General features: G+C 42.6%; 5 protein-coding genes across 12 annotated transcripts; 3 read left to right on the forward strand and 2 right to left on the reverse strand.

Moving 5' to 3' along the window:
• Positions 1-8,357: 8,357 nt before the first annotated feature.
• Grip1 (glutamate receptor interacting protein 1) lies at positions 8,358-635,863 on the forward strand. Of its 8 annotated transcripts, none has more exons than XM_036169628.1 (25): positions 8,358-8,863; positions 449,583-449,663; positions 486,146-486,281; positions 487,768-487,913; positions 494,380-494,463; positions 498,915-498,990; positions 501,056-501,201; positions 536,724-536,871; positions 538,804-538,973; positions 545,616-545,771; positions 546,510-546,662; positions 555,546-555,732; positions 556,320-556,465; positions 567,881-567,961; positions 577,510-577,579; positions 579,408-579,553; positions 594,432-594,576; positions 597,342-597,481; positions 597,647-597,841; positions 606,634-606,790; positions 608,029-608,140; positions 608,276-608,320; positions 612,891-613,124; positions 631,214-631,360; positions 634,293-635,863. In XM_036169628.1, the coding sequence occupies exons 1-25, from the start codon at positions 8,806-8,808 to the stop codon at positions 634,518-634,520; spliced, it is 3,387 nt and encodes a 1,128-aa protein (XP_036025521.1). In that variant the 5' UTR covers positions 8,358-8,805; the 3' UTR covers positions 634,521-635,863. The 8 variants fall into 8 exon arrangements, with proteins under 8 accessions (XP_036025521.1, XP_036025525.1, XP_036025518.1 ...); XM_036169625.1 differs by lacking the exon at positions 8,358-8,863 and adding an exon at positions 250,529-251,091; XM_036169626.1 differs by lacking the exon at positions 8,358-8,863 and adding an exon at positions 373,288-373,482.
• A 6,252-nt stretch (positions 635,864-642,115) lies between these two features.
• Positions 642,116-671,345, reverse strand: Helb (DNA helicase B). Its single transcript, XM_036169637.1, has 13 exons — positions 671,168-671,345; positions 669,203-669,592; positions 667,559-667,728; positions 664,628-665,512; positions 661,925-662,096; positions 660,280-660,421; positions 657,718-657,872; positions 654,033-654,114; positions 653,102-653,161; positions 651,807-652,026; positions 650,907-651,050; positions 646,645-647,127; positions 642,116-642,791 (listed from the first exon to the last, which is right to left on the reverse strand). Exons 1-13 carry the CDS (start codon positions 671,343-671,345, stop codon positions 642,621-642,623), a joined length of 3,252 nt encoding a protein of 1,083 aa, XP_036025530.1. The 3' UTR covers positions 642,116-642,620.
• A 35,201-nt stretch (positions 671,346-706,546) lies between these two features.
• On the reverse strand, positions 706,547-758,194 carry Irak3 (interleukin 1 receptor associated kinase 3). Its single transcript, XM_036170151.1, has 12 exons — positions 758,062-758,194; positions 741,958-742,140; positions 737,353-737,456; positions 736,498-736,552; positions 735,004-735,155; positions 730,484-730,548; positions 725,256-725,370; positions 724,320-724,438; positions 709,884-710,082; positions 709,327-709,389; positions 709,073-709,237; positions 706,547-707,061 (listed from the first exon to the last, which is right to left on the reverse strand). The coding sequence occupies exons 1-12, from the start codon at positions 758,192-758,194 to the stop codon at positions 706,585-706,587; spliced, it is 1,830 nt and encodes a 609-aa protein (XP_036026044.1). The 3' UTR covers positions 706,547-706,584.
• Positions 758,195-765,779: 7,585 nt separating this feature from the next.
• Positions 765,780-784,784, forward strand: Tmbim4 (transmembrane BAX inhibitor motif containing 4). The gene is made up of 7 exons (XM_036170193.1): positions 765,780-765,980; positions 772,815-772,923; positions 775,549-775,654; positions 779,263-779,296; positions 781,263-781,380; positions 783,367-783,412; positions 784,500-784,784. Exons 1-7 carry the CDS (start codon positions 765,884-765,886, stop codon positions 784,704-784,706), a joined length of 717 nt encoding a protein of 238 aa, XP_036026086.1. The 5' UTR covers positions 765,780-765,883; the 3' UTR covers positions 784,707-784,784.
• Positions 784,785-787,191: 2,407 nt separating this feature from the next.
• Positions 787,192-792,335, forward strand: Llph (LLP homolog, long-term synaptic facilitation factor). Its single transcript, XM_036170053.1, has 3 exons — positions 787,192-787,252; positions 788,350-788,561; positions 792,091-792,335. The coding sequence occupies exons 2-3, from the start codon at positions 788,357-788,359 to the stop codon at positions 792,258-792,260; spliced, it is 375 nt and encodes a 124-aa protein (XP_036025946.1). The 5' UTR covers positions 787,192-787,252; positions 788,350-788,356; the 3' UTR covers positions 792,261-792,335.
• The last annotated feature ends 37,665 nt before the right edge of the window (positions 792,336-830,000 follow it).

Genomic DNA, 830,000 nt, shown 5'->3' on the forward strand with positions numbered 1-830,000 from the left:
CCTTCATTTGTAGGAGCTTTTTGGATTTTTAGGAGCCCTCTAATGTACCCTGGATGGCTTCTTTTATTAGCCAAATCATTACTATTCCCCACCCACAATTAAGTACCTGTCAGGGACTGAACTGAGCATCTGATCTCCATTAGTACATTTCATTTTCCCACGACACGGCCACGTTGATTTTCCATCTCAGACACAGAAGAAGACAGTGTTCGACTTGAGAAGGTTCAGAGAGCTAGAATGTGGTAGAACCAGAAACTGAACATAGGTCTCTATGTTAGGATGCTCCAGAGATGCAGACAAAGAGATTTATTTAGAGGATTTGGCTCGTGCCGCCACATAGAGGCTGACGAGCTTCAGGCGGTCCAGGATGTGCCTGGGAGCTGGAGACCCAGGAGACATGACGTATTTTCAGCCTGAGTCCCAGGTTCTGAGAACCAGAGAGTCAAGTGTAGCTCCACTCTGGGCAACAGGTTTGGGACCCGGGTAAAGGTGACTTCAGCTCCTGTATGGGAAGAAGCAATGGCTCCTAGTTCATGGTAGTCAATGGGGAGCAAGATGTTTTCACAGAGCGGTCAACCTTTTGTCCCAGCTAGACCTTCAACTGACTGGATAGGGTCTACTTATGCTGGGAAAAGCAGTCTGCTTCATCCTCTTCATTAACTGAAATGTGTGTTTCTCCTCAAGGTGTCCTCTCAGAAACACCCAAAGTAACGTTTATATTTTTTATTGATGTGGATGAATTGTACAAAATAGTGGATTGCATCGTTCCAGCCTTATACATGCTTATAGCATGATCCTAACACTCCGTTACTCTCTCCTGCTTCCCTACCTTTGCCCCGCTTCCTCCTTCTCAGTCATTCTTCTGCTCTTCTGACAGTTGATTTTTCCTCTAGACGCCACATATGAGAGAGCACACAGGATCCTTCCTTTCTGAGTCTGGCTTATTTCACTTAACATGATGATATTCAGTTCTATCCCACAAATGATGGGGTTCTATTCTATCTGTCTTTCTTTCTGTTTGTCCATCTATCTACCTACCTACATACACATCTATCATGTATCTGTCTATCTTCTGTCTATCTACCTGTCTATCTATCTATCTATCTATCTATCTATCTATCATCATCATATATCTCTATCTATCCATCTATCTGCTGTCATTTGAATGGGAATGGCCTTCATAAACTCATTTGTTTGGATGTCTGGCCCATGGGGAGTGGCACTATTAGGAGGTGTGATCTCATTGGAGAAGGTGTGGTGGGGCATGTTGGAAGAAGTATATCACTGTGGGGTCAGGCTCTGAGGTCTCATATGTTCAAGCTATGCCAAGTGTAGCACACAGTCTCCTTCTGCTGCCTGTGGATCAAGATGCAGAATTCTCAGCTCCTTCTCCAGCATCATGTCTGCCTGCATGCTGCCATGTCCCACCACGATGATGATGAACTAAACCTCTGAAACTGTAATCTGCAAGACAGCCCCAATTAAATTTTTTTAAAATAAGAGTTTCCATGGTCATAGTGTCTCTTCAAAAGCAAAAAGAAAAAAAAAAGAAAAAAATCCAAAATAAACCAACAACAATAACAACAACAACAAACCCTAAGACAGAAGTTGGTACCAGGGAGTGAGTTACTGCTGTGATAGACCTGGCCATACCTTTATTTAGAGGGATGTGGATTTTGGGACCTTGGATTAGAAAAGCAGTGGAATGCTTTAAGTGGAACTTAATGGGCCACCCTAGTAGGAACCTGGAAGACAGTGGTGCTGAGGGTGATTTGACCTGTGGAGGCCCAGGTCAAGAGGTTTCAGAGGAGAATAATATTTGAATATAGCCTAGAGACTGTTCTTGTGATATTTTGGCCAAGAATGCACCTGCTTTGTGCCCTTGTCCAAAAACTCTGCCTGAGGCTAAAGTGAAGAGATTTGGATTACTTCCGTTGGCAGAGGAAATCTCCAGCTGAGTATAGACTCTGTCCTGTAGTTATTAGTGGTCACTCTAGTGAAGATCTATAATGAAAAGGACAAAGATGAGCAAAGAAAAAATACAAAATGTACAGATTGAGGAAAGGGGGGCAACAGGAAGTGGGATGGAGCCAAGTCCTGTGTTCAAAGAGATGAACAGATTAATATAAAGCCCGATATTAAAAAGGACAAGGGGAGTGGTAACCTCAGGGCAAGACCCCACCCAGCCAAGTTTCCAACTTGTGAAAACGAAATTAAAAACAGCTTAGGTCCAGGTGTGGTGGTGGTGGTGCATCCCTTTAATCCCAGCACTCAGAAGGCAGAGGCAGGCAGACCTCTGAGTTTGAGGTCAGCCTGGCCTACAGAGTGAGTTCCAGAACAGGCACAGGGAGCAAAGGAAACCATCAAAACCAGAAAGCTGATGAAGATGTAATTGAATAAGAGGGCTATGTTCCAGTCCCAGCAAGCAGGAGAACTTGGCAGCTTCAGCCACATGGTTTTGGCTTTAGAGTCAAGAATAGAATAAAGGGGTTATGGAATCTCTCTCCATGACTAAGGAAAGCTGCTGAGGTCTGGCATATGTCAGGAATGTCCCTGCATGGAGGCCTAGAGAGGCCATGGAGTGAAGCTGTGAAGGTGAAGCCTGGATTATGCTGGAGACCCAGAGATGTTGGAGATGCCAGAGTCATGGAATACCTGCCAAGGAAAACTCTGATGGGGTGGACCCAGCCCAAGAGAAAGAACTGTGTTGCAGTTATCAGAGCTGAATGGAGTTGGAGATCTGAAGAGTGCTTTGACATCAGACATGGAGATGCAGTGTTTTGAGTTTGCCCTGCTGGTTTTTGGTCTTGCTTTGGTCCAATATTTCCTTACTATGCTTCCTTCCTTCCTTTATGGAATGGTAATGTATATCTTGTGGCATTATTATGTTGGAAGTATGTGATCTGCCTTTTGATTTTACAGGGGACTACAGTTAAGACATGGTACGAATCTCAGAAGAGACTGAGTTTTGGACTTCTAAACAGGGTTGAGACTGTGATAGACTGAATGGATTGAATGGATTTCTGCATTATGTTTTAACTACAAGCCTATGGGATCCAGGAAGTGGAATGTGGGGGTTTGAATAGGAATGGCCTCCATAAACTCGTGTGTTTGAACGCTTGGCCCATAGTGGGTGGCACTATTAGTAGATGTGGCCTTGTTGAAGGATGTGAGTCTCTGTGGGGTTAGGCTTTGAGGTCTCATATGCTCAAGCTATGCCCAGTGTGGCTCTGAGTCTCCTTCTGCTGCCTACAGATCAAGATGTAGGACATTCAGCTCCTTCTCCAGCACCATGTCTGCCCGAATGCCACCATGTTTCTCACTGTGATGATAATGGACTAAATCTCTGAAACTTTACAGTTTCAGAGCCCCAATTAAATGTTTTCCTTTATAAGAGTTGCCATGGTCATGGTGTCTCTTCACACAATAGAAAACCTAACTAATAACTATCTATCTCTCTACATATCTATTCTTTCTTTCTCTTTCTCTCTCTCCATCATCTATCTCTATATATCTATTATCTATCTATTTTTCTATCTATCTATCTATCTATCTATCTATCTATCTATCTATCTATCTATCTATCTATCCATCCATCTACCTACCTACCTACCTACCTACCTAACTAGCTACCTATCAATCTATTATTTTAATCCATTTGTTTGTTGGCAGACACCTAGGATAATTCCACATCTTGTCTCTTACTGTGTGCTGGGTTGATTCTTTTTAGTTTAGACCCAGGCATGGTATAGTTGGGTCATAAGTTAGTTCTATGTTCATGTTTAGGTAAGACTCCATGTTCATTTGATACTGGTTGGACTAATTTTTAAAAAAGGGGGTATATAAACTGAATAAACACTTCCAAAAAGAAGAGCAAATAGCAAATGAGATGAATTAGTCCTCAACATCTCTAGGTATCTGGGAAGTGCAAATGGGAACTACTCTCGGACTCCATTTCACCCTAGTCGATCATGCACCATCAAGAAATCAAGCAAGACATAAATGATGATGAGGATTTGAAGGGGAAAGGACACTTAGATGCTGATTGTGGGCATGCGAATTGGTCTGGCTTAATGTTTTTCCAAAGATCTGAGTTCCTGATGGGTTGGTCAAGTTGACACAACATTTACCCAACTTTTGCTGGAACTTCTGTGCCCTCTTCTGTCATTTTACAGCACACTGTGACTTTTTAAAAGTGAATATTCTTTTGGCTTTTGGAAGTTTTTCTTTCTCCTGTTACAGTCTCCTAACTCAAGATTTTAAATAAAAACTGACACGGGCTTATTCTGTGTGTTTTCTGCTGTCTTGTCTACTTCTTTTTCCCACAAGAAGATAAACTACTCAAAAAGCTTCTTTCATTTCAAATGTTCAAAGAGGACTTTGCAGGAAAAAGTGAGGTAGCAACATCTAAAAGAATGCATGGTACCCACTAGGAGGATAGATGGGGCATTAAAAGAATTTTCGGATTCAGTGCATGCAGGAGCAAGTAAGTGCTGGCTTTCCATAGCACAGCTGAGCCTTGCAGGTTTGCTTAATATGCTGTAGGGATCTGCAGGAAGGGTCAATGCACAGTTTAAAAAAAATACATAGTGGAATTTTCTAGGCCTTGGAGCAAATCCAAAATAACAGCTGGGATTTTACCCCTCTTGGGGGACTCCTTGAACCCCTGAAACCAAGTACCCCAAACTCATACCATCATTAGAGAGAATGCCCTGTGAGCAGGAGATTGGAGGCCTCTGGTGTCAGAATCCGAGGGAATGAAATGGAAACAAATGTTCTCAGTTCCTTGACCAGCTGACAACTGGTTATCTATCCCCACATGCTAGAAGACTATGATTGAACAGTACAATCAAAGCTCTCAGTTTACAGATTTTTTTTTTTTTTTTTTTGAGACAGCATTTCTCTGTGTAGCCCTGGCTGTCCCAGAACTTACTCTGTAGACCAGCCTGGCTTCAAACTCAGAAATCTGCCTGCCTCTGCCTCCCATGTGCTGGGATGGGCCACTATTGCCCAGCACAGAATTTTTTTTTCTTACCAGGTGAAGGAGTCACTAGAAAGAAGAGAACAGCTTTTTTTTCCCCTTCTTGTTTAGAAGACTATAAAATGGAGACCAAGCAGGGCCACCTTTAGGACTATGTCCTGTGGTCTGTGTGTAATTTGGTTAAGGTAAATCAAATTCAATTTCAAATTCTGTAAACTCAGGCTCTATCACCATTCAAACTACACGAGCTACTTGGGAGAATTTATATTCAAAGAAATTCTACAAGTTTGAGATCTTGTCTAGAAGCAATGACTGCAGCTATGGGCACATTGTATTTAGTTTTTTATTTTTGAGATTATAATTAAATTAAGATATTTCTCCCTTCTCGTCCCTTCCCTTTCCTCTGTCCAAACTCTCCTATATACCCTTTCCTCCCCACTCTTTTTCAAATTCACGACCTTTTTTTTTTTTACTGATTGTTATTACCCATTTTATTATCAATTAATTAATTAATTAATTAATTAATTAATTACTTTTACTTTCCTCCCACCCTGGTCAGTTCCCCTCCCTCCCCTTCTCCTCCAAGTCCCTCCCGCAACCTCCCCACCCCATCCAATCCACCTCATTTCTCTTCAGAAATGGGTAGGCCTCCTCAGTACATCAGCTAGCCATGGTTACAATAAGACTAGGCATCTTCTCTCCTATTAAGACTGAACTAGGCGACCCAGTAGGAGGAAAGGGTCCCAAAAGCAGGTAACAGAATCATTGACAGCCCCTGCTCACAGTGTTAGGAGTTCCACAAGAAGACCAAGCTACACATATGTACAGAGGGCTTAGGTCTGTTCCATGCAGGCTCTGTGGTCCCTATGAGCCCAGGTTATGTTGTGGGATATTTAATTATGTAAAGATGTGTTATGTTGGTTTCACCTTGCCTGCCTAAGGCCCCTGATTGGTCTACTAAAAAGCTGAATGGCCAATAACTAGGCAGAAGAGGGATAGGCGGGGCTGGCGGGCAGAGAGAATAAGTAGGAGACAAATCCAGACTTAAGAAAGAAGAGCGGGTGAAAGAGAAGGACAAACCTAGGACCAGAAGCCAGGCATTTGCCAGCCAGCCAGCCAGAGAAGCAGGAAAGTAAGACATATAGAAAGAAAGAAAGGTAAAAAGCCCTGAGGCAAAATGTAGATAAAGAGAAACGTCTTAAAATAAGAGCTAAGATAAGGTCGAGCATTCAGGACTCATAATAAGTCTCTGTGTCATGATTTGGGAGTTTGTTGGAGGCCCAGAAGAAAAAGCCTGCTACAAGTTGATTCTGTGGGTTTTCTTGGGATGTCCTTTACCCTTGTGGCTCCTACAATCCTTCCTCCCCTTCTTCCACAGGATTCTAGAGCTCCACCTAATATTTGGCTCTGGGTTTCTGCATCTGTTTTCATCAGTTTCTGGGTGAAGCCTCCCTGATGACAATTGGTATTGTCCATTCTTTAAAGGGCATTGACATTTTAAATTTACTAAAGAAGAAAAAGAATGTGCCATATACCCATCTAGCTATTTGATGTCTAGTTGGATTTCTTAAAAATAAAGATCAAAGAAATGTTACAATTTTCTTGTAACTTGTTACTTACCATGATGGGACAGTCATACCACTGGTTGCAATAAAACATTATGTGTGAGGGTTGATTCATATTAGATATTTATTGGGTAGGTCCCCCAGAATTACATTTGTTGAAGTAATCACCCATGCCTTAAATATTACATAAAATGCTGCAACGGATTTGTGTGGTTGGAAGCTGAGTGCTTGCCTGTACCCATAGCCAGTGTGCCTATCCCAGGATGGCTTTTGTTCTTTCTCGGACATCAACGACACATTCTTTTCTTTACATTCAGTTGGTGAACTAAACTTAGAGGCAAACTTAGGGCAAGCCCAAAGTTATCCTAAGACTTCTGACAATGGGCCATTCTGTTTCCTGGACTTTACCAAGAGTCTGGAAAGGTCTGAGCAACAGCAGGCTTTCTCAGGAGGAGCCCCTGAATGTGGTACCTCTGTTTCTCCTTACCCCTTCAGATCCTCTGTGCTGAAGCCCTGGCCGGAGTTTTTTCCTTTCCTTAGAAGAGATAGCCACTGATTTTTGGCAGCTGTTCAGCTTTGCAGTGACAGCCAACCATTCAGCCAAGGGGCCACTGCAGGTACAAAGCGTCCCCTGCCTGATAAGACTGCTTATGAGGTGGCAAGAGGAGAGACTTTATCGCTCAGCGTTGTGCGATTATGCTATCTCTCTATCAGTACTATTATGCTTCCAAAAGAGGAGAGAGGGGAGGTTGGCACGAGCCAATGTCCTCATTTAGGGAGAGGAACCACAGTTCCTTCAGAGGCCAACATGAACCGCATAGGAGAAACCCCCCCAAAACCAACGCCAGTAGGTACAGACGCTGAGGCTCCAAATTCATCAGGACACATCAGAGAGGAGGGGAGGGCACGGTCGTTTTCCAGCCAAAGGCCCAGGCTTGAGGAGATGGATGGCATCCCTGTACAAGACAGACCGCTGCCAAATGTCCCTCTGGACACCAATGAAACCCCAAGGAAGAGCCCACATGCTCAGGGAGAATCTTCCAGGCTCCAGCACAAAGCCATCTCCCTCTCCCCTTTATTCCTTTCCACTGATTTTTCTGTGAGCCTGTGACAAGAGGAAGAAACTAATCATAAAACCTGATCATAAAATCCTTCCTATACTAGACGACAGCTATGAAAGAGTCACTCCGCTAAGGTCTGCATGCAGCCTTTAAAACAAAAGGGACTCCCCGACTCCCACCGTCCCCACCCCTAGGGACCAGCGCTGACCACCCCGAAAGTTGCCAGGGCCCTGTGTGGAAAGACGAAGTTAGCGAATCCGGAGCTGCCAGTCCCAACTTGGGGGAGGGGGGCGACGGGCAGGGCGGGGTGGGGTGGGGGAGCGGCGAGAAGGAGGGACTTGAGCGAAGGACACTGCCCCCTGCTTCATCGAGGTCATCGCCGAAGCCGCCCGAGCGGCCGGTCGGGCTTGGGGCGGGAGGCCCGGGAGGGGCGGCCGAGGGCTCCCGCAGCAGCGGCGGCGGGGTGCCAGCCTCCCGGTACCTGGCGGGCCGGGCGCGCCTCGCAGGCCGGCGGCCCGGGGCGCGGAGGGTGTGAGCGCGCGCGCCCCTCCGTGCTCGCCCAGCCTCGCGCGCGTCTCGGGGGAGAGGCTCCGGCGACAGGCGCCCCGGGAGCCCGCAGCTCGGTCCCGCCCGCCCCGAGGAGCTTTGTGCAGCCGCGGCGGCTTCCCAGTCCCACCTGCTGGCGGCGGAGGGACGAGGAAAGGGAAGAAGGAGGCGAGGAGGAGGAGGAGGAGGTGGAGAAGGAGGAGGAGGAGGAGCGGAGCGAGGCGGCGCCAGCCCTGAGCTCCCGCCGGCGCCCACCTCCGGGGGCTCGGCGGTCCTGCACCGGCCTGCTCCGGTCCCTCCCCCCCGCCCCCGGCGCCCCGGCCTCGCGGCCACACCGCGCCACCGCGGCTGCAGACACCCTCCCCTCCCCTCCCGCTCTTGGCCGCGGAGCGCGCGGCCCGGGCCCGGCCGCCACCGCCACTGCCACCCCCGGGGAGCTCCGGCGACTTGGAGGCGAGCAGCTGGGCGCTCGGCGTCGCCTCCATGTGTCGGGGAGTCGCCTCGGCGCCCCAACCCCGCTGAGCAGCCCCCGGGCGTGCTGCGACCGGCCGGGAGGGCGTGAGCCAGGAGGCGCGGCGAGCCCCGGAGCCCGCCGGCGACCAGCGAGCGAGTGTGCGAGCGAGCCCCGGAGCAAGCTCAGGGAGCAGGCACCATGCCGGGCTGGAAGAAGAACATCCCCATCTGCTTGCAGGCGGAGGAGCAGGAGAGAGGTGAGCCTGGCGGCTGAGCCCGGGGGCCCGAACCGGGCGCCCCCCGGTGCCTCTCTGTCCCCCTCCACCCAGCTCCGGGAGACCTGTCCTCGGGCCGGCAAGGGAGGGGCGCCGCGCCCTCCGGGGGCCGCGCTCCAGGCTAGATGGCACCTTGCGAATTCCGAGAGGGGATTTAGGGGTTTTGCAGGGGGCCAAGGGGGCCGGGGAACGGTGCTGCAGCAAGCAACTTTTCGCCTGGGGAAAGATTTTTTTTAGGTCCTGGCGAGGACCTAGAGGGAACTCCGGCTGCTCCCGGGCCGGCTCGCACGTGGAGCCCTGGCTCCTGTCTGTGCGGTGGGAGCTTCGGGTGCTGGGGGTGGGGGAGAATCTTGCAGTCTTTTAAGTGACTTTTCAAACTTTCCTACTCCTGCCGCGGCCGCCTTCGCGATGTCCCCGCCTCTGGCTGGGCTATGGTGGTGCTGCCAAGCCCGAAGTTGCTGGAGATTCATAAAGAAGGAGGAAAAGCATGGAGAAGGGGGAAGAGTGTGGGGGCGGGAAGGGGGCGCTGCCATGGGTCGCTGGAGGAGGGCGGCGGGGAAGGGAGACCGAGAGGGCTGTGCCCAGGCTGAGGGGTCTGGGGCTGGTAGTGACAGCCTAGGATATGAGTTATGCTCCAGCGCAGTCCCGGCTTTCTAGTTAATACCGCAGGACTGCGGGCTTTTCATAATTACTGACTGTTTTCTTCCTAAGAGATGGCTCTCGGTGCCAGGTGGCTTGCAGACCTTTTAATGCTTCAGCCGGACTAGTGTACTGGGCACGTTGCTTTGAAGTGACTTGCGGAGAGTGAAGTTGAAGGCCTTTGGCACCTTAAATGTTTGGTTCTGTTGTCATTTTATTTGGTTTGGGTTTGTGCAGTGGTTGGCCAGGAGTTCAGCTCCGTAACCTGGATATGATGTACCCAGTGCACCAAAATTTCCTACCAGGCCCCATGGGGCCGTGGGGTGCGCAGTATCCAGAGGGATGCCTGGCTGTCAAGGTCCACCAGGGTTTATAGTCTCCTTTACTCCAGCCTGCCCTGGCTTGCTCAAGGAAAATGCGTTAGAATCGAATGGCTTTCAGGATGCAGGGTCTTCGTGAGTGTGACTAACAGTTGGTGCTGGAGGTTAATGGTGCTGCATGGGTGGGCGGCGAGGGAAGCAGGAAGCCAATCTGGTGTGCAGAAAAGACATCCCCCCCCCCCCAAGAGAACTTGATTCTGCAGCGTGGGGAGCTGGTATGGACTGGGTTCCTGGTCATGCCAAAAGTTTCAGGCTCCTCAAATAAATGCTTACGGTGGAAGAACCAATGTACAATTTCCAGTTTCTCTCTAGGTGGCACAGCTTGTCTTTGGTTGATAGCCTGTTTAATGACTCAGGGAATTTATCCCTCTAAAACCCCACTTCCTTATTAGATTTGTTCATTCAATTCCAGTACACTTTCTGGCATGTGACCATGGATTTACCCCCTCCAAAGGTCCCCCCTGCTTCAGAAATGCATCTGGCTTCGCTTAACCGTACTTTAAAACGTGCAGATCCAGGTGCCAATAATTTATCACCAGGTAAAAGCACTGAAAGGAAGCATTGTGTCAAGCACACACTGTCTGTCCTATCAGCTACACGCCGCAACACACCTGATGTGAAGTGCATCAGTTGGATTTAAAAAAAAAAAAATCACAGCGCTGCCCCCAGGTTTTATCAGAATGCTGAAGTAAGTGGGTAGATTTTTTTTTTTTTTTTTTGCATTGTAACAAAATGTACTTGTATGTCTTTTAGAAATACATGGTAACTTTGAAAGCTGATCACCTAATCTGCTTGGTTGAGATAAGACCGGAATTCCTCCAGTACATAAAATCTGAATCAGAAATTTGGACTGCCTTAGCTCCTCCAACAGGAGGAAACAGGGAATGTGTGTGACTTTGGTGCCTTTTCTTTTTTTTTTTTCTTTTAATGAGTCTTTTTCCTTGCTTATGTTTTTCTAAACAGCAAGTGTGTGTAGAAGTACATATATGTTTATGTATGTCTGGTTGCATTTTTTGGAGGTCTTTTTCACCTTATTGAGAATGTACAAATGATTTAGTTCTTTAGATACCACGTTCAAATCTAGAATTTGTGTATGTGAATGTATTGTGTGTATGCAAATGAATTGAGATGCTTACATGACTTTCAGTAAATTTGTCAGAGGACATCACTTGAGCTTGGCTTTGGGCAAAATTTTATTATAAAGTATTGAGTAATTGATGTTTTCTGTTTGTACCTGAAGTAACATTGAATAGAGTCCCACCCCCCCCCCCCCCCCCCCCGACTTTAAGTCTTTCAAATAGGACTGAATTTGGTACTTTTGAAATATAAACAGAAGGATTAAATTGGCAGGCCAGACAGAAAAATAACGAACATGGCATGCATACGTTTTTAATATTGTTTGAGGATGCAGTCAACCAAAAGGCCAATTTCTAATGTCTTGTGTCTGGTCCTAAGGCAGGCTGAGCTTGCTGCTCGCTCCACACTTCCTCCACCCCCATTTTCACATTTACCTTTCTAAAACCCGTTGTGGAGACTGCTGTTGTACAACTTTAATCTGTGTGCATTTCATTTAGTTAAATCTTTCACGTTGACTGTAGCCCAAATTTTAGATGAGATGCTAGCTTCCTCCAGATCCACATATCTGAACATATCTCTCAGCATTATTTGCTTAAGATGCTTTTTCAGTTTACAGATGGATGGGGGAAACTGGGGAGATGACTTAGTCAGCATCCTTGCAAGCACCAGGATCCAAGTTCCAATCCCCAGAACCCATGTTAAAAAAAAAAAAAAAAAAAAAAAAAAGCCATGTGTACCAGTGCATGCCTGCGATGGATGCCCAGGAGGTGGAGACAGATGGGTTACTAGGGTTTGCTAGGTAGCCTGGTCAGCTGAGCGGGTGAGCTCTGGGTTCAGTGAGAGACTCTGTCTCAAAAATAAGGCAGAGGAGGCCAGGCAGTAATGGTGCACATCTTTAATCCCAGCACTCAGGAGGCAGGCGGATCTCTGTGAGTTCAAGGCCAGCCTGGTCTACAGAGCAAGATCCAGGAAAGGCACAAAGCTACACAGAGAAACCCTGTCTCGAAAAATCACCACCACCATGACTACCACCACCAACAGCAACAAAAAAGGCAGAGGGACAATTGAAGAATGATAATGCATCAGCACACACAAAAGATTTAGGGGACATACTTTCTTGGTATTACCACATGCAAAAATGTTTTGGTTAATCTGTGTAATTTTGCGCCCCACCTACATGCCATTCATAGCTTGAGTTTGCCTTAAAGGCCTCTGTCAAGACAATATTGAATGAGCTACTGCAATTGCATGCAGGGTTGAGCGGAGAACCTGCAACATATGGGTTGTTTCGGTGTAAGTGCAGCCACTTCCAAGATGACACGCGAAGAGTCACCCACGTGAGGTGACGAATGATTAAAATTCAGAACACGTTTTTTCTGTCCTCACCCCCTTCCCCATTTTTTTCTTGAGCCCCTAAACCCAATCCATTGAGAAGCCACCGAATACACGTTTGGGTAAGTGTTTTAGGAGCGGAGGAAAGAGTCTGATGCTCTCTTTAAAATCCCTTCCAATCAAATGAAATGAAGCAGTTGATTGGTTGTTTCACATCTGCTTCTGAGCTGTTCCTCTGTAACAGGAATGCAGTGGCTGAGGAGAATCTCAGCACAAAGGCATAGGTACCTCTGTAATTAACAGTGCTGTTTGTCTGCCTGTGGCTTTCTTTCTGACTTGTGAGGCTTTGGGTAGTGAATGTTTATTATAGTTGAGCAATGTGTAGTGAGCATTCAGGCTCAGATGTGCTGCTTAGGAAGACTAACATCCTTCTACTGTGAACATACCTCTTCCTGCTTTACTTTGCGGCAATAATTAATAATCAATTGGTGCTTCCTTTAAATTTGAAATTTAGGTGTAATGGGATATTCAGATATTATCCACTTCTAAAGATGCTCTTGCTGCATTTTATATGGCCATCTATTGCTTGCCAGGGAGAAAGGCATCCAGTTATTTATTTGTTTATTCGTTCGTTCGTTCATTCATTCATTCATTCATTTCCAGAGCTGAGGACCGAACTCGGGGCCTTGCGCTTGCTAGGCAAACGCTCTACCACTGAGCTAAATCCCCAACTGGCATCCAGTTTTTATATTCCTTCATACCTTTGTGTTTCTTGTTTTTTTTTTTTTTTTTTTTTTCTTGTATGTTTTGGAGGTCTATACATGAACTTGAGAATGTCCCCGAGCATTTCTGTTACAGAAGTTACTGTCTAGGGTTTCTTCTTGAATTTTGGCAAACGAGAGATGTTGTTAGCTTATATAAAGCATTGAAAGGTGTTGGTGGGGTTTAACAAATATGCTCTTATTACATACACCCTTGGTCTGTTTTATTTTTATGTCATATGGACACCTGGTGACATCACGTCATGCCCTGTGTAATAAAATGCCAGTTTGACATTTGAATTTTGACTGGTGAGCTTTGTGTGGGAGGAGGGAGGAAAGTAAAGAGACCTGGAGCCCATGTTATGTGGGACACTGCCAAATGCTGCATGTGTGACTTTGTGCAATTTTGTGGTTCCAATATACTTATAAGGTAGTTATTATTGTCACATGAAGATATTGTGGCCCAGAGTCAACATGTTGGCTTCCAGTTACAAAGTCAATACCCTGAGTACTAATTTCTAAAAGAGATAATTAAAAAAAGAAGTTAAGTTACAATTCCTTAGAGAAACTTTGTAGCATTTTATTAGCACAATATAACATCTTGCACTATTCCACTTAAAAGACATTACTGGCAAATCTTTCATTGTGAATTCATGAGACAGTTTTTTTTTTAAGTTATAGATATGCGAAAGCACTTGTCAAGTTATATATATATGTGTGTGTGTGTGTGTGTGTGTGTGTGTGTGTGTGTATACACATATACAATATATACATATATATAACTTTCTGTACACTGACTTTGGAAGATAGACATATAAACTTCAGAAGTAAAGATGACAACATGAGTGAACTCATTTATTCATTCATATTACCTTTCTTTACTTTGTGAATGGGGGGCCATGCCACAGCCTGAGTCTGGAGATCGGAGGCCAGCTGGTAGCAATCAGTTCTCTCCTAGCATGGGAGCATCAAGGACCAAACCCAGATGACCAGGCTCTGCACAGGCAGGTCTCTTCATTACCTGCTGAGACACCTCACAGGCCCTGTTTACTTAATTTTTGATTTACAGTTTCTCCATGTGATCCAGGCTGCCCTGGCTCTTCCTATCCTTCTTTAGCCCCCAAATGCTAGGATGTACAGGTGTGCACGGCCGCACTTGGCCCAACATTTTTCTCAGTAGAATTATTTGACAAGCTCAAAGTAACTCATTTATGGGGGCAGCTTTTTCCAGCAAGGTTTCGACATTATTGTAGTTTTCCTTGTCTTCGGAGCGTAGTTGCTATGAAGGCAAGAATGAAGGAGAGCAAGGTGTTGTGTTTTTTTTTTTTTTTTGTTTTGTTTTGTTTTGTTGTGAGCTGGTAAATGACTGCATTGTCGTGGCCATTGTACTCACGCTTTGTTGCCAAACATATTATGTAATTAAAGCCATGTATCTGAACTCTCAGCCTGGCTACCAGTGGCCAAACAAAGGGACCTCCTCGGGTAATGCTTTCTCCTGCCACAACCTGATTGGTTCCTTAGACAGAAGCAAAAGAAACACCAATTCATACCAGTGAAGGAAATTGAGACCCGAATACCATGGGATTTAATATTGTTGTGCTAAGTGCTGTACAGTGGCAGACAGTTTAAGGCATTTGAGAATTATTTGTTTTCCATTAACTTGCAAGAGTAGTTAGTAATACCAAATGCAAGAGCAACAGTAGCAATCCACCTGTCAGGCTGCCATCCACTCTGAAAGGCAAAGCCGATCCTGGGCTGAGTCTTACATAACGTTCACTTTCTGAACTGCTGAAGTTTCTTAAGTGTGGCTACGAGAAGTCTATTGATACAGGGTTCCCTCTGTGAGGATGCCCCGAATAGTGAAGGGGCTGTCAGTGCTATAGGAAAGTCAATGCGGTCTAAACATATCTAGCAATTAAAATGCATCAGATTTAATGTCCTACCGTCCTTCATTTCAACAGTGTTTAACCTGCAGTCACCCAATGTGGGATGTGGAGACGGCATGACTAATGTCCTTGATCGAGTCCCTGGCTTCCGCACAGGTGGTAGACAGCAAGTAATTTGAAAAGAAATGACATCGAAGCGCAGACCCACGCTGACAAGTACCATCTCTCCATGTAAGAATGAAATGATACTTACGGGAGCATCCTGCCTCCACCCAGGCTCACCAATGGCAACTCTCATTATTTTCATGATGTCTTGATGTAGAAGATCCCTAAACCTAGCACCGTAGGTTATTTAGATGGTGAGATGATAAGATTTTTTTTTTTTTTTAATTCTTTACAAACACCATAAGCTGGCTTTCCAAGGCCAGGTTCTTCCATGTCGTCTAACATGATTCTTTTCACAAAGATGAAAACCTCAGGGAAGCCACAGATGAGCTCAAGACCATTTCATTCCCTTGCAGAAGTTCCTTGGGCACTAACTGCTAGGATGGGTGTGTGGATGAGAAAACCATGTTGGTGTTTTGTGTTGTTTGGTTTTTTCAAGACAGGGTTTCTCTGTAGCTTTGGAGCCTGTCCTGGATCTCACTCTATAGACCAGGTTGGCCTCGAACTCACAGAGATCCATCTGCCTCTGCCTCCCAAGTGCTGGGATTACAGGCGTGCCCCACCACCATCCAGCATTGTTTTTGTTTTTTAAAGAGATGGTCAAGTATGGTTGTGGAGCCCGGGGCATGACCTTTGGCTGGCAGCTGTCTCTTTGCCCTTGTGAGAAAGAGTAAGCCAGGATGAGTAAGGGAGAATGATCCTGCTGGGTCAGGGCAGGAAGATGCTGTGAGGACGGGAGCCATTGGAGGTGGCAGGGAGGAAGGGTAGGGCATCTTCAAAGGGGGAGAGGCTTCCGGAAGATTGGGAGAAGGTGGAAGGAACGGTGTGTTTCTGAGCATCACTGAACAGGATATCCCAGGGACTGCCAGTGATTTCTCAAGGGACTGAAGTGTAGGGAGTGGCCGTGTGTATGGAGTATTGAGTAGGATTGACGTGTAGACAGAGTTTATGGGCTATAGAGTAGGAGGAGACGAACATGAGACCGGAGAAGGCAAGATGGAGCATTCCCTGTGCCGGGATAAAGTTCAGACTACCCAGCAGGGGATGTGCAGTTGTCCAAGGATGAGTGATTGGATTCTATTTGTCTATTCAAAAGGTTACCTGGGTACCACAGAAGGAAGCCGTGAAAGGAAGAGTCAGGGAATGAGCAGGCTGCTGCCTTGATTTGGTGATCTCTCTCTCTCTCTCTCTCTCTCTGCCTCTTCCTCTCTCTGTCCCTCTCTCTATCTGCTCTCTTTTTTCTTTCTTCCTTCCTTTCATTCATTCTTTCTTCTCTCTCTTTCTCCTTCTCTCCCTCTCTCCCTCTGCTTTTCTCCCCCCTCCCTCCACCCCCTCTCTCTGAGACAAGGTCTCACTACGTAGCTCTAGCTGCCTTGGAACTTGCTACCTGTATAGACAGGCTGGCCTTCCACTCTGTCTCTATAGAGGACCTGATATTCTTTCTGGGTAGACTTAATGATGTCTGTTACAAGAATGCCACTGTGGAGGACCACCAGAGTGGCTGTTCACCAGTCTGGGTATAGTTTACTAGGGATTCACATTTTTATTATTTTTGTTATATAAGATTTATATGCTGTCTGGTCATAAATGAAAAATCACTGCTATCCTGTATGCGTGTCTCTTAAAACTAATTTGAGATTTAAGTGACCTTTTTGCCACCGAAAGAAAAGGATGATAGCAGCTTATTTTACAAAAGCACCTTCCTTTCTGGTAGAATTGGTTTTTATTATTGTTGCTCTTTGAAAGTATCTGAATGTTCTATGGAGAGTCTTAATGTACTTCTTACTCTGGACTCAGGAGTCAACTAACCTCAAGTGGTTATTTTTCAGCATTTTCCTGGCTTTTGCCATGGATGGACAGTCCCCTCTCACTTTTGATTTTTTTCATCAGTAAAGTAAGAATTCTTCTTGACATGCTTACGGCTCTGGTGGTGTTCAGAGGCAAATGGCTGCATTGCATGGTGGGAAGTTGACAAAGACTGAGACTCTTGAAGGACATTTGCAGATTAGTGGGCCATCTTGAAATGGGGGTGTTGAGTTACCTTTGTCTCATAAAACATAATGAAAAAAATCTCTATTAAATAATTTAACTATTAGTCTTCCAAAATGAAATCCAAAGGAACTATGAACTATGAGATTTCCCTCTTGACTGGTGGCAATGGTTCATGCCTTTAATTCCAGCACTCAGGAGGAAGAAGCAGGTGGATCTCTGTGATTTTGAGGCCACTTTAGTCTACAAAGTGAGTTCTAGACAGCCAGAGCTACACAGAGAAACCATGTCTCAAAAAACAAAATAAACAAACAAAAATTTCTCTCTTGAACCTTTTAACCTTTGTAACAGTATCAGAAAATATGTATGACAAAATAAGGCCCATGATGCATCTAAGACACAGTGCATAGTGTGTTCAACTCTCCTGCCCATGGCATCCTTGGCTACAGGGGAACGTCCAGCTCAAATGTTGAGAGGGCTCTGCTTCCTACTGTTGACTCTGATTCTCTTTAGTGAGGCCCCTGACTTTAACCATTATCCAAAAAGACCATCACCATCAAATTGAAACCATGTTTGTAACTTTTTGGAGTAAGGAAAAAGTTTTTGCTGATTTCTGCTGCTAATTCATTTTTATAATGCTGTTTAAACATCTACTAATAGAAAACTAGGCACAGGCTCCTGGGACTTATGGCACTGTGACCACAAAGTCAAGCAGATGAAACACAAATACTACCCTTCAAAATCAGTCACATCGAAATGAACGACATTCACTACATGCATTTGGGTATTTGGCTGAAACTAAATTCCCATTATTGTCCTTATTATTGCAGAAAGCAATGTTGCTACCTATTATTTTTTTTCTATATGAATTTGTGATACCACCTGACTTTTCTTTTCTTTTCTTTTTTTGGTCATAAACACATCATTTACATGGATTGTCCTCTGTGGTGACCCTAAATATAAGACCAAATTTTAGCTTCCCAATTGGTGTCGCGCTGAGACCGCACACTACCCCTGTCCTTTCTGATCTACATTTGTCCTTCTTAAACTGTGTGTGGTGAAGGACTATTTTTAGTCAGTCGCCGGTTGAACTGTAGTCAAACTGTACAATGTCTTGGGCTGCAAGTCACCCACTGGGCCTGCCCGCCCTTGTCTCTCTCTACCCCATTTGGTGAGATGAGTCCACCAATAACACAGATCAGCATGTGATCCTGCCAAATGGCAGCAGGAACTTCTTCACTTCCACCTACTTATTTAACCCTGAGTAGGTAACATGTACCCTGGCTCACAGACCACACTTAAAATAGTACTACATTAAAGCGCATGTACACACTGGAGAGTCGGAGATCAGTAGCACTGGGAGGAACCCATATAAAATGTACCCATGACTTTGAAGGTAGAAAAATGGAACACCGTTTCTGTGACAGCCTTTACCTCACTGGGCAGCTCTGTTGCTCTTGAAGATGGAATCTGAACCTGTCCATCAAGAGCACATCAGTGCCATTTTAAACACTCGTCTATAGTTTCCCTGACGACTGAGTGCTTCCCTCTTGTCCCAAGATGGTGCCCGTGTGAAGAGGATACTTCAGTGTCCCGGGATGCTGGGAGAAGGGCATTGCATCCCTTTACTGCGTGGCCCTCATTGTATCCAATCCTCTGGTTTTGGCTTTGGACCTGGGCCGTGTGCCCTGGTATCCACTGAAATGAGTCTGCTCCCTCTTATTCTTTTGAAAGTCACCCTGGCAGCTGATTTGCTCTTCCTGGGCTTTCTCATTGTGTCTGCCTGGGAGATCTGTTAGTTTGTGACCTTCCACAGGCCTTCCCACATGCCTTTTCTGTCAGCACTTCTGTCTCCCTCCTGGGAGCCGGGGCACCACTGTTTTGAGGTGTCCCCAGCCCATCTGCCTGAGCTGCTTTCTATAAATGTCGCCACTGTATCCGCCCATTGCCGTGTTGAATACTTCATGTGTCAAATAGGGCTCCTGCATGCTAGACGGTGCTGTCTGTGTCCACTGCATTCTCTAATGTGCTCAAATTTATACAGGCGTTAGTTTTTCTTACCTTTCCCACCTAGCAAGAAAACTGGAAGCTTTCAGGATGTACATCATCGGATCTGCCGCCTCCTACCTCTCTCTTTCTTTCCTGCCCCAGGTCTGGAGTTATTTAAGGGACTTGACAACTTAAAGTGGAGGAGACAGGGACCCAAAGGGTGGATGGATGGTGAAAGGGAAGAAAATTCCCATTTCTATGTAAAGTGGCCACTTCTGTAAAGATCTAAAGGAATTAGAGACCGGATGGTCTAGCGTCCTGGAGATGGCATCCATACCTTGAAGCTGGCAGACAGTTCAGTTTCCCCCTCAACCCCTTTCATTGGCCAGCCTTGCACCCTTGCCTCTCTCCAGTGTTCAGCTAGAAATCCACCTTCTCCCTTTCCTCAGCAGACACAGGCACAGCAGAACTGGCATGTTTCTCCTCAGAGTTAGCACCGTGTGATTCCTCATAAACACTGACATTTTGTTCTGAGATAAGAGTCTCCCTCTGTAGTCTAGACTCTCCAGGAACTTAGAGTAATCCTCCTGCCTTAGCCTCCCAAGTGCTGATCTTACAGATGTAAACCACCACACTTGGTTTGATATCAATGCAGTTTTTAAAGGGCTTGCCTTAAATTTCAAGTGAAGATTCACAGAATACACCACCAGATATATTCAAGATTTCTTATATGGATTTACAGAATCAATCTTTTACTCCTCCCTCCCTCCCTCCCTTCCTTCCTTCCTTCTTCCTCTCCTCCTCTTTCCTTTCCTCCTCCTCCTCCTCCTCCTCCTCCTCTTCCTCCTCCTCCTCCTCCTCCTCCTCTTCCTCCTCCTCCTCCTCCTCCTCCTCTGACTATTCAAGGGTTATTGTCTTTGATTTTCCTAGCTTTTGAATACAGGATATTGTGGGCCATATGAAAATATATATGAAAATATATAGTTCAATTCATCATTCAAACAAAAGATAAAGAATGTGGTTCACTAAAAAATGGCAACAAAGCAGAAGAAAATAATGCAGGGAAGCATTTTACACAATGGTGTGGTCGGTGCCCTTTGTTTATTCTGTGTTTAACCTGTGAATACTTTCCCTTCTTGCTATCTCATGCTGTCTAATGTTTACATCTGACTGATGTTCACAAATTCCACCAGGGAAGATGGAGAGGCATGCACGGATCTCCACAAGAAGCCAAAATTAGTCCCGGGAATTTCTACCTTGCCCTTTTCAGAAGCTTCAGGATTATTCATTACAAGAGTGGCATTCAAAATTGGTTTTTTTCAGAAGCCTCTAAATGTTACCTTTTTCAATGTATAATTGTCCAGCATGGGAGCGCATTTTCGTCAAACAAAACTCTTGAACAAGGGCGATATAAATGTAGCGCCTTTGTGACGGTTTCACTCCCCTCCTCCCTGTAATTTGAGTTATGAGAATGAAAATGGACCAGGCTTGAACCAGACACCTGTAAGGCTGTGGCTACCCGGAAAGACTCTCTTCCGGCTGTGCAGCGAGCCTGTGTGTGGCCACATCGAGAAGAGCCCTGCCATAAAAAGTGTAACCCTGTTTCCTCCCACCCACTTCATGTGAAGTCACTGAGTGCATTTGAGCTCTACATTCAGAGACCGCACTGACTCAGACCCCTACTCTAGTAATAATCATACTGATAAAAAAAAAAAAGAAGAACCAAGAGGAGGCAGTGTATTAGTCTGATCAGGGTGCTCTAACAAAAGGCCATGACTGGTGAACGGGGTAAGTTAAGCAGTAGAAATGAATTTCTTTACAGATCTGGAGGCTAAGAGTTTATTAGGCATGGAAGGGGGGCTGACTCTGATTGAAGACTTACTCTCTTGTGTGTCTTCTTAGGAGGACATTGATCCTATTAGATCCAAGTCCCACTCTTAAAACTCCAATTAGCCTTAATTACTTTCCTAGAGACCACATCCCCGTATGAAGCCACACTGGAGGATTAAGCATATGTATGGATTTCAAATGAACACAGGTACTCGGACAACAGGGAGCAGGAATAGAAGATTATTCAGTGGTTTTTATTATGTTTCTATAAATGTGATCTCTTGGTGTCTAGAAGCTACTAATTCTGAATGGAAGGTAGCCAGTTTTAAAAACGTGATCTCCATTTTTTTTTTTTTTCATGCTTATGTGATGTGTGTGGGCAGATTGGGGTGAGGTGAGGGTGTGCATGTGTGTGTGTGTTCATATGTGTGTAGATGTACTGGTGTATGTAGGTGCACATGCATGTGTGTGCCTGTGTGTCTGGAGGCCAAGGCTGGGATGATGTGAGGCTTCCTCAATCTCTCTCCACTGTCTTTAGTGAGGCAAGGTTTCTCAATTGAACTTGGAGCTCACTAACATGTTTAGTCTAGTTAGCAAGGTTGTTTCAGGGTTCCCATCTCTGCCTGCTCACCCAGGATCAGAACTATGGTTTTCACACTTGCTTTTTTTGTTGCAAGTATTTTAACCCCTGAGTCACCTCCCCAGCCCTGACCTCTCATTTTTTTATTCATGATTTTTCTCATTGAGTACCTATGCTCCTCCATTTAGATACTGTCAGGTTTGTTTGCTTTAACCAACAGTGTATAAGGACTGATGCCTTATGACTCCCGGGGCTGAGATAAAGAAGTTGGTGGGGCTTCCCCTTGTTATATGGAATACCTGTGCCTGGAATTCATGGAGCTACCATGCTGGGAGGAATCTCCTTTGCATGGGCAGGCTGCATTTTCTCTAGGTGGCAGCTCTGGATATCTGGTCTTCTGAGGCCAGGTACTAGGCAAGGGAGTCAGCGAGCCTTGAGAAGGATTGGGATCCCTGGTTGTTACGTCACCTTGGGTATTGGCCTTCATACTGAGGTTCTGGACATCATGGGCTACTCACCAGCCATTTTTTTTAAAGTGACCTCTCTTCATTCTTGAGCTAAAGAATCTGTGAACTCTGGGAAATGGCAGCTCCATTTTGGTGAGATTTGTAGATTTTGTAGAGCAGACATTGTAGAGCCCCTATCTGGAGACTGTATTTGTGGCAGTTAAGTCATGCAAATATGATTAAAATGTTGTTTAGGTTGAGTAATATGTAGGTAGAGATGTATCCTTTACTCTTGCAGGCTGGGGAGTTTAGGATCAAAGTTGGAGCAGATGTGCTGAGGATTGTTGCCTGCTTCTGAGGTGATGACTTGTCGCTGTGGCGTACCATGGAAGACGGGGAGGCAGAAGGCACTGGGACGATCACGTCAAGCCCCTTTATAGGAGGACTAACCCACTCATGAAGGCCGAGCCCTCATGACGTAATCATTTGCCAGAGGTTCATTTCTTAGTATTGCCACACTGGGTTTACGCTCCAACAAGTGAATGTTGGAGAGATGTGTCTATCTGCATCTACACACAGCTGCTGCTGCTCTCACCCACTGCCTGTCCTGACAAAATCCTCTGGATCCCAAGGATCCTCTGGATCTCCTCTGTTAGCTTCCCTTCCCATTCTGGCTCTCTAAGTGAAACATGGCTCTCTTTCCACTCAGATGTCATCTTTCTCTCTGATGGTTTCTCATTGGCCTTCAGAGTTTTACACCCATCACTGTAGGGAAGTAACTTATGTCTGTGGCCATATCCTGGGCCATTAGCTTTCAAAGGCAGCCCTGGAATCTCAGAATGTCTCTTAGATGATTTTTGGAAGGTGTGATGTCAAAGCATCTTCCACAACTGTATCAAGACATGATTTGCCTTTGGATGTGGGTGGTGTCATGAGTGCATACTATGGATTTTCCACAAAAGACACAGCCTATGGGGACACTTATTCTAGCAGCAAAAGGAACTGTACATGTAGATGCTTGCATTTCAAATGTTTCTGTTTTAATTTCCGACTGTGCCAAGTATCTACAATTGACAGTACCAAAACTTTGTGGGTTTGTGGGTCCTTGGAACTTTAAAGTCTTCAGACCACAGTTTGAAATAGATGTTCTAGAACTTGTCATTGGCCAGAACTCTGGTCTTTGGTCTTGTTTTCAGCTGTCATCGGTCTTTCTTTTCTTGACTCCCATAATCCTCTAATCCTGTAGAACCTCAAATCCATATCCACTGCTGCCCCGGCTCTCTGCTTCACCCCACCCGCTGCCCTGTCCCCCAATTCTGCTTCTTCTATCTGCAACTTCAATGTGTTTCCACGGGAACAGGACCATGTGATGTCCTGCTAAGATTACCCAGACATCCCTGTGCTGGACACACTCACGTTTATTGCTAATGGAAGCCTAGGGCAGGAATTTGTTTTTTTTAATGGTTTGTTACTCTGGACTCCTCATCATACAGAATAGTCCTTAGTGAGTGAAACTTAAAGGCACAGAGATAAGAAGCAGTGTGCCGGGTCCCAATGGAACCAGGGAAGTGAAGACGGTCTGACTAAGACAGTTGACCTTTATGGGGATATTTGGAGAGGTGAGAGGTCAAATAACACACATAAAGAAAAGAGGCAGAAGCACCTTGGGTGTTTCTAAGGCCATCCGGGTTGGAGTAGAAAGCGTCAGGTGGTGTCGCGAAGGGATTAGGAAGGATCTGTAGATGCCAGGGTGAGCACGCGCACAGGAATGCTTCCGTTATCGGTATGGCGTGTATATGAACTCTAAGCATCTCGAGTCCAGTGGAAGATAATCAGGACCGAATTTGGTACTTTATCATTCTTACTCTCTCTGCTAGTTAGCTCCGGATGTCAATTTGACACGACATGGAATCATCAAGGAAGGGAATCCTGATGAGGCGTTATCTAGATCAAGTTGGCCTGTGGCGATGCCTGGGGTGGGGAGACTGTCATGATTGTTAGTTATTGCAAAGACCTAGGCTAAAGGTGTGTGACATCGCTTCGTGGCTGGGAACTGCGTAAGAGTGAAGAATGCTAGTGTCATAAACAAGCAAATTGGCAGCCATGTGTTTCTCTCTGCCCGTGACTGTGGATTGGATGTGACTTGCCGCTTGAGTTCAGGCTTTGCCTTCTTCTCCATCATGGACCTGTCACCTGGAATTGTCAGTCCAGTGAACCCTTTCTTCCATAAGTCACTTTACTTTCTGTCATGATATTTTATCACAGCCATAGAATGAAGCGACCCCCCACCCCCAACTATCACATTTGAGGAAGAATTGGGGAGCTAAATAACCCATACACCTGCATCTCCTTTACCCAACTGGGAGGGGCAGATGAGCAGCGGGCTTCTTATCCTCCAATGTCAACCACACACTGGTCTTCGGCAAACACCCCTGGATGATGAAAGCAGCTTCCGGCTACAGTATACCTCTGTTAATGGTACAGTTGATGCTCTAAAGCAGGAGACAACAGAGGGACGCTTGACAGAGGACAGCTTTCTCTTGACATTCCCTCTGAGATAGGACTATTTTGTCAGCCATTGTGTCCCAGGCTCCTGATTTACATCTGTGCTGCCTACCCCAGTGCAAGGCACAGTATGGATGCTCGACCTTTGCAAGGCGAATAGAAAATGAGATAAAAATGAGAGGGCATGATGCAAAACAGTGGCAGGGAAGAAACAGACTCCATAGTCTGCATAGAGGCAGAACTAAATAAAGTCAAGGGTACAACATATGGAGGGAACATTACCGATAAACTGTATTATCTAAATGACTTAGGAGAAAATATTTTTGCTGATATCACTCATAAGACTTCAAAACCAGGCCAAAAGCAAGATGGTTTAAAAAACAAAGCTAAATAGTTTACATACTTCTTCAACTATACTGTTTCTGTTTCGTTCTTGTATCTTAGAGGAAAGCTGCAGACATTATCTATCTAACAGCCTGCTCCTGGCTCTGAGATTGGTTTTCCTGGTGTATAATAACATGCCAGTAAAATGAAGATTAGTGTAGATTGTACTATTTTTTTTCCTAAGCCCATTCAACATGCTCTAGTCACTCTGGAATGAAATAGAAATAGCCTTTAATTGAATAATTTATTGTGCCGTTTGTTTGGTTTTTTTTTTTTTTTTTTTTGAACATCAAACACAAGAAATAAGTATTTAGTCCATTTCTTTGCTTAAAGCATAGTTATATAGAGAAACCTATTAGAGTATCTGTAAGATTATATATGTAATACATGTATACATTATAGATATATAATTTAGAACGTTACATAGCATTGTGCCTTCATTTTAATGCTGTATGTCATGTTTATACATTCTTAGCCACACCATTTTTCTCTTTAGATACAGTTGATTGCATGGTGGATAGTCTCAAATTTTAGTGTAATCATAAATCTTACTTAGATTAGGTGGTTGGCTTAATTGGATAGTTGTTTTTTTCCCCCACCAGAGCATATTGCTAACAAATTTTTCCAGACTCCCAGTGCATGTACACTGTCTTTTTTTTTCCCCCAACAGGCTTCCTCTGTGTAACAGCCCTAACTGTCCTAGAACTCACTCTGTAGACCAGGCTGACCTTTAAATCACAGAGATCCACCTGCCTCTGCCTCCCAAGTGCTGGGATTAAAGGTGTGAGCCACCACCACCCAGCAATTCATTTTTGTTTTTGGACGCATTTTAGTGTTCCTTTGCTGTCTGAAGTCCTCCATCCTATTTTCTCTCAGTTTCCTACCCTGTTTTTTTCCAGATTCCATGGTACCAGCTTGCTTTGTTCCTTCAGCCCCCAGCACTGGAATATCTGAATAGCAATTGGTTTGAGGTCACTATATTTTTTGCTGATCCCCAAGCCTGGCAGGTCCCAGGCATTCTTTCTACACTCCTTGGTTTATTAATCTAACCCCCTCCATCCTTTCCCTGCAGATACTAACCAAGGCAATCTCCTCAGGGAATCCCATGCTTTTCATGGGTTCTTCCTCATGCAACCCATCAGTTAAATTTAGATGAGTACGTATTCCCTAAGCAAATTTTTATTGTCCATTATGGGGAAACAATCTTGAAAACTTGCCTCTACTGCTGGACAGAGATTCGGGCTTTTGTCGCGGGCTTGGGTTTGAATAGTGACACTGGCACTAACTGACTCCATGGCCTTGGGCAACTCCTTGATCTTTCAAATTCTTCTTTCATAAATTGACAGTAGGAATGCACGTCTCCGTCTTTACTGTAAAAACACCTGTTAGCGGTCGGTCCTCAGCCAAGGTAGGTAGCTATGGAAGAGGGGAAGTAGATTTACGCACGTTAGTGTAAGACTCTGGACAGTTTTGGACCAGGTATCCCAGCTGTTGCCAATGATGCCATGACTTGAAGACAGCTTACAGGTAGCTTCCAGACTGTTTGGACACACGAGTATCACATCAGGAAGAAGGGAAATCTTCCCTAGTCTCTCTTGCTAAAGTAGACGGTTGACAATGCAGGAACCATTTGTTAAGAACAGCTGAAAACTAATTATGAATGAAACTCAAAAACGTCTCTAAGTTATTTTGTGTGAGACTTGGGGGCCCGCAACATTGTAGAATAATGCATACCCGAATAAAGGGCTGTTTTTGCTGTCTCATGGCTCCGTTTGCTCTGCTGCTGCTAAGTGACTCAGACTGTCCTCAAGCTCTCCACTCACTTTTTTTCAGTTCTCAGTACTGTTGTTCGAAGGGTGTTTTTTATACAGCAGGCAGCTTTCCTTTGATGGTAAAGCAAGACAACAAAGGTGCCAAATGAGCTGTTGTTTTTCAGCATTAGAGAATCTGCAAAGATGCAAAAGGTTTGGATATTATTTCAACTTTTCAATTCATGTTTCCAGATAAAAACAACACCAGGCATAAAAACAATCTAGGAAACAGGAAGCCTAGTGCTGCTGCTATCTGAGCTGAGGTCTGGGAGAGCCCTTTCGCCTGCTGAGATTCCCTGTGCTGTTGATATCATTTATTATTTATGATCATTAGCAACTTCATTGCTCCCGGAACCACTGACAGTAAAGTCTGTCTCCGACCTCACTGTGATCCATGGCTAGCTCATTTGAGCTGAGTCTCTGAGCGTGAAGAAGTAGGGACGCTTGCCTGGGAGCCCTGGATTTGCTCCTGAGATCAGAGCTGACCACCTTGCCCAGATGGCATTTAGTCACAATCACAGCCAGATTAAGGAGCCTGCTGCCGGTCTACGCGATTTCTACACATCACTGAAATCATTGGAATTATGGTGTAAGTTAAAGTCTTCACACTTAGATCTTCTACCACAGCACACAGACCTTTAGTAGAATGTTAAAACATCCCTGTGCAGGGTGGTTTGGCTAAGTCCCTGGTAATAAACTAGTGTTGAATAAGCAAGCCTTTGAGGCAGAAGGTACTCAGCATTCACAGGGTCCCAGGTGCTGTGATCTAGCTTAACTTTTGGTGTTTGGGATTGGTGCCAAGTCACTGTATTCTATCATGTGGCTCTGCCTCTTCTACACCCTGTTCCTGGCCCATCATTTTCCAGCATCATTTACGTTTTGCCCACACCAGGCTACAGCCCAAGCCCTCGCTACCTCCACGAGTGTTTCCTACCCACTTCTTGTCTCCTCCAGACAATGGAATTTCTTCTGTACCTTAAATGCAAACCTTCTCCAATCAGCATTTCCCCTGGACACCAGAATGCTGATTTCTATTTATTTTCCTTTTCTATGATTGACATGGTTTCTCATTCTCCACTATCTGTCTGAGCACCCCAGCCAAGCGCTGACCCTAGCTTCCGTTTTATTGCCAGTGAAAGCTGGTGCCACCCACCTTTGGTAAGCAGGTCTTGGGGGAAAGATAAAGTCATGTTCAGCAGCTCATTTGGTCACAGAACCCCTTCGCAGCTGAGGCATCCTGCTACAGGACGCAGCTCAGAAGACACTTAGAGAAGACATACTGCCCGGTGTAGCAGTCATGGTTTTGGGTACTTGAATATAAATATTAAGAGCACGTGTTGGTTCTCTTCACACAGAGAGCTCCGTCATTCAGAATGTTGGCTTCTGAGCCTTCTGGACGTTTCCTCCGTGTTCCTGAGATGTCAATCCAATAAGAGTCTTGGTTCCCTGCTCTGAAGCCCGGCGCCCTTCCTGAAAGTGCCGTTTTCTCTCATTGAGCAAATTCAGCATTTAATGAGGTCTAACTATATGTCCTCTGCTGTGGTATTTGCCAGAAACAAAATAGACCAGCCAGATCTGACCTTGAGAAGCCTGTTACACTGTACAGTGAACATTTTGTAAGGTTGGTACTGCATGAAGCCAATTATTATTATTTTTTTCTCCATCTGAGGCCTAAAACATATTTAACAGGGATTTATTCTCTTTCCACTCCAAATAGTAAAGGAACCCCTAAGGGTAAAGAAGGAAGACGTGAGTATATTTTTAAAAAGGCATGTGTGTGAGAGAAAATATCATAAGTTACATGAAAATTTAATAGTCTTATATGTTGACACTTGCCACAAACAGAATTAAAAAGGCAAATAGTAAGCTAGAAGGAGTAGAAAGGACAAAAATTCAATATCCTGTATAAAACAAGCACACAGTGGCACTTAATAAATCATTGAGTCAATAAATGAATGAATGAATTAGAAGCAATAAGGAAAACAACCTCATCAGTAGAATAAAGGAACAGATGTGAACACATGACACAGGGCATATCACACCCAGGTACACACACACACACACACACAAACGCATGCATACACACCATATATATATATGGTAAGCACAGTAACTTTTCACCTTACTAACTTGGCAAATGCTTTTGAAGACTCCGTTATCACCACTTTATTAATAGCTTATATTATTTCATTTGATTTAAACAATCCTTCATCTGCAATTGATGTCGCCTTCATTTCATCAGTAAGCAGATTCAAGAAGCTGAATCATAAAGGATGCTGGAGGCTAGATCTGAGCTCACACTTGTCTGGCTCCACTGTCCACTCCGTCACCCACGACAGTCTTCCTCTGTATTGAAAGTGTCACAAAGGGTATTTGATGAGATGGAATGCCATTGAGAAATACAGTAGTATGTTCATACATATCATTCCGCATGTGGTCTTTCAAGCATGGTATTTACCCAGAGCAAAGATTTGTGCTGTGGCGGGCAGTGCTTAGGCATAAAGGTTGAGAATTTGGCTGGCCCTTTTCCTTTTTCCTTATCTGTGTTTCCTCCGCCCCCGCCACTCTTGGTGCTATATGCAAAGCAGTTCCCTACCACTGAACTGCTCTCTTCCTCTCTCCTTAACCTGTACTTTCTCACTTTTCTCATTGTGTATGTGTGTAGACTTATACACATGTACATGTATACACATATTCATGGATGTATTATATAGTGGTATTAGTAACATTTAAAATAATATCAAACTTTAGCTGAGGAAATGGCTCAGTGAGTAAGGTACTTGCTGAGGATCTAAGTTTGGATCTCTAGAGACTGGTAAAATCTGGGCATGGTGATATGTATCTGTAACCCTAGTGCTGGGGTGGGAGCAGAGACAGGAATCTCCAGAGCTTGGTGGCTGTCCATTCTAAAATTGGTGAGAGACCCTGTCTTGAATCATGAAGTGGAGAGCAGCTGAGGACAATTGATGTTGGTCTCTGGATTCCATAGACACCTGAAAACATGTGCAACTGCATTCACCCATGAACATACATGGCCACATACAAACACACATACATACACACATGGAGACACACACAGATACACACAGACACACACAGCCACACACAACCAAAGACACACAGACACAGACACACACACACACACCACCCACACACATAGAGATACACACAGACACAGATACAGACAGAGATAGACACACACAGACATACACACAGACACACATACACATAGACACACATACAGACATACATAGAGACACACAGGCACACCCACACAGACACACAGACAGACAGACACACACACCAAGCATACATACCACATACAGAAAAAGAAACATTAGCAGTGTTATCAATGTTTATAGAGAAGTGTGACCAGATAACGGAGTAACATGTGTTGAGGAAATAAGAAGTACAGAGTCACTGAGTAAATAAGGAAGTGACAGGGCCAGGAAACAGGACATCTAAACACTTAACACATATTCAGAATTATGCTCAACATTAGTATTTAAAGATTCAGGTAACCATTTCTTGTTTATGTGTGAGTAGAGAGCATTTTATTTATTAACATGGTTTTTCTTTTATGTGCATTGGTGTTTCACCAGCATGTATGTCTCTGTGAGGGTGTCGGCTCCTCTGGAGCAGGAGTTACAGACAGTTGTGAGCTACCATGTAGTTGCTGGGAATTGAACCTGGGTCCTCTGAAAGAGAAGCCAATGCTCTTAACCTCTGAGCCAACATCTCTCTAGCCCCTCATCTAGGTGGTTTTTTTTCTTTCTTCCCAAAGTTTCCCAGTGTTTTTTGGAAGGTTTGATGAAGCAGGCATGCCATAGGTCCTGCTTTGGTGGAAGTAGTTAGATGGTAGATGTTAAGAGTCTCAGAGTCATTTATATGAACTTCGGCAATTCGCCTTCTAGAACTTGCTCCTCTATAAATAATTCTATATCCCGAGAAAGGTTTACCCTCCCAAGATATATAGGACTGCCTATAATTGTGGAGAGTAGAACATCACCCTAGCATCCAGTGTTACTGTCATGTGGTAATCAATGATGCAATAAATTGCCTGTTGATGAATTAGCCAACAAATACACAGTGCCTGTGCAAGCAGACAGCTTAGGGTGCTGTGGAGGCAGCAAGGAACAGAGGAAGCAAATCTCTCCCCCAAGTGTGATCTTTGAAAAGATGACTGCAAAATAAAACATTTTCGAAACCAGAGTATTACATTTTATATATATATATATATATACACACAGTTGGAAAAATGGATCAAGGGGTTGGGGAGGTGGTAAGTCAGTAACAGTCCCAAAGACCTGATTTTGGATTCATGGTGGCCATTTGAAGGTGTAGCCATGGTGGCACAGGTTTGCAACCCTAGTGCTTGGGGCCGTGGAGACGGGCAGATCCCCAGCATGCACTAGCCAGTCAATCCAGCCTAATTGGTGAGCTCACCCTTAGGGAAAGATTCTCTTTAAAAACAGAGAGCAGCTGAAGGAGACACTTGGTCTCCACATGCGTGTGTGTCCACACACCTGCATGTAGAGATGTCCTCACACTTACGCCACACGGATATAGGGATAGTGAGTAAATAAACAAAAGCCTGACTGGAAGTGCCTGGATAGAGCCTGTTGCAATTACATCATGGATTATCCTAAAAAAACAAAACAAAACAAAAAACAAACAAACGAACAACAACAAAAAAAAAACTTTGTTATGTTTCCCAGTTTTCATTATCAAAAAATGTGTGGCTTTTTAGGTTAGAGAAAATAAACATAAAATGTAATTTCCATTACTTATCGAATATTTATAATATTCTCTTTATATAGGAAAATATCTTATGTCCAAGCGATGCAGAAAGTTTAGTAGATCTAATTTAAAATACAAGGATTTGGGATTTGATCACGCTCCTAAAATGCCTTTGGTTTTACTGTTTAAGGCTTTTAAGATGTTGCTTTCATTAAAACTCCTGTAGTAAATGGTAATTGTATATTGAACAGATAAAAACTTACATTCAACAGATCAAGAAGTCCAACACAATGCCAGTTTGATTAGGCAAATGCACAATTAATAGCCTAGTAATTCTTTAGACTTCTTTTTTTACATGCCATGAAGAGTGCAGTAATATAATTAAAATTGCGAAAATGGCTATTTAAGATAATGGTGGTTCCCTCCTTTCTCTTTTAAAGTAAGATGAGGGAATTTAAATTTCTACGGAAGCATTATTTCCTACAGTGAAGGGTCCCACTACTGCGATTCCAAGTAAGCTTTAATTATGTTCCATACTTACGTGTAAATTTATTTTGTGTAATTGAGTTGTGTTTTGATGTGTGTGGATAGTGCTTTTAAGTTTAGAAGTTGTTTCTACATGTTGTGTTTGAAAATTGAATCAAAATGGAGATTTTTTTTTTTAATAGATAGCATAATATCATAAAAGATTCTTTAACACTTTGGGATGTTCAGCATATGTCAGAAATTCTGGTTTGGTTGTATCAGGAGTGGTCACAGACTATGTAACTGTACTTAAAATCCAAGCTAAAAATTATTACAGTTAATATGAAATTGTCCCATGAGAGTCAAGTTCCAAGCTGAGTTGGAGGACTGTGGGGATGCCAGGCATAACAAGCACCAGGCTCTCTATGAATTGGGTATGAGGAGAGATGCTGATGCTCCTACCTGTGAGCTCTCCAGAGTCGGGTTACAGACAGAGGGAAATGCTGAGCCTGGACAGCCTACCATCACAGCTCAGTCTGCAGGAGAATCCACAGGCTTCCCTCTGTCTCTCCCCACAGAGACTAGTGAAGAGCTCTTGGCTTGCTTTCCCGGGCAGTGTGCATGTATGGAGTCTCATGAAGAGGACTCAGCTTGCTTCATTTCTTGTTTTCTCCAGAAACAAAGGAAAATATTTGCGTGCTCACCTACGTGATCTAAACAGGTTTTAGAAGAGACAGTTTCACCTTTGCTGTGTATTGATGTCAGGAATGTATCAGCAAATCAGGTTTGCGCTCTGCATTTTGGGTTCTCGTTACCTTTGGTGGGGTCCCCCATTTCCAAAGCAGCCAGTGAAATACACTCCAACCCTCTGTGGCTGTCAGCCTGGTCACTGTCATGCCATGCATGGAACTGCTGACAGCCAGTGCTGTGCTGGTAACCACAGACAAAGCCCAGGGCCATCTGCCCTGCTCTGCTGCCGCCAGAGTGAGTGAACAGCTTTGCGCTCAGGATTCCTCTGAATGGAGTTAGTGTGGGTTGATACTTGAGATTCTCTTCTGACTTCAGAATTTCAGGAGGTCTCACTCTGGCTAATACTGATCTTGACTGCCCATGTCATGCATCTTTCCCTGCATGGTGTGCAAAACCTTCCTCTTGCCTCATGCTCTCATGGGAATTGCATCCCGTGACAGGCTGTTTGAGATGGGAGACCAACACAGCAGAAACCATATTTCTCAAATAACACCGCGTTTCCCGCTAGCGTCTTTGGGCTCTGGAGAGCAAATGAGCATTTTCTTACTGCTTTAGTCTTGAGCTAGTTTCCATATAGGATTTTGTCTTCCACGTGTCTCCTTCCGGTCTCTACAGCTGCCCTGCCTCTGTCCCCATCTCGCTTCTTTGGGATGGAACCAACAGCATCCTGTTTGCTAGTTAATTTAAAGAACAACAACAACAACAAAAGGGATGAAACATCATGCCGATCCTTCCAGATATGTTTATGAGATAATGGTAGATTTTTCTAAGCAACACAACTAAGCCTCCTCGGGGCTGAGCCGTGTGTTTTATTTTCTTGGGGTCGTTAAGGCAGGGTTGGGAGGACAGACATCTTCAGATGGCTCCTGTCATTGAGATCATGGCTTTGCTGTTTCTTAGCTGTGATTGAAGGGACGCCTTTGGATGCTTCTGCTCCTCTGGCCACTAATGTTCGAGGTGGTGATAATGACCATGCTTGCGTCACTGCGTCATTGGCGTCTTCAATGGGCGAGCATGTGCAAAGCTCCTGGGCATAGTTATGTGCTCTGTAGGAGCAACTATGCTGTGGTCCAGCTCAGTCTCCCCTTCTGGATTGATGAATTCATTGGAAAAGCATGGGAAACATGTACCTACCATGCATCCATTTTGATCTGTGACTCTTCGGGTTGCTCTTCATACTACCTTGATGTAGACGAGTACATCACTTGACTCTGATTAAGATCTGTTTGGTTTCTAAAACTGAAACATTGTGACAGTCAGTACCAGAGAATTACAAGAAGCTGGTGTCAGCTTCAGCACAAGGGGATGAGATAAAGAACAATTATGATGCAGGAAACACCCTGGGACTCAACAGGAATTTTACAGTAATTATGATTATGGAAACAGTTGTGAGATTTTCCAAGCAGCCTTTTTTTTTTTTTTTAACTCCCAAGATTTATAAGATGCACGTATAGCCACTTAGAAAAATCTGTTAGAAGTTTGTTTTTTTTTTTTATAAGAAATCAATCTTATATTCTATAAAATGTAAAATTGAGCAAGAAAATGGTTGAATAATGCTTCCCTGGGGAATAATACAAGATCAATAAGTGGTAAATCCAAGCAGCTTAATTCCTGATTTGCTGCTTTGTACATACAAATCCCAGTTCCCTGACGGTGGGAGCAATTTGCATGTGAAATTCAGGGAAAAAGTTCTTTGGATTAGTCCCTTAGGTGAATACAGCATGCCTTCCTGAAAGCTTGTAGGAGAAATGTCCTCAACACACAGGCCACTGTCCCCCAGGAGGGAAGTGATGGGGAGTGTGCTCCTGGGAGGAACCGGGAAGCATCGCTAGCTCCCCCCACACCTTCCCTAGCACTGGTGCGTTTTCCTAGTTCTTTCTGAGTTGAACACTTGGAATTAACAGGCAGATCTCTCCGGATTAAAACTCACTGTGCTGTTATGAGGGGTTTCGTCAGGGTCAGCCTTGCCTCTGGGTGGAGTGGGCCCTAAATGAGTTATTTCGGTTCAGAGGCTGAGAAATGGCCTTTGAATTCCTGTCCCAATGCTTCTTTATCTACTCATTGAAATCCCACAATCTTTTTTTTAAAATAAATTTTGTCTTTCTCAAATTCTAAACAAAGTCAACTATCCCTGGCAGTATCATATTTAGTACCACGTGACAATGTGAAAGGACATAACAGTAACAGTAATGTGCCGGGGAGTTTAGACCCCATTCTGAGCATTCTGAGGTTTGGGTTTGGTTTGGTTTTTTGAGACAAGAGTTTCTCTGTGTAGTCCTGGCTATCCCGGAACTTGCTCTATAGACCAGGCTGGCCTCCAACTCACAGAGATCCACCTGCCTCTGCCTCCCAAGTGCTGGGATTAAAGGCATGAGCCACCAGGCCTGGCGTATTATAAGGCTTTTTTTTTTTAATGGGCGGGGCTTTAAAAGTATTGATAAGAAGAAGGACTGAGGGTGTGCGAGGGTAGTGACTCATTGGTGAGGATGGGGTCTGTGAAGGGTGAGCTGGGTGACTAGCCGCCCGCTGTCACTTGCATGTGCTCTGGGCCTAAGCTTCCTTTCAGGGTCTTGGAGTAACTGGGGGAAATCCTTGCTTCACACTCAGAGTCAATTAGGTGTGCTGCTAGGAGTGTGGCTGATGCACGCTGCTTTTCAGGGCGTGGGATCACATTCTTGTTTTCTGAGAGTTTATTCCACAGCGTTGGGAAAACTGGGTGGGTTTTCTGGTTTTCCCCCATGTCCTCCCAGGAGAGTGTAAGGCTTTTCCTGTCTAGCCATTCCTCTTAGCAGTAGACTCCAGAGCAGACTTTCTGCACAATAAAGGTGAACACTTAATTTGTGGCACTTCAGATGGAGGCAAAGCCAAGCGCAGATGCATGCAGTATCATTTCAGGAACGGTTGTGGGCCTGCACCAGGACCTGTACTTGTGGCTGGAGTCTCTCACACCTGCAGAGCCAGCCTTGGCCGCTGCCAGGAAATAGCACACACCTGCCAGCAGGCATTTACCCACATGGCCCAGGCCATTTAGAGGTTGGACAGCAGGCAGATGGCACTGCCCTGGGATCCTCTGTCAATTCCAAATTGTGCTGTCATGTGAACAAGTCCGTTTGTCCCCTGTGAGAACCTTCTCTGCCTCCTTCCATGTAACTTCGATGAGAGATGCTCTCAGCTCCCGTCCCCATTTTTCCCCAGGACCCGGCCTGTTCCGTCTGGCTCCTGCATGGAGTCTAGACTCTCCTACTACATTGTCTCCCTATGCCTATGGCACAAGTGCCACACCTCTCTTCCTAAGTCACGGTCACAACACACCCTTCCTCCGCAGACCCGTCCCTTTGGTCTCTGCTGTTCTTAACAGTAAGTTGTTCCCAGCCCTGGTCTCCTGGCCTCACATGGAACCATCTTTCTGACAGTTGAAGAAGTAAAGGTATTGAAAGCCAAATGGCAGGAAAGAGACAGAACATTTAGAACACATATACTTCAGGATAGCATGCCTGGCAAAGAAATAAGGGTATTTATATCCTCTGAGTTGAAATAAAATAAAATTACCAGGTTTGCAGGTCACCTTGACCTTCTGCTAAAGATCAATATGAGAAGAGATGTGGGTGGCATGGTAGTTAAACGATAGCAAGCCCAATGGCATGTTTCAGTTGTGCTTGGGATTGCTACAAATAGTAAAATATGTATTTTAGAAAATATATATACATGTATACCCTGACCTAAAATACAATGCTCATGTGATTCTTGGTTTTCAGTAAGATTATTTGTAATGTTAAATGTTCAGGATCTGTTTATTTTTTCATCTTAAAACTTTTATGAATAATTGCTACATGTGTGTAACATGTAACACGCGCGCATGTTATTTGTGGCTGTTTCTTGTGACATATTTGTAGGGATTTGAGGATAAGGCCAGCCATGTTGCTGTGGCGCGTAGTAAAGTTCTGCTGGGCACTTCAGGACATCAGTATTGATTGGCGGGGACTACAGAGTCATGCTACATTAGAGTATTGATTGATCATATTTTTAAAGGTCAATACTGGATCATCTAAGATAAAATGTGCATTTGTGGCAATTGAGCTAATTCCGAGGAGGAAGATGCCCTTGTGACTGTGTGGAATCTGCCTTGGTCAGGTGGAGCGAGCAGAAGCCTGAGGCAAATTCCTGGGATTTTATCCTCTAGCCTTCCCTTCTCAATCTTATACGGAGGGCAAATACTCTGAGAAAACATGTTGAATAAGCTTAGAGTTAAGTGTACATTGTGCACTTTTGTTGTTTGTTTTCTGAGACAGACTCTCTGGATCACAAACCCACAGGCTCTTAGATTTTATACACACAGAAGTCCTTCTGGTGTGCTATGTTTTTAATTGCTCTGGGCTCTGATGACTTATGTTAATAAATACCACAAAATTCTAAATAGCAGGGAAGTAAGTATTTCCTACTTAAAGATCTTTATTCCAAACTATAGACAACTGAAATTAATTGAGAGAGAGAGAGAGAGAGAGAGAGAGAGAGAGAGAGAGAGAGAGAGAGAGAGAATGGAATGAGAATTCATTATAAGGATTCTGGGACATCTCATGAACTATAAAGGAGAGACTGGATCTGGGTGGCAAGAATGATATGGAAACCAGGGTCCTTTCTATTCACCACTGTTTCTGCTTCCCTGTTTTTTTCCTTTTTCTTGTTGCCTGTCTGTTAATGGCTTGTTGAAAACCCTTCAAGGACACGGGTGAAAGCTGCATCACTCACTGGATAGTTCTTCATGGGCAGAGCTCAGGACTGGAAAGCAGACACGTGCGGAGGAGGAGGCCAGTGTAGACTGTTCATGAGTCTCTGTCTGCTGTCAACTTAAGTGCTGCCAATGAAGTAGCTTTGGACAGTTTCACTGTATTCAGGGTAGTATACAGTTAACATAGTTCTCCTGGTGATAAATCCCCCTCAGTACAAAAGTGAAGTAGAAACCTGTTTTAGGTTGTAGGTGACGCAGTGGTTAGCAACGTGCGCCAATGGGCTGCAGTCAAACCTGGTGCTCCATAGATTTACTGAAACACAACATGAAGTAAAGCTGAACCTGAGCATTTGGTTGAGGACCTTTCCAGATTACGAACTCTGGTCATATGTTTAATGCTTTACAACCTAGAATTATTTACTTTTACATTCGAATAGGTAATAAATTGTCATTTAACTATGTGTGCTGGGAATACAGCTCATTTTCTTTACATCCATTTTGCTTCGGTGTGATGAACATCGTAACTTCTTTTTGTCAAAATGATAAACATCCAACAACATACACAATCAAATTTTCATCCTATAGCAGTGTGTATGGAGAATGCATGCTTAAAATAATGTCCCTCGGACACGGAAAGGACTCCCTTCTGACCCAAGAGGAAGACATCGTTGGTTGGCATAAATTCAGAATTTGGCTGTTTTGCTCCTAGACCATCAGTGGACCTTCCAACATTGCAGGAGAATTCTCAGACCACACAGGTTTACATATTTGTCAGAGTTTCTGTGGGGTCTTCCCAGCCTCCAAAAATAGATGCAATGACAACTCAAGGTGTTAATGTCCTTGTATTTATATTTTTATGAGTTGGGAGAAGTACTGGAGCCAGAGGTCCTTGGGGGCAGCTTGGGACCTTTGGGGAGAATCTCAGTCTTGGGAACAGGAAGTGTAGTGAATCCCAGATGAGCAGATGGAAAGATCTGTAGGATTCAGGGAGCTACAGGAAGAGAGGCAGGCTTTAGAGGGCAGAAGCAGATGAAAGAGATTTAGAGGTGATGCCCCACGGGAGTGTTGTGAAATTTCAAAAGAGTTGAATCTGTACAGTCCATTATTGTGATCTCCTCCATGTAGAAGGCCGAGTAGGAAAGTATACTAACCAGCTCAGGATGGCTGTTCTCATGAAGTCAGCAGTCTGGTGGAATGCAAAGCTGGCTACTAAGTTTATTGTATGTTTGAGTCCAGGCTAATAAATCCTAAGGAGCTGACAAGTCACTTAGCTTACTCCAGCTGCTGGTCCCACTGGTACAATGGGAGTGTTGACCTTTGTGTTGCACGGCTGTAAACGACTCATGAAAATTTCAGATGGACTGAAGTCATCTTTGCACAAACTGTCTCCAGTGTGTATCACAGCTCATCTGTTTCTATTTATCATCATTTTGAGAACACACAGTGGAGGAGAACGGGACGGCGTTTTGGTGCTGCGAACCAGCACTTTCCCTGTGGTCTCAGAGCGTAAGGTCTGTCGGGAAAGGAGTGCACCATACATGCATTTCAAATACGGATGTGTAGGTAATTCACAGAAGCTGAAAATGAGGTGTGGTGGTAACGGAGGAGGAGGAGGCAGCACTGTTTAAGCAGTACTGCAAGGGAGGTTAGCATCCTGTTTCCAAGTAGAATATGGTTACTTTCTGTCGTTTTTTGTTTCTCTGGTATTTTTGATGCCCAGTTGGCATACTTTTGATGCCCGGTTGGCAGCCGCACATCACTGCTAACCTCTCCTCTCTGTGGGATCTCATATTCCAGCAAACACACCATGAGCACTTATTTAAATGCCTAATCATTGGCAGAAATGCAGCTGTGTTCATTATTGTCAATTCTGATTTGTACGATGTTCCCATCCAAACATACCTCAGGGTACATTTGCGCATCTAATTACGGCATTAAAACTAATAATAGCCCGATAAAGCATTGCTCAGACAAATGTCTAAGCAAACAGCTGGCTGTTTCATTGTGTCCTGAAGGACAGGCAGTTTGAGACTTTGTTCTCCAACTGGAGGGCCTGAATTCCAAACTGCAAACCCGCCTCCATGAGCATCCCACTGAGGGGAGGCGCAGGCAGGAAGTGTCTAATTCAAAGGTTTTGAAGAAATGGGACTCTACAAAACTCAAGGTTTAGGGGACTGCATGGAGGGAAAAATGTGTGTTTTGTTGTGTGTGTGTGTGTGTGTGTGTGTGTGTGTGTGTGTGTGTGTGTGTTTCTTTCCCACCCAGAGGTAAACTAACTCAATTCACATTGTAACAAAATACAGCGGGCATTAAAACGCCAGCCTTTCTAACCGCATTCAGAAAATTGATATACAAAATTTCCGAAGATAACACTGTCAACTTTTCATTGTTATCCCATGGAAGATGGTGCCCATTCTATTTGTCGGAGTGTTCCTATGAAGCTTTTTGTTGAGAGAGATGTTTTTAAAAGTTGGTGTGTCCTGCTGGCGCCGTCAGCCCCTTCCCGTTATGTTATCCACAGCAGTACCGATGTGTTATTTAGGAGACAGATAATGTCCTCCTTCCCACGTTCAGCTTCAGTTCAGGAAGCAAGCTGTAGCACTAACCATGCAGTTAAGGAATAGAAATAGATAGTGTGTAGGAAATTCTCAGGGCATGGATTCTATAGAAGACTCTATTCAGGTGTACTGAAGCTAATAATCTCTTTGATTCACATCAAAATGAAGAATATAGACTTGTAGAAAAACTTGTTAATTATGAGAATTATCTCTTATTGAAATATGTTGAGAGACCACACACACGCGCGCGCGCACACACACACACACACACACACACACACACACACACACACACACCCATGCACAAACATGCCTTCACAATCTTCTCTTTAAAGACCTTCAATAGCTACCTAAATTTTCATCAACATTACACCCCTCAGGTGTAAGAATGGACTAAATAAATGCACCACCCTTTTTCAGACTGAGCAAGCACAGTGCGCAGTACTTTGGCATAGATGAGTTCATTTAAAGTAATTCTCACAAAATGTAGCTATCATGGTAGATACGAGAGAGCCATGGTTGGAACGTGAGCATTGTACAGCTGACCTTGGGTTGGGGGAAGGATCAGGACTCACAGGACTTGGGTCCTAGCTTCATCTGCAGTGAGCACAGACTCTCAGGGTCATTTCTAACTCTGCCAAGATTCCAGCCTCTTCATTTATAAAGTCCAAGTGGGGAATGAGATGATTCGGAGAATGTCTCTCTCTCCTCCTCTGTAATGCATGGCCCAAGGGAAATGTGAATGAAATCAATATTTAATGAAGAAGGCTTTGCGTCTCTGCACACAACGCAAGCTCCTTTTGTAGGATTTATAGATGCATATGGTTCCTGGGGTGGTGGTGTGGTGGGAATGTATTCCGAGCATCTCTCTATGACACGGGGACTCATGGAGCTAGTGTGCTAGAATTCTCTGCTAACCCTGACTTGAATTTTCTTCTGTCCTAAGGTCTCTCTCTTTTCCCAATTCTCTTATCATCTATCTGCTTTGAAGTTTTCTGAGTTCGTCTGATGCTGAACTTTGCTATATTTGATTATAGGTATGAATAATAACAGAACAAGAAGAAAGGATTTTTTTTCTTTTTGCCTCTAAAAATGAGCTCTCAGTCTAGGGAAAATTGTCTAGATCTGAACGGTTTAAACAAGGGGCTACTAGCACCTGTGGCAGAGATATTGAAATGCAGTTGGTGCTCTGCCTAAAATACACGCTAGGTTTCAAAGACTAATAAGAAAAAAGAATACAAATTACGGCACTAATAACTTTTCATATTGATTACTTGTTAAGATTAGGTATTTTGAATATGTGGAGTTAAATAAAATACATTGGTAAAATTGATTAATATTTTAATTTTTATGTTATTTTTTTGTTTTGAAATGGTCTTGTGATCTTGCCTAGGCTGGCCTCAAGCTCTTGAGCTTAGTTACCTGAGAAACTGGGACTAGAGGTCTGTACCAAAAGTATAGATGATGCTTTGCATCCGCAACCTGTATTACGGTTGAGAGCAATCAGTGTGCCTGGTGGGTAGTGACTGGGGGCGATGTTACAAATCCTGAAATGCATAAGGCATGCTCTCCCCAGTTTCCCTGTATAGGTGATGTATAGAAAGATGAGAAACTAAAGCTTTGTTTAGGTTGTATTTAAATGAATATGTAACTAGCAACATTATTGAAGGGTTACTACAGTCATTATAGGGGGATGGTAGGTGGTTACCATGGAAACACAAAAGCAACAGGTCTCCTCAGTCTCTTTAACAAATATCCAGTGAAAGACTGCAAATCATCTTGGAAATAAATGTAGGAGCCTAAGTGCATATAGGTAAGCATGCGCAAATACTGCGCTCTGAGCGTCTGCAAAGCTTCTGCAAAGAAAACAAACAGGAAGTGTGGTTCTCACTTTCACAAAGCCGTCAGGTCAGCATGAGGTGCCATGGCAAGTGTGTAATGTATCTTCATGTAACGCTGGGAAATTAGCCATGGGAGAAACAACCGATCAAATCCTGCGGATTTCAAAGGACCATGTGCCATGTTTCTTTGGGGAAGCCAGGAAATGTTTCTGTAGAAAGTCCTATCTGAAATATATTCCTAACAGTGGGCAAGAGGATAATCCATGGAGAGAGTGGAAAGGCCTACGTGGGCCAAGACAGGAAGCAGGATGTGTGCAAATTCTTCACATGAAGCTGGCTAATAATTAAAATTTCAGTGACAAAAAGTTCTTAGAACGAGACTAAAAAAAAAACCAAAACACTAAACAAAAGAAAGCAAACAAAACCAAATGATGGAGATCATATATAAAAGATGGGCAAGGTAGAATCAAAGCAGGTGCCAATGTGTGCTCTGGGCGTTGGATGCCATATAGGTGAATGAGAGAATTAAAGAGGATCCTGTGTTTTTAGCTTGTCTGCTAGGGAACAGAGAGGCCAAGAGGATGAGTTGGTTCAGCAATCATGGAAAAGATGATGGGTATGGTATTGGCTTGCTGCATTTTGAGGAAATAGTAACTTATCTATCCAGGCGGTGGAGGGTGTGAGACTGTCCCCAGAATCACATCTATAGGCCAAGAGAGGGAAAACTTTGGAGTCATGTAAAGTGATTATTGATGCTACTCCAGTGAGATAATGCCTGTGAAAGGGACAGGAAACAGCCTTAAGTATGACTCTGTTTAGACAACAGAGGGAGGTAAAAGTCAGCGAAGGGATTCAAAATGTGGAAATGTGGCCAAAGACACAGGGACAGGGATTTTGGGGTTCAGAGATGTGTCCACTGGGAATGACCCATGGATGGTAGAGCTGAGATGTGTTCAGTCTTTTGATCTCATAGTTGGAGTCATGTTAGTAGCATCTAGTAACTAGGGTGGACTGCAGTTGAGGGTATGGCTAAGTTGCTCTTTCCTGTGGACCTGGACTGACCCGCAAGTCTCTGTCGGCAGAACAGGCATCAACATTCAGGCATTCTCTTGGGTCTTTAATTCTTTCACCAGATATTCATTAACCAGAAATCCATTATTTTATCTGCCATACTGTGGCTGCTTACAGCTTACAAAGAAGTGTGAGATTATAGAGCATCCATTCTCAACCTGTGGGTCACGACCTTTTTGGGTGTTGAAGGTCACCTAAGACAATGGGCAAACACAGATATTTACATTAAGATTCATAACAGTAGCAAAATTACAACTATAAAGTAGCAACAAAAATAACTTTATGGTTGAGATAGGGGGTCAGCACAACATGAGGGACTGTGTTAAAGGGTCACAGCATTAGGAAGGTTGAGAACCACTAGAATTAGAATCTTCATCATATGTGGAGTTCATGAAGCCATGAATCGGAAGAATGGCAGGAAGACATTTTTTGGTCATTCTGCTCCTAAGTTAGATCTTGTTGTTCACCTATTTCCTTCAAAGTTCTGACCACCTTGAGGACTGCCATCTTTGATAAGGGAGCAAGTCTAGTCTACTTTCCATTAGGCAGCTTAGGGCGAGGAGAGTGAACCTGGTAAGATAACATGACGTAGAAATGATGGGAGGTTAAAACTAAATAAAAAGATCCATTCCATCCTTGATGACATTTTTATAGTTATGAAAAACGTAACTTAATCCTTACATTTTATCTGCCGTTTTCAGAAAGTTTGGTGAATCCTGAAGTCTCTGCCTCATTTTAATATTTATAATGGAAGGGAACTGGGAAATAGATGAATACAGTTTTATAAACCAGACCAAGAGAATAATAGTTTTAAAATATATTTCCCAGTTGGAAACTTTTTGCTGTTTGATTATCAAAAGATGTGCTGACTATAATTTCTGGCCTTTCCTTCACAAGCTCCAGGCTCCCTGTTCGGTACCAATGTGTGGTTTCCAGTCTGGGCTGGATCAGGAAGTATTTCCATCTTACCCTGAGGTTGGCTTTTCTGCATAGTGTGACTGGCAAGACCTTAGTTCCTTATGGTGATAGTCTTGTAATTGGTGACAACTTTTATTTCCCTACAGGAACCATGTTTCTGATGTTCCAGGGGAATTTATGATAGGAGTCATGGGAAGAGTTTTATTTTTTTCTATTTTTTATTGAGAATAAGAGATTAAAGGAGGGAAGTAATTCACCCTTGAAGAACTTGGAATACTTTAAGATACAGATTACAGGAGACACAGATACAAGAGCACTAATGTCAACAGCAGCTGTGATAGTGAAGGCTTCGGTCAGTGTGGCTGGCACACACCAGTGACCGCTCCTGAGGATCTTGTATTTTATAGTCGATGGAAAAATCAAAGCAATGTCACGTGGGTGTTAGGGTGTGCGTTTGGTGATAGGAAATGCATTGCACTAACTTGAGATTCATTGCTTGGCCTTGATTAAATTTTATGTAAACCTATTTAATATTTAAGGCTAAGATTCCATGTTTATAAAACAAGGGTACAGCCGAATCTCCTTGCCAGCTTCGCGGTGATTAAGTCTCCAGCATTACCTTAGTGGTGGCAATAAGTAACAATTATTAAAATCCTGTGACAAATGTTCTCCACAAATGCTGCTAACTAATTAATCTAAAAACTGATGTTAAAGCGCTGGCATGGGAGAATGTAAAATTACTTTCTTTTAGGACTGTGGAGACATAGCTCAGGGATTTCTCTGAGTAATTCTTGCTAGGGCTTCTCCTGGGACGTATGGATTCTTAAACCATCGGCATTAAAAACACCATGTAGGCAAAATGGGGGAGGGGCTCACTGCCTGGAAACTTATTAGTAAAATATATTAATGAAGTGGGAAAAATGGCATTAAGAGAGTTCTTCAAAAGTTGCTCATATGTGTCTACAGGCTGCACTAGCTGTACCTTCCTGGGCAGTAACAGGTGTTTCCGTGGCCAGAAATCTTCTTAAGTTCTATTGACAGAAATGCTGAAAACTGATATAATTGCAAATAAACACTCTGGGCTGGAGCCAGGGCTCAGTGGTGAAGGGTCTTTCCTGCTCTTCCAGAGGAACCTAGTTTGGATCTCAGCGGGTAGCTCACAACTGCCTGGAACGCCAGCTGCCCTCTTCTGGCCTCCACAGGCACTTGTATACATGTGCCATATATCCACACAGACATATAAAAAAATGTCTCTAAAAATGCCAAGTAAACATACATGCAACCCAAAATACACCTATGAAGGGACTACACAATGCATTGTCCTTCTAGTCTATTTAAATATGGTTCTATTCATGCACAGTACTTTAATTTTCAATTTTAATGTTCAGGTGGGGTTTTGTTATTTTGGTGTGTGTGTGTGTGTGTGTGTGTGTGTGTGTGTGTGTGTGTCTATGTGTATGTGCGTGTGTACATTCAGATCCCTGTACAGGCTAGAGCTCTGCCACTGAGGCCCTAATGTTGTTGTTTTGGGCTCTCTGTGTGTGTGTGTGTGTGTGTCTGCCCACCTTGTACCTGGTAGAGATCTGCCACCGAGGCCCTAGTGTTCAGTTTTAAGAGGTTACTATTTGAACCCTTTGGTTGTGGTTCAGTGTAAGTTCCTAGCGGAGTGGCTAGGAACATGGAAAAGCAGCATGGCCGGAGGAAGCACACAATCCCTGTGGTAGGATGTGAAAGCTTCTCCTGTGACTCACAACCCAAGGACTTCCTGAGGTGTCTTCCCCTCCGAGATTTTAGTAAGTTCAGAAAAGAAGCGGTGACCCAGAAGACGCAACATTTGGAGGTCAGGGCAGAGTCAGGAGAAGCTGCTAGTTGTCTGACCCATATACCCCTTGGTGAGTCTCCAGCAGTCATTTTGAATTGTATCCACATTTTTGTGATTATTTTCTTATTCCTTGTCCACCTCATCCATGAGATTATGAGCTGCACAAAGGCCAGCGTGGTATCTGGTGTCATACAGCATTGTAGTCCTGCTCTCTACCCTAGCACAGAGCATAGGAAAATCCTTGGTAAATTTTTATTGATGGGACAGATGGATGACAGGAAGGATGGATTGATGGATGGCAGCACTCAGATTTCCACAGCTGGATGGGAAGCCCCTGATGCTTACTCAGACAGTTGCTGCAAGCAGAGGGCAGGTACGATGGTGGTCCAGCTTTGCAGGCTGCTCTTGGGTCCTTGTCTGTCTCACAGGCCACTGGATGTGTTTGTGAACAGTCCTTGCCTCTTTCCTCTGCCTGTCCCTCACCAGGCTGTTTTCTTCACACAGACTACTAGGCTGTGTCTCTGAGAGTGCTTTGGATGGAAAGCCACCAGAAATTCTGCCAGAGAGCATCTCAGAACCTATCAGCAATCATTTCACCAGAAAATAAGCTATCAAGAGAATTCTGTAGTTGAAGGGAAAGAGACCACCGTTTTCCAAGGCTTCTGAGCAGTTTTTTTCCACTGGAATAGTTAGTTACCTGCAAGATGGTCTTATAAAATACATCAGAGGGAATCTTGCACGTGTGCTGCTGTAGCTAGGGTGGCTGAGGAAAGACTGTGGAGTGTCAGAAAGCTCACCAGGCAGCTTTGGTGGGATTAGGAGCTGGCATCAGCTGAACATGTGTTAGATGTCTAGCATTGTTCTAGCAAGTCTTGAATCAGTAAGTCCCAATGACAGCCCTCTGAAGGAAATATTTTAACCTCATTTAGAAAACCTTTGTAGGGAAGTGAATAGAAAATGAAATACTGTGGCATATCAAAATAGCAAGGGAGAAAACAAATGAGAAAAAAAAAATCTCCAAACAAAAGAAAATGGGTGAAAATGTAGAACAGGAGAATGACAGGAAATTACAGTGGCCTTTAATAGTGTTGTTATCTGTGGGTGGTGGACTAGGCGTGGCTTTTGTTTCTTCTTTATACTTTTCAGTATTTTAAAATAGGGCATTTAAAAACCATTGTTCTTTTAATAAAGAGTGCAGTTGACACCTAAAGTTCTCAATGAGTAATCGTCAGCCCGTGAGAATTGAGTTGCATCAGGAACAGTGTCTAGGGAGTCATCAGGATTGAGGCCTCCTAGGCAGGAAGTAACCCTGGTCCTCAGGACAGTGGGACAGAGGATGCACACCACTCAGTGGAGAAGCCCTGTGAGTAAGTGGACTTCTGGTTCTTCAGGTGGGGAACACAAGGCAAAGCTAAATAACTCAGACCAGACCAAACCAAATTCAATCAAACCACAAAATCCCCGAAGACAAAACAGAGCCAATCAACTTCCTGCCCCCCCAAAACAAACAAACAAACAAACTATAAGACTAAACTAAAACAAACAAAGGAACAAAACATACGAGTAAGAAAAAAAAACCTCCCTGATTATGAATATTTTGGAAATTGGTCTGGAGAGATGGCTCAGTGGTTAAGAGCATTGCTGCTCTTGCAGAGGTTTGGATTTCACATCCTAGCATCTACATGGTGACCCACAACCGTCTGTAGTTCCAGGAGATCTGATGACCCTTGGTCTCTGAGGAAACACACATACACATAAATAAAAAAATCTATAAAAGGATGATTTAGAAATTCAGATAAAAGTGCACTATTGCATACAGTCACTAAGAGCTGGTTAATAAACCAGGAGGTGGTGGCACACACCTTTAATCCCAGCACTCAGGAGGGAGAGGCAGGTGGATCTCTGTGAGTTCGAGGCCAGCCTGGTCTAAAGAGTGAGTTCCAGGACAGCCAGGGCTACACAGAGAATCCCTGTCTCGAAAAACCGAAACCAACCAAACAGAAGATCTGGTTGTTAATTTATGCATGTAATGTTAACAAATGGTATACTTCCTGTTGAATGTGTGTAATTGCTCGGATCATTTCTGTGTTTATTTCTCTACATCCGGGGTAAACCCACATCATGACCTAGGGTACTACCTGGGAGCAGGTGCAGAAGCTGTAGTAGAAACTGAAAGTAAAGGGCACCTGAGAGCCCCCAGCACTCACTGACTTTGAACACACCACCATTCAATCTTTCTCTTGTTTTTATGGAACTAGAAAATGAAATCGTAAATGTGGATGATGTCAAAATTTTTTTTTCTTATTTTTTTTTTTTTTTTAAATGACAGTTCCTCTTTTGTGAATTGCCATATTATCCCCCTCAGGATGTGAGATGTTAGAAGAGGGTATATTATAGTTTATTAGAGATAATAGACATGGGTTTAAAGACATTGCCATGGGTTCTCTATCACATAGGAGGCTGATGTTGGGTGTCTTTCAATCACTCTCCACCATCGTGTTTAAGACAGGATCTCTCACTGAGCTGAGACCTCAATAAGTTGATTAGATTTATTGTCTAGCAAGCTCCAGGGATCTTCCTGTGTCTACTCTCCAGTGCTGGGATCACAGAGCGCAATATATATATACACACATACATACATATATATACACACACACACATATATATACATATATATATATACGTATATATGTGTGTGTATGTGTGTATGTATGTCTATATACATATTTATATACATATATATATACACACATACATACACACATATACATGTGTACACACACACACACACACACACACACACACACACACACGCACGAGGAAAGTGCTGGGAATGGAACTTGAGTCTTTATGCTTCTTTTGATAAGTGGTTTATCAAGTGAACTATTTTCCCCAGCTCCATGATTACTTTAAATTGTAATAATTTTTTTGAACACTTTCAGTGGGAGAGCTACCAACCATCGGGAGTAATTGTGAAAAATCTCTTATTATTATAAAGATCTTTTGCTTGAAGTGTGTGTGTATCAGTCCTTTTCTGTCACTAAATCCCTTCAGCAGTTTCCTCCCCATCAATACCCATGAGTCCCCAGTCCTTGGTGCCATCGTGGTTATGATCCTTCTGTGTTGCCCTTCTCAGGAGTAATGGGAAATGAATAAGGGGAGGAGGGAAGCCTTATTAGTTTTGATGAATTATGACGATTTGTCAAAAAAAAAAAAAATGCCCCCAAGTGAGGACTTGCTTTTGGGCCCTGAGCCGAGAGATAGTTATGAAACCTGGAACTCTGGCTGGAAGGGGATGGCTTTGATAGCGGCAAGGGTAACAGGAGAGGGGATCTATAATCCTCGTGGAAGAAAAGAAAAAATGAGAAGAAGCAAGCCAAGAAGGGTGACCAGGAACTGGCCCTGAACCTTGTGGAGACTAGTGGATGAAAGGTCACTGGTGGTTGGAATGAGAAGCGTCTCCTCGGCTCAGGTGTTTAATACCCAGTTAGTAGATCTGTTTGGGAAGGTTCTGGAACCTTTAGGAGATGGAGTCTTGCTAGAGGAAGTAGGCCACAGGACTGGGCTTTGAGAGTTCATAGCTTTCCTCCACTTTTCTTGTCCTTCCTCCTAGCTTCCTGTGTGTGGATGAAAATGGGATCATCCAGCTCTTCCGTCCTTCGTTCTTGCCTTCCCCACCATTTTTATTACCTTCCCTGTCTTGATGGACTCCGTCCCTCTTGAACCATAAGCTAGAATAAATGCAGCGGGAAATTAACATGTGGGTCGGTAACTGACCCCAGCTGCGCCGTCTCTCCGGCCCCATCAGGTCTATGTTTTCAGTTTTAATTGTTCCTTTATGTCAATAATGCTTCATCAAATTAAAAAAAAAAGTTTAGTTCATGGGTGTAGGATAACTCTCATCAGTTTAAAATGCTGTTTTCTTATGAATGTTTGTGTTTGGTTACCATTTTCTGTCAGTGTAAGTTAACAGTTTCCAGAACGTTGGTGATGTATAGGCTCAAAACTCTGAAGACCCCAGTTTTGTGGGCTGTGCTATGAAACACAGCGAGACTGATGGTTGAGTTGGGACTTGGCTCTGTACAAACATCCTGATGCAGAGTCCTGCCATGCTTCACGTGGACAGAGAAAACTATTTCTTATGTTCATTCATTTTCAAGTATGTATTCAATGCCTACTTTTGGTTTAATATTTGAGGTGCCCAAAGTAACAAAGAATGCTACTCTATAAGAGTTCCTATTTGGTTGCACAGATGAGATTCATGAGCCATGATGAAGTGAGGAACCACGAGAGACAGGCTTTAACCAACCTCCAAAACACAATAGTTGACATTTTATATGTATATTTATATGTATATTTCTTTTAATACACAGCTTTTCAGGTTTTCACGGAGAGGTACAAGCCCCTTCTGCAGAAATAATGGCATTTTCTCGTTTCAGCTCCCTCCAATAATTTTCATGTACACGCAACATCATCGTGAACATCATTTTAATAATTACATGCAAAGGATTATGGGAGAATTCACTTCTACATTCATTCTTCTCTTGAGCCTGTTGGCTTGATGAGACCAGATTTGAAAGCTGGTAAATGTCACTTCTGGCCTAGTCACCCTCCCTTGAAATGCAGCACAACCTCTGGGGATAGGAACATTAGCATTTTCTTCTCTGTGTGAAGAGTTTCCTTACACAATCCACGAGGCGTGCAGGAACCAAAGGTTCTCTCTGGAAAGCATTTCCTTCGCACTGCCCTTGTTCCTGGCATCTCTCGATGACTGTTTTATGGGGTGTCTATTTTAACATGCTCCCTTCTCTTCACTGTTTATCCTCTTGCCAGCCCTGTGGAACCAGAGCCAGCTGAAGGGCAGCTGTGCCTGTGGCTCCCAGTCTGCCTGGTGGAGAAGGATGTGTCTGCATTTACAGCTTGTCTTCACTCAGGCCTCTTTGGTGGCATGGTGTGGCTGCTGGGCAGATTCTTGGATTGCCTGCTTCTCTCTCTCTCTCTCTCTCTCTCTCTCTCTCTCTCTCTCTCTGTCTCTGTCTCTCTGACTCTCTCTGTCTCTGTCTCTGTCTCTCTCTGTCTCTCTGTCTCTGTCTCTGTCTCTCTCTCTCTCTCTCTCTCTCTGTGTGTGTGTGTGTGTACATGCACATGCTGTATCAGCTCAGGGCAAGATTATGAATTGCTTTCTATACCTAAACCACCATTTGTGAAGCCATCCCTCTGTCCCTAAGTGTGCTTCCTCCACCCCACCTCACCTACCACCCACCGCGTGCCTCTGATGGAAACCCAGGTTCTCGCTCAATACTGGGCACTTTACCACTGAAGGACACTAAGCCCCACCCCCAGCCGGCCTCATTCCCGCCTCTCATTTTCTTCTCTTCTCTTCTCTTTATCTTGCCTGCTCTGAGAGAGAAAAAAAAAAAAACTTTTTGCAAGCCCCAATAACTATGGAACTAAGTTAACTTCCCCATGAGTGTGCACATTTTAACCTCAGTCTCTTCACAGGATGAGAAGTTTTTCTCTCTCTTTGATGGGTTTCAGGTTCGGGAAAGAGCTTTTTGTCAGAAAAGGGATGCACACTTGGTGCTCCAAGACCATACTGTGGGGCCAGTGAGTTAGTCTGCTCCTGCGGGTCCCCTGTGGACCTTTTAGGGTTCTCTGCTCCACAGTTTAAAACCAACTACACGATGGGTGGTGGTCGTGCACACCTTTAATCCCAGCACTCGAGAGGCAGAGGCAGGTGGATCACTATGAGTTCGAAGCCAGCCTGGGCTACAAAGCGAGATCCAGGAAAGGTGCCAAAGCTACGCAGAGAAACCCTGTCTTGAAAACAAAACAAAACAAAACAAAACAAAACAAAACACCCAACTACACGCTTTTGGTTCCCTCTGAACTATAGATATCTGACCTGGATGTAGCAGCATTCACTTATGGCAGCAGTTCTCAACCTGTGGGTCGTGACCCGTGGGGGGGTGTTTCCATATCAGATATTTACATCATGATTCACAACAATAGAAAAATTACAGTTATGAAGTAGCAATGAAAACAATGTTAAGGTCGGGGGGTCACCACAGCTTGAGGAGCTGTATTAGGGGGGTCACAGCATTAGGAAGGTTGAGAAGCACTGACTTACAGGAAGGAGAGAAATCAGTGGCAGCCTGTTATGTCGCTTATCTACCATGTTCCACTTGCTGTGCTGGTGCCTCGTTGGCTGTTCTATTTCCCTCTACTAATAGTCGCTGCTTAAATCTCCACCCATTAAAATGCACCTCGGCCACCCACCCCTATGCTACCACTGTCATGAGAAGGCTGGTCGTATAATTCGTCACACAAATTGGGGACACTTGTGGAGTAAATGTGGCCACTGAGAGGAAGGCGGGCACAAACTGGGATTGTTCCTGGCAAATGAGGGCATCTAATAGCTATTTCTGACTCGCCCTCTGCTGTCTCTCTTCACTAGTGATCTTTCCCTTCTGCTGAATTTGTTCGGATCTCTGTACATCTCATCGTTCCTGGTGTTTGGAGTGCAAATAAATTGCCAATGTCAGTGTCCTCTTAAATTCTGGATTCCTAGAAAGCAAACGTACTCACTTTCCTGTTTGTCTTTTCCAGAGCATTTGGCACAGCGCTGTGCATGTAGTAAACACTGATGGGAGTTGGGAAAGAGAAGACAGGCAGACAGAGGATACCAGCACTGATGCGTCATTGTAAATATCTTATGGAATTGACGGCTGCCACCCCATCTAAAATGTAGTCCTTGTCTCTCTTTTGTAATAAACGTCCAGAGAGTCCTGGGTACGAGACTTAGCATCTAGGCCTCTCAGTTTCTTCCTTTCAGACATGAGGAAACTTGAGCTTGGCAGCTGGCTCAGCGGGCAAAGCATTTGCTATACACTCATGAGTCAGGTGTGCTTTCCAGGGCCCACATAGAAAAGCCAGGCGTGGCTGTGTGTGCCTCTAACAGCGCCACTGGGGAGATGCAGACAGAAGGATCCCGGGGACGTGCAGTCCTGATAATCTAGCTCATTGGTAAGTTCTAGGTTAAGTGAGAGACTCTCGAAAAACAAGGTGAAACTAACTGAAAACACCGGCTGTTGGTATCTGGTCTCCGCAGATACTTGCACACACTTGTACAAGGACCCCATGCACTTGGCACAGATACTTGCACACATGTGTACATGCACTCCATGCATTTGCTGCCTTCCTATTTGTTGAGTAAAACACCCTGATCGAGATAACGTATAAAAGAAAGAATGTATTTGGGTGTTGGTCCCAGAGGGTTAGAATTCATAATAGCAGGGCTGAGACAGCAGACATGAATCTTTAAACTTACAAAGCCCACCCCCCAGTGACATACTTCGGCAAGGTGACACTTCCTAAACCCACCCAAACAGCGCCACCAACTAAAGACTAAGTGTTCAAATGCCTGAGACAATGGGGGACATACTCATTTAAAACACTACTTTCCTCCCCCCCCACCCCGTCCCCACCCCATGACCTGACATGCACATACTGATGGAGAATATTCTACTTGTGCTGTGTACTTTGTAGGGATGTTGTAAGGCCAAAGGAAATGATGTGTACAGAGACACTTTGGCATATTATATGTGACAGTGTCTCTGTTAGGTACAAGTCAATAGTATCATTTCAATGTATTTGTTTCTAAAAAAAAAAAAAAAAAAAAAAAAAGACAGCAGTTGTATATTCAGGGGACTTGTTTGGAGTTTAGATTTTAATTCTCCTTCCCTGCCATTCTTAATTTGGCTTAAGTTAAAGTAGTCGGGGGAGGTTGAAGAGTAACCAGGATACACACACACACACACACACACACACACACACACACACACACACATTATGCAAGCAAGTTACTTAGTGTCTCAGTTCATTTCCTCATCTCCTAAGTGAGGCCAAAATGCCTGTAATCTGTCCCACTCTAGTTAAATGCATATGAAAAACCTTTCTGGTGATGGAAAGATGGCTCAGTGGTTAAGAGCACTGCCTGCTCTTCCAGAGGACTCATGTTCAATTCCCAGCACCCACATGGCAGCTCACAACTGTCTGTAACTCCTGTTCCAGGAGCTCCAACACCCTCACACACATATACATGTAGGCAAAACACCAAATGTACATAAATACAAATAAATAAATTATAAAAAATAGGAAATTAAAAACCCTTCTGAAATAAGTAAAGAGGGTCATGAAGTTAGGGATTACTTCAGAATACTTCATGTTCTGTGACCTCATGGTTGGTACTTTATTATCCATATTATTTATCCCTTCATTCTTTTGAATATATGTGGTTATATATTCTTGTGCTATTATATAAGTACAATTATTTGTTTGGAGTTGTTGTAACAGGTATTCCAACTTTTTTTGTATATTTCATTGCTTAAAATTCTGAAATACTTGTTTTTTTTCTATCTTCACAAAAAAGAACCATTTCAACTTAATTTCTTCCATTTACACAAGTTAGGAAGAAAGATGGTGATGTCCTCCTTGTCCCTGAGGTCAGCATCATCCAGACAACTGAACCTATTGGAGTATAAAGGGCAGGAAGGACCTTAGAAGACATGTAACCCTTGTTCTATGTCAGCAAAATGCTTTTGTGTCCTGAAACCCTTGCTCTAGACATCCGAATGGTCAGTAGAAGCAAGGGATAGAGTGATGGTGCCTTTGGGGGTGGACAATGGTAGCTCACCGTCAGGGTCATTTCTACCTCATGCTCTTTCTAATGCAACAGGGTAACACTGTCTCGAGTGTTAGCAGAATTTTCTCTTTGCCCAGCAGGGTGCTGCCAGCAGCTGTGAGATGTGCCCTGTACTTCCGTCCTGGAAAAATTGAAGGGAAATTGCTTTCTCCCTCTAGGAGCCTTGATAGAGGATTGTACGCAATCAGGATTCTTCCAGAGGCTGCTTCCTTCTAGTGTAACTTTGGGCCTCTGATGCCATAGACAGTCTCTACATTCTCCCTTCTTCTGTCTCTCCATTTCATGTGGCCAACATGGAATTCCTGTCAAAATTGCTTTTAGAGTGCTGCTGCAAAGCTCTGAGGACCCCCTGAATTACACAACTCACCAGCCCAAGTTGGAGTGAAGATGCCAGTCTCTTCTCTGTAAACAAGATTTATTTTAGGGCTGCTCTAAAGCTTTTTGTTTTATTCTACTCAGAGTCAAGAGAACACCCCTTGGGGACAGTGAAATATGCCCTGGCACATTTCTCCTGAGCACATGTTTATATTTCAGCTTGAAAGAGCCCCCTTAGCTTGCTAAGGATTTATATAGCAAAGGTTGCAATTTCTCAAGTCCCTTGTAAAGTCATTATGGTTGATGCGACCTCTGGGATAATGTACATCTTGAAGGGCTGCAGGATATGAGCTTGTGTGATTCTTGATTAGTGCAGAGCTCTAGGTAGGTCTAATTGCTGCTGTGCGGGTGTGCATGTTTTTCTAGCTTCTTGTTGCTGTCCTGTAGAATCAGATTTACAGCCTTCAAAAATGCCATTTTCCTTACACCCCAGAGATGTTTTCTGTTATCTGTGACTTTAGTCATTAGAAGTGGTGTGAGCTTTTTTTTTTTTAAATTTAAATTTAAAAATTAATCTTTTTGTGTAGTGTATGTATGCTCCTGTGTGTACGCATGTGCATATGGAGGTCAGAGTTTGCTATCTGATGTCTTCCTCAATTACTCTCCACCTCATCTTCTGTTGATACAGAAGGGTTGCTTGCTGAATCTGGAGCTTACCAATCAACTCCACTCCTTCATCCCTATGCCCCATGTTAGGGTTACAGACATGTGCAAATCATACCCAGCCTTTTTGTGTAGGTCCTTGGGATGCAAACTCCATTCCTCACCCTTGTGTGGCAGGCACTTTAAGACCAGGCCATCTTCCGAGATCCCAGTTTTTTGTTTAAATTTTTTTTTTCACTGACTTACTTGATTAAAGATTTAAATAGTCTAGAAAATTTTCTTTTTTTTTTTTTTAGAATGGATTCATGACTTTAACACATTTTAAGTGAAAGACATTAAACTTCCTACTATTCTGTTGACAGAGTCCTTATTATCCTCGGCAGCTTTTCCCAAGCTGGTGGTAGTAGAGTGGTTGGTTATTGACTTCATAGTATCAGGCATCTGTTACCAATGTCATTGGCTAAAATCTGGATATCACAGTTGCTCCTGTCACCTTGACAAGATCTACGGTCACACAGGAGACAATCCCAGTGACATCTATGAGAGATTATGTAGACTAGGTTAACCTCTGGGCATGCCTAGGAGGCTTGTGTGAGTAGATGACTCAGGAGGCACCATTCCCTAGGCTGTATACAAAAGAAGAAGTTAGCTGACCACCAGGAGAACACTCATCACTCTCTTCTTCTTGACTGAGGATGCCATGTGACCAGCTGCCTCAGGCTCCCGTCACCCTCACAAACCTACCATGGTGGAATAAACCTTTACACTGTAAGCCAAATGAAGCCTGTTCCTCCTTAAAATGGGTTTTGTGGGGTCAGTTTGTCTCAGCAACAGGAAAAATACTACAATAAGTGAACAAAGTGACAACGCAACATTCTTTATGTTTTGCTTCCCAGCACTACCGTATCATGTCAAGGTTTAATTCAACAAGGAAGTGTGGAGTTTGTTTATTTTTTTTCTCAAATACAATTGAACAGAAAATACCATGTGTATTTGTTTTACTGGTTGTGAGTCCTTAAGTCAATGGTTCTCTACCTTCCTAACGCTGCAACCCCTTTCTACAGTTCTTCCTGTGGTACTGACCTCCCTCTCCTCCCCCTTCCCCCCGCCATAAAATTATTTTTGTTGCTGCTTCATAACTGTAACTTTGCTACTGTTAGGAATTGGAATGCAAATATTTCTGGAGAGAGGTTTGCCAAGGGGGTCGCGACCCACAAGTTGAGAACTCTGCTGCTTGAGAGATTCTTTAGAACTTCCTTTCAGTGATGCTTCCATGTAGTGTCCTTGAGCCCCAGTAGTGTCCTTGAGCCCCATCACCGCATATGGGATTGTTTGATGATACAGTCGTGCTGGAAATGATCTCTGACTGCTGTGGAAATCTAGGGGCTGTTGAGATGGCTCATTGGGGAAGGTATTTTCTGCCATTCTTGATCATTTAAGTTTGATCCTGGAATCCACTGCCGGAAGGAGAGAACCAACTCCCTCAAGTTATTCTTTGACTTCCAAACTTGCAGTGGCATCTCTTGTCCACATAGAGACATAAATATGACCCCCATTTCTGTTCATTATACCTTACATAGTTAAATATTAGTATACGTTAAAAGGTTTCAGTTGTCATGTGAATGTTTTCACAACTGCTAAGTGCCTAGAACTCCCAGCTTAATTCATATCAGTTATCTACGCAACTCAGACCATTTTATTTTCCAAACCATAACACATTTAGAAGGGAAAAATAGTTTGGTTAGTAGTTGCACCTGTATGTGTATGTGTGTATGCATGTGTTTGTGTATACTGTACACCTGTTCACATGCATGTATACATGTAAATTGCACAACTCTGTGTGTGTGTGTGTGTGTGTGTGTGTGTGTGTGTGTGTGTGTGTGTGTGTAAACTGTGACTCCAAGTCAAACATGGGTTGTATGGCTAGCATAACTATACAAACACAGTTCTTAATCTAAGTGAGCATTTTATTATATAGTAACTGAAAAGTGCCAAGAAATCAGTGGCTTCTGATGAGGCTTTGCCAAGGCTCTGGCTTTGTTTTCATGGCTCCCTGGGTTTGTTCACCCATCTGCAGTTCTGTGTGGTGATGCTAAGCACTGGTATCATTTTCATACTGCATCCCACTACCTACATTGCATAGTTAGTTTGTCATCAGAAAAAAAAAAAGGTCTTTATTAAGAAATCTTGAGAAGAGACGATTGGGTAGTTTCTGAACCAATCTCCAAGGCCTAACTGGCTTGACTTCCAAGTTGCTTACTGACTTGGGCATGTTGCATAATTAATGTGGAAGGAAGGCTGGATTATTATGTAATTAACCATGGCTGCCCAAGACTGTCCTTGTAAGTAAGTTGCAGTTCCACACGGACAGAAGGGTGGTTCCATTTAGAGAAATGGATAGAAAATGTGCCCATCACTCTTACTGTCTAACAGCCCATCTCCTTTGTTTCTAAGCTCTGACTTGGCAAGCAGTGATCCAGCATTATTAGAGAATAGTCTCTGGAAAACAGTCAGTGCTCAGAAGGACCTCTTTTAACAAGTGTTCGTGAATATGTGGTTTGTCATATCTGCTGGAAGATATGCTTAAGAGTAGTTTTGTTTTTTTTTTCCCTAATTTTCGGTTGCATTTTCGACCAAGAAAGACAAACAACCCAGCAGCACATGAATGGAGTAATGAAGAAGGATTTGGCCAATAAATTTGTTCTGGTTGGTTTTAGCTGTCAACTTGACAAGACTTAGAGTCTTCAGGGAAGAGAGTCTTAATGAGAGCTTGTCTTTAAGTTGGCCTGTGGGCTTGTCTGTAGGGGATTGTCTTGATTGTTAACTGATATAGGAAAATGGAGCCCATGGTGAGCAGCGCCATTTCATGGGGTAGGTCCTGAACTGTAAAGGAGTGGGGAAGCTAGCCAAGAGCAAGAAAGGAAGGGCATGTTTGTTCTCTTTTTGCTCTTGACTGTAGATGTGGTGTGACTGAACTTAGTCTCCCCAAAGTTGGCTTTGGTCAAGATACCGTTTCTTTTTGTTTGTTTGGTTTTTTTTTTTTTTTTTTTTTTTTTTTGGTGTACATGAATGTGACTATGTGTATGTGCATATAAATTCAGGTACTCACAAAGGCCAGAAGAGGGCGTATTTGGGTCCCAATGGAGTTGGAGTTACAGGTGGTTGTGAGCTACATAGTGTAGGTGCTGGGAACCGAATTCAAGAGCAGCATGTGTTTTTAACCACGGTGCCCCTTCCTCCTGCCCCTTGCTCACAGTATTTTATCATAACAACAGAAATGAAGCTGGAATAAAGTTGCTGAGAAAATTAAGAAGTTATCCCTAATCCTATTGGTTTTGATTGTTTTGTTAAACAAGTAAAGTATGTTCATTATTAAAATTTAGAAAAGATGGATAAGCAGCTTTAAGGTAATAATGAGCAATTACAATCCCCAGCTCTGACTATATAACCAGATTAGCTTTGACCTTCTTCTGAAAAAAACATACTGGCCTACTTTTTTTTTTTTTTTTTTTTTTTATCAGCATTTATGTGTGGAAAAGGAACTCTGTCTTTTAAAACCAGACAGAGCAGGACTCTTTTAGGAAAGATTTATTTATTTATGCATATGAGTATTCTGTTTGCATGTATATCTGCATGACAGAAGAGGGCATCAGGTCTCATTACAGATGATTGTGAGCTACCATGTGGCTGCTGGTAACTGAACTCAGGACCTCTTGAAGAGCAGCCAGTGCTCTTAACAACTGAGCCGTCTCACCAGCCAAATATGTATTTTGTGCTTCACCTTCTTCCTTTCCCTCAACAAATGAGGCCCAAATGACATGATTTAATACTTTATAATATTACCAGGTTAGTACTTCATCTGCCTGTTGTCCTTCTTTGCAATACAGATTGAAAAACAATAGATTTTTTCCCCCAACAAAGGTAAAAATATTTCTCTTAGGCATAAATTATTTCTATTTACATAGTTGTTATATTTAGCACAAGTTAGATGAAAACTGCTTTTGAAAATGATCATTTTGCAGGGTACATAGCTCACTACTTTCTCAGCAAGCACGAAGCCACAAGTTCAGTTCCTAGTACTGAATAATTCGGGCATAGTGGTTTGCAGCTGTAATCCCAGCATTCCAACGGTAGAGGCTGACGGATCAGAAGTTCAAGGTCATTCTTTGTGACATAGGAAGCTCCAGGACAGCCTGGACTGCATAAGACTGTCTCAAAAGAGCCAAAATCCAAACACTCCTCCCCCCCAAATCCCAAACACCCAAATGAAACAAGATTCTTACCTGACACTTCCCCCAAATCGTCTGTTTGAAGATACATTATTTCCTCACCACTCCATTACACTCTTACAAAGAATGTCATGTAAATTAGTTTTTGAATCCTAACCACATGGGTAAAGGGGAGGAAAAACTTTTCCTCACCTTCTGAGGTTCAGGAGTTCCATGTATGAAATAAACCGGCAGTAGGTGGATTAATAGGAGAACGATTCATAGATTTATCATGAGCATGGAGACATCACATGAAAGAAAAGTAAGTGCCCCAAATCCCAGTAAGGACCGACAAGTGTGTACACCTTGACAAGGGAAGGGGAGTGTGGCCAATTCGGAGGTGAACAAGTGACTTTGGGCGATGGATGAAGGAGCCCCAGAATGGAGGCTTGTGTGTCTTGAAGTCAGCCTTCTGTGGTGCAGTTCTCCAGACTGCAGGGCACTCTGGACAACTGAATTCCTTTTACTGATCAGGGAATGGAGAGAGAGAGAGAGAGAGAGAGAGAGAGAGAGAGAGAGAGAGAAAGCCTCTTTGCATTCTGCTGGTGGCCACATGCCCTACTTTGACCTCAAAGTGCCATATTTTGTGGTGTCATTTCTGGAAGTCCTCTGCAGGAACCTGTTAGGCATTTTATTTAGAGCTTGGATGCCACACTTCACAGGGAGGGTATGGCTAGGGGAAGCTGTGACTTTGTGATAAGAGGACACTCGAAGTCCTATGTGGGTCCTAATCTCTCAACCTCAGCCTCTTTATCTGCAAAATGAACATAATGCCATTTAAGCTGGAGGGGCTTTCCAAAATTAAATGAATCATGACATATAAAACTCTCTAAGGGGAGGACTAGTGAATACGCCACTGTCCCCAATGGGTAGGCACTAAGTGGACTCACACTGTTAAGTGTGGCGGTCTCCTGGTGCAGCCCCATCTCAGTCAAAAACCTTTCCTATAATCCTCCTATAAGATGGCCCTTCCTAATGTCAGGAAATAGTCCAGTGGAGATCACTGCTTTAGAAGGTAGTCTGTGCATATTATTGGCCAGTTGTAAGTCTTAATAACAGCGTACAGTTTTATTTAGAATTTACAAAATGAATTAATATCTATTAATTTAGCTCACATGGATAGGGCAGGTAAAACCTTTGAGGAAGGTCTTTTAATCATGAACAAAAATCTTCTCTGCTAAAGTTTGTACTTACTACATGGAGAACTGTAGGAAAGACATTTCCTTCTGATGGGCTTCCTTCAGACTACATCAACCCAACAGCTGTTTGTGTAGAACTAATACCAAGCATGTCGAAGCAAAGGGAGGAGACTAAGGGTAAACAAATCTTGTCTTTGCCTGTCTGGAAGTGACTGTCTAGTGAGGAAATCTACAAAGGACATCTCTTAGCTCAAACCCCGCCCACTGCCTGCTTTTGTACATAAAGTTTTATTTGGGCACAGCCAAACTTACTTGCTATTTGCTGTAGCAGCTAAATTGAGCAGTTGCAACAGAAATTGGATGTTCTATAAAACATGTACTGGCTGGTTTCGTGTGTCAACTTGAGACAAACTGGAGTCATCAGAGAGGAAGGAGCCTCAGCTGAGGACATGCCTCCCTGAGACCCAGCTGTGAGGCATCTTCTCAGTGATCAATGGGGAAGGGCCCAGCCCATGATGGGTGGTGCCATCCCTGGGCTGGTGATCCTGGGTTCTATAAGAAAGCAGGCTGAGCAAGCCATGTGAAGTAAGTCAGTGAGCAGCACTCCTCTGTGGCCTCTGCATCAGCTCCTGCCTTCAGATTCCTGCCCTGCTTGAGTTCCTGTCCTGACTTCCTCCAGTGATGGACTATGATCTGTAAGTGTAAGCCAAATAAACCATTTCTTCCCTGACTTGCTTTTTGGTCATAGATTTTTTTTTTCACAATAATAGAAACCCCAACTAAGATAGGCCCTTCACAGAAAACCGTTTTTGATCCCTTGTCTTGTGGATGAGGTCAGTATTAAATTCTTGAATAGATCAATAAAAAACCTCATTTCAATTTTTTATTAGAGCTCCATGAAAGAGACTAGCACAGACTATGTAAGTTAGATTGGGCAGCAAGTCAGGAACATACAATGTGGCCCTTCGACAACAAAGGAGCTAGAATACATCTCTGAGGATGAGAGATGTGAGTAGGCAAAGGGTCAGTGTACATCAAGTCCTTCAGAAGCAGAATCCAGTGCAGGAAGAGCCAAGTTAAGAGAAAAGTGGGTAGTATCAGACTCCTAGAGAATTAAGTAGAGGCCAGGCCAGCTAGCCTACTCACAACACTACAAAAGGCACTCAGATGACTTGACTGACATGACCACACAGAAGTGGAGAGAAGACATTGCTTTAGCTGTTCATTGAGCCAAGGGGAGTATCTCAGGGAGAAGCAGCTTAAGGGGTAGTGATGATGTAAGATTTGGGATGTTGATCTTGAGACACAAATAAGATGTCTAAGCAGAAACAGTGAGAGGAAATTTGACTGTACCAATAGATGGAAGGGCTCATTTGAACTCATCTGCACTTACAGCTCTTGGAAGCTGTGTTGCTGGGTGAGATAACTTGCGGTTCTCAGGAAAGTGTTAGGTTGGAGTCCATGGGCTCTGAAGTTGGTACTCTATGGAAGAGGAAGAAGGGATTCTACAGGAGTCTGAGAAGGAGCAGAAAGAATCTAACTTTCTATGATTGGGGGAGAATGTTGCAACAAGGGTTGATTTCATGTGGTCCATGCTGCTGCTGCTGCTGCTCTGAAGCATAAAGTGTCCATTAGGGTAGAAACTCCAAATACATGAGCAAAAATGTGTTCACCAAATGGTGAGGGCGGATACTAGATTAATGTAGCATGGGAGGACCATGATTGAAAGTAGATTATTTTTTTTCCTTAAGACTATGAAGGATGGGAGAGAGGAAGTACCACATAGAGAGGAGAGAACATGGAGGAAGGAAGCTGCTTTCAGATGTTTAGATGCCATTTGGGAGACAAGAGCTGAAGGATAATAGACAGAGCCTCTCAGAACCCTAGAGGGGAGGGGACAAGTTGTGAGCCATGTGGAAGTACTCATTTATATAAGACAGATGCCATATTTGTTTGCTTTTGTAGCAAAGAGGTGAAGTGTCAAGAGGAACATTGCTGTAGGTAGGCTTGCTCATAAGCTGTCAGGAGGAAGCTGAAGGAATGTCCAGCAGTGGAATGGGAGGTTTTGTGTTCTCTGTGGAGTGAAAAGCAAGGTAAATCTGTGACTGAATTTGCTCTTTGTCTGTGTCTTGCTTTAAACAATAGGACATCTCAAGTTTAGGCAAGGCAAATCCTCCACTCTCTGACTGATGCCATTGTTACCCTGCTGGAGAGATTGCATGGAGTCACACCATAGGAAACCCTCTGGAGAGGGGCAACCTTTGAGAGACTATGTGGAGATGGGGAGGTGGGAGAGAAGGAGAATGATTGATGGAGCCATGGGGCTGTGGTCAGAGGTGGGATAGTTTGTGAGCAACAAGAGAAAACCGAAGTAGTAGAGAGGCCTTAGTTAGGTCACTAGAAGTGGCAGATAAGAGCCACACTGGTGGATTTGATCTTGGTCTTCTCTCAGAGGGGATTGGGTACTAGGAGATAACATGATTCCGCTCTTGTAGAGATGACAGGCATCCGAACTGGAGTGTGAGGCTGGCTTTATTGCTCCTCATGTCTGCACCTGGCTCTTAGGTTAGCCACCATGAGCTAAATGCAAGGCCCCTGGCCCAGTCTTGCAAAGGTTTTTCTCCCTGCTGATCTCCTGGCTGTCCTTTTCCTTATCTGATTTTAAAACTACTTGACATTCTTGTCACCTTCCTTCTGTGTGTATTCCAGTTTGCCAATGACCTTCTTAAATGTGGTCCCCAGAACTGAACACATCAATTCTTGGAATAGTTCTAGCTGTAGAGACTAGAAAAGCACTATTATGTTCTCTTGTGTTTTATGTTTTTGCTTTGGGCATTGTTCTTTGTAAATGTAACTTCAGATTGCTTTAGTTTTAGGGGAAAACTGGAATACTGTTGACTCATATTTAGCTTGAAGGCAGCTAAAACACCAATGTCTTTTTTTTTTTTTTTTTTTAACACAATAGCTGTTAGGTCAAATCTTACACTTGTGTGTTCAATTTTTTGAACATAGAATGAAGAATTAAATGGAACCTGATATACTTTGACTCATTCACCTCAACTCCTGTGGTCTTTAATTTTTGTTGTTGAGTATTCTAGCTTCCTGTCATTGACAGTTATCAAAACTATCTTTATCTTCATCTGTACCACTATTAAAACAGCAGATTGAGAAGGAGAGCTTGAGGACAATCTGTGGCATGGCTATTTCATCATTAGATTGAAACAAATGTCAAAAATCCTCTTCAGTAGTAACTCCTGAGAACTGCAGTGTTTGCATCCATACCTCTCTTTCAGTAAAAGTGCGATGTAGAGATATTATCTGATGGTAAAAAAGAATGCATCAGGCATCCTATGTACTGCTGAAATGTTGTCCATATGATGATCTCTGTGATGGTTAACTTTTTTGTTTTTGTTTTTGTTTTTTGTTTTTTTTTGGTTGTTTTTTGTTGTTGTTGTTGTTGTTTTGAGACAGGGTTTCTCTGTGTAGCTTTGCGCCTTTTCTGGAACTCACTTGGTAGCCCAGGCTGGCCTCGAACTCACAGAGATCCGCCTGGCTCTGCCTCCGAGTGCGCTACCACTGCCTGGCCATGTGATGGTTAACTTAATAATCTCCCTCTGTCAAAGTCTTCAGCAATTAGATAAACAATACCAAATAAATGTTTGTGGAATTGCCTAGAAAATGAGCCTCCAGGCACACCTATGAGGGATGATCTAGCTGACCACAATTGAAGTTGGAAGACCCACCTTAACTGTGGATGGCACCTTTCCATGGGCTAGGGTCCCAGAGTGAATAAAAAGGAGAAAGATCCTCTGCTTCCTGAGTAAGGATGCCATGTAAGAATCATTTCCACTATGACTTCCCCACCATAAAGAACTGTACCAGTGTAAGCCAAAATACATGCTTGCTTCCTTAAATTGCTATCATTGGGGCATTTTTCTCACAACAGCAGGAAAAGGAACATCACCTGTGAGATCTACCTGAGCGAGAGTTCCTTAGCATAGATGAAAGTGTAGAGGGTAGTTTTTAGGATCTCCCAGTTATGTAGATACCTTTTTACTAGGTACTTTTGAAATGTCTGGTCTTCATTGGGTAGCATTCACTGGAACTTCTAATCTCTCCCCCCAAGGATCAACAGATTGTGTGTGTTGTGACATTGACTTTCAGGATCCACAAAGGATGTTTTCAGCACTGATTAATCTCCCATGTCAGTCTTTGAATCTATTAATAGGACAGATTTTAGGACCAACTGAAACCCAGCCTGGGTTACTTCTTCACTTTCTGAGTGGTCATGGGGAGACTATGCTTTTCGTGGAATAGGTCCAGTCCACAGTAACAGAAGGACTGGCTCCTGGTATCTTTGCCTCTCATATCACTAAATTAAGAAGCACAGTTTTTAGGGGAGCTGAATTGTGTGCCCTCTGTCAAAGTTAATTGAAAGATAAACATCTTCCTCCAGGTAGTTAGCAAATCAAGTGAAGCCAGCAGCTAATTACTCTCAAAAAGAAAGCGAAATAATCCCCCCTGTCAAAAATCCTCAGCAATTAGATAAACAATATCAAATAAATTACACTTTTATTCATGGTTCTTAAAGGAAACAATTCATAGCTAACTCAATCTGGGAACACAAATGTGTGGAATCTTTTAAAACAGAAATTATGATGAAAGCAGCTGTGTGACTTCTCTTGGGTTATTTCAGACGGAAGTCTGGGCGTGGAACTGCTCTGCCCAATTTCTGTCTTATCATCTCTAATTTGATGTATTTTTATTGCACATTAAGTCCATGTCAATTTCCTAAGCAGAAAGTAAATAATGATGTATTGAGTAGCCTTCTGTGACAATGAATCTGTAGACTTGGTAGTCTTCAAGATGAATCTCTGTGAACAGCATGGCCAATGGACTTGAGACTTTTGTATGCAAACACATTTGTTCTTTCTTTCTTCCTTCCTATTTTTTTTTTTTTTTTTTTTTTTTTTGCCAAAAGCGATGGCTGTTTGTGAAGATTTCAGTTTTTCTTTTTGGTGTGTAATGCTGTACGCTGAGTGTGCAGAGGACAATACCCTTTATTCTCTCTCCTTTACCACACATAGGCAGAGGCAGAGAGAGCTGTCAGCATTGAGACTGGCACTAACTTTTCAATGAATATGGAAGGCTTTCATGGTGGTGACTCATTTGTCAGAAAGAAAAGTTTAAATACATGTGTATTATCCTATGTCATGGAAACCTTTATTATGATTGATTCTTTCTGAGCAGCATACTATGCAGATGTTTTATTCATGAGTTATTTCTGCAAAAACTCTGTGGGTTCCTATTTCATTCTCCCCAGCTGAATATGATATGATTTCATTTTTTTTTTTGTTAAATGCATCCTTATATAGACAATATTATTTCTGAGACGTTGATGCATGCTGTAGGCCCAGAACACAGCTGTTTGTAAAATATAATGATTGTTGGCGGCAGTTAAATTCCCATGAGTTGGTAGCAAAGATATCAAAAGCATCCATTGACTGTGCAAGAAAATGCTATCTTTGACATACATGGCAAAACTGTGATCCAGTCATGTTTCTAATTTTCCTGTTCTGGCAGGGCTGGGGAAAGACATCGGATATAAATGGCACATGGCTGGTAATAGTGACGAGGAACAAGGGCCTGGGAGTGAATGCGTCGTTGTAATCAACTTCTAAGCAGTCTACAGTTATTAAAGTCATTACACATTGCATTCTGAACACCAACCCCGCTCTAGTCCATCATTATTCTTATTTGCTTTGCTTTGCTTTTGGCAGGAGGTGGAGCCTTGTTTGCATCACTTTCTGTCAGATGGTGAATGCAGTGGAACACTAAAATATACGGAAGAGATTCCAAGTTTAAAAATGTAAAGATTTGCAGTTGTGGACTTTTGAGAATTATGCTATGACACTGGCAGCACATTTGAGATTTGACTTTTGTGAATAAATCCTAAATGGATTCTTTTAGTTCCCCTGTTTTAATCTTGTCCTGAACATTGGTGTAGAATAACTATGTGTATGTATAAGTATGTGTATGTGTATATAAGTGTGTATATAATTGTATATAGGTATTTGTGTGTGTGTGTGTGTGTGTGTGTGTGTGTGTGTGTGTGTGTGTGTGATTATCCTAATCATCTGACTAAGGCGTTCTTTTTTTTTAAATTTTTTGAGACAGGGTTTCTCTGTGTAGCCCTTCCTGTCCTGGATCTCATTCTGTAGACCAGGGTGGTCTCAAATTCGCAGAGATTCACCTGCCTCTGCCTCCTGAGTGCTGGGATTAAAGGTACACCACTACCTGGGGCTGACTAAAGTGTCTTGCACCCCCTTGCTCACTCACTCACCACTTACTCTTCCCATAACACCTTGGGTTTCCCATTTTTGTCTTTGGCGCAAGCTAGTGATGAGCAGCACCTGGTTGACCTTGATTTCAGCTATGAATTCATAAGAAGCTCTGCCTGTGCACACCTCTTTTGTCAGTCAAGGAAACCAGTCATCTTTAAGAAGTTCCATGTGGGAATGAGAAGATACGAGGCGCACACACAAAACAAACAAACAAACAAAAAACAAACAAACAAACAAAAAACCCCCAAAATCAAAAAAATCAAAAAAACCCTTTCTCTTTGTGACTTGTCTCTGAATTGGGCCAAGTTACATCTTGTGTTTCTTCCTCTGTGGATTGTTCTAACTTCTCTTTGTGTTTATTCCGTTAGCAGCTTTTAAAAACACACAGAAAGTCCTCATGGGTGAAGGCTGCCATTAGTGATTTTCTATGTCAGTGTTAATTTGACTGAACTGTGGGGCACTGAGTTGGGCTTAGCTTGAGGCACTCATATTTTTACTTTTCTTTCTATTATTTCCGTTATTACTTTACATTTTTATTTTATTTTTGAGATTGCAATTCTATCATTTCTCTCTTCCCTCCTCCCCTCCAAACTGTCCTGTATGCCCCTCCATGCTCTCTTTCACATTCACGCTTTCTTTTTTCCATTGATTGTTGTTATGTGCATAGACATATGTATTCCTAAGGAGAACCTGCTCAGTCTGTGTAGTGTTACATGCATGTATGTTTGCAGGGCGGGCCATCTGGCATTGGGGACTCAGTTGGTGTGCTCTTCCTTGGGAAACCACTTCTCCTGATCCCAGCTTTCCTTAGTTGCTTTGTGTAGGATTGAATCCTCCTGGGAGGCTCCCTGTCCACATTAGCATGTCTGTTGTCATGGTGCTTGTTGTAGCTCATGTGTAGGCAGACATGTTGGTGAGTGTTTATGGGTGTGGCTTCTGATTCCTAGAAGACAGTGTCTTCATAGGAAACTCTCTGATCCTCTGACTCTTAAAATCCACCACCCCTTCTTCACTGTTCCCCAAGCTTTAGGTGTATTTTGAAAATGCCCCTTTCTAGTAATTTCCCCATGTATCTTTACCTGTAGTGTGCCCTTAGAAAATTGACTTTTCCCCTCTATTCAAATAAGTTTAAAATGATGGTGATGTTTCTGTTCATTCTTTTTGTCACTGTGACCATTCCTGAAATAAAGAATTAAGAGGGAGAGAATTATGTTGTCCATGGTTTCAGGAGTTTCAGTTCATGGTCACTTGGTATATATGCTTCGGCACTCGGTCATGCTTGCAGCATGCATCTAGAAGCTTCTTTTGTGGGTAGAAGGAAAGAATGAGGAAGTGACTGGGGACCGGATATAACCTTTGGAGGAATGTGCCCCATAACCTCCCTACCCTAGTTAGAGAGTACCTCCCAAAGTTTCAAAAACATCCTCAAAGATGATCCCCAGAACTTTTGGAGGGACACTTACTATTCCAGTTAGAGTAACTACCTGCCATTTAAGAGCTGAGGAATAGGTGTGGGTATGCATGAGAGTCATAGGAGATGGATGTTTACAGTAGCCATCTTCCAATGGCCACATTAGATGCCTCCTTTGTGGTATCTGTTCAGAGAGAGTTATATTTGGTGTGCTCTACATCTATTGTCCTTGTGTTTGGTTTGTTTGTTTTGAGTATTCCTTGCTACAGGAAAATGCTGAACTACGACACTTTACTAATAATGTGTGACCACAGGCAACTTGATCTTTTCCTGTGACACTATCCTGAGCTAGGTTTAGTCATACTATCTCCCTCCCAGGAAGACTGTGGGGGGAATCTCCATCTGTATGAGATGCTCTCAGCAGTGCCCAGCATGAAGTGTGCATTCCCTACATGGTAGGTGCTGTCACCCAGTGGGGGGCCGCGGATGGGATTCTACAGACTGTAAACACCTTCTTCCTTTGTTTCCGCTCATCTGGGAATCTTGAGTTCATTTTCTAACATTGACAATTTTTTCATGAAAATAGTACTTTTCTCATTAGACTTTTGTGAACATTAAAGAACTTATATGCAAGTTCTTAACATGGCACATGGCCAAGGAAGAACACTCAGGAAACGTTAGGGAAGATAGTCTTCGTAGTCTCCTGGTCTTTGTATTTCCGAACGTCTTTAATGGTGCCTGTCTTGAATCAACATGCTGTCTATGTCTAAAGGTTTTACCACCTGATTATTCTTTTTGTATGATCCAAATTTAGATTAGACATAGATGCAGCTGAAGGTGTAGAAAATTTAGTTTCTGAAATGATTTACCTTGTTTTCCTTATATACACATTTTGAAAGGGAGAGGCCAAGTTGCTATGGAAACTTTCTATTGTGAAGAATACTCCCATCTCTTATTTAGAGTAACTCATGCTTTCATATCCCCTATCCACAGCAAGGACACAAGCTCCTATTTTGTTTATTTATGTTTAATGGTGCAGGGTCAGCGAGCAGCCTTTCCTACAGATCTTCAGGTCTGGTGGGAAGGTAGTTTTTCTTCACTGCTTTTGTTTCTTTGATAATGTATTGAATGCCTTTCTGTTATACATACCTTTCAGATCTTTCTTTGTCTGTGGTTGTTCCCCTCTCATTTGAGCTTGATTTTGGGCAATTAAAATAAAAGATTTATTTAATGTGTATGAGTGTTTTGCCTCCTTGCATGTGTGTGCACCATACATATACCTGGTGCTTGTAGAGGCCAGAAGAGGGTGTTGTAGTCTCTGAAACTAGATGGTTGTGAATCACCACCATGAGGTACTGGGACTTGAACCTGGGTCCTCTGCAAGAACAACCAATGTTCTTAACTTCTGAGCCAACTCACCAGCCCCGGACATTAGGTAACGCTTTGCCAGATTAGCCATGTACTCCATATTCATTTAATCTTCTCAAGAACAAATCTCATTACCCAAATCTGTCGTCCCTTTATTTTTCCTCTTTAATCTTACAGGAGTAATTTGCAGGAAGATGGATGTGACTGGAGACAATCATTTCATGTGAATTAAGCCATGTTGTCAGAAGAACGCATGTTGCATGTTTCTTCTCCTTTGTGGGTCTCAGATTCCATATAGATGCATAAAATCCGGTATGTCCCGATGATGGTAAAGCAGGAGGGACCTGTCTCGGGGAGAAGGGACTAACAGAGGGTTGAGGGGTGAGAAAGGAGAGAGTAGAGCCTTATGGGAGGGGAATGTTCTCAAGCATGCTTCTACGACAATGACGTCAGTAACCAAGTCTATTGCAATCCAATTAATCAATCGAATCAGCTGTTTGTAGTTTGTTTTTCCCTCTGTGATGTTCAGTGCTCAGCTCCTGTTGTCCCTTAGCTACAATGTGCTAAGAAAATCTGTTACAACTGGGGTCTGGCCAGGCCCCAGGTGGAGCTCCAGGAGTCCAATTGTTGAGAAAGAGGAGGGACTGTCAGAGTGTGAATTGTTGAGACCAAGATTGGAAAAGCACAGGGACAAATAGCCAAATGAATGGAAACACATGAATTATGAACCAAAAGCTGTGGAGCCCCCAACTGGATCAGGCCCTCTGGATAAGTGAGACAATTGAATAGCTTGAACTGTTTGGGAGGCACCCAGGCAGTGGGACCCGGACCTGTTCTTAGTGCAGGAGCTGGCTGTTTGGAACCTTGGGCTTACACAGGGACACTTTGCTTAGCCTGGGAGGAGGGGACTGGACCTGCCTGTACTGAATCCACCAGTTTGAGCTGAATCCCCAGGGGAGTCTTGGCCCTGGAGGAGATGGGAATGGAGGTGCGGGGCAGGGTGGGGGAACCCATAGCTGATATGTAAAATTAAAGCACAAATATAATAATAAAAAAACCCTGTGGTCTGTTCAGCATGACTATAGCATCTTAAATATATTATGAAATTAAAACACAGCAAGTAACTGGTTGGTGCTTTTCAGTCTATTAAAGTATTTTTCATTTAGTACAGCACTCTTGTAATCGGTTGAAGGACGGAAACCCAATGTGACCATGTGTTAAGTACTGCAATTTCAAAATGTTACAGTGTTTACATGTGTAAATAAATGAAACAACCACTATTTCTCAGTGCTGGGGTTGTTCCCAGGACTTTGTTTCTGCTGGGTAAGTGAAGTACCACTGAGCTACAGTGTCAGCACAAATTAAGGCTAAGGAGACAGGACAACTACCCAGGATTATTCCGTGAGCTCAATGTGCCATTCCAAGTGTTCTGATAAGAAAGCCTCAGAGAGGGACTACACACCGAGAGGTAAGAAGGTGATGTGGACATCAGAAGCATGCACCCTTAAGCCGGGAATGCCAGGACAGCTACTCGGAGCGAGAACCAGCAAGGAAGAGTTCCTAGCTAGGGTCCACCTGGGGACTGTGGGCCTGGGTGACTTCTGAATTCTCAACCCTAAGTCTCTGGGAGGGTACATTTCTGTTTGTAAAACTCCCACATTGATGGTGATTTTGTTATCAGGAAAACTCTTTTCCTCTCTGTCTGTATTGGCACTTAAAAATAATCAAGGAAGGCTGGGATATCTTCGTAGGTAACATGGCGGTAGCTAAAGCCTGAGGATTTGAGTTGGGTCACCAGAACCCACTTTAAAAACTGGATGAGGTGTAACTCTAGGCTGAGCGGCAGGAGGGGGCTGGGAGAGGAGAAAGGTGAATCTTTGAGGCTATTGGATAATGAACTGATGAGCTTAAAAAAAAGTAAAAGGTGGGGGCTGGAGGTATGGACCAGCAGTTTAGAGCAGTAGCTGCTCTTCCAGAGGACTTTGGTTCAATTCCCAGCACCCACGAGGTAGCTCATAACTGTCTCTAACAGCAGTCCCAGGAGATCTGACACTCTTTTCTGCTATCTGTGGGTCTCCAGACATGATGCATAGGATGCATAGACATACATACAGACAAAACACCCATACACATAAAAATTTTTTTAGTATGATATGGAGAGCTTCTTGGGGAAAGAGAGCTAACATTGCCACCTACCTCCACGTATGTGCACACTCGTGTGTGTGTGTGTGTGTGTGTGTGTGTGTGTGTGTGCGCGCATGTGCACCTAACAAGTACACTTTGAACTTCAGCCTCCACATGTGTTCACAAGCATGAGTGTGTGCACCTAGTAAGTACACACACATATACACACAAACAAACACACGGAGTGAGAGACAGGGAGACAGAGGGAGAGAGATGGAGACAGCAAGAGGAGAGGGGAGAGAAATGAGGAAAAGCTGAAATGATGGCAGATGTCACTGGTTGTAGAATTAACAACATCGACTTGCATACTTGAGGAGTTAATTGCATACGAATAAGAACCATTGTAAACAATAAAATGCAGCAATCGAAAGCACAGCGTACCTTTCATTAGTCCGATTTTGATACTTGAAATGCGAAACTGATTAAGCATGTGGGTGGGGGGGGGGTGAGACGGAAGAGCACAGTTTGTAGTAGAACAAACAAGGATGAGATGGTATGGAAATGCCTGAAAAGCGGTGTTTACATTTAGACTCTTGCACTTTAAGTTGTCTGTGGGTGCTTGCATATCAATCCTGCCGTTTTTCCATATACACGTTGTGCAGAGGAACCTGATGCCTGCTGTTCCTCAGTGCTGAGACCCCAGAGAGGCAAAGTGATGATTCACTGATCTCTTCCTCATGTTCTCTTCTTTGATGGCAAAAAGCCAGCTGTGCCCTAAATTAATCCTCCTGATGGTAAGGGGCTTTTCACGTAGAAAAATCCCTAAAATTGAATATTAAGAGAGAAGGAAAAGACATAAAGAATAACTAAGAAAAAAGAGGAGAGAATCAGAGTTCCTAGGAAGTTCATTGAGGTGTGGTTGGTTGCCTTAAGCTCCAAGTCATGACCACCTAGAAACGAGAACAGAGAACCCATCCCCATCCACATATCCCGAATCACGAGCCCATTAATCACATGCAACTTTTGTAATAAAAGTGCTTCATTAGATTTGTTTCTCTGAACAAGCTAGAGAATTCTGATTTACCTTGTGGTATGAGTTGCTTTGTGACAAAGACCAGCAACCCCCTCCCTCCAGCACCCAGAATAACATCCTCTGTGAGGAGTTGAGGCAAGTAGACGCGAGGCACAGCGGTGCCCTCCATGCCGTCAGTTCCAATGCTGAGGTGCGGCGCTCCCCATTTTTCTCCCATCGGTAATTTGCAGCACTGTCTCATCTGTATTCTTTAATATTTAGGTCAGTGAATTTCAACTTGAAGATTTGTCGATTTAAGTGACTTTGCTTCGGGTAGACTCCATTTTTGACAGATTGTACAATCCACAAACGCTATGTTTTGAGCAGGAGAAAAGTAGTTGTGGTACAAGTGTTTTGAATGAGGAGAATTGACCGCATCTATCATGGGTCTAATAATAGTGAAAGTGCTGCTGCATGTGTTCCCATTGAGTTTGAATCCAATGCTGTTCATTTGCTGTGCAACACTTCCAGTATTCTAAGCCTCACACGATTCTCTTGATTTATAACTTGGTATGTGCTTTCCTCAGGATATTTTTTTTCTTTATCTTGTATATATAAATACTGTGCTGTATTGGAGTCAGCTTTATTTTACAGCTGGGCAAACATATCCATCTGTCCATGGTTGACAGTGTACAGCGGCTGGCACTGATAAGGGAAGGTTGGGCCCGGTAGGTGTGATGTGCCTGATTGTATCCTGACACATCTGTAGGTAGAAACAGGGAACCAGAGTGGCTATAGTGTGGATGTGTGCAAAACAAAAGGTTTGTATGTTAGGATCGCAAGCTCCAAGGTACCTGTGTATACAGCAGGTGCAGACAAGACAGTAGCCAATGCGGTGGTTGGGGATCTTGACAGAACACACACACATGCTGAGTCTTGGTAGCAGTATCTGCTGGTCAGCCTCAAGTTCTAGCTCCCACACAAGAAAGCAAGTATATGATAGTGTGTAGGTGATCTGGAGACAGAATAGAGAATGATTTCAGGTAATACTCTGATTATTCAGTGTGAGTAGTTTATCGAAACACAAAGGAAGAGGCTACAAAAGATTACAGTGTGTGGGTCAAATAATGCAGGCTCGTGGGTCTCACAGGAGACATTGCCTTGCCATTTGTTGCTGCCTTCTTTTTGGTGACTGTTCATGTATATTGATGTCCCAATCTCATTCACTCCTGGAGCCTGTGGAAGAGAATTTAGAATGTTCACAAGCTCCCAGAATAATTCATGTGGGAAACCCTAGCGCAGAGTTGGTTCTTTGAAGGCAAAGAGCTGAGCTGAGCGGAATCTAGAACTAATCAGAAGTCATTTCAAAGAGTCCAGTAGGAAGAGAGCTTGGATAAGGAAGTGGAGAGAGCAGGGTAATGAGATCAGCCAGGAAGCATTTGACAAATGCACAGGCTCAGCCCATCTAGAGTCAACGTGGAGTGACTATGGCACAGGTGTACGAGAGGTCTGATTTCTGTGTCAGATGCCAGATGAAATATAGCTGTGGATGTAGTTCAGTTGACTGAGTGATTACCCAGCATAGAGGGAGCCCTGAGTTGGATCCTTAACACCAACCACATAGACTGAGTGTGTGAAGTTACACCTTCAATCCTGGTATCTGGAAGCTGGAAACAAGAGGATTAGAAGCTCACTATCACCCTCCAGGGCTAGAGAGTTCAGAGTGTTTCCTGTTTCTCCAGAGGACCTGAGTTAAGGTCCCAGCACATGTGTTCAGTGCCTCACAGCTGTCTGTAAAAATGCTTCCAAGAATGTTTCATTGTCACCTTCAGGGCCCTGTAGGTATCCCCACACATGTGACATTCACATAAATGTACAAACTTGTGCACACACACCAATAAAAATAAACCTTAATGAATAGATCACCCTTCCCTACATAAGGAGTTTTTGCCTCTTCTGGGCTGTGTAATACCCTCTCAAAATAAAATAAATGTGAATTTCAGGTAGATAATTTTTTGGACACAAGCAAGGATAAAATACTGAATGGGGCAACCTTATACTAAAACATTATTCATTGTTTATATAAAATTCAAAGAAAAGCTAACATCCTTTGTTTGAGTTTGCTAAATCTGACAACCATGGACCATGAGCCTGGGAGAAATTCATTCCATCCCAGAATTTCCACAGTCTGCAAGTCAGAGAAGAGAAAAGAGATGTAGTGAACTCTTCCAACCGCGGTTGGATTGTCAAATGTTGACATAGTCTCATGACCTCTCTTAACTTACCCATGCTTGTCATGAATGTGACTACAGGTGGGGAAGTGGTCCAGGCTTGATGGTGTGTGGAGCTAATGTGGACCACCGCAGGAAAATGCAGTTTAAATGTCTGTAATTCGCTGAAGCTTTAAAGTGAGGACTCAAGGGCCAGATGGCATATTTAAAAAGGATGCTTTTGTGGCAGACAGAAATGTTTGAGTAGACATTTTAGCAGACATGCAATAGCAGAAAAATGATTATGTGAGTGGTAGCTACCAGTATTCTGACTATTTGTCTAGGGATGAAATGAAGATGTAGAAAAGCATGACTAACTCCTAATAGTGTGTCTCTCAGAGAATTGTGACATTTCAATTTCATATGGCATTGCCTTGGGTGTTTGGTACTTCATTATTTGTGGTTTTATTTGTGGACTCTGTAGTTACCTAATTTATTTATAACATACAGAGCTATGATCTGAAGGCAAAAAGGAGCATCATAGGGTAGAATTACCTTCCCCAGAAGGTTCCAGACTAGTTCAATGTGACAACAAACATGGGAAAGATAAAGGGAAATGAAACTATAATCAAGTGCTGTCTGGTGGCTTACTTCTTTGTTTGTTGGAACATAGATTTTGAAATGAACAAAAGAAAGACATCTTTGAGCTTATGAATCCACAAGAACTATATGGGAAAGAGGGAGAAAAAAATCTTGGGGACTTTATAATGAGAACAGACTGAGGAAAAAATGTGGGTGGAAAAAGCCGGAAGTCACATGTATAGGGGAGTGGGTCCTCAGTGTAGCAAGTATGAGCATCTGTGATTTCCCGACGTGTCACATCATGATGACCAAAGAGCATACATATCAACAGATACGGTGAGTGCGTATCCGTGACATGTCGTTCTATTATTTTCTATTCTTTTATTCTGTTTACTATTATATGAGGGCGTGTTTACATTTTACCTCTTCACTTTCTCTTCTTGCCTTCATATCTGTGTTGATTAGAGAGTTACAGGCTGTTTTCCCTCACTATAATTTCACTGTTCTTTGTCATTACCTTTATGATTTTTAGTTGGTTTCAGTATTCACTTTCTCAATCTTAAAGTAGGTTTTTTTTTTTTTTTTGAGAATTTTATACAACTGTACAGTCTGTTTTAATCAACTCCAAATTCCTTGCCTCTACCCTCTAATTCCTTTCAACCCCCCCCCCCAACTATATCTCCCTCACAATTTTATGTACTTTACTATTTCAAACACTGAGTTCAATTGTTGCTATAAGTTGTTATAAGCACGGGTATAGAGCCATCCACTTTAGCATAAGCAGCCTACCTAGGGCTGCACCCACAAAGAAAATGCTCCCACCCCCAAGGACCATCAACTGCTAGTAGCTCCTCAGCATGGGGTGGGGTTTCTTGAGCCCTTCCCCAATGCAAGTTGGGATTGTAACTGGCTTGATCTTCTGCAGGTCTGTGCATTCAGCCATACCTTTACGAGCTCATGTGTATGCAGTGGGCCCTTCATTTGCAGAAATTACTGTTTTACAGCAGTTCTACCAACCTCTGGCTCTTATCTTTCTTCCTTCTCTTCCGTGATGACCCCTCAGTTTTAGGGAGAGGGAGTGTGATGTGGAAGCCCCATTAAGGACCAGAACATTTTAAGTTGTATCTTTGTTTTGCTTCTTGGTAGCCTGGCCAGAATCTTCGATGAATAAAGAAACAAGAAGTGTATCTGAGTGTCAGGTATATGGAGAAGCTGTATCAAGTAGTGGCTGAGAGCCTGCTTGGGTCCTTCCTGGCTATACCACTCTTTGGTTGAGTGGCCTTGGGGAAGACATATAACTTTCTTTTGCCTTATTTTCTGGACTTTAAAATAACATATTTGAAGTGAATTACTAGGCTGGAGAGATGGCTCAGCAGTTAAGAGCACTGGCTGCTCTTCTAGAGGTACTGAGTTCAATTCCCAACAACCACATGGTGGCTCACAACCAACCATCTATAATGAGATCTGGTGCCCTCTTCTGGCCTGCAGGCATACATACAGCCAGAACACTGTATACATAATATATATACATTATATATATATATATATATATATATATATATATATATATATATATATATATACATATATATATATATATATATATATATATATATAATATTCCACAACAGATATCTTTTTTTAAAAAAGTGAATTCCTGTGAAAATTGAGCAAGGCAATCCAAAATTTGGATTATTGTAAACTACAATGCATCATTACTCTTGTTATTTGTAACATTCGGGGTGGGTGGTATAAATAGACGACATCTATACTGTCTTGGAACTCTTTTCTTCTACTGTTCTAAGTGTTACAAAGAAAAGCCCCAGTGTGATAGGCACGGTGATGATGTGAAATGTGGGCGCCTTTGAGTGACGCTCCCCAAACAGTGCTGAAGATCAGAAGCCCGGATGAGAGCCGTGAAATTGCGGTCAGAGCTTAAGGAAATGAAATGTCCCCACCTTTCTGTAAAGACGCAGCATGCTTTGGTACTTGTGGACTTGACCCAGAAAAGCGAGATTACTGTGACTTGGACAGAAGAGCTAACGGCAGCAGCGGACACTGTGACATGAACTGAGGGTCCCCTTCCACATGAAGGAGCTAGTCTTTGTCAGAACGTGGCACCTTTCATTTGTAAAGAGAGAAGATGACCTGAGGCTGGTGGGAGTGGGCTCCTAGCCTATTGTTTTATTTTCCCTTTGAAGAATAAGGGGATGTCTTATTATAATAAGAATGTCTTCAGGATTAGGGAAGGGGGGGGGGCATAGCTAGGGGCCAGGGATGCTAGCTTGAAAGCTTGAGTAGAGAAATGGGTGTGTGAAATGAACTTGTCAGGGATCGGCAGTGGGATTCCAGGCAATTCGTAGTGCCTGTTTGGGGTTTGTGGTCATGAATTTAAAATGAGATTAGTCAACCAAGTTGCATGCCTAAAATAGCACTTTCCCCAGAAAGGTACATTGGTAGTATATATTTCCTGAGATACGTACATAACTGAAATCCATTCTAACTTATTTACTTAGTTAGGAATTCTATATTAAGCCATCTGCGCTGGTGTATACCTGCAAATACTTGTGAGCTCTTGGGATGCTGAGGCAGGGGAAACCATCCTCCCCACTGAATGACGCTGACCCCCAACCCCCAAAGCAAACTACTCCTAGCGAAGACTTCCTGCTTCAGCCTTTCCTGCAGAACTTTCTGGAAGAATTAGAAGGTTCTCTGTCTTTTGTTCCTCACAATAGCCAGTGGCCATTTATGGATTTTGAACTCTTGAAAACATAGCTGGTGCGTCTCTGCCAAGTGGAGAGTTTGCTTTGCTTTGCTTTGCTTTGCTTTGCTTTGCTTTGCTGAATGCACCGCATATGGCTGGTAGCTATATTGTTTTGTATAACACAGCTGTATTCACCACCCTCTGGCCTCATGACATTTGTTACTGTAGAGAAGAATCCAAACCTGGTTGTTCTGTTGTTGGAGATCTGGAATTGCACAAATTGTATGCAATGACTAGGAGCTTTGCTTTAGAACAGACTTGTTGAACACTTGGCAGTCACTAGGGTTTCGGGAGGCTTCTACTAGTAGAGCTGTCTTTTGGAAGTTCTGTGCCAGACAAAAACAAACATTTAGAAAACCATGCCATGGGTTTGGAGCTCCGTCCCGGAGACTGTCAATCGTGTGGCCTTTGGAAAATATCCTCCCGCCTTGCTGAATTATTTACTCCAAGGTTGCAATGGGCTGTAACTAAAGGAGCCAGTGTTTCCCTTCAGTACTTGGCTCATTTGCCTTTTTTTTTCTGCAGATGTCTGTTACTTTCAGGCAGGACCATTGGTCAGAGCCTCACAGTGCTTGCCTTCAATCTTAGCCCTCTCCAGTCTTTATTTCTTTTTCCGAGCATCTTTTCACGTTGGTTCTTCATCCTTACTCCATTTCTGTGGTCTGAAAGTGTTTTGTGTTGCTCGGGAATAGAGTTTATTTTTCACACTTGCTTTTTATTTCTGTCCATTTCTTTTCTTCTGCCTCATTTGGGAGAGACAATATGTTCTGGAATCTTGGCAGGTTCAGCGAAGATCCATATGCTGCATACATAGCTCATGACCTGTTGTCAGGCAAGTCAAGGAGAGGATTGGTTTTGGACTCTAGGGAAATGACCCTTTGTGCTCTGGCTTTGCATGAGAATTCATCTTTGAAATTCTTCACTGTAGATAGCTTGCTAGGTCCAGTGTTGAATATTTAAGGGGATCACCATTTTCTGTGACATTATTTTGCCCAGAGATTGCTAAGTGTCTCATCTTAGGTCTTCATTGGGAAGCTGTTTGGTGAACCATGGTCACAATTCCTGAGATGTGACAGGTTAGTCACTGTCTCTACCTGCTTCCTTCTACACAAGACTTCAGCAGATCCTGTGGTCGAGGTGGAAAACCTTTATCTCAGGTTGAAATGAGGTATGAGGGTTGGTAGGCAAGGTTGTTGGTGCAGTTTTACTTCTGTTCTTAAAGGCTGTCAGGAAAATGGAAGCTGTGCGTGTGTGTGTGTGTGTGTGTGTGTGTGTGTGTGTGTGTGTGTGTGTGTGTGTTTTGGTGAATCCCTACCATCCCTTTGCTGTCTTTTAGAATGAGTCAGTCTCTGTCTGCTGGGTACAAGTTCCTGTTTCCTCTATCCACGGCTTTCCCAGGTCAGGGAGAAGGGGGTGTCTGGGCTTGGTGGTCTGATTTCCTCCTGTGACAGTGAAGTACTGGTCGGGTGAGGGCTGGGGATATGGGGGTGACTTAGGAGAGCTGCCCTTCAGATTCCAAGGCCTTACATTCTGGTTTTGGTTTCATTTCTTTCTTCTCAAAATGTGTGTTTCAGATCTTTGAGCCACCTTTCCAACAAATTTATTGAGATACAATTCTTACATCCCACACTTTGCTCAATTTGAAACACATCAGTTAAATGTGCTCGTTTAAAAATGTCCCATGCAGTGACTTTTAGTATATTCAGACTTCTGTACTGATCAATCCCAACTCATTTCCAAGGGACATTTTTATTTCTACACCAACAGAAACCATATAGACAAAACCTCAAACATATGTTGCTCTTAGAAACTGCTAATCAACTATATTTATGGATTTGCCTGCTAGAGTCATTTTACATGCATGTACTTGATCAATATATGGTCATTCATGATCTGGCTTCTTTTGCTTAGCTTGTTTTTGAGGTTCATTCACACTGTTTATTGGCGAAAGTTATTTCACGATGTGGACATGGCTTGGGTTTATCCATTCTTCAGTTGGTGGCCACTTGGGTTTTCTTCTACTCTTTGCTATTATGAATAATGCCGGGATGGGCATTTATGGGTTTTTGCTTTCATTTCTCTTGGATGTAATTTAGGAATGAAATTGCTGGATCATATAGTAACTCCGAGGATGATGATTTGAACAAGCGCCAAAATGTTGCACAAAGCCAGAATTATTATTTTCTACACTTCCTTGTGATATGTGCGCCTCTGGTATATCTAGCACACAAATACCTGTCTTTGTCATCTACCGTTTTTGTAGAGGGCAGTTGGTACCCGATTGCAGCTTTGACATCCATTTCCTTGACAATAGGTGATGCTGAGCATCCTTTTGTGCGAGGTGTGGGTGTCCAACGCAGTCTGATTACTCATCTTCTCGTACTGAATTGTCTTAAACTCAGTAGAACTACCGGTCCCCAGACACTCATTGAATGCACAAAGAACAAATTCACAGATTCCTGTGACTCTAAATCATCCTTTACATTCCTGCATCCCTGGTTGTCCACGTTAGCTGTGGAATGCCCATTCAAGAGGACAGAATTCAAGATCCAGTGGATGCAGACTATGGCTGTATCTTCACACTTGTAAATTTGAAGACAGAAGTATGTCAACCATTTCCTGAAATGTCTGTCCTTTAAATTCAGTTTGGGGTGGTGTTTGGATGTATCCCGTCTTGTCAAAGCATGTTCTCTTTCATGAAACTGCTGGAATCGAGGCCAGCATTTCCCACTAGTGTTGTAGACTGGCATCCAAACGGAGATGGTCTCTGGCTGAATACACCCCAGAGAACTCAAGAATTGTTCTGTTTGACAAATAACAGGGTTCTCATTGACATAGTTTCTATCAATTAAAATATGCTTGTATCACTCAGTATATTTTGGGGTGGGTTGAGTTTTTTTTCACTGCTACATTAGATCACCATTAAATATCTAGCTGGCTTTATTCCAACACCAATATTATAAATCACTTAAGCTTTCACAATATGAACTTGTGAATGCCGTTCCCATTGCTGGAAAACTTGTTTTTTTCCAACACATTTTCCTGTGCTTTTTTACTTAGAGATGATGATTATTTGGTGACATGAAATAACTTCGTTGTCAGTAATTCTTTGTTTTACTTTTACCCTTAAGTTAGTATATATCACCCGCTGGCTGTTTACTCACCATCCCCAGAGTTTTCTTGAGTGAGAGCAGCAGGAAATATTAGATAGATGGATTTAGAATGTGGAGATAAACAGAAAGAAAATACAGGATAGCCTCGAGAGGGCCTGGAACCTATTCCAACGAGCCCTGACTGTCTCTGCCCTAAGGGATTTATAGAGATGCCAAGGGGTGGAGCAAAAGACCTTCCCCCCAGCACAGCCAAGTGCAGACCATCTCAGACACCTGCACTCAGGCCCGTGGTCCTACTCATCCTCTCTATGCGGACCTGCTGGGTAAAGCCACTAGGAACCTGAAAATGGGCTCCCATAATCACCACTTGATTTTTTTTTTATTCATCTATTTATTTTACATCCCAGCCACAGCATCCCCCCACATCCTCCCCTCCCACCCCCTCTGCCCCATTTTCCTCTCCCATCTCTCAATCTCCTCCTCTCTGTCTCCATCCAGGGAAGGGCAGGCCTCCTATGAGTATCAACAACATGGCATTTCAAGTTGCAGTAAGACTGAGCACCTCCCCATGTGTTAAGGCTGGGCAAGGCAACCAAGTATGAGAAGTAGGGTCCCAGAAGCCAGTAAAAGAGTTGGAGATGGACCCTGTTCCCGCTGTTAGGAGTCCTATAAGAAGACCAAGCTACACAACTGTAAGGTATGTGCAGAGTGTCTAGGTCAGTCCCATGCAGGCTCCCTCATAGTTGGTTCAGTCTCTGCAACCCTCTATGGGCCCAGGTTAGTTGATTGTGTGAGCCTTCCCAATAACCACTTGATTTTTATAAGCACTCAGCTATATGGGAGAAATATTTCTTTCCTCCCCATTCTGTGTGACAATGCATTATATTTCCTAATTTGCAAAAGCACTCACGTCTCCAATCATCACTAATTGATCGTTTCCATTACAGACTGTTTGCAGAGGCCACGTAACTTGAGTTAAAAATCTGATTACTCATTAGGATAGTTTGTCTTTAAGGAACCCTGTCTCAAGGACTGTTTTATGTTATATTTAGACATACTTGTGTAGTAGGAAGGATAGCTCTAATGATTTTCTCTCTCCGTTTAATTACATTAGTGGGTGATCTTGATTGAGCAAGCCTACAGTTTCTCTTTGCTCCGGTAGGCATTATGCAAAGTGGGAACAGCGCAGCCTTCTGTAGGTGGTCCTGAGTATTAAAGATCCTCATGGCTGTAAAGCACCTAGTAGGTGCCTGGTCCACAGACCAATTCTGTTGTGTGATACTTCGTTTGTGTTCTGACAAATGAAGCTCATTTGGAGTCAGAGGGCGGAGCTAGCCATGAGTTCACTACAGAGGTCTGGAGGTCTGTACAGAGAGGAACAGGAAGTGATAAGACAGACCAAGCCAGAATCTCGACCCTTTTGGACTAGAGGAACGGCAGTGAAAGGGAGGGAGCGACTGTGGCGTTCCCTTACTTCTCTGACCTTTCAGGTTCTACCCTGATATCTGACTCCTGGTTTTTATTGATGAGATTCATTAGATTTACACTTCCCAGTTCCCAGGAGCATTAGCTTCCCTTTTCCTTCCTTTCTTTCCCAGTCTTTTCCTTTATCAGGGCTAGTGATCAAACATTCTGCCCAGCTCCATGTTCATCCTTGAGATGATCTTTCGAAATATTAGTTTTGTATGAATTACATCTGTGTTCTTCCAAACTGACTGAAGCAGCCTCAAATGTAGTTGGAACTCTTTGCTTTTTCCAAACTTTGATTTATAACAACAAAAATTTCCTGCTTCCTCAAGTGTATTACTTTTAAACACTTTAGCCAGTTATTAGTTTTATCCTTGTTATGACATTGCCTGTTAGAGAGTTATATTTGATATGTTGCTAGTCATGAATAGAAATCCTATGGGAGGATCCTAAAGCTAGCATTATTATTATTATTATTATTATTATTATTATTATTATTATTTTTGGTTTTTCAAGACAGGGTTTCTCCATAGCTTTGGAGTCTGTCCTGGACTTGCTCTGTAGCCCAGGCTGGCCTCAAACTCACAGAGATCCACCTGGCTCTGCCTCCCAAGTGCTGGGATGACAGGCGTGCGCCACCACCGCCCGGCTAGCATTATTATTTATCTGAATTCTGTGAACTCTTAAACACTCCCGTGCAGCTGCCCTTTGTCTTCCCCAGGACTTTATGTCTGCTTTGAAATCACTCACTCTTTTCTTCCCTGCCTTCGTTTCTGAAGCAGTCAATCAATGAGCCGATCAGATTCATTCCTTCAGTTACAACTCAAATCCCATTACAGGTCTTGGTGCTGCCAGACTTATCATGTTTGAGCCAGGGATTCCATTTCCCACGAACAGCTAATATCATCCATTAGTTTCTTCTTTATACAGCGACAGTGTTTACTGGGCTTCCAATGCCAATTTGGAGCTTAACTTTGGAATGTTGTAAATTAATCTGACCATATTTGGCTTGAAACATGGCGTCTAAGAAACGAGATAAAGGTTTTCTGTTTAATGATGATTAATAGCCTATTTGGATGTATTCATCTGAGGAACTGAAGATAATTTTGTCATCAGGCTACTTCTGTAAGTGCACAAACAGATGGGTCTTGCTCCAAACCCTGGAGGCAAACAGACCAGATGCCCCTTTAATTGCTTGGGGAAGAAGATGTGCACAGGCATGTCTCCCTCCAAAGGACACTCTGACTGTCACTGTGACAACTTTCAGGTTTGATGCTTCTCAATGAGACAGGAGCCTCATTGTCTGTGTTCACTAGACTCTTTCTGGACTGGACTGCAGCTCTTCACCTCGAGGAAGAACCAAAAAGGGTTTCGAGTGAATGAACATAGTTACCCTGAAGCTGTAGATCTACATGCAGATTCACTCAGAGACAGACATGTGAGAATGCTGCTTAAAAATTGCTTATGCCTTCTGGAAATGACAGCCTTAAGACCAAAGTTGGTGATTTACCCTTATCTCCTACAGCCGTATATCTCTCTTGTAATCTGTTCATGGGACAAATGATGTTTTTCTTAGGGATTGGTTGTCAAGATGGGACTTCGAATTGGTCCATAGCAAGCCCATGCATGTGGTGTTGAAGATGACATTTTAGTTTCTAGAGAGGAGTGTATACATGTTAGCTATGATTGCCCCCTTCTCGCTCCATCATTGAAGTTCATCACGTTAGCCAGTCTCATGAATGGAGAACCTTGCACCGCAAGGCAGGCAAGTGAGGTTCCCCTTACTGAGACTCAATCAGGAAGCACTTAGCTCTGGAATAATTGGATACTTAAGTAAACAAACCATACATTCCATCAGTGTCTGGAACAATAATCTAAACATTCCCAAAACATTGATCGAAACTCAGATATTATTCAAAAACACAAATTTGGAAACATCAGCGAAGTGACCCAGCACTTTGTATGTAGAGAGTGCTTGTAAACATTTACTTATTAGTCAAAGAATTAACGAGCATCATTAGATTACAAGAAAGAACTGACTTTCTACATTATTTTGCACCATTGAGAAAGATTATTGTTTGGAGTTTTTCCTTATTGATTGAAGAATTTGTGATTGGAAGAGGCTGGTAGATTTTTCTACTCCCAACCTCTAATTTTATGAATGAGGAGAGAGAGGCTCTGGGAGTTAAGTGAGTAGACCATAGAAACCAGGTTAATGAATGAGGTGAGGCTAGAAATCAGTCTAGGCTGAGGGAGGGCATAAAGAGGTTCATCCCATGGATCTCCCAGGCTCTACCCATCAGTGCTATTGAGTAGACATTCAAAGCAAGGTTGGTGGGCAGGTCTGGCAGGGAGAAGGGGTGTTTGTAAGAAATGTTTTCTCACAGGAAAAAACGATTTCACATGAAGGACAGATATTGTCTATGTTAATTTTCAGTGGGCCCATGAGGCCGACTGAGTGCAAAACAACTCTGTTCTTTGGTGATGACTTTGAGGTGTAGGATCCCGTTTGTGAGACATCAGTTCAACAAGCTGTTAAACACTCCAGGCTGTAGGTAATGTTTATTTCTAGAATGGGGTGGGGAGCGGGACTGGACAGGTGAGTGATCAGGTTGTTCTGGGTGGATTTTTCCTTTGGGCAGCTGTATCTCTGTTGCTTCACATATGTGATAGAGATCCAGCTCTGCACTTGAGTTCTACATGTGGGCTGGTGTAGTAGGAATCTTAAAGAGTCTTATTTTTAAAATCAAACCCGAGGCCAGTTATTGGGGTGATTGCTGGAAGATCAGAGAAGCAGAACAAGCCACGGCTATCTCACCTTGCTAGTTCCTCAGGTGATCCTTTTTCCTCAGGCTGGAAGCTTCTGAGTCCTCCTCCACATGAATCTCAGCTGAACTGTGTTGCTCCAACACAGGCTGGGTGGTCAGTGTTCTACTCTAGCTAAGACTTGAATGTAGGAGGGTGGGTCCATTGACAAGAAGACAGAGGTCTAGTGAAGTGCCTCCCAGAACAGGGAAGCTGGATCCTAATGTTTCATTTCATTTTGTCTCGAAGATTGTTCACATTTACCAATACCATTCATTCTTCATTCAGCAATTACTAGTTGAGTATCTACTTGCAGACACAAGCTGTTCTAAGGATTAGAGCTGTTGGAGGGGAAAATAACTTTTGTCTGCACAATGCCTTCATTCTCCTGGGGGAGGAATTAAATGATGTCTCTTTTTCTCACCTGCTCCTTTGATAATACTGATGTGCTCATTCTTACTTCCCACTCATCTAGAAATATCCAGGAAGTCAGCTCCATCATTATGTGTTTCACCTTCTCTGACCTATGTTCAGCTTTTCTATAAGCCAAGATGGCTCCCATAATCCCATTGAGTTCTTTATTTGCCCAGTAGATCCTAACTGGCTGGAGCGCCTATGCAGACTTCTTGCAGTTATCTGACTTCCCTGAGTTTCATGGAATTCTCATTTGTTATTTTGAATGCCTTCGGGCAGTTTTCACCCAAGAATTTTTTCCCCCAATACCACTCTATCGATTGCTTGGACTCCAGCAGGAGTATAGAAGCCTAGATTTGTGTTTGGGTTAAGTAATGTCTAAGATTTAGGTCAGTTAGGGAAAGGGCATTTCAACCAGGAGCAGTGTCTCCAGACGAGAATGCCAATGACAAAGAAAAGTATCCAGCCTGTTTACAAAGATGACCCTGGATTTTAGACACGGGAGATACTGAGTGCCTGCCATCAGAAGGAAACCAATGGCTGTTCCTGACTAATGACCAGAGGGACAGGGGGTACCGTGATGGAGCTGTTTTCTCAGGCCCTCCGCACAGGACCTACAAATGACATGCCATCTTGGTGAAGCGAAACAAGATTTTGATTTACGACGCTTTTTTTAGGGTGAAATGAAATGTCTCAAAGGTAGTAGGTGTTACTGGAAATGACACTTTATCTTTGAAAGCCTGAGTGGCAGTCCTCACTTTTCTCCATTAACATGATGATGGAAAATTCTAATCTTTAACAATATCAGCCCTTATTTCCCTAACTATTCCCATTAGAAAGGTCATTTGGCCTCACATTTGATTCCTCGGAGGTTGAAATTGAATCTAATACAATGATATTATAAATCAAAATGTCTTTGAATCCTATAATAGAAGAAATTTATACAATGCATATTTTATTCTTAAAATAACTCACAAGATAGTTAATTATAGTAGGATATGGTTGACATTGTTTAATTGTATTATTTGTTGTGTTAGATCTATTATTCTTGGGTGTTGTAATAGTCTCATTGTCTTGATGTGATGTCATTTTTTCCAGAGTAGAGTGTTTCAGTAGATTTCACGTCACAACATGATCTTTTTATAACATAACACTGGCTTCCTTTTCTTCAAGGGTGTGCTTGATGTCTTTTCTCTTTGAATCTGGGTTGCCTGACAAAGAGTTGGAAGCGACGCATTTGAGTTCTGAAGGGGAGTCACAAAATTGTCGAGTGCTTCCACCTTATTCTTTTGGAATATTTGCTCTTGGTAACCGTCCAGCTAGCTGTGAGTAAATGTAGAGGTATCCTGGCTTGTTGCCCAAACAGGCCCTACCTGACTGTTAGCATCAACTCACAAGATGCTGAGATGCTGAGAGCCCACAGTTAACCCCTCCCCAGCTTCTGGGCCACCCCAGCTGATAACACATGCACCAGAGAGCAGCTCTGTCCAGGTTGAGGACTCATTACTAAACGCAAGAATTATCCTTTATGTCTTTGAGTTTGGGATCATTCATTTTACAGCAGAAGACAATGAGAATAAGTTGCTAGCATACATTTTACATAATTCTGCCTTAGGAAATCACATTTGAAAGAGGAGCTACATCTTTAGTTTATCCACACTAAAGGATGAGATCTTGACTCTCACAGCTAAGTAAATACTCTGAATCCCATTAATTGGATATTAGCTTCTAGATGAGCATTTAGTGGTAGGGTTTAGAGTGACACTGTCTACACAGCTCTGTCATACATTAGCTGGTGGACACATTACTTATGCCCATCATCCATACAATGGGGATAGTACTAATGCCCTTAATAGAGTTTGAAAGTCAAATAACTTATTACATGCAAAAATCTTAGAACAATACTTGGTACAAAGCAAGCAGGAAATGGATGATGGATAGTGTTAGTAGCAGCAACAGAACCCTGATGCCTTAGGAATGCAACTCAAGGATTTGTCATGAGTCAAAGAACTCCTGCCCAGTAATGATTATCTCATAGCTTTCTGCACATTCTTGCCAATGATGATCCAGGTAGTGGCCAGCCATGCAGTGTGTTTCCATCGTGGTCTCGGGTTTCACCTCAGTGCTGTGCTCTGATGACAGTCATCAACCTGCAGGGACATGGGGATAATTTTGCTCCAGACTTGATCCTCCTGGCGTTTGTTTTTTGTTTGTTTTGTTTTTGTTTTTGTTTTTTTTTGTGTGTGTTTTTGTTTTGTTTTGTTTTTCAGCTGTGAGGATGTCTACTTTTTGTCATAGGCTCTATGTAAACACGGCTTCCTCTTTACTTCTGGATTTCAGTTTTGAAGTAGAGAGCAGAGGCTTAATTTATCTGTGCATTTCTAAGTATGGCTTTCTTTCTTAATTTTTGTTGTTGTTGTTTGCAAATTGCTTTCTGTGGTCACGTAATGTATCTCTAACCGGAACATCTTCCTCTGTGTTATCTTTCTGTAATTGCTGTCTTCTGTGTCTTGTGAAGATAGAAGAAGGCAGGCTTTAAATCTCCTGGGTGGGGAGAGGTGCTTCCTGCCTGGAGTCTGATTGGAAAGTAGATATGCTATTTTGCAAAACAGTAACGCTGATACTTCCTGGGCAAAGCATTAAGTGCATGCTCAATAGCAGCATCCATGGGCCTGTGCAGTACCCCAGTAGTTTACAGAGACGCCACCAGCTGATGAAGGGTGGGCATTGCATTCATCTTGCTATTTAGTGTGTTTGTATTTAGACTTCCTGAATTGTCTTGGAAACATATACAATTCCTTCAAATTAACCTATAGCATGGGGAAATATTTACAACATTTCTTTTATTGCTGGGTCATGAATTAATTTTTACAGAAGATATTCCTTTCTTTTGTCTGCCTACATGTGTATGCCTGTTCATTTGTATACAAGTGCACATGTGTGTGTGCACACACACACACACACACACACACACACACACACACACACACGTGTGCGTGTGTGCATGCAGAGGCCAGAACACAACCTCATTTCTCAAGTGTTGTCTCCCTTGTTTTTTGAGACATGGTCTTGTACTGGCCTGAAGCCTGCCAATAAGTCTAGGCTAGCTGGCCAGTAAGCACCAGGGGCCTGCATGTCTCTGCCTCTCTGGCAGTGAGCTTTCAAGTGTGGGCCACTATGTCCACCCTTTTTGTAGGTGCTGGGGTTAAAGTCAAGTCCTCATGATTGTGTGGCAAGCACTGTATCAACTGAGATACCTCTCTGATCCCCACAAGCCTTACTCTTTTAAATTGATTTTTTAGTTGAGTATACAGAGTAATGGGTTTCTTTATACCATCACCATACAGATGCGCCATTGGGCTTTGTCTCCCATTTATTCTTCTCCAAAGTCCTCTCCCACTTCCTTGCTGGCTCCCTCCTCCTTCCAGAGAGCCTCCTTCTGATTCCATGCCAAAGGTACTCCCTTTACCCTCCTTTCTCCCCTCTTAGTCTCTTCCTCTTCTCAATAACTTCTTTCTCCTTTCTGGTTTCATGAGTCTCTACATTCTTTTATATGTAATATTGGTGAAGGTGCATTCGTAGTCAGTGGTAGTACACTTGATCTTGTCATTGCAAGTCATTGCTTTGATTTCTTAAGAAAAAGTAACATAAAGCATAAAGCTTTGTGTTTGTGTTGCACTTTTCGGATATGGATTTTAGAAGAACATAAACTTCACATTTTTCTATGAGGAGGAAGCTGACACATACCTTTCACTTTATAGAGAAACCTGAAGCTCCGGACAAAGCTGGAAAGGGACCAACTGAAGTTGCATTTGGCTAGAATAGCAGGATCAATGTTGTTTTTGTCAAAAAAAAAAAAAAAAAGCATTGAGGCATCAAGAAGGTGACAGGTGTTCTGGTGGCAGCTGCATGGCCTCATGGGGGCTCAGGTTTGGGCCAGCTGAACCTTACAGCATGATTTCTAAATTCCAGGAGAGAAGGAGAAGGGAGAAAGACCAACAACTCATAAAAGACATATTTTATCCCTTTAAAATCAAGAAAACAGAGTGTCTTCTAGTTACCCTGTTCATTGGATTTCTGCTGATATGAGGTCTACTAACGTCAAAGGCTTATCTTAGTTATCTGCTGCTGTGTAACAAATTGTCCTACCACTATACCTAAACCCCAACATACCTGTGTGACAGTAACCCAGTGACAGCTTTGCTGGCACCTCTGTCCCCGGGCATCTCATAAAGAGTGACCAAAGTGAAGATAGGCATGGGACTGCAGTTTCACCTAAAACCCTGAGAGGAATACACCCTCGTTCACATGATTGCTGGACTCAGTACCAGTTGGGGTGAGGGTGTTGGCTTTAGTTAATTCCCAGGCTACTGGTCAGAGTTCTTCTGTTCCTTCTCACGAAGCATGTCACACAGAGCATATCACAACATCATACTTAGCTTGTCTGAGAATGAGCAAGAGTAAGAGAAGGCAGGGAAAACACAATGGGTCAATCTCCTATTTTTGTTGTGTTATAATAAAGGAGTTGTGTGGGACAGGGTCTCACTCTCTGGCCTAGGCTGGCCTCAGACTTACAGTGGTTCTCCTGTTTCAGCCTCCCAAGTACTGATATTTTAGGCGTGAGCCACCATGCAGTGTTTCACAGTTTTGTTTAATTATTTTCTTGAATGTGGCACCAGCATGCTGTTCCATGATTCTGCTTGTATGCACGGCAAGTAGGTCTAGCCCAGGCTCAGTGGGAGTGGCTGTATAAGCTATTAGCACGCAGAAGGTAGGATCTCTAAGAACCATCTTACAAGTGCTCTACCACATCAATCCAGGAAGATAAATGCTTTTAGCGCATATGTTACTAGCTCACGAAGTCTTGAAAGAGAGGACAATGGATGATGTGTGTGCTATTACAGAGTGAAGCAAAGTACGAAGTGTGAAGATGCCAGGAACCGGAGTCAACTGCTGAATGTGCCACCTACTCAATGAATTAACCAAGGTCTTTGAACCTTTGTTCTCTCAACAAAGTCATAAAGTTCTGGTCTAAATCACATGAGAAAACGAAGCATGAAAGCATGTGTTGTGAGCTCCCTGTCGCCTGTAGATCTTCTGTTACTATATAGTGGAGCTGACACTGGAATCCAGTTCCCAAACACAGTGGCAGATGTTCCTTAACACAACATGATATGGCCCTGATGTACAAATCCAGACACACATGTAGAAGCCTAACATATAGATAATTGACTTTCTTTATAAATTGCCACCATTTTGCAAAGGCCATTTCTACAACCGTCTAGGCTAATGTCAAGGAGCCATGCACTGGGTAGTGATCTGCAACCATGCTGTTAGCACACCTAGGCCAATGAATGCAACACCGTATGATGCCTTTGGCTTTGAAAAACTGTTGCTTTTTAAGTGGAGGCCTTATATTTTAGATCTGTCTTTGGGTTACATAAAGATATGTCAGGACTTTGCTACAAAGCAACAATTTAAATGTTTTCCCTGTAAGTCTAAATTACGGTTTTTGTAATAGACAAGAACTGAAGGTTTTTTTTTTTTTTTAATTTTATTTTTTAAAAGATGAAATTCCTTTACATACTTTTGAGTGGATGTGAGTGTTCTATCTCTAGAGTTCAACTTATTGTTAAAGCAGAACCAGTAGCTCAATATTATGATAATTATATAGTTATCCTATCTCCATTCAGCACATTTGGTTTGAACAACTGCTTGGACAAGTCACCGAGGACTATGGGGAGATGTAGCAGAGTGGATGTCAAACAAGTAATCATATCAATAGCCGTAATTCAGATGAGGGTCAGTTTCCCAATGGGAAACACGGAATGCTAAGGGGGATTAGAGAGGAAGGGACCACTTCAAGCTTGTAAATCAGGAAAAAAGTCACTGGAGAGCAAGGCTAGTCCCTGCATACAGATTAGGCAATTAAGCATGTGAAAGGAACGTTTGCTGCCTTTGTCACCTTCCCTGCTCAAGGACTTGGTCTACAGTGTTGTGTGCTACCATCCAATAGAAGGCCTTTTAAATGAGGACGCTTAACCCCCCCTGCCCTGGGAAAAGAGAACACACTGCATTGGCAGATAGCACTCAGCCCTGCTGAGTGTGGGACCTGCATGTGATAATCTGAGCAGTGTCTAAAATGGAAGACTGGGTCAAGGCCGGAAGGCACTGAGTGGGAACAGAACAGGCTGCAGAGTCACACTTTTGAGACTGACTCCGTCCCAGCTACTGCATGGTTGTGAAGAAACTGACTCTGGCCTGAGACTGTCTGCTGTTATCTTTGGATGAGCAGGCCTCCTCTTGTTTTGTTTCTTCATTTACAAGGATGCTGATTTCACAGCTGTAAGAAAGAAATGAGGCAACCTGTAGGGCCCCTCGGAGAGGAGCCTGGTGCATAGTAAACACTCAGTGTGTTTTAGCTCTTACAGTCCTTTGAAGTGTGATGAATTCCCAAGATGCCAGTCTCTTACATTTAGATAGGAGTGGAGTACAAAAAGCTTTGTCAAAGGCAGATTGATGAATTGCTTATGGTACTTTGTCTTCTCCTAGATAATGGAGAACTTAACAAATCCAGTGAACTGTACTAGATTAGCCTCTTCTGATCCTGTCCTGAGGAGTCTTCTGAAAGACAGGCACCAAGGAAGCCCTGTTAGTACTCTTCACTCTCTCTACAGTTATCACAGGGTGCACCTGTTCCCCTGGGCTGCCACAGCAAACGGGGAAAAAACTGGGTGCTGTAAGACAATGAGAAGTTCTTGGTTCACAGTGCCAGAGGCAGATGTCCCAAGTCAAGGCGGTAGCAGCCTCTCCTCCCTCGGAGACTCTGGTTAGCATCATCCCCTGCTTGCCCTAGCTTCCTGTGTTGCTCACACATGTGTCCTTGGCTGGCAGCATCCCCACGTTGCCTTCAGTTATCTGATGTCATTCTTTTCTATCTAGAATTTCCCATAGCATCTTCATCTCATGAGGGCATGCACTGATGCCACCATCTAGTTTGATTACTATAATGATGCCTTCATCTTAATTTGATTACCGTAAAGACCCTGTTTCCTGACAGGGTCATATTCACATTATAGGTGTAGTTACACATTTTTTTTTTTTAAAAAAGAGAAATAGCTCATCAGTAAATGCCGTCTCTTAACACTGAGGAGGCTTAAAGCTCCAGGAAAGGGCCAATAGATGTCTTGATGAGTATTTGGGGGCATGGGCCAAAGGGCTTTGAGTAACTTGTAAGTAGTGCCTAGTGTGGCTGACCTGGCTGCTGAGTCATTTTTATTCCTGGGTCCATTAGTGAATTCCAGGCCAAAGGCAGTTTGGAATTTATTATTGTCCTGGGGTAGAGCCATGTATTGTCTGTTTGATTCCTTGCGAGGACTCAGTGGGCTTAGTAAATCACATCAGAGGACCAAAAGCCGCTGACCTCGCTTGGAGAGCCAAGATGGTGTTGACGGCAAGCCAGCCTGGTCTTCACAAGCTTCCGGAGACGGGAGCTGAGGCTATGTCATGGTCCACAACTCTGCCGCTTGTCTCCGTGGATCCTGAAAGCAGCAGATAAAATTTTCAAAGGCTTAGCTGCCTGTCTTGTAAGAATGAACTTGGTTAGAAGTCGGATCAAGCAAAGAAAATGAAAATGTCATTGCACAAGAGAAAAAATGGACGAACTGGTGGGAATGCAGTATTTTTAAAATAATGTTTTGTATCCACCCCCACCCCCCAGTTATTTTAGTTTGCTTTTTGTCTTAGCTTTTGAAGCAAATGCTTCTCTCTTTGGCTAGTGTTTGAGAGGGAATGAAGTACAAACCAACTTGTCTAAGTCTGGAAGGAATGCCAAAGCTGTCACATGAAATACTGTCACCTATATGGTGCTGTTCCTTCTCGGGGAAACGTGGGCCATTTGAGGCATTACTAAGAGTTAGAGGATAGAGAGTATGGGGCCTAGAGGTCACGTCCATTGATTCAGTGAAAATTAGAAGAAATGGGTTAGTGAGATGGCTCAGTGGGTGAAGGACTCACTCTACAAGTATAAGCTCCTGAGTTTGGATCTCCAGCAGTCATGTTAATCATAGACGTGCATGGTGGTGACCCACCTGTGATCTCATTGTCTGGGAGCAGAGAGAGGGCATTTTCAGGATTAGCGAGTTAGACAAGCTGAGCTGCTATGCTCTGGCATCACATAAGAGATCCTGTCTCAATGTATAAGATGGAGTGTAGTGGTGTGGTGGAAGGGGTCATCTGTCAACCTGTGACCTTCATGTGTGTGTGTACTCACACATGTGTGCCTTCATTTATGAGAACATGTATGCAGACATACATGCAAAGGAAAAACCTAGATAAAGCAACTTTACACTTTGATTTTAAAAGATAAACATTATAATTTATATACTTTATAATACAATTATATATTGCAATTTATTATTCTAGTTGTTCCCAGCTTAAATGGTATTTCTAAATTAAATGTTGAAAAGTTACAACATGGAGTTCATCATTATTAGTATTTTATTAGTGTAATGAATGGTAGTTACATCTTCATCAAAAAGTCATTCTACAAGTCATGAAATCTGAATGAGTGTATTAACTTACATTGATTTAAACATAGGACTTTACAGAAAGAAGAGCCTGATTCTGGAACTCATCAGAACAGTGGAGGGAAGGTCTGCTTTACCGACCTATTGTGAAGCTTAGGGATGCCAGCTACTGTTCTCATATACAGCAACTAAAATATAGGACAAGCCAGATACAATGAGAATATATATGGTGATTCCTCTTCATGTAAAGTTAAAAGTGGGCAAAGCTCAGGGGCTGGGGAGATGGCTCAGCAGTTAGGATCACTGGCTGCTCTTCCAGAGGACCTGGGTTCAATTCCCAGAACCAATATGGTAACTTACAACCATCAGGAATTCCAGTTCCAGGGGATCTGATGCTCTCTTCTGGCCTCTTAGGCACCAGTGACAAAATCACCCATACACATTATCCCTTCATGGGCTAGGAGGAGGTTTTTAGTGCACAGGTTTCCATAGATCAGGTCTTTATCTTCCTACAGAATAGAAAGGTACATGTGTATATGTGTGTGTGTGTGTGTGTGTGTGTGTGTGTGTGTGTGTAATGTATATCTAACTTTTAACACTTTTAGCTTTGTCATAAACACATGCATGCACACACACACACACACACACACACACACACACACACACACACACACACACAGCAAAGCTAACCTACAGTGTTAAAAGTTAGATGTGACTATGTTCCAAGATCACGATTTGGGAGAAAGGCATGCTGGGACACTCTGATAATGTTTAGTTCACAGTCTGATCTGGGAACTGATGATTTCAATATGTTCATCTTATAAAACTTTATTGAATTCTACACTTAATATTCTGGATACTTTTCTACAACTTTTATATTATAAAATTAAAAACCACTATGTTATAGAGTTCAATGGGGACTTACACAGTTTCTTAAGATAATTTTATCCCGAAGAAATTTATATTTTGTATAGTTATTGATGAATGTTATTAAAATTTGACTTGATATTATTTATGGCAGAGTCGGGAATATATCCACACACATAAAATTAAGAAAAATATTTATGCCAAAATTCTGAGTGCTTCTCTGGGACTGTGCATTGATGTTCCTCATAATTAACAACTACTTTTGTTGCTAAAATTATATTTTTTTCAGCTATATAAATGTTTTCAAAAGCCCTCTTGGGGGGCAGGATTAGCTGTAATTTATATTCGTTTAGAATACAGAACTTGATTATCAGAGCCCTCATTCCTTGGCAGTTAATGAAGTTTTATGTTTATTAGCTTTAGGATTCTGAGAACTGGACAAAAGGAAAGGGCTAAGAAAGGTTGGGGGTGGTGTGAAGAGTCTTGGGAGGGGCTATGGCAAAGGTGGTGATCCATCAGAAGACAGGAGTCTAAACATGAAACAAAAGCAGGATGAAGGAATGAATGCTCTTTGGGCCACACACCCCACACTCTCCATTGGCCATCTGTGTTGAACTCCCATTGACAGGATGGATTTAGACTGTGGGATTGGTTCCTAGAGAATATAAAGAATTTTGAATCTTGTTTAAAATTTTACCTATTTAAATTGCTTTGGCTGAGTGCTTTATGAGGAATGTAAAGTATGAGATAGATTTAGTATATTACATTTTCTCCCAGCAAGAGCGTACTCTCTGGTTGAATGACCATGTCATGTATAGGTAAAATATTTAAATGAAAATCTACGTGTGAGATTATTGGGGATGTTTGCAACAGTGACCATGGTTGAGGGACAGTGTTCTAGCCCAAACCTTGGTGTCGTCTCTCATGGGTCACAGGAATAGCCTCTAACTGGTCTCTGTTAGGCTTTTAAACGTGTGTGTGTGTGTGTGTGTGTGTGTGTGTGTGTGTGTGTGTTTGTTAATGCTTTAGTATTAACTGATATTCCTCTGCCATACTTGACTGACTCGTGCGTCTCTTTGCCAGTCACAAAGCACCACCTTTCAGGTAGGAAACAGTGAAGGAACTGGGATAGACCATCCACAAAGAAAGTTATTAGCAGGGCGGTGGTGGCGCATGCATTTAATCCCGGCACTGGGGAGGCAGAGGCAGGCGGATCTCTGTGAGTTCCAGGACAGCCAGAGTGGGTACATAGAAAAACCCTCTCTTGAAAGGAAAAAAAAATATTAACTTGCTCAATACGTATGTAAAAATTTGTGTGGCACCATTAGTAATCACAGATTACTGGTTACAGTTTTCTCTGTCAGACTGAGCCAATCAAGAATAAATGCTGATAACCACGTTGCTGAAGCTTTACAGCAACCAGCTGATTGGTATAATCTTTTCAGAGGTGATTTAAGCAGCTGGATTGTCATTTAAAGCATCCTACTCCATGGCTAGAGGCAGCTATAGCAACAGTTAGCCCTAAGTTAAATTGTTGTTGTTGTTGTTGTTGTTGTTGTTGTTGTTGTTGTTGTTGTTGTTCTTCTTCTTCTTCTTCTTCTTCTTCTTCTTCTTCTTCTTCTTCTTCTTCTTCTTCTTCTTCTTCTTTAAAAGGAGGGATGCCAAAGCTATGAATGCAGAATTAAGTATGAAAGTAAAGGGTTTGAGAAAAACATCACATTTCTTTTCAAGTTGATAAATAGAACAAACATCACAAATTCATCATTAAGTGGCAGGCTTAAGTCAGCTTGACTCCAGGGCAAGGCTGTGAACAGCTGTGCTGTGATGGCCTCAGATTACTCATACATGTCTTTTGATTACAAAAGACCAAAGCCTGTTTGCAGTTTCTTGCTCTCTGCTATAAATGCCCTGATCTGAACCTCCATGGCATTGCTCTTGCATGACTGGGGTAGTCGTTGCCTTGCTCTTGTTTATGAACATTATGTCGATGACAGGCTTTAGTAGCCAGTTTTGTGGTATTTCCATGAAGTATTTTATTTCTTATGTTAGTTTTGTTACCGTGAGGCTGCCTTTACATATCCCAGTGATTTTATATTGTTTACTACAAAGGCAGAGACAAGACAACTAACTCCTCTGGCAGGGTTGATGGATGGATCTTTGTCCATGCCCCCTTCCCTCCCTCTCTGATCTTTTTATTTTGTTTCATGTGTATGAGTACTTTGCCTGCCTGTGTGTCTGTACACCATGTGCATGGCTAGTGCTCATGAAAGCCAGAGAGAGCATCAAAATCCCCAGGATCTGGAGTTACAGCTGGTAAGGAGACTTCATGTGGGTGCTGGGAACCAAACTGTGGTCCTCTGCATGGACAACAAATGTTGTCCTCTTAACCTCTAACTCTCTCTTCGCCCCTATTTCCCACTGTATTTTGGGTCTTATGTGCACCCACATGTAGTTTATGCACTGTTGGGTTGAGCCCAAGGCTTCCGGTATGCTTGGTAAACACTCTGGTTGAATTACACCCCCCCTTCTCCATTTAATGTTAATAGTTCAGATATATAAGACTTGAAAATTCACAAGCAGTTATTTGTGCTCCTTGTAGCTCTGCTGCAGATTGATTACATTCCTCGTTACATGTATTGATAATATGTGCTCTACAGGGGAGAGCTTTCTTTCAGTTTAGCCACTGATGGGAACTGAATCTCTGCATATAAACTTAGACACCTGTTGATTGGAAGGTTGTCCCCCTCCCCCCAACTAATTCTTGTTACTCTGTACATTTCAGATATTTGTTCACCTCCATTACTCACACATTTCTGGTGCCCGTTTAGCCAGAGGCATTTTTACTGTGAAGTAACCCTTGACCCAGCAGGGTGAGTGGGAAATCATGGGCAGTGGCAACATCCCTGAATATTTCCGCTCTGGCATGGGTATCAATAATTATTGTTGAAAATGATCTCGAAGCCAATAGGTAAAAGGCTAGACTAAAATGAAATGTCACCCTCGCGTCAGTGTGTACCAGATTTTACGGATGCCTATGCCTGCTCCATTGCCGCTCTTTGTCAGGGCAGCTGGGCTCAAGGAGAGTTAAGGAGGACAGTGACCATACTCACAATGGAGACAGTTCAGGATCTTACTTTCACAAATTTCACAAAAACATATGGTCACTGAAAACATTTTGAGGATCTGTGTCCCATCTTGGAAGAGACTTGGAGCAAATTATGGACTCTGAAGCTGAATTGTTATTAGGCCCTTAATCCAGGTCTGTGGCCAGCAATTGAGCTCTTAAGATGATAAGTGTGCAGCTATGGTGGTGATGGAAACACCCATGTGCTCACTGTCTGCAGATCCCTGCTAAGACTCCATCTGGATATTTTTAATGAGCATACTTGTTGCTTTTATAATAAATGTTCGTCTTTCTACCTTTTAAAATACTGCAGAAAGTAGCCTGGATACATGCCTATAACCCCAGCTCATGGTGATGACCAGAAGGACCCACTGTTAAGGCTACCCTGGGCTACAATGTAAGACCCTGTCTTAAAAAAAAAAAACACAAACAAACACAAAATACTCATCAATAATATCAGTATTTAAAAAGGAATTACAATTTAGATGAGTCAAAACCATGGTCATTTTGGTCTTACCTTTTCAGTTTTCTCTTTATTCTGAGTATGTTCATTAAATGTATGAACCAACTTTACTTACTGAATTCTGCATAGTATTCTAGGTGTTCAAATCCATCTCTTCAGGACCTTTACATTCTTGGTGCAGGACATACTAAACCGGTCAGAAAATAAAATATAGAGGTAAAGTCTACAGCATTTTAGATATAAACATTCAGGACAACAGTGGGTAGAAAGGCAAGAAAGCTTGAGCTTGGCAGCTGAGATTGAGCCTTGAGATAGGCGTCTCAAGGAGAAAGTGACATTGACCTGAAGGAATTCCACATCGCTGTGGCAGCGAAGAGCCCTGAGCTTTCCTTTTTGTGAGTTTGGAACCACTTGAGCTATGTTACGAATGTTGAGAATTATGTTAACATGACCTGACTTATGTTTTAAAAGTGTCCCTCTGGCTATTGGGTTGAAAACAGAAGAAGCTGAATTGGAATAGGCAGATGGCCTAGCAGATATTGTAGCTGTTGGTCCTGGATGGTAAGGATGTGGGTCAAGGAAGCAGGAATGTAGATATTGAGAGGGAGAAGGCTCTGTGTTTGTCATGAATAGCTGCATAGATAGATATCTGGCTGGGGCATATCAAAGCCATCTAGTGTAGTCCTCAGAAGCCAATTTTCACCAGACTGACTTCAGATTCTGCTACTCATGCTAGGGATGTTGACTCAGAGGGATTTTTGTTCATGTTTCATGGTGGCTTCTTTATTTAGAACTGGGAAAGTCAAAATAAATGTTTTGAAGTGTTTCCAGAAAGGCCAAATTGCATGGGGGTAGGTTGAAAAGTTGCATCCTTTGATCCTTTGTTTTCTTGTTAATTGTTATATAAAGTAACTTTGTAGGTTTGGGCAACTATGTCAAGATGAAATATTCTTTCTTGAGAGAGAGAGAGAGAGAGAGAGAGAGAGAGAGAGAGAGAGAGAGAGAGAGAGAGTGTTAGACATTGCTGTGAATGTTTAATGTTGAAAAGAGAAAGAAATGGATGGGATAGGAATAGATTAGAGTGTTATAAAACCCTGGAATTTAGAAAACTCAAGCATTGAATATTCAGTATGCCTAAGGGTCTTCTCTTGGAATTTTAATGCTTGAATCACATTAAGATGTATTAGGAGAAGCCACAACTATCAAACAGCTTTTACCTGATGTGTGTTGTACTTTTGGAAAAGGCAATATAGTCCCTGCAAATTCGCTTTCATGTAGGGTTATACCCAGTCCTTGGTTGAATGGCATTGGAATGAATTGCTATTTCAGGTAACAGAATTATCCTTCCTGGAGTTCTTTAAAGATGGGGTCAAGTGGCACTGGCCGTGCTAAGATGCTGTGATTTAGGCCAGTGGAGGTCAGATTACTTGACAGCACATACATCCTCAGATTTAGTAAGATGAATTCATTCAGCATTCTTTAAAAATATATCCTTCCCTATGCAGGCAGCAGGATCGGAACCAGGGGAATTAGAAATGGTGTGAATGGAAGACAATGGTCTGAAATGCATTTTCCTCCTCCTCCTTTTTCTTTTCTTTAGAGTTGTCATGTCAAGGGAGAGAACAATTTAAGGGGAACAAAAATGTCTACCTTGAGCCCCTAAATAACCTACACAGTATATTTTTTTATTTGTTTACTTCTGTTGTGAGGCCTTTGTGCAGGCAAACAGACATACACATATATGGAAAAAAACTTTCAAGCATGGTTATACTGGAAAGAGCATAACTATGTGATACACAGGATATACAAACTTAAGTCACTGTGTTCACAGAAAAAGAATGGCTATGTTTTGGAAAGAAACTGAGGCTACTTTTCTTTGGTGGGAATGGATAGGCAGTGTTGAAGGAACCAGAGTAGGCTTTGGGGTTGTCAGGACTGCTTTGATCTCAGCCCTCTATTTGTTGTGTGATATTTCAGAGCTCACTTTAATAGCGCCATTGTGCCCTGTTTCCTTTTATCTCTTCCCTTCTCACCCCAGCCTCCATTTAGGAGGTCCTGAATTCTTCTGAGAATCTGGATGGAGCTCTGAAAGCATTCCCCTCAAAACTATGCGTGCATGTACGGAAAATTTACATAAAAGTTCAGGGGTCTCATGGTTCCAGGAATCCATCTGGGACCTCAACTGAGTATGGGTGAATGAGGATGTGTCAGTAGCCATCCATGGCTCCCAAAGACGCCGTGGGAACAGTAATTAGAGTGAGAGTGTGTGATTGCCAGCTAAAAAATAAAGCCTGGAGGACATGCTGGAGGAGCTCCCATTTGGAAAGAATAAGTTTGCTTTGGATTGTTTCAGAGGTGGATAGTCCTGCACTGTAACCTAGTTAAAGCATTCGGTTCTCTATTCACAGAAAGGATTTTTCAAGTACTGAGTGACACAGTGTGCTAGTGGCTTCTGAATTAGACAGTAAAAATACAGAATATGTCATCCTTGTTAGACAGGTTTTTTTTTTTTTTTTTTTTTTTTTTTTATAAGCAGAGTTACTCTTAAAATTGGGGACTTTAAATGGAGTGAATTATGGAAAGGCAGATTTTAGCTCACTATGGCCAGAAGCACTGTATCACGTTTAACCACCCAGTGCCTGTGCTGTTGAACTGGCCGCCTCACAGCATAGAGAGCTGTCTGTCATTTGGAGGACTCATGCAGAGATGATTCCTACGTATTCCAAACGATGTAGAAGATTCTACAGAGAGCTGCAGGGTATTTATGTGGGAGGATGACTCTGCAATTCAATATTTCTTTTACCAACAATGAGGACACAGACTCTAGGCTACACACTTTCATCCTAGTACCCACAAATGGTGAGTGGAAAAGGCTAGATGTCCTTACAAATTCCACTTCAGTGGTCTGGCCTCTTAACATTTTCACAGTGAGTTTCTTGGGGTTCTTGTCGAGCAACATTTCGGATTATACATTAACTCATTGTCTGAAGAGACACTGTGGCCAAGACAATTCTTATGAAAGGAAGCATTTAACTGGGGGCTTGTTTACACTTTCAGAGGTTTAGTCCATTATCATTATGAGGGGAAGTGTGGCAGTGTGTAGGCAGGCATTGAACCTGGAGCTGAGAACTACGTCCTGATCCACAGGCAGAGAGAGAGAGAGAGAGAGAGAGAGAGAGAGAGAGAGAGAGAGAGAGAGAGAGAGAGAGTGTGTCTGGGCCTGGCACAGGCTTTTGAAACCTCAAAGCCCACCCCTAGTGACACACTTCCTCCAACAAAGCCACATCCCCAGTCCTTCTAATCCTTTCAAATAGTGCCACTCCCTGGTGACTAAGCATTCAAATGTATGAGCTTATGGGGGTGGGGTTCATTATCATTCAAACCACCACTCCCACATTCCCACTCTTCCCTCCCACTGTTCTGCAGTGTAGGCTTGGCTTCAGCTCACGTGGCTATGGTGGAGCACTTTATTCCAGTTCTTGTCTCTAAGTCTTTACTGTTTTTCACTCTATCAAAGTGACCTTTCTTTACAACCTTCCTTCTAACTTCTGCCCAACTCCCAGGATATTCAGACCTACACTGTCCATTCTGGTCGCTGAAGTCCCTTACCACGGAGTATTCAATTATATGCTCTTTAACATCAGTGCCTTTTGCCTTGCCTCTCTCTCATGAGCTTCTTAGAGGCCCAGATTCCTGTTTTCCTGAATCTAGCCCTTTCCTGTCTTCCTCCTTAGAACATAAGTTCTGTGAGGTAGAGAGCACAGCTACCCTCTCTATCACCGTATTCCTACTGTGAAGAATATGTTCTCCCTCCATAATAGGTACCTAGTGAAGTACTTATTGAATAAGGGAATGAAAATTGTTTTTTCTTCAAAGTGTCCAGTATTACCCTGAGCTGGTAAAGACTTCTTAATATTGCTTCAGGCAAGCGTTTACATTTCTATAGAAAGAAGCATAAAAACATGAATAGGAAGAAACAACAATGGCTTAATGGGCAAGGACGCTTGCTTGCTACCAAGCTTGAAACCTGAATTGGATCCCTTGGTCTCACAAGCTAGAAGAAGAGAGCTGATTTCTGCTGTAAACTATCCTCTAACTCTCACATGCATGGCATGAACCCATCCACACAAAATGAATGAACATGCAAATAAATAAATGCAATTAATTATTAACATATAATAACCATGTAAGGCTCCCCACCATATAAAGAACTTATCTATCCTTAGAGTAGGAAAAGTTGAACAAGCTCTAACAGGTGATTTTCTTAGACTCTTGAGCAATCTCGGAGCAGTACTTCCCAGTGTAAATCTTAGGAAAAAGGTGAATTCAGACATATAGAGTTACGATTACTTTGGTGCAGCAGAAATAGCGAGATCAAGAACCTGGAGGAGCTGTGTGTGCTGACGAGCGTTAGAGTGACAAGTTGTTGGGCACAGAAGACTAGGCAAGGGGCGGTGGCTCATACTGACAAGAGCCAACCCCCAGGAACATGAGATGTTCACACACACACACACACACACACACACACACACACACACACACACACAGAAAAAAACAAACAAACAAACAAAAAAAACAAAACAAAAACAAAAAACAAAAAACAAAAAACAAACAAAAAAAACAAACCCAGAAAAAAACCTTTCTGCTGGCTCAGAAAAGGGGAAGGGAAAATAGCCACCATGGAATCCTCCCTAGTAAGCCTCTGGACAAGGGCCTCCAAGGGAAAAAGCTCTCCCAGGGTCCCATGCCTCTTGAAGGAGACACATCTTTCTAGCCACCATGACACGGCTCCTGGGCGATTATGAGGGGTACAGATGTAGGAGTGGTCGGGTGCAGACACTGTCCCAGGAGGGTCCTCAAGCAGACACAAAGACAGCAGGGGGGAGGAGAGACGACTAGAGGTGCTTGAAAGCTCTGACAGCTCCATCTACAGCAGCTGTTGAACAGATTGACGCTAGCCAGATTATCACAAACCCTCACACTGAAGAACATTTACCTTGATTCCTATTATCCAAGACATCATCTATAACTCTTATTTAAAAAAAAAAGTAGCATGTCATGCTAGAAGGCAAGGGAAAACACAGCCTAGAAAAGACCAATATGAAGCATCAGAACCAGACTCAGGTCTGATAGAGAGCTTGGAATCCTCCAAAAGATATCTTCAAGTAACCGTGATTCACCGTGAAGGGTTCAAACAGCAACATTAGACAGTAGGCATGAACAGATGGGCAAAGGAAGAAAAGAGGGAAACATCAAGAAAAAAATTAAAATGAAATGGCTCAAAGTTGTGTATATACAGCCAGAAGTGGAAAACACTGCTGAGGGTCTCCCGGGGGGGACTGGACTGGCTGAGCAAGGGCGCCCTGAGCTTTACTGATGGAAACTGGGAACCCTGACCTGAAATGCAAAGATCCAAGGGTATAGTGGGAAAACTCAAAGCAAACACACAAGGATCAGGATGCAGTATCAAAAGGCAAAGTACATATCATTACGTGTCAGAGGGAAAAGAATGAATGGTATACAAGAAACATTTGAAGTAATGATGATTTATTTTCCCTAAATGTCAGGTTCAGGAAATTCAGAGAACAACGAGAGAGGTAAAAATGCCAAGCTGTTCCCCATAGATAAGTAATATCGATGTTCTAGGACATAGAGAGGAAGTTCTAAAAGAAATTATGAATTGGGCTAACTTATACAAAAACAAGAATCGAGTTACAATGGGTAACTTATGAGAAACCATGCAGGTGGTGTGCAATATTTAAAGTGTGAAAAGAAAAACACAGACCAACCTTCCTGTCTGTATCCAGGGAAACTATCATTCAGAAGTGAAGGGGAAGCAAAACACTTCCTCAGACAAATAAAAGTGAATGTTTCATTGGCAGCACATTTGCCCTTCACAAAACGCTGAACTAAGTTTTTCATAGAAAAGGAAAATGATTTAGTCAACTTGGAAACTTGGGTCTGTATGAACAAATCAAGTGTGGGGGTAGAAAAAAATGCAAGTGAAGTAGAATCCTTTGTCTTTCTCATTACTTGCTTAAATAAACTGGCTTAAGAAATAATTGTAAGGTTGTATCAGACGATCACACCGTATGAGTAATCAAATAAATGACAGCAATGTCATAGGCAGAGAGGAGAAATGAGCACTCCTCGGCCATATAATTCTCGAACTGCACGTGAACTGGAATTGGGTTCTCTGAAGCTGAACGTGAATTAGTTTAAAATGCATATTGCGAATCCTTGTAGAACTCCTACAATTTTTGAGTATAATTGATATGTGCGAAGAGTCTGTGAAATGGCTATGTATGGCAGAATGCTCCAAGTAAAACGAGACAAAATGGCAGGGGAGCACAGAAATAATACAATGCATGGAAAATTTGCCAGCATGGTAGATATTAATCCAACTATGTAAATGATTACTTTAAACGTAATTGATTTAAATACACCAATCAACTAGCTAAAACATAGCATTGGGCTGATTAAAAAAAATTATCTGACTCTGTAAATCCTCATGCCTTAAAGTAAAAGAATGTGGAAGGGTGCATTCTCTACAGGCACCCATGGTTTTAAAAAGCAGAGCTCTCCATCCTAATTTCAGCCAAAGTAGATAGCGCCCCCAGCAGAATTATCAGGGACAAAGAGGGACATTCAATAGTGATGAAGGAGTTCATTCTTCAAGAAGGAATAGCAATATGAATACCCTCAGACAGAGCACTGGAACCTAAGAGGTGAAAATTGAAGGCAAGAGAAAATAGACAGATGCACTAGATTGGTTTCAGATTTCAACTGAGCAGAAAATCAGAAGCACACAGCTGAGCTAGACAGCGCTATCAGTTAGCTCCATCTAATCAACAACTGTAGAACCTTCCACTCAGCAACAACGAAACCTGTCTTCCTCAAGCTTTGTGTGGACATGAGCCAAGAGTGAACAAACTGATCCGTCAAATGTCCTTCATCAAATTTAAGAGTGATGTCACATAAATATAGACTCAGGTGATAATGGGCTTAATCTAGAAGTTACATCAGAAACAGACTTGGAAAAGTCTCAAATACGTAGGTATTAAACAGCCCTTTTTTTAAGTAAAAAAAAAAAAAAAAACAGATCTAAAAAAAATCACAAGACCAATCAAAATATTTGAATAAAATGAAATGTAAAATTAACATAAAACTGTGGGGGATAGGTAGAGCAGTGATGAGAGAACAATTTACAGTTTTCAGTGTATGGGTCTGAAGCAAACAGATGGACTGTGGGATGTCCTGTATGTCAATGTGTTGATCTGATTGGTTAATGAACAAAACACTGATTGGCCAGTAGCCAGGCAGGAAGTATAGGCGGGACAAGCAGAGAAGAGAATTCTGGGAAGTGGAAGGCTGAGGCAGAGAGACACTGCCAGCCGCCACCAAGACAAGAGAGATGTAAGGTACCGGTAAGCCACGAGCCACGTGGCAAAATATAAATTTATAGAAATGGGTTAATTTAAGATAGAAGAAGTAGATAACAAGAAGCCTGCCACGGCCATACGGTTTGTAAGCAATATACATCTCTGTGTGTTTACTTGGTTGGGTCTAAGCAGCTGTGGGACTGGTGGTTGAGAGAGATTTGTCCTGACCTGGGCCCGGCAGGACCAGGAAAACTTTAGCTGCACAGATGTCTTTCAATTTGCAGCTGGATTGGTTCACTGTGGAACATTCATGCAAGCATAGAAACCTGGAGAAGAGGCACCATCCCTTGCATCTAAGTAACTGATGTATCTTTTTCACCCTCAGGCACGATGATTATGATTTTCCATTCCCTAATGTAGATCTCATATAATGTCTTTGTTCCATACAGTATAGTCTGAGAAAGGAAAAGGAAGTAACTTTACCATAGTCACTCAAAGGAGTCATAGTAGCTACAGACATACCTCAGAGGGTGAGGGCTGACATCAGGGACACACAGTGTGATGTCATGCATAATGTGATTGACATGACTCATTGTGTCCAGGGTCTTGCTGCCTCAGCCATACAGTCCCTGTTTAATCATGCAAAGCAATGTCAATCTTTCTTCCCCCTCTTCCATGATGATCCCTGAACCTTGCCGAGACAAGAGGTGGTGTGATGTAAATATCCCATTTAGAGCTGAGAACCCCAAAGTCTTTTATTCTTTGCACCTTGACCAGTTGTGAGTCTCTGTGTTGTTTGCTCTCTACTACAAACTGAAGCTTCTCCGATGGTGAGTTTGGGATGTAACAATCTGTGATAAAGAGAAGTCATTGGGAGTCAGTTTATTACTAAGTCCACTTAGCAGAGTGACATTAGTAGGTTCCCCCACCCCCTAGGGCTGGTGACCTATCTGGCAACAGGTTCTTGCTCAGATGCTGATTTCAGGGATGAGTGTCATCTTGTGGGTCAGACCCTTAATCCAAGCTGAGTGTGGAGTGGTTGTTACTTCCATGACATTGGTGCCACTATTGCACCATGTGCAATCTCAAGCCTGAATAATTTCCTGCATGGTGAGATCGGGACCTGTCCCTAGTGCATGAGCTTAGGAACTTAGTGCCTATGCTGAGACACTTTGCGCAGCCTTGGTGAAGGAAGGAGGGGCTTGGACCTGCCTAAACTGAATGTATCAGGCTCTGCTGACTACCCATGGGAGGGAGACCTTGCCTCAGAGAAGGTGGGAAATCGGGGGGGGGGGGGGGGTTGTAGGGGGAGATTGGGGGGCAGGAGGAGGGAGGACAGGGGAATCTCTGGTTGGTATGTAAAATGAATAGAAAAATCTCTTAATAAAAAAATTATTAAAAAAAAGAAATGCACACACACACAAAATTCCTGCATGAGAAGCAAGGTGTCCAGAAACTACCACTCCTCACTGAGAACTATTGATAATTGCTAGCTACTGTGAGGGGGAATTTTTTTTTTAAGGGTGTGACCTCTCATAAGTTGACCACATTGCAGTGGATGGCTCCATACCTCAGAGTATATAGACAGCATGTTTGGACTCAATGGGTTTGGGAGACAAAAATGAAGATACAATGTTGTGTGGCTGTAATAGGAAGGAGTGACTATGGCCAAAATACAGTGCAGGAAATTCCTAAAGAAGGAAAACAGTTTTAAAAATCAGAAACAAAGCCAACCAGCTAACCAACCTTACATAAAACTCAAAGCAGTGTCAAACAGAGCTCAAGTGACGGGCGTTCTACCAATCTGAGTTCCCTCCAGAATTCTTAGGGTGATCGAATCGGGGACTTTGAAGAAACAGTTACAGGTAAGAGGAGCACGAGACGCAGGACAATGATGCTGTGGCTGGGAGCCAGAGCAGGAAAGAAGAAGTGAAAATGTGGACAGTCTGAATAAAGTTTAGGCTGTGGACATAGGTCAGTTGGTGGAATGTTTGTGTAGTATGCCTCAGCCCCAGACTTGATCCCCAGTACTTCAGAAAACAGAGTGTAGTTTTATATTCTTGGACTCCCAACACTTGGTGATAAAGGCAGGAGAGTCATGAGTTCAAGGCCAGCATCAGCTATTAACGAGTTTGAGGCTGATACTGGCTACATGAGACCCTGCCCCCAAACAGAACAGAACAAACAAAACAGTAGAAAAATCTGAAAGATGCTGATGTTGGTTAATAAAAGTATATTAACATTAGTCTACTAATTTGGGATTATAACAAGAGAGAAACTGGAAACTATGGATACTTGGAACTCACTGCATTATCTATAATTTTTCATGATATTTATAACTCTTAAAATATATTTTATTTTGAAAATTAATGCGGGTATACTTCTATGTTTTTCCATTTGTAGAAATATTTCCATGCCAACTGTTCCAGTTTCAAATTTTCTGCTGAAGAATAAAGCTTTTGGTATGTGTGACATTCAGTTTGTTTCTGGAATATGACAATTCTTTTATTTTTTTCCATAGAAACATTTGTCACAACAAAATATCAAAATTCTATGTCTTCCATATATTTTCAGTTCCTATATTATCCATTATCATTTTACAGTGCTCTTTAAAGATTAAATATATAGAGCCATAAATGGGAAATAAAGCAGGGCTGTGCCTTCCACTCTCTCTTCATTTTATCATCATGTGTGTACAACCAGTATGCAGAAGGAGTCATCTTGAAATGAGACTGGCAGAATCAGCAGAGCTGTATTGTGCAATGGCACCATCCAAACGCTGGGGCAATCTGTTATTCAGAAGTCTTACTGGTTCACTCATGCATTAAGAGCAAGCTTTGCCGATTTCTCCACCTGACAGAAGAGCATGTTGCCATGACAGCTGTTAGGGGGTGTGAAGACACTATTTAAGGGCAATACAAACAAGGAAAAGCATGCTTAGGGCTCCCTGGTAGTACGTGGAACAGGGTGTGGATTCTCAAAATAAACCTTGAAAATCAGCCTCATGTCGTATATCACAATTTATACATTACCATGATTTGAATATGGTTTGTTGTCACTGAAAGCTCCATTGTGACTGACATCTTGAGCTATACTGTGGCGTTATTGGAGAGGGTGGGGATGTAGGAATGCAGGACATCTGAGAGTCGGAGAGACTATAGGTCTTTGGGGTGTGAAATATTTACTGTGACCCTTTTGGTAGTTTTTTTCAGACAGTACTTGTGACCAAGAATGGCCTGGCCATCTCCTTTCTCTGCTTCTGATGAGGTGCAGTCTCTTGCTTGCTCTAACCCCTGTTCTCAGCAGATACACTGCCAAAGGCCACTGTCGCTTGAGGCCAAGCAATGGGACTGAACCTTCAAAAACATTAGCTAAGTAAAGTTTGCTTTGTTTTCTTTTTTTCATGTAGACTGTATCAAGAATCTCATTGTAGTGGTACAAAGTTCACTAACACACACACACACACACACACACACACACACACACACACACACACGAGAGAGAGAGAGAGAGAGAGAGAGAGAGAGAGAGAGAGAGAGAGAGAGAAATAGAGTTCATCTTTCAACATGCTAAGCAACATATAGAAAAAATTAAACATCAACTAAAACGCCTATGAATATTTTCTCTTTGGATTGCAGATCAAAGATTTATCATTTTGAAGATTTACAAAATTTATGAGAAATTATAACAAGGGGAAAGGGTTTTTAAGCAGAAGGGATGTATGTCATTCTTTACCATATCTCTCATCCCCCCTCCCCACCCCGAGACTGGGTCTCTCTCTCTCTCTCAGAAGGTGGAATTTGAATCTAGGCTGGCAGGGCCGGAAGTCCCAGGGATCCATCTGTCCACAACACCTCCCCGCATCACTGGGGTTACAGGTGCATGTTTGGGCACACCAGGCTTTCACCTGGGTTCTGAGGGTCCAAGCTCAGGCCCTCAAGCTTGTACTGCAGTGCTCCTACCTTCAACCCACCCCCGTACCCTATTATTTTTGCCTGAATCTATGCAAGGAGAATTATTATTGGATGATATTTATAGACTCTGTCTCCCATCAGTCTCCGATAGGCTGCCCGTTCTCCAGAGGCTGGCCCTCCATCTGAAGCACATATTGACAGCACTAAATGCACTGAGTGGTGTTCCGGAAGAATGCATGAAGTTGAGAGGGCAATGTGGTGTGTGTGGGGGGTATCAAGGAGTTAGAAAGGAGGGACTAAGACATGCATTTGATCAAAACATTATATATATGAATAACTAACAATAAAGTTTTAAAAACAAAGAAATATGAGAAACTCATAAAAAAAAACATAGTGTAGAAGTAGGCTAAAAGCAAAGACTGGCCATCAGTCACTTATAAAAATGTTATGCACTAACTGTACCTTTACAATTATTGTGTATATTAAATTATTAAAAATATATAATATAGCACATATACCTATGTGTGCATGTGTATGGTTATTTATATACATACATATATTTATATAAACATACTTAACATAGAGACATACAACTGTCAGTGCCCTGAATGAGGAATCCTTTTCTTACCCTGAGTTTTTATGTGGGCTTGCTGGCTGGGTGTATAAATATTTATGTGTTCCTCACATGTACTTTCCTGAGTGAATCTGTGATGTCGGAAAAAATAAAATGCTTCCACAGTCCCAAACCAAAATAATATATATATAAGCATGTGTTATTTATTATAAAAATATCATTTATTAAATATATTAGTATATAAACATATATATATACACACACATATATATATATATATATATATATATATATATATATATATATTTAAAAACATAGAAAAATCTTACAATGTATCTGTATTTGCAAAAGGGGAGCCTTTGGAAAGATGCTGATGCTAAAATGATGCTATTTGGGCCATTCCTTAATTGAATTTGACTGATACCCTTATTTGAGGAGGAGCTGTGTGTCTATGTGCAGAGAACCACCAGGGATGCACATGCAGAGTAGATATTATGGCAGGACAAGGAGCCTTTCCAAGCCAAGGAGTGAAACCAGATCTGCTGATACTTTGGTCTTTGATTTTGCAGCCTTTGGAACAGTGGGAAGACATTTCTGTTAAAACAAAAACAAAACAAAACAAAACAAAACCCCCCACAAAGCTATGGTATGTTGTTATAGCAGCTCTACTGTACTAATGCTGGGCTGTCTCAAAGTCAGAGCACATGGTGGTTTTCCTTTTTCCTTTGTGGGCACATGTAACTTAGAGAGGAACAGATGGATCATTGTGCTGTGACAGCGTATCGTGGCCGATGCCGTAAAGCGGGATGTTTATATTGCTTTGGGAGCCTGATGATGGATTGCAGGACCAGAATGGTGGTGATCCTGGAAGTCTTGCTGGAGGTGTGGTGGAGCTAGGCTGAGGCAAAACTGTTGGAACAGAATGTTAAGTAGCAGGGGGATCCCAGGTAGAGATGTGGAACAGTGGCACATTTAGGAAAGGAGAAGTAGTTCGCTAAGGACGAAGGATAGAGTGTGACGGAGTGAGGGAGTGTTGAGAGCACTCATTAGCATAATGTGATATTCTCCCCGTCGGGTACGGGCATCAACACACACCGCTTAGCACACACATCTGTATCTTTGCTTAATTACTTAATTATTTAATCTGTGATCTTTTTCTTTTTTGTCTCTTTTGTTTACTGTTGCATCTTTCACTATCAGGGCCAAAGATGTCCAGAAATCACACAAAAAATTGCTATATAGGTGAATGAATAAATGTTGTGATTTGTTCTCAGATGACGGCACTGTGGCCTCCAGCAGAAATAACACTTACAAGGCTGTGGAATAGTCCCATTCCATTGACGGCAGAGGTGTGATGGAAAATAGGACTCGATGTAGGGCTTCGGGGAGGAGTGCCTCCAAGTCCTTGCACTGAAAGATGGGGTCGTTTGCGAGGCAGGGAATGTGGGGAAAGTGGGTATGAGGACCTGTGAGATTGTGAGCTAAGTGGTCCTCAGCAGAGATTCAGGGGAGAACCACGCTGGACTGAGAGTTAGGACTTTCCAATCTCGACACAAAAAGAAGCAAGCCATGGCACTGCTTGGTAATTCTTTGAGTAGATGCTTACAGGCAAAAGACCAGGACAAGTTGTACAGTGAATAAGATGACGCAGAAAATTGAAGCAATCCACGAGAAGTTCGGAACCTCTCCCACAGCACTCCGAATCTCCTATTCTTTATTGGTTTTTACCTTCTAGAACCTTCAGAATGCACAGCTTTGTGATCGCTCTGAAGCCATAGTCTTGCTATTTGACTGCCCACATTTTCTCTACCTGTAAAGCGGGCTCAGGTGTATTACACTCCTTTATTATCAATTTGTGCTGAAGGCTAGATGAAATGAATGTGAAATCCTTAGTAGATAATTTTTACTATAATTAAAAACTATCATGTTTTAAATACATTTGTTTTTGTACTTATTTTACATCCTGACCCCAGTTTCCCCTCCCTGCTCTCCTAGTCCTTCCTCCACCTCCGACTAATTTGTTGTTTTTAATTATGTGTAGGTGTGTGTATGTTTCTGTGTGCAGGTGCTCATGGAGGCCAGGAGGCATTAGATTTCCCCCAGAGCTGGAGTAGGTTGTGAACTGCCTGATGTGGATGCTAGGCACTGAATTCAGGTCTTCTGCAAGAGAAGTATGTACTTTTAATCGCTGAGCCATCTCTCTAGTCCCTGTTATAATGGTCCGTTGTGGTCTTTAACCTTCAATAGTTAAGCTTGATCACAAACTTGTGAAGTTTCCAGCTGAGCACATTAGTGACCATGGTTCCCAGGATCCCTGCAGGGTTTCTGTGGGTGTGGCTTGTGCAGTGAGACAGAGCACTCTTTTACGGTATGTTTGTGATGATTGTAGAGGATGATTAAAATACACAGTAAAATTTAATTAATGTTAAATTATCAATCTACCTGCTGATTGTAAGTTGTAAACCAAATGATAGGAAACTTCAAAGCGACCATTTAATAAAATAGAAACTACAGGGTAAAACCAAGTGCTATTGGCTGAATCTTCATTATGTCGAGTTAATATTTTCTTGCTTTCTCCTTTTTGTTTTCAGGTGGAGGTCTATGTCAGTGCTTGAGTACCTAGAAGTCCTGGACTCATAGACACTTAAATTTGTGTTTGCAGTTTTATCTGTTGCTTTCTTTAATCCAGTGTTTCTCAACCTTCCTAACACTGTGACCCTTTAATACAGTTCCTCATTTGTGGTGACCCCCAACTGTAAAATCATTGCATTGCTACTTCATAACTGTAATTTTGCTACTGTTGTGAATCGTAATGTAAATGTCTGATATGCAGAAGATCTGATATTCGACCCACAAAGGGGTTGTTTCCCACAGGTTGAGAACCACTGTTGAGTCCATATCTTGATGGCACAGCTTTCTATGGGAGCTTCCTGTCTGTCCTTGGCAAAGAGGCTTCTCTCTGTCTTTAATAGACTCCTCAGCATAAATGGCCGTGTTTAACCATAAGCCAGGCTTGCTACAAAGGCCTCATGCTTGAGCGCTCTGGAAAGTGCTCCCCAGAGACTATCTTTCCCCATCTGAAGAGTCCTCTCCATGTGACCCACTTTTCCTCTTAATTCCATCCCCCTTTGAAGTCTAGCATGGAAGTTCCTTTGCATAAAATTGTTTACGATAATACATTAATCCTGTTACTAGGTCTCGGTACATTTCAAAAACTTGCCTCTCTTGAAGGTTTCCTGTATAATGGAAGGAAATAGACTGTTGCCTTTCTATTTTTAAAACTGCCAGATTGGGCTGTGTTTCCACCCACCACTGTTATAGCCTTGACAAAAATATAGATGCTTTAGTATTCTAAAGGGAGGAGGAAATATCATGTAATTATGAATATATAACTGGAACATATATGTGTGTATATGAATATATATATATATATATATATATATATATATATATATATATATATATATATATTCATATATATATATATATACGTGGGTGAGTCTAGCCCCAGGGTAGGCTCTCAGGCAGGACTGTCCTTTTATGGGTGACCTTTATGATTCAAAATTTGATTCTTCATATTACCGGGCTGTTTTACTATAAATGAATAAATATATAGGGTAACCCTGCATAAAAATGCATCTTCTGAAATACATTAGGGTAAACAACAGTCATTTGAAAAATGGCGTTCAGTCATTCATTTCTTCTTTACTCATGTATTATTAATCAATTACTATTTTTCAGATGCCAGGCAGTAATGGTGGTTTCTTAGCATTTTGCAGCGCACAGAGTGGAATCTGACGTCTGCTTCCTTGTAGCCTGGTATTTATGGAGGGAACAGACATGAAACAAATGCCCATGTAAATATTCATCAATCCTGGGGGACCAAATGGGATTTGCAAAACTGGGACTTGAAGTGGCTCCGGAGAAAAAGGAAGGCCTATAAGCCAGTGTTGTGAATAAACCTGTAATCTTAGCACCTGGGAGCAGCAGGGTTGCAAGTTCAAGGCCAGCCTGCGCTACATAGTGAGACCTTGTCCCAAACAAAGCCAAACCAAAGCGGAAAAGGAAAATGGAGGAAGAACGTGTCGTCCCCACTTATCAAATTCCTGAGTCTCCTGGACCAAAGGACTTCTGCAGTTTGAGCTGAACTTTTTTTCATTATTATTTTCATTATTAAAGGATTTCCAAGTCACCTAGGCTTTTGTACTTTTCTCTTAACCATGTCCTGGGGCATCGTCTTTTGAATTTGGCACACAGTATTCCAAATAGACTCCAAATGATCATTTGGCATGCTTCAAATTCACAAACAGGGCTTGCTCTTTTCACAGAAACTCATTTATCCTTTGCTCTACACATATTCCCTGTTCGAGGAACCCCCTACTTTCTCAATCAGTATTCAGTTCAGCCTCTGAGAAGTTAGGAAGGCAACTAAGGCAGGAGGTAGTAAAGAGTTGGTGCAGTTTCTTCCCTGTGTCTGTAAATGGTTGCACATTTTGTGTCCTGTTTAAAACCAGCAGAGGTTAGCAAACATTTATGGGGCATTTTGAAAAGTCGATTTTTGTTGGTTGGAATGAGCTCTTGGGCACTTGGAATGCAATGTGTATTCGTGAGCAGTGTGAGCACTGGAGTGCTACTGCCTAAACTCTGCCTTTGGTGTTGAGATGTTCTGCAATTCTGTGACTGGTATTTCTCACCATCGGTTCCTGACCCACCTCTGGTTTTCAGGTGGTTTACCAGTTGTCTCATTTACCACCTTCTGTACCTAGTTTCTCTACATTGCACTATTGATGTTTGCGATATAAGTACCTTTTGATGTGGGAACCTGAGTTGTGCATTGTGGGCTATTTGGGGGCATCTCTTACCTTCATTTGCTACACGACAACCAAAAATGTCTTCAGACATTGTCAGAGACACCTCACAGGGCCACATAATTCCCTCAATGGAGAATCACTGTGTTTACGCTGTCCCTAAGCAATGCTGTCCTCACTCAAGAATCCAGCTGTGACCTACTTGCTCATCATGCACATTGCAGTGCCTCTGGTCAGTCCTTGTTTTCCAGCTCTAGTGGGATGTCTTTTGGATGCTTCAAAGAGTCTTGAAACCAAAAGTACAACAAATGCTAGTACTCTTGCCATGGGTGTCTGCTCCGGTGTCTCTTGCCACATGATGAGGCACAGCCACTCTCTCGTCTCCTTCACTCTGTTTCCGGTGCATTTTGGGGTGCTAATGATTTTGTATTCCAGCCCTACCCCAGGGCCATTCCCTTCTCTTCGTATTTGCAGGTGCTGCCCTCACTGCCCACATCCCCAGCGAGCCTTCCTTCACACTGGACATCAGGATGTTTCACTTCCCTTCAATCCATTCTCTACCCTACTCAGCGGGTCTTGTAAAGCAATGCATGTGAAAAGTCACCAACATGCCCAGTTAGCTGCTTTCAGGCTAAGGACTCAATCAGCGAGAAGACTGTGTGCGTCAGCTCTGATTCCTTTCCCCCCTGTAAGCCACACCTCCGGTTTTCCTGAACGTACCACGTATCCTCTAACCTCCAGGTCTCTTCTACTTGAACAGAGGTTAGCTGCTCCTCCACCCCACGCACCTAGCTGTTCTCTGCTACCAGGGATGGATGGATGTGCATGCTTCTTGGATTCAGGAAATTTAACACGACAACATGAATGTCGATACACATCTTTTTCCTGAGAAACCTGTTTTCATAGAAATATGAAAGTGGAGCAAGAAATAAGAGACTGAATTATCTATACATTTATACATATGTATGTATGAAATTGCTTTAAAAAATATTTTCTATTTATCATTCTTTGATTTTTTTTTTTTACAATACATCAATATGCTTGAAAAACTTCTCTGGTAAGAAAATATACTGCATGATAAAGATTCAAAGGGAGATAATTTGTGGCTACTAAGCTAGAGATGTGTGTGAGTCATAAATTAAATCCGACAAATCTGTCATAAAATATAACTTTTAATAGAAGCATAATATGTGCTTTCAAGACTATGTCAGAATCAATAATACATCATCAGTTCTTTTTTAGATTGGCTCATACAATGTAAAAAAATGTGAAAATAAACGTATTTTAGCACATGAACAGAGTTGTAAAATATAAATATGGCTTAGGCAAAAATAAATAAATTAAGCTGTAGAGTATGGAATTTGGAAATTTATTATTAAAAAATACCACAAATAAGTCTAATTAGAAAAAATAATGAAATATATTCTACACTAAGAATTCATTTTTTTAAATATATATTCTCCTATACACCATTTTTAATAAATGTACTATAGAGTTTGCTTGATAGGCAAAATATTTTAAAATGGGAATTCATAGGGTGAACACATATTTAAAACACAGTTCATAGCACTATATGAACTAGTAACAACTGCAAAGATCAGTTTATCCATTACATAGGAAATTACGCTTAAAAATGGGAGTAATAGTATAGACCTGATGATAGGGAGCTTGTGGGGCAATCAGTGGGCATGCATCCTCTGTGAGCAGGTTCTGGAAACTTCTTTCATAACATATAACAAAAGCCTTAAACTCATGATTCCCATTCTAAGGATTAACCTCAGGGTGATCACCTTGAGTGTGGTGATTCCATACCAGAAAGTTTATCCCAGTGTTCAATATACTATCAAAGCTCAGAGACAGGGTTGGTGCCCACCAGCAGATGCTGTTTCTATGGTCCAGGAAGTGGATATGCACAGTGAAGTAGGCCGTTTTAAAGGCGATCATTGGGCTACTTACTCACACAGAGAAAATAGTTACAGTGGGTTATCAAGTCAAATGCGTAGGACGGGCCTAGGTTCCAGTTTCTGGGTCCTCATACTGTCCTTCAGCAAAGAACAACTGGTTCTCAGGCTAGTCCCCAAGGACACAAGATGCCTCAGAGTAACAAGTATTTAAAAACACCCTAAGTCTAAACTCACAATAATGTCACCTTTTATTCAAAGGGACGTAGGTCCCAATCGCCAAATCTGGGACAACCTGAGTATCAAAACAAAATAACACTAGATTGTATTACAATCCACCAAAGCTGGGACAACCTGGGTATCAAAATAAAATAACATTAGATTGTAATATGATCCACCAAACAAACACCCTTGACTATATGCTAATATTAAAAAGTACCAAATGATTGAACAAAGGAGTTGATTTTTCTATGCATAAAAATTTCAAATAATTTTTTTTTGTCTTTAGATTTTCAAAGACTAACATTGATTGATTGATTTTTCTGAGTGTGTGCTGTGTACATGCATGTGGAGGGCACATGTGGAGGCTGGAGACTATCTATCTTGTTGGAATTGGTTCTCCCCTATGTCAGTTCCAAGGATTCAACTCAGGTCATGAGGCTCAGCAGAAAGTGCTGAGCTATCCCACCAATCTCCAAATAATTTATACAGTAGTTCTACCTCAGGGGAATAGAGTGTACTCTCCACTCTTCCACGCCACTTGTAAAGGTGTCTTTTGAAAGTGTGGGGTATGGAAGGGCAGGTGGGTTTACAGTGGAGAACTCTGACAAGCACTGTCTCAGCTATATGATCAAGGTCAATAGAGACAGTGATATGTCCTCTTGATTGGATGTTGAGAAGAAAATGTCACTGGAGCTTCATGGTCTTTCTCCCCCAACTCTATAAACCCAACATCATCATGAGAAAAACAGACAAATCCAAGTTGAGGGCCAGCAGGATGGCTTAGCGGGGAGAGGGTGCCTTGTACACAGTCTTGCTGACTTAAATTCCAATTCCAGATCCCACAAGTTGTGCGCACAGGCACACACACACACACACACACACACACACACACACACACACAGTGGGGGAGCGATGAAAAGATGAATAACAAATACAATTTAAATCCCAGTTGTGTGTCATTTTATGTAATACCTGCCCTATCATTCTTCAAATCTTCAAGGCGGTCAAAACCAACTGGAGCTCCGGGTAGGTAGCCTTAGTGATGGAATATAATGGGTTAAACTGCAGTGGATATGGGAAGAGAACACTGGAATAAAACTAAGGAAATCTGAATAAAATGTAGATTTTAATTAATAATGATTCAATAAGTCATCTTATTTTGGTTGTTACAAGTCTTAGATTACGGTATTGCAGTTTCGCTTCCTCTTGGGGTCCATGAAGACAGCATCCATTCTAGGCCTTCTCTTTGGGCCTTTATCTTGATGTCGTTTCCCCTTCAATGTGTCTGTGGCCAAATTTACTGTTTTCATAAAAAATTAGTGGCCATATTGGATCAAGTAACACTGTAATAACCTCATTTGAATGTCTGTAATGATCCTATATTAAATATGCTAACAAATCGGATATACTAGGGATTCACTTCAACACGGGAATTTTCCAAGACCCAATTCAGCCCAGACTATGAGGTTTCATTATCAGAGAAAGAAACTGCAAATAAGCAAAGAGAGAAACTAGAATGACACCCAGTGAACTGAGATTTACTTTATCAAATGCAAAGAGAGGCAAAGACATAAATATAGGCATATATATGCATATCAATATGTATGGAAAAGTTGCACGGGTCTGCTCACTGAGAAAGCCTAGACACGGTGACATCTGTAGTTATGAAAGTCTGCCTAGTGTCAAGATAGTTTCTAAATACCATTCTTTAATAGAAGGAGAAGTGCTTTTAAGACTGAGGTAGGATCAGCCAGGGAGAGAGTGTAGAGAAGCAGGAGAGGTACATAACTAGAAATCGTCTCCCTACTTCTGATGTGTTCTATAATTGGTGCGGTGACTCTAACGTGCCCAAGAATGCTGCTTGTGTGCCAAGAGATGGGACTCAGTTCTCTTTCTCTTGAATGTGGGAGCTTTACAGCAGAGAGACCTAGTAAGTACCACTTTTCCCTGTGCTCAGGCTTGATGTCACCAGCAACTGACACCATGTCCCTTATGCAATAATGTGAGAAGATTGCTTATCCTCATTAATTCTTCTTCTAAATCCATAGCCCTATCCACTGATGAAAATGAACTCCAGAACAAACTGAGGAATACCCTGTGAAAACACCAGGCTAGTTTCTTCAAAAGTGTGTCAAAGTCACCTTTATAGAGTGTCATGTTTCGAAAGTTTAATTGATAAGTGAAATTATTTGGATGAAGTTGCTAATACTTGAAAGAGGAAGTACTTGATGTAGATTGGCACACAGGGGCTTTGGAGACAGACAGCTCCCTAAATCATTAGCTCTCTAAGTACCTCCATGGGCAGGACAGCTGCTGCATGGCCTGGGATCTTGTTAGAGATACTAATTCCTAATGCTGAACCTCAGTTTTATCAATTGGAAACATTGGTAACAGAGCTTAGCCATGTTTCGCAAAGCTCTCCAGCTAACTCCCTTCCACCAAATCATGCTCTCTCTCTCTGTCTCTCTCTCTCTCTCTCTCTCTCTCTCTCTCTCTCTCTCTCTCTCTCTCTCTGTGTGTGTGTGTGTGTGTGTGTGTGTGTTCGTCTGTCTATGTGTCTGTGTTTTTGTTAATGAATGCATGTGTGTATGCCTATGAATGTGTGAGTAGGTGGCTGTGGGTGTGTCCATGTATGGACTTGAAGCTCATCAGCTGGATTAAATTGGCTGGCCAATGAGCTCCAGATAGTCGCCTGTCTCTATACTATCCCTGGCTAGCACAAGAGTTACAGATGGGTACCATTGCCCCAGATTTTTATGTGTGTGCTGGAGATTCAAACTCAGGTCTTTATGCTTGCATGCAAGGCACTTTGGCAACCGAGTCATCTCTCCAGCCTACAAAGCATAGCGTTCATATTTTTAAAATGCAAAGAATGGCAATATGACACTCAGATAGTATTATATGTCAGCAATGCAAACTGATTTAGCAATTACCAAGCACATTCTAAATGTGTCAGTAAATAGTCCCAGTCAAGACCAGATAGTCCCACCAGTTGCCTGAGATACCTTCAAAACCAACCCTCTCACTTTGGTTGAGTGATACTTTATCATCTAGACCTTCTTGTACTGCCTCTTAAAAGTTCAAACGCCTTGCCACCTGGAACTCCATTTCTCTGCCCTCCCCCAAATCCATCCATCTCCTTCTAATAGGCTCTGCTTTATATATTTATTGTGTGCATTTTTAGATGCCAGTTTTCCCTGCTGGATTGCAATTTCTCAAGGGCAAGGAATTTTTGTATTTATTACTGGACTCCAAATTCTAAAATCAGTGCCTGACACAGACAGTCACATGAGAAACATGTTTATTTCAACGAAGAACCATTGATAATATTGTCTAACAAGAGTGGGCTACAAGTTCTACACTATAGGCAGTTGAAGAGTTGGGCATATCTGATTTGACTTAGGAGCTTCCCTAATTAGGCTGCACGGCCTAATTATGTCCACAGCCACCCAGTACTGCCTTGCCTGCGGCAAGAAAGGGCCACATCCTGGCTGCCTCCAATACTCAGCATTTTCCTCGGCGCTTAGTTCTAAGTGGGGGGGATTCTGGGAGAAATTTCATTCACAGAAGGTCTTTGTATCTTCAAAGGACTTGAAGCGTATTTCTCCCCCTGCCATTGTGCTACATTGAGTTTGTTTTCTCAAATATTGCTGAACTCTGCAGTCACCTTCCAGTGCTGAGAGTAGCAGTTCCAGGCTACAAAACTGTTCTTAGCAGAAGGACACCTGAGGAGCTGTCATAAAGAAAAAAAAAATAAGAGGGAAGGGTCGAGGCAGAAGGGACTTAGCTGGAGCCAAGTGGGTTCACAGACAGTGGCTAACCAACTAGAGAGAAGTTACAGGCCAAACCCGTGGGAGTTTCAGAGTCCTGGAACTCAGCAAGATAAATGAGAACTTAGCATAGGGAACTCCACAAGGATTCCACAAGGATTGTTGCGCATAAGTTTGGGCATTGTTTTTAAACAGTGTTAGGGGGGTGTGAAGAGCTCTTGTTATCTGCTGAGCTAGGGACCAGACCCTGAACGTGGACTTTTACCGCAGGAATGTATTGTAGTCAGGCCAAACCCTCGTTATCTAGGTCGCCTGTGGTGCCGACATGGGTGTGTGTGTGTGGTGTTTCTTTGGTGTGTCTTTTAGCGGCTGATCAGGGTTATCCAGTGCTGTCGGCTTTGTCTCATCTTATTCTTGCCTGTATCTTTTTCCCTTAATTATATTGCTGTCTTCTTGGTCTGTCATCTTTGATGAGGCTGGGATATCTTCCTAAGAAAACACTGGCAGTTGAGCGTATTGTAGTTCAGATACGGTGCTTACAGTTTGGTCACATTTGTTGGAAATTTTATGTATATGAGTGCTCTATCAACTTTATGCTGGAAGAGGGCATCAGATCCCGCTATAGATGGTTGTGAGCCACCGAGTGGTTGCTGGGAATTGAACTCAGGACCTCTAGAAAAGCATCCGTACTCTTAACCTCTGAGCCATCTCTCCAGCGCATGGTCTCATTTCTTAAGGCCTAGCTTCTTTATTAATTTATTGAGCAGCATTAAAATTTCAAAAATGCCTTTGATGTCTCAAGATAAACACTGTGCGGACATTGTGATCCATGCTGGAATCCAGGAACACTGAAATATCCCTGTATTATTATCTTAAAGTCAAGATAAGGGCATTGTCAGCTGGTGAGAAGGTTACTGCAAGGCACGGGCATCAGAGTCCTAATGGGTGTGTCCCCTGAGCATGGCACAGGACCCAGTGCTGCATTAATGGCGGTGGCCGGAGTCCCTGCTACCATCTTCATCCTCCTGCCTCCACAGACTTTCCATACCCATCTTATGCCATGGTCCATTCCATCGTAGACCTCCATGATTGTAGTCTTCCTCTCCCATGGATTATACATCCTGGTCATGCCTGTGGCTTCTACCCAACAGAAAACACGTAATAATAACAACAAAACAAATCATTGAATGCTTGAGTATTCTGGATTTTTTTTTTTTTAATTTTAGATGAAAAGGCATTATTAAAAGCATCAAAGGGTGTTCTTCATTTGTTGCTGGCAGAGTGGTTTCTTTGGAGAGGTGGCATAATGTCTGTGCTTTGAAAGTCAGCTCTTGTGATGTGTCCTCTCCTGATTGGTGTGGCGGCTCTGCTCAGCCAGCTCTGGCATTTGAATGTCTCTGTGTGGCACAGTCGAGCTGTACAGAGTATTTATAAAAGTCCTCATGCCACTGTAATCATAAACTTGAATAACTTTGCAAGTGTGCACAACAAAAATGAACTGAAAGTGGCATGTGTTTACTCATCAGAATCATGTTCCTTTCAGTATGCTGAGGCCCGGATCATGTATACAATTTATGAAATCATTCATCCAGCCACAAATGGAGAATGTTTTTAATAAGATGTCAAATCAGATGGAATTGTGGTCCTGAAAGATGTTGAATACATTGACTCACACAAATTTCAACTCTATTGAGATGAGGCATTATGCTTTTTATTAAAAGGAAAGGTAAATGTTTAGCTGCTATTCATATTTTTATTTCCAGTCCTGTTTTGCCAAAGCTAGGAGCAGATCATGTGATCAACCATGGAAAGACATGAACAGATTCTGGTGCTGCTGTTCGTTCCTTCCTTGTGAAAGTGGGTTGCTGTTCACCCTCTTTCTGGATTCCCTTAAGAGGTCGTTTATAGGTAATGTTCCATTGTGATTTCTATTCATATTCTTGAATTTTGAAACTTTGCTCTTCACCCTCTTACTGATTCCTTTAGGAGGGTGTTTGTAGCTAATGTTCCATTGTGATTTCTATTCATATTCTTGAGTTAACACACTAGACACCCTGAGTCAGCCCTTTGACGATGTAACAAGTCTCTTGACATTTTAGGCTTCCTAGCGTACCCTGTGCGTAGTGAGTGGTTGGCCTCTTCAAGACGTTTCCGTTCCAGAGTGTCCTGTACTTCGAAAGGATTCACCTCCCTCCACCCTCCTCTTCTCCTTCCTCCTCCCATCACTCTTCCCCTCTCCCCAAAGCGTACTCCTATTTGCTGGCATCACTTTCTGGATCCTCAGGGTCAGGGTTGCTCCCCACCTCCTTCCATCATGATCTCTGGCATCAGTTCCTGTCGATGTGCCTGTTGACGGCTCTCTCGGGACATGTGTGCTGCGACTCCTCTTGCCTGGAATTTTTCTTCTCACCACACAATTTAGCTACTATGTCTCATCCTGAAGATTTCCGTTTAAATGTCAATTCCTCCAGGAATTAACGCTAATGGTATATTGTTACAATGAACACAATACTGCACATAGGAGGTCTACTATATATATATATTATTGTATATAGGGTGTTATATATAGTCCACATCAGTTGAATCCACAGATGCAGAATCCACAAATATGCCAATCTGACTCTATCAAATATCTTAAAATTCGGAACCATTTGTTTCATGGGAAAACATTTAAAATATGGCTTAAAATTGTTTTCTTTTAAGAAATGATTTTTGCAAAGTAAGATTTATGTTCTGCTCTCAAAGAATTTTATGCAAATACCCCCACTTCCCCACCCCAATCAAATTTATTGCTTCTAGCACAGCTGTTGTTATGTCTCACACAGTACTTATTTTTGTTAGTGTTTCCTAGACTATGGTGGCAAGGATCATGACGTCACTGTCTGACATGGTAGCTGTGTAAAGTAGGTCTAGATACACAGAAGTCACTAGGGTAGTTGTGCTGGGTGTTTTTATGTTGACTCTTATGGTCCTTTCTTTATTGTTTGTTTGTTTGTTTGTGTGTGTGTGTCCTGGGAAGTATTTTATTAAGGTTGGTCCTTTTAATATTGTACAAAGGTACAATAAGGACTTGAAGTTTTGGATTGAGAAAGACAGACAGGAAGTATGAACACTCAAGAAGGAGCAGGTGTGTAACTGTGATCAGTGTACAGTCTTAACTTTGTAGAAACACCTTTACAAGCAAATATTGTCAGTATGTCTAAGTGCAGTCATGTGCGTGCCCATGTGTGTGCCAGGGGAGGGTGTCAGGTGTCCTGTTCTTCTGTTCCCTGCCTGTTCCCTTGAAACAAGGTCCCTCACTGAACCGGAAGTTCACTGTTTCGGCTAGGCTGTCTGGCAAGCAAGGGAGCTCCTGTGCCCCTGCTAACCCAAGAGTGGGGTCACAGGCCCCATGACCATGGATGCTGGAGAATCAAGTGTGGTCACCACAGAGCCACTCGCCACCCCAGAACTGACTTTCTGAGGGTGTTTGAAACACTAGGTCAGTGGCATGTCATGGCCAGAGAAATGGGGGATCAGCTTGAATGCATTTTTATGCCTACCCTTTGAGAAGAGAGATAATTTGTCATCAGGATAACTAAGTAAGACAAATCATTATTTTTGAAAATGTTATAAAAGTTAAAATCCACCCATTTTACCGTTGTCTTTAGCTTTACCCCTTTCAGCTTCCTGTGTCTATTAGTTTTTGGCCTGGGATGCTCTGACGTAGCTGTGGATGTCACTCACATCAGGAAAGACAGCTGGTGCTGCTAAGTGTCCATACATCTCATTTGCTGCTCAACTTAACCCCTCAGGGAAAAACTGTAGAATAATGACTTTATTCATTCCCCCATCAGAAGAATACTTATTTTTGTTCTTTCATTTCCCCCCTTTATAGAAAACTCATAAGAATGGTCCCTAGGTACCAGATACACATAAATTAATGCACATTTTATTTTCTAACCTCTTCCTTTTTGTATTACAATATTTAAATTAGAGATTAGGCGCCCATAATTCTGTCTGTACATTATTTTCATAAAGAGCCAAAGACCCTTTTAACAAACATTTTCAAGCCGACTTAAGTGATTACTTTTTAATTGAAGTAGTTAAATTAGATTAATTTTGTGGGTAAACTTGGAAATAACACAGCATTGGTGTCATGGGTCCTCTGTTCTTCTCCCTGTGGGTCAACTATGTGCTTTTCAGTGCAAATACCTTCAGTAGTCTATAACTGAAAATTTCTCCTAGTAGTTTAAGATGGAAGTGAAAGTAGAGAAGGTAGGGAAAAGTCTACAGTTCCAGCTGTCTAGGGTTGGAAGTTTGGTGTTTGTCCTGAATGCAAAGTGAAGAAAAGGTAGATCTATAGAAGGTCTACCTGACCCCCTTCCCTCTCATTTCATTTACCCATGAACCCTTGGGAATCAAGCTTAAAGCTTCCTTTGGAGTTCTTCATTTCTCCAGGACAAGGATGCCTAGTTCCTTATCAAGTTGCCAAGTGCCTCATGTCCCCAGGTCACCATAATTGCCTGTTGCCCTCTGTACCCTGCCTGATAGTATTCCAACTAGTCTCATGACTATCCCTGTCCTTTATGATTCTGTGCTTCTTTGGGACACATATGCATCATCACCAATTCATTTCCAAGTCCCTCTTTTACATCACTGTTTTTTGAACTTAGGTCTGTGCCATAAAATCCAACAACTGCACATGCCATGAGTTCTAAGCATGGTCATGTTGCAGCTCATTTAGTTAAATACAGAGAACAAATAGTTATCCAACATCTTCATGCTTGAGAAGCAGAATTAAAAAAATTATGGCTGCATCTAAGAGTCCCTTCTCAAGAAGGATATTGAATAGCCAAATGTTGAAACATTTCTAATACAAAGAAACATAGATATTTTAATAATTCTTTTGATGCCAGAAGGTGATGGTGCATGCCTTTCATCCCAGCACTCAGGAGGCAGAGGCAAGTGAAACTCTTGAGTTGGAGGCCAGACTGGTCTACAGAGAGACTTCCAGGACAGCCAGGGGTACACAGAGAAACCCTGTCTCAAACCTCCCCCAAATTAACAACAACAATAATTCTTTTGTCATAAACATGAATTATATACTGGATTTGGGAATAGACATATCATTTGACTTTTGATTTAAACATTTCTGATACAGGGAGAGCTGTTGGTGTATGCCACACTGAGCAGGTGAACTGACAAATAAAGTGACTAAGAGAGAGTTTTGCATGTTCAGAGATGGCCCTGCAAGGACTAAACCCTTGAGAAAGGGGGAAGGCTGCAGAGCATCTCCCCTTTCTACACCAAACGATGAAATCAGACTCTTGATTTCAATTTACAGAGCCCACCCTTGTGGGAGTGCCTTGTGCCTTAGACTCGATTATTGATGAGGTTGTTAAGTTTAGAGAATCTAGTAGACATCGCAGAGAAATCTCGCCCATGAGAAGATATGAACAAGGGGCTACGATTTGGGTTACCATTCCCATTTGTAGTGCTTTGACAGTAGTGGGGTGGAAGCAGCCACGTAATCAGAACATCAGTCATTTTTATGCCGGGAGCCACCCATCTGTCACCTGCTCAGGAGAGCACAAAAATTACTGTCACATCTCAAAGCTAAACACATGAAGCCATGCGTACCATCTCAGCTGTTTTTATCTCCTTCAAACTTCTTCCTCTTGGCATACTCTCTCCCACCAGCGTTCAGGAGCAATCAGCAACAATCGCAATGATTAAAGGGAGACCGAGGGGCTATGAAATGAGCACCGTCTTTTAAATAGTTCCTCCTTTCTGTCCTTACGGCTACTGTAATGACAGGGGTCTCGGAGGAGTGATTAATACACAGACTGCAGCAGCCCTCACTCAGAAGATCTTACAGGAAAGAGAAGTGTGGAAGCTGTGGCTGTGGGAAGAGGATGATTCATTACTGTGTGTGGGCTGAAGGGGACAGGTGAGAATATTTGCTACCTACACCATCAGCAGGAAGCTCCAGCCAGTGTGTTAGCAACAGGGCTGAGATGCCCTTCCTGCCCTCTTTGGGGATGCACACTTCTCTTAACGCATTGAATCTTAAAGGGACACAGGACCCGGGGATACTAGGCATCCTGGGCACATGCTTGCAGTACAGGTTTTTAAACCTACTGTTAAGAGATGTCTTGGATATATGGTCCAAGGACCTGCACCTATCTCAGCTTGCCAGTTATTTCAGATGCCACCATGTGGGAACAATTGCCTCAAAGTGTATAAGGAGTACGTGCTAATGTTCAGTTTTGGAAGTCATGCTGATACAGTTAGGTGAACTATTATTTAGAATGGACGTCCATCAATTTAGAGTATGTAATTTTAGTGGGAAAATAGTATTAAAGAACCACAATTACTACCTGAGTATTTCTGTGTGTGTGTGTGTGTGTGTGTGTGTGTGTGTGTGTGTGTGTGTGTACATGTGGAGATCACAGGACAACCTCAGTTAACTTTCCTTGTGGTTCCTTGGGACAACCTTGAGTATAAGAAAAGCTGAGGCAAAGCCTCTCATTGGTCTGGAGCTCACCAATTAGCCTAGACTGGCTGGCCATTGAGCCCCAGGAGTGTCCTGTTTCTGCTGCTCAAGTGCCGATATCATAAACACGCATTACCACCACACCTGCTGTTCTTGCTTGTGTTCTGGGGATGGAACGAGCCCTTTCCTGGCTGAGCTGTCGTCCCAGGCTTTGTCCACATTTTTCAGGAAAGCCTCACACTCTCTATAGGGATTGAGTTATGCAAAGGTTGGCCAGAAACTTATTTTATCAGATAGGTGTGTAGAAAACCCAGCTCTCTAAGCAAGAGCCATTACTTTAAATATACTTGGGTTTTGTGGAAGGTGGGTAGTGAGTGGAGAGAAGCAAACAAATAATGAGAAGCGCAGGAAGAGAGGCCTGGTATTTGAGAAGGAAAGAAACAGATCTTTTAAGGAAAGCTTAAGCTGTTGACTGTGTAGTAATCCGACCGAAGCCTTCTCTAAAAGGCCTGCCAAAGGTAAAGCTGTGAAGAGTTGTGTAGCAGGAAGAATGGGGTACATGGTGAGGGATGAAGGAAGCTTCACTTTGGGGTTTGTGCTGAGGTTTGAGTCTTACCTGTGGGTGTCAAGTGGTTAGCATTGACATTTTAATGATCCCAACTAGATGAATGCATTTGTAGTGAAAGTTGTCTTGGGAAAACCAACTGCATTTAATGTTAGAAGCCCATACACATTGACATTCAAACTTCTGTTGACAGAGGGTACAAGGGTCCAGGATGAAGCTCCTGTGAGATTCCTGGGCCCATTAGTACTGTGGAGCTAGTGGAGACCTTTCTCTTTCAGGCCCTTGAGTCCCTTCCCCTGTTGCCCACTCCCAGTTTCTCCCTGTCTTGTGAGCTCATCCAACCAAGGGACTTGCTCTCATACAGCAGAGTTCTTCTCTGTTCCTGCCCTGGGCGTCCCCATTTCCTCTGTGTCTGGGAGTGACTGTATGGCCACTCTGTTCATCAAAGCACCTGTCAAGACAACAAGCACTCCAACTCAAACCCGTCAGGACTCCCCCTCCATCAACTTGAAGTTCAAGCTGCTTGTCACATTTACCTAACAGGAAATCACACCGAAGATAGATTTTTATAGTTGCCTCAGGCTTAGGCTATTGGTCATGCTGTAAAGATGGAGAAAAACCAAGTTGTCACATTTCAGACTTGAGGAATGGAAGAGCAGAGAGGACCTGGGGGTTTACAGAACCCCATGTCTAACAGATCAAGAGCCTGGCAGGGGAATGTGTTGACCCAGCTGGAATGAGTGCCCTTCTGCGATGCCCAGGGCCTCCTGCTTTCCTTACTGTCAACAATACCAAGGAAGAGAAGGAAGGTATCCGACCCCCTCACCTCGTCAGCTTTCCCCAGAAGACTCCATGGCAGTGCAGCCCATTCTGTCCACCCAGCAACCCCTGCAAGCTGCAGTTGTTGCCTATTTGAGTAGTAAAGGAGATGAGAGATTATAATCTTTCTTAACTTGGGTCAAAAGTGGCCTTTGAATGTACAGGACTTAAGAGACTATTAAGTTGGTCTTTGCTGCTTTCTTCCATTGGATACAAAGGAAACATTAAAGATTTAGTGTGTCAGAGATATTGAATCAAACTTGCGGTGTTTTTCAGTAGATTTTCAGTGATATCACATTTGTAGGACCACAGACATTTTTCTTATTATATAATAAAAACTATCAAAGCAGCCAAAGAGCTTTTAAATGTTCTGTAAAGTTTAAAAATAAAGAATAATCTGCTGCCTTGCACTCCCCAAAGAGTGATCTGCACATGCATTTCCTGTGATGTTACTTCCACTTAAGAATTTTGAGCAGAGCTGCTTCCTGCCTTCCCTTGTTTTTGTTCTAAATTGAAGCAACTTCCCAGGAAAGAGCAAGTTTTCCACTCAGTCTTCTAAGGGTGGAGCCTGTCACAGGTCCTCCAAAGGATGTAGTGCATTGGTGGTCAGTAAGGGTGTGATACGTGATTGGGTGAATACTGCTTTTGAATATAAAAGGTGAAGAGATCTGATAACTTCCTTGGCCCTTACATCCATGGATTGTTAACCAGTAAACAACCCTCTCCTAATGGTGCTAGATATCTCAGAATGATTAATACTTCAGAAAGCTCATGGGTTTGTGACTGGCTGCCATTTTGTGGTATGTCTCCTAAATTACCTATGTCTTTATGATTTTGTTTCGGGTACCACGGGGATGGTCTGAAATGAAAATCAAAATCTAAGACTAGGTAATGAGAAGGAAGAAATGGGGAAGGATCTTCAGACATACTCCCTTGCTGCTATCCCTAACAGTTCTTCCTGGTAAAACCTCATTGGGGCAGAGTGGGAGGTGTTTGGCTTTGAAGTTGAGAATGTTTGAAGGGACCAGCTTTTTCATAGTAGGGGGTTGGGTTTATATTTTCATGGTTCTAGACTGAACTACATAAAAGTAACTGGAGGGAAGATTTGGATTCACTGTAAGGAAGACATTTTAGAAATGACAACACTGACCTTATAAAAGGAGTGAATCATTGGCCCGTTAAGTAGAGACTAGATGATCACACGCCACAAATGTTACTGATGGGACTCCAGTGTTGCCTCCAGACCAGCACCAAACAACTGTCTGAAGTGCTCCAACGACAGGGGCTCATGCTTTCTTTTAAGTATTTTAAATTAGTTTTTAACTAGCATACAACATATAAGAAAGGCACAAGTTGATGGAGCGACATGGGATGTTCACAGGTGTTTTGTCATGTAAGGCTGAAGCACACCAACCTTTCCACATGTAGTTTCTTTATGATAAGAATTTTCAGTGTCTAACCTTCTAGCTTTTTGAAACACACAGTGTATTATTCTATTGTTTCCCTGAGCATAGAAGCATGTAGAACCTCCCACTCCTGTGTAACTGCCACCCAGTATCATTGGTCAACTGGTCAACCTTCTCTCTCTCCTGTCCTCCTCCTTTTTTTTTTCCCCCAGCAACACTTGCTATGCTTGGTTTATTTCACTTAACATGATGATTTCCAGTTTTATCCTTGTCATAAATGACAGGATTTCTCTCTGCCTCCCCCAACTCTGTGTGTGTGTGTGTGTGTGTGTGTGTGTACGTGTACATACCATATTCTCTTTATTCCTTCATTACTTGAATTATCCCGGAGTTCTTATTTCCATTTCATGGCTATCGTGGACAGTGCTGAAATGACTATGGGAATGCATGTGTCTCTTCAAGCATATTGTGTTCATTTACTTTGGCTATGTGTACGACAGCAGGATTGTTGGATCATATGGTAGTTTTACTATAACACTGTAGCAGCCTCCATCGTGCTTTTTGTAGTAGCTCTATTTATAGCCTCACTGCCAACATGCAGGGCTCTCCCTTCTTCACACACCCCCACTAGCACTCACCATCTTCAGTCTTTTGATGACATTCTTGCTGGTGAAGGCGATGCTGCACTGTGAGTAAGCTAATTGGTTGAGGCTCCAGGGCTCACTTGGTCATGTAGAGACAAATTATCACATTAGAGTCTTAGAACACACTGTTCTAGTGTAATTGAGCTTGTTGGGGTTTAGTTGGTGACATTCATGCACCTTTTCTCATGCTGATAATCACAAGGGCCTCATCGAAACTTTCTATAATTTGCTTCTTAACACTATAGAACTGATCAAGTAGAATGAGATCATGGAGGTAGGGTCTATTAGGTTAGCTTATGGAATGTAGTCAGTGTTGGACGATGGAGGAGGCAGGCAGCCAAAGCCACCTGGGTGCAGCAGGGGTGTTTAGGGTAAAGAAGAGAGGTCTGAGGGCAGATCTTACCAAGCAATGTTTACCTAGTCCTAGAGTGCTCACTCAATTTTGATGATCCTGGGCATATGTACGTACAGCCTGCGGCCTCCATTTTCTTGGTGATTAAATTGAAGGTCTAAGAATCTGATTCACAATGCCAAATTTAATTAGCACTGAAAGTGAGATTTGGATTTAGGTTCTTCCACTTCCAGTGCCTTATGTTTCTTTCTGTCCAGGGCCTGTTCTAACCACGAGGAACCCAAGATTATTAGTTCTTGCCTCAAACCTTTATGTATGTGTGCACACTTACACAGATGCAAATCATCACCATTTTCTTCACTTTTGCTTGGTGCCTCGAAAAGTAGGAAGAACCTAAAAGTTAGTCATATGGTAAGCTTTTTCTTTTAAATATAAATTAAGCATATATATACAATTAAAAACAAAACAATCTCAAATGAAAAAAAGCCAAACTTAATACTCCAGAAAATAAATGAAATATTAGTCTCCTCTTTGGTCCCCCCAAAATCATTTAAAAAAATCAAGAAAATGAATGACATCATAGTTTCCTTTGCAATCATTGGGAATCTTAAGCATAGTGAAAACAGCTACTGTGTACCACTTGTTTCATATAAATACATCTAAACTAGCGAGAGACTGCGCTGTTTATTATTTTTCTTAAGTTCTAGGGTTCAACCCCCAGAACTTTGCACACACTTATGCGGCACTGTACCACTGACCTGCATCCCCATAAGCTGATTTTTTTTAATGCTTTGAATGCCCATAGTTGTAGTTAAAATGGGGGGGGGTATAGCTAGATACATATATTTGCAAACTTATTTTCCTTGATTCTTAGAAATGTTTTTCCTTGAAAACATTTCCTAGAGTTTCTGTTGATGCAATAAAACACCATGTCCAAAATCAACTTAGGGAGGAAAGAGCTTATTTGGTTTATAGTTCCAATCACGGTCCACCATCAAAGCAAGTCAGGGCAGGCACTGAAGCAGAAGCCATAAAGGAATGCTGCCTTCTGGCTTGCTCCCTGTGGCTGACTCAGCTGGCTTTCTTATGCCATCCAAGACCACCTGCCCATGGGTGACAATACCTGTGGTGTGCTGGGCCCTCCCATGCAACCTGTTAATCAAGAAAATGCACTACAAAGCCTGGCATGGTAGTGCACACCTTTAATCCCAACACTCCAGAGGCAGAGGCAGGCAGATCTTTGTGAGTTCAAGGCTATCCTCGTCTACATAGTGAGTTTCATGACAGCTAAAGATATGTGGAGAAACCTTGTCTCAACAAAACAAAACAAAACAAAAAACAAACAAAGAGGGAGAGAGGGAAAGAGGGAAGGAGGGAGGGAGGGAGGGAAGGAGGGAGGAAGGGAGAGACAGACAGATAGAGACAGACAGAGAGCGCAAGCACTGTACATTTGCCTACAGGTAAGTCAAGTGTCATAGAGACCTTGAGAGTTGAGAGTTCCTCTTTCCAAATGACTCTAGCTTCTGTCAAACTGACATAAAACTAAAAAGTAACCAACAGTGAGGGAATGACCCTTTTTGTAACAAGAACCAGAATTGGACTATGTGAACTGTTTTCTTAGCAGTATGCACAGCTGGAATGTAACATACAGGATGTCAAGTGTGTAGGCTTCACTCTCAGCTGTGACCTCAAAACTTACACTTAGAGTATTTTTGAAGAGGTGTATTGAAATGTATCTACTTTTACAGAATTACCACTCTTACTAAGATCAATAAGGGCAGCAAATTATTCATTTGTAGGTCCTCAGAGCCTAGGAAACATGAAGTCTCTGATAGATGCTTGTTGATTAACTATATTGTAATTGGATGGTTCATTCATACTCACCTCCTACCAACAATGTAGCTAGTTTTAACTAATTTAATGGCTTTTAGCTTTTAAACCAGCATGGAGTAGATGAACTGTAGAAGCCACTTTTCCTACAGATGGATCTATCAACTTCTCTCTCGCACCTTTTCCCAATGTCAAACTTTTTTTCCTTAGATATTTCTTACTCAGCAGAGTTCTCTAAGGGGAGAACACCTTTCTTCATTCTCCATCTCCTGAGGACTGGCATCAAATGGGCAGAATTCTTTATCCATTTGCAATACTTCTGTATGACTGTAACTCACATGAATTTTATGATAGCATGCATGTGTCATTTTAATAGTCTACTGATGACATTATACAAGTAAATAGAAACACATTAAATAAAATCTAATTATACGATCTCTTTAGGCTAACATATCTGAAAATTAAATGGTCATTTCAAAGTGTAATTAATATAAAACTATTAACGAGCTGTGAAAATTCTATTTGCCCTCTGTCTTTGATATCTGGGATGCTTCCTAGACATTCATAACACATCTGATCTCAAACTGGTCAAATTTCAGGTGCTTAATTTTCTTTATGGTCTGGTGGTTTCTGTATGGGTCAGGATCAGTTGTTTCAAACCATGTTCCTCTGCAATTTCTCAACATTTCTGAGATTTGCTTTTGTAAGACATATTTCCTGTTATCTTTGCTTGTGTCATCAACAAGGTAACGTTCTCCTGTTCTGAATTAGTGTAACACTTGCTATCAGTCTTTCCCATCTCTTTTGTGTCATTGAGAAGTCTAACATTAATGGCCTTACTTTCTCTTGTGTCTCTTCACATTCCCACTTCACATCTTTATCCTTTCATCTCTCAGTAGACCCTTTATCTGACTACAATTCCTGGTATTCTGTTACCTGTTTCATTAATCCTTCTCCTGCTTCTCTTCTGTATTTTGGGATAATCATTTTTTACAGTCACTACAGGAAAAGGCAGGTAGATGTCTTAACTAAGCGTCGAGCCTACCAAATTTCAAGAAAATGAATCATCGATCTATATACCTAGTTTAGTAAATACCTATTACTTATTTATCATGTACTTTTCTCATTGGTGAAGGTAAGGCATTGGCTAAAAGCCATCGTTTCCTGCCTTCAGGAAGTTAGCATTCTATTGGGGAAATAATGGAGATGCCCACATGTTGGGATGGGGGTGATATTACAACAGCAAGTCTAGGCCAGTGAAGATCAACAAAAATAAGCTTTTTTTTTTTTTTTTTTCGTTTACTAAAACTTGGAGAAAATTAGTCAGTGAGGCACACTGGGGGAAGGGTGTCTTTCCACTTGCTTTCTTGCCATTTCTAATAAAAGAAGCCAGAAAAGCTTTTATCTAGAGCAGTGTGGCTCTCAACCTTCCTAATGCTGTGACCCTTTAACACAATTCCTCATGTCAGGGTGCCGACCCCCAACCATGACATTATTTTGTTGCTACTTTACAACTGTAATTTTGCTACTCTTGTGAATCATCATGTAAATATCTGATATGCAACCCTGTGAAAAGGTCATTGGACAACACCCCTCCCCGCCGAGGGGTCAGGACCCACAGGTGGAGAACCACTGATCTAGAGGAACTTGATCATCTTTTCTTCTCCACACTGAGAACTAATGGTGAGCTGTAGAAAGACAGGAAATGGCAGGAGCCCCAGAGCAAGGATGAGAAATGGACACTCATATTGCTTGTTTAAGATCATATGTATAAAATGCCAGGTTTGGCTCTGGTTATGATTTGAAGGGAAGTGTCCTTCGTGGGCTCACAGGTTTGAATACTTGGTCCCCAGCTGATGGAACCTATAGGAGGTGGAGGCTTGATAAAGGAAGTGGGTCACTAGGAACAGACCTTGAGGCGTCATAGGATTCAGCCACAATTCCCGTTTGCTCTTTGCTTTCTGAGTACAGATGCAATGTGACCAGCTCAGCTTCTGTTTCAGCTATCAGGTCTTCTCTGACTGATGATGCCCTGTCTTCCCCATCATGATGGACTGTGTCCCTTTGGAAATGTAAGCCATAATAAACCCTTTCTTCTGAGGTTGCTTTGGTCAGGACAGTTTATCATAGCTACTAGAAAGTAACTGAGATAATGCTCAGCCAACTCCATGATTCTAGACCAGCTATGTTTTCTTCATGCTGAGCAGACATGTGCTCTGGCATCGGGGCAATGTAATACTCCACTACAGTTCTACAGAGAACCGCTCCTCCTCTCAAAGTAACTCCAGGTTCCAGAGGTTAAATGAGGAGTTCCAAACAAGACCCATCTCATGTCACATGCCACCTGAAACTTTGAGGGTCCTCAAGCCACCTGTGTTCCCGACTGGTTACAAGTTTGAAAGCCCTCAGACCTCACAGATATGATGTTCATTAGAATGTTCCACAGATCTTAGGAAAGCCTATACCTATTACAACAAGGTTGCAGACAAGAGCCAACAAAATGAAGAGCTATGTAGAGGCAAGTGAAGAAGAGCTTGAGTGTTCAGAGCTTCCAACAGTTCTCTTGGAATCATGACTTGTTCCCCTCTGGGCACATCAGCATGTTCAACTCTCTGGCAAGGATCTCACAGGACCTCAGGGTCCAAAGTTTAGAAGAACTAGGGGGTTCTAGTACTTAAACATATTTGAATCATCGACTATGTCCTTGACCTCAGTCTTTATCCCCTCTGCCATTCCTGGGAATCAGTGGCTAGTACTTGGCTCCAAGTCCCCTCTAATTACTTAGTTGGCCTTTTTAGCTCAGTTAGATATAAAAACAAAGTAGTACCCACTGGGAATTCTTCCATAAGCAGAAATTTATGTGTGGTCTGAGAATTCAACATGAATAACAAAGATACTTTTATCCCTTGGGAAACTCCAAAGAAATGGTGGTTCTATCCTTGGGACCCGGGACAAAGACAAGACCCATTATTTACACAATAGAGAAATTTTAAAACTGTCTGCCTTATGATTTTTATTATAAGACAGCTGGTTCAGAATAGGAAAGTAGCAACTAATTGAGGCAAAACCTCCAGACTATTTAGAGAATTCCCACATTCAGAGTTCAAGTTCATGTCTTTATTAAAGGGGCAGCTGTTCAGGATATAAATGAGTGATAAATAAAACACATATTTAACTCATCTTCTTACTGAAGCCTCTTCTAGAGGGCATGGCATTGGAGGTAGATTTCAATTGCTCAGGATAAAGTTGATGTCACCCACTCCCTTGCTTGAGGGCTTTGGCAATTCCCTTTTCATTACCTCATAGATGAAGGAAGATCTTAGCTAATGAAGTTCTTGCTGGTGTCTCCTGGGCAGAGGGTAAATCTCACAACATGTATTTGCTCAGTTGCTTACTGTGTTTCCTCCATCGTCTTCTATGATTCCTGTAGGATTTTTCAAGTTTAAACAAGCACTTACTTGTGTTTGATATCTTGTTAAAACAAAGAGCTAAATAAACAGCATAGAAATTGTTGGGAAAAAATGAAGCATCAGACCGTGTGAAGCAACAGTTTTATGGTTAAAAGAGCTTGGTAATTTCTTAAGGTTATGTCAGTTGCCATTATTCTTGTTATGATGTATTGAAGCATGCTTTAAAATTCTTTCAAGTGTTTGCTCTACAGATATTTTTGAGTGCTTGCTACATAAAGGGAACTGTGTAAGACCATCCCAACAAAAATGGTCAGGATTTCATCTCTCCTTTCAGATCTAGAAATAGATCTGTGGCGTTTAATCAGCGTGGTTCTTTGTTAGGCATTGTGGGAACACAGAGAGGGGGAAGGGTAAACGGCTCTTTAGGTGTACAGATACAAGGGTCAGGGAAAGTTCTAGGGAGGCAACAGCACCTGAAGTTACTGTTGAAGGTGACATGGGTCTGGAGAAGAATACGGACAACCACAGTTCCAGGAGATGTGTGAAATAAGAGCAGGAACCGTGGGGAGGGGCAGGAGCCTTGCAGCATGCTGTGGCTGAGTGGCAAAAGCAATTCTATGCAATTGTGATCTGTAAACTATGACCCCAAAAAGTAAGGAGTGAGCCTCATATGGAATGCCATATTAGTAGACCTTCCAAGTATCTTAGAAGAGGTCAAGGGCAAGAAAGAGGGGCCATTCAAAGCAAGGTGCATGAGCATGTGAATTCTGAGAGGGTATTTTTCTGTTGGGCTTAGGAGAGGGAGTAATGGCACTCCAGGAGATGGTGGGGGATAGGAATGGAAGACAAATCTACTTGCAAGGTAACAGTGTGTCATCCAAAGACAAACCACCATTGACCTACAGATCCTTATGCGATTCAGTTCTGTGTTATGATTTCACATCATGCAAGTGAGGGGCTAGTGGCTGTCGATGGCAGATGCTATTAGAATATTTTCAGTTTAGAAGGAAACAGGGATCACTTTGAAAAGAATAAACCGTATTGCCTGTGCGTACATGTGGTAAATATATGGGCATGGATGCACAGTTATATGTGCATCACCAGAAAGCATGCTTCTCAGGGACAGAGGTGCCACTTTCTCCATTGTATTTCATTATTGTTCCCCAGGATGCAAGAACCATGACTGGTATAGAGTTCTTTCTCAATTAATTTTTGCTGAGTGAAACAGCTGAGATATATTTTCTTGTTAAAGCATTTAGAGGATGAGGTTCAATGTCAGTCAAGATGCATTCAGAAGGGAAGACACATTTCAAAATCAACAAAATTCTCGGCTCCTTTTATTTCCCTGAGACCAGAGTTATGTTTGAAAAAATAAAAAAGTCCACAGTGGTTTCCAGACAAGATGGAATTTATTTTTAGTTTAATTATGCAGAGGTGACCTCATCGTTTATTTTGATTTCTCTGGAGAATCGATGTGTTGATGATCCTGAACTCCCGCATAGCTCCTCTGGGAAGAGGGACAATACTTAGCTATGTGTCTGGATTGCCAGAAGATGTGGAAAAGTGGTATCAGCCTTGCCTTCTGCCACCAGCTGTATTCCAGAGAAGGGTTAGATCACTTTATCAGAAGTTAGTTTGCTTTTGAATTTTATGCTCACCCACTAAGTTCAGTATCCAGGAGAAAAACTGAAAGATGCTACTTACATCTAGGAAAGATGGTTGGGAAAGTAGAAGTGGATGCCTGTTGGCACGACCCATCCCAGGTTCATTATCAGGAAGCCTCACTGATAACCAGTGACAAAGACACTAATGTTTCCTGTGTGTGTGTGTGTGTGTGTGTGTGTGTGTGTGTGTGTGTGTGTGTGAAGTATTTATCCCACTGCTCTAGTTAGTGGCTGGGAGCATAAGCTGAGTGTGAATGCCCAACTGATAGAATTGTTTGCTTGGCTCAGAGCTGTGCTTGATTTCGTCCCTTTTAAGAATTGGTTAAAGCTATGGGGAAGGTCTTGCCCATTTCTTTTCCATACAGGAATTTGTTGTTAGAGTAGTAAAGTTTCCTGTTTGTCGCCTTGCCTAGACAATTAGAAAATAAAATAAAATAAAGGACTAATGGATGGTGGGGTAGTGGGGAATGTCTGTTGGTTATGCCTGCAAGGGGGGATGTTTGTGAGACTTTGAAAATGACAAACTGTATGTTCTTGGGTCCTACTGCCTTTAGCAAATTTTGCCCAGTAGCTTTCTTTATCTCTATAGTTGTTGCATTGTGGTTGGTAACAGTAGGCCATTTATGCCTTCGGCTTACAGTATACTTCTCTTCTGAATCCTTTCATGTTCAATGAGTATTAGGCTGGTCAGGTTTCTATCTTTGGCAAAATATCAATAATAAACAATTAAAACGGTTTGTTTTAGTTCATGGGTTAAGGGGTTTTGGATGTTGGCAAGGCCCCAGTGATGTAACTGCTTCCACTGAGGCCCCATCCCCTTCCTACAGTGACTACTAACAGTTTATATATAATCCTCTAGGGGACACTTACATTTTTAAATAACAAGAATGGTAATTTGCAGCCACCAAACCATATGAATAGACTCTTTTTATTTGAAGAGAAGAAGCCTTTCAAATATGACATAGATAATATAGGGTCATGTAACTATTTAATAAAATGTTTGAGAGATCTAAAACTTTCATGGTAGTCATTGAACTGAGTTAAGGAAGAAATGTTTGGCTACAATGTTGGAAAAGGCCAAGACAGTATATTTCTTCTTTGGTTATTTTCTATTTCCAGAATTCATATATTGAGGTTTGAACTCATGGAGCCTCACCCCTCTACTTAAAAGAGGATTTATACAGTGGTCATTTGTGCTTCTTCTCTAAACCTGGGTTAGTGTCCCCAGACTCAAAAGAAATACATATGCTTGCAGTTTTGCTTAGGGATTTGAATAGTGCTTGTAGATCTTCATAGCCCTCATCTTTAATGGATGCCTCCAATCAGTTTCTCACTGCATTTCACTGTCAATCTAGGGCCTTTTGTCGTTGTGGTACTCATTACTTAGTCACCTGCCAGAAGGATATTCTGGTTATTCTTCTTTTTGACATTCTGAGGACCTCAGTGGCCTCCTCATCATGCACATTGCATTTTTTTTTTCTGGTGAAATCCTCAACATTGAATGACACCCTCCCACCCCTTTGCAGATTTCAGCCCTTCTTCTGCCTCAGGTCACCTTATGAGAGGGTATCATTATAGCCTCCATGTTCTTCCTGATCTCTCTCTTCCTCTAGTTCACATGGTTGCCAGCTTTTAATGTTTGACTCTTGCTTCTTCCTTTTCTTTTGCTTCCTATGAAGATGCTTTGCTTCTGTTCCGTTGACTTTCTACGTCCACATGAAGTCAACAAATCCAGACAGGCCCAGTGCAGAGCACAGTGAGGGAGCCGAGGAGGAGCGCACTGTGTCACAGGAAATGCTGTACCCTGCACTACATTCCGGGTCTTGATGCATTGCACATTAGGAAACACTTCATTTGTGGACAGGTTTAAAATATGAGAATGACTCTGAGCATGTGATAAAGTTTGGGAGAAGATCACACCTCCCTACATTAGGCTAGACTTTAGGAGTTAAGGCAAATCTGGTGTGCCAACCTGCCCTTGCTTTCCATTTAAAATTCAACGTGTTTTCTGACAAAGTTGTTCTAGTAGCTCTCTGAATCCTCTTTTGGCCCAACACATGAGATTGGACAGGGCTTCTATGCCCTTTGGGATTGAATGGAGGAAAAAAAAAAAACCTCTAAATTCAGGGTTCATCAAAAGTTCAGAGAAGGAAGCATGAAGCTTAAAGACCAGTGGGGAAGAGGAGGGTGTTTCACAATGTCTTTCCTTGTAGAGTGTAGTTTCAAATAACTTTCATGTATTCAAAATGGGCATGAAAGGAAGCAAACTCCCAATGAGTGAGTGAAAGGCTAAAGGCAAGAGTTCATGAGGGTAGAGCGAGAGCCTGCCTGACGAGCGACGGATGCCAGGGGACAACTCGGGACAGTGAAATGATAGGCCAGCTTGCACTGGAATGAGATCGACAGAACAGAAAAGTCATGAGTGGGATTCTTTTTAAATATCTTCTGAGACACCAGAGAAAATGGACCCTGGGATGAGAAAGGCAGGAAAGCAGGCTGCAGAAGCAGAGGATTTGGATTCATGATCCATCTATGTCACGGTCTTGAAATATAAGCACTGACAAGTCAAGCTCGTGGTTCTGAGCGTCCTCACATGCTAGTCCGCTGCAAGCTTAGGATGCTGTGTTGGTTTTCAGGCACAGGGGCAGATATGTTAGACAATGGACTTAAGAGGGGGAGAGAGTCCATTTGTCTCACAATGACAAAGATTTCAGTCACGAGTTGCTTGGCTCTGTTGCTTTGGGCTTTGGTGGCATAAAATGTGTTGGAGTGGAGGTCACTCACCCCATAGTGTCCAGGAAGTGAGAGATGAGGGGGCAGCATCCCAGCATCTATAGTTCCAGAGACCTTTCTTCCTTTCAAGCTCTATTTTTTTCATGTCCTTGAACACATATACACACATATGCAGATGTCTCCATCCATCTACTATCTGCCTGCCTGCCTGTCCGTCCGTCTACCGTCTATCCATCCATCCTTCCTTCCTTCCTTCCTTCCATCCATCCATCCATCCATCCATCCATCCATCCATCCATCCATCCATCTATACACCTTATCTTTGTGTCTTTGTATCTGTGTGTAGAGGAAAGGAAAAACACTGGTGTATACCTTGGCTTCTTTCTGCTTATTTCTTTGAGACAGGGCCTCTCAGTAGTCCATAACTTGCCAAGTAGTCTAGGATGGTTAGCCAGACAGCCCCCCGGGTCCATCCCCATCCAACTGTGGTGATTGTTCTAGAATGGGAAGCGCTGAACCGAAATACCTCCTCAGCCCTGTCTTTAAGACGAGGTCCTCAGCTGCCACTGGTAGTAGAGAAAGAGAAGCATCTACCCTGAGGAAAATAGTGCGGCACTAAGGAGATGAGGAGACCTGCAGGGCCTCTGGACATCAGTTCTGCGCGGTATCTGCATGTTTGAGGGTGCTAAGCGTCTTTCTCTCTTTTGTTCTCTCTCTGTCTCCTACTCTCCCTCCCTCAACTGCTGTTTGGTCCCTGCCAGAAATTTTATCAGTCCTTAGTTTTCCAGACATTTCTTTGAATTGGAAAAGTTATGCTGAATTGAAAGCCACATGGGACAGTCTACTTTGGATAATTCATTTATATAGAGAGGAAAAATTAAGTACTAAATGATGCAAGAATAAAGAGCCATTAGAAGAATCATGGGTCACAGACACATGGCTGGGGGGCTTGGGTGCTATGGGACTGTCTAGTTAGTTCTTTTAAGACTTTTCCATGGAAATTCAGGTGGGAAGTGCTTTCCTAAGTACAGAAATACTACCTGAAGTAGCTTGTCAAAAACATGAAATATCTTGGCATTCGACTTTTTAATCTTAAAAAATGCAGAGGAATTTTGCATTCTAAGGAAAAATATTTACATATAAATTTTCCCAACTCTTTTCTCAAGTTCAGTGTCTATCCTATGTCTCTGAGTTGACCTCTCTGGCACACTACTGAGTATCCCCAGGGACAGATGGTATGTTTACTCAAGTGTAAGCATACAGCATAAACCATTAGCCTCATGTCACAGATCAGAGAACTGAAGCCCAGTGGGGTAAATAAGTCACTCAATGTTCTGAAGATAGTATTGAGAGAGCTGAGAACAGACCAAGTATATTCTAATCCCTAAAGTTAGTACTCCCTCCAAATGCTTCTTCTCTTCGCTGTGTGGGAATCAGAACAGTTAAGAGTGGAAATTAATGGAACTGTAATCAAATATCTGAGAGTATGATCATTTACTGAACAGTCCCAGGTGAAGTACCCTGGTGCCTCATATTCCTCTTCCTTCTAGAAAGTTCCTTTCTTCCTATGCATAAGATCCACAAAGGAACAGACCTTCTGTTTTGCTCATTGCTCACACCAAAGTTGGGGATTCATGCATGGAAAGTACTTAGATACATTATTTTTCAAGTAGTAAATGAACACCTCACACTCCTCCCTCCATCTTCCCCCAGGTTCCTCCTGCCTTGTCTTCCCCATATTTGCCTGATCAAATATTACCCATTTGCCACTCCTTGGTTCCTATATCCCCTCTAGGTCTAAGGGTTGAAGCTGCTCCCAAGCATGCAATCCTACTGAGGGGTAATAGAAGAGATCTTTAAGACTGAGACACCCCTTCCCCCAACTCCTTGTTCACGGTATACCTCAAATACCCCATCATAGTCTAATCCATTGCCTGGCACATACTGAATACAACAACATATTTATTAAAATAATGTTTCTGTGAGATAAAGTCATTAGTGTCTTTTAATGGAATAATAGAGTCATACATAAGAGTAGTTTAGAATACATGGACAGCTTTATAAGGTAAGAAGGCTAAGCAAGTAAATGAAGATCTTCTCACCTAACAGCTGCAAGTAGCTAATAAAAAGCTGATGTCAGAAGAACTGTATAAGATTTTCATAGGATATGACAGGTTGGACTGGCGTCTGGGTTCTAGCAGCCTTTTTTTATTCCACAAGAATATTTTGCACAGCACCTAACATGTAGTACACGTTCAATAAATAATTGATGAATGAATGAATGAATGGTGAGCTCCCTAATTAGATTTGGAGAATATTATGATTAGATTAAATAGTTTATGTCCCACTGTGCCTACGTTTCATTACTTTTTTTTCCCCTTTGCTTTTAGTGGTGTGATTTGTGATAATATTAGTGCTTTGTTGTTTTAATGGAAAGCTATATTTCTTAGGGGGAGATGTACCCCAGTGAAATGTGCTTTGATTCAGTATTGCATGCCAAACAAAAGCCAGTGTCTTTGGAGGACACAGGCGCTGGGCTTGTGTTTAGCTCAGTTGCTCCTGGTATCTAAAGGAAAAGAGCTTAAAGGCTAACTCACCAAACACACAAATTAACAATTAAAGCCAAACAGAATTACCCAGTGGGCTGTTGAAGGACTTGAAAGACATCTGACCTGACAGTCTTCTTTTGTAGACGGGAGAACACATCCCTAGAGAAGCAGGGCCATGCTCGGGGGTTTCTGTGCCGGGAACTGGTAGAGACAGAACTGGAAACCTGGTTCCTCACCTTAACTTCATTTTTCAGTCTGTTAACCATGTGAGGGAACCAGGAGTAGTTAAAAGCAACAGACGTCCCTAAAGGTTGAATTTCAGGTAACAACTGCTTTCCAGCTTTGGGGGCCACAGAAATCTGGAATAGATCCTTATGTCATTAATGGACAATTTTAGAAGAAGAAAAACATGAAAGTAACCATCTTCTTAGACTGTAAGAACATTATATATATACTAAAGCCACGGAACGGTAGTATTGGCTCAGTGGTTAAGAGCACTTACTGATCTTGCAGAGGACCTAGGTTCAGTTTCCAGCACCCACATGGCAGCTTACAACCACATGTAACTCAAATTCCAGAGAATCTGACACCTTCTTCTAGCCTTCACAAGTACCACGGATGCATCTGGAATACATGGAAATAGTCAGGTAAACTCCCCCAGACATAAAATTAAAAAAATAAATTTAAAAAGATAACTGAAGCTGTTCTCACAGGAACTGAAAGCACTGTTTGCAAAACCCTGAGCATAGTATGGTTTTTGTTGTTTGTTTTTGTTTTTGTTTTTCCTAGATGGGGTTTCTCCATGTAGTTTTGGTTCCTGTCCTGGATCTTTATCTGTAGCCCAGGCTGGCCTCGAACTCACAGAGATCCGCCTGCCTCTGCCTCCCGAGTGCTGGGATTAAAGGCGTGCGCCGCTGCTGCCCGGCTGAGCATAATTTTTAAACAGTATCCCAGAGTCAATTTCTGCAGTCCTCTGATGGATAATAACTTAGCCAATACTACAAATGCTGCCTGCCTCTACCTTCCTGTGCTGAGTAATGTCCATCAGCTCACCTCTTAAGCATCTATGACTTAATCCTGGGTCTTAGCCTATTCGTCAATTTTCATATTTTCAATTTCACACTGTTCATATTGTTCACAAGCTTTCTAAAACATTTAAATTTGAAAATGCTGCTGTATGATTTCAAAATTGAAACTGAATATAGTTTCAAAATATAGTTATTTTGAGAGGGAGGTCTTATTCTCCAGTGTTTATTTTTATTTGGCTTCTCTTATGACCTAAACGTTGTCTGTTCTGTGAGCCCCTGAAGTGACCTAGCCAGTCCAATACAAGATACTGTTAAAATCCATCACATGTCTTGTATGCTACAAATTCAGGAATTCCGATTCTCTATGTTGATGCTTCTGTATAAGACAAAATGAGTTTAGGGATGTGACTGCTTCTTTGAGCTGATAGTGTGACTCTTGAGAAGTTCCGCAAGAGCATCCATCCTCCTTACCTATTCATAGGCTCCGTCGCATGTATTTCCCTAGTGATGGTCTAGATTTGAAGTTGAATTGGTTAGATTTAGTTCATCCAGCAAATGCTTGCTAGGTGTCTGCTGTGTGACAGGTGCTTTTCACTGTGAAATTTGTGGCAGATACATTGCAGTCTTCATATGGTTAGCATTATTTCCGTCCTTTCTATGTTTCAAACATTCTGCTAGAATATGTCAAAAAAAAAAGTTATCTTCATCCTTTCAGAGCCCCATGAAGCCTGTAGTTAAGAAACTACAGACAAAGTAAGAAAGGCTGGGATGGGAAGAATGGTCAGTCTTGAAGATCGATAGAAACAAGTAACACTGAATAGACTTAGCAGGGTGTGTGTGTTTGTGTGTGTGTGTGTGTGTGTGTGTGTGTGTGTGTGTGTGTGTGTAACAATTAAAGGAAAAGAGGCATCGAGTATGAGAGAGAACAAGGTGGAGGGTAGGTTGGAAGGGCTGGAGGGAGAAAGGGAAGGCAGGAATGATGTAATTATGTTTGGAAGCAATCTTCTGCTGAGAGTTGGGTCATTAGTGGAGAGTCCAGAGCTTTGACGGAACTCTCGATGAGGAGGGCACCTAGCATAGAGGCCGAGAGGACCTCCCAGGCATTTGCAGCGAATCAGCCGGTGTGTGGACCATGATGTAGCGGATATCAAATTGTTAAAGAACAGACAACATTGCAGGAGGAGAAAAGTTTTCAAAGAAGTAAAAAAAAAAAAAAAAAAAAAAAAAATCTAATAAGTATTTGTAGTATTTGTGTAATGTGTAATCAGGGCCATCTGCTCATAACAAAGACCTGGTAGTAGTAGCTCAAAAGAGAGGTTCCTTTTTGTCTCATGCAAAAGGAATCATGAGGTAAATGGGAAGGGTTTGCATGCAATCTCTACAGTCATCGTTGACCCAATCTGGTTCTGCTTTCTTGGTCAACTCCTTTTAGGTCACACTTTCCATCCTACTTTAAAATCAAAAGATAACCGCTGTAATACGGGGCCAGTATGCCTGCTGTCCACACAGCCAAAGAGGGAGAAGGAGAAAAGGCTATCCACAGCTGAGTCAGCTCACTTTGAAGCTCGTCCCATGAATGCTTAAGTCTTTTCAGATACTGGTCAATACAGGGGAATTGGGGAATCATGGACATTGATGAATCGACATACCTTTTTATAACTCAGTCATATTGCCACCTAGCATACCAGAGGCCAACTTAAAAAAAAAAAAAAAAAAAAAAAGACTGGATAGGGAGCAAGCAGTTGTAATGCCAAGTACTTACTTTTTTTGTGGAATGTTTTCCTTCACACACCTTCTGTTGGGTATCCAACATTTGGAAACTGGTTAAAATCCAACAACAACAACAAATTTGTTCCCTGTCTCCCCCCCCCCCCCAGTTTGCTTTGTTTTGTTTTGTTTTGGTTTTTCGAGACAGGGTTTCTCTGTGTAGCTTTGCACCTTTCCTGGAACTCACTCTGTAGCCCAGGCTGGCCTCGAACTCACAGAGATCCGCCTGCCTCTGCCTCCCGAGTGCTGGGATTAAAGGCGTGCGCCACCGCCGCCCAGCCCTGTTCGCAATGTAAAGAGTGGCTGCTGTTTTCCCCTGAGAGATGACCTGAGAGCTTGGGATGTGATTTTTTGGGAAAAGCACATGATCTTGAATTTTGTCTCTCCCAGGGAAAGTTTTACCCCATATAAGATGGTTCAGGGTCATGGATGTGGTCTACAAGCAGGAAAGCCAGGCATATCAGCCAGAGTGTCCACTCCTGATTGCTTGGTATCTTTATTGATTGATTGCCTTCATTCTTTTCCAGTGAGAACTTTACAGTTGTTGGTTCCTCTTATACGGCCTTGCTTTCTAAATGAAATATAAACCATCAAAGATAAAGTACAATGAATGGTAATACTTCTTGTGGAAGCAGTGGCCCCATCTTCAAATCATTTTTCCTGGAGAATGGAAGGACAGTGAAGAGATTAGCGAGGCCCCTTAGGTACTTGTCATGACAGAAGAAGCAGCTGAAGATGCCTTGGTCCACAGGGTCATGCAAAAGAGGGGCATTTGCAATAAAAGACCCCACCCTTCAAACTATAGACATGACTCTTCTATGCTTCTTGATGGGCATTCAAACTTCTCCATTGGCATTGAGTAGAGCCAGATGGAGAGAAACTTCCTGGTTGTGACTAGTCTTAGCTGTTTTCTTGTTGATGTTGACATTCTATCCCCAAGGCAAAAGTGGGTGAGTTGTCACCAAGAGTAGTGGGCACCCCATGCTGAGTCCTTGTCCTGGAATGGGTTCCAAGGTAGTAGAGCTGGCACTGGGGAGAATCCATGCATAGGGCCCCAAAGTAAGAAGGTTGGATCATCTGGGGACTAGAAATGAAGCCCAAAATCCTATCAGCTTTGCCTCAAGTACCAAGGCATCCTCAGATGAGCCAGTGGGGTTTCATGACTCTGTTTTGATTTCATAGTACAGAGCAGCCAGGAAACAGGAGGTTAGAGAGATTCCTCAGCTGTAGCATTTTATGTGGACACAGGAAGAATTTATGGAAAATGTGTTTCTTTGCTTTATTTTTTTCCTGTCTCCCAGCATGGCACAGCAGGTTGGGGATTATCCCCTGGTTTTCTTTACTTTTATCATTAGTTCTCCGAGTTGAAAGGGTTTGGAGTCATCTGTTATTTCCTCTGGGAAGGAAATAATGTGTCATGACAGCTAATAGAAACTCCCAGATCACCTGCTTTTAATGGTAACATCAGAGCTCCTCATTTTCCATTACTGTGACTTTAGCTTCTTGTCATCAGGATGGCCAGGTTCCCAGTGCCATCCCAAGTGAGGAGTGACAGGGTGTCCTGGCCTCATGCTGCAATGTTGTGAGAAAGTAGTCAAATGGGCCCTTTCATGTCCTTCATCCTATGACCAGATCACATGTTTGGCATTCCTTACATGTGGTGCGGGATAGGACATGGTGAGGAGGTAGAGAGTTATTGTTCCCCAAATAACTGGGGGGGGAGTCCTCCCAGGACAGTAGTGGTCCTCACTGATACTGTAAGTAAAGGCATTTGTGGTGTCAGAAGCCCCAATGTTAAAGCTTAGGTAAGTAAAAGATGGAGAAGCTGCTGCCTAGAGAGATCTCCTGCCTCAAGAGTCCAATACATTTTAGGAAATCTTTCAGAGGTGAAGGCCATTTATGTCTACCAGCACTTACAATGTGTAGACATTCTATAAACTTTGAGCCTAGATTCCTAAAGATATTGGGCAGTGATATCCAAAATATTTGGAAGCAATTTCTTTTTAAAGTTTTCTGCAAAGGGCACAAGGTTAGGTAGATGAGGAATGGGGGAGCTGGGAAGATTTGGAGGAGAAGGGGTAAATGGGAGAAGCATTTCAACCAGACCCCAAAGCTCCATTTTTTTTCTTAGTTCCTTAGGTTCCCTGCTATCACTTCCCTAATAGCCTTTGTCACACAGGCACAGGGAGGCTTATCTGAAAACCCCACTGTGCAGTGGGAGTGACCTCTGGAAGCTGCAATGTGTCCTGTTATTGTGTGTGTGTCTCCTGCCCCCCAGTAAAGTAGGTGTGTGTATGCCATTTTAGTCAAGGTGATGCACAGGATCAGTGAGGAGGGCAAAGGAGAATGATCTAATAACTTAGTGCCTGTTTCAGGGGAGCTGAAGAGAGAATTTCAAACGATCTTACCACAAAAAAAAGATACATTTTGAGGTGAGAGATATGACATTCATCCCAACTTCATCATTATACATTGTATAATGCCTCCCTAGGAAAGAAGTTAAGTAGAGACATAGGAGACCTAAGTGTGAGCCCCTGACACCCTGCATCAACTTGGATAGACGAGAACATGGCTCAGCACTGTTGGACAAATTAATTGAGACCTGGCCATTTTTATATTTTTACCATTTTGCCTCATTCAAAGCTGAAGCTTTTTCAATGGATACATAATAATCATATATACGTATGGGATATGTATGATTTCAATATATGCACACAATATATAATCAACAAATCAGGGTAAATATTAAATCTTTTACCTCAAAATCTGTTTCTGAGTTAGGGTCATTCAAATTTTTCTCCTCTCTATATTGAGATATACAATGAATTGCTACTTGTAATCACTCTGTGTCATAGAAGCCCAGGTCTTTCTTTTCCTGTCTAACTGTAACTTCCTGTATTAGCCAACCTGTTCTTATTTTCCCTTCCTCCTCCATAACTATGAGAACATCTTTTGTCACTGGTGCATATTGCCAAATTGTAATTCTTCATGATCTTGATATTTTATGATTCACTTGACTTATAATTGCGCAAAATGAATGTATTAACAGTCTATTCTTTACATCAATGTTCTTGATGTACTTGCAAAATTTCATCTCCATTAGATTTACATTATGGGTAATTGTTTTTTTAGTACTTCTCATTAATTTGAATTTATTATATGAACATACAGTTTATAAATTAGGATTCCTCTCTAGAAATTCTGTAAACTTAAGAAGGTTACAAAATTATTGAAGGATTTATATATGGGTTCAAAAACTTTAATATTTTTCATACTGACAGTTCATTTATTCAGGTGTTTACTCTTACCCTGTGTAAGTGTCTAAGATCAGTATAGAGTATGATGAATGTTTTGACATAACCTGGTCACCCAGCTTAAGAATTTCTTCCATCATTTTGGCCTTTGGGCATGTGTGTGGGGCATTTTCTTAATTGCTAATGATGTAGGAAGGCCCATCCCACAGTGGGCAGTATCACCCCTTGGCAGGTAGGCCTGAGCTGGATAAGAAAGGCAGCTCACCATGAGCCTGGTATCAAGCTAGTAAGCAGCATCCCTCCATGGTTCCTGCTTCAGTTCCTGATTCCAGGTTCCTGTTTTGAGTTCCTGTCCCGACTTCCACCAAAGGTGAAGTGAAAGTAAACCTTTTCCTCCCCAGGTTACACTTGGGTCATGGTATTTATTATAGCAGCAGAGGAGCAATGGCTTCCTTCACGGTCCGTTTATCTTGTTGAATGGATAAACGAGGTGCAGGTAAAAGTCAGTACCAAGCCACATTCTTGCCTCATCTCAGTGGTGTCATTGAGATGCCACCCCTTACATCATTAGGAAGCAGACAGCGGTCTTAGCTAAGCTAAAGGGAGGGAGCATGATGTCATGGTAGGTGTAAACAAACCCTTGTGCAGTCTAGGGGGAAAGGTGGCAGAGGGGGGTGGGAGCTCCCATGAAAGAATTCAAAGATTTTCTCCAGCACTGCCCAGAGGGCAGATGTTCTGATTAGTAATAAGTCATCGTTCTCTGTACACAGAAATATCCCCAAGAGAGAGAAGGTCAGTTCTCAGGCTATAGCATTTGGGTTTCCCCAAAGGAGGGCAGTGATCTTGGTTCTATTCTGTGCTCACCATGCCAGCTGCCAGCCGTTGCTTCCAGTAAACCCTTTCTCACTGCAGGCTCCAGTAAGGAAAGTCCAGCTCTTCCTGCCCGGCTTGCCTGCTGGTTTGGGACTGTGGTGGCACAGCCTGCTCTCCTGGTTCTCAGACCCGTGGATTTCCGTGGTACTCAGTTGTCTGTTCTCCTGGGGCTCCAGGTGCCAACCCTCCAGGAAGGTCTTTGAAACTGCTAGCTACCACATAATGTAAACCAATTTCCCATAAGTCACTCCCATCCTGTGGTATGTGTGGGAGTGCACTCAAATACTATTATTTCTCTGGAGAACCCCCAGTTAGTATAGTTGGAGTAAGTAGTTTTGGGGCAGAGATAGAAGGGAACAGAAAGATGACGGAATGTAATTATTTCCAAAGTTACACACACAAGAGGGAATGTACAAATGACTTCATTTGTCAGGTCTAATGCTTTTTAGAATAGCTGATTTAGGGAGAATGATTCCGACACACCACAGGAGACAGATAGTAGTTTTCAAGTGTTTCGGAGCATTCTTTACAATGTCTTGTGATTAAAATGAATGCAGTCATTTCCTCCTCTGGCACATTTTGAGATGTTAGATAAGCAACCATGAGAGTGAAGCAGTTCACAGAGTGTACAGCAAATCAGAATCATTTTTTACCTTCTTATCATTTAGTGCCATATTAATCTTAATACAGAAATTACAGTGAAACACTAACTCACGATGGCTGTGCACTGTGGCAGTTCAGGCTAGATCCTCTCTGGTTGTTCTTTGCTGCACTGGCACGTCTTACCGAGTGAAGGACAATGCCCTGACAGTGTTTACGTCCAACTCCTTTCTCTGCCTTGTTGGATGGGCTGCATTGGAAGTCAATGCATTAGGAAGGCCCAGAGAGTGCTGAGGATGGGTTCTGTTGTTTTGGTTATTGACAGGATGTAAACACAGCCTGAATTATGGCTATGTTGGTCTAAGCAGAGAAGGGAAAATCAAGCACAGATAAAATATGAGATAAAGGACTTTTCACACACTTTCAATATGCAGCCTGGAGGTTTTGGACCACAGTAGAGTATTAGTGGGACTTTTGGTCCCTGTGACAAAACCTTTGAGCAAAGCAACTTCGTAGAGGACAGACGTACTTGTTCTCAGGGTTTCAGAGATTTCAGTCCCTCATAGTGGGGGACAGAATGTCAGAGGACAGCGGTTCATGTCTCCAGTCAGGAAGGAACCAGGGACCAGTTGTTACCTTCAAAGTGCATCTCCAAGTGACCTGCTTCCTTTAGCTAGGCTGCACTTCCTCATATTTCTGCTACCTCTTAGAAGCACGCCACCCAGTGAGCCCAGCTCTCCAAACTTGTTACACCACAAGGAATTAAATTCTTGACATGTGCTGTATTAAAAAATTTAGATTAAAAGAAAAAGAATCCCAGGAAAGGCCTCCTAGGAGGGTGCCTTTTATTCTTAGGCACTGTGATATTAAGGAACTGTTTTTTCTTTCTCCCTACTAGGGGCTTTAATGCCTGGATTTTTCTGTTTTTCCTGTATTTCCCTTAACATGAAACAAAAGTCAATACTCTTTCTGAATTCTTTGAGCATCCTGTTGGAATGGGAGAATTTATGAGCTAATGACAAGTACATTTTGCTTTTTAAAAGCCACTTTACTAACACCTACATTTGAAGCTGTTTGTTTTCAATTTTTAAAAACTTATCATTATTATTTCATTTATTCTTGAGAAGATAATGTATCTGTTTCCCCTTCCCTTTTCTCCAAGCCCTCCCACATACCCCTTCTTGCTGGCTTTCAAATTCATGGCCTCTTTTTCATGAATTGCTGTTACCTACATATGTGTATGCATACATGCAGAGATATTCCTAAGTATAGTCTGCCCAACACACTGTCCAACAACAGTGATAGAGTCAGAGAGGGATGGGAGAAAGCAAATAAAGAGACTGTTGTCTGCACAGAATCACCACTTCCCAGGGTGCCTCCGTTCAACACGCTGAAACCTGAGTCAGTGTAAACTGTGTGTGGGCGGAGAGGGAACACAGGGTCTCTCTCAGGTTTCCCAGAAACAGTCTAGCCTGGGAGGGAGGATATACAGGTATCTCTTGCTCTCTGTAGGGACTAAAACCTATAGTATCAAGGGGGACACGACATAGTTTAGTTTTGAATTAAACACATTCATGGCTTTTTCTTTCACTGTGCTTCCATATAAACTCATGTTTAAGGCAGGTGTGGGCGCACCCAGGACTCAAAGGCTGTACAACATGTCCCTTTATGTGTGTAAGGTGTCAAAGTGGCCGACAGCAGCTTAGAGGACTATCACCCATGTGCTGGTTTCCACAGAAGCCTGCTCCAGCCTTTACTAGGACGGGTAAAATGTCTTTTTGTTGTTGTTGTTTTTGTTCTGGGTCTCACCTTCAGTGGCTCCCTGAATGTCTGGCCCGTACTCAGAGCTCATCAGACTTGTTCAGTGAGTAGCAGCAAGCATTCCTGAAGAACCAGGCTTGAGCTCTTGCCAACTCATTTTTCAGCATAGATGGCACGGGCCCTACCCTAATTCATCCTACTTAATGCCTTCGCCTCTGAATCCGCTGCATGTGGATGCCCCACCCCCCAACCCCGTTGGAGTGCCGTACCCACTTCTGCCTGGCAGACATTCTCCGTGACTAATGATGGATGGCAGTATCCACTCTGTCCTGCTGTCTGGTTCCCACCCACACTGTGTGACTGCTGAGAACACAGACTCTGCGCACCCTCCCCACTCTCTGTCCCCCTGTCCTTTGTCACCGTTGGCTTTCTCTTCTCCCACCAGCTGGCTGCTTGTGTAGACAATTCCAGCTTCCATCTCCAGAAGGCTTAGTCTGGGAGGCCCATAGACTCTCCAACCAGCACTCCAGGGTGTATGGCCCTCATGACTGTCTTACTATCAGGGAATTTCTTACTAATAGGCATTTGCCAGATCAGTAGACATGGTCAAGAAGAAAATGATGGCATTTCCTTCACTTGGTGAATTTTCTGATTTTGGTAATAAAAGCTTTTCAATTGGGCATATCCAATCAGGTTCTGGGCTGCTATCCTATTAGGCTCTCCATCTAATATGTATTTTATTTACTTTCAAGAGTCCGTTAAGGTTCCTTTAAAATCAGGTAAGTTAAAAGACAAAATGGGGCTGTCCAATGGATGATTTATGATTTAGTTAATGTATTCATTAAGTAGCAGCCTTCCTGTTCATCGGCCTTAGCCTGATTTTTGTTCAGCTTTCCTATTAGGTTCCCACTGTGTCTCCATTTTTGTTTCTCTATTGCAAAGGTGTGCACAGACTCTTCACTCAGGTCTTGGGTTCATGAATTAAAAACTTCCCATTCTCTTAGAAATGCCAGCTTCTCACCAAAGGAAGGTTAGCCTGGAAGTCTTATACCAAGAACTGTTCTAATTAAGGACAGTTTTCTCGTCTCCTGCTACCTGTTATACCAGTCATAAGTTCTGTGGCATGCTTGATAGCCTAACAAATCCCAGGAATTATTAGTAATTTTATTTTTCTTTTAATTCAGAGTAGACTGAAGCCTATACCCATTTTATTGTAGTACGTATTGACTCTAATACCCCAAGAATGGCCAGACCATTATGGTTGTTACTGATACACAAATAAAAGATTTAACGATTGACTAGCCTATTAATGTTTATATTGAAGTCATGATTAGCACAACAAGCAGAAAAGATGATGCATGTAAAATTTGCAATAATACATTTAACCGCTAATTTGGTTTGCAAGCCTCTGAATTCTATGAACTACAACTTGAAATAATACAATATTATATTCTTATATTCTTCAGTAGTGTATGGCTTTAGTTAATTAACTTTATCCATGGAATAGTATCTAGAAAAGAGACATTATAAAAGCTATTTGGAATTATAGTAACCAAGTACACACACACACACACACACACACACACACACACACACACACACACACCTACATCAAGTAAATTACAAAATTTAAAGTCTTTTTATTTATAAATTTATAACCCATATATTTACAAAGTACTTTCATAAATACCCATAAGAAAACTTCTGTGTCATTCTATTAATTTTGTCACCTTTGAGGTTTATAAAAATAATAGGTTGGATTTTTGGAACTCTCTAAATTTCATCTGTGGAATATGTTATGTAGAAAATACATCATGGTTATGGACAATTTGAATCAATGAGTGAGGCAAATGCTTGAGTGATGAGTCTTTGAAGGCCTTACCCTAGCTGTTAACAAAAAACAAACAAAAACATTTGTAAGAGTCTGTCTTATTCCTGAGGCCAGTGTTGGTGGTTGCTTTTCTGATGTAAATATCTTAGATTGAATTAAAAGCAATGGACCTCTCAGAATTCACTATTTCTGCAGTTAGAAAAGTGGCTGAATCTAAAAAAAAAATCCTTCCAAGTAGAGCATTCCTTCTTGGCTAAACAAGAACAACAATTATAACCATTTCATAGGATGACTATTAGAATTTAATGATGTTACATGAGTATGCCATGACATATAGTGTGATAGGCTTTGGCTTTTATCATTATTGAGCTCCTCTGATTCCAGGAACGAAGAGGAATTGTCTACTAGCAGACTCGTTTTCAATATCAAATGCTATAAATAAGCATAAACATTTACATGCCCTTTCATTTGACTTTAGCTTGCTATTATAACTCTTGTATTTATAGCTTGAATGACCTCCTGATATAATTGAATAGGAAACATTCCTCTTTAGGCTGAAGAGAATGAATTTTCATGATGTTGTTGCTCTTATCATTTTATCTGGATGAGCTGCTTAAATGGAAACTATGCCAGAGACATGGAGACACTATTATTTTGTTAATAATACACACATTGCTCAACAGATATCCTCCTGCTTTATCCAGATGTTTGGGACATGTTTTAAAATTAATTTTCTCTGGAAGATCTTTGAGCAGTGAATGTTGCTAAAAGTCAGATGGTGTGCTGAAATGTCATTTAGACTTGTCTATTGCCTGAGAAGGTGATTCCTGTTTCTAAAACATCGAGGTTTCTGTTAGTTTTAGCAGTATTTCCAAACTCTGTTGCATAGGATGCTCTAAGAATTGGGGACATTATGGTTAGGCAAGTTTATTGTGCACTCTCTACCCAACATGGGAGGTTGGCCTTGTATGTTAGCTAACCTAAAGCTCTGAGAAGCTTTAGAGTAAAGGAACATGTGGAGAATCAATTGCCTCAGAAAACTGTTTTGGAGTTCTAAATCAGTAGCTCTTTCAGCTGTGGAGTCGATCAAAAGCTGGTTGTTGAAGCCAATTTGGAGCCCAGATGCTGCCGTAGTTTACATGTGGTCATGTCTTAGCTAAATTTTTCAGCATGTACAATTGAGTGCTAATCCTGTATTTCTGTGTTTGATGTGAGCATTTCTTTCTTCAGACATGAACAGAAGGTCCCTGTATTAGCCAGTTTGCTAATAAATTTGAGAAGAACTTCCTACAGAGACAATTGAAGAGAGAGAAAAAAAGGATAGTAGACATGTCTTTCCTCTTCTTTCAAACTCTGCTCATAAATGAGGGGCTCATGAAACAGCTATGTTCTTTGTCATTGTTAGGACATTCTCCACCGAAGCACTCACACTGAAAGGCATTTGTGACATTTTCTTGTATTTTATTGAATAATACATGACCTTATTAGGATTGTCGTTCAGTTTCCTACTGCATGCTTTATTGAAGACTTGATGCTGTTAAATGTCCCACTGTTTAAATTTCTTTGATTATTACTTTGTGATAAATTCTGTACAGAATTTAGTGGCAAAATGTTTGTTTTTATTAAGTATTCCTCCATTTTTTTCTTCCTAGCTTGTCTACCTGTAAGACCAAAGTCAAATTTAATATACGTTATAGTAATACCTATGCAAACGTTTAAAGAAACAGGCTTATGTATTGCTTCAAATCTCTTTAAAGCAGGTTGTACTTAAATTTTATGTTAAAACTGAAGCACATTCCTTATGCAAAGCCTATGTTCAGAATATTCATCTTCAAGCATTTTAACTGATACTGTCTTCCTTGAAATAAAATTACATGCATATTAAATTTTATACTGGGCTTTACAGCTTTTCACACGGTTCCATAGTGGAATTCTCTTGTATAGAAATCACGATAAAAAGTACTCAAATATTTGATTTGCAAGGAATTCTGGAATGCTATTGAAGTAAGATAATTTTCTAAAAATTTCTGTAATTAAAAATGAAGTAGGTAAGTAGCTATGCAGTGTAGACATGCAGGTAGCATTAGTTTTTAACAAATGGATTGATTTCCTTCTAAAGTACAGAAAGAAAAGTAGAATTATTCAGTAAGAGCCCTGAAGCTTGCTCCCGACCTTGTGAGTGGGTGGGAACTGGTAGTTATCACTCCCATCTTGCTCAGTGCCCTGAATCTGTATGTTGTTAATGAGGGAGAACACAGAGAGCATGCCATGTATTGTCATTCAACATCAATAAACCAATTTATGGATGGCTATATATGTCTTCTCCTGTCCTGCTGACTTCTAACAATTTTCAACACCGCTAATGAAGGAAAAATAAGCTTTGATGGTCTTTGGTCACCTTTTCTCGTGTCTCCCTTCATTTAGATATTTTTCTTGATTCCTAGGACTGCTATTACAATGACAACTAATAACATTGTCACATAGACGTCCCATTCCTTCAGGCCCCCTTTCCTCATAAATTCTCTTTCATTTTGGCGAAACCATGACGCTATGATGTAAAGGGAGGCAGTGTTTGTGGGGAGTAGAATACTAAAAGAAGAAAATGACTGAATTAATGGCTTTCACAATGTTGTAGAAAAGGCTAATGGATCCACTGTCTGCATTTTCAGCAATAAAACAGAATGCACAACAACATGGTTGTTAGCCCTAAAACATTTGATAATTAGACATGTTAAAAGTAGCAGCCACATTAAATCCCAGCATTTGGGAGGCACAGTCAGGTGGATCTCTGAGTTTGAAGCCAGCTACCTACATGGTCGGTTCTAGGCCAGCGAGGGCTACATAAAGAGCCAGCAACCTTGTAGACTGCCCTGTCCCGTGTGTGAGTCTTGGGTCTGGAATCCTGACGGGAGCTGGGAGGGAATGAAGAGTGACTATGGAGAAATGTCAGATGTGCCCACAGAAAAGCTGGAACCCGGTGAGCTGTACACACTCTGATGGAGTCACCTCAGCCACTGATGAAACTGCTCCAACCCAGAACCTCAGTGTGTTTATTACATCTGTCACAAAGGGAGGGGCTAGCTAGTCTCTTAGGGAGCAGTCTCAGACTGTAACTATCTGGGAGGAGGAAGCTGCCTGCCATTGCTAGTTTTTTTTTTTAAATGAATACTGCTCAGCCATTCTTGAACTTCCTGTGCTTGGACAGAAGAAGGCTTTCTTTGGTTTCCCGAACCTGACCAGAGGGAAAGGCTTTCCCGGTTTCCCATAGGTCTGCCTGGCAGTGCTCATGCCAAACAATACACAGTCACTTGAAAGTACACTCAGGATTTCAATTGCTCCCTACAATGCATGCATGTCCAACAATGGGCCCACAGGGCACATCGCCCTAGGATATCTATGAAGGCAACTTAACATACCTGCAGACAAGATCATGTCACAATATGAAAAGGCTGGACACCCTTGCTGGATGCTAGATGAAGAGTTCCTTACCAAACAGAACTGTGATTTCTGCATGTAAAAATGTGTAAGACTCCCCTCCCTGATGCAGCCACTGGCATCAAGGCTTCTGGTTGTGTCTTCCCATTTCAGGAAGAACTCCAGAGCCTTAGGCCTCTCTCCTGTCATACTGTGTGATGCTTATTAAATGTTTGTGAGATGGTGAATCCACCAATAATGGCAGTTTAAATATGGCTTTAGGCTCTGAAGTTTTCCATGGATATGTCCAAATGAGGACGATATAACAAAAGAAATACTCTGGTTACCTGGTGCTCTAAGGCCTGGGACCTGCACCCATCCTTCACACATCTCTAGGGACTTTGAAAGCCATTTGCAGAATCACTGGGCCCAAAGCCGAGTTTTGAAGACCTCTTTAGTTTGCCTTTTTTTCCCCTATTGTGTTGATTTTTGAGATAGAGTCTTGCCAGGTCACTGGGGCGGCTGGGTTGAAATCAAAATTTCCTCGTCTGAACATCCTTAGTGTTGGGATTCAAAAGTGTGCACAATCACATACAACTCTCACTTTGTGATTTCTAGTTTTTTGTCACCCATTTATATCTATTTTTCTGTTCTTCTTCTTCTCCCCCTTCCCTTTTCTCCTCTCTCCCTCAAAACTTTTTCTAAGGCTCAAAGCCGGAGGGTACACAGCAGACACTTGAACTTGTATGACCCCCAGACTCGATTTCCCAGGCTCCCATAGCTGGAAAGCATGAGGCACACACTGTCCTCGGTCTTAATTAAACAGCTTTGGCACAGTGGCAATGTTATGATTTCAGAGCTCGGGTATCTTTCCCCTACTGTGGATAAACAGAGACCTTTGTAGGCCTGTGACTTATTTCCTGATTCTTACAAATGAAAATACATTTCCTAGAACCCAGGAGCACAAGCGAAGAAACTCAACCATGAAGATGTAAATAAATGTACAAGTGATCCTCACTACTGTTCATCTTATGCCGTTGGGCAGGGAGAGCATGATGAATGATGATTGGGGCCCGATGCAAGTGAGGGTGTCAATCAACAGGTCAGGAAGTCTGAGGGATCATAAATGGGCAAGGAAAGAGAGACTTACGGGATTGACACTTCATGCTATGTCTGGAATTGTGTATGCTACGCCTGTGCGTTCCTAGTTAAGTTGATAGCAATCGCCAGCCTCGTCTGTTAAAGGGCTTTCATTAAACGCATTGATCAGATATCAGAGACTATTGTGACTATGTATTTCTCTGATGGGATAAAGCATTGCGATTGTGGGTTGGGATATTTTTGGATACTATTAGTTTATGAAAGATTTTAAAATTGTGTTTCCGGGGGACTTTATATTTTGTAGAAATAACATGGCAGTGTTGTATTACCCTCAGTTAGTAGCTAGTGATAACATTTTAGATATGTTAGAAGAGAAATTGTTTGGTTAATGAATTGGTGTTTTAGATACATTAGAAGAGAATAGTCTGGGGAGAGAGGGAGAAGGAGAGAGGGATGGAGAGGGAGAGAGAGAGATGAAGAGGAAGAGGGAGGGATGGAGAGACAGAGAGAAGATCTGGAAGAGAGAACAAAGTTGTAGAGAAAGGGATGTTTCTGTCATCATACACCTTGTCCCCACACACCATCTACTCCTACAGAGCAGTGTTCATGTAGTCACTTGGGTGACTGAATGAAGGCATTTATTACCCATGCCCAGTCTTAACTGGATATAGGCAGCCAAGAACTCAAAAAGTGTAAACCTGACTTTGACCCTAGCAACAAGGTTAGGAAAGAAAAGCAGCTACACACTGACCTTGTAAGTTATTAAACATCCCAGTGGAGACAGGGTTTATGTTGGGACACTTTTGCAAATGGAAGGTTTTTTTTTTTTTTTCAGAATCAAAATCCTTATCAGTCTGGAACAGGTAAATAATTTGTCTGAAGCATCCTTAGTTTAGGATGTGGTCCAGAGTGTCCATGAACTTTGCTCCTTCTTTAGAGAGAGTAGTGAAGGTTATGGTGACTGGTGAGTGGTGTGGATGAAGCAGGAGCTCCTATCATTAGAGGCTAAGGCATATCACGTGTTAGCAAAGAAAGTGAATGATAGAAAGGAGAAGAAGAGACAAGGGGTAAAAGATGAAAACACAAGGCCAGTTAGCAAGGCCAACGTTAAATAAATCAATACAGTGGTCAACGCAAACAAAATGAAAAGGATAAGCAAAGGCATGAAAGACCGCTAAAAAGGAAGACAAGCATGCTATGAGGTCTGCGCATGTGCATGGGGTGAGACAGTCTCCTCAGCACTGTGGGCTTCCCGTGGGCCCTGGTAAGCCTCACAGTTGTCTCAGGGCAGAGGTTTGGGGTCCTCAGTCACCAGGCAGATGTTTTGATCTACTTCTTTCTGACCTGCAGCGAAGACATTTTCACAGTTGAACATGACTTCAGTTGTTCAGTCTTGAAGCAGGTGGGAGGGCCTTGGTCCTGCCCCAGCTGAACATACCAGGCTTTGGTGACTCCCCGTGGGAGGCCTTACCCTTTTGGAGGAGGAGATGGTGTGAGGGTGGGGGAGGCTGTTGCGGGGGAGTGGGAGGAGGGATGAGAGGGAGATAGTTGGTATGTAAAATGAATAAAAAAAAGTCTTAAAGAAAAAAAAATTCCTTCAGTTTCCTCCACTGTAGGACTCCTGCAGAAATGCCCACCATTTTCAGAGCAGGGTTCCACCTTGCTACTTCCCTTGGCCTAGGAACACAGTATCTTCCCTATAGATAGCTCCCATACCCTGAAGATGATGTGATTCTTCAACCTCATGAACAACACTTGAAGGAGGGTTTTCCAATCACAGCACTATCTCCTCGGGACCCATTCCCTGCTCGGTCTGTGTTAGTAGATTTCTCTTCTGAAATTCCATTTACCACGGTCACCCATGACAGCCACTCTGCACAAAGCTGGAGTCCATGAATCTCTTTTATAGGTCCCCATTTTACTTCTATGTGGCAAGGAATGTCTCCTTGCAAGTCTCTTTTTTATGGTCTCCATGACATGTTCTCTTCCCTCCTCAGAACTCCCATCATCCTCTGGCTCCATGCATTTCAGATGTTCCTAGATGTCTACCTTGGCCTGCCTCCAAGCCCTGAACATCCATTGTCATTTTCTGCCACTGAACTTGGCTCTGCATTTTCTTCTCCACTCATGTTCTTGAAGATGGGGTGGGGGTAAGCCAAAATTCAACCAGCACCTATATTTTCAGATAAAACAAGAATGTATTTTCTATGTGACATTATCAACAAAAATTCTGAAACTAGATGTGGTAGAACATGCCTGTCTACATTCTTCTACTCAGGAAGATCATGAGTTCCATCCTAGAGTGTATACATAACAAGATCCTGTCTCAAAACACTGCATAGATTCTGCCCAGTGGCAGAATGCTTGCCCAACATGTACAAAACCCTAAGTTAAAGTCTGTCACTGAAAACACCAATAACACCAACACTGACCCATGAAAATTAGTGTAAGTTGAACAATTTGTATAAACTCCATGGTGCCGAAGCTGTTGAGGGAAAGAATAAATCTATTTTTCCTATTGCCATTTTTCTTCCTTTTGGCTCCCCATTTTTGCTGATGGCCTAGCCTCCATCATCTTGAAGGTCACCCCACACTGTTGCTCTCACTGCACATCTTCAATCCTATATGGATCCTAGTTGAGCTGTGACTTCTTCCCCATCCACCCATCTTACCCCTAAGGAACTGGGGGCATGAGCGGCACCAAATGTGATGCAATCGATGTAAGATTTTACTATTTTGTTTCATTTATATTTTTCTCTTCTTTCTTTTTCTTGTGTGAAGTTTCTCATCTTCAATGCAACTGGTGGTTTCTTTCTTCCCAATCTTGTCTTCACACTATCTTTGTTGTTAAATGCCCTTGATGTTGTCCTTGTACCTAGTGAAATATAGCACATGCTTCTGGCTCATAACCTTTGTGGTCACTGTCCCCCTTCCTGGAACACCCCTGTTTCCCACTTCTCTGAAGAAGGCAGATTCCCGCTGAGCTCTTAGCTTAATTCTGTTTTCTCCAGAAGCCTTCTGAGACCTCTGCTAATAGGTGAACTGTGTCTGTTACTTGCTACCCAGTCCTACCTCCTCTTTGTAGTTCTCGATACTCTACACCATGGCTTATTTAATATCTCATAACACCCAAAGGAGCAGAGGCCATTTCTGCATTGATTTAAGACTATATTCCTATACTATATACTATAACATTCTTCAAACCACGATGCAAGGATGTTGAATTAGTGAGCTATAAAGAGGGGAACCCTACTCCTCACCCTGGTCAGATTACGTTGTCATCCTTCTGCTAAGCACCCCCATCCGTCAAAAATACACTGTATTCTTAGAACATACTTCTGTGTTGATTGCTTGATGTTTGACTAACAGCAATGGCAAGGTCATGATAGACAAGGATGGATGAGAATAAAAAGAGAGATAACTAAGCATGGTGCAGAATCTGAGTCAATCCAGACCAGAAGGGCATTAGTGGGACAGATAGAATAAGTAAGCATGTGAGTTTCACTAATAGCCGTGTGTCAAGGTCAACTTCGTGGTTTTGATAATTGTTGTCAAGGTTGTGTGAGATATTGACATTGGGGCAAGCTGATGGGAATGCTTAGTGGAGCCATTTTGTACAATTTTTTTTTTCTGAAACTCTTCTCAGTGTTGGACAGTATTTCAAAATAAAAGAACAAAAGGAAGAGTCGATTAGGAGCTTCTATGTAAAGAGAATGTGTCTGAAGGTTTAGATTCCTAGCCCCTAATAATGTCAGCCTAGTAGGTGTTCAATAAAATAATATAAATATAATATATAAATATAAATTAAATGTACATAAAATGATATAAATATAATATAAATATAAAAATAAAATAAACACCAGATTATTTTGCACTTGCTGGCTCCCACTTTGACTCTTAGCAATCTGTGTTGTCCCATTTCCCTTCCTGCTGCGCCTGGCAACAGCCTTGCTCCTCCAGGGAAAACCTGCTCCCAGAGTGGGTGTGCTGTGGAGGCCAGCGCTTTACTGCAGGCAGTGGAGACGGGTGGGTGCTGCACACATTCTGTGTGCTGGGGTCTGCTTTCTTCTGGATTGAGAGTAAAGTTAAAAAAAAAAAAAAGATATGCTAGAGAAAAGTCACCTAAAATGGAGATGTCTGTCATCTGCCTTCCTTGATTGTGCATGGTATAGATTTTGAGTTTGTTTTTAAACTTTTTTTTTAATCAATGGTTAACTCCCAAAATATTCTAGTTATATTTCCAGTTGAGCACTTTGTCAAATTTTTTATATACAGGCATACAGCCTCATCCTTACACAATGACCATTAATATCTTATTTCAGTCTTTGTGTGTAGAAAATGTCCCTGTAAAATATTTTAAATATAAAAGGATATCATTGTCCTAGTACAGACTTATAGAAATCTAAAGCACCATGGCTTTTATTAAGGAAACATGTAAAAAATATATTGTAAAAACCTTTGTTAATGTCCACGAGCATTTCCAAGACCATTTTTTAATTTAATTTTTTTATTCATTTTACAGACCAACTACAGATACCCCTCTCATCCCTTCTTCTTCTCCACTCTGCCCCCCCTCATCCCACCCCTCATCCTCTCCTCTAAAAGGGTAAGTTCTCCCATGGTAGGAGAGCTAAGCCTGGTACATTCAGTTGAGGCAGGACCAAGCCCTTCCCTGCTGGATCAAGAGTGAGCAAGGAGTCTGACCCTAGGAAATGGGATCCAGAAAGCCAGCTCATGCATCAGGGATATAGATCCTGATCACACTGCCAGGGTCCCCTCAAACAAACCTAGCTACACAACTGTCTCTAGTATGCAGAGGGTCTAGTCCAAATGCATGCAGATTCTACAGTCTAAAGTTTGTGAGTTCCTATGAGCTTGGTTCAGTTGTCTCTGTATATTTCTTGGGAAGGGGAAAACAGAGGAGCTCTCCATGAGTCAACTGGGGATGGGGGGGCAATAGAAAGGAGGGGGGGGGGGATGAGAAGATGAGGGAACAGAATGGTCAAGCTAGGGGAGGGATGGAGTGGTGGGAGAGCAGTGAAAGAGATATCTTGATAGAGGGAGACATTATGGGGTAGAGGAGAAACCTGGTGCTAGGGAAATTCCTAGGAATCCACAAGGATGACCCTAGATTAGACTCCTAGCAACAGTGGTGAGGGTGCCTGAATTGGCCTACCCTGGTAAGCAGATTGGTGACTACCTTAACTGTCATCATAAAACCTTCATCCAGTAACTGATGGAAGCAGATGCAGAGATCCACAACCCAGTAATAGGTCGAGCTCTGGGAGCCCAGTCAAAAAGAGGGAAGAGGGACTATATGAACAAGGGGGGGGGGTCAAGATCATGATAGAGAAGACCATTTTCAGCTTAATCTATCATTTTAAAGTGACTGTATAATGATGTATATTACAATTGGACATTTAAAGTAGGCTTTCTGAAGTTGAACTTTTCAGAGAAGTTGAGGGTCTGTGTAGTTATTTTTCTGTGCTCATGAAATCATTGCTAGTCCTCCCTGTTGAAAACAGGTAGCTTCCATTCCCTCTCAGTTACAGCTGAACTATCATTTGGTCTTGTAGCAGGAATTGGGCCAGAGGTAGCAGAAATCTTAAATGTTCTCATTAATAAAATCAAACCTGAGGCCAGCTATGGGGGTGACCGCTGGAAGATCAGAGAAGCAGAACAAGTCACAGCTACCTCCCCTCGCCATTTCCTCAGCTGATGCTGTTTCCTCAGACTGGAAGCTTCTGTGTCCTCATCCAAATGAGGATGAACCGTGCTGCTCAAAGCCTAAAAGCTTAACCAGCCAAATGCTTCTAGTTTCTGGTCTTCACGCCTTATATATCTTTCTCTTTCTGCCATCACTCCCTGGGATTAAAAGCTGGATTTCTGGGATTAAAGGTTTGTGTCACCAAGCCTGGCTGTTTCTAATGTGTCCTTGAACTCAGAGATCCAGAGGGATTTCTGCCTCTGGAATGCTAGGATTAAAGGTGTGAGTGCCACCATTTTTTCTGGCCTCTATGTCTGTCCAGTGGCTGTCTGTTCTCTGACCCCAGATAAATTTCTTAGGGTGCACAATATTTTGGGGAACACAATACCACCACATGGTCTAGTGTGGAGGTTCTCACCTTCCTAATGCTGTGATCCTTTCATTCAGTTCCTCAGGCTGTGCTGACCCCCAACCATAAAGTTATGCCATTGGTAATTCATAACTATAATTTTGCTATTGTTATGAATAGCAATGTAAATATCTGATATGCAGGATATTTACTATTCGACCCCCAAGGGGGGTTGCGACCCACAGGTTGAGAACCACTGGTCTAGTGGAACAGCAGAGAAAAGGGAGTCTTAGCAAATAGAAGTCTATCTTGCCTGCTTTTCTCTGGCTATTTCCCTAGAGCTTTTTGTTGTGCATGGCTTCCTTGCTGTGCATTCTGTAGCATCTGTTCACGGTTGTGTCTAGATACTCACACCTCCGGAACACAAGCACGCACATATGGAAAGTGCAGACCTTGTAAGAGAGATCTCAGTGCCTGGTTTTCACAGTGTAAGAAGAGGAAGGGAACACCTTGTTAGGCTTTGACTGTTTAGCGTAAAATCCAGATGACTGGATGGAACAATTTCAACTGCACTTGAGGAAGAGAAAAAACCAAGAGCCCCCAGTTTTTATACTGGAAATGTCTACTGAGTACTTGGAAAGACTGGCTGGCTGTATCTAAGCATCTCTCTCTCTCTCTCTCTCTCTCTCTCTCTCTCTCTCTCTCTCTCTCTCAGTTACTCTGTAGCTCTGGTTAGCCTAGAACTTAATATGTAGAGCAGGCTAGTCTTGAACTCTTAGAGTTCTGTCTTTGTCTCCTGAGTCCTAGGATTAAAGGCATGCACCATGCCCAGCCTTGGACTCCTTTCTTGAGCACACCTCAGAACTGGTCTGTATTCTAAGCTGTCTTTTGCTTTATTTTTTTAAATAATGAGCAAAAAGCAAGTGAATGTTTTTCAAGCTCTCTACATTTAAAGGGAGACAGAAACTTAAAGAAAATTACATATGTCAAAATTCCCAATAACTAGTCTTTAAACATAATCTTAGACTATAAATTCTGAGAAGTCCATATAGGTGCCTTTTATCATTTCAATTCATAATTAACTAAGCTATCACCCAGCTGATGGACCAAGGACTTTCTATTGGTGATCCTTGTTCCTTATCATGACCCCTCAATTCTTCATCACTTCCATCTTGTCATGAAATTTGATGAAACAGCAAGAAAAATGAGATGGACAGAAATTATCAAGTAAGCAGAGCTTCTTACTTCAACACAGTGTCACTCTCTAAATTTAAATGTTGGTCATGAAAGCGAGACATCTGTACCAGGTAGCCTTGTGAAATACACATTCGGTAATTAATGTGCAAAAGTCTGGGTTATTAGGTTGCAGATGTTTCTATTAAGATTATGTTACAGTGCCCTCTAGCCTATATAGCAGAAGGAAAAATTTCCCCTCCCTGCTGCTCATTTTTATGTATATGTTATTTGTTGTTATGTGACCATAAAAGGGTGTTAATATCGATGGAGTATTTCTTCCGCACCCTTTTCATATGGTAGCTGTGATGATTTCTCAGGCAGTCAGTGTGGTTTGGCAGAAGAAATATCCACTCTCCCTGTGTGTCAACAGATGTAGAAACACTGCCCTGCTGTGTTTGAGGCCTTTGGTTGCAGCCCTGGGCTTGACTGAGCAATGGCAGACAGGAGCTTAGTTTTCTATCTTTTCCCCCATAGCCCATTTAAAAGCTGACGTTCATAAATCAGTCCTGGATTGTGGTAAGAAGGGACTCTTAATGTTAGGTAACTGTCATCAATCCCTGACTCCTTATTGTCTATTACTCCCACCACCACCACCACCACCACCATCATCCTCCTCCCCCTCCTCATCCTCATCCTCATCACCTTCATCACCATCATCGTCATCATCTCATAACTCTGTCTCCCCCCACATCGTGTGTGTGTGTGTGTGTGTGTGTGTGTGTGTGTTGGTGTGTGTGTGTGTGTGTGTATGTTTGAGTGCAGGAGTGCATGTAACACACACAGAGTGAATGTGGAGGCCAGAGGAAAACTTCTGGGAGTCAGTTCTTTCCTTCTTTCTTTAAGTGGGTCCCAGGGTCAGATTTGCACTGCAGTTACCTTTATCCCCTGCTCTAATTTGCCAGCCTTAACTTCATAGCATTTTGAGAAAGAAAGCAAAAAAAAAAAAAAAAAAAAATCTGTCGATATAAGCCTTTTGCCCATGTTAGATTAAACAAAGTTATTTTAAAAAGAAAATCAATAATTCCTGGATTCCTCCTTATGTTACTTGGTATCAGTGATTTCCTTAATCTCTTTTATAGAGAAATCTTTAATAACCAAAAATTTAGCACCAGGAATTTCAATAAATATGACCTGTGTTGTATTTCATAGAGTTAAAAAATAACGTGTTTGTTTATTTGATGGGGGTTAGTGGGCCTACATGCCAAAGCACACATGTGTGGAGGTCAGATGACAACTTCCAGGAGTTGGTTCTCTTCTTCATCCTCTGGGTGATGGGGATGGAATTTAGGTCACCATGCTTGGCAGCAAGCTCCTTTATCCACTGGTCTGTCTAGCCATTCCCAGAATGTTTATATGTTTAGTGTGTGTGTGTGTGTGTGCGCGTGCGTGCGTGTTTAACAAAGGTTCTTGGTTTTAAGATCTTCACAGGCAGGTAAATACTAAAGCATAATGTACCCCGTTATGTCACTAAATAACCTCAGACTTGGTCACCAAGGCAGTTTCTCTTGAATATGGAAAGCATTTAATGTGAAAAAAAAGCTCCCGGGGATGCTGAAGCACATAGCTTAACTCAAAAGAATGCACTGTAACACATTTACGCTCTACCGTAAAGTACTACAATGAGTAATTAAAACAGATATGGGGCGTCAAAATAAATGATCGCTCTGGATTGTGGCGCTGTACTCTGAATTTTTTCATGGTTTCTTGCTTGTTGATTTGTATAGCATAGTCATCAGCAAAGAATTCCCCCAGCCATTAAATGCAATTAAAGGTTAGTGCTTAAAAGAATATCTTGTGCTCACTTTAGAACTCTTACAATTATTTAATTCTATATCCTCCTCTTATTTCCACTCTGAGGAAGATTTTTTTGTGTGTGTGTGTGAGTGTTTGAAGATACACAGTTAAGAACTTCATAGCCTGACAAACAAAATTTAGCTGTTGTGCCTGGTTCCAGATGCTTCAGGAGCTGCGGGTTACCATGCACCCATAGCCAGGTCCAAGAACCATACCACACACAACCAGTCTTGAAAATGCCACTGAAATGACATCAAGAAACCTTGATCCCAAAGATAACCAGTGTCCTATGTGGGTTGACCCCACGTTCCTGAGGAACCTGCACTTTGCCGAGAATGACAAGAAAGGTCTAAAGAAGTCACAGACAAATCCAAAGGTGATGGGTGATTGCGCAGAGGCCAACAAGACCCTTGTGAAACCTAAGGTGGTTAAGCCCAAGCTGCACACTCAGCCCTGGCTTTCATTGCTCATCCCAAGCTTGGGAAGCAGATTCTAGTATTCATGCCCAGTGGTCACAAGCTCTGCCAACCAAAGCCAGATTCAAACCAAGCCTGAGGCCACAGCTCCAGCTCAGGGTCCTAGCAGTGCCCAGGCTCTGTGAAGGCCTCGTAGAAAAGGCTTCTCTCTGCCAAGAGGACAAGTGATGGACTGGTGTGGCACACCCACACACCGTTTGCAGGTGGTCAGTGCCCATGCTCTTTTTACAAATGAATGAGTTAAAATCTGTTAAAAAAAATTAAAATTTCTTGCTAGTTTTTCCACATAAATGTGAGCCTTCCTGGATCCTGAGCCATTGAAGGAATAAGTATTTCAAAGAGAACCTGTGTGCTTATTGCTAAATTCAACGGTATTAGCAAGAATGTACATTGAAGGGAATTCCTATTTTATTTTGAGTAGAACACAGGCATCATTATTTCTATGTTTATATCTATATGAACTTTTTTGTTTGTTTTTTGAGACAAGATTTCTCTGTGTAACAGTTCTGGCTGTCCTAGATCTCACTTTATAAACTATGTCTATATCTAAATACATGATTTCTAAATTAGTTTGCCGGAAGACTGTACGCATCAATGCAGAAGATTCACGTTCCCACTGTTTCTCCCTCGATCTCTCTTGCAGTATTCCTAAAGGGCCTTCATTTGGTGCCTCCATCTGTGTGTGTGTGTGTGTGTGTGTGTGTGTGTGTGTGTGTGTGTGTGTGTGCTTGGCTTCTGGAGAAGACTGCTATGTGGCCCCATCCACACTGGACAATTGAAGGGCAAGCCGGTGTAAGCAAAGAGATGTCATGGCAAGAGGAAAAGGGGAGCCAGCGGAGCCACATTCAGTTAGTAATTGCCGTCTTCTGTGGCAACCAACCCACTTTCATAGTGTGTTGTTACTCAGCTTCCTGTCACTGTGATAGCATACCTGCCATACACATCTTCAAAGGAGCAGGGGTATTTGGGAGGAGGGTTTTAGAGGCCACAGTCTATGGTTGGTTGACTGTTGTTTGGGAGCCAACAGGGAGGCAGAACCTCATGGCTGATAAGATAGTTGAGCGAAGCTGCTCATGTTATCATGGAAAAGAAGAGACTGCACATGTCTGGATTTCCAGGAACTCCTTCATGCCCCTAATGACACAGTAACCTCCCACTATGATCCATTCTCCAAAACTGTCACCATATCTTAGTTGTGCCACAGTCTGGTAAACAAACCTTCTCTATATCATAACCTTTGGGGGGGCATTTATGTTCTAAACTGTAATGCAGGGCCACTATGCAAATCCATGAGCATGGACTTCGTATGATGTATTCACAGTCTCACTACTTCTCATTGGCTTGACTTCAACGCTCAAGCCTCAGTGTAGATTCCGTGGTACAAACCACATCCAACCATGGCAGTGTCTTAGTTCCTGACTGTGAGGGTAAACTCAGGTTCATGAAGATTAGATCCCATGTCTGGCACAGCCATATCTGAATGGAATGGCAGAAGTCAAAAAGCCCGCACAGCTGCTTGACAAAGATCCAGCAAAGCTGAGCTGCATGCATGATGGCTTCCATGCCAACTTTGGTTTTCATGCTTGGGAGACTTTTAATATTTGTACAATTTGAGGATGTTGGATTGATGGAAAATTCCTTATGAATCATTTATGCCTTCTCCCAGGAATGCTGCTTCTAAGCTCACCCAGGAAAGTCCTGAACATACTATCCCCCCCCCACCCCACTTTGAGGGAGTTATCCTTATCTACTTGAAGTTCTTCCTTATGCCTTGGAGGTTGTGACACATAAAAAATCCAGAGGTCTCTTCATGAGGCTATGAGACATTCTTGAAACATCTGTCCGTGTACTTACACTGGAACAAGATATTCAAAACCAAGTAAAATTTAAAAGGTCAACAAGATCCAGTGGACTAGAGGAATTGTCTGCAGTTGAGATTACAAGGCTCTTCCTACTGTACACTCAGACAATTACATGGCATACAGCTCTGCCCTACATAGAGACATATTGATAAGTAAAGTATGGAGTGAAAAGATGATAAAAGTATGAGGTGTCAGGACCTTCCTCTCTTAGAAGTTAGTTCATGTAGAGCCACTATAATGTCATATGACCAAGGAACAACAGAATGCCAGGATTAGACTATAGACCAATTCTATAAGGATATAAATGTGAATATTGATTGTATTATGCCAGATCTTGAAAAATAACTGCAGCAGCTTTAGCCTGAGGGTTTTTCCTGGGCACTCTGACCACTAAGATTTAATAATACTCTGCTTGGGACATGGCAAAATGCCCAGTGTGGTTGAAGATTTTGTTTTGGTCTAATGTCCTTGAAGCAACCAAAACAACCAGCCTGAGCACAGGCTGTCATATGCCTCTAGATTCTCAAAAACTGGGTTATGGGGTTAATGAGTAAGAATGATAACTGTTTATTAATGATGCCAAAACTTGAGGGAAAGTGATTAGAAATGATAACTCTGTTCTGTCATAGTTTATTAATGATTACCACAAGATGAGCAAAAGGAAGTGAAACACAATTCCAAAACCAAAAATGATATGATCTATGTTTTGAAACATCATGAATGTATCCCTGCTAACTAAATTCTGTCTAAATGAAGAAACACTCTGGCTGCTAGTCAGTCAGGCTGCAAGATTCTCTGGACCACCATGGCCTGGCTCACTTCCTTCTCCTGCCGACTCCTTACACCCTCTGCAGGATCCATCCACCGCCAGGGAATGGCTCCTGTCCCATGTCTGTCCCTGAGTTCAAGTGCTTTTGATCCTAGCCTTAAAAGACATCTCTTAAGAGGCTTGGGGAACATTGCAGTAGAGGGGGTAGAAAGACTGTAAGAGCAGGAGGACCAGGAAGTTTGCTTTGAGACTGTGTCTTCTACTCATGTTGGAAGCCACACCCAACACTGGCTGCATAAACATGAGCTTAACAAGGAAAACAACCATAGACACACTGGCATGGACAGGTGGGAAGCCCATCAGGCCTCAACCCCATACAAAGAAATGCAGGCAACTACAGAGTCTTGAGAGCAGGAGACAAAATCTCCACAGGGAAGAGCACACCAATTGGGTAACTAATACCAAAGGACAGGGCTGGAAACGTACAAGTAACATTATTCAGACTGAGTAGGTTGTTATTCATGTACTTAGGAATATATATATTCCTATATATATGTTTGACAATAATGAATGCAAAACAAGTCCATGAATTTCAAAGAGAACAAGGAAAGGTATATGGGAGAGTTTTAAGGGAGGAGAAAATGACATGATTATAATAAAATCTCTCTCTCACCTATCTATCTATCTATCTATCTATCTACCTACCTACCTACCTACCTACCTATCATCCCTCCATCTATCTATCTATCTATCTATCTAAATATCTATCTATCTATCTATCTATCTATCTATCTATCATTCATCTATCTATCTATCTAAGCTATATCTGAAATGCTAGCTAGTGTAGCTTGGCAAAAAGAAAACCATTTAGATTATGTCTCCTGTCGTCCCAGGGTCCCAGCAAGCTTGTGTGATACAACTGCTCACTGTGTTTAAGGCTTCACTTTTGACCACATGTGGCACCCATGTAGTTGTGTGAAGCTGTCCCTTCTGTGGGTGAGTGATGAGTCTGGGCCAGCTTCTGCTTTCACTTTTCCTTTGTTTCAGAAGAGAAGTGCCCCACCCCCTAACCATTCAAAATTGCAGACATTTGCTAGTCCCATTCTCTCTTTTGTGGGACTGACCAGCCCTCTAATGGATGGTTTTTGTTTTCAAGAAAATGTACTGCATTTCAGCCCAAATGGCTTCCTCTGATACAAGAAAGTTATTTCACTCCTATAATCAAGATTTCATTTCATCTTCAACTTAGAAATAATCTAGAAGATTTGTGCAGCTGATTTAAATATCCTAGCCCATTTCATCTTTGTCCCTATTAGGGATTAGGGGTTAGTGAGGTGTTCCATTCTTGCTTTTAAGCATTTTCCAGCCAAGCTCAAGAATACTTCCTTTTAGACTTAGCACGGAGACTGCTGCTTACCTACCTAATATTCATTCTCCTCTACTCAGAGTAACTTGAGTTTTGGCCAACTGGCTGCATGCCTGGATAAACACTTGTATTTCCTAGCTTCCCTTGGGTAGTCAATGAGATTAAGCTGAAGTCCTTGGGTGGGTGTCAAGCAGGCTATGTAAAGCGAGCTGACTCAGCAGTAAGGCAGGCTTTCTGACACTTCACCCTCTCCTCTTAATTTTTGCTGGGAATAAAGTATTCAGTGTTTCACAGCTACACAGCTACACCCTGGGCCTTAAGGATGGAAGCCATGTAGCGAGATAATGTCTGAGAGGCCTGACAGCTTTGGGTCTGCTATTGCAGTGTGTAATTCTGTCTTCCTTTTAGTGAGGACAAAGTGTTACTCCCCAAAATGGGAGGAGAAAGGCCGTCAACCCAAATCATCATTGCCAAATCAATTAAATACACGATTAAATTAAAGCAAGCATTTGAATTCATGTTCACAGGCTGCCACTCCCTAAGATGGGGTTCAAGAGGTCATAATTGGATGTGAAGAAGACAAGGCTTTTATAGTTTAGGGGCAGGGGTTTTCCAAATGGGGGATTTTGCAAGCAAAATAGGTGGGGTTACTGGAGCAGAGCATAAGCATGATAAGTTAGTCCCTCCTGAAACAAAGACTTGGTTGCAAGGCAGTCATAATAACAGGCAGTCATAATAACAGGCAGTCATAACAAGGTGGTCATAGTCCTTTGAAGGTTGCAAGATGGTTATAACAACTGTTTGAAACAAAGATATTACTGCCATTCTTGGAATAGGCAGTACAGAACCATACATAAGGGCCACACCCCATGAACCAGTCCCCTCCCAATAGACCCCACATCTTAGTAACATTTTGAAAATTGAGAGGTTGTGAACATTTAATTCATGATAATGCCTACATCCACACCTCCTTTGTCTTTTTCCACTTTACCTTGTGAGACTGTCACATGCATGCTACATCACATTGTTCCATCCCCCCCCCCCGCCACTGCTATGAGGAAACTTCGCATAAACTTTCCTACCCAGCAACCAAGCCCCCATAGCACAGCCTGTCACCCCCCCCCAGACATCTGTACAGCGGATATGCTTATGGAGAGTAATTTCAAGGGGAGGTAGAATTGTTGCTATTAAACACAGTACATTGGGCACAAGCTGGCTAGCAAAGAGTATCATAAAAAGAGGGATTTGTAACGATAATGGGTTGTAAGTTGATAATGAATGTTCTAACAAGATGAAGCTATTTATCAGATTTTTAAAACCACTGCCTTTATTGTGGGGTGTGTGTGTGTGTGTGTGTGTGTGTGTGTGTGTGTGTACAAATGGACCTGGAGAGGGTTATTTCAGCTTTACTTGACATAGTTTTTTTTTTTTTTAACATTAAGAGGGTTGTCTGTGACATTCTGAGAGTAACATCTAGAGTTTGGATGCAGTCCAGAGAAGAGCAAATGTAGTTTTCAATAGTTTAGAAAACCAGGCCTTCAACAAAGGTTAAAGCTGTTAGACGGATTTAGCCTGGAGTGGGAGTGATTTAATAACTGTTAAAGAGCTGTATCAAGGAGACACGGATAAGCATTCTTTACCCACAGAGTGGACATAAAGGAATTGTTTAAGTTGGAAGCCAGAGGGACTCACATGTCACATTGCAAAGCATCTCTTGAAAATGAATCATGTTAAAGGAGAAATGTCATCAGCCTTGCCCAGTTCCTGGGGAGTGTTGGAAAGCCCAGGTCTCACGCTCTTAGTGGACAAAACAGGCTCTGAACTCACAGGGAAATGGTACTGATTCTCTGTTGTTACCTCTAGCATGAACAAAAGGTCTCCAAACATTCCCCTGCACATGAAGACTCCTGGAGGCTTGAGAGTGTTTGGATAAGGAATAAAATGATCCAGCTGATAAATACTACTTTTCACCTCAACTGCTGGACTGTTGTTTGTTTGAGGTCTTACACAGTACAGTACACAGGCTAGGTAGTATATTCTTCCTGACTTGGCTTTTACAGTAAAATAGAACCTACTATTTTGTGGCAGGTAATTATTATTCCTTTGTTTTACAGAGACAGACAGGGTGTGTATATTTATTCTTACAAAATAACATATAAAAAGTATTTTGAAATTAAGATCCAGAAAAATTAAAGTGTTTTCATAAAAAAAAAGGAACCACCAGTCTAAGTGCTGTATGCCTGAAGCATGGATTTTTCCTGGTTAGCCATGACTGTTCACATTACCAGGCTTCTTGTGCTACTATCAACCATTGCTGAAAACCTTTAGGTGGTACAAACCCTCATCTGATTGGCTTCTTCTGCTGCCCATCACCACCCTCACCCCTGCATCCATGTCTTAAAATGCAGATTATGAAATACCTGTGTACCAGCCCTGTCTATAACCTCTGCCCTGTCTTAATTTCTGGTACACTTTCTTTACCTGCATGGTGGGCAAGCCGGAGCAATTGTTAAATTAGTGTCTGTTTCCTGTACTGCCAGAAGCCAATAAGGAAGGGGTAGAAACCTTAAGAACTGTTTCACCTTGACCCTCATCTCTATGGTAGACTCCAAGAGTCTTAAACAGGGTTGTTCTCTAAGCTGGCTCTTGGCCATCATGATGGAGCTTCTAAATTTGTTCCCAGCTCTCTTGGAGATGTGCAACTGAAAGAGCATGGACACATAACAACACTTCTTGGGCACCAGGGCCAATCCCAGTGCCTCCTGTGTAGGGATCCATGTCATCTTCGCACTCGGTCTGGGAGTTTGTTACTCTATATTCACACTTTTCAGATAAACCAGGTCCTAGAGATACAGGTCAGATGGCTGGGACCACACAGTAGGCAGCAGCATACAATGCACAGCAATGCCTCTTGTCGCATGGATGCAGGACTGCAGGGAGAGCATCTAGAATATGCTGTGACAGATTCTAATTACTTGTTCTTTTGTTGTGGGGATGATTTTGGAATACTGGAACCAGAAAACTGTCACACTATTTTCTTAATCCTTACGGGGCAACACTTAGCTTCAAATAGAGAATTTATTACGGTGGTGGTTACCTTGGAACTCTCTCGAGTTGCACAACAGCTTCTTGGCTTATTCTTCTGTCAGCCAATGCTTTTTTTCTTCTTCCCCAGCCATGTTGTAACCTCTTCTTCATGTCACTGTTAGTGTTAACTTGCACCTCTTTCTCCCTTTGAGAGAGGGTTAACATTCACATGGGACACAACCCAGCAGTAACAGCTTGAACAGTCACAAAGCACTGACAGATGCTGCTAATTCCTTCTCAGTTTTCTCAGAGACAATTCCCACACGGACTTGAGTTCTTACTGAAGTGGTGATAACCTCTCTTGCCATTGTCTTCTTGTGGCCCCATATGGTCCCTTACTTGTCCCTATCCCAACTTGCCAGCAGGTCACCTGTCAAAGGAGTTTTTAAAATATAATTAGTTAATGATACAAGGTGATTTTAAATGACTAAACCAATTTATTGCATGTGTGACCCAATGGTAGGCAGTTAGCAAACACTACAACATGACCTTCAACTGAGTGATGGTTTCTGTTCCTATGTTTCCCCCAGCTGTTCATCCATAAGGGTGTGGTCTCAGGCCACCCCAATTCAGGATGCTCCAGCTCTTGTTATCCATTAAATTCAGGCATTCTTATCTTCTATCCAGACTTGTCTAGATGACAGTTCACTGTATTTACCCTCATGTTTGACTTTGTCAAAGGATTTAGTAAAATCTTATTGAATCAAATGGTCCTTTGTGCTTTAATATAGGAGCAGAATTGTCAGTGACACTGGGGTTTCCACCCTCTCTCTGAGTCCGTGTCTCCCCTCTTCTTCACCTTTGCTCAAATTCTGAAATTAGGGGGAAAAAGAGAAACAGGAAACATATTCATTCTCAATGATGGAACATTTGACTCATCCATTTAGGAGTGGCCATACTCAGCTTGGGTTTTAAGTACATTTATTTGTTAGACTGAACTAGCAATACAGGTATGTTAATATTATAATTAAGATACATAGAAGATGCTCAGAGGACTGTAAAGTGGGTGTGACTTGCCTGCTTCCTGGCTGACGAACACTGATGGGAAGAAAGCAGCCAGTCTCGCACTTGCGTTAACTGCAGATTTGAGGCTTTCCCTTACCTTGGAGGACAAATCTTGAATGAGGCAATGATTGGTAATCAGACCTCATTTTTTACCTACTACTCCAGCTCACAATGAGCTTGAGTCACACAGGGCTTAGGTCGAGACAAGGAGAGGGAAGGATGAGGCCACATGAGGCTATAATGGCTGCCTACTACAAGGGTGTACAAGTGCACTTCCGCCATCAGACTGCGTGAAGCATTTTCGGTGACGTTCACCGTACACTTTCCATTTGATCCTGCAGCCACACTCCTGGGTATTTTACCTAGAGGCATGAGCTTCATGTGTGCACAAAACCATATACATTATTGCTTATAGCAGCTGCATCTGTAACAACCAAACACTGTCCCTCAATGCTCAGTGGGTGGATGGTAAGATGGTATTTGGTGTGTTGGAACAGTTGAATTTTAGAAAATGAATGGTACTGGGATCTTCTGGGAAAACACAGAAGGGAAAGTCTGGGACATCAGAGCCTCATCAGAGGAACCTGTCCCTTCACAGCAGAATGCAGAATGCAAACGATGCAGTGAAAGCTAAGCCCATGACTAAGGTTTCAGTCTTAGAAGGGTCCTAGCTACTTAATCAGGATATCTAAGAAGGTAATAAAAGTTTATTTCAACATAGTGACTGGGGAAAAATGCTATTCTAATGCCTTGCGGATGCCTACTGCCTGGCTCTTATAGACTCTAATCGAATATACAACTAAGTTCCCAGGTCTGTGCCTGAGAGGCAGCCTGAGTTTCTGAGCTAACTCTTGTTGTTAGGATGATGTCAGAACTGTATCAGGCTTTGACCCAGGAGGCACTGGAAAGGCAAAGATGGGAGGGTAGCTCAGGATCAGTGATCACATGACACCCTCCCGCATATCCTGTGAGTTACAGAAGAGTGATGTTTCCTCCCAGTGTGGAAAAAGCTAGAAAGAGTACTGTGTCCATCCTTGCGATGTGACAAACCCGTGGGCTTTCTTGAACTCATGGATAGATTGGTTTATACATTATTACTTACTCCAGCTGTATTTGGGCTACCCCAACACTGGGAACCATTCAGATCTCCTTCAGTGCTCAGTGGGTGGATGGGGGGACAGTCTTTGATGTGTTAACACAGGTGGATGTTGCTGAAGAATAAAAGGGATTATTGAATACATGTTAACACTTGGATGGGTCTCAGAGGGCATAACGCTAACTGAAAATGGCCAGTCTCAAATGGGTTTCTGTTGCCTGTGTACAATTATGTGCTGTGTTCAAAAAGGAAACCATAAAATGATGACGAATAGGACAATGGCCATCAGACGTTGATGCTTGGGGGTTGCTGGGACTATGAAAGAAGACACAGGGAGTGTTGTTATCTGTATCCTGACTCTGATGGTGGCTGCCCCTATCTGCTTGCATGATGTCTATACAACTATACATTAAAATGATCTCTTAAGTGGGTGTTGAATAAAAACGTTCTAATTCCAATAACGATCTTATATTACAGTTGATAGCACTGCCCCAGAGTCAGCTTCCTTGTTTGTTCATGAGATAAGGTTACAAAAAATGCTTTATTGTTGGGAGTTGTGTGAGGGAGAATAGAATTCTTGTGCATTTTTTGTATAACTTTCTTATGAGTTTACAATTTATCTTCAATGATACATTTCTTTAAGAGGGAAAAATAAAACATCTCTTTAGCAGGTATGTGGTGTTCACAATAAAGGGGCTGGCAGGGGGATCAGTTAGACCAGTGGTTCTCCACCTTCCTAATGCTGCAACCCTTTAATACAGTTCCTCATGTTGTGGTGACCCCCAACCATAACATTATTTTCATTGCTACTTCCGAACTGTAATTTTGCTACTGTTATGAATTATAATGTTAATATCTGTGTTTTCTGATGGTCTTAGGAGACCCCTGTGAAAGGGTCATTTAACATCACCCAAAGGGGTTGTGACCCACAGGTTGAGAAACCCTTAGTGAGGTGTTGGCTGCCGAAGGCTCTTCTGGGCTGTCAGTGAAAGCAGTTGCAGAATGGCTGGACTCCATTGATTACCACCACTGTGTCACTGTCTCTGCATCCAGCCTTGTACCTGGTGTTGACCGTGGTACCGCTTTCAGCCACAGTGACTCCCTCACAGCAAGTTGGCACCACTTACTGGTGAGGCCAAGGCAAATGTTCTCTGTGGCGTTGCTCTCTGGGCTTTCTCTCCTCTGCTCTCTGCGAGGATGGAGATGGCCACTCACCCGCTGCAGTTTGAACTGGAATTTCTCATGGTTTCCTAGTGAAGGCATTCCATGTCTTCTCTTTCTACTCCTGGCTTCTTCTCGGGAAGCACGATCGACTCCCCTCAGGAAGCTTCTACTTCCTTCACCATGGTCCCGAAGGAAGAGTTATTACACAGAAAGTTTGCAAGAGCACTCCACGTTGATCGGCTTGATTCATGTAAGAAGTGGGGAAACATCAGCATCAACACATTTTCCCCTCAGGGGGTTCTGTCTATGGCATTCATGCTCCCCCTAATCGATACTGTGCCACAGAGAGCCAGGCAGGGGCTCACTCTTCCAGCTTCCATCCCCAGTGACCTAGAAGCATCTCTCTGCTCCACACTGAACTTGGGCAGGCATCTCTTCAGTCCCCTTGCTAACATCAGTACTCTCATCCATCCTTCTGGTTCCACGCAGATTCCTTCTGGGACTTTTGGCTGCAGACAAGGCTCTCTACTGCCCCTTCCTCCTGGAAGCCTTTGTTGATGACTCCATGGCTATTCAGATGTGAACACTTTTCCAGCTCTGCTGGATCCCTGATACAAGAATTTACATTAAGCTCTTGAGCGGTTCTGGACCACTGAGTCACAACTACAGCCTATTTCTTAGCAAGGTTATACAAAGCCTTGTATGAATTCTGAATCACCATTGGCATTATCTCAGGAAAAGGGGAGGGACTGTCGCCCGTTGCTTTCCCAAGATAGACTAAGACCTTCATGAAAAAAGAAGAAAGGCTTTCACTTGGAGAGTTTATTTTTCATTTTTCATTTCCACAAAACAAATCCTTATCAGCACGCGGATGCATTCTAAGCACTTTAGAGCAATCAGAAATATTGCTATTAGCAAACCAATTACAGAATTTCAGAGCAACATTAGGATAGAGCCGCACTTTGCTTCTCTTTTTCCTTGAAAATTCATGCTTCTCTGTGGTCATCTCCAAGTCTGAGAAACACATCATAAACTTACTGAGTGTCCACTGGTGATCCCAGTCAAGAAGGGGCCCGACGTTGGCATCCATCTTGAAAGGATTCAGGTGTTTCTGTTTCCCTGTCCTAGTCTCTCCCCTCCTGGTAGCCTTGATCTAATTTCCTTTTCAGATGGAAAGGTGGGCCATCCATTAATATGCGTAGCAAACTCATTTGTATTCTAGTTACAGTCAACTGGACATTTTGCATTTATTAAAAGCTTCCCTGTCTTTTTTCTTCTAATTTTACATTCCCTAGTGCTCATGCTCACAGACAGAGCCCAGCATTTAGTTGTAAGTGCATTGCTTCCAAAGGCTGGGTCTTCTTTATTTCTCACTCCAGCTAACAAGAAGATCTAGTCCAGAGTGACATTCACTTAAAAAAAAAAAAAAAAGTTACTTTATACTGTGTTTATGGTATGCAAGTACACTAGTATGTGCCTAGTGCCCATTGGAGATCCCAGGCACTGGGGTTAACGATGGTTATGAGCCATCATGTGGGTGCTGGGAACAGAACCCAGGACCTCTGCAAGAGCATTAAGTGCTCTTAACTCCTGAGCCATCTCTCCAGCCTCTACATTCACTTTTTCTGGGGTTCATCATTGTTTACATAGACAGTTGCCTAAGTTCTATAAAAATTCAAGTAATCTAAAGTTTTAAATTTTATGTTCAACAAAATCAGAGTTAGGTTTCAAATTTATTGATATGAGATATAATACAACTGTACCAGAAGGCCAGATTTGATGGCACATACCTAGAATCTCAGCACTTGGGAGGTTGAGACAGGCGGATCATGGGTTTCAAGACAGCCTGGGTTACATGGTGAGAAACTGCCTTACAAACAAAAACTAAAAAGAACTGTTACCTGAATTGAAAATTTTATTTTATTACTTTATTCATGAGCATTATAAGAGCTCTGAGACTGAGTTTATTTATTTGTGAAATTTACCTAGTAAATCTGTAGTTTATTCAGGTAAAACTGTAGTATGTGGTGTATAATTGATGTTCAGCCAGTAACAATTATTTGATTGATTAAAATGAAGTTCTAAATTTAATGACATTAAATATGTGCAGGGTTATAACACAGGATGAGTTTTGAATTATACATTTAAGCCTTAAAAATTAGGCAAATAGCCGGGCGGTGGTGGCGCACGCCTTTAACCTCAGCCCTCAGGAGGCAGAGGCAGGTGGATCTCTGTGAGTTCAAGGCCAGCCTGGTCTCCAAAGTGAGTTCCAGGAAAGGCACAAAGCTACACAGAGAAACTCTATCTCGAAAAACAAACAAACAAAAAAAGAAACAAAAAAATAGGCAAATAAATTCAATAGAATTAAGAAAAAATTAGCTTTCGTTAAGATTAGAACAGCAACTAACTGTGCTTGCTTTGATCAGAAGCAAACGGTGTATTTTAGGTTGTATTGGTTAGTTACCATTGATTATGGTTGTTTAAACCTTATAGACACCCTATAGGATTATATATAACATATACACACTCACACACATATATCTATTAATATATACTGTATATAGTGGTATGCGGTGCTGGACCAAGTTTTCTACATCAATGAATCCATTAGAAAAGAATGTTTGTGCAACACAACCACACACAAGCAGCTAGAGTGACAAGAAAAGTGTGGCAAGGGCTGGGGTAGAGTGTAAAACTGGACCATCACTGCCATGATACCTTAGACCAGTGGTGCTCCACCTTCCCAACGCTGTAACCCTTTAATACAGTTCTCCAACCATAAAATTATTTTCATTACCACTTCAAAACTGTAATTTTGTTACAGTAATGAATCATAATGTAAATATCTGTGCTTTCTGATGGTCTTTGGTGACCCCCTGTGTAAGAGTCATTTGACCCTCTCACCCCCCAAAGGGGTCACGACCCATAGGTTGAGAACCTCTGCCTTAGACACCTGTAACTTCCTACGGCTTCGGCCCTTTTTCTGATCGTCAGTAATTTCTAGTGTTCCTTCTTTGATGTCCTATTGTGATTACAGAAGGCTCTTGGCTTCATTAATTCTATGTGAAGTCTGAGTATTGCTAGTGTACTCCTCAAATCATAATGTATTTACTTTGGCTTATTTGATTGCAATCTTTGGTTTGTTTAAATATGGCTTGTGAAATTTGATGAGAGCAACTGGGTTTTGATGGGCAACAGCACATTACAAGCTCTTAGCAAAATGTTGACTCTTAGCAAAAGAACCTGATACTTTCAAGTCGCTAGTTCCTTAGCTGGAGTCCACAGTTCTTATCAGAGACAGGGTTTTCAAATTATCAGTTCCCACCTCCTTCCTTGCCCAGTTGAGTTAATCACCAGGGTGAGAATTTGGCCTCTGTGTTTGTTGAAAAGCTCTTGGACCCTTGATGATTTTATGTACACAGCAGACTATGGACTGTTAACTTTGCTTATCTAAATTAAATTAACTTTTAATTGCCGTAGCATTTTTTTCCTTCTCTAGTTGAGGGGGACATCTGGGAATAAATACCTTTCTTCGGTGAAGCAAAATCACTTTGACATGTGACCACCTTTGTTTCCTTTATTCACATGAGTCTAAAGTTTACAAAGAAAACTGTAAACATAACGTCTTTTGTTTCTGAAGAATTTTTATCTTCCTGTTGTAATTCAGGAAATAAAACAGTGCAGTCACACTGACAAAGCATATTCATAGCTTTCAGATTACTTAGAAAACAAATAAATTGGGGTCTGGAGAGATGGCTCAGCAGGTCCAGTGCACATTGCCATTGGAGAAAGTCCTGAGATTGGTTCCTTTGTCCACATCGGGCAGTTCACAACCAACTGCAACTCCAACTTTAGGGGATCCATTGCCCTCTTCTGGCCTCTGTGGGCACATGCACACATGTGCTTACACCTCCTCCTCCATATAATACATAATTAAAAATATACACTTAGAATAAATATTTGATGAAGGTATCCTGTAGAAAAGATATGGTTGAAAAATATGGTTTTTCCATCCTGTCATTTAAAATGATGCTATCATTTGGAATGAATAGATTCCATTGTGTTTATTCATGTTTAAGGGGGTGTCCTGGGTGTGTGGGGGAAGGCAAGAAGAGGGCATCAAAGTTCCTTCTGCTGGAGTTACAGGTAATTTTGAGCCATCGAAAGTGGATTCTGAGAATCAAACCCTTGAGCCAACACTCTGGTCCCATTTGAGGGTTCTAAATGCTGGGGGAGGGCAGTAGCTCATTCAGTCTTGACAGTGGCCTGTATTTTACCCATTAGCACATTAAAGAATAGTGAGAAATTTTACTTTATAAATACTTTTATAGGTATTAGAATTAGTCATAATCATTTTAACCGTGAGCCTTTTTCCCTCAAAAATTGTATGCTTCAGCAGACTGAGCTACTTCTTTTTGCTAGAATTTGAAACATAGACTTTCATTAGACCATGTCTCACTCCTAAGGCAAAGGCAGAAGGCGGCTCATCAAACAATTGAATCTACTATCCCGACTTAGTTAATAAAGCCAGAAAAGCAAAGGATAAGATCAAGCCGTTCAGGCACCACAGTTTTAATTGCTTTGCTTTCTCAATTTCCCAAGTTTCAAGGTTTGAAATTCATTTAATATCTAGAGAGTGATCCTGGGAGATAGTGACGCTCTATGCAAAGAACACAGAGACATTTCAAGTTTAGCTCTTGCTTGGGTGGGGTATCTTGCAAAAATCCTCAGACCTTTTGAGACTGAACATGCTTATAAACAAGGCATGGATGGTTGTAGTGCTGATAACAGTAATTATGTTGTATAATTATAACAAAAGAGGCATCTTGCCACAGCTTTTCCACAGTATCGTTGTCATGAACAAATAAGGCATCTGTCAGTGTGCTTTCTGCCCAAAGATGATGTGCTGCTCTGGTTCTTATTCTTACTTTATTGTCGCTGTCGCTATTATTATTTTCTTCTTTCTTATTGTCGCCCATAAGTGAAAGTGATTTCATGTGTGGAGAGCAGATGGAGACTAGAATGGTGGATGTCGGCCGCAGCCAAACTCAGAAACCTACCCTGGGCTTTTTAAAATGAAGAGATTGACATGTGAGAACCTGGGTGTATTTTCTCCAGGGAAACCTCTTAGTTAGATTTGTTTTCAAGAAAGGAAGTTTGATGCAAAAGGAGAAAAAAATATGAGGGAAGTGCAATATCATTTTATTATTTTCATTATTAATTTAAGAAAAGAGCACGCATTGAAAACCTGAAACCATCCCAGAATTGAGAGCTTTTTTCATTGACCCGTTCAAACACACACAGTTTTCTTTATAAAATCGGCTATTTGGGGACCAGGGAGATGGCTCAGTGAGTAAAATATTTTGCACAGAAGATCTAAGCTTGATCCCCAAAATGCATGTTCTAGAAAGAAGAAAAAGAAGAAAGCCTGGTGTGAGAGAGTGCTTCTGCAATCCCAGCATGAGGGAGGCAGAGCAAATTCTTGGGGGCTTGCTGCTTAACCAGTATCGATCACAAGTGAGCTCCAGGTTCAGTGAGAGACACAGTGTCAAAAAATAATGTGAAAAGCAACTGAAGAAGTCACCCAGTACTAACCTCTGGCCTACACACACACACACACACACACACACACACACACACACACACACACACACACAAACATGTGCACAAAGGTACAATATACACAAGAACACAAAAGATTCCATTTATTTATTGGCTGTGACCATTTTTTCCTTAAAGGCCTCTATTATTAAGATTTGATGGTAATCATTCTGACATCATTCCATATCAAAGTTCATATTCACTCATAAAAAACCCCAAGCTTCTTTTACCTCTGTGTCCTCACTTTGGTTTGAAAGGATTCATGCTAAAACCATAATAACATAGCCTTATGCCTGTACAAGCTAAATATTTGCCTACATGAGGTAGCAAATTCTAAGCCTCATAGGCAAAAATAACTGTATTTCCTGTATGGGCCTCACTATGTTTCCCAACCCTCAGTTTTCAGGAATCGTGAATGCCCAGTCAATGGCCATTTGCTCCAGCGCACATGGGAAGATGCGTGTTTTGCTTCTGCTCTACATCTTCAGCATCTAATTTTCAGATGTCAATGAGCCCTGGGAAGTCATGTCAGGAGCGATTTGAATTTGGGGTTTGTTCTCTATCAGCTCTGTGGCCTTCTATAAGTTCCTTTATTCCGACGAACCTTGGCCTGCTTCACAGGACAGAGAGTGCGGCATTCATGCTGTATCAGGAATTTGTTGTGCAGACTGAATAGAATGTAGTGTGATGTCAGGGGTATAAACAATTCCCTGTACATTTTATGTTCTTTCCTCCAGCCCACCCTCATGTCCTGTCTGCATCTTTTCCCTATAACTTCTTAGAGCAAAAGATAGAACGTTCTTAAGGATGGAGGAATAACTACATTTTGGTCTGCATCAAATCTCAGATATTCCTAGTCTTGATCATGATACTAAAGATGCAGCCAGTTTTATTTGTAGATTGGCCATAAACTACTGTCTTAGAGTTTCTGTTGCTGTGAAGGGACACCATGATGGCTGCGACCCTTATAAAGAGAACATTTAATTGGGGTGGCAGCTTACAGTTTCAGAGTTTACAGTCCATTAGCACCATGGCAAGAAGCATGGTGGCATGCAGGCAGATGTGGTATTGGAGAAGGAGCTGAGAGTTCCACATCTTGATCTGCAGGCAGCAGAATGATTCTGTGTGCCACACACTGAGTGTACCTTAAGCATAGAACCCTCAAAGCCTGCCCCCACAGTGACACACTTCCTCCAACAAATAGTGGAACTGCCTATGGGGGCCATTTTCTTTCAAACCACCACAACTACACTGCAGAATTTTTTATTCTGAGTCACATATAACAACTTTGGTTTTGTTATCTGGGCATTATACAGTTCTTGAATCTAGGTCTGTCTCTTACTCATCATTTTTCCCATTCGAGGTTAAAAAAAAAAAAAGCCAGTTCCTCATTCAATCACCCCTTTTGTATGGGGCAGCCTTTCAAAGCTCCTCCTTTCTCCTTTGTGGGAAGGCCCAGGAGAGGAACCTGTCAAGCACACTGACTGTCTTCTGCCTTTCCCTGCTCTCTCTGAGGCCTCTCCTCTGCCAGGCCTTTGAGTGCCAGCCCCTGCCATTGCTGCGTCTAGTACTTAAATGACCATGATCTGATCTGGGCTCAGGAGCTTCTCTGGTGATCTTGCCTTGGTGTTCTTCTGAGAGTGTCTCTGAATCTCTCTTAAGAATCAGACACACCCCAGAGTGATTCCTGACACAGTTCCATTTGGAGCACTGGTTATAGACACTTCATCTCAGACAGCACATTGAATGGTATCTCCCACCCACCTTCTTCGGCTCCCAGAAAGGCCACAGAAGGCGCTGCCCTCCTTCCTGCCCTGATGATATGCAGGGGAACACTGTGGGTGTGCAGAGGAGGAGGAGGAACATGCGCTATGGGGTCAAAATCTGCATCTGTGGGTCCACTCTTCCTCTGCCTTCCTGAAGGGCTAGCATGTAGCACTGCTGAGTTCTCTTGAAAAAGGAACATGATCCTGGCTTTGACCCTCCGTGGAGTTTTGATCTCAGTAGCCAGGCTAATGGCAGACTTTTACAGTCACTGATTAGGCTAATTTTGACACTTGAAACATATTTTTGGAGTGTTCACCTCTTATGAAGAGCCCCATGGTTCTCAAGCCATGGGTCGCTACCTCTCTGGCAAACTCTAGCTCCAGAAATATCGACATTTCAATTCCCAACAGTAGCAAAGTTACAGTTATGAAGTAGCAACAAGAATAATTTTTACAGTTGGGGGTCAACACAGTATGAGGAACTGTATTAAAGGGTTGCAGCATTAGGAAGGTTGACAGTCTCTGGGCCCAAGTAGATACTGTCTTTCTTTTCTATGCTTGGACTCCTTCAGGCAATGAGACCTCAGTTTCAAATAGCTGAGGACTTTGAGAGACAACCAGGGTAGGATGAAGATGGCAAAAGCACCCAGAATGCATTGCACCTGTGTGCAATAGCAAAAGAACAAAATTAATAGAAATTTACAAAACAAGACTTGCCAGAAATGACACACCTTTAGATGACATTTCCAAGTACCTTTATGCCTGCATAAATATTTAAAAAAAATTTTGTTATTTTATCTTCTACATTTCATTGTGTGTTTGCCTTTCTGTCTAACAGCTCCTGGGTTATTCAGAAGGAAGGTCTGACATTCAAGATCAGGCTTTAGCTACACGAAACTGGCAACTTCTGGCACTAGTCATAGTATCCTAGGCGGCATATTCATTCAAGGAGGTCTTGTTATTTTCTAGCTTTCATTCCTTCCTATGTTTCCAGTCTTACTCCTCTACTAGAAGTATGTTATTTATCCTATGAAGATTCTATGGGGCAGCATTCTCATTTTCTAGCCTTAGTCTTCTGTAGCAGCTAGATATCACCCATGCTAGACTTCCCGTAACCATTAGCAACCAGAGAACGGCAGCTTCTCCAAAGCTCCCTATCCTTGTCACTGGCGGGAGTCTTGATGCAGCAGTGAGGTAGGTGTGTGGCTCTGCTAGTGGAAAGTTCTAAATGCTGTCACTTATATTATTAATGGGCTACACAGGTCATGCATGAAGACTCTTGTCCTATCCACCACACCCTCCTTGCTCTTACAAAAGCTGTTGTAACCTTACACAAAAGCATTCACTCATACTTGTTTTGATTTGAAAACTTGATCAATTTGTTGCTGGATTGTGTCAGAGAACGAATGCTCCGTGGTCGTACATTTTCTGTTCATACATGCGTGTGCTCATAAGTGGTCAAACATCTGTCTGTCAACAAGAAGTAATAGAAAATGTCTCTGAACAGCATGCCAGCGATGGTGCCCACCAGTTTGTAGAGACTGTCTTGTTTAGCGGTCACCATCCTGTGAAGTACACACCCATTTTGCAGATGGAAAAATAGAAGTTTATAATAGTTGAGCAAATTAATCAATGTCATGCTGCTAGACGTGCCAAATAATACTTTGCCCTCTTCTCCACCATGGATATCCTTTCTAAACTAGGATGTCCCTTAGAGCAAAAGAGATGTTGCTGCCCTTTACACCGGATCACAGCTGTTAAGCTGGGGTTTTTCTGTGAAAGTGATACTGTGTGTTTACACTCATTATAAACCCTCTCAGTGGGAACCTTCACTCACAGAGACACCAATGAAGACTCTGATGGTCCTTCCCAAGACCGTTTGCCCAAAGGCTGGAAAGCCCTCATCTCTAAACCAGAGTCAGTATTCATAAGAGGCAGTCACAAACATATATACTGATGCCAGACTCTGTACCTGGCCTGTCTGTACCCCGATTCCCCTCTACGTAAGCTATAAAACAGTTGATTTGTTTATGTACTTACTGAGTTTGTCTTAAGTTGGATATTTTGGTGGCTACTGGGACATGAAGATTAAAAAAAAAAAAGCCATAGTGTGTGCCCTCAAAGGAATTTCTAATATAGTGTGAGGATGAAAGGCAACCAATTAAAGAAGAGAGTGGGGGGACTGGAGAGATGGCTCAGTGGTTAGGAGCACTGGCTATTCTTCCAGAGGACCCAGGTTCAATTCCCAGCACTCACATGGCAGCTCACAACTGTCTGTAACTCCAGCTCTTGGGGATCTGACACCCTCACACTAATGCACATAAAATAAATAAATAAATAAATTCAATTTAGCCGGGTGGTGGTGGCGCAAACCTTTAATCCCAGCACTCGGGAGGCAGAACCAGGTAGATCTCTGTGAGTTCGAGGCTAGCCTCGGCTACAGAGTGAGATCCAGGACAGGCACCAAAACTTCACAGAGAACCCCTGTCTCGAAAAACCAACCAACCAGACAACAACAACAAAAAGAAGAGGGTGGACAGAGCTAGAAAGAGACTGGAGTGCATAGATGTGTTGGACTGTGGCTGTAGGAGTCTCCTGGGGCCAACACCATGATGGGTGTTTGTGAGGAGAATTGCCATGAAGGGCAGACAGCAGCAGGGCGGGGTAAACATTTACCAGCAATCATCAGTGTCCAAGGGAGAAATGATCAAGATGGTGGTGCTGAGAGAGATAGGGGAAATGGACAGACAGGGATGAAACAGTGAGAGGAGAGTGGGCATCACTCGTGGGTGACAGACAGGACATAAGGGACCAGAGGGAACAGCCTTGTCTCCCAGTTTCTGTTTCTCTTTCTGATTTTCTTCCTCATTTCTGATGCTACACTGTGGTCAAGGTGTCTCTTCAAGTGCAAGCCTCACAGAGAACTCTAGACCACGGATTTAAAGCTGCCCTGGATGCTTTGTCTGTGAGGATGGAGCATCCTTCCTGACCTACCGGGCTTGAGAAAGGAGCTCTTTGAATGGAAAAGCAAATTGTTAATACTACCAATTATAAGATTCAGTCTAGATTATCTTCAAATAAAAGCATGATGGTGGTGGTATTACAGCAGACTTTGTTTGTAGCGTTATGTGATCCTGACAGCTTTTTTCAACACGTCAGATTTATTGGCTGATTTAATTCTCATAGTAATCTCATCTTGTCCCTAAGGAGATTGAGACAGACAGAAGTGGTTAGGTAGTGGTCCAAGGTCACAGCTATGCCATGAAGTAGAATGGGCTTTTTGTCCAGGCCTCTTGGTTCCCCTTACCTCTTTTTTTTTTTTCATCCTATGGTGCTCTTGTCAGACCCCATGTACACTATAGCGTCTAGTCTGTGGGCACGTTTTCCTAGGCTTATCTTGTAAGCTTATTGCCTGCGAATGCAGTTCTGTCTGCCAGGCAAACATTTCCTTTAAATTTATGACTCCCACTGCATCGGTTCAAATGTTCTAATGCCCACGCCGATAGAAGTCTTCTGAAAGATGGCAGGCTGTTGTTTGCAGAGGGGGACAGGCGAAAGGACAAGAATGGTTTGGGACGCTATTGGAGGTGTAGTGCCAAGTGTGGACACTGTTCTTTCTGTCCCCAGGCGGGCGTGTGAAGTGACCACCTATGTCTGTGATAACAGGGACAAGTAAGGGAGAAGGTGTGTCATGGTGGTTCTCACTACAACAAAGACCCGAGGAAGCTAATGTAATAGGGAAAAAGGCTCACTTTCAATCCCAGCTGCAAAGTTCTAGTCCATGTTTAGCTGGGCCCATGGTTTCTAGGCAGAACACCCAGGCAAGAACTTGAGACACGGTAAGGCTACTCATCTCAGGGCAAGAAATTGGGGTTCTGCTCCCCACTTCAGAGGGTATAGCTATCACTAGCCCCCACGTCTTAAAAGGTCCATGGCCTCTCCCCATAGCACCCATCTTGGGAATGAAACTGCCACCTGTCTGACTTACTCAGTGGAAGAATGCGGGATTGGGTATGAGGTACCTACCGGCTGGGAACCAGGCATCTTCTGGGGTCTTTCATGATCAAATGTCTCCGTTACTCTTCACTACTGCACTCATTAAAAACATAGTGTCTGGTCATGTTCTTAGAGCTGTGTTCCCATATGCCTTTTGTACCTGTCAGCCCACCCATTGAGGTTTCAGGCTCTTCTACTCACTGGAACCAAGGGCTTACCACCCCACCCCCTCCCACAAGTGATGATGCTTGCGCCTTTCATTTCTGCCATCCCTGGATTCTTCTACCGAGACCTCTGCAGGCTGTAAAGCCCAGTGGTGCATATGACGGATGAGATGAGGAAGGGAGTTAAGATAAACAGAAAGTGCTCCATTCTCACCAGCTCTCAGGAAGGACACCGTGGAACGAGTTAAGCAGAGCTCTTATGCTATGAAAGTCACAATTATATATGCATGTAATTTTAGCACAGAGATTTATTAATTTGCATTCCGATCATTAGAGCCAATTAGCAGCTCCAGCTCCTGCAGTTATGCTCACAGCCCCCTTTTCCCTTTCCTTCCCTTGTTGAATCTTCCCAGACCAGCTGATGGATGACCTCTGGTATGTGACAAGAGGAAGCGCTACTCCCCTGGCTCTTCCCCCTGCCATCCACTGCCTTGTGTGTTTTCTTCTTTCTCCCATAGTGCCCCCCCCCCACTGGGGCCTTTTCTTTAAATGAACCTTCTCATTTGTTAGATAGTCTGCCCAAAGCTATTTCTGCAGGAATAGGCACACAAAAAGGGGGGGGGGGGAGAGCACCCCTCCTTTATTTCTCTCTTTTCCTCTCTTACCTGAGTGGGATGCCCACTCTCTAAAGAAAAACAACAGAAATCCTGTCCCTGATGAGAACTCATGCAGGAAACTAGTGTTCTCTGGCTTACTTCAGTACTTACTCAGAAGGGGCTTTTATAGAGAACGCTTGTTGAATGAATATGAGAAATATTTGCCAGGGTCTAGTTAATAAAGGTTTGCCTATGCAGACAGTAAGGGCCACTTCATCAGTGAATAGTCTTTGTGGGTCCATTTGGCTGGTCTGTGGCCCCTACTAATTCTCTATGCATATGGTCATGTGCCCACTATCCATTTTCCATAGCCAGTGGTTCCTTCCTTATAAATTCTCTGAGTTGAAAGCAACAAAGTCTGTGTTGTGTAACACCAGGTATTGAATCCTTACATTTCATTTTAAAAATAGGCAAAAGAGTCCATCATATCCACCACGGTCCCCTTCATCTCCTGGCTGTCTTTTCAATGTCTCTGACTCCATTCTCAAGTGGAGACCGGATGGGGGTACCCAGCTGTGATGCTGCAAACGAGTGTGTTGACCAATGAATGCACTCAGTCAAGGCGCTTACCCTCCCTCACACCCAACCGTTTTGTCAAGATCTATTTCTTCCTACTTCCCTATTAATCTCGCGGCTACCTAACCAATCAGGGCTGTTCCTTACTGTCTGTATCCTATAGCTTTCAACCCATGTCATCTCCTTTCCCTTAGCAGGTTCTACCATGCACAGTCCTCCTCAGCAACGTGAGTTCTCAGACTTCTGTACTCTCTTCCACACACAGTCGAGTCTCTCCTAGTTATTGCCGTCCTTAAATCCTTACTTCCTGTACAAACTGGGTCATTCTGCTGCTGTCCTGTCTGAATTTTATAAACCTTGCACTATTTTAAACTGTGTTCTTTCTGCTCCACCGTCTAGCTGTTCTTATTTCTTCTTTTCTCTTCCCTATCTTAAAAACTTGCACTTCTCCCGATGGGTCTTGGTATAACTATCATGAGCAATCCCTGCCCTGAAAGCCTCAGTCTTTGCTTAGCCGGTTTTCTTCTCCTTTACCCTGAAGTTGGTTTTGAAGTCTGGGTCTTACACATATGTCTTATGTAGCCTCTGTGCACCCATTTGGAGGAGCGTTAGTCAGTTTATATTCCCCAGTCCTGCAAACCCACCTCTATGCTCTTATATTGACAGTCAAGTCATGCCTGGTAATAAGCTTCAGACAATGTACACTTAGAGTTGAAACATAAATGTGTGAATGAACAAACCTTAGAACTGGTTACCGTTCACTCCGTTCTCCCATGCCCTGGTCTTGAGTTGTTACTACCATTGTCTGTTCTGCACAGTTCCAGTCACTCAGCTCAGGTTTTTCCTGCTTATTTCTAGAGATGCGTTGGTAGTGTGAAAAATGTTTTGGGGCACAGTATTTTGAGCCTTGCTGCCTAGGTATGGAGCCTATTTGTCATGGGGTGGATAGCTGTGTGTGTTGTTCACAAATTAGTAATAAAATTGCAGCACCCTTTTCAGACAAGTATTTAGCAATACTATCTTTAATGGCTTATAATAAATTTTGCTAACAATATAATAAACATATATGGACTTTAAAAATCAATATTACACCTTGACAAAAATACAAAAGAAAATTACAATAAATGTAACCCATAACCAAGCCTTTATATATAATTATATAATATACAAAATTACATATACATTATATATGTAATGATATATGAAGATAGGTGTATATGTATATACACACATATCTCTCTATATCTCTCTATATATAAACATATCCATCAGTATGTAGAAGTTATCAGTATATAGAAGTCTTAGCATGATTCTTCCTGAAGACATGAGGGAAGAGGTAAGGTACTTGCCTCTGTACATGGAATCATCATGGATGGGAAACCATGAATGATGTTGGAAGCAAATGTATTATTTTTCCAACTCATGTATGTACATGTGATCTCCCATAAATACGCATGAATTGAACTTGCATTCCTAGGCAAGACTGAAAATTAATATAGCACGGAACAATTCTTTTCTTGTTTTTACATGTTAAAAAGTAGTTAAAGTCTAGGCTTTGATGACTATGCCAAGGGTTGATTGAATACCAGAATGCTGACGGAATCCTTGAATACCAGAATGCTGACGGAATCCTTGAATACCAGAATGCTGACAGAATCTTTGGGAACTCACACTGAGCATGCTGAGGGAATCCTGGGGAATTCACACTGAGTGTGGGCCCTTTTGCTGAATTGCTCCTGTCATTTCTACCTATGTGCAGACTTGGCCACAGAACGCCCACCATATTGACCTGCTGTCCTTGTGACCCCACACCTCGTAAATGTCCACATTGCTTCCTAGTGCTTGGAGACCTTGGTGTGAACCTCTGTTCAAGTTGTTCCGCCTTGAGGGATTTGAAGATCAGAAAAGTTGCAGTTACTTGGAACTGGTTCATGTTCATAAGACTCATGAGTGCTTGGCAGCTTTTCTGTCTGGGGCCACCCTGACCATCAGACCCGCTGTCAAAAACAACTACATATGATGATCCTGAGGCAGTGTATAATTGGACTACTTGGGGTTGAACGTGCTACCTCCTAGGTGTTGGCGAATAATTTGTGCTAGCTAGCCTTTTTCAGCCTCAGTTTCTTCACCAGTCATAATAACCTTAGGTCATAATAAAACCTAACTCATACTTGGATTAGCGATTAAAGCACTCATTAAATAAATTAAAGCTTTGAAAGCATGCTAGCAATGGTGATGGCAATAGCCCTGGCAGCAATAGAGAATTAGACGGGCTTTAAAAACCTCTTTCTAATATAATGCAACCAGAAAGGTTTCTTCAAGCTGCTTATTTGCCTAACCCCGCCCCTGCCCCGCCCCCTTGCGCCCAGGTCTCTCCTCTTTCTTGTTCCTGTAGGTTTCTGTGCTCATCTCCCCACGTGAGCTAATCATAACATGTAAACTTTCCCACCCTTGAAATCTTTCCCCTGCAGATTTGTCTGTGTGACTTTAAATGAAGTTATACTAATAAAGTCATCTCCCATTGCTAGAGAATAAATATCTAAATTTTATTGCGCTCCTATTTTTGAATGAAATACTTCCTCTCGCTTTTGCAGAGGCTTGTATCCTCAGCACTTAGCTGCTGAAATGATTTCTTTAGTAGCACACAAATTCTATATTAATCTCTCAGCAGTTTTCTGAGGTAAGTGCATTTTTATGCTTGGCAGGATGAGGGGAGTCTAGGAAAATTAGTTTTCTTTGCTTATTGCTTTTCCTGTTTAATTTGTAACCGGTTGAGGCTCCAGCATCACAATATGACGGATGGTTGATCCTAGTAATACTGAAAGAGGCAGAGATAACTGGCAGGCTTTGGTTAAGCAGTCAAGTCTTCCTCTGCCTTTCAAAAGCCTCAAAGACAGCCTCGTTCTTAAAACATACATACAAGCAACATTCTGCTTGCGTGTGGAATTTAATTACTGACTGAGTAGCATGATGCCAAGGTTTCATTTTGATAACGGGTGTGCAGTGTTTGTGAAGTAGCCTACGTAACAGTTAAGCCCCTAGCCACCACACAGGCGCTGGCATCAAGGTGAAATTGTATAGTTCCCAAAAGCACATCTGAGTCGCTCAAAACAGGCATCATTTTTACAGGACATCCTTGTTATAACAGTCATTCCTGAAAACTTAACCCAAACTGATATAATTTTGGTATTGAGGAGTGTTTTTTTTATGATGGCCGTGTAGCATGAGAATCAGTTATTTCTAAAGATGCTATTGGAATACTACCCAATTTTATTTGTAGGGGAAGACTGGCCAAGTTCTTGAGATAATGAATTAGGAAGATAGAAAGATCTAAGAATTATACTTTGTCATCCTATCACTCATTTTGTTGGTCATTGGAATCCTTTACAAAAGCACACTGAGTACCATCAAAGGCATCTTCTTACTGATCTTGCTGAGGTTAACTTTTGTGACATCCAGACAAGGTATGACTGCCTGAGATGTAACATGACGGTCATGACATTCTACCGGAACCTAACCACCATAACTGAAAACTCCAAAACGTTAGCCAATATGAAAGGATCAGTGTTGTCCATGAACTAGACATCCATGGGCACAATGTACAGCTATAGATTCTCGAAACTAGACATTTGTTGAATAGCTTTTATATAAACCATCTGAGCCAGGAACTGATGGATAAGAGCCACTTCTGGCCTGAAGGGAAAATGCTCATTCCATGAAGAAAGGTAGATCAGATTTATTATCTTCTGCAAGTACTGGGGCTTTGAGAGGAAAAGATTCCAGGTGTTAAATCAGATAGCCAAACGTTCAAATTCACCAACAGAATGGTTGATTAACCCCGATCTCGAAATGGGTTAATCGCCATCAGATCACACATTGAGGAGGAGAAATGTCCTTCAAGAACTGAATGACTTGTGTTTGCTTCGAGAGGAGTCAGGGAAGATTTCAGAGCATCTTTCAGGAGAGGTGTTCTGCTATGAAGTAATGTGGTCTGATTTTTCACAGGAAAAGTCAGTGGCAGTGATGTGCTCAGCGAGGATGGTATAAATTACCGTGCCATTATCAACATCATCTTCCATCCATAAAACTAGAGGAAATACATGAGCATCATAAAAATCCTGCTCTCAAAGAGGTTTTATAGTCATGACAGTGTTCTGAAGGCAAACACAAGCCTTTTTAAAGAGAGGGCAAACTGTTTTGCTGGGAAATCATAGAATCCAGAGACTCAAGCTGGCAAAAGTCACTGATAGGGCAAATGATATTATAATGATGAGGCATTATTATCGACTACACAATAATGCTGGAGCAAAGCCATTCTCTGTGGGAGCAATATTTATTGAAGAAAAAAATTTCAGATTTAGAATAGACATAATGGTAGCAACTGCCGTAACTATGAATCCCTACTCTCCCCGCATCCCCCCCCTCTCTCTCTCACACACACACACACCCCACACACACATATATGTAACTGGCTGATGCCTGGATCCCTTATGTTATTAGATGCACTGCTGTGGCTTCCTGGAATGTGCCAGTTTAAGCTTAGGGTGGAAGAAATACGAACCAGCATTGGCTGGTTGAGCAGAAAAAGATTTCATTAAGAAAGGATTCTGGGCTGATCACAAAGGAGCCCTGGAGAGTGTGCCTTCAGGACTGTTGAATCTAAGCCTTTAGTAGCAACCGGGCATCAGAACTGGCCTGATAAGGAGGCTGCACCTGAGTGGAAACCCCTGTGCTACCTGCTCCTGGTTCCTGGACAACCTAACTGTCGCCAGTGCCAGCAAGATGGACTCCTCCCAAAGCCTGCCTTGTCAGGATGCTGGTTTCCAAACCCGAGCGTCCGTAACCTGTGGCTGGCTGGGGAAACCTAGCCCAGGTGCCCACCTTCCAATTGCCAAGGACTCTGGAAGGTGGAATTTTCTGGATTCTGTCCTGATGAGCTTGCTCTAAAAGGCTGAAGCTTTTCCAGATAGGATTAGAATATTTGAAAGGTGCCGAGTGGCTTAAAAACATGACAGGTATACTCGAGGTGGCACACACTAAGAGAAAGCCAATCTAAGAGAAAGCCAATCTCTTGGCATAGTGCAATCTTGACCCAAAGTGATGGTGGTGGCAGGGGTTATGGTAACGATGGTACCAACATTAACTAAAAGCTTGTTATGTGCTAGCATATGTCGTAGGTTTATATTTTTAAGATATTTTTAATAATCCTGTGAGGTGAATAATGTTACTTATTTCACTTTGTTGATGGAAAACACCGAAGCCCCCGCTGTCCACACAACTAACAAGTGGTAAAGCTGGAAGTCCCATGAAGGTCCTCTGACACCGGGTCTCCTTTGTTATTGGTAGAGAACTCCCTACATTTCTTGGTGTTTGTGTCTTCCCTCCATCTCTCAGGGTGTCAGACATGCATGGCTCTCCAGTGTTAATGACGAGAAAGGAAGGATAAATGCAGAGAAAATGGTTACAGCATTCATTAGGTCACCCCGTTTGGAAAAATAAGCAGAAACAAGCAAGAAATCGGCAACAATGCCCTATCCTTCAGAAGGGCGTGCGCGAAGTGGTCCGGTGTTGACGCAGAGGGCACCTCCATCTCTGTTTAAGCAGCAGCTTCCCAACCTGTTGTCTTGTTTAATGTTATCTCAGTGCTGAGACAATGGCCATTAATACCTTCATTTTGCACATAAAAATAGCCTCAGAAGGGTTATGTTTTATAGTCAAGGTCACACAGACCGTAAACAGTGAAAGCTTAGCTTTGAGTGCAAACCCCATGTTCTCAAGCACTCCTGCTATGATTTCCAGCAAAACACAGCAGGTGAGCCTAGAGGGCCAGGACCCCAAAGCAACAGAGGCTGGAGGAGAGAGTACCAGGCAGCCTTTGGAAAAGGGCGGGTTCTCTCTGCAGTGTGGCCTGGGTCCCACCCAGCATGTGTCTGATTATGCACCCAAGAGTCGGTTTTACCTACAAGTACATGTTGCCTGTAGTCTATCAAAACCAGTCTCAATGGATTTAATTTTCACGCCCATGGTTACATTTGGCCAACTTCATGGGAGCCATTTTATCTACACCAAGATGAGGTGCATTTGGTGAAACCCACATGGCAGCTCACAACTGTCTGTGACTCCAGTTCCAGGTACCCGACACCCTCACAGAGATGTACATGCAGGCCCAACACCAAAGCACATAAAATTAAAAAAAAAATGAAAACAATACTGCAGACTGAATGGGGAAATCGAGGCACCTAAAAACCTAGAACTAAATGTGAAAACTGTCTCATCCCAGCATTTTAAAATTCTTACACTATATCAAACTAAATACTGTATAGCGAGGGCGTCTAGCTTTCAAAGAGATTAAAGTCTTCTTTCAAGAGAGGTCTGTCTGTACATGACTTTATCAAATATTTCTTTGCCCTTTTTTTCCTACTCTTGACTCACAGCCTGAGATGGAATCAAATGAACACATTTGCCTCTATCTAGCAATCTCTCTATGATTTCTTTAAAAAATGCTCATCTACACACTTAATTTTGGAACTTGGCACATCTATGCATATTTGTTCTAATTCTCTCACGGAGTGTTTGTTTCAATTTTAGGCTTATCAGCTTTGATCTCCAGCTGCAGAGATTTATGATTCCTTCACAACAGTGGGTCTCAGATCTGATGATTTTGCCCCAAGGGGGACATTTGGTAATGTCTGGAGAGATCATCAGAAGGGTTCTGCTGGCATCTAGTGGGTGGAAGTCACACCCACAAAAGAATCATAGCTGCCACATCTGGACAGGTCGAGAGCTTCACTTCCGGTGTGTCTCTGGATGCTTTCTTGTGCTGTGCATCAGTCTTCAGACACATTTGCAGAATCTGAATTTGGTGCAATTGGACAATAATGTCTTTTGCTTTTTCAAGCTCTGCCTGCCAAAGTGCACAAATTTTTAAGCCTGTAGCTACAGAAAACACTGCGCCTAACCACCTTTTTTACAAGTACTCAGAGCCACTGGGCGGTGGTGGCGCATACCACCTTTAATCTCAGCATTTGGGAGGGAGGCAGAGGTAGACAGATCTCTGAGTTCGAGGCCAGCTTGGTCTACAGAGTGAGTTCTAGGACAGCCAAGACACACAGAGAAACCCTGACTCAGAAAGCAAATACTCAGAGCCCCTGGTTCTGGATGGCTCTTTTGTTTTTTATCAGTGTGCAAATGTCCTCAGTGGAGCACACCTATCATTGGATTCCACTTTCCCTTATTTTCTTTGTCATTTATAGCCATCCATTGATACTTTCTCAGCCACAACCCAGAATAGTTCATGTTCAGCCATATGGTTCATGTTTTCAAGACACGTAAATTAAGGTCAATAGAGACCTTGTTGTTACCTGCTTCATTTGGAAGAACGATGCACTCACCTTTCTTCTTTGTTGATAGCTTTGAACCTGTTTCTTTCCCTGTGAAAATATTTTCCCAATCATCATGTCATCAATTCCAAAAGGTGTTTTCACAAGCTCCCTTGGTCACAGACTGATTCCAGCTTCTCAGAGAACTGAAGTAGGTCGCTGGAGTAGTGTTTTCCCCAACAGAAGCTACAGTCACCTTTCTGCCCAGCGGTAGCGTTTGCTTGTATGCTCAAGGGGTTGATGAAATTCAAGTACTATTGAATAGCTACTAAGTTTGTGTCATTATGCCCCAGACAACATAAGGTGGAAAACAAATAGCCCTTGCTAAGCAACCAAGAGCTACTTCGAGGTCTCCAATATGCACATAAGGAACTGTAGTATGCTGTTAGAAGAGGTGCCCACAAGACCCAGGGGTCTGATGGTATGGCTGGAGCATCACATTGGCAGAGCCCACCCTCCGACTGTGTATGGAACTCACATTACTAAACTAGACCTATGGGGCCCATGTTCACTGTTAGACAAGCCGGTCACTTTCCAGGTGCCGTGCCTATGGAGAACTTGGTAAACAAGTTAAACCTGCTTGGCCCGTGTTTCACTTTTTCATCAAGAAAAAGTAGACACAAAGAGGAACTGAGACTCAGGATGGAACTGAAGCTGTATAGAGTTTTGTCATAAAGGAATAAAGCAAATGGGCCAAAGAGCGTAATGTATGTAGATTCCTTTCTCTCAGATACCCCACGCCATATGTAGCGTCTTTCCCAGGACTCTGGGAGGAATTTTCTCCAGGCAGGAACTTGGGAAAATTCCATTATCCTTACTGAAGTCCCTTGAGACTCTGATTCTTGTGTGTATGATTTCATTGAGACACAAGACATTACTTGTGTTTTCTGGTGAGTTCATCTCTCCACTTTAAATGTCATCTTAGATTTCAGATTTCCCTATTAAGTGCTATCATAAGGATGCAAATGAAAACTTGTGTTTAGTTTCTCTGTTGTTTCCATTTTACCACTTCTTAGTGTTAGATGACCACTTCCTCTTCCCTCCACTCCAAGTGATTCTGTCACTTTCCTATTGGTGGGGTTGCATGGTAGTAATATTCTAGGCTTTAGAGTCAGCTATACATGAATTTGAATCCAAGCTATAACCATTTTTCTGCTTGTATAACCTTTCTAACTTCGCAGAATTTTTATGTTCTTATTAGTATAGATAGCATTGTGATATCCACATTTGTGAAACTGAAGTGGTATCTCAGTTAGGGTTCCTGTTGTTGTGATAAAACACCGTGACCAAAAGCAGACTGGGGAGTGTGGTGGTTTGAATGTAATTGACCCCCGTAGTCTCGGGGAGTGGCAATGTTAGGAGGTGTGGCTTTGTTGGAGTAGGCATGGCCTTGTTGGAGGAAGTGCGTCACTGTGGAGGTGGATTTTGAGGTCTCATATATACTCAAGCCACACCCAGTGTCTCAGACCACTTCATGTTGCCTGTGGGTCAAGATGTAGGATTCTTAGCTCCTTCTCTAGCATCATGTCTGCCTTCACCACACCATGTCCCACCATGATGACTAAACCTCTGAAACTGTAAGTGAGCCAGCCCCAATTAAATGTTTTCCCTTTATAAGAGTTGCCATGGTCATGGTGTCTCTTCACAGCAATAGAAACTTGTTGTTGGAGGCTTTTACTCTTTTGGGGGAGCCCACACCACCCAGCTCCCAAATAAATAATATACAGAAGCTCATACTTAATTATAAATGCCTGGCCTTTTCTTGGCTTGTTTCTTGCCCACTTTCTTAACTTTAAATTATCCTGTCTACCTTTTGCCTCTGTGCTTTTTCCTTTCTCTCACTTCTGTAAATCTTACTGTTACTCCGTGGCTTGCTGTGTACCTGGGTAGCTGGCCCCCGGAGTCCTCCTCTGGCTACTTCTTTTCCCTTCTCCCAGATTTCTTCTACTTATTCTCTCTGGCTGCTAGCCCTGCCTGTCCTTTTTTCTGTCTTGCTATTGGCCAGTTCTTTATTAGACCATCAGATGTTTTATACAAGTAAAGTAACACAGCTTCACAGAGTTAAACAAATGCAACATAAACAAAAGTAACACCACCTTAAAATAATATTCTACAACAGAAATCCTACTGAGACGGGGGTAACAGTTTATTTTGTTTCCATTTCCAGGTAATAAACAGTCTATCATGGAGGGGCAGGAACTCAAGCAGGGCAGGAACCTGCAGGCAGGAGTAGATGGAGGGGTGCTGGTAACTGGCTTGTTTTCCCATGACTTCTTGTTCAACCTGCTTTTTAAAAACATGGCACCCAGGACCACCAGCCCAAAAGTAGCCCCTCCAACAATGGGCTGAGCCCTCTTGCCTCATGGCCTACAGGCTTGCATACAGCCTGGCCTTACAGAGGCAATTTCTCAGTCAAGGTGCCCTCCTCTCAGATGAGTATATCTTGTGTCAAGCGGACATAAAAACTAGCCAACACAGGTGGTCCCAGTGATTCTTCTCAGTCCCAATTTATCTCCATTGCTCAGGTGGCAATTCTATAAGGAGCCAGCCTCGCTCCTTTGTCTCAGCAGGTGACTTCACATTTACCAGCGAACCCTTCTGCCTGCCTTCATCCCCTGGTTCTTCTGAACTGTAACAGCATACATTTCTGCTCATCTTCTGTTAAGCCATGCTTTATGTAAACATTTAACTAGCCCCACAGTCGATCATTTATCTTTGCTTAAAGTGAACCACAGGTTGGACTTTAGTCTTTCTTGTCTATTACATGGGGATGATGCAAAGTCCACTGTCATCGGTCTACTTCTCAACAGCTGTGCTCATATTTACATATGAGGATACAGAAAAAGTATCGTAGTCTTCCTTACACGTGAAACTGGAAATTCAGCATGGCTTGATGCTAAACAGTTTTCTGTATGTATACCTATAGAAGGATGTTTTCTGATCAGCCCTGATTTGATTCATGGGCATTCATCAAGAACCTCTGACACATGAAGTCATGTATGAAGTGTTTGGGTAGTCACTAACTTATAATGCTCCAAGAAGTTATGTAAAGTTCTTTGAAACAGTAGGTGGATTTCTGGTCAGTTTCATTTTAATTAAAATGTCCTACTGAAAAGGACCATGCCTTATCGACCACAATTTTTCTAAGGACTTGGTTTATTAATTTAGTTTGTATATATAAAATATAGATATAAAATGCATAAAATATAATTGATAAAGTAGCAGTGTGTATGCCGCAGTCAGTCTAGGAAACAGACCTCAGAACTACGTTTGTTTCCCTTCCCTTTGCATACTTCTTCCTTCCCTAGAGATGACCTCTCACGGGTCAAATTTCATATATTAAAAACATTTACAGTGCCAGCAATGATGCTAAGTCAGAATTCAAGCTTTCCTGATACCGAATCGTTTCAGTCAAGAGTTGCCAGTCTGGGTCAAGTGAGAATAGATTTTAGCCATCTATTTTTCACAGTATGAAATGATCACTTCACCATTTTATTTCAAAATCATTTGGGGGTGACGGTTTCTCTTCTTTCTTATAGATTTCAAATCAACTGTTCACAGTCCATTCTGCCCTTTTCATTCTTGTCCAAGTGCTGGCCCCAAAGCAACCAGGTTGGAAAGAGTCATGAAAGTCCCAGGTCCAGGAAGGGCCTAGAAAGATTTGGCAAAGGGATCTTTACCTCCTGGTTCTCCTGTTGCTTCACACAGACCTCTCAGAACAAGTCATGCAATGTATTTAAGTGTCCTTCCTTGATTAAAAAGGAGACCTCAGTATTTTAAAAAAGATTAAGTTCAGAGAGATGGGAATGATAAGTTTGAGGGAAAAAAGCAAGTAGGCAAATTGCTGGAGGAAGATGAGCATGTCATACTTTGCTTTAAGACTTCAGGGCCTGATCAGTTGGCTCTGCAGTTAAGAGAGGTACATACAACAGTCAAGAGTGAACTGCTCTTGCAGAGGACCTGAATTTGGCTCCCAGTCACCCATGTTTGGGCAGCTCACAAATACGTGTAACTCCAATTCCAGGGATTCGAACGCCTCTGGTTTCTGTGAGCATCTGCATTCATGTGCACATGCCCAGATACAGACTCACACAGTACATATCATTAAAAATATATCACTTTAAAAAACTTGCCCTGTGAGAGAAAAAGATTATGGTCTCACTTTCACATTACAGCTAGGAGGAGGGGAGTAATTGGATGGATGGATGGATGGATGGATGGATGGATGGATGGATGGATGGATGGGTGGATGGATGGATGGGTGGATGGGTGGATGGGTGGGTGGATGGGTGGGTGGATGGATGGGTGGGTGGATGGATAGATGGATGGATGGATGGAGTCATGAACAGAGTGTGTTTCTGACCTTTGAAAACTGTGTGTATGAGACTAAGGTTGTCCTTTTGCAGACAGAAAATATCTATGTCTATCTACAAAAAATTGGAGCAAGACTCAACTGCAAAAGCTGATCTTATTATCCTCCTACTTTACTGATATTTTGTTTTTCCTTATAAAAGAGAAAGTTAAAAATTTGAGGAAAAGAATAGCATTTTATTTTTGGAAACTTTTTTTTTTTTATCCAAAGTTTTGTTTAAATAAATCTCAATTCAATGTGAAGCTATAAACATTCCAGAATATATTCTTGACGCTGTCAGTCGGTGAGAACAGAGTTAGGAGCAACATGAACTTTTCATACCAGACTAGGAGCACCGGACTTCCAACATGCTTCTTCGAGCTCAAACAGTAAATGCCAAATTTGCAACTTGCTGTTGGGTCTGTAACTTTTAGTTTCCTAATCCAGATGTTTAATTATTCTCTTACTCATTGAACAGAGCAGATCATTACTTTTAATTGGAAAATGAACTGCAGGTCTGGGATATCTACACACAATATGGTTTCTTGGCCACTAACTTTTTAAGGGAGCGTTTAAATTCTCCTGCACTCCAGGTCAAAATGCATTGCAGCCAACTTTGTTAGGACGGAGCTCTCCCTTGCTATAAGACGGTAGCAGCTCCAGCCAACGGACTGTGCATTTGAAGGAATCTACCACTGATCAGAGGTGAAAACTACCAAAGTTTTTGAAGCAGAAATGGTTTTATGAATTTGATATAGAGTAACAAGGAACTTGATAAAGGCCAAAACTTTCCAAAGTACTGAAAATAGGCCTTGAGAAATCATTCTACGAAGTCAGCTCATGTGACTGACCACTGATCGTTGCGGATGGCGGTCAAGAGCATTTATGACCAGGTGAACATCGTAAGTATAAAGATTTATAAAATAGTATCTGGGAGTTTACCGACTATAGAGATGGTTTATGTGCTAAAAAATATAACTAACATTCACATGTATGCACACATACATACACATGCACACACTAACACACTCACACACATATTATAGCATATGCCCATGCTGTGATTGGGTTGGGAATACAAGGGAACCAGGCTGGTATTGCAGAGGTGCCTACTGTCTCTACCAACTGTGGTGTGGTTCTGGTAACTGGGTAAGATTTTATCCTGTGTCAGAGGGGAGGGATCCGAAGGAATAGGTCATGTCTCCACAGAGGCGGGCAGAGAACACTGCCTTTTGCCCCACTCCCCATCCATCTTCAGACTTCTGTACTTACCACTTGTACCGGTTTCCTGCTGCCGAGCCACCTGGCCTCAAGCATCCATGCACCTATCTCCTCCTCATGTACAGTTAGTTGCCTTTCCATCTGCTTCCCTGCCCGGAATGAGGTCCTCAGGGTCACTGCTCTCTCCCCAGGCCTGTCAGGTATCATCTTATCAGCAGTGGTTGCCCTGGTGACTTAAATGTACACCTGCTCCCCCCACCATGTCCTTATCTTCTATCCTTCTTATGAATTATTAATTGTGATATTTACTGATTGGTTGTCTCACCTTTCTAGAAATCATCTCACCAGAACAGGGACTTGATTATAATCTGCTATATTCTTAGCACCTAGAATGGTACGTGATTTACAATCAATCTTCATAAATATTTGTTTAGTGAGTGCATGTGGGAATGAGGGACAGGCATGGAGGCTCCAAAAATAAGAAGGAATTTCAAGAACACTGACTTGGTTTTGTTAGGACACAGGATGAGAGAAATAAAATGATCTGGAGTTGAGTTGGCTTAAGTGGGCAGGACCATAGTTTAGTTTGGGATTTTAGCAAATATAATAAAAAACATTCTCCTTTTCCTGGCCACACCCACCTGTGCTGTTTCCACGTGGCATTTCTATCATTTTAATTCTGTATTTTAATTTTCTGCGTTAGTGCATTGTCAAAATCAGCTCATAAAAGTTTGCTCCAGCTCTTGCGAAGCTGCAGTGCCCTGGGACCTTTAGAGTGGCGTTTCTCCACCTGTGGGTCATGACCTCCAGGCTGGGAAGACTCTTTCACAGGGGACACCTAAGACCGTTGGAGTATGCACTTGACAATTCATAACAGTGCAAAATTACAGTCATGAAGTAGCAATGAAAATAGTTTTGTGGTTGGGGGTCACCACAACATGGGGAGCCATAGTAAAGGCGTATTTGGGACATTGAGAACCACTGTCTTAGGGATGCAGAATGTTGGCAAGGCCACATTGCCCTGTCTGCTCCTAGAAATGGAGTCTGCAATGTAGTAGCTCTTCTGCTGCAGCTAAGCCTCCAGACTCCCTCAGCTCATGGCATTTTTAAAAAGGGACCCCCTCCCCCGACTTCTGGGGAGTGGGGAGGGCAAGGCCTAGCGGGAGGGGGACTTGACAGTTGGAGAGGAAGGTCAATTTTCCCAGAATGCCGAGCGATCCTACAAGCCCCAGTGTCCTCCCCTGCCCCCTCCCCCTGGCTCAGCTGCCATTTCCTTCTGAGTGGCTTTCCTGCCACTTTGTGGACCCATACTCACTCCAACTCATGAAAGTACAGGAGCCTTTGCTCCTTCTGGAGTAAGCCACTATAGCTTACATAATTAATATGCCCCAGAAAGCTGTTTAAATTAATTATGAATTTGGCCCTCACAATGGAATCACTGCAAGCAATGGCTTAAGGTGTTTTCCCACTGCACTCTAGCAGTCCTGGGTCTCCCCCCCAACTTACAACCCCCCCCCCCCCCGGTCACCATTAGGATGCTGCAGCCTATGGCAATTCACTTAATGTCCCTCTAAAGTACCTGTAAGATACATTATTGATCCATATTTTATTCATATTCTCCACTCCTGGACCTCAGGAATTCTCAATACAGCCGCTCTGGGGTCATTGAGGGGATTCTCAGTGAGGCTTCTGGAGATCTTCCATAGAAAGTTTCTAGAAAGGACTTGGTTACTTATCTTTTTCCTCATATCCCAGAACAGATATTTCCTGGTCGCAATCATTGCTAAGTCACACATCTGCTTAACTTCTTTTAAAATTGAAGGCTGTTTAAGACTTAAATGAATCACCCTTGGAACTAGGCGGAATGCTGATTCAGGGAACCAATAAATCATTTCAAAATTGCGCCATTACACCAGGATACCCCAAGTTGCTTTCTCCTTGGAAGATACCAATGAGGAGGATTTACATATACTTATATTTCTCCCATTTTTTTGCTACTTGGGACAAAGAATTCTGACCAGTTTTTGTGATTCAAAAGGAGTTTATATTTGTAAGTGAACAAGGTGAGGTATTTACACATTGTGTTTGGTTTATTCAATATTTTTGTGTAGGTTTGTTGTGAAATAGTGTGCACTGATATTTTATTAATGAAGACACTGAAAACTCATATCATCCCCATAATAATTTTTTTTTTTTTAAGCCGAAACAGCTCTTTGTTATTTCTTGTATTGTGGGACCTCAGCGTTGAATCCTGTGCCAAAGTGCTTATCTGTGTAAAACTATTCTTTCTTAGGCAAAGGGGAATGCAGGCCATTAAAATTTTCCTTTTTCCTAACGACCCATTTTATAAGTCTCTAGTCTTAGTTTGTGAAAAATCTGAAAAGCTGCAGAAATTTTCATATTATGTTTCCCAGAGGGCTTTTTGTGGTTTTCTCCTGCACACCAGCCGCTGGCCAGCAGATGGCGCTGCACAGCCACCAGATGGCAGACTTCTTTTGGAACCATGGCTGGGTGCATTTCCAGTGTGCACATTTTTCAAATTAATTTTTTAAGTTAGCATACAAATGAATGGGTTTCATTATGGCATTTTCGTATCTCTGTGTGATTACTTTGTTCTAATTCGCTAATTCTGCCGTGAGTGTTTATGAACTACTAACATTACAATGCAGAAACCGGCGTTTCTTTTGGAGATACAGAGCATTTCCTCTTGGTGGCTTATACATCTGTATGATATGCCAGGATGTCAGTATGTATCATTACCATCCTAGAAGTGTATCAAGATGATGATGGCTCCTTAAGGACCTTTTTATTTTTGTGCTTATTAGTGGTGGAGCTCACTTAATAGCTAATCCTAATAACACAAAAACATATTAGCAAAACATCTCCACATGAATTTTATCATGAGTACCCTTGCCCTGCATGTTTGTATCGAGGAGAGGGCATGGATGGGCACTGCGCATAAAGTAACCCCAAAAAACCCACCCATCGATGCCGCTTTATGTAATATTGCAGTAATGACACTTGGTTACTCAGAGTGTAGGTCTAGCAGCATGGGTCTCCCTGACACTTTGCAGAAGGCCCATGCCTTGAGGCTCACCCCCGACTCTACTTATCAGAATGTGTGCTGTAATAAGATTCTCATGGGCTTGATACACAAATTGACTTGAGCATTAGTGGTCACAAAACCACTGTTCTTCCTTCCTGATTCAAGCGGATTTTCAGAGCCTAGGTTGTGTCAACCAGTGTGCCCGCCTATGGCTTGGGTTACAAAGGTGTGAAACGAGAATACCATCTGTCAGGAAGTGTATAGTCAGGGGATTGGGCAGCATATTAAGAGCTATACATTCTGCGAGGTAGGTGTAAGTAGAGGGGTTATGGTCAAGGGCATCTGTGTGCTTGGATGCATGGTGCAAAAGCTCACATTTCATAACTTGTCTACTAGTGGCCACCCCAGAAGATAAAGCCATTTACATCACCACAAAGAATGACCTAATACTTCACACCTGTGTTAGCCTTCAAAGGCTAAGCTTTCTCATATGTGGCCTCCAAGAAGCTCCTCCGTGATCTGCCCTTAGAACTGCTGCTGTAGCCCTTTATTCCTCCAAGAAAAGCATTTTCTGAGTGTTTTTCCTGTTGTATTGTTACTTATAGTGTGTCTGGACATTACAGTTTGAATAAGTGACTCAGAAAAAGAGACATGAATAGTTGTCAGAAATGAACATGTTTCTTGTGGGAACAAAGGGGCCCTGCACCAGTGGTATAATAACTAAATGATCTGCGTGTCATTCATGGCATATGTTGGTATTTTCTTCACAATATTGCCAGAAATATTTAGTCTTGTATGCTTTGTTTTGCTATTTCCAGGCAGTTTGATGTATTTAGCATTCTAGAATTTTTTAAAAATTGCTTTCTTTCTAATCAAAAAGATTCCCAGCGTAGATGGGAATGTGGGGGTGGCTCACAAATTCCCACTTCTGGCAAGGAGAGTTGGCTGTCGAAGGCTGCTGGCTACAGAGAGTTTCTTCAGGGAAGTGGCCTGTTTTAGCATGCCCATGCTTAGAGGATGGCCCTACACCCATGCACAGAAGGACATGGGCACCAATAACTCATCAATATAGGGTCATCTCATTTTTAAAAACTTGAACCCTAACAACAAAATTTCCCTATAATCAACAACAAAGGAGATATCAAATGCCTCTCTATCTCTTTTTCTACAATTTCCTTCCTTCCAGTAAGAACATCGCTCCTACTCAACTCCCAAGACCACAAATGCATCTTCTGTTCTTAACCCTCTGGCTTCGGGGAGTACAGGATTTTCTTTCTATTAAAAGAAACAGAGGTGGGAATGGAGTTCCCATGACTTGTGTTTCATCTTGAAGCACCTTCAAGAACGGGCTTGTGACCATTTTATTTTAAACTTATATTTATTTCTCCATTGAAGAGTGAAATGTTTGCCAGAAGAACAGTAAACACAGATAGCCAGTATCTCCACTCATGGGGAGCTTTACTAGCTATGGTCTTCGTGAAATCCCTACCCAATCCCCTCCCCCCCAAACAGAAAAGCCAGGAAACCCCAAATCAGCCTGAGTGACTGGTAATTTTAGGAACCGTTCTGGAGTACTCCAGATAGTAGATGTACTTTCATTTTAATGTTTTAGACGTGCGTGTCTTAGAGTTAGGAAACACAATAAGGATGAAAGCAAATAATCATAAAGGAGCAGTCAGAGTGCAGGGCATCATAAAATATATCGGGCTTTGTTTAGATAAGAGCACACAGGCCATTTTGAAAATTGAGTGACCGTACTCACTTCTGTCTAGCCATCTCCCACTAACATCATTTAACCACACAGAACATCCATTCCTTTAACATACTGAATTCCTTCATAATGCTAAAAGGGAAAAGACAACGTATCACCTACCCCCTCAAAGAAAACACCACACACACCACAAAGACAGAGGGAGGGCCCGGGAGTGTTTCCACACAGACCTGATGCTCCAGCAAGACTGAGATCCTGAGAACCTCATGAATGAAAGCACCGTGCAGTTTGCTACGCCCGCGTCCACACTGATATCCCCTCTTCCTGTAGGGAACTACTGATCTTCACATGCTCTGCATACTCCAGGGACTTAAACTTACCTATCAGGACCAGCTGAAGTCTCTGCTCTTCAGTCCATGAAGGTCTGCTCTTCTGCGTTCTGTGATGGGCTGCTCTTGTATTTCTCTATGTTGAATGTACGTGACGATATGTTCCACACCACGCTCAGGGCCAAATGAGCTCCTTTAAGTCAGGAGCCATATTGTGTTCACTTATAAACTTTCATGGTTTAGTTCTTGGATGGACCGTACAAGGCATATAGGGCTTCACTATTCATTTCTGTATCAGTGTTTGATTGTTATTATTATTTAATAGTCCTGACATTATTTCTGACCAGAGCTAACTGTGACCCTCATAGTGCCTTTGAACACTGTATTTCAGGCAACTTTGGATAAGTACATCAAGGTGTAGACATTCCTTTCAAATCCTGGCTGCCACTGACCAGACAAAACACCTGTGATCATCATGATTTTTTTAAACCTGAAAATGATTTTCATTTATAACATTGAGTGAAAAATCACATAAAAATCCCTATTTTAGTTTAACTTTTTTATTTATTGTATTGGAACTGATTTTAAAAAACTGTAAAGTTTCCTAACACTTTATCACTGAATTTCTATCTCATTTGCTTTTGTGCTTTTTATTATTTTGAAAAAAAAAATGAAGTGACTTTAAATAACTTACTTTACAAAATGACAAATCTCTTTTATGCTTGAGTGTATTGGGAGCCTACAGGAGGGGAATTTAATATTCAGTGATTCACTCACTTACTGGAACGATCTATAGTTGATGAAACTAGTTTGCCCCAGAACCCACTCTGAGGAATGAGGCCATAGCAAGTAAGTTCCAGGTCATTCCATTCATGCCTCCAGCATACTGTTCTTCATATAGTATAGTTGGTTATTAACGCTGGAGAACAATGAGGAGATGGCCTTTTCTTTTTGCCTCTTAGAATGATGGCATGATCTACACTACATCTCTCTTCTAGAGGCATGTGGAAATGACAGCGCTCTCTAATTCCTTGTACAGGTTTTGATCTATGAATGTATAGATAGCATTGATTATGTTTTACCTTTCTGAAGCAGAAGAGACGTGAATCAACTGACTGGGATTCATGAACCTCAAGTCTGACATCCACAAACTCCAGGAAAGTGCCAGTGCATCCTCTTCCTGATCCGTGGTTTTTCTCACCTATGGAGTGGGAATAATGTGTGCACCCCTGCAGCAGGGTTACAGGCACAGAACTAACACAGGGGGTGCATTTGTATCCTGCTTGATACTGGGCGCAACGCTCTTTGTTTTCCTTTATTGAAAATATTCTTTGTTCATACCATAGACCCTGATTATAGTTTCTCCTTCTCCTACTTCCGTCTCTCATTAGAAAAGAACAAGCTTCTAAGAGATAACAGCCAAACATGACAGAATAAAATATCATAAGATGAAGCAAAAACAATCATGTAGAAGTTGGGCTTGGAAACCCAACAGGAGGAAAAGGGTCCCAAGAACAGGCACAAGAGTCAGAAACCCACTCCTTCTCACAGTCAGGAGTCCCATAAAAATACTAAGCTAAAAGCTATAATATACACACAGAGGACCTGATGCAGACCCATGTAGGCCCTGTGGATGCAGCGCTCTTAAGGTTAATTTTGAACCAGCTCTTTTTCAGGACCTAGAGATGCCCTTGGAGGCCGTTGATGGCCTGCTGAGAATAGCAGCACCAGAGAAAGCTTGGCACTCCCAACCCAGATTTGTTAACCATTGATTCAGTAACAGTTTCGAGTATCATATTAATATTTGTGCAGTTTCTCCCCTGGACAGACCACCACCCTCCTCCTTAACAAACAAAAAAAAAAAAAGAGAGAGAGAGAGAGGACTAGCCTGAAAACATCGCTTCAGATGGTGATGCTGGTATGATGCTGGTATGATGCTGGTATGATGCTGGCATGATGTCGACAGAATGGATACTGTGATTGAAGAGTAAGCTGTTTTGGTTAAGGAAGAGCCATGGGCTAGTAATCTATAGTGAAGTCTTTGGCAGCATCTCCATGGTTCCTGCTTAGTGTGTAGAGTAGATAACCATGTTCCCATCACAGACATCCATCTTGTTTCAATGACATAGCTCTACTTGTAAATTACAACAGCGCCCACATATTGATCATAAAGCCTGGCTTGTATGTTCCCAGTGCACATATAATTTCACTTGCTTTTTCTTTGCAGTTGTTGAGAAAGATGGAAAGACTAGGATTTATGGAAGAGGTCTTTTGCTTTGAGACTACCTGTATATTTTTAATCACTCAATTTTTCCTAATGTCTGTTCCTTAACCATGACGTATTAATATTAGACATGAAAACACATCTAGGACTGCCCTATGGATTCAGTGAGATAATACACACACACACACACACACACACACACACACACACACACACACGCACGCTACTTCTCATTTAGTGAAGGCCCTTGATGACCTCTGGGGTCATTAATACATTCTTCTGGAAACGTTCCAATGGTTCTTAGAGCTGGCCCAATCAACTCAAATAGCCTTGGTAGGTTCGTCCAAGCTCTCTATGGGACAGTGTATGTCAAGTTCCAGCTGTACCATTCTTGTCTATATGCTTTGTAACTAGTCATTCAAAGGTCCCAGAGTTTACTCTGACACCTCTCCCCCTATATTTTTATTCCTGCACTTCCTTCTCTCTGGGGATCATCTCTGTTCACCCCAGACCCCACCACAGTTTGGCATGGACGGGTCCCTTCTGTGCTTTCTCTGATGGTATCTTTTCACTGTAATGTACCCTGATTATCTGCCTGCCCCCTAGAAGGCTGTACATCAAGGGCACAAGCTGCATTTTATTTATATTTCCTCTGTGCAGCATCTGACATCGAGCAAATGCTCAATAAATAATCTATACGTGGATTCTCTCTTGCTTAATCCCCCCACCCCCTGTTGTCTGTCAACACAAAGAAAGTAAAATGATCCATCATTGTTTATGTACCCTAACAAAGACATGCTTTTAAATAATTCTGTGACTGAGAAAATAACCTACAATTTAGTGTCTATTTTTTTTTTGTAAGATCACTGTGTGTAAGTTTAAATATATTCATTGACAAGAAGCAATTCTATTCATGGTTGTTAAATTACATCCTATACAATCGAACTGCAGATAGTTATATTGGCTGGAGCCCCCTCCTGGTAACAAGGATTTTACATATTAATTTGTTGATTTCTGTTATGATAAGACATGTTAGTAGTTGCTAGTTTAAGAGTTGATGGAGGGTGTGTAGTTCACTTGGGGGTTTTACTTGGGCCTGTGGTTTGCAGAAGTGAGAAAAAGACATTTAAATATTTTATCGTTTCATGGATGCATTGTTAGAGCTATTGAGGGGAAGCACGGATTCTCTGAAATTGAGTTGACATTTGCAAAGACATAAAACTCGTGTGTAGCAGCAGATTTAATTATTACTTAAAAGCAGTGTTATTAAATCCGTCCTGTCAGCTCCTTGAGCTTTTGATTATGTAAGGAGGGAAAAAAAAAGCTGATAAATTTCAAAAATGAAGTTCCATCAAACAGTTTGTACTGCCACAGGTGCTTCATCATTCATTTGGGGGATGACTTCAACGTTTGTGCCAGGAACAAAGCCAAATATTAGACATGTCACTTGCAGCTGACAGGTAATGACAAAGGGGGAAAAATCGTGCCCAATGTGAGAAAGATTCAAGGATGTTTACAGAACTCTGAGCATCCTCAAGATCCTCAAGCTCCATAGCAACAGAAAGACTCAGAACCTCCTTTTCCTGTCATTCCTATACTGACTCTCGTGCTTGCTTGGGAACTCTCCTAGTCACGGCACCTCCCACCCCAGCGGCCTGTACACGTATTTAATGCATGAGACGTGAACTCTAAGCAGAGGGCAGCTTGGTTTGTCTTTTACATTCTCTGCTGTTAAGGGAACTATGTCTAGAGAAGCTGCCCGAGAGGGTTAAGGTGTGTTTTGCTAGCGTGGCGTGTTTTCCTCGCTTTTCATGCTGGCTTTAAGTGGAGATCCGTCTGCGTTAGGTTGCAAGTCTATTCTCCAAAGGCAAATACACTGATAGCACTAATGATTTGCAATATTTAACAGTAAAACTGTTTTACTCGCAGTGACTCCAGGCTTTGAATTATAAATGGAATCATTTTATAACTTTGGGCATTAGGAGAAATTCATGGGAATTGGCCCAGATTTCTCATTAATAATGCAACAAGTGAATGTTTCAAAATAATTAGAGTTGATATCTCTATTTAATTGGCATTTGAAAAATAGGTTCTATTTATCAAAATATACAACAAACTTATGTTAATTTATACTGACTTGAAATAATTAAGACATCTGTAGTGGATATAGTATCGTATATGTTGTTCATCTATTGTAAATAACACCATTTTTGCTCTTGTTTGGAGTAATTTACAAGGTCACTTAAACATTAGCATCCTAAGAGATTATTCTCTGTAGTTCATTGTATATGACATTTCATTTCATTGACATTCAGGTTTAACTTAAAAATTTTAAATTATTGCGTGTGTGTGTGTGTGTGTGTGTGTGTGTGTGTGTGTGTGTGTGGTGTGTGTGTGATGTGTATGAGTTATTGTGCATGCTACAGTGCACCCACAGAAGACGGGACAACTTCACAGAGTTGACTCTCCCCTTCCATTTTGGGATTAGTAATTGAACTGAGCTCTCCGGACTTACCCAACTGCCTTATCATGGAACAGTCTCACTAATCCAGGTTTAACTTTTTGAGGGTGGTAACTACGTACCCCAGGCCATCCTTGGCCTCTTTCCTTAAACCAATCATATATACTTTGGGTAAAGATGATGAATTTCAGCTGGGCAGTGGTGGTACACGCCTTTAACCCCAGCACTCGGGAGGCAGAGCCAGGAGGATCTCTGTGAGTTTGAGGCCAGCCTGGTCTACAGAGCGAGATTCAGGACAGGCGCCAAAACTACACAGAGAAACCCTGTCTCAGAAAACAAAACAAAACAAAATAAAAAATGATGAATTTCCCTTTGGCACAGGTAATGGGAGATACAGTTCCCATGACCAAATCTTCCTTAGTGATTACTAGCTGGGTTAATTGAAGCTGCAAATAAACAAAATACAGGTGAAATTTTTCTTTGAAAAAGTTGTTCCATTTATTTCTATATCACTACTACAGTGAATAACAGAGTTCATAGTAAGGAAGAAAAGTCATAGAAAGAAACAAAATTTCAAAGACAAAGAAGTGAGAACCCAAGATCCTGTGAGTCTGTCAGTGATAGGGATGAGCTTCTGGACTGAGAAATAGGGTCTCTGGGATGGATGGGAGACTCCTTCCGTCAGACCATTTTATACAGGAAGAAACTGAGTCAAGAGACATGAAGCTGGCCAATCCCAGGTCAATGAATGCCTCGTGACCCGGCTCACACATCATCTTGTCGTTTCCATGACTCTATCTTCTGTTTCCTGAAAGCCTCCACTGTTAAAGTGTCAGCAACCAGGCACATGGCTTGTACAAGGATGACTTGGTTAGTTGTGTGCAGTGTACAAACTATAAAAATATCAAGTGTAAGTATAACAATCCTTCATTTGGCTTGGGGCTGCTGAGGTTGGGATGGACGGCTACTCTCTCATGAAAACACTCTCTACCCTGCATCGTCCTCTCTCACAGCATCCCGAGGCACTTGATGATGTTCCTGCTTTGAGGACAGCCTCCTGTTTCTGCTTCCAGACGTCTGTGTAGGCACTGATGAACTTGTGAGAGAGTTGTTCTTTCGATATTGAAGCCCTTTCAAGGGAAGAGCTAGTGCTTGTGACTAATTTATCCCCACGGACTCTCTTCCCAAATCTGCCTGGATTTCAGCTTGTCTTTCATTCTTAAGAAAAATGAGAAGCTATTGAAATGAAGAGAGGAATGCACATTCATGCAGCGCTTACTGTCTGAAGGGACTCTCCTCAGAATGCAGTGAGGCCAGTGCCAGTTAGTAAATCAGTGAAAGTCTCAGGGATCACGCTGATTATCTGCCCTATGGTAATGATTGCTAAGTAAATCTAGACTCCAAAATGTTAATTAAGAAAGGTAGAAGAATTACAAATTAAATAAGCCCAAAGGGGAAGATACCATCAGAAGAGAGTTCACATTCATTTCTTATTAGTAAGAAGAGTATATTATATATGAATAATAGGAATATGTTTTTATGTTAGGCAAGTACATTTTATATATATATATATATACATGTTGTCAGATAATTATTTGGAAATGAATGCACTTTCAAGGTGTATTTTGAATTTCCAGCTATGTAATCTGGGTCTTCAGTGTTTGGTTCTGGATGCAGCATTTTGGTTCAGTATCAGATTCTTGATGGCTCTGACCTCATGAATGAGTTAATCTACCCACAGACTCCTAGCTTAGTGAGCTTTATAGGAAGGACTTTGTTAGAAAGGTGAGCAGTCACTGCTTCCTGAGCACCGTGAAGTGAGCAGTTTTCCTCTCCACGGTACTCCCTGCCTCCTCACAGGGAGCTGGCTGGAAGCCTGAGAAAACGTACATCCCCGACAGCATAAGCCAAAGTAAGCCTTCCTTTCTTGTGATGCCCTCAGATGTGTGATTTAAGTAAGAGAGCCAACTAACACTGAGTTCCCACTCACTTACTCTTGAGGGGACGTTTCTGGACTGGTGGTCATCTGAGGAACACCTTCAGTGTTCCAAAGACTGGCCTTTGGTTTTGCTGAACATGGTTGTCTTGCACCACAGCCCCAAAGCAAGCCAATACTGCAGCAAGATCTTTGCTTCCAAGGTAGCGTGTTTGAAATATATTCTAAGTGTTGAAGCAAAACCACGAAATAAGACAAAACCTTTATAACTAATAAATATATAAATGTGATAGTTTACTGAATAAGTCATCCCATCAATGGAGGGCTGTTATTACTGGAAATCCAGAAGCAGGTTTGTTTGTTTGTGAGATTGAATTTCTCTTTGTAGTCCTGGCTGGCCTAAAACTTAGGTTGTAGATCAGCGTGGTCTAGAACTCCCAGAGATCTGCTTGCTCCTGCTGCCTCAGTGCTGAGATTAAAGGAAGGCCTGCACCACCATGCCTGAAGCAGTCTAACCCTTGACAATGATGTGTGTACTGCCAGACCCCAGACCTGGCTTCGTGAGAAATGTTCTGTGCAAGAGTTAAAGTGCTCATCTGACGATAAATCGGGGCTGTTGGTTATCTTTCTGAAAGGTTGAAAAGTTCAGTGGGTGACAGTGACAACATCTGAGCAAGTTCATTCTTTCCTAGTGGATTTGCAGTGAGTGGGATTCATCTCCCCATTTGTCTCTTTCCGCTGTACACAAATTAGTTTCTTTCTCCATTTTGCACCAGCTATCCATTCTGGTTGCCTGTTCCTGGTTCCAAAGTGTAAGGACTTTCATAAGGCAGAGAACATACAGTTTTTCTGGACTGGTCTTTTGACTTGGTCGAAGAATGTTTGGGGGAAGCTGTAGAACAGAAAGACCAAGGAACTAGTGTCCTTGTGCAGTGGAGGCCAGCAGCCAGAAAGTAGACTTTGGAATGCCAAGGTCTCTGCCAAGTGCTTCTCCACTACACAACATCCTGCAGCAGGAAGTACTTTGTCTCTAGACATAAAGTAGACCGAGGTTGTAGGGACATGTTCCCCTGTCACCAGTGCATTCATTCTAGGATAACTTCACTCATGTGACTTGTAGTCACTAGCTACCAATTGCATCCTATTGATGATTCAGGAAATCATAATGATTTCCACAGGGCAAAGGGGAAGGTGCAGGAGCAGGGGAGAGGCCAACCACAAGGAATTCCAAGATTTTACAGAATTCGAAAAATCATCAGAGAAGTAAAATGACTGAGGTTCCCATCTTAGACAATAAAGAGAAGGTTCCAAAATGAGCCACACAGTGGATATGCAGAGGAGAGATTCCATGCAGATGGAGTGGGCTACAAAAGCATCATGGAGGAAGTGAGGATGGGAGATGACCTTCCTGGGACAGGGAAGGGATGGCTGGATGCAAAAGAGGCCATCCTGAGTGGGAAGTGGCAGGCATCAGGGATGATCTCGGCATGGAAATGATCATTGCAGCCCCATCCAAGGAAGAGCAAAATCATCCCTGAGAGATGAGGTAGAACAGGTAGGACTGTTACCTAAGAGTGGGTGGGATGGTGTCTTAAGAGCCACTAAATTTGCTGGGGGTAGAGAAGTGACATACAGACCTGTGTTGGTACAGTGGTTTGCATATGAATGCCTCCTATGGGCCCCACAATGCTTGGCCCTCAGCTGGTAGAACTATTTGGGAAGGGTTAGGAGATATGGGATTGTCGAAGGAGGTGTGTCACTGGGGGCGGGCTATTCGGTTTCAAAAGCCTATCCCATTCCCTGTGAGCTCTCTCTGCCTTGTGCTTGTGGATCAAATGTGAGCTCTTGGCTACTGTTCCAATGATACACATGCCTGTTGTATGCTCCCTACCATGATGGTCGTGGACTCTAACCCTCTACAACTTTCTACAACTGTGAGCCCCCATGTTAAATCCTTTCTTGTATAAGTTGCCTTGCTCATGGTGTTTCGTTGAAGTAATTGAATAGTAACTAAGACAAGAATTGGTGCCTACGTCACAGAACAGATGGAATTTGAGTCCTGTGAAAGCCATAGACAGGACGGACTAGGACGACCCAGAAGCTAAAAATCTGCACATGGAAACAGTGCATCAGGTGACATCCCCTAGTGCAGACTTGGAACTGAGAAGGCTTGATGCAATGTCCTCAGCATGGTGGAAGTTAATGGAGTCAGTAATGGGACTGGAATACTGATAATTTGACTCTATCCAGGTGTTCTATGTTTACTTTAAAAACGCCAAAGCCTGTTAATAGTGAAGATGAAGTACCATTTAAATGTATCCAAAATGCCAATGAAAATTTGTTTATAAGAAAGGGCAATGGTTTGATTGCTTATTTAAAATCTAAAGCTTTGGTTAGTTTCACTGAGATGGAATGATGTTTATCTGGTGAATTCTTTGGTCCAACCAGATGACATTTCATCTGGAAAGACTTCTGGGACCCGTAGGTCTTGGTTATTTTTCCCTTCTGTGTCATCACGGTACCTCCTTACATTTTTCCTACCGTAGATGCTTCCAAGCTGTGGGAAAATGGAGGGAGGCTTGCTTATCTCCTTGTACTGTGAATGCCCAAAGGCAACACCACTTCCTGCCCTTGCTGTCCACTGGGTACTCCCTATGGCCAGGTGCAAAGTCCATTATTGCCCAATAACTTCTTGTTGAAGGACAGACTCTCTGTCTGGCTGAAATGGTGGATTCATGCCTTATAAAAGAACTTTGTTTTCAATTGGCTTCACATATCTTTGCATAAGGCCCCATTAATATTAATTTAATAAGATGCTGACCTACTGACTTTTAAAAGTCATATATGGTGCAAGTCATATCACTTGTGACTGTTTTTCCTCCTAGTAACATAAATCAAAATTTCCAGGTTAATGAGTAAAAGTTGTGGCAAATCTGAGGTTCAAGTAAACTCCCCTTGCTACCGGTTAAATGAATGTTGTCTCTAAAACAATGATAATTCGTCAGCAAAGAAATAAAAACATGTATTAATATTCCATGTCTGAAATTTAAATGTCATTAGAAAAATCTCATCTTGTTACTAGTTGTTAGCATGCCACCGTTGAGAGTCTGGAGGGGCCCATGGGTCTGATACATGTGCCAGCATCCTATAGAGCCAAGCCAAGCTGTGTCACTCTAGTTCTAGGAACACGGCTTATTAATAAAACATTTTCATTACAAGGCTCAATAATCACATCTAAGTTGTCAATAAGTAGAAATAAATTCCACTACTTAATGTCAGCCTTCACAATGATGCCGATAAGTATTACAACGGGTAGCAGCATTAAGTAAAGTAAGTGATAGCCTATACTTTATAAATTAAATCATGAAACTGAAACTGCTTTAAGATGCTTGAGAGGAGTCTTGCAACTACTGTTTTCTCCTTAGGAAGCATCTCTTCCTGAAAGGAAAACAAACAAACAGAAAAAAAGATGTACCAAGTGTGGTGGTGCATACCCAGCACTCAGGGGGCAGAGGCAGGTGGATCTCTGTGAGGCTCTCTCAAAAAGAAAAAAATCTATCTATCAATATACCTACCTATCCTGTCTGTCTGTCTGTCTGTCTGTCTGCTACCTACCTACCTACTTACATACCTATCTGTCTATCTATATGTTGTTAATATGTATGCACAAAAGTGTGTGTGTACGCATGCGCGCGCACACACATACACACACACACACACACACACACACACACACACACACACACCCCTAAGCTATCTGGATAGAGGAAGCAAGGAACGATTCGAGGTGTGTAGTAATGGGCTAGATTATTCAGGGTTTTCTAGAGCAGGTTTGGAGACCTCTTTTAATCTTTGTGTTAAGGCAACAGGAACTCCCCAAAGGGTTTCAGGTGTGGGTTAAGCGGTTACATCATCAGTTCTTGACCTGTGGGTCGCACCCCCTTTGGGGGGCGGGGTCAAATGTCAGATATCCTGCGTATGAGATGTTTACATTAAGATTCATAACAGTACAGTTATGAAGTAGCAAGGAAACAATTTGATGGTTGGAGGTCGCCACAGCACGAGGAACTGTATTAAAGGATCACAGCTTTAGGAAGGGTGAGAACCGCTGAGGCAGAGGCAGAAGAGAGTGGCAGCTGGTGGGCCTTTGGGAGACAACTGATGTCAGCAGCCAAATTGGAGTATGGAAAATAGATTTTAAAATCCTATCTTGACCCAAGTTTGTATCCAAAGGCCTCCCAGTCCCCCATGGGAGAGTCTGATGACAGCCACACTGCCATCCCTCTCCCTACTGGTCTTCTACTGTGGACCATTATCTACCTGTTCAGTTAGGATGGGAACGTACCTCAAAAGGCCCCAGATTCATGGGGGACATTTAAAGTAGCCAATCCGAAGCCTCCTTCACTCCTTCCTGTGGAAAGCACAGTCATGACTCCCACTCTGGCCTGCTAGGTTCTTCTCTCTCCTACCTTGTCAAGGGCTCTAATGATTCTCCATCTGGTCCCCTCTTGTGACACAGAGCCCCTCTCTTGGTTACCATGAGTAGAGTAACCCCAATTTTTTTTCAAAGAACAGCTTTTTTGAGGTAGAACTGATATATGGAAAGTGCCTGTTTAATGTCTACAAGTGAGTGAATGTGGATGTGTACATATACTTGTGATCCCAGCACCATGCCCACGGTAGTAAGCACACCCATTGCCAGTTAGACAAATTGTTTTCTCAATGGTGGTCACCTGCTGATCTATAGTTTATGTCTTATCGAATAATTTAATCACCAGAGAGAGGTTGTTCTTCATGGGGAACACACCTCACAGGGGCCAGGCAAAGCTTTCGCTTCAGGTGACAGAGGTAGTGGGCAAGGCTTGGCATCTGTGGTGATTTAAAGGAAAATGGCCCCATAGGGAGTAGCACTATTAGGAGGTGTGGCTTTGTTGCAGTAGGTGTGGCCTTGTTGGAGGAAGTGCATCACTGTGGGGGTGGGATTTGAGGTCTTATATGCTCAAGCTAGGCCTCAAGCAGCCGTCTCTTTTGCTGCCTGTAGATCAAGATGTACAACTCCCAGCTACCTCCCCAGCACCATATCTGCCTGCATGCCGCCATACTACTTGCCGTGACAATAGTGGACTGAACCTCTGAACTGTCAGCCTCAATGAAATGTTTTCCTTTATAAGAGTTGCCGTGGTCACGGTTTCCTCACCCATTGGCAGTGGGTGCTGCATATGTTCTTGAAGAGCCAGATTAAGAGAAGCTCACAGGCTGACAAGGTAGAGGGGTGGGAGTCAGAGCAGGAAGAGGCTTCAGTCACGGAGTCTGCTTACCAAGCCATTCACTCTAGCAGGTCTGCTAGGGCCCTATCAAGTATCAGTAGTCCGCTGGGTACTTCATTAACAGAGTGTAATAGAGTCCCTCTTGTTCAGATTTTCCTGTCATTTAGAGTCAGTTCTCCTGCAGGACAAAGTGTCTTTCCTGCCTACTGATTATATACACTCAGTGAGAACATAGGGTTTCCATGTTTGAGGCCCCAAAGAAGATTAACCAAATATGATTATGTGAATTTTAACTCAGCCAGCTACCAGAAGATTCAACGTAAGTATATCATGTACTCAAATCACAGGACCTAGTTCCTTGTCCCATGGTGATTAGAATTCTGTTGGAATGACTTAACTTGTAGAATGGTTTAATATGTCAAAAGCAGAACCCAAACATTAATGCCAGGAGGTATGTATGGTGGTTTGACCTTTGACATTTTTGGTTGTGTTATGTCTTTCTTCCTTTTATTGTTAAAAAAAAATAAATCTCACCATCTTAACTAATAATGATCTGCCATTCTGTACCTAATCTGTTCATCTCTTTTCAATTCGTATAATAGAAGCTCACCACCACACACACACACACACACACACACACACACACACACACACACCCGCCCTGCTCTTAACAACCCCCATCCCTGCCTCTTTCCCCAGTCCCTCCAATGTCTGTCTTTTCATGAGTTTGCTTGCTCTGGAGCTCTTGTGTCCATGACCTCATGTGGCATTCCTCTTTTGAACTGGCATGACATGTTTTGTTACTGAACTATTTTTATTTTTATATGTCAGCAGTGTGCTCACCGACACTAGAACATCCACTCCCAGCATGGCCAAGTGGAGAGACAAGGAGGGAGAGGGGAAAAAACACCAGTGAGTCTTAAGTATGCAGCAAACCTGGCACACACACACACACACCGCCCCCAGTTGCTCACCATCACACAGGAAGCGGCCATGATGTTTAATAGTCACTTTTTGTTTCTTTTGGCTTCCCACCCCTCCTGGAGGATTTCTTTTATATACCCGAGGACTCCGCTCTCCCACATTTTACAATTATAAATACAGATGCACAGTAAAATTTTGAGTTTCAAGAAAGCTAGCCATTTTTAATGGAAGTCAATCTCAGGCAGTGTTTGGGAGCTGCTTATATTAAGCGAATAACTCTTGTATGAAATTCTCATTGTAATTAGTGCCTTGGACTGTACTTGGAAGCTTTTTCTTTTTTTAATTTTGAAATATGTCTTCTATATTTTATCCACGCCTTTTCTTTAGTTTAAAGAAACTGAGCAATTTTTTTTTTAATTAAAAAAAAATGCATGGGGTAGGGTGTGTTGCAGATCCTCATGTTCTCAGGAGTGAAGGAGCCTGATCCTCTCCTGCCTCTCACCCCCCTCTCCTGGGTCAGTGCTTAGGGATCTTGTTCCAGCTAGGATGCTGCTTGGTACCAGCTCAATAGGTTTCATTCTAAACTGACTTTTCAGCAGTCTGAGAAATCTTAGGCTTTTCCGAATTAATGCTATGCCCTGGTGTGAGATGAATTCATTTTACAAGGTGAATAATAACATGACTGGCAGGAAAAATGTCAACCAATCAGCTAGGAAAAATTTTACATATGGCTCGTTAACAGTGCAGCCCTTCCCACCACTGGTGAGGACAGTGTACTTTCCCTGCTCTTGTCTAGGACAAATGATCTTTCTTTAAAACCCACCTCTCCCATTAGTTCTTCATCATACCTCCACAGATTAACCTTAGAGAGACGCCACATTCTCACAGTCTCATTAGTAACTAAATGCCACCGCCCCGAATTTGAAGCTAATTATTGTTCCTTAAAAAGAATAACCTTCATTCCTTCCTAGTTGAAATAATGACTTTGGAGATTAAGAGTCCTTCATGTCTGCTGGAATGGGCAATCAATATCAAGAGCTGGTTATTATTATCATTGCTGCTGTTATTATTTTAAATGTCCAGGTAGTAGAGATTTTCATTTAATTAGACTGGGGGGCCTTTATCTTCTGTGTCTGGGTAGCTGCAACCTGAGCTGCTTACGAGCTTGAATGGGAAGCAGCCTGCAAGATCAGATCCTGGAGGTAAAAAAAAAAAAAAATGTCTAAATTAGAGTAATTGGCCATTTCAGTCATAGATGAAGTTGGGTGAATTTTCAGCCTTCTGGATTCCATTTGCTACCTGCTGTGGGACATTCTTGGACACACAGAAATAGTTTCTAACATAGAAAGAAGAGAGAACATTGGGATAGAGATACAGTGAATGGGAATCCACGTGGCGCTTTGTTCATTTGAAGAACTTGGCAGACACTGCTCCTTCTAGTGAGTAAATGTGGGCCAGGAACTGAACCTTGTCCTGCTCCTTGCCATCTAACCAGATGAGATATGAGTTCCTACATGAGCCACCTCTGCAGCCCATTGTCTTTGTCCTCTCGCGATCCCCTTGGGTTATGAGTTCCTTTTTCCTCGCAAGCCTGTTTGTTCATCCTGGGGGCTGCCCTCCTCCATGCCTCCTCCTGCCAAATAGCTGCTGAATCGAGTAGCTAATTGAGTTGAGTTCTTCAGGTGTTTCTTGTGTGTTCATCTTCATTTCATACATATATTCATGAACCGAGGCATTATTGTGTAGATGCACTTGTATATTTAAAATATATTCACCGATGAATATTACATGCAATTAAGTCACGGAATTAAGTCCTTTGAAAAACCCTCATCTCACAGAATTGAGTCTGTGACAGGTTGACCTGGTACCCATGCGTCACAGGGTCTGTGTGCAACTTGCAGCCTTGCCTCTGACGGGTCCACGAGGGCCTCTGATTTGACAGTTTCGCCTGATAAACAATCCCAAATGTCCATTACTTACGAACAACCCATGGGCTGATTCTTGTATTTGAGCAAACGGAAGTTCGACTTTTTTCCTAAGTTTCTTTTTGTAATGTTACCCCAGATATGAGTCAGTTGGGGCTTAAACCTAAATTGGTCTAATTTCCTTTCACGGCAATAGTCATATTACAGTAATTCTCCCTGTGGCAACAGGCACTTAGTGTCTCTTTGCTGTGCGCTATAAACCGTTCAGATCTGCAGTCAAGCTCTCGCAGTGGGTTTTGACGGAGGCAGCTGATGGCTTCTGCCTCCACTGGCAGGCCCTTTAAAATGCTGCTCCTCTGCTAAGTTTACAATTGGCTTTATCTATATGGGATGGCCCTCCTCTCTGAATCCAGTCTTTGACATCGACAGTGCTGTGATCCTTAAACTTCATTTGGTCATCCTGTCTTTCCCCGCGGCATCTCTGAGGTTAGCCTCTTGCATTTTCTCGCTTGCCCATGCATCACTCTTACCAAACCAGACTCACCTGCCTTGCTCACCTGTTTCTATCCATCCAAAGCAAAGCACACTCCACCCTACATCAGGTGAAACGCTGCCCTCGCCCTGCCCTTTGCTGTCTGGCCCTTTACCCTGCTCCTTGACCCCAAACATTCCCAATCAAATTCCTTGGCTCTATTATGTCTGAGTTGATTTGTTCCCATGCTTGAGTGAATGTGCCAGGTCTCTGCCCCAGGCAGGATGCTTGTCTAATCAGACTTGTGTATCTCCTGTGTCCACTCAAGGCAGGCAGAGTCCTGTCTCATTAGTGCGATGTTGATGTCTCAACCTCGTCCGTCTACTAACTCTTTTCCCCATTAGCCTTAAGCTTTTGCACCAGAAACAGTTTGAAGCATTTTGGAAGTTTTTAGAATGGGTGCTGTATATACACCTAGCAAGCATGAAGCCCTGGCTTTGAGCTCTAATACTGCATAAAACCAGGTATGGTAGCACATGCTGTATCCCAGCATGCACTACTGAGAGAGACACAGGAAAATCAGAAGCTTAGGTCATCCTCGGAGTTTGAGGGTGGGATACATGAACCCTGTCTGCGGAAGAGAAGAGGTATGCTCTAACCAGTATAGGAATGTAACTCGTATTCCAAGTCTGGGGCCAGATGTTTCCAGGTTCTTGGCCTGTTGGCCTAAGACACAAAAATAAGGGCTCTCACATATATTTCAAAAGAAGCAAGATAATTTTATGTGGATTTAGGCAATAGTACAGATTTGAGAGGGATACATTACCAATATTGACTGTGGGTAGCGTGAGTGAAGATTCTCAAGGGCCCTGATCATGGGCTGGGGTTTCTTCTTGCAAAGTTTGAGAATAGGAGGATCTGGTTTCTAAAAGGCATAGCTTGGGTGTTTCTCTACTTTGATTTATAGATTAGGTCATTCATTCATTTTCCTGACCACACATTTCCATAATGCATCAGATTTTAATCATATGCACACCCAAGTATACATAGAGGTAAAATAGTGAATAGGGATTCACCCTAAAAGGCAACTAGAAGAAATAGTTTTGCCTTACTATACATGGGCCCAAAACTAGTTCAGCCAGGTATGCCCTCCCGTTCTCTATATATCCGATTGTGCTGGGAATACACCTGAACAGAAGCTCTACATTTTCTCATTCCTGGGACGTAGAAACTAATCCCATTGTTAAGAGTCGGAAGAGCCTGTAGCTGCTGCAGTGTGGAGTATAAATCAGCTTCCTAGGTGCCTTGTTTGGAGAGGGGAATGTGTGCATAGGACATGCAAGCAAAGGGATTAGGCTACTAAGGGTGTGTGTGTGTGTGTGTGTGTGTGTGTGTGTGTGTGTGTGTGTGTGTGTGTCTGTCTGTCTGTCTGTCTGTGTCTGTATGGTGCGCACATATCCCCAAAGCAAATGGGAGTCCGGGTTACTGAATACTCCTATGCTTGCCTGCCTCAGGAGCATCAATAGAACTCTTGATGGATTAGTAAATTTGAGGAGGGGGAAGAGAGAAGAAAAGAGAAGACTGAACACAACTTTCTTTCTGGAGTCTGTTCTGTCCTTCCAGCATGCAGGGAATCAAACTCAGGTGTTGGTCTTAACGGCGAATGCCTTTACCAGCCAAGCTGTCTCGCTGTCCAGGTACCTCACTCCTGCTGCTCTGGAAAGGATGAACTCCTGGCCTTTCTTGGCCCATGTGGTTCCCCTGCTGGAGTCTATCAGTGTTATTAAATAGCCCAGGCTGAAAACAGGAGCCACCACCCCTGATGCCTCCTCCGCTCAGGAGGTTTTAAGTACTTGGTCTTTTTCCTTTGCTGCTCTACGGCTGATATTGTTCACCTCGGGGAGAGCTGGACATCGCAGCTGATGTCTCCCTCCGTACAGCTCTCCTTTCGTCTGCTCACCCGTCCCAAAGCCCATGCACAGATGTGTTCTTTGCCATGGCCTTCCATTGTCTTTAAAATAAATTGTGAGCTTCCTCATATACATTTCCATTCCCTGGTCCTGGCTGGGTCTCCAGCCATTTTTATTTTTCTCAGCACAAGCCACATGCTTAGAAGTGGCAGGTTCTGGTGATGTTGGCACACAATGGAGATGATTCCCGACTCAGCCTGTGACAGTAGTCATCATTCAGACAGAAGGAGCATTCCTTCTCTCTTCCCCTTCCATTTGATAGAAGAACTTTGAGGAGAAATAAGCAAAGTGGATGCACCCTGTTTTCTTTGGAAGATCAGCTTGCTTCCCTGATGGCCTAGCTAACCAAACTATGCGCGCTACATTTTCTACCCTTCAAATAAACAAATCATCACTCTTGCTTTCGGTGGGACAGCCTGCTGTCAGCTTGCAAATGAGGCCTATTAATGATATGACTCATTTCCAGCCTGGGGATGTGAGCACCAGGGAAGGAGGACCAAAGCACACTGCCACCAGCCGTGAATCCCCCTTATTAATGGAGGCGGTCATGTCAACACCAGGCCCTCATCTTCCTAATGCACGGCCTCTCCCTATTCCATTGTTTACAGGTTAAAAGGTATGTGTGTTTAAAACAGAGATTCATGAGCAGGAAGAAAAATGCCCTTCTGTTTTCTTTCTGAATTTAGTGAAATCGATCGTCAGGAAAGCGGTGTCTGTGCGTGGGGGCGGCTAGGGGGTTCTTCTAATGGAATTTCTACTCTAAGAGCTGTGGCCTGTTTGCAAAGATGTATGGAAGTGCATGCTAATGTAATTGCCACTGTGTCACTGCCTGAAAGGTCCCATTAACTGGTAGCAGACTCATATAAAAGGGCTGTAGATAAAGGTACAGGAAGCGTGGGGGCCAGAGAAGGCCTATGGAGACAAGTACCTTCTGTGGTGGGAGAAGGTCTTGGGTTTTCTCCACCTGGCTTCCCACTGAGCACTCAGAAATGGTGAGTTATGGATGACATTGCTAACTGCAGGGATGCATTATTGTCACATTTGAGACTTCACACAGGGCTTGAGACGTACCAGGACAATGAAATAATCGTGTCATATTTGGCTATTTGACTATTAGGCTTTTGACTCCTGTTTGACAAATCAGTGCTCATGACTGTGGGTCTCTTCAAGACTGTCATTTAATCAGTTATCACAGGAAACCATGAGGGTTCTTCCTCTGGAGTGCCTGAGTCTGAGGAAGATAATTTCAGGATGGACCTGGACACAGCTTGACAATGACAGTGACATGATATGTTCTAGGCCTGCAAATAATTTGGTGGCAGTAAACAGGGCTTGAGAGGACCCACAGTGTGTCTCAGAAGTACCTGGTCTCCATTCACAACTTAGCTCCCTCTTTCATCCTAAACTTCCTCTGAATATGAGTCTGCCTAGACCAAGGATTCCCGAAGACCGAGGAAAGACTCCATTGCAGTTCTATTTTCTAAAAACAACCACAGCTGAAAGCATGCATGGGACATCTCTTCTCTGGCAGCTTGGCATCATCAACTCACTCGCTGATCACCACAGCCTGATAAGGACTGGTATCTTGGTTTTGGTACACGAGGAGCCGAAGCTTCCAGTGTTTAACTAACTTGGCAAGTGAGGAGGAAGGTTTAGATTCTAAAATGTGCTCTTCCTCATGGCCTTGGTGTACCTCCTTGTGTCCAGGCTTAAAAGCGCATGTGCATTTCAGAGACATTGGATTGGTCAAATCACAGCCATGTGACCATGTCAAAGTCATGTTCTCTCTGTCTCTCTGTCTCTGTCTGTCTGTCTCTCTCTGGTTTTAAAAACTGCAAATGTGAGGCAAAATACTTGCTTTGAAATGTGTCTGGGGTCACACAAAAGCAGATCCTCATGAGCTGTCCTAATTTTGAAACATATCCAGGAAGCCTGATAGGGTCATCTCGTGGCATTTTGCGACGTGGGGAGTAGTGACAGTGTCGGCTCCTTCTTTCCCTCCTCATTCTTGAGAGAAAGTGCTAGTGTAAGGTAGGCCAAGGTCCTTGAAAACATCAATATCATTAACACAATGCTAATGTGAAGAAATCAGCAGGACCTGATCAACAGGGTCGGGAAAAGCAGAGAAATTTGACCTTGTGGAGATAAAGCAACAGCTTTCTGTGCATGTCTGTGGCTGACTCCCAGGTCATTTGGTGGCAAAGAGACTCAGAAGTACGTCTCCTGGAGGGACAATTTTACATGTTTCTGAGACCTCTGACCAGGGTCCTGGGGCTGGGAGTGGAGGACAGGTGGGGAAGCAGGCTAGAGAGTCCTCTTAATCCCACTAGGACAGAAGAGGACTTCTACCACAGTTTTGAGCCCAATTTGAATTAAATATAGGCTGGGGTAATGGACTCTGGCCATTCCTCAAGCACATCGGGTTCAGTTGGGTCAACCAAACACTGTAGGAAGTAGAGACATGGGGCTTGCTCGATGTCCAACAGCCGCCAGCATTTCAGGAAGTATCTGTCCATGGACAAGGGACTTATGGGTTAAAGGCATTTTTGTTTTATGGCTCTCTTAGGCACAGTAATTAAAACTTTAAACCTAACTTTGGCTCTCACAATTCTTTCCCATACCACCCTCTTCAGACTTACATTTTGATTTCTTATATGAGAGTCTGAAAAAGGGAATTCCGTTTTGAAATCAAGTTTAGAAATCACATTTCATAAAATACGTTTTGGTTTATTTATGTAGGCCATGAATAACGTAATCTAAATAGTCCTGTAAAATGAGTACCAGTAACTGGGTACTGAAATATAAGATGAGAAGGAGGAATGACACTGATGGACTAGGTCAGGAGGGGGCTGGCTCTGGACTCTGGAGAAGGGCTCCTGGCTTTGAATCTTAGAGCCATCCTTTAGTGACTGTGTGATGTTTTAGAACACTATTTTAGCTCCCCGTGTGTGCTTCTTTCATAAAACAAATGTGTGATTATTTCAGTTTCACAGTGCTGCGGCAACACATGACTACAAGCTTAGTGGTGGAATAAACATGAACGGTCCTTCAGTTCTAGGGGTCAGAAGTATGAAATGGATTTTATCATGCAAAACCAAAGGCGTGACACTGTTCCCACTATAGCTCCTGTATTGTTGGTGGTTTCTGCTCTTTTGGATGGCCCAACACCCGGCTCCCAAATAAATCCCACACTGAGGCTTATTCCTAATTATAAATGCCTGGCCTTATCTTGGCTTGTTTCTTGTCTGCTTTTCTTAAATTATCCCCTTTACCTTTCGCCTCTGGGCTTTTCCCTTTTCTTAATTTTGTATATCTTATTTTCTTTCTTACTCGGTGGCTGAGTGGCTGGGTGGCTGGGTGGCTGGGTGGCTGGGTGGCTGGGTGGCTGTGTGGCTGGTTGGCTGGGTAGCTGGGTGGCTAGGTGGCTGGGTGGCTAGGTGGCTGGCCCCTCAAGTCCTCCTCTCCTTGTTCCTCCTCCTTTTCCTCTCAGATTTCTCCTTCTATCTATTCTCTCTGTCTGCCAGCCCCGCCTATCCTTTCTCTTGCCTCGCTATGGGCCGTTCCGATCTTTATTAGACCATCAGGTGTTTTAGACAGGCACAGTAACACAGCTTCACAGAGTTAAACAAATGCAACATAAACAAAAGTAGCACACCTTAAAATAATATTCCCCAGCACTCCTGAAGAGACCTTGCCCTTCCCAGCCCCCATCTGCATCCCTTGTGAGGCACCTCCTCCATCACTGGTCCATATGAAACATTCTCAAGTTTTCTTGACTCTGGCAGTCGGCTACCTTAATGACATCTTCTGACTTTGGCCTTTCAGCTTTCTTCATATAAGAAACCTTTGAGGGAGGCTCCATCTGGAAAACCCATGGAAATCTTCCTGATTTTAGGGTTTTGGCTCAAGCACGGTCCTTTCTGCCCTGTAAAGTGGCATATATTCACATATATATATATATATATATATATATATATATATATATATATATTCACAGGCATCACATCAGGGCATCTTTGTAGGTCATGGCAGAGGCTAAAATATGAATGGATATAACATGATTAAAATGAAATCTGACACAATACATGCTAAATGTGACTATATGTAATTATACTTCTAGTTGTTTGACTCTAGCAGTGAGATATCCTTACTCCAGCCCATGTCAGGTGTGCAGAATAGCTCAGACTCATGGGGAAAGAGCCATTCACCTCTGGACAAGGATCAGCCTCTCTGAGGTCCATTTTCTGCATCTTCTAGGTAAATACACCATACCCCATGGTGTGGCAATGGAGACTCGGGAGGTATAACAGGTGGCTTCCCCTGAAATCTGACTTCTTTTCCTCACAAGCTCTGCTAAGGAGGACAGTGCTCTAACCTGAACATCAATTGTAGTGTTATCTGTTTGTTTCCTTTTATGGCTTTAGGGCCACATGGTCTGGAAAAAAATGATGCTTGATGAAATCTTTCATACTAATAATTTGGGACTATCACTAGAAAGATAAGAACCAGAGTTTTATGTATTAGTTTCCTGTGACAGTAACAAATCACTACAAACTGGGTAATTTAAGACAATATTTTTTTCTTTTTGTCCTCAAGTAATACAAATATAAAAATACAAATCAATGTCTTGGAGTTGAAATCAAAGGGTCAGCTGTGCTGTGTCTTCTTAGGGAGATCATTAGGGAGAATCTGGTTCCAGACTTCCCTCAGAGCTTTTGGTAGTGATTGGCATCCCTGGACTTGTGGCTAGTCTGCCTCCAGATACATTCCCTCCTTTTCTTCTGTCTCAGAACTCTGACTGTCTCACGAGTAGCATTTAGGACCCAGCTGCATAACCCAGGGTGTGTGCCTCCTCTCAAGATCCTTAGCTTCATCAGACATAAACTGTAGAAAGTAATATTCATCCTTTGGCCATATAAAGTAACATCCCCTCGTTCTGCAGATTAAAAAGAGAATTGCCTTTAAGTGGTGGTGGGGGGAGGGGAGGAGAGAAGTCCATCTTTAGCTTGTCAGGAATATGGGGGGAATGCCTTTTAGAGACAACCAAGATTCTTCTATTAACAGTTGAGTATCAGAGAATCTTTGGTATTTTTTGGTTGCTTCTCTGAACACAAGTATTAATGAGGCATTTTTGGAGTGACCCCAAACAAAAATAACAATGACATCCCTTCCCCTCATGAGAGATCTTCAATATCCCACAAAGAACTTTATACTGAAGGCTTTGGCTGCCAACCTGGTGTGCTTCTTGGATGGGGTGACACCTTGATGTTGTGTGAACTCATTGGAAGGAAGTCAGGTCCTTGGGGGTGTGCCCTCAGAGAAGGTCCAGAGACCCAGCACATTCCTCTCTCTTTGCCTCCCAGCTACCTGAGAGAGGCAGCTTGCTCCTACCATTCATTTGCCTCCATGTTGTTCTCCCTCTCACAGGTCCAAAGCAAGGGGGCCAAGTGGTGACAGATTGAAACCTGAAGCTAAAATAAATCCTTCCCCTTCACTTAAGTCGATGATCTAAAGTAATTTGTCATTGGGACTGAAAGCTAACTAATACAGATTTCTATCTTGCAAATTAAATATACAACATTTGAGAACAACTGAAACTTCTAAGTAAAAGATAAAGTAATAGGGAGATCTTCAGAGAGGTGCCAAGGCTGAGCAATGATAGAAACAGGGCTTCCACAGCTTGGCACTAATGATTGATGACACATTCTTAATTTCCATTTTAAAAAAGACATAAAACTTAATGCCTGTAATAAAAGGCAGGCCAAAAGTGGCAGAAGAAAGCATGCTTGGTGTGTGTGTGTGTGTGTGTGTTTGTGTGTGTGTGTGTGTGTGTATGTATGTACTGGAAATCCACATCAGGGTTTTGAACATGCTAGGCAAACCTTCTAGCACTGGGAAACACTTGAACCACTTTTGTATTTTTTGATTTTGTGACAGGGTCTCACCAAGTTTCCAGTTTGGCATTCAACTGACTCTGTAGAGGCTAGGCTGGCCCCAAGTTCCTTCTGATTTACCTCCTGAGAAGTTGAAACTACAGGCTTGAGCCACTAGGTTCAGGTTGATGTTGTAGAATATTATTTTAACTAGGCAAAGATGTGTTACATTTGTTTATGCTGCAGAATATTACTTTAACTGTGTAAAAGTGTATTAATTTTGTTTATGCTGCATTTGTTTAACAATGTAAGGATGTGTGTTTGATTATGTAAAGATGTGTTGCATATCACCTTGCCTGCCTAAGGCACCTGATTGGTCTAGTGAAAAGCTGAAGGACCAATAGCTAGACAGGAGAAAGGATAGCCGGGGCTGGCAGGAAGAGAGGAGAGGAACAGAAGAAGAAGGAGGAGAGAATGAGAGAGATGCCTGGGACCACAAGCCAGTTAGCTGTCAGCCAGCCAGAGACAGAGACAGCAAGAACATAAGAAAAGGTAAAAAGCCCCAAGGCCAAAAGGTAGATGAAGAGAAATGGGTTAATTTAAATTAAAAGAGCTAGCCAGAAACATGCCTAAGCTAAGTCAAGCATTCAACACTAATAATAAGTCTCTATGTCATGATTTGGGAACTAGTTGGAGGCCTAAAAGAAAAAGCCTGGTATAGGTTAACTTTTATTTCTACTTATATAAAAAGAGATAATAACTAGGAATAAGTTTTCAAAATGTAAAAACCACAGAGGCTTGAGGTGTTCGTATTAACCATATCATTTAACCCCTGCTTATAAAGAAGTAAATGGTTGACTCTTAAATTTTGCAGGGGACGTCCATGTCAAGAATGCAAGCCTCACCCCTACCTGATGGGTTTTCTAATCACAGCCTTGGGCAGTCCCTGTAAGCCTTGCTCTGGCACATCGGCATTATCCCTGCTATCCTGTCTTATCACCTTCTATCCACACGCCTGGTTATATAGTGTACTAAAGCCCAGAGAAAACAGTGAGGTTTGTGCATTTTACCTGAGTTCATTGCATCACCACAAAGCCAGTAGAACATGTTATCTTGGGGACCATCAGGAATAGAGGTCCCAGATCTGAGTCACATACAAGATGTGGCAGCAATGCCTTGTGGTAGAGGCTGGAGTGTCCCTCAGTGAAAAGCCGGGGGTGAGACAATGCCGTGGTTTTCACTCAGCAGCTCCCAACCCACTCACCACGCCTTGAGGATACTTGACCTTGACACCCAGATTCTGTATTGACTGAATAATGAGGACATGCTTTATGAAAAGGAAGTTATCTGTACTCCTTGGCAAATGCATGCCTTGTTTTCATGATAATTTTAAAAGAATACATCAAAAGAATCCATGCTCATTACTGAGGATGAAGCAAGGAAAATGTAGAGTGTACGTTTTTTTTTTTTTCAGGCTTTTCAAATAAATAGGATCATCCTGTTCACTAATAACAGACCTGCTGGAAGTTGAAATTGATAAGTGTTGCAGGCAGTTAGTGAGGTGGTCTGTGTGCATCCTGTCTTCTTGTAATGCCGTCCTGGTATGGCCCTCTTCCCTCTGTGTGGACAGGACCTGTGTCGTCCTTCCAACCAACAGGACAGGATCCATGCAATTACATGCATGGAACTGTGTGGTTGTGTCGCATTAAATTGTAGTCACTGTATTCACGAGGCCTCATCTCCATCACTTTCTCCCTTGCTGGCTTTGAGGTATGAATCCCTGTACAAACCAAGGCAGCCTGCAGCCAATAACCAACAAAGAGCTGAAGCTTCTGGTCCTGCTTCCACCAACTAGCTTCTGCTTGGATTCTTAGTGAGCCTAGAAGTGGACCCTTCTTCAGCTGAGTTGCTGATGAGAACTCAGCCTCTGAACTGCATCTTCTTGAAAGTCTGAGCAGAAAACCCCATAAGCATCGTCAGGACTCCTGACCCACTGGGACTGGGAGAGAAGAACTGCATGTTCTTAGGTTTCTAAGTTCGGATAATATTGTTAAATAACAACAGATGCTAATATAATACAAGGACTTTTAATTTTCCTCCCCCTTTATCATTGCTTGTCTTAAGGGAGAAAAAACAAACCCTTTGGCCATAGGGACTCAACAAACTGCTAATCATATATATATATATATGATTGATATTATTTATATATTAATTTCTATTACACTCTCTTTGATGCATTTTACAAACACAGGGCTATTGAGCTGACTCAGCAAGGTAAAGAATTTTCCCACCTTCAATCTCAGGAACCCATGTAACAGTGGAAGGAGAGAACCCACTCCATAAAGTTTCCCTCTGACCTCTGCCCACTTGTAATGGCATGTGCATTCCTCATGCATACATACCGCACACATTTGGGCACACACACATGCACATACATGCATAAACATACACATACAGACACTCAACGATAAAGTAAAATTTAAAAGCAAACACAAAATATACCTCATGAATATTTTGAAAAGAGTAAAGTAATGGTCGTGGGGTTTTGTTTGTTTGTTTGTTTGTTTTTTGTTTTGTTTTGTTTTACAAAAATTCTCCAATAAATTAGTTACAAACAAAAAAATTCTCATACTATGAGAGCAGTTCCCTAAGGAATTCTTTTTAAATTTTAAGCCTTATTTTATTTGTTAATTGTGTGTTGGTGTGTATATCTGAGAACAACTTTGTAAAGTCAATTCTCTCCTTCTATATTTATGTGGATTCCAGAGATTGAACTCGGGCCATGAGGCTTACAGGGTAAGTACCTTTTCACAGTGAGCCATCTGTTTTTTTCTTTTTGGTTCTCCAAGATAGAGTTTCTCCATGTAGTTTTAGTCCCTGTCCTAGATCTCGCTCTATAGACCAGGCTGGCCTTGAACTCACAGAGATCCGCCTGGCTCTGCCTCCCAAGTGCTGGGATTAAAGGCGTGCGCCGCCGCCGCCGCCGCCGCCGCCGCCCAGCCACACTGAGCCATCTTGCTGGCATGAACGGCTATTTTAAAAAGGAATCCCATAAACATGCTACCTGATTTTTACCTCTATCCATATCTGCCAACCTTGTTCAGTCAGTCTCCCAAATGGAAAAGTGAAAGTATAAATATTCTCATTTCAGCCCTTGGTGAGGAGGGACAGTTTGAAATGAAAATCTTGCAAAATTTGCAGAGTTTCATGAGATTGCAGAGATGTGAACAAACTGCTCATCTTTAAAGACAGATGCATGCTAGTTAGACACTGTGGATGGAAATCAGACCAGGATAGTGATGATACAGACACATCAAAAGAATAAGATTTCAGCATTGAGTGATTAAAGCAGGCCTTGGGGAAATCAAAAAAGCTCTTGGAAACAGTCACAAAAATGGCTTGTTTTAGATGGGGCAACTCAAGTCAAACACCGAACAGATGAGGTTAAAATGTGCACTTTTGATATGCAACTCTAATTAAAAATATTCTTTCTTATAAAAATAAAAATCAATGCTTCTTTCTTTTTGTTGTTCTTTTATTTTTATATTCAGACTTAGCTGTTTCTACACTATTTTATGACCAGCAGATTACACTCTAAGGGGAATTTTCTGTGCTCCCCATAGAGACAAAGCATAGTGATTGAAGCCTAAACCATGTGATGCTCACCATTGGCTGCACTGAAGGGGAAAGATGGCAACCATTCAGGCCTCTTAGGCAGAGAATCTGCAACTTGGTAGAGAGGGGGCGATGTGGACCTCATGTCCTGTGCGGCCATTTGCAATGCAGAAGTCCCATGAAGCCCTCTGACCCATGTCTAATCACAAAAGGCCCCGAGAAGCCCTGTGGTCTGGAGTAACCATGAAGAATCATTCAAGCAATGGCTGATCGTGTGCAGCAGGTCTAGTCAGGTAGCCTCAGCTGGATCTGAGCTGTAGCCACATCTGTACTGTCTGTCTTCATGTTTCCCTCACCCCATTAGCCAGGCTTACCTTAACCTCCAAACAACCAGAAACTTCCCCTCAAACACTGTGCCGTATTCATGTTGGGGTATGTAGTGGTGGTGGATCATTGCTTATGTCTGAATTTCTTGGTTGGAATGAAAATGCCTTATTCCAAACTCTTGGGTTGAGGGGCCTTTCTTTACCCACTTTTTTTTTTCTTCAGAGGCAAGCCTACTCAAGGCACCTTTGTTATGGTTGCATTTGATCATAGCTAATTCTATTAACATTTGATACTTGATAGCTTGTTAAAGAATTGAACATTGTGTCCTGGTGACAGTTGGAGCATGTGTCTGTATAGTCCTGGGAAGGATAGAGGCATTAGCAGAATGAACACTGGTGGCTTGGGGGATCACCAGACTCCCTGAATGACAGCATAAAGGTGGCATTAGATGCTCTCTCTGTCTTTCCTATGATCTGGTTGATACGAATTGTAGTTCAAGCATGACAGAAAGAGCATGCATTGTGTGGGTGTCTGGGGTGAGGAAGGGAGGTGGTAGGGATGTAAATATTGCAGGTGATGTTTGAATAAATACTACATCTCCAGCACTGCTTTTATGAAATTTCCCTAATTTAAAAAATTAATGAAGGCACCAAATCATTTCTATTGTGCATATATGGGACATCTTAGGCACTGGCGCATACACTAAAAATTGATAAGGAGGAGGAGAACGTTAATGGAGGTGTAATTTTCTTATAAACCAATACTTGGGGAAAAGAAAATTTAAATGATTATTGATCAATCCGTTTTATGGTGAAAATGTTAATGTGCAAAGGACCTGGTTAGATATTGGGGGGGCGGGGAGGTAGTTAGCCAATTAGACATCAAGAGATCTCCAAATTCAAGGAATTTTTAATTTCCCCAAATACAAAGGCAGCAACTGGAGAACCATTATCAGCTTGTACCAATGAACACATAACTATAAAAATAAAAACCCTTTCCAATACTCTTGACACCCTAGGAAATTTTTATTCGGTTTTTGTAGCTACAAGGACATATAATAAGATAAATGTAGAACTGTAGCTCTTCCAAACACAAAAGACAGTGTACCGTTCAACCGCTTCATTTAAAAGATAAGTGAGTAAGTCTTAAAAGGTTGGATGAGGGGGTTGGGGATTTAGCTCAGTGGTAGAGTGCTTGCCTAGCAAGTGCAAGGCCCTGGGTTTGGTCCTCAGCTCCGGGAAGAAAAAAAAAAAGGTTGGATGAGGTAAGCAAGGTGATGCAGTTCATCACAGGCTCTGCTGTCACTGGTTCCAGACCTTTTCTCCACGAGAGACCTGGTTCTGCATGACTGGCTTTGGCTTTCCAGAAGGAATGACATGTTGATGTGTGCACCCTTTCACAGATGTGCTAAGGAAGTGTACAGCTTCCTTGGCCCTGGAACACTGTAGGTGGAAATAAGAACTCACAAGAACACAGTGACCTTCTGTTAGTCTACTTTTGTGCAAGTCACAGTATGGCCTCTGGGCTATTGTAGACCACATTGAGCTCCTTTGTGCCTCCCTAATCTATCTGGCCAATCCAATGGCATGGAGCTTTCTGAATTTCAGTAAAATAAAACAAAAGGGGACCCATAAATTGGGTTACTATATTCTGACACACACTCATAATGATCTGTCACTTGCCTCTCTCGCTCTCGAGGTAAGAGATGATTATCATCGGGTTTTTTTTTGTGTGTGTTTTTTTTTTTTGTGGAATGAAGTGATTGGCCCAGGGTCTGGGGCTCAAAGCTCCTAAATCATGACCTGATTACATCAGCAGCTCCACCGTTCAGTTGCTGAAGTAAAGCAACCCAGAGCTCTCTCATTCTGATGGAGTTCTAAATCTCCCAGTCAGCCCTATACCTTCCCATGAAGCTACTTCCTTCTGCTGGACAAAGGAGCAAGGGAGTTACTGATGGTCGCAGTGGTTTGCTTATTTTCCAAACCCAGAAGAAGGAGAATATGTGTGCCAGAGAATGTTTTCTAATTACCGTTGCCTCAATTTCTCTAGGGAAACTAGTTTAGCACCACAGAAAATTAAAGCATAATTTTGACTAAATTGTGTTGATCTTTTTTTCGTCTTTGCAGGCTGAGAATAGTTTAACTTTTCCTTAATCTAACCTACAAAGTTCCAAATAGAATGTAAAGAAATTACCTTAAAAATTTAAGACAGAATACCATGTGTTAGGAGAACTGCCATGGCCACACATGTGTTTGACCTGGTGGTTCTCCATTGAATGTTCATGGTGTCTATAAAACTATAGCTGTTGCTGTGGATTCAATCAGCTAAAGCTTTCTGTGTATCTGATGAGATGTAATCTCTTCTCTCATTTCATTACCTTCATGATATTAAATTTGAACACATTTTTTTCCTTTTATTTGTTTGTTTTTTGAGACAGGGTTCCCCCCATGTAACAGCCCTAGCTGTCCTGGAACTTCCTTTGTAGACCAGGCTGGCCTGGAACTCACAGAGATCCACCTGCTTCTGCCTCCCGAGTGCTGGGATTAAAGGCGTGCGCCACCATGCCTGGCTCCCAGAACAAAAATTCTCAATTTTATTTGCTTTTATAAAGTGTACAATTTTCCCATACATGCTAGAGGAAAGTTAGAGTGAATCTGTTTTCTTTCATGCAGTTCATATTTTAGAGAAGCCGTAGAATAATAGCACATTTATTCATACAGTTCACATGTTCTTTTATATCCACAAATGCACAGCCTCCTTTACTGACAGCACCCTTCAGCAAATGAAGGCATCTGTTAGAACTGATGGAGCTACAGGGATATACTATATCACCCAGAGTTCACAGTTTACCTGAGAGTTCATTCCTGCTCTTGCTGTGTTCTCTAAACTTCGGTGAATGTGTTACAGCAACTGCCCACTATTATGGCATCATTCAGCATCCTATCACCTCCCTAAAAAAAATGACCTGTGCACCACCCTTCCATCTCTCCTGTTGCCAACCTCTGGCAAAGCCTACTCCTTTTACTGTCTCTGGAATAAATGCTAGGCAGTGGAATCATGCAGTGTGCAGCCTTTTCAGAGTGGTTTCCATGACTCGGCACAGGCATTTTTGTTTTCTGTTTCACACAATGATTGATTTCTTCAAGTGTGGACGACAGTTCCATTCATCTAGATGTACCACAGTTTCTCCTTCTCTCTACTAACGGGCATCTTGATTACTTCCAAGTTCTTCCAATCATGCATGAAGCTTATATAAGCAGCCAGCTGTGCAGGTTTTCATGGTAGATGTGAGTTTTCAACTTCTTGGAGCATTTTCCAAGGAGTATGATGGTGAGACCCAATGGTAAGGATACATTGAGTCCTGTAAGAAATTTGAAGCCTCTTCCTAAGTAGTGGTACCCTTTTATGTTTAACCAGCAGCGAGCAAGGGCTGATTGCTGCACATTCTCATTGGTGCTTGGTATTGTTGCTTTTTTGGAAGGCGCATGTGCTGTCTTGTTACTTTGTTTTCATTGCTCAGGTTTTCTGCTAGAGCATCATTTTGTGCAAGTGTTTGCTGTCTGTTTATTCTTTGCTGACTTATCTGTTCAGGTTTTCTGTCCACCTTAAAACATCAAACTGCACATTTTCTGACTGTTGGCTTTTCCAAGTTTTTTTTTTTTTTTGCATATTTTAGATAACAGCCTGTGATTATGTGTGTGGTTTATCTTTTCACAATAGGCAGCATATTTTCAATGAAGTTCAGATTATCAATTTTGTTTTTATGAATTGATCCCCACATGTTGTATATAAAGGTCATTATCATGAAGTCATCTAGATTTTCGTATGTCTCATAGCTTTGCATTTTACATTTATGTGTATGACCTATTTCAAGTTAATGGTTGTCAAGGGTAGAAGGTCTATGTCTAGTTTTAGATTCCTTTTTGGGGGTGTGTATGATTTTTGTTGTCTGCATGTATCATGTGTACATGCTTGTGTTGTATGCTGATATGTATGTGCAGGTATGAACAATTGCACATGCACCCTGAGGACGTTATGGGTGTCCTGATTTATCACCCACCTCCTTATTTCCTTGATAACAGGGTGTCTCCTGGAACCTCGAGATAGTTAGCCATAGAAATCCTCCTGTCTCCAGCCTCCACGACACTGGGTTACAGACTGTCATACAATCACACTCAACTATTTACATGGATTCTGGGGATTTGAACTCAGGGTTTTGTCTAACTTGTTTCTCCAACTCTAGGGTAAAATTATTATTATTTTTTTTTTTTTCTCTGAGAAAAGACTATCTTTAAAGAACAGTCTTTTCCACTGTTGCTTTAAGTACATGTGGTTTTGAAGATCTCCCAGCATTCACTGGTTAGAATGTTAGAAACTTTCCAGTTCTCTACTATAAAATAGAAAGACTGACACACCTAATTGTGAGAGAAATGGTAACGATAATGTTTCATAAGCAAAAGTGGTTGCCGAGGTCATTTTTTAATCCTAAATATTTCTAGGATTCTATAAGACATTCACGTTTTTTATTATCAAAGTTCTTGTGTACTGTCTTTCAGAAACCTTTGTTGGTACAAGATTAAAAACAAGGCTATCAGTTATCTACAAAGTCTAACATCTTTAAAGTGATAAAATGATATAGTCTCAAGTTTTAGTATTTAAACTATACATGCATGATTTGTTGTAAGAAAAAAGTATTTGAAGGATGATATAAGATTTCTTTCAAATAGTCAATCTACAGTCTATTCGGTTTGTGTTGGACACATTTCTCTCTATATATATTATAGTACAAATATTTATAAATATTATATATGATAGAGAAATATACATAGATATAGGTATTTGTAATGGATGTATTTGTGTATATATAGGCAACTATAAAATAACATTTTGTATCATTCCTCTGTCGTTGGACACCTCAGTTCCATAATGTAGCTGTTATGAATAATGCTATAGTAAACAGAGTTATTATACTTCCAGTTATTCAAGCCCAGAACCAAGAAGTCCCTCTTTCTTCCTTTCTGACTCAGAGTCCTTTTTCTCAACTTGCCCATTCTCCTGCCACTGTTCAGAATGACTTATTGTATTAAATGCAAAGCAGTTTGTATCACTTCCCTCCTTAAAACACCGCAGCATGTTCTGTTTGCATCTTGCTGATGTAGAAAATGGGTCTACAGTTTTTTCCCAGGTCTGTAGAGTTCAAGTAGAGGTCCTCCTGCCCATCCCTTTAACTTCTCACATTACTCTGCAATAGCTTTCTTCCTGTCCCTGGTCCAGTGCTGATCTCTTATTCCTTCCTGTGTGTTTCCTGTTGGCCGGACTGTTCAGCCTGTTGTGTGGCTGAATGGCTTTGTCGTGTTTACCTTCTGCTGAAATTCCCTGTCTTCTTGGAAAGCCTTCCCAGATGTCCCACTGTCAGGTTCCGCCATCATCTCCTTGGGTACCACTTCCAGAACCATAGGATCTGCTTCCCAGTGTGTTATCCATCCCCTTGGTCAGGGGTGTGACCCCTGAGGGCAGGGAGCTCTGCCCTCTGCACACAGCTCTGTCTTTGGAGTCAGGACAGTGCCTGGCAACCCTGACAAATAGGAAGCACTTGTTGAATGAATGAATGAATGAATGAATGAATCCTGTTGAGCATGAGCTGAACACAGATTATTCATGGCTCACGCAAGCATGCTATTTCATTTCTACAAGAGCTTTCCTCAAAGTGTGTCAAACACCGAAATGAGTTAGCAGGGATGTAAAATAGGACGCGTTGTAAAGGTTGGTGAGGGCTCATATGGATTAAGGATCTAGCATGTCACAGGCACTAAATATACTTTATAGAGTTGTTAAGTGAGTCCTTAAAGCTATAGGCATTCCAAAAAAAAAAAAAAAAAAAAGCTCCATTTCAGTTAATGGGTTTAAACTCTTAACTTGTAAATACAGCCACCGTCAAGGAAAAGGATGGCATAGCATTTCACACCGTCGTCTCTTGCACACCCACTTCGCAATAAATATTGATTTGCAATACATGTGAGGAACAATTAAGCGGATAAATGAGGAAGCAGCCAAGTAGATGAGGCAGCTGAAGCTCAACACCAAGCGAGAGGAGAAGCAGGAACCCCAGTCGATTTCAGTCGAGAACTTCTAACAAAGCCAAAGACATAGAAGTCACACTAGAGACTTGATACCGAACAGAGCAAGTGCCACTGTGAACAGGAACTCACTTAGGGGCTTGAGAACAGGTTTCCAGAGAAAAAGACCAAAAAGATGGGGAAATTAAACATATAAATTAGGCTAGTCTTTACAACCCCTAAAACGCATCAGAGTACAGGAAGATATTTTAAGTTACCATGAAAATATTTCTGTAGCCAAATGAATCAATTAATTTTTTCTTTAAAATTTAATACTTTGGTAAAACAGTTACCCCCCAAAAAACATATAGGTAAGTAAATTGTGCTATTTCAAGGTAGATTTAGAAAGACAAGTTGCAGAGAGCAGGGGAGGAGGGAGAAAGAGGAAGAAGATGAGGAGCAGGAAAGAGGGGAGACGGGGAGAGAACATGTACAAATTCCCAGGAAACAGAAAACATTAGGCAATACCTTCCCCAGAATCATTGTGTGGGGCTTAAATGCATCCTATGAAGTTTCACAAATACCTTAAAAGAGTCCACAGTGGACAAAGTGTTCTTCATCGTTTGGAAACGTTCTATGAAAACAGCAGCACCTTGTAGCTGCAGGGAACTTTCTAGTCCAAGTCTTTCTCCTAAAACACGTTATACCTTCAAGGGGGGAAAAAAAAAGATGTGAATTTTCATGCATAGAATGTTTTTAGAGCACTTACCATGTTAAGATGGTATATTAAGCATGACAAATTTGGAATTTTTTTTTTTTTTTTTGAGCTGAGGATCGAACCCAGGGCCTTGTGCCTACCAGGCAAGTGCTCTACCACTGAGCTAAATCCCCTGGAAATTATTTTTAATCATTCATTTCACTCTCCTATGCTTCTTCCACACCTAGGTAGTAAGTAAAAATATCAGTTAACTCTTCCGAGTAGGGTTAACAAAGGAAAAATGATGGTTAAACCTGAAAGAATAGCCTCAAAGTTATCTGAGACCTTTGAAGCCTAAAATATCCAGAACCGCAGAGTAAGTGCCTGACATTTCATTTCACAAGAAGTCTGAACAACCACGATCCATTCACCAATGCAGACATACCACAGTTAAATTTCATTTCACTCCCTGTAAGCAAACCTTGTCAAGAGCTAAGCACTGTCCTGCACTGCCTTTGCAACTCAAAATCTTGTTGGCGGTGGATGGTCGACCTTAAAATACTTCACAGATGGATGAATTACCTTAGTTCACCTACCTCAATTTACAGACCAGAAAATTTGCTTCACATTACTGTTTAGGGATCGACTCTGCATGATTTAATAGACAACCTAAACAGTCAGTGATTGGATGGGATCAGATTAGATATTCAATTAGGAGTTACTCATTAAAGCCTTTTGAAAAATAAGTGTTTTTTTTCTTGTTTGCTTTGGATTTTCCCCACTGTGTTGGTTTGTCTCAGTACTGAATAGTAGGAATAGGGTTTGCCAGCATGTTCGAAACAGTCGCCCAGGGTGCAAACAGTCTTGAAATTAGGTAAAAATGCTTACAAACCGGAAATTTGATCTGTATTCAGTACAGCTCTCAACTCTCCATATGATAAATATGCTTGTAAGAGAAAATCTGTTTATAATTATTTCAGTTCATGAGTCTAACATGGTTATAGAGGCACAACAGTATAGGTTTTGCAGCTTTAATATACAGAGACCATGCAAACATGTATTCTGGTGTCCATTTTATTACCAATTTATTTCCGGTGTGATGTATGGAGTGGTTTTTTGATCACATCTTAAGTTAAAAATCATACTATAAGTGGTTGCAAAGATATAATTTTGTCCTCTGTTGTAGTCAGACCCTTAAATGCACTTATTCAATATTGCTAAGGATATTTAAATAGAACATTATTAAGATGTTTTATGTTAAAATTATGTATGCATGAGACACATAATCTATGGATTTCATTTAGCGGAGAGCCTGAGATAAATCATTCCTACTATAAAGCTTGTTACAGAAGTGAGAAAACCATTGCTCCTAAGCCTGGAGGGTTGCCTCTCTCCCACCCCGCCATCCTTAGTGTGGCAGAGTGTCTTTCCTGGGGTCTCAGGAAGACTGCCATAGTTCTTGACCTCATACACCACAGCATCTACAAGGGCTAGATTATTTAGTGTGTTAAATATTTGTCAGGTAGACTGCATGCTCCATGCTGCCTCTCAGACAATACTTACAACCGTCATTTAATGTAAATATGCAAAGAAGGGTGTCCTTTAATTAGCAGTCTAGGAGATTTTGTAGGTTAAAGACTTAATCTTAATTGTTGGCCTACTCTTTTAATAAAAGCGGATGGGGAACCTAATTCAAAAGAATATAGAAACCATACAAGTGCGTTATATGCAATTGCCTACTTCCCAGGAGGAAAATAATGAGTGCTTCTGTGGCTGTGTGTGTGTGTGTGTGTGTGTGTGTGTGTGTGTGTGTGTGTGTGTACGCTAATATGTATTAGCTATTCTTGGTAGAAGTACCTTTGTTGAATAATTCAACCTCTTCTCTTTTCTCATGTGAACACATTTTTTTGTCTTTGGCATTTAATACTATACTTTAGTGACCCTTTAGCCCCACTACAGCCCACTTGTTACAGTAGTTAGCTTTCTTTGCAGGAGAGAAGGATGCTGCCATTGCTTTACAAGTAATTAGTGTTTGGGGACCAGCTACTTAAATAGATCTCTGCCCTGGTCCACAGGCCCAGATGCCTGCAGGGTACAGAGGTGACTGGGTGAGAGAATTGGGCCCAGGGGAGGGGACTATAGCTAAGTGGAGAGCAGAGACATTGGTGGATGACAGTCTTCTCAGCTCTTCCCTATACTTACTATGTGGAACTGGGTCCAGGGTTACCAGATTTTCTGATATTTAAAAAAGAAAAAAAAGATCGAATATCTGGTTTATTTGTGTAATCACCTGACTCTTTTTTATATGTTGACCCAGTTTTATATAGAACCAAATGCCAAACACTCAGATAAGCCAAATAAAACATGACTGTGGGAAATAATTTTCCCAACAGCTGCTCTTTGCAGACTCTGAACTCTACCAGTTGAGGCAGCCCAATGCAATTACCAGGGAAGACCATTGGCCAGAGTGCCAAGAACTGTGCAGCCTTCCTGGTGCACAGGGTGGGGCCGTCTCTGCAGAGATGGAGTGTGCCTTGCTGAGAAAAGCACAACCATGCTTCACTAACTTGACAGTTGTCCCAGGGCTACTCAGCAGCAGCTGTATGGCAGAGAGGCTCTATAAATGTCAGGCTTGGTCCTCGAGTGCTAAACAAGAAAACTTTGAGGTAGAGCCTAAAAAAAGCATCCAGAACTCTAAGCCCATTAAAGCACAGGTAGGATTCTGCTTTCCTCCAACAGCTGTGACAGAACACCCTTGTCATGTCTTGTGAATGTAGACACTTACTTGTGAGTTTCCAATTCTTCAGGTTGTGTCCACTAGTGTACAGCGCAGTCATTCATTATGTGTGACTTAAGAAGATTTCCTCTGACTATCAGATTCCTGTTTCCTGTTGTCCCTGCTTTAATAAGACTGATACACTCTCCATAGTAACCCTCCAAATAAAAAGTCCAAACTCCTCCCTAGCATCACTGTTGCATGTTGCATTTAAAAAAAAAAATGTATCATTATAGTCAAGCCCTGAGATCTTTACCTCCCAATTAAAATCCTCCAGAAGAGAGGGGGGCAGGGAAGTCTGACCATAAAGTCTCAACAGCATGACTGCCTAAACATGAGCCGAACAAGGACAGCAATCATCATGCCAAAGGGGATGAGAGAAACCCTACACAAGAACTAGAGGCCACGGAGCAATGCTGAGAGTGTGAGAAATAGTCTGACTCAGAAATGAGTGTGCCAAATGGTTACCTAATACCAAATGGTTGAGTAAATAGGTGGCTAGAGAAGTGGGGCACTAGTTAATGGTACATACTGTTTAGGAAAGGATCTGAGTTCTGTTTCCTGAACCCATGTTGGGTAGCCAGACCTACCCGTAACTCCATCTTCAGGGAATCGAACTTCTCTTGCTTCTTCAAGGATGTGCATGCACACACACACACACACACACACACACACACACACACACACACACACACACAAAGAGAGACAGACAGACAGACAGAGACAGAGAGACAGAGTCAAACAGACATCGACACATAATTACATGAAGAAAATATTTTGGAAAAAATCAGGAAATAATAAAATCATGAGTAAGTGTGATTTCTACTTCTGAAAACAACAGGCGTATAGATACAGGTTGTGGGCAGTTTCACTTGTCTGTGTTGGCTCTTCTGTAAAGATGGTTGTTTACTACTCTGAGAAAATTAGCCTTTGCAAATACTGAAGGTGAAAATCAGTGAACTTAAGTGGAAAGTTTGAAGTTGCTCTTTGTGAAGGTTATCTTCAGTGTTAAGATCTCTGCCACATCTGATGAGTGTTTGTCGGTCCTTCTGGATGGAAAGGGAACTAGTAACTACAAGTCCATAGCATGCACTCCAGCTGCTGAGTGGTTGCAGTTTCCATAGATAAAAGGTGTACTTGCATTCTTTCCGGGGAACACGTGCACTTACCAATTAGTCAATGAGGGCATTTGCTTGTTTCAATTAAGAAAAATCACATCAGTGTCCAAATCCAAAACTCTGTGTCTTGAGGTTTCTATTGTTGTGATGAAACACCATGACCCAAAACAAGTTGGGGAGGAAAGGGTTTATTTGACTTACACTTCCACATTGCTGTTCATCACTGAAGGAAGTCAGGACAGGAACTCAAACAGGACAGGAACCTGGAGGCAGGAGCTGATGCAGAGGCCATGGAGGGATGCTACTTACTGGCTTGCTCCTCATGGCTTATTCAGCCTGCTTTCTTAGAGAACCCAGGACCACCAGCCCAGGGATAGCACCATCCACAAGAGGTTGAGCCCTCCCCTATCAATCACTAATTGAGAAAATGCCTCCCAGGCTTGCGTACAGCCTGGTCTAGTGGAGGCTTTTTTCTCAGTTGAGGTTCCCTCAGATGACTTTATTTTTTTATCAAGTTGACATCAAACTGTCCAGCACACTTATGTCAAGAACAATCACATAGAAAAGACTTGCAGTAGCTTGTAGGTAGGTGAGATAATCTCTAAATTAGTAGCAAAAATGTGTTCTATTCACTGTCCTAACAGTGTTCAGTTGATAGTCCCAGGCATGGAAACAAGTTTTGAACCTCCTTTTCTTCTCCATGGAGGGCTATGCACCCTTGTCTACATGCTCTTTGGCTGATTAAAGAGGATATGCACTGTTATTACCACTCATTTACCGACCTGTTATTCAAAGTCTAGACTCCAGAGCCTCAAGATTCTACTTAATTATTTTTAATTGTTCTAGTTTGTTTTGGTCGAGGAAGCCAGAATAATAATGAAAGGATTCAGAACCTAAGGACAGCAATTTTTGTTGTTGTTGTTGTTGTTGTTGTTGTTGTTTAGAGATGTCCATGTAACATTTTATAGTATCTTTTGTTGGCATCATTAAATTTGTGTTTCTTGGCACAAACCCTGTCCTCCAGCATACAAAATGAGGAACCTCTAAGCACAGGGGAAATTCATGGAGCTATTGAATGTAACTCCACACACTTCAGAGTTGAAATGTTCTTGGTTGGTAAATATTTGACATCCTAAATAAAATTGTCCCCTACGTCATCATGAGCAATCTATATCTGAAAGCAGAGTCCTGCCTCTGTGTAGGAGACGGATTACTGCTGAACCTAACTAACAACATGTACTGTGAGTACAGCCAGCACACCCCCACCACACACACACAGGACGGCAGTGCAAACCTGTTATGATATTGTTATTGAACAACCTTTATTAAGTCAGACACATTTCTTTAAATTACATTTCTGGGGACAAGGGGCTGTGGAATATCATTAGTTTGCTAGGTAATATGCTGACATGCATGATGAATTAGACTGTGAATGAAGGCCTTGTTCCTGGTGTTAGACATCCCCATCCATGTAGAGCTTTTCTGAAGAAAGCCTAGAGAGAAGATGACACAGGATTCACGCTTCCCCATGCTGTTTGTAGGGGACTTCTGCCCTTTGACCTCAAGTCCTTTTGATAGAGGTTTTGGTGTTTGTTGTTGCTTTTAAGTTGCTTGTGATTTTTAAAGATAAGCAAAAAAAGGCAAGGGCATATTTAAAAAACATTTCCCCCTTTAAGAATTCAGTTTCGGGGTTGGGGATTTAGCTCAGTGGTATAGAGTGCTTGCCTAGCAAGTGCAAGGCCCTGGGTTTGGTCCTCAGCTCTGGAAAAAAAAAAAAAAGAATTCAGTTTCACCTGCCCTTTAACTCAGTTGTTTTACTGTTAAGCAGCGTGACAGCTCAGCCTGAGTCATACTTGTGAGTTCCATGCACTCCAAGTTGGATGATTTGTGTTTCCCTTCTCAGAAAACCATGCGGCTTCCTTTATTTGCTGCTTGTGGGGCGCTGTTACTAAGCCTGTGAGGAGCTTCTCTGAGAAGCGCATTTTAATATGTAGATCAAACAGCGATCGGAATACATTAATGCCCAGTGGGGGTAAACGTGTCCTTTGAAAGCAGCTGCTGAGCCTTCTCCCTGCTGCTCCAATTAACACATACAGCACACTCAGTCAGCAAGAGGGCTGTGCGTATGGATGAAACCACTTTGCAGCTCACGAATGCGCCTTGCCAAGAGCCCAAAGAGTTAACCAGCCTCCTCTTTTCCCACACTGTAGCTTTCTAGGAAGTTTTCCACATGCCCGCTGTGCTTTGAGCAAAGGAATGCTAATAGGTGTAGGTAGGGTTGGCTGGTGGGGAAAGCCGGGTCGTCCCTAGCTTTGGTTCAGTCCAGTGACTAGCAAGCTTCCCCACCGCCCTGGTGATGGAGGTGTTGGGTACTAACATTTTAGTGTCCGGGACGCCCCTTGCTTCAGCTGAACATCTTGAACTTTGGTTTGATTTGGAAACAAGTTGAAGCCCACAGCTTCGCTGTTTGTTTTCTCTGGATTATCTTACTTTTATTGTCCTCTTACTTTCTTCCTCTGCCCCACCCATCCTTAAAAAAAAAGAAAAATTCAAATCCGACAGTTTCTGGAGCTAAATGAGAAGTCTCATCAAGGTACTCCCATATCGCTGTGATGTTTTCTCCTGCCGCGGCTGAACTCTCGGCCTTGAGGGGCACAGGGAGAAAGGCTGGAGGCTAATGCGTCCGGGTCCCCGGGCTTCCGGAGGGTCATTCATGCTCCACCAACTTGCAGAGCAGCTGGGCTGTCCGCTCTGCTGCTGGCTGTGCGGCGCTGCCCCGGGAGTCAGTCATGGACCGCTTCCTGGGATTCGTCAAACAGATTCGGAGATCTAGGAGAAGAAAGGGGAAAAAGTACCGTCCGGAAGAGGATTACCAGGAGGGCTATGAGGATGTCTATTACTACGCTTCTGAGCATTTTCGAAGTAAGCGCTTCCCTCCACCCTCCTTTCCTGGTCCTTCTCACATGTCTAGGCTAACAATAAACCTCTCCTGCTTCTTTACTCTTGGATGCAAAAGATTTACCAGATGGTGTTGTGTGAAGTGCTAGCTCCATTGTGCTTGATTTGTTGTGAGTATAACCACATCAGATCTGGACACTATTACTAGTCTGGGTCTATAGAGAGGTTAATATTGTAGATGTAATTGATTCTGTTATTTTTAAGGAGCCATTCAAAAAACAATCCTGTAGGCAGCTAGACTATGTTCTGTTGTAGCTGTTTTTTTTTTTTTTTTTCAATGATTTTATGTGTGTGTGCTTTTCTCCTTTCAAGAGAGAGAAGGTTGGCTTGTTTGAAAGTAGTTGTTTATGCAGGCGTTGATGTTTGTGATTAATGCTCACAGTGCAGACTTCTGGACAGTTACCTGTGATGAAAGGTGCTGTTTGTACAAGGAAGTTGAAATGCCTTTCTCTGATGCATGTTCATAATTTTGTTATTAAGTTAGGGGAACTTGTGTGCTGTCAGCTAGCAGCAGCAATACCAGAAAGAAAAAAAAAATACCCACATGGAGACATTTGTAAATTGACTTTAAAATGGCAGGGAACTAAAATTTTTCTTGTACCTGTCAGTTCTCCGGGTTTCTGGTGAGGCATAGACAGGTCCCAGTAGATTTAAAATCCAGAAATGCCTCAGGGTGAGGAGAGGAAGCATCTCCTTGCCAAGATCATTGAGTTTGTGTGCCTAAATGAAGGGGAGGGAGATGACAGCTATGTGTGATCTACATTTTTAAAAATTAAAAATTATTCCTTATCTTCTTGAGGAAAGATCTTCATGAACATGTACCCGAAGCCCATTTCTTTTTTCCTTCTGGCCTTTTGAAGTCTAACCATGAATGTATCCCATTTATACCTTTTGAGCATTGACTAATAAATAATTTAGATCCCAATTTCTATGGCACCGAAAGCCATAGGAATTATTTCTACATGACAAAAAGTCCTTGCTGTGATTGATACAGGCTGAGGGTTGAAAACTCATGTGGTAGCAATAACACAATAATGCCAATTGTAATTCTTTGATATTTGCCTGAACAGTATTGCTATAATGTTTTTACAGATTGTTCTCAGGGATATTTCCATGATATAATGCTTTTTCATGAATAATCTATTCTAATGTAGTGACAGTCTATGTTTCCTAAATTTAGCTTCCTTGATATATTCTCAAATTTAACTAAGATTTGTGGCACACATTTAAAAAAATATACTGCCAGCTTGCATGAGGAATAATTCTGAAATGTAGAAAGTGGGGTTGGGAGCTTAAGAACATTGCTTGGACTGCTATTCCTTGAACACAGTTCTTGCAATCAATACACACCGAGGCTAATTCACACCCTCTGTGATTTCTGTCATGATGAATGTGTGCACAAATTGACTCAAGCAAAATCTCTCAAATGCCGGCATTCCACTTGTTTGGCTGAGGTTTTCTATTTTTAAAATAAATTTGCTGAAAAAAACATGTCAGCAAGGCAAAGTGCTTTCCAAGATTAGACTAAAAGGTATAATCAAGGGTGGTAATCGTTATCATCAAGTTCAGAGAAAGACTTGGAGGAAATCACGTTTTATCAGATTCTTCAAGTTTGCTCTAAGGATAAGGCACTAAACAGCCCAAGTGTTTGCCTTTGCATGTGAAAATAACATCCAGTGGCTTTTTGTTTGTTTGTTTATTTTTTTTTCTGGAAGCTCCCTTTCTTTATAAGATGCAGTTGAAAACTTGTTGACTTATCTGGCTGTTGGGTCCCCAACTTGAGAACGCTACATCATAGACAGAATATGTTACAGTGAACTAACATCTGGGGTTTGGCATTTCATCAAATATTAAATGGCTCAAGCTTTTGCAGAAGGCATGTCACATAGCCCAGTGACCTCATGGTGCATCTGTGGCTCCGGTTTCAGAGCCTTCCAGAATTGGCAGAGGAAATTCTACTTGTATTTAACTGCTATAGAAAAGTGTACAAAGCAAGCGTGACTCTTAAAGCCAATCTTCCCAAATGGGTAATACGGCCGAATTTAATCACATCTGCTGCGTATCCACTTTAATTAGTCTTTGGTATAATTTGGAAGTTTACACCCCATGTGTCTCTTCACATGGGGAGAAACTTCATTTAGATGAAGGCTGAGAGCATGGTAGACTTTATTGATGATATTCACTTCTTATTTAATGATGGCACTGATTTTTTTTAAATCATTCCTCTTTATTGGTTTCTAGTGTTTTTCTTGCCTTTCGTGAAACTTAAACTCAGTCATGTAGATTTTCTATCAGTTCATATTATAAGAAATTGATAATTTGATAATGAAAGATGATTTGATAATGAGCTAGAAGGGGCTTCCTAGAAAATGCCCCCACATGCTTCCTTCTCTTGGGTAGTTTCAAGGGCTTTCTAGTACTTGATTTTATTCTAAGTCAAGTTTCTTCCCTTCTGGGTTCAAAATGAGCGTTTTGTCATCTCATCCTTTAGTTAGATGCCCCTCAGTTATTGCAATAAATGCCCAAGACCGAATTAAGGTGTTAACAGGGCCAGATGTGATGAAATGGAGATTGTTCTAGAAAAGAATGATTTCCCTGCTACCCTGTCAGAACTGGGTTTTAACAGTGATGGACTGATTTTGTTTTTGTTGTTTGTATTATTTTGTACCAACATATGTAAGCAACTGTGTACAAGAAGCAGAATGAAATATTTTATTAAAAACTGCCTTTGTCACTTCTCAATTCTTTCATAATTCTAGAGCTGGAGTGGAATCGAACAAGACAGAAGCCTTAGGCCAATCACCAAACACTTCTGTGTTTTAGTTCATAAAATGTGACACAGAGGTCTATTTGTAAGGATATTTTTAAGTACAAAAATATAATCTTATTTTAAATTTTATATCAATTCAGGTTAAACAAACAAACAAACAAACAAACAAACAGTGGTAGGCAGGAAAAAGGGCAGGCAGCTCCAGCATCTGTCTGTATTGCCCAGTCCTGTCTCCAGCTCCTGGGCTCTCTGCTCCAGCCTCTCGAGGAGCTGATGCTAAAGGTAATGCTACCACCATAGCAACTTTAGATAAAGAATAAGACAAAGCATTTTATCTGCTACTTAAAGCAAATAATCCACTTGACTATGGTGAAGGAATTCTCTCATTGGCTTTATTTATTTATTTATTTATATTATTTTATTGTCATTTCCATTAGGAACTGTCACAAAGGGTATTCCTTTTTATTTAAGATCATGATTTATCACTGACTATTAAGGAACTTGGGAGTGTTTTGATGATCCAGCAGAGTTCTCGATATATTGCTAAATCTTAGAGATCTTCTATTTAATTGCACCTACCAAGGAGCACCATTTTCTCTTGAAATTGTTACAGAGATGGTTCATCGAGTGTTTCCCCTTAACAGAAACCTGAGTTGGTTGCAAAACTGTCATAAATCTAAATGTAATAGCTTGCCAGAGCTAGACCCTACAATGCAGTTTTATTATGTGCCTTTCCCCCCACTAAAATTTGGATCATTGTAGTTTTTTTAAAGGCTATGGCTGGCCATGCTTATTTTATCTGCCATACAAATTTAAATGTATGATCCTATTGTTACACATTTTTGTTTTTAAATTTCACACTGTGTAACATTCAAGGTATGAAGCAGATATGGTATATCATCTAGTCATTCACTTTGGACTGTTTTAGCCATGATAGAAGTCCTGACTAGCCATAATCTATTTGCTGGATTATTGGAAGGGAGAGACCTGTTTGTCTCTTACCAACTGCAGCCCTGGTACCTTTTGCAGATGCATCATGGTATTGAATTAGGCACGGGGTTCCTCCATGGTAACGACTCTCCTGGGTTTTCACTTAACTCACCTCTACTGAAGCAAAGCTGTGTGTGAAAACTGTACCTGGCAGTATGTAGCAACCATTACCCTCTCCTCCTGTGGTCAGTTAGAGTGAACCTAGGAAAGGAGAAGAACACAGCTACCGGGTAGATCTTTGGAAGAAAGATCATTTGTATTAGCAAATTATCTTCATTTGTTGTCGCTGCTTGCTTATGCTGAGCTGCAATTCTCAGGTGGGGTGTGTGTGTGTGTGTGTGTGTGTGTGTGTGTGTGTGTGTGTGTATCAAAACATTATAGCTAAGTTGTTTTATTAAGCACTATATACATTTGAAAGTCCTGCTTAGGCAATGTAGGCTGCAGTTTGACTCAGACCTCATCTTAAGAACATTTAATGTATTTCTTTAATTGAAAAAACATTGCATATTCTTCTTCTTAGGGCATAAAGCAAGTTTGGTGGCAGGTGTTTACAGTGAGGGCATTTTAAGGCAGTGATGTAGGTGATGACTTTTTATGTATTTATTTATTTGTTATTTTGTAAATCCATGAGACAGGTCCCTCTCTCCACTGGAGGACTGTTACCTAGTTAGGATTCTCTCTCTTGAGAAATGTGTGTGAGGATAGAGTGGGAATTTTGACATACACTTTGAAAAGATGGTTAACCCCTACTGTAATACATGCAAAAGCTGAGCAAGTCCTGTGTTTGGTTTCCTTGGCCTTTGGGGGAGGAATGGAGAGAAGTGGGGGAGGGGAGGGGAGGGGCAAGGACAGCTGAGTTCTCTGACTTCCTCAGTGATGGCACGCAGAAGCCATTTGTTTCTGTCCTAGAAACAGGGATGATCAAACTGACAGGTCTTGGATGTGAGATCCTGGATGATTCAAGCCTTGACGGTACTTAGTTTGACTCAAGAAGTCCTCAGAGGATTCAAAGAAACAACAATAATGAAGAAACCAGCCTGGTTATGAAGACGCATTTTGTTTGTTTTATTACCGTCCTCTTTATTTTTCTCTGGGAAGAATTGCTTTCTGGCCACAGTGCATTTGTTTTGCTGAAAATTGATTGGCTGGCATATTCCATTTGTTGGGTATTTTATATTACCAGCTTTATTATCCCAAGCTGTATTTTTTTCTACATGAAATAATTTAGAGGAATATTAAATGTGAAGGTACTTTAGAATCTATGTTGTCTGACCTGTGTATTTCTTAGATGATAAATAACTAAAACGCCCAGCAAATAAAATGATTCGTGCATATGATCATCCCCAAACTGGGATGAGAAGGTAGTTACTGGGTCTCATTCTCTTGTCCATTACCCTGAATGTACAGTTTGGCTTTCTGGTAATACTTAAGATCCTTCAAGCTTTATTATACACATAGGAATTAGATATTTTCCATGATAAATTATTTATTGTTAATTCTGAGTCATCCTAGCTGCTAATTTAAAATTTCAAGTCAAATCAGTATGTTTTGTTTAATAGGTGCTATTGACTCAAAAATCTACATCCTGCATCCCTTCCCTTCTGTCTTGTGGTTTGCAAATACACCTGTTTTGTGACTGAATAATTCCGTGCGGCACCAATGATAGCACAGTTCCTCTGAGAATAATACAATTAGGACCACCTTTGGCCTTGAGTTAGTAAGGTCTGTTGTCTGCACACTTACCATAGCATCCTACCATAAGGAGGAAATGCACCTTCTGTTAAAACTTTCCAACATGAACATACTCGATTCCAGGCAAGGAAGGAACATGATTGGAACCAATGCTTCTTCTAAACAGGGGCTAAGTTACATGGTTGGTCACTGGCATAGTCTGATAAAGCATTACAAGTTGAGAGTCTCTATCCTGACCCCAATAACCATAGGCTGTACTGAGTGTAGTGTGCTCAGATTCCATGTCTCCCCTCTGTTTGCATTCTCCTATACTGATGGAACATATGGCATATGGAGGTGAGTAACTCCTTCAATGCTATTTTTGTCTTAACTATACACACTCAAAGATTGCCCGTATTGGGCCCACATCCCATGTGGCATGGTTTTCATTTTTTGTTATTTTAACTTTTCATCCCTCTCTTTTTTTCCCTTTATGTTTATTACTAAAAGATGACCAAGCTTTTTGTTTGTTTAATGAAAAGTATACTTCAGTGCTCTCGGTTTGGATAGTGTGGTGGGCATCTTATTGTTTTCCTTGAAACTGTTTTTCTGCTTAAAAAACAGCAGTCTTCATATTTCAAATACTTCTGTGTCTGCTCTAATTCTGACATTACTGGTGGATGGAACCTGTTGTGATCATAGTGTGCACTGTTCGTCCTATGAGGACTCGTTTAGGATTAGAGACATCAAGCAGGCTGGGTCCCACATAATAATTCGCCACTGGGGAATCTGTAAATTTGTCTGGAGGAAGAGGAAGCCACTAGTAGGAAGCAGCAAACACACAAGGTGGAGGGAAACTTAAGGGGACTTCTACACCATAAGGTCTCCAGGGAAACCCAAACTGCCCCAAGTTCCTGGAATGAGAAAGAATGAGAAAGAACAGACCCAGAGCAAGGCTTATATTGGTTAATTCTGATCTGGTAGTGTAGGAAATTTTTTTAAATTTGCAAATATTTATTTTCATTGACTAGCAATGAGTGTCAGAGGTGAAAACTATACAGTTTCCATGAAAGTTCCTTTCTTCTAAAGATGGAAATCTGAATAGGCTGAGCAACTGTGACTTCAGTTGAACCAACAGGGTCTTTATGCTTTTCAATGTCTCATTTGTCTAATGAGATACAAGCTTCTGGTGCAGAACACTGAAGACCCAGGACAGTAGAATTGGTGATGAGTCCAGCCAGTGCCCATGTTTCACAAAACTGTCCACAGCACACACAACTACACAGATGATACCCAGGAGGCATATTTAGGCAGATGATATTTTCCTCTAGCCTATTTTCTGTTTTCCGTTCCCTCTCCCCATTTTTCTCTAAGTGTTGAATCCTGCTTAGAAGGAATCATACAAACGTTTCGCACAGCCTTCACCAGATAACTCACTTTGAAGTTGGTGTGTGGGAGGGGACTCAATCGCACTGGTAGTTTTGAATCTGTAATAGAAGTGATAGAATTCTACTCTGTTATCTCAGCTATTACATAATCACAAAGTCAAAAGATTCCCTGAAGCATTCATCCATAGAACCCAGCTATTTGAATTTGTTGATTAAAACTGAATATCAGCTATTGGGTCTACAGATGTATAAAAACAAAATGTAGATTCATTTCAAATGCTAAACCTATGTAGATGTATGTCATAGAAACTCTTTGAATTGATTCTATAGTATTATGAAATTAAGGATGAATATATTCTTAAGTCATATTTTAAATAATACAAATAAGAAGTGATTATTTCTTTCTCCTGTCTTTCCTCATCTTCTGAAAAGTTGTTTTTTTAAATGTTTATTTGTGAAGCTAGTGGTTTTGAAATTCAGGATGTGTTTCTTCCTAGGCATAGTAGAGTAGGAATTGGGGGGGAGGGGCTGCGGATACATGAAAAGTAAGGCCTGTTCATACAAGCCTCTAAAGTAGTTCACTAACAGGAATAATGAAGTGGCCAGAAGAGACAAAAGTTACAGGACAAAGCTTTTGTTTTGCACAAAAGGATTTCTTTAGTTGTCGCTCACATGCAGAAACCTTCTGTTTGTCCAACATTGCAAAGTCAGGAGTCACAAAGCAGAGATGTGCTTTGCAAGAACAAGAAAATGTCTGACTCTGCCTGGAGAATGATGCCATAAAATTTAGGCTTGAATTCTCTATATCATTAAGTACAATGCTTAGGCACAAACTGCCCCTGCCACAGAATTAGATAATACTGTGTGTGGTTGTTTTATTTATTTTTATATCAAACTCCTCCATAGTATTTAAAATTCATTATACTGCAGAAAATTTTAAGGCTTATGTGTGAAATGGGCAGACTTGTTTCTAGAAACAAAGCCAGATTGTATAAGGTATGTGTTTATTGCCCACCCCATCACCATCCTCTGTGACTAGTGGGAAATTGGACCTGATGCACTCTTGTTGATGTTATCTCTAGTAATAGGTATAAGTAGAGAAATCTGTTGTTTACTGGAATATTAATTATTTTTCCAATCAATTGCTACATGTTTGTTAAATATGATTCATCTTTCCTATTTTAAAACATATCCAACATAAGATGAAAAAATATTCTTTTTGTTTTCTGTTAATCATCTCAACTGTTTGTCATGAGATGTCTGTCTAAGCAACACACTTAAAATTTATGCCCAACTTCAGCACCATGGCCAGTGTTTGGTGCAACCAGGTGCTGCCACTGGTGATCACTGGCTTTCATGGTGTGTTCCTGTTGGCCGTGCAATGTGGCTCATAAATTTTCAAGTGTAGAAAGCAGCACTTGATGTTTGAAGACTCACTTTGGAGATAAAACCAGATCCATGTCAGATGAGGCCTGGGTAGCATCAAGATTGGCTCATGGCTGCCAGTAGAGAATGTGAGGCCAACAGTGACAAGCTGGGGATCCTTACAAATGGATGCAGGTGGACAAGTGGCTTTGGTGAAATTTTTCATCAATGATTCTACTTTTGGATGAACTAATCTGTATGCAAATAAGTTAACTCAGCAAGTGTCTTTTAAAAACTGGCTGTGAACATGAGGCTTTGAAAATAGTTTGCTCATTATTTCACCCTGCTTATAATTGTGACCCTTTTAAGGGAAGAGCTGCCAAAAGTTGGGGTGACATGTCTGGGTGCTTAGCAGTTGATGGTAAATTTCCTCTGTTTGGATTTACATGGCCCTCAACTATAATGTAGAATGGGGGACTCCATAGTACCAGAGAACTATTGTCTATGGCTGGTTTTATCTACCTTTTATCTAACTTTTATGACTTACAGAACTAAATATTACCCTAATAATGAAAAGTCCCAAAGCTTTGGAGGTAATGGTGTTCTTAGGACCATTTTGCAGATGACATGTATGAAAGAAATCATAGAAGAAGAATTGGACCTTCCAGTCCAGCTCTCTGGTTTTACACTTAACCCCAATGACACAGTGATTGCTTAGGGATTATGTTTTTAAGACTTCAAGGGAAAGTACAACTCAGGATTGCACAGTGATCTAGGAACAGACTTGAGTAAGCAGTTCAGTCTATAAACCTGGAGGATTTGTAACCTCCTCATCCTCCATGCCCACCTCATGGCTTCAGAGGTTGCCTGTAGGTAAAGCAGGTAAAGCTCTCTACATACTGCTCCCTCTTCCAAGTAGTGGATTTGGCATTTCTGTGTGTGTTTGTGTAAGAATATTATACCCACTGCATTGTTTTGTGAATACACACACACACACACACACACACACACACACACACACACTCCCTACACGTACCTTTCTTGTGACACTGTCTTTTTCCTACTTAAGCACCAAGGACAGTGCCTTGGCCATCAATAGATGTTTCTCTTGCCTGTAGAGCTGTAGAGTTGGATGCATGTGCACTCTGCCCCACACAGAAACTGTGTTACTGCTCCATACCGTCACTGTTGACATAGCCATGCTGACTAGAAAGGTTTAGAACAGAGTGCCCTGACTAGAAGAGGGCAATCTGTCACCTGCATTATTCTGATAACAGTGTCTCCTTCCACAATTTCATCACAGCTCCTAATCCTAACCACAGTTCCCATTGCCTTTCTGCCTCATGGCACTGTTCAAGGGCTCCTTCATGCTTGCAGCCTCAAACCACCAGATATGGGCACTAAGTCAGCTTGGAAATAATTTCACATGTCTGAAAGCAGAAAAGGCAGTCCATGCAACCGCTGTTCGTCCTAATCATTGTGTGACAAGATCATCCTTTCTACTCAGTCTTGTTCCTTTGGTTATTTCAAGCTAAGTTATGCCTCGTATAGGGCCATATGCATCCCATTTTTATATGACTTCTGTCGTTATTTAATCCTGAGTCTCTAATCCACAGTATTTGGTGGAGATTGGGACTTACCATCAATATGATCAATTGATCAGTCCTGTGTGGAAACCTTGAGTAAGCTTTTTGTACAATATTCCAGCAACACAGAGCCAAGAACTGAGTAATCATCTGAGCACCTAACCATGATTGCATTTTGTATCAGTGACACCCAACACTCAATTATTAAAAGTTAAATACTGTAAGACCTGTATGAACATCTATCTGTATGAGCAAAAATGAGACTGTAACATAAGTCTGTCTTGGGAAGAGTTCTCTTAGGAGTCACAGATCCTAGAATTCATGAGAATGGGAAAATTACATAGAAGTTAGTTTTCTTCATTCATATTCCCCGTTATTAAGTTACAGGAATCGTGTTCTTCCCACCCTCAAGCAGAATAAACGCTCACATATCAAATTTACTGATGGGACACATTTCTCAAATGGAATGAAATTATTTACAGGAGGCATAATCATTTTGAGTGAATATGATTCTGGATCTCAGCAACAGTGATCAAGGAACTTTCTGTGTCAGTGTACATCATTTGTACTATGCAGGCTGATCCTGTCTTTGCCCAAATGCCCGATTTAGCATGTTGCACTTGTCTCTGTCAGTTAGCTATATAATTTTCTACATTTGGAGGGCTTCTGGTTTCTATGCTTTTCCTTTTCTTTCTTAAGGTTGAATGTTTCCCAAGTTATTAAAATTGGCCATACTTATTAACATGGTGGAGATCTCTTTCAGAAATCACAGCTAACTTTAGAATTTGGTATGACTTGGAATATTTAACATTATGTCTCTTTCCTTGTCTCTTTAGAGACTCAGTTTATTAAGACACTAAATGGCTCTTAATTTGATTCTTTCCTTCACATATCCTATTTTTCCACTTTTTTTCCCTAACCATTGACTTTGAATGTGAAACTGAACAAATACTTCCAACATCAGCCATCCTCTCTGCATGTCATAATATCTTTCACTTCTTTCTTCAGACATCTGTTTCCCTGATATTACCAGGTCCCCCAATTATCTGTCTCCTCTGAAACTTTAGCCTCACAGATTGCCAATATTCACTCTCAACTCCAGCTGACTAGCTGTGGTCTTCACACCTACATTCGTGCTATTGACATGTTTGGAAAGAGAAAACTGTTTAACTGTGGTGGTTGGCTGCATTACAGACTTATAAGTTCCAGCCTTAGCTAGACTCCCAACCCTCATGATCAATCTTTCGTCTTTATGTCTGTCTACTCACAGTCCTTTTCTTTCCCAATAGGCAGCTCTCCTATTGCTCTACACATTCTCAACTGAAGTTCTATTTCTGGATTCTCTTTATTCACTTTTCCTACTTTCTCCCACCTTGTTTTCTTAATATTTCAAATGCATGGCTATTACTGTCTCCTCCCCAGCCCTCAAGTGGGGTTCTCAGTTAATATTCAAATGATTGGCTGTTGGCTTATATCTCTCCATATCTCATACCTACCATTTAATAGAAAGTCTTCTAGCAAAGACACCAGTGTGCCTTGATTCTAAGTTTAGTGATGTCGCAGATTTCTTAACTTCTTTCATGTTGTTCTAGCAGTTGAAGATTATGGGTCATTTTGATCTTTAGCCTTTCCCATCTTGCATCTGTGGCTCAGTTGCTTCATGGTTCTTTTCTTCTCTGATGGTTTCCATTCTCCCAACTCTCCTTCCACTTTGACCTTTTTCACTGTTCTGAAATTCAGGTTCTATTTGGATTCCTGCTTGAGAAACACTTCCATCCCAATCTAATTTTCTTCATTTCAGACTGAATATGACAACTGAGCTCAAATTCTGTGTTTCTGACTCACTTCTGGATATTCCCTTCATCTCAGATTTCAATTTGTCCCAAACTAAACTAACAACTTTATCTACAATCTAAACACATTCCCTCCACATCTTTTAGAGTGGAAAGCATTGCCTGATTAAAATTTGGACAAAATGGGACTTGGAATCTCATTCCTTACCCCTACATCCTCTACATTTTTCTATTTTATTTTGTCTACTTTATCTACTTTATACTTTGTATTCCCCCTGCACCCAGAGTTAGAGCTTAATAAATGTTTTAATTATATTTTATGTCACACCAAATTGTAGACAACTAGAATAGAACTTAATTCCAAGGGACATATCTATCTTCAACTTTGATGTGTCTATTAATATAGGCCTACTGGAAAGATACTTAGCAGTTTTCAGTGCCTTGAGGCAAATTTTTTTTTTCTGAGGTGTAAAGTATGCTGTTAGAGTCACGGTATTTCGATTCATGATTTTGACCTTGTTCGTTAAAAGCAAAACGGGCAACTTGAGTCTCAAGGACCTACATAGCTGGAGATATTAGCCTGGTGCCTGGAACTCAATAACAATTGATTGTTTGGCCCACAGCAGCTTATTATTGATGTCTTTTCCCTAAAGGGAAGTTAATTATTCTTACTTGTGCATTTTTATGAAGAGATCTGATATTTGGACTGGAATACTGAGTTGAAGTACAGTGACACATTGAAAATATGAAAAATACAGTGTTTTCAGTGATCACAAAATGTTAATTTAATGATTAACCAAGAATATCAGAGGAAGCTGTAGAGGAGGCAGTAGATGTAATAAGAACATTTAATTGATTCTAAATGGTGACTTTAAACACTGTTTAAACTTAATAGCCAAGGAAAATTCTCTTTTCACAGAGCGTGGTCTTTGCTGTTACCAAAGTTATTAATTGACCAAAACACTTAGAATTGTCATGCCCTTGCCATCTTAACTCAGTTTTTCTATAAATGCCACAACTCTCATACAAAAGGTAAATTCAGATGGATGTGTGAAAGGTCCATTTCCATTCAAAGAACCCATTCTGGCTGCAGGTTTTAAAAGGTGTGATGGAAACAGTTACCTTACGTTACAGATTTCAAATTCCAGGGCATGTTTAAATAGATAGAGAAAATCTTTTCCCATCAGCCAGTCGACAGCAAGGGAACCATAATCACCTTCTTCTTACCTCTTTAGGCAGCAAAGCCTACATGGTGTAGGTTTGGTAATGAGCATCACAGTAATCATGGTTTTGATTTTAGAATGTGACGCTGCTTTAATATACATTTTCCTTTAGTCTCCCTCCTGGAAATCAGCTGCTCTCACTGGTGTTTTTAATAGAAGGGAATCCCAAAGCATTGGAAAGTCAAATGGCGTAACTAGTGCCATACAGCTCATGAGAAAGATGCACCCATTCTGATCCACCAGTTTCCAGATGCTCATGGGTTTTCTTGTCTCCCAAATGGATTTCCAGCCACCTGAAACAAGTTGATCATTCTCTCTTGTTACTTGTGCCTGAAACATAGTGAGAGCTCAGTATATGTATGTTTGCAAAATTGGTTGAAGTGGAATGGAATTTCAACCCTCAACCTTTCTCTTAAATAACATATATGTGTGTGTGTGTGTGTGTGTGTGTGTGTGTGTGTGTGTGTGTGTATGTGTATGTGTGTATGTGTGTATGTGTGTGTATATATATACATATATACACACATATATATTATACACACACACACACACACACACACACACACACACACACACACACATATATGTTGTTTATTTATTTTACACCTTGATCCCAGTTCCTCCTCCTTGCCCCCAACTACTCCTCTATCCCCCAATCCACTCCTCCTCCATTTCTATTCAGAAAATGGCAGGTCTCCCCCTGATGATCAACAAAACATGGCATAACGGGTTTCAGTAAGACTAAGCACATCCCTTTGTAATAAAGCCTTTTTAATGGGAAACTCTGAGGAATAGGGTTCCCAAAGAATCTTACTCCCACAACTTCAACAATATATGCTCTGAACCTAATAGAAATGTGAATTTCAATATGTTAGAACTGCACCAGAACGTTTTACAAATAAATAGGAAGTCATGCTAGGAAACATACCAAGGCGTCAAAAGGCTAAGTATGTTATTGTTAATGGAAGTGAGGTCAGTTGCATCCTATTAGTTGTCTTTTGTCAAACTCCTCAGAGTTTGTCAAGGCTCAGAGAAAGTGCAAGAGGAGGAGGAAAGACTGGAAGAACCACAGGTGGTACAAGACCCCAAAGAAACTGCATCTTCAAAGCACAGCAGGACTGATCTACACATGAGCTCACCTAGACTGTGGCAGTAAGCCCAAGGTCTGCACAGGCTGCAACTACACAAAATCCCAGCACTGAGAAGAGGCCCTGGACACAAAGTCCCAGCACTAACCAAGAAGCTATTCGCAATTGATACCTGCTGGGAAAGGGAGGATTGTGTTCTCCAATGTGGTGATCAACAAAACATGGCATATTGGGTTTCAGTACTATACTTCAAGGCAGGCTCCAGGCCTGCCAACATAAGAGGGACTGCACGGTTTTTGTTTTGTTTTGTTATGTGAGCTTTTAATTGTGTTTTTTGTTTGCTTGTGTGTGTGTGTGTTGTCTTTTGTTTGTTTTGATTTTCATCTTTCTTTTTTTTTTTTTTTTGATGGAGAAAGAACATGAGCTTGGGTGGGTTGGGTTGTGTGGGGGATCTGGGGAGACTTGAGGAAGGGGAAAGAATATAACTAAAATGTAGTATATGACAAGAAATTTTAAAATGAAAAATTAGAAAGATAATAAATTACCCATATATAGCAGCTTCAAACAACAAACATTTCTTTTCTCATAGTTTCTGCGCACCGAGAATTTAGGTGTAGTTTAGTTTGGTCCTTGGGCTCCTGCTCTTTCTGCAGCTAGTAAACAAAGCATAGGGTGATGCCTGTTGCTATCTAGAGGCCAGACCAGGTGGAGGTACCTTGCAAGCACACTTATGTATGTATTTCTTTAAGAAAGAAGTCACAGGATAATCCTGGCATTAGGTTCCACATAATTCCGTTCTGTCTCCCTCTGGCACCCAACTCTGATTTCTATCTAGCTTAAAATGCATTCTATCCACTGAGCTCATGGTGATCCCTGTGGCTAGGAGAGTGGGAGAGTCATTGACTCAGCTAATGATTTCCGGGTGACTTATCCCTGAGTCTGGGAGAAAATGACCAGAGCAGATAAGGAAATCATATGAACTATGTGCACTGTCTGTCTGCTTTCTGGCCCAACCAAGGCTTGTTCTTAGAGTCCTCCATGGTTTTGGTCTTTTGAACCTATGTAAGCTATAATAATAAAACCCCATCGACTGTGCATCTTGTAAAGAGCAGAAATTAATTTCATTGCTGTGGAGGCTAAAAGCCAAGAACCAAAGTCCCAGCCAACTTGGAATGTGACAAGGATCTGTTTCTCACAGGTGACATCTATGCGCTCAAGTGGACAGGTAGCGGGGAGAAAGGTCCAGGCAGCTCTCTAGGGGCCCCTTTTAGAAAGACACTAAGACAGACAGATCGTGAAGGTTGCACTCTCATGATATAATCATCTTTCATCAATCCCAAAGCCTCACTTTTTAATACTATTGTCTTGAGACCTAGGTTTTTACTATGAGCTTGGGTGTGGCATACATATTTAGACCTAGTGATGGACCTAAAGATGAACATGATGGTGTGTATTTTTTGGGGGAGAATGGGAAGACAGCTGTAACCCTCAACAAAATATGTCCCATAAAATGATTGTTTAGAACCAATAATGAAGGGTAAATTATAGTTCTGCAATTCATGAGTGTCTTACAAACAAAACAATGCCTCCCAAGCATTTTAGTGTCAACCAGTATTAGCAGAACACACCCTTCTGACTATAGTCAGTGATCTATTTGGAGTTTCAGCATGAAAACAAAGCCTTATTAATGTGTTGGCTTGTAGAAAATATAGGTGTGTGTGTGTGTGTGTGTGTGTGTGTGTGTGCGCGCGCGCATGCGCGCGCACAGATAGTAATTGGGATCATCTGGGGCCATTTAGGGGTCAAATACTAGGTGTCCAAGGTCACTCATGCGTAAAATTAAACCTAATAAGCTGTGGCCACAGCTTGGTGGCAGCTTGCTTGTTGATGGCTTATTATGTCCCCCTCATTTTAAGTATCTAAAAGATTAGACCTGAGGATCAGTCAGCTCTAGCTTTCTCAGAGAGAAAATAGAATTGTTGAATTGCTTTGTAATGAAATTAAATTGCATGTGGTCCATTCCAAAAACCACACACCATTTGTCAGATGTGGGTGCAGTTTTCTACTCTATGGTTCAGTGTAAATGGGTGTCAATACCGCTCACTAAACCAATGGCTTTCTTCTTTCGACACACTGAAGATGGAGCTGGATAGATGACTCGGAGGATGAGAGCACATGCTTTCTCATGCAATGGACCAGGGTTTATGTAACTCCTATTGGTAGGCTCACAACTCCTGTACTTTCAGTTCTAGGAGATCCAACATGGCCCTCTGGTCCTCATCTGGCCTTCTGAGACATACAAATGCAGTGATACGTTCAAGCTCACACAGGAACACACATACACATGAAATAATGGATGCATGAACAATTGAATTTTTTTTTTCTTGGAGCTGAGGATTGAACCCAGGGCCTTGGGCTTGCTAGGCAAGCACTCTACCACTGAGCTAAATCCCCAACCCCAAATGAATCTTTTTTAAAAAATGTTTTTAAACACTCACATGACGTGATTATCCAGTAACCTGAGTTACTGAGGTTCAGTGGCATGTCTGGTGTTGCTTACTAACTCTAATGAATCTCTAAACACTGAGAATTTTGGACTGGTTCAGCCTTACTTAACTTTGTTAATTTTGTAAATATGAAACTTCTTTATCCTGGGTTATATGCAGCTTTGCTTGATCAAAATATTCCTGTCACTTCAACCTTTCTCTTTTTTTTTTAACTTTCTTTTTATTTATTCTTTTTTGTCTTTCACATCATTCATCTCCATCCCACTCATTTCTCTGTCCCTTCATATCCACTCTCTGCTCATACAACCTCCCCACTCCCCAAAATAAAGTAAAGCAAAATTTAAGAGAAGAAAAAAGGAAAGCAATAAAAACAACAAGGAAAAATCAGTCTCATCCTGCAAGCTGTAGTGTGACACAGTGAGTCACGCAGTAAACCCTTTTATCCATATGTCTTTATTTGCAAGTGTTCATTGCAGAGAGTCACTGGTCTGGTTTGAGACCTCTGGCTTCTGCTACACTATTGATGCTGGGCCCCAACTGGGACACTGCTTGGTTATCCTGTTATTGCCTGGTGTCAAGGAGATCCTGTAGCTTTGCATATGCAGGATTGGTCCCTTCACCTGCTCCAGCAGATCATAGATGGGGTGGACGTTGGGAGGTCAACTCATAACCCCGGTTCTAGGCCTGGGCATCTGCAGGGTTGGTCAGCCAGCCAGTTCTCCCTTGTCCTCTGCACCAGGGTGAACTCTCCTGCATTACCCTGGCTACGTTCACCCCTTGCAGCAATGAGCAAGGGGTGGGGCCGTCAGCTTTTGTGTCTTCAGAGTTGATTCTCCCACATCTACACCTTCAGGACAAGCTCTACTGTGTTACCCAGGCATGGTGTAGGGGTCACTCTCCTGAGTGCTGCAGCTGATGAGGGTCAGGGACAGCTCTCCCACTCTTAGGACCTCAGGGCCAGCTCTTCCACCCTCCTCAGGTGTTGATGGACATGGGGGGGGAGGGGCAGTCATCTCTCCCCTGCCCATGCCAGATGAGTAATAGAGACAGTTCGCCCATGCTCACAATTTCGGGGCTGGCTCACCCACACCTCCACCAACAGGGTAAGGCGATGTGAGCTGGGGAGACACACCCTCCCCCACCGCATTAACCCTCTTTATTAAACTACATCTCTTCCTTCTTCTGCTTCCTCTTCCTTATGCCCGGTCTAGCTCATTATTTGGAGCTTGACACCTCTGCTTACTTAGGGTATTAAATGGCCAGTGTAGATTATGGGAGTTATAAAACTAGTATGAAAGTCAGTCTCCAGGACTGGAGATGTAACTTAGTCTCAGAACATTTGCCTTGTTTTATGCAGAACTCTTGTTTCAATTCCTAGTACATGATCAATAGTAGTAGTAGTAGTAGTAGTGATGATGATGATGATGATGATGATGATGATGATGATGCAAAGAAAAGCCAGGCCTCGGGTGTGATAGCAAAGAGAGCCAGAATTTGGAGGGTAGGAACAGTCTTACTGTGCCCTGGATACTCTTTTCTACTCTGCCCTTTGCTTCATGGTGATGTGGGCAAACTAGCACCACATACATGGGAGAGGTACCTATAACCTGAATGAAAGAAAAAAGGTACTTACAGAAAGCCTGAGGATGGTGCTACTATATGCAACCTAATTAGTTTTGTATGGGTTTCAAAAGCAAGGTTGAGACCCAAGTAGGAGATTTCTTTTCTTCCTAAAAGTAGTAATGGATCTTTCCTGTGACCGCTGTTACCGAGGCTAGAGAAGGAATATAAAACAGTGAGCCATGGCGTTGAGTAGCTCAAGTATTTGTTACGTGCTGAGTGTAGTAAAGGAGTCAGATCGTGATATAGTGTGTGGTCATTATGGGTATGGACCCTGGCGGAGAATGGATTTGACTTTGGATGTCAGCTCAGCTCCTTCTAGTTGAGTGTCTTCATCTCTGACTCATGGAAGCATCATCTCCGAAACGAGAAGCATGATGGGATTCGCCCCAGGACAGGGGGAAGTTAGAACATGAGATGCTGCATTTCTAGTGTTCCTCACACACTGCATGATCAGTCTTATTTCACCACAGTATGAACTCATAGTCATCTGTCTTTTGCAGATTAGCGGGATTTTTATAAATTGGGGGTGGTTGCAATAAAAATAGAAGTAGGCCATTTATAATATATAGTTATCTTTGGAGTACAACTCACTTTTCAGGGAGATAGTTTGGTTAGTAAAGCACTTGTCACTCAAGAATAAGGACCTGAGTTTTATCTCTAGAGTTAACATGAACAGCTAGGTGGTCTGCATTTGAAATCACAGCACTGGGGACTGAGGAAGAGGAGGCAGGAGGATTGCCTAGCTAGCCTAGCCTAATCTTTGAGACCCAACTCCCTGTGAGAGACCTTGTCTCAAAAGACAAGGTGGATAGCTCTTGAAAAATGATTCCCGGCTGGGTGGTGGTGGCGCACACCTTTAATCCCGGCACCCAGGAGGCAGAGGCAGGCAGATCTCTGTGAGTTGGAGGCCAGCCTGGTCTACAGAGTGAGATCCAGGAAAGGCTCCAAAGCTACACAGAGAAACCTTGTCTTGAAAAACCAAAAAAAAAAAAAAAAGAAAAAAAAAAGAAAAAAAAAGAAAAGAAAGAAAAGAAAAGAAAAATGATTCCCAAAGTCTACCACTGCCTCCCCTCCCACCACACACACTAAATAAAAATAAACTAGAGAAAATAGTGGCCTAAATTGGGGACTTCTTACCATTGTCCTTTAATCACACTATTCCTGTTCATATATAAGAATTTCAGAATTATAAGAACTATATAGGAAACAAATATCACCGTTGTCCCACTCTTCTATTGACTTTGATATTCATATATTATCAATAAATTGAAAGGACTCCTCCTCTGTGATGCCCTATAAATGCACATAAACATCCTGAACGTCTCAGCTCTTAGGATTAGATATTCAGAGAGATTATGAGTAAAGTCAAGCCCTAAAAGGGGCTACACTTTGCCAAATAGAATATTCCTTATCTGAGTGTATTTTTATTATGTTTATATTGAATAGAGAAAAATAAGCTTTTTCAGTACTTCAGGGCATAACTGGTTATGTAGACTCCATTTGCAAGACCTGCTCTTAAATATTCATGCATACTTAGGAAGAAAATTGTGAAACTGATGTGTTGGCCATGAATCCTTAACCCTGTTATTGCAGGTTGCCAAGGAGATAGAAGTCCATCACTAAAAGAGATTATGTCTGCAAGGACATCTCTCTGGGCGCTGCGTCACATCTGGACTTCTATGCACAGCCATTCACTGGCAGCTTGCTACCAAGAGGAGGCGGCCGCCACCTACACAAGATAGCCTTGGCCTAGTGTACGACTTTTCCTCTGCTATAAATAGTGAGACCAACCAGATTATAACCTAGAGATATATGACTCATTCTTTTCCTTTTCATGGTATTATAGTAACCAAGGAATAACATTTATGTGTTTGCTAGCTCACTAGCTTTGAAACAGCAACACCATATTGAGTCAAAGTAGGAGTATTGGCCCTTGGTTAAAAATCTTAGGCTCTAGAGTAAGCACTAATTGGAATGCTGGCACCTCCACTTAATTGATTTTTAACCTTGTCAAAGTATGTTAACTTTTCTGAGCATCTCTAGTTTCCACCTTTATACAATGTGCATGACTCTGAGTCTTGCAGTCCCTTGTGAACATCTGATGAGATCGATGAGGAATGCCCTTATCGAGGAGAGTGCTTCTTGGTAAGCAGGAAGAGTAACTGCTGTTATGAATGGAAAAATAGCCTGTAAGTCAGGATGCCTGACTTCTGATTCCAGCTTAAATACTAATTAGCTATGTGCCTCATGGCTAATACTATCAGCTTTCCCTACCTTACTTCCATCAGATGATCCTAGATGATCTCTAAAGTGGGCTCTGGGTCAAAGGAAGCATTTATCCATACATACTATAACAAAAGCCTTTACCAGTTGCAACTGGCAGGTAATTATTTCAGTCTTTACTAAAACATTCCTCTTTGTATGAGAGAGACCTTTCCTCTTCCCCACCCCTGTTTCTCTAGGAATTTCTTTGCAGCTGGTTCCAAAGAAAGGTGTTAAGGAGGAAATTAACAACTACTTGCTACCTTGTGAACACTAACTGCTCTTAATTGCTTCCTTTAAGGTAGCTCTCTGTTCATGGGTTTGCAAACCCTGCCTCAGTTCAGACTCTCAAGGTCCTCCTAGCAAGTGCAAACTTTATCCAATACTCAGACAGAAACACGCATGACTTCTAAATGCACCACTTGAGCTGTCTGTTAAACACAGACCTACCTATACAATCAGCATCCACACCAAGGATCAAGAACCTCAGCAACACCTCAACATTCCCCAAATGCTCATTTCAGTCCGTAACTCCTCCTGGAGATAATCCACCGTCCTGGTCTCTCTGATGTGACAGGAGATCACTTTGGCATGTTTTTGAAAGCTATATAAATGAAATCATCTAGTGAATAGGTGTTTCTGTTGGATATGAACTTGGGAATGGCATCGCTGCCCACAGTGAATGTCTGTGTTTAACTCTCATGGAAAAGGCCAAACAGTTTTCAAAAACTCACCACGCCAGTTTAGACGTCCCTTCTTTGACGCTCAGAGGTATCAATGAGCGTTCTACATCGGATGACTTGTTTCGAACCAGTTCTTCAAAGCAGAATCCTATGCTGTATTATGTTATGCAGGTATCCCTCCCCACTTACACTTCAAGTGATGGTTCACTCTGATTGGCTCAGGGTTGGCCAGACTTGTCCTGGGTGGCTGTTAGTAGTGCCCTTTAATTTTCAAATTGTTCTGGGTTAGGTGGGATTAAAATGTTCCAGCATTAGATGGTGTTGTTGTTTCCTGTACCCTTGGGATTGGAAAGATACGCTGCACAGGCAAATTTCATGATATGTAGACTATCTCTTGATGAAGCTGTTTTTAAAACTATGTTGGATGATAACTTATATTCCTTCTTTTTCCATTCCTACCATTTGCAAATAAATTTTTAGATGGAAAGAATAAGAGAGAAGAGATAAACAAATCTGGCAGCTTCCCCTGGGTGTGATGTGGTGGTAGAGGAGCCCACGTCCCCTGATACAGCATTTAAAGGCTTTGATAGCAAGAGATGCCATCCAAAGTAAAGGGTAATTGATTATGCCACACAAGTAGTTAAACTACCCTTTTGAAAGGGGACTCTTCCCACTGGTATTGTGCTGTTGGTTGTTTTTTTGCTCTTTTGGAGACTGCCACCCTGCTCCCAAATAAATCACACACAGAGGCTTATGCTTAATCATAAATGCTCGTTCTTTGCTTGGCTTGTTTCTAGCCAGCTTTCCTTAACTTTAAATTATCCTGTCTAGCTTTTGCCTTCTGGCTTTTACCTTTTTCTTTCTGCATACCTTTCATTAGTTCTTACTCTATGGTTTGCTGTGTAGCTGGGTGGCTGGCCTCTGATCTCCTCCTCTTCTCTGGCTCCTTCTCCATCTCCCTTTCTGAATTTCTCTCTCTGTATATTCTCTCTACCTTCCAGCCTCACCTATCCTTTTTCCTGCCTTTGTATTGGCCAGTTCTCTATTAGACCAACAGGTGTTTTAGACAGGCAAAGCAACACAGAGTTAAACACATGCAACATAAACAAAAGTAACACAAATTAAAACAATATTCCACAACAGGTTACTGTCTTTGACATCACTAAACCCTCATATTAGCCCTCTACATGTACCTTCTTCCCCCTCTTTGGGTTTCCTCAAAAAAATAGTAGGTGTGGTCCAAGAGCGAGAAGTCGAAGAAGGCCAGGTAGAAACATGTGACACTTTGATCTGACCTGGAAACCGAGAGTCACCTCCATCCCATTCTGGTCATCAAATCACAAAGTTCTGGAAGATTCTGGGGTGAGGACACCAAACCTTATCACTCAGTGTCAGGGCTGCAGGGGACCTAGGATGGGACATGATGTGGGTCACAGCCGTGCATAATGGGAATCCTCTATGACCTGGACCCCTGTTGTTCTTTCTGACTTTTCTGCCCTTCCTGCTCCGTTTGACTCCACACCCCGAAGTTTCTCCTTGGTGTGAGATCTTGTCTTGAAAGGGACCCCTGGCTGGTCAAGATTCAAGAGTTCCTGGGGGATGGAGTGTTGTTAGGTCCTGCCTAGGACGGAACTGTATGGGCTCGGCTGTCTTCCTCTAACTTCCCTACAGTGGTCTTCTGTGAAATACTGCTGATTCTCGTGAGCTTTCACGCTCCTCAGACCCATGAGACACATCTCTACTTCTCTTTACTTTCTACTAAATTATCTTTTTATTTATTAATTATTTTTTTTAGTGCTTTGTGCTTATCTGCTTGTAGTGTGCAGTCTCTGAGACACGGTGTCTCCTAGACTGGTCGAATATAGTTCATAGACTTCGGCCATCTTTTCCTGTCTATTTCTAGGTAGGGAGTAGGGAAGATACGAAGCCATGCTGCCATTGTATCTCCTAGAAACTCCTCTTCACAAATGTAAAGCCCTGCTGTTGGAACCAGAGCAAAACCCGTTGCCTTCTGTCCCTTGAGCATTCTGCCCTTCAGGATTCCATGTCTCTCTCTGCCTAGTTCCCTAACCACTCTCTGTCCTAGTGAGCCCTCCCACACTAACCTTTCGGTTTCTTACTAGCTTACTTGACAGCCCTGAACAGGTCAGGCCTTCTGCTTCTTAAGCAGGTATTTTAAATGTCATGTTTTCAAATAAAGGACTTCTCTGCCTAGAATGTATTCTCGGTAGCTCACTATTACACAATTCTCTTTTATTTTCGCCACTGTTCTTATCATTATAGGATATTATTTGTTTGTTTATTAGGACTTGCCCCCAACAAAGACAGTATCACTTAAGGAATCTTAATGTCTTGCACTCAGGAGATGTTGAATGAAGGGATGAGTGGAGAGCCAAGGACCAGTGCAAGTTCCTTGACTGTCTAACTATCATGATGATCTCTAAGCCACTTTCTCTTGTGGACCTCAGTTTACTAAACATGCTTCCACTAACATTCTTTGCAGTAGTAAATCTGAACATGCATGAGGAATATGCCTGGGGGCCTTCTTATAGGCACAGAGTCGCAAATGCTACAACATAGAGATTCCTCCATAAAGAGCAGTAAAGTGTAGCTGAAAAATTTAAGTGACCTCTTAATGTTGCCTTGAGTACCAAACTAAAATCATTTCTGAAGCCATTGAAATAAATCCAGCCATGAAAATAAATGCTACACTCCATTACACGAGGTTTTTAATCTTCACTGCATTCTCAGAATCTCCCTGGTGCCTGGATGGTTTGGCACATTGCAGAGTCCGGTTTAATGTGAAAAGTTGCACATTGACCTGGAACAGGAAAGACAGACTGCCCTTGGTGGCTTAAATCTGGTTTTTCACTCTGTTATCTTGAAGTTATATGTTAACAAAGGCATTTCTTCAGGGGGAGCAAGCATCTTGATGGATGGAACAGCTTTTCCATTTTCCTCTCCTGCTCCTCTGAGGAGTCGACTGTTTGGCAAGGATGCTTCCTAAGCTGAGTGAGCGGCTGATCTCCTCTCCTCTCAATCTCCCCTAGGCTGCCACTCACCCTCACTTCCTGACCGTCTCTCTGGTTGGAAGTCATTAGCTCAGGCTCTGTCCCCCTGTCTTCAGTATTGGGACAAGCTCCTTAGTGTCCCAGGTTCAATGGTTTTCCTTTCCTCCCTGTTCCTATGAAAGTCTTCCCCACTGAGCAACTCCACCCATACTTTATAAACTACTATCTATGGATATAGAGAGACAGTGCTTGCTGCTCTTCCAGAGGACCCAGGTTTGGTTCCCAGCACAGCACCCAGATGTCAGTGCACAACCCACTGTAACTTCAGTTCCAGCAGTCCCAATGTCTACTGCTGGCTTCCTAAGGCACTAGGCATTCATTTGGTACACAGACAACCCAGACACATAAATTACAAGAAATCTTTTAACAAATCTATTGACATGTAAAATATGATATCACAGATTAGGGTGCCCCCAGCTCTGCCTTGTTCACTTATCTCCAGGTTATGCCTTTCTCTGCCAAGCTGTGTATCTCCATAGACGTTTCCACTCTTTTCCTTCCATACAGGGACACAAGCTGTACAAACACAATGAATACTGTCACCTTCATCCTAGTGTGAGGGATGGTTTCCTTGAAAGAAAACGCCACAGCTGTGTTGGAGAATGTCTGTTGCACTTTTGTATACAGGTAGTTCCCTATAATGCTCTTCTTAGATTCCCATGGCACTCCTGCAATATAGATAGATGATCATTAGTCCATCTTACCAGCAAAAGAAAACAAACCTCAGATGAGTTAAATAAAAACAGGGATCTTTAGGTTAGATCTCTGTCTAATCTCAAACTGTTTGCTATTCCTCTGTGTGTGTGTGTGTGTGTGTGTGTGTGTGTGTGTGTGTGTGTGTGTGTGTGAGAGAGAGAGAGAGAGAGAGAGAGAGAGAGAGAGACAGACAGACAGACAGACAGAGAGAGAATGTGTATGTATTGCATTGTGAAGTAATGTGTCTGAATAACATTCTTCTTGGATGGATAGTAACACTGTACAACAGAAATATAATAGTAACAGTGAATTAAAGTCACATGTATGATTTTATATTTGGTTGTGACCACATTTTAAAAAATTAAAAGTAATACATACATATAATTTTAATAATTGATTTCATTAAAATGGTGTATCACAGGGGCTGGAGAGATGGCTTAGTGGTTAAGAGCACTTACCTCTTATAGAGGATCCAGTTTCCTGAACAAAACGTTACAGCTTCCAAACATTTGTAACTCCAGATCCATGGGATTCGATGCCTTTTCTAACCTCTGCAGACTACTGCACACACATGGTGTATGTAAATACATTCAATCACACACAATGTACATTAAATTAATAATAACTGAAAAAAGCATATTACAAATATTACAATTTCAACATGCATCCAACAATAATGAAGACTTATTTTTCTTTAATGTAATTCTTCAAAATCTGCTGTACATTTTCTAGGGAGTTCTTTGGGGACTGCTCTTATTATGAACACTGTGGCATAATGTGTTTTTGAATCTACATGCAGTTTTGCACATGTGTGTTCATTTATGTATATAAACACGGTCTTGGTTACAGAATCCTGAAGGAAGTAATGCCTACTCGTTTTTAATTTATGTGTGTGCTCGAGTGTCTGTGTTAGTGTGAGTGCAAGTGTGTGCACATGAAAAAGCATGTGTGAAGTTCAGAGGACAACAGCAGTCAGCTGACCTATAACCTTCCTGGGATTCTCCTGTTTGCCCCTTTCATCTTACTGTAGGTGTGCTGGGATTACAGACACACATTACTGAGTCCAGCTTCATTTGCCTGTGTGTATGTGGCGGTGGGGGTGGGCTCTGAACCCAGATCCCCATGCTTGCGTCCAAGTTCTTTACCCACTGACCAGCTCACCAACCCTAGGAGTGTTTAGATTTTGCACAATTACCTTCTAGAGAAGTGGTGCAAATTCACCCTTCATCCTGAATGTGTGAGCGATGCTTCCTCTGTAACAGTCCATGAACACCATTTCTATTATTGTTGTTCCTGTCAGTGAAAGGGTTCTCAATCGGCACCTTGTTTTGAGAGGTTTGAGCAACCCCTCTCTGCAGTCAATCAAGTAGCAATGTTTTCCTGTGAATGACTTTACATCTGCTGTACATGCATGCCCTGGTGTCTCTCAGGATTGCAAGGTTCTCAAGAGCCCTGCTCAGTTCCTCTTGAAGCATCCTTCCCTGGTAACCAGAACTCCCTTCAGCACACAACAAGAAATTATTATACCGTCTGCCAGCTAACGGGTAAATGATTCAACTTGGTTTGAATTATCTATGTAATCTTACACTTGAGTTATTAGTTTAATAATTAAAGCAACAGCCATAACCATCACGGAAACTCTGATTTATGCGATTACCCAGTTTGACTGCTAGCTGGGAACAATTAGGCAATTCCATCAGAAACATATAGGATGGAAAGAGACCATTGTTCAACTTACTTCTAATCCCCAAAGGAATTTTCTTCAAATATACAAAACCCTTGTAGTACTGAATTGGAATCCTCGGTAGGCGACAGTACTTACAGTTAACTTTGGCTCCTGTATGTTAATCTACCTCTATCTGCTGTTTCCATCTGGGTTATTATCTTGCAACAGAACAGCAGTTTGTAGTCTGTAGCCTTGGGCATCTGGCTTCTGCGGTCATTAGGCCAACATTACACCGTCACTTAGTTTTGAGAACATTGAAAATGTGATTTGAGAACAAATTTGGACAGATGAGTGTGCACTGGGTCAGGAGGATGTGCAGCACCTCCCAGCACATTGGGGTCCCTGGAGAGGATGACAAAGAGTCCATTTTGGAAACACTATCCTGTACCTCTCTCTTGCATTCATAAGCATATGGAGGCGTTTGAAAAGCCCCAAAGCAAAGAAAACCTCTGACTCTAGTGTTTCTCACATTGATTCAACCACAGAGAACTATTTTTTTTCTGGTAACACCTGTCGATATTTATTATCAGTTTTTGTACAGAATAGAACTGGAGAAAAACACATTGTGATTGTTCCATTTTCTATTTTGTACCAGAAGGGGTAAATTATATAAGTTTATAAATAGTTATCATACATACATACATTTTAAGTTTCTATCATGTAGTCCTCAAGAGAGAGAGTAATCTGCAGTTACGGACTTGTTGATTGTTGATGGCTGGATGGAGACGTATGGCACAATTGCATGTTTTTATTTAGTGATCTATCATTTTTTAAAACAAACTATGCCCTAGGACCCATCAGAAAGCATATCGTGTGAATTAAAAAACAAAAAGAAAAGAAAAAAAAAACTGTTTAAGCCCATGAGCTAGTATTTCACAAAAGTTGTGATTTTAAAAAGAAATAAATCCAGCTATTAATTCTCCGAAGTTAAAATACTTTAGATATGTGAAATGTTTCCAGAGTTATGTTTGTAAAACTGTCTGTGTTGCTCAAGGTGCCAACAGCTGACTGTACTTGAGTGTATTCTATTTTTATTTTTATTTATTTATTTATTTTATTTTATTTTTTTGAGCTGAGGATCGAACCCAGGGCCTTGCGCTTGCTAGGCAAGTGCTCTACCACTGAGCTAAATTCTAAAGCACAGACATTTGCTTAGTGGACACATGAGTTTCTTCAGTGACTCTCTAGTTTGTCCAGCTAGCTCATGCACCCACCTTTCTCACTCTCTCTCCCCTCTCTCTGCTCCTTCAAACCACTCACCAGGCCGGCAATTTGGGGCTGAGCACAGATGCATCCTTTAATTTAATTTCACATTCCGTCATGTGAAACATGACCGTGTGCGTGTGTGCTGCTTTTGGCCTTCAGAGTGCTGGGAAATCAATATGCTAATTTCCCTCCATCTTTCCAAATCATCTTTGAGAGAGCAAGCAACCCCTGTGAAATAAGAAACACAGGCTGGTGGTGGGGAGCCTACCAGAGACATGGGGCCCAGATACCAAGATTATCATGTCCTGCCCTCCCTGTGTTAATGGCCCGTGTTATAAAGTGTATCTGTAAATGAACTGTTTGGAACTTTGATCACTTTTCTTTGCCCCTGCTGAAAACGTTGCTTCTGGCCACAACATTTCCAAGCAGCCCTTCAAGCCCCGTGCATATCACTGGGTGTAGTTAAGCATGCCACCATGAATGCATGGAGGCTTCCCAGACGCACTGTGCTTCCAGCTCTCCTGGCAGGTGGATTCCTTTGCTGCATCTGCTGGCTGTATTCCCTGTTCTCATTTTCCTCCCATTGTTGGTTTAGTTTGTAGGACAGTGGAAATCCCCAGGGACTTTCCTACCTCAAATATTCTGAGGTTTGGGCCACACTGATCCACGTTCTTGTGCAATAAAAAAAGGTTTTGCCTCCATGATAGAGCATCCCGTTCTGTGTCACTCTTTTGGGTTGTGTTCATGTCTACGACAGTGGTTTGTTTCATCCACCTTTGTTTGCTGATGATTCAAGATGTCCCTCTTAATCCCGTTGTATCGCCTTCACGTGGAGGTGGTTTTCTTGCTCTATCTTTCTACAAACTGTGCATAGAAGATGAGGTGGCCGCCTTAAGAGATTGAGGGTTCCCAGCAAGTTCACAAGCACATTTTGTTTAAACCAGTGGAGGCTCCCTCCAGCCTTGGCGATGGACTGGGTGGGTGAGTGTGGCTTCCAATTATGTGGCTGGTGAGAAAGAATCAGGGAGGCCACTTCCTGGTTTCACAAGTCGGTAAATAGTGACTCGGTGCCAATCACTAATCCCGTACTTCTGTCTATTCTACGACAATGTTTCACTGTATTCTCACATTCACTTTTCCCTGCTTCTTAAGCTTTTGTAAACATTCATTTGCTCCCATCTCAGAACCATTCGATTTTCCACGGCTGTGCAGAAATTAAGTACAGTACTTCTTAGATACCATTTCTATGTTTTAGGTTTTCTCATGTGGGCCAGTTGTGGCGGAATCCCTGAGCATATTTGAACCAAAGCACTACAAGATTTCATGTGTATCTTTCTCCTCTTACGTGTTCCCAGTAGCAAAAATGAGTAGAAAAAAATAGTTCAGGTTTTTTTGCATTTGCTTCGGATATACACTCACATCACATTACAGCATTTGAAATCCCCAAAATGAAATCAGTAATTTGATCTCTTTCTTGGTTGGTTCTTGCTAGACTAGACCTAGTCCAAATGACCTCAGCTTGAGACTTCCCCCTGACCTGAGGTAAATCAAGTGTCATCCCCGAGTTCTCCCTCTTACCACCCTTTCCTTCCTCTCTTAGTTCCTCTTAGCACACCAGCACCTGACTTTCTTTGGAAGTCCCCTGCCTCCCTGGTCTAGGAAATCCTGCGCCATGTTCCAGGAGGGTCTCCTGTTTTCCTGTGTCTCCCCTGACTCTAATGGGCTGAGCTATGACAACTCACTTGTGCACAGACTTAACTCGCGTCCCCAGCAGATTCAAGTCAAGAATGGAAACAGCTCTTTCTCTCCCATATGTCCTGTACTTTGTCACAGGGGCTTTACAGTTGGGCTGCTCTGTGCTTTCCCAGGGGAGCTTGAGGAAGGGAGTGTTTTTCTGTCTCCAGTCCCCAGTGCTCTGTAATAACCAGAGGGTGATAAACACTAGTGAACTCGACATCAGGCATCCCTCTGACATGATGCCTTGATCCTTTCAGACCAAGCCTTCATGGGGGTAGAAGGCTTTCTACTTGGTGCATGTGAGTCCTTGGTGGTTTCTTATCCTTCTGTTGGCACTTCCATTAGCCCAGCTAAGGCTGAAGCTTGATGCCTCCAAGATTGACACTGTTTGTCTTAGACTCCACCATTCAGCCTAATACCCTTAATGATGTTTTCAGCAATATTCCAAAGGATCTGACCTATTTGAGGTTTTAGCCCTCCTTCCTCCATTAGGGATATAGCTTTGTATTCTTTCTTAACTGTGTCTGGATTTTTGTTTGTTTGTTTCTGTTTTCATACATTTTTATTTAAAATCTAAACCCATCGAGGTGTTCTTTGCCTGGTAGTGCCTTTTGGAAAGTCAGACTAGGTTAGGATGCTAGGCTTCAGCTCCGGTCATCACTGAGTTAGGTTGATATTTTTGGCTCTGTCCCCCCACAAACCTCACCAAGCTTCTATTCTCTTAGCTATAAAGTGGGGGGACACGTCTCTAATGGGGCTGTAGGAGGAGAAGTGTGGTTGTCACAACATCTGCACTGTCTCTAAAAGACAATTTCTCAACTAGTCTCAGCTAGTTGTTTATCACCACTGTTATTACCATATCATTTGCAGTTCTCAACCAATTTTATGAGTGTTTTCAACCCTTTTATGAGTGCTTTATCTATGCAGGTCCTAGTACATTGAAGGCGCTTCCATAAATTATGGCATGTGTAACAAGTCTCTGTGGATTTAGCCTCTGAATTAACCCTTTAAACCATTTAACTATTTAAAATCCAGGCCAGTAATATAACTCAGCATATTTGAATGAGTCTAGGAAATTATTGATTTTTTTTGACACTCATTTTCACTGAGATTTGCCCCAAATAAAGTGCTTTTCAATCTCCTTGGACTAAAATGAACCCCAAATTTAGCTTAACCTTCACATATATTCCACAGATCTGTAGCAATAAGTAATGAATGGGTCTTATGATATACAGAAGGCCTTGATATTAGCTAGTATGTTTTTTTTATCTAACAGGTGTTGACTCTGTGTGTATTCCAAGATCTTAGATGCTTATACTCAGGATATACATTTAAGTATAGTTAAAACTTAATGATGCATTTTATTATAATATTAAATTTGAGTATTAGGTAGGAAAAGCCTAATAGGAATAAAAGGAGCATCATTAAGAGTGGATTTTCTTTATATAAGCATTATTTATATTTTACCTGGGACATTAGGACTCCAGATGATGACATGGGCTACACAGATCTGTATCTTTGGTATGTCTCTGAACACTAAGCACTGATAGTTTAGCTAACTGCAAAGTTTGTACTTTGGACTTGACTAAAGTAAATGAACCTGATATCAAGGCATGTACCGTCCATCACGGCCCCTGCTAGTGCTGCGATGTGGTGAGCACACCATGCTTTATTCATAAATATGAAAGGGGGTTGGGCTGGAGAGATGGCTCAGTGGTTAAGAGCACTGGATGTTCTTGCAGAGGACCTGGGTTCAATTCCCAGCAACCACATCCTGGCTCACAACTGTCTCTATCTTCACTTCTAGGGTGTTTGTTCTGGCCTTCACCAGCGCTGCACGCCCATGATACAAGACGTACACAGTAACACACATACATGCACACAAGTTAATTTAAATGTCTGACTTCTTTAAGCTGAGAATGGTGGTACATACTTGTAAAGAAAAGGAAGGAAGGAAGGAAGGAAGGAAGGAAGGAAGGAAGGAAGGAAGGAAGGAAGAGAGGAAGAGAGGGAGGGAGGGAGGGAGGAAGGAAGGAAGGAAGGAGAACCCAGGACAAATTAACAGATTTAAAGTAGTGGTAGCCCAATATTTCTAGCTCACATTCACACTGAACAACACTCTGTAGCCACAGACTTAAATTTTAGACCCTAGACAACAACTCAAGACTTTGAAGAATGATAGAACCCAGGGCTTCCTTTTAAAATGACTCCTTGGTTACTTGTTTATTCATTTATTACGTTCTTTAGCTTTGGCTGACTGTCTGCTAATGGTGAGACAGAAGCTGCCATTTATAGAAGACTTAGGCACCGAGCTGAGTGTTTATCTTTGTGAGTTTATTCCCAGGAGCCAGGGACCATCATTATCCACACTTGACGAGTGAGGAAGTCAAGGCATGGGTGACTACATCATTTCTCCTAAAGCTACCAGCTGGTGAGTGGCATAATTGGGGTACAATTTCATATTTGAATAACTCCAAGCCATCCTCCAAAGCAATTACCAAAATCATCTAAAAATGATAAGCAAATTAAATATTTTATCATTCACTTTCCATTTGTTAAATCCAGTGCAAACAAAAACTCGAAAGGAAGCAATCTCTTTTACTTCTTTTGGTGAACCCAGAACTGGGAGCTAGAACAGCCCCAAATCATAGTCTATAAAAACCACCTACTATGTGCTCCAGTGAATGCTCTAGATAGGGAGATTTATTTGCACAGCACTGCAGATAATGAGGGGTGTGTGATCAGTACACTGGAGACTTTTTACAACTGAATTAACTTATCAACTCTGTTATCTGAAAATGCCACCTGTGACCTTGGCCTCTGGCCCCCAGAATAAAGTACTTAAGAGCATCCACCTCTGCAGGGAATTCAGTCCTCACATCTTTGGCAGAATTAGGATGGTCGTTTATTTTTTAGGCCTGAGTCATTTTGGTTAGTAGAATGGAAAGCTATGGAAAACCCAAAGGGAGCTGAGGTCCTACTTCTGAGAGCAGAATCATGGGGTTAGCGACAGGATGCCCTCATCTGTCGTGACTCTGACCTGGTACATCTGAAGGCGAAACTAAGAATCTTCACTGTGAGCACAACTGGGGGACCTTGATGACAGCAATCTAAGGAAGATGTCTTCAAACCAGCAAAAGTAAAAGTTAGAGTCATTTCGTTGAACTCATCTGATGTGACCCACGATCCCGTGTGCTGCCTATGGACCCCTCTACCTTCTCAGCATCACCCAGGAGCTTGTTAGAATGATGGTCCAAACCCACTGAGTCAGAAACTGGGGCTGTGGCGCAGCAAACTGCCCTTCAAAAGGAGGGCTCTGGGTGAGCCTCGGGCCTCCATGCAGTTGTGGAATTTCACACCATTGGCTTTTCAAAAGTGACATAGAGCTGTTACCTGGGGAGGTTCGAAATCTAGGTCACCTACTCAGAGACTTTGAATTGGTAGATGGGCTCATATGTTTATGGGCTCAATATAGTAAATTTTAAAAGGTTTCCAAGTATCTCAAATGTGCTGCAAAATTTGGGAACCACTGTTTTCCCTATAGGTCAGGTTGCCAATTTTTAAAATAAAAACAAATTGGTGTGTGTGTGTGTGTGTGTGTGTGTGTGTGTGTGTGTGTATGCATGTGCAGATGTCTACAGATGTGTATGCATGCAGGTGTGCATGAACATGGCAGCCAGAGCCCAGACTTTGACGTGAGCATCCTTCCCCATGCTACAATAGTGCAATGGCCTTGTATCAGCAAGCAAGGATGAAATGTTAATATAATATAAACATTCTAGCCTCCAGGCTTATTTTCCATAGTGTGCTTTTATATACTGACTTGAGAATAGAAAACTTCCTTCATTGGGAATTTCAGAGGAGGTTGATAAGAAAGCACACTCTTATTACCTCCCGTCTCTAGGCCTGTTGGCCAGTCCTCTGGATCACATAATTCTTCCATCATTAGCTCCCCCAGTTCCCTTACATGCAGCATCCCCTGGGGTGGCCATTTCTAGTCCTTATTGCCACGGAAGCCACTGGCAAGGTCATGAGTTCCGGCCTATAAGATCTGTAGTGCCACCAGCTGCATGTGGCTGGCTACATCCGAGCAGGCCTTAGTAGGTAAAAACCCCAGTGGTTGACAGTAATATTTTATAAAAGGTCATCTGGGGCAGAGGGCGTCTGCTCAACTAGGATTACATAAAATACTGACCTCAGCGAAGTTCATCGGAAAGTGCGAAGTTTGCAACTAGTATTTCCTAAGGGAAGACGCCCTACCTGGCTTCTCCATGCTCTTCTCCTGGCCACAGCAATATTAACCTGCTGCCCCACCTCCACCTTCAATAAAATATATAGCAAATGGAGCATTTAATCAGTGTCATTGCTTGTATAACAGTTCTCTGACTCGCGTTTCTCAGAGTGCTTCTTCAAGGACATAGAGGTTATTACTCATTGCTGAAGAGAATTGATCCTACCTCTTATAGACCTGCAGGGTATCGGGATGACAGGGTGCCTTTGGTTCTTAACCCTCCCCTCTTCCTCTGATGCAGGCTACGCTTGTTTAATGAGGCATCTCAACAGTGTTCAGAAAGGAGAAAACCGGGGCTGTTATCTCCGTCTAAAGTACTTGCACCTGAACATGTATGTTATGCGTCCAGTGGCCAAAGCTAAGGGGAGGTAAGCCGGCAGGCAGGGCCACTCCATCTCAATTGGCTCATGTCTAACTCATCTGCCTGTCTTTCGCTTCAGTGATTATGTAATTTTTTTCTGGAGTTGGTTGCAGTTGTTTTGTTTTGTTTTGTTTTGTTTTTTTCCCAGACTACAGTGAGAAATTGCGCCTGGTAGGCTATTAATTCTGTCAAAGGTCAGCTATAATGATTAAAGCTGTTTTAACACATGGAGCTGGCTGCTTGCTGGGAAGACAGAAATGGTGGTGGAGGGCAGTCTCCAGCTTCTGTTGTCTAATTAGATGTATCAGAACACTCCAGTGTCTTGAATCCTGCCCCAGACCTTCCTGTTGAAATGACTCCTTCAACATCTCAGCATAGAGGGTGTAAATAAGGAAAACATTTTGTTTCTTTCCCCTGTTTTAGTCATTGACTCTTAGATACTTATAAAAGCTCCCCCCTCTTTTCTCCTTATCTCTCTGAGGTGATTGGCATCTTGTAACTTGAAGTGTTTCTCCATACACTTCATTTCTATGTGAAGTACTTTTATAGAAAAAAAAAGTGAAATTTAAAGTTAATTTTGATGGACAAGAAATATTTAAAGGGCCATGGAGGTGATTCAGTCAGTACCCGGGTAAAAAGGCTGGGCATGGTACCATGTGTCTTCAATCCAAGAACTTGGGAGAAGGGATGGGAGGATCCTTGGGGCTCATTGGCCAACAATCTAGCCTAATTGTCAAGCCCCAGACCAATGAGAGATCTACTATTTCTAAGCTCAAGACTGTGCTCTGGCCTCTACATGCATACATATGTGTGTGTATATATATCCTCCTCACATGTACACACACAGGAATCCTTACATACGTTTTGGATTTTCAGAGTAAACCGAATTAAACCATTTGTATTCAAGAGCTGTTCCCTAAATTTCAAAGGAGTGACACTGATTAGGTAGAGATAGCTGAAGTAAAGAAATTAATCCAGGAAGTAATCTGGATTAACCGTCAAATCTCTATGTTGCTTTTGTTACCAGGAAACACAAAGTTTTAGTGAAGGATATACATGTAAGGATATACATGTAGTCATTTTCTAGATTATGAATTACTCCATAACTGATTCAAGGGTTGTCTGGTTCACATAAAACCTGACTCACATATGTACAGGGACCTGTTCCTGGGTTCAATATTGCCAAGTGATTTTGTTTGGGCTTATTTTGTTCCTTAAGAAACAAACAAACAAAAATTGTTTTTGTTTTTGTTTTTGTTTTTTTATTGAAAATAGATTCTTTCTTATACAATATATCTGAAGCACAGTTTCTACTCTTCCCAGCTTCACCCTCCCCAGATCTGTTTCCTCTTCAGAAAAGAGAGCCCTCCAAGAGACAACAGCCAATCAGGATAAAACAAGACACAACAGGACAAGGCAAAGGCCCTCATATCAAGGCTGGACGAGTGAGCAATAGGAAGAAAGGGGTCTCAACAGCAGGCAAAAGAGCCAGAATTATACCTGCTCCCACTGTTAGGAATCCTACAAAACACCCAACTTACAATCATAACATATGCAGAGGACCTGGTGCAGACATATGCAGAGGACGTGGTGCAAACATATGCAGAGGACCTGGTGCAGACATATGCAGAGGACCTGGTACAGACATATGCAGAGGACCTGGTGCAGACATATGCAGAGGACCTGGTGCAGACATATGCAGAGGACCTGGTGCAGACATATGCAGAGGACCTGGTACAGACCCCTGCAGGCCCTGTGTTTGCTGCTTCAGTCTCTGTGAATCCATGTGAGTGAGCCCTGCTTAGTTACTTCAGTGGACTACATTCTTCTGATGTCCTCCATCCCCTCTGACATCTACAGTCTTTCCACCCAGAAGTTTTCAGACTCATGGCATAGTTTTGACTTACACAACTTTTCATAATGCTATCTGATTTAAAAATCAACGATCTTTTTGTCATGGGATTATGTTCGCTATCATGGTTGGATTTTCTAACTAATCATAAGAATATATTTTTCCTTTCTTACTCTACCCAGTTTCCTCGTGGCCAAAACCGCAAATGGAGCCTGTTTCCTTGAATGTTGTTTGTAGTCAGTGTGGATGTAGACAGCCGTGTGGCCTCTCTGCATGGTCCACACCAGCTTCCAGCTGCACAGTTCTCTTGGCACATTGGGTAATAGTTGGGGGAGTCTGGTATCCGGTATCTGTCCTTGGCAGGCCTTACTTGCCTCGTTAGGCAATGAAGGCTCCTACCACACGACTTTGTAATTTGTGTCATTTGAATCCAAGTGGGAAGGCTCTAAGGAAAATTTCAGAGAAAAATATAAAACAAACCCTTTGAAAATGCGAGAGCATAATACAAGCTTAGCAGACAGCATTGTCATTGGTGATTTGTATATAATTATTACACAGTTTTAGGTGGTACTTAAGTTCTTTGTCCAGGATGCGAAAATTCATTTGTATACATCATCATTATCCCTCCTGACATGTGCTTTGGTGACATTAATCGGTGATTTATTTCCTGCAGCAGTAATGATAGGGCTGTCTTCTGTGGCTTTATTATGCTGTCGTGTGTGTGTGTGTGTGTGTGTGTGTGTGTGTGTGTGTGTGTGTGTGTGTTGCCTCTCAGTGGTCGTCCTCCGGTACAAAAGAAATGTCTCATGTGGGGATAAACTCCCAAATAGCTGGCATTTAACAGTCATGCTGGCAAGCATCTCCTCTTCTTTCACTTCATTCTCTCTGCTTGTCAAGCTGAGTCCTGGGGAATTATCGACTTTGGTCAGAGTGATGGCTACTTGTCATTCGACAACAGAAAACATTGCTGAGATGGAGCTTGTTTCTAAAGACCAGATAGCTTGCACAGAGGTAGGCTAGATGGAGCCTCAATTCAAGCTTGCAAATGACTAGCTGATTTGGAAGGAAGCCTAAAAAAAAAAAAAAAGCGAATTGCCGGGCTAATCTGGAGGAGTGCCAGTATATGAAGTTGTAGTCAGAGCATTCCTAGTCTAATGGTCATGTTTTGAACCCAATGGGAGGAGGAACAAACAGAAACAAGATTCCCAGGGTCTGCGCTGAGAACATCAGGAACTGACTCCGGGGATCGAATTGGGCCATTTGAAAACGACAACAGAAGAGAAAAAAGAATCCCACATCCATTTGTTTGCATTTTGTTGTAGCAGAACAAACTGTGTGTGGGCCGGGCTTTAACAAACAGATCAGGAGTATGATGATCAGTGTCCCTTAGGCTCAATTCCTCAGGCTCTGGTAACAGCGTCATGTACAAAACACGTTAAAGACAGGACATGATAAACTGAAATCGACCGGTATTGTTTATTAATTTGTGAGCTGTTTAATAAATCCAGTCCCTAGGGCAGAATCAATCAATGTAACCACTATGCACTGTGTCTATGTTCCTGTTGAGGCATCTGACACATGGCTGTGCAGCTGTGTGTCATCATGCCTGACTCCTCCAAATAAATTCATTTCTGGAGGGAGAAGGGGAGATCAATTCCTTTCTCTTCCCTATCCCGGGATGGTGATTGTGGTGCTACTGGTGTTGGGAGAATCAGATTCAACCAAAGGTCGCATCTATTTTTTAAAGGATTTAAATGGACATTTAGTCACAATTGCAAGTTGTACAGCGTGCATTGTGAAACTAACAGTATGGGGAAAGGAGGAGAGATCCAGAAGTAGGTATTAGGAAATGGAAGATTGTAGTGGACTTCAGCCCCACGGGTCTTCACAGTCAGCTCTTCAGACTGAGGCCTGAGGCTTCTGTTCTGAGCCTCCTCCCTCTGATCAGAGGGAAATAAAACCCACTAATGTAGTCAAAACAGGAAGCCGCTTCCAGCCCTTGCCGATGCCTACATCCGAGAATCTCCTTGTTGATCATTAGGCTGTAACATTTAAATAATGCACATACTTAACTGTTACACATCAGCAGGAAAAGAACCTGCATCTGCAGTGTCCCCAAAAGAACCAGAGCCAGAACATGGAGGAGACACACTTTTACTATTTTTGTTTATCATGTGCCAGGAAATGAATTAGGGGCTAGACATGTATATACCCTTCATGTTTCCTAACAACACTGCAGGGACGACAGTGTTATCCCCATTTTATAGAGGAAGAACTGCATCAGAGAGATATAAAGTAAGTAAGTTGCATAGAAGGATATTTTATAACTCGACTGCTCCAGAGCCAGGATTTGATCTATGATCCAAGCAGTTGGTCCTTCTAGATGAGGCTAGATTTGTCGCTGTAGGATTCCTTCAAAATGCAGCTTGTACATATCACAAGACCTTGAGATGGCTCTCTTGAAGCCTCTGTATACATTTAAAAGCACAATTAATGAAACCTGCTATTTGTAATACTCCAGATAAAAGGAAGAGATAACTATGTCACATCTTTTGAGAGAGCCTTTGCTAATGTATAAGGTAGTGTGTGCAGGTCTAATTCAATATGGAGAAGAAGCCCAATCCCACTAGGAAAGGAATCAAGCAAGATAAATGTAACAGTGGAACCTGGAGCTTTGGGAAAGGGTTCTGAAGAATTGGTAAGCCCCAGGGTGAGTCAGTGGGAGCTTCATTTTAGCCACAAGAAAAGATCAACACAGATGGGGCAAGAAGACAGTGCAAAGAGCTGAGGAAGGAGCCCCTGGAAGACATGGGTTTAGAGGGAAGGCGAGGATGTGTATGTTTATTGAGAAGACAGAGAATCCATGGAAATCTTTGAGTAGGCAAATGGCTTCTGCCTAGGCAACCATTGCCTGTCAACTTGCTTAGGCTGAGGATAGACATAGTGTAGGTGTGGCTCTGTCACAGAGTCATCAAGTGGGAGGGCATGAGGTGGAAACAGCAGAGAAGAAAGCAGCCGTTAAGCATAAGGGGCTGATTGGGCTCATGAAGCGCAAACACAAGCAAGCTAAGACATCTCAACATGTCAGTTGAGGGGCATGCATCAAGGAGTCTGAAGAAACTGAATAGGCATGCCATGGCAGTCTATACCAAAGGCTGATGCAGTTCTTGGGAGTTCATTATTTCCATTAAGTTACAGCCTATCTAGCCTATGTAAGTCCAAAAGACACACAGGCTACTTAGGGTGCAAACAGAGATGCTCCCTGAGAGGACTTAGCACACACACTAACCAGTTACAGGTCAAACTCAGATATATGGGTAATTCAGACTATGTAAGGCAGTGTGACACACCTGCACTCAAGCAGCATTTGACATGGGAGGGAGACTTCATCTGGTATCAAAGAAGACGCCCAGTTCCAACAGGAAGAGAACCACAGAAAAGCAGATGGCACATTTAGTGCAGGAGGGTAATAATTCTGGCACCTGGCACGTTAGAGAAGTGTTCTGAAGAACTGATACTGTATATTATTTTAACCCCAAATACATGTCACAATGCCCCTCAGATATTAAGAGTATTTCTTTTTTCTTTCTTTTTTGGTTTTTCGAGACAGTGTTTCTCTATGTAGCTTTGTGCCTTTCCTGGATCTCGCTCTGTAGACCAGGCTGGCCTCGAACTCACAGAGATCCGCCTGCCTCTGCCTCCCAAGTGCTGGGATTTAAGGCTATGTGCCACCACCACCCAGCAAGTATTTCTTACTTTATATTCCCAAACTAAATTCATTTTGTAAGTATGGATTATATTTTCATAGATTTCATAAATTTTGGGGGTTATTCATTTAATAAAATATATGAGCAATTTTTGTGTTCTTGCTATATTTAGGGGAAAATCTTAGATATTTTTAATGTATGAGTCAGTCTTTTCCATTTTATGGCATTGTTTTATGGGTTTAGCAATAACTTGAGGATGCGTGTAAAGCAATTAGAAAAGTTCCTGGCCCACAGGAAGACTCACGCTTATATGTCTGTAGTGGAAGTGATTTATAGGACAACTGGCTAGCTAGCAGGCTGAGGGCAAAGGCACAGGTCTGAGCCTAAGCAGATTCTGTCAAGTCCTTCACTAGCCTTGAAAACATTGCTAGTTGCCTGGTGGGGTATAGTGATGTGTATGTGACTAGACAGATGGATAGCAACAGAGACTTTAACTAATTGCAATCAGGACTAAGAGAAATAATGTTTAGTGTCTGGCTCAGAAAGGCCAAGGAGAGTTAGTTCACTACCTATGCTACTATCACATGGCTACCACTGACATCAATGTCACCACCAGCATCATTACTGACTGACATTATGGAGGCTCTTATTGCTGGTTTACTGTCTGCAAGAAATGTGAGCTAGAAATGATGCATAATTGCAAAGGGAAGTCTTAATTCTATGAAACAATTAAGAAGCTATAATATCCAAGTTCTCCAAAATACTGGGTGCCAGCCAGAGTTTTCTAGAGATTGGTGGAAGGAAGAGTCAAAATACTAATCACTTATTTGGGATTTACAAACCCAGGTTTGTGAGGTAAGGAAAACAAGCAGCCACAAAAAGATAGCAAATGCATTATTCCACTTAGGATACCCGTGATCTACCTACAGAGTCAAGATCTTGCAAACAGCAAGAGGACCAGTGGTTGCCGAGGATTTGGGTGGAGGGAGAGGGGAGTTGTGTTTGATGGGCATGCGGTTTCCATTTTGCAAGATGAAAAATGCTCTAGAGATCCGATGCATGGCAATAGAAATCCACGTCACACCATTGGGCTCTGAATTTAATTATGGTTGAGATGGTAAGACATGTTCTGTGTGTATTTCCCCGCAGTCAGAAAACATGGGGACGAGGAAACACAGTATAAAGTGATGGTTCTGGAAGAGGCAGTTTCAGCAATATCACCAAAGGGCACAGCCAGATGCTTGGCAGCTGTATCCACTGGACATGTGGGGCTTCTCCAGGCCAGTTGGAGGAAAGGGCCATGCTTCAGAACAGTTTCAGGAGCATGAGCTGGAACTTAACTCCACCCAGTTTCTCAGATCAGAATTTGCCCATCTGGATCAAATTTCTCTCCAAGCTGCACCAGGCCTCTCCAGCTGTTACATAGGATGCCAGTTCACACATCTATGAGTGGAAGGCGCAAATCTAGGAAGCACAGTGCTAACTGATAGGTCCCCCTGACCAGCAGCAGCTGCATGGGAAGAGTCGGCACTCCCAGAGAAGGTGCCTTTTCTGCTGGGAACTTAGTGCCCCTGGAATTAGCCTGGCCCAGGAATAAGATTGCATATGAAGTTAATATTCGCTAAGTACCACTGTTCCTCCTGGTGTTGGTGAAAGCATCGCTGCTATTATACTCCACCTTTCTTTTTTAACAACGTAAGGAGCACCTTGTTCGGGAGTATCCCACAACTACCGCTTAATTGATGGGGTAGGAGCAGACCATGAGCTTAAGGCTTTTACCCCCATTCTTTGTTTGCTTTGGAAGGAGAAAACTGAGTTGAAGCTATTTATTCCCCAGTGCAATCAGTGAGTGACAAAGTTTTAAAAGGTTTCATTTTTAACTATTTTTACGTGTGTGTGTGTGTGTGTGTGTGTGTGTGTGTGTGTGTGTGTATGAATGTGTGTGTGTGTATGTGTGTGTGTGTATGTATGTGTGTATATGTGTATGCATGTGTGTGTGTGTGTGTGTGTGCGCGCGCGTGCGTGTAGGTCAGAGGACAACTTATAGAAGTTGGTTTTCTCCTTCCATCATGAGGGTCCCTGAGATGGAGCTTAGGTTATCAGTCTAGGTAGCAGGTACCTTCTGTTTGCTGAGCCATCTCACTGGCCTGAGATTTCATATTTTTAGCAAAATACTAAAGGCTCATTTTTCATAGACTTTTCAAATTTCCAAATATTAGCAAGGATCACTGTAACAATATATTGCCTATTTCTTTTCTCTCTCTCCCTCCCTCCCCCCCCTCTCTCTGAAGCCATAGGAAAGATTATAGATTCACTTAGTCTTTTGTCCAACTGTTATATTTCTTGGAGTAGAATCGTTAATCTGCTTGGAAAATCAGATCAATAATTTCCTAGGGGGGAAATATAGAATGGTATTTTAGAAAGTGTAAAATTTAGACTTGTTTGCCTCTTCAAAATTGTTGTCTAATTTTACATGTAGAGAAATGAAGTTTTGATGGCACCTTCTGACCAAATGCAGATGATAGCCTCTTCCATGAAAGGTCATCAGAATGAGGCAGTCTGCTATTGGAAAAGGGAGCACAGGCAAACCCAGGAATGTAGAGTTACTCCTGGCGATCTGAGCTTCCTGCCCACTGCTACCTCCTCTGCTGTGCTTCCCATTTCTCCATTGGAAGGAGGCATGTTTGAGCCTGGTGTGTTTTGTTTGTTTGTTTGTTTGTTTGTTTGTTTGTTTTTTGAGAACTAAGAGACTCTCATGTTAGTTAGTTTTATTTCCTCTGGAATAATAATTTAGGTAAAAATTATGGTCACATAATACAAGCCCCAACCTTGAATAGATGGTGTAGGAATACCTGTCTCACCTTGCTCACAGATCCCTGTATAGACAGACACTTCACAGAGATACAATACCCTGTGCTTTCTGAACGGGGGCTTAGTCCCACTCCTACTCACTCAGTGTATGCATGTGTGAGCGTGTGCACATGAGGCTGCTCCCTTCCAGTTATAAGTCCAGGAAACCCAGCAGTGTGCCAATGCGGCTTGAGAGAGATGCAGACACATAATGCTTATTAACTCTATGGGAGAACATGGTTTTGTTTCCACTTTTTGACATGATAGACATTTGGATACCGGTATATGTTCAGTTTTATGTACACATCTCTCTTTCAGATTCCCATGTTGTAGCTTGCTTTCTGTGGCTGTGATAAAACACTCTGGCCCAACGCCACTTAGGGAGGAAATGGTTCATCTTAGAGGTTAAGTTCGCCATTGTGGAAAGTCGGGCAGGAACTCAAGCCAGATCTTGTGAACATGCAATAGAAAATAATGGGGAACACTGTTGCTGACTTGCTCAGGCTTGTGCTCTCTTAGTGAGCTTCTTCATAAAGCCTAGAACCACCTGCTACAGGAATAGTACCACCCACAGTGGGGGGAGAGGATCCTCCTACAGCAATCAACAATCGAGGGAATCCCTTTATCGGCATGCCCACATTCCAATCTGAGCAACCCCTCCATTAGAACCAGCTTTCCAGATGACTCTTGGCTGTGCCGTGTTGACAAGTTAAAGCTAACTAGGGCACCCTCATTTAAAAAAAATTTATTTGTGGCTACATTATTATTGAAAAAATACCAGATGCACACTTCCATCCATTCATTTCCTTTTGTCCCAAGGAAAAAATAAAAACTATTTTGAAAAATCACAGTGGATCATAATTATTTGCTAGCAGCTTTGTTACTTAAGTACTAAGGGGCTGTTAAAAGTCAGTGAGGAGAAACATTCATGGTTGTTACGTTGATGATGTGTGATGCTAAACACCAGAAAGGAGTATTTAAAACAAACTGTTTATCCAAGGAAATACTGCTTAATTATTGCATTCAAGTGAAGGTTGAGTGTGTTATTTTATCCAGTATTTTAACCATTAAAAAGAAAAATTCATGCATAAGCTTTCTGTGCCATCAATACAATTTTCTCAAATACTGCCAGTCAGTCAAAGATTTTCAGTGTACATCCATTGGGTCCCTACTGTGGAGCTGAGTACTTAAGATCATAGATGAAAAACATGTAATCTCAGAGAGTTCACAAATGATTCTAACAGCAATAAATAATAAATATACATAATAATTGCTCCAGGAACACAATGAAAAGGGTGATTAATTCTGCCTAAAGGGGTAGAAAATAATTTACAGAGAAGGAAACTTTGGTCTATGAATAAGGGATAAGTGGACTTATTAGTTGTGGTAAGTAATATTAGCTGCTGTAACCAACTGTCATAGTTCGGGTTTTTATTGCTGTGAAGAGACACCATGAACATGGCAGTTCTTGCCAAGAAAACATTTAATGGAGGGTGGTGGCTTACAGTTTCAGAGGTTCAGCCCATTATCATCAAGGCAGGGAGCATGGCGGCATGCAGGCAGACAATGTGGTGCTGGCTGTGTCTTGACCAGAAGGCAGCAGAAAGTCAACCAGCTGTCACACTGAAGTTTGAGAGAAAGACCTCAAAACCCGCCCCTATGGTGACATACTTCCTCCAACAAGACCACACCTACTCCAACAAGCCAATACCTCCTAATAGTGCCACTCCCTTTAGGGGCCATTTTCTTTCAAACCACCATGCAACAAACTCCAATATCTCAGGAGAACATGACTGATTTATTTTTCAGTCATGTCACAAGCCAATAACCCAACCAGGTTAGCAATGTGGAAGGTAACTGTGACAGAGTGAGTTGGGGACACTGGCTTCTCTGCTGTGGTGGTTTGAATGAGTAATGTTTGATAGTGTGGTGATACTTTATTTGTGTACCCCAATAAAGCTTATCTGGGGATCAGAGGAAAAAGCCAGCCACTATATCAAATATAGATTTAGGCAGTGGTAGCACATGCCTTTAATCCTAGCATTCGGGAGACAGAGATTCATCCAGATCTCTGAGTTCAAGGCCACACTGGGAACAGAGCCAGGTGTGGTGGCACATGCCTTTAATTCCAGCAATAGTTAACCACAGAGGTCTGGAGGTCTGTACAGACAGACAGGAAGTGATGTATCTGGGTGGGGAGAGGAAGTAAGATGGCAGAACATAGAAAGGCATATGGGCATGGGAATACAGGAAGTAGCTGTCTTTTTAGCTGAGGATTTCCTAGTGGTAAGAACATGGCTGGCTTCTTTCTGCTTCTCTGATCTTTCAGTTTTCACTCCAATATCTGTCTCTGGATTCTTTTATTAGTAAGACCATTTAGCAATTCACCCTCCACGATAGACTTACATGCTTGTACGCTTGATCCCTGTCTGTTGGCAGTGTTGGAGGACTCTGTGGAACATTGAGGAGGTGGAGATTGCTGAAGGAAGGAAGTTGATGAGGTCGGGCTTTGGCAGTTTTTAGCTTGACCCCACTTCCTGTTCTTCCTCTCTGCTTCCTATATGTAACTGAAAGTGTGATTAGCCAGCTTCCTACTCCTGCTTCCTTGTCTTGCTGCCTATTTCTCATTTTCCCTTCCTGTTGACATGCCTTTCTGCCATGGTGGACACTATCCCTTTAGAACTATAAGCCAAAATAAACCTTTTCTGTTCTGACACTTTTGTCACAGTATTCTATCCCAGCAACAGAAAAAATAACTAATATGCACCCTCTTCCATTTATACTAGTCTACTTTTTCTAGATTCTTGGAATAAGCAGTATGTAGATGGAAGTTGTATAGGCAAGACCATGAAGCCTAGGTCTCATCACTTTTACTCATGCTGTGTGCTCTGGGCCCCAGGCACATGGCTGCATCTAGCCGTGAGATAGGAAAATGTGGTTTTAGTAAAGTGCTATGGTAGATGAGAAGAACAGAGGTTAGTTAATTGTAGTTACCTTGCTCTAGTGAAATTATTTTACAAGGAAAAGTTGGGTCAGCTAACAGATGGACTGAAGGGAAGACATGGGAGAGTTTGGTTAAGAATGGATGGTTACATTTTGGCAGCAGTAGCCCAACAGGCAAGGGATCATTGAGAACAATCACTAGAAACCTCATTCCTGGATAGATTATTAAACATCTTAAACACATCACTGAAAAGTTTCCACTGATATTAGTGCTCTAGTTTCCCATTATCTTAATATCATAAGTAACTACTAGTTGATTTCCATGGCTGAAATTTGTTTGTGAAGTAGACATACTTATTCAGATCTGAAGTGTGGGGTTTTTATGATACAGGTTAGGTTTTTTTGTTTGTTTGTTTTTGAGTAAGATTATAGTTTTCCTTGAAGAGTAGATCAGTTTTACATATTATATACTTCCTTATATTTTCTTTAAACATTGAAGTACAAATGTACTGAGTGATTAATTAATGGCTAATAGGTGAATCAGCACAGAAATGGCTTTTAATAGGAACAAGAGAGCAATGCTGTGGTAGATGAGAAGAACAGAGGTTAGTTAATTGTAGTTACCTTGCTCTAGTGAAATTATTTTACATGGAACCATTTCTTGATAATTCAGTTCATACTAACTGGCAAATAAGCTGTGTTACAGTATTGTGTTTCATAATTTATTATATATATATACACACACATATATATATATATACACACATAGTACATATGTATGTATGCATACAGACATATATGTATACATATGCACAAAATTTTGAGTTGTACATTAGAGTGAGGATGAGAGTTTTTAAATTTATTCTTATTTATGTGGGGGCAAGGCGTATGTGGTTATACCATGTGTATGTGGGTGCCCATAGGAGCCAGAGGCGGATATCAGTTCCTCTGAGCTGGAGTTACTGGCTATTGTGAGCGGCCCAACATAGATCCTGGGAGCCAAACCTGGGTTCCCTGGAAGAGCAGTAAGTGTTCTTCATTGCTAAGCCATTTCTGCAGTCCTTATAGCATGTATTTCAATTCTCAAATAAACAGAATAGATGGCTGTCCTGGGAAAACGTGACATTTCAGGGCCCATTCTGTTCCTGTTTGTATCAGAATATATTTGCTTTAATTCGTTAGAAAACTAAATGCCATTTTATGCTTCAAGCTAAGAACATTTTAAATATGCATGGACATTAAGTCTCCCCGAAAGCTAAACTAGTTGAATTCTCAGATTGGGCAGTTTGTAGGTCTTTAATGAGAATGCTAGATACCCAGCCAATACATTTCATTTATTCCGCTCTCTGGTCCTTAGCCTCAATTGTAGCTTAAATGGTTACTTGTAAGCGTAACAAACTGTTTGTTATGGTTTAGACATGGGCAACTTATCCTCTCTGTTTGCATTTTCATTGGCGATTTGTTAGAGTCTAAACTGAGGGTCTGTAGGTAAAGATGGCAAGCGAGTGTCCCCTTCCCTTGTCTGTCGCAGGGTCTGCTGGGTTTGTGACTTGCTTGCCCTGGTGACAATTACTTAGTGTGGCTCTGCCTTTGCCTTAGTTTGAAATTACAAACAGGGAGCCATTTTAGATCTCAGTGCCTATCACTGGATTATAATGTCACATGGAGCCTGTGACACATCCTGTCTGCCCTTTCACATTATGTATGGAACTGAAAAAGCAACTCTGTCCAGTTTATACATGAGGTGCTTTGATACAAAATGTGAATCTCTTTATTTTAGTTAAACCATGGAATGCTTCTCATTGGGGTCAATGAAGACACCACTGTAAATCTATAAGAATATTTAATTCAGTGTTCACACATGGAGTATCTGCCAGTACCTGGTCATGAATACTAAGGAGATGACCTAATTCCACCACCCTTGAGGTGCTCCCAATAGTGGGGAAAGGAGCCCTCCAGGGAGGAGTCCCTGGTTTGGAGTCAGGTTAGTACTGAAACACAGTGAACCAGATATTCTGAATAACCCCCTAGACTCCACTTTGTTTTCCTAAAACGAATAACTCCGAACACCCTTTCATCTTTACTGCCTGGAGGGTGGGCCCTGGGCTAGAAGCTTGAAAATAGGAAGAAGGTTTTCTCATTCCACTGGTTGCTTCCTTCACGCCAGTCCTCTGTTGTGCTGGCACTCAGCTACTCTTAGTTTCCGAGCATGCCTCCCTCCTCTGTTCACCTCAGTTTTCCTCATCTTCTCTTTTCTTCTCCCTCTTTCTTCCCCATGACATTCTGAGCCGTTAGGGTAGACTTGTTCAGTAATGGGGACCCAACAAGGGAGCCCTGTCTCCAACATCCTTGACTTAGGACTGATTAATTAGAATTCCGAAGGGTTCTGTAAACTATATAATTTTCTCCTTTGGACTATATTTTTACTTTAACTCAAAACATTTTTTAAAATCAACGCTGTCTTCCCAGAAGCAGATGGCCATAATAAATATATGAAGATGAAAGAGAATAACAATCTTAGAATATTTCCGTCTTTATTGGTTTAAATCTTTCCTCCTGTTACTTTAGGAGATGGATTACAGCTCATTACCTATTCTGTCTTAATCACATGTCAAGGATTGATTTTAAATTCTCTTTGATACCCTTAGTTTGGGTACTTAACCCTCTAGCTCCCCAGGAAGCTCACATGAGAAACTCAATGCTGTTAGAACTTACCACTTAGACTGAATTTCGCTGTGGATTTTCGTTGTGGTCCTTAAGTATTTGGGCATTCTTCTCTGATTTAATGTGTGCATTTAAAGTTGTTAAGTAAGAGCACTGTATGGCCTTTTAATGGTTCCGAGTATCAGATTGGCTCTAGTGGCATGTGGTTCATTGGACTAAACCACGCAGCCGTGGAATGGGTTGGGTTACCTCCTCTTGTAGAGGTTATACTGTAGTTCAGTTTTCTTCAGGACAGTAGCTTCCTCCATGCAGACAACGCTGTTCAGTTCTGGCTGTCTCTAGTAGCTGGCATAAACAGCAGCCATTCATTGAAGAAGCCTGGAAATGGACGCTCAAAGCTGCTTCCCATATTGCCAGTAGGAGGGAGCCTCACAGGAGTGTGGGATCTTCCATCTACCTCCCTGGACTGTAACAGCAGCTGCACCTGCCCCAGAGCTCTTCAGAGCTTCTCTGAAAAGGGATGGGAAGATTGAGGGGGTAGCATTGGCATATATAATTTCTCCTAATAAGGCCAGTTCTCAAGCTGTCAAGGGATGTTGTAGAATTCTCCCCAGGCCAAGATGTTTGGTTAGTGGAATGCACTAAGTAAGCAGTATTGGGCAAGGAAGGAATTCAGTGTAATCACTACCTGCTAGGAGATTATGAAAGGTGGGGAGGCAGGCTATGGCAAATGCCAGATTTGTTTCTATAGGCATGCATTTTCTCTAGTTGAGGGGGTTGGTGTTATGACTGTATTGGGATGTTGCTGTATTGTCTCTAATTGAGGGGGTTGGCATTAGGGTGGTATTGGGATGCTTCTATATTGGCTCTTATTTCAGGAGGTTGACATTATGGTGGTATTTGGATGCTTCTGTATTGAGTCTAGTTGAAGGGGTTGACGTTATGGTAGTATTTTGAGGATTCTGTGTTGGGTCTAGTTGAGGGGGTTGACATTATGGCGGTATTTTGAGGATTCTGTGTTGTGTCTAGTTGAGGGGGTTGATGTTATGGTGGTACTGGAATGCTTCTGCAGGTAGTTGGCTTTCAGGCCAAAAATGAAGAGAAGCATAAGAAGGGTGATAAGGTAAAATGACCTGCCTCCAAATTCATTAAGGCATAGAATAAGGTACAAATGTATCTCTCATGTACCAATATGCACATGAGTAGTCTGTCAGGACAGAGTCCCAGGCTCTTTTTGTTGCTTTGCCATCTCCAAGGTATTTTCTTTATCCAAAATGCCTCATCACCAGGATAGCTGCACTTCAGCCAGCAGGAAGGCAGAGGGAGAACAGACGCTTCCGAATTTGTTCCCATCCAGTTACTGCAGGGGTGGCTGGGAAATGAAGTCATCTTCACTTTATCCCCAGGCAGTAAAACTGCCAAATTACCTCCACAGGAAGCCTGGCAGCTAGATACTGGTTACTAAAAAAGATTACGGTTTTACTAAATCAGCATTTAGCAAGAATCAGCAATGCGCAGCAGGAAAAAAAAATATAAAGTACCTGCAAAAGGCTTATTTACAGAACAGAAATAACTTTATCAGTTTGCTCTTGATGTGCCTTTGCCTTAGACACAGTGGAAGGAAGGCAAGTGGTCCAGGGTGAATAGGAAAGTGTGAGCTCCTGAGAACTGAAGTTTTTCTTTTTTCTAAATTGCACAGTGTAAACAACATGGAAAACAGGTAGATTAATAAGTGCTCACATCTTTTTAACATTTACTCCCTGTGCCTTCTCAGTGACAAATATTATGTCAAAAATAATGAAAATGGTATCGAATAAGACTTTTTTTAATAGAAACTTGCATTTTAATAAGGGAGAAAATATTCAGTTCAAAAGCATAAGAAACACAGATAATATGAAGAGTTCTACAAAAGGGGTAGAAATTGAAGGTCACATGTATTGATGGAGTATTTATTGTGTCTAATAGAATTGATATATTAAATAATTCACTCAGTGTTCACAAAGTGATTGACAGGCGTATCTCTGTTTAGGGTGTAGAATCTATCATCCATCATCTATCTATCTATCTATCTATCTATCTATCTATCTATCTATCTATCTATTATTCATCCATCCATCACATGTCAATCTATGTATCTTCTATATATCTGTATAGTGAAAAACTGGGGACTCATACATGAGGTCTTTAGGAATGTCTGGGGATGGACATTTTTCTTTTTAGAGCAAATATTTTATAGAATATATATATATATATATATATATATATATATATATATATATATATATATATATCCTTAGTATTTTAAAATGGCAAACAAATTAATGCATACTGTGTGGGAAAAACCCAGGAACATTTATATGGGGGGGGGGCACATGCAAAGTTCAACCCCATATAGAGACTTTGGGATGAAAAAAACTTTCTTTAAAACTGTTTCTTTTTTTTTTCCTCTTAAAACTCACCTCTATATGTTTATCTGCCCACCAACAGTGCCTAGAAAGAAATGCCTTTTTTTTTTTTTTTTTTTTTTTTTTTTACTTCATGTTCATTGGGGATAATTTACCATTGAGAGCCCATGAAGAAGATGTAGCTTCTTTGGTCTTAGAACATACTCTTTCTCATACACAGCTGCCCCCTGCGATTACATGGGCAGAAATGCTAGAGATACTAAAGTTTTATTTATTTTTAATTATGTGTGTATATGTGAGAGGAGGAAGGGTATATGCGTATGAGTCCTGGTGCCCACTGAGGCCAGAAGAGAGTGATGGATGCCTGGGGCTGGAGTTCCAGACAGATGTGAGCCACTAGACATGGGTGCTGGAATCTGCTAGAGCAACAAATCCTCTGAAATGTCAAGCCATCTCTTCAGCACTGGCTTTCAATCTCTACACACAGATACAGTCAAACCACCGGCACACCACTTTCTTTACTAATTTCACTGCTGATATTCTTACTGGATACCATCTTGAAGTTTATTTTTGGTATGAAGTGTATGATTTATTCATTTGTTTCTCAGTTTGCTCCTTTAGTTTTTCTGATCCTAAATTGGATTCTACTTCATCCATGTGCATTTTAAACATAATATGGAATGTAATGGCAGGTAGTCAACTTAATTTCATCATCATTGTTATGTAAATTCAGATAACTATTATTTAACACTGTATTACAACACTATTGGTCCATGAATGCACTCAAATCTTCCATTGTTCTGCTAGCAGCTGCTAGCAGTGGTCAGGGACTAAAATATACTTGGAAGCTTTCTCAGTTGAAAGGGACTCTTTCCTATAAAATACCAATCACAAGTCCACTTGAATCAACAATTTCCTTTAAACTGTCAATTCACATGGGGGTGGGTGAGTTCAATCAGCATTTATACTTTAATGTGTGAAATATTACATTGGTGAAATAATAATAGTCTTTTTGCTTCTAGTACCACAGTGAGCTCAGTCACAGTGAGGCAGGCGCATATATAATGTAGGTAAGCTGAGATATCCAGGGGACTTCTGGTATACCAGCAGGATTTCAGTGGAGGAAGCAAGAAGGCACCAGAGGCAGAGGAGCACACCTTGGTGCCTCAGTGAGGACTGCCTGCCTATAGCATGAATTCTTAGGAGGTTCTTATTAATAAAATCAAACCCAAGGCCAGTTATTGGGGTGAATGCTGGAAGATGAGAGAGACAGAACAAGCCACAGCTACCTCACCTTCCAATTCCGTAGCTGGTCTTATTTCCTCAGACTGGAAGCTTCTGAGTCCTCATCCATATGAATCTCAGCTGAACTGTGTTGCTCCAAAACCTGAATGCTTAACCAGCCAAATGCTTAACCAACCAAATGCTGCTAGTTTCTGGTCTTCATGCCTTATATAATCTTTCTACTTTCTGCCATCACTCCCTGGGATTAAAGGCTGGATTTCTGGGATTAAAGGCGTGCATCACCATGCCTGGTTGTTTCTAATGTGGCCTGGAACTCAGAGATCCAGAGGGATTTCTGTCTCTGAAATGCTAGGATTAAAGGCGTGTGCTACCACTGCCTATGCTCATGTTTAATATTGTGGCCGTCCTGTTCTCTGACCCCAGATAAGTTTATTTCAGGGAACACACAATATTTCGGGGAACACAATACCACCATACCTGCCTTTCTCTGTAGCAGTATTTCCTCTGTTGGACTAAGCAGTACTTCTTAAATCACCATGCTCATGATTTCCATAGGGTCCATAATGAACTGAAGAACTGGACTCAGCAGATCTGGGGTCCTGCCCAAGATTTCTGAAAAGTTTCCAGGGGATGCCATTTGTGCTGTTCCAAGAATCCCACATCGAGTATCAAGGTAGAAAATAGCAGTGGGGCCTGAGACTGGTCTGCTGGATGCTGCTCCAGGCCCAGCCTTCTACTTTCGCAACCCCACCCCTTTCTCTCCCTCTGTCCTTTCTTCCTTCTCCACAAATGGAAGGACTCGTCACAGCGGGAAGCTGGACCAAAGTAAGTCCTGCTCCGGTGTAGGAGCTACACCCTCTCCCCTGTCCCCCTTCTGTGGTGTGTTTTTTTCACCTCTTATAGATTGAGTTCCATGCGAGAAAGGCAGAAGGTAAAAGGTGCATAAGGTGCCAGCAACATATTAATCCCAGAATCCTCTCTTTCTTCACCTTGATACACCCAGCAACCCTTTGAAAGGCTCCAACGGTGCCTTAACGGATGAAATCTCCCATCAGAGGACTGTTTATTTACAGCCACGAGGAGGCTTCTTTTCTTTCACTGATCCAGCAAAGGCATCCGCAGACACCCACTCCTTTCATGGCTTCTTGCAGAAGTTTGCGTCTCCACTGAGTTTACTTTCTCTGCTCAACCAACAAGAATTCTCAACTGTTTCTCTCTTTCTCTCTCTTTCTGTCTAAACTGTTTTTGTTTGATGCCATTGCTGGCCAATGTTGCCAAGGCAGATTTTTTTTCCTTGTGGCTGAGCTGGTCCTTTGTGGGATGTCTATTTTGAGAAATATTATAAACTCATTTATTTGAGACCTAAGTTGAAGGTAATGTCCTTTTCCCCCTCATCCTGCCAGCGTGTGGAGCACACTGTTCATTGAGCATCTCTTCATTGCTGGGATGCCCATGTCCTGTTCTTCAGTGGCCCTTGATTATCTATGTCTCCCCTTTCTCTCTCCTTCCCTCCATCACCCCCTACCCCCTTCCCCCCATCCCTCTCCTCTGCATTACAGTCTGATTCCTTTTTTGCATTACGGACAAGCGACTTCCACTTTTTCACCATGGTCCTGTCCCTCCTCTGTCAAGGGCTTCAGATCATTGAACTTGGCACCCAACCATGTAATGAAATCTTTTATTTATGTATTTTTCTTATCCACTGAATTATTAGCTGCTAAAGGACAAAAACATTCCCTTGTACATTTTTACGTCTAGAATGACTAGTTTAATATCTGGAGTGTATTTCATAAAAATAAATGTTGGATGAATGACTACAGTTATTGATCAGCTTGGGTTTTCCTTATTTTTTTTCTCTATGATGTATTTTATTTCTGCTTTTGACAGTTTTATATACATATATAAATGTACAATGTGTTGTGGTTATATTCATTCCCTGTTACTGTCTGACATTCCTTTCCTGTTGATCCCTTCTTCCCCACTAGTCCTCTGTGGGCATGCCATTCAAGGAAATAACACTCCCTTTTGTAGCTACCATTAAGCCAACAGCTCATCAGGAAGGGTTGGAGCCCCATAGACACCTTCTCTGTTGATGCTGTAGTGTCGAATGTCCCTGGTCTTATACAGGTATCCACTCCTGTGTGTGTTTGTGATGGCCACAGCCCTGTCATGTTTGGTTCACAACATTCTATGCTGCTCTTGCCTCTAGCTTCTACATTCTTCCCCTTCTTCCACGATATTCATGAGGGCTTGGAGGGTGCCGTAGATGTCCTGTTTAGGATGATGAACTCACAGTCACTTATCCCCAGCATTGAGACCAGATCTAAGTGTCTACATTATTGTCACCCTTTAGAAAAGAGCTTCTCTGTCCCAGGCTCAGAGCAGCACCAGTCTATAAGTATAAACATAGATATTTAGAAGGAAATTTGACAACATATCCATTAGGGTAGAGCATGGTGCTTCCCTATTCAGCCCATGACCTACTCAATCATATAGTAGTTAACACATGTATAGTAATTCCTGTGGACTGGTCCTCAGTTGTCAACCCCCAAGGGATTTGCTCCCTGGTGCAACACTCTAGGTGATTTCTAATTCAGATATATCCCTTGTAACTTGTCTTTCTTCTGCTTTGACTTACCAATAGTCTTGGCAAAACCAACGAGCTCTTTGGTGGTATATCTGTATGGATTATCTGTAGTCTACTTGTATTATTTTATGCAGGTTTTCTCATTGTTCCTGAAGGCTGACTCTGTAGGACATTGTTACTGACTGCTCTATAAATGTTACAGTCAGGATGTAGAAGTAATTTGACAGATTTGCCATCTGGGAACCATAGAAGCTATGTCCATTGCTTGCTGTATTTAGACCTCAGATGGTGGAGGGATCTTTTCTGTTACACCTGTCGGGTGATGCATGAAATGTTTTGTCCCTGACTTTCAAGTAGCCCCCTGAAATGTAATGCTCCCCTTTGTCCCTTTTGCCTTTTATAGGACCAGTGTGCCTATTCAGCACATTAATCTCCTGCTGGTTATGTATTAACAGTCACATAATGCTCTGCATTTGGTAACCGTTGACAGTACTAACGAAACTGTTTATAATATAATTGGATAAGTTCGCTATGTCTGGAACTGACTTATGTCAGATGAGTTGTTCCAGCAGCAAAGGAAAGTGACTGAATATAGTATCAGAGACCACGAAGTGCTGGATTTCATTCATAGGTACTGAGACTGAAATAAACAGGGGTTGACCGAAGTGTAAAACTGGAGACATGGATGGCGGTTGTCCAGGCCTCCAGGGGCCCTGCTTAAAAAATAAGGAGTTTGAGTGCTTTACAACTGGGGGAGCTCTTTAAGAATCAGAATGTACAGTGGGATCTAGACTCAGACACATTGGACAGCAGTAATCCAGCCCAGGGTGTTCAGAGTATAGGAACCTTTTTCTTTTTTTTTCAATTTTATGAGCATCTGTCTAAAATGTTATAGATCAAAAAATGGACAAATATTTGTTGATTTCTTAAAGAAATTCCTCCACATATATTTAGCTTTTGGGCACAAAGGATTATCTTGATGAGGGTATTGATGAGGAATAAGGGGAGAATTGGGCGTAAATGATGGTGATGTGGACAGTGCTGTTTCATTTTATATATTTTTTTCATAATACTATTTTCCCTGTTAGGTTTCCATTGCCAGCACCTGGGAGAATGGGTAGTAGGTACATCTGAGATGGCAGACATATGAAATGAAGATTATATTTTAATTGTGTCACAGGAAGTAATAGATACGCAAAGAAGGAACCCAGTAAAGAAATCCCTCTTATCATAGGCTATGCATAGCCATATGGGCACAGCCTTTGCCACTATTAGTTGCATGTTGGGAAATACCGTCAATGAGAATTTGCCACTTTCCACCTAAACACATACTAGAAAAGAGTCATTTTCAGATTTCTGTGTGCACGGCCCTGTGGAAGCCCACTAAGGCAGAAGATTTCAACAGAAGAGCAATCTGTTTATTGGTACACTAATTTGGCCTTCATTAGCTTTGTCTCTGTGTGCTGCATACAGCTAAATTTCATTCTGTTTCTTATTCCCTACTTTTCAACCCACACCACATCATAGATACTCCGGGGAAAGGATTCTGGGAAAAGGTCAAGTTACAGACCCCAAAAGTCTATGTAACTTGTTTATGTGTTACTTAATCTGCCCATGGAAAATATGATGACTTAAAAACAAAACACTTCTTTGAAATGCCTTTCTTTTCATGATTCTGGCTCTGACTAGGATTCATAATGAAGAAGCCCTGATCACTCCACCAATCCAGACAAGAGCAGATGTTCCTGGTGCTGCCTATTGTAAGCCTTCTGTTATGAAGGAAGTTGTCATCAGCCAAGTGGGTCTCAGTAGTCTTTTCTCTGCCCCGGCATTTCAGGATAGAATTATATGCCCCAATAGCCTGAAGCGGTAACTCGTCCCTAAAAGATTTTCTAGCAAATATTTCACTCCTTTCTATATGCCATATACTCTCCCAAGACTTTCAATGGATAGTACATGAGCAAAGTCAGGACATGATCATTAGAACATCTCTCATCCATACAGCATGCTGTCCTTACAGCAGGCTTTGGAGGGGCATCCTTATTTGGCTTCCCGAAGCATCTATTACTGGGCTGTGCATCTACAAAACCCAATTAGGAAAGACTGTGGCCTTGTGGTAAATTGAAAAGTTCTTTATCATAAAGGTATTATGAAATTATCAACTATTCTGTTAAGAGAGTTATGCACTGCTCTTTTTCTCCAGTGTGAATTCCACTCTCACATGGTTTTGCCTGTTTTGCTAGCCATTAACTGCCTTGAGTTAACTTCTATTTTTACTTGTTAAAATATAGATAATAAACTTGACTGACATTTTTCTCTTTACTTTTTTTTTATTGCCTCATCGTGTTTCATTTGCCCTTTTCTTCTCTCGGCTTACAATTTCATATTACCATCTGGGGACATAACAGCCCTTCCTTCAAATGTTATTGTTCACTGTTTCCCATTCAGTCTCAGTTGGAACAACTTTACAAGGCGATCTTGGTGGTTTTCCGAAGAAAATGAGTGCAGTGTGACACACCAGATGTGGTTACAGACCCGTCTCATCCAAATAACGAAAATCGATACATCAGCTAATTTCCAATTAACCTTTCTTCAAGATGAACTTAGATATGCTATCATTGCTCCTCTGTGGCTCTCTCAGCACCTTCCTATGATTATATATTCTGCTTTTAGAGGTGTTGATGAGATTCTGTTATATACACTGGGCAACGTAGCTGCTTCCGGCAACTACACACCAATTCCTCAATGATCGCAGGTCCAAGGTCAGTTTCTTAGGAGCACTTGGTCCTCGGTTTTTCTCCACTGTCTTTTACCTTCTCTCTTGTGTTTCTCTCTATCTTTCTCTCTCCTCCTCCCCTTTTCCTCCCTCCTCCCTTTCCCTCCTAATTCATCTGTACAATGTAGCCTTTGGGGAAGTCGGAACAACCCTGGCAGGAGAACACGCTGGAGTGTCTTACATGGTGAAGACAAGGATGCAGAGATCTAGGGCTAGAACCAGAAGCAAGCCTAAGCTTGTAGCCTACCCCCACCACCCAACCCAGCTAGCCAAGCCCCACCTGAGAACCAAGTGTTCCAACATGAGCCTGTGGGAGACATTTCAGATCCAAACTATCACACCAAATAGCCCAAATGAGTCTGGGAATATGGCTCAAAAGAAGAGCAATTGTCTATTATGTTTGAGACCAGAAGTTCAATCTGTACCATGGCTAAAAAGGTAAAAGAAACAAAAACCAACTTCTTTGCAGGGAAAGCGGAAGTGAAGCTTCCAGTAAAAAATGCACATAGAACCGGATGGTTGACTTCACAGGGATCAGGCTTTCCAAGGAAGAAGCTCTTTATGAGGTTTCAGTAGTAAGTGGGAACCCTGGCAGCCCTTATAAACGAAGACTGCAGTATGACATGGGAACAGCAGCTCAGGAGCAGAAACCTCACCCACACACAGTACAAAGCAGGGGAGAGAGTATCGCCATGTACAATTTTACACTTCAGCCTTCTGACTTATCGATGAAAAAAAAACCATTTTCTCTCGTGTGAGTCAAGTAAAGACGAGTAGAGAAGATAGTTTCCTAGAACAGAAATGACCCAGGCAAAGACAAGGATGAGGTCAGAGGTAGCTATTTTCTGAATATATGACGCCAAGCTGTTCTAGAAGCGTGGAGAGTATTCACGGACCTCTAAGAGCAACTCAGCATGTGGTGTGGAATAGTTGAAAGGGTCAAACTGAGATGTGGTAAGTGCAGATACACAGCAGAGTCCAAGTCTTGGCACGTCCAGAAACAGAACCTTTCACTAGCTTCCAGGTTAATTTCACGGTCAAATGGAAGCTTTGGTGTATTAGGTTGAATTAATTAGGTTATGGAATTTGATTCACTTGACTTACTTTTTTTTAATTTTTAAAATGTGACTACAGAAACTTTTATGTTTAAAATTTTTTTTTATTATTCTTGTCTCTCTGTGTGTGTGTGTGTGTGTGTGTGTGTGTGTGTGTTTGCCATTGTCAACCAGTGTCCAGGAAACTCAGGAGACGGTATCAGATTCCCTGGATCTGGAGTTAAAGGTGGTTGTGAACTGCCCCAAATAGATACCAAGAATTCTGAAAGAACAGGAGCATTTATAACCCATGAGCCATCTCTTTAGACCCCAGACAAATTTTAATTGCGTATGAGGCTCCCTTTCTACTTTAGCTGGGCAGTGCTGACCTATCCTTGCACCCACAAATGAGTTAGCTCATTTGTATGCTGAGTTTATTTTGTCCCCACATTTTTCATGAGTAATTTTAGTTAAGTACTCCCTTTATCTGTTTTGAAAATTGTATCTTTAAATAAATAAACCAAGTGCACAGCATAATTAGGGTATTATTTTTTTATGGACAGGCCCAAGAGACATTCGTTGGAAATAAAGAATTTTTACATTATTTATTTATTATCTATCATTTCTCCCTCCCGTCCCCCCCCCCCCCCCCCCCCCCGTGTGTGTAGCACCACTGACATCTTGAGTCACCACAGGTTTATTGTGGGAGCGATCCTATGCATTTGGGATTTAGTGACATTCTGACTGCTACTCACCAAATGCCATTAGCATGCCCAAATGGTGCCACCCATCCCTTAGTGAGAGTGGGGGATGAGATCAGTTAATAGTCATGTGTGTTCATGTGTTTGTTGCCCACAGAGGCCTGAAGTTACAGTTCCAGGCAGTGGTGAGCTTTCCGTCTTGGGTGCTGAGAACTCAGGTCCTATGCAAGAGCAACAAGTGTTTGTGACTACTGAGCTGTCTCACCAACCTCCTAAGTATTTTAAAGAGAGAACCGTCAATGTTCCTGTATTGATAAACATACTACATAAAGAAGCACCTCGAATTTATTGACTCTGGGTAACACTCTTGCTCCTATAGGTAGAATTGATGCCGTATCTTCTTTGAAAAAGAAGCTTTGAATAATTCTTAAAACTTTGTCTGAACACTCTTTTCATCTAAGAAAGCCTGGCTGAATTGAGGGGGTTTATTTATTTATTAATTATTTATTTTTGTTACCTTTCTATCGGTGAAATTATTAAGGCCACTCCACGTAGTTAAAAGGGAGGTTCATTTTGTGGGGTAACTCACAAGTGAAGGGATAGGTGACAGGGTCTGGGAAAGGTCTGGCGCAGTCCGGCAATGTCCTCTGGAGAACTCTGCTCAGTCTACCTCCAGCATCCAGGGTCCAGGCACCAAGAAAGCCAGCCCATCCAGATCTCGGGTCTTCAGGGGTCCTCTGGGGTCCTCTCTTGGTCCCACCTTGTAGGTGTAACAGTTATTGAAGCCTCAAAGTGGGTGGTATTTCCAGGTCAAAGCTGGAACGGCTACCCACTACACCTTTCTAACTTCACTAACAGTCAGCACATATGTGCCCATACCATGTATATGTCTGACTGTTCTGAGAGAAGATGAGAACCCATTTATCGAAGACAGAGAACGGTTGGGCTGGCTCCTTCCAGCAGGCTCTAACTCTTGGATCTTGGTAAGGTGCTCAATCTCCCCAGTCTAATTTTTTCAAATATAACATTTAGGTTATGAAACAAGTACTCATGGGATTCCTGTGAAGATAAAATGAAGTACTTGTCCGAGGTGCTTGGCACACTTCCTGGCACAATAATTTCAGTAAATATTAACTAGTTTTATAGATGTACCTTTGATTCCGAAAACAGCTTTCACTTCCTTCCCATAGTTCAAGCCTTTATTGTTCTAATGGGATGAACCGGCAGAAGGCAGAATGATTTTTCTAACATTTTTAATGGATTAAAAGCACTCTTGGCATTGGAGCTCAAATATCAAGTAATCTAGGCCATGGGTGAGGAGCCAGGTTGTACTGCTGGCTTCTGGGAAAGAAACACCAGGGAGCCATCATAGCATCCCCTCACTGAAGTGCCCAGCCTCACGTCAGTGCTAAAACCGACAGATGTGTCAACCATGCTTCACAGTCACAGACAGGCCGAGGAGCCCCATTAATCTCACATGGCAGAGTCAGCAGATGAGCCATGATCTCAGACCCACATTGGGTCATGGTGGAATCCAGGTGGGGCTGGGAACTCTGGATGGAGCAGAGATTTGGATTTTGGCACCGTGGTGACATGGCTTCATCATCAGAGATCTAACCTATATGTCATAGTGACGAGGTTATCTGAATGCCAGACTACTCCTGGCTTCTGGGCTTTTCAGCCTGGGTCCACAACAGGTTCATGTGTCAGCAGAGCTTGGACAGAAGGACATGGGGGCTGCACCTGGAGCTGGCAGAAGTCGGCTCACATCTGAGGAAAACGTGGCTGGCTATTGTGGGGAGAGTCTCGGCTTCCTGATTGGTTTATGGAATTTATGGGTCAGAGACAGGGCCAGCAATGGATCCAGGTTGTTTTGATAACTGAGCCTTGGTATGCATTCAGCAGAATTAGTTCTCTGCTTCCCCTTACAGAATTGTATTGGCACATCACTCTTCCTTCACCTTCTCCTGCCTGTGTTGAACACATAAAGGGAGGCTAGATTGGCATATGGAAAAGTGAAATTTGAACAGAGACCAGTCCATGTTTCTCTCCCTTGCTAGAAGAAGATGAGGAGGACAGAAGTGGCCAAGCTGTGGTAGTACCAATGGTCAGTTTAGTAGGTACAGCTACCACTGAGAGGCTATGACAAAGTGACAGTCACAGATGCCCAGGCCTCGGAGCCAGTGGCTCCTCTGTGGGAGATAAAGGATCTTCCTGTGAGATGTGTCTTACCTCAGCCTATAAACAAGTCAACTGCGGAGGCATACTGCAGCCTGGAACACGCTACTGTGTACCCTTGTGTAACTCACTCTGCAGGCCTAAGCTTTAGTTTCTACAAATGCAAGACAGGAGTAAATAACAGGGACCTACCTCTTGGGCGTGCTCTGAAGTGGAAATTAGATCATCAGTCTAAACAAGCTGGCACACCTGTACATACTCCGTGTGCGTTAGTAAGGACTACTATCCATTCTCTAACCTTAGTGGACATTGTACTTGTCTGCTGACTTAGTAGTATAATCCTTTTCGCTCAAAACTTTATTATGACCAAAGAAAATTGGAGACCCAGTGTTTCTAGACATTATTGAGAAAAGGGACAAATGTTTGAATCATGACAATCTATTAGCAAGAAGCAGACATCCTAAGGAAGTTCTTAGTGAAGCATAGAATACATCTCATAGTACTGTAAAAGTGGGGGGAGGGGAGCAAAGGGGTGGGTAGGCAGGAAAGTTCCCAGTACAGTAGCAGAGGCAGAGTAGCAAATATACCCATGTGAGTGGCATATTTGTACCTTTAGGGTATTGCACGGGGAGAAAACAGCAAGGGTGTGTGTGTGTGTGTGTGTGTGTGTGTGTGTGTGTGTGTGTGTGTGTTAGTCCCCTTTCCTCTTCACACCTGCTGCCCCCTATTCCCACCGGTGTCTGCCCATCCTTACTGCTGGCACATGGAGGGAACCCCCCACCATCTACCTCTACTCCATGGTGGCTTCCTAGCTAGTCTCCTGCTTGTGCCTGAAGATCTGTCCTTACCGGGTCACAGAAATGTGCTTTGTTGCCACACACAATGCACTTCAGCTCCCTTTCCCGCTCAGCCCATCATTCAGTGGTTGCACTCTGCTCTTGTGGTCAAAGGGCTGAAATGTTCAGCTCACTTCCCAGCCGTCCCCATTGTGACCCCTCAGAACCTTACCAGCTCTCCGCGCTGTTCCCTTACAGCTGCTCTCTGCTTCTTTCCCGTCCCCAATCTCAGCCTTAAGGCCTTCCAGCAAGATGGATGAGATGTCAACAATGAATTCTCCGCAGCCCCCTTCCCCTGCTTTCATGGTACTTGAAGTCCTACTCTACTTCTTTTATCTGGTTGGTACCCATTGATACTGGCCATCTCTTTGCCAGTCTTCTCTAATGCCCTCTCTCTGAGTTAGTAATTGGCTTCTTGTCACCAAGACCATAAAATGGATGCATTTTATTTCTTGTGGGATCCAGAAGGCCCATCATGGCAACTGTTACGTGGTGTGCCATGATTAAGCATTTATGGAAAGAGAGGCTGGGGAGATAGCTCCATACATAACCATTAGGACCTGAATTAAGATATCCACCACCCAAGTTTTTTTTTTTTTTTTTTTTTTTTAGCTCTAGAGCTGTGCGCTCTCTCTCTCTCTCTCTCTCTCTCTCTCTCTCTCTCTCTCTCTCTGTGTGTGTGTGTGTGTGTGTGTGTGTGTGTGTGTGTGTATGGTGAAGAGAAGAGACATGCAGATCCCTGAATCTCAGAGCTCACTGGCCACCAGGTCTAGCCCAAACAGCAAGCTCTAGGTTCAGTGAGAGATCCTGTCTCAAAAAGGTGATGTGATGGAGAGCAATAGATGAAGATAACTAATGTTGATCTCTGCCTGCCACACATGCATGCATACACAGGAACACTCACATCACAATGCGCTCTCTCTCTCTCTCTCTCTCTCTCTCTCTCTCTCTCTCACACACACACACACACACACACACACACACACACACACACACACTCCCTTCTCCTTAATACATCTGTGGAAAAAATGGGCATAAGCAAAGAAGAAGGGGATAAGTCCAAGACAGAGCAAAAGCATGCAACGAAACTGTTCACTTGTGCTGCAAAGCTAGAGAGATGGGAGAAGTGAGATGATTTTATGAGGTGAGCGTATAAAGGAGACAGAAAGTACCTTGGGACCCACTGGAGGTGAAACCACGGTCACTTTGTAGAAGCTAGAAAGAAGGAAAGAAAGCCACCATGAACTGCAAACCAAGCAAACAGCGCCTCGTGCAATATTGGGTGCGGACACAGTAACATTCCTGTACCAAAGGGAAGGGAACTCCTGCTTTAGACCCACGCTGTGTTTAAAACATCCCAATGCGCACATCTCTCCAGCTCTTCCAACATTAGTCCTCTCGCTGCTTTGCAGCTGAACCTCAGAATATGAATATGAATAGTTGTCAGTCTGCATAGCCTGACATAGTGAACTTTAATAATGTGTGTTTTCACACACACACACACACACACACACACATACACACATTTGTGCATACTATAAATTAGCTGCGTGCCAAATCAAGCGCTGTGTATTCAATTTGAAGACCTCCTTTTCCAGGAAGTGCCATTAATGGATCTTATCAGATGCCAGCGTATCTTTATGACACCAATTTGTCTACTTAGCAAACCCGATTTTCACACCAATGTTTTCAAGGACTTTTAGCATCAGAGCAGTACCAGTTCTGCTGCTCAGTGTGGGTGTTTATCTTCTGAATTCTCTCTCTGGGAAGCTCTAGCCCCTCACACCGTCACCTCTGCATCCCTCCTCTACTACACTATGAGAGACCCCCAGCGCCATCTCTGCTCACCCGTGAGGAGAGAGCCTGTGGTCTGATGGCAATGCCATCTTCCCCAGTGAGACACAGTCTTGCTAGAAAGGACGGGAGGCAGGATCATGGGGAGATCTGTCATGGTAATGGCAGCTTTTGTATCTGGAAGCCTACCCATTGCCCTTCTTAGTTGCCCTGGTTTTTTCAAGACAGCTCTTGATGGCTTCTCTCTCCTGACACCGCCCCACCTCCCCACTTCCCGGTGCCGTTACTCTCAAGTTCTCTGCTTTCTTCTCTTCCCTTCTTCTTTTCCTCTCCCACTGCCGCTTAGCCTTTTCATCTTTCTACCAAGTTTGATCAGGTTTTCTCTTTTGTCATAAAAGAGTCTTAGGATGGCTCTAGGCAATAAGGAACAAGGTGGAATTTTATATCTGGAGTGCAGGCTTGTTATCCTTCCAGAATCTCCTGCCATCACTACCACCGGGCTTCTGAGACTGCTTATTATTGACATCACACTCCTTTTTAGGGACTTTGTACCTATCACTGCTTTTCTCCAAAATGCCTTTCTCCTTCTAAGTTTTTTTCCCCCGAGCCTCAGAAAATCCTTTATATCCTTTGCTTCCACCTAATAAATGTTATTTTTACTTTCCATTTGTGTATCTTAAAACCTGTTTGTTGTCTTTCTGTAAACTCATGTCTGTCAGAGTGAGCATCACTGTTCAGTGGGTTTGCACACAACTCGCTCATCTTCCTCCTTTAAATAGTACATGTATGAAGAAAAGAGGCTTTATTACTACCCAGCACCATCCTGAAGACATTTGGACACTCTTTACCCTAGTCCTCACTCCTGAGAAATGAAATCCAAACTGCCTATCTCATCAGATTGACGCTGGTGTCGGGTGAGTTGGTCCATGTAAAAATACAATGGCTGTCCACAGCTGAAGCTCAGTAATTATTATTATTATTATTATTATTATTATTATTATTAAAATAATATAATTAATAGCCTTCAACATGTGATCAGTCTCTGACATACAACAGCTCATTTTTAAGCCTCAGTTTTTCTGGTACTTCTTCCTAATTATGTCTGTTTATTGCTTCTTTTTAATGCTATTTAGTGTGTGTGTGTGTGTGTGTGTGTGTGTGTGTATGTATGGGTAGGGCTGGAAGATAGTATGTGTTGTCCATTGATGAGTGTGTGCATTGGGGGGGGGGCTGGCAGTTACTGATATGTGTATGCATGGGGGGCTGGAGGTCAGTATGAGATATCTATTGATGAGTGTATGCAGGAGAGGCTGGAAGTCAGTATGAGTTGTCCATTGATGAATGTGTGTGTGCATGGGGGGCTGGAGGTCAGTATGAGATGTCTGTTGATGAGTATGTGCAGGAGAGGCTTGGAGGTCAGTATGAGATGTCTGTTGATGAGTATGTGCAGGAGAGGCTGGAGGTCAGTATGAGTTGTCTATTGATGAGTGTGTGCATGGGGCCTGGAGGTCAGTATGAGATGTCTATTGATGAGTGTGTGCAGGAGACGCTGGAGGTCATTATGAATTGTCTATTGATGAGTGTGTGCATGGGGGGGCTGGAGGACAGTACAAAATGTCTTCCTCTATCACATTATACTATATTTTTGAGACATGGTCTCTCACTGAATCTGGAGCTCATGGATTCAGCAAGACTACCAGGCCCACAAATCCCAGGGTTCTTCTGTGTCCACCTCCATAGCACATAGCACCAGGGTCACAAGTGTATCCCACCATGCTGGATTTATACATGGGTACAGGGAGTGGAACCCAGGTCCACGTGATTGTGCAGCAGATACTTTTATGAGCTAACTCATCCTCTTAGCCCCTGGTATCTACCATTTATAAAACTTTGGTGTTTATTCCCATTCATCAGTAGAGAATCCTGCTTCTAGAATCACCTTCTTCGAACTCTGAATGAAGTCCATCCTGTCTTTAAATCTCTTCCTTACTTCATTCCTCACACAGCCATACTTTAACATCTGGCTTCTGACGGTACTTTTAAAGTACAGTTCAGGGAGGTGATTTTAATTTTTAAACACTAATCGTGGTAGCCATTGTTACTATAGAAACCGAATTTCTCATCTGAAACGTCACAGCCATGATGGCTCCTGACAGTTCACAGACCTGAATCTCAGACAATCACAGGGAAAGCAATTTGGAGGTCTGTTCATTTAAAATTTTCTCTTTCCGTGATTTTGAGGAAGCACAATGCAGACTCTCCCAATTTGCCAGAAGCAAAGAAAAGCCCGTAGATTGGGAGCCAAGTGCCAACTTTCAGCCCAAGGTATCAGTCCCAAACACATTTTTTATTGTTCTCTGGAAAATAAGGTTGTAAAAAAGTAATTGCTGACACAACCTTAATGATAGCATTTTAAGTATGCTGCTGTAATTAAAACAGAGATTTTATTATGCTAGACCTCTGAGAGCCCAGCCCGTGCGCCATTCACATCACAGGATTTACAAAGCAAGCAACTTTGACTCCTGCTGCTTTTGCTGTGTGGGCTGTACACTTCCTTTGTGCCTCTCCTAGTGGTAGCTTATGTACAGAACCACCTCTCTCCTGGCATAAAGCAATAAGCATCTGGGTTTCGAATGATGCCCTGCAGCGATGACGCTTCGGTTTTCTGCAGTCTTACTTCAGAAATGTCACGAAGGAGCTCCACTCTCTCCTTTGATTTCCCTCAGAATAAAACTTTCATGTGTTGCACAATGAGGTTAAAATCTGACAAGGCTTGCTGATTAAACTTTGAAGAGGACTCTCTCATTTCAGGGGATGTTGTACCCACCCCCACCCTCGTTTACCTGATGGGTAGGTTAGACCCTGAGTGCAGCTGGGATTAAAAAAACCAGAGATGTTGGCTTTGACAAATTACATGATGCTTTCTTTCTCTCCTATGATGAGACTTGAGTTTGTGGCCCACACATGGAGTTGCGGGTCTCCAATGGGGCCCAGAAGCCTCAGGCTTTTGCTATCAGACATCTTTAACACATAGTTGTTGCCTGGGGCCCTGACAGAGTTGACTAACCAGCAGACATCCAAGTCCCTGAGAGGAAGACTCACACCCCAGCCATCATCATCCCTCTGTTTGAAGAACCTATCTGCAGATTTCCAACCACAAAGCATGCATGCACAAGTCCTTGGCCTGAACTTTGACATGTCCAAAATGATGCTTGATAAACCCAGTGTAGTCTCATGGCTCTGAAACATCTATCTCAAGTAAGGAGAAAAGGGATATTGGCTTAAGCAATTAGCTGTCTTTGCTGTACCTGATGGCAAATGCTATTGTGAGATGTAGAAGCAAGTTTAGGCTTTCTTAGAATTATACTATTTTTCCACCATAAATGAAGCTGTCCCTTCTTATTGGTTGAGTCCCTTGCCATCGACATCAACCAAACATGTACTAAGGATATTCAGGATCAAAACTCCCTATGTCTGTACTGATGTATACAGACTTAGTTGCCTTGTGGTTATTCTTCAAACAATATAATGTAACAGGTGTTTGCACTTGTTTATCCTTAATTATTAAGTTATATATAAGGATATATTAAGTTATATCCTTAATTACAGCCAAGGCAATGCAGAGCCTCTTACACTTTTCCATTTGTGACTCTCTCTTATCTGAGAATTTCATGTGATTATGGGTATGTAGGTATAGAAATAAGAATACAAATCAAACACTGACAATAAATTCTAAAGAATTTTATTTTAAAGCAATTCTTTTATATAGTTTTACCACTTAATGAAAGAGGAAGAAGATGTACAAATTAATGAGGGGGATGTCCTTGTTTATTTTCACACAAAGTATTAAAAATTGGCTGAATAATATATTGAAGGATGTAGAGCATTGTAAATATTTTGAGAGTTGATTGATATTTTGATTTTTATAAGTATCATTGTTGAGGTTGTCACTTTACATACATATGTGGAGCAAAATGTCAGAAGTGTATTTAGGGTCATTTTAGAGATTGTTGGAGATCCTGTTTGAATCCCAAACCAGTTAGCATAATGATTTTTATGAGGCTCAAGTCAGCAACTCAAACTTTAGTTTCCACAATCAAGCATTCCAGTACAATACAGCCCCAAATATATAGTAATATGATGCATTCATGTGAAGCAGTGATGGTAGAAAAATACTGAAAGTCTTCATAGTCTGTAATTAAACCATTAGCTTTCTCTAAGAGCGCACAACTTTCTATGTGTGGCAGACAATTCTTAAAATAGAATCTGGAATCTGAGCTGGTTAGTTAGTGTTCTGTGGTGTGACACCATGTTCATGGCAAAGCAAACCTGTGTTCAGAACCCAAGGCCTCAGTGAAGTCATGCAGTACAACATGGGTGAGCACTGCTAGAAACTCCCAGATTCATTATGCATTTGAATTTTTATTCATTTTTGTTAGGCCAGGACCAGAAAACCTTTTGTTATAAAATGTTGTGATATCCTGCCCTGGGGCACGTTAAGTTATGCAATTGCATAGGGGTTTGTGACCCATGGTGTAAAAAGTTGTGAGCTAGAGGTGTCTTAAAATATGTGGAGGGATATACATAGGTTATATGCAACCATTGTGCCATTCTATATAGGAGACATGAGGCATCCAAAGATTTTAGTCTCTTCAGGGAATCAGAGAGAGGACTATGCAACCAATCAGCATATAATCATCAAAAAGTTTCAATTTTTTTCTTCCTGATAGCAAATTGCCCCAAATCATGAGAAAAGATAGGCCCAGTACCTATTTCATGGCTCACCAAATATTCTATTTTTAAGTATTATTTTCATGTGACTTTAATGCTTGAAATTATTTGATATAGACACATTTTCATAGACTACTTGGATATCAACTACAAAAGGAATATATCTCATCAGATAACTACATTCATCAATTTCTTAAATGTAAGCAAATATCTTATAAATCTTAAATTTGATGCAGGCATGATTTTTAAATTACTTTTAGGTCCTCAATATATTGCATGTGCTAATACAAATTGACTCACCTAGTGGGTCTATTTTGCACAAAAGTTCTTTCAGGATTTTTTACATATGTCGTGGTAGAACATATGCATTATGAAATTTGCTATGTTAACAATCTTTAATACGCCTTTATAAGTTACCTAAGTAACCTCAGGGTTGCACTACCTTTCCACCACCTTTAAATTTCACCATTATGACCCAATTTTCTCTTGTCTACCACAGATTTTGACCCTAAGTATTTGTCTCAGTTACCATTCTAATGCTGTGAGGAGACCTCATGACCAAGGCTATTTATAAAATAAACCATTTAATTGGGAGCTCGCTTATAGTTTTAAAGGGTTAGTCCATAAACATCATGAAAGGGAGTATGGCAGGCATTACAGATGGGCATTGCCCTCTATTATTAAGTAACTCCATTTAAAATCTTCTTGTATATGTATATGTATATAAGTATACGTGTGTGATTCAGGAGGCTCCTACAGTAGCAGGTACCAATAAAGCATCTTCAAGGGTCTCTCCTTTGTCCCCTACTCCACGGCATCCTTACAGCTCTCTTATTTCCCCTTCTGCCCTTCATCTCACCTGACCTCTAGTTCCCCTTCTTGAAATGCTCCTCCCTAGAGTCTCCTACCAGTTTCCTGACCTTCTGTCTTGGTCAGTGTTCTGTTGCTGTGGAGAGACACCACAACCAAGGCAACTCTTAGAAAGGAAAGCATTTGACAGGGGGCTTGATTAATGGTTTCAGAGGATTAGACCTTGATCATCATGGAAGGAGGCAGGTGTGTGCTAGAGCAGTAGCTGAGAGCGGACCATCTTCATCCAAAGAAAGAGAGAGACACTGGGCCTGGTGTGGGCTTTTGAAATCTCAAAACACACCCCCAGTGACATGCCTCTTCCAACAATACCACAGATCTCAGTCCTTCATAATCAGTTCCACCAATTGGTGATTATGCATTCAAATATTTGAGCTGACGGAGGATGTTCTCATTCAAACTATCATTGTATTGGTCAGTCATGACTGACTTGCTCATGTCAATGGATTTTCAAGTATCAGGCAGTTGTTTTCTCAACATTTTAAATGTGAGTCAAATGATTAAATTGGAGGCAAATATTTTATCACTGGCTATACTGGACAATTTCCTATATTAATTTTCTACTCCACCACACACAGTGTATGAGTGAGCTTACATAGAATATTTTCATCACATGGTCCTTAACACTAAATTTACTACATATAAAATGCCAAAGGGCAAAAATAATTTTTATGATATGAACTAGCCCTTTGGGGTCCAATGTTCCCTAATAATGATAGTCCTACAGTGTTTCTCATTTTCAATCTTTTCAAGATCGTTATCTCTTTTAAATTTTTTTATACTCTATTTCTTTCCATCTTATTTCATGAGACCTACTCATTCCTAATTTGGCAATTCAGTGGTTTTTCCCTAAAATAATGAATTCCATCAGCAGAGAAAAATATCTGTTGAGGTCTTTCTGAGAATAAACATGAATCTAGGAGCCCTACTGGACTTGTCCCTGATTTGGCTACAACAAGAGGCTCAACGCCCCCTTTGTCACTGAGTCAATGTTTTAGTTAGGGTTTCTATTGCTATGAAGAGACACCATGACCATGGCAACTCTTACAAAGGAGAACATTGAATTGGGGCTGGCTTACAGTTTCAAAGGTTTAATCTATTATCATCATGGAGGAACATGGCGGCATGCAGGCAGACTTGGTGCTGGAAAAGGAGCTAAGAATTCTACATCTTGACTGTGTGCCACACTGGGCATAGCTTGAGCATCTGAGAACTCTAAAGCCCACCACAGCCAACAAGGGTCAAAATTCCTTTAACTTTAGTGTTCACAAGCATGCTCTCTTCTTTCCAATAGGACTACATATCCTATGCAGGCATGATCTGGTTAAATTTTCAGCGACAGAGTGTGAGCAAAGGCAGGAGGGTAAGAAAATTATTATTATTTTTTATTTTACTTATTTATTATGTGCACAGAAGAGGGCGCCAGATCTCATTACAGATGGTTGTGAGCCACCATGTGGGTGCTGGGAATTGAACTCAGGACCTTTGGAAGCCATCTCAGTGTTCTGACTTGCTTTCTGTCACTGTGGGAAGCACCATGACCAAAAGTGATTCAGGAAAAAGGGGTTTATTTGGCTTCTAGGTTACAGCTAGCTAATTGAGAGAAACTAAGACAGGCACTGAAGCAGCGACCAAGGAGGAACACCACCTACTTGCTTGTTTCTCTTGCTTGCTCGGCTGCTTTTATCCTATAGCCCAGACCCCTTGTTCCTGAATGGCACTGTCTCCAGTGGGCTTGGCCCTCCTGCATCAATGAGCAATCAACAGATGACCCACAGACATGCCCACAGGCCAATCTAATGGCGGTATTTCCTCAACTGAGGTTCCCTCTTCCTACGGAGGTCAGGTTGACTTCTAAGATGAGCTATCACATGCACATATAGGCAAATTTGAAATAAGTAGTCCATTTCCTGCATTCCACCTCAGTGCTATGCTCTGGCTCCTTGCTCCATACAACTGACATAGGATATACCACATCTGAGATAAATGTCTTCTTTGTAGATGACTCCATTGGTGTCCTATTCTTGGACTAGTGTTCAATCAGACTCTAGGTTAAGAATAAATTTATTCTAGATTAATTACTTGTATCTTGTTTGACTGGCCTACTTTTAAAAGGATGCATGATCCTTATATAATTTTGAAATTTGAGCCTTTGGGGACAGATAATTCTAACTTTTGTAAACTTAGGAGACTGCTATTGATCTCTAGGTTAGGAACAAATTGTAAATTTGATCTTAAACAATAAATAATGTATTTCGCAATCATTGTCTCTGCTCTTGAAATGTTCCAGTAAGTTGCATTACACAGTTCTCTTATTTACAATCATAGCTATTTAAGAAATAATTTTCAGTATTTTATAAACCACTCATAGCCATTAGTGATAGATGAGATCTTGTAATAAGAATTCAGAGTAGTGAAATTGTATAGGGTGCTGAGAAATACTGTATGTGTAATAGCAAAAAAAAAAAAATTATTGTACTACAAGTGTGTTAAAAAGTGGATTAAAGTTGAATTGCTAATAACTGTACTAATTTCATACTTCATTTATCCTACAGTCATTATTATATACATATATATATTATATATATATATATATGAGTCTGTATGCCATACCACTGTTATTATGATTAAAGGCAGAGTTTTCTCAGTATTTATTTAGATAGAAAATTGCAAAGTGGAGATGTATGAGCATGAAGAAAATGTCTATCTCCAGAATGTATGTGGTTTTCCTTAAGATATGTGCTGCAAACAAAGCCAGCCATGGTCAATCTTGAGTCATAACATCAGAAACTTGAGTTTCTGGTCTCTGTGACCATCCTGTACTCAAATTAATAACCTACTTCACATCTCCATTCCATAAATTGGAAAATACCCTTGTCTTCCTTCTAGACAAGCAATTTTCAACCTTCCTAATGTGTGACCCTTTAATACAGTTCCTCATGTTGTGGTGACCCCAACCACAAAATTATTTTCATTGCTATTACAAAACTGTAATTTTTGCTACTTTATGAATCGTAATGTAAATATCTGTGATTTCCAGTGGTCATATTAGGTAACCCCTGTGAAACAGCCATTCAACCCTGGGGGTCACAACCCACATGTTGAGAACCACTGTTCTAGATTTTTTTTTTTTTTTTAAATAAGAAGCTAAAGCTACTGATGTCAAATCCATAGCATGGTGCCAGACAAGTAGCAAGTATCAATTTGTTTTCCCACCTGTCTTTTCTGTCTTTAGTATCTCAACCTGGCCCTCTTTTTTTTAACATGGATGCATAACCTCAACGTTACATATGAATCTACGTTCTGACTGTAGTGATGTAGAGTACAACATCACATGGACTTGCTAGGAAGTACCCTTGCAAATTATATTATTTCCCTTGTCTTTTTCTCTCTACTGCTTCCATAACATGAAATCCATAGCTTGGTATCAGACAACCACTCTAGAATATAAGAAGAGCAAAGAACCATGTGCTCAGAATTGTGGACCAACTAGACAGGAAGGCCCTCATCTGTGTTGTGAGATACCATCCTACCATGCATTTATTGCCTCTAAACTCCTTAGTAAGAGAGAACTCACATGGTGTAGAAAGCACCTAATCCTAAAAATTAAATAAAAGTAGCTTGAGAACTTTAAAAAATCTGTATTTTTCTTTGCTCGTGTTTGTATGGTGTGCATGTTCACTTGTGCGGGGGTCCACTTGTGTGTGTACTTGTGTGTGTGTGCACATGCACTCGGAAGTCCAAGGTTAATGCTGGGTGGTCTCAGAGGCTGCTATCTGCCTTACATAGACCACTATCCACCTTATATCTAGAGGCAAAGTATTGCACTTGAACCCAGGATTCACAAATCTGACTAGTCTTACTGGCCAGCTTGCACTGAGAATCCCTTGTCTCAACGCTCAACCTCTGAGATAACAGATAGGGCACCATGCATGGCACCTGCCTGGCATTTATATAATACTGGGACACTAAATTTTGTTTTCTAACAAGCGCTGGACCCACTGAGATATCTTTCCAACTCTACTCTCTTTTTGAGGGTATAATATAGACCACATCAAAAATCTAAACTATTTTTTCTTTAATAACACAAGAGCCTTCAACATGGATCTTTTGTCTTTGCAGTGTGTGTGTTATAGTGCTTTTTTCCCTGAGAGTCTGAGATCTCATCTACAAAATCATATTAATATCTACAAACATTAATTAACCTTACTGAATTCAGGACTTTTCTGTGGCTTAGATTTAACTTCATCAAGGACAGCACAGAAAAAAAAAAAAAAAAAAAAAAACAAACCTTTCTTCTTCTCCATGTTGCTAGGGAAGCTTCCCTCTTCTCTTTATAGACTTTCCCAGACTTCTTTGAGAATATCACGCTCTCCCCAGAATCTATGTACAGATTGATGTACTCATTTCATCTATTTCATCTTATCTGTAGATACTGGTCTCCCACCCCCACGTTTTGATAGTTTTTCTGTTCCTTTTCCATCTTTTTGTCTGGACGCCATGGATGGAGAGTTGGCAGTGGTCGGGGAAATAAAATGCGACCATCCTGTTTCTCCATCGCCCGTTTTGCTCCATTAACACAACATAATTGATAACCCCAGCATCTCAGTTCGGTTCCACTTACTCCGCATACCCGGAGCCTCCAGGTGTTCTGGGCTAGCTTGGTTTCAGGTGCTGGTTGCCTGTGGGTCTACTCTCTCTCTCTCATTCTGCAGCGGCGGCTGCTCAGTCCACATTCCTTCATTAGCACAGGGTAGAAGAAGGTTGGGCAGAAGTATGTGCTGATGCTTAGGTTCTCATTCTCTGTCCTCCTGTCAGGGAGCCAGAGTCCCCCAGAGGATGTCAGAGAGGTGGGGTGTGTGATGGCTTTTCTTGGTTGTCAACTTGACAATATCCAGAATGAACTATAATCCAGAAATGGAGGGCACACTTATGAGCCAGACCTTGAGGCTGGAAGGCACCCCTTTAATCTGGTCATACATTCTGCTGGAATCCTATGTAAGGACAATGGAAGAAGGAAGGGTTTAGTCTTCACCTGCTTGTCCCTGCCTTGTCAGCACATCTATTCCTTCTTCGGGATCACAGCAGACCAGCTGAGACATTCGGCCTCATGGGACTGAGCAGCTACTAGATTCTTGGACTTTCCATTTGCATTCACAACTCATCATTGTTGGGCTGCAGCCTGTAGGTCATTCCAATAAATTATGAGAGAGAGAGAGAGAGAGAGAGAGAGAGAGAGAGAGAGAGAGAGAGAGATTGATTGATTGATTGAGATTCATTCCATAAGTTCTGTGTGACTCTAGAGAACCCTGACTAACAATACAGGGTGTCTACTCGGCCGGTTCCACCCAGAGACAGTGCAAGATCACAAGGCAAAGAATGCACATCCTACACCAGGCCCTGGAAGTCCTTCTGCCTTCCTTAGGAGTTGACGTGTTTCCTATTGATGTTCATCGCACCCATGTGCTTGCAGTCTGGCAGACACATGCAGAGTTGTTTAACCTTGACTTTCAAATCCAGGAGTATACACACATTAAGAGGTCTGTGTTAGAAGAAATCCTTGGTGTTTACAGTGTAGAAAATAAATTTTTCTGTTTTATACTGCCATTGTATAAAGGGTTTGCTTACTTCACTAACCTACGTGCTGTACATGATTAACTAGTTTTAAGTGCCCGGGCGTTAGTTATTGATCAATACCCCGAAGGGCAAAGTAGGTCAGGGCAGGAGAGCTGCAGCTGCTCCTCATAACTGGTGTCCCTCTTAGGCTCCAGCTGACCCAACTTAATGGACAAAGAGAAGAGAGGAGTTGGCTTTACCGCCTCGGATTCTTCCAGCTCAGTGATGCTTTGAGATCTGAGCTAAAAATAACCCGTGCAACTGAGTGTAGTTTCTCTATGTGATTGCAATATACTTTAGGACCTCTGTGAACATAAAATACTATAGCCTGATGACAACTCACATGGGTGGCCATTAGAGGTCAGATCAATTATAAATGGGTGATAAGCTTCTCATAATATTATTGGTTATACCTTCAGACCCATTTTGTAAAGCAGAAACACAAGTCATGGTACAGTTTTATACCAGTCATCCAAGTTAGACAGTTTCTAATAATCCTGACATCCTTCTCTGTGGGAGAGACATGTACTGATATGGTCTGCCTGTCAGCTCCATGCACTTTCCCTGCTAAGGATCGCCAGTTACTGGATCTAGAGAAAATGCTCCGCATTTGCTATGGCGGAAAAACAATACAATAGCTTGCCTATGATCTGTCTCTATTCCCTCAGCTTTACTGTTTCCTTCAGCAGAGTTTCTATCAGTTTCTTCAAGCAAATAAAGGTCAAGTCACTGCAGGCACTAGTTAGCATAGCTCGAAGGCTCAGCCCTGCCATTATATGGAATTATCACTGTGTGGCGTGGATAGAGAGCGTGACTTTATGACGTTCGGTACTTCATTATCTTCTGGACACACTGGGAAGAATGTGGGCATAATCCCAGGTCACCCTCATTCTTTCTTTCGCCAGAGAAGGCTGTTTATGAATCCAAAGTGGATGGATACTTGAGGCTCACCATGACCCAGATGGCTTCCACCTTGCGATATAACCAGTTGTCTCTACCATGTGTGGCTTCCAGATCCAGACAGCAGGAGGAAAAGACAGCCACAGGGTAACACCCCAAATTCACTGGCCAGGTGCCTTCACCTCTGGGGCCTGCCTTGAATTGGACCTTAAAAGGCCACACTGTCTCGTGCTGGGTTCCTACAAGGGATCAGTGGCATGCCCATTTGTTACCCTTCCATGAAAACGTGACAGATATTCTCTGCTAAAACCTGTGTTGGTATGTGTCATGACATGGCTGTCAGCATCTTTCTGAGATGTCAGAATCTTCTCTGGGGGTGGGGAAGAACCGACTTTCCAGAGATGATTTCCAACTTAGCTGAACCACACTGAAACCTACTCACTCTATCCCACTTATGAATCGCCAGAGTTCCTTGAATAGAATAATGGATCAGTTGAACTCCCAGACCCGTCACTGTGGACTGGAGGAATGTGAAGTGTTATGGCAGGGAGGCATGGTACTTCCCCCGGTCATTTAGGCCAAACACCCTTTGTGTGGTTTATTGTGTTTTTATTTCCTAACCCATTGTTTATCCTGCCATTTTGCAACTTGACCTGTTATTGACCAGCCTGATGAAAGAGATGTCCACCTCACGCAGTCATGTGTTTTGTTCATCCCCTGTGTGCTTGTGAAAGGACTCTGAAAATCGGTGGCTGCTGATTGTATGAAATCATCCCTGTGCATACTAAACGTTTCTCTGTTTTTGCTCTTGTATTTCTTTTATTTGTCCTTGTATCTGAGATGGTTTAAACACAGAAAATTTGTTACTGTGTTGTTTAGTATCTCAGAAAACTCCACGGGGCAGCCGTGTATGTGCATGTGTGTGCGCGTGTGTGCGTGCATGTGTGCGCGCGTGCGTGTGTGTGCGTGTGTGTGTGTGTGTGTGTGTGTGTGTGTGTTGATCCAGTAGTTTAGTGAAGAGTGAGTAAAGGACATGCAGGATTTTCTGGAGGAGGTTTTTTTCCACTTTGTTGACATTCTTATTTTCTTCTAAGGAAGTGTTTCAATGTTCTGAAATCCCTTTGGCCAAAGAAAACTCTTTATAGGAGACGGGCAGGCACAATGGAGGTACTTCTGTCCTTGCCTGCAAGCCTCATGGTTGGGGTTAGAGTTGCTGTTCTCCCTACTGTCGCTATTTGGTCGGGTCATCTCCCATCTCGCCTCACCTGCGCAGTGACACACTTGGATGCTGTATCACTATAGAACATCCTTGTAAAAAAAAAAAAAAGTTCACTTTTAGTGAGTATCATCAAGATTATCACATCGTGATAGTAAGTTTCCATGTCAAATAATGGAAGAGTTGGAATTTATTCCAAGGCCTACACACACACACACACACACACACACACACACACACACACACACACAGAGAGAGAGAGAGAGAGAGAGAGAGAGACAGACAGACAGACAGACAGACAGACAGACAGACCTCTGTATATCTATATCTATCTAAAATTAAATAATCCAGCATTTCCAATCAATTCAAATTGTTTTCCAGATGTGAGAATTAGTGAATAATCTTGTTTTCTATGCGTTTCTTACTCAGACTCATACTGAGGCTGTGATTTCAACTTTGTGCCTAACTTAGAGAGTGCTATTACAGAAGATACTTTAAATTCAGAGGTCCCTGGCCTTTCTGGAAATGAGCAAGCAGAATGAGCGTGAATGGCCTCCAAGATCCCCTCCATGCTTTACCCTTTCGTTGTCTCTCAGTCTACCTCAGTCTTCTGTCCTGTTCTCATATCACTGTTTCTGAACACAACTTTTTTTCATAGGTGTCAGAGTGTCTTCAGAGACAAAGGCCCTATGGCGATGTGTGATTCCATGGGGTTGAATATATGTGAAACTCAGTCAAGTTTGGTCTTGTTTGGTGGTAGAACCTATGATAAGTAGTAAATAGAAACAGTTAAATGAGCAAGCATTTGATGTCTGCTTGGAAGAGTTATGTTACTTTGGCCTCAACTGCATCAGGGTCTCTATGCTTTTAAGTTCCTGTTAGTTACATCATGGAACCAGAGTGCTAGCTGGTTCCAAGAAGTCACTTGCTTCTACTTCACGTGGCATTTGCCACAGGTTAGCATCCGTCTAGGGGGATGGAGGAGAAAGCCCAAATCTTACAAATGAAACAGTAGAGATTTTGAATGTATCTGATTGCCATAAGGTTTGTTTTCATAGTGGAAAAAAAAAATCTCTTTAATGCAATTCCCTCTTGTTATCATTATAACCTTCTAGAGAAGTACAAGATAATATCCATCGTCTTTATGTGTTATAATCTTCAAGTGTGGAAATCAGTGTTATGACTATCTTCCTATTATCTTTAGCTCTCAAAGTGTTTTGTTTTGTTTTATGCCTCGATACTGAAACAATAATATCATCCCAGAGAGTCCCAGCATGTCTCTTTTCTAGTAATTGGTATTAGTGGCAACTCCTTTTGTTCTGAAATTTTTCCTAATTGGACAATAAATTATATAGCCATCCTTTGTCACTATTATAGTGTGTAGAAAGTTTTTCCTGAAGATTTATAGATCTTCAGAGTGTTCTATAAGAAATGATCAAAAATTTATACACACATCGTCCTTCCTGTGTAGATATAAAGAATGTAGTGAGAATTTGCACAGGGGGGGATCATGCCTCACTGTGTTTATCTACCTCCTTCCTGAGCTCATCGAGACACCAGTTGTTCAGGAACACAGTAAGGAATTCAATTTTAGAAAAATAGCTTGGGAGCCTTTAGTCTTAATTATTACCATCCTTTCATTAGGAAGAAAAGCATGAACATTAACTACTTTGGTGTTCTCTGCCTATAAATGGTGGACTTAGAGTAGATTCTTAGGCTAAACAAATTGGAAAAAAAAATCTCTTTAATTTTCTTACTGGATGCTTCCTCATCGCATGTCTTATTTCTCCTGTGAGGGTAGCTCCTGCTGATTCAGAATCAGTGGCCATCTGAGGTGGTGAGAATCCTTCAGTGTTAGCTGATTGTGTGACTCTAGTCCAGGCAGACCACTAGCCCCTTTCTGAACACTGGGAAGAATCTGCAACTGGAAACTAGTTATGGGTTTAAAGGAAATTGCAGGGCAACTGCTGAATTCTGGTGTCAGAGACATCTCCGTGGAAACTGTACTATGATGACCCTGGGTACCACTTATTTGATCAGTGTTCCTATGCCTATAAACATCGTTGTAGGAAACAGGGTATACCATTCAACTATTATCTCCTACACAGAAACTACTCATTAATTATCTTCTAAACCAAGACACAAAAATGAGTAATGTACTTCTTCCCAAATACCCGAAGATATTTAAAGTCGGTATATCTCTTAAGCTCCACTGAACTAATTTTATTTGTCCATGTTTGTGTGTTGGATTTCAGTGCAATACCATGAACATTTAAAGAAAAGACTAACATGGCTACTTTTGAAAGCACATCACCATTTTTAAGGGCATGGGTGATTTTTAGGATGATCTGCTGAAGATTATATTTTTCAGTTCTGTCTCAATGCACTAATAGAAATCACTTTGGCAACACATATCTTGCATTTGCATAATGACAGAGCATGACAAGATGGGTTATCATTTTTAAATACTGAGTTTTCTGGCTCTCTGCTTGTCCTCACATCTGTGTGCTCACTCTTTCCAAAGCCCTGATGACATCACATGCATACATTTTCTGAAATCAAGCAATAAACACTTCCCTGAGCCACATAGTGATTTTTTTTACAATGACCGAAAATACCAGGGCACTATAAATGTCTACATCAAGCTTTGATGCTTAAAAGTCACATTACACACAGATGTCTCACATGAAGTCTTTCCTGTAAAATTGGCACACACGCTTTTTCTTATACTGTTGGCTTGTACATACTGCCCTCTGTCTACAAAATTCAAGACATATCATTTTCTGCCTTGAATTGTCTCGGAGTGAGAGCAGGTTGTTGTGGGCACTTATGATCTGTACTTATAGGATTTTCAATCCCAAAATAAGTTAACACATCAAAAGATCACTCAGAACTAGGGTCTTGAGAATTTAGACCTTATTCTGCCATAAAAACACAATAATATCAATATTAATCAGTTTTATAATCTGATCAAATCACATTTTCACGATCTGATCAAATTCCTGCCAGGGTGTGTGTGTTAGCTTGTGGGAAGGAGGAAGAAGGAGGACCAGTAAGGCACCCAAGTTGGGATTCCTTCCTGTCTTTAGAGTTTGTGACAGGAGATGTATGATGCTATCAAAAGTGTGTCAAGAGGTGAAATCTAGAACTTTCATTCTAAATGCCTTCCTCCTGTGGTGGTGCTCCTGGACAGGGTCTTGTTTTCAGAATCGTGGAGGGACAGAGGCCTTTAACTCCGTCCTTCTAAGACCTGAGTGCATGTGCTTCTTACCCACATGCTTACTTGGAAGACTATTTTTGACAGGCTGCTAGACCTAAAATGGTGCTGTTCAGTTTGCTTAATATCCAGCTTCCTTCTTGAATGTTCCCCATACAGATTTCCAGAGCTGCCTCCTGGGACCTCCATCTCCCCACATCCGGTGGACCTGGATATCTGTCAGTTCCAAGGAGACTATAAAAAAAGTAATCAGATAGGGAAATCAATCAGCCAAACATCAGAGCATCTTCTCTCCTGCATCTTCAAACTGTCTACACTTGACAAAGGAAAAATGCAAATTAAGTGTATTCACATAGGCTTGGGATAAATATAAGAAAAGTACTTGGCTTTTTATGCTTTTGTTTTTACACTTCAAAGATGTTTTTCACTGATCTACTTAACACAAAAAGGTGAGGGGGCTTATAATTGTGTGAGATAAAGGAACTGACACCAGAAAAATAAGGGCATTTCATTTCTCAAAGGAAATCACTGTGAGCCTACATATATCAACCAGAGCAAGTCTGACTTCACAGAAGGGCGTATAAATAACTCTAGAAAACACCATCTATGAGATGACATATAGACGGCCAGATGAAATATTTATACTGGGTAAACACTGTTCCTTTTGGCACAAGGACTGCCCAGAGCCTGGCTAGCCTGAAGGAATGTACCTCCTGAGGAACACACTCTTAAATTATTCCAAGTAGATGTAATGTCCTAAACTTCTAGATCCGAAGTATCTTCATCACAGTTCCCACTGCAGAGTTGGTAAAGACAGTGCAAAAGTGAGAAGAGGCTGAGGGAGGATGCAGCAATCCCATGTCTTAATCTAGATCAGTGGTTCTCAACCTTCCCAATGCTGTGACCCTTTAACGCAATTCCTCATGCTGTGGTGACCTCCAACTATAAAATTATTTTTGCTACTACTTCATCACTGTAAGTTTGCTACTGTTTTGAATCATAGTGCAAATATGTGTGTCTTCCGATGGTCTTAGGGGACCCCTGTGTTCATCCCCCCAATGGGGTCACAACTCACAGGTTGAGAACCACTTTGTCACTGTGGCTATATGCTCACTTGTTTCATGTCTGCACAGTGTCCTGTTACTGTTCTTCTATAAACCAGTCTCAGGGAACGGTAAGCACGCGTTCATTTATTCCACTTAGAAGGTGTGGCTGTCTGGCCTTACTCCAGGCATAATTTTGACACAGGGTAACAAAGATGAAAAGAAATATTCCTACCCGCAGTGTTTTATCTAGAAGGGAGACAGATGGACTGACAGAAATCCACTTATAAAAATCAGACAGCCATTTGAAAGCTGTTGAAATATGCTGAGGGTAAGGTCTGATGGATGAAATAGGAATGTAGCACCCCTGTGTGAGGAGCCAGTCCTGGGGACCAGGGCAGGAAGAAGGCTGTCTGAGGAAGAGCGATCCCACACAATGAGTTCTAGAAAGCACAAGCAATATAGCAGGTACTGTTTGATGGGTCAGAGCCAAATATGAAGTCAGCCTATGAAGATGATCGTGAAAAACCCCATGTACCTTGCCGGAGACTGTATGTTTATAACCTTAGCAATAGAAAATAGTAGAGAATTGTGGTAATTTGAATGTAATTGGCCACCATGGGAGTGGCACTATTAGGAGGTGTGGCTTGTTGGAGTGGGTGTGGCCTTGTCGGAGGAAGTGTGTCACTGTGGGAACAGGCTTTAAGATTTCCTATGCTCAGGATACTGCCAGTGTCTCAGTTGACTTCCTGTTGCCTGCAAGATGTAGGACTCTCAGCTACTCCTGCAGCACCACATCTGCCTGCATGCTGCCGTGCTCCCCTCCATGATGACAACGGACTGAACCTCTGAAACTGTGAGCCAGCCACCATCAATCACATGTTTTCCTTATAAGAGTTGCCATGGTCAGGGTGTCTCTTTGCAACAATAAAACCATAACCAAGAGCATATTATATGGGACTTTTTAATACTCTCTAGCTTCCGTTGAGGGAGGGAATCAGAGAGGCAAACTGAAGGCTTGTGTCAGAGCAGTGGGTTGGAACAGGAAAGAGGAGGGAGTCTCCAGAGGCTTTTAGTGGCTATGATCTATTGAACTTCAATTTGACTGATGGCTGAGTGGTGAGATGGTGAAAGGACAGTCAAAGGGAAGTTACCTTTATTGGGGACCGACCACCTGAAAGTCAGGGAGCACTGTCTACAATGTTCACGACGCATAGCATTCTAAGAGAAGTTTGCCCAACAGTGTTTTGCAAATGGCACTCAATGGCATAGATTTTCTGGCAGTGCTTTTTTAATAATTATTTTTTAATATTCCCCCTGCAGGTCTTATTTGAAGAGGTGATTTGACAGTTACAGAGAAGTTGAGATTTTGTGATCTCTTTACTGATCTGTCATGCTTTGTATAGGCCCCCGTGCTGATCTCTTGAATACTAAGAATTTCAGAGTTAATTTACCAATTTTAATAAAATACAGTGTGAATAAAAGAATTTTTCCTTCAAGTATTTTACACTCAGAGTACATCAAACCTTTAAATTGTAAATTGGATCCTAATTTTTATTTGATTTTTTTTTAAGTGCTCATTAGGCCCAAATCAGACCAAACTGAAGTAATAATTAGATTTAGAAAGTAAAGCAAATGTAATTTTTCAAATGGGGTTAGAATACCAACTATTGGACTTAAAAATTATAGCCAAAGACATCAGATAAATGATTTAATTTACTTTTTAATATAGTAGAATTCTATGTCTTATGAAAACAGCCCTATAGTGTGTAGGATTGAACTGTCCCAGGTCAATGAATTTGATAGAGTGAATTTAGATGATAGTTTTTGTTTGTTTGCTTGCTTAACTTTTATTCATTCTTTGAGAATTTAACATTGTAAATCCTGATCCCACTCATCTCCCCATCCCTTAGCTTCTACCCTCTGCTCTTGCAACCTCTCCCCCACAAAACCAAAGAAAATTTAAAAGAAAAACTCCAATTTTTTTTTTTAAAAAGAGGGGGGGAGAGGGGGAAGAATCTCATTTTGGAAGCTGTAGTGTGGCCCAGTGAGTCACAGAGTTTTCTCTTTAATCCATTCATCTTTACTTGCAAGTGTTCATTGCTGTGAGTCATTGGTCTGGTTCTAGACCTCGGGCTTCTGCTATATTATCAATAAAGGACCCTCACTGGGAGTCCTCTGGGGTAATCTGTTGTTGTCCTGTGTCATGGAAATCCTGCAGTTTTGGATCTGTAGATTTGTCCCCTTCATGTAGATGAGGTAGATGTTTGGGTGGGCCAGCTCATAGCCCTGGTTCTGGGCCTGGATGGTAACTAGGTTGCTCACCCTGCCAGCTTTCCCTCATAGTCACTACCAGGGAGAGCTCCCCAGCACTGCTTAGGCTAGCTCAGCCAATGCAGCCTACAACAAGAAGCAGGGTCAGTTCTTCTGCTGTCAGGTCATTGGGTCTGGCTTACTCACACTCAAAACACCAGGGCCATCTGTACTGTTTTGCCCAGGCAAGGAGCTGGGCCCTCTCTCCCAGTTGCTGTAGGGGGGCATCCAAGGGAGGGTTTGGGTCAGCTTGCCTGCCCTCAGGGTTGGCTCACATGCATGTCTAGTGTGTTGCCCAGGCAGGGTGCAGGGCCTGCTCTCCTGTGTGCTACAGCTGGCGAGGAACAGGGATAGTTCTCCATCTCTGGTAATTCTGGGCCCAGCTCTCTCACCTGCTGCAGGTACCAAGGGGTAGAAGGTGGGAAGGGCATCTTCCCCTCACCCATGCCATCACATGGCAGACAAGGGTGGGTGGGGTCAGCTCTGCTGCTCTTACACCCTCAGGTGCCAGGTGGTTGGTCACCATTGTGGTGAGCCAGTACAGGGTGGGGAAATGGAAGAGAGAGGTAGAGCGGTTTATGGGCTGAGGAGAGAGGTGGATTTGAAGAGGTGAGGGTGGTGAGGAATGGGCTGATGTGAATGGCCCTCTTTTTATCTGAGTCCAAGGTGATGTCCTGGCCGGGGCTATTGCCAAGGAGCAAGTCTTGGTCCAAGGCCCCAAAGCAGCCAAGGGGGCCTGTGTTGATGTCTATGGCTCCTGTCACCACTGAGGGCCATGCAGAGAAGCCTGTAGTCTGGGCCACCACCTGGAGCCATGTAGGTATGTGAGCACTATGTTGCCATGAGGGCTATGCTGTTCTGAATGGCCTGCACTGCCACCTGGGACTATTGGTAATATCTGGGCCCAGGCTGCTGCCAAAGACCATGTCTTATTCCACCATGGTGTTACAGCTAGTGTCTGTGTTGATATCCAGTGGCCTGTACTGCCAGCAAAGGCCACACAGATGCCCATGGTATAGGCTGTAACCTGAGACCCTCATGCTGGTTATCCAAGGGCCGTACCGCTTCTGGGGCCATGTCGATTTAAGTGGTTGGCACTGTCACCTGGGGCCATGGTGTCATCCAGGCCAGGCTGATGCCAAGGGCCATATCTGAATCTATGGCCCTACCATAGCCAAGGTCTGTGTTGATGTTTGTATCTCCTGATACCATGAAAGGCCATGCTGATGTCAGGGGTCTGGCTGCCACCTGGGGCCATTTTGGTATCTGATAGCCATGCTGCCTTGGGGACCATGCTGATCCGAGTGGCCTGTGTTGCCACCTAGGGCCAGGGTGACATCAGAACCCAGGCTGATGCCTGGAACTATGTCTGGGTTTGTGGTCCTACTACAGCCAGGGTCTGTAATGATATCAGTGGACCATGTTGTCACCAAAGGCCACAGGGATGCCCGGGGTCTAGGCTGCAACCTGTGGCCATGTGAGTGCCCAATGACTGTGCCACCACCAGGGTCATGCTGATCTGAGTATCATGCACTGTCACCTAGGGCCATGGTATCATCCAGGTTGCTGCCAAGGGCCATGTCAGAGTTCATGGCCCCTCAGTAGCCAGGATCTGAATTGATGTCCATGGCTCCTGTTACCAACAAAGGCCATGTGGATGCCTGGGGTCTAGTCAGACAGCTGAGACTATCTTGGTGTCCAACAGCCATGCCACTGCTGGGGCCATAATGACCTGAGTGGCCTGTGCTACCAGTAACTGGGGTCATGGTGACATCAGGGACTGGCATGCTGCTGTGGGCCCTGTCTGGGTCCTTGGTCCTGCTGCAGCTGAGGTCTGTGTGCATGTCCATGACCTATGTTACCACAAGGAGTCATAGGAACCATTCCTGTTGAAGTCCAAGGGCTGTGCTGACTTGGCTCCGCTCTTCATTGGTCCTGCTCCTGGCTGGATACTGCAGCAGAAGAGCTGGCCCCGCCCCTAAGGAGGCAGCTGCTCCCTCCCACTCCGGCACTCAGGAAAGATGGCCCCACCCCTCACCACCAATGTGTACCTTATCTGGGCAGCACACTAGACCTGACCCTGTTGGAGGCAGCACAGGTGAGCCAGCCCTGAGGGCTTGAGAGCAGTGGAGTTAAATGATTGTTTTAATTGATCATCTTTGTCTAAGGTGATTCCCAGCCATTTCTGATCTTATGCTATTATATTTTAACTTTGATAATTTAATGAATGATGCCTGGGCATACAGGCAGCAGAATGCAGAGATGTACAGAACTGTTGACAGAGCCCTTCTATTAGTATTATGGTTTGAAATTGAAATGCACCACAGAGGCATGTGTCCTGGGACCAGAGACACATGTCCTGGGATCGTAGTTGTCAAACAGCGGCTTTGAGGAAAGTGATTGGATTCTGAGGGCTATGATCTATTTAATGGATTCATCTCTTAATGGATGTATAATGAGTTAGTGTTTCTAGGAGGTAGGAACATTAGGAGGTGTGGCACCTTCTGGGAGGGAGTAGATCACTAGAAACATGTCATGTGAACTGTACCTCTCCCTTGTCCCTTCCACATCCTCTTGCTCGGTGTCACATGCATATGCCACAGTGAGATTCTGCCTCACACAAATCCGGAATCCACAGACCCAAGGACTAGAGACGAGAACTTCTGAATGAAAATAAATCTTTATCCCCACCCCACATACATCATTTATGTCAGTGAGATGAAGTCTAATACAACTAGTAGGGAAAGCAGACATGTAAATCAACAAATTACACGATAATATGGTACATTGGACAATGATAAGAGATGTGCCCATGGTAAACAGAATAATAGAAAGAATTAATTCTTGGAGAGAAGAGAATAGGCCAGGTTACCAGAAGAGGAAGCCCTGAAGGATTGTGAAGGGTGAGCAAGGAATGTGATAGTGTCAGCAGGGTGGGGTGGGGCGGCAGCTCTTCCCTGTGGGGCATGACCAGCTCTCCTGCTGCGGTATCCAGCAAGGAGCAGGGCCAGCTATCCCAGGCCAGTGAAGGGTGGGGCCAGCTCAGCAGGGCCCTAGGTCTTCAACATGCATGCTTCCTATGACCCCTTGTGGTAACATGGGCCATGGACATAGCAGCTCAGGGTAAGCAACACTACAAAATTATGACTTTCAGGAGACCTCTACTTGTCAACTTCTGTCTCTTTTCCAGGGATTCTGTGTTGGGAAAGCCAAGACTCCCAGAGGGCTCAGACAGACTTCAGTGTACAGCAGTGACTCCCCAGTTTTAAACCCTGTGACTGGAGACTGATTTCATTATCTCTGTTTTCCATAATGTGCATACTGCATGACTCAAAGTAAACAACCAATAAATGCATGTTAAGGTGTGAAGTAACCATGTGTCACGTAGTCACTATCCCATTTCTTAGGAAGGTTCTGATTTGGATTTGCATAGATATATTCATTGCTACCCTGTCCTAATTGTGGGAGCCCGTTTTCAGGTTCCTCATGGCTTTACCCAGCAGGTCCGCATAGAGAGGATGATCGGACCATGGGCCTGAGTGCAGGTGTCTGAGATAGTCTGCACCACCCCTTGGCGTCTCTATGAATACCCTGGGGCAGAGACAGTCAGGGCTTGTTGGAATAGGTTCCAGGCCATCTCGAGGCTATCCTGTATTTTCTATCTGTTTATCTCCACAATCTAAATCATTCTATCTAATATTTCCTGCTGCTCACACTCAAGAAAACTCTGGGAAACTGTGGGGTTGCTGGGTAAACGCCCCGCACCTCATTTGAAAAAGTAGAACAAAAAAATAACTGTTGTAAGACAAGTTAGTGAAGAAAAATTTGATGGATGGATGTTTATTTTGGAAAATGGAAAAGAAGTCTGTTGGACTATTTTCTCTTTTTCTGGCTCAAAGGCTTATGATACAGATGAGAAGTGGTTTATGAAGCTACTTTGAACTTTCTGCATATCTAGTATTCGTGCATTAATCTTTAGATATCATTTGTGCTGAACTCAATCTGCTGATACTGTCCTATGAATCTATAGATTTCAAGGGCCCTCCCCTTTTCTCTGTGAGCTCACACTAGCATTAAAGTTTACCAAGCAAGGCTTGTTGCTACACGTGGTGATCACATGAGGACTTCAGAGCAGGAATGAGCACCAAGCTAAGCTTTTCCATGCTGTCCCATCAAACAGCTTTAGAAGTGAAGACTTCATGGATGAAACTGGTTTAAGATGAACCAGATTTACCCGGGCTCCGTTGCCGGAAGTGTGATACTGAAATTTGACTGCCAGAATATAGAATTGCTATTTCAAAGGTTTTATTTCTTACCATACTACATTTCCTTTGAGGAAGATCTAGTTATGTTTAATGATTTCTAAGATAAAATACCTTTCTACCTTTGTAGTATCAAGTATAAATGTAAAACATGGACATGTATACTAGGAGCCAGACTTCTTGGTCCATTTTATGTCCCTGAATATTGAGCAAAAAATGTATAGTATGTTAAGATTGAAAGTACCCAAATACAAAACAAAAATGGCCTGTCACTTTTTGATATCTTTGTCACTTGCACAAATAAGCAAAGTTCAGTTCATGGGTAAATAAACTCAGTTGATTTTTTCACCAATATGGTAGTTTTCCTATTTATTTGAGAGGAAAAAAATGACACAATTCCTAACTATCTGAGATTCGTCCTGTTCAAATAACGATCCAGATTTGTGTTATCTGTTCAGGTTCTATGAGTCAGAGTGTATATGCAACTTGGAAAAGAACTGTTGAGGTATTCCAGCCATTCTTTGTCATATAGACTTTAGTATAGGAGAGCTAAACAGGCCTACTCTGAACTCCAAAGGAGCATCATTGGGAGGTGTATCCTTAGTTGACCTATGGCTTATACATTGAGCCCTTGGATTATAGTCATTTAATTTATGAGGTATATAAATTTCCCAGTGTTTGGATCATTGTACACTCAAAGCTTTTGCTAAGAAAAAATGTTGAACATTAATATTGTATCTACTGCATTTTAGGATTTTTAATGTGTAGGACCAGAGTGAATTTTGTTTTATTGATATATGACAAGGCATACGAAAATTTAATTTTCTTGATATAAAACCTTCTGTTGATCTATGGTGAGCTAAGGTTTCTATGCTCAGAAAACTTTCTTGATGATTTAATTATGTTCATAAATTCTTCGGTATTTCTAATTTGTTCATGGACATGTGAAACTATATTTAACGAGCTAATGGCAGCTGAGATGCATCAATTCTGAATCCGTTTTAACAGATTTGACTTCTCCCTCTTAAGAAACTCTTAAAAATACCCTTCTTTAAAATCCTTTGGCCTCATTGCTTTGCTGTTCATTTTACTTTTAACCAAATGTTTTTGATCATTCTTTCTCTTAAAGCGGGGATCTGTGCAAACGAGTTCTAAATCAAGTTACCTGAGTTCTAGATCAATGTTAGAAGCCATTTTACTCCACTCGTAAATTACCTCACTATAGCTGAAGAATGAAAGAGCAGTTATCTTCTGTAAAATCACAACAGTTTGCACAAATACAAATTTGCCCTATATGAGCCAAGCGCAGTATATTAGCTAGTGCTTTCAAAAGTATCATGTTTTGTGCTACTATGATAAACGGTGCTGTGGTAACCCAGAAAGGCCAGGGAAGCCTGTGGAAGATGCCTGTATGAATTCATTTCAGAGAGGGGAGTGAAATAGTCAGGCTCATTCATATATTGTACCCCTTTACCTTCAGCAGCCTTAGTCAGAATTGCAATTTGTAGTTTTATTTTTAAAGAAGAACCCACATGAATATTTTAAATGCAATTTGGTATGCTACATTATTGACTGTGCATTATTTATGTTAAGATTGTCCTTAATCATAAAGGCCCTGCAGGGTGCATGACAGAGGGGTGGACTGAATTTCTCCTTTGTATTTAATGTCATTAACTCAGGGACCAAGGCAGCAGTAAATTCCCAGGGAAGGGACATAGGGTTTTCTGCATATTGCTTATAGATATGAGGTTAATATACTGGATATGAGGGTAATATATAGGTAGGAAATAAATCCATTGGGCTTATAAATGTCACACTCAAATAAATATTAACTTACCTCAGGAACAAGACATATTTGTAAGAGAAAAAGAAGAATATTGACTGACCACTTGTCTTTAGTGAAAAGCAAAACTCCAGGATATTTAGCTGATGAAAATGTCTTGGACAATGATGCTCCACATCTCCTTCTCCTTCTCCTTTTTCACAGTTCCCAGAGCTAGTAATAAGGAAAGGGTGCATTTTCTCATCACACAGTTTATTTTCTCACTTATGGCACAATTGGGTTCTCTGGTGTTTTAAAGAACATTATAGAGAGATATAAACCTCTAGTCCTTCAGAGAGAGTTACAGACACTGGCCTCCTTCCAAAAGGTACAGGGTGAAAAGCAGAAGTTGGGAGGAGACTGCAAAGGAGAAACCTGGCAGACACCTCCACATCCAGCTGTTCATTAGCTGAGATTGCATCTACATGCTGGATATAGTACAATGGGAATGACCCTTCTCTCTGCTCTTCCTTCTGGCAACTTATAGTCCCCATTTATTCATGGTTGAGCATCACATGCATTCTGCTTGAGAAGTACAGTCCAAGGCTCTCAAGAGTGTGAGATCAAGGCATGGTTGAGAAATTGCCATAGGAGAGGATCTGGAGACATGGTGATGGCATGCAGTGTGTCTCCTGGAGGAAACCTTGGGACAAAACAAAAAGGGGAGGGGGGAATGTAAGGAGTGTGGAGTTTAGTTAATAATGCACCAATATCCATTCATTATTCTGATAAATCTGCCATTTGGTTATAAGGTAGTAGTAAAAGGGAAGGCTGGATGTGGAGTGTATTGGAATTCCTAGTATTATTCATCATGTTTTTATTAAAAACTATTCTAAAATAAAAGCTTTATACAGTTTTAAAATTGTACACATGAAACACATTTATAACCACCGTGTGCTTAGAAGAATCCTATTTGCGTTAGATTTATTGTGCTCTCCCTCAATGTTAAACACATCCCTCGTTCTAGCTGTTCAGAATTAGTACACTACATAACACCCTCGCCACCATTCTTGGGTAGTGTTCGGTCTGAGGCTGTTTTGTCTGAGCCACCCTAGATCTCTCGATTTCTGTCTCTAGACTGGAAGTAAAATCCACAGTGAGTCTGAAGAACCCTTAAGATTTATTTGCTAGTCATCCACAGCCATTTGCAAACATCTGTTCTGTGCTATTGATGGAAGTCGGTGCTAGGATAAAACGATGAGGCAGTTCTGGTTTAGAGAGATCCACTAGCTGTAGAGGAGAAAACACAGGGCTCTACAGAGCAGCTAAGAAGTAGCCAAGGTAATGGGGCTCACTGCCTTTCTCTCCTCCTCGGCTCATTCGTTAATTCAACGTGCATTTGAATAATGACTTCACAGTATCATTGGGTGTAGTCTACCACATGGATTGTACTGGTGAACAGTGCAAACCAGTGTCCCCATCCATGTGACGCTTACAGTCTCTGAAATTAAGCAAGGCCAGCCTCCTTACATGGAACTAAATCTGAATTCATACAGATGTCATTATCATCAGTCAGCTGTTAGACATGAAGTCGCGTGCTTACCCGCATCTCAGCAAAACCTGTTGTCTAGCAACACCCTTCTGTCGTTCTGATATCATTAAGGTGACTCAGCTTCTGTCCCACCCTGTTTGGGACAGCAGTGAAGTTCCGTCTGGAAGATCAAACTCAAGTCCAAGTCCTGGTTGTGCCCCACAGTAGTCATATGTCACACTGAGTCTCAGTTTTCTCATGTATAAAATGACAGTAGTCTTTTTATTTTATACATTACTGTACAGATCCAATACAATTTGTATTAAATGACCAGATAAGCCTTAGAAAATAGGTTTTCTAAAACTAATACAGATCATTATAGACTAATATAAATATTTCACTAAACCCACTCTCTTACTATATTGAGCTATCCAATCTTTGGATGCAGCTGCACACTGACATTTGCTTCCTTTTAAAATGGCGTTGTTCACCATCACTTATTAGAAGTCCCTATTGCAGAATGGAATCCTGGGCTCCCGGCCTTTACAAAATAACACCACCCCTTCATATTTCCTGTGCAATTAATAATATGCAACCCCAGCACCCAGAAGCATCCAGAAACAGCTCCATAGACTCTCATGGTTAATCATTGTGCCTATAATCACACACTTAATTAATCAATGCTGTAGAATTTATGAATATTCATGCCCTGTAAAATAGATATGTACTTACAGGTCTCATCTTCAGCTCTGGTCAGGTTTGGCCATCAACATGGTTGCAAGGAACTATGGATAGGAGATGTACTCTAGCCAGTCCATTGCCATTATGACATCATATTAAGGCCATTTGGAATCCAAAGTCATTTATTACCAGCATATAAGCATTTTATCTTTATAAATATACTTCAGAAATCTTCAAGTCACTGGCTCTTAGGCCTTGAACGACATTTAAAAGTTGTTTCTCTTTCATTTAAAAGTTGTGTTTATTCTGGAAGTTGACAATTAACAAACACTTGTGTAACTACTAAAATTAGTTTCAAAATGCCTTGTTTTGAATAGTACCTTTTTTAGTGTTGGATAATACTCAGGAAGTGTTTTACCTATTTCCACCCATTCTGATTCATAATGGCATACTATCTTTTCTTCTAACTTTTTTCCCCTCTGTTTTTGGTAATATTGTGTCAGAAATTTTAAAAATTATCTTTATTTCATGTGTCAAAATCTTGAAGGAAAAAAATGTAGATTTTTTTCAGTTTTTACAATATCATTTTTATCCAGTAGAGGGAGTCAACTACAACTAAATGTCGTTAGGACAGATATTTAAAGCAAAAGTGAATATAGATTTTATTTTGTAGATTCAAAATGCATACACATACAATTTTTAAATATATGTACATAATGTAAACCTCAGTACAACCTAACCATATGTGCTTTTTGTGGAGAGACCACAAATTTTTTTTAGTTGCATAGACATAATAATAATCTGTACTCCTGTATTCGCCTACCAACAAGCTGTTTTAATTTCCTTTTAATATGAAGTGTGTCAGGATATGAACATAAATGAACTTGAAAGATGCTTATTATTTTTTTTATTTTTATTCTTTACACATGTTATATCCCGACCACAGTTTCCCCTGCCTCCACCTCTTCCAGTCTCCACCCCCACACATCCCCTCTTCCCCCAGATCCACTCCTCCTCCGTTTGCCTTCAAAAACTATAAATAAATAAAAGAGTAGACCTCCCATGGACATCAACCAAACAGAAACATGTGTGGTGTGTATTGTGTTCCCTGAAATATTGTGTGTTCCCCAAAATAAACATATCTGGGGTCAGAGAACAGACAGCCACTAGAACAAAGCCAAAAATGGTGGCTAGAAAATGGGAAGAGTAAGCCATAACAGAAGTTGGGTGGTGGTGGTACACGCCTTTAATCCCAGCACTTGGGAGGCAGAGCTAGCCGGGTCTCTGAGTTCAAGGCCACTTTAGAAACAGCTAAGCATGGTGACCCATGCCTTTTAATTCCAGAAACCCAACCTTTAATCCCAGGGAGTGGGTGCAGAAAGAGAAAGGTATATAAGGCGTGAGGACCAGGAACTAGAGGAGAAAAGCATTTGGTTGGTTAAGTGTTCAGGCTTTGGAGCAACACAGTTCAGCTGAGACCCATTCAGATGAGGACTCAGAGGTGTCCAGTCTGAGGAAACAAGACCAGCTGAGGAACTGGTGAGGTGAGGAAGCTGTGGCTTGTTCTGTGTCTCTGATCTTCCAGCATTCACCCCAATAACTGGACTCAGGGTTGTTTTTATTAACAAGTACTTTTAAGATTCATGCTACAAACATGCTTATTTTTAAGAGGCCTCAGTAAAACAAACGTCCTTTAATTTTCTTAATAAGTAAAAAAAATATTGAAACCCTAAACTATGATAATATCAAATTTTAATTTTAAACCTATGACGTCATTGTCCAAGAAACGTTTAAGCTATTTTGAAATCTTGAGATGAAAAATCTTCATGGATCTTAAGAGGCCTGGTTCTGCCTGCTGGGGGAAGGCCCTGACCACTTAGGGATCAGCCAGGAACTTCGCTGGCATTCTCTCCCTGCCTCTGGTCCTCCTTAAGATTAGTCTATTTGATTTCTCTGCACTGATACAAGCGAGCAGTTTCATTAGCAAACCTGGTGATCAGGGAGGTCCAGAGACACAGCCTTGGTTCCAGGTCAAAAGTTCACCCACCCCAACTGGCAGATGCACTATAAAATTCTACTCCTGTGTCACCTGCTTGATGAACTGTTTTAATTTCCAGTGCCATATACCCACCCTCTTCACCTCTGTCCTTTGTGCAATTGTACCTACCCCAAACATAGGCTGCTCTTCTGCCTGATGGGCTGTAGTGATGGTGGATGCTACCATTTTGGTGAGGTTTGTGAGGATTAAGAGAAACAGAAGTTTGCATATTCGAGGAGCTGGTTTTATTTTCTAAATAGTGTATTTGACCAGCAGTGGGAGGTACTGGATTAGCCTGGACTTAGCCAAGGCCTGACCCAGAAGAATAAGCATTGCAGACTAAACTTCCCCTTACAAATAAACCAATAACACCCACACACTATAAACCCTTAGCTCTCCTTTGAATTAATAGCTGGAAAATCACACTCCTTTCCTTAGATGCTAAAAATGTAAACAGTAACTTTTTAGGTAGCACCCAGATTTTTTCTTTCTTTAATTTTTTTTTTATCACTTTTAACTTGCTACCTTGGCAGTCTTTGGGGGTGCTGCATACTATTCTATTTATCAAATATTGATGTGAAAAAGCATTGAGTTGCCTTGGCCCTGTGTCCTACTGTGTGCTCTGTGTCCCCAGGCATGACATTTGTGCTGGGAGCCACAGAGCTCATATAATACAGCTTACCTTTAATACTCCGAGGGCAATTAGAGGGTCCTCTGAAGATTCCCTTGAGACAGTGAGCTCAATTGTTAGTGTGTTGTGTGTTCCTTTCTTCTATTTCATTTTAAACATTGCCAGTAACCTCTCCCACGCAAGCTAGACCCTCACTTAATATTCAGGATTGTGAGTAATTGCAACAGACCATCCTTCTTTGCGTGTTGTAATCTGATGTAGTAGACTATTTCTGATGGGCTTGTGATATCAATAGTGATTCTTTTTTTATTCTGAAGTCTAATAGTAAAATGTAACATCATAATATTAATAGATGCTTGATCTTGGAAAAAATTAGATTTTCAATACATAGAAAAGAATTTTAGGAATGATTGAATTATAGGACCATTTACTATTTTGTAAGTGAGAACAAGGCAGGAAGTGGGCAGAGGGAGTAGGCTCTCTACATTTCTTCCTCCATTTGCCCAACTGAGAGACTTCCTGAAGTATCAGAATGGTTCATAATATCATCGGTCTCTAAAAAGGCCAGAGTCAGTTCTTCAAACCTTTCCCTTTTCAGGCAGTGATTGGCTCCGGCAGAGAAATTTCGTGTCTTCATGTTTCTGTTTTGAAGTAAGACTGGGAACAAGCAAGATTTTCCTCTCGAGATGAAGTCAGGCACAATGGAAGAGATGTATTTGGATGATCCGAGTTGTAACTTGGGTGACAAACTTCACACAGGCTGAAATGGGTGCTCTGAGGGCACAGAATTTAAAGCCAACCCGCAAGGTGTGGTCACACCTGCTGTTTTCAGGAGTTTAGACAGGAGCAGCCAGGTAGCAAAGCTAGCTTAGAAATATGGGACCAGATCGTTCACTGGAAGAATACACATCAGGGCGTCTTTGGAAAGGAAGATGGGGAAGGAGATAGGGAAAATGTTCTTGGCAGAGGAAGATGTGGCAGCAGAAGACCCCATGGCTCTTATAGCTTGGACTACAGTAGTAAAAAAGGATCACTCTTCCAGCAAGAAACCCACTGGGTGGGGCAAGCCGTGGGTTGAAAGTTTATCTGGTGGTGGCAGATGTGAGGGTCCCTGGACTTTCAACATCCTCTGGCCTAGTGTTAGGGGACACCACAGCCTGCCTTTATTTGTTAGGCTTTAGTTTTTCTTTCTTTTCATTTTGAAACAGGATCTCATGCTATAACCCAGACTGGTCTGGAACTCACTATGTAGCCTACACTAGCCTTAAATTGGCAATGATCCACCTCCCTCAGTACCCCAAGTTCTGGGATCACAGGCATTAGCACCGTGCCTAGCTCCCATGCTTTCCCTGGCATTTTTTAACATATCAAAATAAGTATGCAAGTCAGCAGTAATATAAAAGTATTAATTATTATATGCTGTTTTTATACTATATAGTAATTATATAGTTGTTACTTATTACTACATATTCACCTTTTAAGGGAGAATTAGACAACTCTGATAGCAACAGCTGAAGTTTAGAAATCATGACTTGGGGTTCAAAAGCCTTGCTTTTGGAAGCCTCCAAGAACATACGGACTTTGAGGGCAGAGTGGAACATACTTGGGCAATGTATACACAAAGAGCCAGCTCACGATCTGCCAGTTGCTTCAGCTTATTTTGCCATAATAAAAAATTTAAAACAAATCTTAAAAGGTTGTGGTTTATTAGTTTTAAATCCTACAGCGTAAGCATTTCACAGTTTGAAGCATTGATTTTTTTTTTTAACTTGGTAGATGAACTGCATAAAATGAAACTACTTTTTAATTGCATTTTTGTGATCGCCATCCTGTATGAAAATGTCCAATAAAATCATTTTGGAATCTTAGGATACAAAGGAGAAAGAAAAAGAATCAAAAAGTGACAATATTTGTCTCGGCAGTCATTCATGTATTCACTCATCTATCTGTGCATTATTTATTCAATAAGTTCTTTGTGTTAAGGTCTCTGAGTGATGGTCTATGACAAAGACCTTCCCAGTGATGATGACTAGTTAGACAAGTCATCTGGACAATGCAAATGACATCAGTATCATGAACCTTCTGTGGGAGAAAGAAAGGTGAGGTGGCAGTGTGTAACAGGGATGGCCACGTGGCTGGAACTCAGAGACAGGCTGAGGCCTGAAGGATTCTAAGGAGCAGTAATGGGAGAGGGTTAGCTGGTCCTGCAGTCAGCGCATCTTTAAGGAGGCTCCTATGACACGCAAAACTTTTGGGTGCCTTTCTGAAAATGTCTTCAGGATAGATTTCCCCCTTGCAATTACCGTATTTCGGGACAGGATTGTGTGCAAGGCTCTTGATGCAAATCCTCAGGGAGTTCTGTGAGGAAGTGGAACTCGGTTGTATACAGGCAACTGCATTGTGCAGGGGGCTGGGGTGGGAGCATGGGACAGTAAATAGATGAAACCTTTTCTCATTCTTACTGGTTTACAGTTCTGGGGTGGGTTTGCTGCTGAATATTTCATGTATTTATTTATTATTTGTATTGGTTCTTGATATGTGTTCATACATGTTTGTGTGTTTACATAGGTGAGTTGTGTATGTGGGTATGTGTGTGCAAGCCAGAGATTGATTTTCACTGTCTTCCTCAAACATGTTCCATCACTGTATTTTTTGAGACAGGGTCTCTCATTGATTCTGCTAGGCTGACTGGTCAGAAAGTGCCTGGGTTCTTCCTGTCTATGTCCTGTCCTTCCCCCACCCTACTGCTACCCAGTTCTGGGAAACAGGCATATGCCACCACGCCTGGCGTTTGACTCAGGTGCTGGGAATTGAACTCAGGTCCTCATGCTTGTAAGGCAAGCTCTTTACCAACTAACCCATCTCCTGAGCCTAGTGCTGATTCTTAACGCTTACGTCTTTCCCACCGTTTATCCATTTCTATGTTTACATCTTATTGACTTTGTTATATTTTCTATAGAATAATACTGGTCTTTTCCATATTTGTTTCAGTTTTTATAATCTTGATTATATCTTTTTCTCTTTTAATATTAAGGTTTTTTTTAAGTATAGAAATCCCTTTATTTCCCCGTCATTGTGTTTATGGTTCGAAGATTGTCCGTTTTAAAGTGATACATTCCCCTGAATGGTTTCCCAGATCTTTTAAGTTTTGTGTTCTAGTTCTTTTCATGTACTACTATCCAAATGGAGTGTATTTGGATGTCCATGTGACTATCTAGATTTCCTTATTGGGGAGAGTTTAGCTGATCTTTCCCTCCGCATGTTCAGTATTGGTATATATTTCCTTTGTCACAGATTATGTTCTTCCATTCTCCAGTACCTTCTTTCACTCCGTCCCATTTTGCTCACACATCTTTACCTCCTCATACCTTTGGCAAGTGGTTTGTATCTTTTTCTCTCTCTCCTTCTGTAACTTTCCTTTTATAACTAATCAACCCTGTCTAAATAGACAGTTCAGTAGCACCATGTATATTTACAGCGTTGTAGAACTATCAGCACTATGCATGCCCAAACTTTACATCATTCCAAACTGAAACTCTGTATCTATCAAGAAATCACCCCAACCCTCAAAGGGGTTTAAATCACAATGCGCTGGTGATACACTTTAACGTCTGGTGCAAACACTACCACCCAATCGCCAGCTCTCCTGTGAAGTCTATACCTGTAGTTGTAGGTATGTGTAGCATTCTTTTATTTGAGTTTCAATGTGGTTTTTACTTTTTTAATTGGCACATACTAAGTATGCATATTTATGGGGCACAACATGATACTTCTAATACATGTCTGAAATGAGCAATGATTGGATCAGAGTAATTGGCATGTCTATTACCTCAGATATTTCTTTGTGAAACTGTGGCATTGTTTTAAATACTTCTTCTACTTTATCTGGTATGCTGGGTGTCATGGCTCTATCACTCACCATTCACCCGAGCACGGCCTTAGTATTACTTCTTTTCTCATTGAAGTATATCTCACAAAACCAACTTAAGGAAGGTGGAGTCTATTTTGTTTGGGTTCATAGTTTGAGGCTACCATCTATTGTGGAAGGAACATGAGGTGGAAAGATCTTGGCTGTGGTTTTAGACTCATAAGGCAACCCTAGTCAAGAGACAGAGAGCGATGAATCTGGCTGATTCATTGGAGTTTTCCTCCTCTATCATCCATCAAAGATAACCGTCCAAGGAGTCATGCTGTCTACTTCCTGGGTGCATCTTCCTTCAACACTTAGTCTGTCACTGTGCTCACAAACATGCTCAGAGACATCTCTCCCTAGGCGGATCTACATCCAGTCAAGTTAGCCGCCCAGAGTAACCATCACACTATCATCCCAGATTCTCCTACCTTCCTCTCTCATGTCTGTCTGTCCCTTGTCCTGCTGTCTTCTGTTGCTCTGAGTCCTGTAGTGTCCACTCTCCTACTTACTGCTGACTCCGCCCTGTTCAGGTCCTCACCACTAGTCACAGAAATTATTGCCTGGTTGCTCGCTTCCCTGTTCTATTTCCGCTCACCCTTCATTCTGGCCTGACAAGTTTTCCCATGCCACTTCTCTGCCTTAAAGGCTTCCTGAAGCTTGTGACCTTGCGGATAAAGTCCAGATTCTGTAGCAGGCCTTCCAAGCCCCCAACTCTTCTTTTACATCAGTCGGTCTCTCCCCTCTGCACACACACATACACCTTGCCACAGATTTGTGCAGATACACACATGGGCACACACTGCCAGCAAGCTGATGTTCCATTGACACTGGCTTACATTCCCATTGACGGTTGTCGTCAATCCTGGTCAAGGTGCTCCATCTTTGCCTATGCCTAGAAATGTCTCCTGACCCACTTCCTTCTGTCTTCCCCACTGCCTCAAGCGAGTGGTTCCCTGCTTTCTTCCTACACTGTCGCCTACTGCCCGTGGACACCACGGTGCCTCAATGTAATTAAACAATCTACTCTGTAAAATGTCTATGATGAGACAGTGTCTCTCACAGCCCACACAGGACACGGCTCAGGAGATATGCTCAAGGACACTTCATTCGTCTCCTGGTGTTTCTTTAAAAGGGATGGAAGGGAACAAGAATTTTCTAAAATATTTTTCACAGTGTTACTGTGAACTCTCTTCCTTCATTTCAAACTTACTTTTTTACAGAACTCAGCTGAGACCCATCACCTATTCTAGTCTACTTGTTAAGCAGAGTGATTCAGTGCCTTGTGTAGGGAAGAGATGCGCTTTGCCGCCACCTTGTCCTTCACTTTTGAATGGGCCATTAGTGTGCCTCACACTGTCTTTTTTTTTTTTTGGGGGGGGGGGGCTATGTGTGGTGACTGTTAAATGAGCTTGTCTTTATTGTACTATCTCTGCACAGACCGCTTTATTGTAACCCGTTTCCTAGTAACTGGACAGGTACCGTCTCTGAAATGCGAGTGTTCTTTGAGCTTGTAAAATGCACAAAGCATACACAAACTCTTTCACAGAACTTTTTCTGCCATTACAAATAAAGATCAAAAGTCCCTGCCCTGAAACCAGAACTCTAGGCATTGAAATCATGGCTGGAAACTCGCAGGAGAACAAAAGAAATGAATTCAGCATGAGAGATGCCAAATCGGAAGAAAATGTAACTCTATGGCATAATTAAATGAAAACATCATTGTGGTGTGGTGTGAAAATTCATTTTGGTTCTTCTCTGAGAGTTGGCTTCAGATTCATTCACCTGAAGAGCAAGTTAGAAGTGTCAGGTGGTTACATTTTGATGAAATATTATGAATAGAATAAAGCCAATATTTAAGATTTAGCTCAAATGAGTATATAGTTCCACATAAATAGGTGGAAATGGCAGAAATAACAGTCTTGTTAGGGCCATGCAGAAGGGATCTGCACTGTCTGTTCCCGTCATTTATTCCCAGACTCCCCAGATTTGCATTGCATGAGCAGCGCAATGAGACTTGACTATCTTGAGCATGAGACTTTTAGTGACTGCTACTAAAATGCCAGCGTCTATTTCCGTATCTTTTCCAGCTGCTTTCACAAAGTTCTAGAAGGAAACTGATAACCAATTAAGTAGATGCTATTGCAAAACTAACCATGTGAAAATGATATTCAAAGGCTCTATTCAAGGTTTGTATGGACCATGCCAGTTAAGCTAGTATGGATTAATTCAACGTTTAATTAATCAGCAAGTACTTATTGAACACCTACTATGTGCCTAGGACTTTGATGAACATGGGAAATCCATTGCACCCTGGGATACAAGCTAACACTTATGAAACAATTTGAAGTAATTACGTGATCAGTTGTGGACCACTGCATTATGGGTAAAAGAACTGTGGAAGAGTGAAGGTTAGAATTCTTTCTGTTGGCCACCTAAATAGTATGTAGCTCTTTGGGCGTGTATCTCTTTTGCCCAGGGCCTCATAATATAACAGTAGTTGCCTTTGAAGAAGTGATCCCAGAAAAGTCTACCTTGTACTGTCTTTCCATTTAGATTTGTGTGGATTTCTTGTCCAGGTGTTGCTTGTTGACAAAAATGAAACAAAATAAAGATGTGTTATTAATGTGTGCTACTTGGGATCTGTGTGATAGAAAAGCCCCAGAGTGAGCAATTGTGGAGAGAGAGTGATGGAGAAAGAAGGAGGGATACAGAAGGACGGATGTGCTCAGAGCATCAGTGTTAACAATGGGTTGGTACTGGGGAGTCACTGCACAGGACCACATGGGGACCTGCAGAGAGCTGAGGCCATCTTAGCTGCAAGAAATTTGGAGTCAGGCTCTCTAGACATGAATTCCAACTGTTCTCATCTTCTCACTGGACCTTCTTAGGCTCACTCTTAGAACCTCAGTTTAGCTCCCTGCCTCATGAGGAGACTCTTGAATGAGCACAGAGCACGGTGCCTAGCACACTGTGAGATCTTAGGAGAAGAAGGAGGTTCAGGGTGGCTCATACAGAGGCTGGAAGCCCCAGTTAGCAGCAAAGCATTTCCTGCATTTGGCTGTCACACTTCCAAAATACTTCTCAGGTCCATCCACTTCTGTGAGCCTTTGACATGAGAAAATCCTGACTCGAGCTCCTGCTGAAGTATCAGAATATATGCTTCAACTATCTCCCTTAGTCTCTCTTTCTCAATTGAAAACACTGATTAAAAGCTGTTAATGTTAAGCCACAGGGTACCCACTCCTTTCTTTCCTACCTCCCCGAATTGGAACCTTGCAACTTCCACATTGAATGCATCGAACTTAAAACTCTGGTCGCATCAAAGCACCTTTGGTCCCAGGTTAACACTGGTCTTGACCAGTGCTCTTCTCTCTGCTTACAACATCCTTCATTTTGCTCTGTCTTTCTCTTGTCTGTCCTGTGAAGCTCCTTGGGGAGTCCTTCTCTGGCTTCATACTCTGCCCATAGCCTGGACTATGTATCCACTTCCCTTGCTCATCAGCACTCTGTGCTAACATCTTTGGGCAAGCAGGGAGATACTTTCCCTCCCTCCCTGCTGACTTGCCCTTTCTCAGGAGGTGGACAGATAGGTCTTCTTGGTTATCTCACAAGACTCACTCAGTTCTCTCCCCTCCTCTCTTGACTCCACACCCTGTGTCCTACAGGAGGCACAGGCTTCCCACACAGGGCTGCAGTTGTTGAGGACAGTGTGTAGCAATGACAGTGTACATCTGTCTGACCCACAGCTGTCACCAGCATGTCATAATAGACAGTAAGCATTATGCTTCCTGCCTGCCTTTCTATCACCCATCTCTGTTGTCCCTAGTCTTAGACAAGGAGAAAGAATATGCCATCAGACCACCCAGTGCCCACCAGGACTACCTTACTCCACTTTTGCACTATAATTATCTATATGTTGATCATAGACACTGGACTTAAGTTCTTAAGAGCAAAAATAGTTTCTTCTTTCAAAAATAGTATTTGTATTAATTCTGTGAGAATCTCATACAATGCATTTTGATCATATGATGAGCGCAGAGGCAGATGGGATAATCATTATGTAACAACCACCATTTGTAGATCCCCCTCAGAGCTGCCCTCAACAACTCAAAGTTGGGTGTTACAGTTTTACCCGCTTCTGAAAACCTGCGTGTGTCCATGGTCACACAGTAGAAATACTTGTTCTGGTGTTTTACCCCAGGCAGTCTTACAGTGTTTCCTGTGATGATGAAGTTTGATTGTCAACTTGGATACCTAGGGTAGTAATGGGGCACACCTTTGTGTGTGTGTGTGTGTGTGTGTGTGTGTGTGTGTGTGTGTGTGTGTGTGTAGAGGTGCTTTTTCAAAGAGGATTAAGTGAGATAGAAAGATCAGCCCTGAATCTGATTGGACCCATTCCATGGGCTGGGGTCCCAGGCCAAGTTAAAAGGGGAAAAGGAGAAAGTCAGCCAAGAGCCATCCCTCCAGGCTCTCTGTTTCTGGGTCCACTCCTGCCACGATGGAGCCACTGGCTTCCATGCCTTCTTTATCATGGTGGACTGTATCCTTCCAACCTCAAGCCATAGTGACCTCACCACCTTTAAGTTGTTTTTTGTCAGGCATTTGGTTACAGCAGAGAGAGAAGTAACTAATATATTTTCTTTCCCCAATTCTAATGAGGACATAGTCTGGTCCAGAAGATGAGAACGAGAGAAGGAAGAAACGTTTCCTAGATTTTTAGCTTAGGAAACTAGCAGTTGGGTGGCTAAGTTGACAAAGTGAAGACAGTTGAAGAAAGAACCATCCTGGGAAGAAGTAATTAAGCCATGCAGAATCAGAGATAATGGGACTTCCAAGTGTTGGTGTCCTGCATGCAAATAAGAATATGGCTTGTGCTCACTTCGGCAGCACATATACTAAAATTGAAGGGATACAGAGGAGATTAGCCCTTGCACAAGACTTGGTGCAGCACTAATGCAGCCTCTCTATTTCAATAAGTGTTTTAAAAGCATGTGGTATCGTCATATAATAATGCTATTGTTCATAGATACAGCCTGGCTTCTAATTTATGTGACGTTACGGTTTTAGTTTCTTTGCTCATGCCTGTCATATTTCTGATGTGTTCTTCCCACTGTATGCTCAAGTCTAGGTGTACATTGGCGGTGTAATGAGTTTTTAAAAATCGTGACACATATCATGAATCAGCATCAACCCATTTAGTGATGTGTTTCTTTCTATCAGTGCCTAGTCATTTTAGATATTGCAGTAAACATGGCTTTGGATATCATTTTCCATATTTAACTCTATGTACAGAAGACGTTTTCTATGTCTAAAATCCAGATGAATCTAGATTGTCTGGGTCAATATTGAGAGAGTCAGTCAATAGTTTCTATTCTTATTCCATTTCCCTTTATTGAGGTAGGGGTCTTGACTTGCATTTTCTAATTAGAGCAATATGTTTGCCATGGTGACATGGTGTTAAAAACGTCAGAACTCCCTACAAAAAGCATAACAAGCCTTGAAGAGGCTTCATATCCACCATTTTCTCTGTCCCTTCCACTTTCTCTCCTGGAGTCTAGTACAGAGTCAGGGGGCTTTGAGTGAACAGAGAAAGATGATATCAGTGCCATCCCTGCCCCTGTTCATTTCCTACAGGAAGACACACCTCTTGCTCCCACCACACAACCTGGACAAACTCCGATTCGGCATTTGTCCACACTGAGCCCCAGTGGGCACCAGGCTAAGGGCCAGGGGAATTGACAGAAGTTTGCCCATGGGCATGTGACCTGCACATTCTTCTGTTTGAAGATACTTTGCTTGTTTAGAGGTGCAACAGCTTTCCAGGTAGCTTATAATAATTAAATTAAAGCCCGTAACTTCTCCCCAAAGACTCCAGAAGCTCGACACGCCTGAACATGTTTTTCTTTTTCCACATCCCTTGGAAATCAGCAAAAGGTCACTGACATTTTTATGCTTCTCTTGGTGTAAGGAAAATAAGATCTAGAGAGGTCAGAAGAAAGTTAGCTTTTTGTCTTTTTTTTTTCCCCTTCGAAATTCAGTTCTGGATGCTGGAGAGATGACCTGACAGGTAAGAATACATGCTACTCTTGTAGAGGATCAAATTTGGCTCCCAGAACCCACATGACAGCTCATAACTCTCTGTCACTCCCGTTCCAAGGGATCTGCTTCCCTTTTCTGGTCTCCGTAAGGCAGTAGATACATATGCTGTACATATACATCTGCAGGCTAAATGTCTGTGGACATAAAATAAACATGAATATGTCTTTAAGCTGTAGACCTTCCGCTTGTGATTATTAAAGTTCAAGTCATGTCATTATTCTTCTCATTGATACATTGTTCTTTCCTGCATCCGGCCACTAACTGTTCGCAGAGCGTAATACACGCCGAGTAAGCTAGAATCACATTTGCACTCACATTCACAACAGGCTGACTCCACTTCAGAGCAGAAGTTACCTTAGAAAACCCAGAGCAACCTCCAGGAAGTGTATTGTAGATCATGAACCGATGAATTAGAACACTCATCGATACCTTCATTCAGTGAGCAGTTGTTGATTGAGCACACATGGAATTCTATGAGTTCCAAGCTCTGCAGCATCCCTCCTGGGCTCTAACGTTCTATACTTATTTTCTAATTTTTTTCACCACATTTGACTAAATTCTCTCTACTTCTAACTTATGTTCATGCTGGCCTCTAACTTTTATAAGGAACAAAAAGCACACAGAATTTCCTTTTTATAACTGTTCCGAATAATGTTTAGATTGGTGTTGTAGTTTAGGCTAGCAGCTTACTGATGAGGAAACATATTAATATGACAGCATTCTGGGTGACAGCTTTTTACAGTGAGAAAGCTAAGTGGGCTGGCCTGTATGTGTGCCAACATCTGTCGAGTGGAGGGACCGTGGCTGAGACACCCCAAAGAGTCTCCAGACTGTGAGAGCCATGATGTGTTGTCCTGCTGGGGCTTTTCAGTGATAAATCAGCATCCCATCAGGTCTTCCCACATTGATTAGCTACACATAGTGACTCCATTCTTCCTTCCCTTTTACATTGTGTTCTGTCCTTTTCCTTCAGACTTGGACTCTAGTGCCCCACACTGCATGCTGTTTATGGTCGTGGGATCCTGTCTCCTCTATCCTAGACAGACCCCTGTTCAACCACCAAGATCCACCTGCAGTTTTCCCTCAGCCAGGATGCTCTCCCACACTTCCCTCATGGCCTCCTCTTACCCATTGGCTCCCCTAAGTTTCTCCTGGGTTTTTGCTTCTGTTCATCTAAGCAACACATGCCAACTTGGTTATCGTTACCTTCCTCAAGCAACCCTGCATATACAAACTACCTTGTGCAAAATGCATTCACTAACTGGTACTTGTACAATCCTCTTAGTGGCCCCCACTTTCCTGAAAGCTGCTTGAGGGTGAAGAGCATGACACCCATGCCTAGCCTCTCGTACCCTACTCCATTTTGGAAGCATTTGCTTTTAGATAAGCAGCAACACACAAAAGTGGCCTTGAGCATGATGACCTCTCACTTGCCAGCGAGAGCTTTCAGATTTATGCCCATGGATCAATCCCATTAGCCATGGACATGGACTGGAGCCAAGATCAGGAGCAGAGCCAGTGGCTGACAAGGTAGCAGGATCTCCTCACATGTGGCCCTGAGCCCATGTCATACCTGCCAAGTTCCAGCTAATCAGTGCATTTTTGGAACAGGTGTTCTCTGTCCTGTATCCTGTTGCTCAAGAGCAGAGGGGAAGGGTTTGCCACCTGGTCAGAATTTGTATAAACAGATGCTGGATAGAAAAAGCATAGGTGGCTTGCTGTGTCAGCACTGTGCAAAGTGCTTTGAGCAGAGTCTTCTCCAGGGTGCAAGGTTCTCCTGCGCGCATGCCCCATGCCCTTCTCCATTCAGACAACACAGCTGATTCCAGGAGCTGATTCTCTCAGCTGCTCATTTCTCCCATTGAAATCATCCAAGACATCAATAGGACAGTGATCTGGACACAGGAGTAAGATGCCATTCTATTCATCCTTATTCTAAGATTTCTGTTTTCTTTATGACATTACTACAGTAACATCAACAGCCATCCATAAGACTTCCAGAGTGACATAAAGCTGAGTTCTGAAGTGAAAGTAGAAACTCTTGACCAGTTTAAGCCATACCTCAGCCTGGAACTGGCACTGCCCTCAGCCACAGGATACCTGTTCACTGGGGTACCTATGTGATCCGGAATCTGGTGTACCTCTGTGACATAGAAACATCTCAAAACTGGTGATTATAAGACTTACACATAGAAAGCTAGAATAACAATCTTTCTCTGGATTGGGAAGAACAGGAGATCACAGAAACAGCATCCATAATTAATATCACCTCCGGAGTCAACAGCGGCTAATATTGCTGTTGATTCCGTGGTACCAAACACTCACCCAGTAATTAGTACAAGACATGGCCACTAGGTATTGCCTACTATCTTCATTTTCAAGGGAAGAAGCTGGTTCTAGCAGATACTCATAACAGTAAAAACCATAACCATGTCGAACATTTGCTACATAGCAGCCCTGTAGCCCACCTACCACAATCATGTCAGAATAGAATTCAAACCTTGGTATTTACAACCGCAGAGCTAAAGCTCCTTGGGAAGAGATAATTAATTTGCAGAAACTCCGTTCTGCTTTGAGTCCAAAAGTAATTCTTAAACTATTTTTCCTTTCTTTCTTCAAAACAACGAAGCTCATCGAAACTGCTTTCTGTTGCTTCCCCTGGCTGGGAGTGGTCAAGCATTGCTCAGAGAGCAGAGAGCCTAGGATAAAGGTACATAGTGAGCATGGCACTTTCCTCCCAGCAGATGGCAGCAAAATGTCTGCACAAGAGATGTTCTTCTCTAAGGCTCACAATGGTGCCACCAGGGCTAAAAGAGGCCTTCACGGCAGCGAAAAATGTAGAGGAAAGATGATGGTGTAGGAAGTGATATTAGATAGCAGATGCTTATAATGTTTTTAAAGAAGGGGGATTTGGTGATAGCAGGATCACCCACACTTGTCACCAGTTCAAAGCTTATAATGTTTTTAAAGAAGGGGGATTTGGTGATAGCAGGATCACCCACACTTGTCACCAGTTCAAAGCATTCTCCTAATCATAGTCCTTCATTTTCTGCACCTGAGCAACATCTTTATGAATCATGGAACCTCCCTGACAATGAGAGATGCATTCTGAGGAACAGTGAGGAGAGACTTCCCCTCCATGATTAAACACATAAGGGAGAAGTTTTTTGTGTGTCAGATTTTTAGTGAATCTCTGGTTCCCCTGGGATTTTTGCACACAGCAATGAATGTGTGTGTGTGATACCAGACAGAGCGCCTCTGTCATTTGCCAAATCCTTGGGTTAGTTTGGAGCTTTCAAAAAGAGCATTTGACTCCTGCATTCTTTCCGGCTCTTCTTCCGTGATGACCCCTGAGCCCTGGGAGGAGGGTTTGTAATACTGATGTTTCCTTCAGGGCCAAGCACTCTCCAGTGTCGTCTTCTCTGAACCTTGGCCAGTTGTGGGTCTCTGCGATTGGTCACTCTCTACCACAAAAGGAAACGCCATTGGTGAGGGTTGACAGATTCACTGAAAGGGGACCAGAAGATTGGGAGAGGGTCAGAGGGAGTGGGTGGCTACAAGAACACCGCTTTCTGGACACGGTGGGGACAGTGTGGATTCACGGGAGTTGAGACATCCATGCACAAGACCTGCCCAAGCTCAAGCCAGACAAAATTCCAGATTGGAGAGAAGAGGGCATGAAATCCCACCCCTGTCTAAGGAGCTATTGGCACTTGATAACTACTGGAAGAGAGCACATCAGTTTTATTTAAGGGCGTACCCTCCAGTGAAGGCCACTTATCCATGAGTATAAGGGCAGCACAAATTGTGCTTGACGGATTTCTAAAAAAGGGCACCGTTGGATGGGGTAGTTCTGGGAGGAGGTGTGTGTGTGTGTGTGTGTGTGTGTGTGTGTGTGTGTGTGTGTGTGTGTGTTGCAGGGGAGTTTGTGGGGAGTATAAGTCCAGTGCATCAACCGAGGAAGCCTATAAGAAATTCATGGGAAGAAGACAAGAAGCTTGAGTCCCTTTAAGACCCAGACAAGTTACAGTACATGTGAGAAGCTTGCTAAGGACTGGGACAATCAGGGGCATATATAAGCCACATTTGGAAACAGGGGGGTCCTGCTCAGTCCCTATGAGAATTACCATTACAAAACTGTAGGCCCTAGGTGAGGTCAGCTTGTAATTCTCTATGAGAAATCACAAGTGGGTCGGTTGAAAGAAGTACAGGGTGCTTTTGAACTGTGCAGCTAAGTCAAGTAATTTGTAAAATCCACTCAGGCGAAACCAGTGCATTTATAGGTCACAAGTGCCCCTTAAGCCACCAGTTTGATAACCAGTTAAGACACCAGGCTTCACCTGTCACGTTCAAGACCTGGCTCTCTATAACAGCTACTACTACTAAAGAGATGTTACCATTGCCATGGCGACCACATGTGGTGATGAGTCACACTCTAGCATCCTCTGTATTGAGGACCATTGGAAATATTCTTGGTAACTTCTTTAGCTTCCTTACCAGTTCCATGAGGGTAGGTCATTTGTGGCATTTTGGGCACTAACCTGGAATTTGCTGAATGTTATCTGCCTTCTAAGCAGGGGACTCTGGGTTTACATCTTGACTTAAGATCCTAAAAGCCACCCTAGGAAACACCCAGGAAACTGAGGCACAAGGCTGCCATTGTGTCTAGCTTACATCCTGGATTGTTGACACAAGGATCTAGTTCTACAGCTCTATATGCCTGCCCTTCCCTCCTGTCTAAATCAGATGTTCAGGAGGTGGGCTGTGCTTCACCCCTGACTCCCAGTGGTGGCACTTAGCAGAACCCAACGTTCCCCCATCCACACTGACGTGGTTGTGTGGCACTTCTGACTGGATGCCATCTGCCTGGGATCCTCTGTAAAACCCCGTCTCATCTTTATGCACCAGCCAGCACGCTTTATTCAATCTCTGTTTTATTTTTTTTAATCTCCTCCGAACCCAGCAGATCATAAATCCTTTCCTAAATGAGATTTTCGAATAATGGTGATAGATGGCCTTGTCTTTTGTCTCCTGACAAGCTTGACCCTGGCTGTTATCACAGCAGTCAAAGGGGCCGTATCCTAGGAAGCACCTAGAAGTATTGCTGGGAAAAAAAAAAAAAAGCCACAGCTCAATTCTCCACTCAGGGTCTGAACTTCCTCGAGGCTTCCTAAAGGTTTGCACAGGAGAAACACACGGAGAGGGTGATAAATTACACTAGGAATGACAGAGAATTAACTTTAATCTGCAGCAGTACTGAGAAATCTGTGTCTGGTGCGGGAGAAGGAGGCAGCGACAGAGAGGTATGCGGGGATTTGCAGAATGTCAGTTATTTCCAATGATGTCTGTGGGTGCCAGTGCCGAAACCCAAACCCTGCTGAGAGATTGATAATGGAACACCGGAGGAGAGAGTGTGGGGGAAGGACAGGGTGTAAATTTACTCCAGCGCTGTCCTGGGCTGTGAATTATGTCAAGAAGGTCTCTAATATCCTACTTAGAAGATATTTTATTGTATTTCAAAGGTAAATTGGGCCATTACTTTGCAGCTTTGCGCCGTTCACAACTCAACAATTTTATGTTTCTTCCTATAACAGTGTCTTAGAGGCTGTTTTTTTATTTGTTTATTTCATTTTGTTTTGTTTTGTTTCTTTTGTTTCATTGTGCTTGGGCACAATGCTTCATCCTTCTGGGACTCCCTTTGGCTCAAGCAAGATCCTCAGTGTCCTTTGAAAAACCAGTTCATTGAAAAAGAAGGATGTGGAGGAAAAGAGAACCCTTGACGCTCTGGGTGGGAATGGAAAATGATATGATCATTCAAAATAGTGTAGGCGTTCCTAAACTACCCTACGATCCAGTCGCCCCACATCTAACTCCATGGGCAAAGGAGAGCACCATCATAGACTCTTCATTGCCCTGGTCATTGAAGTGTTGGTGACAAGAGGCAGGAGATAGAATTGGCCTAAGTGTCCATTGATAAATGAACTGATGAGGGAGATGCACTGTGTACACAGGGGTCATATCCTCAACGGAACAGAGAGCCCTGCCATTTACTGTAGCATGGATGACCCTGAAGGACATTATGCCAGGCTTTCTGTGACTGTAATGATGTACCTGATAGAATCAACTTACACGAAGAAAAAGTTCACCTAGTAGCTCTGGATATGCTCGCATGTGATCATTTGTTCTCACTGTTCTGGGCTGCCATTATGTAGCCCACTGTAGAGGAATAAGTTAAAGAGATTCAGCTTAATGGTCGAGCATTTGCCTAGCTTGTAGAAGACCCTTGATTTGTTCACAAATAATCCAGAGAAGTTAGAGAGGAAAAGAGGGAGGGAGAGGGGATAGCAAGTGTATGGTGGAGCAAAACCACTTTAACCACGAGGCATGGAAAAGAGAGGCTGGTGTCATCCGGTTCCATGTGAGGGCATACACCCTGAGTATCTCCCACAAGGCCCTACCTTACAGAAGCTCCACCTTTAATATTGCTGTCCTGGGGACCAGGCCTTGGACACTGACTCTTGTGGTCCGTCCAATGTTAAACTTTTACAGGAGGTATGACAAGGAAAATTTAGAAAGATAAGTACTCCATGTCCCTGCTCTTCTGTGGAGTCTAAAAGTCAAGCTCATGGAAGAAGAAAGCGGACCCGTGGGTTCCAGGGTTGGGGAGATAAACAGGATGTTGGTTAAAGAGTACTGAGATCCAGGGATGCGTATCAGCTAATGTGATGACTGTGGAAAACACTGTATTGTGGGGAGGGTGGATTCCAAGTGTCGTCAGCACACAAGGTAACCAGGGGCAACAGAAGGAGTGTCATTCATCCTGCCAATCATTTCACAAGACACGTGTGAACAACTCATTGTGCTGTTCACTTCGAATGCATACATTTGTCTTGCTTACCATTTTCACTTTCGCAAACCTAGAAGGAGGACCCTTCTGCATGAAGTTTTATTGCGAGGATTCAAGGAGAAAATATGAATTTCCTTAGTCCATGCACAACACTCAGGACCTCCATGTGAGTGCAATCCACGTGGTGATGACAGCGTCAGCAATAAACACAGGGTAAGGGTAACAACAGAAGGAGTCCAGGAGTCCACAGCCTAGCGAGTTCCCTGAATTCTTAGCAGAATCCAAGCTTTTTTATTTTAATTTTTTTTGGGGGGGTCGGTTTGTTTGTTTGTTTATTTGAGACAAAGTTTCTCTGTGTAGCTTTGGTGCCTGTCCTAGATCTCACTCTGTAAACCAGGCTGGCCTTGAATTTACAGAGATCCTCCTGGCTCTGCCTCCCAAATGCTAAGATTAAAGGCGTGCGCCACCACCGCCACCACCTGGCTTATTTTAATCTTTTTAACATCGGCCCCTCTTCACCTCCTCCTTCACCTGTGGATTTGGCTATTTCCTGTCTCTGGTCCCATAGCTTGAATTCTCTGTTGGATTTTTGGTTGCTGTTGACATAGGCTTTGCCATAGCTATATAAACACTCTGGGGCGGGGAGGGGGGCTCCTGATGGTTAATCCTCTCTACTTTATGATGAGAAGCTTGATTAGACCATCTCCAGGTGTCTGGCTGCATTTGGTCATCAAGTGAGACCCCAGCCAGGATGCCTGAGTCCTGGACTCCTTCTGATCCTCAGCTGCCCTCAAGCAGCTGCCCAGCCGGATGAGGACCAAATACACAAAACAGTTTGTGCTTGCTGGCTTTATTGGGCTTACCCAGTTAGTTGCTAAGATGTCTGCGAACATGGGTAATCTCAATTTAGGTTGTCTCCATCAATTTGACTGCTCTTCTTTTCTCTCTAATTTCCTTAACTCTTTCATTTTTACGAACATCTCAGTTTTTTTCCTCTTTTCTAAAGGCTTTGTTAGAAGAGGCCTGCAATCCATCTACTTTTTTGTTTTCTCAGGCAGTGATCAGTGATTGAAAGTGTTTGCAGAACATCTCCAAGGAGCAGTTCATGTTATTTTTATGGAAAGCAAAGTGAAATATATGGGCACTAGTGTTTGAAGTGAGGGAGAGGCGACCTTCAAGTAGTGATAATGAACTCAGAAACACAAGAAATGGTTCACAGAATCCTTTGCAACTTGATAAAAATGTAGATTTCTCCTGAGAGAGACACAGAAGTAAGACATTCCCTTTCCTTGTTTATGGATCTATGCATCTCACATAACCAACACTGCAGCCTTTTAGCACATATACACCAATACACACATACATATTAACACAATACTGTATTAGTCATTGGTTCCTTGCTATGAAAAAAAAACAACTAAAAATAAAAATTAAAAAAAAAAAAACAAGGGAATAAAGATTTATTTTGAATCACACTTTCAGTCATTTTAGCCCACGCTTGCCTTCATTGCTCAAGGCCTGTGATTAGGCAGAGTATCATGGGAAACATGGCCTATTGGAGAGTATAGTAGAGCATTGCTGATCACCGCACAATGGCTAGCAAGCAGGGAGAGATTGAGGAGAGAGGGCCTACCCTTCAGGGGCCCTCCCTCAGACATACATCCTCCACGAGGCTCCACTTCCCAGTGTCTACCATCTCCCAATTATGCCATCGAAATATGAACCTGTCAACAGATCGATTCATTCATTGGGTGTTTGGGACCTTCATTATTCAATCATCCCTCAGGAGCAATGCCTGCTGGTCAGCTGGGGACCATGACCTCAGTACATGCATCTTTGTGTGTGTGTGTGTGTGTGTGTGTGTGTGTGTGTGTGTGTGTGTAACAATTTATCTCCATATCATGATTCTGGTTTCCTCTGTTCTAGTAAGAATCCATGTCAGCTTCTTTCCAAATGGAGAATAAATGGCAGCTCCAGGCTCATAGCCTAACATTCCCAGTGTGAGGGTTTGAATAAAAATGTCCCCCATATGCCCATAGAGAGTGGCACTATTAGGAGGTGTGGCCTTGTTGGAGGAAATGTGTCACTGTGGAGGTGGGCTTTGAGGCCTTACATGCTCAAGCTAGGCCTCGTGGGGCAGTCTCCTTTGCTTCCTGTGGATCAAGATGTAGAACTCTCAGCTATCTCCAGCACCACGTCTGCCTGCATGCTTCCCATCATGACAATAATGAACTAAACCTGTAAGCCAGTCACAATTAAATGTTTCCCTTTATAAGAGTTGCCATGGTCGTGGTGTCTCTTCATAGCAATGAAACCCTAACTCCAGTGACATGAGAGTGTCTCCTTTTGGGGATTTCTAACAGAAGTTCTAAGGTGGCAGCTCATCAACCTGGCTTGTAGGACTGCCTAGTCCTGTGCCTAGGAGGATATGCTCCTTGGTCAGGCCTGGTGGTGGAGAGGTGGGAGGGAGCCAGTCTCTCTTCCATGAGGACAGAGTAGGTCCCCAAAGTAAACGAAGGCACTGTTTCTCTTTAAAGAGGAGATGGGAGCTCAATGATAACTCAGCTTACACAGTTCATGTGCATTAAACGACAGTTTGGCCAGAGTGGGTCTATAGTTTATTAGTTAGAATTCAGGAGTCCATATTTCATGTTCCAAGTTGAAATTCCACCCTCATCCATGCGCATTGTGATTGTACCTTGGGGCACATTTTGATGGGCAATGCAAAGAAGGTATTAGGAACTTGACTGAGACTACCGTCCTCAGATACCTTTTCACTTTGGCCTCTTATTCCCACAGTTGACTTTCCCGGTTTCTGATCTCTGTCATCATTGCCATCACTTGTGATTAAGCGTTCGCCTCCCAATCGCATGGCCGTAATGACCCATGATTTACACTGCTCTAAGGAACAGCAGAGTGTGTGCACTTCACTGGCTCAGAAACACTGACTCTATCAAGACTTGCCGTTCCCTCCTTTATTTAAAGTTTTAGATTCCGGCATATCTATAGGCGATATTAATGTATTCTGAGTGAAATGAGCAGGCTCCCTTATAATTTCTTCTCAGCGCATGCGTTCTGACTGTGGATGGCTTAATGCCCAGCAGACAGAACGCAAACCATTACTGCAGCTACAAAAATCGCAAGAAGGCCAGTTTGGAGATGGTTGTGGTTAGATGCTTTGTTGCAGATGGGACACTAAGCGGTGTGTCTGCATGTACATGTGCTACACCAACTGTAGAAAGTTTTTAAGCCGTCCATTACTGTGCCATTGCCTTACCCCTCGGCAGGCCGTAAGTACACATGCTAGGCCAGAGCCTGCACTGAGGACAAATGTGTTTGTGTCTTCCTTCACTCAGAGCCAAGCCAAAGAGAATTCTTTGGATTTTAACATCTGTTCCATAGTTGCTTTCTCTTGGTTGCTCTTGATGCCTCAGAGGAGTGGAAAACAAGCCGGCTTGTGTGTTTCCTCATAGTGGGAAACAGCAGCGCCCTTATGAATCATCTCATCAGAAGCACCCGATGTAAATCTTAGGGGCACTCAAGGTACATCCCTCTCCACTTTCCCTCCACAAACAGGCAACACACAAGATGCCTGATGTTATGTAGGGGGACTTTCCTCATAAAGTGGAAGGGTTCTGCTTTGGCATTTAAAGTAATTTTTTTTTAACTTTATCTCTTATATGCAAGCTTTAGACACAGTGCCTATAAAGACAGGCCATTCTAAGGGAAGCTCCCCATTAACTTATTGAATGTAAATTCATTGAGAATGAGCTATATGCTAAGAGCTAAGCTGTGCAATGAACAAAACAGATCCAAAAGTCTTTCCCTCATTAAAACACAAAACCCTGTTGGGAGTGGGGAGGAGCTGTGAGCAGATCAATTATTTAAGTAGTGTGGTGGATGGTGTTTAGTGATGTGGAGAGAATAAGCAGAGAATGACGGTCTGTCGGCCGAGTGCAAAAACAGAACTGCAAGGCAGCATGGCACCGAATTCTTCTTCAGAGGTCCCATCTGACCTGGCCTGGTTTCCCGGCACACAGTGTCTCTCGTTTGGCTAGGTGGTATAAGCAGACATGTTCCCTGCCTTCTTCCTAGGACACAAGGCCACCATCACACTCTGGGTTTGCATAAAATGCACAAGCCAGCTTTTGTCTATGCATTTACAATTGTTTTATTTGGCCTATGAGGATTTTAAGAACTGTAGATATTTTTCCTATCGGATCATCCAACTTTCCTTTATTCCTTAATAATGTACTTCTCTGCCAAGTGAGCTGCATTGTTGGTCTCAGTATGGAACACAACTCAGGCTGGGGTGTTGTCCAAAACTAAGTGAGATTACTTATGGAAGAATCTTCCAACCTAGCCCATACAGAACAAAAAGAATGAATTTTTAGTATTAGTACAAGATTTGAAGAGTAATGCTTCACTCAAATAGCAGCTTAGACACTCATACAAATGGCAATGAGTGTTGGTCCCAGATTATACCCTGAGATAGGAGGGCTATCCCCAACTCAGGCCAAGTATACTGGGAGCTAGAATAATGCAGCTGCTGATTACAACAAACAATTCTGTCTTTCCTCTTAAGAAAAAGAAACCCCAGCTATACAGTAAATGTACAGGTCTGGCCTAGGATTTTGGTGGTCATAAATGGAATGTGCTCAGAGGACTTGCAGGCTAGTTTTCTGTCAACTTATCACAAGTGGAGTCACTAGAGAGGAGGGAGCCTCAGCTGAGAAAATGCCTCCATACGATGAGGCTGTAGACAGGCCTGTAGGGTGTTTTCTTAACTAGTGATTGATGGGGGCCCAGCCCATGATGGATGTTGCTATCCCTGGGCTAGTGGTCCTGGGTTCTGTAAGAAAGCAGACTGAAGAGCAAGCCCGTAAGCAGCTCCCCTCCATGGCCTCTGCCATAGCTCCTGCCTCCAGGTTCCTGCCTTGCTTGAGTTCCTGCTTTGACTTCCCTCAATGATGGACTGATAACCTGGAAATGTAAGCCAAATAAAGTCTTTCCTCTTCGAGTTGCTTTGGTCATGGTGTTTCATCACAATAATAGTCTGTGACTGAAGTTTTCCTATGTCCAGCCCGGTCCTTGGTCAGGACAAATCTTTCTTACCTTCTCAGTCCCGCAGCTGCTCAGACCCAAGTAAACACACTGAGACTTATATTTTTTATGAGCTGTATGGCCATTAGCTCAAGCTTATTACCGACTAGCTCTTATACTTAAATTAGCCCATAATTTTTATCTATTTTTAGCCACGTGGCTTGGTACCTTTTCTCAGTTCTGCCTTGCCATCTTGTTTCCTCTGTGTCTGGCTGGCAACTCCTGACTCAGCCTTCCTCTTCCCAGAATTCTTCTTGTCTGCTTATCCTGCCTATACTTCCTGCCTGGCTACTGGCCAATTAGCATTTTATTTATCAACCAATCAACATTTTATTTATCAACCAATCAGAGCAACATATTCATAGCATACAGAGTGACATCACCCATCAAAGGTCACCCTAAATGGGACAGAGGGGTTTTCACAACCTTGAGTCAGCCTATTGAGGAAGTGGGTGATGGTGTCATATAGAAAAGCATGTTTCCTGTTAAGGAACAAATAGGAAGCTTGCTGTGACTCAATCTAAGTTGAGATGCCTGTGATGGGTGTCCACAGATGCTGGAGTCAAGAATCCAGGAAGGTAGTTTCAGAATAGGAAAGCAAATTTGGCCTGATAAGCAGTCTTTGAAAGTAAAAATAGAAGAGTCATTCTCAGAACCTGGGAAGAGAAGAATTGTTGAAGGATTAAAACAATGTTAATTCCCTACAAACGTTAGGACACAACTTGAGAGAATTCTACTGTTAAAAGGTTGGAGACAGAAGAGAAGAGGTCAGGCTTGTTAAGTCTCAACCCCACTTCCCTGTGGTTTTCTGATGAAATAATCTATCTCATCACACAGAGCCACAGGGAGGAATGAATGTTCTGTGACCAAATGCTGGGCTGTGTCATTATGTTTCTACAGAATGTGTGGTGGTTATAAAGCCAGGGACCGTTCTCTGGACCTAAGGACACAAGTGAAGTCAGTCTTTGGAATAGCCCTTCACATGATCCCTTCCAAACACACAGCAGAAGGAAGTAACTCCCCACGGGCATATAGCCAACTGGCACCTTCTGGCTACTCCCTATCACTTCTTTACACGGTGCCTCCATAAATAGTGACACTGAACCTGGACCATCAAAGGCGTGGTTGACTTCCAGCATATCTCCTCATTGTCTTTTCCAATTGGTACATGTCCCATTGATGAACATGTCCCACCACAGGTTATTAGACAAGATTTTGTAGTTCTAACTCTGGGCTTTCCGGACCTCCTCATGTTTAGAGTAGTCAGAGTTCTTCCTTTGGTACAGAGAAGGGCATACGTGTTTGGACTAGGCAAGAAATACCACAAAGACTGGCTATTGGGGCTTTTATCTTAAAACATAACTTGTCTGAATAACAACTTCCTAAAGGGCATCATTGTGGGCCAACCATTATTAGTTGTGAGGGAAAAAAAAAATCAGTGTACTCAATATGAGCCAGTTGAGAATGTCCTATGCTGTTAAAAAAATAACCTAAATGTTTTGGGCATTTTGAGGCAATTGCCTTCAAGGAATACAAAAGACAGTTGTTAAAATAATAAGTTAATGAGTGAGATCTACCAATTGTGTTTCCTAACAGATTTATTAAATCACTCGAAGGAGAGAATATTGCAATCAAATTGTAGTTTTTCAATTATCTTGATTCTAATGATATCAAAGAATGAGGTATTTATAGTTGATCCCATTTTTTTATTTAATTATTAGTTTCCCAGGTATATGTATATGGAAAGGAACTTGAGGTTTGCAAAGATCTTTCTTGTTGATTATCAAAACACTCCATGAACACAATTATTTTGACACAGAAAAATAAGCATGTGAAAAATTAATCGAACAAGACAAATACAGTCTCTGTGTCCACATTCTGATGTGTTGTGGTCACTTTAATAACATAAGAGTCCTTGAGCAAGCTGGAAGATTTTGTTTTGTTTTTATTTTTATCTATCCCTCCCCACCTCATCTTATGAAATCAATGCTATTAAAATCTTTTAAAATATCATGACCAGCAGGGCAGCGGTGGCACATGCCTTTAATCTCAGCACTCAGGAGGCAGAGCCAGAGCTCTGTGAGTTGGAGGCCAGCCTGGTCTACAGAGCAAGATCCAGGACAGGCTCCAAAACTACACAGAGAAACCCTGTCTTAAAAAAAAAAAAAAAAAAAAAAATCATGACCGAAGATATCAGCCAATCTGAAGGGATAGCAGTGGTAAACCCTTGGCTCACAATGATCTCCCACCAAAGTGTGTCTACCTTAACAACCACCTGGTTGTGGCTGCAGTCACAGTGTTTTCATACACACATTAATTAGCCTTGCTGCAGATGACTTAGGCATGGGCAGGTTTGGGCACCAGAAGGGCTGAGAGAGACAGTCTCTTGGCACCCCCTGCCGGCTGTAATGTGTGGCCTGTACTTAAAAGGTCATCACATTTCTCTCAGAGGAGAGGAAATAGTAAGAAAGCTATAAATAGAAAGACTACCTAGGGCTGGGGATGGAGCCTGAGAAAAGACTGCTTGCCTCTCCTATGCCAACTCTAGGTTCCATCTGTGGGGAGCTACTTACACAGGCAGGGGTGAGGAGTTTTGTTTCTTCTTGCCCTTAAGTGTGCACCAGCTTAGTCCTCTGTCTGAGAACCAGTCTGTACCTGAAACAAAAATCTGAACGGAGCCATCCTGTTGATACGTTAAATTCTGTGTAGATGTAATATCCTTGCGTCATGCCTTCAGGAAGCTAACGTTTATAGAAGCCCTGAAACAAGTTATCATTCCCAGGGATTGATTTGCTTCAAATCCAGCATGCCCGTGTTTTTATATATTGAGGCTTGAGGGTTTTCATTTGTTCATTTGCTTTGTTTGCTATTGTTTTGAAAGAAGTTGATACTCCTGAACTGACACTTAAACTCCTTTCCAGATTATTCTACAGCTTTATCAGACATGACATTTTGATGCTTTATCATTTTTTAGCCACTACCTGGTGCCCTTTGGGGAGCATGGTGTGAATCCAAACTCCCTGTAAGATTGAGCCACTTCTAGGTGACAGGGAGTGCTTATGTGGTCCAAAGATGCATGGTTTATATTAAATTTGTATTCAAGAAATGTGTGCCACTCTATCCAGAGGGCTCCTGAGAGGAGGCTGTGGATGAGTTCCACCAGAACTCCTTGGGCACTTGAGACCATTGGCCCTCAGGTCAGTAAGTTGTAAGGTAGAAAAAGTGCATCCCAGGGAGGTTCTGCTGATGTTGGAGTTCAATATCCAAGGCTCAGTTTGTATCAGGCAGAAAGGACAGAGTATCTAACTTAGGTAGATGGACGGACCTAGGAACTGTTCCAGGAAAACTTCTGGCTACTGGAGAGCCTGGAATAAGAAAGAAGTAGGACCTCAGAGGAGATTCCCTCTTGTTCAGGAAAGGGCTTTCTCAAGGGCTCATGTCTGGTGTAGAACCTGAGCTGGCCACTAGGATTAACTTCACAAAAATCCAAAGAGAAAATGCAGCCCTTAGCGCAGACCCTCAGGAGCCTTCCAGAGTGCTCCAGGATGAACTCTTTCTCCTGCCACAAAAAAAAAAAAAAAGGGATGTTTTAATTGTCCTGAAGATCTTTTTTGAGACCAAAGAATGGGGGGGGGGGGGGAAGCTGGATATGCTAGTAAAAGTGGGAAATATTGGACCATCTTAGCCTTAGAGAAGAAGCAAATTTGATTTGAAGCTGCGTGGTAGCATAAGGGTAAGCAGTTCCTGAAAGATTTTGAGATTTATCCGAATAGACATTAATAAAAGGAACCAGAGTAGTAACATTTCCCAAGTAAGATTATGTTAATGCTGTTTGACAGCTGAGTATTCGGAGGGCCTGGATTTTAGGAAAGGTGTTAGATTCGGGGAAGAATCTTGAAAGGAGATAGCTATAAATATTCACCTCACATTAACTAATAATCCGAGCCTCTGGCAGCTAGGTTTATTTCTCTTCAGAACAAAAAAATACCAGGCGACTAAAATATTTCTGGAGATGGCCTAAAAGGAACAACAATGACCGAGGGTGTCATTCTTTTTAAAATTATGATATTTGAGCTATTTAAAACGTAGGAGACCCACAATCCATTTAATACTGTCGTTCCTGTTGGTTAATGATGGCTGATGGCTTTAGGTCATCTTTGATAAGGGAATTCTGTCCCTTTCCAATCCTTTCATGTAGACGCTCATAATGGTCAGCTGTTTTTCATACATAGGTTATTTTTCTGTTGGGCTCCAAAGTGCAACTGTTGGCACTCCCTATTGATGAATGGAAATTGCTGAGGATGACATGGGATTTATGAATGAAGAGAAGATGCAATCACTGGGCTTGAAATAGTAGAAGTTATTTTAGAATCTAGCTCTAAAGACTTTTACATTTTTAAAATGTGTGCATGATTGCACATGAGTGTGTGGGTCAGAAAACAGCCCTCAGGGCTAGGTTTTCTTCTTTTCGCCATGTAGACCCTTCGGATGCAGCCCAGGTTGCCAGGCCCATGCAGGAAGCACCCTTACTCACCAAGCCATCTCGCTGGCCCTTAAAAGATTTGTTTAGGGGTGCGGGGGTAGGGCTGGAAGAGTCGAGAATAAAATTAGGCAGGTCATATCCCGGTAATATTAATGAAACAGTTTAAACACCAATGTCTTTTCTTTGGAGTGGTTGACGGACTTGTGTCGTCGAAGTTTCTGACCAGCAGAAACTGATTCTCACCCATGTCCGTGTTAACTCCTGGGAGAGATGTCTGGGTTTTGATGGAAATTCCACAGCAGATGTCGGTTGGTGGCGACGGAGTCGTGAGTGGGCTGGTACTGGCAGATGAAGAAATGGGCTCCACCTCTTGTCACTTTGTGAATGGGCTGTGAAGGGCTTGTTCATTCCCCTCCACTGGAGCAGATCCTCACCCATCTCTGCTGCATTGCAAGGCAGTTTGATTTGCATATTGAAAAGAGTGGCTGGGGGACGGGCTGGTTGGGAAATAGGATAATAAGGTACATTAAAAATGGGATTGGTTGGCCCTATTTGCTTTTATTCCTGGTATCTTTACAAACAGACTTCACTCAGTTACTCTCCAGCCAGGGCATTTTTTTAGGGGGAAGAGGGACGAAAGGGCTTGGGACACCATCGGCTTGAACACCTCCCTCCCTCAGCCTCTCTTGCATTCCATATCCATAAACCAGTACTGCCTTGACCCCCAGAGCTTTGAAAAGTGCCAAATAGACCTTTCCAGGCACATCAAAGGTCTGCCTCTGCCTCTCAGCTATAGGCAAAACTGTGATGCTCTCCTGAATCTCTCGCATAAGCAACCCTGCTTCTTTGCCTTCCTTACGTACCATGGCTAGAAGAATATAGTATATCACACACACACACACACACACACACACACACACACACACACACACATTTCTTCATAAAGTAAGAGTGCAAGCATCTCTCGCCTTTCCCATTACACGAGATGGCTAAGGAATACTGACTGGCTGCTGAGAAGCAAAGGGTTGGAGACACCTGCACTGTCTGGAATGCACAGCCTTAGCCCCGAAACAGAATGCATTGCACAGTGCTTAGTGTTAGATTTATGGAATGGCTCCTCTCCCAGCCCGGTCCCCGCTCTTCTCCTATCTGGTGCTTTGTTGCTATTGAAACAGCTTTACTTTCTAAGCCATTGTGATGGAGCAGGGGGAGGAGGCTGTGACGGGCAGCAGTGGTAGTAGTAGTGAACGCCACAGCTTTGCCAGATGACATGGAGCGGACCTCTGCATCAGCCAAGAGGAATTAAGCTTTGTCACCCCCCACTGGGACTACCTTTCTCCTGGTATGTGCGCAAGGAATTCATATGCTGCTGCTCGCCACTGCAGCCACCAGAGCAGAGCCCCGAGTGCACTTTGCCTGCGAGCAGGGCCCAAGAATGATAGCTGTCTCCTTTAAATGCCGCTGTCAGATTCTAAGGCGACTTACCAAAGGTAGGCTGTTTTCCTTCTCATTCACTCTGTGTGTGTCAGCTTCCGCATCCCAGAACCACAGCTGAACGGTTTTGTTACTTTCAAATATGACTGCCTTTTACAGTTTATTGTCGGGCAACAAAGAACTCAGAGAAATCTGTGCAGATCTCTCTGTACAGGTAGACTCCCAGGTCCGGGGTTCCTGTGGGTCTTCCCTGCCTGGGTTCCTGCTGAAATTGTGTGTGTGTGTGGTGGGGAGCTAGTGTGATTTTTTTTTTTTTTAATGACTTCATTCCTTGCTGAAAAGCAAATGTGTTCTGGGGCTGGGGCTGAAGTTATTACGGGAAACCGTCATTTTGCATGCTGATTAACTGGTCAAGAGGAGTCAAGCCTGTATGACTGTCCTTTCTATGGCACACATACAAAATGCACCTGGCAGCTTTGGGACCTGCACAGCTGCTCAGTCCACAGAATAATTGTTTATTAATTTCTCAAATCTCACGAGCTTTTTTCCAGGACAGTTTTAATTTAATTCATTCATTCATTCATATTCTCTCTCTCTCTCTCTCTCTCTCTCTCTCTCTCATCTATCTCTCCTCTTCCTCTCTTCCTCCCTTCCTCTCTCCCTCTCCTCTTCCTTCCCCCCTTCTCTGCGTGTGTGTGTGTGTGTGTGTGTGTGTGTGTGTGTGTGTGTGTATGTGTATTAGAAGTACATGTTCAAATTTGTAGGAGGTTCAAAATTATTTGGTCCTATGTGATATTTGAAGTTTATTTGAAAGTGAAAATGCAGTCATACCTTAACATCGAGATTTATCAGCTTGAAATTGCCTCTCTTAGAACTCTCAAATATGAATGAAATCTGTGTAACACTTCAAGTGTACTTTTCTTTGAAATCAGTTTTGATCTGGTTTATCTTGTAGACATTCCATCTCAAAGTTAGTGAATGGTTCCTTTTAGTGATCTGGCCTTCTAAACATGGAGAAGGACAAGTTTCTCTTGCCTTGCTTCCCTTGGATAAATCTTTAGAGAAAATGTATTACTGAAAAATAAACTTTGGGCTGTGTAGAAAGAGGCGGCTGGAGATGCCTTTCATTTTCAGCCTGTAATCGAGTACTGCCAAGTAATTAATGGATGTAATTATGTTCTAGAAGCCCTGAACCTATAAATATGTTAATGGATGCTATTTCTATCAGTTTAGCCTGACATATCAGAGTTCTTTGATCACCAGCAGGGCAGCTAAAAATGCAATTAATATTTTATTTGGCAGAAGAATGAGCAGAGAGTAAATACTGACAAATAGAGCAGACATCAGTAACAGGAAAGAGAATAAATACCGTCTCTAACTTCCTGGGTGCAGTTGAAAATTGTGTGGACAGCAGAATGCTCCTTAGGAGCGGGCAGGCCATCACTTTCAAATTAGGCTGTGAGAATAAGGTTGTACATTATGTTTGATTTTATTCTTTCCAGTGGGTACAAACTTACAGTTCTTGTTTGTAAGTCAGAGTTAGAAGGCTATCCTTTATGTGAGAAGCTTGGCTAAGAGTCTTAAAGACAGGTCTCTCATTCTTAAAAGTTCTCTGCCTATGTGGGCACTTATTTATCTTGGTGTTAAGAGGTTAAATGTTCTTAAAATACTGAAGCAATATTTCTAGTCATGCAAATCAGAAATTCTCTTATAGGTTCTACATTCAAGGAAGGGAGTGAATCCAGATAATTTTTAGTTCTTACATTTTAAAAAATTTTCCCATTTTTTTTTTTCTGAGTCTATGGAAGCATTCATCTGTTGCATTGAAAAAAACGATTTAACCTGTTTTATAAGATAATTGGCTAAATCCCAAGACAATTAGGGGATGTATGGGTCCTCCTTTTTTTCTAGGTACTACTTCACATTTCCTCAAAAATCTTTATATATACTCTACTTGGCATTTAATGTACAACATCCAATTCATCATGAATTGGCATCATATGGCAAGTATCACCTTGTTATCATGAGGCTGTTCTCTGTGTTTGGCTGGATAATCAAATATTTGCAAAAAAAGAAAAAGAAAAGAAGAAGGAGAAGGAGAAGGAGAAGGAGAAGGAGAAGGAGAAGGAGAAGAAGAAGAAGAAGAAGAAGAAGAAGAAGAAGAAGAAGAAGAAGAAGAAGAAGACTCTTAAGTAATATAACTCCTTGCATTCCCAATCATGTGTGGCCTTGTCAAAGTTCAAGTCTCAACAATGCTACCTGTTGCTCCAAAATGATTCAGAGAGTTCCACAACCCACCTCTAGCAATGTGGTGTTTTCTTGGGTTATAATAATAAAACAAAGAAACACATAGAACTATAACCTTAAATTCTCCTTTTTGGATATTGTGGGGTACAGGTAGACATATATTTGAATAAGGCTGCTTTCTTGTCCATTCTCTCTGTCCACATAGCTCACACTCAATACCCAAACACACACATGTCTTTACTCCCATTGAGGACTGTACCCAATCCTCTCTTTTCAGATGCTTAGCCCAGTGCCCTGCATATGGAAGACATTTAGAAACTGTCTGTTAAAAATAATTAGATGTATCTGGTTAAAAGAGGCAGAGAATTCAATTTTCTGGGTGTTCTTAGGAAATGCTTCAAGAACTTTATTAGCCCTCATGTGGCTCCAGCCTTACCTAGATTCTTGGGCCAGGGAGACATGCTTTGTGTGTCTAAAACTACCTTTCTATGTGTGGCTAACCTACAAAAAGCAGTATGGCATCTGTATGTTTTCTTAATTTTCTTAAGGAGAAGGGATGTAATTAAATGAAAAGTTTCCATAAAGATACCACATTCTTAGTGCTTGGCTTCATCTTTACATTCTTTTTCTGTCTGTTGGCCAATTAGCAAGTCTCTATTTAGAAACTGTAATTTTTCCAAACTAGTGATTTTATGAGTAGAACCTGGACTGTGGCATTTTATAAGTGTATCAAGTACTTCTAGTCAACATATTATTGAGTAACAACTAATTTTCCTTTGTTGATGTTATAATATATACTTACTAATATGTGTCTTCTAGATCTGTGAGTCACCCACATAGGCACAGGCCCCCACAATCTTAGTGGGGTCCATATTTCAAGTGACTTTAGCACGTCTCAGATTTGGAAATTGATTCTTTTTTTTTTAATTGTCTTCAAACAACTGCTATTAATGGATATAGTTGCCTTTTCATGTCCCCATCAGCAAATAAAATAACCTCTCGCCCCAAAGCCTGCCAGTGCACTGTGATAGGAACATTGACTCACTCCAGGCCCAGCTACTGTCTGTGTTGTTTGCTCACCTAATATTGAAATCTAGAAGAGGCGTGCTGTCTTTTCCATCTCCTCCCTTTGCAATGAGCCATGCCTGCTGCATCCCTAGCTTTGGAGCCAAATCCCCAAAATAACCTGTTTCTCATCTCCCCAGCACCCTATGACAAAGTAATTTTCTTAATGGAGATGACAGGGTGTGGGGGGCATCTACCTGCTCAGCTGCTTATGGGGGAGCGCTGCTTTTGAAGTTAAGGGGCACAGTGCCTCCAAATCGGATGGGTTCCTGCCTTCTCATCATGGTTGTTTTCATTCTCCCTTGAAGGACTCTGGCCTTGTGTACAGGTAGTTCTGTTGTGTGACTAGTATGACGCTAAATCCTGAACGTTCATGCCCTGCCAACCATGGCATTTCCTCATGTTTCACTCAACCAAGTTGAACATCAGCTAACTAATACTTATTGACATGCCACAGGAAGCATGGTTGTGGTCACCTTTTAGTTCTCTCTCTCTCTCTCTCTCTCTCTCTCTCTCTCTCTCTCTCTCTCTCTCTCTCTCTCGTGGCCATCCATCACATATCCTTACATTCTTCTTATCCCAAAACTCATGTCCAAAACCTCTGCCTTCATACACAGGTTCCAATGTTGTTGTTTTCATCTGGCCTAAGTGCTATCTCATTTTCAGTTTGATTTTACTTCCTCTCACTTCCCATATACACATATGATCTGGAGTAGGATGAACAGTTTCAGACTCTGTCCCATTAACTGACCCCAGGCAGCTCTTTTCACCAATAGGGCATCCGAGTGAGATGTTTGTAGCTGATGCCCAACTGCCCCTTGCTATGTATCCTGCTTCCTTTCTCCCTCACTGTCTTTCTTCTCAAAATCCTTCTTTCCTGTTGCCTGGACCACTAGCTCTGAGCAGTGTGTAGCGATGGAGTGTTATGGCCACACTCGGGTTCTCTTCTTTCCTGTTGCCTGGACCACTAGCTCTGAACAATGTGTAGAGACGGAGTGTTGTGACCACACTCAGATTCTCTTCTTTCTCACCTTTGCTCCCTACAGCTGCCCCAGGCATGGAACGGTTGTGCTCGAAATGTAAGGTCAGACATTAATCTAGGCCCTGTCTCCAGGGAGACCTGAAACTCCACTACCTCAGATAGCCAGCAATCTTTTTCTTAATTCTCTCCTGCAAGGACAGTCTCACAGAGGCGTGCCTGGTTATCTTGTGAAGTATTATTCAAGCGACCTCCGAGTCTCTTTAGACGCTGAGATTCTGTGACCCTGATCCAGTGTTTAAAAATTCTTAGTGGGAAATTAATTTTCTGTGTCTAGCCTCAGTCAAAGATAATGATTCACTTTAACTTTTTGCCTTAATGAAAGAAAACATTTTTCATCGCTTCTTAACTGTGGAGCCTCTTATTCCAAACAAGGCTGAATCAGTCATTGAGAGCAATGTCATTGTTCTCAGTGGGATTGCTTCTTTCATGATAGGCTCAAATTTTCCATGCTGGTCCCCGTGCACTTCTCCATCTGTCTGCGTTTGGTCTCATGACTCCTTCAGCATTCTCCTTTAATGGTCTCTCTTCTGCTCTGTGATAAGGTTCCGAATTGATTATCATCTGGGTGGAGAATGCTCCCTCTCTGCTGGATCTCATTTCTCCTGTCTGCCCAGGCCCATCCCTTCTCCTCACCCTTCCTGGCCTGTCTGTCAGCCCCTGCCATTTGGAACTGCTTGACTGGCTCTCTCCACCTCATTAACTTCCCCAGCCCTTTTCAAATCTCACCTGATAACATGCCCTTCCTCCTTTACCTCTGCCCTTGGCTATCAAAAGTGGTTTACAGGATGGGAGACGGTTCCCTTGGTAAAGTGCTTGCCACGTAAATGTGAGGACCTGAGTTCAGATCCGCAGCATCCACACAGAGAGCCAAGACTGTTTTTATAACTCCGGTACTAAGGAGAGATGGGAGGATGCCGAGAGCTTACTGGCCAGCTAGTCTAATCTAGTCTAACCTACTCTAACCTAGTCTAACTTCGTCTAATCTAGTGAGCTCCAGATTCAAGGAGAGATCCTTTTTTTTGGATAAGATGGAGGGTAATCAAGGAAGACATCTGTCATCTGCCCCATAGATGAATTTCTAAATGGTCTTATTAAATAAAAAACATGGAACCAAATATAGGTTAAAGCCTTTGAGAGATCAGGGAAATACGGAAAGCCGCAGCTAACTTTACCTCACCAACTTGGCAGCTTCCAAATGTGAGCCACTTCCTGTCTGCCATGCCTTTATATGCCTTGCTTTTCTGCCCTCTCATTGACTCTTACCTCAGCTACCTCACTTCCTTGTCACTGCCTGTCTACACAGACCTCCAGGCCTCTGTGTTTGGTGCTGGGATTAAAGGCATGTGTCACCACACTTAGCTCTGTTCCCTAGTGTGGCCTTGAACACATAGAGACCCTGTCTGCTAAGTGATAGGATTGAGGGCGTGTGCTACCACTGCCTGACTTCTATGTTTATGTAAAATGGCTTGCTATTTCCTCTGATCTCCAGGAAAACTTTATTTATTAACAAATAAAATATCACCACATTTCAGCACAAATAAAATACCACCACATGCACCAGACCTTCAGGCATGCACACATATGTGCATTCTCAGCTCCAAGCAGGAACACTGTACACACATACCTGAACACACTACTTTTTTTTTTTTTTTTTTTTTTTTTGGTTTTTCAAGACAGGATTTCTCTGTAGCTTTGGAGGCTGTCCTGAAACTCGCTTTGTAGACCAGGCTGGCCTCGAATTCATAGAGATCCACCTGCCTCTGCCTCCTGAGTGCTGGGATTACAGGCGTGCGCCACCACCGCCCAGCGAACACACAACATTTAAAGGGAAATTATTTAACTTGTTTTTCATTCTGTCTTACAAACTTTAAAAAGAAAATGTACTCACTTTAAAATACTTCACAAAATAAGATATGTTATTCAGTTAATGTTCTTTCTATCTCTTGCCAGGGCATGGAGCACACAGATAGAGAGACCTCACTTGAACAGGAGAAATCTGAAATAGGATTCTGGTCAGAAGGTGTTGAGATGGAGTTGTCTGTGTGAGATAGGTGTCTTGCTGAGCTTCCAACTAGTCTCTGAGATGTTTAGATTGAACGGGGCTTAGAGGACTTCATTCCCCAGTGCTCGGAGATTTTTCTTTTATAAAGCAGGTGAAGGCTTAGCATAGCAGTGTGGCCGATTTTGCCTCCGTCTTCTGAATAGGAATTGCACACTGGAAATGCTTTCCTCCTTCCGTGGAGGCAGCACCCATCTATCAGGTGGCGTGTTCAGCTAGGTAGGCTATGAAATTATCTGCAAATGAACAAAGGATTTCGGTTCCTTCCAAGAGGATTATAGCTGATGGGGAGGGCAAACATGGTTCATTGCTGAAACAGCGAAGGCTACCTTAACACGGGTATTCCTACTTTCTTATGTCCTTTAGAGAAATGACTAAGAGGAAGATGAAAGTCCTATTATCTCATTCTGCTGAGTACCTGGTGTCTGCCAGTTAGTACTCTTGACGCCCCCCTGCAAACCAGCGCGGCTATCACTCACAGAGATGCTTTTGTTTCTCCGTCAGACACCAGGAAAAGCAGCAGTCAGAGGGCTTGAAGGATGTCTCTAAGACTGCAAGGCATGGAGGAGATGTGGAGTTAAGAACCCACGTTCTATTTTGCTATTATTTTTTCTATGGAGGGGAAGGGAATGGAATCAGTAGACCTGCTGAGTAGGACCACAAAGGAAACCAACCCAAGCAGTGATTCAGGACCCTTTCCCCCATTATACATGAAACAAGGGGGATGGAATATACATGGAAATAAGAAGATATGTGAGCCCACCCGGCTCTCCAGTGCCAGGTCATGATGAAACCTGCCATCTGTCCACACAAATCTCAGTTTCTTATCTGAACATGAAAAGTGACATGTAGATAATGTATGTTGTTGTATGTGATGAAGCAGGCCTGTAAGTCCAGCACATGGGAGGCCAAGGCAGAAGAATCAAGGGTTGCAGGCCAGAAGAAAACTATTCTGTGTGACCTCAGGTTCATATTAACTGTATCCATATTATAGTTCATTTTAAACATTTATCTTAGCAAAACTCACTTCTTTCTGGGAGAAATACATGTTTTGGTAATTTCATACCATTTGAAATTTTGAGGGGAAAATGTATTTTTTTCTTCTAGAAAAAAATTGAATTCTGAATTATTTTAGTATTAAAAAGAGAGTGTCCATATTTGGATGCCATCTTCTCCTTTAATCTGTAAACAATATTGTCCCCATATACGTGCGATTCAGATGTTAAATGCAAAATTAATATTCTGTACTTTATCCTATAGACAGAAGAAAGCAGTTTGTCAAGATACTTTTGTACCATGCTACTATAGTCTCAGTATCATATTTAACCCAAAGAAAAGACATCCCCTCAGATATTAGTTCCACGTAGCATTTTAGAGAACGCTAGTTCACCTCTCTAATGCAGAGAGAAACTTGGATGTTGGCTTTACAATAAGCAACAATAACCTGGTCCAAGATCCCTGGATCGAGAGGACTTTCAGCGAAGTTTAGAAAACAGGAGAATTCTGATTAATAACTCAAGCCAGATTAATAACCGAATGTATTAAGAATGCAATCAATACTCTTTGTAAACTTTGATCTCATTTTCAAAATATGACTTAGAGGAAAAGGGAGATGTCTAAGGCTAGTGAAGTTGGGGTTAAAATGTTAACATGGTAAAGAATGGAGTGAAGCAAAGAGATTGACAATTTATTCCCTCTGCCTCATGTGTAGGAATGTGAAAAAAAAATCCATGTGATTTTTTTTTTTTAGTAAGAGCTAAAATTATGCTAAACATTTAAGTATATTTTTACCTCAGTATTTCCATACTCTTACTTCATTGTGTGCATGTCAACGTGCACTTTGATTGATTACCTCTGCTGTGCACTGTTACATTATGATACATTACACTATGATGCACATCTCCGGTCATTTCCACTTTTCCACACTACTACGGTATATGGTGTGCCGTGTCCCTCAAGCGTCCCTTTGTGTTCACAGAGGTACCTTTATGTGTTCTCACTTTCATGATCCCTGATACCTATGTTCTAAGGAATGATAGGAAACGTCACCGACACATTTGTCCAATGTTGTTTTTTTTTTTTTTGTAAGCAACAAAGGTTGTGAATGGAGCTTAGTAAGAGGAATAGTGTTTGGAAGCTGGAATGTCCAAAGACAAAGGGGGACGGGATGAAAGGAGAGGTAGTTTCTATAAGCAGGTCACCACTGACCTGGGAGAGAGCAGCTTCAGCAGGCAAACCCTGCCCAGGACAAACGGTGAGAATCTTAGGTGCATGCTAAGGATGGGAGGCCGTTATGTCATCCTAGCAAGGCAGAGAGTAAACGCCTGGACTGGCGGCGGTGAACAGATAGATGATGAAGCCATAGTGAATAGTGAACGTTGTTCTGGGGTAGGGAGGGTTGGGCCATGCTCTGTTGATTTGTTGTTTTGTTTGGGGGAAAGGGGTAGAATAAGGGCAAATTAGAGGTCACAGTGCTTCTGTAGATGGTCCTACACTCACACACATACTGACAGCACAGTGAGTTTTTGTTTTTTGTATTCTCAGAATGAGCCCATGAAATTGGGTGGAAAAAGTGGTGGAGGGAAGAATTGGAGGGGAGGGAAAGAGGGGAATCTTTAATTGATACACGTATATAATATAGATGTACAAAAAAGTATACAATGTATTGTACTTTTGCATGTAGACCTTGTAGAGAAGTATGCAGCTGCAGTCCATTATCACATGTTTGCATGGACACATTGTGGAGAAGTATGCTATGTGTTATCACATATTTACATCTAGACATTGTAGTATGAGTTTGTAAGATCTAGTTTTAAAATGGTAATTGACACACCCTCATGTCCACTTCTGAATCCTTTGTCTGGGAACACAGCGTGAACCATAGCTTAGCATCGACAGAATGATTTGCAGGTTCTGTGTAAAAAGGGCATGGTTGCTTTAGCGGTTTCTAGTCTTCACTAGTTTTGTGGTCCACTGGCGAAGTCTTCAACACCTGGCAGTCAATATCCACAGAACCAAGAACAGCTATCCAAAAGGCTGGGGAAAGGGATGTCTTATTGTCATGTGATTTTTCTGCTTTTACTATTTAGGGCAAAGTGATGCTTCCTGTTTCCTTACCCAGGAAATGTCTTGAAAGAGATGGTAGCTAAGGGCAGGTGTGGTCATGCCTGACTATAACCCAAGCACTCTTCAGGTAGAGACAGGAAGTCAAGGAGTTCAAAGCCCACCTTGGCAAATCACTATTTCAAGACAAGACTGGGCTACAGGAGGTCTTTTCACGAAAAGTAGGGGGAGGGCAATGAAAAGGGGAGGGAAAGAGAGAAACAGGGTTAGAGAATGAAAATAACTAGCTAAAAGGCAAGGCTGTAAACGCCTCTGTTTGCTTGTGTGGAAACCCTTACTCTTCCCATCCTCCTTCCTATTACGTTTCCTCTTCCAGTTCTGATGTTGTCCTACTTATGGGGAAAAAAATCAACTTTCCCAAAGTTTGCCTCTCAACTAGCTAGCATTCTAGGTCTGTGCTACCCCCTGAACTTTATGTGATTTTTTTTTAAATAACCTTTCAGGTTGTCTTATCACTGGAGAAAGTAAATTCCCCAGTATCACATGATCACACGCATCTCCCTACACTTGCTAATTTGACTCTTAATTAGCAGGGTGTTTCTTACCCTCCTTCTCCCCTCCTCCTGCTCCTCTCAAAGTCTGCTCAAGCTGTCTGGAGGAAGGTTCTGGCAGGAGGCCAGCGACACCAGGGAGCTGGAGGCTGAAGGACAAACTATTGTTAAATTCTGCATGACAAAATTCCCAATTGAATTCAATCTGAGGAATATTTAGGACCCCACAGAGTTTCAGATTGAATTGAGTCTTCTTTCTTCTACTGAGCAAGGTGACTTGTACAGATCAAAAGTCAACTCCATAGAATGCCTTTGCTTTCTGAATGGTTGGTGGGTAAGTTTGGTTCATTAACTGTGAAGACTCCATTAAAATTCTCAGAATCAAGGCAGTTTCCATGAGTGATTAATTCCTGATATCCTGACGTGTTTTTTTTAAATAGGGTGCTGCTTGTTTGATTTAAACACCCACCTCCCCAATTTAAAAATCTGCATGAAAGTTAACAGCCAAAAGTACACTGACCACAAACATTTGCTTAGATTACCTCCCAGACAATGTGGAAGGGAAAAGGTTGATTCTAAAACTACAAGGAGAAGAGGATCCAGAGACTTTCAGAATGTTCTAGAAGATAGAAAGATGGTAAACCAAAGCCAAAATTACAGCCCAGAGTGAACATAAGAACAATGACCTGGGGAGTATGAATTAGCCGTGGAGCCACAGGCAAGGTGCTAAGGGAAATAGTTAGATGAGCAGGAGCAGAGGAAGAAGACAGAGGGGCTGGGTTTGTTTTTAAGGAAAGAGCAGATTGGGAAGTGAAATGCCTCCCTTCATCTCCCTCCATTATATTCCAATCAAATCTAGAAGGACAATCTAAAAAATTCATGAGTCTTCAGCGATGATGACCCCCACAGCAAAACCTTCTGGCAAACATATGTTCCTGCAGTCTGTGATGGACAGGCAAATGTGCAACCTGCTTACATTGCTACTTGTGGGCTGACCAAGACCCTCCAATAAAACCTGATCCTTCCTTTCGTTTCTAGGAAAGGTTGATCAAGAAACCCGGCAGTGTAACCTGTGCTTACAACTTTCATTATATGAACTGATTCTTTTGTCTTGCTGTTGTTTTTATGTGTGAATTTATCAGTTTTCTCCTCTTGTTTGTAAGAGTGAACAAGCACATCATGATATTTAATGGCATGCTATATAGAATTACAAAGAAACCCTAACTGCTACATGCAGTCAAAGGGATGGACTCTGAAATATAATATTGAGTCAAGGAAGCTAGACACAGAAGTGCTTATGATTTAGTTTCTTTAAATATTCAAAGACATCCAGCCTAATTTGTAAGGATGCAAGTCAGGATAGTTACTGACTCTAGAGAGGAGGGAAGAGGAAGGTTTCAGGGATGTGGGTCCTAGTCTACATCTGATCTGTGATCCCCGCACTGAATGGGTTCACTTTCAGGAAGCTCCTTCACTTGCCCACTCTTGGTCTATGTGCTTTTGCATATGTGTGCTATGTTTAAAGCAAAGGGTATTTTTAAGTCTAAAGGTTAAATAAAGATGGCTTCCTTGGGAAGCCACACGTGACATGGCCAGTGCTCACCTGTAATTCTAGCGTTTGGGATTGGAGGCAGAAGGAACAGGAGTTCAAGACCAGCCAAAGCTACAGAGGGATTTTACAGTCAGCCTGAGCAAGAACAAAACAGAATTATTAAATAAGACTTTGGGTTATTACTTCAATTTTATAAACACAGCTAATAGATCTTATACATACCAGAATGGAGAGATTATGTAAATGAAACATTTTCCTCCACCAGAGACATTGGACAAACACAATTTAAGATGGATAAATAAATGATAAGATTCGTTTTAAAATCTCTCCAAAGTTTGAAACTGACACAGTAAAGAATTTTCGCATTGAGGGATAGAAATGGCAGAGAAAGAACTAAGAGGGAATGTTCATCTCTTACCCCTCTGTGCCAGTTCCATTCAAAAGAAAAAGGCAGATGTGCTAAGAAGCTCTGTTTCTGCCACTAACAATAACCATCGCTTCTTCCACGCCTGCCACCACTGAGGTGCCAAACTGAATATTCCATCTTACTTATGTCAATTAAATCTTCACACCTCATATTATTCTCCACATTTATTAAGAAGGTGCTTATTAACCCAGTCCTAATGGTAAGGGAGTTAAGCATCACGACTCCCAATTATAATAAAGAGGATAAAACATTATTCAGGAAAAAGTTTTCAGTGAGCCAGAATGTGTTTCTCATGGTCTTAAGGAAGTTTGCATTTGAGTTCACCAGCAGCCAGGGTACATTGGGAAGGGGTGTTTTCATGATGTTTGTTAAAAAAAAACTTACTACACTTTATTAATTGTATGTGTATTTATGTCTCTCTCTCTCTCTCTCTCTCTCTCTCTCTCTCTCTCTCTCTGTTTGTGTGTGTGTGTGTGTGTGTGTGTGTGTGTGTGTGTGTGTGTGTGTGTGTATGTGTCTGTTCACTAAACATATGTGTGGAGGTCAGAGAACAACTTACAAGGGCTGGTTCTCTCCTTCCACCCAGGGATAGCACTCGGGCTGTCAAGCTTGGTGGCCAGCACCTTTACCTGTTGAGATGACACTCCGGCCTCCTCATTATGTTTTTGGTCTCATCCCCCATTTAGAAACCGGGAGAGATCATCACCATTGCCCAGCAATAAATTCTAAAAGGAGTGCTGACTATTAATACTGCTGCAGTGTGTGCAAGATACTGTAATTATGACATCCCCAAACCATAATAAAGCTCATGTACAAGTGCTTCCTCTTGTCGACCCACTATCAAAGCTAAAGCTATGAGGATATGGTGCAAGGAAGTGATCTCTGCAGGAAATGCAGATGGCAGAGCCTGGGTGTATTGATTTCCAGAGATCTGCCTCGGCATCTCCTATCCGCTGCTCTGTCTAAACCTAATTCTACTAAATGTTATTTATTCCTCCGTCAAAAATGAACTTGTCGCTGGGTGGTGGTGGCGGCGGCGCACGTCTTTAATCCCAGCACTCGGGAGGCAAAGGCAGGTGGATCTTTATGAGTTCAAGGCCAGCCTGGTCTCCAAACGGGAGTTCCAGGAAAGGCACAAAGCTACACAGAGAAACCCTGTCTCGAAAAACAAAACAAAACAAACAAACAAAAAGAACTTACCTTGGGATATATAACAAATTATATACTGGGTTGTAAAGATCCAAGTTTTTATATTAAAGATTCATAGAAGTTAAATAGGAAATAAAGCTAATTAATTTCATTTGACCCAGTATGTTTCTATTTTATTTGGTGGCTGGACTATTTTCCAAATAACCCTCAATAACATGAACAGAAGCCAGATTTTAAACATCGTTAGTTTACCTCCATACATGTCAGAACTTCTGGAAAAATAAATGTACCAGTCATTATCAGATCCTGCCCCAGTAAATCCTATACACCGAACTTTTCAAATAAACACAAGACCTGGACGATGGAAAATTCACAATTCAATTTTGCGAATCACCTTTCATGCCCACCTTCTCTGGCATTGTTTATAAATTTGGGCTCATGTGCTTTAGAACCAAGATGTGTAAAAGGCAAAGTGTGCACGGTTACAAAAAAAAAAAAAGTGTAGAAATCTGACAAATTCGTTCCTAGACAGAGTCACCCCCCACAAACATCCACAAGAGAATGAACTGCAGCTGTGTCTACACTTGAATTACATCCCCTCCTCATAACATATGCCTCCAAAGTGCAGGGCTCTCTGCATTCTGAACCTATCCAATCATTTCAAGCTTGTTCCCATTCAGTTCTTTCCCATAAATCACAATAGAGGTGATTTGACTTTGTAGCATTTAAAGGGCGGCTATCACACCTAACCACTGAAATTATAAAAGATGTAGATGACCCTCGGCTGGCCTCTACCTCCAAAATCAACTGCTCCCTGAAGAGCCTGGCTAATGAAGTTCTTTGCCTGGTGCCCACACTAAGCTGAGTGAGGAGACTCCCAGGGAAAGTTTTGTGTTTCATTTATATGTCACAGAACATTTGTCCAATGTAAGTATTTGTGTAGTTAGTCTTCTGCTGGGTTCTTCAGGACAACAATTAATCAATACATTCTGAGAGTGAAACCATGACATTGATGATGGTCTTTCAGTTTGGTGGAGCCTGGGGCCCTTACTCTAATTGCTTTCAAAGTTCTGACCTGTTGTCTTGATGAAGGTGAGCAAGATGGGATCCCAACCTTCAGAATCATAACTTGGTCTGTCAGACAAACATTCTTCTCCTTACTGCCTCTGATGGCAGTATTATGACACACCCTTTGAACAAGCATTAATAGCCCAGGCTTCAGTCCAAGAACATACAGTTTGACTCACAGACAGTTTCTGTTTGTAGAATCAAAGGCAAGACATGATAAATGAACATGACAATATGTCTGACCTTCACTCGGTGCCATAAATGGGAGAGCAGTAATCAACAGAGGTTCGTTAATGCAAGTTATTAGATGAGTAACTCAGGCTGGCCATTCTGTTTTGATGAAGGAAGGAGGCTTAGAATCGCCATTACTCTGGCACAAAGAGGAATTTTTAGGAACTGCTTCTTCAATACTTTTTTAAAAAAAGATTATTTATTTTGTATACAGTATTCTGCCTGCATATATCCCTTCAGGCCAGAAGAAGGCACCAGATCTCATTGCAGATGGTTGTGAGCCACCATGTGGTTGCTGGGAATTGAACTCAGGACCTCTGAAAGAGCAGCTAGTGTTCTTAACCTCTGAGCCATCTCTCTAGCCCCCTGTTTCTTCAATACTTAAAGAGAATTTTAAAAATGTGTGTGCATGTGTGCGTGCGTGTGTGCGTGCGTGTGTGTGTGTGTGTGTGTGTGTGTGTGTGTGTGTTTGATATATGTGCAGGGGTCTGCCTGCCACAGCATGTGTGTGGTGGTCAGGGACAACTTTGTGTCCCCTTAGTTCTCTCCTACCCTTGAGAAGTTCTGGAGAGTCAAACTCAGGTAGCCTGACTGGTGTGGCTAATACCTTTCCTTCCAAACCAAGCCTCTGGACCCAGTAAGAGGGTTTGTGTTGTTGCTGTTTCTATTGCAAATAAATGTTTTTGTACAATATGTTCTGATCATGGTATCCCCTGCCCCAGCTCCTCCCTGACTCTCCTCCTCATCCACCCAATGCCATGCCTTCTTTCTCTCTCTTCTCCATATAAAACAAACAGGCATACAATAAAGCAAGTAAACTAGATGAATAGTAACAAAGAAAGCACAATCAACACATGTACACACAGAGAGAGGAAGTTAAATTTTTAAGTTTTTCATCTTATAGATTCTAGGAAGAGCAAGCCTGAAAAATCACCAAGTATAGGAAACATATCATGAGATAATTTACCTAATCATCTGGGAAAATGCATGTTTCTTTACTTCCTCCCAGAGCAGGTCTACCAGTGGGTAAGTAAGCCTCTTCACACATGAGCTAAAAGCTGCTTACATAAATTCAGTAGAATTCTTGCTCCCCACAAAGGCATGTGATCCTATGGAATGCCTTGAAGTTGAATGGTTGTAAGTGACATCTTCCATACTATACAGGTGTTGGGCAGGATGCTACACAGCTACAGACCATAAGCTCAAAGCAGCAAGAAGGCAGATGCTCGCCAGCCCTGGCTAGAGGGAACAACCTCTCTAAACTGACATAATGAATGGAATAAGCCCCGCCCCTTATCAACCTAAGCACCTTTGAACTACAGGATACTAAAGTGTTTCAACTTACGATTTTCTTAATTCTTCCAAGATTGGTTGGCATCTTAGAAGTAAGGGGTAGCTATGAAAATACAACAGAGGGTGTTGTGAAGGTCTGAGATGGTCCTTCAGCTATGCCCTGTGGAAAGCTAGTGGGGGACTCTGAAGCATGTTAGTTTGGGGGAAAAAAAGAAAATATATAAACCATCTGGTTGTCCTGTCATTCTAGAGCAACCCCCAGTACAAAATACATATTCAAATGAAGGTCCTCTGAGAATTAGAGAGTATACTGAATTTTCCCAGTAAAGCTTCCTCTGGGTGAAACTGGAAATATCAGTATAAAGCATGGTCTCTTTTACTTCTGGTTGCCACAGAATTTGAGTCAATCTCATTTCCACGAAACCTTGTTTTCAGATCTTACCCTCCCTCCCTCTCTTTCCTCCATCCCTCCATCCCTCCCTCCTCCCTCCCTTCCTTCCTTCTTTCTTTCTTTCCTTCCTTTCTATTTTAAAATGGAATTGCCTCTTCTTTGAATAACAAACTAGTTCATTCACTTCTCCAAAGACTTGACCTTTTCATTAGGAATTTGACTTAAGGAAAACCCCTTCATCACATCTCAGACCTCTGGGACAGGACAGATAAACATCTGGTAGTCAGCAGAAGGACTTGATCCTGAAATCTCTGTTTATTTAGGAAGGTCGCTGCTTCCACATTACCATGTAGGAGTAATTTACTGAAACATTATTCAATTTCTACATATATTAGCTGTAGAGTTGGATGTATTTTTAATGTCTCTAAGAATGCCACTGCCTATCGCTATATTAAGTATTCATTTTCCTAAAAAATGATGATAAAATTGCCTATGCCAACTTGAATATTTACAAATGCTTAGCATATAACATGTGGCTTGTATGGTAGTGAGCTCACATATTTATAGTAATGTACTATATTCATTTGTATTTTTATATATATGAGAGAGAGAGAGAGAGAGAGAGAGAGAGAGAGAGAGAGAGAGAGAGAGAGAGAATTTACATGTTGGGTGCTCCCTATGTGTACATGTATGAAGTTTATTAGATGCTCTACAGAAATGTTTAAATTTTTCCATACTTAAATAAGCCACTACTCTGATGCTCGTGGCTCATATTTTCAGCACCTATGATGTAACAGACTGTCATTAAATATATAGCTACCTAAAGGGAGCTGAATGAACAATGAAACCAGCCATTTAGTTCTGCGCTTGTATGTCACCATGTAAGGCAGTGAGCTATGATGGTTTATGGGTAATGTTGATGTGAGATGGCTTCGTAAACAAACATTGCAGTTGAAATACTACAATCATAAACGATCTATTGTTTTTATAGTGCTATAATCATAAAACAATCTATTGTTTTAATAAGAGACCTTAGATTAATAAAGCTAAAGGAACTCATTAGCTGAGGGATACATTCTTAGTTTAATGTATCAATTATAGGCTGAAATAATTTTCCTTGTATTAGGCAGCATCGAATGAGTGGATATAACACAATGTAAACAAGCTGATAGATTTTTTTTTTTTTTAGAATTGGGATATTGTCATTCATTTGAATGTAAAGACCCATCATTATTATAAGAAGTATGTTATATTGTGTTATTGATTATCGTATTTAATATTTAGCTATTGTCGTGGGATAGATTTGTTATCTGAATAGCCAAATAAAGACGTAAATATAGATTCTGAAAATTCTAACACTAATGCCGGATTGATTCTCTAGCTTTGCACATGGCTAACAGTTTCCTAGAGGATATTTAGGTTGAGATGGTTGCATCTCATGCAGTTTAGACATCACCATGAGAATCACAGAGAAGGACAAAGGGTTCCATTTTTCTCTCTAGAGATGTTCCAGCATTGATTTGTTTTGATTGCTGCCTTGGTAGAGCAAACAGAACCATTTTAATAGAAAAACAATCTTTTGCTTATTTTGTGTGTACAACCTGTATGTTAGCCTGAGATATATCTGTGGAATTTACAATGTAAAGGATCTTTTTTTTTTTCTGGTCTTCTTTCAAGGTGGGACTTCTTTTTCTTTTCCACTAGAAAAGGTTTAGAGGAGAATTGCAAGACAACAATTCATAGGAGTTAACAGTTACTGAGCCTCTTGAAAGCATGTGGTGCAACACTGAATGTTTCAAAGAATATATCTTTTCAATATCCATGTTGCAAAAATGCACTAGATGCGCTGTCAGGATGGAAAAACTCTTTCAAAGGGAAATGCTGTTCTATAAAATTGCAGTGTATTTGTACTTGGTGTTAAATTAAATTCTGCATGGAGACTGGTACATGTGTTCTCTTTACATAGCTTCTAAGATAAAGCGAATATGATACACCCTCAAGATATGTCTCAGTGTGCCATATTCAGGTGGAGCTGTAGCTGTTAAATACTCTAGTTTGTAGGAAGTAGTACCAAGTCATTTAAAAAAAAGAATATGTACTGACTGCTTCATTTATTCATGTACACCTATTTATTGAGTTCCTGATAGTGTTAGTGAAATAAAGCTCTGTTGGGAGGCAGAGGCAATTGGATCTCTGTGAGTTCGAGGCCAGCCTGGTCTACAGAGCTACTTCTAGGACAGCCAGGGCTACACAGAGAAAAGAAAAAAGAAAAAGAAGTAAATCTCTGGACTGCAGAGAGTTATACAAAAGCAGACAGACCAGGCACTCTGCCCACATCTGTGTAAGTTCATTTCCAATAAACAAGCAAGGCAAGCAATATTAAAGGAAACATACTCTCTTGGTATTAGGCAGGACTGTGAAAGGAAAGGTGAGGTTGCAGAGTGAAGTGGAAGCCTGAGTTGAGATGGAGTAGTCGGGGCAGCCTCTGATGTGATCCTATTTGAAAGGCACCCACCTGTCTAAGGGAAGGGTGTTCTGTGCAGAGCATGCGCAAAAGCATGCAAACAAGCACGGCATGGAAACACCTTCCAGGATGATGTTGCTAGAGTGGGGTGAGCAGTGTTGGGAATCCAGGGGCTGTTTCTCCCTGGGAGATTTGAAATTGTTTCTATGCACAGATGTAGTCATTCAGCAGCATTCCCCAAAGGCGGGGAACCAAAGGCTACAAATTTACCTGATATTTTTCTTTCCTTATGAGACAGTCCCTCACCTCACACGTGCACAGATCTTTCCTACCTGTAGAGAACCCTCATCCTAGGCCATAGTTGGTAGGGGCAATCCTGTTGAGCATCTCATGCATGGTTTGCGTTGACCTCATTGATTTATTTGTATTTTCTTTACATTAACATGTAACAGCGTAACTGTCCCTTCATTTCATATATTGTTTACTAACCACTGAAATAACAGTGTCTAACCCTGTTAAGCTTGAGAAACTTTCCTCTCAGGAGGTTTATCAGGAGGGAGATACCTCCTCAGAGTTAGAGAATGGAAACTGTTTATTGTGTCTCTCATGTTTCTGGAAGAGGCAACAGTTCCATGAAATCTTTAGACATTTCAGAATAGTTTTTGCAGTTTTCCTATTGTTGCCATGAGGGCAAAGGCATTCTGTCTTGAACGCTTTCTCATATTCTCGTTTTTTATGTGGGTCTGACACATGCTGGATATAGGGGAAAATCTGTAAAATGTGGTGAGCCTTTTGTAGGTCAAAATCTGCTACCCAAACTCACATAAACATGGGGCATGTGATCTTATTGCCAGTAACAGGAATTTCTCCACTTTTAAGTCTAATCGACATGTTCTAGCCACCATTTTCCTCAATGAAGGTAACTTACTGACGTAAAAGATCAAAGAGGGTTTGTGGGATCTGAGCAGAACAGTGGAGCAGAGCTTGACTAGAAGTCATATTTTGGAGACAAGGACACCCCTGTCACATTTTTTTAATTGTCATTGCATCTGACTGTGAGCATCAAGAACATTGCATGTGACTGTGAGGATCAGGAACATTGCATCTGACTGTGAACTAAAGCATCAACCTTCCTTTCCAAAGATGGAAGCTGTTCAGTCACACTTGGGTGTCTTCCTAAAGCCCAGGGGTGACTGTGCCTGAGGACCACAGCCTAGAATGGCAGGTGAACCTTGGCATTTTCCTCCTTGTAGGAGCCGTGCTGATAAAGAATCTTTGAGTGGGAAATAATCATGCAGAGAGCTGACTCGTATCATTATTAGGAACTGTTTAGTGAAGCAGATCTGCCCTTTAGTTCTCTATAGAAGTGCTAGCGTTAGAGTTAAAATGAACCCTACCTATTCTCTCTTATTTAAATCAAAGGCAAACTAACGTCAACTTCTAGGAAGATTATGTGTGTGGATAATAAGTTCTGCCAGAGTTGGCACTGGTCTTTTTGAGCTGTCTGACAAAATGGAGAGTAAGAAGACCCCCAGGCGTCTAGAGAGGGTTTTTCTTTCCACAGGGAAGAAAACTGGATGGGTGAATGCCAAAAAGCTGCAGAGAGTTCCCATCTTGAAAGTCAAGTAAATATCGCATTTCTGAAAGTATTATAGAAGAAGAGGTTTGCTTGCAAACAGAACTAACTGTTCACGGGGTCAGACTTCTGTTGTTTATTTAATAAATATATAAGTGCTGTTTCTGCAACCTAGAGAGTCGTAAACGTGAAAACTGCATCTTAAACCCCTCAGTAGACAGCCATCAAGTTTTCAAATCAATATGTTCTCTGCAGTTTTGCATGAAACACTCACTGGTCCTGCCAAGTCAGTCTTTATATTTTTCCCCTCCGTCTTGGGGACTGGATGCAATGCAGCATGTCCTACTGTGTAAGACAACTGTGTGACAAGAGTTCACAGAGACAATCCTGGTGTCAGTGCTGCAGTGGGGAAGGGAGGTGACAGGCTGCTAATGTCTGGCCTCTCGGGAGGAGGCTACAGCTCCCTCTCTCTGCCCTTCCCAGGCTGAAATACAAGCCAGGTGTGGTCAGGTACTTGGATTTCCCTGCAATAAGACCCAGAAGTCCTATGTTGAATAAGAATTGTCTGAATTTAAAAATAAAAATAGAAGAATATACCTCCCTTGCTTAATTAAAATGTGCTTATAGTTCAGATGTTTCCTGTTGCTCCCAGTTTTCCACTCTGGGTGGCATTTCTACAGAAGGAATGAAGTTTTAATTCAGCCAACTTCTCCCTTTGTTTAAAGGCTTGAAACTGGTACCCACATTTCCCGACTGTCACATATCTGTCTCTCGGGTATGGGCATATGTCACTACAGGTCATCAGTTATAAGAAATGCACCTCTCTAGAGAAGGATGTTCATCATGGAGGAGGCTGTGCAAGGTTAGGGGCAGAGGGTAGAAAGGGAATCCCTTTTCTTTGCTGTTCATTTTATTGTGCACTTAAAACCGTTGTAAATAAAAGTTTTGGGTTTTTTTTTTTTTTTGAGCTGAGGATTGAACCCAGGGCCTTGCGCTTGCTAGGCAAGCGCTCTACCACTGAACTAAATCCCCAGGATAATGAAGGTGAGACAGCTTGGTAGTTAAGGGCACTGACTGCTTTTCCAGAGGACCGGGATTTAGTCCCAGCATCTACATGGCAGCTCACAACCATCTGTAGCTCTGGGGATCTAACACCTTCTGCTGGTCTCCATGGTTATCGGGCACACACATGGTCCATAGATGTACATGCAGATCAAACATTCATATATATACATAAAACACATATAAAACATATGTGTTATATATTAAATTTTATATATTATGTGTCTTATATATTGAATTATATATATTAAAAAGTCCAAATTTTTTTAAAAAATTAAACAAATATGCAAAATGAGTTACATGATTTCAGAGCACATGAAACAATACCATATGCTGTGACTATAGCCCAAAGTGGGTAAAATACAAAAACTTATTCTACTTAAAGTTAACATAATTAGCTGAAAATCCTGCTTAACCCCAGGTAGAAGAGGGATGAGTATGAGATGGAAGTTAATCTAGATGCATACCTGCAACATTTTTCTTTGAAAAAGACTCTAATATAGTTTTGACACCATGTGTATTTTTGATGTCTCAGTAATGAACGCTTAGATTTCTCATGCTTTCTCCCCGTTCCTATTCACAGGGTTTAAAATAGTGAACACCAAACACTAGGCATAGCCAATGGAACCCAGCAGAGTAGAGAAGGATGGATTGTAGGAGTGAGAGGAGTCAAGGACACCACAAGAACATGGCCCACAGAATCAACTAAGCAGGGCTCATGGGGACAGAATTGACACTCACCGACCCTGCATGGGTCTGAGCTAGGTCTTCTGCATATATTTTATGGTTGTGTAGCTTAGTGTTTTTGTGGGACTCCTAACAGTGGGAGTGGGGGTGTCTCTTTCTCTTTTGTCTACTCTTGAGACCCTTTTCCTCCTATTGGGCTGCCTTCTTCAGCTTTGATGTGAGGGGTTTGTGTCTAGCCTTATAACTTGTTATGCCATGTTCTGTTGATATTCCTGAGAGACCTGCTCTTTTTTTCTGAAGGCAAATGGAGAAAGGGGTGGATGGGGAGATGAGAGGTCATAGGAGGACAGGGAGGAGTGGAAGGAGGGGGAGGGAGGCTACAGTCCAGAGGTAATGTATGAGAGAAGGATGAAAGAAATAGGTACCACCAATTAGAATTCAAAAAGATGACTGCAGTAGATTACCTTCATTATTCCTACAAACTAGTCCCAACACTGCCCCCTATCCAGTGGCGTCTGCATGTGAAGGGCTTTTACAGTTGGCTCTTACTAGGGCTCTGTGTGCTCAGTAGCCTCAGGATCTCTCCAGTGCTGAGCACAGTGGTTTCCTCTGCCCTGTCTCCGTCCAATGTCATGTACTTGACCTCAGAACTTTGTTCCCTAAGATGTTTGTCCTGTACTTAAGTGTCTCTTTGTCCCCATGATGTCCCTACAAGTTTTTGCTGTTCTGTGCTTAGCATGACCAGCTGAGGTGCAATGTATACAGTGTATACTCAAGCCACAAACTTCAAAAGCGGGATTGCTGGATTCCATTGCTCCAGCAAGGCATTCTCTTGGGAGGGGCTCATGGCAGAACCCACACCTCCCTACAGTGAGTACTTCCTGAGCTAGTGGACAGCACTGGCTTCTATGTCTTCTCCCAGAGACAGAAATCCTGTCTTGCCACATGTTGGTATTGTGGGAACCTGAAGGGAGGGCAATTTTTGGATGAAATCTACTAAATCAATTCAATGGAGGATTTTCTGACCAAGTGATTTTAGATATATTGTGTATATTTCCCAAATTAATACTCAATCCATGTGATGCTTTCACTGAGGGGGGTTGTAATACAACCCCTCCTGATATTCTGCTAATATGTATGCAACTGGGCTTTGAAGGGTACCTGGAGTTTATAAAGAGTCTAGTTTTAGTTTTACTTGTTGCTTTCCCTAAATATGAATATATATAAAGTTCTAATTAAGTAGTTATTGTATTGATTTTTATATTAACAATTGTGGGGACGTAGTTTTAAATTTTCCTCTGAAGTTTAGATTTTGATGAAAATTATATGTAGCTGAAGTTTTCCTGGTCCTGCCTGGCTCTCTGCCTGGCTACTGGCCAATCAGCATTTTATTTATTAACCAATCAGAGCAACACATTTACTGCATACAGAGCAATTACATGCAGAAAGAAGAGTCTGAGGTCCCAAAGACAGCAGCAAGGATTCCAGGAATTTAGCATTTACTAAAAATGGCAAAGCCAGCACACGCTTTTCTTCAGTTGTTGTTTTTGTTGTTGTTTGTTTGTTTTTTGTTTTTGTTTTTGTTTTTTGTTTTTTGTTTTGTTTTGTTTTTTTGGGTGTGTGTGTGTGTGTGTGTGTGTGTGTGTGTGTTTTTAACCTGGTCATAGGTAGAAGAGTTCATCCCAGAATAGCAGTTGTCTTCTGTACTTCTGTTGTCTTTCAAGTAAGACAGTTGACATTCCTTCCTCCTAGCAGTATACAGATGGAGATCTACAGCCTGTCCCATTATAATTCTCCTCTAGGCCTTTCCATCACATTCATGGTAAGTAGTAGCCCTGATGAAAGCCTCAGACAGGAGCCTGTGGGGGCTGGGGAACCATTCTGTCAGGTTTTAAAAAGAAAACGCTAGACTTCTTGGCTTTCAAATCAGCTTTGATCATCTAGGAGGAGGGGACCTGAAGTGAGGGGGCAGATACACAGGCCACGCAAAACCTCCACACACTAGCAGCCCCTTGTTGGCTTGTTGCTGGCTCTGTTTGCTAACAGCCCAGCGTTACATATCCAATGCTCACAGTTACCTCTCAGGCATGTTTTTCTGTTCCTCCATGTATTACAATCTCCCTAGAAGCAATGTCTTCATGGTAAATCTCTGTGTTTGCCCCTGAAGTTTTCATTGTGGGACTTTGCATAAAAAAGGGACCAATTTCATATCATCTGATATTGCTTTTTTTTTTTTTTTGGTTTTGTTTTGTTTTGTTTTGTTTTTTGTGACAGGGTTTCTCTGTGTATCCTTGCTCCTCTCCTGGAACTCACTCTGTAGCCCAGGCCGGCCTCAGACTCATAGAGATCCACCTGCCTCTGCCTCCCAAGTGCTGGGATTAAAGGCATGCGCCACTACCGCCCGGCTCATCTGATATTTCTTAAAACCCATCTACCTTTCTCAGAGATGGACACTTTCCATGGATGAAATGAAACATGTTAAGCCGGGCCTGGTGTTGCATGCCGGTAATCCCAGCACTCTAGAATGAGAAGCAGGAAGGATTATAAGTTCAAGGCCAGCCCAGGCTATGTAATGTTCTGTCACTGAGAGCCAATGAATGGGTATGTAGGAGTACTTTTTCAGTATGCACTGTAGTTCAATTCTCAGCACTCTAAAGAATGTAGACATACGACGCAGGACATTGGTCATTTCCTTGTATTTAAACTTTTATCACAATAATTTCCAGATGCTACCACCTTTGTAAAGAAAGCTCTTAAAATATCGCATGTCTCATGGTAGGAAATGGGGTTGGGAAATCTGTGTGTTCCTTCTTGACTCTAATAGTTTTCCTTAATGAAAAAGTAGATTCAGAAATGGCTGATATCACGTCATTTAGAAATAATGGATGAAACCTCCTCTGCTTCTTCCATAAACTGTGTCCATAGAGATTTCCACCAAGCAAAGGGACTTTCTCCCCTCATTACCCAGTATTTTAAAATTCTCTTTAACATGTGCTGCCACAGTGCCAGTGAGTGGTTACAGTCACACACACATAATCCTAATGTGCTGTTTGCTGTTTTCCCCCAATTAGTCACAGCGTATTAAAGTGAATGAAATCGTTTAACATCTTGCGGCAGTTATTTTTGCTGAAATGCTTGTTTCCGCATTAGAAGAACAGTGATTGTGTGCATTCTGACTTGGAAATAAAGAGAAATTGAGAATGTCGAGGAAAATGCTAAATGACACAGGAAGAAACCCAATCCCTACAGGAGAACACAATAACTCTTGAGGCTTAAGACTTACACAATAATTTTCATTTTGCTGATGCTCCTTCTGCAGCCTCAGGCTTTCCTGGGCTCTAAAGAAACTTCTGGGATGTGAAATGAACCAAGTATTGATCCTGCTTTAGAATAATCCTTTCATCTCTGGAATGTGAATTTAAGGAGATTAGTGGAGACGAATAAAATTCTAGATATTTATTTATTTATTTATTTATTTATTTATTTATTTATTTATTTATTATTTATTTATTTTTGGTGCTTAATATTCCCAAGAGAAAATACCACTTTTTAACTTTGCAAGATAGAATCCCCTAGAACTGATGAAATACAAATGTCCTAGCAGGGTACTGAGGAAGGAAGGGCATTAACATATAACTACTAACTGCTGGGTGCTTTCCTTGCATATTAGGCATTGTTCAAAGCATTTTACACATATTAGCCTCTTTAATCCTTAAACTACTCCCATGAGTTGGGTGTTACTAGCAAAACTACTGTAGAGATGGGGAAGTTTAGGAATAGAGAGGTCAATGGCTTTCCCGTTAGATTTAAACCTGGTACATAGGGCAAGAGAGCCAGGCTCCTCACCTGCGATGAACATTGCAGAAAAGAATCATTGAATAGATGAGTATTCTGAAGGGAGAATTCATTTTTCAAGTGTACAGGTTGCCAGTTCAATCTAAAACAGTGTTGTCCAAACTGCAATAATTAATCTGAAACACAACACACCCAAACTACGACGTACAGACTAGCTCCCATGTTTGTCCCATACCATACCACTCATAAAAATCTCGAGAGCATTTTGGATTGATAATGTTCTATAGGTTCTAATATTGTCTTCCATCCCTTTAGTCTTTTAAAAATATTATTGTTGTACATGCATTTATGAGTGTGGGCATGTGTGATGGAGGACGACATTCCATCCAGTGTGAGTTTCTAGGGCTTGAACTCAAATTGCCAAACATGTATAGCAGGTACCTGCTGAACTTTCTTGGTGGCCCTCTTTCTATTTGTAAGGATTTTTTTTTTCTTTTTTGCTTATTTTAGAGGGCCTTTTGTACCCGAAACTGGCCTCACACTCTCCAACTTGCTCTACAGATTACTCTGCCTCTACAGTGCAAGAGTGTACCACCATGCCAAGCACTCTTCTGTATTCTTTTTTATTACCATTAGCCTGTGAGCTTAACTTGGATGCTAATAATAATTGTGATCAGTCTATGTAAGCAGTTTGTCAACGAAGGTGTTTCTTGTCACAGTATCTAGTAATAGAGGTAATGTCTGAAGTATGTCCATTAGGCCCTTTCTACTTGGGAATATTTAAGTTGCCTCTCATTGATAATATTCTACTAAAATTCAAACTCCATAGCTCAACATGTTTGTTTGTAGTGTAATTTCTGAGAGCTCATCGCTTTCCCATAGTTTGACAGAGTCGAGATACTCTCTCTTTAGTGATAAGCTTTATTCAATGAATAAGTTCTTTGGACAATCCTAGGAGATAACATGTGCACTCTGGCTTTTCTTCTTTCCCTGAAGCATGATACAATGGAGCTGGTTGTGACAGTATGGGTAGTGAATATCTTCCAAAGATTATATCGAGGGCTTGGACCCAGCTCCTGGTGCTGTTGAGAGTTAAGGAGAATTTAGAGAGACAGCCTAAGGGGAGGACGTTAGGTCATTAGAATGTGTCCTTAAAGGAGATATTAAGACATTGGCCCTTCTTCTTCTCTCTTAATTCCTGACATCAATGAGCTAAACTACTTGGCTCAGTCAGCTGTTCCCCATCATGACTTCCTCCTTCAAGAGAGAGCCTGAAAATGGTGGATTGAAACATCCCCAACTGTGAAATAAAGGAACTCTTTCCTTCTCTAATTGACTATCTCAGATGTCAGTAAGTAGTATCTGAAATCTGGCTCACCCTGGTAAAGATGGATTTGGACCAGTAAAGAATCCCATTGTCCAGATGTCTCTAGTGGATCTTCAAGAGAATCATTCTGTCAGTGGTTTAAGATGAGGGTCAGATTTCTGAGAGCTGCACAGGTCGGGTAGATACCCTGACTTTGGTCTGGAGTTTCCTACCACAGCGCTAAGGAAGGAGGAAGCCAGGATTACTTGCTTCATCAGAGAATGACGGGCAGAGGTGAGATGCGGAGGTGTGGTGGGAAGAATAAGTCTGCTCTGTCACTCACTGGATGTCTCCTCCTAGATCTCTTCCTGCAGCCATCTTCTCCTTTTTGTAAGACAGAACAAGTACATGGTTCTAAGATCACCATTCTGTTGCACTGCGAAGTGCTTCCTGCATCCTCTCTCAGATGTTGACTCAAGGAAATCTGATATGTCTCCACAGAGTTGTGTGGTGCAGTCTTGTTCTTTAATGTCTTATGCTCCTTCCTCCTGGCAAGACTATTTCCTCCATTTCTGTGTGCCCCAAACCCTCCTGTCAGGATCTAGTTCAAATGCCTAAGATGAAACTTTTCCCAGTCCAACCACCACTGTAACTTCTCTTCATGTTCCCAACACTCTGGGAAACTCTCTAGACCATGGACCATGTCCTCCCTGGGTTGTGCCCTTCCTGTGTTCCTTTGATCTTTCCTACTGTGCTCCAGGTTCCTGGTGAGCCAAAGGATGACTGCCTGGTTTCCCAGTGTGGGACTTCTTATTGTAGTTTCTCACACAATAGGAACCAACAGTTCTGTGATTAGTTGAATTGAGTCAGAGAGAGAGACTGGACTTTGTATAAATCTCTGGAATTTTCTCTCTGTCCAGGCTTGAGAGACTCTACTGGCTGAGTCTGGCATAGCATAGCCTAATATGATAAGAGAGACAGAGAGCTGATGGATTTCCCTGACCCTCCTGTTGGTGAATTCTGTATTTTTCATGAATCAAGTTGACTCCTAATGGATGGTATACCCTGAGGACTTTATAGATTGAATACATTTAAAAAAAAAAAACAGTATCAAAGAGGATCAAGCCATACAAACTTCAAACATGAAATTGCAAGGGGAAATATCCAAATAGCCCATAGTTTGATTTACACTTAGGACAAGTATTGATTCTTTTTTTCCCATAGTTATTAAATATGATCTTCTTGCTTTATAAACCAGAGGAGAGCTTGTTCTCTTTGCTTAGCCCTCTGTGAGCCTCCATCATGAAAAACTATTTGCATTTTACTGTGACTTATAATACAATAAAAATCACAAAATTCACTTACCTTTCTATATAGTGTTCAATATTTTCAGAACCACTGATGTGCTTTCTGTGTTGATTCCCTAGATTGTTTTTACAAATCTTTAATTATCAAGTCTCCTTTATAGTGCATTTTTTTGTGTGCCACTAGGTAGCTGCCAAAGCATATTCAAATCTATGAAATGTGGCTACACAATGTATGGTGCCAAAGGTTGGCTGTTAATGAACCCTCAAAATATGATGAGTGTGGGTGAGGGTCTCTCTGACTTTCACCCACTTTTTGTTAGGCATATTCATTCTCTGACTGAACCCTTGACTTGAATGTGTTACTGAATTCGGCTCTTCTGTTCCCTCTCAAAACCACTAAGAAACCCAAAGAATTCAGTCTTTCAGAACTCTTCCATGGCTGCAGTAATCACACTGGGATGCTTTGTAATGAAAATGGAACATTTTAGCAGGATCCAGCTTGGCAAACATTGAAAGAGCAATTGCCACAGGATGGACAGTGAAGATATTCATTCATCCATTCCTTGTTTTGTTTTTGTTTTGTGTGTTTATTTGTGTGTATGTTTTTTGGTTTTTTGTCTTTGTTTTTGTTTTTTTAAGCTTAGAGAGGGAAAAAGACATGTAGTCAATGATCATGTTAGGTTAACTTGTGACAGATACTCAGAATGGCTCAGATTATGGAAAGCCAAAGAAAGGGAAGACTCATTACTTACAGCAGACCATGTGTTATGAGGGATGATAGTCAAGATATTTCCTAAGCTGAAGGGCCTGACACTGGACAAAACTGACCTTGGTTATAACCTGGGAGAGTTTCTACAGAGCCAGACAGTGGCTCGATCATGAGCAGGTCTGAGGGCTTTTGGGGGAGAGGCAAGCCTTGACTTGGGCAGCAAAATGGCATTGGTGGAGGAGTGGGGAGCAGGTGAAGGGCCACAGCTTTTTGCCGCAGCTTGGATTTTAGCATTGCTCCCCTGGTAGAGTCTTCCTTCTACAAAGCAGCCAGGGATCAAGCATGGCATCTCCTGAGCTGCGGATCATTGAGCAGCATTTAAAATGAACTAGAGGAGACTGAGACACTGAGCTACAAAACCTTGAACCCAGTTTAACCCAAGTCTCCCTCCATCTAAACCCATTGTCTCTTGGGTAACAATGACTAATTCTTACTAACCAATCAAGGGAAAGTGGATGAGGAGTTGGCTCTTTAACATGCAATGACTTGGGTATGTGGCTTGCCTAGTCTTTGTAGGGACCTAGGTTTGACCACTGCCCCAGACACATACGTCAAAAGCTCTTTTATGTTTGCACAAATATGTATAGTTTAATGACTAATAAAGACCTTACTGCTTTTCCCTACTTAGCTTATTGTCTCTACCTTTCTTTACACACCTTCAAAAATATATTTGTTCAAGACAGAAGCTCTTGATCTAGGATTAAGATGCCCAGGGACAACTGTATTTCAGGAATCATAGGATCCACTGCATGTCTGCCCAGGTGCATGTGTGTAGGAAAGTAAATCAAAGTTTTTTTCCTAATTTTTCAAGACTTCTGTATAGCTCCATTATATTAAAGGAAACTAAAGGTATTCTAGAGAGGCAAATTTCAGGTATATTATGATGTCATAAAATGCAACATTCTGAAAACATAGCTTACCCACCTGAATCTCACAAGACTTAAATAGTGAGTATTTGCTGTTTAACACTTAGATATGTATCATTATCCAATGAGTGACATACTCCTTTCCCTGTATCAGTGAACACTCTAAGCATTTAAAGCAAACTAGAGACCCATGGAAGTTAGACAGCCAGCTTTAGATAATGTGGTTGGTTTGTTGGCTGTGGCAAACAAACCATTAGAAGCCACAGGTCATGACTAAGCACCCAGGTGCCCATGCCTAGTGTAGTGGTTAAGGTCAAGTCCATGACCTATGTCTAAGGTTCCGCCTTGGCCATTGCTTACTTATCCTGTTGCATTGGGAAGGTTCCATCTCCATGCCCTACAATGTTACAATGTTCTCATCTGGGGCCAGGGATGTATGAAGAGAAACTTATTAAGGTGCTGGAGAAGATCCACAGCTACTCAGCTCTTAGACCTATTAGAGGGCCCGTGCACTTCCCCTGAACTTTTCCAGTGTTCACTTCCTGCTCCCTGATTTCTGCCATCTCTGCTATCTCAGGAACCTTGCTTTTCTTAGTAATTTATTATCTTATATATTATTTTCCCTATCCCACCAATGGAGTGAGAGCAGGTAATGGGGGTGGGGTAGGTAAAAGATAAGATTCAGGAAACTTTCCTTGTTTTAACATAGCAAGTAACAACGTCTCAGGACCAAAAACAAAGGCAAGCAGCATCTCCATGATTTACTCAGCAAGGCTCATATTTAGAAGACCATAATGGTTTTCTAAATACAGCTTAATCCATAGCTAATGCCGTAGAAACTGTTCAGTCGACCAACACGGCTTGAAAGCACAGGACATCTAAAGAGGGATAAAGAGTAATTTCACTTATAAAGGCTAACTATGCATGATGAGAAATGAGCAAGGATCCCTGAGTATTACCACCTACTCGCATTTAACTGAAATCTTGTGTGCCTGTCTTTGTCTTTAGAGCTTTTTGAAAGATGAATGGACATTGCTGCTCATTTTAGGAAAGCCGTGGCAAAGTCTGTTGAGAAGCATCTGTTTACTCCTCCTGCACCTTGTTCTCCAGCACCTTTGATCAAGAACAGCATCTCCTTTAATGCTGACGGCTCCATCCAGTATAAAGAAAAGCCATATTCCTCTGCCTCTGAAGCTCTAGATGCTTACATTGATGATTTTTACTTAAGCTGTAAGCCTCCTGACCTTAATGCCACGGAGGTTAATGTGGATCAGAGCCCTCTTGAATTACAGGCTAAGCCCAACAGTGGTAAGCTTTCTTTATTCTCAGAGTTCAGTTTTACATTCCTATAGAAAACTGATGCTTCATGTGGATATAGTCTCTGAAAGGTCCTCTCTCCCCTGCTTGCAATTTGTTACTCTTTTTGTAAAGTTGTTGGAAAAATCTTATGATGCCAAAGCTCCTCTAGCTTTGGATTCTTTTGATTTGAGAGTCACTATAAAAAAAACCAATCAATGCTTTTCTTAGATGAACTTCTCCTGGGGAAGTGAACACACACCTCACTGCAGGGAGTGACTGGATGACAGACCAACGAAATGATGCCACTCCAGTCTGGCTTGGTGAACATTGAGTTCCATGAGGGTAACTTACAGGAGCCTGGGTCCAGGATTAGCTGGAGCACAGGCATCTTAGAACAGCTATAGCCCTGAAAAAGAAAAGCTCTCTCTCCCCCATCCAGCAACTCTGACTTGCCCATAGATCCTTAGAAAGGGGTGTGGCCTAATGAACTCCCCCCACCAGCAGGGTTAATTTCTTGTGATTCTTGAGGTGGGGAGCATGGCCTTATAAGTCCTCCACTCGTCTATGACTATGAAAAAGTTAATGGGCCCAATCTTGTACAGACTCCTTGGGGTAATTGTAGCTGCTGATGATCCATACCATGCTTGAAGGACAATACTCCACAGCAGTGTTAATTGCAGGCAGGGAAAGCTCTTCCCCATTCTTTAACAATGTTAGTTGTGTAGACTGTCTCCTTTGTAACATGTGAATAATTCTAAGTATAACTAATATGTCCCCTGGTTATGGTGGGAACTAAAGGAATAATGAAACACTATAAATTATTGAAAGTACATGGTCCTTATTTTCTCTGGGAGAGGCTGAAAAGAGGCAATTATTGTAGAGGTCAGGTGACCTCAAGGTTTGGTTCCCACTCTGCTGATGACAGCTAGACACAAGAAGACTGACTTTCACCTCCTACCTTCTAGCTTTCTTCTCAAGAAGATGAGTACATCAAACTTTATGAGCGCCATATTTTTGTTTTCAAGACAGGGTTTCCCTGTGTAGCTTTGTGCCTTTCCTGGATCTCACTCTGTAGACCAGGCTGGCCTCGAACTCACAGAGATCCCCCTGCCTCTGCCTCCCAAGTGCTGGGATGAAAGGCGTGCGCCACCACGCCCGGCTACAATTTTGAAACACTGTCATACAGATGGCAGAAAACTAATGTTGGTCCACCCCAGTCTAGCAACATTTCTCATTTGAAAGTGTCATTTGAAGATGGCAGAAATACCATCATGACACCAAAACCAACTGTGACTCTAAATGTGGGACTGACTTTGAAGGCACTAGGGAAATAAAATTCTCAGGTTTTAACTTCTCTTATCTTTATGAATAGAAATAACAGTAATGCTACTAATAAGGACAATGTCTGTTCTTCCGACTCAGTATTTTAAAGATGGTGTGTCAGTGTACACAAAAGAATGACAGAGCAAAATGCCTTGCCAATATGAGGTGGCATTTATTGTCACCTCTCCTAGACCATGAAGGAAAGATTGGCCATTTGGCACACCCTGAGCTTTAGTATGCAGAGTCAGAGTAGATGAAGCAGTTTTTTGATGTTTTGGTTTTTTTTCAGGTGAAAACAGCCCAGAGCTGAGTAAGGATGCATACAAGTGAGACATGGTCCTACGTGACAGAAAACTGCATTTCTTTGTGCTAACTGTCTGATTACAGTATTTGACATGGTCTGATAGATGGAGAGAAATGACATGGGAATCAAGTGTGAAAGTACGGTTAAGTGTCTATATTATCTATGCAATTGAAGTGCAAAATATATTGTAATTTATTCAGCAATACTACTGCTTTTCTTGCCAAGGGTTTCCACTTTTTTTTCCTCGAAGTTTCTGGTAGAGAGAGCATTCTGCTTCAGTTTTTCTCCTTGAATGGCAAGAAGAGGTTGGGGGAGCTGGCGCCTGCTTGGGGCTTCTTCCAGGCAGGTGTGTCTTCTCTGGGCGCTCCTGAGCTACAGCTCCACGGGCTTCATTGCTTTCACACTTCATTATGAAGAAAAATGCAATCCCTGCTTCCTGCTTTTCTGAAAAAGCGGAAAGTATATTCATTACAAGAAAATTTCTCCAAACAGAAATGAATATAATTCCAGTGCTAGAGAGAACTACCATCAAATAGCTCTCTGTCATTTTCTCCCTTTCGGCATTCAAATATGTAATAGAATCACCTTATTATTGCATTTCCCTACAAATCCATTTTTGTGATTATGATTCAGATCATTAAGGTCGTTGTATTATTACATTATCTCTGACAGGAGATTTGATTTATTTCAATTTTTACGTGTATGGGTGTTTTGCCTGCATATCTATCTGTGCACCATGTGTATGCAATACCTGTGGAGGCCAGAGACGGTGTTGGCTCCCCTGGGACTCAAGTTATTAAACAGTTGTAGCCACGTAGGCTCTGGGAATTGAACCGTGGTCTTCGGGAAGTGTAGCTAGTGTTCTTAACTGCTGATATGTTTCTTCTTGTCACAGAGGGTTTGGTAGTTTTAGCATGTCACTGTTGTCTTATGTGCCCATGAAGTTGTCAAGGCATTTTTTTCTTAAGGTAAACTTCTAAGAAGTTTCCAAAGCAAAAAGACTGCACATTTCAAAGATTAGATTTGTATTGTCAAATTGTCTCCCAGAAAGGACAAGCAAACCTATTTTATTTGTTCTGACCAGGAATAAAAGGGACTTGAATTCCCCAGACCCACCTCCATAGACATCAGGAGCCCCTCTAATTCCTGACGGCTCACTGAGTACATTTTGTCACCATGTTTATTTAGCATCTGTTTTTTTTTTCCCTTTTGTACATGAGTAATGTAAGTCTTACTTGATGTTTGTGCCTTTAAACCCTTACTTCATCCAGAATCTGTGCTGTCAACAGATATGGTGGCTACTTAAACTGCTTTGCAAAATAATTGCCATGACCGTGGTTATCAAAATCTAAAGCCCCATTGCTACCCTCAGCCCCAGAGCTTGAATTTTTCTCCCATGATCTATGTGTATCATTTCTGCACTATTTTAATTCCAGTAACTATTAGATATCTGGATTGGTTACTGGACTGGAAGGTTTAGGAGTCTTATGTATTCACTGATTCTTACAAATGGACTTCACACTCATTCTTCACAACTTTCAAATACTGGTTTTTGAGTTCCTTCTGTTAGATCCCATGGGCCCTTGTCGTGATCTCCTCCGACCCCATTCTTTTCCCTTCAGCTGGAGGGAACTCCCTAAAGCCTAAATCTGCAGCCTTTCTATACTTGATAACCCCATCATCCTCCATGTAAGACTCTGGTTTAGCTCTTACTTAACAGTCCACTTCGTTTTGTCTTGGTTACAGAAACACACACACACACACACACACACACACACACACACACACACACACACACACACACACTGGGACACTCCTTCCTAAGCTGCATCTAGCCCAAACACCAGGTGACCATCTGTCTGTCTGTCTGTCTGTCTGTCCGATGTTGTTCCTCTTGACTGGAGTGCCCTTCCCCATCCTCCCTGTTCTCTGGCAGTCCTCTCCCACCTCAATTTAAATGCCACCTTTCCCAACACCTCGTTCCTCCTTGCAATGTCTAGTTTATTGCTCCTGTTATGCCCACGCCTTCCCTGAGTGCCTGTAACACCTCCCAGAATGGCATTTAACACTGAATTATAAGGGCCTGGTCACTGGCTTGTCTCCCTTCTCCCTCAGTGGAGTGATTGAGGCCATCTAAGCTTCTGGGTCTTGTTTACTTGGAACTGCATCTTAGGACTGGGGTAGCACAGTCAGTTCCGGGTGGAGAATGAAGCGATGTTCCTGTTCCTGTGGCCGTGTTGCTATGTCTACAACCTCACAAATTCTTTTGTTTCCCCTTCCCCTGAACTGGGACTCCCGTTCTACCGAAGTTTTACTACTGTAAGAACTATTGCACTCCACCGGGGGGCTATAAACAATAATAATAGTCATAAAAGGGGATACACAGTCAGGACGGAGATGGGTTGATGGCACCCAGTGGGGAACGGGAAGGAGGTAGTGGAGGTGCATAGGATCATTGTATTCATGTATGACAATTTCAAAGACTAAATAAAAACAATATTTTTTTACAAAAAGAACTATGGCTTTCCTCTGCACTGTTTAAATTGTTGGTACATTTTGATTTACTTATTCTGAACTTACTTATACTTCTCCTCTGGGTGAACGTGGTCTGCTCAGTGTCATGTGCTGATGCTGAGGATGTTCTCAGGCATGCCCTAAGTGAGACTGATGAGGGAGCATGGGAACACCCTTAGTTCTTCCTGAAATTCTTCACTGAGGATTTCCTTGAATCAGCTTCTCCTAAGTCCATGCCCAACCCTTCTTCCCTTGATCTGATGTCTATGGTAGGTCAAATGAGACTGGCCCCCATAGGTGGCTCTGTTTGAATACTTGGTCCCCAGTTGGTGGAAATGTTTGGGAAGGATTAGGAGGCGTGTCCATTCACTGATGGTGGGCGTTGAGGTTTCAGAGGGCCAGGCTATTCCCAGTTATCTTTCTCTGACTTGTGCCTGTGGAACAAGGATGTAAACTCTCTGCTGCTGCTCCAATGCCATGCCCGCCAGCCTGTTGCCATGCTCTCTTCCATGATCATGGACTGTAATCCCCTGGAACTGTGAGTCCCAATAAGTGTTTTCTTTTCTATCTTTCTTTTTTTTTTGTTTGTTTTGTTTTTTGGGTTTTTTGTTTTTGTTTTTGTTTTTACTGTGCTATGTAGCACTGGCTATCCTGGAACTTACTCTCTAGACCAGGCTGGTCTCAAACTCACAGAGACACACCTGCCTGCCTCTGCCTTCCAAGTGCTGGGATTAAAGGCATGCACCACCACCACCACCGGGCTCCATGTTTTCTTTTGTAAGTTGCCCTGGTCATGGTGTCTTGCTGAGGTGTCTTATTATGGCAATAGAAAAGTTGCTGTGACAATTCTGTTAGCCCATCTCTAAAGACCCCACACACACATGTGTTCTGGCTTACCTACTGGTGCTCTGTGAACACCTGAACAGATCTTCCTGCTTCCCACATTTGATCGCTATGTCTTTTTTACTTTGTCTTTCCATGAGTCACCGCCAGTGTCTCAGTTATTAAGACTTCCACTAAGCTGGTGGAACTAAGTAAGCAGAACTAAACTGGCAGATTACCTGGAGGGATTAATCACTTGATGTGTCAGATAAAGCTGCATTTGTCTACAACGTGGACATTTATTACACTGTGTCTACTGTGAGCACCTAGTGACCAGCTTTTCGTGGTATATTGCAGACATTGTACAGAAAGTTGGAGGTTCTGCTAGCAAGAAATCAGGCACACTTACCTTGAAGTTTTGTCGTCATAATTCATTGTCATGATCTCTTCTTGTCTGAGGAACTTTCTCCCTGCACCATTAAGGGGTTTGCAAACTTTGTCTGGGCAATATTTTTGTCTGTTTTCCTTAAAAGTGAAATGATTTTCCTTTGCTGGGAAACTGCGCTTTGAGAGCTTTAGAGGGAAGAGTCTCTTGGAAGATTATGGCAAAACTGTGAAGAGCTTTTGCTTGAAACATTAATCCTTTGAATACTCCGCCTTCAGCCTTTATGCTCTTGCACGGAGAAAATGATCCACAGTCCTGGAGTAGCTTATTTTGTGGATGAGAGGGTTGTTCTTGTTCCACAATAATAAAATTAACTGTTGATTTGAAGGTATATTGGTGTGCAGGCCAAAGTGGAGTATCAATGGACCTATGGAAGAAAATGTTTTTATATTCTTAAAACCAGCTGTGAGGCTGTTTGAGCCTTTCATGCTACTATTCATAGCTCTGGGGCCATCTGTTATAACCTCTCTGAAGTTTTGAGGTTTAGAAATAGTCTGTTCAGAAGTCACTTTATTATTCTAAAGATGGTACATTTACCTTCCAATCTATGCTCCCTTGAAGTTGAACTGGCAAGTATAGGTAGCACCTAAGGAATACTAAGTGATAGGCTTGGACTTAAGAGTCAAGCGTGGTCTTCGTTCTGAGTCGCCATCATCCTTGTCTTCGGAAACCTCATGGTGGGAGGGAAATTCAAGTAAGCATGGCAGCAACCGTCATCCCCTGGTGTAGCAAATGCCAGCAGGGAGACATATAGGAGGGGTTCCTGGAGCAAGAGACGAGCGCCAGGGTGGAGGGTGGGAAATTTTAACAATTTGTGTTTTCACACACACACACACACACACACACACACACACACACACACTCCTGAGAGGTCATTTCTATTTTAATTCTGCCTATATTACTCTGTGTATTCTACATTCCTCCAACTTCTTGCATGGTCTTGCTCGTTTTCATGTGTTTTTAGTCGGGGAAAAAAAAAAAGTCACAAGGACATTGGCGGCAGATGTTTCTTATACACTTGATCTCTGAGACCTTGGGCTCTCATATTAGAAGATGTCAGTGTCAAAAATAAATAGATAAGAATTTGAGGGTAGTTCAAGAGGGCAGTTTGAGCTGGATTATTTACCTCTCTTTTTCTCTGGCTCCTTCTAACTCCCAGAGTCCTCGCCGATGCTTTCCATGGCCTAGCTAAGGGAAGACGTCACTTTCCCCTTTCCACCCAGGCCTTCTGGGTCCTTGTCATCTGGGTCTCCACCACCATGAAGAAGCTCCAGGAGGCCCATGCCACTATTCTCCAGCCACGCCATCTGTGCTGCATGTCCTACTCTCACACACTGTGCCCTCACAAACGCCACGCCCACTTTCTAGAATTTCTTCCCTATAATATGTACACCCCCATACCCAGATTGCACATGACCTTTACAGATGCCAAGCCCAGCCTCTTGAGATAACTTCCTGTTTCTAAACCTGCCTCCATGCTTAGCACCCCACCATGCTACCCAAGCATCCTTCTGGTAGTGTCCCCTACTAGCAGTGATGGCCTTAGTACTGTCTTAGTTAAGGTTGCTATTGCTGTAACGAAACACTATGACCAAAAACAACTCAGGGAAGGAAAGGGCATTTTGGTTCATCAATGAAGGATGTCAGGACCTGAACTCAAGCAAGACAGGAAGATGATGCAGAGACCATGGAGGGGTGCTGCGTACTGGCTTACTTCCCCTGCCTGCTGAGCCTGCTTTCTTATGGAACCCGAAATTACTATCCCAGGGGTGTCCCTACCCACAATGGGCTGGACCCTTCCCTATCAATCTCTAATTAAGAAAATGTAATTTGTATTAATTAGGAAAACATCAGCCTACAGTCTTGTGTGCTTGTAGCCCCGTCTTCTGGAGGCATTTTCTCAGTTGAGGTTTCCTCCTCTATACCTTATGTCAAATTGAAATAAATCTGGCCAGTACCATTGCCTAATGCGAGTTCTCTGTGTATTATAAAATATCACAGATATTACACATCTGTACACATGGCATTAATCACTATGCCTCGCTTCCATTGTGTGTCAGGAACTACTGTGTATTATGTCCAGGCTCTGCCATTTTGTTCTCACAACCAAACTGAGGTGGTACCCCTACGTTTACTAAGAAACTCCACAGAGAGGCGAGATGTAAAATGCTGAGGAGCACTCGGCTACAAGATCATCCCTTTCATTTGACTCCAACCTCTCTGTGCCTACTCTGGCTGACACTAGACAAAGGGGAAATACCCTGAGATTCATTATCGACGTGGTTATAGGAGTTTCAAAGATGGTCACAAATGCACAGATTCAAATCCATGTTTTAATCCTTAGTTTAATCTTAATAAAACATAATTAAAGAGCAGGAACTGAGCCAATAAGGCAAGAAAAGCCATTAAACTGTGGGGAATAGCAAGGGGCCTGGCTCTGGCCTTGGCAAGTTTTGGGACCATGATCATTGAAATCCCCTTGAAGGTAGTTAAGGAGGAACAGCAGGGTACAGGGCAGTTCCCAGGGCACTGGACTTTGAGTGAGAATTCACCTGAGTTTGTTCCCAACTCTACCTGCCTTGTAACTCCAGCCAGCTGGCTTAGTCTCTCTCTTCTCATATGGAACAGGGAAAGTAATAATTGCCAAGGATGATACGTTGCAAAGAAAATTAAATGATCTATGTGAAAGCACCCAAAACAGTCCCCAGAATTCTCTGTTCACCTTGGTGGAATAAAATGTAAAATATGGCATTTCTTAGTGACTTTTATTTTATTTTATTTGTTTTTGTTTTTTTGGTTTTTTTTGTTTGTTTGTTTGTTTTGTTTTTTCGAGACAGGGTTTTTCTGTGTAGCTTTGCGCCTTTCCTGGAACTTGCTTGTTAGCCCAGGCTGGCCTCGAACTCACAGAGATCCACCTGGCTCCAGTTGATTTTTTTTTTAACTCTTTGCTCTCCCTCAAATCTATAACAAACGTAACTATGTTTTCATAAGGACAATTCCTCATCCCAAGTGCTGGGGATGCATATACTATTCTTACAACTGTCCATATCAGCTTGCAGCATGTATCTACATGGCCCTGAGACCTAACCTATGCAATGAAGAGCATTAGGTGCAGCACACAGAAGGCTCTTACTGTTCATGGTGTATTTATACTGGCATGGAACTTGTCATACTTCTGGTGAAGTTATGATTTATGTATCTACTCTTTTAGTCAGTTTAAGTAATTATGTCTGAATTTGCCTTAATTATCTTTCCCAGTTATGTCTGAAACTTGAAATTTTAAACTTTATTTACTGATTTACATTCCTCTCTTTCCTGCATTAGCATATCGTAGATATCTATTTACATTGGGAGATTGTATGAAGCACCTAATAGGACCAGGGGCAGGGGAGTGGGTAAGGGCGGCTCTGGGGATCCCCAGAGGATTCTGAGGTCCTGTTAGAAAACTGGTTCCCTGGTGACTCAACTTTTAATAGAAAAATAAAAGTGGAGTATCATTAAACTAAAAATTGCTTCACTTAACTCTCCCACCTTTTGTAAATTAAAAAAAAAAGAGCAGAAGAACACAAGAAGATTTGAAATTGTTTGCAAAAAGTGCTGGACTGTGATGAATAAGACAATTGAATTATATACTCCAGATATTACTGTTAATTTTTGATTGTTAACATGTACATATTAGATTAGATACAGATGGCTATATGTACTTTAAAGAATAATAGGATATTAGTGAGCCTACACCTAGCTCTAAATCTATGCTATTGATAAGCAGGTGAAGCCCTGCTATACTTCTCAGTGATTTCATCCACTTTTAAGTCCCCAACTGTTTTTTCTATGTTCTTAAATTCATCATTTATCTGTTGTGCCTTAGATCTTTACTCTTCTGTTTCTCCAGGGTACCTACCACACAGTGGCCTTGCTGTGTGGATGTGATCTCTGTGGCCTTGCTTATATATACCATGGCAGACTGCTTCTGTGTGCTCTAATCAACAGTATGTGATTGCCATCTTTATTTATACATGTGCCCATGTCTATATGGGTTCATTCACCTGTGCATGTGAGTGTGCATGCACACATATGAGCAGAGATGTGTGGAGGTCAGAGGTTGGTGTCTGGTCTCTTTCTCAATCTCTCTTCACTTTATTTCTTGAGACAGTCTCTTATTGAGCTTGGAGCTCAACTTGGCTAGGCTGGGTAATCAGTGAACTCCAGGGAATTGTCCATATATTCCTCTCCAGATGAGATTATAGACATGAGCTTTTCCATAGTATCTGGCTGCTATAAATAATTTTTCTATGAACACTATTGTACAAAAATCTCCTTAAAGTCCTGCTTTAAATTATATGGGGCCTATATCTTTGTGGTTGACTTCTGTTATCTTCCTAAACCTCTCGACTGTTGTCCTCTGGAATAGCAACCAGTGTTCTTCACCACTGAGCCATCTCTCCTGCCCCTAAGATACGTTTTTGATCTCCAGCTAAAGCAAACATGGGCATTAGTAGATAAGATTCAAAGAACACGAGAGTGCTTAATGTTCAGTTTATTTAACACTGATTTCTTGGGTTATACTATGTGCCTAATACTGTTAGATGCCTCATACTCCTTGTCTTCCTGGAGCATACAGTCTATGGAAGAGAAAGACAAATAACCGAATGAATAAATATTATGGTATTTGCTTGACTAAAGACAATGAGTTAGTGTGGGGGAGAAAGGAAAGAGTCCTGCTGTTGGGGATTGAGAAGTCTTGCCCCTACATGGATTATGTCAGAAGTAAAAGGTGATACACAATTGTCAGCGAAGTGTGAGTAGGGGACACAATGACCCACAGACAGGAGTTCCCATCCTAAATCTAACAGAAGTTCTGAAAATTGAGTGAGGATCATTGTACCTGTCTGTTGAGTGTGTGGAATAAATAAGATACCCTGCATGCATCCTTCATCTGGAAAATGTCCCATGATTCTGAGCATCTGAAAGGTTTTACTGTATTAAATCTCTCGAGAAAAACTGCTCAAAATAAAAGAATATGATACACTTAAATTTTCCCAAAGATAAAGGAGCATAATTCACTTCCAATCCTGATTCTTAAGTCTATGTCCCGGAAAGAGTCATCTTTCATCATTTCAAATAAAACCAACTTCAGATTCCAGCTGAAGCCCTTGTAAATGGAAAGCCATTTGTAAAGGGATTTCCCTATAATTAAGATGGCTCGGCAGAGAAGGCTGTAAAGGCAAGTCTTCCATGGATGGCCACAAAAAGCAAAGCAGTAAAATTGCTAAGTAATACTATAGATTTCAGAATTTATATGTATCTTTAACGCTGGTCTCATAAAAGGAATGATTATTTAACAGTCTAAATTCCTGAAAACGGTTTTCATAGTGGGGAAAAATGTAATACATACTGCTATAGCCCTTTATCTGTGGATATTAAAATGTAAATTTCTACCTTGGAGCATGTGGAAAAATCTTTTCATGGGATGAATCCTAAATTAAGTGTGGCAGGTGATTGTGATTAATCACTCCCTATTACCAGAAGAGAAAAGGAAGAAGCCTTTCCTAGTTAATGGGAGGAAGCAGGACTCAGAAGGGAAATGCAAAGATGGTCCATTTTTAAAGTCAAACATAAGCCACTTCACATCTGCCTGAAATTCCAAATGAAAGCATATGAATCCTGCACCTTTCATCCCTCCAAGGGTAGCCCTGGACTTTTGACATTCTTGGGCGTAAATTCAAATCAAGTGCTTAGAGCGTCACTTGGGGATTGTTTTGCTAACCAAGATGGATGAAGCCAGAGATGGTGTAAACTGTGGTCAGAGGCCACGCTGAAGAGCAGGTAAGGATGTAGCCAGTGTAACCCAGTGACTTAGTTCCCTGGTTCCACCACGGCAGCTTTAGAAGTGTCGGCAAGTTCTCTATGACACGAGGTTGATTAAGGGATCTAGGGGTGTGAGCTGAAGGGTAGAGAATTAGGGGTAGTGTGATCAAAATGCTTGGAACATGCCTATGAAATTCCCAAATAATAAACAAATACATTTTTAAGCAAGTTCTCTATGACACGAGGTTGATTAAGGGATCTAGGGGTGTGAGCTGAAGGGTAGAGAATTGGGGGTAGTGTGATCAAAATGCTTGGAACATGCCTATGAAATTCCCAAATAATAAGTAAATACATTTTTAAGCCATTTCACTCTTCTGTAAAACAAGTGTAATAGTAATTTCATCCACATAGCATTAACTTTGTTATGTATTATGCTAGAATTTTCATTCTTAAAAGTGATCTTAAAAATTAAGATAGCTTTGTTTCCACTACAGAGACTTATAGATTCCTTATGTTGCCTTTTAGCGTATGTATAAAATGAACTGGTGTCAGTTCATAGGGAACATAGGTCCCCTCATAGACCATGTGCATTAAACTTTATCCATATGTTAGCAGTTGAGAGTAGAGATATGCAGTTCCATCAAAGTTTGAGACCTTGGATTTCAGTGTGCATTTCTGGAATTGTAAAATCCCTTCAAACTTCATATATCTGTGCTTGAGTATGTGCTTGTCTCTGTGGATCCTTACCTTTTGGACTTTCTGTAAGCAGTTTTTAACTGGACTAAACAGCTGACCAAATGTTTTAATATGGATAGTGTTCATCAGAATGGGGTTGGTTCTCCCCAGAAGGAGTCACGGAAGCAGGGTTACAGATAAAGATACAGGCACCTCCCAGGAGGAAGGGGACATTTTAGCTAGAAATCTTCAAGAGCTGCAAAGGCAATAGTGAGTCTATCATTGACACAGAGCCACAAAAGACTCATCTATATGGGCTTGAGGTGTCCAACTGCAGTGGCATTACCATCCCTAAAGTTCCCTCTGCATTCATTTGCTATTTACCCATGAACCTGCTGAGTGTGTCTTGACCCTCATGCAGTTGTACTTACAGCAATTATTCTTGGACCTGTAACAACAAGGCTGTTCCTGCATCAGCATCCCTGTACACTGCTTTTCTCCGTTCCCTGGTGTTATTTCTCGCCTCTTCTTCACGGGAACGCTCCTGTTGTGCTGACCACACCAGTTCCTACCCCTGCCAAGCCGAGGACCAGAATGAGAGCCATGCTTACACATCACCAGGGTACCGAAAGCCATTTTGGAAGTCCTGGCAGGAGATAAGACTCCTGAGAGACTCTCACAGAACTGCCCATCTATTTTCTTTTCAAAACTACAACATAAGGTTGCATAAGATGAAATAAAACAAGACATAGAACATACTTTTCAGACATTTGCATATCATCTGGGTTAACATGCCTGGCTTTGGTGTTATCTCTTCAAGCACTCACCTTTTGACAATCCTCTGCATAGACAGAAAGCTCAGAGTCAGCTGGTTCACACGGTGGGGCCATGCTTCCATAGTGATGATGTTATTACATGCCCCTTTCCCTTTGTGACATTGAAAATCAAATGCCCATTGTAGCTGAGCATTGTATTAACAATAGAGAGAAATGTCTTCTCTTCTAGGACTTACTTAATGGGGGAAGCAATCGTAACAACAAAAGCAATTATACTCTATCGATGCCTTTGATCTGACTATTAGAGTCACTACAAAGGCTAGATAGAGAAGTGATTTTTCCCCTTTGTCAATGAGTTTTCAGGTCCTACCTGAAGACCGCCTCTAATATCTCTTTTATCAGGACAGTGGGCAAAATCAATGAGAAAATACTAGTTAAGCACCTCTGTCATGCAAGATGCCTGATGGGAGAAAGATGAACAAGAAATAACCCCGGGTAGAGTTATTTTTCAATCAATTCAATGCCCAAGGAAATTTCAGCTACTTCCTTACAGTAGTAGAAGGTTTTGCTTTTACCTTCACCATGGTTCCTAGAATTATCCAGGCAAACATCTCCCACATGTACGGGGGTTTTATTTAGGAGATGCATTTTAGTCACTTTCTTCCCTAGAATAATCCCTGTAAACTCTTAGGAGTAGACATTTCTTTCTCCTCTCTGAGAACATCCATTAACCACACTAAGAGAGTGATGAGAGTCTAAGTGGTTTTGGTATATGCTTTTAAAGTTACCAGACCATTCCATGCCTCTCTCCTGCATACTCTCATGGCTTGTGCAGTGCCACATTTGTTCCCAGCTATATTTAGGGTGTATACTCCCACGGAATTCAGGAAGGCGTCTGTCATAATGCTTCCAACTGGCTTCCTGGAGACTCACCCTTCATCCATCACATAAAATTCATTCACTAGCTCACACATATTTTATTTGGTCTAAGATCTGAAGTCTGCATTTTCCTATATCACAAGGGTTTTGGGGTCTTTGAAGCAAGAGACTAAAAGGAAAATCCCAGAAAGGCTGGGTTGGGGAGGGTGGATGCTGAAGTGTTTATATCCCTGTCAGTACCTAGACAATAGGCATAGTTACCAAATTAAAAAAGAAAAGAAGTCTACAGGCCCTGCCTATGTTTTGATAGAGTGACAGCCAGAGACTGAAGGACTTTGGAGGAAATTCTAAATTAAAACCAAGCTGTACTGTATGCAGTGATAATCTTAAAGCATTGTCCACCCAGAATTCCAATGGAGGAATATAAAAGATGAATGAATTTTGCAAGCTTTCAAGTGAAAGCTCCATGTATATTTTAAAGCATTCACTGCCTCATGCAAGAGGGTCAGCATCTCTAGATGAAAATGGGTCCAGCGTGGGTTAGTAACTAGGTTTTAAGGATGTGCTTTTAGCCTATAGGTCAAATGACTTTTTATTGTTTATAAGAAATATATTTTAGTACATTGTTTTAGATTTGGATTAATAATTAACTGGGGCCTTTCTCAAATGCTTTTTTTTTTTTTAACATTGTAGCTCTTTTCCAGAAATTGCCCCCCATATAAAAGAATTCTAGTTGAATGTTCACTTGAATTAAAAAGCTTTAGAGCAAATATTATGACTGAAGATTATAATTAAGAAGTTCCAGTCACTAAAGATAGAGCTTAGCAGGATCCAATCTCTTTGTGAGGAGGGAAGCCAGCCTGCTGTGTAGGAGCCTCTGCCATGTGTGGCTCCAGGCAGATCTGAGTGGTGCCAGTCTGAATCACTCTGAGAGCGCACATCATCACATGGCCTCAGCATCATACCGTTTGTGTCAGTTGGGCTCATCAGTTCTGCATGCTCCGAGTATGAAGGACTTCAGTGGGCCTTCTTAAGAATTTGTGTCCATTTTCTCATGATATCCTAAGGCCAGTATTTCCATATGGAATACGCTGCCTCGTGTATACAGGTCAAAATACCACCATGTAACCCAGAACATTTGCTTGTAGAATAGGACGAATGTCTACAGAGTTAAATTTTGTTTGCTAATGAGTATGCGTAGGCTAAAGGAGAAGCAGGGACTCAAATACCATCTTCTGTCAGAGTTGCTGTAACGTTGTCTCAATGATGACATTCAGCAAATGAGTCCCGAGTCCCTACTGGGTATTTCTGGGGAGCTCACAGTGTAAAGCTAAGTCAGTACCTGGCCATTGAGATCTTTGTGTAGTGGTGGGAAAGATAGGAGAATGGGGGCTGGTGAGATGGCTCAGCAGGTCAAGGGATCTGCTGCCAAACTGTGGATCTGACTTGGATTTCTAGAATACACATGGGAGAAGGAGAAATCCAACACATATATGCACATGCATACACACATGCACACACTAAATGAATAAAGGCATTCAAAATATTTTCAAATGACCAAACAAGATGACTAGTTCTAAATTATTAGATTTTGGATTAGTTCCATTGACACTGAAACCAGATGAGTCTTCAGTGTATGGAGCTTTCTGTACATTATAGGATATAAAACAGCATGTCTGGCCTCTGCACACAAGATGCAGACAGCAACCTTCAGTTGTGACAAACATATCCAGGGTACTGACAGATCCCCCGCCCACCAAAAAAAAAAAAAAAAAAAAAAAAAAAAAACCCACAGGCATTCTTAGAGCACAGGACAAGGAAGTCAAGCCTAAGTTGACAAAGCTATTTCATAGGAAGCATCGTGACACCTGTGTTATGGTCTGATCATAGACTGGGAACAGGGAGAGAAGGGGATTGAGGAAAGGAATGAGCTGTCTTAGGTTTCTTTCTGTGAGCTCTCTGTTTTATGTGTGGGATCCCCTCAAGGGCAGAGCAGCCCTGCCACCCTGTGAAAAATCTCATGTCTCCTGTGCAGATGAATACACGGAGGCACTCAGGCTATTTTGTTGAAGTCATAATGCATAGTCAGGCATATGGGCATGGTTCTTTGTTCTTGTGTTCATATTCTCCGAATCTCTGGGTTCAGTGTTTTTAAAGAGGGTAAACCTAATGGGGCATTCTCCTGGGGGTGGGGAGGCAGCCTCAGGGAGGCTGGTGTCAGTTGGGGAATCACTTTCCCCAGTATCTCCAGGCAGAGTCCATTATTTCCCCCATTATCACTCATTTTGTGACTTCTCTGGGCTTCTGGCAACAGCGTCAAGCTTGGTCCACAGTCAGCGCTGACCATCTCAATACTGGAATTGACACCATGTTTCTCTCTTCCTTTCCCGGCTGGCCCTCTTCCTGTAGTCTGTCTTCTGGCTGTCCCTGCATTGTCTCCCAGCTTTATTCTTAGGCAGGCATACTTCTCATAGAATCCTTATAGCCCTTTAGCACCACATCTAGCAGGAAGAGCGTGTGTGTGTGTGTGTGTGTGTGTGTGTGTGTGTGTGTGTGTGTGCGCGCGCGCGCGCGCGCGCGCGCATGTGTGGTGTTTAAGATGCGCATGTGTGAACACATGTCCCAGGTGCACATGTAGGGATCAGGAGAAAATATTGTAGAGCCAGTTCACTTCTTATATACATTCTGAGGATTGACCTCGGGTCACCAGATTTGAGCAACAAGCACCTTTACCAATTAAGCCTTCTTGCAGATACAGGAAATGAATTTTCATCCTTCCATCCATTCCCAACAAAAGACCCTCTGTGGATTGGCACTATGTCTAAGATCCCAGGACCAATCACTGTGCCTACAAGGACACAGGAATCTGATGGGCCAGAATTAGGTCTCAGCAAGGCCCTCTCCAAACACACAGATAGAATTAACCCACTCAGAGGGCATAGGTTCAGGAGGAAGCAGAAATGTTTGCCAGGTAATCGAGACACTGTTCATAGAAAGGAAAAGAAAAGAAAAGACCAAGAACAAGGCAAAACCAAGAACAACTGTAGCTAGACAAGGCCATGGCTGTCTCCCACCAGCACTGACTTTATTGAACCAACTATAGTGTGATGCCCTCATCATTGTCAGATATATGCTTGACACATGGAAGACATTCAGTAAATACTATGGGCAGCCCTTATCATTGTCAGATATATGCTTGACATACAGAAGACTTTCAGTAAATACTATGGGCAGCTGCTCAATTCATGAATGAACAAATGTACAGTTGGCTTCACTTCATTTTATAGACTGAGCTCTGGTGAAATGAAGGAGAGTTAGGAAAGCCAGCCAGGAGTCTTTTGGTACCAGCCAAAGGTCTGGTAAATTTGGCTGTTGTATCAAGTTCAGGACGACAGTCTCCTTTGTGATACAGAAGCATGATATCATTGAGGCCAAACAGCCCAGTCTGCAGTAAGGAAATCCTTTACCAAAGAAACAGTAGTCTTTCTAAGATGAGGTGAGCTGAGGTGAGTGATGAGAATGAACTCTGGGCTTTCCTTCTGATGCTGGTGATGGAGCAGCTGCCAGGGGCAGGTTCAGAGAGAGGGAAAAGCACCGAGTGTGGTGCCATTTGTAAATGAGCCAGTCCAGTCAGGCAGAGAGCCGGGGAGCACAAAGGCTTGAATCCTGTCAGAATCACCTCAACGCCATGCTCCTCCACGTGCCAACTCAATGCCCTTTCTTCCTGATACCTGCGGAGTCACCTCTGTAGAAGAGAGGGCCTTTCTTCTCAGCAGCCTGGGCTCACTTCCAGAATGCGGAATGTGAGGTTGTAACATGCTGTGCACCTCTTAGGAACCGAAACAGTAAAGCTCTTCTTGCCTCCTCCAGCTCCCTCAGGGAAGAAACAAACTATAACACACAGGCAGGGGGAAGGCCGAGGAATAAGGAAGGACATGGCAGGTGTATCAAGAGGAGCTGTAAGGTTTCTTTAGGGTCTCAGTTGTACAGACATTCTTGACTCTTACTGGTTTATATGCAAAACTTCAGAAACTGCAGGTTTCTCTAAAGAAATTATGTTTATCCGTGTACCCTACTTAGTTTTCATATTCAGAACACATAGGCAGGTATATTAATAATAGTCACATTAATACTGTTGGTTGTTTTTACTCTTAACTTTTTTACTCTCTGGGGACCCGCCACACAGCTCCCAAATAAATCGCATATAGAATCTTATTATTACTTATAAATGCCCGGCCTTAGCTTGGCTTGTTTCTAGCTGGGTTTCCTTAACTTAAGTGATCCCCTCTACCTTTTGCCTCTGGGCTTTTCGCTTTTGTTACCTCTGTAATCTTACTTTCACTCTCACTCCGTGGCTAGCTGGGTGGCTGGCCCCTTTTTTTCTTGCTCCTTGATCCCACTTTTCTCTCTTTTTCTCCTTTTATTTATTCTCTCTGCCTGCCAGCCCTGCCTATCCTTTCTCCCGCCTTGCTATTGGCCATTCACCTCTTTATTAAATCAATCAGGTGTTTTAGACAGGCACAGTCACACAGCTTCACAGAGTTAAACAAATGCAACATAAAAGAATGCAACACATCTTTGCATTATTAAACAAATGTGTGTGTGTGTGTGTGTGTGTGTGTGTGTGTGAGTGTGTGAGAGAGAGAGAGAGAGAGAGAGAGAGAGAGAGAGACTCTGCCCGTTCATAAGGTTCAGACCCAAATCAGGGATGAGCACAGTTTAGGGAGAACATAGTGAAAGCATACACATGTCAAAGACATGATCAAGTTTTACTGACATATCATTCTCATCTTTGTGACTAGTCATGACAAGGAACAACTTATGAGAGATAGGACTTTGGCTTGTACTTTGAGAGGTCACAGTCCATCATAGCCCTGAAGGCATATGGCAGGTGTGTGTGTGGCTGGAACTCCTCACATCTCAGTGGGTCCGGTAACAGAGAGACTGGGCAGGAACCAGAGCCCAGCAATAAACTTCAAAGCCTTTCCCCCAAATGACCCTCTGCCTCCCACTATACTCCACATCCTGAAGGTTCCACAACTCCAAGAACAGTGCCAATATTTGGGTACCAAGTGTTCACACCCATAAACCTGTAGGGGGCATTTTCCATACAAATCATACCGAACTACACAACAGAAAATGAAGCTACTATAATAGAGAGTGAGATAGATAGATAGATAGATAGATAGATAGATAGATAGATAGATAGATAGATAGATAGAGACATTTGAAAACCTGTGTCCAAATTGCACACTGGTGAGTGTAGGATCATGGCAGATATTAACACCTGTACCTGCCTTCTTGAGCCTTTTGTGATTTTTGTTTCAAACCAATAATGGCACAAGAGGCCCACCACCTACACTTACATTTCTGCAAAGGGACTAAAGTACATGCTCCACAAATAAAATGCAGCTTTGCCTTGACTCCCATTTGAATTTGGCTCATAAAGACAGCAAAAACCAATAATGGGTTTTCACTCTGAGCTATCTCTAAATGTTATGTCAGAAATTTGCTGTAAATGTTAGGTTCTCTGGAACAAGTTAACTTGCGAATGTTGTCTGTACTAAATGAAATATGCCCACGAGCATGCTTCACTACAAATGAGAATCTCGGAAGAAAAATGTACTTTCCACGTAACTTTTAAACGTTTGCTCTATTGTATGAGAAATTTTGCGTGGGGGAACAAAACCAAATGATGTCTTTCCTCGGGGATATATGAAAAAGAGCAAGAGTATGGAAATGAATGTGTGTGCTATTAGCTGTCAGCCTGGCACTTGCTAAAGAGAGTGATTTTGATTCTTTGCTGTATATCCTTAGCATAAATGATTATTTTACATACATTATTTCTCTAATATATTCAGAGAGAATCAATAAATTATATTTATTATGCAGAGGCAAGAAACATTTTATAATCTATGCAATAGTAAATTTCTCATATATCCATTTTGCTTTAGAATATTACTTGGCTGCAATTTCGCCCTGTCTTTAGGGATTAGCAAGTAACTATAGCAACCTATTAACGCAGTTTTGACTGAAAATTGTAAATTGCCATACTACATGTCTTTGTACTTTCCGAAATAAGGCATTTTTGTTTCGTTATTCAAGTCAAAGTGATGCCACTGATCCCCTATGCAATGTAATCTAGATCTTTGAGAAGGTAAATATAAGTATGGGGACAGAGGAACTAGTGAGATACTCTTCTCGTATACAAATATTTCTTCTATCCAAAATCAAAGTAGTGTTGTGTTTCCATGACAGGAGGGTTTAGACGGAATGGCATTGAGTGCTGTGGGGTAAAACTGTGTTGTTATTGACCATCGCGTTGCTTTGCACCTTGACATTACTGAATACGTGTTTGCATTAATTGATTAATTACGAAGACGGACGGACGGACGGAAGGAAGGAAGGAAGGAAGGAAGGAAGGAAGGAAGCACTCTGAGCAGGGTGCAGGGAAAATGAAGCTGCGTTGAAACAAATGCTTGCTTCTGCAATTGTACTAATGTGGCACAGATTCATTCTGACCAGAGACTTCCCCCAAAATAATAAATTTTTAAAGGAAAAGTTCAAATCTGCCTCAGAGTGATAAGCGGAGCTGGCTGCCAGCTAAGACTGAGAAAAGACCTAAGGGTCAGTTTAGGTGATCTTTTGAATACAAAACTGAAGGCAGACAGCCATCGGAGAGAGAAGGAAGTGGTCTGTGTTCAGAGCTTTCCAAAGGAATGGGGGGCTGAGATAAGGTTCTGAGAAAGGAACCTGTGTGAGGAGATAAAGGGTGTGTGAGCAGCAGTTAGTAAGCCTGGGCCCCTAGTGGGGAAGGAGACTATAAATCTGAGGGGGTGTGTGCCAAGTTTAGAAAATAAGTTTGGCACAGGGCACATAGCTCAGTGGTAGAGAGCTTGCCAAACAATCACAAGGACTTGGGTCTAGTCCCTAAAGCCACCACACAAGTCACAAGTCCCAGGAACTTTACCATTCTTGTAATTCAGAAACGATCGGGCACATATTTCACATTTAGTTGGAGCACTACAAGCAAAGACAGTCCAGGCCCAGCTCATTCGACAGCTGTGTGGGTCTCCATGGTCACCACACATTGTCACTGTACATCGCTGCTTCCATCTTATCTTCTTGATGCTAAGATTAACATGTGCCATCAGTCCATTACTTGTGAAGTGCTTAGCATACCTCTTTAATTAAAGACTTATTAAGGAAACTTCACAGGCCAGTGTTAAAGAAACAGGGGAAGTGTAGGTCAGATTGACAAATGTAATGCCTCCCCCAGAAAACATTATCTGTAACTGCTACAAGGTACAATTCTCAGAAGGCTGTACTGGAATGTTTTCAACCCCATTCATGCATTCCCTTAGTGGTGTTTACTGAGCAGCTATTTCCTCAGGAATCATTCCAGATACCTAGGATACAGTGATTAAAATATAGACACAGTTGTTATCCTCGTAGAATTTAAAATCTAGAGGGAGAGCCTACTAAATTAGACTATAGGACAATTCTGTGTAGCATATCATGGTGGTATACAATACTTGGGTGCCTCTGAGCCCAGAGCTAGCGCATTAACCTTCTCTGGCTGGATGTTGGGTGTGAAGGGGATAAACCCTGGGAGATTTCCTGCAAGAGGGGAATACTGATATGAGATTGAAAGGATTCACATGAGAGAGGCAGAGAAATGGGCCTGTGTAGGATGCTTCAGAGAACTAGATTCAAGGAGCTAGATGACAAGGGAGGAGGAGGCCAAGAAAATCAGGAGGTCCCCATGGTAAAGGAGAACCCGTCCTGTGGGTTTTCTCTGAAGGGCTCCAGCATTATGATACCAGTTGAGGCTGGCACTACAGGGACGCACGTTGTGTTTGTTTGGAGTTTCTTTGGAGTCGGCATGGTTTGTAGAGTAACTCAAGAATTCTGTGTAGAAGGGGGTATCCCAGTTTATTCAGAAGGATACTACTGCCATGATTTCCTAACCATGACACTCAAACCAGAGGCATTGTAAGTAAGAAATGGAACTGGATAGGCTCAATTTAAAACCTTTCTGGTAACTTCATTATTTCCCATGCTAACTCTAGACCTCGCGCATGCTGGACCTCTGGCAAGCACTCTACCACTGAGCTACACCCCTAGCCTTGATGAAAAACTTACAGGGAGTCAGTCTGAGTGCTTGGATACTGGCAATCATAACACTTTGGCGGCTGAGGCAAGAGGATTTTTGAGTTCAGGTCTATCCTGGGCTATACAGTGAGACTTTGCTTTCTAATTTTAGTATATGTGCTGCCAAAGCGAGCACGAGACGTTGCTTTCTAAAGCTAAGAAAAAAGGTGTGAAAGGACACTGGTGTGAGTGAAAGGCAACCAAAGGCTTAAAGGAAATATTTGTAATTAAATCATGTATCTGCCCCCACCCCCAAAACCAACTTCCAGTGTGCAAGGAACTCTTCCATCCGCACAATTACAACCCACTTTAAAAAAATGGGGATTTGCATAGGCGTTTCTGTGGTGGAATACAAAAATGGCAGATGCATATCAAATGACAGTCAGGGGTTATTAGGGGGCTACAAAGGAAAGTCATGAAAGTGTAGTTTAGGGATGATCTCAGCTCTGCAAATGAAATTATAGATGTCTGTTTCTCCCAACCCTCTAAAGTGCTCCTACATAAGAGTTTCTCTTACAGATGTGTAAAAGACAGATGTTCAACCTCCAGTCAATTACTTTGTCCCTCCTCCGGCAGTCAAAGCCATCTAACAGGAAGGCCATTTTTTAAAATCTCATTCTTCAATACACACAACACAGTTCTCCATACATGCACGGTGATCTTTGGAAGTTGCTGGATCACTGGAAGCTCACACTGGATGAACAGGATGTAGTCACCTTCTTTGGCAACCTGGTCCTTCTTTCCTTTCCCTGCTTTGGTTTTCCTGCTTGAGTAATAAACTGAAAGTGTCTAGTCAATTAGTCATTCTGTGGCTTCCGTTGACCCCTTCAGTGGTCATTCATGACACAGCACCTCTTTTCTGACTCATAAGGAACACAGGAAGCCTACTACCACAGTCTCTTTGAAGTGGACTGAGACCATACATATTGTGCTGATAATTTTGCAAAGATGTCACCAAAAAGAAATCAAGAATCCCCAGTTGTATTCTGAGGGAGATGAAGAAAAACAAGCCACAGTAGTGCTCTCTGTCTGTCTCGTTCTCTGTCTCTCTCTGTCTCTCTGTCTCTCTCTGTCTCTGTCTCTCTCTGTCTCTCTGTCTCTCTCTCTGTCTCTCTCTCTGTCTCTCTCTCTGTCTCTCTCTCTCTCTCTCTGTCTCTCTCTCTGTCTCTCTCTCTCTCTCTCTCTCTCTCTCTCTCTCTCTCTCTCTCTCTCTCTCTCTCTCTCTCTCTCTCTCTCTTCCCATTTTGATTCTAAGATAGCCCAAGCCTTACAATGGAGTATCTAGTTTTCAGTGTATATTTTCTAAATTTTGAACTGTGAACATTATGGACCCATCTCACAATGCATTGTACAGGTTCTTCTCCCCCTTTGAAAGAGCAATACACCTCTTAGTTCAAGTACTACTTGTCTACCTGTGGCTTCTCAAGTGTTTCCCTATTTGCATTAAATGTGTACATGTCCATTTTATTTTGGTTTGTATTTTGATCTTAACTCCTTGGGTATTTTTTTTTCCATTTTGCATTGTTGTTACCTAAGGAAGAGCCTGAATAATGGGTTCTGCAACAATAATAGCAAAATATCTATAGCAAATCTTATACTGTATATATCAGGGTAATGTGTCTCTCTCAATTGCTCCCCCACTGTATTATGCATCTGTTTGTTTATTTATTTTTGAGACATGAGGGTCTCACACTGGACCTGAAGCTCACCTATTTTGCAAGACTTCCTGGACAGTGAGTACAAAGGATCCTCCTGTGTCTGCCTCCCCAGAACTAGGATTGCAGGCTTACACCCACATTTTTTTAATTGCTTCTACAGATGCTAACTCCAGTGTCCATGCTTATGTATGGAACTTTATCCCCTAGCTCAGATCTTCTATTTATAGCAGAGTATTTTAGATGTCCTGGCCCTCTTCTGTCTGAATATCATTTTTGCTGGCAATGGATGCACAGTGATTTGAATTTCTGGGTATTATCTGCACCGGGTCTTGAACACCCCAGATTTTTGTCTGTCACTGGAGATGGTAATGGAGAATGTCTCTGCTCAGCCAGCTGACTCCATCCAACAAGCTCTAGTTCCTAGTTGTTTTGCAAGTATGACAGTTAATCAATGTTAATTTTCAGGAAACCTAATTCTCTGTGTGTGCTAGTAGATCTCTGTCAGGGTCCCAGTGTGCATGTGCTCTCATGAAATGCCTCTTGGTATTTGTCTTCCACAGCTGTGGGACTTCTCTGGCCAAAAAGGTTACTGAAGGAAAAAAAAGTAAGTGTATTCCGTAGTATGCAGACAGTTTGTTCAAGAAAAAATATATATATTATATACTTTATTATATATATTCAGGAGAAGCACATTCTAAGATTCCCTTCCTTCCCCAGCCTCCACCCATCCTCTCTCCTCTTCATATGTGAGATGAATACCAGTCCCACTAGTTTCTGAGAATTCTTCCAGCTGTTCTTTAAGTAAGTGCAAAGAGATGAAAATTCATATTCATAAATTTTTCTTATGAAGTACAGCATTGTTCACACTGTTCTACTCATTGCTTTTTTTTTCCTGGAAAATGCCTTAGAGAGATTTCCAGATTGACCAAACAAATGGTCCAACATTATTTGTATCTGTGCTATGTGTTTTGTTTTGGTACACTCAAACTTATTAAACAATCTCTCATTTTGTGAATATTTGAATCATCACCAATCATCATTAATAAACTCAGATTATTTCCAATATTTTGCTATTAGGAAATTACATGCATTATCATATACATGTGGATTAGGTTTGTTTTTTTTTTTTTCACTGCTATGAAAGAAATATCTATCAAAGGCCACTTAAAGAAGGGAAGATTTACTTTGGCTCACCCTTCAGAGTATAATCATTTATGACAGGACGTCATTATAGCAGGGGACAGTTGGTCCTGTGACAGCAGGAAACAGAAATGAATGTCCTTCCTCAGTCTGTCTACTCCTTTTCATTCAGTCTTTATCCAGCCCATCCAGTGACGCTGACCACAGTTAGGGTGGGTCGACTTACCTCAATTAACCTAATGGAATAATCCGCATCGTGTTGATAATCAATACTTACCATCACAGCATTCATAAGCATTATTTAGGAGATAAAGCAGTGCAGCTCTGGTCCAAGGGGCATATACATTGGTGACATTGATAACTGTTGACCAATTGGCCCCCTTTAAAGGTGATTCTGGCTCTGCTTTGTCTAAAAGTATCTTTCACCACAGCTTCAAAAACATGTGTCAGCCAACTTGCTTTTGTTGATCTGGGGGGGAAAAAAGGACTTCTTGAAACCTTAGTTTGAACTCCTTTTATATGGGGGCAGTTTTCCTTAATTTTAAGGGTCATCTGTAGCTGGCCCTGAGGCTGAACACTTATAATCCTAGTACTTGAAAGAAGAATTTGAACTTCAAGGTCAGCTTGGACTACATAATGAGACTTTGTCTTAGAAAAAACATCTTATATCCCATTCTGTGATTTTTATATTCATACCACAAGCCTATTTATTGGGCTTACAAATGTCCCTAATTTAAAGGAATCTCTAATAACTAATCTTTAAGCAAAGCCAGTGTCTTTGTGGTTGACTAGACTGTGGAGCTTGTGTGCTGTGGGAAGAAGAGTGGACCGTCCTGCTCAGCCCTGGGAAATCTAATTTCTTGGGGAAATGATTCTATTGAATATTGGGAAAAGTGATGAGAGAATGTGATGAAGCATTTCTATTGCTGAATTAATTTGGGTAGAGCTTCAAGTGCCTTGATGTCATTAGCTTTGATTAAACATCATTCTTGTAAAGATAATTAAGAACTAAAGCTTATTAGATAGGTAGCGTCTAAAAAAGATGACAATGGCCATGGTTGCCGTAATTAGCATGCAGCTCTTTGTCTCTTTGGTGGTGTGGTGGAAGCAGCCAGACCTGAAATGGGCTCTCTTTGGATAATTAAAGCTGTTATTTCATAGTCCAGCTATGGAGATGATTTACTAAAGTTGAAAGGAGCCATAATCTATCCACCTCTTCGCCGCTGCCGCCGCCCCTGCGCGTGCGTGCACGCACACATACTGCTCATCCAGCTGCTAACACTTGAGGGGAGTACTTTTTCTCCTTCTGACTCCCAGAGACAGACAGATCTTCCAGAACACACACCTGAGAACTTTGGGAAGCGGTCAGATTTGCTCTAGCACACACATAGTTTCATTTGGCTTCTGCCTGTGCCTGAGATGTGCATGTGTGAGGATTCGGCCAGCCCAGGTTGCCCTTGTACCGTTTTTTAGGCTGCTGTGACCCTCAAGCGCTACTCTAGAGAGGTGAAGCAGGGGATGACCCAAGAGCTAAGATGATCACATTGTTGGGGTTTTTGTTTTTTGTTTTTTTTTTTTTTTGAGGTTTGCTGTTGTTTTGATTGGCTGGTAGGTTGATTTTAAAGCCCTAAACTCTCTCTACCTCAGTGTTGGTCTGTTTGGCTTCAGTTGGCTTTCAGTACCCAAGATCTGCGCCGCCTCATCATCCTGTCCCCACCCTGCTTGCTTGAAGAAGGAATGAGGGAGAAAGCAAAGGAAGCCAGATGTTCAGGTCTGTGGGGGACACACACACACAAAAAGAACCACTGGGTCAGGAAGAGACATCTCTATAAACAATCCCGCATCTCACACTTTTCTCCCTGTTGTTTGGTGACTTCCAATGAGCTGGAAAGAGTCGGAGCCACACTCTACCCATTTCCTCATTTCAATCCCCGTCTCTCTCCTGCACTGGCTGTAGTTCTTGCCATGTGACTAATTTCAACTTCCTGTGGTCTCCATGGTAGCTTAGGCATCATCACCCTTATGCTTTTAAAATTGCTTTCTCGGGGGACTCCTTGAAGGGACTCCTCCTAACTCAGTCATAAATTGCCCAGGTTCATGTGACTATACTTCCGGCATTACCTACCTCTGAAAGTAGTGCAATGTAGTGGACATTGAGATCTCCTTCCAGGTCAAGAATGTGGGGGAAGGGGGAGGGTGATGTGCATGTGCGCAATCATATATGTGTATGTTTGTGGCGGTGGGGGTGGGTGGGTACATGCAACTGTGTGGGTTATTGTCCCTCTGGCCTCAGGCTCCACCGCCATCCTCCTCCTCCTCCTCCTCCTCCTCCTCCTCCTCCTCCTCCTCCTCCTCCTCTTCTTATTTTGAGACAGTGTCTCTCACTGTCTAGAACTCATCAAGTGGGCTAGGCTGGCTGTCCAAGTGAATCCAAGAAATACATCTCTCTCTGCCTCTCCAGCCGTGGGATCATAGGCCTTTGTCACTGTAATCTTGCAAAGCAGGCACTTCGCCAACTGAGTTATTCCCCAGTGCTGAAATGTTGAAAGTGAAGATCAGTGTAAATTTTCAAATGACTTTAAAGATGGTGTGTACCTGGACGCGTTTTTTTAAAGAACCTTGTGGCTAGAAGTGGGCGCTGCCTCAGAAGGTATCTCAGGCACCTTCTGCTTTTACGCTTTCAAACTCCAGGGTGCAGTGGCATTTTATTTTATACTTGTATAGAATAAACATAATTCAATAAAAAAGTAATTGCACCTTAACAGTGTTACGGGGAGTGGAGGGAAAGAGAACAAATTGGTGTGCCCTGGGCAGCCTTCCAGGAGATTCTCAAGCTAGCTGGGAGATGATTGATAGCACCCAGGAGGACTTGCCTTTATCCGTATTTCACTTTTTAAAATAAAAATTTATAGAAATGAATTACGAACTGCTTTTAAAAAGAAGCAGTCGTTTCCAGACTGGGTAATGACAGCAGCCTGTCCTTTGTCCTCACTCATCCTGTAAGGCAAGGAGAATGGCGTACCATCATTGTGTGAAGATTGTAGGTTCCCGTGATTCAGCTGCTCCTGGTTCTGCCTCATTAGAATGCTGAACTACCTTGGAGCACCCAGGGAATCTGTGAGGCCATTGTGCATTTCAGAGTCGGGCTTTACCCAGAACAACATCTTTGGAAGTGTTTATGAAACAGAGACGCATCAGATTTATGTAATTAGTGGTAAGAATGCATCAAAGATCAAGTGGACAAGTTTTTCCCTCATTCTACCTTAAACTTATGCAAGGGACATTAGTTCTAGGGTCACCAGAGCCCAATTAAAGTGGCAATTTAATAAATGATCCCCTAGTACCGTGAAAGAATTGGCATTTGCCCACCTGATGTGCCTGGTTTGGGGGATTAAGTTACTCCTGTGGGAGGATTGATCATATCATGTGCTAAAGATATGTTTTGTGCTTAATAGTTTTCTTGTGTATTGGGTGGGGTTATTTAACTATCCTTAGAAAGAGCAATTTCTAGTCTCTCAGAACTAATTCATTCTAGTTATTATGTATGAGAAATTATTTCCTTCTGTCAAGAGGGTTCTGTACTTCCCTTATAAAAATGATAAAAACTTAAGCAAAAGAAAATTCTAGCCTAAAAAAAAATCCATTTGTATGGTTTGGGTTTCTACCAAATATAGTTATTTCACCTGTTAAATGACAAAGGTGTCATGGTCACATTAGCATTTAGTAGCCAATAGTGTATGCCAAGGACTTTATTATCCCATTTGAAAGTTGAGAAAATTGAGGTTTAGCAACTTTGTTAGCAAAGTGAAAGGAGAGAGCAGTTTCGGGAAAAGTTATAAACTTGAGGCCCATGCATCTTCCCCTATTCAGGTTCCGGCTCTCCCTGAAAGAGATTATATTCTTATTTCAAACTGCAGTCAGTCTAGACTGAGAGAGCTGAGGTACATTAAGCATTGCATACTCATGCTGTATAACACACACTGGCACTCTGTTGGTGCAATGCCATAAAGTCCCATATGTGTGGAATAAAGAACTACTCTGGCATATCTTCAATGAGCTTACCTTCACTGATGACAGAAAAAGGTACATGGGGTGAGCATGCAGCCTCTTTGTTTGTTTGACATCTGTGATAGCTGTACATGACTTCCAGTCTACGTGCAAGGAGATCCCATTGCAAATGTGCATCCAAGCCCCAAGTGATCCACAGAACAGCAAGTGATGCCATGGACCCCTGTAGAATGGGCATTCAGCTTTCACCTGACCCCCATCTCAGCTATAGATGCATGGGAGGCAAGAAGGAAGTTCTAGGGTCAAAATTTAAAACTAAAGGAATGGGGAAAGATGGCTTAATTATGCACGTTGCTGCAGGCTTTCTCATATTTCTCTGTCATGTTTAACATCCTTTATTTTCTATTCTTTTTGCAAATATTTAACCAAGATGGCAAAGCTTCCTACTCTGTTTGTCAAAAGAACTTTTTTTTTTTAAACCTAACTGTTTTTAGCTAAAATTTCTGCCAGTCACAGTAAAAAAAAAGATATGCCTGGAAACTACATCCTCCAGGGAAGGCATTGGCAGGGCAACATCAGTGGTCCTTACATATGTCAGCTTTATGACCTCTATTTGCATAAATGTGACAGTTTTCAAATAATGCACCAACACTTTACTTATTTCAAGCGATACATCTCTAATTGTCAAAGAAGCCAATATCTGAGTGTGACTGGGCTCACATTAGCCATGATATGGTGTTTCCTCTTTCTATGGCAATAAATACTGAACGTTTTCTTCAGCTTGTCATCAGCAAAGTAGAAGCCAATAAAGGCTGCAGCTTTACATAGGAGAGAAATGAAGGCAGGGCGGGTGGTGCTTGAACTCAGTACCCAAATTGTTCAATGTGGCTACACACAAATGCAAACCTTTCCTAGCTACTCCTGTGTAGTGGATGTGCGGTCCACACATGTGAAATGGTAGTCATGCCCACCTCTCTACAACACCTGCTGTCCTGAGCCTCAGTTATTCAACCAGATTTCTCATGCAACCGGTCTGTGCTACAGAATTACAGTGCATGTTTTTCATCTCTGAGGGCTCTCTCCCAAAACTAAGTGGAATTTCTTTTTTCCTAAAGCGTCTCTGGATATCATGTGGAAATATTCAGCACAGGATGCCAATGGCTTCGCTTTATGGAAGTGGAAGTTTCTCATACATTTTCTGCAGTTTGGGAGTTCCTAGAATACCATGGAAGGTCACTTCTGTCTTAGTCCTTGCTGTTTGCTTCAAACTCCATCTGCAGGGCTCCAACAGAAGCCAATCAGGATGAAGATGGTGGTTTGCAACTTCTGCCCATTTTGTCCGGTCCTGTATGTAGAAAGGGATAATAGGAATATATTGGAGTTCAGAGGTCTTCTTGATCCTCTGCTCCTCTCTACTTTTCTTAGTACTGCTTAAAAATGGATATGTGTGTACATGTCTAATTCAAATCTTAAAATGGTCTTTAAATTTAAAAAAAAAAAAAAAACCCTCAGTATCAGATATTGGTGTAAATGCTGAAAGATCAGAAAGACAAAGAAACAAGCCATCTCTTACCTCTAGGATGCCTCAGCCTGAAAAGCCTCTAGTTCCTGTCTCTTCACACCTTATATACCTTTCTCTGCCCAGCCATCATTTCCTGGGATTAAAGGCATGTGTGCTTCCCAAGCAAAGACATGAGATCTCCAGTGCTGGAATTAAAGGTGTGTGCCACCACTGTCTGGCTCTGTTTCTCTGCTAGACAGAGTCAATCTCATGTAATCCAAGGTGGCTTTGAACTCACAGAGATCCAAACAGATCTCTGCCTCCCGAGTGCTAGGATTAAAGGCGTATGCCACCACTAACTGGTCTCTTTGTTTAATCTAGTGGCTTGTTCTGTTCTCTGATCTTCAGCCAAAATTTATTAGGGTACACAATATATCACCACATATATGTAGGTCTGTTTAGGTGTGATTTATACCTGTTTTATGTGCAATATGCACACATATATAATATATTCCTTCCTTCCTGCAGATTTCATACAACACTAATATACGACTTATTGAGAAATGTAAACAATGTTTATGCCAAAGGCACTGGCTGATTTCCCTGTCTATATTGTCTGCTATTTTTTTTAAAAAGAAAACCTTCTTGAATTCATATATAATGTGATTGAAAATTACATGCATAGGAGCACTCTTATAAAGCTTTGACTTTGTAATTTTGAAGTGCCTAAAGGCAGGTGACAAGGGCGTACAAGATTGAGTCAAGGAAGTTTCATTTCTCATAAATGGACCTCCTCTAAGGTATTCCCGCTAATAGAATTTGATATAGTCGTACATGATTACTTTCATAATTGAAGTGTCCCAAAGCAGATTCTGAGCCCAATAACGAAACTGACAAGGAATGATGGATGCAAAGGTTCCTTTATTCTGCATGCTGGTAATTATTGCTAGCTTGTTAATTGGAAAACCGGAAGGGTACTACAGAATATAATGCCGCAGAATCGGGTTCGGAATTAAACATTCCCACTCTGTGGCATTGAAATGTACTTTCCCTGTTCATCCTAATTAAGTGGAAAAGCTAAATCTTTGTTCGGGCGAGATTTATGGAAAGAAATAGTGAAGTTGATGAGGCAGATTTAACCCAAGGAGAGTCAGACAAGCGAGTGAGGCAAAGGGGAAATTGTATATCTGAATAATTTGTCTCAGAAGCGAATGGAGATAATTTGAAATTTTTTGGACTATTAAATCCAGGTACCTGGATTTTAATTTTTTACTTTGCTACTGACAAATTGAGTTACAATAGACCGTTTAATATCAAATGAATTTTCCAGCTAAAAACTCAACAAGCAGTTTGCTCATAGCATTAAAAATGTGTGTCATATATCTTCATTTTCATGATGGAAAGTGGAGGCACCTATTTGGGCAGCGTGAAGATCCGTCTGCAGTTGTAAGATTCCACTGTTTTCTTCAGCAATCATTGTTTGTTTTGTGAATTCTTCACAATGAGCCACTGTAGCAGCATTGAGAAAAGAATGGGTTTTGTAGTTAGGCAGAAATGAATTCAAATCTGGTCGGTTTCTGATTCTTAGCTGTTTGACCTCAGGTAGATTTTTAATTTATCCTGAGGTTTAATTTTCTCATATGCAATAACCAGGGCTCATTATAATAGTTATGACTCTAAAATAATAGCTATGACTATAAAATTAAATCCACACTCAGAGTTCATATTGCAGGGTAGTCTTCAGAAAAGATATTTGTCGCTGTAAGAGAATGCCACTCCGGTTCTTTTCCCACTAGAGAGAGGAGCTTTTACCCTTTCAGCAGTGGGTAGTTCAAACACTATTGATACTATTATAATCAATTCTCATAGGAAGTCTGTGAGGTCAGCGTTCACTCAGTGAGGCAGCTGCCTGCTGAGGAAGAATTAGAAACTCAGGCAAGACCACACATGGAGCAACACACACTAGCGCACTACCATGAAACGCTAGTAAGTTAAAAATGACTTTCGACTCTCCCATTTAAAAAAAAAAAAATGTATTTCACACTCTTGTCAGGTTTTATCTGTATAATCACTGTCTCTTACTGTAAAACCAAAGGGTATCCAAAGTATAGCTTTAAATAACAGAAACCAGGCTGCCTTGATTCTGACAGACAAGGAAATCCTGCCTTAATCGTGCATTAAAAACACATGTCATCTGTTTGATAAGCAGTCATCTGCTCTGGCGTAACCTGGAGATGAATTAGCAAGGAAAAAAATATGTGACAGCTCCATTTGGTGTGTAAACCTCATCGTTCTCAGGGCATTTGCTGTGATTTCTGCCCTGGTCCCTGGTTCTGGGCAAGCAGATACTTGTTCTGAAGCACTATACAGTGTGACATAGACTGACATTGAGAAAATAGGATCACATTTTTGCATTTTCTTTTTTTTAAGATTGACTTATTTTATGTGCATGAGTGTTTTGACTACATGTCTATAAAGACATCACGTGTGTGCCCAGTGCCTGAGGAAGCCGGAAGAGGGTGTCAGATGCCCTGGAACAGGAGTTACAGACAGTTGCAGTCCACCATGTGGATGCTGAGAACTGAACTCCAGTCCTCTGTGAGAGTAGCAGATTCATCTCTCTAGCTCCAAATCATAAAATTATTTTTTTAAAAAAATCTTTAAAAATCAAAGTAAATTCAGAAATGGGTTCTGAAACTATCCAAAACCAAGAGAGGTGTCAATTTGGGGGTAAAATGACCATGGTATTAACCACCTTGTGTGTTAAAGATCTCTGTGACATTGTTATCTGTTGAAGTCCAGGATAGTCTGCTCAGTGGTCCAGCTGCATGCACAGCTCCCAAATCTTAGGCTCAGCTACAATCCTCCTGCTCTGGTCCCAGCTCATGAGATTAGCTTGGAGAGCCAAAGGAGAGAGTGGGCAGGCCAAATCTCCCTGTGACCATACTTCTTCTCCATGCCATTGGTAGATGTCACCTGGCCTGAGATTCATTGACACCTCTGGCCTCAGGAGCCCTTGTAAGAGGTTTGAAATACTGTAGTCAATAGGCTACAGGCAACATCTAGAATAATAGAGGAGGAAAGAGAGTACCCCCACGTGTATTCACTTCAAGATGATAAACCACTTGTGGGGAAGAGTTCATAAATGCTCAGTTGGTAGAGAACAGCTGACGCAGAGCAGGGGGTGTAAATCAAGACAGGTTTCCTCTCCTAAAACTCCTTGAGGCTCTCAGCTGAAAGGTATTCTTTCAAGAGATTTCTTTATGGTCCTGGAAAGATCCTTGACTCTTTTTAAATTAAATCGGGACTTTATGTCAAAGATGTGAGATCCAAAAATTTAGCGAGGTGACTTTTTTTCTCCCTAAAATTGAGATTTCAGGAGCTCATCAAACACTGTTCCAGGTGCCCATGCCTATGACACTTAGTGTCACACAGTATTCACAGCGGTTGCTACCATGTGAAGGTATGCATCTCTTCATTCACATGGAAAGAATTCCCCGCCCCCAAAAAAGTATGTGCACATGTGCTAAACAGCCTATCATCATGTTTAAAAGCAGGATCCACAAGTCATGCATATAAAAAGCCTTGTTTCTGCTCTTTGCTTCATAGTAAATTTGGGCACAAAATTTCATCTGTATAATAACCTCCATGTCATCACATGTCAAACATTGCAGGTGTGCCAGTGGTAAACCATTGTAGTGAGTATTGATAAAATACTGAGTGGTGACAGGATCGGGCATTTTTAATACCCACACCTCCCCAGGATTTGGTGTAAGAGTAGCTTCCTGTCAAAGTCACTTAAGGAATACACAGTTTAGGATAAATGATGGCAAGTTATCCCTTAAGCTTAGCATTTCTTTGGTAAAATGAACTTATGTATTTTGAAATTTGAAATTAAATTGAGTTCTCAAGACAAAAAAAAAAAATCCAATTTCATACAAAGGTCTTAGATTCGTGCTGTCATATAGTAAGTGAGTGCTTGGTGTTTTTATATTTTTTATTAAGTTTATTTACTTATTTTGGGGGGAAGGGCACCTGCCATATGTGCATGTGGGGTTTCAGACATCAAACTTAGGTTGTCATGCTTGACAGCAAGACCTTTACCCACTGAGCCATCTCAACAGCTGGGTCAAGCCTGTTTGTATCTATATAAATGTGTCTCTTTTCCTAAAGAGTGGAGTACTTCTTAAACATAAATTTAAAATGCAGTTTTAACTAGCCTGCACTAGCTACCCTGAGGCAATTCATATTTTCTATCCACTTATCATTCTAATGTAAGTCTATTGACTGCATGAGTATTCATTTAACTGTGGGAAATCATGAGCATGTCATCGGGAATCATCGAACACATAAGTCCAAGGTTTAAAGTATATAGTCCTTCCTACATCTAAAGGAGAGGTACTGTGTACTGAAATTAAGATATTAAAGAAGAACTGATATATTGAAGAAAATGGGTCTCACGGGAAAGAGCCCAGCCCTCTAGAAATGTTGATTCTCTGATGAGACAGGTCTGCAAAGGGACAACTGTGGTTCTTCTCTCCTTACTGGAGTGTTAAAAAAGCAGGGAGTTCTTGGTTGTGGTTCAAACACATTAGCAGTGAGAATGCCAGAAGCAGAAAATATGCAATTTCATGCTCATTAATTTTAGGGAGGATTTACAAATTAACCTGGCTAGAGAGGCTCCTCTACTAAAAGGCCTGCAAACATCAAGGAGTGGAACTACCACAGACCTGGTCCACAAGGTCTACCAGATGTCCAGGACCACAAGGGTCTTCTCTGTCCATGTATGCCATTCTGAGATTAAGATGTATGTTGGAGACCTTCCCATATCTAAGAGAATAGTGAAGTGACTATGCAGGAAAGGACAAGAGGTGGAGGAGTCAGTGTGATGGAAGCTTTTTACCGTGTGTCCCTATCATAAGCAGGACTGAATTTCCATGTTCATCGTTCCTTTATTAGGTAGGGAATAGTAACTCAATGCCACTAGTCTCACCACAGAAATTATCATTATCATCATCATCATCATCATCATCATCATCCCCCTGGCAATTCCCACCCCTATAATTCAACCACTCTAGGACTTTGGGAAGGTTTAAAGTGGATCAAGAGATAGCAGAATCCACTCAAATCTAGAATGTTAGGAGGTCTCACCTTCATTTGTAGACTTAGTTCTATAACCAATCTGACAGTCACCATCCTTGAGGCCTAGAAAGGCTTCTGCAGGTTACCAATACCAGTTTACTAACTCCTTTGTAGGTTTTCATGGACATCATCAAGTGACTCCTTGCTACCTGTACAGTTAGTTGATGTTGGGCATACCAGTAGGAGCAGAGCTTTCCAGATATTAACGAGCCTATCACCTGGAGCTCTTGGTACACACTCTGATACCATAGGTTGATGGAGTCTGGAGTTCACCCCTTTGGACAGTTCTTCTAGTAATGCAGGTTGCCTACGAGCCTTATTTTAAGATGCAAAGAGTTAGAAAACAGAACAGGAAAGGAGACGGACCGATAGCAATAGGGCATGCATAGTTGACATTGTTTTTAGCTACAAAACTTAATTGCTGAAGTAGTGTTAGCTTTGGTGTAACAAATACTTGGGAAAAATCATTTCAATGGAGGAAATGCTGGTTTGGGTTCATGGTCTTAGTATATTGTATGTGGCCCTGTGTGCTTGGGCAGAACACCATGAAAACAGGAACCCATGGTGAAGCAAAGCAGTTCACTTTATGGCTGGCAGAAAACAAGAGATGGAACAGGAAAAGATACCATGCTCCCAATAACCTCCTTCCTCGAATTAGGCCATACTTCCTGTTTTTCATCTCTTTACAATCATGCTACCATCATAAGAACTTAGCAAAGGATTTCTAATGATTAGGTCAGAGTTCTCAGGATCCAGTCATTTCCCAATAGCCAGGAAACTAGCAATTAGTTCCCCAGTGTGTGAGCAGATGGGGCATATGTCACATTAAACCGTACAAGTGGCTATGTGGTTAAGAGTAACACAACCTATAAGACATCCTATCATCATAAAGGATTTATCACACCACTTTTTTGTTTTGCAAATTTTTTAATCTTGAGATTATTATTAAATTACACCATTTCTCTCTTTCCTTTCTCCCTCTAAATGCTTTTCTGTTCTCCTTCAAATTCATGGCCTCTTTTTTCACTAAATGTTATATCATGCATGCGTGTGTGTGTGTGTGTGTGTGTGTGTGTGTGTGTGTGATGTATGATGTATCTGTGTAGACATCTGCTCCTTAAATATAACTTGTTGAGTCCATATAATGCTACCTGTATATTTTCAGGTAGCATTTGGCACAGGACACCCAATTGGTGTGCTATTCCCTGGGAAGGACTACCCTCTCCTGCTTCTAGGTTTATTCATTTGCCTGTAATTCTTTTTGTAGTGTTGAGGCCTCGTTGGCTTTTCCCTGTCACGTGGTACCTTTGTTTTTAAGATGAAGCTGTGCTGTTTGGAAACTTTTTTATGTCTAAAAGTATCAACCCTGGTCCCATAAGACTATAAAGCACATCTGTCTCTGAGTCACAAAACTATAATGAAACCTGCAGAGTCAGGATGGACGTTAATGTCATGCAGATGTGAAATAAATAAGGAGAGAAGCGGTGAATGGAGCAAGAAAATCTTTTCTTAATAGGAGAGAGACCATGATGGAGCAGAATTCTACTTCACCACCTACCATCAAATTCATCTTATCACTGTTCCCTTCTGCTTTCAAACTAGCTGTGTGGTCTGCTTAATCAGGTTAGTGAAGGAGATGCAATTAACTCATTTTTTTAATGGTACATTGCCAGTAGGTACATGCCTAAGCAAGATTGCTGAAACCTGTGTAAACTAAGAAAGCTGCAGAGCATTCTACCCATGGGAAGATGCATGGTGTAGCTTTGACTTACTCCAAGAAAAAACAAAATTCTTTTTTTTTTAATTAAGAGATTTTCTATTCATGGGTTCCCCTGTCCTCCCTCCTCCCATCCCCAAATCCCCCTCCAACCCACCTCCTCCAAGGCAAGGTCTCCCATGGGGAGTCATCAGAGTCTGGTACATTCAGCTGAGGCAGGTCCAAGCCCCTCCTCCCTGCACCAAGGCTGCGCTAAGTGTCTCACCATAGGCACTAGGTTCCAAAAAGTTGGCTCATGCACTAGGGACAGGTCCCCATCCCACTGCCTGGGGGACCCCTAAACAGTTCAAGTTAAACAACTGTCTTGCTTATCCAGTACCATGGGGGCTCCTCAGCTATTGGTCCACAGTTCATGTGTTTCCACTAGTTTGGCTAGTTGTCTTTGTACTTTTTCCAATCATGGTCTCGATATCTCTTGCTCATATGATCCCTCCTCTCTCTCTCGTTGATTGGACTCCTGGAGCTCTGCCTGGGACCCTGCTGTGGATTTCTGCATCTGCTTCCTTCAGTCACTGGGTAAGGGCTCTATGATGACAGTTAGGGTATTCAGTCATCCAATCACCAGAGTAGGCCAGCTCAGGCACCCTCTTGACTATTGCCAGTAGTCTATGGTGGACTCATCCTTGTGGATTCCTGGGAACCTTCCTAGCACTCTGCTTCTCCCTATTTCCACGGTGTCTTCATTTACCATGGTATGTCTTTCCTTGCTCTCCCACTCAAAACAGGATTCCTTTAACTGGGAATGCTGAATGACTGAGAACTGAAGAGAGGTGTGTGGTTCTCTCTTTGAGCTTGAACTTCTATAAGTTCACCATACACATTGCCTTAACGAGAAGAGAAAGATGTAAGACAGTTCTGCCACCAAGATCTTTCCAAGTTATTTTCCAGGAAATCTTGCTTAAAAGTTCAAGGGTCTTATCAAACCGCCATTGCAGTCCACTGAATTGGAAGATGGAGGCAGGAGAGAAAGAAACAACCACAAATATGGTCTTGTGGAGCAAGGGTGAGATCTGTAGAACCAGAGCTCAGAAAACATTACATGTAGGCAAAAGCTTAATCCCCACCCCCACCCCCAATGGCAAGATTCTCTTTCAGGCCATTATGGTGGATCTCCCTCTCTTCCTGTGTCCCATCTCTACTAGTTCCCTTAAGCACAGGCTTAGCTTCCCCCTAAGGAGAATCAAGCACCATGTTCCACTTGGGAAGTGGAACCTATGAAGTAAAGAACTCTGCAAATGCCACCCTTCTTACACTTCCATTATCTTTTATTCTCTTTCATTCTTAGTTTGCACGTAGTAGGCTCTAAAATTCACTAGCGTTAATTGGATTCAGGGGACAGATTACTTCCTTCACAGTGGGTTTCATTGTGTGCCTTTGTGGAAAGCAGTGTTTTCTTCTGAATCTGTAATGGCACGTGTGTGCCTTGTCTCATGAGATGCCTGTCTCCCACTGCTGGGAAATGGTCATAATGTTTAAGTGCACCAGATATCTTTTTTTTTTTTTCCTAATCAAGAAGTTTGGGGATCTGCTGGCTTAGCAGGTGCCTCAATTGTGCATAATTAGTTGCTAGGAATTGTTTAGCATGGGCTGATTAGACTCAGCCAAAGGCAATTAAATTTTATTTTCTTCAGCAAAACCCTGAAGACAGCCAGAGTTGTCCTGAACCGTGGTCATATCTGGTTCTGAGGAGCCCAGATCCTAGAAATGGCTTTCGTTGCATGCCGGGCAATCCTTGAAGGATATGATAACATGAGGAACCTGAGCCCACTCCCCACCCTGGGATTCTCCCAGCTCCAGTGTAGGCTTTGTGATGCACAGTGGAGCCTTCCTCCTTAGAGGAATCCTATTTGCTTTTCAAGTTGATAGACAACAGCTTCACTTGGAAGAAGCAATCCAACCAGATGAACTGGTTCTTGCTTCCTGTGCTTTGTGTATGAATTCTCTGGCCAAACAGGGGCTGGTGAGGTGTGCTGGCTAGTGTCCTGTCAACCTTTCACAGGTGAAGTCATCTCAGAGAGGGGGACATCACTTAAGAAAATGCCTCCAAATGATCAGACTGTAAGCAGGCATTGTCTTATTTGGTGACCAGTGTGAGAGGGCCCAGTACATGGTGGATGGGTTCTATAAGAAAGCAGGCTGAACATGCCATGGGGAGCAAGCCAGTCAGCAACACCCTCCATGGCCTCTGCATCAGCTCCTGCCTCCAGGTTCCTGCTCTGTTTTGAGTTCCTGTCCTGACTTCTTTCAATGATGAACAACAATATGCAAGCATAAGCTAGATAAACCTTTTCCTCCCCAAATTGTTTTTGTCGTGGTGTTTGATCACAGCAATAGTAACTGTGACTACTACATGAGGTACAGATGGGATGGTTTCCCTACCCTGCTTTGTTGTTCTTCTAAGTGTATACTTAACTAAGCCCCTTCTGAACTTCTGTCAACATGTTTACCCTCTGTGTCAACAGAGGGCATATCCCCAGCCTCCCTGACTCTCAAAGGCCCTGTTGTTCTTGGTTATCACCAATATTCAAATCCCTATGACAGTGGGAGACCATGCTGCATAACAGGGATTAGCTACAGAGATACCATAGAGAAGGCTGGCTGTTCTGACACCCTAGATAACATTTATTGTCACTTTCAGCATCTGTTACAGTGAGCAGTAGCTCACCAGCAGTGGCATGTCTGGCCTCCAAGGTGACTTTTGAGTGGGTCCCTTGTTAATGGGATCTACTATCGATGACAAAGTTGGGTGTGACTTGAAAGTCAGAACTCGTATTCAAAGGAATGATTTTAAAGATTGTTATCTGGGTGTGGTGTGGCACATCTGTAGTTGGAGTTTTCTCCAGTACCTCTTGGGCCTGCAGCTGCTCAGACCCAAATAAACACACAGAGAATTACATTACTTATAAACTATATGCCATGTGATTGGATTAAGGGCATGGCTACCACCACCTGACTTCTGTTTATGGCTATGTGACCTCTGATCTCCAGGCAAACTTATTTATTGACATACAAATAAAATCACATTTCAGCACAATTAAAATATCACCACACATATCTGTAACCCCAGGACTCAGGTGGTAGAGCAGAAAGATCAAGAGTTCAAAGCCATCTTAATTACCTAGCAAATTCAAAAGAAATGTGGGCTACCAGAGACCTTGTTTCAATAAGTACAACAGTTAACAAATAAACATTGTTTGACAAATTGTCCCAAAAAATCTGAATAAATGTGAAAGAAAATATGTATTTAATACCAGTTTTATAAATAGTTACATATTTCTAACATGCCATGGTACCAACCACAAAATGAAAAGGTGGTTTAGACTGTCACATTAGGTTGTCAGTTAATAGTTGTTGGGTTATAATGTGACTTTAACAGGGATAGTCTATAAGCCTAGATCCCCCCCACCCACCAAAATAAAAACTAGGAGAAAGAAAAACAGAGGTGGGTGGGAATATACTTATATACTTGTTTATAATACTGTAGTCTATCAGCAAAATATTACTGAATGCCTATTGCATATGCTGTACTGTTCTAGAAATATTATGTACTCATATTTTATTATTTGATCTATGTTTAATTCATTTCTATGTATGAAAGTTGGCTCCCTAATGAAACAAAGTGAAAGTATTAATGTGTATCTTAAAAGAAATCCAAGGGCTCTTTTAGGACCATCCTGGGGAGCAAGGAATTATATTGGCATTCCTTTTAGATTTTTATGATCCAAAGGTAAAGCTGGGGGGCTGGAGAAATGGGTCAGCAGCAAAGAGAACATATTCCTCCTACAAAGGAACCGAGTTTGGTTCCCAGCTCCTATGTCAGGGAGCTCACCACCACTTGTAATTCCACCTCCAGGAGATCCAGTGCCCTCTTCTGGCCTTTATGGGCACCCACATATACATGATATGCGCGCGTGCATTCACACACACACACACACACACACACACACACACACACACTTTAAATGTAAGGCTAAGCCTGTGGTTTGGTTCTATCATATCATTTTATTCTTCTTCACTTTATGAAAACAGATGAGAGAGAATAACATGTGTTCAGTTTTCACAGTAGGAAAGGATGACACACTTTTCCATGGGAGGTACCACACCATGCAATGTCTGATGGTTTTGTGTGCCAAGACACATCACATCCTTGCCTGCCACAACAACGTGCAGGCTCATTATTGGCCTGTAAAATTTTGTCTATCCAAGAGGAAATAAGATCTTTAAAGTCTGGGAATAAAAAAATTAAGAAATTCAGTCTAGGCTCACTTTCAGGGTGTTTTCATCTACAAATCTCTCTGGGCTTCAGTATTAACCATAACATTTAAAAAGCTGTCTACATTGCCATATAAGTATGAAGTTCTATGGATAAATATACAAATCAGCTTAAAAGGCACAAGGGAAAAAGTGTAATAGAAACCTCCATTGATTCCTATGCTTTGGGGTAAAGGATTTAAAATTCACAAGCTGGAGAGATAGCTCAGCAGTTAGGAGAACATCTTTTTTTTTTTTTTCTTTCTTTCTTTTTTTTTTTGACACAGGGTTTCTCTATGTAGGTGTAGAGCCTTTCCTGGAACTCACTCTGTAGCCCAGGCTGGCCTTGAACTCACAGAGATCCACCTGCCTCTGCCTCCTGAGTGCTGGGATTAAAGGTGTGCACCACCACTGCCTGGCAAGAGCACACTGCTTTTGTAGAGAAGCTGGGGCTCAGTTTCCAGCACCCACATCAGGTGACTCACGTCTGTCTGCAATTCCAGCTCCAGGGGATTCAAACCTCTTTTGGTTTGTATGGGGAACTGCACTTGTGCGCGCACACACACACACACACACACACACACACACACAGAGAGTTAAAATTAAAATAAGGGGCTAGGCAGTTGGATCAGCAGTTAAGAGTGCTTGTTGCTTTTCCAGAAAACCCAGGTTTACTTCTCAGCACTCACATGGCAGTTCACAACCATCTATAACTGCAGTCTCAAGGGATCTGGTGCTCTCTTCAGGCCTCCATGGGCACTAGGCAGGCACACATATGGTGCGCAACTATACATGCAAGCAAAACAACTAGACACATAAAAATAATATATTAGGTTGGGGATTTAGCTCAGTGGTAGAGCGCTTGCCGAGCAAGTGCAAGGCCCTGGGTTCGATTCTCAGCATATATATATATATATATATATATATATATATATATATATATAAAGTATTTTAGTCTTTTTTAAAAAGTAAAATAGATTAAAATAAAATATACCCTGTCTTGCTAGCTCTTTGGTGTCTTACAGTGGAGTATCAACTACTGATGGTCCTGTGCCTTTTCTCAATTTCCATTTGCAGACAAAGTTTGAGTCAAGAACTGAGTTTTACTAGATCACCTCCAGAGAGCCAAGGTCCATTCTGTGTTGGGTAGCTGAGGACCTGTGGTGCCTCTGGTTCATTGAGAGTGAAGAGCCAGCTTCTCACGAAGTCTCCTAGTAACGGCATTAAGTTGTACCAGGCCTGTCTGCTGCTCAGCCCTCCAGAGGGCTCATGATAAGTGGTGCCCGCCTCACTCCCATCAGGCATTGCAGCCATCACCCTGATGTCTTTAGCGAGCTATTCTTAGCTGATATTGAACTTTTCCCATACAATTATTTGGACAACACAGCTTTTGGCTTCTGGAAACGCATTTCCTTTCCCGTGTGCCTGGGAAGGATGTGCGTGATTCGGGGAGGGAGGCTGTAGGCAGCAAATGGTAATATAGATGCTGCTCAGGTGGCCATCTATAGTTCAGTTTCAACCTTTTTACTGGGGGATCTTAGTCCTAAATCAAGGAAATAGCTTTCAAATATACATGAGAAAACAAGTCAACAGAGTTGACTACTTCTATAGTGCAAACTAGGTGAATTTCTTTAAAAAAAAAAAAAAAAAAAAAAAAAAAAAGGCCACCTCCTTAAAACAGAGCATGAAAGGAAAATAACCCAAGAGTCTCCTGGGAAAAGCTCTGGTGCCCTTTACAAAACCCTGACACTGCATTCAACCCAGGGCCTTACTGATTAGTTGATAACTGAAGAAGCCTTAAGTTGCTGTTCCTGAACCTGGGTGTGTAATAGACATCACTTGGCTCAGGGCTCCATCTTTATAAATGAGCAGTTGCCAAGTTGTGGCTAAGGAAAGGAAATGCAATATTGAAACAGTCTTGTCAAGTCTTAGACTTTTTGCACAGAACCAGCTACAACCAGGTTGTAGAAAGAGAATGTCTGGCTATTAAATTAACAATGTGGGAAACTGACTCGCCTCTTCAGGTTTGAATGACGATTGTATGAAGCGAATGCTGGTTATTAAACTAACAATGTGGGCACCTCACTGGCCTCTTTGGGTGGAAATGGGTAGAGGGACAAATGGCCCCTTTCATGATGGAATGCTTAGATTTGTTTTATGATATTTAATTGTCCTCAACACAGTGTTTGCAATGAGATGAGTCCAAGACCTAAGTAAGATGCTCAGAACCAACGTGAATGATGTTGACTGTTTCAGTACCCTAAAGCCAATAGCTTTGTTATGGTTGGGGGGAAAAATGAACAGAATTGTGTGATAAATGGTATATGAACATGAAATGACATGCCTGCCATTTTTCAAGTTAATTGCCATTACAGCAGTGTTAATCTTTCCTTTTGTCGTTGCTTATAAAGACATAGCTCGTTTTATGAAGAATTCATGAATCGTTTCGAGGAAACATACATCCTAGAGGAGAAATGAGCATTTTGCTGTGGAAACACACACCACCACTGAGTTGCAAGAATTAATGGGTCCAGCCCTCAGATGATAAACCTTGCTGCTGAATTAAATGCTTGTTATATTTAATAGTTTGCCATGTGCAATATGATGCCTTTTAATCCTTTAATGATTTCCAGTTAAAACAATGACAGCACTAACAAACATGTTCCAGTGTGGGAAGGGGTGTCACTGTGTCACCCAGCTTGACTGAGTGTGCTGGGTCATTATTTTACAGGATTGTTTTTCTCAAGCCATATCAATCCTGTTTCTCAGATGCTTAAGGTTGTCTTTCCTCCTACCATCTCCTTTACTAACCACACCGATGCTTCGAAACTTGGAAGCATTGTTCTTTCCTATGCTAACACTAACATGAGCCTTCCCATGTCATAACTCATGTTTCCAACTCAGAAGACATTCTAAGCCAATCTCTTCACTTATAATTTGGCGGCCTCATCTCCTCCGTGATCTTGGCACCTCCTGTTTCCATCGTTCAGCCTCTTCCCTAATGCTCACAAATGTCCAGCGCTTTGGACCCCCTGTCTTCTCGGTGGCTCGTTGTATTGCACGGCACAATGTCTTTTAACTCATTCTTCAAAAGAACTTACAGCTCTTTGCGATCCTTGTCTTCTTTTGCCAAGCTGTCCCCATTTCTCAGCCTCTCCCATCTGACCTCTGGTATAACCCCACTCCTCTGCTTTACCCTGAATGCTGGTTCATGTTCCCAAGAAGAGCCTACTAACTGCTGTCCTTATTCTCTGGCGGTACTAACGTTCTTTCATCCGCTTCTCTGGAATTCTGTATTTCCGCTCCTGTCCTCCATTCTTCTACCTGATTATTCTCAGGGTCCACTGAGCCATTTGGTTCAGTCTTGATCTTCCTGCTCCACCTACTCCCTGCTTATTGGTGGGTATAGACAACGGGCAAAGGATTGACATGCCTACAAGCATACTTCCTACCATTTTACAAATGTCTCCATGTACATGTTAGCTTTCGATCTTTACCTGAGAATTGTGTTTCTCTTTCTCAAGAAGAAACTGACATTTCGCACATCCACTCATCCTAAAACTCACCCAAAAATGTAGGGCTCAGGTCACCATCACTTCCTCCTACCCCTCGCTACCTCTCTCTGGAAGAAGGATTGCAATCCATGACAGATCTTCACCGTGCTGGAAACTGGATGGAAATTAACCAAACCCTTCATTGTACCGTTGCAGATGAGAGTCCCTACACTAAATCTGCCAGCCAGACAAAGCCGCCTGACGGAGCATTGGCTGTGAGGAGACAGAGCATCCCAGGTTAGACCAGACTGTTGGCTATTTCAGCTGTTTTACTTATGATTGAACCCTGTCATTTGGTGGTCCTAAATAATTCCAACCTGGTACCCAAGTTGCTCGTAGAGCGGGGACAGCATTCCACACAACTCATACGAACAATGAACAGAAACTGGGTCAGGAAACCTTGCTGACCTCTAAGGATTCTTCTCGTAGCCTGCCACCGCAAAACCCTTGAATGCCTTGAACTGATATCAACTCTGTCTTTTACTAGTCTTCTCTCTGGTTTCAGCAAAATAGCTTTCATGACAGCATCCGTTTCTTTCCTGAAGTGCCTGGCAGAGCAGAACTATATGTCGATGGTGTGTGTGGACCCCAAGCCACTCCTTTCTTCTCATCTCTTCCTATTTAGTTTTGCTTCTGTTGGATGGACTCTTGTAAAACTCAGGGGCTTTGAGTCCTTAGGAAAATGGTTCGGTTTCTTGCAATGCAATTGAGTGACATTTTTTTCACACAAAACATTTGTGAGAAATATATTAAAACGTTCTGCCTCCAAACCAGTATTTTGAAGCTTTGGTTTTGCGGATGCCATCAAAGCATGTACATTGGCAAATTCAAAAGGGAAGGAAATGCAAAATACTGTCTCCACTTGATAATTAAAAAACCATTTGTGAGAGCACCTGTGCATAAGAGCTGGGTTAGAAGCATTAATAGGATTTAAAGATCCATTTAAAGTGTTTATATATTTCATTAAGCATGGCTCAAGCTAAACTATAGGACTTTAGACGGAGTAATTTGGGCAGTTATGGAGTTACAGAGCAGCGTTTCCTACTTTAAGTTGAATAGTTGGCCAATCGCTTGATGAAAGGGGGAATGTTGCATTTGAATAAGAACAAGACGAGTCTAGTTGTGGGAAACTCAGCTCATGGTTTCTGTTTGGGGTTTTCCGAGTTGCCTTTGGTTGTATTTAAGTCTCATTTAAAGCTTTAGAGTTACCTGGAAAAATCCAGAGCATATAAAGAGACATGCATCTGCCGTACCTCCTTATGTTGCTGCTTTGAAAATTCTGAAGTAGTTTAAATTACAGAATTGGTTGGCAACACCCAGTGCCATTGGAAGATTTCTGTTCCGTTCTGTGAAACATCATTCTTAGTGCTGGTCACATTTAGAAGAACTATTGGAGCCATCTCTAAGCTGTGTTCACGGCTATAAGTAAGTGCCCAGTGTTTGAAGGTCAATAATGCCAGCTCTATATCATTCCTCTCCTTGACTTCCTTACCTTTCCTGGTACCTGGCATTTCTCAGCTAGAAAGAGTTAAGAGAATTCCCACTGCCCTTGCCCACCAGGCAAGGACACCATAGCTCCATATTTGATAGGAATGTAAGATACTTGATTTTCTGTGCCTGGATTCCTTACCATGGGCTTAAAACAAATGGAACCAACTAACCACAGACCAAGACCTCTGAAGCTGTAAGTCAAAAGATAGCCCTTTCTCTCAGGGCATTATCTTAGGCATGTGGCCACAGTGACAACATGCCATAGGCTAGGATCCATGATTTCCTTCCAAGAATTTTTCTAATTTTCCATAATAAATTGTAACTCATTTGAGGGGACAGACATTTTCTTAGAGTCACATTACCCATTGGGTTAGATTGGTAAATCATAACTGTTCTTTTACACCCCCAAGTGATTCTTCATTGCAGAATTTTTGTTCTTCCCCACTGTGTGTCACTGGAATTAAGGTTTTTTTTTTTTTTTTGTAGGCTTCATGTGTTATTCTCATGGAATTTGGCCACAAAGAAGCTTCTCTTTGCTCATCTCTCATAGAGCAGGGCCCAGAGGGAATGGGCCTTCAAAATCTTCTCTATCTTTAAAACAATCCAAGAGAAAAAGATACAGCAGCCAGAGGGCTGAGACTCTAAGTGGTTGATAGTTCATTACTGCTAGCTTCCACAGAAAACAAGCTTCTCCCAAATTCCTCTCCCACAAACTAAGCACCCTTGGAATTCTGAGACTGCTCTACTCTCTCACTTTCCAGTACTTGTAAACCCTTGTTGGGGAAAATGAAGGGCACAGCCCCAGAACCTTAGCAAGAAGTCACTAGAGGTAAAAACCAGCATCAAGAAATCTTGACAATTCTCCTGATGATGCTTCTCCATCTTTGCTTTTGCATAGTCCAGGACAGAAAATAGACAGGGCAAGATGCCTGGCAAACACACGTTCACAATTTGCTGGAGCTTCCACTGAAAGCCCCAGAGTGGTCTGTGGACTAAGCTGGATTCAATTTTTGCAGCTTTTCTCTGTCTCTCCTGTGCTCACCTTCCAATCTCACTTCCCTGGAGGTATTATTACCACCCTCGGAGCAGAGCAACTCTATTTAGAGAACAGTGCCTCAGTGAGAAGACAGTCTTGGCTCATCAAACAGCTTCTGATCTTTGTGGAGAGAGACCTCCCAAGGCAGGTGCTGTCCCAGAGCCATTTAACCTCACCAGCTCCTGTGGAGTAAGGCAACATTAAGGAGGCAGAACCCTTCAGAGAGCAGGCATGTCCCATGTCTGCCTGCAAAGCTGTACACGCAACCATCCATAATGATGATTGAATTTAACTATTCCTATTGGCTTTTTCTTTGGTGGGCGGAAGGAGAGGATGAGGTAGGTAAGGGCTTCTTAAGATTGTCTGTAAAAGTTTTATAACAGTTGAAGCCTTTGGGATTTTTTTACACAAATACAGATCTAGTCCATATAAGTTTCTGTAATGTGGCTGCACTATTTTCATGGCCTAGCAGATGAATGTTTGAACAGAAATGTAATTTGCTTTTCATTCACTTCAAAACCCAGTATCTCCACGTAAACTCAAAATTAGTATAGCAATTACTTTATAATCACAAGTCAACTATGCATCTTTCGTTAAATCCTTTCATCTCCTCCTTTGTGTTCCAAAAAAAAAAAAAAAAAAAGGACAATGTATTAAAAAAATCTCTTAGGAACAAAGTGCATTTGCTTTGGATAAAAGAAAATGCATTATTAATATTATTTGGGTACTCCTCATTTTAATCATGTCTATTGTGGCATAAAATTTAAAAATAAAAAAGATGTTTTTGACTTTCATAAGCTTTTGTTCATTTTCAGTGATGGTGGTAACGATGATGTGACTGGCCCTGTGACACTGGAGGGTAAATTTAAGGATAACCTTCTATACAAACTAATAATAAGCTGGGTGTGGTGGTGCATACCTTTAATCTCAGCACTCAGAGGCAGGCAGGGTGAGTTCCAGGACAGCCAGAGCTACAAAGAGATGCCCTGTCTTGAAAAGCAAAAGAATAATAATAATAATAATAATAATAATAATAATAATAACAACAATAATAATAATGAAGTAAGGTTTTAATCTTATTTCAAAGATAAAATTAGTTCCAGGTTCAAAGATATTCTGAGATATCAGACACCACATTCTAGCTTTATGAAAAGGCTTTTGATCTGAGGCCCCTTTAATTGGCAGATTACTGGTGAAGGGGAATTAGGCTGATTAAAGGGTCATACACATCATTGAAAATCTGTTCATATACTTTAGCTTTGACAGCTTTTGAAATAACTTGTGGTTTCCTCTACTTACAAAAAAATATTTTTCATTGTATCTGTCTGTTGTGTGTAAAGGGAAGAGATAGGACAGTGCACTAGACCCCAAGTCCTAGAGTTAGTGACCTGTTGATATTGCTTGTCTCCCTTTCCACAGAGGGTGTCTTCCCTTGGTCATAATAGTCTTAATAAAGAACTCTGTACTACTGACAGATGTGGCATGTAGATGTAACCGTCTTGTTAAATAAGAAACACAGAGCCAATGCAGAGATGAAAGCCTAAGAGGTCATAGTAAAAGCTAAGAGCCAAAAATCTTACCCTTCACTGCTGCTCCTGCCCTTCCCCCAGCAAAAGACCTACTTCCTGTGTTTTTTATAGACTTTCTGTTCTGCCTTCTCATTGGTTGTAAACCCAACCACATGACCTCCTCATCACTGCCTGTCTGTACAGACCTCCAGGTCTTCTATGGTTGGTATTGAGATTAAAGGTGTGTGTCTCCATGCTGGCTGTATCCTTGAATGCACAGAGATCTGCCTGTCATGTGATCTGGATTAAAGGTGTATGCCACCACCGCCCGGCCGGCTTCTGCTATGGCTTGCTATTAGCTCTGACCCCCAGGCAACTTTATTTATTAACATACAAATAAAATCACATTTCAGTACAAATGAAATATCACCATAGTGGCAAGCTATGAAAACTTATCTTTCCGAAAACTTCAGGGCACCCACAATAATTGTCTTGAATCTGCATCCAAATATAGGTCACAAAAAGTCATGGCAGGTGTTTTTTGTTGTTGTTGTTTTGTTTTTTTGTTTGTTTGTTTTTGTTTTCCCTTTGTGGAATATTACAAAAGATATTGATTTGTTCATCAATTACCAAGTTTCAGTCTTTCTTTGTTGTCACATGTAGATATTTGAGCTGGACATTTAAATATGAGGCTGAGCGTCTAAAATGTGTCCCATGGTCCAAGAGGCACCTCGGAGAGCTGTTAGAATACACCCAGGAAGGGTCCGCATGTTCTCAAAAGTCACAGATCTGAGGGGAAAAGATTGCCCTCGACTTCATGGAGAACTGACAACCTTGAGTTATGGAGAGAGGACAATTTAAAATGTTGAAGGTCTTTGTGTCTCTATTATCATTTTCCTGCCATTGTTGTTCACACCCTCTGATGCTTCATCGATCCACATTTTCATTATTCCAGCAGATATCTAATGTGACATTGGCACTAGGATTTTATAGCTGTATCAATGCTCAGGCATGCAGAGGCTATTTGCTCAGATTTTAGAGCCTGGGTCTACTCCAGCTCTTTAGTTCTACCAATGAAACTCTCCAAAAGAAGAATGAGTCTTGCCAGAGAGAAGATGGGAGTCTGCTGAACCCTCCACCTAGGAAATGTCATACACGGACTGGTCCTGCAGGTGCTGCCTTTCATCCCTGACTATTTATAAAACTAGCTAAAAATGGCTCCTTTATTTTTAAATAAGCATCAAGATGATGGTCAAGAGTGTGGACAGCAAAGCCATCCCCAACTCTACCCTTGCAGATTTTCATTTTTCCCCCATTGTACTTAGCACTGTCTGAAATTAATTGATAAATGTATTGTTACTATTTTCTCTCTCTGTCCCTCAAGTGACATAAGATAGGTAGTATACTTGTTTTGTTTGGTATCTCTAGTGAACAGGAGAGGACTGCATAGGCAGTGGGTATTCAGTTGGTGTTTATAGCATGATTTTTTTTTAAAGATTCATTTATTTATTATGTATGTAGTATTCTGCCTGCATGTGTCCCTACAGGCCAGAAGAGGGCGCCAGATCTCATTACAGATGGCTGTGAGCCACCATGTGGTTGCTGGGAATTGAACTCAGGACCTCTGGAAGAACAGTCGGTGCTCTTAACCTCTGAGCCATCTCTCCAGCCCCTATAGCATGATTAAATGAGCAAAGACTCTGAGCATCTGACTGCAAAGGCTGAGTCCTATGACATTTGACCACCTACTAAAATATACAACAGCCTCTATTGTTCTATCCTGCTGATTCCTTTAGTCTGCCACAAACATCCTCACTGCTCTTGAGTGTGCACCAAATATGATGTTTCTAAGGAGATCACCTCCCAGAATTAATGAATGAAATATAGATCAACTAGAAACCAAAGACTTCTAAAGGTCAGAGCTCTCTCCCTCAACTCATTGGTTTCTGTTGAGCAGAAGAGATCCATGCAGCCCTCCCTCCTCTGGAGAAACACTTTAAAATTGACAAGATGGAGATGATTCATTTCATTGTTACTGTACAGAAAAGGGCTAACGTGTGGAAAAACATTAAAGAGTTTATAAATAGAATCTTACGGGCTAGAATCATGACTTATTATGGCCTGTAAATGTTAAGATTTCTCCCAGAGAGCTGATCCAGTTTGCCGGGTGTGACTGGGATACAAACTGAGATCTCAAGTATTGCTGAGCGAAATGAGCAGTTTGATTTGTGTGCTCAACGCTGGAAGCCTTCGTTAGCAATTCAGAAATGTCAGGCTCTGGTGTTTGAACATCTCTCATGCCTACTAGTAAATAAACAGGGCTAAACTACAGCAAAGCGGTGCATATGCAGCAAGTGATTTCCCAGTAATTCTTCCCCGGGCATGCAATTCCAGGGAAGAGTATCTGTAGTGACTTCCTGTTTTGCTCCAATGTTTCCTGAGACTCCTGTGCTGTAGGGGCGATGGCGTTTGGCAATGCCATGCTCTAGGTATGTTCAGGGCTCAGAAGGATTGGCTCTGACCATAACTAGTACAGCCCTTGGTGTTGGAGAAACACTGTACAAGAAAGCTCAGGGATGTGTGTCTAAGAACTGCAGGGAATTCTTTCCCCTCCAAAGCTCTTGCAGCGAAGGAAAATCAATATCTCCCTTCATCAAGTTAGGGGGACCTCCAGTTCGGGGTTTAAAATGAAGTGACTTTAGAAAACTGGGAGAGGTGAAAGCTGTCTTTCTTGACCAGCATGTGAGGAAAGTGAAGAGGGGTTTATGTAATTTACTATAGATTTGAGCCCTGGAGCCCATGGTTAGTCCACATTTATCTATCAGCCTTAAATGACAGATCAGCTTCCTGGATCTCAGGCGCTCAATTGGCATGCTTTGTAATGTAGCTAGGTTCTGCTTCTATTATAATTTTATTACTATTTTATTCTATTACTCTAATTTTCAAGAACTCATTCCTGTTTTCATCTTCTCTTGCACTTCAATATCTGAGTTTGATATGCCAAATTTATTTTTATACCATAAGTAAGTATCCACCTAACAGTTTAAAGAGAAGGTTTATCCATCCCCCTAAAGCATGTGTTTTTATACCACGTACTTTGGGAGATGCTGACTTGGAATGTGAGTCTTGAGAGTGACCTTGAGAATCCAAATACTCTGCACTTTATGGGTACATAAGTGGGTAGCTGATTTATGGTGCAGAAAAGGTCATTTGCGTGGACATGGAATGCCTGTGGGGCTTCTGCTTAAAGATGGAAAGAAACTCTGTATGAGAAAGAGGACACCACACAATGTGAACCCCAAGCATAGAGAATAAAAGGGTGGAATGACCACAGTCCAACCTGATCCACAGACAGAGAACACAGGTGGCAGGAAGCGCTGGATAGATAGTAGAGAAGTACTTCCCACTTGTCACGTGCTGTGTTCCAAGTGTTGGTACATTCCCACCTCACTTCATTTCTTCCCACCTCACTTCATTTCTTCCACGCAACATCTCAGAGTAAGTTTTAGAGCCCTCCACAGAGATGGCCAAACTCATATTCTGGGAGCTAAAGTCACTTGTCAAAGGTCACAAGTCTAGAAAGTAGGAAGCTTGATTAAACTCTAGATTAATGTAAGTTTTGTCCAGAGTCGTGGTGAGCAGTCGATGAAGGTGGTAGAGAGAATCCTTGCTGATAATTAGATGTAAAAACTTTGTCTTCTGGAGACCAACCGACCTCTTCTCTGAGGCGCTGAAAGGCTATGAAGTTTTGTTCTGTCTGCCCAGGTCATGTGTCCATCTCAGTCCTCAGTGTTCAGTACTGTTATTAGAGACAGGCTAATGTGAAGTAACCTGGGATCCTGGGGTTCGTGTAATTCTCTCTCCAAGTAACTGAGGGCCTAGAAGAACTAAGGAAGCAAATGTAATATTTAGGGATATACTATATATATAACACATATATCATATACATATAATTTATATATAAATATTATAAATATATATATAATTTATATATAAATAAATAACACATGGGTATCAATATATATGATATACAGAGCTATGCATCCCTGCATATTTAGGGATGTATAGTATATATGCTATATAGGTTATATAGTATATATAAATTTTATGCTATATATAAATATATACTACATATATACTATATAAATTATAGGCTTTATAGCATATATAAATTATATGCCAAATATAATATACTTTGTGTTATATAATATCATACTATTAAATAGTATTGTTCCATGTATTTGTGATTTTCAGAGCTTCCAGCCCAAGGAAAATAATTAAAATTGGCTTCATAGATGTTTTTCTTTAATTTTTTTTCCTCATGCAGTATTTTGTTTTGTTTTGTTTTTGTTTTTTTGGAGCTGAGGATCGAACCCTGGGCCTTGCACTTGCTAGACAAGCGCTCTACCACTGAGCTAAATCCCCAACCCCTCATGCAGTATATTTTGATCATGTGTCTCTTCCACCAACTCTTCCCAGATCCTCCCCACATCCCTGCCCACCCAACTTCCTGATTTTGCCCCTCCCCCTTTCGCTCAATAAAACAAAACAAAAAACCAATAGAACAAAAAAAAAAAAAAAAAAAAAAGAGAGAGACAAAAAAAAAAAAAGTCCTCCTCTGACCCTGTACACACAAATGGAGTTCATTTTCTCTTGGCCCTGATGTGTGGGTATACAACAGGCCACAATGGACTTAATGGACTTTTACATATGTCTTCTAAAACTGGTGGCACTGTAACTATGCACTTTTTATCTCCTTTTTAAAACTGCAGTAATGTAAAGCCTTTAGATTCCACTGAGTTTATGAAATGAATCACTGTGCCCCATAAGAGATATTAGCCTTGTAAAAAGATGTTTAGAATCAGTTCATATTTATTTCCTATGATCAGAGTCAGTGAATAGAGATGAAATTCATTCACTAATATATTGTCTATAACTTAAATATATATTTAAATTCTTTAAAAACCTTTCTTAACCTATTGTTGATAAAGATTTAAACATATATAATGAAGATTTCCTATTCTATATTCATGTGCAAATACTTTGCAACCAGTCTGTTTATTCCCTTTGGGAGTTGGATGGTCCCTGGTGCTACCCCCTCTCTTCTTGGAATCTAAACCACTACATCTTGATCCCATTTCCTCCACCAATGCATGCCTCACTGATTGCTCTTTTCCCCAGCCAATCCTTTACTTGTTCCATAAGTCCATAATCACTAAGATGATCGTCTCTCAGTTTTGATTCTGAGTGATCCTCATTGTCATTTGACATGTAACTACTCAGCACCTCAAATGTTCCAGATGCTATGGATATAGGTGTGAAGCAGGACTGGATACTTCTGTGCTTCTGTGGTTGGCCACTAGGGGCAGTAGATTGAGATACACAACAGAAGTCTATCTAACATGATGTCCAGCTATGGTGTGAACACAATGAAGAGAATTAATAGAAATAGAAAGTGATAGGGAAGGAAAAAAAGACAGAGGCCATAGGTTTAAAAAGAAACACAAAGGGCTGGAGAGATGGCTCAGTGGTTAAGAGCACCGACTGCTCTTCCAGAGGTCCTGAGTTCAATTCCCCGCAAACACATGGTGGTTCACAACCATCTGTAATGAGATCTGGTGCCCTCTTCTGGCCTGCAAGGACACATGCAGACAGAACACTGTATGTATAATAAATAAATAAATCTTTAAAAGAAAGGAAGGAAGGAAGGAAGGAAGGAAGGAAGAAAGGAAGAGAGAAAAGGAACACAAAGATGCCCTCTAATAGACAGTAACATTTAGCGCCAGCAAATGAAGGAGGCATTACCCAGTGATCTGAAGGAGGGAGTACTTAGTAAATCAAACAACAAGTACCCTGAGGTCAGAACAGACTTGGCCTGCTGGGGCAATGGAAGGAGTCCGCCATTTCTAGAAAGCTAGAGTGGCAAGGGATGAGGTTGGAAAAGAAAGGACACAGGTCCAGTAGAGTTTACAGGTCATGATCGGACCATGGATGGGATTCTGAATATGATGGAAGCTATTGTAGGCCTGGAGAAGGTGAAACATTGATGGGCTTGCTCTTCATTTTAACCTCTCTAGCTGCTCCTGGGAGACAGGAGTGGAGGCAGGAAGGCCTCTTAGAAGGCCGTTGTAGTATTTCAGGCATGCAATGGTGACATCCTAGACCAGTGGAGAAGTAGCGAAAGATGATCAGATTTTTAAGATGGAAGGAGAGAGGAATAGAGATGGAGGTTGAGGTAGCAGTACTAAAAAAAATGATTCAATCGATAAAGCACCCCCAAAATACTGATCACCAATTAGACATGGGATGATAGGCGGAATGAGAACTCTGGAGTGATTCCTTAGCTTTTACTCTTCCCCTTTGGGTAAACACTGATGCCATTTACAGAGATGGAGAGCAATACAGAAAGCATGGGATAAGATGAACCCTGAAAACTCAGAGAAGGAAATAAAAGTTAGACGTTCACATTCTGGGTCTGTCAGTATGGAGGTGGAGTCTGTGCCTTTGGGAGTAACAGAAATCATCTAGGTAGTTCAGGTAGATTGAGACAAGGTTCAGAGTCTGAGCCTGGGACATGGCAGTTCTCAGAGGTCAGCAATAAAAGACAACACAACAGAAGGCATGTTAAAAAAGAAGGGAGGCAGTAAAGTGTGTAGAAAGTCAAGAATGTATGGTGCCCTGTGTGCCCAGTAAAAGCCATATTCTACTGTGAAGGGTGTAAAATACTGAGCCCAATAGCAGGGCAGATCTGTAGAGATGTAAACATGAAAGGGGATAGAAAGCTTGTGTGCTAACCAGGTTCACCTGTTCAGTGGGAGGTTGTTGCCTGTGGAGATCAAAGCAAACCATAGTGTATGAAGAGGCTGAGTACCCAACCCAGCCAGATTGTCCTGAGGAGAAAGACCATGAGGAGGCTGGTGGATAACAGTCAGGACAAGAAGGGGTATGTGAAAAAGGAGAGGTGAAGCCCTTTGTGGAGTGTGAGGGGAAGGGATGCTAAAGCTTTCAAGAAGAAGAGATGTCATTTCCAAGGCTGAGTGAGTGCATTTCCTGGGCCATGTTAGGGAATCACTACAGAGTATAGACTGCATAACCCTTCTCTCTTGTAAAACCTGACTCCTCCAATCCATAAGGGATGAAGTAGGCTTGCTCTTTTGATGTTGGCTCCCATGCAATCCCCACATATTATTCGCTGGTTCCACTAGCCTTCCTCTCCCTGTTTCTCTTTGCCACAATGAGCTTCATATGAGCTCCCAGGATGTTTTGTAAGAAACCTTTGGGACTTTCTGGTAGTTGTATTAGTCACTTTTCTTTTGCTGTACTAAGATACCATGACCAAGACAACTTATAGAAGAATTTTCCAGGGCTTACAGTTTCAGAGGGGGAGTCCATGGCCATCATGGTGGAGAGCATGACCATAGGCAGGCCAGCATGTTGCTGGAGTAGTTATTGAGAGCTTACATCTGATCCACAAGGAGAAGGCAGAGAGTTAACTAGGAATGGTGTAGACTTTTAAAGCCTCAAAGCCCACTCCCAGGAACACACCTCCTCCAACATGGCCACACCTCCTAATCCTTCTCATACAGTGCTGCCAACTGAGGACCAAGCATTCATGTATGAGTCTATGGGAGCCATTCTCATTTAAACCACCATAGTAGTTAAGTATATTCTGTTTCAAGTTGTTCTGCAACTGTTTCTGCTGGCTTTTCGAGTCATCTCTAGTTCAAGGTTATTGTTCTTTCAATTCAAAGAAATGTTCCTCTATTAAAAGCTCCCCCAAAACCAGTCATTCAAATACTTGAGGATTCTCAAGTGGGTGGTCCAGGTTTATTTTATCTGCATTAGGATCCCAACGCTTTTATGAATCACCCCTTCCAAAGGGGTGAGGTAGAAATAGGGTTCAGACTACTATAGGCAGATTTGGAGCAAGTCTTTATCTGTCTCACCAGCCAGCTCCCAAATAAACACATGGAGACCTCTTATTATGAAAGCTCGGATGATAGCTTAGGCTTGTTTCTAACTAGCTCTTATAACTTAAATTAACCCATATTTTTTTATTAATCTATATTCCCTCATGTGGCTTTTAACTCTATCTCATTTTGTGTACCCAACTTGTTTTGTGTCTGGCTGGCTTCTCTACCCTTCTTCTTCCCAGCATTCTCTCTGCCCCAAAAAATCCTGCCTAGCTATTGGCCATTTAGCTTTTCATTAAACCAATCATAATGATATATCTTCACACAACGTAAAGGAATATTTCACAACAGACTACTTTAATACCTATGTCTTACACACTCACACACTCTCTTCCTAGGCATTCTACTTCCAATACAAAAAAAAAATCCTATATGCAATTTGTCTGACTTCAATATGTTTAAATACATAGATAGAACTGGCTGTATTGTGCCAATGGACTGAATTTCCCCACCTCAAGCCTTTACTCCTTGGCGGTTCTAATTATCCTGCCCTCCCTTCAAACCAGCCATGTGCGTACTTGAATGCATTTATCATTTCTTCCTGCTGTTGTTGCTTTCAAACAAAGCAACACGATCCTTCCTAAGTCCTTTGTTATGTGTGACATGATTTCCATTCTCAGCTAGTCTTTCTCAGTTTGCATATGCTCTTAAGCATCCAAGCTGACCAAACTGAGTACCTTCCCTTGACCGTGATATGAAGAGAGCAAGATACAAGCAACTCACTGCTTTCCCTTATCTGGGTGATGTAAGTTAAGATAGTACTTTTAAGTGAAGTAGTTTTGGCATTGAACTTTCTGTCAGATAAAAGTTACAGGTCTTGATCTCAAGACTTCTTGAGGGTAGTTTTTCATACTTCAGTGATGTTCCTTATAGTACTAGAGCATCTACACCTTTTGTCCAAATTTATTTCCATGATATTTATCTAGGTTTGAAAAGAGGAAGAAGAGTTCCAACACCTCCTAAGAATCCATCAGCTACCAAAAAAATCATCTAGCCTCATTTTTTTTTCAAAAAAGAAAAGAATTAACTCAGTCTTATGGATAAATAAAATGAAGGCTCACAGAGGCTGAAGTACCTTGCCCAAATTACATTCAATAACATTGTGTGTGTGTGTGTGTGTGTGTGTATGTGTGTGTGTGTGTATGTGTGTGTGTGTATGTGTGTGTGTGTGTATGTGTGTGTGTGTATGTGTGTGTGTATGTGTGTGTGTATGTGTGTGTGTGTGTATGTGTGTGTGTATGTGTGTGTGTGTATGTGTGTGTGTGTGTGTGTGTGTGTGTGTGTGTGTGTGTGTGTGTGTGTGTGTGTGTGTGTGTGTGTGTGTGTGTGTGTGTGTGTGTGTGTGTGTGTTTGTGGTTTCAATTGCATTCTCTCATCTTTCAGCTGAGGACTGACTCAGAAATTATTTCATTTGGGCTCTAGCTTGGAAGTAGATTGTCTTCCTGATGATTGCGTACATATACTGCTCTACTTAGCAGAGAATTAGCCACAAATTTGATGAGCATTTAACAGATGTTAAGAATGACAAGCATCACTCTGCTGATAGCAGAGCACCTCATCCCTCCCCAAGTCCTCAATTCTTTCCCAAGAACACTGATTTGAAGGCTTTGGGTTTCAGTCTCAGTAAGCTTCAGAACTTAAAACTTGCAGCTCACAGGTTGTTGAGAGAGAGATCTTTACAAAGGATGAATCGCTACAGCCACCATAACAAGAAGTAATATCAATGAATTGGCACTGCCTGACAGTACCATATCCTGATGGGCATATCACACGCAGTCTCCCAGAGGAGAAACAAGAGGAGGTGTAGAGGTATTTCTGTAGTTGATGCCACACTAAACCAGTGAAACACACACACACACACACACACACACACACACACACACACACACACACACCATTTGATCCAAAAGTCATGAATCTGTTTAAATACTTCATGTCATAAGAACATAGGGGTAGTATATTCTTAAAGGCAGAATATACTATATACTATAGGACTCATATGCAAGCAGTTACTGATTCCTGTTACTCCCCCTGGTACAGGACAGCCATAGATGCGTTTAGTTTTGCCAGAAAGTATTTCTAGGCAAGACTTGTTGCTCTTTCCTAAATTTCATGCTCCCAGCTGACTGATCAGGCTATACACAGCCCCTTTGTTCAGTTTATGTGGCTATCATGTTTGACTCATGCTATTGGGATACATTATGGGAAATCTGATATGGAAGCAACTTAGGGCCATGCTCTTTCTTGGTTAGAAGCAGAAAGCTCTGGAGCAGCCCTGCCTTATTCCAGTGTCAGCTGTCTGGCTACCTGCTGCTCTGTGGAATTAAGTGGATTGTTTAAGTTCCATGCTCCGGCATTCCCATTGTGCAAAAATAAGACTACAATGAGGATTATCAAAGTTAATACACATGAAGCATCTATATTAATTATCTACTTCTGCTTAACAATATTACCACAAATCCAGCAGCTTAAAACCGTACACACGTACTATCTCTCCGTTTCTGTATATTAGGATATTGAACGTGGCTTATCTGCCCTCCCCAAGGCCTTACAAAGTAAGAGTGTTATCTGAGGTTTGATGAAGGAGGGATCTATTCCCAAGCTCATTCGGTCTGTTGGCAGCCTTAAGTTCAGAGCTTCAGTTCCTTGTCTTCCAGAGGTCACCTTCAGCCCCCACTACTGTCTACTACTTCATAGGCCACAAAGGAGGGAAGTCACCAGCAGGCTGGGCACTGAATTCCGCACATAAATGTGATAACATACTTTTGGAACCTTTGCAAATCCTCCTGGTTAGGTACAAATCACAGGCCACACCCATCTCCACAAGATGGGGTTTTAGTATCGCTGTAACCAAAAACAACCACCAAGCCCATCTCAAGGGAAGAAAAGAGTTGTATGTATGGGCTGATAGTTTAATTTTTTTTTTCAGTGTTAATGTGAAAGGCCACTCCTGGTACCCTCCCAGTGCTAAGCCCCCCTTCCTTTCGAATAGCACCACTGCCTGGGAACTGAGCATCCTAAATCAGACCCATTGGGAGACATTTCAGATTTAAACTGCAAGTGTGGGAACAGCATCAGGGAGTTGGACCTAAGGAGTTGGGGACCCTGGAGTATCAGAAGAGTGTGTCTGCTACCGCTTATAAAGTCAGATAAAGTGCTTCATAACTGGCAGTTATTTATTCGCTGGAGCTGATGTCTGAATTGGCGTCTCACGTGGGAGTGTGCAAGCCGTTCAGACAGGATGTGGGCGGTGATTGTAGGCACACAGGAAGGAAAACAAGGGTAGGTGGCTGTGAATCAGCAGGCCCTGAAGGTCACCTGAGACTTTCGTTCTACCGCTGAGCAAAGGGAACGAACAGCCTCCTCCCTCCAGCCTCTCGAAGCATCTTCCCGCGTGCACTGGCACTTTTCCTGTCGTATGCTCTGCAGTTTTGTCCTTCCGTGGCCAGCCTCTGCCAAAGAGCAAACTGGAGCATGGTGTGTGGTTTTCTCTGAGAATGCCAAGGGTTACCTTCATACCTCAAGAAAGAAAAGTCCTTTTTTTCTCTCCTGTGACATACAGGTTTATCTCCTCAGGTTTATCTCCTGCCTAGGCTCTGTTTACTTCTGTCTCTCAAAACCCCTAACTAGATTTGTGTGTGATGTTGCATACAAAGGGATGATGTGTTATCTTCTGGAAAAGGAACAGTGAAAGATTGACCTCTGTGCTGTCTAGATCAGCTGTGTTCACACCCATCTGATTCTCTCCCTGACTCATTTGTGGGCCTCCACTCTGTGTGTATAAGACCTGGCACATGTAAACTTTCTGAATAGCACCCCCGCCCTGGAAGAAGGCTGATAAAGCTCATCTGTGGAGGGTAGCACAGAATCCAGATATGTGTTTCCTATTCATGAGAAGCTGTTTATTGGAAACTTACATGGCCTTGAATATTAAGTGTATCAGTGCATAGTCTATTCCTGGGTCTGCATTAAGTCTGAAAAATGTAGCCCAAGACTGACATGTGACATAAATGTAAACAAATGTGCTCTGTCTCCTGTTTATATTTACATAGGCTCTGGTGGCCTGGAAAGGCCACATGGAGGTGTCTGGGGACCTCTACATCTATGCTAATTACTAAATATTAAGCATGTAATAACTGTGATATCACCCTGTTATTTCTTTAATTTAGGCAATTTCCCAGCAGAGTACAGAGGTGTTAATTGCCTTTACACTTCTTTGGTTGACATATATGTCCTTTTCCTCCTAGGTAAGAAAAGCAATTATTGTAATGCTCTTGTGGGCTTGCTGAGATACCCTTTAATGGGTTTTAAAGGCATTGTGCTTTTAAAGGGAAACTGTCCTCTGTTCTGTTCATGTTTGAAAACAAGAGCGGGCGGCAGGTTCAGACCACACAATGGAACTGTTAGAGGGGAATGTGCAAATGAAAGAAAAAAAATGATGCAAACAGAAATAATGTATTTTCAGGAAAGATATATCCAGATTTCAGATAAGAGAAAATATTCTCCAGTATATGCATAGGCCACTGAACTGAACAGAGATTAAAACAGAAAAGAGGTAACCCCTTTCTTTAGATGTGTTTTTCCAGAATTTTAAAACAAAATGTTATTCTCTGGAGCTGGTGTGGACTTCCGAGCAAGAGTCTGACAAGTTGCTAACTCAATTCAAATCACAAAATATTCTTTTATCCGTTGTTTGAAAGTCACTTTCGCCATCCTCACTGGAAAGGCAATTTGTTTTAATGTTTCATGTCTACATTCAAGAAGCAAAAGAAAAATAGTCTTAGAACATTTTTAGCTAGAGTCCCGAGCTTTCTTTTGATAAGACGTCACATCAGCAGCTGGGGCAGTCCTTGTTAAACAATGTCACCATGGAAAGAGGGTTGAATTTTAAATCGCAGCCAATGCTTGTAAGTTCTAACAGGTTTTCCTGATGGGGACCCTTAGGCAGGTCATCTATCCTTGGAAATCTTTGTGCATTTCATCTTTGGTGTTTTGATAGGACTCAAATGCATGTCTGTACAGGCCAGGCTAAGTGCTATGCAGATGTGAAGTAATTGAAACAGTGGTTCTCAACCTTTGAGTCAAATGACCCTTTCACAAGGGTTGTATGTCTGATATCCTGCATATCAGATATTTACATTACAATTCAGAGCAGTAGCAAAATAACAGTGATGAAGTAGCAAAGAGAATTGGGGGTCAGCACACCAGGAGGAACTTTATTAAAGGGTCACAACAGCATTAGGAAGGTTGAGAACCAGTGCTAAAGGAAGATGTAGGCTTTGGGGCATCTGAAATCCACACAAATCGAGAACACAAAAATAGACTTCTCCAACTCAACAAAACCTTACAAAGATAGGAACATGTCACTGGGGCCCTTCCCAGGACTTTGGAAGATGCCAGTACCAGAGAGACTCTCAGAAGTGTGTCAGTGGCTTCCCCTGTGCACAGACTATAGTATGCCAGAGCTGGGGATGACCGTGCCCGCCAATGGACAAGGACACACATAGGTTATAGCTTTAGAAACATTCAATAGCATCTTACAGTGGAGAACAGATGAAGCTGGGAACGGAGAATTGGGGCTATACCTATTTGGTCCTGGGTGCTCTGAAAATTTCACTTTAAAATGGAATTTGAGAAAACATACTGTATTCCAACTATCCTATGGAGCACCTAGTTGCTGTCCTCTACTTGCAATATCTGTGAAAACAAGAGGCATTTTTATAGTTGTCTTAAGCCTGTAGCATTTGGAATTTCATCAGTGTTGTCCATGGATGGCCTGGCTCAGACTCAGTGATGAACTTCTTGATGACGTAATTGCACTTGGGTCATAGGCTGTCAGGAACTACCTTTTACCCCCTGAACCATCTCAGCAGCTCCTAGAGCTTCTCAACCCTCCCAGTGCTGTCCCCTTTAGTACAGCTCCTCATGGTGTGCTGACCCCCAACCATAAAATTATTTTCATTGCTACTTCATAACTGTAATTTTGCTACTGTTAGGAATCATGATATAAAGATCTGATATGCAACCCCTGTGAGTCATTCGACCCCCAAAGGAGTTGCAGCCCATAGTTCTGGAACCACTGACCTAGAGGCTAAGTGGCCATAGGGAACCCAACTCCAGCTAATAGGTCTACAACATAACCTCCTCACCCACAGCTCCAGGAATATTGAGGAAGGGGAGGCAGGAAGTCTGAGAGGATCAGATTGCCTGCTGCCAGACTGTGTTTTCTTGAAATGACAGAGATGTCATATCCGTGAAATCTCAATAATGCGGTTGCCTAACAAGTTAACAACTTTGTGATAATTAGACCAGTGGACATGCGAAGCAGAATGGTGTAAATTTCACAAGATCCCATCTCTGATTGAAGAATGACAGACAGGCTGTGGCTACTGCAAGAAACGAAGCCCATGATGGGACATCCAATCCCAAATGCTCACCCAAAAGCATATGTACATATGAGCAACACTGTGCCTATGCATGGTGTGTGTGTGTGTGTGTGTGTGTGTGTGTGTGTGTGTGTGTGAGAGAGAGAGAGAGAGAGAGAGAGATGTGTATAATAATTATAAAGGAAGAGGAGATGAATCCAAGAAGGAATAGGAGAAGGGAAGATTTGAAGAGAAGAAAAGAGAGTGTGGAAAATGATGTAAATACAGCATATTCATGTATAACATTATCAAAATCAGCTAACCCCAGCACTTGGGAGGCAGAGGCAGACTGGTCTCAATGAGTTCAAAACTAGCCTGGTCTACAAAGCTTCCAGGCCAGCCCTACCTGCATAGTAAGACCCTGTCTCAAAAAAAAAAAAAAAAAAAGTCCATTTTTATTTTAAAATAAAGCACCCCAAACTGGAGACAAGTCACTCAAAATGTAAGCTTCTGGGGGAATTTCACCATAACAATAAGAATCAAATCCTATGAGTGAATATCATTAACTTGAAGGAAAATTAAAAAACCAAAAAACTGGGCATAGCCTGAGCAATGCTACATCCATGTTCTTGATGCCCCATGGCCTGGGCAATGCAACCTCACCGATTCTTGATGCCCCATGGCCTGGGCAATGCTACCTCACCGGTTCTTGATGCCCCATAGCCTGGGCAATGCTACCTCACTAGGTTCTTGGTACCACACAGCCTGGGCAATGCTACCTCACCAGGTTCCGATGCCCAGAGAACAGTACTGTGAAGAAAACATGATTACTGACACTGGTTTGGAGGTTAACTACAGAAGAGCTTGCAGGAAATGCCCTAGCTCTTTGATTTCACATGCTTCCCCTGCCCATGTAGGTGCTTTGAGTTCTTCAATAAGTACAAAATCTCTAAACCTTTAACAATAAGAAGGCCTTATATTATAATTTAATTGACAGCATAGTCTTTCTTGCTGCTAAATAAAGCATGTGCTTTAGACATAGTGGCATTTTAAAGTGAGTGAGCTAAGGTGAGAATTTAAACCATGCATTGAAGTTTCTGGTTTTTTTTTAGTTCAGAGGTCAAGGCACAGTAAGAACTTAGTGACTTTCCCAAGGCAAGGTGGATGGTTTACCTAGGACACACTAAACCATTGGTGAACATTTTTCAAGTTGCTGTCTCTGGTTTGCCCAAGACTATGCCTTTGATTTGCTAATCACCATTGATTGTATTATTATAATTTTTAATGTCCTAAGATATTTCTAAGATATTGAACAAAAAAAATTCTTCAGAGCCAGGACTTTGCCTCTTTTGGTTTAGTAGTAAAGTATTTAGCATGTAGAAAATGACCAATAGATGGAAGAGTGGATGGAGGAATGGATGGATAGATGGAATGGTATAAGATGGGTTGAGATAGCCGAAACATTTCACACGTAAAGTGAGGCTAGAAGATCATTATAGTTGGGTGAGGCAATGCACGGTTGAAATGCTAAGCAAAGGTTGAGATGCTAAGCAAAGAATGGCTGCAAAGAGGTAGCTGTGTCAACAATATCTTTGGCTGTTAATTCCTAGGCTGACCCTAATGATGAGCAACAATGTAGACTTTATCTTTGTTTTGCATTTTAACATGTGGATAAGAAGAAAAGAGCTGGACCATGCTGGGGGTCAGAAGACAATACTGTCCTCCTCTTTAGTAGAGAAGCCCAAAGTAGGACATGAGAGTTGTCCTTGCTTTGGCTAACTCCAACTCCTCCAACCCAGAATCCCAGCGGGTCTTAGGCAGGGTTGTAATAAAATGCAGACTGACTGCAGCGGCCTCTAGGCTTCTCCGCGGAGAGCTCCCAGAGCTCCCTTGGTGCCTCGCCTCTTGGTTATCTGCTGTGACTGCTCTATTAGTTTCCATCTGTCCCTTTATTTGAAATGGATCAAGTCTCATAAAACAAAGGAATGTCAGATACACGACCCTGGCATATGGCATCTGTAGCAAGATTAGAGTGACTGATTTACTGTTAGCATGGTGGGTCGAAGTCAGCCAGAGCATGCGGTGGTTTTCAGTCCTTTTCTAGTAGCGCTTTGGTTGCACATTCTGGCGTCTGCTGTGCGGTGGCTCTGAAAATGTCTGGCATTCCATTTTGTCAAGATTCAACTCTCTCTATATATATATGTGGAATGGATACAAAATCTGCTAAACGACAGAACCTGATTTTTAAGTTTTCTTTTCTGGACTCAGAAATGGACTGTGATCTTCTTCCTGGGATTGTTCTGAAAAATTAAGTTAGGTAATAGGTATGGAAACATCCCAAAGAGCATAAAATACTTGAAAATACTGGATAGTCTTCCAAGGTGTCCAGGGTATTTTTAAATTTACCATTTCATTCAAGGGATCCAAACGTATAAGTTCTTAGGTGCCTGTGTAAGGAGAAGGTCAAACCAGTGTATCTATCATTAAGTTCTTTCCCCAGATTGTTGAAGGGGGAGTCTCCCACTCTGATGTCAGAGGGAACCCAAAGCAATGACCCCAGTGCGTATCCAGCCACCTCTTCAGATAGCAGTTCATCTGCCTGGATCCCTGAGGATGGCTTTCCGGAGTGTGCTGCAGATCTGATCATGTCTGCATCCAGCCACCTCTTCAGATAGCGGTTCATCTGCCTCAGTCTCTGAGGAGGGCTTTCAGGAGTGTGCTGCAGACCTGATCATGTCTGTATCTTGGGGTCACCCTCCTGAGTGTTCCTTTCTTCTCACCTATCCTGCTAGATGAGACAAATCTTCCGTCTCTTATTGTTCAGCTGGACTTTTGGACTGGAGAATCTGTTCATTGGACACAAGATATTGATCACGAGTGGCTATCCAAACAGATGGGCGGAATGAATTATTTCCTCTAATGACACTTTATGAATTAGCTCAACAAGTTCTGGTCCCTTCGTTTCCCCATTACGTGGAAATGAGAGTAAGAATACAGGTAGAGTTCTTGTTTCCGTCTAAGAAGCCTCAAGCTCTCTCATTTTTATTTAAAAGTTCTTTCTTCCATTTTACATACCAACCACAGCTCCCCCTCCTTCCCCTCCTCCCACTCACTCTCATCTTCTCCCCATCCCACCCACCCCCACCCATTCCTCAGAGAGGGTAAGTTCTCCCATGGTGAGTCAACAAGGTCTGGCACATCAAGTTGAGGCAGGACCAAGTCCCTCCCCACAGTTTCAAGGCAGAGCAAGTTAGCCCTCCATAGGGAATGGGCTCCAAAAAGCCAGTTCATGCACTAGGGATAAATCCTGGTCCCACTGCCAGGGGCCCCACATACTGCCCAAGCCACTCAACTGTCAGCCACATTCAGGGGGCCTACTTCAGTCCCATGCAGCTACCAGTCCAGAGTCCATGAGCTCCAACTAGCTCAGGTCAGCTGTCTCTGGGTTTCCCCATCATGATCTCGACCCCTTTGCTCATATAATCCCTCCTCCCTCTCTTTGACTGGACTTCAGGAGCACCCAGGGGAGGTAATAAGACAGCATGAGGGAACAGGATGGTCAAGTTGGGGGAGGGACAGAGGGAGAGTAAGGAAAGAGCCATTATGGAGTTAGGGAGAAACCTGGTGCTAGGCAAATTCCCAGGAACCCACAAGGATGACCTCAGCCTAGACTCCTAGCAATAGTGGAGAGGGTGCCTGAACTAGCCTTCTGCTGTAATCAGATAGATGACTGCCCTAATTGTCATCCTAGAACCTTCATCCAGTAACTGATGGAAGCAGATGCAGAGATCCACAGCTTTAAGCACTGGGTGGAGCCTTAAGTTCTGTAACTTACAAGGCACTTCCCCAGCACCAAGGGTTAGACTGTTACTCCTTTTCAGGCTCCTAGGCCATGCTGTTCACTGAGTGCACATCACTGAGGTCCTTGGTAGGGACGTTTGGCTCAGACATTTAGAATGTGAACTGCAGAAAGGTAAAGGTGGTGACTATGGGTCTTCGCTGTGCTAGCTGCTGGCACAGAGGCTGGCAGTTACAGATGCCCAAGAAATAATATTTTCTGGCCTGAAACAGTCCACAAGTAGCTGTAAGAATGTAGTTAACTTCCTTAGGGGAACACTGAAGAGCAAGAGTAATTTCAAAGCTAGCCTGGCCGATTGCTGGAGTTTAACTGGAAATATCCACTCTTCGATCATGTCAGCAACTTTCACCGAGAGTATTAACCACTTCCAAGTGAAAGAAATGGATGCTGAGTTTTCTCAAAGGGAAATTGCTTGGAGCTCTTGCAGCCAGTACAATTACCGGGCCTCCTTCTTGATGCTTTTTTATTTCCATTGTTCCTCACGAACTCTTATGTCTAAATGTCCAGCCAGCGACCATAGTGCTGTGTAGGAAAAGAGGTTTGAGTTTGGTGGGCCTCATCCTGTCCCTGGTACCTTCTGATGTATTTGCATTTAGATTATTAGGTAGCCAAATAGGAATATATCATTGACAGGTTTGGGCACTCGATACTGGCCTGTAACTTGTAGCTCAGGTGCATACATGTTATCGACTGTGCGCTCTTTGGTTGATACATTGCTCCAGCCCCTAGAGCACTGGTTCTCAACCTTCCTAAAGCTGTGACCCATTAATTCAGTCTCTTATGTTGTAGTGACCCCAACCATAAAATTATTTTGTTGCTACTTCATAACTGTAATTTTGCTACTGTTATGAATGCTAATATAAATATCTGATATGCAGGATATCTGATATGCAACCCCCCCCAAAGGGTGGTGACCCATAGGTTGAGAACTGCTGGTCTAGAGATCCTAATTTCTTAAGAAGGGTTAGGATAAACTATAGAAGAGTCCTTACTTAGGAATGAATTCCTCTGAAATGACTTCAAAATATTTTGGGATTGAATGTCCATAGTTTTCATTACATTCTCCAAGTAGTCTGTGACTCCATATAAGATTAAACATCATGGGTAGTATACTGTCTTCTGCTTATACCAATCAAAATACACAAACGTTGGGCAGTGTGCCTTCTTAGAATCTTCCAAATGATGATAATTTTTAAAAATACATGGCTAACATTTAGTAAACACTCTAAGACAAGTAGTGCTGTAAATTGTTCATAAGAACTCCACCATTGAATATTCAAAACACCCTATAGAACACATGTTGTTATCCCTATTTTTGAAATGAGGAAAGTACTGTACACACACACACACACACACACACACACACACACACACACTACTTTTTGAAATACTCTAAAAATAAAAACACACAGGTATAATCTGGCTGTCCCCATCACCGCTGAGGTCAATCCTGAGCATAATTTTAGTTCACCCGGACGCTCACACCTGCTATTTGTATGCTGCACATCCAGGAATCTGGGAGAGTTTCTGATATAATTCTTCATGTCACTGCCCAGCATGGGAAGTGCCAACAGGCTTTCTCCTGCGAGGCTGGGGTAAGATCTAAGACTGGAAATACAGCTGTGTATCACAGCCGCACAGCTTTGGTTCCTGCAGTTTTGCTGAACCTAACGATGTTAGGGAGAGCCTGAAATGAGTATTGGAAAAGGCACCTGTTTATTTCCTGAGAGAGAGAAACTTCCTAGTGACTTCACTAAGAGTGATATACAGATAAGACCATAGCATGAGCATTCATAGTCTTTGCTAAAGTCATACACAGCTATACCTGTGGTGCTGCGATGTGAACCTCAATTCCCATTACCAAGGCATTTGTTAATAATAATAATAATAGTAATAATAATCAGGCCGATCAGCTTAGAGAAATAACTGCCTGCTGTTCCTTCATCATGTTGCTCCTGTACTAGTCAGCTCTACACCACAAGCCAGGGCTTTCTGTTCACTTGTTCATTCACTCAGCAGGGACCAGGCCACATCTGCTATTGTACCAGCCACCATTACCCACACTAAGGACACCGCAGGACCAAAGACGATCTCTGACCCCAGCATTTCCAAATGTGTGACTTACTCTAGGGAGTTTTTGTCAATAGGATTTTCCTTTCTCTGTTCAAGATTTTGTTGTGTTGTTGTGATGTGTTGTTTTTAAACTACGCAGTTGGTGAACCTTGACAGAGCAAAGCACTTCACCAGCCTCTCTGTGGCTGAGCATGCTTCCTGTAGTTTTTATTAATGTGCCTTCTCTTTTAATACTAGAATAAAGGTCTTATAGACCACTTTGGGATGTAACAGAACAACCCAAGCCAGGGTTAGAGAGATGACCAGATAGCTCAGTGGTTAAGAACACTGGCTGGTTGTCCAGAGGATCCAGGATTAATTCCCAAAACCCACATGGCAGCTCACACTGTCTCTAACTCCAGTCCCAGGGGAATGGATGCCATCTTCAAACTTTCCCATCAGGCATCAGACATGCGGGTGGTGCACAGAGATGCATGCAGACAAATCACGCACGCACATAAAATTTTTAAAAATTAAGACTACCTAAGATAACACTTGCTTCATAACGTCAACCTCCTAAGTTCCTCTTGTATGTGACTCTGTGTGCTTGTGTCTACTTCGGTGACTCCACAGCTCAAATTTCCCATTCTCTAGATTCTCTTTCTTAGGTCCAGACACCAATATCTACCAGGTAAACACATTGAAAATACTGAGGTCTTCCTCACACACCTGAACCCATCTCTGACCTGGGAATTCCTCTTTCCTGATGTATCTGGAGTCTGCGCCTTTTGCATGAACATTGAAATATCTCCGTTTCTCACATTGCCTATGTGGGGCATAGTCAGCCGCCTGGAACCAGATTCATCTGACTGTGCTGTCTGGGTATTTGTCTATACTCTAATCCTCAGCCTCCTTTGAAGTTAGGTAGGAATGGAAAATGAGCTGCTGTCCTTGAAATATGATGGCTTTCAGGAAATCTCTTTTTCTTATTCCATTTTGCTGGATGCGGTCAGGATAAGTAATGCCAGAAGTTTCCAGACTTTCTCTGTTTATAAAATCCTTAGAGTTGTGGCGATTTCACATGGTCCAAATGAAGTTCCACAAGTTATTCTGTAGTTAGGCCCAATTAATATAGTGCATATTTTCTCCCAACCACTTAGTAACTATTTGAAAAAACATGAAACAGCCAAGTTTGTTTCACATTCAAGAAGCTCCACTACTTAGTAAAAATTTATGTGCTTGCTACACATTGTACATCTTTCCAGACCCTCAAACCCAATCAATACCTGCAAACTTATTTCCTGGTCCACACTGATTTTCACACTGATCATAGCGCGCACGTTCACACACACACATACACACACACACACACACACACACACACACACACACACACAAACACACACACACACCCTCTACTTCAGAATAATAAACTATCAACAAAAGCAATGTAGTATGATCAGCTGTTTAAATGGTAGATGCTGTTGCTTCTAACAGATACTAAGTAGAGCTGTGTTTCCCTCAAAAAAAGTCAAATCTCTTATGATGGTGCCTTGACCCACTATGACACTTGAGGGGCCTCCACACACAGTTTGTCAACCAGAGCCTTAGGGCCATGGCAAAGTGGACATAAGACAGAGCACAACCCTGTAATTCTAGCGGGACAATGCTGGCTGCTGCTGAGGAATACCCACCTTAGAAGGGACAGAAGAATGAGCCCCTTTGTATTTGAGCTACTATCCTTTGTAATGGTTATTGTTGGTACAACAGAGGCTGGCATAACTAATGCATTATACCTCATCACCAACTTCCTTAATAGTCATTTTCGACCCAGAGGGAAAAATGATTTTCCTCATGGCATCTTATAGTCCATTATGTGTTCGTTTCCCAGTCTTGTCCCTGCAGTCTTTCCTTATGAACCAAGCCCTGTAATAATGCATTACAGGTTTGGTTAGCCATCAGAATATCTCAGCTTTCAAAAAATGCCTGGTTCTCATATGACTTGATATGGATCCATTCTTGAAAGACACAAACTACAGCCCACCCAGCATGAGACAGATAATTTGAGTAATCTTAACCCTATTAAGGAAACTGAATTTGTAGGTTTTAAACTTCCCAAAAAGAAATCTGCCAGTCAGGATGGCTTCACTGGAAAAAACGCTACCAAACATTTTAAAACAATTAATCCGACATAATGCCTTCTAGATAACACTAGAAATGTATTTCATGATTCGTTTTTGAAAGTTAATACCTCTGGGTGGTGTTGGTGTTCACCTTTGATCTCAGCATTCAGGAGGCAGAGGCAGGCATGTCTTCAAGGCCAGCCTGGTCTGCAGAGTGAGTTTCAGGATAGCCAGAGAGCTGTTACACAGAGAAACCCTATCTTGGAGAGGGGGGGGGGGGGGGAGGAAGGGAGGGAGGGAATGAGAGAAGAAAAAAGAAAAAAGAAAAGAAAAGAAAAGAAAAAGGAAGCTAGTATCATTTTGATGTTAAAACATAAGACAACACACACACAAACTTAACTACTGAATGTGAATAGAAGTTTACTCAATACTGGAAAAATCTCTTACCATTGTTCAATATATTATCAGACTAAAGACTACAAGATCATATTGATAGTGCAAAACAATTGAAAAAAATGTAACATACAGCTTTAAAAATCTCTTTGAAAGTTAGAAACAATGATTAACACTATCAATTTGATTTAAGCATATATAGAAAAAGTTTGTAGCTAACATAATGATGAAGCTCCAAATGCCTTTTCCCCAAGACTGATAAAAGGTAAAGCTGTCCATTCTCAACACTTTAATTCAATATTTAGTTGGAAGTCCACAAAAACTTAAGGCAAGAAAGGAAAATAGGGTCATGGAAAAAAGATGACATAGGGCCCTGTTTGTACATGAAATCATTTTCTGTGTAAGGCAGGCATCATAATGCCCTGAGGAAATTTTATTTTTAAAGGAAACTCACCCGAAACAAATGACTCCTGCAAATCAGAGGATATAAGATATATATATACTTTCAGGGTTCGAGTCCATGACCATCACAGACCATCACACACACACACACACACACACACACACACACACACACACACACACACATATATACACATATGTATATACATATACACATACATACATACACACACATACTATGTCAGTTAAATGTTTATTGCCTAGAAAGGAACAATGTATATTGAACTCAGTAATAGAATAATAGAATACTGTTTATGATAACTGGAGAAAGTGCTTAGATATAAAGCTAGCAAAACACAATATAGAACTTATATGTTCAAAACTGGGAAAATGATTATGAATGAAAGCAAAGAAATAAATCAAAGTAAAAACTGGACAGATTTGTTACCTTTTTCCAAATGGAAAACTCTGGGTAACAAAGAGTTTACGTTTTTCCAAATCTTTGAATAAGATTGCCACAGATCCCACTGAAATCTCAGGAACATTTTTATAACTATAGACGATGTTATTTTCAAATTGTATAGAAAAGCAAAAGGGCCATTTTAAAAACTATGAGCAAATTAAGAGGAATCGTTCTGTTGACTCAATTTCAATAGAGTATAAAGTTGCAGTAATACCAGGGAACAGAAAGTGAGAAATGGACACACACAGCCACAGGAGCAATCGGGAGGCAAGGAATGGACCATGTTACTGTGCTTGACTTGTTTTTGACAGGATGAAAAGGTAGTTACTGTATTTGACTTGTTTTTGACAGGATGCAAAGGCAGCTTAATAAAAGTGCCTATCTAGAAAATGTCACTGGAGTCATTGGACATCTTGTGGCAAAAAAACAGTGAAAAGTCCTGTATGAAAACTAACTCCAATTAGGTCAAAAAGACTTAATTGTAAATCATAGCCTAAACAATGTAGCAGACTTCTAGAAACTGGGGGTCCAACAGGAGCGAAACTGTTGTCAAATGCAGGTGCCATTAAATGTGGACCAGCCAGACTCTATTTACATTATATATATTTATAATAGTATACATTATATATGCACATTTTATATATATTATATAAATTATATGTATACATATTATATATTATATATAAATTATATATATACATATTATGAGGAATGTTTAGATCCACATAATATGGATCAAGAAGCTGTAAAGAAAGTCTACATCTGTGAGAAAGCATCTGCAGACAACCTATTCAGCAGAGGACTCCTGTCTGTAGCACATGAGTGACTCCCATAGCTGGACAGGGAGAAAAAAACAGTCAATCTCTAAGAAATACACACACGCTTCTCTAAGGGCTAAAATAAGTAGTAGCGACAATCTCCATCATCTGGTAGGACACAGAAAAATTGAATGATTTCTATGCTGCAAATAGAGACCTAACGTGGAGTAAGAACTCTGGAAAGTGGTCGAACAGTTGGTATGAAAACTAAATATTAGCTACTCTATGACTTACAGATTATACTCCATTTGGGAGAAATGAATATGTATGCTCATGTAAAACCTGTGCATAAGTATTTAGAGTAACCTCATAAATAATAACCTAAATCTGAAGCAACCAAGATGTCTTTCAACAGATAACAGTTACACCAGCCGTAGTATAACTTGTACTGTGAATAGTTCTCACAGACTACTGTAGGAAAAAGAAAAAAGAAAACAGCTTGGATGAAACAGTAGAGAATGATACTAAATGTCAGAAGAAGAGGGAGGGAGAGGAGGAGGAGGAGGAGGAGAAGGAGGAGGAGGAGGAGGAAGAGGTCAATCCTGAATCCTGAAAGGTTTATTTCATTCATAGTGCCTGATTCCACTTACTTAATATTCTTGAAACACCACAGTTACAAAACCAGACATTACAGGTGGCCAGAGGTTTAGGAAGGGAGTGTGTAGGAGCGAAATGGGTGTGTCTATAGAAGAGCAGTGTGCTTATTCCTTATGCTAACAGAAATTTTGTGTGCCTTGATTTCACTGATGCTACTCTCCTGGATCCGATGTCTTACAGCCTCACAAGATGTTAGCAGTTGATAAAGGGTATAGTGCCTTCCTAATTACTCCTTATACATGTAAGTCTACAATGATGTCAAAGTATAATTAAAAGCGTGATATAGACACACCGTAAACCCCTGAAGAATGATCAAATCATGATGTGGACCTCAGGTTTTTCTGTGTAATTTTTTTAATTAATGTTTTTATTAATTATGAAACAAATATAGTATAAAGCAATCCTGTCAGCAGGAGTTCTGGTTCAGTTCTTCGTGGTGAGGTCCAGGGATTAGTATCTCCAAAGTTTCCCAGATACCATAGACTATAGATGGACCAAGAAACTACAAAGACTAGCACCTGCCCGCAGCCTCGGGTTGTAACCCCTCCCTTGCCTCCAGCCCTCTACCTGGGCTGCTGTAGCCCAAAGTTTTCCTGTGTCCCACCCAGCCCCACAGTCCCACAAGCCATTTGTAAAGTAATCATTCAGAGGCTTATTATTATTTACAAACTGTATGGCCTATGGCAGGCTTCTCGCTAGCTAGCTCTTATATCTTAACGCAACCCATAACTATTAATCTATGTATCGCCATGTGTTTTGTGGCTTCACCTGCGTCCCAGTGTGTGTTGCTCCTTCAACAGCTGGCTTGCATCTCTCCAGACTCTGCCTTTCTCTTTCCTATCTCTCTCCTTGGATTTCCTGCCTGCCTCTAAGCTGCCTTGTCATAGGCCAAAACAGCTTATTTATTAACCAATGGGAACAACATATATTCACAGCATACAGAAAGATGTCCCCCAGCAGGCTGCCTTCAAGACTTAGGTTCTCAGGGACCATCGAGAACACTGCTTTCCCACACTGAGCAGGGCTCACAGGCTTCACTGTGGTCTGTTTACTAACCATAGCAGGTGCTATCCTAGAATAATCATCACTTACACCACCTCCCCAGTTTCAGCAATGCTCATAACATTGGTAAATCTTGCCACCACCACCCGCCTTTAATCCCAGCACTTGGGAGGCAGAGCCAAGTGGGTCTCTGTGAGTTTAAGGCTAGCCTGGTCCAAAGAGTGAATTCCAGGACAGGCACCAAAACTACATAGAGAAACCCTGTCTCAAAAAACAACAACAACAACAACAACAACAACAAAAATTGGTAAATCTTTTCCTTTAACTCAGAATTCAGTAACCTTCTAGAAAACCAAGACTACCTCCCTTTTACTAGTCTAAGCCTAATAATAATTTTGAATAAACCATGAGGTCAGAGTGCCTAGAAATCTAGGTTTGCACAGAACAAAACATTATCATACCATATCTTTATGCAAAGCAGTATGAAGACGCAATAAGATAGTAGATGGTCGGCTACAGGTTCAGAATGTCCTTTATTCATTTATGTTGTGATGTTTTGTTCTATTATCATTAATTTTTGTTTTATTTGTTCCCTATACCAAAGCATATCTAGAGGTGGGCCAATTTGGGAAGTCAGGCCCTGGGGGCTTCATGAGCCTCTCTACCCCAGATCTCTCTTTCTGAGAGCTGTCTTTGGTCATACGACAATCCAGTCACAGTTCCATGACCTCTGTCGGGGAGGCATGATGGGTGGGCTTTTCCTACTTTTCCCCCAGAAATACCGAAGAACGTGATAGATCCTTAAGGAAGTTCCCAAGGAACCTCCAAAAGGTCATCCGTTCTGTTTCTGTAGCTATACAAACTCTGCCTCGTTCCCCAAACATCACAGTGGAGCTTTTACTGATGCTGTCAACTTCATAGTTTTAGGAAAACTGAATCATGTTTATGGTAGTATGTGCTCTTGATTGGAGTGTTAGCAGATGCATGGTAGGGCTTTTACCTGCTTTGTTTAGTTTTGTTTTGTTTTCAGTGCTAAATAAAACATAAAGTAGAGAGCAATTGAAGAAAACAGCCAATGTCAGCCTCTAGCCATCACATGCATAAACACACATGTGCACACTCGCACACACACACACACACACACACACACACACACACAAACTATATGTACATTGCCATGCGTGTTACTTTTGTAAAAATCTACGTTACTAGATTTTCATATTGTTCATAAGAATTTTGTCGTCATCATTTTGCTCGCCTCCATCATGGCTATTCCTTTTCTCCAAATCTTTTATATCTTAAAAGACTGAATTATAAACCCAAGGAAAAATGGCAAACAGCTAGATGACAGGGCTGTTGCTGTGCCAGTGAGACTCATGTTGGGTGTGTTGAATAAGCAGGGGCACAGATGTAAACCTGCCATTTCTTTTCTTTTCTTTTTTTCTTTCTCTTTTGGAATAATAATTAAATATGGTGATTAGGAAAACCTCAAATCTGGAACCCTCTCTTCCTTGCCAGCTAGGCGTCATCTGTTTCCTGGGCTGCTGATGATTTGAAGGGGCTGTATTTGCTGTGAGGTCTTCTTCTTTTGTGGAAGGGTATTTGCAATTTAAATCACACAGGAGAGAAATTGCTGGTACATATTGACTTGCCCAAGTCCCCCTGTTTTATGGCAGTTGTGTGTTCGGTAAGCTTTGATATACAATCGAACTCATGCAAATGAGGGCATCTGTCTGCATTCCTCTTTGCCATTGCATCATTATGCAAACATTAAACACCAAAATAGACATGAAGTGATTGATGGTTTGAGAAGAGCCTGGTTAGCAGTAAGCAAATTCCAGAAGCAGGTCCCGCCCTCTCCCAGACCTCCTCTTCTCTTCCACGCCTTTTGGAAACACCCATAACAGACGGAATCAGTTCCTTTGAGACTGAAGATGCTTATTGGCAGTTCATATCCTTGTGATTCAGCACATTTTCTTCCAAGAATGTTCTGCCTTTGTTTCTGGGCTTGGCTTAATTTATATTCCTTCTTTAGTCTGGGCTGCTGCTCAGCTAATCCTAATCAATAAATCGAGCAGATTGGTCGGGAGGCAAAGCTCTGAAACAGTCCTTCACACACCTTTTCTTTACCTCGTTTCCAGAATGATTTCCTCTATCTGCCTTCCCACACCCCACACTGCGGCTCTGCCTCTGTGCCTAGTCTGAGCCTCTTGAGGATAATGGCCTTAACATTTTCCATCTTTGAGTTGTGTTGTTTGGCTCATTGTGAGCATTCAATGACTTACTGAATTAATGACTGTACAAATTACTTAATTAACTGGGACATAGACGTTTCCTTTCTTGGTATTAAAGTTAGCTCTTAGGAAAAAGCAAAATATTTTTAAATGAGAGACTAATTGACTATTACCAGCTTTTAAAGTTCCCAGATAAATGGATTTAAGTTCTAAAGAAAAAATTCAGTGAAATGATTGAGTTTTTCATGATTTGGGAGATCCATCCAGAAGCCTGGAAAGGACCTGGCACCTAGTTTCCTTGTAGAGACAAACCTACATGTCTTCACCCATGAATACCACATAATCGGAATCATTCTCATACAGTGTGTGCATCCTTGGAGACCCAAGCAGGAATAAGCTTCAGTGAATTGAAACTTCTCATATGACAGGCAGACATGACCACTTAAAAATTCCATGTGTCCTTTTGTCACAGAACATACAAATTAAGTTTCTATTGACCAGGAAGCCTCGTCTCTCTGACTAGCTTTCACAGTCCTGGTAGGTGCTATGCAGGGCTGCTGGGAGAAATGATTCACCAAATATTTTGCCCAGTTGTGAACCCTGTGAACTATAATAAAGATCAGCATGGCAATGTGTGGTGATATTTTATTTGTGCTGAAATATAATTTTATTTGTATGTTAATAAATAAAGTTTGCCTGATGATCAAAGGTCACATAGCAAGCCATAAACAGAAATCATGCAGTGGTAGCACATGCCCTTAATTTGATCACATGGCAGATAGAGTCTCTTTGTTGTCAAGGATACAGCCAAGGATGGTGACACATGCCTTTAACCCCCTTACCAACCATAGAGACCTGGAGGTCTGTATAGACAGGCAGTGATGAGGAAGTGATGTGGCTTCCAAAAACATGTGTGTTGACAGAAACAGCCAGCTCCCTGGATAATCACGGGAGCTACCCTCAGCCAGTTGTGGTGGTGCACTCTAGTAGGATTTGCTGAAGGAGGCAGAGGCAGGAGGTTCCCGAGTTTGAGGTCAGCCTAGGAGGCTTGCTGAGAAGCTGCAGGTGGGCCAATTTTCAAACAGTGGCAGCGGGACTATGGAGATGGTGGCTCTCATTATTTCCCTGATCTCTCAGGCTTTCACCCCTACATTTGGCTCTGTGTTTTTTATTTAATAAGGCCGTTTAGAAATTCATCTACAGCAATATATGCCCCTGGGTGTAGTCATGTCAGGAATTTTATGGGATAACCAACCACTTTCTGATTGGGGTGAAGGCCTGCTTCCCAGGAGGAAATACATGCTTAATCCTGGAAATCTGGCCAAGAACCCACAGCTGGGGAGCTCACCGGCCCAAGGGGTCAAGCTACTATTATTATTCTATCAGGTGGACATAGTACCCAACCACTCTCTAAATTTATACCTCTTTACCCATAGATCCATGCAGCTCCCAGACTTTATCAGAGAAGTCTCTTTTATGCAACAGAAACTGACAGCCAGTCAAAGTGACTGTGAAATAATTAGCCACAAATTGGACATCTGTATCACACACACACACACACACACACACACACACACACACCTCAGAGACTATTGCAGCAGAAAGAATGAAATAGTCATAAATTATGGAAGACTAGACTGAAACAGTATCTTCTAGACATTACAAGACTGTAGTGATATTGTATTCCCCCAAATATTGTGTACCCTAATAAACTTATCTGGGATCAGAGAACAGAACAGTCACTAGATACAAAGGCCAGAAAATGGTGGCACACACACCTTTATTCCTAGCATTCCAAAGGCAGAGATCCATCTGGATCTCTGAGTTCAAAGCCACATTGGAAACAGCCAGGCATGGTGCACACGCCTTTAATCCCAGGAAGTTAGGGCAGAAAGCAGGAAGGGTATATAAGTTGTGAGGACCAGGAACTAAGCCTGGTTAAACTTTTAGGCTTTTGAGCACAAGTTCAGCTGAGATTCATGTGGATGAGGACTCAGAGGCTTCCAGTCTGAGGAAACAGGATCAACTGAGGAACCGGTGAGGTAAGGAAGCTGTGGCTTGTTCTGCTTCTCTGATCTTCCAGCATTCACCCCAGTACCTGGCTCCAGGTTTGTTTTTATTAATAAGACCTTTTAAGATTTGTGCTACATGAGACTGCTACTCATGAACTCCCAACAGCTTCAGGTGCCTGTGCCAGACCTACACAAGACCAAGTCAGTCAACATTCTAACATGAGGAAGGGAAAGGCCCATGATCCCCCTACCCCAAACTGAAGTGCTATTGATAGTTCATTGCTGCTTGAGAAGACCAGTCGGTTTTCTTTAAGGGTGTGTCCCATGGCAGGTTAACTATGGTCAAGGGGATGACCCTACCCTTGAGTATTTGGGCAGCACAAAGTGAACTTGGTGAGTTATTTGAAAAGCCATGAAGTTGTGGGAAAGAAGGTGGTGATCTGGGAACAGCTAAAGGGAGGAATGGAGAAAGATGCGTATGATCAAATTACATTGTATGAAATTCCCCCAAAAATATGTTTTAATTGTATGTCTAACACTTAAAGGTCTAAATCAGATGTTTAACTTTATAGAACCACTCTGCATGTTTAAAAACCAATGAGTTTTTTTTTTTTCCCAACACCCTTACATGTCTGTGATGCAGATAGGCACTATCTACTATGACATATTAATTATTAACTTTTTAACATTGAAACCTTGCTTTCTACCAACAAAGACTTTGGGGTTATTTCTTAAGCTGTTGTCTCCAATGTTGTTGGGCCCCTATTGGTATCAATGGCTTGTCTAAGCGGTTGTTTTTGTTTGAAGGAGGACACTAATGACTTTGCAAATACTGATAGACTTAGGTACATATGTTTCTGGGAAATGACAGAAAAGGCTTCTGACTTTCATTCAGTTAGCCAGAACTTTGATTCTTGGGTTTTGGTCCTCAGCTGGTCTTTCACGCAGAGTGTTATGGATGACATCAACATCAATATGAACACATAGCTTCTCTTCTGGACTCAGCTTTAAAGAACAATGTACAACACAGCTTCCTGAGGTTGCCATAGAAAAGCCACCTTCCTGAGTGACATGCTGGGGCATCCCAGCCACAGGACCAAGCAATGACAGCCCTGATTGGGATGAAATTCTCTATGTCACAGAGGAAATCAGCACCCGTGTACCTCTTGAATTCCTTCATCAGGGGGCCGGTTCTGCACACTACACCCCATGAGATACTATTTCTTCCCTTAACATATTTAACACGTTTTTTTCTTTCATATATTGATGGAATAATAAAGCAACAGTTTAAATACCTGTATGATAAACAGTCATAGAGATTTATGAAATTATAATTGTTATGCATAATTAAGGGGGAAAAGAATACAAATAATCTTTTTTTTAATTATGATAAAAAAAACAACACAAGGCTGTTCTTAAATTTTCATGTATGTTTGGTGTTCTAGAAGTGCATGACCCCGAAAATTCATAACCTAAATCAACCCAAATTGGAAAGCCATGTGATTCTCCATCCCCATCCAGAAAGTATCTGTGTAACAGGAGGAAATAGCATGGTAGGAACCTCTAACTCAGAGTTTATCATAGTTAGCCTCCACATAGTAAATGTTGATCTCTCTCTCTCTTTCTTAGTTGAAAATAGAGTCTTCACTCATGCATTATATCCCAGCTGAAAAAAAATATATTCTTAAAGCTACCTTGGCTAAAATCAAAGGATTTGAGTTCTTGATTAGTGTGTAGATATTATTCCCACAACATCTGTGAGCTTTAAAAATTGCATTCCCTCAATAGTGAAAGTTTTGTGGCAGTTATCCCCAAATCCTGAGGACCAACATTGACATATTCTTCATAAAATGATAGATACTGCCACCTGAACCATGGGACTTTGATTTTAAAGACTAAATAGTGTTGATAATATCTCTCGAACCCGTAGAGAACACTCTCCGGGTAGTTGGCTTCCTAAGCTGAGATGTCTGGTGTACACTGAGTTGGCCGCCATGTTTTATGCAGTTGTGTGACTATTTAAAATTCTGTTCCTTCTAGCCTGACAAACTTGTGTTGTAGTTTGAATTATAATAATAGAAAACAAAGTCTCGAGTGAATGGAGAAACCGTGGGGAGAATACTGTCATTGGAACCCAAGAGGATCGATATTACTTATTATGAAACCAGAGTGGACCAGCCCACTGGTGCCAGGTCAACCACTTCTCCTAAAATGCCTTTCTCAGTGCCATCTGGGCCCCCAGCATCATGCGACACTGCAGTTACCATGCAAACAGAGGTCTTTTCTTGTAAATGAAAAAGGGGAAATACAGGGGGGTGGAGGCACTGACCCGCACAGCCGCCATCCCTGGTTCTCCCCTCCTTTAACAGGCTGAATGCTTGTCTTTTACAGAAGAATTCAAGGGCTCCACCGTGGTGGAGCTGATGAAGAAGGAGGGCACCACGCTCGGATTGACGGTATCAGGAGGAATCGACAAGGATGGCAGGCCAAGAGTGTCCAACCTGCGGCAGGGAGGAATTGCTGCCAGGTAACTGCCATGTGGCATAACAGAGAAAAGGGAACGCGGGTATAATTAATCCAAAAAAATTAGAGTTTATCAGAAAAGGTCACTGATAGATAAATGACATCTGCTGTCTGCCAGGCGGCGCCTCCCCACAGAAGCACGGCGGGCATGCTTCAGAAACCACTCCCTGGCTCTGCCAGCGGCCTGGCTGGGCTGAGCTGAAGCCACTGGGGACTTCTGTGTCTCCTCCAGAGCAGCCCAGCTCCTGCAGGTTTAATTTTGACAGGATTGCTTAAGGTCTGACTGTGCCTCTGGCTGGCAAACGGGCTGCAGCGGGAAAATGGCACTCAGATCTACTAAGTGTGAAGCAGATGACCCAGGAGATGTGAAATGTCTAGAGAGGAGGAGACACAGGCATAACACTCCAGGTCTCCAGGGAAAGTGTCTACTTTCCCACCAAGGAGGCTCTTCTTTCTCACCGGAACATAAGAGGTTTCCTAGGGGAAACACAGAGCAGGAAGCTTGCTTTGTCCGTGTCCAGTGACATACACAGTAGCTCCCGCCATTGGTCTCGCTGCCTGTTCTTAGTTTGGAAGTCTGTCTGGTAGATAAAGCCCAGAGCAGTAGGGGTTCTGTGGCCATGAGGGATGATGGGATTGATGCTGCAACTGAAGTCTTTCTCTGTAATTTCTCCTTCCTCAATATTTTTTTAATCAGTGCTGATTAGTAATAGACAACAGGTTTTTGTTGTTTGTTTGTTTGTTTTGAAAAGCAAACAATAAGAAACAAAATATGCTGACTATTTCCTTGCCTCCGACTCTGGTCCAATCTTGCAATAAAGACATTAAAGCCCTGCAATGTCCAAAGGGCAGGCAACAATATTAAAAGGGAAGAAGAAGGAAAGATTCGCAGTATCTAGACTAGAGTATTCACACACACACACACACACACACACACACACACACACACACACACACACTCTCTCTCTCTCTCTCTCTCTCTCTCTCTCTCTCTCTCTCTCTCTCTCTCCATCCCTAGAGAAGCAGTGCTAGGGGGCAAGCCACTGATGTTTTCTTTTTCTTTATTAAGAAATTTTCTACTCACTCTACATACCACCCACAGATCCCACCTCCTCCTAGCCCTCCCTCCCAAGCCACCCCACATCCCCACATCCCCCAAATCAAGGTCCCTGGCTCAAACTGTTTGGGCAACTAATGTGTTTTAAGGTTTTGTTTTCTGATGTTTTAGAAATAAAAGAGGTAAAGGTTTTGAGGAACAATCAGGGACACACCCAAGGCAGAAGTTCCAATCTCTAACAGGCAGGGCCAGTAGGGTAGCTCCACCACATGCCCACCCATTCTCAGCCACGCTCCTTCTTGTAGGGTCTAGTCTCGGCCTAGGAAGCGGGTGTTGATTGTGTTGACCTGTTAAGTTAGAGGAGGGAAAGTCAAAAAGTTAGAGAGTGGCCTGTGGGAAGGATGCACCCACCATAGTGACATTGCTTTTGCAGAAGTGACCAGCTGGATGTGGGTGACTACATCAAAGCCGTGAACGGAATCAACCTGGCCAAATTCCGCCACGACGAGATCATCAGCTTGCTGAAAAATGTTGGGGAAAGAGTAGTCCTGGAAGTGGAGTATGAGCTCCCACCAGTCTGTAAGTAAAAACACCACCACCACCACCACCACCACCACCCCCGATGGCTGCCTACCACAGCTTCCCATCCGGGCCAGCTTTTCTTTTTCTCTTGGCCACCCATTAAAGTGATCTGTGGACACTGATGCCGCTTAAGTTATTATAATAAACAGTTAACATAATTTTTTAAAATCTATCCAAATATTGTGCTTACATTTAGGAAAAGCATGCTTACATGCTTTGTATTGACTCTTTAGTGGATACGCTCACAAAAAAAAAAAAAAAAAAAAAAAAAAAAAAACATAAAAGATGATGTCATATCTAATTATTATTAAGTAATGATAATGGTAATAAATGCAGCAGACAGATTTCGAGAACTTATGAAATCTAGCTTCACTTTTACTTGCTACATGTCTTTGAGAAGGTTGCTTAGGTTTTATGCCTCAGTTTCCCCATCTGCAAAATGGAGATCATTGCTTGCCACGAGAAGTGACTTGAGCTAGCATTTGTAAAGGACTTAGAACATTGCCTGACACTCTACAAGTTTTCAATAAATAATATATCAACCAATCGAAATTACAAGACAGACGTGTCATCCTTCTTTCCATCCTTTGAAGGTGTCAGAGAAGGCTCTCTCAAGTGAGTAGGCTACAAAGTATTTGAACCCAGCCTGTCTGCCTCCAAAGGCCACTTGCTCACTTTCGTGAGGCATGGCTTCTGCTGTGTGTTATGGCTGCCTGTGCTGAAGCTGTGTTTTTCTGGTGTCTCATCTCCTCCGAGGAGCTGTCACTAGGGAGGTGACCCTGGACAGCTCTTTGCTTTTTCCTACCCATGAGGACTTAGATCATTATGAATAGTTGATGATAATCCGTATTCAGCCATGAGTGGACGAGTCTTTACTGTGCTCCAGCCGTGACTACATATTCTGGGAATGTGGGGGACATCCGTGGAGATTGCACTCTACAGGGGTAAGGCAGTATTTAGCAAAAACCACGATAACCATGTTCCATCCTAAGGGATGTGGTAAATATGAGAGACATAAGTCAGAAGTAATTGGGGGTGGGGTAGGATGGGGATCGGACCACAGTGTGAAGTAGGGGTGCTGGGAAGAGAAGTTGAGGTGACACAGGTCTGGAACTTGAAGGCAGCGAGGGAAACAGCTGTATGAATTTCTAAAGGAAAAGCTCCAGGGGAAAGAGACAGTCGGCGATAAGAGCAAAAGGCAAGACAATCCCTGTGGTTGTTCTAGAAGCATTGAGGCCAGTGTGGCAAGAGTGGAGTGGACAGGAAGAGAATTGAGAGATAAGCTCAGAAATGTAAGGTGGGGTGATCTCGTGGGCCATTGGGAGGACCTTTCGCTCTGCTCCGAATGATTCGGGAAGCCTGGCCTCAAACAGAGGCAAAAAACGATCTCACCGTTCCAGAGGCTTTCGGGTGGCTGGGCTGTAGTCAGAAGCCATGGCAGGAGATAAAGGTAGGGAGGCACGTTGGGAGAATACCGCAGTGATCCACGTGAGAAGCGGAGGTGGTGAAGGTGGAAATCAGTCAAGTTCTGCATGTTTTGAATGAGGAGCCAATGGGGTTTCCTAATGAATGTGAGTCAGGCTAAGCAAAAATAGAGTTGGGGTCACGCCAAGGTTTTGAGCCTGAGCAACTGGATTGATATAGTTCCTATTAATGGGGCTGGACAAGATTCCAGGGAGAACTGATGTGTTTGGGGGAGGCTGAATACTACATTGAGATTGAGGGTAATACAGAAGGTATTTGAGATTCAGGGACCTGATTAAAGCACTCAGGCTACGTTAACTTCTCTGAGCCTTGGGATGCCCACCTGTCAATGGCTACAATCACTGCTGGATGTGCCCTGTAGGAATTCATCAGTGTGATCACATACTTAGGTCATTGTTACATTCTTGGCAAATATTAGCCATTATGACTGTGACCATTATAAGGGTACCGTGGTTTCTTTAACTTTATGAAAGTCAATTTGCCTTTAAATCATTATCTCAAAGCATTTCGAGGAGTTAGAAAAAACAGCCCTATAGAGAGGTAGCTCTCATTTATACATTTGCCTTCCACTGGGTGTGTGTATCAGTACAATACATTCCATTCCTAAAGGAATTATGTACAGCTTATAGGGTCAGGCCCAGAGTGGGGATTTGTCCAGTATCATGGATGATTCAGAGCTACAGACTTGGGGAGAATGGGAAGGGATGATACAGACTGAATAGGAAGAGTACCACTCTGAGCAAGAGGTCCAGCCAGGGAGTCAGAGGATACAGTGGCCTGCTCAGGCCGGACAGGATGGGACTGTCAGATCACAAAGGAAAAGCAAAGATTCCAGGATAGGGAGGCCACCAGAGAGGCAACAGGAATCAAATGATGAGGTTCCACAGAAGATGTGGGTGTTGACAAATCCTCGAGGGCTTTTTAAACTGTATTGTCAGACCAGCTTGTGTCCAGTACCATTTGAGAAACTAAATGGAAAATAGAGACTGATCATCAGACCTATTCACTGAACGCTGTTACTGTTTTCCAAGAGAGGAGATATCCTTGAGCTATACAGCATCTACCGAGTTAAAGAAGAGAGAAGGTTGGTATCCAACATGTTTAGGAGTTAAATCTGCTGAGGCTTGGTACTTAAATAGATTTGTCTTCCCCCATGCAATAAAGCTGACAGGAAAAGAGAAAATGTGCTTTTAAACGCCAAAGTCTTTTTCTTGATAGAATCCAGATGGAAGAGGCCTATCCTCCAAGGATAATCTCTATCTATTTTTCTTATGTTTGGGAAATTAATAATACCTAGGAGTTCAGAGAGGTTGAAGGCATTAACAAGCCTCTCCTGTGCTTAGCCCAGAACACTAAAACTAAATAGGCCATCGTATCTACCTGAAGCCCACCCAAGCTAGCGTCTCTCTGTCCCCCCACACCGAGAACCACACACCCCATTCACTGTTCTCTGAGTCTCAGCCAACTCAAGGGCTCAGAGAAAGCTGGGTATGTCTGTCTGTGATCTGAGAGATTAAAAAATATATATAAAGTCTGACCTTGGGCAATCCATTTATCTTTCCCAAGATTCAGTTTCTTTATGGAAATGAAATACTTGGTCTCTCTGTGTTCTGTACCTCATTTTAACTTGAAAATTATGTACTGCTTTCAGAACTACTTGGAGAGAATATGAGCAAAGTGTATCCTAGGTATTTATGCATTAAACATTGATCCAAAAAGTACCTTCCTTCCACTCTCTGTTCACATAACCCCAATGGAATTTTGAAATGCTAAGTAATTCTCAGCCATTTTCAGTTGACACTTAACATTGTTTCATCAGCTTAAATAATGAGAAAGAATGTGATTTGGGGACATTCTATTTACTTAAATAGTGTTTCCATTTAAACCTTGGAGCTACAGAGTTTCCCTGCTTAATAATTAAAAAGAGAAATCTGCCAGGCCTTTTTAGCTCCCGTTAAATCACCAGCTGAGTGAGGCCAGCTGTCTAACAGAAGGAATCCTTTCTTCCCTCCAATAGATAAGTGAATGATGTCACTGTGTGGCCATCTCTCTTCTGACCCTGTGGCCATCACAGTGGGAGTAGCGAAAACAGAAGGGTGTTGGAAGATTCCCTCCACGTAGTTCCTTCTGGGGTTGAGTCTGTAGGAGCACTGGTCCTTAAAGCTCTCCCTGTGGGCCAGGAATAGGAGTCAGGTCAGCCCACTTGAGCACATTTCTAGCCACTGCTAGCATCCATAGCCTCACAGGGGCAAAGCAAGACACAAGGGCAAGGGAACACAATGAGATGGGAAACAGCTCAACTCTTGTTCTTCTGTCGAGGTGGTGAGGATGGAGGAGGAATGGAGTGTTTCACTTGGAGCAAACTCATCTACTGTAGTAAAATAGCTTTCTGGAAACTCGTGCATATTTGCAAATAGAAACATAGAGTCACAGTACAACTAAAATACTGAGGAGACCTTTTACCTAGCCCTTTAACCCTTTGGCTGAGCCTCTTCATTACATCTCTGCGGAATAATGAGTAACAGTTACACGGTCAACACAAGGATACTGATGCTGGGTGTGAAAATTAAATTGACAAGGGCCAGTAGTGTGAATAAAAACTATAAAGACCCAATATGTTTTGTTAATTATATTAAGATGTTGCCAACAATAACAGTTATCATTGTAAATGGTGTAAAGTAGCGTGTGAATGACCTGAAGCTGTGAGTAATCCCAAAGTCTTCATACAGACTAAATTTGACTATAAGAATGTTGTGGTCAGCTACAGAAAGCAAAAACAAAATTAAAATTCCAGTACTTCACATTCCCAGAACAGACATCCAGCCAACAAGCACAGGTGGCCCAGAGCTGGGATTTGGGTGTGTATAATCGAGAGATGATTTGATGATTAAATGAAATAATATTTACAAAACCATTTTTGCTGAGTTCTGGGCACACAGTAGATGCTCACCAGGTATTTCTCGCCACGTCTTTGCCTTCCTCACCCCCATAAAATGAAAATATCGTGTTCAAAACTAGTTTCTTCAAGTGGCTTGTTGGGTCATAGAGATAAGAAGTCCTTTAGTTCAAGTCCAATTTTGTTCCTCATTTAATTAAAACTATCCTTCAATTCTTTCATCTGTTTGTTTGTACTGTTCCTAGTTGATTAGAATAAACTGAAATTCCCCTGATAGCAAGGAGATGACATTCAATTAAATCAGCCATATAGCAAAACATTTGTTCAGCTACGCATTTGTGCTGTTTGTCAGCATATCCAGGTTTTTCCTCTACTTGATACCTAGCCTGGTAGTTGGCAGATCAACTGTACCAGCCTGATTCTACCAGTTTAAATGCATACCTTTTTATTACTGTTCCTACAGGATCCCTTTGAGGGTTTAGCACTTCCGATTGTTAAAAGTAACTACAATTAATGCTTAATTTAAACCACTAGCTAGTTGTACAAATGGTGAGATGAGGTTGATTTTTAGTGGTTCTTTCAAACTGTGTGCAGATGCTCCTTGACTTGGGGTGGAGTTATGTCTTGAGAAACCCATCTAGAGTTGAAACCATTGTGAAATAACAATACTTTTAATAAGCCTAACCAACCGAATGTCTCAGCCTGATCCATCTGAAATGTACGCAGGCCACTTAAATGGGCCTAGTTTTCAGTAAAAGCATTAGCGCAGGTTGATTTTATAATTAAGTGCCAAATAGCTCATGTCATTTGTTGAATACTGCACAAAGAGTGAGAGGAAAGTATACTGTGAGTACATTTCACACCACAGTAAAGCCAACACATTGCAACTCGAGCATCAGAAGTCATGGATTTTGTATTGGTAGTTTTATGTAAGAAACATACTAAGATCTAGTAACAGTATAAAATGTGTTGTTCGTAAAAAAACTATGGCTATAGACATCATTATATGTTTTTTGACATAGGTTCTCACTATGTAGTCCAGACTGCCCTTTAAATCACTCTGTAGCCCAGGCTAGCCTTGAACTTGCAATTCTCCTGCCTCAGCCTCCCAAATGCTGTGATTACAAGCATGCTCCACCATTCCCAGCTTCCTGTGTACAATGTTATAAAGGATTGGAAGTCAGCTACCACACAGTACACAAGTTCTTCTTGGTCCGCCAACAAAATCATTCCTGCACTCATCATGTTAAAATACTAATTAGTGGAAATTTTTTTTCATGTAGCAATAGTATATTATACAATCAGAATCACTCACTATTTCCCCAAAGCAGTTTCACAGAATATTTTAGTGGCTTATGCCTTTACATGACGGATGCTCGCATGTGTGGTATAATGTAATTAGAGACTGCAACTTGGCAGTCCAATTTCATTTTGTGAAATGAAAGCAATAAGAGGCAAACAACAGAACACAGTGAGCATAGGCAAATGTAAGCAGATCTTTGTCGTCACATTTTGATTGTCCTTAGGATTTCTTTGGCTCTCCGTGTTTCATTTGGGCTGCCGGCATCTTTGTCAAACAGCCGTCCGTGTGTCAGAACATCTATTTGCAACAGCAATCTATTGATTGCAATGCAAGAGGAATAAGTTCTTTTCATATTCCATCTTCAAAACTAAAAATGATTGCAGAAATTATCTCCTAAGCTTTGCAATAGTCCTATTGCTTTTGTATTTCACAAAGGGAAACATTTCTATTTATTGAAGATTGCCTTGCTTGCTAGGGAGAGTTTAAGCAACATAAATATCACCCCCTATCTAGGATTTGTCTCTACAGAAGGAAGGAACTAGCTATGACCTTGTTTCTATACAGAACAACATGGGTCATTTATATGGATAACTACTCATAGTCTCTATATGGTATTACATTTCGTTTTTCTCAGACTTCTTTGGTACTATGACTTTTTTCTTCAAAATTAATTATTTGCAACAGAACTTGCAAGCCTATTATGTCACATTGAAAAAGTTGTAATAGAAACATTGTTACAACCTTAAACTTATGCTTTACCATCTCATTCCCATATACAGCTGTACAAGGGTCGAGTGTTATATTCCGAACAGTGGAGGTCACTTTGCATAAGGAAGGCAACACCTTCGGTTTTGTAATACGAGGTAGGTGGTGGTTACTGACGATGGGCCTTCAGATATTCCTAGAGAACTTCTGGGTGAGATACTAGAAGGCTTCTTGAAAAACTGACCTTTCCATGAGTTAAAAATATCATTAAGCAAATAAGACAGTGACAAAGAATCAACAAATTCCAAATGATCAACTTTGGTTTTAGCCCAGTAATACAGAGCGAGTAGCTACTCTTAGTAGACCTGGCCAGTTCCCTCTGATCCTACTGACGTAGCGCTTTCCAGTGTTCCTTTGTTCTTGTGTCTGGTCTGTATTGCTGAATCAAAAATATTGATAGGTGTGGCTTAATTTAATACCTAAGGATTAAGCAACTTGGTTTAAATTACTTTCTTTTGGAATGCATTTTATTATTGCAGCTTTCTAAAAATGGACCAAAGATCATTTAATCCTTGGGGTACCCATGTGTATCAATTCAACCTATCTCATTATGGGATGGCATTGATATGGAAGAGTTCAAGTGACTCCATTAATTCTGAACTATGGCCCTGTGTTCTTATGACTTTGTTTTTCTTATTAGTGGTCTCACCCCTGAAAGACTATAGCAACATTAGCAGCTCTTAATCCATAGTGTGATAATGAGATTCAATAATTACGTTTGCATCAGGAAATTTTAACACTACCAAGTTGGCGGGGGGGGGGGGGGGATTTTCCCTGTTGTTGTTACCTATAACAATGTAGTTTACATGAGTAAGACTTCTGTCCAAATGATTGATAAAATATTAACTAATATTAACAAGCACCTTAGCAAATCTATATGCATTCAACACTAAAACAGTCGTGCTCACTCGAACAAGCTTTTCTTTAAGTGGAGCTCTGAATGTTCAATTCTAATCTGGGCCAGCCATTGAGCAAACCAATCACTCAACGACATATTTACTAAGCACATACCTTCATGTCAGCATAGCGATAAGTGCTGTGGCATCATAAGACAATGGCCCTACCTCAAGGCATTAAGATCAATGAATTGAAGACACACACTGACAACTTCCACTAAGTGAGTAAAACAGAAGATAAACTAGGAGTTTATTATATGGCTTAGCTTGGTGGTTATGATGGTTTTCTGGTTATAAAACTTTTTCTGGCCAAACCTTCTTCTTAAGAGTTATGGTAGGTTCCAGGGCCTGCTTACTAACCAGAACTATTCTTAAATTTCTTATAAAAATAGACAAGATATAGTAGAAAGTCTCTCTATAAGGTGTTTAGGCTGAAGGATGGTGTATGCAAATCTTCTTCCCTTAAAACTATGAAGGAAATGCTTTTGAAACACGTGTAAGAATTCCTAATTATTGAATAAGTGTAACAAAGATTCCTTTTGCTATACACATCCATCCCTAGTTACTGTAAGATTAACCAATAATGCCAGGCAGTGGTGGTGCATGCCTTTAATCCCAGCACTCAGGAGGCAGAGCCAGGTGGATCTCTGTGAGTTCGAGGCCAGCCTGGGCTACCAAGTGAGTTCCAGGAAAGGCGCAAAGCTACACAGAGAAACCCTGTCTCCACGCCCCCCCAAAAAAGATTAACCAATAACAAATCAAATTGCTAATAAAGACCTGAGCCAAAAACAATTTATCATTACAAAATAAAATAGATAGATGCAACTGAATTGCACATGTAATATTACCAGAATATCCTTGAAACAGTTTTTGGGAAATTCAGAAGTTTACGTGTGTACACGTACAGGAGATAGGCCAGAGGCTGAAATGCTAGCTGATACATGGGTATAACTTCATACAAGAAAGAATTGGTGGCCCATGAAGTCAGTGTTCTCTTCTTGAATTTATATGATTATAGGGGCTCTTCTGATTTTAAAGTCTTTGTAGTAATGAACTAGGTTTAGCTGATGACTGTCACATTTGTACAGAGTTTAGAATTTTCCTTGATACACTGGTTAAACATAAAAAAATTTCAGTTTTATGTAATTTTACATTTTAAAAATCATTTTGAAGCCCCTCTCTAGAGAGCTCATCTGCTCAATAGGTAGCCACAACCCACCCACTAATGGTCATTGGCTAATCAGAATGAGACAGTGTGATGGATAAAATATTAGCAATCTGATCATTTTGACATCGCTGCAATTTTAGCTAAATTTGGGTCAGATAAATAGATAAAGCAGATAAGTCAGGATGGAGGTAGGCACTGCAGACAGAACATTTCCATTCAATGCTGGAGAGTGTATTCTTTACCTCTTCTGATAAAAATGTGAACTTTGTTAGTAGATGGATGAAATTTGTTTCTAACGAAAAAAAATCTTGGTTCTTGAGAAAAGAATATTCTTCCTGTAGAACATGGGGTGATGCCTCCATGTGAACTTTCGAGAGTTCATCCCTGGAACTAAAGGACATTCTCTGAGTCAGCAAGATGGCCCAGCGGGTAATGATGCTTGCCAACCAGCCTGCTGACCTGAGTTGGATCCTGCGAGCCCACATGTAGAAAGAAAGAACTGATTCCTGCAAGTTATCCTCCGACCTCCACATACATCTACAAACTAAAATAATTTAAAATGTTAAAAACAATTGAAAGAACAAAAATCTATTTTTAAAGAGCACCGTGTTGCCAAGCTGGCATCTTACACTGGACAAGGACACCTAGCCATTACCATGGTTAAAGCTGGACAGAGTCCTGCTCATTCTAACATACATGCATGATATTCACATTTAGTCTCTATGGTGATACTGGCATTGGCTTTGTTTTCTGGAGCTAAATATTGAACCTAGGGTCTCATGCATGCTAAGCTCCTCTACCGTGCGCTCCAATTCCAACCCAGGTCCTAACATTTTTTAAAAGCATCTCTGATGGTGTTAATGTATGTCATTATAACCAGTGAACATCACTGATCTGAGTTGCCTATTTTACGCTACAAGTCCAAACTTCCTAGAACCTAAGTGCCTTATTTAGTGCATTATTTCATTAATGATAAAATGTCAGCTATTGAGAAGTTTAGAAGTCAATTATCATGCCTTCAGTGTTTTATATTTAAATTTGGATCTGAGAAAATTATGGGAAAGTTTCTTGCTGGCTTCAGCATGCACCCTTTTCCAAATCAGTTCCCTCATAGAAGAGCAAATGTACCTCTTAGGAATACCTTGCAAAAGCAAATGCTTCTTAACCTTTCTCTTGGGCTTGATTCCTTTCATTTGCCTCCCCTTGTGCCAAGCTTGGGAAATGACAATCTGGTACACGACACACTCATTACAGAAGAGCTGGTGATGGCCTTCATATTTATAAGATACTGGCAAACTGGAGACTGCTCCTGTGATTTCCCAGGATGAGAACAGGAAAGGAACTCAGGTCGCAGAAAGAATAGAAAAGTAGGAAATGCTAAGCATTAAATAGAGGAGTCTACTAGGGAGAGAACTACCATTTTCAGCTTTGGGAAAAACTTGTTTGCATAAGAGAGAGAGAGAGAAGAGAGAGAGAGAGAGATAATACTCCAGTCTATATAACAAGGACCAATGTATGGCTTGAAAGGTGTCAGCTGACTATTAGGAAAAATGTTGTATACTCTCTCCTGTCCAGATGTGGGGTGGGCTGTCTCAGACCTAGTGAGTGGCCCATCCCTGGTGGCCCCAAGCACATGCTGGAGAGCACAGATGAAGGAAATTGTACAAACTCAGTATTGTTCAAAAAGAAAACTTCCCAGGGATTATCTTCCATCTGGAGCTTTATGTTCTAGTAAACTGCACACTCCTCTAAAGAAATTTTCTTTATACAAAATTGGAATGCCCATTGCAATCAGTGTGACAAGCTCTGCCAAGTCTTCCCCAGTATTTTAGACACTATACTTTTGATAGTGGCCATTAAAGCCACATTATTGTGTTCTAGACAGGATCATAGTCTATAACCCAGGCAATCCTGGACCATACGACACAGCCCATAGACCAGGCTGACTTCACACTCATGAGGATTCCTCCTGCCTCAGCTTCCCACATGCTAGAATCATAATTGCATACCACCACACTTTCCCTTCTCTTTTAACCACTTGGCCCTATTCTTGAGCTTTTTCTTTAATATATGGTTGAAGACCTGCTTCCTCATTTACACTATAGGCCATGTTGCTCAGCATGAGGTGTGCACACCTGTGCCTTGTTTATGACTGGGAGATGGTCTCATTGGACCAGTAGTTTTAATTAGTAAGCCCCAGGCCATTCCCGTTGTCAAACATCTTCTATCATTCTGATGGCTGCTTATATTTATTAAGAGGTAGAGAGGTAGTGACTTCAAAAACATTCTGCCTAAAATGAATAAGCCCTCTAAGGGTTTGACATGCCAGGGGGCAAGTTGCACATTCTCCTCCAAATAGCCACAAATATACTGCTACATCTCTACTGGCACTTTGTAAAGAGTTGAGTTTTTTTTAAGGCAACAATGAGAGTGTTTTAAAGTTGTCTTCCTCTTTTATTATTATTTTTTTTATATTTTTTCCCAGGGGGAGCACATGATGACAGAAATAAGTCTCGTCCGGTTGTGATAACCTGTGTTCGCCCCGGAGGGCCTGCTGACAGGTAAACTCCATCTTTCTTTATCATTATCCAAAATAGATTGACTAAAGCTGGGGGCTCTGAAAGAGAACATGATTAATTGTAACAGCTAGAGGTCAAGTGTGTAGGTAAGAATGTGAACGTGCCAAGATTTTGAGCTGTGGGAACAGAGGAAGTAAGATTTTGCCTCCAGACTCTTCCTTTCCTGTGCATTCTCTCTGGTGGTTTTGAACTCAGCTCCCTCCATCGTAGACATAGACAACACTGGCAGCCTTTCAGGTTTGTTTGCTTAGCAAAGGATGTTTTGGGTGGCCTGACTCACCAGAAGCACTCCAAGGCAGAGAGTTGGCCTATATCCTTCTGCACTGCCATGTTCTCATCTGGGAAGATGGATCAGTCCTGGGACTCTTAGGGTCATGAGCATCCCCATACCATAGCATCACCTCATGGTGATGACCCAGTACATCACAGGGGAGTGACATGTAGTCAGATGGAAGGGATTTTGTCGATCTCTAACAATTTCCCTTCCTTGAGAATTTGAGTATGTGAAGGGAAAGTGCTCTCAGATGTTTCCTCATAAGCCTCACTGGATCCCAAGTAAACTCACAATCTACATGTCTCTGGGGATGCCTCTGTCTCTGTTGTTTTCTGATGGCAAAAGCGAACTCCAGAATAACGGACAAACACAGCTCCTTCCACAGATACTGTTAAAGGATAGGAAACAGATACACTAATTGCTTCTATCCGTCCATTTAGAGTCAACATAGATTGTTAAACCTTTTGGGGAGGAAGTCATTATCATAAATCCTATTTATGAAGCACTTTCTGTATTCCAGAAAGTATCCTGCCTGTTTGGTGAATATTGTATTATTTTAGTCTTGCAGTCACCCTGTAAAGGAGGCATTTTTTCATTTTCTCACAGCTGACCAAACAAAGACTTAGGATAGTTAAGACAGACATTAAAAAGGACTAGGGTACATATTCAGGTATGTTTTCTGCCAGAATTTATGCTTTTAAGGAAGATGGTATTTCCTATAAAATAAGGAAATGTGGAGATATTGGATTCTCCACTGTGCCAGCATCTAGTGGCTGTTTGCCTTTGCAGAGGACAACACTAAATACAAACTTGAGAGAGTTTCACCTTTTCCCTTTCCCGTGCTTCTCTTGGGGACTGCTCTTTCCAGAGAAAATAGATGCATACACATGTCTCATCCATCTTAACAGTTAGGGTTAACAGGAGTGTCAGGAACAAATTACAAATTATTGTCAAGTGAAGTTAGAATACAAAGAAACATGGCACTAAATATTAAAACTTTAGTTATATGCCTAGAATTATCTAAGTGAAAGATGTTTGTTTTAGAGATCACTTATAGCCTCCCCGAGTCCTACATTTGTCAGGCTGCTCTTTGTCTTTCTCATCTCACGCCCTTCCCCCAAGGAGAGACAGCCATCCGGAGGCTACTTTGACCCTGCACCCATGGTGTCACAAATGTCCTGTCATCATCTCCCTGGTGCCTTAAGACTCTGTGTTCACAGCAGGGAGAATGTTATTTGCCTGCCTTGTCCAAGGCAGGTGAGGCTGGATTGGCATAATGATTCCCAAATGGCTTCATAACTCAATAGAGAAATTTACAGACTAGGAGAATTCACACCAGCATGCCCTGTCCCACTTGGGTTCACGGCTAATAAATGGGATGAAATTAGAAGGCTTCTCTGTTCAACTTGACTTTGGAGGAAAATAGGTGAATGCTATTTCATGGGCTCCAGCAAATCAATTTTCGACTTCAAGTGAAAGCCTGCAAGAGGGAAAATGTGCCTTTCTTACTTTTGTCCTCCAAGAGTTAACTGTGGGTGACCAGGTTATTTGCTAATATGTGGTTATTTTCTCATTACTGGTTTTCGTATTACAGCAATTTTCTGTCCGGGGTTACCTCTTTACACTCTCCCTTGTCATTCACGGCCCCTGAAAAGAATGCAAATGGGCTGGATGGCAGAATGAGCGTGAAGGCATGACTCTGCCTAAGTGGCTATTAAAGCGGAGCCCCATTATGCTCAATTAATCAAGACTGTTCCTGTCTTCTCTCCCTAGAGAGGGCACCATCAAACCTGGAGACAGGTTGCTCAGTGTGGATGGAATTCGGCTTCTTGGAACCACCCATGCTGAGGCCATGAGCATTCTTAAACAGTGTGGACAAGAGGCAACGCTCCTGATAGAATACGATGTCTCCGTGATGGGTATGTGTGAAGCCCCAAGGGTGTGACCTCTTGAGCTCTACTTCATGGCAGCTGTCCATTCCTAAAAAGCCACCTAGGGTAAGCTGTGACAGTCTGCCCTCTCCCTGCAGCTAGGATGTCATGGGTCCACATTTACTCTGCGCTCAGGAAGAGGGAATGTCTACTTTTCAGCTGTGCAGAGTTCTTGTCCACAGTTTAACGTCTCAGTCTCTCAGTGTTTGACCTAGCAATCAGCTCTTCCACACAAATTATACTTTTCTATATATTTTTTTGTAAAAATAGCAGTAAACTATTTTTACCTCCCAGAATCACATAACTTGGAAGTTCTGGCTTTCTGATTTTCATGTCATTACAAGATAGCCTAGCAGGCAGAAGTCTGGAGAGTAAAATGACAAAGACAAGCCAGACTAAGTCTCTCCTCAGAGATTCCTCATGACTTTAACTGAGAATAAATGTTGGCAACTCCATGAATCTCTGTGTGCAGGAAGAAGGTCCACTCTCTATTCCTGTAGAGGAGACAAGGATGCCTCAGTGAGACAGAGAGAGAACATTTCTCCTGTACAGCTCTTATCCTCCTGATGAACACATCCACCCATTTTCTTATAAACAACGTAATTTTAATCTTCTTTATGGCTGGATAAAATTCTGTGTGTGTGTGTGTGTGTGTGTGTGTGTGTGTGAGAGAGAGAGAGAGAGAGAGAGAGAGAGAGAGAGAGAGAGAGAGAGAGAGAGAAGAGAGAGAGAGAACATAGAATTTTCTTTATTCATTTTTCTGTTTACAATAAATCTATAATTTGCTACCGCAAATAATGCTGCAAAAAGTGTGGATGTGCAAGCATCTCTGTGGTAGCCAAAATAAAGTAGACTCAGAAAGATATCATGTATTTCCCCTCATGTGTGCACACGCACGCACACACACACATATGAAAGTGGAAACAGTTCTACCTGGGGAAAGGACGAGGAACAACAAGATGGGCAAGGGGAGGCTTGAGAGGGACTCTGGGCTGATTATAGTCCAAGTGCATGATACTTAAATGACAATGTCTTTATAAACCCATCACTATATTCACAGTGAATATACACCAATAAGTTTTCTATTTATCCAAGTAGATGATATTTAGTAGACAAAGAAAATAATAGGTACTCCTCATCTGTGATGTGATTAGATGTAGAACATTTTATTTCTAATGAAAGCATATGAGAATTTCCTTCTTCACTCAGTATTCCTGTCTAGTTCATCCCATTCATTCCAGAGTATGTGCATTGGGGTCTCATTGTACATTTAATACATACTTCCTGGATAGATGATTATGAAGCACCTTTTCATTGGCCACTGGAAGATGACTGTTCACTTTATTTTTCCCATGCCCATTTCTTAGGAAGTGTGTACCAATATCTCATCTTAGAATCAATATATTGCTAATAACTTTTAGATGAAAAGTTTTGGCAATTTCAGTGACCTACTTTTTAAAAAAAGTTTCGAAGATATAAATTTTCTTAGCTGGGATTTATTCAGACTGTGTTGACATCTTAATGAAATCAACAGGTTGTAGGAATGGCTCTCAGGAAAAGTAAGGATTCAGTTTCGAATGTTAAATCAGAGATATTTATTATTATCCAAGAAGAGCTATGAGTGAACAACTATTACCCCAAAGCTGAACACATAGGTCAGAATAAGAGATGAAACTCTAGCATCTTCCTTAAACTCATGAGGCTGAGGGAAATGTGAGGAAAATGATCTTGGACAAAATTACAGGAGTTTCATATATGGTTCTCAGGTCAGCCAGTAGTTGAACATCAGCAAAGTAAAGAAATTGTACAGGAAGTTAAGAGAAACCATCAGTGATGGACACAGTGAACCAAGGCATCTTAGAGTCATGGAGGTAACACTTCTCCTGTGTCTTAGTTAGGGTTTCTATTGCTGTGAAGAGACACCATAAACATGGAAGCTTTTATAAAGGAAAACATTTAACTGGGCTGGCTTACAGTTCCAGAGGTTTAGTCCATTATCTTCATGGTGGGACATGGCAGCATGCAGGCAGACATGGTGCTGGAGAAGGAGCTGAGAGTTCTACTTCCAAATCAACAGGCAGCAGGAGGAAAAAGTGAGCCACACTAGGCCTGGCTTGAGCATCTGAGACCTCAAAGCCCACCCCCTAGTGACACACTTCCTCCAACAAGGCCACACCCACTCCAACAAGGCCACACCTCCTAATAGTGCCACTTCCTATGGGCCTTTGGAGGCCATTTTCTTTCAAACCACCACATCCTGTATAAAATGACGAGACTCACACTAATGCACTTGCAAGTTGCTACGATGGACAGAAGGATCCATGCATATGTGGTGCTTCACATATCGATGTAATTATTAATAAATGCAGATGCATATTATTTTAAATATTTACAAAGAAAAAAATCCCTCCATTTTGATGTTGTTGAAATGCATTTTCAAATGATTAGGAGAAGCCTAGGGGTCCTACTCTTAGAAAAGTAATATCATAACAAGGGAAGCATGAGACTGAAGTAGAAATTTTTCTTTTAAGAAAGGTGCTAACACTAACAGAATACAGAGCCTTTGCATGAACTTGGTTTGAAGTCTGGCCTCTGTTGACCTTGGATGAATTATTTCACCTCTCTAGCTAGCTGGTCTAGAAAGTCATGTCTGAAAGATGGATGGCAAGAGAACAATAGTTCTTCCACATACTGGTGAATGTATTAAGTAGCCTAATAACCAAAGTTATTATAACCAAAGTGCTCACCATAACCAAGCTTACTAACTATGAGGAAATGAAAGTTATTTCCATGCTCCACGTATCTAAAATGAATCCCAGGTCTCCTGTTGCCCTGAATTAAAATACAGCTTTTACTTTAGTTTGTGAAAAACATGTCATCCTTTCTCAAGGGAGTATTTGGGAAATTATACAGTCTGGATTTTTTATTTTCTAAAAGTTCATACAAGTGCTTATTTTTATACAATTTTGCTCACAATGTCTTCAAAATATGTTTCTGAGAATGCAAATTAACTTTGATATTAGAGTCTTTGGTGGAGTAATACACAGTTGTCTCCTAGATACGGTGCTGGGACTGGAGAGGTAACTCAAACATTGAGAGAAACATAAAGTTTCTCAAACATGAGAACCTCAGTTCTGTTCCCATGTTGTATCCCCCAGTCATCTGTAACTCCATTTCCAGGGATACAGTATCTTATTCTGACCTCTGGGGGCACTGTACACATATGGTATACTGTGATGGACTAGACCTCACCATTATTTACCCCAGGAACTCTTGAGAGATGAGGGATAAGCGACTTAGTTAGAAGTAGAGAGGAGAGAAAACATAGAATGGACTCGAGTGGGCCTAGGTCCTTATCCAACAGGCCCAGAGCTTTATTCCAAAGGGCTATTTATAATAATGCCAAAGGGTGGAGTTAGTTACAGTCACCAGGTACACAGGCCCATGGTCCAATCAACCTCTTATGCACTCCTGCTGGGTACAGTCACTAGGAAACCTGGTGGGCTCCAACAGTATACTTACATGCACGGCAGACAAAAGTCATACACATAAAATAAAAATAAATATTTTTAAAATAAGAATATTGTTCTAAACCTCAATCTTTAGGTTAGTTTTACAGTCAAAGGGCATAAAGATGTCACCAAATAAAAAAAAAAATCAAAACCCAGAACTCAGTAAGCTGCTATTCACCTCCTTGTCAGCCCACTCCAGTTTTTCCTGGAGTATATTTGCTTTGCTAAATAAACATCCACTTAAACTTAAAAAAAAAAAAAATCACCAAATCTATTCTGATTTGGAACTTGCCTAAACTATTTTTAAACACTTCATGATTCTCTAATAGTTCCTTACTTTACAACTTAGGAGGGACCATAGCTGGTCATCAGTAAACATGGAACTCTATTTAGCTGGCTAAAAAAAAAAAACAAAACAAAACAAAAAAAAAAACCACTTATGTTGTATGATTTAAATGATTTCTTCCTACACTGTAGTTAATATCTACAGTGATCTGGTTGATTTCACATACAACCAACACTTTATTGTAGTTGATAATAAAGATGGAAAGAGTTAACCACAGTGTTCTTCCCAGTTGTTTGGACCCTTCCCACTGCCGTGCCCAGTGTTTACCACCAAGACTCAGGTCAAGCCCACCTTCTCATTGGTCCGATGCATTTGGATGGCTCAATCTCTTTCTCATTTTATTCCCCCTTTGAATGAGAAGGGAAGACACTCTGTCTCCTTCTGGATACTTCACAGGGGTATTTACATTTACATTTGCCTCAGCTATCTATCTGTGTGTCTGTTGTGACACTGGGTTCCACAGACCAGAGGAAACACGAAGAATAACTTTGTTTACTCCCATTACACCTCACCGGGAGCCATCAGGTATACATAGAAGGCTCTTGATAACTGTAGGTTGCACAGTATGTTTTCTTATAGATTAGCTGCCCTTGTGACCAATTATTATTAAGTGGGTATTTGTAGAATATACCAAAACATCAATATTTATGCTACATTGTTCAAGATGAAGTTATTTTGTGTTTATGACTTTGTCTTACACTGCGGTATAACATCCTCAAACCTTCAACCTCAGTACTTCTTAAATTACTCATGGTGTTTTTCTGAATCCTGTCAATCTTTAATTCTCCCATTAGATATCATTTCATATGCTCATCTTCAAACCTGTCTTCTGTTCCGTTAGACAATGGTAGCATGCAAAACTAAGGATAATGAGAAAAGAAATTAGGATTTCATTCCAAATACCCCAGGACATTACATCTTTGTGCAGTTATGTGGATGGTCCTTACCTACATGCATTCAATCCTGAACAAATGAAAAGAGCAATTTATGAGCAACTGTTTAAATAGACATGAATTTGGATGATACTAATCTTTTTTAAAAATATGGTGGATTTATCTTCACAAAGCAGAGGTTTATTGACATTGTATTTCCTTTTTTGAAATATCAGAATCAGGATATAAAACCTGCACCTATGAATCCTCAGCTGCAAGTCCTAGGTGTGAATTACCAAGCACTGTTCATATGTTTCCACTGATGCCTTATGTGTCCTCAGTTAACTGAAAACTGAGAATTGCAAGGCTTCCTTCAGTAGTTACAGTATGGCACTTGGTAAGCCTGTCACTAACATGCTTTTCTATTTTCTTAGAAAATACCATAAACAGGAGCCACGTGTATCCTTTGTAAAAATCACACATAATTTTTAAATGCCAACAGTCTTTTCTTTAGAATGTAATTACTGTGAAATGATAGTTACATGGTCTTATACAATTTTTATCTAGACTTGAGTTCTTTGGCAGGGGAGTTTGAGACAGGGTTTCTCTGTGTAATAGCCCCACTGTCCCAGAATTCACTTTGTAGACTAGTCTGGCCTCAGACTCACAGAGATCCACTTGCCTCTGCCTCCCCAATGCTAGGATTAAAGCCATGTGTCACTATGTCTATCTTAAAAATGAACTCTTATAAAATGCTCTTATTCTCACTACCTCATCCCCTAAGACATGTTCAAACAAGACAGGGATGCTATGTGCAGTCCTTCCCACTGATTTCTTCCACTGCCTCCTTCTACAACTACACAGAGAAGCTTTTCAACTTCTAAGGACTCACTTTATTCCATTAGACCTCCAAGATAATCCTACCCCCCCCCCTTTAAGGTCATCTGTGACATGTGGCATAATGGAATTATGGGAGAGATATAGCACATTCACTAGATCTCAGAACTGGATGTGGAAATACTTGGCATATGACTTCATAGACTTTGGCTACAAAGACTGCCCGCTACAGTTAAGATGATTAAGAGCAAACTAGAAAAGAAATATCAACAATAAAACAACCAAACAGAGGTGAGCAGCGAGAAGCCAGACTAACTCCAGTGCCCAGCAAAGCACCTGGCATGAAGTAAGCTCTCTGCACATTTATTGAACAAATAAATGAGTCTGTGGCTCTGGAAGTTTCCTTTCACCTTCATAGTTTGCTATTATTGCATATTATATCACATTTCTGTACATAACTTTAAGCAAACCAATATAGTATCTTGAGACTACATACATAATGTATGAGATTTGTCTAGAATAGGGACCATCGATATTCTTTTATTTCTGTGTCATATCTGATTGATGGAAGGTGACCCTCTGAAGCACTGCATGGAGACCGACTTTGAGGTTTGAACCAAGCTCACTGGACAAGAGCATTGTGAGCTGTTACATTGCCTATGTGAGTGCTCTAGGTACAGGGACAACCATGATGTCGGTTACCATCTCACATCCACTGTATTGGTTACTTTTCTTATTTCTGTGATGAATTGCCCAGCAAAAAGCAACTTAAGAAAGGAAGTGTTAATTTTGGCTAACAGGGGGTTGGGGGTAGAAGTCCATCATGGCTAGGAAGGCAAGGGGGCAGGACTAGCTCCTTCCTGAAACAGCAGGAGACAACTGATCACAGTTCTGTGGATCATGGAGCAGAGGAAAGGGAATGCTTGTCTCCTTGATTGTTCTAGATCCCAGCCCAGTGAATGGTGCCGCCTACATTTAGGGTTAGTCCTAACCCCCACAGTCAGTCCTCTCTAGATTATCATCACAAACATTCCTGTTGGGATGCTTCATTAATGCTCCAGACATTTCTTAATCCAATCAAGTCGACAACCAACATTCTCCATCATTATCATTTAGAGATTCAAGCAGTGCTCCAGCTAGTAGACAAAAGACTGGCCCCTGGTCCATAGGTGATTCCCTTTAGAGCCGCCCTGTGGGATCAATTCTGAAAATTGAAACACTTTATCATCTTGTTGCTGTCTTGGTGGATCTCAACCTTCCTAATGCTGTGACCGTTTAATACAGTTGGTCATGTTGTGGTGACCCCCAACCTTGAATTTATTTTCGTTGTTACTTACTGTAATTTTGCTACTGTTATGAATTATATTGTAAATATTTTTGGAGAGGGAGGTTTGCCAGAGGGGTCACGACCCATGGCTTGCGAACCACTGGATGTTTCACCATTCTTAACGCACTGCATGCTAAAGGATGATCCACATATTTTTTTTACCCCCTCTTAAAGAGACAGTACACTATTCTGGATGCATTCTGTGGTCTTCACGGCACTCTTGAAAAGCTGGGATCATTTGATGGCACTGGGAAACAAAGGCTCTTGCTTTGAAGTCAACCTGAATAGATCTGGCTGCTCTTAATATTTAATTGCTGGGCTAGCCTTCCTCTGCACAAACACCAGCTTGAATTGAACCACGCACTTCCTTTTTGCATGGAAGGTGTTGTCTATGGCATCTTCAAATCCCTCACATCTGTTCCCTCAGCCATCACGACTGGGATTCCCTTTTGTTTGACAACACAGCTCCTGGACAGTCTGTGGAGTCTTTCAGAAAAGAGGGCCACCACTGCACATAGCTTTTCCAAATTGTGGACATTCTCCTCATGTTTCCAAAAGCAGGTAGGTGAGGGCTTCGTGAGAATGTGAGCATTTGGGGCCAAGTGGCAGAAGAAAGAACCGGGATGCTCAGTGGAGCTCCTGAGCACTAGTGTGGTCCATTCTCCCAGTCCTGTGGGTGAGCCCCTGTTGGCTCCCACTCCTGTTCCCAGCCAGGCACCACTGCTCCCTCATGCTGGTCACATTTCCTTGGGCTTGCAGAGAAATGTGTTTCTCAAAGCCTCATCCATAATGCATTAGTTGTTGGCTTCTGGAACTCTAAAGTAATTTGGTTCATCCAACTCTATTGTAAAAGGTATACATAAATAGTATTAAATATCTGGGTAATACTAACTGAAGGTGATGAAACACCAGACAGTCATTCACTAGTTTCTTCTAGAAGCTGAATATAATAAGTATTAAGGGGATAAACAGGGGTATCAGAATAAATGTACCAAAGATTAATAATTCAGCATCTGAATTTTCCCTTAAGGCACAAGGGCTTATCTTTCAGGCGATGTTCTTTGTGATAAGATCACAAAAGTCTCTACATATTTTAAACACTGCTCTGTAGTTACACTGGAGGAGACTACACCATGCCACATCAGAGGTCCTTCCTGCTGGACTGAGCAACATTTTTGAATTTAGATATTCAAAACCCTGTTGCCACTCCATTCAAAGAAACCGCAAACCCCAACTAAAATGGCTACACATAAAATATTTGAAAATACCTTTTCCTATTAGCCTAATCTGATTCAAAGTGGTCACAGATAACCTCACTATCTATAAGAACACTGGCCATTGATTGTTGATTACCTCAAATCCAGCAGTGCCACCAACAGTTACAAATTTCCCAGAATGCCTCTTGGCATCCCTTGTCCCCAGAGTCAGCATACTGTCACTGCCTGAAAGAATTTTGATCTTGGTATTCTGAGACATTTAATAAATTAATCAAAACTTGGTCAAAATTCTTTCATTTCCAGATTGTACACGATGCTTCTAACATTAAATATGTCCTCTTGGGGGCAAATTAGCCCTTTAATTTTAGCATAGTTTAGAAAGATGAAAAGCCGCCAGCTCTGTCAGGGGCAATCTCCCTTTGAGTGATAAATTTCTCTGAGGTTATGTGTATGTATTAGCTAGTCCAGACTGTTTTTTCCTTTTCAAAAATGAGATTCAGATAAGCTTGGTTATTAATCATAAGGTCAGTCTGGGTCCGTATTTTGTAGACTGCCTTCAAAGCACCAATCAAGATTATTCCCTTTGTGGTAATAAACTAATTGTATTTCCTTTTTTTTTTTTTTTTTTTTTTTTTTGTAAAACCAACTCCAAACCATCTTTCACTGGGGCGAAAATATTGGTCTCTATGCTTTCCTCAAACACTGTTGCACACAATGATGAACTGTCACCTTTAAGGAGCCAGGAGTCCTGTCAGCATGAACCCCTTCTGTGTCTTTTCCAAATACAATGTCTCTCTTTAACAAACAAATATTTACTTCCATGTCTACCGCAAGTAAAAAGAGTTCTGTTCTTATTAATTTTTCCACGCTAGTGGCTGTTCAAATGTCCCGTTAACACTGTCAACCTTACCACCAAGTCAATAAGATCCTGGGCTGCCCACCCAAGTCTCTACTGCATCCTGGTCTTACTCGTGACCAGGCTTTGTCACCACAGGGATAATGGGCAGAAGCATAAACACATGAATCTGCATCATTGCGTGTCTTGGGACTAGGGGCGGTGGGGGCATGAAGAAATACTAGACACATGGTCACAGAAAAGTGGGATCAGGTCTTCTGGGCTGTGACTGGAGAAACCACGGCATCCCAGAAGATCAGCATGTTAATTATATACAGGCAGGTGGGGTTATTGCATCCAGCTTAACAAGGCAGCAGGGTTATTACATACAGATAAAGAAGGAGGTGGGGTTTATGGTATACAGCTGAATCAAGGAGACAGGTTTAGCTAATCTTGCTAGAAGCAGTCTCTGTGTGGGAACGATCATCAGGCCACAAACAGCCAGGGGAAGAAAACTATAGTGGCCATTTTCTGAACACACTATCAACATTCACACTTGGGCTAGAAGGGAAAGCTCTGTCATCCCTCTGAGCCTCACCCAGGGAAATCTTTGCCACTCCTGTGGGTCTGAAGCATTGGTTCGTGACATGACCATACTGATGTCAACAGCACACACCTCTCAGGACTTCACCCACTCCCTACAACAGCCTCTAAAACTTGCTTGAGGTTGGGAGATGGTCAGAATATTTTGGTGAGGACTTCCTCAGTCACTTTTCAGCAACATGAGGACTGTTCTCAGCTGTGAATTCTCAGAAGCAGGTGGAAGTCATGCTTTTAACATAAACATGGAAGAAACACCAATACTTATCCTCTTTCTATATCACCTAGTCTTACTACCTGAAGATGTTGGTGGCTGTAAAGTATGAGAAGGGAAAAGGTAGAAGGCTTTTGTCTGATCTCTGTGGAGGTCTATGTCTCAGAGAAGTCCCCACTTTAAAGCACTGTGACATCAGAAAAGTTGTCTACAAGGAGCATTGACTAGGACTGGCTGCTCATAGACCACCTCTCCTGCAGAGTTGATTTATTTTAAAACAAGGGTGATACAAAAAGAACACTTCAAAGTCTTCTATCCACCTCACCACCTTCCCACAATTCCCACAATCCTCTTGCCCTAAACATCTGCCCATTTGCTGTAAAATAAAATGCAGACACTGGCCCAACATGGCTCCTCTCTAGGCTTCTCTCTGTCAGGCTTCTGCTACCAGGGACACTTACTGATTCCTGGCCCAGGTTTTAGCTTGTGTGCTGTCTTAAGGCTCTCCTCTGACCTAGGGTCACTGTGATGTAGTCGTCCAGTGGAGTCACACTTGACTCTTAACTCTTCAGCAAACTGGATGTGTGACCTCCCTAAGGCTCATTTTCTCTCACCTGTGCAAGGAACTTTGTCATGGTTGCTGTGATAACTAAAGTTGTTTATACACTAAAAATATCCAGCACACATAGACATAAAAGAAACCCATTTTTGGCTCAGAATGGTATATTTAGGCAATTTAAAACATTATTTTCATAAAGACCAAATATGGTAAGTGTGTTCTAAGTATTGTTCACCCACAGTATGGAGCTGTCACAATGTTACTGAAGATGATGTGTGTTGATGTTAATGGAATTAACAAGCTGGATTTATATAACTCAGCCATTTAAACAATAAAGGTGAGACATTGTAGCACAAATCTTAACAGGTCTTATTAATGAAAATAAACCTGGAGCAAGGTATTGGGGTGAATGCTGGAAGATCAGAGAAGCATAACAAGCCACAGCTTCCTCACCTCACCAATTCCTCAGCTGATTCTGTTTCCTCAGACTGGAAGCCTCTGAGTCCTCATCCAAATGGATCTCAGCTGAACTGCTTCTCAAAAGCCTAAAAGCTTAACCAGCTCTAGTTCCTGGTCCTCACGCCTTAAATACCTTTCTGCTTCCTGCCATCACTTCCTGGGATTAAAGACGTGAGTCACCATTTTGCCTGGCTGTTTCCAGTGTGGCCTTGAACTCACAGAGATCTAGGTGGATCTCTGCCTCTGGAATGCTAGGATTAAAGGTGTGAGTGCTACCACTGTCTAACCTCCATGTTTATTATTGTGGCTGTTCTGTTCTCTGACCCCAGATAAGTTTATTAGAGTGTACAATATTTTGGAAAACACAATATCACCACAAGACATCAAAACAAAATGAAAAAAAAGAAACCCATTTTTTAATGTTTTTGTTAGTGTTGGTGTTAGGTAAGCTCCCTCACTTTGCTACCATTGTATTTCCAGTGCATTCTTATTTCTTGGAGGTAGACTTTGTAAACCTAATTGAAAGTAGTCCATCTATCCCTATAGCTCCTCTAATGTGTTTTAAATATATACATTTTATACTCTTCATCCTTTTGAGCATAGTAGTCTTGCAACTATGTACAATGTTCTCCTCCTACAGGACTATGAACCCCTAGGACCGGGGTGGATCCATGCCCATACTGTCCTCTGTGGGGTGCTCCCACACACAGATGTTAGGGTTTGAGGTTGGTTAAATAAATGAATGAGAATAATTCATATTGAGCCTATGTTTTCCCCACACTTGATAATATTCAAAATAGTTTCTCTTATAGTCCTAGTATCTCCTGCACTTTTACAAGCTTTATTCTGCTTTATTCTTGTAATAACTTGTAAGGTATCAGATACTGCTCCTTTACTGTGAATAGCTAACAGCTCCTATTGACCACCAGAGTCTGGCACATTCTGATTAATGGGGGAATCCATGTGTTTTCTACAGTAACAGGGGGGTTCACAGAAGGCTAATGAGTCCATTTGTAAAAACGAATGAACGCTTATTTCTACACAAACATACAAGACTTTATAGGCTTCAGGGTCACCAGACATTTGATGTCCCATGCCAAAAGGTATATATCTAGAAGACAGTGTAAGAACCTTAAATAATCTTTGGGGACTTTTTGCTCTTTCTCAGTGAACATCTCATGAATATTCCCTTAAACATTCCCTAATGCTGTATTTTCTTTTTTAATAACAATATTTTTAAGATTTTATCGTTAGTTATGTGCATGCCTGTGCATCCATGTGTGGGTATGTGCACTTGAGTGCAGAAGATGCCTCAGAGGCCAGAAGTGGGGCTAGAGTCATAAGCAGTTGTAAGCTTCCTGACACAGGTGCTGGGAACCAAACTCAGGCCATTTGCAAGAGCATATGTGCTCTCCAGGCCCTTAATACCACCATTTTAAAATAAACATGTATGTAAAATTATACATGTTTACACACCTGTTTTTCACGGAGCTCTTGTGGGCATAGACTAGAAACACTCTGAACCATCTCTTCCCTGTCAAAGCCTGTCATCCCCAACTTTTCATCCACATCAGTCAGTTGTAAGCTGAGATATACAAAGATGTTGAGGCTAGAGTTACTGCTTTTATGAACCGAGTGAAATAAGGAGTGATTAAGCTAGTTTTAAAAAGAGAAATATTAGGTAGTTTTTGCCCAGGTAACACAGTTTACAGGTGCTAAAGTCAGAACCCCACTCTTTCTCTAGTACAATGTTGCTGTTAGCAGATTGTAGGAATAGTAACTTCCATTTACAGATGGTCTGTAATGCTCGGGTTACTTTATAAAATTATCTCATTGCATTTTTACTTAAAGAGATAAGCCCGAGTGTCACCATTTGAGAGGCAGCGCAATAACTTGGCCAAGAAGAAGGTAAGAAATTCAGAATCCAAACGTCCCTGCCTGTGTCCAGAACTTTCTCTTACAAAGCAGTTTAATCAGCCGGAGCAAAATCAGTGCCACGTTTGTGAGATGACCCTGACTATCTCAGTGTTTGAAAAAACTCTATTTCTCCCCTGGAGTCTGCTCTCCTTTCATCTTCCTCTTCCTCGGAAGGGCCTTCATGGAGCAGTCTCCAGATGAAGAGCCTGGGCCTGCTAAGCTTCTTTTTTCTCACTCACTCAGAGCTTTCCACGGGTCCTCACTCGTGTCTGGTCACGGTTTTATCTGCTTTATCCACACCCGCTCACTCCCAGACTCCATCTCTATCAGCAGTACGGTCCTCTCCACCTTGTGTCTACTCCATCCCTCAAGCCACGCCCACTCAAATTCTAGTTGCTGAATAAGTAACTCTACAGAGCATAAATCCTGTCTCCCCCTCCAGGGCCATCCCTAACCCCATGCCTTGCCTACAAGTTCCAGAAGATACTGTCCCTGGAACTGCCATCCCATCATCCCCCTTCAGTCTTCAAGTTACTCTCTTCCTTTGACAGTCAAGATTCTCTTTAACTCTTCATAACACCAAATATTCTCCTCCTAAAAAACGATTCTCTAATTCCTATGTACATAGGAATATATATTCTTCCCCTCCCCAATACCCTTTAAGACCTCGCCTATACATCACTTGAGAAACTTGTTTCCTCCATGAGCATCTAAACTGGGTGTCCTCTCTTCCTCGGGGAGCCCTTCCCTTCCCTTCAAGGTTATTATCACAATTATAATGCTAATTTGTTGGTGAGAGAGTCCACTGCTCTCCTTCACTCAACTGAAAACCCCAGGAAGTCAGAGATGGTGAGAATTACATGAATTATATTTATATATTGTATAACCATACACATACACGATGGTATGTAGAGCATGCGCCTGCCACACACAAAGACCGCCCGCGTTAAATATTTGACGAATGAATTACATGCAGACGGCTTAAAAGCAGTGGGTCCCCTGTGTTTCATCTAAATGGAGAGTAGACATTTACTCTTCCCTAGAGCCCTCCAGAGGTAGTAGGAAGAAACTCGGGAAAGGCTTAAGCTAGCAGTTTGTATTCCTATTGGATGTCACCCCTTCTTCTGTCCTCTATCACCCTCTCTGTCCCGTCCTACCCACCCCCACTCCCCATTTCTCTCCTTTCCCTTTCCAGCGCCCTTCTCCTCTTAAAGAAACATTTCCTCAGCTATAGAGGAAAGCCTTAGGCCAAGAGCAGCATCCTTTTTTAGAAGATCTTTAGTCAGCAAGGCAGCAAATAGGAGCCCTTGAGAGAGAAGCCCCAAGCGATGAAGCTTTAGGAAGATGCCTGCTGTGCTGTGTTGACCCATTGAAGCTAAGTGTACCACAAGGTCTTTGGGGGATCCTGGCTTTCTTTATATAGCGCTGACTGCATTGGGGAGTATAGATCTCCTATCTCTTTCCTACTCAATTTTCACCCTCTGCCATAATACATAGCTTCCCTTCTGCAGAGCGTCGACCCTGTGTGCGCTGGTAAACACTCCCTTAGACACACACAGCTATGACTTCAGGGAGGCACCAGACCTTTGAACCAGCAGAGTGTGTGACTGCATTTTTAGCTCACTGGAAACATTCATCATAGCACTGAATTTTGTGACTTAGAGAGAGTATAAAAGGAAAGTGACTGAACCACTCACGGAGTCAGACCGTGGAAGGAAGAGTACTCTCTCATTCACAAAAGTGAGTCTCAGCTCGAAAGCAGTATTGTGGCTTGCCCCATGGGCTTTGTCCTGTGTGTGTTTCTTCGCTGCTCATGCCTGCTTCAGACTCCACAGCTTCCCTGAGCACATGAGACATGTCACCCACTGTGGGCACCTGTTTGGGTGGCTCTGAGACCTCTTGTTTCTCAGAGGTGATTCCCTAACATAACCCTTCTGATGCAATCCTTAAAAGTTGATTCATTTTGGCTTGGGTTTTGTTTTGTTTTGTTGTTGTTGTGTTTTGGGGGGGCAGGGGTATGGTATTTGTTTTGAAAGACACATTTCATGATGTAGCCCTGGCAATCATTATAGAGCCTTGAACTCACAGAGATCCTCCTGCCTCTGCATCTCAGCGCTGGGATTAAAGGCGTGTGCTGTCACACCCAGCAAAAGGGCATTTTGTGCATTGTGGAATTTCTCCAAAGGTCATACTGTCCAATTAAAATCTCAGGAAATGTAGGCAGCCCTTCCAACAGAATTCCCACACTGAAGAAGGAATATGGGGGCCTAAGAAATGCTTGAGGCTGGCCAGTCAAGATGAGGAAATTATTTGGAAATGTTAAATATTCTATCTGTAGAAAAAACTAAAAATTTTCAAAATTTGCATGGTTTAGATATCCTACATATAGTCGCATATAGAATTCTTACTAACAGATTATAAGCCCGGATCCAGAGCACTGTAGATAATCTAAAATCACAAGAAGGGTAATACTGAAATCATTCCCAAACTAAGTAAGTGGAACTGCGTATGGAAATGGAACCAGCAAGGTCAGGGAAGCTGTGTAGCTTTCCCACCCCTTCCCCTTCTTTGCTCTTTGCTCCAATGTTCCTGGGGAACAACCTAACCCCGCCTTACATCCATACAAACATTAACTGGAAGTTCTGAAGGATGTAAATCCGTCTTTTACAGCTCTGGCTCTGTAGCCTCTGCCCTTTCTTTCTCTTGGCCAAGCAAAGACAGTGCTGATGCTTCACATTAACCAGTAAGTACTATCACTGCCAGTGGGTGTTCCCAAAAGGAGGGAACTGGTGTGAATTTGTGCAAGGGATGCTGTTGTGTCAGCAACTGTGATAGCTGAAGCCGCCTACAACACACACGCCCTTCCTTTCTACAGATGAAGCTGTTCTTCCAAGACTGCACAAATCATGCAGTGTCGAATTTAGGATTAAACCCAGGTAGAGTTCACAGTATTGTAGCCACAGCAGATCAGTAGAAATGATAGCAGGTGTAAAAACTAATAAATGATTTCAGATGAAAGTCTTGAAGGCAACAGAACAAGTGTAGTGGTAAGCTTCTCCAGTCCCGCTCAGCCCCGCGGTCCTGCAGCTGCTTATAGAATAGTCATTCAGAGGCTTAATATTATTTACAAACTGTATGGCCTATGGCAGGCTTCTTACTAGCTGGCTCTTTCATCTTAAATCAACCCATTTTTATTAATCTATGCTTTGCCATGGCCGTGGCGTTACCGGTCTGCTGGCATCTTGCTGCTCCTTGGGCGGTGACTGATGTCTCTCTCTCCCTCTCCTCTGCCTGTCTTCTTCCTGCCTTACTCTTTGAATTTCCTGCCTGGCTATAACCTAACTCACCATAGGCCAGAGCAGCTTCTTTATTGTGAACCAAAGGGAGCAACATATATTCACAGCGTACAGAAAGACATCCCCCAGCAAACAAGTACTAAGATGTGTCTCTATATTGTCTAAACTTAAATTTTCAGTTTTTACTGACATTCACTTATTGTTCTTTGAAAAATTAAAAATCTTACAGAGATATTTACAAATAAAAGTGGGGTTTTTTTTTAACCATTTAAAATATAGCTTTAGGACTAAGTGCATTTTTTGAATGCCCATACTCTCTCGCTATTAAAAAAAAAAAAAACAAACATCAAATATTTCATGTTGAGTGCCTCAGAAAGTTCTGAGTTAGAGGGAAGAGAGTGAGACAATAAATTCATTATCGTCTGCTGGTGCTTAATCATTGTGGCATTTTTATTGATTTAAATTACGGCAAATCCACTCAATCCAAGGGAGTGGAGAATGACTTTCCTGGAATCCTCCTGCCTCTTTTCTCTTTGCTCTCACAATGTCTTCAGTAGACCTAGAGACATCTTTACAGATTTCCAGGCAGTGCCCTGGAGAGTAGATCACTATTACAGCCCAGAAATATGGACTTCAGCTTGCCTCGGAAGGGAGCAAGTAGGATGATGGGAAAGGAGTCTGTGTTTAAGTAAGAGTTCTCAGGATGTCACTGACTCACAATTTTGGTGAAGATTTTGAAATGAAACAGTAGGTTAGCTCTTGCATTTTGGTGAAGACTGTGGTCCTCCCAATTTCTACAGGCATGGACAAAATATGCATTGTAGTTATATTAGACCATTTGTTACTATTATGAAATACCTGGGGTGGGATGCTTTAAAAATAAATCAAAGGGCTCATTGAAGTCCAGCCAGCCATGTTAGTAGGGCTTGTGGTGAGGGCCTACTGAATGATAGCATCGTGGCAGGAACACAGCTGGGAACAGCTGATCGAGTAGCTAGACAGGACACCCAAAGCCACCCAAGTGCTGAGCTCACTCACTTTGTCTGTTCGTCTTTCTGTCTTAGTTTTTCCCAGTTACTATGACTTTGCACTCACAGTTCAAGGGTACAGTTCATCAGAAGGTGAAAGCTGCTGGAGCTTGAAGCATCTGGTCACATGGCACCCACAACCAGGAACAGAGAGCAGTGAGTGCAGGCTGATGCTCAGCTGCCTTTCTCCATCGCTGCAGACCAGAATCCCAGCCAGGGAATGGTGCTACCCACAGTAGGCAAGTCTTCTTACCTCAATGTAATCAAGATAATCCTCCACAGACATGCCCAGGGGCCTATTCTCAAGTCTCTCAAGTTGATAATTAACACTAATTACCATACTTTCTGGCTTGACTTTTCTGTGTTTCCAGGGAGCAAACCCAGAGCTTCACACATACATATTAGACAAGCGCTCTACCACTGAGCCACTTTTCCAACCCATAATACTCACTCTTATGAGAACACACTGATAACTAGCATCCCTTTCTGAGGGTGGCAGTTTCAGTGGCTTAGTGACCTCCCACTAGGCTCCACTTTATCAAGATCCCATCCCCTTTGACGTCACCTTATTGGCTCCCAAGCTTTCACTGTACCAACCATTGGGAAGATAAGCATCCAAACTATAGCAGATGTAAATGGAGTCATAACCCTCACTTCCCAAACTAGTGGGCTTTTCATTCTTCTATATATACTAATTTTGGGAAATTTTCCTCTCTAGTCTTGAGAATTATTTCATAATTGCCTCAATTTCAGATTGTGGTAGTATGCCTCATAATGTCCTAAATTTTATATGCAATAAGATATTTTATACCTTTGAAATACCCTTCATACCTAAACCTGGTTGGGAACCAGATGCCTAGAGAAGATCTATCTCACCAAACAGATGGAGACACGTTCATAACCAGCTTGTAAGGCATTGAAGATTCTATGGCGATAGCGATATGAAAATTCTTACAGACCACATGGCCACATCACATCCAATGTCAGCGGTCCTCCTTAGCCAACTCTTTTCAAACATATCTGGTAACAAATAACTTCCTTTAAACCAAGCCCAAAGCTTAAGGTGGCATGTCCTTCCTACCCCTCACCACATAATAGATCCATCTACAGACGAGTTCTTTAAGGGGACCATGAAGGGTAGAGAGGTGGCTCTGTGGTAGAATACTTGCCTCATGCATCAGAAGCTTAGGGTTTGTCCCCTAGCACCACATAAAAGAAGTAAAAGCAAGTAGATGGATAGGAAGTGTGGTGGGGAAGTGTGGTGGTTAGTGCTAGTTGCCAGCTTGATGCAATCTAGAATCATCCAGGAGGTGGGTCCCGGGGCAGACCTGTGTGGGTTGACCTTGACACAGATAACAGCTCTATCTCAGAGGGATTTGTTGAGCAAGAGAATGAAATTAGACATGTGAAGGTGTTTTACAAACTATAGCTGACCATTAAAATATAAGGAAGAGTAAATAATGGTTTTTAATATCCATTCATCATCCCAACCCATCTTAATTTACCTGATTCTGACATCTAACTTGTTTTCTGTTCCCGGCCAGTATAGGGCAATTTTCATGTAATTGGAAGTTCCACCCACTTTATAATTAGCAAGTAAGTATGTACTGAGGCTCCCTCCAGTAAGTGAGGACTCAGGGCACTGGAGTGTGGGCTTTCTGCTTCTGTCCAGCTAAGGACTCCTCGAGTGCCTTTGTTCAAGGCCTTCTTTGTTTCCTCACTGATAGAGTACTGGTTACCATGCTACCGATAACCATGTTGCTCTCTTATTAGACCTAACCATGCATTTAAACCTCTACATTTGTCCAAAGTTTGTTTGCTGTTTGATTTTATGTTTCCCTCTTAGATATACCCAAAGAGGTGATTTTTTTAAGGTAAATATGTGCTAAATATTTTAAAATGTATTTCAGGGAGTTGGAAAATAGCTCAGTCAGCAACATTTGCCAGGCAAACATTAGGACCTACAATCAAGGCCCAGAACTCACACCCTCGTATGCACATGCTTTTAATCCAAGTCTGAGGGAACAGAGACTGGCCAATCTTGAATTTACTGGCAATTAAATTAGTTAGCTAGCCCCAGGTCCCAGTGAGAGTCCCTATCTCAAGAGATAAAGTGGAGCCAGCGAAATGGCCCAGCAGATGAGAGCTGGGGAACTGAGTTCAATCACTGGAACCCACATGATAGAAGGAAAGAACCAACTCCCACAAGTTGGCCTCTGACCTGTAGACATATGCCATCACATACACACACTTACAGTATACACACAATACAACACACACACACACACACAGAGAGAGAGAGAGAGAGAGAGAGAGAGAGAGAGAGAGAGCGCAAATACGTTTTTGAAAAAACGGACAGTGCCCAAAAAAACAAGACCTGAAGTTGACTTCTATGGATATGCATTTTCATGCACGACATCTGCATGTACATCTATGTATGCACACTCAAAACACACACACACACACACACATATACATACAGAAAGAGAGACAGAGAGACAGGGAGACAGAGAGTGAGTGAGTTCTGGAGAAAATTGTCTTTGGGGCTAGTTAAGTGGTTACTGCCCATTTGTCTTATTTCAGATCTGACTCAGAGAATGACCATGTGCTGATTTCTGGCCATAAACATACAGCTGAGTGTAGCTTAGGGTGCTAGAGAGAGTTCTCAACGTGCTATGGAGCCATTAATTCTTCCTGGAGGACCTGACCTTCCTTCACCGTCTTAGGGGGCTGAGCGTCCTAAGTTGTAAGAACTATTTTTAGGCTGGCAGACTCCCTTACATAAGCAGTTTCTCTGCCTCAGCAGAACCTGGTGGAGCCTAATCCGTTTTCTGTATGGATTACTTATCCAACGCCGGAAACCCTGGCAGTGTCTCTTTTAAGCCTGAAAATGAATCAAAATGTCTATAGGATAGTGATAGAATGTGATGATTGGGCAGTAGCTATGAGTAATATGCCAAAACCTTCTAGCAGCTGGGACAAGGATTTTTTTTTTTTTTTTTTTTTTTTTACCTTGGAGGAAATGTTTCTATTTTCTCTATGCTTGGCCCTTTAAATGGAGAGTTTCTCCTGAAGTCTTGGCACTAGCAGCAATGGTGGGAATGAACCTTCTGGAACTCCCACAAGGAGGACACAGTGGTCCCTGGCAGTGTGGCAGGTCCCCAGGCCTGAGCTCAGAGGGCTCTTTCGAGAATGTTGTGGGCCACTTTTTCTTATCTTTTACTTTAAAGGTAAAATTGTCCTTGTCATTCAGGTAGGTGTACAGATGCCCTCCAGACTTACGTTAGGAGCTCTATTGTTACTTTCCCAAAGGGCATGTGTGAATGTCTATAAAAACTGTTCCAGCCTGTCCAATGCATTCTGAAACCTGTCATGTAAACCCCAATATGGTGACTTCCTGTATCCTAATCCTTAGCTGTCAGTTTCTGAGCTCTAATTGCCCCTGAACTAAATTTGTAGCAAAGCAAACTGCAGAGAGTCAAGAAAAGTGAGGGCTTTCACAGCAACAAAACTATAGAGTTTGTAACGTCAGCTATGAAGATCGATGAAATTAAGGTACTGTGGTGCTGCGTTCTTACACAGCTCTAGGGATGTATCTAAGTAGGGCAGTGTTGGAGAGACGATATGACAGACACACAGACACAAGCCAGGATCTAGTGGTCTGGGCTCTCAGCATCTTTGTATACAGTGGAGCAGGGAGGTGAGACTATCCAACCAGCTGAACAAGGAGGTTGATACCATGGTATATAGCTGGCATAGGTAATCTCGGTAGAAATATTTGTAGGCACACAGTCTTCAGGCCACAACACATGGAGCATGGGCAGAAGGCTTTAGTGGGCTGTTTCTGAACATATTGTCAACATTCACACTTGGATCAGAGAGGGGCTCAGCCATCTCTCTGAGCCTCACCTGGAAAAGCTTGACCATCCCCATGGGTGTGAGGCATTTGACACCCTTGACATGGCTACACACAAGTCGAATAAGACACATCTACTTAATCAGTCCCTACAATGTCATCCTGACATAATAAAGGACTAGGAAACAGAGGAACTAGTACCCAGGACCACTAATAGGCAAATAGCCATATGCAGTCACTAGTAATCAGACATGTGACTTGGGTGGTATCATAACGCAACAAGAGAAAAAATACCTCTCTATTAAATAGAAATGAGCTCCAGATGGGCTACCTAAATGTGAAATTTAATCAAAAACTGTAGGTGAAGTATGGGAGAATATCATCATGATATTATAGAAACAAAAACAAAGACTTCTTTAAAAAAAAAAAAGTCATGTAACATAAAAATTGAGTAGCTAAAATCTTCTAAACCCATTCTTACAATCCCAGCATTTAACATTTAGGAGGCAGAGGCAGGTAGATGACAGGTCATCATCCCTGGCTACCTAAGTTCAAAGCCAACTTGCACTGTATGAGAACTGTGTCTCCTAACAACAGCAGCAGTCTAGGGAGCTGGATCAATAGGGAGAAGCATTTGCTATGTTAACCTGATCACTTGAATTTGGTTCCCGAATCGTTAAAGAGCCACATGCAGTATATCTGTGATCCCGGCAGTCCTATGGTGAGATGGGAGAATGCTCCCAAGCCAACTTGTCTGAAGTACTTAGCATAGCAGGAACAAGCAGGACCCTGCCTCTGCAAGGTGGAAGGAAAACTAATCCTTGCAAGCTGTCCTCTGACCTCTACATGCATTAGTGCACATGCACACACACACACACACACACACACACACACACACACACACACACACAGATAGATGATAAATGGTAGATAAATAGATAGATGAGAGATAAATAGATAGATAGATAGATAGATAGATAGATAGATAGATAGATAATAGACAGATGGAAGCTTCTCACCATCACACCAGTAACAGTAAGAAATAATGAGCCACAGAACTAAGTTCATTCACAAACCAAGTATCTAGCAGTGATTCATACTATAGTAAATTTAAAATTTTTTGGACTTTATATATACACGTGTTTTGCTTGCTTGTGTATGTATGTCTGTGCACCATGTGTGTGCCTGGTGTCCATGGACCCCAGACGTGGGTGTTGGGGCTCCTGGATCTGGAGTTAAGAATGGTTGTAAACTTCCATGTGGGTGCGTGGAATTGAACCTGGGTCCTCTGGAAAAGGAGCAGTGCTCTTAACCACTGAACCAATTCTCCCAACCTGTTGTTGTAGGTGTTTTACAGGAAGTCAGATACTATAAGAGAAAATAAAAGGAAGCAGAGAGCACTTGAACAGGGGGCGTTGAGAGTCAAATGGCCAATATGTGTATGGAAAGCTAGTCAATGACTTTAATCACCAAACAAATGCAGATCGGTACACAATATAATACCACCATGTGCTAACTGAGTGGCTTTTATGTTGGAGCTGAGGATCCAAACTCAGGTTCTCATGCTTGCACAGAAAACACTTGACTCACTGAACCAACTGCCCAGCTCCCATTTTAAAGCTTTTGTAATTGCTGATTTCTAGTATGTTGTCTATTAGAAATATAGTGCTTGAAAACTACATCAGAACGCGCTTTCCATGTTCAAGTACACTTCATCTTAAATCCTAATTTTTTCTGGAAAGTTAAAGCATACATTCACAACGTTTCTTGAGCTGGAAGAAGAATCCAAAGAGAATAAAATTTATGACATACCTGAGGCTAACGTGAGTCTGGATAAAGCATGTTTGGTGACTGATCTTAGCCCCTGTGACAGGCTTATCACCGTAGTCTCACCGACTGTACAATAACCAGACTTCCTATTTTTAACATGGCTGCATTTTTTAATATATGGCTTATGGTATTTTTAAACCTTTTAACTGAAGTGCAGCCACATAGAGAATACACAAATCCTGGGTTTCCACTTGATAATTTTTCATAAACTGGACACAACTAAGTAAGCACACCCAGATTTGGAACATTATCAGCGTCAAAAATACACTACTATCCACTTAAGCTACTCCCTCCTCTCAAGGGTAGCCATTAGTCTGCCTTCTAACGGAATAGGCTAGCTTTGCTTAATCTTGTACTTAAAAATAAACCAAAGTTTAACTTCTTTTTTTTCCCCTTTTTTAAAAAATTTATTATATTTGTGTTTTAATTTTACACATCAGCCATGGGTTTCCCTGTCCTCCCCCTCCCGCCCCCATCCCCAACTTCCTCCCAGCCCCTCCCCTCCATTCCCATCTCCTCCAGGGCAAAGACTCCCCCGGGGATTCAGTTCAACCTGGTGGATTCAGTACAGGCAGGTCCAGTCCCCTCCTTCCAGACTGAGCATGTGTCCCTGTGTAAGCCCAAGGTTCCAAACAGCCAGTTCATGCACTAAGGACAGGTCCTGGTCCCAGAGCCTGGATGCCTCCCAAACAGTTCAAGCTATTCAATTGTCTCACTTATCCAGAGGGCCTGATCCAGCTGGGGGCTCCACAGCCTTTGGTTCACAATTCATGTGCTTCCATTCAATTGGCTATTTGTCCCTGTGCTTTTTCCAATCTTGAGCTCAACAATTCATGCTCTTACAGTCCCTCCTCTTTCTCGACAATTGGACACCTAGAGCTCCACCTGGGGCCTGGCTTAGGATCTCTGCATCCACTTCCATCAGTTATTGGATGAGAGTTCCAGCTTGACTGGTAGGGTGTTTGGCCATTTGAACACCAGACTAGGTCAGATCAGGCTTTCTCTCGACCATTGCCAGCAGTCTACAGAGGATGTATCATTGTGGATTTCAGGGGACCTCTCGAACACTCTGCCTATTCCTGGTCTCATGTGGTCTTCATTTATCATGGTCTGTTATTCCTTGTTCTCCCTTTCTGTTCTTGATCAAGCTAGGATCTCCTGCTCTCCTAAGCTCTCTTTCCCTCGAAACTTGCCCTTCATTACCCCCACTCACATCCAGGTTGTTCATGTAGATCTCATCCATTTCTCTGTCATTGGGTGATCCCTGGGTCTTTCCTAGAGTCCCATTTTCTAGGTAGCCTCCCTGGAGTTGTGTAGCAGTCTAGTCATCTTTGTTTTACATCTAGTATCCTCCTATGAGTGAGTAAATACCATGTTTGTCCTTCTGAGTCTGGGTTACCTCACTCAGGATGATTTTTTTCTAGATCCATCCATTTGCCTGAAAACCTCATGATGTCATTGTTTTTCTCTGCTGATTAGTACTCCATTGTGTATATGTACCATATTTTCTTTATCCATTCTTCAGTTGAAGGGCATCTAGGTTGTTTCCAGGTTCTGGCTATTACAAACAATGCTGATATGAACATAGCTGAGCAAATGCCCTTGTGGTATGATTGAGCTTTCCTTGGGTATATGCCCAAGAGTGCTACAGCTGGGTCTTGGGGGAGATGGATTCCCAGTTTTCTAAGGAAGCACCATATTGATTTCAAAAATGGCTGTACAAGCTTGCATTCCCACCAACAGTGGAGGAGAGTTCCCCTTGCTCCACATCCTCTCCAGCATAAGGTTTCTTCTGTGTTTTTGATCTTAGCCACTCTGACAGGTGTAAGGTGGTATCTCAGAGTCATTTTGCTTTGCATTTCCCAGATAATTAGGGATGTTGAGCAATTCCTTAAATGTCTTTCAGCCATTTGAACTTCCTCTGTTGAGAATTCTCTGTTTAGTTCTATAGCCCATTTCTTTATTGGACTGTTGGGCATTTTGATGTCTAATTTCTTGAGTTCTTTATATATTCTAGATATCAGCCTTCTGTCAGATGTGGGGTTGGTGAAGACCTTTTCCCATTCTGTAGGCTGTCGCTTTGTCTTGTTGACCATGTCTGTTGCTCTACAAAAGCTTCTCAGTTTCAACAGGTCCCATTGATTGATTGTTTCTCTCAGTGTCTGTGCTGCTGGTGTTACATTTAGAAAGTGATCTCCGGTGCCAGTGTGTTCAAGAGTATGTCCTACTTTCTCTTCTATAAGGTTCAGAGTAACTGGATTTATGTTGAGGTCTTTGATCCACTTGGACTTAAGTTTTGTGCACGGTGACAGACATGGATCTATTTGCAGCCTTCTACACATTGACATCCAGTTATGCCAGCACCATTTGTTGAAGATGCTTTCTTTTTTCCATTATACATTTTTGGCTTCTTTGTCAAAAATTATATGTTCATAGGTGTGCGGGTTAATGTCAGGGTCTTCAATTCGATTCCATTGGTCCACATGTTGGTTTTTAAGCCAGTACCAAGCTGTTTTTATTATGGTAGCTCTATAGTAGAGAAATGGCATTTGACAAAATCCAATACCCCTTCATGATAAAGGTCTTGGAGCAATCAGGAATACAGGGAACATACCTAAACATAATAAAGGTAATCTACAGCAAACCAACAGCCAACATCAAATTAAATGGAGAGAAACTCAAAGCAATACCACTAAAATCAGAAACAAGGCAAGGCTGTCCCCTCTCCCCATACTTATTCAATATAGTACTTGAAGTTCTAGCCAGAGCTATAAGACAACATAAGGAGATTAAGGGGATACAAATTGGAAAGGAAGAAGTCAAGCTTTTCCTATTTGCAGATAGTATACATGAGTGACCCCAAAAATTCAACTAAGGAACTGATACAGCTTATAAAAACCTTCAGCAACATAGCAGGATACAAGATCAACTCAAAAAAAATCAGTAGCCCTCCTATATACAATAGACAAACAGGCTGAGAAGGAAATCAGAAATACATCACCCTTTACAATAGCCACAAATGATATAAAATACATTGGGGTTACTCTAACTAAGCATGTGAAGGACCTATATGACAAGAACTTTAAGTCCCTGAATAAAGAAATTGAAGAAGATGTCAGAAAATGGAAAGACCTCCCATGCTCATGGATAGGCAGGATTAACATAGTAAAAATGGCGATCTTACCAAAAGCAATCTACAGATTCAACGCAATCCCCATCAAATTACCAATACAATTCTTCACAGATCTGGAAAGAATAATACTCAACTTCATATGGAAAAACAAAAAACCCAGGATAGCCAAAAGAATCCTGTACAATAAAACAACCTCTGGAGGCATCACAATCCCCAAAGTTTAACTTCTTATGCTCAATATTATATATGTGAGATTCATATGACTGGGGTTTTGTTTGATAAAGTATTCTCTTTGTTGTGTGGTATTTCATAAGGCAAATATCCCCACAGTTTATTTTGCCTCCTCTCAGGTATTTTTCCATTTTTCTTGCTTTTATATACATTTATATACATGTACATATATATATATATATATATATATATATATATATATATATATATGAGACCTAAAATAGAGTTGCCATGGGATAGACCTGTGCTTACCCTTCCACAGATAATGTCAAAGGGCTTCTGTGATGGTTTCAGTGAGAATGACCCCACCTCAGGCTCATCTGTTTGAATGCTTGGTCTCTAGTTGTTGAAATTGTTTGGGAAGAATTAGGAGGTATGGCCTCATTGGAGGAGATGTGTTCCTGGGGGTGGGCTTTGGGGTTTGAGAAGGCATGCCAGACCTCCTCTCTTTCTCTTCCTCCTCTTTCTTCTTCCTCTTTCTCTTCCTCTCTCCCCCCCTCTCTCTCCCTCTCTCCTACTTGTGGATCAAAATGTGAGTTCTCAGCTGTCCCTGCTACCATGCCTTTGTTCTGTCTTCACAGACTCTAACCCTCTGAAGCCATAAGCCTAAATTAAATACTCTCCTTGATAAGTTGCCTTGGCCAAGGTGTCTTATTGCCATAATAGACAAGTCATTAAGACAGCCTCCAAAGAGAGCTGTATGAATTCTCCTTCCACACAGGCAATGAGAATTCTAGTTGCTTCACGTGGTTGCAGTGGCCAGTCTTTCCCAGAAGCCACTCAGTTTTGTGTGTGGCAATAACATAAATCTGTAACCTCGACACAGGGCAGGAGAGGAAAGATGAATGAGATAGGCAGCACCTGGGGGCTTGTTGGCTGGCCAGTGTAGCCAAATCAGCAAACTCTAGGGTCAACAAGAGATGGTCTCAAAAAATATGGCGGAGAACAATAGAGGACATCTACCTAACACTGATCTACAGTGCCACACCAGCACTCACACATAAGCAAGCATACCCTCAAACTTACATTCACACAGACTAACCATTTAAGAATATTTTATTAGATTTTCACTATGCTGAAAATGGTTGGAATTATTACAGGTATTACTTCCATAGCATATCATCAATAAAAGTATCCTTTAAACAGATGAACAAATGGAAGGTATTTCTACCTAGAAGAATATAAGGCAGGCAAAGCTAACTTGGCATGTACAGACTTTCTACCCTGGTTGGGAAGTTGTAGTCAGGACCTACACTCATTGAAATGCAGGGCTTAGAATTGGGAAAACTGATTAACAAAATGAAAAAAAAATCCAGAGTGTTTCCCATATAAACAGTCCTCAGCGTAGCTCATGTAATTATGTAGCCCATAAATCAACACAGCGTGCAAAAGCTTCAATCCTGATGCAAATATCTTAATGACTGAGACGTCTTTAACCATGAATAATTCATATCTACATGATCCATTTTTTTCCCCAACTGTGCTTCACTACAGCAAGATAAACTAATCATTTGTCTATGGCTGGGTTCTTGATGTTTTTCTTCCTGGTTTTTTTTTCTGTTTCTTTTTCTCCTGTGACACACTCCACTTTTCCTCTTCTACTTTCTTTCATAACAGTACCACATCCTTCCACCCTGTCCACTTCTTCTGACTTCTCCCATGCATCTTGTTAGAAACCTTGGCATGCAGCCAGAGCTCTGGAGCACCTACTTTTCAGAAGGGCCTGTGAGAATGGAATTGGGTGGCACAGAGGGAAATAGGCTTGCTGTCATGAGGTTGTATGAACATCTTGATGATGTGGTGGGGAAACGTTTACTGTGATCACCAGAAAAAGCTAATGACCGACTTAAACGTTAACAGTTGCCGATCACCTTCTGTGACATAGGAAGCAACTTCCCACATGGGTAATTCTGGGAAGTGGTACTTGTTGAAATAGTTCTGTTGTTTTCCTATTGCCTATTCCAATCGATCCAAATGAGAAACGTTAAGATTGGATTCTAGCTCATTTGTTTGGCTCAAGCCAACCATACCCATTCTTGTTCAGGCATCACCGCCAATCCTTGAGACTTACCATGGTTAATTAGTTAAATAGTTGGAGACAGGCTGGTTTGGGGAATTCTCCAAGGTTCAATACCCCTCTTGGTGCCTTCATGTCTCTGCATTCTTTTCCAGACCTCTTTATGATGCTCATATCTGTTAAGAATTGGTGATCCTGCAGGTGGCATATTTATGTAACTTTTCCCAGCTGCTTGATTATCCAAATACATTCATGTTCCATGTAGAAGAAAATGGAGGTACCTTTCCTCCAAGGGATCATACATTAATTCTTCAGCTATTGGATAAATCCGGGTATTTTGCAGTTTTATATTATGAGGTGTTACTTGGAATTCTTGGAATGCAGGCATTGAAGTTGAATTAAAAATGCAAAACACTTCCTTATAGTGTCCTCCATGCAGGGGTGCTCATTTCGTCACAAGAACAGCCATCATGATCCCAAATACAACTTCTGTATCATCAGCATCATTGGCCTCCCACCTAAAGTAAGGAACAATCATCCTTTAGCTCATTTCATTGATAAATATTAGTGGATACCTATCACATCTGAGCTTGCCTTGGAGGCACCAATGGGTCACTATCATGAACCAAAAATAGGAATTCCCAGAGGCATAGACTTTATGGCGTTCTACCTGGAGAAGAATTGTTGAAGCATTGTGAAAGAAAACATATGGCTCTCTGTAAGTGTGTGTAGCAGGCAGATTGGCGTGGTTTGGAGGTTCAGGAAAGAATCCCTGCAGATGTGGCGTTAGAGCAGAGCCAAGAAAAGAAGTGGGAGAAGATGGATCAGGTGAGCGTTGGGATATCCTAGGTACAGAGAACAATGTATATGACGGATTATGAGGCAGGAGGGAGCATGATCGCTTTGGAGAACTAAAAGAGCAGATAGGACCTGGAGGGTAGAGAACAAGAACGGACTGGTGGGAAATAAAACTGAGGTGACAAGGAGCATCCAGATCACAGGTCCTTATGTGCACTGAGATCTTCTTCCATGTGGGAAGGCTTTAAGCACTGGGGCTAAAATAAGATTCATCTTTGAGCGATCACTTTGAGTTGAGAAGGTATAACTCATGAGAGGATGCTGGGATATGAGATGGTGGCAACTTGAACTTAAAAGGTGTCTGTGGTTATAACAAGAAAAAGCAGTGTCAGGAGTTATTTCAAAAGTAGACTCAAGATGAATTAGTGAGGACCATAGAGAATGTAGAGTTGGGAAGTGACTCCTGGGTTCAAGTTTGTATGATGTAGAAGAATGTGAGACATTATGGGGAGAAGCAAGTCAGGAGACGTGGTGGAGCAGATAAACTCACCCTTTGGGTTGGGACATGTGTCTGGCCTGCTTATGACATGGGGAAGAATTACTCTACATGTCAGAAGAACTTGGTGGAGATGCATGTTGCACAATTCAATTTAGTAGTGACCATAGCACATGAAAGTATGGGCCAGCAGGGAGAGCGGGAGAATGGACTCTTGCTCAGCAAGCTGTGGTCACTAGTTCACAACCGTCTTTTTGTGGGATCTCTATCCTCTTTTGCTTGCCATTCTTTTTCTACACAGATAAAAATTTCATCCTGATAAGATCTCTTAGACAATTACAGTTCTGATCCAAAAACCACTTAGTGTGAAAACCTTATGTTATGCTGTGGAATAACCCTCTTGTACACTGTAAAGATTTGTCACTCAAACTGGTTTAATAAAACACTGATTGGCCAGTAGCCAGGCAGGAAGTATAGGTGGGGTGACCAAACTAAGAATGCTGGGAAGAGGAAGGGCGGAGTCGGGAGTCACCAGCCAGACGCAGAGGAAGCAAGATGAGAATGCCATACTGAGAAAAGGTACCAAAAGATATCTAAACATAGATAATAATTGTGCTTTAATTTAATGTAAGATCTAGTTAGTAGTAAGCCTGAGCTACCAGCCAAGCATTTATAGTTAATATAAGCCTCCGTGTGGTAATTTGGGAAGCAGCTGCTGGGTATTTGGGAGTTGCTGGTGGGACAGAAACTCTGATTACAGTGTTGTGTGATGTATGTCTGAAGATTGGGCACCATCCCTCAAACTTTGTTAATGTTTCTGTGTTCATAAGAAAACATTAATCCTGAGCTGTTTATTTCCATCTTCGAAAACATCAGTTGTCTAGCATCCCATTTATGTTCAGAAGTTCATCTCTTCTCATTAGTAGAGGTTTAGAATTTTGATTCTAGCTATTATGTGTTTTATAGTGTAAGTACCCAGCCTTTGTTGGTTTTCTTTCTCTGGCTGACCAGTGGTCTCTGCCTTAGGTGGCATCATTATTGCTCTGTAAATTTGTTGCTTTTACAGATAGCTTCTAAAATTAGGAATGAAGAAGGTGGGGTCTTCTGTAGGCAATAACTGTGGCCACATGGTGAGTTCAGCAAAGACAACTCTCTTGGCCACCAGCCCTGAACCACAATGCCTCTTCCCTCTACCATAACTTTCCATTTCTTGGCTCAGAATTTGGAAGCATTCCACTTTAAAAGAGACCCATCACTTTAACATGTATGTCCCTCAAGTGCAAATACTGCATATGCTACTCTCCTAAATCCTTAACAACAGTACTCCTTGAAGGGTGACCTTTATTCCAGTTTCCAGTCGCCTAAGTATGCCAGAGTAGCTGTGATGTGGTTTACTTCCCCTTTAAATTAATGGCAGCAAAGGATCTAGTATCTTCTGCTTCAACTATGTGACATCCCTGTTCCTACCATTTCTTTCTATACAAAAAACTAATACATAGATAGTCTTTATTATAATTAAAACATTAGAACCATGCAAGGATGTGAATGCCAATACTTTGACATATCTGTAGGCTAGGGAAAAAAATTCTAATTAAAGTGATTATAAAGAATTTTTATCTACTGATAGGCTCTTTTAAAATTGATATTTAATCTTGATAGAGTCTGTATCTGAGAGTGTCCGTTATCCAAAATAGCTGGGGCAAGATGAAGAATGTGTGCTTAGTCTAAATATTATTCTGATTTTTAAAGCATTTGCATATATGTAGTAAAGTTGATAAGAGACCAGACACAATATAAGCATAAAATTCATTTATGATTCATCTATGTGCTATGCACACAGTTTAAAGCAATTTTCTGCAATATTTTTAATAAATTTGTTCATAAAACAACTCACGTTGTGAAATTTTTCCACTGTAGCACCAAGTAGAAACATTAACAGATTAAGTAATAAATAACTTAAAAGCCTCATCGCTTTCATTTTTTTTTTAAAGCAAAATAAATTTATAATCAGGGATAGCAAGACCATGAGGAGGAGTGTGAGTGATCACCGTCCCACAGACCCATTTTCTTTTCAAACCCACTCAGAGTTAAGAAAGTGGTTTGGTGAAAAATAACTGATCATCCAAAAAGTTTATGAAGATAACGATTTAAAAAAGAAAAAAGCCTGGTTCAACATGATGTCAGGAGACCAGAAAAATTAGCCCCAGGTAGCAGCCACCATAGAGCAGGGCTCAGGAGCAAAGTAACAGTAAGTAGGCTTTGGGTGGGTAATCATAACACCTCAGAACCAAAACTGTTTTGATAGAGTAAGGCCACTGGCTCTCTCAGCTTTTACTAATGAGAGCAAATTCTGAAATAGTAGGAATAGAAATAAACCCCAAAGAAGAGAAATCTCCATCTTTTCAGTACTGAGTTACTTCAGTGCTGCTGGGTGTTGAAGAAAGTTGTACATACAAGAATTCTTATGTATTATTCAGGGTTCTCTAAAGGGACAGAGCCAATGGCATGAATATATAATTTAAAAAGGATTTGGTAGATTCGCTTACATGATACAGTCTGGGTAGTCCGACAATGACTGTCCCCCCCCCCCAGAGAGGCTGAGAACCCGAAAGCTGCTCTGTTCACAAGGCTGGATGGCTCAGCAGGACCAGCCAGGCGCCGTAAGAATTCCTGGAGAGTCGCTGGTTTTCCTTTGGTCCAGTTTGCAAGTCTGACAAAGCTGGAATCTAATAACAGTGGGAAAAAATAGAACACAGCGGCAGCATCCACAGGGTAGGTGACCTCACACACAGGGTAGATGAACTCACCCGGTGAGATGTGAAGAAGCAGAAAGTGTGCCTTTCCCTTCGGACTTGCTTTCATCTGGGCTGCCGCCACCCTTCCCAGCACTTGGGAGGCAGAGGCCAGCCTGGTCTACAGAGAAAGTTCCAGGACAGCCAGGACTATTACACAAAGATACCCTGTCTCGAAAAACCAAAAAAATAAAAATAATAATAATAAAAACCCAACAACAAAACTGTCCACGTTTAGCATGGGCTTTCCTCTTTCAAATAATCTGATCCAGAGACTCTCTCACAGGTGTCCCCAGCAGCTTATTCCTTTGTTGACTCCAGATGAGTCATGTTGACAATGAAGATTAACCATCAGGAACCCACGCCTTACAAATTGCCACTCAGTCATATTTCCTTATGTTATGCTTAATTTTCAAATGAAAGTAATAACAGCATAATTCCACCTCACATGATAATTTAGTTAGGTTTATGTTACTATTATCAAACACCATGGCCAAAAGCATCTTGGGCCAGGAAAGGGTTTATTTCAGCTGACAGGGTAGAGTCTATCACAAAGGGAAATCAGGACAGGAACTCAAAGCAGCCCCCTCAGGCAGGAACTAAGGAAGGGGCCTTGGAAGAATGCTGTGTGCTGGCTTGCTCCCCAGAGGCTGCCTCAACTTGCTTTCTTGTGCCACCAAGGACTCCCTGCCTGTGGGTGGCATTGCCACAGGTGAGCTAGACCCTCCCCCACCAGTCATCAATCAAGAAAATGCTCTGTTGAGTTGCCTCCAGGCAATCTGCAGGAGGCCTCTTCTTTCCAGACAGTACTAGCTTATATCAAGTTAAAAAACAAATAACCAAGCCACACGGCATAACCACTGACATACAAACACAAACATTGCTTTCTCTGAGCAATGCTTCTTCTTTTAGTGTCCCATAACTTAAAAATGATAATATAGATTTGTGGCAGATAGCCCTTGATAGTGTGTCCATAAATGTTACATTATATCGTAGAAAAATAGAGGAGAGAAACCAAATATTTGCTTAAGACATATGTATGTATGCACAAACATATTCCTAACAAAATAGGACAGGACTTCTTGTGATGGCAGTCTTCATTTCTGTAACTGGTCATGTAGCTTTAGATAATATTTATAACAACCTTCCACGACTACCTGTTCTGTATTTCCTGCACATTTGGCAAGCACCTCTGCAACCTAGAGGGTTTACCATTTTCTCATTTAGAGAAATCTATCCCCACACTTCTTCCTCATCAGTTTCCCAGTCATTTTCCTTTCAGGTCCCAAACCATTGGATGCAGCCCATGGGTCAGTATACTCCCACATCTGACCATTTCTCCTACCAAGCACAATGTCCAACTATGTGTACTACATAAAGTTCTGTCTACTGTGAAGATTTCTCTTCACCACTGTCCTTTGGGGTAGTCCCCAAAAGGGGGCTTTAATGCTGCAGCTGTGCATGTCTGGGTGATACAAGCATAGATAGCGTGCAGAACCATCTGTAAACTAGGCCCTGATCTTCTCTTCTTTGGTACACCAATCATAGGGCACAATTTATAAGGCTACCAGTGCATACATGGGGACAGATGACATTGTAACAGGTAGAGAAACCATAGCCATTTGGGCAACTTCTTCATGTGACTTTTTTTGTGCCTTCAAGATTTGCTCTGACCAGATCATGTATACATCATCAAATCATTCCATTCGATGAAGGATTGCTGTTACATATACCTAACTTTATAGCTGTGAGTCAGAGAATATCTAGCTCAAGGTAAACAACTCAGAACTCATAACAACTTAGTAGCTAGCTCATTGTCAGATGTTGTTCAGTTCCATTAATGACCAATAGCAGGCCAGAAGATGTCTCTCAAAAGGAGAATAATGGCCTGTCTGCATGTAACACTCAGGCCTTGCTCTAAAATCCCAATGGCCTTTGCTGTGGTCCACCTATGGAGGCCTGGCAAGGGCTTCAAACAGTATCCCCATCTTCCACGGACACTGTGAGTCCTATCAGCTCTGCTGGATCATACGGCCTAAGAGGCAAAGCAGCCTGCACAGCAGCCAGGACCTGTTGAAGAACTGTTTCCTATGCTAGGCCCCACTTAAAACTAGCCGCTTCCAAAATCGCTTGGAACATGGGCCAAAGTAATTCCCCCAAGTGAAGAATCGTGCTTCTTTCTTGATAAGTCAGAGAAATAGGGAGTGAAATAAACCTGATCATGTAGTTCTTAGGCATTTGGAGCAGGTTTTCAGAAAGAATATGAGGAGTTTGGAGCTTGGGGTTGGAACGCCCTTGAGTGTGATAAGCAGAGCTTAATAGAACACTCTCCTGGGAGTTTGGGAGGAAAGCGTGCTGGGCGACATGCATACAATAAAGGCCCAATTCGTGTGGTTCCACAAAGGAACAGGAATCTATCAGGAACTGGACCAGGGGCCATTTGGTCTGATATTTTGGCCACAAACCTGGCTTCATTTTGCATCGAAAGATAATGGACGAATTTGTCTGCTGGAGGAAGTTTCAAGACAGGAAAGCATTCAGGTTGGTGCTGAGAAAGCAGCATTAGCTGTTGAAAGTGTTCAATACCACTGAAGGTCAACCTCCTTTGCTCCCCTGAGACAATGTGAAAGCTGATCCCGAAGGCACATCCTGGCCCGTCAATGGCTCCATCGTGTGAAAAATCCTAATTCATTTCAAAGAAGAAAGCCTAAGTGAAAGGCGCTCTCAGCTCTACCAAACTAGCTGCCCAGCAGTTTTCCCCACGTCATCTTGCAGAAGCTGGGGGCCCATAGAGTTAAGCGTTAAGCTACTGCTTGCTATTTGGCAATTTAGAGATATTATCTATCTATCTATTCTCTCTCTCTCTCTCTCTCTCTCTCTCTCTCTCTCTCCCCCTCGCTCTCTCTCGCTCTCCCCATCCTTTCTTTCTTCACTTTTTTTCATCCATCCTTTCTTCATCTACACCATCTGCCCTCCGTGAATCAATACACATACATGTGTACATACATGGTAAGTGCTGGTTATGTATTGAATTAATTGACTTTAAAGAAAGTCTAGGATGTTCCAGGCACTGTGCCAAGCAATGTCGAGAGCAAAATGATCCATGAGATGTTATCCTAACTGACCTAAAGACTGAGATCCAATTTCAGGGACTGGTGTGTACACATAGGATGGCAGCTGGATGGAGAAGGTGCCCTCATGCTCTGTGGATATCACAGGAAGTTGCCTGAATTTAGGGATAAAATTGTCAACCTCGCACCAGATTAAGCATTCTTTACCTTCTATGTTTGTTGACTTGGTTTATCTTGTTTTGTTTCCTGAAATGTATTCTTTGACAGATTCTGTGGCGACAGCATCCGGGCCACTACTAGTTGAAGTTGCCAAAACTCCTGGTGCCAGCCTTGGGGTTGCCCTAACTACCTCAGTGTGCTGTAACAAACAGGTCATCGTCATAGACAAAATCAAATCTGCAAGTATTGCAGACAGGTGAGTGTCACAGCAGATGACTGCTGATCAGCCTGTAGATGTGCTTAAAAATGTCATACACACAGTTATATAATATGCACACGTACATACTTTACACACGTACAGTTTAAAAAAAAAAAGGAGTCCTGTTGCCAATTTCTACAAATTTCACACAAGAAAACACTTTATTGTTGTGAGCCTTAAACATCATAACTACTCGATCAGCCACTCCATTATGAAAGGTCACTTCATCCAGACACTCAGTGTGCCCTTATCACTAAACACACACACACACACACACACACACACACACACACACACACACACACATTTACTTACTGCATCCCATGGAAAAATTAATTCCTGTTTTCAATATAGGATAAGAGAACTGATCTTTATTTAAACCCCATTCAGAGAGGTCATGGGTTTTTCTGCATCATTAACAATTAAATCCTGCTATCAGAAAATATTACTCCTTTTTGGAAAAGTAGGTAATACAATATTCTCAAAACGATGTGATTTTTAAAGACAAGCCTGATACTGTCATAGTTTGTTAATCTTAACAGCTTCACAACCTTCAGTCAAGGGTCTCTTAAATGCTGTTACAGTGTTATGCTTAGAACGAAATTCATTTTCTCGATTCGTATTTTACATTTGTAAGGTAAAGGCAGAAGAGGCAAAAAGATTGCTTTTCCACATAATAAAATTGTCTTTACACCTCCTGGTAAGAAAACCCCACTTTCCATACCCAAAAAACCCTAAGTAAATCATCATAGAATACTATTTCCAGATGGAAGGGGTGCCTTGATATGTCCTTGCCCTGATAAGTAGATTCCCACCATGCAAATCCTTAGATAGACCTCCGCTATTCCATTATGTGTGTCTCCAGCCTTCTTCTCCCTTTGTGCCCTGGGCTGTCTCTCTCCTGGGGCACCGTGACCCACGGTGAGGGTGGCCTACAATTGTTCACTCCACCCCATGCAGGCATTCACAGTGACAGCCACTGGAGCCAGGATGCTCTCCAGCTCCCTGGTGCTTTAACTGTCTGCCTCTGTTTTGGTTTGGTTTTTCCCACTCCACAGTGTGTAACCAGCTTAAGGGTGTCCGCTTCACTGGTCTATTGGGTGCTAACTGCTGTGTTACTGTCCTCAATTCACCCAGTAGCTAGTCAGCGTCTTGTTCAGCAAGGTGTAGCTGCTAGACCATTCCCCCTAGCTCTCCCCTCCACTCCCATGTGAGTCTGGTTCCAATGTTCTTAACTCCTGCATAATGGCTATTCTGTGCTAACGAACTCCAGGTTAACAAAACAGAGGGCCATAATAAAGAACTGGTCAATGGGAAGCCTCTATGAAAAGATTCCAAGGAAGCAGTCACTGAACCTCTCCATCATCCTCATATGTGAGACCCTAGGCCAGTTCAGCACACCACATCTTAAGATGCTGAGTGACTGACAGCCCATAATTGTGAACAGAAGAACCTAAGAGAAAGAAATGTCAGAGGAACAAAATCAGGGGAGAAAAAAATTTTCTTCTCCACAGCCCTCTTCCCCATAGTGTATAGCATCTCCATCCCCACCCCAAACTGTTTAAGGACCTTAGTGTATAGCATTTTCCATCCCCACCCCAAACTGTTTAAGGACCTTAGTGTATAGCATCTCCATCCCCATCCCAAACTGTTTAAGGACCTTAGTGTATAACATCTCCATCCCCACCCCAAACTGTTTAAGGACAAAATATTTTTGACAAGAGAATAAGAATATCATTTTTTTCTGCTTCTTCCACATGATTTTCACATTCCAATTCAGACCCAACATGCCTAAAATATAATAGGTAATATTTTCTACTATGAATTTTTTTAAATAAATGGTAATTGCATAAGACTCGAACTATGGAGAACATGAAAGTCTCATTCTGAAGAGGAAGATTTTCCATGCTGTCCTTTCTCCTCCCTTAGATGTGGGGCGCTACACGTGGGAGATCATATCCTCTCCATTGATGGTACGAGCATGGAGTACTGTACACTCGCAGAAGCGACCCAGTTCCTGGCCAACACCACTGACCAGGTCAAGCTGGAGATTCTCCCGCACCATCAGACCCGCCTGGCCCTGAAGGGACCTGACCACGGTGAGAGCAGCCTTCCACATCCTCTTCTTTATCTCGCTCTTCCTGTTTTCTTCTTACAGAGAGTTAGGAAGACAAATATGCCTCCCTTTATCACAACACCAGCTTATGTTCATTCACCCTTTTGCATCTTCAGAGTCCCCTTTTTATAAGCATGTATAGTTACCAGAAACTCCAAAACAGAAGAAAGAAATACTGAAATTGAAATTTCAGGCTAGAACTATTTGTGTGTTTGCTGATTTTTTTTTTGTATGTGTTTGCTTAAACTTTGCTGTAAATTGAGTATTATGAGAAGGAAAATTATTTGACTTCCTGATGGTCCATAGTGAATTTTGACTATCTGTAAAGGACAGTGAAAGCAAGCATTAAAACTCACAAAACCAACCAACCAAACAACAAAACAAAAACCATAAAACGAAAACCACACTTAGCAGCAAGGCGGCCAGGAAGAGCTGCCTTGCCAAGGACATCACATAGCATTAACTTTTCCAGCCCTTTCCCACCATCATCAAATCTCTGAATGAACTGTTTTTACTATTCTAAAATAAAATATAGCAAATTCATATTAATAGCAGATCCATTCAATACTCATCAGGGAGAGACTGTTGGATGAAGGGTTGATCTCTGTGTTTTTTTCTATCTGCTGGAATAATAATACCCCAGGATTGAGAACACACTTTCTGGCCAAACTTCATGCCAAGGAGAGTGAGAATGAGAGGCTCCTTGTCGGTAAACAGAGTCAGCTGAGGGAATCTGCATCCTCACTGTGGTGCAGTATCCAGATGAGTTTTCTCGATGTATAAAACCATCCACTTGGGCATCGTAAACAAACACAAGACTCTGAGCCCTGAATCCAGGAAGTCAGTGTGTCTGGTGGAGTCTTCGTTCCAATGCCCACCTATTAAAGCAAATGCCACCACCCCTTTCTCAGTCCTGGGAGCAGGAGACCTCCTGCCGTTGCCCATTTAGACTGAAAGAGGTGTATGTGCTTTTCTGCAATTAGCAGCAGCTGGGTTTTCTAGCATTGGAATTTTGCTTGTGGGAAGGTCATTTGCTTTGTGTTTCTCACCTTCTAAAAAGGCACTGCACTTCTCTACAGGGGGATTTAAAAAAAAAAAAAAAAGGAAGGGATGAAATAATTTTCATACTGAATGAGTCAGCTGGATGCAACCTTTTTTAATTAAATGGAGCTTAGACAGCCCTGAAGCTAATGATAATCTCTAGTACAGCGTGTTGCCCTTATCAGATTTTAATTTGACACATTGGAGTGGGGAACTGATGCAGCATAGGCAGGTTTGGATTGGAAATCAGCACAATTGAATTGAGGCTCCAAGGAGCTAGAGGATGCTGAGGCTAGGGATGTGAGAACTCACGCAAGGTCTCACCCCCAAGCCCTCGAGGTGGGGATGGCTAAAACTGTGTGTCTTCTCAGTACATTTGAAGTCAACATCGGACTTTGAGCACAGAAGGGTTAAGACGACATGCTGTGCTTTTCTGGGAAGATGTGCCTTCATGTCTGGAATCAATAAGTCAGAAATGTGAGCAAACCCTTTCAAAATGTTACTGGTTTTATGTGTTTTGTTTTTAGCAACCTCATTATTTTACTTTTTCTGCCCTGATGCAAATCTTAAATAGTTCAAATAGTTCCCAACTCATGAAATATTAAATATTTTATCTGCCAGGATAATTTGAAAAGATGAAGAATTTATATGCCAAACTAACTGTATGCAGCAAGAACACACTGTTTTGTTTTGTTTTTTTTTTTTTGTTTTTTGTTTTTTGTTTTTTGTTTTTTGTTTTTCTGGAAGTGATGATGTCATTGATATTTATACAGTAGGAGGCTAACAGTCTACAGCTGACTGTCTTCCTTATTAGGCATATTACTGTCACCCCTATGTTTTACATCAAAAGCAGACTCTCTAAAATAAGTAGTGGAGCAGGGCGGTGGTGGCACATGCCTTTAATTGCAGCACTTGGGAGGCAGAGCCAGGTGGATCTCTGTGAGTTCAAGGCCAGCCTGGTCTACAGAGTGAGTTCCAGGAAAAGGTGCAAAGCTACACAGAGAAACCCTGTCTCGAAAAACCAATAAATAAATAAATAAATAAATAGATAGATAGATAGATAAATAAATAAATAAATAAATAGTGGCATTTAAACACCATCATATTTTAGTCCTGAGAGAAGATGGTTGAAAGAGAATGTGGGGTTGCTTTGCAATTCTCAAGCTTCTAATTTTTTGTATTAGTAAGTTCTGACAGACATATTTTCATCATTCTCCCAAAAATAACAGTTCTTGATTGCTTTTTCCAGTCTGTGGTGCCTGGGCACTGTTTCTCTTGTCTCATGAAAATATGAAGATCCAACATTTTTCCAAATTTGATTAGCAACAGAACATTCGTCACAGTGATCTCAGAGCAACATGGAAAAGGACGAGCCAGCTCTCCCTGGTAAACAGCAGTAGTCACAACACCGGCAATGGTGGCCTTTTCAGGGCGAGCTGTGCCGCTCAAGGGGAGCAGGCTTGCCTAAGCATGTACACCATGGCCTTGAGTTGCATCCCCAGCAACACAATTAAAGGGGAAAATAGTAGTTTTCATTGAAGTTGAAATTTTCCCACTGCATGTTTTTGGGAGACATAAACTTAACCAAAGGAAAGGGGCTCTAGGAAAGTTAGTGTGGCCAGTGGTCCCTAGGCTTCATTTGTTCAAAGCAGAAAAATACTTCATTCAGCAGGGCGGCTATGGTGGCACATGCCTTTAATCCCAGCACTGGGGAGGCAGAGCCAGGCGGATCTCTGTGAGTTTGAGGCCAGCCTGGGCTACCAAGCGAGTTCCAGGAAAGGCACAAAGCTACACAGAGAAACCCTGTCTCCAAAAACAAAAACAAAATATTTCATTCTGTGATCTCCAGGGCCAACCACCGGACTACCTGTCACCCATTCTAGGGTGACAGGGCAAGAGAACACAATTAGGAAAACAAAAGACAGTGCTTTGTATGTCCTATATATCTGAGGACATACACTGGCATGGAATGCATCGTGTTTTCAATTTGTTGTCTCATCTGGAGCAAGGCCTCTAGAAGACTCTACAGGAAGAGGCAGTGCAGCATGGTGGCTGTGGGCCGGGCTCTAGAGCCGACTTCCAGAGACTTCATTCTGACAATACCTCTTGGCACCTTAAGAAAGCTACCCAACTTTTTCTGTACCTCGAGTTCTTCTTCTGTAAAGTATGGGTGATAGTCATGCTCACTTCATCTGAATACTGTAAGCAGCATCGCCCAAGACTCGGTAAAAAGGCAGCTAATGCAGCATCAGGGATGCAGGAAGAGCTGGATGAACATACACCACAACTATGGGACAGTTAATTAAAAGAGAGCTTGTGAGTTCCCTCTGCAAAATGCAAGAACATGCCCTAAATGGAACATCTCACCATTAATCTCCTAGGATACTTATTTAATATATGAGTATCAGACATACGACTTTAAAATATAAATGATTTGGAGTATACATTCCAGATGGGCATTAAATGTGCTCTTTATTCATGTTAGTCTTAAAATACCTTTTGCAAACGCCCTTCATATATCATGAGTCCAACTTCCTGAACCATTTATATCATCTTACCTCATCATCATTGTGCATATGTAAAGACTTAGTCCCTGATAATAGTTAACAGTCGGGTTGGGGATTTAGCTCAGTGGTAGAGCACTTGCCTAGCAAGTGAAAGGCCCTGAGTTCGATCCTCAGCTCAAAAAGTGGGGGGGGGGGGGGCACGGTGAAGTTTATGGCCTCGATCTCATCTGCCTACAACAACTGGCACTGAAATAAGTACTATATAATAGGTGATCAGCAATATCCTTATGGATTCACCATGATTCTAATAAATGTTCAGTAGTTTTCAGAGTACTCAGTAAAGAGCTGAGGTAGAGGTAGAATTCTAAAGTCTGTTCACTCTAGACTGGCTTCATTAAAAATACAGACAACACCTTGTTAAGAGGACAATAAAGTGGCTGTGATTGCTGATTAGCCAGACCCAGCACTAACAGCACCTTGCAACAAGGTGTCTTGTGTGCCACAAAGTAAAACAAAGATGGGTGTGGCGGGGGGGGGGGGGGAGAAACAAGCAAACACTAATGTCTTGCCTAAAATACTCCTTTATCTCATGGGGAAAGCTGTTGCCATGCAGATGTCAATCATTATGTCCTGGGTACCATTCTAGTCTCTAGGAAGCAAGACAAGCAGAACTCTATTCTTACAGGATGTGCATTCTAGTATAAAGAGACTGTTAACATGGATTGTACCCTAAGGCCATTTCAGGCAGTAATAAGGGATGTGCAGGATACAAAACAGGTAGTGAGCTAACATGGAGATGGCAGCTGCTTCCGCCAGGACGGTCAGCCTTACTTCTTCGGTAGAGATAGCCCCCGAGCTAAGGCCTGAATGATGAGAAGGAGCTAGCTCTACAAACAACGGGAGGGAGCCACGGAGGCGCAAAAGCCACAAAGAAGCAAGGAAGGTGGCTGGCCGGCTTGTTCACAGAGGCATAAGACAAGTGTGACTGAAAGATATGGATAGTAGATGATCCAGAAAAAATATTAGAAAGTAGACTGTCTGATTCTCCTTGCAGCACAGGAGTGACGTGATTGAAGGCATACATTCAAAAGTTACCCTACGTGTGTTACAGATTCTGGAAAGCAGGATGTGGATCAGAGGGCCAAGTGTGGTGGTACTGTGGTGGTCTAGAAGGAGATAGTGACTGAGACTGAGAGAATCCATAGACACGGGGACCCCAAACAAACTATTCCATAGGTCCAGTTCCAGACCATAAAATTCCAGTGTCTGTGAAGATGGTTGCCTTTAAAGACTTGGGACAAATCTTCTAAAATCAAAGTGTCAAGGGAGTGAAACTTGTTGACAAAGATGGCATATTGCCTTTAAGGACATTCTGTTGTCGGCAAGTAGATGGGACAGTGGCAAGCATCGGTGCTGTTACCCATAGCTCACTTGCTTGTGTTCTGTGGATCAGCACCAGGCTGAACACAGGATAGGCGCATCATCCCCACAGCAGGAAGAGAAGCTTTCTTGAGCCAGTGGCTATGAGAACACTGAGGCGGAGAGGCGCTGAGGAGCTGGCAAGGTCAAAGAGAAGGTGAGGGACAAAGGCAAGTCAGTGAAGCCCAGGGCAGCCTCACTCCAGGAGACCTGTCCGAGCTAGAGCTTTTGCTGGGACTCCCACCAGAGAGGGTGAGAAGGGCCAGGGATGCCCTCCCAGGCTCTTACCTCAAGAACAGTCATTTGCATGCGTGCCAAGTCTTCCACTGCTTTGTGTAACTACTGCAACTCATTCAGATTCTTAGCCATAGAATCATAAAAGCAAATCAAAGTTCATGGTTGTTTTCAACTCTTTGAGATCGTTCAGTGAAAAAGTTTCTATCAGACACAGTGACACAGTCCTAATACTATTCATTTTCCAGAATGCCAAGTAGAAATTTAATTTTTCCTCATTTTGAAGGCAAAGCCTTTGATCTGGTTAATTTCAAGGTGTGAACATATTTTTCACAACATTTAAATAATAAAGTTTAAAATTTAAAATTACAAAATATAGCCCAGGCAGACCTCATATTTGCTGTGTGATAGGCCTTAAACTTCGTGATTCTCTTGCCCGTGCCTCTTGAATACTGGGGTGATAAGCATGTGCCACCATGCCTGGTTTATGCACGCTGAGTACCAAATTCAGGCTTCTTGTAAGCAAAAGGAGCACACTAGCAATCACACCACTCCGCACCCACAAAGTTCAAGTCTTAATAACAGCAAATTTAGAAGGGAAATGTGCTAAACTTTTTTTTTTTTTTTTTTTACAAAAATGGAAAGGACACCCAAACTTTGAAGTTAACTTCATAACAATTTTGATGCTATATGAATGAAATATAATAACATTAAACCAAATGTTTCTCATACAAATAAACCTTGAAAAAAATTCGTAAACTATATTGAGACTTTTCTCCTTGTTAGCCAGGAAAGAGGGAAGATTCTGATAGGTGCAGATGATTACGAGGGTTCATTGTTGAGGAAAATCAAATCGCATGTGATGGATAACAGTGTAATTAAAACGTCAGGGTCGTAAATTGGGCCCTGTGACTCTTCCAGCACGGGCATCACAAGCCAGTGTGATTAACTGTTCCTTCTCCTCTTTTTCTTCAAAGAAGTGCTCCTAACTGACCAAGATTTGCAAAGCTTTAATTACTAATCATGTGCCATAGATCTTTATGGGGATGGCTTTTAAGTTTTTTTTTTTTAAAAAAAAAAAATGTTTTTAATCTCTACAGTGAAGCGCAGGGGGAGATTAGAAATTGATTCAGAAAAGATGGGCTGGGGAAAAGACACGCATTATCCTTGGGAAGATGAAAAGTCTCCATGGCTGGTGTTAATCATCTCTTTTGCTGACCGTTTAGAAAAGGGTAAAACCAAGTAGATTTATTTTTTTTTTTCCTTTGCAAGCAGCTTTCGTTTTTGTTAATAATTTTTCCTTTTCTTTTTTTTTTTTAATTTGTGCAATTCAGTTACTTTTTCCTCTTTTTTTTTCCTTTTTTTTTTATTTCATTTTTGGTTCTTTGTTTTCCTCGTTCCTCATCATCACTTCATATGGGCAGTGAAAATTCAAAGGAGCAGCAGACAGCTTCCCTGGGATTCCTGGGCCAGCAACCCGAGCAGCCTTCACACCAACCATCACCATAATCCGTACCACCCAGACCATGGCAGAGTGCCGGCCCTGACTTTCCCGAAAGCGCCTCCTCCAAACAGTCCTTGTAATGTTCCACGCTTTCTCTTCCTGGTCTTTCAGTTGGTTATCTCCTTCTCATGCCTCCTTCCCCTGACTTACGACATCTCCGCCTTCGTGGGTGTTGCCTGCTTCCTGTTGTCTCTGTTTCTTTCTTCATACTAACAACGCTTCCTTTCTGGCCTCTGGCTTCTTCTTTTCTACTGTCATTATGAGACGATGCAAGGGGATGGCGAGGTCGCTTATTGATAGGTGGCTTGCCTTGCATGTGTGAGGCCCCGAGTTCAATCCCCAGCACCACAAAAACAATACAGAGGGAAAATGTGTAAATGTTCAGAAGGCTTTATAAGCTGCTCAGGAGACAACTCAGAACATTGGAATGTGGTGGTCTCAGATCTCCATGTATGTGAATCACTTAAGACATCCATGTCAGAAAATACCCCCAAATGACATTGTGTACGCTGATGTCTTAAGTTATTAATGGAGAAATTCATTTTAACCTTTGTTTTTGTCTAAAGTGAAGTTCATAGTCTGTGTGTGTGTACCCACATGCTATGGAGGACCCTGTTCCTCAGAACTTAACAAACTCCTGTGACTCTAAGATTCTCAGGCGCTGGCTCCAGGGCCTGGTCTCTGTCCAGATGTGGGATACTGACTAACTGTGGCTGTGTGTCATATGTCCCTTTGGGTTGTTGCTGGTTGGCAAGGGTGGCAGGCTCAGGCCCCACCTCCGAATGCCCCATGCCAAGTCTCCACTCTCTTCCAGCTGCAATGGTGTCCTCATCTTCTCCTACCTCCATGAGTGCGTACAGCCTGAGTTCCCTGAACATGGGGACTTTACCTCGAAGCCTCTACTCCACTAGCCCACGGGGAACCATGATGAGGAGGAGGCTGAAAAAGAAAGACTTCAAAAGCTCACGTAAGTGAAATGCTAACTGGGTGATCCATTTGGTCCCCAGAAAATGTGCACATCCTCTCAAAGGTAAGGTAATTAGGGAGATGCTATGTAGCCGGTAACTCTGGGATAAGGACCATGACAGAAACTCATCATCTGTAGAGTAATGCACACACTGAATATAACTTCAGACTGATTTAGCTTGTACTACCTTTTCCTACAATGACTTTGCCTATAACAATTTTGTTTCCTTTCTCTTTTAATGTCATTTGAGATGCCTTTCTACCCTGGGTAGCTTCAGGCATAAACATCTGTTGTTCATATCATATCCCTTCATATTCTGTTTGTCAACCTTCTTTCCAAACAGTAAGTTTGAGCACTGCTTTTCAAATCCTCATTCCCAAGTTTCCTCTACCTTTGGCATTAGGCCATCCTGCTGAGAATCACCTCCGTTGCATGTATTTCTTGGGTTTAATATAATATTTTTATTTATTCTTTATACATGCATATAATGTATTTCAGCCATATAAATGCCCCCACCCCCCTCTCCAACTACTTTGGGTTTCTTCTATGTTCTTCTCCCAACATCATGTAATGATGTCCATATATGCACAGGGCATCAAATGGAAAATGGTTGGCCTACCAGGGCCTGCAATCTTGAAGAACAGTTACTGTCCTGTTGGTGAAATTATTAAGGCCACTCCATGTAGTTAAAAGGGAGGTTTATTTTGTGGGGTAACTTACAAATGAAGGGATAGGTAGGTTGCAGGGTCTGGCAAAGGTATGGCGCAGTCTGGCGGTGTTCTCTGGAGAACTCTGCTCGGTCTACCTCCAGCGTCCAGCGTCCCAGAACCAAGAGAAGCCTCTCCTCTAGATCCTGGGTCTTCAGCTTCCTCCTCCGCCCCGCCTTGTGGGCATGACCATTACCAAAGCCTCAATGGGGGTTGGGACTTCCAGGCCAATGCTGGGATGACTACCCACTACACTGTCCTCCCTTCGAATAGCCATCAACTGTCGATAGCTCCTTAGCTTGGAGTGGAGGCACATGTACCCCTCCCACATCCTCCCTGGAATGTGGCTTGATCTTATATAGGTCTAGTGCCTGAAGTCACTGTGAGTTCATGTGAGTGCTAACCTGCCATGTTGGGAAAATACTGTTTCAAGGCAGATGCCCACTACCTCTGTCTCCTAGAATTGATCTTAACCATCTTCCTTGATGTTCCCTGAACCTTGATGTGTGAGTGTGTATGTGTGTGTGTGTGTGTGTGAGTGTGTGTGATATAGATGAATAGACAGTTATCCTCTGCACATTAAACAGTTATGAGTCTCTGTATTAGCGGCCTCCTACCACACAAAGATGCTTCTCTGATGAGGGCCACACTAGTCTATGCTATAGTGATGTGTATTTAGAAGGAAGTTTGGTACTGTGTCCATTTAAGAATTAAGAAAGCTACAAGGATGCTAAAGTTCACAAAAGTATTCTAAAGTCTAAGAACTTCAATTATCATTCTTGAAAATATTTTTGGGGATATATAGCCCAGCATATAGAGACAAACAAAGACAAGGGAAGTATGGCTGGCCATTTGCCATAGAATGATTTATATAGAAAGAACAAATGGCTGAATCTTCTATAGGGAATGAACACAGGTTGCCCCTAATTTTTTCTTTTCTGTTAAAGAATCTGGGTATCTTTCATTTTAAACATATTTAAGGGGAGAAAAATGCCCATATTTCCAGCCAGATCTAAAATCATAGTTTAGAGTATGCCATGCCCTGTATCATTTTTGGTGGCTGTGATTGTGACTCCTATAAAGAAACCGAAAGATGATGGGGTCTACTTCTCTGTCTACCATGGGAATGAAGTAGAGGCACATTTGTAAGTTACTTCAGTGATGTAGAACCCAGAAATCTCAAGGGTGGTGCTGACAAGAGAAGGATCTTTCGGCTCTTTTGTTTTGTGTGAGAGATTTCTTAGCCCTAGGAGATCTCTCGTGAGCCATCAGTACCACTAATACTGGGGACAGCAGCTATGACCCACTCTAGGAAGTAGTTTCTTCAAGTGGTGGGAACCTAAAGCCATGGCCAGCATCTTTAATTTCCTGGTGGTGTACACATCCTTTTTGACTTGTTGATCCTTTCAAATGTAAAACTTGGGGGATATAGAGATAGGTCAGTGGCTAAGGATGTGTTCTGCTCTTGCAAAAGGACCCAGGTTCCATTCCCAGTACACACATCAGGTGTCTCAAAGCCATTGGTAACTCCAGCTCCCAGGGACCTTATGCCATCTTCTGGCCACTATGGGCACCTGCATTCACCTATATAGATAGGAAATGGACAGACACAGATAGAAACATGGACACACACACATTAAAAATAAAATGTGTGCTCAAATATAAGGTTTGTCCCCTTTAGTAAATGAAATTAACAATATTTTAAGTTAATAAAATGAAAGAATGATCTTAGTCAAAGTGAACCAAAAAAATCTTGATTTCTGTTTGTTTCCTAAATAAGGCTAGAGAAAATTATTTGGCCTTGGCAGAGACCAGTTGCAGCTACTCAGCAAACTGATTATGAGCCTGACTCTACATACTAGAGACCTGTCATCCTAACATTATATTCTAACTGTAGGCCCTGAGCAAGTGTCTCAAGCTTTTTATGTTCTTGCTAAAAATGGGGATAATTATAGTACTGACCTTTTGGCAGTGGACAACCAATTGGAGAGAGAGCTACTGAGAAGCATTATTTGGTAGGGCCGTGAGATTTTTGCCTCCTGTAGTGACCTCCATCTTTAAAGGGGCAGGCTCATGATTTAACAATTACAGTTTGCCAAAATCCACAAATCTTGAGTTTTGCATACAATGCCTCCAGGACTTGAAGTGGATATGTATATATGCCTATATATGTTTTATGGTATCGTCATGTGCAATGCTCATCACTGACAGAAAGAGGCTACATCCCTCAGCAGGACAGAGCCATCAAAATCAAGTCATTACTGTTTGTATTTCTGCTTTGTAGGCTAGCCATTTGTGTGTGTTAAGTAAAGCCTGCTGTGTTGATTAAGGTCATTAGTGAATATGAATGACTGTTAATACAACTGTCTGTCTCACATTGATATTTGCACATCTTGAAAGTCGCAACAAGAAACAAAGCTGAGGCCTGACTTTCCCCTCACTGACTCATAAATTCTCTCTTGAATCAGTACAGAATCATTCAACTGTAGCAAGAAGAAAGACAGAAACCTGGGTTGATAATTTCCAGGTCATGTTTGCTGCAGGTAGGAGCCACTAGGGTCCCAATGACAATGTACATTATAGGATGTTTATAAAAGTATCTCAAGAAATCATATACTTTATATCTTAATGACTCAGTCAAGCCCAAATGGTATGAGCTTTTATTTCTACTTAAAATACATGAAAAATGAGAGTCTTCCAATTTTGGGGAAAAAAATCAAGAATTTCTTTTCTTTGTTTCATTGCTTAATATGACCATTTTAGATGTAAAGATCCCAAGTAACTGAAAATAAAAACTTTATTACCATCCTCACTATATGCCTTTGTTTCTTCCCCTGTTTTATTTCTGTCTTCATTCTGGGCTGCCATTTGCAGCCTAGTTCCTAGTAGTTATGTTTCTATAGCAACCAGGCCATTCATGGATGATGAGTCACAGTGAAAGCCACAAAGATAATAAAAAGTCTCTTTGCTCCATTGTTGATGAGGCCGTAGTTTACAAATCAGAACATTTTTTTTTTTAACATGTATCTGCAGGATAAAGTAAGGACATTGCCAGAAAACAATGACATGTCCTCACATAAATATCGAAACCCTCATCGTCCAAAGAGGAAGGTAGAGAGAAGTCTATAACAATATGTTATCCACAGTAAGAAAGTGTAGTTAGTGTTTGTTTCTGGGGGTGGGGGTGGGGGGGGGAGAAGATGAGTTCTGTGAGTGCCAGGCTTTGAGTGGAGTCACAGAGCCCAGGAACAGCGCCAAGCTATGTCACAGAGGAAACTCAGTCCCACTTCTGGAATCTTATGTACCCCTCCCCACTGCCAGGGCTACTCCCTGGCAATCCCAGCGAAGGCTGCATCCAGACCCCGTCACCCACTGTCCTAGCGACATGACTGCCCAATGCTTAGCCCTTCCTGCTCCTGCCGACAGAGCCCGTGGGGTGACCCTGCCTGTTCCCAGTTGACCTGGATTACAGCACACAGCACAAGTCCGAAAGACATTCCCAGAATGTCCTTTGTTTCTTTGGTCATTGTTACTTGCTACTAGAGAGGGTGAGACTGGGAAGCGCTGAAAGGCAGGAGATGAAGAAACTTTACAGTTTCCACCATCCTTTCCGTCCACCCCTAAGGAAAGGGCAGAAGATAAAGGCGGCTCATGGTAAGCTTGCATGAGTGACCGTGCCAGGAGTCGGAAAGCAGACAGCTTCAATGCTTGCTGCCCAACACCCCTTCAGCTCTAGGTAGAGAAGGAGTTATCCAACCCCCTCACCCCACCCCCAGACTGGATCATGTGATTCACAGTGTGTTGGGTCCACAGCAGGCCACCCTGGAGCTTTAGTGAGGCAGAAGTCTCAAATTAGTGGGATCAAACAACAAAAATACATTATCCTATTAAAATCCTGGGGCTCTCTTTTTCTCCTTAAACTTTTTACATTTTTTTTTTCTATCTGATAATAAAGTTCACAGCCTCTATAATTAACCCATGAAAAATAAACATTCAAAAGCCAAAAGTTTTCCCCGCAAACGTAGAGAGCTGTGAGCGGCTCTAGCTGTGTGGATGGAAATGAGGAAGAGTAGACGGACTCTGGAATGCACACTGGAGAATGTGCCACACAAACATCAAACTCCAGAAAGCACCTTTCTTCTCTTGCTGGCCAAGCTCACTGATGAAGCAGGCTAGTCTCTGCCAACTTACTCAGTCGTTTCTTGTGTTCTTCTGGCTCTTGACCTTGGAGTCTATAATTTATCGTTTTTTCAAATGTAATGCTTTCTAAGGATTTTAATACGCGTCCACACATCCCGATCCCCACCTTCTTCCCTGCCAAATGCTGGGAAATCCGAGAAGCTGGCTGTAGGATCCCATTATGAAGTCTTCCCTTTTCCTTAGGGAGCTGTAAAAGGGCAACCCAGTCTTCAATGCCCCACTAGCATCAGAACTCTACTCAGAGTCCTTGTCAGGATGCTGTCTATCTATCTGTCCATGGTGTTAATAAAATAACTCTTCTTGCAAGCTTCTTACCCCCCCACAACAATCCCTCAGTGTCCCCGTGAATCCAATGTCAGAGACCTTTCACTTACCAATAGGAAATGGTATCTTCTAGTGGCTTTGTGTCATTGATAGCAAAAAGTGTGGTCTAGAAAACAAAATGCACACATGAAAAAAGTCAGATTAGGAACTGTGTCAGAATATGTTAGCCCCAAGTCACACGTTGGAATTTTAAGCCATTCACCATCTGTGCAACGTATAGATGTGAGGACTGCTGCCTTCCCACACAGAGTGGAAGCTATGTTACTCATAACCCAGATGGGAAAGAATGATGGTAGGCCTGTCCGGGCTTTGTTTTTGTTTTGTTTTGTTTTGTTTTCTAATTATTTATTACCTCTCTTGATCAAATGACCCACCTCTCCCTCCCTTATACTATCTGTTCCAGTGATCTCCATGATAGAAAAGTTTGAGTGAGGAGTGGCTGCTGGTTCTTAACGGTGACTCAGCAGCAAGTGAAGTATAATTTCCAAAAGGAAAATAGAGATGACATTATAAAATAGTTCATTAAAGAAGGGATCATTTGATGATAGAATGGAGAAATCACTGAGTACTACAGAACCCAGATATATGTATGTTAGAATCGCTGAGCCCAAAATCGGATGTTGAAAGTAAAAGTGGAGAAGTCTGACAACTCGGACATGTGGGCAGTCTGAAATGACGGGGAGTCGTGAGTGAAAGGCTACTTTGAGATTTCCAGACCAGAAGACTAGGACATGATCATCTTGTCATAGATCTCAGAGAGGAAATGAGGAAGTCAGGATTACTTCCCTCATTTAGAAAACAATTTGAAGTCCTTGGAGATGTGTCTGTGGATGATGAAATTCTCTGTGGTGAGAGGGAGAGAGAGGGGAGAAGATGCTGCAAAGGTCATAGGCTGGTGAGGGCAGGAATGAGCGAGCTGAGCACAGAACCAAGGTTGAGACTCTGTTTCATGGACCAGAGCATGGAAAAGGTACCGCCAGGGGCTGATACAGTGAGAAGCTGATAGCAAATCTTCATCACCACCTAAAGAGCAATGTACAAGGAAGGGAATATTCCTGGAGCCAATCACTACACAGCAGTTAGAGTGAATGGGGCCATTGATTTTTTTTCTTTCTTAGCAATCAGAGTCATCAGTGAGAGCAGCTTTGGCAAAGAGTAAAAGGAGACAAATTTGCAGCGGAGTCGGAATCAGCACAAATCCGCAGAGCAAGGTCAGACAAGCTAGGAGAGTGAGTGGGACAGTTTAGAAAAGGGACATTGTCCATGGCATGGAATCCCAGAAGGGCTAGAATGTGGAGAAAATGTTTTAAAAAGTCACCAAGAAGGGTTGTGGTAGTCCATGCCTGGAATCCTATCCCATGAGTGGTGGGAGCTCTTGGGAAGGTCACAAGTTCAAGATTCTCTTCAGCTTCATAGGCAGCAAGCCTGTGACCAACCTGGACTCCATGAGACTGTGGCTCAAAGCAGAAAAGAAGCAGTATAAGAAAGAATTGCCCTTGAAATGGAGAAATTGGGAAAGAAGAGAAGGAAGAGAGCAGTTGGGAGCACAGAGACCCAAGAGGTTGGAGTGATATGTTATCTATGAAGCACTCGTTAAATAGGAGAACTTTGTCCTTCTCTTAGCAAGTGACATGTGACCCTTTATAAGGATGGAGGCGTTTGAAATGGATCCTCCAGCTTTTACATTGGGGGAGCACATATTCCAACAAAGGATTCTAGGGCCCAGTAGACTGTGATTAGAGCTGGGTTTTTTTTCCCCCTGACAGGTTTCAACAGTTCAGTACCACATGGGGAGTTGACTAGACATAACCAAAGAACACAAAGTATATTAGCAAATCATGCAGTGTTTAAGAATCTCTGGTCGTTACAGATGCTTCTCTGAAGTGGTCCCCAGGCTTCCAAGTACAGTGTGGAGAAAAAGGATAGAAATGAAAGGCAACAGATAGATAGATGAGGGCTTTACAACTATAGGCCCCAGGGTCTCCTGTGACTCTGTGGGGAGAACATTGGAGTCTTCCATCCCTGCTGCAGCTAGTGTTCTGTTTATATTTAAATTATAAAGGTGTGTGTGTGTGTGTGTGTGTGTGTGTGTGTGTATGCTTTCATTTAAAGAGGAACACCGTTTGAACAGCAGTAGGCCTAGAGACAAGCAACAGGAAATATTACCACAATTTAGAGAAGAAACTTAGACTGTAGGAGCCGGGAAAGTCACTAATACAGGATGTGTCTCAAAGGAGGATTCAAGTGTTAAGGTCTTGGGGATCTTTTAAAGGAAGGTGGGGTGCAGCCATGCACTATGTTGACAGAGAGCTGAAGAAGGATGGCTTTCCTAGAAAAGGCATTGAGGGGGCTGAAGTGCCACGAAGCTGGCGTGTTAGAAGGTTGTCACCACAATAAGGACAGAGAAAGCGGAAGGTTTAAGTTGGGGTATGGAAGAGTGAAGACATGAAGTCAGCAGCAAGAAAATGGGGAAATTAGAAGAAGTTGGAAACTAACCTAAAAGATTAGGCAGCGGAAATAGGTGTAGAGCACAGAATTTTTAGATAGCAGTTTGAGAAGAAAAAGCACCGTGAATGAGCAAAGAGTATCCGAAAAAGAACCTTCTCTTTGTCCCAATGTAAAAGAGTGGGGGGAGGAGATGGGTTTCAGTTGGAGCAGGGTTGGAAGTGTCTTTCAATTAAAGTAGGGGGCTACAAGACCCATTTTGGAGAAAGTGACATTTCAGCAAAGGGCTATTGCTCAAGCACTGTGCTTGCTCAAGGACAAGAGGCCAGAGCTTGTAGAGAAAGGCATTTAGAAGTAAAGTGATCCTTTCATGGTCAAGCTGGGGATGAAAAGAAGACAGAGATGTCTGGCTGGTGACTCAAATGAGTACCAGAGAATTCGAGACAGTGGGTGACTAGAGGCTAAGGAAAAACAAAAGGAAGGAAGGAAGGAAGGAAGGAAGGAAGGAAGGAAGGAAGGAAGGAAGGAAGGAAGGAGAGAAAGAAAAAGAAAGAAAGAAAGAGAGAGAGAGAGAGAAAGAAAGAAAGAAAGAAAGAAAGAAAGAAAGAAAGAAAGAAAGAAAGAAACATGGAGGGCCCGAATTTGGGGGCAAGCGGAATGTATGAAGCTTCATTGATTCACCACTGTGCCCGCCCAGTCCTGGAGATAGATTGGGGACCAGCACAGCGGCACCATTCCTGGGGCCACATAGAGATAATAGCCTCAAAACCAAAGGTTGGCATGTTCATAATCATGTATGGCTGAAGTGGGAAAACTTTGACACACCACCCCAGCTCTTCTTTCCAGAGAAAAGGATACAGACATGCCGGGATGGAATGACCTGCCCCAGGGTCATCTTCAGCTGATGCTTGTTTGTACAGCCAAGGACTAGATGGCATGCTCTAAACTCAAGGTGGTCCTGTTCTCCCAGTCTCTTTCCAGTTCCTGGGACTGGGGCAGAGAGTGGCTACACTGGTCATGACCCCGATGTGACAGACTGGGAGATGTATTTACCCTGTTCTTCTGGAACCCAATGTTCTGCTCTATGACCCATATTTAAACTCCCTCCGTTGCCCTGATGATGAGCTTCTGTGCTGACGTACTCTATTTTGGAAATGCCAGTACTTGTTTGAACCTCCTGTCACCCTCTTCCTATTTGTCCCTTTAGTGTCTTTAGCCTCTAGCACTGTGGGATTGGCTGGACAGGTGGTTCACACGGAAACCACGGAGGTTGTGCTGACGGCTGATCCTGTCACGGGCTTTGGAATCCAACTGCAAGGCAGCGTGTTTGCCACAGAGACGCTCTCCTCGCCCCCTCTGATTTCCTATATTGAAGCTGACAGCCCAGCAGAAAGGTGGGTTGTTCCCCCCCTTCCCAGAAGCCTCTCTGCCCTGCATGTCTAACCCCAGCAATCTGTAAATAAATGATAAATAATGTAACAGTGCGCAGTGCAGGAAAAGCAAAATGTAGTTAACTCTCCATTCTGATGATAAAATTTTATGTTCTCGATCGGTTTGAGAAGCATTATGAGCACCAGTGATTTTATTTAGCAGATTTTTGTCCATCGGAAAAGTAGAGGCTGTATTAATTATAAAGGAGGAAAATCTATACAAAAAAATGGCTAAAGTTCAACTGAAGTTATTACTCTGCAGTGCAGCAATGTCTGTTCATCTTTACTCTCTGCTCGTTCTGGTCATGTTATAGAGCTATCATAGTGATGAATTCTTAATGTGCTGAATCCTTAAGAACCTCCTTGCCCACAGTTGTTACCATGGGACTCCAGAGTGCAAGGCATTGCAGTTGACCAAACGAGCTTGCCAGTAGCCTTGGCTTAACAAGATCAAATGGTTAGGCTATTTTGTAAAGATTAAATGACGTAGAGTGGCCAACTCAACTCCATGATTGTTTAACTACAGCCTCTCTCGTGTGGTTCTGAACTAGATGTGGGGTGCTGCAGATTGGAGACAGAGTCATGGCCATTAACGGAATTCCGACAGAAGACAGTACCTTCGAGGAAGCCAATCAGCTCCTGCGAGACTCTTCCATCACAAGCAAAGTCACACTGGAAATTGAGTTTGATGTTGCAGGTAAAATCTGAACCTCAGATTGGTGATAGAGTCAGGAGAGGGCTTCATGTGACTTATGTCAGCTATGTGGGAGAAAGGGACGTGTGTGTGTGTGTGTGTGTGTGTGTGACACACACACACACACACACACACACACACACACATGTATCCAACATGTTTTTGTTTAAGAGGCTTACTGTGTCATTTTGAACTGTTTGGTTTATTCATTAAAATGTCCACACAAGAACTGAAAATCAGTATGACAAATCACACAAGTGATATCCACTATGGATGTAGATGTGATTTTGAAAAGCTGTGTCACCTTGACTCTTTCTAACTTTGCACCTTTGTGCTAGAGAAACCAGATGCCTTAGACCCAGAAATAAGAACACCTTGTCTGAGAACACGTGGCGGTTAGGTAGGGAGCAGGGAAAACCCATGGGGTCAATGGATACAAGTCCAGTAGGCAAATACGTGATCTTTACTGTTAAAGCCCAAGTGCACTTGACACTCATGAGGAATGACAAGGAGGACTCCATTCAAGACTGTTTCACCAGGGTCAGGAGGCTTATAACAGGTGATAGAAACCATCTCTACATACAAACAGGCAGGGTAGACGTGGACAGTTGGCCAATGGGCAAGGTGAGTGTGAGGAGAACCAGTGGGTAAAAGAAATACTGAGACACTTTAGATGTCAGAGGCAGGGAAGGGGGTGCAGATGTTTGCTAAACTGACTCTGAGGTATTCTTGGTATTCTTTCTTTTATCTTTGCTCTTTTTTTTAAGTTGATATACAAAATAATTTTGTGTGTTTTCATTTTCATACACAGACTTTGCTCATAATCATTCCCTACTATCCTTCCTATTTCATGTCTTCCCCTTCTCACTCACTCCCAAATAGTCCCCTACTGTTTACACATCATTCATAGATGGTAGGTAGATGATAGACGGACAGACAGACAGACAGGTAGATGATAGATAGGTAGATAGGTAGATGATAGATAGATAGATAGACAGACAGACAGACAGGTAGATGATAGGTAGGTAGATAGGTAGATGATAGATAGATAGATAGACAGACAGACAGACAGACAGGTAGATGATAGGTAGGTAGATAGGTAGATGATAGATAGATAGACAGACAGACAGACAGACAGACAGGTAGATGATAGGTAGGTGGATAGGTAGATGATAGATAGATAGATAGACAGACAGGTAGATGATAGGTAGGTAGATAGGTAGATGATAGATAGATAGATAGATAGATAGATAGATAAAGACAGACATAATTAATCTAAGTTATATATATGACAAAGAACATGGGGTGTTTTAATCTTTCTCCCCACCTCCACCATTAACTCTCTCTTGTACCCCACCTCCCAGGAAGATTCTTAGTAAAACTGGGATCCTACGCTAAGGACATGTCTTAGTCTCAAAGGAGGAGTCTAGCAGAATTTTGGTCTTGGAGCGATTCTTGGAGAGTAGCTAACAGAGTTGAGAATTTGATGCAAGTTCCCATTTAAGATAGTTGTCAGCTGGGAAGGTAGCTCAGTAGTACAAAGCTTGCCTAGTGTGCACAATGGCCCTGGATTTGATACCCAACACTACTGAGGAAGGACAGAAGGAAGAAGGAAGGAAGGAGGGAGGGGAGGAAGGGAAGGAACAAAGGAAGGAAGGAAGGAAGGAAGGAAGGAAGGAAGGAAGGAAGGAAGATGGAAGGAGGGAAATGGGAGGGAAGTTAGGTTGGTAGGCTGGTTGTCTTCACACAGCAAAGTATGGACCCTACATATCCCAGTATCTTTTACCAAAAGGTAAAGGCATACCTTTAGACACAAGGATCACATGCCAACAAATATTTGTCATGGGCCAGTGACTCTCCTGCAATAGCAGACAGGAAAGTAAAAGGTCCCTATCTTCATACAACTTTTAAGAGAAACAGAAATGTAATTTAAAAAGCTATCAGTATGAGGTTTTGACTGTACATTCTCTGAGGAAAATAAAGCAGAGTAGAGAATCCCAGGATGGCTGGAGGGGAGCTGTTTTTGTAGGATGAGTCTCTTAGGAAATGACATTCAAGCAGAGATTAATGTGTGCAGAAGGCAGAAGGCAGCCGAGGGGCTGGGAGAACAGCCCTCCAGGCAGAGGGGACAGTGACATGAAGAGCCGGAGCCAGAGGAATCGGCCTGCCATGCAGATGGTTGCTGGAGCGGTAGAGAAGGGATCAGAGCAAAGATTGAGTTTGGGTCTAGAGAAGGGATCAGGGAGATCGGAGTCCAGCATATGTGCAGGGTCCTGGTAGAGAATTGCAGTTGTGCCCCCAAGTGTCCCCAATCCAGGGAGCATTTTGGCAGGAGAGTGAGAGAATCTGAGCCGTGTTTGGGAAAGCTTTCTGAAATGTACAGGGCAGACACTAAACAATTGGAGAGTCTGGCAACTGGGCACCTGGGGAAAGGCAGTGGCTTTCTGGAGATGGGACAAAGTGACATTCAAAGACAGTGTTTTTGTCAGGGGCGTGAGGATGAATAAATGGGAGGCCAGGAGAGACGATTAGGAGAAGAACACAGGAACAGGGTCATCTGGAGACCATAGCATGAGTCCCATTTTAGATGTGTGGTGACATGTCCACTGAGAGCATCAGAGGCAATGCCAGCCTACTTATGTCTTCATCCAGAAGGGGCAAGTGGAATGTATGAAGCCTAAATGATTCACCACTGGGTGCAGTTACTGAACTGGATGCTGCTGTGTTCATGTAATTGGAAGAGGAAATAGGAAGGACCAGCGTGTTTCCTGGAGGACCTCACAGCCAATCAGAGAAGAGAATGAGCAGCTGGGAGAGGAAGGACTTTTGTACGGCTTAGGATGTGGGAGAAGTGCCTGGGAAGGCATCCGCAGTGCCTCTCAGAGCCCAGGATGGGAGCGTCAGGGGTGTGTGTCTAAGTATGGAACAGGACCAAGGAATGGCCAGGGTGTCCATGTTGCTAAAGTCATTGAGTGACCCCGAGGGGAAAAGCACTTGGCGAGCAGGAGGGTGTCAGCACTGCCTAGGGGATCCTAAGACTAAGAGGGAATTGATGTCAGCAACAGGGATAAAGACAGTTCAGGGCCAGAGAGTCAACTCAGGCGGAGGTGCTTGATAATGACAGGCCTGATGACCTCAGCTCAGTCTCCAAGACCCACAAGATAGGAGAGAACCACCTTTAAACTGTCTTCTGCTCTACACACACACACACACACACACACACACACACACACACACACACACGCATGCACACACACACAGATGATACCTACATACATATACACATATACACACACACACAAACACACTCACTAAATATATAAGAAAGTTCAGCAACAGGAATAGAACCCCCGAAGGTGTGACTTAGGAAGACAAACAGTCTGGAGGCCAGAGTCTCGACGGCATAAGATGCTGCAGGAAATTCGTGTCCCGTGGGCAGGAAATGTCCGAGTTTGGTGACTGGATGGGGTGGGATCCGAGGAGCCAAAGTTTGGGTCTCGGTGAGAAAACTGTAGGAAGGGTGAGGAGTGCGTGCTCACTGCGGGACTTGGCAAGGAAACACTCCATGAATATATAGATGGCGCAGGAAAATGCCCTTGGGCCCCGACCACAAACTTTGGCTGCATTTAGTTAGATAAATCCTACTCCACCATTCACATGGCCTTATTCAGTAGTTTCTCCGCAGGTTTATTTGACTTGGAATGTTTGGGAAGGCCAGGTTTAGCTCTAGAGACAGACAGTGGGAAGCTAGTGGAGGAGGCTCACGGTCCAGGTGGGATGTTACTTGTGTCTTGTTGATGCTACAGAGATCTGAGCAGCGTGAGGCCTGACATGGATGAGAGAGAGAAACATGATCCTTCAAATCAGGTCCTCGAAGAAAGAGCAGGGGAAGAATCCAGAATTATCATAGGTACCTTGTCTGGGGCAGGAGGTTGAAGGTCCCTCCCTGTGGATCTGAATGGCAATGTGAGAACAGACACTCAGGCTTGGCCTCAGTCGTTCATCTAAGAACTGCTGGTAAACACGGAAGAGCCAACAGCTCGGGGCTCTGAAAAGAGCAAAGACGGTTTAGAATGACAGGTGGGAAAAATCAATGAAAACCAGCCAGCCAGACGCATGGCACAGAACTTCCAAGGTCGGCGGAGTCGCCAAGCAGCCCACAGTGTCTGCTTCTGCAGCGTTCAACCCTTGTGGAGAAGTTGGGGTTCTATTGTTCTTTGCCTGGTTGGTAGGTGGGTTTTGATTTTGGTTTTTGTGGGTTTTTTTTATATTTTGTTATTTTATTACTTTGAGTGTATGAGTGTTTTGGCTGGGTGTATGTCTATGTATCACATGCGTGCCTGGTGCCTGAGGAAATGGTAAGTCTCCATATGGGTGCCAGGAGTCGAACCTGGGTCCTTTTCAGGAATAACAAGTGCCCTCGCCACTGAGCCAAGTTCCCAGACCTGGTTTTCTTTGTTTTAAGGAGTCTCAGCTACCAGAGAATAAGAGCAGAGAAAGGGATTGTCCTGCTGAGCCACGGTTTGAAACTTCCAGAGAAAGCTCAGCAGAAGGGCCTCGGTGCAGGAGGGTCAGGTTGTTGCTAAGAGACTATGTGAGCTGTCATGATAGTACAGGATCGTGATGTCAGAGTGCCTACCCTCTGGCCTGTGACATGGCCAAGTGCTGTGTGCCTTCGATCTTTTCATCAATGTTATGTCAATAAAAAAATCAAGGCACAGCATTAGTGCTAGGGCAGGCTGATTGTCCAGGCCGCACCCTTAACTACGACAGCCCATGTTCACAAACCTCTAAGTTGATGTACAGTGGGAATCAGCACAGGGTTGGCCGGATGAAATGAGAAGGAAAGGATTTACAAGGAGTAGGAGTCTTGGCGAAGAAAAGTGGGTAGAGTCAGAAAAGGCACAGATGGGAGGTAATCGCTAGGACTTGAGGCCAAGTCAAAGTGATGTGTTGGGATTTAGAGTTCCAGAACTAGGCAAGCAAAACTCCAGGTGAGGAAATTGCTGAAGTTATTCGGAGCTGAGGGCGAAATTCAGATGGGGCAATCTGGGAATGGGAAAGCAGTACAAGAAATCACCATCAGCTCAGTTCACTGAGCTTTTAGGATGGGAGTGATGTGGTACCCTGAATGCCAATCACAATCCCACAGCACATCTGTATAGCGGGCATCCCTGTTACCCTTATATGCCTGGGTTTTTGCTTAACTCGCATAGGTCTTTGGCCATAAAAGCCTTCACGCTCCTCGTGCCTTTTTATGGCTCTTCCTAGTCCAGAACTCTGGCATTCTTGCTTGTTTATTCACTTTTCCCTAGTAGAAAAATCAGTGATTTTGTGGTTTTAGTTTACAAATGCACTTCTAGTACCTAAATAGTGCTTAGAATTCAGATAGGTCTCAGTCAGGAGGGAATTAGTGAAATACAGTCGGTTCTGTGAGGAGACTTTGGCATTGACCTTCTGTTTGTGTCAGAGCTGGGTTTGAGTCCACTTTCTCTGGGGCTCCTGGTCTCTGGGGACTGCTTTTTTTCCACAATCTTCCTTTCCCATGTAATCTGATGGTCCATCCTTGCTAAAGTGTGTGCTTTCTAATTCCTGTGACTCAGCAGGACTTGAGCAGAAAGACCTTGTAAGAACCAGTCAGGTGGCAGAGAAGGTTTGGTTATCAAGGAAGAAAGCTGTCCAATGGCCCCAGGGTATACTTAACTGTGACAGAAAATTAGTGATAAAAGAGTTATTATAATCCTATACCATCTTCATTTTATACATGAACAGGGAAATTGAGTTTCTGGTGGTGGAAGCCTCAGGTCTTAAAGAGAATGGTAGACTCACCGTTGGTTTGCAGCCTACTTTCCCTCTATTGCTCTACTGCCTCTGTGGTTAAAATTTTGCTAAATAAAATTAGTATAGGAGATGTTAGAGGTGGCCACCATGGAACCATTAGAGCAGACATCCCAAACCTGGAATGCAAGGAGAAGACTGGACTGACCACCACAGAGCAGTTGGCGGCAACTTCACGCTCACATCAGCAGCATGATGACCAGAACAATTTGGCTGTCTTTGTAAAAATTATCACAGTATCTATTTGCTTGTGTTATAAATGTACTTTATTTTGTATATCCTGGAATTTTGTTTGGTATCTCATGCATCCTTAATGAGCATACATATATATTTTAATATTTGTTGATTTAATACTTTAATAACTTTATGCTCCAGAAAAATAGGAACTATATTGATTAAGCCTACTTTTTTTCAGTACCCAGCTTGTTTAATAAAGGTCACAAAATAGATATTCCAGGTCATCTACAATAGGCTGAGCATGAAAAAAATGTGTTCCCATCCATTACCCCTCTGCCTTTGCTCATGGCAGACATCACTAATTGATAACACTGTTCTCTTGATGGATGCAGATGTAGCCTTAAAACCCTCAGGAAGGCACTACAGGTAATCTTCCCTGATCTACTAGAACCATCACTGGGAACTTTTAGAAACAGACAAATCCTTTTTAGTCAGCTAAGAACTTGGGGCCCGCATAGGGAGTGTGTGGATGCAGGCCCTGTCCAGACTGCCCTATCCTTCTGGAGTCATGCCTAATTGCCTGGATGTAAGCCATGCATTTCCCAAGTTCTGCCTCCAAATATTTTATACATCAAGATGAATGTTCCAGCCCTGAGCTTTCAGTGCTCGGCTATCTCTACTTAATAAATATTTTAAATGACAGATAGGTGGTTAAAAGTGAACACACTCTTGCCTGTCTGCCTCTCTAAACACACAGTGCTGTGCAAACACCTTAGCGAGTATAAAAGTGAGGTATCTGAAGTTGAAGATGATGCCATCACCATTCCAGTTCTTCTACTGGAATCCTTTATCATACGTAGAATTTCATGAAGCTAGAACCTCATCTTCTTCCAGTTTGCTGCTTTTCATTCTTTTAAATGACAATCTATATGGCGAATACCACAAGGTCTCAAAGTTCCCACTTCCGTTCTGAAACGTGTTTATTCTGAGACATCTCAGTGCAAAGCCTACGAAGTGCTGTTGGCCACCGACCAGAGCCCTGGTGTGTTCATCTGAGTGGGGGAGCATTCAACATTTACACTCCTCACAGGGTGCCTGGGCTGATAAATTATGTCACAGCCGTTATCTTACTGTGCCAACATTGAATGCTCTAGGCAGAAAATCAGACCAATGGGAAAGAAGGAACCCTTTTCCCCAAATGTGTTTTTAATTATAGTTTTAACAAAGATGAAGCAAAACCAGGGAAGTGCAAAATAATCACAAGGGTCTTACAAAATAAACATCATTTATTTTCAGAATTCTAGACACCAATGCTAAACCTGTTGTTCTTTGTCCAAACAATGGAACCTTCTCCTCATTAACAGCATTTGTTTCCAAACCCCAAATTAAATATGCCTCTGCTTTAACAACCAAATACTTATATGGGGAAAATACCAACTATAAAATAAATCACACTGGCATGGAAAGATTAAAATGAAGCCACAGCTTGATCAAAGAGATTCATTAGTTGATACTTATTTGCCATGGTGAATTTTTCAAATCACATATAGTCAAAAGTGATCCATTACTGTGTTCCAGAGAGTTATCATATGTCCTCTCATGTCATTAGTGGTGTTACTCACGGCCAACATTCCCTGCATTAAAATTTTAGAAAAGCAAGCAGGCCAGATGAATCAGCAGATAGAGGTGCTTGCTACCCAGCCTGAGTTCAAGATCCAGAGTCTTCATGGGAGGAAGAGAGAACCAACTCCCAAAAGTTGTCCTCTGACTTCCACATATGTTCCTTGCACGACACACACACACACACACACACACACACACACACACACACAGCCAGGGAGAGAAGAGGAGGAGGAGGACAAGGGGGAGGAGGAGGAGAGGGAGAGAGGGAGGAGAGAAGAACACCATACAAATAAATAAATGTAAAGAGTTAAAAATGTTGTGACAGACACCAGCAGTTGCAGTAGCAACTACTCTCGGTCAGTGTTCCCTGGACTCTGTGACTCCAAGTCCCTGCTTGTGGGAGTTAGTCACATACACAGAGGCAGAAATATAAACACATATTGCGTACCTCTCCATTTTCTGAGAACTTTTTTTTTCTTCAAATAGAGAAATAAGAACAGCCTCCCATATCTGAGATGGATCCTAAATAATGAAACTATGCACTCTTAAGGACTGCTGGCTGGCTCTATCTAAGCAATTAAATCGAGTATTCTGGCTGTGCCTGTGAGCAGCTGGATGGCAGACTTCGGCTTGCTCCCATGCCATCACCTCTCTTGAATCAGGGTTTTCATCTTTCCATTGCTGCATAAGAAATGCATCAAGCTGGCTTAGGCAGAAAAGGGGGGTTTTCTGGAAGCATACACTTTCTTGGTCCTGAGGGGCTCCGATCAGATGTGTCTATGTGTGGCACTCTCCGAGGTCCTGTTTGCTCCTTGTGCACACACGTTTATGTCTTGCTTCTTTCTGCAGACCAGCCTCTGGTGCAAGTGGGTAAAATGCAGCCCATTCAAAACCCAGCACTCCCAGTTTTCTTGTTAACTCCAAGTTCTTCAGTGCTCTCTTGGGGAATGGAAAGAGGTTTCTTCTGTTGTTACAATGTTAAATGATCAATACTTAGGGAAGGAAGGAAGGGATGGAGGGAGGAAGGGAGGAAGGAAGGAAGGAAGGAAAGGAGAAATACTTGGAAAATAATTATGATATGCCCAGACAGATCTGATATCAGAAAGTAAAACATAATTATTAGCTATTTCCTTCCTCTTTCTACCCCAGTGTATCAAAATTAGCTGGTCTTTTTGACGTCTATTGCTTGACGGAATGATTATGCCTGCCTCAAGCCTCCTTCACGGTGCTGTCTAGGAGGGCAGGAATGGTTCATATTCTTGGCTGATTGAAGGATTCAAAGGTAGGAAAGAAATGTTACTGGCAATCTCAGGGAGTCTTGTGAGAGCTAGCATATGATCCTGGGAAAATAAAGGTCTCCGCTTAGGGTTCTTTGTCTCATTAATGAAAAAAAAAAAAAAAAAAGAACTAAAGTAGAAGGTGAATACAGTTTATTAGAGTCTAAAATAAAAACCTCAGAGCATGCAAACTATAAACCCTGCCGCTCCTATACTGGGAGGAGAATGGAGGGGATGGGTTGACATGGACATTAGCTGTAAGGTGACATGGTAAGGGAGACTTTTAGAAGAGTGGAAAGGAAGCCTAGAGCATTAGGGGGGTTGAAGGCATACTTAGGCTCTGGCTCACATCTAAGAGAGAAAGAGGAGAGGACGGAATATTTAGACCTTTCTATTAGCACAGGAATACAGGCCAGAACCATCTGAACTCCAGGATGGCTCCCAAAGACTGCACGAGGGGGCAGGAATTCTGGGAAGGGGAAGCCCATTATCTTAAAGTGAACTCACCTTCCTAAGGGGTGACCCCCCCATAGCCAGGTCCTTGAACTGCCAGACTGAATTAACTCATAATCAGGGGTTGCCCAAGGCTCATCTCTAACTAGAGACAGGTTCTGTTCTTTACTATAACATTAGGAAACATGCAAATTCTTAATGGATAAATGACTAAATGTGTGCAGGTTCACTTCCTGAAATGTCAGAGTGTTCCTTGAGTACAGAAGGCAAAGGTGTCCAGTCAGTCTGTGACAGTGGCCTGGTTCCAGAGAGATTTTAGGAGCCTGAGAGAAACTATAAATGTCAGCAGATCCACTCACCTCTCTGAAGAACGAACAGAGCAGGAGGAGGATGCTGGGACAAAAGACCATGCCTCACCACTGAAACGGATGGGCAGTTTGGGGGTCTTTTTTACAGGTGACTTTCTAGCAGCCTGGAGGGGCTGAGGGAAATCAAATTTTTATTGTGTTCTCTCCTTTAACGCTCTGCGGTGAACCTTCCAAATTGGAAGATCAGTTTCTGGGCTTGTAAAAAGTTTACTGTTTAAACTTCTCCGGGGAAAGGACAAAAGGCCAAGAACAATTTCAGACAGAGTGAAAAAAAAAGGAGGACTCTTAACTTTTTTCCATGAGTCCAGTCCTAACTTTTGCCTATGCTGTGCAAAATGTGTTACACATGCAGTGAACTAATTGGGCTAGGTACCTGGAGGCTCAGCCATTCTACCTGCATCCCAGCCTTTGTAGTTAGATCTTTGCCTAGTAGAGGGTGGTGAGCCAAGCTTCAGTGAAGGGATGAGGCAGTAAGAATAGGCTAGTTTGGTCATCCCATAATCCTCCTCTTCTGCACTTTCCTTTCCTAGCAATACTGTTACAAAGGTCTTGGATAAGGGTGCTTGTCTAGGGGTCTCACTGAATTCATTCCACTGAATTGATAACGAATTGTGTGTCCCGCAAAGAAGACCTACTTGGACAAAGAGATGACAGACGGAGAGAGGTGCTACTGGCTGACTTCCAGCTAGAGATCTGAGGTGGGGGTGTGAAAGCTGTGGCTGCCGGAGAGGAAAGTGGAAGAGATGCTGTGGGTAATGGGGGAGAAAACTGCTGCAGATATGAGGCAGGTATTGGTGAAATTATTAAGGCCACTCCACATAGTTAAAGGGAGGTTTATTTTGTGGGGTAACTTACAAGTGAAGGGATAGGTCACAAGGTCTGGGAAAGGTGTGGCGGAGTCTGGCAGTGTTCTCTGGAGAACTCTGCTCAGTCTACCTCCAGCGTCCAGAGTCCTGGAACCAAGAGAACTGGAGCATCCAAATCCCGGGTCTTCAGCATCCTCTCTCAGCCCTGCCTTGTAGGCATTACCATTACTGAAACCTTAGTGGTGGTTGGAACTTCCAGATCAAAGCTAGAATGGCTACCCACTACAGGAGGGAATACCTACATTGCAGTCTCCAGGGAGTTAGAGATTCTGATGATCTCAGAGAGTAACAGTTACAGATCCCAGATAGAGCATCAATGACAGAGTAAACACTGATCTACCCAAGTCCAAGTTGAAAAACTGATTAATTTAATTGGGGTTACCTGCAGGAGTAGGAGTGAGTGGTTAGTTATAGGAGCATGGATAGCTCTAAAACAGTGGATCACTGGAAAAGCCTACCCCAGCATGAACACAGCTCATGAAAGTTGTAACATTGGACCTCACTGTACAACAGTCACACAACTCAATGAATCTGACCAGTTCCCTCTCTTCCCAGAAGTTCTTATTGTTTATATAACTTTAGTAGTCAAGTGACCTTGATCTTATAAGCTTCAGGGACTTCCTGAGACTTGTGAGTTGTTTACCCCTGAATCTAAAGGAGCCCCCCCCCTGTAATGGAATGTTTCATATTAGAGCTTCCAGAGTCTTAATGAGCAGCTCTCCAGGATGGAAATCTTTGAATTTGGAAGACTATTCCTACCCAACATCCAGTGTCCTCTGTGTCCTGTAAACACTGTTTTCTGTTTTGAAATTACAGAGTCTGTCATCCCAAGTAGTGGAACATTTCACGTAAAACTGCCTAAGAAGCACAGCGTGGAGCTTGGAATAACCATCAGTTGTAAGTAGAGTGGGCTTCTCTTGGAATATTAGGATTTAAAGATGCTGTAGAATTCCATTGCCAAAAGATTTACAGGTGTGGCGAGTATTTTAAGTTTCCTTCCCCAGTTTCAGGGTCACCCTATGAAACTCTGGAGCCAGTGGCACAGCCAGCACCTGATGGCCTTGGGAGGGAGTTCAGCAACTTCAAGTTCTCCCTGCAGTTGCATTTCTTTCATATAAGATGGACATAAAGGCTCAGAAGAGAGCTCAGTTGGTAAAGTGTGCCGTGTAAGCATAAAGAGCTGAAAGAGCCCAAGCATCCATGTCAACAGTTGGAGACAGCAGCACACATCTGCAATCCCAAAACTGAAGAGCTGGAGGCAGCAGGCTCACTTAGACTTGCTGGCCAGAAAGTCTCACCAAATCAGTGAGCTCCAATATCAGTGAGAGATCCTGTCTCAAATAAAATGGAAAATGATTGAGGAGGACATGAGATCCCAACCTCAGGATTTCACATGCGTGTGCACAAACTTGTGTACATACACCACACACACACACACACACACACACACACACACACACACACACACACACACAGAAAGAGGGGGAAGGGAGGGAAGGAGGGAGGAGAGAGGAAAAAAACAGAATATAAATAAAAACAAGGCTTCCATGAAGTATAGGGCTAAGTCTTTATAACATCTGTATACTTTGTATGCTGTCCAAGTCATAGTACTCAGTATTTCTCACATGCCAATATATAAATGATTAGATGAATAATTAGATGAGCAGAAATATGCATATGGATTCTCAGCATGTTTATGTTCTGTGCTGTTCTCTAATGAATACAAGAAAGGGTAATCTAACTCAAAAAGTACTTTGATATATTCTCAAGACTTCCTATGAGTCTGCCCTGTCTCTGTAATCCATTCCACAAGACTCAATCAATGCCTTTTCATGAATTCCTAAATCACTCATGGTATCTGGTCTGGATAACCAAATATACATAATATACAAATGTGCCTAATTCTCTTCCTCCCTAGGGATCTAGTTTTATAACTGCTTTGAGAAATCCACTTTGAAAATTCCAGTTCCAGTGGCCCTTTTTAGAAGAGGAGAGAAATCGAGATTGTTTTGTACTCTTACTATCCACAGACTGAGTTTATCAAGAAATGCCCCCAAGCATATGAAACCAATGGTCAGTGCATAAGGACCAAGGAGACACAGAGGCAGGGACTATGACCACAAGGTTGTCCCCTTCCAGAAAGAATGATGAGATGTCATAAAAATGCCTCAACACACTGCTGGACGGAGTTTATGTCGGTGCTTATGGCAAAAATAAATAAAAAGAGTCCTCAATTGGGTGGTATGAAATAAGGCTGTCCAGTCCAACTTTAATGGTATAAATTTAACACTAAAACTGCACTCTTATAACGGTGAACCACACACATCCGCCATGCTACTAAAATAAGTACCCCTGCACTGCAAGAATGAGATGCCAGGTGTCTGACACTGTCCGCTCACCCACCCACCCCGAGGAAAGTTAAAAGACAAAATGAAGTAACACTTAGAGTGTGTAAAACAGTGTCCTGCAGTATAACTTAAAATGATTTGACATGTGAATAAAACAAATACATTATAGTGAGTGAATGACATCTCAAGTCGTGTGTGTGTGTGTCTGTCTGTCTGTCTGTCTGTCTCTGTGTGCTGTGTGTGAGAGAGAGAGAAAGACAGACAGAGAGAGAGACAGACGGACAGACAGATAGACAGATGAGTATGGAAAGCAGAAGCCAACTTGGGTGTCATTCCTCAGGAGCTAGCCACCTTTGTTTTTAAAACAGGGTCTCACAGTGGCCTGGAATTTGCTCATCAGGCTACACACGCTGGCCAGTGAACCCCCCCGCTGCCTGTCTGCACTTGCACAGGGCAGGCATTACAAGTGCCTGATACCAAACCTGGCTTTTCTATGTGGATTCTGGGATCAAATCCATGTTCTCATACTTTTTGTGGCAAGCACTTTACTGAATATTTCCTTGGCCCTCAATTTTTATAGCTACTGAATGAATCAATTTTTTTATTTAATAACTTTTAAGAATATCTATTTACGTCAAATAACCAAAGCGGGGCGGGGGGGGGCATTTTCTTAAGTAAAATTTGTGATTAAAGCAGTGTTGGCCATGGTGATGGAAACTCCTGAGGGGGTGTCTAGAGGATATCCACTCATGGGCAGGGTACATCAAAACTTATTAATATAAAGTGTAAACACCCGTAAACTGCTTCAAGAATGTCTTGAATCCCATCCCATCGTGTGCAACTCTTGTTTGTGAAGCTGTGAGTGTTGCACTGTTCCAGATGGAGGAGGGATGCACAAGTTTCTCACACACTTGTCAGCTCCTCAGCTGTCCAATTGCACTAACACAAGCAGTCATCACTATACCGAGTGTGTTTCTTCCTGGAAAATATGAGTAATTTACAAGCCAAGGAAACATAGTTTACTATAAGAGAAAAACAAAAAGGACAGCCAGGATTTGTATTCGTTGCACTGAGAGAGGAAACTCCCAAAGGCCTCTCTACATTCCCAGCACACACTTGGTCTTCATTCAAGAAGCCTGTATCTGTTGCATGGATGGATAAGACATCTTCACCAGCCATGTTCTACTAAGCACTATGCCCTCTAGGAAAGGAGCCTTTGAACAAGACAGTGAATACAAAGTGCTGAGCAGACCATTGCATGGATTGAAGATGTGGAAAACGGTTAAGAGCAAGGATTGAAAGGCCAAATCGCCACTCTCTGTAGAAGGATGCACCTATTGTGAAATATTTTAAGCAAATATCTAGACAACAAAAATCTGATGTTCACACCAAAGTACATAGTATGAAATTCTCAAAGAATAAATTATAAAAATATTTTTTTTTAAATCCAGTGTTCACTACAATGGTGTCATGTGGGCAGGAAATCCAGGCACCTTCTCCTCAAACGCACACAAGCTCTGAGTGAAGCTGAGGGCTTGCCATGGCTTATTGATTTTTTTTTCTCCACCATCTTTGTACAAAATCCCCTTCCTGCCTTTTTCACCTCATGAAATCTGTGTCTTCACAAGTGGACCTCCATCTTGAGAGGCATACATGTCCTTGGTGCGTCCAGTTAACCTCCATCATAGTGTTCTCAACCTGTGGGTCACGACCCCTTTATGACTATCAGAAATATCAGATATTTATATTATATCCATAACCAGAGCAAAATTACATGTATGAAATAGCAATGAAAATTATTTTGTCGTTGGGGGTCACCACAACATGAGGAACTGTAATAAAGGGTCGCAGCATCAGGAAGATTGAGAACCACTGCTCCATTGTAGGAGGCATGCATGCTTTCACTGGTACAGCTACACGGCAGACCTCACTGAGTGAGAAATGGTTGGGTGTGGTGAACAGTTTTAGGCCCATTTTCTTAGGTTCTTGATGAAACATTGACGATACATTAGACCAGGCATTACTTTCATTAATGTTACGATACTATTGAATGATTTATTATAGTAGATGAAGTGGGGTTAACTAACAAAAAGGACAGTGTTTTGAAACACAGCCACACCCTGGTGCCCTCCCACCCAGCCAGTCCGGAATCATGGCACCTACTCCAACAAAGCCGCCACCTACCTGTCAAGTTGGAGAACTTTGGCTGTCTCTGTCCTGTGAGCCCTTGTCACGGAAGCCTTTTTGACATTGGTATTTTCTTTTGAGCTTTTGCAACAGGGATTTGTTCCTACTGTGCTAGACATGGCACTGTGCGATTGTGTGTGTCTTCTTACTTATTATTTATAGCAGCCGTGGGATATCCCCATTCTATAGAGAGGAAGGGTATAGTTCAGCTGCATAGCTGTCCAAAGACCCAAAGTTAATAAAAGGCAAAACAAGGATTCCCAACATATTCTGTCAGCCTGAATGCTGACTTTCCTGTCCCCATACCATTCAGCCCTGTCACCGTCTGATTGATGAGCCTTCCCAGGGCCTGGATCGGAAAAGCAAAAGGCAGCATTCTATGCATGTGGTTAATTTCTTGGCCTTCTTTCTGACATGTGACTGGATTCACTGCAGAAACAAAGGCTTAGTTTTCCTTTTCCTTTTTATAAAAATCACAAAGGGGGCTGTATGACAGGCACAACAAATTTTCATCTTTTCTATAAAAATAAGTGTCTCCCAGAGAGGGTGATCAATGATTGTAACACTTCTGAGATTAAACAATGGTGGGCGAGCACATGCCATCTTGACATGAGAAAAATGGGAGGTTTTTCAGTGGCAAAATCCTCTACGAAGATCAAGAAGAGGAAAATAGATGATAGCAACAGACTCAGACAGAGAACCTCAGTGCATTTTATATTCCCAAAAGGCCCAAGAATTGGTGGCATTCAGAACTTGGGGTGTGTAAGAATAATGGTCTAGCTCAGCCAGTAGGATTAGTTGAAAGCTACGAATCAATACATTAGTCTCTGGGATAGCTTCTCCCACTCGGTGTAACCAAGTGTCTCTCCCAGATGCTTTGGGATTTATATCTTCAAAAACATGAACTAGAGAATCCCATAGAATAAAGGAATGCAACTAAATTCTGCAGGAGAGGAAAGAAACAGGATGTTCTATGACTTGATTCTGGACACTGTTGACATGGTCATGCTAAAGTGAGTAGTAAATCCTGACCATGCAAAGATTATTTGTAATAAACCATGTTGGAACAATAAAGAGGCAAGAAAGATCCATGAATGTGGTGATGATCCAAGAAGGAAGGGAACAAACCAGTGTGGTTCATAACACAGAGAATGACTAAGAAGACTATAGCAATAGTGGAGAGGGTGCCTGAACTGGCTTTCCCCTGGATTCAGATTGGTGACTACCTTGTCATCATAGAGCCTTTATCCAGTAACTGATGGAAACAGATACAGAGATCCACTGCCAACCACCAGACTGAGCTCCGGCAGTCCAGTTGAAGAGAGGGAAGAAGGAGTCTATGAGCAAGGGTGGTCAACATCATAATGGGGAAATCTACAGAGATTTCCAAGCTCATAGGAACTAACGAATTCTAGACCAACAGCTTTGGAATTTGCATGGGACCAAACTAGACCCTTTGCATATGGGAGACAGTTATGTAGCTTGGTCTGTTTTTGAGGCCCCTGGCAGTGGAAACCAGGATCTATTCCTGGTGCATCAGCCAGCTTTTTGGAGCCCATTCCCTATAGTGGGACTCCCCATGAGAGGCCTTACCCTTTTGGAGAAGTGGATGGGGCAGAGGCAGGGGAGTAGTGCAGGAGGAGGGAGGGGAGGGGAAATGTTGTTTGGTATGTAAAAAGATTGAAAAATAAGCTAGTAACATTATATGTCTTGTCACAAGTGGAACCAACCCAAGAAGTTGAAAGTATGTGTTCCTCAAACTAATGTGGAGATATGTCCCCAATAAATGGATTATAAACTATTACATGTAACAGCAATACAGTACATGGTAATTGGGTTGTTTATCTGTGAACTCATGGCCAATGGGAAGCAATGGCTTGCTGCCCTTGAACAGTATCAAAAGAGACTTCTATGCCTCATGTTGCTAGACTCTCGCATCAAAATTCAAGGATGGCGCCTACTGAAAGAAATTTCTCTCACCCTACCAAATCTCAAAATCATAAATGAATCACCTTGAAGACAGGAATCATCTGTATTTGCATCTGGGGAAGCAGGAAGTCGAAGGCTGACTTGTGCACAGTTTCCAACTAAATTGTATGGACTTGTATTTTTGACACAAATGCAAAGTAGGCGCTGTCAAGATGGTAAATGCTTTAACAGTTTAATTCATTTGAAGCATGAGGACCTGAGCTGCATGCTCAGAATCTGTGTAGAGATGCTAGGTGTGGTAGCATGCACTTGTATCCCAGCACTGGGGAGATGGAGATGGAGAGGTCCCTGGAGTTTGCTGTCTAGCCAGTCTATACTACAAGAAATCCATGGAGTCTGCTTAAAGGGTGAAGGAATTCATTAGGAAGGAAAAGACACTACAGCATGGGAGATTTATCGTAGGGTCCTGGAAGGCTGAGATACAGTCCCACGCTGTTCTTCTGCCTGGTCCGTCTCAGCATCCAAGCCCAGGAGGGAGAGAAGAGAGTGGCATACATGCATGTTAGGTCTTAAGGGTAGCCCTGATCCATGCCCCAGGGGCAGATATGTCAAGGTCATAGGTAGGTAGGATGGTTACCTGCTGCATCTCTAGGGTTGGTGCTTCAAGGTCATAGACAGAACCGCTGTCCACTACAAGTCTATTTTAATTGATTAGCACTGTGTCAGAATGAAATCTGTCTCAAAGCAGGTGCATGGCATAACTCATGGTGATACCTGAGTTTGTTCTCTGGCCTTCACATAGACACAGGCACATACAAGTACAACACACACACACAAACACACACACACACACACACACACACACACACACACAAACATTGAAAAACTGTATACTTACATTCTGGAAAGCATTATAAGAAGTTTCTCTTTGAGGTTTAAGAACCTACTCCTATGGGCAACATGAAAAATACCAACTTTGTATGCTACATAGATAGATGATTGTGATGAGTTCCGAGCAAGCTGTGGATGACTCGTGTGTCACTGCTTGGGTGCATTAACAGTGATATTAGAGACACAAGTGGAGTTGGAGTTAAAATCATTTCATTAAGTGTAAGTTGGAAAAAGGCCCTACTAAGTTTAACCAACATTGTGGAAGCCCACAAGTTCACAATGTTGGTCTCTTGTCCCTGTTCAGTTCTATTTATTTGGCCAATGACATTGAGATTTCAAGGAACCACTACTGTTTGTCTTTGGCTTTCACATCATAATCTTTGCATGTTCTTCCTTTGTGAGTCACTCTCTTGACCCATTCATGATAGACCACCACCGCCACCCATCCTCTAGTACACAGGTATGGCTTCTCCAGTGGAAGTAACATCTCATAGTAGAGAAAACTACTTCATTTCTCGTGACCTCGTAAGATCTAACAAGGTCTACCTCTCATTTTTAAACCGATTTCTCTGTGATTTCACAGCCAGAGCCCTGTGCAGAGATGTCTAGCTCATGGTTGGTGTTCTGGAAATTTGTGCTAAGTGCCTGGTTTTGTGGAAAATTCCAACCAAGTCCAAAGCGTTGAATGGGTGTGTGTTACTTCTTGAAGGATCACAAGTCTGAGCAAGAGCAGATGGATAAAAACAGTGACAAATGAAAGACTGAGGGATCCGCTTATAGATTGGAGTGGGGAAATGAGTTCAATGTGGCTGGATAGTAATAATAGTAAACAGTAAACAATGCAGACAGAGCATTTTGTGTGCATTGGTCTAATCACTCTGCCTTTCATGACTCACATCATTCTCTCAACAGAAACTCTCAGATAAAGACAGTGAATAGTCATCATATACTGCACACATGAGGACCTGAGTCATCTATGGACTTTGTCCTCAAACAATCAGGCCAGAAGTAAAAGAGCTAGGACTTCAGCCCCAACCATTATGACCACCAAATGCCGTTTCTTAATCACTACACTCCATTGGCCTGCTTTTCCATTACCAAAGTTACATATCTATATAAAATCTATTCACCTTTAATAATAGTGACCTGCTTGGTAGGTTTAGAGCACAATTCACCTAGCAACATGTGCTTAATTTGTTATTTTCTAGGCAGAGAAGAATTTAGCATTGTGGTAGGGTGTTACACAACAGCTACTAATCGCTCAAGGATTCATTGCCACATCTGTACCTGGTAGTGACAGAGATAGGATACATACTTCTGCACACTCTTCTGTGTTCAATATCTTCACCCCAGTAGACATCCACCAAGAATGATTGATGTTTCAAATGAGGATGTAGTTAAAAGAGAAAAGGGAGAATATAGAAAGATGAGGATGGCCACCATGTGCATGTAGCTGTGTAGAGCATATAAAGTTTCTGGCTTCTAGAAAAAATTGGGTAGGATTGTTCTCTACATCATGATACTATTTTCCTCTCTTTCAAAGAAGAGTGAGTTTTATATATCTTCTTGTTGTTACAATTGCTGGTTTTCCATTTCAGTGGAATGTGAACCTTTTTAATTCAAAAGAAACACTTGCGTGTTATATGATGGTTATTATAGGTTGGCAAGATACTATGCAAATTCATTGGCAGATAAAAGAATAATGCTTGCATGTAATAAAGGTTTATATATTTGTGTGTTTGTGTGCATGCCCAAATGCCCAGAACTATTTCTATTTTAGAATATGACATGAGTAAAATTGATAGGTGTTTGTGTCTATGGGTAAGCCATACCAAATCATTGAGTGAAGGTTTAAATAATGAGTCAATTTTAGTGACTATACTGTTCTGCACACTTTGCTGGCAGCTAAGGTTAGTGATTAGTGAAATCTCATTAACATTTACTCAAGACTAATTGCAATAGTGGATAAGGTAGTGGGGATGTTGGTTTTCCTTTAAATATGATGTTGAGCTGTTAAACCATCTGTTCTTATGCACAAACATTTTTCTGGGATTCAGGAGGGATTATGGGATATGATATGGTTCTGTGATTATTATGGGATGATCAGCCTGTTTATAATGAAATCTTACTTTGGGGGCCTCTTAATGTTCTCTAAAAGGAAACAATCACAGGCTTCAGGTTGGCAAAGCATCTTCTCTCAAAGGCCACTTATTTTTTTTCCACAAATGTTGATATCCTAAATGAAATATAAACTTTAAAAAGATGGTTTCTTTGTGCTTCTCTGGGCTATAACTCATATCCAGAGTTAATTCCAAGGAAGTTCCTTTCCAATTTTTTTTTTTATTCTTATCAAATGGAAGTCCTATCCCAACTAAGTTTAAAGGCTCCAAATATTTGACTACTCAGATTGATAATAATTTTATGGACAGTTTAATAAAGGCTATATCTGTATGCTTACAATATATACATATATATGTATTTAGTTGACTAATAAAATATCTACTATTGTAACAAAATAAGCAGTCACATCCCAAAGCACTCTAGAGCTTTCTAGGTAAAAATGTGTGGGCAGAACATAAAGATTTGTGTAGTCGACCCACCAAAAGTTTTCCTTCTAGAAAGCATGACTATTAAAGCAGTGATTACTGCTCTATGTCCCCCCACCCAGTGCCCTTGAGTAACACGGTGAGCACCTGTCAACAGTGTGGTGCCTCCTCTCTAGAGAGGCATGGAGGAAGGGGTAGGAGACAGGCTCGCACTCAGTATCACCAAAGTGAGCTATTCTCGATTGATTTCATTCTCCTGTTGAGGAGCCAAGCTTTCAGGTCACTGACCTAAACCTGATGATCAGCTCTTCAACAGCTTTCTCCAATTACAAATTTAAATGACCATCTTGCTCGTCAGCATATAAATACTTTTCCATGAATGTTTTTGTAGGTTTAATATGCATGCTTTCCAATCATTTGTTGGTGGCCTTTGATCTACATATAAACTCTGTTGAAAGTTACTATCAGGCTGGAGGGAACATACAGTCTTGGATGAGTCCTGGTTATAAAGATGTGACATCTCACTCTATCTTCATTATTACAGCGCCATCCAGTAGAAAACCTGGGGACCCTCTTGTCATTTCAGATATCAAGAAAGGCAGTGTGGCACACAGGTAAGGGGTGTGCGTTTTCTCATTTGCCTGTTTCCTCCTGCGAGTGTATTTCTGTACTCTAGAGCTGAAAGTGATTTTTAGGGTCTTTTATGAGTTTAGCATGAGCATTATCTTCAGGTTCATCTTCCATGTTTCATTTTCTAGTGAAGCCCCCAAAGTTATTTCAGTTCTGAGAAGTACCTCACCTAGAAATTATAGCTTAAGGGACAGCTTTGCTAGGTGCTATCATATCCCCTTTGGGCAAGTAAGACTTTTGAACCTCCATTAATGTTTCTGTTTGTGTTCTAATTCCCCTTCTGTTGATGTCATTAAAAAGAACAGCTGACTAAGAGAGACTTTGGAGAGGAAAGGAATTGATTGGTTATAGTTGGAGATCTAGTCCCTTATGGAGAGGAGTCAGCGCCTCAAGTGGGAACTTGAAAGTGTACCTACTATACCTTACATTACTTCTGACCAGAGAATTCACAGTTAAGGAGGCACAGCAGAAACTGTGGAGGAGTGCTGCTTGCTGGCTTACTCACGAACTCATGATTAGCTAGGTTTTTATTCAGTCCAAAACCACCTGCCTAGGGGATGGTGTTCCTCATAGTCAGCTGGATCCTCCTAAACCACTTACTTAACCACCAAGAGAATCCATCACAGACACCTCCGCAGGCCAGGGTGATCTGGGAGTCTCTTGACTGCCATTCCTTTCTCAGGTGACTCTAGGCTGCATCTAAATGTCAATTAAAGCTCAACTACAATGGTCTCCTCCCTGGTCTGTATACATCTAAATAAGATAGTCTCGTGCTTTCCATTTCACAGGTAAAAGTACACTGTAAGTAATCGAGCATGCTAATGTGATATTAAGCTTCCTCTTTTTTTTTTTTTAAATGAAGACCTTTAAAAACCCAACCTGTCATCATAATTGTGTTGTTAAAGAAATAGTATAACCGCCAAAAAGTATGGGGGACATTGTAAGAGATCAGATCTACAGTATAGCCATGTTGAAAAGTAAATTATTAGTATCATGTATCAAACAAGGACAAAAAATTTGTTTCTCTTGTAAAAGGTGGAAAGTGGGCAGGGGAATCCAGAGCTGGGGGCCATGATACCTACTTGCCATTCCTGTTTCCTCTCCATAAGTGGGAGGGGACGTGGGGTTGCTGCAGAAGAAAAGAGAGAATGAATATTGGGAAATAATTAATAAACTCTAACACAGACATAAAATGTAAGGGAGGAGTCCCTTAAAGAACATATATATATTCTCATTCCTTTTGTCATTCATTTATGAATTTTTAAGACTTCCAGCTGACCAGCAATTGGTCCAGAACCAGTATTGGACTCTCTGAGACCATTTTCCAATAGATTCATCTGTATGTTTGTCCCTTTCTCCAGCCTCAGTGAGTTTCCAGGTACATGAAGAAACAGCCAAGGTCCTAGATCCAGTTCTCACTGACTCTGACCCACCTGGACTTCCCTCACTCCTTTCTCTCTCTCCCAGGAGCTGTTGGCCATGTATCAAGAGTCCATATCAAGGTTGAGAGGAACACAAGGATATTTGGGTTCTCTTGTACCTGATACCCCCTAAGGAGGTCTAGACTTCCTGAGTGAATGCCTAGTTTAAGTTGAAGAAAGCATAAGGAAGAGGTTTTAATAATATGCAATTTAACACCATAGCAGCCACCCCCAAATAAGACTGGGGAAAAAATGGATGCTTGTCAATGAAGTACAATTTCAAAACAGTTGAAAAACTTTCACCAGAACACTGCATTGTGCTCAGCGCCTCTTGAAATGGCCTGTGTGAGTACTCATCATAACTCATGCAGTACTGTGCACTTGTTAACAGAACTGGAACGCTGGAACTTGGGGATAAGTTGCTCGCGATAGATAACATCCGGCTGGACAACTGTTCCATGGAAGACGCAGTCCAGATCCTCCAGCAGTGTGAAGACCTGGTGAAGCTCAAAATCCGCAAGGATGAAGATAACTCAGGTACTGACAGCATCCTTACCTAAGACTGACTTTCCCAGCTGCCCGTCTGTGAAAAAGATAATAAATCTTGATGCTTCTCATGCAGCACCTGGCTAATGATGTTATAGCAGTACTTTATATAGTTGTAGAGTCTTTGGGTTGTACATTGAGTGTTGAGTGAATTTTAAATGATGCTTTCAATTTGTATAACTAAGAATTTTTTTTATTAAAAATACAGCTATAGTATGATAGTTTTAAGTATGAAAACTACATTACCATCAAATACTGCTCTAAGGTAATGGAACTGGTCTTTTCTGAGAGTTTGTTGATACTTGTAGCTTATAACCATGGTGAATGTTGCATTTTTTAACTTTGTAAATATTTAACTGGTTTACAAACTCTTACGTTTGTCTTTGTAATTCCAGTGATTTCTGTATCAAAGAGAGTGGTGTCATGTTTCATGCAGAGAAAGTTTTGTTCAGATTTCCATCTTCCTTTGAATTATTTCCTTAGAAAACCTCTCTAAAACTAGGATTGCAGAGTGAGAAGGAAAAGGAAACACTGGGATCCCTCACACATTCTGACCCATGGTTTTTTGGGATTTTTGTTTTGTTTTGTTTTGTTTTTTAGAGTCATATCTATTTTAGGGGCATCAGTAATGTGTGAACAGTAATGTGTGAGCAATGCTTCTCAGACCCCATTATGTCTCACAGTCTCCTGGAGAGCTTTGGAAGCACCTCCCAGACATTACCTCCAGGTGGAGTCCAGGATTGTTTTTTAACAAATTTCAAGGCAGTGCTAGCAGTAATGCAAAGAACACGCCTTTAACAGCTCTACAGTAAAAGCCCTTTTATCTGCTTATGATAATAACCTGGAACTAATTGAAAAGTCCATTTATTAAAATAACTCACTAATATGGAAATCCTAGAAATTGATTCCAATCTGTATCATAAAGACTAATCTGAAAGAATGCCAATCTTACCAATAAACTTAAGGCCCGTTGTATGAATGTGGTTCTGTGGATTAGAGTTCAAGTCTTTGTTTCTCTAACCTATACCTATAATATGCAGTTTGCGACTTCTGCATTAGTTTTCCATTTCTGAAACAAAATACCTAATAAAAACAATTCAAGGGAGGATATATTTGAACTGATGGTTCCAGAGGTCTCAGTCCATGGTCAGCTGACTCCAGTGTGTATAATGGAGCATCATGGCAAAGGGGTGCAGGGAAATTAAGTTGCCCACCTTATGGCAGCCAGGAAACAGGAATGAAAACAAGTAGGGGCTGAGGACAAGTTATACCTTCCAAAGTGATGCCCAGTGTTCTGTTTCCTATACTCAGCTCCACTTCCTACTGGTTCATGCATTATAAACTATCAAAAGATTAACCCATTGTTATGATTAGTACTGTCACGACTCAATTACCTCTCAATAATCCCTAGCTGAGGTTCAAGCCTTCAACACACAAACCTGAAGATAGCAGAGCAAAGGTGCATTTCTTATTCTAGTCAAACATTCCACTTCTGACTTCCAGAGGACTCATACCCAACTCAAGATGCAAAATGTATTCGGTCTATCTCCAGGAATTTCCAGAGCCTCCAGTTAGCATTGCATAAAAGTCCAAGTTCATTCTCTTCTGAGACTCAAGGCAGCACAATCAGCATCAAAGAATGGCATTAAGGTCTGTGGGCAACTTGAGCAGTGACTAGACCCACATGGACCACAGCTAGAGCAGTTTCTGAGTTTTTGTTAGCTGAGCTCAGAGAAACACTTTCCTTGGCAGCCTGTGCATGAAAGGTTTCCTGGAGTGATCTTCTCCAATCAAAGTCTTTCAAAGGCTTGCTATCTTTATACCCTTGAGCCACTGATGGATGGGAACTGGCTAATTGCTGAGATGCTACCAAAGCATCTTTCTCGTCCCAATGCAAAGTACTTGGCTAGTTTTTATGGTACTAGTCTACTCAGCAAACTCACTTTATTTTCAGCCTTAAAGAGCTCCTCTTTTTTTAAACCTAAACTCCAATTTGGTCAAATCCTTCTGCTCTGCCTTTTCCTCCTGATTCTCACTATAAATCCAGATGGAAACAATGAGCAGTATCCAGCCTAAACACTGTGCTATCTCAAAACGTCTTCCATCAGATTAGTCTATGACCTTTACATTTGGCATCTCACAAAGTATCGGGACATGGGGGTGGGGGGAGTATAGACATGTTCTTTCTCAGAATGTGATTAATCATTCTCTCATGCAAGAGCATCCTCATGTCCATCTGAACCTCATGAGCAATCGTTAATGATCCTATCAACAGTCTGGTCTTTAGAGTTCTCCATAGAACCACCTAATAGTGTTCTCTCCTTGCAGAATTTTAAGCACTTTTGGAGACTTTTCTCCATTTTTTCCCCCAAGTTCCTCCCAGAAATCATTTCCAAAGACTGAGACATTGCACAGTGAGGGAGTCACAGCCACTACTTCACTTCTAAGCGTCAACTTCTCACGTTAGTTCATCCTTGTGCCGCTGTGACGGAATAACCTCTAAGGCCGACCTGAAGGAGGAAGGGTGGACCTGTCACTCATGCTTTCAGTCAGTGGTCAGCTGGTTCTGCTGCTCTGGGCTACAGGGAGGTAATCACAAGAGCCATGATGGAGCCGCACCGCTCACCTGACGGCCGTGAGGAAATAGGCAGGCAGAAAAAAACAGAAAGACAAAAAGCTATTCCCCTCAAAGGCATTCTCCGAGCGAAATGGTTTTCCCAACCAGACTCTTACCTCCTAAATTCTGATTTGATAACCTCATTAACACGGACAATTCATGTTCTGTATCAGTTACATCTATGTATGTTCAAGAGGAAACACAACTGGAAAGGGTTATAGTTTGGATGTTAAGCATCTCCCCTGAGAGTCTTAGACACTGAAGGTCTGCCCACCAAGCTGGTATACTACTGAGAGATGACTGGATCCTGAGGGCAGTAACAGCATCAATGGACTAATGTTCTGATGAATTCATTCCAATAAACAATAAGAGTGTTGTAAATTCTTTAGATTTACACACTACTAAAAATATATCCCCATTGCAATGTAATGTCACCCTTTAAATGACAATAGCATTTTTAGAGGTAGAAGAGAGGATTTTGAAAGTTTTTACGATAAAAATAATTGTAAGTTATTTAATCAAGTTAAAGGTATCTGCTTCTTCAAACATGAATCATTTGTTTATTATAAAAACTTTTAAAGGTGTGTTTTAATTTTTAAGTGTGTGTGGTATGGGGTGTGTGTGTGTGTGTGTGTGTGTGTGTGTGTGTGTGTGTGTGTGCAAGTACCCAAATGGGAGAAGACAGTTTCAGATCCCCTAGTGCTAAACTTACAAGGAGTTATGAGCCACCTGCCATGGGTGCTTGAACCCAGGTCCTCTGGGAGAGCAATGTATGCTCTTAACAGCAGAGTGCATTCTCTCTCTCTCTCTCTCTCTCTCTCCCTCTCTCTCTCTCTCTCTCCCACACACACACTTAACCTAACTTTTGATTTCCAACAATGATTTAGAATTTTTCCTCCCTGTAATTAAATTCATCAGATTTTTTTATCAAATCCATCTAATTCTGTTTTCATATAAAAACTACAGAGATACTTTATAAGTAATCTTAATTAAATTACACAGTTACAGTAACAGATGTAACTGACATAAACAGGCTTGAGAATTATTTTAATATCAGAATTATAGAAAACTGAATGGGAGGAATCATTCATTTTGATTCATGGTGTGGGAAGATTTTGTCCATCCTGTCAGGAGGACGTGGTGAAGAAAGGGAACTTACATCATGAAGGTGGGAGTATGTGGCCCAAGCTACTAACCGCGTGGACAGGGCAGGGTGTGAGGGATTGGGGAGGGAGGGCAAGAATGATGGAAAGGGCTGTGGAGGATACAGCTTCCCACAACACGCCCCACTGAACTACTTCCTCCAGCCAGGTCCTGTCTCCTCAACTTCCCAGAACGTCACAAAAGAGCAGCACCAAGCCACGTGAGCCAGCAGAGGATATTTTATATTCAGACCACAACAGAAATAAGCTATTTTTTTCTCTCTTTTTTTTTTATGACTGAAGCCAGGATAGGAAATGTAGTGACTAGGAGGATTCAAAAGAGAGAGAAAGATCTATTATTTGAGATCATTCCATGACATTGATTTGTATGTTCCACAAGAGAAGATAGAGTGAGTGACAAAGTAGTCCAGTAAATTGGTTAAGTAGAGACAGATTTTAAGTGCAGAATGTTGTGTGTCATGTATTAATTCATTGACATTTATGTGAATATATAATTTCATCCAACTGCATTGGACAGTTTTGCCTGGTGCTCAGAAGTAGAGAGGAGGCCAGGAGTTCCAGTCCCAAGATCCCCCTTCAAGGACATGCCTCTAATGACGTAACTTCCTCCCTTTGGGTCCCAACTCCTAAGGGTCCCACCATATCCTAGTGGTGACACAGACTAGTAATCAGTTATGACTTGTAGCCTTTAGCATGGGTGCCTTCAAGGACACAAGATTGGAATCAAAACACGAACCAATAAAAAATTGTCCATGTTCTAGAATCTCCTCATAACTAAATCATAATAGGTCTAGAGGTCACAGGCATGTCAAGCCATTTATTTAAGATTTCTATTCACAGTGAAAGAAAAAAACAGTAGTTACATCCATTGGTAGAGCTGGGAATGATGATTATAGCCAAATATATTTTGTAATCATTTTAAAATGTGTACAAGCTTGTGCTCCTTTTTTTTCTCAAGTGCTGATTTTCTGTGCCAAGTTTGCATCCCCCTCTTTTTAAGTGTGCTTCCCCTGCACTGGCTTTGGGGAATTTATTTCACAAAAAAAGGCTAAAGCCTCCAGCATCGACTGGGTTCCATCCTAACGAAGAGGCAAAGCCCTGTGGAAAAACCTACTTAGCCTGATTTGCCCAACTCAGCAGATCTCAGCTACCTTCCTTGCAGAGGGAGAAAGCCAACCCAGGAATGAATATGCGTGGTATGCACAGCTGGCAACATGTCCAGTTTCAAAGCCAGCTGTGCAGACATGTTGGCAGGGCTTACAGAAACAGCAGCTCGGAACTTGGAGAGCTCCATCGTGTTCTCAGCTGATTTCCTTTGGCTTCCCCCCACCCCCTTTGCATCTTTCACCAATAATCCCTATGTCTAATTTTATGGTAATCATCCTTATTAAGCACATTTTTAGTTCTTTTAAATCCTAAATCGTTTCACTGGAAAACATCACATATATACCCAAAATATGACTATAAATGTTACTGTGAGGGGTCCACCTACTCAAACCTTATTCTCTCAAATTGGCATATAAACATATAATCATGCAGATATGATTGGACCACAGGTCACCATAAATGATCATCTCATCATCACCTTGGAAGAATTAACATTGTCTGACTCTTCTCTTCCCTCCTAAGATTGGAAGTGTGACTAGGGAGATGGCTCAGGTTCTCTAGAAACCCACATAAGTGTCAGGTGGGTGTAAGCGGCCCACTGGTCATCCCAGCCTCGGACAGTGGAGACAGGGCAGCCCCGGGCCAAGCTGGTGTTCAAGACTAACCAGATCAAGGGGCTCTGGGTTTGACTGAGAGACTCTGCCTCATTGAATAACATGGAAGACCAATTGAAGGTGTTTCCTGGCATCCGCCTTGGGCCTCCACATCCATGTGACAGGCATTCACATGTACGCCCACACACATATAGAAAACATGCATGTATTCACATATGCATACTATACACACAAACTCATGAGAAATAGGAAAAGAAATAAGTGAATTGAGTAAGTGAATTCTTTTGTATGAAGAGCAAAGCCAGATAGAGAAACCTTTCTCATTTCAAGTGTAATACTTGGTTAAAAAGTAGTTCTTAAGAGCCTGTGTGATCATAAAGAGCATATATCTTATTTTAATAGCCCTTTTATTTAAAAATAGATTGTTTTCTCATACAATATATCTTGATTACAGTTTCCCCTCCCTCTACTCCTCCCAGTTCCTCCCCTTGCAACCAGATCTACTCCGTCTGTCTCTCATTACAAAAGAAACAGGCTGCTAACAACAAAACAACAAAATATATGATAAGACAAAACACAAACCATCACACTGAAGTTGGACAAGGCAATCCAACAGAAGGAAAAGAGCCCAAAGAAGGCACAAGAACCAGACACACTCATTCACACACTCAGGGGTCCCATAAAAAATAATACTAAGCTGAAATCTGTAATATATATGCAGAGGACCTAGTCCAGACCTGTTGAGGCTGTGTGCTTATTGCTCCAGCCTCTGTGAGTTTGTATGAACTTTGCTCACTTCATTCAGAGGACCTGTTCTGTGTCATCCATTCCCTCTGACTCTTAATACTCTTTCTGCCTCCTCTTCTGTGGGGTTCCCTGAGCTCTGAGGGAGAGATTTGATGGAGACCTTCCATTTAGAGCCATGACACACACATTTAAAATCACACTTGAGTTTAAAGTCCAAGTCTACCATCTTTCAACTGTGTAAGTTTGGACAAGTTATTAAAAACTGTGTGAGATTTGGCTTCATTTGCATATGCACGTAGGGTTTTGAAGACTGTGTTACTTGGTGGTTTATTAGCTTTCAGAGTCAATGTGCAATGAACCAGGGTCTATTTTTATTATTATAATTACCTCCTAAAATCCCTTCCCTCCATTCTGTTCCTCAATCAAGACATAACAGAGCAGAAAAGGAGTATTGGTCATCAGACTAGACACTGATATTTTAAGTTTGATGTTGTGTTTAATCTGAAGTCATACAGAGGAATTGAACTGTCACTGAGTAGCGACCATTCATCTCAATGTTTTTGAATCATAATAGTCATGATGACTTTCTACTGAAATCTTGCTCAGACCAATCCTGGGCTTCCCATCTCTGGATGTTTTCCATTTCTTCCTTAAACTACCTGTTCCTGTGTTGTTGTTGTTGTTGTTGTTGTTGTTGCTCTTTTGGGGGCCCACCCCCAGCTCCCAAATAAATCACACATGGAAGCTTATTCTTACCTATAAATGCCCGGCCTTAACTTGGCTTGTTTCTAGCCAGCTTTCCTTAACTTAGTTTGTCTACCTTTTGCCTCTGGGCTTTTCCTTTTCTATTCCTGTATGCTTTTCTTTCTTCTTACTCTATGGCTTACTGTGTACCTGGGTGACTGGCCCCCTGGGTCCTCCTCCTCCTCTGGCTACTTTCTTGTTTCAAGATTTCGCTTTCTATATTCTCTCTGCCTGCCAGCCCTGTAGAGTCATTCTCAAATGTTGTCATCTTTGGTTTTTAATCATGCTATCAGCACTTTAGGGTCCAAGGGGTACCAGAGACCTGTTTGGGGGACTGCCAGTTCTTAAATAATGAGGTTACAATCTCTATACTTGGGTCAGTCAACACCAAATAAAAGAAACAATAAAAAAATTAGTAATTAAAAAAATATGATGAGGGAGCTAAGGAGATAGTTTAGTGGGTGAAATGCTCAACATGCAAGTATGAGGACCTGAGTTCAATTCTCAATACCTGTGTAAAAAGCTGGGTACAGTAGTGTGTACCAGTAATACCAACTGGGGAGGCAGAGACAGTAGGATTCCTAAGTCTTGCTGGATAGCAAATGCTAGCCAGATTGTCCAGCCCTAGGTTCCTTGAGAAATCCTATCTCAGAAGAGAAGGTGGAGGGTGATTGAGGAAGACACAGGACATCCATCTTTGGCTTCCACATACATGAACATACATGAACACAGACACACATATACACCTACAAGTGTGATAAGTGGCTATGTGGATGTACATGTACATGACAGCACTATTTGTAAAGGTTCTTGGAACTTCCAGAAGAAGAGCACTTCCTCCTAGTTGGAGGAAGTAGGTCACTAGGTAAATGCCTTTGAAGATTATACTGGGAGGCGAACACCCTCCTCTACCATGTACTGCTATTACGATGTTATTCCCTGCCTGAGTGCCTGGGGCTGGACCCTCAGAAACAATGAGCCAAAATAAATACTTCCTTTACATTGTTCTCACAGGCATTTTCTCACAGTGACTAATACACCGCAAGACAGAAAGAGAATGCGGAAACATTGAGTTTTCGCCCAGGAGACCCAATTGCCTTGAACTGGAAAGAGTTTATGAGGAAGGGACAGGAAGTCAGAGAGAATGTGACACAGCCCAGCGGGCTAATATACAGAAGCATAAAATATGTGAAGGATGTGGTAGGAGATGAGATGGAAAGGCATGCTAGGACATCACCGTGGGCCTTGTAAACTGTGGGAAGTTTAAAGTTGGCCCCAAAGCCCATGGGATGAGCTGCTACGGGACCTTACACAGGAAATGAGTCCAAAGTCATTGGTTAGACACCATTGGTTTTGTTCATGTCGGATGAAAAGACTGAAGCCAGACCAAGCAGACTGGCTTCACAGCTGGGAAATTACACAAATAGCTTCCCCAAACATCCGTTCCCTCGTCTACAAAGATCCATATCTTTTAATATCTACAGTCTATGGCTGTCTTAAGGATCAAAGGAAGCCATTACTATATCTTAGCAAAATGTTTATACCTAGTAGAACCCAGTGAGTGTTATTAACAGCCACAATTAGAGAAAATTAATTTTAGCTGTATTTTGTGATGGCTTAAAGGCTTGAGGAACGCTTGGAGTTTTGAGTATTTTTCTCCCTCTAGATTCGATGACATTTCGCCTTCGGAGGCTCTTGTGTGTAACTGAGCAGGGTAAAAGAGAAGGCTTTTGTCCAAGGCTCCAGCACAGTGGCTGCTGTTCCATCCCCAGGTCTGCAAAGATGTACAGAACTCTCTTGAAATAAAGTCTGTCATTTTGCCTTGACCGTGTCTTGTACAGAGCCTTGCCATCCAGAGACTTTGTAGATGGGGCTAGGTCCTAAGGAAGAGGCTGGCAGAGACTTTGCCGGACTTTGTGCAAATTGATACAAGTGTATCCGTGACCCTGTGTTTTTTCCAGGCTTGGCATTGAACTGTTGCCTTTCTGTCCCTTAAATGGGCAGCTGTTGTGTTGGCTCTTGATTTCAATCATCTTCCTTCAGCTGTAGAACTTGTTTGTAGAATCGTCAATTCTTGGGCTTCTTCATAGGTTCTCATAGGTATGGAAAAAAAAAATATGTTCAGACTTGTCCTATCCATAAGAAATTGTCTTTGTTTATTGTATAAAACAGTATTATACAAATTTATCATTTACTTCTAGTTGCATTTATTCTATCTGGGCTTCCTTTTTGGGTTCTGTTTTCAGTTTATCAGTGTGAGGTCAAGCTAAGTTCTTTGAAGTAGCTATTCCCCTAAAACCTAGATTGGAGAGGAGATGCCTTCCCATGAGCCTCAGCTGTGCCTTGAGCCCTGGGAGAATCTAGCTGTCACATGTTTGATCTCTTATCGTAATGGCACCCAAACTTGAGGGCACCTGATCATCGCCAGGGCTGTTCACACGGCCAACTGGAACCCCTCCTCTGGAGTCTGTGGTTGCTCAGAAAATTTACATTTCTAACCAGTTCCCAGATGATGCTGAAGTTGCTGGTCCCCGAATAACATGTTGAGACTCAGAAAGGATCACTTTCATAAAGACATTTAATTCCACTCATAAACCTTCCATAGCTCCGGCAAACCCCTCAGTGCGCTGCTTTCATGCGACCAGGTAAAAGGGCTTAGCGCCACGACACAGCGCTCTGAGCGGTTCGTCTCCCCAGGCTAGTCCAACTGCAAGAAACTCAACCATACTCCAAAACTAGTTCCATCATTTTTTTTCTTTAGTGAAAGTGAACTATGATTGACCTGCACATGTATCCCTTCCAAAGCCTCACTCCTGAATCCGAACCTCCTATTTCGATGTGGCAGCAGCTGCCATTATGGATTCAAGCCAGATAACGTTCATTTTGTTAAACAGGCAGCACTCAGGAAGGCTGAAAATAACATTACAGATAAGTAATGCAGCAATTCTGCATCTGTTCTGTGGTCCCATTAATTTCCTTAACTAGAGCTAAGCTGAACATACGAGCAGGCTGGCCCCTTTCCTGCCTTTCACTATTAGTTGTAAACCTGCTGTCGTAATACAAACGCTGCTTATAATATCATTAACATCTGTTTGGGCTCGCTCTGGAACTTGCTGGTGACGCTACACCCTGCCTTCACAGACAGTTTCTCCCGTGGTTGAAGATTCTAGCTGCCCCTACCTAAGCTTCAAAAGTTAGAACGGCCTCAAGGACAGAGCGGCTTGGCAAGCTTCCACCTCCAAAATGGTCTGGACATAGCTTTCCAAATAGCGGTTAGTGCCTTCCTCCTGGGCGATACAGGCTTTCAGATGCCAGCTGGGCTAAAACCCAAAAAGGCAGATGCATTCCGGAGTTCAGCCTGAAGTTGAACTGACTGACACTCTAGGAACCTTGTAGGAAGGAAGTTCAGGGTCAGCTGCTCCCCCTAGTGGCCACCAAGGTCTTAGCTTCACACTCTAGATGGAGGTGCGTGGCTTTGTGTCTTGAGACGAAACATAGACTTGGCCTAATGTGGGCTGACTCATCAACTGATTCAGAGCCTGGGAATCCGGCTGCATGCTAACAATCATTGTCCATTTGCTCTTTTTCAGCATTTCCTGAATTCTGCCCAGACAAGGTTCTAGGGTGTGAGGATATGAAGATAAAGCCATGTGTTTAGGTGATTTTATTCTAATGAGAGAAATCATTAAAAACAAAGGATAGAGGCTGGAGAGATGGTTCCATGGTTAAAGTACCTGCTCCTCTTCCAGAGGACCAATGTTTAGTTCCCAGCACCTGCATGGTGGTTCACAGCCATCAGCAACTCCAGTTCCAGGGGATCCTACAACCCCTTCTTGGGTACCAGGCATGCAGCTGGTGCATAGACATATGTGAAGGCAAAACACCCATATACACTAAATATGTGTGTGTGTGTGTGTGTGTGTGTGTGTGTGTGTGTGTGTGTGTATGTGTGTGTAATTGAAAGTATATGTCAGAAGATTGATCTTGTCAAAAATTGGTCCTTGGGATGAAAGACTGAGGCACTGTATGTCAGTAGCATGTGGACTTAAAAGGTCAGCTCTACCTGGCTGAATCTTATTCCTCAGCCTTTAATCACTTCCATTCAAGAAAACATAAACTATTTTTTTTCTTCTTAGTTAAAGGGGAAGCTAAAGGTGAGAAATACTAACATGATAGAGAGAAGCTATGAGATGTCCCAGACAAGCACACCCAAACCCAACTTCCTCAGAAAATAAAACACACACAGAGACTAGAAACTTCCTCAGAAAATAAGGCACACACAGGTCAAGTCTTGAGGTAGAAGGAGAAATTCCCCAGGAGCACAAGAGAGTAAAGATGGATACATAGGGGGTAAAGTCTGAAGACTTTACTCACCCTCAAAGGGCCGGGCAAGGACTTGTGAGTCTGCCAGGAGACTCTGGGGTTTGGGTTGAGATAGAAGAGGGCAGTGAGACCCTTTGGAATTCAGTCCTTGCAAAGGCTTGCTTGCTTGTAACCTATGAAGGAGTTGGGGAACTCATAAGAAGGCGTCCCCTAAGATTGCATTCTGTTCAGATTGGTGTTTTGAAGAGGCTCCAGGAAGAAAGACCAAGCCTCGTGAGTTGGCGGCATGCATGAAAATGGACGCAAGAAAGGAGGGTGAAGGCCGGGTCCCAAGCAGGAAAACTGTTTAGAAGGAAACCTTACTGTGAAAAACTAGGCAGAGCCGGCTGGAGCCTCCTCAAGGGCAAGTCACAGAGGGAGGCTTAGGCACCTTGCCTCATGGCCTGATGGGCCATGTGGTTTAGATAGGACTATGTAAGGGCAGCCACTACCACCAATGGGAAGAAGGAGTGGGCTAATCAAACACCTATTTACTTGATCAGGCTAATCAAATACCTATTTACTTGAGGCATCTGCATAGACATTTCTAGGAGTGTTGTGGGTGTTTTGTTTTGTTTTGTTTTTTTAACTTTGTGTGTAAAATCGTGCACAGAGACAGTTTTTAAATTAGGAAATTTCAAGTCCATACAGAAAACAGAGAAATAGTGCCGTGGACCATCGTTGTGTCTCCCAGCAGCAGCCATGGTTTGCTAATTCTCTGTCTAGTTTCTCCTCCCTCTGAATTATTTGGAAGTAGTCCCAGGCGTCCCGTCCTGTAAACATTAGCAATATCCCTAGAGGAAGGTCCCTGGAAATGTAACCCAGTTAAAAGTATTAGCGGCGATCTTAATATCATCTTGTATCTCAGCAGTGTTCATGATTTCCAGCAGTGCGGTGCTCATTTCATATATATGGAGAGAGAGACAGAGAGAGAGGGACAGAGACAGAGACAGAGACAGAGAGAGAGAGAGAGACAGACAGAGAGAGAGAGAGAGAGAGAGGGGAAAGAGAACAAGAAAGTGAACAAAGAACAAAAGAGACAGAGAGAGATAATTGAAATGTTTTGGGGGTTTTGTTGTTTTTTTGTTTGTTTGTTTTTTCAAGACAGGGTTTCTCTGTGTAGTTTGGGTACATATCCTGTAGACTCTCTGTAGACCAGGCTGGCCTCGAACTCACAGAGATCTTCCTGGCTCTGCCTCCCAAGTGCTGGGAATAAAGGCATGCACCACCACCGCCCAGCTTTGAAATCTATTTTTTAAACATTTGGTTTGTTTACCTTAGAATCCCCATAGATCCACTTTTTGCCTCGCCACTACCATTTGAAGAATGCGTTTTTAGAATAATGTTGCCATTTTCCTATTTTACGTCTATGTCATGCACTGAGTGCCCAGCAGTTGTCTTCTTTACCAACTACCTAGGTGTAAGCTGGCCTGAAACACGACTATCCTAAATCCATCCTCTGTGTTATTTGTCCTTTTGTGATGCAAGGACAAACTAACTGGACAAGGTCTCCCCACTCCTCTCAGCAAGTGGGTCTGCCCCCGAGATCACCTTCCTCTCAGCCAGTGTTTTAATGTAGGCTGAAGATTCACCTAAAACTTTCCAAAAATCCCTGGGTCTCCTGTGGCTTTTAACTGCATTTGCCCAATTCTCATAGAAAGCTAAGCTTCAATCTGGATGCCTGGGGCTTGTTCTCACACGCAGATTACATGGAGCACGCCGAAAGGTCAAGGTTTGCCCATCAACACACCATCCTAACAGAGCGGCCAGCGGCAGACCCAGAAATAAATGATATTAGCTATTATTTAATTATGTCAGGGTCTCTGATCAAATGAATCATTCCAGATTCTATCCAGAATGTAATTATTGACGCAGCTTGCAACAGAAATGTAATCTACTCACTAGATCCCTAATTCATTTTGATCAAAGACAGCTCTAGCAGGTAACAAAATATTATGCTATCAGAAAATGTGGGCTTCTGAGCTTGAATTTACTACACCATCTCCTGATGCTTCTCTCTGAAGCCCTGGGTTGCTCATGTTGACCAGCCTGTTCACCACAACATAAGCCACATCCTAGAAGAAATTTGGGGGCCATCTCCCAGAGCTCTGCAACGTGATGTGGAGGAGCCTAAGCTACTGATCCCACTTGAGCCAGTTACTGAGTACTTTTATAACCTAAGGTGTTGATTCTAGCACTGCATCTTATGGTGGGTGGTCTTTGATTCCCAGCATGAGGAGCTGGTGAGGAGCAGAGCCCATGGGAAGTGGCAGTGGCCACATTCCAGAACTCCCAGGCTATGGCCAAGAATGAAGTAAATGCTGAGAAGAGAGGGCACGTCCCTGCCCATATTACTCCCCTGACCTTGCCTTTTATGTTCCCCCTAATTCTTCACTGCACACACAGATAATTGAATTGTTAACTCAAGCTTTTCTTTGCCTCCTTATTTGAGCATTTCATATCGTAAATGAACAGCTGCTTACTGCAAAAAAATGTGTCTCCGTGAATACCTTACTCTGTACACTCTAACTGTAAAAACTGACTATTTTGTTCAAGTAGTTCCTGGACCATTTCATTGTATCCCGAGGTACAGAAATGAAACAGCTCCTTAACCATTCACAGCTCTCGGGCCAATGGATAAAACAAATGGCAAGAATTCTAAACATAAGCAAATGAAAATCCTTTGATCCTGAGACTTTATCATGCAACCTGAATGAAGTCATGGCACCCACCATGTTGAAAGTGCCTTAGAACATCTTTCTGACAAATGTTTGGGGAAGAACAGAAATGTCTCCTTTCTTACCACTATTAAGTGATCTACAGAACACATGACTATATGGCAGCCTGGTAGAGGTCCCTGCAATGTATGAACAGTTAGCATCAGCTCTTACTCTGTAGCAGAGACAGCATTATTCAAACCTAGGCTACAATGCCCCTGGGTTGATCAATGGGACTAAGACACTGTCAATGGAATTATATGAAAAATTTTTCTAAAAGCCTGGTATTGTCTTTAAGATAACCTCTCTGGGTCCAGTGTAAACATGTATTATCATTTGATCCAACCCTGAACAAAATTGATTTTCTTAGGTTGAGAGAAATGGTGTGTTTGTAAATCCTGGAAATGGAAAAGTTCCTGAGTTACTGAGCGACATTCTCATTCTGTATTGTCTACTCAGCTGTGTGTTTATTCCATGGGCATCGATCACCCAATTAGCAAAAGGCTGGCCAAGCACTGTGCATGGCAGAGACATAACATGGAAGTTCTGTGGCCATCATTAGATGGGCCACCCACTGGTTAAATACAAGTGTTCCCCATCCCTGGCGCTCACGACAACGTCATCCCTAAATTAGAATGTGAAATCCTATTACGGAAATGCTACTTCCTGAAATAATTATTTTCTGAGCCATAGTGTTTGAGGAGTGAAGTCTCAGATTCCCTGCTCTACGGAGGACTATATGCATTATTTTTCTTTTTCCAACGAAACCAATTATGATTTCCTTGGCATTTACTGCAGATGAGCAAGAAAGTTCCGGAGCGATTATTTATACGGTGGAGCTGAAGCGCTATGGAGGACCCCTTGGCATCACAATTTCAGGAACTGAAGAGCCGTTTGATCCTATAATCATCTCAAGCCTCACTAAAGGGGGATTAGCTGAAAGGTAAAATTGGAAGGAACTGTTATAATTACCTGTGGCTGAGAGGGGCTTGCTCCCTCACAGCTGTGTGAAAACAGGCTCCCTTCTCCTGGCTGTTTATCTGTTGACTTTTAAATCTGCACAGAGGATTGATTTTCAAGCTTGGGAACTCTGGGGCAGAGCTCTGACTTGACATTGAGGGGCATCTTAACAGGCGGTGAAGGATTCCATAGGCTTAGCATGGGTATTACTCTCTTAAAAAAAAAATGTGTTGGGAGACCACAGTTGGCTGCAGGTAGATTTATACTATGTCCATTTCAAGAAGAAGAGACTAAAGTGGAGGGTGGTTAAAAGGCTTGTCCAAATCAATTCTGCAAACATTTGCTGAGCTTTCTGTTGCCTGGCAGGTATTGTACTCAGCTTCTCTGTATTGCAGGGACAATAATAAAGACTTGGTCCTCAAAGCCTGTAGCTGACAGAATATAGTCACCCTTTCAACAGTGGCTTGTTGAGCCCTGCCCATTTGTCCTTTGACAGTGATGCACAGGCCCCACCTGCTCTCTGCCCTCCCTCCACTGAACTGCATTTTTTTCCCTGAGGCATGTTGCTGGGCACACAACAGACTCTATAACTTTGTTTTTCCAGTGACTTAGCTCAAGAATGCTCAGGCACATCATTCAGGCTGACATTTGATGACAGTAGTTTGCGAGATAGGAATGTAGCGCTGCAGAATTTCAGAACTACAAGGTCCCTTATTTAGAAGTCAGGGCTCACTTGACAGCTCTGTCTGTCGGATGAGGGGGCTGAGGTAGCGAACCAGGGCTGCTCGACTGGGATTTAACATTCTGATTTTAGCTGAGACACCTGGGAGAGGGTGTATGCTCTTCAGGCATTTTCCCCCTCCCCTATCCTAGTTAATTACTGTTAAAACAATGAAGGATTCAGCAAAAATGTTTCTTTACACCTAGATCTCACAACCTACATCTTTCTTGAACTAATACTCTCTATGAGAGAAGAGGTTGTTTTTTTTTTTTCAGAGAAAAATTCCATAACTCAAACTCCAATGGTAGACAGGTTAAGCAGCCCCTCCTGACTAGTGTACGCTGTACCACCTCTGTCCTCCAGGCTATGGTCCCATAACAAGCGGCAGCCAAAGCACCCAGTCCCCAGCAACCCTGTAGACAGGGTTAATTCCTTCATTATCTGAACTTATAAAGAGATCCAGTGCAGCCAAGGCCTGACATTCATACTTTAGGCTTGACTCTTTATTTCAGGGTAGAGATGATTGACAATGTCAATCATCTATGGTCGTCTCCTGTCCCTTTCTGTGCTTCCGAACAATGACAGATAAACATCAGAATTGTACATTTCAGTGTACTTTTTCAGACTGGATGAGGGTATAAAGAGAAGGGTTAAAAGACACAGCTATTCGGTGTATTAATCAGCAAATGGATGTCTTTTCTGGGGCTGGGAGATGGACGCCTTGGCAAAGCACGTGCTGCACAGGCATGCAGATTTTGCATCCCAGGCCCCATGTAAAAGTCAGTGGCAGACGTGTGCACCTAGCCCCACAGCACCAGAGCACTAAGAGAGAAGGGCCGTTAGAGCCCAGGGTCAACCAGCTTAGTCAAATTGGTGAGCTCCAGATTCAGTGAGAGACTATGACTTAAACAATAATGAATCAATAAGTCAATAGAGATAGATAGATAGATAGATAGATAGATAGATAGATAGATAGATAGATATAGAAACAATAGATAATAGATGATGGATAGGTGAATAGATAGATAGATAGAAAGATAAATAGATAGATTGATAGATAGAAACAATAGATGATAGACGATGGATAGGTGAATAGATAGATAGATAGAAACACTAGATAGATGATGGATAGGTGAATTGATAGATAGAAAGATAGATAGATAGATAGATAGATAGATAGATAGATAGATAAATAGATAGATAGATAGATAGATGAGGTAGAGGGTGATTGAGACCCAGTATTGACTTCTGACATTGACATACCCCCCCACACACACACACACATGTATATACATACACAAACATATACATACACCACACACCCCAAAAACTGATTAATCAGTTGAGGGGTTGAGTATTTTCTTTATCCACATTTCAAACCAAGCTCTTATACATGTTTTCCATCTCATCCTCAGGGCTTCTCTTTGAGATGATCACCCCCATTCTAGTGGTGAGAAATGAATACCTGGAGAGGTTAAACTAAGGTGACCATGTCACACAGCTGGGTGACAGAGACAGCCTTAAAGTTAGCCCTAAATAATCCTCAGTACATTCTTTTCAACCCTCAGGATGAGGCAGGGGCTGCTGCTGCTCTTGTCTGGTCTGATTGTCTGCCCCATTCCCTTGAACTTGTCTTAAAGTGAGCACCGCTTTGTATTAAACATTTTAAATTGCGGGAATCAAGGATGTTGCCTGCTACACACTGCTACATCTCTTGTCCCTCCGAGTTCTTTTCCTGGGGAATTTGGTAAGGAGTTTACCAAATGACTCCGCTTTCTTGGAGTTTAAAAAATGCCCAAGTCCATTCTCAAAACTAATTAAGACACTCTTTCTAATTTTATTGGAAATGACTAAAAAGTAACTCAAAGCAGATGCATTTATGGCATTTCCCAAGAGCAAACTAGAAGTGAATTTTAGAGACCTCACCAAGTCTTTATTATAATTAATGTGCAGGCATATTAGGAAATTTAGCCCAAGAAGCATGCAGGGATTGTGTCTACCTTCCCTACCCCTGTCTGGTGTTCCAGGACTGGGGCGATCCACATCGGAGATCGAATCCTAGCCATCAATAGCAGCAGCTTGAAGGGAAAGCCTCTGAGTGAAGCCATCCACTTGCTACAGATGGCAGGGGAGACTGTCACCCTGAAAATTAAGAAACAGACAGATGGTGAGTGGTGGGACGACCCAATTAAGAATTTCCAGTGTGTTTCCTTCCCTAAAAGAATGTGCTTAGTATCTGTGTTTCTAGGGAAATGGCTCTCTAGCTAGAGTATTTGAGGATCTTTTTATTTGAACTTACACTGATGCATACCCTCTTTCCCTGTCTGTAAAGCCCAATCTGCATCAAGTCCCAAGAAGTTCCCCATCCCCAGCCACTCGAGTGACCTTGGAGATGGTGAAGAGGACTCCTCCCCAGTACAGAAGCCTGGCAAGCTCTCCGATGTGTACCCCTCCACGGTGCCCAGCGTGGACAGTGCTGTGGACTCCTGGGATGGGTCTGGAATTGATGCCAGCTATGGGAGTCAAGGTATGGAAGATTTGCCTCTGTTCCATGTGCAGAATGTCTTTTGGTAACCCATATCTGTCCACCTTGAACAACCTAAGCACTTCCGCCTGCTGGCCTGGAATTCTCTCCTTCTTGTAAGTCATGGGTATTTATCATAGGCTTCTGATGGCCAAGTGTCCCATATAGAAAGCTTAGGTGGACATGAAGCAGACCATTCAGCAAGGTTGTGTTGTGGTTTTAGCAAGCATTCCACAAAGATGGGAAGGGGATCTTCGTAAACAAGAGAGTGGCCAATGACTAGTGGCCCCATTGATTCTTGGGCATGCCTGGCTTGAATGAAAACCACAGTTTTCCTTGGTACTCGTTGCTGGGGTGATGTAGTTGTGATATGTGAAGGTGTGTCATAGATGTGTCTCCACAGACATCCCGCTGACGTCCATAAACAAACAACGTAGAGAACAGGTTTGAGTGTATATCCAGCCACCTCTCACCTCGGTGCCTATTTCTCTTTGCTCAGCCTGTCTTGGTTGTGTTCCTGTCTGCCAAGTCCTAGATAGGCGAGGAAAAATTGAAAGGACATGTTCTGTCAATTTCCCGAGCGATTACATAGTCATGTTGTTGGAATTTGGTGGGAAAAAAATGTCGGACATCTCAGGTAAAGTTCAAGATCAATTATGGTGTGTGTGTGTGTGTGTGTGTGTGTGTGTGTGTAATGGTGTATTGAGTATGAGCACAGAAGTGCAGGAGAGCAGAGGTATCCCATCTCCCTAGAGAGGAGTCGTGAGCCACCTGATGTGAGCACTGGGAACCAAACTCAGGTCCTCTGCTGAGCCATCTCTCCAGCCCCCACCACAAATAAAATTCAACCTTTCATTTATCCAGCAATTCTTCCGAGTCATAATATCTTGTGATAAGCTAGCCATGCCACCCAATGTCACATTTTCATTGCCTGAACATGATTGGGACATAAGGAGATGCCAGATAAAGAACCCTAGTCAAGTTTCATCATAGTAAGTGGATAAGTAAGTTTCTTTATTAGGGGATGTGTTGATTTACCCTTTACTAATGCAGAAACATTTTTACATACATTTTCTTGTGAGAAAACTATTGATATCAGTGAGTTCTGCCCTATGAGGTGATGATACATACAAACTCAGCTATTCCAGCCTTTTGCACTCTATGGCCAGGACCATGATTGGCATATGAAATATATCTTTTCCTTAGTAAAAGACGAAAATCTACTTTATGAAGCATTTCAAAAAACTGAATAATAGTCATAATAATATCAATTTAACACTGACACATTAACATCTTCATAAGGCTGAAGAAACTAAGATTATGATGATGGGGCAGAGTTGAGATAATTTAAAAATGTAACAATGCCTTACATTGGCCGAATGCTTGAGCTGACCAAACATGTTCACGTGACGAGTCTCATGAAGGAAATGGCAAGTCGAAGGTCACTGTTGGTCATGGGTTCCCGTGTGAATGGAAGATGCAGAAGCCAGCTAGTCTGACATCTGGTGTGGTCCTTGGGGCTGTGTCCAGCACTGCTGAGTATGAGCATGTTGTGTGTCCTTGAGCCCTGAGCTGACAGGCTCTCTCTGTCTTCCCTTTCTCTCCAGCAGTTCTGACAGCCCAGAAGTCCTGACTGTGTAGCGCTGAAATCTGCCCAACCCTTGGTTTCTGTCAATTATTCTTAGTTACACCCTCAAGGTGATTCAGAACCGGCTCCAGCCCCTTCCACTTGGCAGCCCTTTCGGCGGCTGGGTGATGTTATCGCTTCTCTTTTAAGTTTTCCTTCTTCAAGCAAAATAGCCCACTTCCTTTAACCGCTCCCCCACCTAACCTATTTTTGAGCCTCTTTATTGGCCCGTGGCTCTCTCTTCTCAACACGCCCAGGTTTAACTCTGTCCTTACTCAAGTATAGCTCTCAGAAACCAGTCCTCAGCTCAGCAAGCCTACCCTGTCCTCATGAAGACAGCACATCCTGCCAGGGTCACCCACTGCAGTGTGAGGGTTTGGACTGCACATTATAATCATCATCCATTTTGAGCTTGCTGTTCATCAAGGTCTCTGAGTCTGGGTTTCTTAAGGCATTGTGAGAAAACCAGGTGGAGTTAGCTTTTGACTGTTTTTTTTGTTTGGTTTGGTTTTTTTTGTTTGTTTGTTTTTAATTTTTCTTTTTCTTTTTTTGTTTTTTGTTTTGTTTTATTTTTTTAATTTTCCAAGACAGGGTTTCTCTGTGTAATAGCCCTGGCTGTCCTAGAACTTGCTTTGGTAGACCAGGCTGGCTATGAACTCACAGAGATCCACCTGCCTCTGCCTCCCAAGTGCTGGGATTAAAAGCATGTGCCACCACCCTCAACACCCCCCATCCCACCCCTACCCACCCCCATCCTACTCCTACCTACCTCCACCCCCAGCTAGCTTGTAACTATTTATATTGACTTTTCATAAGCAAAGTATAAAATATACTTACTTTGCTCTTATTAATTATCATGTCTTGACATGTAGCTAGTCTTTCCAACTTGTCCCTCTAGCCCAAGCTGTGGGTCATGACCCCTTTGGGAGGGGTGTCTCCTACTAAACATCCTGCATGTCATTTATGTTATGATTCATAACAATTGCAAAATTACAGTTATAAAGTAGCAATAAAATAATGTTATGGTTGGGGTCACCATAACATCAGGAACTGTATTAAAGGGTGGCAGCATTAGGAAAGTTGAGAGGCTCTGATTTTGTATGGTTAGGAAGGTTGAAAACCACTGCCCTAGCCTCTCTGACCCAGACAGACCTTGTACACTCTCTCTCCTTTAAGCCTGTAGTTGCCCCAAATTTGCTAGACCCCCACAATGCAAAACAATGGATGACTTGGGTAACTATTCTTTATTGTCAGCCCCGCTACTTCACCAAAATGCCCCACTTACTCATTCAACAGATGTTCAGGGTCTAGCATCGTTCAATGGGATGAGGTCTCTGTTCTTACAGAAGGGCCCAATAGTTCACAAGTAAGCAAACAGCTACCAACAATGATGAATAGTTCTTAATGGGAAAGGAAATAGGCTGGGATGTCCAAAAATGATGGAGCAGAAGCAGGGCTGTATAACAAAGTGTTACAGTGGGCAACCTTGATTTTTCCTGAGGGTATAAGCTTTACCTAGTGGTCTCTGGGGTGACTTTTCCCTCTCCCATTCTCCGATGCCCCAAGCCAGTCTCCTTTATCCAGATCTGGATCGTTGAGCCCTTGGGTCTTAATTATTGCTTCTTCTAACTGAGGAAACCCTGATGGTTTCTGGGATCTTGCAAAAGTCAATCTAAAAGGAGAAATGATCATCTCTTGAGTTCTCATCCTCAGGTCAATTGATGCTCTCGTGGTCTCTACAATCCTTGACTCTCAACTCAGCTATGTTTCTGTCTGATTATTTGAATTCACTTTTACCATTTGTATTTTCCCTAGAAAAATAGTCTTTTTAATCCAATTTAAATACATTTGCATATAATTAAGTAATCTCTTGATTAATTCTTTTATTTTCTCAGTTTCTAAACACATCCCTAATATACATTCCTTGATATATTTGTGTTACTAATGTTTCCATGATTAGATTATTAGTGGCTTGCTTTATTTTTCCCCTCAGAAACTGTCAGTTGTGTTTACTTATTATTTCCACTCTGGGTCTCTGACGTCACATTTCGCCTTCGGTATAACTCTTTCCTTCAATCTCTTAGATTTTGTTCCTTTCCTGGTTTGAATCAGATGCAGCATCAGTGTATTTCCACATGTCCTTGTAGTGTTCGGAAGGGTGGCAAAAGTCGGTACCAGATGCCCCTGTGCCCAGTCAGAGCCCAGCTTTCTGAAGAGGTAGTTAAGGATTGCAGACTGCTACCCTGAGAGCACACCTCACCCATCCTCCTGTGCTGGCATTCCGGACTTTCTTCCACTTAGCCTCAGGTCTCTACATGCTCATGTGTCATTTCCATCAACTCACCCAGTTTCCGCTGAGTTCTGATGTTTCTACTGCGGTCTCTAGTTTTATAGATGTATATTTTTATAAAAAAAATTTTTTTCATGATCTATTTGGTCACCTTCAGCATTTGCTCCATGATAGACTTTTCCTGTTTTCCTTCCTCCCTCCCTTCCTACTTCCTTCCCGATTTTTTTTTTTTTTTTTTTTTTTTTTTTGGTTTTTTGAGACAGAGTTTCTCTGTGTAACAGTCCTGGCTGTCCTGGAACTCACTGTGATCCACCTGCCTCTGCTTCCCAAATGCTAGGGTTAAAGGCGTGCGCCACTACCGCCTGCCCCCCCCACTATTATTTTAATATAAACTTAGCACACAGCTTGTGCCCACCCTTTAAAAATTAGCACTCACCACCCCCTTGAGGGAATCTACCCTGAACTGGAAGTCTGCTCCAGACTCTGAACAAGCTGCAAGCTCCCATTGTGCTCCAGGCTAACCAGGCCTAGCCACTTCACAGAGGTGACAGGATAAGGCCTTCCCCAGCTGGCAGGGAGCAGAAGCTGCTGCGCTCACCGGAAGAACTGCACCTCTCTGTATATGTCCTCTCTGTGTCCACCGGATGTTCTCCTGGTGATAGACAGGGTCCAGGGTGTTTGCTACCTCCAGCTGGTTCAGTGTGAACTCACAATCTAAGCAAACTATTGCTGCTCTGTCTCTGCCATGGCCTCTGTTTGGGCTGAATGGGGTTCTGCGAGTCTCTGCAAGTCTCTTCTCTCAGCCCCACCCCACCATCACCACCGCCACCACCACCACCACTACCACCTCCGCCACCTCTGCCATCATCACCATCGGCTTCTCATGTGACTCTCACTGAATTTGCCAATTTTCCTCATGTTCTTTGGCTTGTAGTTAATGGACCAATTACAGGTGCAGTGAAGACAGGGTGGGATTCTGCTATGTGTCATCCACTTCCAGGGGTGACATCTGAAAGTGGGAAGAACTTTTTCCTCCCTCTGCCATTTTTCAAGCAGTGTTCATCAAGACCCGTGAAACATTTATTGGCAGGAACAATTACAAATAGCCGCTGGAGCATACAGTTTGATTTTCTTGTTCTTAACAAAACTGGGTCTTTGTAAAACGAAATCTGGCCAAGATTGTCTGGCTTGCCTTCTTATGCTAAAATTGGTTTCCAAAACTACAAGGAACAAACAACAAGGCTTACAGCCCCCAAATTCTAGACTCAAGGAGTAAATTCCCCAAAAGCATTTTCAAACTTTCTGCATAGGAGCCAATACTGTTTGGCTTCCTTTCTTGCAGGAAGACTGGTTGGGAATTAAAGGCTATGGATGGAAAATACATACAGAAGAGCAAGTGTGACTGGGTTGGGGGTGTTGGGACTTTATGAATATCTCAGATTTATTATCCCTAAACATGAAAATCACCGTGCCAAGGATATTTAGAAGCACCTACATTTGTGAAGCTTTATCTTCCATTCTGCAAATAAATAAAATGAAACATTGTGCTCAGCAGAAAGAACCAAGTCTGAATTTTAAACCCTCATTACAACACAAAATATAAACCTCGATATTAAAACCAAGATGCAGAAGAAATAAAGAAGAGAGAAGGATAAAGGTTTCCATTTCTGAATCGAGGCAGTGATTACTTACAACATATACTTTTACAATTTCTTTGATCAAAGTTTCACTTAAAATGCAATTTACGGAAGCCAGGGCGATGCCTGGATTGGTAAAGTGTCTTCCCCACAAGCATATGGAGCTGACTTGGGCTCTCCATCTACATTACAACAAACAAAACCATCAGGGGCATCCCAGCACTGGAGTGAAAGAGAAGGGGGGATTCCTAGGGCTTCCAGTCCAACCAGATGCCAGTCAACAAGCTCCAGATTTGATGAGAAATCCTGCCTCAAAAAATAGGTGGAGAACATTTGAGGAAGACACCAAACATAAATTTCTGGCATACAAAGACATGCACATGCATGTGCATTCACACACACACACACACACACACACACACACACACACACACACACACACACACACAGAGAGAGAGAGAGAGAGAGAGAGAGAGAGAACACAAACACATACACTCATACAAATGTAGTTTCAAATATCATAAACACATTTTAATTTCATGAACTTGCCCTGCCATCCAATAAAAACGGAATTATATTTTTGCAGTTTATTTTTCGTTTGTAATCATTTCAGTTTGATTCCCTGGGTCAAGGATTATTCCTCAGCATTTGTTACCTTCCCACCTCTGAAAAACAGCTAACTTTTATACCTACCTAATTCCTTCCCTTTGAGTCTTCATAGTATTGACATCCACCTGCGTCAGTTAGGGACTGCATTTGGCGACTTATAAAAGGAAACCACATGACTGTGTTTAACCACAGTGCAGATTTATTGTCTCCCACTGTGATCCAGAGCCCGGTGGAGGCAGGTAGTGCCTTAGTGGCATCAGGGCCCATGTGTCTCACTGCTTCTACCCCTTAGCATCTCTGGCGTCTCGCCATCACTGCTGCCCTTGTTACACATCCCCCATCAAGTCTGGAGCATCACGCCTACGTTCTCACTTAACTCTTTCTTTGAGTTATCTGGTTTCATAGAAAAAAATATATAGTCATAGTCATATACTCTCTTAAAAAATAAAAATAAAAAGCTCAAATACTCTCTTGCTGCTTCTCTGATGTTACCAGCTAAAGCCAAAGGCCTTGAGTTTCTGGCATAGAACACTTTGTAACTGGGACCTCTCTAGGGTGCACTTTATTCCATTATATCCCAGATTCTTCATTACTCTCTAAGCAAGTTTCGGTCCCTAGTATAATAAATACCCTGAAAACGAATAATGTTTGCATATGTTAATCTACCCTGTTCTTTATCAATCCAAAATATGTTGAGAAGTAAAAGTTGGAGTTAGCTATAAAGTATATGTAGGGAGATAGTGTGTGGGTGTGTGTGTGCACACAAGCATGCTCCAGCTATAAAGTGTGTGTAGGGGGACAGTGTATGGATGTGTGTGTGCACACAGGCATGCTTCCATACAGATAATTGCACACACTGAAGCAAGTCTATCCTGTAGCCAGAATCAGGATACTTTTCTTCCAAGCCCCAACAGTGACATAATTTCAGTTTTAAAGATGTAGGCATATCAGCACTTGATACAGAACTCTGCAATGTTTTGGGAATCTATGCTCCTAAATATTCAGCACTTTTATCCTTGGGGGTCATTTCTTGATCCGAACAGTTACCAGAGCTCCAGCTATTTGGCTGGCATTTCCAACATCTGGGACAAGAGTTGTAAGGATTCTTCCGAGAAGTCTCCTGGCCAGGGGAATGGACAGGACATCTCACAGATTATTCCTAACTGACCACATAGCCCTGCAGCAGTGGGAGAGAATGGGCAAAGACAGCAATGGATCCAACCTGGCCAATGAGGTGACTTCCTTCCTCCTGCAGGGGGGAACACATATAGGTAGTAGGAGAGACCAGAGTATCTTCTTGGGAATGGAGAGAATGCACTGATGGATTTGGAATAGAGAGTAGCCTTTATTTATTATGACTGCATCTTGGCCATTACTCTTTCCAGGGTGGTCAACGCTATCTTCCCAGCCCTTAGACCTAGGAAATACTGGCATGCTAACCTCAGGCTTTCATTAGCCATTCTTTGACCCCTTTCAGGACCCAGGTTCTAGCCCCCAAATAGTGAAAATTTTTGTTAGTGTTTGTTATGTTGAATTCCTTAAATACAGTAAGACACGCATCTGCTATTAAGCCATGTGTGTATGTTTACACAACCTGAGGAAATGGATTAAGAAATGTGTGATAATTATGATATAGGCTATGGAGTCAGCCCTATGCATATGCCCTTGATTTCTCAGTTGAACCCCCAAAAGGTATACTGAAAAACTACATACTCCACCACGTATTTGAAGTCACCTTCTAAATGCTTTCCTCAAAATACCTACAAAGGATGTGATGCATACCTTGCTATAAATATCCTTTAAATCTATTACTGTCAAAATCCCAGTGTTATAGACTTAGCTGAAGTTCAAGGGTGATGCATATTACGTAACCTAATTGTCCCCTAATCCCCCAATGTCTTGCTTATCAAGCTAATCAGACTTAACACCGCCCCCCCCATCAAAAAACACAATCTTTGTTTTGCAAGTCAGATAAACATAGCAATGCTCAAGCTTTCTCACCTTGACATCTTCCTTACTTCTGATTTTCAGAAAGAGACAGATGCTGGAGCAATGTGGAGGGATAAATGCCTTACCTTGAGTTTGCCTGGTTGAACTATGACCCAGCCTCTGGGTGCCCTTCTCTCAGGAGCTAGGCTTTTCCAACCTACCCCTGAATTTGGTAGCTTTTACTTATACTCCTTGTACTCCAGGCCGAGCACCCTCAAGGGTTTATCACGAATGAGAAATGAGTCTTGTCTTTGAAACATGGTGGAACAGTCGTGAAAGGAGAGGTGAGAAGAGAGACCTTGTCGGCCCAGAGCCCTGACCTGTGTCAGCCAAGGCAGTATAGGGAAGATGGAGGTGCGCGTGTGGACCTGAAAACTGGTCCTCCTGAAACTGTGACTTGAAACCCGCAGAAGGCTTAGGTGCTAGACACCACTATTCAAAGCCTTTAACGTTGTCTTTTAATTGCAAATAATTATGGTAGCACAGCTGGCTATGAAGAAAGCCCTCAGAGCAGTGAGTCGGGATGAGTACCACTACGTGCTCACTCTTGATCCCTCTCTTACTTTGCTATCTGACCTCCTTCTGGCCAACGACGTCGTATCTCAGTAGATGAGATAATCCTCACACCTTGCTTCTGTTTCAGGCTCCACTTTTCAGACTACAGGATACAATTTCAACACCTATGATTGGAGGAGTCCAAAACAAAGAGGCAGCCTGTCCCCGGTCCCCAAGCCTCGAAGCCAGACTTATCCAGATGTGGGGCTGAGTAATGAAGACTGGGATCGGTCCACAGCCAGCGGGTAAGGTGGTTGCCCCTCTCCCGATGCTGCCCTGATCCGAGGTGACTTCTGGGTCTCAAAGGGAGGAGTTGCACCTCTCCACACCCAGTGGCAGCTTCTGTTAGCATTGACCTTGTGAAGTCACCATGTTCACCACATCAGCCACGTGGAAGGTTTCCAAATCATGTGCCTGCCCAGTGAGGGCCAGATAGCACCAAGCAATGGTGCAGTTTCCCAGAGTAGCACTACGGGAAGTCAGCTTCTAGGAACCATGTCCTTTCTGTGACAATCCTTCCCCTTCTCCTACAGGCAGTTTCATACTAAGTCACATGTAAGCTACATCCAGAGTTCCTTTGCTTTCAGGCACAGTCTCCCATATGGAGCCCCAGGCTTACCTGAAACTCCTCTTTGCCACAGACTCCTAGGTGTTGGGATTACAGGTGGCTACCACCAGTCCCAGACAAGAGAACCATAGAGGGGCGTGTGTGTGTGTGTGTGTGTGTGTGTGTGTGTGTGTGTGTGTATGTGTGTGTGCATGTGTCCGTGCAACCACAGGAACCCATCTACTCAGAGCTCACTAATTAGGCTAGATTGGCTGGCCAGCAGGCTCCAGGGATCCATCTGTCTCTACATTCCCAGTACTGGGATGGCTAGTGTGTATTCCCATACCCTGCTTTTCCACATAGGTTCTGGATATCAGACTTAGGTGCTCATGCTTACAGAGCGAGTATTTTACTAAATGAGCCATTCCCTCAGCCCAAGTTCCATACTGCCTTAGTGAAGAAAGATATCTTAGGGTTGGTTCCTTATCAAAACATTTTTAAGAAAATTTAAAAGTGAAAGTATTAATTTGTTTATAATGATGTTATAAATTCTTAGAGGAGATTTGCCCCCTCCCTAGATGTAACAGAGAAAATATATTCCCATGGTGCCTTCTGCCACAGCACAGCCACATCAATGCAGCCAACCAGCAATAGCCATGAATATTTTCAAAGCCAGCTAGTAGTGACAAAGGCCATTTAACTCTGCAGGTCACTAACATATCAGAGATGCCTTTACTTGGAGGCTACAGACAGTCCAAAGAAACCTTGGTGAAAGTGATCTCTTTCCCCCTCTTTTTTTGTGTAAAATGAGGAGAAATATTCAGTATACAGAAGTGTATGTACACGTTTGTGCGCATGTGTGCACTATGTGTGTGTGCGCACACATGCGTGCATGCACGCATCTTCCTTAACCCAGAATGTGTTTCTTGCTGGCAGCTTCGCAGGGACCTCCGACAGTGCAGAGGCTGAACAAGAAGAAAACTTCTGGTCTCAAGCACTGGAGGACCTGGAGACCTGTGGCCAGTCGGGGATCCTGAGAGAGCTTGAGGTAGCCTCAGTCATGATGCTTAGCTTGTTTCTACATTCATTTTTATTTTTATTTATGTATTTGTTTATTTTTGGTCCTTTTACGTTTTGCATTGATCACAGCCGTTCATTTAAAAGCTTTAACCCCTTTCCACAGGAGAAAGCTGACAGGCGTGTGTCATTGAGAAACATGACTCTCTTGGTAGCTACCCTTTCTGTTTATACTTTTGCTTGTGAAGCTGCCTTCCCCCCCGCCCTTGCCTTCCAGACAGCAGTTTGATTTTACACAATGCAGTTCTGACTGACTTGTGGCTTCCGCCATCGCTCCCTTGCTAATCCTGACTGTACCTGTTTCCCACCAAATCGCTAAGGAGCCAGCCCAGTCTCCCGACCATGGTGCATTTCATTTCTCTTAGCTGCTTTAGAAAAGGTTTCTTTGGCATGTTTTCATTTGTACCTGGTATAGAAATTAATTTGATCGTTGAGAGGAACATAAGAGGAAACACAATTGTGTTTTGTCTTGCCCTTAAGTTGATAACCACGTGGCCCGTGACTTAAAAAAAGAAGGCCCGTCTGTTTGATAAGCAGGCAGAACACTACTCCCTGCTTTGCTGTTCGTTGGAAATCTCAATTCTGTATTAATGTCACCCGAATCGGAGGAGGAATAAGCTGGATTGTAACAGCTGGACTCTGGGCGATTTCTTAAACAAAGCCGTGAATCTGCTGACAGTATTCAGACTTAGTCTGGGAAGGCCTGGAATGTTTCCTTTTATGTTCTTTTAAAGTTTCTAAGCTGTAAAAAGTCAAGTGGTGAAAGTCTCATTTTTGTTTTGATGTCATACGAGGTCCCCGTCACTCTAAGGAATGTGAATGGCACTACCGGATAGAACTCTCGCGCCTCTAAACTGGTTACTCATCTTGACATTATTTTGCTTCTCAATTGCATGTGTGGAGACTTTATGTGATTCTAATGTTTGTGGACCTGCAAAGAGAATTCTAAAGGAAAACAGCAGTTTGAATTTATAGACACCATAGTATTAAGTGGCATGAATCTTGGCTTCAGAGCACAGTTAAAGGACCTGGGTATGGATAGACTTACAAAATTTAAATTAAGATATGAGCTATTGATTTCTATTTTATACAGTTTCCAAAAAGAGCACAGTTCTTAAGTGCCGGCTGGTTTATTTAAACTTTTACCACCCCCTGTATATAGAATCACGAGTGGCGCAGGCTGAGTCAGGAACATGGATTCATAATTCTTGAGCAAATGCCCCTGCCTCACTGACTTTGGTTCCCATGTCTTTCCTGTCTTGATACATTTCTCTTGTGGCACTCACTCTTCTTAGAGATTCTTCTACATTGTGTACATTGATGGTCCTATAAAAAGTAACTGGATGAGCCTGGGCCATTACTTAGAAGTTGAGTTAGCTCATGAAAACCACCACCATGGAAGTATGTTCCAGAAGCCCACAGGTACCCCTGTAGCAGCTTTATGTGGTGTGGCCCAGAAAATTTACAAAGGAAGGAAGGAAAGGGGCTGAGCTCTAAGCCAGAGAGAAATTAAATCTTCAGCAAGGAAGAATGCTCACCAGTCATATTTACACTGTTATCACAAAACCTTGAAACATTGTTTAAGTGAATCATGTTCTCTTGATTGGGAAAGCTGTTACATTTTTATGGAAGCTGGAGTCCTGTGGATGAAATTTACCTTCAACAGCAAAAGTCAAAGCAAACTATGGAGTTTATAAACACAGATTAGCTGAAGTGATTGTAATTAAAATGAGAATTTACTACTCATTTTCATAATTGCTAGGTTCAGCTTTAGCACTGAAAAAACAAATGTATAGTATTCCCTGAAGCTAAAAACTCAAACTAAGACTTTGAGCAATGTTTAACCTCTCTTACCAGCTTTTGCCTGTATAAAACATAGGAATTGCCAAGTGGTGGTGCATGCCTTTAATTCAAGCACTTAGGAAACAGAGGCAGGCGGATCTCTGAGTTCAAGACCAGCCTGGTCTACAGCGTGAGTTCCAGGGCAGCCAGGGCTACACAGAGAAACCCTGTCTTGAAAAATCAAAATAAAATGCTTTAAAAACTAGACAGTATAGTGATCGAATATTTAACAGAATGATAGAGAACCTGATATTCAATGAATCAGGAATAATCAAGTACTGAGTCTGCTGTTTCCTAACTAATGCTGCTTTAACTTTTTTTTTTCTTTTTTTCAGAGCTGGGGACCGAACTCAGGGCCTAGCACTTGCTAGGCAAGCACTGTACCACTGAGCTAAGTCCCCAACCCTAACTTTTTAACAGACAAAAGTTTAACCAGATGCCGGAATCTAAATGGTATTTCTACTTTTACATTTTAGATGCTGTTCATTCCCTTGACATTTAGTGTAAGTGAGCAATCCAACCAGGGCTTGAAAACTTAAAGGAGGAGCTGTTCTTGTTCCTCCTCTTGGCCACTGAACCCTAGTAAAACCCATTGACTGTGTCTCCTCTGGCAGCTCAGACTTGTCAAAGCCACACTGTCAGCCCTCAGACTCAGTGACGGAGTGTTTTATTTCCCACATGCTTCCTGTGGATATTTCTCTCTCTTTGTCTCTCTCTGTCTCTCTCTGTCTCTCTGTCTCTGTCTCTCTCTGTCTCTGTCTCTGTCTCTCTCTCTCTCTCTCTCTCTCTCTCTCTCTCTCTCTCTCACACACACACACACACACACACACACACACACAATGAGGAAGAAAAAATAGATATAAATAAGGCAGATAAATAGTCTAAGTAGGTAAGAACAATGGATGCACCATCACCACTGCTGGAAAAACAAAAACAAAATGATCACAGGGTGCTGTCAGTTACCACAGATTAAATACAGAAGCCATGGATGTAAGTGCCATCAAATGAAAGATGCCCATGACACCAACACAGCTAGCCACAGAGAAGTGTTAATAAGCCTCAAAAAAGAGGTATTTCTCGGAAATACATAATACTGTAGACGCCTACATTTGGTTAAATATTAGAAATATTGGAGACTTTTCACCTACAAAGGGGAAGTTGATGTGGCTGGAGAAGCCTGAGAGCCTGTTGGTCAAGGAATAAGACTGCAACCGGACTGCTGGGTTCCCCCATAGCAGACTCGTGACAAGTCACAGAACCCACCCAGGTGACCCTCGTCTTCCTCCCGTTGTGAAGGAATAAGACGCGTAATCTATGAAGTCTACCTGTGCAGTTACTGAATATTAAGTGATACTATGTGCAGTGCTCAGTCATCGGTGAGGATTTGTCTGCAGCTAGAATTTCCATTCTCAAAAGCATCCGTGACGTCCGTGGTCTAGTCAGAACTGGTGTGTCGGTTTTGTCTCTTTCTCGTGCAGTTGTTAGATCTACGTATATCTGCGCCAATACTTGGCTGTTGTGCTTTCTTAGTGGCACACGTATATACTAAGCATCAATGGGGAGGTGCAAACTCTTATATCAGACAACTAATAAACTTGGCAGTGTTCCCTTTAGTGAATAGCTACCAGGAGTGTCCTTGGTTCAGTTACTGCTTGTATGACCTTGGGCAAGAAAAATGCCTTGCACTTGGGTCTCCTAAAAAATTAGATGAGTGAAGTGCCTACCTTCCAGACTTACAAGGCTTAAGTTAATGAACACGTTCAAAAGAGGTCAACAAATCAAGCTTTGTTGCTTATAGCTTTTTCATTAATGTAATCAAACCACATCCTCTTTATTCACATGGGTATGGACATAATTTCTGTTTCTATAGTTTCAGGCATGTTTACCAGTGCACACTTTTGTATATAAGCATCATATATGGGATAGAGAGATGGCCACAGTCCTGTTTCTAGAATCCTGGCACCCTCTATCATGAGAAATGTCCATTCCCATCATGATACTGCTTTCAAGTCCTTTTTTTTTTTTTTTTTGTTCCAGTTCTGAGATCCAGGGATGTAATCTTGCCATTGCTTATGTATTATTCAGGGAATATATCTGAAGCTGAACAAACTTCCCTTTCATTGGTAAAAATCCAATCCAAGCCTCACACTTGAGCAATGATTAAATTGAGCAAATGGTTGAATCCAATATAAAAGGATAATTTTTTTTAAACCTCCCTGAGAATATCACACAAAGACCACTTCTAAGAAATACTCTGTGCCATGAGGTACAGAAGCCAAATGCCAATGAATATTAAAAGATGCATCTACAAGCTTCTGGAGCAGGTCACAGGACCAGTAAAAGATGGTCTTGATAGTGCCAGGCTGGAAGTGTTAGGTGACCCTTTTGCCTCTGTGTCAGTGATCACATTCCAGCCTAAAGACTGCTTCAGTTGAGGCCAGAGGCAGCATTACCATCAGCGGCAGCCTGGCCTCCACCATCCAGCTCTCTGACCGCTTCTCTAAGACACATTGAAGGTGCCTCCATGAATCCAACTTAGAGCCAACTTGGCGGGAAGCTGGTGCTTAAAAGGCAGTTTGCAGTAAACTAATGTTGGAGCCTTTCAATTTGCCTCAACATTGCTAGGGGTGGTATTTGATTAAATAAACTCAAGGGCTTAAGTACTTCCATTCGATTTGAGATGTGCATTATAAACGTAATTGCAAAGCGTGTTCCAGACTTTCCTAGTTCAGCTAGTGCGTCCATTCTCCAGCCTTTGGTTATGCCCTGAAGACACCATATTTTGACTGGGCAGAAGGAGAGAATCGTGTTTAATGTTGAGCAAGCAAGCCCTTCCCTTTCCGTGGCTTAATTGTCTCTGAAAATTGTCAATGCCGCAGGCAACAATCATGTCGGGGAGCACCATGAGTCTGAATCATGAGGCTCCGGCAGCTCGCAGTCAGCTGGGGCGGCAGGCCAGCTTCCAGGAGCGGAGCAGTTCACGGCCACACTACAGCCAGACGACTCGCAGCAACACCCTGCCCTCAGACGTGGGCAGGAAGTCGGTGACGCTGAGGAAAATGAAGCAAGAAATAAAGGAGATCATGTCCCCAACTCCTGTGGAGCTTCACAAGGTCAGTAGGCTCCCTCCTCCTTCCCTGATGTCCAATGTACCAGCCATTCTGCATGGTGCTGTCGCTTTGACGTGAGCTTGGCCATGACTTCTCCTGTGGGCTCAGCCCAAGAGAGAAGTCGGAATTGAAGGACAAAGCCCCAGAGACGTACCTCTTAAAACATGTCCCCAGGGAGGATTAGCCTGGAGAGTGTGAAAGACTGGATGTTCAGGTGATGCACTTATCAAACATTGGTCAAAAGCTTGCAAAAATGTGAAGATTCCTGTGTTGAGCTCTGATGAATTAGTCTGTGCTCTTTGGAAAGTGGATGGATTTTTACACATCTTTTGTCCATCGCCTCACTGATAAGAGACCCAAAGTTCACTGTAAGCAGGCCTACCCCTCGGTTACATGCCTACAGTAGACACGAAACTCTCAACACAACATCAGATGTCCTGGGCCAGGGCATGTTGGACTATAATGTTTTCCACTTCCCAGAAAAAACTCCCTGTCACAATTAGCCACACCCAAGAGCTGCCTTCAGAGTTTAATGGCACAGGTGAGACAGTACAGGCCAATAAGAGCAGTGAGCGGTCCAGAGGTGTCTCTGGCTTCCGTAGCTGGCAATGGTACTTCATTCTTTTTTAATATGTGAGGACGTATAAAAAGTAACAACCTCAATCCACTTTTCATGAGAACCAGGATGCTCCCTATCATTAATAATCTCCTAACATAGTTCATTTTACTCAACAGAACACATGAGTGTCAGGTCCAAAGGAATTAACAGGCCACCGCTCCCTTTTCCTATAAAGACTTCAATTTCCCTAAGTACCCTACAAAACATAGCTATTTGTTCTGTAGCTGACAGAGTATGATTGGGGGTGGGGGGATAATGTAATGAGTTACGTTCTGCTTCTGCATATTTCTTTGTAACACACTTTGTCCATTCATTTGATAGATGGACGGTGTAGCCTGTATATACACATCTCCACAAAGGATGTACTGTCATCCTTGGGGAGTGCAAACATCTAGGAAACAGTGGGCTAACAGGAAGTTAGTGGGGCCAGCACAATGACAGCAGCATGCCTTGGGGTGCAGGAGGTGGTACTTCCCCTACTGTGAAGGAAACAGAAAAGGCTTCTTAGACATAGGTATTGACCATGCAGAGGAGGTGGAGGGTGGGGAGACATTCCAAGCACAGAGATAAGCATATGCAAAAGAATAGCAAACAGGATAGTATGTTTCAGATGTGAAGATATTCTCCTATGACCAGGGTTCTTTGCACTTGGACAGTTTTCAGGAAAGCAAAGATACCTCTGGTGTTTTCCGATTAGGGTCCAGATTGAGCCCCCTTGCACGGTTTAGCTTGTTTGTCTGGTTGTCCTAAATACATCTGCTTGGTAACTCACATATCCTAACTTGCAGATCAACGTAGACCATCATGCCATAGGAAATCCCATGGCCACTAAATTGCAAAGGCTGCATGTTCATTGTTAATTCTGCTCTGCCAAGAGGAAACCCAACCCTCCTAGTTCCCTTGCGGGTGTGAACACTGCCTTTTCCTCTTCTCTCAGCTTCTACTCAGGTTGAGAAAACCATGCCTGTTTATCTCCTCCTCTCCTTTAGCCTCAAAGAAATGATAGCAACATGCACCGCATACCTATTGAGTTCTGTCTGTCTGCTGCGTATTTTTAGCTCTCCCAATAGACATTTTGAGTTGGCATGTATTATTCTCATTTATACAATAAGGAAAGTTGCAGTATGAATCTCTCTGTCTCTCTCTGTCTCTCTGTCTCTCTGTCTCTCTGTCTCTCTGTCTCTGTCTCTGTCTCTCTCTCTCTCTCTCTCTCTGGAGTGAAGCTATCTCCTCAAAGACAGCTACTTATGGCCCAGGAATATAAACATCTTATCTCCCTATCATCCCTCCACTGAAAGCATTCAGCAAAAATCGTGACAGTAAACTGGATGTGGAAATTGTTGTAACTGAGATTTTTTTAGTGGGGGGCTGTGCTCGAAATACAAATCTTATTAAAAAGGAAAACTGTATCGCTCGCTTATTCATCTAACAGTTGGCGGTGGATCAGTTGGCAAATTTGTGCTCAGGTGTGTGAATTGCAGGGGGGCAGGGATTGTGAAATCATGGGCACAAATGTGCCCTGATAAATGTCACACTGCTTTTTCCTCTTTGTCATTTCTCCTAAAAAGTGGTTATGTGCACTTCCCCTGGAGCTTTACTTTCTTCCAAACGTATCCCCAACAAAATGAGGCTCTCAAAGACTAAGTGATCCTCTGTGATTAGAGCCCCCCAAAGTGTCTAAGATGGGGCCTGTGGGCTGATGCTGTGGAGTTTCAGGGCAGCTTATGAGACCATCTTGGGTACCTTCAGGTGAATTTGGTTACCCTGATAGGCCATCTGATGCATGTGCTGCTTAGCACACCTTCAGTGGTTGGGAAGGAAATGGTCATTAACAAAAGAGACTGACCTCAGAGTAAAGACTCTTCTTGATTGTGCCTGTATCTTACATGTGTATATCTTTGAGTACCTGATGTCTTGGGAAAGCATACTAACATGTGGATTGTTGGGGTCAATTTCCATGGCTGTGATGGAGTATCTAATGGAAACTGACTGTGGAAGGAAAGATTCAGTTTGGTCCGTGGTTTCAGAGGATACAGTCCATCCCCAGGAAGTGTGGCGTGTCTTGAGACGCTATCTTTACATCATGGACCAGACATGGGAGAACAATGCAGGAAGCAGTCCGTGAAAAAATGTTCCTACAGACCCACTGCCAGCAACCTACTTCCTCCATTGAGGCACCACTTCCTAAAGTTTCCAGAGCCTCCCAAAATATTGCTAGCATCTGGGGTCAATCATTCAAATAATGATGTCCTGGGGAACATTAAACATTCAAACCATAACATTGATAGAGTTGTCTTCCCTCTGACCCTGCCTGCTTTTCACAAGACTTTGTCAGAACTTAGTGGCAGCATGGAGAAGGAGCCACAGAATTAGGAAACTCCCCTGCCTCCTTAGGTTGAAGATAACGAAGCTAGCTAGAGTCTGACCAAACACTGGTTTTCAGTCCCTGAAAGGTTATCGTAGTGGAATTTCCCAGAGGCTACAGAATCGGAGTCAACAGGGTAGGTGACACCAATGGACCTAAGCAGGCTTGGTGTCACTGTCTTGTTTCAGTCTTTCTGGTGTTGTCACTTGCCTGAAGTTTGGACCCATTTGTGTCCAAGTTGGATCAAGACAGGATGAATGAATAGACACAGCTATACCACTGTAAGAAAGGCAAGGGAAGTGAAAAGCTCAAGTCCATCATCTAGGGGTGGGTCACTAACATTGCCTTCATACAGAAGTGTTAGCTTGTTGGCTAGTTTCTTGACTGTGGTGGTTTGTTTACTGTTGTGGAATATTAGTTAAAGACGTGTTACATTCTTGTATGTTGTTGAATATTTGTTTAATGATGCAAAGATGTGTTGCATTCTTTCATGTTGCATTTGTTGAACTCTGTGAAGCTGTGTTACTTTGCCTGCCTAAAACACATGATTGGTCTAATAAAGAGCTGAACAGCCAGCAGCTGGGCAGAGAGAAAGACTAGCTGGGCCTGGCAGGCAAAGAGAATAAATAGGAGGAGAAATCTTGGAAGAGAGGATCAAGGGGTAACAAAAGAAGAATGCAGGGAGCCAGCCACCCAGCTACACAGCCAGCCACAAAGTAAGAAGTAAAGAAAGGTATATAGGGGTTGGGGATTTAGCTAAGTGGTAGAGCGCTTGCTTAGCAAGCGCAAGGCCCTGGGTTCGGTCCTCAGCTCTGGGGGAAAAAAAAAGTGTATAGAATAGAGAAAAATAAAAGTCCAGAGGCAAAAAGGTAGACAGGATAATTTAAGAAAAGCTAGCTAGCAACAAGCCAAGCTAAGGCCAGGCATTTATAAGAAAGAATAAGTTTTTGTGTGATTTATTTGGGAGCTAGGTGATGGGCCCCCCCAAAAGCCAAAAGAATAAAGAGTAAAACAACCAACTACAGTTTACAACTGGATGGAGCAGGGAGACACCTAGGATCTTCATAAACACACCTTTGGGTGTCCTCAGGCATTTCCATAAACAATCAGACAATGAGGGCTCTGGATTAATTGATGGCATAATCCATTCAAGATTCAAAATTTGAATAAGTCGTGGGGAAGCAGCACAACCAGGGAAGGGGAAGCCTAGTTAGAGAAATCAGATGAGTCTTTGAAGGACACGTCTGGCCACAACATTTCTTTTTCTTTCAAGACATGTTCTCATATAGCCCAGGATGGCCTCAAACTCATTATGTAACCTTAAATATCTGGTCCTCCTGCTTCTGCCCTGCAGATGCCAGGATCACAGGTGTGTGTCACCATTCCTGGTTTTATGTGATGCTAGGGATGTGGCTGAGGGCTTCATGCAAGCTCCACCTCCAGCCTTTTGTCCCACTATGAATGTCCCACATCTGGGCTCTGACAACCATGGTGTGTCCTGCCTCACTGCAGATTCAGGATCAACACGGCCCCAAAGACTATATCCATAGGCTCTGTGACAAGAAAATGGAGTGTCTCAGCTTGCTCTCACTCCATTGCTTCCTCCTCATTTCTACCCATGCCTTCCTGCCCTGCATTCTTTTTCTCTCCCTGTCCTTCAGCCATTGAACTAATTCCAAGAGTTGCTAATAGATGACACACAACAATTTGAGAAGGAAAGGACAGTTGATTTAGAGAGGAGATGGCCGTCCCCATGGGGTGCTTGTTAAAATACAGAGTCTGTGTTTTCAGGGACACTTACATTTTAGCAACACTGTCAGTGGCTTCTCTTGAGGACTAAAGATTAGGAATCACCCAGGAAAGTTTTTGCTGCCTCTAGATAGGTGGTGAGTCTGTTTTAATGAAATCCCAGACAACAGCGTGGCAGGCGAAGAGGAAAGGGCAGCTCCGCTTCAGGCCCTGGAGGGTCTGTATTTTATCTTTCAAATGAATTCTGCTTGGCGCTGCAGCTTATCACACACTCTTTCTCTTTGCAGATAAGGAATGTGTGATCTTAGCTACAGCGCGTTGATAACTCTCCTCCTTTCCCTTTGGAGTCTTAAGCATCCTTTGGTGGCCACTTGATCTGTTTCTGAGATGAATCACAGCTACACCTCCTTGCGCACCTCAAGGCAAAAACTGCTCTTTTGCAGGATGGCAGGGTTCCCCACATTCATCCCCATTGAACTTTAAAAATAATTCATACTGACACTCAAGTGTCCCTGCCCCTGCTGCCACCGTGCATGATCTTCAATAGAAGTATACCACTGAATTGTATGCAGCTATTTGTATTTGCCTTTTTTTCTTTTTTCTTTTCTTCTTTTGTTTTTTTTTGTTGTTGTCGTTGTTGTTGTTGTTGTTGTTGTTGTTAATTTTGGGATCAGGAACTCTAACCCTGATGTGTTTGCCTTTTCATAGAAGGATTCTAAAATAATTTTCCAGAGTCTCCTATTTAAGGCTGTAGATGGCACAGCACTAGAACATTTGAGTCGGTCCTAGAAGCTCGGTACCCTCAGATTTCCCCTCAGCCAGGTTCATCATGCATTTGCAGTCTGAGTCTGCTTAGAGGGGCAGGTGTGGTGACTCTGTCTTACTCCTTGGACAGAGTGCTGTGGTTAACACTGGTTTCTTTTGCATCCTTCTCCCCAAGTTAGGAACAGGCTCCAGGCTCAGCACCAGGAGGAAAAATAAAAGGGAAATACATATCTCATTCTTGCACATGAAATACATAACTCTTTCTTGCACATATCTCTTTCTTTGCTAAATATTTGAAGTCCTCAGAGAAGTCTTCATGCCAGGCATAGACCTCCAAACTGCTGGTGCAGGACCACCTGCTGTAGATGTCCATGGAAGCTAAAAGCAGCTCAGTGGGTGGATGGACTAGTTATCTGTAACTGCTTTGCTTGGCTCTTTTTTCTGCACAAGTAGAGAGTGTGTTGATCTGGGTTTCGTCACTTCTGCAAACAGGGAGCTGGGCCACCTGTTAGCAGGGCCACCTGTTACAGGGGACAGAGACCTTACAAAGCACATTTTCCCTGGTGTAGTCTGCTGCCCAAACTTGAGCAAGTGCCATAAGACCTGGAAACACCAAGGACAGACAACAAAGCCAGGAGACTGTTTACTCAGAGAATGGAGGCCAGTGGCTCCTTGTCTGTCGCTGTATCAGCCTAGGATGCAGATACTCCCCTGTCATAACAAGGTAAACAATAGTGAAACACTCTTGAAGAAACCTGGCTAGGACAACCAGGACTGGAGTTTGGGTTGCGTGTTTCCATTAAATAGTGTCCGTGGTAATCTTCAAAATGTATGCTTTCCATTGTTTCTCCATGGTTGTGGGTCTGTTCTTTTAAACCTTAAAACAAAGTGCTTGTGTATTTGCTTCAGTAACGATGACAGCAGATGACAAAGCTTGTTTTCAAAGGCAACCAAGAGGTGTCTGTATCAGTCTGTGGAGCAAGAGTTCTCTGGCAGCATCGCTCTGCTTGGGGACTGCCCTTGGCACACTGTCCTTTCCAAAGCGTGATGCGGAAGTCATCCGCACTCTGCCAGGCAGGGCTCCCTTGGCATGTTATCGTGTTTTGTGAGTCGTCCACCTCCACTGTCCAAGGAAGGTGAGTAAAATGGAGCTGATGTCCCCGCATCTCAGATGACTTTCAGCAGTCCCCATTGGAGACAGGCGTGCTAGCTAGACAGTGTGCCTTGTTGCTATTTTTGATGCTCCTTATGGCTTCTGTCATGGATCCATCACCCTGATGTCCCTGTGTGTCTCTGTTACCATTGATTTATAGGTTGTAGGGTTTTATATCATCTATGGCATGCTCATTTAAAACAGTGGGTTCCCTGAAGGTCATTCTGCTACACTGGTGTCCACATTCTGGAGGAAGAGCCCTCTGTACCTATCCCTCCATATTGCTTTACTATATCACTTGTCCAGCAGTGTTACGCTCCTTGAAGGCATAACAGTGTAGCCAAGGGCTTGTGTTTTTCCCTCTAAGATGGGATTGAGTAAACCTTCCCTGTCTGAAGCCCTTTGTGGTGTTAATCTGCAGGAATACATCTACAATGAGGAAATAAAATTAAGACAATTGGTACTCTGCTCAGTAGGAGCCTGGTCAGTTCCAACTTGTCATACCCTGCCCCCCTCCCCATGACAGTAACCTTGGGCTCTAAGTCCCACAGGCTAAGTGTCAGTGGATGGTGTGACTCTGACCAGAGCTGACAAATTGGTTCCTGAATCAAGGAGGCCCATGTGGGTCTATAGGGAATTAGACATCTGTAACTTGGAAGGGAATTAGAAAGGTCTAAGAGCTGGAGAAGCCAGGCTAGAGTGACCGGAGATCTAGGAAGCAGAGGTTGAATGCAGAGTGCTGGTACCATGAGCAAGCATCAGATGGTTCTGAGAAGAGACCCTGGGAACTGGTGCCCGTGCACACAGCCAACCAACTCAGAAGCAGCTGAGGCGAGCAGTCAATCCAGAGGCGTAGTAAACCATTACTAGGAGACCATTAGCTCCTGTGGCTGGGTTGAACGTTTTGTTTCGGGGCGGGGGGGGGGTGTGTGTGTGTGTGTGTGTGTGTGTGTGTGTGTGTGTGCTGACTGTATTATGAAGGTGCTCTGTGGTGAACCAGAAAAGCAATTGTTAATACACCACGGTCCTTCTGAAGGGTCACTCTCCCTCAGTTGGCACTAAATTCTCCAGAACCAAGTCAGCCCCATTGCCAATACATAGAATACTGGATCCTGATCTCACAGCGCAGCTCTCAAGGCCACAGGATGCCAAAGAACAGCAGGAGCAATATCAGAAGCAGGAGCAATATCAGAAGCAGGAGCAGTATCAGAAGCAGCTGGCCTTTCCTGTCCTCTGCCAAGGGTGCTCCCCTGATGGACCCAATTTATTTGGAAACCAGGGATTCTCTAGTGACCCAAACAAGATCTGCTTCCTCTTGGGGCTGGAGAGTAGTTTACGACCATGGAGTCTTATATTTTATTTTCTTTTTCTCCAAGATCTGCAGGTAAGGTAGGCCCCTCCTCAGACCTGGCATTGCTTGAAACATGTTTTTGTTTAAAAGAAACATGGCTGTCCCAGTACTGGCTGCCAGAAGTAATCCCAAGTGTCTCCTGGCTTCCAAGGCAATCAGCATCTTCGAGAACTTTGATTGTCACGAAAGACCGAGCTAGAAGAAGGCTGTCGGGGCTGAGGAACTGCTACCAGGGTGGCTGTCACTTACTGTGACTTGCTTGAGAGGTTACACTCAGTTGCCCTTGAAAGGGGATGAATTGGCTGTGGGTAAAGCGTCAGGCATTGGATTTCCAACATGGTTTAGACAAGCAGGTTGACTTGCTTAAAAATGTAAAACGAGGCCCAACTTGAATCTCAGTAGCCCCCTGCCCCTGGGATAGCTCCTGCTCAGGCTTTAGACTCTGAAGCAACTGCGTCAAGAATGAAGTCACAGAATTGAACCCAAGTCCATTGAACTATTCCCTTACTCACGGTTTTGTTTTAAGCGGTGGATTGGCTCTTTTACAAAAGAAAAACCTTTTGTCTATGTTAATGCCTCAGTTTACCCAGAGGCCTCCCCTGAATAGAGATTCTGCAGGATAAACTGTGCTGCCGTGGGCTAGAATAGAAGGCAAAACCAGCCGGCTTCTGGATGGCCATCTTCAGTCAGAATTATGTGTGATGTTCCTTGGGAAGCCACAAGAGGGCGCACGTGAGAAGAACTACAGGGAACGTGATGCGCGGTTGTCTCTTGTTGGGCAGTTGAAAATGAATAAAGGCTGCCTAGCCAGCGAGAAGACTCTATATCCAAACAGAAATCCTGATTGGTAGAAGACACCCAGCAAATGAGGTCAGATTTTCCAGTATTGGATCCTAGCGTGCTTGCATTAGATCAAAGAAGTCACTCCATCAACGTCTCCAAGGCTCAGTGACCTCATTAGAAGAAAGGATGATTTTCTTGCACAGAGTTATCGGAAGTTCAAAAGGAATCATAGTAAGAAAGTGCCTGGATAAGGCTTCGACTGTGGGTAGAGGAGATAGGGATAAAACCTCAGGATCCTCAGAAATGTTGGGGGGCCCAGAAACAAATCAAATCACCACTAGTGATCTCCAGGCAAGCAGAGCTGCATGGCATGAGTTATTGTGGCTATTTTGAGAGTAGCCAGCCTGTGTTTCCCACCCATATATTATTAATTTCTGGGGTCTTTCATATGATTCTAAAATAATTAACTTCATTTGTGTTAATTTACTATTCCTAAGCAATCTCCGAGGGAAAGATAGAGCTGACCATTAAAATTCAGTATCTTCTAGCTCGGGACATCTTTCCACAGAAACCTTGGTTTCTATTTTAAAACAGTTAGTAGCCCCTCATCCTGAACAGTTTGCCATTGGGATGCATCATATGTGAGGCTCAGGAAAGTAAAGGGTCTTGGCCAGTAACCAGGTCTCAGAACCTCACAAGCTAATCTACTAGCCCACTGTGTTGACATTCATCCTCAGTGTTTCCAGTTAATCTGTGCTGACATTGGCAGTTTGGGTATCACTCTTTGCTAAGCACTGTCTTAGTGTTTGGTGGCTGTGAAGAGACACCATGACCATGGCAACTCTTATAAAGCGTTTGATTTGCCTGGCTTACAGTTCAGAGGTTTAGTCCATGGTTGTCATGGTGGAGAACGTTGCAGTACACAGGCAGACATGGTGCTGGAGAAGTGGCTGAGAGTTCTACATCTGGATCCACAGACAGTAGGAAGAGAGAGACTCTTGCCTTGGAATGAGCTTTTTGTATTTTGTTTTTGGTTTTTGGTTTTTTTTTTGGTTTTGTTGTTGATGATGATAATTACTGTTGTTATTTTGTTTATTTGTTTGTTTGTTTGTTTGTTTTTGAGACAGGGTATCTCTGTGTAGCCTTGGGTGTCCTGGAACTCTGTAGACCAGGCTGGGCTGAACTCAGAGATCCACCTACCTCTGCCTCCTAAGTGCTGGGATAGGCTTTTTGAAACCTCAAAGACCAATGATGCACTTCCTCCAACAGACCACACCTCCTAATCCTTTCAAATAGTGCCACTCCCTGGTGAACAGGTATTCTAATCTACGAGCTGATGGGGGCCATACTCATTCAAACCACCACAAGCCCCTCCCAGGTTCTGGCTTATAGATGCCTAAGAGTCAAATGTCAGTTGAGCAGTGAAGACCATTGCAACTCCAGGTCCATTCTCCAAATGCAAGGGTTCTGGATGATGGTGTTGGAAAACATGCCTCAGCTGTAAGAATAAAGTGGGCTTTCTAATTTCCATCATGAGCTTCGGCTTGTCTCATTCAGGGTACCTCAGGGCGGATGGATGCTGATTTTCTTACTTCTTCCTCAGCCAATCACAGGGAGCCCAGAGGGATGCACAATGTAGCAAGTTGCAAGTAACATAGCGCTGAACAGAACACACTGATGCTTAGGATTGGAAGGAATAACCCTTCCACAGGAATGCTGCTTAGCACATGGGGAACATGGCTAGAATAAAGAAGAAAATGACAAAGAACTAAAATGCCCACAGAGCCAAGGAACAGCGCATAGTCAGGGGCCTCGAGAATAGTGATTTCACCTACCAGTAAACGGGTCGGTCCATCAACATTCTGTTGGCTGTTTGCCTGCTCCCCTTTCCCACCTCCTGCTTTTCCTCCCTTTGAGAATAAAACATGGAAGCTCCCCTTCTAGCCGAGGATTGGGTGTGGTAGCTGATCCAGAAGAGGGACAGGAAGTATTCAAGATGCGTCTGTGAGAACTTGTGCTAGAAAAAACACAGATCCTGTCAGAACAAACGGGTGCCGGGAAAAGGGTCATGCATGGGTCAACATGAAGGACACTCCATCTTTTCCAAACACAAATGCATCTGAGCATCCAAATGAATACTAACACAGCTGAACACAGCAAATATGGAAAGTTCCATAGCTTGAACGGATCCTTTCCAACAAAAGTACCTGCCCTCAGATAAAGTCTCATTGAGACATTCCTGGAAGTATCTAGCACATTAATTTTATGTTCTGAAATCGAAATCGCATTTTTTTCTGCTTTTCATGGGCTAACTATATATCCAAGTAATCAGACAACACTAATTGAAGGGAGAATTCTTCAGAGTAATTCTAGCTACTACATATATGTGGTGATTTGAAAGAAAGTGCCCCCCCAAAGGGAGTGGCATTATTAGGAGGCATGGCCTTGTTGGAGTAGGTGTGGTCTTGTTGGAGGAAGTGTGTCACTGTGGCAGTGGGCTTTGAGGGCTCTTATATGCTCAAGCCTCGCCCAGTGAGGCAGACCACTTCCTGATGCCTGCAAGAGGTAGCTCCTTCTCCAGCACCATGTCTGCATGCTGCCATCTCCCACCACGATGCCAATGGACTGAACCTCTGAACTGTAAGCCAGCCCCAATGAAATGTTTCCTTTATAAGAGTTGCTGTGGTCATGTCGTCTCTTCACAGCAACCCTAAGACAGTATAGAAAATTGGCAGTACTAGAAAAAGGTTATTCCCTGCAACCCCAATGAAATTGTTGATTCAGACACAGGTATCTGTTGGTGAACTGGGCATGGATCAATAGGGCAGTGTGATATCATAGGCAGCCACTGCACCCCTATAATCTGTTTGTGCTTCCCCACATACCCTGGCTGCATCAATCACCACAGCTAATTTCTGTTTAATGTGACGTGTGGAGTCGAAGAACATTCTACAGGTAGAGGACACGGCTGCAGTGAACCAGTTAGCTGCTTCCCCCATCCCATGTTCTCACATTTTGTGGTTTCAATTGTCTGTGGCCAGCTGTGGTCTGAAGCTATCAAATGGAAAACTCCAGAAATAAAAATTCTTCAGATTGTGAAGTTTACACCATACTCGGCAGCACAATGAAATCTCACACCCTGCCACTGAGGATGTGACTCCTCCCTTTTCCCAGCATAGTCATACCCCAAACGTATCTTGCCTGTTAGTGACCAAGTCACTGTCTCTGGTGGCTAATCTTGGTCATTAACTTGATACACCCAGGAAAAGGGAACTTTAGTTGAGGAATTACCTCCATCAGACAGGCCTGGGGACACGTCTACAGTACATTTTCTCATGATAATTGATGTGGATGGCACCCACTGTGGATGGTGCCATGCCTGGAAGGTGGGCCCAAGCTATATAAGAAAGGTAGCTGAACAGGAGCCTAGGAGTAAGACAGTAGCAGTGTCCTGCCATGGTCTCTGCTTTGGTGCCAGCCCCCCGGCTCCTGCTTTGAGTCCCTGACTTAGCTTCCCTCCATGATGGTCTATAACTTATAATCCAAATAGACTCTTCCAAGTTACTTTTAGTCACAACAATAGAAAAGAAACCCCCCAAAATCATCTTATCGGGTTAACTGTAAAGGTATCCATGTTCTTGGAGATAGTATTCGGTGCTCTCTCTATGGTTTCAGACATTCACAGTCTTGGAATGAAGTCCCTCTTGGATTAGGGGGCTACTGTAAGTCAGTAGCACTAGGGAAGGTAGATGGGAATGTGCCTTGCACAAGAGGAAATATGGAGCCTAGCACAAAGGCAATGAGTGGCCCTTGTTGGGATCCTGATGATTTAATAAACTTTTGTAGGGCTGTGGAGAAGATGGCTCAGTGGGGAAAGAACTTGTCATGCAAATGTGAGGACCTGAGTTCAAATCCACAGAACCCACATAAGGCCAGGTGTGGTGATCCCACTACTCCTACAGGGAGGGGGCAGTGGTAGAAGGAGAATCCTTGGAAACTCATGGGTCAGACATCCTGGTAAACACAGGAGAGAACAACAGAGAAACTCCATCTCAGAAACAAAGTAGAAGATGAGAATCAACAACCAGTAGCCTGTACCTGTGCACTGTGGCACATTCACATCCATATTCACACATAGAAACATGTACAGGTACATGTACACACACACACACACACACACACACACACACAAACTTTTTGAGACAATTTGGGAAATGATGGGCTAGGTACTGGAGAATAGCCAATAATTAAGGCCAATTTGTGTCAGTGAATTAATAGCATCCAGGGTCTATATAATATATATCATATGTTTCTGTCCTATACAGCTACACTCTGTGTGCTTCATCTAATTTTCTATAACAGCATAGTTCTCATGATATGCTTAGTAATTGACACATGCTATTTTACATGTTTGTGGTGAAGATACTATTACAATAGTTTGATACATATGTTCAGTGTGTGATGATCAAATCAAGATAATTAGCATTACTCTCTCCTCAAACATTATTTCTATGTGATCAGAACCTTCAGACTTTTCCAATTATTTTGAAGTACACGATACATTGTTGTAGACTCTTTCCCTATGCCACAGAACACCGGAAGTCATTGGTCCTATCTCATAATGGCTGGACACCTGCTACCCGGCCCTTCCTAGGCCCCTTCCCTGTTCTCATGGCCATTCTCCTTCACTCAGGTCAGCATTTCATCTCCCACCAGTGAGTGCTCCCGTGAGATAATGGTCTGGTTTATGTCTGATTTACATATTCAAGGTGATGTTTTCCAGTTCCATCAATATAACCAAAAGGGATAGGATGTATTTCCGACAGCTGAATAATCTTCCAGTGGGCATAGTCCACACTCTCTTTATTCATTTATGGGTTGGCAACTGATTGGTTGGTTTCACATCACAGCCGTTGTGTCCAGTACTAGAATAAACATGGGACTATGTATTTTTGTGATTTAGTAAATTCATTCACTTTGGAAAATCCAGCATTGGAATCGTAGAGTCATATGGAATTCTACTTTTAGTTTTCAAGAAACTTCCCTACCGATCTATACAACAGCTGAACTGATTTACATTACCCCCAACAGTGTGTGTGATAGGCTCCTCTCTCCTCAAACCTTGACAGCATCTCTTTTCTGTTTTTTTTTTTTTTTTAGAATGACCCTTCTACCTGGGGGCATTTCTCATCCTGGTTTTAATTTGCATCTCCGGTAAGGGGTCATGTTGTGCATTCTTCCCGACGCTCGTTAACTGTTTCTTTATTTGAGAGCTGTCAATTCAGAAGAAAATGAGCAGCTCCTTAGAGACACATACTACAGTCGGACATTCCTCCGAAAATACTCCCCAAGGAAATAAAGATGACCGTGACTGAAGTCCGTGCACTTTATGACAGTTGCTGCCACCGAGAGATGGGCAGAGGGAGTCCTGGCACTCTGGTGTCTTTATTTTAAAAGATACTTGAAGTTTATTTTTCTTATTTTTATTATAAGAACAACATTTCTCTCTTCCCTTCCCTCCCTCCAAACCCTCCCATACACCCCTCCCCTCTCTCCTTCAAATCTGTGGCCTCTTCTCTCATTAATTGTTCCTTCATGCATCTATGCATGTATGTATACATATATTTAAGAATATACATACATATTCTTAAATGTAACCTACTCAGTCCATAGAATGTTACCTGTCTGTATGTTTTCAGCGCTGACTGTTTGGCACAGACTACCAATTGTCACACTGTTCCCTGGGGAAGACCACCTCTCCCTCTCCACCTTTTGTCTGTTGCTTGTGTTTTTTTGTATAGAATTGAGTCCTCATGGGCTTTTCCAAGTCCACTTTGTCATGTACGTAAAGTCTCACCAAAAAAAGTGACTGCCTAAACAGGAGCTGATACGTTAGTATTTTATTTAAAAAAAAAAATCTTTTCCCAGGGCTTGAGAAGTGGCTAAGTGGTTAGGAACACTTGCAGCTCTTGCATAGGACCCAAATTTGATTCCCAGCACCCACATAACCATTTGTAATTCCAGTTTCTGGGAATCTGACATGCTTTTTATGCTTCTGCAGGCACCAGGCACCCACATGGGACACATACATACATACATACATGCAAAATACTCCTATCTGGGACACATCTATGCATGCATGCAAAATACTCCTATATGAGACACATGTTTGTATGCATGCATGCAAAATACTCCTATATGAGACACATGTATGCATGCATGCAAAATACTCCTATACATAAAATAAAATAAAATGAAACTTTAAAGGTTTAACTTCCTCCAATAAATAAATGCAGATATCACCCATCTTATGGCCTAAGACAAAAACATAATTACAGAAGGTCTTAAATCTTTCTTGTGTTGTTTCTGTTTGTTTGGATTTGAGGGGAGGTTGTTAGGGTTGGCAGTGTTGGGCCATCCCTAGGGCCTTGGACATCCTAAGTAACTAGTCTACCATTGAGCTATACCCGCCCAATGAATAAAGCATTTTTTCTTTATTACAAGAAATTTATTATCATTCCCTTATTATTTTCTATTTTTTTAATTTAAAAATTCATTTTGTGTACCAACCACGGATTCCCCTCTCATCCCTCCTCCTGCTCCCTCCAGACCTCCCCCCTCTAACCCACTCCCCATCTCTTCCCACAAAAGGGTAAGGCCTCCCATGGGGAGTCAGCAAAGCCTGCTACATTCAGTTGAGGCAGAAACAAGCTTCTCCTCCCTGCATCAAGGCTGAGCAAGGCATCCCATTATAGGATCCAGAAAGCCTGCTCATGAACCAGGGATAGATCCTGATCCCACTGCCAGGGGCCAAACAGACCAAACTACACAACTGTCTCCCATATGCAGAGGGCCTAATCCGGTCCTATCAGGTTTCACAGCTGTTGGTCTAAAGTTCCTGAGTCCCTATGAGCTTGGTCCAGTCATCTCTGTAGATTTCTCCATCATGATCTTGACACCCCTTGCTCATATAATCCCTCTTCCCTCTCTGCGACTGGACTCCCGGAGCTCAGCCTGGTGGTTGGCTCTGGATCTCTGCCTCTGCTTCCATCAGTAATTGTCATCATAGGAAAACAGCATTGTAAAGAAACCATGCATTAAAGAAGGCAGTATGTGGTCAAAAAGAACAGAGCTTTTCAATCAGAACCCTTATTTTGAAGTAGTTTTCTGTTGTTTGGTTTCTCTCTGATCTTGGATAAGTTTCCATCCCTCTCTGAGTTCCTGTCTAAATGTCCTGCTAACACACACACACACACACACACACACACACACACACACCCACACACACACACACACACACACACACACACACACACACACCTTATTCAGTTCCAAGCCTTTCTTTAGGATATGCCTAGGGGAAAGAGACTAGGAAGGATGGGATATTTCTATACTTACCATAATTCCAGGACCCAAGATGCCATCAATTACAAAACACTGTCCAATTGGAGACATTTGAAAACGTAAACATGGACAAATGCCTTCATTGTAGCATCAGAGCAAGCATTCTGGCCGCTGGTGGCGTATGCTGGTTAAGCATTGGGTGTCTGGATTCTGACAGACCTGGCCCATTCATTGCCTTCGTGGTCTTGGGCAGATTACTTACCCTCTATAAAATCGAATTTCATCACCTGTAAAATGACCATAACCACAGAGCTGGCTGGTAAATAGTATTGACCCAGAAAGCTTGATTTTTTTTTTTTAAGCTTTCTATCGAGTGAAATAAAATCCCCAAACTGACCACTTTTGTATTTCCTTTCAGTAGTCAGTACCTCTCCTCAGTCGAATAATTGGATATAAAACTCTAAGCCTGTTATACAAGGTCTAGCTGTCATGTTTGCCTTGTACAGCTCTGAGGGGTTTGTTTCTACTGTTTGACAGAAATCTCTGTGTGTGTGTGTGTGATGATTAGTTTGTGAAGTAAGCCCAAATCCTTGTTGAAATGTGGTCAGATTTTGGAGGGCACCCAATAAACCTTACTAAAAGCAGCGGCCACCTCCTAGCCCGCATGGACATAAAGTGCTGACTGGAGAGACTCCGTGTGCGTTTGGATCCCGATCCTGTCGTTCACGCCTTTGATCGGTGTACACATGGTTTGCTCTTTCCGCCTCAGACTGTCTCTTGCAGGTGACCAGAGGGAGAAGTGAGGCTGGGGGGAAGCTGTCGGGAGCTACCTTCCGGTGTGGTGCATGGGTGTCATTTACAGCATGGAGGGTAGACACCCTGAGCTGCTTAAAAAAAAAAAAACCTGGGCAAGTAAAGGAAATGGTCAGGCTGTGTCCCCAAGGAACGTTTGTTATAGGAACGCTTGGAGGTGTTTTAGAAAGTGCTTGTTGATGAGGTTGTGTGGGGTATCTCAGCACAAAAAATCATGTGAGCTGAGCACTGGTTCAAAGGGAGGGGGGGTGTAGAATATAGTACTTAGCAGAGCGCCAGGCTGGTGGGAAGCAGGAAAGGTTTATTATTCAACTTCCCCAGCTTCTCTCCAACCTTGGGGCTAGTGCCCTCTAGGTCCTGTACCTAATGCCTGCAACTTGAAAGGAGGAGGCGGTGCTGAGTCTGGGGAGTTAGATCAGTGGGTAGGTGGGTTAGAGCAGTGTTTGCTATGGAAGCATGAGGAACTGAGTTCAGATCCCCAGCACCCAAGTAAAAACCAGGTGTGGCGATGCATGTTTGTAACCCAGTACAGACTGGGGGACAGGAAGGGATAGGGGTTGACTTGGAGATGGGAGAATTGATAGGACTTCACAGCTAGTGAGCCTTGCTGAAAAACAGCAAGCTCCAGGTTCAGTGAGCGAGCCTGTCTCAGGAGAATACAGCAGAGAATGGCGGATCAGAGTATCGAGGTACCTGACCTTGTCATCTGGCATGCACACGTGCGTGCAAACCACACATGCATGCAAACCACACATGCACAGAGAGACACACAATACACATGCACACACACACATACACACACAATACACTAGCTCTCTCTCTCTCTCTCACACACACACACACACACACACACACACACAAATATACATGCACACACTGTTTTTTTCCAAAGGATGAGGTACAATAACAATAAAAAAGAAAGATACAACTCATTTTCCCTCTTCTGACAGCTCATGTTCTGATGGTACAGGTTCCAGGGATGTTCTTGGGGTTAGAGCACAGCAGCAGGGCTGGGTGGCAGACGCTGTCTAATGCTGACACTGTGAGTCCGTTGTGTGGCTGACATTTGTTTGTGAAGCTCCCTCATCCAAGAGACGTCAGCAGCGGACGGCTCCCACTCCACTAACTCTCACATGTTCACACTTTCCAGGTGACCTTATACAAGGACTCCGGCATGGAGGACTTTGGGTTCAGTGTGGCCGACAGCCTGCTGGAGAAAGGAGTGTATGTCAAAAATATCCGCCCAGCCGGGCCAGGTGATCTCGGCGGCTTGAAGCCCTATGACAGACTCTTACAGGTAAGGCCTCAGAGGGAGTCCTGAACCCTTGCCTCTGACCTACAGGCAGCAGTGTCCTCCACATTCCCCTTCATACCTGGGCCCTTTGTTTCCCCTTCTGTTCTTGTCATCTAACTCTGGCACTCACAGTGAACAGTGGATAAAGAATTCTACTTCAGCCGGGTGGTGGTGGTGGCGCACGCCTTTCATCCCAGCACTCAGGAGGCAGAGCCAGGCGGATCTCTGTGAGTTCAAGGCCAGCCTGGTCTACAGAGTGAGAGCCAGGACAGGCACCAAAGCTACACAGAGAAACCCTGTCTCGGGGGAAAAAAAAAAAGAAAGGAAGGAAGGAAGGAAGGAAGGAAGGAAGGAAGGAAGGAAGAAAGAGAGAGAGAGAAAGAATTCTACTTCAGCTTCCTGAAATTTCTGACACTGAGCTGTCCTTCCCATCCAAATGTTTATTCCTCAAACCTCAGCCTAGATATGGCCTGGAGCTCATTGACCAGCCAGCCAAGCCAGACCACTGAGCTCCAGGATCAGTAAGAGACCCTGTCTCAATAAAAAGGTGGAGAGCAATGGAGGAGGACACCTGATATCTGTCACTGACCTCCACACCCATGCTCACATGCATGCACATGCACCTGCCTGCAAAAAAAAAACCAAAAAAACAAACAAACAAAAAAAAAAACACATTCACACGAACATGTGCCTACAACACAGAGAAAAGTGATACAGTATTACTATGAATGAATGGAGACATGGTGGGGAAGCAGGTGTTCACAACGGGATCAGGGAGGTGTGGGTAGGCTACCTGTTTTGGACCTATCCAGTCTTTCATAACTTCAGCACATCCCTATGGGACATAAGTTCCTAAGTTTGATCTGTTGCTTAGAAATGACGTTCCAGCCAGGGCCAAAGATATCTGGAAGGACAGAGTTAGATAAAGTTACCTGTGATGAGCATCTAGCCAGAAAGGGAGGAGAACCTTGGAGGAATTCTGGCAGCATCAGGAAACAGGAAAATATTAGAGGCTCAAGGCAGAGTGAAGCAAGGTGTGTCATGAGCAGTGACAGGGATTTGGGTCTTTGACCTGGGGAATGGTTCAAAGACAAATGTTGTTCGAATCTAAATGGTCTTTTAATAAAAGGCCCAGAGCCAGATGTCAGGGTGAAAGCTGAAAGATCAGAGAAGCAGAGCAACCAGCCACTAGTTCTTAGCTCTACAAAATCCTCAGCCTAAAGAGAGTGAGTTCCTGCTTCCTCGTGCCTTATATACCTTTCTCTGCCCTGCCATATTACTTTCTGGGATTAAAGGCATGTGTGCTTCCCAGTACTGGGATTAAAGGTGTGTGCCACCACTACCTGGCTCTGTTTCCAGTGTGGCTTTGAACTCACAGAGATCCAGATAGATCTCTGCCTCGCATGATAGGATTAAGGATGTGTGCCACCACTGCCTGACCTCTATGTCTCATCTAGTGGCTGGCTCTATCCTGTGATCCTCAGGCAAGTTTATTAGAGTACACAATATGTCACCACAGACAAATTCTCCGAGTTGTCTCAATAACTGGGGGCCCTTATATGGGATACATATTTACAGAAGAGGCCTTGGTGGCTCTTGTCCAGCCCACGTCCAGTTTATGCTGCATATGGTCCTGGCTCTCAGAGTCAATGCCTCCATTCCCCCACCACCTTGGGGCAGTCCCTGGGTCTTGGGAGAGTACAAATATAATGTGCTTCTGTAATGGTTCAGCGTTGTTCCATGGTGGATCCCGGACAAGGAAAGCACCATAAGCCAGCAGGGCAGTCCTCTCTTCTGTCCCCAAGTCACACAGACACCAATGAAGAATAAAGAAGAGAGAGGAGGTAGCAACTAGCAGTTTGTACTGGGAGCCTGGAAGTTGGAGGCCAAATGTGTGAGTGGTCCATTGAAAGAGCAGTGTGAGCAGGAAGCAGCCAGAGGCAAAGATGCCCCTCCGTGTTTATCTCTAGCCCACAGCTTGAGACATGGATGGGTGTGGTGTTATTCTCAGGCCCAGGGCATCACTCGTTACTTCAGAGGAGAGCTAAGGGACAGGCAGGTGTCCAGAGGAGTAAACTGATAACGGCCACGGAGGCTGAGGACTCTGCAGTTCCCAGAGTTTAAAATGGGGTTCAAGCTGGGCAGTGGTGGCGCATGCCTTTAATCCCAGCACTTGGGAGGCAGAGCCAGGCGGATCTCTGTGAGTTTGAGGCCAGCCTGGGCTACAGAGTGAGTTCCAGGAAAGGCGCAAAGCTACACAGGGAAACCCTGTCTTGAAAAACAAAACAAAAACAAACAAACAAACAAAAAAACGGGGTTCATCTCAGTGCCCAGCACTTGTCCTCAAAAAAGACTGCCAGGACTGGTAATTGAATGCCGGTGATTTTAACAAGTGTTGTCTTTGGATGGGGAATATAGCTCCATCATAGAGTGTTTGTCTAGAATGCATGAAAACCCGGAAGTTCAATTCCCAGATCCACCCCCCCACACACAAAAAAAGGCATTGAAAGAGAATTGTAAAGGAGTGCATAGAGCATGTGTAAGTTGAGGTGGGGGTGGTTTCATTCTTAATCAAGGGAACTAAACATCATGGTAGCCAGCCTGCCCGGAACTACGTCCTTGGGGAACCCTTTCCCACTGCTAGTATAAAGCAAAAGCAGCTTACTGCTCTAAGCTTTGTTTTCTTCAGCTGTAAAATGGGGTAGCCTTCAGCCACAGGAGACTTTGGGAGGGGTGACCTTAGTGTGGGGACAGGGAGATGGTGGCTTACTCTCCAGCTCCCAACAGGCAGTTGCAGAGGATGAAGAGGGACCCGGACACCGCGTCACTATGTAGTCAAACAGCATGGTCCAACTTTGAGATTAAGCAGTTTGACTCTGGGTTTGGGAGCAGTGGTTACCACAGTCATTGAAAGTGGCTCTTCTTGGCCTGGCAGGTTAACCACGTCCGGACCAGGGATTTTGACTGCTGTCTGGTAGTGCCGCTCATAGCTGAATCTGGCAACAAGCTGGACCTGGTCATTAGCAGAAACCCACTGGCCTCCCAGAAGTCAACAGAGCAGCAGGCTCTGCCAGGAGACTGGAGCGAACAGAACAGCGCTTTCTTCCAACAGCCCAGCCACGGTGGTAATCTAGAAACACGAGAACCCACTAACACATTATAGCAGCACTTTTTATAAAGCGGGACAAAAGACAATATCTACATGGTGCTAAAAAAAAAAAAATCCCTTTAAGATTTCTGTGACTGCCAAAGCACAGAGAATCACGTGGCATTAACCGCAAGCACAGAGGTCTTTTAAATCTCCTCCCTCACGGCTCATGTTCACACCCCTTCCCAACCTGAAGAGGTTTCTTTGACAATGACCGCTACCAGGCCCCATGGTAGAAAGCAGCCCACCCCTTCCCACAACTAAGATCAGAGGAAACTTTTTTTACCATCCATCTTACTACCCACTTTTTACAAAGAGAAACATCCGTTGGACAATATTCTCTATGATAATTTCCTTAATGAAGTAAGTTTCTCGCTATGAAGTCATTAACGTAAGAACAGAAGCAACCTGGATTTCCGTAAAGCTGGCCCTGCTTGGGGAGCTAGGATGGGTGAACTGCCAGGCCTGCCAGAGGGGGAGGGGTACAGGTATAGCATTAGGTGTTCTTAAACCGTTTCAGCAACAATGCACGTAGGAGACCATAATAGGTGGTGGTAAATGTTTTGCCCAAATATAGGAATGATTTTAACTAAGATGTATGCTATTCCCTATGCAACAGATGATCAAACAGGATATGTCTTGTGACCTGTTTTTTTTTTTTTTTTCTTTCCCCCTTAAGGACACATTTCTTTTTTAAATAGCTGAACATCTCTGATAATGAATTAGAGTGTGTAGTAACACTGAGAATTAGTGATATGATCCTATTTTTTAAAATCCAAGACTAAAGAATTTAAGAATGAAGAGTTTGATGACATGAGATTCACTTTATGGGTAGGCAAATAGAAACTCATCTAGCTCAGCTGACTGCAGATGGGTCCACTGAGGGGCACACGGCACCTGTACTGAATGACACGCGGCTCCCTTTGGTTCTGAGCCATGCCACTTGCTGAACTTGTAAATACATTTTTCACAAAACTCATCGCCGGTCACCACCACCCCCCACCCAAAGCAATAAGACACCTGTGACGGTTGCTTTAAAGTTTGTGGGCAACTGCTTTCATTTGTTCAGATATTTTGAATAGCTATACTAATAACTGTTATTTGGTAAATACTAAAAAACAAAAATATAGAGCTGTATATTCATGGTAGAATGTCAAAACTATTATTTTCCAAACCTGTTCATTTTGGTCACTAGCACACGCACACAGGCAAAGCATTCAAACACTGTGTCCTTTGTTTAAGGGAAATAAATGATTCATCTTTTTCTGTGCAAAGAAATATATGATTTCAAACACATTTCAGAACTGCCAGGGCAAGAAAGTATAGAACAGAATCCTATTAAGGAAAAAAAAAAAAAAGATCATGAGTCACTTAAATATGTATTTTTGTTTGTAACAAACAAGTATTAAACTGTAAAGTATTTTTGTACAAATTTAATACTTTAATAGCATGGTATTTATCGTCTATGTATGGTTTTGGGGAATTCAAAATTGTTGCAAATATTTGTATGGAAAAAAATCCTCTACCAAATGGAATAAACAAGTGATTTTAAAAAGCCAAAATAAAAAAAAAAAAGAAAAGAAAAGAAAATGAGCTGCATGTCTGGTGCATTGACTGTGATTCGGAGTTCCAGCCTGAGGGCTCCATGTTCATTTCTGCAGTTTCCCAAGGGAAGGACGTGTCTCCATCAACTTGAAAGTCACTATGGATGAATGAGTGTGAAGTCAGATCTGGGTTTGGATGCCAACCTAGTACTCATAAAGTGGTGTGCAACTTACCTCCCAGCAGCTGGCTTCCCCACCTGTGATACGGAAGGTCACAACACCAAAGAACCTACAGAATACTCTTAAATATATAAGATTTTGGGGATTTAGCTCAATGGTAGAGCGCTTGCCTGGCAAGCACAAGGCCCTGGGTTCAATCCTCAGCTCAATATATATATATATATATATATACAAGAAAGGGTCAAGAACATCAGCACACAGCAACACCTTCAAAACCAATGCCTCCTTCACTTTAGGGGACAAGACAGTTCCTAACTCATGTGCGCAACATCTACCTTAGAAAACACCACATGCATTCTCTGAGGCAGACTTACATTAAAACCCAAACAACTGTTCATATTTTGATCGAACTGTTGATAGCGCAGCGTAAGGTCTGTACGGCAGCTGAGGTGAAAAATCAAGGAAAGGAAGTGTGGTCAGAACCAATCCTGTTAATTAAAACACATGAGAAATAACCCCCTAGGAAAGACTGAGATTAGGTAGAAGCCAAATTCAAATGAATCAATAGAAAATGGCTATTAGAAACAAAAAGAAAATGGGCTTCAGAAATCTCGGGTAATAGTTTTCAAATAGAGTGACCAGTTTCGGTGTCGTCTATGATGACGTCCAGCCAGGGGGGACAGCATGGGAAGCGTGTGCAACCCTGGCCACTGGAAGCATCTAGCCAGGTGCTCAGCCATGTTAAGAGAACTCTTCAGTCTTAATACACTGCGAGGAAACAGCATTCACTTCACATCCCCATCTTAGGTTTCTGGACATGCTCTCTTCCAATGACAGCTTGCAGAATATTGTATTAGGTTAGTTTTTTATATTGTGACCAAAAGTATAATCATCATACAAAAAGCTAGTTCCTGGCCAGGTGTGGTCCAGCACAAGACAGACAGACCTCTGTGATCTACAGAGTGAGTTCTAGGTCAGCCAGGGGCACTCACATACATATTCACAAACACACACACACACACACACACACACACACACACACGCACACGCACACGCGCACGCACACGCACACGCACATGCACGCATGCACACACGCAATTAAATATAATAAAAATGAATCTTTAAAATCTCAACAAATTTCCTGACCATAGGGAGAAGGGGCTCTTGGGTCATTGAAGTCAGGAGTGAAAGGAGAGCCCTGATCCACACCTTACAGGAACAGCGGGCTGTAGAGGGCTATCTTGATCTCTGGTAAAGTGGGCAGATGACTTAGACAAACTCCTCAACATGCGAACTCTCAAAAGTGAGCCTCTGAAACACACACAGACCTGGCTATAACACAGAAAGTCTAGAATAGAGAGTCTAGGCCTACAGTTACAAGGAGATGGAATTAGGAGTTTTGAAACCTTCTACAAAGGAAAGCCCAAATCCAGATGGCTTCACTTACCAATTCCCCCCAAACATTTCAGGAAGAGTGCACACCAATTCTGCACAAACTAGAAGAGTGTGGAATGTTTCTCACCTTGGTCTACATGGCCAATATACCCTGATGTCAAAACCAGAAAAAGGAAACTACAGATTCACATCTCCTCTGATTACACATACAAAATCCTACGATTATATCCTATGATTATAGATATAAGACGTATCTATGATGTAGATACTGCAAACTGAGCTAACAGTCGGTTTTCTCTTTTGTTGCATCCTGAAGATAGTCCCTTTGTTTTAACATCCAAAAAAAAAGCAAAATCAGCACATTATACCAAGCCATATAATGAAGGCTAAAACTATATTGTCACCACAATAGAAACAGAAAAAACAATTGACAAAACACCCTTCATGGTTAAAAAAAACAAAAACAAAACATACAATAAACTAGCAATGAAGAGAAATCCTGGCCTTAAAGAGCACACACACACACACACAGCCCACCGCTAAGAACTGTGGTAAAAGGTTTAATTCTGTTTGGACACTGAACACTCTCACCCTTACCCAAGGCTGTGTGTTTAAGGCTTGGTCTCCAGGGTGGTCCTGCTGGGAAGTGCTGTGGACTTTCAAGACATCAGGCCTTGGGAGATGTCTTTCAGCGACTAATGTTGTTCTCAAAGAGGATGTGGGGCTCAGTCCTGTCGAGCTGCTCACCTTGATTCCTGGTTCATAAGGTGAGGAGTTTGCACGTCTACATGCTCCTACCACGATGAACTACAGTCGCCAACACTGGAGTTAGAGACTTCAGAACTGGGAATCCAAACGAACTTGGTCTTCATAAAGTAATTGCTTGTGATTCATTACAGTGACAGCCAACGAATATGCCTCAATGTCAGGAACAGGGCAAGGATGCACATTCTTGCCGCTTCTCAACAACAGTCTGCTCAGAGCGTCTAGCCAGGATGTTAAGACAGGAGAAAAACATAAAATGCATCCAGATTGGAAAGAATTAAAACCACATCCACTTGTAGATGAGATGGTCTTATACAGAAAACCCAGAGGAATCCACCAAAAACCTACCAATACCAATTAGTTCAGCAAGGCCACTAGACAAAAAAACCCTTTGCTTCTACAGAGTAACAAGGAACCAACTAAAAATTAAGGCAAGGGCTGAGGAGAGAGCATAGTGAAATGTTTGTCATGCAAGCATGACACCCTCTGAGGTTTTGTTTTAAAGCCTAGCTAAGCATGTGCTTGTGATCCCACTGCTGAGGATGTGGAAACAAGCCAATCTTGGGGCTCACTGGACGGTGTTGTCTCAGGTAACAAAGAAATCCTTTCTCAAAAAGGAACAAAAATAAGGTGGACGGCAGGGAGGAGCACCTGAGGTATACCTGAGGCACACCTGAGGTTGAGCTCTGGCCTCCCCCACGTGCACATGTGCACTGGCACCTGTACACAGACAAACACATATACAGAAACAATTTCAATTTAATAATACCAAAAAGAGTATAATTTTAAAAGTAAACCTAACTTAACTACATAAATTTAGAAATGTAAGCTATAATGCTCTAAACCAACAAAGAGAGCTCAAAAGAAATGGAAAAACATCCTTGAAGATCCTAAGAGTCAATGTTAAAATGAGGTCGATCCATGGCCCTCAAAATGTTTCTAAAGCCCAATCCCCAGATTTCCAGCTGGCTTCTTCTTCACAAAAACTGAACATAAAAATTCATATGGAAATGCAGGGGATCCAGGTTATGATGGCTAACACCTTTAATCCCAGCACTCTAGAGGCAGAGGCAGGAGGATCTTTCTGACTTAAGAGACCAGCCTGGTCTACATTGCAAGTTCCAGGCCAACCAAGGCTACATAGTGAGGACATGTCTTAAAAAGAAAACAACAAAACCCCAAAGGGACCCAGAACAACTAACACAATCTTGAAAAAGTACAGCCAAGTTAGAGGGCTTGTGCTGGATTTCAGATCTCACAGTAATCCAGTCTGCAGTAATGAGACACAGTCAGCATGATTGGTCCTGGCACACAAGCCAACACACAGATTTGTGGGATACGACTGAGAAGTCAAACACTCTCACACAGGCAACTGAGTTTCATCATGGCTACGGAGACAACTCAATGGGGAAAAAGACCTCTTCAAGAAATGGAGCTCAATTGCATAGCTACATGCAAAAGAATGAACCAGTACCGCTTTCTTCACCATATGCAGAAGCCAACTGAAAGTGTGTCTAACATCTAAACATGAGTCCCAAAACTATTAGATGTTTAGAAGAAAAACCTAGAAATAAATCTTCATGGCTTTGGACAGGCCATGGTTGGCTGGCTGTAACACCAAAGAGCCACAAGCAATAATATCCTACAGTGGACATCACAGGGATTAAAACTCTGTCCTTCAACAGAAAACTTCACAGAATCAGAGGGAAAAAATGCAGGTCTTTTTTTTTTTTTTTTAAATAAAGGACTTATATGTAGACTATATAAGAAATATAAGAACTCTCAGATTTCGATACTAACCTAATGTAAAAGTCAAAAGACAGAAATAGATCTTTCTCCAAAGACATATAAAAACCAGTGAATACATGAAAGCTGTTCCTCATCTTTAGCTGTAAGAAAAACACAAACCAAAATCAGAATGAAATACCATGTCCTTCTCCTATGATGACCACACAGAAAAACAAAAATGTTAGAGGGCTGGGGAGATGGCTCAGAGTAAGATCGCTTGCTGCACCAGCCTGAAGACTTGAGTTCAAATCCCAGAAGCCATGTAAAAAGCCAGATGTGGCCATGCATACCTGTAACCCTGATGCTGAGGAGACGGAAGGATTGCCAAAGTTCTGGCCGCTAACCTAGTTCCTGGTCAGCTGACAGACCCTGCCTAAAGGAATTAAGGCAGTGATGGAGCAGAACACTCCACATCCTCCTTCATGTTCAGAGAGATGCATGCACCCTCTCCCAAACACACGAACAGGTACACATATATCACACACATACACATGTGAGCGTACACACACACACTTACACAAATATTGGGAAACCAGCATTCTCATAACCACTGTAACAATGTCAAATGCTAACTAAATGCTCAAGAATCTAAAGACGGACTTATTATATAACCCAGCAACTCTACCTAGTGATGTAACCCAAAGAAATGAAAATATGTATCTATACACAAAAATGTTTACCACACGTGTTCAGAGTGGGATTAGTTGTAACAGCCAGAGTAGAATCCACTGTCAATCCACTAATGAACGGATAAATTCAACATGCAATATAGCCACACAAAGGAGTATTAGTAATGAGTGAAGTGAATTACCAATGTATTACTGATACAATGTGGGTGAAATCTGAATGGCATTGTTCAGGAAATAAGTTCAATAGGACCTCATACTGTATGACTTCACTTATAGGAACCGTGCATTATAGGCAAATCTACAAAGACAAATCAATTAGCTAGACAAAATGAGTAGACTATGCCTAGTGGGGTGCAGGCTTGGGGGGTTAGGAAAATGCCCTAACATTGATTGCAGTGAGTTTCACAATTCTTTCACTATACTAAAAGCCACTGGATTATATTCGTTAAGTGGGTAAATTGTAGAGAATTCTTCCACATGAGTACTTAACTTTATTTTACCACTGGTCTTAGTTCCTTGTGTTATTATAAACAAAAGCCACAGGCTGGGCAACTTAGTAAATAGAATAGTGACTTTATTGCTCACAAAGGCGTCTCTTGGAGACACTGAAGAGTAGACCCTCAGCATAGCAATAAAAGACCACGACCATCAGAAGAGTTACATGATTATTACTGTTTGCCTCCCAGTACCTTTAAGAGTTACGTTTAGGGCCAGAGATATAACTCAGTAGTTAAGTACTTGCTTCGAAGGCATGAGTCCTGAGCTGAAGCCCCAGCCCCCACAAAAAAGAAGAAGAAAGAAAAATGCCTCCCATACTATACTGGCAATCTAACAGGAAAACTGTGGAGTGTGTAAAAAATAAAGTGAGGTGCATACATGAACTAAAATACTTTGTTGACAGAAGTTTCTATGGCCTGAGCTATTGAAGGGTGGCAATACATGAATAACATACGCTCCGAGAACTGAAATATAGCAAAATGCAAGACAAAGTGAGCCCAGAGCCAGGTGTACACATCTAGTGAGGACTTGTCATCCCGTGGCAAACTAAACTAAACTAAAAACAAGATAGGGCAAGACAGCAAAAAGCAGATGTGTTTGGGGAGACACATCCAATCCACAGTACCACTTGGCAATAAATATTTAAAAAATCCAATCTGCTGTAAGAGAAAGGTTCCCTACAATGGGATATATTTTAAAACTTACTCCCAACTAGAAAAGGCATAACCAAGAAAAGTCCCAAGTAGGCCAAGTCCCAGGAGCAGGGATGGAGTGAGTGATGGCCTTGTAAATGACCCACATAGCATCTGAGGTAAACATAGCACCCTTGAATGTGTGAATATCACCAGGTACAATCAGTCCTCCTTTGCGACAGCTTCGGTGTGCCGGCCAAGGTGACCCACCATCATCACACGGCATTATCACAAAACCTACAACATCCCTAAAACGGGAGAGTCTTTCCCCATGATCTCCATCCAGTGTCAACTGTTCTCATGACGACAGAGGATGACAGCATCATGGTTTGCTTTGATCGGGTGAATTTAAAATATCTGCTTTTAAATTCAGCTTTAAAAATACAAGTAAAAATCTTATTTGGGGGGCAAATGCCCAAAATTGAAATCCCAGTTTACAGCCATCATCTCATGGCTTGTAACATTGAAGCTAAAATATTCACTTGGTCTTGAAAGGAAAAAGAATTATGTTGAATGATAGGAAGTAAAATTCTTTCTATTCAGCGGTTTTCATTGGTGATGTTGCACGTTCGAACACCGTCGGTCTCGGTTGGTCTTGTGATGTTGCCCAGGCTGACCTGGGACTCAAGAGTCTCCTTTGCTAGCTTCATGACTGCTGGGATTACCGCTGTGACCCACCACATCCAACTTAATCCTTTCTTGATTGTCAGTGGGTTTGAAAAGTTGTCTAGGAGCTAGTTTATTTAGCCTCAAATTCTGAAATACAGAAGATACTTGTGGAGATGGTTGTTCAACCTGTTTGAAAAGAAAAATAAAGTTAATTTTATAAAAAAAATATACCTTGCCTACCATGGACACTTCCATTTTCCCCTCAATGCTGCTGGAGAAGAAATAAAGCATGCCTCACAATCCTTGAAGGCTTGAGCAACCCACCAATGGGCTATCTGTTTCTGCCCCCTATAGCATCCCCTGTACCTAAGGGCCTGACATGGAGAAGTAAATGTGTGTTGCCTAAATCAAGGCACCTGACTTCTAAAAGCAAGGGAGGGCTTACTATATAATTTGGGAGCAAGGCACAGAGTTACAATGAAGGATCCCTGTGCAAACATTAAGAACTTCAAGATGAAAAGGAGTCCCTAAGCACACAGTCCTGTACAACTGCCAGGTTGCATACCCATGAAGAGAGCTCTTGTGTGGCACATGAAGCATGGCAGTGCCAGGATCACACTCTTCCTGCTTCTCACGATGCCCAAGCAACAGCCACAAGGCCAGTGTGGCCCTCAATTTTTAACATTGTAGGAAAAGGGAAAAGAAATAGAACTCATCTCCATGATGCTATTATCTATACATTTTAGAAATTGGCCGTGGCTCATCAACCACTTCTACTAACTTGCCCAAACTTTTGGAACCTGGATTTATTCTAGACATCCCTACAAAGGCATGATTTAGTGAAATATTTAAGCCAGTGAACTCTGATATGTGGATTATGCTCTGCGAGGTGGGTGGACCTCATCATCCAGTCATCTGAAAGCCTTAACAGGAAAAAGAACTTTGTTCCCCGAAGAAGGTCGGTAGCTACCCACTTTCAAGACTCACGCTACAGCATCGTCTACATTTGAGTCTACAAATCTCCCACTTGCAGGTCTCTGCAATCACTTGAGCAGGTTCCTTCCAATGAAGTCTACTTGGACAGACACACAGATCAACAGACAGACCATGCATATGACTGTTTCCCAGGGAACTTGAACTAATACAGGGGCTGACCTTCCCTCAGCCATTATTACGACTGTCTTAGCTAGCTTGCTTTTTATATTACGATGTACATTTTATAGAAACCTATTTTCTGGAAATAATTGTTTTATCTGGTAAATTTAGCAGTGTTCGCTCAGATATCTGTATCAAAAAGTACAACTGTATTTTCCATTTTCTACTTTCGAAGCAGGCAAGATATCAGGTCAACATGTCCCTTTGGGAATTTTTTTTAAAACCCCAAAGCTGTTGATGTACCCTAGTACCATATTGACCATAATGACATTGGGCCAATCAGGAACCGTATATAATATAATAGTAGTCCCCTAAGGTCAAAACAGAGCTAAAATTTTCCTACTGACTAGTGCAATGCAGTAGCCACAGATTTATGGAATGGGTGATGTACACCTGCTGATATGGAAAGCATATAACACTAGACAATGACTAAGCTTCCCGTTATTATTTTTAATTTAGAGCCACGGTTCTCAACCTGTGGGTCATGACCTCTTTGTGGGTTGATTTTCACAGAGGTTGCCTAAGACCATCGGCAAGTACAGATATTTACATTACAATTCATAACAATAACAAAAATACAGTTAATGAAGTAGCAATGAAAATAATTTTATGGTGTGTGGGGGGGGGTCACGACATAAGCGTTAGGAAGACTGAGAACCACTGATGTTGAGCATGATCCACTTACACTTTTTCACCCCGTCAAAGAGCATATGAGGCACCCTCACACAACTCAGACTTGCTGTGTCTCCTACTGCACTAAGAGGCCACCAGAACCATAGCTATGCTAGTGTGAGCACACACCAAGGATAGTGGCATGACAACTGAACAGCTGCCTAAGGAGGCATTTCTCAAAGCTTATCCTTGTAGTTCAGCCATGTACGTCTTCATGGGTAGAAGCTGGTATGGCTTGTAGGTAGAAATGTGAATTTGAAGGAAGGGCATATGGACAGCCCTTGTCATTGGATTTTTCTTTCAAAAATGGTATATTCATCTAGGGTTAGAAGAATATAGACGTCTCTAATTTACCAGTGCTAACATTCTGAATTCTGTTTCCTTGGTTCCAGGGATTCCCATAGACGCTATATACTTTTGGCAAAGCCTGTGAGAAAGAACATCATCCCCTTCCACGAACGGACTTTGGGCTGATGTCATCAGGCAAGGACGTGAGCCAGCACACGACAGTCCCCAATTTCACTCTTATGTCCACAGATCTGCAATCCTGGCCCTGTCAAAATAGGAAAGCTCCAGCAGACTCGGGACTGGAGCTGAGTAACACTGCCATTTTCTCTTGGTACACGAAATCATAACCCTCACCTGATGTTGGTGAGAAGAAATATAACTCAAGAAAAAAAATCTTTTGAAGGCTCTTTCTTTAGAATTGTCCCTTTACTGCTCTGGTCAAAAGCCTCACTTCAAGGCCTTTGCAAGGTTACTTTCAGGGGGCAAAGGTGTCAACACTAAAATGGAAACGTCATATCTGCACCGGGGTGTAGAAGGAGGCTTACAATGACCATGGATTCTTCTATTGCCATGGAAGAAAAAGGATGGTCCATTTCCCCACAAAACATGACACTAATACTAATTCTGATTAATGATACCTGACTCGACCCTATGCCCAGGCCAAACACATGTGTGCCAGTCTTGACCCAACCCTAGCTGTACCTCACTCATCTTCAGGACCCATCGGCTCAGCTCCTTAGCATCTCTCCTCCTTCCCTGTTGTAAGCACCTGACTTTTAGACCAATCACAATACCCAGGGTTCCTTTATGCTAGGAACTTATAGTTTCTCCCTACTCACCATCTATTACACAGAGGTCAAGGGCACCTCCTTGAATGTCAATTCGCAAGCACTTACAATGTTCCTAGGGATCTCCACTCCAATCAGAATGGACAGTCTCTTCAGAAGACACTCTGTCCATCTGTCCTGACTACCCTGTGTCTGCAGCCCTACCTCTCAACGGCATACCGAGCTCTCCCAGTCATCTGCCATCACCTCACAGTTGAACACCTCACAGTTGAACTCTTTGACAGGTAGACTCTTCAGAGACCCTGTTACATGCCCTGTACCTTCTTCAGGCAGTGGTCATGAGAATCACCCTTTAGAACCTGGGCAGGTGCATCAGCACTTGCTCCTCTGAACTCGGCTCAACTGAACCCCACCTAGCAAATCTATAGCAGGTATATTAATCAATCAACCAGTAAGCTTCTCTTGAAACCATATGTAGAAGTAAGTTAAAAATCCCTCATCTCTAAGCAGAGCAACTATTACTGCCTGCCGGAGGAAGACGTGTGATGTCCTCACACAAGGTCATCTTATGTCTCTTTCATCTCAGTAAATGACTTTGCTCTTGCCCGAACTGTTTCAAGCCAGAAGGCAGGGAATCATTCGGGATTATCCCCTTTTGCCTTCTCCCATCTAGTTACCCTGTTGACTGCTCCATCTCCAAAAAAGATGAGAAAAAAAAAAATTGATTTCCTTAGTGAATTGGTGAATAACTAGATTGGTGAATAAATAGATTGACAGAAGCCAAAAGGTGACAGTGAGAAACCCCAGGGTGCTGGGAGAGAGCTAGTCTAGACGGAGAAGCCTCAGGAGCCCACTTACGGCACAGTGGAACTGAGAGAGCAGCCAAGAGAATGGAGTGTATGAGAAGGATGGTGAGCAGGCAATGGGAATAACCACATTCATCCCCCAGTGATGGGTGAGGAAAGAGCTAGCACCAAGTGGACACAGAAGAGCAACTTTGGAAGAGGTGAGCCATCAGGCCCTCTTGAGGTCCTGACAGCACAGTGATACCCTGACAGAAATAGACGGTCCTGTCCAGGCCCATTGCAGATGGCAAGATTCAAAGGAAACTGAACGCAGGGGAACACCGCTCCTACCATACGGAATTTACTGGGGCTTTCCTCATTACGTGGGAAGCCACCGCCCGTTCTTTTGGACGCTCTAGACTGTGCTGGCTCCTCATCGGTATCCATGTCATTCGAAGACGTTGACAGCCATCCTTCATCAGAGGTGAACTTCTCCTTGGTGGCTGGAGATGCCTCCCCGCCAGAGCTGTCTGGGGTTCTATAGAGGGGTGACGCTGGAGGCTGTGTGCTGGGTATTCCTCCAAGTTGCGGGCTGGAAGGCTGGGATGGAAAGTCTGCTGGAGACGCCCAGGCACTGGAGAGCTGCTTCTGGAGGAAGTGCTTCAGGCGCGTCTTCCGGGGGAAACTGCGCTTCCTGATGGCGCTCCTGAGCTCAGACTCTTCCGCGATGATGTACACTTTGGAGCGACCCCGGGTCACGGCAGTGTAGACATGCTGCCAGTGCTGGCGGCCCGCCTTCCCCACTACATAGGCGACTGTGTTCTCCTCGGACCCCTGGGAGGTGAAAACAGTGGGAAGATTCAGCACAGCCAGTCAGCAGGGGGGGCTCAGGCAGGAGGCGGGGAAGATGGCTCCCTGGGTGAAAGTGCTTGAATAACCAGACCCCTGATAAAAGCCTGAAGTACAGCTCAAGCCTCACTAGCTAAGCCTGGCAGACACACGAGGAAAAACAAGGAGACTTCACCTCAAACCAATGGAGAACAACGGCTCAAGGCTGCTCTGACCTCCACACAGGCACATCTGCATTCATACACATAAATATGCACATGCACACAAGCAGACACACAAGACTAAGAGAGGAGAGAAGGCCACGTGGCACTCTCATGTCCTCATGTCCTTCCACCTGGCCAGCGGGTCTGCATCCATCCTCATCCTACAGAATCCATACTATTCATTATCTCAGAACTCACATTTGCTAAGTACGTTACCAACATGAGGTTCCACGGGGTCACAGCTGGCTTCTGGTGACCAAAACAAACTCTAACGGCTACACAGAGTGCTACAATTTCCCTAACCAAGGATTTGAAATGACTGTGCAAACCAAGGCGGGTTAGGTATGTGTTACACTAAAGTCCCAAATAACGGCAAAGAAAAAGAAATACACAAAATAACCGAAGAATATGTAAATATGTATAGACACCATGTATGCTTATATCAAAGGCATATTAAACACACACACACACACACACACACACACACACATACACAAACATATTTCTGGCTGGGTGTTGGTGGTGCACACCTTTAATCCCAGCACTCGGGAGGCAGAGCCAGGCGGATCTCTGTGTGTTCAAGGCCATCCTTGGCTACCAAGTGAGTTCCAGGAAAGGTGCGAAGCAACACAGAGAAACCCTGTCTCAAAAAAAAAAAAAAATCATATTTCTGGAAAGTATTGAAATTTTATTTAGCGTGTCTCTAAATGGCTGTCCTGTGGATTTTCTTTTACTCCTGTATTTTGTCACAGTTACATCATTTATTTCATCAATGTAAGGAAAAGAGAACAACGACCCTCGGTTTTTAAGTTCAGCAAACCAAGAAGGACATGAGAAGAGAAACTCCCAATGTCTCTATCCAAGCACCAGAAAGCAATTCATGTTTGGTGTTCAGTCTGGACACTTTGATAGTGGCACACACTAACCGACCGATGACGGAGCGTGTGAACCGCTCTCCACACCTGTCCTGCCAAAATATGGGCTACCAGGAGACGGCTGACCAATGGTGCCGTAGAGAAGAGAGCCTAGTGCAAAGCAGCTCTCCACAGGAGCTCGCCCATCTCCTCAGCCTGTAAGAGAAACGAACTTAAACGGTGCTCGATTACATAAACTTTACCTGCACCTTAGATGGACACCACCTCTTCCCCTCCGACTTTACATCATGTATGTATTCCTACATATGTAAACGTCTACCTCCTCTTACCTAATTCTCAAACACCAATGCCATCAAGGGAACAAAGAACAAAAAGAGTCCTACAGGTGTCCTGTGCACACCTGACCTCGTGCATCCTCCGCACAGCAGCCGCAGTGGGGTTTGTGCAACAGCCCCTCCCGTGGGTCCTGAGCCTCCAAGGGCTCCCGAGGTCCTTCAAGGGCCATACACGCCCTGAGCCCTCCCCCTTCTCATGTCTTTTTCTTTATTATCCCCACTGCACCCTGCACAAGGCACTGGCTCTGTGCTCTCCACCTAGCTGCTCTCCTTTCAATGCTCTACCACAGGCTGGTGCGCTACAGGAAGGCGGATCGCCCCCACTAGACCCCACTTCTGTCTTGAGTGCTTTACTAAATGACTGATGGTGACAAATGTCTCCTGCCGGTCAGGCGAGCACCGGCTGACCCTGTTCCGTGCCCTGAGATGGCACCTACCTACCTACCTCAGGAAGCAGGACACAACCGTCTCTCTTAACTCAGTCATCTGCTTCCTGAAGTATTTCTCAGAGTCATCAGACCCATCAAAATTCTTAAATACTATCTACTTAACTCAACAGACTTCCATTCTCTTGATTATTCTACAGTTCGACTACTTATGTGAATGGCCAGAAGCCTCTGGTTCCCATTTTCCAAAGAACAAGAAGCAAAGTCCTTATGGTGGTCTATAACAAGCCGTCCAAAGTACAGACAAAACAAGTCACGTGTGCAACTGAAATTGTCCTGACAGTCACGTTAAAAAAAGGAAACTTTTAATAGCCTATTTGGTTTTATATAACATATCCAAAATGTTAATCATGTTTACATGTAAGCAACAAAAAATGATCCATGACCATCTATTCTTTTTTTTAAAACGTGTTCTCTTTTAAAAGATTTCTTTTTTATTTGTGTGTGTGTGTGGTGGCGGGGGGGCGGGGGTGGGGAGTCCACATGAGTGCAGGTACCCATGGAGGACACAGGCATGCAGTTTCCCTGGGTTGGGAGATGTAGACAGTTGTGAGTTGCTCAGTGTAGGTGCTGGGAATCAACCCCAACTTCTGCAGGAACAGTGCATTCTCAACCTCAACTATGAAGTCACGGCTCCCAGCCTCAGACATTCTCCTTTTAAAACTAAGCCTTTGAGAGCCTGTGATAATTATCTCTCTAAGCACAAGTCAATCTGAATAGTAAATCCTCATCAGAACCATTAACTTTCGTTTGAGATGTGTTGAGTTTCGCTGACGAAACAGAAGAGTCACACACTCAAGCTGTTCCAATCATACTTAAGAGGTTATCCATACTTAAGAGGTGTGTCTGTCTGTGTGAACCAGAATAACCCATATATCAAATACAAGACAGAAGTCACTCTGAGCAAGGTGGGGTGTATGCCTGGAAATACTCACTATAAAATTTAAGTTGGGTAGGCATGTTCAAGAACTCCAGCAATAAAATAATATTTTATTTAAATATTTGAAGAATAAAAAATAACGCACAAAAGATCTGTAATAAATAAAATGTCGAAGTTTAAAGACCTTAGTACAGTCCATGTCAAGCCACGCTGGAGAGTGAGGCTGGGGGGGAGCAGGGGGTACGAGTGCCCTGGTAATGTCAGAGTTCCTCAAAATGGAGGGGCACCAAAGAGAACAGAAGGCTCATGTCAGCCGGGCATCTCCTGTGCTTTCGTGCAGAGGCAAAGGTAACAGGAAGGAAGCTCGACAACCTGTCACGTACATGCCCTACGTTGGAAGAAAGCAGCTTGCAGGAAACAAAGCAAAATGTCAAGGGAGAGACTAGGACCGCACTGTGCTGTGGGATGTTCTGTATGTCAAATGTGTTGCTCTGATGGGTTAAAATAATGGAAAAAACTAAAATTAGTAACAGCAAAAGAGATTAAAAGAAAAAAAACAATGTGAGGTGCGTCATGCTGTGAGGTGCATCATGCTGTGGCGGGTGCTGGAGTCAACCCTGACTGCCAACCTGATGAGATCATGAGTCACCTAGAAGACGTATCCCTGGACGCTTCTGTGAGGGAGTTTCTAGACTGCCTTCATTGATGTGGGAAGACCCTCTCTAATTATGGCGGCATTCATTCGTTGCGCTGGGTCCCAGAGTGAATAAAAAGGAGACAGAGAGCTGAGTAGCCAGCATTCATCCCTCTCTGCTTCCTGACTACGGATGCAATGTGACCAGCTGCCTCAAGCTCCTGCCTGCCATAGCCGCCTACCCCGCCGCCGCGAGGGCCCATACCCGCAAACCATAAGCCCAAAGAAACTCTTCCCTGCAACCATGGTTACCGAGCATTCTGCCACACGGATGATAAACTTGCGGATACAACCCAGGTATCCAAATCACTTTGTAAACTACCGCTCCTACCTGAAAAGTATGAATGGTCCTTGCCCAGGCGTGTTTTATCTGACAGTGTGTCATCAGTTTGCGGAAGTCCACGGTCACTTCCAAGCCAGCCTCGTTATTGATGGTCAGAAGTCTTTTTCTTTTGAAAGTGATATCAGTTACATCCTGGGACCAAGACAAAGCATGCATGTGAGAAAGATGGTCTGTCTTGGGGTGCAATATAAGATACAAGCATATATATATATATATATATATATATATATATATATATATATATAAATCTATAATATCAAATTAAGAATTTTGCTTGGGGGCTGAAATTGTAGTTGCAGAGCATGTGAACAGGACATGTGAGGCTCTGGGTCCCACTTCCAGAATGAAGCAATGATAACAACAAAGAACTTGAAAAGGCTTAAAAATCCAGACCTCCTCGAATGCCTTCCCATTTCAGTATTTCAATGAGCAGAAATAGAAAGTTCCGGTCCTTGGAACTTCACACACACTTTCTCTCCCAGGATGGGAGGAGGTCTAGAGAAGAACAGGCACAATTCCTGAAGTTTCTCCGCTGAAGCTACAAGTAAGGATGGCTGTGCCTTGCCTTGTCCTTTGTTATTCAAACTTCCAGCTTACTACCAAGAAGTTTCCTTTCTGTATCTTTCATAAAGAAGAAAAAGTAATGCTTTCCAGCTCAACTATTCCCAATTATTCCACTGCATTCTGATATTAATCCAGACAAGACATTGCTTTAAAACAACAACAACAAAAAAAAAAACCTACAAACCAATATTCATCGCAAAGGATATATAAAAATTTCTAATGAGGAAAAACACTGAACAAGAATATCATCTCTAATGTGATGAAATTTACGGCTTTTAAAAAATTCTCTAGCTGGCAAACATTATTTCCTGTTATGAAACTTACCCCTGTTATGAAAAATATTTCCCCATTGCACAGTCGAATGCTTCTTTCAAAATCCTGCTTGATTTCAAAATCAGAAGGGGTAGTAGCATCAGAGGGGACACTATCAAAGCCTTTCCCGTTGGCTTCCTGGTCATTGTCTGGGAGTAAATCTGAGAGGTATGCATTCCGGGTACAACAGATTTTATCACCAACTGCAAAGACGAGTTTCTTCTCGTGGTCTCTGTATTAGGAAGTGATCACACATCATCAAAACCTGGAAACTGCCCACTTTGTTTTATTTAGCTATGCGGTCCACTCGGAGCTGATAGGAAATAATGTGCATATGTCTCTCCGTCACTTTCATTCTCCAAAGGTCAAAACGTCACGCTGTCCTGTCACCTGTTTACGTTACGCTCACCCTCTTGTCACCGCAAACCCTCCTGACATGACCCAGTTCAACTCCCTTGCATTAGGAATGTCGGTGTGACTGCTCTGGTCCATCCGTTTTCTAAACCAAAAGCCTTCTTTATTCTTTTCATGCAAATTCACCCTCTCTCCACATTCTGCAATTTCAGGTCTTCGAGAGCGTTCTCACACTTGCATTTTTAATAGTCATATTTAATAGTCACGCTGTTCTGTGAGACCACTAGCCACAAGCGGTGGCTTGGGCCAGTCACTGAAGACGCACTATAGGTTTCTTCATTCTGCGCTGACTCAACCCTTTAGGGACTTCTGGGTAAGCAGTTTCGTTTACAAAAATGGAGAGATAAAATTACCTAACAAGAGTATTGTTACTAGGACACAATGAATGGGTCCAACCAAGGGCGTTTTGAATCCACTGTTGGGCTACCCAACACAGATTTTTTTGTAACAGGAGTTCCTATATTTTACACACCCCCAGTGATGAGCCTGTGCTGGCAAACACAAGAAATATGAATTAACTTTTCTTATGGGCAAGCACGGTGGCTCAGCTACATTCCTTTCCTCTAGCCATTCACAAAAGTGTTCTCTGCACATCGCCTGTTGCTCAGGCTCCAGGAACTACCACATCGCATTAGAAATTCTCTGTATATTCTCCATGTGATCTTGACGCTGGAGGCTGCCGACCTGGGCACCACAGAAAAATGATGGTTCCTTATTTTTCATCTTATTCTACTCACTGTCCAAGTCAACTCCTAATGACATAGAAACCGTCTAATGGGAGGAAAGTGCATGACTTCTGAGTATGAGGCCCTACGTGACAAATAGCCACATAAATGCAAGAACAGTCAACCAAGGCAGGACTGTCCCCTAGCATCAGTCAGGAGGGTACTCACTTGATGAGATGGCCTGTGTAGTACTTAGAGCAGCAGTCATTGATGAGGTCACAGTCTTGCCTGAAACACGTGAAAGTCAGAGTCACTTCAGTAACACAGGTTACACACGGCCTTATGTTTATCAACAATTATAAGGCTGGGTGGTGGTGGTACACGCCTTTAATCCCAGCACTCGGGAGGCAGAGGCAGGTGGATCTCTGTGAGTTCGAAGCCAGCCTGGTCTACCAAGTAAGTTCCAGGAAAGGCACAAAGCTACACAGAGAAACCCTGTCTCAAAAAGCCCAAAAAAAAAAAAAAACCAAACCAAAAAAAACCAAACCAAAAAAATCCAATTATATACTGGACCACTGGATTTTTTAAATTATTGTTGTCATAAAACTGGGAATTGAACTGAGGGTTCTGTACTTATTAGCACTCACACCCCCTGCTGCTAAAGTAGATCCTGTAAGATGTTTCTAGGATTTTCTCTAGGAAAAGGTATTTTGTTTTTTTGGGTGTTTTGCTTTTTTTTTTTTTTTTTGCTTCATTTTTGTTTTATTGAGACAAGGTTTCTCTGTATAGTCCTGGCCATCCTGAAACTCGCTCTGTAGACCAGCCTGGCCTCGAACTCAGAGAGCCACCTACCTCAGCCTCCCCAGTGCTGAGGTTAAAGGCGGGTGCCACCGCACCCAGCAGGAAAAAGGTGTTTTATAATTTTTACCTTCACATAAAGTTTTGTTCCACTCACACTTCCTGTGAGATTATACATACGCAGGATAGAAAACCACCCTGTTTAGAATGCCTTCTGACATGTCTAATGAAAAGATACTTCACAACCAGAATGAGAATTAATGAGAAATTACAAGTTTCTCCCCCTAAATACAATGGACATTAAAAAGTTGTGAAGTTTAGAAGTTGGGTAAAGTATATTAACACAGTATAAATGTTTTACCTTCTAAATGCAATAAATTGTGACGTTTTTGCACTTTTAAAGTCCTTTCCTTGAAGCAACGTTTGAACTGCAGAATATAAATCTGGCAAAGAGAAAAAGGTTAACACAGAAAAATTGCCAAATTGTAATGCTACTTCCATGGGAAAATTAGCCAGCGGCTCCTACTAATCAGTCCACATAAAACATCTCACCACATGAAATACAAGGTCACCATGGGAACATACATCTACGTCATCCTCAAGATGGGCCATGGCAGTGAAAAGAACATGAGAAAGGCGTAAGCCCCTGAGGTACTAGTGGGAGTCAGTTGGCACTTGAAAGCTATAGGCTTAAATGGTACATCATATAATCATAACGTATTACCACACTCAGAGCTGAGTCTTAGCTGGTGTATACCAGCTTATACACTCAGATAGTCCTTCATTGGCTCAAAAGTGGCCACTGGCCTACCACGACATTTGCTCCATGTTTACCTCAACTTTCTCTCCCCCGCCCCTGCCCAGCCCCCCCACAATTCAGCCACGAAAACCTAAGCCCCGGCAGCAGGAAGAATCTTAATGCCTCGTCAGCTGTTAAGTAGTGAGGTCACTGACTACATTCATCTACGAGTGTGAAAATAAGGCTCGCGGAAGTCATTTCCCCAATGGGGCGGGTGGCTGGCCATCTTCATCGCTCAGGGGACGGACGATGATGTCATCCACTTGTAACTCTTTCACACTGTCCCACTGATAAGCAGGTCTCCTCCAGTCACGCAGCAATTGTACAAAAAGCATTTAACACGTCTCACATGGAAGCGAAAATTGGAGTAGTGGGCGCGGGATGACGTCTGTAGAGTGTTTGCCTAGCATGCACAGGCACTGGCGTCAAGCCTTCTTATCACATGGTGGCTGGTCCATACCTGAACCCCAGCAAAAGACCAGAAGTTCAAGGATATATGTTGAGTTTGGGACTAGCCTGGTCTGTATGAGACCCTATCTATCAAGAACAACTAAAAAATGAAACCAAATCTGGGGTAGTGAGCTGGGCACAGTGGCACATGCCTGTTATGTTAGCACTGGGGATAAGGAGTTCAAAGTCAGCCTCAGCTCTACAGCAAATTCAACGGCTGCCTAGGCTATATGAGACCCTGCCTCAAGGAGGGAGGAGGGCGGGGGATAGGCACATTGCAGGATTTTCTGTATCATCTAGTAGCAGATGAATCATGGGGTACTATGGTGCTCTGCTCTAGAAAGAAAAAGTCAGCTGCTCAGAGTCCTTCATTTCTTCAATGAAGAGATGATACTCTCCAGAAAATAGCTGACCTCACATCGCACCCAGTCATCCCTGGCTTGCTAGAGCAGAAACTTCCAAAGGTCTCCCATTCTGTACCTCATTTTCCTCTCTGTCTATCGGATCCATATGCACTGTGCATTTTACTGATTTTAAAATACAGATTTTAGCCTTTCTGAAATCCTAGCCCAGTTATGGATCCCGTCTTGGGTCTCTGCACTTTGTAGCAATGGGTACAATTTACTCAATAACTTATTAATGAGAAAGTGCTATTTGCCTCTCCAAGGAATATTTACCCAATTTTCTGAAGGAAGAGACTAATTTTCCAGCCAAAGTTTTTAATTAAAACGGCCAATCGGCTAAGCTCCGCTAGCACTCTGAAATGGACAACTTCTTTTCCTTTTAAAAGAACATTCTTCCGAGCTGGGCATGACAGCACAGGCCTGTAATCCCAGGACTGTGTGGGTGGAGACAGGAGAATTTGGAGTTCAAAGTTACACTGGACTACATACAGAAGACGCTGGGGCACTCAAACAAAAGTACATTCTCTTTAATACATAGAACAGGTACCAAGATTTTAAAAAATGCTTGGGCCCAGGCAGTGGTGGTGCACACCTTTAACCCCAGCACTCAGGAGGCAGAGCCAGGTGGATCTCTGTAAGTTCAAGGCCAGCCTGGTCTACAGAGTGCCAGGTCAGGCACCAAAAACTACACAGAGAAACCCTGTCTCAAAAAATAAATAAATAAATAAATAAATAAATAAATAAATAAATAAATAACTTGAGATATGCTATACAGAGTCACAAAGAAAGCAAGCTATGAAGAGCCTGCACCTGCTCTTCTCGTTTGCAATAGTACCAAAACATTAACTAAGCTGTTATTAGCTATCATATTTAATTAAAACTAGCTCACAAAATACTGCACTTCATGATCCAACTTATACAAAACGAACATGAATGATGGGCTTGGATATGCACACAACGGAGGACAGACTTGGATGCTTTTGAAGCTGCCTGTCAACTCCATTTCCCATGCCCGCGGAGGTGGCCGAGTGCCAAGGGTGTGTCTTTGAGAACTGTGTCAACTACAATTGTTTCTCAGAAGAATCACTGAAATCCTTACTCATCCAGCTGAGTAAACCCTTATGCTAGTCTTAAAGTTTGCTAAGTCTGTTTTTAACCTAAATCAAGAACAAAAGAACCTCAGCACTGTTCTGTTTTTCATCTCTGCTGCTGCAATAAGACACCAGAAGCAACTCTGGGGAAGAAGTAATGTACCTGGCTTATGGGGCACGTTCCATCACTGAAGGATTTCAGAGCAGGAAGCCAAGCATCTTGAAGCAGACACCATGGAGGCATCCAGCTTGCTGACTTACTTGGTTCTTGCTTAGCTAGTTTTCTTACATAGCCCAGGGCTACCAACATAGGGATTGTGCCACCCACAATGGACACAGTGGGCTAGGCTCTCCCACAACAAGACAAACCCCCACAGACAGGCCCACATGCCAATTGATCTGGGCAACCTCTCAGTCGAAATTCCCTTCTCAGAGATTCTGATCTGTGTCAAGTTAACAAAACCAACCAAGACAACTATACTCAAATAAAATTGTTTGCCACAACCAATTTAATGGTATTTATTAGTACTTATGTAGTGATTCTTAGTATAGGCACCTCTGTAGCTCCACGGGCACCAAATAACATGATTGTTATTTCATATATGTTGAAGTGACTTGGGTCATGGGCTTAAGAGAGAAGACTCCGGATCCCATGCTCTTTCTCTACCTTGACAAGTTGACACTTTAATACCCAAAATTACATGTTTATCTCTTTAACGGTAACTGTAGTTTCACAAATGCACTCAAAGAAAATAAAAGGAAATTTTCATTCAATAAAATTTACTTTCTCCTGAAGAGACTTGGATTGCCAAAACTCTGTACACAAAATCATCTCCAGCCACTTACTGACTCTTCAAGTATTTTCATGAGAGTTCTTACACTGTGTCAAGAACTTCCTCACAAACTTCTAGAGCAGCGGTTTTCAACCTGTGGGTCACAACCCCCTTGGGGTCCCACTGACCCTTTCACAAGGCTCACTTAAGACCATCAGAGAACACAGATATTGACATTACAATTCATAACAGCAGCATAATGACAGTTATGAAGTAGCAACAGAAATAATTTTATGGTTGGGGGTCACCGCGACATGAGGCACTGTATCAAAAGGTCACAGCATTAGGAAGGGTGAGGACCCCTGCCCTAGACTCCTCTGCTTTTGACGATCCTTAAGTTGATTTATTTCCAGTACTCCATTTTTCACTAGCAATACTTACTTTTAGTATCCAACAATATACAGCTAGTCATTGAATAACAACATTACAAAACAGAAATACTTACATGCAAGCCCACATCAACACTTACTAGCTCGGTGTTCATCTTTAGGTGACTGAGAACTGCCATCCTCTTCAGGAAGTCTGACAAAAATAAATGTCTTATCTTGAATGGAGATGGGTAGCGTGGGATTAGCAGAGATATTTAGTTCTTCATCAAATTCTGGAAACTGGCGCCTAGAGATTCTTAAATAAAGACATACATGTTATATATGTGTCATGTTATATATATTATATATGAGCATTACCACCCACAAATGTGTCATTGTATATGAAGCAATCTAGTGCCTTTACAATAATTCATACCTGTTAGTGGAGGAGAGGAAGAGGGCCTCGCAGGTATATACAGCAGCCAATTCATTTTATAATAGACTACAAACACTGTGAGATTTCAGCATTAAATTTAGCAATCACTTCCCCCACTACAAGCCAACTAAAAGAATGAGAAAAGAAATGACCATACAACGGACCATACACCATGCTGAGAACCAGATCACCACACAGCATGAGAAGCAGGTCTCAGCCTCACTTCCCAGGTGAGCAATGGGAGATAGAGTCAAGTTTACTGGGTTCCCAGGGCCACAGACGCAGAACTCGGGGGCCTGAGATGCAAGTCTGCGCCCAGTGGCTCCCATATCGCCTTCTCTGTAAGTTACTTTGTGCTAAATGAAGTCCTTTCCATGTTAAACCACATGCTTGTCCTCTGTTTGGTGTTCTGTGTACTGTGTAGTGTGTGTGTGTGTGTGTGTGTGTGTGTGTGTGTGTGTATGTATGTGTGTGAAGTATGTGTGAGTGTGTGTTAGTGTGAGTGCTCCCATTTTCCCAGCTGAGCCAGGCACCCATCTCTGCCTGCTTGTTCTGTCTCTTGATCTTTCTAGCATGGATTTTCCAGCCAATCATATGAGAAAACATGGCAAAGGGTGGGTGCCTCGTGATAACAGAGCCTCTTCTGAGTTTCCTGACTGAGTCTAACAGGCTTAACAGAGGTGTCGGGGTGAGAGTACCCTTCTAGGCTACCTTCAGCCACCCCCTCAGTAAGCACAGAGAGGAAATGATGGAGAAGGAATGGGCTGCTCTTGTTGGCCACATCTCAGGTTGAGTTGGGAAGTTTCCAGCAGTCAACGTGGATTTCCTGTTTGGCTTGTGACCCAGGACATGTGACACATGTCCCCTGGTGTGTCACAGAGATCCTTCAGTCAGTAATACTGGAGGACAGCGATGAACTAAAGATGATGGTGGAGCATCAGCTTAAATAAAAGGTCGCTGAATGCGTTGCTAAGAAGAACACCCAAGTTTTAGATAAAGTCAAATTCTAATTGAATTTTGTTTCCTCCAGGTTTGACAGACTTAAAAAGGATCTATCAAAACTCAGATAGCCTTTGGATAGAAGCAGAAAAGTTATAGGAAAAGAATACTAATATCCAACTCAATTACTCTTGGTGTTTTGACAGAAATCCACATCAACTAGCCCATCCCTACCGATTCCTCCTGTTCTATCTGGGTAGACAGGGGCATACAAAAGTATGTTTGATATGTTCAAGGTTCTGGTGACATATAACCAAGCAAATATACAAATGGCAAAAACAGAATTCATAAAATAGCAAAAATTAAAGATAAAATTTGATCCCATGGACGAAACCATCTCTCAGTAGTCTATGATCCCACTACACCTACAGATTTTAATATATTCTTCAAAGTCCCAAAACAGTGATAATCCTAACTCTCCAACACACTGAATATGGAAAAACCAAACATCTGAGCCCTGAGAGGAACCCCAAAGGCTTAATAAAAACACTGGGGAAGAGAACTCTCTTCCGCTGAGGAGCAGATGCCTAGGGGCTGCCAGCACTCATCTCAAGAGTAAAACCCTACATGTACTTTTTTTTTTTTTTTTGCTTAGGGCTTTTTTTCCCGCAGAAATTACTAGAAATTTCTTTTCCAATTCTTCTTTGAATGTGAGACTCATTTCCAAGTCTCTGTTGCCTTGGGCATAGTCCAGACTCTAAGCTTAACACAGCTTTAATTCCCATACAGCTATCCCTGTGTATTCCCCTTCAGAATCTTCCTATGATTAGTGGATGCCCGAGTCCCTATTTAAAATGGCACAGTAGTTTCATATAACCTACATGCAACTTCTGGTTTATTTCAGATCATCTCTAGATGATCTGATTTATACCTAATGCCATGTGAAGGCCTCATAAATGATCATTACAGAGTAGCACTTAGAAGATAACACAGCAAAGCATCTGTACACATTCAGTGCACATGCAATTTTTTCAAATATTTTAACCTCTTGTTAGCTGTACACGTAGATATGGAACCCACAGATACAAAGAACCAGACGTACGTACGTTTAAAGTCAAGAAATACCTCCATGCCTAAATGTGAACAATAGTCTATGCTGGCCCAGTCATGAAAGATATTAATGTTGGTTCTCTAGCTGTGGCAAGAGGCACATGCTAAGGGGACAGAATGGGTTTACTAAAAGGACATAGAAAATGCATTGTACTAGGTCACTCTGATTCATACATACAAACAAACAAACCCTTAATTCCTAGTACAATAGAGACAAAATACAGGGACTTCATTATACCTTGTGGCGTTGTCCACGATCAGCTGGGACTCTGACCTGTGGTTTGTTTTCAGTTCAATGGCACATCCTCTTGACTTAAGAGTCTCAAAAATATCCTGCAGCATGTTGCCAGGTTCGATACTGGGTAACTGTCTAATATCACCTAAAGGGGTGGGGACATGAAGATTGTATTTACCTAGGATTCTAAAATCTGGGGATTATTTTTATCCTGCCAATTTAGAGACAGAATAATTGTAGACTTCTTGTCACAAAGAAAAAAAAGCCTCTGTGCCAGGTGGTGGTGGCGCACGCCTTTAATCCCAGCACTCGGGAGGCAGAGCCAGGTGGATCTCTGTGAGTCTGAGGGCCAGCCTGGTTTACAAAGCGAGTTCCAGGACAGGCATCAAAACTACACAGAGAAACCCTGTCTCAAAAAACCAGGAAAAAAAGAAAGAAAGAAAGAAAGAAAGAAAGAAAGAAAGAAAGAAAGAAAGAAGGGAGGGAGGGAGGGAGGGAGGGAGGGAGGGAGGAAGAAAGAAAGAAAGAAAGAAAGAAAAACAAGAAAAGCCTCTGATGTCGTTATTTAAAATTATTTAAGAATATTAAATATCCTGGGAGGAGTGAAGAGAAGGAATGGAGGATAGATATTATCAAAATACAATGTATAAAATTCTTAATGAAAACGAATTCTCAATACAAATATTACATGCACAAAATACTAATTTTTTTTAAACCAAATTAAGTTGCATATGACATAAAAATGTGTGTGAAAACACAAAAAGGTGACAAATTTTTAACTGCTCTCCTTCATAACTGTGACCCTGGAAAACCGTTAGGGAACATATACATCAGACTACGTTTAAAAATCAGAACTCAGACATATTGCATGCGCTCACTGATCCACTCTGCCTCACTGTGATACGGGACCTGGGGACGTCACGGCTCAACTGCACAAAACAAGCCTAGGACACATAAAATGGATGAGCTGAATCGATGTGAAAACAGACCAGTTCTAGCTGCCAAATGACAGTGCCTTAGACAACCGATAATCTTAGTGCGACGCAAAAATCAAACTCCAGAGAACAGAAAACTAGATACAGGGTGAGAACCGGGAGAATGCTAAGACTTTAACAGAATCATCTGCCAATCAAATATCCCCAAACACCTAAAATAAATGCTATTTATATACGATCCCATTACAATTAAAGCCCAGAACCGACTGATCACTAAAACCCTACAGAATCTGACTAAACCTCATTAGATTGGGAGGCTGGTGAGGCCTAATTTGAATTATTAGCTTAGAATCATAAAATTACTGTAAAGTGGTCTATAATTCAGACTTTTGATTATTTCCAAATGATCTGTATCCTGATTTATTCTGACTCTGACATTTTTACTATTTTAATAACCATTACTCAAGCAATAAGCAGTAACTTACGGCGGCACCCCCCTTTCCCATTCATCCTAGCCGGCGGATACACCCACCAGGAGACACACCCCCCCCCTCCCCCCCAGGCCAGTGAGGATAACAGGCAGGCTTTGGAATGGGCTGTGAGAATCGCTTCCCACCTCCAGCAAGCCGCAGCCTGGAGTAGCATCCACAACACAGCCCCCACCGTGCTCTGAGTCTGCAGAATGTGCGGATTCTCTCAGTGTTTTAACTCACCCAGGATTATAAGCTTCGAAAGCTTGGCGTGCTCACACAGTAACTTTAAAACTGAACTGAAGATTCCGACAGACACCAAACTCCCTTCGTCCACGACCAGAACTCGAACTGTAGAGAATTTCCACGGCTTGTCTACTATATGTTTCTTCCAAAAATAGAAGCTATAACTGACCTATAAGTAAAGTATACATATTTAAAAAAAAAATCAGGTTAGGAATTAACGAGCACGTGGTTTTAAAAGTAAAGCTTTTGTGACAGGTCAGGGGAAGTATAAAAACATAAGGAAAAGGCAAAAAACGGAAAGAACATACCATATAGAGATGAATGAACAAAAAAGATGAATTTTAAAAAAAACCTATAAAAGGTTCAAATAGTTAAAAAAAAAAAATGGTGTCCCAGTGAGCCTTGGGTTTATTTTAATAAGTAGTTACAATATCACAGTTTCCTTTGCAAAAACAAAAAACAAAAACACTTCTGCCATTGTTCTCGATGGAGAAACCTCTCTATTTCTTTTCACTCTCAATAAACCTCTTGGCTTTCTAAAATACTCCAGTGCTTTTTCTCCTTACTAAGTTTCAAGTATTCCAAACTTCTGACTACCATACTGTAAAATTGCAACAAAACCACTAATAAGAACAATTCAGGCCGGGCGGTGGTGGCGCACGCCTGTAATCCCAGCACTCGGGAGGCAGAGGCAGGTGGATCTCTGTGAGTTCGAGGCCAGCCTGGGCTACAGAGCGAGATCCAGGAAAGGCGTGAAGCTACTCAGAGAAACCCTGTCTTGAAAAACCAAAAAAAAAAAGAACAATTCAGCTAACAACGGTATTTATAATGATTATTTTTAAAATATAGATGATTTAATTAGATAATGGCAAAATACCACCATTAAAGCTCAAACTCCCCACCTTTAGGTTCCTTTCTACTAGTCTATACAATGCACAGACTTCATTCCAATCAGTAAGTCACCCCGAGCCCTCTACACACTATGAACATTCTCCCCAATGCATCTGGAAAGCTTCCCCCCTAAATAAAATGCTCTTTTCCTCCCCTGAGCCTCTAAAGTTGGGAGGACTCTGCTCTCCCAACTCTTTACGCTATTATCCAGTAAAGTACTCATTCTTGCAACCACATCAAATCATTTCCAGTCATTGATAGGTGACTACTGGCCAGACGGAAGAGATAAAGAGATAGCAGAGAACAGAGTGCCGAGCTCCACGGAGCTTTCATTCTACAAGAGAGGATTTTTTTCCCCCATCTCCAGCACTCCAGGGAATGGGGACATGCTTGAAACCAGTCCTCATAAGAAATAAATATGGGCCGGGCGGTGGTGGCGCACGCCTTTAATCCCAGCATGGGAGGCAGAGCCAGGAGGATCTCTGTTGAGTTTGAGGCCAGTCTGGGATACAGAGTGAGTTCCAGGGAAGGCACAAAGCTATAGAGAAACCCTATCTTGAAAAGAAAAAAAAAAAAAGAAAGAAATATGGTATGGGGAATTAAACTACATCGTTAAGCATATACTCTGATGCCACCAACATTTCCTCATGACAAGAATATCCCAATGAAGGACGCAGTCTCCCAGTTTACTTTCAGAGCCTGTGTCCATTCTCACCACAAACTGGGGAAGTTATAGACAGGCTGTCCTGGGAAGGGCTGATCTAAATGATGAGCTACTACAGAATAAGGACCCAGGAGACTTTAACAAGAACAGTAAGCTCTGGTAGCCATGGGAGATAAGCTCGGAGGCGAGTATCGAACCCTGTAGATGAGTATTGGGATACTTCAAAAGCTGATCTGATGACAGAGATGGCCATCAAGTGACAGACGGGGAGGTGGTCTATGCAGCATCGATATCTTGCAAAAAAAAAAGTGAACATCCCCAGCAGGACTGGATGAAGTAAGGCGAGATTAAGTCAACACTGTTCGCAATAGTGTATAGTTTAACTTAAACTGATGTCTAGGTGTGAACAGAGGGAAGAACAGCCAGAAAGGATGTGCCTTCCAGAGCTTGAAACCACCAGGCACCTCCTTCCCAGCTGGATTTCACCCTGATCATGGCTGAGCTCATCCAAACAAGGCTGCAGAGAGAAGCGGAGTGTGCCAGCAACACCCACAGAAGGCCTTAGTCAGTCCACATCCAGGAGGCCGTAGCTTGAAGCACAGCTTAGAGAAAATATCATGAAGGAGGAACTGGCCTGGCCGGATGCATCCAACATGGTGCTTAAACATCTGGGTCCTGTGCTCATCAAACAGGGGACAGTAGGAAAGAGGTTGGACTATATCCCAGCTGCAGTTAACTGAATGAATCTCAGCTTTGGGACCTTGAGCAACAGTCCCAAGCAGTGGAGGGAAACCTTTTGCTCAGTTATAGCAGCAGACCAGAGGACCCAGGCAGCAAAGGCTCCTGGGAAGGCCTCACATGGTGCAAGGAAGGGATGAGGGGGTAGCCATGAGGCAGGCAGATACTCTACTAACCAATAAAAATGTAAAACCCCCATTGGGAGAGGGGCTTACAAACTATGGAGTCTGGGAATGTAAGTCAGTAGCCAAGCGCCTACCTGGACTGTACAAGACCTCGAGTTTCATCTCTAGCTCGAAATTAAGAGGAAGGAAAAACTTACAAGCTGGTTACTTCTGAGTAAGAGGCAAAGATGTCTTTAGGGAAGTTTTTAATCTGTCTACACACAGAAACAGCAAAGGTTTTACCTGGTACAGCGTGTAAGCCGGAAGATCAGTTTTCTGCCTCAGTAAACTAGCCGCTTTCCCAGTAGGCGCTGTGAGCAGAACTTCTATAGCCTTATCCACCACTGCCGGGCTCTGCTTAGGAAAGGCAAACCATTCTTCTGAGGCATCCCCGTCTAGCTCAAAATCTTTGCAAGCTTGCTGTACTTCTTTTTCTTCCAGCTGCTCCACATGCTTAAAAAGATGGCTAACAATGGTGGTCTTCCCGCAGCCACCCTTCCCGCTGAGGACGGTCACAGCCTTGGCGCAGATCATTTCCAGTGCGACCACCTGATCTTGATCCAGTGGGACATCACTGATTTCTGCATTCACTTGGTGTTCCCCATCATTCCTAACGAGGTCACCGCCGCCGTCCCGTGGGTCTGAAACACTCTCGCCCTGTTCTAACCCCATTTCATCCGGCTCACTTCCTTCCGTTGCCTCGGCGGCACTTTCTGAATCTTCGGGCTTCCCGTTGCAAATGGACGCCAGAACTTTCTTCACGTCCACTTGTAAATACCAGGGGGATCTGTTGATCAGGTCACATATGGAGGAGGCGATGCCTTGCTCGGCCTGGTACAGTTCGGAGAGGAAGACACAGTCCTTCTCGTAGGTCACCACGTCAAGATCCTTCATAAACTCCAGAGATTCGCATGCTTCCTGGAAAGACATGTTGTGTGCCACCGCCGAAGTCAAGGCTTCTACTTCCACACAAGTGTGCCCGTCTTCTCGACACATCTGCCTCAACTTAGCATAGATACCCAATGCGTTCTTCTGCAGGGGAGTCATCAGCTGGATTAGGGAGGGACACAGACTGAAAGCCGTCAAGCTGGCCTCGCAGCTCAGAAGCTTCATCTGTCGGTAGGTCACCTTTAGGAAAACAGACATCAGAAGGCCACATACAAAGTATACATAGTGGTGGGTATGATAACGACAGCTGTAACTGTGTTACCTTAAGCATTTCCAAGCTCTAGAAAATAGGTATTTGCACAAAATTTGGAGAAAAGGTCATATGGTATATCATTAACGTTTTTAACTGCCTTATATTTATATTAGGCAGTTATGTAAATTTCAAATCTCCATTTTCAAACATTGTCAAACAATGCTGCATGACTTAACACACACACACACACACACACACACACACACACACACACACACACACACCACAGGAATTCCCTGACTTATTTATTCTTCCCCAGGTCTCCTAAAGACAACATCATCAACAGTTTCTTCTTCCAGATTGACTTTGGAAGGTAGGTATCACTGACCCTTTTCCTTGACTTTCTAAAAACCCCTTAAGACAACAATTATTAAGTCTCTACCATGGAAAGGCTTTACAAGAGTGTGTGCTATCATGTCAATGGAGGGTTCTTGTCTGTGGAAAGAGACCTTTAATCAACCAGTCCAATTAAGTCAGTGTGAATCATGTAATGCGTAAGTAAGATTTGAAGCGGAGAGGCTTCCTGTATTGACCAGACCTTTGTAAGCGTCTTTGCAGGCACTGGGAAGTGAGCAGCTACCTCATTTTCTTAGCTTGCTGGGATGTCCATGTGTCTATCAGTAATTCTTCCCAATACTACAAAGGAGGCCATTCACCACATTATCGTTCAGCTCCATCAGTCTCATGGAGACGCCCTTCCTGAGGCCACCTCTCCTTTTATGGACTGCCCAGAGTCCCCTCAAAAGTCAAACACTGAAGTCCCCGCAGGCTCAGGATGGGATGACCTTTGCAAACAGTACCCTTCAAAGAGGTCACTAATGTCAAACAAGACCACACTCATGACACCATTAGAATGAGCTTTAAACTCCTAAGATGGGTGTCCTTCGATGAAGGAAAGATTAGCACGAAGAAGTAAGCAAGCTACGCTTAAATTCCCCAGGAGAGACTGGATACAAATAAGACTTGTGGAGGAGAGGAGAGCCCTGAGCCCTGATGAATGATGGATCCCATCACGGTAACTCCTGCCTTACCTTCCTCCACTGCCCCTAAGTCAGGGCCTTCCTGGAGAAGAAAGATGTTCCAACAAGGAACATCTCTACTTCTATGCTAGATTGGGAATCAGTAATCACTTAGTTCTCATATTGGAGATGGTTAAACTTAATCAGTTGTGTTTTCATTTGGAAAGCCATGTTACAGCTACCACGATTTAAGGACCACATTTAACTCTAACACATTCAGGCTCAACTCTCTTCATTTCTGACAATAAGAACAAATATGGGGGCTGGAGAGATGGCTCAGAGGTTAAGAGCACTGTTTGCTCTTCCAAAGGTCCTGAGTTCAATTCCCAGCAATCACATGGTGGCTCACAACCATCTGTAATGAGATCTGGTGCCCTCTTCTGGCCTGTGGGGATATGTGCAGACAGAACACTGTATACATAATAAATGAATAAATCTTAAAAAAAAAAAAAGTATAAATATGGACTAACTCGTAAATGGTGTTATTGTGCCAATTAATAGGCAGATAGCAGTTTGATGTACCCTGGGAATATTTAAGTCTTCAATAGTCATACAGGGATATGACAGACTGTACTGCAGAGCAAATGGACTCAATAAATCTCAAAGAACTTTTGTCTTCCACGAGACTGATACAAAGACAAATGAGTGACAGAAAAGTATGTCACATCATAATGCATTACATGATAAAATTAATAGTGATAATATGAACAGCATACATCTTGCTGTGTTGGTTTCTGTTTATTAATCAGTTGACTTCATTATTTATTGACTTTATAGTCATGTCAGAATTATAGACCTAAGACATTTATGTTGACCTATGAAACTCAGGGGAAAAAAAATCCAACCCTAAATCCACATATGTTCTCAGCAGAAAGAAATTCAAACATGGCCACATTTGAAGAACTCTGCCTTATCCAGGATTACTAAATGCTGAACAATAAATGTCTGACTTACCCTACGGAACCCAAGCTTCCATGGATGTGTCTCCAAGGCTTCTTCTATCCTTTGCAACATCTCTTCAGAACTCGAGCTGATAAGCCTTCGAAAGTGCCGAGGAAAAAGAGTTGGAAGGAATTCCATGATTTTCGGGAACTTCAAAGCTGTCATCACACACACAAATGGGACTGCAGGAGGCCAAGAAAGAACAAAGCAAGACACACCAGTAAGCCCAGACAGATGGACTGGGAGACGTTTCTCTTAACACAACCAGCCGAAGACGCCTAAGTCAGAAAGATTACTCCATTTACCTGAAGCACTAAGAAAGTTAATAGAATTATTAACTTGGTAGAAACCATCTTGGTAGAAATGAAAGTTAATAGAATTATTTCTACCAAGACAGTTTCTTTGTTTCAAGCACCAAACTTTCTGTCCTTTATTATATACTTAATGCTTTTTAGTCTTTTATTTTGCTTACAATATAATCATTTAAAAAAAAAAACACCTCTAATGCATCCTATAAGGGTAAATTCAAAACTAAGCACAAAAATAAATCATTTATGCATTAACCTTTACATTATTTTCCCAATTGTAACCCTGATTCTTTTGCCCTCAAAGTCATTTTGGTGTGATACAAAATTCACTTGATTTCACTAAAAAAGAAAATGTCTTCTGTATATGAGCATCAGATAGAAAAACCACATTTTAATGCTATTTTAACTCATTCAGAATTGAAATATTTCTAAAGTAGATTATTCCACAGCCTTTTTTTTTTTTTTTCTCTTCGGTCTTCTTTAAGACAAGGTTTCTCAGTTGGGGATTTAGCTCAGTGGTAGAGCACTTGCCTAGCAAGTGCAAGGCCCTGGGTTTGGTCCTCAGCTCTGGGAAAAAAAAAAAAAAAAAGACAGGGATTCTCTGTGTAGTTTGGTGCCTGTCCTGGATCTCACTCTGTAGACCAGGCTGGCCTCGAACTCACAGGGATCCGACTGGCTCTGCCTCCCCACTGCTGGGATTAAAGGTGTGCGCCACCACCACCTGGCTTCAGTCTTAAAAACAACCGACTTCAAAGAGGACCCAGACATGTTCAAACTGTTGACACGGCAACACATTGTCACCTAAGAAGTTCACCACTGAAAACCAAACTGAGCCACGAATAAACAAATAAATCTCACGTCTTCAGTATAGAGACTTCACCTTGGGCCACGTTTATAACTATCCCTGGCCACATGTGGCCTGCAGGCTGTGGGAAGATTTTTGTGTCCTTGATCAGAAATGCTTGGGAGAAATATTTGGAGACTTTTTTTTCCTTTCATAATCTAGAATATTTGCCTAAAAGAAGGCTTGGGGATGGGATCCAAGCCTAAATATACAACCTGTTTATTTTTCATATGCACCTTAAAACACACAGGCTGAAAATAAAACACTGTAAAAATATTGTAATAATTTTGTAGATGAGACAGAGTTCATGACTATAAATTAGAAAACGTCACCTATATATCATGCCCATGCTCAGAAAGTTTTACACTTTGGAGCACTTCAGATTTTCTGATCAGAGAGGCTCAGTTTGTCCTATGCAAGATATGTCAGGAATGAACAGTTGTAACACTTCAGTCATTCAGTGTCTAAATGACACAGAAACTCACTGATAAAAATCATACTTACACGAGTCCTCCACGGGCAATCTCCTCACTTCCTGCTCATTCTCATTAGATGTCTGTTTATTTTTCTCTCCAGGTTCTCTGTCGAAACGCCTTAATGTTTCCGGCAGATTTTCAAAGTTTAGCTTTTCATAACTTGACACTCCCTCTACCCACTTTAAGAACTCATCTCTGCGTGCATACCCACACTCTTTAAGGAAAAGCGAACAGATATTTTTTTGACCGGGTGGCGACATGTCGGACTGTAAAAAGTAGGATGGAAACCCTTGAACTTGGTAGATCTTGGACCGCACAGGCTTTGCAACCCAAACCTTCACATGCCACCAAGGACCCAGGAGGGGGAACCGCCCTCTCACGGTGCACCGCTCTTTAGTGTGTTCGTCGGGAATAGAAACTAGAGAAGAGAAGGAAGATGGAGATAAAGAGAACAGGAAATTTGCAAACGTCTCCGCCAAGATGTACCTCTCTCTGATCCCCTCACCCATCCACGCAGACATCTCTCCCCGCTACCTCCAACACTTAGCTCTGCCTGCCTGTTTCTCCAACACCTTGTCTATAACAGGACACGGCTCCATCTGCACATTCTGGAGGCAGGCACGGTGTGCTCTTGGATTTGCTCTTTGAAATCTGGTGGCACGTGCCTTTAATCCCAGCACTCGGGAGGCAGAGGCAGGTGGATCTCTGTGAGTTCAAGGCCAGCCTGGGCTACCAAGTGAGTTCCAGGAAAGGCGCAAAGCTACACAGAGAAACTCTGTCTCGAAAAACCAAAACGAGAAAAAGAAATCCAGTCTGCCTGCTACCATCGCCTCGGCCAACACTGGCCTCTATGTGGGGCTTTAAAGTTGCCAGGATGCCTCCCTTGGCATGAAGGTGTTCGACTCTCTCAGCTACGCTCACCTCTCCTGGCCGGTCTGCCTTTATACAGAGAGCTCAGCTCACTTCTCCAGCAAAGCCGTGTCTGAACCACATATATGTGTGGTGTTCCGTCTCAGCACTAAGTGTGGCTGCTTTCTGTGATCAGGGAACAGCTGCCTAAGTCATGGGGGGTATTTCCAGCGGGATGGTGACATCATCACCTTCTCTCCCTGGGGTGTCCCAGGGCCAATGCTCGGCCAGGAGAGCTGGCTGCACTTCCGCCAACACGTCATCCTGTGCATTTCAGTTCAAATTCAGTCATACTTAAAATGCAGCTCCTCAATAGCACTGGCTGTGTTTCATTGGCAATATCTGGGGCCACACGTGGTCAGCCGCTGTTACTGTACTAGACCATGCAAATATAATGTGTGTGTGTGTGTGTGTGTGTGTGTGTGTGTGTTCTCAAAGTTACTAAAGAACAACCCCTTCTTTGATTCAGGCAAGGCAGCGTAATAAAAGTTTCTGGGTGGGAATCGGGCTGCCATGTCTATTTCCCTGACTGTCAAACTACCTCCAACAACTGTAAACATTGTAAAGAGGAAGCTTGACTCACGGTATGTCAGTCACAGCTGCTGTCACTCTAACTACTTCACCATAAGTACAGTGAGGCCGCTGCGCCAGGACACAGGTCCACCTGTCCCCTGCCAGTCCCTGTCCTGTCCACCCCCCCCCCCCCCCCCCCCGGCCTGTCCTCCAGTCTGTCCCTGTCTCCCTCCCTGCCTGTCCACATCTGCCCCCGCCCGTCCCCCCCACGTCTGTGTCCCCCGCCTGTGTCCCGTCTGTTCCCGCCTGTCCCCTGTCTGTCCTCCGCCGTCTGTCCTCGTCTGTCCGTCCCCCCACCCCGGCCTGTACGCCTCCTCGACTGTCACCCATCTGTCCCCTGCCTGCCCCCGGCCTGTCTCCCCCCCCCCCCCGTCTGTCTCTCGCTTGTCCTCCGTCTGTCCCCGCCTGTATCCCCGTCTGTACCCTCGTCTGTACCCCCGTCTGTCCCTGCTGGTGAGAACCAAAAGTCCGTCCGTGCACCGGGCACACCCGCCCGGTGGCGTTCGCTCACCTCGGGTGCGTCCCGGCAGGCTGCCTGCCTGGATGCCGCCGCTGCAGAGCTCCTCGGCGTCCACGAACTCCGAGTCCCGGTCCCCATCCTCCTCCTGCACGCACTCCTCCTCGGTGTCGTCCTTATCGGGGTGCAGGGGGCCCCGCAGCTCGCGTAGGTGCATGTACGGCCCAGCCATGCTCACAGAATGCAAACACAGCCCAAACCAACTCCGGAAAACCGCGCGCGACGCCCCTGCTGCAGCCAACCAATCAGCTCCACTAGGGCGAGCGCATCGGCTTCCGGGAATGCTTGGGCATCGGGCGGCGTGGGGCGTGGCCTGAGGATGCTCCGCCCCCGGGAGAGGAGAGACCCGCCCCCTAGGTGGGTGTGCGCTCCTGGAGGTGCACCTGGGGATCCTCAGCTGACTTTTGCAGAACTGCGCTTTCCAGAAGTACAGGGCGTTTCTGGCGGAGAGGGAATCGAGATGAACCCCGGGAAAGCAGGGAACCCCGGGAAAGCAGGGTGTCTGCCACTCACCCTCCTAAAAATAGCATAGCAGAGTCCTTTAAAGACCTTGAGGGCAGACAGCCCGGTGGCAACGGCCTGGTGCTTCCTCTCCTTACCCATAAAAGGGCGGCAGGGGAGTTGATTTACATCACCTAGGGCACTTATGCAGGTTGGCATCTAGGTCCCTTTCCACGGTTTCTGCTTTGGGAGTTCAGGCGCTGGTGATGCGGATTTTTATTTTAAGGCATAGTCTCGGTTGTCGACACATTTTTATACTCTGCGGGACTTGGAAACCGTTGGCTTTGGTGGCTTTTAGAGACGCCCTTTTCAACCTTTCCGGTTTATAGGCTGTTTTCCCCGACTTTTTAAAGCTTAGCTAGTTCCTGTTTTCAGTAAAGCAATGGGTGGAGACTGGCACGCCGGAGAATATACAGACTTGAGACAGGAAATGAAGAAAGACAAGAGTGATTTTAAACATATACTGCGCACTCGGGAGGCAGAGCCAGGCCGATCTCTGTGAGTTTGAGGCCGGCCTGGTCTACAGAGAGAGATTCAGGACAGCCACCAAAACTACGCAGAGAAATCCGTTTCAAAAAGAAAAAAAAACAGGGGCTGGAGAGATGGCTCAGAGGTTAAGAACACCGACTGTTCTTCCAGAGGTCCTGAGTTCAATTCCCAGCAACCACATGGTGGCTCACAACCATCTGTAATGAGATCTGGCACCCTCTTCTGTATACATGATAAATAAATAAATCTTTAAAAAAAATATATGAATAAAAACATACACTGCGGTCATGGTTTTCCTATGATGCAGGGATAGTATTTAAAAGTCAGAGTGTCCCTAAAAACTGCAATGTTTACTAAGTCCAAAAACCTATACTGTTTTCTAATAAAGGTGCTGATCATACCCAAATGCCCGGTGCATAGGGTCAACCATCTGCAGGTCAAGCACCCCACCCCACCCCCACCCCACCCACCCCCACACCCCCACACCCCCACACCCCCGGGGACAGAGTTTCTCCAAGTAGTTTTGTTGCCTGTCCTGGATCTGTAGACAAGGCTGGCCTCAAAACTCACAGATCTGCCTGCTTGAAATTCCATCTGTAGCCTGGTGGTGTTGGTGAACGCCTTTAATCGCAGCACTCTGGAGGCAGAGGCAAGTGGATCTCTGTGAGTTCGAGGCCAGCCTGGTCTCCAGAGTGAGTTCCAGGAAAGGTGCAAAGCTACACAGAGAAAGCTACACAGAGTAGTTAGCTGCTGTGTGGGTGCTGGGAATCAAACCTGGGTCTTCTGGAAGAGCAGCCAGAGTTCTTAAATGCTGAGCCATCTCCCTCAAACATTTTCCTTGCCATTCTCTAAGCAATGCAGAAAACTATTTATATAGCATTTACCTTGTATTAAGTATAAATCTTATAAAGATATTTTAATTGGGGGATACAGTATCTGAGGGGGCCAAGGGCCAATCCCCCATAGATGCAGAGGGACTCTGTTAACAGGGAATCAAGAGCCATTGGAGAAAAACTAAACTTGATCTTCCTCTTGGGTATAAATTGGTAAATGTTCCCGGCAGGAAAACTTAGTTGTGGGGGGAAGCCCAGTGTTTCTAGGGTTCTGCTGCAGTTTGGATCCCTTCCTGTTAGGTCTCAAACCGGAACAAAGGCTAACTAAGGCGCCTATTTAGCATATCAAAGCGGCCAGGTTCTCCCAGCATCCCTCAATCCCTACCTGTTACCTATATAATCAGGCCATTTTTGTTAACCGGCTTTTTCGTCTACCACTTATTCTCTTTGCCATTTGGCTTTATTCGGCAGCTCCTCTTTCCGATCTCTCTCCCGCTGTCTCTGTTCAGCCTGGACTCTGCTCTCTTCCCTTTATCTACACGAAAAATCTCCTCTATACTTTAGGAGTAGTCCCGCTCTCCTCCTTTTATTTCATTTTTTTTTTCTTTCCCGTCCTTCACACGTGGTTACTGTTTCCACCCTTTGTAGAATCCGGCTTCAGCAGAGGAAGTCCATGGGATACCTGTTAGCCTGTGTTTTGCCGGAACCCTCAGCACTGATGACTGTCCTGTCTTGCAATGTTTGGCTGCCTGAGCTCGGCCACTCACCTTCTCAAGTTTGCCTCCTGCCTGCCTGGCCATTCATATTCTCATCCTTCTTAGCCTTCTCTGCTGGCCTCCTTTATTGGCATACGCCCCACATTTTCACTCTGAAATTCACCCCTCAAATATCCATCACCTCCATGCTTATGACCTTTATTCTGTTAACTCCTCAGCAAGAGATGGGGCTTGGGGAGCACCTCCCCATCTGTGCCTACATTTGGCCGCTTTCATCTTGTGCAGGCAGACATAAATGTGGTGAGTTCACAAGTTCCGTAACCATGTCAATATTCTGTAGCGGTTTCTTCCAAGACTGTAATATTCCACCTTGCACGGATGAGCCTTAAGACGTAAGGTCAATATGGTGCTATTCTGAACAAATAAAATTTGCCTGATGATCAGAGGTCAGAACAAGCCACTATATTAAACATAGAGGCCAGCCAGTGATGGCACACACCTTTAATCCTAGCAGTCCAGAGGCAGAGACTGGATCTCTGTGAGTTCAAGGCCATGCAGAGCTACACAAGATTAATCCAGTCTAAAAGAGAAACAGAGCCAGGCAGTGGTGACACACGCCTTTAATCCCAGCACTTGGGACCACACACCTCTACTCCCAGCACTAGGGAGATTCAGACAGGAAGTGATATGGCTGGGTAGAGAAAAGAATATAAGTCGGGGGAGATGGGAACTCGTGCTCTTTCAGGCTGAGGAGTTGGTGAGGGAAGAAGTGTGGTGGTTGTGGCTTGCTCTGCTCCTCTGATCTTCCAGCTTTCATTTTGATACCTGGCTCCGGGTTTTTATTAAGACCAATTAGGATTCATGCAACAGGTAAACGGTTCAAAATAGCTTCAGGAAGTCCCTGAAACTGAAATATTCATCAAGCCCTTTCTTCACAAGAGTAATACTCTGAGCAGCCTAGAGTCACTCTCCGGCAAACCAGGCTGTAAAGAAGACTCCGAGACCAGAGCTGCCTGAAAGAACTAAGCTGCCTGGAAGAGATTTAGACCAATTGAGTCACTTCGAAGGGACACTCTCCAGCCTGTTGAGCTGCCTATGAGCTGTGCAGTGTGCTCCAGGCTCCCAGATTTTGTGAGCTGTCACCCATGTTGGTGATGCAGCTGGCTTTGAGTCATTTCTGCTCCTAATTAACCCCTCACCCATACTTCTGTAAATAACACCCCCAACCTGCCAAAAAAAAAAAAATATTTATAGTTCACTAAGTTGGACTTTGGTGGTTCACCAAGTTGGACTTTGGTGGTATCTACACTTTGGACCGCTGTGGGCGCCCTAGCTGGGGTGAAGAAAATTGTGTGTTGTGTCTCCCCAGGCAAAGTCTGGTCACACAACAGTCAAGTTCAGAAGTTTGCATTTTGTAGGACTCCTCTCCTCACCTGGCTCTTACATTCTTTCTACCTGCTCTTCAGAGATGTTCCCTACTGGAGGAGAAAATGCCCTAATGTAGGAAAAATAATTGACATGCTATGCTTCTAAATAAGAAGCTTGGCGTACCATGCTCCAGAAGTCAGAGCACTGAATTCTGAGTAGCCTCTGGCCTGAGTAGCCTGTGGAAAAAATTGACACTCTCTGCGTCTTCTTTAATGTCTCCACAACCCTTTTTTCCACATAGAGACCCTGGTGGTATGAGTGCTCACTATCCAATCCAAAGTAATGTGCTAACCAATCATAGTTGATTGGCTTCCACTATAGAGGTGGTTGCTCACGAGCAATACAGCAGATCCTGTTCCCTGAAACCGTCTCTGGAGTGGGTCACCTCCATGAGCTTTACTGACCTTTGCTAGGGCATTGCTACCACATCCTAAGCTTCATGGTAGCAGAAAGGAAGGTTGAGAAAGAGAAGGTTCTAAAGGTAGAAAGCATAACTTTGCAATTCCTGATGTAACAACTGATTCAAGCAAAGCTTACTAAGGGATGCAACACCATTACTTGAAAAGTCTTTTAAAGAATCAATGATCTCGGGCTGGAGAGATGGTTCAGAGGTTAAAAGCACTGACTGACTGTTCTTCCAGAGGTCCTGAGTTCAATTCCAGCAACCACATGGTGGCTCACAATCATCTATACTGGGAACTCGTGCCCTCTTATAACATGCAGCATAAAAAGTGGCAACAGGGCTGGAGAGATGGCTCAACCACTCAGAGCACTGGCTACTCTCGCAGAGGACCCAGGTTCGGTTCCTGGCACCCACATGGTGGCTTATACCTGTAACTCCAGTTTCAGAGGATCAATGTCTCTTATGACCCCTGAAGTACCAGGTAACATGTGGTGCACATGCACACATGCAGGCAAAAATTCTCATATACATAAAAGAAAAATATCTCAATTTTGGGGCATGGAAAGGTGGCTCAGAAGTTAAGAGCACTGGCTGCTCTTCTAGAGGACCTGAGTTCAATTTACAGAAACCACATGGCAGCTCACAACTGTCTGTAACTCAAATTCCAGGGGATATGACACTTTCACACATGAGATAAACTTAAATAAATTATTTTAACTAAAAAAAAAAAAAAAGAGTGGTAGCCAGGTGGTGGTGGTGGCTCATGCTTTTAATCCCAGCACTTGGGAGGCAGAGCCAGGCGGATCTCTGTGAGTTCAAGGCCAGCCTGGTCTACAGAGCTAGTCCAGGACAGGCTCCAAAACTACACAGAGTAACCCTGTCTCGAAAAACAAACAAAAAACAAACAAACAAACAAACAAACAAACAAATAAATAAATGTATCAATGGCCTTTCCTTCATTCTTGGACTTGGAAATCATTCTGTGCAATACTCTTATGACACACCTGGATTTGAACCACTTAAATTTCAAGTGTCTAGTAAATTCTGCGTTGGGCAGTACATCATAAACATAATTTCCAGTTCTCCCCAGATCCAATGTGCAGAGATACTAACCAAAAGATACCTAGAGGATACAGGAGCCTAGTACAGAGCTTTGAAAATGTGCTTGGCAGAGGTCCAGAGAATAAATCTGTCAGGTAGTGCAGGCCACATCTGGACTGCATTTGCTAATTCCCTTCTTGTCATCTCCCTCTGTCCTTCATTTCTTCTTCCACTTCAGTTTTTAATACCCTCTTAAAACATAAAAACTATTCTTCACTCAGAGGCTGTATAAAATCAAGCCATGTTTTGCCAATACCTAATCTAGAAAATGGAACAATCTCTTTAAAAAAAAAAAAAAAATTGGCTCAGATTTTTCAGGAAGTCAACATCATGCAGAGGCTTGTAGTGAGAGAACAAGAGTGATTCCCAGGGGCTGGAGAGATGGCTCAGTGGTTAAGAGCACTGGCTGCTCTTCCAGAGGTCCTGAGTTCAATTCCCAGCAACCACATGGTGGCTCACAACCATCTGTAATGAGATCTGGCGCCCTCTTCTGGCCTGTGGGGACTCATGTATGCAGAACACTGTATACATAATAAATAAATTAAAAAAAAAAAAAAAAGGAGTGATTCCCAGATCACCCATGGGCAGTCCATGAAGATGAGACACAAGAGAAGTGGGCTGGATCCAGAATTTGCTAGTCGGAGGCTATGAGATCGGTAAGTAGCTACTAAACATTTGTTCTTTTGTAAAGCTTAACCATTCTCTTCTGAAAATGTGGTGACTAATCTATAAACCATGCCCTGATGTCATCCTCCCCTTAAAATCTACCCCAGGAAATGCTTATTAAATCAACCAATTCATCTGAATCAGGAAACAAAATCTCTGATTGTTTAATACACACCAATTCTTACCTAGATTTTTTTTGTGTTAGACAATGTCTTTTGTGGTGACATTTTAAATACATTTGCTGTGGTATATCTGGATGGGAGCAACTTAGATAACACTGCCAAGGTATCGCTAGAACCTTAAACATTTTATTGTGTTGAGTGAGGAAGGAATAAAGTTGAGCGAGCCATTTGATGAATGTGACGAGGTAGGATGCAATTAAGATGTAGCCATGATAATAGCGGCTTCGTGGCATTGCTGAAAGTAATTCAGATTAATTTATCTTGACAAATGTTTAAAATAGTGCTCCATCTGTTTTGATTGTGAAACTGGGGTCCAAAGGGAAATGGTAGCGTTAAGGCAGGAAATGAGTCAATAATAGTATCACCATACAGATGAACAGTTATGCAGAGTAGAAGTCAAAACAGAAACATGTTAGATCTCAGTCAACAAATAGGTACTTACATCTTGTAGTTTTACTGCCTACTGCTATCAGGCTCCCTCATTATTTCTAGGTACCTGGAGAACTGTACTTCATCATAGGTCCAGTTGACATACTTTGGCCAGTGGGAGAAGTTCTTTCAGAATAGAAGCATCAAACCATGGAGGCTGCACTCTCCACCCCTGAGGGTCCTTTGCCTGGTGATTGCGACACTATGAGGTGAGGATACTGTGGCATCGTATGATAGGCAGTGTGAGAGTAACCTTGAAACATTAATCTACTGAGAGAGTGGAGCCGTTTCTCATTCCATTTGAACCTAGCCTGTCTTTCCTGATGTAATGGTGGGTCTTACAGTAATGATTTATTTTTGGTGAATACAGTGAGAGAGATGTAATGAGAGAGAGAGAGAGAGAGAGAGAGAGAGAGAGAGAGAGAGAGAGTTCTTGCCAAAAATTTCCTGTGACTTAATTAAGATGTGTATACCGGCAATCAGAAGAACAAAGGAGGTGTGGAAAACTGCTAGTGCCCTGGCCTGAGGAGCTGTGGGGATGCCAGACTACCGAGACATTACCAAAGGAACACAAGCAGGTGTGCCACACACCCCCAAAGAGCTGATGTCTATGTCTCTAATGTGTTCCTTAGGATCAAGACTTGCCTATAGCTAGAGATACACCAGAAAGGGGGAAAAACAACACAAAATCAAAAGCAACTGATTAATTGATACTAATGTTAAGCTGTGGTGATACTTTGTTTGTGATCTAACAAATAAAGCTTGCCTGAAGATCAGAGTGCAGAGCTCAGCCGCTAGTCAGCCACAGAGGCCAAGCAGCGGTGGCACACGCCTTTAATCCCAGCACTCGAGAGGCAGAAGCAGATCTCTGTGAGTTCAAGACCAGCCTGGGCTACACAAGACTGATCCAGTCTGAAAGAGAAACAGAGCCAGGCAGTGGTGGCACATACCTTTGATCCCAGCCCTTGGGATCTCATACCTTTGATCCCAGCACTAGGGAGGTGGAGACAGGAAGTGATATGGCTGGGCAGAGAGAGGAATATAAGGCAGGAGGAGACAGGAGCTCAGGTCTCCTTTGGTTGAGGAGCTGGTGAGGCGAGAGGTGGCTCCTTTGTTCCTTTGTCTCTGATCTTTCAGCATTGACCCCAATATCTGGCTCTGGGTTTTGATTAAGACCAATTATGGTTCGTGCCACATTAAGTCTTTGTCTCTAAATGTTACAACCAAAGCAATGGCCTCATTTACCTCAGTTGCAATCCCATTCAGCTTACTTTAATTATGTGTTTCCTCATGCTAAAGTATTTTGATGGGCTTGGTCCTTATCATTACATTTCTGTTTCATTGAAAGTTTATAACATATAAGACAGTGTGGTGATTGCAAATCACTTCCTCCTTAAACATCCTGTCTAGAATCTCCGCCCCACCCTTTATTTTTCTGGAGCTGAGGACCAAACCCAGGGCCTTGGGCTTGCTAGGCAAGCGCTCTACCACTGAGCTAAATCCCCAACCCCTAGAATCTCCTTTATTACTGAATATGCTACTATTGAAATAGCAGTAAAACATAAATGATTGGCCCAGCTTCCATATAGAGATAGTGCTGGGCATCAATCTTTAGATGGCCACGTTGGATTTTGTAGGAGTTGGGTGGAAATTATTTCTTTCATCTCATATAACTCATAAAAAGCAGCAGGCTATGGAAAGAATTAGCAAAGATGGAGCACTGTGCTGACAGGTGCAATCCCCCATACCCATGCTTGCACATGCATGCATCACAGACACACTCATTAAAAAGTGTCCATCGTGTTTATGAGGAATCAGCTAATGAGTCAGTAAGTAGTGAATGTAGAATTGGAATTGGCAAAGCCAGGAATCAAATCCAGGAGGCTGGCTGCTGAGCACCGGCTCTCTGCTTGGTATTTACCTGCTTATACATGGCCCACAGGCACACTTGGGGTTGCAAGGAGGTACGTACTGCAGTACAATATAAATTATTCCTAATCCCTCACTTCATTGTTGCTTGTTTGAGATTTATCAAACATATGTGTTTCCCTGGGACTTTTGGGTAGATTTAAATCAATTATGAAGATGCCACAATATCATTATCAATAAGTGATAGTTCCCATTGTGATGCAGCTGCTTACTTTCTTAGAACTACTGGATCAAGTTGTAAGTAGTCTCCACCCGGGGTTTGCAGATCAATGCATGTAAAAGAAATGATCCGTTGTTTCTCACCTTTTCCATTTTGGCTCTGTTTAAGACATATTATTGTTGACTGACCCCTTTTCTGTGATACTTGACCAGGACTTCCTATTTCAAGCAAGAATAATTCCTTCTGCTTCTCCTCTGCTCTTCAGAGACACTGCCATCTCCTGAGTAAGCGGTAACCTTGTCAGTTGGGCTGCCGTGTTAGGGATATTTCTGTAGCCGAGGAATTCATCTAAGAAGATGACGTGCAGGTGTTAACACATCTAACTCATCTTTAAGTTACATCTTCTCTTCCTCTGAAATTTCCCTTTCAACTGACTTTTCGTCATTGTATCAGTCAGGATTTTCTAGAGCGGTGGTTCTTAACCTGTGGGTTGTGACCCCTTGGTGTTAGGGTCAGTGAATCACCCCACAAAAGACCACCACTCATGTAAGCAAAAGCAAGAGCGTTTATTTCTGGAGAGAAAATTCCTGCATGCAGGATTCAGTCACACAACAAAATGGCGACAACTCCCAAGAGAAGCTCTCAGGCTCCTTTTGAGGCCAGCTAGGGGAAATCTAGGGATAGTTATGTCATCTCCAGCAAACATGATCGGCTAAGCAAGCAACAGTACATCGGTTTAAACGTGATTGGCTGTGGCATCTTTGGACATGTCAGAGTATGCCCAGAGATGTATCCAATAGGGGGAGGGGCGGAGTTTGCAGGATCTGCCCTTTTCTGATTGGCTGGCTCTAGAGCATGCTTCCTTCCAGGCCCGGGAGTGGGCAACAGTCCCAGCCTTACCAGTGAATGGCAAAGTAGCAAACCAGAAGTGCAGAGCTGGGGGCTTTGCCCAAGGCCCAGCCAAGGCAAACAGGAGCGGCTGGCAGGGGTCAGGCCCCCAGCTCCGCGCCCACACTCACCTAGAGTACCCTGCCTCACCACGGCTTGGCACCAGCTCCACTGGCCTTCACACTGCCATCTTACTGGCAAACCTCTATCTCCAAAAACATTTACATTGCAGTTTATGACAGTAGCAAAATGACAGTCATGAATAGCAAGGGAAATAATTTTACAGTTGGGGACTCGCACAACAGGAGGAATTGTGTTAAAAGTTCGTAGCATCAGGAAGGTTGAGGACCACTGACCTAGAGGAACAGAAATGATGAATACATATGGGATTTATTAGAATGTTATACAGGCTGTGGTCCAGTGTGGTGGGTATTGTGTTCCCTGAAATATTGTGTGTTCCCCGAAATAAACATATCTGGGGTCAGAGAACAGACAGCCACTAGAACAGAGCCAGAAATGGTGGCTAGAAAATGGGAAGAGCAAGCCATAGCAGAAGTTGGGCGGTGGTGGTACACGCCTTTAATCCCAGCATTTGGGAGACAGAGCTAGCCAGATCTCTGAGTTCAAGGCCACTTTAGAAACAGCTAAGCATGGTGACCCACGCCTTTAATCCCAGGGAGTGGGGGCAGAAAGGAAAAAGTATATAAGGTGTGAGGACCAGGAACTAAAGAGTAAATCATGTAGTTAAGCTTTGGAGCAACACAGTTGAGCTGAGAGCCATTGGGATGAGGACTCAGAAGCTTGCAGTCTGAAGAAACAAGACCAGCTGAGGAACTGGTGAGGTGAGGTAGCTATGGCTTGTTCTGCTTCTCTGATCTTCCAGAAATCACCCCAATAACTGGCCTCGGGTTTGGTTTCATTAACAAGTACTTTTAAGATTCCTACTATAGTCCAGCCAGTCCAACAATGGCTTTCTAGTCCAAGAATCCAGTAGTTATTCAGTCCACGAGGCTGGATGTCTCAGCTGGTCTTCAGTATATGCTGGAGTCCGAAAGAAGTAGGCTCCAATGCCAGTGAAGGTAGGGACTTGCCAGTGAGTGTGAGGGCAAGCAGGCAAAGAATTAAAAGCTTCTTTCTTTCATGTCCTTTATATAGGCTGCCCCCAGAAGGTGTGACCCAGATTTGAGGTGGATATTCCCATCTCAAAAGATCTGGATGTAAAGTGGGTCTTCCCCACTTCAAATAATAATTAAGAAAAAAAAAATCTCTCACGGGTGTACCCAGCCACTTGGGTACTAGTTAACTGAAGATCTTGTCAAGTCGACGACCAAAAACAGCCATCACAGTTATGACGTCACTACCCTAGTCTTTCACAGGTGTGCAAGGCCCCGGTGTGTCCTCAGTTGTTATGGGACCTCCGCATTTAACGATGCACGCTTTCCGAGGCCATATGTAAGTGCCACCCGGGAAAACCCAACTCGTAGGACCCTAAACTTAAAACATACTACGTTTGCCAGTGGGAGACTAGTTTGAAAGTTTCCTCCTCTCAGATCTGGAACCCGCTGTGCAGACAGAGAGGAATCCAGATGGGTGTGACTCCTGGGACTTCTCCAAGCGTCGGGTCAGCCCACGCATGGAGCAGAGGGTCAGGACACATCAGAGGGCAGAAACAGAGGCTGCGGCCCACACAAGTCCTTATTTGAGTCACTCCATCCAGATGCCCCCCGCCAGTTTCAGATGGCCCCATATCTCAGAGGGGGACCTGGGAGACTTGAGGAAAGTTCTTCCAAGAGCTATGTGATAAGAACTAGGCAAAGAGCTTACTGGGTTTCTCTGTGTGAGGAAAGGGTACAGCGCCACATAAATGAATAAACAAACAAACAAACAAACAAACAAATAAAAATAAAAGCACTGGATTGGGACATAGCAGGGCAAAGGGAAAGAAGACAGTATGGAAGGTCACAAAACACCAGCCTGAGAGCTGGAACCTTGGGGGGCATTTCACCTGTTTTCCCAACATTCTACACAGTGATGATATGATGGTGCCACATGGGGCCATTGGAATGGTTAGGTGAGGTATGTATCATGGTAGCTCGCATGTAGTGAATGTTCCAAGTCATAATGATGACAGACATCATCACATCATTAGACGTGCTCGTGGTCCCTCAGACAGTGGAGTAATATGATGAAGGATTCGGAAACCATCTGCAATATTCCCTGCAAGAGATTAGCAGTCTGTGTGTGTGGGGGGGGGGGGGGATGGATCGTAAACTGGAAGCACATGAATATCTATCAGATCCTGGGCATGACGCATGCTCCCTGGTGGGGATGGGCCTGGAAGCAAGGCCTGCTTCTCTCCCACTCAACACTGGTCACTGCTTTTAAGTCTACTTACAAGTCATGCTTAAAAATCAGAAGATCTGACACTTAAAATGTAGGCTTCTCTTTCATCTAGAATACCTGGCAATGTGGGGTTAGTAGTCTCTCATGGCAAGAGGCTGCTTAATCTAAGTACCCTGTGCCTCCATTAAATGCAGTCTGCCAGCTCTAGTGGGCCCCGACCTTAACATTCTGTTCTCTCTCATTTGTTTACCTCCTAGAGGCATTCGGATCTGAGTCCTGGCCTTCACCAAGATAAAATATGTAGAGAGGAGGTGACGGCTTCAGGGCAGGTTAGGGAGAAAGACTCGAGGTGGATTGTTGGCCACTTAAACGGGGAAGGACTATGATAAGGGGCATACAGGAAGAGAAAACAGTCTGTGAGAAATATACCAATTTAGTTGGTTGGGTCTATGGACCATCTGGAAAGAGATACAGAGATAACAGGTGAGTCTGCGGGTCCTACGGAAAACCGATGAAGAATTAAAGGTAACGATTCGGGAGGCAGGTGGCAACGTGGTTGTAGGAGAGACCGCCGAGGCTGAGGATGAGAGTGAGTGCTAAGGAACACTCCTCCTTAAGGACAGCGGAAGACATGAGCCAGGTGACAGAGAAGGATGAGAGGAAGAGAGAGGAAGGGAGAGAACTCCCAGAGGAAACAGACATTAAGAGGCAAACCAGTCCCATGTGAGAACGTGATGACTAGCACAGTACATCCAGGCTCGTGTTTAGCCCATCAGGAACTAATCTTAATCACGTCTAGTCCTGTGCTCACATCCCAGTCTAACCACGAGCTCCTCGAGATCCTGGATGCAATTCCAGTCGCCAGGTGCCAAACTCACAATTGAAGGAGCCAGATCAGAGATCAACAAAGTCCTAAGTGGTAACATTTTGTCATCCCCTGCCTTATTATAGCTACACAAATGTGTGTGTGTGTGTGTGTGTGTGTGTGTGTGTGTGTGTGTGTGTTGCCTCTGTAGCATCTTCATATTGAATGGTGACAAAGCCAGGCATCGCCATGTCTGTCTCCCTCTCCATAGGAATCATACAACTTACTCTCAAAAGGCCCTGGTGATAATGACTTTCCCTACTTTCTTTTTTCTTTCTTCCTTTTTTCCAGATAGGGTCTCATTGTATAGCCCTAGCTAGCCTGAAACTCCCTATGTAGGCCAGGCTATCTTCAAACTCACAGAGATTCACCTGCCTCTGCCTCTCGGGCACTAGAATTGAAGGTAAATATGGTTACCCCTCGCTAAACTTTCCTGTCTTAAAAATGGATTGTTACACACTCATGACATTGTTCAATCTGAGGTTGTTTCCAAAGAGAAAGTCTTAGGGCTATGTATGAGAACAATGATTCCTGAAGGAACTGGCAACTTGGATTCATGTGTGCCTTAGGATTTACTATTGCTGTGAAGAGACACCATGATCATGGCAACTCTTAATTAATTGGGATTGCTCACTTACAGTTCAGAGGTTCAGACCATCATGGTGGGAAGCATGGCGTCATGCAGACAGACATGGTGCTGGAGAAATAGCCCAGTGTCCTATATCTTGCAGGCAACAGCAAGCTGACTCATTGTCATACCTAGTGAAGCTTGAGGAAAAAAAAAATCTAAAAGCCCACCCCCAACAGTGACACACTTCTTCCAAGAAGGCCACACCTCCTAATACTGCCACTCCCTTTGGGGGCCATTTTCTTTCAGATCACCACAGTGTGATTCTTAGACCAGAAATCTCTACTCTTCTTTCTTTTTTTCATCTTTCTTTCTTTTTGTTTCAAAGGCAGGGTCTCATTATGCAGCTTTGACTGGCCTGGAACTCCCTGTGTGGACCAGGCTGGCCTTGAACTCAGAGAGATTTGCTACCATCTGCCTGTCCAGTGCTGGGATTAAAGGCATGCGCCCTTGCACCCAGCCCTTGATTTGCTTTCTGATGCCTGATTTTATTAACAGCAGTATCTGTTTCTTGTGGTAAAAGCTTTCTTCTATACCATAAATATTCAGGAATTGTGAACTGAAATGAATGTATGTCTCAGGCCATACATGTTTGTGCTAATCAACTGGGGTAAGAATGCATGTGTCCATGTAATGAGACAGAGGTGTATTTTTAAAAGCGGAATTGCACGATGTCTCTGAGAAAGCAAAGGAAAGAGTGTAGAAAAAAATTATGTGGAAAATGAAAGATTCTGGAATAAAGGACATGAAATGTTACGAAAGTTGTAGGACCTTCCCCCGCCCCCCAAGATGGAGGAAGAAGAGCCAATGGCATTATGGCTGCCAGCGTGTGGATGAACAGTGTCCCGTCATCATCGCAAACACATCTTCTTCCACAGGTTACTGTTTGTTGTGTCTCGTGAATAGGGACTGTGCCTCACATCAGAAGTCACAAGGAAGATGTCACCCTGGTAACTCAGGCTTCCAGTGTGGTCTTTCCTTGGAAGTGTCCTTTGGAATCAGCTGACTTTGAGTTAGCCAGCCTCTTGTGTAGTAAGCATTCAGATTTGCCTTCTGGAAGCTTATTTAAAAACAAACAAACAAACAAACAAACAACAACAACAAGAAAAACCAGCTTACCCACTTCAAAGTCCTTGTGTTCTCCTGATGGGTCTCTGTCACTGACTGCACATCGGGTTCCCAGGCAAAGACACTAGTTCAAATTCAGATGTGGGTGCTTTGTATTTATCACAAGAATGATTTTTTTTGTTTGGTTTTTTGAGACAGGGTTTCTCTATGTAGCTTTGTGCCTTCCCTGGATCTCACTCAGTAGTCCAGGCTGGTCTCGAACTCACAGAGATCCGTCTGCCTCTGCCTCTTGAGTGCTGGGATTAAAGGCATGCGCCACCGCTGCCTGGCACAACAATGTTGTTTGTTTGTTTGTTTTCCCCAGCAAACTCTGTCCTAGGTTTACCTGACTTTTCATTTGCTGACTCTGAAAGCCCAGCACTTTTTATTCCACAGTGTTTTGGGCTTTGACTTGGCCTGACCACTTAAACTAGGCTCAGCAAGGAGTTTTTGTGCTTTGCTGCCCTCTTCTGGTCATAGTTGGTCACTGGCGCTCCAGGGAAATGACCTGATTCCTCGGCCCTATAATAATTCTGAAAGATATTGGTGAAGCATGTTCGTTTTGCAAACATCTGTGGAGTGTCATTTTAACGGTGCTGAAGACATGGGCCTAAAGTATGTTGGAATGGACATTGTAGGGGGAAATTGTTCTTCTAAAATCTGTCACCAACAAGCTATGCAAGTTTGTGGTCACTAGGTTCAGAGGGCTTCCTGTTTTCTCATCAGACTAGGGCATTGATAGCAGGAAGAAAAATGTTATTTGAAACCTTTTTTTTTTTTTTTTGAGCTGAAGATCGAACCCAGGACCTTTCGCTTGCTAGGCAAGCTCTCTACCACTGAGCTAAACCCCCAACCCCGTTATTTAAAATCTTAATGAGCCATCCCTTTGGGGAACACCTTGACTATGCAAAGGCCAGACCCAGAAAATAAGAGATTATAAAAATTCATAGAAGGAAAAGAGAATTAAAGCTTGACAACTTTGGACAAGGCATATTCTTGGATACCACACACACACACACACACACACACACACACACACACGTAACAAAGGAAGGCAAAAATGGAACTTCATTAACATTTCCTTTTGGGTGTCAATAGCTATCATCAAGAAATCAGAAAAAAAAAAGCAGATGAGAAATGAACTTTCACATGTCATCAATAAGGAACTAGTATTCCAAACAATCTAAAAGATTTGTAACTCAAAAATAGAAAAATCATAACCTAATTTAAGAACCAGTGATTCAAATAGACTTTCTCTAAAGACATACAAGTAACCAGTAAGCACTTCAAATGTCCACATCATTTGTCAGGAAAGTATCAATCAAAACTACAATCAAATGCCATTTCATACCTAATAAAGTCTCCAGTTTGAAAAGACACAACATAACTACCAACAAAAAGCTGGAGCCCTCAAACATGGGTGGTGGGCTTGCAAATGATACAATCAATCATTGTGGGAACAGCTTGACAGTTCCTCAAAATGGCAAACACAGAGGGATGATAACTCAGCAATTGTATCCCTAAGTATATGCCCAGGAGAATGGAAAACACATCCACACAAAAACCTGTACATAAATTGTTCATCATAATATTGCCTATAATACTCAAAAGGCTAAAACAACCCAAGCATTCATCAACTGATGACTAGATGGTGTGAAAAGAAATAATACTTGGCAATACGAAGAAATAAAGTACCCATTCATGCTACAACATAGATGGACCAAGAGATTGGGAAGTGAAAGAAGGAACCACAGAGGATCACATGATTCCCCTAAGTGAAATACTCAGAATGAACAAACTTATGTAGGAGTAAAGTAGGGAATTTGCTCCCTAGGCCTGGGTGTGGTTTAGAGGCAATGGAGAGTGATTGTTGGTATATACAAGGCTTCTTCTGTTGGGAGTGTTGTGGTTTGAACAGGAATGGCCTACATAGGCTCATATATTTTTGAATGCTTGGTCATTAGGGAGTGGCACTAATAGAGAGTAGGTGTGGCCTTGTTGGAGGAAGTGTGTCACTGGGGGCGGGCTTTGAGGTTTCAAATGCTCAAGCCAGGCCCAGTGTCGCACTCTGCCTTCCTGATGCCTGCCGATCCAGATGTGGAACTCTCAGCTACATCTTCAGCACCATGCCTGCCCGTGTGCCCCAGGCTTCCCACCATGATAATGGACTAAACCTCTGAACTGTGAGCCAACCCCCATTGATATGTTTTCCTTTATAAGAGTTGCTGTGGTCACGGTGTCTCTTCATAGCAATAGGACACCGACTAAGAGAAAAAATATTCTACAGTGACCCTTGGTGATGGTTATACAGATCTATATTAGAAAACCCTCAACTGTGAACTGTCAGCAGATGAATTGTCTGATGTCTAAATTGTATCTCAATAAAGCTGCTAAAATTAGCAATCAATTACAGTAGCTCCACAGCTGTAGACCTTTCCTTTGGGGTCAGGATGGAGAAGGACTTGGGGATCTTTGAGGTTGTTAACTATGTGGTACTCGTAGGTATAATAGATAGTTACATAGATGGGGTTTCATTGGAATGATCTATGGAGCTTTCTATGGTTTTGTTTCACAACAGAAACACATTGGAGCCGGGGAAACAGCTCATGGGTAAAGCATGTGCTGTATCAGCATGAGGACCTGAGTTTGGATCCCCAGCAACCTTGTCAAGAACAGACATGGCAACACAACCCTGTAACCTCAGCGCTGGAGTGGAGGTGGGTTGATCCTGAAGGCTGGCTGCCCAGCTGGAGTGCTGAGCTCCAGGTTCAGTGAGTGACCCTATCTCAGCAAAGGAGGGGTCCTCGGGTGAAGGAGGGGGCATCCTGACCTCAGTCATCGGGCTACACACACACCCCACACACACACAAAGAGAGACAGAGACAGACAGAGAGACAGAGAGAGTATCTATAAAAGAACCTTGAACTCATGCTGGAGATGATTCAATTGCTAGAGTGCTTGCCTAACACGCACGCACATCCTGGCTTTGATCCTGGTGGTGCACATCTACAATCCTAGCACTTGAGAGGTGGTGGTAGGAAGATCAGAGGCTCACAATCAATTTCAGATACACAGTAGGTTTGTTTGGACCAACCTAGCCTATGTGAGACCCTGCCTCAAAAAGAAGTCTAGAAAGAAGAGGAGGGTGGAAAGAAGCATTGTCTTCTAGAGTAGGGAGCGCTGCCCCGAAAGAATGGTCAGGAATTTTGAGGAGTGAGCTTTTCTCTAAGTGGAGTTCAAAGTCAGAGACCTCTGCCCACATCTCTCAATGCACCCGCTGTGAAAGGCAAACTCACATTTATTATCTCCTTTTGCATATCAGCTCAGTAATGTTGAAATGTAAACATGTTTTATTCATTCTTAGGGGCTTTCCTACACTCATTTACGTCATTCAGCAATGTGGTGGTATTGTGTTCCCCAAAATATTGTGGACTCTAATAAACTTATCTGGGGTCAGAGACAGAATAGCCACAATATTGAACATGAGGATAGGTAGTGGTAGCACACGCCTTTAATCCTAGCATTCCATAAGCAGAAATCCATCTGATCAAGGATACAGCTAAGCATGGTGACTCATGCCTTTAATCCCAGGGAGTGATGGTAGAAAGCAGAAAGGTATATACGGTGTCAGGACAAAAAACTAGAAGGTTTTAGCTGGTTAAGATTTTGGGCATTTAAGCAGCAGTTCAGCTGATATCCATTCGGATGAGGACTCAGAAGCTTCTAGTCTGAGGAAACAGGATCAGCTGAGGAACTGGCGAGGTGAGGAAGCTGTGGTTTGTTCTGCTTCTCTGATCTTCCAGCGTTCACCCCAATAACTGGTCTCAGGTTTGATTTTATTAATAAGACCTTTTAAGATTCCTGCTACACAGCAATATTCACTAAATGCCTGTCTCATGCAGGTGGCCTACTGGACAAAGGTGAGCAGAGGTGCCCAGAGCGCTCCTGGAGGTTTTAAGACACCCTGACCTCTGTGGGGGGTTTCCCTTGGGTCTGAAGACCCATCGTTAGTCCAGTAGTTACCAGGAAAGCTAACTGAATGAGGAGAGATGGAAGTGTTCAGATCTGCCCCGCAGAAGAGAGGCAGGAAGGAGTGTAGGATCCAGAGGGGTCAAGGACACCATGAGAACATGGCCCCACAGAACCAACAAAGCAGGACTCGTAGGGGCTCATAGAGACTGAACTGACAATCACGGACCCTGTATGGGTCTGTGCTAGGTCCTCTGTGTATGCCTAATGGTTGTGTAGCTTAGTGTCCTTGTGGGACTCCCAACATGGGAATGGGGGTGTCTCTGACTCTTCTGCCTGTACTCAGGACCCTTTTCCTCCTACTGAGCTGACACGTCCAGCCTTGATATGAGGGTTTGTGCCCAACTTATTGCATTTGGGACAGTCTTATTATATCTTGTTATGTTCGGTGGATATCCCTAGGAGGACTGCTTTTTTTTTTTTTTTAAGAGAAATAGAGGAGGGGTGCATTGATTGGAGAGAGAAGGGAGGTGGGGGAAGGTATGGTGATATATTATTTGTGCTGAAATGTGATTTTATTTGTATGTTAATCAATAAAGTTGCCTGGAGATCAAAGGTCAAATAGCCATTGAGCAGAAGTCAGGCTGTGGTAGCACGCATCCTTAATCCAATCACATTGCAGGCAGATTCCCTGTGTGGTCAAGGACACAGACAAGCACAGTGACCCGAGTCTTTAATTGCAGTATCAACCATAGAAACCTGGAGGTCTGTATAGACAGGCAGTGACAAGGAAGTCATGTGGCTGGGCTTAGAGCCATTGAGAAGGCAGAACAGGAAAACAGTAAAAAGACAGGTCACACAGGAAGAAGGTCTCTCTCTCAGGGGAAGGATGACAGCGAGTGGGAAGCTAAAGGGAGTCGTGGCTCTTGCTCTGACCTCTTAGGCTTTAACTCTGTATTTGGCTCCGTGTTTCCTATATAATAAGACCATTTAGAATTTCATCTACAGGAAGGGACTTGGAGGAGTGGAGGGAGGGGAAACTGAGGTCAGGATGTAATGTATGAGGGAAACATAAAAGTTAAAAGTGTTCAGATCTGAAGGAGCACTTGCAATAAGTTCACCCTAATCCAAGAGGCATGGGAAGGCGCTCCTCAAGGAAAGATAGACCCCTAACATGCACTTCCCTTTCTATTTATGTCCAAGGGAAGAGGAAGTGGGCTCCATCATGCCCAGCAGCTGGAGTAGTCCAGGCAGAGGGCACACAAATGGTGAGAAAATCATGTCTTAGTGGAATGTATGCAGTCCACAAGTGTTCCAACAATTCTTCCCCAAACTGATGACTCTGAGGTGGGCACTAAAATTTAAGAGGTTTTATGAAAGTGATGAGAACATCCCTAAATAAAAATCCCTGTGCAGATCGCTCTCACACACAGAGACAACCTTTATTTAAAGATATCATTTCCATGACACACTCTGGAGAAATTGGATAGACATCAGTCCATTGCGAGGGAAGCTTCTGAGAAGGGTAGACACCTGTCCTCATCGTCCCCAAGCACTGGGAAACACTCTTCCGCATTCATTCTGTCAAGCATCCCTTAAGTGGTTGCTCTTCTTGTTCTTATCTTACATATTTAATCGCTGGCTGGGGTTTCTGTTCCTAAAAAGCTAGGGCTACGAGAAGCTCAGGGTTGTGCCTTTCCAAGAATGATGTCACAAAGAACTGTAGTTTCCCTTAAAAGCAGAATCTTGGTGCCATAGCTACTTTTGGAAACCAGGCAAGAATATTTCATCTGCAGCAATAACCAAAATATTTAAGGATTACGCCTGCGCTAAGTATATTTGTACTGTGGTAAAGTGGCTATTAATTGCTATTAAAATCAATTCCTCACTGTTCTGCTCCCCTTATTAAGATCTCTGTGGTATTAGACAAAGCTATATGAGTGGTCCCAACACAGCATGACTTTTGCCGCTGGGGTTAAGAGGCCATGCTGAATGAAGATAATGATTTGAAATAACAGGTCTCTGAGATCGTCTACAAACATATCTGAGATAAACTAATTAAATATTAACTTATCTAAGAAAAGTCGCCTAAAAATAAGGAGGAACATTTCCAATGCGATCTGAATTCTTAATGTTCAAAACTAAAACGCCACATTGGGTTTCATCTTGTCTTCTCCACAAGCCTGAGGATTGACGTTATCCATAAAATCAGACAGCGCTGACAACCAGACAGCGCTTCCAGGCTTGTACGACATGGCAGAACTTCAGTTCCCATTAAATAAACAACAAATGACTTTAAAATTTAAACACGTGGCTGAATGTTTCATGCTGCGGATCCGCCAAGAGCCGGCGCCCTCTTCCGAAGCCGTAGACAAGGCGCCCCCTAGTGGAAGTCTGACGAAGCGTTTCTCCAAGTCAATCAGCAGCAGCTTGCCCCGCGCCACCCTGGGCTCCAGGAACAAAGATACCATTGAACAGAGAGGCTCCTGATGTGTGCAAAACATTGGTGGAAAGTTCGCCAGAGATGCGGCGGAGATGGACAGAATGGAAGGAAATGATTTGACGAGGGGCTAAGAAGAGGGAGTGGCTGGACAGCAGAGCCTAAAGGCAAGTGTCTTCTGACATGGTCTGCAGTTTCATTAAGTGAGGGACCCACAGCCATGGAGAAGGCTCAGGAAGCAGGCAGCCCGTCTGTGGGCTCTTTGGTTTGGCTTTAGCACATAGAACAACGCCCTTCAAAATGTGAGCTTTGGATATTAGTGAGTTCACACACAGGCACTGCACAAAATCTCATCCAGATTGCCCGTGAACGTGACTCCTTACATACCGGGACCTTACAAAACAGGCTTTTTGAACTCAGCAGATTGTTAGCATAAGTGAAGAGGCACATATATGTAGCAATGATAGTTAAATAATAAGAGGCCATACGTTTGAGAAGTCATAGGGCACAGGAGAATTGGAAGGAAGAAAGGGCAGGGGGAAATGATGTAAATACAATACTTAGATAAAAGTCTCAACAAAAAAATAATTCTTTTTTAAAAAAAACAAACAGACTTCTTTAACTATTAGGAAGTCTATGATGACGGAACCCTGGACAGGGAAGCTAGCTAAACCAAAGCCAGCCCATATGTATCTTTAGTAGAAGTAAATCGACAGAGGCTGAATTACCCACATCCATTTAATGGGCGCTATCTGAGTGGCTGAAGCCACATCGCTCCCTGACTCCACGGGGCAGAAGTGCAGTACTGGAGGAGTCATCTGAAAACAGGGTGGCTAGAGTGAGGGGAGAGAATGAAATCCGTAAAGGAAGACAGGGAGGAGAGCTCAGGGAGTGGACAGAGCCCCGAGGTGAACGCCCGGAGAGTGTGATTCTCTGCAGGACTGAAGAGGAAGAAGTGAGGAAGCAGAGGGTGGGGCTGGGAGGGCAGCCTGTTCAGGAAGGAGACTCAGTGGATCCCCCAGAATCCATTTAAGAAAAAGCTGGGCTTGGGGGGATGGCTCAGTGGGACCAGTGTTAGTTTTGAAAGCGTGGGGACTCAAGTTCAGATCCCCAGCACCCATATAGGAGCTGGGTGGGAGATCAATGATACGGGAGCAGAGGGATTGGTAGCCTCTCCTCAGACCTGGGTCAGTATATGGGAGAGTGTAACTTTACTCTGAACAGACTTTAAAGAAGCCTAAGAAAATGTCCTCGGGCTAGGGCCGCATTTTGCTATTATTGTGGCCGGGGTGCAGGCTCATAATAAAGACTGTCTTTTCATGAACACCCTACTAGCAGAATAGAAATGTCCAAGTCACCAACGAATGATAAAGCCAGAGAGAAGAGTGTGTTTGTGGCCCTTCCATCCAAGCTGATTCTCCTCCATTCTCTCCCAGCCTCTGTTCTAATCAATGCACCGTGTATGGCGGGCAGAGTGTGTTTGTGGTGGGTTTGCTGTGGTTGTGGCCAGTTGATTGTGCAAGGTACATCCAGTACCACTAAAGCACAGCCTGCTCCCCCACACTGGACCAGGCATAATGGTTATCATGTCACGGAAAGTGCTGTAGCAAATTAAGTCTAATTTCTTGAATACTTGCTTGGGGGTCATTATCTTCCACATCTTATAATAATCTCTCCCAGAGAACAATAATAATGAAAAAGCCTTGTCTGCAGTTCTATGGCTAGAAATACCAGCAATTAATAAATGTAGGGAGCTACAGCCATGGCCCATCACTATGGAAATTAATAATATGCTAAGTAGAGAGACAAAACTGGATTTCTTACATGGAAAACTACAAAGTGAAAATGCTCAGATGCTTTCGAATATGGTTCTGACTGCCTCATCAAATCCCTTCAAATAATACCATCAGAATTAATTTTACACTATTCTAGTAATGACAATCATTTAAAGTGGAAGTGATACATGTGACTTAATAGAATGTCAAAGTACAGATAAGCAAAAAAGAGAACATCACTAAACCTACTTTCTTTTAGACTCTTATATTTTCATCTATTGTTAAGTATCCACGTATTTTCTTTTTTGCAAAAGTAGATGCCAATTTTACACAAAGTAGTCTCCATTTTAACATTTAACGATGAGGGACAAGCAATCTCATACAGTATATTAATGGCTATATTTAACTCTAACATATTTAACAAATTTCTTGTTGCTAAAAGATGTAAGTTCTTTTTAACTATTTATTATTATAAACAATGCAGCCGTGATTATCTTTCAAGCTATTATTATACTTTCCTAATTGTTTCTGTGGAATCAAGTCACAGAAATGTCAATAGTATGTTAATATGTGTGCATGCTTTTACTCCTTTGGGGGAAAACATTCATCAGTAGATAAATTGGGCTGAACACTAGTCTGTTTGAATAATTATTGGGTATATCCAACTTGGCAAGCATAAAGTTAGGAAATGTTGGCTGGGGAAATGGTGCCATGGGTGAAGAGCATGGCAGGGGCATGAGGACTTGAGCTCTCCTCCACCACACAAACGCTGAGCATGAAAGCACACATCTGTAACTCCAGTGCTGGGGATGCAGACAGGTGGATCTGAAGAGCTCACTGCCCAACAAGCCTCGCCAAAATGGCAAGCTCTGGGCTCATGAGAGACCTTATTTCAAAAGCAAGGAAGGCCTCTTGATGACAACCTCTGGCCTCTTGCACACTTTGGCACAGGAAAGTGCTCTTTGTGCACATATGTGTGCACACACAAAAAGGAAGAAGAGGAGGAGGAGCAGAAGGAAGAGATTGACTAGCCACTCAGCCCCTTTCCATCTCTTGTCATTAAACAAGTTTGAATAATAACGTGGAAACATACTGGACTTTGGAGTTGAAGTTGTTAAATCTATGTGTAATAGTTGTGAACAAGAGATAGCCATAAGACATCCATGAACAGATAAATGAGAACAACGGGGGTTAAATATAAATATAATGTAGTCACAAAGTGTTTAGTGACCTTTCCTTGGATTAGTTTTGGCTAACGGGACATTGATTGACTACAACTGTACAGGAAAGGAATCCCAACAGCCAAGCTGAAGGTGATCCTACATCCCATCCTGGCAAAGGCAGTCTTGACTAGGCAACTTCAAACATCACCTTCTCCTTGGGCAAGTTGTTTCTCCCATACACAAAAAGTCCCAAGCATCCTTCGCTGAGAAATCCCAACCATCAAGACCTCCTTGGTTTCTGCATTGCCCAGCTCTGCAAAGCCCACTTGGAACTGACCTTGCCTTTCCTTAAATCATTAGGTCAGCATGGGATGTTTCATACAGGCCCCTTGTTCACAACACCAGGGGATACAAAGGCATACAAAGCATTGCCTTGAAACAACTCATGATTCAGTGCCAGACTGAGCAATTCTGCCCTGCATGGTACACAGTAGCCATGGCAATAGGCTAGAAGCTATGCGTGGACTTCTCCACATCAAAGCCAATGAGGTTCCCCATGTGGCCTAGCACCTAACCTACCCAGAGTACAAGTCAGTTCTGAGCTCATTACTTGGCATCATTGTAAGGAGAGTCCTCCAACTGGCTACTGGTGAGAGACTGATTACTTTGGACCATCCAAAGTAGGGTGGGAACAATGATTTGTCCTCACCAAAATCAATGTCCAAGACCTGGGATGGTGAGTTTATAGTATCACACAAAACAAAGATCTGACAGAGAACTCATTTTCCAATAAAGTAAGTGAGGCAACTGGGGGAATTACCCAGAGAACTCCATATGCTTACCAGTGCTGGTCTTCCATTAACCCAATTAGCCATCTCCATGCATCTTAGAAATGACCTGCAGAGAGCTCAGCTATGCTATAGCTAATAAGAGTCAACACAGGCGTTAGAGAGAACAGGCTTTAAATCAAAGACCACTGCTATTTCTCTCATGGTCAAAATACACCGATGTGACCATTGAAGGGTGACTTGGGAACGGTGTTCTCCTTACTTTTATTTTATTTTATTTTTTGGTTTTGGTTTTGTTTTTCAAGACAGGGTTTCTCTGTGTAGCTTTGTGCCTTTCCTGGAACTCACTCGGTAGCCCAGGCTGGCCTCGAACTCACAGAGATCCACCTGGCTCTGCCTCCTGAGAGCTGGGATTAAAGGCATATGACACCACCGCCCAGCCTCCTTACTTTTAAGTTACACCTACTTGATAGGATTTTTTTTTTTTTAATTTCTTCCTCAACTCTTCAACTGTGACATCTGCTAATTTAAAGATCTTGGGTCTCAAGTGAGAGATGAGTGTACACAAATCGATGCTTTCACAAACCTGTGGCTGAGAGACTGTTGTTGCGGACTGAGCTGAGATGAAAAGAGGTTACTGCATGGGTCTGTGTATTGAAACCAGTTATCAAGCCCAGATGTCAGATTCGTGAACACAACGAAGCCGAGGAAGCTGGAGTTTGGAATCCATAGGGGATTTGGAGTACCAACAACAGCTCCGTATACAGTCATGTGCATTGCGGTGGTTTGAATCAGAGCGGGCCCCTGTAGGCTCATAGATTTGCATGCTCGGCCTCTCATTGGTTGAAACTCTTTGGGAAGAACTAGGAGGTGTGGCTTCTTGGAGAAAGTATGTCATGGGGTAGGGGTGGGGTGGGGGAGGGGGTGGGGTGAGTTGAGGTGGGGGAGGGGGGGGGTGGGGTGGGGTGGGGTGAGACAGGCTTAGAGGTTTCAAAAACAGTGAACCACTCCCAGTATGCTCTCTGCCTCCTAATTGCTGTTTGAGATGTGAACTCTCAGCTCTTCCTGCCTTCAATCTACCATCATGGACTCTACACCTCAGAAACCGTAAGTCCAATTAAATTCTTATAAGTCGCCTTCGTCATGGTGTTTGATCACTGCAACAGAAAAGTAACTAAGACATAAACTGCACTGGCTGGTTTTGTGTCAGCTCAACACAAGCTAGCATCCTCAGAGAGGAAGGAGCCTCAGCTGAGGAACTGCCTCCATGAGATCCAGATGTAAGGCATCTTCTCAATTAGTGATCAACAGGGGAGGGTCCAGGACATGGTGGGTGATGCGATCCCTGGGCTGGTGGTCCTGGGTTCTCTAAGAAAGCAGGCTGAGCAAGCCATGGGACGCAAGCCAGTAAGCAGCACCCCTCCATGGCCTCTGCATCAGCTCCTACCTCCAGGGTCCTGCCCTGCTTGAGTTCCTGTCCTTGACTTCCTTGGGTGACAAACAGAAATGTGAAGTGTAAGCCAAATAAACCCTTTCCTCCCCAGCTTGCTTTGGATCACGGTGTTTTGTCGCAGCAATAGAAACCCTAACTAAGACAGAAATTAATTTTAAAAAACGTGTGGCACCTCACAAAGGGCTCAGACCTTCTAGAAGGAGAGCTCAGCCAGGGTAGAAAGTGAAACACCTGGGAAGGTTCATTTTGTGTGGGCTGGACAGCGATGGCTGGCAAGCCCCTCCAGCCGTGCCTGTGAAGAAGTTTCTAGAACTGAATGAGGACACTGAGACACCTCCCACCACCATCCCCATCCCCATGCCAGTACAGATGACCGTCAAGTTGAGCACTGGATAGAACAGAAATGAAGGAAGAAGAGGAGCAAGTTGCTGTCTCTCCTCAGGGGACAGCTGGCCATCTCTCCTGTAGGCAGAGCATTTCTACTTCCTGAACCTTCAGACCCCTTCTCAGACTCCAGACTGAATCACTCCACTGGCTTTCCTGCTTCTCACTTTACAGATGGCAAATGATGGTGCTTCTTGGCTTTCCTAACCATGGAAGCCTATTCCTAAAAGGCTCCTCTTATTTATCTACAGATAGTCCAGCGGTTCTGCTCCTCCAGGGAATGCCAACTAAGATGATATTGATTTGCCAACTGAGCACAGAAAGGAGCATCCTGGAAACACCAATTTCAGCCTGGGACAACATACCGATGTTCTACAGCAGCCAGGCATACATATTTCCTTTTGATTTTCCTTGGACTCATTTGCATAAATTAATCTGGAACTTCTTTTTCCTCTTCGTTTTACATATATGAGAAATGTAGCGGGCAATGATCTTTATTCTTAGGAAATTTAAGGAGGGTGACTAAAAATGAAAGAAAAATGAATGCCACCTAGAGATGGAAATTATGACATGGTAACTTACGTTACTTCCTTTTTTATTTGTTGTATGTATGTATATGTGTGGTATGTGTGCGTGTATGTGTGTCCCCACACATGGTGTACATACATGATTGCACATCCATGGAGTATCTCCCTTGATGCTCTAAGTGACTCCCTTGATGAGCTAACACAGTTCTGTTGCGGAGCCCAGATGTCCCTGATTTGATTTGCTAATGTAGCTTGCCTGCTTGCCTAGTAGGATGACAGGGAAGCCAGCATGCCAGCCTGGCTTTTGAGCATTTTTGTGGATTCTGGGATCAGAACTCCAGTCTTCAGCCTAGCAAAGGTTCTACCTACTGAGCCATCTTTCTTTTATGTCACCTTTATAAGAGAATGGCGGCCTCTTCCTTATTCAAGGCGTGTTGACCTCATACTGTTACCGTTTCTGGCATGTTGAATAGATGGTAGATGAGCAAGACTGAAGATAGAGTGGGGTTTGTCTGTTGACCCATGTTCTTGGTTGTCAACTTTGCTACAGCGGGAATTTACCAAAACCCAAGCTATTGGGTGTACCTATGAGGGATTTTCTTGACTGGGTCATTCCAGGTGGGACTGAGGTGGGAATCCCCCCCCCCCTTAAATCTGGGCCCATACAAAGGATGTGGAAGAAGGAAGCACTTGACCCTTGCTCACTTGCCCTCACTCTCACTGGCCAGTTCATCCATCACTACTTCTGGATTCCAGCCTATACACATATACATGAACCCGCGACTTAATTCCTATGATCTAGAGCCAGTGGGGAATATGGTGGCTAAAGAGAGTCCATTTTATGGTAGGCGTCCATTTTGGTATCCACTAGCCATTTGTCTCTGACTCCAGGCCTGGAAGAGAAGTTCCCAGTAACCTGACTCTGTGACCTCCACCCAGACATGTACAGCTGTGACCATCTACTTGTTACAAAATGGCTAACTGCTCTTTTGGCCCCCACAACTTGCTTATGCGGACACCCAATTATTATTTTGGGTCACCTTGACCACTTTTTGCAGGACAGACCAGTTTTTGCTTGCTTGTGTAGATGCTGAAGGTCTTCTTGTAGTTTTTGCTCTTAAAAAAAAAAAAAAACAACCCTTCCTCGTACCCCTCCTTCACAACATGCCTGAGATTCGGCTTTAAGGCTGTCATCCTGCTAGCAGCTAATCAATAAACCCTTTAATTATAATAGAATCAGTCTATGGCCTTGTCCCGGGGTCAGGGTGTGACACCACAACTCCAATCCTTCCTGGTGTTACGGTTTTCTAGTTTAGGAAAGAATTCTATTTCCTCCATGAACCTCTCAGCCAACTTCTCTTGAAGAATGTGGCAGGGAGGAGATGCTTTCTCTTTTTCTGCTTCCAAATGAGCTCTAACAGTGACAGTAGCAGCATAAAAATTGGGTCAACTCTTGCTTCCTCCTCAGAAGAAATATTTGGAGTCAGCAGCAGCAGCAGCAGCAGCAGCAGCAGCAGCAGCAGCAGGTTCCCAGCAACACAGGAGTCCCCAGCTCTCAGTTCTGCATTTTTCCTTTCATGCCTAAAAGTGAAAATGGCTTCTGGAGTCCTTAATCCCCAGGCAAATTCATATTTCCTGTTTGAAATACCAAGTAGGTATTCTATTTCCTTAAAAGGCCAACCACTAATACAGACAAATGCAAACCTCAACTCAGGCAAAGGGAAATTTAGAAGAGGAGGGAGAGGAAAGGCATGGTGGGTCTTCAATGAGACCTTTTCGCCATGAAACAATGGATGATGATATGCAGTTCGTTCAAACGACTGTGGATACCCGAATGATCACGCTAGGATGTGAGGCAAGGAGAAAGATGGGGTAGTAGTACCAGCGAGATCTTCTAAAATACAGTGATTACTTTTTATTAGGGAAATGCATTTTAATAGCCAATATAGACTATGAGTAAACACATAAATTATTTTCCTGTCTTCAAAGTGCTAGACAGACACATAATGAAAATGTCAGCGATTATTCCACCTCCTGTCTCAATAGCCTTAGCACTGTCGGCGGGAAATTAATACAAACAGGCATATTGGCTTCATACTCATTGCCTGGTGCAATCTTACATTTTTCTGAAGGGTATGTAAAATAGAAACTGTAAAAGGTCAGAGATTAATATTTACTCTAGGCTGAAGTTAGTGCCGCTGCTCTTTTTAAAAGTCTTAAGTCAAACTCATAAAAGAGAAATATGACATGATTCAGTGTCTGATAGCCTGACAGTCACACTGTAATTAGCTGTCCACTTTCAGAATGACATGAAATTATCATCAGTAGTGGGATAACCAGAGACTATTGATTCCCTGCTTCAGCATGCTGTTTGGAACTGGTTCCACTTACATGGCATTTATGAATTGAGTTCTCCTAATTCCTCTTTTGAGGACATCTTTACATTGGTGGTGCAGTTAGTATCATGGGTATTTCCCTTCCAAATTATGCTGTTACAAATTTAGTGTTACAAAGCAGCACTGGTACCATTAATTTGCTGTAAAAACAGCATAATTTTAAAATAAATGAGAAAATTTAATTTAAAAAAAAAGCATAATTTAAGCCGGGTGGCAGCGCACACCTTTAATCCCAGCACTCAGGAGGCAGAGCCAGGTGAATCTCTGTGAGTTCGAGGCCAGCCTGGGCTACAGAGTGAGTTCCAGGAAAGGCGCAAAGCTACACAGAGAAACCCTATCTTGAAAAACAAAACAAAACAAAAAGCATAATTTGCTGCTGTGTTATATGCTTTAAAACTAGAATCTGTTAGCTAGAGAGTGTTTTGATCATATTCACACAGTGTGTAACTTATGTCCAGACAGGACTCCTTAGCACTGGTTATTTTACTCCGGAGCTGAGCTTGCCTTTTCCCTTCATAATTAATGTCCCACCGTGGCTCCATCATCAGCACTGTTCACGCCCCATCACTGACTGCAGCCCAGAAGCACTGTACGACCTCACAGCTTTTCCACACTGTTGTCAGCTTTATTTCCAATTGCTAACTTCTGCCCAGCATCTACCAAATCCAGCAAGTTAAAAATTTCGTGTTAGCTGAGAATGGATAGTGGAGAACAAGTCTGAGGAATGAATACTCTGTGTTGGAAAATGTTACCTCCCCAAAGATCTTTTCATTTGGCTGTGAGTAACCCTTTGGATGTGGATCTGCAAGCATAACTCTTAATGATGTCTCTAAAAGGTTCTGTCAAAGTTAACTACCACGTAGGCACAAAAATCCCCAGTGTACCTTGTCACCTGCTGCCCATTCTCCCACATTTCAAGTTGTTGGGTTTTGCCTCTTGGGTGGCTTTCATACGTCCTTTCTGAACTCATTCAGGAGACAACTGATGAATCTTTCAGTAGCTCGATTGCTAGGGGAGAAGTCAAAGGCAGCTTGACATAGTCAATTCTTTCTTAAACTAACAGTTTTATTCATTTTTGAAAATTTCACAGGATGTATTTTGGTCGTATTGACCCCTTGCCCCAACTCCTCTCAGATCCACCCTCATTTTCGTACCCACCCTACTTCCTCTCCCTCCAGCACCCCTTTCTCAAGCCACAGAGTCCAGTTTGTGATGCCCAAATCCTTGTGGGTGCGAAGACTGCCCTGGGGCTTGGTTGACCTATAAGAGGCCACATATCCTTAAAGAAAACTGACTCTTCCTCTCCTGGAAACTATCTATTAGCAATATTTCTTCAGTTAGGGATGGGACTTCATGCCACCAGCACCCCCTCCATGCTAGGATTGTTGTCTGGTTTGAGCTTGCACATGCACATCTTGTGCATGCAGTCACAACTGCCTTGTCGTGTGCAGAAACCACAGTTTCCTTGTAACCCATCATTCCCCGCCTCTCCATCACCTCTTCTACAATGATCCCTGAGCCTGGGGGCAGGGGTAAGGTTCAGATACCAATGTCCCATTTAGGGCTGAGCACACTGCAACCTCCTGTTCTCTGCAGGTTGACCAGTTGTAGATCTCTGTGTTACCTGCTGTCTGCTGCAAGATGAAGCTTCCTTCTCTGGGAAGGGGTGAGAGATGCACTAATCTGTGGGCATAGTCATAAGTCCTTTGGAGTCATTTTAGTAACATAGTCACTTCTTAATGTTCTATTGTGAGTTGTGTCAAGTTCACACAGTTGCATGCTTATTGTGTCTGTTCAGCTAGTCTGCCTTCACATATTTCTCCGAGGGAAGCTAAACCAGTCTCTGACGCTTTTAGTGGGGAAGTGGATAGTAATGGGGATTGAACCCAGGGTCTTATACATGCTGGGCAAATGCTCTACCACTGAGCTATATCCCCAGCTTTCTTTTTGCTCTGTAGCCTGGGCTGTTCTTGAACTTTGTGGTGCTTCTGCCTCAGTTTCCTGAACGGCTCTGGTTGCAGACTTGTGACACCAGGTCCAGTGGTGCTTTTGTGTGTGTGTGTGTGTGTGTGTGTGTGTGTGTACTCACCAGCCTGTGAGCAAGGACTCCTCCAGCTTCCTTCCTGGGGCTTGTCAATTAGACTGAAGTTTCTTGTGTGCTTTAACCACACCTACCACCTTTTCAGAGAATGGTAGCTCTGTGTTTTTGTTTGTTTGTTTGTTTTTTAACCTTCTCTGTTTACCTGCCCTGCTTCTGATTTCTGATGACTTCCTTCTTTAAGTTTTTGTTCTTGAACTTCAACTCCAAAATAACGCTGATGAACCCAACCGCAGTGACTGTCCCAAGGCCTAATCCTCTGAAGGACAGACTCTGGAAATCCTCTGGAAATGGTTTCTTCAGTGTTTCTGTCCATTGCCATGAAACAGTCATTATGCATACTTTGCTAATTTACTAGGCAATATTTACTATGGTTGGATTTTTGATTATGTGGATCTGCAGATATAGCTTAATTAAACTTAATTTAGAAGGAAGCAGCAGCTTTGTGGAGGCTATCATGCTCAATCCTGAACAGTTAGTGTGATGGAGTAATGGCTTCCAAAGAAGTCTATGCCCACAGGCCAGAGGCCTGAGACTATCTGACATCCCATGAGAACAGGGGGCTCCACAGAGTAATAATTTAAGGATCCTGTGAAAAAGAAATTTTCATCAGCATTTAAATAGGCCCAATGCAACCACTAGGCTCTTTATAGGAAGAAGCAGGGGGTCCTAGGTAAGAGAAAGACCTTGGGAAAGAGGGAGGGAGGAGATAGAGAGGAAGAGGAGTAGAGGGGAGAGTCTGCAGCCTGAAGATGTACCCTGGTGACTGATGGTGGAGGAAGGGACCACCAACCGAGCAGTGCAGGCATGCAGGTGGCTTCCAATTGGAAGAGACAAGGTGAAGATTCTGCCCTGGAACCTCCCTGAGGAACACATAAGCCTTCTAACCTTGAAATAATGTGCTAAGCCACTAACTTGGGGCTCCTCTGTAACAGCAACGACTGGGAATAAATGTGAGGTGTAGTGGGTAGCTGTTCCAGCTTTGACCTGGAAGTACTACCCCCAGTGAGGTTTCCAGTAACTGTCACACCTACCTATGGCCTACCCCTGAGGCGGGGCCGAGAGGGGAGCCCTTAAGACTGGATATCCAGATGTGCTGGCTGTCTTGGTTCCTGGTAATCCTGGATGTTGGACAGTAGACCGAGCAGAGTTCTCCAGAGAACACCACTGGACTGCACCTCACCTCTCCTGGATCCTGTAACCAACCCCTTTACTAGCTGTAAGTTACCCCCAAAAATAAACCTCCTTTTTAACTACATAGAGTTGCCTTAATAAATTCCCCCAATTGTGGGGATCTCACAATCCAGTAAGACAGGGTGACACAAGCCAAGCCGCTCTATCGTCATTCAGAGAGAGGAGCAACTGCTGAGGAGATATTTATGTTGCGAGTCCTTCTGGCTGGGAAGTTAGAGAGGCTTCCGGGGAGGGGGGGGGCAGGAGGAGTGGAAGGGGACAGGGGGCTGCTCTGTAGAGCCTACACCTGAGCCAGGTGTTCAAAGGAGGCTTCTGGGAGCAACAGGAAGAAAGGTTACCCTGGAAGGCACAGAACATGGCCAAAGAAGAGGAGATCCAGACTCTTGTTCTTTTCCCAGGACCCAAAATGACTTGATTAAAATTGTGCACATTCTACTGAGGATGTAGTAGGTCTTGAGGCTAGTAAAACAACAGCAAAATACTGTAACTTTTTAATGTAATTTTTATAATGATGTAGCAGGAATCTTATTAATAAAATCAAACCTGAGGCCAGTTATTGGGGTGAATGCTGGAAGATCAGAGAAGCAGAACAAGCCACAGCTACCTCACCTTGCCAGTTCCTCAGCTGGTCTTGTTTCCTCAGACTGCAAGCTTCTGTGTCCTCATCCAGATGAATCTCAGCTGAACTGTGCTGCTTAAAGCTTGAAAGCTTAACCAGCCAAATGCTGCTGGTTTCTGGTCTTCACGCCTTATATATCTTTCTACTTTCTGGCATCACTCCCTGGGATTAAAGGCTCACTTTCTTGGGTTTAAAGGCATGTGTCACCATCTCTGGCTGTGTCCAATGTGGCCTTGAACTCAGAGATCCAGAGGGATTTCTGCCTCTGGATGCTAGGATTAAAGGCGTGTGCTACCACTGCCTATCCTCTAGGTTTAATATTGTGGCTGTCCTGTTCTCTGACCCCAGATAAGTTTATTAGCATGCACACTATTTCAGGGAACACAATACCACCACACGGGATTAACGTGGGGAACTCTTCTAAGAGTTTAAATACAGAGATGCAGGCTTATGACCAAAACTCATTCCTTACACAGAACATGTCTGAGCAAGAGTGACCTCAGCTCCCTTCCAGATAGGTGGGTTAACCAGCGATGAACAAAAGAGTGGTAACTGCCAGTCACGGTAAAAAACACAATTCTTTGAAGAGGCATCCATTAATATTTACAAATCAGACACTGCCTATAACATGTCCAGCATTTCCTATGACCAAGGGAAGCCAATGGAATCCAATGGCCTGACCCTAGTAGAAAGATGGGCACTGAGTGTATAAGTTTTTTTTAAAAAGATTTATTTATTTATTATGTATACAGAAGAGGGCGCCAGATCTCATTACAGATGGTTGTGAGCCACCATGTGGGTGCTGGGAATTGAACTCAGGACCTCTGGAAGAGTACTCAGTGCTCTTAACCTCAGAGCCATCTCTCCAGCCCATGTATAAGTTTTGTTGTTGTTGTTTGCAGTGATCAGAGGTCCAAGGGATGCCACAAAGTCACACCATGCAACAGACCTCATGGAAGAGATTTATTGGAGGCAGGGGCAGGGGAGTGGGGATAATACAAAGGGCCTCCTCTGAGTGAGGATGGAAAAGAAAGAGGTAGGTCATGAAGGTTAGGGATTTATAAAGAATATGGCTCATGTGCACAGAGAGAACACGGGTCCCTAGGCGACAGTGGACATGTGTTGCATTTGGGGCCGGTAATGACATGGCTGGGGGCATTGAGTTGCTGAAGGCAGTGTGTGTGTGTGTGGGGGGGGGTACACCTGGTTCTGAAATCTGGGTGGTTCCTGGTTTACCAACACTGAGGACTCACTAGGACCCTGCCACTCTTTTCTAGGATTTGGTTGTTGGAACCCAGATCCTGAATAACTCCAAATGGCTCTAATTTAGCTTGGGTTTGACTGAGAAGCAGTCACCCTGTTATGGAATCATCTTTTTGTATGCTGTGAAGACGTGTCTTTGCCAAGGCACCTTCTGATGGGTTTAATAAAAGAGCTGACTGGCCGGTAGCTAGGCAGTTGGTATAGGGAGGACAGAGGATGCTGGGAAGAAAAAGGGTTGAGTCTTGGGAGTCTCAAGCAGATGCAGAGAGAAGCAAGATGAATGTGTCCTGTTGAAAGAAGGTATAGCCATGTGGCAGAGGGTACATAAGAAATATAGGTTAATTTAAAATGTAAGAGTTAGCTAGTAACAAGCCTGAGCTATTGACCAAGCATTTATAATTAATATTAAGTCTCTGTGTGGTTATTTGGGAGCAGCTGGAGGGACAGAAAAGTCCACCTACATCACTGTGATAACACATTTCTTTAAGTCCCCCTGTTTGGGAGATTGGAAAGGAAGGGACAGAACTGCCTGGCTGCTTATCTGCACTACTCAAATTCACCATCAGGGATTTCCTTGTGCTTACTCAGGGAGCTCAGATCCTTTCATGGTGACATTCTTCACTCAGGTGCCTTCAGTGACATTTGCTTTTTTTTTTCTTTATGTTCTGGTGAATTCACTGCTTTTGAGACTGTTCATACTCACTGTGGAAGAGTCCAGAGGGGCACCTCTTCTCCATTGGGCTGCTCCCACAAGACTGGCCTGGCACTTCCCAAGAGGAGCCCAATGTAATCTCAGTAGGCTTTAAGTCCTGGGATGCTGATTCAAGTTCTGGGGGCCAACATTCTTCACAAGGAGAACTGGGCACACTGCAAGCAGCTTCACTTCTCTTGCTCCTTGGGTGTCTGTCCAAGCCTAGAAAGGTGACCTCAGACTGGCTGCACTCAAAAGGGGTTTTCTCAGTCACTCTACCCGTCCTCAAAGCTTTCTCTTGAGGCACGGGGTGGTTGTTCTGGTTTTCATCATCTTCTACTGGAATACTTGGAACGTTATCCATGAACAAAGGAGAGGGGCATCTGAAGGACTTCAGGGATGTGGGAGGGTCTTCCGCAAAATACAAGCTAGGCTGCGTGCTCTCTAGAGCGTTCAGGACCTGATTAGCAAGGAAAGAAACATGGAGGGAAGCTTGAGTGACACTTCCATTTACATTTGCCTCTCTGCCTAGTAATGAATAGTCTCTCATTTTCATAACTAGGAAATTAAATAAGTAAAACAAAAAAAAATTAGTAAGTGCAAACCCAGAACTTTGAATTAGAAAAGATACTAGATATCAGAGAAGGCCCTTTATTTCAAGGGCCACATCAAGCGACCTGAAGGAAGGTGTAAAAGAAGCTATCGACTATTAAGAAGCCTGACCTCAGGCATGAACTGGCTACCATCTCACTCTGAGCTGTCAGATGAATCTTCGTGCATTTTCAGCCACAGAAAGTAGAGGATTCTCATGGACTGTATCAAGGGCACCATGACCTCTAGTTCTCAAAGGCCAGGATCAAAAAGGGGAGTTTTCTAAAGATATAGATCTCTTGTCCCCAACCAAGAGCATGTCATCAATGGTATTTAAACAGCTTCACACAGGATTTGGACAGGCAGCCAGATTTGAAAATCAATGACTTAATATATCCATTCTCCTTCTCCCTCTCCAAAAATACAGATAGCTTGAGAATTTATGAAGTGTTTTAATGTATTTCATCTCAATAAATGGCATTATCCTAGTTTTTATAGGTAAAGCTGAGGATCAAGAGAAAATCCATACAACTATCTAGAAAGGTAAAGCTTTGGTGCTGTTCCCTCAACCTCCTGGATCTTAACTTTGTCCTACAACACCGCTGATGGATCCTTGCTGGGACAGGATTCTACGCTGAGAGTCACATCAGACCTCCTCTATGTTTCCCTGGATCCCAGGCCAGGGTTCTTACACTATGATTAGACCAAGTCCTTGTTCAGATCTCCCACAGCTCTCCAGTAGACTCGGCATAAAACCCAACTCCAAGGACAGGGAAGCTTCTGTAGTGTTAACTAGACCAGGTCTCCTTTACCTCACCTCATCTCCATGATGCTGGACTGCCCAAAGTCTTGCAGCTAAGGGTGATGACCTCTGAGTCAGGAGTGCAGATGGCCTCTTTTGAGGATGTCCTTCCATCCATACTGCTGCCTACACCTAACCCGTTCTCCAGATCAAAGCTAAGCAGTGACCTTCAGCAAGGACCTCCTGGTTGGCATAGGCTGGTGACCTCACTCTAATCTGACTCTACCCTTCTCGGTCATCCCAGGATTCTGATTGTCACCGCACCTGTCTACAGGGTCAAAGTACCGTGTCTATTGATTGGACTTCTGTGCACAGCAAGCTTGAGGACAGTCATCAAGTGTTGACTGCTATGCATCCCCCAAAGTACACATTTGAAATGGCCATTGAGTTAGTATTGGCTTACAAATGAATGGATTATAGCTATGACAAATGAATGCATTTTAAAACAATGGAAACAAATGTGTGCTTTTTAATGGGTCAGATAGCATAAGGAGTGTTGAATAAAATATCCCCTTCAAACTACATTTCATTAGATTTATTTTTTTAAATTTATTATTAGTGATGGTGGTGGGAGTGTGCTGAAGAGAGCATGTGAAGGTAGGAGACAACTTGTTCTTTCTGTGAGTTCCAGGGATCAAACTCAGGTTGCCAGGCTTGCATGGCAGACATGGTTTTTTTGTTTGTTTGTTTGTTTTATCTACTAAGCTACTTTGCTGGCTATATATATATATATATAATTTTTTTAAGACAGAGTTTCTCTGTGTAACATTTCTGGCTGTCCTGGAACCTGCTTTGTAGATGATGCTGGCCTCAAACTCACTGAGATCCACCTGCCTCTGCCTCCTGAGTGCTGAGATTAAAGGCATCAATTTTTTTATAATAACCTGGTTCTACCTAGTAATGCCTTCCACAGGGTTAGTGTAAGGTGTTCATTTTAAGCTAGAAAGTTTATCTATTAGGCTAGAATTCTCGGGGGGGGGGTGCTGAATTTGTCTAATTAAGAATTCACTTAGATGCACAGTTGCTCCGACTTGGATTTTCCATGGCTCATTTATAAATAAAACCAGGCATATCTTACTTCATCCATTGTTGGTCTTAACTTGGCTCGAGTTGCCGCACACTGGCCGGCCAGAGAGAAGAGCTTGGCAGAGAAGTTCCGAGGACAGGGGTGTATTTTCCTGTCTAGAAATGAGAGGCATGCATCGAGACCTCTCTTCTCCATCAGTTCCATGAGCAGATCCCGCTAGGAAGAGAAGATACACTTATTTCTCAGAACACCACCAGACAACTAATTGGCAAGCGAGTGGCGGCCGGCATGAGGGCGGTTCTCACCAGCTGCACATGTTTAGGATCATCCAGCACCACTTTACAGCCTGTCAAAGCCTCCATGATCACCTGCAAGGAACATACACAAAGTCAACTACAGAGGTTGAAAACACAGACAATATTAGTTTAAACTGCTTAATATGGCAATGGATTTAATTCTAATTAATGCTCTCCTATTTTATTCTTTCATAGATTATGGAAAACTAGTGTATCGGATAATGAGTAATGGAAAACCAATAGGCATAAAACTTAAAATATTTCCTCTGAGCCAGTGGCTCCCGACCTTCCTAATGCTGTGACCCTTTAATAGAGCTCCTCATGCTGTGCTGACCCCAACCATATTATTATTTTGTTGCTACTTCATAACTGTAATTTTGCTACTGTTGGGAATCATAATGTAAATATCTGACATGTAGGATATCTGATATGCGACCCCTGTGAAAGGGTCCTTTGACTCTGGAGGGGTCGTGACCCACGGGTTGAGAACCCCCCCCCCCAAAAGGATGGCACCCCCATCTTGGCAGTGAGTTCTCTTCCTTAGCTAACCAACAGATGGCGCTCACAATTCCAAAGCTGTAGACATCGGTTTTGATGGAAAGTCTTCCCTGTCGGATGTATTCTTCTGGCATGTACCACAGATGTTTCCTGCCGCTGCCGGTCATATTCATGGTAGAATTCTGATGTTCTAGGTGGGGTCGGAAGTGTGCCATGGCGAAATCAGTTAGTCTGGGTTGGAACTGATCATCCAGAAGTATGTTTGCACTACAAGTGTGTTCAAAGACAAACAGGACAAGATATCACAGAAGCATTTGGTGAAATACAACGTGGCTGATTAACCCAGAACACTGATAAGATGAAGCCAAACGTAAATATCCATGAACGAGTGAGTGGGCATTCTAAAGTTTTTCTTAAAGTACACGCATGGGCTGGAGACATAGACTGCTAGTTCTTCCAGAGGACTTGGGTTCAATTCCCAGCACCCACATGGCGGCTCATAACTGTCTGTAACTCCAGTTCTAGGCAACCCAACAGCCTCACGCAGACATACATGCAGACAAAACACTAGTGCACATAAAATAAAAAATATTAACGTATAAACATAAATGTGTATGAAGCCTAAAATAAAAATCTGACGCATGAATAGTGGCTATTTCAGAATTTGAGACATGCATGGGTGCTGTGTCAACAGGATGAACTAAAGTTAAGTACAGCAGTTTGCTTGTGCTCTTCTTAATGAGACCATGGGCTTGGTTTTAAGCAGCTAAGTAGAAATGTCAAGGGATAGAGATCGGGGTACTGTGCACTGTTATTAAATGTGGTAGCAGCCACTGTGTAAGACGTTCTTCAGCCTGAACAAACACTGAATCGTACAACTGTCTCAGAGACAAAGGTCTCTGCTGTCCCAGAATGAGTACACAAATAGGCACGGCCAGTTCTGAATTGAGATCCTCCAGCAAAAGAGACAGTTTGGAGGCTATGTGGAGATTCATTCCTATGTCTAGTATTTGAGCGCATTCGTTCCATTTTGTAACTAAGATCTCAATCCAGACTTCGTCTAGGACCAAGTTGATATCCCAGGCTCCTTTAAGTATAAAAACATGTTTTAAACTTTGACATTTCCCTCTGCAGAGTGGAAAAAACTGTAAAGAGCAAAGAGCCAGCCTTATGCCCTGTCTGTTTGGTGTGATCTTTTCATCTGTGGGGGAACAAGCCAGGGGCTGTGTCCCCAAGATTTGTGTCAATGAGCACAGTCCTTAACTTTCTCCCTGTCTTTCCTCAAGTATCCAGTGGCTGCCAGTGCCTTCCTGTGTCTCACATGGCCCAACTCTATGCCATTCCTCACCCACTCTTTCATTTTCTCACCCAGAACAGAGTTGAGCATCCTCTGAAGATGCATAACAGACGAGTCAGGTCCTACCTTCTCTCAGGCACTAGGTAGGAAAACAAGATGGAATCCCCTGTAGAGGCACACTTCACTTGCTCAAATCTGAGGTTTCTGGAGCTGCCCTGATGCTTTTACAATTTTCGGGACTAGGAGAGCAGGAGTTTGCCATCTGGGCAGGAGATGAAAGGGGGCAAAACCAGTCTCCCACTCTCCCAGTAGCACTCATGTAAGGCAGAAAGGGCAGAGAGTGGAAGGCCTTGGGCAAAGGCTGCCAAATTCGAATATGAAAGAAACCAACCAAGAAGAGGAAAGGTACAAATCCCCTACCCAATGCCAAGTAAGTCCCTGGCACAGTCCCAGACACAGAGACACTGCCGTGTGTCTGAAGGTGTCCTATGGCTCATTATAATACTAAAATGCACATTCCTAGGTAGAGATTTAAGAAGCTGAGGTGACATGTGATGCATGAAGCTGTATGTAGACTTCCATGTAACATACCATGCCCAAGAAAGCCCACTGGATGCAAATAAGCTAAAAAGCGCAATCCCTATGACATAAAAGCCCCAACTCTGCATGGCAAGTCACTGAAGCCAGTGACCTTTTTTCCCTGCCCCAGATGGCTTCTTCTCTTGGAAGTAATGTCTTTTTCTCATACACTGTCTACACCACTATCCATGTGTCCCTGCCCAGTTCCATGTTCCAAGACATAAGGCAGTGGAAGCCTTCCGGAAGTGCCCGGCAAACTCTACTGTCCACTGTTACCATGAGTCACCGCCCTTCCAGTTTCTGCTCTTCTGCTTGCACAGAGGGAGCCTGAAAAACCCTGAATGCCCCATCTTCAATGTCTTCCTCCAACCCAGTTCTCCAGAAGGCATGCTGTCCTGATTGGCATGGTGGGGCCTTGAGAATGCCCAAGCTGAATCTGAATCTAAACAGCACACAGGAACGAATCCCTGGAGCTTTTGTTTGTTTGTTTGTTTGTTTGTTTGTTTTATACATAGGAAAAGTGGTAAGGGAGGGGGCAGGGGGAGGGGGTGACGGCATCAAGACCAATAAAGAAACCCATAATCTCAGCCATTTACTCAATTTGCTGTAAAAACAAGTAGAAGCTGACAGCGACTGGTGAGGTAGGCAGAGGTGAGTGAGCTGGGCGACCACAAACCCTGTTACCCAATAAATCCACTGAGGACATGGGGTCAGCGAGAGGTCACCAGTCAGACAGGATGATCTGAGGACCCTGCACTCACACGCTGAATAATGGCATCTAGTGGAAAGGCAAGTTCTCACCAGCAGACCTCGGCACGGAGCATCAATTTTGAAACGAGTGATTTATTTGGTTCTAAATAAAGGTGAACGGGAGCTGAGAGAGAGAAGGATGCTCAGTTTTAGGAGAGTGGGAATGGCCAAAAAGCCCTTCCACAATCCATGTCTCCTCTAATTCTTTCCCCTGCTTCAGCCTTACGTGGGATCTTCAAACATAAGGTGCCTTCAGCCACCACACGGGTCAACAGAGTAAGTTTATTCTGCAGGGTGAGAATGGACGGACAAAATGAAAACTACATGAGAAATCGTCACAACACAACGCCAAAGGGCAGCTTGCTGGCAATGCTGGCCACGAGAGAGGCAGACAGGGAAGCAGGTTTGGTCCACACGCCCTGTCTCATGTTTCTGTGCCTTTTGCCTTCTCTTTACTCCAAGAATATTTGCTATAACAGAGAGGCCAGGGTGACTTCAAATCATTCTTAAAATAGAACCATCTCAGCCTGAAGGCATGAGGCAATTCTATACAGTGAATTGGTACCAACTCAGGTACCAATTCATATCTGTACTAAGAAAAGTTTCCATGATGCTTTTTTTTTGAGGGACCGGATCCCCCAAATAATACTTTATAGTGAGAACCAGCTTTTCTGGCTCATCAGTAAGTTTCCTAGTTTAGTTGGAACTGTTAGGCCTTAAACACGAAGATGATGTATACAGATTAAAATGCGGGGTTTGAATTTAAGCACGAAGGTTGTGTGCATTGGTTTTATGCAGAGACACGATGTTATTCATTAAGCAGAGCTGTTACCTTGCGAGGAAAGCCACGAGGCACGACAAAACCCACTATCAGAGTTTTATTAGGAGAAGGGAGGGACAGGGAAAGGAATAGGAAGACAGGAAGGGAAAGGAATAGGAAGACATGCCGAAAGTCTGAGGAAAATCATTTTTATCTAAGATGTTTCTGAAGGGGAAGGTAGTTATTTGAAAAGGATGAAGGGGAGGGAGTAAGAGGTTTAAAGAATCAACTCATGGATCAGATCCTCCATTTTCCGCAGACCTACATGTCCTATTAAACACTAAGCCGAATTCCAGCCTTGGCAAGTCTACAGCCATTAGCTGACTTGCCCAGGAAGACTGGATAAAGGCAAAGAGACTGAATCCTCAAGCAAGGGTATCCTGATGGCTGACGGACCAACGTGTGGCTGTCTATCCACCAAGCCAGACCCCGTCCACACTACAGACCTTCACATGAGAAATGCCATGTACTCTCTCCCTCCCTCCCTCACTCACTCACTCACTCAGTCTTGTGTCTCTGATCAGTTTCCATTTTTCAAACATCCATGTCTAACCTTCTTCTTCCCTTCCTCTAAGACAGAAGCCTGTTTTACAGATGCAATACCAGCTTAGGACCTGCGTTTATAGGACTCCTTAGAAACACTCACTGAGAGTATGTCCTTGATTTGGAGCCAATAGCAGGGATGAATATCTGTCTAGGATGAAAATGCTGCTGGTAAAATGCATTTCAACTTAAACTTGTCTATATATGTGAAAACGATGAAGGCTTCTAAGGGATGGATGAAAATATCAAGGTTGTCACTTTCAAACGCTTTTATGAGCTCCTGTAATTCAAAAACATCCTCATCTCCCAAAGGAAAATGCAAGTCTTCTGCCAAGGCTGCAGACCACACTCCGGATTCTTTCTTTAGAACCTTTCCTTCTCAACTCCCACCATCTGGTAGTGAGTTTTGTTTTTATAACATTCTCTTAAAGAGTTCAAATTACTAAGATATTTTGGGGCTAAATGAACCACCAGACTCACTGAAAATACCTTTGAAATGTGGGCTTTGCTTCCTTCTGTGGGTGTTGCTCAGCTGTGTGCTAGACAGTGTTCTTAGAAAGACTCTCTCTGCTGGAACAAGCCAGACTGACAGGGTAGCTGTCTTGGCCTAATCTCTCTCCCAAAGCAAGCCACCTACTGCTATCTCCTCAAGAATCTGACGTCAACATTTCTCAATTCCTGTGTCTGCTGATGAAGCCAACTGGCCCCTGGTAATCCCAGGCCTTTGAATTCCCTAATAAGAGCATGGTCATTGGGAATACACAGACATGGAAGGGTACCTCCCCTTTCATCTGTAACCATGTGACAGGCAAGTGACGGACCTTTCTGAGTCTCTGTTTTTCTCTTGTCAGCCAGAGATGACAATGATCACACCCACCCTTAGGATTCTGGAGGATTAACAAATGTTTCCATGGGAATGTATATGAGATCTAGTCCTTGGCTTTGACTGAACTCCTGCAGTCTATCCACTATCCTTCATGGATAAGTATTTACCAACACCATTGGACGAGCTTGTTGTGGAATATTCATTGAAGATATGTTACATTCTTCTATGCCGTGGAATATTTGTTTAATGAGGCAAAGATCTGTGGCATTCTTTTGTGTTGCATTTGTTTAACTCTGTAAAGCTGTGTTGCTTTGCCTGTCTAAAACACCTAATTGTTCTAATAAAGCACTAAACGGCCAATAGCTAGACAAAAGAGACATAGGTGGGGCTGCCAGGTAGAGAGAATAAATAGACACAAGAGCAAGAAAAGGAAAGAATGAGAAAAGGAGAAGGAGAGAAGGATGCCAGGGGCCAGCCACACAGCCAGCCACAGAGTAAGAAGGAAAGAAAGGTGGATAGAATAGAAAAAGGTAAAAGCCCAGAGGTAAATGTAGACAGGATAATTTAGTTAAGAAAAGTTGGCTAGAAACAAGCCAAGCTAAGGCCGGGCATTCATGAGTAAGAATAAACCTCTGTGTATTTTTTGGGGAGCTGGGTAGTGGGTCCCTGAAGAGAAAAGAACAAAGAGTAAACACACACACACACACACACACACACACACACACACACACACACCAACAACTATACAAACTGCATATAACTGTCTCGGGGTGACCTTTGTACTGCTGCCCTCAGAAGGCCTCCTCCTCTTATTTCCATCCAGCTCCTCTCTGGGCCACTGGAATCATTTCTGCCATGATGTTTTCACTGTATCTCTCTGAAGCCCAGTGTGCCTCCTGCCTCTAAGTTCCTACTGGATGCCTACAATATATCATTTGGTACTTAATGGAGCCCGCCTAGTGTTGTTTCCATAATCATAATGCTGAGCTTATAGAAGACACCAAACACTTATTTATATCATCGTTTCCTCACGGGGATCTGAAACCCTCAAGTGGTTTGAGATTACTGAGCATGGGAATGGCAAATATATGACCCAAATGCTGGCCCACATCCTCCCATATTACTGACAGACATCACTGGGTTTCAAAAGCACTCAGCCAAGATGCTCTTTCGACCCTGTACTTGGATAGTCATTGCTAATCAATCAAAGATAGAATGTGAGATGAAACGTATTCGCCATAGTTACTATAGCACGCTGTTTCTTTGACTTATTATTTGCAAAACAGCTAAATAGTAGAGCCAGGACTAAAATTTAGACCTCCTCTTTCCATGTTGGATGCTGCTTTGGTTTACAACACTTCAGTGAAAAAAATCTTTCATTCAGCTACATGAACATAAAGTTAAAATCTGTTGATTATAAACATATTAACTGTTCTTTCTCTCTCTCTCTCTCTCTCTCTCTCTCTCTCTCTCTCTCTCTCTCTCTCTCTCTCTCTCTCTCTCTGTGTGTGTGTGTGTGTGTGTGTGTGTGTGTGTGTGTGTGTGTGTGTGTGTGAACCTGAAGGCCCAGTCACAAGGTTTTATGTCAATGTACAAAAGTTTGTGATAACTGACCCTCTCAGGGAGTTCAGGATCCTCCCGGAAAGCCAGAGTCCAAGGTGAGTCAGACGGGAGCACTTAGGGCAATGAAGACATGAGTCTCCCATGGGTAGAAGATGACGACAGCTTCTGCCAGGCTCTGGGCCGCCCTTTCTTTCCACTCAGTAACTCACCCCATCCTCGGAACCCTCGGAGGTAGTGGACTGGTATCCTGCCCAGTTCCAGAGAACATCAGCGAACTATCCCAAAGTCACATGACTAGGAAGGGGTGGAAGAGACAGGTGGTCTCAATGGCCACACTGAACCAGGGACAAGAGGCAGGAACAATGAGATCATCGAGTGGCTGGGGAAAGGGGAAGAGCATAGAAAAGCACGGGGAGAGAGTTTGTAGAACAAGGGCATTTCAGAGCTATTCTTGAGGGTGGCTCCAGCGTAGGCAGAAAGACAGAGGTGCCACCCTCAACCTGTCTGAAGTCTTCCTAGTGCAGAAACAGGGGACAAATCCACTCCATGATTTAAAAGAAGGCGGAGTCATACCGTTCTTCTTTCAGAATCTCTAGGCTTGTGAGCAGAGCATAGAACAAAGGTAGATCGTTTTAAAATGGAAAGAAATAGAAAGTAAAATGTCAGCTTTGCTGGGACTAGATGTGGAAGTGGGGGAAATGACCAGGTAGTCTGAGGCAGACCCTGAGTTTGAACACGGATGTCCTGGGTCCTATCTACACCATCATCCTTGCTTTCTTCTGAAGGCCTAAGTGGACATCATTCCATTTCATTTAAACAAAAGGAGTGGACACCAGGCTGCTGAACAATGACTTCATGATCTTCATTGAGGGGGGGGTTTGGGTGTTAGGGAGCCTAGATGAAAGTTCTAATGCTGAACCATGACCTCGACCTTCAAAATCTTTATTCTCAAGAATTTAAAAATTCATAGCATGAGGTCCCTTGCAGATGGCCTCTAGAGAGGGAGACAGAGAGCAGAAATTTAATCATCATTTGAGTTTTAAGTTAAAACAACAGTGGATCTGTCTATCTTCCCTTCAGGTAGATGCTGAGTGTTGAGTTGAGCTGTGGTTCTGATATCTTCCATCTGGGCAGCATTTTTCTTATCAAGAAAGGTATCATTAATGAGGAATATCTGTTTGAAGAACATGCCCTACAGCCTTAAGCCTAATGTCTGGGGAGTGTGATTTCCTAGATAGTTAAAGAAAAAAAATCAATCATTTTATCTTTGATTATACTCTCCTAATTCAGTGTTTAAGACCATTCAGATGGCCAGAATTATCCTTTTTTTCTGTCAAGGTGAGTTAAGAATTGGTCCACAGGAGTCAATCAGGCTTGTGAACAACCTCTGGCTTTTCTGGTGATTTTTATACCAGGTGTTGTATCTAGGTGGGAGCCAGTCAAAGGCTTTGCTTACAGCAGCTTGTTGGGAAGCCTTAAGGAAATGTCCTCTGTGTTGACCCTCCTCTCTATAACATGGACACCTCTGAAAGTCTACCGAGTGGGGTTTCCATGGCCAACCTGAATGAGAGAGGGTAAGTGATTCGGCAGGGATACAGGACATTTTGAGAGCTGATCCACAGACCCTTGAGACTTAATTGACCTTAAAGGGTAAAATATTCTCTCTTTTATTCCTTCTATCCACATTATAGGCCTTCAAGAATAGTTATGAAACACCCAGAAAGTCACTTTATACCAGATATGTACTTTCTAATGTCTATCTTAATAGTCATATAAAGCTTGGACAAAAACCAAATGTCTTTTTTAGTCTTAGCTTAAATATGTTTTTTTTTAAGATAAAATGGAAGAAAATCATAGCCATTACAAAGATAAGCCACAGTGATAAATTCTAGTTGATATTTTGGGTGGGTTCCACTTCTAATATTTTTTAAAATAATTTACATTTCTACAGTGCTATAACTATGTGCTCCATAATACTTTGGTTTGGCTTTTTCTACCCAATCTCACTTCATGCATCATGCCAAGTTGCTTCAAGCTACTAATATTAATTCATGTTGAGAGTCTCTAGTAAAGTCTGTGATCCACCAGTCTGAAGTTCAATACACAAAACGAAGACTGTCCATTTTTCACCCCCCTGGCAAGAATGCAGTCTTTATTTCCTTGTGGAAAATGATACCGCTCAACACAGACCTTTGAGCCAACTGTCAGGAACACACAGGGCTTCCCTGCTAGAAGCTGTCTTTCCTAATTATGACTGCTCAAATTGAATGGCAAGGACAGGAGACTTAGTGACTTTGGACCCTCCAAAGAGCAATGGGCTAAGAATCAGGAAGGTCTACATTCCGAGTGAAGGGAAGGGTTCCCTTCAGAGATGCAAAAAGGTGACCTAGGTCAGCCAACTCACATTTGGCTGAGACTCCCTCAACAGATGCTGTTACCATCTGACAGGCCTTGGGTGGCCTAAATGAACCGAACTGGCCTTGTTCCAATTCCTGGATCACGGGTGTGCAACATCACTAAGTAAGAGGGAGATGCCTATGACTGATGTTGGCACTAACTAATATCTATGCTGGCAGCTCAGCAGGAAGGCTGTGCTGTGAGTCAGTGGCTATTGTAGGGGCTTGGCTTGTGCTGGGACAGTGATGAAACCGTATGAAAGCATGATCTCCAAATACATGTCCACAGCCTTGGAATTTCACTCTTGGACACATGCTTGTGTGTGTGCGTGTAGGAGACCCGGAGGGCCTTGAGCACACAGATCAGCACTAGGGGAACCTGGAATGTAAAACACACGTGGTTGTTCCTTCAAAGGAAGGGATACATAGCCTGTTAGCCTCCCAGAAGGCTTGGGGCAGATGTGGTTAATAACCTGGTGACTTTTGCACTATCTGTGTGGCAGGAAACTGTATCAGATCCTTGCCCAGACCTTTATCATGAGCTTGCTTTCTTAGTCAATCTATAGAACCCATTTTAATGGAAGACGTGACGTGTACTTTACAAAGTGTTTCAAGGTAGTCACGTCTGATCTTGATTTAGCTTCCTTTGTCCTTCGAGTTCCTCAGGGAGATTTTATGTATGTTTTATTGTGCACCCAAGATCAAATTAATTATCACCAGGACAGTTTTTACTGAATTGCGCTGTGCTTAAATATGCCTAAAATAAACTACTCCAGGTCAGATTCCTGAAGCTTGAACCAACACCAGCTACTTAGTCATGTTGAACCAAACTGCCTCCCATGGGTCATTACTCTGCTGGCCGTGGTGGTGGCCGAGACCCCTGCAGGTGCTGTCTCTGGATGGGCTACCTTCGAATCCTCAGACTCTGAAAAACCAGTCATGGTAGTCAGTTTTGTCTCACTCACAAAATACCCGAGAGAGAGAACATTTGAAAAGAGTGACAGATTTACTCTGACTCACAGTTCCAGTCCACGGTTGGTTGGTTCCATGACTTTGGGCCTGTGGCAGGAAAATACATCGTTGTATAAAAGGGCAGTGGAAACGATCTGCTCTCCCCATGGTGGCTGAGAAGCAAAGTCTGGAAGAATGGTCCAGGGACCTAATATCCCCTTCCAGGAGATGCTCACAAGGACCTAACTTCCTGTACCAGAGTCCACTTCCTAAATGTCCCAGCATCTACTAATAGGACCACTGTAGGGACCACACCTTCAATATAGGAGCCTTTAAGAGGCATTTCTTTTGAGGGAGGTGGTTTTGTTTGTTTTGTGTTGTGTTTGTTTGTTTGCTTGCTTTTTTGAGACAGGGTTTCTCTATGTAACTGCCCTGGCAGTCCTCGGTTTGTAGACCAGGCTGTCCTCAAACTCACAGAGATCCACCTGCCTGCCAGAATGCTGGGATTTCCAGCTCAAGTATCACCTCATCCTCGACACTTTGCTCTAACCAGCCTCTTACCATTGTCTGTCTATTAACTCGCAAGGATTCTGTCTAGCTGGGCTATTAAGTGACTTTATAGTTCTGCACAGCTAGGCAAGCACCTGGGCTATTGTTGCCTTGGAAGCACCAGCTTCCTGTTACATTCTGAGACCATGGAAGAGACTCCAGGATCTTTCCACTCCCTTGTGTCCTCAAGACAAGCCTCGGTCTCTCCATTGAGTTTACCTTATCAAACCTAGGTCTCTAATCTAGTTAACTACCCTTAAGCTCCATCAATCCCTTGGTTATCACATCCTCTTTTCTTGTCATCTCATTTTATTTTATTTTCAAACTTCATCTGTCCTTCTCCAGCCTCCTTCCTCCCTCCCAACCTCCTTCCCTCCCTCCCTTTCTTCTTCCCTCCCTTCCTTCCTCCTTCTCCTTCCCTTCCTTCCCTCCTTCCCTTCCTTCCCTCCTTCCCTTCCTTTCCTCCTTCCCTTCCTTCCCTCCTTCCCTTCCTTCCTTCCCTTCCCTTCTCTTCTTCCCTTCCTTTTCTTTTGTTATACATGTGGTGGCAGTCCTTTGCTTTGACCCCTTGAACAAATTTACTGCCTCCACCAGAAATGTTCTCCCTGATGCTTTCAATCAGCCTGTATAAAAAACACACTCCCTCTAGGACTTGGCTTGGCATTCTTTAACTCCAACTCTAACTCAGCCAGCCACACACTGGGTATCTATTAATGTGACGTGTGTGTGTGTGTGTGTGTGTGTGTGTGTGTGTTTGAGCTATCTCTCTAATCAGCTGACCTTCACAGGAAAAGATGACTCCCCGCTGTGGTCTCCATTATTCTTTACACACAACAGACATGGACCAAAAAAAGAATTTGACTCCCAAGGTGTTCAACCAACACACGTAGTAAGACACGAGTGATTCTTCTAGAAGCAGAACTTGTTTGCAGGTCTGCTTTTCAAACAATGAATTGACAAGGGAAGTATGTAGAAGAGTGATGAGCAAGAATATTGACTGTCCATCACACCACTCAGCCTCTGCCACTGCTGCTACCAACACATCTGGACCAGGTACCGAGGGAGTCACCATTTGATGAGTGTGTGCTCTCCTCAGCACCACGATACCTTACATCATTTGACCCTAAGAGACAAAACTATTGGTCTATTATTAGCCTTTTTCAGAGAGAAAAAATGAAGCTTAGAGAAGGGCAGTCCCCCTTGAAGTCACAGTTTAAGAGGAAGTTCTGGTTCCTATGGTCTTCCTGATTTAAACATCAGGAAGCCTGAGCTAGAAGGTGAGAGGACAGAGGAGGATGGTAAAAACCACTCCTGGCTCTCCTTTTTAGAGCTCTCTCAGGCCGACTCCTCCTCTGTAGTACCCATCATTACTGCCCAGGCATGCTCTTGCTCCCTGGTGTGGAGGGTTAGCAGATGCTGGCTCGCTGGCTCGCAACAGCACTACCGAGTCCCCATCTGGAACTGCACTCACATTATAACCCTGCTCCAGGACAGGCCACAGTGCAGGCACTAGTGTGCCCTGCCTGATTTTCTGGTAGCTGTGAAAAATTATCAGAGTGTCAGCAGCTTTTCCATGCCATCGGTTAGAGCTGCAACAGCAATGATACCCTGATGACCTCTCCACCTGCTAAATTCTGCCCTTCTCCTTTTCTCTACCCGTATATTTGGTTCCTTTGATTCTTTTCTTCTTTTTTTCTTTGTTTGGAGTCCTAGATATTGAGGCCACAGCCCCACACATGCCAGGCAAGTACTCTATGCCTAAGCTATAGCTCTATCTTCTGTTTAGTTTATCTAGACACAGAGTCTTGTTAAATTGTGCAGACTGTCCCACGGTATAGGGAGGCACTGGATAGGCACTCCCTAGTCACCTCACCTATCATTTTGTGAAAGAAGCTTTGGAAAGTGTGAGCCTGCATCTGCTGCCCACCCCATGCTGATGTTACCTTTGCCCCAGTTTACAGCTGCCCATGTTCCTCTCTCCTGTCAAGAACTTCTTTCCTATCTGTTCTTCAAACCCTGCTTTCAAGACAGGGACTGATGAATTGAACCACACAAAGGGAACCAATTGTTATAGAATATTATTTTAAGATGTGTTACATTTGTTTATGCTTTGGCACATTTGTTTGTTTAATGATGCAAAGATGTGTTGTATTCTTTTATGCTGCATTTGTTTAACTCTGTGAAGCTGTGTGACTGTGCCTGTCTAAAACACCTGATGGTCTAATAAAGCGCTGAACAGCCAATAGCAAGGCAGGAGAAAGGACAGGCGGGGCTGGAAGGCAGAGAGTATAAATAGAAGGAGAAATCTGGGAGGAAAGGAAAGAATAAGAGAACAAGGAGAGAAAGATGCTAGGAACCAGCCACCCAGCCACCCAGCCACCCAGCCACCCAGCCACCCAGCTACACAGCCACACAGCCACACAGCCACGCAGCCACGCAGCCACACAGCCACACAGCCACACAGCCACACAGCCACACAGCCACAGAGTAAGAGTGAAAGTAAGATACACAGAAGTAAGAAAAAGAAAAAGCCCAGAGGAAAAAGGTAGATGGGATAATTTAAAGTTAAAAAAAAAAAAAAGCTGGCAAGAAACAAGCCAAGCTAAGGCCAGGCATCTATAAGTAAGAATAAGCCTCTGTGTGTGATTTATTTGGGAGCTGGGTGGTGGGCCCCCAAAAGAGTAAGGAGCAAGAACAACCAACACCACCAATCATTGATGTTTTGCCATGTGAGGTTTAAAATAATCTAGTGCTTACTTTAAACCGGAGGAAGAAAGTATATAGCAGGAGCCTAAACACTGTTCTCACTCAGTAATACACCGTTTGTGCATCCACTGTATTAATTAGTGGATTAATCAGTTATAATCTGGGTGGGAGAGAGATGATTTTAAGTTGTCATGGCTTCTCAGCCATGTAGAATGGCCCCCACCAGTGACTCCACTGACCCCTGTGACCATCACTGTCCTCCGTACCCAGGTCCTGTGAGGGTCCTCTGGTTTTGCTCAGACTCTGAGAAGCTGCAGGAAGTAGTTCCAGACATGGAAGGAGCGAGCATCTCTTGGCAGTTCTCCCAGCTCCTCCAGGACCGAGGGGAAATTCAGAGATGTTTCATGTCCATTTCTCCAGGACAATGAGCTGCCCACTCCTCTTCTGCTTATGTTAAAAGTGCGCTAAGACCCTTCAAGATACTAGGAAATGGTCCAGAAGAGGCAGGAGCAGTCTTCAAACACAGCTGACCCTGGCGTTCAGCAAAGGTGTAGCCAGGGCCTTCAGGATGAGTTCAACATGGGGCACCAGGAGGAAATCATCAAGGGATTTTGCTGCAGGTGACCACTCTGAATGGTTTTTTGTTTTGGTTTGTTTTTATTTGTGTGTGTATGGGTGTGTGTGTATGGGTGTGTATTTATGGGTGTTTGTGAATGTATGGGTGTATATTTGTGTATGTGTATATGTTTGTGTGAAGGGATGTGTTTGTGTGTGTGTATGTGTATATGTTTGTGTGGGGGAGTGGTATATTTGTGTGTGTGTACATGTGTGTTTGTGTGTATGTATTTGTGTATATGTTTGTGTGGTGGGATGTGTTTGTGTATGTGTATATGTTTGGAGGTGGTGGTATATTTGTGTGTGTGTGTGTGTGTGTGTGTGTGTGTGTGTGTGTGTGTGTAACCAGAGATGGAAGATAGAAAATAAATACTGCTTCTAGTTTTCTTGTGTCGCCAAGGTCACAATCCATGTTGGCTCGTCACAGAATGACAAGGAGAGGCCCCAGGATTGTGAGGAGCAGGCTCATTGTAATGAATAAGACTCTTGTGACTTCAGAACCCAAAGCTCAGTTTGCTTCACTTCTGCTGTCCTCCTGGGAATCCCTGTGTAAGCCATGTGTCCTTTTGTTAAACTTCAGTTAAGGGGTGGGGGTGGGGGTGGGGAGAATAACAGAGGTTCAACTTCACATCTGGCTATCCAGCATGATCCGTAAAATACACAAAGTTATTCGACAGTCATTCACAAAGGTAATAAATATAACGTCTCCCCTTGGCGATACCAATGCGGTTTTTAGCAATCTTGCAAACACATTTTCATTGAGGAAAAAAAAAAATGTAAGAATTGTAATACTTAGATGAGAGTTCTCATTGCACTCATATATGTTCCGAAGAGGACAGGATTTTTGAGTCACTCACCTGAGGTGCCGAAAGGGGCACAGGTGGAACCTGAGGTCCCCAGATCATTTACCTGGAAATATTGCCACAGATGACTGAGCACGGCTGAGTGTTGTGCAAATATTGGATGGCTTTGGCTATTCCTATTAATACACCGATTCGAATGTGCCAGGAAAGTGGGGCTGTGTTATCCTAGAGAGAGAGAGAGAGAGACAGACAGACAGACAGACAGACAGAGACAGAGAGAGAAGGAGACAGACATACACACACAGAGAGAGAGAGAGAGAGAGAGAGAGAGAGAGAGAGAGAGAGAGAGAGATCAGTTTGCTACAACCTATTTAAATTCCAAATGAGCTTTCCTCTATGATTCTAGGGCAATGGTTCTCAGCCTGTGGGTTGTGACCCCCACAGCGTTCACATATCAAATATCCTGCCTATCAGACATTTACATTATGATTCATAACAGTAGCAACATTACAGTTATGAAGTAGTAACAAAATAATTTTATGGTTGGGGGTCAGCACAGCATGAGCAGCTGTATTAAAGGTTTGCGGCATTAGGAAGGTTGAGAACCACTACTCTAGGGAACTATCCAACAATTTCTAACTTTAGTTTAGTCAAACTGTAGCCAGTGGGCTGAGAGTACAGCACGGCAGTAGAATCCTTGCTTAGCATGCAAAAGGCGTGGGTTTGGTTGGCCCAGCCCTATGCCCACCTAAATACCACATGCTAAGAGAAATTGAGACTTGTTATAAACTCACATGTGTGTGTATGTATGTATGTGTGTGTGTGTATATATATATATATATATTTGCCAATATTACACAGAACCTGGTAACACGTGTGTTTATCTGAGAGGTCCTCTGCTCCCCTAGGGAACCATTCCTGAATATCCCCCTGATGTGTGTGCTCACACCTCACCTCTCAGCTCTCCCCAGTGTCAATGGCTCCCTTTTACTCCCAGCTTTAGTGGGCCAAAGGACCTGAGAGAATGATAGTCGAAACTTACTGTACACTGTAGTCTGTCGAAAAGCGTCCCGTTGCTCATATATGGATGAACCAGGCAAAGCTTCTCCATCTCGGTGAAATACGCAGTCAACTCTAGTATGTGGGGATGACGGAACCTTGAACCAGAAAGTTTGAAACTGTCAAATCTGTCACTCAAATAGAAGGTGGACAAGACTGATTAGGAATGGTGGCAAACAGTTCTAACATGAGACTAAGTCAGGCCAAGAGGCAAGTAGTTTCATTGGGAGTTCCAACAAGTGCTCAACCCCTTTTAACTGACTGCTGACACATAAATAAAAATAATATATTAAGACAGAAGGCGGGAAATTTAAGGAAGTACTGATTTCTTAAGGTTTGGGAGACTGAGAACGTCATACAAAAAGGAAAACATGATTCCATATTCACTTATTTTCACTGATATAAAAGTGAATATTTTGTTAAGCAAATAATGATGCAACCGAGACCTAGATGATGAAGTGTCCAAAGCAAGTAAGTCACAAAAACACAGGATTAGAGAAGACTGTCTTCACTCATCCATTAACGGAGCATTGCTTCATCAGGTGCTGGGTCAAACCCCAGTTACATGCAGGAAAGGGATAGTCTTGTCTTCACAAAGCTTGCAGTGTTATCTAAAATCTGCACAATAGTAGCTTGAAGTATAAAAATACGACACTGATTTTAGATTACAGATTTCTACATTAGTATACTATATTATAGTATTATTATATTATATTCTACATTAGTATATTGGTATATTTTTTAGGCTCCTATTCTAAGCATTTATTAACCAGTTAACCAAGCTAAACTAATCCTTGGATGTCATTGCTTTATGAAGATCAATGCACTCCAGGTATGATAGCTAATCTTCACTGTCAACTTGAGTAGATTAGAATCGCCAGAGGAGAGCACTGCATGTGAGCAACACCTCCTCATGGACTAGGGTCCAGAAATAAATGAAAAGAGCCAGGCAGGCAGAGCACAGTGACTCATCTCTCTGTGCTTCCAGACTGTGGACTCACAGGCCACAGTTAGCCCATCACGAGGCCAGTTCTCTCGGAATCCTACCACTGTGACTTCCTGCCGTGATGGATTCTCCTCTCAGACCCTGAGCCAGAACAAACCTTCACTTCTTTAAGACTTTTTGGTCATGTGTCTTGCCATAGCAGCAGTACTAAGGCACCAGGTAACTGCAAACTGTGAAATATGGTAAGGCTGTGAGCTCAGTTTACTATACTGAATACCTACTGTGTTTGCAGCATGTTTGAGAACATTAAAATAAATGAAGCTGTTAAAAAAAAGTTCTATTTATAAAGGTCCTAGTTTGTAGCAAATTTCCTACAAACACAAATATACTCTCATATACACACGTATAGATTTACAATTTATATATATTTATCTGGTATAAGGGGCGTGCTGATCACTTTATCTCTCTTGCCTCAAATATGCCAGTGTCTGTGTGTGCACATCTGTATCCCCAAACACATACACAGGAAGACTTTCATTTTAAAATATGTCAAAAACAAGATCCCTACACTTTATTATGATTCAGATCGTAGAGTGGAAAACAGTGGGCTAGTAATATATTGAGGAGATATGGCGAGCTGCTTTCACAGATGGTCTGTACCACTAGCTGGCTGGTTCTCCTGCAACCTAAGCTAATGCAGAGAGAAGCGTCTTTTGGAAAGCAGTAGAGAGGAGACGTCACAGAGACATGGCAGTCCTTGTGGGCACAGCAGAAAGGACACTGTGCTTATTTTTGTTTTCTAATTTTTATTTTATTTTCTGCAGGTGTGTTTTGCCTGCAGGTCTGTCTGTCCCCCACTTATGTGCTCGATGCCTGTAGAGGCCAGAAGAAGGAATCGGAGCCCTTGGAACTGGAGTCATCAGAGATGGTTGTGAGCTGACATGTGGGTGCTGAGAATCAAACCCGGGTCCTCTGCAAGAGCACCCAGTGCTCTTAACGGCTGAGCCATCTCTCTTTGCTTATTTTTAAACATTACTGATCTAGCAGGAAAAAAAAAAAAAAACTAGGTGGTTCAGATGTTAGTGAAGAATGAACATGGACAGACAGTTGGGGTGGGATTGCTCCTTTTGAGCCTATAAACTCATGCCATTTAAAATCCCCTAGCAATTTTTAAGCCCATAGAATGTAAAGTTACATAGATCAAGATCAGCAAATCCAATACTAACTGAAATCACTTCAGAAAGTATTTCTAAATGGCCACTGTTGGCAAAACAATACAGGTCTCCATGGTGAGAGACAGAGGACAGATTTGAAGGACACACAAACTCGGGTTTGCATCCCTGTCTTTATAACAGCTGTGTAAATGTAGCCAGGTGGTTTCAACTCTCTGAGAAGGTGTCTATAGCGAGATTCAGGAATTAAGACACCTGTCTCTTGCCAGGCCTGGTTGCCTACACCTTTAATCCCAGCACTCAGGTGGCAGAGGCAGGCAGATCTCTGAATTCCATCCCCTGGTCTACAGAGCAAGTTCCAGGACAGCCAAGGATACATAGAGAAACCCTGTCTCAAAAACCAAAACCAAACCAAAACCCACCAAACAAACAAACAAAAGAGTTCTAATGAATAAAAAAAAAAAAGCACAAAGTTAGGTGGGTAGGGAGGTGAAGGCAGAGAGAGTGGACCTGTGAGGAGGGGGAACAGCAACTAACATGATTAAAAGACTCTCGAAGATTTAAAATATTATTTTTATAAGACCATATCCCCTGATATAGTAGAATTATATCCTTGGGATTCAAGAATGGCACAGCATTCATAATATGATCAATAATATACCACATCATCCTACTGAAGGTAAAAAAAACAAAAAACAAAAAAACATGTGATCATCCCAACAGAGGCAGGAAAAGCATTTATCAAAACTCAAAGCCCTTCAAGATGAAACTCTCAATGAGTTATGGAAAGAATGCAACTCAATACAATAAGTGCTGTATATGATAAACTTGTAACTAATGACATAACCCATCACAACAAATAAATTTTCCTTAAGGAGTGGGAATGAGATGTGGGGGGTCCATACTCATGTCTATGCAGCATAGCACGGCAAATCCTAGCTAGAGCAAGTAGGCAAGGAAAAGAAAAAGGAGTCTGAGCTAGAAAGGAGACAGGTAAATTGTCCCAGCTTGCTTATTACAAAAAACTCATATGTAGAAAGCCTGGAAGACTCTACCACCAAAAAAAAAAAAAAAAAAAAAAAAAAAAAAAAAAAAAAAAATGGCAAGAACTGATGAATTCACTAACTTCTTCCAACACAAAATCAACACATAAAATCAATGTTATTTCTCTACATTCACAATGAGCTACCTGAATAAAGAATGAGGAAAACTATCTGTTACTAAGATATCAGGAAGAATAAAACACCAAGGAATGAACTTAACCACAGAGATAAATGATCTGTACACTTAAAACTACATTGATAAAAGAATTAGAGATGCATGGAAATAGACAGATACATCTGGCATCATGCATTGCAAGAATTAAGCCTGCCAAACTGTCCAAGCTGCCCAAAGTAAGCTGCAGATTCGACATTATGCCGACCAAAATTGCAACAACATTTTTTCACGACAAGAGAAATCCTAAAACTCATATGAAGCCATGAAAGACTTCAAACAGTCAAAGTAGTGTGAGGAAGTGGAGCCCCGATTTAAAGGAGCATCGCAATGCATTAGTAATCAAACCAGTCTGCATCGGCAGAGAGCTGTCCCACCGATCAGAGGTTCCAACACCACCCCACACACACACCAATCTATTTGTCCACCATTCACTAAAATCCTGCCTAGGAGGTGAAGAGTACACAAAGGGCAAAGAAACATTTCTTCAGTGAATGGTACTTGAAAAAGAGGCTTGGAAAGAGCAACATGTAAAAACTGACTTGATTGATGCATCAGAAACTTACATAAGAGATCTGACAACATACAGGTCCTAAACCAAAATTCCTTTAACATTGGCAATGTTCTTTTCTGGTTTTTTTTTTTGTTTGTTTGTTTTTGGTTTTGTTTTGTTTTGTTTTGTTTTTAGATTGTGTGCATTCTTGAGTTTAAATAGATTAGACATTTGATTCTCTCCTCGGAAGGAAGGTAGGGCCTGGCTAGAACAGAACAGAGCGAGCCATGTTGCTACTTTACCTTTTGTGTGGAAGGATGAAAATAAGAAACCAAAATGTGTTTGTGCATGTGTAACAGACCTCCAAGAATAGATCCAAAGAGCTGGTAATGAGGTTGCCTTTGAAAACTCAGCCGAGTAGCAGGAGAGGACACTTTCTAAATTTACCCTTTTGTGTTTCTCAGATTTCAAAATGTCTGACTCTTACCTCCATAAACAAACAAGTGAAACTATAAAAATCTATCACAACATCTGGATTGAATGTTCTTTATTGGCCATTAATATTAGCTTCTAATTCTATCTCTGACCCTGGCTATAAAAGGGACAGAATGCAGCCAGGTGGCTGTGGCAGATGCCTTTTATCCCGGCACTTAGGAGGCAGAGGCAGGGGGATCTCTGTGAGTTTGAGGCCAGCCTGGTCTACAGAGTGAGATCCAGGACAGGCACCAAAACAACACAGAGAAACCCTGTCTCAAAAAAAAAAGGAGCGGAGGTGTGGGGGAGAGACAGGATGCAGCATAATACTTCTCTCCCCACTTTCCTCTCCACCCCATTGCACATATCTGCTCCACAACCACCAGAGAAAAGCATCTTCTATTTGTGAGGAGTGGTGAGTTCCCAGTGTTAGAGGCTGCCAGTGAGTATGGCTGCACAGCTGCACTTAGGAAGTTATATAAAAAATGAAGCCATTTAAATTTGTCACCCCGGGACTCCCAGATTCGTGAACGAATTCCCTGGAAAATCATATGTACATCAAAAGCCCTTGATTCCTTTGTCTAAAACTCTCTTTCTGAAGAGAGCCACTCAGTTGAGACAGTCTCTCAACTGCAACATCTCTAAGGAAAGGGAAAGGGACACTCGTGTGACGCTAAGGATTACTATTCAGCCGTGTCAGTCACACACAATTTAACCCACTTCCTTGTGACGGTTTCTTGTTTCAATATGTCCAAATGAATCATGGAAGTGCTCTCTTTTAAAATTTATTTTAAGGAATACACCAGAGCAGATGTCAAAAGTGTACCCGATGTTCGAACATCCAACCCACACTAATTAAGTGCCAGCCACGCCAAACACTGTAAGATCCAAGATGAACAAAATACACTCACAGGAGTAAAACATCCAGTTCTGATAAAAATCTCTTCCAATGCTTCTTAAACTGCATTTTTTTCTCCTGAATGTCATACAAGAAAGAAAAAGAAAAAGATTTAAGAGCTGGCTCTCTACTTCTGAGAGTCTTTGTCTCGGCAGACTTTCCCTTTTGGATAGAGTTGAGCCCCCCCCATCCCGCAAACCTCCCCCAGGGAGAGAATCCTTAGTGTTCATCAGATTTCCAAAAACGTTTTAACTCCCAAGCAAGACTTGCAACCATTTCTCTTGAAGTGAAAGTTTTCCTGCAATCTGCCATGTTGCAAATCTCACATCCAAACTCACCAGTTTCAGACATTTACATAAATTCTAAAATATTATGTATTCACGGAAAATTCCACAATGACAGAAACTCCTCACTGATCTCCCATACACACACACACACACACACACACACACACACACACACACACACACACAATTATGTTAGCTGTGTTCTTTCCACTATTTTAGCATTTTATGAGTTGGCTCATTTGCATATGTCCATTCAAATTCATTTTTGCATTAATTTTGAAAAGATGTGCCTGCTGTGCAAAGGAAATTGTAACTTCTTACTACGACATTTCAAATCTATGATAAGTTGTGTGGGGCTTTAATCTCACCGTTCAGGAGGCAGGTGCATCTCTGTGAGACTAAGGCCAGCTTGGGTTTGCCCAGTAAGACCCTGCCCAATCACCATCATCATCATCATCACCATCATCATCACCATCATTATCATTATCATCATCATCATTATCATCATCATCATCATCATCATCATCATCACCATCATTATCATCATCATCACATCTTATCATCATCACCATCATTATCATCATCATCACATCTTATCATCATCACCATCTAACCAAGATCCAGGCATACAGATAATGAATAAATTAATGACTTCAACAATGTTGTATTGAACCCTTGGGTAATAGATGGCATGCCCTTGGTGTCTTCAATGCTGTATCACCGTACATCACTGGATCTCAAATTCCTTTCTTCTACCATTAAAACAGTACATGAAGATGCTCTTAGGTCCTAGCTATAAGGTCGTCATTTGCAACTTGCTAGAAAATGAAGTGTTTAGAGCTCTATTGTCATTGAAATCCAAGGGGAATTCTGGTTACCACTGTCCAAGTTGAATTAAAAACAATAAACCTGGGGCTGGAGAGACGACTCAGAGGCTAAGAGCACTGGCTGCTTTTCCAGAGGTCCTGAGTTCAAATCCCAGCAACCACATGGTGGCTCACAAACATCTATAATGAGAACTGGTGCCTTCCTCTGGCCTGCAGGGATTCATGCAGAGAGAACACTGTATACATAATAAATCAATAAATCTCAAAAAAGAAGAAAGAATAAAAAACAAAAACAATCAACCTAGCTCGCTAATCATTTCCAAGGACTACTTCATGGCAGCCTGCATATTGTAAGTACCTATCCAGGAAGATGAGGCCTCTCCCTTGCACTTGCTGTTTCTCGGTCACAGGTTGTTTGTTGTTTTTTAATCTGGTAAACAGACTCACAGCTGTGTCTCTGCAAACCTAGCACTTGAATGTGGTTTATGAATACAAGACTTCTTATGGGCTGCTGAGGGACACTAGCCCTCCGCCTGAGCTGCTGCCAGACCTGCCAAATCCAAATCAGCCCATTGTAGGATGATGTCCAGGTGACTGGCAGGACAACTGAGTCGAGGGGCACAGATCTGACAATCTGATAAAATTCTCCACTTCTGGTCCTTTGAGAAATGTCCTTAAAGGCGTCATCCCAATGTTTCAAAATGCATTCTTTTAGAAAAGCATGCAGTTAATTTACTAAGGGGCCTTGGCATGATTATGTCTTCCATTTCCTTGTGTGTGTTGGGCAAAAAAAAAAGGGGGGGAGTGGGAAAAAAAGGTATTGGGGGGTGGGAGGAGCCCTGTACTTCCACTTACCGTCTTAAGAGCTGTAGGACCACCAGGTACAGCTAAATTCTTGAAAATGGCCTGTATGACTTTCCTTTAAAGCATTCAACAAACACCCATGGAGCAAGTACTAAAGATAGCCTCGGGGATGCACAAAGAGATGAGAGTTCTCAAGAGAAGGTGTGACTTCAGTTGGAACTGCAGTGGACCACTTCATTACAAGGAAGTGAGGCAACAATGCTATAGCTGAGTCAGGTCACAGAAGCCATGCTAGACAGTAAGATGCAATCAAGAAAGGAGAAAAAGGAGACCTAGAGGCAAGAGCATGCCATCCCTAAGTCAACCTAGTGAAAATTCCAAAAAGAAGTGCACGTCTGGTAGCAGATGCAGAGAGAAGACTGGAGAGACCCTTGGGGGTGGGGGGTGGCCTTAAGGTTCAACCATGACAGAGTACGCCAATAAGGCCAGTGACTCCTTGACAGTTAAAAAACTGGCTTCAACTGGGTCCCAAGGGCCAATATTCTAATGTCTTGAATAGTTTTACAATCCAGTTTTCTTTAGTAGAGAGTCGATCTCAGGAATCTCAATGTGTCTGTGTGAGATTACTGATAAAAATGCAATTGAAGGACACGGGAGAAGTCACTTAACAATGACATAAAAGTGTCTGAAACACAAGCTACAAGCAGGAATCGCTTTCAGTACCTCCCAGTCCCGTCCAGCAGTGTCCAGGCTTGGTCTGTTTCCTTTCATTGCTTCTTCCCCACTGATTTTACCTTAGCTTAAGTAGTAGTTCTTAACACCCGTTACACGTTGGAAACTTTTACGAAAATATTTTGTGTCTCAACAACGACTACCCTGTCACGCTAACCCTAAGGGAGCAGTAGTAGATCCACACTTTGGTGGTAACCAACAGCTCTCTAGTTGGACTTAAGACCTACCCAACAAGAGGAAAACCATGCTTGGTACTGGAAACTTGGCCAACTACCCAGAGCTAGCAAAGTCATGGATCTTGGAGGAGAACCTAAACCACCCCTTTACCAAATCAGTATAATCCTTGGCTACATTCTAAATATTTGTCCTTAGAGCCACAGTTAAGTATAGTTCTTACCGCTCGCTATGGAACCTTCTCTTCTCAACAGATGGAGACCATTACAGAAAAACACAATCAGTCAAAATGCAAAGGCCTGTTCCAATGGATACATCTACAAAAGTATTACTGCATTCAAGGCTCAGGAAATATTGAGCAGTTAGGAGCACATACTGCTCTTGCACGGGACAAGAATTCAGTTCCCAATGTTGGGTGGCTTACAACTGCATAAGGCTCCAGCTCAGGAGGATCCAAAGCCTCTGGTCTGCTCAGGCAGATGCACACACACACACACACACACACACACACACATTATATATATATGTGTGTATATATACAGTGTACACATAGTGTGTATATGTGTATATATACAGTGTACACATAGTGTGTATATGTATATCCTATATCCATAAATACTTTTTATGTACAGATAGATAGATAGATAGATAGATAGATAGATAGATAGATGATAGATAGATAGACAGAGTAGATTATGGGGCCTTGTTAAATCACTGGGACTGTGTTCTAAGGCTATGCCTGGCCCTGCCCTCCCCACGCCCTTTCTTGGCCATCATGAGCTGAGCAGCTGTCGTCTTCCAAGTTATCCTATAGCGTTCTGTCTCACCACCAGCCAGAACACCATGGCGCCAACTGAACAAGGACCAAAACTCCTCCAACTGGAACCAAAAAAGCGTTGCCTGCTTCAAGCGAACTCTCGCAGGTGTCTGTCATGGTGATGGAAAACTGACTTATCCTACTGGAGCGTCTTCTTCCTCACGGTCCTGAGCTCTGATAAAAGCTCATCCATAAAAATGCTCACCTGCGGCGTTGCTCTGAGATTGTGAGGAGGAGACACTACTGGGAGTAAGCAAGTGTGAACAATGTGATCTCCTCCTTCTCCCTCTTCTTTTAGTAAAGTTCATACTACGTAGCCTTAGCTTGCCTAGACATTTCTTTGTAGACCAGGCTGGCTTTGAACTCACAGAGATCTGCCTGCCTCTCCTTCCCTAGTGTGGAGATTAAGGGCATAATGCCGAGCTAATCTGATCTTCATTAAAGTTCCTGGGGCCATGAATGGCTTTTCATAAAGTGTTTCTCGATGGGCAGTGGTGGCGCACGCCTTTAATCCCAGCACTCGGGAGGCAGAGGCAGGTGGATCTCTGTGAGTTCGAGGCCAGCCTGGTCTACAGAGCAAGTTCCAGAACAGGCTCCAAAGCTACACAGAGAAGTCCTGTCTGGGGGGGGGGGGGGGGGCAAAAAAACACCTCTAGGGGTGGGAGGGATTTTGCTTCCACACCACATCCCTTAAAGACAGGCATTCATGTCTTAGTTATTTCTCAGTCCCACCCCCACCCCCACCCCAGCGTCATATACCTCATTTCCATTGGTGAAATTTTATCTTCAAGTATACATCCTTTCAGTGTTAATGAAAAAAAAAGACACATTTTAATACGAAATAGGAGCAAATAAGTGGAACTGATGCCCACGAAAGTCATTTGTTCCATACCTGTTTAAATAATTTAACCACGTATGTTTGATTCTGAATCTCCACTTTGTATACTTCAAATATTTCCCCTTCTCCAATTAGGAAGTCTTTGTGGAAATGTTTGGTCCCTTCTATGATATTTTGGAAGCTGACAGAGGGCTTATGCAGTATTCCTTAGGAGGGAAAGAGAGGGGAGACAATAAGCCATCTCTTCTGAAAATCAACATCACTGTTACAAGCAGGGCAGACATTCCGAAAGCACATCATCAGGGCACAAGGCTTGAGAGCAATCCCAGGATAAAGCCACATGTGTTCTCCGTGTGTCTGCTGGGGTCTGGCTCTCATCCCTCAACACAGCATGGGGCTGTTTAGATGTTTGAACGGCAGCTTGATTTTTATCTTCAAAGAGGTTAACCAAGGAAGCGTGGCTGAGGCCATGATTCTAGAAATCAGTTTGTCCCCAGGTCAATGCCCTGCTTTTGACCTAGTGGACTCTCGAGATGACTGCACAGTCCCCCAGGCATTGCCAATAGAGGAGCTTTTCAGAGCAGCAGCCTCTAACAGCCCTAGCTGATTTCCTCAGAGTCAATGAAGACACTTCACCTTTGAAAAGATCACCCAGCGTAGGTGCTGGGGGAAGATATCTAAAGATAACCAAATGCAGATTTGAACAGACAGAGGGCCTAGAGGTGGCTGAGCACTCCGGAAGTTCAATGGATAAAAACAAAAAATAAAAAGCATTGCTAAAGCAGAGCTTAATTTTAACCACGTTTCTACAAACACCCTCTAAAAGACATTTACAATTTAATTTAGATATCAGTGCTAAAGACTCCAAACCTGGCCTGCCTTTCCTAACTCTCACTTAACTGGAGAGTCTTCAAACTTGGTAGGAATGATTAGCCAACTGGTTTTAAGTAATCCTTAAATTTTGTCAGAATGCTTCTGGGGGGGGGGGAACGAAATCATTTTCTCTACAAATAAAGTATGAAAGCTAATATGAAATACAAATGGGTTTCTATAGCGACCTTCAGCATTACCCAATAATCGTCTCAAAAGGCCTGTGCATCTATGAAAACTTCTGAAGCTATGTAAAACTCAATATAGGTTTGTAAGGTTTGTAAATGTTTTCTTTTTTTTTTTTTTGAGCTGAGAATCGAACCCAGGGCCTTGCGCTTGCTAGGCAAGCGCTCTACCACTGAGCTAAATCCCCAACCTGTAAATGTTTTTCTTATGGTGTACAAAAACATCAAATTCTGCTAACAATTTCTTCACTAGCCAACAGACGACGACGATGATGATGATGATGATGATGATGATTAAGGATACAATGGATCCTTATCTAGCTATATGTCACCCACTATGACTATAAGTGTCCATCAAATTTAAAAATATTTAATATCTATGAAAATGTTATATTAAATTGGAATATAAACAGTATGGTTATTTATTATTTTCCCCTGTAAACTCTCTTAACGAGAGTGTGATTTAATTAAATTGTGATGTAATTGTTTTTACCTTTTTCATTATGTTCAGGAACAAGAACATTATCTGCTGAGACATTGGTTGGTTCCTGAAAGAAGAAATATATATTAAGTCATTCCATTTTATAAGTCTAGGAAAAGCAGAGCCCAGACAGAAATCAATAGCTCCCTGTGAGACGACACAATGCAACAGAGCAGAGTCTGATTCAGAAGAAAGCTGGGGTAAAGCTAAGTCAGCTCACCTTACTCAACAGTATTCATTTCCTTACAGACATGGCTTCCATGTCCACTGAGGACAGCAAAGCATCAAGGCCACAGTCACTTATAGCCAGTTTTAAATGGCTTGTAATGTTTTTTCTTTTAAAAAACCACTAATGATTTGTTGTGATTTAAAAAAAACAAAACAAAAAAAAACAAAAAAAAACACAAAAGAAACAACAACTAGCAACTCCATAAAACATCAACCAGAAAAGGGAAATTAAAAGCTGAATTAAGGGGATGGAGAGATAGTTCAGAGGTTAAGAGCACTGGCTGCTCTTCCAGAGGACTGGGGTTCAATTCCCAGCAACCACATGGTGGCTCACAATCATCTGTGGTAGGATCTGATACCCTCTTGTGGCATAAAGGTATACATGTAGGTAGAGCAGTCATATACCTAAAATAAGTAATTTTGTCTTTTAAAGCTGAGTTAAGATGAGTGAGTGATTCACGGCATCTTAGTAGTTCTAAGTCTCAGCTCAAGTAGATCCTGGAAGGAGACAACACTTACTCTTCACATATTTACAGACCTCAACTAAATACAGACAAAGCTTTTCTAGTTTTCAAACACTGCCTGCTCATTCAGCATCTTTCCACCAGAGAATTTCAATCTTTATGAAAACATTTGCACCAGAGGTCCAGGGTCGTTTTCTCTGCGCGCATGCTCAATGTTGGGCGTTAGGTTGGGAAATCGGAGCTCCTGATGACGATGCACTGAAGGATTTGAGCTTGCTCCTGGAAGAGAGGTAAAGGGAGCTGGGTATAGAAATGTTTGTGTCTCGAATGTTCATTTGCCCACAGACCATGGAAATAAATATTTCACTAGTGACGTCCATTTCTAAAGTTTAACTTCGTTCAACTGAAATGGCTGTCAATTCACGCCTGTGAAATGGTTTCTAATGGTCAAGTATTTCGAGACAGGGTTACTCCGTGTAGTTTTAGTGCCTGTCCTGGATCTCACTCTGTAGCCCAGGCTGGCCTCGAACTCACAGAGATCCACCTGGCTCTGCCTCCCGAGTGCTGGGATTAAAGGTGTGCACCACCGCTGTCTGGCTCAGGTATTTTTAGCTATTATTAAAAAGAGTACAGTAAGAAACAGAAAGCTTAAAGGCAAGTGTAATGCTCTTTCTAGGTTCTGCAGATACATGTGAAATGTTGAGGTAGGGAGATTATACTGCCTGGGTTGGTTTATTGGTGTGTACATACATATACATATATCAATCACCAATACTCACACCCCTTCTCAAATATAAGCTATAATTTTACCTTTTAGAATTTTGTCACAACTGAGGTGTTCTATGAAGCTTCCTATAAAAGATTAAAACACCTTCGGTTTTACTGTCTTTTCTAACATTTTTATTCAACCTTTAGAAAATTTTTATTTTTATGGCCTAGTTACTCTTATTTTATAGTGTGTATCCAATTATTTTTGTTTACAAAACTAGCATCAAAATACTATCAATTAATTTTTTCAAAGCCCCCCACTGAACAATATTATTAACCACCTGAACATATTCGATATCTCTGGAACTTTCTTTCCAAACACAGAACTCACACATCCTCCTCCAGAAGACACTGAACATCCTCCAAAACAGACCACATGTTGGGCAATACAATGAGCCTCCGTGTGTTTAGAAGTTTGAATCACACAAAGTACATTTTCTGGCTTGTGGGAAATGAAAGTAGAAATCAGCTATAGAGAGAAACTTGAAAAACTCACAGAAACAGGAATATTAAAAAGTCATGACCTAGGAGTCGAAGGCAATGGCATATCGTAAATTGGAAAATACTTTGAGATGAATCAAAAATTTAAAAAAAATTAAACAAAACCTAAGGTAGGTAACACAAGCAGGGTTTAGAAGAAAACCTGTAACCGTAAACTTCTACCTTAAAAAGGAGAACTATCTCAAACCAGTGGCATATTTTCATTGTAAGAAACTATTTTAAAAAAATGACAAGGTACACAAAAACAAATGGAAGGAATTCAGGTTAGAGTGGAAACAGAATTTTCAAAAATAGAGATTTCTAGGCAGCAGGGATGGTTCTTTGAAAAGATCATCAAAACTGACTGTGGTTTAGAAAGGATGGAAATGGGAGGGGGGGAGGGAGGGGGAGGGGGGAGGGAGGGAGGGGGAGGGCGAGCAACTCAAATTACTAAAACTAAGAACAAAAGAAAAGCAATCACTACTGGTTTAATGATGTTACTGAGTAATCTGTTATAAGGGATGTTATGATATCAAGAAAATAGAATACACAAGAAATTAGATGATATGAAACAGTTTTCTAGCAGTCTATCTCCTAAGATCAATTCAGAGGATATTCTAAATAGACCTGCAATAAGAGATTGAATTAGTGTTTTCTTTCTTTCTTTCTTTCTTTCTTTCTTTCTTTCTTTCTTTCTTTCTTTCTTTTTTTGGTTTTTTGAGACAGGGTTTCTCTGTAGCTTTGGAGCCTGTCCTGGACTAGCTCTGTAGACCAGGCTGGCCTCGAACTCACAGAGATCCACCTGCCTCTGCCTCCCGAGCACAGGTGTGCGCCACCACCATCTGGCTGAATTAGTGTTTTCTAACCTCCGACAGAGAAAGGGTTGGGCATAGGTGAATTCTACGGTTTAGCACAAGCCCTGTATAGACTCTTTAAACCCGAGGACATAACAACTCCCAGGTCATTCAATGGGGCCAATGTTGTTTTGATACCAATGCCAGGCTAACACAGCAAAGTGCAGACCACTAACTCTTATGCATATAGATGCAAAACTTCTCAACAAAACACCAGCAAACCAAATCTACAAATATACAATGTATCACATGCTACAGCTGAGAGGGATTTGCCCTAGAAATCCAAGATTTGCTTAAAATTGAAAGCCAACTAATATAACACAATAGAACCGAGGTTACAAAAGTGTAGGTTCACCTCAAGGTCGTGACAAATAAATCGACAAAAAATCTGATACCTTGCCACGATAAAACAAAATTTAAAACCCTAGAAACAGGTCTGAAGAGATGGCTCAGCAGTTAAGAGCACACTGACTGCTCTTCCAGAGGTCCTGAGTTCAATTCCCAGCAACCACATGGCGCCTCACAACCATCTGTAATGAGATCTGGTGCCCTTTTCTGGCCTGCATGAAGACAGGTCACTCATATACATAAAATAAATAAGTATTTTTTTAAAAAAATCCTAGAAACAGGAGGAAATTTCCTCAATCTGATATAAGGTATCTATGAATAAACACTGTTAATGTCATAACTAATGGTAAAAGACAGTCTGTTTTCCCCTTAAGGTCAAGAACAGGGCAGGACCGCTTGGTCTGGCTGTGTCTGCTCATTATTACCTCAAGAGTGCTAGCCAAAGGAGGCAGACGAGGCAAAGAGCTAACACATACCCTGACTTGAGTATTGCCACACACAATATTTCAAGTCCGGGAACTATAAACACATTAAAATTCATCATCCTTTTGTTATTAAAGAAAACAAAGATAATATTGTGTTATCAGGAAATGACAGCTTTCAATAGTTCCTCCGAGAAGCCAGTAGAAAGCTGTTTATTGTGCGTCAAAGCTACTTAAGAAAAAAAAAAACACGGCTTTGGGGAGACAGCTCAGCTGGAGAAGTGCTTTCTACACAAGTGTGAGGATCTGAGTTCAATCCCCAGAGCCCACGTGAAGAAAACAAAACCAAACCAAACAGCCAGGTACAGGCACGCTTGTAAACCCCAGGACGGTGGCGATGGGCAGGCAGATCCTAGGAGCTCACTCACCATTCAGCCTTGCCTTTAGGTGAGTGCCAGACCAATGAGATCTCGTGGTCTTGAAAACCAAAGTAATAACTCCTGAAAAATGACACTCACCGTTGCCTGCTGATCTACACACACACACACACACACACACACACACACACACACACATGCATCCACACCTACACATACACAAAGCAAAACTAGGGGAAAAAACCCTACTGGTAATTAAAATATAAATGCAAAATACAGTGTATACATATCTGCATGCTGGAAACAGGATAGTAAACACTAGGTTGGTTGGACAGTCTGGTTATGTGGCAATCTCTGAGCGATCCCTTTATGGTGGTATTGAAGCCACCTAGTGGCAGAATCCTGACTTGCAGAACAGTCCCTGGGAAGGAGTACCAGGTCTTTCTCGGTGAGACTCAAAAGCCAATTCAAATCTAAGGGATGCCTGGAGTTCAAACATGAAAGGTAGAACACACCTCTAAAGTTAACAGTGTCCCACCAAAAAGAACAGACTTTTTTAAAGGTAAGCAAAGAGAGATTATCTGTTTAACTGCACAGCCTGGCCATGACAGCAACAGGCAGAGACTTCACTAAGAGTTCTGCCTCCTAAGTCAGTGGCTAGCTTCCACAGGACACACCTGCTCACGGACGTTGGACATTTGACTCCCTAGAGTCCACAAGCTGGATGCTGTAGTGTGACTTTGATCGCAGCACTTCTCCGGGAGTTAGGAGGTGAGGATATGAGAATTAGCCTCCTGTAGGCTGACATCCTAGCTAGCCTGGAATATGGAGGGCAGGAGAAACAATGGAACCAGCTCCTGAAAGTCATCCTCTGGCTGCCGCCCTTGGGTTTGCCACACAAATATGGCCTGAATAAAAAGAAACAGACCGGACACACTAGAGTAAAGGGCAGATAAGTAAGGCATCGTCAGAGCCCGTGGCCTGAAATGGAGAATCACATCTTTATTCTGGAGGTATCATTTCCATTCAGAGAAGACCTAATCACATAACTCTCTAATAACTGGAAGATCCAATGTTAACTTGCTAACTTTTAATAACAAAGTGACATGAAAAATAACATTATATATTTTGATTCTTATTCTGAGCTTTAGACAAAAAGCTGATGCTCTTAGTCACTAAATGAAATGTTAGACTCCTGTAGTCACCAGGAGGATGGGACACACCTTTAATCCCAGCCTTCAGGAGGGAGAAATAGGCTGGTCCCCGTGAGTTCAATGCCAGCCTGGTCTATATAGCACATTCTAGGCCCATCAAGGTTATATAATGAGTCCCTGTCTCAAAAACAAAACCAAAAAAAGTAGAAAGGAATGTACAGTATTGTTAAGCAAGGAGGGAAGAAAGTGTCACCTTCACGAGCAACAGGTCACTGACAGCAAGGTGGGCCAGCGTCTGGGTAAAATGCAGTGTCTCTATTCAGAAACGACAAGTCCCATAGGAAGAGCAGAGAGCCTCAGTGAGAGAACACACTCACCGTAGCTGGTGATTAAATGGATAGCTCGTTGATGCCCCATCTCCTGGAGAATCTGTAAAAGGTCGCCAATGGTCTTGTTTTTCTGCGCCCAGGACCACAGCAATTCCCTTGATCCACTTTTGCCTTGGTCAACGTATTTCTCAATATGGCGAACATCCAGCCAGCTGCTTGAAAGCCGCTCCGCTGTGGAAAGCGAGACAGAAAGAAGGCGAGAATAGCTTACCTTTGTTCACGTCCTTGGGACGTGGCTTATCACCTTGTATACCGTACGTCATTTGAATCGTAACCTTTTGAGCTAATCTATCACCTGCTCCTGCTCTTCTGCCTTTCTTCACATTGCTAACCAGGACAAACTTGTCCCAGTGAGTAACAACGGAACCTCGGCCTTGATCTAGCTCCACCAGCTGCCTCACTGGACCTGTCTCCTCTCCTGTTCTAGAGTTTCTGCATTGCATTTGTTCACCTCTGAGTCTGCTCTGCCCTCTCGCTCCTCATCTTTCCGGTCAGCGGACGACAGCATGTCCTCAGTGTCCAGGGATTTGGTACGAATGTCTGATCGCCCTTTATGCTTATCTGCGGGGCTTTTGTTACAGTGTTGTCTGTGAGAGCTCTCTACAAGTCATCCCTTTAACGATGATGGAGAAGACACTAGGAGATTCTGGAACCATCCTGCTGATGCTCAGATTTATTTCGTACCACTCAGTGCATCTTGTTTATCACAGTTACTACTACAATGTATTTGCTGAATAAGGATTTTTTCCTTCTGTATTCATTAACAGTATTTTTTTTTCTGTAGCAGAGTGTACACTCTAATGCATTTATTCACTCAGCTTTTAGTGCATATCAATATGGACTTGAGGATATCTTATTCCAAAGGGTAAAATCTAATAATATCATTTTGTTGCTAAAGTTGTTTTGCTGTGTCCCTCTAGGTGGGCTCTTATCTTCTGACAAGACACACACACACACACACACACACACACACACACACACACACACACACACATATAGCGCTTCCTAACTTTCTGGATGTATACAGTGCTCCCAGCTCACATGTATTTCCCCCCTTCTACAAGACTGCAGTAACCACTTGCTCAAAGAATTGTAGTTTCTCTACCAGAAACAGTGTTCCAAAGCTAAGATCTAGTTGCTAGATAGGACTCGGACTCCATCACTGACAGACCCCCCAAAGCAAGCATATCTGGCAAATGCTTTCGTGCGCATTGATCCAATGTCTGTATTTCTCAACCCGTATGGTGCACATTACAGGGTGTCTATTCCAGTACCCCTGGTTTGAATCCAATGTTGTGGGTTACATGCTGTTCCTCTTGTGTATTCTTTTTAAAAATAATGTATTAATACTTATTCATTTTATGTATTTGGTGCTCTATCTGCATGTACACCTGAGTGCCAGAAGAGGGCATCAGATCCCATTACAGGTGGTGTGAGCCACCATGTGGGTTGCTGGGAATTGAACTCAGGACCTCTGGAAGAGCTATCAATGCTCTTAACCACTGAGCCATCTCTCCATCCCCCTTTTTTGTATTCTTAAACAGTGAGAAAGCGTGTTCTTGTTGCTGACAATATTTCTCTGTTTAGTCCTCCTGTAAGCATCAGGTACTTTCAGAACTGCTGAGCCATCTTTTTGAGAAACACACAAACTAAATTGAAGTACGATAGCTCTTGCTGCCCTGGGCCTAAGAGCATCCAGTTAAGGCATTGCTTTCAATGCCTTAGGTTAATTCTTTTCTTCCTCACCTCTTCTTTGTGGCTATTATTCATTTGCAGTACATTATACTTATTCTTGGGCAACGGTGTTGTTTAAATATTTGTTCTGTAATGTCTTGGGTGTTGAACATTTTTGAGTAACTAAAAGCTAATTTGGACAGGACCAGGGAACTGTATCGGGGGGATGCTAGGCTTCCGTTGCCCTAAGCAGTACATATGACTTGTTTAGGTCTTGTAGAAATCCCCTAAAAGTGGTATCAAAGTCATAAAAGATCGTATGGTGCCTGAGTTAGCTGGGTTTATCAGATGAAAATTTGTGCTGTCTCACTGCACAACTCCAAAACATGCACTGTTAAGCAAAAGAAAGAAAAGAGAAGGTGCCGGGCAGTGGTGGCACACACCTTTAATCCCAGCACTCGGGAGGCAAAGCCAGGCGGATCTCTGTGAGTTCGAGGCCAGCCTGGTCTCCAAAGCGAGTTCCAGGAAAGGTGCAAAGCTACACAGAGAAACACTGTCTCAAAAAAACAAAAAAACAAAAAAACAAAAAAAAAAAAAAAAGAAAGAAAAGAAAAGAGAAGGGGAACGACAGAGCAGAAATTTTACTTGGTCCTGTGGTAATACCCCAGGTTAGCCCAGTCCTATTGAGTTCCAACATAAGCAGTGTGTTTGGGGATCCAGGATAGTCATAGTATCATCCTGCTGTGCCTTTTCCTCCAAGAAAGACTACGAAAGGTAGGGTCCTATATATATAGGGCTGTGGATGAAAGCAAATTAGCACCTGAGGATAATCCTGGGACTCCGGATACAACAGCATGACTGGTTATTGGAACTCAGCACATTTTCCTTCTGCCACACTCAAATAGGGAATAAACCCTCCAGCAGTAACCACAGTAACTCCACTGAAAGATTCTGCTGCCCGCTGATGACATTCTTCAAAAGGCTAACAGGGACTCAGATCTGATAAGAGCAGTAAACCTGATGGGTCATTCTTCTGTCTAAAATTGGTTTCAGGATCTTAGGTCTGTTAAATTCTTAGGGAGTTGCTTTTCTATTTATAGCGTTTGAAATCATATTAAAAAGGCAGGTGTTTCTGCTTTACTATGGCATCCTCTGCCCCCACATTTCCAGTTCTGTACGACTTGGCCACAATACACAGTTGACTTCAACTTTATAGCCTTGTTATTATTCTCAGCAAAGCCATAAAGTTGAAAGAGATAATACAAATCCACAGCGCCTCCCTGTTCTTTGAGCCAAAATCGACTTCACAGGTATCAACATTACTCATCAACATTCCCAATTCTCTACTCCATTGTTGAAGGTTAAATTCCACTGCCTTGTGAGAGTATGGGTGTCCAAATGTCATTTCTACCAAGACTGAAGATCCAGGGTACAATGCACCAGGATTTTATCCCAGTCATGATCCGGTACAAGCACATGTCAACATGGAGTGACTTGGGATCGACACAGCTTGGCATGCTGGGTCACCCTCATGGGCCCTCAGTGCTCTTCTCAGTTGGAAAAAGCAGTTACGCTGCATTAAACCATTGAAGTTTGTGTAGTGCTTGTTACTGCAGCATGACTTAGTCTATCCTGACTAATACACACACACTTGCACCTTGAATCTTCTGTCATTTAAGTGACATCTTGTTTCAAAGTGGAGTAAAAGGCAGTGGCAGCTTTTGTAATCACATATTAAGTGAGCAGGGAATTGAGACGTTCAACTTGGAGGCATGCATAGTCTGTAAGGAAAGATATATATACAAACCAATAGCTGATGTCACTGACTTGACATGTCTTCACGTTTCTTCTCTCAGGTCTCATTAAAAAATGTTTGTATTCCTCATGTCTTTTAAGGGATAGTGTCTTACAAAGAGAATGGAACTCCACAGATACCAAATACATGTATTGAATATATGGCCTTTACAAAAACCAAAGAGGCCTTTAAGGCAAAACTCTTGGCAAGAGGCAGTGATACTATTTTAAGATACAGTTGGCTCTTCCTATCTGTGAGCTCCATACCCAGGAATTCAACTAAGTAAATTAAAAAAAATTGTAATTATGTAAAGAACTTCATTGGCAAGACTCTATTGCTGATACCACATACTTGAGTCATAGAACATTGAAAAAATAAAGCTGGTGCTTATCTGGAGGCTTCGTTGCTACTAGCTACCTTTCATAGCTCTGGAAAGCGCTGTGCACGAGACCCGGCTAGTCACCAGCAGTCTTACCCAGCTGGGCACTCTGTGACCTACAGTAGCAAGTGTGACAGAATGTGCCCACTGGGTCAAGAGAGACAGGACTGGGAATAAATAACCAGTTTCTGGTTGGATTTAACATTCACTCCATAAGACAGAACTCATGCCTTGTGGGGGCCCACAGAGGTCCCCTAGTAAGACCTTACTCAAGGTCAGAAAGTCAGAGCTTGCTTTACCCAGCAGGGCTGCATAATGGGATGATTGGCCAAAGGCGTAGTTATCAGGTGTTTTGAAGGGTCTACATTTGTTGGTGCTTTGTACCTGGACCTTGAAAAGAGCAGGTCTTTTGCCCCTCCCCTTGCTGATGTATAAAAAGCCCATCAAGAATAAACTCGGTGACTGGGTATTGACCCAGGGCCCTCCCGAAGCTATGCTGTGTCTCTGTCTTTTTCTTTGTCTAAATCTATATTTCTTCCTATTATTTCTCAGTTCCTCACTCCTCCATTCAAGAACCCTTCGACAGGTCAGGGCTGTCCCTAACAATACCTTGGACAATTAACCAGATCTAGAACTCCATGGCTGGGCAGGCCATAGATGTTAGGGGAAAACCTAATGCTATTATTCTGCTAAATGAACACTATGATGAACTTCCTTGTAAGTTCTTATCTGGACAGCCTTAGAGGATTACATCTCTCAGCCTCTACCAGAGAAGTTTCTTCTTGCACTAGATGCTGATCAACACAGAAACTTACAACTAGTCAACATACAGAGAATAAGAGACTATGCAATTGTTCAGCCCTGAATAAGACATTTATTCACGTGTATCCCCTCCTTCCAAGGCTTAGGGATCTTCATAGGAGAGGGGGTGGAAAGATTGTAAAAGCCAGACACAGTGAATCACTATAGAGAATTTTCCAGGCACAGCAAGGCAGCTGAACTTAAGAATTCAGAGCCGCTGTGACTGAATGCACAAGACTTGTGTAAGATCAAGCCAGACAAAATCCCAACATGGATAGCAGAGGAGCACACAATGCCATTGAGGAATCATGGGAAACTGATGAGCACCAGGAGGAATGCAGACCCTGGGAAGCCACCAGTAGAGATGGCTCTTCACTCACTCACACAATGGCAGCAATAAGTGAACTCATTGGGTTTAAAAATAATAAGATCATGTGAAGTTAGGAGGGAACTGGGGTAGCGGGATAGCGGTGAAATTAGAAAAGAGGAAATTGTGAGTGATTTGGTAAAAAGAAAAGACATAATTTGCATTATGAAATTCTCAAATGAAAACATTAATTACATCAGGAGTTGGGGGATATAAGCCAGTGGTAGTATTTGCCTACTTTGCAAAAGCCCTGGGTTTGAGTCCTAATCCTACAACAAAAATTCAATATTAAAACATGCACAATTGTTATTACTTTCCCTAAATGATACCATGTGACCATCTACTTATTTATGTTGGCTTATAGATTACTAATAGTCTAAAAACTGGTGTAAAGTATATGAGAGGGCTTGTGTACTTTACAGACAAATATAATATTATCTTACATAAAGAAATTGGGCATTGGGGATTTAGCTCAGTGGTAGAGCACCCTGGGTTCGGTCCTCAGCTCTGGAAAAAAAAAATTGGTAGGTGATTTATCTCTTTCTCAAACTTATCTGTCTTCTTGGTTAACACATATTTTTCCTAAATACTTTATTTGGCTACTTCTACAAACTCTTAAGAGCAAGCTACTGTCATTTAAATACTTGTTCATGTAAATTGTGCAATTTATTATAGTAACTGCAGGCACCAAGGAGGAGCAGAGCATGGAGACAGGTCCCTAAATAAAGATGGGGACACTAAGGATGGATCCCTACACAGGGAGTTTCTGGACCCCTGATTCAAGGTTAAAGCAATTAATATGTCTAAATGGGGGCTAATTCTTAAATAGGTATTGGCTAGGATTTCCTGTCCTGGGGAGTTTCCATTTGAAAGCATGACCAATCAACTGTGAACTCTACAGACTGTTCCTCCTTCCAGGGAGAAAAGTCTCCAATCAAAATGGAGGATGGCCGTGTGCCCTTGGGTTCACCCAGGACCTTGAGTGTTCAGTGGTCACTCTGCCGTTAGCCTCTGGGGCAACTTCAAGTGAGTCACGGACTATGAGTAATTTCCAACTGCTTGTGTGTCAAATGTCCTTTCAGGCTGTCTACCGAAAATGTTTACAAAATTTGATTGCACTTTCTTGGTCTGTTTTTAAAATTATAATGAAGACTGACTTCAAAATCCCCTCCATCTTTCCAAATTGAAGCTGTAGGTCAGTGGTAGAGCATTTGTGTATCATACTGAAGACCCTGGGATAAGTCCCTAACACTGAAAAAGAAAAGACAAAAACTCCAAAGCCAACTACCTCTAGTCTTTAGGAAACTTTCTACCGTCAAGAATAGTATTCCAAAGAAAGAGCGCTCAGTGTCACAGGGCTTTTTTTTCACTGGGGGAAGCTTAGCTTTCTTCTATTAGAAGTAAATCTTCTAATTATTACTACTATTTTCAGAGTATTGTGTGTAATGCACCACACAAAATAATAATATTGTTTCTATAACATATGACAGGCTTGGCATTTGTTAAATAAATAAGGCTGGTTTCTTGTACTTTGGATCTTGGGATAAGGCATACACACATGATTTCATGGGGGCAGAGACAGAAGACGCTCCCTTAAGCCACCAAAGTCAGGGAAGGAATGGGGGAGGGAAGGCCAAACTTCAGCCAGCCTTGAGACGGGGCAGCTGGGGCAAGGTTTACTTGGACTGAAGGGAGAAGGAAAGGTCTGTGGGATTGAAACTCATTTCACAAAGAGAGCATCCAGGAGTAAAGAGAAGGGAACCTTTAAAACATAGGTTCAGCCAGACAGTGGCCGTGCACACCTTTAATCCCAGCACTCAGGAGGCAGAGGTAGGTGGATCTCTGTGAGTTTGAGACCAGCCTGGTCTACAGAGAGAGTTCCAGGACAGCCAGGGCTACACAGGGAAACCCCATCTCAAAAAACAAAACAAAAACAAACAAACAAACAAACAAAAAGAAGGTTCATGTTCAAAAGAAGCCGCCCAGGGAAAGTTCCTGTTGTCTTTGTACGTTACACACTTAGAGCTGATACTTGTTTCACATTTGCCAAATGACAGACAGAGGCCTTGAGGACCGGGACAGTAACTCGAGAGCTCATCCCACCAGCAGTGAGACCAACCTCCAACTTCTAAAAATAGCATAAAAATGTTGGTAGTATCAGCTTTACTGACAATCCCTCTGGTGGTCTGGTGGCAATAGCTTACACACGGAGACGAAGCATTATTTTATTGCCCACGGTCCTCACAGTAGCAAAGGAACAACTTACAATGACTAAGGAAGGAAACCAGTTAACTTTCCATTCCTCCCCCCCCCCCCCCCCTTGCTGGATATCCCCTTTAAAAGTGCAGCAGGGCATAACCCTGTGCTCTCCACTCCTGCTGTGTGCCCAAGAGACTGCTGCAGCCAAGAAGTTCCCCTCTCAACAACATGTCTGAGATTCAGCTGGGGCATGAGTAGGCAGGCATCAGTGAGCTGGCTGTGTTAGCTATGTGTTAGCTACCTAACACTGAGCTGCGCAAAAGAGCATAAGGAAAGCTGGTTTAGTCAAGAGGGTTTTTCTGCAGAACTTCTTGGTAAGAGACTGGCCAATACGGACTTAGAATCGGTACTGCCTGTATGCATGGATGGCTTCCAGGACTAGAAATTGAATATGTTTTCTGTTTCTCTTTCCGGTGATTCATGGTCTAGCCTTAATAGCTTTTCCCCGAGGATAATGCATTTTGAACAGAAACACCACTAAAGGAAGACTAATTATCTGCCACCATAAAATGTATAATTCATTTAAATCAAATTCTATGAAACAATAACTCGGATTTGGTGCAACGTGAATGCAAATTCTTGGCTACAGTCCATAGTCTTAGCTTCCTCCAATACTTCCTTACTTCTCTCTTCCAGAATATAGGACTTTATTTCTTCATAAATCAAAGAGGAAGGTTCCCAATGATTAATTGCATTGTTAAAGAGCATTCTAAATTTAAAAGATAAAGTTAAAAAAAAAATAAACTGTAGTTATAGAAAAACATTGTTCTGGAAGGCAAATCTTACTGAAAGATGCCTTGTCATAAATAGAAATAAAAAAGGTGACCTGAGAAGTTGAGAAATTTACCCTCTTTTTTGCCTGAAAGTAACAATTACTATGACAATATTACTAGATGCCCAGAAGTCTCTGCAGACTGTGTGAAGCTGATAGAATTGTCTAGATAGTGCTAACCACCGGGGAATTCAGCTACAGAAATCTTGTCTCCATATGCAAATATGTCCCTGGAGGGGGATTTTTAGAATAACGCAACACACCCCAGTTTGCAATCTCTGTATTTGCATGCAACCACATGCCAAAACCCTAGGAAGTTAAGACAGTGATCTTGCTGTTTGTCTTTGGGTAACATAATGGGAAAGCATGGATGCTTCCGTCTCTGGTTTTCTACAAAACACACAAAGAAATAGGTTTGGTTTCAGCAAGCAACAACAGTAACAAACCCTTCACGATGAAGGACATTTTACAATTCCAAAAGAATAAAACAAAATTAAAATGTGTAAGTTATCTGTACGTTCCTCATACCGGACAGTGGTAACAGCACAAGTGTATCAATTTTGCAAGAAATAATACTTATCTACACTTATGCACATGTGTACTTTTTATTCCATACTTGATTTCTATTCCATAAAGAGAGGAAAGGTGGAGAACACCATCGTGACATCTCAAATGTCCCCCCATCTATGTCTCTTCCTAGACCAGATGAGGGATTGAAGCTTACAGCTCTCGGGTGTCAGCATGAGAACAGGTCACTCACAACACCAGCACTTCAGCCCAAAATTTCGAGTCCCTGCAGCTTCAGCCAGGCCAGGTGGCGCACGCCTTTAATCTTAGCACTTGGAGGGCAGCAGCAGGTGGATCCGTCTGAGTTTGGGGCTAGCCTGGTCTTCTTAGCAAGTCCCAGTGTAGCTAGAACTACATAATGATTCCTTGTCTCGAAAACAACAAAACCCATGTAACATCACTCATTGATAGTGGCCAGTACTGCATCCCCACATCTCCCTGCCACTCCAGTCTTCTTATGGTATTTATGTAAGTTTGCTCCATACAAAATTGGAAAATCTTCACCAACAGTTACTGTAATCCCTTTCTAGTGTGGTCTTTGTTGGACATTCTACCTAGTAAGATGCTGGATTTTGTTTTTAATCTCCGTTGACTACTTGTTATTTGATTCAGAACATGAAAGCCTGCTCTGTTCCAGCTACAGCTTTAGATGTTAAGGGAGTCAGTGTGAAATAGATTAAAAACATGAACAAACAAACATAAAACCGGAACGACTGCCAGCATGGTTAGGATTTGTAACGTTACGACAAAGTACTGAGTGAAGCAACCTAAGGAGAGAAAACATTTCGGCTCACAGGCTCAGGGCTTTCAGTCCATCATGGCAGGGCAGTGATTCTCACCCCATGGGTCTCAGCCCCTTTGGGGGTGAATGAACCTTTCACAGGTGTTGCCTAAGCCCACCAGAAAACACAGATATTTACATTATGATTCACAGCAGTAGCAAAATTACAATCATGAAGTAGCAATGAAAACAGTTTTATGGCTGGGGGGTCAGCACAACATGAGGAACTGTGTTACCAGGTCACAGCGTTGGGGGTTTGAGAACCACTGTGGTAGGGTGTGGAGGATCCCCGCAGCTCCGTTCAGGACTGCCAAGGAGAGTGAGCCGGAATGTCTGCACTAGAGCCGCCCACCTTTTTATTCTGTCCTGGTCCAGGCAATCTCCCTCTCATGGTTAACCCTCTCCAGAAACACACTCCCAGAAGATGCTCTGCCAATCTCCTAGGCACGTTCCCAGTCAATCAAGCTGACAGTCAAGAGTCTCCGTCAGGAGGAAGGGTATTTCTAGATGGGCAATAGACAACCATGAAAGGTGAAAAGGAGAAGTGGCGTAGGGGAACGTCAAACGGGAGAGAAAGGGGGCATCAGGAGGGGTGTTGATTTACAGGGTTTCTCTGTGTAGCTCTGGCTGTCCTGGAACTCGCTCTGTAGACCAGGCTGGCCTCGAAGTCAGAGATCCGCCCGCCTCTGCCTCAGTGCTGGGATTAAAGGCAAGAGCCACCACTGCCTGGCTGGGGTGTCGATTTTATAGGAGTGTTCAAGATATGCTGAAGCAGAGCAGGTGAAGAGGGACATCTTAAGGCTGTCTGCAGGACGACTGTCCTGTAAGCCCAAGAAACAAAGACTCGACACGGAAGAGAGAGGAGAGAGAGCAGTTATGTGGGCGTCCCATGCTGACTGGACGGGAGATGGGAAGCTTCCGCAGGGTCACAAATGAAGTAGCAATGTTGACATGTGTAAAAGGTCCACTGACCGCTCTTTTGAAAAGGGGTTTGAGAGGGGCGGGAGAATCTCACTTGGAAGACAGCTACACAATCCAGGTAAAACTCGGATGCTGGTTCAGTTGAAGACGGCTGTGGAGGCTGGGGTAAGTGGTTATATATGATTACATAGACCCAAAAGGCAAAGTCTAAAATATCAGTTGCTTAGAGACAGGATGTGGTTTGTGATGGGGGCGGTGGGGGGGGGGGTGGAGAGGGAGGGCAGCTGAGAAGTTACAAAATATTAATCATTGGGCCTAAATAAATGAAAGAGAAGGAAGGTATTGCTATTAATTAAAACGGGAAAACTGCCGGGCAGTGGTGGCACACGCCTGTAATCCCAGCACTCGGGAGGCAGAGGCAGGTGGATCTCTGTGAGTTCGAGGCCAGCCTGGTCTGCAGAGCTAGTCCAGGACAGGTTCCAAAACTACAGAGAGACCCTGTCTCGAAGAACCAAAAAAAAAAAAAAAAGAGGAAAACTTTGGGGGGTAGAGGAGAGACATTGGGGGGGTGTTAATTTGAAGACATCTGTCAAGTAGCTAAACAGAAGGGTGATGCTGGCGCTTATTAGAGACCCAGGGCAGAAAGTTGGAAATTGGTGACATCTGAATAGGATTTCCTAGGTAGTGGGTATAGGGGGTCATGGATTAAGCCCAGAGGCACCAGAAGAGATAAAGAGCCATCTGTCACAAAAGGAAGACACCAGGACAGCATGCAGTTCTAGAAATACAGAGTGCTTCCTGGAGAAAGGGTAATCCGTTGTGCCAATCCAGAGGGACCCTGGGAAGCGACCGGTGCATTTAGCCATGGGAGGAAAATCAGTAGGACCAGTGGTGGGTGAAAGCCCCAGTGGAGAAGGTTCAAGAAGGGATAAAGCAATGAACTAGAAATAGCCCTTTTGAGGGAGAAGCCATAAGTGGGCTGGTGGCTTAGAGTCGAAGGAAGATCTTGTAAAATGGGAAGGATGGTATACAGTGGCCAATGTCAAGCTGCATTCTGACTTCAGGAGAGGAAGCCCATGGCTGCTCCTGAAGTAGAGGAACCACAGAGTGCCTCCTTCTGAAGAGGTCAACGAGGAAAGAAGAGACAGAGAAACGGTATAATGTGGGTCCTGAACAGAATCTACCATACCCGTGGTAAATGAGGACAGAGATAATCTACATCACAAGTGTGGACCCTTGTTATGCTGTGGTGAAAACGGTTCTTTACCGCTGTGATCTTCCCCAGAACCAACCTCAGTCTAATAATGAGGAAGGTGTCAGATAAATTCCAATTGAGGAGCAATAAACCCCCCTCAAAACTGTCAAGGTCGTCAAAAAACAAGCCTGAGATGTCGGAGTCCAGAGGAGACGGAGCACATGGAACTAAATACAAAACTTGGATGAGATCCTAGAAGAGAGAAGGGAAGCTAGGTAAAAAGAGAAAGAGGTGAGAATAAAATATGAACTCTAGGAGAATAACCACAAGTCAGTCTTGTGACCCATGTACCACGCTGATGAGAAATGTTAATAATAGCAGATACTGGGTCCAGACTTTATGGGTAAAACTTGTATGCAGTGTACCTGAGAACTCTTTATCATCTCCTGCGCACACATACAGCTGTTTTAAAAGGTAAAACCATTCCTTTTTTTTTTTAAATAAAAGAAATAGATGTGCTCAGGAGTCTGATTATCTCAGTGGAGTCTTAGTCTGTCACTTGTTATATTGACTTGAGGCAAGTCATTTAAACTCTCTAGCAATCCATTTTCCTGTCAGTAAAATGGAAATGGGAACAGAGTCTACACTTTTATAGTAGGTACAGGAGACAGTCTTTGTTTGTAAAGTACTCAAGGTGAGGCCAGGCAACAGGAGATACTTCAAGATGGCAGCTGTTAGTATCATTGTTCTTACTGCAAACATTTATTAGATATTCAAACGCAAGATTACTGCACTATTAGATTTACTTGTTTTTAAATGACTATTCATTGGCATAATTTATTTACTTTTAAAAGATTTTTGTTTTTATGATTTTTAATTATGTGTGCACGTTGGGGGGGGGATGTGTACATGTGAGTGTGTATTCAGGGTGAACAGAGACAAGGGGCTTGAGATCCTTACAGGTGGGTTGTGAGCTGCCAGGCCTGGGTGCTAGGAACAGAACCCAGGTCCTCTGGAAGAAGAGAACACACTCTTAACCACTGAGACGTCTCTCCAGTCCCTTGTTTCCTTTTGTAAGAGAAAGAAAGTTGAATAGGGTCTGTCGCATGGAATTTACAAAATAACAACGTGAGTTTTCTCAGTATATCTTACAACGTTGAGAGATGTGCTAGTGTGAATTGTCCTGAACCATTTACTTTAAAAAGCAATCTATGGTAATGTGAAAAATGAATGTTCTTCAGAGGTTCTGTATGTCTGTTATGATGTCATTATGTTTGCAAAGCAAACACTAACAACCAGATATTACCTCGAAATTATACTAATGTTACTAACAATGCTTAACAAAAGTGGTTTGAAGAATTTGGTCTACATAGTGGTTCTGAAAGCAGACGGTACTTCCAGATGTGTATTAAGCTTTCTACCCACACTTAAGGCATCAGCTGCTCCAGGAGAGAGATCCAAGCATTCATATGTTCAAAGTCTCACATGGGTGATTCTAGCGTGTGAGTAACCAGGCTAGTGGATCCCACCTGCACTTACTTACCCATCATAGAGAGGGAGGGCTATGTGATCTGCCTGCGTCTGCACTGTCTTTGGTAATGAAGCCCAATAGTCACCATCCTCAGGGATTATGATTGACCTAGGACAGCTTCACGATTCTTTTCCATTTGCAATTGGGGGCCTTCTATATCTTCAGATTCTCACTTGCTTTGTGCTTAAGCCCATCTGTGCCAGTGCAATGTCTGTCTGTCTGTCTGTGTCTGTCTGTGTATGCATGTGTATGAACTAGGGGGTCAAACTCAGGGTCTCCCATATGCCAAACATTTACTCCGCTACTTCTTCAGAGCTTAGCACAACTTCATGGTTCTGTCCCCCATCACTCTCCTGGTCTCAAAGATCTAGTTTTCCCTCCTAGGACTCCCCCCACCCCTTTCCTATCCTCGTTGTACCAGTAGGGGAAACAAGGCATGTTAGTGGCCAGAGCACCACTCTCTGCACAGGCCGTTACACCTCCATCAAGGAGCCCACATTTTTAGATCCTTCCCCATGAGCATCAATATGCAAAGCCATACCATCCATTCTCCATATAGAGACAGGATATTGGTCCATGGCACGCAGCAGTCCAAGCCCAATAAACCAACCTAGTATCTCCAGTAAGCATTCCAAAACTACCCATGGTAGTGAGTCCAGTTAGTCTGTGGTCATTGGCCCTATACTGCCAAAGCTTGATGACTAGCCAATACCCTTAAAATACGCTCCATCAACTGGAGAAAGACAAATGATGTACCTCTAACCAATCCCATGAGATGCCTCAAATCTAGTTACTCTGTCCGATACGTCCCCCATGCCATCAGATTTTTAAAAGGCCTTCCTTTTTATCTCCAATTTAAAATCTCCCCACCTTAAGTCTTGGCCAAATGTACCTAGCTTCAGAGTGCTCCTTCATCTGTCTAGACATCCCTGGCTCGTTCTTGGGTCAGTCATCTTCATTTATTACCACAAGGGCAAAACGGAGCTGTGTAAACAAACAGGACACTGAATTGTTGGTTTGTTTTTTTTCAAGTCAGAAGTGCTATGCTTTTAGGGACCTGTGAGATGTATGAGAAAAGAGTATGGCAGTAAGGGGAGGTGGACAGTGTGGCTTGCAGCTAAGAGCATGAACTGCCCTAGTTCAAGTTCTGACTCTGCCACTTCCGAATGCATGAGCATGGGCGAGTTACCTCACAATCTGTAACCCACCGTCCTTATCTGTAAAAACACTAGCAATGACTACGGCACCTGACCCACAAGGGGGTGGAGGGAGTTTTGAGGCATGGCTATTTGGAGTTTAGTGCTACAGAGAAAGATGGAGAGGGAGGAGAGAGAAAAGAAGCCAGTTAATGGAGCTGGGCTTCCTGGAAAGCTGCGGGGAGCAGGGCCTGAGTGCCCACTGCTCCCTTTCAATAGGACACACGTTCTTCCGTTTTCACAGCCTCCGCCAACTGGCTTCATTCATCAGTGACCGGGTCTGGCCCCATGCGCACCTGTGCACTGGACCAAAAATATCTTGTTTCCAAAAATGGAGTCATCCTAGGGAATCCATAGACACAAACACTATCTATGTCACGATCTAGCTCACATAGGGAAATAATCTGGTAGAGGACGGATCTTCTCTCTCACATGCAGGCTGGAAATGGCTTTGTTTTCCAGAAGTCAGAGCCAAGTATCCTCTTCTGAGATGTTTGCTGAAGGGTCATCTATTAAAGTTATAGTTTAAAAATCACTGAATAAATTGTCTAGATACTGGGCATAGAACCAAGACCTTCCTCATGCTAAGAAAGCATTCTACTTCTGAACAACTTTCCTCAGCCCACTCCCAACACAACTGCTAGAGTTTCAGAAAGTGTGAGCATATTGTTTACAACCACAAAGAAGTGTTGTTGTTCAGAGGGCTGCTATTCTTGGGAAGAAAAATCACTAGTTCAGATAGAGCTGTTTAAAAACACTCACGTTTGTTTCCAATTAACATTAACTGTGACGGCCTGAGGTATTATCTAACCCCAAAGAGAACACTTGCCCTTAAGTAAGCAGAGACCCTTGTCATTATATCACCGCCTCCAACACACAGTTGCTCAGTTTACCAAATCTGCATACAATGGATTTCAGAAGATAACTTTCTAGACTAATATAAAGAGGCTTTCTTTACAATTTCATTACACTAGATTTGGCAAATAAGCAAGATGTATTTAAGAAAACTAGGAGTCACATTCACTGCAAACAATTGTGTTTCCTTTGTCGATTATTGAAGATTCATTGAAAACATCAACACACACACACACACACACACACACACACACACACACACACACACACAAACACCAAAGGGGGCTGGAGAGATGGTTCATTGGTTAAGAGCACTGGCTGCTCTTCTAGAAGACCCAGGTTCAATTCCCAGCAGCTGGAACCTTTCTGTAACTCCAGTTCCAGGGCTTCTGACACCCTCACACAGACATACACACAGTCAAAGCACCAATGAACATAAAATAAAGATAAAATTTTTAAAAAGGAAAACACCAAAGAATAGATATCTTAAAATTCAAAAAAAAGTAAAAAATAGTTAGCTTGTTGTTTGTTTTTTTGAGTTTCCTGTTGACCAAGCCAGACAGGAACTCTCTACCTAGGAGAGGGTGGCCTTGAACATCTGACTCTCCTAATTTATTTACCTTTTCATGGCTGGCATCACCAGTCTAGGGGATCAAACCTACAGCTTCATGGATGCATAGATAATCACTCTAGCAACTGAGTCACATCTCTAACTCTCTAAAACTGTTTGACTGTTAAAAGAATTGGGGCGATTTTGTCGAGCCAGTAGACATCACTCGCATATGATAATACTTGCATACTTACGCTCCCACTGCAAACCGAGTGTAACAGGAATATCTTTCAAGCACCCGATGCCTTATCTGACTTTCCCAATCCCCCAACTTGATCCAGCAGTGTCCAAAGCGTCAGAGAGGGAAAGGGGAGCGAGTGGCGGGGGGGGGGTCTCTGGGTTAGCGGAGTCCCTCGCGAGGAGGATGGGCAAGTCCTGGTCGCACTCACCGAGGCCTCGCCAGCCCAGCGGACCGTCACAGCTGTCCAGGATCGCGCACAGCTGGCCCAGCAGCGTGGGCGGCAGGTCGAACAGCAGCGTGTGCGCCGACAGCGAGCCACGGGTCCCGCACAGGCCGGCCATCGCCGAGCCCCGGACCCCACGCGGCCAGCCAGGGATGTCGCCGCGTCTGCCACCTCCTTACACAACCGCGGAAATCCTGCTCCACGACGGCTGCCCTGCCGGGAGCTTGCAACACGCCGCGCCCCGGCCCTCCCAGGGCGGGCCCCACGTGACGCGGGGAGCCGCTCCCCGGGGATGCCCTTTGCAAGACCCGGGGCCGCCCCTGTCCCCCACGCCACCCGGGCCTGCGCCCCGCCCCCTGTCCGTCCTCGGTTTGGGACGTGGCCGGACCGAGGAGACCAGCCAAGAAAGTGAGGGCGGGAGACGGAGGCAGGAATCCGGGAAAGCCACCACCCCTCTGCTGCCCTGGGATGGGCGGGCCTCCTGGCCACGATGGATGTCCGGGGGCCCGGAGGGTCTTCGTTACTTCTTTTAAAGTTTCTCTTTGTCCGGTCCGGGAAGAAATACGTACTCGCTGAGAAACACGTTTTCTTTCCTCTCCCGTGTTAACCAAACAAATTTAAACGGAGGAAAACGTGTACGCACTGGAGGAGGACGTGGGTACGGGGTGGGGATGGGAAGAGGGGCGCGCGGATGCGATGTAGAAGGAAACCACCACGCACAGGCCCAACCGGGGCCAAACTGCTCATCCTCGCGGCAGAAGGCAGCCCCTGCCACGGGGCCGCCTGGTTTTTACTACTACACTCTCCTTTTCCTTCCTCAAAAGTGCTTCACCCAGCTTGCAACGTGGAGTTTAAGGAACCGTGGCTGCGGTTTTGAAATAGTCTGCCGTTGGAGGCTGGAATGGCCCACCGCAGGCACCATGCGGATGCCACTGACAGAAGAGGTCTTCAAAAGGGGGATGGGAAAATGCCAACTCCGAAGCGGGACACTGATGGGACCGCGGCGGTCCCCTGGAAAACTCGCTGCGCACGGTCCAAAGCGCTCAGCTTTTACTCTTTGGGAACAGCTCCCCCTGGAGCGCAGCCGAGGTGGTGCAGGGGCGTGCAACAGCCCCTGCGTGAATTCCCGAAGATGAGAAGTGTTCTGTAAAAAACACGCGTGAGAACTGGCGAAGCGAAAACGGCTGGAGCGAAATTTCTGAAGTCTCTTCATTCTAACGACTACGGTTTTGGTTTTTGGTTTTATACCAGACTACGCACTCAAAAGGGTCTCTGCGCCACTATGTCGAGCAACCGAGGGATGAGATTAGGGAGTACTGTACTGGGTTCCCTTTGCTTTCTAGGGCAGAGAAAGCGAGCTAAGACAAACCCCTGCACAGGAAGTCACCGTGTGTACTTGTGTTAGACTTCTGACAATACCCCCAACAGACCAGCTTAAAAGGAAAGGGGGCCTTGTTTGGCTCAGAGTTTCTGTCCCTGGTGGCTTGAACCGCCCCCCCCCCGTGTCTTTTGGGGGTCCTGTGAGAAGTCAACCCATTAGGGTGGGAGAATGTGGTACAGTAGGATGTTTATTTAATGGCAGCTGGAAATGAGAGAGAGAAAGGAGAGAGAGAAAGAGAGAGATGTAAGGGGCTGGGGGAAATTCTCTTCAAGGGACTTGATTTCTTAGGCTGGCAATCAAGCTTTTAGTATACAGGCCCTCAGAAGACATTCAAAATCTTCACCATAACAATAATAGGGGTGCTCAGAAATACTTGCATCATCAGATCGTCTAGTTTACCATGAGTCAGGGAGAAAGAGATCCGGACAAGAAATACTCTTCAAAGCCCCGCCCCCAATGACTTAACCCACCCATGAAGTTAGTGCCCTTATGAGCCACTTACCTCTCAACCCTGCCGCCCGGTGGGAACCCCGAGTTCACCACTTGAACGTTTAGTGTTTCCTATCCGAGACATAGTACACACTTTCCCCATCTCTAGAGGTGAACCGCCCACACCCCTACCTAAATCTCTGAGTCCCTCTCCCTTTCCCTGTAACTGAAAGGAAGGTGGGTAGCTGTTGTCTTCTAGCTTGGAGGTTTTTAACTGTTTGTCACACCACTGGCTCACCTCCATCGAAAGAGAAACACAATACTATTCCTTTCGCCTTCGAAACAAAATGGCTTTGATTCTGCATCGTTGCTTCCTGGTAGAGTTGAAAATTCTCACCACCTCCAGCCTTTCTCTTACCCTGCTCTCAAAAGAGCCACTTTCCCCCTGCTCAAAGAGTGCTCTTCCGGGCCACCCAGGTCCACAGCGTTGGCACTACCATCCTGAGGACAGTTTCCCCCCACCCCCATTATCCTCCTAGTTGGTGTCAACAGAAAAACAAAGACCGAAGAAGGATGTCATAATGAACTGGTAGAATTTAATTCTACAAAAGAGAGCAGGGTGTAATAAGAAGAGCTGGGCTCCCTCGGTCTGTTGTTTGCCTCCTGTCTTCGTTATGATCCCTTCCATGCAAGCTGCTTGACGCTCCCACGTAACTTCTCACACCAGGATGCTATTAGTCATATTGTGGTGCAACCAGCAAGCTCTTTCTGAGGCTGGCCAGATTGGCTACCTGATATTAGATCTTCAGATTCCAGAACTGTGAGCTAGATAAGCCTCTGTCGTTACAGACTAGTCCAGTTGAAAACACAAAGAAAACTAAGACATTGATTGTATGCTTGGGTGCACATATGGCTCCCTCTGTCTTTGTTTTGTTATCTGTTTCTGAGATAATGTACACTCCTCCCCCCCCCCCCCCCCCCCCCCCCCGCACCAAAGCAACTTAGGGTAGAAAGGGTTTATTTTAGCCCACAATTCCAGGCCACAGTCCATCATTTCAAGATAGTACATGGGGGCAGGAACTGTAGAGAACAGGGCTGCAGAAATGGCTCAGCAGTAAAGAGAATTGGCTGCTCTTCGAGGGGACCCAGGCTTGATTCCTGGCAATTACTTGGCAGCATACAACCATCCATAAAGATGGTCTGAAGACCTCTTTTGGCCTCTCCAGGCACCAGGCATGCACATAGTACATAGACATATATGTAGGCAAAACACTCATAACCATACAATTTTTTTTAAAGCAAGAGCAGAGAGTAATGAATTAATGCATACATATCAGTGCTCATCTGGATTTCTCCACTCGTATGGTTCAGGATTCTGTTCCAAGGCAATAATATCAACTTGATGGCTAACTAGCCATCACACTCTCCAAATCTTCTGATACATTAGAATGATTCACAAGACTCAGGAGAGGTTCACGCCTCAATACTTTGGCAGGAATTAGTTCTAAGATTCAGTTATTGAGCATGTGACTCAAAATATCAGGAGGGTGTGGATGAGAGTTTCAGTGTGTTGGTCATGTTCTTAATCATTCAGGCACGGCTGTCATGTTTCTTCAAACTGCCTAAGGACTCAACACAGATCACCTCTGGAATCAGATTCAAATGTGATTGAAAAGCTCATTATAAACAGACAAAGACAATCCCATCATTCCAAAAATGCCAGGAAAAAGTGTGGGAGGAATACGTTGTTTATTAGACCATACACCCACAGCCCCAGGAGAACTCCTGGACGTAAGTATCAATGCTACCTGTTTTTTATAGACAAAAATTGAAGCCTACTGTCCCACAAAAGTATGGGGCTTCTCCAGCTCAGTTTTCTTCCCGTTCTCTCCAAACGTATCCAGGTTAAAGTCATTGGGAGCTCTGCATTAGAGAACAGAGTCCCACTGGTCAAAGTACTTAGGAGTCTATTTTATGATGGTTGCATTGATTCATTTCTCTCTTTCATCCCCTTGTTTCCCTCCCTCCCTCCCTCCCTCGGACGATCTCCCCAATTCCTCAAGAGCTACCAAATCCTACCTCTCCTGTGACATTCAGTGGAGCGGGAAAGTGACGTTTACTGAGCATAAGTGTGCTTTACATGGTGTCACGGCAATTACCCTGGCAACTCCAGTGTGTGAGTATGCTAATGTTTATTAAATTTTAAAGGAAATTCATGCCTAGAGAACTTACTTTGAGACGGTAAAAGTGCAGATGCTTTTACAAGTAATCCACTAGTCTTACAAAGTTTCACTATTGTACCCATTAAAGCCAAATTGTTGACAAAATTCTATATATTTAAAAGGGTATAAGCTGGGCATGATGACACATGCCTTTAAACCAGCTCTTGGCAGGCGGATCTCTGTGAGTTTGAGGCCAGCCTGGATTACAGAGTGAGTTCCAGGAAAGGCGCAAAGCTACACAGAGAAACCCTGTCTCGAAAAACCAAAAAAACAAAACAAAACAACAACAACAAAAACTTGGTGGGCAGGCAGGAATCTGTGAGCTTAAAGCCAGCATTGTTTACATAGTGAGTTCGAGGCCAGCCAAAGACAAATACACAGTGAGATCCAGTGAAGGAAGAATAAGAAAATAGGAATAAGAATGAGAAGAGGAGGAGGAGGAGGAGGAGGAGGAGGAGGAGGAGGAGGAGGAGGAGGAGGAGAAGGAGGAAAAAGGGAAGAGAAAGAAAAAGTAAAAAATAAAAAATGTAAAAATAATTGCATCTTAAATCTTTTTGTTGTTATTGTTGTTGTTTTGTTTTGTATTGTTTTTTCTTTTTTGAGACAGGGTTTCTCTGTGTAGCCCTGGCTGTACTGGAACTCACTTGGTAGACCAGGCTGGCCTTGAACTCACAGAGATCCACCTGCCTCTGCCTCCCGAGTGCTGGGATTACAGGTGTGTGCCACCACTGCCCAGCACATCTTAAATCTTTACTGCTTTTAGTATTGAAGGCAGATGTCACACTCGTATGTGTTTTCTAGTTGTGTTGTTCTAGAATTAATCTGCCTTTCCACGGAGAAATCGCTCTGTAAGATTAAAGGTTAATAAAAGAAAAAGCTCTTTAGTATAGTGTGTGTCCAACTCGGCCTAAAGCCCAAAGAGAAGCTGGCTTGAACAGAAAATTTGGCTGATTTGTATACACCTTAGGCTTATGCATTCCACATATGCTGTCATTTTCAAATCTCTTTCAGGTCATGGTCCTAGGTTATGCCTTGAACAATTTAAACAGAAACTGGAGAGTGCAAGTCCGGCCACTAAGGCAGATAGGAGATGCATAGAGCGAAGAATTTGCATATTGTACAATCATTTTAAGTGCACCAAGGCTGTTCTTTAAGATGCTGCTACCCAGTCATCTTTCGCTCCTGGCAGAGCTGTGCTTTTCTCAATCAGAGAACTAAGGGCTTTTCGGCAGGACTTGACTTTGGCTGCCTCTTGTGCTGCCTCTGTTAAAGGCACGCTCTTGGATAGAGGGTTGCAAGTCAGGGTTATTGCCTAAGCGGATCTGTTGCTAAATCCTCTCCACTCTCACTAGATTGATTTGGTGGACTGGAAGGAAGAGGTGCCACAGCTGTCTATCTTTCCCTCCCCTTTCCTGTCCCCTTTCTGTGTAAGTACTAATACCAGAAGAATACCAGTAGGGAAGAAGGATGCAACAAGATTTGTTGGTGGTTCACGTTTTTTTTTTGTTTTGTTTTGTTTTGTTTTTTAAAGAACATTGTGTCTTTCTACATTCAGAACAAGTTCTGTCTGGCAAGGAGACTTGGCCTCCAGGCCTATACCCCTGTCCTCCCTTCTTTTCCTTGGACTCAATAACAGATGTGCTTTGAGTCTAGCTGAACTCCCACATGTTATAGGCACGACTGAATTCTCTGCTTGTCCGGCATCCTGAACGCTGGACCACAAGTGTTGACGGGTGGACACCATGGTTGTGAGTTCCCGTCCTTCTCACACTCCATTGTGCTTTAGGGTCCACTTTTAAATGGAAGCTTGAGGCAGCTGGGGTAAGTGTAGTTAGAGTTTTCCTGCCTGGCCCAGAGTCAGAACAAATCTCTCTCACCGGTCAGGCCCATAGACACTCAGAACCAACCAAGTAAGCACACAGAGACTTATATTGTTTACAAACTGTATGGCCGTGGAAGGATTTTTGTTATCTACTTCTTCTATCTTAAATTAACCCATTTCTATTAATCTATACTTTGCCACGTGGCTCATGGCTTACCAGTATCTTATTTCTTTCTTGTCATGGCGGTGGCTGGCTGTGTCTCTCTGCCCCAGCCTTTACTTCTCAGAATTCTCTTCTCACTTGTCCCACCTATACTTCCTGCCTGGCCACCGGCCAAACAGCATTTTATTTATTTTAACCAATCAGATCAACACATTTGACCCACAGAACATCCCACAGCAGGTAAGAATTCTAGAACCGTAGCAACAGAGAATTAAAGGAAGCACGGGGTCCTTCTGAGCTCGTGGTCTCTGCAGTAGCCTGTGCAGCATCTTGAGGTATCCTAGGCAATGTTTTGCAGCTCATTCTGTTTACAGCTCACAATTACTCCTCTGTCTTGCCAACACTTGACACTGTCAATCTCTAGGCTTTATCCACACGCTGAGTGCTTAGCGATATTTCCTTTTGATATTTAGCTACACTTTTTCTGACCACTAACGAGAGTGTCTTTCCAAGTGTTGATTACCTGTTTGGCTTCACTCTATGCGCATGTGTTACCCGATCCAGTTTCTCATCCATTTTCTATTGGCTGCTTGCTTTAGGGGTGAGTCTGGATTTGTGATTGTTGTTTTTTAAGGTATGAAATGGGAGCCATATAGAGATATGTATATTAAAATATTTCGCTGGGTGGGCCTTTAATCTCAGCACTCGGGAGGCAGAGGCAGGCAGATTTCTGTGAGTTCAAGGCCAACCTGGTCTACAGAGTGAGATCCAGGAAAGGCACCAAAACAACACAGAGAAACCCAGTCTCAAAAAACCTAAATAAATAAATAAATAAATAAATAAATAAGCAAGTAAGTAAGTAAGTAAGTAAAGAGAGAGAGAGAGAGAAAGAAAGAAAGAGAGGAAGAAAGAAAGAGAGAGAGAAAGAAAGATAAAAATAAACAAGCCGGGCAGTGGTGGCACTCGCCTGTAATCCCAGCACTCGGGAGGCAGAGGCAGGCGGATCTCTGTGAGTTCCAGGCCAGCCTGGTCTACCAAGTGAGTTCCAGGACAGCCTCCTTTTAAAGCTACAGAGAAACCCTGTCTCGAAAACAAACAAACAAAAATTACAGGTGTCCTGAGATATTTTTTTGGCGAGTGTACACCTCAGGTTTGTAGTGTAGTGACAACAGTATGACGCCGCTTTCTCTGTCGGAGGTTAATTCATCATTCTTCCCCCGGCTTTTGCCGTGAATTCCACATTTGGCATACAGCCGTCCGGCCTTTGTGTATCTGTGCTCATTCTTTGCCACCTGTCACCTACACCCCCGCGTGAACTTTGCCCACTCAGTTTGCAAATATTGGTTCCTTGAGACCCTGCATCACATCGCGCTGGTGGATTCCTACTTGTCTTCCAAGAAATTAAAAAAAAAAAAAAAAATCTGTTTTAAAAGACGTGCTCTGCAAGCGTAGGTCTAATTATTGCTTAAAACATAATTGCATCAGAAGTGCATTCCTGGCGTGATTACTGAAGAAGTGGATCAGTGCGAGAGGTTGTTGAATTCACCCATGAATCCTATCACGTTGAGCACTTGTTCTGGGAAAAGCCTAGAGAAACATTTTGCGGGGAATCCTCCCCGCCACACCCCCCCCCCCCCAGGAGCGGTGATCGACTGGCTCGGCGCTCGGCTCCGCGAGGCGGTTCGGCTAGTTCTGTCTGGCGGCCATCCCGGAAGTGGGCGAAGACGGTTGTGGTCAGTACCTGCCCGGCTCCTTCCTCGGCCGGGGCTGTGCCGGTGCTTGCTGGCGCCATGGCCGACTCGGACCCGCGCTATCCCCGCTCCTCCATCGAGGATGACTTCAACTACGGCAGCTGCGTGGCGTCGGCCAGCCTGCACATCCGCATGGGTAGGTGGCGGGTGGCCGGGGGGTAGGGGGGCTGGGTGAGAAGGCGTTTTACCCGGCTGTCGGGGCCCGATCGCCTGTGCCCGCGGTTCTCCCTCAAACCTTCCCTGGTGAACGCGGCGGGGGTTAAAGACTGCGACCCTTTAATACAGTGCTGCATGCTGTGCTGGCCCTCCCCTCCCCACCCACCACCACCACCAACAACAACATTGTTTTTGTTGCTGCTTGGTAACTGTTGTGTCGCTACTGTTAGGAATCGTAATGGAAATATCCGATATGCAGGGATATCCGATATGCAACCCCTGTGAAAGGGTCATTCAACACACACACACACCCCCAAAGGGGTCGAGCCCCGCAGGTTGAGAACCTCTGGCTTATGCCCTCATTCATTTATTTATTTATTTATTTATTTATTTATTCATTTATTTATTTATTTATTCCCCATGTGCTGAGAGCTGGTGGCAAGGCAACCGAGACTTGACCATCTCGGTCATTCCTTCCTCTCCGTGCGGTCTAGAACCCAGCTTACGTTTGCATAGTGACTTAGAAGTTTCTCCCAGATCAATGCCTTGAGGTCCGGGCGGCACCCAACGGGTTATGCGCTATCCTGCGCAAAGTTATTATTATTATTATTTTTTTTTACCTGAAGCTCTTTCGGTGTCCGGTAAGGAAGCAGAATTCACTGTCCACCGCACAGGTCAGCTGTTTACAGAAGCTGCCCCGGATTCAACCTGCTTGGGCAGCTGGAACCGGTTCTGGAAAAAAAAAAAAAAAGGAGATTTTGAAATTGGGTCTGACGTATCAAGAACCTTGGTGCCTACCCAGCACCATATTCCTAGAATGGATTTTGCAATTATTTTGACAAGTGAGCTCAGCTTTTAAACTATATTAATTATGACAAAGTACTCGTGGGAGAAAATTTGCCACCCTAGCCTCCTTTGAGGTACAGGGCTATGTATTGTTTTGGCACGCTGTGGTGTTTCCTATCCGGAACTTTCTCAGCTTTCAAAACAAAAGCGAAACTGTACCCATTATATTTCATGGCATTGCCTACCTCCTCTGCCCTTGACAATCACCATTCTATTTCTGGTCTGTCTAAAACTATTAGACATGCCTCACTAAAAGGCAATCACACAGTTTAGTCTTTGTAACTGGCGTGTTTCTGTTAGAATAATGTCTTCAAGGCACATCCATGTCACTCAGCATATGTCTGTCTGACTTTCATTTCTCCTTTCTCTCCTGCCTACTCCAGAATGCCACACAGTTAAGATCATATGATACAATGGGTGTCTCCCCCACCCCATCCCTGCCGCTTCTGATTGGCATTATTCATTTGGTACTGCAGTGTGTATATAAAATTACCCCACCCCCTGTTTTCTGTGGCCTGATAGTTCATTTGCTTTTGCTACTGGAGAATCTCCCACTCTCTGCAAGTGTCAGTGTGCATTCATTCTTTTATCAGCTGAAGGTCGTTGCGCTCCTGGCTGCTTGTATGTTTGGGCTGCTATAGATAAAACTGTTTTGGAAACACCCATGTGCGGGTTTTTGTGTGTACATAGTTTCAATTCATTTGGATAAATACCAAGGCGCATGATAGCTGGGTCATACACAAGAATGTGTTCTGTACTGCAAGGAAGTGCTGGACTGTGACTCTGCATTGATAACAACAAACAAAGAAAGTTCTTCCTCATCCTTGCTAGAACTTGGTTTTGTCAGTATTTTGGATTTGGGCTATTTTAATAGATTTTCATTACTTGTTTTGCGTACTGGGTCTATCTTTTGCAAATGTTCTCTCCCAGTCTGTAGCTTGTCCTTCGTTCTCAGGGTATTACCCGTTGTAAGAATACTTTTATTGTATCTGCATTTCATACCTGCATATAATGTGTTTTGATCGGATCTACCCCCAATTTCCACCCCTGCCAGTTCCTGCTTAGCCCTGCCCTGCTTTTCCCTCTCAGCTTCATCTGCTCCCTTCTTTTAAAAAAAAAAAACCTCACTGAATCCAGGTAGTGCTGCTTGTACGGGAGTAGAATTTGAAGTGGAGCATGGGTAGCCACATCCCTGAAGAAAACTGGCTCTCCCTCCCTGTCTTAGTCCGGGTTCTGTTGCTGGGAGGAGACGCCATGACTAAGGCCACTCTTACAAGAGAAAGCATTTAATTGGGGCTGGCTTACAGCTTCAGAGACTCAGTCCATTGTCGTCATGGCGGGGAGCATGGCAGCATGCAGACAGACAAGGTGCTGGAGAAGGAGCTGAGAGCCGCATCCTGATCCACAGTCAGAGACACACTGGACCTGGCATGGGCTTTTGAAACCTCAAAGTCCACCCCCAGTGATATACTTCCTTCAACAGAGATACACCTTCTAATCCTTTCAAATAGTACCATTCTTTGGTTATTAAGCATTCAAATATATGAGCCTCGCAGGGCCATTCCTATTCAAACTACCCCCCCCCCAGTTGCCATCAAATGCCAATAGCTTCTATGATAAACTATTCTAATCATTGCTTTTGAATGACAGTATTTCATTTTTTAGTCCATATTTTCACTTTATTCTTTGACAGTTTCGTACATGTCTATAACGTATCCTATCCAATCCCACTATCCTCAACACCCCTTTCTCACCTTCAACTGCTTTTGTGTGTTTTTTAATCTACTGAATCCAGTCAGTGCCGACCAGATTTACTTGAGAATCGGGCCATCCGGCAGCCAATTAGGAAGAAAAATGACTCCCGCTTTCCCCGGCAGCCACCAACGGCTCTTTGCTCCTTAGCTAGGAGTGGCCATCGCAAGCCCCTCCCACACTGCAGCATTTTGACTGGCTTGACCTTGTGTAAGTCTCGCGCAGGGATCCATAGACACTGCAAGTTCCTGAGTGCCGCAGTTCGCCGTGCCTTGGAGACGATGTCTCATAACGCTCCTCCCTGTCTTCCTAACTCTTACACGCTTTCCATCTCTCCTTTCATGTTCCTGAGCCTCGGCAGAGGGTAGGGGGTTTGAAATAGATATCCCTTTTAGGGGAGAAAGGGGAGAGGGGAGAGAATACTTGCCCTCAACATTCACATGTTCTCAGCACTTGGAGGGTGACAAGCCTTTTTTTTTTTTTTTTTTTTGGAGCTGAGGGTCGAACCCAGGGCCTTGCACTTGCTAGGCAAGCACTCTACCACTGAATTAAATCCCCAACCCAAGCCTTTTCATATATGTCCTTTATCATGGTGAGTTAGTCCCTTTCCATGCCTAGTTAAGTTTTTTAAAGCCCCAAATCATTGTAGAATTTTGTCAAATGCTTCCTCTGTATCAGTTGATAATGACTGCATTTCCTCCCATGTCTATCATTCTATGAATGTGGTTTATAACATTTGATTGATGCTCATGTATTGGACCATCCTACCATTCCAGGAGTAAATCCCACATAGCCGTGTGCAAATCGTTTAATATGACATTGAATCTTTGCTAGTCTTTGTTGTTGTTCAGGAATATTGTTCCAGTGTTCCCCAGGAATTCTGTAGTTTGTTGTAGCTTTAGCTTTGCTCAGGATAATGCTGCCTTTATAGAAGGGTCTGGAATAAGAAGAGAGCTGGTCTGTGTAGCAAGTACTGGGAGTGGCCAGGACAGAAAGTCTCCTGATGGTCCCAGAAATGATGACATGAGACAATGGATCACTTCAGGGAAGGACAGGGACAGAAGATGACAGATACTGCAGGAAAGTAAGTTTCTATAGAGATGGTACTGAGGGTGTCAATGGCAGACCTTTTAGAGAGGCCTTGGCAGGGCAAAGTAGTAGCTTAAGGAATAATGTAAATCATTAAGATATGTTTAATAAATGCATCTGATTTGTCTTCAGCAACTCTGTGCTAGATAGGTAAATAGAAGTTTCACAGGTAACATCACTTTGACTTGGCTGGCACCTTTTCTGTGGCAGCTTAACTAAATTCTAAAGTGCCAGATGCCAAGCTTAGAGGGGCTTTTGAGAGAAATCAAAATGGAAATAACCTAGGGAAGTTTCAAGAGGAGGAGGGATTCCCTTGGTGCCTACGCTTTATATGTGAGCTGAGCTCATGGGGAGAGAGGAGATTGTCGATGAGGTATTCAGTACTCGCCAAATGTCACAGTGGGAAATGTGCCCATTTAAAGTGGTGTTAGAACATAGTGTAGTGTTATAGAAAGAACCTGACTTAAGGGTTGAAAATCAAATACTGTCCTGTCTGGTTGGTAGTATGTAGAGTCAAGCCTCTTGGCCACTGTGATCCCTAGATCTCTTATCTTTAAAGTAAACATAATTGCTGCAATATAACAGGATGTTTTAAGGGTCAGACAATTATTTCAACATTGAAACATCTCTAATTTGGGCTAGAAGCACTAATTCTGGTATTTTGGCATGAAACTAAAAGGCAGGTTTCACAATCCCTAGAAGAACCATACCATCTCTGTTTAAGTGAACTGTTTTGTATTTTAAAATACTTATTTTATTTATTACTTATTTCTGTGTGGTGCACATGAATATAACAGTACTGATTTTGTGTGTAAAAAGCTAGATATGCAGGAACATCTTAGGAGCCCTGGAAACTGGGCTTATAACTGATCACATATGTCTTATTAGACTTTCAGCTGTTCCTTTAGTAATTAAAAGGCTAAACAAAATGCTCCCTTTACAAATAAACCAAGTAGCTATTTATAGTGTATATATTTTCTGAGAGATACTTTTGGAATACTGTACTTCTAATCAAGGCTCACTGCTGGAAAGCAATGAACCCTAAAGTTATAGTGGAAAATTTGTATGAGAATCAATTTCTGAGTGTAGTGTCCACCTTAAGTAATTTTATAGTACTGAGTAGTCCATACAACTAGTCCACTGTAATGTACATACTCTCCATATTAGTGTTGACCTAGTCCGTTTTATCAGTATGCTATGTGTAGTTTGGAAAAATTAAGATACTACTCTTTTGCACACTCATGAATACAACCTCATTGTTTACAAGTCACATTGTAATTTTATGATTACTTACTGTATTTAAAAATTGCTGTTGTACAACTTTACTACAATCTTGTAAAATGTGGTGGTCTTCTGTAGTGTATATTACCATAATTTATTTAACCATCATCTCTTTTTTTTTAATTTTTTTTTTTACATGTATTTCTTTTATTATACGTCTGTGTATGTGGGCTGTGTGTGGAGACAGAGCTGTCTCCTTTCCTTCCACACTTTGAGTCTGGGAACAGAACTCAGTTCTTGGGGCTTGACAGCAAGCACCTCACCTTGTGAGCCAGCTCCCCAGCTCTTGACAGTTTTGCATGCTATTCCCAGTACTTAACCATCATCTCTTAAGAGTTGCCTTCCATCCTTCAAAAAGTTAGGTGCATTTTAAATGTGATTGACGTTATCACGGTTAACTGCCCAACAAGCAATATAGCAGGGTACCTTTTCTCCACCCTTACCAATCCTTTCAGGAAGCTTTTTGAACTGGCAACGTAGTCGACCAGGGAGGGAGTGGCCAAGTAATAAATATTTCCAGCTTCTTGAGACATACAGTCCGCCCCGCTGTCAAAAGCAGGCTGTATCCAAGGGTGCATGTGACTGAGTCCCAAGAAAGCCTTACTCACAAAGCAGGCTAGATGTGGCCTACACACCTATAACCCCAGCATTTTGGAAGCTGAGGCCGGAGGATCATGAGTTAGAGGCCAGCCTGCAGTATAAAGAGACTTTGTCTAAAAAGGAAATGAGAGAGCACCTGATCTTGTTTTGATTTTTATTTCTTTAGCTGTGAGAGTGAATGTGAGCATATTCCTTCATTTAGAGGCTAGCTCTATACTCGATGTTTGTACACAGCAGTATACAGATGGCATGCCAATGCTCAGCAATCGAGGGTTGTCATTTGGATGGGAAAGCAGGCAATACAGACCCTAAAGAAGATGCTAAAATGCGTAGAGGAACAAAACAGAGAGATGGGACCAAAGAAGTAAGAGTGGTCGTCAAACTATGGTCAGGGGCTGGAGCGATGGCTCAGTAGTTAATAACACTGGCTGCTCTCCCAGAGGACCTGAGTTCGATTCCCGGCAGTCACCTGGCAGCTCACAACCTTCTGCAACTCCAGTCTCAGAGGATCCGATGCCCTCTTCTGGCCTCCTCTGGTATTGCACGTGGTGCACAGATACATGCGCACAAAACACCCAGAGACATAAACGAAAAGATCCTGAGACAGCTGTTTGAGTTATGGAGCAGCAAAGCAAAGGAATTTATATTACTTTTAAGCATTTTCATAGGTGTAGAAATTAAGATTTTCAAAAATTATGTCTAGCTATATTTTATTTCTGCTTTTCATATCCAAAGTTGAACATTTTGTAAAAATACTGTTTTTCTCTTTCTTTGTTGAATGCTCTACATACAAATAGGCACTTGATAGTTTCTTTTTCTTATGATGAAAATATTTACTGTCTGAACCACTAATTTAATTTTTTTAAGCTCATGGCCTTTGGAGGACTAAATACTCCTAATTTTGTAAATGATTTCTCTCCCAATGTCTAGTTATAGGCTCTATCTATTATTTAGATTAAGGGTAAAGAAAAAATGCCTGTGAAAATGTAGTTTTCCAGGCCGTGGGATAGCTCCCGGGTCCACAGTCAGAGTCAGGTCCTTAGAACTCACGTGGGGGAGGAGGGATCTGACCCTGGCACATTCTCCTCTTACCTCTACAGGCCAGCCGTGGTGCATGCCCCTCTCACCCACCAAACAAAAACCAAAACAAAACCAAAAAAAAAATCGTTTTTTCTAAGAAATTTGGTCCTGACGGAGGGACAGATAGTTTGGAAAATGGTCATGTGTTCTATTCCCTCTCTCCTAGCCTTTCTCAGAAAAGTCTACAGCATCCTCTCTCTACAAGTTCTTCTAACCACAGTGACCTCTGCCCTGTTCCTGTATTTCGAGTCTGTGCGGACATTTGTCCATGAAAGGTAAGAGGAGGGGACAATTCTGAATTGTCTCCAGATATCTAATGAACTTTAAAAATGAAAAAAGACAGGGGTGGGGGATTTAGCTCAGTGGTACAGCACTTGCCTAGCAAGCTCAAGGCCCTGGGTTCAGTCCTCAGCTCTGGGGGGCAAAAAAAAAAAAAGAAAAAGAAAAAAGTCCATCATCTACCTCCTGTAGTTGGCCTTAATAATTTCACCAATAACCTCCTAGGAGCCTGACTCATTTTTGATGGACAGTATTTCACAGTACACTATTTTACCTCATTTTAGCTTATGGTTTTCTGGGGTTAAACCATCATTTCCTGGGCTAAGAGTTTGTACTGTGGGCTGCTGGGGTGGCTCAGCCTGAAAACCATGCCAAGCCTCATGAGCTGCAGGACCCACAGGTAAAAAGAGAAAATTGACACGGTAAGTTGTCCGCAAACCTCCACACCTACTCAAATACTCCTGCTCCTCCCCCCACAACACACAACCAAAATCAATAACAATTTAAAAAAGAAAAGGATGTTTGCTATATACATCATAATTATTTCGTTTTATTGTATTTAATTTTATTGTCTGTCTTGTTCTCAAAGCCTAAGACTATACTTGCAAAATAAAGTTACGTGAAGAGTGTGTGGTCATGTTCATTTTGTTTTGTTGCTAGAATAATTTTACTGAGAGGTCTCTAGATCTAGCTAGAGGAGCTGTACCTGATTGATCACTTACTAAAGATTTTCCTCTCAGCATAAGTATTTAATTGGCTAAAAATAATATGGTTTCTTTATCTGAAAGGGGAAAAAAAAAACAACTATTTTCTTTCTTTTTTTTTAATTAAAAAAAAAGCTTTTTTTTTCCATTTTACATTTCAATCCCAGTTCCCCCTGCTTCCCCTTCTCCTGCCCCCCATCTCCCCCCATCCCACCCCTATCTACTCCTCAGAGAGGGTAAGGCCTCCCTTGGGGAGTCAACAAAGAAGTCTGGCATACTAAGTTGAGGCAGGACCAACCCTCCCCTTCCAGTGTCAAGGCTGAGCAGGGTGTCCCCCCACTAGGGAATGTGTTCCAAAATGCCATTTCATGCACCTGGTATAAGTCCTGGTCCCCCTGCCAGGGGCTCCCCAAACAGATCTTGCCACATAACTGTCACCCACATTCAGAGGGCCTAGTTTGGTCCCATGCATATTCCCCAGCTGACAGGCCAGAGTCCATGAGCTCCCAGCTTGGGTCAGCTCTCTCTGTGGTTTGCCCCATCATGATCTTGACCTCACTTGCTCCTGTGATCCCTCCTCCCTCTCTTCAACTGAAGTCCAGGAGCTCAGCCCAGTGCTTGGTTGTGGATCACTGCATCTGCTTCCATCAGTTACTGTACATGGGTTCTGTGATGACAATTAGGGTGTTCACTAATCTGATTATAGGGGAAGGTAAGTTCAGGCACCCTCTCCACTATTGCTAGGAGTCCTAGCTGACATCCTTGTGGATTCCTGCGAATTTCCCTAGCACCAGGTTTCTCCCTAACCCCCTAATGGTTCCCTCTACCAAGATATCTCTTTCATTGCTCTCCCTCTCCATCCCTCCTGTTCCCATTCCCCATTCTTCCCTTCTACCCCTCCTCCCCCCAGTTTACCCAGGAGATCTTAACTGTTTCCCCTTCCTGGGGCCCTCCATGTGTGTCCATCTTAGGGTCCTCCTTTTTACCTAGCTTCTCTGGGATTGTGGATTATAGCCTGGTGACCCTTTGCTTTGCATCTAATATCCATTTAAGAATGAGTACATACCGTGTTTGTCTTTCTGGGTCTGGGTTACCTCACTCAGGATGATTCTTTCTAGTTCCAGCCATTTGCCTACAAATTTCATGACTATTTTCTAAGAAATAGTTTGTCCTCCTTCCTCCTACCAAAGGAGAGTCTTAAACTATTAACTGACTACTCTGGGATATAATTATTTAAATTATAGCTATGTGGTATATCCCCTAAAAGAGTAGTCACGTGTAAAATTCATTTCTAATTTAATATCTCTTGTTTATTGTATTTTAGTTGACAAAATACTATTTTAATTACAAACATTAGTCCATTGTGAAGGGCATTAGTAAAGGGGAGATGGAAAGACAGCCCCTCCCACTCTTACAGCCCCTCCCACTCTTACAGCCCCTCCCACTCTTACAGCCCATCCCACTGTTACAGCCCCTCCCACTCTTACAGCCCATCCCACTCTTACAGCCCCGCCCACTCTCTTATAGCCCCTCCCACTCTCCTACAGCCTCCTCCCAGTCTCTTTTACCATTCCCATCTCACACTCTTTCAACTTTTCCAGTTATTTCTAAGTTATTTTGTTTGTATAGATCCAGATTTGTTTGTTTTAGTTTTTTTGAAACAGGGTTTCCCTGTGTAGCTTTGCACCTTTCCTGGAACTCACTTGGTAGCCCAGGCTGGCCTCGAACTCACAGAGATCCACCTGCCTCTGCCTCCCGCGTGCTGGGATTAAAGGCGTGCATCACCACTGCCTGACTAGATCCAGATTTTTTTCTTGAACTTTTATGAACATAGAAAATACATAGATTTTACTAAATTGTATACCATTATTCCTGCTTTTTTAAGCTTGAAATGCTTCTTAATGTTATGTCTTTCAGCCCTGCTTTAATTTTGGTGTTTGCTCTCGGATCTCTGGGCTTGATTTTTGCGTTAACTTTGCACAGACACACACATCCTCTGAACCTCTACCTGCTTTTTGCATTTGTGAGTACTTTCATATTTTCTATGCCATTAGCATTTAGCCTGAGCTTCCAAAATGCTTGTTTAATTTTGTGTGTGTGTGTGTGTGTGTGTGTGTGTGTGTGTGTGTGTATGTAACAGTGTGGCAGGATAAAATCGTGCACCGGGCATGTGGTGGTCAGAGGTTGGCGTTGGGTGTCTTCCTCTTCCATCCCCCCACTTTGTTTTGAGACAGGGTCTCAGCGAATTTGAATATGCCATTTCAGCTCAACTTGCTGAGTGTTAAGCTGCCGGAGTCCACCAGTCTCTGCCCTCTAGCACTCAGGTCACAAACATGTGCCACCACACCAGACTTTGTATCTGGGCACCAGGGATCAGAACTCAGGTCCTCACGCTGGCACAGTAAGCACCCACTGGGCCATCTCCGCAGTCCTGAATTTTCAATTAGGATATATTAGGAAATGAGTTATAGATATATGCTCTTTAGAACTTTTAACTATTGTCTTCTGTTATTAGAATTTAGTGGCAAGTACTGGAGTCACATGACCTGGCTTCATAACCCATTGCTTATGTGACTCTGGCAAAGCGGTTAGCCATTTAGTACCTAATTTTTCTCACACACAGAATGAACATTATTAGATATGTCATCTGTGTGGCACTTCCTGCCTCTAATTTCTTGAAATGGTGGAGGGGTGGTGGCCATAATGGGCTTGAACTTAGAGAATGTGAGAATGTGTACTCATTCCTCTGTGTTATTTTCATGTCTTCACTCAGCTCTCTTAAAGGGCCATTTTGCTCAAATGATATGCTTCTCTAACTTGTTTGAAATTTATAGATAGGAGAACCTAACATTAAGTTTGATTTACTTGTTGAGACAGTTGTAAAAGTTAAAATCCCAGTTGACATCTACAAAAACTTCATCTTAACTTGAATAAGACTGGCAGCATTGTGTGCATTTTACGTTATTTTGCCTCTTCTCATGACTTTGGATTCTGACCTGACAGTTTCCTCCAAGACATTCCAAATACAATATATGATGTTAAATGAGAGGAAAGAGACCACTGGTGTGAGTAAAATGCATCAAGTGAAGACAGTTTGTGAAATGAAACTTCTGGAAATGAGTTTATATTAAAATGATGCTCATGACTTTCAAATTGGAGTTTATTCATTTAAATCTGAATCCCTGTAAGCGTATTAGCTCCAGCTCAAGCTGTCTCCAACAGGGAGTTTATTTTCAGGGTGTGAGAGTTTAGAGCTCAGCAGCTCACATCTCCCAGTTCTCCACAACTGGGGGGAGGTTCCAGAGGTGATGCTGCAGATCACGGAGTGGTGGCCTGTGTTCTCACTGCCACCTCTCACCTGTGTCACCGGCCCCACTGTTTACGCCTGTTCTCAGTTCAATTTGGTGGCCTGTTATTGGTCCCACGTCGTTCCTTTTCCCTCTGCCTGTTGCTCTCACTACCCCGGCTTCATTCTCTTCGGACTCCCGTTAGGAGGTACCTGACCGGTGGGTGTCACAGTGTGGATGCTGACTGACGTACCGTGTCCAGTCCTTGGGTCGGATTCTAATACTGCCTCATCTGTGCAACAGAAGACAGGGAGGAGGCAAGCAAACAAACAAAGCCGGCAGAATGTCCAAGTCTGGTGGCTGAGCTCAGTCCCTAGAATCCATGTAAAAGGAGGACTGAATCAGCTCCAGACTTGTCCTCTGGCCTCCACTGGGGTGCTGTGGCGGGACCACCCTTCCCATGCACATATCATGTACACACATAATAAGAGTTGATCTAGCAACAACTCTGGAGAGATAGCGCAGTGGTTGAGAGCACCAGCTGTTCTTGTAGAGGACCAGTGTCCAGCTCCCAGTTCCCACATGGTGGCTCACAACTTTTTAAACTCTAGTTCAGTTCTAGGCGATCTGACAAACTCTTCTGGTCTCCAAGTGCACATGGTACACATACAAACATAAATACATATAGGCAAGCAGTTACACAATAAGAGAAAAGTAAATATTTTTTAAAAATGTTGATCTTCAAATCTGTTGCAACCTCCTCTCAGAAAGACTGATTTCTTTGTAGGACAGGATAGACGCCCCTCCACCCTTTTGCCCGGCAGAGAGGGCTCTGACTAGAAAAACATCAGCCGAAGGTTTCGTGAGCAAGATGTCTCTGTTGTTATGTGACCTGTTCATCATGTGCTTCGCTGAAGTGGTTCAACAAATAAGGAAGTCTATAAAACGCACTTCCTTCTCGCTGCTCAGTGAACTTCCGGTGCTGGTGTTGCTGCTGCTGTTGTTGATTTTTGTTTTTCCTTTTGTCCTTCTGCAGCACAGTATGAAAGGAAGGGAATTTTACCAGCTCTGTCAGGGTGTGTGTGTGTGTATACATGTGTGTACTTATTTTTTTTTTTTCAAAAAGCACTATTTCAAGGTGGTGCAATGGTTTCAGTGTGACATTGTGTTCTCATCTACATGACTGTTTACAATGTCCTGCTTCCTTCAGGTGCTTCAATGCAGGGTGGGGTTTCTTGTCATGCCACACACACATCAACAGTGGAGTCCATTTCTATGATCCATTATTGGTTCCCTGGAATTACCAATCATTGAGGCATGGTATTAGTTTGACTGCCTCCACATCTCTGTACAAGTTCCAATACTGTTTTTCCTCTGGTTCTAGGTAGGAGGGAGTACAGCAAATGCTTCCTAACAATATAATTACACAGCCATTGCTGTTACTTCTGGCTTGGCCTTTGTGTATCAAACAGTTGATAAAATCTAACTAGAGACGATATAATCAAGGAGAAAGAGAGGCTAGAATATAAATCTTTTGTTTTGGCAAGAATTCAGCTACTTGTGACATGACTTAATACAAAATAATCCATAGGAGAATTATCCTGAGTTCAGCCACCCGTGTGGTTCAGGCATTCCTAAAGTATCGCATAGTGTAAGATGATAGCACACTGCCCTATCTGAATATCATCCAGTAGAAATAAGGAGAATAAAGTGAGGTGGGGGCCAAGCCGTGTGCTCTTAGAGCTCAGTCCAGTGGCTGTGCACCATTCAGCTAATTTGGCTTAGAATATAGTCGCATGGTAAGACCTAGCTGCAAGGGAGGCTACAAATGTACCATTTTATCTGAACAGCCAGAAGTTCAGGTACAAACTCTGTGGCTGGGGAAGAAAGAGATTTTTAATTTCAAGGCTGTTTTAAGCTGCTTCGGCAAAGTACACAACAAACTATTTTATGTCTCTTGTGTTTCTTTGTGTGTGGTGTTGAAGTTTTTCAAGATATACACATGATTTTGCAGTATCATTTTATTGATATTATCCATCACGAGAAAATATAATTTTCTGTGTTAATTCCATATGACCTTTCTATTACAGATGAAAAATCTGGTTAAAGCTTACAGAGCCCCAGTGAGAATGGAAGGCTTCACAGTGCATTGAGGCCTCATTTCCATCCCAGTAGGATTATACAGTCCTGCCCTGTGTATGTCACAAGGCTCCTCTGAAGCTAACATGAGACTGTTCACATGGACTGGTTCACATGGGACCTAGTGGACTGCTAGAAGTGGGAGTGTGTGCGTGGGATACTGTCCGTTTTTCGCGCATTCATTAATCACAGTTTCCTTTCTTAGACACTGTCGGAAGCTCTGACTGTGGCAGTTGTTGGTAAGTTCCTTTATGTGTTACCACTTTCCTGTAAACAAAATCTTTTAGGTAACGAGGTATTTGGGGTTAAAGTTTAACAGCATGGGATGCTATATTAAAAACATGGCACAGAGTGAAGATTGCGGATAAGCAAAAGTCAAATATTTCTACTTTACATAGTTCAGCCGAGCTGAGAGGAAATGGACAAGTTGAAGGGAAACAGAAGGAATTGAGAGTAGTTTTTCATTTGTGATTTCCCTGTTGGCTAAAACAAGATGCTAGAGCTGATCTCCCCTACCCCCAGGGCTCTTCTGTCACAGCTCACTCCCTAAGAACTGTCCTGTCGAGCTGTGACGGCTTCCCCTCAAGGTCCCCCAGACGGCACCACAGGACCCACAGTCATTTCCATTCCTGACTTCAGGTGTCTGGTCCCTTGCCAAGTCATGTTATAATTACTTGATGTGCCCTAATAACATCTCAAATAAAAGATTCAGTGAATCACAACAGAAATTCTGAGTGTTTGCAGGTGGTTTCCTGTGGGTCACAAGGATCAGCATTGACCGTCTGAGTCCCAGTAATTCGTTCATCCTTATGAGATACAATTATCTCTTCCCATTTTGTCGTTGCTACTTTTAACCATTCTGTGCCAGTTTTGTTGAATCTCTCTCTCTCTCTCTCTCTCTCTCTCTCTCTCTCTCTCTCTCTCTGTGTGTGTGTGTGTGTGTGTGTGTGTGTGTGTGTGTTTAATCTATCACTCCTTTTAGAAGAATCAGAATACAGACAAATACTAAGAAATAACAAACTAAGTGGATTGGAAGCTTTTCATCATAGAAAGGAAGTGTCATTAGCTTATCTGTAGTATCGGATACTAATATTTCTTACTGTTACCATGACCATCTGGCCCTCCCCAGTGCCACCATACCATTCATGTAAGGAGTGTGAAAATGAATATGATTAAATTGAATTAATATGATTAAAATACATAGATGAAGTCATCTGAGAAGATTATTTTCCTTATTCTATTGTGATCAGAATGCCAAATTATTGACAAGAAGTAAAAATTACTATATATTTTTCTGTGTTCACCTTCCAAGTTCTATAATGCCATAAGCAAACATTTTAATGACTTATTAATAGAAATAACAAGGGCAATTAATCTTGGAAAAAACTTTAAATGACTTAAGTGCTTGGGGTTCAAAACCCTTAATCCCCTTGAAAGAAGCTTAAGTTATCTTTCTGTTAAAAGAGTAACAGTTACATATTACAGTCACCATCACCACTCAGGAGCATTATTCTGCTGCTGAAGGGAATTTGGTAAACTCCACAGCAATGTGCTCTAAGACATACAGACTTTGCTATAATGCAGGCAGTGGTTGGTTTCTGTGCTCTGCAGAGTGGGTGAATGGCAGACCATCTCAGATGTGTTTTTTTCTTGCACAGTTGCCTTGGATTGGGCTGCTCAATTGATTCAGCTGTGCGGATGATTGCTGGCATTGATACTACTAGTTCAGGAACGCATAGCTAGCTAGAAGACCCAGGTCACTGTCATTCACAACCACAGGGACAGCTACAGAGATCCTGACAAAGTGCAAATGTAGCCACTCCTGGTTATCTATAGAATATCTTTCTATGATAATGTGACCTACTTTATTTGTATAAATAACTATTTTGGAACATTTTCATTTTATGATGAGTATAGTTTCCTGTATCAATATATTCAGAAGAATTTTAATTGTTTTTAATTGGTGAATGAAACAGAAGGATGTGTGAGGAGGTGGGGACAAGAGAGTAGTGGAGTGGATGTGCTTAAATCCATTGTGAAGATGTATGAAAATGCTGCAGTGAAACCCCTTATTATGTATATATAATCGATACATGCAATGAAAACATTTTCAAAAACTAGAGTGTAAGAAAACTGCTGTCAGTCTAGGCAAGGCTGTTTAGTATTAGCTGTCTGTGCATGTTTTCATCAGCTTTATTTTTGCAGTTACTTTCTATAATGTGTACCTGGTTCTGCAAGCTTTTATACTGACCACTGCAGTTTTTCTTGGCTTGACTGCCTACACTCTACAGTCAAAGAGAGATTTCAGCAAATTTGGAGCAGGGTGAGTAGTAAGTCTTGTCTTATGTGCTTCCTCGAGTTAGACTTTCTCAACTGTCTGATACACTCACTGTACCACAAAATCTAGCACAGTCTCAACAGTGTTGAAAAGTCCAAAGTTCAAAGTCTCTTCTGAGATCCATGCAATCTCTTAACTATAATTGCCTGTAAAATCAAAATAACAAATAGAACACATACTTCCAATATATATTGGCACAGGATATATATTACCTTACCATTCCAAAATGTAGGGAAGGGAGCACAGTGAGGAAATGCTGGACCAAAGCAAGACTGAAAACCAGCTGGGCAAACTCCACATTAAACATCTCATTGTCTGATGTCAAAACGCTCTTCAGCTCTCTAACTCCATTCAGCTTTGTTGACTTCAAGACACTTCTTTCTGTTGGCCTGGTTCCACTCCCTGTTAGCAGCTTTTGTCAGCAGGTATCCCACAAGTCTGGTATCTTTAACATCATAGGGTCTCCAAGGCAATCCAGGTTTCAATTCAAAACTTCACACAATGGCCTTGCTAGGCTTCCATTCAGGGACACATGCCTGGCCTCAGAGGCTTTCCTTAGACGTGGATACAAATTCCATAACCCTTTTTTCTATCCGTAACTCTAAAGTCAGAACCATGTGGCCGAAACTGCCAAGTTCTGCTGCTTGCTGGGGTTGGAACATGGCTTCCTTGTTCAATTACATCTTCACCAGCTTTCTATTTTTATTTGTTACCTGTACTGCCTAAGTGTGGCTGTCCCTGAACTTGCTCTATAGACCAGGCTGGCCTCAAACTCAGGATCCACCTGCCTCTGCCTCCTGAGTGCTGAGATTAAAGGTGTGCACCACCATACCAGGCTCAAAGCTTTTCTTTCTTTTCACAAGTTGGAGATTTAGCTGGGTGGGATCTTGCCCTGAGGTCACCACTCCCCTTATTCCACGTCTTAATTATCCTTTATCTCCTTGAACATAGGACACAGCTCTGTTCCACTTCCTGGTGCTCCTTTTCTCAATCTGTTCAAGTTGTATGTTTATTTGCTCAGCTTGTTCCTTTTCATTATAAATCTTCATCAGAGTGAACACCAGTATCCACACAACAGAGTCTATACTAGGCTGTTTTGAGATTTCTCTGCCAACAGAATTAACCCAAAACTCTTCACTTTAGCTTCAGGCAGACTCTTTGGACAAGGGCAAAAGGCAGCCACATTCTTCACCAAAATATCACAAGAATGATCTCTAGGCCACATATTAATATGCTTTTCCACTGTAACCTCTTGAGAAAACTCCCCACCCTCCACAGTTCATCAAATCACAGTCAGCACCATTGTCCTCCATGCTCCAACTAGTATGGCCCATTAGGCAGCATCCAAGGCCCCATATTCCTTAAAACAAAAACATGGTCAGGCCTATCCCAGTAATACCCTAGTCCCTGGAACCAACTTCTGTCTTAGTTTCCATTGCTGTGAAGAGACACCATGACCATGGCAACTCCTATAATGGAAACATTTAATTGGGGTGGCTCACTTACAGTTCAGAGTTGTAGTCCATTGTCATCGTGGCGGGACATGTGGCGTGCAGGCAGATATGGTGCTGGAGAAGGAGCTGAGAATCCTACATCTTGTAGGCAACAGGAAGTATCTGAGGCACTAGGTGTGGCTTGGGCATATATGAGACCTCAAAGCCCACCCCTACAATGACATACTTCCTCCAACAAGGTCATACCCACTCCAACAAAGCCACACCTGCTAATAGTGCCACTCCCTATGAGTTTATGGGGATCAATTCTAACTACCACAACCCCTAATTCCAGTTCCAGAGGCCCTGATGCCCTCTTCTGACCTCTTCAAGCAGGCACATGGTACACATAAATACATATAGGCAAAACACTCATACACATAAAATTTTTAAAAAAATAAAAAAACTTTACAAAAAACAGTGTTTTCGTAGGGAACAGTATTGTAAACTTAAATTTTTGATTTTTTTTTTTTTCTAGGCTGTTTGCTGTCTTGTGGATTTTGTTCTTGGCAGGATTCTTGAAGGTGAGTTGTTTGAGAACAGTTAACTTGAATATAATTCTGCCTACATCAACATAAGTCAACTAAAATTCCTGGAGAGTTGTTTATGGAGGACACTTAGAATTATCTAGGGGGTTTACATTATAGCACTTATAGGATAATTTCAGTCAAAATCATGGTCTTCTATTAATCATTATTACGGACTGAGGAAAAGATGATTGTACAGTAAGTGAAGTGGCACCCAAAATGGCCCTTATCCTAGCTGCCCTCCTCCCAGCAGCACAGTTAATTCTTAGAGGGAGGGCCTAATGAGGGTAAAGGGACTTGCCGATAAGCCTGATGGCCAGAATTCCACCCCTGAGACCCACAGCATGGAAGGGGGGACCGACTCTGGCAAGGTGTCCTCTGACCTCCTCATTCTTGTGGTTTTGCTATGGTGTGGTAATCACAGTCTCAATAAATAAGTAAATGTCATAAAAAACTTAGTTCGTAAAAAGTAACATTTTAGCAGGGCATGGTGGTACACACCTTTAATCCCAGTGCTCAGGGGTCAGAGGCAGGTGGATCTCTGTGAGTGTGAGGGCAGCCTGGTCTACAGAGTGAGTTTCAGGACAGCCAGGGCTACACAGAGAAACTTTGTCTTGAAAAACCAAAAAGAAAAATGAAAAAAAAAAAAAAAGTAACATTTAAAAACAATTTATGGCTGGGCGGCGGGTAGTGGTGCACGCCTTTAATCCCAGCATTTGGGAGGCAGAGCCAGGTGGATTTCTTGAGTTCCAGGCCAGCCTGGGCTACAGAGTGAGTTCCAGGACAGGCATCAAAACTACACATAAACAAACAAACAAATAAATAAATAAAAGATTGTTTAGAATGCTACTATTCAAAGTCAAGTAGTTAACTTAATTGAAAGAAAGCTATCTGCTTATCCAAACATAGGTCTGTGAAGCAAAAGTGACCTGAGATCTGTCTTGCGTCTTTCTGTCTGTAACATCCATATGTCAGTGTTGTGTGCCATGGTTCCAGAAGCAGGCAGTAGATGCTATGAAAAGGAAGTGAAGTAGGTCTACCACGACCCTAAGTGTGAACATGTTCTTTAATTCCTTGCTTGTAGGTTTTTTTCTATAGTGAAACCTTGGAACTGCTCTTGTCTTCTCTGGGCGCCCTTCTTTTCTGTGGATTCATCATCTATGATACCCACTCGCTGATGCACAGACTGTCTCCTGAAGAGTATGTACTAGCTGCCATCAATCTCTACTTAGACATCATCAATCTGTTCCTGCACCTGCTGAAGTTCCTGGAGGCAGTTAATAAAAAGTAATTGAACAGTCTACAGACACAGTTTTATTATGTAAAACGTTTGGACTACACCTGAGTATTAAAATCATTTGTGATCTTTCTTGGCATTCTGTATTCTTCTCTGCTTTAGAATCTTACTATTCTCTGTGTTATTTCATTTCCACATCCTTGACTTAGAATCTCAGACAAGAGATATTAAACTTGTTTTACACTGTTTTTGTAAATTGAGGTAGGGTCTCACTGCATAGTCCGATATGGCTTTTAACTCATGGTCTTGCTATGCTGGCTTCCTACATTCTGGGAATACAGGCATATACTACCACCTTGGCTTATTTATTCATTGTTTTAGTCCTAAATTAGCCATAACTAGTTGCTCATCTGTAATTCAAAATAATAGGATGAATAGATTTAGCTTTTTTTTTTTAAAAATGTTTTGCATGCACATATGTATACTTTGTGCATGTGTGGTGTCAGCAGAGGCCAGAGGGAGGTATTGTATCACCTGGAGCTGGACTTTCAGGTGGTCATGATGTGGAAAATGCACTGGAGTTCTCTAAGTGTCAAAGAGGCTGGCTGTGGAGCCCAGGGGATCCCAGTGCCTGTCTGCCTAGTGCTGGCCCTTTTTTTTTTTTTTTTAATGTGGGTTCTAAGGATCAAACTCAGATCCTCTTGGGTCTGACCTCTCTCAAGCTCCATTCTTCCATCTTTTTGAAAGTGCCCATTCTACATACAGTCCATGCTTGAATGTTTGAATGAAGGAATTAATATTAAAACAAGACCAAAAAAACAAAAACAAAAAAAAACCCAAAAAACAAACAAACAAACAAAAAAAAACCCAACAACAAAACTCCATGCCATTTGATCCCTAGAACTACTTGCTTTCAATTATTTAGCTTCCAAATCAGTTTTTAAAAGAGCGTTGTAATGCAGTGCTGAACGGTGGAATGTATCTTAATACTACAATAGGTTGTTTTCTTTTGCCAAATTTCTGTTCAAAAGTCAGTCACAGCCTTTAGATGCATGAATCAAGAAGCCATCAATTTAGAATCTTTAAGGAAGCTTTTTAAAATCCGGTGTGTGCTTACTTCCTTTTGTGTTTAATGTCATGTGTGTTTTGCCTGTGGTTTAAAAAAAAAATGCAAAAATTGCTATACTGGGCATGGTTTCTATAAGAAGACACAACTCTACTAGCAACCAAAGAGGAATTTCATAGGCCATCATTAAAGATAACTTTGGGGGGCTGGTGACATGGTTCCATGGTTAAGAGCACCTGCTACTCTTACAGAAGACCTAGGTTCGGTTCCCAGCACCCACATGGTGACTCACAGCCAACTGTAACTCCAGTTCTAGGGGATGTGATGTCCTCTTCTGGCACACATGTGGTACACACACACACAAGAGGAACGGCACTATTAGGAGGTGTGGTTTTGTTGGAGGAAGTGTGTCAGTGTGGGGGCGGGCTCTGAGGTCCCTTTTCAAGCTTCACTGTGACAGTCAAGTTCCTGTTGCCTGCAAAATGTAGGACTCTCAGCTCCAGCACCATGTCTGCCTGCATGCTGCCATGCTCCCTGCCATGGTGGTAACAGACTGAACCTCTGAAACTGTAAGCAAGCCACCGCAATTATGTGTTTTCTTTATAAGAGTTGCCATGGTCATGGTGTCTCTTCACAGCAAATAGGAAACCCTAACTAAGACACATATTTATATCAGACAAAACACTCACCCCCCCCCCCCATCGAAATAAATCCTTGAAGACAGTTCTGTGGTTTTTCTGTGTGCTGTAATCTGTATAAAACACTGCTTACAGATAGTACTGGGTAGTTGACATGTGTTGCCTAATCATCTACTGAAGATCAATGAACGAGGTACTATCTAGGCCCTAGGACACTATCCACCTCTATCTTTCACAAATGTTAAGAGACCTGTGTATCTCCATAGACTGTGCAATTAGAATCATATGCAAAACCATACATTTGTGTAACCTCAGTCATCCTAGTTTTAGCTTTCTCTCAGGAATGTAATGGTCTGGACAGGTCAACACTGGACGAAATAGATCGTTTTACCCTTTAAATTCTTCGGGATAAGGGAGGATTATTTTCTGCGTCGGGTGACAGCTTTGAAATATAATTGGCACGCAGTCAACTTGACATATTTAAATCGTACACTTTGATATACTCCCACATACGCGCGCATCCTGGGATCCTCAGCGGAATGGGAACTTTTCTAGGCTGCAAATAAAAACCTCATTAAGGGCTCCAGGATGGTAAGACGCTGAGCAATCCCTTGGGTCTCCCGTATCCGTGAGGTTGTCGCCGCGCTTGGCCTATCCGCGGCTTTGAGAATGGCTTGATTTATAATTCGTCCCTCCGGACAGGAAACCCCTTCTGCTTTCTCCGAACACTACCATCTCTTCGGCAGGAGACCATCACAGCTTGCGGAGTGGCCGGGCTTCCAAAGACCACGCCTCTCAGGACTCCCGGCGTGCCGCGCGCCGGCCTTGGCCGGAAGGCGGAAGTACGGGGGCTTCCGGTTGGTGTCCTGCGCGTGGAGTGCGGTCGTGTTTCTCAGGTGAGTCGCGTGGGTCTCGGGCTTAGTTCTGCGGCGTGGAGGGCTGGCCTCGGACCCTACCTCCGCTGCGGCCCCTGGCCTCGGCCCGGCGGTGCGGGGCTCGAGCCTCGGGATCTTCACGGCGGCGCCAGGATCTCCCCGCTCCGCCTCCCCGGGGTTGTGGCTGCCCGGCTTGGGCTCGTCCGGTGGGTTGCCGCCACCCTCCACGTGTGGGTCTCGTTAGACAAGTGGCGATTGCTGGCGATCAGAGGATGCTAACCGAGCCGTCCCACAGTGCACACAGCCTGCGCTGTCTGCAGAGCCGCGGTCCGGGGATCCAGCGGCGAGCCAGAGCCGCTTAACCCTGCAGTCCGCCGAGGGGGACGGTAGCTCCGGGCTGAAAACTGCACGTCGTAGGGAGGGGTGACCCAAGAGTCTGAGGGCCTGAAAAGAGCCAGCCTTGAGGAGAGCGATTTCCAGGCATAAAACAACGAATGCCAGGGTACGAAAGTGGGCGTGGTGTGGGCTTATGCAGGCTCCTGTGTGGAGAGGGTGAGGTCAGAGTCGGGGGAGGCTCGAGTGAACTCTGATGCCTGAATACTCCATGTCATTAAAGAATTTTTTTTAAAGCCGGGCGGTGGTGGTGGCCCATATCCTTAATCCCAGCACTCGGGAGGCAGAGGCTGGCGGATCTCTGTGAGCAAGAGAAACCCTGTCTCGAAAAACAGCAACAAAGAAATCATTTAAAAGGCGGAAAGCTATGCTCTAACTTTTAAAAGTTCACACAAAACACTTTTTGAAGGATTTAAGACTGGGAGCTGGAGCAAGGCAAAAGAGCAGTAGGTAGTTTTAAAGCCGTTTATTAACTTTTGTATCTACTAAGTGGCTTTGAGAATGGATTGATTTATACTTTCTCACTGGCATGTAGGGGCTTGACAGTCGTGTATTTAATCGCCGTATGCTCTGTGTTGATCCTCACTTATAAGTTAAGCAAGAAGACATCGTAGGTTATCTTCCATTTGTTCCAGTACTGAAGAGATCGCCGCCCGGCCATTTCCTTGATATTCAAAGGTGTAAATAGTAAACTTCCTTCTTTGTTTGTTTTTGTTGGCCGCCAGGTAAAGCATGGCTAAAAGCTTAAGGAGTAAGTGGAAACGGAAGATGCGTGCCGAGAAAAGAAAGAAGAACGCCCCAAAGGAGCTCAACAGACTTAAAAGTATTCTCAGAGTTGACGGTGACGCTCTCATGAAAGATGTCGAAGACATAGCGACTGTGGTGGTCCCCAAACAGTGCCAGGAGAAAATGCAGTGTACGGTGGACGATGAAAAGGGTGAGCGCATGTGCTTTATTTACATAGTGAGAAAATGAATCCGTTTTCTCTTACGGCCTTTTTTTCTTTTTAAATAGCTGTCTTCTTTCCATCTCTACTTACCCCTAATGTCGGTCAGACCCAAAAGAAACTGGGGACAAATGGCTGACTGTGGTTCCTATTAGATAACAAAGTGTTTGCTGTCATCCTGGCTCCTCTCAGCTCTCCTCATCCCTCCCTCTCCCTTAAACTTCACCTCAGGGCTTTCCCTTTCCCCAGCTTCTCATTCCTGTATAACCCTGCCATTTCTGCCATGTTCTCTCTTTCTGTCTCTCTCTGTCTGTCTCTGTCTGTCTCTGTCTGTCTCTGTCTCTCTCTCTGTCTCTCTCTCTCTCTCTCTCTCTCTCTCTCTCTCTCTCTCTCTCTCTCTCTCTCTCTGTGTGTGTGTGTCTCTCTCTACCTGCTCCCCCTCTCTTCTGTTCCTCTCTCACTCTACACCCCCCACCCCCACCCCTCTCCTCTCATGCCCTGGTTTGGTCTACTGGCCATGTTTAATCTACTACTTTCTTTCTCTCCCTGCTCTGGATTTTTCCAGCTGCCTCCTCTGGCTGTACTCCGCTTCCTATCTACAATAGAAAATTTCTCTCCAACCATACCTTGGAGTGGTGATGCCCTCACTTTATACATCTATCATGCCTGTTACGTTCACATCTTTATTCTTTGAAAGCTTACCGTTCTATTAGAGATCCCACGTGAAACTGTTTTAAAGTCAGTGTTTGGGAATAAGCATGTCTGGGTTATTTAATGGGTCCTCAGCAGTGATGTAGCAGCCTGAATGCCCCAGGAACTATCAGTACTGCAGGAACAAGCTTAGAGCTTGGAAGGTCAGTCGGGATCTGGGCAGGTGAGAAAGAAGCTTTTCTTTATTCCTCGAAAGACCCCATTCTCATTCTGTGAATCCTACGAACTTGTACTAGTACCCTGGAAAATCACAGAATCTACTTTTTGTGGACGTATTTTAGCTATCTCTGTGTATTATTGGTCATGGTTTAAATTTGGAGGCTACATATAATGCCGGTTTCAGCAAAGAAAAGGCTAAATGAAGCACTCACAATAGCCCCCCTCAAAGACAGACCTGTATTTATGTCTCAAGGCCAAGGAGAACGGTGTTCTTAACGCTTCTTACCCTAGATATCATACCCCATTCTTCCAGAGGAAAACCTCTTTGCTCTCTGTTTCTGTCAGTCCCTTGGTTTCGGCTGCCCTTGAGAGACTGAAGCGTGTGGTCTGGCATGCAGTGTCCCCTTGTCACAGGCATCACCCACTCTTTTCACTGTGGTAATTTGATGTGATGTTGACCGACCGTTTCTATGTGTGTGGTAGTGGCATTTAAGTACAGTCGAGATGTTTCACTACCAACACCTCTGGTTCCAAAACATTTTCATCTCTCTAAAAGGAAGCACTGCACCCAATTAGTGGTTTCTCTTTCTCTTCTTCCAGCCCCAAGACTGACAGCTGCTAAGGATTTTCTGTCTGTATAGATTTCCTCTTTGAACGATGGCATGTAAACGGAGTCATAGAATGTGTGATCTTTTCTAACGTAGTATCACATTTTTTAATTTCATGTTTTAGCATATATTAGTACTTCCTTTTAAAGACTGAATACTAGTTTGTTGTGTATACCACATTTTATTTACCTGTTGTGTGTTGACATCTGGGTCACTTTTATGCTTCTATGACCTTAGTGTCCAAGTTTTTTTAAATACCTGTTTTCAGTGCTTTGGAGTATGAAGTTAAAATAGAAATGCTGGGTCATGGTTATTCTTATTTTCTACATCAGCCAAACCATTTTATATTCCTCCTAGCCATATATGGACTTATTTTCCAGGATCTTATTATTGTCACCATATGTATGAAATACTTCATCACAGTTTAAGTCTTGTGTGTTTTTACATTTTGTCTCTATGGGGTCTAAGCATTCTTTATGAATGTGGGCATCAGGTGCCCATGCACTCTTGAGTCTTGAGTGATCCTTTACTCTTCTCTTTTGTGTGTTCTCTCTACTTCCTTAATTTCCTCTTGGAGGATCTTAGTATGCTATTGTATTTTTCTGCTTCCAAAATGCTTTATTTTTAACTTTGACTATTTTTTTTTTCCTTACAGCTTCCTGTTCTCATTGGGGATTTATTTTTATCTCATTGGGGGTATTGCTTGCTTCCAAAATTTGAACAGCAGTTCGAGCATTGTTTATTTATTTATTTTTTTGAGTTCTCACCCCCTTGCTCTCATCCTTGTTTCCTTCCTTGCCCCTCTAACACTTTTCTCAAGTGCTTGGTGAGTTGTTGGCATTTAAGTGAGGCCCTGAAATGGCTAGAAGCCCAGGTGGTGAAGGAACCGTTGAGACTGTAGAGAAAATGTGTTGATGCACTTGTTTTTGTAATATTTCAGAAGTGGAAATAGCATTGAAGGTGAGGGGAGTCTTCGTATTTAGTTATACACCTGTCAGTAAAGCTTGACTTATCTGCGCTCAGGTCCATGCTTCTCTTCATGTCCCTCTTACAGCTGCCTGCCCAGTTTCTTAGACCAAGAAATGCAGTCATCCTCTCTCATTCCTTTGTCCCATGTCTAAACCAAAGCATCACTTTGTAATCAGATGTTTCCTATCCCGACTGCCCAGTCCCAAATAAACACACAGAGGCTTATATGAATTATAAATGATCGGCCAATAGCTCAGGCTTATTACTGACTAGCTCTTACATTTTAAGTTAGCCCATATTCCTTATTTACACTCTGCATGTGGCAGTACCTTTATGGCACTTTGATTTCTTGCTCCCTCTGTGTCTGGCTGGCGACTCCTGACTCTGCCCTTCTTCCCATCATCCTTAGTTTGATCTCCTGCCTATACTTCCTGCCTGGCTACTGGCTAATCAGTGTTTTATTAAACCAATTGGAGTGACAAGTCTTTACAGTGTACAAAAGGACTATCCACAGCATTACTCATTATACCCAAACTGCGTGGCCAGCAGTTCTTGCCCATTCCTTGGTACTAGCTTTTTACTTCCCTCTCTGCTCTTCCTCCTGTCTTCTATGTCAACATCTTGATCTTTTAAAAATGCAAGTCAGGCTGTGTCACTTGCTTGCTTTAAATGTAACTTTCAGGGCTGAAGAGATAGCTCAGTGCTTGGAGCTCTTGCGGAGGTCAGTTCCCAGCTCCTGTGTCAGGGGTTCACAACTGACTGTGACTTCAGCTCCAGGGGCCCTGGCAGCATACACTCCTTTCCTCCAGGGTCCCTACATACACACACTCCTTTCCTCCAGGGCCCTCTACAAACACACACGCACAAGTGGACTCAGGAATGTGCAGCAACACGTGTTGATTGTGCTTGACTTTGCTGTAAGGAGTCAAGGGATGCTATAAAAGAATGTTTTCCTTTTTTAATTTCAGACCACCTGTAGTTGTGATGTTCCTGCTGTATTCATGTGCTTTCACTGGGTGGTTTTCATGTATGGATATTAATAACTTTTCATTTTATTATTGTTTTTAATTTAGATGACACAAAAATGGAGATTGAACTGAAGAGAAACAAGAAGACCCTTCTAGACCAGCATGGACAGTACCCAGTGTGGATGAACCAGAGGCAGAGGAAAAGACTGAAGGCAAAGAGAGAGAAAAAACGGGGAAAAAGCAGAGCCAAGGCAGCGAAGGGCCTGGCCTGGTAGACCCTTGAGAACTGGAAAGTGGTGGTACATGTGCCTTTAATCCCAACCCGTAGGAGGCGGAGACAGGCAGAGCTCTGTGAGTTCGAGGCCAGCCTGGTCTACAAAGCAGATGCCAGGACAGCCTGGACTGTTACACAGAGAAAACCATGTCTTGAAAAATCACACACACACACACACACACACACACACACACACACACACACACACACACAAGAAAGAAAGAAAAACTGGAAAGTATTTATGGGAAAGAAGTTCAGTTGTTAGGAATGTCTTCATTGTTTCAGCTCTCACTGAATGGAAGCTTTTTGTTTTCATATTTTAGTTTGGTCTTATATCTGTAATTCAGATCCAGAATCATTGATTTGTTTTGGGAACTTGAATAAACTGCCTCTGTGATGAAAGAAATCGGATGCTGCCTGATGTTTGAGTATTATCAGACACAACAATCTTGTGAGCATTACTGGGGTTATAATTACTTGGTTTTACAAAATGGCAATTATAATCAATGCCTCAGATTAAACATGCTTCTACAAACAGGATGCGGACAGAAAGCTAGTATAGTGTCATATTTTAAAATAGGGTATCAAGGGGCTGAAGAAATGGCTCAGCAGTTAGGACCACATTCTGCCCTTGCAGAGGACTCCTGCTTCATGTTGAGTGTCTCAACCAGCTCCAGGGGATCCACCCTCTTCTGGCCCCCACTGCACCTGCAATCATGTGCACAAGCTCCCCCACACAATAATAACTAAAAAAGAAGTCTTGAAGAAAAGGATGTCAGTGGCTCGTACAAGTAGTACTTACTTAGAGTTTCTATTTTTATAATTTATGATAAAAGGTAGTTCGTGTGTAGCACTTAGTGTTTGACATTTTCCTTCATGTATCTTTAAGGTTTTCAGTTACCGAGAAGCACAGACGTCTTTAATTTAGGTGGACTATAATATGTACAGATTACTGTGCTTTTTAGGTAATTAAAACGTTATGGTTTTGTTTTGTTTTGTTTTTTCTGAAAACAAATGTTCTTCAGGTTTTGTTTTTTGTTTTTTTCTTGTTTTGGCTTTATGAGACAGGGTTTCTCTGTGTAGCCTGGGCTGGCCTAGAACTATGTCTTGACCGGGCTGGCCTTGAACTCAGGGATCTACCTGTCTCTGCTTCCCAAGTGCTGGGATTAAAGGTGTGTAACACTACCACCAGGCAGTTAGTTCAGTTTTATATCATGTAGCTTAAACAATGAAGTGCAGCATTTCTCAGAGTATGTTAATTCAGAATATTTCTGGATGTATGATATATATTCATCCATCCATTTGGGAAATGGTCCATATATAAACACAGGTATTAATTAGCTTAATGTTAGTATTGTTTTATGAAGAGAGCTGGCATTAGCATGACTACTCTTGGCTCCTTATATGCCAATAAGATGAGTTTTAGTTGAATCTGTCTCAGCATACTTTGTTAATTTCAATTAATTAAATTTAATCTAAATTTAGTATTCCATCTGAAATTTCATTCTAGTCAGATTCACCACTATGTGTTGAATAAAACCAGGACCTTTGCAAGACAGGGTTTCTCTAGCTTTGCACCTTTCCTGCAACTCACTCTGTAGTCCAGGTTAGCCTCAAACTCACAGAGCTCCGCCTGGCTCTGCCTCCCGAGTGCTGGGATTAAAGGCGATGTTTAAAATTAGTATACTAGGTCCCCCTCAACTTAATAGTGCACCAGGAAGCTAGCGGATAATTTCAAAATACAGTTCTCTGAAGGTGGCGATGTAGCTCAGGAATAGAACACTCATCTCCAGCGTGTACAAAGCTCTGGGTTTGGTCCCAGTATTAACAGGTGAAAAGGGGTTGGATGGTGGAGAGCGTTCAATGTTCCTTTTTGCTGTAGTTGGTAGTAACAGTGTTTATGGGAAATAGATACATAAGTGCATGAGATAAAATGCAGCAGACATTAAGCCACTGACACTGAGTTATTTACCCTCTTTCATCATGGGCACTGTCTATGTTAGTGTTTACACCCTTGGCTTTCATTTAGTTTCAGCAGCATCCTTGGCTTGCTGAAGTTGAAGACATCACTTCCAGGAATCCATACATATTTTTCCTGTAGCTCACAACCTCAAATTTGAGGAGAGCTCCCATCCAGGGCCTCCCCAAGATGTTAGGTTGTTCACCTACAGTGGGTTGTGACACTTGGTCACTCCAGTTTTAACTTACTAAAAGCATTTAGAACCCCAGTTTGGATTCCCAGCATCCACATAAAAAGTCAGGCCCAAGAGCATGTGCCCCGGAATTAGGGAGACAGAAAAGGGTTCCAACGTGTAGGCCAAGGTCAGTGACCAGGCCACTTATCAGAAGGCATGTGACCTGGAGCCAACCAGTCCATGCAAATAAATGGGCTCAGGTTACCTCATTTTTAAAAGAAATGATATGAAAGAGCAGTTGAAGAAAACGCCAGTTGAGGCTGTCCTCTCCCCCGAGCCTCAGTTTACCAAAATCACTACCCAAAATGCTTGGGAGTCATGTTCTAGTATGTCATGGCCTCATGGCTTCTGGAAAAAGCAGCTGCTGTGGAGAAATTAGTGCCTTCTAACCCTTGGGTGGATCACCACCTCGAGTTCCGGATCGTGTAGCCAGCTGCAGGGCTCGTCTATCTCAGATTTTGGCAGGAAATCTAGGGTAGAATTCCAAAATCAGTTCAGGGGTGTGATAAGCTCTTTGTCGCTTTATTTCTAAAGGCGAATACTTGGAGAAGCGCAGTGTAGTCCTTTAAATCTTTTATGTAAATAACTTTGCTTTACCAATTTGTCTTGGATGCGTTCGGGAGAGTCGCTTTCAAACCACCAGGGGGCGCTCAAGCCAAGCAACAAACCGCTTGGATTAGACGGAGACTCATTAGAAACACAATGGAACTATGTTTGTGCTCTTAAAGAGATTAAATATAAATAATAAAAATATACATCTAAAATTATTAGCTCATCTAATTCAGGAACCTATGATTATGCTGCTGATGTTATCTATACTCGAGGAAACTGAGGCACGGGGACAGCTGTTCCAAAAATGCGTTCCAACAGTGATTCTGCCTTCCACGAGCCCAAAAAAACTTCTCAGAGAGAAACGGTGATCTTTGGGTAGAGTACTTGTAACTTGGCTTAATCCGTAATGGGATCAGGTTGGAGCAGATTTGGGTTAAAGAACACGCTTTAGTAACAAAATGATTTATGGAGCCTTTCTCAAACCTGAGTGGAAGGCAGACTGGATTTCTTTAAGTAACACTTCATTAGAAATGTGCCAAGTGGTCCAAACGCAGGCGTGGGCCACGTTTATTAGTGACCAGACAGCTAAGTAGAAACAGTGTGACTAGCAGCGGAAGCTCTTGTGGATAATCCAGTAGGGTTTTTGTTTGTTTGTTTTGGAGACAAAGTCTTGTGATGTAGCCCTGGCTAGTCTGGTACTCCTAGATCTAGCTGGCCTCAAACTTGCAATAATGCCTCTGTCTCCTGAGTCCTGGGATTATAGGCGTAGACCACCATGGCGGGAGGTCGGCCACATTGTTGGATTGCTGTCACATGAGTGCAGATACACGTTTTTCCTCATTAGTGCACCTATTACTTAAAATACACAGTGACTGTAAAGAAACTGAATGTCAGGCGGGGGGTGGTGGTGCACACCTTTAATCCCAGCACTCAGGAGGCAGAGGCAGGTGGATTGCTGTGAGTTCGAGGCCAGCCTGGTTTACAGAGTGAGATCCAGGACAGGCACCAAAACTACACAGAGAAATCCTGTCTTGAAAACCAAAACACAAACAAACGAAAGAACAAAAGGAAGTAGAAACTGAATGTCTTCAGAATTTATATCCATGTATGTATGGATTATATGAGTGTTAGGAGTTGGAGAAGAGAAATTAACGATCTATAAATGATTAGATTCAACTATTCGAAATGTCCTGGAGGAGAAAGCAAAGGAGGATGATAGGCTTAGGGTAGAGAAACACTGGAAAAGAACAGCCGGGCATCCAAAGACCTCAAGGGATTGCCAGATGGAGGCAGTGCCCAGCTGTAATGCAGATACAAAGCTGTTGACTCATCTTTCTAGGGAAGGAAAATTACCAGAGTGATTCAAATTTGCGCTAGCCACACATATTTTTTCCCATGTTTTTCCAGCATATAAAATCTTCATTGCAGCAGACACAAACCACTTTTATAAGAATATGTTTGCAGAGGACAGGGACTTCCAAGTACTTAGACCACGTCAAAAGTCACCCTGCATCCCCAGGACCCGGCGGGGCTCACAGAGGTCAGTTCAGGTCCAGTTCCATTGATAAAAGGAACCATAAAATTTACACTGCTCAGGATGGCTCCTCAGGTAAGAACATTTGCTGTGAAGCCTGAAAACCTGAGTTCAAATCCTTAGCACCTACATAAAAAGCCACACATAGTTTCCTGCTAATTATCTTGGTGCTATGGGAGGCAGATCCAGAGGTGGGTGGGTTGGTTGCTTGAGCTTGCTGCTGCCAGCCTATGTAGCAGGAATCTTAAAAGTTCTTATTAATGAAAACAAACCTGGACCAGGTATTGGGGTGACTGCTGGAAGATCAGAGAGAGAGAACAAGCCACAGCTTCCTCACCTCGTCAGTTCCTCAGCTGGTCTTGTTTCCTCAGACTGGAAGCCTCTTCATCCAGAATGGGTCTCAGCTGAACTGTGCTGCTCAAAGCCTAAAAGCTTAACCAGCTAAATGCTTCTAGTTTCTGGTCTTCACACCTTATATATTTTTCTCTTTCTACCATCACTCCCTGGGATTAAAGGTTCACTTTCTGGGATTAAAGGTGTATATCTCCATGCTGGCTGTATCCTTGAATACAGAGATTCGCCTAGCTCTGCCTCCCAAGTGCTGGGATTAAAGGCATGCACCACCACCGCCCAGCTTCTGCTATGGCTTACTCTGACCCATTTTCTAGCCACCATTTTAGGCTCTGTATCTAGTGGCTGTCTGTTCTCTGACCCCAGATAAATTTATTAGGGTGCACAATATTTTGGGGAACACAATACCACCACAAGCCTAGCTGTATGTTCAATGACAGACCCATCCCAAGGGAATGAAGCAGAGGATGATGGAACAAAACTCCCAGTGTCCTCCACTAGACTCGGCTCATGCCCACAGGCATGTGCCCCCGTGTGCACAACACACAGCCGCACGTACACACATACACACACATGTGCACGCTCTGTACACAGCCAATTCTCTAAAGTTTTTTTTTCATTTACTTTAAAGCAGAGGGGAAATATAATGTGATATCAAATAAGACTCAGTTGGTAGGGTTATAGTAAAAGCTAAACGTTCAAAGAATGCTTTTCTGCTAAATACCTCACTTGGATTATTGAATCTGTAAAACAATGCTGAGAAGTTCCTACTTCTGTCCCTCATTTCAAGTGAGTGGTTTGGAGAAGAAATGTTCAAAGTCATGCAAGCGCGGACTCAAGGGCAATGGTGTCCTCAGTAGAGAATGAATATCTAGACCGGAAAATTGTGGAGACAGGCTGATCCCATCTACAGAGGAGCCTGTATCTAGGATGCCAGGGGATGAAATGGCCAGCTGAGCCGGCTGGGTGGCTGCTCGGTTGGAATGTAGCTGAAGGATTAAAACACTGGACTTTCAGGTTGAAAGCTGTTACCTTCAAGCCTAGAAATACCATGTAGAAAGTTGTGTTTGACATATTTTATACTTATTTTGCCCTCTCCAGTCTGTATCTTTATGGTGAAAAACAACAAAATCTGAAATCTCCGTCATTTCGTTAATGTTAAATCTGGTACTCATTCAGCTAAGCTCCCAATTAAAGTATGGAAAAGCACTATAAACATCTGCTTTAAACAATGGATGGGGTGAAGACTTTCAAATTTTAATTTAAAGAATGGCATAGTTTTCTAATATATTCGGCGCATACGTATTAGCTTTTCCTAAAGCGATGGATTGACTTGGCATCATGCTATCTTATGAAACACTTTCTCACCCTCATGGTGTGTCTTTATAGTTTTCAATATCAGCAAAACCTGTAAGTGGTCTTAGTCGGGTGTTGTGTATCATTGTACAGTAACTGCAAGTCCATATGGAATCTCTGATCCGTGTAATAAAGTACATTTGTCATGGATCCTGTGATCTGCATACCTTTCAGCCGTTACTTCATAAATCCGTTCCATCGGAGGATTGCTTTGTATGGCAATGGTGGAAGCTGCTTTTAATAAACTAATATTTTGTGTCTTTTATATGTAATCAACAGGAAGTATTATAGCCTTGTGCCCCTATGGAGAAACATTCCACTAAACTTCTTTTCTCTTGACAATAATGAGAAAAAAAAAATAGCTCAGGAAAGGCACAGATGTTCATGAACACATGTTGTTTTCTCCTAAAAGTCAGCTGAAGAGCTTTTGTATTGTTCCAGATTTAAAAAAAAAAAAAAAAAAAAAAAAAAAAAAAAAAAAAATTCCTTCCAGAAGAAAGAGTTTGAGATGTGTGATGGGGAGAAGACAGTTACAAATTTCATCAAGAGTCCAACACGGGGTGTGATTTGTTAAGAATCTAAGATGCTTCTCTTTGCTCTCGCAAAGAGCTGCTGATCGGGAGCAGAACTGTAGGCAATTGGCCAAAGATTGGCCATTCCCGTAACTTCCTATTCAGACACACACACTGCTTCATCCTTTGTTCCACCACAAACTTCAAATTAGCAGTGTCTTTGGACAAAGCAGATATTTAATAATTCAAGCACAAAGCACACACCCTGTGTGCCCTCTTCCCTGGAGTTATTAAATAGGGCCAGTTGTCTTTCCGGAGTATAGACGTGTCCTCGAAGTGTGTCAGATGTCTATGTACTGGGCAGTTGGTTATTGACATCTGTAAAGGAGAATGTTATTGGGGGAAAAACTTAAAAAGGGAGCTGGGTGCCTTAGGTGAGTTTGGTGTGAATGTTCTTTATAAGGCTATGAATCTTTAGGAAGAGTTGTCATGAAGAGAATGGGAACCAGCTGTTCCGGATCTCCACTGAGGAGACAGGTTTTGACTACAGCAAAAAGGATTTGGGTGAAATATAAAGAAGAACTTTCTGAATGTGAGTGTTACTAGAAGCCAGGTATGTACTGAAAAGAGGCGGCTGGATTACCTCTGAAGGAATGCTAGAACACAGGAGGGTAGGGGGAACGCGGTCCTCGTTTAATGAGGGTGGCTCGCCTAGAATTCTACCCAAGGGCTGAGTCTTATTCTCCTTTCTCACACTCACATCTCAGGTTATGAGGGTTCAAGAAATCGGAAGGAAGCGAAGTCTTTGCTTTGTCCTGAGAACTGAAGGTCTGGAGGTCCTTTCTGAGTCTTCATTGGAGGGAAGCACGGAGGTGTGACCCAGAGGCAAGGACACTGCCCTGTGGTTAGGTGCCCACCACTGTCATTCAAAAGAAAAGCATAAACGGCACCAGGCAGGCTTAGACTGGTGGCTTGCTGGAATGAGTGGCCTGCCGGGGGATGGGAACACCTTCTGTGTCCCCAAAGGTTGTGTCTTCGCTGGTTTCAAAGTCCCCAGCAAGACTGAGGGTCTCCTCTACTTTTCATTTATCACTTCGGTTTAGTTTATGTTTTTGACCCTGGGTTGTTAACCCATTCCTACCCTCATCCGGTCCTCTGTTTTCACCTCGCGTTAAAGGTCTCTTTAATTTTCCTTTTCCTCCCCATTCAGTCCATTTCCCTTACGTTGCTTTTGTGTCTTTAAGAATATAGCTGTAAAGCTGCAAGTCAAACATTTTCTTTTTTTAAGCCACCAAACTTAGTTATCAGCATCTTTATAAATTCCCCCGTAGCTCATTTCCTGTGGCCCAGCGGCCATGATGGAAGTAGGGTTCTGGTTCCTGTGTTGCCGCTCCTCCTTGCCGTGTAATGTTTTCATTCCTCCCTGGGTTCGAAACCTGCCCTTGTCACACCACCGCCCCTGTCTCCCCACTTCCCTTCCCACCTCCACTAGTTACTATTCTTCCCTTTCCTGTTCACTCTCATCTCCTAGCATGAACTAGGTGCAATAGGAATAGAAGATGTACATTCTAACAAACGTAGACATATAGACTGTCTGTCTATCATTTGTCAATAAAGTTTTATTGGCATGTAGCTCCTCCCCATTTGTTCGTGTGGTAGTTATGGCGATTTTGGTGCTACGGAAGACAGTTGAACGGCTGGAATAGAGATGTTTCTGTGGCCTCTGAAGCTTACCTTACAACCTGTTCTCTTCCCACCTCCCCAACTCCCCACCCCCGCAAAAAAAAAAGTTCGCTCGCTCTCGCTTTAGAATAGTTTCTGTGTTTACTAAATGAAGATCTTATTCCTTGTTGGGAAATGTGTTATGTGTTCATTCTTTTCTTTTCTCATTTGGATCCCTGCCCCTTCCCAGATGCCCAACTTTCCTACTTCGAGGCGGTGACATCCTAAAGAGAAGAAGATAATGACGCTCACCCGGTGGGAGGCGGCACTGAGCTGTCATTTGCCGTGTGTTTGTGTTTAGACGGGTTCCCACCTACCATCTCCGACTGGACTTCATGCGGCCTTTGAATTAAACAAACAAACAACAAAGAGGTTTTGCAGTTAAGCTTTTCGCAAATCCCACAGCTAATTTTCCTGCCGGTTTACAAACCAGTTTTGAAAATGTTAAGTGCCAGATGAAGGGCTCTGTTTTAATTCAATACGGCACCTAGAATGCCGTTGTGGGTAACAGCATTCCAACACAGCTGATTCGGTGGGTGGTCTTGCTGAAAATAGTTTACACAAATTCACTTGCAGGCTGCTTTCATTAACATGAAATTAATATGGACTAAAGTCGAGCTCGAAGGACTTGAAATGCTTCTGAGATCACCTATTTTAACCCTGCGCTTTTCAACGGAGGAGGAAATGGGAGCTGATTTTCCCAAGATACTAGCCGTTCATGGGAAGGTCCAGGGACCCTGGTCTCTGTAGTTTCAGACCAATCGTTTTCTAAACCATAAGTCCATGACCACTAGTCATGCCAACAAGAACACTCTCACTAGTGTCAAAATTAATTGTCCTCCTTTCCATGACAAGAGCAGCCAGTGAGTGGAACTGCCATGTGTAACTAGGGATCCTTTCTGCAGACCTGTTTCTCCTGCAGTTAACAGAGAAACCTTTTCCCATAAGTGACTTGACCTCTTTGCCTCACAGACAGAACAATATATTTTGATTTGAACAAAATTAAAATAAGCTAAGCAACAATAAGAATCTCTCTCTCTCTCTCTCTCTCTCTCTCTCTCTCTCTCCTTATACCTCCAGATAAAAGTCTAAACATTTTTTCTTTACTTGTAGTTTATCTTCCTTGCTTGTCTGTTTCTTTTATAACTTTTGGTGTTTTTCTCATAAAAAGTAACACATGTATGTTATAGAACACTTAAGAATGCAGAGAAGTCTAAAAGGAAATGTAATCATTTGTAATCCAGCCACTCACAGGGTGTGTAGCTGGGTCTTTGTTTTCATAGTTGTTTGAAGACTGCATACATGTCTATCCTCCTTTCTTAACTGTGTAGCCGGGGGATTTCCCCCCATGGCACAGGAATTCTCCAGAAGTCTTGTCTGAGGGCTGAGGAGGTAACTCCATTCCTCCGTAAAGTGTTGCCTTGAGAACATGAGCACATGTGTTTGATCCCCAGAACCCAGGTTTAAAAATTGTTGGGCATCTTGGCACAAGTCTGTAAACCTAGTGCTGGGGGTGTCAGGAGATGGCATGAGACTCAAGTAGCCAGGCAGACTAGCCCGTTTGACAGCTCCAGGCAAGTGAGAAACCCTGTCTCAAGAAGAGAAAAAAAATAAAAGGAAAAGGAAAAAGGAAAAAGAAAAGAAAGGAAGGTGGAGGGTGCCTGTGGAACAATACTTGAGGTTTTTCTCTGGCCTCCACGTGCATCTGCACACACATGCGTGCACCCCCCCAACACACACACACATACATACAAAAGCACTCACACACACCTATGCATGCACCCTCAAACACACACATACACACACAAAAGCACTCACGCACACACATATGCATGCACCCCAACACACACATATGCATGCACCTCCAACACACACACACACACACACACACACACACACACACACACACACACACATTCTTTGAAAAATTGCATCATATTTCGTCTTGAACAGGGACTGTACATTTTATTTGCCTCCTTTTGAAGGCAAAAGTTTTCTCCTAAAGTTGTCGTCTTTAATTTTTTTTTTTTTTAAATGCTTCTCTGTAACACGGATAACCTGCTGTAGAGATCTAATCCTTATTTATGTTCCTCTGGAAGAGCTCGGGAAGGGCACTTGGTTCTCATCTGTTTTGCCAAACTGGTTTCCTGAAAGGCTGAAGCCAAAATCCCTGCAGGAATGTGAGTGCTCGGGCGGGCGGGCGGCCTTGAAGTGCTGTCATGAAGGCTTTTAAAACATTCCTTTCCTCACGGTGCAGTCTTGCTAGTTAACTTCGCAGGGCTGCAGAAGCAGAGCCACGCTTCATAACATATCTGCTTCCTATTCTTCTTTTCTTTTTTTTTTTTCCCTTCTATTTCCAATTGATATCCTAACCGCTGTAATCTGGCATCTGCCCCCATCTGCCTGCCTGGAGGCTTCAAAGAAACAGCCCTTGATGGGATCAAGTGTCAGGAAACAGGGGTTCAAATCCCAGCCCTGACACTACTAGCATGTGACCTTGGGTGAATAAGTCAATTTCTTTGAGCCTGCTTCCCCAGCTTTCAAGTGGAACTAGTAAAACAGTCCTTGATGTCTGAGGCTCTCAGGAGAAATGTAAGAAATGCTTTTAATCTGCGGAGTACCGCGTGGGGGGTGGTACCGTGGTGGAGGTTCCTCTGGAGGGTAGTGTGTGTGGTAATTATTAGTGCTGTCCACCAAATAGTTCTGATTCCTTCTTTTATGCCCGTGCTTGAATTTTACATCCTCACCCTGTGCGTTTGCCTGTGGCCCTGTAACTGGCTTTGACAAGTGTAATATGAGTGGAAATAGCAGTCTTACAGGGCAGAATCCTTCTGGAACAGGGCCTTCCTTTTCAGACTCTTGCCTAGCCTGTGCCCATGGAGAAGGAAAGGCTGCAGATGGTTGGTGCTCATGAACCTAGGACCTGGAAACATGCTAGCCACAGGAAGAGAGGCTTCCAACCAACTGTGCACCGTGAGGATGAAGTCGACTTTATCTACATCTGAGACATGGGCCTTGGGTCTTACTGAACTCCGGCCCGAGAGTTTTGTAGCGTTTGATGTTAAATGTCGAAGACTCCGGGTTGTGTACTTATGAGAAGATAAGGGCTTTCCCCCACAAGTCACGTCAAGGACAGACTACGCCTCACTGTGCCTGTGCCCAGAGCTCACCTTGCTTATCACCAGGGTATTCCTGGCCATAGGTTAGCCACAGGAGGCTGGGGCTTGCCCTATTGAGAAGGAACAGACATGTTCCTTCAAAGGGAGGTCACAGGGCCACTGGGCTGTCCCTTTCACAAGGTGTGGCCACAGCTCCAGTCCCTGTTTCTGTCCTGCCTCATCATGGACTCCCTTTCTTCTGTCATGAATAGTCTTCTGTTACAGGTAAATCTGCTCTTTCCATGCTATGTCAACTCCCTTTCCTTCATACTCCAGGTAGATCCGCGCGCGCGCACACACACACACACACACACACACACACTCATTTATATACACAAACATACATACAAATACATATACACATATAAACACATATATACAAATACACACATATATAGACATATACATACATTGTACACATATGTATACACACGTATATACATATACACATGTATATATACCATACACATATATGCATACAAACATATATATACATATACATACATGTTGTGAAATATTACTTTAACTAGGCAAAGATGTGTTTGTTATATTTGTTTAATAATGTAAGGATGTGTGTTTAACTCTGTAAAGATGTGTGGCATTTGTTTCATCTTGCCTGCCCAGGGCATCTGATTGGTCTAATAAAAAGCTGAGCGACCAATAGCTAGGCAGGAGAAAGGATGGGCGGGGCTGGCAGGCAGAGAGACTAAAGAGGAGAAATCTGGGAAGAGAAGATCGAGGGATGAGAAAAGGGGGAGAGAAGGAGGGATACACCAGGGGCCAGAAGCCGGGCAGCCGTCAGCCAACCAGACATAGAGTTAGGAAGAAAGGAAGAAAAGGTAAAAAGCCCAAGGCAAAAGGTAGATAAAGACAAACAGGTTAATTGAAGTTGAATGAGCTAACCAGAAACATGCTTAAGCTAGGCTGAGCATTCGACATTAATAATAAGTCTTTTTGTCATGAATTGGGAGCTTGTTTGTGGCCAAAAAGAAAAAGCCTGGTACACATACACATACATACACACATATAGATATACATATAATGTACATGATACATACATATACACATATACACATGTATACACCTACACACAGGTATATACTCCACTGCGTGGATATACCACATTCTGTTTGTTCCTTCATCAGTTGGTGGATGCTTGGATTCGTCCCCTAAGCATCTCCTGAGAAGCCCAGTGTCAGTTCATCTAATGTCCCCATTCTGAGACAACTTTTCCATCCGGAAACTCTCTCTGGTCAAGTCCTTGTCTGCCTCAAAGTCCTTTGCCCGGTGATGAGAAATGGCAGAGCGGAAGGGTTTGAGAAACAAAGGGGGTTTCACAGACACTCTGGGTACTGTAGTTCAGGTCTTTTTATTTTTGGTGCTTTAAAAAAATATTCTCTGTGAGTGATTGCAGCGCCATAGACTTTGCATTTAGGTAGCTGATTTCAGCTGTTGCATCCATATGTCTCATTTGGAAGGTTGGGGATGTCAGATGCACGAAGGTCCTCAGTCCGCTTTCTCCTCATGCTGACCTCCTTTTGCGATGTGATGACTTAACTCCTGGGTTTGGAAAGGTGGCCTCTTTCATTGCTTTGGCACTAGATTTTCAGTTTCCTCTGGCAGGATGCCGTTCTACGGTTCAGTATATCTTACATTAAAATCAGAGAAAGAATACACATGTCTTAAAGAACTCAAGGCATATTTGGCAGTCCTTAAGACAGTTGGTTCCCTTTCCTTTCTGTTTCTTCCAACATCTTCTAACAGAATATGATCGTAGCCAGGCTTTCGTTTAGTGCCTAACAAATTGGTTAGTCTATCAATTCCAGCTTTACAACCTGCATGCTATTTTTAAAAATACATTTGATACTAGAGTATTTGAAATCGGATCTCCCTGATGACCACTGATATCATAATTATGCATTCTCGCTGCTGATATAAGCTATAACACATATGTATCAATTTATATCAACTGTTGATTTTAAAAAGAGCTCTCCAGGGGCAGAGTAGGAAGTTTTATTCTCTCTAAATATTCTCTCTCTGTGTGCCTGGGCATCTTTGGTTTAAAATAGTGCAAAATAGTGGGATTACTGTGCACTTACTGTGGGATATTAATTCCCCGAGATTTACAAAGCGCAAATGTAATCTTAATGTTGGACTTCACCTCACAGGTTTGTTTTGTTATGTTATTTCTCATTGCACTTCCATTTCCTTCCTAAAAGTGTTAATAAAACGCTTGCGTTAGAATTGGCCAGGCTCCAGAATCTGATATGATCTCTCTTCAAGTAAGTGATAAAGCCTGTGACAATATAGCACTGGGGGATCCTTGGATGTGGCCTAACTCTTCAAGTGAGGAAACTCATAGTTCCTCATAGAGTTAAATTAAGGTCAGGCCTGGTTTCCGACACGAAGTTCAGATGTATTGGCAGATCCCCATGCTTGCATTTATTATACTGTAATTTGGGGCTTAAAGAGTTATATCCAGTCCATCCCCAACATCTGGATAGTGTTTATAACGATCACATTTGATCCTAATGTAATTTTGTTGGGGAATTCACTAGAATTCCTCTGTTGGCTACAATACAACTAAACATGAGATCTGCTAAAATATTACCAAAAGTGAGTGAATATCCACAGAGAATACAAAACATAGATTTCAACCTTCCTATTTTTCCCCCCCAGACTCTGGCCACTAACCCATCATTTCACCTCTCTGGGCTTTCATGTCTCCATTGATAAAATGAGAGCAACCCTTCACCGGCAGCCAACGCTTGTCCCAGGGTTTGAACCTTGAAGAATAGAGGAGGCACAAAGACTTTCAGACGTGGTTAGGGTTCCGTGTGTACCCCCAATGGCGGTGTCACAGACTCCACTGATGGGGGGTGGTGACTGGAGCCTGATGGAGGGCTTTGTTCCCCCTCTTTCATTTTCATTTTGATTTAGATGCTATTCCTTGGGGGTCAGGAAGACATTATTTGGAAAGTCGAGCCAAAGGATTGGTTTTAAACCGCCTGCCCCCATCAATGGAAGCCTCAAATGAATCAAGCCGAGACTTTTAAGGGCTGTAAAGGGAGCCTTTCATTATGTGAGATTGACAAGGGAGGGGGACACGGGGGAAGTTTGGCGATGGAGTTTCAGGACCTCCCAGCCCTGCCAGCAGGCAGATTATTAGCATATTCTATGTAACCCCCTCCCATGAAATAATTTTTTACATTCAAAAAGAGACAGATGGGAAGGAAGACATGTAGATAGGAAAGGACAGGGACTCTAACGGTCTTTAGAGAGGGAAAATTATCTCATTAAATCTGAAGAGCATATGCTCTTCTGATGCATAGCATATGCAAGTCTATGCAAATTAGTTAATAGCAGAGCGCTCCGAGTAATTTCCATTTCCTCCCTAGCCTGTGACGGGGAATATTCCTTTTAATCAGATTAGATGACATCCTTCTCAAACTTTTGGGGGTTTCAACTTAATTTACCATGCTAAGTAGTTAGGAGAATTCGAAAGAAAGCAATCAGTGGGCTGCAAAGAATGAGGCCAAACCTCAGTTCTGTCTTTGTGATGAGGGGCTGCCCAGCTGCCTGAGCCCCACAGGATTTCTTCTTGTCCCTCTCCTCTCCCTGAACCCCAGCACCTCAGACCTCAGCCGAGTCTCCAATGACCAGTTGCCTTGTTTTGATGGCACCTCCTCGGATCTGGTTCCCATTGCTGGAGCCTGTCTGAGATACTGCATTCCACCAGACCTCCCCCATGACTGTCAGAATTTATGGCCCTGCCTCCAGAAGTGATGGAAAGATGAATTCACACACACCCTAAAAACCGTTTCTCCCCCCAGGGAGGTCGTGCACTTTCCGAAAGGACCTTTGTCATGGTCTGCAGCGACCTCGGAATATTTCATATCTATAGGTTGTGGGCACAAGGCAGCAACCTTCCTTCTCGGGCCACGGATGCAGCAAGAGTTACAAGGAAGGCTACGGCTGGGAAACCCACACCTGAAAAGACACAGCCCTTTATCAGTGGATGTGCAGATAGCAAGAGCAGTGTCGGCCCTTGGGAAGAACTCGGAAGCTTGTTGGGAGGCGTTGCTCACAGTCCTGAAGGCCACCGGTTCCCCTCCATTCTCTATTGTCTTCCGGTGCGCAGTCTGTGTGGTAATGCCGGCCAATGCCCTGCAGGCGGCAGTAAAGAGTCTTGAGGAAGCAATTACTTCTAAAAATTGCATCAAGTTACAGTTCCGACCAAGAAGAGACTAGTTGGCTTCCTCTTTCACAACCCTCTCTGTTTTATGGGTGGTGGTGTTTGGGGGGGCGGGGGGGAAGGGGAAGATGTTAATTGCTTAAACTAATTCCCTACAAAGTGTTAGCAGATGAGATTTAAATATCATCCACATTAAGCCTGCCAGGGATCGCCTAGCCACCACGGCATATAAAAGAGTCAAACTGCATGGCAAACTTTCAAGTAGTAAGACGGAGTTAGCTTTCTTCCTCTTCCTCGCCGTCCTTTTGTTGTTGTTGTTTGTTTTTTTTGTTTTTCGAGACAGGGTTTCCCTGTGTAGTTTTGGCGCCTTTTCCTGGATCTCACTCTATAGACCAGGCTGGCCTCGAACTCACAGAGATCCGCCTGCCTCTGCCTCCCGAGTGCTGGGATTAAAGGCGTGCGCCACCACCGCCCGGCTTTTTGTTTGTTTGTTTGTTTGTTTGTTTTCTTTCTTCCTGGCCTTTCCATTCCCTATCCCCAGGCAATCCCCCGGCTGGGAGCTTTTTTGTGATCTGCTCCTAAGTCCTGTTTGACCGGGACATGTACATCATGTACTGCATATGGCAGCGTTTGTCTACAGATCACAGAACAGGTTGTGGGCTGCTCACTTTTTCATAGTTCTTAAGGCCAGGTCAGCCTTATTATTATTTATTTATTTATTTATTGAGACAGGGTTTCTCTGTGTTGTTTTGGTGCCTGTCCCGGATCTCGTTCTGTAGCCCAGGCTGGCCACGAACTCACAGAGATCCACCTGCCTCTGTTTCCCAAATGCTGGGATTAAAGGCGTGCGCCACCACCACCCGGCCCAGGTCAGCCTTATAAATACCATTGATTGGACTAGTGGTCCCCACCTTACAGACCAGATGACTGGTCAGGGAGGTTCATTGACCTGAAGGAAATTGCCAGTCAGCTCATGGATTGGAATCTTAAACCATATGGCCCCATGGATCAGCTTCATGTCAGTGAAGGGCGCTCACTTCTAAAAATGGGACTAGAGGAACATTCTCCCCCTCGCCCCCCACCCTCCTATCCCCCTCACCCTCCCACCACCCCCACCCCCCACCCCCGCCACCCAACCTTTCTTTCCTTCTTTAATTTTTCCAGTGTCTGTGTGTCATTTGTGTGGTACATGTTCTTGTTCGTGTGGATGTGTGGGTGTAGATATGTGTGCACTGTGTGTTACTAGTGTATGGAGACCAGAGGTAGACATCTAATGGCTTTCCTGTATTGCTCTCCAGATGCATAAAAAAAAGCATATCTATTATTTTATGTGTGCGTGTGCCGCACAGTGCGTGTGTGGGGGTCGGAAGAGTTCAAAGACAACTTGTAGAACCATCTATTTTTATGCCATTGACCCCAGGGATTAAACCCAGATTGTCACGCTTGGCAAGAAGCACCTTCACTCATTAAACCAACTCGCCTTTAGTTTTTGAGGTGGGGTCTGCCAACTGAAGCCAGGCTGGCTGATCAGTGAGGCTCAGGGAGCCCCTCACCACTGTGCGGGGATTACTGGCAGACATCAGCCTACAGGTCTTCTATGTGGGTTCTGGTTATCGGATCTCAGGTCCCATGCTTCTCATCCTGTCTCTTTTCCCACTTTGGCATTTTCTGTCTATTTCGTATGTAAGAGGGATACGTAATCAACTCAGATACACAAATAGGTTTCTCTCCTTCCATACTGAAACCCTGGCCACTTTCTCACATGCAATCAATTACAGCCTCCAGTGCGTTATTTCGGAAATATCTTTTACTTTTATAAACATGTACGTACATAGATGTTCTTTTCTTGATAATATTTCTTTTTATTGTTTTAAGAGTTGTTTATTTTATTGATGTGTGTGGGTATTTTGCCTGCATCTTTGGGCCCCATGTGCATGCAGTACCTGCAGAAGCCAGAAGAGGACGCCAGAATCCCCAGAGCTGGAGTAAGGGATGTTTATGAGCTACCATGTGGGTGTTGGGAATTGAACCTGGGTCCTCTGGAAGAGCAGCCAGTGCATTTAACCCCTGAGCCATCTCTCCAATCCTTTCATAATGTTCATAAACAGAACAATAGCTCCTGATCTGGGAATACATTCTATGGAACACACCATGATTTTACTGAACCGAAATCAAGTGGTTTAACTTCAATTTAGGTGAGCGAAAGAAACCTTACAGAGATTATCTCTAAGTGTAACCAGCTCTCAAAAACTTCTTTATAAACATATGCTTCACACCTTCATCTACATATGGCCTCCCAGAGAGGCTTAATTATCAGACACATTTTTTTAAAAAGTCACAGAGGGGAATCTGTGGTTGGTATGTAAAATGAATAGAAAATATCTTAATAATAAAAAAAAAATAGTCACTGTCACTTCCAGTACTTATCTACACACACACACACACACACACACACACACACACACACACACACACACACACACACACACACACACACACACACGCACCACACAGATCTCAAAGGTTACCAAGGACAAATACCAGGATCTGAGGATGTTCAAGAAAAGTTACCAGAGCACAGTGAAGCAACCTGTGGCCTTGTCCACACCTCAGTCCAACTTCCTTCAAGTAGTGAGAGGGGCCAGTAAGAATTCAGCGGGACTAGGAAAACATTTTAGAAGATAAAGGGAAAGACTAACAGAGACAGGATTCTGTAACTTCCATAGATAGAAAGGAAAATTCTGCTCTAATCCAGCAATCTTTAAGTTCTTTGGATACACACACACACACACACACACACACACACACACACACACACACACATCTTTTAGCCCTGACGTGAGTACCAGTGTGCCTTCTCTGATGGTGCTTTTTTAAGAGATGCATTACAGTTCTCAAAATGCTTCAAGCGTCCTGCAAAACAAGGAATTTATATTCCACCGGTTTGGGGAACTCTTCTGTGCTTTGTAGAAGTTGCATTAAGAAAAGGAGGACTGGGAAGAAGGAAGGGACAGGAGAGCCCACCAACGGTTTTGAAAGCAGCCATTTGATCTGAGAGACTCGGGTTCCGCGGGCTGGCAGTCTCTGGCCCCCACTGTCTCTGCTGCTCATCTCTCTGTGAGGCCCCTCCTTTCTGGTCCCACTCCCGTCTCTCCTGAGTCTTAGGGAAGGGACACCAGCCTCCTGCGAGCTGGGGGTCTCAGACCTCAGAAACAATAACACCAAGGCCTGGAGGCCAGGTTGATGCTCACTTAACTTGGAGCAGAAGGGAACTACCAGAATGAAGGCGCTTACCTAAACGTGAAGCTGTGAACAATGAGAATGGCTGGCTCATATGGAACATACCAAGTCATGCATTTGACAAAAAAAATGTTAAAAGTCATATGATTGTAATTATTTCAGAGTCTGACTGTAAAGAACACACACACACACACACACACACACACACACACACAAACTGGAATGAATAGTCACATGATAACAGTGCAAGAAATGTGCTATCATTTATCCAAACCGTAAGGAAACTGCCCTTCTCTTACTGCTGTGGATATCGCTGTGTAGGCCGTGAATGTGTGTTGCTCTGATTGGTTGATAAAGAAAATGCTGATTGGCCAGTTGCCAGGCAGGAAGTATAGGTGGGATAAGCAGACAAGGAGAATTCTGGGAAGAGGAAAGCTGAGTCAGGAGAGGCCAACCCTCCCTCCAGGGAGAAGCATGCAATGGCACACAGGTAAAGCCACGGAAAATGTGGTGACATATAGATTGACAAAAATGAGCAGAGCTAAGTGTAGGAGCTAGTCGGTGGTAGGCCTGAGCTAATGGCCGAGCAGTTTTCATTAATGCAAACCTCTGTGTGTTCATTTGTGTCCGAACAGTCGTGGGACCTCCAGGTGAGACAGATTCATCCTGAACTGCAGGGCCCAGGCAGTACAAGAAAACTTTCAGCTACAGATTATGAATGATCCTGAGGACATTTGTGTTACTGTGGTTACTGTGTTGTGTGATAGGTCCATTGACTTGTAGGAACAAAACAGCAAGCCCAGACTCTGTCTACACCAACGATGCAGAGCAAGGGACAAGCTGTCCCCTGTCCTTGTGCTGACAGGTCTGTGTTTCAATGAGGCAGATATGGTGTGTAGTAGGCAGCCTTGGCCTGGAAGTTCCAACTCCCATTGAGGCTTCCGTAATGGTCATGCACACAAGGCGGAGATGAGGAGGAAGCGGAAGACCCAGGATGGAGAGGAGAGGCTTTCTCTTTGTTCCAGGACCCTGGATGCTGGAGGTAGACTGGGCAGAGTTCTCCAGACTGCACCATACCTTTCCCAGACCCTACAACCTATCCCTTCATTTGTAAGTTACCCCACAAAATAAACCTCCCTTTTAACTACGTGGAGTGGCCTTAATAATTTCACCAATAATGGTGTGCTACAGGCTGGCTTCAGATGTGTCCACGAGGCCTTTAATTCTTCTGAAAACAGCACCTGTGAGAACACATACTTTCCAGGGAAGATGCCAGGCATGCACAAACAAAGCTACCTGTGCAGGTCTTTTCAGCTCCTCTAAGGCAGGTGAGAGGCCCTTGCCCAGTGAAAAGCATCTCCACCCGTAGAGGGATGTCATGGTACAGTTGCAAGGTAAATGCTCTGAATGTCTACAGACTGCAGTTTAAATGACTGCAGTTTAAATGAAAATACACAAAATCACCACATAGAATTCCACAAACACATCTTCAGAGCCTGACGTCTGGGAGTCCTGCCTTGAAGAATGGTAACCATTCCTGAGTGTCTTACAAAGATACCCCGCCCCCCCCCCCCCCCACCAAAAACCTTACCGTGATGGAAGCTTCTGGAATTTTTCTAACACTGTTACTTCTTCATCTTGAGAAACAAAACCTGAGTCATAGATAAGCAGGATGAAAGGAATAAGGAAATTCCTGTGTATTGATCACCTAATTGACACCAGGTGTTTCACGATCTCATTTATCCTCCAAACAAAACTGTTGAAGTAGTTCCCTTTCAAAGAACTGAACACAACAAACTCAGGGATGTCCAATTTCTTCCAGCAAGGTCACAAAGAAAGTGACCGGGTTTTTCAAAGATATACTCCTCTTTGACAAATGTCAAACTTAACAGGAGCTTGTGAGAATGGTACAAAGGGGATGACCCAGATTTCCCATTCACACCCCCCACTTCCCCAGCAGTAAACCCAGTTCCAGGCCCATCTTGTACTCAACTCGGTCTCTAGATTCTTTCTTTTGGATCAGGTACCCACCCTTTTCATGGACTTGGCATTGAACATTTTCCACGTGCAATTTTGTAGAACGTCCCTCAGTTTTTACTTCTCCACTGTAGTCTCTCGTGTGTCTTCAGAGTCCAGCACGCTAGTTTGGGTGAAGTATCGTGGATGCTGCATTCTTTACACCCCATCTTATTGGCAGGCCTGCGGTGTCTGTCTGTCTGTCCCGTTAGAGGGTTAGCTTTAGCCTCTTGAATTAAGACAGGGGTGCTTGCCTGATCTCCCCTATAAAATTCTTTCCCCTCTTGTTATTAATAAATGTTTTGTAGGTATGTTGAGTCTATAAAATCTTGCTCCAATTCCCCCCATTGGTTTTGGCTCCCACTGAGGTTACTTCTCGGAGTTAATTATTGCTCTAGAGATTGCCAAATGGTGGCTTTCTAACAGTGTTATTCTTTCTGTATTTATTGACCAGCTTTTCAGTTTTAGAAGCAGCTTTTTTTTCTTCTCATTCATCCACATCTGTGCGGACTCATGAATTGCTATTTATCCAATGGGTTATAACCTGGCACTCTTATTATTTCTTTGGGTAGCCACACTGACTATATTTGAACAGCTGGGAGCCCCTTTCAAATTGGTTTTTAATCAATGTCTCGTAGATTTGGGGTTTGGGTCATTATATCATTTATACTACCGTTTTAAAAAAGCAGGCACCGAACAAGGAATGCAAGTAGGTACAGTGTCTGATGCCGGCGCGGTGCTCAGGCTATAGTGATCATGGGATTCTTGGGTAAAATCTTGGCTGTCTTTTCTTATTTGAGTGACATTGGCCAGGTTGTCTGCCTTGTTCTGCCCTTGTGTTCTTACTTGTAAAGTGTAGAGGAGAAGATTAAATCCATGAGGTTGTAATAATTACAAAAGACAATGTGTCATATTAAAAAGCCATGACATGGTGCCTGATGCTTGATTAGTAGGCAAGAAGTGGTAGCGATTGCAAACTGGTCATAATTATGAGTCATGTTTTTCTCACCTCCGAAATGAGGACAAACATCCCCCCCACCCCCCACCCCCGCCACTCAACTATTGCAAAGATCAAATGAAGTAGCATGTGCAAAACCACTTAGCATGTGGAAGTATCCAAAAATGTAAGGATTGTGACTGACATGATTATTCCCTGACCCTCAGTTTTATCATCTTAAAAAAAAAAAAAAAAAAAGGCAATAGTATCCACATCACACACTTGTTGTGAAAATTAAATGAAATCACATATGCAAAACTGCCAGCCAGGTGCCTGGCAATTCAGAAAGCTCACCACAAATAGCACTCTGCAAATCAGACCTGAAAACATTTGGAGAATCTTATGAATGCAAAATGCCACATTTCCTGGGGAGGAGGGAAATCATGCATGCAACTGTGTGCCAGTGTTTGGGGGGGGGCAGGGAAAAGAGAGGGAGGGAAGGAGAAAGAGCCGATGTGTGTGCCTGTGCGTTTCTGTGTGTGTATGTGTGTGTGTGTGTGTGTGTGTGTGTGTGTGTGTGTGTGTGAGAGAGAGAGAGAGAGAGAGAGAACCTGTGTTTGTGTGCACCTGAGCGTGTCTGTGTGTGTATGTGAGACAGAGAGAAAGCGAGAGAGAACTTGTGTTTGTGTGTGCCTGTGTGTGTATGTGAGAGAGAGAGAGAATCTGTGTGTGTATGTGTGTAAGAGAAAGAGAGAGAAAACTGGTGTTTGTGTGTGCCTGAGCGTGTCTCAGTGTGTATGTGTGTGTGAGACAGAGAGAAAGAGAGAACTTGTGTTTGTGTGTGCCTGTGTGTGTGTGACAGAGAGGATCTGTGTGTGTGTGTGTGCCTGCATGTGAGTGTGCCTCTGTGTGTGTGTGTGTGTGTGTGTGTGTGTGTGTGTGTGTGTGAGCCTGTGTGCAGAAAGACAGTACCTACTGCTCACCACTCTCAGTGTGTGAGCCTCTTTCTCTGGCCCTCTGCTCTCCACTGTGAATTGGAAGAGGAAGTATACTTATGTGTAATTAATTGGTCCAGTCAAGGGCAGTGATCTAAAGACGCACTCACATTCTCTAATCTGATTTCTATCCACTTGGATCTAGCAGAGAGTCTAATCAGTGCCCCCCCCCCCATTTACTTCACTTCCTGTAATAAAAGAACACTCTGAAGTGAAAACTACCAGAGTGGTCACAGAGGGAGCAGCAGTACCTCCCTCAGATGGACAGAAAGCAGCTTTAATCGGAAAAGCACCGAGTCAATCCTCCCAGGAGTAAGTTAAGAAGCCCGCTTTCATTTATATGTTCTATTTGCTGTCTCTCTCTCTTTTTTTTTTAAATTATTTTTGCTTCATGCACATTTGTGTTTTGCCTGCATGCATGTCTGTGTGAAGGTATCAGATCCCCTGAAACTGGAGTCACAGGCGGCAGTGAGCTGAGAATTGAACCCGGGTCCCCTGGAAGAGCAGCCAGTGCTCTGAACCGCTGAGCCATCTCTCCAGCTCCAAAATGTTCTATTTTCATTTGGAAAGAAACAGCACTTAGTGGGGCTGCAGCCAAGTCCAGCTGCTCATAAGCTTATCCCTTCTGAGACTAGAAACTGGAATATTTAGGTTAAAAAAAAACAAAAAACAAACAAACAAAAAAACCGAAAAGGTCAACAATGCTGGGAAAACTCCATTCAGTGACCGTCTCAGAGGGAAGCTTGAAGTCGGCCAGTGCCAGCCAGCCTCCCACTGTCCCTTCTTGGTCATTCATGCCAAGAGCATCTCTCCATTTAAACAGGCTAGGGTAGCACTAATGCTCCCATAATCCAGCAAAGACCATCCATGCAAAGTATTGATGTTCAGGTGCCAGGGTGCCACACTCAACACACTACCCAGATGATTTCACACAAGTGGGTGTGAAATACTCATCATTTCAACTGACAGACCGACCAGGAAGCTGGAGTGAAGAAATGTTTCTGCTAGGTTATACAGCCAGAGGTTCAGAGGTCCCCCCACCCCACCCCAGGCAGCTTGACCCTGAGTTCAAGCTCTTATTCTCCTCTAAACACCAGAGGGATTAGGTTTTTGTTATTACTGCTCCTTTGTTTTTGATACTTGTATTTGATTATGAAGCTGTCAGTTGCACTGGGAATTCACTTCGAGCCAAGTCATGACATCAGAGGATGCTGAACAGCAATTGCTTCCGAATTCTTCCTAGACACAGACCACTTCCTGACACTGTGCGTCCACTCCAAGCACAGGGACCAATGCAGGACCGAGGTCTCAGGCACAGGCTTGCTGGCCAAACATTTTGTCCCCAAAGGCCACCCTTATGCATTTGCTTGTTTCTATGCACCTTCATCCTACCGCAGTATCGATCCACGTGACTTCTGTTTAGTCCTCACTTTTCCTGGGTTGGAATCTGTACCCCGGGTTGTGGTTTCCCTCTGTGCTCAAATCTGCCCTCCGAAAGCTTAGATGAGATATCCTATGCTTTTTCAGCTCGGACCCACCGAGTTTCTCAATAGCTGGATAGTGATTTTATTATTTCCAATCCTCAACCTCTCCGGGAGTCTCCTCTCCCATAACCCCACCTCCCATGTCCTTTCCCTTGTCTGTCTCCCCTTTTCCTTCCTCCTGTTCTCTTCTCTCCTCCCCTCCCTCCTCCCTTTAATTTCCTTTCTCTGCTCCTTTGGTCCTTTTCCTTCATGTTCTCTATCTCCCCCTTTCTCTGAAATCTCCTTTCTCTGGATATTCTTAGCTCCCTTCTGTTTCCCGCCTCTTTACTTCTTCAATGAGTTCAAAATGTCTCACTGTCGAGATCCAGGGCCCTGGGATATAACAGGAGGGGTAGCCAAAGGACAGTCAGAGGACCTCGTGCATTTCCTTCAACACCAGCAAGGAACACTCAGGGGAAAGAATGTTGGTGCCTGGTGGTCCATTATCTTGTTCTCTCTTGGCTGAGTGGGGGATCGTGGCCTGCTACCACAAATACAGTTGAGGTCCTGGATCAAGAGAAGGATTCCTCTTGGGTCAGCTCCTTTCTGGTGCTCTAGTGGAGTAATCTGGGCTCTGTTCTGTAAAAGCAGCACTAACAGTAGTTTGGTTCATTTAGAACACAAGAAATGAGCGTCTTCAAAAGATGCAAAGCTCAACCATCACTCTGTTTTGTTGACACATCAGCTTCAAAAGACACAAATCACACCAGCTAGATTGGGGCCCTGCCAGGGCAAAGCTGTAGATGGTGACATTTTATCTTGTATTCTCTTCTCCGTGATTAGTGATTCACAAATTCTGCCTCGTTTCCCTTTGTCTGGGGTTAGACATTGAGGGTTTAACCTTTTCCAACAGGCTACTTTTATAGCTCAGGTATCTTATGTAGAAAAACAAAACTTTTTTGCTCTGAATAGTGGCTTCTCCATCTTTCTGTTGACTCACATGGGTTTGAGATGGATTGGGACAGTCTTTAGTATTGCACTTTCTCCTAGGACAAAAACATTTTTTTTCTTAGCTCACCTCTGTACCATTGGAAGTGTTTTACTTTTAAAATAAATCAATGCTTATAAAACATTTATTATTTTTACGATTTGAATTCATTACTTCTCCTTTTTAAAAGTTTTCACCTTGCCGGGCAGTGGTGGCGCACGCCTGTAATCCCAGCACTCGGGAGGCAGAGGCAGGCGGATCTCTGTGAGTTCGAGGCCAGCCTGGTCTACAAAGCTAGTCCAGAACAGGCTCCAAAGCTACAGAGAAACCCTGTCTCGAAAAAAAAAAAAGTTTTCACCTTTTAAGAATATCATATTTTATTAATTCTTTGAGAAGTTCATATATAACGCACTGTCCTGGATAGTTCTATGTCAACTTGCCACAAGCTAACATCATCTGAGAGGCGTCCATGGCCACTTTCTGAGTTAATTAATGATCAGGGAGAGCCCAGACCCTTGTGGGTGGGGCCATCCCTGGGCTGGTGGTCCTGGGTTCTATAAGAAAGCAGGCTGAGCAAGCCAGTAAGCAGCACCCCTCCACGGGCTTCTGCATCAGCTCTGGACTTAAGTTCCTGCCCTGACTTCCCTTGATAGTGAACAGTGATGTGGATGCATGAGCCAAACAAACCCATTCTTCCCAGAGTTGCTTTTGTTCATGGTGTTTTATTACCCCCCCCATAAGTACAAGAGTAGGGTGAGGGAGACAAGAAGTGGGTGTAGAGGTCAGAGGGCAACCTCAGAGAGTCAGTTCTCTCCTTCCATTTTTTTTTTTTTTTTTTTTTTTTGAGGCAGGGTTTCTCTGTGTAGCTTTGGAGCCTGTCCTGGAACTCCCTTTGGAGACCAGGCTGGCCTCGAACTCACAGAGATCCACCTGCCTCTGCCTCCCGAGTGCTGGGATTACAGGCGTGGGCCACCACCGCCCGGCTCTCTCCTTCCATTTTTATGTGGGTTCTGGGAATCAAACCTGGGTCATCGGGTTTGCACACCACGTGCCTCTAGCACTTGAGGCATCTTGCAGGCCCTAGGACCTGTTGCTGTCATGGCCCAGGACTTTATACCATGTGCTCTTGAAAACACCCGCGTCCTGCCCATGTGTGCATTCTCACTTCTAAAAAGCAACTTACGGTTGGAACCATCAGCATCCGACCTTATTGCACCCACAAGTCATCTGAGTATTTTAAGGATACGCAAATAGTCCTGGATTTGATGGAAACAGTGTATGAATCAACTCTGATACCCAATTGCTGCCAATGTCTTTATATAATAACTTCCGTTTTAGAGACCTGAGATAACCGTAGTATTTACAAGGGGCTAAGCTAATATTTGGTTCAAGAGAGACCCTCTCCTCCCTCAGAACTTTGGATTTTAACTTCAACATACACACCAGCTTTGGAATTTAATATAATTCTGGGAAAATAGTTTCTCCATAGAGTTTTCTTTTTCTCCTCCTCCTCCTCCTCCTCCTCCTCCTCCTCCTCCTCCTCCTCCTCCTCCTCCTCCTCCTCAATAAAGAGATTTCAGGTGGTCTCCACTCAGAGACCTCCGGTACACTTCCTGATTTGTGGACATCCCCCATATGTGAAAAGACCACTGTTGCTCCATCCAGGCTTAAACAACAGCTGGAGTAGCTCTGAACCTAGCCCTCTGCAGCCAACAGGGTTTACTTTCTTCCACTGCGAAGTGTGCAGGCCCCCGGGAGTGCCGAACTCCGCGGCGCTCCACAAGGGGCGGGGCAGGATGACAAATGGGCTTGTTAGAGGTGGCTGGGAAAACATCCACAGGGCCTTTTGTGTCTGAGACACGGAAAACGTTAAACAATACGCGGAAGCGGCAAGTGTGGCTCGTGAGAAAGCAAACGAAAGCGTCTTGGAAAAGATGCTGCGAAAAGAGCATCTGAGTAGGGAGAAGATGAAGGAGAAAGACTTGGGATCTGATGTCTGGGAGTGGTTCTCAAGAAAGAGCTTGTTAGCCTCTGTGATGATGCACATCTCCTTCAGTCGCAGTAACCCTGTGATTCATGAAGGAGAGAGTCCTCTTTGTTACAGTCTCTGTAAAGAGGTGCTATTTTGACGTCAGCACCTGTCACTCTGCCGTGGACACTCTAATGTTTAAATGAGATGTTCACAAAGTCGCGGTTAGCCAGGTCCCATCCAGCTTCTTCGTTCCCCCATTCAGACAGCAGAAGGCGAAGGTAAATGCGCTTCTGTTGTTCCCAATGCACCCTTGTGGCATGGGAACCATATCTTCTCGAAGATGTTTGGTCAGCTGAGACAGCAGTCTGGATGCAGCTTTGTAGAAAAGAAATCGGCTCATTGCAAGGATATTCTTTTCACACACGGCCCCCAAACAAAATTTTCTATGCCAGGTCTCTCCGTCAAGAGCCATTTGACAAATGACCAATAGATGGCACCATGATCATCTGTATGAAACCCAAGGCTGTGAGAATTTCTCTTCACAAAGCTCTTCTCAAAATATTAAGCAAAACATTGACCGAAACGCAACCGTATTTGGACAAGCATGTTTATTTTACTTCAGCGCTTTGTGATTAGAAACACACAGATGTGTGTAGAAGTATTTTTACTATCAGACCCTAAAGTTATGGAAAATATCCTTGATGGTTAGGACGGACTGTAAACTTTTACAGGATTATTTGCAGGCAGAATTTTCAATTTCTCATTGAAGCTAACGTCTTCTTCATGTACGATTTAGTCATATCGTTGTTAAGTAAAACCCAGGAGAGCAATTTCCCTAATCTCCACATTCCTCTGAGGGAAGCCCATGCATACAGAATGGAGTGTAAGCATTGTGGGATATATTGTGCGTGCATTTTAAAAAGACAGCGCAAATTTTGTCTTGTTTTATTTTCTTGAGAATGCGTAGTCGTGGCTAGTCAGCAGCTTGCTGTGCAGAACAGGCTCATCTCAAATCTGCAGTGATCTGCCTGTCTCTTGTCTTATAAGTGCTGGAACAATAGGCATGTGCCCCCAAATCAGGCATGTTTTGCATTTGAAATTTTCATTTCTACACAGAAGTATGAACAAAAAATACAGCATTTATTGAGGATTAGAAAATATATAGTGTTCAGTATAAGAATATAGTCCAGCTCAGACTCCATTCCAACCTCAATGCTAAATATTTTAGACTAGATGACTGTGAGCTCTCCTTGGTAGATATAGTCTCTGGAGGAGAAGCTTCCCTTTAATTAAAAAGCCAGTGCCTGGGTGGGAAGTCTGAACGCAAGCCTTCTCTCTCTTTGTGGATATTCTCTCATCAGGTAAACACGTAGGACCTGGCAGAGAACAATCAAAGATGGATGGACAGACAAGAGAATCGGAGACCCAGGTCAAATGGCCAAACCATATTTGAGAAGGAAAATTACAGCCTGGTGGTTAGAAAGACGTTAATGAGTCACACCAGTGTTCTGGGGGGATACAGAGGGAGGGAGACTGGAAACTTGCAAGACTTGAGTCACACTGCACCCGTATGGTCACTAACACCCGGGAGTGAGATGAGGGTCAGTTTCCCAGCGAGAACCCTGCTTGCTGAGAATTCTGTTGAAGATGGAAAACCTGTCTTTCAAGTCTTCAAAGATGCCTCTTTGCCCACCTAGAGGCTCCTATTTATTCTCTTGGTATGAGGCATCTTCACAGAACTAGTGGTCTCTTGTTAACCACAAGTATTGGCATCGACTCATTCATTCTCAGTATACTTAATGGTTGGCACTAACTCAGCAGAAAAAATGAATAAAATGAACCTTCTTTGAGGCAAATCAATACCCAAAGGGAGGAAGAAGAATCCTGGGAATATCCAGAGTAGGTGAGCTGATGTTGAGCGTATGGAGAGATTTTAACCATTTGGATTGCAAATTGGTTTGGGAAAATGTCTCTGGAAGTGGAATGGGAGAGGGTGACACTCTGGAGCTGCAGAGAGATCTGCTCACTAGCACCTGTGGTTTAGGCTCATGAGCAGTGATGGGGGTCTCTAGCTAGGAAGACTGGCATGTTCCAGGGAGATGTCTCTGCAATTGGCATCAGAAAACAGGATCAGATATTGCCTGCTTGATTAGAATGTGAAACAATGAGGTTGGGAAGACCACGGGAGGCGTGGTAGCAGGAAGATGGATAATGGATGCCCAAACAGAAATAAAAAGACTAAATGCTGCCATTTTGCACCACACAGGAGTAATTAGAGCTCATAATTATCCACATGGTGTTTTATGAAGAATTATAAGAGAAGCTCAGGGCTTCAAACACAGAGAAACAATAAGATGGGAGTGTTAGTTATGCTCATTTTAATCAGAAAATTATATATGTATATATATATATTATATTCCTAAAATATGCCCCACAAGATATGCATAAGTCTTGTCTGGTCATCATTAGTAAAGATAATGGGCCGGGGAGATGGTTCACCCAGATGTTTACCATGCAAGAATGAGGACCTGAGTTCATATCCCAGTACCACATAAGCTAGGTGCAGTGTTACATGCCTGTAATTCTAGTGCTGAGCTAGAGGGGAGGCAGAGATAGGCAGAATCCTAGTGTTTAACTGGCCAGCCAGCTTAGCTCATGAGCCCCAGGTTCAGGAAGATACTCAGTCTCAATAAATAAACAAACAAACAAACAAATAAATAAGCAAGCAGGGTGGAGAGTGGCTGAAAGAGCCATCTCATGACATTGTCATGTATGGGCACCTATGCACACATACAGGAACACACACACACACACACACACAGAATAAAGTGTACTCAGCTTTAGATGTTCCAATGACTCCCCGCCCCTTTCTTCTGAGACATGATTTATGGGGGAACACATTGACATGGGTTCTGGGGATCTGAACCCCAGTTCTCTTGCTTATGTGGCAATTGATTTAAGTGTTGGAACTTATCCTCAGCTCCAACATGTTGGATATTTGAGAGAATGAAATGCTGTTTATTTAGACTGGTGATTATCAACTGTGTGAAGCAAGGCACCTAAAAGATTTACTTAACAAAGCTTTTCTCAGTTCCACTACTGACCTCCAAGGATATGGTGCTTTTCAGGCTGAACAACTCTGTCACAGGCTTCACAATCATCAATGAGGCACTTTATCCTTCTCAAGTATCTTAGGTTAGGAAAATCTTGAATTCCAATTGCCAACCTTACTGAGTTTGGGGGAGACAATGTTCTTTTGGTGAAGATGATTATGATTTTAAAACACGCATGGACAAAGTTTGGCTTCTTTGATAAAAAAGTTGTTTGGAGGTCAGTGTGTCATGGAGGCAGTCAAAGATGAAAGAGCCAAAGTGTCTGGGAGACTCAGATTTCCACTCAGGACAGTGTCAACCAATCACCGGGAAGTCAATGACCCAAGACCGTTCTTAGCATAGTTTTACACAGAGGGCTTCTGGAATTCTTTCGTGGAGGTCCCTCAAAACCTACTTTTACAAGACTGTTAGAAGTTCTGATTCATTTTAAACCTGCATTGCATGTGAATGAAATGGTTATGCAAAGAGGCACTAACATGATTCATGGAAGGCCATCCTCCTGACATGCCTGGAGGCCACAGGACTTGGTGCAGACAGCCCAGGAGCAGCAGACTTGTTGAATACATTCTCATCCAAGTACAGCAGGGACACACATATTACAAAGGCAAAGACGTAAGAGGACTCATAGAGGGCATGAAGCCACTTAGGCAGGCGTCCTGGGTCTCTCTTTACATTGAAGAATCCTTTCCTCATCAGCCACATTGAATTCTGTTACAGCCTCCACTGAAGAGGTAAAACTTCAGTTTATTTTATCTGTCTTATGATTTCTGTCGGGGGAGAGGTGCTGAGAGAGATGACGTCATTGTCATTCTGTTAACGGCACAGGCGGTAAAGTTGCAACTGCTCAAATATTTCAGAAGAAACTTAAAGCACTCAGCCATTTTGTTTGGGGTTACTGATTCTTCAATCAGTTCCAGGTGTTGTATAATGGTTCCCTCCAAGACTGAAACATTCCATCCTGCTGGAAGTTGGGGAAGCAGAAAGGTGAACAACTCCAAAACAGCTTCAGGAAGTTCCTAAAACTGACCAGGTTCACTAGGCCCCTCCCCGTCAGAAACCAGCCTGGGAGAAGCTCAAACCAGTCAGTTGGAAAAGATACTTTTTAACTTACTGAGTTGCCTGCAGGCTGTGCAGTGTGCTCCATGTTTCCAAGCTTCTGTGAGTTGTCACCCATGCTGGGGTGGGTTTCAGTAAAGCAGCTGTCTTTGAGACATTCCTGTTCCAGTAAGTGACCCCTCACCCATACTTTTATAAGTATCCCCAATAAAACTCATTGGTTCTTCAACTTGGACTTTGGGGGCAGCCATACTTTGGTCTGCTGTGGGCTCCCTCCATGGGGTGAGTGGATCTGTGTATAATATCTCCCCAGGAAAAGTTTTGTCATGCAATAACAGGACCTTACCCCAGGCTAGGCCAACACGCTTGCTTGAGCTATATTTCCAGCCCAATATACAACTTTCTATTTAAACCTAACATTTATTGATAGTTATCTCAACTGCTGTATAGGGTATTTACTCCTTCCTTTTGCTATAACTGCCCAAACTTATTTCATAGGCACATTTAAAAATTTTTAGATTTAATTTGATTATGTATATGTGTGCTTGTCTCTCTGTCTCTTTCTGTGCGTGTGGGGGTGGGGATTGGGGGTGGGAATTGAAGGTTCCCAAGGAGGCCAGCAGCATTAGTTCCCCCAGGAGCTGGAATTACAGGGGACTGTAAGTGTCCTGGCCTAGGTACTAGGAACAGAGCACCAGGCCTCTGCAAGAGCGGTATGCGTGCTTGCTCAGCCATCTCCCCAGTTCCCAAGACCACAGTTTTTAAGGCTTGTATATTCATTTCATCCCCACTCCCCCGTGAAGATAGGGAATTGTTGTTGATATGGTTTGAACTTGAAAGGTTCCCTGAAGGCTCAGGTGCAAAAACTTGCCAACTGAGCGGGGAGGGGCCTGTGTCAAGTGTTGAGTGAATTGCTCCCGAGGAGGCACAAATGAATGTGGACTCATCCTAAACAGGACAGATCAAAGTGACATTTCCCACCTCGGTCTAGTTTGGTGAACCAATGCATCTACAGGGCATGCGTGTATAGCAGGGTGATAGGTTACTTTTAGGAGCTGGGGTGATCCCAAAGCAGTTGCACCACTAAAGATCTCATCCCTGCACAAATGACAATGTAGCTATAAACATAAGAGTCCATGCTTCAGTTGACCCTCCACACTGTTTATACTCTGTCACCTCCCGTGCACTGATGAGAGAATCACATCAAGGTGGTGGGAGAATGTGGCAGCACCAGCCGTGATGGGCAGACCGCAGTACCAGAACCAGAAGTGAGTTCAATCTTTAAATATTGACTCCTAGTGACTCATGTCTCTAACTTGGGCACTACCTCCTAAGAGCTCCAAGACCTTCAAAGCAGCCTTGCAAGCTGAAACCAAGCATTCAGAAGTAAGCCTGAGGTAGCATCTCTGATTCAAACCATAAAACTCTGCCCCAGACCACTAAAAGCTCATGACCATCTCATAATGCCAAATGCATATAAGCCAACTTCAAGAGTTCCCCATGTTCTAGACAGTAGCAACATTGTGCTAAGGGCCAAAGCCTCTGCTGAGACTCGAGGCAGTTTCTCAACTGTGTGCCCCTATAAAACACAAAAACAAGTTACATACTGCCAACACACAAGGCAGAGTAAACATTCTGTTCCCAAAGGAGCTATAAGAGATAGCATAAGATCAGACCAAAGCAAGTCTGAAATCCCAAAGCAAATATCGAGTCCAGTAACTCGATGCTCAGTATGTGGGGCATGTGGTGCCATCCTAGGAACTCCAGTAAATTTGACAGCCCTATCCCTATAGTCATGCCCCTGCAGCATACATCTCTCCCCTGAGCCGGCTCTACTCACTGCCTGGAACTTTCCTTTATAGACATCCCATCCAATATCCCATGGGCTTTACCCTCAAAACTTCATAGGTAGCCCACTCAGAAGTTCTGTCTGAGAGTTTCTGCTGAGGTGATAAAACACCATGACCAAAAGCAATGTGGAGAGGAAAAGTTTGTTTCTGCTGACTCTTCCTGGTAACAGTCCATCACTGAGGGAAATCAGGACAGGAACTCAAGCAGGGCAGGGACCAGGAGGCAGGAGCTGATGCAGAGGCCATTCAGGAGTACTGCTTACTGGCTTGCTTCCCCTGGTTCATTTTGTCTGCTTTTTCAACAGCACCCAGGCCCACCAGCCCAGGATTGGCACTGCCCACTGACATCAATCATCAGTCAAGAAAATGCACCACAGGCTTGCCCATTGTCCAGTCCGGTGAGGGCATGCATTTTCTCAAGTGAGGTTCCTGCTTCCAAAATGACATTGTCTTGTGTCAATTTGATATAAAACTAGCCAGCATGAGCTCACTACGAGGGATTTGACCTGGCTACACACTACCTGACCTAGCTTTTCTGAAAAACAAATAAATAAATCTTAGTGTAAGCCTCCATAACCCCATACCTTTTGTATTCTGACACCCATACGTAAAACCAACTCTGTGTGGACAATAAGGTATTGAGTCAGCTTGAAAAGCAGCCAGTCTTTCTTGGTGATGGCTGTAGCGGTCCCCGGGTATCTGCCCAGGTAAATATGGGAGAGCATGTCTTTAAGTGGCCCTATTAAACAGAACACACCTATTAGCTCTTTCTTTTTAGGCATTTCTTTTTCAATGAAAGTCCTTTAAGTGACTGGGTATTCACACGCTGGTGCCAACAATGGGAGAAGCTTCATGCTCAAAGGGATTTTCCTGTTGCTCCAGGGCTAAAGGTCCAGCTCCACTTTTAATGGGGTCAGTGCCTTCAATAATGACAGCCCCTTTATCAGAACCTCTTTTTTCTTTTTGGTCTGCAACCTGAACCATGTTTGCGATAATCTTCTTACTAACCTGCAGATTTCTCCATTCTCCACCCTCAACCAGTTGCTCCCAGTGCTTACTAAAAATCTGGTTAAAAGCAGCTATCAGTAACCATGCCACAGCCTGAGTGCACGTGTCCTCTGGCAAAGAAATTCACTCATTACTTTTGAATTCAGCAGCACCCGAGTTTTTAAGGCAAGGATAAAATGTATGCATAGTCTTTGGCAGAATGTAGCATAAGAACCCCTCCCAGTTCTCACTAGAGTTGTTGTGTTTGTAATCTTGTGAGCACAGTCATTATTGGAAGCATTTTTAAACCAGCATTCTGCTCTTCTTCACTATTAGTAAAACTGACCATGAAGTAAGCTACACAGATCAGATACCTTGCATATCAGGTATTTACATGTTGATTCATAGCAGTAGTGAATTGCAGTTGTAAAGCAGCAAGCAGCTAATTTTATGGTTGTGGGGGTGGCGGGTGGGGGGGGTCAGCACTACCTGAGGAACTGTACTGAAGGGTCGCGGCATTAGGAAGGTTGAGAGTGTGTCTTTGGACTGTCTATGGTCTCACCAAAAAAAAGGTTGCTTCAGATGATATCCCTAGGACTTAGAGATGGCGATTTACCAAACTGTGGGAACATATCGCAGTTTGTGATCTCTACTCCTAAAAGGTAGAAAACCTTTTTCATTTCATTCATCGATTTATTTTTTTTTAAAAATATTCTGTTCAATTTTTTTTTCCTTCGTCAGGATTGGAAGTGAAATGCAAAAGCTGGAAGACTTGGAAAATGTTCGTAGCTAAGGGGGCATTTCTCTAATTCCACTAAAGAGGAATATATATCCTTCTGGATACGTAAACTACCTTGTGCAATGGGAACATTTCAAGGCCCAAGAGAAGCATTAACTAGAGATAATGGTGTTTCTCACCACACAGTAATCATTCTATTCTTAGGCTATGGTAGTCTGTGAATTATATTCCTTTCTTATCACACTCCCTTAGGGAAGTGGTCCTGGGGTCTCCCGTCGAAGAAAGAACACACGAACATTCCCAGACGCCCTAACAAATGAACTAAGACCCAGCCCCTCCCCTCAGGACACACCCCACTTCAACTTGGCTGTAGCCCCTCAGCTAATAGTCTGAATTTTCTGCTCAGGGTTGTAGGGGCAGAGAGATAAAGGGCTACAGTTTTCGAGACTTAGTGGGGTTCACGATGGAATACCTTTCACCTGGTGATAGATTTGAGCTGAGTCTCGGTAAACGGGCAGGAGTTGCGTTGATACACCACAGTATTCTGCAGAAAGCATGCTGTAGGTCAAAGCTGGAGGAAGGGCTTTCCTCTACCTCTCTGTAACTTATCCTTGCACCTCCCTCCCCCGAGCTGTACCACACTGTTAGTGAGAATGAGCCATGGCACTCACAGACCATCAGTATGGTGGCAAATGACGTCAGCTACAATGTCAAGATAGGGTCTCCCATCTTTGCCTCACAGCATACTATTGTGTCAAATCACAGTTGTCCTGACTTGGAAGACTTCAGCCTTCAGTGCCACAATCCAGGCAGCACAGCCCCGCTGGGTCAGCACCCTGAAGCTTATGCCCCAGTTTATTGCTCTGAAACCAACCATAAAACTGAATGGCCAACCGTGACAGGTGCCCTCCAGTGGGGCTTTCCTACTCTCCTGGTTGCCTCCAAATTATATCCTGTATCTGAAGACCTATCCATCCTCACTTCTAGGAAACCCCTCCAGGTTTCCTATTTCTCAGGTCTTTATTCTTGGGAGTTGTTTCTCTTTTTTAGAAACATGTCTCTTTAGTGTGGTGGTGAGGCTGGTGTTCTCATTATTGCATGCATGTGGAGGTCAGAGAACAGCTCGTGGAAGTCAGGGATCTTCTTTCACCATGTGGCTTCTGACTATGGAACTGAATTATTATTATTATTATTATTATTATTATTATTATTATTATCATTATCATTATCATTATCATTATTAATACAGTGTTCTGCGTGCATATATGCCTGCAGGCCACAAGAGGGCACCGGATCTCGATATAGATGGTTGTGAGCCACCAGTGGCTGCTGGGAATTGAACTCAGGACCTTTGGAAGAGCAGCCAGTTCTCCTAACTTCTGAGCCATCTCTCCAGCCCCCTAGAACTGAATTCTTTAGGCTTGATGGCAAGCACTTTTATCTATAGAATCCCCAAATTGCATCCAGCTTCATTAAAATCTCTCTCAAGTCTTCTGATGTATAGTGGGTTACTTTCTTTTATTCAAGCACAGGTTGAACATCCGTAATCAGAACATCTGAAATCCGAAATGCTCCAAAAGCTGAAACTTAAAAAAAAAAACAAAAACAAAACCTCAACCATCATTTTAATTAGCAGTAGACAAATTCAAGCTGATGTACATCTTAATGAAAAGCAGCCCAAAAGAAAGCCACTTGGAACCCCCTTTCTCCCCCCTTTTTTGGGGGTAAAGTGTAATTTCCCTTGTACAAAGTGCTCATGTTTATGAACTGCTTTAAAAACACTGTCTATGATAAAAGAAATATTTGGCTTCTGTGATCCGACAGATATCAAGTCCTTTCCATTATTTTGTGTTTTGACTTGGGGTTGGGATAGGAAGAACAGGCCACACAGCTAGATGCTCAGATGTGCACATGATTATGAAGAAGAATTTTGAAATCTTACAGAGCTGTACAGCCAAGGAGCTAGGAGAACTATCTTCATGTTCTGGTAGGGTATTACCTTGTTGATAAAGCCATTTTCTTCTTACCCATCTGTAGGACGCCCTTTGTGTTTCCAGAATATTGCAGGTGATGCCATATATCCCTAAGACTATCAACCATGAGCTAAAATATCTTGATTCTGTACACCTTTTTGGAGTCCTCACATTTAGTTATTAATTGGTAAGCCAGCCACACACAGCGGCTTCTTCTTTGGCTCTCACGATTGGCTGTTGTTCCTTCTAAAAAGTGTTGAATTCCACTGTGCCAATAGAGCTTGATTCAACAGCCAGGAAATCTAATCATGGATGTGTAATTCCTCTTTTGCCTTTTCAAAACCCCACGTCACTGTAAATGGGATGCTCTTCATAGAGAAAGACGTTAGTCTCTTCCAATTGCTCTGCACTGCTACCCTTCCCCCAACACAACACACACACATGGAACTGTTTTCTTTTCATTAGGAAGACCGAAAGATTGATGGCTTGTGTTGTTTCTTAATCTGTATTTTAAATTTCTTTCAAGCTGAAACTTTTTGATCGCTGAATTGCCTTCCCTCTGATGGTTCAATGTACATAAACTTTGCTGTGCACAAAGATACTAGAATATTACACATAATTACCCTCAAGCTCTGCGTATAGAATACATATGAAACAAAGGAATGTTGTATTTAGACGTGGGACCCATCCCCAACATATCTCAGATGCATACACCAACGTTTCAAAGTCTGAAAAAAAAATTATGAAGACTGATGCTCTTCTGGTCCCAAACATTTGGAATAAAAACAAAAATAAGCTATATTTTGAGCTGAAGGGATGGTTCAACAAGTTAAGAAC

This window comes from Onychomys torridus, chromosome 20 (genome assembly GCF_903995425.1).
Source record: "Onychomys torridus chromosome 20, mOncTor1.1, whole genome shotgun sequence".
NCBI lineage: Eukaryota > Metazoa > Chordata > Mammalia > Rodentia > Cricetidae > Onychomys > Onychomys torridus.

Excerpts from the sequence above, each read along its gene's own strand:
- Grip1 (XM_036169625.1), top strand. The coding sequence starts at position 250,959 with ATGGACCGCTTCCTGGGATTCGTCAAACAGATTCGGAGATCTAGGAGA. Across the intron at positions 501,202-536,723 it reads ATACGATGTCTCCGTGATGG|ATTCTGTGGCGACAGCATCC; the intron begins GTATGTGTGAAG and ends ATTCTTTGACAG. Across the intron at positions 577,580-579,407 it reads AAAGGCAGTGTGGCACACAG|AACTGGAACGCTGGAACTTG; the intron begins GTAAGGGGTGTG and ends ACTTGTTAACAG.
- Helb (XM_036169637.1), bottom strand. The coding sequence starts at position 671,345 with ATGGCTGGGCCGTACATGCACCTACGCGAGCTGCGGGGCCCCCTGCAC. Across the intron at positions 669,593-671,167 it reads CCTGCCGGGACGCACCCGAG|TTTCTATTCCCGACGAACAC; the intron begins GTGAGCGAACGC and ends TCTCTTCTCTAG. Across the intron at positions 654,115-657,717 it reads TAAAGATGAACACCGAGCTA|ATTTATATTCTGCAGTTCAA; the intron begins GTAAGTGTTGAT and ends TCTCTTTGCCAG.
- Irak3 (XM_036170151.1), bottom strand. The coding sequence starts at position 758,194 with ATGGCCGGCCTGTGCGGGACCCGTGGCTCGCTGTCGGCGCACACGCTG. Across the intron at positions 725,371-730,483 it reads GAACTGGATGTTTTACTCCT|GTTCCGTCATCCCCACATAC; the intron begins GTGAGTGTATTT and ends TTCTGGTTCAAG. Across the intron at positions 709,238-709,326 it reads ATCCTAAACATGTGCAGCTG|CGGGATCTGCTCATGGAACT; the intron begins GTGAGAACCGCC and ends TTCTCTTCCTAG.
- Tmbim4 (XM_036170193.1), top strand. The coding sequence starts at position 765,884 with ATGGCCGACTCGGACCCGCGCTATCCCCGCTCCTCCATCGAGGATGAC. Across the intron at positions 781,381-783,366 it reads TTCAGCAAATTTGGAGCAGG|GCTGTTTGCTGTCTTGTGGA; the intron begins GTGAGTAGTAAG and ends TTTTTTTTCTAG. Across the intron at positions 783,413-784,499 it reads TCTTGGCAGGATTCTTGAAG|GTTTTTTTCTATAGTGAAAC; the intron begins GTGAGTTGTTTG and ends CCTTGCTTGTAG.
- Llph (XM_036170053.1), top strand. The coding sequence starts at position 788,357 with ATGGCTAAAAGCTTAAGGAGTAAGTGGAAACGGAAGATGCGTGCCGAG. Across the intron at positions 788,562-792,090 it reads TACGGTGGACGATGAAAAGG|ATGACACAAAAATGGAGATT; the intron begins GTGAGCGCATGT and ends TTTTTAATTTAG.